A 1,044,739-nucleotide genomic window follows, 5' to 3' on the forward strand; every position below is an offset into this window, starting at 1 on the left:
GTCATTTTTGCTTTTCAGAAAATAGATACTTTTCCCTGCCTGCTCTAACTTACCGCAGCTGTAATCAGTGCTGCGCATGTGCCGTTACGTTCACAAAAGCAGCGCATGCGCAGCACTGATTACAGCTGCGGTAATTGTGTCCCAGCCAACCCCCACCCCCTCTGCTGCCCTCCCCCACCAGCCGCAGACCCTGACCTCCATCTGAAGAGAAGAATTATTATTTTTTTAAACTTTACTGTTTTTTTTTTTTTTTAAACTTTACTGTGTTCTGCCGGGAGAACACAGGGCCTGATTCAGAGCCGGACGCTCTGAAAGAGCGCTCCCTCTGAAGCAGGGCGTATTTTTTTGGTGCGGCCTCCTGGCCACTTTCTTAGCTTTGGGTGACCACCCACAGCTCTTGCGAGCGGCCAGGTGATGGTCACGATGGTTGTGACCATCACGACCATTGGGCTTGCGACGAGACTCTTGTGGTAGGGTCTCGTCTGCCGCAAGCCCCAGTGAGCTTCCGGCTCTAATAGAGCCGGAAGCTCATTACTGACATCACTAGTGATGTCAGTAAGGCCGCCCTCAAATGGCAGGCGTTCCTTTGGGAACGCCTCTGTTTGGCCAGCCACCTACCCTCCCCACGTACAAAACGGGGCGAGCTGTCGATCAACATCGAGAGCCGCCCCATTTGTAGCGAGCCCCGGAGCGAGTGAATTTCTCACTCACGCCGGGGCTTGCGCACGCGTATTGCGCACGCCGCGTGTGCGCAGTGCCCCACCATCGATCCGCTTGCGAGCGGGTCTGAATCAGGCCCACAGTCTGTAGCAGCAGCCAGAGCCGGAGGAGGGACCAGGGAGCGACGGAGGGAGCCGAGAAGGACCTGCTCACGCTGAAAGCAGGTAAGTGTAACCCGCTGTACGCCACCTCAGAGTGGCGTATAGTAACACCATCAAATTCCGAAAATACTTAATTTTTGGAATTTGATGACTAGCCTAATTTCCATATCCCTGCACTAATGTATGGGAAGTGTAGAAATTAACGCAGGCGGACTTAACCAGGAGCAGGGGCGTATCTACCCATTGGCCAAGATGGCACTCGCCAGGGGCGCCGACCAATGGGGGGCGCCATCCAGGGGTGCCACCCGTGGCCAGTGGATAGAATCAAGACAGGGCCACCTATGGCTCGGTGGCTCCTCAGTGCAGCAGCAACCGCAATGAGGCGCACATGACGTGACGTGCGGCTTGTTTAAAAAAAAAGAAGAAGCTTTATTTATTCTATGTACCAGGCAGCCGCTGGCAAGCGATGACAGCTGCCCAGACCTTGACATCTAGGAACTTCCTAGATGTCAAGGTCCGGACAGCTGCCATTGGTTGCCGGCGGCTGCCTGGAAGGTACATAAATAATCTCTGCTGCTGCACTGAGGAGCCGCCAAGCCACAGGCAGAAGTTGGTAAGTATTTGTGGGCCGTGGGGGACTGGAGGCTGGATGCTAGGGTCCAGGGACTGGAGCCGGGGACTGGAGCCCCATATTACAGGCTAATGACTGGGGAGACAGTAGGGTGATGGCCGAGGAGACAGAAGTGTGATGGTGGGGCCAGAGAGACAGGATGGGGATGCTGGGGAGACAAATAGGGGGCTGCCTGAAGAAACAGAAGGGGGTGCTGGCTGTAGAGATGTTATAAGTACAGAGTAATTATTCAGAAAATATCGGGGGGGGGGGGGAGGAGGGCGCCAGTCCATTACTTTGCCAGGGGCACACGGACCCCTATATACGCCCCTGACCAGGAGATATCAGTGTTATCTCCTGTGTTAACTGTGTTCATGAATACTAAACAAACGGTAATTAAGGAAAATGTACTTAAAACCGTTATTTTAGTGTTGATGAATAGGCCCCTCAGTGAGTCAGGTTCCAGCTGCTGAGACATAGACAATGCAGATAGCTGATGACAATCAGACCCCTTGATACATTCCTCAGGTTTACGTTTTCCTGAAAACTGCACTTTTCCCACAGTCCCCTTATTCCCTAATGCACTTGCAGGGGCCCCTTTGGCTGATATGACCTCTTCCCACATGTTACTGCACACACATTACCTATGGCTGTGCTGTCACAGTGCTGTGCACTGACTTGACTACTGCAGGTGCTCAGAACAGTTGAATTAATAATGCCACTGCTATATAAAGTGTATATAGGACGGGCTTCTTCTCATTGTGTACTTTCATTGATTTTATATCAAATGTTACTGATCTTTTGACCTATTATATATATATATATATATATACATTTTTTTATATATATATATATATATATCAGGGAACAATGACTACTCCAAGTCCTACTCACTGCTCTTGTCTAAAGCATACATGCCTACTCTCTCTGGAGTCGCCAGAGGCTCCCGATTTTTCAGGTAACCCCCCCGCACCCCAGGAATAATAGGCAGATCTACTAGATTTTCCAGTGAAGTGAGCAGGGTGGGGAGATTTTCAGCGAAATGTGCGGGTCCATAGGGAGGGGCGGAGCTAAATGGCACGATACGCGTCATTTAGCTTCGCCCCTACACGCGAGCATGCGAATCACGGGGGGGGTTCCTGTTTCCTGCTATAGTATGGTCGTCCCCCCCCCCCCCCCCCCCCCGAAGTTAAGAGCAGCTGGTCTTCTCCGGCTGCTACTGGAAAGGAGTTGAAAAAAAGTGGGTAAGTATTGGCCTAAAGCAGAGTAAACTCTGTACCATCTATGTTCCAATATACTGTTCTGATGTGGATCGAAATGGTATATCGTACAGTGTGTATGCCCGATCTGTCGTTCTCTGCTGCCATTCATCGCATTGTCCCTTCTGCTGTGCTGCACATCAGATAGGATGATGCAATGAGCGATGTAGTGTGATGTGTAGTGTGCAGTGGCGTAACTATAGAGGGTGCAGGGGGTGCGTTTGCTATGGGGCCCGGCGGCTTAGGGGGCCCGCCGGCCCAGCAAGCAACCCCCTGCACCCAGGCAAAACTACGGGGTGGTCAAGGTGTGCACCGGCACCCGGCATGAGCACTCGGCACTACACACTAACAAGGGGCCGCTTCTCCTGCACCCGGCACTGAAGGGACAAGCGGCCACTTCCATAGCACCCTGCAGCAGGACGGACCCGGCACGCGGTTCAGACAACCAGCGGCAGGCTGGCCCCCGCACCCAGAGGCAGGATGGCCCAGCAGGAGCTAAGCCTCGACACCTGGCAGCAGGACAGCTCCGGCAACCAGTTGCAGTCCCCGGCGGCAGGACGGCCCCGGCGCACTGCAGAGACAAGCGGCCACTTCCCCAGCACCTGGCAGCAGGACGGACCCAGCACGCGGCTAAGACAGCTGGCGGCAGGCTGGCCCCCACACCCGGAGGCAGGATGGCCTGGCAGGCAGGAGGTATACCTCGACACCCGGCGGCAGGACGGCCCTGGCAACCAGTGGTAGGCCCCGGCGGCAGGACTGCCCCAGTGCAAGGCGGAGGTAGGCCCCTGCACAAAAGTAAATTTGGCTCTTTGGTACTGTGGGAGTTTGGGAGGGCAGCTGCTACTACTACTTTGCTACCCTTACCTCCTTCCTAGCCCCAGCACTGCCTGCCCCTAAAATCCTCCTTGCCCCCTCAGTACTGCCCCAGCTGCTATTTATCAATACCCCCTCCCTACCCACAGTACTACCCCAGCTGCCATCTACCCTTGCCTGCTTCCTACCCCAAGCACTGCCTGCCGCTAAACTCTTCTTGCCCCTAGTATTGCCCCGGCTGCTATTCACCATTACCCCCTCTTTACTCCTAGCACTGCCTGCACCTAACACGCTCTATACTAACTGCTACCTGCCCCCAGCACTGTCCCAACTGCTGTCTGCCCTCACCCCCCATAATATATAATGGGACCCAGAAATAGTGGAGTAGGACCCAAATTTTTTAAAGCGAGTGGTCCTTGGGACTTTTTTAGTTCTGCGCGATCACTGTATACTGTATATTTGTATATACTGTACATATAGATACACGTATGTACATTTATATATGTATACACTCTGAGTTGGTGGGGACCCCTTAAAAATGTTGCTATGGGGCCCACAAAGTTATAGTTACGCCCCTGGTAGTGTGTATACACAATTGCACGACCACAAGGTTTATTGGTCCAATCTTTCCTCTGAAGACAACACCTGAACTGCCAGTGATCTGCACGATGATTGCACAGTGTGTATAGGAGAAATTATTAATTGGATAAAATCCTCCGGCACGATACTTTGTGCCATCGTTCCAAAGATTGCACAGTGTGTACGCTCTGTATTGTGTCTTCTGGTATTTAGTGAAATTGTTTGTAACATCGTATAGTGTGTACCCAGCTTTGGTTTCCAAGCCTTCATGAGCAGGGCCCTCCCTATTGCTGTTGGTTGTGCCTCCGATGTAGTTCAGCTAAACATCCAGAAGAGGGAACTAAACACTAATTTGTGGCAGCGTTTTTTTGATGGGACGTTCAAAAGTGGGAACAGAAAAATTAAAGGCACATGAAAGTGACAGATATTGGGATCTAGAAGTTTGAACAGATTAGGGGGCGCACAATGATAATTAAATGAATGAAAACAATTTTAACAGTAGTAATCACTTACATCTAAGTTTCCAAAGTCAAGCATACGATTATACTGTTGAAACTTCACCTGAAGATGTATATGAATATTGGAGAAAGTATGCTAATAATTGCATGCAGACACCCACTTCCCCTCTCGCACATCCATAATACCTTGGAATCCAGCCAAAACATCAGTAACATCAAAGTAAATCGGAGCCACTCGCACATTTAAGGCAGGTCTGACCCTACCACTAATTTGCTAACTTTCATGCACGCAGTGAGAGCTTATGCTGTGCAAGCCATCGCAGTGGCTAATTTATGCACGTCTCTGGAACGGCGTTCAAACGCACTGGCATGGCAGTGCTTCACCAACCATCACCCAAAACTCTCTCTTCCTGTCAATCACTCTGTGATTGCTCTGCATAATCTCCAGGATCGCAGTGAAGCATTCGCGCACGCGCAGTGCAATGCATGCACACACGCAGTACCGCAATAATCGTCCATCTGCGTACGCGCTTTCAATAGCAATCCTTGCTGAATCAGGCCCTTATTGCGCAGGACATATATGAACATATAAGATATTGGGATCTATTCAGCAATAATCGCAGCATTCCTACGTATTATTTCAGCCAATATCGTTGTAATTATTTGCATTTTTTTACTATAATTTTCCCTGCTATGCAGAAAACAGTCCTTGCAAGGACAGCAGTTGCGTAGTCCCTGTGAAGTCCCACAGGCAGTCTTTTCAGTTGTCCAAAAAGACTGTCCTGCTCTGCGCATGCCCCATCATCACACAGTATATATATATATATATATATATAGTGTATATATATTTATAGCTCCTTTGTCTCCCAGGTGCAGTTTCTGCTGATATAAGGATTTTCTTCATATAACTCCATTCTCAGATGACATTATATATAACCTTTAAGGATATTCTTGACGTTTAACTGCCACCTGCATAGCAGAAAACGTTAAGCGCTGTAGCGTGCAATGACCTGCTCTCTACAATGCGATGTAGTAGGATTCGGGCATTGACTGAGAAGTTCATTGCGTTATCTTCTCCCTTAACCCTTTCCTGCATAGCTGGGATATTTAAATCATGCAGAAACATCAGCTTCCGCATGATTTAATTGAAAATTTGCTGTCTGAACAGACCCTATTAAGCGACTAATTCAAAAAGAAAAACATTGCAGAACACCAGTTCTCAATCTCCAAATTTGTCTTGTTTGTAAACTAAACAAAATGTGGATTGTCTGACACATGGGTCAATCGGTTTTTAAAAACTACAATGTTGCTTTTTTTTTTAATGTATTTTTTTAAATGTACTGATTTGGTAGCACTTTACACCAGGACAATATTCTCTCTAAGCGGCAGTGCCTTGCACTATAACTTGAAGTGGCAATCCATTTGAATTTCTAGTACCTACAGTATATGTTGTGATGCTTTGTGCAGCCTGTTTAATTATCTGCCTTTATGTACTGTACCTAAAACATGAGCTGTAAAACTGAGTGTGTCTATGATGACCTTGCCAAGCAATGTATGCACAACACGCACAATGTCTCCTCTCCTGGAGAGGCTGACTAACCTCAGTGTCTTTCCTTTGTAACTATGTATAGACAGACCAAGCAATGTATGCACAACACGCACAGTGTTACCTCTCCTGGAGAGGCTTACTAACCTTCCCAGTGTCTTTCCTTTGTCACTATGTATAGACAGACCAAGCAATGTGTGCCCAAAAGCACAGTGTCACCTCTCCTGGAGAGGCTGACTAACCTTCTCAGTGTCTGTTCTTTGTCACTATGTTTAGACAGACCAAGCAATGTGCCCAACAGCACAGTGTTACCTCTCCTGGAGAGGCTGACTAACCTTCTCAGTGTCTGTCCTTTGTAACTATGTATAGACAGACCAAGCAATGTATGCACAACACGCACAGTGTTACCTCTCCTGGAGAGGCTTACTAACCTTCCCAGTGTCTTTCCTTTGTCACTATGTATAGACAGACCAAGCAATGTGTGCCCAAAAGCACAGTGTCACCTCTCCTGGAGAGGCTGACTAACCTTCTCAGTGTCTGTTCTTTGTCACTATGTTTAGACAGACCAAGCAATGTGCCCAACAGCACAGTGTTACCTCTCCTGGAGAGGCTGACTAACCTTCTCAGTGTCTGTCCTTTGTAACTATGTATAGACAGACCAAGCAATGTATGCACAACACGCACAGTGTTACCTCTCCTGGAGAGGCTTACTAACCTTCCCAGTGTCTTTCCTTTGTCACTATGTATAGACAGACCAAGCAATGTGTGCCCAAAAGCACAGTGTTACCTCTCCTGGAGAGGCTGACTAACCTTCTCAGTGTCTGTCCTTTGTCACTATGTATAGACAGACCAAGCAATGTTGGTTATATTTACATTGTGCATAGGACACCATCATCATAAGAGTGTCACGCTCCAGCCCTTAGAAACCACTTTCTCAACTCTCTGGTGTCTGTCCAGGCTAGCACTAAGGTCCGCTCGCACTGTGCATCACAGCACAGAGGTCCGTTCACATTGCACATCACGCCCGGCTGGTGCTGAGGTCTGTCTGTGATGCTCCTGTCCAGTGTCACTGAGAGAAACTCTCTGCAGCCCTTTGCTTACAGCGTGTTTTCCCGGCATGATGGCACACAGGCTGCACGCCAGATTACCCTCCTAAACTACAGTATGGGCACAGCCATGTTGGACTCTGTCACTTGACGCTCTTCCTCCACTCAGAGCGCTGCTCCCAGACCAGCTGATTGCAGCATCCAATCCCTGGGGATCGTCCCCTATAAATTACATTATAGTGTTCCCAAAAACGGGGGCATGTTGTCCATTTTCTGGGAGAGCCGAGGACAGGGTTTGCACCTTCAGACGCAGATTTCCTTGCCTCGGCTACGGATGTGAAGCACCAGTGAAGTTGATGTAAAGTTGCAGATTAAGCGTAATGCTGTGTGGCGGCATGAGTGGCGCAACTCACTTGTATCGGTTGTTTTTTACCATCTTACCCAGGTTAGCAGCCAAGTCACACACTGCTGCTGCATGCAATGCCATCGCCAGTTTCCAGGGCACTGGTGCATTGTACTCTTGTCACAGTAATGTGAATAGGACGCAAATTCGTGAGGTGGGACTCATGGCGCAGCTTACACACATAGGGCCTGATTCACTACCGATCGCAACTGCGAAAATAGCGATTACGCACGCAGTTCAACTGCGATAGTATGCTAATCCATTGCAATCGCTATGCCGCCGCTGCGCTACATAAGGACGCCCACTTTACCTTACACACACCTTACACACATCAGTAATGTTTAGCAAGACTGTGAAACCATCGGTAACAGCGAGTACCATCACAGCCTCACGCACAGTTACACAAGGTCTGACCTTATGGAAGGGGGGCCTGGACTGCACACCCTAGCTCTTTATAATGGGATGGGCTACCTAGCTGAGACTTAATACTACAACATCGAAAAAAAAAAGAGACCAGATGCACCATACCATTAACAATTATCAGAGCCGTAACTAGACTTTTTGGTGCCCTGTGCCAGAAAGAGCATTGGCGCCCCCCTCATTTTTCAAAGGGACATAATGCACCCAAAAAAGGGCGATGGCTTCATGGGGAAGGGCCAGGGAAGAGATAAGATAGGCCAGGAGATGCTGGGGATGAAATAAGAGGAAGATACAAGCAAGAATGATAATAAACAGAAATTTGACTGGCCCAAAAGCGCCCCCTGACCTGTGGTGCCTTGTGCGATGGCACCGGCCGCACTACCATAGCTACGGCCCTGATAATTATACATCATATACGAGGTTTTTGGCAATAAATTTGGTCAAAATTAAGAGCTTACCTAGCAGCGTCAAGGTAACCTCATCGGGTATGTCCATAACACTATGGGGGAACATGTCTGATGTGCGGGGCACCTCCAAACCATCCCAGCCAAACCACCCCAGGGCACCACACAAAATAAAATAAAAAATAGAAGTGAAGTATGAAGTGTTAGGTAAGTGAGAGTGGCTGCTTAGTGTTGAAAGTGTTAGAAAAATAAAAAATAAATGTGTGTGTAAATGTAACATAAACAAAGGTCTGACCTTACTAAGAAATTGGTGACTTCATTGCACGCTATTAGTCCTCAAGCTGCGCATTGCATCGCAGTGGATAATTTATGCAAGCCCTGCAACGGCGTTCAAACGCACTGGCACATCTGCATTTCGCAGACCACTCCCCCTTTCTCACCACACAAAAACGGTACTTGTCAATCACTCTGCGATGGTCTGCGAAATCACTGTGATTGTGCAGTCCCGATCGCAATGGCCGGCTTGCGCACACGCAACAATCACAACAATCGGCCCATTTGCAGGCGTAATCGCAGTTGCGTTCGGTAATGAATCAGGGCCATCGTCCGTGGTGCCGCAAACGGGGCTATTTAGCGCGATTAGAGGAGAGGTGTATGTGAGCACATCTGTATTTTGCACCCTCCTGTTGTACTCCAGCAGGAAAAAAGCTTTGTCTGCCCACTATAAATAAAACTTCAGGCACGTGACATAAAGATGCTTATAATGTCATTCTCATGATTAAAATACAGTAAGTCATATATAGTATGATGTTAAACGGAGCCGTATTGTAGGGGAAACATGTCATTTTGTGAAAAGAATTATTCCTACGTAGTAGAAGAGAACTCCAGCCTCCAGCTAACGCAGCGCTGCAGGGAAGGAGCTGGGCGCCTGCTGGTAATAACATCTCAGCGGGCGTCCGGCTTAGAGTCTCCCTGCGGCACAGCTGGGCATGCATATGAATCATTCTATATTATAGAATGATTCATATGCATGCCCGGCTGTCAGTCCATCACCCCCAGGAATTTCATTTTTACCCCATGTGGTGTAATTTACCCCTGTTCCCCGACCACTGTCTTATAGGAATGGTCATGCCAAGGGCAGCAAATACCCTGCTGGATGAATGGCTGCTTCCAATAACTTCATGTCAGTCAGTAACATCAGCTACAGAGGATAGTAGGAACCTTACATGACTATATGACTCAGTCAGGTGAGTCACGTTGCAGATCCTACCCTTTCTCTAATAACATTGCTGTTTGTCTCCACAAAACAAATCAAACCGCCAGTGATTCTTACAGTATACCCTCGGGGCCAACATGTCATATCCAGGTCCAGTAAAGGTCACGGTGAAAGCCAAATAATAATTGATTTTTATTCTTTTTAGAAACCAGCGCACGTTATGTCCAATCATCACAAACTTAACACAAGTGATAAGATTGTAGTTTCTGCTAAAGGACAAAAGAGCTCTTGCTTAAGGTCAATAGATTTGCGTGGAAGGTACAGAGCTCCTATCTGCGGATCACAACTCCATCTGAACTAATTGGTCTGTAGGGAGCAGCCTGCACTGGCTGGAAAATGTAATAAGTAGCGGGACTCTAAAGTTTTTCTCTGAACCACTTCTGAAGATTGAAATCTCCTGTTTAAGCCCCTACAGAATTTTGTTATATTGTATATTGCATCAAATGTCAGCAGGAGTAACCTACGGAATAGTTCCAAATCTGTTTGAGCACAACTTGGCTTGCCATCCCTGTGCACAGTGTAATCGTATTTGTATTAGGAAAGGTTTGTTTTTGTAATAACCAAATCATAAAATGGACCAGAGAAAAAGGAGCATCGCGCCTCGTCTACCACAAATCCATATAGATTAACACATTTTGCAGTTGGAAGGACCGGCCACAATGAGCAAATCATTTGCCTGATTTCCGCAGCTGTTTTCATGATCATTGCGCACTGTGGTATGTAAATTCATTCATGCTCGTTTACTGACGAGAGATGTCGCTCACCTAATTCTGCAGTAATTGCTTTACAAGGAAACACATGGGCTGCGGATTGGACACACGAATGCGCCTAATTGTTTACCGATATGCAAAAAAAACTGATTTCTTTTTTGGGGACAGGAATATTTTGAATGGATGTGGAAAGCTTTAGGGGGGTGACAACGTCATTTTCTGTGTGCAAAAGAATGATTTTTACACCGCCCTAAGTTGCATAGAAATTGGGTTTTACCTTTACATTCAATAACATATTTTGCACCTTCCAGGTGCATTTTCATGGAAAACCAATTTTAGTGCCAACTTCAAGCAATGCAATAAAGACATATAAATATGATCACATAAAACCTGGGTGATTAAAATAGGTACCATCAGAGTTTGAAATGGAGGTTAGTCCACACAGCTGGTCCTGAATCAGGCTTGCAGGTTTATTGGTAACAGCAGTCACACACACAGTGAGTCCTGAATCAGGCTTGCAGGTTTATTGGTAACAGCGGTCACACACACAGTGGGTCCTGAATCAGGCTTGCAGGTTTATTGGTAACAGCAGTTACACACACAGTGAGTCCTGAATCAGGCTTGCAGGTTTATTGGTAACAGCGGTTACACACACAGTGGGTCCTGAATCAGGCTTGCAGGTTTATTGGTAACAGCGGTTACACACACAGTGGGTCCTGAATCAGGCTTGCAGGTTTATTGGTAACAGCGGTCACACACACAGTGGGTCCTGAATCAGGCTTGCAGGTTTATTGGTAACAGCGGTCACACACACAGTGGGTCCTGAATCAGGCTTGCAGGTTTATTGGTAACAGCAGTTACACACACAGTGGGTCCTGAATCAGGCTTGCAGGTTTATTGGTAACAGCAGTTACACACACAGTGGGTCCTGAATCAGGCTTGCAGGTTTATTGGTAACAGCGGTTACACACACAGTGGGTCCTGAATCAGGCTTGTAGGTTTATTGGTAACAGCGGTTACACAAACAGTGGGTCCTGAATCAGGCTTGCAGGTTTATTGGTAACAGCGGCTACACACACAGTGGGTCCTGAATCAGGCTTGCAGGTTTATTGGTAACAGCGGTTACACACACAGTGGGTCCTGAATCAGGCTTGCAGGTTTATTGGTAACAGCAGTTACACACACAGTGGGTCCTGAATCAGGCTTGCAGCTTTATTGGTAACAGTGGTTACACACACAGTGGTGATAGCGGTACAGAGCTGTGATAACACCGTTTACTATATCAGCGTTGCAGGTGATTTACTGTACAGCGGTAATCGGACTCCCCTCCGTGGAGCTAAGTACTGCCACACTGAACACAGCGGCGCTCGCAGGGGCGACGAGAGCCGCGCCGGGCACGGGTGACAGGGGGTTTGGTCTTATCATGGGAGGCATGGTCACGTCCCCTTAGGAAAATAAAATATTATAGCAGCGCTGCACGCCGGGGAGGGGGGCGCTGTGTGCCCCTCAGTCTGGCGCACAGCCAATGGGGGCATAGGAGACTGCTCTGGCTGCTGCTTTAGCAGCCACGAACCGTCTCCCAGTGCAGCCCAGCTGCTGTGACTTAAGAGGGAGGGGGAGCGGTGCCAGACCCGGCCCCTGCAGCAAGTCAGGGCTCGGGTAATTTGTACTCGCCTCCCCCCTTGGCGCCTCTGGGCGCTCGTAGGGTCGTGCATGCGCTGTGATGTCATCCCACCGTTATCAGAGCAGAGGGGAATGACAGAGCAGGAGCGAACTCCTCTCCAACCATTCTAAAAGGACCCGCAAAGCAATAAGAAATTATATAGTGCTGAAATGTATTAACAATCACATGCAGGGACGGGGGCTCCAAAATGGACTCGTCCCTGTGATGTGTTCGGAGTGAAGTGACCGCATCAGCGTCCTCTTTACTCTTCTATCGGGACTGCTGGGCATATGCGGTCTACATACCACGCATGTGCGGCGGCCATTGCCGGGGAGGATTCCGGAGGAACTCTCTGGCTTCGTCTGCAGTGGAGAGGACCTGTTACTGTGCACCCCACAGCCTGGCAGAAGGTAAAGTGATACAGTAACCTTACCTGAGCCTGGAGCTCTCTGACTTCTCTACTATCTGTTTTCCCCTTTGTATTTGTCTCTATGTCTGCAGCCAAATATATCTACATCTCTCCTTGTCTCCGCATATGTGCCTCTGTCCCCACCCCATACAGTATGTGCCTCTGCACAAATGTATCTCTGCCCCACTTACCCATGTGTAGGGATGGCCATCGATGGTTAGCAATCATCGATGGTTAACCAACAATGGTCAATGGTTTTGCCAACGATGGTGGAGATCCAATGTTTTTTTGCCATCGATGGCACAGAGCAATGCAATGGGTTTTTGTCTCATGTGCCGGGACATGGAGCATATCTCCGCCCCCACTCCCTCATTGGCCCACTGCCCGGCAATTATTAAAGCAGGGATGACTATCGGTGGATGAGACTAACAATGGTTGCCAGCCAGTTGTTTCATACCATTGAGGTCAACCACCAATGGTGACCATCGATAGTTAACCCACCGATGGCCATCTCCACCTATGTGTGCTTCAGCCCGCAATGCAGTATAGTGGTGTGTGCGCATTGGGGGCCAACTACAATCTCTTTGGAGATGAAGTTAGGAAGAATAAAGGTGAGGACTGTAAAACTAACATTTCCATTGCATCATCCTTCCTTTCCATTGCCCAGTACACTTTGCTCATCAACTACAATTGTTATTAAATTACATTGTGTATCAAGTGTATCCCGCACCTATACAGGGGACATTGCATAATGGGCACAACTACAGTGGCATTGCATAAGGGGCTCTAATACAAGGGGCATTGCATAATGGGCACAACTACAGTGGCATTGCATAAACTCTTATACAGGGGGCATTGCATAAGGGGCTATAATACAGGGGGCATTGCATAAGGGGCTCTAATACAGGGGTATTGCACAAGGGGCTCTAATACAGGGGGCATTGCATAATGGGCACAACTACAGTGGCATTGCATAAGGGGCTCTAATACAGGAGGCATTGCATAAGGGGCTCTAATACAGGGGGCATTGCATAATGGGCACAACTACAGTGGCATTGCATAAGGGGCTCTATTACAGGAGGCATTGTATAAGGGGCTCTAATACAGGGGGCATTGCATAATGGGCACAACTACAGTGGCATTGCATAAGGGGCTCTAATACAGGAGGCATTGCATAAGGGGCTCTAATACAGGGGGCATTGCATAATGAGCACAACTTCAGGGGGCATTGCGGCATATAATCGAACGTAATAGTAATATATTATCAGCTTGTGTGAATAGAACCGTAGATGACAATACGGCCACAAAGTGTTAGCGTAATGTGTAAATGTAGACACCCTTCATACTGCTGTAATCATTTCAGTGTCTAGTCAAGAGATTATATAACGTGCTGCCAGTAATCCCTCAGCCCACATTGATTACATTCTTCTCTCGTGAGGAGACCGTCACGCTGCCGATCATCTTGGAGCTGATCCCGGTAGCAGAAACCTCGGCATGGAATCCCAAAGTCATCTCTTTGCTGCAGCTTCAGACGCGGTCACTAAGTTACGCAATCACGCGGCAGAACCCCATTCATCTCATGAGACGTCACAGGATTTATTTCCACTGGGCAGTAAGAGGACTTTTTTTCTAACGGTTACAAAAACGTGGGTGGCAGCTCAGAGGACGTCCCTGATCCTCCAGCATCGCTAGACGGGCGGCTCACACTCCCATACTTCATCACAGTGGGAGACGTTTAATAAAAGCGGGACAGGGCAGAAATAGGGCTTTCTGTGTGGAGCATGGCCTTTATCCCTGCATGGCCTGTATAGAAGTGTAGCACAGCTACTATATCTGCATTGCTTTTCCCTAAATAAAGGTCTCCAGTGCCTGTCTTACACCAAGTTATGTAATGGCTTTCTGTGGTCACAAACCGCTCCCCCTCTTAGGCCAGCCATACACGGTAAGATTTTTTGGACGATGTGCACGATTGCGATCGATTGTGCCCATCGTGTGTGGTTTGGCATGCTGTACGACGGCGATACGCGCTCCCGCCGCTGGTAATCTGCATAATAGATCTTATGGAAAAACCATAAGATCTGCGATCCGTCACGCTGTTAAATAGGTAACCGAAGCATCTTGTAAGATGCATCATTTACCATTTACAGCAGCATGCGATGCATCGGACCGAATTTGAAAACGTACCGATGTGTTGTAAGTTTTCAAATCTCCCCGTGAATGGCTCGCATTAGGGGTAGATTCAACAAGGAACGCAGTTGCTAATACGCATTAAATTGGCCAATTGTTGCGTTCTGCGTATGCACCGCAGCGCGTGTGTCGGCCACTGTGATCGGGACTGCTATCGCAGTGACTACGCTGACCCATCGCAGAGTGATAGACAGGAAGTGCCGTTTGTGGGTGGGCACGGGGTGGGGGGGGTTCTGGCAAAACGCAGACATGCCAGTGCGTTTTAACGCCGTTGCAGGGGCTCATAGCGTGTGATGAAGTTAGCCATTTCTGAGTAAGGTTAGAGCTTGTGTAAGTGCGTGAGGCTGCGATGGTACTCGATTGTACCGATGGTTTTGCAGTCTTGCTAAGCATTACGGATGTTTGTAAGGTAAAGTGGGCGTCCTTGTGTTATGCTGCGACGGCATAGCGATCGCAATGGATTAGCATACTATCGCAGTGAAGCTATGTACATAATCGCTATTGCATTCGCAGTTGCGTCCCATAGTGAATCAGGTCCTAAGTACAGAAAAAAAACAGAGGGGAAATTAAAACACTTTCAATTACAGTTCCAACATCCAACACCTTCCGGCATTTCTGAGCTGGATTTATTTTTTTACAGACGTGTCCTCATACACTATTGCCGCAGTTGTGCCAAACAGCCCCTCTCGGCACGCCAGGTCCCGAGTGACTTGGGTTGCACCAAGCAACTTTTTTGAATCTATTTTGCTCTAATATGTGTTTTAGTTGCAATGCAGCAAAACCGCTTAACGAGAATGCACTGATTCCGGTGATAGGCGACACATGTACATCTGTGTGCGGATGAGTCTGCGGGGTCAATTTACTAAGGTTCGATTTGACCTTCGTTTTGTAGTTCAATTTAGCTTACCTCAAACCGACTCAAATCGAAAGTTCAAATCCCTCATTTACTAACATTCGATTTGAGAAGCATTTCCCAAATCGAATTCGATTTGGTTCAGTTTGGAACAGTGATTTGCTGTTTGATTTGGCATGTTCATGTACAAATCGAGCAGGAAATCCCACTTCAAACCGAACTGCAAATCCCCGACTGAATAGAACTGCTACATGCTTTCACTTTCAGCATGAACAGTTCGTTTTCACACAGATACATGCATACATCAGTGAGATGCATGCATATATCTAATTGTAACAAGCTTATAAATAGTTCAATTTAGATAAAAAATGACGTGGTAACCCCCCAAAAACAGAACCAGCCCCGGACTTTTCATAGCCAGTCCTGGTTGTCTAAGTACGGGGAAATTGTGTAGGGTTCCACTGTACTTAGTACAACCAGCACTGGGCTCTGGGAACCAGTCCTGGAATTACAGGGGAAAAAATTGCGTTTCTAGCGGGTGGCTGATGCCACAGCCAGGGGAGCCCTTACACCGGGCCCCCCAGCCCAAAGTAGGGATCCCATGGCAGTTGGGGACCCCCCCAATAAAGGGTCCCCCCTCTCTAAGTGTAGTGCATTTTTGTATAGTTTTAAATATTGTCTTTGGCTGTGGAACTGCAGGTCCCAGCAAGTCTCCCCCGCATGCTGGTACTTGGAGAACCACAACTACCAGCATTCGAGGCAGTATAGGACCACTAGTACCTGTAGTTCCACTGCAAAAGCAATATTAATAAAAACACAGGACACACACACTGTACACAGTATAATTTTATTAAACATACATGCACTCACACCTGTACACCCACATGCACACACATATGTACTCATCTATGTATCCCTGTAGCATCAGTCCCCTTGTAGATTATCCATAGGGTACCTGTGGGAAAAAAACATACTCACCTTCTCCGGTGTGGATCTTTCCTATTCGTTCCAAAGTAGTCATCCATTGTCTTCTTAAAATAAAAAAACTAATAAACACGATCCACGCAACAGATAACAACCATTATCTCCCAAATGAAGAGCTCAGACGCGGCTCTAGTCTTTGTAGAGCCGTATCTGGGCTTTCATTGGCTGAGAGAGGTCAGCCCCCGTCACTCAGCCAATGAACGGCTCCTCCTTTGAAGTCAAAGGAGAGTTGCAGGGTAACTAATTCTGCGGTTCCCACCATTTAACTTCAATGGAGGAGCCGTTCATTGGCTGAGAGAGGCGGGGGCTGACCTCTCTCAGCCATTGAACGCTCAGATACGGCTCTACAAAGGCAGAAGCCGCGCCTGAGCGCTTCATTCGGGAAGTAACAACCATCCTAGTTGTTGTTACATGTTGCGTGGATCAGGATTTTTTTTTTAAATAAGACCTTGGATGCCTACAGGGACAAGGGGACCACTCCAGGGAAATATAGGTGAGTATGTGTGTGTATGTATGTAAAAAAACTTTACTGTCAGTGTGTGTCTTGTGTTTATTTAAACATTTCTTTAAAAGTACCAGCAGGCCCTTAATGCCCCACATGCTGATACTTGTAGTTCCCCATGTACCAGCATGCGGGAGAGGCTTGCTGGTACCTGCAGTTCTACTGTAACACAGTATCTTTTTTTTACACCACACCTACATTATCAACCCGCCACCCACCGCCCAGGGGTGGCGGGGATAGCTCCGGGCTATGAGCCTAGGCCAAGGGTGCTCTGGAAAGAGGGATTCCTTTATTGGGGGGTCCCCAACTCCCCAGGGATCCCTGGCCTGGGCTGACTAGCCGTCAGGGCTGATGCTGCGGCTGGGGGGCCTGGTGAAAGGGCTCCCCTGGCTGTGGCATTAGTCCCCCGCTAGAAAGGGTCCGGTGCTGGTTCTGGAGCTTACAAGGGAACCCTATGCAATTTTTTCCCCTGTAATCCCAGAGCCCAGTGCTGGTTATACTAAGTACAGTGGAATCTTACGTTTTTCCTGTACGTAGACAACCAGGACTGGCTATGAAAAGTCCGGGACTGGTTCTGTTTTAGGTGGGGACCCCACGTCATTTTTTTATCTAAATGTAACTATTTCAAACCTTTTTACAGTCAGATACATGCATGCATCTCACTGACGTATGCATGTATCTGTGTCAATCAGACCTGCTCATGCTGAAATCGAAAGCATGAATCAGGTCTAATAATTTTGCGATTTGAAGTTCGATTTGGTGTTCGCTTTAGTGTTCTTTTTCAAATTGAATAATAGTAAATAAGGAATTTGTGTGTTGGTCTATGCAACAGTACCAATGTTTTTCCGATGTTTGATTTGAGTGCGATTTAAGTAAAATTCGGTTTTAAGTTCATTCAATTCAATTTGGCCTTTAGTAAATACCCAAATGCAAAATTCGAATGCAAATCAAATGCCAAATCACTCAAAATGCAAAATCGCATGTTAGTAAATTTACCCCTGAATCTGTATATGATGTGCTATGATGTCACGCCAAGTTCCTCTGTGCTTCATCTGCAACAGTCAGAGCCACCTCTCTGGTACAGGGATTGAGTGGTGTTTTTCTCTGCGTCTGTGGTGTGAATATGCAAAACTAAAGAAACATTCTCTACGTTACACCACTTGGCCTGACCCACTCTCAAAGTAGGGAATATCTCACATAAAAAGTCACAGTGGTGCAACATTGATGCTGCTTTGTGATGTCACACGCTATTTTCACACACACACAAACGGTTTTTACAAGCAAGTGCAGGGATTTGCAGGCCAAGATATCGTCAGGTTCTCCAAGTATGGGGATGAGAGAGGGTGACGTCACTGAACGATATATATCATTCAGTGTGGGTGCTCAATGTGGTTAATGACATTGAGCACATCACTGCCGGGGAAACACTAGACGATATCGCTCATGGAGCATATGCCTAGTGGGTACCCGCCTTTAGCTCCCTCTGAATGGACAAATTAGATGGAACAGAGGGGGTCATTCAGACCCGCTCGCGAGTGCAGGACGCTCGCAAGCGGGTCGATGTTGCCCCACTGCGCATGCGCACGATGGAGGGAGCTCCGTCGTGCGCATGCGCGAGACCCGGATAGCGAAGGGCTCTCCGTCGCCCCGGGTCTCGCACCAAAGGGGGCGTGCTGTCGATGTTGATTGACAGCATGCCCCCTTTGGTGGGCGTGCCGGGGGCGTGGCTGCCAGACGGAGGCGTTCCCATGGGAACGCCTACCGTCTGAAACCGGCCCCACTGACATCACTAGGGATGTCAGTGGGAGTGATTTTGGGTCTGATAGAGCCAAAATCACGCCAGGGCTTGCGGCAGCGAGACCCTACCGCAGGGTCTCCATCGCAAGCCCGATGGTCGCGATGGTCTTGACCATCGCGACCATCATCATGGACGCTCGCATAAGCTGTGGGTGGTGACCCACAGCTATGCGAGTGTCCAGGAGGACGCTCCATATTCATGGAGGAGGGCCCTGATTCAGAGCGAGTGCTCTGGTCAGGCTGTTCTTTGCAGTATGAATGACCCCAGTTACTCTATGGGGCATATACAATTTCGGCGCAAGAAAAGCAAAAATCCCGCACCCGCAGGGTTTTCCTGCAGGTCCGGGATTTTTGCTATTGTATTAGGAGCGGGGTTTTCTATTTTTGAGTGCTGGGAGGCTTTTTTTGTGCACCTCCAGAGCACGACCAATTTTTCCTAAAATCCATAATTTGAGGAAAAATCGTCGGGAAATGCTCTGGGACCCCGACGGCACCCCTCTTAATGACTAATTAAGCAAATGGAAGTTTTCAATTAGCTTAGTCAGTAATTACTCACCTTCCAAAGTGCTGTCTTCTGCATACAGCGGTGGGACCCAGGCCCTCATTCAGAGCCGGACGCAAGTGGCCGTTCGTACGTTCGGCGTACGTACTGAAATATGTTAATTTAAGCGCTCGCTCGTAATTTCGAACGCAGCTAAACTTCCTCCCCAAAGTCTACCGACCCCTCCTCTAACTAACGAGCGTGCCAAATAGCGAGCGTACATCCCCAATGTGGCTTGCAGGGAACGCACGCACAAGTACAAACCGGAAGTGGGCCTGTCAGATTCCGATTACCTGCTCCTTTATTCTGCCTACCTCCCTCAATCGTATCATGCCAATCAATATATCAATTAGCTTAATTGCTCGTCAATTTTTTATTTTTTTTTGACACAATGCAATAAACTTTACTCTTGTCCGTGATGGTGTTTACCCGCAGAATACGTACGGCTTAAACATTCGCTTTTCTTTGTCAAAATACATGTTTGAGGCAATTATCCATTTGTTTTCTTTGTTTTTACCCACGCATATTTTACTGGGTTAATTTCTTTATTTCAATTTGCTTACGCATGTCACTGCATTAAGCCTATCATAACTCTCAAGAGATTTGTGGCCCTGTCGAACACATGACTCATACACTAACCAATAGAATTGGTCCTGTTAATTACCCAAATACATTAGCCAATCAAATTTTTTTTCTGGTCTTTATTAAAATTGTTTTATTAAAAATACGCCATTGCCATCATGAGAGCCTCGGCATTCACCAGGCGCGAGCTCATGGTCTTAACCGAGGTGATGGACAGGCGGATCACCAGCCAGCCTCCCCCCATCACCAATCGGGAAAAGCGTTCCACATATGTGGAGGTACGTGCCCGCCTGCGTTCCTTCGGCTCACGCCGCCAGATCGGCCAGCTGGAGCGCAGGTGGTCCGACCTGCAACGGCGGACGCCCCGCTTGCTGGCATGCAGATAGCGGAAAGTACTTTTTTTGACTGTGGTTTTCATGTTTATGTTTGTGGCCCTAACTGCATGTGCATGTTTTCATGTATGGCCTATTTATTATTTGTACTCATATCTGCATGTGCATGTTTTCATGTATGGCCTATTTATTATTTGCACTCATATCTGCATGTGCATGTTTTCATGTATGGCCTATTTATTATTTGTACTCATATCTGCATGTGCATGTTTTCATGTATGGCCTATTTATTATTTGTACTCATATCTGCATGTGCATGTTTTCATGTATGGCCTATTTATTATTTGTACTCATATCTGCATGTGCATGTTTAAATTTTTTGGGGTTCAACAATTAGCGTTTAACAAGGTGATGTTCTAAACTAACCTCAATTTGTTTTCCATCATTTAGGGGCAGAGCGAAGACTACGGCGTCATCGCCGTCAAAGACGGCGGTCTCGGCCCCTCTCCCCAACCCCCAGCCAAACATCCTCTCCCCAAAATACCCTAAATTCCCCCTCCTCCCCAGCCTGCACAGACCCTGTCGCACATCCCTCTGTGCTACTTCCCCTCCATCCCAATTCCCCCTCCCCTCCAACCACCCCTCTCGTGACTACCCCCTCCCCGGAATCCATCATCACCCCTCCCACCTCGTTGGGGAATGTGGCCACCTCCGAGGAGGACGAGGGAGTTGGTTCTGGGCCAGCCGTCATTTTGAACGGTATGTTTCCCTTTTAACCTTTTTTGTGTTTTAAAATGTTTGGATCTAATCCTGTGTCTGTGCCTTTTCCTTTTTTTGGTTTGTCACAAGTTTGGGTAGATCTCTGTATGTCTTTACCTTTTACTGCTGATTTCCCCATACACATATCCCACATGGCAAAACAGTTTTGTTTTTTTTTTCAATTTTTGGGTGTCCATTTATGTGTCCTTTGGTTTTTTGGGTTAAATGTGCTTTTGGTCACACTATTGTCATTTTTGGATAGCTCTGTTTTGCTTGTTTTTTCTGGGTGTTTCATTAATTATGTATTAAGCCCCACACTTTTCTAACCCACAGAGGACCAGAGGCGTTTGGCGGACCTAGCCGGGTGCGTCCAAGTGATGCGGGGCCACGTGATCGGCCTGCTGGTGGTCCTTGACCGTATAGCTGGGATCCTGCGTCCATAATTTTCTATTTTACACCAAAATTATTTTTCATAATAAAAGAGTTAAAGTAATGGAGCGTACACACGGTCAGATTTGTCAGATGAACGACTGAACGATTGAACAATTTGAACAATTTGAACGATTTTACCAAAGTTTTGAACGATTTGAACGATTGAACGATTTTTGACTGCATTAAAATGAATGGAATCGTCCAAGTCTGACTGCAAACACATCAGATGTCAGATATCGTTATCTGACAAACGGGAACGCGCATCGTTGATCGTCCATCGTTCAGGCATGTCAGATACGAACGATTTTCCTTCAGATATGAACGACTGAACGATTTTTAAATCGTTATCGTTCATATCTGAAGGAAAAATCTGATCGTGTGTATACACCATTAGAGTTCAGTCTCATTCCTTGTCTCCAAATCTTAGATTGTTTACACTGACATAAGTAGACTCTTGCAGCAAGTATTTGCAACTAATGTCACTAAGATTGTGTGTTGTTGATTTTTAGAAAACAGCCACATGAAACAGCTAACAGTAACAATCGGCTTGGGGAAATTTTTTGGGTTACATTTTAGTACATTTTACATGTTCCAATTTTGGGGGCAACCTGCTTAGCCCGAGATTCCAAAGCATACTGATTGTACATAATACCTTTTGGTGTTTGTTTTGACCCAGAAAGCATATTTAAATTTTGGGCAAATTGCGACATTACAGGATTAACCCTTAAGCAATTTTAACGTGGGTGAACCTGGTTACACTTGCTTGCAATGTTCAAGAAATTTTGCAAAATTACACTCTCAAAAAATTTATTCCACACATAACTAAAATACCAAAGTGTTGGCTCACAAACAATACACACAGTGATAACAAAATGTACAACCCATCAAACACCATATGAAAAAAGTAAAGAAAAATCAAGAACTGGTTGACGAATGAGCATGCCAACATGATTCCACAAATGTTGCGTTGCAATATTGGGTCCAGAACATATATCCAATGTGTCCCCATGAAGGTTTGTTTTGTGTAGCAGGAAGAAGTCATCGTTTCAGTCCCAAAGATTATGAAATCAAACAGAAGATGGGAAATAATAAACAAATTAATTAGATGGTCTCCCAAAATCCTTACCACATTGTGTCAAAGAACTTCTTTTGTGCCAATAATTACCTAAAATATCTGGCCACCACATCATCGCGTATGGCCCCCCCACATACTGACCTCCGACCAACCTCGGGGAGGCCATCTTCAGGCAAGGCATCCTCTGGCTGCATTGGGACACCACTCCTTATGGCGATGTTGTGAAATATCCCACACAGGACCACAATTTTCGAAACCATATCCGGCAAATACATGAGCTCGCCACCAGAGCGGTGGAGGCATCTGAATCGGCCTTTTAAAAGGCCGATACAGCGCTCCACCACTTGCCTGGTGGCTGTAAGTGCGGAATTAAAATTACTTTGTGGCCCTGGTGTGGGAGCCAAATAAGGAGTGAGCAGCCAGGGCGTGCAAGGGTAGCCACTGTCTCCTGTGAAAAAGAAGTGACAACATCAGGAACACTGTGTATCAAGCTTAACATTGTTATGTACTAAAGGTCTCCACTTACCCAGAAGCCACGCATCACCAGCTTGTAGGTTGTTTAATTTGTGCCATATCCCTGATTGCCGGATGCCGAATGAGTCATGTGCACTTCCGGGTAATTTTGCATTCAGGGACAGGATCTGGAGGGAGGCATCACATACCACCATTACATTCAGGGAGTGATAATGTTTGCGGTTGCGAAAAATTGGCTCCAGCCGTGCTGGAGGCTGAAGTGGTATGTGAGTACCATCCACAACCCCTATGATGTGTGGGAAGCCAGCTATTTGGTAAAAATTGGCCTTGGCCACACTAAGGGCACCCATATCCAAAGGCATTTGAATAAAATGATGGAGGTGCTTGAAAAGGGCCTCCATCACTGCCCTCAGGATCCTGGAAAAGGAGGATTGGGAGATTCCCGCAACTATTCCCACAGTTGTTTGAAACGATCCTGAGGCACAGAAATGTAACACCGCCATAAATTGCGTAAGTGGTGGTATTGCTGTAGGACTGTCAATTTGACGTTCAAGATCACTCTCTATTAATGAGAGAGTGTCTATGATGATTTGGGGCGGAAGACGCTAGCGTCTTAACACCTCATCATCGGGCATTCCAAAAAGGGTGACACGTGTTCGATATATCTGGGGCCTTGCATGCCTACGATGCCTACGCCTGGGACGAGATTGAGGTTGGTCGGCTTCCGGGAGCATGGCCACAACAATCCGACCAAGATCAACCTGAAATGGCAAGAATTGAATGTAAGGTTTTTTTGCCCCCCAAAAATTGAAAATTAACTTATCTTTACGATACAATCCAATGATGCTTACATGCCGGGGTATTGTCATGATTTACCAAGCCTAAAATTATAAACAAACAAACAATGCATAAATTTAGGGTGGCCATTTAGGAATCTAAATTGGGTACAATACTAAACATAAAAGGGGATAAACACACATTTCGGCAAAGAGCAAAACGACAGTGCGCAGACTACCACAATTTGGGCCCCAAATTAAAAAAAAAAATCTAACGGTAAATCACAACCAATTTAACAACAGAAAATAACCAGCCAAAAATGCGCTAATTAGTATGCAATTACAATACAGAAAATAACCAGATAAAAATGCGCTAATTAGTTCGCAATTACAAGACAGAAATTAACCAGATAAAAATGCGCTAATTAGTACGCAATTACAAGACAGAAAATAACCAGATAAAAATGCGCTAATTAGTTTGCAATTACAATACAGAAAATAAGCAGATAAAAATGCGCAAATTAGTTCATACATTTAGGAATCACAAAACCAAAGGTTAAAACTGTAAGGTGAAACAAAGTTGCGTTAAACTAAACAGGAACATTTAATAAACAAGTGAAAAAACAAACTTACCAATAGAGGATATATAAGTCACCGGATAAAAAGGTCGTTGGGGCAGAGCCAAAAGAAACCTACCAAAGGAGAATTGGAAAAAAATGAGCGAACAAAATTTATCAAAAAAAAGGATACACAAAGTGAACAAAAGGAAGACGGCCAAAAACTTACCAAAAAATGACACGACAAATAAAACAAACACACCAAAAAAAGCGAACAGAAAGAAAATCTCCAAAAATACACACAGAAAAAAACGCCAAACACCGCCAAATACAATTCCCGCCAACAATCCACTCCGACCAACGTAACCTCCAACAACCAACACCCGCCACCTCGACTCGAGACGCCCAAAGCCATAAATAGTGTTTATTTTCCCGCGCAAATTAAGGAGGGATCATAGAAACGCACAATCAACGATGCGGACGAAAAATAAGGACGCATGTATAAATACGTCACGACCCAAAAAAAAGTTCTGGTGTATTTCTTGTTTGGATGTAAGAAATGGCTACAGACCAGGGAAACAATGGCCAAGAGTCGGCCTGAAAGTTTTTCAGGCATTTCCAAACAAGGATTATTTGGGAACATAATATAGTGAAAGTTTGCAAGCTTAAATTTCTCAACGTTTAAACAAATAGGTGAGGAGGATGACATGGAAGAGGCTGCTGGGCCCAGTATTCCGGGCAAAGCAGGGAAAAAGAAAAGGCAGCCACAATTCACAAGAAACGAGATGGAGGTTTTGGTTCAGAAGTGTGTGGACATCCTGCCACAGGAAGACAGGAATATGGGTGCAAGCCAGAAGTGGAGAATGTGGGAGGAGATAGCCAGTGCTGTCAATAGGGTGGGTGATTATGTCCGTCTAGCCCGGGATGTCAAACGGCGGTAAGTAAAAACTTGACCCCCCTAAAACCCAAAACAAAAAAAATGCAGGAATAATGGTTACTTATTCACCCACAGATGGCAAGACTTCAAATATCGCCTGAAACAAAAAATGGCAGACAGGGCTAGGCATGCAAGGGGGACAGGTGGGGGTCCCACCCCTGTGTCATTGGAGTTGAATGATTTGGAAGAGCTGGCACAGGGGTGTGTGCAGGCTGTGGAGGTGTTTGGCGTGTCCAACATGGATACGGACATGCCAGACTTTGCGGCTCCTCATGTATTCCCAGGTAAATATTGTGATGTAACCAACTCTGAAATGTTATTGTGCCAATATGTAGATTCTAATGTGACTCTTTTCGCATTTTTCTCACAGAGACACAGGCGGATTAGTCTGCTCCAGAGGGGAGCCTTGGCCGCAGAATTTCTGCTGGCTCTGCAGGGGAGGAACCAGTACATCCGGCTGAGGACCCTGCAGAAGCCAGTCCAGGGCAATCCCCCTCGCAGGCAGTGGCACTCCTCACAGAACTCAATTTTAAATCGGATTTCCATACGGAGATTCTGCAGAGGATGGACGCCAGTCTGCTACGGGTGGCTGAGACCCTGGAGCAAAATGCTGCGGCCAACGTGACCATTGGTCAGGCCCTGGCGGAAAATACCAGGGCCAACATCCGCATCGCCAATGCCCTGGAGCAGCTTGTTCGCCAGCACATGGTGGAGCCGACCTCCCTTCCTGCCGGAACATCAGGATCCTCCACCTCTGGCACAACATCAGCCAATCCTCCAAATGTGCCTTGCCCTGTGCCTAGTCCAGAGGCCACAACATCTGCCTCTGGACAGGCCAGCCCCATGACATCCCGGACCCGGTCTGGCGCCCACCCTCCCCCAGCCAAACGGGGGAAAAAACGTTGACAGCACTGGCTACTTTTCCCACACTCCTTCTGTGCTTGCCCCATATTCCTTTCTGGCCAAAACTTCCCTCTCCTTTCTTGTGAATTGTTTTTAATTTTTTGTTTTAAGTTTCCATACCTTTGATGTTTGGCCCAATTATAATTTTTATTGGAATAACACTGGCCAAAAAGTTTGGGCCAAAAATGGTCCAGAAAATGTTTTTATTTTCAAATAAATTTTTTAAAAATGTTCAACATTGTATTCTGACATTATTTTATAAATGGTTTAGAGTTAATCCTGGCCCACAAGGCAAAAACGACCTCCCCCAAAAAAAAAAAAATGTTGTAAAAAAAAGGGCTCTTTAAGGAACACTTTAAAAATTACATAACGATGCAAATTCTCCTGACCAAAGCAAAATGGTAAAATACACACAAACATGATGACATTATTGTTACAATAGGACAAAAACAAAATTCAAACAAAAAAAAACATAACTACAAATGTACGCTAATTGATTGTGTAATCCAGAAATTAGCAGCTATGATTTCCACCTGCGTACGGTTTTGTGCTAACCAAAAAAACTCTTTTCAAAACACATTACAAGCTGGTTTTCAATTCAAAGTTGATTGTTTTTCTGACAAGCCGTGATTAATCGATGAAACATCGTGGAGGCCCGGGACGGAGGACAAGGCCATCGCCAATGTGGTCGACTTGGTACGAACACATTTGACGTTCGCATCAGATAATGTATGTATGCCCCAAAAACGCCTCGCCACGCCTGCGTTTTTCCATCTCCACCCCCGTCAACGCCCAAAAACGGCCTGTTCTGTCAATCACATTGGACATGTCACTTCCTGTTCGCAATTTGACGAACGAGACAAAAAAAGCTCGCAATATGCCGTACGCACATGCGCAGTGTTACACCGAGGCATGCACGGTTTCTCAACATCGGAACGCAACGAGCGTACTGCTGTTAACGAGCGGCTCTGAATGAGGGCCCCAGTCTCCTGCAGCAGCGGTATGTCAGTGTGTGTGTGTATGAGTGAGGGTGTGACTGTGTGTGTGTGTGTCCCCAAGTGTATGTATGCCCCCCAGTAATGGGCGCTGGGAGAACTACATATCACAGCAGCCCTTATACCTCCCAGCAGCCCCCTCTTCAGTGAGAAGATGGAGGGGAGGCCACCGGGAGCCACAGAGACCACCGGAGACCCCCGGGCAGGAGTAGATTTTTATTTTTATTTTTTTTGCGGCGCGGGAGTTTCGGAGCTGAAAACCCCGCGACTACTTTTTTTCTAATTGGATACCACAGATATCGGCAGCGCGCATACCCGCGGTAATACAAAATTGGGCTCAAGGTTTTTTTGCTCGCTAAACCTCGCGCTCAATTGAATATGCCCCTATGGACACCCCTTGCAAAATTAAAAAGTCCATTTTGCAGGGCAGCATTTGGAAGGACATTCAGCAGCTCCCTGTATAACATTGGATGCGCCATTTTCCTGATCCTAAACTGTTGTCGGTTGGACTCTGGAGAGTCTGACTCAGAGATGTGCGCTAATGCCACCGCAGCTGCAAATGTGTACGCAGCGGCTGTGCGGTAGTATGCAAATGTCACAGCCGCCGGGATTGGTATCGAGACGTCCACCGGCGACTTCGCAAATTCAAGTGACAGCGTACAAAGACTCAGAATCGGTCACAGAGCAGTTGATTATAAGACTTCTCAGTAACCCTACGGTCGCGCAGAATGGCCGGCGGGACTGAGACGCCGGAGTCATTGCTACTACGTACGGTATAGCAGCCGCAGGCTGAGAACGTCATCGGTAATGAAACACGTGCAGTGCAACTCAAGATGTATGCCTAGACCGCCGATAATCGCTTAACTGCGTAAACATCAGCATCACGTCCATCTCCTAATCGTGCCCGTGATAGACGCTTTCCCTATTTTCACTACATGCATTTCCAGCCAGACCAAGAACCTTAATAATAAGACTAGAGTGATTCTCCAGGACTATGGCACGTATCTATAAATGCCAACAATTGTGTATTTGTGCAGACAGGAGAGCTTTGCAGGAGACAGGAGAGCTTTGCAGATCTGACCTTTTGAAAACGTCCCTCATAAATCTATATTGGTGATTAAGTGGATGTTTGTTTTTGATAAATAAAGGTACTTGTGTGCTTTACGGACTCGTTGCAGAGAGAACCCAAGTATCCTACACGCATTATTATTATCAATCATGGTAATGCCTAAATCCCCTTCAAGGAGACATCACTAGCCAGTGTCCAGCATCATTCCCTACCATCCACGTGGGCATAGAGAGCGAATATAACCTTGTGGCGAGAGTATAGAGCCACCAGGCCGAAGCGCTAGTCCGCGAGCAGACAACTTTCTTCTTTAGGTGGGGACAACTTTCGGTACTTGTGTACGTAAAGTACAAGTACCATTTAAAACATTCATTGGGTTCTCTCTGCAATGAGGGCCTAATTCAGAGCCGGACGCTCTGACCAGAGCGCTCGCTCTGAATCAGGGCCCTCCTACCTAAACTTGGAGCGGCCTCTTGGACGCTCGCATAGCTGTGGGTTACCACCCACAGCCTATGCGAGCGTCCATGATGATGGTCGCGCTGGTCAAGACCATCGCGGCCATGGGGCTTGCGACGAGACCCTGCGGTAAGGTCTCGGTGACCGCAAGCCCTGAAGTGATTTTGGCTCTATCAGAGCCAAAATCACTCCCACTGACATCACTAGCCTCTTACACACACTGCCCCCATAGCCTCTTACACACACTGCCCCCATAGGCTCTTACACCACTGCCCCCATAGCCTCTTACACACACTGCCCCATAGCCTCTTACACACACTGCCCCATAGCCTCTTACACACACAGCCCCATAGCCTCTTACACACACTGCCCCATAGCCTTACACACACTGCCCCCATAGCCTCTTACACACACTGCCCCATAGCCTCTTACACACACTGCCCCATAGCCTCTTACACACACTGCCCCATAGCCTCTTACACACACTGCCCCCATAGCCTTTTACACACACTGCCCCCATAGCCTCTTACACACACTGCCCCCATAGCCTCTTACACACACTGCCCCATAGCCTCTTACACACACTGCCCCATAGCCTCTTACACACACAGCCCCATAGCCTCTTACACACACTGCCCCATAGCCTCTTACACACACAGCCCCATAGCCTCTTACACACACTGCCCCATAGCCTCTTACACACACTGCCCCATAGCCTCTTACACACACAGCCCCATAGCCTCTTACACACACTGCCCCATAGCCTCTTACACACACTGCCCCCATAGCCTCTTACACATACTGCCCCCATAGCCTCTTACACACACTGCCCCCATAGCCACATACACACTGCCCCCATAGTCTCTTACACACACTCTGAATCAGGGCCCTCCTACCTAAACTTGGAGCTGCCTCTTGTTACCACCCACAGCTTATGCGAGCGTCCATGATGATGGTCACGCTGGTCAAGACCATCGCGACCATGGGGCTTGCGACGAGACTCTGCAGTAGGGTCTCGGTGACCGCAAGCCCTGGAGTGATTTTGGCTCTATCAGAGCCAATATCACTCCCACTGACATCACTAGTGATGTCAGTGGGGCCGGACCCAGACGGTAGGCGTTCCCATGGGAACGCCTCCGTCTGGAAGCCACGCCCCTGGCACGCCCACCAAAGGGGGCGTGCTGTCAATCAACATCGCCTTTGGTGCGAGACCTGGAGCGACGGCTTCCCCGTCGCTCCCCGGGTCTCGCGCATGCGCACGACGTAGATCCCTCCGTCGTGCGCATGCGCACTAGGGCACCATCGACCCGCTTGCGAGCGCTCAGCGCTCGCGAGCGGGTCTGAATCAGGCCCTGAGTCCGTAAAGTACACAAGTACCATTTAAAACATTCATTGGGTTCTCTCTGGAATGAAGGCCTGATTCAGAGCTGCTCGCTAGATGAGATCGCTCGCTCCCAGCGTATGCAAATCCAGCGCACGCCCAGTAAGTCAAGGCATTAGCACGCCCACTATGTCTTGGTAAGCGATCACTTTGTGTATGCAGACGCCCACCAGCCATTCATAAGACGTCCACTTGCGCACGTCATCTCCTGGAAGTGCATGAAAACATTGGTACATCGAGCAAGCAGTGTGATCAGTTCAGTGTGAAATACAACCAGGTGACGTGTACAATGACGCTGCCTGTTAATTATGCACGCCTATGAAACGGCGTTGAAACACACAGGCACGCCTGCGTTCTTACCTCCTCTCCCCCGTTTCTAGTGGTCTGCCCCTTTACCACCCACAAACAGTCTCTCCTGTCACTCATTCAACTGGGCTCTCTATGCTGGGCGAGCGAGCGCTTCCCAATCTTTCGCAGTGGTTTGCGCACGCGCATTGCGATACATACGCATGAGCAGAATGCAAATATCGGCCAGCTATGAGCGATGGCATCCTAGTGAGGTCTGAATCAGGTCCTGAGTACGTAAAGTACACAAGTACCTAAATAAATATATTCCATACACATTGGGCGACCACTCGATATGCCGGCTTCCGCCGCATAGCGCAGCATGGTATCGTCAGCCTCATCGCCTGATTTTACTGCACTTACTGTGCAAAAGATCAGACGATGAGGCTGACGACCCCACGGGAGCACGCACTACACGATGAAGTGCATACACACTGCACAATATTAACGATTTGTCGTTCTATTGCGTCGGAATCGGGCAAATCCTTAACAGTATCGTGTAATGTGTACCCAGCTTTAGGAAGGCGCAATGATACAGATGGAGCACAGGGCCTGATTCAGGCCCGGTCGCAAGCGCTGTGCGCTCGCAACCGGGTCGATGGTGGCCCAGAGCGCATGAGCACGACGGAGCCGGCTCCGTCATGCGCATGCCCGAGATCCGGATAGCAATGGGCACTCCATCGCTCCGGGTCTCGCAACAAAGGGGGCGTGCTGTCGATGTTGAGTGACAGCGCGCCCCCTTTGGTGGGCGGGCTGGGGGAGTGGCTGCCCAAACGGAGACGTTCCCATGTGAACTCCTCCGTCTGGGGCCGGCCCCACTTACATCACGAGTGATGTCAGTGGGAGAGATTTCGGCTCTGTTAGAGCCGAAATCTCTCTGGGGCTTGCGGCAACAAGACCCTACCACAAGGGTCTCGTCGCAAGCCCGATGGTCGCGATGGTCTTGACCATCGCGACCATCTTCCTGGCCGCTCGCTATAGCTGTGGGTGGTCACCAACAGCTACTGTATGCGAGTGGCCAGGAGGCCGTTCAAAGAAAAAAATAGCCCGGCCCTGATTCAGAGCGAGCGCTCTGCCAGAGCAAGCGGCTCTGAATCAGGGCCACAGGGCCTGATTCAGAGCCGCTCGTAAGCGTCCGCTCGTTCGTTCCGAGCGATGTTTGCACAACTGCGCATGCATACGGATCGTAATACGCATGCGCGAACCAGTCAGTGCGGCCGAAAATCGTTTGTTTGCTAAATAGCGAATGCCTGCTATTTTGTGACAGGAGGAGGCGTATGTGGGTGGTAACAGGGGAAGGTGCTTGAAACCGGGGAGTGGAGATCAGAACGCAGGCGTGCTTAAAGGTCAAAACGTGCGTTTTATGGGTGTGCATAATTAATACAGCAGCGTCATTGACCACGTCACTGGGTTATTTTATAGTCAGAACTGCTCGCAAGTTTGCGGTAGGAAAAACCAACCACAAGAATAGCGAGCAGTTCATACGCTGGTCGATGTACTCGATTAATCTAATAGCGGACATGACGTAGGATGCAAGTGGCCAGGGGGCGTAGTTTTCCAAAAAACGACCGCATGTTTTGTACGCTCGTTCAGACCTAGAGTCGTGAACAGACCGTAAAGAGCGAACGGTTCATTTGAATAGCCACCCCTTTTTTCTGAACGAGCAAGTGCAAATAGCGTCCGGCTCTGAATCAGGCCCACAGTTCTTTGGGATGAATGCATGGCTTAGCACAAATTAATCAGTGTGTTACTCGTGGTGTCATGGCTGGTTTTTGTTCCTGACACTTTCAGTATTGCTTGTGATTGCTTTGGGTGTGGATCATTAGAACTACAGTAAAAAGGTAGACAATACAAGTTAAGGCCCCCATACATCAGAGATTGATTGCAGCAATCATGCAATTTGCCATCGATTGTGTATAAAAATCTTTCCCTTTTTCAATTGATTGTGGCAATTCTGCAATAGATTGAAAAAGGGAAAGATTTTTATACACAATCAATTGCAAATTGCACGATTGCTGCAATCAATCTCTGATGTATGGGGGCCTTTAGACAGGCAATAGGTCGACAGGGTCTGAAGGTCGACACATTAAAGGTCGACTGGTAAGAAGTTCGACAGGGAAAGGTCAACAGGGTCATTATGTCGACACACTAAATGTCGACACAGACATGATCGACACATATTTTTTTCTTCTAGCCCTAATCTTCACCCTGACCCTCCCCTTGGTGTCTAACCCTAAACCTCCCTCCTGGTGCCTAACCCTAACCGTCGGGGTAAGTGCCTAACCCTAACAAAAAACAAACGTGTCGACCATTTCGTGTCAACCTAATGACCCGGGCCAACCTTTAGTGTGTCGACCTTCGGACCCTGTCGACCTTCAGACCCTGTCGATCTACTGCCTGCCTAACTTGTATTGTCTACCTAAACACTGTCTACCTTTTTACTGTAGACCTAATGACCGGATGCCGATTGTTTCTGTGCTCTTGATGCAAAGTGCAAAACCTTTGGAGGGTTGGGTACGGGATGCCGGCGCTCAGGATCCGGGCGGTCAAAATCACCATGCCAGCATCCCAACAGGGTTAAGATACCGACACCTGACAGTAGGTATTCGAACCTGTCCCTAACCCTCCCACCCTAGTGCCTAACCCACCCACCTTAGTGCCTTACCCTCCCCCTAGTTCCTAACCCTAACTATCCCTGTTCCCCCACTAATTACCTTTGGGATTCTAAGTGCTGGCATCCCATGTGCCGGTATTGTGACTGCATCCCCCTTTGCAATATGTAAGGCGCACAGAGTGCAATCAACACATACTGTGGGCCAAATGTAATAGGTAGTCTGTTTTGGTAAATTGCGAGTTTGGTGCTAAACTCGCAATTTTTCACAACCCTCCAATGTAATAGGGTGTCTGTTCACTAAAACTCGCATTTTTCAGAGTTACTAAAACTCTCCATTCTCAAACTCGCATCCAGATGTTTTCACATTGAAAACAATCAACTCGTCCAATGTAATAGAGTGTCTGTTTCAGACTCACAAAAAAAAGATTACCAAAAGTCCCCAAATAATAGACCTGCTTCAGGCTAGCGAGTATATCCTGAGCAGGTCAAATTAACACAGAAACATGCACATATCCATGAGATATGTACATGTTTCTGTGTGTACTTATGTTAAATGTTATAAAATAAAAAAAAATGACGTGCACCCCCTCTGCAAAAGCATAACCAGCCCCGGGCTTTATAAAGCCTGTTCTGGTTCTAAAAATACAGGGGCCAAAATGCATAGGGGGCCCCTGTATATTAAGAACCAGCACAGGGCTTTGTTGAGCTGGTCCTGGTTCTGGAAAATCAGGGGACAAAACGAGTAGGGGTCCCCTGAAAATTCCAGAACCAGCACCGAACTCTTTCTAGCAGGGGGATAATGCCACAGCCAGGGAAAACCTTTCACTGGTTTCCCCGGCCAAAGCATTATCCCTGACTGCAAGTCAGTCCAGGCCGGGGATCCCTGGGGAGTTGGGTACCCCCCCAATAAAGGGGTACCCCTCTCCAGGGCACCCCAGGCCTAGACTGATAGCCCGGGGCTATCCCCGGCACCCTAGGGCGGTGGGTGCCGGGTTAATAGTGTAAAGTGTAAAATTAAATTTACCATATTGTCTTTATTTGTAGAACCCCAAGTACCAGCAAGCCTCCCCTGCATGCTGGTATTTGGAGAACCACAAATACCAGCATGCGGGGCATTACGGGCCCGCTGGCACTTGTAGTTCCACAACTAAAGAAATACGTAAATAAACAAACTTACACCGTGAAAGTATAATTTTAATAAAACATACATGCACACTCACACTCACACATACTCACCTATTATCCGAAGTAATCCATAGGGGTGTACCTGAAAAAAAAATCCATACTCACCTCTCCTATGCGAAGATCACGTCCTCTTCTCCAAGTAGGCAATCCAGGGGTTAAAATAAAAAAACGCTAAAAACCCGATCCATGCTGACTGAGCAAAGGTATTTGTGTACACATACCTTTGCTCCGCGTAAATGACCGCTACATAGTAACAGCAAGATTAATTGATGTTAATCTTGTGGTTACATCAATGATACAATGCGACATTGTATCATTGATGTATCTACAAGATTAACATCAATTAATCTTGCGGTTACTATGTAGCGGCTCCCACCATAGACGGCTATGGGGATTTCTCACCATAGACGTCTATGGGAGACAGAGGTTGGCCGCATTCAGCTAATCAGGGAGCTGCTCCGACGGAGATGCTCCCTGATTGGCTGGCGGCCCCTGCACTGACGGGGCACACGTGTGCCCCGGTCATTTACGCGGAGCAAAGGTATGTGTACACACATACCTTTGCTCGGTCCGCATGGATCGGGTTTTTAGCGTTTTTTTGTTTTAACCCCTGGATTGCCTAATTGCAGAAGAGGACGTGATCTACGCATAGGAGAGGTGAGTATGGATTTTTTTTTTCAGGTACACCCCTATGGATTACTTCGGATACTAGGTGAGTATGTGTGAGTGTGAGTGTGCATGTTTGTTTTATTAAAATTATACTTTCACGGTGTAAGTTTGTTTATTTACGTATTTCTTTAGTTGTGCAACTACAAGTGCCAGCGGGCCCGTAATGCCCGCATGCTGGTATTTGTGGTTCTCCAAATACCAGCATGCAGGGGAGGCTTGCTGGTACTTGTGGTTCTACAAATAAAGACAATATGGTAAATTTTATTTTACACTTTACACTATCAACCCGGCACCCACCGCCCTAGGGTGCCGGGGATAGCCCCGGGCTATCAGTCTAGGCCTGGGGTGCCCTGGAGAGGGGTACCCCTTTATTGGGGGGGTACCCAACTCCCCAGGAATCCCCGGCCTGGACAGACTTGCAGTCAGGGATAATGCTTTGGCCGGGGAAACCGGTGAATGGTTTTCCCTGGCTGTGGCATTAGCCCCCTGCTAGAAAGAGTTTGGTGCTGGTTCTGGAATTTTCAGGGGACCCCTACTCGTTTTGTCCCCTGATTTTCCAGAACCAGCTCAACAAAGCCCTGTGCTGGTTCTTAATATACAGGGGCCCCCTACGCATTTGGGCCCCTGCATTTTTAGAACCAGAACAGGCTTTATAAAGCCCGGGGCTGGTTATGCTTTTGGGGAGGGGGTGCACGTTTTGTTTTTTTTAACACACACAGAAGCCATCACGGATCTCACTGATCCGTGATGGCTTCTCTAAAACTCGCACCTTTTAATGCTACTCGCATTAAAAGGTGTCAGTTTACATAGTCCTAAACTCGCCTGCACTCGCAAATGCAGTAGCCTCAAGCTGAAAAGTTCGCAGGCTATTGAATTTGCGAGTTTCAGTACAAACTCGCACTTTTTAAAAGTGCGAGAAAGTGCAAGTTTGTACTGTTACTAAAACTGACTACCTATTACATTTGGCCCTGTATGTCCATATTAACATTATATTTTAATATTATCTATACCACAGGTTCTCAAACTCGGTCCTCAGGACCCCAAACAGTGCATGTTTTCCAGGCCTCACAGAATCACAAGTGAGATATTATCTCCACCGGTGGATCTTTTAAAATGTGTCAATGAGTAATGAATACACATGTGCTTCTGCTGGGTGACCTGCAAAACGTGACCTGTGTGGGGTCCTGAGGACAGAGGAGCTCAATCAGATCCTCTCGCTAGGATGCGTTCGCTCGTAGCTGCTGATGGTTCGTATTGTGCGCATGCGTGCGCAAACCACTGCGAATGATCAGGAAGCGCTCGCTCGCTCAGCATAGACAGCCCAGTGGAATGAGTTACAGGAGAAGCCGTTTGTCGGTGGTAACAGGGGCAGGCAGTAGTGACGGGGGAGTGGAGGTGCGAACGCATGCGTGCCTGAGTGTCTCAACGCCGTTGCAGAGGCATGCATAATTAACAGGCAGAGTCATAGTACACGTCACTTGGTGGGATTTCACACTGAAGTGATCGCAGTGCTTGTGGCAGGGGATAGTCAACCTCAAGCGCTGCGATCACATCCGACGGTGCTCGATGTACCAATGGTTTCATGCACTTCCAGATGACGTGCGCAAGTGGGCGTCTTATGGCTGGCTAGTGGGCGTTTGCATACACAAAGTGATCGCTCGCCAAGACGTAGTGGGCGTGCTAATGCCTTGTCGTGCGATTGCCTGCCTTGCCGTCACTTAGCCGAATTTGCATATGCATCGAGCGAGCGTTCGCATCTAGTGAGAGCGTCTGAATGAGCTCCATAGTTTGAGAACCACTGATCTACACTAATATAATAAGAACGTTGTTGTCTGTCTGATTGTTCCAAGCTGGCACAAAAACTACTGAACCGAGTTTCATGAAAACTGCATCATTTTGTAGTGGAAAGCCCTAGAACTTTGTTTCGTCTCGATTTGTCAAGTTAAAGCTGAGCAATAACAAATTCAAAATGTATTGACATCATCAATGCAAGAGATAGGTGTGGCACCATGTGTTCGGCCGGCATGGCTGGGGGGAGAGGTGCTTTGTACCCGTGTTCACTTGAACAGGATAGGCTACATAGCAGTCTGTGCACAGGGCACACAGTGACATTGGTGTGAGTGGTGGGTGAATAGGATAGGCTACATAGCAGTCTGTGCACAGGGCACACAGTGACATTGGTGTGAGTGGTGGGGGAACAGGATAGGTTACATAGCAGTCTGTGCACAGAGCACACAGTGACATTGGTGTGAGTGGTGGGTGAATAGGATAGGCTACATAGCAGTCTGTGCACAGGGCACACAGTGACATGTAGCGTTCCCGCTAGGCTGTTTTAGCGGGGCGCCCTCCAGGAGGAGGGCAAAAAGCGCCCTGCCCTAACAGCCTGCGGGAGCCGTCCTCACCCGTGGGACGCAGTGTCCCGCGGGTGGAGAAACATGCGGTGACCCGGTCACCGCCGAATAGACGCCGGGCGCATGCGCCCGGCATCTATTCTCCCTGTCTGCAGGGCTTGGGGGCTGCCCGGCGTGTCCGTAAGTGCCGTGCACGCCCCCAAGAGTGACGAAAAGGGGACGCGTCTAATAGACACGCCCCCTTTTCCAATGACCACGCACCTTCTCGGGCGTGCGCACAGACATGCCCTCTCTAGCTCCAGCGCCCTGCCTCCCGCCGGAGCTAGAGGGAACACTAACATGGGTGTGAGTGGTGGGTGAATAGGATAGGCTACATATCAGTCTGTGCACAGGGCACACAGTGACATTGGTGTGAGATGTGTGTGAATAGGATAGGTTACATAGTCTGCAAAGGGCACACAGTCCCATTGGTGTGAGTGGTGGGTGAATAGGAGAGGCTACATAGCTGTTATGTTCTGGGTTGTTTGTGGACCCGGGGTGGTAGCAGGAGTGATCACAGAAGCAGATTTGAAAATAAAACTAGGATTTTTAATAAGTGCTTGAGTAGACATATAATGTGGCAGTAAATAAAAGTCCAGGAATAAATAAATGTGCACAAGAGTTCTGTGGTGGGAGTAAAAGGGTTAATGTCCAAGTAGAAACAATTAGGGCTGTCCAGGTGTGCAGGTAGTGAAACTGAAAATAATCAAGCCAGGTATGCAGGTAGTGAACTGAAAATAATCAAGCAAGGTATGCAGGTAGTGAACTGAAGCGCAGGATGTCAGCAGGCTCAGGCACTCAGGTATGGGCAAGGGTGATGGAGGAAGCGGGGTAGTCCAGTGGGAGCTAGGAGCTGACAGGCAGACTGGCAGACAGCAAATTCACAGGAACAGGAACAGGATAAGCACAGAGAACTCCCTCTCAGCTAGGCTGAGATACACGTTGCACTGGCAATGCAAGGGAGCTCTGAACACCCTTAAATCCCCAGTGCTCAGCCGTGACTGGTCAGAGAGAAGCATGTGACACAACAGGATAGGGCAACTAAGTCACCTGACCGGAGACAAGATGGCGGCGCACATGCCAGAACGGAACAGAAGCACCACCAGGCCTAACCAGACCAGAGTGACAGTATGCCCACATGGAACCACGCACAGCCAATGCTCCCCGCCAGGCACCAGTGCCACCGCCAGACGCCCCTCGCCATAGCGTACTCACAGGTATTACCCGTCGACTACCATGCTGAGAAACCCTGGTCGTGACAATAGCAGTCTGTGCACAGGGCACACAGTGACATTGGTGTGAGTGGTAGGTGAATAGGAGAGGTTACATAACAGTCTGTGCACAGGGCACACAGTGACATTGGAGTGAATGGTGGATGAATAGGATAGGCTACATAGCAGTCTGTGTACAGAGCACACAGTGACATTGGTGTGAGTGGTGGGTGAATAGGATAGGTTACATAGCAGTCTGTGCACAGGGCACACAGTGACATTGGTGTGAGTGGTGGGTGAATAGAATAGGTTACATAGCTGTCTGTGCACAGGGCACACAGTGACATTGGTTTGAGTGGTGGGTGAATAGGAGGCTACATAGCTGTCTGTGCACAGGGCACACAGTGACATTGGTTTGAGTGGTGGGTGAATAGGAGGCTACATAGCAGCCTGAGCACAGGGCACACAGTGACATTGGGGTGAGTGGTGGATGAATAGGATAGGCTACATAGCAGTCTGTGCACGGGGCACACAGTGACATTGGGGTGAGTGGATAGGTTACATAGAAGTCGGTGCACAGGGCACACAGTGAGATTGGTGTGAGTGGTGGGTGAATAGGAGAGGCTACATAGCAGTCTGTGCACAGGGCACACAGTGACATTGGTGTGAGTGGTGGGTGAATAGGATAGGCTACATAGCAGTCTGTGCACAGGGCACACAGTGACATTGGTTTGAGTGGTGGGTGAATAGGATAGGTTACATAGCAGTCTGTGCACAGGGCACACAGTAACATTAGTGTGAGTGGTGGATGAATAGGATAGGCTACATAGCAGTCTGTGCACGGGGCACACAGTGACATTGGGGTGAGTGGATAGGTTACATAGCAGTCGGTGCACAGGGCACACAGTGAGATTGGTGTAAGTGGTGGGTGAATAGGAGAGGCTACATAGCAGTCTGTGCACAGGGCACACAGTGACATTGGTGTGAGTGGTGGGTGAAGACGCTGCTGCCACCAGCCTGTGTAGTGCTGCTGGTCACGTGGGTCACTCCCGCAACAGGGCCCCTATGCAAATCAACTAGAACACCTCAAATAAAAAACATGTTGTTAGAAGCGGTTTCATCATTGGTTCAATGCCTAAAAACCGGTAGTAATTCAAAAATTTTAAGTGAAAATTTCAATTATCTTTGATGCCTGATTGTTTACTTGTGATACTGTGTTTTATTTATTTTTAAATCATTTGTACTTTAATTATTCCTCTAGCCATTGTTGTCTACAGTAGTGAAAACGATTTTGTTAATTTTACATTTCATGTATCCATGACAATACTAAGTTGTATTATGATGTCAGTAATCTAACTAATAAATCATTTGATTATTATCTATTTTATATTGTTGGGTCATCCCTTATTTGCCAATTGCAGCCCATATTTCATGTTTGGGTAAGAGGGTTGTTTTACCACTTATATCTGCCTGTAACATTGCTATATTGCTCGGCTCCCATTTATGGAGTGTAAGGGACTAGTTTTGCATAGCGGAAGTGTCACAATAAAGTTTATATCTATAAAGTGACCTTCTCAGCCCGGGAGATACTCTCCTGTTTTAAATTCTATTCCCTTTGGGTTAAGTTGTGAAGCCACCAGTTCTCCTTAGGTCGCAGAGATTGGGCACCCATTGGCACTGCCCCTACATTCATTAAAATAAACCCTACAAATCACTACCCTCTTTTTCCAATTAATTAGACAACTGCAAGGGTGGACCAAAAGTCGGAGTCCTGACATGAATAGAGAGAGTACAAATGACATTTATTTTTCAACACAGTCTCCATTTACTTTAATACACTTCTCCCATCGATGCTCCAACCTCTTCATTCTGTTCAGGAAAAAGTCCTGTGATTGGTCCTGTACAGCAGCCATGACATCGTCATCAGATGCAAACGTCTTCCCGCGATTGTGTTCCTTGAGCCTGAGTGTGATGTCAGTAGCCGCCATCTTCTAAATTTACAGATATTTAATGACGGCTCTAATTTCAGTTTTCCCCCTTTTTCAGTTTTCTCCATTTATTAACTATTAGTGATATTGTTCCGTTTATTATTCAATATCTGTAAAGATAAAAGAAGAATTGTGCTGTAATTTTCCACAGTGTTCTACTAAGACCTCTAGTACATACATAACGAAAATCAATATGGGGCGGCATATACTACTATGTCAGGTCACTGACTTTTGTATCCACCCTCGTAAATCCATGGCTGAGGTCCTGTATTGCGTTCCAGTTATAGACAATGCTTAATGCTCTACCAAAAGCCTCCTGATTGGTTAGTTGGGGGGAGGGGGAGGGGCAATAAGCAGAACAAAATGCAATGTGGCCAAGATGAAGCACATAACCATCTTTAGTAGCACTGTGTACCCTGATTCGAGTCTACATTTCCGCATGGGTTTGAAGGGCAATATGGCGTCATCTCCAGAGACTCTCGAGTGCATTGTGGCCCTGATTCAGTGGTTGATGGAGAAACGCACGCAGCAGCATCTATTGGCAGTCACGCATCTTCATATGCCGCTACAAACCCTACCCTTGTGTACATCGTGCGTCCGAATGTGCAAGGACAGAGACGCCCACTGACAGCCTCCGTACATGCAGTAATAATGATTGGGGCGTCCTTAGATGCCACCACCGGTCTCACCATCCTATACACTTCTACCTGCGTGCTCCTGAATTTGCAACTGTGACTTTGTACAGACACAATCGTGACGCGTGCGCGGTGCGACTTGGATGCGTGAGCAGTAGCAAATAAAGTCACTCCTCCACTATGCCTGACATCGGCAGAGCGCCCGCCCGACACAGACCCTGTGCGTCATGTACAGAGCAGGCACAGTGCGGCACCTCATATTGCACCCCTGTGCAAACATTAGAATCTGCAGCACAGGATGATTCAAATGAGGTAAAGGGGCGGGGTTTGTGTGTTTATGGGCGTTCCTTGCCGTGCAGCAGGGCGCACGGCTCCTTTCATTCTGCTAAAGCACTTTTACACCCAACTCTGAGCAGGCTGAGGTCATGTCTCGTTCTGCGAGTTAGTGGGACACATTTTATGCCCCTTAGTTAAGCGTTGGAGAAGAAGCACATATGTACTTGCGGTTTGCCTGTCATCCCCATCATGATTTATTTGAGCCATTCAGAAAGTAAAACCGAGCAGAGAGAACACTGTAACGTTTTAGCTAATTAAATAAATGGTTCGGAAGTTGCTGGGGGATGACATGGAGTTCACACTTTGGCACAAAGCTACACTGCAGTTTGTTATGTCAGGGCTACCGAGGACCAACCAAATTACCAGGGAAGTTTAAACACCATTGTTCCCAGCATTGTTCCTAAATACTGTATTTACAGTGAGCAGAATAATGTCCCATGCCGGGAGACCCCTATTTAAGTTCCTCCCTAATAGGCACAAGTTCTCCTGCCTTCCTCTCAGTGAGAGCGTCCCAGCAAATACAGTAACTGTGACCCCATATCCGCGTATTCTTTTCTTTCATTTTCACACAGGTTGAAGACAGAAGATCTACAAAAATGATATTTTAATTACCTCATTCTTTCTTAATGAGAAAATAAAGTCAAGATAACATTCGTTTTTATTAGGTATTTGTACGGTGCTGTGGTTCAGCTTTGGGGCTGACTGTAAGGGGTATATTTACTAAAGTGCGGGTTTATAGGGTTGAAGGTGTTGCCCATAGCAACCAAACATAGCAATCGAAGATAATAGGTAGAATCTGAATGTTTGCTATGGGCAACACCTCCACTTCTATAAAACTGGCACTTTAGTAAATATACTCCTAAGTCGCACACGCCTGTATTTGCGGGCAGCAGCAGGAGGCCAGACTTACGACCTATGCTGATATGAGATTCCGTTCAGCTAGTGCCAGGGCCTGTCAGTCTGCAAGCGGAAACCCGCGCCACCCATTGATTATATACCAACCGCCACAACCGTCATCATGGCACCTGTACCAACGCCATGCTAGGTGCAAGAAATCCATGAGAAACGGGCTTCCCTCCCTTGGACACACGGCTCACATGGAGGTTTAGATACACACCCACAACACTCCTATAAGTCAGGTCAGTTCCGTGCGATCGCATTGTCGCCGCCCAGTTCCTCGGCCTCGAAACGGCCAATATCAGGAAAAGAGTGATCTGGCCAGGCTCCGTCTCAGAATAGGACGGACATACGTAAAAATGTGTAAATTTCCACCTGCGCTGAGCGAATGAACTCGCTATTTGCGAACCATGCACAGAGCAGACAGAATCGGGCCCTTTATGCCTATTGTGGAACTACAAGTCCCAGCAAGCACAAATCCATACCCGAAGCAATCTACGTACTGTACCACACAATAAAGAAGAGGGGGTGTGGGTGTTATACCAGGAAAACAGACAAGCTATAGTATTAAACTTTACTTAATAAAAATACAGTAACATAATATTTTCCATGCCTGCGGGTTGCCCTCCTTCCCCCACTATAGGCACTTCATGCAGGATATGATTAATGCAGTTGTAAAATGCAGATACCACAGACAAGTTGTTCCATTATTTTTTGGCAATGCCGTGTTCCTTAGAGAATGTCTCATACTTGCCCATATTATCTCAGTGTTATTTATACGGAGAGATTGTGGTGGGTTTCTCTGTCAGTGTAATCCCTACTGTTCCAGACAGGCAGCAGCTGCTGAATGTTTGAGATCGCTGTCCTGGAACTATCTGTGGCCAGAGAGACATTTCATGACTGATGACACCACGAGGACTGTTTTGTTGTCCATGATACCCTCACAATGTACTTTTTGTCGAGATTTTGGTCTCAAATATATTTTCCTGACCTAACGGCAGCCATTGCGAAAGAGCTAAAGCAGGCAGACAGCCAGGTGAAGATAAAACAGCCGATGCCGGACGGAAGTGGGGTCGGTGAAGACACCGGTAGCGCTAAGGCAGCAGTGCGTGCTCCTCAGATGAAGACTATAGGAAGCCCTATGATAGTTGGAATTGGCCAGAGCTGGAGGGAGCGTTCCCATCTCTAGAGAAGACCCTGCGGTGGGTGGGGCTGACCCAGGCCTGGTTCAGCTGAAGACGTCCGGGGTGGTAAGTCCACTGAATAGTATTGGCTGTGTAGGCGGCACTAGGCCAAGGCATAAAGGGCACTAGGCCCTGTAAAATTGTACACATGTACGCGGCACTAGGCCCTATAAAACTGCACACGTGCTAGGTGGCACTATGCTATGGCACAAAGGGCACTATGCCCTATAAAATTGTCCCCCTCTGTAGGCAGCACTAGGCAGAGGCATAAAGCCCTACAGTACTGTACCCCTGCTAGGCAGCACTAGGCCACGGCTAAAAAGAGCATTAGGCCCTATAGAATTGTCCCCCTCTGTAGGCGGCACTAGGCTGAGGAATAAGGGGCACTAGGCCCTATAGAATTGCTCCCCTGTGTAGGCGGCATGGGGCCACAGCATAAGGGCACTAGGACCTACAGAATTACAGTGCAGCTGCCTGTTTTGTAGCCCCTGGACTGTATTGACTGTACCATCTGCATTGCATGGTACAGCATGTATCATCTGTATTTCCTTGTACTGTATCATCTGCATTGTGTTGTACTGGCAGCCAGGTTGTAGGTGGTACACTCCAGAGAAACCAAGCAGTCAAGCTCAGTTACGTGGGTGGGTTGCTGCCATAGTGTTATTGCAGGGGCAGAGACTGGGGCCATTTGTCCATCAAGGGGACCAGTGCAAAATTGCTCAGCATAACCTGTGTTGTGTAGGTACCAAATCCCCCCCCCCTCCCCCTTTGGGCGATTTTGTTCGGATTGCACTCGGTGCATGGCACTAAGGTGTAACCAGCCTGAGGCCAAAGGAGCCAATGATGATCATCCACTCATCCCAGTGAAGGTCACCACAGTTCAGCGCATTCCTTTCTTTATAGAGGCCAGAAGGGGGTCTACGTCCTTGTTTGACCTGTGGTCCAGTCGGCCTGAAAGGGGTGTGATATAAGAGATAGATAGTAATTAGTTAGACAATGTCTAGATAGACATCGGATGTTATACAGTCAATAGTTAGACAGGGAAAAAAGTTAAGACACAAACAAAAGTCAGACACAGTTAGACATGTAAAAAGTTCGACAGGTACAAAAGGTCGACAGGGTCAAAAGTTTGACATGAAAATGGTCGACACAAAAATTGTCGACAATTATTATTATTTTTTTTTTAGCCCTAATCTTCACCATAACCCTAACCCTCCCCTTGGTGCCTAACCCTAACCCTCCATCCTGGTGCCTAACCCTAAACATCTTGGTAAGTGCCTAACCCTAACCCTCCAGTAAGTGCCTAACCCTAGTCCTAAAGAAAAAAAAAAAAAATGTGTCGACCATTTTTGTGTTGATCTTTTTCATGTCAAACTTTTGACCCTGTCGATCTTTTGTACCTGTCAAACTTTTTTTAGTGTGTCTGACTTTTGTCTGTGTCGAACTTTTATCTTTGTCTAACTATTACCTGTCTAACATCTGGTGTCTATCTAGACATTGTCTAACTAATTACTGTCTGTCTATAATCCGGAAACCACCTGAAAGTCAGAAACAAGTAGCATGAGGTAAGCACATGTCTACACCTGCACTGCAGCAAGACGCCTATAGCCACCCCTGACAGGCGCGTATATTCACCAACCCGATCCTTGATGCATAAGATCCATAGCCCACAATTTCACCTCCATGCCCATGGAGCACATATTCTATGTGAAAACGTTCCATTGCCGCCCAGTTTCACCCTCTCAGTAGACAACGGAAATGCGTCTGGAATACATACAACTCTGAATCCCCCGGAGCTGCTCAAAAATTGGCTATGCAGGCTCCGGGCTAAAAATGCAAGGTCCATTCACAGAGCAGGCTTGAGTGTAATCAGGCCTGAAATCTCCATACATAAATATATATGAATTAGGAACAATGAGTGGTATCCAGGATACAACCACTGTAACTGCATACTGCAATAAAAATATGTAAATAGTTAAAGATTTAAAAAGTACATAACCCTTTCTGTTCCCTACACAAGCTGCAAGGTTTGAAGGCTATCACCCTATCATAGACTTCCACCAACAATCTATTTGCTGCTCCGTATTCCCTTGTTTTAGGAGGGTGATTCAAAATCTTCCCCAAACCTACAACCCTCTCCGACGTTGTGCCTGTGACATATTTACTACTAATAGCACAAACTAGAATGAATAGTAGGTCTGGCCTCATTATACTGCATAGTGCTGACCAGTAAGCATGCAGGAGGAACAAGCACTGTAGAAGATTGAGAAATCCCCCACTGGGTGCATTTTATACTGCGCTACAGCAAGAGAGATAATATTTACACCGTTGATATAGCGCTCTCCTGGTAAGTATATTTACATCTATAGATGTGAATATATACAATTCCAAAATTGAACACCAGTATGCAGGCAGCTTGTGGCCAGCGCTGATTGTACCCATTATAGCATATACAGTGTGATATAGTCGGGGTAGGGGGTCCCTCTCCTGGGGTAGATGGACACCTCCTTACACACGGCAGCCAGGAAACAGCACACCAGTACAGGGTTTTCGTGCAAGCTGGTCAGAATCAGTTTTATTGTGCAACATACACAACAAAATAAACAAAACATAAAAATAAATCCTAGCCCGTCTGGGCACTAACTAGACAGGTTATTCCCTCTCTACAAGTGGCAGGGCCTACTGCCTTACCACAAACACAGCACTTTCAAATATCACAGTGTCTCTGAACAAACCTCAGTTTCTGTTTCTCCCCAGGGTATGTGAGACACTGAGCCAAAACCTAACACAGCTTATCTGAGCCACTTCCAGGTGCAACTACTAATCATCCTGCTCTCAGACTGAAAGGCCCAACACCTGGAATGGCCTGTGGATGGAGCCCTCCCTTCTCTTCTCACATCCACACCCTTAGGACCCATTATCCGGCTTGTACCAAAAGTCGACACTTCTGGTCTGTTTGGCATAACAGACTTTTCCTGGGGTTTTTAAAACACATTTGATAGGAATCTGGGACACACATATATGTCATCCCAGACTTCTCCAGTGCTTCTATCACATAACCCCCCCGCCTTTGTTTCGACCTGTGGGGCGGAACAACTGCAGCCCCCAAACAATGAACACGCGACAAAGCACCTGCATTGGCCAGCTGGCTTCCTGGCCTGTGTTCGACTGTAAACTTAAAGTTCTGCAGTGCCAAGAACCACCTTGTTATTCTCCCATTGCTCACTTTGTTCTCTGACATCCATTTCAAAGGGGCATGGTTAGTGATCAGCCTGAACTTCCTTCCCATCAAGTTGTGCCTGAGAGTTTCTAATGCCTACTTTATGGCCAACGCTTCTATCTTGACCGTAGCATAGTTTCTCTCATGTACATTCAACTTCCTGTTTAAGTAACAAATAGGGTGTTCTTCACCTTCTTTACTCTGGGACAGGATGGCTCCTATGCCTACATCTGATGCATCAGTTTGCACAACAAACTCCCTGTCAAAATCAGGGGTCATCAGAACTGGTTGGGTTCACAATGCAATTTTTAACCCCTGAAAAGCCTTCGCTGCTTCAGGATTCCATTTAACCATGACTTTCTGTTTGCCTTTGGTAAGGTCAGTCAGTGGGACTGCAATGGTGGCAAAATTGGGTATAAATCTCCTAATACCCAGTAATCCCTAAGAAGGCTCTCACCTGCTTCTTATTCAGGGGACGTGGCCAGTTTTGTATTGCCTCAATTTTATTAAGCTGTGGCTTTAGGTTAATCTTAACCCCTGGGTCAGTGATTATGTCATGTTTAACGACTGTGATTTTGCACGGTTTATCTGAAAACAAAACTCTATTTCTGCTAAGAAATTCCTTAACTTCCTGCTGTTGAACCGCCGACAGGGTTTTAGCTACTGTCATTTCGGGAACCAAGGGCCCTGGGTTTACTAGAGGGGCTGGGATGGCTGATAGAGCTGCTCTATCCTTCCAAGGTTTTATAAGATTTATATGGTACTGTATATCTGTTCTGGCTTTCTTTTCCCAGGTTGGTAAACTTTATAATTAACCTCCCCCACTTTTACATTTTCCCTGCCTTTAACCAGAGTAGGGTCATTTAACTGCTCCACAGCAAAGACCTCTTTTCTGACTTCAAGATCAGGCAGACGACTAACTGGCTCAATAACGTTTCCCATCTCAGTAGGGGGCACATCACTTGGTGAGCCACCATCATTCTCAGCATTCTCTGGTTCGCCAACCATGCTAGAAAAGGGAAACACCTCAGACTCTGAAGAAACTCCCTCTGCTACTGCATCAATAACCTTCTCAAATGGGTCGGGGTTAATTACTTCTATAATAAACCGGCTTTCCCACAACTTCCAGAAGTGAGCAAAGTCTCTCCCCAATATTGCATCATACATCAAGCCATGCACCAAACCCACAGAGACTATCGTGTAACCACATTGTGTTTCTATGTTCACCTCTGCAGTAACATAATAGCGAGTATCCCCATGTATGCTGGTCACGCCAACAGTTTTTCCCTTACGCTTCAAGGGGTTCACCAGTTCAGCTTTCACCAGTGTAACCAGGCTACCAGAATCTAACAGAGCCTCTACTCGGTTGCCTTCTACAGTAACTATACACATTTGCTTATCTGTCCCAGCCTGTCGGTCAGCAGTACAGGCTGGTTGTGGAAAGAAAGACATTCTGCGATTGACATAAGCAGTATCACATTGCATAGGTTCAGAGGTAAGAGAACAATTAGCAGAAATATGGCCCAAATCACCACACCGGAAACATTGAATCATACTATTACCAAGTCTATTACGGGTTAGGAACCTTCCTGGCCTGATTGGCTTATCTCCAGGTTCCAAACCCTCACTCTTAAGTACATTCCACCGCCCAGCACCCTTCTCCCCTGGAACAGTCTTACCAGTGATCACAGGAGATCGCCGTTGCGGAATCGGGGCTCGGTGAGGCGCACTCAACAGTTGATCAGCCGCCATATACCTCTCCACCAGTTCAACCAATTGGTCTGCTGTGCTAGGGTCTGCATGGCTCACCCACTAGCACAGAGTTGCAGGTAGAGACTGCAGATATCGATCCATAATGACCCTTTCCATGATCTGTGGTCCCATTAAGAGTCTCTGGCTGCAGCCATTTTGTGGTAAGATGGACGAGGTCATGCATTTGCGAGCATGGAGACATTTCTGTTTGGAACTCCCAGCGGTGGACTAGTTAGGTGTGAACAAATACTGTGACTCCCAATCGAGTTAAGATTTCTGTGGTTCTCCAGACAGGAAGGGTGACACAAGACTTGCCCACTGCTCTTTAAGCCAATTCTCTCTTTCTGCGGTACTTTCAAAGGCCGTAAGATACACTTCCACATCATCATTCTGGGTCATCTTTTGCAGAAAGTGACTAGTCCGTATGGTGTGAGTTGGAAGAGCAGGGGAAGCATCTCCAGACCGGACTACTAGCTGTTGCACCACCCCTCTTAAGGCCTGGCGGGTTTCCTCTACGGCGACTTGCTGAGTTCTGGTAGCTTCCTGCTGAGCCCTGTTAGTTTCCTGCTGAGCTCTGGTAGCTTCTTGCTGAGCCCTGTTAGTTTCCTGCTGAGCTCTGGTAGCTTCTTGCAGAGCTTTGTTAGTTTCCTGCTGAGTTTTGTTAGCTTGGAGCAAGGCCTTAACAATGTCCTCCATGTTGTCTTTAGGTGTAGGTTGGAAGCGGAATCTGGCTTATCTAAGCATCTACCAACGCCACCTTCGTGGATTTCATAAAAACACAGGTTGACATCCAAACAACAAATTGGTGTCTATCTCTTTAAATTTTAAATGCAAAACTTTTCCACTTGCTGCAGTTTTTTGTGTGTCTGCCCGCATTCTCCACCACTTGTGATATAGTCGGGGTAGGGGGTCCCTCTCCTGGGGTAGATGGACACCTCCTTACACACAGCAGCCAGGAAACAGCACACCAGTACAGGGTTTTCGTGCAAGCTGGTCGGAACCAGTTTTATTGTGCAATATACACAACAAAATAAACAAAACATAAAAATAAATCCTAGCCTGTCTGGGCACTAACTAGCCAGGTTATTCCCTCTCTACAAGTGTCAGGGCCTACTGCCTTACCACAAACACAGCACTTTCAAATATCACAGTGTCTCTGAACAAACCTCAGTGTCTGTTTCTCCCCAGGGTATGTGAGACACTGAACCAAAACCTAACACAGCTTATCTGAGCCACTTCCAGGTGCAACTACTAATCAGCCTGCTCTCAGACTGAAAGGCCCAACACCTGGAATGGCCTGTGGATGGAGTCCTCCCTTCTCTTCTCACATCCACACCCCTAGGACCCATTATCCGGCTTTTACCAAAAGTCGACACTTCTGGTCTGTTTGGCATAACAGACTTTTCCTGGGGTTTTTAAAACACATATGATAGGAATCTGGGAAACACATATATGCCATCCCAGACTTCTCCAGAGCTTCTATCACAACAAATATAGCCGCTCTCATTGTCACACAACGCGGCATAGCAGACCTCTCGCCGGGCCGTGACTAGGCGTGGCCGGCGTCCTTTGCATTAAAGACTATGGCGTGCGCGTGCTAGATGGGGCACACTAGTCACGCCATCCATGCCGTGATGCACTTGCATCGCGGGATGGATGAGCGTGGCTACATCTGTATGATTACTATGCCCAGCAGTGCCTATACACACATGATGCTGCACAGTGCTCACGCTGTATATGCCCAAATATACTCAGTACTTGGTAGTACCCACATGTATTGGGCATAAGTCTTGATCAAACAAATGTATGTGTGCTACTACAGTGAATTATATATACTGAATGTAATTTGTATATGTTAAAAAGCTACAATGAAAGGCAGTATTAACCCATCTGATCAGTGTTCAGTGGAGAAGCTATTATAATGAATTCTAAACAATACATAGCGCATGCCAGTGACTAATATACAATACAGAGAGCATTCTAATGATCACAGTTATCTATATACAATACAGGGAACATTATCGTGGACACAATACAGTACAGAGTGCATTCTAGTGATTACTATATAATACAGAGAACCTTCTAGTGATTATTGTGAACTGAGGGTCTTGCGATCGCAGCCGCAATTACGCACGCAGGTCTGCTGCAAAAATATGCTAATGACTGCAATCGCAAAGCCATTACAGAGACGGCCAAATCCAGCATAGAGACGCCCACTACCGTTTTCACAATTCCATAATACCTTGCAATCCTGCGTATACATTGGGAACATCGGCCCCTCACGCACAATTACAACAGGTCTGACCTTAGAATTTGCTAACCTCGTTGCATGCAGTGAGCACTCAAGCTGCGTATGCCGTCATAGTGGCCAATTTATGCATGCCCATGCAATGGCGTTCAAACGGAAAAGCGCACCTGTGTATCTCCGACCACTCCCAAACGCTGACGTCCCTTCCCTCCATCTGCGATGGCTTTGTATCTGCGCGAGCAATGCTAACTCGTGCACGCCATACGAATGCTCAGTACTTAACAATCGGCCTTCTGCATACGCTATCGTAATAGCGATCCATGCTGAATCAGGCCCTGAGCTTTCATTTAAAAAAAAAAAAATAACACGTTTCCTACTCAGTTTGGGAAGAGGAAGGCAACTGATATGTTTGTTAGAGTAACCCTTAAAAAAGGTATAAGTTTATATTTGCATCTTGTTCGATTTACGTTTAAGAGGCTCCATGCGACTTAACTTTCGATCTGATAACGGTAGTCCGGGTTGGCAGTCCCAGGGAGGGAGAACTCTCTCTGTCTCTGGGTCTGCCTGTCTGATTAGCAGAAAGCGCTTCCAATGGGACGCCACTTCTGCTTCTATTATAGCAACCACAGGAGGAAGGTAGGAACCACCGCTGTAGTGGGGGACTGGGGGCTCACAGGGGAGTGGATTTTATTGGGGAGGGACTGCAGCCCTAGGTAAAATCCACCATTGGTCACACCTCATATTCCTGGAGCATCTGCTCCTGTCGTGTGCAAGGGGAGGGAGTTTGCAATTTGCGGTTTTGTAAAGTTGGTCACGTCTTTGAGGCCAACTCTACATAGGTAGCAAATTTTTTTTAAGTGCACAATATTTAATTAATGACCATTAAAACACTAAAAAGCAATTAACCTGCCACAGCTTCCCGGACCCCAGGTTGCAGGCAGACTGTCTTCCTGCAGCCGCAGGTGAGCATTCCTTTGAGAACAGCCCTCCTATAGCCTGGTCGGCAAGGGCGAGGTTGCCACCTCAGCGTAGGCTAAACTCATGCATCCACGACAGGCAAGTGGTTAAATTATTCACAATATGGAGTTCCTAAATCTTCAAAGTAGGCAGTCAAATCTGTGGATCACCCCTTGATGTGAGACATGCTGATAGGGAGGCTGGAACTTGTAGCTCAACAACTGAATCACAGATTGCAGTAGCTTCCAATACAGTACACACAGAAGGCTGAATCGCTGACCTGTACAGTGTGCCCAGTGTCAGTTCTGTGGGCCTGATTCAGACCTGCTCGCAAGCGGGTCAATTGTTAGGCAGTGTGCAGGACTGCGCGTGCGTGAGCGCAAAAAGCACTCGCTCCGGCGCTCGCATCCAAAAGGGGCGGCTGTCGAAGGTGGGGCAGGGGGTGACTGGGCAAACGGAGGCGTTCCTGCAGGAATGCCTGCCATTTGTGGGCGGCCCTACTGACATCACTCGTGATGTCAGTAGGTGGAAGCTTTATTAGAGCAGGAAGTCCACTGGGGCTTGCGGCAACGAGACCCTACCGCAAGCGTCTCGTCGCAAGCCCGATGGTCGCGATGGTCTTGACCATCACGACCATCACCTGGCCGCTCGCTTAAGCTGTGGGTGCTAACCCACAGCTATGCGAGCGGCCAGGAGGCCGCAACTAAAAATACAAGCGGCCGCCCTGATTCAGAGCGAGCGCTCGCTTTTTGCGAGCGCCTCTGAATCAGGGCCTGTGTGTTCTATATTAATATAATCAGCGGGGTATTTATCCCAAGTGCAGGGTACCAGCTGTACAAACCTGCAGTGACCGTTTCGCTACTGTTCTGAATATATCACTGCAAAGATGGCAGCAGCACCAGGTATGGGGGGAGAGGGGGGCGCTCCTGGGTATAATACTTATTGTTGTTAAATATCTGACTTGCTCAAATATTCAAGTACTATGATCTAAAACAACTGCTCTGCGTCCTAGAGCTGTGCTAGTAATGGCATCTGACCGCCACAAACTGCCCACGGTGCAGCCATGCTAGCATAGACTTTACAAAGGAACCACCTGGAATTGCACAATTGGGAGCAAATACTTGAGTGCAGGCACAAAGTGGCCTATTCATCAACACAATAATAAAGTTTTTAAGGACATTTTCCTTAATTACCGTTATTTTAGTATTCATGAAGAAACTTAACACAGGAGATGAATTCCTCCGATAAATAGGTAGAACTCCATTCAAGTTCTAAACATAATTACCTCCAGGTAAATTTTAGTTATGATGAATAGGCCCCAAAGACATCACAGATGTGAATGACAGGTTCTGCACTGCCTGTAGCAGATGACCCCCCAACATGTGTTTTCTAGATAATGAGAAGTTAGCTGCTGGGATACAGAATGCGCGTGGTAAATCCGCGGTCATCGTCGGTGAGGATACCAAGCCAAATGGAAAATGTCTCCCTTTTAGCATATGGTTTGTTTGGTAAGCAGGAAACCAGCAGGAGGAGCTGCAGAGAGCCACTGAAACCATCTATTTTCCACCAACCTTGATCCCTACGTGCCCTACAGTAGATTCTGACTCACCGCACATTCCTCATTTCCTAGCTACACAGACCTGTTTCAAATATTGCTCCTATTGCTATGGTGACATCCTATTTTGGGTGTGGATGCTGTCATGTTCCTGGCAGGGTGTGCCGTGACCAGGGAAGGAGGGGAGGGGCTGCTGGCGTTCATTAATAGTACATGTGAGACAGCTGTCTGCGCCCGTCTGTCACTCATGTCTGTGGCTTCAGACGTTCACCGTCACATGCTAATCCCAGCAGCTCCCTTATTCACATGTTGCTCTGCGATCGGTCACATGTCTGTTCCAGAATCCCTGACATCACATGTTGCACCAGTCTCTCCCCCCTATCTTGTGATCTGCATACTTAATGAGGGCTTTTCCCAGATGCTGTATCCTGCCGGCGTGTCTCCCCCTGCTACAGCTCTCAGCACATCCTAGCGTACAGTAGTTTTTCAGACCTCTCTTCTAACATTGCTCTGAAACTCTGGGCCCGATTCATTACAGTTTGCAACTGTGACTGCAATAGCGATAACGCACGCAGTCTCACTGCGATAGTATGGTAATCCGTTGTGATCGCTAAGCCGCCGCAGCCTAACATAAGGACGCCCACTTTACCTTACACACATCCGTAATGTTTAGCAAGACTGTGAAACCATCGGTACAATCGAGTACCATCGCAGCCTCACGCACACTTGCACAAGCCCTGACCTTACTCAGAAGTTGCTAACTTTCACGCACGCTATGAGGCCTCAGGCTGCGTAGGTCATCGCGGTGGATAATTTCTGCACGCCCATGCAACGGCATTCAAACACACTGGCACGTCTGCGTGTGGTCTGCGTAGTCACTGCGATCGCAGTTCCCGGTTCGTGCACTGCCATGCATACACACGCGTAGTATGCAAGAATCGGCCAGTTGCGTGCGTATTAGCAGTTGCGATCCTTGCTGAATCAGGCCCTGTACCCAGGATCTCTGTAACGCCTCTGCTGATCCACCATAGGTGCCTGTGTTATATTTTCCCCATGCAGCCGGATTTTATGTTAATCACAAATAAAATCTGTGCAATGAGCCAAACCACCCTACTGAAATAGTTTTCTGTTCTCGGATGAAATGAGTCAGTGTGCATACCCCAAAGAGACACAGAATGTCTCCAAAATGTCTCTGTTTTGTTGAATTGTATACAGGGTATGATGACAAAAGAAGGAATATTTCTACAGCTATGTAAGTGACCCCTCTGTTCCGACTCCAGTTCGGGTGTGGCATAAGAGGTAGACAGTACTTAGATATGGGGCAGATGTATGAAGCTCTGGGAAGTGATAAAGTGGAGAGTGATAAACGACCAGCCAATCAACTCCCAACTGTCATTTTTCAAACACAGACTGTAACATGACAATCAGGAACTGAGTGGTTGGTCGTTTATCACTCTCCACTTTATCACTTTCCAGAGTTTCATACATCTGCCCCAATGTCTAGACAGGCACCAGGGGCGAGATGCACTAACACTTCGCAGCACTTACCGCCGGACACCGCCTCCCTGCTGACGGTATACGTTTATGAAGCCGGCGGACGGAATCCCGACCGCCGGCTTCTAGACTACTTAATCCTGGCGAGGGTTAAATGACAGGCGTCTAAATCTAGACGCCTGTCATTTTACCGACGCCGGGAGACCGGAGCCCGGCATCCCGATCGAACGGATGCCGGGTGCGGACATCCGTGGAGGGGGGGAGAGTGCTAGGTTTAGGGCTCCCGGGGGGGACTTAGGGTTAGGCACCCCCCCGGGAGGTAAGGGTTGGGCTAGGGGGAGGGAGGGTTAGGCTCACCCGGGGGGAGGTTAGGGCTAGGCACCCCTCCACATAGGTTTAGGCGGCGGGGAAGGGGGGGTTAGGTTTAGGCACTTAGAGGGGGGATTAGGGTTAGGCACAGGGGGGGAGGTTAGGGTTAGGCACCCTAAAGGAGGGTTAGGGGGTAAAATTAGGTTAGTTTATACTTACCTGTGGACGATCAGGATTTCCTCCTCTGTCGGGCTGCAGCTGCCAGGATTTGAACCGCCAGCCATGCAGCCGGCGGTGAATCATACCGATTCCCTGCTGACCGCATGTGCACTAACATATGCGATCAGCAGCACAAAGGACAGTTCTTCCGATAAGAGCTGTCTTTTGCGATCTGCCCTCGCCGTGGACTTCCGGATTTATGACCCGATCGGATCCCTCATAGCAGCGCGATGTGGTAGAAGCTCATAGACTTCTATAGGGTATCACCAGCAAAAAACTGGCGTTACCCTCCGCATCAGAGCCCGGCGGCCAGGAGATTGATGCATACGGAAAATGGGGTAAACAGGGGTTTTACTGCATTTTCCGTTTAGTGCATCCCGGCCATGATGTTAGACAGTCAGTAGTTAGACAGGGACAATAAGTCGACAGGGACAAAAGTCAGACACACTAAAGTTCAACATGTAAGAAGGACGACAGGTACAAAAGGTCGCCACTTTTTTTTTTTCCCCTAATCTTCACCCTAACACTCCCTTTGGTGCCTAACCCTAACCGTCTGGGTAAGTGCCTAATCCTAACCGTGTGGGGAAGTGACTAAGCCAGTGGTTCCCAAACTTTCCTTTACTAAATTTTTTCTGAATTTTTCAATAACAAACTTTTGGCTTAGGGGTGCCGTGAAAACAATGCTGATACTCTAGGGCGCCGTGACTCAAAAAAGTTTGGGAACCACTGGCCTAACCCTTAAGAATTTAAAAAAAAATATGTCGACCTTTTTACATGTCGAACTTTAGTGTGTCTGACTTTTGTCCCTGACTAACTATTGCCTGTCTAACATTTGGTGTTTATCTAGACATTGTCTATCTAATTACTGTCTATCTATAGTCCAGAAACCCCTCCAGTTCAGCTCCTAAACTGAGGTTTTAGAACAAAGTTGTGCTAAACTTAATGTAACCCCCCTTGCCAAAACCTGCCACAAGTGGGGAAGTCCATGGTAGCCAGATGATATTACCTTATGCTAATGTGATTAACCGTCAATAGGAGAATCCACGTGGCTCCATTGCTCCACCCACTGCGTTCCCGTTCACAGCTGTAGCTGCCATCTTTAGTAATGTCACTTACACCCACCGCATGCTGGGTACAAAAGATTCGATTGAAAATAAAGAGTCTCTTCTGCATGCACACGCCTCAAACAAGCACGAAGCCTGGCTACACTCCCACAAGATAGACCTGTACTATACATCTGCATGGAAGCCTGGCTACACTCCCACAAGATGGACCTGTACTGTACATCTGCATGGAAGCCTGGCTACACTCCCACAAGATGGACCTGTACTGTACATCTGCATGGAAGCTTGGATACACTCCCACAAGATGGACCTGTTCTGTACATCTGAACGGAAGCTTGGCCACACTCCCACAAGATGGACCTGTACTGTACATCTGAACGGAAGCCTGGCTACACTCCCACAAGATGGACCTGTACTGTACATCTGCACAGAAGCCTGGCTACACTCCCACAAGATTGACCTGTACTGTACATCTGCACGGAAGCCTGGCTACACTCCCAAAAGATGGACCTGTTCTCTGTACATCTGCACGGAAGCCTGGCTACACTCCCACAAGATGGATCTGTACTGTACATCTGCACGGAAGCCTGGCTACACTCCCACAAGATGGATCTGTACTGTACATCTGCACAGAAGCCTGGCTACACTCCCACAAGTTGGACCTGTACTGTACATCTGCATGGAAGCCTGGCTACACTCCCACAAGATGGACCTGTACTGTACATCTGCACGGAACCCTGGCTACACTCCCACAAGATGGACCTGTTCTGTACATCTGCACGGAAGCCTGGCTACACTCCCACAAGATGGACCTGTTCTGTACATCTGCACGGAAGCTTGGCCACACTCCCAAAAGATGGACCTATTCTATACATCTGCACGGAAGCCTGGCTACACTCCCACAAGTTGGACCTGAACTGTACATCTGCATGGAAGCCTGGCTACACTCCCACAAGATTGACCTGTTCTGTACATCTGCATGGAAGCCTGGCTACACTCCCACAAGTTGGACCTGAACTGTACATCTGCATGGAAGCCTGGCTACACTCCCACAAGATGGACCTATTCTATACATCTGCACGGAAGCCTGGCTACACTCCCACAAGATGGACCTGTACTGTACATCTGCATGGAAGCCTGGCTACACTCCCACAAGATTGACCTGTTCTGTACATCTGCATGGAAGCCTGGCTACACTCCCACAAGTTGGACCTGAACTGTACATCTGCATGGAAGCCTGGCTACACTCCCACAAGATGGACCTATTCTATACATCTGCACGGAAGCCTGGCTACACTCCCACAAGATGGACCTGTACTGTACATCTGCATGGAAGCCTGGCTACACTCCCACAAGTTGGACCTGAACTGTACATCTGCATGGAAGCCTGGCTACACTCCCACAAGATAGACCTATTCTATACATCTGCACGGAAACCGGCCATTTCACGGATAGAGCGGTCCGACCTCACACAAAGTGAACCACCTGCTTTCGTGTTCTCCCTGCTGATAATCGTCAGCTTTTAGACTTGCTTCCGAATCAGCATCAGACCCATAATATTTAAAATACTTTACACATTTATATATAAAAAGGGCATTATTTATGCTTTTTTGCTGATATCCCCATCCTTAGATGGCCATAAGAAAACAAGTATGGCGGCAGCACAATTACAGATGTGCCCTCATACATCTAGTCTCAATACGCCATGAGATGCAAGGGGTGACTAAGACACTTTGATGCATTTTATTCAGTCGCGGAAGAGGGGTGTGAGACCGGGCAGCGCAAGGTGTGGTCACAGTGTCAGCCATATTTTTTGCAGGGGAGGTTAGGATTAGGTACTAGGGGGGGAGGTTAGGGTTAGACACCACCAAGAGAGGGGTAGAGGGGTACTTACCTGCTCTGTTGGCTCAATACGCCATAAAATGCAAGGGGTGACTGAGACACTTTGATTCATCTTATTTGGCCGCGGAGGGGGTTGGTGAAAGCCGGCAGCGCCATATTGTCAGCCATATTTTTTGCGAAAAATACCCTGATAAGTTTGCAATGGGGATTCGCAGGAACAGAGCTTTCTCGCTAGCTCTGTTCCTGCATGCAATACTTGATACATCGCATTGCGGTATTGGGCAAATTGATCACATCCCAGATGCAAATTGCGATAGTAATTAGGCTCCTAAGTGAGAAAAGCAACATGGACTTTGTCACTGGAATTGGTCCCTTAGTTAGATGGATTGTAGAGGTATAGTAATTGGCATAAAAGCTGACACTCTCCCGGTGTGGGTTGGTGGCTCTAGCTCTACACATCTGTGGCCACAATGGTGCATGGCTCCCAGTGCTGGCGTCTCCTCGGTGACTGTACAGCTTCTCAGTAGTTCAGACACATACTCGCATGGCAGTTGGGATCACTCAGCATCACTCAAAGAGGAATAACACACACACACAAAAAAATGCAATTTTTAGGTGGTTGAACGATAAACTTCATTTTGACATGAGATCAGGTCATTTTAAAACAGACATATTCCATATTTCCAGCTCTCATCCTAACCCACTGTTCCATGCTCCTTCCTCACTATCTACCCCATCTGTGTCACCCCTGTCTGTCTGCCCCTCCTTTCTAGAATGTAAGCTCTCACGAGCAGGGCCCTCTTCCCTCATGTGCTTCTCCTTCCCTTAATTATACTATCATTTATTCCTAACTCCCTAATGCTGGGTACACACTGACAGATACATTGGCCGATCAATTGACATACTCTGACATGCATTGTCAAGTGTGGGACCTTATATAGACAGGTGTATGCCTTTTCAAAATCATGTCCAATCAACTGAATTTACCACAGGTGGACTCCAATTAAGCTGCAGGAACATCTCAAGGATGATCAGTGGAAACAGGATGTACCTGAGCTCAATTTTGAGCTTCATGGCAAAGGCTGTGAATTCTTATGTACATGTGATTTCCTAGGGTTTTTTTATTTAAATTAGCAAAAATCTCAAAAAAACTTTTTACACGTTGTCATTATGGGGTTTTGTGTGTAGAATTTTGAGGACAAAAAATGAATTTATTCCAGTTTGGAATAAGGCTGTAACATAACAAAATGTGGAAAAAGTGAAGCGCTGTGAATACTTTCAGGATGCACTGTATATATGATAATGTTGTTTTTTGGGATATATATCTATATATATATATATATATATATATATATATATATATACATACCTATCTATCTGTAATATATAGATATATATACATGACACAGCTCAGCCCCCCTCTCTGCCTACAGTGCCTGGTAAACTCACTTTACGATGCAGCTAATGTTGCTGCTCTTGATGTAAAAAATGACGCCCGGCTCCAGCAGAGTCTCACGGGACCTGGCGCACCGAGAGGGGATTTTTAGCGTGACTGCAGCAAAGACGTGTAATGAAACATCGTTATATAGTGGCAGTAGCACAATATGAAGGCAGCTGTATAACTGAATTATAAGAGTAGTATCCATAAACTGCAATTAATACCGGTCTCAGTTGCACGCAAATCCGAATGCGGACAGATCGAGCGATCTCTAGCAAACTGCGCTTGCGTCGTAGTCTGTAAAGCCAAATTAAAAGTACCTAGGAGCGATTTGGAGTCATATGCATTTCACCACTTCTCACTTGCGGCTGGATGGGCATTTTTGGGTGGAAACAGGGTACAAATATGCAGGGAGCGTGACGTATTACAACCTATGAGCTTCTGCAGAGGTCTGTCAGATATTCTGCACCAAAGATAGGTTTGGTGCAAAGACTGGTAACAGTGATGGCGTCTGCTCTTACAAGCGGTCGCATAAATGCATCTGACTATGGATGCCAGCGGATGTCTGCATGGGACTTCCGATCGCAGCAACCAGCCTGACTTGGGACCGCATAACATCACGAGACTCAGTAACAGGCCCTAAGCCTCTATAAATGGACACAGAATACTGGAGAAAATGTTGAACTGTTATTATACAGCAGGAAGACGAACTACACCCTTTGCGGGATTGTTCCTTTCATGTCCTTTTCTGGCATGAACTAAACCATTTCAAAGCTGAGGTTTTTTGGTATCCATTCAAAGCTATAATAAGAACGGGCAGGTTCGGAAACTCAGTGACTTTCCTGCCGTCCAACCAGGATTGCAGAGCAAATGCATAAGAGCAGAAGGTGCTTGTATTACTGGAAGATGCCCACAGTAAATCTGTAGGGGGCAGTAGTGAGCTGCAAAACCTTTCTGTTTTGTATACTGTGATACATCTACTACAGTACAAGCATCATCTTTCATAACTGCCATATTAGTAAGACTCATCTGGGAAAGTCACTTATTCCCCTTGTCTGTGATGTATACACCAGCTTACAGTATCTCAGGGTTCCCCCTCAATAAATATGACTCTCTCAGCAGATTCAATATATTGCAACACATATATATTTATGAAAAGGGGGGAAAAAAATGTTTTTGCCAACAATAGGGCTTTCTTTTACTCTATACAATTAAAGAGGCCTACCGCTAACGATAACCTTACAAGCACTAATGGTGCGTACACACTGGGCGATTAAAGTGGACCACTGAACGATAACGATATCGTTATCGTTCAGTCGTCCACTTTATTGTCCATTTTTAACACAAAAACGATGAACGATAATGACGACGCGCGTTCCCGCGGGTCGCTCGTCATCATCGTTCATCGGGTTAACATGCAGGCCAACCTGACGATGTCGTCAGGTTGCTGCATGTTAGGGAATGGGGGAGAGAGCCCGGCGCTGAACGATATCGGTAATGATATCGTTCAGCGGGTGTGCTCAATGTCATGAACGACATTGAGCACAGCCTGCAGGGGACACACTAGACGATATCGCTCAGGGAGCATATCGTCTAGTGTGTACGCACCAGAAGATTACCGGCATGGGGAAACCTGTTACAAATATACAGCGGCTTTTTGTGTACTGTTGAGATATGAGTTATGTTATTGCATTCTCTGTTTAGTGATAACGTACCGAAGGTATAAATAAATGCCAAAATTAAGTACTGCTTAAAAAGTATTACATCTTTCAAATAAAGGGCCGTATTCAATTAGCGACAAAAATGAAGTTTGGTGAAAAACAAACTGGAGAAAAGTTTTCTCCATACCAGACCAGATGAAAAAAAATGCAAATAGGCAAAAAATGTGGGGATTTCTTTTAGAACCCTTTGTACACCCCCCCTAATGATAAATGACCAGAAAAAATATCGTAAGTTGTGTACTTTGGTGAAAAACGACTGCGCAAATTTTGGACGAAAAACAAAATCGTGAAAATGGTTTTAACATATTGGGTCTGAATTTTTGATGGGCGGTATGGATGCGTCAAGTGTTTTAAATATCGCACGTGGTTTTGTAACGGTTTTTAAAATTGTGTTTTTATAACACGCAAATATACTTGCACCCAATTTAACGTACCCGCAATTTACGTGGAACAGTAATTTCCTGGAAAAAAATAGTTTTCTATCTTTTTTCAACTTTTTTTGGGGGGACTTTTAAAATGGGACTTTTAAGGAGAAAAATAATTAAACCTATTTTTTCCTTCCCTGTCTTTAATGGAACTGTGGGCCTGATTCAGAGCCGCTCGTAAGCGGCCGCTCGTTCGCTCCGAGCGATGTTCGCACATCTGCGCATGCGTGTGGGTTGTAATGCGCATGTGCCAACCAGTGCGGTCGGATATCGTGTGCTCGCAAAATAGCGAATGCCTGCTAATTTGAGTGACAGAATGAGGCGTTTGTGGGTGGTAAGAGGGGAAGGTGCTTGAAAATGGGGAGTGGAGATCCGAACGCAGGCGTGCCAAACGGTCAAAACAGGCGTTTTAAGGGTGTGCATAATTAACAAAGCAGCGTCATCGACCACGTCAGTTGGTTGTCTTTTAGCCTGAACTGCTCGCATGATTGCGGTAGGAAAATGCTACCACAAGAATAGCGAGCAGTTCATATGCCTTTCGATGTACTCGATTAATCTAATAAATAGCGGAGATGACGTATGATGCGAGTGGCCAGGGGGCGTCTTTACAAAATAGCGAGCGCATGTTTTGTTCGCTCGTTCAGACATAGAGGCGTTAACAGACCGCAAAGAGCGAGCGCTCTATTTAAATATCCGGCCCCTTTTTCTGAACGAGCGAGCGCAAATAGCGTCCGGCTCTGAATCAGGCCCTGAAAACCCAAATCTGTACTTTCAATTCAAGCCACGCGCACACCTGCAGGAACTGGCGCGGCGTAGTGCTAATTATCCCTCAGCTGCCTTTACCGTTAAACAGCGGCGATAAGTGATTTTTTAACTGCCACTGTGCAAAATAATTTACATCGCTACGATGGGGCAATTATAAATCTCTCTCTTCAAAGTGGAACTAAAATAAGATAATCACCATAGTTTAACAATGTCCAGGCATAGAGCAGCTCACATATACACCTAGAACGACGTGTTCTGACACGGACCGTCACACTATAGCAGTACACCTGGATATGGGAATGACACAGCATTGTATCTCATATAGACATGGCCAATGCAATGCATGCAGATCAACGCAAATCTTCACATCCATTCTCAATAGCCAACAGTGGACCTAATTCTCAGACGCAGTGTCGATACCGCACGCAGTTTGCCGATGTTTTAAGTCTGCGAATGCATCCGAGTGGCACAACGCATACATCCCGATTATCAGTGCTCAGAGGGGCCTGATAGACACAGTTGCCGATGTTTACACAATTAACAGATGTTTTGCTACATCGCGAAAAGTGCAGAGATCGCGCAAAACCGTTTGCAATTGCGTACAGCATTTCTAACCCTTGAGAAGGGGTAAGCGATCACTAGGAGTATCAATGTGAAGACTGGGAGGTGACCTAAAGTGATCGCAAAAATGGGCCGTGTCATTTTCGTGTTAGGGGCAGTGTCAGGGGGCGTGTCTGGGAACGCTTCTGTATTTCTAACCACAAATCCAGAGCCCCAGAGGCCATGTTTAGCTGGATATGAGTAGAGTAGTTACCGTATACTATAGGCTAACGCAAATGTCGATAGTTCCACCGATGTTGCATCGATGTTGGAGTGTCTACAATCACCATCGACTCAGGGTCCATACACTCCCATCACACCGTTGAGCACAAGGGGTAGGCTGAGATTAGCATTTGTACATTCCCGCTATTGCCAGAGTGGCTGTGAACGCGGCTGCATGACCAACCTTCTCTGAATCAGCCCCAGAGGCGCAGTACATAATTGGACGCACGGTCTGTGAATTTTAATGTGTGGTTCTAAAACATAACAGGGTGGCGTCTAAGCCAACGTGGGCATATCACGGGTGTGTCGCTGAAAGCGGCTGCATCCTAGGACACACAGCCGCTCACACAGGACGCTATACTCAGAAGGAGAGACTGCACCTGCCATGGGGCTGGCACAAGTTTCGATGATGCGACCGATGGTGCACCGATACTGCATCTAAGGATGCACAGAGACGGAAATGTCCTTTCTCAAGACCCTGCAAGTGGGCGTCTCAGTCTGTGTCCGACTCAGAAGAAGTTCCAGTGAATCTACATCTCACAGTGCCTCATACCTCTCAACTGTCACGTCCATGGCGGGATAAGCTTTGATTTGAGGGGAGAGTCCTGCTGTCCCATGTAAAAGGATATATGTCCCAATTTATGGAGAGTTGGGACGTGTGTACACTAATTGAAGCCAATTCAATGCCAAGCATACAGATTAATCTTAAGGGTCTTTGTAAAAGTGGAGGGGAGTGGAGCTGGGGCTTGGCCCCAATGTGACTTGGGGGTCTATGTACTAAGCAGTGTTAGGAGACAGAGTGAAAAGTGATAAGAAAGTGATAAGGTGCCAGGAAATCAGCTCCCAACTGTCATTTTTCAAACACAGCCTGTGAGATGGCAGTTGGGAGCTGATTGGCTGGCACCTTATCACTTTCTTATCACTTTTCACTCTAACACTGCTTAGTAAATAGACCCCTTGGTCTCAACATGTGCAGGGAGCTCCCCCCCCCCCCACCTTGCCTTCCCATCCTCCTGAAAGCTCTGCACTGGCGGGCATAGCGCATACCTTACAATTATCCTAGTATAGGTGAGACAGTCCTGATTTCAGGGGCCTGTCTTGCGGATCAGGACTTTTGCCCGATTCCAAGACAGTTGGAAGGTGTGTCCTGCTAATGGGTGTCCCACACATATCTGCAGCAGCTGCATGTGGCATTGAAGGGTATTTTATAGGTGGGGGCTGGGCACGCCTCTAATATGTCTACACCTCCATTGATCGTGACCCACCTCCCTTCTAATAAGTAAATACTGAGCCTATGATAGTGCATTGGAGCAGTTGCATTGTGAAATTTGCTGACATTTGCCGATGTGCAACAGAGATGCGGCAGCAGGTACAGCTTGGACTGGCAGCATTTATATGTGTTACTCAGAGATGATGCCGCAAGGATAAGTGAGTACAAGCACAGACTGGAAACTTCTGAGTAACCGTTCTTAGGAAACCTACTGTATATTAGAGGAAAGGACCCAGGCTCATAGCATTGCACTTTAATATATTGAAATCATTTATTAAATGCGAGATACAGTTTCTAAGTGAGTGTTAGAAAAACATTCCACGGAAAGGATATTGTGGGAACTGGGATAATAACTTCATCTAGATATTGTACATCGCAGGCAAGGGGCACTGAATGAGTCACACACCTGGGTGATCAAAGATCTCCCGAATTATTTTCAAACTATCTCAAGCCAAACGGGCAGCATAAATCAGCACTACCCAACATTTTTATGTGGCGGGATGAACTAACACACACGGGGTACATCAGCTCTATAGTTTCTCAGCTCCACTAAGCAGAGTTCAGAATCCAATTAAAAATAGTTTATTCTTCGATGAGAAAAAAAAAATAAAAAATCCCCGAAAGCAAGCCATATTTATGGACTGTGAAGTCCTGTCAGTCTGATCCGTAACCAGCCATGTGTAAGTCTTTAGCATATTAAGCTAATGCAACAGTCCCTCCTCCGTTCACCCTGTTGCTCCGGGGGCCCCTAGTGCTGGTTGCGATGGGGTTAAAGTGGGACAGGGAGAATGGAGGCTTGTTTTCAGTAGCGTAGCGTCATGACTTGGCAGTTTTACGGGCTCATTTCCTGCCGTTTGAAAAGCCAACCTTATTTCTAAGTTTAGCTCAGGGAGAAAAGCAGTCTTTAATTTAAGACAAAATCAACACCACCCGTATAGCTCTCAGCTGACATCAACACTAACTGAATCAAAGCTCCGTCTCCAGTCTGCTCCGATTCCCACTACCTTGGTCATATCGAGTGTTGTAAACAAAGGGACAGATACTGTAGCAAGGTGGCTTTCATATGTACAGATCATATACAATTCCCGAAAAATAAAAAACCCGGCAGATTTCACTCATACTGTCAGCCAATAACTCTTAGAACTCTCTTATATCCAACTCACAATCTCAGTTCTCTGTGTGTACTTGTTTATATAGTGAATGTGGGATGAAGGGGAAAAAAAAGTCACATTTCCAAAATAGGGCATTTTTAGACAGTTCTGACTCATGGGAATGCGCAGGAACTGAAACTTTATTTTGGACGAGAAAGAATCCTGCGTCTCCTTTTCCATCGCTATTCTCCAAGTCAGTGCCCCTTCTTCAACGTCAGCCATCTTTTTTACGTCCACCCCTTCCCACTTCTGTTTTTTTGTCTTGGAGCAGGCTGCTGTTGATTCCTACAACTTTCATGCATCTGTTGTGTAACAACTTGGCTTCATATAGATCAGTGGTTCTCAAACTCGGTCCACAGGACCCCGCACAGGTCACGTTTTCCAGGTCACCCAGCAGGTGCACAGGTGCATTCAATACTTTCTGACACATTTTAAAAGATCCACAGGTGGAGCTAATTATTTCACTTGCGATTCTGTGAGGAGGCCTGTAAAACATGCACTGTTTGGGGTCCTGAGGACCAAGTTTGAGAACCTGTGATATGGATTGTAAGCTAGCAAGCAGGGCCTTCCTTCCTCGCTGTGGATCATTAGGTCTACAGGAAAAAGGTAGACAATGTTTAGGCAGACAATACAAGTTAGACAGGCAATAGGTTGACAGAGTTTGAAGGTTGACAGGGTCTGAAGGTCGACACAATAAAGGTCGACAGGGACAGAAGGATGGCTGGGTCATTAGGTTGTCACACTAAAGGTCGACACAAATGGACGACACGTTTGTTTGTTTTTTCTAGCCCTAATCTTCACCCTAACCCTCCCCTTGGTGCCTAACCCTAACCCTACCTCCTGGTGCCTAATCCTAACCGTCAGGGTAGGTAACTGCCCCTAACTGTCCCTTCTAGTGCCTAACCCTAACCCTCCGGTAAGTGCAGTCCAATCTACTTGGTCAATTGATGTTGGAAAAAGGATGGGGATGTGGTTTCATGCTATGGGGTAGATGTACTAAAGTACATATCAATCATATATTTTTTATATATATCATACATATTTTTCAAACACAGTCATCTCCACTTTTGAGAGTTTCAAAGACTCACTGCTCACTGCATCATATGTCATGCAACTGTGGTTGCCATGGTAATCACATAACATTTAGCAAACTGTAGATCAATAATAGCAGCTGAAATCCAAAGAAAAATAAAAAACACCACGGCTGGGCTGTAATAGCCTCCAATTTCGTAAAACGTGTCCCGATTTTTTTAATGTTCAAGTTACAAATCTCCAATGTAATAGGCCACAATCAAGCCCGCTGAGAGCCGCGGCGGGCCCGGGTAATAGGGGGCGTGGCCTAATCGCGGGAGGCGTGGCCACGCCCCCTTCAAGGAAAAAAAAAAAGATATGCAGCGCGCGCTGGGGAGGGGGCGCTCTGAGCCCCCTCAGCCCTGCTCAAAGCCAGGGGGGGTGCGATCAGTGTGATTGCTCCCCCCGCACAGGCATCGGAGACTGCTGTGGCTGCTACTCAGCAGCCACGAGCAGTCTCCACTGCAGCTCAGCACGCTGGGCTGCTGTGAGGGAGGTGGGAGCGGCGCCGGACCCGGGCCCCCACCGGGCCCCTCAGGAAGCCCGGGCCCCGGTAATCTGTACCCGCTCCCCCCCTCTCGGCGCCCCTGGCCACAATTGTTTAAAGTCGCCAGAAAGCTATCTGGCCGGTACCTTGTTTTAAAAAATATAAATTACTTTAAATCTCCCCCACCCACACACACACAAAACTGTGTGTAACCCCACCCAAGTGTAACCAGCACTATCACTGCCAGCTTAAACTGTTAGCATCAAATCGAGGGGACAAGGAGCATGGGTGCCCTCTAAATTGCTGCAGCATGGGGTTCCCCTGCGGGCTAAACGATACCTAGGCTGGTCAGCACTGGACTGTGGGCCTTATTCGGGTTGGATGGCAAGGCTGCGTTCGCACGAAGCCAGTTGATGTTTGTGCTCTGCGCATGCGTATGGATCGCACTTCGCATGTGCAAACCGGCAAATGCAGCCTTGCGATCCGTGCTGAATCAGGCCCTGTATTCCTTAAGCTGCATACACACACAACGATTTTTTGAACGATTATCGTTAAACAATATCGTTTAACGATAATCGTTTGAAAAAATCGTTCACTTTGAGTCAAACTACGAACGATTGTAGTTTGTAGTTCAGTCAGACTTGTCAACTCAACTCAAAAATCGTTCATTACACTTTAAAAAATCTGACAGATAATCGTTCATAAAATCGTTCATAAAATCGTTGGTAACAAAATCGTTGTGTGTGTATGCAGCTTTAGAGATATCATCAGGCCCACCGGAAAAAAAAACTGTGCCTAGCACCCAGGTAAATAGTCTAATAGAACAATAGAATAATTCTGTTTTGTTGCTAGTGAACTTCAGGTTTCAGCAACTCCTGTAATGCCCAATTTTAATGGCTGCCAGGGCATGATGGCATTTGGTGAACCACAAGAATTAGCATGCCGAGGAATCCAGGGTTTGCTGGAACCTGAAATCCACCTGTAAAAAACAAAAAAAACATACACACCATGAAAAAGTCTTAAGGTGAAATAAAAAGTCCCTGACAATCCAAAATCCAAGCTCCAAAATCCATCTTCCGGCTCCCGCAGTGGGTAATGGGAGAGCCGTCGTCCCATAATGCAAAGCGGCCAGAGGATCCAGTAGCAGCATCGGGATCAGGAGCGGGGTTTCAGGTATTGGTGCATACACACGGTCAGATTTTTACTTCAGATATGAACGATAACGATTTAAAAATCGTTCAGTCGTTCATATCTGAAGGAAAATCTGACATATCTGACAAGCCTGAACGATGGACGATCTACGATGCGCGTTCCCGTTTGTCAGATAACGATATCTGACATCTGATGTGCTTGCAGTCAGACTTGGACGATTCCATTCATTTTAATGCAGTCAAAAATCGTTCAATCGTTCAAAACTTTGGTAAAATCGTTCAATCGTTCATCTGACAAATCTGACCGTGTGTATGCTCCATAAGTGTTTTTTTTTTTTATATTACATCTCTCTACTGGGGGTAATACCAGGGGGGGGAATACTACTGGGTGCACTACCAGGGGGGGGTATTACTACTGGGGGCACTACCAGGGGGGTATTACTACTGGGGCCACTACCAGGGGGGGGATTACTACTGGGGGCAGTACCAGGTGGGGGGGGGGGATTACTACTGGGGCAGTACCAGGGGGGGGGATTAATACTGGGGGCACTACAAGGGAGGGATATTGATATTGGAGGCACTACCAAGGGGGTATTGCTACTGGGGGCACTACCAGGGGGGGGTTTACTACTGGGGGCACTACCGGAGGGGGGATATTACTACTGGATGCAGTACCAGTGGAGGGATTACTACCAGTAGCTGCTGCATTTCCCACCCTAGGCTTATACTCGAGTCAATAACTTTTCCCAGTTTTTTGTGGTAAAATTAGGTACCTCAGCTTATATTCGGGTCGACTTATACTCGAGTATATGCAGTACCTTAGCGGGTATGTGTCTATGACCCAGCAGTGTCCCCTTCTTGAACAAAGGACAGTTTTATTGTTAATTTACAAGGAAAATGATGCTGGGAATGACATAGTTTGTACAATCATATATTTCTTCAGAATTGTCAGTATAATAAACATTGCGCAGAGTAACAACGCTGTCTGTAAAGTGTAACAATAAAGCTCAATGTACAACACACCCTCATATATACGACTCCCACGTATAAAATGTCCCAATTCAGAATATCTCACCTGATTAATCATTGTAGTTTCCTGTGCTGAGTTAATTAACTGATATAAAGTAAACACCATTCATATCGAATGTCACACCCATATGTGCTTGTTCAACATATCATTCCAAAATTGATTCGGCTACAGCTTCAACACACTTCACTCTCCTGGTAAGGCTTTCCACTAGATAATGATTTTGGGAATTAATTTATTTTCTGCACCTAGTACAGTGCATCCGGAAAGTATTCACAGCGCTTCACTTTTTCCACATTTTGTTATGTTACAGCCTTATTCCAAGATGGAATAAATTCTACACACAATACCCCATAATGACAACATGTAAAAAGTTTTTTTGAGATTTTCTGCAAATTTAATAATAAAAAATAAAATAAGAAATCACACGTACATAAGTATTCACAACATTTGCTCAATACTTTTTTAATGCACCTTTGGCACCAATTACAGCCTCAAGTCTTTTTGAATATGATGCCACAAGCTTGGCACACCTATCTTTGGGCAGTTTCTCCCATCTTGGCAGCACCTCTCAAGCTCCAACAGGTTGGATGGGAAGCGTTGGTGCACAGTCATTTTCGGATTTAAGTCTGGGCTCTGGCTGAGCCATTCAAGGACATTCACAGAGTTGTCCTGAAGCCACTCCTTTGATATCTTGGCATGTGCTTAGGGTCGTTGTCCTGCTGAAAGATGAACCGTCGCCCCAGTCTGAGGTCAGGATGCACTGTATTAGTGGGGCCAGTCCATGATGCTAGAGGGATGGTCCTGGCTCACAGTCAGTGTTCAATGGGGTTGAGGTCAGAGGTCCTGATTCATAGGTGCACGGTAAAAGCACCACAGCTGCATCACCCACTGCAGGCTTCTGTGATCCAATGCCTGCATCCGAAGACGCAGCATCAGATACAATACATAAACATCGCCGGCCCATTGGACATCTGAGTAACCCTCACATTACTTAGGATGTCCGGCAAAACAACGCTCCCGGGCAGTGGCGTATCTATAATGGGTGCAGTGTGTGCACCCATTATAGTGCAGTGTGTAAACTTACCTGTCTGAGGTCCCGCGTCGGGTGTCACTGCTGCTCAAAACACCGGAAAAATGGCCGCCGCGGCCATTTTTCCGGCGTTCTGCGCATGCGCAGTAGACTCCGGTAACACTCTAGTGTTCGGAGTCTACTAATGCTCCGGTGGCTGAAGAGCCGCGTCAGTCGGCTGCCAGCCACCAGGGAGAGAGGTGGGGCCCCGCATGAGGAGTGCACACGGGCCCCGTCCTCTTTGGCCTGCTCCCGGGGCCAAAGAAACTGTGTCCTAGGACCTATCCACTGGCTTCAGCACGCCGAGAAAATTAGGCCAACATGCCCCAGTTTTCAGTAATACTTCCTGTCGCCGCCCATAAAAGTCAGCAGCAAGTTAATCATGCGGGGGCTCTGCGTCCGACATCACAGCGGTACGGAGGCACATACCCACTGCGTCTCCAACCATCTGAAATCTGTGTGACCAGCAATACACTGTACAAATCAGAATCAGGCCCAGAACCCCTTGGGCCTCAGGAAGCGAAAGAGGAGACACAATCCCACAGGGGAGGCATTTTCCCAGGCAGTACATCTGTAGCACAGTCCTACACCCGATGAGCTGTGAGTGTTTCAGTGGCCTTCTTGCTGAATACATCTCTGAAGTACTAGTATGGAGCTGGTAGAGGATCATCCGGGAGATGGACGAACTCTGGATGATACGTTGTGAAGGTTCAATGGTTGACAAGCACGTCTGACGGCACTGAGCTCCCCACGACAGGATTTGGGGTTTACTCCAATCTAATGTGGAAGCGTGCTCGCGTAATGACTCTCGGCTGGTGGGAGTATGTAGAAGGATATCAACTCTCGATGGAAAGTGCCTACTTGCATGGTAACGTCTGTTGCAGCTGTATTAAATTTATTCCCGTCCGCTCAGATGATACATAGTGGTGTCTGTAATGACATATTAGGAATTTCTATGTCCTAAACCTTCTTTGCAATAATTAAGTTGTCGTCAGCGCCAGAATCCAAGAAGGCCTTGAGACTCTCTGAGGTCTTCTCCAATAACAGGATCACATCAATTGAGAACTGGGTAGGACTGCCCTCTTTTGGGGTGTGATTAAATGCACCTAAGCTGACCACCTCTCGATCAGTTAGGGCCTCTCGTTTCCCGGATGTTTGGGAAGCTGGCAAGGAGGTGGCCCGGTTGGCCACACTACAGATATAGCTTATTTTTGAATCTCCTTTCCATTTCTATGGCAGGGAGATGAGCCTTCCCAATTTGCATGGGTTCTTCTGGAGACTCAACTGGAGTTGTGAAATGCGGAGCGAGCTTGAAGCTGAAGTGCAGAGACTGTTCCTTCTCCCGTGCAGAGATATAAGGTAATCCAGAGATACTGGTAATTCTCTGGATGCCAGTACATCCTTGATCTGCTCTGACAGACCTTGCATAAATACGGCAACCAGGGCTTCATTGTTCCACCCTATCTCTGAAGCCAGGTTTCGGAATTGCACGGCATATTGTCCAGCAGATTGGCTGCCTTGCTTCAACTGCAGAACAACTTGATTCAGAAATCGACAACAGCCTTTAGGATCCCCATCATACTATGAGGGATTCGGAATCCATAGTGGTGCAGAAAAGCCTGCAGCTTGAACGACAACCACAGGAGATGATGCTGGTTGTACCGGAGGTGGCTGAGCTGCACCGACTCGTTGCATAAGCGACTGTAGGCACTGCAAGATCTGGGCCTGGTCTTGTTCTTGTTTCTCAACTCTGGCGAGGAGGTTCTCTAGCAGATCACGAGGTGAAAGTTTACCAGCGGCATCCATGTTGGCCACAGTATTCTGTCACAACTCATGGATAGATAGTGGATGCTAACCCGTATTTCAGGATTGGCGAGATCTAGTACTAAGGAGCGGAGTCTAACGTGCCGGCGGTATTCACCAGGGATCCCCGCAAGGAAGATTGGACTTAGCTGTGTCCGACATGCAGGTCACGGCCCTCAGACTTGGTTCCCTAATACAGGTGCTGGTGTTCTCTGGCTAGGAGGAGAGTACAAAGAAGACGCTGTGCGTCTGAACCAAACGGACAAGATGGTACCAGGAAGCGTATGTATGCAGGTCACAGGGGATAGCCAAGGGTCAAAACCAGAATACCAAGTGCATTACTGGGGCGGAGACAGAGTCAGGTCACGAACAAAGCCAAGGTCAGGAACGAACAGTAGTATCACAGACGAGACCGCTGGAGTATGTTTTGGGAGCCTATACTCTGCCACCAGAGTGTCCTCAGGAACCTTCTTATATAGGAAGAGACTTGAATTTGGTGCCCATGGCGCACCTGGCCCTTTAAGACTAACACTGAGTGTCCTGTGCGGTGGCCCTGTAGGAGCCGCAGCCACTGACTGGAAGTAGGGGAAACAAGCTGCCGGGACCTCACACAGGGCTGTATTCAGAGGCGGCCGTATGGTCTACGACCGCACGGCCGCCTCGATGTTTGTCTAGTGCGCATGCGCACGAGGGAGCCGTCTCCTTCGTGCGCATGCGTGAGACCCGCTACGACCGACAGCGCTGGTCGTAGCGGGTCTCTTTCCAAAGGGGGCGAGCTGTCGATGTTGATTGACAGCTCGCCCCGTTTGGAAGGCAGGCCGGGGGGGTGGCAGCCCAAACGGAGGTGTTCCCATGACCTCACTAGTGATGTCAGTGGAGAGCTTCCGGCTCTGACAGAGCCAGAAGCTCTTCGGGGCTTACGACAAGTGAGACCCTACCCTAGGGTCTCGTCGTAAGCCCCGATGGTCGCGATGGTCAATGACCATCGCGACCATCACCCTAACGGTCGTTAGAGCTGTGGGTGTTAACCCACAGCCTAACGACCGAAACAGAGGCGGCCGGTCAGGATGCATGCAGCTGCCCAGTTTCGGAGCGACCGCTTGCATCCTCCGACCGCCTCTGAATGAGGGCCACAGTGTGCCCCGGGCCGCTGCAGAGCAGGAGAGCCAGCCGTCCTTGAAGCAGCGGGCACTGGTAAAACCCCCACACGCTGCTCCGTAGTACACCAGCGCTGCTAGACACAGTAAGTAGGTGCTGGGATCCAGCACGCTGTGATAGTAGGACGGCATCAAAAGAGAACAAAAAAATGTCCCTGGTACCCGAAGTCAAAAGGAATAGAGGTCTTTGAAATATTGTGACTGTATAATATTGCTCACTGCAGGCCCTGGTTATCTCTTTTAACAATGATGGCACCTCCTTCGCTCCTCCTTGAGAGCTTTGTAACCCAAAAACCGTAAGACAGAGGCGCACAAGTTCATTGTGGCCGATTATGGCACAAACATGCCCGTGAGTCGCGCCACGGTATGCTATGGCCTGTCCCCGACGTGGGAGTGTGTCTCCATTAAGTCCTATGGAGACATGAATACGCGTTAGCAATCGCGGGAGTGCGTCTCCATTAAGTCCTATGTAGACGCAAATGCGCGTCTCCAATTGCGGGAGTCCGTCTCGCACCACGGTCGACTCACTGCGCTACAGACAAGGGTGTAGCTGGGCCCATCTTATCACCTTGAATTTGAAAAGAAGGACCAGCTAAGTTTGTCCATTTTAGTGAGAAACAACCTGCTAAGTGTGTACAAACTACTGTACACGCTGGAACTCACTCTCGAGAGCTGTCATTTATCCATTCTGGATTTCAAAGGAGATTGAGCCTCTAAATGTCTCTTGAGAGAATGTGAATGGGTTGAAAGTGCTCTTTTAGGGGCCCAGTTATCAAAATGTATTTAAGGTAAGGTAAAATCCCTGAAAACATGAGTTTTCGGGGGTTTACCTCAAATACTAAGTATCCCCTGGATGTGTTAAGGAGGGACCGCAGCAGGTATCTCCGCTACCTGCTGTGATCCCTCCATTACCGCTGGCAGCCGCCTCCCCCATAGGTTTCTATGGGGGAAGTGATGCTGGCAAATTTACCAAAATTTCCGGAATGCCATGCATTCCAGAAATTGTACCCCGCAGGTAACGCCATCTGAAGGTGGCATTAGCCGCTGTAGCCTATGGGCTACACCGCGTACTATTAGCCGGTGGAGGGATCCGCCGGAACCCTCCGCGGCTATGGCGATGTGCAGGCTACGTGTCCGTATGATTCCGAGTTGTGAGTAGGGGTAAGGGACGCCTATTTTAGATAGATCTCTTGTTGCTTAGCATGGTGCTAGTGCCGATACTAATGATAACAGCTGATTTCGCTAGAACAGCGGGCGGGATAGGCTTGCACTTTCGAACGCAAAGATTGCGACTTGGGGCCAGAGTTGTACGCAATACTGTTTGGTGCAAATCGCGTGATTTTGTTTCGCCACAGCGCACGCATCTGAGTTGCACAGCGCATGCGTCAAGTTACATTACCGTTCCCGCACGCTGCGAGTTTGTAGTTGCAGTGTGATTGACAGGCAGGGAGCGCTTGAGGGAGGCAAGGGGGAGTGTCTGACAAAAACGCAGGCGTTTTGACCGTCTCAGGGGCGTATCAAATCCTGCACCTGTGAACCCGTATGCACGAAACATGGCTCCGGCGACTCAGTTACGTCGGCCATTCTGAGTGACCATAGACTCAAGGAATTGATGTTTGCCGGATCTGCGTCAGAAGCTGCGTAAATGTATGCAATTGCGATGGCTCCGGTGGGCGTCTCAATACGTAATAAGTCCCGGCGGCTGTTTCATTAGCATATTATCGCACAGCCTCAGCTATACTAAGTGCAGCTGTGGCAGCAATAACGTATAGCTCTGAATTAGGCCATTAGTTCGCCTGACTGTTGAATTACCACATGAATGTGAGTACAATGCCGCCGCCGTAGGATAAAGCGGATGCCAGAGGCTTGCGACTCGGGATCATGCCTAACGGTTCTAGTGATGATGTTCTTTCTAAGTAAATACATTTCAGATCAATTAAATATTTTCTTCCCGAAGCTGCTTCTTCATTTCGTGTTAACTGACAAAACTATCTATATGTGCCAACAAGGCAATAACTGAGGATTACTAATTCCACTGACACAATATTTATATTCTAACAAGGCTTATGCTTAGAGCACATGACAGTCAAATGATTTATACGTGTTCAACCCTAAAGTAAATATAGCTACAAAGTTGAATATTATGTAAATTAGATCATTTACTAGAACCTCACAAACACTAGTTATCCCCCCTCTGGCGTCTGAGGAATGAACCCTTTCAGCTGTGTATTTGCATTTAGATGTCTCTAGAAGTTGTATGGAAAGATATTAATCTCGGATACTGCTGACTGATAGAGCAAGTGACAGAATTCCTGCCGGCTAGGACAGTGTGGGTAAAGTGCAGGTTTTTAGAAGTTGAGATGTTGCCCACAGCAACCAATCAAATTCTGGCTATTACAAGCGCCTTGCAAAAGTGTTCACCCCCTTTGCATTTTTCATGTTTTGTTGCCTCACAACCTGGAATTACAATGGATTGTGTGAAGGTGTGCATCATTTCATTCACAGAACATGCCTACGACTGTGAAATTGTTGTCTTTTTTTATATTGTGAATCAAACAACATTTAGGACAACATAACAGAAAACTTCAGCGGGCATAACTATTCACCCCCCTAAAGTTAGTACTTTGTCGAGCCACCCTTTGCGGCAATTACAACTGCAAGTTGCTTTGGATAAGTCACTATGAGCTTGCCACATCTTACCCCTGGGATTATTGCCCATTCCTCACGGCAAAACTGCTCCAGCTCCTTCATGTTGGATGGTTTCCGCTTGTGAACAACAATCTTCAAGTCTGACCACAGATTCTCAACTGGATTGAGATCTAGGCTTTGACTAGGCCATTCCAACACATTTACATGTTTCCCCTTAAACCACACGAGTGTTGCTTTAGCAGTATGCTTCGGGCCAGTGTCTTGCTGGAAGGTGAACCTCCATCCCAGTCTCAAATCACAGGCAGACTGACACAGGTTTTGCTCAAGAATATCCCTGTATTTAGCACCATCCATCTTTCAATCGACTCGAATCAGTTTCCCAGTCCCTGCTGCTGAAAAACATCCCCACAGCATGATGCTGCTGCCACCACCATGTGTCACTGTGGGGATGGTGTTCTTGGGGTGATGGGATGTGTTGGGTTTGCGCCAGACATAGCATTTTCCTTGGTGGCCGAAAAGTTAAATTTTAGTCTCATCTGACCAGAGCATTCAGCCAGTCTTGCACCTCTTCTTGTGCTTATTCAACTAAAGGTGAGTGAAAGAGATTGCAGTTCAAACACAACTTTAAGGGATCTATGCTCCCTATGAGGGTTGCATGGGCTGTTCATATGGTTTCTCAGGGAAATGCAGGGTAGAAAAGACTAAAAAAATAGTGCAAGCCGCATCTATGTTCTGTTGCACAATTACCCTGTTTTGCCCCATATGGCCAGGTAACCAGCCCTCATAAGGATCAATAATCCTTTCTTAATTATTTTCCTTTTAGTAGCCGCTAAATCAGTGATTCCCAACCTCGGCCCTCAAGGCACACTAACAGTCCAGGTTTTCGTGATATCTAAGTTTGAGCACAGATGGTTAAATCAAAATAACTGAGGTACTAATTAAGGCCCTGATTCAGAGCCGGTCGCTATTTGCGCTCGCTCGTCCAGAAAATAGGGGTGGCTATTCAAATGAACCGTTCGCTGTTTGCGGTCTGTTCACGCCTCTAGGTCTGAACGAGCGAACAAAACTTGCAGTCGTTTTTTGGGAAACTACGCCCCCTGGCCGCTCGCATCCGACGTCATGTCCGCTATTTATTAGATTAATCGAGTACATCGAACAGCGTATGAACTGATCGCTATTCTTGTGGTTGGTTTTTGCTACCACAATTTTGCGAGCAGTTCTGGCTAAAAAAAACCCCAGTGACGTGGTCAATGACGCTGCTGTATTAATTATGCAAACCCATAAAACGCCCGTTTTGACCTTTAAGCACGCCTGCGTTCTGATTTCCACTCCCCGTTTTCAAGCACCTTCCCCTGTTACCACCCACATACGCCTCATCCTGTCACTCAAATTAGCAGGCATTCACTATTTTGCGAGCATATGAATTTCGGCCGCACTGACTGGTTCGCGCATGCGTATAACGATCCGTACGCATGCACAGTTTGGCAAACATCGCTCGGAGCGAACGAGGTGCCGCTTACGAGTGGCTCTGAATGAGGGCCTAATGGTGTATACACACGGTCAGATTTTTCCTTCAGATATGAACGATAACGATTTAAAAATCGTTCAGTCGTTCATATCTGAAGGAAAATCTGACATATCTGACATACCTGAACGATGGACGATCAACGATGCGCGTTCCCGTTTGTCAGATAACGATTTCTGACATCTGATGTGTTTGCAGTCAGACTTGGACGATTCCATTCATTTTAATGCAGTCAAAAATCGTTCAATCGTTCAAATCGTTCAAAACTTTGGTAAAATCGTTCAAATCGTTCATCTGACAAATCTGACAAGTCTGACAAATCTGACCGTGTGTATGCTCCATTAGTCTCCGGTGCTCAAGTATGGCTATCCTCAAAACCTGGACTGTTAGTGTGCCTTGAGGACCGTGGTTGGGAATCCCTGCGCTAAATAGTACACAGTTTAGCAGAAGGGACAAAATGTTCTTCACAGCTATGGGGCATATTCAATTGGGGGCGAGAACAGTAAAAATCCTGCACTTCCTAGGTTTTTCCTGCAGGTGCGGGATTTTTGCCATTCAATTAGGTGCAGGTTTTTTTCTATTTTGAGTGCCGGGGTTTTTTTTTTAGCACCCCCAGAGCAAGTCTGATGTTTCCTAAAATCATTAATTTTAAGAAAAATCAGCAGGACTTGTTCTAGGACCTCGGCAACACCCCCCTGAGGACTAATTAAGCAATTGGAAGATTCCGAAGAGCTGTCTTCTCCCTCCAGCATCAGGACCCGGTCTCCTGCAGCAGCGGTCAGTGTGTGAGTGTTTGTAAGTGTGCATGAATGTGTGACCAACGGTGTGTGTGCCCCCTCCCCCACGTGTAAGTGTATTCCCCCATAATGGGCGCTGGGAGAACTATGTCTCCCAGGAGCCCTTGCTTCTCCCTGCAGCCCCCGGGACTCCCAGCAGCTCCTTCTCCAGTGAAAAGTTGGAGGGGAGGCCACCGGGAACTGCAGAGACCACCAGGCAGGTAAGTGCCATTTTTTTTTTACTTAGATAATTTTTTTTAATTGAGAGAGCGCAATCCAAATTTGAGCACGAGGAGAGTGAGCTTTTTTACCTCGCTAAACCTTGCGCCCAATTGTATATGCCTCTATGTGTATGTACCCTTATCGGAAGAGATAGCAATTCCTCAGTAACCCTTCCACCTGCACTCTATATCCAAGAAGAGATAGGAACTCCTCAGTAACCCTTACAGCTGCACTCTGTATACAGGAAGAGATAGCAACTCCTCAGTAACCCTTACACCTGCACTGTGTTTACAGGAAGAGATAGGAACTCCTCAGTAACTCTTACACCTGCACTGTGTATACAGGAAGAGATAGCAACTCCTCAGTAACTCTTACACCTGCACTGTGTATACAGGAAGAGATAGCAACTCCTCAGTAACTCTTACACCTGCGCTCTGTATACAGGAAGAGATAGCAACTCCTCAGTAACTCTTACACCTGCACTATGTATACAGGAAGAGATAGCACCTCCTCAGTAACTCTTACACCTGCACTATGTATACAGGAAGAGATAGCACCTCCTCAGTAACTCTTACACCTGCACTGTGTATACAGGAAGAGATAGCAACTCCTCAGTAACCCTTACACCTGCGCTCTGTATACAGGAAGAGATAGCAACTCCTCAGTAACCCTTACACCTGAACTATGTATACAGGAAGAGATAGCAACTCCTCAGTAACCCTTACACCTGCACTATGTATACAGGAAGAGATAGCAACTCCTCAGTAACCCTTACACCTGCGCTCTGTATACAGGAAGAGATAGCACCTCCTCAGTAACTCTTACACCTGCACTATGTATACAGGAAGAGATAGCAACTCCTCAGTAACCCTTACACCTGCACCATGTATACAGGAAGAGAGAGCAACTACTCAGTAACTCTTACACTTGCACTGTGTATACAGGAAGAGATAGCACCTCCTCAGTAACTCTTACACCTGCACTATGTATACAGGAAGAGATAGCACCTCCTCAGTAACTCTTACACCTGCACTATGTATACAGGAAGAGATAGCACCTCCTCAGTAACCCTTACACCTGCACTGTGTATACAGGAAGAGATAGCACCTCCTCAGTAACTCTTACACCTGCACTATGTATAAAGGAAGAGATAGCACCTCCTCAGTAACCCTTACACCTGCACTATGTATACAGGAAGAGAGAGCAACTCCTCAGTAACCCTTACACCTGCGCTCTGTATACAGGAAGAGAGAGCAACTCCTCAGTAACCCTTACACCTGCGCTCTGTATACAGGAAGAGAGAGCAACTCCTCAGTAACCCTTACACCTGCACTATGTATACAGGAAGAGATAGCAACTCCTCAGTAACTCTTACACCTGCACTATGCATACAGGAAGAGAGAGAAACTCCTCAGTAACCCTTACACCTGAGCTCTGTATACAGGAAGAGAGAGCAACTCCTCAGTAACCCTTACACCTGCACTATGTATACAGGAAGAGAGAGCAACTCCTCAGTAACCCTTACACCTGCACTGTGTATACAGGAAGAGATAGCAACTCCTCAGTAACCCTTACACCTGTACTCTATATACAGGAAAAGAGAGCAACTCCTCAGTAACTCTTACACCTGCACTATGTATACAGGAAGAGAGAGCAACTCCTCAGTAACCCTTACACCTGCACTGTGTATACAGAAAGATAGCACCTCCTCAGTAACTCTTACACCTGCACTATGTATACAGGAAGAGAGAGCAACTCCTCAGTAACCCTTACACTTGCACTGTGTATACAGGAAGAGATAGCAACTCCTCAGTAACCCTTACACCTGTACTCTATATACAGGAAAAGAGAGCAACTCCTCAGTAACTCTTACACCTGCACTATGTATACAGGAAGAGAGAGCAACTCCTCAGTAACCCTTACACCTGTACTCTATATACAGGAAAAGAGAGCAACTCCTCAGTAACTCTTACACCTGCACTATGTATACAGGAAGAGAGAGCAACTCCTCAGTAACTCTTACACCTGCACTATGTATACAGGAAGAGATAGCAACTCCTCAGTAACCCTTACACCTGTACTCTATATACAGGAAAAGAGAGCAACTCCTCAGTAACTCTTACACCTGCACTATGTATACAGGAAGAGAGAGCAACTCCTCAGTAACCCTTACACCTGCACTATGTATACAGAAAGAGAGAGCAACTCCTCAGTAACCCTTACACCTGCACTATGTATACAGGAAGAGATAGCAACTCCTCAGTAGCTCTTACACCTGCACTATGTATACAGGAAGAGATAGCAACTCCTCAGTAACCCTTACACCTGCACTTTGTATACAGGAAGAGAGAGCAACTCCTCAGTAACCCTTACACCTGCACTGTGTATACAGCAAGAGAGAGCAACTCCTCAGTAACCCTTACACCTGTACTCTGTATACAGGAAGAGATAGCAACTCCTCAGTAACCCTTACACCTGCACTATGTATACAGGAAGAGATAGCACCACCTCAGTAACCCTTACACCTGCACTGTGTAATAGCAACTCCTCAGTAACCCTTACACCTGCGCTCTGTATACAGGAAGAGAGAGGAACTCCTCAGTAACCCTTACACCTGCACTATGTATACAGGAAGAGATAGCAACTACTCAGTAACCCTTACACCTGCACTATGTATACAGGAAGAGAGAGCAACTCCTCAGTAACCCTTACACTTGCACTGTGTATACAGGAAGAGATAGCAACTCCTCAGTAACCCTTACACCTGTACTCTATATACAGGAAAAGAGAGCAACTCCTCAGTAACTCTTACACCTGCACTATGTATACAGGAAGAGAGAGCAACTCCTCAGTAACTCTTACACCTGCACTATGTATACAGGAAGAGATAGCAACTCCTCAGTAACCCTTACACCTGTACTCTATATACAGGAAAAGAGAGCAACTCCTCAGTAACTCTTACACCTGCACTATGTATACAGGAAGAGAGAGCAACTCCTCAGTAACCCTTACACCTGCACTATGTATACAGAAAGAGAGAGCAACTCCTCAGTAACCCTTACACCTGCACTATGTATACAGGAAGAGATAGCAACTCCTCAGTAGCTCTTACACCTGCACTATGTATACAGGAAGAGATAGCAACTCCTCAGTAACCCTTACACCTGCACTTTGTATACAGGAAGAGAGAGCAACTCCTCAGTAACCCTTACACCTGCACTGTGTATACAGCAAGAGAGAGCAACTCCTCAGTAACCCTTACACCTGTACTCTGTATACAGGAAGAGATAGCAACTCCTCAGTAACCCTTACACCTGCACTATGTATACAGGAAGAGATAGCACCACCTCAGTAACCCTTACACCTGCACTGTGTAATAGCAACTCCTCAGTAACCCTTACACCTGCACTATGTATACAGGAAGAGAGAGCAACTCCTCAGTAACCCTTACACCTGTGCTCTATATACAGGAAGAGAGCAACTCCTCAGTAACTCTTACACCTGCACTATGTATACAGGAAGAGATAGCAACTCCTCAGTAACTCTTACACCTGCACTATGTATACAGGAAGAGAGAGGAACTCCTCAGTAACCCTTACACCTGCGCTCTGTATACAGGAAGAGAGAGGAACTCCTCAGTAACCCTTACACCTGCACTATGTATACAGGAAGAGAGAGCAACTCCTCAGTAACCCTTACACCTGCGCTCTGTATACAGGAAGAGAGAGAAACTCCTCAGTAACTCTTACACCTGCACTATGTATACAGGAAGAGAGAGCAACTCCTCAGTAACCCTTACACCTGCACTATGTATACAGAAAGAGAGAGCAACTCCTCAGTAACCCTTACACCTGCACTGTGTATACAGAAAGATAGCACCTCCTCAGTAACTCTTACACCTGCACTATGTATACAGGAAGAGAGAGCAACTCCTCAGTAACCCTTACACTTGCACTGTGTATACAGGAAGAGATAGCAACTCCTCAGTAACCCTTACACCTGTACTCTATATACAGGAAAAGAGAGCAACTCCTCAGTAACTCTTACACCTGCACTATGTATACAGGAAGAGAGAGCAACTCCTCAGTAACCCTTACACCTGTACTCTATATACAGGAAAAGAGAGCAACTCCTCAGTAACTCTTACACCTGCACTATGTATACAGGAAGAGAGAGCAACTCCTCAGTAACTCTTACACCTGCACTATGTATACAGGAAGAGATAGCAACTCCTCAGTAACCCTTACACCTGTACTATATATACAGGAAAAGAGAGCAACTCCTCAGTAACTCTTACACCTGCACTATGTATACAGGAAGAGAGAGCAACTCCTCAGTAACCCTTACAACTGCACTATGTATACAGAAAGAGAGAGCAACTCCTCAGTAACCCTTACACCTGCACTATGTATACAGGAAGAGATAGCAACTCCTCAGTAGCTCTTACACCTGCACTATGTATACAGGAAGAGATAGCAACTCCTCAGTAACCCTTACACCTGCACTTTGTATACAGGAAGAGAGAGCAACTCCTCAGTAACCCTTACACCTGCACTGTGTATACAGCAAGAGAGAGCAACTCCTCAGTAACCCTTACACCTGTACTCTGTATACAGGAAGAGATAGCAACTCCTCAGTAACCCTTACACCTGCACTATGTATACAGGAAGAGATAGCACCACCTCAGTAACCCTTACACCTGCACTGTGTAATAGCAACTCCTCAGTAACCCTTACACCTGCACTATGTATACAGGAAGAGAGAGCAACTCCTCAGTAACCCTTACACCTGTGCTCTGTATACAGGAAGAGAGCAACTCCTCAGTAACTCTTACACCTGCACTATGTATACAGGAAGAGATAGCAACTCCTCAGTAACTCTTACACCTGCACTATGTATACAGGAAGAGAGAGGAACTCCTCAGTAACCCTTACACCTGCGCTCTGTATACAGGAAGAGAGAGGAACTCCTCAGTAACCCTTACACCTGCACTATGTATACAGGAAGAGATAGCAACTACTCAGTAACCCTTACACCTGCACTATGTATACAGGAAGAGAGAGCAACTCCTCAGTAACCCTTACACTTGCACTGTGTATACAGGAAGAGATAGCAACTCCTCCGTAACCCTTACACCTGTACTCTATATACAGGAAAAGAGAGCAACTCCTCAGTAACTCTTACACCTGCACTATGTATACAGGAAGAGAGAGCAAGTCCTCAGTAACTCTTACACCTGCACTATGTATACAGGAAGAGATAGCAACTCCTCAGTAACCCTTACACCTGTACTCTATATACAGGAAAAGAGAGCAACTCCTCAGTAACTCTTACACCTGCACTATGTATACAGGAAGAGAGAGCAACTCCTCAGTAACCCTTACACCTGCACTATGTATACAGAAAGAGAGAGCAACTCCTCAGTAACCCTTACACCTGCACTATGTATACAGGAAGAGATAGCAACTCCTCAGTAGCTCTTACACCTGCACTATGTATACAGGAAGAGATAGCAACTCCTCAGTAACCCTTACACCTGCACTTTGTATACAGGAAGAGAGAGCAACTCCTCAGTAACCCTTACACCTGCACTGTGTATACAGCAAGAGAGAGCAACTCCTCAGTAACCCTTACACCTGTACTCTGTATACAGGAAGAGATAGCAACTCCTCAGTAACCCTTACACCTGCACTGTGTAATAGCAACTCCTCAGTAACCCTTACACCTGCACTATGTATACAGGAAGAGAGAGCAACTCCTCAGTAACTCTTACACCTGCACTATGTATACAGGAAGAAATAGCAACTCCTCAGTAACTCTTACACCTGCACTATGTATACAGGAAGAGAGAGGAACTCCTCAGTAACCCTTACACCTGTGCTCTGTATACAGGAAGAGAGCAACTCCTCAGTAACTCTTACACCTGCACTATGTATACAGGAAGAGATAGCAACTCCTCAGTAACTCTTACACCTGCACTATGTATACAGGAAGAGAGAGGAACTCCTCAGTAACCCTTACACCTGTGCTCTGTATACAGGAAGAGAGCAACTCCTCAGTAACTCTTACACCTGCACTATGTATACAGGAAGAGATAGCAACTCCTCAGTAACTCTTACACCTGCACTATGTATACAGGAAGAGAGAGGAACTCCTCAGTAACCCTTACACCTGCGCTCTGTATACAGGAAGAGAGAGGAACTCCTCAGTAACCCTTACACCTGCACTATGTATACAGGAAGAGAGAGCAACTCCTCAGTAACCCGTACACCTGCGCTCTGTATACAGGAAGAGAGAGCAACTCCTCAGTAACTCTTACACCTGCACTATGTATACAGGAAGAGAGAGCAACTCCTCAGTAACCCTTACACCTGCACTATGTATACAGAAAGAGAGAGCAACTCCTCAGTAACCCTTACACCTGCACTGTGTATACAAAAAGATAGCACCTCCTCAGTAACTCTTACACCTGCACTATGTATACAGGAAGAGAGAGCAACTCCTCAGTAACCCTTACACTTGCACTGTGTATACAGGAAGAGATAGCAACTCCTCAGTAACCCTTACACCTGTACTCTATATACAGGAAAAGAGAGCAACTCCTCAGTAACTCTTACACCTGCACTATGTATACAGGAAGAGAGAGCAACTCCTCAGTAACCCTTACACCTGTACTCTATATACAGGAAAAGAGAGCAATTCCTCAGTAACTCTTACACCTGCACTATGTATACAGGAAGAGAGAGCAACTCCTCAGTAACTCTTACACCTGCACTATGTATACAGGAAGAGATAGCAACTCCTCAGTAACCCTTACACCTGTACTCTATATACAGGAAAAGAGAGCAACTCCTCAGTAACTCTTACACCTGCACTATGTATACAGGAAGAGAGAGCAACTCCTCAGTAACCCTTACACCTGCACTATGTATACAGAAAGAGAGAGCAACTCCTCAGTAACCCTTACACCTGCACTATGTATACAGGAAGAGATAGCAACTCCTCAGTAGCTCTTACACCTGCACTATGTATACAGGAAGAGATAGCAACTCCTCAGTAACCCTTACACCTGCACTTTGTATACAGGAAGAGAGAGCAACTCCTCAGTAACCCTTACACCTGCACTGTGTATACAGCAAGAGAGAGCAACTCCTCAGTAACCCTTACACCTGTACTCTGTATACAGGAAGAGATAGCAACTCCTCAGTAACCCTTACACCTGCACTATGTATACAGGAAGAGATAGCACCACCTCAGTAACCCTTACACCTGCACTGTGTAATAGCAACTCCTCAGTAACCCTTACACCTGCACTATGTATACAGGAAGAGAGAGCAACTCCTCAGTAACCCTTACACCTGTGCTCTGTATACAGGAAGAGAGCAACTCCTCAGTAACTCTTACACCTGCACTATGTATACAGGAAGAGATAGCAACTCCTCAGTAACTCTTACACCTGCACTATGTATACAGGAAGAGAGAGGAACTCCTCAGTAACCCTTACACCTGCGCTCTGTATACAGGAAGAGAGAGGAACTCCTCAGTAACCCTTACACCTGCACTATGTATACAGGAAGAGATAGCAACTACTCAGTAACCCTTACACCTGCACTATGTATACAGGAAGAGAGAGCAACTCCTCAGTAACCCTTACACTTGCACTGTGTATACAGGAAGAGATAGCAACTCCTCAGTAACCCTTACACCTGTACTCTATATACAGGAAAAGAGAGCAACTCCTCAGTAACTCTTACACCTGCACTATGTATACAGGAAGAGAGAGCAAGTCCTCAGTAACTCTTACACCTGCACTATGTATACAGGAAGAGATAGCAACTCCTCAGTAACCCTTACACCTGTACTCTATATACAGGAAAAGAGAGCAACTCCTCAGTAACTCTTACACCTGCACTATGTATACAGGAAGAGAGAGCAACTCCTCAGTAACCCTTACACCTGCACTATGTATACAGAAAGAGAGAGCAACTCCTCAGTAACCCTTACACCTGCACTATGTATACAGGAAGAGATAGCAACTCCTCAGTAGCTCTTACACCTGCACTATGTATACAGGAAGAGATAGCAACTCCTCAGTAACCCTTACACCTGCACTTTGTATACAGGAAGAGAGAGCAACTCCTCAGTAACCCTTACACCTGCACTGTGTATACAGCAAGAGAGAGCAACTCCTCAGTAACCCTTACACCTGTACTCTGTATACAGGAAGAGATAGCAACTCCTCAGTAACCCTTACACCTGCACTATGTATACAGGAAGAGATGGCATCCCCTCAGTAACCCTTACACCTGCACTGTGTAATAGCAACTCCTCAGTAACCCTTACACCTGCACTATGTATACAGGAAGAGAGAGCAACTCCTCAGTAACTCTTACACCTGCACTATGTATACAGGAAGAGATAGCAACTCCTCAGTAACTCTTACACCTGCACTATGTATACAGGAAGAGAGAGGAACTCCTCAGTAACCCTTACACCTGTGCTCTGTATACAGGAAGAGAGCAACTCCTCAGTAACTCTTACACCTGCACTATGTATACAGGAAGAGATAGCAACTCCTCAGTAACTCTTACACCTGCACTATGTATACAGGAAGAGAGAGGAACTCCTCAGTAACCCTTACACCTGCGCTCTGTATACAGGAAGAGAGAGGAACTCCTCAGTAACCCTTACACCTGCACTATGTATACAGGAAGAGAGAGCAACTCCTCAGTAACCCTTACACCTGCGCTCTGTATACAGGAAGAGAGAGCAACTCCTCAGTAACTCTTACACCTGCACTATGTATACAGGAAGAGAGAGCAACTCCTCAGTAACCCTTACACCTGCACTATGTATACAGAAAGAGAGAGCAACTCCTCAGTAACCCTTACACCTGCACTGTGTATACAGAAAGATAGCACCTCCTCAGTAACTCTTACACCTGCACTATGTATACAGGAAGAGAGAGCAACTCCTCAGTAACCCTTACACTTGCACTGTGTATACAGGAAGAGATAGCAACTCCTCAGTAACCCTTACACCTGTACTCTATATACAGGAAAAGAGAGCAACTCCTCAGTAACTCTTACACCTGCACTATGTATACAGGAAGAGAGAGCAACTCCTCAGTAACCCTTACACCTGTACTCTATATACAGGAAAAGAGAGCAACTCCTCAGTAACTCTTACACCTGCACTATGTATACAGGAAGAGAGAGCAACTCCTCAGTAACTCTTACACCTGCACTATGTATACAGGAAGAGATAGCAACTCCTCAGTAACCCTTACACCTGTACTCTATATACAGGAAAAGAGAGCAACTCCTCAGTAACCCTTACACCTGCACTATGTATACAGGAAGAGAGAGCAACTCCTCAGTAACCCTTACACCTGCACTATGTATACAGAAAGAGAGAGCAACTCCTCAGTAACCCTTACACCTGCACTATGTATACAGGAAGAGATAGCAACTCCTCAGTAGCTCTTACACCTGCACTATGTATACAGGAAGAGATAGCAACTCCTCAGTAACCCTTACACCTGCACTTTGTATACAGGAAGAGAGAGCAACTCCTCAGTAACCCTTACACCTGCACTGTGTATACAGCAAGAGAGAGCAACTCCTCAGTAACCCTTACACCTGTACTCTGTATACAGGAAGAGATAGCAACTCCTCAGTAACCCTTACACCTGCACTATGTATACAGGAAGAGATAGCACCACCTCAGTAACCCTTACACCTGCACTGTGTAATAGCAACTCCTCAGTAACCCTTACACCTGCACTATGTATACAGGAAGAGAGAGCAACTCCTCAGTAACCCTTACACCTGTGCTCTGTATACAGGAAGAGAGCAACTCCTCAGTAACTCTTACACCTGCACTATGTATACAGGAAGAGATAGCAACTCCTCAGTAACTCTTACACCTGCACTATGTATACAGGAAGAGAGAGGAACTCCTCAGTAACCCTTACACCTGCACTATGTATACAGGAAGAGAGAGGAACTCCTCAGTAACCCTTACACCTGCGCTCTATATACAGGAAGAGAGAGGAACTCCTCAGTAACCCTTACACCTGCACTATGTATACAGGAAGAGATAGCAACTACTCAGTAACCCTTACACCTGCACTATGTATACAGGAAGAGAGAGCAACTCCTCAGTAACCCTTACACTTGCACTGTGTATACAGGAAGAGATAGCAACTCCTCAGTAACCCTTACACCTGTACTCTATATACAGGAAAAGAGAGCAACTCCTCAGTAACTCTTACACCTGCACTATGTATACAGGAAGAGAGAGCAACTCCTCAGTAACTCTTACACCTGCACTATGTATACAGGAAGAGATAGCAACTCCTCAGTAACCCTTACACCTGTACTCTATATACAGGAAAAGAGAGCAACTCCTCAGTAACTCTTACACCTGCACTATGTATACAGGAAGAGAGAGCAACTCCTCAGTAACCCTTACACCTGCACTATGTATACAGAAAGAGAGAGCAACTCCTCAGTAACCCTTACACCTGCACTATGTATACAGGAAGAGATAGCAACTCCTCAGTAGCTCTTACACCTGCACTATGTATACAGGAAGAGATAGCAACTCCTCAGTAACCCTTACACCTGCACTTTGTATACAGGAAGAGAGAGCAACTCCTCAGTAACCCTTACACCTGCACTGTGTATACAGCAAGAGAGAGCAACTCCTCAGTAACCCTTACACCTGTACTCTGTATACAGGAAGAGATAGCAACTCCTCAGTAACCCTTACACCTGCACTATGTATACAGGAAGAGATAGCACCACCTCAGTAACCCTCACACCTGCACTGTGTAATAGCAACTCCTCAGTAACCGTTACACCTGCACTATGTATACAGGAAGAGAGAGCAACTCCTCAGTAACCCTTACACCTGCACTATGTATACAGGAAGAGATAGCAACTCCTCAGTAACTCTTACACCTGCACTATGTATACAGGAAGAGAGAGGAACTCCTCAGTAACCCTTACACCTGCGCTCTGTATACAGGAAGAGAGAGGAACTCCTCAGTAACCCTTACACCTGCACTATGTATACAGGAAGAGAGAGCAACTCCTCAGTAACCCTTACACCTGCGCTCTGTATACAGGAAGAGAGAGCAACTCCTCAGTAACCCTTACACCTGCACTATGTATACAGGAAGAGATAGCAACTCCTCAGTAACGCTTACACCTGCACTATGTATACAAGAATAGATAGCAACTCCTCAGTAACGCTTACACCTGCACTATGTATACAGGAAGAGATAGCAACTCCTCAGTAACTCTTACACCTGCACTATGTATACAGGAAGAGAGAGGAACTCCTCAGTAACCCTTACACCTGCGCTCTGTATACAGGAAGAGAGAGGAACTCCTCAGTAACCCTTACACCTGCACTATGTATACAGGAAGAGAGAGCAACTCCTCAGTAACCCTTACACCTGCGCTCTGTATACAGGAAGAGAGAGCAACTCCTCAGTAACCCTTACACCTGCACTATGTATACAGGAAGAGAGAGCAACTCCTCAGTAACCCTTACACCAGCACCTGCACTATGTATACAGGAAGTGAGAGCAACTCCTCAGTAACCCTTACACCTGCACTATGTATACAGGAAGAGATAGCAACTCCTCAGTAACTCTTACACCTGCACTATGTATACAGGAAGAGAGAGCAACTCCTCAGTAACCCTTACAACTGCACTATGTATACAGGAAGAGATAGCAACTCCTCAGTAACCCTTACACCTGCACTATGTATACAGGAAGAGATAGCAACTCCTCAGTAACCCTTACACCTGCACTGTGTATACAGGAAGAGATAGCAACTCTGTATACAGGAAGAGAGAGCAACTCCTCAGTAACCCTTACACCTGCGCTCTGTATACAGGAAGAGAGAGCAACTACTCAGTAACCCTTACACCTGCACTATGTATACAGGAAGAGAGAGCAACTCCTCAGTAACCCTTACACCTGTGCTCTTTATACAGGAAAAGAGAGCAACTCCTCAGTAACTCTTACACCTGCACTATGTATACAGGAAGAGAGAGCAACTCCTCAGTAACCCTTACACCTGCACTATGTATACAGAAAGAGAGAGCAACTCCTCAGTAACCCTTACACCTGCACTATGTATACAGGAAGAGATAGCAACTCCTCAGTAGCTCTTACACCTGCACTATGTATACAGGAAGAGATAGCAACTCCTCAGTAACTCTTACACTTGCACTATGTACACAGGAAGAGATAGCAACTATGTATACAGGAAGAGAGAGCAACTCCTCAGTAACTCTTACACCTGCACTGTGTATACAGGAAGAGATAGCAACTCCTCAGTAGCTCTTACACCTGCACTATGTATACAGGAAGAGATAGCAACTCCTCAGGAACTCTTACACCTGCACTATGTATACAGGAAGAGAGAGCAACTCCTCAGTAACCCTTACACCTGTACTCTATATACAGGAAAAGAGAGCAACTCCTCAGTAACTCTTACACCTGCACTATGTATACAGGAAGAGAGAGCAACTCCTCAGTAACTCTTACACCTGCACTATGTATACAGGAAGAGATAGCAACTCCTCAGTAACCCTTACACCTGCACTATGTATACAGGAAGAGATAGCACCTCCTCAGTAACTCTTACACCTGCACTGTGTATACAGGAAGAGATAGCAACTCCTCAGTAGCTCTTACACCTGCACTATGTATACAGGAAGAGATAGCAACTCCTCAGGAACTCTTACACCTGCACTATGTATACAGGAAGAGATAGCACCTCCTCAGTAACCCTTACACCTGCACTGTGTATACAGGAAGAGAGAGCACCTCCTCAGTAACCCTTACACCTGCACTGTGTATGCAGGAAGAGATAGCAACTACTCAGTAACCCTTACACCTGCTCTTTGTATACAGGAAGAGAGAGCAACTCCTCAGTAACCCTTACACCTGCGCTCTGTATACAGGAAGAGATAGCAACTCCTCAATAACCCTTACATCTGCACTTTTTTACCTATCCTGATCGCAACAGCGCCTTTGTGCGCATACTCTGTGTATCGCATGTGCCGTAGGAGTTTTCAGAAGTTTTCACACATGCACAGCAACAAAAACTCTCTCAGCTACGTGAACATTGCATGTGTATTGCACGCGGCTGTGCGTCGGGCACACAAGGTGAAGAAATAGGCACAGGAGGCCACAATAGAAGAAGAAACTGCATTAACGCAATTATTATCGGTCATAGATAACCTAGAAAAGCTCAGTAGATGGTGCCGGGCACCAGACAGGCTTCACCAATTACCCCCCGTCTGTCAAACAGACCGCTTATGTCATTTCAGTATGTATCATAAAGTAATGTGATACCCGTGACAAACAGTAGGTGCCAGCACAGAGCAGTTTTCCGAGCCGAAGCTCAGTACACATCACACACTCCTTCATAGGGCTGCACATTGTGGGCCTAATTCCAAATGAAATGCAAAGTGGCCACTAGTGAGCCAGTCCACGGCAGTCAGGTTTAGTACTTTAAGGTAATGCAGGTATTCAATCATGAATGTAAGTATTCGTGCAGCTTCATGCGTACTGCCCAACATTAGTATCAGGCAGGACTTGCACCTCACCAGATGCTGGGTGCAAGAGACCCCTCTGAAACATTCGTCCCATCTGCGTCCAAACCCCCAAAGCAAGCAGGGAAGTCAGGCTACACAGCCACAACACTCCCAGGAGTTGTCTCTGTTCCGTGCGTCCACAAGGTTGCCACCCATATACACTAATTTCAATGAAGGCTAAGGGCCTGATTCAGAGGCGCACGCTATTTGCGTGCGCTCGCTCTGAATCAGGGCGTCCCTTTTTAAAAAAAATTCCGGCCTCCAGGCCACTCGCACAGCTGTGGGTGACCACCCACAGCTTGTGCGAGCAGCCTGGCGATGGTCGCGATTATCGCGACAATCGGCATTGCAAGGAGACCCTTGTGGTAGGGTCTCAGCACTCGCAATGCTAATAGAGCAGGAAGTCCACTACTGACATCACGAGTGATATCAGTAGGGCCGCCCACAAACAGCAGGCGTTCCTTCGGGAACGTCTCCGTTTGTACAGCCTCCCCCCCTCCCCGCCTACAAAATGGGGCGAGCTGTTGATCAACAACGACAGCTGCCCCATTTTGTTGTGAGCCCCGAAGTGAGTGATTTCTCACTCGCTACGGGGCTTGCGCGCGCCGCGCGTGCGCATTGGCCCACCATCGACCCGCGAATTGGCCCATCATCGATCTGAATCAGGCCCTAAGTCCGCCTGAGATCCGACTTGTATAGAGTTCCTTGCCACTGCGGACACTTTGTGCGATGCATGCGACAACCGCGTTTGCTATTTTCAATCACAGGATGCCTCCTGTTTTGTACTTGTGCCCTATATTATTTTATGAACTGCTTAGCAAAATAGCAAAGATGATCAACATAAAATATGAGATATGGTAAGAACTTACCTTTGTTATCTCTATTTCTACGAAGTCCATAGGGTTCCACAGGATACCTTGGGTATAGGTGATGACGTCAGGCATCGGGCACCATAGAGTTAACTTTTCAGCCTCCCAGGATGCATCAGTGTCCCCCTCCTATACCCCGCCCCCGAGCCAAGGCATCTGGGTAACGTACCAAGCCATAGACCGGAGGAGGAGAAGGAAGAGAGAGAAGAAAGATCTGGACACACACAAGAATCACATTCTCACCAGACAGAGACCAGAGTAAAGCCCATCTGCAGCACCGATGCGACAGGGCGGGAGTCCTGTGGAACCCTATGGACTTCGTAGAAATAGAGATAACAAAGGTAAGTTCTTACCATATCTCATATTTTCTACATCAGGGTCCATAGGGTATGCTCAAGATACTTTGGGGATGTCCCAAAGCAATATCCTTTAAGGGCGGGGACACTCCTGTGCTGAAAGGAGAATCCGCCGCCCGAAGGAAGCATCCTGAGAGGCAAAGGTGTCGAAAGCGAAATACCTCACAAAGGTATGAACAGAGGACCACGTGGCAGCCTTGCAGATTTGGACTGCAGAGGCACCACGTCGAGCTGCCCACGAAGGACCCACAGACCTAGAGGATGGAACCGGAAGGCCTTCATGAAGATAAGCTTCTGAAATTGCAATACAAATCCAACCTGCCAAAGTTTGCTTTGAAGCAGGCCAACCTCTTTTACGGAAGCCATTGAGGACAAACAAGGCATCCGACTTCCTAAAAGAAGAAGTGCGGTCAACATAAATCCTTAAGGCCCGCACAACATCCAAAGTGGCCTCACCCACTGTAAGATCAGGTGAATTAAAAGCCGGCACAACGATGTCCTCTTTGATGTGGAAACTTGAAACCACTTTAGGAAGGAATCCAGGACGAGTGCGCAGCACTGCCCTGTTCCTATGAAAAATCAGAAAAGGGGGTCTACAGGAGAGAGCCCCTAAGTCAGAAACACGTCTGGCCGAAGCAATGGCCAGAAGGAATATTGGGCCTGATTCAGACCCACTCGCGAGCGGCTGTCCGCTCGCAAGTGGGTCGATGTTATGGACTGAGCATGCGCACGACGGAGGGAGCTCCGTCGTGCGCATGCGCCAGACGCGACGAGCGAAGGAAAGTCCTTCGCTCGTTGTGTCCGATCAAAGGGGGCGTGCGGTCAATGTTGATTGACAGCACGCCCCCTTTGGTGGGCGTGCCTCCCTGACGGGGGCGTTCCCACGGGAACGCCTCCTGTCAAAAGCCGGCCCACTGACATCACTAGTGATGTCAGTGGGAGTGATTTTGGCTCTGATAGAGCCAAAATCACTCCGGAGCTTGCGGTTGAAAACCTCAACCGCAGGCTCCGGCTCGCAATTTCGATGGTCGCGATGGTCACGACCATCGCGGCCATCACAATGCACGCTCGTATAGCCTGTGGGTGGTGACCCACAGCTATACGAGCGTCCAGGAGGACGCTCCATTTTCATGGAGCCCGGCCCTCATTCAGAGCGTGCGCTCTGCTCAGAGCGTACGGCTCTGAATGAGGGCCATTGTTTTAGCTGTAAGCCATTTAAGGTCCACTGAGCCCAGTGATTCGAACGGCGGTCCCTGGAGAGCTCTCAGGACCACAGTCAAATCCCAAGGAGCCACCGGTGGAACAAAAGGTGGCTGAATGCGAAGAACACCTTGCATAAAGATGCGCACATCAGGGAGCGCAGCAATCCTACGATGGAACCAGACTGACAGGGCAGACACCTGCACCTTCAGGGAAGCAAGGCGAAGCCCATGGTCTAGGCCAGCCTGTAGGAAAGCCAACACTCTAGAGTAGCGGAACTCCCGAGGGGCATAACCTCTAGGTCGACACCACTGGAAGAACGTATGCCACACACGATGGTATATTCTTGCAGAGGATGGCTTCCGAGCTCTTAGCATGGTTTGCACCACAGAGCCGGAAAACTCCCTGGACCTTAACATGGCAGTCTAAACAGCCACGCCGTCAAAGACAGCCGAGTCAGGTCCGGGTGAAGACAAGGACCCTGTGACAGCAGATCCGGCCGCAGTGGTAACCGCAGAAGAACGTCCGCTGATAGACTCTGGAGGTCCGAGAACCAGTGCCGTCTGGGCCACTCGGGAGCTATCAACAGGAGCATACCTCCTTCCTGTTTGAATTTCCGGATTACCCGCGGAAGAAGGGAAAACGGAGGAAAGAGGTAGGCAAACTGGAACGTCCACTGGACGGACAGAGCATCCACCAGAGACGCCTTTTCGTCTCTTGTTCGAGACCCGTACATCGGCAACTTGTTGTTGTGCCGGGACGCCATGAGGTCTATCTCTGGAAGACCCCACCTGTCCACCGGAAGTTGAAAGATGTCCTGGTGCAAAGACCATTCTCCCGGATGTACGTCCTGCCGGCTGAGAAAATCCGCTTCCCAGTTGAGGACTCCCGGGATGAACACTGCTGATAGAGCTGGGAGATTGCGCTCCGCCCAGACCAGGATGCGGAACACTTCTGCGAGTGCCGCCCGACTTCGGGTTCCTCCTTGTCGATTTATGTAGGCCATGGTGGTGGCGTTGTCTGACTGGACCTGCACGGGGTGACCTTGGAGAACCCGATGTGCCTGCTGGAGAGCATTGAACACCACGCGGAGTTCCAATATGTTTATTGGAAGCTCCTTTTCTGCCTGAGTCCACCTGCCCTGGAACAAGTGTGGACCCGTGACCCCTCCCCAGCCCCGGAGACTGGCGTCCGTTGTTGACAGGACCCAGTTCGCCACCCAAAATGGGCGCCCCTTGTTGAGTTGGGTCGTCTGCAACCACCAGGCGAACCCCCGGAGTGAGCACCATCGTCTGGGACTTTAGACTCTGAGGCAGTCCATTCCATTTGGACAGGATCAATTGCTGCAGAGGTCTGGAGTGAAACTGGGCAAATTCCACCATGTCGAATACTGACACCATGGAGCCCAGCAACTGCATCGCCGAGTGCACAGACACTCGGCGACACTGCAGACAACTGCGCAAAACAGAGATCTTTTCCTCCGTCACAAAGATCCGCTGCTGCCTGGAGTCCAACAAGGCCCCGAGGTGCAGGATCCTCTGAGACGGGGTCAGGGTGGACTTTTGCCAGTTTATCAACCAGCCGTGACGCTGCAACACTGCAATCGTCAGGTCCAGATGGCGTAGATGGAGCTCTGGAGACCCTGCCAACAACAGAAGGTCGTCCAGATACGGTAACATTCGGACTCCCTGCTTCCGCAGGTGAGCTGCCATGACCGCCATGACCTTGGTGAACACTCGTGGAGCTATCGCCAGTCCAAAAGGCAGCGCCCGGAACTGGAAATGTTCGTTGCGGATTGCAAACCTGAGGTATTGCTGATGGCGCAAAAGAATAGGTTCATGCAGGTAAGCGTCCTGAATGTCCAATGACACCATGTAATCCCCAGGTTCCAGCGCCAGAATAATGGACCGAAGGGTCTCCATCCGAAACCGAGGCACCCTCAAGGACTTGTTGAGGGCCTTGAGGTTGAGTATTGGACGGTAAGACCCATTGGGTTTCTGCACCAAAAACAGATTAGAATAGAAACCCTGGCCCCTCTGGGAGAATGGAACAGGCACTATAACTCCAGCCTGGAGCATAGTGTGCAAAACCTTCCGCAGTTCCAAGGCTTTGTTCCGGTCTAGTGGAAGGCCTGTGGTGAAGAACCGGGAAGGAGGCTTGTGCCGAAAGGAGAGGGCATACCCGTGAGAAACCACCTCGTGAACCCAGGTGTCCGTCGTAGTTATCGACCAACACTGGGCGAACTGAAGCAGGCGGCCTCCCACTTTGGATCCCCCAAAGGGAGGCCCAGACCGTCAGGCCGCATGCTTGTCATCTGACTTAGGGGCCGGACGTCTGGTACTCCAGGCCTGTTTCCTGGGCTTCGCCGATTTCTTGGGCCCAGCCTGTCGGGGAAGAGACTGTGCTTTAGGCCTACCCTGGGCCCTGTAAGGCCAAAAGGACGACATACCAGAACTTGAAGGGACCGTAGCCACAATTTTGTCCAGATCCGGACCAAATAGGACTTCTCCATTAAAAGGCAAACCTAATAAGCCCTTTTTGGAATCAGCGTCCGCTTTCCAAGATCGCAACCATAAGGTGCGACGAGCAGCAACAGCTGCAGAAGAAATCCTAGAGGTGAGGATACTGATATCCAAGGCCGCTTCATTGATGTAAGTGGCCGAGTCCCGGAGATTGCCCACCAACTCGGCCTGTTCAGCCGAACAGTCAGAGTCCAAAGATGCCTCCAAACTATCAGCCCAGCGCTCCCTAGCTCTGGCTACATAACACACGGCCATAGCCGGTCTGGACGCCCCCCCCCGCAAGGGAATAAATGGACTTTAGGCAGATTTCCACCTTGCGGTCCGTAGCATCCTTCAAGGAGGACATGGAAGGCATGGGCAAAGTGGCCCTTCTGACTAGGCGTGTCACATGGGAATCCACCTGCGGAGGGGATTCCCACTTAGAAAAATAATTGTCAGCAAACGGATAAGCCACGGCTAAGCACCTCTGAGGCTGATACCGTTTTCCGGGATGTTTCCACGCCTCCTCTAAATGGTCTACTAACTGACCAGAAAGAGGAAACACTGTGGCGTCACCCTTAATATCCTTGAAAAAGGCATATTTGGATTTGGACACCGGAGAATCATCATCCTCAATAACTAAAGCCGTGTGGACTGCCCGAATAAGGCCAGGAATATATACCTTTGACTTAGCGTCTGACTCTTTAGTACGGAGAGGTTCCTGGTCAGATAGATCCAGAATCTCCCCATCATCGGACGTCACGTCATCATCCTCATAAGGAGCAGACAGAGAGGGCACAGGCCGCTTATGTGGCCGCAACACAGACTCCCCTTGTAAAACATCCGACAAATGCTGTACTGAAGATGTCAGAGAATTAACCCACGCAGGCTCCTGTGAAACCTGGGGAGGGGAAATAGGGAGACTGTGGGGTACCATCAGTTGTCTCGGGAAACCCTGCATGGGTGACGACACCACTGACTGCTGGGACAATCCTATCGGGGAAAACGCAGGTGGCGGAACTAACTGGCCCACTAGGGTTGTAAGCGCCTTAGCGAAACAAGCCCAGGGAGGTTCCTGTACCGGAGCCGTGACAGTATTTGGCCGTGCCAATTAATAACACTGCCGACATAGCCCCTCCGCGTTACCCACCCCCTCCGCTATTGGTACATTGCACTTAGTACACATAAGCTGGAGAGGAAATTCACTCTCAGACATGATGGGAAGTATGTGACCCCTCTCACTGATACTCGTTAGTATAGTGAGAGAACCGCCTTGCAATCACCGCACCGCAAAGGCTTTAGCAGAGTAAGAGCGGGGACAGTAAAATGGCTGACAGTAGAAAGTGAAAGTACAGGCAGCAGCGCTAGCAGAAGTCACATACAATGCAGAAGAAATTAATCCCTGCACTATCAGCGCTGTTTCTCAACTACACAGACACAGAGTCTGGTAGGACACAGCGCTGCATACACTGACCATAAGCCAATGGAGGAGAGGTATGCCGGGGACCCAGACCGCGATGCCACCGATCAGCAGCTTCCAGCAGCGTTCACCATGCAAAGATGGCCACCGAGGAGCAGAGAGGAGGCCGGCCTGGGGGAGGAGCGCTGCCACAGGACCAATGGGCAACCCAGAGAGGGCTGTGTGCAGCGGGGGAGGCGCTGGCTGTATCCAGGGAAGGCGCGCACCCCTGGCATGCAATTAACCCCTGGGACGCCACAGCGCTTGCCGCTCAGCTGCGGCCCGCTGTCCCAGGGGGATAGTGGAAGCGCAGGTTAGTACCTGGCTCCACGCTGCAGCCAGTCCCCAGGGAGCCCCCTGCATGGGGACTGTGGACCATGTTCTTAGCAGGGACCCACCGCGGGACCCCCGCTGCTTACCTGCTCCCCTTAGAACCGGCCATGGTCCGAAGCATCAGGGGTCACCGCTAGCCGTGACCCCAGACACTTACCAGCATCCGTGATCAGTACCGGCGTTCTGATACCAGCGGGGTGTAGGGGAGACCGCATGGACGTCAGCAGTGTCCATGTTGTACTCCCAGATGTGCAGCCACAGCTGCCTTGAAAGAAACTTCAGGGGCCATTCTTAGCCCCCCTCTAAACAGGTGCTCCGACTCCGAACTGGGCACCAACGAAACTGAGATGCCTTGGCTGGGGGTATAGGACGGGGACCCTGATGCATCCTCAGAGGCTGAAAAGTTAACTCTATGATGCCCGATGCCTGACGTCATCACCTATACCCAAGGTATCCTGTGGATACCCTATGGACCCTGATGTAGAAATATATTTTTTATTGACAATTTAGCTGAAAATGACAGGGGATCTCCTGTGGAATTTCACTGAAATGTAATGCTGTTAGTAAGAGCAAGGGAACTCAATAAGCCCCCAAGAGCATTAAAATGCCAGCAGTGGCGGTAATGCCCAGGCAAAGTAGACGTAATGCTTAGTAATATACCATCCATAAAAATAATCCTCATTATTGTGAAACCAGTGACAGCAGTGATATGCCGGCGGGAAGACTAGTGCTTACTAGTAAGCCACTAGTAATACTATAGTAATACCAATTATATGACAGTAAGTGATATCCACGCAATAATAAGCCACCAGTAAGATGTACAGCAGTAACACTAATGCACTTTAAGCCAATGATGAGAGTAATTCTGAATAATATGCCACCAATGATAGTAGTGCCCAGTAATATGTCATTAGTAGTAGTGGACAGTAATGTGCCATTAGTAGCAGTGCCCAGTAATATGCCATTAGCAGAAGCGACCAGCAATATGCCATCAGTAGTAGTGGCCAGTAATATGTCATTAGTAGTAGTGGACAGCAATATGCCATTAGTAGTAGTGGACAGTAATGTGCCATTAGTAGCAGTGCCCAGTAATATGCCATTAGCAGTAGCGACCAGTAATATGCCATCAGCAGTAGCTGAGCCAAAACTTGGATTTCGGTCACTCGGAGCAAAGCGGTAATTTGCACCCCCCATCTTTGAAATGGCTGATTGTCTTACTCCCCCCCCTTCAAAACCTCCTCTATATTTATAATAAATTTACATGCCCATCAATAAATCCACATCACAGAAAAAACCTCTCATCTCACAGCACTCTTCACAGTTCCCCTCAGCACAGCCCTTCTCATCACAGTCCATCACAGCACAGCACAGCCCCCCTCATCAATGTCCCTCACAGCACAGCCCTCATCACAGCCCTTCAGCAAACTTACCTGCCAGCTGCTGCAGAGCTGTGGATTGGATGCGGAGGCAGTTCAATCACTAGTGTGGAGCTCGAAGCATAAAGGGTGGGCCGACACTGGCTGCCGCCCCATCACAGCGGCCGTTCTAATGGCTCCTCGGCGCAGGGCAATGTGGGGATGGACTGGGAGAGACGTCATGACGTCTATCCCAGTCCCATGAGAAACTGCAAGAGACGGGGGAGGGGGTGGACTAAATGAGGCAGACAGTATCAAGCTGCCTGCTGCAATGTTGTGTAAAGATAGCTGTTCGCCCGGCAGAAAAGGAGCCGGGCGCACTGCTACCAGACTTCAGTGCTCCCCCTAGTTGCTAGGCTTGGTAGTAGTGGCCAGTAATATGCCATCAGTAGTAGAGACCAGCAATATGTCATCAGTAGTAGTGGCCAGTAATATGTCATCAGTAGTAGTGGCCAGCAATATGTCATCAGTAGTAGAGACCAGTAATATGTCATCAGTAGTAGTGGCCAGTACTATGTCATCAGTAGTAGTGGCCAGCAATATGTCATCAGTAGTAGTGGCCAGCAATATGCCATCAGTAGTAGTGGCCAGTACTATGTTATCAGTAGTAGAGACCAGCAATATTTCATCAGTAGTAGTGGCCAGTACTATGTCATCAGTAGTAGTGGCCAGTAATATGCCATCAGTAGTAGTGGCCAGTAATATGTCATCAGTAGTAGAGACCAGCAATATTTCATCAGTAGTAGTGGCCAGTACTATGTCATCAGTAGTAGTGGCCAGTAATATGCCATCAGTAGTAGAGACCAGCAATATGTCATCAGTAGTAGTGGCCAGTACTATGTCTTCAGTAGTAGTGGCCAGTAATATGCCATCAGTAGTAGAGACCAGCAATATGTCATCAGTAGTAGAGACCAGCAATATGTCATCAGTAGTAGTGGCCAGTACTATGTCATCAGTAGTAGTTGCCAGTAATATGCCATCAGTAGTAGTGGCCAGTACTATGTCATCAGTAGTAGAGACCAGCAATATGCCATCAGTAGTAGTGCCCAGTACTATGTCATCAGTAGTAGTGGCCAGTAATATGCCATCAGTGGTAGAGACCAGCAATATGTCATCAGTAGTAGTGGCCAGTACTATGTCATCAGTGGTAGAGACCAGCAATATGTCATCAGTAGTAGTGGCCAGTAATATGTCATCAGTAGTAGTGGCCAGTAATATGCCATCAGTGGTAGAGACCAGCAATATGTCATCAGTAGTAGTGGCCAGAACTATGTCATCAGTAGTAGAGACCAGCAATATGCCATCAGTAGTAGTGGCCAGTAATATGTCATCAGTAGTAGTGGTCAGCAATATGCCATCAGTAGTAGTGGCCAGCAATATGCCATCAGTAGTAGTGGCCAGTCATATGCCATCAGTAGTAGAGACCAACAATATGTCATCAGTAGTAGTGGCCAGTTATATGCCATCAGTAGTAGAGGCCAGCAATATGCCATCAGTAGTAGTGGCCAGTACTATGTCATTGGTAGTAGTGGCCAGTAATATGCCATCAGTAGTAGAGACCAGCAATATGTCATCAGTAGTAGAGACCAGCACTATGCTATCAGTAGTAGTGGCCAGTACTATGTCATCAGTAGTAGTGGCCAGTAATATGCCATCAGTAGTAGTGGCCAGTAATATGCCATCAGTAGTAGAGACCAGCAATATGTCATCAGTAGTAGAGACCAGCAATATGCCATCAGTAGTAGAGACCAGCAATATGCCATCAGTAGTAGTGGCCAGTAATATGTCATCAGTAGTAGAGACCAGCAATGTGTCATCAGTAGTAGAGACCAGCAATATGCCATCAGTAGTAGAGACCAGCAATATGCCATCAGTAGTAGAGACCAGCAATATGCCATCAGTAGTAGAGACCAGCAATATGTCATCAGTAGTAGAGACCAGCAATATGCCATCAGTAGTAGAGATCAGCCATATGTCATCAGTAGTAGAGACAAGCAATATGCCATCAGTAGTAGTGGCCAGTAATATGCCATCAGTAGTAGAGACCAGCAATATGTCATCAGTAGTAGTGGCCAGCAATATGCCATCAGTAGTAGTGGCCAGTACTATGTTATCAGTAGTAGAGACCAGCAATATTTCATCAGTAGTAGTGGCCAGTACTATGTCATCAGTAGTAGTGGCCAGTAATATGCCATCAGTAGTAGTGGCCAGTAATATGTCATCAGTAGTAGAGACCAGCAATATTTCATCAGTAGTAGTGGCCAGTACTATGTCATCAGTAGTAGTGGCCAGTAATATGCCATCAGTAGTAGAGACCAGCAATATGTCATCAGTAGTAGTGGCCAGTACTATGTCATCAGTAGTAGTGGCCAGTAATATGCCATCAGTAGTAGAGACCAGCAATATGTCATCAGTAGTAGTGGCCAGTACTATGTCATCAGTAGTAGTTGCCAGTAATATGCCATCAGTAGTAGTGGCCAGTACTATGTCATCAGTAGTAGAGACCAGCAATATGCCATCAGTAGTAGTGGCCAGTACTATGTCATCAGTAGTAGTGGCCAGTAATATGCCATCAGTAGTAGTGGCCAGTAATATGTCATCAGTAGTAGAGACCAGCAATATGCCATCAGTAGTAGTGGCCAGTACTATGTCATCAGTAGTAGTGGCCAGTAATATGCCATCAGTAGTAGTGACCAGCAATATGTCATCAGTAGTAGAGACCAGCAATATGTCATCAGTAGTAGAGACCAGCAATATGTCATCAGTAGTAGAGACCAGCAATATGTCATCAGTAGTAGAGACCAGCAATATGCCATCAGTAGTAGAGACCAGCAATATGTCATCAGTAGTAGTGGCCAGCAATATGCCATCAGTAGTAGAGACCAGCAATATGTCATCAGTAGTAGAGACCAGCAATATGTCATCAGTAGTAGAGACCAGCAATATGTCATCAGTAGTAGAGACCAGCAATATGTCATCAGTAGTAGAGACCAGTAATATGTCATCAGTAGTAGAGACCAGCAATATGCCATTAGTAGTAGAGACCAGCAATATGCCATCAGTAGTAGAGACCAGCAATATGTCATCAGTTGTAGAGACCAGCAATATGTCATCAGTAGTAGAGACCAGCAATATGTCATCAGTAGTAGAGACCAGCAATATGTCATCAGTAGTAGAGACCAGTAATATGTCATCAGTAGTAGAGACCAGCAATATGCCATCAGTAGTAGAGACCAGCAATATGTCATCAGTAGTAGAGACCAGCAATATGCCATCAGTAGTAGAGACCAGCAATATGTCATCAGTAGTAGAGACCAGCAATATGTCATCAGTAGTAGAGACCAGCAATATGTCATCAGTAGTAGAGACCAGTAATATGTCATCAGTAGTAGAGACCAGCAATATGCCATCAGTAGTAGAGACCAGCAATATGTCATCAGTAGTAGAGACCAGCAATATGCCATCAGTAGTAGAGACCAGCAATATGCCATCAGTAGTAGAGACCAGCCATATGTCATCAGTAGTAGAGACAAGCAATATGCCATCAGTAGTAGAGACCAGCAATATGTCATCAGTAGTAGTGGCCAGTAATATGCCATCAGTAGTAGAGACCAGCAATATGCCATCAGTAGTAGAGACCAGCAATATGCCATCAGTAGTAGAGACCAGCAATATGTCATCAGTAGTAGTGGCCAGTAATATGTCATCAGTAGTAGTGGCCAGCAATATGTCATCAGTAGTAGAGACCAGTAATATGTCATCAGTAGTAGTGGCCAGTACTATGTCATCAGTAGTAGTGGCCAGCAATATGTCATCAGTAGTAGTGGCCAGCAATATGCCATCAGTAGTAGTGGCCAGTACTATGTTATCAGTAGTAGAGACCAGCAATATTTCATCAGTAGTAGTGGCCAGTACTATGTCATCAGTAGTAGTGGCCAGTAATATGCCATCAGTAGTAGTGGCCAGTAATATGTCATCAGTAGTAGAGACCAGCAATATTTCATCAGTAGTAGTGGCCAGTACTATGTCATCAGTAGTAGTGGCCAGTAATATGCCATCAGTAGTAGAGACCAGCAATATGTCATCAGTAGTAGTGGCCAGTACTATGTCATCAGTAGTAGTGGCCAGTAATATGCCATCAGTAGTAGAGACCAGCAATATGTCATCAGTAGTAGTGGCCAGTACTATGTCATCAGTAGTAGTTGCCAGTAATATGCCATCAGTAGTAGTGGCCAGTACTATGTCATCAGTAGTAGAGACCAGCAATATGCCATCAGTAGTAGTGGCCAGTACTATGTCATCAGTAGTAGTGGCCAGTAATATGCCATCAGTAGTAGTGGCCAGTAATATGCCATCAGTAGTAGAGACCAGCAATATGCCATCAGTAGTAGAGACCAGCAATATGTCATCAGTAGTAGAGACCAGCAATATGTCATCAGTAGTAGAGACCAGCAATATGCCTTCACTTCTCCAGAAATGTTGCACATTCCTATAACATGGAACCCAGGGCTCAAAGTTCTGTCTTACATCCCTCACACACAGGAAGTATTATTGAACTGTTTAAACAGATGCTAAGGGGGCAACCCATTTAGCCGCGAGGGGTGTGAATCGGGTGCGTTTTGCCATTTCCACAGCGTTCAAATGCCGGCAACGCACCGTATCTCACACCCCTCACAATCCTCTATAAGGCTGTACTTGCTCAATTGTGTACGCAGACCTATGGGGCTGCACACAGTTCTGAGCGAGTTCAGGCTGCTGTTGTTGCATTAATTAAGCTAATTTTGGTATTAATGATATTAGTCATCTAGCGGACTTTTGGAGACCAGTTTGCATGGTTTCCACAAATTATAAATTAGCAGTCTATTTAATAGCCCCAAAAAGTCCTATTTTCTATTTGCTAAAAAAAAAATATTGTAAAATTGTAAAAAATAGAAAAAACTTAAACACTCTTCTGAAGACAAAATGCTTAATATTAGTAACAAAGCATTCTTTGTTTTCTTTTAACCACATCTGCTATGGCCATCCTGAGATAACAGAGGTACAGGTCTGGTGCTACCCTTCATGAACACGCAGTAAATGTCATCACCATGCTTTTAGAAACCCAGCCTGAGAAGACTGATCAATGGGAAAAACCCTAAATATTGAGAAAACAGCAATTTTCGCAGGATTTAGGTACATTGGGTTAAATGTAAAGCCTTGGAGAAAGATAACGTGGATATAAATATAATATCAACCAATCAGCTCCTATCTGTCATTTTTCAAACACAGCCGGTAGGTAACATGACAGATAGGAGCTGATTGGTTGATACTTTATCTCTCTCCAAGACTTAGTACATCTGCCACAGTATCTTTTCATATTGATAAATAAGAACCTTAGCGTTTCTTAAAAGAATATATATTAATGTACATTGTATTCCCGTTATGGAAGATCAGCGGCATTCTAAAGGGCATTTATTATCCAGTAACATTGAGGCATGTTTTAGTCGCTGTCGCTTTTGTACCAGATAATGGAGGCTGTTACCTCATCAGTGGGGTCCCTGTCTTATGGCACGGACTACAACCAAACAGTATGTAAAGACACTGGGCCTGATTCAGACCCGTACGCTATCCGCGGTGCGCTCGCTATTGCCTATGGTTGCTAATCTGCGCATGTGTATGCATTGCAGTGTGCGTGCGCAAACTACACAGTGTGTTCTCAGATCCCTCGCTCGCACAGCAAAGCCAGCCCAGCAGAGTGAGTGACAGGAGAGGTCGTTTGTGGGTGGTAACAGGGGCAGTCCAGTAAAAACGGGGGAGTGGAGATGCGAACGCAGGCATGCCCGAGTGTTTCAACGCCATTTTAGAGGCGTGCATAATTAACAGGCAGCGTCATAGTACACGTCACCAGCCAATTTTTTTACTCTGTTTTCCTTGCAATGCTTGCGGTAGAAAAAAGCTACCACAAGAACTGCGTTCACATCCGATAGTGGTCGATGTACCAATGTTTTCACAGACTTTCAGGAGATGACGTGGGGCAGTGGGCGTCTCTGCATTCGCTAAGGGGAGTCTGCATACACAAAGCGAACGCTCGTACAGGTAAGATGGGCGTGCTTATGCCTTGGTGAGCGATCGCTCCCCGCCGCGTCACTTTCAAATATTTGCATACGCATTGAGCGAGCGTACGCTCATAGCAACCGGGTCTGAATCAGGCCCACTGGTAGCTTAGATCCGGGCAAGCAACACAAGGTGGCACCTGTGGGGTCAGTCCCTCTCCTACTACGTACTCTGTATGTACTGCTCCCCTTTTCCTGCTCAACCTCCTTCCCTCACAGAGGAGACCTGAAATGGTACATCTAGCGCAGTCAATTTTGAATAAATGAGAACCGCTGGAAACAAGAACTGGCAAAGTTTAAATAATATAAGAGAAACAAAGGGTTCTAGTTGAAAAACACAAACTAATGATATACCAATTTTGTATACTAGGGATACAAGAGAGGCAGAGCGGCAATCCGCAGGGGGAGAGGGAGGGAGAGGGGAGTCGGGGGCCTATAGATCCAGATGAGAAGAACTGCAATGGCGCAGGTAATTAAGCAAAGGGGGGGTTGGGCACGTAAGAATGAGGTCCAAGGATCCCACGTTTTAAATATTGACAGAGATAAATTCCATTTTTATAAACATGCCAGATCCTGGGAATGGGGGCGTGCAGCGAGGGGGGCAGAAGCTTTCTTCCAATCCGCAGCAATCTAGAAAGTGGCTGCTGATAAAATGTGACAGATCAACTTGGTGTGATGTCGAGCAGACTGTAATGGTGGGTACACACTACACGATATGCTCCTTGAGCGATATCGTGTAGTGTTGTCCCCGGCAGGCTGTGCTCAATGTCGTTCATGACATTGAGCACAGCCGCTGAACGATATCATTAACGATATCGTTCAGCGCCGGGCTCTCTCCCCCATTCCCTGACATGCAGCAACCTGACGAGATCGTCAGGTTGGCCTGCATGTCAGCCCGATGAACGATAATGCCGAACGACCCGCGGGAACGCGCGTCGTCGTCATCGTTCATCTTTTTGGGGTTAAAAATGGACGATAAAGTGGACGACTGAACGATAACGATATCGTTCAGTCGTCCACTTTATCGCCCAGTGTGTGCGCACCATAAGAGGTAAAACCTAGGAGAGAATGTGACAGCTATATCTGTAAAGGAGGTAATCTAGTCCCCAACATCTGACCAAAAAGGACAGAGCTCGGCATATTACCACCATATATAAAATAATGTGCCACTTTGGAAATCTACAGCACCCCCGACAGGTTAAGATTGGTTCCAAAAGTTTGACTATTTTACGTCAATGGAAGATATTTTGGACTCGTCTTCTGATTTTACCAGTACCTGGTTCCCTTGGTTAGAATACAAGTCCTCGGATGACGTTAAGAATTATAGGTCTTCTAACTCACCTACCAAGTAACTCATGACTCTCAGAAAGTAACTGCCATCTTTTATATGGTATGATCCGTACTCTACTCTTCCCCTCACTTTCCCCTTCATCTCTTCTTGTCTATCTGTCTAGTTTCTTCGTCTTTTTTTTTTTCTCGGTTTTGTTGTTTGTCTATAAATATCCTTTATTTGATATGCAGTTCATTATTTATTTTATTGAGATTATTGGATCGTTCTTTCGAGCAAATTGTGTTACGTTTTACTTCAGATGTGAAATGTCTGTATTGTTTATGTCTTTTTAGATATCTTAATAAAAATACAATATATAAAAAAAAAAAAGAGAAAAAGAAATGTGGCTTCCGACGTACAGTTCCCCCAATAGCAGGTGGGTATATTTAGGATCCATTTTGTGGCAATGGGTGGGAAAATTTAAGCAGAGGAGACCATTTGGTACGTTAGACCTTCTTCAAACTAAGGAGACCCTGGCAGTCACTGATGTGTATGGAGCATACTATTACAAAGGGAGTATGGTGGAGCATATTATTATTATGTCATGTGGGGATGGATGGGGTCTGGATCATATTATTGGGGGGGTCGCTGGAGCATACTATTACTGGGGGGTGGGCGTATAATAGCATTCTCAACATGTACCTGTAGGTCCTCCATGAGCGTGTCATCTATAATTATTGCTGTAAGAGCATTGCAAATAATGCTGGCTAAAAGGGGGTGACCGGGGCATGTCCGTTTCCCAAGTAATGGAAATATGAAGCTGCTTGTGGTTAAAAATATATCAAATGCACCCAGCGCATTGTGGACCAAAACCTTAATCTTGCAGAAACCTTCCACAAGTCATTTCTTTCTGCCATACAAAACACTCTAGCTGCTTCGAAAAACACCATTACCACGGGACACTAGCAGAGTATTATATAAAGTACTCTGGCGGTTATGTGTTTCTTGATGAACCCCGACTGATTCCCAGCACCAGGATAATCTTTGTTGGCAGGATCTCAGCTGGGAGTTCATACGTATGACTCACAGAATCGCATCGCTACTATAAATGCTTCGTGCTGGGATTTAAGGAATATAATTAAAATCCCCGGACCCAGCAATTGCCTATTAAAGTTTTACACAATTCTATGCGCAGACCATCCAGACTGGAGAATTTCCTATTAGGGAAACAATGAAATAACTTCTGCTGCCTCCTCCTCAGTGACACTGCCTCCATCAGGCTCATACTACCGCTAGCTGCCTGCACTGTCTGGAGCTCCTTCCTAGGTTGACAGTTGAAGATTTGGGGGAGAATTCAGGGGGAGATGTACTAGGCCTTAGATAAAGTGGAGAGTGATAAAAGTACCAACCAATCAGCTCCTAACTGCCAGTTTTTAAACACAGCCTGTAAAGTGACAGTTAGGAGCTGATTGGTTGGTACTTTATCACTTTTCATGGCTGGGTGCACTGTCTGGAGCTCCTTCCTAGGTTGACAGTTGAAGATTTGGAGGAGAATTCAAGGGGAGATGTACTAAGCCTTAGATAGAGATAAAGTGGAGAGTGATTAAAGTACCAACCAATCAGCTCCTAACTGCCAGTTTTTAAACACAGCCTGTAAAGTGACAGTTAGGAGCTGATTGATTGGTACTTTATCACTTTTCATGGCTGGGTGCACTGTCTGGAGCTCCTTCCTAGGTTGACAGTTGAAGATTTGGAGGAGAATTCAAGGGGAGATGTACTAAGCCTTAGATAGAGATAAAGTGGAGAGAGATAAAAGTACCGACCAATCAGCTCCAAACTGCAAGTTTTTAAACACTGTAAAGTGACAGTTAGGAGCTGATTGGTTGGTACTTTATCACTTTTCAAGGCTTAGTACATATCCCCGTCAGTTACTCTTTTATCAGCCACCTCATACAGAGAAATGATCTTTAATACCTTTCATAGGACTAATTTATCCCCACACAGGGATTTATCATAGTTCAGTCTACAACAAATGCCAATGCTCATCGGCTGATTTATATATACTTTCCTAAGGGCCAGCCTATGTCACAATCACTTGTGGCAGTTTGCGACTGAGGAATTGGTAAATTACAAACCATTTACCCCCAGATGGGTAATACTGGGTAGATTAGGGCATCTAAGGGTTGTAGGAAACTGTCATTGACCATGCCGGCTGTGGCACTAACCAGATGTGGCCTCAGGGAGCTTCCCGCATCTTTTCAGTTGTTTTTGGACTAACGTTAGTTTGTATTGCGAATGGGTTGTTTTGGAAAATTCCCTTTAAAAGGAAACATGCCTTTGATTTATTTTATTTTAGAAATTGTCTTTCTACCTTAAAAAAAACCCATGAAGATGTTCTGGATCCATTCATTATTATGTGACGAGAGTGTACTTGCAGGATCCTCCTATCCCTACGTGAAACAAGGTACCTGGGCTACGTTTCCTCTGCTCTCTGTACATTTGATCCCTTGTTTTCTCTCTCTTTTGGTATTGCATCTCCTAACACAGTGGTTCCCAAACTGAGCACAGTGTCTCCCAGGGTATACAATCGGGAAGCCGGCTGCCTTAATACCGGCAGCCGGCTTCCCGACTGTCATATCCCGGCGAGGGATGAAATGCCGGGCGTCTAGATGTAGACGCCTGACATTTCCCCAACGCCGGGCGGGGGGGTTAGGTTTAGGGCACCCGGGGGGGACTTAGGGTTAGGCACCCCCCCGGGAGGGTTAGGCTAGGGGCTAGGGGGAGGGGGGTTTAGGGTTAGGCACCTCCGGGGGGGACTTAGGGTTAGGCACCTACCCGGGGGACTTAGGTGTAGGCAGCGGGGAAGGGGGGGTTAGGGATAGGCACTTGGGGGGGAGGTTAGGGTTAGGCACCCCAAAGGAGGGTTAGGGGGTTAGGTTAGGTTAGTTAGTACTTATCTATCCACGATTGGGATTTTCCAGCGCTGTCGGGCTTCCGCTGCCGGGAACTCTGCTGTTGTCGGCCAGGCGCTGCCGGGAATCGAACCATGCGGCCTCCCAGGGTTGCCTCAGGACACTTGCAGGGGTGCCTCAGGTTGGTGGTCCAGTACCAAATCAAAAATATTTATGGTCAATGTAATGTAAATATGTGGAAAAATAGAAGTGCAAACCTGTCCACCACCACATAACTGAACCTAAGGATGATAGGTCAGCACAATTTACTTCAATTTATACTTTACATTTTTTTCTGAGTTCTCAATAACAGACTTTTGGTTTAGGGGTGCCGCGAAAACAATTCTGATACTCCAGAGCACCATGGTTCAAAAAAGTTTGGGAACCACTGTCCTAACCTACAGTATAAACATGTCATACATTTTATTTTGCACGATTCCATTGTGTTGTTGTGTACGTTATTGAATTGCTTGTATGATACGTCATGCATCTTTCTCTTTGTGTATTTTGACATCACTGTCTTAAAAAAAAAAAAAAGGTTAGAACAATGACATAATCAGAATCTATTGCCTGGGCAGTGACTATGTCATAAAGGGTATTCTAAGAACACTGTACGTATAAGAACTCTGCTGCCTGGCTGAGCTGTACCACTGCCTGGTAAGAGATGAAGGAACTTGCTTCGTATACCTGTGGCTCAGTATCATCAAGGAGCCCAGCCTGCTCCGAGCCAACAAGTCCATATCCCGTCCTCCAGGACAGACATGAAGAGCAAGAACGTGTCTCACCTAGAAAGCCTTATAGCCTAGGTGAAGACTTCAATACCTATGCAACGAAGGCAGCGAACAGAATATGTGCTAGGCTGTTAAACAACTCAAGCTCCAAACAGCCTTCTTGTGTGAACCGGCAGGAACTGTGCCCTGTGCGACACTCTGACCTGGTTGCCTGTGCAATAACGGGCAAAACAACACTACCAGCCAGCCTAAAGCCCATCATTACTTTGCCACTCATCCCACAGATGACTCCGAGCAAAACATCTGGACCAGCTGCACCTGCTCCAAATCCGAAACCTTTCCGTCTCCCGCTGCTGAACCCAGGAAGTCCATCTGATGCTCCTGCGTCCAAACCGAAGACCAGCACCCCTCTTAGGTTTCCTGCCATCGTGAAACTCCAACACACTTGAATCAGGACAGTTATGTGGTTTGGAAGCGTCTTAGATCGCACCAGGATGTGCCTACAGTAAAAAAAAATTATGGCTTTTTGTCTGCAGTCTAAGAATCCTTTTTAGGTGGGGATCTGCGTATGTAATGCACATTGACTTCAACAAAATGGCTACCATCAAGTGTTCTTATTTGTTGAGTCCAATTTATGGGCCTTACTTATATTTTATCTTTTGTGTGAATTTAGGGAAAACAGGAAACTGTGGTCAAAGTTATCTCTGCTTATCTACAGTTTCCTGGATTCTGAGAATCACTGCTTGTCATTTTTTGAGTGTGTGCATCATTGCATGTGAGATCAGCAGGAACAAGCAATAACTCAGTTCCTGAACCTCTCATTCACTATGACGTAATGACCTGGGCCAAAATGTAGTTTCCTTTAGATATTTTATTTTACTCCCTTTTGAGCGCCTAATGTAGTTTCCATTAGATATTTTATTTTAGTCCCTTTTGAGCGCCTTTTGTTCTAAATATATACTTATATATATATATATATATATATATATATATATATATATATATATATATATTCACAGATCAAACAGACCGGCACTCCTCTAAAGAATCAGCCTGCTCCGGTGTCATCAGAATGAGTGAAGATTCAAAAGGAACAAAAGACTGTTGCACTCGGAGACTGATGTTAATGAAATATATTAAATGGTGTCACAAAAACTAATCCGACGTTTCGGAGCTCTGTGGCTCCTTTGTCATGGTGTGAACACACCTTTGTCACACCTTGAGAGCTCCGAAACATTGGATTATTTTTTGTGACACCATTTCATATATTTAATTAACATCAGTCTCCGAGTGCAAAAAGTCTTCTGTTCCTTCTGTATTTATATATATATATATATATATATATATATATATATATATATATATATATATATATATACAGTGTATATATATATATATATATATATATATATATATATATAATTATATATATATATTATTATTATTATTATTATCCTTTATTTATATGGCGCCACAAGGGTTCCGCAGCGCCTTACATAGTACAGAAACATAGTACATAAACAGTTGAACAGAACAAGAAAACAGTGTCATACAGTTTAAGACACTACAAGACAAGTACATGGTATATAAACACTGCTGCAACAGAAGCAGGATGGCAAAAGTCACGGGTTAGGTGCTTTTGAGTATAGAGCAGATAGTATAAGTAAAGAAAGGATAAGCACAAGAGGATAGAGGGCCCTGCTCGTGAGAGCTTACATTCTAAAGGGGATGGGCAAACAGACAGGGGTGACACAGATGGGGTAGACAGTGAGCGTGGGACAGACTGTTAGGATGACAGATGGCTGGATTCCTATTTTACAGTATGTGTGGAAGTCATTTGAATTAAGATTTACGCCACTGACATTCTACTTTAAGAGGCAGTTTTTGTAGCTGTCTGTGGAAAGCCATGGCTGTTATATCAGTTTACGTGAAGTCTGACGGGTGGCAGAAGCCACTTCATGTGGAGCTATTTAGAGAGTGTGGTTAACGTGTGTGTGTGTGTATATATATATATATATATACACACACACACACACACACAGTATATATATATATATATATATATATATATATATATATATATATATATAAATAAATAAATAATTGTTTTTCTAGTTCCACCCACAGTTCCTGAACCTATTTTTCCAGACAAATAGCCCTTTATAAGGTGTCATATTAATTTAGCAAAATGGATTTAGTGTAAGGAGGTTAATATTAATCTGTGTGTTAGACATTCATGTAAAGATTACAATATGGCTTTTTTTTCCTCTTTAACGTACTTTATTAAATACATGTTTATTGAAGAGAAAAAAAAGACAGACAAACCTTCGCTTGTCAGCATAGATACGCGTTTCTTCTGGCTCAATAATATATGACTAAAGTAATTACCTTAATTCTAAAATCTGAATGGTGTAAGGATACTAGACTTTTAGCACAGTCCCCTGCGCATTAAGACATTTCTTGTAACGGGTACGTTGCCGAGATCTGTATATAATTCTCCTACCGTCTTACATATAGGACACCTGTATAATGGAATCTCGCCATCTTCAAACATTTTTTTTGCTTATATATATATATATATATATATATATATATATATATATAAAACTTTTTTCATTTCATCGCTCAGAACGTCTTGTAGAAGTATATACTCAATCACTTCACCAGCTAATTTACACTGTAAATCCAGTCCTTCCTGTTTTACCTTCCCACGATGAAATTATATACACAAAATAAATGAGCCCCTTGTGTGCGCCTTAAACGCACCCCGTCCCACTCCCTGTGGCATTCCGGCACTGTTGTGTTTAAAACAAAATTCCAATTCACCTGCCATCTTTGTGACAATATATTTAGTATGCCCCCATATTGGATTCAACTTTTGTATATCAGCTCAGCGTACGGGAGTGATCTGAAATTCCTCTTGGCGCGTACTCTGCGGTCGCTGGAGCCGACCGCAGTTCTGGACAGGGATTTATGTGTGTGGTAGAATGGCAAAAATAAGTTTTATTCCTTGGATGCAAACACTACCACGTCCGCTAAAGTGTGACATGACGTCACAAAGAAATAGTAGGCATTGGGCCTGATTTAGAGGTGACCCCCTAATGCGTGCGCCGTAATATGCAAATGCTACTTACAGCCTGTCCCTTTGTGGCCTAGCATGCGCCCGGACAGTACAAGCTCTGAGACGGCGACTTTTGATGCCTCCGGACAAGGCAAATCCGCTGGTGGGTCCAAACACTGCACCATAGGCGCAACATTGGGTTCACCATCGACACTTTCACCAGCCTATAGCTGGCGCAGTGTATCCTTCTGAAATTGCGCCAGGCAGTATTACACATACTTGCCGACATTTGCCTTTTCCTCCCCGGGAGAAGCCCGGGGAGGAGAAGCTGGTGGGAGGTGTTGGGGGCGGGGCCAGGCGAGTCGCATCAAGCCTCATCCCTTGCGACAATTCGCCGCAAACGGCGCATAATTTAATAAGGGGTGGGCCAAATTACGCAATTTTCATAGAATCACGTCATTAGGTCACGCCCCCTACTCGCGGACCCGCCGGTCCGCAAGAAAATTCTCCTTATTCTGCCCACTTCACTAGGAAGAAGGGAGAAGTGCCTACCCTTCCAGTGGTGCAGGGGGTTACCCGAAAAATCGGGAGCCTCCCGTGACTTATGGGATGGTAGGCATGTATGGTATTACAGCGTCTACCTAAACTGAAATTGGGTATCTCAGTCCTTGCACATTCATACCCACGTGTGTACACCAGGGAAGGCGTTTGCATAAAGTCTGGGTCCATCTCTGTATCAGGACTTTAATGCTTAATTTTGTTATTTAAACTGCTTAAGCTTAAAAGCTCCTTCACAGATTATAGTATAAACATATTTTCAAATTACATTAATATCACTAAAACATGACTTAATGTAAAACATTCTCATTAGGCCTAAAGAATAGCAGTGGATGTCGTCTGTCTACACCCATCGGAAACCAAGAGCTAAATTTAACAGCAGGAAAAAAAGTATTGAGCAAAATAAAATATTACTCATCCTTCCAATGCTTTTATACAGCCAGGACAGGCTGGGCTATGTTCTGTGTTTAAAATTCCATACAGTATTTCAAGACGTCTAGTACCTATAATAAAATGTTGTTTTTGACTGCCCATTTTCTACCCCCTCCAGGTGTGTCAGCGCCAATAGAAACAGTGGATTTGTGTCTCTTCCAGAGAATTAAAGACAATGCACAATGCAATAGGACCAATTGCACAAATGCAACGTAAAATTGTGTAAGAGCTGTTACCCAGCCTGCAGTGCACTATGCAATACAACCTATTACTAGTGATTATATATATATATATATATATATATATATATATATATATATATATATATATATATATAGCACTGACATATCACACAATGCTGTACATAGAATATTTAAAAATCCAGGTACATTGGAGCTTACAGTTTAATTTATCTACCATACAAAGGCACGAACACACACAACCAGAGTCCATTTTTGTTAGAAGCCAATTTATCTACCAGTATGTATTTGGAGGGTGGTGGAAAACTGTAGAATCGAGAAGAAAAAAACAAACACAGTAAAAACATACAAACTCCACACAGAGACAGGTTTTTCTGCCTATATGTAACCTCAGGGGTGCACAGACAGGTGAGAGGGTTCTTCCACCACTGATTCAGAAATGGATGCAAATCCCGTTGCGATTGCGTCTTTGAACGCCAGCGGCTGTGCGAAAACATTGTCATTGCCGCCGGGATATGTTTTGAGACGCAAACTGGCGGCTTTGCAAATCCAAACGCTTAGGCACAGAGACGCACCATCGAACCCAGATTAGTCCATTATTGAAGTTCTGAGTACTGAGACGCTGGAGTCTTCACAACTGAGTACAGGGTTGCAGCTGTTTGCGACGCGCCTGCATTTGAGTCGCCCCCCCCTCCCCCCTTGATGCTCACAAAAGTTTCCTGCCTGTCAATTACTTTGCGAATAAATCCTCACTGCGACCACCAGAGCAAAACCATAGCGGCAGAAGCTTAGTGCGACTCTGACGCATGCGCAGTACAAAAAACATTGTCCATTTGCGTCCATCTCTGAATCAGTTTAATACATACGTTTAATACGGGATGCGGTCAAAATGCAGATGGCCGAGAAGCCGTCTGACTATATCCCGGCGTCTAAAACCCGACTCCGGAATCTAGACAGATGGCTTCCCAAACGAAGATAAGCCGGGCACTGTTAGCGCTCATCTGCGTGGGGGGTGGAGTTGTTGGGTGAAGGCACCACCGGGGGACTTATGGTTAGGTTTAGGGTGCGGGGTAGGGGGGTTAGGCACCACTGTGGGGGAGGTTAGGGTTAGGCACCACCCCGGTAGGGTTAGGTTTAGGGTGTGGGGAGGGGGGCCCTGGTTTAGGCACCCCCGGGGGGAGGTTAGCGTTAGGCACCACTGGGGGAAGGTTAGGGTTAGGCACCACCGGGGGGGAGGTTAGGGTTAGGCACCACCCCGAGAGGATTAGTTTTAGGGTGTGGGGAGGGGGGCCCTGGTTTAGGCACCCCGGGGGGGAGGTTAGGGTTAGGCACCACTGGGGGAAGGTTAGGGTTAGGCACCACTGAGGGAGGGTTAGGGGGAGGGGATTGGAGGGGTTCGGGTACTTACCAGCCCTAGCCGGGATCTTCAGCGTTCGGGCCTGCGGCGTCGGCATTTAGTCAGACGGCTTCCCGGCCGTTGGCATTTCATACCCAACCTGTTTAATACATAAATAAAACATATTCAAACCAAATCAGAATGGAGACATAAAGGGATCTTTGCAAATATGTTGGGGTACACTAATAAAAAATAAACAGCAAGGAGTTCTTGGTGAACTAAAATAAGAGGGTACACGATCCGAAAAGGTTGAGAACCCCCACATTGCATTGGTAAAGTTTAGTGTCATAACAAAACAATAAACTGCCGCACAATACAAAGCAACACAACAACTACACAAATGATGCTGACAGATAAATAACCAGCAATTATATGTACTGAGAACAACAAGCCGACATCAAACCATAAACTACTGCAGCAGAGCAAGTCAGGGCACAGAGCGGCAACTTGTAAATCAAAAAGAAACGATCATTTGACTTCACCTTATAACTTTGCACAAAGCACTAGTCTGTACACGCGGGTCACTTATCCACTAACATTTCACCAGAGATGGGTTCCTACCAATATCATAAGCACAGCTGCCTCTAACCACAGTCTCTGCACTGTCATTCCACTATTATTACAGCACATATTCCTGTTGTCTCTAATGCACTGGTTGGCAGTCTGGCAGATCCAGAGCTCTTCAGCTCCAAAAATATGATCTATAGTGAACTGAAAGTCGCCTAATAAACAACTGAACACAAGCACTCAGTCACCCTATTCTGATAGAAGTCTGATAACAGAGAGCACTTAGGAGGAAGGTATCGGGTACTATGTTTTTATTATTATTATTTGATTAAACCTTTTTTCTTATGCTGCAAAAGTTTGTGCTGATCATCGTCATCAGCATCATCATCGTCAGCATTAACTATTGTAAAAGCCCCGCAGCTTCCGCAAGAGGCACACCTCCTGACAGGCGCATATCTCAGCTGCATTGCTGAGGACAGGCCCTTACTGTATTTGGCCTGTGTCTGCACAGGGTGTAGTTATGTCCGCCGGTCTCAATCCTGACAAGGAACTTAGGATAGGCGTCGAAATACCGACGCCTATCTTAATCCCAACGCCGGAACGCCGAAGGACACAAGCCCGAACAAGGTAATTCCGGGGCGCCCTTAGCCGCAGGGGGGGGGGTTAGGTTTAGGGAGGGTAAGGATTTGAGGAAGGGGGAGGTTAGGGTTAGGCACCCCCAGGGGGAGGTTAGGCACTAGGGGGAGAGGTTAGGTACCACTAAGGGAGGGTTAGGGGGGGGAGAGGGACAGGGTACTTACCTGCCCTGTCGGGATCTTCTCCCTTCGGGCTGCCGGCGTCGGGCCTTCATACCCAATCTCTCTGGACATCCTTTCCCCATCCTGTAAGCAGGGGCATAACTAGTACCTTGTGATTCCCATAGCAATATTCTGCAGGTGCCTTTACCCCAATACTTCAGGAAAGGCACCTCTCCTCTGCAGTGATTGCTCATGTTATGCCCCATAGCAGTGCCCTAGTTTATCTTATGCAACATAACAGTGCCCTAGTTTATCTTATGCCCCATAGCAGTGCCCTAGTTTTTCTTATGCCCCATAACAGTGCCCTAGTTTATCTTATGTCCCATAGCAGTGCCCTAGTTTATCTTATGCCCCATAACAGTTCCCTAGTTTATCTTATGCCCCATAGCAGTGCCCTAGTTTATCTTATGCCCCATAACAGTGCCCTAGTTTATCTTATGCCCCATAACAGTGCCCTAGTTTATCTTATGCCCCATAACAGTGCCCTAGTTTATCTTATGCCCCATAGCAGTGCCCTAGTTTATTTTATGCCCCATAACAGTGCCCTAGTTTATCTTATGGTCCATAACAGTGCCCTAGTTTATCTTATGCCCCATAGCAGTGCCCTAGTTTATCTTATGCCCCATAACAGTGCCCTAGTTTATCTTATGCCCCATAACAGTGCCCTAGCTTATCTTATGCCCCATAACAGTGCCCTAGTTTATCTTATGCCCCATAGCAGTGCCCTAGTTTATTTTATGCCCCATAACAGTGCAAATCGCCTCGTGTATGGGGGCCTTTAGTTTTTCTTATGTCACATAGCAGTGCCCTTGTATATGTTAAGTCCCATATCTGTGCCCTAGTTTATCCTATGCCCCATATCAGTGCCCTAGTTTATCTTATGCCCCATATCAGTGCCCTAGTTTGTCTTATGCCCCATAGTAGTGCCTTAGGTTTATTTTATGCCCTCATGGCACTGCCCTAGTTTATATCATGCCACATTGTAGTGGCCCCCATTTTCCAAATGCATTACTTTGTCCCCACTCACCACCCGGTGTGGAAAAAAAATCCCACTACTGTGGTTACTACTATTTTAATTACTTATTCACTGACTCTGCTAAATATTTATAGGGAAAATTCCCAGCCCCAAATCCCACACTGTTTTCCAGCAGACGTATCCAAATATCTATCATAGAAACAGCCAATAACCACTTAAATTAAAAAATGTTTCCCCAAAAACCAGTCAGAAATTGCCAAGTTTAGAATGTCTTTCTAAAAAATACATTTAAATAGTTTATTTAAAAAAATATATATATACCTAGGGGGTGTTTTGCCCCCATTGAAAAATCACTTCCCAACGCCTAGTGGAAATACTTTTCTCAAGCAAAAGACCCCTTTCATTATCACCCCCCAGCCCCCTATTGGTAATAGATCCCAGTAGCAGAGCCCCCACACCCTGTGTCAATGGCCCCCCACTGTATTGGTACACACCCTATCCATGTGTCGCTTTGTATATAGCTGTATATTTGTCATTTATAACCTGCAGTGCCAAAAGATGCCACCCCATAACCCCCACCCCCCCACCCGATCATCAGTCCCCTTGTGCTGCAGCTAATCTCTCGCACTTTTGAGTATACGGTGAATGCGCAACAGAATGCCGTATGAACTGCATTCTGAGGCGCAATTTCGAAAGGGATGTCGGCAGTCACGACATCACTCCCGGGGGCTGGATTCAGCACATGATATGTGCAGAGCGAATTTCCTCCATAACAGACGACATAGTCGCTTGTGATGCGACCGTGCAGGTAAGTGGTTACAACTTACAAAAGTAAATGATTTTTATTATACCTTGTGTATGTGCCACTGAGTGCAGACTCCCTGATGTGAGTTATGACCTGGTTGCTCTGCCGCATTTGTTCATCGCTCCGAGTCCTCACTGCAGTGTCAGCTGTCCACCCGCTTCTCTTCTTCCCTGCTGCCGGTGCTGGCCAGTGTACACTGAGACTGCAAACAAAAAGTATGGTGGTCGCTCACATCAGCTTAATGACATAGCACAGGTGCTGGTAAAGGGCGGGGATTACACTGAGCTACAGGGAAAAAAGGGATTTTCCCTCCAGCACACTGCAGCAATATCAGCAAAAATACTTTAATCCTACATAATAATAGAAATTCAGAGGTATTAGTTACATACATTTGCAAATATATGAATAAGCGCCGGGCCAGCATCAAAGGCTCCTCTATACTGGCGTCCCTAACATTATAGATATCTAGCTATCTTGTGACAACTATAATTTGAAAATCCGGTCAGCTACATCCAAGCCTTCCCCTCTGGCCAGTCCCTATACCGACTCGCAAAAACCTCTGCCAGCATGTATTACACAGATTTTACACACAACCTAGGCGTTTTATCAGGGGCTTCTTAAGAGAGGAGGGGGCCCGTGTGCACTCCCCGTGCGGGGTCCCCTCCTCTCTTCCCGGTGGCCGGCAACTGACTGAACCGGCATTAGTAGACTCTGGGCACTAGAGTGTGCCTGGAGTCTACTGCGCATGCGCAGAACACCGGAAAAATGGCCGCGGCGGCCATTTTCCAATGTTCTTAGCAGCGCTGACACCCGCCGCTGGACCACGGACAGGTAAGTTTAAAATAATATCTGTGCAGGGTGTGCGGTGCGGGGCCCCCTGGACCCGGGGGCCCGTGTGCCCTGCACACACTGCACCCATTATAGATATTCCACTGCGTTTTATATATTTGTATCTAACAATTTAACATTGTACTTACAAGGTACTTACTTAGGTAATAGGGATAAAATATTTACTTTCCTTTTATTGTTTATTTGTATTATTGTGCATTACTGTGAGCTCCACAGCGTATAGTGATATGTAATATGATTGTGTTTTATAAATAAGTTATAAGAAGAAGAAGAACTTACAAGGTCTCCCTGTGGCCACAGTACAGTATTTGCAATGTGACCCTGTCTATGACCAAGTAACATGGCACGATCTATTTACTGTGTGTTTATGACGACTGTTGCTGTAAAATAGAAAAGAGAAGATCAGGATAAGGGGACTTCCAAGACCTCCTGAGGGTGCGCATCATATTCCAGAGAAGCGGAGTGACGAGACAGATTTGTGGTCATTTTCACTGAACTGTGTGCAAATAAAATAACATCACTACTAAACAAAGGAACTTGTGGTTTCAAAAGGATGTTAGAATGACCCAATCTGCTCACTGGAACCTGATTCTGAGCTGTCACTGCTGACGGAACACAGACATAAGGAACTAATCCTCCCGTTATCTCAGCAGCCCTGCAGATAGGACACAGCACCTGTAGGATAAGGACACTGACCAAGCTGCAGACACTGCAAACTGCCCAAAGCCACAAACAAAAAAGCAGACCAGTAGTGCAGAGACCCTTTAACATTAAAAGGCAATTTATAAGATGCACTCACGTATTAAAACATAACAGAGCCTATCAAACAGTCAACCCGCTGTCTCCTCTGTGGTGTAGATTTTCCGACCAGGTGCCAAGATATTTCACAGTACAGGTCAGCAAAGTTCCGGGACACAGAGCCCGCCCAGATGGTAAGTGCACAGATAGGGTCAGCAGGCATCCACAAACAGACCCGCTTCACGGGTTTCGGATGACTCTCCTTTTCAGACGCACAAAGATATACCATCTTATGGGGGGTGTTGCGGGAATGTCGCTGAACTGGCTAACTCACTCGCTTCATTTCTCACATTGGAGACCATGCTCTGACGGACAATCTGCACCCAGTACGAGTTTGATGCAAGTTTTGATGTTGCGACCGATGGTTCCGTCTAAAGACCCACCAAGCTGAAAGTGGGTGGCACAGTCCTTGCACGTGCAGATGCCCGCTTTGCACACCACGGAAGCCATTATACTAGCATTAAGGTCTCAGACGTGCAGGGGTGCCGAGAGGAGGGGGGGGGGAGCGGGTACAGATTACCCGGGTCCAGGCTTCCTGAGGGGCCCGGGTCCGGTGCTGCTCCCCCATCCCTTCTCTCTCAGCAGCCCAGCACACAGCGTGTGCTGAGCTGCAGCGGGAGACTGCTTGTGGCTGCTGAGCAGCAGCCACAGCAGTCTCCTTTGCCTGTGGGGGGGGAGAGATCACACTGATCGCACCCCCCCTGGCTTTGCGCCGGGCTGAGGGGCTTACAGTGCCCCCCTCCCCGGCGCGCAGTGCCTCTTCGCGGCTCCGCAAAACTTTTTTTCTTGCTCGAGGGGGTGTGGCCACGCCTCCCGCGATTAGGTCACGCCCCCTCTGTACCTGGGCCCGCCACTGCTCTCTACAGCCCTGCAGACGTGACTAGAGCAAAAGGCTCTAAAGGGGAATCTGCAGCATGCCTAACTGAATCCGCCCATTAATGGCTATAGCACACGTATTACATGATCGGAGATAATGACTTTGCAACAGCAATCATTCAAAATGAAGGTACTGAGAAGGGCTCCATATCTATAAAGCAAGGGTATCAAAACGTTTCATTTCCTTCATGCTCAGTGGCTCACATGAAAAGACATGGCTGAAGACACAGGAGCTAAGTCAAATTATTGGTGGTAATGGTGCACTTGTCCTAAGCCAGGTTAGTCCTGACGTAAGAGGAGTGTGGCTTGCTATTTGGGGGACACTTATCAAAACTGTCGGAGCAGTTCTATAAATGTAGGTTATATACTGTACAGGTTTGCTGTAATCATTTGCCCCTTACTTCCAAAGTCTCAATCCAGTTGTTTAAATTGTGAATATTTTTTCTTCGACCGTCGATTTAATCATAATCATTATTTTTTTTTAATTTTCAGCAGGTAAATGTAAAGCTCTCTGCTTCCTGAACCTGACATGCCCAATTGCTTATTCAGGTGGAAAGGAATTACCTGTGAAACGCAGACATGATACAGCTCTTGACATGTTCTAGCCTTGGCTGGAAGCCAAGAGCTTCGGCTGAAACGACGACTGACAAATAACAAGGGATTAAATCACTATCGCATTCTACAACAGGACGCCACCCAATCCCTCACAGCCTGAATCAACAATTGGATCATTTGTAACCAGAAACGAATGGCCTTGTAAGAACCTAAAGTATAACTGTAGAGGACACCGCTGCTGGGTCTCCACCTGACTGTTACACGGGCGAGGCTAACCTCGTGCAATGGAATGTACGCTGTGTAATGCTATGAGTAAACAAGATTTCAAATGCTCTTCAAAACTGGAGACAGTACATCTGAGATGTTGTAACGTAAAGCTGCACCTGTGCCAGAGGTAATACTACTGGTGCATCTACTATGGGTTTAGGGTTCCCTGGACCTAAAGCCAGATCATCCATTAGGCAAATGAGGCTTCCGCCTAGAAACAAGTGGGCACTGAAGGGCCCAAATTACCATAACCCATTTTTATTTTAAACAAATGGAGAGGGGTGTATGTTGCCTAGTGCCCCAGGACTGAGAGGGAAGAGGACCCACCACTTGTTACTTCCACCACTGGTGGATGTTCTGCAAATTAACACAGTTCAGTGAAGTATACACCATGATTGAAGGGTCACAACAGCCCCATAGTTATATTGGCATGGGATCCTGGCATTTTGGTCCTTAGTAGTGGTCAGCCCCTCCACAGGGACAAGCCAGTGTATTAAATGCTGCTAACAGGGTTCCTTGAATGTCCAGGGGGCTCCCTTCTAGTTCCCCCATTTCCCCACCCACCTGTTTTTTTGCTTTCCCCCACTCCCTCCCGTTATTTAGCACACATGGGGCATGTCTTGTACAGAGACCCTGCAGAAGGCAGGCCAAGGAATCTGGTTCCCTACAGAGCCATGGCTGCCAAGAATAATTGTGGACCCTGGGACAACAACTTCTTGAGCCCCTCTCCAAAGATGCGTAAGACAGAGGGTCTGATTCAGAGCCGCTCACTAGATGCGATGGCTCGCACGATGTGTATGCAAATTGCATAGGCACTGCACTCACACAGCAATGCATTAGCATGCCCAGTATTTCTTAGAGAGCGATCACATAGTGTATGCAGACACCCACCAGCTTGTCTTAAGACGCCCACTTATGCACGTCATGTCCAGGAAGTGTATGCAACCATCGGTACATCGGGTAACATCAGATGCTATTGCAGCGCTTGAGGTTGACCATACCCTGCCACAAGCACTGCGAGCACTTCAGTGTAAAAACAAGCCAGGTGACATGTACTATGATGCTGTCCTATGCACACCTCTAAAACGCAGATGAGATGCCCAGCCACGCTTGCGTTTGCACCTCCACTCCCCCGTTTTTAATGGCCAGCCCCTGTTACCACCTACAAATGGCTTCCCCTGTCACTCACACTGCTGGGCTGTCTATGTGCAGCGAGCGAATGCATTGTGAACTTTTAACAATTATTACTTATTAATTTAGAAGCATAACCTGCCATAAACATGTCAAAATAGACCAACCTGCCAGCGACATGTTGGTTTTAAACTCACTGCACTTCGCCGCCATATTTGTCTTGCCTCCATCGAAATTACCGTCTATTACTGTACATTCCTGTGATCTATAGGGAAATCTAGTCAGAAAAGGGCTGCAATTTGTTGCCTATGAACTTTCCAGCCATAAAATCAAATGGAAAACGGCAGAAGACGAACCTTCAATTTTATTTTACATTTTACTCATACATGCCTACTCTCCCGGGAGTCGCGGGAGGCTCCCGATTTTTCGGGTAACCCCCCGCACCCCTGGAAGAGTAGGCATATCTTACTAGTGAAGTGGGCAGGATGGGGATATATTCACGGGAAATTTCCAGGTCCGCAAGTACGGGAAGTGCTAAAATGCCGCGAATCGCGTAATTTAGCCCCGCCCCCTGCTCGAGGACCCAGCGAATCACTGCCTTTTCCCTTCGTGGTGTGGGGTCTAATGATGTCTACAGTCCGGCCCTGCCCCCTGAAGATGTCACAGAATCTCCTCTCTGGAGCTTCTCCCGGGGAGGGGATTTAGAATGTCGGCAAGTATGATTTTACACCAGCAGTTAAACATTACAGAAATAAATTCACAGTGTACAGTATTGAGCTTTTCCAGCTTTTCCAGCACATCTAATAAAAAGTTACTGTGATTCCCTGCTATTTTTTTTTTTTTTTAATTTTACTTTTAACGACTGTAATAAACACTTGAAAATGAAATAAAAAATACAAAGCAAACAGTATAAAAGCCAGATTATAGACAGCAAATAAATCCGTAAGTCAGAAAAGAATAAAAGAAGAGGGATGACTATCCAAAACATAAAGCACACTTAAGATATACAGTAACCTCAGCACTCGCAATGAAGTTGCTGGTAAATGTCAAGTGCTTCTATACAGAGGAGAACGGCTGTGTGCACATGATGTTACGTTATTGTTGCTAAGTGGATATAAATACCAATGTTTTGTGAGGCAGAACCACTCACATCGCTATTTACACCAAGTACAGCTCAAGCTTAACAGATAGCAGGCTCAGTCAAGAGAGCAGAGGGGGAAAAATGATACTATAGCGTTGACAAATTATTTAATAAAAGGGCAACAATATACACCGATTAGCCATAAAATCAAAACCACCTGCCTAATACTGTGTAGGTCCCCCTCGTGACCCCAAAACAGTTCTGACCCTTAGAGGCGTAGATGCAGGGGCGTATCTATAATGGGTGCAGTGTGTGCGGGCAACACGGGCCCCTGGGTCCAGGGGGGCCCCACACCGCACACTCTGCACCCATATTAATACTTACCTCTCCGGAGTCCTGCGTCGGCGTCCGGCGCTGTAAAACGGCTGGAAAATGGCCACGGCGGGCATTTTCCCGTCGATTGCGCATGCGCAGTACAGGGATCGCGGCCATTTTCCCGGTGATCACTATAGACTCTGGGCACACTCTAGTGCCCGCAGTCTATAACTCCGGCGCTGGCCGCGCACAGCTCAGTGAGCTGCCGGCCGCCGGTCAGAGAGGAGGGGGCCTGTGTCGGAGACTACACATGGGACCCCTTCTCTCTAGAAATGCCCCTGCGTAGATGGTCGAGTCATGGACTCCAAGGGACCTCCTGTGGCACCTAGACATTAGCAGCAGACCCTTTAAGTTCTGTAAGATGCCAGATGGGGGGGGGGGTCGATGGCTCGGACTTGTTTACCAGCACATCCCACAGATGCACGATCGTATTGAGATCTGGGAAGCTTGAAGGCCAAGTCAACACCTTGAACTCTTTGACATGTACTTTAAGCCATTCCTAAACAATGTTTGCAGTGTGGCCGGGCGCATTATACCGCTGCAAAAGGCCACTGTCATCAGGGAATACTACTGCCATGAAGGGGTGCACTCGGTTTGCATAAATGCTAAGGTAGGTGGTACGGTATGTGTCAAAGTAACATCCACATGAATGCCACGACCCATGGTTTGCCAGCATAACATTGCCCAGAGCATCACACTGCATCCGTGTCAGCTTGTCTTCTTCCCATAGTGCATGATGGTGCCACCTCTTCCCCGGGTAAATGGCACACACACACCCGGCCATCCACATGATGTCAAAGAATATTACATTTATCAGACCGGGCCATTAAAATTGGTCATGGCAGGGCTTGCTATCACCTGTAGTGCACTAATAAAAAATTTTTTTTTACTAGTATGAACAACTTTATTCTTACATTGCTCCATCATACTGCCTCCATCTCTGAATCAGGCCCATTGATGGCACAAAATGCTGTATCCAGGTGCATATTTTGTGGTTAAAAATAAAGGAAATTGGCTCTTAAAAAAAATGTCAATTCTGATTACGTAAAATGTAATGCCAAAGAGGAGCGCAAAGGTACAGGGAACATCTGTGGTAACCCGAGCGGACCCAGGATAAATCTGGGTCACTGCCAAATATGCGCCATATCCCCTGTACTCCGCTGTGATTGACACTAGCTTTTGCGCTTATTCAGATGCATTGGTATGAAACAGACCAAACAGTAGAAAAAAAGTGTCTAAGCATAAAGGACCTCATTCAGAGCCGGACGCTATTTGCGGTCGTTCATTCAGAAAATAGGGGTGGCTATTCAAATGAACCGTTCGCTGTTTGCGGTCTGTTCACGCCTCTAGGTCTGAACGAGCGAACAAAACTTGCGGTCATTTTTTGGGAAACTACGCCGCCTGGCCGCTCGCATCCTAAGTCATGTCCGCTATTTATTAGATTAATCGAGTACATCGACCAGCGTATGAACTGCTCGCTATTCTTGTGGTTGGTTTTTCCTACCGCAATCTTGCGAGCAGTTCTGACTATAAAATAACCCAGTGACGTGGTCAATGACGCTGCTGTATTAATTATGCACACCCATAAAACGCCCGTTTTGACCTTTAAGCACGCCTGCGTTCGGATCTCCACTCCGTTTTCAAGCACCTTCCCCTGTTACCACCCACATACGTCTCCTCCTGTCACTCAAAATAGTAGGCATTCGCTATTTAGCGAACAAACGATTTTCGGCTGCACTGACTGGTTCGCGCATGCGTATTTGGGCAAACATCGCTCGGAACGAACGAGTGGCCGCTTACGAGCGGCTCTGAATCAGGCCCAAAGTTCCCATGTTTGCAAAATGCAGCCTATGTTATTTTCCATTTGTAACTTTCATAACGTGCATTTCAAGCATCTACTAATGTGAACGAGGAGAAGAGCTTTCCTCAGCGATAAATGTGATCACTCTACTTCCGTGGTCTCCAACCCGTAGCTCGCGCCCATAATTGGGTAGCTCACCTAGCTGCAGTACTACTGAGTGAACTAGGAGGAAGTGACCTCTGACAAAGCCGCGGGTGAAGCGACGGTGAAGCGCGTCGGTTGATTGCCATAGGGAGAAACAATACGTGACGGACACCATCTGGACATCACAGGAGTCGACTGCATTTGGGGCAAGTGACTCCTGCCCAGCCCTACCGAAAAATCACACAGCTGCCCTGCCTATATCGTTTGCTCCTCTACTGTACTGACCTCCTTGGAGCCGGTAATTAAAAGTGAAATGTGCAATAATATCACTGTATTCATTCAATTCATTGTTGTTTTCTATTAAACATTTTTTCATTTTCATCAAATGATCTTTAATTTTTTGGTTATGACCCAGATTTTTACTTTATTTTTTTTTTAAATGTTAGTAGCGCTTCAGGAGGTTTCATTTTTTCTCGAGTAACTCACATCTCAATTAAGGTTGGCGACCATTGTTCTACTTCAACTCTGGACCAACAGCAAGTTATAGATGCAGACAAGGGAACGAGCCCATCTTTGTAGAGTTTTATTAGCGAACGAGACAGTGGGGAAAATATGTAATTCTACCATTTAGTCCAGGGGTGGTCAATAAGTGGGCCCCCAGTTGTTGTAGAACTACACATCCCAGCATGCTCTGCTATTTGGCCATGCTTAAACTGTTGCAGGGCATGCTGGAATATGTAGTTCAACAGCAGCTGTAAGGCCGCTTAAAGCCCACCCCTGATTTAGTTAGTGGTATCCCAGGGATAACCTTTCCGATCACTTAACAGCCCAGCTAGATCAGGCCTGGCCAAACCTGTGGCTCTCCAGCTGCTGTGAAACTACAAGTCCCAGCATGCCTTGCCAGAGTTTTAGCATTCCCTATTAGCAAGACTGTGGCAATGCATGCTGGGACTTGTAGTTTCACAACAGCTGGAGAGCCACAGGTTGGCCAGGCCTGAGCTAGATCCTCCATACACAGAGAGAGATGATGTGGTAAATGATGGATAAACAGTGCAGTACTAAACCTAGGGGCACCTACAGCAGTACTGTATATTAACTGTCAGAGAAATGTACTTATTCACATGCATATCGGTACAGGCCTGCTATTGTGTATGCACAACTTCACAAAAAAAATTGTCTCAAAGTGTTGATACAACAGACAAAAGTTGCACTCATGCAAATAAGACTTTATTTGTTTTGGTTTCCGCTAATTACAGATAGTACCATGTTATTGACTACAGAGATGAGAGGCCGGCAGATGTGAACAGATAAAACAGCACAATATATAGATGTCTCATTGTCTCATTATTGTGGCTCTGTTTGCGTAGCTGCTTGTATGGGATCTTCCCTTTGTGGTTAAATTCCTCATTACAATCAATGGCAAAATGATTCACTGGTTTTGTTGCATTCTCATCTGTCATCGAGTTTTGAAGTCACTAATCCCCCTGTTGCCCAATACTGGCTTCTAGTGTATACTTAAAAGCTGTATGATTATGCTCTGGAGCACAGCGAGTACTTCACCAGTTGGCGTAACGGATCTTGTGTGAATTCTAGCAAACCGCTGGTGATTGGCTGTTAGCAAAGGATCAGCTGACACTGATTGTCAGCAAGTTTATATGAAAATTAATTTTTTCTTGCGTACCCGAGTTGGGGAGATGTTTCTGCTATAGTTTAATTGATGCCTAATAATGAAGGGGTTTGTGGCACATAAAATAAATGGGTTACAACATGAGCACAAGTGGGACGCAACGTAAGTGTCTGTGACGTGTGCCTGTAGTAAACCAGATGCTTATGTTACCGTTGCTGTCCGAAACACATCACGAGCTTTGCAGGTGTGCGGAGATACGTGATTTTTGCGTGTGTCTTTTAAAAAAATAAATTATTCTCATTTTGAGACATGGGGCGAATGTAATATTGTGCAAGTTTGAAGAATGTGCAACTTTACCACCAGAAACGTGCGAGTTTCAACTAGTCCAATATAAAAGACTAAGAGAATATGCAAACTCGCATTTCCACTCCTCACAAACACGCTATCCGGATGTTTCACAACAGTTATAAACTCGCACAGGACTAGTAAAAAAAAAAAATTGCTAAATAAATAATATACTCGTTTCAGGCTGGCGAGTTCAATGTGCCACTTTACTGTAAATCATCATGTGATCACATTAACACAGAAGAAGCCCATTAGCAGGAATGAAACACCTATATAAACCACACCTACATCCATTTCACCTATGTGGGTGTAGCAATGACATTTTTGCTGAGTTCCTATTAGCTGTATTTGTGTGGTATCATCACTATGGAGGCGCTGCCCAGTAGTAGGGGTCAGGAGCATGACCAGATCCAGGTCCCCATTAGGATAGATGACAGACGATCCTATAGAGCGAGGATGGAGCTGGACTCCCTCTCCGATGATGAGGTGGTTCAGCTTACGTCCGAAAAACGCTTCTTGAAGTTCTCTACAGAGGGCCTGCAACTGACTGCTTGTATTGCACTACAGACCCCCTGCCATAAAGCCTTCTTGTGGAGCAGGGATGTGCAGTGTGCCTCAGCCCCTAACATCCTAACATGCACCAAATTGCGTGCACCAGTGCACAGCTTTCCTCATAGGTAGAGCGGACATTACATCCAGTTTTGGTTTTTCCAGGGGTAGATACAGCAGGCACTTACCCTACCACCTCCTCCTGCTCGTGAGTTCAGCGGCCTGAAATCTCGCATGGTGTCGCACGAGAGTTACGCAGGCACCATGTAACTCGCAGGCTATAACATACTGCAACTTTCGGAACATTCTTGCACCGAGTCAGAAGACTCGGACCCTATTACACTTTATCCCCAGTGCTGCAACATCCCCCGAGTCTCAGATCCCGAGAGGAGAAATTACAGGCAGATTTCAGTGCAGTGTCCTAATCTTACAAAAAGTGCTAATGGTCCAAAATGGACACTTCACCTGCACCGTGGAGTCAAACACGCAGCTACCAAACATCATGAGGAGAGAAACATAAATCTGGAAGTGTACAGACTAGATAAGGTAATGTGCAATAATGCAGGGACTGTAAGTGATGGAACATGGACAGAGGCCCTCGCAAGAAGCGATCGCTCTCTCTGAATGAGGACGGCCGCTTCTTTTTTTTAGTGCGGCCTCCTGGTCGCTAGCTAAGCTGTGGGTTACCACCCACAGCTTAGCGACCGACCAGGGTGATGGTTGCGATGGTCAAGAACATCGTGACCATCGGGGCTTGCGATGAGAAGGTTGGGTCTCGGCAACTGCAAGCCCCAGGGAGCTTCCTGCTCTGATCGAGCAGGAAGCTCCCCACTGACATCACTGCTGATGTCAGTGCGGCCGCCCACAAAACGGCAAGCGTTCCGTCAGGAACGCCTCAGTTTGTGTAACCACCCCCCCCGCCCCGCCTACAAAACGGGTCGAGCTGTCGATCATCATCGACAGCCGGCCCTTTTGTAGTGAGCTCCGGAGCGAGAGAGTTTCTCTCTGCGGCCACTGCGAGTGTGCAGGACCAAAACATCGACCCGGTTGCGAGCGCTCAGCGCTTGCGACCAGGTCTGAATGAGGTCCAGAGACATTTGCACCTGAGAAACTTGATGGTGAAACATGACTGGAAGCAAATTTGTCGTATTTTGCCAAAAAAAAGAAGTATGAATGGAAAAAAATAATCATTTATATTTGCCCCTCTGCGAGTTGTATGCATCTTGAGATGTCCCAGCATCTGTCACGGTCCTAGTTTACTATTAGCCGTCATCCATCAGTGCCGACTTCCATCTACCCTACAAATGTCCCCACATACTGTACATCTATCCTCCATGTGCAACAAGTCACGCTACACATAGGGCCTGATTCAGACCCGGTCGCTAGCAAGCGTTCGCTCGTTGCTGGCGATGTTTGCAAATGTGCGCATGCGTATGCATCGCAGTGCGCATGCACGAACTTGTCCGAGCGATCGGGAAGCGCTCGCTCGCCCAGCATAGACAGCCCAGTGGAATGAGTGACAGGAGAGGCCGTTTGTGGGTGGTAACAGGGGCAGAGTAGTAGTAACGGGGGAGTGGATGTGCGAACGCAGGAGTGCCTGAGTGTTTCAATGCCATTTCAGAGGCGTGCATAATTAACAGGCAGCGTCATAGTACACGTCACCTGGCTGGTTTTTACACTGAAGTGCTCGCAGTGCTTGCGCTAGGGTAAAAGCAACCACAAGCGCTGCGAATGCACCCAATGGTACCTGATGTACCGACGGTTGCATACACTTCCTGGAGATGACGTGCGCAAGTGGGCGTTTTAAGACAGGCTGGTGGGCGTCTGCATGCACAAAGCGATCGCACGCCAAGACATAGTGGTTGTGCTTATGCCTTGCCGTGCGATCGCCTGCCTTGCTGGTCGTGTTCGGAATTTGCATACGCTGGGAGCGAGAGTACGCATCTAGCGACTGGGTCTGAATCAGGCCCATAGTGCGGGAGCTCTGTGTGACTCGGCAGCGCCGAGCGTCTTTACGTGCAACTATTTTAAAAAAATGCGTCTAATTCGCAAAGCGATGCGAATAGTTTGCACAGCAGCTTCTGCTGATTAATATGATATGCAGCATGCATACGTTCTGTGAGCGAGTGCGGGTGTATCTGCATGCAAAACGCTGTAACACTGTAACGTAACGTTTCGTATGCAGATACACCGGCATTTGAAGGTAAAAAGTTGCACGAAAAGACGCTCGGCGCTACTGAGTCATGCCACGGCATGGCGCGACTAGAAAGGCTGTGTAGCACGCAAGGAGACTAGATGTATGAGGACACATCTGTATGTTATGTGCACGAGACTAAAACCATGTAATCACTTTATTCTAGCTCTGCACTGACTACGTGACAACGCAGCAACGCCTCTTTGGTCGCTAGCGAAGATTCGATCAAGATACACAGGACCCTGCATCGCCCATACGCAGTTCAACTACATCAATGCCCCAACATTTGAATTTTATTGGTAATTTAGAAGGTTTGCTGATTGCTTTAAGCACGTGCAACCTGCTCCATAAACGGTATCCAGTCACATGGTCCACATTCACCAAGTCGGCACATAAGATGTCGACAGGCACCAGGTCAATGTCCTCAGAATGCCGACATGTTCACAATGTTGACATCTGGCATGTCGCCATTACCAAAATGTCGATGGTAAGGGTTAGGCACCAGTGGCTGGGTTGGTGTTAGGCTCCTGTGGGAGTTTAGGGTGAAGCTGGGTACACATCAGACTATATGCACCCAGCCCGACGTCTCGGGCGACAGGACCCGGCATGCAGCAAGTGCATACACACTTGCCGATGCCAGGTCTGATGGGGGGGAGGGACGTGCCATGCTGCAGAATGGCATCGTTAGCGACATCCCCCGTCGGCCATGCAGTAGGGCCAACAGGGGATGCCGCTAACGACCCGCGGAAGCGCACATATAATGGGTACACACTAAACTATGTACCCGATATGTCGCTCTGATCCACGGAACCGGACATGTACCCAGCTTTAGGCTGTAGGGGGGGTAATCACTAGAAGTAGGGTTAGGACAGTTAAACTTCCCGGAGCACCAGGGCACTGGATCACCCCATCGGAACTGACAGCCACATGACCGCTGGGACCCGGAACGAGACACTGGAGCTGCTGCAGCCGTCGGGACCAGGCAAATGACTGCCGGGCCACCAGGGACATTAGAACGTCATTCGTGTAGACATGATGAATGTCGACATTCTGCATGCTGACATGAGAGCTGTCGACCTTACATAGCACCCCCCACCCCCCACCCCATGACAACTGTTTGCAAAACACTCACTCATAAAAAGATCAGTGTTGGATGTGCTCTGTATTGTGCAATAATGAACCACAATTAATTTACAGCTAGCAATTCACATAAAGCCACACAGGGCGGCGGGGAAGCAGGTTTGAATATAATGTAGTTCTCAGAACGGACTCTGCAACCTGTTTTCTATTTTACTATGAGTCAGACTCTATTTGTGGGGGGGGGGGGGACAGATTATAGCTGCTAAGATTTTCTTTCCTCATTCATGTAATAAGATCTCTCTGTACCTTTGCTGGTTCTGTCTTCTACCAGAAGAAGCATGAAAGACCTCGTGATCTGCGCCTTGAGAAATGCTTATACACGTTTCCTCCACTGACACATTGCATTATGCAGGGAGAGGATTAGCTCGGCTGCAGGCTTGTCAGGGGGCCTGATTCAGAGATGGAGGTGGTTCACAGCGCTGCTGCGTCTGAAGGCGCAGCATCAGATCACCATTGGAATCATCGGTTGTAGCATTGATTATTTGAGAAAGCCAAAGGCTACTCGGAATGGCCATCTTACCTGCGTGGGCGAGGCTAGGAAATCTGCATCTTTCGATGTACACCATGGCCTCAGCGTGTTTCCAGGAACGCCCGCTTTTCCGGGAACGCCGGCCAGAGCTACCACCTCCCAGCCCCCAAACGCTTGGAGACAATGCGACTGAACTTGCAGATGGAGGCCTGAACATGCTCAGTACATAAACCTCCACATGTGCAGTCTTCCCACCATTGCATGAGTAGCAGAGATGAGAATACTGATGGATGGGCACATAATTAGGAAATATGGGTGACAAGTACAATGACTGGAGGTGTCTTATCAACAGAACCTTTATCAGTACATCTGTTAACGCCTTTGCAAGCTCCTCACAGCATCAAACGTCTATACTGCACCTATTTTCCTGCTAAACATAGCAGAATATACTGGACATACAGTACAAAACTCAGACAAAGGTGCTCGGCTCATGTCATCACCAGTGTAGACTAGTACATTACATCTGAGGTATTTTCATCATATCATGGGCATACATGTAGACTCCTGTGGCACACCAGGGGAGAGATATGTATCAAAGTTTTTTCTTTTATAACACATATTAACCCTTCACTGTGTGTATCAAACTTTCTAAAGAGGACAAGTGAAGTTGCCCATAGCAACCAATCAGATTATACCTATCAATTATAGAGGGATTCCGGCGCTCAGAATGCCGGAGCCGAAATCCCGACACCTGTCAGAATCTCGGCGCTGGCATCCCGACTGCCAGAATCCCAAAGGTAAGTAGCGGAGTTGGGGGGAAAGTTAGCGTTAGGGTTAGGCACTAGGGTGAGGGATAGGCACTAAGGGGAGGAATCGGACGTGAACCCGGCGGATGTAATACAGACGCCAGAAGAGTGAAGATCCCGACAAGGTCAGTAACACTATCCCTGACGTTCTCCCCCCCCAACCCTCCCTTAGGGATGCCTAACCCTAACCTCCCCCCCTAGTGCCTAACCCTAACCTCCCCCCAGGGGTGCCTAAACCTAACCCCCCCTCCCCGCCCCCTCAACCTAACCCACCCGGGGGGGGGGTGCCTAACTGTTAGTCCCCTCTGGAGCCCCTAAACCTAACCCTCCCCCCCATGCAGCTGTCTGCTCCCGACGCCCGGCTTACCTTCGTACGCTATGCCGGGCATCGGGATTTCGTCGGGTGGATAATGATTTTGACGCCTATCATTAGTCCCATGCCGGGATTTGACAGTCGGGAAGCCAGCGGTCAAACTTCCTGACTGCATACCCTAAGGGGGAGGGTTATATTTAGGGTGTGGGGAAGGGGAGGTTAGGTTTAGGCACTAGGGGGGAGGTTAGGGTCAGTCACGGGGAGGGAGGGTTAGGGTAGGGAGAAGGGGAGGGTTAGAATGCTAGAATACTGACCAACAAGTGTTGGTATTCTAAACCTATCGGGATACCAGCATCAGGATTCTGACTGCCGGGATCCCGTACCCATCCCTTTATAGAATGTACTAGATAAATGATAGCTAGATACTGATTGGTCACTATAGCTAACATCTTTACTTGTAATCTTTAAAAGGTTTGATGCATGTTCCTACCGCATATTCCGCGAGAGCAACATACAGGCAAACTAAAATCATGACACACTTTATAATATAAGCTTATGGTAATATATCAAGTTATACCGCTAAGGACAAGCACTGATTACTACTGTTTGTGCACATACACTTAATAACCATCTCACTGTTTGATAAATAACCAACAAAATGGAAGGCTAATGTCAGACGGATGCATTTGAATGCTGCGTTTTGCGATCAGATTAATAAGCTCTAGAGCCGTACTCCAGCCAATGGGAAATGCAGTTTCCTTGTCACAGTAGCACAGTATGAGCTCTGAAAAGCTCCTGTCTGGCCCTCACTGGTCTCTGTGGTGCCTCTGTTAAGGCTCCATCTGTCAGCAGCATAAAACTGTACAGAGATAAGAGGGATTTTCTGCACAAACAATCCCATATAGGATAAACGGGAGACTGAGGAAGGGTCTCTTGCAGGAGGCTTGAGGTGGGGGCGCATTCTCTTATAAGGAAAATCATTTGCTTGTTTCTTCCACCCCATCAGCAAATATCCTCCTAATGATATAGGGCCTCATACAGCAAGGATCGCAGTTGCAAATACGCATGCAGCCTGGCAGCCTGTTGCGTTCTGGGCATGCGTACACATCGAACCGGCCGCTGCGATGGGGACTGCGATCGCAGTGAGTGTGCAGACCCATCGCAGAGTGATTGACAGGAAGTGACGTTGTGTGGTGGTGACGGGGGGGGGTCAGGCGAATGCAGGCGTGCCAGTGCGTTTCAACGGCGTTGCAGGGGTGTGCATCAATTATCCACTACAATACCATACGCAGCCTGAGGACTCATAGCGTGCGCAGAAGTTAGCAGTTCCAGAGTGAGGTCAGACCCTGACTTAACTGTGCTTATGGGTCCGATGTTACTCGATGTTACAGATTATTTTGCAATGTTGGCCAAGTATATGGATGTGAGTAAGGGGAAGTGGGCGTCCTAATGTTAGTTTGCGATTGCAATGCGAATGCTAACATTTACATATCACCGCTGATATTAGCAACTGTGTATAAGCAGAATAGCGATCCATCGTAAACAAGGCCCATAGTGACAACATTACTTTGTAAAAGGGGTAAGAGGGCACCATCTCAGTGAATGGTTATCCACAGTGAGAGGGGGCGTCTGCCGGGGCTCGTGCCCTGGGCGCCATCGGGTTGGGTTGGGGCAGTCCAGGTCCGTTAAAGTCAGTGTAGTACACATGAAATAAACACACCACCGCTGGCGCTGGGTAGTACACTCGTACTACCCGGTGACGGTGTGTTTGTTTTAGCAGCCAATGAGACTCAGACAGACTCTCATTGGCTGCTGCACCCACAGCCGGAGCCGGGCTGGAGCTCACTCATGAGCTCCACCTTCCTGCTCCCGCAGGGAGAGACCAATTCTGGGCGCACTGTACAATGGGCACTACTGGGGGCACTGCATAAGGGGGACCACTACTGGGGGCACTGAATAGGCGGGACCACTATATAAGGGGCACTGCATAGAGGGGACCACTAATGGGGGCACTGTATAAGGGGAACTACTGGGGGCACTGTTTAAGGGGAACTACTTGGGGCCTTCATAAGAGGGACCACTACTGAGGGCACTGTATAAGGGGCACTACATAGGGGGACCACTATTGGGGCACTGTATAAGGGGCACTGCATAAGGGGTACCACTACTGGGGCACTGTATAAAGGGGCACTACTGGGGGCACTGCATAAGGGGGACCACCACTGGGAGCACTGCATAGGGGGCACCACTACTAGGGGCACTGTATAAAGGGCACTACTAGGGAAAACTGCATAAGGGAGACCTCTACTGGGGGCACTGTATAAGGGTGCCCCACTGTATAAGTGGCACTACTGGGGGCACTGTATAAGGGTGCACTATAGGGCGCACTGTATAAGAGTGCACTACTGGAGGCACTGTATAAGGGGCAGTACTACTGGGGACATTGTGTAAGGGGCACTACTACTGGGGGCATTAAGGTGCATATGGAATGGAAAGGAATGCTCCCAGAGTGATGAGAAACGGTGGTGTATCATGTTAACACGCTATTTTAGTGACCACGCGCATATTCCAGCGCGCACACATAGGGGGGGCTCCATTTTTCATCTTGCCCTGGGCTCCAAATACCCTAGTTTTGCCACTGTTGCCAGCCACCAGCTCTGGTTTTTCCTATCACACAGACTTAAATAAGTTGATTTGGTCCTAGTCCACCAACCCGTGGCACCTCTGCAAGTGCCCTGCGGAACCCCAGTAAGAACTCAAACACATATTCTATGCCCGTGTGATGAAGAAAGCATGAATCAGTGGACCTGATTCAGCATGGATTGCAATTGCAACAGCGTACGCAGATCAGCCGATGGAGGGTACTGCGCATGCATATGGGCAGCGGCAGCATTGCGATCGCACTGCGATCACGCACTCAGATGAAAAACAATCAAGGTGTAAGTGATGGGACGTCAGCGTTTAGGGGTGGTGACGAGGGAGTAGTCAGAAAAAAGCAGGCGCGCCAGTTCGTTTGAATACCGTTGCATAGGCGTGCATAAATTAGCCACTGTGAATGCATACGCAGCTTGTGTACTCACTACGTGCACCGAGACTTGCTATTACTGAGACAGGTCAGAGCTGCTGTCATTCTGCGTGAGGGGCTGACGTTACTGATGTATACGCAGGACTGCCAAGTATTACGGATGTGAGAAAGCCCACCCATGAACGGCACTTTCTGTCCATCACTCTGTTATAAGTCTGTGTAGCCTCTACATACGCAGTTATGACCGCAGCATCTGGCTCGCGCACGCGCACTGCGATGCATTCGCATGCACACTGCGAATTAATCGACAGATTGCCTGCGTATTAGTAACTGTGTTCCTTGCTGCATCAGGCCCTGTGTTTCTCAGTAATGAAAATCATTATGGTTCAATAAAACTATATCATGCCCAAATATGTTTAATTTGCATGGTGGGCTACACTATGGACCTCATTCAGACCCGCTCGCAAGCGGGTCAATGGTTGTGCATTGTGCACGCGCGGCATGCACAAGCCCCGTAGCGAGTGAGAAATTCACTCACTCCGGGACTCACTACAAACGGGGCAGCTGTCGATGTTGATCGATAGCTCACCCCGTTTTGTAGGCGGGGTGGGGGTGCTGGCTGGGCAAACGGAGGCGTTCCTGAAGGAACGCCTGCCGTTTGTGGGCGGCCTTACTGACATCACCAGTGATGTCAGTAGTGAGCTTCCGGCTCTATTAGAGCCGGAAGCTCACTGGGGCTTTCGGCAGATGAGGCAAGCCTCGTCGCAAGCCCGATGGTCGCGACCATCACCTGGCCGCTCGCAAAAGCTGTGGGTGGTCACCCACAGCTTAGCGAGCGGCCAGGAGGCCGGCTTAGAAAAAAACAAATGACCGCCCTCATTCAGAGCGAGCGCTCGCTGTTTGCTAGCGGCTCTGAATGAGGTCCTATATGTATTTGGAAAAAGAGGACATTTTAAGGTGTGGCCATTTCCACTATCACCCAGTATTCAAGGGTGCCCCCAGCGGCATCCGTATCCGTATCAAATACAGTCGCCCCGCTGGACAGATCTGGTCTTGGGCCATACAGTAAGCCACGGACTACCAGCCCAATGTCTCACAGCGGAGGCTCGTGCTGGCATGTGACTGAATTGTGGCAGAGGGTATTTAGGGACAGGACGGAATAATGTCACTGCTTGCTCAGGCACTGGCCTGTTGATTGGAAAGCATGTGACACCAGGGACTGCTCATTAGTACAGAGAGTACAGAGAGTGATTTTAGTCACAGAGACCCAGAATTAAGGCAACAGAAGCAATCACAGGAGTCGTCGCTGACCCAGGCGAAGCCCACCCGAGTCTGACGTCCTAGGCGGCCTTCTGAGGCAGCAGGGAAATTACTTGACTTGATAAAAGCCAAAGAGCTACGTTAACACCTATTGCTTCCAGCCAGTCAGGGGGCTGGCAGCCAGATGTGCGTTGCTCAGGACAGATGTTTCTCATCTGGCAGAAAAAGGCTTCTGGCAGAGACTTGCTGGCATTAAACGGAGGTGGGGCCGGATGGGAGCAAAGCCTTGAATCCAAAATTGCTTGGAAGGGTCTTTTTTTTTTTACCTCTTCCATCCTGTGTACTAACAGGACGGCATTATAACAGAAATTAACGAAATCGAATCCAAGCAAGGCAGGAACGGCCGGTACATTGGACTGTGGGCTGGGAGACTACAGCTGCAACAATACCAGTGGATTAACAACGTATCACGCAGGAAAAGGGTCCAGCGCGATATAGGCCAAAAACAAATATAGTAACACGCGTGATCACTGCAGTAATTATATATAGGCTTGAAACAAAGGCCACTGATCATGATTCTTGTGCAACCTCACTTGTTCCACCAGGCATTGTGGGGGCAGAACTGTAGCTACGGGAAATTATGCTTGTCGGAATGAAAGAACGAGCGCTCAGTGTTCTCTCTGTACAGCTTTGTGCACTCATGTGGCCTCATAATGAGCTGGAGAGAATTTGCGTTTAAATTGCAAGTACAAAATGTGTCCCAGAAAAAGGTGCATTTAGACTATCTTAAAGAGCTGGCTCACCAGCATTTATTATATATGCTAGGGTCGCTATATTTTAAAAATAAAAACCTGGGAGTCACTGGGGACGTGGCCATGCTCCTCCCACAAAAAGTAAAAAAATACAATATACAGCACCGCAAGTTCAGCACAGGAGCGACTCCAGGGCCACTATACAAGCCCTCAGAACAACAGCACAGTAGTGCCCTTTATACACAGTATGCCACACAGTAGTAGTGCCCTTTATACACAGTATGCCACACAGTAGTAGTGCCCTTTATATACAGTATGCCACACAGTAGTAGTGCCCTTTATATACAGTATGCCACACACTAGTAGTGCCCTTTATATACAGTATGCCACACAGTAGTAGTGCCCTTTATATACAGTATGCCACACACTAGTAGTGCCCTTTATATACAGTATGCCACACACTAGTAGTGCCCTTTATACAGTATGCCACATAGTAGCAGTGCCCTATATAAACAACAGTATGCCACACAGTAGTAGTGTCCTTTATATACAGTATGCCACACAGTAGTAGTGCCCTATATAAACAGTATGCCACACAGTAGTAGTGTCCTATATAAAAAGTATGTTATGACCAGGGGTGACAGGCTGCTGAGATCGCGACGCTTACCGCTCCGGGCGCTGTGGCATGGTGTTTCCAGCAGAGGTGCAGGTTCCTGGAGAATAGCGCTGGGTGCTGTGAGTCTCCGCAGACCAAGGGCTTCCATCTGGAGGCAGGTGAGAGGGGCTGAGACTGGCAGAGCTTCCATGCTGTGACCACTGGGCGCGGCCATCTTGGATTTGGGTCACATGTCGTTTCTGGCCAATAAGGTTCAGTCTGGGCTGGGGAGGCTAGCAACCAATCCTGCACTACCTGAGGGTACTAAAGGGCTGTCCAGGGGCTCTTTAGTTGCCAGTGCAACATCTATCACAGCGTATGCTGTGAGCTAGTTCTCTGTGCTCCTTTGCTCATTTAAAGTGTCAGTTCCAGTGTGTTTCTGCAGACTCCCCTCTCAGCTTTGGTGCAGTTTGCTCCTGTTACTACCTGTCTCCTGATCCCGTCTACCTGCTATACCCAGCCTGCCCCGGGTCTCTAAGTTCCGCCAGTGTCTCGCAGCCTGGTTCTGATCCCGTCGCGTGCCACTGCTTCATGAGTCATACTCCCCTAAGGCCGGCTGCCTTCCAGGACCAGCAAACAAGTCCTCATTCCTCATCCGACTCCACTCCGGGTCCAAGCGCACGCCAAGCCGTGACAAAGTATGCCACACAGTAGTAGTGCCCTTTATAAACAGTATGCCACACAGTAGTAGTGCCCTATATAAACAGTATGCCACACGGTAGTAGTACCCTTTATACACAGTATGCCACACAGTAGTAGTGCCCTTTATACACAGCATGCCACACAGTAGTAGTGCCCTTTATACACAATATGCCACACAGTAGTAGAGCCCTTTATACGCATTATGCCACACAGTAGTGGTGACCTTTATACACAGCATGCCACACAGTAGTAGTGCCCTATATAAACAGTATGCCACACAGTAGTAGTGTCCTTTATATTCAGTATGCCACAGTAGTAGTGCCCTATATAAACAGTATGCCACACAGTAGTCGTGTCCTATATAAAAAGTATGCCACACAGTAGTAGTGCCCTTTATAAACAATATGCCACACAGTAGTAGTGCCCTATATAAACAGTATGCCACACGGTAGTAGTGCCCTTTATACACAGTATGCCACACAGTAGTAGTGCCCTTTATACACAGTATGCCACACAGTAGTAGTGCCCTTTATACACAATATGCCACACAGTAGTAGTGCCCTTTATACACATTATGCCACACAGTAGTAGTGCCCTTATACACAGTATGCCACAGTAGTAGTGACCTTTATACACAGTATGCCACATAGTAGTAGTGTCCTATATAAAAAGTATGCCACCCAGTAGTAGTGCCATTTATAAACAGTATGCCACACAGTAGTAGTGCCATTTATAAACAGTATGCCACACAGTAGCAGTGAACTTTATACACAGTATGCCACACAGTAGTAGTGCCCTTTATACAGAGTATGCCACACAGTAGCATTGACCTTTATACACAATACGCCACACAGTAGTAGTGCCCTTTATACACAGTATGCCACACAGTAGTAGTGGCCTTTATACACAGTAAGCCACACAGTAGTATGCCTTGCATATATTTGAAAAGATATGTTTAAGCCATTCCGGTACATTGTGGTGCTTCGTCCTGGAAAGCAACGCCACCTTCAGGTAGTGTTTCCCAATAGAAGCCTATGGGCTTCTTATCGGGATGCTCCAGGCTGGGAGGGATCCGGTCGGACCCTCCCTCTTATCGGGAGAGCTGTCCTTTGCAAAATTCTTGGTACATACCGCGGTATGTACCCGAAATCAGGGGGGAAGTACCGCATCACTAATGCGATGTTTAGTACATCCCGCCATCTGAGCCTTATGCTGAGTTTGATGGAAATCGCGCCTATGTTGCTCTCTGAGGGGGAGATTTATCAAAGATTGGAGATAAAGTGGAGAGAGATAAAGTACCATCCAATCAGCTCCTGTCAACCTGATCTTGGCCAGATCTCTCTTGCGTAAAACTGGAGTTTCGGGGCTAAGGCTGCAGTCACGCACAACAAAATCTGTCAGATGGGAGTGTCATGGGCTTGTATCTAGTTGTGTGGGTACGGGGAAGGGAAGCCTTTTTCTGACGGACCTCTTGTACCCAGCATGGGGTTGGGGCAAGTGCCGATAATTATGAAGACTGTGGCGACTGTGGACAGAAAAACAGTGGGCGGAGCCGCTCCACGCTTGAGACCATATAGATTCTCACATTAACCCTAAAAGTCCTGGCTTTAGCATCAAGTAGAAAACACGGCTTCCGCGTCCTCCCGCAAATACAGCCACTTTGCGTCCGACTCTGAGCCGGGTCCTTATTGCCTTGCTGGAAATATAAGCTTATATTGGTGCGTCCGCAGAGCTGTACGCCTCCTGCGGTGGACCCGCCCCCTATCTGTGCGCTCGGTTTGTTATCATAATTGTGCGCTTGCATCGTGCCCACACTGAACTTAGTGAGCGCCCCATTACGCCTCTACAGTGTTAAGCGGAGATGGGATCCACAAGGATGCGACTCTGCGCCGCCCCGGAGTTGAATAAGGCTAGTTCTGGAGCATGCTCCGCGTGAAAAGGATGCAGCTCACAAACAGGCGTACGTTCACCACAGCGTCAGGTCCTCTACTGTATGTTTAGATGAGTGTAGCACCAACCGTTTTTTTTTTTTTACCTCTGGTATTTAAGGTGTAACCAGGACAGGAATGACAGACCCTGTTCCCGCTCAACTTCCAACAAATAAAAGTGCATATTTTCTGCCACTTCACAATAAGGGCCACATCAATGCTTCATTGTACTACTTGATAGAAGTTCATTACAGGTGGAAAAAATTTACAATCGGTTTACTGTTTCCCGGTTACTATGTCACCCGACAGTGACGACGCACAATATTCCGTATATTCCTTTTGTGACGGTGCCGTCCTACACGCAGCTGGAAAAAATGCATAATGCATGAAAGCAATGGAAAGACTGAATGAGCTGAACGGGCCCAGCATTTGGATTACTATTACCAGCGATTTTTTTTTTGCTCCATTTTTGTGACATTCATTTGTGGCATTCTGATGTCTATTTATAAACATCTCCCAATGTCGCAGGCGCTTTCTGTTTAGAGTCGGAGGTAGGTGGACGAATGATTATCTTATGTAACAGCGATATTCAGCTGTTTGGGAATCTGGCTCGTCTGCCCTGCAGGACTGGAGCCCCGCGTATCCTGCGACATCGGGTGTGGTTCCTAAGTCTGCATGACTCATCGTCAGGATTTCCTTCTTTGCAGCGTCTAGCATAGCCACGCGGTTACAGCTCACAGCTATACTGCCAGGGAGGGGTGTTCATGCAGGGGGGGGTGGGGGGTGGAAAAACAGTGCCAGGCAAGAGGAGGTATTGTGAGTCCTAACGGCAAAGGTAGGCATGAAGAGTGGCAGTGATAAGAGAGAAACCCACCAACGTGTCTTATGTCTGAGTTATACTCCATGCAGACTTGCCTTATTTGCTCTGACACAAGATGGTTATAAATGAAGCCCAACTACTTCACTGCTTCCATGTAACTAAGAAAAACTGCATTTTATTACAGAACTGGGCATCCTCCGTTCCCTCCATACTGCCGCATATATTTCCTATCATGTCCCGTTAGCCAGGACCTGTCCTTGGCTGAACTCAGAGCTTTGTGTTTAGCAGATTTAAAACTATGTATCAAGATCAAACAAGTCACTGCCTACACATTGTACAGGTTACACATTTCATGAATATTTCATTGTGTACATTTGCACACATATACATTATTAGACCCTATATCTACATGTTCTATGGCGGGGGCTGGTCCATGAATCCGACAACACGTTTTTCACCAGCAGCTGCACTGCCATTTCAGACAGACCCTAGAAAGCAATGCGTTATTCCCCTCCCCTCCCCACCATATCCAGTATTGATTCCTAATAGTTGCTAGTCGCTATTTAGCGCTGCAAGTCGCTTAAGAAAGAATTGCTTTCCAGTCCATTCGTGTGGTTCCAAAGCACAAAAACGTATTTATTTATGTAAAGAAAAAGTAACACAGTGAAAGAGTTAACAATTAGAGTAAAAAGCAATCAATAATAGTACAAGCCGATACATACGCATGCGCACTGGTCCCAGTATAGTCACCAATCCTGACGTCTGTGATCATCAAAAAGGATGTCTGTACACTGGGATCGGGTCACCGCTTATACACCTTACAGAGTTCTATGTTAACAAAAGAACTAGTTGACAGGTTTCCATTGGTTCTTGCTTCAGGATAATCTGGTCATTGGTTGATTCATACGGTGTCATCAGGGGAATGGCTCAGTTCTCCAATGGTCTCTTTGTGTAGTTTCCGCCGAACAACTGGTTCATACTAGCTACATCACTGCATATAGATACAAAAACTCCCTATCATCCATAACTAGCAGACGCAAGATGCGACCCCTTTACCGATAGGAACGGGAGTCTGCAAATAAACAGGGATTTAGTATGATACCAAACATGACATGTCCACTATATTCTAAACCTTAGATCTCATTTAAGTGCATATTATATCATAATTATTAGTTAAAAATACCTTTAATAACACTGGTTATTAACTATAATGTGTGGGAACCATCTTGCACATATGCGTCCACATATGTGCGTCTGTGTGTTGAAATAGCAACTATATACAAATGAGCGTCCATGTGTGAGTATGTGCGTACGCATATGAGCGTCCGTGTATATAAGTATATATACATTTATACGTGTGTGCGTTATGTGCATCAGTGTATGTGTGTTGTGAATACGCAGTTTAGCGCATCGGATTGCGTGACGCAAAGTAGCGTCGTGGAAATACATCGTCAGACCATAGACGATTAGATCGTCAGATAATGATTGCACAACGATCATAACCAATTATTTGACGTTGACATCAGCATAACCGGGGGCCTCTCACTACCAGCAATAATGGAGGAGCAACCAGACAAGCTGCTGGGGAGAAGCGCTGACTGGCTGAAATGAAGGACCTCACGCTTACGCTGGCGCCTCCAATCACTGTGCTGCATATTATTTATTATAGTCACTTTGCGGCAATATATACGGCTAGCGCGGAGTTAGTGGTATTGCCAGCTTGCGTAAAAGATCTCACATGAAATCAGTCCACAAAGTGGACGCAGACATATGCAGACTAGCGTCGCACTTACGCCCTCCTGCGCCTAAAGCGGGATACGGAAAGGAAATGGTGTTCTAATGTAGATACAGTTAAAGCGCCTTCACGCAATTGAGAACACATGGAGGCTGCGACACAGCTGCATATACGCCTGGGAAAGCCGTATTATTTGTGTATCAATGAGGTTGCAAGGTTGTTTGTGAATTCACCATTGATGCTGACTGGTACTTTTTATATTGTCCGGTTGTGTAATAGGTCAGGATGTACTAAAGGAAAAATGTGGTAAAAACACAGTTATTGGGGGTTTTACCACATTGGTGCGGAGGGTAACGCCAGAAAAACCTGGCGTTACCCTATAGAAGCCTATGGGCTTCTTATCTCTCCCGAAGCTTCGCCACCTCCTTGCCGCCTAGCCCCTCACTCACCTGAGGGTCCTGCGTGCTGGCCCGTGCTCTTCCTGGGTCCTCCGCCGCCTCCTCCTCCTAATCTTCTTCTGGGTGCAGGGAGGAGGAGGAGCCCGGGACTTCCTGCACAGATCACCAGCGGGAAGTTTCTGGGGTTCGGAGGGGACGGGGTCCCACGGAGACCCCCTCACCCGGCGTCGGCTGCTTCGGAAAGGGCAGCCCTTATCGCAAAAGCTGTCCTTTGCGATACTAATCGCATATGTTAGTACATATGCGATTAGTAAGGTTGCGGTGACTGTCGGAATGGTCACCGCAACCTTAGTATATCCCGCCCTTAGGGGTAAATTTACTAAAGTGAGAGTTTTTAGAAGTGAGTTTTAAAAGTGATGTTGCCCATAGCAACCAATCAGATTCTAGCTATTATCTTCTAGAAGGTGCTAGTTAAATGTTAAGTAGAATCTGAATGGTTGCTATGGGCAACATCTCCACTTCTAAAACTCACTTCTAAAATCTCTCACTTTAGTAAATTTACCCCTTAGTCTTTTATATGCCTGTTATTATAACCTATTTTTCGTTCACTGAATGGAGACTTATTTCTGCTGCATTAGAAGTTTTTGAAGTTGTCTAATAGTAAATAAAAACCTTATTTTTGTAACAGAACAAATGGTTTAAAAAGAAAACCACGGGCGTAAAGGTATGCGATGTGTGTTTGCCATAATCCAGGGGCATATACTGCTGGTGCCGACCTACGTGCATCTTACGATAGTGGCAGCTTTGCATATGCCCGCAATTGTGGCTTTTTTAGTGATGCATTTTACGCCTGTGATTTGTGACACCACCAACTCTATATCAGCTCTCTTGTCTCTATATTTGTGCAATGCAGAATATACTGTAAGTGGGGCTAGATCGTGGCACTCCTGGACCAGTACAGAATATGCAGCCACATGCAAAACAAGATTTTATTTTGCTAGACAAGATATTCTCTTTCTCTCAGGCTAATTTTCCCTACAGGATTTGATGTTTCATGGTTGCCCTGAAGCTGATGTTACACAGGGGCTGGCCTCTGCTTTATAATAGGATGCCTTTTGCACCCTCTAGTGCTTTTAGAGGCACCTATGTAATCATAATATTTTAAATATAATAAAATATTAAATATTTAAAATATAGTAAGGTAACACATGAACCAAATGGAGTCACAGGGGGTATATTTACTAAAGTGAGAGTTTTTAGAAGTAAAGATATTGCCCATAGCAACCAATCAGATTCTACTTAACATTTATCTAGCACCTTCTAGAAAATAATCTGATTGGTTGCTATGGGCAACATTTCCATTTCTAAAAACCTGCACTTTAGTAAATATATCCTCACAATATCTACTCACTCCCATGAACACTTTAAGGGGTCTATTTACTAAGCAGTGTTAGGAGACAGAGTGAAAAGTGATAAGGTGCCAGCCAATCAGCTCCTAACTGTCATTTTTCAAACACAGCCTGTGAGATGATTGGCTGGCACCTTATCACTTTTCACTCTGTCTCCTAACACTGCTTAGTAAACAGACCCCTAAGTAGTAAATGAGTTTTGTATGAGCAGTACTTTAATAGAGAAAGCTGTAATTCATGAAGTGGGTGCTCCTACATCAGTAGACTGGACTCTAACCTGCCCCGTTTTGCACATTTACACCTGGAACCGCAGACCCGCTAAAAGACACACGGCGCTTTTACAAGGGTCCAAGCCTGAAAGTTGAATGTTGGCAGCACCAGAGTACACTGTGGTGGCTGAATAGCCGTAAATGACTGTTAATATGTATATTATTTGGGGAATACTTACTTTAGGGGATCCTTACATTAAGAAGAATAGCCTCACACAGTGGAGCTCATTCAGAGCCGCTCGCAAGCACTATGCGGTCGCAAGCGAGCCGATGTTATGCGACCGCGCATGCTTCATTCTGCGCGTGCGTGAACTACTTTGTGCGATCGCAACCCGCTCGCTCGCCCAGCAAAGACAACCCAGTGACTTGAGTGACAGTTGAGTCCGTTTGTGGGTGGTAACAGGGGCAGGACACTAATAACGGGTGTGGAGGTGCGAACGCAGGCGTGCCTGAGTGTTTCAACGCCATTTTTAAGGCGTGCATAATTAACAGGCAGCGTCATAGTCCTCGTCACTTGCCTGTTTTTTACACTGAAGTCCTTGCAGTGCTTGCGTTAGGGTAAGGTAACCACAAGCACTGCGTTAGCTTCTGATGGTGCTCGATGTACCAATGTTTTAATACACTTCCTGGAGATGACGTGCACTAGTGGGCGTCTCAACATACGCTAATGGGTGTCTGCATACACAGAGCGGTCGCTCGCACAGCCAAAGTGGGCGTGCTTATGTCTTTCCGAGGGAGCGCCTGCCATGGCGTCACTATGCCGAATTTGCATACACTGGATGCGAGCGATCGCATCTAGCGAGCGGCTCTGAATCAGGTCCAATGTCTTTTGGTAGATTCTTGGATTATATAGATTAGTACTAGTTTTTTATGAGTCTACTAATTATTATTTTACTATGATTTTTCGCATTTACTTTATATTTGTTTTCCCATGTTTTTTTTTTTTAGACCTGAAACCCAACAGTGCTCATTCCTGAATGGGGCAGCCCAGGGACCACGGAATTATAGGTAGTTAATAACAGAGGGGCTGATTCTACCTCTTTTCAAAAACGCAATGCTGGTCATTTAGAGATGTTTTTTGTCTATTTTATGTATATTCAGTATATGCCATTGTTTTTATTGATGCATTACCAGTTTTTTTATATATTTCTTCATCATTTACCAGTAAAGATATAATTTTATTGACTAGCGCCTCACAATCTTTTTTCTTTCAAGTTACTATTAGCACTGCAAATCTCAACACAGCCACTGATGCCAGGGATACGATTGAAATATTCAGCATAAGCTGAAATCTGTAACCATTGGCATAGGTGCATAAATCAGGTCTATGGTTGTATGAGTGAAGTCCGGGGGCAGAGAGCCCAAGGAGGAGGTGTAGAGTGTATCTGGTGTACAAGAGAAGTAGATAAGGAGAACAGGAGGGAGGAGGGCCCTGCTTATGGAGCTTACAGTCTCAAGGTGCTGATAATGATGAGTATCAAACCACGTGTATGGATAGGGGTGGCTCGGACGCAGAGATGAGTACAGTTCCGTGTAGAGGTGAACATACACATTTAGGACCAAATTTAATAGGTAGCGGGGTTCTGAAAGTGCAGAGATTTCAGCGAGTTGGCCGTCAGATTTAAAGCGGCAATGTTTATTAAAGCAAAAGCAGATTGGTTTTGCCTTAGTAAATATTCCTGTTTTAAATCTCGGCACTTTGAAAAACCTGCTGCCTATTACATTCGACCCTTAAGTTGGGTACATATACAATGGTGCGACCCAGCGACCGATGTAAAGACACATCGCACCCACAGTACACACTGCGAGATCCGGCTTACGACGGCATAATGTAGCGTTACACGCTGCATGTAACAGCACAGCATTGTCCTATCTGACGTGCAGGGCGGTTCAAATCCCGACGCTGGAACACAGGCAGTGAAGATCCCGACAAGGTAAGTAAATTAAATATCTCTACCCCTCTCCCACCCCTAATCCTCCTTTAGGGGTGCCTAACCCTAACCTCCCCCCTGTAAGTGCCTAAAGCTAACCCCCCCTCCCCACAGCCTAAATCTAACCCTTTAGGGGTGCCTAACCCTAACCTCCCTACAGGGATGGTTCACCCTAAATCCCTTCCCCTAGCCTAACCCTTCCGGGGGGGTGCCTAACCCTAAGTCCCCCCACGGGAGCCCCTAACCTAACCCTTCTCCCCGTGGCTGTCCACGGCCCGCCCGGCTGACCTTCATTCGGTATGCTGGGCGTCGGGCTCCCGGAGTAGGGATAATGATAGGTGTCGGGATTTCGACGCCAATCATTAGACCCCTGCTGGGATTTGACAGTCGGAAAGCTGGCGTTTGGCATTTCGACCGTCGGCTTCCTAACTACATCCCCAATGAACGACCGTGGGAAAGACGGCGTACACACTATATGATGGATATATGATATATTGTTACGATCGCGTCGGAACGATACATCGTATAGTGTGTACCCGGCTTTAGTTCTGTGCACAGAATGCTAGAGCAATTAAGGCCGACTTGCATTTAAATCTGCATCGGCCTCCTGATCTGAAACCAGAAAGGAAGCAAAGTAAATAATTTGTGGTTTGATACACACTTCATTTGTGACTTAGATGCCCACTGCTTTTATACAATGGATGTTCGAGCCCCCCTAAACGTTCCCTGGTTCCATTGATGTCTTGCAGACACCCGGAGATGGTGAGTGATTTCTGTACTGAGGTTGGGGCTGCAGCCAATTCACCAGTTTTCATGAGAGAAGCAAAGAAAAAATATTCTTCTAAATACACTACAAGAGTTAGGTGGACAGAAATCAGGCTACAGGAAATTGGGATGCAGTCAGGAAGTCGACGGTCGAAATGCCGACTGCTGGCTTCCCGACTGTCTAATCCCGGCAGGGGTCTAATGACAGGTGTCAAAATCCCGACGCCTGTCATTTTACCTACGCCGGGAGCACGACACCCGGCATACCGATCGAAGGTCAGCCGGGCCCGGACAGTCGCGGGGGGGGGAAGGGCTAGGTTAGGGGCTCCCGGGGGGGGACTTAGGGTTAGGCACCTCCCCCGGAGGGTTAGGCTAGGGGAAGGGGGGGGTTAGGGTCAGGCACCCCCGGGGGGGAGGTTAGGGTCAGGCACCCCCCCCCCGGGAGGCTTAGGCTAGGGGAAGGGGGCCTTAGGCACCCCCGGGGGGAGGTTAGGGTTAGGCACCCCTCGGGAGAGGTTTAGGCAGTGGGGAAGGGGGGTTAGGTTTAGGCACTTACAGGGGGATTTAGGGTTAGGCACTTGAGGGGGAGGTTAGGGTTAGGCACCCCTAAGCGAGGGTTAGGGGGGGTTAGATTAGTAATAGTTGAAATACACCTGTTGGGGATCTTCACTCCCGGTCTTCCGCCATCAGGATTTGAATATTATACCGATCCCAGAAGATTGAGTAGGTCTCATTACTGAGTGAAGTATGTAGAATAATCATAGATCCTGGTATTTAACTGTTTTGAGAATGGACACTATGCGCCTGATTCATTTCGGATCGCTATTGCGATTATGCTCGCAGGCAGCCGATTGTTGCATACTGGGTCTGCGTGAGTAATTGCATTTGTGATCGCAATAGCGATCCGAGGGGTATCAGGCCCTATATACGGTAGAGAGGTGTCATTTTTTTGTCTTTTCTTCCATAAATCCCTTTATCCCCACCCCCTCCTCCCAGATCTGTTGTTATTTGTGAGGCTACAGTCCCTTTAAATAGTAACCTATTATAACAACCATTATTCGGCGACTATTTCCTGCTAAGACATTGCACAAGTGAAGCTCTGTTCATTTAAACAATGAGGGATTTTGTCAAAAGTGGCGGGACATTATCGTAACATTTTTATGACTGGAAAATTGAAATTGTTGTTTATTTAAATGTTATTTTCCAACGTCATATCTGGTGGATTTTTGGTCACGGTCAGAGTGTCACACCTGTTGCTAGAGAGAATGTAAAGTAAACTGTGAAAATATCATCCACAAAATTTACAGCTATTCCTCCAAATCTGAAATTAGTCACAATATTTTATTTAACACTTTCGATGATGGATTTCTAAACTGCAGAACTAAATTATGTGTTTAAAAACGTGTATTTTAATGCTGTACTAACAGGGCAATGCTTTTCCTGGCTGGGTTTGATATATTTCGAATTTTGATAGACAAAGGCTTACAATAAATTCTCCTCCTGGCTGACAAAGTGTTACCGCTGGTTAGCCTTTCATCTGGTTGGATATTTAGTACTACTGGTCATCGCGGACACCACTAAGCGGTTACACCTGGGGATGCCCATTCTCCTGTGTTTGTGACCCCTGGTAACTCTTGGTCACTGACTTTTTCTCTGCTGTCATATGACAAAGTCCCGCCCATGCGGAGCTCTCAGTAAATGAGGCTGGGGGTTATTTTGGAACCTACTTGAGAGATGTGAAGCATTGCATTCAATAAGGAGCAACATTGCTCTAGATCAGGGGTGGGCAATAAGCCGCCCTCCAGCTGTTGTTGCACTACAATTCCCAGCATGTCCTGCAACAGTTTTAGCATTGCCAAATAGCAAAACTGTGTCAAGGCATGCTGGGATGTGTAGTTCTACAACAGCTGACGGGGGCCCTTATTGCCCACCCCTACTATAGACTGTACTAGCTGCATAACTGAGGGGGGGGGGGCTGCGACGCTTCTCTGAGCTAAACCAGTGGGGGGATATACAGAGGTGGGCTGACAAAAATGATGGAGATATCTTTTTTTTTTAGGTTTACACCAACATAAGCACAGCATGACAGGCTGTATTATGTGTATGAAACTGGTACAAATTGTGGCATTGGGTTCAGAGAATATACACTTCTGTAGAGCCAATCAATTTACTCAAAATCATCCACCCTGCGCCCACATAACTGTCCGTTTACAATGCAAATTTTGGAGCTGACCCTGTAAAATCGCTCTTATTTTGTAGGATTTAGTGTCCAGCTACAAATATACAAAATCCAATCTGCAATCCAATAAAGATAACCCTATGGGAGGAATTTCAGCTTTTCATTTTTTATTGCCACTAAAACACTGGCCCTGATTCAGAGCCGGACGCTCTGACAGAGCGCTCGCTCTGAATCAGGGCCGGCCCTCTGGTTTTGCAGAACGGCCTCCTGGCCGCTCGCATAGCTGAGGGTGACCACCCACAGCTATAGCGAGCAGCCATGATGATGGTCGCGATGGTCAAGACCATCGCGACCATTGGGCTTGCGACGAGACCCTTGTGGTAGGGTCCCGTTGCCGCAAGCCCAAGAGTGCTTTCGGCTCAAACAGAGCCGAAAGCACTCCCACTGACATTACTTGTGATGGGGACCGGCCCCAGACAGTAGGCGTTCCCATGGGAACGCCTCCGTCTGGGCAGCCACGCCCCTGGCCCGCCCTCCAAAGGGGGCGTGCTGTCACTCAACATCGACAGCACACCCCCTTTGGTACGAAACCCGGAGCGACGGTTTGCCCGTCGCTATCCGGGTCTCGCGCATGCGCACTGGCCCACCATCGACCCGCTTGCGAGCGCATAGCACTCGCAAACAGGTCTGAATCAGGCTCACTGTTTGGTCCATCCCCAATTTATTGGCGCATCAGAACTCAGCAAAAACCGCTGCGGGATGTCACGGAAAAATAAATGCCCCAGATCCCTGTAATCGATCTCCACTGTCACAGAAATATACATATATAATTTCTGTTATAGCGTAGACCATTCTCAAAACCTACCAACCCACACATTGAAGCCAGGAAAACATACTGGACATAGTCTAGGCTGTAAACCTGATTGTGCAGGGAAACTGACACTCTGCTCAGTGTTGCATAAATACAGTATTGCACAAGAAAGCAACGTTAAAAAAAAAAAAAAGTTGTTTTCAAAAAGAAACAGCAGTGTCGTTATCCTGCGAAGAATCCGAGGTGACTGATGCGGTATATCGCTGCTTCTCCGACCTGTGCGTCTCACCTGGGTCTACCCTGCCAAACTGTACGTGTACACAAAAGGGACGCCCGGCACAAAATACACTTAGCCTCACAGACACCCACAGGCTAAATCTCAAGACTTGTTTAATCTGTCTCTGCCAAACAAAATAACAGCATTCCTCGCCAAAAGGTTGCTCCGCTGATTTGGACTGTGACACGGGTGTGGCCCTTTTTTTTTTATTTTATGAATCTAAAAAAGAAAAGAGTGTTTGAGAGGCGAGGGAAGAGATTATCGAGAGCAGGAGAGGGAAGTTGTGTTGTGCGGCTGTCAATGATTTATGAGTTGTGGGTTGCAGCCTGCGCTGGTTGGATGAGAGGCACATGGGCTGTTCCTGCTCATTCACTTCTTCATAAAGTAAACCAATGCACAAGACAGTTTGTTTCCGCTTTGCAGTCTATACTCTGTCTAGCAGAACTACAGTAATTCTTTCTGCCTTTGTCTGCCTCATCCACTAACTCAAGTCTACATCTGAGTTATTTATTTATTTGAAACTGACTTTACTACAGGTACCTTTGCCGACTCTGCTTTTTTTTATTAGTTTTTTTGTTTAACGCCGTAAATAGGATTCTTTGAAATTCAACAGCAATTATCATGGACAAACTGAAACGCGGGACGTCTCTGGATCCGTAAGTACACCAGTTTCTGTAACTTTCTGCTTGCCGGCTCTCGGTACGATTTTGGGGTAACGTGATGCACTGCACGGGACGTGTGGGAAGCCTCTGAACATAGAGACGGCTATGAAAATCATGAGCCAGGTGTGCAGCTGCCAGGTGGTTCCAGATTATAGACATTGTTCTGTATTTTTGAAACACCCTGTAATTGATGGGTCGGGACCATGGATGGCTATTGTGGAGTTCTTTGCAGGTGCTAGAGTTTTTGAAAAACTCTACGATGATGTACCCCCCTCCCCCTGTCTATATTCCTGATCTACCACTGGGGGCTTTTTTCTTTTATTAAGACCCCCAGAAGCTTCACTCGTTGAGACATGTATGGATTACGTGACCAAACATCAAAATGGCGACCACGTAGGTGGGGCACTTGGGAATAATGGCTTTTGTTGGAGAGCATGATTAAAGGCTAGCTTTGTAACTGGCAATCTAGAGAACATTAGGGAGGGGACCGACAGGCCTCTGATTGGGCCTATGCTTTGATGTATGACAGGATGGATGAGATGTAGTGACACTGGTTTATGCAACACGATATTAATACCAATGTATGGTTTACGCGATCGGAACCATGTAATTACAGCATGATTTGTGCAAAGATGCGGGTAACCAGATGGAGACTGTGCTCATAAAGTCACAATCGTGTTTATGCACATATCTGTGTACTTTGTATAACTTTATACCAGATGTCCAGATATGGTATAAAAAAAATAAATATATATATATATTTTTTTTTTATTTATTTATTTATATGTCTATCTATCTACAAACTTTTCCAGTGAACATACACTTAATATGTATATAGTTACTATATGGAGATTTATTTTCTATGACTTGAGTCTCCTGTTGATTTGCACAAGAAGTCGTCACTGCCGATAAACAAAAGTAGCAGTTTAAAAAAAAAAAAAATAGAACCAATTTTAAATTAAATTTAACTGCATATTAAAAGGAGGAAAAGCAGCTGTAAAAAAAATAAAAAATTGTCATAAATTCCCGTGTACTACCGTGGCACGTCTTGTCTACCGCAGTGGCCATGCATACCGCGGTCCGTAGTCTGTAGAAGATGCGATGCAACTGGATATGTTTTTAAGGCTGACAAATGAAATAATTTAACAATCTGAAATGAACTAAAAAAAATAAAAAAAAAACTGTCTCGCTTTATCCCTAAAAAAAGTAACTGAAGGGATTAAGCTGAAAATTAGAGACCATAAAATAGGCAGAATTATGTGGAAATTATATACATGCTCTTCGATAGCGGAACCGCATGGTTTTATGGTGTTGTATCGTTAGGATCATATCACTGGAAAACAAGTTTTTCTAACTTTTTCCTTTTTCCCTGCTATGGTGCACCAGACACTGAATATCTTTGTTGCATGTGCAGGTTTTCTGGTTCTTCCTGGTTTAGCACACCTTCTAATAAATACCATTTTCTTTTTTATCAATATACTGTTTGACTTGAATTGTGCGATCATGCACAAAATCCACATCAAGTATCGGACATAGGGGTTATGTTATATATGGTCCGGCACATCGGATTATCATAATAATACGGTTCCTTTTCTTGCTTATGTATTATATCATATATGTACATTATATAAAATGGGTACCATTTCACCTCAGATAGTCTACTACATATGTGCATTTCTACTATATACTATTGCGACAACACTTCATCTGTTCACAAACAGAACACATCATAACATCAGCTGAGCGCAGTATATCGATTTTCTCTGTGGAAATTATATACATGCTCTTCGATCACGGAACCGCATGGTTTTATAGTGTTGTACCGTTAGGATCATATCACTAGAAAACAAGTTAAAGAAATATTTTATGCTCCTAGTGAAATGTATGTTGTACAGGGTACAATGCTTTATGTCAGGGGTCTTCAAACTTGGCCCTCCAGCTGCTGTGGAACTACACATCCCAGCATGCACTGCCACCTTTTTGATATAACAGCATGCTAAAACTATGTGCAGTGCATGCTGGGATGTGTAGTTCCACAGCATCTGGAGGGCCAAGTTTGAAGACCCCTGCTTTATATGATTATGATTTTAGATTATTTATAAGTTGAATTTGTCCTGTATCCCAGCTTGAACCAACCAGTTATATATGCAGGATCATTTCTAATGCGTAGCAGACCTGCAGCATGTGGTGGCTCTGCTCCGTCTATAACTCTCCTCATAAAAGGCATCTCATGTAAGAGAGAATAAAGTTAGGACATTCCCATTTCCTATTCCCTCAGATGCCCTCGCTGAGCGCTTGTCACTGATCCACGAACGTCTCTTTGCTCGCAATTATACAATCTCACACACTCACTTATTTTCCAGCGGGAATATCCTGATGCCAGAGGGCCCGTCTTATATCCGATGTATTATTTTATCTGCATCTGGTAAGGGGCACATCCACGGGCAGACTGTGAAAAGACTGCACGATTACGTCGTTTCAGAGCCTGTGCTGTGCCTACACTGTACGATCAGTCGTTCAGTGTGGGCACTCTCCCTCACCCTGAACAAGGCCAATCTGTCGTTATCAGCAGATTGACCGGCATGTTCGGGCGATGATAGATGTAAAAAACGACCAGCGGGAGCGCGCATCGCTGGACGTTTTTGACATTGAGCTGCCCGATTTGTGCCCGATTAACAAACGATTGAACGATAATGATGTAGTTATCGTTCAATCGCTCTGTTTAATCCGGTAGTGGATACCCGCCTTTAGTTATTCTTCTCGGCTGATTTATATTCAGACTAAAAACTGATCAGTGAGGTTCAGAGACATTTGTCCTTCGGTGTCTTTATTTGGTTTTCTAGAGATGGCCCAGCATACAATACCCAGGCTGTGGGGCATCATTCTCTGCCCCCAGCCCAAAACTGCCAGGAGAGAAGGGACAAATCTGACACATAGGTCTCTTTGCATTACTGTTTAGGTTCCAACACGGGATTGTTAGCAATTAATCCTGTCACTGATAAAATAACTACAGCATAGTAACTCTATTCAATTATGCATATAGATTATAGATATTTTAGGCCCCTGCCAAATAACAGCATGCGGAGAGAAGGACGATTCTGCGGATCCCCCAATATTCTCCGAATGCACAGACTGACTTCATGAGAAGTACATGGGAAACTACAGATGTCAGCAAGGATCGCAACTGTGTTGACGCACGCAGGCGATTGTTGTACTCTGCGCATGAAAGTGCATCGCACTGCGCATGCACGAACCGGTCACTGCGATCGGGACTGCGAATTTAGTGACTACGCAGACCCATCGCAGAGTGATTGACAGGAAGTGACCGTTTGAGAGCGGTGACGGGTGGGGGTGGCGAAACGCAGACGTGCCAGTGCGTTTGAACGCCGTTGCAGGGGCGTGTATAAATTAGGCACTGCGATGCCCTACGCAGCCTGAGCTCTCATGGCGTGTGATGAGGTTAGCAATTCCTGAGTAAGGTCAGACCTTGTGCATGTGTGCGTGAGGCTGCGATGGTGCTCGATGTTACCGATGTTTTTGCAGTCTTGCTAAACATTACGGATATGTGTAAGGTAAGGTGGGCGTCCTTATGTTGTGCTGCGATGGCAGTGGATTAGCATACTATCACAGTGAAACTGTGTGTGAAATCGCAGCGCGATCCGTACTGAATCAGGCCCTATGTCCAGAAAATGTAACTATTCAGGTGGCAAAGAAAGGAATGGTTACAGGAGACCGCCGGTTACAGGACTATAACGCCACTGAAAATTATTCACTTAAAAAGTATATAATTAATTTGAATTTGATATTTTTGTTTTTGGTAAGAATGACATCCACACGATGCAAATTGTCCTTTCTGTAATCCCCGTCTACGCACTGCCTCCGTGTCGCACGGAACGACTGTGGCAGATTACTGGATATTTCGCTGCCATGCTCACAATCCCTTTTATGTGGTAGTGACGCAACGTCTGCCTGGGGATAAGATGCCGGAGCTCCTCTCCTACCAACCCGCAGCTTGTTGTTTTTTCCCCTGACCTAAGCAAAAACAGGAGCCATGAAATATTCAGTAATACTTTGTTTTCCCAAAACCACCTAAACGTTTCCATCCAGCACGACAGCTGCCAAACACACAGCCAGTCTGTCTGGGTGCGTGGGGAGAACACACAGAGGACTGATGCCCATATGGCTTAACCCCACGTCCCACTCGGATCATGGCGACAATCTAAAGGCCACTGCAGTCTCCAGTATCAGAGGAGTGCCTTATCAAGATCCGCAGTCCTAAAGTGAACCTAAAGGGGGCAAAAAGCTATTCTGGGTAGATGGCATCCTGGAAAATGAGGTTGGTCATGACGGCAGTCTGACCACATCCCGAACATGCACAGCTGAAATCAGCTTCCTATCTGGGTATATAGATGATGCTGCTTCATGGTGCAAACATATGTCTGAGGTGATCTTTCTCCTCCAGGGGGAGATTTATCAAAGCTTCGAGAGAGATAAAGTAGAGGTAGCCCATAGCAACCAATCAGTGTCTGTCATTTCAAGGGCAGAGCCAGATAAATGATAGCTACAAGCTGACTGGTTGCTATGGGCAAATTCTGAACTTTATCTTTCTCGAAGTTTTAATACATCATCCCCCCCCCTCAATTCTGCACAATCAGATTACAAGGCCTGGCCAGACAAGGGAGGGAGGAAGTGAGCTGACTGATGTCACCCTATCCCCAAAGCTTCCTCATGAGCCCGAAGTGCCAGGCCGCAGGGAGATATGTCATGTGTATGAGCACACGATGGACGAGGGAGTGAGTCTGTGTACGGTGAAAGGAGGCGAGCCGTCTAATCTCTATGTATAATCAGTATTATACACTATTATACACTGACAGCCTTGTAGAAAAACCCAACAACACAGTTACTTTTTTTTTTTAGTAAAAACTTGTTGGGCCTCACTTATAAACACACACATGACACACACACACATGACACACACACATGACACACACACATGACGCAGCCAGTAACTGTATATTTCACGTATTGAGACAGATGTGTGAAGCCCTGGAAAGTGGTAAACGACCAACCAATCAGCTCCCAACTGTCATGTTACAGGTTGTGTTTGAAAAATGACAGTTGGGAGCTGATTGGTTGGTCATTTATCACTCTGCACTTTAACACTTTCCAGAGCTTCATACATCTGCCCCTAGAACGTTAGCAGCAATTAGCTCGTCACAAAGGCAAAGGAGAGATTAAAACCCCGCTCTGATGGTGATAACACTAGTGACCTATTCTGCGCCATCCCCATTGTGCATTATTCCTCAGTTACAGTACAGTGAATTTATATTGGTGAATACTGGCTCCGGTGCTTGTATTGTGAATATGTGACGGGTACACATCAGCTACACATTAGGGGTGGCTGGTCAAGATGGGATCACTACGGGATACCGGCGCTCGTGATCCCGGCGGTCAGTTTACCAACGCCGGCATCCTGACATGTTTAATGGTCAATATTTGCATCTGCCTCACTAGGATATTGTAGCGTTTACTTTAAGTTTAAGCACATTGGACGCCAAGCAAGTACAAGTGCGAAAGTAAGCGGCGGACAGATTTCCCACCTTATGCTAATGTATCTGTCCGTCTATGCGAAAATCCCGCGTATGGGCACACCAGCCACTGTTGGTCGGAATGCAGCTGTCATCATTACTACCAGCACTTGCACATATCCAGCGCTGTGTGCATAAGATCAGTCTGAAAGCGGGCGTTACCATCTCCATGCTACATGCCTACATCACTCCCATGTTTGCAGTGCATCCACATGAACAAAGTAATCAGGCCACGCATGAAGCAAACCATCTGCTCTCGTATCCTCCGAGGCGGTGCCTGTTTGCGCAATCTGTGATTGCTTCTTGTGGCGAATACACAGTATGCTGATAATCGCAAACAGGGTCTGCTTTTTACTTGAATCCGTCTCTGAACCAGGACTAACATTGTCAGTGTGGTTGTGTTTATTATGTAGAGCGGATACAAAATATTTCAGTGAAACAACTGATTCACTGTGAATTCGGCCAATATGCATATAGCCAGACACTGCTATCACCTGAGCAAAACCTTACAGAATGTAGGAGATTCTACTGACATCATAAAACAAAACTACAACTACGATGTGAACATCGATAAACTGTATCAACTATAGTTGTCATCTATTGATTAAGGGCCTGAGGGCCTGATTCAGAGCCGGACGCTCTGACAGAGCGCTCGCTCTGAATCAGGGCCGGCCCTCTGGTTTTTTGAGAGTGGCCTCCTGGCCGCTCGCATAGCTGTGTGTGACCACCCACAGCTATAGCGAGCGGCCAGGAAGATGGTCGCGATGGTCTTGACCATCGCGACCTTCGGGCTTGCGACGAGACCCTTGTGGTAGGGTCTCGTTGCTGCAAGCCCTAGAGTGCTTTCGGCTCTATCAGAGCCGAAAGCACTCCCACTGACATCACTTGTGATGTCAGTGGGGCTGGCCCCTGACGGTAGGCGTTCCCATGGGAACGCCTCTGTCTGGCCAGCCACGCTCCCGGGCCACCCACCAAAGGGGACGTGCTGTCACTCAACATCGACAGCATGCCCCCTTTGATACGAGACCCGGAGTCTCGCGCATGCGCACGACGGAGCTGGCTCCGTCGCGAGCGGGTCTGAATCAGGCCCTGATTCAGAAAGGATCGCAGGTGCAAAAAAACGCACACCCCCGGTCGATTGTTGCCTTCTGCACGTGCGAATGCATCGCAGTGCGTGCGTCCGGGGAACAGCCACTGCGATTGGTACTGCAAGCGCAGTGACTACGCAGGCCCTTTGCAGAATGATTGACAGGAAGCACCGTTGGGGGTGGAGAAGGGGGGGGTTGGTTGGAGAAACGCAGGCGTGCCAGTGCGTTTGAACAATGTTACAGGGGCATGCATAAATTAGGCACAGCGTCGGCATACGCAGCATGAGCTCTGGCTGCGTACAGGAAGTTTAGCAATTTTTGGGCAAGGTCTGACCTGCCTTAATTATGCGTGAGGCTCCGATGGTACCGATGTTTTTCGCAGACTTGCAAGGTATTATGTCCCACTAAACTGAATGAACCAAGACCAGTGGTCGGGGAGCAGGGGTAAATTACCCCACATGGAGTAAAAGTGAAATTCCTGGGGGTAATGGACGGACAGTTGGACATGCATATGAATCATTCTAATGATTCATATGCATGCCAGGCTGTGCCACAGGGAGGCTCTAAGCCGGAATTCCGCGAGATATTATTACCAGTGAGCGCCCGGCTCCTTCCCTGCAGCGCCACGTTAGCCGGAGGCTGGAGTTCTCTTCTGAATTCCAGCTTCCGGCTCTCTCCATGCGTCATGACGTCTCTCCCATAGGGGTATTATATGGGGGAACTACTACAGGGGCACTATATGGGGGCACTACTACAGGGACATTATATGGGGGCACTACTACAAAGGCATAACTATGGGGGCACTACTACAGGGGCATAACTATGGGGGCACTACTACAGGGGCATAACTATGGGGGCACTACTATATGATTTCCTTCCGTTCAAATCAAGGGGGCAACGTCGGCATGTCTAAATATATTTTGGGGTAAAAGGTAAAAAAGTTCCCTGACCCCTGACCTAGACAGCTTCTGCGCTGCTGTTGCTGTAGCTGAGTAGACAGTTGGACTTGTTGAAACGTTTGTGTAATAAGGGAAATGACAAACAAATGTTGATAGATTTAAACGGTTTATCGGATTATCTTCAGGAGAAGGATCTCTAAAGCTGGCCATACATGGTGCGATTTCGTAACCTTCAGATGTCTTGTACGATTTCCCTTGAGATTCTTCCTTTGAAATTCTCTATACGATTTGTCAAATGGTGCACACGATTGTACATACGAGCATACGATACCGATATGCATATGTATCACATCGTACACGATAGGTCGAAATCTTACCGCTCTTCCATAAAATCTACGATGCAAAATTACGACGGTGTCCCGCGCATCGTCATCGTACAAATACATCACACGATTGGTCGATACGATTGATCTAAATCGCCCATATCGTGCAAACAATCGCACCGTGTGTGGGCTGCATTATGAGCTGCTTTGCAATGCATGTCTGATTTGCATGCTGCATTCCCGGGAGGCATCTCAGATACAAATAAAGCACAAATGAGATATGAATAAGGATCTTCATATATTGTTTTACTTGTTGTTTTAGAGTCAGTTACCTGGCATTACGTATACTGAGTGATTCCTGACTTTGCACTGATGCAAAGCTGGTGGCATTGATTGGCATTGAAGTCAGGATATTCCGCACGGTAACCAAGCTGATTACCATACTAATCACCTGAGTTAGGAGAGCCTCTACAATGCCAGCAGAAGCGGGACATGTTCTTTTCTTTCTTTTCTCTTTTTAACTATGTAGTTAAGAGAAGGGGACCTATCTCATACGGGTCCATGTCCCTCTATGGTTAGCGGAGAACAAAAGCTGCATTATTATAACAGAAGAGTCCAAACACATACTAGTACTGCTGGCACATGAGTCTATCAACACCGAAACATACAGCTTATATGCTCTACATATAGCAGTGCCCATAGGATTACACCAATATTGCCCATACTTACACCCACAGAGCCATAACACTATATCAACGGTCGCCTTACATAATCCCAGTGCCCATAAGACTATACCAACACTCACAAATACATAATCCCACAGTGTCCATTAAACTATACAAATATACCTATATATATATATATATATATATATATATATATATATATCTATATAAGCAGACGGGTGGCACTCGCAGGACTTGTAAATGATAACAAAGAATACTTGACCTTTACGTCATTTTATTGCCAACGTTTCAATCCCTCTGAAGGGATTTTTCTCAAGGCTCAACAAGAGTATACAAAATGTGAATGCTTAAATAGGGACAGACAACTCACCCATGTGCACCAGCAGTACCCGTAGTAATACAGCAGCATATCCCATACATACGCCGCCAGCAGTGCCCATAGTACTACAGTAGCATTTCCCATATATACACCAGCAGTGCCCATAGTACTATAGCAGCATTCCCCATACATAGACCAGCAGTGCCCATAGTACTACAGCAGCATTTCCCATACATACGCCAGCAGTGCCCATAGTACTACAGCAACAGTTCCCATATATACCCCAGCAGTGCCCATAGTACTACAGCAGCATTTCCCATACATACACCAGCAGTGTCCATAGTAAAACAGCAGCATTTCCCATACATACACCAGCAGTGCCCATAGTACTACAGCAGCAGTTCCCATACATACACCAGCAGTGCCCATAGTACTACAGCAGCATTCCCCATACATACACCAGCAGTCCCCATAGTACTACAGCAGCATTTCCCATACATACACCAGTAGTGCCCATAGTACTATAGCAGCATTTCCCATACATACACCAGTAGTGCCCATAGTACTACAGCAGCATTTCCCATACATACACCAGTAGTGCCCATAGTACTACTGCAGCATTTCCCATACATACACCAGTAGTGCCCATAGTACTACAGCAGCATTTCCTGTACATACCCCAGCAGTGCCCATAGTACTACAGCAGTATTTCCTATACATACACCAGCAGTGCCCATAGTACTACAGCAGTATTTCCTATACATACACCAGCAGTGCCCATAGTACTACAGCAGCATACATACACCAGCAGTGCCCATAGTACTACAGCAGCATTTCCCATACATACACTAGCAGTGCCCATAGTACCACAGCAGCATTTCCCTTACATACCCCAGCAGTGCCCATAGTACTACAGCAGCATTTCCCGAACATACCCCAGCAGTGCCCATAGTACTACAGCAGCATTTCCCATACATACACCAGCAGTGCCCATAGTACTACAGCAGCATTTTCCATACATACCCCAGCAGTGCCCATAGTACTACAGCAGTATTTACTATACATACACCAGCAGTGCCCATAGTACTACAGCAGCATACATACACCAGCAGTGCCCATAGTACTACAGCAGCATTTCCCATACATGCACCAGCAGTGCCCATAGTACCACAGCAGCATTCCCCATACATACACCAGCAGTGCCCATAGTACTACAGCAGCATTTCCCATACATACACCAGCAGTGCCCATAGTACTACAGCAACAGTTCCCATATATACCCCAGCATTTCCCATACATACACCAGCAGTGCCCATAGTACTACAGCAGCATTCCCCATACAAACACCAGCAGTGCCCGTAGTACTACAGATGCATTTCCCATACATACCCCAGCAGTGCCCATAGTCCTACAACAGCATTTCCCATACATACCCCAGCAGTGCCCATAGTACTACAGCAGTATTTCCTATACATACACCAGCAGTGCCCATAGTACTACAGCAGCAGTTCCCATACATACACCAGCAGTGCCCATATTACTATAGCAGCATTTCCCATACATGCACCAGCAGTGCCCATAGTACTAAAGGCAGCATTTCCCAAACATACACCAGCAGTGCCCATAGTACCACAGCAGCATTCCCAATACATACACCAGCAGTGCCCATAGTACTACAGCAGCATTTCCCATACATACATCAGCAGTGCCCATATTTCTACAGCAGCATTCCCCATACATACACCAGCAGTGCCCATAGTACTACAGCAGCATTTCCCATACATACAGCAGCATTTCCCATACATGCACCAGCAGTGCCCATAGTACTACAGCAGCAGTTCCCATACATGCACCAGCAGTGACCATAGTACCACAGCAGCAGTTCCCATACAAACACCAGCAGTGCCCGCAGTACTACAGATGCATTTCCCATACATACCCCAGCAGTGCCCATAGTCCTACAGCAGCATTTCCCATACATACCCCAGCAGTGCCCATAGTACTACAGCAGTATTTCCTATACATACACCAGCAGTGCCCATATTACTATAGCAGCATTTCCCATACATGCACCAGCAGTGCCCATAGTACTAAAGGCAGTATTTCCCATACATACACCAGCAGTGCCCATAGTACCACAGCAGCATTCCCAATACATACACCAGCAGTCCCCATAGTACTACAGCAGCATTTCCCATACATACACCAGTAGTGCCCATAGTACTATAGCAGCATTTCCCATACATACACCAGTAGTGCCCATAGTACTACAGCAGCATTTCCCATACATACACCAGTAGTGCCCATAGTACTACAGCAGCATTTCCCATACATACACCAGTAGTGCCCATAGTACTACAGCAGCATTTCCTGTACATACCCCAGCAGTGCCCATAGTACTACAGCAGCATTTCCCATACATACACCAGCAGTGCCCATAGTACTACAGCAGTATTTCCTACACATACACCAGCAGTGCCCATAGTACTACAGCAGCATACATACACCAGCAGTGCCCATAGTACTACAGCAGCATTTCCCATACATACACTAGCAGTGCCCATAGTACCACAGCAGCATTACCCGTACATACCCCAGCAGTGCCCATAGTACTGCAGCAGCATTTCCCATACATACACCAGTAGTGCCCATAGTACTACAGCAGCATTTCCCGAACATACCCCAGCAGTGCCCATAGTACTACAGCAGCATTTCCCATACATACACCAGCAGTGCCCATAGTACTACAGCAGCATTTTCCATACATACCCCAGCAGTGCCCATAGTACTACAGCAGTATTTCCTATACATACACCAGCAGTGCCCATAGTACTACAGCAGCATACATACACCAGCAGTGCCCATAGTACTACAGCAGCATTTCCCATACATACACCGCAGTGCCCATAGTACCACAGCAGCATTCCCCATACATACACCAGCAGTGCCCATAGTACTACAGCAGCATTTCCCATACATACACCAGCAGTGGCCATAGTACTACAGCAGCATTTCCCATACATACGCCAGCAGTGCCCATAGTACTACAGCAACAGTTCCCATATATACCCCAGCAGTTCCCATACATACACCAGCAGTGCCCATAGTACTACAGCAGCATTCCCCATACAAACACCAGCAGTGCCCGTAGTACTACAGATGCATTTCCCATACATACCCCAGCAGTGCCCATAGTCCTACAGCAGCATTTCCCATACATACCCCAGCAGTGCCCATAGTACTACAGCAGTATTTCCTATACATACACCAGCAGTGCCCATAGTACTACAGCAGCAGTTCCCATACATACACCAGCAGTGCCCATATTACTATAGCAGCATTTCCCATACATGCACCAGCAGTGCCCATAGTACTAAAGGCAGCATTTCCCATACATACACCAGTAGTGCCCATAGTACCACAGCAGCATTCCCAATACATACACCAGCAGTGCCCATAGTACTACAGCAGCATTTCCCATACATACATCAGCAGTGCCCATAGTTCTACAGCAGCATTCCCCATACATACACCAGCAGTGCCCATAGTACTACAGCAGCATTTCCCATACATACAGCAGCATTTCCCATACATGCACCAGCAGTGCCCATAGTACTACAGCAGCAGTTCCCATACATGCACCAGCAGTGACCATAGTACCACAGCAGCAGTTCCCATACATACACCAGCAGTGCCCATATAGTACTACAGCAGCATTTTCCATATATGCACCAGCAGTGCCCATAGTACTACAGCAGCATTTTCCATATATGCACCAGCAGTGCCCATAGTACTACAGCAGCAGTTCCCATACATGCACCAGCAGTGCCCATAGTACTACAGCAGCATTTCCCATACATACACAGCAGTGCCCATAGTACTATAGCAGCATTTCCCATACATGCACCAGCAGGGCCCATAGTACTACAGCAGCATTTCCCATACATGCACCAGCAGTGCCCATAGTACTACAGCAGCATTTCCCATACATACACCAGCAGTGCCCATAGTACTACAGCAGCAGTTCCCATACATGCACCAGCAGTGCCCATAGTACTACAGCAGCATTCCCATACATACACCAGCAGTGCCCATAGTACTACAGCAGCATTCCCCATACATACACCAGCAGTGCCCTTAGTACTACAGCAGCAGTTCCCATACATACACCAGCAGTGCCCATAGTACTACAGCAGCAGTTCCCATACATACACCAGCAGTGCCCATAGTACTACAGCAGCATTCCCCATACATACACCAGCAGTGCCCATAGTACTACAGCAGCATTTCCCATACATACACCAGTAGTGCCCATAGTACTACAGCAGCATTTCCCATACATACACCAGTAGTGCCCATAGTACTACAGCAGCATTTCCCGTACATACCCCAGCAGTGCCCATAGTACTACACCAGCATTTCCCATACATACACCAGCAGTGCCCATAGTACTACAGCAGCATTTTCCATACATACCCCAGCAGTGCCCATAGTACTACAGCAGTATTTCCTATACATACACCAGCAGTGCCCATAGTACTACAGCAGCATACATACACCAGCAGTGCCCATAGTACTACAGCAGCATTTCCCATACATACACAAGCAGTGCCCATAGTACCACAGCAGCATTCCCCATACATACACCAGCAGTGCCCATAGTACTACAGCAGCATTTCCCATACATACACCAGCAGTGGCCATAGTACTACAGCAGCATTTCCCATACATACGCCAGCAGTGCCCATAGTACTACAGCAGCATTTCCCGTACATACCCCAGCAGTGCCCATAGTACTACAGCAGCATTTCCCATACATACACCAGTAGTGCCCATAGTACTACAGCAGCATTTCCCGAACATACCCCAGCAGTGCCCATAGTACTACGGCAGCATTTCCCATACATACACCAGCAGTGCCCATAGTACTACAGCAACATTTTCCATACATACCCCAGCAGTGCCCATAGTACTACAGCAGTATTTCCTATACATACACCAGCAGTGCCCATAGTACTACAGCAGCATACATACACCAGCAGTGCCCATAGTACTACAGCAGCATTTCCCATACATACACCAGCAGTGCCCATAGTACCACAGCAGCATTCCCCATACATACACCAGCAGTGCCCATAGTACTACAGCAGCATTTCCCATACATACACCAGCAGTGGCCATAGTACTACAGCAGCATTTCCCATACATACGCCAGCAGTGCCCATAGTACTACAGCAACAGTTCCCATATATACCCCAGCATTTCCCATACATACACCAGCAGTGCCCATAGTACTACAGCAGCATTTCCCATACATACACCAGCAGTGCCCATAGTACCACAGCAGCATTCCCCATACATACACCAGCAGGGCCCATAGTACTACAGCAGTATTTCCCATACATACACCAGCAGTGCCCATAGTACTACAGCAACAGTTCCCATATATACCCCAGCATTTCCCATACATACACCAGCAGTGCCCATAGTACTACAGCAGCATTCCCCATACAAACACCAGCAGTGCCCGTAGTACTACAGATGCATTTCCCATACATACCCCAGCAGTGCCCATAGTCCTACAACAGCATTTCCCATACATACCCGAGCAGTGCCCATAGTACTACAGCAGTATTTCCTATACATACACCAGCAGTGCCCATAGTACTACAGCAGCAGTTCCCATACATACACCAGCAGTGCCCATATTACTATAGCAGCATTTCCCATACATGCACCAGCAGTGCCCATAGTACTAAAGGCAGCATTTCCCATACATACACCAGCAGTGCCCATAGTACCACAGCAGCATTCCCAATACATACAAAAGCAGTGCCCATAGTACTACAGCAGCATTTCCCATACATACATCAGCAGTGCCCATATTTCTACAGCAGCATTCCCCATACATACACCAGCAGTGCCCATAGTACTACAGCAGCATTTCCCATACATACAGCAGCATTTCCCATACATGCACCAGCAGTGCCCATAGTACTACAGCAGCAGTTCCCATACATGCACCAGCAGTGACCATAGTACCACAGCAGCAGTTCCCATACAAACACCAGCAGTGCCCGCAGTACTACAGATGCATTTCCCATGCATACCCCAGCAGTGCCCATAGTCCTACAGCAGCATTTCCCATACATACCCCAGCAGTGCCCATAGTACTACAGCAGTATTTCCTATACATACACCAGCAGTGCCCATATTACTATAGCAGCATTTCCCATACATGCACCAGCAGTGCCCATAGTACTAAAGGCAGCATTTCCCATACATACACCAGCAGTGCCCATAGTACCACAGTAGCATTCCCAATACATACACCAGCAGTCCCCATAGTACTACAGCAGCATTTCCCATACATACACCAGTAGTGCCCATAGTACTATAGCAGCATTTCCCATACATACACCAGTAGTGCCCATAGTACTACAGCAGCATTTCCCATACATACACCAGTAGTGCCCATAGTACTACAGCAGCATTTCCCATACATACACCAGTAGTGCCCATAGTACTACAGCAGCATTTCCTGTACATACCCCAGCAGTGCCCATAGTACTACAGCAGCATTTCCCATACATACACCAGCAGTGCCCATAGTACTACAGCAGTATTTCCTATACATACACCAGCAGTGCCCATAGTACTACAGCAGCATACATACACCAGCAGTGCCCATAGTACTACAGCAGCATTTCCCATACATACACTAGCAGTGCCCATAGTACCACAGCAGCATTTCCCGTACATACCCCAGCAGTGCCCATAGTACTGCAGCAGCATTTCCCATACATACACCAGTAGTGCCCATAGTACTACAGCAGCATTTCCCGAACATACCCCAGCAGTGCCCATAGTACTACAGCAGCATTTCCCATACATACACCAGCAGTGCCCATAGTACTACAGCAGCATTTTCCATACATACCCCAGCAGTGCCCATAGTACTACAGCAGTATTTCCTATACATACACCAGCAGTGCCCATAGTACTACAGCAGCATACATACACCAGCAGTGCCCATAGTACTACAGCAGCATTTCCCATACATACACCGCAGTGCCCATAGTACTACAGCAGCATTCCCCATACATACACCAGCAGTGCCCATAGTACTACAGCAGCATTTCCCATACATACACCAGCAGTGGCCATAGTACTACAGCAGCATTTCCCATACATACGCCAGCAGTGCCCATAGTACTACAGCAACAGTTCCCATATATACCCCAGCATTTCCCATACATACACCAGCAGTGCCCATAGTACTACAGCAGCATTCCCCATACAAACACCAGCAGTGCCCGTAGTACTACAGATGCATTTCCCATACATACCCCAGCAGTGCCCATAGTCCTACAGCAGCATTTCCCATACATACCCCAGCAGTGCCCATAGTACTACAGCAGTATTTCCTATACATACACCAGCAGTGCCCATAGTACTACAGCAGCAGTTCCCATACATACACCAGCAGTGCCCATATTACTATAGCAGCATTTCCCATACATGCACCAGCAGTGACCATAGTACTAAAGGCAGCATTTCCCATACATACACCAGCAGTGCCCATAGTACCACAGCAGCATTCCCAATACATACACCAGCAGTGCCCATAGTACTACAGCAGCATTTCCCATACATACATCAGCAGTGCCCATAGTTCTACAGCAGCATTCCCCATACATACACCAGCAGTGCCCATAGTACTACAGCAGCATTTCCCATACATACAGCAGCATTTCCCATACATGCACCAGCAGTGCCCATAGTACTACAGCAGCAGTTCCCATACATGCACCAGCAGTGACCATAGTACCACAGCAGCAGTTCCCATACATACACCAGCAGTGCCCATATAGTACTACAGCAGCATTTTCCATATATGCACCAGCAGTGCCCATAGTACTACAGCAGATTTTCCCATACATGCACCAGCAGTGCCCATAGTACTACAGCAGCATTTCCCATACATACACAGCAGTGCCCATAGTACTATAGCAGCATTTCCCATACATGCACCAGCAGGGCCCATAGTACTACAGCAGCATTTCCCATACATACACCAGCAGTGCCCATAGTACTACAGCAGCATTTTCCATACATACCCCAGCAGTGCCCATAGTACTACAGCAGCATTTCCCATACATACATCAGCAGTGCCCATAGTTCTACAGCAGCATTCCCCATACATACACCAGCAGTGCCCATAGTACTACAGCAGCATTTCCCATACATACAGCAGCATTTCCCATACATGCACCAGCAGTGCCCATAGTACTACAGCAGCAGTTCCCATACATGCACCAGCAGTGACCATAGTACCACAGCAGCAGTTCCCATACATACACCAGCAGTGCCCATAGTACTACAGCAGCAGTTCCCATACATACACCAGCAGTGCCCATAGTACTACAGCAGCATTTTCCATACATACACAGCAGTGCCCATAGTACTATAGCAGCATTTCCCATACATGCACCAGCAGGGCCCATAGTACTACAGCAGCATTTCCCATACATGCACCAGCAGTGCCCATAGTACTACAGCAGCATTTCCCATACATACACCAGCAGTGCCCATAGTACTACAGCAGCAGTTCCCATACATGCACCAGCAGTGCCCATAGTACTACAGCAGCATTCCCATACATACACCAGCAGTGCCCATAGTACTACAGCAGCATTTCCAATACATACACCAGCAGTGCCCATAGTACTACAGCAGCAGTTCCCATACATACACCAGCAGTGCGCATAGTACTACAGCAGCAGTTCCCATACATACACCAGCAGTGCCCATAGTACTACAGCAGCATTCCCCATACATACACCAGCAGTGCCCATAGTACTACAGCAGCATTTCCCATACATACACCAGTAGTGCCCATAGTACTACAGCAGCATTTCCCATACATACACCAGTAGTGCCCATAGTACTACAGCAGCATTTCCCGTACATACCCCAGCAGTGCCCATAGTACTACACCAGCATTTCCCATACATACACCAGCAGTGCCCATAGTACTACAGCAGCATTTTCCATACATACCCCAGCAGTGCCCATAGTACTACAGCAGTATTTCCTATACATACACCAGCAGTGCCCATAGTACTACAGCAGCATACATACACCAGCAGTGCCCATAGTACTACAGCAGCATTTCCCATACATACACCAGCAGTGCCCATAGTACCACAGCAGCATTCCCCATACATACACCAGCAGTGCCCATAGTACTACAGCAGCATTTCCCATACATACAGCAGCAGTGGCCATAGTACTACAGCAGCATTTCCCATACATACGCCAGCAGTGCCCATAGTACTACAGCAGCATTTCCCAAACATACCCCAGCAGTGCCCATAGTACTACAGCAGCATTTCCCATACATACACCAGTAGTGCCCATAGTACTACAGCAGCATTTCCCGAACATACCCCAGCAGTGCCCATAGTACTACAGCAGCATTTCCCATACATACAACAGCAGTGCCCATAGTACTACAGCAGTATTTCCTATACATTCACCAGCAGTGCCCATAGTACTACAGCAGCATACATACACCAGCAGTGCCCATAGTACTACAGCAGCATTTCCCATACATACGCCAGCAGTGCCCATAGTACTACAGCAGCATTTCCCAAACATACCCCAGCAGTGCCCATAGTACTACAGCAGCATTTCCCATACATACACCAGCAGTGCCCATAGTACTACAGCAGCATTTCCCGAACATACCCCAGCAGTGCCCATAGTACTACAGCAGCATTTCCCATACATACAACAGCAGTGCCCATAGTACTACAGCAGTATTTCCTATACATACACCAGCAGTGCCCATAGTACTACAGCAGCATACATACACCAGCAGTGCCCATAGTACTACAGCAGCATTTCCCATACATACACCAGCAGTGCCCATAGTAGCACAGCAGCATTCCCCATACATACACCAGCAGTGCCCATAGTACTACAGCAGCATTTCCCATACATACACCAGCAGTGGCCATAGTACTACAGCAGCATTTCCCATACATACGCCAGCAGTGCCCATAGTACTACAGCAACAGTTCCCATATATACCCCAGCATTTCCCATACATACACCAGCAGTGCCCATAGTACTACAGCAGCATTCCCCATACATACACCAGCAGTGCCCATAGTACTACAGATGCATTTCCCATACATACCCCAGCAGTGCCCATAGTCCTACAGCAGCATTTCCCATACATACACCAGCAGTGCCCATAGTACTACAGCAGCATTTTCCATACATACCCCAGCAGTGCCCATAGTACTACAGCAGTATTTCCTATACATACACCAGCAGTGCCCATAGTACTACAGCAGCAGTTGCCATACATACACCAGCAGTGCCCATATTACTATAGCAGCATTTCCCATACATGCACCAGCAGTGCCCATAGTACTAAAGGCAGCATTTCCCATACATACACCAGCAGTGCCCATAGTACCACAGCAGCATTCCCCATACATACACCAGCAGTGCCCATAGATCTACAGCAGCATTCCCCATACATACACCAGCAGTGCCCATAGTACTACAGCAGCATTTCCCATACATACAGCAGCATTTCCCATACATGCACCAGCAGTGCCCATAGTACTACAGCAGCAGTTCCCATACATGCACCAGCAGTGACCATAGTACCACAGCAGCAGTTCCCATACATACACCAGCAGTGCCCACAGTACTACAGCAGCATTTTCCATATATGCACCAGCAGTGCCCATAGTACTATAGCAGCATTTTCCATATATGCACCAGCAGTGCCCATAGTACTACAGCAGCAGTTCCCATACATACACAGCACAGCAGTGCCCATAGTACTATAGCAGCATTTCCCATACATGCACCAGCAGTGCCCATAGTACTACAGCAGCATTTCCCATACATGCACCAGCAGTGCCCATAGTACTACAGCTGCATTTCCCATATATACACCAGCAGTGCCCATAGTACTACACCAGCATTTCCCATACATACACCAGCAGTGCCCATAGTACTACAGCAGCATTTTCCATACATACCCCAGCAGTGCCCATAGTACTACAGCAGTATTTCCTATACATACACCAGCAGTGCCCATAGTACTACAGCAGCATACATACACCAGCAGTGCCCATAGTACTACAGCAGCATTTCCCATACATACACCGCAGTGCCCATAGTACCACAGCAGCATTCCCCATACATACACCAGCAGTGCCCATAGTACTACAGCAGCATTTCCCATACATACACCAGCAGTGGCCATAGTACTACAGCAGCATTTCCCATACATACGCCAGCAGTGCCCATAGTACTACAGCAACAGTTCCCATATATACCCCAGCATTTCCCATACATACACCAGCAGTGCCCATAGTACTACAGCAGCATTCCCCATACAAACACCAGCAGTGCCCGTAGTACTACAGATGCATTTCCCATACATACCCCAGCAGTGCCCATAGTCCTACAGCAGCATTTCCCATACATACCCCAGCAGTGCCCATAGTACTACAGCAGTATTTCCTATACATACACCAGCAGTGCCCATAGTACTACAGCAGCAGTTCCCATACATACACCAGCAGTGCCCATATTACTATAGCAGCATTTCCCATACATGCACCAGCAGTGCCCATAGTACTAAAGGCAGCATTTCCCATACATACACCAGCAGTGCCCATAGTACCACAGCAGCATTCCCAATACATACACCAGCAGTGCCCATAGTACTACAGCAGCATTTCCCATACATACATCAGCAGTGCCCATAGTTCTACAGCAGCATTCCCCATACATACACCAGCAGTGCCCATAGTACTACAGCAGCATTTCCCATACATGCACCAGCAGTGCCCATAGTACTACAGCAGCAGTTCCCATACATGCACCAGCAGTGACCATAGTACTACAGCAGCATTCCCCATACAAACACCAGCAGTGCCCGTAGTACTACAGATGCATTTCCCATACATACCCCAGCAGTGCCCATAGTCCTACAACAGCATTTCCCATACATACCCCAGCAGTGCCCATAGTACTACAGCAGTATTTCCTATACATGCACCAGCAGTGCCCATAGTACTACAGCAGCAGTTCCCATACATACACCAGCAGTGCCCATATAGTACTACAGCAGCATTTTCCATATATGCACCAGCAGTGCCCATAGTACTACAGCAGCATTTTCCATATATGCACCAGCAGTGCCCATAGTACTACAGCAGCAGTTCCCATACATGCACCAGCAGTGCCCATAGTACTACAGCAGCATTTCCCATACATACACAGCAGTGCCCATAGTACTATAGCAGCATTTCCCATACATGCACCAGCAGGGCCCATAGTACTACAGCAGCATTTCCCATACATGCACCAGCAGTGCCCATAGTACTACAGCAGCATTTCCCATACATACACCAGCAGTGCCCATAGTACTACAGCAGCAGTTCCCATACATGCACCAGCAGTGCCCATAGTACTACAGCAGCATTCCCATACATACACCAGCAGTGCCCATAGTACTACAGCAGCATTTCCCATACATACACCAGCAGTGCCCATAGTACTACAGCAGCAGTTCCCATACATACACCAGCAGTGCGCATAGTACTACAGCAGCAGTTCCCATACATACACCAGCAGTGCCCATAGTACTACAGCAGCATTCCCCATACATACACCAGCAGTGCCCATAGTACTACAGCAGCATTTCCCATACATACACCAGTAGTGCCCATAGTACTACAGCAGCATTTCCCATACATACACCAGTAGTGCCCATAGTACTACAGCAGCATTTCCCGTACATACCCCAGCAGTGCCCATAGTACTACAGCAGCATTTCCCATACATACACCAGCAGTGCCCATAGTACTACAGCAGCATTTTCCATACATACCCCAGCAGTGCCCATAGTACTACAGCAGTATTTCCTATACATACACCAGCAGTGCCCATAGTACTACAGCAGCATACATACACCAGCAGTGCCCATAGTACTACAGCAGCATTTCCCATACATACACCAGCAGTGCCCATAGTACCACAGCAGCATTCCCCATACATACACCAGCAGTGCCCATAGTACTACAGCATTTCCCATACATACACCAGCAGTGGCCATAGTACTACAGCAGCATTTCCCATACATACGCCAGCAGTGCCCATAGTACTACAGCAGCATTTCCCAAACATACCCCAGCAGTGCCCATAGTACTACAGCAGCATTTCCCATACATACACCAGTAGTGCCCATAGTACTACAGCAGCATTTCCCGAACATACCCCAGCAGTGCCCATAGTACTACAGCAGCATTTCCCATACATACAACAGCAGTGCCCATAGTACTACAGCAGCATTTTCCATACATACCCCAGCAGTGCCCATAGTACTACAGCAGTATTTCCTATACATACACCAGCAGTGCCCATAGTACTACAGCAGCATACATACACCAGCAGTGCCCATAGTACTACAGCAGCATTTCCCATACATACACCAGCAGTGCCCATAGTACCACAGCAGCATTCCCCATACATACACCAGCAGTGCCCATAGTACTACAGCAGCATTTCCCATACATACACCAGCAGTGGCCATAGTACTACAGCAGCATTTCCCATACATACGCCAGCAGTGCCCATAGTACTACAGCAACAGTTCCCATATATACCCCAGCATTTCCCATACATACACCAGCAGTGCCCATAGTACTACAGCAGCATTCCCCATACATACACCAGCAGTGCCCATAGTACTACAGATGCATTTCCCATACATACCCCAGCAGTGCCCATAGTCCTACAGCAGCATTTCCCATACATACACCAGCAGTGCCCATAGTACTACAGCAGCATTTTCCATACATACCCCAGCAGTGCCCATAGTACTACAGCAGTATTTCCTATACATACACCAGCAGTGCCCATAGTACTACAGCAGCAGTTGCCATACATACACCAGCAGTGCCCATATTACTATAGCAGCATTTCCCATACATGCACCAGCAGTGCCCATAGTACTAAAGGCAGCATTTCCCATACATACACCAGCAGTGCCCATAGTACCACAGCAGCATTCCCCATACATACACCAGCAGTGCCCATAGTTCTACAGCAGCATTCCCCATACATACACCAGCAGTGCCCATAGTACTACAGCAGCATTTCCCATACATACAGCAGCATTTCCCATACATGCACCAGCAGTGCCCATAGTACTACAGCAGCAGTTCCCATACATGCACCAGCAGTGACCATAGTACCACAGCAGCAGTTCCCATACATACACCAGCAGTGCCCACAGTACTACAGCAGCATTTTCCATATATGCACCAGCAGTGCCCATAGTACTATAGCAGCATTTTCCATATATGCACCAGCAGTGCCCATAGTACTACAGCAGCAGTTCCCATACATACACAGCACAGCAGTGCCCATAGTACTATAGCAGCATTTCCCATACATGCACCAGCAGTGCCCATAGTACTACAGCAGCATTTCCCATACATGCACCAGCAGTGCCCATAGTACTACAGCTGCATTTCCCATATATACACCAGCAGTGCCCATAGTACTACACCAGCATTTCCCATACATACACCAGCAGTGCCCATAGTACTACAGCAGCATTCCCCATACATACACCAGCAGTGCCCATAGTACTACAGATGCATTTCCCATACATACCCCAGCAGTGCCCATAGTCCTACAGCAGCATTTCCCATACATACACCAGCAGTGCCCATATAGTACTACAGCAGCATTTTCCATACATACCCCAGCAGTGCCCATAGTACTACAGCAGTATTTCCTATACATACACCAGCAGTGCCCATAGTACTACAGCAGCAGTTGCCATACATACACCAGCAGTGCCCATATTACTATAGCAGCATTTCCCATACATGCACCAGCAGTGCCCATAGTACTAAAGGCAGCATTTCCCATACATACACCAGCAGTGCCCATAGTACCACAGCAGCATTCCCCATACATACACCAGCAGTGCCCATAGTACTACAGCAGCATTTCCCATACATACATCAGCAGTGCCCATAGTTCTACAGCAGCATTCCCCATACATACACCAGCAGTGCCCATAGTACTACAGCAGCATTTCCCATACATACAGCAGCATTTCCCATACATGCACCAGCAGTGCCCATAGTACTACAGCAGCAGTTCCCATACATGCACCAGCAGTGACCATAGTACCACAGCAGCAGTTCCCATACATACACCAGCAGTGCCCACAGTACTACAGCAGCATTTTCCATATATGCACCAGCAGTGCCCATAGTACTATAGCAGCATTTTCCATATATGCACCAGCAGTGCCCATAGTACTACAGCAGCAGTTCCCATACATGCACCAGCATTTCCCATACATACACAGCACAGCAGTGCCCATAGTACTATAGCAGCATTTCCCATACATGCACCAGCAGTGCCCATAGTACTACAGCAGCATTTCCCATACATACACCAGCAGTGCCCATAGTACTATAGCAGCATTTCCCATACATGCACCAGCAGTGCCCATAGTACTACAGCTGCTTTTCCCATATATACACCAGCAGTGCCCATAGTACTACACCAGCATTTCCCATACATACACCAGCAGTGCCCATAGTACTACAGAAGCATTTCCCATACATGCACCAGCAGTGCCCATAGTACTACAGCAGCATTTCCCATATATGCACCAGCAGTGCCCATAGTACTACAGCAGCAGTTCCCATACATACACCAGCAGTGCCCATAGTACTACAGCAGCATTTCCCATACATACACCAGCAGTGCCCATAGTACTACAGCAGCATGTCCCATACATACATCAGCAGTGCCCATAGTACTACAGCAGTATTCCCCATACATGCACCAGCAGTGCCCATAGTACTACAGCAGCATTTCCCATACATACACCAGCAGTGCCCATAGTACTACAGCTGCATTTCCCATACATGCACCAGCAGTGCCCATAGCACTACAGCAGCATTTCCCATATATGCACCAGCAGTGCCCATAGCACTACAGCAGCATTTCCCATATATGCACCAGCAGTGCCCATAGTCCTACAGCAGCAGTTCCCATACATACACCAGCAGTGCCCATAGTACTACAGCAGCATTTCCCATACATACACCAGCAGTGCCCATAGTACTACAGCAGCAGTTCCCATACATACACCAGCAGTGTCCATAGTACTACAGCAGCAGTTCCCATACATACACCAGCAGTGTCCATAGTACTACAGCAGCATTTCCCATACATGCACCAGCAGTGCCCATAGTACTACAGCAGCATTCCCCATACATACACCAGCAGTGCCCATAGTACTACAGCAGCATTTTCCATACATACCCCAGCAGTGGCCATAGTACTACAGCAGCATTCCCCATACATACACCAGCAGTGCCCATAGTACTACAGCAGCATTTCCCATACATATACCAGCAGTGCCCATAGTACTACAGCAGCATTTCCCATACATGCACCAGTAGCACCACAGTTACTAGCTTAGTAGAGATTGTCTTCTAATGCAAGTTCCTCATCTTCAGTGCTGGCATTGGGGATGTGACCATGTTCCTGGTCTAACAGTGACCACCTCTGTCGAGGCCAATGAATAAAGTGGACATTCTCAGGCAACCCATGAATGCCAGGGACTAGGTCATGCTTGTCTTGTGGACTTGTCACATAGAGCATTACTTTTCCTCCTTTACTAGATACTGCCAATCTCACAGCTCCGCTTCCAGACTGCACTATCGGTCTGATTCATAGTTGTACGCCATGCCGATATTTTCGCAGTTGAGTGATTATCGGTAAACTGCGCATGTGTCTAAATCGCACTGCGCATGTGTGAAGGACCATTACCATAGTCGCTCGCAACGACTATTTATTCGCAGTGTGATTGTCAGGGAGCGTTTGGGGGATGTAACGGGGAGTGGCGATAGAAGAACGCCTGTGACATTTGCCTATTTTCGCATAGTAGTGGCATTGGCGTACTCTGAATCAGGCCCAATTTTCACTCCCACGCTCTATTCTTGTATAACGCACAACCCTCCTGCTGTGCGGGGTGGAAGGAGCCTGCCGGAAAGAGCCTATTGTTCTGGAAAAAATGTCATGTCCTGGGAGAACCCTGTTACGTATTTATACTGACTTCATCGTTCAGAAGACAGGTTTGGATTAAACAAAGCTACACTCAATTATTGTGTTGAGGAATGTGTGAGCTACAGGATCCAGCTCTAGGCTACAGTACCCTGACCTACTCTATAGTACGCTGTAAGGGAGAGGGACACTGGGCCTGATTCAGAGCCAGACGCTCTGAATCAGGGCCCTCCTCCATGAAAATGGAGCGGCCTCCTGGCAGCTCGTATAGCTGTGGGTGACCACCCACAGCATATGCGAGCGGCCAAAAAGATGGTCGCGATGGTCTTGACCATCGCGACCATCGGACTTGCGACGGAGACCCTGCGGTAGGGTCTTCCTGCCCAAGCCCTGGAGTGATTTTGGCTCTATCAGAGCCAAAATCACTCCCACTGACATCACTAGTGATGTCAGTGGGGCCGGCTTCAGACGGTAGGCGTTCCCATGGGAACGCCTCCGTCTGGCAGGCACGCCCCCGGCACGCCCACCAAAGGGGGCGTGCTGTCAATCAACATTGACAGCACGCCCCATGACCCCCACTGTCCATCCAATAATGGTCAAAGTGTAAGAAACAGAAACGTTTGAGTTCACAGTAAGGAATGTGTCCAATAAAACTGCTCCCAACATCAAAACAAGGAGGAATAATCCTTTATTTCGAACATTTATAGAACCCATTTGCCTTTAATGTTTGTGCATATCAACAAGACGATCTCTAATGCATAGAAACAAGGAAGGCCAGATAAGACACGGCTGAATACTGCAATTTCAGCTGGTGTGGGGGGGCATACTTACCGTATTACAGTGATGGATGTCAGATATTGCATAATGCTCAAAGATATCCTCAGATGAACTCTAAAAGCTTATATTACTTTCATATGGAGACTTTGAAAACTGTACTTGTCTTCATTAAACCTAACACAGGGGTTTATTTACCAAGCGTCGGGTTGTAAAACCCGGCGGTTCTTATCGTGTCTATGCCCGATATTTATGCTTTTACTGGAAGACACGACTAGTAAAAGTATTGCCCTTTTAAATATTGGCCATAAACATGATCAGAAGCCCCCTGGGGGTAAATTTACTAAGAATCGAGTCTAATTGAGATGACAATCTCTGGTGAGTTTAGGCATGATTTTCAACTCGCAAATGGAAGAAAGGCAAAGTGGGGTGAGTTAGAGAGAGATTTCTCTCTTCTCAGTCGTAAAACTCGGGTGAGATTGCAAACTTGAATCTTATCACCATCGGGCAAACTCGGAAGTACTTTTCACCTAAAAAGATGCAGCTCGCAAATTTACCAAGAATCGAAATGACAATCTCAGGTGAGATGCCTGCAAACTCTCTGCCAAATTGAAGTTTTAAACACTCACCTCCAGAGCTGCGAGTTTGGCTGACACATACACAAATCATTGTGATTTGTGTATGTTTCTGCCTCTAAATAGTTTAAATAGGGTATTTTTTATTTTTTTTAAATGACATAGGGTCCCCCCCAAAAGCCTAACCAGCCCCGGACTTGCCAGCCTGTCCTGGTACCTAAAATTACGGGGGAAAAAAATAGGAGATATGGTAAGAACTTACCTTTGTTATCTCTATTTCTACGAAGTCCATAGGGTTCCACAGGATAACTTGGGGTATATGTGATGACGTCAGTTATCGGGCACCATAGAGTTAAGTTTTCAGCCTCCCAGGATGCACTAGGGTCCCCCTCCTATACCCCGCCCCCGAGCCAAGGCATCTCAGTTTCGTTTCGGCCGGAGTCGGATGCACCTGTTAGAGGGGGGCTAAGAATAGCCCCTGAAGTTTCTTCAATGCAGCTGTGGCTGCACATCTGGAAGTACAACATGGACAGTCAGTGCTGACGTCCATGCTGTCTTCCCTACACCCCTGCCGGTACCAGAACGCCGGTACCGATCCGGGGATGCTGGTAAGCATCTGGGGTCACAGCTAGCGGTGACCCCAGATGTTTGGGACCATGGCCCATGGCCCCAACTCCCGCCCGGGGCTGACTAGCAGTCAGGACTGATGCTGTGGCTGGGGGTCCCGGTGAAAAGGCTCCCCTTGTGTGGCATCAGCTCCCCGCTAGAAAGGGTCCAGTGCTAGTTTTAATTATAGGGGGACCCCTAAGCAATTTTCCCCCCCATATAATTAAAACCAGGACTGGCCCTGCAGCCTGGTGCTGGTGCCTGATTTACAGTGGAACCCTACTCGTTTTGTTCCCCGTAATTTTAGGTACCAGGACAGGCTGGCAAGTCTGGGGCTGTTTAAGCTTTAGGGGGAGGACCCTACATTTTTTATAACATTTAACCCGTTTTTATACAAGTCTTAACACACAAGCAGACAGCACATATCTCACTGATATGTGCAGGCTGCTAGCTCGGGAGAGATTTGCAGAGAGAAAACACTGCAATCTCGGGTGAGTAATCTCATCTTCACTTGCAACTCGGGGGAGATATCTCGATATGCTTCAACATCGGCCATCTCGCTGTCAGCTCAACTCACTTCTTAGTAAATTTGCGAGATGAAAAAAGGGAAAATCACCCGAGATTCTGCGATGCAAATGGAGATTAAAAAAATCTAAGCTCGAGCATTCTCGATTTTTAGTAAATTTACCCCCCTAGTCTCTAAATAAAATCACAAAACAAGCTACTATTATACCGGAGACCTCATGTTAATATAAAACCATGAAATGATGTTGACTAAAGAGATGACGTCATTGCTGGTTTTCCTAATAACTATCTAGGTATGCACTAAACGCAGAAAGAGAGGATCAAAGGAAGTGGCAGGACAACACCCGGGCACACATACGAAGGATCAAAGGAAAAGCTTTTATTTCATAGAGCCAGCTTAGTCATTTGTTATGTTGCCATGTGGGTGAAATAAAATTACTGTTTATACCTCTGTGAAGCTTCAGCTGACCTCTGCGGGGTTGTCACCCTCCAAGCTGAAAGAGACGCAGCCCTGACTGGTTCCCACTATCCCTGTCACATGATACGGCTGCGTAGGAAATCGCCGCGCTTACTCACTCCCATTACCACGTAAATTTACTAAGAAACTAGTTGGGGCTGGCACAACCTCCGCAGCTTCTACTTAGCGGTACCTCATTTCTAATACTAAACAATACAATAGACCCTGGCACACATTGCTGCTTGACTACTTCCAGGCTGCGCAACCACGGTCTGCGGTATGCTAGGGATGAGCTGAGTGAATTGCTGTATATGGCAAAGTCCTTGGAACACCCAGGGCCTGATTCTGGGCTGGCTGCATTTCGCGATTTTCTGCAGACTGCGCATTTTTCAATATCTGCAAACATGGTCTGCGCATGCGTCTCGCGAGCCGTCCGCAGTTGCAAGTAGCTCCGCGTGGGTCGCATCTCGAGCACAAGAAGCCTTTAGTGAAATGGGAATTTCCGGGCGGCTACCATGTGGACGCACAGAACAGCCGTGCCTCATAGGAGTGTCGCAGGCGTGTATCCTTACTTCCGTGCTCTTTAGAGGAGTTGGGCTCAATGTTAGTATTGCACAGACATCTTGTTCACTAAAACAGGTCATACCGGGCCTGATTTCAGAGGTGGACGCAAATGGCGTCTCGGCTGTGATCCCGTGCGCAGCACGCTTGCGAAAATATGCAAATGTCGCAGCTGCTGAGCTTTGCATTGAGACATCCACTGACTGCTTCCCAGATCTGCCGCTCGGTCGCGCAGAATGGTCGTGGGCACCGAGACGCCGGCGCCATTTTTACTGCGTATGGGATCGCTATCACAGTCCCCTGATATGTTCATGATGCGCCTACATCTTAGCCGCCACTCCCCCGTTACCTCCCCCCAAATCACTGCTGTCTGTCAATCACCCTGCTGCCCCAAATCCACAATAGACCGCCGTCGCAAGACCATCACAGCACATGCGCTGTGCGGTTCAGATGCACTACGCAGTAGACAAAACATTGGCCATTTGTGAAAAAAATATAAATTGCATTCACCTCTGAACCAGGCCCACTGTACTGTCACTTTAACGCAGGCCATCCGTCTCCGGCCTGTTTCCTGACTCTGCCAATGGTGATCGTCTATCAAAAAAACGGCGATAAGCGGACATCGATGATCAGTGATCCGCCGTCGGATCGGGTGAAAACAGCATGTTAATATTCACCGACTCAATTATTCTGACGTGTTTTGGGTCAGAATCGGGGAATCAAGATTGTCCAACATGCTGGAATTCCCCAATGTCCTAACCCAGCCGTCGGCAGAACGGGGAATTGGGGCAATTTACATCACAGATGGATGGGCCCCATAAAAAGAAGAAAAATGGGCAAAACATGTTACTATTTGGGACTATGGGCCTGATTCAGAGATGGAGGCAGTGCCGATAATTACAGCGCGATTATCGGTGCTCTATTAATGCGTATGAGTGGCACTGCGCATGCGCCAACTTTTATTACCATCAGCGGTGGCATCGAGTATTTGCCCGCAGTGTAGTACACAGTCAGGGAGAGTTTGGGGGAGGTAACGGGGCTGTAGCGGCTCAAACGCAGGCGCGTCGTGACCCATTTCGGGGCGTGTCTCCATTGACTCAGTTCCTACGGCCATTCTGCGCAACTGCGACATTTGCATATTTTCTAACAAAATCTCTGCGCACACATTCACAGCGGCGGCAGCAGTGGCGGCATTAGACTCAATCTTTGAATCAGGCCCTATAAGCTATACGCTTGTTTCTACCAGCACTCACCTAGCGTTCATTCGGGTTCGATTGCAAGTGCGATCGCGGCCGCGATTATGCATGCAGTCTCACTGCGATCATATGCAAATCCATTGCGATCGCTATGCTGTCGCAGTACAACATAAGGACGCCCAGCTTACCTTAGACACATCCGTAATACTTAGCAAGACTGCGAAACCATCGGTAACATGGAGTACCATCACAGCCTCACACACACTTGCACAAGCTCTGACCTTACTCAGGAATTGCTAACCTCCCGGTACGCAGAGCTCAGGCTGCGTAAGGCCATCGCAGTAACTAATTTATACACGCCCCTGCAACAGCGTTCAAACGCACTGGCACGCCTGCGTTTCGCTGACCGAGCCCCCCGTCACCTCCCCCAAACAGTGCCACCGGAGTGTCTATCACTCTGCGATGGGTCTGCGTAGTCACTGCGATCGCAGTCCCGATTGCTGTGGCTGGTTTGTGCACGCGCATTGCGATGCACACGCATGCACAGAACGGAACAATCGGCCGTCTGTGCGCGTAATCGCACCTGTGATCCTACCTGAATAAGGCCCAATATTCACAGCAGCTTCTATATGCTGGGAAAATATTCAGATGCTTATTTTATTCATTTCTGAAATAATGTCACTGATCTCTTGCTGTTTTCTAAATCAGTTCGAGAAACCGAAAGATTACATAAGAAATGAGGTGTTTTAAACCTCTAGGATGGGGGCCGGCATGTATGCAAATTACTTGTTGGAGATAGCCTATGGCAGGCAGGGGCGGGTTTGCAACAGGAACTTTATATAATGGGCTAGAAGTGTGGGCCAAACCCTCTTTGTTCCAGATTCCCCACCCTCCCTCCCCTATAAATTTTGGTATGTGGTGGATTTGTTTTCTAGGTGGCGGGAAAGAACGGTAGGTCACCAGTCCGCGTGCAATTATGATTTAAGGGTGCTCCCTTCGTTGACTGGTAGTTGGCTGTACCAACCTATCGGGGGGCAGTATCACCACTTAAACGGGTGGGAAGTCAAGATGGGGGTGAGCGTTACCTTTTATTGATGATATCATGTACATGGTTATGTGTATGCACTCTGGGCGATCTACGCCTGCTATGCCTTTTGTTGTTTGTGTGTGGGCATAGCAGATTTGGCTGATTTCTGGCCGTCCTTTCTTTGCCAACATACATTCTTAAATAAATAATAAATAATAATAATTTATTTTGCTCCAATAAATCACCATCAAGTTATCTGCCAAATCCACATCTCAATGTCTTTATTTTATGTTAGTATGATAAGTGGTTTGCACACATGACAACACCTCATCCGATAGAAGGTTTATAAGAATTATAATGAAGGATAGAACCTACAGTAAAATAACAATGGCCTTTGTAGGGGTTTTCCTCAATGTGTCTGTATCATGTGGAAAAATGACAGGATATGTAGAAGACCGTAGTGTCTAGGTTATAAAACTCCACCATTACAGACCAGGTTTTAAGAAAATCCATACTTGAGCACAGGTGACTTAATTAGCCCCTCAGTCAATTTGCATCAACCACCTGGGCTCAAGCATGGATATCCTTAAACCCTGTACTGTAATGGCGGAGTTTGTGAACCTCTGCAGTAGTGTTCTTATGAATATAACGTCAGTGTATGCGCTCGCCAGATAGGACAACTAAGGCTCATATAAGCTTGTCGCCTGCAAGTGCCTACCCTGATAGGGTAACCCAGCTGAATAGGAAGAAGTACTTGAATATTTGATGTCACATATATAAAGGACTATGGACCTCATTCAGAGTCGGTCGTAAGCGGCCGCTTGGTCGTACGCCTAACGACCGAGAAACTGAAAAAGGAAGCAATCGCACGGCCGGTCGGTCGCAACCAAAGTGACGCCCATACATGAACAATACACCTCCTCTACAGGGCCAGATTGAGGGCCACATGGGCCTGGAGCTGAAAATAATCAAGGGCCCTTTATGAGAAGCAGAGGAGGAGTAACTGATGCAGTGTGGGTGTGCCAGTGTCATGTGGGCGTGTATGGCACCAATGTCTCACTAAATATGTAAAAGAGAAAAAACTGCTTAATTTTGTGATGTAACTAGAAATACAATTTTACTACTTTTGATTTGTGGCTGACTGTGTGGACAGCAGATGGTCAGTAAACATCGTGCTGTCATGACTATGGGCCTATTTTTATGTGGAGGCCTGGAGCTGTAGCTCCATCCGGCCCATTGTTAATCTGGCCCTGCTCCTCTAGCTAACGAGTGATAACAGCTAGCGATCGAGTCAATCGTTGTCAGTTGCTGTATGTTAATTTTCTTCTGATGGTTGCGGCCGCTTGTGTTGTGTTGATGCCCACAAAAATAAAATAAAAAACGCATAGAAAAAGCCATCCCCATGAAATTTATTTAATCTTATTATTCGCTAATGCAAACACAGCTGAATCAATTACAAGCCAATTAGCAGTGTTATTAGCTTCATCAATCGATTATTAGCTGCTTGCATTGTGTGGCTCAAAATAGAAACATCAATCCTAACATCACTAACATTCAATAGTATCGATTGTACTCTAGGGCTTGCGAGAGCACGTACCCAACCTCAAGCTGTACGATCAGCCAGGCCTCTAACCTGCTCGCAGAGTGACGTTTTACTACATCCGGCCTTTTATGGCGGTCGTAGCAGTAAATTTATGTATGCCCCTGAAACGACCTGAAAACGGTAAGGAAAGCCTGCATTTTTAGACCACCACCCCCGTCAACACCCACAAACGCCTTTCATGTCAATCAACTCTCGGAAGCCACTTCCTGCTCGTAAGCAGTACAATCGACAACATTTTGGATCGCAAGGTCTCGTACGCACATGCGCACAACTAACCGTGTGCATGCGTGGTTTGGAAACATCGGATGCGTATGGCCGAGTGCCCGCTTACGCCCGACTCTGAATGAGGTCCTATAGGCATGATTCTGAGTTGTATGTAATGCCGATGTTTAGCTAATGTGCATATGTGAAAACCCCTCCCGATGGGGTGCTTACACAGCCGCAGTAGTGATGCAGGACCGCGCAGGAAGAACTGGCCGTCTCAGTCCTTATACATTCATACACACAGATGTGCACCAGGGAGGGGCTTTGTAGCGGCAATAGCGAAAAATCCGCGTACATGACTGCGGCAAAAGGCGATCAAGCAGCTGCTTCTACGTGTTACTCAGAATTAGGCCCTATTATTTCTTTTTTTACAAGATCAATGATCCCTCAATGTTAAGCTGCCTAATGTTATTTGAAAGTGGTTCTACCCATCAGTATAGAGTGTACACAGACTGTTGTCATTATCACAGCCTCATGTAATGCACTCCCACCCAAGTGTCACATTTACATGTTTGTTTAGTAACCATCATGAGAGGGACCCACAGCTGATATAAATGTCTCACCCATCCTCTACATCTATTAATCTTGCATATCCTACTGTTGTATACCACTTGTTCACCCTTCTGGTGATTATATGTAAGCGGTGCCCAGGCTGGATTAATACTTCTCATTTTGCAAGTGTAAGATGGCAGTGTAAGAGGGGTGTGTACAATGGAGTAAGATGGTAATGTAAATTGCAAGTTTAACATAGAAGTGTAAAAGAACAGAGTAAGATAGTAGTGTATGATGGCAGTGTAAGATAGTAGTGTATGATGGCAGTGTAAGATAGTAGTTTATGATGGCAGTGTAATATAGCAGTGTATGATGACAGTGTAATATAGCAGAGTATGATGACAGTGTAAGATAGTAGTGTATGATGGCAGTGTAATATAGCAGTGTATGATGACAGTGTAATATAGCAGAGTATGATGACAGTGTAAGATAGTAGTGTATGATGGCAGTGTAAGATAGTAGTGTATGATGGCAGTGTAATATAGTAGTGTAAGATGGCAGTGTAATATAGTAGTGTATGATGGCAGTGTAAGATATTAGTGTATGATGGCAGTGTAAGATAGTAGTGTATGATGGCAGTGTAAGATATTAGTGTATGATGGCAGTGTAAGATAGTAGTGTATGATGGCAGTGTAATATAGTAGAGTATGATGGCAGTGTAAGATAGTAGTGTATGATGGCAGTGTAAGATATTAGTGTATGATGGCAGTGTAAGATAGTAGTGTATGATGGCAGTGTAAGATATTAGTGTATGATGGCAGTGTAAGATAGTAGTGTATGATGACAGTGTAAGATAGCAGTGTATGATGGCAGTGTAATATAGCAGTGTGAGATAGTAGTGTATGATGGCAGTGTAAGATAGCAGTGTATGATGGCAGTGTTTTATAGCAGTGTATGATGGCAGTGTAAGATAGTAGTGTATGATGGCAGTGTAAGATAGTAGTGTATGATGGCAGTGTAATATAGCAGTGTATGATGGCAGTGTAATAGAGCAGTGTATGATGAGTGTGATATATCAGTGTATGATGGCAGTGTAATATAGCAGTGTATGATGGCAGTGTAATATAGCAGTGTATGATGGCAGTGTAAGATAGTAGTGTATGATGGCAGTGTAATATAGCAGTGTATGATGGCAGTGTAATATAGTAGTGTATGATGGCAGTGTAATATAGTAGTGTATGATGGCAGTGTAATATAGCAGTGTATGATGACAGTGTAAAATAGTAGTGTATGATGACAGTGTAAGATAGCAGTGTATGATGGCAGTGTAAGATAGCAGTGTATGATGGCAGTGTAAGATAGTAGTGTATGATGGCAGTGTAAGATAGCAGTGTAATATAGCAGTGCATGATGGCAGTGTAAGATATAGTAGTGTATGATGGCAGTGTAATATAGCAGTGTATGATGGCAGTGTAAGATAGTAGTGAATGATGGCAGTGTAAGATAGTAGTTATTATGGCAGTGTAAAATATCAGTGTAAGATAGCAGTGTATGATGGCAGTGTAATATAGTAGTGTATGATGGCAGTGTAAGATAGTAGTGTATGATGGCAGTGTAAGATATTAGTGTATGATGGCAGTGTAATAAAGCAGTGTAATATAGTAGTGCATGATGACAGTGTAAGATAGCAGTGTATGATGGCAGTGTAATATAGCAGTGTGAGATAGTAGTGTATGATGGCAGTGTAAGATAGCAGTGTATGATGGCAGTGTAATATAGCAGTGTATGATGGCAGTGTAAGATAGTAGTGTATGATGGCAGTGTAAGATAGTAGTGTATAATGGCAGTGTAATATAGCAGTGTATGATGGCAGTGTAATAGAGCAGTGTATGATGAGTGTAATATATCAGTGTATGATGACAGTGTAAGATAGTAGTGTATGATGGCAGTGTAAGATAGTAGTGTATGATGGCAGTGTAATATAGCAGTGTATGATGGCAGTGTAAGATAGTAGTGTATGATGACAGTGTAATATAGCAGTGTATGATGACAGTGTAAGATAGCAGTGTATGATGGCAGTGTAATATAGCAGTATATGATGGCAGTGTAATATAGCAGTATATGATGGCAGTGTAAGATAGTAGTGTATGATGGCAGTGTAAGATAGCAGTGTATGATGGCAGTGTAATATAGCAGTGTATGATGACAGTGTAAGATAGTAGTGTATGATGACAGTGTAAGATAGCAGTGTATGATGGCAGTGTAAGATAGTAGTGTAGGATGGCAGTGTAAGATAGTAGTGTAATATAGCAGTGTATGATGGCAGTGTAAGATAGTAGTGTATGATGGCAGTGTAATATAGCAGTGTATGATGGCAGTGTAATATAGCAGTGTATGATGGCAGTGTAAGATAGTAGTGAATGATGGCACTGTAAGATAGTAGTTATTATGGCAGTGTAAAATATTAGTGTAAGATAGTAGTGTATGATGGCAGTGTAAGATAGTAGTGAATGATGGCAGTGTAAGATAGTAGTGTATGATGGCAGTGTAATATAGTAGTGTATGATGGCAGTGTAATATAGTAGTGTATGATGGCAGTGTAAGATAGTAGTGTATGATGGCAGTGTAAGATATTAGTGTATGATGGCAGTGTAATATAGCAGTGTATGATGGCAGTGTAAGATAGCAGTGTATGATGGCAGTGTAATATAGTAGTGTATGATGACAGTGTAATATAGCAGTATATGATGGCAGTGTAAGATAGTAGTGTATGATGGCAGTGTAAGATAGCAGTGTATGATGGCAGTGTAAGATAGTAGTGTATGATGGCAGTGTAAGATAGCAGTGTAATATAGCAGTGTAAGATAGCAGTGTAATATAGCAGTGTAAGATAGTAGTGTATGATGGCAGTGTAAGATAGCAGTGTATGATGGCAGTGTAAGATAGTAGTGTATGATGGCAGTGTAATATAGCAGTGTATGATGGCAGTGTAAGATAGTAGTGAATGATGGCAGTGTAAGATAGTAGTAACTATGGCAGTGTAAAATATTAGTGTAAGATAGTAGTGTATGATGGCAGTGTAAGATAGTAGTGTATGATGGCAGTGTAATATATTAGTGTATGATGGCAGTGTAATATAGTAGTGTATGATGGCAGTGTAAGATATTAGTGTATGATGGCAGTGTAATATAGTAGTGTATGATGGCAGTGTAAGATAGTAGTGAATGATGGCAGTGTAAGATAGTAGTGTATGATGACAGTGTAAGATAGTAGTGTATCATGGCAGTGTAATATAGTAGTGTAAGATGGCAGTGTAATATAGTAGTGTATGATGGCAGTATAAGATAGTAGTGTATGATGGCAGTGTAATATAGCAGCGTATGATGGCAGTATAAGATAGCAGTGTATGATGACAGTGTAAGATAGTAGTGTATGATGGCAGTGTAATATATTAGTGTATGATGGCAGTGTAATATAGTAGTGTATGATGGCAGTGTAAGATATTAGTGTATGATGGCAGTGTATGATAGTAGTGTATGATTGCAGTGTAATATAGCAGTATATGATGGCAGTGTAAGATAGCAGTGTAATATAGCAGTGTATGATGGCAGTGTAAGATAGTAGTGAATGATGGCAGTGTAAGATAGTAGTTATTATGGCAGTGTAAAATATTAGTGTAAGATAGTAGTGTATGATGGCAGTGTAAGATAGTAGTGTATGATGGCAGAGTAAGATAGTAGTGAATGATGGCAGTATAAGATAGTAGTGTATGATGACAGTGTAAGATAGTAGTGTATGATGGCAGTGTAATATATTAGTGTATGATGGCAGTGTAATATATTAGTGTATGATGGCAGTGTAATATAGTAGTGTATGATGGCAGTGTAAGATAGTAGTGTATGATGGCAGTGTAATATAGCAGTGTATGATGGCAGTGTAAGATAGCAGTGTATGATGGCAGTGTAAGATAGTAGTGTATGATGGCAGTGTAAGATATTAGTGTATGATGGCAGTGTAAGATAGTAGTGTATGATGGCAGTGTAATATAGTAGTGTATGATGGCAGTGTAATATATTAGTGTATGATGGCAGTGTAATATAGTAGTGTATGATGGCAGTGTAAGATATTAGTGTATGATGGCAGTGTAATATAGCACTGTATGATGGCAGTGTAATATAGCAGTGTATGATGGCAGTGTAATATAGCAGTGTATGATGGCAGTGTAATATAGCAGTGTATGATGGCAGTGCAAGATAGTAGTTTATGATGGCAGTGTAAGATAGCAGTGTATGATGGCAGTGTAAGATAGTAGTGTATGATGGCAGTGTAAGATAGCAGTGTAATATAGCAGCGTAAGATAGCAGTGTAATATAGCAGTGTAAGATAGTAGTGTATGATGGCAGTGTAATATAGCAGTGTATGATGGCAGTGTAATATAGCAGTGTATGATGGCAGTGTAATATAGCAGTGTATGATGGCAGTGTAGGATAGTAGTGAATGATGGCAGTGTAAGATAGTAGTGTATGATGACAGTGTAAGATAGTAGTGTATGATGGCAGTGTAAGATATTAGTGTATGATGGCAGTGTAATATAGTAGTGTATGATGGCAGTGTAATATAGTAGTGTATGATGGCAGTGTAAGATAGTAGTGTATGACGGCAGTGTAATATAGCAGTGTATGATGGCAGTATAAGATAGTAGTGTATGATGACAGTGTAAGATAGCAGTGTATGATGACAGTGTAAGATAGCAGTGTATGATGGCAGTGTAAGATAGTAGTGTATGATGGCAGTGTAAGATAGCAGTGTAATATAGCAGTGTATGATGGCAGTGTAATATATCAGTGTATGATGACAGTGTAAGATAGCAGTGTATGATGGCAGTGTAATATATTAGTGCATGATGACAGTGTAAGATAGCAGTGTATGATGGCAGTGCATGATAGCCGTGAATGATGGCAGTGTAATATAGTAGTGTATGATGGCAGTGTAATATAGTAGTGTATGATGGCAGTGTAAGATAGTAGTGTATGATGGCAGTGTAAGATAGTAGTGTATGATGGCAGTGTAAGATATTAGTGTATGATGGCAGTGTAATATAGCAGTGTATGATGGCAGTGTAAGATAGCAGTGTATGATGGCAGTGTAATATAGTAGTGTATGATGACAGTGTAATATAGCAGTATATGATGGCAGTGTAAGATAGTAGTGTATGATGGCAGTGTAAGATAGCAGTGTATGATGGCAGTGTAAGATAGTAGTGTATGATGGCAGTGTAAGATAGCAGTGTAATATAGCAGTGTAAGATAGCAGTGTAATATAGCAGTGTAAGATAGTAGTGTATGATGGCAGTGTAAGATAGCAGTGTATGATGGCAGTGTAAGATAGTAGTGTATGATGGCAGTGTAATATAGCAGTGTATGATGGCAGTGTAAGATAGTAGTGAATGATGGCAGTGTAAGATAGTAGTAACTATGGCAGTGTAAAATATTAGTGTAAGATAGTAGTGTATGATGGCAGTGTAAGATAGTAGTGTATGATGGCAGTGTAATATATTAGTGTATGATGGCAGTGTAATATAGTAGTGTATGATGGCAGTGTAAGATATTAGTGTATGATGGCAGTGTAATATAGTAGTGTATGATGGCAGTGTAAGATAGTAGTGAATGATGGCAGTGTAAGATAGTAGTGTATGATGACAGTGTAAGATAGTAGTGTATCATGGCAGTGTAATATAGTAGTGTAAGATGGCAGTGTAATATAGTAGTGTATGATGGCAGTATAAGATAGTAGTGTATGATGGCAGTGTAATATAGCAGCGTATGATGGCAGTATAAGATAGCAGTGTATGATGACAGTGTAAGATAGTAGTGTATGATGGCAGTGTAATATATTAGTGTATGATGGCAGTGTAATATAGTAGTGTATGATGGCAGTGTAAGATATTAGTGTATGATGGCAGTGTAAGATAGTAGTGTATGATTGCAGTGTAATATAGCAGTATATGATGGCAGTGTAAGATAGCAGTGTAATATAGCAGTGTATGATGGCAGTGTAAGATAGTAGTGAATGATGGCAGTGTAAGATAGTAGTTATTATGGCAGTGTAAAATATTAGTGTAAGATAGTAGTGTATGATGGCAGTGTAAGATAGTAGTGTATGATGGCAGAGTAAGATAGTAGTGAATGATGGCAGTATAAGATAGTAGTGTATGATGACAGTGTAAGATAGTAGTGTATGATGGCAGTGTAATATATTAGTGTATGATGGCAGTGTAATATATTAGTGTATGATGGCAGTGTAATATAGTAGTGTATGATGGCAGTGTAAGATAGTAGTGTATGATGGCAGTGTAATATAGCAGTGTATGATGGCAGTGTAAGATAGCAGTGTATGATGGCAGTGTAAGATAGTAGTGTATGATGGCAGTGTAAGATATTAGTGTATGATGGCAGTGTAAGATAGTAGTGTATGATGGCAGTGTAATATAGTAGTGTATGATGGCAGTGTAATATATTAGTGTATGATGGCAGTGTAATATAGTAGTGTATGATGGCAGTGTAAGATATTAGTGTATGATGGCAGTGTAATATAGCACTGTATGATAGCAGTGTATGATGGCAGTGTAATATAGCAGTGTATGATGGCAGTGTAATATAGCAGTGTATGATGGCAGTGCAAGATAGTAGTTTATGATGGCAGTGTAAGATAGCAGTGTATGATGGCAGTGTAAGATAGTAGTGTATGATGGCAGTGTAAGATAGCAGTGTAATATAGCAGCGTAAGATAGCAGTGTAATATAGCAGTGTAAGATAGTAGTGTATGATGGCAGTGTAATATAGCAGTGTATGATGGCAGTGTAATATAGCAGTGTATGATGGCAGTGTAATATAGCAGTGTATGATGGCAGTGTAGGATAGTAGTGAATGATGGCAGTGTAAGATAGTAGTGTATGATGACAGTGTAAGATAGTAGTGTATGATGGCAGTGTAAGATATTAGTGTATGATGGCAGTGTAATATAGTAGTGTATGATGGCAGTGTAATATAGTAGTGTATGATGGCAGTGTAAGATAGTAGTGTATGACGGCAGTGTAATATAGCAGTGTATGATGGCAGTATAAGATAGTAGTGTATGATGACAGTGTAAGATAGCAGTGTATGATGACAGTGTAAGATAGCAGTGTATGATGGCAGTGTAAGATAGTAGTGTATGATGGCAGTGTAAGATAGCAGTGTAATATAGCAGTGTATGATGGCAGTGTAATATATCAGTGTATGATGACAGTGTAAGATAGCAGTGTATGATGGCAGTGTAATATATTAGTGCATGATGACAGTGTAAGATAGCAGTGTATGATGGCAGTGCATGATAGCCGTGAATGATGGCAGTGTAAGATAGTAGTGTATGATGGCAGTGTAATATAGTAGTGTATGATGGCAGTGTAATATAGTAGTGTATGATGGCAGTGTAAGATAGTAGTGTATGATGGCAGTGTAAGATATTAGTGTATGATGGCAGTGTAATATAGCAGTGTATGATGGCAGTGTAAGATAGCAGTGTATGATGGCAGTGTAATATAGTAGTGTATGATGACAGTGTAATATAGCAGTATATGATGGCAGTGTAAGATAGTAGTGTATGATGGCAGTGTAAGATAGCAGTGTATGATGGCAGTGTAAGATAGTAGTGTATGATGGCAGTGTAAGATAGCAGTGTAATATAGCAGTGTAAGATAGCAGTGTATGATGGCAGTGTAAGATAGCAGTGTATGATGGCAGTGTAAGATAGTAGTGTATGATGGCAGTGTAATATAGCAGTGTATGATGGCAGTGTAAGATAGTAGTGAATGATGGCAGTGTAAGATAGTAGTAACTATGGCAGTGTAAAATATTAGTGTAAGATAGTAGTGTATGATGGCAGTGTAATATAGTAGTGTATGATGGCAGTGTAATATATTAGTGTATGATGGCAGTGTAATATAGTAGTGTATGATGGCAGTGTAAGATATTAGTGTATGATGGCAGTGTAATATAGTAGTGTATGATGGCAGTGTAAGATAGTAGTGAATGATGGCAGTGTAAGATAGTAGTGTATGATGACAGTGTAAGATAGTAGTGTATCATGGCAGTGTAATATAGTAGTGTAAGATGGCAGTGTAATATAGTAGTGTATGATGGCAGTATAAGATAGTAGTGTATGATGGCAGTGTAATATAGCAGTGTATGATGGCAGTATAAGATAGCAGTGTATGATGACAGTGTAAGATAGTAGTGTATGATGGCAGTGTAATATATTAGTGTATGATGGCAGTGTAATATAGTAGTGTATGATGGCAGTGTAAGATATTAGTGTATGATGGCAGTGTAATATAGTAGTGTATGATGGCAGTGTAAGATAGTAGTATATAGCAGTATATGATGGCAGTGTAAGATAGCAGTGTAAGATAGTAGTGTATGATGGCAGTGTAATATAGCAGTGTATGATGGCAGTGTAAGATAGTAGTGAATGATGGCAGTGTAAGATAGTAGTTATTATGGCAGTGTAAAATATTAGTGTAAGATAGTAGTGTATGATGGCAGTGTAAGATAGTAGTGTATGATGGCAGAGTAAGATAGTAGTGAATGATGGCAGTATAAGATAGTAGTGTATGATGACAGTGTAAGATAGTAGTGTATGATGGCAGTGTAATATATTAGTGTATGATGGCAGTGTAATATATTAGTGTATGATGGCAGTGTAATATAGTAGTGTATGATGGCAGTGTAAGATAGTAGTGTATGATGGCAGTGTAATATAGCAGTGTATGATGGCAGTGTAAGATAGCAGTGTATGATGGCAGTGTAAGATAGTGGTGTATGATGGCAGTGTAAGATATTAGTGTATGATGGCAGTGTAAGATAGTAGTGTATGATGGCAGTGTAATATAGTAGTGTATGATGGCAGTGTAATATATTAGTGTATGATGGCAGTGTAATATAGTAGTGTATGATGGCAGTGTAAGATATTAGTGTATGATGGCAGTGTAATATAGCACTGTATGATGGCGGTGTAATATAGCAGTGTATGATGGCAGTGTAATATAGCAGTGTATGATGGCAGTGTAATATAGCAGTGTATGATGGCAGTGCAAGATAGTAGTTTATGATGGCAGTGTAAGATAGCAGTGTATGATGGCAGTGTAAGATAGTAGTGTATGATGGCAGTGTAAGATAGCAGTGTAATATAGCAGTGTAAGATAGCAGTGTAATATAGCAGTGTAAGATAGTAGTGTATGATGGCAGTGTAATATAGCAGTGTATGATGGCAGTGTAATATAGCAGTGTATGATGGCAGTGTAGGATAGTAGTGAATGATGGCAGTGTAAGATAGTAGTGTATGATGACAGTGTAAGATAGTAGTGTATGATGGCAGTGTAAGATATTAGTGTATGATGGCAGTGTAATATAGTAGTGTATGATGGCAGTGTAATATAGTAGTGTATGATGGCAGTGTAAGATAGTAGTGTATGATGGCAGTGTAATATAGCAGTGTATGATGGCAGTATAAGATAGCAGTGTATGATGGCAGTGTAAGATAGTAGTGTATGATGGCAGTGTAAGATAGCAGTGTAATATAGCAGTGTATGATGGCAGTGTAATATATCAGTGTATGATGACAGTGTAAGATAGCAGTGTATGATGGCAGTGTAATATATTAGTGCATGATGACAGTGTAAGATAGCAGTGTATGATGGCAGTGCATGATAGCCGTGAATGATGGCAGTGTAATATAGTAGTGTATGATGGCAGTGTAAGATATTATAGTATGATGGCAGTGTATGATGGCAGTGTAAGATAGTATAAAATGGCAGTGTAAGATAACAGTATAAAATGGCAGTATAAGATGGCAGTATAAAATGGCAGTATAAAACGGCAGTGTAAGATGGCAGTATAAAATGGCAGTAGGAAATGGCATTGTATGATGGCGGTGTAAGATAGTAGCGTATGATGGCAGTGTAAGATAGCAGTGTAAGATGGCAGTGTAAGATAGCAGTATAAAATGGCAGTATAAGATGGCAGTATAAAATGGCAGTGTAAGATGGAAGTATAAAATGGCAGTGTAAGATGGAAGTGTAAGATAGTAGGGTATGATGGCAGTTGAAGATAGTAGAGTTAGATGGCAGTGTAAGATGGCAGTATATGATAGCAGTGTATGATGGCAGTGTAACATATTAGTGTATGATGACAGTGTAAGATAGCAGTGTATGATGGCAGTGTAATATATTAGTGTATGATGGCAGTGCATGATAGCAGTGAATGATGGCAGTGTAATATAGTAGTGTATGATGGCAGTGTAATATAGCAGAGTATGATGGCAGTGTAAGATATTAGTGTATGATGGCAGTGTAATATAGCAGAGTATGATGACAGTGTAATATAGCAGTGTATGATGACAGTGTAATATAGCAGAGTATGATGACAGTGTAAGATAGTAGTGTATGATGGCAGTGTAAGATAGTAGTGTATGATGGCAGTGTAATATAGTAGTGTATGATGGCAGTGTAATATATTAGTGTATGATGACAGTGTAATATAGTAGTGTATGATGGCAGTGTAAGATGGCAGTATAAGATGGCAATATAAAATGGCAGTGTAAGATAGCAGTATAAAATGGCAGTGTAAGATAGCAGTATAAAATGGCAGTGTAAGATGGCAGTATAAAATGGCAGTGTAAGATAGCAGTATAAAATGGCAGTGTAAGATGGCAGTGTAAGATAGCAGTATAAAATGGCAGTGTAAGATAGCAGTGTAAAATGGCAGTGTAAGATGGCAGTATAAAATGGCAGTGTAAGACGGCAATATAAAATGGCAGTGTAAGATAGCAGTATAAAATGGCAGTGAAAGATGGCAGTGTAAAATGGCAGTGTAATATGGCAGTATAAAATGGCAGTGTAAAATAGCAGTATAAAATGGCATTGTGAGATGGAAGTATAAAATGGCAGTAGGAAATGGAATTGTATGATGGCAGTGTAAGATAGTAGCGTATGATGGCAGTGTATGATGGCAGTGTAAGATAGCAGTGTAAGATGGCAGTATAAAATGGCAGTGTAAGATAGCAGTATCAAATGGCAGTATAAGATGGAAGCATGAAATGGCAGTGTGAGATGGAAGTATAAAATGGCAGTGTAAGATGGAAGTATAAAATGGCAGTGTAAGATAGCAGTATAAAAAGATGGCAGTGTAAGATGGAAGTATAAAATGGCTGTAGGAAATGGCATTGTATGATGGCAGTGTAAGATAGTAGCGTATGATGGCAGTGTGTGATGGCAGTGTAAGATAGCAGTGTAAGATGGCAGTATAAAATGGCAGTGTAAAATGGTAGTGTAAGATAGCAGTATAAAATGGCAGTGTAAGATAGCAGTATAAAATGGCAGTGTAAATGGCAGTATAAAATGGCAGTGTAAGATGGCACTATAAAATGGCAGTGTAAGATGACAGTATAAAATGGCAGTGTAAGATGGCAGTATAAAATGGTAGTGTAAGATAGCAGTATAAAATGGCAGTGTAAGATAGCAGTATAAAATGGCAGTGTAAATGGCAGTATAAAATGGCAGTGTAAGATGGCAGTATAAAATGGCAGTGTAAGATGGCAGTATAAAATGGCAGTGTAAGATGGCAGTATAAAATGGCAGTGTAAGATGGAAGTATAAAATGGCAGTGTAAGATAGCAGTATAAAATGGCAGTGTAAGATGGCAGTATAAAATGGCAGTGTAAGATGGAAGTATAAAATGGCAGTGTAAGATAGCAGTATAAAATGGCAGTGTAAGATGGCAGTATAAGATGGCAGTATAAAATGGCAGTGTAAGATGGAAGTATAAAATGGCAGTGTAAGATGGCAGTATAAAATGGCAGTGTAAGATAGCAGTATAAAATGGCAGTGTAAGATGGCAGTATAAAATGGCAGTGTAAGATGGCAGTATAAAATGGCAGTGTAAGATGGAAGTATAAAATGGCAGTGTAAGATAGCAGTATAAAATGGCAGTGTAAGATGGCAGTATAAAATGGCAGTATAAAATGGAAGTATAAAATGGCAGTGTAAGATGGAAGTATAAAATGAAAGGGATTTTTAACATAACACATCGCTGATCATCATGTCAGAGGATCGACAGTTTTGATATTGCATCACCATTACGAGGAATCGTGGCTCGGTGTATGGGCCCCTTTAGATGGCTGTGTAAGTTGGCACTGTAAGCTGGCAGAGGAAGACAGTAGTGTTAGATGGCTGAATAAGATGACAGTGTAACACGGCAGACTTTTACTAGCACAAGTGGGTCTCTGTTCCCGACCTGTGACTCATCTTAGTTGTGTTGTTGGGCGTTGATTGTAACCATAATCATCATAGATATTTCTATTTGTTGCAGGAGGTGAAGAGAACACTTACTGGAACATGTGAAAAATATGAGACTATAAATTCTATAAAGACCTCATCGAATGGCAAAAAATTCTACAATCTTTTCAGGTCCTAAAACCTGGGAAATTGAACATGCAATGATTGCAGAGGGATTGTACTTGGCACAATAATAGCGCAAACATCCAGCTAGGAAAGTGACGTCAGAATGGGCTCAGCGTCAATCTGAAAAGCTGTTTTTTTTGTGTGGCCCTGGGTCCTGAAGAGAACACAAGAGCTTCTTTCATTAATTTGGTAAAATGGACCTGGCACTCGAGCAAACATTGTTCAACACCCAGACCACTGAGCAGTAACAGGCTAAGGGTTTTCTCCCCAATATGGCAATATGATCTACATAACCCATCTCATCATGGACCAGGGTAGGTCACCCTGGTGGTAATTTCATATCATATCGCAACTAAAATAACTTTCATCCAATTGGTGCATTAAGAACTATTATGGGCTCGATCCAATTAGGTGCGTTGGGTGCGATGTGCCGTGGCAACGGCATTAAAACGTCGGCAACGGCCCGGAACATCGCACCCTTCGCAGCCCGACTCGCCACTGAATTCACCTGAATTTGCTCACTGCCCTGTGGGGCAGCGAGTACTTTCAGGCGAATCCGGGCGGCCGTCAAGCACAGCCACTGTCGCGATGACTCGCACACGCGAATACATTGCATCTAATTGGATCGAGCTTTAAGTATATACTGCAGCATGCCACAGATTTGTACTAAAGGTACCTGCTTTAGGGCCATAGGATTCTCAGGTGTATAATACATAACAGTACTCTTCAAAAGAGTTAACGTGATCACCAAGGGGCCTATTCATCAATACTAAAATAACGGTTTTAAAGACATTTTCCTTAATTACTGTTATTTTAGTATTCGTGAACACACTTAACACAGGAGATAACACTGATATCTCCTGGTTAAGTCCGCCTGCGTTAATTTCTACACTCCCCATTCAGTAGTATGGGGATATGGAAATTATGCTATTCATCACATTCCGAAAATTATGCATTTTCGGAATTTGATGATGTTACTATACGTCACTCTCAGGTGGCATACAGCGGGTTACACTTACCTGCTGTCAGCATGGGCAGGTCTTCCGCCAGCTCCCTCCGTCACTCTGGTCGCTTTTCAGGTTCCGTCTGCTGTTCTGACACATTTTTTTTTCTAAACTTTACTGTGTTCTGCCGGGAGAACACAGGCCCTGATTCAGAGCCGGACGCTCTGACAGAGCGCTCGCTCTGAATCAGGGACGGCATTCTTGTTTTTTAGAGCGGCCTCCTGGCCGCTCGCATAGCTGTGGGTGACCACCCACAGCTATAGCGAGCGGCCAGGAAGATGGTCGCGATGGTCAAGACCATCGCGACCATTGGGCTTGCGACGAGACCCTTGTGGTAGGGTCTCGTTGCCGCAAGCCCCAGAGAGATTTCGTCTCTGACAGAGCCGAAATCTCTCCCACTGACATTACTCGTGATGTCAGTGGGGCCAGCCCCAAACGGAGGCATTCACATGGGAACGCCTCTGTTTAGGCAGCCACTCCCCCGGCCCGCCCACCAAAGGGGGCGTGCTGTCACTCAACATCAACAGCACGCCCCTTTTGGTACGAGACCCGGAGCGACGGTTTGCCCGTCGCTATCCCGGTCTCGAGCATGCGCACGACGGAGCCGGCTCCGTCGTGCGCATGCGCAGTGGGCCACCATCGATGCGCTCGCAAGCGAGTCTGAATCAGGCCCACAGTGTCAGAACAGCAGACGGAGACGGAGGCGGCTGCAGCGGCCAGGTAAGTGGGGCACAGGGGGGACACACAGAATTACCGCAGCTGTAGGCAGTGCTGTGCATGCGCTGCTTTTACGGACGTAACGGGGAATGCGCAGCACTGATTACAGCTGCGGTAAGTTAGAGAAGCCGTCATCGCAAAAAATTACAGCTTTTCGGAATAGATACTTATGGAGAGGAGGAATGATGAATTCCTCCAGTAATTAGGTAGAACTCCATGTGTTTTTTGCCGCCCCTCCCACTACCTCCCACAAACGCTCCGTGACTGTCAATCACACTACGAGTAAAAAGTTGCTGCGAGCAAGTACGGTAATGTAACTTGATGCATGCGAAGTGCAAAAATATCGGCGTCGCGCACATCTCTGAAGCGTCTTATTCGCTGTGCAGCCGCATACAAAGTCATTTTCACAAGTGGGCGGAGTTGCAGCAGTGACTTCGCCTTTATGTTACTGCTGAGGCCGATAGTCCTCCTACTGAGATGCCCACTGGCTAGCCACCCACGTTACCACCCAGAAACGCCCGCCTAAACTGCATCTCTCTGCATCCAAATTTCTTCTGTGTCTACGTGCGTATCCACCGTGGACGCATGCGCAGTACTTCCAACACTGACCAACTGCGTGATTACCGACATTGCGTGCGCCTCTGAATCCGGCCTATATATGTCCTGGGCATTTAGGATCAGTATTTTTCTTTCAAAGGAATTGGTATAAAGCCTCAGATTAAGCGCAATGATGTGTGGCGCTATACATGGCGCAGCTCACTCGTATTAGTCGCACACAGCAGCTGCATGCAATACCAGAGCCAGTGTCCAGGGTACCCGGCCATTGTACTTTTGCGGCATAACTGATGCAAATAAGATGCATATTTTGTAAACAAAAAAGAAGTGTGCGGTGGGACTATGGCGCGGCTTAGTTGCAAACTCTGACGTGCCAAATAGGGCGCTATGCTGCTGAGGAAAGCTGATGAAGAGGTGCCAAATAATGGGTGCACTCCTAGGGTACTCAATGGGGGAGGGGACAAGAGGGGATTGAGTGAGGGCACATTGAAGCAGTCATAGGGGAAAAGTGGAGAGCGATAAAACTACCAATTAGCTTCTCCCATACACGGTACGATATTATGCACGATCTGGCCGTTTTTGACACATTTTAACGTCAGAACGTGCATAATATGTGCACATCGTGAGTATCCACTCACGATGACGATGTGCGTACCCACGGGTCGTGCATCGTCTCGTCAGATCTTTCCTGCTGCAGAAAAGATCGGTCGATCTCGTCCACGATCCGGCGACATATCGTTCAGCGTCACTCGGATCTGCATGATGCTGCATGTACGGATCAGAGAGGTCCATGATGCATGCATCAAGACACAGGGATCACACTGATCACAATGTATGTACAATATCAGTTTTTTTATATTCTTTTGCAGTGGAACTACAGGTGCCAAAGGGCCTGTAATGCCCCACATGCTGGTACTTGGTTCTCCAAGTACCAGCATGCGGGGGAGGCTTGCTGGGACCTGTAGTTCTACTGCAAAAGTCAATATATTTACCTCTTTCAATTACACTACACTATCAACCCGTCACCCACCGCTCCAGGTGTGCCGGGGATAGCCCTGGGCTATCAGCCTATGCCTGGGGTGCCCTGGAGAGGGGGACCCCTTTATTGGTGGGGGGGCAAACTTCCCAGGAATGCTCGACCTGGGCTGACTAGTGGTCAGGGGTAATGCGGTGAAAGGATTCCCCTGGCTGAGGCATTACTCCCCCGCTAGAAAGAGTTTGGGGTTGGTTATGTATAATACAGGGGACACCTACACGTTTTGTCCTCTGTATTTCCAAAAGCAGGACCGGCTCAGAGCCCAGGGTTGGTTGCGCTAAATACAGGGGATCCCTGTTTTTTGTCCTCTGTATTTTGACAACCAGGGCTGGCTCTGAAAAGCCCAGTGCTGGTTGTCCTAAATAAAGGGGACCCCTACGTTGTTTATCCCGTGTATTTAGCACAACCAGTTCTGGGTCTTCAAAGTCTGGGGCTGGTTATGCTGGGGGAAGGGGCTATGCCATTTTTTAAAAATTTACCTTTTATTCGCTTTTTTTTACACAGATGCACGGATCTCCCTGATCCGTCCATGCATCTGTATCTTATTTTTTTTTCATGCAGATGCATGCATCACGGATCTCCCTGATCCGTGCATGCATCTGTCTGCTATTGTGCACGATCTAATGATATGCAAATCATTAGATCGTGCACGATAGATCTTACGCAGACGGTCGATTATTGCATAATGTGCATGCGTATGCACGAGGGCTCCAATGTGATTGGGACTGCGATCGCAGTGATTATGCAAACCCATCGTAGAGTGATTGACAGGAAGCATTGTTTCGGGGTGGTGACCATGGGGGGAGGGAGTGTGGAGAAACGCCGGCGTGCCAGTGCGTTTGAACGCCATTGCAGGGGCGTGCATAAATTAGCCACTGCGATGGCACACGCAACTTGAGCTCTCACTGCGTGCAGACAAGTTAGCAATTTATAGGTGAGGTCTGACCTGCCTTTATTGTGCAAGGGGCTCCGATTTACACTACCAATGTTTTGGATGGACTGCAACGTATTACAGATGTGCGAGAGGAGAAGCAGGCGTCTATATGTTGTCAGTGAGAGCGCTTTGTGATTGCAATTGTTAGCGTACTTTCGCAGCAGAATGCATGTGCGATTGCTGCGGCGATCACAATAGCGATCATTGTTGAATCAGGCTCTTAGTTCCGTTGGCCATTCTGTGAAGACAAAGTGGAAGGGGATTTTGCAGTACACAGAGCAGGCAGAACCTCTCTGCTACAGTATGTGTCAGTGCCATGTGACTGTGGTTACCACATTACACTATACAGAATAATAAATCATTTTTAACAGCCTGAAGAAACAATGTGACACTTGTATAGATGTGTGTGACTGAGTCTCTGAATCTGTATGCGAAGTGCTACAATGTAGCGGCCGCAGCTTTTTCATTACAAGTTCCGTTGTGCTTCATATACAGACTCAGTTACACACAGAGGGCCTCATTCAGAGGCGGTTGGAGGATGCAAGCGGTCGCTCAGAAACTGGGCGGCCGCTTGCATCCTGACCGCCCGCCTCTGTTGCGGTCGATAGGCTGTGGGTTAACACCCACAGCTCTAACGACTGCTCCGGTGATGGTCGCGATGGTCAGACCCCGAGACCCTAGGGTAGGGTCTCCCTTGTCGTAAGCCCCGGAGAGCTTCTGGCTCTGTCTGAGCCGGAAGCTCTCCACTGACACCACTAGTGATGTCAGTGGGGCCTCCCCCAAACGGCAGGCGTTCCCATGGGAACGCCTTCCAAACGTGGCGAGCTGTCAATCAACATCGACAGTTCGCCCCTTTGGAAAGAGACCCAGCGGGTCTCACGCATGCGCACGAAGGAGCCGGCTCCCTCGTGCACATGCGCACTGGACAAACATCGAGGCGGCTGTGCGGTCGTAGACCGTACGGCCGCCTCTGAATGAAGCCCCAAGATATAAGTGTCACATATCAAATTACTCAGCACAGTCTGTTGGTGCATCCTAGTCGCATCGCTTTGTTACATTTTCGGCAAAAAAAAAAAAAGACTCCCGGCGCTTGTGGAGTGTCACGCGACCTGGCGTGCCGAGAAGGGGTTTTTAGCTAGACTGCAGCGGCTCACTCATGGCAGGGAAGTCGCATTGCATGACGTATTGAGGCTAGACGTATGAGGACAAATCTGTACATACAGTAGAATGGAAGATATTTGGAATTTTATGTCGCTAAGCAAAGGGGGTATCCACTTAGCGATTTTTATGAACGATTACGATCGTTTGATCGTTCAATCGTTTGCAAATCACTTGCAAATCGTTTGCAAAAGTGTTTAAAACGACCAGCAATGCGCGTGCCCGCTGGTCGTTTAGACATCTATCGTCTTTCCAACATGCTGGTCAACCTGACGATATCGTCAGGTTCAGTATGTTTCCAGATGATTGATGACCCTGCACTGAACGACTGCTCGTTCAGTGCAGGCTCATCACACGACTGACAAACGACTGAATGATTACAATGTCGTAATCGTAGTGGATACCCCCCTTTACACCTCATAAAGGATTCATATGTTTCCAGTTACACAAGATTAGAGGGGTAGGCGTGATCTTCTTTAATTGGCTTTCACACAGCTTGCATGAGAAAAACTGAATCTTCTATTGCACAAAGACCCTCATTGAGAGCCGCTCGCTATTTGCGGTCGTTCGTTCTAAAACAAGGGGTGGCTATTCAAATGAACCGTACGCTAATTGCGGTCTGTTCACGCCTCTAAGTCTGAACGAGCGAGCAAAACTTGTGGTTGTAATTTTTAAAAATACGTCCCCTTGCCGCTTGCACCATACATCATGTCCGCTATTTATTAGATTAATCGAGTACATCGTACAGCGTATGAACTGCTCGCTATTCTTGTGGCTGGTTTTTTCAACCGCTATTTTGCGAGCAGTTCTGAGTAAAAAAAAACCCAGTGACGTGGTCAATGACGCTGCTGTATTAATTATGCACTCCCTTAAAACGCCCGTTTTGACCTTTAAGCACGCCTGCGTTCGAATTCCACACCCCCGTTTTCAAGCACCTTCCCCTGTTACCACCCCCATGCCTCCTTCTGTCACTCAAAATAGCAGGCATTCGCAATATAGCGAACAAACGATTTTCGGCCGCACTAACTGGTTCGCGCATGCGTATTAAAATCCGTATGCATGCGCAGATGTGCGAACATCGGTCAGAGCGAACGAGCGGCCGCTTACGAGCGGCTCTGAATCAGGGCCAAAGACAACAGAATATTGTTTACACCACTGAAATTGCAGAATATTTAACCTATTTGAGGGCGTACTAAAGTGTTGTAATCAGTACTGGGAATGCAGCGTGGACATAGGGACAGATCCATCACGGATTGCAACTGCAACAGCGTTCGCAGATCGGGCAATGGTGCGTACTGCGTATGCGTATACATCACAGTGTGTGTGCGTGAGTTAGCATTGCGATTGCTCTGCAATCACTCACGCAGAAAGAAAGCCATCGCAGAGTGAGTGATGGAAGGTCAGCAACATCTGAGTAAGGTCAGAAATCTTGGAAATGTGCGCGAGAGGCCGATGTTACTCGATGTTTCTGATGTATGCGCAGGACTGCAAGGTATTTTGGATGTGAGATAGCGGTAGTGGACATCTCTATGCTGGCTGTGCGACTGGTCTGCGATTGAATTTATTAGCATATTTTCGTAGCAGACCTGTGTGCGTAATCGTAGCTGTGATCGCAATAGCGATCCATAGAGAATCAGGCCCATACTCTTGTGTTGCTGATTGCACAAAGACTATATGAAATAAACATGAATTTTGTACAGTATGTATAAAGTTACCAGAAACTTGGACTGTTGCAGTAAAGCAGTGCGATCGCAGTGGTGCCTACGCAAAGAAATCGGCCAACTGCGAGCGCTGTTGCAATCCTTAATGAATCAGGTCCATTGCCCACTTGCGTCCGATGCCACAACAGCCTCTGAATCAGGCCCCCAGTATCTTTAGGTGTTAAAATGAACATGCTACTTTTCCCAAATTCATACTGTGCCGTTTGCAACATTCATTGTGCCGTTGACTTGTCATATTTGTACTTGACTTTCGCTGGCGTTTCATGGTGTGTATTTGCTTTTTTATATTCTAGTAAAGAGCCTGGGGCCAGATGATTGCACACATGGTCAGACAAACTGGCGGAATCTGGATGATCCTGGACTACAAGCAAGTTTCCCGGAATCTGGGTTTCTCTCGCTGCTGACGTTGACATGTTGGACTCTCGCTGGTCTTTGCTGTGGCTCATGGGATTCCTGGCAGAGTGATTTGGATATATACTCTATTAAATCACATTGCCAGGGATTTCCAATCAGTCACAGACCTATCCTCCGCCGCTGTAGCTGATCAGGGTGTACGTGTAAAGACATTTGAGCTGCAAGCAACAAAATCTTGAGTCTAGAGTTCCGGCCCTAATTGTACCGTGTGAAGTTGTGCACACATAAAGGGAACGTAGCCGAGGTGCAGGGTCCACGTGGGCAGGACTTAGCTGGCTCTGTGAACAGGTCTTTTGCGTTTATGTTCACAGTGGCTAAGTTCCACCTCCCTGGAGTCACTAGCTGCTGCCGACAAGCTGACTGATCAGTGTTCGCACGCAATGCTGCCTGTTATCTCTATATAGTGTGCAGCAAACTATTACATTACACTATTCCACCATTTAAGGGTTTCAGATAATATCAGGCTTTGTATCTGAAGAAAACTAGTTTCAAATATTATTACTCTTTGCTGAATTTGTCCGTTGTCCTGACGGGAAGGGTACGGGATGCCGGCCCTCGGGATCCAGGTGGTCAGAATTCCGATGCCGGCATCCCGACAGGGTTAGGATACACACACTTGTCGGTAGGTATCCTAACCCTCCCTCCCCGGCAGGGCCGAAACTAGGATTTTTGTCACCCGGGGCAAGACAGTAATTTGGCACGCCCCTGGTAATTCCCCCATAGTAATGCCCCCTGCAGCAGTGCCTCTACAGTAATGCCCCCTTCAGCAGTGCACCTATAGTAATGCCCCAGTAGTGCCCATATAGTAATGCCCCTGTAGTAGTGCCCATATAGTAATGCCCCCATTGTAATGCCCCTGTAGTAGTGCCCATATAGTAATGCCCCTTGAGGTAATGCCCCTGTACTAGTGCCCATATAGTAATGCACCCATAGTAATGCCCCTGTAGTAGTGCCCATATAGTAATGCCCCCATAGTAATGCCCCTGTAGTGGTGCCCATATAGTAAAACCCCTGTAGTAGTGCCCATATTGTCATGCCCCTGTAGTAGTGCCCATATGGTAATGCCCCCATAGTAATGCCCCCTGTAGTACCTCTTACACCCAATACTTACCTTAAACCCCACTACTACGCCCGCCGCCGTCCGATCCAACCGGCTGTTCCTCGGAACTATGGGAGAGACGTCATGACATCTCTCCCATAGTGCCCGTGGGGAGAGCCGGAAGCTGGAGTTTAGGAGAGAGCTCCAGCCTCCGGCTACTGCGGCGCTGCAGGGAAGGAGCCGGGCGCCCGCTGGTAATAAAATCTCAGCGGGCGTCCGGCTTGGAGCCTCCCTGCGGTGCCGGGCTGGAGGACACTGGCGGCGGGGGGCAGCTGTGCACGTGTACCTCCAGCCCCCCCTAGTTGTGGGCATGTTCCCCGGTGCCTGAACCTAATCTCCCCCCATAGTGCCTAAACCTAAACTCCCCCTCCCCACACCCATAACCTAACCCTCCGCCTAGTGCCTGCTACTTACCTTTGGGATTCCGGCAGACGGGATTCTGACAGGTGTCTCGTGTCCCCTGGAGGCGGAACGAGGACAGGAAACATTGACGGAGTATAGTAAAGGTGTGAAACTTAATTATAACAACCCAATATCCCCTTATGGAGGTTTGTCTCTTGAGGACACTTGAGCTGGTACAGAGATGATGATTAGAGGCTTCTGATTGGCTGATTATTTGCTGACCCCTCCAGCTGACACTACTTAAATCATTAGCACCGTAGTTATATTATATCAAGTCGTGAGATCTATTCGCATTATTTATTTGTCATTTCCATTTGCATCACTGCCGGAAAGAAGTTACTGATTTCATTTACTGATTTCAAGGGGTAAGTGACGGCGGAAGTGGAGGTATTTGTAATTAATTACTTTTCTATGGAAAATGTGACTTTTTTCACATTTATTGACTCTAAAGACACTGTGTCTGATTCAGCAGCGTACGCAATGGGGGTTATGGACGCAGATTGAGCGACTGTCTGCCATGCATATAAGCCACAGTGCACGTGCGCAGCGATCGCATTACGATTACGGATGCATATAGGAATCCATCGCAAAGTGAGTGACAGGCTGTCAGCATTTGGGGGTGGTGACGGGGGGGTGGTCATAAAAAACGCATGCGTGCCTGCCCGTTTGAACGCAGTCTCATAGGCTTGCATAACTTACCCGCTGCGATTGCATACGCAGCATGAGAGCCCTCTGCATGCGAGAAGACTTGCAGTGTCTGCGGCTGGTTAGACTTGTTGTGATTGCTGCGTGATTGCCCGATGTGCTTCCATGGTACCGATGTTTACGCAGAAGAGCGACATTGGACAGATAAGAAAAAGCAGCGGGGGGGGGCGTCTTTATGTCGGCTGTGCTTTGGCAAACATCAGCAAATATTCACAACTGCGATCCATAGGCAATTGCGATTGCATTTGCGTAAACTGTTGAATCAGGCCCACTATTCTCTATTTAGCATATGACACTTCATTACATTATATTGTGTGTAAATAGAGTAATACTATTTTAGCAAATACAATTAACATTGTTAAGCTGCAACTGTGCGCCATCGTATACGCACTTGCATTTGCCCCAGAAGTTGTACGGTTTTCCAGCTGGCCGTAGCTGAGTGCGTCAGCATACCGGTAAGTGGTGTTTTTTGCATTTGCATTTGGAGCAGAAAGATGAGCCCCTATATGTGTACATGTGTATAGAGCAAATCAGGGCAGCTACCTGTTACATAAGTCAGTGAGTAAAGTATAACAGAGTCAGAATTAGTATTCTAAAGATGCAGATGTTCTGCCTATGGCACTCTATTCTGCATTTACATGTATGTCCTTCCAAGAATAAAGACATTTATACACAACTTGCTTGGTCTGATTTATCGCTGCTTTGGAACGTCTAGTACATATCATTTTGTAACTGGCTAGTAAAGGAATTGCCTTTTTATACATCGGGCATAAACATTATTTATCATAAATAAACCCCCAAGACTCTATATTAATTCTTTCTATCATTAGAAACCATTAACTCTCCTGTGGTCCATCATCCATTGTTTACTGTTTATTTTTCCATCCCATGTTCCAGTTAATATTTATGGCTCTTTAGAGATGTGATACTTATCAATTATTAACTTAATTATATCTTACTGTAAAGAGTTAATTCAATTAGGAGTGATGTGGGTCAGTGTTTGCAGCAAAATCGCATTGCCATTTTCATTTACAAGTCAAATCCAGATTTGTGAACCGTTTTCCCAGCAAAGTCAAGTTGTTGTTGTTTTGGGGGTTTTTTTGTGCTCATCTTCCTGATAATTTAGGGAAAAGCTTTATTTTAAGGTAAAAGGGCCAAATTCCAAGATGATTGCGGATAATGCAACCGCTCTCGCAATAGCAGTTGCAGGAATATGCAAATGCTAATCTCAGTCGTGTGGGACGGTGCGATGGGGTGTACAAGCTGGAGACGCCCACTTTCAGGTTGTGCAGTCTGTGCATTTGTGATGAAGATTGTAAACACACCAACATCGATGTAACATCGGCATTTGCAGTAGCCTAGGGTCTACTCTAGCTACTATCCTCTAATCCAGTGGTCGTCAACCTTAATTGAGGTGTGAGCTACTTTAGTGAAATTAAACCTCCTAAACAGCTGTAGAAAAAAAATGTAGCCAATAACTGAACAGTGGAAGGTCAGTTAATGAAAATTTGTAAAAAAATGTTTCATAGAAAACAACAATATATTTAATTGTTACAGTGATATTGTTGTAGTTTGTAAATAAAATTTAAGCACAGACACATTTCACTGTTAATTACCGGCTCAGGAGGTACGTGCAGTAGAGGAGCAAAAGATACTGTATAGGCAGGGCTCCAGTAGACACGGTGGGTGGAACCACAGGGAAGCATGTCAGGTGATTGCTGTAGAGGCTGCGGCAATCACCTGACGTGCTTCCCTATGGCTCCACCCATGACATCGACATCACGGTGGAGCACGCATCAGAGGTCACTTCTTCCTAGTTTACTCGGCAGTACTGCAGCTAGGTGAGCTACCAAAATTAAGACCGCTACCGGGAGCTTGCAAGCTATGGGGTGGAGACCACTGCTCTAATCCAACTAAATATGGCCTCTGAAACATTGGATATGCAATTGGGAACGAAGCATTAAACACATTTTAATACACCCTACAATACTGTTTACTGAAAAATACTTGGTGACTATCATTTTACCAACATTAACAAAAAAATAATGATTTCAAAACAACCATTTGATGCCTTTTATCCACGACGGACCAGTCAGAAACGCCCACTGGGCGGCTGCCGTAAAATAATCTTCTAGCAGCCATCAATGACATCCCAGCACTTTCCCCCAGTGTATGCCGTGCTGCCGATCTTTGCTAATCTTTGAGTCCTTTAGGAGAAAAGCGCTATATAAATAAAATTATTATTATTATTATTAATCGGGCAGTCCGGCAGTACCCCCCACCTAGCGGGTGCAGAGAAGAGCAGCCACCGGGGAAATGTAAAGTTACGATGTTGCAATAGTCCGATGATCAATATTCCAATATATTGCCAGATGAATTTTAAAAAAATCAATATTAATGTTGTGTTTCCAAAAAAAAATAAAAAAAAATTTTTCGAATAAAGTTTTAAATAGTTGTTCTTTAACTAATTGCATCATGAAAAAAACTGACAATTATGGAGCTGTTTTTGGAAAAAACATTAGCCAGTTAAGAACCCTCGATACTTTGCTTGTAGCCACTAATAGCCTTCTATATGGTAATGTGACCTTAGCTGCCACTTTTTGGGAATTCAGGATGATTTCCCCACTTTTTCATGCACTTTAACCAGGTCACGTGCAAACTCGCCACAATATACGCCAATCGCCAATGCCTTTGCTTTACTCTTACTCTCTTTTTACGTAACTGTTTATTCTACAGTGGGAATTATGCAATTACTGATTGAATTTCCCACTGGATTATCACCAAGAAAAAATAAATAAATGCTTTTATTTATTTTTTTATTTTTTTATGGAACATGATCAGATCCTTAAACACAGGTAGCAATACGTTAAATATATAGAAGAACACAATGATAGGTACGGAGCCATAAGAAACCCCAGATTCTACTTTTAATGCATTTTTCATATGTTTATTGAGAAAAAGCACATTAACGGCCAGTAAGTGTGAACCTGCCTAGACCTTTAAAATAAAATAATATAAATGTGGAGCTACTCTACAAATATGTTGTGTACATACATATATATATATTTTTTTTTTTATTATTATTTTTTTCTGCAAGAATAGGTGTTGGCCACACCCTTGTATGTAATGTTCTTGCTGTGCATTTGTAAAATCAGGCACAAATAAAAAAATACAGACGTATAATTATCCCATCCTTATCCTCATCTAGGACAAACTTGCCTGTTAGCGTTTAGAGTAATCCATATTAATTGGTTTATCTTAGCACTTCAACGTTCAGAAATTCACGCTTTATAAAGCCTGCAATGAATATGTGGAGACCAAGAAAATTAATCTGTTTATAGTTAACATTTTTAGAATATACAGTGTACCTAATGTTGTTGGGTTTTTTTTGTGCTATGCTGGACATTTGGGGTTAGATTCATGCAGTTTCATCGGAGGTTTGACCTGCACATTTAAAGGGGAAATAATTTTAAGTGCAAAGGGATGCAGATTATTTACAGACGTCCGAAATGCCAGACGTCGGAGTCCTGATGCTGGAAGCCCGAATCTGTACTAAAAATAGGCATCTAAATACCGACGCCTATCTTTAGCCAGACACCGAAATCCCGACGCCCGACATCCCGAACCAAATTAAGCGGACTTAAGGGGACTTAGGGTTAGACAACCCCTGGGGAGGGTTAGGCTTAGGCTAGGGGAAGAGGGGCTTAGGGTTAGGCGCCACTGGGGGGAGGTTAGGATTAGGCACCCCCCCCTGGCGAGGGTTAGGTTTAGGGTGCAGGAAGGGGGGGTTAGGGTTAAGCATCTCCGGGGGGAGGTTAGGGTCAGGCACCAACGGGGGGAGGTTAGGATTAGGCACCACTAAGGAAGGGTTAGGGGGGGAGAAGGGAGGGTTAGGGTACTTACCAGCCCCTGTCGGGATCCTGACGGTTCGGGCTACCTTGTACATATACATGGGGTCACTCGAACAAGGGACAGGATGAAAATGTCCTGGGGCTAAAGTAATGAAACCGACAACTGCATTCGGTACTTTGTATGCCCAGGTGAGAGCACAACTGCTTTATCTCTCTACAACAAAATGTTTAATAAAATCAATTGCATCCCTGATGTCACCCATCCAAGCGTTCGTCTATGTTTTGTTTGGAGCATTTCTATGTCATCATACTACTAAGCAATTACTATGCAATGAAAGCATACACATTACAATCCAAGCATTTTCAATTACATTGTAACAAAAAAAAAAAAAAAAGATTGGTTCACACCCATTACAGTACTGATCTGGCGGAGCAGAAAGATGACTGACGCATGCATGCGCTATATAGGACAGTTGTAGGGTCATTCAAATTGTATCATCAGATTACACTGCAATCCGATATTTCGGGAGATATTTTTCCACTCAATCTACATTGGATTATCAGTCAATGTAGCCGTCCACATTGGATCGCACTGAACAGATTGTAACACACAGATTTTTAGTAAGGACTTTTTTATGGGATTGTGAAAAATAACTGAATCATCCTAATTCTCTGCATTAATCGAAATATTTTAATCCATATGTGGATTAATTGTGGCCCAATGACACAGTACATACATACAGTATTGTGGTATAGCAGAACTGGTATATATATGCAAGTGGGCCGAATAGAATATATATATATATATATATATAATTTGTATTTATTTTTTTAAGTCAAACAAAGGAGATTGTGTCAATATTTTCCTGCTGTTATGACGCATTCATTATACACAAAGAGCCCAATGGATATGGTTGAAGTCAACACTATAAGTCGCATCTAAAGCCAAAGGTAAGGAAGGGTTAATGAGAAGCAGTGCTGGGCGGGACTGAATTCCCAGACAGACGGGGGATCCCAAAGCCAGGACTGAGTCACAGAGGGAGGGAGGGGTGGCTGTACTATACCAGTGTCTCCCTTGGCAACTTTAGCTGCCGCTGGCTTTTTGAAGTGGGTTTGCCCCTGGCAAGTGCGTCTGGAGTTCTCTTACATGGCGCCAGAAAATGCTCTTTCATCTCTGAGAGCCCCCAGTGTCCCCTCCCAAAGCCCCATGAAAAAGATGGAATAGATTCAGCTGGATCGGAGAAACATCTACACCCAGATGTGCTGCCAGAGGGTGCCGACATCGCAAACGCACACCTGACCTCTCCAGGGTCACCATTACACCAAGAGCTATATATGTGTATGTATATATATATATATATATATATATTAGGAAGGAGGAGGCTGGAGGACAGTATACCTTTATTTTACTGTGCTAACTGCTAAGGAACAAACAAGAGTGTCGTATATCATCTCCACTGTACCCCATATGTAACCATGGTGTCTATTTACTAAGCAGTGTTAGGAGACAGAGTGAAAAGTGATAAGGTGCCAGCCAATCAGCTCCCAACTGTCATTTTTCAAACACAGCCTGTGAGATGACAGTTAGGATCTGATTGGCTGGCACCTTATCACTTTTCACTCTATCTCCTAACACTGCTTAGTAAATAGACCCCCATGATCTCTACTTCCTAAATGTCCGACATCATCATTTCTCCACTACTAGAAGACCTGGTGAATCTCTCATCGCTACAAGGTATACTGCAAGAAACACCAGTAGGAGACGCAGTGTATAGGTTTTTCTTTTACATGCATGTCAGTCATTTAAATGAGAGATTGTTCACTTGGAGAGGAGCGCACACTTTAACCCTTTAAGTTACAGCTCAGAAATGCATCATTATTCTTACTTATCGCCCACATTCTAACATGTTTTAACCCAGAGGACCCTTTTACAAAGTCCATGTGACAAAATCTGTATTTGAAGACAAGGTAATCTGCCCTTTGACACCTGCTAGAAATGCATTAAAAGATATATTTGTCTGTCTCCCTAATTCGGATGGGGTAGCACTTGGTATGAAATATGTGCCTGAGCTTTAGGAAATGGCTTCACAGCAGCACGTCTAATTATCTATACCAGAGGTATTCTACTCGTGGCACTGCAGCTGCTGTAGAACTACATGTCCAAGGATGACCTGCCATAGCTTTGCTGTTGAGGCATGCCGGTATGTGCAGTTTCACAGCAGCCGGGAGTGCCATAGGTGGCCGACCCCTGATCTACAGTATACTCATGCTTTTTATGCTGTATGGATTATACTATAATGCTGTATATATCACATGTATACATGACTGGTGTTTAACACTTGTATAAATAATCAATAGTCATTAAATAAAGCAATACATAACTAAGGTTATTTCCTTAGGTGACAAAATACATAATTACACTAAGAAAGTGAAGAATGCCAAAGCATGGTATAATAAAATGACAACAGAAATACTGTACCAAGCGTTCCGCGCCCTGTAGGACAGAGCTATGCCTAGGAATAGGCTTTTATATGGGAACGGAAGCCCACACTGCCATCCATTATCTTAAGGGGGTGAATGATCCCATACTGTATACTGTAGTGCTCAGTATAATTTCTCTTGAAATATATCCAATTCTCATTATGGGGCCCACAGTTGAACGCAAATCGGCCGTAACTGCTCCCTTATTGAATGGATGTAACTAGATATGTATATTCGCCCGCTGGACCGTAAGCATCACAGTAGTCAGACCACCTCACCCACACGCTGAGTTGCATATAGATGTGTCCACATACATCTCACTACCATGCGCTACAAGCCGCGTTAAACGTAACACGTGAGCGCCGTGCGACACAGTAGCGCCAAGCATCTTTTTGTGTGACATTTTACCTTCAAATGCGTCTAACTCACAAAGCGATGCGAACAGGACGCACAAGCAGTTTCTGATTAAAATGATATGCAGCATGCCTATATTCTGTGTGCAACTGCGGGTGTATCTGCATGCGAAACGCTACGTTACAGTGCCAGCGGCTGTGACAGTGTAACGCAGCATTTCTCATGCAGATACACCCGCAGTCGCACACAGAATATAGGCATGCCGCATATCATTTTGATCAGCAGAAGCTGCTTGTGCATCTTATTTGCATTACTTTGCAAATTAGATGCATTTGAAGGTAAAAAGCCACACAAACAGATGATCAGCCCTATCGAGTCACACCACGGCATGGCGAGACTAGAAGAGCTGCTTAACGCACAAGTGGACACATCTGAATGTGTCATTATCATTAGTGCATACTTGCACCAGATAAATCTGAAAACAGCCGTATTGACACATACACACAACTGTATATAGGGCCTGATTCAGAGCCGTTCGCTATTTGCGGTCGTTCGTTCAAAAACAAGGGGTGGCTATTCAAATGATCCGTTCGCAAATTGCAGTCTGTTCACACCTCTAAGTCTGGACGAGCGAGCAAAACATACGCTCGTTTATATGTTAAAAACGCCCCCTGGCCGCTCGCACCATACGTCATGTCCGCTATTTATTAGATTAATCGAGTACATCGACCAGCGTATGAACTGCTCGCTATTCTTGTGGTTGGTTTTTTCAACCGCTATTTTGCGAGCAGTTCTGAGTTTAAAAAAACCAAGTGACGTGGTCAATGACGCTGCTGTATTAATTATGCACTCCCTTAAAACGCCCGTTTTGACCTTTAAGCACGCCTGCGTTCGAATTCCACTCCCCCGTTTACAAGCACCTTCCCCTGTTACCACCCACATACGCCTCATTCTGTCACTCAAAATAGCAGGCACTCGCTATATAGCGTACAAACGAATTTCGGCCGCACTGACTGGTTCGCGCATGCGTACTAAAAACCGTACGCATGCGCAGATGTGCGAACATCACTCGGAACGAGCGTACGGCCGCTAGCGAGCGGCTCTGAATGAGGGCCATAGTCAGCAAATCCGTCTACATGTCCTCAATGAACTTACTACAGTGAAAACACCCCATTACAGCCTATTTATGCCCTTCATGCGCACTCAGAAATGAGTGTGAAGCTGCATCACTGTTAGTTGTGTAAGCTTGGTTCCGAATGCATTCGCAGTGCGGAAATAAGCGCTGTATGCTCCACAAATGGGCTTGCGTTCAACTCGGCATCCTATGTTATTCTGCATTTATATCCATCAAAGCAATTCTCTTTCTCTGTATGCAATGACCAGTCTCTCTGTCCTTGTGTATGACAACACCCCTGAGATCACAGTGCATATTCTGTATGTATGGGCAGGGCAGGCTCCAGGGATCTGAGCACCCTGTGCCGGACCGGTACGTAGCGCCCTGCAATCACGCGCTGACGAAATTGAGGGCATGGCCTCATTACCATTGACCACGCCCCCTACGTGACGTTATCTGGAGGCGTGCCCGCATGGCACGCCTCCAAATAACGTCAGGCTGGGGGTAAAGCCAAACCCTCTCCCATCAGTGAATGGATGCGTGCGCATGCGCACGGCATCCATTCACACTCCGGGGGTCCAGCACAGCTGTGGCGGTGGGGGTCCCCAACCTCCCGATTTGATCACCCGCGGGCCACTTCGGCCCACGGGTGGAACAGCGGGACAGTATTGTACCGCTGAAATCGGGATTTTGGGGAGGGGTGCACCCTCTACCGAACACCCCTAGAGCCGGCCCTGTGTATGGGACACTATCCAATACCTCTTCTCTAGCTGTAGGGTGTGGTTCAGAAGTTAAAGCAGTAACTATCAATGGAATAAGCCCTGTGGGCGGATAGCTTTAGTTATGAAAATTCCCAGTACATTAGAAATAGAGGACCGTGGTCTGCAAAGCTACTGTACTGTGAGACTACAAGTCTCAGCATGCTAGGCCTATGGCTGCCAGGCTAAAGCTGGATAGATATGCCTGTGATTTGAGTAACATACCTGTCCTGTAATGGTCGGGACTGATAATCCCCATCTTCCCCAGGTTCTTTCTCCCTGCCATACACCTGGGTATACCCCGTGTAAAGAAGCAGCCGGTCGCGGTCATCATTACAGCAGAGGACTCGCCGGCCGTCTGTCCTCCTCCATGAGGACGCAGCATCACATGATCAGACGGCTCCTCCCCGGCTGCGCTGTAAAGAACACGTGACTCGGCCAGGGCCGGTAGGAAGATGCTGATTGGCTGTCACAGCAGGTGGATCATCGGATCGGATGTCCTTGGGAGAAGTACGCGGTAACGCAATGGGCTCCGCGGTTCACACAGCTCTCCTTTGTTATGCTAATACCGTGGAACCTGCTTAGGCTTAATCAACACATATTACAACCAGGCTACTGGGCAGGAGGTAATCAGAGGGATGGTGGGCCCCAGGGGTAAATGATAAAATAGTTGGGGGTGGGGAAGGAGAAAAACAAAGGGGGGGTGGTAGAGGTAGATTTGGGGATGAGGGAAAATAGCTTTCGGACTGTGAATAGTGGTGATACGAGACGTTAGCTTTTGGGCATATCTACGTTATTTAATAAATATGAACCCAAGGAAGAATAGGATAGGGGATGAAAGATGAGATAAGAGAAGGGGCCCATTTATTAATGATGGCATTTGCAATACGATCTGGGCATGACATTACCACACATGATCGCATTGCAAGAAGTGATCATAGCGCCGGAATGTATCATTCGGCACATGCAGGGGCTCCGAAAGGATGGCGTTCGCTGCGAGGGCCAATCTGGTAAACTTGGCAGCATCACATCCCCCATCGAAATCTGTGGGGTCTCACTGTCATACTGTACATCTGGGTGAAACTTAATATTTTCGGTTAATCCCCGAAAACACCTGTTAAGACGCAAATATACAATGATATATGGACCCCTCAGAGACGGGAGGTAGAGCCCCAGGGATGTGTGCGTGTTTACCAGCAGATAGGGGAGTATGTTTAGAATAGTGAACCAGAGAGGAGTAAGGGAGGGAAAAACTGGAGTGGGGCAAAAAGCCAGGTGAGAGGAGAACCTTAATGGGGGGTGGGTATTGTGTATTGTACAGGAAGAACGGACAACCAAAGATAAAAGTCGGGGGCAGTGAACCAGATAGGTGACATGGGGAAAAAAAAGAGATGGACAAGAAAGAACTAGAGGGGATGAGAGAAAATAATATTTATTATTAATAACAAACAGTTGGGGAAAAGGTTAGGCAGAGACAATAATAAGAGAACCAAATTTCACACCCCCTCCAGTGGTTAAGGTGTTTCCCCAAGGAATATCGTAATGTGCCAAATTAGCACATACCAGCGCTGTGCCTGACAAATCATGTCAGTTTTATTCAGATACTAGGAAAACTGTGACAGAATGATGCAAAAATGCATCATAAATACAGTAGTGAGACAGTCTAAGTAGCCAACATTATAATGTAGTTTCCAGAGTCACTTAATTGACTCTAAGCACATCACCAGGAACACTGTCTCCGCCGACCATGGGGCACTTCTATCCACTTTGTGACAAGTTTACAGAGTTTGATTATAATATGATTTTTCTGCATTTTAAATGCAGCCTTTTTTTTTTTTTACTCAACTACAGCCCAGGTCACTGCTCAGTATTACACTGTCCAGTCTTCTCTATTCAGGTGGTGCGATTTTCATCCCAGTTTCATAAAGTGGGTCCTGAGTGGACCCTCTCATTTGCTGCACAGGAGTCATTGACGGTCATGCTAAGGTAGGTTTTCGTTTAGCGGGATTCTGTTCACATTCCACATTACGTATATGTTTTGTATTCTCAGCACCATGAGGATGAAAAGTTCCCTAAATGTTCATAGTGATTTATAAGAAAAGGTCCCTGTGTGGAAGAGAGCATATAAAGAAATGTACAGCCACTGCGTGTCACCACGCCATTGCTGTAAAGCTCCATAGTGCTCCAGACAGTGGAGAAGAGACAGCTTGACTGAGACGGACATACACAGTACACAAACTAAATACACAGGGAGAACTTACAGACAGAATGCAGACACTGTAATGATTCTCACTCATATCAGTAATACATTTTTAATTGCAGATGTAGAAAGCAATGAGCTAAAAGCCTGCAGCTATGTATCTGCTTTACTCGCATCCATACAGATCGTATTATCGCTGTAACAATCCCTTAATTACACCCAGGTGATCAAGCTACATCCAGTGTTTTATGTTAGGTTACTTATAATAAATCTAATCTAATGAATTAACTTTCTCTTGTACAGAGACATTGTATTTGCCCTTATTTTAAGGATAACCCGATGGCTTACGTACAGCTCCGATGGTGGATGGACTGCTCATGTGCAGAACTAGTCCTGCGAAATCGCACGCAGTGTCCCTTGCGGCCATGCGGAGCGGCGCTGCCTGCGTTTCCAGAAAAATGGGGACGTAAGCCCATTTTCTGGCAATGCAGAGGCCAGTGTCTTAATCTTCCGACGCAGATTTACTGGCCTCGCAAGCGGGCAGGAGGTGGCCATTCTGACATACCTTGGGCTTTCTCAGATGGCCGATGCTGCAACCATGGCTACCGATGGTTGCGATGTCGATCCGATCCTGCGTGCAGAAGCTTCCATCTCTTAAACAGGCCCATTATAATTTTATTAAAGTAGAGCTTGGAAATTAGGTGTATGTACAAAATAATAGTAATATACCATTAATAATTACTTTAGTAGCTGGTAATACACACTAGTTTTGCCAAATTAAGAGTATACCCAAATTGGAAATCCCGCTCTAGAACCAGAGAACATTACTGAGGCAGCGACTATAGATTCATGCTTCCTACATTGCGGGTGGATCAGCGTCTAGGCCCAGCGCCGCGCCTCGTAACTGTATGACTTTATTATTGCACCTGTATAATATACACACGTTACATATTATCAGGACGTAAACTAATAACAGTTCCTTTGTTTAGGGCCGTTTGGGTTATTAACCACTCATTGACGATAACAGACCCCCTTATGCCCTCCAATTTATGCATTAGGATTACAGATCAGTAAATCACTGACTAAATACTGTATATGTATTTTCAAAGGGTTGGACTATTCCTAGATTCTCAGTGGGGTCCAAAGTAAATGTCATAGTAAGTAAAGGAAATAATGGGAACCCATGATATTCAGGAACTCATCTTCATGGGCCAAGAAGAATACCAGGAAAGGAGTTGGCACCAGGTAAATGGTGCTAGAGCCAGCGACTGGAATGACAGCCCCAGAAGATGTTACAGTAAAAGTGCGTACACACGGTACGATTAAAATGGACGATATGAATGATATTGATCATATCATTATCGTCCATATCGTGCATTTTCCGGTGCCCAACGACCTGCGATGCGCGTGCACGTACGGACAATATCGACCGTGCCTGCAGGCCACCCTGGTTGATATCGACCAGGTTACTATAGGGACCCGCGATCGTTGACCGCAGATCGCTATAGTCATTGGTGAATTGGTGGTGTGCTGGATGATCGATATCGATCATCCAGCATACCCGGGAGATCGTACAAAGATATCATTATCGTTGTTGATCGTCCCGTGTACGCACCATAACTGTTTCTGAAGACTTTATCAAAGCTTTGAGAGAGATCTAACCCATCAGCTTGTACCTTACATTTTACAGGCTGTGGGCCTGATTCAGAGCCGCTCGCTAGATGCGATCGCTCGCACGATGTGTATGCAAAGAGCGATCACATAGTGTATGCAGACACCCACCAGCCTGTTTTAAAACGCCCACTTGTGCACGTCATGTCCAGGAAGTGTATGCAACCATCGGTACATCGGGTAACATCGGATGCTATCGCAGCGCTTGAGGTTGACCATACCCTGCCGCAAGCACTGCGAGCACTTCAGTGTAAAAACCAGCCAGGTGACATGTACTATGATGCCGTTTTATAATTATGCACACCTCTAACACGCAGATGTGACGCTCAGGCACGCCTGCGTTTGCACCTCCACTCCCCCGTTTTTAATGGCCAGCCCTGTTACCACCTACAAACGGCTTCTCCTGTCACTCACTCTGCTTGGCTGTCTATGTGCAGCGAGCGAATGCATTGTGAACTTTCGCTAAGGTATGCGCATGCGCACAATGTATACACACTACATACCATCGGCAGCAGCAAGAGTATGCATCTTAGCGAGCGGGTCTAAATCAGGCACTGTGTTTAAAAAGTTACAGGAGCTCATTGCTTGGTACTTTATCTCTCAGCTTTGATAAATACCCCCTACATTTTCTTCATTTCAGTGTTCAGAAAAATAACTGGATTACAGGTAAAATGTTTTTCTTTTTCTTTTAAAACACACTGCTCTCTTTACCCTTTACCTAATGTCTTGTGCTAAATAGCAGAAGTAAACATAAGCTGTAGTGGCTGTAATATTAACATATAGGGGAGTGGCGGTTATGAGACATACATCTGTTCCCTATTTACTTAAGAAAAAAAAATGCATGGGCTAATTATCACATTTATGACCTGAACCTTGTGGAATGTTTTTTTTTTATTTACGACGTACACAACACCCGCTTCATGTGACCAGAAACGTGAGCAGGAAGCCCAGCTGCAGAAGCCTCACGGTAAACATAAGCGATGGCTGGAGAGCGAGTTTAATCAACATAAGCTACAGCGTGGGGGCTGTAAGGATTATTTATTTAGGTGTGACCCATGTAAATAAAAAAACATATGTTAATTGTATATTAAATTTGTGTAGGTAGTTGAAAAGAAACCCAATCTACATGCAGTGGATCTATCCACCATGCACAGGCCACAGTTATACCTGAAGTACGTTATTTAGGGATGTAATCAGCATCCCAACAGACAGGATGTTGGCAGTCACAATACCGACAGATTGTGGAGGTAAATTTTAGGGGGAGGGGTAGGCACTACGGGGATGGTTAGGCTGCAGGACGGGAGGGTTAGGCACTACGGGGATGGTTAGGTTGTGGGAGGGGTGGGTTAGGGTAAGGGTTATAATACTTGCAGAAATCTGTCAGGATGCCGCTGTCGGTATTCTGACTGTTGGTACCCTGATCGTCGGGATCTTGTACCCAACCTGTTATTTATTACCAGTTATTTTTATAGCGAACACAAAAATTAACATGGTTATTCTACTTCAGGGTCCATAGGGTATCCACAGGATACCTTGGGGTATAGGTGTGACGTCAGTCATCGGGCACCATAGAGTTAAGCTTTCAGCCTCCCAGGATGCACTAGGGTCCCCCTCCTATACCCCGCCCCCGAGCCAAAGCACCTCAGTTTAGTTTGGTGCCCGTCCGGAGTCGGGTGCACCTGTTGGAGTGGGGGCTAAGAAGAGCCCCTGAAGTTTTCTGCATGCAGCTGTGGCTGCACATCTGGATGTACAGCATGGACAGTCAGTCCTGACGTCCATGCTGTCTTCCCTACACCCCCGCCGGTACCGATCCGGGGATGCTAGTGAGCATCTGGGGTCACAGCTAGCGGTGACCCCAGATGTTCCGGACCATGGCCGGAATCAAGGAGGACAGCAAGGTAAGCAGTGGGGTCCCGCGGTGGGTCTCCGCTGTTACATGGTCCAGAGTCCCCAGGCAGGGGGCTCCCTGGGGACTGGCTGCAGCGTGGAGCCAGGTATATAACCTGCGCTTCCACTAACCCCCTGGGACAGCGGACCGCAGCAGAGCGGTAGCGCTGGTGCGTCCCGGGGGTTAAATGCATGCCAGGGGAGCGCGCCCTCCCTGTCTCACAGCCGGCGCCTCCCCCGCTGCACACAGCCCTCTCTGCAACACGCCGACTGGCCCTGTTGCAGCGCTTCTCCCCCAGGCCAGCCTCCTCTCTGCTCCTCGGCGACCATCTTCCAGAACGCATGGTGAACGCTGCTGGAAGTCTGGACGGAGGCATCGTGGTCTGGGTCCCCCCGCATACCTCTCCTCCGCTGTGGTCAGGTCTGTGTATGCAGCGCTGTGTCCTACCAGACTCTGTGTCTGTGTAGATTTATCAGCACTGTTAGTGCAGGAATTGAGTTTCTTTGCATTGTATGTGACTGTGCTAGCGCTGCTGCCTGTACTTTCCATTTCTGACTGTCAGCTTTATTACTGTCCCTGTTCTTTCTGCTAAAGCCCTTGCGGTGCTGCAGGGTGGTCTCTCGCCTTTTTAAAAACAATTGGTGAGAGGGGTCACATACTTTGTACCATCATGTCTGAAAGTGACTTTCCTCTCCGGCTGCAGTGTACTACGTGTAAAGTACCTTTAGCGGAGGGGGAGGGTAGCGCGGAGGGCCTCTGCCGGCAGTGTTCGTCAATGGCGCGGCCTATTACGGTTACAGCACCGGTACAGGAGCCGCCCTGGGCTTGTTTCGCTCAGGCGCTTACAACCTTAGTGGGCCAGTTAGCTCCGCAGCCCGCGTTTACGCAGATGGGTTTGTACCAGCAATCAGTGGTGTCGTCACCCATGCAGGGTTTCCCAAGACAATTGGTGGTACCCCGCAGTCTCCCTATTTCCCCTCTCCCGGTTTCTCAGGAGCCGGCGTGGGTTAACTCCCTGACGAGTTCTGTACAGCACTTGTCGGATGTGTTGCAGGGGGAGGCTGTCGGCTCCTTATGAGGATGACGAAGGAACGTCTGATGATGGGGAGATTCTGGATCCTTACGATCAGGAACCTCTCCATACTAAGAACGCAGACGCTAGGTCCAAGGTGTATATTCCTGGACTTATTCGGGCAGTCCGCACAGCCTTGGTGATTGTGGACGAAGTTCCCCCAGCTGCTAAATCCAAGTATGCCTTTTTTTAAGGATGTGAAGGGTGACGCCACAGTCTTTCCTCTTTCGGGTCAGTTGGTGGACCATTTAGAGGAGGCGTGGAAACAGCCTGGCAAGCGATACCAGCCGCAGAGGCGCCTGGCGGTGGCTTATCCGTTCGCGGATAATTATTTTGCTAAGTGGGAATCCCCTCCACAGGTGGATTCTCATGTGACACGTCTTGTCCGTAGTACCACATTACCAATGCCATCCATGTCCTCCCTTAAGGATGCTACGGACCGCAAGGTGGAGATCTGCCTGAAGTCCGCTTATTCCCTTGCGGGGGGGGCAGCGCGGCCGACTATGGCCATTTGCTGGGTTGCCAGAGCTATGGAGCGCTGGGCGGATTCGTTGGAGGCGTCCTTCGATTCCGACTGTCCGGCTGAACAGGCGGAGTTGATTGGTAATCTCCGTGATTCGGCCACTTATATCAACGAGGCGGCCTTAGACATTAGTACCCTGGTGTCTCGAATTTCTTCAGCAGCGGTGGCTGCTCGTCGCACCTTGTGGTTGCGATCCTGGAAGGCGGACGCTGATTCCAAAAAGGGTTTGGAGGCGTTGCCCTTTAACGGAGAAGTTCTCTTCGGCCCAGATCTGGACAAGATTGTGGCCACGCTGGCGGCAGCCAAATCGGCATGTCTCCCGTCGGCCGCTGTTACTTCTGGTTCAGGACCATCGTCCTTTCGGTCTTATAGGGCCCAGGGCAAATCCAAACCACAGTCTTTTCCCCGATAGGCTAGTCCCAAGAAATCAGCTAAGCCCCGGAAGCAGGCATGGAGTACCAGACGTCCGGCCCCTAAGCCAGATGACAAGCCTGCGGCTTGACGGTCCGGGCCTCCCTTTGGAGGATCCCAAAGTGGGAGGCCGCCTGCTGCAGTTCGCCCAGTGTTGGTCGGTCACAACGACAGACACTTGGGTTCTCGAGGTGGTCTCCCACGGGTAAGCCCTCTCTTTCCGGCACAGACCCCCGGCTCGATTTTTCACCTTGCACACTATGCTCCAGGCTGGAGTTATAGTGCCTGTTCCATTCTCCCAGAGGGGCCAGGGTTTCTATTCCAATCTCTTTTTGGTGCAGAAACCCAATGGGTCGTATCGTCCGATTCTCAACCTCAAAGCTCTCAACAAGTCTTTGCGGGTGCCGAAGTTTCGGATGGAGACCCTACGGTCCATCATTCTGGCGCTGGAACCTGGGGACTACATGGTGTCATTGGACATACAGGACGCTTACCTGCATGTCCCTATTCTTTAGCACCATCAACAGTTCCTCAGGTTTGCAATCCGCAGCGAACACTTTCAGTTTCGGGCGTTGCCTTTTGGCCTGGCGACAGCACCGCGTGTGTTCACCAAGGTGATGGCGGTCATGGCGGCTGCAGGGAGTCCGCATGTTGCCGTACTTGGACGACCTTTTATTAGTGGCAGGATCTCCGGAGCTCCTTCTGCACCACTTGGACCTGACCATTGCGCTACTGCAACGGCACGGCTGGTTAATAAACTGGCAGAAGTCCACTCTAATCCCGTCTCGGCGGATTCTGCATCTCGGAGCCTTATTGGACTCGGGACAGCAAAGGATCTTAGTGACGGGGAAAAGATCTCTGCTTTACAGTCGAGGGTGCGCAGTTGTCTGCACAGCCGCCGGGTGTCCCTACACTCGGCGATGAGGTTACTGGGCTCCATGGTGTCGGTGTTCGACATGGTGGAATATGCCCAGTTTCACTCCAGACCTCTGCAGCACCTGATCCTGTCCAAGTGGAACGGGCTGCCTCAGTCTCTAAAGTCCCAGACGATAGTGCTTACCCCGGAGGTTCGCCTGTCCCTTGCCTGGTGGTTGCAGACGACCCATCTCAGCAAGGGACATCCGTTCTGGGTACCAAATTGGGTCCTGTTGACAACGGACGCCAGTTTTCGGGGCTGGGGAGCAGTTTCGGATCCACACTTGTTCCAGGGCAGGTGGACTCTGACAGAAGTGGAACTTCCAATAAATATCTTGGAACTCCGTGCGGTCTTCAATGCTCTTCAGCAGGCACATCGGGTTCTCCAGGGTCGCCCAGTGGAGGTCCAGTCAGACAACGCTACCACCGTGGCCTACATAAACCGGCAAGGAAGAACCCGAAGTCGGGCGGCTCTCGTAGAGGTGTCTCGGTTCCTGGTATGGGCGGAGCGCAATCTTCCGGCCATATCAGCTGTCTTCATCCCGGGAGTGCTAAATTGGGAGGCGGACTTTCTCAGTCGCCAGGACGTTCATCCGGGGGAATGGTCCCTGCACCCGGACGGTTTTCAACTGCTGGTGGACAAGTGGGGTCTTCCAGAGATCGACCTCATGGCGTCCCGGCACAACAAGTTGCCGGTGTACGGGTCTCGCACAAGAGACGAAGAGGCGTCTCTGGTGGATGCTCTGTCCGTCCGGTGGACTTTCCGGTTAGCTTACCTGTTTCCTCCGGTTTCCCTTCTTCCACGGGTAATCCGGAAATTCAAACAGGAAGGAGGGACGCTCCTGTTGATAGCTCCCGCGTGGCCCAGACGGCACTGGTTCTCAGACCTTCAGGGTCTGTCCGTGGACAGTCCTCTGCGGTTGCCGCTACGACCGGACCTTCTGTCGCAGGGTCCTTGTCTTCACCCGGACCTGACTCGGCTGTCTTTGATGGCGTGGCTGTTGAGACAGCTATGTTGAGGTCCAGGGGGTTTTCCAGCTCTGTAGTGCGTACCATGTTACGAGCTCGGAAACCGTCTTCCGCGAGGATATACCATCGCGTGTGGCATACGTTCTTCCAGTGGTGTCGACCGAGAGGTTATGCACCGCGGGAGTTTCGTCTGTCTCAGATACTCGCCTTCCTACAAGCGGGACTAGATCATGGGCTTCGCCTTGCTTCTTTGAAGGTACAGGTTTCGGCCCTGTCTGTTTGGTTCCACCGTAGGATTGCTACAATCCCGGCTGTGCGCACCTTTATGCAAGGTGTTGTCCGCATTCAGCCGCCCTTTGTTCCACCTGTGGCGCCTTGGGATTTGGCTGTGGTCCTGAGGGCTCTCCAGGGACCGCCGTTTGAACCACTGGACTCAGTGGATCTTAAATGGCTAACAGCTAAGACTGTTTTCCTTCTGGCCATTGCTTCGGCCAGACGTGTTTCTGATTTAGGGGCTCTTTCTTGTAGACCTCCTTTCTTGATTTTTCATGGGAACAGGGCAGTGCTCTGCACTCGGCCTGAGTTTCTTCCCAAAGTTGTTTCCCAGTTTCATGTTAACGAGGAAATAGTTGTTCCGACCTTTAACTCACCTGGCCTTTCAGTGAGTGAGGCCTCTTTGGATGTTGTGCGGGCCCTGAGGACTTATGTTGACCGCACTTCTTCGTTTAGGAAGTCGGACGCCTTGTTTGTCCTCTATGGCTTCCGTAAAAAGGGTTGGCCTGCTTCAAAGCAAACTTTGGCAGCCTGGATCCGTATGGCTATTTCTGAAGCTTATCTTCATGAAGGTCTGCCGGTTCCTCCTTCTTTGAAGGCTCATTCCACTAGGTCTGTGGGTCCTTCGTGGGCAGCTCGACGTGGTGCCTCTGCAGTCCAGATCTGCAAGGCTGCTACGTGGTCTTCTGTCCATACCTTCGTGAGGTATTACAGGTTTGACACCTTCGCCTCTCAGGATGCTTCCTTCGGGCGGCGGATTCTCCTTTCAGCACAGGAGCGTCCCCACCCTTAAAGGATACTGCTTTGGGACATCCCCAAGGTATCCTGTGGATACCCTATGGACCCTGAAGTAGAAAATATGAGATATGGTAAGAACTTACCTTTGTTATCTCTATTTCTACGAAGTCCATTGGGTTCCACAGGACTCCCGCCCTGTCGCACCTGTGCTGCAGATGGGCTTTGTTCTGGTCACCGGTTTTTCCGTCTCCCTCTGGTGAGAGTGTGATTCTTGTGTGTATCCAGATCTTCTTTCTCTCTCTTCCTTCTCCTCCTCCGGCCTATGGCTTGGTAACTAACTGAGGTGCCTTGGCTCGGGGGCGGGGTATAGGAGGGGGACCCTAGTGCATCCTGGGAGGCTGAAAGCTTAACTCTATGGTGCCCGATGACTGACGTCACACCTATACCCCAAGGTATCCTGTGGAACCCTATGGACTTCGTAGAAATAGAGATAACAAAGGTAAGTTCTTACCATATCTCATATTATTTATTGGATTGCGAGTAGAAACCGGAGCACCCAAAGGAAACCCATGCCAGCACGGTGAGAAATACAAACTTCACAAAGATAGTGCCTTGATCATGAATTGGACTCGTGACCTCAGTGCTGTGAGGCGGTTATGCTAATCACTATGCCAACCGTGCAACACACTCAATAGTCTGACCTGCAATCTACATGCAGTTTGCACACGTATACAGTACCTGCAATCAACGGGGAAAAAAAAGTCTGGCTATGCTTTTCTTAGCATCGTATGTTCTAATAGGTATCTCTGATGTGTGCAATCTAATAATTAACTGGCAAATGAAGAAATCATGGACTGTTGAGGGTGTTAAATAAAAACCAAGTCTATTTGATCTGTGTCACATAACATAAAGAGGAAAGAAAGATATTTAGCATTGAAATAGTTTCTGTAAAAGGATACAGGCGTACCAGACTACCACAAGCTGCAGACATGTCTGTCGGAGCAGGAAGTGTCAAAGAACACAAGTTGTGTCATCGTCCTGTAGGAGAAGCTACATCTGTGGTGGCATTTCATCACATAATTATGAGGATCATTTAATGAAGTGCGGTTTTATCAGCAAGTTCATACCCGCTACAAAGATAATAAAAATTCTGCCCTCCAAACTGCAAGATGAATTATCCAAACGTTTGCAGCCTGAAAATGCAAATCGGCAGCAATTTGTGGCCGTTTGAAGGGTAGACCAGCAATTTCAGCCAGAAAAAGGCTCTGGCCGTCTGAAAAATGTGCTATCCCCCCAGCCAGAATGTGTTTCATGTGCCCCTTGTGTTCTGGCCAGACAGAGCCATCTTGGCAGCTAGAGGCACCACTCTTTTTTTGGCAATTTTGGTGGCGGTTTGGGAAAATCAAACAATTTAGGGGGGTATTTATCAAAGGCTGGAGAGAGAGAAAATTGTGAGAGATAAAGCACTAACCAATCAGCTTCTAATTTACATTTTACAAGCTGTGTTTGAAAAATGACAGGAGCTGATTGGTTAATACTTTTTCTCTCACAATTTTATCTCATCAAGCTTTAGTACATAGACCCCTTAGAACATGAAGTTGACGAGTTGAGTTTGAAAAACACAATAATTGAAATTTAAAAAAAAAAATGTTAATTCAACCAAATCACACTAATTTCCCTTTGCGTTAGTGTGATAATTGGTGAAGAAGCAGCAGACACAGTTGACTCCATTTCCTGTGATTTGCAAATGAGAAAATACTTGTTTGCCTTCATCGAGGAAACTAAAACAGGAGAATTCTAGCTATGATAATTTTGGGAAATATAAATTCTCAGTAATGTGGTAAATATAATGGCACCTTTTCTTTGAAACAATTGAAAGAGCAGTAATTTTGTTCATAGAACTCCATTTCTTGAAATTTGTATATTGTAATATTGTACATTAGACCTTTAAATTGCTCTTCCAAGAAAATGTGAAACCATAGCGCCATCTAGTGGATGTTTCACTTATCAACCATGAAAATCATCTGTCTGTTCACCATATTATCATAAATTGTTAGGGGATGTAGTCAATCCCCGGGGTAAGGATCCCTATGGTCAGAATACCGGCTTCGGAATCCCCATGGTCATCAGAATACTGGCTCCGGAATCCCGAGTCACAATCACACCGGTATTAGGTTTAGAGCTAAGCACTAGAGCAGTGATTTTCAACCATGGGCACACTACACAAGATTTTAAAATTGCCAAGGCACACGATACAGTAATACGGTGTGCGCGACCTATGAAAAAGCATTATATTGGCTCCCACATGAAAAAAAAAACACCCATTGGCATCCACAGGAATAAAACACTACATTGGCCTCCACAGGAATAAAACACACTACATTGGCCCCAGAAAAATAAAACACACATACATTGGCCCCCACAGGAATAAAACACATTGGCCCCCACAGGAATAAAACATACATTGGCCCCCACAGGAATAAAACATACATTGGCCCCCACAGGAATAAAACACATTGGCCACCACACGAATAAAACAATACATTGGCCCCATAGGAATAAAACACACATACATTGGCCCCCACAGGAATAAAACATACATTGGCCCCCACAGGAATAAAACACAAACATTGGCCCCCACAGGAATAAAACACAAACATTGGCCCCCACAGGAATAAAACACACAAACATTGGCCCCCACAGGAATAAAACATACATTGGCCCCCACAGGAATAAAACATACATTGGCCCCATAGGAATAAAACACATACATTGGCCCCCACAGGAATAAAACGCACATACATTGGCCACCACAGGAATAAAACACACATACATTGGCCCCAGAGAAATAAAACACACTACATTGGCCACCACAAGAATAAAACACACATACATTGGCCCCCAAGGGAATAAAACGCACATACATTGGTCCCAGAGAAATAAAACACATACATTAGCCCCCACATAAAAATATCAACCACCAACAAACAAAATCCTGTCCCTGACACACTGCAGAGCTGGCAGCAGGGTGCGTGCAGGCGGGTCTCGGGAGGGAGAGCGGGCGGGCTGGCTTGCAACGCGGCGTGCATGACCTGTGATGTCAAGCCGCCGCGTTTAGGCAGGTCACGGCCAGGGAGCGTCTGAGCCTCCCAGGAGGAGCTCAGTAGCAACCCGGTCTGCACTCTGCAGTACTATAATGTGTGAACGGCAGCTCTAGTGTGCCGCGGCACAATGATTGAAAACCGCTGCACTAGGGGGAGGGTTATTGCAAAGCTGTAACTAGACATTTTGGTGCCTTGTGCCATAAACAGCATTGGTGCCCCCTTCCCCTCCCCCCTTAATAATGTAAACAGGGACAGTGCGCGCAGCCCAAAAAGGGTGTGGTCCTGTAGGGATAGGTTGTGGCCACAATATAGTACCCCAATTCACATTACGAGACAGTAGTGCCCTTTATTCACGTTACGCTACACAGCAGTAATGCCCCTTACACATTACACCACACAGCAGTAATGCCCCTTACACATTACACCGCACAGCAGTAATGCCCCTTACACATTACACCACACAGCAGTAATGTCCCTTACACATTACACCACACAGCAGTGGTGCCCCTTACACATTACACCACACAGTAGTGATGCCCCTTACACATTACACCACACAGCAGTAATGCCCCTTACACATTACACCACACAGCAGTGGTGCCCCTTACACATTACACCACACAGCAGTAATGCCCCTTACACATTACACCACACAGCAGTGGTGCCCCTTACACATTACACCACACAGCAGTAATGCCCCTTACACATTACACCACACAGCAGTGGTGCCCCTTACACATTACACCACACAGCACTGAAGCCCCTTACACATTACACCACACAGCAGTGATGCCCCTTACACATTACACCACACAGCAGTGATGCCCCTTACACATTACACCACAGAGCAGTGATGCCCCTTACACATTACACCACACAGCAGTGGTGCCCCTTACACATTACACCACACAGCAGTGGTGCCCCTTACACATTACACCACACAGCAGTAATGCCCCTTACACATTACACCACACAGCAGTAATGCCCCTTACACATTACACCACACAGTAGTGATGCCCCTTACACATTATGACCACACAGTAGTAATGTCCCTTACACATTACACCACACAGCAGTCGTGCCCCTTACACATTACACCACACAGCAGTCGTGCCCCTTACACATTACACCACACAGCAGTCGTGCCCCTTACACATTACACCACACAGCAGTCGTGCCCCTTACACATTACACCACACAGCAGTAGTGCCCCTTACACATTACACCACACAGCAGTGGTGCCCCTTACACATTACACCACACAGCAGTCGTGCCCCTTACACATTACACCACACAGCAGTAGTGCCCCTTACACATTACACCACACAGTAGTGATGCCCCTTACACATTATACCACACAGTAGTGATGCCCCTTACACATTATACCATACAGTAGTGATGCCCCTTACACATTATGACCACAGGGTAGTAATGCTACTTACACATTACACCACACAGTAGTAGTGCCCCTTACACATTATGACCACACAGTAGTAATGCCCCTTACACATTACACCACACAGTAGTAATGCCCCTTACACATTATGGCCACACAGTAGTAATGCCCCTTACACATTATGGCCACACAGTAGTAATGCCCCTTACACATTATGGCCACACAGTAGTAATGCCCCTTACACATTACACCAAACAGTAGTAGTGTCCCTTACACATTACACCACACAGTAGTAATGCCCCTTGCACATTATGACCACACAGTAGTAATGCCCCTTACACATTACACCACACAGTAATGCCCCTTACACATTATGACCACACAGTAGTAATGCCCCTTACACATTACACCACACAGTAGTAATGCCCCTTACACATTACACCACACAGCAGTAATGCCCCTTACACATTACACCACACAGCAGTGGTGCCCCTTACACATTACACCACACAGCAGTAATGCCCCTTACACATTACACCACACAGCAGTGGTGCCCCTTACACATTACACCACACAGTAGTAATGCCCCTTGCACATTATGACCACACAGTAGTAATGCCCCTTACACATTACACCACACAGTAGTAATGCCCCTTACACATTATGACCACACAGCAGTAATGCCCCTTACACATTACACCGCACAGCAGTAATGCCCCTTACACATTACACCACACAGCAGTAATGTCCCTTACACATTACACCACACAGCAGTGGTGCCCCTTACACATTACACCACACAGTAGTGATGCCCCTTACACATTACACCACACAGCAGTAATGCCCCTTACACATTACACCACACAGCAGTGGTGCCCCTTACACATTACACCACACAGCAGTAATGCCCCTTACACATTACACCACACAGCAGTGGTGCCCCTTACACATTACACCACACAGCAGTAATGCCCCTTACACATTACACCACACAGCAGTGGTGCCCCTTACACATTACACCACAGCACTGAAGCCCCTTACACATTACACCACACAGCAGTGATGCCCCTTACACATTACACCACACAGCAGTGATGCCCCTTACACATTACACCACAGAGCAGTAATGCCCCTTACACATTACACCACACAGCAGTGGTGCCCCTTACACATTACACCACACAGCAGTGGTGCCCCTTACACATTACACCACACAGCAGTAATGCCCCTTACACATTACACCACACAGTAGTGATGCCCCTTACACATTATGACCACACAGTAGTAATGTCCCTTACACATTACACCACACAGCAGTCGTGCCCCTTACACATTACACCACACAGCAGTCGTGCCCCTTACACATTACACCACACAGCAGTCGTGCCCCTTACACATTACACCACACAGTAGTGATGCCCCTTACACATTATACCACACAGTAGTGATGCCCCTTACACATTATACCATACAGTAGTGATGCCCCTTACACATTATGACCACAGGGTAGTAATGCTACTTACACATTACACCACACAGTAGTAGTGCCCCTTACACATTATGACCACACAGTAGTAATGCCCCTTACACATTACACCACACAGTAGTAATGCCCCTTACACATTATGGCCACACAGTAGTAATGCCCCTTACACATTATGGCCACACAGTAGTAATGCCCCTTACACATTACACCACACAGTAGTAGTGTCCCTTACACATTACACCACACAGTAGTAATGCCCCTTGCACATTATGACCACACAGTAGTAATGCCCCTTACACATTACACCACACAGTAGTAATGCCCCTTACACATTATGACCACACAGTAGTAATGCCCCTTACACATTATACCACACAGTAGTAATGCCCCTTACACATTACACCACACAGTAGTAATGCCCCTTACACATTATGACCACACAGTAGTACTGCTCCTTACACATTATGACCACACAGTAGTGATGCCCCTTACACATTATACCACACAGTAGTAATGCCCCTTACACATTACACCACACAGTAGTAATGCCCCTTACACATTATACCACACAGTAGTAATGCCCCTTACACATTATACCACACAGCAGTAATGCTCCTTACACATTATGACCAGACAGTAGTAGTGCCCCTTACACATTACACCACACAGTAGTACTGCTCCTTACACATTATGGGCCTGATTCACTACCGTATGCAACTGCATATGCAATAGCGATTATGCACGCAGTTCAACTGCGATAGTATGCTAATTAATTGTGATCATTATGTCCTCGTAGCACTACACAAGGACGCCCACTTCACGTACAATAGAGTACCATCGCAGCCTCACACACACTGGCACAAGCCCTGACCTTACTCAATTGCTAACTTCAGGCTGCGTAGGCCATCGCAGTGGATAATTTATGCACTTCCCTGCAACGGCGTTGAAACGCACCGGCACGCCTGCGTTCGCCCGACAACCCCCCGTCACCACCCACAAATGGTACTTCCTGTCAATCACTCTGCGATGGGTCTGCGTAGTCACAGCGATCGCAGTCCCGATCACAATAGCTCGTTCATGCACTGCGATGCACACGGAGTACGCAACAATCGGTCTTTCCTAAATGCAGCACTTACCTGTATAACAAGGCTCCGCAGCGCATCACTGGGGGAGCCGCAGACTCTGTTACCTCCAGTGGCAAGGCAGGCATGTAGCCCAATGCCAGGGCAATGGCTCCTCGGCACAGGGCACTGTGGGACTGGATGGGAGAGACGTCATGATGTCTCTCCCAGTTCCTGAAGACTACAGGAGACGGGGGAGGGGACGGACCGCCCGCCGTAATGTGTATTAGTAGCGGTGCGCCCGGCAGAGAAGGAGCTGGGGGCACACCGCTACTATTTTACATCTTAGCGGGCGGTAGAAGACTGGTAGTGGCCGTGATCGCGTGTTGAGGCGGCCGGTTCCGCCGACAGGGCATGTGCGCTCTGTGCGGGCGCACCACCCTAGTTACGGCTCAGGTTTAGTGTTAGGCTATGGGAGGGGATAGTTAGGGTTTAGCTGTGGGAGGTTAGCGTTAGGGTTAGGCTGCAGGAGGGGTGGGTTAGGGTAAAGGTTACAATACTAACCAACATGCGTCTGGATTTTGACCGTCTGGTTTCCCGAGCCAGGATCCTGTACCCAACCTATTGTAAGTACCAAGGGGGTAGATTTGCTAGGCCGCGGCTTTGACCAATGCATTTAAAACGGCAACAGGAATAAATGCTAAACAAACCTGGGCTTGGTATTTATTTTTTGTTGCCATTTTAAAACTTTCGTCCAACGTCGCCATGATCATTAGCTCTTTGACGAACTGTTCCTTAGTAAATATACCCCAAGGACTTGTTTTGCACAAAGCCTATGCAACTTGTGAAACTCCGGTTACTGCGGATGTAGCATACAGGTCCCTAACACTGTCCTACAGGAGATGCTGGACCTTTATTCACTAAAGCATGGATAGCCCAGCTTGATGTTTAATTATAGCATCTCTGATACAAAGATGTACGTTCATGCGATTTTTATTGCGTATGGGATCTCAGATGCAGGCTGTGACGCGACCCAGAAACGGTCGCGATACCTGTTTTTTTTGTTTTGGCAGCTATTCCATGTTACCCCCAAAAGCACCCCGACTGCGAGTAAAAAGTTGCTGCGAGCAAACACGGTAATGTACCCTGACGCATGCGCAGTTTACCGACAATGGCACGACTACGTTAATATCGACATGGCGTACATCTGCATATCAGGACCTGTGTGGCCCAAATAAATGTACAGAATTAGTACCAGGGTCGTCCACAGCAATGTGTTGCTATCAGACTCGGCGGTCACTTAGACGACATCTGCAGCATCTACGACAGTGTTGGCTAACCTTGACACTCCAGCTGTTGTGGAACTATATATCCCAGCATGCCCTGCCACAGTTTTAGCATGCCCTAATAGCAAAACTGTAGCAGTGCATGCTGGGTTATGTAGTTCCATAACAGCTGGAGTGTCAAGGTTAGCCAACACTGATCTACGATATAGGTGTTTTAATGCACAACAGTACATTATAGTATAATTAGCCTATATGTATTCAAGTTTCCCTTATTAATGTACAGAAAATCCCAGTGGCCGTGGTCTAACAATTTTTAAATAGCTGATGGCAGCAAGAAATAAAATCTCTCCCATCTGTATAATAATCAGTGGTGGTCTGTAAGGTCCCCGTCATGTGAGAGCTCTCGCTGCAGCATCGGAGATGGGACAGACCACCAGGAGAGAACCATTTCACCCGCAACAGGGGTAAGTACAGATGTGGCTTCAGTCGTGCTAAACAGCCCCTCTCGGCGCGCCGAGTTAAAATGTGCATCCCATTTGCATAAATAAAGCAGCTGGGAGCGACAAAACTACTTTGCTGGATTACACTGATCAATGTGATGTGCGACATTTCTACATATGCGCACTAATGAGTCGGTCTCTGTGGGCCTGATTCACTACGGATCGTGGCTGCAATTAAGCACGCAGTCTGGCTGTGAAGATATGCTATGCCATCGCAGCACTACATACGGACGCCCACCTTACCTTACACACATCCGTAATGTTTAGCAAGACCAAAACCATCAGTAACATCGAGTACCATCGCAGCCTCAAGCACACTGGCACAAGCTCTGACCTTACTCAGGAATTGCTAGCTACATCGCACACAGTGAGCACTCGAGCTGCGCATGGTTTCGCCAACCACCACCCCCAAACGGCACTTCCAGTCAATCACTCAGCGATGGGTCCAATGACAGGAGTTAGGAGAATCGGCCACTGCGATCGGGACTGTGACCGCAGTGACTACGCAGACCCATCGCAGAGTAATTGACAGGAAGTGCCGTTTGTGGGAGGCGACTTGGGGGGGGGAGTGGGCAAAACGCAGGTGTGCCAGGGCGTTTGAACGCTGTTGCATGGGCGTGGTGCATAAATTATCCACTGCGATGCCATATGCAGCTTGAGTACTAATTTAGCAATTCCTGAGTAAGGTCAGAGATTGTGCAAGTGTGAGTGAGACTCCGATGGTACTCAATAGTACCGATGGTTTCACAGTCTTGCTAAAGATTACAGATGTAAGGTAATAGCGATGGCAATGGATTAGCATATCGCAGTGAGACTGCGTGTGTAATCAATATTGCAATCACAGTTGCTATTGGTAGTGAATTAGGCCCATTGTCTGTAGCATAGTTAGTGTTGGGCCTGAGGAAAAGGAGGGGCCTAATTCCCATCATTGCCTGTAGTATAGTCAGTGCGGGGGCTGAGGAAGAGCCTAATTCCTGTAAGTGCTGAGCCTGAGGAGGAGCCTAATTCCTGTCATTGCCTATAGTATAGTCAGTGCAGGGGCTGAGGAGGAGGAGCCTAATTCCTGTCATTGCTTGTAGTATAGTCAGTGCAGGGGCTGAGGAGAAGCCTAATTCCTGTCATTGCCTGTAGTATAGTCAGTGCGGGGGCTGAGGAGGAGGAGCCTAATTCCTGTTATTGCTTGCAGTATAGTCAGTGCTGGGCCTGAGGAGGAGGAGCCTAATTCCTGTTATTGCTTGCAGTATAGTCAGTGCTGGGCCTGAGGAGGAGGAGCCTAATTCCTGTTATTGCTTGCAGTATAGTCAGTGCTGGGCCTGAGGAGGAGGAGCCTAATTCCTGTTATTGCTTGCAGTATAGTCAGTGCTGGGCCTGAGGAGGAGCCTAATTCCTGTCATTGCCTGTAGTATAGTCAGTGCAGGGGCTGAGGAGGAGCCTAATTTCTGTCATTGCTTGCAGTATAGTCAGTGCAGGGGCCGAGGAGGAGCCTAATTCCTGTTATTGCTTGCAGTATAGTTAGTGCTGGGCCTGAGGAGGAGACTAATTCCTGTAAACTCTCTATCGTCAGATCACTCTGCACACTCAGCCACACACCAACACAGACCTTACTCTAAAATAAATACACAGACACAGATAGCCGGGGAAAAAGGTCAGACTTTTTATTTATAAACTAATAACCTATTTAACGACCTAGCTGAATATTATCAAAATAGCATATAATTATTCAGAACCATTAAAGAACCAATCATGCAAAAATTTTAATATGGTGGCGGGGATTCTGAACGGCCTAACACAATAAAATAAATACATTTATGAAAAATAACAAAAGAAGAGGCTAAAAGCCCGCTTTGACCTATTGCATTGGGACCAACTGCCCCTCCTACAACAACTCGCAGGGATCACGGGCCTCCTGCCCAACCTACGGGGAAAGTAACCTAACTACGACTTGAGGGGCCACCCATGCATCTGTGAAGGACAGGACCCACCTGGATCGGTGGTCAGCCAATGCACGCTCTACATCGCCCTAATGCCAACCCAGCTGCCTGGGTGACCCCCCAGGGAAGACTAACTGTATACCAAAAAATATAAATCTAGCCCCATGACACAGGCCGTTCATAAATCAGGCCAAACCAGGACCTAAAGTCCGCAGCCGCCACCATACCTAAACTCACCTCCAACTACCGCTAAACATCCAGGGCTCTTAAGACCCAAAACGAAGTCCCTAACAAAAATCTCACACCCACCCCAAGACAGGTGCAACCCATCACTCCTAAAGAGCTGCCTACCCTGAATAGTAATACCAGGATGCCACACCACAGAATCACCATTCGCAACAATCGCCCTCTAGACATGTCCACAGCTAACGATTAAACGCACCCTGCCACACCAAACGTGGCACAATTTCGGACCAAAGGATCCTGCAAAATGGCCACCTTGCAATAAGGCGCAAAAGGTCCGCAAGAACGGTCATACGTAAGTCTAGACACATGCGGGAGGTCCGCAAGAATGGTTATACGTAAGTCTAGACACATGCGGGAGGCTCTTGCTGGGCCTATTTAATGTACTAATCCTATACCAGGAGAGAAGGGCGAGTGGGCCGAAGAAACATCCCAAAATTGACCTGAGGCAAAAACACAAAACTTCTACCGGTGGGCAGCAGCCACAATTAAAACCAGTGATAAATCAAAAATTCCTCAAGACCCCCACCTAGGGCGAGTAGCTAATCAAGTTGGGATGAAAGCAAACGGAATTCCGGCGATCCTCTAACCGGACACCATCCTTCCGCTCACCAGATTGCCCGTGCTCCTGCCATTACAACACAAGTATTCAGAAAAAGCACCCATGCAGCAAAGTTAGGGAAGAAAATCACCAGCAACCGACGCAACCACCACGTGCAATGTCGCAAACACCCTCCACAAAAAAACAGTCCTGAAATCGAACCAGCCACACCAAAGTGTAAGAACATCCAACAGGCACTCCCAAAACCACAGAAAAATGTCTGCGATCTCGCAAGTGTCCCTCGAACGACCCCATACTCCCACTTATAACAGGAAAGTCCTGAAACATTGCACCTGGCCGCGTCAGACTGCGCTGGAATGCAAGGAGGAGCCGTGGTCCGCATACCCAGCACGCCACTCCCTGCGTCATGGGGACGAAATACCGACCCGACTAGAGCAAAGGCAAGAATAACATGTATCCTCCTACCTCTGGTACCTTGTTCCAACAGGAACCGACTCCATGGCTCCCAGGAGGCTAGGAATGCACGATAAGTCCCTGGGCCCAGGGACCGGTGGGCTACTGCCGCCAAAAAAGGCCCCAAAACCCGATGAACCAGCTGCGTTAGAAAAAGCTGCATTGACACATTAGAAGCCGGCGGTTCTGGCCAAATATGCACCCCATTAAATTGATCCAGAAAATTGTCCCAGACCAACAGATCCCGCCGGATCTCTCCAGATAATCTTAAAAAAATGATGCGGGCTTCTCGCTTTTGCCTTTAGTCTTTCTAACTTCCGACAAAAAACCCTACCCATGGGAATAACCCTGCAAGCAAAATCAAACAATCCCAAAATTGACTGGGCCTTCCGCAGTGTAACTTTACCTACTGCCAGCGCCAATAATATACCATCATGTAAGCGATGAACCTTATCCTCGGGCAATCTACAAAACCCTCCCCAGTGTACCTATTTTGATACCCAGATAGGAAAGCGTCGTAGTAGGACCCTCAGTCTTGTCCAAAGCCAATGGCACATCAAAGCTAGGAAAAAGAGCCACTGCATCCCATAGCAGCAAAGCGCACCTTTGTGACCCCGCTGGGCCTACCAGTAAAAAAATCATCCAAATAATGCGCAATGCCCCTTTCCGGGGACCCAATTTCTAAGCACCAGTGCAGAAATGAGCTGAACTTCTCAAAGTAGGAGCAGGAGATAGATGTTTTGCCCATGGGTTGTTCTATCAAAATAGAAACCATCCACTAAGTGAAAACCCATAAACCAAAACGCCGACGGGTGAAGAGGCAGCAAACAAAACGCAGACTCAATATCCACCTTGCACATTAAAGCCCCAGAACCAAACGAACGGAGCAACATCCAAAGCCTCATCAAATGACTAATACCGAACCTGACAGAGCTCCTCTGAAATAGCATTGTTCACCGAACCACCCCTAGGGTACGAGAGGTGGTGTATGAAATGAAACTACCCCTCAGCTTTCTTAGGGACTACCCCAACTGGCAACAAAATCAAACCCGAAATAGGAAACTCCTGAAATGCGCCCCAACCACACTTCCCCATCAACCTTCTCCCGTAGCACCCTAGGCAATTCTCTTGCCGAACGTAAATTCCTGAATCTACCCCCAATGACAACCCCAGCAACCGGAAGCTGAAAGCCCTCAAAAAATCCTGCCCGCAAAAACTCAGCGTCAGATCGATTCGGATAAGCCTCCGACCAAGCCGACATTGCCCCCACACACACCGGAGTGGGTCCCATACTTAGGTGGGGTGGCTGCGGGTCCGTGGCCATTTGCCCCACCACCGCCGCCCCCAACACCAACCGTCCGGGAACAATCCTTAATGGGATGCGTTCCACCACATCTGATGCAACAGTGCAGATAGCGACATTTCGTACCCAAAACACACTGTACATTATTAAAGGGAAAACATTTTCCATGTCCTATCCGTGACACAGGGGCCCTGACCCCACTGCCTGTAGCCCCCACACCACCACCATAAACCCGCCTGGGGGTAGCGCCCTTCTGTGTGTGGCCCCCGTGGCGGCTGAGTCACGTCTACGAACACATCCTTAGCCCCGAAGTCAATAATTTCCTTCCCGTGCTGCTTCCAATGAAACTCCTCGGCCACGCCCACCCACAGCCCCGTCGGGGACAACAGGCCTGCCGCCCACCATATCCACCAAATAGCGAGCGGGAATAGCGGCGGCCCTGCAGGGGCGATCCATGACAAAAAGAGGAAGGTAATGAGAGAAAGAATAGGAAAGCAAGAAGGAATACAGGAAGAAAAAGAGTTTAAGAATATAAGAGAGAGTAAGTGAAGAATGGAAAATTAAGTGTATATTAACAGTAAACCAATAAAGTACTTCTCTGTCCAAGATCTCTGTCCAAGTTGATTACCCATAAAACCTACAAAAACACTCCCATCCCAGCAAACCTGCCCCTGCCATTGGCTAAATGAACTGACCCCTAAAGCCCTCCACAAGCACTTAACCCCGTGTCCCTGAGTGTACACAGTGCCAGACTGGAGGTTTTTGACTCTACTGTCATATAAAATGACCTGTGTTCTTAATTACTTGCAGTATAGTCAGTGCTGGGCCTGTATCTGACAGACACAGAACACAGTGATGACCCCTCTCTGTCTACTACACAAGGGACGTAATAGAGTGTAGTCAATTATTTCTGTGGTACTTTGTGTTGTAGTGATTGTACTCTACACCAGAGGTTCTTAAACTCTTCACTTACACTTCATGGGGCCCCAGGCAAGTTACTGGTCTCGGCCCCCCCCCCCCCCACCCATCCCTACAAGAAAAAAATAAAAAAAAATGTACATAAAACTAAAGATATTCTGCAAGGAATAAAGCATTTTTTTTAATTTATTTAAATTTGCTGAAAGTACAGGTATTATTGCGATACAAGTACCGCCATAATACTTCTGCTGTTAATAAGGGGAAGCTTCACTGGCGAAAACTGGCATATTTTACACCGATCAGGGTTTTCGCCAGTGACAGAAGCATTATAGAGAAAATTTTTTATAAAACAGAAGATTGTGCTTCCCTGCCATTCTCAGGTTTACTGAAGGTGACTGAGGGCCTTGATTCAGCAAGGAACGCACAGGAGAGAACGCACGCACTTGGCTGATGTTTCCGTACTGCGCATGCATATGCATTACCCTGCGTGTGCGCAAATTACCCAGTGTGGTCTGGCAAGCGTACGCTGACTATATGCAGACCCCTTCGATATTGATTGACAGGAAGTGCCGTTTGTGGCTGTGCGTTAGGACGCCATTTTAGCAGCGTCCATAATTAAGCCAGTGCGGCGACGGACGCAGTGATGAGACCCCGTGCACACAGGAAGTCGCCAAGATCCTGCGTGAGGTCTGGTCAACCACTATTAAGCAAATGTGTTCGATGGTTCTCGATGTTTACGCTATCTTGCGTACTCATCAGGCTATGAGTAAAGGGAGATGGGCGGTTTAATATGGGGCTGGGCGTCTGCATCTTGTGCTGTGGTCTCCGTGCGTATGCATTGATTAGCATATTCTCGCAGTGGCAGGGTGAGTGCGTCTGCTTGCGTGCGTTCCTTGCTGAATCGGGCCCTGAGTCCTGATGGTCGACGATCAGTAGTGGCGAGGAGAAACCGGAGAATGGCAGGTAAGCACAATCTTCTGTTCTAAATTATTATTTTTTTCTCCATAATGCTGCTGTTACTGGTGAAAACCCTGACAACAGTACAATATGGCAGTTTTCACCAGGAACAGCAGCATTAAAGAGAAAAAATAAAACAGAAGACTGTGCTTACAGTACCGGCCATTCTCAGGTCTCTCCACGCTAATCACCTGCAGTAGAAAAGAAAGTGGAAGGTAAGGGGGGGAAGGAGGGACAAGTAAAAGAAGAAAGGGAGTGGAGAAAGGAGGAGCAGGCTAAGAGGAACAGTGGTTTGTGAGGGGCACAATGGAAAGGTGAGTGGTGGGGGAAGACAGAATTAGGTGGGAGGACAGATATAAAAGGAGTAATGAAAGACACAGGCAAATGTAGGAGGAAAACACAGGCCAGACACACACACAGATGATACAGTTACACTGGGGCCCGGGGCGGGATGCACCAACATCAGAAATGTGGTCAAAGCCCCAAAAATGCAGTTTTTTGGGGTCTGACCGCATTTCTTATATGCATCATGCCCCAAAGTATGATACATTCTGGGGCTTTGATGCAGTGAGCAAAGCCATCTTCAGATGCCCAATGGGCTTCTATTTGCGGCCGCCCCACTGGAAGGGATCCGATCGGTTCCCTCCCAGCACCCCCTGCAGCGTGCGTCCTTCTGTGCATGCGCAGCAGGACGCCAGAATGACTAAATTCGCATAGGACCGCTCTAACCGAGAGAGCGGTCCTTTGCGTTTTTCTTCATGCGTACCGGCGTAACCGACGTCGGCATGCATGAGAACAGAGGTGGGATGCATCATATCCCAAATGCAATGCGTTATGCATCCCACCCATGGAGACATACACACCTGTGACCGGGGGGGGGGGGACATGAAAAGTTACACACTGGTGACTGGGGGGACATAGAGACGTACACACTGCTGGTGGGGGAGAGGGGGACATGGAGATACACACACTGCTGTGGGGGGAGGGGAACATGGAGACACACACACTATTGGGGGGTTAGGGGGACATGGAGACACACACACTGCTGTGGGGGAGAGGGGGACATGGAGACACACACACTGCTGTGGGGGGGAGGGGGACATGGAGACAGACACACACTGCTGGGGGAGTAGGGGGACATGGAGACACACTGCTGTGGGGGAGAGGGGGACATGGAGACACACTGCAGTGGGGGAGAGGGGGACATGGAGACACACACACTGCTGGTGGGGGAGGGGGACATGGAGACACACACTGCTGGTGGGAGAGGGGGACATGGAGACACACACACACAGCTGTGGGGGAGGGGGACATGGAGACACACACACACTGCTGGTGGGAGAGGGGGACATGGAGACACACACACACACTGCTGGTGGGAGAGGGGGACATGGAGACACACACTGCTGGTGGGAGAAGGGGACATGGAGACACACACACAGCTGTGGGGGAGGGGGACATGGAGACACAGCTGTGGGGGAGGGGGACATGGAGACACACACACTGCTGGTGGGAGAGGGGGACATGGAGACACACACACTGCTGGTGGGAGAGGGGGACATGGAGACACACACTGCTGGTGGGAGAGGGGGATATGGAGACACACACAGCTGTGGGGGAGGGGGACATGGAGACACACACACAGCTGTGGGGGAGGGGGACATGGAGACACACACACACAGCTGTGGGGGAGGGGGACATGGAGACACACACACTGCTGGTGGGAGAGGGGGACATGGAGACACACACACACAGCTATGAGGGAGGGGGACATGGAGACAAGACACATATGACTGGGGGACAGGTATTTAATGTGAAGGAAAGAGAGCCAGTCAGGGGCAGAGGTGCTGAGACAGAAAGGACAGAGGGAAGGAGAACAGCACAGTGTGATTACTTTAGTGTGTGTGTGGCCAGTTGTGGGTCTTCAATGGAGGGGTCCCGTCATTTTCAACTGTCCCTTCATGCTGGGGGCGGGGCTAAAAGTGATGGGCACGATGCATCTCTGTGCTCGCCCCTAACTCTCCATCAGCACTGGCGGCTCCACCCACACCCCTGCTGAGGACCCCACACAGTTCACATTTTTCAGGTCGCCCAGCAGCTGCACAGGTGTGTTCATTACTCACTGACACATTTTAACCACTTAACAGACAAATTATTTTTTCAAAAACCGCTCAGAAATTGTCGGGTTTTTTTATGATTGAATTAGGTGAAGAACATCTTTTTTAAAACTTATCCAAAGTGATTTTATTAATTTTTTAATAAATTGGGGGAGATGTAAGAAGCCCTGAAGCGGTATCAGCGCACGTTATGTGCGCTGATACCGCTTCTCCCCGATGTATGATCGGGGGTCTGGGCGGTAAATGACAGGGGCGCTATGCGCCCCTGTCATTATCGACGCTATCTACAAGATAGCAGCGCCAGGCGGCAGGGCCATGTACGAACGGTCATCACGCATGACCGTTCGGCTGGCTGTAGCTGTCGTTATCGCCCTATCTCCACAGCAGGGACAGCGCTGTCCCTGCTGTGGCTGCTGCCGGCTCCAGGCTGTACGCGGGGATCTCGCGATACTTGCGAGATCCCGCACATGCTCAGTGGAGCCGGCCGGGACAGACACAGCGCATCAGCACTAGGCTGATGCGCTGCTGTCTCTAGCGGGTAGCGCCGGAGGGGGTAGTGCTTCCTGCTTCGCCTAGGTAAAGAGGCGAAGTGGGGAGCGTTGTAGCGGCACGTTAAGTGCCGCTATAATACATCTACCCCAGTATACCATAACAATAGCAATTTTTATGGTATACTGTAATGGTAGCTATTGACAGGTGTACCATCGATGGTCAACGGGGAAACAATCAACAATCAATAAAAACGTTCATTGATTATATGAGACCACAGCAATCGATGTTGCCTTAACATCGGTTGGTGGCTGCCATCGATGTGCAGCATTGGTGCCTGTCAGGGCAAAAGCACTTGTTTTTTTTTTTTTTTTAGACCATCGATGGTTTGCAAAACATCAATGGTCAGTGGCCATCCCTAGTGTGTGTGTGTGTGTGTGTGTGTGTGTATGTATATATATATATATATATGATTTATATATTATATTTACTGTTTCTTTACTGCACGATCACTGTGGCCAGCAGTGATCGGGCACAAGGGAGGCAGATGAGGCGGAGCTGCTCCTGGCCAGGAGGAATGAGGAGGAGGTGTGGCTGCCCCCGGCCAGGAGGAAATAGCTGCCTGCAAGAGAGCAGCCGAACGGGGGAGGTGAGGGTGCTGGCGGGTGGACACAGCATCAGCCGTGGCCGGCTTCCAGGAGCCGCGGCTGCTTTCTCTGGAGGAGCCGCCCTTGCGGCCGCATGGAGAGTGGGATGCCGCCGGCCGGAGTCTGCTTGTCAGAGCAGCACCGTGACTGGCTTCCGGGAGCCGGAGGTGCTTACAGCCATTGAGGTAACGGCTGCCTTGCAGCCGCGCCGCGGGGGGTGAGGCTAGCATCCCGATCACTGCTGGCCACAGTGATCGGGACTCCGCAGCAGCCGCGGCTACAGGAGCCGTGGCTGCTGCTGCTACAATGAAAGTCAACCACGCTGGAAAGGGGCTGATACCGGGTGCCCGATCACTGTGGCCAGCAGTGATCGGTACACGCTGGAGGCAGCCGCGGGTGGAGAGGGACCCGTAGGTCCCTCTGATATAGGCGGCTGCGGGAAGATTAGCTTCCCACAGCCGCCCAGTGGGCATTCCTGACTGGTTGTATCAGATACGACCATGTCAGGTAAAGCCCAGTCTGGTATGGTTGTATCTGATACGACCGTGCCAGGCAAGTGGTTAAAAGATCCACAGGTGGAGCTAATAATTTCACTTGTGATTCTGTGAGGAGACCTGAAAACCATGCACTGTTTGGGGTCCTGAGGACAGAGTTTGAGAACATGTGCTCTACAACAATCCACTTTATATTAACTTTTTCTGTCATGTTGAGGGACAAATGCAGGATTTGTAAAGAGGGGGGGGTATAATCCAGATCTATTGCTATTTGACTATCTAGCACTTTTTTGCATGTGGACCCGATATGTTAAACTAACGATTTCCAATCTGAATGCAGGGGGGTAACTCTAATTACAAATCGTCATATTGGCAACATTGATGCACACTTAATCATGAATGTACTTGCATGATTAATATCAAACACGGTCATCTGGGATCAGTTTCACACATAGGGATACTGGATAAAAAAAAACAAAAAAACATTGAATTGACATTTCTTGTGATCATAGGCATGCAGCTTTAACCCAGCTAAAATGTGGGATATGGTTGTGTGGCCAGTAGAGACAAAACTGTAGGGTTTTTTTTTGGCCCCAATTAAAAATAATGTGTGGAGCCAATATCCCGATTGCCTAGTCCTTGGAAAACATCATCGCTATACACTGATCCCAAGCACAAGGTCAAAGCAAAGGGATGCAATCGGGAAGTCGACTGATATTATACAGACAGCCGGCTTCCCGATTGTCATATCCCGGCGAAGGTGAAATGCCCGGCGTCTAGATGTAGACGCTGCTCATTTCACCGACACCGGGAGACCGGCATCCCGATCAAAGGGATGCCGGGCGCCGCGAGCGGACAGCCGCGGGAGGGGGGGGGTCGAGGGAGGGTTAGGTTTAGCACACCCGGGGGGGTACTTAGGGTTAGGCATCCCCCCGGGAGGGTTAGGCACCCCCCCCAGGGGGACTTAGGTTTAGGCAGCGGGGGAAGGGGGGGTTAGGGTTAGGCACTTACAGGGGGGATTAGGGTTAGGCACTTAGGGGGGGAGGTTAGGGTTAGGCACCCCTAAGGAGGGTTAGGGTTAGGCAGGTTAGGTTAGTCTATACTTACCTTACAACGATCGGGATTTCCAGCGCTGTCGGGCTCACGCTGCCGGGATCTGTTCCAGTGTCGGGCTGCCGAGGCCATGCGACCGGCGGTATTTCATACCGATTCCCAAAGCAACAACTATAGCAATGAGAATGTTCTACCATGGTCAAACTGTGGCACTATTGGAAAATTGCAGTTGACAAACATCACCCAACCAACCTGAACAACCTGGAGCAAATCTGGAAGGAAGAATGGGCAAGTTACTCTCAAACAACATGCAAACCTGGTAGAAATGTACTGCAACAGACATAATACTTTTACTGCAGCAAAAAAGGTCATTCTACCAAATAATATTTATGCAATCAGACTGAGAATTTGAGCGCCTACTGGATCATAATAAAAGTAATGTCTGGACAACAATCTGTGCAATAGACAAATCAGTTACCTTTTAAGGGGTTGAATACTTTTGCAAGCCACTGTATACCTACTATATAACCCAATTTTATGTTTTTTTTAATGTTATTATATAATTGTGTCAAGATCTTCACTTCATATAGGTTTCTTTTTAGTGTATGTTTTATTATTTTAAATTACATATCAAAATGTTTTGGTATTTTGATATGTAATTTATATCTAAGCTAGCTGTGGCAGGTTGTACGTATCACTAAATTTCGAATAGTGTGTTTCTCTTATCTCCGGATTTATGTGCTCGAATGGCGCCTTTGAGTTCTTTTTGTTCTAAATATATATGATAAGGAGTATTCCATATATCGTTATTTCTATACCATAATACACTTTTATGTACAATATTACTTGCCCATTGTATGTTATATTTATTTTCCATATCTAATCCTGCTCAATTGCTGTATATTCTGTTTTTGTTTTGTATGCATGTTAAAAAATTTCAATAAAAATGATTGAATTAAAAAAAAAAAAAAAAGACACTTAGGAGCTGCTTGGTTGGGACTTTGTCTCTGTTCACTTTTTCTCCATCCAAGGCTTAGTAAACCTTTAGGGGTAAATTTACTAAAGTGAGAGTTTTTAGAAGTGTTTTTTTATAAGTGATCAGATTCTACTTAACATTTAACTAGCACCTCCTAGAAGATAATAGCTAGAATCTGATTGGTTTCTGTGGGCAACATCACTTTTAAAACTCACTTCTAAAAACTCTCCCTTTAGTAAATTTACCCCCTAGTATTGGGGTTAACCTAGAAGAGGTTTTCTGTTAGCAATTTCTATGGCAAGAAGAGGCTCTGAGTTAGGAACACTTTTTCTTGGGCTATATATGAACGAAGCCCTATTTTAACCACAGAGATATATATTACTTCCTATATTAGACAAGGAACAAACTTCTGATGTGGATTTCTTCCTTGTAGACATTGTGAAGGTGCTAATGCTAAATATATGTCTTGATAGAATGGCAAACTTCTGAAAGAAAGACTAATGGAGAGGTTGGCCTGAAACAACGGTGTATTAGCTCTGTAATTGGGCAGGCACACGCTGGAGCAGGTAAACCTGTTCCTGCCAACTGTAGAGCACATTCCACCAGGTTGGCGAGTACATCTTAGGCAGCAGAGTGGTACAGCTGTGTCAGGCGGTCCAATGGGCCAAGTTTTTGAAATGCAAGTTGTTTTTTTTTGTGGACGTAAGAATTTAAATACAGCAACTTCGGAATATTACCAGTTGTAGAGACCTAAGGGCGGCATTGTGCATACAAGAGAAAAAGGCATGTTTGTACTGAAGTTAAATCATTTTCCCAAACCCTATTGGTGAACAATGAAGGCGTGCCCAATTTATGTGCTGGTCATCTGTTGTTGGAGGAGAAGGTCTTCTTTCTATTAACCTCACACATTGTTGAGATTTCAGATTTATTAAAATATCACAATAACTGCAGCCTAAGGGTATATAGGGGGAGAAAATAGGACTACCTAAGTTCCCACAACCACCTCAATACCCTATGGTTCCCAGTCTCCCAAATTGACTATTATATTCACTTGTTATGTTCCTTATACAATATAAACATCAGAATTTTTGCAAAACAAAATATGATGGCGTATTTTATGTATATATCATACGGGCTCTTTATTGTGTCTGGCCCTTCCATCGCTGGGGTACTTTGTTATGTACTACAGTCCATGGTGCAGGCAAAGCACAATTTTAGCCATTTTCACGTAAGAAAGTAGGACAAAAGTTTCTGGAATCCCTCAAGGGTCCCAATAATTCCTTACTCATACACAGGGTAATGAATCGGAGGCCTCAGGACCATAACTGACCCTGCTTTGGTACATAAAGGTCTTTCTTTCAGGTGCGTTTTTGCAAAACAAAATCTCTATTGCAGTTGCCAATTTGTGAGTTTCAAATGCAAATTATGACTAGGGTTTCCTCTTTATTTTCGGGTGACAATGTTTATTGTAGCAAATAAGAATACCATAAAAATATTTAATTATATAACATCTTGTTTTTATTTTAAACAAGCCAGGGAAGAGGGGGAAATAATCTCAGGGGAGGGAGGGTAATGAATGTAGTACCAATGAATTTCTATCTTGTGTTGGTGCACCTCCTCTATATGGAAACAGCAGATGGGCTTTGTGCGCCTATGCTTACAGCTGCGTGGGAGGGGAGAGAGTCCCTGCAACCATCTGCCATTCGCACAGGTATCCAAGGAGGCTTTTTCATATACTTTTAATGACACACAACTGTTTCCCCCCTCATAGTGCACTGTATAAAATAGATAAACCAAAAAGCATAGGAACGGGCAGCATGCCCCCCTCTCTAAATCTGCAACCAGCCCCAGTGCTAGACAGCGTGGTCTATTCCTATTAGTAACAGAGACTAAAAACTCAAGTCCGCCCTGCCGTAAGCACGGGGCTGATGTCGCTATGGCGCAGTAAAACAAAGGCTACCAGCCAGACGGTGAAATGTGCTGCAGGCTGGCGCCCCAGGGACTCACCATATTATATAGATTGCACTTTTACATTGCAAGAACATCGGTCATCTTTATAAACAGGCCTCAATAAATTACTCTGATAGGTAGTAGCCAGCAATTATGTAACAACCAATCTACAGGTCACACAAATGTCCATAAAGATTGCAGCATATTAGACATTTTTAAAAAACTTTGCGCTTGTTACGTGCACCACCGGCTCCTCCTCCTCCTCTCAGTTGATGCTGGTTACATGCTGTGCGGTTACAGAAGTTAGAGGTGCCCGATGGAGTATAAAACTAAAGAGACCTCAACATCCTCCAAGTCAGACACTCATTTAAGGGAAATCTCTCCCCCCTCCCCCCCATTTGTGACTGTTCCAGTATAGAACATGTAATGGTTGGGGAAGGGCAAAAACAGCTGAATAGGACGATTGCCTCTTATCAGAAGGTTTTTCCAAAAGAAAACAAACAACAATCTTTATTGTGGTCTTTGCCAAGATGATTATGGTGTAACTGTACTGGCAGCCGCATGCTTTGCTTTTATAGAAGAAGGGCACAGACTGGCCAAACCATTAAGGTCATATAACCAGGTTCTGATAGGTAGAGGAGTTGCTTTAACCCTGGAAATGCAAAGTTGGTTGGGGGTCCTTCTCCAAAATATATATAAGCAGCTTTAATCTCAGCCAGCTATCATTGCTGTAAGGTGACACCAGACCAGACGTTTTTCCAGGAGGTCTGTGCGCGGAACGAACATAAGAGACTGGTTTAATAGTGGTTAGGGCGGCATGCTTTCTGCAGTTCTCTTGTGTAATGAGAAACATTTGCGAATGGAAATCCTTGGGTTCAGACACAGAGAGGAAATGTAAAACCATTGCCCCTTTCTTCCATATCCTGGAGGTGAACGGATCTGGGACTCTTTGAGAACGGCGTACAGTGTACCAGTTCAGGGTAAGTAGTAAAATCTGCAGACATGCTTATCAACAATAAAAGTCAGAGCGGAAGCAACAAGTGATCACTGTACATATCCTACAAGCAGCAATTGTTTGTATTTAACCACACGATCCGTGTTAGATGTGTCCTCTGGGACTATTGCATCCTGCGGAGTCTTTCATGGAGGTTTGATAAGCATCTGGCAAGGGAGTACTTTCCACATGCTTTGATCTCCATCCAGACTCCTGTAGCTCTGGGCACAACAGGTGGACAAAAGGTTAATGGAGAGAGGCTCCAGACAGTTTTCTCTCAACGATGGATGTGGACGCAGCAACAGCTCTGAAGGTGGACGGGTGGAGGCGGGCAGAGCAGAGTGGCTTGGAATTGCAGGTGGGTATGCCAGCCAATGCCCATTCTCTATCAAGGACTTGATCAGTATTCAGCAGTGTACTCTGTCCCGTGTAGGCCGCGGCACAGCAACGTGAATTCCTTCACCATGTCCCTTATCCGTCGCTTGTTCACACGCTCCCTGCATGGAGTATTACAGATTAGTATACCGTTACTTCAGTTAGGAGATCTTATTACGGTGCTGCCGTGCTCTTTCTAAACATCTATTAAGCGATCATGCTCATACTGATGACACTTTGATCATTATTACTCTCGCTAGATCTCCATCCCGCTAATGAGATCATTTAAAGCCCAACATTTACAGGTCGCTCACCTCAGGATGTGTTGTGAAAAGTTATCTTTCTGCTCTTGTGTCACACGTGGGGACGGGAAACCGTCCTCCTGCATCGCCTCCTTCAACCAGACCGCCAGGTAGGAGAAGCAGTTTTTATTGAGAGAGAAGAGGATATCTGCGAAAGGCTCCATCAAATTGCGTGATGCCTGCCCACCGATTCCCTGCAGACAGACAGACGGAGGTGCTGAATACATACAATGCTAAAACCATGACTTACTGGAGATCTGTGCGGTGATGACAAGTATGACAACTGTGTGAAGGCTTTGGGGTCTATTTACTAAGCAGTGTTAGGAGACAGAGTGAAAAGTGATAAGAAAGTGATAAGGTGCCAGCCAATCAGCTCCCAACTGTCACCTTACAGGCTGTGTTTGAAAAATGACAGTTGGGAGCTGATTGGCTGGCACCTTATCACTTTTCACTCTGTCCCCTAACACTGTTTAGTAAATAGACCCCTGAATCTACTGATGATGTCCATATACTGGAAACCTCAATTAGTGAAGCACAAACAGCAGAGTTTAATCCTGAATATAAAAACGGATTCTAAGGACATATAAATCTATGTGTAGCATGAGTCCTGACTTGTAACATGGGGAGCATAGGCACTGGGTGACTGCCCTATTGCAAAAGGTAATGGGAAGAATCAACCCTTCTGGATGACACAAATATTCCAGGTATAGTAATAAAACAAGGCAACTGTAGCAGAAATGGATGAAATGTGAATTGCACAATATAATGTTACACCGGCCCAGCGTACACAGGTAGAGTCTATCAACATTCTCATTTCTAAATAAAGTATCTATGTGCAACATGGGCAGGAGGCTTCCCGAGTGTTTATAATGAGCTATTAGCCTCATTTATTCCCACAGAGGCCCTGATTCAGAGCCGGACGCTCTGACAGAGCGCTCGCTCTGAATCAGGGCCGGGCTATTTATTTTTTTTTTGAACGGCCTCCTGGCCGCTCGCATAGCTGTGAGTGACCACCCACAGCTAGAGCGAGCGGGCAGGAAGATGGTCACGATGGTCAAGACCATCGCGACCATCGGGCTTGCGACGAGACCCTTGTGGTAGGGTCTCGTTGCCGCAAGCCCTGGAGTGCTTTCGGCTCAAACAGAGCCGAAAGCACTCCCACTGACATCACTGGTGAAGTCAGTGGGGCCAGCCCCAGATGGTAGGCGTTCCCATGGGAACGCCTCCGTCTGGGCAGCCACGGCCACCAAAGGGGGCGAGCTGTCACACACCATCGACAGCAGGCCCCCTTTGGTACGAGACACAGAGCGACGGCTTGCCCGTCGCTATCCAGGTCACGCGAATTCGCGCGACGGAGCCGGTTCCGTCGTGCGCATGCGCACTGGGCCAACATCGACCCGCTTGCGAGCGGGTTTAAATCAGGCCCAGAGTCCTTTTACATGACAATGTATTCTGAGGAAGGGTGAATCGTCTTTTGTGATTTAGAGGTCTATGTCATAAGCCTTGGAGAGAGATAAATTACCAAACAGCTCCTAACACCCATGTTACAGGCTGGGTTTGAAAAAATATGACAGTTAGGAGTTGATTGGTTGGTCCTTTATCTCTTAGGCTTAGAACATCTACTCCTTAGTGGCATCTGCTTAACACTCGACTTGTCTCATTTTCAAAATCACTTGCAAATAGATTTCTTTGTTAACATTCATTTGTTGGACAAACGAATTTGAATTCAAATTTGCGGTCACCTGGTCATTCTGTATGACTTAACTTGTTTAACCCAGGGGAAATGACCCTGCAAAGTTTCCATAGTAACTCCAAAGCTTCCCAGGCAACAGAGAAACTGTAGTTCCCTCCGAACATTGTGCATCCTTACAGCAACTGCTGAGCACTATGTTCGCTCGTAGCTGGCCGATTTTCGCATTGTGTGCATGCGTGGGCATCGCAGGGCACGTGTGCTAACCAATTCGAGAGATCAGGAAGCGTTCACTCTCTGCGCATAGACAGCCCAGCAGAGTGAATGACAGGAGGAGCCGTTTGTGGGTGGTGACAGGGGCTGGCCACTGGAAACGGGGGAGTGGCGATCGAACGCAGGCGTGCCTGAGCGTCTCAACGCCATTTCAGAGGCGTGCATAATTAAGAGACAGCGTACACGTCACATGGCTGGATTTTACACTGAAGTGCTCGCAGTGCTTGCGGCAGGATATGGTCAACCACAAGCGCTGCGATCACATCCAATGTTACCCGATGTTCCGATGGTTGCATACACTTCCTGGAGATGACGTGCGCAAGTGGGCGTCTTAAGACAGGCTGGTGGGCGTTTGCATACACAAAGCGATCGCACGCCAAGATATAGTGGCCGTGGTAATGCCTTGCCGTGCGATCACCTGCCTTTGCTGAATTTGCATACGCTGGGTGCGAGCGAACGCTTCAAGCGAGCGGGTCTGAATCAGGTCCTATGTTTTCCTGACTGGAACAGTGCTGTCTTCTAAAATACATGTATGGCACCAGCCTAAGATGCATGGAGGATTTAGCCACCACATAATTTGTACCAAAATTAGCAAGAGAATACAGAGTGCAGAATTGTAGCCTCACCTCCAGTGTGCCTTGAAGCAGCAACTTTCCGTCTTGGTGAATCACTTGTCCTACAGGAGCAAGTTCTCCGCATCTCGGCAAAAACTCCATCTGTGATAAAAAATTTATCAATCAATCAACGCTTTAGTGGATTAATGGAGACCCCCAAAAAAGCTCCTCGTGGTACTGGCGGTTTTGACTCCTTGCCTTGGGATTTCCATTAGTTCATGTAATTAACCAACTAACTGGCTTCTTGCTTATAATCTCCAGAACTGTCCATCACATGAGACACTGGATAATTGTACAACCCCAAAAAACTTCAAAACTGGTTTGAGAGACCTCAGACAAGCCTAAGAATGTATCACGGCAGTCGCGTCAAATGCTAAACATAACCCGTAACTTAAGTATGGATTTTAGCTTTTCCAGTTAGGAGCTTCATGCCCTGTTAGACAGATGTAAGATCAGTTCAGTAGCAGAAAAAAACAACAGCGCTGTTACATAGAAACTAGGGGTGAGCGGATTCGGTTCTACTCGGTTCCGTTCGGTTTTAAAAACCGAACCTTATTGGCTATCCAAAACTCGTGACAGCTGATACCCAATAAGATTCGGTTTTTAAATCCGAACGGAACCGAGTAGAACCGAATCCGCTCACCCCTAAAATTATAAACACCTTTAACTGCTGAAGTAATTTCATAGATGCTGCCAAACAGAATTGGAAAATGTATCAGTGTATGGAACGAGTAAGCTAGAGTAATTCCATCCACAATGTAATATGCTATATATACTGTATATGGAGTCCTATGTGTATGCTGCCAGGTCCCCCAACATCCGCTGCTGCGTTCTAGGCTCTCATATGGTAAAGGGCAGGTCGGCATGAGCAATGAGAGTGCAGCAGACATTGCTGGACTTTAAAAAAAAGTGTTAGTTGAATTTTGATTGTTTTCTAGTACTAAATTGATCATACATTTCAAGCTGTCAGAATACATCCTCCTCCTGTAAAATGACAGCTGCAGGTCTTGACCCTTTTGACTGTATTCTGTCTAGAGAGGGCACCTGATCGTCTCCTCTTTAACCCACTCTGTGCAGATGAGCACATACTGTATACTCACAAAAAAACCACAGCTGGACTTGACAGTGGTTGGCTCTGGGAACTTTAAAGAAAGGACACCTGCATTAAGTATAAGAGATTCAACAAATTAACCACTGTATAAAAGGGCAGTAAAACAGACTTCTTTTTGGTAACACACTGCAAAATACACAGGCGGTAAAAGTTGCGGCAGACAGGTCTTCTGCGCACAATTGAGGTTTTCAATTTTGTGAACTGAATAACCGAAAGCAGCCGACAGGTCACGGACGCACGGGGCCTAGACCTGCTCACTACTGTCACTGTGAAAAGCAGAGAAGGTTTCACACGAATGTCTCAGTTCCTGTTGGACAGTGTGCCGCTGTACTGTCACCTTGAAATGCAGAGATGTTTAACATTGAAAGGGCTATTAAACAAAATGAGGTGTCGGTTTTCTACCGTATTCAACACAAAATACTGTTACTTACACATAAGGCCACTAACCAAACCAGACCAACATACATCTCTTCACTCATCTCAAAATATCTCCCAACCCGACCTCTCCGCTCAGCACAAGATCTGCGTCTCTCATCCCCACGCATTACTTGCTCCCACTCATGGTTACAGGACTTTCTTCGGGCTGCACCCACTCTATGGAATGCCTTACCACGCAAAATAAGACTTTCCTCTAGTCTCCAATCCTTCAAGTGTTCCCTGAAAACTCACCTCTTCAGGCAAGCTTATCAGATTCCAGAACTGCCCACATAACCTTCATAGCCTCCATATGTAATTACATCCCCTTTCACAGTCCACACACAATCTCACACATTGTCTTTCTCCTGATATTTGGCCGACATTCCTGTGTGACTGGATCATGCAGCCAACTAAGAAACTCTGCATTCTGGCTGGACCAAATTGCGATATATAGCACCTATCCTTGTGTATTATCAATGCCTATTTCCCTATAGATTGTAAGCTTGCAAGCAGGGCCCTCTTACCTCTGTGTCTGTCTGTTATTATCCTGTTTTGTTCGATAAATGTTTCCAATTGTAAAGCGCAATGGAATATCCTGCTCTATATAAGAAACTGTTAATAAATAAATAAATAGTAATATAAATAATTACAGATGTGTCCTTGCTCGTCTAGTCTCAACACGCCATGCAGCGCAATATGCATGGCGTGAGTGAGCCATCCGGTACAATGCAACTCTGCTAGCTTTGCGAGTCTTTTTTTGCGGCAAACGCGTCTAAGTCGCAATGCGTGAATTTAACTTAACATGGAGAAAAGCTGCGGCCCTTCGTCGTGGCATTTTGCATGCTGGTTGAGGGCCTAAGTCGCACACGGATATACAAGTGTCGCATATCAAATTAATCAGCACAGTCTCCTGGTGCGTCCTAGTCACATCGCATTGCGACAGACGCATTTTCAGCAAAAACAGATGTCTGGCGCTAGCAGCGTTGCATAGGACCAGGTGCGCACATATGGTGCTGTTTGGTGCGACTGCAGCAGAGACAAGTGAGGATACATCTGTATAGTGATGTCTGAAAGTTAGCCTATCGCTTAGGGAACAAATAATTCCTTCTGTGCTCATGTCCATTACCTGACAGTGAGAATCGGCCCATTGCGCTCCCCGACTACATTATGGCCCCTATTACCGGGTATAAGTGCTGCAAACATTTACATCAGTACCCTGAAAGGACAGGATCCTGCACAGAGACCAGAGGGCACTGCCATTTTTCCCCAGGGCCCAAGGCCATACCTTTCAATATGGCCAGATTGCCGATAACAGCCAACAAGACCGTAGTGTGTTGGGGCATATGAATTACACCTTATTAATGAGATACTTGCTTAAAATGAGAAGCGTATCGTAGCTGTATTATCCATCATCAGCTGAAGGCTCTGGTAGAGGTGCCAGGGCACACAGAGCAGTGGTAAGAAGCACTTCAACCAATGCAATAACAGTCTCCATGCTCATTCATTAAAACACAGATATGTACTGATGAGGAGAAAGCACAGCTGTGTGGGAACTGTCACTAAAAGACAGCATGTAATGGTCAGACCTAACACATTTACCATATACTTTACAGCGCCCTGGGAAGACATTTCTAAGCAGTAAGGAACCAGTGTTCTAAGTATTGTCAGATGTAAGAATGTGCCACCTTACCGCACTGAAAAACCGCTTTAACATCCAGCTCACTGGACAAGAAGAGACACGGCTTGCGTTTCAGGGCCTGCGAAGTGTAACAGACACAGAGATAAACACATTTTGTGGACAGTTTCAGGTACTCACCCTTCAGTCACTTACCTGCCCCCAGGCTGCAGACAAGCTGTATGGATTCCTGTTGGGGAATCTGGGAAATGACGTGTTCTTCTTCAGAACCACAGTAAAAGTGTTTAGGTTATACAGAGAGGTCTGCTTCCATTAAAGCAGGGATGGGGAACTTCCTGCCGGGGGGCCATATAAGGCCCTCTGAATCGTTTGGTCTGGCCCTCTGAGCTTTTTTCTGCTAGCCTCATCTGGCTAGCTGGGTGCCTAGAATGGCACCCTGCAGCCAGATTCTATGTAGCAGTGCCACCTGGAGCGTCCTTAGGATGCTTCAGACGGTCACACCGCTGCCCTTACAGCTCCCCTGAGCATCCTCAGGATGCTCCAGTCATGGCTGTAATCACTGGCGATTGTGGCACTGCCCCCGTGTGAAGTCACACGGAGGGGGCGTGGCCTGCACCGGGGCCCGCAAATAATGTTATATATATCAAAATGGCCCTCGGCAGAAAAAAAGGTTCCTCACCCCTGCATTAAAGGGTCCCGTAACCATTCGCAGTGGAGTTCTCCTGTCACCTGCGCACATGGTGGTGGCAGCATTTTCTGGCCTGAATCAATATATACTCATTAAGTTCACTCGGAATCTGTGACAGGTCATTAGTGACACTGGTGAGGCATGAGGCACACAGTGTCTCAGTGTACCATAGTCTGCAGACTCATGATTCAGGCCACCAAATAGCTGCCTCCAATGTAAATTCCACTTTAAAGATATTTATTCTAGATCTAGGAATCACCTGTATGAGCATGTAGTCCACAGTCATTGGGATATTGTGTACAAGTAGACAGGTTATTGTATCACTAATATAAATTGCTCCCATAGTATATGCACCTTATACTTAACTGCAAAGCACTAATATTACAATCATAGCAGCTTAATGTAGTAAACCCTTTCAATACCCTAGTTCAGTGGTGGCGAACCTTGGCACTCCAGCTGCAGTGGGACTACATATCCCAGCATGCCCTGCCTGTTTTAGCAATCCCTAATGCAGGGGTCTTCAACCTTGGCCCTCCAGCTGCTGTGAAACTACACATCCCAGCATGCACTGCCATAGTTTTAGCATGCTGTTATATCAAAAAGGTGGCAGTGCATGCTGGGATGTGTAGTTCCACAGCAGCTGGAGGGCCAAGGTTGAAAACCCCTGCCCTCATGGCAAAACTCTGGCAGTGCATGCTGAGATATGTAGACCCACAGCAGCTGGAGTGCCAAGGTTCGCCACCACTGCCCTAGTTAAAGGCGCAATGACCTCTGTCACACATCTGCACCTCCTTCATCAACATTGTATGTCCTTCTAATGTTGTGTGCGAATACTTGTATGTTTTTAGGATTTGTGCTGCTGTCTGGTATTGCGGGGTTTTGCGGCACCTTGCAAATATATGTATATGATGCGGATATTAAGTGACTGTAGAAATAATTCACGTGGGAGGACTGAAGCTCACAGCTCAAAACACAATTAAGTCTATTGATGGAGACTACCATTTACTAGAGTGCCACTGGTATGGTCTATGTCATTATCATGCCATTTGTATTAATGTGTGATAACTTTCTCATGAAGGAACGCCCTGAAAGAACAGCCTACTCGTAGGAACACAGGTGACATCATGTTATGACTTCACGGGGGCCACAGACAAGCCCAGGATAGGCCGAAAAAAAAAATGAGAGAAAAGCTAGATAGCTGCTACTCCCCAAGTTTGCTCATAAACTGTATTAAAGGATAACACAACTATGTCAGGCATTTGTAACCCCTGTACTAACAAAATGAAGAACATTTTTTTTAGTAGACCAGCACCCATAGCAGCGGTGGAGCCATGATGCTCCTTCTTGTGTGAACCTCCTTCCGAGTCCATGGATTTCCCTGGCTCACACCTTCATATTATATTGGCAGCTCAGGGATCTCTATTTCCAATGATTAGCTTCTACAAAACAAAATCCCTGAACATACGCTGGTGGCTAAAATTGCGGACACTTTTTGAAAGTTGAATGTTTATCAACTTCGAATGCTTATAAAAACTGTTACACTTCATGCAGTGCAATGATTCATATATCAAATGAAAGGAAATTTAATGCTGAATTCAACACAATAAACAGAGGTCAAATATTTGCATTACAAGGTAAGTTATGCTGTGAAAACAACACTTAGGACAGTAACATCATAAGTACACAGATTTTCACCCTATCAGTATTTCGTTGGGTATCCTTTATTTTTCAAGACTGCAGCACAGCGTCGTGATCCAGGATTGTGGTGTTAAGTGAAAATGGTCTTTCGTATGCAGCAATTGCGAGAGAAATTAGTGGGAATGTGACAACATCAGGAGTACGAAAGTTTTGTTTACGCTATCAGGTAACACAATCTATACAAAACAAAGAAGGAAAAGGCAGGAAAAAGTGCACAACAGCTGTTGATGATAGGAGAATAAAACTAATTTGCGTCAGGGACAGATGGATGTCATCTGCGGCCATTAGCAGTGACCTGAGTGCAACTAGTGTTTTTGTCAGTGCAAGGACGGTACGGAGAAGACTAACGGAGGTTGGCCTAAAAGGTAGGATTCCCCGAAAAAAGCCATTGCTGAATAAAAAGCAGCGGCAGAAATGAATACAGTGGGCTAAAGAACACATTGCATGGACAGAAGGTCAGTGGAAACAAGTGATATGGAGTGACGAAACTAAGATATCGATATTTGGTAGTGATGGGAGAAAATGTGAGAGACATCGCATCGGGCAAGAGGTGCATCCAGATTTTATTCAAGCGACAACAAAGAATCCTACAAGTGTTATGATCTGGGCATGTTATGACAGCAGATGCTGTAGGCCGCCGTTATGTCACAGATGGCACACTGAACAGCAGAAAGTACATTGACACCATCCTACAACCAAAACTTCTACCTTCTATCAGGGATCTTTTTCCAGATAATGCCCATTTTTTTTCAGCAGGATTCAGCTCCCTGCCACACTGCACGGAAATGCAAAAATGGGTTCACGGAGAATGACATACAGGTGCTGGGATGGCCAGGAAACAGCGCAGACCTGAACCCCATAGAACATTTGTGGCTCTGTTTGAAAAAAACTGGTACATCTGAGGCTTTCATCCAATAAAAGACAATTAATTGAGGCTATAATTGTCTCATGGCACCACACAAAAAAGAAGGAAGAGCTCCAAACATTGGTTGGCTCGATGACACATCGCTGTGCTGCTGTCTTGGTAATTAAAGGATACCCAACAAAATACTGATAGGACAGTAACATCATAAGTACACAGGGATTTTCACTCTAAATGTTGATTTCACGGCATAACTTCCCTTGTAATGCAAATATTTAACCTCTGTTTATTGTGTTGAATTTAGCATTACATTTTCTTTCATTTGATATCTGAATCATTGCACTGCATGACGTGTAAGTTTTTCTAAGCATTCGAAGTTGAAAAACATTCAAATTTCAAAAAGTGTCCGCAATTTTGGCCACCACTGTATACTTTTATTTTTTTTTATTTTTTTTTTGGGGGGGGGGGTCATTTTGGTAAAACGTTTCTGATCTCTTCTTGGAAGAACAGATTATTAGCTTCTTCAGTGAACATGGAATACTGTACAATGCCATTTCTATAGACACAGTTAAACAATAATCGTTTTCTCCACAGTCCATCGTTACGCTGATCAAACAATCAATCCAGGTGACATGCCTGGTGTGGACCAGCTGCAATACAAAATGCTGACACAATAGGACATTTACATTGATAATAGGATGAAGGGTCCCATTTTTGCACTTCAGCGAACAGAACGTTGAGCCACAATCAACCCAGCAGCCCCATGGTGATAACGGCAGATTGTTTGTTAAAGCCTGGTCTGAGAGCAACCACCTAACAGTGAGGACAGGGTGCGATGGGACCTCACTCATAACTGCCCTATATTTTAAAAACAGTCCCAGCTCGTTAGACACCTAAACCGCATCAGCTGTGTGACTTTGCTTTCCGTAAGGCCATCTCAAAGAAAGAACAGGTGCAAAACTTGATGGAGAAAGGCTACGGAACTAAAAGAAATCATAGCCAGAAAAAAGGGGGAAAGAACAGAAAGCCAAATTGAATCAAATAAGGAAGAAAGAAATCGAAGGAGGAAGAGAGAGAGAAAGAAAAGTGAATGAAATAAAACCCAAAACACACCTGTGCCAGGAGTTGCATAAATGAATCAACAATATCAGGATGGTCCCTGGGTCCTAAAAATATAATAAAGATGTAACTTAAGAGAAAATTATACAAACAGCAACTTAATCTCATATAAGTCATGTGATACAGAAAGAGTTTACAGGGGAAGGGAGGAGAGGTGCGGGGCAGGAGGGGGGACGGGAGGGAGGAGTGAGGTGCAGGGGAAAAAAGACATGAACAACTCGAAATTAGTCAAATAAACAAAATTATGAGACTTGAAGAACCCAAAAACAGAACGAACAAATTAAAAAGAAAGATGCCTTTGACCCTGACCATCCCGCACACTCAGACATTGATGGAATGCGGTAGGGAAGACGCCATTGTGTCAGAGCCAGTTGTTCATTGATGGCTTGTCCACATAGAGGTTTGGAAGACCGGGAGCTTTCGGAATGACCCACAGTCTCCCCCCTACCAGATGTCACCATACCGCCTGCCTTCCATTGGTATTAAAGCTTTGGATTCCCTACGCAATAGGAGGAGCTGGTACCATTTTGCCTCTTATCTCATGTCTTGGAATGATTACTGGTCTGTGCCAAACACTAAGCGCTTGCACTGTAACCTGGGCTCTTAAGGGCTTCAACAGACATAAGGGTGAAAATGTACAGAGCAAACAAGAAAGAAGAAGCAGAATGGTGAAAAGCAGTGAGGAAAACACAGTTTCTACACCAAATAAAAAAAAATAAATATATATATATATATATTTAATTTCAAAAGTAATGTCAAATAAATGTCCACACCACAACGGCTGGTTTCTGGAGTTTATATGACCTTCCAGTAGCCTGCTTCTGACTGAACTAACCATTATAAGCTGTGCAGTGCAGACCAGCCCCCAGAAACGAACATTCCCGATACTGGTCGACTTTACAAATGAATGCTTTTCCAAGCAGTACTGAGAGAGCTGCCATTTACATGCACAGTAACATTCAAGAGGCCTGTAATGAATTGATCATTTACTAAACTTGATTTATTTCTGTTAGCTTCAGAAATAACTTGGACTAGTGGGATGAAATGTTGTCACGCTGAACACAAGCACAATGCTTTCCAATAGACACTACTTAAAGTGCAGCCACCTTGTTGACTACACTAAAGCTGGTCACACATCTAAAGATTATCTGTCCAACCAGCCAACTAGTTGATTGGTTGGAATGAAAATCTGGTAACGTATGGGAGTAACTGATGATCAGCAATTTGCTCTTAAATGCCAGAAAACAGATGAAAATGATCGTTCAGACAAGTTTGTTAAATGTTTGATCTAAACAATTTGTTCAAACAACAGTTTTGTCCATTTTCCGGCGTTTGGGAGCAAATTACTGATTGTCATTTACTTTCATACCTTACCAGATTTTCATTCCAACCAATCAACTAGTTGGCTGGTTGGACAGATAATCTTTAGATGTGTGGCCAGCTTAATACTTTTGATAATCAGACTATTATACTTAAACATTAAATCCTCGTCTCCGAGTCCATTGGGGCAACCACTGGTACATTGGCAGAGTACACACTGGCCTTTGAGAACTGCCTTGACCACATCCAGAGAATATAAAAAAAAATAAAAAGTCCTCCTCTTACGGAGACCCACCACAGTTCTAAAGGGTTTAAAAAAAAGTGGTAGTGTTGCCCATAGCAACCAATCATTCTTGCAATCATTTTCTAGAGCGTACCAGATAAAATGAAAGCCAGATTCTGATAGGTTGCTATGGGCAACACCACTTTTGAAAACCTGCATTTTAGTAAATATATTGTTAAGACCGGGATTTACAAATTCCTTATGTAGATGGAACTGGGAGACCACTAGGTGCTAAAAGGATGGTTTAGGCATGCTAACTGACCTGTCTTCACGAAATACGGAGAGGTATCAGACAGTGCCCCCATAAGTCTCTTAACTGTGGAATAAGCTAAAATAAAGGCTACTTCCAGGTAAGAAACGTAAGGTCCACCCTACTCAAACATGCTAAAAAACAAGAGATATGGTAAGAACTTACCTTTGTTATCTCTGTTTCTACGAAGTCCATAGGGTCCACAGGGTTGACCTTGGGGTATAGCTGGATCTGGATCCACGGGCACCACGCAGTTAAAGCTTTGCTGCTCCCAGGATGCACTTGGGTCCGTCCTCCTCTATACCCCGCCCCGGCCACAGGCACCTCAGTTGGTAAGCAGCTAAGGCCGGAGGAGGAGACTAAACAGAGAGAAGGAAGACTGGAACACACAAGAAACCATACTCACAGAAATGGGAGACGGAAAACCGGTGACCAGCCACACAGCCCATTTGAAGCCAGGTGCGTCAGGGCGGGCGCCCTGTGGACCCTATGGACTTCGTAGAAACAGAGATAACAAAGGTAAGTTCTTACCATATCTCTTGTTTTCTACTTCAGGGTCCATAGGGGGTCCACAGGGTTGACCTTGGGGATGTCCCAAAGCAGTTCAACTAAGGGCGGGGACGCTCCTGTGCTGAAAGGAGTACCCGGCGCCCAAAGGATGCATCCTGAGAGGCGAAGGTGTCAAACGCATAAAACCTCAAAAATGTCTGAATTGAAGACCAAGTAGCCGCCTTACACAGCTGAACAGCGGAGGCGCCACGTCTAGCAGCCCAAGAGGGACCCACAGAACGAGTGGAATGAGCCTTAACAGAGGCTGGCACAGGTAAACCCTCCTGCGCATAAGCCTCACAAATAACTGAACGAAGCCAACGGGCTAACGTTTGCTTGTTGGCAGGCCAACCCCTCTTGTGAAAACCGAAGAGGACAAACAAAGAATCCGACTTCCTAACCGAAGCAGTCCGGTCCACATAGATTCTAAGTGCCCGGACCACATCCAAGGAAGCCTCACCAGCAGAAAGATCAGGTGACTGAAAAGCTGGCACAACAAGTTCCTGATTAATGTGGAACTTTGAAACCACTTTGGGCAAAAACTCAGGACGCGTGCGGAGCACTGCCCTGTCCTGGTGAAAAATCAGAAAAGGAGGGCGACAGGAAAGCGCCCCCAATTCTGAAACCCTCCTGGCCGAAGCAATTGCCAGAAGAAAAATGGTCTTAAACGTCAGCCACTTGAGCTCCACCGACTCAAGCGGCTCAAAAGGAGGACCCTGCAAGACCCTCAGTACCACCGTCAAGTCCCACGGAGCCACCGGAGGCACGAAGGGAGGCTGGATCCTGAGAACACCTTGGAAAAAGGTGTAAACATCTGGCAGTGTAGCAATCCGTCGCTGAAACCACACGGACAAAGCAGACATATGAACCTTCAGAGAGGCCAGGCGTAAGCCGAGGTCCAAACCCGATTGAAGAAATTCCAAGATTCTGGAAACCCGGAACACCTGCGGATCATAGTTTCTGGATTCACACCACTGAAAATAAGTGCGCCACAACCTGTGGTAAATCCGCGCGGAAGCAGGCTTGCGTGCCCTAAGCATGGTACCAATCACTGAACTGGAGAAACCCCGAGACCTCAAGACGGCTGTCTCAAGAGCCACGCCGTCAAAGACAGCCGACCCAGATCCGGGTAAAGGCAGGGCCCCTGAGACAACAGGTCCCGACGCTGAGGAAGAAGGTACGGAGCGTCGATGGAGAGGCACCTCAGATCGGAGTACCAAGGACGTCTGGGCCACGCCGGAGCCACCAGCACGAGCGTGCCGCCGTCCTGCTTGAATTTCCGCAGAACCCGAGGAAGTAAGGATATCGGAGGAAACAGATACGCCAGGTGAAATGTCCATTTCACCGACAGAGCGTCTACCAGACAGGCGCCTGCGTCTCTTGTCCTTGACCCGTAAACGGGCAACTTGTGATTGTGACGGGAGGCCATCAAGTCCAGCTCCGGCAGCCCCCACCTGTCCACGAGTAGCTGAAACACCTCTGGGTGAAGCGACCATTCCCCGGGATGCACATCGTGACGGCTGAGGAAGTCCGCCTCCCAATTGAGGACTCCGGGAATGAAGACTGCCGAGATCGCTGGAACGTGACACTCCGCCCAAGCAAGAATGCAAGACACCTCCGACATTGCTGCCCGACTGCGAGTTCCCCCTTGGTGGTTGATGTACGCCACCGTGGTGGCGTTGTCGGACTGCACCTGAACTGCCCTTCCGTGAAGAGCGGGGCCGGACGACTGCAGGGCCCTGTACACAGCCCGCAGTTCCAGGATGTTGATGGGGAGAAGTGCTTCTTCCGCGGACCAACGACCCTGAAGCGATACTGAGCCGGTCACTGCCCCCCAACCCCGAAGACTGGCATCCGTCGTGAGCAGGACCCAGTCCGGGATCCAAAAGGGGCGCCCCTCGACCAGATGCACCGTCTGAAGCCACCAAGCCAAAGACTGCCGAACCTCCGCGGACAACACCAGCATCTGAGAGCGGATCCGGTGAGGTAACCCGTTCCATTCCGATAGAATCAGCCCCTGCAGGGGCCGGGAATGGAACTGGGCAAATTCCACCATGTCGAATGTCGACACCATGGACCCCAGAACTCTCATAGCTGAATGGACCGACAGGCGGCAACTGCTCAGGCAACTGTGTATCCGCAGCTGCAGGGAGGAGACCTTCTCTGGAGTCAGGAAAATCCGCTGCTGACGAGAATCCAGCAGGGCTCCCAAATGAACCATCCGCTGTGATGGAATCAGGGAGGACTTCTTCCAGTTTATCAACCACCCGTGTGCTTGAAGACAAGCAATGGTCAGGTGGAGATGTCGAAGAAGCACCTCCGGGGAGCTCGCCAGCAGCAGAAGATCGTCCAGGTACGGCAACAGACGTAGACCCTGACCCCGAAGGTGGGCAGCCATAACCGCCATCACCTTGGTGAACACCCTCGGAGCCGTGGAAAGGCCAAAAGGCAACGCCCGAAATTGGTAGTGATGGTTCAGGATAGCAAACCTCAGATACCGCTGATGTGCCGGTGCTATGGGCACATGGAGATAGGCGTCCTGGATATCGAGGGAGACCATATAATCCCCGGGTTCCATCGCCAGAATGATGGAACGTAACGTTTCCATCCTGAACCTGGGAACTCTGAGGTATCTGTTCAGAGACTTCAAATTCAGGATAGGGCGATGAGAACCATTGGGTTTCTGTACCAGAAACAGAGTAGAATAGTACCCCGTCCCGCGCTGAGACTGCGGAACGGGAACAATGACCCCTGCTTGTAGCAAGGATTCTATAGCTACCTGAATCTGACCAGCTTTGGTCTTGTCCAGAGAAGGACTCGTACAGAAAAACTGGTGGGGCGGCCTGAACCGAAAAGACAGGGCGTACCCCTGAGAGACTACTTCTCGAACCCAGGCATCCGTGGTGGCATTGTGCCAACACTGGGCGAATTGGAGAAGTCGGCCTCCCACTCTGGGGTCCCCCAGAGAGAGGCCCGTCCCATCAGGCAGCAGGCTTATCCTCCTGCTTGGAAGAAGGGCGCCGAGCACTCCATGCCTGCTTCTTGGGCTTGGGTGCGGCCTTGGTCGCCGAATGTCTCGGGAAGGACTGGCCCTTGGCCTTACCCTGAACCCGAAAGGACCGAAAGGCAGAGCTCCTCACTTTAGCCGGCGCAGAGGCCGAAGGGAGAAAAGCCGACTTGGACTTAGCCAAAGTATCCACTATTCTGTCCAAATCCGGACCAAATAGTAAATCACCATTAAAAGGCAAGGCCTCCAGACCCTTTTTTGAATCTGCATCAGCCCTCCAGGACCTCAGCCACAGGGAGCGCCGAGCAGACACCGCTGCAGCCGACACCCTAGAAGTGAGCAGGCTGGCATCCAAAGACGCTTCCCCAATATAGGAAGCTGCATCCCGCATCTGTCCCACTAACGCTCTCTGGATATCCAGAGCCTCATCAGGAAAGGTATCCTCCAAGGCATTGGCCCATGCCTCAATGGCTTTAGCCACCCAGGAGATAGCCATGGACGGGCGAGCCACCGCCCCGGAAAGAGAATAAATGGACTTTAAACAAGTCTCCACCTTCCTGTCCGTGGGATCCTTCAAAGAGGAGATAGACGGCAATGGCAGCGTCGCGCTTTTGATCAAGCGGGTAACGTGGGAATCCACCGCCGGCGGAGTTTCCCATTTCCTGCAATGAGCTTCAGGAAAAGGATAGTTCGCCGCCAACCTCTTCTGTGGATGGAACCTCTTACTAGGCAATTGCCAGGCCGCCGCCATATGATCCGATAATTGATCAGACAGGGGGAACACAGTTGAGGTCACCTTGGCCTTTTTAAAATTAGGAAACTTCGACCTAGGAGCCGGCGCATCATCCTCAACATGTAGGATAGCCCGCACCGCCCTAACTAAGGCTGGAACATTAATGGAGGACTTAGCTTCCACCTCCTGCCCCATGACATCAGAGTCAGAGTCCTCATGGATTTCTCCATCATCTGAGGACACTTCCGAGTCCGACAACTGCGCAGCTAGTGAACTCACAACCGGACGTTTAGACACCCTTGGTGGCACATCACCTTGCAACATGGACTGAAACGCCGAGGATGAAGCCGCCAGACTCTGTACGGAGCTGGATAGAACATCCACCCAAGGCGGAGGAGTCGTCGGAGCAAAACTCTGCAAAGGCACTACAGACTGACGCGTCCCTGGGGAAGACTGCACATACACAGGCAGTCCCGAGTAAGGACCCACAGTCTGGGCCCCGGGGGAAGACCGCAACATTTGTGGAACCCTCGGGGAATGGGGGATGGTGGGCTGCGGTAACGCCCTAGAAGGGACCGCTGATGGGACCGATAACCGGTCCGCAATAGACGCCAGCACCTGTGAAAACATCGCCCAAGGAGGGTCCTGTGATACAGGGGGGTTGGAGGGGCCCGGTACCAGCTGGCACCGCCCGCACAGACCATCCTGAGATAAGTCCTCCCCATCAACTCCAGCAGCACAACGTCTGCAGGAAAATAGCACAGGAGCCACAGAGCGCTCAGTCTCCTCATCAGACATGATACCGTAAATCACAAGAAATAAGTATCACCAGAGGAATTACGGTTTTAACACCCGCGCACTCACCAGTATGCGACACAACAGCACAGATATGGTACTGTGTAGCACACAACAGTATGTGACTGACCCCACAAATACGTGTTTTATATAAGTGAGGGTCTCAGAAAAACGCCCTTCCCCCACACACCTGCCGGGCCGTAGGAGAAGGAAAGGGATAGTTATAAGCTGACAGTAAGGAGAATAAGTCACAGACAGGCAGCACTAGCAATAGTCACATACAATGCAGAAAAGTTAGTACTCACTGCACCTTCCGCTACAATCAACCGCCCAGATTCAGTGTCTGGGAGGGCTATAGCGCTGTGTACACTGTCCTTTAGCAGGGGAGAGGTACACAGGGGGACCGGTCCACTTGATACCGCCTGGGAGTCTGCGATGTGCCAGTAAAGATGGCCGCCGGAGACCTCAGAGGAGGAGTGGCCGAGAGATAAGAGCAGCTCAGCGACGCCAGACTCCTAGTTGAAAGGCGCGCTGAGCTGAGGAGAGGAGCCGCTAGACAGGGAAGGCTGCCTCCCCTGGCTAGCCATTAACCCCCGGGTTGCCGGTCCCGCTACCAGCCTGATACCCTGGTGGTCTAGCGGACACGCGGGGTATTCCTCAATTGAGGGGGAGCCCGCCGCCGCTAGCGCCTCCGGTCTGTCCCCAGAGACCGGAGGCTCCTGACTGCATTGAAGTATCCGCGGGCCGCCGCACACGGCGACCCGCGACTTACCTGATCCCCGTCGCGTCCGGCAGCAGTCAAGGGAGTCCCCAGAGCCCGGCTAGTACAGGCTCTGGGGTCCCGCCGCGATCCCCAGAGCTGTACTGGCGTCGCGGCGCCAGCGGGGAGGAGCGGCAGCGTGGACGTCCTAAAGGACAGTCTGATGCTGCCGCTCTAAAAGTGTAAAAAAAGTAGAAAAAAATAAAAAATTTCTCTTTTAAAATAAAGCTTAGGGGCTGCTCCTGCAGCCCCACTGCGACAGGGTGACCCGACTCCGGCCGGGCACCAACTAAAACTGAGGTGCCTGTGGCCGGGGCGGGGTATAGAGGAGGACGGACCCAAGTGCATCCTGGGAGCAGCAAAGCTTTAACTGCGTGGTGCCCGTGGATCCAGATCCAGCTATACCCCAAGGTCAACCCTGTGGACCCCCTATGGACCCTGAAGTAGAAAGGAGCATGTATTACGGCTGTCAGTCACAACTAGGTTGAAATTTTCACCCTCTTTAGGACCTGCGGCAGCATTAATGCTGGAGGGAACAGGTAACTCCAAGAGGGGTGTGGTATGAGAGATAGACAGTAATTAGGGGAAACAGTCGGGAAACCGACGGAGGGAATCCCAACCGCCGGCTTCCCGACTGTCTAATCCCGGCAAGGGTTAAATGACAGGCGTCGAAATCTCGACACTTGTCATTTTACCTACGCCGGGAGCCCAGCGCCGTGTTCGAAGGTAAGCCGGGCGCAGGACGCGGACAGCCGCGGCGGGGGAGGGTTAGTTTAGGGGCTCCCGGGATGTATGGGGACTTGGGGTTAGGCAGCCCCCCGAAGGGTTAGGCTAGGGGTTAGGGTTAGGCACCACCCGGGATACTTAGGTTTAGGCAGCAGGGAAGGGGGGTTAGGTTTAGGCACGGGGGGAGGCTAAGGTTAGGCACCTTAAAGGAGGGTAATGGTTAGGGGGGAAATTGATTAGCAATACATACCTTAAAGGACGATCGGGCTCTTCATCCATGTCGGGCTGCCGCTGTCGGGAATTGAACCGCTGGCAATACCGATTCCAGTAATTACATAGACAGTGTCTAGGTAGACACCAGATGTTAGACAGACAATAGGCCGACAGAGACAAAAGGTTGACACACTAAGGGTCGACATGCAAGAAGGTTGACCGATATAAATGGTAGACAGTATCTAAAGGTCGACACAAAAATGGTTGACTCGATTTTTTCTAGCCCTAATCTTCACCCTAACCCTCCCCATGGTGCCTAACCCTAACCATCGGGGTAGGTGCCTGACCCTAACCGTCCCTTCTAGTGTCTGACCCTAACCGTCCCTTCTAGTGCCTGACCCTAACCGTGCCTAACCCTAACTCCGGGTGCCTAACCCTAACCATCGGGGTAGGTGCCTGACCCTAACCGTCCCTTCTAGTGCTTAACCCTTTACAAAAAAAAATAATTATATATATATATATTTCTCTCTATCATGTGTCGACCATTTTTTTGTGTTGACTTTTTGACCCTGCCGACCTTCTTACATGGCAACCTTTTGTCCCTGTGGACCTATTGACTGTCTAACATCTGGTATCTATCTAGACATTTAGAAAGGTAAACTGCTTTTGGGGTAGTTTTATCACCCCTAAATGCTCGTCACTGTGCCTTTCTAAAAAGGTTCGTTTTGGTACACTGCCATCTTGTTTTATACTCTATGTTTTTATATGATATGCATTATTTGCTGAAGCAGAAACAAATGCTATAGTACTACACTATGGGAGATTCCCTGTAGTGATTTATTTTGCGATGCTGTCTGACACTGAAGGGGTACTTGCTAGTGTGTTGAAACCTACCGTCTGTTTTCTGAAGGAGACATTATAATGAGAACGTCAACTGTTTAAGAATATGGCCCAAAAGATCCTGGACTTTTTTTTTTATTGGAATTGACTATTCCTTGTAATACCTGAGGAAGGAGCGCTTAATACTGCATTCATTTGTTTATCTAATTACTATCTACAGTCTGGAACCTCTCCAAGAGATCGACACGGCTTCTGCCAACAACGCCTTTGGATCATCTGTCCTAGAGCAGAAGCACTTAGGCCTGGAAGTACGCCCCTTATCAGACATGACAGGATGATGAGGATTAATAGAAATAGTGGCTGTTCAGATCAACCTAATGGTGTTTCACAGGTTCTTGGAAAGGGAAGGGTTTACTGTAGAGTAGGTGAGTTGGCTCTCAACGCAGATATATTAATGTATGTGCTACTATTATGTGGCATACAGTAACGGTATGCAATTATATGACCCAAAGTGGGTGCTACTATCATGTAGCATTAGGGACACCGGTACAGAGACGCCTTGAAGTGGCCGGTGTTAAACATATCTTTGCAAATATATATGCAACAAAGCTCTCTGGATTTCTATCATCATGTAGTATTCATATGTTATTGCTGGTCTTTTGCAGTGTGCTGGGGGCGGGGAATTCTTTTTTTCTAGGATGATGAGGATGACAGGACTGCTTCATTAAGGGAACCCCACCAATGAAGAGGTGCAAGATAGTTACAACCCCTCATTCAGGACCCCCACATTTAAAAATGGCTATTGTCCATCTAGGAAGCTCCCACATGACTTTTACTGTAACCAAATACCGAAATTAAGGCTTTATTCAGCGATAGGGGCAACATGGTTCGATCCGGGAGAATATTGCTTATTTTTTGGGGGCTCAGTGTATATTTGTAATATACACTGAGTGTAATATTTGTGCTCTGGATGTATATCTAAGTATGCCACCATTCGGTTCTAATGATCATCTGTACAAAGCCTGTGGTCCCCAGTTTCTATATGTTTCGGATGAGAAGTCACAAGTTCAGCTCAGTGCAGAAGACGAGGTTTGTTTTACAGTTCTGAGGCTCAAGATAAAACATACGTAATGAGGAGGTGGGTTTTTTTACGTTTTTATTTATTTAAGTGTCTATATGTCATATACAGTGTAGCTCTCCGGCTGTTGTGGAACTACAAGTTGCAGTAATAATTAGTTCAACAACAGACAAAATTGTTGGTCACCACAGCCTAGTAAAACTGTTGGGAGGGGGGGATAAGGTGTTTCCTCTAATACATCATGCACTGTACACGGACAGGACACAGTAGCACAGGCTGACCGATCTGCCTCAAAGGCACACGGCGCCACAAAGAAGGGACGCACGGGCACAAGGCGCCACAAAGCAGGGACGCACGGGCACAAGAAAGCAGGGACGCACGGGCACAAGGCGCCACAAAGCAGGGTTGCAAATGCGCACTGCGCCAAAAAGCAGAGACGCAAGGGCACGCGGCGCCAAAAAGCAGAGACGCACCGGCGCAAGGCACCACAAAGCAGAGATGCAACCGCGAAGGCGCCACAAAGCAGAGATGCAGGGACGCACGGGCACAAGAAAGCAGGGACGCACGGGCACAAGAAAGCAGGGACGCACGGGCACGCGGCGCCACAAAGCAGGGTTGCAAATGCGCACTGCGCCAAGAAGCAGAGACGCAAGGACACGCGGCGCCAAAAAGCAGAGACGCGCCACAAAGCAGAGATGCACCGGCGCAAGGCGCCACAAAGCAGGGCCGCAAGGAGACACGGTTTCACAAAGGATGGACGCAAGGCCCCACAAAGCAGTGATGCACAGGCGCAAGGCGTAACAAAGCAGTGACGCACAGGCGCAAGGCGCCACAAAGCAGGGACGCAGCAAGGGCCATGGAACCACAATACAGGGGCACAAGGGCACATGGCGCCTCAAAGTAGGGACGCCAGGTGTCACAAAGCAAGGATGCAGAAAGGGTACACTGCGCCACAAAGCAGGGAGCAAAGGGTTTTGTGCTGCATCTCTATTTCTATGTATTAGTCCTTTAGCTTCCAATACCCTTCACAGACAACCAATGGATCATTTACAGAGATCTGGAAGTAACAGCTGAGTCATTGGTAAGAGTCTTTTCTGAAACCTAAATCTCTAACAAATAATTTATTAAGACTTCCCTGGTTCATTTGATCATGGAGAGCTGGAAATACATATGTACAAATAAATCAAATAAGATGCATATAAATCATGTAGATTTCCAAATGACTCCAACATATGTTGTATTAATGCACCTGGGTATCCTAACTGGAGGTTTCCCAGTTACCAGACATCCAGGTCACTAAGAAACCAGAAGACGTTTATCGGTCTCCGCCATGAGGCGAAGCTGACACAACCTAAGCCTACAGTACAGTATGTGCTCACGTTTCACATGGCTGCAAACTCCTAAAGTGCAACCATTGTACTCAATGACAGCAATTCTACCAAGGATGACAGGGCGTGCTTCTAAATAGGACAATATAAAACTATCATCTATCTATCTGAGAGCACGGGGTAGAATTAAATCCATTTTTAGTTTTTTTTAAATTGTCTTTCAAATCGGCAACAGATTTTGCAGTAGAATCAAGTTCCCCACTTATGTACAACTCAGAAGCTTTTAGCCTTACCTGCATGAGTCTGTTAAAATAAAAAGAAGTTTTCTAACGGCCTTGGAACAACATATAATTATACATATATAGTATAGAACTGTAACTTGCTTTCCTGCTCTTCTTCTTTTTTTGGGGGGGGGGGATTTTGTTCTTTCATTGTGAGGTGTCCTGTACTTGAAAAGCTCCCTTGAGACGGAAGAATCTTGAAAAATACAGTAATGCACACTGCGCCTTTTTCTATAATAAGATGCACTGCGCTCCCAGCATCCCACCAATGTAAACCTAAACCACATCAGGCACGTTCAGAGTCCCAGCAGGGCTCCCGAGCAGGAGGCAGCTCAGAGAAGGCACAAGCCCAGGAATTACTAACCTTGCTGAAAGAGAGAGAGTGTCAGCGAGGTGACCAACAGGAAAAGTGCTTTGATTGGAGGGAAGTGAGCCGGCTCATGTGCGAAGATATGAACCATCTGTCAGAGAACGGAACAATCACAATCTGTATTATCCGTTATACATACGAATATCAAATTCTATGGAGTTGGGGTTATTTTATATAAGGGATTTCTCTTTTAATATACTAAATAGAATGTAAAAATGACATCAGTCTTTCCATAGAAAGACTTTGCCTCATTATATATGATTTAGCAGTGCTCCTTACAGTACTGTAGAAGGAGCTGAGCGATCATGTCTCTGTGGCATTCCACTATTTATTACCTTGAGAAGCTGTGCTCCTAACAGTGAAAAATATATTACTGATCAAGTCTGTGAATGAGATTCCACTCCATTACCTTGTGTATCAGAGCTCCTCACAGTGACTGCAGGAGGAACTCAGTGATATTGTGTCTGACATTCCCCAGCTCGTTACCTTGTGTATCAGAGCTCCTCACAGTGACCGTAGGAGGAACTCAGTGATATTGTGTAGGACATTCCTCAGCTCGTTACCTTGTGTATCAGAGCTCCTCACAGTGACTGCAGGAGGAACTCAGTGATATTGTGTAGGACATTCCTCAGCTCGTTACCTTGTGAATCAGAGCTCCTCACAGTGACTGCAGGAGGAACTCAGTGATATTGTGTTGGACATTCCTCAGCTCGTTACCTTGTGTATCAGAGCTCCTCACAGTGACCGTAGGAGGAACTCAGTGATATTGTGTAGGACATTCCTCAGCTCGTTACCTTGTGTATCAGAGCTCCTCACAGTGACTGTAGGGGGAACTCATTGATATTGTGTAGGACATTCCTCAGCTCATTACCTTGTGTATCAGAGCTCCTCACAGTGACTGCAGGAGGAACTCAGTGATATTGTGTTGGACATTCCTCAGCTCGTTACCTTGTGTATCAGAGCTCCTCACAGTGACCGTAGGAGGAACTCAGTGATATTGTGTAGGACATTCCTCAGCTCGTTACCTTGTGTATCAGAGCTCCTCACAGTGACTGTAGGGGGAACTCATTGATATTGTGTAGGACATTCCTCAGCTCATTACCTTGTGTATCAGAGCTCCTCACAGTGACTGCAGGAGGAACTCAGTGATATTGTGTCTGACATTCCCCAGCTCGTTACCTTGTGTATCAGAGCTCCTCACAGTGACCGTAGGAGGAACTCAGTGATATTGTGTAGGACATTCCTCAGCTCGTTACCTTGTGTATCAGAGCTCCTCACAGTGACTGCAGGAGGAACTCAGTGATATTGTGTAGGACATTCCTCAGCTCGTTACCTTGTGAATCAGAGCTCCTCACAGTGACTGCAGGAGGAACTCAGTGATATTGTGTTGGACATTCCTCAGCTCGTTACCTTGTGTATCAGAGCTCCTCACAGTGACCGTAGGAGGAACTCAGTGATATTGTGTAGGACATTCCTCAGCTCGTTACCTTGTGTATCAGAGCTCCTCACAGTGACTGTAGGGGGAACTCATTGATATTGTGTAGGACATTCCTCAGCTCATTACCTTGTGTATCAGAGCTCCTCACAGTGACTGCAGGAGGAACTCAGTGATATTGTGTTGGACATTCCTCAGCTCGTTACCTTGTGTATCAGAGCTCCTCACAGTGACCGTAGGAGGAACTCAGTGATATTGTGTAGGACATTCCTCAGCTCGTTACCTTGTGTATCAGAGCTCCTCACAGTGACTGTAGGGGGAACTCATTGATATTGTGTAGGACATTCCTCAGCTCATTACCTTGTGTATCAGAGCTCCTCACAGTGACTGCAGGAGGAACTCAGTGATATTGTGTAGGACATTCCTCAGCTCGTTACCTTGTGAATCAGAGCTCCTCACAGTGACTGCAGGAGGAACTCAGTGATATTGTGTAGGACATTCCTCAGCTCGTTACCTTGTGTATCAGAGCTCCTCACAGTGACTGTAGGGGGAACTCAGTGATATTGTGACATTCCTCAGCTCGTTACCTTGTGTATCAGAGCTCCTCACAGTGACTGTAGGAGGAGGCAGTTGTCCAGGTCTGTATGTGGTTTAACACCACACAAGAGCAAGCACTGCATTTACTCTTTTTCTCTTTTTGGGGGGGGGAAGGGTGGGGGGGTTTAAGAGAGCGGACTTTCCAAATAAAGATCTCAAATACTTGTCTTATTAGATGCAATTCCATACTGCTTTCCTTTAAATCATCACAGGAATATGAAACAGCAGAGCACGTGCTAGCGTTGAACATACAGGGCTGTAATCCTCGTAGGAAGAGAGGCAGGAACTGGCACCCACATGCTTAAAGCCTAGATACTGCCATTATCGGGTATATTCATCCAATCTACAATTCCTGCCGCTTATGTACTGCCCACCTGTGTGTGAGAACCTTTTCATTATGGCTAAAGAGGGCCACTATTATATGGAGGAATGGCTCTGCAAAAGTGGAAAAAACTGTTTACTTTGGTATTTTTCTTATTTTAGTCTTTATATGGTTTATAATGCCTTGGTAATTTTGTGAGTCATTCTGCGTATTTCTGCCAGCTACCAGCGATGTCACAATGCACACTGTGTGTTATTATTAGTAGCTTCCAGGCAATATGGATTCCCATGAGCCAAATGCCTAAATATGAAGCAGCCAATAGGAACAGAGAAAAAGAACAGAAGACAGATGAAGGGTACGCCCATTTCCAGCCTACACTCCATCCCCTGACTTACTCTGTGTCATGGATAAAACAAGATACTCTGTTTTGAGCTGCTTATTCTCAATATAGAGAGGATCTTTTTCTCACTGGAATAAACCACCTACCTGTCGAGTAAGATCAATGGCAGAGGCCTGTGGAATCGTGCTGTACATTTGTCCCAACATCTCACACAGCTGTGGCACCATAGGGGCAAAGTCATCCAGTAACGTCTTCACGGACTTCTCAAATATGGCGCACACTGCCTATGATAGAGAGTCAGAAAGCTCAGGGACGCAAATGCGGAGACAGAGGGGTATATTTACTAAAGTGAGAGTTTTTAGAAGTGGATATGTTGCCCATAGCAACCAGATTCTACGTAACATTTAACTAGCACATTTAGAAGATAATAGCTAGAATCTACAACAAATGGGTAGTGACGACTATATGTGCGCACGGTGTTATAATAAAATATAAAGAATACTTCCCAAATATGGTGATTCTTGTAAATAGATGTCCACGGAGAAATTGTCTATTGACATGAAAAACATCAAAAATATGTACACATCGTGTGATATAGTACAAAAAAAAAAATTTTCACCACCAAGGGAGATAAGATAATAAAAATAATAATCAATAAAATGAAAAAAATAAAAAAATATATAAAAAAAAATTGTATAATATATTGTAAAGGACAAGCTTGATGTAACCTTCAGTAATAAGTATACCAAAAATGTAGAAACAAGGTATATGTATGGAATCCTTAAATTATATTCAATATGAAATTACCAGAAGTCCCATTTCCTGAGGGCTTGTAGATATAAAAGGTGGAGGTTTTCCGGATAACCTCTCATCAACCCCTCATCAGGGGGCTTCTTATAATGTGAGTCTTACAAGTCAGGTAATCCTGTCACCAAATTCCAACGAGTTTCGAGAGCCAAACTCTCTTCATCAAGGCTTGACACAGCCTTGAGGAAGAGTTTGGCTCTCGAAACGCGTTGGCATTTGGTATACTATTACTGAAGGTTACATCAAGCTTGTCCTTTACAATATATTATACAATTTTTTTTTATATTTTTTTCATTTTGATTATTATTTTTATTATCTTATCTCTCTTTGTGGTGAATAAAAATTTTTTTGTACTATATCACACGATGTGTACATATTTTTGATGTTTTTCATGTCCACGGAGAAATCATCTATTGACATCTATTTACAAGAATCACCATATTTGGGAAGTATTCTTTATATTTTATTACAACACCGTGCGCACATATAGTCGTCACTACCCATTTGTTATATATCTATACTCAGTATCTTAGGGTGGTACTGCGGTGACTTCTTGCTTGCAACAATATAAGTGTTCGGCGCCTGTTTTTATTATTCTATTTTTATTACATAACAGCTAGAATCTGATTGGTTGCTATGGGCAACATCTCTACTTCTAAAAAACTCTCACTTTAGTAAATATATCCCCAAGAGCGATAAAGCACTAAAGTGCAATATGACTATTCATTTAAAAAATAAGATAAAACTCAATACAGTCTCCTGTGGACTGATAACGAATTGTTACATAAGGGCCTGTTCATCAAACGACAAATGTCCCGGTAACCATGCAGAAAGTTTTAGTTACCACGCCATTCATCATCAGGGATCCCCTGATATTCAGCAAACTCTGAAAACTGAAAGTTTTCGGAGTATGCTCACGAAAACAAGCGCCATCTTCAGATGGCGCTTGCTCTCGTAGCCCCGCTCCTTCCTAAGGGAAGGAGCTCCAGGAATGCTAAGAGAGATCCGAGTGGATCCCTCCACCGCCTTCTCACGAACTCGCCGGCGGCTGTGCGCATGTGTAAGCTCGGGTCACACATGCGTAGCCGACTCAACAGGGATGAGGTAAGTAACGCAGCTTCTTCTGTAGCTGTGATACTAACCGAGGGGACAGCAGCTTTTCGGAGCAGCTGTCCCTGCACCGGAGCAATGATGAATTGCTACGGTGTAATCCATCCCTCGCAGAGAGTTCAATACTTAATCATCGGAGTCCGTATGAATAGGCTCCATAGACTTTAAAAATAAAACAATCATTCCTGCCAAATATACAGGCGCAGTAAAGCTGCAAGCTACAATGTATGTACCCAACGATGCGACTGACGACATCCCCGCTGACAGGCCGACATATCAGGCAGCCGGGACACTTTAGACGATCCGCTGCCAGATCACCTGATATGTCGGCCCCAGCCGCATGGGGTAGTCAGTCATATCGTCAGGTTGAGCTGCATGTAGGGCTGACCTGACAATGCGTCTGACAACCCCAGGGCAGCGCCCGACACTCTTGACGATTTGTCGTTCCGCTCTATCAGACTTGAGAAAATTGTTCAAAATATTGCTAAGTGTGTACCCAGCTGAAGCAGGAAGAAACAGGACGACGACGGTTCATCTCAGTATGGCGCACTCACCTCCACAACCTGTGCGTCATTCAGCCACGTGCTCAGAACCTTCCTGATCAGCTGGAAAACCTGCTGCAGAACCAACACCACCTGCAGGAGACATGGGACACAGCAACGTCAAGGGGTGAGAACAGTGCCGCACAGGATGTATATTGTTGCTTTTCAGGGGTTTGCCCACCTTCCAATGGCTGAGTTTTGTACAGGGTGATGCAAATGACTGGATAACACCTTAATGCGGCTAAACCCACAGGCCAAATCTGCTAACTCACCGGGTTTGGTCCTTGCACAACAGGTAACTTCTTCACTTCTGCCGTTTCACGATCGTCATCATGACAGCTGATGTCCAGCGTTGTGAACAGGTTGGAGAGAAGCCCCAAGATGTGGATTATCGCTAGTTTATTGGAGGGGTTTGGCTGCAAAGAAGAGCAAAGAAATTATATTCTACAAGGTGATATATACACATTTATCTATATCAAGAGAAACGCTACCATCATCCAAAACCATGTAAGGCTGTTCTAACTGCTGAACAGTGATATCTAAAGAGTAGTAAAGAGAGGTAGCTTAAAGGATTGTAATTAAGGAGCATGGTCATACAGAAGCAGTAATGGTGGTGATTACGAGGGGTGGAGTTCTGTAAAACTGAACGTCAAGTTATATCTGTGCCACAATTTAAAGGGAAAAAAAAAGAAAGAAAATCTCTGCAAACTGGAAAGGAATAAGAAGAGAGAAGTGCAGGTTATATTTTCCCAATGCACTTTGACCTCACATATAGAATAAGTCATGTGTAGTATAAGTTACTAGATTCCTTCTTAGATTAGAGAACTAAAATGAAAATGCAAAGCTCTGTATTTAAGCAATATGTTTTTAGTCTCTTGCTGGTACAGAACAGATACAGAAACTTCAGTATATAGTTCGGAGAGCACTGTGAGCGCCACTTACTGTCTCATCTGCCAGTTTCTCCAGCTGCTGTATATACGGAGTGATGAGCGAGTGTAGATTGCTAAGAATCTCCTCCACCTGCAGCGCAGACAGCAGGAATCCCAGCGCCTGCATCAGCCACATACACTGACTGGTCTGTAAGAGAAGATCAGCTTCTTAGAGATGGGCCCTGGGCCAGACGCAGAGTTGAACGGAAATCATCGCTAAATGTTCCCGCGTTGTATGCACGGAAATAAATGTGAATATTCACTTGCAGAGTTCTATAGATCTCTGCGCATATCCAATTAGACGCCAGGTTTACCCCGTGGCTAATTTTGTCGCTGCCCGATTCAATTAGCTGTGGGAACCCGGAGCGCCAATCCCCAGAGGCAGGAATTTTCCTTGCAGCCTCTGCAGTTTAATGTGCGGGGAAACCCATAGATTCCAGCACTTTGCGAGGAATCTATGGGCTAGCACGCGTTAACCCATATTATAAGGAAAATGCTGTTTAATTGAATAGCTCTGGGCGTGATACCAGGAGCTTTACCCCACAGCTAATTGAATCCCCTCCCCCTACCAGTGCGCCCACCACCTATCCGTACATTTGGTTTGGTAGTAGCCATCATCACGAGAGAGCACTTCCACCAGCCTCTAATTGGTGCAAATTATTTGCCTGAAAACAGTATAGATGCTTCCATCCAAATCTAGGTATAGCCCACAAAGTTCAGCTGATGCTCCCTTACTAAACATTGCCTATGTGAGGAAAACGCTGCATTAAAGTGCAGACTCTGCAGTTTAACGCATGGGGAAACCCATAGATTACAACACTTCAGTCGCAGAGCGCGAATGAGTCACCCATATTAGTGTACAGATGTGTCCACATACATCTATCCTCCGTACGTAACAAGTCGCTCCACACAACGTGGTAGCTCCGTGTGACTCCGGTAGCGCCTAGCGTCTTTTCACCTTCAAGTTTGCCTTATTAGCACAACGATGCAAATATTTAGCACAAGCAGCTTCTGCTAATTAAAATGATATGCAGCATGTCTATGTGCTGTGTGTGACTGCGGGTGTATCTGCATGCAAATTGCTACATTAGTGTCACAGCCGCTGACACTGTACCGTAGCGTTACGCATGCAGAGACACCCACAGTCGCACACAGCATATAGGCATGCTGTATATCATTTTAATCAGCAGAAGCTGCTTGTGATAACTATTTGCATGCGAATAAGAGGAAGGTAAAAAGCTGCGCGAACATACACTCAGTGCTACCGAGTCACGCCACGGCATGGAGCTACTATAAGGGATGTTTAGCGCGCAAGGAGGCTAGATGTATGTGGACACATCTTTATGCTCCATTCCATAACGTGCTCATTTAATATTATTTTACAAATACCAAACATATTAAATAACAATATTACCTTGTGGATTTGTTTCAGTAGCACATCCTGAAAAGAGAGAAACATCACACAATGAAGATTGCTTCCTTACAATAATTACTTTACAGTCTCAACTATAGATTACAGATAACGGCAGTGCTGAAGGCTCGGTAAAAGAGTAATGATCACTCGCATAGTGATCATACATCTTAGAAACAAAGCTGGGTGCACACTGTAATGGTGCCTACACACATACCGATTTTTTACACGATCTGGCTGATTCCGACGCATCTAGCGTTCCCGCTAGGCTGTCTTAGCGGGGCACCACGCCCTGCCCTATTTCTGGAGGGCAGAAAGCACCCTGCCCTCCAGCGTGGCGCCCCGCTGAGACAGCCTGCAGGTTCTGTCTCCACCCTGTGTCCATTCACTGTGACTGCAGTGCTTGGGGGCTGCCCGGAGTGTCCGTAAGTGCCGGGCACGCCCCCCGGAGTGACGAAAAGGGGACGCATCATAAAGACACACACCCCTTTCTTTGGCCACGCCTCCTATTCGGAGACACCTGTGTGATTTGGGGCACTTGTTTGTATCAGCCACAGGCAGTTTATGGAGTCAGGTTACAGCTATGGTCCAGGGTAAGTTGATAGGTATCTATGTAGCAGCAATAACAGTTGACTCATTTTTCTCAATTTCACCCATAATTGTTGAGCATTAGGTCAGATCCACCATATTCAGCCATATAAGTAATATGGTTCAAAATAATATGAGATATGGTAAGAACTTACCCTTGTTATCTCTATTTCTACGAAGTCCATAGGGTTCCACAGGATACCTTGGGGTATAGGTGTGACGTCAGTCATCGGGCACCAAACAGTTAAGCTTTCAGCCTCCCAGGATGCACTAGGTCCCCCTCCTATACCCCGCCCCCGAGCCAAGGCATCTCAGTTAGTTACCAAGCCATAGGCCGGAGGAGGAGAAGGAAGAGAGAGAACAAAGATCTGGACACATACAAGAATCACATTCTCACCAGAGGGAGAGACGGAAAACCGGTGACCAGAGCAAAGCCCATCTGCAGCACAGGCACGACAGGGCGGGAGTCCTGTGGAACCCTATGGACTTCGTAGAAATAGAGATAACAAGGGTAAGTTCTAACCATATCTCATATTTTCTACTTCAGGGTCCATAGGGTATCCACAGGATACCTTGGGGATGTCCCAAAGCAGTATCCTTTAAGGGTGGGGACGCTCCTGTGCAGAAAGGAGAATCCGCCGCCCGAAGGAAGCATCCTGAGAGGCGAAGGTGTCAAACCTGTAATACCTCACGAAGGTATGGACAGAGGACCACGTAGCAGCCTTGCAGATCTGGACTGCAGAGGCACCACGTCGAGCTGCCCACGAAGGACCCACAGACCTAGTGGAATGAGCCTTCACAGAAGGAGGAACCGGCAGGCCTTCATGAAGATAAGCTTCAGAAATAGCCATACGGATCCAGGCTGCCAAAGTTTGCTTTGAAGCAGGCCAACCCTTTTTACGGAAGCCATAGAGGACAAACAAAGCGTCCGACTTCCTAAACGAAGAAGTGCGGTCAACATAAGTCCTTAAGGCCCGCACAACATCCAAAGAGGCCTCACCCACGGAAAGACCCGGTGAGTTAAAGGCCGGAACAATGATTTCCTCGTTAACATGAAACTGGGAAACAACTTTGGGAAGAAACTCGGGCCGAGTGCGGAGCACTGCCCTGTTCCCATGAAAAACCAAGAAAGGGGGTCTACAAGAAAGAGCCCCTAACTCAGAAACACGTCTGGCCGAAGCAATAGCCAGAAGGAAAACAGTCTTAGCTGTTAGACATTTAAGATCCACTGAGCCCAGTGGTTCAAACGGCGGTCCTTGGAGAGCCCTCAGGACCACAGCCAAATCCCAAGGCGCCACAGGTGGAACAAAGGGCGGCTGAATGCGGACAACACCTTGCATAAAGGTGCGCACATCCGGGATTGTAGCAATCCTACGGTGAAACCAAACAGACAGGGCCGAAACCTGTACCTTCAAAGAAGCAAGGCGAAGCCCATGATCTAGTCCCACTTGTAGGAAGGCGAGAATCCGAGACAGACGAAACTCCCTCGGTGCATAACCTCTCGGTCGACACCACTGGAAGAACGTATGCCACACGCGATGGTATATCCTCGCGGAAGACGGTTTCCGAGCTCGCAACATGGCACGCACCACAGAGCTGGAAAACCCCCGGGACCTCAGCATGGCCGTCTCAACAGCCACGCCGTCAAAGACAGCCGAGTCAGGTCCGGGTGAAGACAAGGACCCTGAGACAGAAGGTCCGGTCGTAGCGGCAACCGCAGAGGACTGTCCACGGACAGACCCTGAAGGTCTGAGAACCAGTGCCGTCTGGGCCACGCGGGAGCTATCAACAGGAACGTCCCTCCTTCCTGTTTGAATTTCCGGATTACCCGTGGAAGAAGGGAGACCGGAGGGAACAGGTATGCGAACCGGAACGTCCACCGGACGGACAGAGGATCCACCAGAGACGCCCCTTCGTCTCTTGTGCGAGACCCGTACACCGGCAACTTGTTGTTGTGCCGGGACGCCATGAGGTCGATCTCTGGAAGACCCCACCTGTCCACCAGCAGTTGAAAAATGGACCATTCCCCCGGATGAACTTCCTGGCGACTTAGAAAGTCAGCCTCCCAATTTAGCACTCCCGGGATGAAGACCGCTGATATGGCCGGAAGATTGCGCTCCGCCCAAACCAGGATCCGAGAGATCTCTACGAGAGCCACCCGACTGCGGGTTCCTCCTTGCCTGTTTATGTAGGCCACGGTGGTAGCGTTGTCCGACTGGACCTGTACCGGGTGACCCTGGAGAAACCGATGTGCCTGCTGGAGAGCATTGAAGACCGCACGGATTTCCAAGATATTTATGGGAAGCTCCGCTTCTGTCGGCGTCCACCTGCCCTGGAACAAGTGTGGACCCAAAACCGCTCCCCAGCCCCGAAGACTGGCGTCCGTTGTCAACAGGACCCAATTTGGAACCCAGAACGGACGTCCCTTGTTGAGGTGGGTCGTCTGTAACCACCAAGCAAGGGACAGGCGAACCTCCGGGGTGAGCACAATCGTCTGGGACTTCAGAGACTGAGGCAGCCCGTTCCACTTGGACAGGATCAGGTGCTGCAGAGGTCTGGAGTGAAACTGGGCGTATTCCACCATGTCGAACACCGACACCATGGAGCCCAGTAACCTCATCGCCGAGTGTAGGGACACCCGGCGGCTGTGCAGACAACTGCGCTCCCTTGACTGTAAAGCAGAGATCTTGTCCTCCGTCATGAAGATCCTTTGCTGTCCCGAGTCCAATAAGGCTCCAAGATGCAGAATCCTCCGAGACGGGATTAGAGTGGACTTCTGCCAGTTGATTAGCCAGCCGTGCCGTTGCAGCAGTGCAATGGTCAGGTCCAAGTGGCGTAACAGGAGCTCTGGAGATCCTTCCACCAATAACAGGTCGTCCAAGTACGGCAACATGCGGACTCCTTGCAGCCGCAGAGAAGCCGCCATGACTGCCATCACCTTGGTGAAAACCCGTGGTGCTGTCGCCAGGCCAAAAGGTAACGCCCGAAACTGGAAGTGGTCGCTGCGGATTGCAAACCTGAGGAACTGTTGATGGCGCAAAAGAATAGGGACATGCAGGTAAGCGTCCTGTATGTCCAATGACACCATGTAGTCCCCAGGTTCCAGCGCCAGAATGATGGACCGTAGGGTCTCCATCCGAAACTTCGGTACCAGCAAAGACCTGTTGAGTGCTTTGAGGTTGAGAATCGGACGATATGACCCATTGGGTTTCTGTACCAAAAAAAGATTTGAATAGAAACCCTGGCCCCTCTAGGAGAATGGAACAGGCACTATAACTCCAGCCTGGAGCATAGTGTGCAATACCTTCCGCAGCTCCGTAGCCTTGTTCCGGTCTGATGGTAGACCCGTGGTGAAGAATCGAGCCGGGGGTCTGTGCCGGAAGGAGAGGGCGTACCCGTGGGAGACCACCTCCAGAACCCAAGTGTCTATCGTAGTGGTCGACCAACACTGGGCGAACTGCAGCAGGCGGCCTCCCACCCTGGGATCCCCCAAAGGGAGGCCCGGACCGTCAGGCCGCAGGCTTGTCATCTGGCTTGGGGGCCGGACGTCTGGTACTCCATGCCTGCTTCCGGGGCTTGACCGATTTCTTAGGGCCAGCCTGTCGAGGAAACGACTGTGGTTTGGGCCTGCCCTGGGCCCTAGATGACCGAAAGGACGATGGTCCAGAACCAGAAGGAGCAGCGGCCGACGGGAGACAAGCCGATTTGGCTGCCGCCAGAGTGGCCACAATCTTATCCAGATCCGGACCGAAGAGAACTTCTCCGGTAAACGGCAACGCCTCCAGACCCTTTTTGAAATCTGCGTCCGCCTTCCAGGATCGCAGCCACAAGGTGCGACGAGCAGCTACCGCTACTGAAGAAATCCTAGACACCAGAGTACTAATGTCTAGGGCCGCCTCGTTGATGTAGGTGGCCAAATCACGGAGATTGCCAATCAACTCAGCCTGTTCGGCCGGACAGTCGGAATCAAAAGAAGCCTCTAATGAATCCGCCCAGTGCTCCATCGCCCTGGCAACCCAGCAAATGGCCATAGCCGGCCGTACTGCCCCCCCCCCCCGCAAGGGAATAAGCGGACTTCAGGCAGATCTCCACCTTGCGGTCCGTAGCATCCTTAAGGGAGGACATGGATGGCATCGGCAATGTGGCACTACGGACAAGACGGGTCACGTGAGAATCCACCTGTGGAGGGGATTCCCACTTTGCAAAATAATTATCCGCGAACGGATAAGCCAACGCCAGGCGTCTCTGCGGCTGGTATCTTTTGCCAGGCTGTTTCCACGCCTCCTCTAAATGGTCCACCAACTGACCCGAAAGAGGAAAGACTGTGGCATCGCCCTTCACATCTTTGAAAAAGGCATACTTAGATTTAGCCGCTGGGGGAACTTCGTCCTCAATCACCAAGGCTGTGCGGACCGCCCGAATAAGTCCAGGAATATATACTTTGGACTTAGCATCAGCGTCCTTAGCATGGAGAGGTTCCTGATCATAAGGATCAAGAATCTCCCCATCATCAGACGTCCCCTCGTCATCCTCATAAGGAGCCGACAGAGACGCCACCGGCCGTTTATGCGGCCGCATCACAGACTCCCCTTGCAACACATCCGACAAGTGCTGTACAGAACTAGTCAGGGAGTTAACCCACGCTGGCTCCTGAGAGACCGGGAGCGGGGAAATAGGGAGACTGTGGGGTACCACCAATTGTCGTTGGAAACCCTGCATGGGTGACGACACCACTGACTGCTGGGACAAACCCATCGGTGTAAACGCGGGCTGCGGAGCTCACTGGCCCACTAAGGCTGTAAGCGCTTGAGCGAAAGAAGCCCAGGGCGGCTCCTGTACCGGTGCAGTAACCGTAAGAGGCCGCGCCATAGACAAACACTGCCGGCAGAGGCCCTCCGCGCTACCCTCCCCCTCCGCTAACGGTACTTTACACGTAGTACACTGTAGCCGGAGGGGAAAATCACTTTCAGACATGATGGCACCCCGTATGTGACCCCTCTCACCAATTATATATTTAAGAGGCGAGAGACCACCCTGCAGCACCGCACCGCAAGTGCTTAGCAGAAAAAACAGGGACAGTATAAAGCTGACAGTTTAGAAAAAAAGTTACAGGCAGCAGCGCTAGCACAGTCACATACAAGGCAGAGAAATAACAATTCCTGCACTAACAGCGCTGATCACTCAACTACACAGACACAGGGCCTGGTAGGACACAGCGCTGCATACACAGACCTGACCACAGCGGAGGAGAGGTATGCGGGGGGACCCAGACCACGATGCTTCCAATGCAGGCTTCCAGCAGCGTTCACCATGCTTCAGAAAAGATGGCCACCGAGGAGCAGAGAGAAGGCTGGCCTGTGGGAGGAGCGCTGACACAGGGCCAGTCAGCACAGTGCAGAGAGGGCTGTGTGCAGCGGGGGAGGCGCCGGCTGTGAGACAGGGAAGGCGCGCTCCCCTGGCATGCATTTAACCCCCGGGACGCACCAGCGCTACCGCTCTGCTGCGGTCCGCTGTCCCAGGGGGTAGTGGAAGCGCAGGTTGGTCGCCTGGCTCCACGCTGCAGCCAGTCCCCAGGGAGCCCCCTGCCTGGGGACTTAGGACCATGTGATCAGCGGGGACCCCCCGCGGGACCCCGCTGCTTACCTCTGTCCCCCTTGAATCCGGCCATGGTCCGGAACATCTGGGGTCACCGCTAGCTGTGACCCCAGATGCCCACCAGCATCCCCGGATCAGTACCGGCGTTCTGGTACCGGCGGGGTGTAGGGAAGACAGCATGGACGTCAGGACTGACTGTCCATGCTGTTCATCCAGATGTGCAGCCACAGCTGCATGAAGAAAAAGCTTCAGGGGCTCTTCTACGCCCCCCTCTAGCAGGTGCCTCCGACTCCGGCCGGGCACCAAACGAAACTGGGATGCCTTGGCTCGGGGGCGGGGTATAGGAGGGGGACCTAGTGCATCCTGGGAGGCTGAAAGCTTAACTCTTTGGTGCCCGATGACTGACGTCACACCTATACCCCAAGGTATCCTGTGGATACCCTATGGACCCTGAAGTAGAAAGTGCAAATACAACTCTCTGTATATACAGAAATACCATTCCTGTCCAATAGTTACATCGTCCAAGGGGCTGAGCGACCTTTGTGAATGCGCTTCTCGGACATACAGGTGTAATTACCTGTGACACAGCGACGATGTTGGCAGCATACGGAAGGAGATCATACTTGCACTCTCTGCAGATTTTCTTCAAGGTAGATACACTAGACACTGACAGTTCAGGGTTCCCCAAAGCATGAAGAACTAAGGGTAACACTTTGCTGATCATCACTGGGTGGTCTGCCAGCCATTCAGCCAATGCCCCTAATAACACACAAAGACCATCACTTGATTCCATTATACAGCTTTAGTCAACAGTGGCTTCTAAACGCCTTTCTAGAGGGCAATCAGTAGGTTTAATAGACATATAAACAAGATTCTAAGGGTGACCAACTCAGTGGCTCAATGATCTATACATAACAGGCTCACTTATGACTAACATTGCTGCAAAATCTATGAAAGAGTTCATGGAGCTGGGATTTTAATGTACACATTAGTCTGCTCTTCTAATTATCTTCACATGGGTGGCTCAGAATGAATCCGGAATATACTGAACCTGCGTTAATGACCCGCCTCGATTGTCATTAGAATACAAAGGAATAACAGTGATCGGGTTGGGTACAGGATTGATAGGGTTAAGATACAGCTGTTGGTAAGTATCTTAACCCTCCTTCCTAGTGCCTAAACCTAACCCTCCCTCCTAGTGCCTAAACCTAACCCTCCCTCCTAGTGCCTAAACCTAACCCTCCCACTCCTAGTGCCTAAACCGAACCCTCCCACTCCTAGTGTCTAAACCTAACCCTCCTTCCTAGTGCCTAAACCTAACCCTCCTTCCTAGTGCCTAAACCTAACCCTCCTTCCTAGTGCCTAAACCTAACCCTCCCACTCCTAGTGCCTAAACCTAACCCTCCCACTCCTAGTGCCTAAACCTAACCCTCCCACTCCTAGTGCCTAAACCTAACCCTCCCACTCCTAGTGCCTAAACCTAACCCTCCCACTCCTAGTGCCTAAACCTAACCCTCCCACTCCTAGTGCCTAAACCTAACCCTTCCCCTCCTAGTGCCTAAACCCAACCCTCCCTCCTAGTGCCTGAACCTAACCCTTCCCCTCCTAGTGCCTAAACCTAACTCTCCCTTCCTAGTGCCTAAACCTAACCCTCCCTCCTAGTGCCTAAACCTAACCCTCCCACTCCTAGTGCCTAAACCTAACCCTCCCACTCCTAGTGTCTAAACCTAACCCTCCCACTCCTAGTGTCTAAACCTAACCCTCCTTCCTAGTGCCTAAACCTAACCCTCCCTCCTAGTGCCTAAACCTAACCCTCCCTCCTAGTGCCTAAACCTAACCCTCCCCCTAACCCCAGTACTTTCCGTCAGGATGCCAGTGCAGACAACCCTCATGCCAGGATATAACTACATCCCCTGCCATCTACCTTCCCTCACTTCCTGTGGCCAAAAGCTAAGAATCTTTCTGTCTCCAAAAATAAGTTACACATGCCCTCATCCTTTCACACTTATAGTGCCACCTCCTCTCTGCTTCCCCCTCACTCTGCATCCTCTACCTTCACCATGTATGAAACCCATATCTTCATCATTACATCTTTATATGTAACTGCAGTTCTTATCCCCCTTCCCTATAAATTTACTTTTATGCAGGGCTTGACAAATTTTTCTAAAATCTAGGAGCCAGGATGAAAGTGTAGGAGCCAGATTACTGTACCCCCCAAAAAAAATTACAGGAGTGATTGAGGAGCACAGCTCAGTCCAGGACGGACACAGACACAGCAGTCACCGCAGACGACACTCAGCACATGCACTCCTGTGCATGAAATGAACGCTGCAATACTATAGGCACAAATCTCCGCGGGGGCTGATAGGATCTGCTTCCTCCTTCACTGCAGAATATGGTAGCCAGGCAGCAATATCTGGTAGCCATGGCGACCTGGCCCCTGGGATTTGTCCAGCCCGGCTTTTATGGATCTACTCCTCCTATTCTGCCTCCTCTCTGCACCATCCATCCTCACTGCTCATTCACATCCCGGGATGCTGCATCCCCTATGGGTCACTATGTGCATTCCATGAGAATGGGTAAAATCAAAACCCATCTGTAAAGGGGGGAATACGAGTTCTTTAGCTACATATAAGTTGCAGAATTTATTCTGTATTCAATAAGGTAAATGACTGATCAATAACAAAATGTTACAATGTTCTTCCACATGCTCAGTATGGACATTACACTGATTTTTGCAGGAAATCTGTGACTACCATGGTAGCACAACAGACCATCTATCCCTTTTCCTTACCGATAGTGAACATGACGGTGTCCGCTAGCTGCACATTATTGATGTTGATCCGTGGGAAGAGGCCGATGAGTCCAGGGACGACATCGGAATAGTTGACATCAACAGTCTCTGCGATGGACTGGAAGCCGTATAGCAAAGCCTCTGTGTGCTGGTGGCAACATAAACTTTCATAAATACTGGTTCAGAGTTCCAAATATACACTGCACTCGCCACATAACAATCACAGTAACAATCATGTATCAGTAATTGGTCACGTGCAGCATATACACTGTTTGTATTATACAGACGTGTCATCACACACCTAGTCTCCAAACACCATGCGAGGTGAGACCCCTGGACCGAGGGAGCAATGTTCAGCGGTCTTTTTCGCACAAATGTATGTGATCATTGCAATGCAACAAAACGGCTTCACAAGACTGCACTGATTAATTTGATGTGCGACGCTTGCATATCTGTGTGCGCCGTGTCTGAATCTGTACAACGGAACTTGGCGTGAAAAAAAGACGCGGGCAGCTACATTGCCGCACTTCATATACAGATTCAGACAGATTTAGGCAAGTCCTACAAATTTATATACTGTAGTGCAGACATGGGTTGATTTTTGGGGCGTGGGTCCCCTGGATTGCTTTGGTTGGGCTGCTTCAGGGCATCACATTATAACACATTTTTCCTTTTTTGCACTTTTATCACCTTTATTGTATGTTTGTTATATATGTATTATTTTCACATCTTTATTTTTCACCTTACTTCTAATATATGCAGCAGTAGCTGATCCTATCTATCTAACATTTTTCTACACTTCACCTTCTCATTAGAGTGATGCCCTGGGGTGGCTGGTTTGGGGGTCTCCTGCTCTCTGGATTTCAACCCCAGAGGTTACCTGGACGCGGTGGGTAGGCCCATAACCTTGGCCATGATTATGCTAAAACCTCTATTTGTTTATTGCAAAATGTATGATATATAATTAGTAATGTTGGAGTTGTGCACTTGTACTTTTTCTTTTAGTGTCTGCAACAATAGTCTCAACAGGTAGCACCTGCCATTATGTACAGTATATTCAGGGTGTGCAGTCTAGGGCCCTTTTCCAGATAAACAAGTGTTGCATATCAAATTAATCAGTGCAGTCTCGTTGCAGCTGTTCTGTTATGACAAAAAGACGCTTGGCGCAAGCCAAGTCTCACAGGACAGTGTATGAGGACACATCTGTAGGACTAACCAAATTCTTAAGATAATGGCCCTGATTCAGAGCCGGACGCTCTGACCAGAGCGCTCGCTCTGAATCAGGGCCCTCCTCCATTAAAATGGAGCGTCCTCCTGGACGCTCGTATAGCTGTGGGTCACCACCCACAGCATATACGAGCGTCCAACAAGATGGTCGCGATGGTCTTGACCATCGCGACCATCTGACTTGCGAGTGAAACCCTGTGGTCGGGTTTCTCAACTACAAGCCCTGGAGTGATTTTGGCTCTATCAGAGCTAAAATCACTCCCACTGACATCACGAGTGATGTCAGTGGGGCCGGCTTCAGACGGTAGGCGTTCCCATGGGTACGCCTCCGTCTGGCAGGAACGCCCTCCAAAGGGGGCGTGCTGTCAATCAACATCGACAGCACGCCCCCTTTGGTGCGAGACCCAGAGCGATGGAAAGTCCTTCGCTCGCCGGGTCTCGCGCATGCGCACGACGGAGCTCCCTCCGTCGTGCACATGCGCAGTGGGGACCATCGACCCACTTGCGAGCGTACTGCCGCTCGCGAGTGGGTCTGAATGACCCCCAATATGCGGAAGAGAAATCGTACTTTGTGCTGGTGATCTGATGCAGTCTGTGATGAGTTACAGTATGTAGATGGTGCCAGATATATTCTACAGTCATGCATCCGAATACTTGAATAAGTTTGAGGATAGATAAGCACCCTGTTTGATATGTAATTTTGTTAGGTAAGTTAAGGGTTAAAAGCTGGAGGGGGATGTGGTTAGTATTCGTCACTTGAGGAGTATAAGCCTATGGTAGGATTTAAGGGAGGGCTTAGAGGTTCCATATAAATAGCCTGGTGAGGGGAGCCATCTTCCTCTTTCCAGTTTATTTCAACCAGGCTGGCTAAGTGGCATATGTATTGTATTTTATATGTCTGTCTTTCTCTTCTTCTTTCACATTTCACACCCCATTTATTTCCCCTGGTCTACCACCCTCTCTGTCTCCTGTTAATTTTATCTTTTACTACCTTCCTTTTTCTAATTTCCCCCCTGTCCTTTCCTTTCTGCACATGTTCCATACTTTTCTTCCCCCTTCCCCTGCTTGTGTTTCCATATAGTCCCTGTTACCTGCCAGTGCCCTCCCTCCCTGTCATTTCCAGATACACAGGCCCCTTGTCCCCCCCCCCCCCTGGCTGCCAGGCCTCTCACCTCCGTGGCTGCTTCCCCAGCCACGCGAGGGCCATGGTCCGCTCAGGCGCAAGGCTCCACCTGCCTGCACTCCCGCTGCCGGCTATCGATTGCCGCCCCCCCACATCGACCACCCCTTCCCCGTGGCCGCCTGCTCTCAAGCGGCAGCGATATTAGCTAGACGGCCCCCACTCCCCGTCTCCCCTCACGCTAAGCGCGGCCATCCCGCTCCCTGCACCGGTGGCTAGCTCCACCCACAGGGTTGCGGCGGCCATCTTGTGCAGCCAGGCGCCGCATGGTGCTCTGCCGCACCCCTCCGACCCCCCCCATGCCCCCACTACTTAAGAACAGGGGGGCACCTCCCTGCACAGCCTCCCCCCTGCTCTGCCAGCACCAGAGACCCCCTTGGTGCGGTGTCCCCTAGCGTGCCACCCACCATCTTGTCCCCTTTCCCCCCCCGCACCCTGGGGTGGGGGTTACACCCCCCCTTGCATTTAGGGGCGGCTGGTGCACAGCACAATAATCCTGCCCCATTCAAGCCTACAATGACGCGCCGCCGGGCTGCCCCCCCCCCTTATTTCCCTGCCACCGGGATGCTGCACATAAGCCCAATGCATTTTTCAGCCCCGTATCATCCGCCCCGCTTATGCACTGCCAGCCACTGCCCCCCACTCTCCTCCAGTTCGCCCCCTCCACTGCTAACGCGGCCCCCCCCCCTTTTTTCCCAGGGATTGGCGCCTCGCTACAAGGCGCAATAGCTATGCCCATCCAGCCGCATGCCACTACAGCTGTTTTCCTGAACCCATACATGTTTCCACCCCCTCCTCACACCCCTCCCCCCAAAACCTGATCCCGTACCCCCGCTGGCTACAGCATCTCCTGCTCTTTCTTCTGCGGAGGGACTTTGTTGCGTGGGTTTCACCGGATATTTTTTCGAGCCCCCAGGTCACAGTTTTTTGAGCGTCTAGGACCATTGTCGAAGTCCAGCGGACAGATGATGCTGATGTCGAATCAAGTCGTGGTGGGCGCTCCGCGCAGCGAGGGACTGTTGGCGAACACAAAGGAGCCAGTGGCTGGGCCTTCCACGTCAGGATCAGGTGAGCATGGTGTTAACCCATTTGCGCAGCACACATTCCCCTTCCACTGATGATTCTAGCGATTCTTCCAGTTCATTTGTAAATCCGCGCAAGCTTAGGCGTTACTTAGTGCATATTTAATGGGTAGCAAGGGTGCCCTTAGAGATTTAACACAGTGTCAGCAATTGAGGTACCGGATGAAGCGCGGGTTATGGTTCACTGAGCGAATACGGCTATCCTTAAAGATTTAAAGTTTTAAAGTAGGGAGCGGTTAGTGAAGAGTAAATTTGTGGATATGTTTGTGATAACGGCTGACGCACGTAGGTTTAGTTCAGGCTAAGTCAGCAGGAGTAATGGCGGGGGCCTTCGGGTATGTTATGTTTTTTGCGGCGTGCTACCTTGAGTCCAGACACAACAGGAGGGACAGGCAGTGTTTTCAATTAGGTTTCAAGGATGTTGAGGTTTGGTTTTCTCGACCAACTGCCTAGCTTGCCTGCGGAATCCTCGGTTGGTCGGAAGCAGCCCTTTCTGGCCTGCCCAGATCTGTGGGCATCAGTCGCTGGTAGTGCTACACGTGTAATAACACGCAGGGTCATATGGGGCAGGCTGTGGATACAGTCATATCTGCATGCTCTGTGGGAGCATTCATCCAGCCAAGGTGTGCGCGTTGGTCTGCCGCACAGGGTCAAGGAGAATATTGCAGCAGCAGCGCAGAGGTGTTCAGAAAAGCACCGTCATTGATTAATTTGGGGGTTTTTGGCGTGGGTTTGCATTTATCTTTGACACAGGAATATCCGTGGTTTCTGAGAGGAATCTGAAAGCGGAAGTCGGGTGGGGGCCCATGCGTGGCCCCTTTTGCTCCACCCACTTTTGGTACGGTTTAGGTGCACCGCCTTCAAGGGGGTGTCGTAGAAGGAATTGGGTAAATTGGGGTTGTTACAGAGTCTCTTACATAAATGGAAGGGTTCGGCAATCACACAAAATATCTGTCAGATCACTGCGCCATTTAACAAACGGGGGGAGGGCTCTACTAGCTAAGGCAGATATCGCATCTGCTTTTTGACTGCTCCCCATTTCACCCCGAGTCCTTTAAATATTTGGGGTTTGGAGTTGCAGGGCTCAATTACGTTACACAGAGGGAAAGCCCTTATGGCCTTGTGGTTAAGACGACTGTTTATACATGGCGGCCGATTGGCTTTTTCATTTCGTGTACTTTAGTTGAAGGTTTTAGTTACTTTTTGCAGTAGTTGTCCATGCGGGTATTGGGACATACTGTGGTGTCCCGCTACCTGGATGTTTTCATGTTATGGGGTTAGTAGATACCAGAGTTTGCCAGTATTCAATTAATTTCCTTAGTTTAGTCGTTATGGGAGCCCCGATGGCTCGTGACAGGTAAGAAGGTTCAGTTATGCGCATTATCTTATTTGCGGATAGAAATCGATACCTTGATAGGATTATGCCACTTGCCTATGGCGAAGGCGTGGCGTTTTGGGGAGTTGCTAGAAGCATTTCATTTTGGCAAAAAAAAAAAAAAAAGTTTCGCTAGTACAGTTGCAGTCGCTATCGGGCCCCCTCAGTTTGGCATTTAGAGTCATACATAGGGGTCGGTTTTTCAGTAGACGGCTAGAAGGAGCCACAGCAGGGGTTAGGAAGCCTCATCACCTCATATGTGTTCCTCTGGAGCGGAGTGGACATGCTGCGCATTTGTTTGTTTTTTATGCGCAAATTCAACGGAGTACAGTTCTGCACACGTCACCAGTAGCCAAGTCCGAACTTAGACCGTTACGTATGCATCCTGTTCATTAAGTGGTGCATTTGAAGGGGAGTGTGGCACGGAGCCTTGGCCGGTTTCCTGTGGGGTTCAGGGCCTAGACAGGAACATCCTTATTCTTGAGAATTTTTCAATTGTAGTGGCGGTCGAACTGCGGTCCAGCAAGCCTTGCATTAGGCAAATCCTGTTTGGTGATAACTTAGGTGTGGTATAAGAAGGCTCTAATCTAGGACGGACTTGGATCCGGCCTCGCAGTGGTTAGGCATCTATGTGTTTAAGGAATATTGAGTTTAGGGCACGGCATGTTTCGGGCGTTGCTACCAAGATAGTGGACATCTTATATCGTTCAGTAGGACATGTTTCATTCGCTCGCGCCTCCTGCTAATTTACATGGTTTCTCCTTCCCCTTCCATGCCTGGCGGATCGTCACGCCGGCATCCAGGGACTAGCACGGAAGTCATGGGCACCAAGTACATTAAGACCTACACGCTAGTTTTGTGCGATTGGCAAGGTGTTTATGGCAGAGTTTGTCTGTAGCTGCTATGACAGGGGTCGTTCCAAGGCGTTACCCAGTATAATTTTCCAAGTTGCACGTTTGGCGGATCCTGACAAATTATTTGTATTAAACAAGGCATTTAATAGGGTGGGCAAGAGAGTATTAACAAAGGTATTTAATAGGGTGGGCAAGGGAGCGTCCTAACAAAGGCGTTGCGCGGAGCCCCATCAACGCAGCCCTATTACAGGATTTGATTGGGCCAGTAAAGGAGTGGCTTCGGTCAAGTGCTAGGCGCCTTCCCCCCCCCCCCTTTTTGGTTAGCATTTTCATTAGCTTACTTTAGGGCTTTTAGAATGGGTGAGCTAGTTGCTGCTACTAAGATGTCTGTGCTATCAGGTTTAATGTTAAATTAAGGTGGTTATCAAACCGGTATTGAGCTTGTGCTGAATAGATGGGTCTAAGACAGATTAACTGGCAGGGAGCGAGGGATTTCTATTCAGATGCATGCAGATCCAGTGATTTGGCCAGTTGCTCTTTGGGGTACTTTAATAGGGTTTGCCCTCCAGGTGGCGGGCAGTGGTTATCCATGTTAATCTAACTCCCTTTTGTCCAGGTCGTAGTTTACGAGGGTGTTTCAGAATTATATTATAGCTAGGGCAGTGGAAGTCGTATTTAAAACAAGTAGCATTAAGTAGTTGCGCTCCTTGCGAGTTTGTTGGGAAACCCAGGGGCCTTATGCCTACTGCCGCTAGGGATTCTGAAAGGATTTTCAGCTTTTGCCCTCAAGGAGGTTTTGCTGTTTTTCATCTTCAGATGGGTCACCCAACTATTTGTTTCCCTTTCCTTGTGGTTAGATTATTGTTGTTATTATACATAGCAATTTCTGTTTGTATTAAATACCAATATCTGTCTGTATAAATGCCAATTCTGTCTAGGTGAACTTTCGGACAGGGTTGTCCGGGAGTGCTAACTGTCGGGTGTGGGAAAATTCATATATTTACTGGGCTAGCCAGCACCCTTTGGAGTTACATGCCCAATTTTGGTTGTGAGTGCGTAAGTGGCATTGCTTAGGATTACGAGAAATGCACTGTAAGTGCCTGCTAGATGCCCCATGGGCAGCAGAGGAAAGTTTGGGGCCAGACTTGGGAGGCAATGATTTGGTCGCGTTCGTGGGTATTGAACAGATATGGCCATTGCACGCTTGTCATTTATCGTTTGGTGGACGCGTCATACAATACCCAAGTTTATGTCACGGGGCAGAGAGCTTGCATAGGCCCGACGGGGTACATCTCACGAGCGCGCGGCTAGAGCGGTTGGCCGATGACCTCTGCAGTTTTCAATTTCATTAAGGTGGTCACAGTTTTGGTGGCGGGCCTGGTTCTGCGAACCGGGCTTTGGCGGGAAGCAGTGCTCATGGGCGGCCTATTATTAGCGCAGGAGTGCCTGTGGTAGCATTCTTCCTTTGAGAGCGGCCAGTTTGTCACCGCCTAAAGGGGGGACATGGTCATTGTTCCAAGGGAGGGACCAATGCTGTGCCAATTAGGGAAGGATGGTACTGCCCCAGGTCAGTCTGTGCAGGGCGGGGATCCGCCCCTTTTTATTTGTATTGATATCCACTGGGCTGTGGCCTTGGAGCACTGCTTTCTTCTTGCCACCTATTCTAGAATTTCAATTTGATCAATAAATTCTGGCTGTGACCTCTTTGAATTCCATATACATGTGTCAGTGTGTTTATTTCTAGGTTTAGGATTAAGTTAAGTTAACAAAAGGGAATAATAAAACAAATGGGTGACTTAAAACTTCTTACGTTTTTTGGATCATTCCCCTCCTTACGATGGTATATGTACCTTCTTTTGTGTATCAATTTAACCCATGTGTACCTTTATTAGTAGTGTGTGTCCTCTGAATGAGTATCAATCGTGTAAATGATTGTTTCTTATAAGTTCTTAAAAAACAACAACAAAAAAAAGGACCCCTTCTAATTTGTTTAGAAAATGTTGCATTAATTATGCCTTCAATGTAACAGTGAAAGTAAATGTACCACAGATTAAGTCAGCACCAATGAGACAGATCCAACAGTAAGAGTCTAAACTATACTATACGGGTGCAGCTGCTACAGTGACCAGAGGTGAGGGTCACCCCCAGCCCAGTTTGCAAGCTGAGTGGGGGACCAGGGAGGCTAGAGCGGCCTTGCCCCAATCCAAGTTTTGCTCTGAAGCCCAGTAATGCACAGTTTCACCCCCTGCGTGTAATCCTATAGTGTGACAATAAATAATAACATATAATTAAGATGAAGTTAGAACAGAAAAAAGTTGTAGACATAATCTGCTGGACACTACAAATCTCATGGAGTGCAACGGTCATCTATCAGAGGATGCCCAGTAGAGGCCATTCATCTACTGAACACCAGAATACTGTACTGTACGTCCAGCACTTCGTTCAAGTTACCCTCACGAAGTATGATTTCTGGCATTTTTGCAATTGTAACATGATATAGAAAACCACTGGGTACACTCGTTATGCTTGTTTTATCATGCAGAAATGACATTTATACAACAGAGATAAAGATTTGATTTAGTAGGTTTATTACACTCATCACGAAGTGCGCAGAGCGACATTTCCTCTGCATTCTAGACACAATGCAGCAGATCGGTTACCTCAATTTCTAGAATAAACATAGTGATACCTTACCCATAAATGTCCTTTGCACATCACAGTCCAGCAAATTACAACCTCCCACAGTTACATGGTATCATCAAATCAAGTTCTCTCTGTCCCGGAGACCTGAAAAAACTTACCTGCCAAGAAGGAGGGTGCTCCGAAGAGGTCAGGAGGCGTCCAAGCTTATCATACAAGTTACTGAGCAGCTCGGCGCCCAGCATTTCATACACATACATGAGTGTGTCAGAGATGTCCACTCTGCAACGGAAGAATAAAACAATCAGACAGTATAAAATACTCAGGACACAAGCCCCATCTCTCAGTAAAATGCTCAATTCAACTCGTGGTGAACAAAACATTAAATGACTCGAGTACCGCTGATCCCTATGCTGAATGGACACCCAAACAGTACACAAGATTTTTAGGAAACAAAAATGTTGAACCAGAAATAAGCAGTGCCATGTATGACACAGCCTCTGGTTCCTTAAGCTCCTGTGAAAGCCAGGGGTCCATTCACGTTGTCGTCTTCGAGCATTTTATGGGTGTTGTGAACAAGCAACAAGAAGAATAACAGACAAGTACAGATGTGTCCACAGACATCTACCCTCTGTGCGCTACAAGTCGCACCACACAACGCGGGAGCTTTGTGTGACTTGGTAGCGCTGAGAGTCTTTTCGTAAGACTTATTACTTTCTTCTCATTACATCTTATTCGCACAGCGATGCAAATAGATAGCTTCTGCTGATTAAAATGACATGCGGCATGCCTATGTTCTGTGTGTGACTGCGGGTGTATCTGCATGCGAATGCTACGTTACAGTGTTACAGCCGCTGACACTGTAACGTAGCATTTCACATGCAGATAGACCCGCACTCACTCATAGAACATAGGCATGCCGCATATAATTTTAATCAGCAGAAGGTGCTTGTGCTATCCATACTTATCACTGTGCAAATAAGACGCATTTGAAGGTAAACAGGTCGCAAAAAAAAGTAGCTCGGCACTACAGTCACATCACGGCGCGGCCAGAAGGGCGGCTTAACGCGCAAGGAGGCTAGATGTATGAGGACCCAACTGTATAAATATCACTGTAACAGGCATACAGATTGTATGCGACTAATCATTTTTTTTTTAAATTGGCTTCATTAGGAAAGGTTTATTTTACAACATATAAGAACAAAAAAATTTACTTTGCCTGTTATTACATGTCAGATGATATATTTTACAGTTACATAGTCCATAGGAGCGATAAGGCAAATCACTGCGGGGTGGCAAGAAATAAAAGATGATATTTTTGTACTTGCATTGATCACTTCTCTTGTAGTCCAGTTGGGGACACTGGAACCATAGGGTGTAGAATAGAGTTGTGGGCAATAGCTCATATACTTCATAAGAAAAAGCTGAATGAAGCTTGAGCTCCTCCCCCTATACATACCCTAACCATACACCAAGTAGTTATTTCATTACCGCGGCCCAAGAACAGGTGAAATTTCAAAAAAAAAAAAAAAAGAGGGAGGAGAGAACAAACAAATCAGACAAATGTCCTTTAACCAAATATAAAATGTCAAACCGGTGTTCTCAAATGTTCTATGAGAAAAGGATTTACAGTACGTACAATAATCTATTTTTTCCCCACATCCATTAGGGGACACTGATACCATGGGGAGTGTCCAATGCATTCTCTAAGGAAGGGGATATTCTAAAGTTGCAGATTGCAAAACCTTTCGTCCTAAACTGTTCTTCTCGGAAGCAAAAGCACTGATCCTATAGATATTTTTGACAAGTAAGGACTGATGACCACTTAGATGCCAGGCCGCTGGCTTTGGGAAACGCCAGCTGCATGTCAATCGTGCGGCTGAGTTTGGGGCACTGTGGGCGACATTGAAGCCCCAAATCTGCACATGCAGTATTGCTGCTGCACAAGCGCAAATCTAAAAACATCGGAGACGTGCATAGACATCAGGTTTATGTACATCTCTGAATTAGTAGCTGATATATATATATATATATATATATATATATATATATATATATATATATTTTCCACACACTGTGGTACATTTTTTTGCTTAAGATGGTTTCCTAGCCCGTAACATGTGCACTACAAGACCTATGGATTTTGTCCTTGGTTTAGAACAGTGGTCTCCAACCCGTAGCTCGTGAGCTACAGGTAGCTTGCGGTCTTAATTTTGGTGGCAAATAAACTAGGAGGAAGTGACCTCTGACTAGTGCTCCCCCGTGGTGTGGACGCCATGGGTGGAGCCACAGGGAAGCACGTCAGGTGATTGCCGGAGCCTCTAAAGCAGCGGTGGGGAACATTTTTTCTGCAGAGTGCCTTTTTGATATATATAAAACATTATTCGCGGCTCCGATTCAGGCCACCTCCTTGTGACGTCACACAGGGCGGGGCCACAATCGCCGGTGATTACAGCAATGCCCGGAGCATCCTGAGGATGCTACGGGGAGCTGTAAGGGCAGCGGTGTGACAGTCTGAAGTGTCCTAAGGACGCTCCTGGCGGCACTGCTGCATAGATTCTGGCTGCAGGACGTCCTGCAAGCGAGATGAGGCTAGCAGAGCAAAGCTCCGAGGGAGAGACCGAATTACTCCGCGGGCCTTATACGGCCCCCGGACCTGATGTTCCCCATCCCTGCTCTACAGCAATCACCTGACATGCTTATCTGTGATTCCACCCACGGCATCTACGATATGGCAGAGCGAGTGACTCCCGCCCAGCCATGCTGAAAAATCACAGAGCAGCCCTGCCTATATCCTTTGCTCCTCTACTGCACGTACCTCCTTGGAGCCGGTAATTAACAGTGAAATGTGCCTGTTCTTAAATTTTATTTACAAACTACAACAATATCATTGTATTAATTAAATGCATTGTTGTTTTCTATGAAACATTTTTTTTTAATTTTCATTAAATGACCTTCAATTGTTTTTCGGTTAGTAGCCAGATTTTTTTTCTACAATTTTAGTACAGTAGCTCTTCAGGAGGTTTCATTTTACTAAAGTAGCTCACACCCCAATTAAGGTTGGCAACCACTGGTTTAGAAGATCCTGATTTAACAGAAAACTCCAAAATGGGCAGTTTGCCCTGTTTAGTACTTCTGTGTACCACAATCTATTTCAGACAGACAGACAATCTGGAATCAGAAAGAATCACTCGCACACCTTCCTATTTTTGTTTTAGTACCCTTGTTAATATAACTATTGGAGGCAATTGATAAACCGGTGGAGGTTTCAAGGAACCAACATGGCATTTATTAGCACTGCCTTTGGTCTCCTGTCCTTGCACAAAACCAGATCACCTTGTAGTTTAACCGAGACACCACAATGTTGGCATCAGGTTAATTAAATTTCTAGACTACCTGATGAAATCTGTCCAGATGAAGAGACCTTTTTCCGGGATGTAGCGTATTCCTATGGAAAGTCCGGTTCCCAGCTTTCTACCCCTGGGATAAACACTACAGAGATCACGGAAACATTGAGTTCTCTCCACTCCATGATTTGTTTCATCTCTTTCATCAGCCAAGAACTCTTGGTTCCTCCATGATGACTGATATATGCTCGTGCTGCAACACGGTCAGAAATCTAGAAGGCTTTTGGGACATTGGCAGGAAAGAACTCTTTTCCCACGAGGGCTGACATAATTCTTGAGTTCATACCGGACACTACCAGAAAAACAGAATGGAATCCAGAGAACTTTCATATTCTGGGTCAGCCTCTTAAGCTTTAAACTAAAAAAGAGTTTTCCGGGCTAACACAAAAAAGGAAGGAAAACTTGCATTAATCAGACTTTCATCCAAAAACTGCATCAGCTTTATATCTGGAAGCTTTTCATAAGCGCAGGAGTAAAGTCGGTAATTCTGATATGGGTATATTGGAGAGCAGATCTTAAGAAAGCCGTTTTAACTAGGGATGTGCAGGCTCGGATAGGTTAGAATCTGCACACCGAGTTCGGATTTTTCCCTCCAAAAATAGGGTCTCAGAAAGAGTCAAAACGTCATCTTTCATGGACAAACATCATCATTCCTGGACAAAAGACCATGGAAGATGATGTTTGTCCATGAAAGATGACGTTTTGCTTCTTTCTGAGACCCGATTTTTGGAGGGCAAAATCCGAACTCAGCGTGCAGATTCGAACCTATCCGAGCCTGCACATCCCTAGTTTTAACCATGTCAGAATCACTTTATTATCCAAAGCCATAACTAGAATGGGTTTACCACCACAAACATTGATTTTAGGATAGCTTTCACAGGCTGGGAGATATAAGGGAGACAGTGCTGTGACTCTGGTGTCCTGTCAGCTCTGAGCAAGCTTTTCTTACAGATTATAACCCTCCAAGTGGGGGATTCAATTTCTATATAGAGGCTACACCCCCTTAGTCATAGTGGGCCTAGCGTCAAATACAAACCAGAATAAAAAGTCCTAAGACAGTGCTAAGTGAGGGGACGAAGTTACTGAACAGCCCCTCACAGTACCCCTAATACTGGCACTTGAGCCTCTGCTGAGCCCCAGTAACCGTAATGACTGCTCAGCAGTACTCCGCTGTGACCACTGCAGGGGGAGAGAAGCCTGCTACAAGTGCCAGCCTCTGCCCTACAGTGCCCAACAATAGGCCGCAGCTGCACGGGTATGCGGTTACTTCCTGCAGCGGTCGTGTCTGGGTTCTCTTCCTCCTTTGCCTACAAAGATAATGAAGATGGTAGCTGTAGAAGTTGCCAATTGGCACCTCTAGCCCTGTTTACAGCATGATAAGCTGCCTCCCCACCACTATCAGAGCATCGCTAGGAAACAAAACTGAAATCAAAGAACTTTTTAAAATAATAAACTAAAATAAACAGCACAATACATTGAATTACAGAAAGCTGCCCTAAGCAGTATCACCCTAAAAAGGTTCTTTTCCCTCGAATACAAAAAAGCCAGCTTTCCAGGTAGGGAATATTTAGATGGGGGGGCTCAGTTATTTCTTGGTTGAGCTATTGCACGCACCTCTATGCTTTGGAAACTCACCATGGCTCCAGTGTCAAGAGAAAGTAGTTTTACTATATATAGAGTAGATTACACGGCAGCACTTGAACCTTTACACCCTGCCAGAAGAAAGCCTGCCACAGGCAGATCACTAGCAGGTGTCTTAATTATTTAGTGGGCATTACAATCATTAGTTATTGGAGATTTGCACCATTCATCCGAAAAGTAGCAGATCTTATATAGATTATGTTATAATAAATGTGTGTACAGCCTAGCGCCAAGGGACAGGGACTGATGTGAATTAATACATTTCTTCTGTAAAGCTCCGTGTCATATGCTACCACTATATAAATATGCATTCACAGAGGACATCATATACAGTAGGATTTAATCTTTATTGTTTAACATGAATAATTATGAATTGAAACAAATAATATTTAATCCTCATTATCCTGGTATATAGCATATGGATTAGTAAGTAACCTTTTTACTAATATACCATGTCTCACAAGAGACCTGCTGTATTACGAGACTGTCTCCGTACCTGTATATTCGGAATTGTTCCTTCTCATCGGACGACCAGGACGCATATTCCTCATCTGCTGGAAACTGAGCCTTCTGGAGCAACACCTCAACTAGCTGGAAATAGACCGGGCGGTATATCTGCAGGTACACAGCCTGCTTATCCGTATCAAATGACAGGATGTCATCCTAGGAAGAAAAGTAACAAGTGTAACAGATAGGGGTGGCCAGATTTTGGTATGATGTGGGATCGCCATGTCCGTATTTAATGCGGAAGATGACCGCTAAAAATAACATCGAACTTCTCCCAGAACAATATTATTTTGATGCACAAGCCATTAGGGGTTAGATTAGTATTGTGTATGTGAAATTAATAATAAATAGGATTTTGGTACTTAACGATAAATCCCTTTCTCTGAATCCATCGGGGACACTGGTGTATAAACGGGTGATGAGTAGAACCTGACACTTTAATTCTTTTAAGAATTGGCTCCTACCCCTCTATCCATTACTGGCCTCAATTAAGATTAACCAAGCCCAAGTGGAGACAGAGACTAGAGAGAACAAAGGAAGAGAGAAAGAGAGAAACCAATTAAACAGGAGCCAGAAGGACCCAACCAAAGTTCGCAAAACAACCACAAACTGCAGACAGGAAACTGTAAAAAAAAAAGTATGCAACAGCAAGCAAAAACACATCAGCAGTCAACACAACAGCCCCAAGGAATTGGAGAAAGGGATTAATCGGTAAGTATAAAAATTCCTATCTTCTCCTTCATCCACTGGGGTACATTGGAGTTACAGTGGGGACATCCCAAAACTGCGGGAAGGCAGAGACGGGAAGGCACTGAGAAATTTACATAACCCTGCAGCCAAACCAGTTTTCTGTGGACGTCAAAGTATCAAACCTGTAAAATTTGAGAAGTGTGTAGTGAGGACCAAATGGGTGCTGATCAGCAGAAGCCCCACAGTCCACGAAGTCCCAACCGACCGGTTAGTGTGTGCTGAAATAGACCCAGGCAGAGACCGGCCAATAGCGATATAGGCCCCACGGATGTCCATACGGATCCACCTGTGAATGGTCTGCTTGGAAGCAAACCAACCCCGTTAATGGGCATCATAGATGACAAAAAGATGGTTCATCTTACATAAGGAAGCAGTGCAAGCAACATATACCCTAAGAGTTCTAACCACATCCAAAAAGTGGGAAGAGGCATCAGTAGACAAAAGGACCAAAACCACAATAGGCTGATTGATGTGGAAACCAGAGACGAGCTTAGATTAAAAAAAAAAAAAAAAAAAGGCTTTGTACGGAGCTCGACCTGGTCTTCATGAAAAAACAAGAAGGGAGAACGGCACGACAAGGCCTCAAGAATACGGTTTTCCATGACAGATATTTGAGATCCACCTCTACCAGAGGCTCAGACTTCCGACTGCAGAAAACTTAAAACTAAGTTAAGGTCCCATGGAGCCGGAGGAACAAACGACGGCTGAACATGAAGGACCTCCTGCAGAAAACGTAGAAGTTCCGGAATAAGTTCATCAAATGCTGAAAAAAAACGGGCAAGGTGGAATCTTGCACCTTTAAAGAGCCCAGACAAAGACCTGCATCCACGCCAGCCTAAAGAAACAGGAGAAAAGAGGTCGCCTGAAACAGACGGCACTAATGGTGTGTACACACGTAGCGATATAAATGAGCGATTTGAACTATAATGATATCGTTATCGTTTAAATCATTCATTTTTAGGTCCCTACAAACTCACTGACAACCAGCGATGCGCGGCCAAGTATGGACGATAACGATATCTTCCATCGGCCGGGCATGCAGGTCAACTTGCTCGATATCGAGCAAGTTACTAAAGGGACCCACGGTCATTGATCACGGGTCACTATAGGCGTCGGTGAGTAGGTGGTGTGCTGGATGATCGCTATCGATCATCCAGCACCCCAGGGAGGGTGAATGACGATCAGCCAGCGATATCGTATCGCTGGCTTATCGCTACATGTGTATGCACGATAAGACTAGAAGGCGTTAAGAAGGCCAGATATAATGATACTGTGCCGCCAAAACAAACTTTCTGGCTCCAAGCATAGTTTGAATTACTGCTTCTGGAATACCCTCATGTCTCAGAATCGAGGCTTCAACAGCCATGATGTTAAACACAGACATTGTAATGTGGGGTGAACAAAGGGAGCAGATCCGGCTAAAGCAGTAACAGCCAAGATTTCTTGTCTAGCAGCTGAACAAGATCCAAATGCCAAGCTCGATGGGGCCAATCCGGAGCCACCAGTATCACAGTGTGCTCTTGCACTTCAAGTCCAGAGGAAGAAGTGGGAACAGATGAAATGGATACATCAGACAGAAGCGCCACGGAATGGACAGTGCATCCACCGTCACTGCCCTCGGATCCTGCGTCCTGGAAAAATATTGAGGAAGTTTGATTGTGCTGGGACGCCAACACCAGACCAGCTACTGGAACACATCTGGATGAAGGGCCCATTCCCCGGGGTGTAGATCCTGGTGACTGAGAAAGTCCACCTCCTAGTTGTCGACCCTGGGAATGAACACAGCTGATATGGCCAAAACGTGCTTTTCAGCCCACTCTAGAATGCGTGAGTACTCTTGCATGGCCAGATGGCTCAGAGTTCCCCCCTGGCAATTTATATATCCCATGGCAATGTCTGACTGTACTCATATCGGACGACCTTTGAGATAACACGCTGCTGTTAAAGTGTTGAAGACCGCTATGAGTTCACCAGGACTGGCCGGAGAGAAACCCTGGCCGCAGTGTAAATGGATTTAAGGGTAGATTACAGTTTCCTATCTGATCCATCCCGAAGGGAAGTGGCGACTGGGACTGGGATAGTCGTCTTCAGACGGGAAAGGCTAGAGGGCAAGTAATCGTCTGGACATCTGGAACTTTTATCTGGACGTTTCCAGGCAGCTGACAACTGGTCCTCTAATTGAGGTGGAGGGGGGAAAAAGCCACTAAATCTGTTTCCTCTTTTTAAAAAGTGTAGTTTTCTGAGCTTCCGCTGTTTCGGAATCGGAGAGCTTAAGTACCTGGCAGACAGCCAAGGCTTCCACCCCTTGTGCATCACTACATTCCACCTCTGAAAAAAAGGGAACCTCTAAATCCGACTCCTCAAGAACCTCCCCTTCTTCCTTAGAAGAAGAATTCAAATCAGGAGTTCCCTCCTGACTGTAGAACCGAAGGAAGCCATCTCTTTTGGGAAGGCCATCTGGCAGAATTGTCACAACTCCTAAGGGACAATTCCAACATCAGCTCCAGAGAGGAAGAAACTTCAACTAAACCTTGTATGGAGTACGCAAGTCCCTGGGCAAAAGTCGGCTCTGATACCTGAGAGGATGGAACAGGTCATAAATAAGAGGCCCCGCCCACTGGTCTGATACTTCAATACAATTGGAAACCTGGCATGAGGCCGCCAATCGCTGTGACAATTCAGATAACTCTCCGGGCCAATGTAGACACCCAGGATGGGGGATCCGCTGGTGGAAAAACTAACACATGAGCAGACGAGGACCGAATCTCGTCGACTCATAGGCGTCATAAACAGCCCCCCCCCCCCCCCCCCCCAATCTGAACGTGCATGCGAGAATTTCTTCTTAAATTTAGAGCATTCAAACACTTTTTGCACAGAAGTCTCATTGTCTGATGGGACTGGTCCTGCAGGACAATTCCCAGCCACGTTGTGAATAGGGAAAGGACAGGGGGGACATGCAGCAAGCACTTCAGAAGATTATATTTTATTTATTCTATAGAGAGAGAGACGGAGAAAAGGTCACTTGGTGCCACTCCAACTATATTAGAAGGAGAGGTAGCAGCCCTGTCCTGAAGAAGGATGAGCGCTGTCAGTGGGTGTCCTGGAGGGAAAGCTGCCGCAAAATGGCGGTCGGCCGCATGCAAATGTGCGCCTGGAAAAAGAGAGGGGAGGGACTTCCTTCTTCCCAGGCTGACAGGCTAGCTGGGACCAAGGGTGGTATCCAAATAGACCCGAACATTGTTCGGGAGCTAATGGGTCCCCTTGGGCTATCCAATTAGCCCCGAAGTCGCCCAATACGGCACTTGTCGGGGCTTTTTTTTGGGACCTGATATGTCCTGAGAAAAAATCCACTAAAAGTGCATTTTTCTTTCGTCTCTGAAATGGCGAAAACACATAGGATCCGTGATAAGTTCACAGACCTATGCGTTTTCGGGAGAAATATCCTATTATTTAGTCCAAAATAATAGGCTAGGGGGAAAAGAACTTTCGCCAAAAACGGGGAACGTTTTTCGCTGATTGCGGCTAATTGGTTACCCCCCAATAGTTAATGCCCAGACAGAAGGTAAACCCCTAGTGCAGCCACCTGAGTGAGGGTGCCCGATTGACCGCTGCCGATGCTAAGTCCCGCCCCAAGCCATATTCCGCTGTGGTCAGTTCAAAACTTTGACGGCAGACTAACCTTCTATGCGAAGGAGGACAGCGTCACTACCACATCCTATCTGACTGTGGGCACCCATGGCTTGCTAGCCAAAGGGTAGGCTATACTCACTGTTGCCTCAGCCTGTCGGTGCGCGAACACCACACAAAGGACCTGATTCAGAGCCGCTCGCAAGCGGCCGATGGCAAGCGACCAGGCATGCTTCATTCTGTGCGTGCGTGAAGTACTCTGTGCGATCGCAATCCGCTCGCTTGCCCAGCAACGACAGCCCAGTGTAATGAGTGACAAGATAGGCCGTTTGTGGGTGGTAACAGGGGCAGGACACTAATAACGGGGGAGTGGAGGTGCGAACGCAGGCGTGCCTGAGTGTTGCAACGCCGTTTGTAAGGCGTGTATAATCAACAGGCAGCGTCATTGCACACGTCACATGCCTGTTTTTTACACTGAAGTCCTCGCAGTGCTTGCGGTAGGGTAAGGCAACCACCTGCGCTGCGTTCGCTTTCCATGGTCCTCGATGTACCAATGTTTTAATACACTTCCAGGAGATGACGTGCGTTAGTGGTCGTCTCTAAATACGCTAATGGGTGTCTGCATACACAAAGCGATCGCTCGCACTGATAAAGTGGGCGTGCTTATGCCTTTCCGAGCGAGCGCCTGCCATGCCGTCACTTAGCCGAATTTGCATACGCTGGGTGCGAGCGATCGCATCTAGCGAGCGGTTCTGAATCAGGTCCAAAGTCCAGTGACTCTGAGACTAGGGATCCGAACACACACCACAGGCAGCTGTGGCGGTTCCCTCTTGCAGCTGCCCATGATGCAGGCAGACTGCAGTAGCCACACAATCAGTCTATGTAGACTCCCAAAGGAATAAAAAAAAAAAAGTAAAAGGCCGAAACACAGCCCAAACGAACCCCCGGCTCCCTCAGGCACTTAATCTAAACTGAGGCCAGTATAGTATGGAGGGGAGGAGCCAACTCCAATTCTTAAAATAATTAAAGTGCCAGGCTTCACTGATCACCTGTCTATACTCCAGCGTTCCCTAGTGGACGAGAAAATATGACAAATGCACAGTAGAGTGGTGTAGAGCCAGCAGGTAAGTATTTTACTGCTGCACTGGGGTTTTTGGATCAACTCTAATTAAACATAATTTTGCAAATCGATACACAAATTGTAATGCAATGGGCATGAAAATCGCTCCTTTAAAAAAAGACCAGAGATCGATGCCGATCCCTAGTAACAGGTTCTATAAATAAATCCACATTCACAATGCCAATATTACATTTTATTAAGCAACAAACATTATACGGAGTTAGGGTTACAGGCACTGCCTTGTCGAATACTCAAGATTGATTTTGGATCTGTCAAAGTTTGAAGCACTGACAATAATATTCTTACTCAGGAGTGCAACACAGTATCATCAATACTATCATCAATTGCTATTATAATAGATGCACTGTGTTAATATATGTGTATAATCTGTACCAACAGCTCGAGATCTTTTCTTCAGTGTCCATTAATATATGATAAGAACTATTGGGTTTCTGCCAGTTGTGTAAAAGTATTTGGCCAGCAGCCATTGGTTGCAGAATTACTGTACTTGCTGACTCATGGTATTTTACAACTTTCTATTGCCAGGAATAGTTTCAATTCCTGCAAATGCAAAAACCTTTCTACGTAAACTTTTCTTGTCAACGCACATTTCATCATGTGACACTTTCTAAACAAATCATGTGACAAATAGGCGTGGCTCACTCCTGAGGAGCACCGGTATGTAAAACAAACAAACAATCAGCGTCTGGGGACACCGGCGTCCACGCGGTAAATGGCCTCACCTGCAGAGTGTACCAGAACGTCAGTGTCAGAGAACTGGTGGTTTCATTGACTGGATAATGGCCAGGAATCCCAGTGCAGAACATGATCATGTTAACCAGGGCGAGGAAGCTTTGCCAGCGATCCACTTGATCCAAGAGAGCCCTGCAAGGGGAACCAAAACGACTGAGCAGTTGAAGTACGATTAGATGACCAATATATAAATAACTTATGACATCATTATCTTCATCATATAGACGGTGGGGAAACTGACACGGAATTTAGGAGCCGATCATAGAACTTATAAGCCAGTTGCACATTTTAAAAAAGGTATGAAGCTACAGTATACGCAGATGTCTCCTTGGAATTCAATAATACCCTTTTCACATCGCAAAAATAACCCGGGATATTGCAGGGTTGAGCAACCTGGCATTTCAACCCTGCAAATAGAGCAGGGTTGAACACTGAAATTAGCCATGTTGAAGTGCAGTGTGAACAGGCCCAACCTGGGTTATCCAACCTGGGACTCAGCAAACAACGCTGATTGGATGTCCCTGGGTCTCGCTGGATGTCAGCAGCCAGACACACAGGCAGCACAGTGCAGACAACAGCAGAGGCAGGATTCCGGCAGTCTGAAAAGGGTTAATACCACTACTGTCATTTCAGTGATAAGAAGTGAATCGAAGCTGCATCATGCTCTCACTGGTGGAATCAAATAGCAGTAAAGCACAAACACTCATTGGAATCGGTATGATTTACCGTTGCGTCCGGTGGTTGGAATCCCGACAGCGGCTGCCCGAAATGGGTGAAAATACAGATCGCCCCTAAGGTAAGTATTCAGTAACCTAATTCCCTCTTCTAACCCTCCTTAGGGGGGCCTAACCCTAACCTTCCCCCCAGTGTCTAATCCTCCAAGTGCCTAAACCTAACCCCCCTTCCCCGCCGCCTAAATCTAAGTTCCCGGGAGTGCCTAACCCTAACCCTCCCTCCCCCTAGCCTAACCCTAACCTCCCGGGGGGTGCCTAACCCTAAGTTCCCCCCAGAGCCCTAAACCTAACCCTGTCCGCGCTTGGCATCACTTTGATCGGGATGCCGGGCACCGGTCTCCCGGCGTCTGTAAAATTACAGGCGTCTAGATTTAGACGCCTGTAATTTAATCCTCGCCGGGATAAAGCAGTCGAGAAGCCGGCTGTCGGGATTAGGTCCGCCAGCTTCCCGACTGCATACCCACTCATGAACTCAGGACTACACAGTGGTAATCCATCAACCATGATTCCTCCAATGCTGTGACCAGTCCCAAATTGTGTTTCCTTTTGTGATCTTATCTTTGTGAGCCTGAAAAGTACATTTTTAATGACATCCATAAGGTTTTACAGGGCTGACCCGGGTTCGGTGTGAACAGGGCCAACCCAAGAATAACCCTGGTCGAAGGTGCAGTGTGAAAGGGGTCTGACCCGGGTCGCAGCCGGGTTGGTACAGTGTTCACAATCCCGGGTCGGAGCCGGGTTTGCGATGTGAAAGGGGTATAATGATGCAAGCTCACGCTGCGCTTATAAGTGCAATTACGGTATCAGATTTCGGTTTACACATCCATAGACTGTGAGCAGAAAGTCCGCAGGACACACATCAGGTGAATCCGACGTAACCATTCCGGCAGTTGCTCATGGCTAATTTAATTAGCACCATAATGTTTAGTGTATTCTCTGTAACACCTTAATCTGTGTTTATCATCATATAAATTATAAACTTTCTTACGAGCTACAAACTATGAACCTGGTGCTGATGGGAGTGTGTTAGGTTAGCCCTGAGATGAGTGAAAACTAAAATACTGTATCGGAAATATGCAATGTTACAAAGTTAATTAGAGTTTCATAGTGACGTTAGACAATTATCCATAAATTCAGAATCGTGTTACAAAGTAATTCCTAAACAGCTATTATTAGCGGAAACGATTGTCCCATGTGACCCCACAGTCACCGAAACCGAACAGGAACGTGTATGGCAGGAAAAACACAGCTATAAATGAGCTTCTCTGCCAGTCCAAAACTACTGCAGGAATCCTTTAATGGAAGGTGGTCATCCCTAAATTGGACAGTGTTGTTCTTCAGTCCACAGGAGGCGCTATCTCATACTAAAGATGAGTGAAATCACCACCAGTAGCATAACACACAGTGATTGCAGGAACCGATCACTGGGATTGATTGATATTCCCAGAACATACCGAGAATGGTTTTCTCCGAGCGCAACCACGATCCGACATATCCCGTGGGAAGTCTCGATATCACCATTCTGCACGGCCTGATGGAGCTGGTCTTGCAGGCTGAGGGCCTCAGGGATCAGTTTCAGCAGTGTGTTCACATACCTGAGCCAAGAAATGGCAGAGAGAATATTTCACAAAAGGGATACAAAGAGAAAGGAATATATACAATATACAGAATACCCAACTGCAACACATAAGATAACTCTCAGATGCCTCCACAAAGGAACTTCAGCTTTCACAAGGTAAATCATATTCTGCCTTAAAATGTTTTACATTAGGATGCAAAGCAAACACTGGGCCGAATTCAACTCAGTGCGATGTTGAATACCCGCGGGAGGGAGCTCCCACAGCTATTCAATTCAACGCGCCGTTTGCCTGGTCGGGAAGCAGGTAAGTCTGAGAATGCCGGTTCTCACGACTTAACCTGGGTGTTAATGCTCGGTAACTGGCATTCTCCAACTAAAGGTCCCGGCGCATGGCTGTTACTGCCGCGCTAAGCCATCAAACATCTACGCGCCCGGCAATTTTGTCGGATTTCTCCTTCAATCCCCAGGGGGGTGCGAGAAGAAATCATTTAGCCGCCCAAACAGCGAGGTGTATTGAATAGTTTCGGGAGGGCTATTCAACATCGCACTGAATTGAATTCGGCCCACTGAGTTCTACAGCCTCACCATGGCCGATGAACTACAACGTACAGGCTGCTAGTGAACACTATAGCAGCATAAACAGAGGCTGCTACCATAGCAGTATGTCAAAGTTTATTATTGGTTTATAAAGACTTTATAGAGATATGTGGCATTGTGTTTATTGGCAGATTACCAGCTAATAAATTAATTCCCAAGTAAACAAGGCTGTTCTGGTAACAAAGAGAGAGACATTGCTGGACACCCTATTACTAAAGATGCATTTTATCTTTAACGAAGTTGATTAACAATTATGTCTAAATGACTACTAACAATATACCGCACCTCGTTATCACTCATTTCTAGTGTTCATTCTAGCACCCAACTACTGTCACAACCCGTGCAGTTCCTCTTTCTTTCCTGGGGTGTCGCTCTCTGCTCTGGTGCTTCTAACACACTCTGGCCTGCATCTCAGCAGTATGTTGCAGAGTGTGCTAGAAGCACCAGAGCAACGAGCGACACACCAGGCAGGAAAGAGGACACTGGTTGCGACCAATGACAGAGTGCTAGAATGAACATTACAATTTCAGTATTAAACACTCGTGATAAATATCTCAGTCAAATGACAAAAACCAGAGCTCAACGGTGCATGCTGCGATCACATCCATGCGGTGCATGCTGCGATCACATCCATGCGGTGCATGCTGCGATCACATCCATGCGGTGCATGCTGCGATCACATCCATGCGGTGCATGCTGCGATCACATCCATGCGGTGCATGCTGCGATCACATCCATGCGGTGCATGCTGCGATCACATCCATGCGGTGCATGCTGCGATCACATCCATGCGGTGCATGCTGCGATCACATCCATGCGGTGCATGCTGCGATCACATCCATGCGGTGCATGCTGCGATCACATCCATGCGGTGCATGCTGCGATCACATCCATACGGTGCAGCCGTTCCATGGTCTGTATGATAGTTCATTACAAACAAGCGGCACCTCTCACACAAGGCACGCAAAATGGCTGCCTCCGCTGTCAGTATGCAGTAGATAAATTGCGGAATTCAACTTATTATTATTATGATCACGTTAATTTACAGTATATAGCGCCACCAATTATGCAGCGCTGTACAAAGAATATTTCTCTCGCTCATCGGTTCCTGCTCCACTGGAGACTACAGTCTAAATTCCGTACATGGGTACATTAAGTCAGCCAGTAATGAAACTCCCAGTATGTTCTTGGAGTGTGGGAGAAAACTGGAGCAACTAGAGGAAATCCACACAAACACCACACAGATAAGGCACTGGTTGGGACTTAACCTCATGAACCCAGCGCTGTGAGGCAATGCTAAACACTGTGCCACCATGTTAACATGATATACATTGTTTTTAAAGTAATTTTTTGTTGAGGTTACTCCAAATTCCGAGGAGGCTATTGCTTGTTTATTCTAAGCTGTAGGGGCAATGATCTGTAAGGGTGGATGTTGAATAATCCTGAGTGGGCAAGCAATTTAATACTAACCATCCTCAATATTCTAAGCATCTTTTACTTCTATGTTATTCACTCATCTGTCAAGCTCAACTCCATAATTAGTACACAATGATGAAATCAGAGATGGTCTCCTGAGGAATGTTTATAACAAAATGAATATGGCATTTATTCTCTCTATGCAACCTGCAATGCCACGGGGAGGTATGGCATCTAATAGCTTATGTACAGAACAAGCTGGCACTGGGGTGTACAAAGCCCGTGCCCTTCCTATGACCTTGCCCCAGACATTTTTAGAATGCTCAGTTTTATAGTTAACCAAGCGTTCATGCGAAGAAGGCTCCCAGCAGCCACTGCTCTGGTGCCCAGGAACGTCTGTGATACACCACACATGCACTAATCCCTACAATAACACCATAAGGTGTCCATAATATCTGTCCAGCAGCAAATAGGTTAATTATGCTGCATTCCCCAGATGTGGAAAAAAATACAGCATCTCAGGGCTGCAATTAAAGTCCCTTTATTATTACTGGTGCGAACGCGCAGGGAGGAGGGGAAGAGAGGATACGTGGTTGCTAAGCAACTGGAAGGTTAAGCAGCCAATCAGAGAGCTGTATGCAGTCATGATGGGTATCAATTCCCAGGGACGGCTGAGGCTGCTGCTAGATCACAGCAGGGACAACACCTTCCCCCAATACTACACACCTCCAAATGGTGCAATATTTCCACAGCTATCCTGCCAAAAAGTGCACCCATAGGGACCTCCGAGCAATGATGCCAAGGGAAGAGCATCTATCCAGCCTCTATATTAATACTATAGCTGTGCACACTTATGATGCTCTGGGAAAAACAGGGTGGGGGGAGGGGAGAAAGCAGACAACATGTGCACTGACAGGTACTTCTGACAGAGAGACCGAGAATGGATTATGGGGGCAGACAGGGAGGCTGAGAATGGATTATGGGGGCAGACAGGGAGGCTGAGAATGGATTATGGGGGCAGACAGGGAGGCTGAGAATGGATTATGGGGGCAGACAGGGAGGCTGAGAATGGATTATGGGGGCAGACAGGGAGGCTGAGAATGGATTATGGGGGCAGACAGGGAGGCTGAGAATGGATTATGGGGCCAGACAGAGAGACTGAGAATGGATTATGGGGGCAGACAGGGAGGCTGAGAATGGATTATGGGGGCAGACAGGGAGGCTGAGAATGGATTATGGGGACAGACAGAGAGACTGAGAATGGATTATGGGGACAGACAGAGAGGCTGAGAATGGATTATGGGGACAGACAGAGAGGCTGAGAATGGATTATGGGGACAGACAGGGAGACTGAGAATGGATTATGGGGGCAGACAGGGAGGCTGAGAATGGATTATGGGGACAGACAGAGAGACTGAGAATGGATTATGGGGACAGACAGAGAGATTGAGAATGGATTATGGGGACAGACAGGGAGGCTGAGAATGGATTATGGGGACAGACAGGGAGACTGAGAATGGATTATGGGGGCAGACAGGGAGGCTGAGAATGGATTATGGGGACAGACAGGGAGACTGAGAATGGATTATGGGGGCAGACAGGGAGGCTGAGAATGGATTATGGGGACAGACAGAGAGACTGAGAATGGATTATGGGGGCAGACAGGGAGGCTGAGAATGGATTATGGGGGCAGACAGGGAGGCTGAGAATGGATTATGGGGACAGACAGGGAGGCTGAGAATGGATTATGGGGACAGACAGGGAGACTGAGAATGGATTATGGGGGCAGACAGGGAGACTGAGAATGGATTATGGGGGCAGACAGGGAGACTGAGAATGGATTATGGGGGCAGACAGGGAGGCTGAGAATGGATTATGGGGGCAGACAGGGAGACTGAGAATGGATTATGGGGGCAGACAGGGAGGCTGAGAATGGATTATGGGGACAGACAGGGAGACTGAGAATGGATTATGGGGACAGACAGGGAGACTGAGAATGGATTATGGGGCAGACAGGGAGACAGGGGAGGGGATCAGAGTTTATTCAGCCATCATACTATCTGTGCACTGACTGAGACACTACTACGGGATTGGGGGGGGGGGGGGTTGTCAAATCATAATACTAATATCATCTGTGGACAATGATGGAGAACGGGGGGGATTAGAGGAGCTATACACTCTGTGCACTGAGAGAGAGCCTGTGAATCACAGCAGACGACATCTTTACAAAGCAGAGCCTGAAATTGGGAATCTTAAATCATTTTACCAAATAACTTCCCACAATCATGTTGTAACGCAGTTTAACTGGATTCACCTGACCACCAAGTGACTGACATGAATCAGGACACCTTACAAATCAAAAACATTCTAATGTACAGTAATCAGAAACTAAATCTGGACACTGCTGTCACCCTGAACTTGGAAAAGTTCCACATCAGTGTAAAGCCTGGTGACAGCTATCTAGACAATATACTGCATGGAATAATACATTATAAAGGGATGTGGCTCCCAACAAAAAATTAACCCAAGTGTGTATGTGTGTGTGTGCACATGTGGTAGGGAATATAGCTTGTAAGCGCCACTGAGGCCAGGACTGATGTATGTGGGCACTATATAAATAACTGGTAATAAATCATTTATGATGAAACAGACTCATTTATTTCTGGCTTACTGCCCCAAGTAAATGGAGATCACACTGTTCTCTTCCCAGCAATATACATCTGATGCTATTTATTTTGAATAGTAGTAATTCCAGCTTGTAACGGATGATAACTCTTGTAGCCAGAATATAAGTAAGGCTGGCAGAATGATTGGCTGCATAGGCTCTGAAATTTTAGCTTTAGTTAGATTCCACCTCTACTGTATAGTGCTGTGTTTTCAGACCTCACCTTCTGTAGGATATAGGATATAGGTGCAGCATAAAAAAGGGTATGCAGTCGGGAAGCCGGCGGACCTAATCCCGACAGCCGGCTTCCCGACTGCTTAATCCTGGCGAGGGTTAAATGACAGGCGTCTAAACCTAGACGTCTGTCATGTTACCGTTGGCGGGAGACCGGTCGAAGGGACGCCAAGCGCGGAGAGCCGGGGGGGGGGGGGGGTGGGCGTAACAGGGTTAGGTTTAGGGTTCCCGGGGGGGACTTGGGGTTAGGGGCCCTACTAGGGCACTGCATAAGGGGCATTGCATAATGGGCACAAATTCAGGGGGCATTGCAAAAGGGGATCTAATGGTATGCAGTCGGGAAGTCGGCGGACCTAATCCCAACAGCCGGCTTCCCGACTGTCATATCCCGGCAAGGTTCTAAAGACAGGCATTGATATGCGTATGTCTAATGACGCCTGTCATTAGACATATGCCGGGAGCCCAATGCCCGGCATCCTGATCGAAGGGGGGGGCAAGGGTTAGGTTTAGGGTTCCCGGGGAGCGTTAGGGTTAGGCACCCCCGGGGAGGACTTAGATTTAGGCAGAGGGGAAGGGGGATTAGGGTTAGGCACTGGGGAAGGGGGGGGGGGGGAAGGTTAGGGTTAGGCACCCCTAAGGGACGGTTAGGGGGTAGAATAGGTTAGTGAATACTTACCTCGGGACGATCTGGATTTTCATCCTTGTTGGGCTGCCGCTGTCGGGATTTGAACCGCCGGGCGTGGGTCCGGCAGTAAATCATACAGATTCCATAAAAAGAACCATAAAAACCTTAAGCTGGGTACACACTGAGACGACGGGCATTCAGACATGGGAACGAATGCCCTTAAACGGGAATTGTCCATCCACAATTGAAAGAGTTTATGAATGACGGAACGAGCGCTGTTCCGTCCTTCGTTAACGTACCATAGGTCGCTAGCGATGTCGTCCGGTTTGATTTGCAGCACATCAAGCCTGACGTTGTTGAATGAGCCCGCGGGAGCACACAAATTGAGCGTACACACTGAGCGATGTAAGCGATTTGTAGTCACAAAAAGGCAAATCAGGCAGACATCGCTCCAGTGTGCACCCAGCTTTTGATTAATATTAACATTCAGAAATAGAGAGAAACATGAGACGTCCCATGACAGATACCTAATCACAGGGAATACTGCCTAAAATAGAAGTGAATTGCTACAAAACGTGGGTGAAGCTCTCTGCTTTGAAATGATAAAAAAAAAATTGTATACTATAAGTGCTATAGATCAGGGGCTCTCAACCTCAACCCTCCCCAACAGGTCATGTTATGAGGATTTTTTCTGTGGAAGCAGGAGGGATAATTACTGACCCAGCAAAATAGATCAACTCCCCTTAGCACGACTAAAGAAATCCACTAAACATGACCTGTTAGCATACTTGCCCAGATTTGCACTGGGGGTACGAGGTGTGGTGACGCAGTTGTACCATCGTGGCCCTGCCATACAATGCTGCAATTACCAGCACTGTGAAGATGGGGGCCACAATGACGCCTCTCCGGGAGAATTTCCCACTATTCTGAACTTACGGGAGCAGCACAGAATTTTCGTGGCACTTGAGGAGTTGGGAACCCCTGCTTTAGATGATCGGAACCAAATTCTTATTTAAAAACAAGCACAAAGATGACTCGTTCTGAAAAATAAGTACAACGGCCAGATATATGGTGTACAACCACCTCCGTTTTTATAAGCTACATTTCCAGAAAATTTAATTAGCGTTCCCGCTAGGCTGATTTAGCGGGGCGCGGCGCCCTGCCCTCCTTCTGGAGGGCAAAATGCGCCCCGCCATCACAGCCTGCGGGTGCCGTCTTCACCCTCGGGTCACAGTGTCCAGCTGGTGGGGAAATGTGAGATGACCCGGTCACCGCCGGAGAATAGACGCCGGGCGCATGCGCCCGGGATCTATTCTCCATGTCCGTAAGTGCCGGGCAAGCCCCCAAGAGTGACGAAAAGGGGACGCGTCTTATAGACATGCCCCCTTTTCAATGGCCACGCTCCCTTTTTGGGTGCCCTGCCGCCGGAGCTAGAGTGAACACTATGTAATGACTGGATTACAAAAACCTTATATCATATGGACAATATTTTCAACAGGATTCAGTTCTGCGCATTAAAAGAAGCAATGGTTTCTAAAAGTATTACCGTATATACTCGAGTATAAGCCGAGTTTTTCAGCACAAAAAATGTGCTGAAAAAGTACCCCCTCGGCTTATACTCGAGTCAAGTGTAGCGCTGACCGGACGGAGTTTGGTCAGCGCTACACACTGCCAAACACTCAGCCGCCGGAGCCGGCAGCTGCGTGTTTGGTGTAATCAGCAGCCGCTGAGAGTCTGTCAGACTCTCAGCGGCGGCTGCTGCTGCTCCCACTGCGGGAGCCATCTTCCGGCTCCCGCAGTGGGTGATGGGAGACACGTCGTCATGACGACGTCTCTCCCATGCAAAGCGGACAGCGGCGGGACCAGGAGCGGGAGTTTAAGGTAAGTGTTTATTTTTTTTTTATTCTTTTCACGTCTCTCTCTACTAGGGGAGGGGACTACAGGGGGCACTACCAGCTGCTGCCATTTCCCACACTAGGCTTATACTCGAGTCAGTAAGTTTTCACAGTTTTTTGGGGTAAAAGTAGGTACCTCGGCTTATATTCGAGTCGACTTATACTCGAGTATATACGGTATATATATTCTATACTATATGGTACCAACCCGACAACTAAACTGCTGTCTTAAGTCTCCATTAAACCTAGAAATCCTCATGAAAATATAAACTCATTGGCCAGTGACTAAGGTACCACCCCAGCACCAACCCAACAAGTAGCCAGTGTGGACCCAAGCTCGCAGCATCCATTGTCTTTGTACCATTATCAATAATTACAATAGGTGTCCAGTGTTGGAAGCCATGTGTATTTCCCACACAAATAGTGCACATACACAAACTCAAAGCAATCTAAATGTAAGAGAATGATATAAAATAACCAGAGAGAATAGCAGTATAGAGGCTTAGAAAGGAAGAACATAAGATGGGCCCCCCCTATACATTTCGTGGACAGGTCGTGTTAACACAGTTAAGATGAATATTCTTCCCAGGTCATTATACCTTTTTCAAACAATCCCAATTGTGGTCCCGGCCTCTTATTTCCGCGAGGTTCAATCATTATGGTCTGGTAAAAAACCAAGACATCGTAGAGCCTGCTTGGCCAAATCAGTGATTAATGGTGTTCTGGGGCTTCCCATATTTGATAGATATTTTTCTGCAGCACAATTGAGTCATATAACACCATGGCACTTGGAGGAGGGGAGTAAGAAATGGGTATTACTTGAAAATGACCTGGTGGGCACCCACAGCCAGTTTTCTTCCGTGGCTGCCCCCCCAATTTGAGTGCAGCATCGGTTCGGGAAGTTCCCTGTATAAGGGCTATCCTGCAAGTGTGACAAACTAAATAAACGTTTAAAAGTGGCACCCTAGCCATCCCCCCTGACCCCTTTATGGTGCCATCTTCATTCCCCACTGGGGTGAATGTACTCTTATATGCATCCATGGATATCAGCTGGGATAACTAGAAACCTGCTTATCATGGTGATTTTGCAGATTTGTGTGAATAATATGCTCTGTCTCATTGCCATCAGTTCACATATTTACAAATTTGGAGTTTTACTCGCTCACTCAGTAAACCCCACAAAATGCGACCACCTACTGCATTTCAGCGTAGATGTATTTACAACCCTGGCTGCAAGGGATTCATATCAATCTTGCACTCATTGTTAACCCCCTCATTCCCTGAATTCAGGGAACCCTTTGAGCAGACCTGGGAGCCAGACCTGGGGATTAGTTTGGAGGACGATGAATGGGCAGACATCGGGCAATGGGTAGCCAAGTCCTCCATTAATAGTAACATAAAAGAAAATTCCTTCAAAGTGTATTTTCGAAGGTACATGGTCCCTGCAAAGCTGCATCAGATTTTTCTGGGGTCTTCGAACCTTTGTTGAAGGCAGTGCAGCCAAATTGGTTCCGATATCAAAACGTTGTGATGAAGTCACATTGGTGTCTAGGGTGCTCTGTATTTTCCCCCCTAAGGACCCTACTACATATGCTTCTATGTAAACCCACTAGATCCCTCTCTAAACCTCAAAACAAACTATGTGGCCACATTTATAATGCGGCCAAACTGTTGATTGCTACAAACTGGAAGCAAATCGACACTCTGGCAATGACAGGACTATTGAACAAAATCTGGTATTTAGCCTCCATGACAGTGGTCAGAGAACAGGGGTAAATTACCCCACATGGGGTAAAAATGAAATTCCTGGAGATAATGGATGGACAGCCGGGCATGCATATGAATCATTCTATAATATAATATAGAATGATTCATGTTCCGCAGGGAGGCTTTAAGCCGGACGGCCGCTGAGATGTTATTACCAGCGGGTGCCCGGCTCCTTCCCTGCAGCGCCGCGTTAGCCGGAGGCTGGAGATCTCTTCTGAACTCCAGCTTCAAGCTCTCTCCATGCGCATTATGGGACGTCTCTCCCATAGTTCCGAGGAGCAGCAGGTGGACAGGACAGCGGCGGATGCAGGAGCGGGGATTAAGGTAAGTGGTATTTTTTGTACAAGTGGCACTACAGGGGCATTATATGGGGGCACTACTACAGGGGCATTATATGGGGCACTACTACAGGGGCATTATATGGGGGCACTACTATATGATTTCCTTCCTTTCAAATCAAGGGGGTAACATCTGCGTATCTAAATATATTTTGAGGTAAAAGGTAAAAAAAAGTTCCCTGACCCCTGATCTATGGAATATATCACTGTGCTCCTCCATGATAAAGTTTCATGCTACCTGGGGGACCCTTGGTAATCTACATTCCATAGACAACTATCCGGAATGGAATGAAGCTGGTCTTCTCTGGGTGGTGTAGCGTACCGCAGGTTGCCTCCCCTGCCCCCTTTTCTTTCCGCTCTGTACCCTTCTTTTTTTTCTTGTTAAAAAAATGAATAGTTGTATATTAACAATGATGTACACACTATAGTTATGAAAACAATATATTGTTTGTAACTATTTGTACACAATATGTGTTGGATAATTATTATGTTGCATCAACTATTATTATCAACAAAGATTTAAAAAAAAAAAAAAAAAGGGAAGGAAGAACATAGAACATAGTAGTGCACTGTGGAGTCTCTGACCTTTGTGCGTCTGGCTGTGAGATGGTGTTTACTAAGGCCTCCACTGCCGCGTCAAACAGTTCAGGATTGCGCAGGGCAGAGAACGCAGCCAGCGTCAGCCCCTCGCACTCCGGCAGTGGGATGCCCAGCTGTGCCCAACTTGAAAAACATTTCAACACCTTCTGCTTGACAAAACCCGGGGAGTCGCTCTGTTGTAAAAGCTGGCGCAGCAGAGGAAAGACACATGCGCACTCTTGGGCCAGACAACTGCGTACTTGTCCTTTGCGGTAAGGTGGGAGGCGGCTCGTCTGGAACTCCTCCGGCAACACAGTCAACAACTCCAGAAGTGCCAGGCAGCGAGCTCCGCAATCGGCCTGGCCAACCTCCGTTTGAAACACCCGGACCATGTCTGGAACAGCGTGCGGCCATGCGTCGGGCATCATGTTGAGGGCCAAAGAAGCCAATGCCACGCAAAGCCGCGTGAGCACTATTTTGGAACCACTGGCAAAGGCAGAGATCTGTGTGAAGAGTTGCGACTTGAGGGTCTCGTACTGGTCTGAGGGTATATCACCCCAATAGCGGGAGATCTTTATGTGTAGGGCACTGGCCCCAAAGTACTGGATTTCTGGCACTTTACCACCGTTCAGAAGCTGCCAGCTGAACTGCCATGCCTGCGGAGACACCTGTGCTTGCATTAACCACTTCTGAGCAAGGTTCTTGTTATCAATGTTGGGATCATAATATAACTGGTGAAGAGCCTAGAGAGAAAAAAAAACACACAATGAGGCAGGAAACCATCACAATACAAGTAATGTGTACTGAATAGAGTAAAAAGATGAACACTATATAAATATAACATTTATATATGATAAACGTACTACAAAACACAAAATTAAGGTCAATTTTTTGGGCAACTGTGAGACAAGTTCTTCTCGAGTCCCCGAGTGCAGGTAAAAATTCATATTATCACCCACCTAGCACTTGTACAATTACCTCCTGTCCTAGGAACCTATGAATTACATCATATCAATAAATAAATGAAGGTATTCCGCAAGTGTGTGTGTGTGTGTGTGTGTGGATATAGATATACAATCAACAATTCTGCAGCCATAGCACTTGTGTGAACGAACTCCGCCGCATTTGCCATTGAATATAATGTGCCAGTAAACTTGTTTCTCTGGAACATACAGACACACCTGCTCTGTTATATGTGTGACATTTACATTCCATGACCCTTCTGGCAGAACCGGTAAGTCATTCCAGGGAGGGGCATGGGCAGGTAGCAAGACTAATGGTATTCATCCTAACGTTTAACGACATTGACATGTGACCACACTTCTTTCTTCATACAGTGGATTAAATGGGACCACGTCACCTACCGATGATAAACCGGAGTAAGCATATCGGTCAGTAGTGCCATTATTACAATTCAATCTTAAAACTATAATAAAATGCACAGCTGAGCCTACTGATCCTAATATACAAATTGCCTTCCAGAGATGGACAGATCTCAGCAGCCAGGTATCCAGAATGAAGAAACAAAATTACAACACACACTGAACATAAGTAATGGACTAGCTGGGTAAAAGTAATAGCCTGTGACTTGCTGGCACTGGCGGGATCCCGGTAAGTATGCACGATTTTTCAAAGTGGCAATAACTTTAAAGGCAGACTCGCTGGGATCTCACTGATGCCTTCAAGCTGCAGGCTATTACATTTACATCTTGGGTTTAAATACATCAGTGCAATCATATGTATTCAGCAGCAGTTGTTTTAAGAGAATGTGCAATGCTCAAATATGCACTGCACTGGAGGTCTTTTTAGGGGTTGGGTACGGGATTTCGGTTGTCAGAATCCCGAGGCCAGCATCCCGACCAGGTTACCAACCCGACGGCTGTAAGTAAGTATACTAACCTAACCCTACCCCTCCCCGATGCCTAAACCTTACCCTCCCCCTTCCAACCCCCTAAACCTAACCTTCCCCCTTAGTGCCTAACGCTAACCTGCCCCTAGGGCCTGGACCTAACCCTCCCTTCTAGGGCCTCTCTCTAACCCCGGTACTTACCTTCGGGATCCCGGCCGTCGGGATGTCGGCGCCAATATTCCGATAAGTGTCGGGATTCTGACGTCAGCATTGTGAACGCCGGAAACCCCACTGTCGGGATCCTGAACGAATCCCCTTTTTAGTTACGCTTATCTTTATTTAGTGGAATTTGGTTTGATTGGTTTAATAAGTATGTATTTTTATGGAATCCTCAAAGTTTTTAATCAATAAAAATAATGTATCTACTGATAAAAGACTCTCAGCGCTGTTTTACATTTTTTTTTCTTGCCACCTTCTCACTGTTGGTTTACAGCAGGGATTGGGAACCTCAGACGCGGGGGCCGTTTAAGGCTCCTGGGATCATTTGGTCTGGCCCTCTGAGCTTTTTTATGCTAGCCTCATCTGGCTAGCCTGGTGCCTAGAATGGCAACCTGCAGCTAGAATCTATGCAGCAGGGCTGCCTGGAGCGTCCTTAGGACGCTTCAGACAGTCACACTGCTGCCCTTACAGCTCCCCGGAGCATTCTCAGGATGCTCCTGGCATTGCTGTAATCACTGGCGATTGTGGCCCGCCTGTGTGTGGCATCACACTGAGCGGGCGTGGCCGGCACCAGGCCCACAAATAATGTAACATATATCAAAATGGCCCACAGCGGAAAAAAGGTTCCCCACCACTGGTTTACAGCATGGAGTCTGGCATTGTGAATGTACACTAGTAATAGGCACAATTTAGGTAAGTCCTACAAATTATATACTGTAGTGCAACTTTGGGTTGATTTTTAGAGGGGTGGGTCCCCTGGATTGCTTTGGTTGGTCTGCTTCAGGGCATCGCATTAGAACACATTTTTCCTTTTCTGCACATTTTAACACTTTTACTATTTGTTTATTATATTTGTATTTTCACTTCTCCATCCTATATATGCAGCCGTAGCTGCACTTACCTATCTTACCTTACACTTCACTTTTCTCATTAGAGCGATGCCCTGGGGTGGCTCGGCTGAGCTGGTTTGGGGGTGTCCTGCACTCTGGATTTGAACGATAGTATGTTAGGGACCTACCCTACAGAGGTTACCTGGAAATGGTGGGTAGGCCCATAACCTTGGCCATGATTATGCTAAAAACCTCTATTTATTTATTGCTAAATTTTATTGCATAAAGTATTTATACATAATTAGTAATTTGAAGTTGTGCACCTGTGATATGTCTTTTTTGTGCCTGCATTAATAGTCTCAACAGGTAGCACCTCCCATTATATATATTCAGGGTGTGCAGTCTAGGACCTTTTCCTATACAACTAATCACTGTTCCCAGTGAAAGCATTTTGTGACTTTGTGTTTCCAAATTGTGTGTTCTCACACGGTGCATGCGTAACGAAACACTGTATGCATGCTGACCGGGAGTGGGAGTGTAGAGGCATGTTCACACAAAATGCTTCTCATGCTGCGTAGCAAAGAGACGCATATGCGTCTGTGCGGAGGCCTACTGTACCACGTGCAGGTGCTCAACCCTTGGTGCAAATTGTGAAATGATGACGACAACCTGTGGACACATCTGATTGGTTGAATGCATCTAAATTCTTCCCGATTGCCTAAATCTTCTCATAACGATGCTGTAATCTATTCGCATGATTACAGTGAAATTATCAATCGGTTCGCAGTAATAAAGCATGTAGTCTAAACCACTTGTAAAGGGGAAGACTACTAATATGTTCATTTATTGGTTACTTCAAAAAAATTGTATTTGGCTTTTTAATTTTTATTTTACATAGTGCCTGCAAACTTATTATCTAGAACAGAGGTTCCCAAATGCAGTCCTCAAAGCACCCCAACAGTTCAGGTTTTAGAGATATCCATGATTGAGCCAGGTGGTTAAATCAAAAGTTACACCATCCAGCCATGTACTGTAATGACTTTTAACCATTTTTAATTTTACCATCACTGTGCCACATCCTGTCGTATTCCAGGCATGTGCTAAGAAAAACTGTCCCCTCTATAAATCAAACATCTGCAGTTATGATAAACGCCAGAAACTTTTAGATATCATTGTGACTTATGACTAAACTTAATACACAGTTTGGCTTGACTAAAGCCGCACATCCGCTAGGCGACTAGGGAAAAGACAGTACGATTAAAACATCGTAATCGTACCATCATTCCCCATCCCCTGCAGTGCCTACACTGAACGATTAGTCATTCAGTGTAGGCACCCTCCCTCAACGCCGAACATGGTCAATCTGTCGTTATCGGCAGATTGACCAGCATGTTCGGGCAATGATTGATGTCGGAACCGATCAGCGTGCATCGCTGGTGGTTTCCGACATTGTAGTGCCCGATTAATGAGTGATTGCACGATTACGATGTTGTAATCATGCAATCGCTCATTAATATCGCCTAGTGGATGTGCACCTTAAGGGTTAGAGACCCTTTAGACTCAAAGGTAGGCATTTTAAACTGCAAAATGTGCAATAGTTTTTTTGCAGGAGCCTTCTGTCTTACATGTAGCCAGACCCCACCTGTTGTCCGATCCTTTAGTGGAGGTCCTAAAAATAACCCAAGTAATCTGGTACGCAGCATTAATGTGCATTCAGTAATAAGTAGTACAATATTGATTTTCTAGTGAGAGCATCTTTCCTCTCTAGCTTCCTTACCCTGTTTTTGTGTCATTTATACTCAGGTCATCAAGATCCTATCACTGCTGTAGCCCCTGGAGTGGTGAGCAATGTCATGGCATGTTGCATCAGGAAAGTCACCAAGCCTTGATGGGAGAGTATGTGCCACATATTGCACATGTCCCAGCAAGAGGAATAAACCAGCAGCTGTCAACTGGGGGCCTGACAGCCTGAGTATTGAAATACTGCAGGAATTACAAGATATACCAGCGGGGACAGACGACAGCACAGCTTGTAGCCGGGAGACAACTCATTCTCCCCATGATAGATAGTAACATAAGAAATAATTACATACACACACATATTATATATCTTAGATTGTGTGTTATAATGATACTATTTACTACACACACACATATTTATTATTACCAGTTATTTATTTTAATATATATATATATATATATATATATATATATATATATATATATATATATATATATAATCTCCTGAGAAAGGGCACATATTGTAGTTGTCCGGAACCTTGCTATTTATTTCCTGATGTGCCGTTTTATCTTGGTGTTTAATCGCATTGTCACTACCTACTTCATTTAATGTATCTTGGCACCCTCAACAAAGACTTTGGTTCATTTCCTCTTCAACTATTTTATATTATATAAAATCGCCCACCAACTACCATACACCTCCCAACGTAACCGCATGCCTGAAGTACTTCCAATTGTCACAAAGCCACAGCAGTATCACCCCACAACTGTAAAGGACGCTACACACTAGACCAGGGGTGGGGAACCTTTCTTTTGCCGAGGGCCATTTTGATATATATAACACTATTTGCGGGCCCAGTGCAGGCCACTCCCCCTCTGTGTGATGTCACATGTGGGAGGGGCAACATTTGTCTGTGATTACTGCAATGCCCGAAGCATCCTGAGGATGCTCCGGGGAGCTGAAAGGGCAGCGGTGTGACTGTCTGAAGCGTCCTAAGGACGCTCCAGGCGGCACTGCTGCATAGAATCTGGCTGCAGGGCACCATTCTAGGCACCCAGCTAGCCAGATGAGGCTAGCAGAAAAAAGCTCAGGGGGCCAGACCAAATGCTTCCTAAGGTTCCCCATCCCTGCACTAGACGATGTCCAGTGTGTACCGACCTTGTTAGCGACGGATCGCGATAGTGGGTACACACTACACGTTTTGAACGATTTGTCGTTCCAATGTGATGGAATCGGCCAAATCATTGGCCAATTATGAACTATTTTTTTGTATCTGCTTCACCCTACATTATCTCCACGTATTACTATTTAGTCACAACAGGGGCCATTTTATAAGCTAGATATACCAATCTTAGGTGTGCGGTCATACTCTGACCTGCGCACACCTTGGGTGGTTGAACGCACGAGGCCAATGCATGCGTATATCAGAGTGTGGCCGAAAGTGGCTTACACACATACCCCCACACATTTAAATGAACCCGATTAACATCAGCTGCTCGCCCCATCCTGTCCACAGCGCACGCACCGTGCATTATAGGTGTGACATGCACGTACAGTGCCGCAAACGGGCTGACCTCATATTTTTTATCAGGAACAAATTTTATAACAGATAGATATAATAACATTTATGGCTTAGTAACGGTATTTGTGGGATATATCTATTCAATATTAAATGACAGTTGTTCAGGCTCTGGCAGTATTTCCAGGCTTATCGAGGAAATATATATAACAGATACTAAAATGATATTCTCTGCGAACAGATACAACTGCACTGAGAACAGTAATGCTTATTGACAAATGATTAAAAATATTGCATTACAGCTTATCCGATCATGAAATATAGATCCAATAAGAGAGGCTGCTTACAAAAATATGATGCCCGCTGCGACATATGTTGCTATACTAAGAAGGTGCAGAATTGTGTTTTCCATCTCCAGGCTCAGTGCTGCTTCACAGCTCACAACAAAGCAGAATGCACACAGCACATCAAATATGACATGAAACCCATCCCCCCCCCCCCTCCTCTCTGACAGTGGCAGAGCCAGGCACAGCTGTACACAACATCTCTCCGCAGGCTACTTCTGCTGCAATGTGATGCACGAGCCAATGCAAAATCTTCTAAGGAGACAGGTTGAGCACGGATATGCCTGTACCTTGTGTGCAATCCAGATGTAAGGTTGCTACATCATTGCTGCATGACCTTAGGGGTAGGGAGGCATGCAGCAGAACAGAAAGATGGGTTATTGATTTAGATTGAATGCTCTTCAAGGCACCAATTTTATTTTCAAAGCAAATTCCTGGCATAAAGCAGTTTATTCCATCTCTGTAATCTTGTAAGTGGCTGGATACGCTGCTGGCACTATATAAACTACACACAGACTGTCTGATGCCTGTTATGACAGCCACGATAATAGAGCGTCACTTACTTTCTCCACATTGTCCATGGTGAAGTCCAAGCTTTGCTGCTCCGGTCTTCGCTCCATCTCTGGAAGGCGGGGAGGTGATGGAGGGGTCCTGTGTATCCGGATGGGAGTGATGGTGATTCAGCACATCTCAGAGCACTCTCATCTCAGTGCAGCTGTGAGGGGGAGGGGGCACTCACAGTCACCTCCCAGCTGATTACAGAGTGTGTGTCCCCCACCTCTCTACAAACTGAGTGACAATGCTCTTAGTGTGGCCTCCTCTTCCTCACATCTGCATTCACTCCAAGCTTTTCAGTGAGTGTGCGCTCAGCTATGCAAAGTCTCTCCCTCCTCAGTGTGCACTCATCTCTGCAGGCTCTCCCTCAGTGCGCTCATCTCTGCAGTCTCTCCCTCCTCAGTGTGCGCTCAGCTCTGCAGTCTCTCCCTCCTCAGTGTGCGCTCAGCTCTGCAGTCTCTCCCCCATCTTAGTGTGCACTCAGCTCTGCAGTCTCTCCCCCATCTTAGTGTGCACTCAGCTCTGCAGTCTCTCCCCCATCTTAGTGTGCACTCAGCTCTGCAGTAATGCAATCTCTCCCTCCAAAGTTTACACTCAGCTCTGCAGTGACTCTCTCCCTAGCCAGTGCACCCAGCCCTATTGTCAGTCTCGCCCTCAGTGTGCACACAGCTCTGCAATAAGTCTTACCCTCTTAAGTGTGCACTCACATCTGCATTATTTTTATCCAGAGCGTACCCCTCCTTAGTGTATACTCAGCTCTGCAGTCTCTCCCTCCTCAGGGTGCACCCAGTACTGTAGTCACTCTCCCTTAGTGTACACTCAGCTCTGCAGTCACTCTCCCTCCTTAGTGTACACTCAGCTCTGCAGTCTCTCCCTCCTTAGTGTATACTCAGCTCTGCAGTCACTCTCCCTTAGTGTACACTCAGCTCTGCAGTCACTCTCTCTCTCCTTAGTGTACACTCAGCTCTGCAGCCACTCTCCCTTAGTGTACACTCAGCTCTGCAGTCACTCTCTCTCTCCTTAGTGTACACTCAGCTCTGCAGCCACTCTCCCTTAGTGTACACTCAGCTTTGCAGCCACTCTCCCTCCTTAGTGTACACTCAGTTCTGCAGTCACTCTCCCTTCTTAGTGTACACTCAGCTGTGCAGTCACTCTCCCTTCTTAGTGTACACTCAGCTCTGCAGTCACTCTCCCTCCTTAATGTACACTCAGCTCTGCAGTCACTCTCCCTCCTTAGTGTACACTTAGCTCTGGTCACTCCCCCTCCTGAGTGTACACTCAGCCCAGCAGTGATCCCCCAGCTGTGCGTGACCGGAGCCCGGTGCTGCTGTCTGTCATAAACTGCCGCCCGCAACCGCTGCTGCTTTCACCTCAGTCAGAGAGAGAGAGACACCTCGGGGAGTACCGGGGTCCTGGCGCGGCTGCAGGCTGCCCGCACACATGCCTGCTGACTCCTACCTACACTGACTGGCGACAGGGAATAATCCGCGCCGGACACAGGAAATCCACCCCGCTGCCTACTTCCCTCTATGTTTCCTAGGCATTGTATGGAAACGTCCAGCAAAGTTATGTTTCGGGGTGTAAATAGAAACTGGTACTACTGCGGGCAGCTGTGCAAGGACCCGGATGATGATGGGAGTTGTAGTTCACAGCCAATATGTATATATATTATTCCTGGCTGGCTGGCCATTCATTCCATTTCCAGCAGCAGCAGAACTGTTTCCTGGGATGCATTCATTGTGCAGTCAGTATGTAATGGTGAGGAAATGTGTGTACTGCCAGGCTGTAACTAGTATCAGGCATCACAATAGCAGAAATATTATACAGGTCAGTCTTCTTCCTGCTATTCTCCCCCAGTATTATATGATTATGCACCTGTGTCTCTAGTGAGGGACATTCAGGGGCGTATCTATAATGGGTGCAGGGTGTGCGGGGAACACGGGCCCCTGGGTCCAGGGAGGCCCCGCACCGCACATCCTGCACCCATAATATTACCTCTCCCGAAGTCCCACGTCGGTGTGGGGATCTGGCGCTGTAAAACGACCGCAGCAGCCATTTTCCTGTCGTTTGTGCGTGCGCAGTACAGGGAAAAATGGCCGCTGCGGCCATTTCCCCGGTGGCCTGTGCATACACTATAGACTCTGGGCACACTCTAGTACCCAGAGTCTATAACTCCGGCGCTGACTGCGTACAGTTCAGTGCGCTGCCGGCCACTGAGGAGGGGGCCCGTGTCGGAGACTGCACACGGGCCCCCTCCTCTCCAGAAACGCCCCTGGGGCCATTAATATGTATTCTGCTGAGTCAGCAGAAGGCTGGGTGGTTTAAGTGTATGTTTGTGTGTGTGTGTGTGTGTGTGTGTATATATATATATAAATATATTAACGATACTGGATCAGAACCTCTATACACACCTCCCTATACCTTCTAATATCCTGCCTATACCTTCTAAGGATGACGCTAATTTGCGTATGCAGTCATACCGTAAATAAAGACTTAGACGTGGAATCTGTGGTTCCAAAGCACAAGTGTTATTCAGGTAAAAGTTCAGACAGTTACACGCAATTGATCCATACACAATTTAGGCGCAAAAGGAAATTATACAGACCCAAGTACAGTATACATACGCAGCGCTTCCGGACCCGGAGATAGGCATCAGCAAGAGACCCCTAGTCATACAGCATTCAGCACGAAGACTAAGAACCAGTGTTCGAGCACACATATTTATACCCCCCCCCCAGAATAAACAGGACAATAGGGAAGTTTGATGCTGATGTCATTGGTTCCCAGGGGAGAAGCATCTGTTACAGCACATTTAACAGGCTGGTTCAAATAGACTCTCCCTGCCTCTAACAGCTGGGGGTCTTCCTCTTCACGCCCCCTGCAACATTCTAACAGTTGTTCATGAAATATACATTTTGTTGCTTGTAGGCTCTGCGATCGATAACTTGAGTTTGCATGATGCGACCTCCCCACCGATAACAGCGGAATACTGTAAAAACAGTACGCATCAGTACAACTCCAAACATGACTTGTTTAGCGTGTATAATACCTTAGTTATCAAATATCTTTATTTCTCAGCATTTAAACTAACTGAACCAACTTAAATAATATACTTTAGAGCTTATTGAACCTTATGTGTGAATATGTAATGTGTGGGTATTCAGGGTTTGAAATAAGGACACTAGTTAACTTGGGGCAGATGCGTGCGCATAAAGCTAATAAAACAGTGGTTTCATACAAAGTCCTATGCATTCGCTAATATGCGACTAGTTAACAGCGCAATTGTGTGTATTAATGTGTGTATGAGAAATGGTGAAAGATGCAAACGCATGGTGCTATTAGTATTATCGCCACATGTACTAAAATGTGAGTTTGTCTAAAATGGCGCTTAGGCGGCCATTCGCAAAATGGCGTCTTGCGATCTCATTTTCAAGATGGCGTCTTGCGGCCAGTCGCAAGATGGCATCGCCGCGATTCAATTTTAACCTGAACTTGTCTTAGCCAATTATTCAGCTTCGACAGTCTACCCTTTGATAGCAAACAACATGCTATCACAATCTGTTATTAGAATTTCATTTAGGCTTACATTTACATATTATTTGGTGTTATTATGGGATGGAACAAGGTGGTTCTTTATCCATCAATAATGTGTCTCTGGGTGGGGACATAAAACTACTATTATACGCACACCGCGGATCTTGGAAGATCATGTGAAAGGTGTGGGAATGCACCAGTCTTATAATAGCAGTCTTGAAGGGGAATTGAGACTTGACATTATCTGAGGTGTTCTATGAATAACATTTCAATAATACATTCTATGCATGTCTAAATATAATACATCAAACGATTGTATTTCCTAGTTCAGGGTTGTAATGCAGTTCTGTATCTACCTCGGTATACATATTGTCATTACTGACCACCATCATAGTTTCGTTCTTTCGTTTCACTCTGTTTTTACATTTTCCACACTTCAACACAATAGGAACACACCGGACGCATATGCCAATTATTATGATGACAATCAGTATAAGGATTAAGAATTTGCCTATGCTGGCGATCACTTCTTGGACCCATTCCCCTAGACCTGAGAACCATTTTACTGGGTTCAGCCATGACACCCATCCTTCTATCTGTTCCCCTACTTAAGCCACTGAAGCGTTATGGTTCTTGCGAAATTCCCACTTTAGCTGCAGAATTTCATCCATCTTCCGGTCTATCACCTCCTTAGGGTAGCTAGTATCATTGGTGACATAGGTTCAACATTTTACTCCAAATTGGGTGGCCAATGTTACGCAATACCCTCCAGTAACAGCAGTTAAATAATTCCACACTAGCCTGTGTTGCCCCAGTTCTTTCTTGTACGCTTGCAATTCTCTCCCTGTATACCTGAATGTGTCATCGTACATCTCGGTGATATTATCTATTAATTTAGCAAGTTCCTGGATATATCTAAAATTTAATGTACCCCGAGCAATCCTGATGGAGTCCAATGCGACCAGAACTTGAAAGCCAGTTGTCTCACTGATTAACTGAGTGGCTTTATGTATATCACCAGGTACCATATTTCTTTTGCCTCTGTGTTCATATTGTTTGTGAAGATATGGTGACGGTGTGTTTTTATGTATACCCAGCATTTCAACATGTGTGAGGGTCATAACTTCTGGGACTACTCTTCCCAGGTAACACAAACCTTCGGAACTCGGGGAGAGCCATTTATACGCTTTTCTTCCACAGATGAAATATACATTATCAGGGAGAACATAAGGAATGGTATGCATCATTATCATTAAGCACATTTCCCTTGCAAACAATCCTATTTCTGGTTCTTCCATCTGGTACATGCAAGTTTCTGGCTGTATTATTTTAGCACAATAACCATTTGGCATCTTACCAATAATTTCTTTGGTGGAACTCAATGTATATCGATACCTAAAATGTTTCCCACCAGATTTAATGGAGCGCAATAGATCATGGTTTATGGACTCATTATCAGCTTTTGTGAGAAGGTCATCGTCTGATTATTCCCCGTCACTTCCCAACTCCCGGGTTTATTGGGGTTGGTTATGTTTAAACACAAAAGTGATCTATCTACTTGGAATTGATAGAGTTTGAAATGAGGTGGTTTGGATGAGAGGAATTTTCCATCCAATGTTTTCCCTTTTTGTAATTCTAAAATTTCCGTGATATTCAGCGGAAATGGCACCAACCCTACGTTATGCTGTCCCTGGGGCACATGTGAACACACCCAGCAATCAGTTTGATTTAACACTTTGCCTACCATGCTATGATAATCCTCTAGAGGATACCCACCCCAGTACGGATTATATTTAGGTTGGCACCGTTGGATGCAATTCTCATCAACTAGGAACCCACAAAGCTCACAAATACAGGAATCTTCAGACAATAACCCTCCACACCTTCCCCGAGTATCCGGAATGACAGCTCTTTTAACAATAACAGTACTAAGATTGGAAAGACACTCCCCTGATTGGCATTGCACTCCTCCTGATTCCACTCCATCAGCACTGCCATCAGCTCCCGTTTCCTCAATCGGTCCCCCATCACAGACTCTGGATATCCCTGGACTGACCAGGATGGTGAACACTCTAAAAGAGAATATGAAAATGAACACAGCAGGCCTGTCCATTGTCACAACAAGACCTGCAAATTTCTCTCAGTTCAGGTATCTTACTACGACCTTTTCAATTCTCCCAGAACAGGCTCGCGAGTGACAGGTCCACGCTATCAGCTTTGTCTCCAACTTGTTTCTCCACTTGTTGATTGACCTTTTTGCAGTGAGTGGAATGGACCCAGGTATCTCTCTCGGCCACCTTCAAAGATGTGGCACTCGTCAGCAGCACCTGGTACGGACCTTCCCACCGATCAGTCAAACAACCTGAATGCAAGAAATTTCTGATCATTACATATTCTCCTGGTTCAACATCATGACAGTTCGTTTCAGGCATATCATTAGACAACAATTTCAGTTTCTGGTGCTGTTGCTTTAACTGCTTACTCATTGATGTAAGATACTTCACAGTTACCTCGTTGTTACCCTTTAGATCTTCCTGTGGACTTATAATCAAATGAGGTTGTCTACCGAACAATATTTCAAATGGGGACAGATTCAGAGGAGGTCTAGGAGTGGTCCTTATGCTATGTAGGACCAAAGGTAAAGCTTCTGGCCATCCTAGTCCAGTCTCTGCCATGATTTTACTTAGCTTATTTTTAATAGTCCCGTTCATCCTCTCTACCTTGGCACTGGCTTGCGGTCAGTAGGGGGTGTGAAGTCGGCTATTAATACCCATCAGCTTACACATATTTTGAAAAACATCACCTGTGAAATGGGTTCTCCTATCACTCTCGATGATTTTAGGGATACCGTACCTGCATACAAATTCCTGAACTATTTTCTTAGCAGTAAATGCAGCAGTATTAGTGGCCGCTGGGTAAGCCTCAACCCAGTTAGAAAATACGTCTGTGCAAACTAATACATACTTAAGGTTCCTGCAGGGTGGTAATTGGATGAAATCAATTTGTATCACCTGGAAAGGTCCATCAGTCGGTGGAATGTGGGACTGTTCGGTAGGGATCGCTTTGCCTATGTTCTTTCTCAAACAGGTCAGACAGGACATTGCTATCTTCTCTGCTTGTGAAGAAAAACCTGGTGGGCACCAGTATGCCCTCACCAACTTGCACATACCCTGTTTACCCAGGTGAGTCAGACCATGTGCTGCCTCAGCCAGGCTGGGGTAATATGCCTTGGGGGCTACTGGCTTACCATGTCCGTCCCTCCAGAGCCCAGAGGACTGTTGCCCACACCCCTTGGACTTCCAAATGGATTTTTCCTGAATTGAACACAAATTTTGCATCTCAATTAATTTCAGCATATCAGTAGTTCGAAATGACATAATTGTTTCAGTTGGAGGAAACATTTTTAACCCTGCTGCCCATTTTGCTGCTTCATCAGCTCTGTTGTTGCCCAGTGACACCGGGTCATCCTCACATGTGTGGGCTTTGCATTTAATTACTGCCACTGCTTTGGGCAGTTGGATTGCTTCTAGAAGGTGTTTTATGTGTCGGGAATGTGCAACTGGTGTGCCTGCTGCTGTCATAAAATTTCTCAGATGCCAAAGAGCCCCAAAATCGTGCACCACCCCGAACGCGTACCTCGAGTCAGTGTAAATGTTAGCAGATTTGCTGCTGCCAGTTCACATGCTCTAGTCAGTGCTACTAACTCTGCCACCTGGGCTGAGTGAGGAGGACCGAGAGGTTTAGCTTCTATGATGTCTGTGTCATTTACAACAGCATAACCTGTACATAATTCACCTGTGTCTGTTTGTCTATGACAACTCCCATCCGCATAAAAAGTTACATCCACATTCTCTAAAGGTGTGTCATGTATGTCAGGTCTAGCAGTAAAGGTCTGATTCAGATATGTCATACAATCGTGCGTATCATTATGTCTGCCGAACTCACCTCCCGCCAGCAACTCCTCTCCTTCCACCCTTTGTACATCATATTGTACATATGGTAGGTATGTTGCTGGATTCAGCGTACTGCAACGTTTAACAGTAATATTTGCAGGAGCAATTAGAGCTATTTCCCATTTGGTGAACCTAGCCGAGGAGACGTGTCTGGTTTGAGCTGAGTTCAACAGAGCAGATAAAGCATGGGGAGTGTAGACAATCATATCAGGGCCCAATACTACGTCCTCACTTTTACTCACCAATAAAGCGGTAGCTGCTACACTTCTCAAACAGATGGGGAGTGATCTTGCTACCGTGTCCAATTGGGCACTGTAGTATGCTACGGGCCTACTGGCATCACCATGTTTTTGTGTAAGGACACCTGCAGCACAACCATCGGCTTCCGTACAATACAAATCAAAAGGTTTTTCATAATCGGGTATTCCCAATGCAGGAGTTCTTGTCAGACTATCCTTAAGATTAAGGAAAGCCTGTTCTGATTCCTCTGTGTGTATGACACGATCGGGCTTTGAGGAAGAGACTAATTCCTGTAAAGGTAAAGTCAAAATAGAAAAACCTGGTATCCACATTCTACAGTATCCACACATTCCCAAGAAGGTACGAATTTGCTGTTGATTCTGCAGCAGTGTCATGTTTTGTATGGCCTGGATTCTATCTGTTGTAAGGTGTCGTAACCCTTGGGTAAGGCAGTGTCCCAAATATTTTACTCTGGATTGGCACGGCTGTAGTTTGTCCTTAGCCACCTTGTGTCTTGTTTGTGAGAGATGAAGTAACAGAAGTTTAGTATCATTCAAACATGACATAAACGAGTCAGAACATAGCAATAAATCGTCCACATATTGAATTAGAACAGATCCATTGGCAGGTTGAAAAGATTGTAAACAGTCGTGCAATGCCTGGAAGAAGATACTGGGGCTGTCTATGAAACCTTGGGGTAATCGTGTCCATGTGTATTGTAAACCTCTGTATGTAAATGCGAATAGATACTGACAGTCAGGATGGAGAGGCACCAAGAAGAAAGCTGAACAGAGGTCAATGACAGTGAAATGGGTTGCATTTGGTGGGATTTGCATCAAAATGACAGCTGGATTCGGCACTACGGGGAATTTGCTCTCTACTACCTTATTAACACCTCTAAGGTCTTGTACCAGCCTATAACCCCTCCCACCACTCTTCTTCACTGGAAAGATGGGACTGTTGGTTACACTAGCTGTACGAACTAAAATTCCCTGTTGCAATAACCGCTCAATTATTGGAAAAACCCCTAGTTCTACCTCCTGCTTTAGTGGGTACTGGGGAATTTTTGGAGCTTGCCTTCCGCTTTTTAAATTTACCATTACCATTAAATTTACCATTACGTTTGCCATTAATCCAGTGTCCTGACCATCTTTAGTCCAAAGGGAATGGAATTGGGGACAACATTTCATCTACCTGTGATGGAGTTTCATTTAAAACGATAGAGTGATACATTATCCTTTGTGGAGTGTCTAGCATATCCCGCACCTCGTATACCATTCTCTCTGGGATATCTAAAAATACACCATCAGGGGTGCAATATATAACACATCCCATCTTACATAACAAGTCTCTGCCCAGTAGGTTAGTAGGAGCCGCAGCCGCCAGGAGAAAAGAATGCCTGGTATGCAATGGCCCAATAGTAACCTCTGTGGACTTTGTTAAAGGATAATGTTCCACTTTACCTGTTACACCCATTGTTGATACTGTCTCGTTGGTCACCTGCAAATTAACGGGAGATTTTCTCACCGACCTGGTCGCCCCTGTGTCTACAAGAAAAGGATATTCAGTACCAGCTACATCAACCATCATGACCGGTTCTTCCCTAGTACTTCCCGTTAACCTGACCATCTGTAGACTACAGGTATGACCTGACCCCTAGCGTTGGCTACCATTCTCCAATAAAGCATTTACGGCTTCAGTTGGAGCTGGTGCCTGCTGAACATTTGCTGGCCTCTGTGCATATCCCTTATATGGATATCTAGGTCTTCCCTGATGTGGGATCCCTACTCCTTTTACTGTGCAGTTTCTACTTAAGTGTCCTGTTTGTTTACAGTTAAAACAGGTTAGTGTTTCGGGTGAAGACGTGGTGTTGTGAGGTTTGCGCAGAGGGTAAAGGTGGTGGATATGGGTAAGGATAGGGAGGGTAAGGGTATTGTGGGGGATAAGAAGTTGGTGGATAGCCTGGGACCTGTGGTTGCATCGGGTTAGTGGGATAGAGTGGTGTTTGTTGTTGAGTGGGGTTAGTGAGAGCACATACTTGTTCAGAAGTGAGTGTGTGTGCAAGTGCAAGTGTGTCTGTTGGCTGTGATGTTACCGTCATTCCCTCCAGAGCTTGTATACTGACAGCCATTAGTTTCTCGCTCTGGGCTTCTCTCTTTTTGGAGATGTTCTTATCATGTTCAATGGCGGTTTCTATGAGGGTATCTATTGTAAGTCCCCGCCAGCCAGGCTGTGAGGTCTGAACCCGAGTCTTTAAACTCTCTTTCAGACCATCCACAAGTACCGTGACTATCATTCCCCTGTGATGAGTGCTATCTTTAATATCTTCTATCCCAGTGTACTGGGTGATAGCCTGCAGAGCCCGATCGCAGTAATCTTCTGCAGTCTCACTCTCTTTCTGCTTAATGGTGAAAATTTTGTTCCAGTTAACTACTACTGGAAAATATATACCCAATTGAGTTACAATGCGGGAAATGTTACCTTGGTTTACTTGGTCTGTTAGGGGAACGTCACCATCCAATACACAATCCGTGATAAATTTTGGCACGTCGGTATTGCGTGGCAGACAGGCCCTTAATACCACACGCCAATCTTTATGAGTGGGCTTATGTGAACTACCCAAATATCTCAAAAATCTTTGACATTTGGCTAATTCCTTTTTGGGATCGGGGAAATCATTTATGATGGAATTTAGTTCTGCTCTTGTCCAAGGACAATGCATTACTACTTCCCTCGTGGGCACTATACCGTTTGCGTCTGCATTTCCATTTGGAACAGTTATTGTCCGAATGGGATGCAGACCGGTAGCGCTGCTACCTTTGACCTGGTTACCTGGCTGGGGGTTTAGTCTGCTGCTGCTGCGTATGGTATGAACAACTTCCTCTACGGGTGCAGAGGACACTAACACTTCCCTTGCCGTTACCGATGGAGATGGCGGCACCACTCGTGATTGTGGTGATGCAGCATCTATCATCTGCACAGCATGGGAAATGGCAGACATTACAATAGGCTCATCATCCGCATCATGAACATTTTCTTTATAATTGCTTAAGAGAGGGTACAAGTTGCTTGTTAAATTTTTATGGGTATTTTTGGTAACTGTACTTGCACCTCCATCCACATAAGGTGGGGGAGGTGAGCGTGAACTGCTGGCAATACTCTCCACGACGCTACCTTGTCGCACGTGCGTGCCATTTTGCGGCTCGCCCGTATTGCAATTTAGCGTCGCAGATGTATTTTCTGCCAATGTGCTCGGGACGCTAGTTTGCGTCGTTTGCACATTGTTAAGCCACGCATCCCCTTCATGCTGCCACAGTTTTAAACATTCAAAATATTTAACATTTTTCTCTCGGGAGCGCATCAAACTGATGTGATCCCGGACATTGTCTAACACATTTTTATCAAAACTACCAATTCTGGGAAACGGTCTAACACTCTTCGTTGTCATATTAAACCATAAATCACAATACCTTATTGCATAAGTACCGTACTTGGTATGCATGATACGACGGGCCGATCCGATCGGCGCCTCCATTAGCAGCACATCATTGCCTAACATCTCTACTGTTTGCGTGGCTCCCATTCTGAGACAACTCCTACGCTTTTCAATAAAGATTTAAGCCGGTGACAGACAATCAAGACACTTTCACGTACCTGTGGACGATTTAATTCGGCGGCGCCCACACACCTGGATAAGATTTAGAAATCAACTTCCACACCCGGATAAGATTTAGTAAGGCAACTTCCACACCTATGAGAGTTTATATGTCGGCTACTCTCACGCACCTCTCTACAACGAAGACAACATGTACACCTGCTACTGTGTATAGAACGGTAAAGCTGCTTACCCAGCGGCTAGACTAACCCTTGCACCTAGCCTTTAAGGATCATATGATACCCTTAACTTTGTTCAACAAATATTCACTGTTACACACTTTTTTCCTGCGCAGAAAAATACACGTTAACCCAGGTATTGGTAATAGAAAAAAATGTAAACCTCAATGGCTTTGTTCAAACACGTGGCAGCACAACCGGAAGTACGTATACGCTATTGTGCGACAAGTCGCATACACAATAATGCGACAACCACACAACCGTATAATGGCTTTTTAACTGCGTACACAAAAGTGCGTCTTTTTTGCTATGCGCAAACCTGCGACTTAGTCGCGTACTCAGTACTGCGACACCCCTTTAAACGTAAGGTTCTATCAACAGAGGAAAACAAACTTTTTCCTCTCTTGTCCCTGGATTCTAGTCAGCTTCCTTGATTCACACGGAGACGGATAGCGATTTTTCAGCACAAAGCGGTTGCAGGCAAACCCTGCATGTGGCCACTCCACCCTTTGCTGAAATATCGATGACCGTATGTACCGTGTGAGCAGGTGACTTCACTACGAGCCCCCAACTAATGATACTGGATCAGAACCTCTATACACACCTTCCTATACCTTCTAATGTCCTGCTATACCTTCTAATGTCCTGCCTATACCTTCTAAGGATGACGCTAGTTTGTGTACGCAGTCATACCATAAATAAAGATTTAGATGTGGAATCTGTGGTTCCAAAGCACATGTGATATTCAGGTAAAAGTTCAGACAGTTACACACAATTGATCAAGACACAATTTTGGCGCAAAAGGAAATTATACAGACCCAAGTACAGTATACATATGCAGGCGCTTCCGGACCCAGAGATAGGCATCAGCAAGAGACCCCTCGTCATTCAGCATTCAGCACGAAGACTCAGAACCAGCATTCGTGCACTCATATTTATACCCCCCCAGAATAAACAGGACAATAGGGAAGTCTGTTGCTGATATCATTGGTTCTCAGGGGTGAAGCATCTGTTACAGCACATTTAACAGGCTGGTTCAAACAGACTCTCACTGCCTCTAACAGCTGGGGGGTCTTCCTCTTCACGCCTCTCGTAGCATCCTAACAGTTGTTTCTAAAATATACATTTTGTTGCTTGTAGGCTCTGCGATCCATAACTCGGGAATGCATGATGCGATCTCCCCACCGATTACACCGGAATACTGTAAAAAGGATACGCATCAGTACAACTCCAAACATGACTTGTTTAGCATGTATTATACCTTAGTTATCAAATATCTTTATTTCTCAGCATTTAAACTAACTGAACCAACTTAAATCATATACTTTAGAGCTTATTGAACCTTATGTGTGAATATGTAATGTGTGGGTATTCAGAGTTTGAAATAAGGACGCTAATTAACTTGGGGGAAATGCGTGCGCATAAAGCTAATAAAACAGCGGTTTCATACAAAGTCCTATGCATTCGCCAATATGCGACTAGTGAACAGCGCTATTTTATGTATTAATGTGTGTATGAGAAATGGTGAAAGATGCAAACGCATGGTGCTATTAGTATTATCGCCACATGTACTAAAATGTGAGTTTGTCTAAAATGGTGCTTAGGCGGCCATTCGCAAAATGGCGTCTTGCGATCTCATTTTCAAGATGGCGTCTTGCGGACAGTCGCAAGATGGCATCGCCGCGATTAAATTTTAACCTGAACTTGTCTTAGCCAATTATTCAGCTTCGACAGTGGATACTCTTATTCCATGTGCTGAGCAAATACATTTACAGGTACATGATGTACACTCAGCGCTCTTCAGTGAGTCGCTCCCTCTTTACTGTACCCTCAGCTCTGAAGTAATTTTCTCTTCTGTGAGACTCTCCTGAGTGACCACTCCTGCTGTGAGACTCTCCTGAGTAACCACTCCTGCTGTGGCTCCACCTTCTTAGTGTACACTCAGTTCTGTTGTGAGACACTCCCTCCTTAGTGTACATTCTTGCTCTTGCTCCTCCCTTAGCGCTACCCATGCCACCTGTGCTCTTTGTCTTGTATTTAAGCCTGCTCAGCCACCCTGGTACTGTACACTTGCCCCTACCATGTGTACAGACTCACCCTGCCTCCCCTCCCTGTACTTTTCAGGACTTCTACAACTTAGGGCCGAATTCAATTAGCCGCGAAAAGTTCCGTCTGGTGAAAAGCTGATTGTGTTCGCCTGTTTTGACGCGTTGTTTTATGCGCATCCCCGCTTTTCACCCTAATAAATTGTAAACCAGGAGAAAATGAGGATTACCGAATGTTCTACAAAGCGAAACTAGCGAAAAGGACATCTTTTTGGGGGAAAATCAGTCTGTACCCCATAAAAAGCTTTAGTGATCCTGGGAATCACAAATAGAATAGTAGTAGGAGCCCTAATAAAAGTATTTAGTGAACTTATTTTGTGGCAAAGGGCTGTTATATGCATATGTGTGGAAAAATAATAAGTACCACAGTTAAATTTGGGGTACATGTAAATGGGTACTAGTTTTTCTTCTTCAGGGTCCATAGGCTCCACAGGGAGACCTTGGGGTGTAGATTGGATCTGGATCCTGGGCACCACGCAGTTAAAGCTTTTGCTCCCAGGATGCACTTGTCCATCCTCCTTATACCCCGAGCCAGAGGCACTTCAGTTATAGTTGGTGTCTGGCCGGAGTCAGGTCACTGTTAACGCAGGGGAGCTGTTTAGCAGCCCCAAAGCTAATTTTACTTTTATGATTTGGATAGTTTTTAGTTCAATCAGAGCCTGCAGCAGCAGACTGAGCACAGGACATCTGCGCTGCCGCTCTGTCACCCAGACAGTTCCGCGACGCCAGTACCGATCTGGAGATCTCGGCGGGACTCCGGGGTCTGTGCTAGCCAGGCCCCGCACGACATCCCGGACCGCTTGCGGTGATCCGTGTATTAGCAGTCCTACCTCCGGTGTCTGGGGACAGACCGGAGGTGCTGACTGTGTAAGCAGGCACACAATATCCTGCGCTCCACTAGACCACCAGGGACTTTTATTTGGTGAGGGACCCAGCATCCTGGGGGTTAATAGTCAGCAGTGGAGACAGCCTTTAGCGACTCCTCAGACAGTTTTAGCGGCTCCTCAGGGCAGCGCGCCTTTCCAATGCGGTCTGGCTTTGCTGGATTCCTCCTGTGGCCACGCCCCCTCAGGTCTCCGGCAGCCATTTTCTTGTATGGTGCACTCTCAGATCTCTCAGGCCAGTGCGTGGTCCAGTCCCCCTGCATACCTCTCTCTTGTGTTGGTGTATGCAGCACTATAGCCTTCCCAGGCCCATATTCAATTTGAGCCGAAAACCCGTTATCAGTGATAATTGATCGCTGATTACATCATTTTCACCTGTTTCAATTATCTCCGTATTCAAATTCAAAGACTTTTCGCCGGTGCGAAAAATCTTTGTAAAAGAACGTGGATAAGTTTTCTCCACACAATAGGTGGCGAAAAAAAGTGCAGAATTGGGGTTTAGGGGTGCAGGCTTAAAAAAAAATAGCCTGCATCCCTGGGAATGTCCCCTAAAATTAATGTGTGTCAAAAAAAGTAAAAAAAAAAAATTGGGACACCCCAAAAAATTAACTTTAATTTAGGGAAGAAACTTCTAAAATAGCGAAATTGATTCCAGAGGGATTCCCAAGTATGCGGCAGGTGTTTTCTTCATTGCGGGTAGTAGCGGCAGGTGCATTTTTGCAGAAGTTTTAAAAATCATTTTAGGGACTTAAAAATATGCTTGCACCCATTTTCATGTACCCCAACTTTGATGGCCATAGTTATTTTTCCCCAAAAAAATTGCTAAATGCTATTCTTCATCACCTTCTTCAAAGCCGTATTTATGCACCTGCCGCGGCTATTTAAAAACCCGATTTCCCTTCAGCAGGCAAAAACAGAGGTACCCATAGTGATCCCCCATGTCTGGACATCTTTAGGGGGGTGCCAGGATGATTTCCCGAAAAATTGTCAGGTTTTTTTGCCGCTTCCAGTTTCGCCGAGTCCCGTTTCACGTCCATAGAAATTGAATACGGGGATAAGCGGGCACGCGCGCAATACTTTTCCGCCTGCAAAACAGGCGAAAAGTCTGGACTTTTCGCCTCAAATTGAATACGGGCCTAAGTATTTGTGAGGTTTTGTCGCATACATTTGTTACACTGTGCCATATTTGTGCTGTGTGCTCCTGCAGCTTACCCAGGCATAAGACAGGACCAGTATATTGCTTCCTACTAGTATCCTACATACACGGTGGTTGCATTATACCCAGTGCCATATTGTGTGCCATTTACTTTGCAGCTATGTCTAGCAAAGGCATCTGCCCCCATACTGCTATCATGCAAGTTATGGGCTGCAGGCTTAAGTGATGAGGATTTGATAAGTGATATGTATATATATATCACTTATCACTTAACTGGCACTCAGAGGCTTTAGCAAGTAAAATATGTCTGTTTTTGCTATGATGTGGTCCTGATGACAGGGCTGCGGCCTTGAAACGTGGACCTGGAGATACATTTTTTTACTTGCTAAAGCCTCTGAGTTTCTAGTTTTTCTTGGATTTGTTGTGTATTGCCCACTGGGCACTGCAGGAAATTGTTGAATGTTTGTGTGTGTGTGTGTAATGCAGACTGCCTAACGACTCCGGCTGTAATTCCCCCAAGGGGGTTATCACAGCAGGTCATGAAGCCCCCTTTGGGGTTGGTGCAATACAGGTACCTCCTTTACCCCCACCATGGGTAGACGTACTCTCTAACTCAGTACGGAGTCTGATGGCTACATCTAATGCCTTTCAAACCATGTTGCAAGGTGGGAAACCTCTATACAGTAATTCCGTTACACGTCCTGTGTTATCGTCACAGTCCACCCACAGATGCTGATCTCTCTAACCCTGAGTCTGACCTAAATTAATATTCCTGTCTTGGTGCGAGCTGTCAGGTCCATCTTATTAATAGAAGATGATGAGCCAACCTCTAAATCCAAGCACCCTCTGTTTAAATGACAGAAAGTAGCTTCAGCAGAATTCCCTCTATTGGATCATCTGGCTGAACTCCTGGCTGCAGCCTGGCAATCGCCTGGTTTTATACTGACCTCATGTTACTCTCTTCCTGTGGCTCATTGTGCTAAATGAGATTTCCCCCCCCCTGCGGTGGATTCACATGATACAGGCTTAATAGCGCAACGTTGCCTATTCCTACAGTTACTTCCTTGAAGGATCCTATTGATATACTTTTTTTCAGGGACTGTTGCCCGTCCAACCATGGCTATTGTATGGGTGGCTAAAGCTATATAGAGCTGAGCTGACGCTTTTGAAGACCCTCTTTTTTTTTTTTTTTCCCCCTCAGATGCTTCTAGGGATCAGATGTCTTTTGTTGGTCACATTCGAGATACAGCTTCCTATTTTGGCAAAGCGACATTAGATGCCAGTCTCCTAACCTCCAGAGTCTCGGCAATGGCTGTGTCTGCCCGCTGTACCCTGTAGCTACGCTCATGGAAGGTTGATGTGGGTTCCAAGAAAGGCCTAGAAGGGTTACCCTACAATGGGAAGATCTTGTTGGGCACAGACCTTGACAAGATTGTAACTACTTCTACTAGGCCTTGGAAAGCCTAAAGGTCAGTCCTTTCCTAGGCAGTCTGCTTCCACTAGAGCCGCCAAACCCAGGACCAAGCAGACCTGGAACACCAGACACCCTTCTTCCCAAGCCCAAGGATAAACACTCAGCCTGACGGTACGGGACGGCCCTCCCTCTGGGATATCCCAGAGAGGGAGGCCAACTTCTTCAGTTCGCCCAGTGCTGATGTCAAAACACCATGGATACTTGGTGTCACGACCAGGGTTTCGTGGCGTGGAGGTTTGCGGCCCTCATCGGTGAGGGCGCTGTGGCGTGGTCCTTCTGTCGGGGGAGCTGGCATGTGGAGACTGGCATTGGCTGTACGCAGAGGTCTGCCAGCATTGGGCCATCCTAGCAAGGGTAAGTCTAGCGGCATCTCTGTGTCACAGGTGTCTGGGTGCCACCATGTTGTCTTTGGCCATGTGACATAGCAGGCCAATCATCTGTAGGTCACCTGCTCTCTCTGGCCTATCACGTTCTGCTACTGGGTACTTAAGGGTGTTTGGAGCTCCCTGTAGTTGCCAGTGGAACGTGTTCACAGCGTAGCTGTGATAGCGAGTTCTCTGCGCTCCTGAAACCTAGACTTGTGTTCCAGTGCTAGCCCCAGCTCCATGTCGGTTCCCTGCATAGCCTGCACCGCTCTGCCTTGTCTTGCTCACTGCTGAGAACAACCCTGCACCTTCCACCAGACCCACTCCTGCCTGAACCTGTCTCCTCGGTTAACCCACTCCTGCCTAACCTGTCTCCTCAGTTATCACAGCATTTCCGGATTTCCATTTCAGCCAGCATCACCACATTACTGGATATCCCCTTCAGCCACTATTCAGCAAACCAGGATTGCCACTTCACTCTCACAGTTTATCTGGATTCATCTCTGTCACTGATCTGGACATTTGTTACTCCCATTCACTACAGCTCCCTTCAGCCACATATATCAATTTGTTTATTACTGGACTTTAGTTTATCTTAGTAATCATGTCTACGAACAGTCACATTAAACAACCCACCTTTCAGTTTAAACCTGTGTCTGCTCCTGTTTCCACCCCGGGTCCACAACAAATACAGACACTGACACTTTCGTAAGAGACGTGGTCTCAAATGGGTACGTCCTCTCATTTCTCAGACTGTCTCCTCACCAGTTTTTCTACACAGGCCCTCATTCAGACCTGAACAAGGCCTTACAAATCCAGAAAGCCATGTTGTCCTTGCTGCATGCAGGGGTAATTGTGCCAGTCATACTATCTCAGTGATGGACTGGTTGTTATTCTACTCTTTCTGGTTCAGATGCCGAATGGCTCTCATCGGCCTATTCTCAACCTCAGATCCTTGAACACATTCCTAAGGGTGCCAAAGTTCAGGTTGATAACACTACGCTCCATCATCCTAGCTATGGAGCCTGGGGATTTTATAGTATCTCTGGATATTCAGACTCCCTACCTACAGGTAACTATAGCGCCCTCACATCGGCGATATCCGGTTTGCTATACTACGGAAACACTTCCAATTTCAGGCCCTCTGCCCTTTGGACTTTCCACAGCTCCACGGGTGTTTAACAAAATTATGGCTATCAGGGCGGCCCACCTGCGTGGTCAGGGTGTCTGACTGTTTCCATACCTGTTTCCATACCTGGACGACCTCCTTCTTCTAGCAGGACCCCCAGAAGTGCTTCACCACCGTCTGTAGTTAACCATTGCTTTCCTTCAGAAGCACGGATGGTTAATCAACTGGAAAAAGTCCTCCCTGAATTCCTCACAGAGAATGATTGATTCATCTGGGAGCCCTGCTGGATTCTCAGGATCTCCACACTATGAGTGCGCAGATGTCTCCACAGTTACTGAGTGTCAATCCACTCAGCAATGCAGGTTCTGGGATCCATGGTGTCCACCTTCGACATGGTTATGCTCAGTTCCATTCCAGGCCTTTGCAAATGCTGATCCACTCCAGGTGGAATGGGTTCCCACCATCGGATCAAAGCTCAGACAATAGTGGTCTTTCCAGAGGTGCATCTGTCTCTATCTTGGTGGCTACAGACATCTCATCTAACCAAGGGTTGCCCCTTTTGGTTCCTGGACTGGGTAATCCTAACGCCAGTCTCCCGGGGTGGGGCGCAGTGACTGGTCCGCGTTCCTTTCAGGACTGTTGGACTTCGGTCGAATCAACCCTGCCAATCAGCATATTGGAACCTCGAGCTGTCTACAGGGCCCTCAGCAAGGCCCAGCACATACTTCACGGAAAACTTATACAGGTTCAGTCCGACAATGCCACAAAATTGCCTTACATTGACCATCAAGGAGGCATTTGAAGTCGGGCAGCAATGGCAGAAGTGTCACGCATTCTGATATGGGCCGAGGGTCACCTCTGCAGTGTTCCTTCCGGGAGTTCTCAATTGGGGAGCATATTTCCTCAGCCGTCACAACGTGCATCCCGGGGAATGGTCGCTTCTCCAAGAGGTGTTTCAACTCCTAGTGAACAGATGGGGCCTCTCAGAGGTGGACCTCGTGGCCTCCCGACACAATCACAAACTGCTAGTGTACGGATCCAGAACATGAGATGTCAAGGCATCCTTTGTAGACGCATCAGTGAAGTGGACCTTCCAGTTTGCGTATGTATTCTCTCCTTCTTCCTCGAGTTCTTCCGAAGTTCAAGCAAGACTAAGGCACTGTCCTGCTGGTGACTCCAGCTTGGCCCAGACGTCACTGGTACTCAGATCTTCGTAGTCTCTCCATTCATCACTCTGTTCCTGCTGTCTCAACATCTGAACCTGTTGTTGTCTCAAGGTCCTTGCCTTTACCCGGACCTAGCTTTTCTGTCTATGACGGCGGGGCTCTTGAGACATCCCTTCTGAGTTCAAACGGATTCTCTAGCTCTGTAGTCAGCACTATGCTCAGAGCGCGTAAGCCAGCCACTGCTTGGATCTACCACAGATTGTGGCGTACATATTTCCAATGGCGTCGTACCAGAAGCTATGATTCTCAAGTGTTTACAATTTCCAGAGTCCTGGCCTTCCTTCAAGCTGTTTTGGACCTTGGACTTCGCCTTGCTTCACTGAAAGTGCATGTCTCTGCTCTATCCATTTTGCTCCAGCGTAGACTTGCTCCACTACTGGATGTCCTCCAGGGTGTCCTCCAGATTCAACCTCCCTTTGTCCCTCAAGTGGGCCCCGTAGGATTTGTCAGTAGTTCTTCATGCCCTCCAGGGTCCTCCAGTTTGAACCTCTGGATTCTGTAGAACTCCAGTGGTTCACAGCGAAGACTTTTTTTTTTTTCTTCTGGCTATTGCATCTGCCAGGAGGGTGTCAGAATTGGGGGTGCTCTCCTGTTGTCCCCCCTTTCTGATATTTCACCAGGACATGGCTGTGCTTCGCACTCGCCCTGAGTTTCTTCCTAAGGCGGTTTCTCATTTCCATATAAATCAGGAAATTATAGTACCGGCCTTTCAGTCACCTAACCTCTCAGCTGGTGACGCCTCATTGGATGTGGTCCGCACTCTCAGGATTTATGTGGACCTTACCAGTTCCCTTCGGAAATCGGACTCCTTGTTTGTGCTCTATGGATTTCACAAAAAGGGATGGCCAGCCAATAAACAAACATTGGCCAGATGGCTTCATATGACTATCTCAGAGGCTTACACACTGGCAGGCCTGCCTGTTCCAGCTTCTGTTACTGCTCATTCTACTCGGTCTGTGGGCGGCTTGCCATGGTGCCTCGGTTGTTCAGCTTTGTAAGGCGGCCACGTGGTCTTCCATTCAGACCTTTCTAAGGTTCTATGCATTTGATACCTTTACCTTTCAGGATGCTTCCTTTGGACACCGGATTCTCCTCTCAGCGCAGGAGCGTCACCACGCTTAAAAGGACTGCTTTAGGACATCCCCAAGGTCTCTCTGTGGAGCCTATGGACCCTGAAGAAGAAAATGAGAGTTATGGTAAGAACTTTAAATCTTTCTTCGAAGTCCATAGGGTCTACAGGGCACCCGCCCTGACCCACCTGTCTTCATATGGGCTATATTTTTGGTCACCGGTTTCCCGTCTCCTTCTCTGTGAGATTCTTGTGTGTACCAGTCTTCCTTCTCTCTTATCCTCCTCCGGCCTTTGGCTACTTACCAACTGAGGTGCCTCTGGCTCGGGGGAATCCTTTGGGGGGCATCCAGTGCATCCTGGGAGCAAAAACTTTAACTGCGTGGTACCCGGGATCCAGATCCAACCTACACCCCAAGGTCTCCCTGTGGGGAATTGGTATGACCGACATCAGCAGAGATCCCGGCAGCGGAAGCCCGACAGCGCTGGAAATCCCGATCATGGATAGGTAAGTATTGTCTAACCTAACCCCCCTAACCCTAACCCTCCTTAGGGGTGCCTAACCTCCCCCCCAAGTGCCTAACTTTAATTCCCCCCTCTAAGTGCCTAACCCTAACCACCCCCTTCCCCGCTGCCTAAACCTAAGTCCCCCGGGGGGGTGCCTAACCCTAAGTCCCCCCCCCCGGGGTGCCTAACCCTAACCCCCCCTCCCCCTAGCCTAGCCCTAACTCTCCTGGGGGGGTGCCTAGCCCTAAGTCCCCCCCGGGAGCCCTAAACCTAACCCTCCCCCCCGCGGCTGTCCGCTCGCGGCGCACGGCATCACTACGATCGGGATGCCGGGCGCCGGTCTACCGGCGTCGGGGAGATGCCGGGCGTCTACATCTAGACACCCGGCATTTCACTCTTGCCGGGATATGACAGTCGGGAAGCCGGCTGCCGGTATTTAGGCAGTCGGCTTCCCGATTGCATACCCCCTGTGGACCCTATGGACTTCGAAGAAAGAGTTAACAAAGGTAAGTTCTTACCATAACTCTCATTATATTGATGTCTCTAAAACTATTAAAAAAATCTCAAATACACCTGCTGCAATCTCAAACACCTGTCTTGTCCATATAGCCCCCCCCAAAATATCAGGCACCCCACTTTTTACCCATTTTTCCAACACTTTTTTTTTACATATTTGCCCCAAAATGACGTCTTCTTTTTTGGGGGAGAATTAAGATATAGTTTTTTTATTTTATTTTAACTAATTAGTCATTGGGGGGGGGTGTCCAAAGGGTTCTGAACCAAGCCCCCACATTTGTACCCCAAAATGTGGATTTTGCACTTCTTTTTCTCCTGCCTTTTGCTGGAGAAACTTTTTTGCCTGTTTTTGCTTCTGGCGAAAACTCTGGGGAATTGAATATGGAGATACTTTGAAAACAGGCGAAAACCGCGTATCGGCGAAAACTTTTCTCCAAACGAGTGAGTTGCCCTACGCTCTCAGCCCATATCTTCATCCTACCTAGTCTGTCTCTTTATTGCTGTGTGTTGTTCCAATTTCTAGATATGTCATTTACACTCTATTGTACTTTAATATCTGTTAAGTTACACTTTTACTGTGTTTATTCCTTGTATAGCGCTGTGGAAACTTTGTGGCACCTAGAAAAAAAAAATATAACATAACTTAACTGGATCTAATATGTGTCCCAAACGTTCTTATTTAGAAGAGACTGCACAGGTGTCCGAATATCAGTACTTTTGTCCTCATTGGGGGCCTGTTGTGTGGTGTACCGTGCAGCGTAATGCTCCTACAATGTTGCCCATATGAAGGGGATGCTGCTACAGGCAGACTTCTTCCCCAGTGGTCCTCTGTTCTTCTCACACATCCCGAGCTGAAAACAAGGGAAGATGTGAGCGGGAGGGCAAGACCACAAGCCCTCTGCCTCCATTCATAGCTGGTTAGCAACATTAATTTGTGGGCTTTGTATTACAGAACCAGCAGAGCACTGGGAAGACCGCCTAGGATGAGGGACGACTTTAGAAATATAATTACTTCATATTTATATCCCTAGTGAGAAGGTATAATGCACACTAAAGACATGGCTTCATGAAATGTGTACTAAACTTTTACTGAGCACTTGTTATGGTTTACTGTCTAACGTTTTATACGCCATTGTTTTTACCATTTGTGCAATAATTAAATGAACTACAGGCTGAGTCTCCCATATCCAAAATGCTTCAGAGCAGAAGTATTTTGGATGGCGGATTGTTCAGTATTTTAGAATATATGCATACCACAATGATGTCTTAGGGATGGGACCCAAATCTAAACACAGAATGCATTTTGTTTCGTATACACACAGCCTGAAGGTAATTTTATATAATATTTTTTTAGAATTTTGTGCATCAAAGTTTGCATACATACATGAAATTCATTTATGTTTCATATATACCTTATACACACAGCCTGAAGATAATTTCCTACAATATTTTTATTGTGTGCCTTAAACAAAGTTTGTGTACATTGAACCATCAGGAAGCAAAGGTGACGCAATCTCAGTTGTACTCAAAAAAAAAATTCCATATTTCAGAATAGTTGTATATGGGAGACTCAACGTGTGTCTGTATAATATATAATTTATATATTGAAGTGTGTGTGTTTGCGTGTAAAATATCTCTATATATATATATATATATATAATATATATATATATATATATATATATATATATATATATATTTATTAGGGATGTGCGCCGGACCATTTTTGCCGGATTTGGTTCTAATTCATCGTCCGGATTTGGATTTGCCAAACTGCGGTGACTGGCTTTAGATTTGGATTTTTTTACAAAAATTGCCAAAAAAAGCTAAAATCACATAAATTGGTCTTTTTTTTCTTCCTAGAGTATTAGTAACCTCAATAACATTAATTTCCAGTCAATTTAGACCATATCACAGCTTATAATATTGTTTTCAACATTATTGGCCAAAGGTTGCAGTGAGCTGACTGGTTACTAAGCGACAAAGCAGCGGCACAACGACACAGACACCACAGTATAAAGCACATCTATGACACATTGCCACACAGCAGTGGCAGAAATGAAAAGTAGTGCACCCACCCAGTGGGGTACGGCCAGCAGAATCACAGTACTTGTTTACATAGTGGGCTACGGCCCAAGGAGTCACAGTGCACAATCTTATTCACTTTACACCGCACATAGGGCCTGATTCACATTACACCATAAAGTAGTATCTCTTATTTATGTTACGACACACAGTAGTGCCCCTTTTACACAATGCCCACAGTAGTGACCCTTTTACACAATGCCCACAGTAGTGACCCTTTTGCACAATGCCCACAGTAGCGGTGTCCCTTACACAATGCCCCCAGCAGTGGTGCCCCCTATGCAGTCCCCTTAGTAGTAGGGTCCCCTATGCAGTGCCCCCAGTAGAATGCCCACCAGTAGTATGCCCCCCATTAGCAGGCCCCCCCAGTAGTATGCCCCCCATTAGCATGCCACCCAGTAGTATGCCCCCCATTAGCAGGCCCCCCAGTAGTATGCCCCCCATTAGCAGCCCCCCCAGTAGTAGGCTGCCCCAGTAGCAGCCCCCCCAGTAGTAGGCTACCCCAGTAGTAGCCCCCCTGTAGTAGTAGTAAGTCCCTCCCCAGTAGTATGCCACCCCCAGTAGTAGTAAGCCCCCCCCAGTTGTATGCCCCACCCCAGTAGTATGGCCCCCCAGTAGCAGGCCCCTCAGTAGTATGGCCCCCCCAGTAGTATAGCCCCCCCAGTAGTATAGCCCCCCCAGTAGCAGACCCCCCCAGTAGTATAGCCCCCCCAGTAGCAGACCCCCCCAGTAGTATAGCCCCCCCCCAGTAGCAGGCCCCCCCAGTAGTATGGCCCCCCCCGCATCCCCAGTAGCAGACCCCCCCCCCAGTAGCGCCCCCGGCCCTTGCACAAGTAAAAAAAAATAAAAACTTACCTGTATCCCCGCTCCCGCGCCATCCGCTCTGCTGTCACACACTGAGGAGGGAGCCGGAAGACGGAGCTCATGTGTGAGCTCCAGCCGGCTCCCTCCGTGCAGCAGCCAATGAGAGTCTGTGTGACTCTCATTGGCTGCTGTAACAAACACACAGCTGCCGCTGGCGGCTGTGTGTTTGTTTCTGTGTAGGGCAGAGCGCTATCACAGCGCTCTGCCCTACACAATAGGAGCCCTGATGTCGGATTCTCTAGTGAGAATCCGACATCAGGCGGCCGCCGTTCGGCCCCGAACGGGGATCCGAGTCAGGCGGTGAACACCCGAACAGGGTTCTGGTGGACTCGGATCCCCAACGTTCGGAGCGGTTCGGATTCCACAGAATCCGAACCGCTCATCTCTAATATATATATATATATATATATATATATATATATATATATATATAATTAAATTAAAAACCAAACCGCATAGTTACAAGGGCACTCACCAGACTTGACAAAAAATCAGCAGTTTATTTTTCATCTATAGTAAGAAAATTAATTCCAGGTTGCAGTAAATAAACACCGACGTTTCGGTCTAAGCATAGACCATTATAAAGGCTTGCAATCCATATTCCATACTCTGGACTCACGCTGAGTCACACCATCACATCACAACAACCATCATCAAATGTACCTTGCCAGGTCGCACATATTTATACCCCTCCTACAATCCAAAATATCTGTACACTGGAAAAGCTGGACAAAGATCCATGCTGCATGTGATAGAACTGTACTCACACCAAATGCCAGTAATAGGTGCCATCCCTGGTTCCTCATCTGCCATGTGCAGCATGGATCTTTAGCACCTTTTCTGATGGCTTGAGCATTCTATGGCGTTCTAATTACCTTGTCAAAAGTCTCACATGGGATCGAAACGACAGACATAGCCTTTTAACACTGGTGGTATGTAACAAATAAAAAGAACTGAGATGGTGAGTGTCCTCTGCGCTTGAAGTGTGTGTGTGTGTGTGTGTGTGTGTGTGTGTGTGTGTGTGTGTGTGTGTGTGTGTGTGTGTGTGTGTGTGTGTGTGTGTGTGTGTGTGTGTGTGTGTGTGTGTGTGATTTACTGACCTATCTCAATTCCGATATATAGTTGACAAATAGTATTTCTACAATATAAATACATCTACTTTTTATACTCTTATGCCCCATTATGTGCCTACACATTTCAAATTAGGGGATTTTAGTAACTATTACACCATGACGCATTTGTAGATTTATTTTTATTTATTTAAATTAATATACAGTATATTATTTATATTTTTAATTGTATCACTTATCCTGCTATCTGTAAGCTATGAATTGGGCTCATGAAGGCGGCCTCACATGGTACTTTTTTGTGGTTGAGATGAACAATTTTCTCGAGGTGATGAGTTAGTGTATCTTGTAGTTCATACTCGTATGTTGTATCTCTCCAAATTTTAATCCAATTTCCATGTAGTGCGTATATATTATTGTGTGCAATGTCGTTGCTCCCAAGATGGTCACCTTGTCCTGTAATATCATGAGTAGGATGAACACACTGCAGATCTGATGATTCTGTGGGTACCTTGTACTGTGTATTTCTTATTTTGTTAATTTTAATATTTATTTTGCAGGTGAACTACAGGTACCAGCGGGCTATCAATGCCCCGGATGCTGGTACTTGTGGTTCTCCAAGTACCAGCATGCGGGGTAGGCTTGCTGGGACCTGTAGTTCTGCAAAAGACAATATTACTTCATCTATCTGTTATACCACATTTGTACACGATTAACCTGCCACCTATAAGCCAGGGGTGTCTGGGATGGTCCCGGGCTATCAGCCCAAGCCTGGGGTGCCCTGGAGAGGACCCCCCTTTATTGGGGGGTCCCCACCTAACGGTCAGGCGTAATGCTGTGGCCGGGGGACCCAGTGAAAGTGTTCCTCTGGCTGTGGCATAACCCCCCCCCTGCTAGATAATCCAGTGCTGGTTATGGTAAATACAGGGGACCCCTACTCATTTTGCCCCCTGTATTTCCAAAACCAGGACCGGCTCCCTCAGCCCAGTGCTGGTTATGCGAAATACAGGGGACCCCTACGTCTTTAGTCCCCTGTATTTTGACAACCAGGACTGGCTCTCAATTGTCTGGAACTGGTTATGCTTTTAATTGGGGGGGGGGAGTTTTTAAATGCTTGCATGGGTCTCGCTGATCTGTGCATGCATCTGTGTCTAGATAGTACAACCCATTATTTATATTTGGGCAGACATCTACAGTCAGGTGCATAAATATTGGGACATTGACAGAATTTTCATATTTTGGCCTCTATTCACCACCACAATGGCTTTGAAATTAAACAAACAAGATGTGCTTTAACTGCAGACTTTCAGATTTAATTTGAGGGTAATTACATCCAAATAAGGTGAACGGTGTAGGAATTACAATGGTTTCTATATGTGCCTCCCACTTTTTAAGGGGCCAAAAGTAATGGGACAAACTAAACAATCCTAAATCTAACTTTCACTTTTTAATACTTTGTTGCAAATCCTTTGCAGGCAATTACAGCCTGAAGTCTGGAACGCATAGATATCACCAGACTCTGGGTTTCATCCCTGGTGATGCTCTGCCAGGCCTCTACTGCAAATGTCTTCAGTTCCTGCTTGTTCTTGGGGCATTTCCCCTTCAGTTTTGTCTTCATCAAGTGAAATGCATGCTCAATCGGATTCAGGTCAGGGGATTGACTTGGCCATTGCATAACATTCCACTTTTTAGCCTTAAAAAACTCTTTGGTTGTTTTTGCAGTATGCTTCGGGTCATTGTCCATCTGCACTGTGAAGCGCCGTCCAATGAGTTCTGAAGCATTTGACTGAATATGAGCATATTATATTGCCCGAAACACTTCAGAATTCATTCTGCTGCTTTTGTCAGCAGTCACATCATCAATAAATACAAGGGAACCACTTCCATTGGCAGCCATACATGTCCGTGCCATGACACTACCACCACCATGCTTCACTGATGAGGTGGTATGTTTTGGATCATGAGCAGTTCCTTTCCTTCTCCATACTCTTCTCTTCCCATTACTCTGGTACAAGTTGAACTTTGTCTCATCTGTCCATAGGATGTTGTTCCAGAACTGTAATGGCTTTTTTAGATGTTGTTTGGCAAACTCTAATCTGGTCTTCCTGTTTTTGTGGTTCACCAATGGTTTACATCTTGTGGTGAACCCTCTATATTCACTCTTGTGAAGTCTTCTCTTGATTGTTGACTTTGACACATATACACCTACCTGCTGGAGAGTGTTCTTGATTTGGCCAAATGTTGTGAAGGGGTTTTTCTTCACCAGGGAAATAATTCTCTTGTCATCCACCACAGTTGTTTTCCGTGGTCTTCTGGGTCTTTTGGTGTTGCTGAGCTCTCCGGTGCGTTCTTTCATTTTAATAATGTTCCAAACAGTTGATTTGGCCACACCTAATGTTCTTGCTATCTCACTGATGGGTTTGTTTTGATTTTTCAGCCTAATGATGGCTTGCTTCACTGATAGTGACAGCTCTTTGGATCTCATATTGAGAGTCGACAGCAACTGATTCCATATGCAAATGTCACACCTAGAATCAACTCCAGACCTTTTACCTGCTTAATTGATAATGAAATAACGAGGGAATAGCCCACACCTGTCCATGAAATAGCTTTTGAGTTGATAGTCCCATTACTTTTGGCTCCTTAAAAAGTGGGAGGCACATATAGAAACCGTTGTAATTCCTACACCGTTCACCTGATTTGGATGTAATTACCCTCAAATTAAATCTGAAAGTCTGCAGTTAAAGCACATCTTGTTTGTGTCATTTCAAAGCCATTGTGGTGGTGAATAGAGGCCAAAATATGAAAATTCCGTCAATGTCCCAATATTTATGCACCTGACTGTATATCGTGCATGATTTAACGATTGGGAAATTGTTAACGTTGCACGATATGTCGTATGTCACATTTCACGGTTTTTGCTCCATATCGTGTCCTGGAGTGCCGGGAAGCTGCCGAGGAGAGTTCAAGGGAAATCACGGACGACATTGCATAGTTTGCAGGTCGTCTAGTGTGTAGGCACCTTTTAGAGTTGGATGTGTAAATGCATGTTGCAGCCTTTTTTGCGCTCTTTCTTTTTAGTGCAAATACACTTCTTCTTTTCTTTTTTTTTTCTCCTAGCAAGTTGCACTTGCGACTCCATATAACAAGGCGGCTGGGACAGGGTTGGAGGAGACATTTAGATAAGGCTAAAAAAACAGAAAGGACATGTTGATGCGAATTGCGGCGAAGAGGACTGTAGAAAGAGTGCAAATTTGTTTGGCCGGAGATGACGTTGGGGTTCTCAAACTCTTGTGCAAGTTGCAAACTGATGATCACGACCGCAGGCCACGTCCGATTCGCTGAACATGTCTAAGACCTACCAATTATGCAAATGTAGTGAAACTACCGCTGCTGCGATCTAATAGCAGGATTACCATGTACACAACAAGCATTTATAAAAAGAAACAAACCAAAAAAATGTTTTTTATTCTGTTTGAGAACAGTAAGGCAGCTGGTATATTTTAGTGTGGACTTTAAAAAAGTTAATGTTTTATATTTGCATCTTGTTTGATTTTAATTTTACAGGCAGCAAACGACTTGGGTACTACACTTTCCTGCCATTTACCATAATGTGCAGAAGTTGTGTACTGTGTATTTGTCCATCTTTTGTACTCGGTGATGCCACACCTCCTGTTGTATTCCTGGCGCATTCTCTCCTGTTACTTGCATGGGGAGGGAGGGGCATTTGCTACCTACGCGTTGGACTCATGTTTGTGGCCACCTTAAGTTAGGTAACAAAATGCAACTTTTTCCTTCGGTGGCATTTTACGTTTGCGTCCAACTCTTAGGGCCGTACTCAATTAGCGGCAAAAAATTTACGTTTTTTTCACCGTAGATGAAAACTGACGTTTTTCGCTGACAAAATAGCGATATTTTCGGCGAAAACGCAGTTAGCGAAAAAAAACTGAAGAAAAGTTTTCTCCAGACCAGGTAAAAAAAATAAAAAAAAATGCAAAATACCTATTTTTGGCTAAAAATGTGGGGATTTCTTTGAGAACCCTTTGGACACCCCACAATGATAAATTACCCCCCAAAAATTCGTAAGTTGTGCACTTTGGCGAAAAACGACCGCACAGAAATGTGCTGAAAGTCCTAGTTTTGGGTGCACTAACCAGAACTTTAGGTGGGTTTAGCCATATTACACAGCTAAACCCGGTCTATTTGGGCGCATTAAGTGCGATAATTAATGGGCGCCCAGACAATTGAATTGCTCCGTCGGGCACCCATTAATTATCACGACGCAGAAAGCAATTAAATGCTCCTGTAATGTCCATTGTATCTACCTTTTTATTATACATACTGTATATCAACTTTTATTTCTAATATTAATAACCTTTTTATATTTTTACCCATCTATCATTTGCCTGCCATTAGAAACGTACAATAGAGATCTATTTACATTTTTATTATACCTTTCTACTACTATGTATATTTGTGCTTAGCCTGTAAGCTGTACATGTGACAACACAACATTTATGTCATACTAATAAAAACAGAATAAAAGAACAATCTTATTGATATAAAATGAAATGCTTGGAATAGAATATTAGTGCCTAGGTATTTTATTCCTTGTCACTGTGTAAGGGGTGAGATTAAAGCAATTTGTTTTTCACCGTCATCCTCAAGATGTAACAGCAATGAAGTGTGTGTGATGAGCATATAAATAGGGGTGATAATTGGCAATCAGTAATACAGAATGAGCGTTCCATAAAACAAAGGAATATTCACCATAAAAATATACTGGATATGCTGATTCTCTCATCACAGGGATATTTTGCTATTCATATTAACAACATGATTCTATGCAATCTGCATTTATTTATTCTAATTCCCTTATTATGTTATTTCAATAAAATTGGCATTTTAGTACCATCACCGGATGATTGGGATAATCTCCTAGACAATATCTTACTACATGAAAAATACCACTTATAAAGCCATTTCTATACATTATTCATTTTTACACGTATGACCAGTTAACTCCTGTATTTGCTCAGTGGAGAGACCAGTTTCCGTCCTTGACTACTCAAACTATGCTAAAAGGGCTAGACCATTCCATTAAAATGATTCCTGCAGCATCCTATGTAGAGCTTTCTTATACCCCTTTTACACCTGCGCTAAAACCTGGGTTATTGCAGGGTTAACCCGGGTAGCTCCTTTGTGTAAAAGGGGACAGGGTTGTATTTCCGGGTCGAGTGACCCGGCAATCCAACACCGGATTGACCCGTGAAACCCTGCAGTGTAAACGGCGCGATCCGGGTCACGATGACCTGGCGTTAGCCACATCCCTGGCGATTGGCTGGCTTCAGTGGCGCTTGGAGATGACGTCCTCTCAAAGTGTCTACTTCCAACGCCAGAAAAGCTGGGTCACCGCAGACCCGGCTCCGGAGTGAACGGCGCCGACCCGGGAATTTCCTGCATCGGCAAAATTCTGGGTCTGATCCGGTGTGGAACCAGTGTTCCAACCTCTGATTCCGACCTGGAATTTAGGTATAAAAGTAATATGAATGTCTTTCACAGGACATATCTTTCACCTCACCATAGATATAGGGTTGGCGGAGGATCACTCCTGTCCCAGATGTGTATCCAAGGACGGCTATTTTTCATTGTTTGTGGATGTGTCCGATGATACGCCGATTCTGGACTCAAATATGGGGTTAAGTCCCTCGCCACTTAGTTAATTATTTATCTTTAATACCTGAGTGGGCCATTTTTGGTATTCTCTCCTAAGGCATGAGAGTGGCAAAGGGGCTATGTAAATTACTATTGGTGATATCTGCAGCTGCCAAGAAACATATACTTCAGCTGTGGATACAACCCAGTATCCCGCCATTTTCGCTTTTCTTAGAAAAATTATTCTATATTTTTGGGATGGATTGGCTGGAAGCTTCTCTTTAAAAACGAAAACTACTGAACACTTTTTTGTTTTTTTCTAAGTACATGGGAGAGTTATGTAGACACTTTCTCCATTGCTTAAGGAACAACTTTGGAGATGTTTCCGAGGTACAGAGTGGTATGAAACACTTGTGTGTTCCCAAGACCCCCCAATATTCATTGACCTAATATCCACTCAAGATAGTGGTGTTATGCAAGTCAAGTCTAATTATTTTCAGGGGTTTTTTATACATTTATTAATATGAATATTGTTGATAATACAAAATTATTTGTTGTATTTATTGACCATGCTTCAATAAAGAATTGGTTTAATTTTTTTTTTTTTCATTTTATCAATTTTATTTACATTTCTTTTGCATCTAATTCTTGTAAATACTTTTTTATTTTTGTTGAATTTTGGTGAAGGGTTTTATTATGGGAATTGTCATTTCTTTTATGGTAAAGTATTTCAAATATACGAGCACTGGTTATTGCAAATGCTTACTTTCCAACATTAAACATTTTGAGAGTTTGCGTGAGAAGGGCCCTGATCATTAGGACAGTTGGGAGGTACTCACATGTCCCCCGAGTCCAGGAGGGCTTCGAACAGCACACCCAGAGTATACTTGCCTTGTGCCGGCAAGCAGGTCCCCCCCCCCCTCCGTGGCGCCATCTTCCCAGTGACATCTTCAGGAAGATGGCACCGTGCAGTGAAAGTAAAGACTCTGGCACTGCGCAGATGTGTCTGCACCATTTTCTAGGTATGCTCTAGTGAGAACTTGCAAATTCGTTAGCAGCTGGAGAGGCCCCCGGCATCTTAGGAGAGCCGCTCTGTCTGAGACAGCATAGGCTTACTCAGAAGTTCAATGTGTGACCGATTGTTCCTGCTTTTGGATGTAAGTGGTGGATGTGAGGTGCCGGAGGTGGGCGCCTCAGTACACAAGATGGCAGTTGAGTCATTTGCATATTTTGGCAAGTTCACTAAGCCCGCAATTGCAGTTGCGACAGGATTTGCGTCCATCTCTGAATAAGGCTGTGTGGCTTTATTTGGAGTACATCCTGGTGTTGGAGAGATCAGAACAGGCATTACCAGACAAGATAATACAAGTATTTACACATTTTCAGATACATGGTTTCATTGTGAACCAGGAAATAAATTAACTCGTTGCATCACAACAGTTGCAGATTCAGGGGGTGATGATAAATACAAGCCATAACGTAGTCACCTTATCAGCATGGAAATGCATCAAGATACGTAGTCTAGCACATCAGATAGAGTTGCAGCAGAATGCAACAGTAAGAAAATGCCTAACATTTTTGTGCATGTTTTCTGCAAAAATATTGCTTCTGAGAGAGCATATTGTAGGCTCTATGGTCCAAAAACTATATTTTTAAATATTTGTAATGACAAGGAGGTCATAAGAGCCACTTTTTGTCCCTAAAGTGGTATCACCTTTCCATATCAATCAAGTGATTGTATTACCAGATATTTATTTTTTTTTATAACCAACTAATAAAAAGGAAAAGAAACTTCACCCATTGATATGCATTCACAATATATTTATTCTGGATGGAGAGTTTTAGAAATACAGAACAACTGTTTGTTGTTCCTTTAGGAACAAGAATAAGCGATTTCCCTTCCAAGCAGACCATTTCAACATAACACAGGCAATTAAACAACACATTTTGTAAGACAGCGGGTTGGACACCACGCCATCAGTTAGCTATCTTATCAGCTACTGGCTCTTGGGGGCATTCATCAAAAATCACATTTCCAGTATTTTCAAGCAGGTATATAAAGCTATAATGAGAGTGGGACTAGAGAGGTGTTTGCCTTGGACGCAACATGATTAAAGCTAAAAGATATATCTGCAGATCGACTGATCTGAAGCCATATCTGCAGATGATGGTTGTTCATAAACACTGAATTACCATAATCGGTCATCTGGCCGATGGTTGCGCCGTGACCCCCTCCCCGCGGCCTCCACTGCAGGTGTATGGGTAGATGGATGACCGCCTGTACACAGCATGATGAGCAGATATATCTGCAGATATAACTGCCATCAGCTGTGCAGCACAGCCGTTGTGATGTGTCTGTGAACGACGTCATTCACAGGCATTTCGCTGGTACACACTGGCCGATGGGCACACAATATATTGGCCGATCAATTGATTGGCCAATATATCTGCCAGTGTGTACCCAGCATAAGATGCAGTCACAGCCGGGATGTACAGGGCTGCTGACCACTTTGTTATCTAATATACAGTCAGGTGCATAAATATTGGGACATTGACAGAATTGTCATATTTTGGCCTCTGTTCACCACCACAATGGCTTTGAAATGAAACAAACAAGATGTGCTTTAACTGCAGACTTTCAGATTTCATTTGAGGGTAATTACATCCAAATAAGGTGAACGGTGTAGGAATTACAACGGTTTCTATATGTGCCTCCCAATTTTTAAGGGGCCAAAAGTAATGGGACAAACTAAACAATCCTAAATCTAACTTTCACTTTTTAATACTTTGTTGCAAATCCTTTGCAGGCAATTACAGCCTGAAGTCTGGAACGCATAGACATCACCAGACGCTGGGTTTTATCCCTGGTGATGCTCTGCCAGGCCTCTACTGCAAATGTCTTCAGTTCCTGCTTGTTCTTGGGGCATTTTCCCTTCAGTTTTGTCTTCGTCAAGTGAAATGCATGCTCAATCGGATTCAGGTCAGGGGATTGACTTGGCCATTGCATAACATTCCACTTTTTAGCCTTAAAAAACTCTTTGGTTGTTTTTGCAGTATGCTTCGGGTCATTGTCCATCTGCACTGTGAAGCGCCGTCCAATGAGTTCTGAAGCATTTGACTGAATGTGAGCATATAACATTGCCCGAAACACTTCAGAATTCATTCTGCTGCTTTTGTCAGCAGTCACATCATCAATAAATACAAGGGAACCAGTTCCATTGGCAGCCATACATGCCCGCACCATGACACTACCGCCACCATGCTTCACTGATGAGGTGGTATGTTTTGGATCATGAGCAGTTCCTTTCCTTCTCCATACTCTTCTCTTCCCATCACTCTGGTACAAGTTGATCTTTGTCTCATCTGTCCATAGAATGTTGTTCCAGAACTGTAATGGCTTTTTTAGATGTTGTTTGGCAAACTCTAATCTGGTCTTCCTGTTTTTGTGGCTCGCCAATGGTTTACATCTTGTGGTGAACCCTCTATATTCACTCTTGTGAAGTCTTCTCTTGATTGTTGACTTTGACACATATACACCTACCTCCTGGAGAGTGTTCTTGATTTGGCCAACTGTTGTGAAGGGGTTTTTCTTCACAACAGTCACTCTCCGGTGCGTTCTTTCTTTTTAAGAATGTTCCAAACAGTTGATTTGGCCACACCTAGGGCCTGATTCAGAGCTGGACGCTATTAGCGCTCGCTCGTTCAGAAAAAGGGGGTGGCTATTCAAATGAACCGTTCGCTCCTTGCGGTCTGTTGCCGCCTCCATGTCTGAACGAGCGAACAAAACATGCGGACGTTTATTTGAAAAATACCTCGCATCATACGTCATGTCCGCTATTTAATAGATTAATCGAGTACATCGAGTACAGCGCTCTGGATTTGAACCCTAGTATGTTAGGGACCTGCCCGACAAGAGGTTACCCGGATATGGTGAGCAGGCCCATAATCTTGGCCAAGATCATGCCAAAAACCTCTATTGTATTTACTGTAAAATGTATTTATTTATATATAATCAGTTAATTTGGAGTTGTGCACTTGTATTTCTTCTTTGTGTATTTATCAATGGTCTCCACAGGTAGCACCTCCAATTATATATATATATATATATATATATATATATATATATATATATATATATATGTCCAGAGTGTGCAGTCTGAGATCCTTTTTTCTTTGTAAACTAATTAGTGCATTGATTTGCACACCTGGGAAGCCTGAGCCACTTCCCACTCAGACTAGCACCTTTACTACATTGGTTATAGCATGGAGTCTGGCAATGTAATATGCACACCAGTCAGGGCACAATATAGGTAGGTCCTGCTAATATTTAGACTGTGTAGTGCAGCTTTGGTTCATTTTTGGGGTGTGGGTCCCCCTGGATTGCTTTGCTGATCTGCTTCAGGGCACCGCAGTATAACACATTTTCCTTTAACACATTTTAATACTTCACTGTCTGTTTCTTTTATATATATGTATTTCACTTTTATATTTTTATTCTTTATATGCGGCCAGCGGCTGCTCCTAACTATTTCTTTTACACTTCACTTTTCTTATTAGAGCGATGCTTTGGGGTGGTTTGGCTGGGCTAGTTTGGGGGTGTCCTGCGCTCTGGATTTGAACCCTAGTATGTTAGGGACCTGCCCGACAAGAGGTTACCTGGATATGGTGGGCAGGCCCATAATCTTGGCCAAGATCATGCCAAAAACCTCTATTGTATTTACTGTAAAATGTATTTATTTATATATATAATCAGTTAATTTGGAGTTGTGCACTTGTATTTCTTCTTTGTGTATATATCAATGGTCTCCACAGGTAGCACCTCCAATTATATATATATATATATATATATATATATATATGTCCAGAGTGTGCAGTCTGAGATCCTTTTTTCTTTGAGTCACAGTAGATGGTCATCCTGGTATCAGAGCAACAGAAGCTTTTGGCCGTGTTTACACTGTACATCCGACACATTTTGAATGCTTCTATCTCCGAAGTTTGCTTTACACCATTACAGGTCCTACTTCCTTCGAAGACTTTAGGACTGTTGATGGGGAAGTTTGTCACACTTTTCGTGAGGCCTGCCTAAGGAGAGGTTTGTTGGAGGATGATGTGTAAACAAACATTCTTAAAATCCCGGGCAATGCCGGGTACTCCAGCTAGTTATTAATAAAAACCAATGCAGTGCCCCTTATGCAATTCCACCCTGTATTAGAGCGGAATCGGTATGATTTACCACCGGACCCATGCCCAGCGGTTGGAATCCCGACAGCGGCATCCCGGCAGAGGAGGAAATCCCGATCGTCAAAGGTAAGTATATACTAACCTATTTCTACCCCCTAACCCTCCCTTAGGGGTGCCTAACCCTAACCTTCCCACCCACCCCCCCGTGCCTAAACCTAACCCCCCCCTTTCCCTGCTGCCCATACCTAAGTCCCCCGTGGGGGTGCCTAAACCTAAGTCTACCCCCCCCGGGAACCCTAAACCTAAACTCTGCATCTATCCGCGCCCGGCGTCCCTTTGATCGGGATGCCGGGCGTTGGGCTCCCGGCGTATGTCTAATGACAGGCATCGGCATAGCAATGCCTGTCTTTAGACCCTTGCCGGGATTTGACAGTCGGGAAGCCAGCTGTCGGGATTAGGTCCGCCGGCTTCCCGACTGCATACCATTAGAGCCCCTTTTGCAATGCCCCCTGAATTTGTGCCCATTATGCAGTGCCCTAGTAGTGCCCATTATGCAGTGCCCCAGTAATGCCCCTTATGTTGTGCCCCCAGTAATGTCCCTAGTAGTGCCCCTTATGTAGTGCCCCCAGTAATGCCCCTAGAAGTACACCTTATGCAGTGCCCCCAGTAATGTCCTTAGTAGTGCCCCTTATGCAGAGCGCCCAGTAATGCCCTTAGTAGTGCCCCCAGTAATGCCCCTTATGTTGTGCCCCCATGTTTGACATGCCTGCTCTAGATAATAGACACATGCTTAAACAACTATAGCTGTCATTATATTGATGACAAATCCACTTGAAAAGTATTTAATATGTATATCTTGTGTGCTGCCACTAGATGGCAGAGCTAGCATATATTTCAAAGGACAGAATATTATAATTTTACATTATAACTAGTATGCCGTGGGAAACATTTCGTCAGGTTGTACCCAAAACATACGTACGAAAAATGCTAAAATGTTAATACAATTGAATCAGGTAACAAAAGATGTTTGAAACGGGTTGGGTATGAAATCCTGGCTGACGGCTGACAGTGGCATCCCGACACCCATAGGCAGCATTGGTAAGTAGTTTTCTAACCCTCCCCCCCTAGTGCCTAAACTTAACCTCCACCTCCCCACACCCTAAATCGAACACCACCTCCCCGGTGCCTAACCCTCCCCCTAATACCTAACCCCACTACCTAACCCTAACCTCCAGCTAACACCCCAATACTTACCTTCGGGACGCCAATGGTCGGGATACTGGGGCCGGGATCCAGACCTGTCGGGATTTCGGCACCAGTCTTCTGACCGTCGCGACTACTTCCCGTTTGAAACATAAATTCACATTTAATGTCCTCAGTTTATTGAGTAAGAATAAATTTAAAAAACATATGATATAATTGACAGTTTTTTTCAAGTGCCTAATGAAAATTTACTAAAATTATTATCTTACAGTTTATTGAGCAAGTATATTAAATAAGAAGCGTATAATATTATTGCAACAGTTCTTTAAGTATATAATTTTTCTGTCTAATATTCCCCCTTATAGTGGAAAACATGCCACCTGTTTATTTATCTTCTAATATATATAATTTGCTTAGTCCCTTTGTCCTGAACGCTCTTTGAATTTGAATATCTCAAAGACTAATTAAGATATTCTTTTGATTCTTTGGCGACTGATTTCAATCAGCAATAAATTACAGAATTTGAAATAAAACTGATTAAAAAAAAAAATAAAAAAAATCACCAAATACCAAAAATGTGCGGATAGCTCAGAATCCGTTTCATGGAGAGTCTGAGCAATTTTGTAGTGTGAATACTGGGGGTCATTCAGACCCGCTCGCGAGCAAATTTCACTCGCTAGCGGGTCGATGTTGTGATACTGCGCATGCGCATGACGGGTCTCGCACCAAAGGGGGCGTGCTGTCGATGGTGACTGACAGCACGCCCCCTTTGGTGGGCGTGCCGGGGGCGTGGCGGCCAGACGGAGGCGTTCCCATGGGAACGCCTTCCGTCTTAGTCCAGCCCCACTGACATCAGTAATGATGTCAGTGGGAGTGACTTTGGCTCTGATAGAGCCAAAATCACGAGGGCCCTGATTCAGAGCGAGCGTTCAGCTCTAAATCAGGGCCACTGTTGTAACGGATGACGAGGAAGCCGTATTAAATTTGCCAACTGAATTCTAAAACGAACTAACACCTTCAGGCATGCCCCCACATAAGCTATCCCTTCAAGTCGGAGCTATCGTAATGCTTATTAGACGGGCTGTCACAGTGTTGAGGTCATCGGATGATGTCTTATCAGCGCCACTATCACGGACCCCACTGCGACCCATCATCACACACTGGTCTGCCCGGCCGGCCTGTCACAGCGCTGATGTCATCTCCTCCCCACTTCCCTTGGGGAATACATGGCTGAAAACAAGGAGGCAGAGCCAGAGGCGCCGACGGCCGCGCCGGGCCTGGGGAAAGAAGGGGCGTGGCCTAAGTGCAGGAGGCGTGGCCACGCCCCCTTAGGAGGAAAGGGGGAAAAAAATATTTTTGCAGTGCGGGGTGGGGGGTCGCTGTGAGCTCCCCAGCCCAGCGCATAGCCAGTGGTGGGGCGCGATCAGTGTGATCGCTCCCCCGACAGGCATAAGAGACTGCTGTGACTGCTACTTGGTAGCCGCAAGCAGTCTCCTAGTGCAGCCCAGCACACAGCAGCGTGTGCTGGGCTGCTTTGATGTAAGAGGGAGGAGGGGCGGTTCCGAACCCGGGCCCCTCAAGCACAGGTAAATAGTACCCGCTCCCCCCCCTCCCCCTCTCGGCGCCCCTGGGCAGAGCCAGCTACAGGGATGAGACTAAGGGGTAAATTTACTAAAGTGAGAGTTTTTAGAAGTGGAGATGTTGCCCATAGCAACCACTCACATTCTAGCTATTATCTTGTAGAAGGTGCTAGTTAAATGTTGAGTAAAATCTGATTTGGTTGCTATGGGCAACATCTCCACTTTTAAAAACTCTCACTTTAGTAAATTTACCCCTGAGAATTACGTTTGCAGCCATCGTGCAACTGGCATATACAGAAACACATTTCCAAAAGTACCTAATATAAGTGTATGTGTGTGTATTTCTATGTTTGAGTGTATGTACCTATATCTATGAATATATGTGCAAATATGTACATGGGGGTCTCTATGTGGGTGTTTTTATATGCATCTGACTCAGGGGCGTTTCTAGTGAGGAGGGAGCCCGTGTGCAGTCTCCGTCATGGGCCCCCTCTTCTCCGTTCGGCAGCCGGCAGCGCTCTGAGCTGTGCGCGGCCAGCGCCGGAGTTATAGACTCTGGGCACTAGAGTTTGCCCAGAGTCTATAGCGCATGCACAGGTCACCGGGAAAATGGCCGCGGTGGCTATTTTCCCTGTACTGCGCAAGTGACGGCATAATGGCCGTTGCGGCCATTTTCCAGACGTTTTTACAGCCCCAGACCCCCGCGCCGACGTGGGACTCCGGAGAGAAGTATATTATGGGAGCAGGTTGTGCGGTGTGGGGACACCCTGCACCCATTATAACAGATATATATATATCTATACAGTGTGTGTGTTTATAATATATATATATATATATATGTATATATATATGTATATATATATATTCAAATGGGATCATTTAGTATAATTCCCTGCATTGGTTATAAGGCACAATGATCCCTATAGCTACATGTATTTTCTGAGAAGTATCAGTGTGTTTTCATCAACAAATAGATCTTAATGACTGCTTTTGGGCTCATTTACATGTGAATGTAAGTCAGTTATATGACACGCCTCTCAGATGTAGCAGCACGCGCCCACTTTAACGTGTGCGCTCATAGGTGCTGCTTACACAATCTCCCTGAAATGCATTTTCAAAAGTAGGCAAGTATGGGCTACTGCAGAGCTGCCCGGAGCATCCAAGGGACACTCTGGAAGCACCCTGCAGCCTATGGAGCTGCCTGTTCTGTCTTAGGACGATGTGTACAGTACTCCACTTCTAGAGCCCACAGCCCCGCCCCCTAGGCGTGACGCAATGATGTCACTGGTTTGGGAGCCGGAACAGGCCTCACTGCCGCCCTGTTACGGGGCTAATTGTACACATCGGTCACAAGCGTTATCAGAAAGTTACACATTTCCCAATTTTTCTGTGGGCCTGGTGTAATTTATTTATTTTTTTCTAAAAAGTATTCTAGCAAAATCACTAACCCACCACTATATGAAATATTCTAAGCACTCTACTTTCATACCAGCCTATATTTTGGAAACATGTTTTAATTTCTAATTTTGTAGAGGGCGGTTTTGGCCAGAGCCCGACCACAAGTGTCTAAAATGGCCGACGCGGTACTGAAGAGGTTAAACCTCGTGCTGCGGTGCCATCTTTAAAGGGACAATGTAGGCGCAGGGCGCCATGTACTGTAAATGTGTTGGTAATAATGTGATTTACCATGTTGTATTTAAAACGCTGTGCGCTGTTGTGAAATTGGGGAAACATGTTTGAATGTACAGACTATGCACTTATGAGGAATGTATAAGGTACTTTGTTTTAAAAGTTACTGATATTTGGAGACAAATTTTTCTTTACACATCCTCACCTAGGGATTGATATGGTAATTGTCCTAGCCTAGCAGTGGAGGGTTATGGTGCATACACTCGGTCAGATTTTCTTTCAGATGAACGATAACAATTTAAAAAATTGTTCATATCTGAAAGAAAATCTGACATGTGAGCCTGCAACGATGAACAATGCGCGTTCCCATTTGTCAGATAACGATATCTGATATCTGATGTGTTTGCAGTTAGATTTGGTCGATTTCATTCATTTTAATACAGACTGAAATCGTTCAAATCGTTAGAAAAATCCTTAGAAAAATCGTTCATCTGACATATCTGACCATGTAGAAAAGGAATATGCCCGCGCTCGGCTTTACCCATATCATACATGGTACCAGCAGCATGGCAATATTAATGCCATATATGTATACAAAACAGAAAAACTTTTGATATCGGAGCTAACAATAATATACTGCAAATCTATATGTGTAGCAAATAAAACCAATGGGATTTTGTCATGATTTGATCAAAGCATTTAAGCCTGCAGCCCAGCGTCAAGGGACCCCTTGTTTTTCTGCAGGTCCCTACACTAGCATATATGCCCAGCACATCATTACATTGCAGTTAAATGTACTCACCTTCTAGATACAGAGGGACACATTTATACAGGGGCTGGCTGTGAGCCACACCAAACTAGGCTTTTTACAGCCTTAATTGAAAGCTGCCATGATAGCCGTGTGTTTGCACCATTAGTGTTGACTGAACAAGCCTTTTCTTTGAAATGTACGCTAGGAAGCCTCCTGTGTGTCTCTATGTAAACTGTCCAGCAGCTTTTGGGAAAGAAATTTTTTTTTTTAAGAATTTCCTTATTTTGGAACTTCCGAAGAACTGAAGGTGTGTAAGTATGGGATATAATGAGCACTGTGTGAATGTATATCCTTGTGGAAAATCGGGAACTGCTGTAACATCTGTATGCTGTACTTCCTGAGCAATCGCAAAGGGAAAGAGTCTTTTTGAAGACTATTTGAGTTGTGAGCAGAGCCAGCCTTTAAGATGGCTGCATCTACATCCTGCGACAACAGCATTGCGCCAAATGCTATTCCATTCTCCGGCTGTTCTGGATTTAGCCCAGCAGTGGCGTAAATAGGGTATTTGGAGCCCAGGGCAAATTTGAAAAGGGAGCCCCCCCCCCCACCAACATCCCGAGCTGTGCGCGTGCCGAAGGCGCGCATGGGGGAAAAAATGGGCGTGGTCACTTAAAAATGGGGCGTGTCAACATGACACACCCCTTTATTTTCACGCTGAACATTCTTATCCATATGCACCTTAACCCCAGTAGTACCCCTTATACAGTACCCCCAGTATGCAGTTGTGGTCCCTCTTATGCAGGCCCATAGTAGTGCCCCTTATACAGTATCCCCAGTAGTGGTCCCCCTTATGCAGCCCCCAATTAGTTCCCCTTACTCAGTACCTCCAGTAGTGGCCCCCCCAAATGCAGTGCCCCACGTAGTGTTCCCCCTTATGCAGTGCCCCCAGTAGCAGTCCCAACAATGCAGTGCGCCCAGTAGCGGTATCCCCTTATGCAGTGCCCTTTATATGGTGCCCCCAGTAGTAGTCCCCCCCCCTATGTAGTGCCCTTTATGTAGTGCCCCCAGCAGTAGTCCCCCCCATGCAGTTTTCCCAGTAGCTGTCCCCTTATGCAGGCACCCTGTAGTGATCCCCCCTATCCAGTGCCCCCTGTAGTGGCCCTTCCTATTATTGCCCCCAGTAGTGGTCCCACGAGTGCAGTGCCTCTTGTAGTAGGCCCCTTTTATAATGCCCCCAGTGGTAGTTCCCCCCCAAGTAGTAGTCCCCAGTAGAGTAGGTCCTCCCAATGGCGCCCCCAGTAGTAGCCACCCCTCCCCCAGTAGAGGTCCCACCCAGTAGTAGCCACCCCTCCCCAGTAGAGGTCCCCCCAGTAGTACCACCCCTCCCCCAGTAGAGGTCCCCCCAGTAGTAGCCACCCCCCTCCCCCGTTGTGCAGATAGGTTTAAATATATATATATATATATATAATATACTTACCTGAATCTCTGCTCCTGGTCCTGCTCGCGACGCCGCTCCTGTCCGGGCTGGCGCGCTCAGCATTATGGGACAGACGTCATGACGTCAGTCCCATTACCTACTGCAGGAGCCAGACGGAAGTCCGGCTCTTGCAGTGGGTACTGCAGCAGTCAATGAGAGTCTATCTGACTCTCATTGGCTGCTGTTTAACACACGCATCGCCGCCAGCGCTGGCGGCGATGCGTATGTTATGCACAGCCTGAGCCCGCCTCCTGGCACTGTTGGGCAAGCGCTCAGGGGGAGGGAACGGGCTCAGGCGTGCAGCACAGGACCGGCGCTGGAAGCCTAGCGCCGGTCCTGTGTAAATGTGTAGCGCTGACCGCACTCATTGCGGTCGGCGCTACACTGGCTAACTAGGGCGGGCGTGCCGGTACCGTGGCCGGTGGCGCCCCCCCACGCCGCCGGTCCAGCGGCGCCCAGGGCATGCACCCCGCTCGCCCTGCCCTAGTTACGCCACTGTAGCCCAGTGTCTCCAAGCTCAAGCCCTCTGCCAGCTACCGAGCAGGGCCTGGTCCATAGTGAGGGATCAGTGAGTATCAGCTGACCCCAATCAGGAGGTGTGGCCGCCGCTAGTCTACACATACACACCAGAGGCGGTTCCAGGTACCGTCGTAGGAGCCAAGGTGCAAATAAGCGGTTCCAAGTGCCGGTGTAGTTCCAAGTGCCGATGTAGCGGACGGAGTCAGTAACAGGTGGTTGCTGATGGTAAGAGGGAATCCCTTATACCCTAAGAGTCAGGGGGATCAAAAATCATTCTGTGGCCGCCTGGTGGAGGCTAGGTCACCCGGTCACCGCGGTAAAATATCTATTACACTTTCACATATTTCAACGAAAGACTGTACCCTACATTCTCTATGAAGAGGAGATTTCAAGTCAGTCCATCCTAAAAATGTAGAACTTTTTTTCCTTTAAATAGATATAAGGATTGCTGGAATTGATACATATTTGGAGTAAACATTTTTTTTGTTCAACTGTTGACATTGAGGCTGATTCTGAATAGGACAGATCTCTGCTGGTACCACCCACAGAGGCGGCGATGCTGCTGGTGTAGAATTGAAAAAACGGTGGAAGGTGCAACAGAACCCAGCTAGGTTCAGCATCAGGCTAGTGATGATATAACAAATCGCTCAGGTGTTATCAATACCTTCCAGCACTGTTACTGTAACTCATACAGGGAATTTCCGTGCCTTTTATTGCACGCAACACACTGTTTCCACAGTGCCAACACATCCATGCCTCTCATTGCACGCAATGCGCTGTTTCCACAGTGCCAACGTATCTGTGACTGTCATTATACACCATGTGCTGTTCCAACAGTGCCAACACATATGTGTACCCTATTACATGCTACTCGCTGTTCCTTTAATGCCAACACATCTGTGCATCTCATTGCACTCTACTCGCTGTTCCTAAAGTGCCAATGCATACGTGCCTCTCATTGCAGGTTACTCGCTGTTCCCACAGTGCCAACACATCCGTGCCTCTCATTGCACATTACTCGCTGTTCCCACAGTGCCAACACATCTGTGCCTCTCATTGCATGCCACTCGCTGTTCCCACTGTTGAATCGTAAATAAATCTTTAGTACATTCCTGCCTATAAACCTCTAAGATTCACCTGCCTAGAACCTCTAAGACAAAACCTGCCTATACCTTCTAAAACCACAAGTTGTCGCTAATTAGCGCTGTGTTTAATTATACCATTAATAAAACTCTAAGACAGTTGAATAGCGGTCCAACGCACTAAAGATTATTATTCAGGTAAAAGTACAGATGTTACCACGCTATGATCTAACAATGAGCGCAAAATAAATTGTACAAACAGTAGGTCATAAGGTACAGTCAATACATATACGCGTGCGCTCTGGGACCAGATACCGGCATCAATAATGAGACCTCCGTCGAACAGCATAACAGGAACACCGCAGACTGGCATCTTGTTTCAGAGCACTCACATATATACCCGTACTGGGATAAGCAATACAATAGAATACGTTGGCAGGTTCTCATTGGTTCCTCTTCTTGCTTCTTCCGTTACGGTACAATTCATAGGTCAGTGCAAAAGACACAACCCAGCCTCTAACAGCCTGATTGTGTTCACCTTCCCGCTGCATAATAAATCTAATCTAACTATGGCATACAACATTTCAAGAAGTTATTCTCTCTAACATTCATATTTCATAGCCGCATGTTCTGATCTTCTCACCGATGCCACCGGAATGCTGTGGGAACAGAGTAGATCAGTATGGCACCAAACACAGTCCAATTGTCATTTACTAAGCCATAGTTACAGAAAACATTCATTTCTTTATATGCTGACATTGCGATTAAACCAAGTAATAATCATTCCTTTTGCGCTGTGGGACCATTGCTTTTAAATGTGTATGCGGGGAGAAATGACACTAAATTGCGTTGTGCGTTTGAGGGTCTGTGGGGCACTTAGCGACCAGCACTAAGTTGGAAAGGCTTCTGTGTATGTGTGTGAGCATGCCAGTATGGGTTTGGGAAAGGTCACTAAAAAGCTGGCTGTGGGTCTAAATCGCTATTTTGCGTTGTCCTATGTTTAACATGAAGTGCAGGGAAAACACCACTAATTTGCTACTTTTTGCTACATCGCGTATGTGTTAATGTGAATGCAGGGAAAACACCACTACTTTGCTACTGCTCAAATATAAGTCTGTGGTGATTTTAATTTGTTGCAAAGTTATTTTATGTCTGCTAAACACCGTTGGTAGGTGTTAGGGGAAGATTGTTAAAAAGCTTTCCGTGCTACTTTTTAGCAACTTTGCGTTGTGAGTAGCAAAATTGCTACTTTTATCAATTTTGCACTGTGGATTGTGTACTATGTATGTTTGACAAAATGGCACTTGTGTAAGCTTTCTTTTCTAAAATGGAGTCTTGCTGCCATTCACAAGATGGCGTCGTGCAGGTTTTCCTGATTGCCAAACAGATTCTGTCTTACCCAAGTATTCGTTTTCAACAGTCCACCCTTTGATAGCCAATCAAGCGCTATCACAACCTATTCTGAATCTGTTTAGCCATGCATGAGAATATACCATTCAATGTTATTATGGTATGACACAGTGTGGTCATTTAAACCATTCAGATAATGCGTCTCCGAGAGGGACATAAAACTGCCCTTATACGCACACCGTGGATCCTTAAGGGATCATGGGAAAGATGTGGGGATGCACCTATCCTATAAGGAGAGCCTTGGAAGGGGTTGGGACTGCATTACCTAAGATGACTTAAAACAACATAAACATTATATCCATGCACAACCACTCAAACTCAGGCTACATTGTTATACACTAAATCATAACTCAGGATTGTAATACAGTTCTTCCTTATTATTGTTGTTCATATTTTCACAACAATTTACTGTACTGAAATTGGACCGGCACTCCCCTGGTTTGATATAGCACTCCTCCTCTCGATTTCACTCCATTACACCAGCATCAGCTCCCGCCTCCTCCATCTATCCTCCGTCACAAGAACCAGGAATCTCCAGATAAACCAATCATGATGGAAATTCTGAAAGAAGAGTACACACATGAACACAGCAGAACAGTTATTTTGCTGTGACACTGATCTACAATTTTCTTTTAGCTCAGGTTTCTCACTGTCACCTTTTAATTTTCCCGGAACAGGTTCGCAAATGCCAGATCCTCATTATCTGCTTCAACTCTGCCCTGCTTCACCGGTTGATTAACCTTTCTGCAGTGAGTGGCATGGACCCAGGTATCTCTCTCGGCAACCTGAGCGTAAAAAATTTCGGATCATAATATATTCTCCAGGTTTGACATCATGACAGTTTATCTCTGGCATATCGGGTGACAACAATTTCAATTTCTGCTGTTGTTGCTGCAACTGTTTGCTCATTGTTATAAGATACTTAACAGTGACCTTGCTGTTACTCTTCTTCAGGTCTTCCTGTGGGCTTATAATTAACTGAGGTTGTCTACCAAACAGTATTTCAAATGGGGACAGATTAAGTGGAGTCCTAGGAGTGGTCCTTATGCTATGTAGGACCAAAGGTAGTGCTTCTGGCCATGCTAGTCCAGTCTCAGCCATGATCTTACTTAATTTGTTTTTAATAGTGCCGTTCACTCTCTCCACCTTGGCACTGGCTTGGGGTCGATATGGGGTGTGGAGTTTGCTATCAATACGTATCAATTTACACATTACCTGAAGACGTCCCCGGTGAAATGGGTACCCCTATCACTTTCAATCATTTTAGGGATACCATACCTGCATACAAATTCCTGTACAATCTTTGTAGCAGTGAATACAGCAGTATTGGTGGCTGCTGGGTATGCCTCTACCCAATTACAAAATACATCGGTACAAACTAACACATACTTGAGATTCCTGCAGGGTGGTAATTGGATGAAATCAATTTGTATTACCTGGAAAGGAAGGGGGAATGTGGGATGGTTCGGTAGCGATCGTTTTCCCTATGTTCTTCCTCAAACAGGTCAGACAGGACATTGCTCTCTTTTCCGCTTGTGAAGAAAAACCCGGTGCGCACCAATATGCCTTCACTAACTTACACATACCTTGTTTTCCCAAGTGAGTCAGTCTGTGCGCTGCCTCTGCCAGGCTTGGGTAATACACCTTAGGTGTCACCGGCTTACCTTGTCCGTCCCTCCAGAGTCCAGAGGGCTCTTGCCCACATCCCTTAGACTTCCAGGTTGCTTTCTCTTGGGTAGAACACAAATTTTGCATCTCAATTAATTTCTGCATGTCAACTGTTTGGAAAACCATTACTTGTTCTATGGGTACATTTGTTTTGAAATCTGCTGCCCACTTGGCAGCTTCATCCGCCCTGTTGTTGCCCAATGATACCGGATCTTCCTCACATGTGTGGGCTTTACACTTTATTACTGCTACCATTTTGGGCAACTGAATTGCTTTTAATAATCCTTTTATGTGTCTGGAATGTGCGACTGGTGTGCCTGCTGCTGTCATAAAATTTCTCAGACGCCATAGAGCTCCAAAATCGTGAACCACCCCGAACGTATACCTAGAGTCAGTGTAAATGTTGGCAGATTTGCCTGCTGCCAATTCACACGCTCTTCTCAGTGCTACTAACTCCGCCACTTGAGCTGAGTGAGGAGGACCAAGAGGTTCAGCTTCTATGATGTCTGTGTCATCTACAACAGCATAACCTGTACATAACTCACCTGTGTCCGTTTGTCTATGGCAACTCCCATCCGTGTAAAATGTCATATCTGCATTCTCTAAAGGTATGTCACGTTGTCAGGTCTAGCGGTAAGGTCTGGTTAAGATAATCCATACAATCATGCATATCAATACCTTTGCAAAACTCACTTTCTACCAGAGACTCATCCTCCACCCTTTGTGCATTCTTATGCACATACGGTAAGTACGTTGCTGGATTTAACGTATTACACCGCTTTATAGTGATGTTTGAGGGTGCTATTAGAGCTAGTTCCCATTTGGTGAATCTAGCTGAGGATACGTGTCTGCTTTGGGCAGAGTTCAACAGGGCAGACACAGCATGTGGCGTATAGACAATCATATCATGGCCCAATACCACATCCTCACTTTTGCTGACCAATAGAGCCGTTGCTGCTACACTTCTCAAACAGGTTGGGAGTGATCTCGCCACAGTGTCCAATTGTGCACTGTAATATGCTACGGGCCTACTGGCATCCCCATGTTTTTGTGTAAGGACACCTGCAGCACAACCATCAGCTTCCGTACAATACAATTCAAAAGGTTTTTCATAATCAGGTATTCCCAATGCAGGAACCTTTGTCAGACTATCCTTAAGATTAAGGAAAGCCTGGTCTGATTCCTCAGTGTGTATGACACGATCGGGCTTTGAGGAAGAGACTAATTCCTGTAAAGGTAAGGCCAAAATAGAAAAACCTGGGATCCACATTCTACAATATCCACACATTCCCAAGAAGGTACGGATTTGCTGTTGGTTACGTGGCAGTGTCATGTTTTGTATAGCCTGGATTCTATCTGTAGTGAGATGTCGCAGCCCCTGGGTTAGGCAGTGTCCCAAGTATTTAACTCTGGATTGGCACGGCTGTAGTTTGTCCTTAGCAACCTTGTGTCCTGTTTGCGAGAGATGAAGCAACAAAAGTTTAGTATCATTCAAACATGACATAAATGAGTCAGAACATAGCAATAAATCGTCTACATATTGAATTGGAACAGATCCATTGGCGGGTTGAAAAGACTGTAAGCAATCGTGTAATGCCTGGGAAAAGATACTGGGGCTGTCTATGAAACTCTGGGGTAATCGTGTCCATGTGTATTGTACACCCCTGTATGTGAATGCAAATAGGTACTGACAGTCAGGATGTAGAGGTACAGAGAAGAAAGCAGAACAAAGATCAATGACAGTGAAATGGGTTGCATTTGGTGGAATTTGCATAAGGATGACAGCTGGATTCGGCACTACGGGAAATTGTCTCTCTACCACCTTATTAACCCCTCTAAGGTCTTGTACCAGCCTATAACCCCTCCCACCAGCCTTCTTCACTGGAAAAATGGGACTGTTGGCTACACTTGCTGTACGGACTAAAATTCCCTGCTGCAATAACCGCTCAATTATGGGATACACCCCTAACTCTACCTCCTGTTTTAGTGGGTATTGGGGAATTTTTGGGACTTGCCTTCCGCTTTTTAAATTTACCATTACAGGGCTTACGTTTGCCATTAATCCAGTGTCCTGTCCATCTTTAGTCCAAAGGGAATCTGGAATTAGGGACAACATTTCATCTACCTGTGATGGAGTTTCATTTAAAACTGTTGAGTGATACATTAACCTTTGAGGAGTGTCTAACATATCCCGCACCTCATATTCCATTCTCTCTGGGATATCTAAAAAAATACACCATCAGGGGTGCAATATATAACACATCCCATCTTACATAACAAGTCTCTGCCCAGTAGGTTAGTAGGAGCCGCAGCAGCCAGGAGAAAAGAATGCCTGGTATGCAACGGCCCAATAGTAACCTCTGTGGACTTTGTTAAAGGATAATGTTCCACTTTGCCTGTTACACCCATTGTTGGTACTGTCTCGTTGGTCACCTGCAAATTAACAGGAGATTTTATCACCGACCTGGTCACCCCTGTGTCTACAAGAAAAGGATATTCAGTACCAGCCACATCAACCCTCATGACCGGTTCTTCCCTAGTGCTTCCCGTTAACCTGACCATCTGTAGACTACAGGTATGACCTGACCCCTAGCGTTGGCTACCATTCTCCAATAAAGCATTTACGGCTACAATTGAAGCTGGTGCCTGCTGAACAGTTGCTGGCCTCTGTGCATATGCCTTATGGGGATATCTAGGTCTTCCCTGATGTGGGATCCCTACTCCTTTTAATGTACAGTTTCTACTTAAGTGTCCTGTTTGTTTACAGTTAAAACAGGTTCGTGTTTCGGGTGAAGACATGTGGTGTTGTGAGGTTTGCGCAGAGGGTAAAGGTGGTGGATATGGGTAAGGATAGGGAGGGTAAGGGTATTGTGGGGGATAAGAAGTTGGTGGATAGCCTGGGACCTGTGGTTGCATCGGGTTAGTGGGATAGAGTTGTGTTTGTTGTTGAGTGGGGTTAGTGACAGCACATACTTGTTCAGAAGTGAGTGTGTGTGCAAGTGTGTCTGTTGGCTGTGATGTTACCGTCATTCCCTCCAGAGCTTGTATACTGACAGCCATTAGTTTCTCGCTCTGGGCTTCTCTCTTTTTGGAGATGTTCTTATCATGTTCAATGGCGGTTTCTATGAGGCTATCTATTGTAAGTCCCCGCCAGCCAGGCTGTGAGGTCTGAACCCGAGTTTTTAAACTCTTTCAGACCGTCCACAAGTACCGTAACTATCATCCCCCTGTGGTGAGTGCTATCTTTAATATCCTCTATCCCAGTGTACTAGGTGATAGCCTGCAGAGCCCGATCGCAGTAATCTTCTGCAGTCTCACTCTCTTTCTGCTTAATGGTGAAAATTTTGTTCCAGTTAACTACTACTGGAAAATATATACCCAATTGAGTTACAATGCGGGAAATGTTACCTTGGTTTACTTGGTCTGTTAAGGGAACGTCATCATCCAATACACAATCCGTGATAAATTTTGTCACGTCGGTATTGCGTGGCAGACAGGCCCTTAACACCACACGCCAATTTTTATGTGAACTACCCAAATTTCTCAAAAATCTTTGACATTTGGCTAATTCCTTTTTGGGATCGGGGAAATCATGGAATTTAGTTCTGCTCTTGTCCAAGGACAATGCATTACTACTTCCCTCGTGGGCACTATACCGTTTGCGTCTGCATTTCCATTTTGAACAGTTATTGTCCGAATGGGATGCAGACCGGTAGCGCTGCTACCTTTGATCTGATTACCTGGCTGGGGGTTTAGTCTGCTGCTGCTACGTATGGTATGAACAACTTCCTCTACGGGTGCAGAGGGCATTAACACTTCCCTTGCTGTTACCGATGGAGATGGCGGCACCACTCGTGATTGTGGTGATGCAGCATCTATCATCTGCACAGCATGGGAAATGGCAGACATTACAATAGGCTCATCATCCGCATCATGAACATTTTCTTTATAATTGCTTAAGAGAGGGTACAAGTTGCTTGTTACATTTTTATGGGTATTTTTTTACATTGACTGCACCTACACCCCATCCGCATAGGGCGGTGGTGGTGCGCGTGAACCATCTGTACTACCTTCTGCGACGCTACCTTGCAGTGCGTGCGCGCTATCAAGTGATGCATCCGTGGCGCTATTTAGCGTCACCGGCGCATTGCCCGAGATTGTGCCCGCGACGCCTGTTTGCGTCGCGGGTACATTCTTCAGCCACATTTTCCCCTCGTGCTGCCACAGTTTGAAACATTCAAAATATTTAACCTTTTTCTCTCGGGAGCGCATCAAACTGATGTGATCCCGAACATTGTCTAACACATTTTTATCAAAACTACCAATTCTGGGAAACGGTCTAACACTCTTCCTCCTCATATTAAACCATAAATCACAATACCTTATTGCATAAGTACCATACTTGGTATGCATGATACAACGGGCCGATCCGATCGGCGCGTCCATTAGCAGCACATCATTGCCTAACATCTCTACTGTTTGCGTGGCTCCCATTCTGAGACAACTCCTACGCTTTTCAATAAAGATTTAAGCCGGTGAAAGACAATCAAGACACTTTCACTTACTTGTGGACGAGCAGCTAGGCTAACCCTTGTACCTAGCCCTTAAGGATCATATGATACCCTTAACTTTGTTCAACAAGTATTCACTGTTACACACTTTTTTCCTGCGCAGAAAAATACACGTTAACCCAGATATTGGAAATAGAAAAAATATGAAAACCTCAATGGCTTTGTTCAAACATGTGGCAGCACAAACGGAAGTATGTGTATGTATGCAATTGTGCGACTAGTCGCATACACAGTGATGCGACCAGGCCCACGTGTTATTACCTTAACGCTATTATGCGACTCCCTTTAAACTTTTATCAACGAGAGAAAACAACTTTTCTCTCCTTGTCCCTGGAATCTGATCAGCGCTTCCTCTACACAATAACCGTCAGTACGCTCTCAGCAACACTGTGGTAATGAAAGACTAATGCGTCTCTCAAAAGGCGCCTCCACCCTTTTGCTTAGAGAGAACTGACCGAGTGTTACCGTGTATCAGATAACGTGATAAACCTACGAGCCCCCCAACTGTTGAATCGTAAATAAACCTTTAGTACATTCCTGCCTATAAACCTCTAAGATTCACCTGCCTAGAACCTCTAAGACAAAACCTGCCTATACCTTCTAAAACCACAAGATGCCGCTAATTAGCGCTGTGTTTAATTATACCATTAATAAAACTCTAAGACAGTTGAATAGCGGTCCAACGCGCTAAAGATTATTATTCAGGTAAAAGTACGATGTTACCACGCTATGATCTAACAATGAGCGCAAAATAAATTGTACAAACATTAGGTCATAAGGTATAGTCAATACATATACGCGTGCGCTCTGGGATCAGATACCGGCATCAATAATGAGACCTCCGTCGAACAGCATAACAGGAACACCGCAGACTGGCATCTTGTTTCAGAGCACTCACATATATACCCGTACTGGGATAAGCAATACAATAGAATACGTCGGTAGGTTCTCATTGGTTCCTCTTCTTGCTTCTTCCGTTACGGTACAATTCATAGGTCAGTGCAAAGACACAACCCAGCCTCTAACAGCCTGATTGTGTTCACCTTCCCGCTGCATAATAAATCTAACTATGGCATACAACATTTCAAGAAGTTATTCTCTCTAACATTCATATTTCATAGCCGCATGTTCTGATCTTCAAACCGATGCCACCGGAACGCTGTGGGAACAGAGTAGATCAGTACGGCACCAAACACAGTCCAATTGTCATTTACTAAGCCATAGTTACAGAAAACATTCATTTCTTTATATGCTGACATTGCGATTAAACCAAGTAATAATCATTCCTTTTGCGCTGCGGGACCATTGCTTTTAAATGTGTATGCGGGGAGAAATGACACTAAATTGCATTGTGCGTTTGAGGGTCTGTGGGGCACTTAGCGACCAGCACTAAGTTGGAAAGGCTTCTGTGTATGTGTGTGAGCATGCCAGTATGGGTTTGGGAAAGGTCACTAAAAAGCTGGCTGTGCGTCTAAATCATGAAGTGCAGGGAAAACACCACTAATTTGCTACTTTTTGCTACATCGCGTATGTGTTAATGTGAATGCAGGGAAAACACCACTACTTTGCTACTGCTCAAATATAAGTCTGTGGTGATTTTAATGTGTTGCAAAGTTATTTTATGTCTGCTAAACACCGTCGGTAGGTGTTAGGGGAAGATTGTTAAAAAGCTGTCCATGCTACTTTTTATGAACTTTGCATTGTGAGTAGCAAAATTGCTACTTTTATCAATTTTGCACTGTGGATTGTGTACTATGTATGTTTGACAAAATGGCGCTTGTGTAAGCTTTCTTTTCTAAAATGGAGTCTTGCTGCCATTCACAAGATGGCGTCGTGCAGGTTTTCCTGATTGCCAAACGGATTCTGTCTTACCCAATTATTCGGTTTCGACACCACAGTGCCAACACAGCTATTCCGACTTCGGTGAGTTTCCCCATAGAAACAAAGCATCACAGCCATATTATTTGTCACACTTTGTACTCGTGTGCCTGGTTTAGGTATATGTTTCAAGTGTTATGCTAGTTTTAAACACTCTATTTGCATCAAAGCCCTGATTGGATTAGAACAGTTTGAAGCCCTGATTGTATTAGAACAGCTCTCTACTGCCCTGGTGACATCATGAGGTGGGGGCTGGTCTAGGAGCAGGAAACCGATCACAGAGTGTTCCCTAAGGATGCACATGGCAATGCTGCAGGGTGCTGTTCCAGGCACCCTCTAAGCCAAATACAGGTGCCACCGGGGCAGGGACACTTCTGCAGGGTTGGACTGGCCCACAGGGGTACAGAGGAAATCCCCAGTGGGCCCCACTGCCTTAGGGCCCCATCACTTGCTCTAATGTCAGGTTCCAGACTGTGCACTCAAATTATACATTGTTACTCTATTGTAGGGTCAGTTTCATGGCCAATGTCAGTCCAAGCCTCTGTGGGGGCTGACCTCATCCCCTGTATTAACTGACCACACCCCAAAGCATGGGCCCCTACCATTGCATTCCCCTGGTGGGCCCTTCATGCTCCAGTCCGACACTGCACTGCTGTACCTCAACCTTACACTAGTTACAGCCCTGGCTGTACCATTTTGAAATACTTTATCAGCCAGGAGAGGAAGGAACACTGAGTGGTGACTGTTTAATCACCATCTGCTTCTAATATCTTAAACATTTTTTATTGCCATTCTTTCAGAAAAAAAAAATATATATATATAGTTGCTCTCTATTGTTAATTTTTTTTTTTTTATGTGAAAATAACATTTACTATGGGAAAAAGTTACAAAAATAATAATAGTAACAATAATATAAAAGAGCGACAAATCCAATTTAGGAGAAGTGAAGTAAAATATCCTGTCTCCTTTATAGACTGTGCCCCTTTGGGAGCCAGTTTCTAAGGTCCAGGTTAAAAAAATATTTTTTTAATTTGCACCACCCAGAAGGGAGGCAATGAACCAGTCCTTCAATTGTTAGAGAATACTAATCTATAGTATTCCCACACCGCCTAAATTCTGAAGTGCAGGAATTTGGGCAATTTATTCTCACCCCCTTCTGCCTGCTTGTCTGCAAGTGTCTGATTTATCGATTTCAGTCATGGAAACAAAGCCTCCAGCAAAGCTTGTACCTGGTATAATGACATTTATTTGCATACCTTGTTTTTTTTCCCCTTAACTAACGCTGGGACAGATTGGTTCAAACAGAGTTTTCGCCAAAGCAGGAAGCAGATGTCTATGAAGACTCTAAAGCAGGTTTCCACAGATTGCTAAAGCCTGATAAAATGAAATGAACTTGTATGTACATGTCTTATCATATCACCATCTTCAAAAGCAACATATTATTATTATTATTATCCTTTATTTATATGGCACCACAAGGGTTCCGCAGCACCTCACAAAGTACATTAACAAATGAGCAAACTCGTAAAACAGCGACTTACAGTACAAGACAACACAGAATAAGGACATGATTTATAAACATTGCTGCAGCGATCATAACACTCAAAAAGCAGCAGGGAGTCAGCTACCAAGTGGTAAGTGCCCTTGTGGAGAGTTTTGAGTAGATGATCGTATGAGTGAGGGAAGGAAAAGCACATAAGGGAAGAGGGCCCTGCTCGTGAGAGCTTACATTCTATATATGATATATATAGCCATCACCATAAAATCTGTTAACAATCCACTTTGTAATTCCTGAGTTATAAAATCAATACTTTTATTGCAAGTAAAATCTGTATACATTGCCAATATTACATAGTAGTCAAGGAAAGAGAAACATGACCTTGTTATCCCTGTAGATGATGCTACTGTAGCAGGGGATGGCTTTGTATTTAGCTATAAGACATTCAACACATTGGCGTTTATTAGATGTTCCACGTTGCATCAAGCTGTGATCAAACGTGGATATCAAGTCACAATATATATATATATATATATATATATATATATATATATATATATATATATATATACTGTGTGTATGTGTATGCATATATATTTATATATATATATAATATATTGTGTGTGTATATACTGTGTGTGTGTGTGTATATATATATATATATATATGTATATGTTAAACAAATAGTTATAAAGGCGCTTATCTTTAGTGATCCAAATGAAAAAATAAGTGTCCTTTATTGAAGTCTTCTCTCTATGTGCTCTCCCCGGAACTTCCAGTGGCTGCACAGGCCAATTCCTATATCCCAATAGGTGAAATTTCTGTGATAAAATAAAGGCAAAAGACTCCTCCTAGTGCATTAAATTTAGACTTTCCTAGTGTCATATAAATTCTATAGACTCCACACGTACCATATATAAAGCCCAGGGAATACCTTTAGGCTAAAAGCGCTTGTAATAGTGATTAATCCCGGAATCAAATCCCAGCTCCACTGGTCTTCCCAGGGACTTTCACAAGAAGTGCAGATATACAAAATAAAACAATGTATATAGTGCAGTATGCTTAAAAAAAGGTGATTTATTTAACAAAAACAGTATAAGTTAAGCGTACATAAAAGAATGTGCACAGAGTATTAATCAGTGCAAAAAACGTATCTGAGCCAGAGGGAACAGCAGCAAACCATACAGGTCCCAGAGCCGGGGTAAATTACAGCCTCAACGCATTTCGTCCATTTATTACCGGAACTTCTGATGAAGTCCTGGTAATAACGGATGGACGAAGCGTGTCCATCGTGTTACTGTATGCCACATGATAATAGCACAAACATTAACAGATCTAAATTGAGAGCCAACTCACCTGGAGGTACCCCAGAATCCTCCAAGTAGCACTACAGGAACCAGCACACCCTCCCAATGCTGTTCTCTGAACAGTAATCTAAAATGGTTGCTCAGATCAACTTGATGGTCTTTTGCAGGTGCATGAAAGGGAGGGGTTTAATCTAGACTAGAAAAACAAATGTCCTCCCCTACAACACTGCAAAAAGTCCAGCAATAAGATTTGAAGACTACATGAGAATAGAAATCCAGAGATCTTTGTTGTATATATGTGCAAAGATATTTTTAAGCACCGCCCGCATCAAGGCATCTCTGTCCCTAACGCTACATGATAATAGCACCCACTTTTGGTCATATAATTGCATACTGTTATACCACATGATTATAGCACATACATTAATATAGCTAAGTTGAGAGCCAACTCTTCAGGAGGTACCCCTTATTCCTAATGTTTTTCATTATTCCTATCCCCCAAGCAGCGTTTTGTTATGGGCTCACTATTCTCACCTGCATCCCCCAAAGGTTCTGCATCTGTGGCCCACTTATTTCACTGCCTCTGAGAGTGTCCAGTGATGCCCTGGTTTTGGCTGGCGATTAAACATCATGCCTGAGGTGGATTTCATTAATTTGTCCCCATTACCCTGGAATGGGCCATTATGGGAAGTCTTCCAGAGGGTCAGAGGAAATCCAGGGAAGGCAGGAAACCACTGATTGCACTCAGGGCTCTGACCAGAGCGCTCGCTCTGAATCAGGGCCCTCCTCCCTCAACTTGGAGCGGCCTCATGGACTCTCGCATAGCTGTGGGTTACCACCCACAGCTATAGCGAGCGTCCATGATGATGGTCGCGATGGTCAAGACCATCGCGACCATCGGGCTTGTGACGAGACCCTGCGGTAGGGTCTCGGTGACCGCAAGCCCTGGAGTGATTTTGGCTCTATCTGAGCCAAAATCACTCCACTGACATCACTAGTGATGTCAGTGGGGCCGGACTCAGACGGTAGGCGTTCCCATGGGAACGCCTCCATCTGGCAGCCACCAAAGGGGGCGTGCTGTCACTCACCATCGACAGCACGCCCCCTTTGGTGCGAGACCCATAATGACGGCTTGGCCATCGTTATTCGGGTCTCCCGCATGCGCACGACGGAGCTCCCTCCATCGTGCGCATGCACAATTCGGCACCATCGTCCTGCGCTCGCGAGCGGATCTGAATGACCCCCTCAGTGCCACAGGCAAAAAAAAAAACATTGGATTCAGCCTTCTCCACCTGTATCATTATAAACTATTTTTCATATTTTCTAAATGGACCAGATGGACACATTGGGCCTGATTCAGACCCACTCGCAAGCGGCTGTCCGCTCGCAAGTGGGTCGATGGTGTGCACTGCGCATGCGCCAGATGCGACGAGCGAAGGACTTTCCTTCGCTCGTTGTGTCTGATCAAAGGGGGCGTGCTGTCGATGTTGATTGACAGCACGCCCCCTTTGGTGGGCGTGCCTCCCAGACGGGGGCGTTCCCAAGGGAACGCCTACCGTCAGAAGCCGGCCCACTGACATCACTAGTGATGTCAGTGGGAATGATTTTGTGGTTGAGAAACTCAAGACCATCGCGGCCATCAACCTGCACGCTCGTATAGGCTGTAGGTGGTGACCCACAGCTATACGAGCGTCCAGGAGGACGCTCCATAATTATGGAGAACGGCCCTCATTCAGAACGTGCGCTCTGCTCAGAGCGTCCGGCTCTGAATGAGGGCCATTGTTCCATAAGGAGGCCATGGTTGAATCCTTCTTCAAGGCTTGGGAGATTTTGAAGGCATTTCAACATACTAGGGTATTGGATAATGACCCACCAATTGTTACCTCGTCAGCGTAAAATTGGCATCTGGGTTTGTTTGTTTGTTTTTTGTGTTTTGTTTGTTTTCTTGATCTTTGCACTGTTTTGAATGCTGTTTGAATGACTGTCTAATTGTTTGTGGTCAATCCTAATAGGTGCGAATTGCGAGTAGCGAGCTTGTTTCTTGAAACTCGCAGACTTCGCACTAATGCGCGCTCCCGCGAACTCTCTATTCCAATTAAAAATGCCTATTCGCGGTACTCGCAGCAGAGGGGTGCAAATTGAACTGCCAAATGAGATGTGAGAGAGGTTCATAAAAAAGTGGGGAGACCCTCCTGAACCCCCAAAAGGACCGTATAGAAGGCTGTTTGTGGGCATAGGTACTGTAGGTTTTTAAATGGTGTCACATGGCTGGTTTGTTTTTTTTTAAATGCAAAAAAAATTATAAAAAGCAAACTTTTTTTCATTTAATCTCAAACAAATTAAACGAAAAAATGCCAAAACAATAAATAAAAGGAAAATAAATGTGATTTTGGGATACTTTGAGGGCACCTTGGAAAAAGAAAAAAAAGATAAAAAAAACAAATATTTTTCAAGTAAAAAATATATATATTGTAATTAAATTTGGAGTGCCTAAACTAACGGAAAAGTTGATTTAGGGGTAATTTGAGGAGTTTTTTTTTTTTTTTTATCCCCAAAATGACATGTAATTATTGGACTAATTAAGCTAATTGGAAACTTCCAATTGCCTAATTAGTCATTAGGGGGTTGTCCAAGGGGTTTAGTACAGTGTGCTGACATTTTAACCTTAAAATTAAGATTTTCCTTTCCATCTCTCACCCTCAGGGAGGTGCGAATGGAAAAATGCTAATTCAGTCTCTGGTTCAGTGCGAGTTGCTAATTGGATTGCAAAATGAATTCGCAGTGCAAATTCGAAGAGAAAAATAGCAACTTGCACCTCGCAATTCACACCTAATAGGATTGACCCCTATGTCTTTTGGTCATTTTATGTACACGGTTTCTGCTTCAATAAAAACAAATGATTTTAAAAAAAATATGTAGTTTACAATTCTCAGAGTAATGGGGGAAAGATTTTTACAAAGAGTTTACATTTTTTGGGGGAAAAGTTTTGCAGAATTCCGGCGGTGCGAGAAGATCAGAGAGCAACATGCTAGTCCCGTGTATCCTATACCTGAGGAGCATTTACCATCATAGGATAGTGTGAGAAATATAATCACAGGGAAAGGTACAATATGCTGCATTGTTTGCAGACCATAGCAATGCCAGGTACATGTGTGGCTTTGAAGGTGCCGCTGGCTGCCTGTGACTGGATTAATTGAGGTTGACACTGGCATGCAGTTATCATTGTGTCATGTTGTGTAATCTCACATCCAGACTCTCTCCTGAGAGCGCAGAGTGGTGGGAATAACCTACTAGTGCAGTGTTGGCTAACGACACTCCAGCTGTTGTAGAACTATATATTCCAGCATGCCCTGCCACAGTTTTAGCATGCCCTAATAGCAAAACTGTAGCAGTGCATGCTGGGTTATGTAGTTCCATAACAGCTGGAGTGTCAAGGTTAGCCAACACTGTACTAGTGCATCCATGTGCTGGAGCTCATTACCAACCAATCAGATGCCAGATTAGCAGTTTACAGTCAGGCAAATGATTGTTAATATGTGATGGGGCAAAATGCAGGTCCAGTGATCTGTGATGATGTGGATCAATGTCTGGAACATGGATTCTGATGACGTAAAGGGATTAATGGTCCCTAGGGAACTATACAGCGTCCACAAATCAGAGATGCAGTTTGACAATCCTGATGCATCAGGTGTTCAGACTAGTGTCGAAGCCGGATGGTTGGCTGAGACCTAAATTGTAAAATTAAAATCGACACCATTTTATGTTGCCCCTGACGACAACATCTTGCGTTGTCACCCTGAAACCATTGTGTGCGATGCTAATATGCTATTATTAGCATCGTGCGACTACATTACCGCATATTGTTAAAAGTCCTACCATACCCCATACGCACATTAAATCATACATATAATATACAAGGCGCACAGCGCACAGTTGCGCTGTTTATCTAAGCACTCTGCACATAAAACGCACCACGCATATTAGCGACTATACGCAATATCCCCACACTGACACATTGCATACTTACACAGAAAGGTTCCCTGGCATTAAGGTTAATATTAGAGGTTTTACTTATCAATTATGTTGTGAAATGCAGGTATTTGATATCTATGGTTTAGTACATGATGAGCAGACCATGTTTGGTGCTATTCTAAACCACTGTTTATTTACAGATCTCCGGTTCCATCGGCAAGGAGATCAAAACATGCGTCTGCGAATTAGGGATCATAGAGAGATAGGTATTGAAATGTACTCTGTAATGTAATGTAATGTTTATTAGCCAGTTTAGACTTGTTCTTCGGCAGGAAACCGGACACAAAGAGCTGTTGGAGGGCTGAACTATTACAATACAAACTGACCTATGAACTGCATCGTAACAGAAGAACCAAGAGGAAGAACCAATGGGATTATGCCAGCTTGTTCTATTGTATTGCCTATCTCTGCAAGGGTATATATGCAAGCACTCTAGATCTGGTAGTAAGTCATCTTTCTTTCTGTTGGCGGAGGTTTCATAGTTGATGCCGGGAAATCTGGATCCAGAGCGCATGCATATGTATTGACTGTACCTTGTACTTTGTATAACCTTTGCGCTAATTGCATTATAGATCAAGGCGTGTAACTAAATGCTTTTTATGTGAATAATAACTTTTGTGCTTTGGAACCACACTCAAAGTCTGGAAAGCGATTTATTTCATATGCGTACGCAACGCTAAACAGCGACTTTAGGGTATAGAGGTGAAATAGGAATTCATACTATAGAGATGCCACATTAATACACCCCACAAATGAGAGAGCCCAAAATAACTATCCCACACCAGCCCCTACATAATATTAATACAACCCGCCCTCCTGATAGCATACACAAAACATTAATATACATAAGCAGATAGCATTATTACCCACACACTCAGGAAGAGGAAGGAACAGGCTGCTGATCCGATCCGCCACATTGGACCAGCCACCATAAAGCAGAGCGATAGCAGGTCTGCCCCTCCCCCCTTAGGTCAGAACTGAACCCAACTATCCCTGCAAAGTGTATGCAACAGACCAGCCTTCAGATGATCGAACTATTTAGCAGAGTATTTGGTGACAGCTGGCTGGGTGTAACCTAGTTAGCAGAGTAGATTCACAGTAAGGTGCAAGCAGATGTGCTGGGTGCAGTAGTCCTCTGGGCAGGCTGATATGCCTGGGTACAATAGATCTGCCCAGAATTATGGGCCTGATTCAGAGCCGGACGCTATTTGCGGTCGTTCGTCCAGAAAATAGGAGTGGCTATTCAAATCAACCGTTCGCTGTTTGCTGTCTGTTCACGCCTCTAGGTCTGAACGAGAGAACAAAACTTGCGGTTGTTTTTTGAAAAAATACGCCCCCTGGCCGCTCGCATCCTACGTCATGTCCGCTATTTATTAGATTAATCGAGTACATCGACCAGGGTATGAGCTGCTCGCTATTCTTGGGGTTGGTTTTTGCTACCACAATTTTGCGAGCAGTTCTGGCTGTAAAATAACCCAGTGACGTGGTCAATGACGCTGCTGTATTAATTATGCACACCCATAAAACGCCCGTTTTGACCTTTAAGCACGCCTGCGTTCGGATCTCCACTCCCCATTTTCAAGCACCTTCCAGCGTTACCACCCACATACGCCTACTCCTGTCACTCAAATTATCAGGCATTCGCTATTTTGCGAGCACATGAATTTCGGCCGCACTGACTGGTTCGCTCATGCGTATAACGATCCGTACTCATGCACAGTTGGGCAAACATCGCTCGGAGCGAACGAGCGGCCGCTTACGAGCGGCTCTGAATCAGGCCCTATATGTGGTGTTTAATATGTGATGCAGCTGTTGGTGCTGGTGGATGTTAGAACACACGTGGTACAGGATAACCATTTCTTAGATTAGGTAGAACAACAAGTACATATGATACAGGGATATCATATCACAGGTGTAACAGTGGTTTGCAGAATATATAAATAAGAACAGCCTGGAGTTTAGGGTTTTGCTGGATGTTGTAGTTCTCCGGGCTCCAGAGTAGTAAATAGTAAATACACTGGCGGTGGTAGTGCCACACAATAATTTAATATATTGCTGTGATACAATGTGAATATTGCTCTCTATATAAGTACTTTGGAGCTTGGTATACTTGCGAGTCTCTGAGATGTGTTCGTCAGTGCTGAACGCTCGGGAGGAAAGACGTCATTGGTCGGTCCTGTCCAGCTGTACTGCGGCAGGTCCTTGTGACCGCCAACTCAGTTTACCTTACAGGGCACTGGGAGGAGGCAGTTCTGGAGCGCACTCCTTCCAATCCTCCCCCAAACCACCGCAGTCTGCCAGTGATGCCGGAGGCTGGCTTTAAGGCTTTAAGCTGTATGCTAGTATATTGTATTCCTTAAGCTGCATACACACACAACGATTTAGTAAATGAACGATTTTAGTAAACAATTTTCGAAATTCGTTTACTAAAATCATTAATTTACTAAATGTAATGAACGATTTTTTTTTAACTACAAACAATTTTTGCATATTCCCTTACTGAAAATCGTTGAGTTGGTCAGTCTGACTGAACTACAAATGTGAACGCGCCTGAACGATAATTGTTCATCGTTTTAACTCAGCAAACGATTTTTTCAACGATTGAACGATAAACGATATCGTTAACGATAATCGTTCAAAAAATCGTCGTGTGTGTATGCACCTTTGAAGGTAATTGTCTGCTCATTTATTGAATTGTATTAGATGTAAGAAAAAATGTAAAGCAAACGGGTTCTGATGCAGACCTGCACATTCTCTGGAGCCAAGCAAACACAATTATGGGGGATATTGATTGGTACGAAACTTAGGGCCTGATTCATTACGGATCACTATTGCGTTCGCGTACATACTGTGCGGACTTATGTGCATGCCTTTTTTCAGGTGGATCTTTTGCACCAATAGGGCTCTTGTAACTGCACTGATAAATATGATGGCTAAAAAAAAACACAAAAAAAAACACAAAAAAAAACCCCAAGCTATTTTTTAGGAGAAATACGACCATGTAAGTAAATCCTTTTCCACAACTGAAGCAGCCTAAGAAATGTATTGCACTTATCTATTCCAGTAACTAATTTGCATTGCTAAATGAATGCAGACCTATTTCTTAACTTGCATGTTTTTGCTACAGAGGACTGGCAGCAGTTTTGCATATTAATTATTAGATACAGCTTTCCCACATTAAGTCCAGAAAAAGCTCACATGTACTCGGGTGGCCTGTGAGCCTGGTTCTGTATGGGAAAGGTCACAGGTCAAGTTAAAGTTTTTTTTCTTTGCAAATTTCAGAAAATTAATTTAAACAGGGAAGCTTAACCTTAAATGTCCTCAAAGACTTTTGCCAATAGTCATCTGAAACATAATTATTCAATGGTTTTGGACCATCAACAAACAGGATAAATCTGTATATAGTACATTGAATGCCCTGCACACTCTCCGACTAGGGTTACCATCTGTCCGGGATTCCTCTGGACAGTCCAGAAATCAGCAGCGCTGTTCGGATTCTAGAAGTTAACATATTCTGGACAGTTAGTGTCCAGGAAATCTGAAGGGGTGCGGTGCACTGTTAGTACATCATGGCCTGGCTGGTCCTCTCTGCTGCATCAGCCCACCCCATGTCCAGCCTTCTGCCTGGGGGCTTGAAATCCGTGTGTGAGCCAGAGAGTCATGGATGTAGAGAGGGGTTGTTCTTTTCAATAACAATAATCATTAAAAAAAAAAATTTGAATCTGATTCGGTGGTGAAGATAAGCTATGAGACTGGGATGGCTGCTGGCAGCATATAAGGATGGGAAAATCTCTGGCATATAAAGGGGCAGTGGGCTGCTGTGTGGGGTAATTGGGGGCCCTGGCATATAAAGGGGCATAAGGCGTCTCTGAGCAGACATGTAAGGACATGAGGGGGCTTTAAGGCATATGGAGGGTCAAGAGGGGGCTAAGGACTGGCATATAAAAGCATGAGGGAGCTCTAAGTGATATATAGTAGCATGAATAAGTCCTGAGATGGCATGTAAAGGAACATGAGGAGGATGTGGGCAGGCATGTAAGGGCATGAAGGGTCTCTAAGGCATATATAAGAGAAAGAGGAGGCTCTGGGCTGACATATAAAGGGGCATAAGAGGGCTCCGGGCAGATATGTAAGAATGTGAAGGGGCTCAAAGCCATATAAAATGGAAAGAGGGAGCTCTGTGCTGGCATGTAAGGGCATGAGGGGGCTTTAAGTCATATAGAAGGGTATGAGGAGGCACTGAGCTGGCATATAAAATGACATGAGGGCTCTGAGCAGACATGTAAGGGCTTGAGGAGGCTCTAAAGCATATAGAGGGGCAAGAAGGGGCTCTGGGCTAGCATGTAAAGGGACATAAGGGGGGGGCTTTATTAGTGTGGTAATAAAATGGCTTGAAATCTGTTAAATAAAATCTCTGTAACCTTATTGTGGTTTTGGCCACTCCCCTGGCCCTACCCCCTGCCAGGGAATCTGACATTTAAAAAGTGGTAACCCTAGCACTGACATCACCATCCAATCAAAAAATAATAATTTACAATAAGCAAAAGTCTAAAGCTGGCCATACATTACACTAGAACAATACTGTTCCAACCAGCCATCTAGTTGGGATGATTGGAAGGATAATCAGGTGCGGTGGGAGCAAATTATAATTGTTCCTTTGCTCCCACATGTCGAAAAACATCTGAAAATGTGTCTGTTCCAATCTGAGTGATAACTGTCACAGTTATTGTTCACTCTAACCGCACCCTAATTCTTAAGGGCAACATTTTAGATGGGCTGTGTCGTTACAGCTGTGTGACATTATAATTTGGGGGAACTAAAGTTTAGAGTAATATATATATATATATATATATATATATATATTATATAATATTTAAACCCTTCTCTATTCAATTCCCCCCTATGCCCAGTTTAATGCCCTCAGACCCTCCACATTCCCCATGTATGCCACTCAGGAACTCCTGGATAAGGTAGGGTGCATTTCTTCATTTAAATAATGGACAGGGTGCGGCACCATGGTCAAACAGTCTAGCAGGAGCACTAAAAATATTCTATTTATTGACATTTATTATTCATAATTATATATATGCAATATTTGTAAAAAATACATTTCTTCTAAGTGCTGTATACTACAATTTTGGATAATCCTAAATTAAGTGCAGGGGGTATATTTACTAAAGTGCTGGATTTTAGAACTGGAGATGTTGTCCATAGCAGATTCTACTTAACATTTAACTAGCACCTTCTAGACGATAATAGCTAGAATCTGATTGGTTGCTATGGGCAACATCTCCACTTCTAAAAACCTGCACTTTAGTAAATATACCCCCAAGTCTCAATAACCAGCACTTCACTAATTGTCGATCTAAAGGATTCTCGTATATTGAAGTTTTCTTTGATTCTGACGGTAATACAATTTCTGGTTTTGACCAAATAAAAGCTTAATCCATCATTCCGTCAACTAGATACTTCGAACCAGAGACTACGGTTCTGGGTGAGTGCCAGGGAGGATCTTCTAGCAAGAAAGGGGTGAACAGTATTAATATAGAGCAGTCACTGTATAAAGTACAGTTTATAAGTGAAGCATGTGTATAATTGAAGCATGTGTATTGATCTAAATTGAGAGAACTGTCAATTGCGATAAAGAATCTATACAGTTGCCTGCCCAACACACCATGGACAGTAGTACCGATTATCCATATATTATACAGAAAGAGAGAGTGAAAGATTTGTCTGCAATGCATTATATATTTTCATGCGCACCAAGGGTCATGGTACTCATTGACAGAACCAGCTTGCAACGTTAAGTTATTAACGTCTAATCATTGTGCTGATCATTTGAGTGTATGTGTGTGTGGCTATGATACTGTGTATATGAATTTGAATATTCGGCTGCATAGCTGGTGCAACTTGAAGGGTTCAATGATGGGAAATAGACCTTTGTGCAGTAGTGTGATCAGAGCCGTAACAAGACTTTTTGGTGCCCTGTGCCAGAGAGAGCATTGGTGCTGCCCCCCCTCCCCATTTTTTAAATAGGGATATAAGCACCTGAATAAGGGCCATGGCCTCATGGGGAAGGGCCAGGGAAGAGATAGGGGAGGCCAGGAGATGCTGGGGATAAAAGAAACGGAAGCTACAAGTGAGAATGATAATAAACAGGAAAACTGACCGGCCCAAACAGTGCCCCCTGCCCTGCGGTGCCCTGTGCCATGGCATTGGTCGCACTACCCTAGTTATGGCCCTGAGTGTGATAAGCATAGTATGGTTTCTTTCTACAAGGGAGATTGTGTATAAACTTGTTTGAGGTACAGTGTCGTAGTAATCACAGTGTTCACATTTGTACTGCCTATGTGGTTACAGAGCATATATCCATTGTGTTTGTGTTCTCTGGCTATCGGTGCATTATGCTATTCTATATTTCATTCTTTGTCAATATTCTTTTCTAACTTGTGTCTCATTCATTATTGCTATATTGTTCTTATCGTTTGTTATTAACGTATGTTCTTGGGGGCCTATTCATTATACCTAAAAATTTGATGGAGGTAATTAAGGTTAGAACTCGCATGGTGTTCTACCTAATTACCGAAGGAATTCATCATTCCTATAGTATTTATTCAGAAAAGGTGTCATTTTTGCGATGACAGCTTTTCAGGAAATAGATTGTTTCCCTCTCTACACTAACTTACCGCAGCTGCAATCTGTGCTGCGTATGCGCTGTTACATCCGTAAAACCAGCGCATGTGCAGCACTGCCTACAGCTACTGTAATTTTGTGTCCCCTTCCCCGCACTTACGTTCCCGCTGCAGCGCCTCCGGCTCTGGTGGCTGCTGTGACACGTGCTCTCCCAGCACACCACAGTACAGTTTAGAAACAAGAAAACAAACTTTTTTTTTTTATAAACTTTATTGTGTTCTGCTGGGAGAACACGTGTCAGACCAGCCACTGGAGCCAGAGGACGTACCAGAGCGCCGGAGGGAGACGCCGGGGGACCTGTCCACACTGACACAGGTAAGTTTTACCTGCTATTCGACACTTCACAGTGGCGAATAATAACTCAATCAAATTCTGAAAATACATAATTTTTAAAATTTGATGAATAGCATAATTTCCATATCCCCATACTAATGTACTAATGTATGCGGAGTGTGGAAAGTAACGCAGGCGGACTTAACCAGGAGATATCAGTGATATCTCCTATGTTAAATCTCTTCATGAATACTAAAATAACGTTAATTAAGGAAAATGTCCTTAAGAACGTTATTTTAGTGTTGATGAATAGGCCCCTTGGTCTTTACCGATGTTATAACTTATCATGCCTTAGTCATTATCAATATTTTTCATATCTCCATTTTGACTGCTATTGTTTATGTCATAGCTAGTATGAGAGAGAGAGATACTTCTCAACTGTCCCGATTTATTGAAGGAAAGTTTTGCTATCCCACTAATCGACAACTTTGTCCTGACTTCAGAGAAGTTAAGAGGGATGTTCCCGTTTACCTGCCACTCTTTTGGGTGGAAATTCATTAATGTTTTTTTAAACTTTTTTAATGGTTGGAAGGTGGCACTACGCGTTTCACTGAGTACCACAACATGCCCCAGAGTGGCATATCCATTCCTTTGTGGGTGTTCCATGGATAACCTCTGGGATATGCTGGGAAGTTTGATTTAGGGGTAGAGCAACATTCCCACCCCTAGTGCAGATATTTGAATGTTTTGAAACTTCTTTAGACAATCTTATCATAAAACCCTTAATTGTTTTTTTTCTTTGATATAACATGTTTCCATGGAAATTTAACTTGAATAATTATTTGGGTTTTTTATATATATTCGCGCCCGCACCTCCATAGGAATGCATTGTGCGATCGCAGTGCGCGCCATATCATAACGTAGCGTATGTGGGGAATCGCATGGTGCGATGCGTGCGCACGTTTGTGGCGCGATCAGCTACAATTTTGCTGGGTGCATCTGTATATCGCTCAATGGAAAACAGCACAGTCTCATATAATGTTCTTTTGTACATTTATTATATGCAAAATTCATGATAAAAACATCTAAAAATAAATAAATGATTTGTGGCATCTTAACGTTGAACAGGACAAACAATTTCAGTTCAATTGAGGTACTTGCAGAAAAATAATATATCTACACTTTGGGCAATGTAACAAACTGCATTCTTGTACACCGTTTTAAAGTCCACATTATTAATTAATCTGTGGTTTGTGTAAAATCGCATCCATTGTCTGGTGGTTTTAAAAGACACAGGGCCTGATTCATCAAGGTTCGCTATTGCAATCGCGGTAGCAATCGCGCACGCAGTTCTGCTGCGAAAGTAATAATTGCAATCGCAAAGTACTCTCACTGGCAACATGCAGACGCCCGCTTCCCCTCTTGTACATCCGTAATACCTTGCAATCCAGCCAAAACATCGGTAACATCGAAGTACATCGGAGCCACTCGCACATGTAAGGCAGGTCTGACCCTACAACTAAATTGCTAACTATCCTGCACGCAGTGAGTACACCAGCTGCGTATGCCATCGCAGTGGCCAATTTATGCACGCCCCTGCAACGGCGTTCAAACACACTGGCACGCCTACGTTTCTTCAACTCCCCCCGTCACCACGCCCCAAACGGTGCTTTCTGTCAATCACTCTGCGATGGGTCTGCGTAGTCACTGCGATCGTGCGCCGTGTGCAACAATCGGCCATCTGCATACGCTTTCGCAGTTGTGATCCTTGCTGAATCAGGCCCACAAGATGCTTGTTTGCGAATCGTACATTCTGCGTAATTCAGAGAGGTACGTAAACCAGATGATTATGTACATCGCCGATTGTTTTAGGATCTGCGCATAAGTCACATTGCGCATGAGCAGATTCGGGGATACGATGTCGCTCGCAGTGCCCCAAACGCTGCTGGCATTTGGGGGGCGGCGACAGGCAGCGCTACAGAAAACGGGGGGGGTGCCAGCCCTGTTTTCTGGGTGTGCTGAAGCCAATGGCTGCCTCCATTGGCAGCCAATGTATGCCGAACCTGACAAATCTTATGTTTATAGCATAAGATTTGTGTATACATTTTGCAGCTACTTTGTGGTGTAAATCAGTCATTTTTTTATTGGCATCATGCTTAATACTTATCGATTTGACCAAACTCCCCAATGAGAACCATGTCTAAAAAAAAATAATTTTACACCATACTGTACTGTCCCTCCCTGAAAGATTTCCTGCGGACGCCCCTGACCACAGTTCTTTTGGGTTAATAGAGGGAGAAATTACTGTTATAAAATATAGGTGCGTACCTGCCAATAAATTTTACTTTCATCAGGCATTCAATGAAGCTGGAATCGAGCTTAAAATTATGATCACTGAGGGGGTCATTCAGACCCACTCGCAAGCGGCAGTACGCTCGCAAGTGGGTGATGTTCCCCACTGCGCATGCGCACGACGGAGGGAGCTCCGTCGTGCGCATGCGCGAGACCTTGACTGCGACAGCCAAGCTGTCGCTCCGGGTCTCGCACCAAAGGGGGTGTGCTGTCGATGTTGATTGACAGCACGCCCCCTTTGGTGGGCGTGCCGGGGGCGTGCCGGCCAGACGGAGGCGTTCCCATGGGAACGCCTACCGTCTGAAGCCGGCCCCACTGACATCACTAGTGATGTCAGTGGGAGTGATTTTGGCTCTGATAGAGCCAAAATCACTCCAGGGCTTGTGGCTGGGAAACCCGACCGCAGGGTTTCCCTCGCAAGTCCGATGGTCACGATGGTCAAGACCATCGCGACCATCATCATGGACGCTCGCATAAGCTGTGGGTGGTCACCCACAGCTATACGAGCGTCCAGGAGGACGCTCCATTTTAATGGAGGAGGGCCCTGATTCAGAGCGAGCGCTCTGGTCAGAGCGTCCGGCTCTGAATCAGGCCCTGAGTTCATAAACAGGGATTTTACATGGAAGACGGGACAAAGAGTGAATGTAGGAAGTCAGTGTAAGGCACTTTTATACTGCTAGTGCAAAGTTTGCAAACCCGGTTTAAATCCAACAAGGTATCTTTCTATACCCAGTTTAAGAGACTTAAGGGGCCTATCCACTAGGCGACCTGAAAGACCTTGAGGTCACCAAGGTGCAGTGCACGTACTGAACGGTGTCCACTAAACGTCATTCAGTGCAGGAGTCTGACCTCCTATCTCTGAACATGCCGAACCTGACGAGATGTTCAGTATATAGTCGAGGTCGGCAAGGACCCAGCGTGCACGCGCATCGCTGGTCCTTGCCGGCTATCCATTACACGACTTTGTGAACAATGCGACCAAAATCTCCTGGTTTTAGTCAGATTGTTCACAAAGTCGTGTAATGGATAGGCCCCTTTAGAATTCATTTATTTTATATGTATCATCATCAATATGATACATTTTTATTGTGTTTATTCATAACATTTATTGTTAATAAATTGTAATTAAGCTGCAATTCAATATCCCCTTTTCTGTGGGCGCATCTGGTGTTCCTTGTAAAGCCAATGTGTACGATGGATTTTCTGTGCAAGGTAAACAGAGTGGAGCTGAGATAGGGATTGTCATGGAGGGTGGGAGTGCTCAGTAAACATGTAAAGGCTCATACACGCTTAACAATATGCTCCATGAGCGATATCGTTGATTCCCGTGCACTGCCAGGCTCATTGTCGTTAACAACATTGGGCATACACACTGAACGATGTCGTTAACGATATCGTTCAGTGACCCTACCCTCCTTCATCCCCGAACTTGCAGAACCTGACGATATCGTCACGTTGCCCTGCAAGTACGGGCGATGAAAGACATTGTTAACGATCCACGGGATGGCGCATCGTTAACGATATCTTGCATACACACTGGACGATATTGAATGCGATGAACGATATCGTTATCGTTCAATTTATCGTCTAGCGTGTACGCGGCTTAAGGTATCAGCTCGATCTATTTTTTTATTTTTTTTTAACATAGATTATCCATATTTATGCAGCACTGTACAGTAACTGTTCAGACACCGCACAGTTCCGCATTGATCTTAAGCCGGATACACACCAGATTGCCATCGGCACGATATGTAGTTTCCAGGCAATTCGGAAAAATATATTGTGCATGTCGTTCAGTGTGTACCCTCGATTGCACGCTCCCGCAGGCCGTGCTTGATATCTTCTGGTTGGCCGTGCTGCACGGTGAATCAGAAGATATCGTGTACGATGCCATGCTGCTAAACACTGCATGTCATTGTACATCGCGCCGTCGTACCACTGGATCGTGCAGTGTGTAAACACCAGTGATGTGCGGTCAGGTGAGGCAGAGCCTCTCCTGTCACACTTAGGTATACTCCAAAAAAAATATTATAAATATCTTCTTTGTATTATTCTAATAATTTTTATGGTCAAAACTGTGAAGTAAAAATTGTATGGCAGGTGAGGCACTGCCTCCCTTGCCTACCTTTTCTGCACATCCCTGATCAAAACACACCAAATTTCCAGCACTATATATTGCTGCACCTTTGTATAATGCCCACATGAACCCTCAGGTTCATATATGTATCTGGAAATCTGGCTGTGACACTAGCCAGTGCCTCCCCAGCCATTTATCACACTGCACGCCACTGCCAGTGCCTCCCAAGCCATTTTACCTCACCGCACCTCACTGGTACGCAAAGTGCGATATGTCGGCTGGCGGAGCGGCCGGGTACACATAGGGTCTCATTCAGACCCGCTTGCGAGCGCTGAACGCTCGCAAGCGGGTCAATGTTAGCCAAATGCGCATGCGCACGACGGAGGCTGCTCCATCGTGCGCATGCGCCGAGACCCGGCGAGCGACGGGGAAGCTGTCGCTCGGGGTCTTGCACCAAATTGGGCGTGCTCTCAATGGTGAGTGACAGCACGCCCCCTTTGGTGGGCGTGCCGGGGGCGTGGCTGCCCAGACGGAGGCGTTCCCATGGGAACGCCTACCGTCTGGATCCGGCCCCACTGACATCACTAGTGATGTCAGTGGGAGTGCTTTTGGCTCTGATAGGGCCAAAAGCACTCCGGGCTTGCGGCAGATGAGACCCTACCGCAAGGGTCTCGTCGCAAGCCCGATGGTCGCGATGGTCTTGACCATCGCGACCATATTTTTGGCCGCTCGCATAAGCTGTGGGTGGTCACCCACAGCTATGCGAGCAGCCAGGAGGCCGCTCCAAGTTTAGGTAGGATGGGCCAGATTCAGAGTGAGCGCTCTTGTCAGAGCGTCCGGCTCTGAATCAGGCCCTTAGTTCTGATGTGTACCCGGCCATACAGTCCCATTTGTGGGATCCTGGGGAGATGACTTGTGCATGCTGGCTGGGGCTATTGTTATACCGTTGCCCGCTGGGGTTTTCTATATGTTCAAGTAATAATAATGTAACCTTATATTACATCAGTTGTGTTTGTGGGTTTCTACTGTTTTTTTAAGAGTTTACACGTGCAGAAAAGGGTGATGTAGTATGCGCTTTTATTCCTATATTGTAATAAACAGGCATCTATACAAAAATATACTTTTATTGTAATAGAAACAGTAATTTGGTTAATATCTCTGTAAAACGGTACAAACTATATAACAATATATTTATATTTTTTAATTTAACAGACAAACATGTTGGATGTAACCAATGACTCGTTAATGCATCCTGTGCTGGGTTATCTTGCCCCCACAAAGGTCCTGAATTGGAATAAGCAATGCCTTTCTGGCCCCTCATAACAGATCCAAGATTAAGGTAGGTTGACTTAATGTAAAAAACAAAAAAAATACATTTTAAACATTGACTACATCACAAAATATAAACAAGGTTAAGAGATGATATAAATATTATTTAAAAAAGGAAAACAAGACATACAGAATACAACCAATAAATAAATAAGTTAGATGTAATAAATAGGTCAGTGAGGCACACCGTGATATATTGTTTAGGTAAATGTAACAGCTTTCATTGCGGAGAAGCCGGGTGTAGTGTATGGGATGTAATGTTATATCTGTACATGCAGAGACGGGGGGGGGGGGGGGTAGGTTGCTGGTATTGCAGAGTCGGGAAGTGAGTGAATACCGCTGTCTTTGTGCCTGGTTGTAAGGGGTTAACTCATTATTATCCTGCAAAAAAAAAAAAACCACTCCATTTGCCAGAGTCACTTGTCTGTCTTGTTCTTGTAATATTATCTGACATTGTTATCGTTGGGGGGGATTCCTCGGATCACCAAGATAATTCAGCACCATCCCCTGTACATAGGTCCTAAGTAGGTGCTTGTGGTTATTTGGAAACTGTACCTCTTATTAGGCATACTAATGTAGTCATGTCCAAGTACCCTTTATATAACAGTCTAATGGTATTTTTTTTTTGGTGGTCTAACACCATAAATTATGGAAACTGTGGCTCTTCATTTGTAGTGGAACTACAAGTCACAGATCTACTACAGCTGGAGAACCACTGGTGGTCTGGGCGATGGGAAACCATGTAATTATGTTTTTTTCTATTGATGTAGCAGCAAATGAATATGAGTATAGAGATCAGTGCATGGGTGTAACTACCGTAGGTACAAGGGGGGCAGCGCCTATGGGGTCCGGAGCTGAGGGGGGCCCATCTTCATTGTCAAAGTTACATGTGTTATATAATTTTTCACCATTGGGTGGTACATAGGGACCCTTACACACTTTTGCTATGGGGCCTTCAAATACCTAGTTACGCCCCTGGATCAGTGGTTGTCAGCGAGGGTAGAAGGGTTGTCAGCGCCTGTTGAATCGGATGCAGTGTCATGGGTTCGGGGTAGTTCTTGGACATCCTTTTATATACAGTACTTAACTGCGTAAGATTTATTTCACACTTGGGATCACTAAGGGGGGTATTCATGAAAGCTTGGAGAGAAAAGTGGAAAGAGGTAAAGTACCAACCAATCGGCTCCTAATTGTCACTTTACAGGCTGTGTTTGAAAAATGACAGCTGGGAGTTGATTGGTCGGCACTTTATCTCTCCCCACTGTATCTCGCTCCTGGGTTTCATGAATACCCCCCTAAAGCATACTTGCTGGCATTCAGCTCCCTCCTTCTGGGAGGGAGCTGAATGCCTGCATACAGCGGGGGGGCGTTGCCGGGCAATGACTCTGCATTGGGGGTGGGGCCAGGGTTGTGACTGCAGGATCGCGTCATCGTGGCCCCGCCCCTTCTTCACAATGCCGAAATTAAAGGCATTGTGAAGCAGTGGGCGCGATTCAGTGCGAATCGCGTCATCGTCGCGCCCCCCCCTCCCCGCGCTGCAAGGGTTTCTATTAGTAGTCGGGGGCAGGCGGCGGTCTTTTTTGGGGGCACAATCTTTATTCATTTATATTCTTGATTTTTTTGATATAAATTAATAAATTCAGTTGCTTTTCTCTTCCATCCTCAATTTTTGGAGAACTTGATAAGAGCTGTCCACATAGAATTTTGCTTTATATAAAATAATTTTCCTGTTTTCCGTTTCAGGTTTTTTTTTTTTTTGTGTATTATGCATCTGCTACTTTATTGTATTTATTGCATAATTCAGTTTGAGTTTTACAGTGATCATTGTTTTATTTGTGCTTATTTGTGTACGAGCTGTCTGTGAATAAAGTGGTGGAACAATTTGATTTTACCCCCTGTATTTACCTTGTGTTGTGTTTATGTTAGGTAACACATCAGGGGGTTAAGCATCAACCCATAAATCAACGAAGAGTCGAGACTATATAATATGTTAGCTATAGAAGTATGAAATGTGAAATAGCAAAGTACCAAAGTGTTTTGAATGTTAATTAGTTTACGGCTTTGAAACAAAACCGCTTCTAGTTATACTGCTGCCAGGTTATTTTGAAACCTTGGAATTGTCAGCTTCATGTGTCAGTTATTATAATATAAACATTTTTGCATCATTGCCATGCATATATCACAATAGAGGAAAATGTGCAGATATTCCCGATAAGCTTAGAATTTATCCGTAGAAAAACAAACAAACATCTGGTCCTTCTATGTGATGGCTGTTTTACTTTCTGTTTTTTTTTGTTTTGTTTTGTTTTTTAAATACAGCAACCAAAAACATCATGTAATGTAATATCAACATTTCCTGTCTTTCTAATATCTGTATGCTGAGGAAATATGTATATACCCCAATAGCAAATATAGGCATATTTCTAAATGTGGCATTTATTGTGGACTAGGAGACGAGAAGTGCTGAATTAGGGCAGTGGTTCCCAAACTTTTTGGAATCACGACGCCCTAGAGTATCAGCATTTTTTCCACGGCACCCCTTGGCCAAAAGTTTCTTATTGAAAAATTAAATAAAGTAAATTGTGCTTATATGTCACCCTTAGGTTCAGTTATGTTGCGGTTGATAGGGCTCTTCATGTCCACAAATTTTTTTATTTGACAGCTATTAGCGCTGGTTTTGCTTATCACACTAACTAAAAATCATTTTATTTGGTACTGGACCACCAACCCGAGGCACTACTGCAAGTGCCCTGTGGCACCCAGTTTGGAAACCACTGGGTTAGGGTTTTATGTTGGCAGACCTATGTGAATACATACAGCGTTAAATTCTTTACTGTTTTGTTATGACATATTTAGACTTCTTTGTAAACAACTAACAGCACACATATTTAAGGTATGTGTATACAGTGTACGGAAAAACAATTAGATAAAACACAAAAATGTAATCCGGGCGGACCTCCTTCCTGAGGCAAGGGGGTTGCTCTTCTATTCTGAGCATTTTCGGGAGTGCGAAATGCGTTGCTGTATCACACACAAAATGGTCTCAGACTGCCGCTGTACAGTGAGGGGAAGAAGACCAATTATTACTTTCTGTGGTAAATGGTAACGTGCTAAAAGAGATTATCATTACCATTAAAAGTCATGGCTGGATTTTTAAGTAAGTCTTGCTAGGATTTATTATAGTTGTCCTAATTCTCAGTAAGATTGTGGAATAAAAGTGAAATTTCCTGTTACACAGGCAAAACCGTATTTCTCAGGAGGTAAAAGCTGTGACTGAGACTGTGGTGAAAACTTGTTGTTTGTTGTAAAGGGTGTCTCATTTTATCATTAACCATTTAGTGTAATGACCTTCAAACCTCATGAAACTAGAGTAAATCTATGAATTAATACATCCATCTCCATTGGTTTTTTTCTAGCACTTGACTGGAAAGGCCCCAAAACAATCCCAGCAGAATTCCCGTATAGTTTGCTATATTTAACCCGGATTATTTGCAGATTTTAAACAGTTCAGTTTATTCACACGGCGATTGTCGCTTACAGTAATCTTGTGTCCACTTTCTGCATCCGCCTCATAACACCGTAGGTTGGCGACTGTAACAAAATTAGAGCTCCGAGTGCTTCAAATACACTTAAGGTTTCCCTGTGTTGTAACTTCTATTCCCCAAACTGCATGTTGGTCATTTATGAAGACTTTAACTCAACAGTCAAAAGAAGACGTCAGGCACCCATTGAGGTTTTACTTCTGTTTTTTTTTTTTTTTCTTGCTGTTCCTTATCATCATCATCATCATCATTATTATTAATGACAGAAAATCTTCCACCTCCGTGAGAGCTTTCCTTTTGTGGAGAACCTTTTGTGTGAAGCCTGCTGCAATGGTTTTTAACCAAGTTTGTACATTTTAGACAACTCAGGTGAAACTTTGTAGGACCGTCAACCTGATCTGCAGACTGCAGGGAGGGGTGGGAGTGTTTTTGCCTCCAGCATTTCAGTTCTATACAGTTAAATGGCACGTACCACCCGTTGCTTCTCCTGTTGGGCTTAGGACTGCATGACCGTCTCTGTTTTTCTGGCGCTTCTTGGTTTATACCAGGGAGCTGTCATTTATTCCTACCTCCTGTTCCGAAGGTCTAACAAGGATCTCAGTGCACGCAGCCACAATTGGTCGCAGACAACTCCTCCACTAATATCCATGTTTGCTTGACATCCATAAATGTCACCGTGGCGTAACCAGTTGGCCGGCAGCAAGGGCGGGTGCTGACCCGTCCGTGAGAGCTTTGCGTGATGTTCTTGTTCTTGAGTAGATTAGTGAGCGTGACATCATAATTAGTGCGGGACGGTTGGCAGGTACCAGTGCAGTAATAAAAAATAATCAATTCGTCAGAGTCGTATCCCAATCCGAGGTCTCTAACTTTCATCTTTAGCCTTTGCTTGCTGCAGCCTTTTTCGCCTTTTCCTCTCTTACCATTCCCATGTTTACCAGACTTCTGATTCTTCTTTGGCTTAACCAAGGTTTCAGGAGAGCGTTCGGCACGGAATAGGATGTTGTCTTGTAGTTTGTCTTCGCTGTGGCCATCAGATGTTATATTTTCTAAAATGAAATATGAACATGTTAATGAGTATCAGATACTTTAACTTTGATGATATTCATAATTTTCTGTTTGTTTTTATACTTTTCAAGTTCCATTTCTTACTCTTACTAAAGTCTTGTCTATAACTGTCAGCAGATTAACTATAGAGTTATTAGTGCGTAGAGACTTGAACAGCAGATGAACTTGTGCACTCTCATACAATATATGAAGTCATATTGTTAAACTTTTTTTTAATTATTATTCCGTTTTACAATTCAATTGTTTTGAGGGCTGTGATAACTAGTGGGAGCCAATGTAGCAATTCAATTGTTTTGGGCACAATTAGGCAAGGTTTAGCCGCGTATAGCCATTGGGCGCCCAAACCACGTGTTTTTTTAGCACATTTCTGCTCGCCTTTTCAGGAGGCGGCGAGCTGAAATGCTGACGGCTTCTCTCGCCTGAACAGAGCAACAATTGAATTGTTCCGTCAGGTGCCTGGCACTGACAGTCGCCGTCTCAAATAGGGATGGCCATCGGTGGTTTTACTATCAATGGCAAAATAACCAGTAGCCATCGATGGCTACAAACTAGTCAATGGATGACAAGCGATGGTTTCACCAACCAATGGTCATCCCTGTTTTGTGACTGACTGGCCCGTGGGACAATCAGCACCTGGGGGCGGGGCTTAATGGGTGCCGGGACGGGGCTATACTCCCGAGAACTTGTAAAAAAAAAAGTTATGCTTAGACGTCGATGGAGGGAAACCCATCTGGTTCTCCCCCATCGATGGCAAAAGCATTCAACTTCGACCATAACCCATCGATAATTATGAATCATAGATGGTCGATGGCCATCCCTAAATTGAAACATCCCCTATAACTTTGTTTTGATCAGTGTTGCAAATTGTTTGGGCTTAGAGGGATATTTTTATTTGGCATTTACATGGCTGAGGGCCTGGAAGTAATATGCATTGAACATACCACTACTGACCAAGCATACTCTTGTTGAAATACTTTCACCTAATAAGACCGATTTATCTGTTCCTTCATCAGTCCATAGGGGCCTATACATCAGCAGTAAGTAAAAAACGACTCAACTATTCTGCTGTTTTTAGCCTGGTTTCACGATTCTCCAATCCATCAATATGCGCCAGTACATTGCCGATATTTTCCAGTGACTTGTAGATAATTTTCAGCACATAACAAATCTGCCAATCATGAAAGGCTCATCATTTTACTAGTAACGGTCGGCAAATCGGCAGATCGTTACCATTAGCTAGCAATCAGTTAGCCCTGGTTGGTAGGTTAATTCGAATATGTTGGACAACCTGATTTACCGATTCCGATCACTTTTTGGTCGGAATCAGCAATCGGTTAACCCCATATGTTGTAGATCACTTTACACAATCACTTGAAAATGGTGAATTACCCCAATTGGTTGCTGATGTGTGGGCCCCATTACACATAGTAATGATTTGGAATGCGGCCATTATGTAATATCAAATGGATAAATCACAGCACAACATTAATCTAATATTACAATTCCTGTAAATGATTTGTTAGAATTTTCCGATTATTCTTCTTTAATGATTTACATAACACTCTTTACGTTATTGCCCGAACTATAAATAGATAATAATTCTTCTCACCGTATGTGCTACTCCATGTAGGTTTCATGGTTAAGTCTATGTTCTCCTCCAGTACAAAGTCGATGCTACTGGGGTCGGAGGTCACCGCCATGTCAGAGTCGGTCTCTGCGTCAGGCTGCCCCCTGATAACTGGAATAGGAGACCCGCATGTGATCATCGCTGACAGCAGCAAGGACAGAAGAAGAGTCCAGAGCGTTATCTACAAAAATGATGGGGGAAACAGTCAATGTTTGGATTTTAGAAGATGGACAGGAACAATTCTAGTGAGAAAATATGTCTGTTGTTAATGACACTTTTGATCACATTTCAAAATTGCTTCTATCATTCAAACGGAGTACACAAAGTACACTTTATATATATATAATGTATATGTGTGTGTGTGTATATATATATATGTATATATATATATATATATATATATATATACACATGTGTGTGTGTGTGTAATTTCCATAGACAAAAAAAAAAACTTACGGTTTCACAAGTCCCATTATGGCTTCTTAGACATGATTTGAATTTCACAAAACGTATTGAATTTTTGACAATCTAACTTAAAAAAGCAATGAAATTCCGATCATTAAGGCTGACGCCTTGATGGACGTGTGCCTTGTGCAATACAGATATAGCATGCCATAACACCCTGTGGTTAACTGCAGATTCGGCACTCTCACAGAGTGAGAGATATAGCATGCCATAACACCCTGTGGTTAACTGCAGATTCGGCACTCTCACAGAGTGAGATTGCTGTCACTCACAAAATGGTGGCACTGCTAATTCAGAGAATGATGTGCTCATTGGAATACACACATGCAGTCAATGCAACTGAGGTCTGAGCAGAAGATAGAGCTGCGCAGATGAGATACATGGAGAAGCGGACGTGATTGGCTTCAGGGATACATAGGTGAGTATGTGAGATAGTGTGCGCTTGTGTGTGTACATGTGTGTGTGCATGTATGTGTTAATAAACTTTTACTTTCAACGGTGTGTGTGTCTTGTGTCTATTTTATTATTTCTTTTGCTGTGGAACTACAGGTACAAGCGGGCTCATAATGCCCCGCATTCTGGTACTTGTGGTTCTCCAAGTACCAGCATGCGGGGGAGACTTGCTGGGAGCTGTAGTTCCACAGCAAAAGACAATATATTTAAGTCTTTACTTGCACCATACTATTCACAATCAACCCGGCACCCACCAGCCAGGAGTGCCGGGGATAGCCCCGGGCTATCAGCCTGGGCCTGGGGTGCCCTGGAGAGGGGCACCCCTTTATTGGGGGGGGTCCCCAGCTTCCCAGGGATTTCCGGCCTGGGCTGACTAGTAGTCAGGGGTGATGCTTCGGCTGGGGGGCCCGGTGAAAGGGCTCCCCTGGCTGTGGCATTAACCCCCCGCTAGAAAGGGTAGAGTGCTGGTTCCGGTAAATCCAGGGGGACCCTACGCATTTGTTCCCCCTGTATTTCCAGGACCAGCTCAGAGCCCAGTGCTTGTGCTGAATACTGGGGACCCCTATTTGTCCCCTGTATTTTGGCAACCAGGACTAGTTCTGAATTGCCCAGTGCTGGTTGTGCTTAATATGAGGGACCCCTACGTCATTTGTCCCCTGTATTTATCAGGACTGGGTATGCAAAGCCTGGAGCTGGTTGTTCATATTGGGGGGGTAGGGGGCACGCAGTGTTTTTTTTTTTTTTGACACATTCATTTTTTTTTTTTTTTAAATCAGCACAGACGGATCTCATTGATCATTGATACCGTTCATGTTTCATTTTATCACACACAGATGCAGGCATCACGGATCTCCTAGATCCATGCATGCTGCATCTGTCTGCCACCGGGTCCTGCAGCCCTCACCACCGCCGCTGCTGTAGCCCGCACCGATGCCGCTGGGTCCCCGCCACCGGTTCCGCCCGCTACCGTTGCCGTGTCGCCCCGCCGCTAATGCACTTCATCTTGGTGCACCAAGGTGAAGCCACAGTGAGTACACCTGCTGAAGGCACCTACTGAGGCTGCGCAACGAATTGAAACTTCTTATCTCTAGAATGACGCAATTGTGAGGTCAAAGTTTAAAAACTGGAACTTTCTCAATTACCTGAGCCCCAAAAGGCCCTACCCTGGAAGAAGAGCTACCTAATAATAAAGTCTAAATTCACCCTCTACCCTGAGTTATGTCTTCCCAAAAATTCACCATAGAGAACAGCAGAAAAGTGGTCCTGAGAATGTCAGAGATAAGTGACAGTTGGAACTTTAGATTTTTCCTTAAATTCTAATTTTTAATTTCTGCACTGAAATTTGTTGTGCAGCACAACACCATGAACCCACCCCCCTCCGGAATTCTCTACCGCACCACCTGATCTTACATACAGCACATAAGTTCAGGCGATGAGGCTGACGACCCCACGGGAGCGCACACTACATGAAGTAGTGCATACACACTACACATATTTTATCGATTTGTTGTTCCGATGTTTCAGAATCGACCAAATCGTCAATGATATCATGTAGTATGTAGGGGCCTTGACCGTACTTGCCGACATTGCTAAATGTCTGCGCACAGCGGGGGGGCGTGGCCGGCTAATGATGTTTCATTAGGGGCGCGGGGCATGGGCAGAGCCGCATGATCGCGTCAACGTGGCCCCGCCACCTCTTCACAATGCCAAAAAATGTCATTGTGAAGCAAGGGGGGAAGCCACGATGACGCAATTCAGCGTGAACCGCGTCACCGCCCCCCCGCTGTGGGGGTTTCTAGTTTAATCTGGGGGGTGGAAGCGTGGGTCGGCGGCCGCCGGGAGGCTTGCCTGCCTTTCCGTGGGGCCGAGAGCGGCACCTGATATTCGGGAGGCTCCCGGCCAAATCAGAAGGGTAGGCAAGTCTGCAATTGACACCGCCTTCTGCATTTGCATCTGAGATAGAGGGATTTGCACAGCCGCTTGTGTGCCGCACTGCAAATCCGGCCATCTCTGAATCAGGCCCTAAGTGTGGAGAAGTCACCCTTTTTATGTTGACTTCTCCACATTTAGGGGTAAATTTACTAAAGTGAGAGATTTTAGAAGTGATGTTGCCCATAGCAACCAATCAGATTCTAGATATTATATTCTAGAAGCTGCTAGTTAAATGTTAAGTAGAATCTGATTGGTTGCTATGGGCAACATCTCCACTTCTGAAAAACTCTCACCTTAGTAAATGTACCCCTTAGTTGTTTCTGTGGTGCTGTATAACCAGGATCCATAATGGGACTGAAATGTCGTAGTGCTTCTTATACGCTGGTGTTATGTAAATAAAATGCTCTACTTCTTGGATGAAATTGTGGAGTTCCCTCTATTTTTTAAACTTTATATTTAGTAAGTAACTAAATGTTTATTTATAATTATATATATATATATATATATATATATATATATATACACACACTGTGGATGCACCCTATCTATGAACTTAGAGGGTGATTCAGCAAGGATCGCAGTTGCTAATACACACGCAATCGCCCGATTGTTGCGTTGTGCGTATACATTACGTGAACTAGCCACTGCAATCGGGAATGAGATAGCAGTGTGTACGCAGACCCATGGCAGAGTGATTGACAGGAAGTGCCGCTTGTGGGTGGTGATGGGGGGTGGTCGGGGGAACGCAGGCATGCCAGTGTGTTAAAATGCTGTTGTAGAGGTGTGCATAAATTATTCACTGTGATACCAGACGCAGCCTGAGGCCTGATAGCGTGCACTGAAGTGAGCAATTCCTGAGTGAGGTCTGACCTGCCTTAACAATACATATGGGTCCGATGTTACCGATTATTTTGCTTTATTGCCAAAGCATACGGATGTAAGGGGAGGCGGGCATCCTTATGTGAGCCTGCGATCAAAATGCGAATGCAATTATTTGCATATCAACGCTGATATTAGCAACTGCGTTGCGTCCGTTTTAGCAGAATAACGATCCTTGCTGAATCAGACCCTTATTTTGCAGTAAGTGCATGTTTCTTTCCTATAGAGAGAGAGAGAGAGAGAGAGAGAGAGTGTGTGTGTGTGTGTGTGTGTATACATACACACACCTATGCATATTATTATAAAGAGGTTTTGAGATAAATACTAACAAGCCTGCCATTGTGACTAAGGGCCTGATTCAGACCCACTCGCGAGCGGCTATCCGCTCGCAAGTGGGTCGATGTTATGGACTGAGCATGCGCACGACGGAGGGAGCTCCGTCGTGCGCATGCGTCAGACGCGACGAGCGAAGGAAAGTCCTTCGCTCGTTGTGTCCGATCAAAGGGGGCGTGCTGTCAATGTTGATTGACAGCACGCCCCCTTTGGTAGGCGTTCCGGGGGCGTGCCTCCCTGACGGGGGGCGTTCCCACGGGAACGCCTCCCGTCAAAAGCCGGCCCACTGACATCACTAGTGATGTCAGTGGGAGTGATTTTGGCTCTGATAGAGCCAAAATCACTCCGGAGCTTGCGGTTGAAAAACTCAACCGCAGGCTCCGGCTCGCAATTTCGATGGTCGTGACCATCGCGGCCATCAAACTGCACGCTCGTATAGGCTGTGGGTGGTGACCCACAGCTATACGAGCGTCCAGGAGGACGCTCCATTTTCATGGAGCCCGGCCCTCATTCAGAGCGTACGGCTCTGAATGAGGGCCTAAATCCCTCTAGATCACCAGCAGATGTCACTAGAACGCCCATGTGCTCACATTTATTAAGATAATATACACTTTGCGACGGAATAAGAGCGGGATGTCAGGTGCGTCACTTGCGGGTGCTCGATCCCGTGTGCAAAATAAGCGCTGATGATGCTCAACAGCCGCTTCTGATTGGGTGAGTTCGCCTCGATCCCTCCCACTGATATAATATCATTTGTAATATGGCTGGTGCTTTCCATTTGCCTTATTTACTTACATTTGCAATCCGTCTGTGGCAGAAAAAGAGAATCTTATTTGAGCGTTGAAGGAGAAAATGACAGATACCTGGTATTTAACTTACAGTAACTGGCATCCTTATTACATATCTGCGTCTGTATTTTATTATATTGTACATGGTAAATGTGACGTCCTATTTATTATGCCCAGACACAGAGACCCTCAATGTAATAGAGTGCGAGCTGGCGCAATTGCGGGAATGCATGCGAGTATGCCCGTATTTTTAAAGCAAGCTGGTCTAACATGCTTGCTGCTGAAAAAATACGGGCATATATATATCACTTGTATTGCCGCAGCGACGCAGGCTCACACTCTATTACATTTAGCCCAGACTGTCTTCTATGGGCGGAATTCAATTGATTTCGCGGCCCGCATCTCCCGTCTAAAGTGGCAGGAGATCGCGGGCCGCTATTCAATTGTGCCAGCGTTTCACGCTGATCGCATCCAAAGTGGTCGGGTTTAGCCGCGTAAAACGGCTAACCCGACCAAAGTGCTGGGCACGATCGCGAAAAGTGCCGTTTGGGCGCCCATACAGGACACTTTTCGCCGATTTCAGCCCGCACCCCTCTGGGGCTGCGAGCTGAAATTGAGCGCTAGCAGCTGATCGCACCCGACAGGAGCAACAATAGAATAGCTCCGTCGGGTGCGAAGGGGGGAATAATCAATTGAATTCCGCCCTATGTGAGATAAAAGTACTATTCTGTACGAATTATGTACTGTCATTTTAAAATTTACTGCTATCACTGTTTCCCACATATCCTGCCGTAAATCTGGTGCATACACTACTGTTTTATTTTATTCACGCATCAATACGGTGCATTCACCTGATGTAAATCTGACACATATGTTACAATTGTACAACTAGGCGCATCCAGGGGTGCAGAGTGGGGGGTAAGGAGTTACCTCTCCCCCTTCTTACCTGTCATTGGTAGCAGTCTCTCTCTCCAGCTCAGAACATCCTGCTTGTGAAGGGGAGTGAGCCCACTTCCACCCCCCCTCCTCCCAATCTGCCCCTGGCCGAGGGGCACACAGCGCCACCAATTGCAGGTTGCGGTGGCGCCGTGCATAATTTTTTTGTTGGAGACACGGCCGTACCTCCACTATTTAGCCACCTGTCTCCGCTCTCTACGGATTTGGGCGCATCTTGCAAAACATTAAGCTCTGCAAAATCCGTCTTTTTTCCGGTATTATTTTTTAACTGCGTTTTTAGTTCAAAGTGTGGTGTGACATACACATATTTATGTTGTTAATTGATATGTATGGATCTGGGTGAAATGCTGCGAGATTGCGGCACTTCCGAGTCTTTTGCTGCATCATGTGACATTGTTTGGGTCACTACAGACTGTGGCCTGTATAGTATGCTTAGGGTGACCTACTTTTTATAGGGTCAACCTGGGACACATCCTTATCAGACTAGAAGAAGTTAGTGTAAACACGAGCACATTCCTTTCACGGTCTTACTATTTCAAGGCTGGAAAAGTGGTTTACAAGAAGATCAGGGCTAATTACGCCATCCTCAAATGGCATCTAAATACACTAACAAATTCCAAAAATTCCGTATTGTTCTGAGCTTGCTGAATTAGGAAATGACTAGACCGCCATACTAGTGTATGGGGGGAGGGGGGTGTTCTGCTTTGGCGCTGGATAAGCAGGAGTTTTCAGTGAAACCTGTGTTACCTACACAGAAAGTAAGATTTCCGTGTCTATAAATGAGTGTTGAATTACACCTCAAAGGCTGTCTATTAATGGTCAAGGACCCAGGATAACAATTTGCTTATATTTAAGAGCTTGATGCAAGAATGTATGATCTATTAAATTGTAAATGGCTCAGTGTACTGTTACAGTGTTGCCAGATTGGCGAATTTATCCTATTGCTTGGGATTTTTTTTTTGGCATATCCATTCGACACCAAAAACAGTGTTACAGTATTTTAAGCGACCGTATTGATGTCGCATGTCCTTTCACACATTTAGATGAAAACCAGGACCTTCTGCATCCTTGGGAGGTTTGCCCGGGACACAGGACTTACTGTCAAAACCGGGACAGTCCAGGGCAAACAGGGACACTTGGTCACCCTGAATATCCTCCACATTGAAGACCTACCTCCTCCTATTTCCTTTATCTTTTTTACCCTTTCCCTTCTATACAAGTAATGAATTTGTTATATCCAATACAAACACGAATCAAATCGTATACAGAATAATTTAGTATTTTGTAGCAACTATCATCCTGCAAAACCAGTCGTCTTAGAATGTGAGCGGTGATTTTTCAGGATGATTCTTCACGTATTACTATAGTTAGTAATAATCATGGAGAAAGCTATAAGTGACCAGTCCAGAGAAATTAAACGCTAGGACGATGTAATCAACATGTTAGTAAGTGTCCATTTGAAATTATTCATCAGTGGATATTGGGCCTGTTTCAGCGCGGATCGCAAGTCTGCAATCGCACGCACCCGCTCGCTGCGAAAATATGCAAATGAATGCGATCGCAGCACTATACCAAGACACCCCCCAGCTTATAAAGCCGCCCACTTCCCATTACATTCATCTGCAAGTCAGCGAAAACATCGGTAACGTCGAGTAACATCGGACCCAGACACAGAGTTGTGGTTGAGCTTGACATGCCTCGCTCTGGCTTAATTATGAACGCCTCTGTAACGGCGTTCACACGCACAGCCACGCCTGCGTTCCTTTGACCACCGCACCTCTCCACCCCCAAACGGCACTTGCTGTCACTCATTAACTTGTGTCTCTGCGTATCCGCAGCGTTTGCATCCGCGATCGCATCGGCTGGTTCGCGCATGCACACTGCGGTGCATGCGCAGAACGCAAACACCAACCGGGTGAGTGCGAACACAGACCTGCGACCAAAGCTGAATCAGGCCCATGATCCACAATATCTTTAGTATGTGTTCCCTTGAAAAGGCCGAAAATTATTTGGTCGACACCACAAGGTCAACATGGAAGAAGGTCGATGTGAAAAAAAATGGTCAACAGTACAGAAGGTCGACAAGTACACAAGGTTGACATGGAAAAATGGTTGACACAGAAATGGTTGACGGTTTTTATTTTTTTTCCTTAGGGTTAGGCACTAGGAGGGACAGTTAGGGTTAGGCAGTAGGAAGGACAGTTAGGGTTAGGCACTAGGAGGGACAGTTAGGGTTAGGCAGTAGGAAGGACAGTTAGGGTTAGGCACTAGGAGGGACAGTTAGGGTTAGGCACTAGGAGGGACAGCAGTAGGAAGGACAGTTAGGGTTAGGCACTAGGAGGGACAGTTAGGGTTAGGCACTAGGAGGGACAGTTAGGGTTAGGCACTAAGAGGGACAGTTAGGGTTAGGCATTAGGAGGGACAGTTAGGGTTAGGCACTAGGAGGGACAGTTAGGGTTAAGCAGTAGGAAGGACAGTTAGGGTTAGGCACTAGGAGGGACAGTTAGGGTTAGGCACTAGGAGGGTCAGTTAGGGTTAGGCAGTAGGAAGGACAGTTAGGGTTAGGCACTAGGAGGGACAGTTAGGGTTAGGCACTAGGAGGGACAGTTAGGGTTAGGCAGTAGGAAGGACAGTTAGGGTTAGGCACTAGGAGGGACAGTTAGGGTTAGGCAGTAGGAGGGACAGTTAGGGTTAGGCACTAGGAAGGACAGTTAGGGTTAGGCACTAGGAGGGACAGTTAGGGTTAGGCACTAGGAGGGACAGTTAGGGTTAGGCACTAGGAGGGACAGTTAGGGTTAGGCAGTACGAGGGACAGTTAGGGTTCGGCACTAGGAGGGACAGTTAGGGTTAGGCACTAGGAGGGTCAGTTAGGGTTAGGCACTAGGAGGGACAGTTAGGGTTAGGCAGTACGAGGGACAGTTAGGGTTAGGCACTAGGAGGGACAGTTAGGGTTAGGCACCAAAGGGAGGGTTAGGGTTAGGCAGTAGGAGGGACAGTTAGGGTTAGGCACTAGGAGGGACAGTTAGGGTTAGGCACCAAAGGGAGGGTTAGGGTGAAGACTAGGGTTCGAAAAAAAACTTGTCGACCATTTCTTTGTCGACCTTTTGAACCTGTAGACCTACTTTACTGTAACTTTTGACATGTCGACTATTTTCCCTGTCGAACTTTTGGTGTTGACCTTTTTATTGTCGTTCTTTTGTATCACACCCCTTTTGTATGTGATGTTTTGGAACATTCCCTATATATTCAAGGATCTCATAGTCTTGGGTATGAAACTTTGTGATTGTCTCATTTACTAATATTACACGGTAACAATAGTAGTTTTGATTAAAGGAGCGGTGCAGCTAGAATGGGGATCCACACTCAATATAATCTGTGACCCCATGGATCACCTTAGCCGGCTGATGGGATCACAGATAATCTGATGCTGTGTCTTTGGACGCAGCTCGGATCAGTAATGCATGCAGGAGGCGTTGACACCTCCTGCTGCCTCACCATATTAGCGCTATCGCAGCTGCTACCATGTCAGCAGCTGCGTTAGCAAATGCGTCCGCAGCTGAATCACCCCCTTGGCGCGGGATCCCGATAGTATGACTAGTTGGGATGCGGGGGAGCAGGGGTTCTTTCATGTTTGTCCTTGTCATCTTTCATCTTTGTCCTTTATATAAAGAGCGTGTCATCTTTGGAATGCAGGATAGTTGGGATAATGGAATCATAGGGTATGCTCTGATGCCTACTCATTTATTTCAAATATCGCAACCCAGTATTCAGTTCAACATCCACATTCAGTATCATCAGGCCTCCACGTACTCACCTTACAGCTCCAGGGCGGGGTTGTCACAGGTGGGGATCCTCTTCCCATGAACGGCTCGGGCCTGTCTGCAAAAACAAATATATTGTTAATAGGAGAAACGTTTCCGATGTTCCCCATAAGTGTCTATATTGCTCTGTCCGTCATGCACCCCGGGGGAGAGGAGATCTCTCATAGGTGGTGTGGCGATACAACAAAAGCAAGTAGAGGAAGGGACCTGTTTTTCTCTCTGAGCGGTCCAGCATTATGGACTGAGGACCTGCTCAATGCCCAGTAATTTTGTTAAGGGTAAAATATTTAGAAAACCTCTTCACCGGGCTTCATTTTGTGTTTTGTGTAATCCTGATACAAAGGTTTACTGCAACGTGTTGCTGGACATTGGGGTTTATGTATCAAGCGGTGAAAAGCGTGGAAAAGTGTACCAGTGGAGAAGTTGCTCATAGCAGCCAATCAGCTCCTAGCTATTATTTTATAGGCTTTACTTGATAAATGCTACGTCAAACCTGATTGGTTGCTATGGGCAACTTCTGCACTGCTCCACTTCTCCACGCGTTTCACCTCTTGATACATAAATCCCACTGATCGGAATCTGTAATGTTGGGAGTCGATCACTGCTAAAACTGGTCACGACATACTGTAACTGGAATTCCCACATGAGGTACTGAGGTACCTGCACACATTACAAAATGTAGTGCAACATCCTAAAAGTAATCTGCCAACTGAGAACGGCTTCTAACAGTCCCTAGCTGAGCCACAGGAACAGAGGGCTAAGTGAGGACACTCTAATGTACACTCTTGGTGTCCAGATGGCGGCCCGCCAGGCCCTCTCCTGTGGCCCAGGGCAGGTGGGATTGGTATGGAAAAAGTAAACCATATTGGAGCTGTCAGACAGAAGTTATAGGTGCCTTTAAAGTGACGTCACATACGTGATTATGGTAGACGCAACTAGGAGAAATCCCTAATGTTTCCGGGTAAGATTATCAGAATGGAACTGCAGAGCCACAATAGATTGCGGGTAATTGCAAGCAAATTCATAATAAAATAAAATGACATTACATAATATTAATACTAAAAGTTGTTTATTTTGTTTGCATAATTCTCTATAGCTGTTCTGTCGTTTGATTGCGGATAATAATGTCACAATATTCCTTGTGACATTCCTATTGTTGCACCAGTCTGATTGAGGATGGTCCTGAGGAAGCCTAATGACAGGTGAAACGTGTTGATGACAGTGGAGGGGGACCTGTACGTACAACTGCAGTGTATCAGGTACCCAATAGTTTGCCGGCAAACTTTTCAACTGATCGCCCCTTGCTTGGATTTTACTCTTTGGAACATATATAATTTAATTGAACTTTGTCATATTAAGGACAGTTCCCCACCAAAGAAAACTTCCTGGATATTGATCCCTGAAGGACCAGAGTAATACGCTAATATAGCGTGTCTGTATCCCATACTTTTATTTCTATCATATGTCTGTGTGTCATCTTGTTCTTTGTTATTTGTTACATGTTGTTAGTCAGTGAGTCTTTACATTAGCACCAGCTAGCATTATTTATCCATTTGATTGATTAAACCTGAATTATTTATAATATTGTTTCATTAATTTATTTGAACGTATATAGTAACTATAGGAGGCGCCAGAGGATTTCTTTTATTTCTATAATCAATCAGGGAGGGTGAGCCCCTACTTTCTTTCCTCTAAAGGCGACAACCAATAGGATCTATAAATACTAGCGCTACCTTCATTTCCCCCCTTTTTTTCTCTCATGAGTACACTTTTTAACTGCAGTGAATGCAGACATATATATATATATACAGCAGCGCATGTGTAACTAATGCCCGGAATGTCTTGTGCACCCATTGGTGGAGTCAGGCTGCATATAAGCACATTACAACCATATGTTGCAATATGACTGGCAGCACAACAGTCCGTGTTAAGACAATAGGTCAACGTGAAGTCCTTAAAGCCTAAATCACTGCCTTGAAATCAAAGTTCCAGAATAAGGAGAGGTAAGTTAGCAACACCGCTTTGGGGTAATATAAGGTCTCACGATCTCCATTGACCAATGTTGGCAGATAGTTGCTTTAGTGACGTATGGGCAGTCATGTACAAAGAGTGGTTGCTCGCCCCATGTTCCGTTTAGCTCTCGCGTGTCTGGCCAGTGACTCGGTTGGCCCACGGTAGACCAGCAATACAATTGGACTGTTAAGCATTTGTTACTGAATTCAACCCGCCATGGCCAGCGGTTCTGTCAGTCAGTTCATGAGGTCAATGGAGATTTCCAGGGAAATGTTTATCTGCTTGGAACACAGTAACATATTTCATGAAATATCTAAAAACTGTTGCAACAGTTAGAAACCCCACACACGGGCACTGTAAGGGAGTGTGCATGTTTACATTGGGTCTGGGAATACGCCAGATCAGATTGGAAGCATCCCTCATAAACAAAGGCCAGGTTCCAACAGATTGTTCACTTCTGTTATTACAATAAGGCTTTCTTCTCAGATCTAATTACACCGCGGAAGGAAAACACACTGATGAAATCAGCAATGTGCGCTTTGTAAGATAATTTTCAAGTGGAAAGTATCTAAAAAGTGTCTCAATATGATGCTCATTAAGTCACATCACTAATTTAGCTGATCTGCGATCCCTCAGTCCAAAATCTCAACACTGGTCCATTGTGTATTTTAAAATAAATTGTGCAACAGTTGGACTCGTAGAGCAGCTTGAGAATCCCCCCCAAGTGGCCACAGTTGCAGGATGATAATCGCATTATTTTGAATACAGTCATTATCTGGCCTGTTGGCCAATCTGTATGGAAGACTTATCATAGTCACACTAACGCGGGAAGGGATTGGGCAAACCAGGCAGGGATTATGCACTAAGACCCAAATAGTAGAGTCACTAGGGTGTGAGGCCAACATTAGAGAGGGACGATACTTCATCAGAATAACTGCAGATCCAACATTTATTTTAAAAAAAACCAGAAACAACGCCTGCACAAACCACACCATGCAGAGCAACATTACCAGTTACCCGGTGTGTTCTAGTGTAGCCCTGGCAGCGGCCTGCTGGTGTCCCTGGGGACCTATGCTCCTGTAATGTGGGATCCACAAAAATCTATCCCACTCACCACTAATTTGGCGTTGTGGTGAGGAGAATCTCTGTGATTGCAGCTTCCTATTGGACCCTCCGCAAGTTCACACAGTCCATAGCTTTTGGCTGAGCTATGAAAGCATTTTAAGTTGTGTATTGTACGTGATTTTTAGATTTATTTTTATATATATATATATATATATATATATATATATATATATAATATTAGGGATGTGCAGGGTCTCAGGAAGAGGCAAAACGTCATCTTTCATGGACAAACATTGTCTTCCATGGACTTTTGTCCAGGAATGATGATGTTTGTCCATGAAAGATGACATGTTTTTATTCTGTACTGTGCATCCTGAGGAAGGGACATGTAGTCCCGAACGTTGATGCTTTTGCATTAAACCTTCACACTTTGTTTGCATCCTACGAAGTTCTCCAAGTACCGCCTCTGTGTGTTGTATGTATCGGGGTCGCTGTTCCCTGTAAGGAGGGCACCGGAGCAGGTATATTGCACTCCACCACTGTGAGTGCCGGATCACTTGTGTATGTGTGTGTGTGTGTGTGTGTATGTGTATATATATATATATTTATATATATAATGTTTTTTTCTTATTGATAGCAGCTTTGTTGTGTCTTGTAGTAAAACCTAATGTGTCCTGAAAAACAATCCACGATAACTGCCATTTTATTTCACCTGAAAAAAGGCGAAAACACATAGGTCCGGAAGGTTGTCGCGGCACCTATGTGTTTTCGGTAGAACTATCCTATTATTTTGACTGAAATAATAGGATAGGATGAAAATAAAACATCGACGAAAATTGGGGATAATTGGCAAAAAATCCCTGTTTTCCGCCAATCGCGGGGGTCAGTTAGCACTCGAACAATGTTCGGGGCTAGTTGGATACCGCCCATATATGCAAACCTTCATGTAAAATGTTATCAAAATGGGAGATGGTCAGGTGGGGACCCCTGGTGCACTGGACATGGAATGAGCCAATTACTGCGCATGCTAATCCACACTTGGCCCTTACCTAGCAATCAGATCTGTATATGATATGTGATATCTATTACTCAATGCGCACAGCCTCCCTGAGCCATAGACGGTACCACTAGTTAATTAGCAGTGATACTGTACCTCTACTGTCAGAGAAATGTGATGTCTCTCAGCGTACAAAAAGTTACTTCCGTAACAACTACTGTTCCATAATATGAGTTTATCAATGAAACAAAGAAATAAAATTGTAAAATATAAACTTGTAATGGACCACTATCCCCTCATTACATTTTTGCTAAGACCAGTGGATCCCAAACTGTGTGCCGTGGCTCCCTGGGAGAGAGACGGAGGGGGCAATGGGAAAGAGATGGAGGGGGCAATGGGAAAGAGATGGAGGAGGCAAAGGGAGAGAGATGGAGGGGGCAAAGGGGGAGAGACTGAGGGGGCAAAGGGGGAGAGACCGAGGGGGCAAAGAGGGAGAGTCTGAGGGGGCAAAGAGGGAGAGACTGAGGGGGCAAAGAGGGAGAGATTGAGGGGGCAATGGGAGAAAGACTGGGGGCAATGGGAGAGAGACTCTGGGCAATGGGAGAGAGACTCAGGGGGCAATGGGAGAGAGACAGAGGGGTCAATAGGTAAGAATAGCACAGGGTTGTTGTTTTTTTTTAATGCTTATTACGTTATTTTGACCCAACTACCTAAAAAACGGGACTGTTCTGTAATTATTTTGGCTTAGTGGGTGCCTTGAAAAAATTAAAATAGACCCTAAAGCTGGCCACACACTAGACCAACTTACATCCAACCAACCAACTAGTTGATTGGTTGGAATGAAAATCTGGTAAGGTATGAAAGCAAATGACAATCAGCAATTTGCTCCCAAATGCCTGAAAATGGATAAAAACTGTTGTTTGAACAAATTGTTTAGATCAAACATTTAACAAACTTGTCTGACGCCATTTTCATCTGTTTTCTGGCATTTAGAAGCAAATTCCTGATCCTCATTTACTCCCATACCTTACCAGATTTTCATTCCAACCAACCAACTAGTTGTCTGGTTGGACAGATAATCTTTAGATGTGTGGCCAGCTTAAGTGTGCCTCGTACTGAGAAAGTTTGGGAACCACTGGCTTAGACACAAATCTAAATTCCGCATTCATTTTTCACAAGATTTTCTTGAAAAAAAAAATGACAATCCTATAAACCTCATGCAGTAAAATGTTTCCCCACTAAGTGGCAGTAACGCACCTCTGTACACTGTCTCCCATCCAAACTCTGTCCTGTCATGTTAGGTCCATGTCACTTATCTATTAATAACCGGCACAGACCTTCCTGCCAGAGGTCATCATACAATTCGCATTCATTCTCTGCCCGGTTCCCATAAGAATCTACACCCAAATTAGGTCAAACGGCAGAGAGATCTATCATTTCACGCACAAATTATATAACATAATGAATATTTTATATTGCACAATCAGATACACGAATGCTTCCTATCTGTATCACTAAATTGCAGAGCCTGTTGCGTGGCTTTGGCAGGTCAGAAGATCACAGCTCCATAGTATCACCAATCTAATAAATATATATGGAATTATATTCTTTATTGAAAACTACAACCCATAGCTTTTCTCCATTCATAGGCACATTTTTCACTGCCCATTGCTAGATCAATCCAGAGTCCCTGATATTGAATATTGGGATTCAGCATTTTTAAGTTAAAGATATTTGATTCCGTTTGGGCCACTATGGGAGAAACGTGTCCTGCCTGAGCCATTAGTGTGTGATTACACGTACAGGCAGCTATGCCACCCCTGATGCCCAGATGTTCAATATCATACGGATTCTTTCCAGCTCTTATGGAGAGACCACTAGTGTGATACAGTCCGAGGGGGCCATTCAATTGTTTTGTGGGTAGCGATAAATAATGGGTGCCCTGTGTTGCGCCTATTACTTATCGCGGTCTTCACGCCCTATTAGATGAGGTTTAGCCGTGTAAAATGGCTAAACTCATCTAAAGTCCTGGTGAGAGCGCCCTAACCACGTGTTTATCGCACATTTTTGCTCGTAACCCCCTGAGGGTGTGTGAGCAGAAATGCCGGAGGCTATTGCGACCGAGTAGAATAAACAATTGAATTGCTCCGTCGAGCGCCCCTAAAAAAATAGCCACCCTAGAGTCCAGTGTGGACATACAGGTCCCGATGACGTACTATAAGTAAGTTGCGTGCACATTGATGACAAGAAGCGTGCTCAGAAGAATTGTATATATTCGCCCATATACAGAGTCGGACGCATCACGAGAGATGTCGGCATCTGCGTGTGCAGCATATGCGCCCGGCTTGCTACACGCCATCACCCTCATCAATGTGTATTTGCATTCAATAGTCACTAAGATACGTCTTCAAAAAAATACGAATGTCTTCGCGCACGCCCAAATCTGCATAGGACGCATTTACGTGAACTCGCCCAAACTGATCTTTGCCTAGACGAGAACGCCCCATCACGCCCCAGTTTAGCTTGCGATGTGATCAAAATGCACCCTGCTCTGTGTAACCCATTTTTGGCGCATGTAAATATGCGCAAGATACGCTCCGCAATAGGGCGTACATTCAGCTGTGCGCCAGCTCCATAATCTACATACAGATGTGTCCATTTACCGATAGACAATGCTGCATTCATGTCCCACAGCTCCCAGGATATTTTCACAGCATTAATGCAATTTCCTGAAACATAACATTGTTCACTGACACTGGATTTCTTGCATCATATACAGCATATACATCCACAACGGCACATTACAGCTGCACAGTTCCATTTCCATCATTCTTACAGCCACTTGTCCCTATTCCCTTCCCACCGACAGTAATGCTTTCTTATTAAATGTGCATGACCTATTACAATGGGAACTTGTCAATTAAATCTAAATGCCTCCTTGGGATATTCTAATAACATTACATTGATTCCCTCTCTGTCACCCGATCTCTGCCCTACAGCAGTCACCGCCATGCCTTCAAGCTTAACCTAATAAATCTAGAAATATATAAGTTTCCCTGCGTCCCGAATCTGTAGCCTGGGCAGTTGCCCCTCTAGCAGAGTCCTGGTTCCGTACTCAGCTGCACTCTTCCTACCTGGGGCTGTGACTGTACTGGTGTCATTATTATCCCTGAGACAAACTAAACTAGGATAATAATTGTTACCAGTGACTTGTCTTATGGCGACGGGAAGATTTGGAATTTTCTGTAGTCCCTACATTTACAAGACCCCGAGACCCTGCTCCCTCTTTATTTTGGCCTCCAGTGGTTTTACTGTGCGAGACGTCCGCCCTCTGCATTTTATTGCAGTAATATACACTGTACAGACACAGCTGTTCTCAGATCTCTGCCTCTCACAAATAGTTGCACTACTGCTTCCCCAACTTCTTCCCAGCCTGTTGTTCACGCTCATATCTGCCGCTTTACGTCGCTGCACCTTTAAGAGCCGTCAGTAAGAAACTATGACATTTAGTGACTAATACAGCACACATTCTGCTCCATCTGTAACGTGGCAGCGCGGAGAGAGAGAATATGCCCATAATTCAATGTGCTCATTCTGCTGATCTTCCAGGTAACCCTCTGTCACAAGCTGGTTGTATCTACACCTGAATATCTGACTGTCACTCACAATGCAGGTTAGTAAATATCAAGCATGACCCAACACCACAGCCCTCTCATCACCTACCATGTGGGGAGGGGACCCTCAGACAGACAGGTGACAGGAGGGGACAGAGACATCAAATATCCAGACCAGGCTCCGCTCATACCCAAGTGCTGTCATCAGTGGGTCTGTGCACTCCAGCACCTACTGCATTACATGGAGGGGAGGTGTCTGCATTGTGTGCGATGGGGGTTGGAAGAGGGATCGTCTTTAAAATTATTTAACCTCTTGATGACCAAATAGAACGAGCTCGGGACTGTTTTTGTTGTTGTTTGTTTTGTCAAGTAAGTAGCAAACACTTAAAATATATATATATATATATATATTTCCTGTAATGCAATTTTTTTAATCGGCTCATTCCTAGTTTGCAGTTGCAGAAAATGTTTCTTAAAATGTAATATAATTATAATAAGGCCAATGGAATGCAGGTTCTGCCATGTGTACAATGAGTGTGGAATTCTGCTCTCGAGACAGGAGTACCAGGCAAGTTACATATAAACACACTGCAGCTCAGATAAAGTATCTGAGATCCGTATGTTGGAGAGACAGGGAGCAATCAATGGCAAATGCAAGTTACTCCTACATGAAACAGCACTTAATGTCCAAGTTTGCAAACTCTGGAAGATACTGTATTTGGCATGGCATGCACTTCATAACGCGCAGAACTCATTCCCGGCGGTGCTGAAAATGCTGCTGTTCACACCTGTAAACCCGCATAATAGGCATCTGGCTGTTGTATTTGATGAATACACAGAAACTGCATTGAAGCGATCGTGTTATAAATACTCCTAGTGAAAAAAAAAAAAGTGTGTGCACTAGTTGAATTGATTCCATGCTCTTCCCGTGGTTGCGTGAGTTTCCTCCAGGTGCTAATTTTTCCACTCACCCACTCCAAAGACACACTGGTAGGTTAATCTGCGACCGACCGAACTGACCCACGTTTCTGTGCTTTAGAATTCAGACTAAGCTCCAAAGGGGCAGAGACGGATTTAAATGAATAAATATTTTGTCAAGTGTTGGTGCATATTTTGGAATACAGTATAAAATTACTTACTTTTAGTTATATAGACGATATATAAAGTCTAGTAATACTACGTTCCAGAATATGCACCAACAAATGTTATTTTAGGATGTATCAAAGTGATAATGTAAAATTGGGCAACTATCTTCATCATGAAACCTCTACAGCTCCGGACAGTTAGTATAACAAATCATACATTAATACGGGACAAGTTCGGATTGGCAAAGGAAGTGCAGATCTGAAAGGTGAAAAGCAGGGTGCTCATGGGAGCTTCAGTCAAGAGGAGTGGAGACTGGATAAAGTTAGCAGTACTCCAAGAGGTGACTGTTTAATTTTGGGGTAGCATAAGCTGTAGTTTGGAGGTTTTGAGGGAGTCCTTAAAAAGATTGAAGGTTGGGGGTGAGATATCACCCCCTGTGTGTCATCATTGTGATTGCAATGATCAGCAATAATTTGTGGAATTATTTCTTGCAGTAGCCAGTATATCAGGTCAACCCTTCCATAGGTAACATATTTGCGGGTTATCCAGACTGTTTGGCCTGAGCATCACTAGACAAGATTGGCGTGATCTGGTCACCTGAGTGTTCGGTCATACTGTAGATGGATCCCTGTTTGGTATTTGTTCATAATCGGCTGACGTGTGGCCAGTAACCTTGACATAGGCAATAATTTGCTCTTCATATTCAGGGTTGCAAGTAGACTGCACTGGCATTCTTTAGTAGAGCCAGCCTGGGGCATGTACACAAGGGTGTTGCTCAATTCTCTCACCTCTGGTCAGTTTTTGACAGGTAAGAGGAGGAGAAACAGGAACTCACAAAGTACAAAGCTCATTAATCTCTATGGAGAGACTCCGGTGGAATCCCACCCAACTGGTTTACAATAGCAAGTCATGGAATAGGCATGGGGGAATAGCATCTACTTGTGTCTGTTCTGTCACCCACTATGGTAAAACAGCCATGCTTACTACCCAGGATCTTTCTATAGAACTCATTGATCTTTGTGAGCTTTTGTTTCTTCTCCAGAAAGTATGGCAGAGGGGGACATAGACTTTATGAAAGTCCAATCTGTAAGAGAGTCAAGTCGTGGTGGACAACAATCAATGTTTAGGAGCAGTAAGGAGACTACTTAACTACCTTCTTCCATCAATGGTGGACCACTCTGGATGGCTGGAGATTGGAGGGGGGTGGGGGGCGTGCATGTACAGTGCAGTAGGCAGCTAATGATCCATTCACTCAATTTCCCTTGTCTACTGACCAGCTGAGATGGGCGTATGGGGCTCTGCACCACAATCAGCCACTAGGGGGCCACCATTTGAGACCTGGGCCAAAGTACTTTGTAGCAGCCTCCTCTGTGCACCCTGAGTGTAGTTCATGTAAATCTTGTTTCTGAAAGGCGTTTGAGGAATATGAACAACATTTTTTTCTGTCAACAAAAACCTGGAAGTGTCACTGATTGGGCCGGGTGATCTATCGGGGTGTTAGGGTTTACTCCACAGAAGGCAGATCTATGGAAAGTTAAATTATTCACCTGCCGGCATAGCGCCTCCTGTGTGTGTGTGTGTTTGTGTGTGTGTGTGTGTGGTTTGCTGCTAGTATCACCATCATCAATGTGCACTTCCACCTACCCAATACAGTGCATTTAGTGTCGATGCCGTACACAATCGGTGATGTTTTCAATTTGCAAATGCGTTCGAGTTGAACTGCTCATGCCATCTGATGGCTAATGCTCTAAGATGCAGATTGAATTTGCACGCAGAGATATGGAGCTCCATTGGGCGGTTCTAGGTGGTAGCGGGGGGGTGGCTAAAGACGCAGTGACGGCATGGCGATTGTGCCCGGTTGGAGAATCTGCACCTCCATTGGGCTGGTGCAAGCTTCAACGGTGCGATTGATGGTACGGCCTGAATTCGCACAACGCCGGATTAGCACCGCAGCCAGCGGGTGAATAGCAGCATTAGCATAAGAGGCAGTTGTGGCAGTCATGGCTGTAAGTGCGTCCACCTCTGAATCCAGACCACTATGTGCAGAGATTGCGCCTCCTAACAGAAGTACTTTCGCCTATGTCCAATTCTGTATAGCCCGCAGCTGCAGTTGGCACACCCCCGTCACCGAACTTCGCCTATGCCTCTTCAGGTGTAATGCTGGGTACACACTTAAATGATGGATAGGTCAGCAGACCGATCCGCCATCCAATCAGCCGTTTTGTAAGCTGCACACGCTTACCAATCGGTCTCTCGATATGTCTGGCCTAACATCACAACTAGACGGGCATATAAATATATACCAGCCCAGTTGTGATGTCCGTGATATCCCTGCAGCCAGCATACGTGCGGTCTGCAGGTCACCCATACACACAGCTAGATGTACCGATATATCCAGTATCTGCCAGATACAGTAAGTCTGCATCAGCTGTGCTATAGGGCTGACCTGATATGTCAGGTGTACACACAGCTGCCGATTCACTACCAATTATTCTCTAGTCAATCGAACAAATTATCAACAAGTGTGTAACCAGCTTAAGTGTAAATGTGATTGAGACTTATGCCACACTGCACTGTCCATACTTGTGTGTTCTCAGTTCCGGACCAGGCACAATGTGAACAACCCACAAGATACACTTCGCAAACAGATGTAGGTTTAACTCTGCATGAGCTTCATTAAGTGTAAAACGTTATTCTTTAATTATTATTATTATCAATTATTTATATAGCGCACGCATATTCCGCAGCGCTTTACAGAGAAGATCTGGCCATTCACATCAGTCCTGCCCCAGTGAATGGCCCACACTCTATATTCCCTATCACATGCTCACACACATATTTACTAGGGTTAATTTTTTTGGGAGCCAACTAACCTACCAGTATATTTTTGGAGTGTGGGAGGAAACCCACGCAAGCACAGGGAGAATATACAAACTCCACACAGTTAGGGCCGTGGTGGGAATCGAACCCACGACCTCAGTGCTGTGAGGCAGTAACGCTAACCATTGCACCATCTGTGCTGCCCACTTTAATGGTTTCTTACTTCTATATAGGTTGCAAACAAAAAGACCCTCACATCAGGTGGTGAAATTGAAAAGTTTGTGATTCCGCTCACGCAGCTCCCATGCCGAACAGTCACTCTCTGGTCCCATGATGCACAGGTTTACAGTGTTGACAGGACGCTGGCTGCACGCACACAGGCTGCTCCCTATGGGCCTGATTCAGCAAGGAACGCAGTTGCTTATACGCACACAATCGGTTGAGTGTTGCGTACTGCGCCCGCATCGCTGTGCACGAACTAGCCACTGCGCTCGGGACTGCGATCGCAGAGTATACGCAGACCCATGGCAGAGTGATTGACAGGAAGTGTCCTTTGTGGGTGGTGGTGGGGGGGTCGGGCGAAGGCAGGCGTGCAGTGCCTTTCAACGCCATTGCAGGGGCGTGCATAAATTAGCCACTGCGATACCTGAGGCCTCATAGCGTGCGCTGAAGTAAGCAAATCCTGAGTAAGGTCTGGGCTTCATTAACTGTCCGATGTTACTGATTGTTTCTCTATGTTGGCCAAGAATACGGGGAAGTGGGCGTCCTTATGTCAGGCTGCGATCGCAATGCGAATGCAAACATTTAAATGTCACCGCTGATATTAGCAACTGCGTTGCGTGCGTATAAGCAGAATAGCGATCCATAGTGAATCCGGCCCTTTATTGGGAAGGGAGGAAGGTTGGTGGCCTATCTGAGAGTCTGAGGAGCCAGACTGGTGCACATCAGCTCAGCATTTATAGACCCAGCCTCAGCCGGCAGCTGCCCTGGACGTCCTACACAACAGTAAGCAGTATCTACAGCTATTAATTGCTGCACTGAACACTCTGTTGAAGAATTTGAGGTGTGAGGACAAACTGCCAACATTTAACTAGTGTTTAATTTATTTTGCACCCCTATGTACAACCCCTTCAAGTATAACATAAGAAGGCAATGACATACTAGCTGATCATTAAACTAGTGAATTTCGAAACATATCTGCAAAACAATGTAAGTAACCTGCCCATAGGTACAGTTCTCAGTGACTGGGGAGAGTTGGAACAGACAGACCACTTCACAACAAATAATCAACTATTTATTTGGTGGCATGTGGGTAGATGTTAGGGGCATGTTTGGATGTCTGATGCCATGCAAGAGGCAATTGGGGAGATCTGATGGAAATGTGGGGAGGTCTGATAGGAAGGGATGTAATCATTATCCTAGCTGTCGGCATCCCAACCCCAGTCGGTCTCCAGGAGCCGGCATCCCGACAGTAAGTATTGGGGTAATTGGGGCTGAATTTTTGCCCTTGGTGAAAGAAAGTCTAGTGTCCCCCTGATCTATGTAATACAGAGTATAGTGAATGGATTGTGCACGTCGGGTTGTCTAATCATCATGTACAATAAAAGACAGCAGTTTCTACATCCGCCTGCTCGTAGAACTGCCATGATATCAGAGACAATGAGTGCATTACCGACCTTGCAATTTGCCTGTTCTTAATACAGACTTGTAATCGGCAAAGCGGTATTTGCATTGGAAGCATCCATGCCCTTTGCCCCCAGTGGTGCTCTAGGTCAGGATGGGGAACCTCCTGCCCGGGGTCTGTATAAAACCCGCAGAATCATTTGGTCTGGCCCTCTGAGCTATTGTCTGCTAGCCTCATCTGGCTAGCACTGTGCCTAGAATGGCATCCTGCAGCCAGAGTCTATGCAGCAGTGCCACCTGGAGCGTCCTTAGGACACTTCACACGGTCACACCGCTGCCCTTACAGCTCCCCGGAGCATCCTGAGGATGCTTCGGGCATTGTTGTAATCACCGGCGATTGTGGCCCCGCCCCGTGTGATGTCACACGGAGGAGGAGTGGCCTGCACCAAGCCCGCGAATACTGTTCTATATATCAAAATGGCCCTCGGCAGAAAAAATGTTCCCCACCCCTAGGTCCTCTCATTCAGGCATTATATTTACAGGACATTCATGTGTTCTGTGTAGAACACAACATGTGAGGAATGTGCCTTTAAATCCAGAATACCGTTCAAGATGTAATACGACGCGAGCAAATACTGCACGAGCCCTAGTACCTCTATGTAATGCACTCTTCTAATGTAATGGTGCAATTATCTCTCTCTCTTTTCTTTTATTTTACAACTAATACTTATTAGTTTACAATATAAAGAGTTTAGTTGTAGGGTACAGCACAACACCCACCTATGAACTCTCTGTATATACTGTGAGCAGTATTATGCTGTAATAAGCCGTGTACATTCCTCCAGCAGACGCTGGCCTGTCGAGCGTCGCTTTGTACAATAACAAGGTTGTAGGAGGAATAACCCTTCCAGATAGTATTGTGCAAGCATTGAAAATATTTTGTTGTTTCTGCCTAAAACGAGCGATTTCTCTGTGTGAGATTCCTAGCTGCTGCTACATGATACTATATGAGTATTTTGGGTCAGGCCGCAGGGCCTGAGGAACCATTAGTGGGTGGTTAGTGGCTCCTGTCAGTCACAAAATAATAATTTAGTATACAGGACTAAGGATGGTGCCTGCAGTGCTGTGAATGTCAGTTTACCCTGGAGGGCACTGGTGGGGTGTGACTCCAATGCCAGCAGGTAGAGGCTTCATTTGGTATATATGTTCTAATTAGGGTCGGAAAACGACGTCAATAGGCTCCGACGCCCGGCATACGGAACGAAGGTAAGCAGGGCGCGGACAGCCGCGCGGGGGGAGGGTTAGGTTTTAGGGCTCCCGGGGGGACACAGCGTTAGGCACACTCCTGGGAGGGTTAGGTTTAGGCTAGGGGAAGGGGGGGGTCAGGGTTAGGCACCCCCCCTCCGGGAGACTTAGGTTTAGCCTGCGGGGGGGGGGGGCTGCGGGGGGTAGGTTTAGGCACTTAGAGCGGTTAGGCAACCCTAAGGGAGATTTAGGGGTGAAAATAGGGTTAGTATATTTACCTTATTAGCGATTGGGATCTTCACCTCTGCCGGGCTTCCGCTGTCGGGATTTGATGCGGCCGGCGGTATTACCTACTACACCCTAGTAAAAGATAACGTAATCGCCCTGAGCATAATGTATGGGTGATGCTTCCAGCACGGTGCACCTGATTCTACTACATAATGAGACAACCCGGGCGTGGGATTTATAGGTGCGTTTATGTTATAATTTGATAAAACTGACAATATACTCTATTATAGTGTCAGTGTATAGTTTCAATTCTACTACATTACCATGAAGTATTTTCGTTTCAACGACATGGAGAACATTTCCCATTCTCTGCTGAATGAACACACTCTGTCTGATTCCGAGATTTACGCAGATACGATATTCTCATAAATCTCCGATGTCTGCAGATCTGCGCTGGAGACGCACTGCGCATGTGCAGATCTGGTCCTGCCATGTTGTTCGCAGTGCCCTAAAAACCTGCAGCGCGATTGACATGCCGCTGACGTTTAGGGGCAGCGACCGGATTGGCCCACAAAAACGGCCCCGTTTTCTGGCTGTGTTCCGAAGTCAGTGGCGCATGCTCCACCGGCCCCCGGCAGTGTGATTTACTCACATGTCCTATGTTCCCGCAGTTGATCCGATGCCGGCATCTGCCGACGCAGCAGTGGATCAGAGAATGCGGCAGTGGGGGGTCTTGGCTTTCGCATATGCTGCCGATGCCGATGTTTAATCAGCGATACCAAAACCAAAGGAACTAATAAAACGTTCAGTACATGAAGATAAACGAAGGTAAAACCCGCAGCTGTATAATGAGTCTGCGTCAGTATGAACAAGACGCCAGCGGACCCTCACTCTCATTTCTATATAGGCATCTGCTATTGCAATGGGCATACACATAAAGGGGCTGGTAGAGAGATGTACATAATCATGTCAGTTTTTGTGGCCGGATCTCGCGCGTTTTTGCTGTGTGCAACCCAGTCACATCTTGACTGGGCGTGAAACTGGGTGGTAACGGGCCGCTCATGCATAAGCTAAGTTAAGCGAGGGCGTGACGGCTGAATTGAGTTGTGCGTGCAGTATGCAGAGATCCGCCTGCTTCCAGACGGATCTTGTGCCACGTCCAGGCGTGTGGGAGGAGAGGGTGAATGTGTGAGTCTGTCACAGACTGCTGAATGTTTTCTCTGAGTTCATTCTTGTTCCCTCCACCTGCACCCTCCTTCATAGCCCAGAGGTGTTACAGCATCTACAGCTCCACAGATCTGGTCTTTACTGGCGTCGTCACTAAGCTCCAAGCCAGCTCAATAATAACCTGAAAGCTGCCTTAGCAGGGGCGTATCTATAATGGGTGCAGGGTGTGCGGGGCACACGGGCCCCTGGGTCCAGGGGGTCTCCGCACCGCACACCCTGCACCCATACTATTACTTACCTCTCCGGAGTCCCACGTCGGTGCGGGGGTCCAGCGCTGTAAAAACGACTGGAAAATGGCCACCGCGGGCATTTTCCTGTCGTTTGCCCATGCGCAGTACGAGAAAATGACCGCGGCGGCCATTTTCCTGGTGACCAGCGCATACTCTATAGACCTCGGGGCGCACTCTAGTGCCCAGAATCCATAACTCCGGCACTGGCCACGCACAGCTCAGTACGCTGCCGGCTGCCAGACAGAGAGGAGGGGACCCGTGTCGGAGACTGCACACGGCCCCCTCCTCTCTAGAAACGCCCCTGTGCCTTAGAGTCACAGTGCAGGGTGCACTCCCGCCAGTAAAAGGCCGGTAACTACTTACCACTTTTATGCTGGCTATACACTAGTACCACCAGCATAAGATGCGATTCATCATACGTTTTCCCTTGAACCCCCTGGCAGCTCCCTGGCAGTCACGGCCGTACGTTTTGGTGCTTTTTTGACACACGATGTACATACGATCTGACGTACAATCACTCGCCCCTATACGACTGGTCGTGATACAATCGATCGTGTGCCTCACCAAAAACATGCCATCATAATAGATTTAAATGACGCCGGTCGGACGCACAATGCATCGCATGTGCAAATAGATGGCACAATCTGCATACGATTACGACAGATAGTATGGGCTGCACGTCTGATCATAAGATACGATAGAACAGCGCGTGGGAACGCGCATCAGAACGTATTCCTACCTAAATACTACATGATTTCCACACAATGCATCTTACGACGTGTCTAAAGTCGTGCAATCGGACCGAAATCGTGCTAGTGTATGGCCAGCATTACAGTTAGGAGCACATCAGGGAGAATGTTTTGCACCTCGATAGAACTTTGTTGCTCTGCAGGTGATGGTGGGGGAACAAACTTTGAGCCTGATTCAGACCCAGACGCTATTTGCGGCCGCTCGCTGGCTAAAAGGGGCTGGCTACTTAAATCATGTGCTCGCACTGCGTCGCGTAAAGCCGTCCACCAAGTAATAGCGAGCGGCCGCGCTATGCGCTCGCAACCTGTACAAAGACGCCCCTGTTGTAGGATTAATCAAGAACATCGAGAGCCATCGGAGCTGCTCGCATCGCTTGTGGTAGCCTTTTCCCACCACAACATTGCGAGCAGTTCAGGCTAAAATACAACCCAGTCACGTGTGTAATGACGCTACTTTGCTAATTATGCACACCCATTAAACGCCGTTCTGACGGTCGGGCACGCCTGCATTCGCACATCCACACCCCCGTTTACAAGCACCTTCCCCTGTTACCACCCACAAACGACACTATCTGTCACTCAAAATAGCGGCCCCACTACGGGCTACAGGCGAGCACTTTCCCATCGCACTGACTGGTTCGCGTACGCGCATTGCGAGTCATACGCATGCGGAGATTGCGAAAAATCGCTCAATGCGAGCGAGCGCAGCATAGCGTCCGGGTCTGAATCAGCCCCTTTGTGGGCAATTTTAAATTGCAGCGTAAAAATAAAGCAGCCAGTATTTGTGTGCTACCTGCAAAAGCAGCCGCCATAACCCTGCATGCATACAGATGTATTCACTAACCCCCCGCCCTATTGCAACAGTGTTTGTCTGGGAGCAGAGCACCTTGTAACTGGATTTGGTCCTAACGCTATGTCTACTGTCTACAGCCAAAATCTTACTGGCTGGATTACGGTGTTCTTTATTACATGGAGTAATGATGTTTTTTTGAGTCATCTGCGAGACCGCTGCGCTCTTTTGGAAAATACCAGAGCTGCGGACGCTTACACTGACCATGCTGGTAACAGATAAAAGTGATCTCCTTGTTACATTTTGTGACTAATACTAAGTGAAATTTATTTGCATAGCTCTTTTTTTCCCCCTAATGAACATGTCCCAGCAAGTATGAGAAGAATTTCATGAGACGTCCTTGTGGTCAATGAACTGGGTAGTAGTGTACAGAATTAGCCATTCATTTGGTGGCGTCTCTGTAAGTTAAGCCCTATATCTCCCTGATAGTTTACATTATTTTACAACCATGACAAGTGTGAGTGAGGACAATTCTCTCATAGATATAAAGCATTCTCTGATAGATATAATACTGATTGCAGGATACTTCTTCTGTATAGTAAAAATCTCAGAACAGTATATTCTGTAGTCTGGATTCCCTCCGTCACGTGAACCTTGTAAATGGTCTGAATAATATACAGGGATATGCAATAATAAGAATGTAAGCTCTCACGAGCAGGGCCCTCCTCATGTGCTTCTCTTTCTTCTACTCCTTACTCCCCACAAGAACACTTGATTGCTGACACCCTGCTGCTTATTTTGAGTGTAAAAGCCCCCACACACGGAGCGATATATAGCGCCCTATCCAACGGTTTTGAACGATATCGCCGCTATATCGTTCCGTGTGTGGGCATGATATCGTCCGCTGCGCGCTCCCGCGGTGTCGTCCGTCGCTCCTCCAGATCTTTCTGCATGTTCAATTAATCTGGGGGATCGACGAACCATCCCACGCAACGCTATGCGGGTGGGGGGGGGTGTGCCGGCGTATTGGGCGGTCGGCCACCGGATCGCTTCTGTGTGTGAGGACCGCCCAATATGCCGTTGGATCTGCCGTTGCATCGCAAGGTGCATATTGCACCGCGTATGGGGCCCTCTATGATCGGCAATGTGTACAAACCCTGTCCTTGTCCTGCATTGTATTGTACTGTAAGTCACTTGTTTCTTGTTCCCTTGTTTATGTACTATGTAAGGCGCTGCGGAACACTTGTGGCGCCATATAAATAAAGGATAATAATCAGAATGCTCACCAAGAAGCGATAAGACCTGGAGCCCTGCTCTGGCCTGTGATGTAGCATTCAAAGCACGTTCTTAAACACCCCCCACCCTTACAGCCTAGTGTATGATGCACTTAATGGATGGTGCTTGTCATACTGCATGTTTACAGCATCAGAAGGGTGTTAATAGGCTTTGGGAACTTACTGTATATACTCGAGTATAAGTCGACCCGAATATAAGCCGAGGTACCTAATTTTGCCACAAAAAACTGCGAAAACTTATTGACTTGAGTATATAAGCGCTGGAAATCAACACAAGTGTGTACAAGTCCTAAGGCCTTAATTAGGTTGTAAAAAGATTCTCTCAAATGAACGTTGCAATATATACGGTTATACAGAATACATTTTCTATAGGAGGAAGCCATAAATTCAAATATAACAATTACAGATAACAGCTCATCCTTCAAATCTGATATATCTCGATTTAAACCACTCCAGGTGAAGCACACGGCGCACCCAGCTCTGTGTATAAAATGATTGCTCACTCACCGTGATCGGCCTTCCTGTTGCAGTTCTTCTCCGTAGAAGATCTCTTCCTAATCGTCTGCTTTTGATTCCAGACTTGAGAACAGTTTCCCGCGAGCTTAGCCCTGACAGATGCAGATTTCGTTACTGCCAGGCTCCATTCATGATACTGATCCCCTGAAGTTTTCAGTGTGCCCGCCCAGGCGACGTTCCCATCGCCTGCTAACCTTCCTGGCAGTGGGTTGCAGATCTGGATGTGATTCCTCCACCAGTGACGTGAAGTGACAGTGAGGTCCCCTTGCCCAAAACTGAGCATCTCCAGGGGATGAGCCCAGTTTAAATCCAGTTCCGCGGCACCATAGTCTGTTCTGGGGTAACGCTTGCCCGGCAGGGGGGTCAGGAACGCCTTCCGTAGGGAATGGATGGACCTCTGAGCACAGAGCACGCTGTGTGCCTGCAGGGAGAATGGGTGCAGATAAAACAGAGAGAGGAGGGGAAGAGGAACAGAGACCAAATGTCATTAATCCAGAAACTCCCAAGTGTCTGCCCATAATTCCCTCATTCTTCAAGTCCTACATTTCATACAATTAGCTCTGGGGATGCTCCTTAGCTGGACAAGGCGTGATTTACATCAGTATTCCAGAGGACAGATCATCTCCTGGTGACCTTTCCTGGACTGATGAAGGTAATAAGCAATTCTGCAATAATCTAATATAAGTATATGGACATGACTGACATTGTACGGCACATAGCTAATTAGGACATAGCTAATTAGAACATCGCTAAAGACATAGCTAATTAGGAGCAGATATGCTAGCTAAAAAGAAACAGTCTAGTGGTGCAGTTAATAGTATAAGCATGGTATGACTTTGCAATGGGCATAGTACCTTGTAATACATGTAATACATGCACCTTGCACACACAGCCCTGCGATTAAGTTATCAAGGCCTAAAATAGTGACATCAATGGATGAGGTCATAACCCAGGGTCAGTCAGGTGACTTAGAACATTGACTAATAACAAGGAAACATTAAATGCAACAGGAATTGTGGCCTATAGTCAACACAAGTTCATGGCATTGATAGCGAGGGGAATAACTAACACAACAGAGACCATCTGAGAATATTATCAAGAATAGATGCAAAGACATTTCCACCCCAAACCACAGGGATGCAGGTAGACAAAGAACACGAACACCAGCCTTGGAGGTGATATCATGAACACCGCGGATACACTGAATGAAAATTTACATGGACAAAGCAGCGATGCTGCAGCTATTCAAATGTGACAGATCTACAGGTCCAAATACGGTTTAGAAGATTTTATCCTCTTTGGTTTTTTTTTTCCTCCTAAATACTGTAACATATAGGGGGGGGTGAGGCAGAGTTGTACTCAAGTCCACTTGCATGTATTCGCACTGTGCATGCTCTGGGACCAAAGCGCACAGACTATATAGCAGCCAGTAGCATATTCCACAGCGCTGTACAATATATATATGTGTGATTGTCACTTGTCTACTTTACATATCTGACCTCTGGGAGATGCAGTATAAAAAAAAGAGGTGCCTCTGTCCTCCCTATAGGCCTATGTGCCTGCACTCCCTGGAGACCTGGAGATCCCCCCAATAATCCAGACGCCTGGTGAACATTTTAGGAGAGTCTGCGATTGTGTGTCCATCACTAGGGGCATATGTATCAAAGCTTGATGTGAGATAAATTTGTGAAATATATATCACCAACCAATCAGCTCCACACTATCATTTCTTCTTAAACACAGCCTGCAAAATGATAGTTTGGAGCTGATTGGTGATATATATCTCACAATTTTATCCCACATCAAGCTTTGATACATATGCCCCTAGATGTGAAGTAACATGTATGGACTACAATGATACACCACCATGGCTTTAGTGTGGGATTTTTACTGCTGGCGTTTCCAGACCCGGCGTCCTATTTCGCGTCCCTATCTGCCTTTTCTGTGTTAACCACCTGCCCTTACTATAGCACAGATGGTGTAATGGTTAGCATTACTGCCTCACAGCAATGAGGTCATGGGTTCAATTACCACCATGGCCCTAACTGTGTGGAGTTTGTATATTCTCCCTGTGCTTGCATGGGTTTCCTCCAGGTACTCCGGTTTCATCCAACACTCCAAAAAATATACTGTTAGGTTAATTGGTTCCCCTCTAAAAAATAAAATAAAAAATTAACCCGTGTTTGTGCGCATGTCGTAGGGATTATAGAGTGTAAGCTCCAATGGGGCAGGGACTGATGTAAATGGCCAAATATTCTCTCTGTAAAGCGCTGCGGAATATGTGTGCGCTATATAAATAACTGGTAATAAATAAATAATAGTTCTCTAGGATCCAAATACACTGTATAAGTTAAGATGCCCAAAGTGAGTACGGGGACCTGCCCTCTATACGTGCCTCCCTAGGCATGGGCCTGTATAAGATGCCCGCTGCCACTGTATATCTGTGCCAAGAATAAGGTGTATAACGGTGTTATCTGTAATCCTATGCATGGGTCATATACACTGAGCGGTGTTCAGGTAATATTGATTTTGGTTATCTTTCCCCAGGATTCGCATCCTGTACCTCACCCAGCGCAGGAATGACAATGTGTTGCAGCATTAATGTCTGTGCAGCAAAATGCTTTCTCTCCGCAGTGGAGCCTCTGTGGCACAGCAGTCGGCTATACTGTATATAAGGCGGGAATCCCTCGCAGCACACTTGCTGTTGTCACTTTATGTCTCTGGGTGTCAGGATTGTCCATCTCACCATTATAACAATGTGTCAGCCCATAACAGTTACACAGTCATTGCTGAGTGTTGCCTCGAGTTGGGCTTCTGTGTGTTAAGTGGAGACCCGCCAAGCCTGCAGTCACTGAGCGCGTCGGAGTAAGGACTCCAGCAGCAGGGCACGAGGAATCCCAGCGACAAAAAGTCGCCATTGGTCAGGCTGCCATCATGGAAAAAGTCATGTTACGTTTATGATGTGACAGATTTAAACCAGCCCTGTTTATTTGACAGCACAGACGTGGGGAAAGGATGAGTTTGAGCAGAGCTCTCCGCACTGTCCTGTCGGGGACAAGTTAAGGCAAAGTTTGACTCTTCGTCAGTATGAATTCGCCTTATCTGGGTAATAGGACCCTGTTACGCTGTCTTTGGAGTGGTTAAAACCTCAAAGATAATGTTACAGATTTATTTATTGATTTATTAACAGTTTCTTATATAGCAGCATATTCTGTTGCACTTTACAATTGTAAGCATTAATAGAACAAAACTGGGTAATAACAGACAGATATATAGGTAGGAAGGCCGATTCCTTACAAGGTTACAAGTTTCCCTTCTGTCTAAAATGTTGGGTTTAAAGACCTTTTCTCCCAACAAGCTGACCAAGTATTGAAAGAACTTCTTCAACACCAAGCTACTTGTGACTTGTAATATTAGTGACCAGCAGCAGATAGTTCATGCAACAAGTGAGGGCATTGCCAAGTATATAACACAGGAGGGAATGTGTGATTGTCACTACTGGGATCATCAGGATAGGGTCTGACCACTAGTGACCAATAGCTCTGGTCTTCAGTGCCGTTTAATAGACTATTCGTAATTAAGGCATCATTTACAGTATAAAGACAAACTTGTAACCAAAATCTTCTAAGCAAGGTCACTTAGCTGCACAAGACATGATTCACATCAGTATCCCAGAATACAGGTCATCTCCTGGTGGCTTTTCCTGGACTGATGCAGGTATTAAAGCAATTCTGCAATAATCATGGTCATGGACATGACTGACAACGTACGGCAAGTAATACAGTCTTAGTAAGGAGGTATTGGTATTTTAATAAAGAAGGGCAGGATACATCTACTGTTGGATGTGTCATTAACCCTCCCATCTGAGGCCATGGATTGTTTCTGTACCGATAGAGTTAATATATCAGTCTGTAAATACAGAGGTTTCTTGCAGTCTGTAACCCTCCCCCAAGTTCTACCCAGTACACTCAGTACACAATATAAACATACATCTGGTTACTACATGTCAGACATTCAGCTATGTTGTCAGGCAACGTCAGTGAATTGCAAGCTTCTTGTCCTAAATCATGCTTTTGCACAATGTGTTGCTCTATCTATAACTTCTCTGTTGTAATCTGGGAGTGCATATTATAGTGCAAAGCAGATGTAAAAACCTCAGATCTTGTGAAGGAGAGTGTCCTGGGACTGTACTGGGACTGTGCACTGGTTTATCCGGGAGCTCGTCGCAGTCCCTAAATGTTGGACAGTACAGACACTAATGTAAAATACAGAAAGGATGAGACTGGAGGAGACTGAAAATAAGAATACAATGAATAAAGGAGGAATTACTGTCAAGAGAAGTGATCACCTCTCTGTAAATCCTTATGGATAATCTAGCTATGTCCATATATGTAGAAGTTTCCCTAGAGAATACAGGGCAGGAGGGGGGCATAATTCTCCCCAAAAAAACTATTTATTCCCAGTAAATCATTTTAGACATTACACTTTGTCAATCATTTCTGTTCTAAAATTATCTTTTTCGATATTTTCCGGCATGTTCGCCCTGCAGCCCACCTGTCAATCCCCCTTCTGCCCACTTGTAGCCATGGGTCGCTCTTACCTTGCTTGCCGGCCTTCTCTTGCAAGCAGACAGATGCTTCTCTGATCCACCCCATGGCATGCTCTGGGATAGAAAGACTTGTGCTGATCCTATCCTACGCTGAGCTGCTGAGGCTTGCTCCCACCTCTCCCGAGGGGTCCCCTCCCTGCCCGCCTGCTTTCCTCATTTACTTCACAGCATCCCCTACCTCTCAGTGCAGTGAGAGACAGGAGGACTTTCATCCAGTACTTTATTTGGCAGATGAAAGACCAAAAAAGGGACTTGGAATGTCTGAAGGGATTCTGGATTTTCCACATTAAAGCTTCTCCTCCATTTGTTATTTAATTGTCTTCTGTGCACACGGAAACATTTCACAGGAAGTTTTATTATGCATTATTCCACAATTTTCCTTTATTCGTAGTTTTACAACAGTGAACTCTTTATGTTGTTGAAAGTAGAACATTTGGGGAAATATATTTGCACTATATAATCAGCATCACACTTACTTGGAACATTCACAGTTTGGGGCACATTTATTAATGATCAGCTTTCAGACCCAATGATTTAAAATTTCTTATTGTGTATAGAATTAGAAACCCATTTATCAATGATGGCTTTTGCAATGCGATCAGGGACATGCCAGTAACGCCCCTGATCGCAATGCAAAAAGCGATCTCTTCGTTCGGATGTATTATCCGGGACATGCAGGGATACGGGCTCCGAAAGGAACCCATCACTGCGATGTCTCCGCAGAGCGGCCGACCACTGCAGGGGGTGGGGCCCATGCGCAGTCCTGTGGACTGCACATGCACATCCGCCATAGCCGGGGAGGGTTCAGACGGATCCCTCCGCCAGCTAATAGTGCGCGGTGTAGCCCATAGGCTACAGCGGCTAACGCCATCTTCAGATGGCGTTAGCTGCGGGGGCCAATATCGGGAATGCATCGCATCTCAGTATGACAGCCACCTGTTAGTTATATCTCGGTTTGTTTTCTCTATATCCTAAAAAAGTTACGTATCTGAGATTAATTTCGGCATTTCATGCTCCTCAAGCTGCCCAAATCGTCTCCCCTCCGACCCTCCCTCCGCTGTGATCATCTTCTGTCACCTCCCCTTTCCTATACACAAAAAGAGAAAAAAAGAAAGGCTACTTGCTGGGGCACTCTTAGTAAATATTAAAGATTAAGAATAAAATATAACTTTTATTAAGGTATTTTTAACAGGTCATAGGAAGATTCACTGCACAGGCATAAGACAACATATGAACAAAAATAGGTAAAAATAAGTATTAAATTATATGATAGGCGAACATATCTGAGAAATCGGGGTACCAATACTCCTGCATAATATTCTGATATATGTCTTATTTGAACATGATTATAGCACCCGCAGTAAAGTAACCAAAATTGACCCTGACCTATTCCAGCATGATATTATGTGAGTACCAGAAGTGTTAAAAAAATAAACAAAAAGGGAGAAAGGGGACCAATTATACAAATAACCTTTGGATCACATGAAGAGACTGAAGCTGGCCACACATCTACAGATTATCTGTCCAACCATCCAACTAGTTGATTGGTTGGAATGAAAATCTGGTAACGTATGGGAGTAACTGATGATCAGCAATTTGCTCCTAAATCCCAAAAAACAGATGAAAATGGACGTCAGACAAGTTTGTTAAATGTTTGATCTAAACAATTTGTTCAAACAACAGTTTTTCTCCATTTTCCCGCGTTTGTGAGCAAATTGCTGATTGTCATTTGCTTTCATACGTTACCAGATTTTAATTCCAACCAATCAACTAGTTGGATGGTTGGTTGTAAGTTGGTCTAGTGTGTGGCCAGCTTGACCTGTCTCCCCAAATCACGCTCCTGACGAAGGTGTGGGAACACACGGAAACGTGTTGAGCGAATTCACAAACTTTCAGAGTCAATTGACTAGAACACGAGGCTGAACCAGTTTCTATCATGGCGCTGAGGGCCTGATTCAGAGCCGGACGCTATTTGCTCTCGCTCATTCAGAAAAAGGGGCTGGCTATTTAAATTGAGCGCTCGCTCTTTGCGGTCTGTTGACGCCTCTGAGCGAGCGAACGAAACATGCGCTCGCTATTTTGTAAAGATGCCCCTTGGCCGCTCGCATCATACAACATCTCCGCTATTTATTAGATTAATCGAGTACATTGAAAAGCGTATGAACTGCTCGCTATTCTTGTTGTAGCATTTTCCTACCGCAATCATGCGAGCAGTTCAGGCTAAAAGACAACCAAGTGACGTGGTCGATGACGCTGCTTTGTTAATTATGCACACCCATTAAATGCCCGTTTTGACCGTTTGGCACACCTGCGTTCGGATCTCCACTCCCCGTTTTCAAGCACCTTCCCCTGTTACCACCCACAAACGCCTCATTCTGTCACTCAAATTACCAGGCATTCGCTATTTTGCGAGCACACGATTTCCGGCCGCATGGACTGGTTGGCACATGCGCATTACAACCCATACGCATGCGCAGATGTGCGAACATCGCTCGGAGCGAACGAGCGGCCGCTTACGAGCGGCTCTGAATCAGGCCCTGAGAACGGATCGGCTCCCCTCGCACACGCTGTGTATGTTGCTGAGTTGCAGGACTCCAGTTGAGCCGGCCAAAGCATTCACACTTCTGAAACCTGACCGGCTGCCTATTCCTATACTACACCATCAGAGGTCCCACGGTAAGATCACGGCGATCTGGGACGCGACACCCGGGCAGACTGTTTAACCAGCGTACCCACAAAAGAACAACTAATACACAGTTCCTATTTACAAATGGAATTGTGTGCAGCCTTTTTGCCTGGAATCCAACTGAAAGGAGGGACACTCCGCTGATGCCGCACTGTTTCTACGAAGTGGGTGAGCGCCCCCTTTTTTTGTATACATAAAAAATATATTTTTTCATTATGTTGGCATAAACAAAAATCCTATCAGCCATCGCATATCAATGAGTTATATAACCATTGACTAAATATCTTGGATTTCAATCCAATTGATTTTCACATATCCAGTGACATTGTCTGACTATGTTGAATTGCGAATAATATATGTACAAATGCACAAACAATACAGTTGCACTGGTTTCAACTAACTAAACTGGATCATTGATAAGCCTTTAATGCATCTTTACATGTACAAGCTTTTCTAACAAAAAAAAGCATATGATTATATTCTAAAGTCTTATCTGCATTTCTTCTTTTTATATCTTAATTTTACAAGTTTTATTTTTTGTATTTATTATTTTATTTTTCATATTTATATAAAAATGTTCTTTTTCAAATTTATTGTGATTGTTCTGATGTGTATTGCACATATATATTTATAAATACACATCATGCTTATTTGAAATAAATGAACTTTTATTTAAACTCTATAAGAATTGACAGTGGTGTTGTATTAGCGCAGCCAAATTTTTATTTTATTTTTTTATGCACTCAGGTGGTTGCTGTGTGCGTACAGAGATTCAGCCGTGTGAATGTATCGCCTTTATAAACCACTTATTTCATTAGTTTGATCAATGACTTCTGAGCAATCGTTATTTTCCCGTCATAAGCAGGATACACGCTGGGCCTCTTGAAAATCACAACTTGTTAATTTGGGTTTTTGGAGGTTTGTTACAACTTAAATCGCCCAGAAGAGAAAGTTCCAGACAGAAATTTGTTGTTATGTTGCCAACGTAGAATCTTCTGTACAAATTTGTAACTGGTCCCTCTGCTTGTTTTCCCTGTGCTGTGCAGGCTCCGGTCCCTCCGCTTGTTTTCCCTGTGCTGTGCAGGCTCCGGTCCCTCCACTTGTTTTCCTTGTGCTGTGCAGGCTCCGGTCCCTCCGCTTGTTTTCCTTGTGCTGTGCAGGCTCCGGTCCCTCTGCTTGTTTTCCTTGTGCTGTGCAGGCTCCGGTCCCTCTGCTTGTTTTCCTTGTGCTGTGCAGGCTCCGGTCCCTCTGCTTGTTTTCCTTGTGCTGTGCAGGCTCCGGTCCCTCTGCTTGTTTTCCTTGTGCTGTGCAGGCTCTGGTCCCTCTGCTTTTTTTCCTTGTGCTGTGCAGGCTCTGGTCCCTCTGCTTGTTTTCCTTGTGCTGTGCAGGCTCTGGTCCCTCTGCTTGTTTCCCTTGTGCTGTGCAGGCTCCGGTCCCTCCGCGTGTTTTCCCTGTGCTGTGCAGGCTCCGGTCCCTCCGCTTGTTTTCCTTGTGCTGTGCAGGCTCCGGTCCCTCCGCTTGTTTTCCTTGTGCTGTGCAGGCTCCGGTCCTTCCGCTTGTTTTCCTTGTGCTGTGCAGGCTCCGGTCCCTCCGCTTGTTTTCCTTGTGCTGTGCAGGCTCTGGTCCCTCTGCTTGTTTCCCTTGTGCTGTGCAGGCTCTGGGTGCCACTGCCAAATGAGGTATTTACTAAAAGTGATTAGTTAGACTATGACCAGCTGACCACCAGCTGCCCCCTGTTTGTTACAGTATAACTACTGACCTATTCCTCTAATGACCATACCGCCCATTGCACATGCTGTCATACAGTATCAGCTTCCCCCTGAGAAGTCTATCACTTCTTGGTAAAAATAAATATAAGATGCAAGATGGATACATAATAAGTACATTATTAGCGATTATTAGTACATAGACACCTTAACCTGTTTAATATAGCTTGTGTAAGCTGTTTTCCTAGGTGCTTTGCAACAGGTGTGCTTGGTGACTGCCTCACCTTTAAAAGCAAAGTTGCTGTGAGCTTTGGGCCTGATTTAGCACAGATGGCACTGCTGCGTTCGCACGCCCCGGGCTAGCTGCAAAAGTATGCTAATGAATGTAATCGCACGTCAACCGCAGCACAATACCAAGACGCCCATCACTGTATAAAGCCGCCCACTTCCCATGACATGCATCCGCAAAAACATTGGTAACATCGGAACCATTTGCACAGTTGTGGTTGACCTGACCCTACCTCACAAATTGTTAAACTTCATGTCGCCATCTAGATCTCTGCCAGCGTATACAATCGCAAGTGCTTGATTATGCACGCCCCTGTAGCGGCGTTAAAACGCACAGGCACGCCTGCGTTCTGCCGACCCTCCCCCCCCTTCTTTACCCCTAAATGGTCAGTTCATATCAATCTCTATGCTGCTGGACTGCGTGCTCATTGCGATAGGATCGCGCATGCGCACTGCGATGCTTACGTATGCGCAGAGCACAAACATCGACGGGCTGGGTGCCAACGCAGCCGTGCAATTCAAGCTGAATAAGGCCCTTTAAACCAGATAGCATACCTTAAGTTTAACACTGATGTGATAGCTATTTCCATGTTATAATTCTGAGCAATAGAGTAGGGACTTGCAGTAATGTGGGGTCCCTTGACGGGGGGCTACAAGCATAAATGCTTTGTTCAATTCATGAACCAAAACCCCACTATTTATTATTATTGTTTGTTATTATAGTGAGAGCAGAGCCCCTGTGATATATATACTGTTACAGGCGTCACTCACAGTATATATTACATATACAGCCATGGCCAAAAGTTTTGAGAATGACACAAGTATTGGTTTTCACAACGTCTGTTGCTTCAGTGTTTTTATGATGGCAATTTGCATATATTCCAGAATGTCCTGAAGAGTGATCAGATGAATTGCAATTAATTGCAAAGTCCCTCTTTGCCATGACAATGTACTTAGGGCCCGATTCAGACCCACTCGCTAGGAAGCGTTCGCATGCAGACTTCCGTTGTTTCAATTGTGTGCATGCGTATGCATCACAGTGCGCGAACCAGTCCGAGCGATCGGGAAGCGTTAGCTCGCTGCGCATAGACAGCCCAGCTGATTGAGTGACAGGAGAAGGCATTTGTGGGTGATGACGGGTTGGTCGATGAAAACATGAGTGATCGGGAAGCGTTAGCTCGCTGCGCTTAGACAGCGAGCTAACGCTGGTGGTGCGAACGCAGACGTGCCTGAGCATCTTAATGCCATTTCAGAGGCGTGCATAATTAAGACGCAGCGTCATGGTACACGTCACTTGGCTGATTTTTACACTGAAGCACTCGCAGTGCTTGCGGTAGGTTAAGGTCAATCACAAGTGCTGCGTATGCATCCGATGGTACTTGATGTTACCGATGGTTGCATACACTTCCTGGAGATGACATGCGCACGTGGGCGTCTTAAGACAGGCTGGTGGGCGTCTGCATACACAGCGCGATCGCACACCAAGACATAGTGGGCGTGCTAATGCCTTACTGTGCGATCGCGGATTTGCATACTTTCGCTGCGTGCGAACGCATCTAGCGAGCGGGTCTGAATCGAGCCCTTAGTGCTAAAAATAACATTTCCACTGCATTTCAGCCCTGCCACAAAAGGACCAGCTGACATCATGTCAGTGATTCTCTCGTTAACACAGGTGAGAGTGTTGACGAGGACAAGGCTGGAGATCACTCTGTCATGCTGATTGAGTTACAATAACAGACTGAAAGCTTTAAAAAGAGGGTGAAGCTTGAAATCATTGTTCTTCCTCTGTTAACCATGGTTACCTGCAAGGAAATACGTGCAGTCATCATTGCTTTGCACAAAAAGGGCTTCACATGCAAGGATATTGCTGCTAGTAAGATTGCACCTAAATCAACCATTTATCGGATCATCAAGAACTTCAAGGAGAGAGGTTCAATAGTTGTGAAGCACCAGGATCGTCTCCTAAAGTTGATTAAGCTGCGGGATCGGGGCAACACCAGTGCAGAGCTTGCTCAGAAATGGCAGCAGGCAGGTGTGAGTACATCTTCAGGCACAGTGAGGCGAAGACTATTCGAGGATGGCCTGGTGTCAAGAAGGGCAACAAAGAAGCCACTTCTCTCCAGGAAAAACATCAGAGACAGACTGATATTCTGCAAAAGGTACAGGGATTGGACTGCTGAGGACTGGGGTAAAGTTACTATGAATACCTAATGATCTATACACCCTAAATGTCGCTATTTAGCGTTATAAGTCGCACAAGAAATAATTGCTTTCCAGACTTGGATTGTGGTTCCAAAGCACAAAAAGATATTATTCACCAAAAAACAGATAGTTACACGCTGTGATCTAAATACAATTAGCGCAAACAAATTATACAATCACAAGGTACAGTCAAATACATACGCATGCGCTCTGAATCCAGATTCCCAGCATCAACTATGAAACCTCCGTCAACAGCAAAGAAAGATGACTAACTAACAGATCCAGGGTGCTTGCATATATACCCTTGCAGAGATAGGCAATACAATAGAACAAGTTGGCATAATCCCGTTGGTTCTTCTGTTACGATACAGTTCATAGGTCAGTTTGTATTGTTATAGTTCAGCCTCCAACAGTTCTTTTTGTCCGTTTTCCCACCGAAGAACAAGTCTAAACTGGCTACATTACAGAGTACATTTCAATGCCTAACTCTCTATGATCCATAATTTGCAGACGCATGTTGCGATTTCCTCGCCGATGGAACCGGAAATCTGCAAATAAACAGTGGTTTAGAATAGCACCAAACACGGTCTGCTTATCATGTACTAAACCTGAGATCTTAAATACAGTCGCTTTATTACATAATTAATAATGAATAAAACCTTGGATATTAACCTTAATGCTAGGGAACCTTCCTATGTAAGTATGCAATGTGTAAGTGTAAGGATATTAAGAAAAGACGCTAGTTAGCGTTGTGCATCTACGTGTTTGTGGAGTACACCGTGGTACGTGTTTTGCAGGATTGTTCATATTATATGTTTTAGTAAATGTATGTATTTATATAATGAGGACTTTTAACAGTGTTCTATTGCGTGGGAAATGCACGACGCTAAATAATAACATCGCCGTATGTACTGATATTGTGTGAGATTTGCTAAAATGGCATTGAGCGGCCATTCGCAAAATGACGTCTTGTTGCCATTCGCAAAATGTCGTCGTGCAGATTTTAATTTTAACAGATTCTGTCTCAGCCAATTATCTGGCTTCGACATTAATTTCTCTGATGAATCCCCTTTCAGATTGTTTGGGGCATCTGGAAAAACGCTTGTCCGGAGAAGGAAAGGTGAGCGCTACCATCAGTCTTGTGTCATGCCATCAGTAAAGCATCCTGAGACCATTCATGTGTGGGGTTGCTTCTCAGCCAAGGGAGTGGGCTCACAGCCATGAATAAAGAATGGTACCAAAACATCCTCCAAGAGCAACTTCTCCCAACTATCCAAGAACAGTTTGGTGATGAACAATGCCTTTTCCAGCATGATGGAGCACCTTGCCATAAGGCAAAAGTGATAACTAAGTGGTTCGGGGAACAAAACATTGAAATTTTGGGTCCATGGCCAGGAATCTCCCCAGACCATAATCCCATTGAGAACTTGTGGTCAATCCTCAAGAGGTGGGTGGACAAACAAAAGCCCACAAATGCTGACAAGCTCCAAGCATTGATTAGGCAAGAATGGGCGGCCATCAGTCAGTATGTGGCCCAGAAGTTGATATGACAGCATGCCAGGGCGAATTGCAGAGGTCTTGAAACAGAAGGGTCAACACTGCAAATATTGACTCTTTGCATAAACTTAATGTAATTGTCAATAAAAGCCTTTGACACTTATGAAATGTTGTAATTTTACCTCAGTATACCATAGTAACATCTGACCAAAAGGTCTAAAAACACTGAAGCAGCAAACTTTGTGAAAACCAATACTTGTGTCATTCTCAAACTTTTGGCCATGGCTGTGTGTATGTATGTATGTATGTATGTATATGTGTGTGTGTGTGTATATATATATATATATACCATCATGCCATTCTTAGTGTGTAGTGCTAACCACTCTGCCACTAAGCGGCCCATTTGTCATTATATATTCGTGCTTTTCGGGGGTTATGCACAAATGTTACGTTTCTGCCGGATGTATGCAGGAAGGGCCGCAGCATGTATCCTCGATAACTGCTGCATTCTCTCCATTCCCGCTGACAGCCGCATCCCCCATAGTGTCTACGGGGGATGCGATGGTGCCAGATTTACCAACATCTGGAATGCGATGCATTCTGGATGTTGGCCCCCATTTCCGTACACCTACTGAGCATGTCTAGCAGATGGCGTTGGCCTCTGTAGCCTATGGGCTACACTCATACTTGCCTACCCTCCCGATTCGGCCGGGAGCCTCCCGAAAATCGGGTGCCGCTCCCGGCCCCACAAGCCTCCCGGCGGCCGATGCCCTCCCCCAATTACCTGTGAAACCCCCGCAGCGGGGGGGGGGGAAATCTCGGCATTGTGAAGAGGGGACGGGAGGTCGAGCTTCCACGGCGGGGGTGGGCATGTCGCGGCAAAAGGGGGCGTGATGCGGCAATGACTCATCATTGAGGACGGAACGTGATCACGCCATCGTGTCCCGTCCCCTCTTCACAATACCAAGATTTTCGGCATTGTGAAGCAGGGGGCGGGGCCACGAGGACGCGATTCAGTGTAAATCGTGTCACCGCCCAGGGCCGGGAGGCTTGCCTGCCTTTCTGGGGGGCCAGGAGCGGCACCCAATTTTCGGGAGGTTCCCGGCTGAATCGGAAGGGTAGGCAAGTGTGAGGGGGGGGTCGGCGGAACGCAGGCGTGCCTGTGTGTTTAAATGCCGTTACAGGGGCATGCATAATTAAGCCCCTGCGATTGTATACAATGGCAGAGGTCTAGATGGCGACGGGAAGTTTAGCAGTTTGTGAGGTAGGGTCAGGTCAACCACAACTGTGCGAATGGTTCCGATGTTACTTCATGTTTTTGCTGACTTGCGGATGCATGTCATGGGCAGTGGGCGGCTTTATACAGTGATGGGCATCTTGGTATAGTGCTGCGGTTGCCGTGGGATTGCATTCATTAGCATATTTTCGCAGCTAGCAGGTGGATGCGAACGCAGCCATGCTATTCAAGCTGAATAAGGCCCATATTTCAGTATGCAGTGAAACAAATCAGCATTAATGTTCACTATTTAATATAGATAATTTAATATGGTTGTGGCAGAATAAATGCATTACAATACAGGTATGCTGGCTGAGTGTCATGACAATTAAAAGGCTGGGAAGCCCTGGGGCAGTAGTGCCTGATATGTGACCCTTGACTCCTCACTGTAGCTCTCCCTATCCCACCCCATCAGCGATTCTGCACCAGTTTGGCCACAAGACATCCAGTTGTGAAGTGCTCTATTTTGATTGGTTGAGACAGCAGCGGTAAATCATCATAGGCCCTGTGTTGTTTGTTGTACAATAGGACCTAGGAGGAACAATACAGTAGTTGTCAACCATGGGATATTGTACATTTTTGCTCCATGCAGACCTAGCAGGCATATTTACACTTACGCATTTCACTGAGCTCATTGTCAGGGATGCACATGGTCAGCAGCAATACTCAGGCTGCGGCCTGTAAACAATTTTCAGCTGTTATTAGGGGCCTAATGTGTCCAAGTGTAAGAGTCTCTCGGGGGTGCTGCTGTGTGCGCCTGCTGCCGTGCAGGAATGGCATGGCACTTCCCTTTTGCACCCCGTGGCTCTCAACTTCAGGCCCGGCGATGACACTCTCACCGAGGATCCTGGAATTCCGGTCCGACACGTCTGTTGGCGGTCTTCCCTGCAGGAGAAAATCGGACACACTGAGCCTCTGGAAGGAACCCGGATGTCACGAGACTGCCTGACCTTCACTGGGATCAGTGGATGGTCATCATTGGCACTTGTGGCCTCAGACTGGTTACTCCCCCACGTGCCAGGCACAGGGATGCAACCCGAATGAAAAACACCCGAAAGGGGAACAGGAAGGGGGGTATACACACAACACTAATGCAACACAACAAACACAGATTGCGCTCACCGAGTATACTCTCTTCCCCTTGATGGGTGGGTGGTCCTTGATCGCAGCTTCTGCAAAGGAGCACAGCGGCCTAGCGCTGAACAATCACAATGCCTGCGGCCTAGCGTCAAACAATCACAATGCCTGCGGCCTAGCGCCGAACAATCGGGGCCTGGAGCCCTGTACACTCAGGCCCTGTGGCCTGCCTAACAATGGGGGGGGGTCAAATAGTACAATGGGACCTAGTGCCCTCTGCGCTCAGGCCCTGTGGCCTGCCTAACAATGGGGGGGGTCAAATAGTACAATGGGGGCTTTGGCCTAATGCCACACGGTGCTGGTACAGTGGATGGTGAAGAAGCCAGAGAAAGCAATAATACAATGGGGGGAGGGGCCTAACTGAGGGCTTACCTGATCAGCCGACCGCGTCCTGGACTTTCTCCGACGATCCCTCTCCTTCGGCAGCATCTGAACACCAACTCGCTATGGGCTGCACACCTTGTCTTAAACAAGCCGCCGCATGGCCTTCTGGGATTGGTGACGCGGCGGGTCCTCATTGGTCCGTGGGGTCCTGTCCTTGATGGTGCTGGTATCTTCGCAAGAGGCGGGATGCCCTTGCCTGGACCTCCCATACTCCCCCCCCCCCTCTTTTTCCTTTTGTGGTCCCCACGAAGACTGGGTTGTGTGACCACTCGAAGTCCGAGTCTGCGAATCGCGGTGGCGGCACTCCCAGTGTGTACCTCGCGGACTTCCGGGCTTGCGTGCCCTGGGGCGAGGTACACAGCTTGGCCTGCAGCAGCACCTCTTGGGGTCCTGTCTGCAGCGTTTCTGCCCCCCTTGCTTCTGGAAGGGGTGGTTCGGCCCCTGGCGGCTCCCCTCCTGGGGCCTGAGGGTCGGGTGCCCGGGAAGGTGGTGGCAGTACCCACCAATCTAGCAGGGTGAACCGCTGTGCAGCAGGCGGTTGGGATACCTCCCAGCTCATTAGGTCAGGCCTGGTGTGGTGGACCTCCTGCTCCGGCATCTGTTCCTGGGAGCCCGGGTCCTGGAATTCACATGGCTGCAGCATGTATCTGTGAATGGTGCGGGTGTGGCCGCTTCTGTCCTCGGCGCTCCTGTCGGAGAGGCTTCTGACGTGAGGCCTCTGCCCTCCTCCCTTCTGCCCAGCTTTCAACCTCGGCCTGACAGTCCTCCGTCTGCTCCACTCGCCGCATTAGCTGGGACACCTCCTGTTGGACCAGCAGGGGGGCGTTGGTCAGTTCCTTGGCGCAGTGGTCTACTCCTTAGTCCTGCCACGAATAGATCCTGTAAATCAGAGTTGGGGTTTCCGGTCAGCCAGGCCTCATCCTGCCGGCCTTGTATCTCATCAGCGCAATGTTGGAGGGGTGTTGATGAATTGGGAGATTGTGTCATCTTCCCACTGGATCTGAGCGAACAGACGCTTCTGGAGGCTGGAGGGTGTTGACCTGTCTCCGTAGGTGGCTTTGAGCATCTTGTACACCCCCTTAAGGTCCTTCCTCTTGTCAAGAGGCCGCATTTTGATGGATCCCTTGGCTTCCCCCAGGAGGACCTTCAGAGCCAGATCTACCTGTACCGCCGCAGGAAGATTATAAAGCCAGATTGCCGATTCAAGCTGGTTCATCCAGTTCCATATTCCGTCCGTCAGACCAGGCAACATTTTTCCAATCTTCAGCTGCCCAGTGCCCACTGTAGTCTTCATTCCCTGTTTCTTAACTGACAGTAGTGGAACCCAGTGTGGTCTTCTGTTGCTGTAGCCCATCCACTTCAAGGTTCAACATCAGGGCCGCAATTAGGATGGTGCGATATGTGCCATGGCACAGGGCACCGTAGTCGCTGTTCGGGCCTGTCAATTGTTTAGTTTATGATCATTCCTCTTCTTATCCCCGGCATCTCTTGGGCGCCCCGTCTCCTCCCTGGCCGGCTCCCCCTCCATCTGACCACCTCTCCAAGCTCCTTCATTCACATCCTTTTTATTTTACACACACAGCTATCTGCCCCACAATTTATGATGGCAGCCCTTTACACAGCTACCGATTCCCAACCCAGGTGTTACCAGCACCTCTCAAGTACCCTAGCCGGTGAGTTCAGCTGCCAGCGCAGGATACAGTGTATACAGGGATCTCCCCGCCACTGATATTTGCTGCATATACACTGCAAGCATACATGCCTACTCTCCCTGGATGGGCGGGAGTCTCCCAAAAATTGTCTGGCGCTCCCGGACCCCCGGAAAAGTAGGCAAATCTCCCAGCCGCTGCCACCCCCTTGTATCTCCCCGCATTGCACCGCCACCCCCCCCTGCATCCTTCTACATACACCCCCACAGCAGGGGAGGCCGGAGATGCGGTTTGCGCTGAATCGCGTCATCGTGGCCCCGCCCCCTGCTTCACAATGCTGTTAATCTCATCATTGTGAAGAGGGGGCGGGGCCACAATGCCGCAATCACGCTGTCACGCCCCCTGCTCCATCCGCAGTTCTGCATCATGGCAGAGTCCCGCCCCCTTTTACTACGTCCCGCCGTAAAAGCCTGGCTACCACCTCCCGGAAAAAAGTAGCTGAATGTCGGTAAGTATGACTACAAGTAACGCTCCTTCTATACCCTCAGTAGGTGATCTACACTGCCAGCTGCAGGGTTGTGCACGGCTCTTCTGATGGACAAATCCTGCAGCATGTGCAGCTTCACCAGCGCTCTCCTATAGCTACAGCTGGTGCGTTATGCTGCATAATTATTGTGTGTCATCACTGCAGCCATTGGATTCACACTGTATTTGACCCTCACCCATGAGGCCACACCCTTTTTTTGGGTGTGCGTCCCTTTTTTTGGGGGGGGGGGTGGGGGGGGGAATGTCCATACTTTTTCCAGCGCAGGGCACAAAAAAGTCTTGTTACGGCTCTGTTCAACATACTGTCCTGCCCACCACTGATGTAACGCTTGGTTATTTGCGTTACTATCTCCTCCACATCAGTGGGAGCCAGTCTGGCCCTCCTCCTCGGACTTCCATCTCATCATCTCTCTGGCAACAAGGCACTTTCATCCACAGAACCGCCGCGCTTTGGATGGTTTTTTTTGTTTGTTTTGTGGTCGATTCTTTGTAAACCCTAAAGCCTGTTGTGCGAAAAAAAAATAACAGTAGATCATCGGTTTCTGAGATACTCAAACCACCCCGTCACCCGTCTTGTGCCATCAATCATTTCACGGCCAAACTCACTTCAATCACATTGTAGTGTTTGGTCTGGACAACAACTGAGGGCCTGATTCAGAGCCGCTCGTAAGCGTTCGCTCTGAGCGATGTACGTACAACTGCGCATGCGTATGGGTCGTAATGCGCATGCGCAAACCAGTCATTGCGGTCAGAAATCGTGCGCTCGCAAAACAGCGAGGGACTGCTAATGTGAGTGACAGAATGTACCATTTGTGGGTGGTAACAGGGGAAGGTGCTTGAAAACGGGGGAGTGGAGATCCGAACGCAGGCGTGCCAAACGGTCAAAACGGCGTTTAATGGGTGTGCATAATTAGTAATGGAGCGTCATCGACCACGTCACTTGGTTGTCTTTTAGCCTGACCTGCTCGCATGATTGCGATAGGAAAATCCTACCACAAGCACTGCGAGCAGTTCAGATGCCTTTTGATGTTCCCGATTAATCTAATAAATACCGGAGATGACGTGTGTTGCGAACGGCAAAGGGGCGTCTTTACAAAATAGTGAGCGCATTTTTCGTTCGCTCGCTCAGACATAGAGGCGTCAACAAACTGCAAAGAGCGAGCGCTCAATTTAAATAGCCCCTTTTTTGGAACGACCCTCCGCAAATAGCGTCCGGCTCTGAATCAGGCCCTGAGTCTCTTAACCATATCTGCATGAGATGCTGCCACATGAGCTGATTAAATATTTGCATTAACAAGCAACCGTACAGTTGTACCTTAAATGACCAATGAGTGTAAGTATACAGTATATTAACATCACTTGTGCACTATTAGAATAGATGCACGTTTCATTGTCATGTTCAATAAAATAGTAGTTATATAAGAACTAATTGCACCTTATAGCTTGATCTCAGGGCCCGATTCAGACCCGTTCGCTAGGCTACTTTTGCACGTAGCCTGCCGATGTTTGCAATGTGCGCGTGCGTATAAGACGCACTGCGCGTACGCAAACCAGTCCATGCGATCGGGAAGCATTCGCTCGCAGCGCTTAGACACCTCGCTAGATTGAGTGACAGGACGAGCTATTTGTGGGTGGTGACTGGGGATGGTCGATGGAAACGGGGGTGTGGTGGTACGAACGCAGGCGTGTCTGAGCGTCTTAACACCGTTTCAGAGGCGTGCATAATTAAGACGCAGCTTCATAGTACACGTCACATGGCTGAATTACACACTGAAGAACTCGCAGTGCTTGCGGTAGGGTATGGTCAGCCGCAAGTGCTGCGTATGGGTCCGATGGTGCTCGATGTTACCGATTGTTGCATACACTTCCTGGAGATGACGTGGGAAAGTGGGCGTCTTAAGACAGGCAGGTGGGCACCTAGATACAGACCACGATCACATGCCAAGACATAGTGGGCGTGCTAATGCCTTGCCGTGCGATCACAGGATTTGCATACTTTGGCTGCGTGCGAACGCATCTAGCGAGTGGGTCTGAATCTGGCCCTCAATGTGCTATGGTGCCAGTAAGCTGCTGGATGATCTCTAAGGATGAGCATATTGTACTGAGCTGCCTGGAAACATACCTTTATTCCTACAGTGCTTATAAATTGATTTGCAGATGTGACCTTTCTGCAGTGCATGACGGTAAGGTGATCTAGCAATATATCAGGATATATCCCTGTGACTCCCCAGGATCAAACGATAATTCTTGCTTAGTACTTGGATAAATCTCAATAGAGCATGACAGCGTAACCAATGGCTTTTGAAAGGAAGATTTAAGTAATGACATGTTAAGGCCGTATCCCACACGATAAACAGCTTGGTGGTTTAAAGTATTTTCTGAGTGATGAACGTACAGAACTCTGGCCCTGATTCAGAGCTGGACGCTCTGACCAGAGCGCTCGCTCTGAATCAGGGCCCACCTCCATAATTATGGAGCGTCCTCCTGGACGCTCGTATAGCTGTGGGTCACCACCCACAGCCTATACGAGCGTGCAGGATGATGGTCGCGATGGTCTTGACCATCGCGACCATCGCCACTGCGAGCCGAAGCCTGCGGTTGAGTTTCTCAACCGCAAGGCCCGGAGTGATTTTGGCTCTATCAGAGCCAAAATCACTCCCACTGACATCACTAGTGATGTCAGTGGGGCCGGCTTCTGACGGTAGGCGTTCCCTTTGAAACGCCCCTGTCTGGGAGGCAAGCCCCCGGCACGCCCACCAAAGGGGGCATGCTGTCAATCAACATCGACAGCACGCCCCCTTTGATCAGACACAACGAGCGAAGGAAAGTCCTTCGCTCGTCGCGTCTCGCGCATGCGCACTACGGAGCTCCCTCCGTCGTTCGCATGCGCAGTGCACACCATCGACCCACTTGCGAGCGGACAGCCGCTCGCGAGTGGGTCTGAATCAGGCCCTCTGCCTATTCATCATCGGTAAGAAATGCGTCCGGCCTCCGAGAGCTCTCAAGTCCTTGTGACATCGCCGTCGCCGGTCTTCCCTTGATGGGACACAGTGATTGCGCCGGAGAGTATAAACCAGGTGAGAGAGGGAAAAATGCAGAAATGATGTCCTTAAGAGGAGACTTACAGCAATAGGAATGGGGAACATCTTCTCTTTCCATTCCTTAGAGCCTCGTAAGACAGAATTCTTGTAAAGATTCACATTCCAAAGCGGTTTCCTCAGAAGAGCGGATACCAGTGTTTTCTGTCACATTACAGTATATATTGGCCCCACTCAGATTACCCCTAGGAGCCATCGTAAGCAGTATATCTGGAAATAGCTCATATCACCCTAAAATAGGCTTATTTAGCCCAAACATCTTTTATTTTTAACCCTTGTCAGACCATTGTTAAATCCACAGTTACATAAGTTGATCTGTAAATCCTACTTGTTTAGTGAACAGACCTTGTGCCCATTGAATTGTAAAGTGCAACAGAATCAGTCAGAGGTCATCCTGGGCTTCTGTTCATGCAGGGATGAGCTGTGGGGCTGCAGCACAATGTACTTGAATGGTGTTGTTATAAGGAGGCTCGGAGAAAGGACAAGGGAGGTGCCCCTGGGTTCTGCTGGATTGAATGCTGTATTCTGCAGCAAAACGAGTCTTTCAGGTCGCCTGAGAATAGCGCAGCCGTGCCCTGGATGCTCACACGGGTTGCACATCCCCAGTAATGCCCTGACGTTCTGTGTTACACATAGGTAAGTATTTTCTGTCTGTGATAAATCAGTCTCATTGTGAGGCAATTCAAAATATTTCCATTTAATTTGCCTGACAGCACGGCAGATCGGAGGATGCGAGGTACGACCAGCGGGGACGCACATCGGCATTGTGCTCGTTCGTCGTCGAAATCGGCCTAATTGGATGAAAAATCGCTGTGTGTGTGGGCACCTTCAGAGTGGTGCCAGGTGATAGGGACACTGGCGGGAGCTGGGTACACACTAGACGATTTTTTTTAAACAATTTGCTGAATTTCCTACAGATCAGAACGTAACAATGTTTAAATCTTTCTGATCTGTAGAAACGTTACCTCCTGTCAACCACTCTGCCATGGGTCTGCGTAGTCACTGCGACAGACACCACACTTGCCAGGCGCAGGGGGCGACAGACACCACACTGCCAGGCGCAGGGGGCGACAGACACCACACTTGCCAGGCGCAGGGGGCGACAGACACCACACTGCCAGACGCAGGGGGCAACAGACACCACACTTGCCAGGCGCAGGGGGCGACAGACACCACACTTGCCAGGCGCAGGGGGCGACAGACACCACACTTGCCAGGCGCAGGGAGCGACAGACACCACACTTGCCAGGCGCAGGGGGAGACAGACACCACACTGCCTGGCGCAGGGGGCGACAGACACCACACTGCCAGGCGCAGGGGGCGACAGACACCACGCTTGCCAGACGCAGGGGGCGACAGACACCACGCTTGCCAGGCGCAGGGGGCGACAGACACCACGCTTGCCAGGCGCAGGGGGCGACAGACACCACGCTTGCCAGGCACAGGGGGCGACAGACACCACGCTTGCCAGGCGCAGGGGGCGACAGACACCACGCTTGCCAGGCGCAGGGGGCGACAGACACCACGCTGGCCAGGCGCAGGGGGCGACAGACACCACGCTTGCCAGGCGCAGGGGGCGACAGACACCACGTTTGCCAGGCGCAGGGGGCGACAGACACCACGCTTGCCAGGTGCAGGGGGCACCACACTGACAGGTGCAGGGGGCTGCACTCGCACATAAGGGAATAGGCTTCTGGTATGTAATAATAAAATGAACTTATCCTGCACGGGTTTAGAATGTTTACAGCTTCCGTCCATTTGATGGATCCTCTGCATTTCTATAATCATTTATCTAGGACTTGTACTGTGGGGAGAGAATGAAAATGAACAGGCGATGTAGCTATAAGTGCACGTTATCCTCCCACTGCACTATACTGATATCGTACTGACAGTCACCAGCTCCTGAGCTCTGCATTCTATGTAAAACCCTATTTATTGATCAGCAATGGCATTGGCTCTTTCTTAGCACAGAGGAAAGATACTCAGAGCCTTTCATTTTACCCCCTGGCAGACTCGGGACAAAATGTCCCTGCAGTGGTAATATGCAAATGCTATTGTCAGCCTTCCCCCTTCTGTGCTAGCGTGCGCCGGGCAGTGTAACCTCTGGGATGCCTTCTTTCAATGCCAGTGTAATTACACTAATGGTTCGTAACAATCCAACACTGGAGCATCTATGGCAGGTGCAGTGTTTCCTTCTCAACTCTGGCTAAACATGGCCTCCATGGCCACGGTGCTGCGTCTGAGCACGCAGACTGTTGCATAGACACGCCCGCAACACTCCCATAGCTTGCCAATGAGACGGCCTTTTTTTTGCGTTCACTTCAGGCCACCTCCAAGCCACCACCCAGGAACGCCCAAGGTTTCACCTCGCCATTCCTAATGCCAGCACTCACATATGCAGTTGAGTGGAACCCATGGGCCGTTGGAATTTCTGAATTTTTTTTGGCGCATTAGCAAATAATCGTTTAACTCCGTCGACATCGGGATTGCGTTCACCTCTGAATCAGGCCCTCAATCCCCGATACTATTCCCAAACTGAGAGTTGGTGATTCCCAAACAGATGCTTAAGGCTTGCACACACCGGCCTCGCTGACCTTCCACTGGTGCTTGATATTCACAGGTGTCTGGAGGAGAGATGGATGCTGTATATTGTGCGGTGCCAATGGCCAATGGGGTTGTAGAAAGAAGTGTTACTTTTCCCTGATTTTGGCTTGATTGATCTATATCGTACCGTTGAGTAAGACCTCTCTGTATGAGCGTCCATTCGTCATCTGATCCCCCGTCATAAAAAGCTAGGAGAACCACAATTGCCAGCATGAACCTGGCATCCAGGGCCCACTGACACCTGTTATACACTTGCAGAACCAGGACAGTGACACCGAAACAGCCCTTTATAAAATAAGCACATCCCTCGTTTTACAATTTGGTACTTAACTAGATCCTCAGGTTTCATCTGTGCTCTGATTACTCTTATCTGTGCCATCACCAACATCAGATCATCCCTCCATTCTGCACTGATTGCCCATAGACCGGTCTCTGCAATCTCTGGCCAGCATAGAAAATTTGGGTCCTGGTGATGAGGGTGTGGGGAAGGGGGGGATTGTTTAGATTTCATCTGTCTGACTTTCTGTAGACCTGTACTTCATCCATAGTCTCAGTCTATGTTTAGCTTTAAGATGTTAATAACATTGCGAGTGTTATACTATTATTATTATAACTGTCAAGAAAAAAAATCTTAAGAGGTCCCAATTGGACCAGTTTATATACAGATGGAGACTTTTGGTTGGGGGGGAGGGGGATGATTACTTTTTCTTTGTAATCTTTCTATGTACTGTATTGTGCATGCTGATTGCTGAACATTGGGAGCAAAATGCTTTAAATCCCACTTTCTAGGTCTTGTGGAATTTTTGGGGCTTCATAAATGAAGAACACAATGATGACGAGAGTAAGCATTGTGCTTGTATTGTCTCTGAGGCGGCGTCATGATGGCCGGCTACATAAGCTGCGAGCGTAATGTGTATTTATAATTTATTCCTACTCAGCCGAACATCTTGTGAAGTTGCTGTCAATCACCAAACGTATTATCGCCATCATATCGCACCCTACAGATGACATAGATGGATGGCTCAGCCATGAGTTCCATGAGCCCTTTGTTATGGTGAGTTTGAATGACCTTGATGACCGGATTAACACTGTATACAGCCTGCCTCCCAGTCATTCTAGCATTGATGTGATAAGGGTCCAGGGCATGACATTACTTTGCAGATATGAGATTTGGATGCCAGTGATAAGATGGTGGCCACAGGCCCAAGTGCTTGCATTGTACAGGTGATCTTTCAAATCCTCCCAGAAACATTACTTTCCCCATAAATATTTGTCTTTGCAGCTCTCGAGACAGAATGACTCACTTTTGACTGTGTGCATTCATTCATTCAGAAAACAGGAGTCTTCTTGATCTTTGCACGCGAGGGAGTGTCCCCTATGGTCATTTTGCCTGTGTTGAAAATATTCTTTTCCCATGTGCCAAATTCCAGTAACACCCTCTTTTCCACGCCCTTCAGAATACAGCCACGGGGCTTACATTTTCTGCCAGGAGCTCCGATGGGTGGGAAATACCATCCTGACCGAGGATGGGACAATACAAGTGAACTTCTGACCTCTAAACAAAATCAGCATAAAAATAAAGCCACCTGCTACGCTTTGAGTCGCCGTACCGCATCTATGTTCTGTTATATAATTTAGGTTAATGTCTTTGAAAACTGCTAAAGGCTGGTTCAAGCATAGACAGAGGCCGGTTTAACAGGTAATGTTTGCACAATGGAACGTTTGGTGTAGTAACCTGAAGGTACTGTACAGTGTGTCAGTGATAACTGTCTCTATACTTTCCTAAATATTATTGTATATTAAAAGCTGTTGGACTGTTTTGTGGGATAGCTGTTCGCGCTGCGCTATTTAAATCCGCTGACACCCCAGCAGGCGACTGGCTGGTGCCAGCGTACCCATACATTGTCCACACAAGGAGGGAGAGCTTTACCAAAGTGCAAGTACATAAGTACATGTTACACTCTATTAACATATACAAATAACAATTTAATATACATACAGTACTTAATTTAATTTGACAGTGAGAGCTGCTTAGGAAGAAGTAGGGAAATGACAGTGAGAGCTGCTTAGGAGGAAGTAGGGAAATGACAGTGAGAGCTGCTTATGCAGAAGTAGGGAAATGACAGTGAGAGCTGCTTAGGAGGAAGTAGGGAAATGACAGTGAGAGCTGCTTAAGAGGAAGCAGGGAAATGACAGTGAGAGCTGCTTATGCAGAAGTAGGGAAATGACAGTGAGAGCTGTTTAGGAAGAAGTAGGGAAATGACAGTGAGAGCTGCTTAGGAGGAAGTAGGGAAATGACAGTGAGAGCTGCTTATGCAGAAGTAGGGAAATGACAGTGAGAGCTGCTTAGGAAGAAGTAGGGAAATGACAGTGAGAGCTGCTTAGGAAGAAGTAGGGAAATGACAGTGAGAGCTGCTTAGGAGGAAGTAGGGAAATGACAGTGAGAGCTGCTTAGGAGGAAGTAGAGAAATGACAGTGAGAGCTGCTTAGGAGGAAGTAGGGAATTGACAGTGAGCCCAAGTGAGGAAGAAGTAGGTAATGACAGTGAGAGATGCTTAGGAGGAAGTAGGGAAATGACAGTGAGAGCTGCTTAGGAGGAAGTAGGGAAATGACAGTGAGAGCTGCTTAGGAGGAAGTAGGGAAATGACAGTGAGAGCTGCTTAGGAGGAAGTAGGGAAATGACAGTGAGAGCTGCTTAGGAGGAAGTAGTGAAATTACAGTGAGAGCTGCTTAGATGGAAGTAGGGAAATGACAGTGAGCCCAAGTGAGGAAGAAGTAGGGAAATGACAGTGAGCGCTGCTTAGGAAGTAGGGAAATGACATTGAGAGCTGCTCTGGATGAAGTGGGAAATAGTGACTGCTCCATATAAGTAATCTTATGCATATGATTTTGAGTTTTGTCTATAGGCCCCCATACATCAGAGAAGGATCATTGAGACCGGTTTGGAAACGCCAGTCGGAAATGCAGACCATCGGACATCGATGTTCCGCAAACTGTCACAGGATCAGTGAATTCAACATGTTAAATTTCACCGATCTGCCAATCACGATAATTTTTTGATCGTGATCGGCAAATCTATGTAATCCACCTTGTTAGATTTCACCAATCCGCTGACCCGGCATCTCCGGATCACCACATGTCTCTGATGTATGGGGGCCTTGTTGCAAAATAGACAAGAACATGATGCAAAGTTTGTCATGAAGCCTTGCCCACCTTGGTGAACACTGAGATCCTGATTCAATGTTAGGAGCAAATCTAAAAATTTGCTCCTGGGACAAACCATGTTGCAATGCAATAGGTGCAAATGCATTTACTTTTTGCACGCAGGGAAAATACTGTCTACATATGCTTGTAGCGAACAAACACTGGTCAGCTTTATTTTTACACTGAGGATTAGAAAGAAGTTAGGACACACCCCCTACCCAATTATAAATCTCCCTGCACATACTAAATCTGCCCCACTTGCAGTGCAACATGGTTACCAAGGTGCAAATTTCTCCTTTTTCGCTTTGCTCTTAATTCTGAAGTAACAGGATTGTGATGATGGGAGGCTAATTGCTGGTGTGAGATCAGGGGTGCATAGGCAAACACGGGGATTTCCAGTTCTCGGAAACCCCCCTCCTCAGCCCACACCATGACAACAATAGAAATAGTAATATAATAGAATTTTAGTAGTGCTGCATGTTCCTCTCAGTATCACAAATTAAACAATTAGCACCACCTGTGGAACTTTTAACGTGTCAGCCAGTAATAAATACACCTGTGGTCAAACTAGGCGATCTGGAAAACAAGCAATGGTAGGGATACAATGCTATAGACCATATGTCCAGGGATGTGCTGGGTTCTTTTGATGTTCCCCCAGACTCCCTAACTTGCTCCAATGCTCAGAAATAAATACATTCAGCTCAGGCAGGATGACCCGACTGTATATGCTGGAATTATGACACACAATACACTTTGTATGATGCATATTAAAGCTGGATAAATGCGAATGTTGCCCTCTTCATGGACTGGCCACACTCACTCTAAAATCAAGCATTTGGAAACTCTCCTCTGGAAATCCTGCGTTTGCCACTGGGGTGGACGATAAGCACAGTCCCTGGGGTGGACGAGAAGCACAGTCCCTGGGAAGAGGACGAGAAGCACAATCCCTGGGAAGGGGACGAGAAGCACAATCCCTGGGAAGGGGACGAGAAGCACAGTCCCTGGGAAGGGGACGAGAAGCACAGTCCCTGGGAAGGGGACGAGAAGCACAGTCCCTGGGAAGGGGACGAGAAGCACAGTCCCTGGGAAGGGGACGAGAAGCACAGTCCCTGGGATAGGGGACGAGAAGCACAGTCCCTGGGAAGGGGACGAAAAGCACAGTCCCTGGGAAGGTGACGAGAAGCACAGTCCTGGGAAGGGGACGAGAAGCACTTTCCCTGGGAAGGGGATGAGAAGCACAGTCCCTGGGAAGGGGAGGAGAAGCACAGTCCCTGGGAAGGGGACGAGAAGCACATTCCCTGGGGTGGACGAGAAGCACAGTCCCTGGGAAGGGGGCGAGAAGCACAGTCCCTGGGAAGGGGACGAGAAGCACAGTCCCTGGGAAGGGGACGAGAAGCAAAGTCCCTGGGAAGGGGACGAGAAGCACAGTCCCTGGGAAGGTGACGAGAAGCACTTTCCCTGGGAAGGGGACGAGAAGCACAGTCCCTGGGAAGGGGACGAGAAGCACAGTCCCTGGGAAGGGGACGAGAAGCACATTCCCTGGGGTGGACGAGAAGCACAGTCCCTGGGAAGGGGGCGAGAAGCACAGTCCCTGGGAAGGGGACGAGAAGCACAGTCCCTGGGATGGGGACGAGAAGCACAGTCCCTGGGAAGGGGACGAGAAGCACAGTCCCTGGGAAGGAGACGAGAAGCACAGTCCTGGGAAGGGGACGAGAAGCACTTTCCCTGGGAAGGGGACGAGAAGCACAGTCCCTGGGAAGGGGACGAGAAGCACAGTCCCTGGGAAGAGGACAAGAAGCACATTCCCTGGGGTGGACGAGAAGCACAGTCCCTGGGAAGGGGGCGAGAAGCACAGTCCCTGGGAAGGGGACGAGAAGCACAGTCCCTGGGAAGGGGACGAGAAGCAAAGTCCCTGGGAAGGGGACGAGAAGCACAGTCCCTGGGAAGGTGACGAGAAGCACTTTCCCTGGGAAGGGGATGAGAAGCACAGTCCCTGGGAAGGGGATGAGAAGCACAGTCCCTGGGAAGGGGACGAGAAGCACATTCCCTGGGGTGGACGAGAAGCACAGTCCCTGGGAAGGGGGCGAGAAGCACAGTCCCTGGGAAGGGGACGAGAAGCACAGTCCCTGGGAAGGGGACGAGAATCACAGTCCCTGGGAAGGGGACGAGAAGCACAGTCCCTGGGAAGGGGACGAGAAGCACAGTCCCTGGGAAGGGGACGAGAAGCACAGTCCCTGGGAAGGGGACGAGAAGCACAGTCCCTGGGAAGGGGACGAGTAGTGGGGTTGCTGGATGAATTTGGAGCTTGAGCTTTGAGTAAGGAATCAGACAGTGGTCCTGATTCAGAGGTGCGCATAATGTTGATGCCACACGCAAGCGGCTGATGTTTTCAGCCTGGGCATGCGTCCGAGTCGCACTCCGCATGCAATCCGATGGTTACCGCACAAAGACGCAGATTGAAATTGCGCATAGATCTATGCAATCTTGGTGGGAGTTTCTTTGTGGTAACGGGGGGTGGCTAGCTAGACGCGGAAATATTGTGGTCAGCAACTATGTTCAAAGATGAAGCTGTGCTGACCACGGCGACCATGTTCAGGTGGAGAAATTGCACCTGCCAAAAGTTAGGTGCAGTCTCTGATGGTACGTCTTAATGCACACAGCGCCACAACCAGTGGGTGACTCAGTAGGAGGCCCATCGGCTGCGGCATTAGCATAAAGAGGAGGCTGCAGTAGCGTCTACCTCTGCCCCAGGCCCCCTGCTGTGAGGAGCATGTATATATTGCGGTGACTGAGATCCTGGCAGCCACATGGAGGTCTGCATTCCGTAACCTGGTGCTGAGTGTGAGAACCAACCAGAAGCCAGTCGCAGGGATTGCGGCTACACCTCCCCTCCGCGGCATCACACATTCCTGGTAAGAGTCAGGGCAATCGCTGTAGATGTGCGCATAAGGGGCACTGGATAGCCGGTACTTTAATTTGCACTAATTGAAAAATAAATAAATAAAGGAAAATAGATAAAGGATATGAAGGAATAAAAACACATTAAAAGTTTTAAACATTGAAAAACAGTTTAATTTCTGAAAAAAAAAAATTTGCATTGATTTTTATCAGTAATCAGCATCCTGCGATGACACAGGCACATGTACCATGCTTATTAAATAGTCTTACTAATGCAAAGGGGAGTTATTGGTGGCGAAAGTAATACCGGCAACAGCAGTGCTACCACTCGAGCAAAATAAGGGTAAAACCATAATAAGTATTATTGCCAGGGAAAACAAACATCAGAACTTATCACATCGGCTCCATAATACTCTGTAAGAATGATGATCCTAAAGTCACGTTAACATCTCCATTCCTCCTGTTTTATGGAATAGCCCCTTTACAGCACCGGCCAACTAGTGCCCCCTGCAGCAGACCCGGCCCCAGCATCCTGCAGTAGAGCAGAGCAGATGCACTGACCACTTGGCTTCACTCTTCTAAATGATCACAACAAACAACTCAATCTGCTTATTGCTGTCTGTCAGACCATTAGACGCCACCTGGTCTTAGGTGGAGTTGATGGAACCTATGCTTCCTTTGGACGGAAGCCTCTGGACCATGAATGTATTTGTAGAAAGTGATATAATGTTCATGCTCAACATAATAGAGTAACACAAAAGTTCAGTTACATTTACTTTTTTGTTAAGTAAAATACAGAGAATTATAACTTGCAGTTAAGCGCAGTCGTTAAACCTTTAATTATGATTCTGGTGTATAGTAATTGCAAGAAGTGACTGAACAAATAAGCCGCTTACTGGAAAGAAGGTCAATAACAAATAAATGGAGTATGTGCATTAGACTGTGCGATAATGGTCATATTGGGACTTAAATCTATGCCGAGGATTTATTTGGTGTGATGCACAAGTCTTACAACCATCATGGTTACAATGTATCACAAGTGAAGGAAAGTCATTTTAATTTGCTGTTACGTTGAGTTTTGAGGTGATATTCTGGGCTCCGGGAATGATTCAGCAGCGATCGCAAATGCGACTACGTGCGCAGATCGAGCGATTGTTAGTCAATGCGCATGCGTATAAACTGCACTGCACGTGCGCTGAGATTACGCACGGACAGAGAAATCCATCAGAGAGTGATTGGCTGTGAGCTATTGGGGGCGGTGAATGGGGAGTGGTCGGAAAAACGCAGGCGTGTCTGTCCGTTGCTTGGGCGTGCATAAATTAGCCACTGCGATGGCATACACAGCATGAGAGCCCGCTGCGTGCAAGGAGACTGGCAGTGTCTGCGGCTGGTCAGACCTGGTGTAAATATTGTGTGACTGGCCGATGTGCGTCCATGGTACCGATGTTTATGCAGAAGAGCGAGGTTGGACGGCTATGAGAAGGCAGCGGGGGGCGTCTTTATGCCTATTGAGCTTTGGCAGGCATTAGCATATTTACACAGCTGCGTTCCGTACAAAACCGCAGCTGGGATCACATTAGCGATCGCTCCTGAATCAGGCCCTCTGTTTCCAGCTGGTATGAGTAAGTCGCACATAATTCATTCATTCCTTATTCAAAATACCAATCGGTGCAAAAACATTCTTTGTGTCTTCTGGGGTTGCCATTTTTGCACCGCAGGTCATACTTGCCGCCTTATCTTACAAGATCTGCTGGGAGTCTCGGGTAACCCCCCCGCACCCCCGGAAAAGTAGTCACTTCATAGTGATGTGGGCAGGATGGGGAGAATTTTAATCGGGAACGGCAGTATGCGGGTAGGGGGCGATGCGTAATGACGTGATTCCATAAGAATTGCGGCATTTGGCCCCGCCCCGTTTAAATAAACTAATTGCGTCATTTTACCGTGAGGTTTGGGGCTTAATGACTCTAAACGGCTGGACCCACCCCCTTCACCACCCAACTGCTTCTCCTCTCCGGACTACTCCCAGGTAGGATTAAGAGAAAGTAGATAAGTATGCTGCAGGTTTGAACAGTTTAATGTACAATTGGTGAGTTTCATGGTTTCTCAGGGGCCTATTCATCATACGATAAATGGCTCGGTAACCTAACGTTAACTAATATTTGAATTACTGGGCCATTAATCATTAGCAGTCCGATAGGACCCCCTAATATTCAACAACTCCAAAAGCTGAAAGTTTTCGGAATTTGCTTGCGAGAACAAGCGCCATCTTCAGACAGAGCTTGTTCTCGGATCCCCACTCCTTCCTATGGGAAGGAGTTCCGGGGATGCGAAGAGGGACCTGAGCGGATCCCTCCGCCGCCTCTTCACCAGCTCCCCGGCGGCTGTGCGCATGCATGACCTCGGAGAGGAGGTACATCTGTAGCTGCGATCGTAACCAAGGGGAAAGTTGCTTTTCGGAGCAGCTGCCCCCACACCGGAGCAATGATGAATTGCTCCGGTGTAATCTATCCCTCGCAGCAAGTTCAATACTTCGATGATGAATAGACCCCTCACTCTCCAATTTATCACCAAAGTGTTTTCTGGTGGTGGTGACAAAGACTAAATACAGACATTTACTTTCAGTTCACTTTCCTGCACCTTCAATAAGAAAGCATTTCCTGCCCATTGGGAGTAGATTATTATTTGCTGTGTGAGGAGAAATGGGAAAACTAAGGGGTACATTTATTAAAGGTCGATTTTAATTGATAAAAAAATTTGGTCTTAATCAATCAACATCGATGTTGTCTTTCAGGGACTAAATCACACATTTACTAACATACAATTTTTTTAATGTCTTTTTTTAGTGTTAGTAAATGTTGTGTTTCAGGGGCTAAATCACACAATGATTAAAAATCAACCTTTAGTAAATTTACTCCTAATGCTGTTCTCGGGAATGTTCAGATAACAAAAAGGTATAATTTCTGCGGGCTTGCATAAATAATGGCTGATATTATTGTTGGAATGTGACCAGCAGGGACAGATTAAGGGCCACATGGTTCTGGGGCTAAAAATGTTCAAGGGCCTATTGTGAGAATCAGAGGGAGTGTGGCCAGTGCTGTGTGGGTGTGACCAGTGCTGTGTGGGTGTGACCAGTGCTGAGTGGGTGTGACCAGCGCTGTGTGGGTGTGACCAGCGCTGTGTGGGTGTGACCAGTGCTGTGTGGGTGTGACCAGTGCTGAGTGGGTGTGACCAGTGCTGTGTGTGGGTGGCCAGTGCCATGTGGGTGTGACCAGTGCTGTGTGGGGGTAGTCAGTGCCATGTGGGCATGTACACTCCTTACACTATCTGCCCCAATGTCTCCCTGAATATGGAAAAGCATAAAAATTGCATCATTTTGTGTGGGAAATAGAAATACAATTTTAATACTTATGGCAACCGTGTGGCCAGCTGATGGCTGGTCATCATTCTGCTGTCATGATGGTCCTATGCTTATGTGGAGGCCCGGAGCTGTAGTCCCATCTGCCGCAGGGTTAATCTGGCACAGTGTGTGTAAGAGGTTTGCGTTGAATCTGAAGCAGTGTGTATTGTGCTACCAATGGATGCTTATCTGACTGCATGTGTGCTCGGTGCTGTGTGCACTGTGCCTCAGCCCCTTCAACACCTTTCTGGACTGGTACAAACCCACTAGCGCATGCAGGGGTGGTTCCTGAGTACCCAGAAACCTCCCGTGACAGACTAGAGAGCAGGCAACATCTCCTTAAGCCCCGCTACCTCGCTGCAAAATGCTGCTATTCGCGGGCCAATCAGGAGGAGGCAGAGCCAATATAACGTGAATCCATTAGAAACGCATCATTTGGCTCTGCTCCCTCTGAAACGTGGCATTTTATCACTAGGGGGAGAGGCCTAATGACATGGTGCCAGCCTGCCAGGTCCCATCCTCATCAGACAGTTGCTGCAAGGTAAGTGTGTGTGTGTAATGTATGTGTGACAAACAGTAGGTGTGTGTAAGGACAGTCCCGCTGTCCCACCCGCGGGCTGCAGTGTCCCGCGGTGGGGGGGAAGCACAAACCGCTGCTCTGCATAGCAGAGCAGCGGGTGTGCAGGAGAAGAACAGATGCCGTGCGCATGCACACAGCATCTGTTCTCTTGTGTACGGACTGTCTGGCTGCTGCCCAGCATCTCAGAGAGTGCTGGGCACGGCCCCAAAGTGACGAAAACGGGGGAAGCCGCGAGGCTTCGCAACGGTTTCCATAGGTGCCGCCCCTTTTGCAGAAGCCACACCCCCTTCAGCGCGCGACCTGTCCCTCCTTCAGGTTATCAAATGTTGGGAGGTATGGTGTAAGGTATGTGTGACATGTATGTGTGTATGTATTATATATATATATCTATATCCTATAGATTGTGAGCTGGGCCTTCCTACCTATATATCTGTCTGTTATTACCCAGTTTTGTTCTATTAATGCTTACAATTGTAGGGCACAACAGAATATGCTGCTATATAAGAAACTGTAAATAAATAAATATATATATATATACACACAGACTGTGTGTGTGTGTAAACCCCCCTGTAAAAATCCTGTCTTTGCCCCTGTAACCCCTTGTAGGTGCAGTGTACACGAAGCCGCTAATACCTTGGTGCAGGGCACCACTGAGAGTGTGCGCTATGGGGATAGCTCCCCTAAGGAGAGCGTGCAGGGTAGCGGAGGAGGGATTGGTTGATAATTCTATCAATCACTATGAAGGCCGGGACTCTCACTGGCCATGCCATAGACAATTTACAATTCATACTACATGAAAACGTGACACACTGGGGCTGATTCTGTGCCTGACGCAGCTGCAGCATCCGTGTGCGCGTCTTTGACCGCTGTAGCGTCTGCAACTTTATGCTATTACCGGAACAAGCCCTTCCCTGGTGTACATCCCTGCGTGTGACTGTGCCAAGACTGACTTGCCCACTTTGAGCGTCTTTAGACGCTGTAACACAGCTCGGTGCCATTTTATACACAACCATCGGACACCCCATGGAAACTTCCCCCGGATTCATGCTAGGTGCCAGCACCGCACACCCTGCACCCATATTATGTAAAACTCCAAGGTCTCGCGTCGGGTCTCCTAGCGCTGCTCAAACGCCAAAAAATGGCTGCCACGACCATTTTTCCAGTGTTTTGCGCATGCGCTGTTAGAAAATTGCCGGGAAAATGGCAGCAGTGCCATTATCCCGGCGATCTGTGCATGCGCAATAGACTCCGGGCACATTCTAGTGCCCAATCTATTGATTCTGCGGTGGCCGGCCAGCCAGAGTGAGAGGAGGGGTATGCATACGGGTCCCCTCCTCTCTAAAGACGCCCCTGCCCGCATACTTCCCTTAGGGATGCTGACATCGGTACTGCATCTTGATGGATGCCGGTGTCAGCATTCTGACGGGCGTTGGGATTCCGGCGTCGTTATCCTGGCATCCCATCCGCCGGCGTCTGAATAGCCACTGCCCAGCATATCCCCCATACATATCTGTTACCATGCGTCCAATTGGTACTGCGACTGTGCGTACACACCAGGGGCGCATGAGCACTGCGACTTTGTAGCGACTAAGGATCACAGTGCTAATACGCACGCTATTGGCCGATTGATGCGTTATGTGCAGACCCATAGAGTGATTGACAGGAAATGCCGTTTGTGGGTGGTGACGTGGGGTGGTCGGGCGAACGCAGGCGTGCTGTTTCAGGGGCGTGCATAAATGATGCACTGCATAACCATACGCAGTCTGAGGTCTCATAGCGTGCGTGGCTGTTAGCAATTTCTGAGTAAGGTCTGGGCTTGTACAACTGTGCGTATGGGTCCGATGTTACTCGATTGTTTCCCGATGGTTTCGCTATTCTGCTAAGTATTACGGATGTGCTTATGGTAGAGTGGGTGTCCTTATGTGGTACGGAGTTTGCATTGCAATCGCAGTGGGTTAGCATACTGTCGCAGTTAAACTGCGTGAGTATGCAGTATTGCGTACCGTAGTGAATCAGGCCCTAAGACGCAGGTAAAAAACATCAACCATTTGTGCATATATCAGCATTGCGAGCAACTGAGAATCAGGCCCATAGCCATCAGTTAATTAAAATAGATCTGCCAGTATAGATGGCGGGCGTTCTGCATCAGTTCCACATAAGCGCATGGCGGGCGTTCTGCATCAGTTCCACATCAGGGCATGGCGGGCGTTCTGCATCAGTTCCACATCAGGGCACACATAGGGTGGAAGGCAAATGCAATTTGCTTTTTTTCCCTTGCAAGTTGTGGCTTTCCCTACTGCGCATGCGATCAAAATACCCGTAGGCATCCGCCATTGTGGCGACTGGGACGCATTTGGCACTTACACCTCCTCGCATACATATCTCTGGGTATAGTAGTAATTTGTGAACAATAAAATACCTGCTTTAGCTTATTTGAAGATAAATCCCCCATTATCTCCTTCCCACATGTGCTGATAACAAAAAGGATTTACAGAGGTTACCGATAGAACCAAGGGCCTGATTCTAAGTCGCACGCAGCAGCGTCTCCTTGTGTTCATACCTGAGATGCCCACACTTAGCGTCTTTATACGCCACCACCGGTCGCACCATCACCATGGCATGTGCAGCTTCTCCGTCTGACCGCGGTCTCCTACGCCTCCTGCTGTGTATCTGGGAACGCAGCTGCTTACATTGATACAACCACAAAACTGCATAAAGTGCCCACTGAACGGACTACATTGGCATGTGCGGGTGCAGTGGCATCCCTCCCCGTACGCCGGTAAAAAGGGGCGTGGCCTCACGGGACAAACTCCAGTTGTAATCTCTACAGGGGGTCCCTGAGGTGCGGACTGCCCCCTCGGTGACCACCCTTTGTGCAGTGGCGACTCCCTCATTGTGTCAGGAGCCGAGTGCGGCACCTAATGCTACAGTGCAGCACCCGGCTCCTGTCACTGAGAAGTCGGCACTTTGGTGTCACCCCTCTGCGAGTGACACCCAGGTGCAGCCCGCACCCTCCTTGTGACACCACTGTGTGGGTGGTGGGTGACCATTGGTTGTTGTAAATTCCAGTTTTGAGGTGTTTCTATACATATATTTGATTAATGTATTCAGATCTTCTTGTAACTGATAAAAAGAAAAATGAAACTAAATGGATCTATAATTTAATGACACAAGGTCTAAATATAGACATAAAACTAAAATGCATTTTTGTAATTCACGTATATACATGTTTTAGTAGAGGCACAATAAATAAAACAATTACTTTTTATAAGAAATATCTTTTATTACCTTTAGAAAAAAATAAAAAATAATAATATGGGAATGCAAACATGAGCTTATCGCTCTCTTTGTAACCACTTTCAATTATTGTATTTCCATTTCCCATGAGGAACAATAAAGTTTTTATAGTAAAAAAGAGCAATCACCCTGGACACCAACCATCCCTGACAAAGTAACCTAGCGGTGCGAAACGCGTCAAGTATCTGTGTGGAGTAATAAGCATCAGCAGGGAACATCCAGAGTGCAGGATGCCCAGTATGGAGTGATGTCATTATTGGCCACTGTGGCCGGCTCCGGTAGAGGGTAACACCAACCTGGGCTGAAGAACTGGAGGATCATCCTGTGCCAGAGAACATGGTAGAGAGAATAATAAGCCATCTGTAGACCAACATCCTTGCAATAGGCATCGGAACATTTTATTTGTGCCTATGTTTAGCGCTTGGTCTCAATGTTAAAGTACTATTTATATTTATATAGAGCAGCTTAGGTCTGATGCCTATATTGTGCCAGTGCCCAGGAATGCCCATAACTCTTCCATCACATTTCGGTATGCGTTTGAATCGCATGCACCTCTGTACCTGGCCCTGTGCCTTCGTATGGTCACTCTGAGGAGGCTTCTAATAACCTTATCATTTACAGTTGACAAGACATTGGGCCTGATTCACTAAGGATCGCAACTGTGATCGAGGCTGCGATTACGCATGCAGTCCACTGCGGTGATATGCTAAACGCTATGCCGTCACAACACTACACAGGGACGCCCACCTTACCTTACACCAGAAGTTCCCAAACGCGGTCCTCAAGGCTCCCCAACAGTTCAGGTTTTAGAGATATCCATGGGTGAGCACAGGTGGTTAAATCAAATTGGCTGAGGTACTAATGAAGTCACCTGTACTCAACCATGGATATATCTAGAAAACCTGAACTGTTGGGGAGCCTAGAGGACCGCGTTTGGGAACCTCTGCCTTACACACATCTATAATGTTTAGCAAGACTGCGAAAACCATCGGTAACATGGAGTACCATCGCAGCCTCACGCACACTGGCACAAACTCTGATCTTACTCAGGAATCGCTAACCTCATCGCCCGCACTGAGCACTCCAGCTGCATAAAGCAATTGAACGCACTGGAACAACTGGATTTCGCCGACCCCCTCCTCCATCACCACCCACAAACGGCACTTCCTGTCAATCACTGTGTTGGGTGTGCGTAGTCAATGCAATCGCAGTCCGATCGCAATGGCCGGTTCGCGCATGCGCAGAATGCAACAATCGGCCGATTGTATGTATAATCACTGTTGCCCATAATCCCATATATTAAACACAGGTTATTTTGTACTGTGTATGTTTGTGTGTAAAGTTTGCAAATTAGTGTAAGAGTTGAATGAAATGCAACCACACAGAAAAGAAGATACAACAGGCAAAGAGTCTCCAGCTTAGGATGGAATTTAATGATAAGTCCTATTACAGGATTTCATCTCACTGCTCAGTAAGGATCTGTATACAGTGGAGGGATGTGTAGTGCTGTCCCCATGATATGAAATGTATTGCTGATATCTCCATGAGTCACATGTATGTTGGTACAGGAACCTGCTCTGTGCTCGGCTCACACCGATTTCCCTTATAAGCTTAAGGGCAGTGACGGAACCGAGCACCGATGCCGACTGCTGTTTAGGTTCCTCTAGGTGCAAAGAATTCAAACACTGATCAACGGCACAAGTCTAACACTGATTGATGACTTTGTACAAGTTACCCACCCGTACTCCCCCCTCCCCCACCCGTCAAACATAAAAACACTCATCAAAGACAGATACTGTATATAGATAGATCAAATATTTGCCTATCTATGTAATAGCAGCACCAACAATGCCCCAATCCTGGACGGTCATATTTTCTATCTTCACAAATGAAGGAACCTGCAAGTTGCAGCCAGAGATATGTCAGTAAGTGCATTTATCTGCATATGTATTAGTGTATTTTTACCCATATCTCGTCCCATGCTTGCATCTAAAAATAATACTTTATACATTCAAAATGCATGTGCTGTACCATCCGCACCTGGCATAGCAACCAGCGGTACGCTTGGCACAAGGAATTGTTTAACACGGTAATATTGTCCTTTTTCCGTATTAAAGTCACAACTGCTAAAAAAAAAAGTTCTCAAAGAGTAGTTGTCACGTCTCCCTCTTTTTATGGCCGCTGAATTGTGTATCACCGAGCTGCCCCGTGGAATTTCAGACACCTTCGTGGCATGCAAGCCTGTCTGCTGTTCCATCTCGAGGGCCGTTAAGAACAGCTCTGGGAATGGTTAGTGTCCGAGTTATAAAAGTTTCTGCTCCCATCAGATGCCGCTAGTGAGGTCATTAATTACGCGCACTTTAACCAGCTTCCTTAAGAATTCCTTCTCCTTCTGAATATTGTGAGTCCATGACTGAAAAACAGGGAGAAGAAAGAGGGTGTGAGATGGGCAGGTAATTATAGCCAGCCCACCCATTGTCCTGCATTATGTCACAGCACATGTTCAGCTCTCACAGTGTAATAAATAGAAATATTAGCTTTCTGGAGACAAAACGAGAGGAAAATGTTATAGGCCTGTACCAGGGATTGGAAGCCACCGATGAGATGTAATACATTGGTTTGTGTGTATCATTAGGACAACAGTCATACTTTGAAATCAACATTTAGCATTTCTTTCATATGAGGTGGAAATATAATGCACACGGATAGCTCTGACATCAGAGAGAAAACAAAAAAAAGCTGCTTAGTGACAATATCATACATAGTGAATAAAAGAGAAGCAGTCCGTCAAATTTGTTTCTGAGAGGAACACTGCTACAAGGAAATGAGGAGGGAATGTCATGCAGACACTGAGCTCCTCCTACAGTCCCTGAGAGGAACACTGCTACAAGGAAATGAGGAGGGAATGTCATGCAGACACTGAGCTCCTCCTACAGTCCCTGAGAGGAACACTGCTACAAGGAAATGAGGGAATGTCATGCAGATAGATATGATCACTGAGCTCCTCCTACAGTCCCTGAGAGGAGCACTGCTACAAGGAAATGAGGAGGGAATGTCATGCAGACACTGAGCTCCTCCTACAGTCCCTGAGAGGAGCACTGCTACAAGGAAATGAGGAGGGAATGTCATGCAGACACTGAGCTCCTCCTACAGTCCCTGAGAGGAGCACTGCTACAAGGAAATGAGGAGGGAATGTCATGCAGACACTGAGCTCCTCCTACAGTCCCTGAGAGGAGCACTGCTACAAGGAAATGAGGAGGGAATGTCATGCAGATAGATATGATCACTGAGCTCCTCCTACAGTCCCTGAGAGGAGCACTGCTACACAATGTAATGAGGAGCGAATGTCATGCAGATAGATATGATCACTGAGCTCCTCCTACAGTCCCTGAGAGGAACACTGCTACAAGGAAATGAGGAGGGAATGTCATGCAGATAGATATGATCACTGAGCTTCTCCTTTATTCACTGAGAGGAACACTGCTACAAGGAAATGAGGAGCGAATGTCATGCAGATAGATATGATCACTGATCTCCTCCTACAGTCCCTGAGAGGAGCACTGCTACAAGGAAATGAGGAGCGAATGTCATGCAGATAGATATGATCACTGAGCTCCTCCTACAGTCCCTGAGAGGAACACTGCTACACAATGTAATGAGGAGCGAATGTCATGCAGATAGATATGATCACTGAGCTCCTCCTACAGTCCCTGAGAGGAACACTGCTACAAGGAAATGAGGAGGGAATGTCATGCAGATAGATATGATCACTGAGCTTCTCCTTTATTCACTGAGAGGAACACTGCTACAAGGAAATGAGGAGCGAATGTCATGCAGATAGATATGATCACTGAGCTCCTCCTACAGTCCCTGAGAGGAGCACTGCTACAAGGAAATGAGGAGCGAATGTCATGCAGATAGATATGATCACTGAGCTCCTCCTACAGTCCCTGAGAGGAACACTGCTACACAATGTAATGAGGCGAATATCATACAGATCAGGGCCGGCTCCAGGGGTCAGAGCACCCTGTGCCGTTCACTGCGATCGGAAATGGGGGCGTAGCCTAATTACCATAGGCCATGCCCCCTACGTGACATTATTAGGAGGCGTGTCCGCCTCTAAATAACGTCTAGCTGGGGGAAGCCTCACTAGCTGGGCTTTCCCCAGCCCCTCTCCCATCACTGAATGGATGTCGCGCGCATTCGCACAGCATCCATTCAGAGTCTCCGGGGTCTGGTACAGCTGCGGCGGTGGGGGTCCCTAGCCTCCCGATTTGACCACCCGCGGGCCACTACGAGCACTAAGCAATTCCTACTGCAGTCACTGTGAGAAGCACTATTACACAGGGGGTATGTTCTACAGATAAATAATCACTAAGCTCCTCCTCCTACAGTCACTGATAGATATGAACACTGAGCAGTTCATACTGCAGTCACTGTTAGAAGCACTATTACACAGGGGGTATGTTATACAGATAAACGATCACTAAGCTCCTCCTACAGTCACTGATAGATATGAACACTGAGCAGTTCCTACTGCAGTCACTGTGAGAAGCACTATTACACAATGGGGTATGTTATAAAGATAAATGATCACTAAGCTCCTCCTCCTACAGTCACTGATAGATATGAACACTGAGCAGTTCCTACTGCAGTCACTGTGAGCAGCACTATTACACAGGAGGTATGTTAAACAGATAAACATGATCACAGAAGTCAGGACGACAACAAAATCCTGCTGGGGCAGCCAATGGCTATAGGGGAAGGAAGCGGAGATGGGATATTGGGGACGGCTGAGGAAATAATGAAGGATCCGGTGGGATTATTTATTACTAATAGTTTATTAAAGTTTTTTTTTTTTTTAAGGAACGGATTTTATGCTCATCCGTTCTAGAAATGCCGCACGTATTTCATGTGTGATCTGTGCAGTTTTATAAGAACTTACTGTGCCCAACTTATGCCAAGTAATTAGTGTTGTTTTGGGTACATCATGGGCCCCAAAGATATCACTGTGTACTAAAAATGCTACAGTATATGTGCCCCACCTTCCAAGCTGGAGGAACAAGAGATGGACAGAAAGCAATTCTAGTCTGTCTCAGGTCAGCCAGAATGTCTTACTCTTTTATCGCCCAGCGACAGGACAGCTAGCAATGATCTGATAAATTGGTATCATGCAACAAGGTGGACGTTTAATTGTAAATAAAAAACTTATCAAACTTTTGATATTAATCTGCCATTTTACTTATCCCAATGTTATTTGGACATTTCGAAGCATGGAAAGACGGAACACGTATAGAGCATATTTTACCACGCTTAGGGGAGATTTAATAAAGCTTGGAGAGAGATAAAATTGGAGATAAATAGCACCAACCAATCAGCATTTGAAAAGTGACAGGAGCTGATTGGTTGGTGCTATTTATCTCCAATTTTATCTCCAAGATTTATTAAATCTCCCCCTATATCCTTATAGTCTCGATAGCAAAAAAGCTTATACTTGAAAAATGGATTAAGAGGACAGCCCCTTCCATTGAATAACTTAAAGCAATGATATTAGAACATATCTATTTTGATAGGTATAATGCTCTTTATTGGTCCTTCCTACTGTTACTGACCCCCGACCAGACAGGATTTATATGGGGCAGACAGTCTGTCACTAATATTCGGAAACTACTTATGGCTACACTTCAGAAGAAGGAGCCTCATGGGGGTGGTCTGGACATCTTGCTCTCGTTAGATGCAGAAAAAGCTTTTGATCTGCTGGTCTGGGACCATCTTTATGAGACTCTAAAACGATTTGGTTTCTTTCTAATTCAGCTTCATCGGTTCTTTGTAATGGCTATCTCTCTCCTCCATTGTCTATCTTCAATGGTACACGATAGGGATGTCTCTTATCTCCGTTGCTATAGCCCTTGAACCACTCGCAGTAGCTCTGCGAGTAAATACAAACTATACAGGTATTACAATAGCCTCCCTATCATTTTGGACCTTATAGCTCTTTTTGGCTATTTTGCGGGTTATCGGATCAATGTACAGAAATGAGAGATGCTACCCCTTAGCTATCATAGTTCCACTTTTAATTCTTCTCATTGTTGTCAACAATTTTGTATAAAATGTGCACAAAACTCTGTTAAATACTTAGGTATTCAGATCCCATGTAACCCTTCCAATTTATACCTTAACAATTTTACAGCCTGTATTAAAAATATTCTCTCTCAATTGGAATATTGGATTAATCTCCCTCTGTCGTTATTAGGCAGAATCGCCCTGATTTAAATCCGTTATTTTCCCAAAATTAGAATATAAAATGCAGATGATACCGATAGCTTTGTCTAGGAAAGATATACAATTATGTACTTCACCTTTCACCAAATTTATATGGCAAGCAAAAAAAACCACAGATACATAGAAGTCATTTACTACAAAGTAGGGAGAACGGTGGCCTAGGACTCCCAGATATAGCTGCCTTTTCTCAAGCTACGTTCTTTAGGTATATGTCGGATTGGTTATTCAGGGCCGAAACTAGGATATCTGTCACCCGGTGCAAGGCAGCAATTTTGCGCCCCCTCCCTTCCTGTTCCTGGATTTTGTCCTTGCTCCTCCATAAAGCAGTGCCACACACCAGAATGCCCATTAAACATTATGCCACACACTGTAATGCCCATTACCAAAGTGCCACTTACATATTTGCCCGACACCATTTTATGCCCCACAGTAAGGCTTTTAATTACTTTAAAATTACCTGCTCGTTGCCATGGGGTTTCATGCTCGTTGCCAGGGGTTACATGCTCGTTGCTAGGGGGTTTATGCTCGTTGCCATGGGATTTATGCTCGTTGCCAGGGGGTTTCATACTCCTTGCCATGGAGCTTCATGTTCATTTAGAGGGGGGTTTATGCTCGTTGCCAGGGGATTTCACGGGAGAAGATGCAGCTTTCAGCATCTTCTCCCGGCAGCGCCAGCGTTCCCGGCACTTCCGGGAACGCTGTGTGCATTGCGCTCTGCTAACAGACACTAGAGGTCCAGTAGGACCTCTAGCATCTGTCTCCTCCTTGGCGGCGGCTATTTTTGGATGGCGCTTTTCTGAATCTGCAGCCCCCAAGCCACCGCGAGCCAGCTTTTTTCACCCCTGCAATCCGGCACCCGGTGCACGTGCACCTCTAGCCCCCCCTTGTTGCGGCCCTGGGTTATTGGGCATTTCTAATGATATAAATAAAGTGTTAGAAGAATCTTTATTTCATCCATATGCACCAGCTGCATTACTTCATTTACCAAAAGCAGATATTCCTGCTAATATACGTAATACTTATTTCTTCAGGATACTTCTGCTGCTTGGAGAAGCATTTCTAGAAAACTAACTACAGAACATACAGTTACCAAATATATTCCTTTATGGGGCAACCCAGACTTCCCACCATCTTTGCAGAGTATTTGGTACATGCATTGGAAATGTAAAGGGATAAGTGCAATCCGAGATGTATTAGATCCTGGTGGCTTACTTATGTCCTTCCAACAACTACAGGAGAAATTCCATCTTCCAGCAAAACATTTTTTCATGTACTTACAAGTTCACACTATGCAAACACCAAATTTCCTAAAGGCATCAACTCCACACAATCTCTGTCTAATGTGATAGAGTCTTTGTTACGGATACGTTCTACATCTCACTACCGAATCCGATATCTGTACCCCCATTTGTTACTAAATGACCCTGATAAATTATGGCGTAATCTTCAGGTAAGATGGTCAAGAGACCTTCCTGAATTAGGAAACATTCAAGTATTGCTTTCTCACATAGGGACTATACTGAAAACATTAGGATCCTCTAGATTACAAGAGGTCCATATCAAATTCATACATAGAGCCTTTTTTCCTCAGAATCAACGGAAATACATGATTTCGGGCTCCACTGGTCAATGTCTGAAGTGTTCTATGGACAATGCATCTTGTATTCATGCTTTCTGGTCTTGTTATAAGATCAAAAAATTGTGGCGTAAGGTATTAAATTTTAGTAGTCAAACTTTTGATATTAATCTGCCCTTTTTACCTATCCCATTGTTATTTGTACATTTCGAAGCATGGAAAGATGGAACACGTATATGGCACATTTTACCACTCTTAGGACCTCATTCAGAGACTCTCGCATGCGGCCGCTCACTCGCATCCAGCGTATGCACATTTTTCAAAGTGACTCCATGGGAAGCGATCGCTCGCCAAGGCATAAGCACACCCACTTTGGCTGTGCGAGCGATCGCTCTGTGTAAGCTGACACCCATTAGCCTATGTTGAGACGCCCACTTGCGCACGTCATCTCCAGGAAGTATATTAAAACATTGGTACATCGAGCACCATTGGTAGCGATCGCAGCGCTTGTGGTTGCCTTACCCTGCCGAAAAAATAACATCAAAATTCACCTTATTTTGATAATAAATATATATATATATATATATACACACACTATGAGGTATATCTGTTTCGTAAATATATTCATATTTATGTTATCACTAATAACCTTGTGAATTCTTCAGATGTTTCAATAAAATGTTTAAAAAATAAAATAAATATTGGTATTTATTAAAATAAAGGGTTATTTTTGTACTTTTCAAATTGTCTGTTGAGATAATTTTACAGCACAATCATAGATTCATCTTGCACTGGGTATCACACGTTCACCAGGTGGGTAATCTGACTTTTACGGGTAAAGAAAGTTCTTAAGTGTAATTAAAGGTGACTAAACAAATATACACCAGGGAACGACCTTGTTACCTCTTTAATGGCTGCCATCTTGATAGTCTCGTAGTAGTGAAGAGGCGCATTGGGAAGGTTCATATCATACCCAAAACCTGCCACTGCCACCTCGTCACAGTTGTGTAGTGCCATAGTGATAGCAACACTGCCCAAAGTCGGGATGTTCTGCGTAGAAGAAACACATACATATAATTGCTTAACAAATGTCTTTGGCATATAAACATCAGCACAAACCCCACCGCGACCAGGCTAATTTATCATCTGCAATGCGACAGTACATCATACATCCAAACTGCGGCACAGACGGCGAGTCGGCTGATCGCCAGGCATCGTATATGACTATGTATGTGCGAGATATTAGTATGGTGCAAGGTCACCATGTGGGCCTGACAAGTTTAGCGACATTCTCTGCAGGAAGCCTTTGGTGGTAGGTGCTCATCCTCTTCTAACAAAACAGTATCACGCATCGGCCGAAACACAATGTGAATTCCAAAGAACAAATTGTGGCTGAAGACAGAGTAAAGGCCCAAAGGACCAACATACTCGGGATGGATTGCAAGTCATCTGAAAGATAGTGATATACAGTACCGCTGTCATGTGATACTTCCCTGCTAATACCCATCCCTCACTGATGGCTTCCAGAAGAAAGAGTTTGTGTATAATTCCTTATTGTCCGCAGTGGCCTGCGCAGAGCAGATGGCAACACTAAATCAGCCAGGAGAGATAATAATCGCCCATATGTCACAGTGCAGAGCTGGTGATAATCCCCGGTTAGAGGCTCCAGACAAATAGCAAACTCTCCATCTCCTTCACTCATTCCAATGAGCCACAAGCACTCATAGCCTCACTGAATACTTCCCCTGAGACATTAGACCACAATCACACGGCTGATCCACAGCTTTTCATCTGAGGAAATGATTTAACGATCACCACTTGAGGGTGTAAAATCGATTTCAACAGAGCATGGCAAGATAAGGTGCACCCTGTGGCTGTGTGTGCAATGAGACCACAAGGAGTCAGAAGTCACAGTCACTAGACTGCATTACACCAGATACTGAACATTAACGAGATGCTATCATAGCGATGTGTCGGCCAGTAATCAGACTGGCGAGAGCAGAGGTCACGGCCACATTTGGGCCACATCACTCCGGCAGAATCAGATACAGTATTTCTATGAGCTCTATATTAGGATAACCTCTCTGCAGTATATATCTGCCAATTGGGGTTTATCTATGTGCAAAATATGAAGGGTAGTGGGGATTTCTCAGAGTAATGTACAGATGGCAGTGGGGATTCTCTGGGTAATGAATAGCGGGCAGTGGGGGAGGCTCTGGGCAGGGGTGTATCTTGGGGTCCGAGCGCCCCTGGCAAACTAAGGGACTGGCGCCCCCTCCAATGACTGCTTCTATTTGAAAAAATAAAATAACACACATTGGGGGTAGTTTAATTGAGACACCTGTAGAAATAGGGAGAATATTTTTTTTTATTTCTCTTTTTAATATATATATCTTTTACAGAACTTACTCTATTGCAACCCACTATTTACTAATGCCAAAAAACACAGGAAATGCTTGAAAACATAGCATCAAAAACAAACATGCATTATGGGTAAAATAATTTACATATATTCAAATTGGACTGCCTACACTGCATTATGCTTTTTTAACTCTGCCATAAAATTCACTGGTAAAACAGCCCACATGAGTCCATTGCTATCTCACACACAATAATAAAAACAGTCCCTAAGGATCATGTGTTAATTCTAACACCTGAGTATCCACAACCTATAAAGATCATGGTCAATTCCCCATACTGAGAAAAAGATAAATTTATTAGTACTTACACTGGGGGTAATTCAACTTACACGCCTGTAGAAATAGGGAGACAATATATATATATATAGATATATATATATATATATATTTTATTTTTTTGTATATTTTTCCAGTTATAACACTTACTACATGCAAGCACTGTTTATTAATTTCTATATGTCAACAACACAGGAAAAGAGGGCATCAATAACAAACAAGGTGCATATTGGGCAAGATAATTTGCATATATGCAAATTACCTTGTGAATAGAGAATTGTGGTTGATGTGGTGTTGCACTCTTTTCCTGCAAGGTTGACATATGGGACTTAGTAAGTGGTGATTGGTATGTAGTGGGTATTGTGGGAGAAGAGATATATTATAAAAAAAAAATTAGAAAAAAATTATTCTCTCTAATTTTAAATGTTTCTGATATAAAGGGACATATAAGAAGCCTGATACACATTAATTATCAATGGAGGACATTGATAAGAGCAGAGGCAACGGAGGGAGACTAGGGATCATTTACTAATGACAGCTGTCTGCGGGACACTGCGCAGAGCAAACAGTGCCAATGATCATTTGCTAATGATGTCGGATGGCACCCCTGGCAAGGGCCATCCAGGCCAATAGGAAGATATGCTCCTGGCTCTGGGTAACATATATAGTGATGGCAGTAGGGGATTCTCTGGGTAAAGTATAGTGATAGCAGTGGGGAATTCTTAGGGTAATGTATGGATGGAAGTGGGGGATTATCTGGGTAAAACTATATGGTGATGGCAGTGGGGGATTCTCTGGGTAATGTATGGTGGCTAGTGGGGGATTCACTGGGTACAGGGCCGGATTAAGATTTGTGGGGGCCCCTATCAATAAAATTACATTATGCCATCATACAGTGTCCCCATTATGCACATTATTCCACAGTGGCTAATATAAACATCATACCAAACACAGTCCCCACAGTATGCCACACAATGTCTTGATATTATGTCACACAATGCCCCCAGTATTAATATTATGCCTCCAGTATTAAAAGTATGCCCAAACTATCTTTTCTAGTATTAATATTATGCCCAATATTAAATATTATGCCCCACAGTGCCCCCTCCAGAATTATTATTATGCTCTGCAGTGCCCCAATATTAAATGTTATGCCTGACAGTGCCCCCTTCAGAATAATATACCCAGTAATATCATGCCCCACAATACCCCCAGTAATAATATTGTGCCCTTTCCAGAAATAATTTCATGCCCCCCAGCAAGAAATATTATGCCCCATCCAGAATTAATATTATGTCCCCCAGTAATAAATATACACAATGCCTTCACTATGTCACATAATACCCCCAGTATTATTCTCCCCCCCCAAGTACCCCCAGTATTATGTCCACAGTGCTTTCTGTAATATAATTATGCCCCCAGTATTAAAAATCATGCCTCATAGTGCCATCTCCAGAATTAATATATAACATATATATGCCTCCCAGTATATGCCCACAGTGGCCCCTGCTGTATTACTTTTATCACCTCAGTACACCACACCTACAGAGCCCCCAAGTACTTACCTTTTGTGGCGGGCTCTTCCGATGATAGGCGGACGTCCAGGACGGGCTGCTGCTGCTTATGAATGCACAGTGCATACAGAGCAGCTTCTGAGTACCTTAAGCGTCGTGGACGTGATGTCACACTTAAGGGACTCGGGAGCCGCTCGGTATGCATGTGCCTTCAGCAGCAGCTGCAAAATCACTGCGCCAGCCTTGTGAGGGACCGTCTGAGACAGTAGCTGCTCTCAGCCATCGGTGGCTCAGAGCAATCTTGTGTGGGGGCCCCTTGGGTGTGGGGGCCCCAGGACGACCACCCATGTCGACCTGCCGTTAATCCGGCCCTGACTGGGTAATGTATGGATAACAGTGGGGGATTCTCAGGTAATGTATGGATGGCAGTGGGGGATTCTCTGGGTAATGTAGGGATGGCAGGGGGGTATTCTCATCGTAATGTATGGATGGAAGTGGGGGATTCTCTGGGTAATACTGTACATGGTGATGGCAGTGGAGGATTCCCTGGATAATGTATGGCGGGCAGTGGGGGATTCTCTGTGTAATGTATGGCGGGCAGTGGGGGATTCTCTGGGTAATGTATGGCAGACAGTGGGGGATTCTCTGGGTAATGTATGGTGGGCAGTGGGGGATTCTCTGGGTAATACTGTACATGGTGATGGCAGTGGGGGATTCTCTGGGTAATACTGTACATGGTGATGGCAGTGGGGGATTCTCTGGGTAATATTGTACATGGTGATGGCAGTGGGGGATTCCCTGGATAATGTATGGCGGGCAGTGGGGGATTCTCTGTAATGTATGGGGGGCAGTGGGCAATTCTCTGTGTAATGTATGGCAGGCACTGGGGGATTCTCTAGGTAATGTATGGTGGGCAGTGGGGGATTCTCTGGGTAATACTAAGCATGGTGATGGCAGTGGGGGATTCCCTGGATAATGTATGGTGGGCAGTGGGGGATTCTCTGGGTAATGTATGGCGTGCAGTGGGGGATTCTCTGGGTAATGTATGGTGGGCAGTGGGGGATTCTCTGGGTAATACTGTACATGGTGATGGCAGTGGGGGATTCCCTGGATAATGTATGGCGGGCAGTGGGGGATTCTCTGTAATGTATGGGGGGCAGTGGGGGATTCTCTGCGTAATGTATGGCGGGCAGTGGGGGATTCTCTGGGTAATGTATGGCAGGCAGTGGAGGATTCCCTGGGTAATATATGGTGGACAGTGGGGGATTCTCTGGGTAATACTGTAACTGGTGATGGCAGTGGGGGATTCCCTGGAAAATGTATGGCGGGCAGTGGGGGATTCTCTGTAATGTATGGGGGGCAGTGGGCAATTCTCTGTGTAATGTATGGTGGGCAGTGGGGGATTCTCTGCGTAATTTATGGCAGGCAGTGGGGCATTCTCTGGGTAATGTATGGTGGGCAGTGGGGGATTCTCTGGGTAATACTAAGCATGGTGATGGCAGTGGGGGATTCCCTGGATAATGTATGGTGGGCAGTGGGGGATTCTCTGGGTAATGTATGGCGTGCAGTGGGGGATTCTCTGGGTAATGTATGGGGGGCAGTGGGGGATTCTCTGGGTAATGTATGGGGGGCAGTGGGGGATTCTCTGTAATGTATGGGGGGCAGTGGGGAATTCTCTGGGTAATGTATGGATGGCAGTGGGCAATTCTCTGTAATGTATGGCGGGCAGTGGGGGATTCTCTGGGTAATGTATGGAGGATTCTCTGGGTAATGTATGGTGGGCAGTGGGGGTAATGTATGCTTTTCTGTCTATAAAAAAAGCAGCTGTTCTCTTTGTTAATTGATGACTGGAGGTCTGGAGTGAGACCACAGAGATAAAGTCTGTAAGAGACCAGAGAGAAAGAGCTGGAAGGTTGCAGTGTGAGCAGCCCAGTGAAGTGTTCAGCATCCATGAGAGGGGTAAGAGATGTCAGTATATGTGTTGGAGAGATGGGGAAGAGGAATTTCCCAGGAGCTTTTACTGTTAAGGTACCAGAGGAGTCCCTTATGTATTAAAGCCCCCCAGCAGCCATTAAAGGGGGGGGGGGCCGTGTGGCTATAGGAGCCATTCCTGTAGTATAGGGATGGGCTGCAGCTGAGAGTGTGATAGCTACAATAGAAAAGTCTGTATATTGCTGTCCTATGTGATTGAGAAGGGGAGCAGAGGGAGGCAGACTGGGTATAAGACACTCTGTATATTGTCTTAGAAGAGACAAAGAAGAGGCAGAGTGAAAAAGAAGTTATGTGGGATGTGTATGAAGCGGTCGGACTACAGGCACCAGCCAGCCAAGGGCCAGGTGGACCTGTTTGTGTAAAATGCAAAGCATTCATTGTGACTGTGCTTAAAGACTGTGCTGGTGAAGAAGAGTGTGATGTAATGTAACCATATGCATAAGATTGTCATGCACCATCTGACATGCCAAGTATCTGAGCTGGAGGGAGAGGAGAAGCTGCTGTAACCATATTCTTGTCCGTTAAAGTCATGTGCCCGTGCAGCTCCCGACCTTTGGAACTCTCTTCCTCTCCCCATCAGACTCTCCACCTCTTCACAATCCTTCAAACGGGCTCTTGAGACCCACTACTTCATCAAAGCCTTCCATCTCCCATCCTAACCCGCTGATACATGCTCCTTACTCCCTGTCTACCCCATCTGTGTCACTCCTGTTTGTCTGCCCCTCCCCTTTAGAATGTGAGTTCTTACGAGCAGGGCCCTCTACCCTCTTGTGCTTCTCATTACTTTACCTTCATCTAAATAAATAATAATAATAATAATAAATAATAATAATAATAAATGCAGCTCTTCTCCTGTAATCACACACATATATAACTTCTGTGTGCAGTAAGCTCGATCAGACTGCGATTCTACCTACATGCCCATAACACACCCGCAACTCATATGGCACAGTTACACCCACACAGCTGCAAGTGCTGCTAACGTTCAAGTGCGTATGAATGTGAATGGCCAGTAGTTGTTGCATATAATCAGCTGCAGAGCGTGCGCAGTGCAAAAATTACAGTCTATCTGAATCTGGCATATTGTGACATCACCGCACCCACTAACCTCACTAATGGGCGTTTTAAGAGTGGAGGGGGCCCATATGCATCCCCCATTGGGGCCCCCTCCTCTCTGACGGTGGCTCAGCGGCACTGAGTGCTGTAGATTCTGGCTTCATGCCAGAATCTACAGCGCATGTGCGGGTCTCCGGGAAAATGGTGCCCGCGCCTACTTTCCTGGGGACATCTTTTCTGCACTTGCGCAGATCACTGGGAAAATGGCCGCTGCCATTTTCCCAGTGAGTGTTTTCTGCTCTACAGCGCCGGTCTGGCGCTGCAGAGCGGCGCTTCGGGAGTCGGCGGAGAGGCAAGTATAATAACCTATGGGTGCAGAGTGTGCGGTGTGGGCCCCCCTGGACCCGGGGGCCCATGTGCCCCGCACACCCTGCACCCATTATAGATACGCCCCTGGCACCATGGTTTTCCAAGCTCATTGGGCCTGCTTCCGGGTCGGATGCAGTGGAGCAATGCTTTTCGTATGCGTCTGAGTCATGGTACAGATTTTGGCCGCACAATATCACAAATGTAAGGGGCGATCCTGGACTGTGACTGGGTGGTTACAGGGCAGAGGCTAAAAATACGCACGGAAATGTTACGTTTTATGGGAGGGTCGCAAAAGTGTCGCTGAAAGCGGTTGCATACAAAGCCACTGATCCGCTCACATATAGATGTGTCCTCATATATCTAGCCTCAATAAGCCACGCAGCGCCACTTGCTTGGCAGAAGTGTGCCTCCAGGTCCTGTGTAAATCTGTTAGACACATTTTCATAAAAAAAAAGACGCCCAACTCTAAGTCGCGAGGTGATGTGACTAGGACGCGCCAGCAGACCGTGCTGATTAATCTGATATGTGATATTTGTATATCTCTGTATTTGTACATTTTCTGCGTCCACCTCCCAATCATGCTCTTAGGGGCATATTCAATAGGCTGCGTGAAAAGCAAAAAACCCGCACCAGCGAGGTTTTTCCTGCAGGTGCGGGTTTTTTGCTATTCTATTAGGTGCGTGTTTTGTTTTAAAACACGCGCCGAGAGGTTTTTTTTTGCGCACTTCCAGAGCAAGCGTGATTTTTCCTGAAATCAATGATTTCAGGAGAAATCACCGGGACTTGCTCTGACACCCCCGCGGCGCCCTCCCCTGAGGACTAATTAAGCAATTGGAAGTAACCATTTAGCTTAATTAATCCTTAATTACTTACCTTCTGCAGCGCTGTCTTCTCATCTTCTTCTTCATCCTACGTCGGGAGCCGGCTCTTCTGCAGCAGTGGTGAGTATGTCAGTGTGTGTGCTGTATGTAAGTGTCTTTGAGAGTGTGTGTGTGTTTGAGTTTGTGTGTGTGCCCCCGCAGTGCTTGTGTGGCCCCCCGGAATTGGCGCTGGGAGAACTACATCTCCCAGCAGCCCTTGCTCCTCCCATCAGCCCCCGGGACTCCCAGCAGCCCCCTCTCCAGTAAGAAGAGAGAGAGGAGGCCGCCGGGAGCCGCGGGGACCCGGGCAGGTAAGTGGCTTTTCTGTTTTTTTTTTTTTTAATTTACGCGGCGTGGGGTTTTCAGTGATGAAAACCCTGCGTCCACTGTTTTTTAATTGAATCCCGCGGGAGCGCGCATACCCGCGGGATTCCGAAATTGGCCACGAGGGGCGCGAGGTTTTTTCCTCGCAAAACCTTGTGCCCAATTGAATATACCCCTTAGACTCTTGTACAGTCGGACGCAAGGGCAACCGATGGTGGAGCCTAAGGACGCGCCAATAGCTGCTACTGCGACTATGGAGGCTGACGGTGGGCGTCTCAGTCCTTGCACATTCGGACGCACGGATTACACCAGGGAAGGACTTGTAGCGGCATTTGCATAAAGACGAAGATAGGACTGCGGCAACAGACACAGACGTCTTAGTATCGGCCCCATTGCGCTTAACACATTGAGGTGAATGCAGTGTTGAAGTATAAATGCTGTGTCACAGGCCAGTCAGTATAAGGCCTCCAGGCAGAATTACCTGTTGATAACACCCTTGGGATAAAGATACAAATCTGTTGCATTATCTTAAATGGATGTTAAATAACTTGGCCCTGGCTAATGTACAGCTAATGTACAGCTAATGTACAGCTATTGTACAGCTAATGTACAGCTAATGTACAGCTAATGTACAGCGAGAACTCTCTGTATGTGGGAGATGGTAAACAGGCTCTTATCAAATATCATTACTCATCAGCCGCAGGACTTACTGTAGGGACACATCCAGGTCATTCTATAGGAAGCCATGCAGGGCAGCACTCTCATGTAATCACATTTATGGTGCATACACGCGGTCAGATCTGTTGTCAGATATGAACGATAATGATTTTAAAAATCGTTCATATCTGAAAGAAAATCTGACATGTGGGCCTGCAACGATGAACGATGCGCGTTCCCGCCTGTCGGATAACGCATCGTCTGTGTTTGCTGTCAGATTTTGATGATTCCATTCATTTTAATACTGTCTGAAATGGTTCAAATCGTTGGTAAAATCGTACAATAGTTCATCTGACAGATCTGACCGTGTGTATGTACCATTAGTCAGAATCGCAGACGCAGGATGTGACACGCCCCAGAAACGTCTGGGCTTTTTGCCGCCGCTCCCCGTTACCTCCCCCAAACGCTCCCTAACTGTCAATCACACTGCGAGTAAATGGTTGCTGTGAGTGACTACAGTAATTTACCTTTGCGCATGCACCGGTGCGACTTAGACACCTGCGCAGATTGCCGATTATAGCGCAACTGCGAAATCCTCGGCATAGCGTACAGCTTTTTTACATGGTTACTTTGTGAGATATTTAAAATAATCGTTTGTGCCTTCGCTATTGTGTCTTTCCTGTGTGATCTAGGGCCTCGCGAGATACCGCGCTTGCTATAAACAGCCGTCTTTGTCATGGCGGTACGGCACACATACTGTAACCCCCGGTCTTCATATCCACTTTAATAAACATTAACCATTCTCGTTCTAGATCCTTACCCCTCTTCCCATTTGTCCATTATTGAATGGCAGCCCAATGAAACTGAATGCTGCTTCCTGGATGAAGTATGGGTTGAGGATGCGAATATCCCGTGGCTCTCGTGGTACGCGGGTGGCCACTGACTTCCAGAAACCATCTGCGGCGCTCTGAGGGACAGGAGAGAGAGGTAGGTGAGCTGTAGGTTGTACCATGGAAAACATTTCATCTTACACATTACTATCGGATGGTTACAGACTGAAATTGGACAGCAGCAAATGGCAGTGTGGCCTCCATGTTATGTGGGTCTGTGATCCCACACCTCCATATATACATCCAGAAGTCACCCCTATCAGACGCGTGTACCTACAGCCTCAGTACTGTGATGGGAGCAATGAGCCATATGTGATGGATCGGGAAACTGTACACAACCTATTGCTCCAATATGATGTGAGTAGACAGAAGTGTCAGCTCACGTTCCCAGTGTGTACTGTAGGTAGGGCCTGGGACATATTATTTGTAAACATGCTGTAAAAACAGTGGTCTATAGAATGCAGTATGGCAGCATTGTGTGGTGATACCAGACCAGCTGTATGATCCTGGGGTATTATACACGTATTCCCAGGTACACTGAGCTGTTTTGTAGGATGATATAAACACGCCACACACAGTGCTGTCTAGAGGGACCTTCCCTACTACAATTGCTGTCATATTATGAAACGTAGATAGAATGTCCTATTATATAACCCCTTCATTAATGTAAGCATACAGTACACAGTCCCGAGGAGGGAGATAATCAGTGAAAGCTGCGTCCATCATACAGGAGCATTTGCGCTATGCAGGTGGTTAGTACACATCTATAAAATCTGGGACTGTCCCTGGGAATGAGGAGCATTTTGCAGCTACGCATCTAACAGGGCAGTATATGATGTCACAGTAGTGTATGGAGGTACAGTATATCACAGGGCAGTATATGTCACAGTAGTGTATGGAGGTACAGTATATCACAGGGCAGTATATGTCACAGTAGTGTATGGAGGTACAGTATATCACAGGGCAGTATATGATGTCACAGTAGTGTACGGAGGTACAGTATATCACAGGGCAGTATATGTCACAGTAGTGTATGGAGGTACAGTATATCACAGGGCAGTATATGTCACAGTAGTGTATGGAGGTACAGTATATCACAGGGCAGTATATGATGTCACAGTAGTATACAGAGGTACAGTATATCACAGGGCAGTATATGCTGTCACAGTAGTGTATGGAGGTACAGTATATCACAGGGCAGTATATGATGTCACAGTAGTGTATGGTGGTACAGTATATCACAGGGCAGTATATGATGTCACAGTAGTATACGGAGGTACAGTATATCACAGGGCAGTATATGATGTCACAGTAGTATACAGAGGTACAGTATATCACAGGGCAGTATATGATGTCACAGTAGTATACGGAGGTACAGTATATCACATGGCAGTATATGATGTCACAGTAGTGTACGGAGGTACAGTATATCACAGGGCAGTATATGTCACAGTAGTGTATGGAGGTACAGTATATCACAGGGCAGTATATGATGTCACAGTAGTATACAGAGGTACAGTATATCACAGGGCAGTATATGCTGTCACAGTAGTGTATGGAGGTACAGTATATCACAGGGCAGTATATGATGTCACAGTAGTGTATGGTGGTACAGTATATCACAGGGCAGTATATGATGTCACAGTAGTATACGGAGGTACAGTATATCACAGGGCAGTATATGATGTCACAGTAGTATACAGAGGTACAGTATATCACAGGGCAGTATATGTCACAGTAGTGTATGGAGGTACAGTATATCACAGGGCAGTATATGATGTCACAGTAGTATATGGAGGTACAGTATATCACAGGTCAGTATATGATGTCACAGTAGTATACAGAGGTACAGTATATCACATGGCAGTATATGATGTCACAGTAGTATATGGAGGTACAGTATATTACATGGCAGTATATGATGTCACAGTAGTGTATGGGAGGTATAGTATATCACAGGGCAGTATATGATGTCACAGTAGTGTATGGAGGTACAGTATATCACAGGGCAGTATATGATGTCATAGTAGTGTATGGAGGTACAGTATATCACAAGGCAGTATATGATGTCACAGTAGTGTATGGAGGTACAGTATATCACATGGCAGTATATGATGTCACAGTAGTGTATGGAGGTACAGTATATCACAGGGCAGTATATGATGTCACAGTAGTATACGGAGGTACAGTATATCACAGGGCAGTATATGATGTCACAGTAGTGTATGGGAGGTACAGTATATCACAGGGCAGTATATGATGTCACAGTAGTGTATGGAGGACAGTATATCACAGGGCAGTATATGATGTCACAGTAGTATACGGAGGTACAGTATATCACAGGGCAGTATATGATGTCACAGTAGTGTATGGGAGGTATAGTATATCACAGGGCAGTATATGATGTCACAGTAGTGTATGGAGGACAGTATATCACAGGGCAGTATATGATGTCACAGTAGTATACGGAGGTACAGTATATCACAGGGCAGTATATGATGTCACAGTAGTGTATGGGAGGTACAGTATATCACAGGGCAGTATATGATGTCACAGTAGTATACGGAAGTACAGTATATCACAGGGCAGTATATGATGTCACAGTAGTGTATGGAGGTACAGTATATCACAGGGCAGTATATGATGTCACAGTGGTATACAGAGGTACAGTATATCACAGGGCAGTATATGATGTCACAGTAGTATATGGAGGTACAGTATATCACAGGGCAGTATATGATGTCATAGTAGTGTATGGAGGTACAGTATATCACATGGCAGTATATGATGTCACAGTAGTGTATGGAGGTACAGTATATCACATGGCTGTATATGATGTCACTGTAGTATATGGAGGTACAGTATATCACAGGGCAGTATATGATGTCACAGTAGTATATGGAGGTACAGTATATCACAGGGCAGTATATGATGTCATAGTAGTGTATGGTGGTACAGTATATCACATGGCAGTATATGATGTCACAGTAGTGTATGGAGGTACAGTATATCACAGGGCAGTATATGATGTCACAGTAGTATACGGAAGTACAGTATATCACAAAGCAGTATATGATGTCACAGTAGTGTATGGAGGTATAGTATATCACATGGCAGTATATGATGTCACAGTAGTGTATGGTGGTACAGTATATCACAGGGCAGTATATGATGTCACAGTAGTATACGGAGGTACAGTATATCACAGGGCAGTATATGATGTCACAGTAGTGTATGGGAGGTACAGTATATCACAGGGCAGTATATGATGTCACAGTAGTGTATGGAGGTACAGTATATCACATGGCAGTATATGATGTCACAGTAGTGTATGGAGGTACAGTATATCACAGGGCAGTATATGATGTCACAGTAGTATACGGAGGTACAGTATATCACAGGGCAGTATATGATGTCACAGTAGTGTATGGAGGTACAGTATACCACAGGGCAGTATATGATGTCACAGTAGTATATGGAGGGACAGTATATCACAGGGCAGTATATGATGTCACAGTAATATATGGAGGTACAGTATATCACAGGGCAGTATATGATGTCACAGTAGTATACAGAGGTACAGTATATCACAGGGCAGTATATGATGTCACAGTAGTATATGGAGGTATAGTATATCACAGGGCAGTATATGATGTCACAGTAATATACGGAGGTACAGTATATCACAGGGCAGTATATGATGTCACAGTAGTGTATGGAGGTACAGTATATCACATGGCAGTATATGATGTCACAGTAATATATGGAGGTACAGTATATTACAGGGCAGTATATGATGTCACAGTAGTATATGTAGGTACAGTATATCACAGGGCAGTATATGATGTCACAGTAGTACATGGAGGTATAGTATATCACAGGGCAGTATATGATGTCACAGTGGTGTATGGAGGTACAGTATATCACAGGGCAGTATATGATGTCACAGTAGTATACGGAGGTACAGTATATCACAGGGCAGTATATGATGTCACAGTGGTCTATGGAGGTACAGTATATCACAGGGCAGTATATGATGTCACAGTAGTATACGGAGGTACAGTATATCACATGGCAGTATATGATGTCACAGTAGTATACGGAGGTACAGTATATCACAGGGCAGTATATGATGTCACAGTGGTGTATATTACAGTCCATTATACGGTATATTACAGTATGTCACAGTAGTTTATAGAGGTGCAGAGGAATATATGATGTAACAGTAGTATATGGTGGCACAGTATAACGGCAGTATATGATGTCATGGTCGTGTGTATGGTGGTACAGTATATAACTGTAAGCTCTCCTTCATACATTGAGACCAGTTCTCTTGTTTAAACTCCGATTCACGGAACTGGCTGCCAACCTTCTCACTGAGGAGTCTCTGAATCACGCTGCTGTCTCTGGCGCTGACATGTCTATTTGTCTGACACAGTTTTCCCTTCTCTCTGTGGTTTAATCCCGTTGTATGAGTCTCCCCCTGGTCCCCTAAGCACATTATATGCAATGTACACTGATCTCTATGTCTAGCTCTGATTCAGTCTTGCTAAGCACTGCGGCAGGAATTGCTCACTGATCCAATCTGTCCCCATATAAGACCACATGGACATCTGTACAGCATGACATAAGGATTCTTCTACTGTAGGTAACACTAGTACTAGGATCCGTTGTCATGGCACAAGTGTATATGCTGTATAATACGTAGTACATTACAATAATCTATACACATCATGGAAGCAGGAACTCCAGAATTAGAAACATATCATTTAAGTGAAATGTATATTATTCTGCATTATTATCTAACATTTGTTATACATTTCCTATTCCCTTATACCTCTGTATTACTCCCATTTACATTCTTAGGCCAGCGATGTGCTGCTGTAATCACTGCCAGTAACAGCACCCTGCATTGTCTGTATATCACCCCGACATCGTGTCATATCATTTACAGCCCCAAATAGCTGCATAATAAAATGCACGGATTAAGCCTACTACCGTATGTACTGATTGTCCGTGCAATGGAAATCTCCCGCACACCATGACTATGCACCACTCCTAAGTGAATTATATATTCTCATACTTGCCTACTATCCCATTACATTATATCCAGATAAGTAGACCAACCTTCCCCAGTGAAGTGAGTGGTCCTGGGGTTTGATGATGCTACTCACAGTTAGTGAGTAAGGGGAGAGGTGGTACTGGTGAGACACATAGTGGGTGAAGCAGCTGGGGTTGGGTAGGGATGCAGTCGCTAAGCTGACGTTCACAATGTGTCAATTATAATGTTGACGCCAGAATGTTGCCAGATATGATGGTGACGACATTGGTAAATCGTGGACATCATAAATGTCGTTATGTGGGAATATTTAGACAGTAGCAACCTTTGTAGGGGAAGTCAAGCAATGTTGTCAGTTGTCACAGCGTTTGCACTGACATAATAATGGATACAGGCATTTCCAGAACTAACCCCATTGTACAGCCGCCAGTGGCCCCCGGTCATCTCTGGGCTCCCGCCTGCAACATCGGTAATTCTGCCACTGATGGTGATTCCCCATATATTCTGCTTGTGGCCTCTAATTGTTCTGTCTGCTTACACCCCCCCAGCCCACCCTTCCATCACAAGGAGCAGACATATATGTGTAATAGTAATACTGTAGTATTACAGAGCTATTGGATCCCTGGTAATAGTGGATGTGTGGAACAATATAACTTCGGCATGTTAACTGTGAATGGGCTGTTATTGATTAATCGTGTTATAAAATACTGATCATTTCATACACTCAGGATGTGTGTAACTGTAATACATAACTACATTCACTACGTGCAGAATGTCTGTATGTTATGTGCCCAGGATATACTTCAATACCACAGGTACTACTCAGTGTATTTCTTCCTGGCAAAGCAGTTACATAAATAAGACTGGTATTAGTGTCTGGGTGCATTCTAGGAAAGGTGCATTATGGAGTCATTATCCGCATCACTTCCACACTGTATATATTTACATCCTAATGTACATAATCAGTACTAAGAATCCAGCGCTAGGAGAGATGAACTGGTAACGAGGGAGATAATTATAGTAATGGGAGGAGTTTGTTTTTATTTAATTAGATGACTAACAGGGCAAACTTTTAATTAGCTGACTTGGGGGCCTATTCATCAACACTAAATTAACGTTTTTAAGGCCATTTTCCTTAACGTTATTTTAGTATTCATGAACACACTTAGCAAGGAGATATCAGTGATATCTCCTGTGCTAAGTCCCCCTGCGTTACTTTCCACACTCCCCATACATTAGTACATTAGTATGGGGATAGGGAAATTATGGTATTCATCAAATTCCGAAAATTATGTATTTTCAGAATTTGATGGAGTTACTATCCGCCACTGTGAGGTGGCGAATAGCAGGTAACACTTACCTGTATCAGCGTGGACAGGTCCCCCGGCATCTCCCTCCGGCGCTCTGGTCCGTCCTCTGGCTCCGGAGGCTGCTCTGACAAGTGTTCTCCCAGCAGAACACAGTAAAGTTTCGAAAAAAACCCAACTTTTTTTCTTCTAAACTACTGTGGTCAGCTGGGAGACCATGTGTGAGACCAGCCACCGGAGCCGGACGCGCTGCAGCGGGCAGGTAAGTGCGGGGACAGGGGGGAGGTGAGGAGGAGGGGGGGGGGGTTGGGGGGGACACAAAATTACCGCAGCTATAGGTAGTGCTGCGCATGCGCTGGTTTTACGAATGTAACGGCGCATGCGCAGCACTGATTACAGCTGCGGTAAGTTAGTGTAGAGAGGGAAAAGTATCTGTTTCCCGAAAAGCTGTCATCGCAAAAATGACAGCTTTTCGGAAAAGATACTGATGGAGAGGTGGAATGATGAATTCCTCCGGTAATTAGGTAGAACTCCATGCCACTTCTAAACCTAATTACCTCCAGAGAAAGTTTAGGTATGATGAATAGGCCCCTTGACCATAAAAAAAAAAAATCTTTTAGAGGATTAACATGATGGAATTATATGGCGGACACAGAGGCCCTGATTCAGAGCCGCTCGCTCTGACAGAGCGCTCGCTCTGAATCAGGGCCAGGTTGTTTTTTTTTTGGAGCGGCCTCTCGGCCGCTCACATAGCTGTGGGTGACCACCCACAGCTATTGCGAGCGGCCAGGATGATGGTCGCGATGGTCAAGACCATTGTGACCATCGGGCTTGCGACGAGATCCTTGTGGTAGGGTCTCGCCCATCGCAAGCCCCAGAGAGCTTTCGGCTCTAACAGAGCTGGAAGCTCTCCACTGACATCACTTGTGATGTCAGTGGAGCCGCCCCCAAATGGCAGGCGTTCTCATGGGAACGCCTCCGTTTGGGCAGCCACCCTCCCCGGCCCGTCCACCAAATGGGGCGAGCTGTCACTCAATATCGACAGCTCGCCCCCTTTGGTGTGAGACCCGGAGCGACGGAGTGCCCGTCGCTAGCCGGCCCTCGTGCATGCGCACGACGGAGCCGGCTCCGTCGTGCGCATGCGCTGTGGGCCACCATCGACCCGGTTGCGAGCGCTCAGCGCTTGCGGCCGGGTCTGAATCAGGCCCAGAGTTCTGAGTGTGGGAAGTCTGGATATTATGGCCCAGTGGAAGCCTCGGTGTTCCTCTTGTTGATAGCTGTAAATATAGTGAGAAGAATGTATTTGTGTGTGGAATCTTCTGCTTGCGGAGAGCGTGGGAGGTGAGCGCTTCGCCCTGACTGCTGCCAGCTGTTTCCTATCGCTGCATCAGTACCGATGGTATCATCCTGATCTATCCTGATCCTCCGTACGCTGCCTTAGCAAGCGATTTCCTCACTTATTTACTTGTCCCTGATTTTTTATTATTCCAGCCGAGCTAACTGCTAGCAATGCTGCCTACGTGCTTTCTCATGCAGCCCGGTGTTTTCACAGAGCGCAGTGAGGAATTCTAATGGATACTGCGCCCTCCCAGAAGGCACGGAGCAATCTTCATACATCACGCAGGAGAGTCCGGTGACTGCATCACACCATTCTGGCCCGGGCCGTCATATCTTGCCTGCACTTCTCCCCCTGTTCCCATGTCTATCCGTCTCGGCGAGAGGGTCACAGGTCACTGACCCCCGGCCTCTGTTCAGTTTATCAGATTAAAAATCAAAAGAAAAAGTTTCATTAATTACTCCTCTCTGGCCAGATATGTCGGCAGTCTGCGACGTTAGCCAAGAAACACACAAAATAGTAATAATCAGAGGCTGAAATGCTCCAGATGCCGGATGGTGGCAGCTCCTTTGTCTTATAGAATACGTGATGTTTGCGGGAAACTGACAAGAAAGTTAATCGGTCCAAATGTAATGACTTATAAATACTGTCATCTTCTACACCGAATGGATGAAATCAACCGATCTGCGTTATACGCGAGATACAGTCTCTTTAGTATCGAATCTGGGCTTACGTATCTAATCTACTGTGCGCAATTTGTAGCCTTTTTTCAGGCACCTTGGTCTAATGTGGTTCTCGGCACTGTCCTCGCCAATAGCACGTTTGTGAAGGGATTATTCACTAAACTAAAACATTTAGAGGTAGATTTACTAAGATGCGGTTTATCAAAGCCACCGATGATCGGCAGCTTTGATCAATTAAAATTAAATCCATAAATATAATAAATATACAGTAAAAAAAAAAAAAAGGTGAAATACGGCTTGTTTAGCCATTATTACAGTTGCCGATTTAAATCCATCGTACAAAGCTGCCGGTCATCAGCGGCTTTACAATGACCCTTCGCCAGCAGCGTCAGGCTGACGCAACAAAGAAAAGAAGATTGCTAAGACCGTAGACACTGACGCACGTCACTGGACATGTGAGTATTGATGAATACCGGTGCTATTATCGTATGTATAGCTGCAACAGGCGGTGATACTGAGCGATAAATATATATATAGAGAGATCGTATGCCATAATAACGCTGTTACAAGACATTGCTGGGCTGCAGTTCACAAGATCTTGGCGATAATGTAAAAGTGGAAACGGAACCTTTTAATCGCCAGCGTGAATTCCCAAACGTACCACTTTCTCCTTGTAAACAATGTATTTTAGCCATTTGAAATCTTGCCACTTAAACCCGGCCAAGACAAAAAGGGAATCTTTCTCATATTGTTCTAGCTTTTGGATGGCTCCTTCGGGATATGTTATTCGCAGTGTTGTCTTACTCCCCACGTCCTTCTCAAAACCTTTCACTGGCGCAGAATTCAATCTGGAAGCATAACAAGAGAGGAAATAAGCATTTACTATGGGCGGTGGTTTGTAAGAGTTTATTTCATCATGAAGAGGAATCTCTTTTACCTGACAACCACCTCGTATTTGTCGATTTTAGACCCCAGAGACTTGTTGGCGAGTACCCCTCCGTTCCCCACAATGATACATCGACGACACTGCAAACTGGGAAGAAACAAGATACGCAATTCAGACAAGCGAATAGATCTCCTCATCAGGCCGTAGCTAGGGCAGTGCGGCCGGTGCCATGGCACAGGGCACCACAGGTCAGGGGGCGCTGTTTGGGCCTGTCAAATTTCTGTTTATTATCATTATTGCTTGTAGCTTCCTCGTATTTCATCCCCAGCATCTCCTGGCCTCCTCTATCTCTTCCCTAGTCCTTCCCCATGAGGCCATGGCCCTTTTTTGGGTGTATTATGTCCCTTTAAAAATGAGGGGGGCGCCAATGCTCTTTCTGGCACAGGGCACCAAAAAGTCTAGTTACGGCTCTGCTCCTCATGTCATACCCACTGGGACGGGCGCTGTAGCAAACAGGAAGATTCTAATGCAAACTGCTACAAGTAATAGGGAAATGTAATCCCATTCCTACACAAGATACCTGCGCGGCACTCTCTGCAATAGTGGCGCCCTTGTGTTAGATTCGCCATTATATGCCAGAACTTACTCAGATTATTCCTGTGCCTCTTACAAGCTCATGTGTGTGATTAGAACTGTATATATACACATCTGTGTAGGTCAGAATCCAACTATACATAAATGTTAAAGATACTCATAAGTGCATCATGATGAAACCAGTATTATCTTAATGGAAAAAGGTCATCCCAAGACCAAGCGATACAGTATATAGAATGCAGCTGTTTATCTTGGGAACACCAGGAATTACTGAACGTTCCGAGCCGCGGTCAGAGCACCCACACGATGAATTAATTTGAGAACAACTTTGTATAAGTGAAAAGAAAATTACACTGTATATATTGCAACATCCCCCCGCCTTCATAAATAAATAGGGACTGTAATAAATGACGGCGTGTTTAATGAAATCTATGGTGCGGAAAGTGTTGCTATAACAATCCAAGCGTTACTAATACTATCCATATTAATGTCAGTACTACACTTCTATATGTTTAGGCAACCTGTTGTTACAGCTCTTGTAGAACTACAAGTCCCAGCGACAGGCTGGGTTTTTAAAGTCAGCAGATATTTGAATAGTATAGCAGCCTCTTACAGCTACTACAAGCTGCTAAATGAGTTATAAAACATATCTGTGCTTGGGCTAATGACTGTAGAACTGACCGACCGCCACATTATACCCAGTAATGTACATGCTGTACCTGTCTAGAGCCGCAGTCAGACGATATTCTTTTGTAGCCGACAAGATTGCTTTTATCACGTTATCTGTGCAACAGAAATAACACAGTGTGAGCCACAGTCAGGGAACGGGTTACAGTAAATGTACAAAATGAATCTAAGATTAATGATCAATGAAATCTGTCTACACCTGTGTAGACTGTGAGCTCCCTGGCACCGGTGAGCCTGTTATTCCTGGAATTCTCATCCTTTAGCACCTTGTATTTATGGGACCCTGCAGATATTTTTTCTGTAAAGTGCTTTTGATGTAAATAGATTGAGGCTGCAGACGTACATTACACACGTTGTCAATAACCAGAATTCCACATTATCCAAACACTGCAGACCGCGTATGAGGAGCAGGTAGGAAGTGAGATCTTTTATAGTGGGCCCGATGGGTTTGTGCAAAAATGTGTCTTTATACTGTACATTGATCACCATATGTAAAACAAAAATACTAAGACAAATTCATAAGTAATAAAGAAGCGGGGAGCATGTATAATACAAACAAATACAAGGCAAATTAAATATTTCTTAGTGCACAATAACATCATTGACCTTTTCCTTTAGCTGACTACAAAATGTGTTTTATTATTGTGAGCTAATCGCTAATTTCACTGTAATCATCATGTGTACAGATTGCAGCAGCTGGCTATGAGAATAATAGTAACTAGGCAGCCAATCAGCCGTGGCAGTCAGTTGTTGTAATCATCAGCATCAGTTTGCAACGAGCTCCAGGGGTCGAGTACCTGAAAGTGATCCGCCTATACTAGACGCACTTCCAGCAGGGAAATTCCTGCAGGACGGGGTTAAATCTTCTACCATGCTGTTTTTCATTGGAGAGCTCTGAGTGATTGGTTTGTGGTCTTCTCAGGGGCAATGATTAGATATCCGTTATATAAATGTAATTATCCTGACATTTAGGGTAATTTGTGGCTCCCCTACACACACTCCCAAAACAAAAAAACTAGTTCTGCAGAGAGTACATGTGATACAGTGATTAGCAATTCCAACCAGGGCACTATTGATGTGGAGTTTATATGTTCTCCCCATGTATTGTCTCCTCTGAGTGCTCCAGTTTCCTTACACAGTCTAAAAACACACTGGGAAGTTAGTTGGTGTCTGGCTGTTAGCTCCAGTGGGGGCAGGGACTGTAATGAATGACAAATGTCCTTTGTACTCCGCTATGTAATATACTGGTGCCAAATAAGTGAATGTTAATATTTAAAAGTGACCAGGCATAACTTTATACATAAACCCCTAAACTAAACTCAACACTACAGCTACATCATCCCCCTAGAAATCCACAAGCATTATGATAGGGCCCAATAGAGTACAGACAACCACAATGATGAGCAGGTCATCAAGCAAAATATGGCAGCACTGACTGCCTAACACAGTGTCGCCACCCCCGTCCCATTGAGCTAAATCGTTTTCTCCATGTATCAAACCTCAGTCTACAACAGTTTAACCCACGTCAATGTCGATGGAAAAATAAGGACACTTGAGAGACGTTGTCTGCAGGGAGATAGCCATCTAATAACGGGGCAGCCTTCGGGGTCTGTCACACAGCACACATGCTTCGGGAATGCAGCAATATTCGCTCCTCCTGCCTGAGCATTGCAGGTCGTACACACCCTGGGTCGTTGTCACATTACACAGCACATACTCTCTGAATGCTGCAGACAACCTGTATCTGTGGCAATGTAACAAGAATCTGAAGCCAGGATAAGATGGATATAGAAAGTGCTTGTGTGACACCACCATTAGGTACAGGCAAGACTCAGCAGTTATACATTAGGTACAGAAAGTGCTCGTGTAACACCACCATTAGGCACAGGCAGGACTCAGCAGGTATACACTAGTTACAGAAAGTGCTCGTGTGACACCACCGTTAGGCACAAGCAAGACTCAGCAGGTATACACTAGTTACAGAAAGTGCTCGTGTAACACCACCGTTAGGCACAGGCAGGACTCAGCAGGTATACACTAGTTACAGAAAGTGCTTGTGTGACACCACCGTTAGGCACAAGCAAGACTCAGCAGGTATACACTAGTTAAAGAAAGTGCTCGTGTGACACCACCATTAGGCACAAGCAAGACTCAGCAGGAATACACTAGTTACAGAAAGTGCTCGTGTAACACCACCGTTAGGCACAGGCAGGACTCAGCAGGTATACACTAGTTACAGAAAGTGCTCGTGTGACACCACCGTTAGGCACAAGCAAGACTCAGCAGGTATACACTAGTTACAGAAAGTGCTCGTATGACACCACCGTTAGGCACAGGCAGGACTCAGCAGGTATACACTAGTTACAGAAAGTGCTCGTGTGACACCACCGTTAGGCACAAGCAAGACTCAGCAGGTATACACTAGTTACAGAAAGTGCTGTGTAACACCACCGTTAGGCACAGGCAGGACTCAGCAGGTATACACTAGTTACAGAAAGTGCTCGTGTGACACCACCGTTAGGCACAAGCAAGACTCAGCAGGAATACACTAGTTACAGAAAGTGCTCGTGTAACACTACCGTTAGGCACAGGCAGGACTCAGCAGGTATACACTAGTTACAGAAAGTGCTCGTGTGACACCACCGTTAGGCACAAGCAAGACTCAGCAGGTATACACTAGTTACAGAAAGTGCTCGTATGACACCACCATTAGGCACAGGCAAGACTTATATACTAGTTACAGAAAGTGCTCGTATGACACCACCGTTAGGCACAGGCAAGACTTATACACTAGTTACAGAAAGTGCTCGTATGACACCACCGTTAGGCACAGGCAGGACTCAGCAGGTATACACTAGTTACAGAAAGTGCTCGTATGACACCACCGTTAGGCACAGGCAGGACTCAGCAGGTATACACTAGTTACAGAAAGTGCTCGTGTGACACCACCGTTAGGCACAAGCAAGACTCAGCAGGTATACACTAGTTACAGAAAGTGCTCGTATGACACCACCATTAGGCACATGCAAGACTTATACACTAGTTACAGAAAGTGCTCGTATGACACAACCGTTAGGCACAGGCAAGACTCAGCAGGTATACACTAGTTACAGAAATTGATCGTGTGATACCACCGTTAGGCACAAGCAAAACTCAGCAGGAATACACTAGTTACAGAAAGTGCTCGTGTAACACCACCATTAGGCACAGGCAGGACTCAGCAGGTATACACTAGTTACAGAAAGTGCTCGTGTGACACCACCTTTAGGCACAAGCAAGACTCAGCAGGTATACACTAGTTACAGAAAGTGCTCGTATGACACCACCATTAGGCACAGGCAAGACTTATATACTAGTTACAGAAAGTGCTCGTATGACACCACCGTTAGGCACAGGCAAGACTTATACACTAGTTACAGAAAGTGCTCGTATGACACCACCGTTAGGCACAGGCAAGACTCAGCAGGTATACACTAGTTACAGAAATTGATCGTGTGATACCACCGTTAGGCACAAGCAAGACTCAGCAGGAATACACTAGTTACAGAAAGTGCTCGTGTAACACCACCATTAGGCACAGGCAGGACTCAGCAGGTATACACTAGTTACAGAAAGTGCTCGTGTGACACCACCGTTAGGCACAAGCAAGACTCAGCAGGTATACACTAGTTACAGAAAGTGCTCGTATGACACCACCATTAGGCACAGGCAAGACTTATACACTAGTTACAGAAAGTGCTCGTATGACACCACCGTTAGGCACAGGCAGGACTCAGCAGGTATACACTAGTTACAGAAAGTGCTCGTGTGACACCACCGTTAGGCACAAGCAAGACTCAGCAGGTATACACTAGTTACAGAAAGTGCTCGTATGACACCACCATTAGGCACAGGCAAGACTTATACACTAGTTACAGAAAGTGCTCGTATGACACCACCGTTAGGCACAGGCAGGACTCAGCAGGTATACACTAGTTACAGAAAGTGCTCGTGTGACACCACCGTTAGGCACAAGCAAGACTCAGCAGGTATACACTAGTTACAGAAAGTGCTCGTGTAACACCACCGTTAGGCACAGGCAGGACTCAGCAGGTATACACTAGTTACAGAAAGTGCTCGTGTGACACCACCGTTAGGCACAAGCAAGACTCAGCAGGAATACACTAGTTACAGAAAGTGCTCGTGTAACACCACCGTTAGGCACAGGCAGGACTCAGCAGGTATACACTAGTTACAGAAAGTGCTCGTGTGACACCACCGTTAGGCACAAGCAAGACTCAGCAGGTATACACTAGTTACAGAAAGTGCTCGTATGACACCACCATTAGGCACAGGCAAGACTTATATACTAGTTACAGAAAGTGCTCGTATGACACCACCGTTAGGCACAGGCAAGACTTATACACTAGTTACAGAAAGTGCTCGTATGACACCACCGTTAGGCACAGGCAGGACTCAGCAGGTATACACTGGTTACAGAAAGTGCTCGTATGACACCACCGTTAGGCACAGGCAGGACTCAGCAGGTATACACTAGTTACAGAAAGTGCTCGTGTGACACCACCGTTAGGCACAAGCAAGACTCAGCAGGTATACACTAGTTACAGAAAGTGCTCGTATGACACCACCGTTAGGCACAGGCAAGACTTATACACTAGTTACAGAAAGTGCTCGTATGACACAACCGTTAGGCACAGGCAAGACTCAGCAGGTATACACTAGTTACAGAAATTGATCGTGTGATACCACCGTTAGGCACAAGCAAGACTCAGCAGGAATACACTAGTTACAGAAAGTGCTCGTGTAACACCACCATTAGGCACAGGCAGGACTCAGCAGGTATACACTAGTTACAGAAAGTGCTCGTGTGACACCACCGTTAGGCACAAGCAAGACTCAGCAGGTATGCACTAGTTACAGAAAGTGCTCGTATGACACCACCATTAGGCACAGGCAAGACTTATATACTAGTTACAGAAAGTGCTCGTATGACACCACCGTTAGGCACAGGCAAGACTTATACACTAGTTACAGAAAGTGCTCGTATGACACCACCGTTGGGCACAGGCAAGACTCAGCAGGTATACACTAGTTACAGAAATTGATCGTGTGATACCACCGTTAGGCACAAGCAAGACTCAGCAGGAATACACTAGTTACAGAAAGTGCTCGTGTAACACCACCATTAGGCACAGGCAGGACTCAGCAGGTATACACTAGTTACAGAAAGTGCTCGTGTGACACCACCGTTAGGCACAAGCAAGACTCAGCAGGTATACACTAGTTACAGAAAGTGCTCGTATGACACCACCATTAGGCACAGGCAAGACTTATATACTAGTTACAGAAAGTGCTCGTATGACACCACCGGTAGGCACAGGCAAGACTTATACACTAGTTACAGAAAGTGCTCGTATGACACCACCGTTAGGCACAGGCAGGACTCAGCAGGTATACACTAGTTACAGAAAGTGCTCGTGTGACACCACCGTTGGGCACAGGCAAGACTCAGCAGGTATACACTAGTTACAGAAATTGATCGTGTGATACCACCGTTAGGCACAAGCAAGACTCAGCAGGTATACACTAGTTACAGAAAGTGCTCGTATGACACCACCATTAGGCACAGGCAAGACTTATACACTAGTTACAGAAAGTGCTCGTATGACACAACCGTTAGGCACAGGCAAGACTTATACACTAGTTACAGAAAGTGCTCGTATGACACCACCGTTAGGCACAGGCAAGACTCAGCAGGTATACACTAGTTACAGAAATTGATCGTGTGATACCACCGTTAGGCACAGGCAAGACACAGCAGGTATACACTAGGTACAGAAAGTGCTCGTGTGACACCACCGTTAGGTACACGCAGGTCACAGCAGTTATACGCTGGGGACAGAAAGTGCTTGTGTGACACCAGTGTTAAGCACAGACAAGACACCGCAATTATACATCGGGCACAGATACTGTAGTGCCCATGTGACACCAACGTTAGGCGCAGACAAGACGCAGCAATTATATTTTCGGCACAGATATTATAGCGCCCGTGTGACACCACCGTTAGGCACAGGCAAGACAGCAGTTTTACATCCGGCACAAGCACTGTAGCTCCCGTATGACAACATTGTTAAGCACAGGCAAGACATACATCGGGCACAGATACTATAGCACCCATGTGACACCACCATAATGCACGACCATGTAACGGCGTTCAAACAGTCAGACATGCCTGCATTTCTGTGGATGATCCCCTGATATACCATTGAAGTATTATGTATGGTCTTTTGTAATGTCCTTTAAAAGAACACAGATAGCTCTGAACAGTAAGGGGGAATTCAATTAGCCCCGATAATTTTCTGGGTGCAAAAAGTAAGGGTCTCATTCAGACCCGCTCGCAAGCGTTGAGAGCTCGCAATCAGGTCAATGTTGAGGCCCTGCGCACGCGCAGCGGCCGCACTGCGCGTGCTCAAGCCCCGAAGCGAGAGAGAAATTCTCTCGATCCGGGGCTCACTACAAAAGGGGCGGCTGTCGATGGTGATCGACAGCTCGCACCGTTTTGTAGGCGGGGTGGGGGGGTGGCTGGCCAAACGGAGGCATTCCCGAAGGAACGCCTGCCGTTTGGGGGCGGCACCCACTGACATCACTCGTGATGTCAGTGGTGAGCTTCCTGCTCTGTTAGAGCCAAAAGCTCACTGGGGCTTGCGGCAGACGAGACCCTACCACAAGGGTCTCGTCGCAAGCCCCGATGGTCGCGATGGTCTTGACCATCGCGACCATCAACCTGGCCACTCACTAAAGCTGTGGGTGGTCACCCACAGCTTAGCGAGCGGCCAGGAGGCCGGCTCATTAAAGAGAAGCGGCCGCCCTCATTCAGAGCGAGCGCTCGCATTTTGCGAGCGGCTCTGAATGCAATAGGTCCCAATTTCATGGAACCGATGGGATTTTAGCAAGACTGCCTCTAAATTTAAAGGACAATCAGTTCTAAAACTGATTCAGCCTTATTACTAATTGCCAATTTGAATTTAGCAGAAATCTCGCTGAAATCCTGCCGGTTCCGTGCCACTGGAACCTATTACATTACCCACAATGGGGGGTATTGAATTAGCCTTGGGGTAAATTAGCAGGAAAAACTCAGCGCACAATTCAATGCAGTCAGACTAAACGTCAGTCTGTGGAAAAAACACCAAACCCGGCTTGTGCGCGGGGGAAACCCCATTGATTCTCAGTGTGTTTACATGCGTGAGTCGTGATGTTTCAGCGTGGGAAAAAGGCTTTACTTGAATAGCCTTTCCCCGCGCTGCGAGGATTTTGGCCGGCAATTGGTCGTGGGGTAAACCCTGCGGCTAAGTGAATACCCCCCAATGTGTTTATTACACATATTAAAATTGCTGAAACCAGTTCCACCACAATGGATGGTTTAAGAGCCTCCAACTTATTTATGGTTTACTTGTGAATTATGGGCTGATTCAGTTTGCGGCTGACTACGGAGGTGGCCCTGCCCTCCATACCACATACTGTATGCAGGTTTGAAGTTGCCAGTTCAGACTTAATTACTTCAATATAGATGTGTCCTCATACACCTGGTCTGAGCGGCGTAGAAGCTTTTCCCCAAAAATATGTCTTAGCAGCAATCAAATGTGACAGACCGCTTCACACTACTGCACTGATTCATTTGACATGCGACGCTTGTATATCTGTGTGCGACTGAGGGCCTGATTCACTACGGATCGCAACTGCGATTGCAATAGCAATTACGCACGCAGTTCAACTGCGATAGTATAATGCATTGCAATCACAATGCCGTCGCAACACTACACAAGGACGCCCACTTTACCTTACACAAATCCGTAATGTTTAGCAAGACTGCAAAACCATCGGTAACATCGAGCACCATCGCAGCCTCACACACACTTGCACCTTACTCAGAAATTGCTAACCTTTCGGTACGCAGTGAGAGCTCAGGCTGCGTAAGGCATCGCAGTGGCTAATTTATGCACGCCCCTGCAACGGCGTTTCCAATGCACTGGCACGCCTGCGTTTCGCCGACCACCCCCTCCATCACTACCCCCCAAACAATACTTCCTATTAATTACTCTGCGTAGTCACTGCAGTCCCGATCGCAGTGGCCGGTTCGTGCACGCACACTGCGATGCAGGCGCAGAACGCAACAATCGGCTGGTTGTGTGCGTAATCGCAGTTACCATCGGTAATGAATCAGGCCCTGAATCTGTATACGCAATGCTACGACGCCCTAATATATTACAATGCTTCCAGAGCAACATTTTCTATAGCGTAAGGATTTCAGTCAGCGTGAATGGGCACTGTAGGGGGGATGTGTGAGTTTCGGTAATGTACCCCTCCAGCCTTGTTTTTTTCGAATATTTGCTCACATTGAATCATGGTGATGGCTTCATTTATAACGATAGTCTAAGACTGATACGTCACAAAACATGAATAACTTGGACTAAACCGTAGTCATACGGCGCTCAATGTTAGGCAGTGACCGGACTATTGCTAGCGCGATACAGTAATAATACAAGTCAGAGAAACATCCTGACAATTGTAGAACAGTGTATACTGTAACTAGATCTACGTCATCCTTATGTAACAGCCCTGTGACCGGTCTGACAAAGGAGCCCCTCTAGTGTCTAATTTGAACAGCATTGAGCTGGGGGATCCTGACTCATACAAGATGCAGACAATATGCCCTCCATATGTTCATCTACCGCCAATCACAACCACAAGAACATCCCCTGTGGAAAGTCTAACATAACAATATATAGCAGATGACAGGAGGACTTGTCGGAATTCCCCAATGTTACTCGGGTAAGGAGCTGTCTGACTTGTAGCCATCAGGAAGTGTAACAGTGTCACAGTCACATTAACGGACAATTCCTTCATCTTCATTACATTTGGATTATTAGGTGTGTATGATAATCCAATCCAAATATTTATAATAAATGTTTCATCTGATGGATGAAAAAGGAGACACAAGGGCCTGATTCAAGGATCACAACTACAAAGCTGCACGCAGGCTATAGATATGATGTATGCACGCAGGCTATAGATATGATGTATGCATGCAGGCTATAGATATATGATGTATGCACGCAGGCTATGGATATGATGTATGCACGCAGGCTATAGATATAATGTATGCACGCAGGCTATAGATATGATGTATGCACGCAGGCTATAGATATGATGTATGCACGCAGGCTATATATATGATGTATGCACGCAGGCTATAGATATAATGTATGCATGCAGGCTATAGATATGATGTATGCACGCAGGCTATAGATATGATGTATGCACGCAGGCTACAGTGTCACAGTCACATTAACGGACAATTCCTTCATCTTCATTACATTTGGATTATTAGGTGTGTATGATAATCCAATCCAAATATTTATAATAAATGTTTCATCTGATGGATGAAAAAGGAGACACAAGGGCCTGATTCAAGGATCACAACTACAAAGCTGCACGCAGGCTATAGATATGATGTATGCACGCAGGCTATAGATATGATGTATGCATGCAGGCTATAGATATATGATGTATGCACGCAGGCTATGGATATGATGTATGCACGCAGGCTATAGATATAATGTATGCACGCAGGCTATAGATATGATGTATGCACGCAGGCTATAGATATTATGTATGCACGCAGGCTACAGAAATGATGTATGCACGCAGGCTATATATATATATGATGTATGCACGCAGGCTATAGATACAGTATATGATGTATGCACGCAGGCTATAGATATAATGTATGCATGCAGGCTATAGATATGATGTATGCACGCAGGCTATAGATATGATGTATGCACGCAGGCTACAGTGTCACAGTCACATTAACGGACAATTCCTTCATCTTCATTACATTTGGATTATTAGGTGTGTATGATAATCCAATCCAAATATTTATAATAAATGTTTCATCTGATGGATGAAAAAGGAGACACAAGGGCCTGATTCAAGGATCACAACTGCAAAGCTGCACGCAGGCTATAGATATGATGTATGCACACAGGCTATAGATATGATATATGCACGCATGCTATAGATATGATGTATGCATGCAGGCTACAGATATATGATGTATGCACGCAGGCTATAGATATGATGTATGCACGCAAGCTATAGATATATGATGTATGCACGCAGGCTATAGATATGTATGCACGCAGGCTATAGATATTATGTATGCACGCAGGCTATAGATATGATGTATGCACGCAGGCTATAGATATTATGTATGCACGCAGGCTACAGAAATGTATGCACGAAGGCTATATATATATATATATATATATATATGATGTATGCACGCAGGCTATAGAAATAGTATATGATGTATGCACGCAGGCTATAGATATAATGTATGCACGCAGGCTATAGATATAATGTATGCACGCAGGCTATAGATATGATGTATGCATGCAGGCTATAGATATGATGCATGCACGCAGGCTATAGATATGATGTATGCACAGTGTCACAGTCACATTAAAGGACACTTCCTTCATCTTCATTACATTTGGATTATTAGGTGTGTATGATAATCCAATCCAAATATTTATAATAAATGTTTCATCTGATGGATGAAAAAGGAGACACAAGGGCCTGATTCAAGGATTGCAACGGCAAAGCTGCATACAGGCTATAGATATGATGTATGCATGCAGGCTATAGATATGATGTATGCACGCAGGCTATAGATATATGATGTATGCATGCAGGCTATAGATATGATGTATGCACACAGGCTATAGATATAATGTATGCACGCAGGCTATAGATGTAATGTATGCACGCAGGCTATAGATATGATGTATGCACGCAGGCTATAGATATGATGTATGCACGCAGGCAGCTTTGCAATGCGATCCTTGCAATAATGAAAATGCAGCAGCAAGTGTATGACACCCCCTGCTGCATTTGCGATCCCAGCATTGCGACGGAGGTCGCAGTGCTGGGATCACCATCGCAACCATCGGTGGTTGATGGTTGCGATGGCGGACGGCCAGCTGAGTAAGCCTCAGCTTACTCAGGCTGGCCGGCTTGAGAGCCCAGCAGACTGCGTACGTCCACGCAGTCTTTGGGCTGGCCACTCCCGGAAAACGGGGCGGACAAACAGAGGCATTTAAGGGCTAGCATGCATGTTAGCAGGACCCATTTTGCAAACTTGCAGAATTGGTCCTGCGCGTGCGCAAATTCCCGATAATCGTGAATCTGTGTTCACTGCTGAATTAGCCCCAATATCTAATGCCTGGGTGTTGTAAGGTATGTCAACACTTATAATGTCAACATGCCGTCATTCATCATGTAATTAAATGTCGACTAGAATGTCAACATATAGGACCTCATTCAGAGTCTGTCGTTGTGGCCGCTCGGTCGTAAGCAACCGATGTTCGCTAAACTGCGCATGCGTAAAATTCGCAATGCGTGTGCACAAACTAGCTGTTACAATCAGAGATTGCTCTCTCCTTGAACACAGCCAGGTCGTTAATGTGAGTGACAGGATGAGGCGTTTGTGGGTGGTAACAGGGGAAGGTGCTTGTGAACGGGGGAGTGGAGATCCGAACGCAGACGTGCCTGAGTATGCAAATGGCATTTTATGGGCGTGCATAATTAACTAAGTAGTGTCATAGCACACGTGACATGGGCGGTTTTTACACTGACTTGATCGTAGTGCTTAAGAGAGGTTATGGTCAACCTTAAGCTCTACGACCAGCTCCGATGTTTCTCGATGGTCTCGATTAATCCTTATATGCCCGGAGAAGACGTGTATTGTGAACGAGAAGGGGGCGTGTTTTTAGTCTTACGGCCGCATCCTCCCCTCGCTCGTCCAGCTAACGATCCCATCTTAACGACGCAACTTGCGAGCGCTTCATTTGCATATCCTGCCCTTTTTCCCTTACGACCGAGCGGCCGCAACGTCCGACTCTGAATGAGGTCCATAGTCCCTGGTGGCGCAGCGTTGACTTGCCTGCTCCCGATGGCCCCCATAGCCTATCCCTAACTCTTTCCCTAGACTCTAACCTTCCTACTCCTGTAACCTAACCCTAACTTTCTCACTAGAACCTAACCTTAACCCTCCTCTCCGTAGTCTACCACTAACCCTCTCTCTAGAACCTAACACTCCTCACCCCTGAAGCCTAACCCTAACCCTCTCACTAGTGCCTAACCCTAGTCCTCCCATCCCGTAGCCTACCCCTACCCCTCTCACTAGTGCTTAACCCTAACCCTCCCATCCTATAGCCTACCCCTAACCCTCTCACTAGTGCCTAACCCTAGTCCTCCCATCAAGTAGCCTACCCCTAACCCTCACACTAGTGCCTAACCCTCCCATCCTGTAGACTACCCCTAACCCTCTCACTAGTGCCTAACCCTAACCCTCCCATCCTGTAGCCTACCCCTAACCCTCTCACTAGTGCCTAACCCTAACCCTCCCATCCCTTAGCCTACCTCTAACCCTCTCACTAGTGCCTAACCCTAAACTCCCATCCCGTAGCCTACCCCTACCCCTCTCACTAGTGCCTAGCCCTCCCATCCCTTAGCCTACCCCTAACCCTCTCACTAGTGCCTAACCCTAGTCCTCCCATCCCGTAGCCTACCCCTAACCCTCTCACTAGTGCCTAACCCTAGTCCTTCCATCCTGTAGCCTACCCCTAACTCTCTCACTAGTGCCTAACCCTAGCCCTCCCATCCCGTAGCCTACCCCTACCCCCTCACTAGTGCCTAGCCCTCCCATCCCTTAGCCTACCCCTAACCCTCTCACCAGTGCCTTACCCTAGTCCTCCCATCCCGTAGCCTACCCCTACCCCCTCACTAGTGCCTAGCCCTCCCATCCCTTAGCCTACCCCTAACCCTCTCACCAGTGCCTTACCCTAGTCCTCTCATCCCGTAGCCTACCCCTACCCCCTCACTAGTGCCTAGCCCTAGCCCTCCCATCCCTTAGCCTACCCCTAACCCTCTCACCAGTGCCTAGCCCTAGTCCTCCCATCCCTTAGCCTACCCCTAACCCTCACACTAGTGCCTAACCCTAGTCCTCCAATCCCGTAGCCTACCCCTAACCCTCTCACTAGTGCCTAACCCTAGTCCTCCCATCCTGTAGCCTACCCCTAACTCTCTCACTAGTGCCTAACCCTAGCCCTCCCCTCCCGCAGCCTACCTCTAACCCTCTCACTAGTGCCTAACCCTAACCCTCCCATCCTGTAGCCTACCCCTAACCCTCTCACTAGTGCCTAGCCCTAACCTCCCATCCCATAGCCTAACACTAATGTCGGCATTTCACATGTTGATATTTCATGTTGATATTCTGAGAATGTGGATGGTTGGGTACGGGATGCCGGCGCTCGGGAGCCCCGTGGTGAAAATTCTGACTCCAGCATCCCGACTGGAGAATAAAAGAGCGCACTCCCCAGAACTTTTATGGAAAAATCAAGAGAGGGATTTATTCCAATAGTCACATCATATCCACAGGAAAGTACGACGTTTCGGTCTATACAATTCCTTCTTCAGGTGAAAACAGCCAGCCTAATAACTGTGGTTTTTTTTTTTACAAATCAATCTCTCCCTCTCTCTATAGGACACTTGCCAGGGTACCATGGGTTGTGTGCAATGATAAAGTGTGATGACATATAAGCACAATTTACTTTATTTTAATTTCTCAATTTCAAAATTTTGCCCGGGTGCTGTGAAAGAAATGCTAATACACTAGTGTGGCTTCATTTAAGAAAGTTTGGGAACCACTGTTTAATTAACAAATATTTACATTTTATGGAAATTATATTTAATAGACAGATCATAAGAGATGTATAAGGAACAATGTAACAATTTATGTTTTATATTTTTCTCAGGGTGTCTTAAGCCAGTGTGACTATTATACATAATTACTATTATCGTAAATATGACATATTACACTGCGCTATACATTGAGGGGATCATGACACAAACAATACATTCACAGATATGAAACAGAAGGTAAAGACTGTGCTGCCCATTGAGCTTACAATCTAAGAAGTTCTGCACACGTGGCATTGAACAGACTACAAAGAGAAATCAGTCTAAAGGCCCCCATACATGGTGCGATATAGCAGACGATCTGACGGATTGGTACGATATCGCTGCTATATCGTACCATGTATGGGCTTGATATTGGCCAGAGCGCGCTCCCGTGGGCTCGTACATCGCACCTCCAGATCTTACAGCAGGTTCAGTTGATCTGGGGATGCTATGTGCGATCCCATGCAGCGCTATGGGGGGGGGGGGGCATATCGGACGGTCAGCCACACAATCGCACCGTGGGCCTGATTCAGAGCCGGACGCTTTGACAGCGAGCTCGCTCTGAATCAGGGCCGGCCCTCTAGTTTTTTAGAGCGGCCTCCTGGCCGCTAGCATAGCTGTGGGTGACCACCCACAGCTATAGCGAGCAGCCAGGAGGATGGTCGCGATGGTAAGACCATCGCGACCATCGGGCTTGCGACGAGACCCTTATGGTAGGGTCTCGTTGCCGCAAGCCCTAGAGTGCTTTTGGCTCTATCAGAGCCGAAAGCACTCCCACTGACATCACTTGTGCTGTCAGTGGGGCCGGCCCCAGACGGTAGGCGTTCTCATGGGAACGCCTCCGTCTGGCCCGCCACGCCCCGGCCCGCCCACCAAAGGGGGCGTGCTGTCACTCAACATCGACTGGCTGGATTTTATGATGCCTAAAACTGAAGAATAATAATATACAAATCTCACAATAGGTTATATTCCCTGTTCTAGGCAAAGGGCGACATACACCCACAATATAGTAAACCATGCAGAGAAGGGAATTGCATATCAATAACTAATCAGGCAAGTAAGTATCGTCTGAGGATGACCGGAACAGATTAATTAAGCTAAGTGCCAACACTCCGTTACTGTCCTCAGTTACACAGCGGCCTCATACTGTACCGCTACTAATCTGATCCCAGCTACAAACACATCAATCAATAGAGGGAGATTATGAATCACTCGCTGGTAACCTGATCCAGGCAACGCTGATGAAATGAAGGCTCTAGGCCTGCAACTAAATACACTGGAGGTATGCTGCAGAGCAGGGTGGTTTCTGGAAAGGGAAATGCAGGTGACTAACAGGAGAGGTTCATGTTTTTGTTATATGAGCACAAATACAGTTTACGGTTCATGGGGACAAGTTACATTTTGTAGAACATCTTTCTAATATACAACTCTAAAGGTGCATACACAGTAGACGATATGTTGTCCGATTTAAAGGATCGGACCGACATATCAGGCACATCATCTACCTGTACCCGCTATGATGCTGACAATGGGCCTGATTCAGAGCCGCAACCTATTTGCGGTCGTTCGTTCTAAAACAAGGGGTGGCTATTCAAATGAACCGTTCGCTAATTGCGGTCTGTTCACGCCTCTAAGTCTGAATTAGCGAGCAAAACTTGCGGTTGTAATTTTGTAAAATACGCCCCCTGGCCGCTCGCATCCTACGTCATGTCCACTATTTATTAGATTAATCGAGCACATCGAACAGCGTATGAACTGCTCGCTATTCTTGTGGCTGGTTTTTTCAACCGCTATTTTGCGAGCAGTTCGGAGTAAAAAAAAAAACAAGTGACGTGGTCAATGACGCTGCTGTATTAATTATGCACTCCCTTAAAACGCCCGTTTTGACCTTTAAGCACGCCTGCGATCTAATTCCACACCCCCGTTTTCAAGCACCTTCCCCTGTTACCACCCACATACGCCTCCTTCTGTCACTCAAAATAGCAGGCATTCGCTATATAGCGAACAAACGATTTTCGGCCGCACTGACTGGTTCGCGCATGCGTATTAAAATCCGTACGCATGCGCAGATGTGCGAACATCGGTCAGAACGAACGAGCGGCCGCTTACGAGCGGCTCTGAATCAGGCCCTATGTGCGTACTGCGGTACGTCAGCATCATCCTCCATCGAACGACCCTACATGCAGGACCGACGGCGGATGTCGTTAGCGAGGGCCATGTGCCAAATGCAGCATGGCCCCCACATGGGCAAGTGTGTATGTACTTGCTGATGCCGGCACCCCGGCCAGGTCCCGTTGCTGCCGATGTCGGGATGGGTACACATCGTCTAGTTTGTACCCAGCATAAGAGGCCTATTTATCATTAATCGCATTTACAATGCGATTTGAGCGCGATGTTAATGCCCATGATCCCATTACAGAATGCAGTTACATTGTTGGGATGTATTATAGAGCTCCTGCAGGGACAGAGGCTCTGAAAAGCGCCCGTCCCTGTGATGTGCTCCAAGTGCTGCCGATGTTACTGTGCATGCACAGTCTAGCTGGCCGCACTTGCACAGCGCCCATTTGATAAATCCGCAATGTGTAGCCCATGGGCTACCTGCGAGGGCCAATCTCTGGAATGCTTCACATTCAGGAAATTGGTAAATATGGCACCACCGCATCCCCCATCAGTAGTTAGTATTGAGGGCCTGATTCAGAGCCGGACGCTATTTGCGCTCGCTCGTTCAGAAAAAGGGGCCGGATATTTAAATAAAGCGCTCGCTCTTTGCGGTCTGGTGACGCCTCTATGTCTGAACGAGCGAAACGAAACATGCGCTCGCTATTTTTTAAAAAACGCCCCCTGGCCGCTCGCATCCTACATCATCTCCACTATTTATTAGATTAATAGAGTACATCGAAAGGCGTATGAACTGCTCGCAGTGCTTGTCGTACCATTTTCCTACCGCAATCATGCGAGCAGTTCAGGCTGAAAGACAACCAAGTGACGTGGTCGATGACGCTGCTTTGTTAATTATGCACACCCCTAAAACGCCCGTTTTGACCGTTTGGCACGCCTGCGTTCAGATCTCCACTCCCCGTTTTCAAGCACCTTCCCCTGTTACCACCCACAAACGCCTCATTCTGTCACTCAAATTAGCAGGCATTCGCTATTTTGCGAGCACACAATTTCCAACCGCAATGACTGGTTCGCGCATGCGTATTACAACCCATACGTATGCGCAGTTGTGCGAACATCGCTCGGAGCGAACGAGCGGCCGCTTACAAGTGGCTCTGAATCAGGCCCTGAGTACCTAGAAACACCACCCCTGCGCTGATACATCGCCGCGCCATTATTACTTTTTTTTGTGAGACGGAGACCTTTGTCTCCATCTCATCTGGCTGCTGGCTGAGCTCCGCGGGGCACTGCCAGGCTGTATTCAGAGCAGTTACGCTTGTGCGGCAGCTCCTCTTACTAGGAGAAGTCCAAGACCGGGAGAAGCTGCAGCAGCTCGGCCCAGCTCCTCCCAGGAAGCTAACATGGGCCACAGTCACTGACTGCACTCATCTTTGGACAGGTAAGGCGCCTGTCTGAGATGTACGCATGTGTATACAGTGTATATTTCTTGTCTATGCATGGGGTATACATATATATGTGTGTGTGTCTGTATATATATATATTAGAGATGAGCGGTTCGGATTCTGTGGAATCCGAACCGCTCCGAACATTGGGGATCCGAGTCCACCCGAACCCTGTTCGGGTGTTCACCGCCTGACTCGGATCCCCGTTCGGGGCCGAACGGCGGCCGCCTGATGTCGGATTCTCACTAGAGAATCCGACATCAGGTCTCCTCGCGTGTAGGGCAGAGCGCAGTGATAGCGCTCTGCCCTACACAGACACACAGCCGCCAGCGGCAGCTGTGTGTTTGTTACAGCAGCCAATGAGAGTCACACAGACTCTCATTGGCTGCTGCACGGAGGGAGCCGGCTGGAGCTCACACATGAGCTCCGTTTTCCGGCTCCCTCCTCAGCGTGTGACAGAGCGGACGGCGCGGGAGCGGGGAATCAGGTAAGTTTTATTTATTTATTTTTTTACTTGTCAAAGGTCCGGGGGCGCTACTGGGGGGGGTCTGCACTACTGGGGGGGTCTGCTACTGAGGGGGGCTATACTACTGGGGGGGCCATACTACAGAGGGGCCTGCTACTGGGGGGGGCTATACTACTGGGGGGGGTCTGCACTACTGGGGGGGTCTGCTACTGGGGGGGGCAATACTACTGGGGGGGCCATACTACAGAGGGGCCTGCTACTGGGGGGGGGCTATACTACTGGGGGGGGTCTGCTACTGGGGGGGCCATACTACTGGGGGGGATCTGCACTATTGGGGGGCCATACTACAGAGGGGCCTGCTATACTACTGGGGGGGTCTGCACTACTGGGGGGGGTCTGCTACTGGGTGGGGCTATACTACTGGGGGGGCCATACTACAGAGGGGCCTGCTACTGGGGGGGGCTATACTACTGGGGGGGTCTGCTACTGGGGGGGCAATACTACTGGGGGGGCTTACTACTACTGGGGGGGGGCTGCTACTGGGGCAGCCTACTACAGGTGGGGCCATACTACAGGGGGGGCCCATACTACAGGGGGGGCTACTACTGGGGCAGCCTACTACTGGGGGGGCCATACTACTGGGGGGGCATACTACTGGGTGGCATGCTAATGGGGGGCATACTACTGGGGGGCCTGCTAATGGGGGGCATACTACTGGGGGGGGCTGCTAATGGGGGGCATACTACTGGGGGGCATTCTACTGGGGGCACTGCATAGTGGACCCTACTACTAAGGGGACACCACTGCTGGGGGACATTGTGTAAGGGACACCGCTACTGTGGGCATTGTGTAAAAGGGTCACTACTGTGGGCATTGTGTAAAAGGGGCACTACTGTGTGTCGTAACATAAATAAGAGACACTACTTTATGGTGTAATGTGAATCAGGCCCTATGTGCGGTGTAATGCTAATAAGATTGTGCACTGTGACTCCTAGGGCCGTAGCCCACTTTGTAAACAAGTACTGTGACTCTGCTGGCCGTACCCCACTGGGTGGGTGCACTACTTTTCATTTCTGCCACTGCTGTGTGGCAATGTGTCATAGATGTGCTTTATACTGTGGTGTCTGTGTCGTTGTGCCGCTGCTTTGTCGCTTAGTAACCAGTCAGCTCACTGCAACCTTTGGCCAATAATGTTGAAAACAATATTATAAGCTGTGATATGGTCTAAATTGACTGGAAATTAATGTTATTGAGGTTAATAATACTCTAGGAAGAAAAAAAAGACCAATTTATGTGATTTTAGCTTTTTTTTGTCAATTTTTGTAAAAAAATCCAAATCCAAATCCAAATCCAAAGCCAGTCACCGCAGTTTGGCAAATCCAAATCCAAAGCCGGACGACGAATTAGAACCAAATCCAAATCCGGCAAAAATGGTCCGGCGCACATCCCTAATATATATATATATATATATATATATACACATATATATACACATACATACAGGGCCTGATTCAGACTTGGGAATAGAACTGATCATCTTGGTGACACCATGCTGCACTGCAGGTGGGGCAGATTTATAATGTGCAGAGAGATTTAGATTTGGGAGGGAGGTGTCCAAACTGACATCTAAAGTGCAGTGTAATAATAAAGCTGTGCAGTATTTGTGAGCTACATGCAAAAGCAGCCAGTATTTACCCTACATGCAAAAAAAGTATGTATTTACACCCCTTGCATTGCAACATGGTTTGCCCAGGTACACAGGTAAGTGCGATCTCTCTCTATTCCCAACTCTGAATCAGGCCCACAGTACTGTGCAAAGGTTTTAGTCAGGTGAGAAAAAAAAGCTGCAAAGTAAGAATGCTTTCAAAAATAGAAGAGTTAACAGTTTATTTTTATCAATTAATAAAATGCAAAGTGAATGAACAGGAGAGAAATCTAAATCAAATCAATATTTGGTGTGACCGCCCTTTGCCTTCAAAACAGCATCAATGCTGCTCCCTACCTCTGGAACTCTCTCCCTCTCCCTAACAGACTCTTCACCTCTCTACAAATCTTCAAATGGGCTCTCAAGACCCACTACTTCATCAAGGCCTTTCAGCTCTCATCCTAACCCAGCTCATGCTCTTTCCTTCCTATCTTCCCCTTCTGTGTCACGCCTGTCTGTCTGCCCCTCCCCTTCTGTGTCACGCCTGTCTGTCTGCCCCTCCCCTTCTGTGTCATGCCTGTCTGTCTGCCCCTCCCCTTTAGAATGTAAGCTCTCACGAGCAGGGACCTCTTCCCTCATGTGCTTCTCTTTACATTTTCTTCTACTCTCTTCTCCCCATAGGGCACCTAACACATGACTGCCAACTCCCTGCTGCTTATTGTGAGTGTTTTAATCGCTATTGCAGCAATGTATATAAGTCGTGTCCTTGTCCTGCACTGTAATGTACTGTAAGTTACTTGTTTCTTGTTCACCTATTAGTTCTATGTACTATGTAAGGCGCTGCGGAACACTTGTGGCGCCATATAAATAAAGGATAATAATAATAATAATAATAATGCTTCAATTCCCCAAGGTACACTTGCACACAGTTTTTGGAGGTTTTTCCAAACATCTTGGAGAACTAACCACAGATCCCCTCTTTAAAAATCCTGCTGTTGCCCCTGCCCATGGAAACCTATGGGGGATGCGGCTGCCAGCGGGAATGGAGGGATCGCAGCAGGTATCGGAGATATGTGCTGCGATCCCTCTGTCATACATTTGGGGAAACATTACATTTTTGGTTAACCCCCGAAGACTGGTGTTTTCAGGGATTAAGTCGCAAATATACAATGATCAATGGGCAGCTAAAGCTGGGTACACACTGGAGCAACCGGCAGTCCTTCCGCCTTTCCCGATGATTTCCTTTGAGCCCTGAACAAGCGATATTAAGCGTACACACTGTGCAATCTTGCCAGCAACTGAACGATATATCATATTGTTTCTTCCTATACAATTTATCGTTGCACCTGTACACACTAGAACAATTATCCGTAAGATCACTGGCTGGGAGTGGCAAGAGGTGACGTGTTCAGAGGCCAAATCGGAACGACATATCGCAGGCCATCCGGTTGTCTGTACACACTAAGCGATGTGCCCCATATCGCTAGCATTAGCGCTAAATTATGCGATAAGATGTGCAGTACGGACAACCAGCAACCGACCCTAGCGAGCAGCGGGAGCGCGCATTTATGCGTACGCAATGAGCAACGTAGAAGACTTTTTGTTACGAAATGGCAATGCGGCCCGACATCACTCCGGTGTGAATACAGCTTAAAACTAACATTTTCATAGTACTACAATATATGGGGGATACGTACATTCTTATAAAACATCTTTAGCGTGTATGGGGACGTTAGATTTTCATACAATGTGTTTACTATCTGCAGTCATTCAGATATCTGTATCTATTAACACATTGGGTGCTGGAGAATGTCGTCCGTCGGATGTAACTCCTCAGTTATGACACGTTCAGGATGCAAGTTTTATCATTGTTTAACAGTCTGCTTGGTTGAAAATTATATAACTTATTATACCCCTATCATACCGGGCTTTTTGCATGTGAATGTGCATGGACCCAGGTTTTTTGCTATGTGTGAATGCAACCAACCCGGGTCCATGACCCTGCTCTGTACCAGGGTCGTTGGCTGAGACCCCGGGGAAATTCGCGGGTTGAAAAACCTGTGTATTTCCCGGGTGGTCTGTCTGAAAGGGGTATTCTATACACCAATCTCATGGGTGGCATTCATAGGGGCACGGGAGACCCATCTTACAGAGGACATAACATGCAGATTGACTGATGTGCATAAAACGTTACAGACAATAAAAGTTGCCTACATAAAAAAAGCTAATTATTTATGGGCATTCTCAGTAATAATTTGCTTAGTTTACAATAAATAAATGACATAAATCCAGCTCAGCATCAGCCCCTGGATATCTAAGTTGCTGGGAGTCTTTAATGTCTGCAGACTGTGCTCACTGGGAGCGTCATTCCTCTGTGCAGATCATTCCTCTAACTGGAACGGTCTTTCTTTAAATGTTACTTTGATTACTTACAGAGAAACCTTTCCACGTGCCTAATTCTTCCAGCTGTAACAACTGTTTCTGATCTCAGCCTCTTTTCTTTCATTTCCTCCCAGCAGATGTATTCATCAATTAATTTGCAATAGACAAACCTCAGTGTGATTCTGGTCTAGCCCCAGTGGCATTAATTAGCGTTACATATGAGTGACGGCTGCAACACATCCAAGCCGAGGGGCAGTAGGGAGCAGAATACAGGGGCGAGAATACACAGAGTCACAGGCAAAGCATGGACTGCCACATTTCCAAGAATCTGTTCAGAGGGGATGTAGTCAAAACACCGATGGCCGGGATGCTGTCTGTTGAAATCCCGGTGTCGGAATCTGGACCCGGCACTAAACATAGGCGGCTAAATCCCGAAGCAGCCCACACAATGACGCCGGAATCCCAACAGATGGCAGCCCGATCGAAGATAAACAGGGCCCCCTTAGCTGTTAGCTGTGGGGGGCGGGGGAGGGCTAGCATTAGGCACCATGGGGAGGCTAGGGATAGGCTTTGGGGGGGGGGAGGCTACGGTTAGGCACCACTGGGGGGGGGGTGTTAGGGTTACGCACTAAGGGGGGACGGTAGGTTTAGGCATCAAGGAGAGAGAGTTAGAGTTAGGCACCAATGGGGGGGGTAGGCACCACTTAGGGGGTTAGGGTTAGGCATAAGGGGGAGGGTTGGGGTGCAAGAAGGGAGGGTTAGGAAGAGAAGGGGGGAGAGTTAGTATACTTACCCAACCCCTGTTATGATTCCGAGCATCGGGATGCCATTGTCGGTATAACATACCCAACCCGTTACGTGGGGACACGTACACGGACGTGTTACTTATTTACAGAACATTCACAGAGGGACGCAATGCAGATTTTTTTGCAAATGGAAGATTCTTCTTTTACCGCGCATGCATATAAGTCACCCTGCGCAAGTGCCATGAAGGTCCTGCAACGGCGGTCGCACTGAGAGTTTATTCTCAAAGTGATTTACAGGCAGGAACCGTTTGTGGTTGGCGACTCAAACGCAGGCGTTACGGGGGGCGTGTTACAGCTTCCGACTACGATTCTGTTTGTTGTGGTAAAAATGGCGACGGCATATTACTTCCAGCGGCCATTCTGCACAACCATAAGGATACTCAGAAGTTCGATGATCGACCAAAGAATGTCCGATGGTTGCGGCCTAATGCACAAGTAGCTGATCTGAGACGCCGACTGCTGGCGTCTCAGTAAATATCCCGGCGGGTGCTACATATGTATATTTTTGCACATCTGGGATAGCAGCTTCTCTCTGTATCAGGTAAGAGTACACAGGTACAGTAGACTGAGTAGAGTAGACTGGGACACATTACATGGCTAGATTACACAGATATATCACATATTTATAGAACATGGTTAGATTACAGAGACATCACACACATTCATAGAACATAGATTACACGGTGACATATTACATTGTTATAGTACATGGTCAGATTACACAAGGACATGGCTGCATTACACATGGGGCACGTCACATTGTTAGAGAGCAGGGTTACCTTAGATTACACAGAGACAAATCACGTATCTATATAATATGGCCAGATTACAGAGACACACTTTATATTTTCATAAACACAATTAGAGCACGCACAGGAAATTTAAGGGCTAATATGGCAATCTTAGAAAAAAAAAATGTCCCAAATTGAGGCACGCGTGAGCCCAAAATGATCATTTATCCCAATCAATATCATATCAGAAGATCTGGTTGTCCGATTAGTGCAATCAGCCACTGTGTGGTCATCAGGGCAGCGCACTAACTGGGTCCCTGCTCAGGACTACTGTCATGTGTACCTACCTGCCAGAGCCGACCCTAGGCATAGGCAGTATAGGCAAATGCCTAGGGGCATCTCGAAAATCCTAGGGGAAACTGGGCATACTGGGCAGATTTTAGACCGTGGCTGTCCTCCGATGGGATGTACAGGCTTTCCTGCACTGCGGCTCCGTTGCCTGTCATATTATACGCATACTTGCCTGCTCTCCCAGGACTGTCGGCTCCCGGCACCCCGCAAGAGTAGGCAACTCTCCTGCATTGTCCGCCGGCCCCCCACAACTGCACGTGAAAGCGGGTGGTTAGGGATGCGATGACGTGATTCACGCTGAATTGCGTCATCGTAGCCCCGCCCCCTGCTTTGTAATGTGATGCCGGCGTTGGGATTCTGGCCGCCGGGATTCCACGCACCGGCATCCCGTACCCATCCCCTAAATAGTACAAGTGTAAAACACACACAAACACTAACATTCTAAATATTTTTAATTGGTTTAATATGCAAAATAGACAATGACACAGCCTTTTGCATTCACAAAGATTGAGCTTTTGGTTTTATATTTTCCACCAAATGTCTAGAATCCAAAGTGGATGTTTCCATACATTAAACCCGAAGAACAATTTGCAGTGAAGTAAGGGGCCTCCCCATCTGCTTTGGATGACTAAGTACACTCTACTAGAGTTTAGGAATCCTCTGTGTTTACAAGGCAAGCCCACGTGCGCTCTCCCGCCTCCCCCGCTGTTACTTCTGTACTGTAAATACTATAAATCAGATGAAGAGCGAATCTCGGCACTGATATTTTGGGAAAGACCCGAGATTTATTACGGTGACTGCAGCAGCTCTGAATTTCAAATCGCTCCAGGGTTGCACTGCCCTTATCTTATAGTATTGTTACTAAACACGTTTCACTTTCCTTCAGTTCAGTACCAGGTAGTACATAGGGCATACTTGCCGACAATCAGTTCCCTCCTTCCGGGAGGGAGCTGATTGTCAGCTAACAGCGGGGGGCGTGCCCGGCCATGATGTCACTTTTGGGGGCGGAGCCAGGGGTGGAGCTGCATGATCGTGTCATCGTAGCTCCGCACCCTCTTCACAATGCCATTATTTTTGGCATTGTGAAGCAGGGGGCGGGGCCACGATGACGCGTCACCGGCCCCCCCCCGCTGCGGGGGTTTTTACTTTATTCTTGGGGGTGGTCGGGAGGGTTGCCGGCTGCCGGGAGGCTTGCCTACCTTTCCGGGGGGCCGGGAGCGGAACCCGAAAATCAGGAGGCTCCCGGCCAAATCGGGAGGGTAGGCAAGCCTGACATAGGGGTGTGTTGCACAATTACATGTGTGATCGCAGACACTGGCTAGTACACGGTGGTTGCAGATTTTGTGCTTTTTTTTTCCTATAAACAATTTTCTGGAGCATTGCCGGATTTAGGGCCGAATGGGCCTGGGTTTGAAAACGTTCAAGGGTCTCTACTGAGATGGGAAGGAGCTGTGACCAGTGCTGTGTAGGTGTGGCCAGTGCTGTGTGGGTGTAGCCAGTGCTGTGTGGGTGTGGCCAGTGCTGTGTAGGTGTGGCCAGTGCTGTGTGGGTGTGACCAGTGCTGTGTGGGTGTAGCCAGTGCTGTGTGGGTGTGACCAGTGCTGTGTGGGTGTGACCACAGCCCTGTGGGTGTGTACACACCTACATGGTCAGCCCCAATGTCTCCTTAAATGCATACAATTAGAAACATTGCATCATTTTGTGAGAAAACCAGAAATACAATTGAATACGTATGATTTATGTTCATCTTTGTAGGCAGCCCGTCACCATCATGCTACCATGTTGACGTGCCTATTTTTATGTGGAGGCCTGGGGCTGTAGCCTCACCTGCCCCATTGGTAATCTGGCCCTTTTCTGGGGAAACCACAGTATACTGTATAGTGTAAAATAACCACAGGATGCCTCTTTATTCCTATTTAACTGCTGTCCATTTTTTTTGTAGTAACAAGACATCCAAATACGATGTGTTACAACTGTTTAGCAACTTCTACAACAATAGTCCTAGATATGATCTGACACATGGCTGCCTTCCAATCTGGCAGCTCCCGCTTTCATGTTGGCTTGCAAAGAATGAATGCTTGGATCCATCAACCCTCCTTTGCACGCACAGTGGCACAAAGTCAACCAAGCCATGGCATTGTTCGCCCCTGCGCCTCCTCATGCAGAGTGGGTCTGCTCAGCGGCGGAGCGGACAGCACGAGCCGTCAGAAAAATGTAACGCTCATTATATTCATCCCCTCGCTGGGAAGGGCCAACAAGCATTAATTGTTCCTAGTTTTATGTGAGACATTTAGGAGATGTGACGGCAGAAATGAATGGGGCAGTGAGAGAGACATTGTGGATGGGGATTATCAATGCTACATCTATGCCGTGGCTATGCAGGAAATCCGTCCGCTGTAATTACATGACATACAGTAACAGCAGCACAATGTCAATGCACAGAGCAGAGGAACGCTCGACAATAGCTGCTGTCTCCCTTGTGTTCCGCCTGGTGTAATGTGTTTTTCATCGTTCTGAAAATGTTGGATTTCATTTTTCTAGTATTCCAGCTATTTGCCTTGCAGCAGGGGAGAACAGGCGCCGCACACCTGCCTTCCACACAATTACAGCCACTGACTGTTACATACCACAATCCAGGGGAAGTCAGGATTCCAGACCTCCAGTTTGGCCGCCAGTTCACTGTGAGGAAAGAAAACATCTCCCTATAAATACTGATTATCTGCCACATGTACACACTGAGACGGAGCCATACAGATGGTGAGAGCGAGCCGCCTGGCGTGCTGCGTCAGCTCAGGCTCCAATCCATACTTGTCTCCTGTTCCCGGAATGTCAGGGAGACTCACACAGGGAGTTCTCCCAGAAGAGCAGGCCAAATCCCGCATTGTGGTACATCACGCTATCCTGGCCCACCCCCGGCCCCCCAAATTGGTGCACTCCGCAGCAGGGTGCGTGGGTATGATGATGCAAACTGCGCTATTAACCTGCCCTTGACATCCCATATAGGTCAAATATGCCAGCAAGGATGCTGCAATCTTACATACACAATATAATGGTTAAGTAGGGTCACTATGATGCCATACATAGGAGGTAACTTATTGGGGGTACTCATGTTATTAGTTACCCCTACCCCCATCTTTTATGACAGCAGCCAGCTGAATTATTCAGTTCCTTTAAACCAGGAGTGGGCAATAAGCGTCCCCTCCAGCTCTTGTTGAACTACACATCCCGGCAAGGGATCTAACACAGGTGTCAAAATATCGACGCCTATGTTAATCCCGACGCCGGAACTCCGACTGGACACGGGACCGATAGTCCAAAGCCGGGGTAAGTATCTACGTAGCCAGGGATGGGGGGGTTAGGTTTAGGGATCCCCTGGGGGGACTTAGGGTTAGGCACCCCCCCCACTCCCCTTACCGGGGAGGGTTAGGCTAGGGGAAGGGGGGGTTAGGTTTAGGCACTAACGGGGAGAGGTTAGGGTTAGCCACTAAGGGTGAAGGTTAGGGATAGCATCCCCTAAAGGTGGGTTAGGGGGGGTGGAGGGTTAGTAATAGTAAACTTACCTCTGCTGCCGGGATCTCCTTCATCGGGCTGCCGGTGTCAAACATACTGATTCCATTTAAATGTTTTCCGAGCTTCTGCATAAAGGTAATAATGACCTGGATATTAATTATAGGTGAAGGTGCTCCTAAGAGTAAAAGTCAATGATTCAATCTGCCTTTTTGTTTGAATTATTTAGTTTCTTGTCAACCTCTATATGCAATAAAGGAAGATACCCTTGTTACACTGTTGCACTGAGGGCCTGATTCAGACCCGCTTGCAAGCGCTATGCGCTCGCGAGCGGGTCGATGTTAGGCCACTGCGCACGCCGGAGCCGGCTCCGACGTGCGCATGCGCGAGACCCGGCTAGCGACAGGCGCTCCGTCGCTCCGCGTCTCGCACCAAAAGGGGGCGGCTGACGATTTTGATCAACAGCTCGCACCGTTTTGGAGGCGTGGCGTGGGGGTGGCTTCACAAATGGAGGCGTTCCCATGTGAACACCTGCCGTTTATGGGCGGCCCCACTGACATCACCAGTGATATCAGCGAGAGAGCTTCCGGCTCTATTAGAGCCAGAAGCTCTCTGGGGCTTGCGGCCACGAAACCCTACCACAAGGGTCTCGTCGCAAGCCCGATGGTCGCGATGGTCTTGACCATCGCGACCATCATTCTGGCCGCTCGCAATAGCTGTGGGTGGTCACCCTCAGCAATGCGAGTGGCCAGGAGGCCGCTCCAAAAAAAAACCGCCCTGATTCAGAGCGTCCGGCTCTGAATCAGGGCCTGAGTGTGGAAAGCTCTTTGTATTGTATATTTGTAATGTAATAGGCGAAAAGGCGGATAAAAGTGCAGAATTGGGGTTTTAGGGTGCAACATTGCAGGAACCCCCGTGCAGCCTTCAGACAGTCCCCCAAAGGTAGACTGCGTCAAATAAAGCAAAAAAAAACTAGCGGAATAGACTCCAAGGGGGTCCCCAATTATGCCCCTGGTGGTTTTTTCATTGCAGGTGGTTGCGGCAGGTGGATTTTTCACGATTTTTTCAACTTAACTTTAGCAACTTTAACATATGCTGACCCCCATTTTCAAGTACCCCAAATTTGCTGGGATAAGTTATTTTCTGCAAAAAACCCTCCAGAATACAATTCTTCACCACTTATACAAAATCGCTATTTAGCAGCAATTGAGCCCGTTTAAAACACCAAATACCTTCAGCAAGCCAAATCGGGGGTAACCATAGGGAACCCCCATGTCAGAGCATCTTTTGGGGGGTGTCAGGCTGATTTCCCCAAATCTGACATGACTTTCCGCCTGTTTAAAATTCGCCGGGTCCCGTTTTCGCCCACTTTGAAATTGAATACGGGGATACGCGGGCACGCGCACGATACTTTTCCACCTGCAAAACAGGCGAAGTAGGCGAGAAGTCCGGGAGGCGGAAAAGTATCGCGGGTCCGCTCAAACTAAATACGGCTCATGGTCGTTTATAAATCCATTTCCCAAATGCTGTTATCTGTGTAACTATTGTTATTTACAGTCTACTGTGTTACTTATACAGTTGTATTAAACTAAATAAAGCCCATACAACCCCTATACCATAGGTCAGTGTTTCCGCAAGACACACTAACAGGCCAGGCTTTCAGGCTAGCCATACTTGAGCACAGATAACTTAATACCTCAGTTGTTCTGATGTAAGCATCTGTGGTCAAGCAGATCCTTAGAACCTGGACTGTTAGTCTGCCTTGAGGACTGAGGTTGAGAAACACACTATGATATAGGTATTATTCATACCTCTCAGGCACAAACTTCCCATTCATGGATATCTGAGACGTTGGATTGTTGGAGCCTTTGGAAGACCCAATAATAATGCAACGTTGAGCGAGCCCCAGCTTATGCAGGCTGGCCGCCTTACGAGACCAGGAAGTCTGCACAGACCCTGGCCCCATCCCTCTGGGAAAAGCGGGGACGGCACGCCCCCTTCTCCAGGAACGCAGGCTGCCACCGCCCCGCAAACGCCTCTGCCTACCAGTCAGGGCCCCGCACATGCACAGATTTGCGATAATCGGAAATCTACATGAATAGAATATTCCAATCTCCGTCCTCTGCTGAACCAGGCCCTAAAAACAAATAGGTCTCTGTAATCTTATGTTAGTGAACTGTTCAGATAAAGCTATTACAGTTCTGGAACAAAATCCTATGGACAGATGAGACAAAGATCAACTTGTACCAGAGTGATGGGAAGAGAAGAGTATGGAGAAGGAAAGGAACTGTTCATGGTCCAAAACATACCACCTCATCAGTGAAGCATGGTGGTAGTAGTGTCATGGCGTGGGCATGTATGGCTGCCAATGGAACTGGTTCCCTTGTATTTATTGATGATGTGACTGCTGACAAAAGCAGCAGAATGAATTCTGAAGTGTTTCGGGCAATATTATATGCTCATATTCAGTCAAATGCTTCAGAACTCATTGGACGGCGCTTCACAGTGCAGATGGACAATGATCCGAAGCATACTGCAAAAGCAACCAAAGAGCTTTTTAAGGCTAAAAAGTGGAATGTTATGCAATGGCCAAGTCAATCCCCTGATCTGAATCCGATTGAGCATGCATTTCACTTGATGAAGACAAAACTGAAGGGAAAATGCCCCAACTGAAGACATTTGCAGTAGAGGCCTGGCAGAGCATCACCAGGGATGAAACCCAGCGTCTGGTGATGTCTATGCGTTCCAGACTTCAGGCTGTAATTGCCTGCAAAGGATTTGCAACAAAGTATTAAAAAGTGAAAGTTAGATTTAGGATTGTTTAGTTTGTCCCATTATTTTTGGCCCCTTAAAAAGTGGGAGGCACATATAGAAACCGTTGTAATTCCTACACCGTTCACCTGATTTGGATGTAATTACCCTCAAATTAAATCTGAAAGTCTGCAGTTAAAGCACATCTTGTTTGTTTCATTTCAAAGCCATTGTGGTGGTGAATAGAGGCCAAAATATGAAAATTCTGTCAATGTCCCAATATTTATGGACCTGACTGTAAATTGTCATGTATGTTATTGAAACCTCTGAGTGCCTCACATACACTACTTTTTAGCTATAGTGTCTCCACACTGACACGCTAGTGCTGGCAACAGGGGGGGGGGGGGGGTGGAGAGAGATAGAGAGAACATGCAAATACATATTACATACAGAAGGTCACAAATATATTTAGAATAGGTCTACACTTGTACATTAATGACAGGATGTGTATATGTAGATACATTTATACAGATATCCCTTCAATGGGATTACTGAACAATGTATGCTGTGCTTAGGGGAAAAAACTTCCCCCACGATCATATATTTATTCTATAATGTCTTCCATCCTCATGAACTCCTTGAACTTTTACGTATCTGTGTGTGGATCTGCTCACTAGCTCTAGATTACATGTATCTGAACATGTGGTTCGTCTTTTAACAGACTGACAGAGACATACTGACTTCACCTCCAGAGATAGATTGAACTGAGCTGGGTCAGCTCCAAAGAGATAACCCAGCTGAACCTCATCAAGAGGCCAAGAGCCAGGATCAGACCTGGAATACAGCTGGAACTACACAAGCCACATGCAGACATATCTGTATTTCATACCCCAGAAAATCATACACCTTTCCCTTAATAAACCATTACATGGAACATCTGCACCTGTGAGATAAATATCCCGCCAGTAGAACATTGCAGACGATGACCCAGAATCCATTGATGACAACAATCTAGAAGTGTTTAATACATTCCTAATGGGATGTTACTGGAGCTACAGGTCACAACACAGTTATAAAACCCAATATCCCTAGTACAAAGCAGCCTTCGGGCTTAATCAAACATGACGATGTCACAGCAAACAGCTTTTCTTCTGTGCAGACTCCTACAGTGAGTACACCTAAGTATCGCCTCATCACTGGTTATATCCATGCAGGAGCGTAATATAGAAACGTAATATAAACACAGCAGCACAAACAGTAAGCACCATGGCCCTCATTCAGAGGCGCTCGCACTGAATGTGGGTGGTCGCTTGTCTTTTGAAGTGCGGCCTCCTGGTCGCTAGCTAAGCTCAGGGCCGGATTAACAATGGGGCGGGTGGAGCTTCAGCTCCAGGCCCACCAGCAAAATAGGCCCATAGCAGCATCTTCTGTAGACAGGAAAGAAATTGTATTGCTACAGCCTGCGGCCGCCTGGGTCCCGCACACATGAAATCCCGGCGGGCCGCTGATACCCTCCTCCCCGAGTATAAACCCTAAGTATAGCGTCGCAGTGGAAGGCTTCACTATTAGCCCTCCCTGCGCTATAATGTCTCGGCCTCTCGGGGTCTCCTCCGCGCCGTGTGATGTTGCTGCGCATGACGTCACTTATGTGCTGCCCCTACCAAAAGTGGCCAAGCTCAACCTCAGGTCCTTGAAGGCGGCCTGGCCGGGTGACCGCTGATCCTGTCCTGACACCGAGGTGTCAGTCGTTCTGTGTAGGCTGCTGATCAGGGTATCCTGCTGGCTGCTGCTGATGATGAACAGTGATTAAGGTGTCCCTCCCTTCAACCGAGCCTCAGACAGTGCCTCCGTAAAAAGGTATGCAGGAGCTGACAAAATATTTTAATAATGCTATTGTTTGAACCAGTATCATATATTTGTTGGCCCTGTGTGTGTGTATATATATATGTATATATATATATATATATATATATATACACACTGTGTGTGTATGTATATATATATATGTGTGTGTGTGTATATATATATATATACTGTGTGTAGGTGTGTATGTATGTGTATATATATATATATATATACACACACACTGTAGGTATGTGTATATATAATGTATGTATGTGTATATACTGTGTGTGTGTATATATATATATATAATAGTGTGTGTGTGTGTGTGTGTGTGTGTGTGTGTGTGTATGTATATATATATAATAGTGTGTGTGTGTGTATATATATATATATATAATAGTGTGTGTGTGTGTGTGTGTATGTATGCATATATATATATGTGTATATGTACATATATATATTATATACCAGCCAGAAACGGACACATAGTGATGGCGCCATCCTGCGGCGTTTGTTTCTGGCCAGTACGGTGTCTGAGCACATGGGTGAAGATTATTTAAGGTGAGTGTGTTTTCTGTACTGTTGTCCTGATGCAGAGTTGTCGCTATGCCGATATTTATGCAATTGAGCGAATATTGTATATTTGCACGTGTCTAAGGGCTGTATTTTTATTAACATTATTTTTACTAAAATAAAGTGAAAACGGGTGTTTTCACACCCTTTACACATTATTTTATTTTCACCTAAATTTGCGAAAGTGCAATTGGAGTAGAATTTGTAAAATTCTACTCCAAGCTCTAATTATCCCATATTTTTAGTAAGCAGATTGCATTTCCCATAATTGTAATGGGAAATGCGATCTGCCTGAGATTTACTAAAAATAAATTTAGAAAAAATAGCCTGTGATAATAACGCCACCTAGAGGTGGCGTTATCCAGGGTTACACCCGCTTACCGTCTCCTGTTCTGCTCTAACCGGCAGAGCAGAGCCTCGGAGCCAGCCCCAGTGATCAGCTTTGTGGTCTAAACAGACCACAAGCTGATTATTGCTACAAAAAAAAAAACTTACAGTACCCGAGTCCAGGACCAGTGATCGGGGCTCCGGTGATATCCTCTGTGGCTCCGGTCAGCTGGTCTCCCCTCCTGCACTGTGAGCCGATCAGTTGCTAAAACAGCTGGGGTAGCTGTGTCCGGTTGGCACATGCGCACCACCTTTCCACTGTATTTTTTACGAAAAATATAGTGATAAGGCCGCGGAGGGGATTCGCAGGGACAGAGCTTTATCGCAAGCTCTGTCCCTGCAAGTGATTTTTAATAAATCCCTGTGGTATTTCCTGAATTCACATTGCGAATTCAGTTGGAAATTTCACACTACAATCTGCATATGCAGGCTCAGATAGGTTCGAATTTGTACGCTGAGTTCGGATTTTTCCCTTCAAAAATCGTGTCTCGGAAAGAGGCAAAACGTCATCTTTCATGGACAAAGATCATCATTCCTGGACAAAAGACCATGGAAGATGATGGCTGTCCATGAAAGATGACGTGTTGCCTCTTTCTGAGACCCGATTTTTGGAGGGAAAAATCCGAACTCGGCGTGCAGATTCGAAATTATCCGAGCCTGAACATCCCTAATTTTAATGCGGAATGTAGTAAATAGGACCCTAAGTCTCACAGTACATGTGTAAAAGTACATTACTGTAGTCGCTCACAGCAACTTTTTACCCGCAATGTAATTTACAGGCAAGGACTGTTTGGGGTAAGTAACGGGGAGTGACAGCAAAAACGCAGGCGTGTCGCAGCAGTTTTTGGGAAGGGTCGCCGCCTGTGACTGTGATCCCATTCGCAGTAACAATGGCATCTCAGTTCAAGAGGCTATTCTGCGCAGGCATAAGGTTACTTGAAAGCTGCTAATGGTAATATCTATGGACGCAGACGCTTGGATCTGCAAATCTGCAGGTGGGCGTTTCAACACGTATCAAGACAGCTGCGGCATTAGCCTATATTCACAGGTCCTCTGCGTACACATTTGCAAGAGCGATGGCGTACAACTGAATCAGGCCCTGTATCCTTGAGGAAAGAACTAACATGTACTGAAGTGATGGAGTAATCCTGTTGCCTGTTGTGAGATTTGTTATCCTTATCTATGATAAGATTGGCTTTGCTGCCACATACACTATGCTTATATAGTCCATAATTTCTATACTGGACACTACAGGCTACTTTTGGAAAGTTGACCTGGGTCTCTGTCGACTAGTGCGCTGTGACAGTTGTACTTTGTTTTAACACTGTAATTGCTGGCTGCCATGCCATGTTGGTGTTGTGTGGCATTAACATGCTCCTTTCTGCACTTACAGGTATGTTACTGGCCGCTGTGCCCAGTCAATGAACATATGGTATGCTGCATTGACATGTGCTGCACTGGCCGCCACGCCGAGCCACTTGATCTGCTGTATTTACAGATTAATTATTGGCCTCCACGTTGGGTACTTTGATGCTGCCTTTCTTTATAGAAACAAAGGCTGTTTGGCCCTGATATTAGTGAAGAATTACATTAACCTTTGGTTTGCCAGTTACTAAACCGAACACTGATTATCTTGTTTACAGTATCTCTAACTTACAGTTTACTCATAATGTAATCAATGATCATTCTAAACAGTTACATCATGTCAATATAAGATGCCAACCTACACGCTGTGATTTGCAGTGCTCTCTGGTGGTGTCTGGTGTTTCCATGAATGTTTATTATATTGGGGTGCTCGTCATGGTTACTATGATGGTTTATTGCCCACAATGTTGACTACGAGCATCCAATGGGGGCACATCACATCCACTTGTACTCAGGAGGTGATGCTCTTTACTTAATCAATTTGCTTTCGGCCGACCTCACCCCCACCATGCTGGTCAAACTCACTGTGGCAGCACACAATAGGCCCTTCATAAATTTCAGCTCCAGGCCCATGTAGTCCTTAATCTGGCACTGGCTAAGCTGTGGGTTACCACCCACAGCTTTAGCGACCGACCAGGTTGCATCGGGGCTTGCGACGAGACCCTTGAGGTTGGGTCTCGGCAACCGCAAGCCCCAGGGAGCTTCCTGCTCTGATTGACCAGGGAGCTCCCCACTGACATCACTGCTGATCTCAGTGCGGCCGCCCACAAAACGGCAGGCGTTCCTTAAAGAACACCTCTGTTTGTGAAACCACCCCCCCTCCCCGCCTGCTAAATGGGGCGAGCTGTCGATCAACATCGACAGCCCCCCCGTTGGTAGCGAGCCCCGGAGCGAGAGAATTTCTCTCTTGCTCTGGGGCTTGCGCACGCGCAGTGAGGCCGCTATGCATGCGCAGGGCCTAAACATCGACCCCCTTGCGAGCGGGTCTGAATGAGGTCCTATGACCCATGTATAGATAGAAAGTCCCAGCTCTCTCCTTCATAGATCAGTTGTAATGACAACAACTATTAGGGCCTCACCACCTAATATTTCACTGTCTGCACACAAGGACTGGCCACCAGCAGCACTGGGATTGTGTGGAGCGTTCTGCCTGAATGCACTGCAGGAAAACAAATGCCGCTCACCCAGGGTGACCCCAGGAAAGAGGAGCAATGTCACAGAGATCAGCAGATCAGGTAGCACAGGACAGGAGAAGGGGAAGCTTGTAGTTGGTTTAACCTGCAGATGAGTTCGTTCTGCAGACGGAAAATGTGCTAAATCATTCATGCTACAACCCAACCAAGTGGTGAAGGAACATCTGGATCATGCAGAAGTTATAGGACTCCCGATGTCACTTTTCCTCTGGATAAATAAACCTGACATTCTGAGAGGACAGGAAAGTCCACAGGAAGGAAAAGTGTCTTTATAGAAGAATATCTGCAATATCTAAGCAGCCAGAAACGTTAGATGTAATATAAGGACCAGGCTGTGCGGATTTGCCCCTGTAGTCGCTTCTCCCCCCCTCCCCTGGATAACTCTCTCTCCAGTCATCATTAAACAGAAATCGTCTTTTCGTTTCCATCTTATTACAAACTGAATCACTAGAGACTGTTCACACTACTCCATGTCTGTACCTCTGTACTCCCTGACACCATGCACACAGTGGGCCTGATTCAGAGCCGGACGCAATTAGCGCTCGCTCGTCCAGAAAATAGGGGTGGCTATTCAAATGAACCGTTCGCTCTTTGCGGTCTGTTCACGCCTCTAGGTCTGAATGAGCGAACCAAACTTGCGGTCGTTTTTTTGGAAAACTATGCCCCCCTGGCCGCTCGCATCCTACGTCATGTCCGCTATTTATTAGATTAATCGAGTACATCGACCAGCGTATGAACTGCTCGCAATTCTTGTGGTTGCTTTTTGCTACCACAATCTTGCGAGCAGTTCTGACTATAAAATAACCCAGTGGCCCTGATTCAGACCCGGACGCTAAGCCGTGAACGAACACAGCCAAAAGGGGCCGGGTATGCAAATGCCGTGATCTGGTGGAAGGACGGCCTCTATGTCTTAGAGCGACGGCAGAGCGAACGCACACCAGTATAAAGACGCCCACCTTTCTTACTTAGCACATGTCACCTCCAGGAAGTGTGTGATTAATCAGTAACATCGAGAGCCATCGGAGCTGCACATAGCGTTTGAGGTAGACCCAACTTGCCGCAAGCACTGTGATCACTTCAGGCTGAAATACAACTAAGTGACGTGTACAATGACTCTTCTTTGCAAATTATGAACACCCCTAAAACACTGTTTAGACGCTCAGACACGCCTGCGTTTGCACATCCACTTCACCGTTCACAAGCACCTTCCCCTGTTACCACCCACAAACGGCACTGTCACTCAAATTAGCATCCAGTCTGTGTACTACGAGCGCACAATTCCAGAGCGCAGTGAGTGACTCGCGCATGCGCATATTGATGCATATGCATGCGCAAACGTGCGATTACCTGCCATTGCGTTCATTTGCGACTTAGCGTCTGGGTCTGAATCAGGCCCAGTGCTTCTCGGTACATCAAATCTCATTTATTTGTCTACTGGCGCATATCCAGTACACGATAAAAATGAGCGATTACGACATCATTATCGTTCAATCGTTCAATAATCGTGCAGTGAATATGACACCAACGACCAGCGATGCGTGCTTGAACATGTGCATGTTCGGGGATAAGGGTGGGTGCCTGCACTAAACAGCATATCGTTCAGTGTGTTGGCACATTGGGCCTGATTCAGAGCCGAACGCTCTGTCCAGAGCGCTCGCTCTGAATCAGTGCCCTCCTCCATGAAAATGGAGCGGCCTCCTGGCCGCTCGCATAGCTGTGGGTGACCACCCACAGCATATGCGAGCGTCCATGATGATGGTCGTGATGGTCTTGACCATCGCGACCATCGGGCTTGCGACGGAGACCCTGCGGTAGGGTCTTGCTGCCGCAAGCCCTGGAGTGATTTTGGCTCTATCAGAGCCAAAATCACTCCCACTGACATCACTAGTGATGTCAGTAGGGCCGGCTTCAGATGGTAGGCGTTCCCATGGGAACGCCTCCGTCTGGCAGGCACGCCCACCAAAGGGGGCGTGCTGTCAATCAACATCGACAGCACGCCCCCTTTGGTGCGAGACCCGGAGCGATGGAGAGCCCGTCGCTCGCCGGGTCTCGCGCATGTGCACGACGGAGCTCCCTCCGTCGTGCGCATGCGCAGTGGGGGAACATCGACCCGCTTGCGAGCGTCCTGCACCAGCGAGCGGGTCTGAATGACCCCCATTATCCACTGCAGAGTATGATGAACGATTGCACGATTACGATGTTGTGCCTTCTACACTCGTGTAGTGGATATGTACCTTAATAGTCTCTCTGATAATCTAACAATAACTCACAATTATCCTTCCATATACAGCCCACCAAACAATACAACCCAAATCCTTACCTACCATTTCTATAATGTCACTTGGTAACTAACAACACTGTCACCTCCTTGCTTATTAGCGGCTGTGTATCCCCATATTACCTCTTCAGGCTGTCTCCACATGAATGTCATTCCCGTCACATGTCACATTGTGCTGGGTTTCCACTTTATATTAACACCCCAGCACCTGAAATCTGCACCTGTGTAAGCAACAAGCGCTCTAGTCTCTAATAGCTTTGCTCACAGCGGAATATTAATATATAATCTACCTTAGTGATCACAACAGAACTAATAAACCAACTCCTACGTTCATATCGGTACATAACAGCTGTAACATGTCACAATCGGGGACGCCTAAGGGACAATATTACTCTTCATCTACTGGTTTACTTTGTGGGTAGTAGAAAACAAATTTTAAACCTGATTTTACTATTTAAACCTAATTATGTGTAACGCCTGTTTCTGTTTCTGATGACGTTTTAGTTGTTGTTAGTGTTTAGCTGCTCAGGAAAAATTATTTCCTCCTTAGAATATGACTGTACAAGGAAACGGAAAATAGTAGATTACTGTATTCACCTCTGAACACCTGAATACATAAGGGGAGCAAGTATCTGACACCACGTAGCCTCCGCAATGTGGCTGCTGCGTGAGAATTCAAGTATCTGTTACTTATAAGTATTTGGTTGTCTGCTGACCCAACTCCTCTACAACAACTGATTACACCTAGAATAAGCAACAAATCATTTCATAGAACGTGGGGTTTACCTTGTCCTTTAATCCCAAAAGGTGGAACATATTCTTTGATCTTTCCCCATCTTCTGAAAGAATCGTCAAGAAACATAGGTGCTGGTCTTGAGAACCTATAACACAAAGATATCCAAAAGGTATAACATACATAATGTGTTCTGTTGGGTTCAAGCTCATATATAAAACTTCTGCATTACATATTGTCTCTAGATTCTTAAGGTGCCTACACACTAATCGTTATTTTACACGATTTGCCCGATGCCGACGCATCGTGATGACAAATTGTGTAAAATAAGGCCAAATCGTGAGTGTCCACTCACGATCACGTTGCCGATGTGCGTCCCCGCAGCTCGTACATCGCATCTTCAGATCTGCCGTGCTGTAGGGCAGATTTGCCAATCTGGGACATGATGCACTGGAAAAAATTAAGGAGGCACGATAGATCGTTTGTCACATTGGACACCTTTTACACCAAATAGTGTGCAGGACTGCCGGGGAGCTGCCGGGGGAGAGTTCAAGGGAAATCGTACACGATGTCGGATCGTGAGCACATCGCCAAGTGTGTAGGCACATTTAGTCATCACTTTGAGAAATGAAAAGTTAATGTAATGTGCATTGTACATACTCACACAGCGCCTGATTCTAAGCCGCGCACAAATCAGCCGCAAATCAATGGACGGGGCACTGCAGACAGGTTTGGAACCATGCGCTAATGTTCGCATATGCCCGGCTTCATGCCAATAGTCACTGTTTTCCCACCCGCAGCTGTGGCCACCATCATTACTACTGGCACTTACACCTGCCCCATGCTGGGTTCAAGAGATGTGTCTGAAACAGGCACCAATTCGTTATACGCATGCCTCAAAATAGGATGGCAATCCGCGTACAGACCTATGACACTCCCACGAGACGTGCGTGCATCCGCATAGTTACTGCCTGGTTGCTACCGTAAATTGCCCAACTCAAGGATGGAGAGAAATGGACGAGATCGCTGTCCGACTGCGAATCAGATGGAGATAGGCAAAGATGCGTAAATTGGATACTGCGCATTTTTATGAGCTGTTTGCAGCCGCATACTGAGCTGTGTGCGACTGGCCACCAATAAGCTGGACTTTACACAGTGTCTGACGTTTCGTGTTACGTGTTTATTTGGAATGCTAGATAATAACACACTGTAATGTTTGTGCAAGTCACTTTTACTGTATTGTGTTACTCTGTGTACGTGCTCTGCGGGTCACCCAATACCTAGGAGAGATGTAATATCCTCCGGCTTATACACTTGTCTCACAGATGACTTCATACGAGGAAGTCACCGCAGTTTGGACAGATGTCCCCAACCTCTGCCCCCCTCCCGCTGTGTTATCGTAGTCTTAGAGGTCAAAAGAGAAGCCTCAGCAACTACGTGAATCCCTCTCAGGGGATCCATCTCCCCATCTCAACAACATGCATATAAATAGGCAGATCTGTCTGGCAGATGCAGGGCGCATTATGGATAACAAACATGAGATGTAGAGTTATTCCTGAGTCCGGCTACGGGGGGGCATTCCTGCTAGTCCGGGGAAGCTGCATTACGTGCTCTTCATGAGTAAATGTTATTGTTATACTGGATTTTACTCCTGGGACAAGGACTATAATATCACAGAAACATTATCTGTCACCATGTCATTGATTTTGGCAGCAGCGAAGGGACCGGTACACTGCATTATTTATCTAGGTATTATAGAGCTTGTAACATGAACGTCGTCGTTAGATTAGAGAAGCAGAGCACAATGACAGACACAGAGAAAGGGGCAATAGTAAGAACATACTTGCCTACTTTTGAAAAAGAATTTCAGGGAGATTGTGAAAGCAGCACCTATGAGCGTGGCGGTAAAGTGGGCGTGTACTGCTACATCTGAGAGGCGTGTCTTAAAATTGATTTACATCCAAATGTAAATGAGCCCCAAAGCAGTTAGTAAGATCTACTTGTTGATGAAAATACGCTGATACTTCTCAGAAAATACATGTAGCCATAGGGATCATTGTGCCTTATAATTATAACCAATGCAGGGAAATTATACTAATGATCCCATTTGAATGTATATATCTCTGTTTTTTCTTTTATATAACAGCTTCATAATGGGGGTAAGGATGAAATGAGGGAGATTGGTAGACTCTTCAGGGAGACAGGGAGATTGCTGCTATTTCAGGGAGTCTCCCTGACAATGAGGGAGAGTTGGCAAGTATGAGTAAGAAGTGTATTTAAAATGCAGAATAACCTTTTATTATTTTACTTTTCAGCTGACTAGTGACACTATGACAGTATAATATAAAGGCACATGACTATCACTGCTCTCAGGGGTTATTTTAGAGTATAAGCTGCTATCTTTCTCCCATGAGCCTTCCTGTCAGTCTTACTGATGTGTGATTGTCTGTGGGAGCCCTTCCTGTGCCGGGCCTGATAGGCTGTAAATGCCTTGCAATGGTCCCCATGCACATCTAAAGTCTGTGGGTGCGCAGTTGGTAAAGCTCAATTTCTCTGGAATATAAAGATTAGTTGCCAGGGAGAAGCTACAAAAAACTTTTTTTGTTGGATGTAGATGAATTGGGTAATATCACCGCCCCAATAGAGTCCTATGTGACAACAATATGCATAAGGGGTTTAATAAGTAGCCCTGATCATCAAATGTGCCTTTCTGCTGTGAGTATTGATGTTTTAGCTGGAGGTAGGTCTCAAATAGGCACCTATATAATCTAATCTAATACCGTTAGGTGTAAATGTAAGCCTGCGAGCCGGGGCGTATTAAGAGAGGTGGGGGCCCGAGTGCATTCCCCCGGCCGAGGCCCCCTCTTCTCTCCCCGTCGACCGTCTGTGCCCAGAGTCTACTGTGCTGCGACAGCCAACATGGGACATCGGGGAGGTGAGTATTACAAAATATGGGCGTGGACCCAGGGGCCCATGTGCACTGCACACCCTGCACCCGTTATAGATACGCCCCTGCCTGCGAGTTTATGGGAGCTGTTAGATTTCGGTGATTGAGTGCTAGATTTAAAGCAGACATTTAATAAAAGGCAAAACCAACTTGTTTTTGTCTTTTGAAAAATTGGCGCTCTAAATCTAGCGTCTAAATTTACAAAATCTTGTGGCCGCCTGCAACTCACAGGCTATTACATTTACCCCTAAAGCTATCTATTTGCGTCTAATCTAAATGTCACAACACTGCATGGCCAGGCAAGGCTGGTGAGGTCCTGAATTCTAGCCTATGGGGTATATTTACTAAAGTGAAGATGTTGCCCATAGCAACCAATCAGATTCTAGCTATTATCTTCTAGAAGGTTCTAGTTAAATATTCAGTAGAATCTGATTGGCTGCTATGGGCAACATCTCCACTTCTAAAAACTCTAAAAATATACCTCTATGTCTCTGGCCAACTTACCCAGCCTAAGGCACACACATTTAATGATGTGTACTCTGCCGATCTGTCGTGCAACAGTGCATACACACTTGCCGATGTCGGGAGCGACATTGTGACGGTGGGGGCCATGGCCCTCACTGACGTGTCACCTATTCGGACCTCCATGCAGGTCGACGGGTAATGTAGCTGACGATGCGCGGGAGCGCGCATAGCATCGTCAGTGACATTGGGCCTGATTCAGACCCACTCGCGAGCGCTGAGCGCTCGCAAGCGGGTCGATGGTGCCATAGGAGCTCCGTCGTGCGCATGCGCGAGACCCACATAGCGACAGCCAAGCTGTCGCTAAGGGTCTCGCACCAAAGGGGGCATGCTGTCGATGGTGAGTGACAGCACGCCCCCTTTGGTGGGTGTGCCAGGGGCGTTGCTGCCCAGACGGAGGCGTTCCCATGGGAACGCCTACCGTCTGGGGCCGGCCCCACTGACATCACTAGTGATGTCAGTAGGAGTGCTTTTGGCTCTGAGAGAGCCAAAAGCACTCCAGGGCTTGCGGCAGCGAGACCCTACCGCAGGGTCTCGTCGCAAGCCCGATGGTCGCGATGGTCTTGACCATCGCGACCATCTTTTTGGCCGCTCGCATAAGCTGTGGGTGGTCACCCACAGCTATGCGAGCGGCCAGGAGGCCGCTCCAATTTTAGGTAGGAGGGCCCTGATTCAGAGCGAGCGCTCTGGTCAGAGCGTCCGGCTCTGAATCAGGCCCATAGTCTGTACACACTGGATGATGTGGACGATATGTCGTCCGATCCGGCGTCTGCATATCCTCTAGTGTGTACCCAGCATAAGAGCGTGACTAAAGAGAGCTTCAGTAAGCAGCTTGCACACTAAGGTGGACATACTCAGTCAGATACAAGGCCTAATTTGTCATTACTTCACATGTGCCTAAATGCTGTAGAAGTTGCACGATGCATGCGTCCCACAGTGTGCGCGCACAGAGTTGCAGGACTGATTGAGCAGCACGTTCTGGAATGTATCGGGCATTTTCCTGGGCGGTGGCGGCGAGGTGGCTGGCTATGCAGGCACACAGAGATATTACTTCCTATGTGAGTGTTGCGGGTCTGTAGCAGGAGTGGTTCCGGAGTCAGGACCTGATTCAGCAAGCAACGCACCCAGTGCGTGCGTGTATATGCTAATCATGCATACGCACGGTAATCACAGCGCAAAGTTACATACACCCATCAAACGTCAATTCCGCCCACCCCTCTCTACGTACAGGCTGAGTAGCCCGCAAGTTAGCGGAAGCATCGGTCACCCCATGAACCATCGAACCCAGATGCACACTAGTGGTTGAGCTGACTCTGCCGCAGGAGTTGAGAGATTCCTGCACGCAGAGAGACGCCCGGCTGCGTGCCTCACAGCAATGGCTAATTTATGCCAGTGCGTTCCAACGCACTGGCACCCCTGCGTTTGCCCGAACACCCCTCCCCCCCCGTCACCACCCACAATATGCATGCGTAGTGCAAAAACATCGGCTGAGTGCGTGCGTTCTCTCCGGTACGTCCCTTCCTGAATCAGGCCCTCAGATGTATACAATCTAGGCCATACTCTGACATAGATTCTGCACCGAGCATGGGGCTGGGGCTAGTCCTATGGTGCTTCCAATGGTTGTGACTGAAGACGCTCAGAGTTGGCATCCCAGCCCTTAGGCATCCAGGCACACAGCGGTACACCAGGGGAAGGGCTGATACATGCACTAGCTCAGGCCTGGCCAATCTGTGGCTCCCCAGCTGTTGTGAAACTACAAGTCCAAGCATACCCTCCCACCTATCAGTGGATAAAGCATGCTGGGAGTTGTAGTTTCACAACAGCTGGAGAGCCAGAGGTTGGCCAGGCCTGCATTAGCACATAGTTGCACAGAGTATCGGCCCACAGGGCAGCATGGTGAAATATACCTGTTTATATTGGAATTTTAGGAAATGCAAATACTCTGTGACTGACAGATACACCACTGTGTGGGTGTGGGTAAAAGCCGGAAACATAGTAACTGCATTGAAAAAGCCGGAAACAATGTAAAGTGTATTACAAAAGCCGGAAATCATTGTAAGTGTATTGAAAAAGCCGGAAATCCATAGTAAATGTATGAGAAAAGCCGGAAATCATAGCAAATGTATTAGAAAAGCCGGAAATCATATTACAGTACATGCATTGAAAAAGCCGGCAATCATACATTTACTATGGCTTTCCAGCTTTTCTAATACATTTACTATGATTTCCGGCTTTTCTAATACATTTACTCTGGATTTCCGGCTTTTGTAATACATTTACTCTGGATTTCCGGCTTTTGTAATACATTTACTCTGGATTTCCAGCTTTTCTAATACATTTACTTTGGATTTCCGGCTTTTTCAATGCATTTACTATGTTTCCGGCTTTTACCCTCTTCCCCACTGTGTAACTAGCAGCAAGAATAGCTATTTCAGTATAGATTCCCTACTCCACGGCAAGTAGTCCCTAACAATTACTGCATTATGCCACAGACAATACGCTGTCTTCTATTACTATTACCATCATGTACAATCCAACAAAAGCACAAACCACAAAGGTAGGCGAGCACCTATGGGTGCACGAGGCAGGTAAATGAGCTCATTTGCTCGTATGGAAATGTGTTACAGGGACCTTTTCTGTCCCTTCATCTACAAACATGCAAATCTGTGCTGTGACTTCTGTAACGCCTGAGAGTAAAAACCACCCTTTCTTCTATTGTCCCAGGTACCCAAATAAAATAACATGATGAAATGTCGTCCTCGCCCCGTTTATAAGCGCATTGGACACAAAGTTCAGATATTTACATCTCCAAAGTTTGGCCCATGGCGCGGAAATGACAAATAAGTAAAAAAAAAGAGATAGTAGCGTAACCTCCGGACATCTGATGGGAAGCTCAGCCCTGTGCTCAAATATTCCGCTCTGAGCACTGACCGGGTGATTGTGAGTCGCAGGCATAGTGTCTATAGTTGTGGGCAGCCGCGGAACCTTGTTTTACTGCTTTCTGCTAATGTGAGTATCCGTTCAACTAATGTAAGTAATTGTAATTGGGGATGTCCACTGATTTTTTCGCCGACTACCGCAGCTGTCATTAGTAACAGGCTTCCCTACCCTGTGCGCGCTACTCACAAAGGCACGGAGCTCATGATGCACGCACACGACACTCCCACAAGTCAGGGTGGTACCATGTGATCGCTGTGCCAGCCCCCCAGCTTCATACCCACAATGCCCTATCCGGCAAAATTGCGTCCGCATAGGATGGTCATATTCAAAAATGTTTAAAGTCACTTCTGCGCAGGCGCTGTACGCAAAAACTCGCCGTTTGTATCCTTGAAAACAGATCCATGTGACTCAGAGCCAGCCCCTTAGTGGCCAATGCGAAGATGAATGCAAATCAGCTGTACTTGCACCCGCACTGCACCAGAACCTGACCGAGGAGACTGAGAAAGATCCAGCTGGGAAACTGACTGGTGGTCAACTCTAAATCAGCCCATTAGCAGTGTAGCATTAAGTGTAGCACTCGGCTCCTGATTCTGTGAGAGAACCGGCACTGCACACAGGGCTGTCCACCCTTCCGCCACCCCCTTTCCCCAGTGATAAGCACAGAACACAAGGGTCTGTGGCATGAGACCATGCCCCTTCCTGTGTGGCCACGCCCCTTTTTGGTGACGCTTGACTTCGCTGCGCGCACTGCCTCGCTCCCCGCACCAGGTGACACCATGGGGAGGGACACCACTGGGTGGGTGTCCTTATGTTGTGCTGCAATGGCATAGCGATCGCAGAGGATTAGCATATCTTCGCAGTGAGACTGCGTGTGTAATCGTTATTGCAGTTGCAATCCTTACTGAATCAGGCCCTTAGTCCAGAATTTGCTAACACTGTTTTTTACCTTGGTAAAATAACAATGAATGCAGCCAGCGCACCCCAAGCAACAACATGTGGGGAAGTAACTCCAGTACACAGAGATAAGAACATTCTTAGGGCAGATAAACCATTGGGCTCAGGACCTCATTCAGAGTCTCTCGCTAGAGCTGTGCGCTCGCAAGCGGCCCGATGGTTTGTGAACGCGCATGCGCACGCTTCGTTCTGCGCGTGCTTGAACTACTCTGTGTGATCGCAGCCCGCTCGCTCGCCCAGCAAAGACAGCCCAGTGAAATGAGTGACAGGAGAGGCAGTTTGTGGGTGGTAACAGGGGCAGGACACTAATAGCGGGGGAGTGGAGGTGCGAACGCAGGCGTGCCTGAGTGTTTCAACGCTGTTTTAGAGGCGTGCATAATTAACAGGCAGCGTCATAGTACACGTCACTTGCCTGTTTTTTACACTGAAGTCCTCGCAGTGCTTGCGGTAGGGTAAGGCAACCACAAGCACTGTGATCGCTTTCGATTGTCCTCGATGTACCAATGTTTTAATACACTTCCTGGAGATGACGTGTGCTGGTGGGCGGCTCTGCCTGTGCGATTGGGTATACGCTGGCCGCTCGCGAAGACATGGTGGGCGTGCTTATGCCTTGGCGAGCGATCACTTCCCGTGGCGTCACTTTGTCAAATTTGCATACGCTGGGGGCGAGTGATCGCATCTAGCCAGAGACTCTGAATGAGGTCCTCATTGTGTAGTGGGCGCTGTTTGCATGACGGTGCTTTATTTGGTAGTGTAGAGTTGGGGTGGATGAGGTTTTTAATCGTTATTGGGCTTTTTGACCTTTTATAAATATACCTCTACATTTCTTACAGGCCTGTACATACTGAGAAAAAAATTTGTCTGGTCTCGCTGATAAAGTCTTTCCCCTGCATAACTCTCAACCTGTCCCAGTTTCAGCAGGACAGTCCCTATTTGATGGCTTTGTCCTGCGGTCACTATCGGGAAAGGGCAGTCCCTATCTGCCTGGCATTGAGAAATATGACCCTTTCACAATGCTCTGCATAGGCGCCAAGCACAACTGCCATTGGCCATAGAAAGGGTGGTAGGAGAAAACTAGTGAGGTGTAAGGGGCAGCCTACTAGGCTAGTCCAACCTGCGTGGACACGCCCACTCCATGACTTGGACATGCCCCCTACACAATGCGGCCATGCCCCCCATACCTATTGGGAGGTAGGCCTATGCAGAACAGTACTTAACTAGAAGGTGGAAGTTACAAGTACCACCCATAGTCAGATCATACAATAGGCAACCCTTGGCTTTTAGTGACTACTGCGTACACATGATCCTGGTCAGGCATGTACCGCTACGGACATTATCACTAGTATGTAGTTTAGCATATCTGATCTTCTATCTCTGCGGATTATAAATGGGGCCAATACTGTGTTCTCGGCTGTAATAAAAAGCTGCCTCTCATTTCTGCAAGTGTTTTCCTTACAAGGGATTCACCATGGACCCAGTAAGAAGAGATCTCCTCACAATATATTGTGTTTATTTCTTCTCACAAGTTATAAAGCAGCTCCAGTCCTGTCACTGGAGAGACGAATATAAAAAGCCATATGAAAATAAATTATATGAAAGTCAAACCTCCAAATTACTATTCTCCCAGACCCACAGATGCGATGTTTGTACCTAATTCTGGACATCTGTGTATGATACAAAATATTCTCCCAGAAAACGAACACAGCCAAATATTCCGGTGTAAGAGACTTTTTGGCACTGCTCACTGCGCGCCTCCAGTTTTGTTTCAGCCAAGAGCTTTGGCAATACCTCAATGTGTGTGATGGTCTATTACTGTTATTTTATTCAGCAGTTGCAATAGATCAGATTTTATTTTCCTTAGGGAAACTCAGGAGATGTTTACATCTCACACTACAGGGATTGTTCACTCATCTGTAGTAAGTCCGACATTCTAATTCCTATGAAAGATATAATGCACTGAAAGTACTAAGGCCCTCATTCAGACCCGCTCACAAGCACTATGCGCTAGCAATCGGGTCGATGGTGGGGCACTGCGCATGTGCCGCGCGCGTGCGCAAGCCCCGGAGCGACTGAGAAATTGTGTAGGCGGGGAGGGGGGGTGGCTGGACAAACGGGGGCGTTCCTGTAGGAACGCCTGCCGTTTGTGATGTCAGTAGTGAGATTCCTGCTCTATTAGAGGAGGAAGTTCACTGGGGCTTGCGGCAGACGACACCCTACCATAAGTTTCTCGTCGCAAGCCCGATGGTCGCGACCATCACCTGGCCGCTTGCAAAAGCTGTGGGTGACCTTAGCGAGCGGCCAGGAGGCCGGCTAAAAAAATAAAACGCCCGCCCTCATTCAGAGCAATCGCTCGCTTTTTGCGAATGGCTCTGAATGAAAACCTAAATACAACGCAGCATTTGAGCTTGAACATGATCAAACCTGTTCAACTTGCTACAGAAGTTGCGCACACATCAGCGTCTATCGGCGGTCGCCCGTCTGCAAGTTTATGCAAGTACAGCTACCAACACTTTCCCTGGTGTACATCCGCAAGGACTGAGACGCCCACTTTTAGCGCCTGTGTACGCTGCAATACAGATTGGTGCTTCCTTATACGCCACCATCGGTCGCACCATCGAAACTTGCAGCAGGTCTATGGCAGGTGCAGTTTCTCCACGTCCTGCTATGCATGCGGCTGTGCATCTTGGAACGCAGCAGCTTGCATCAACACGCCTGCGACACTCCCATCAGGGGCATTTTTATAATGGGCACACCCTCCACCCATATTTTTAATACTTACGCACTTTAACGCACCATATTAGCATGCCCCAGTAGCCACCGCCCAGCAACGCCCATCACTTTTTCACTACCTTTCTGATATTGACTGACTAGATCACTGACTAGATCTGTCTACCAGCTCCCCCTGTGAGAACGTATCTGTATATAGAGCACAGGGCTATGAAGAGGCCAGGATTTTATTATCCATCAATAGGAAATGATGACCGAAGGAATAAATCCCACGTACGCTGTTCTAAGTATATACGTGCTGGATCTTGTACATGGAGTAATGTCACTTGCATGATATATGCATAGAATAGTGTACGTACTGGAATTAGTCCATCACACTGTGCAGCCACAGCTTATCTCTATGACAGATACTGGCTGGAGGTCATTAGGCTTGGTGTACTGTGCTGCTGATGGATATATATAGTGTTAATGCACCATTATGTCAGTGAATAACGCACGTACGCTGGGTCCTGCAATAAGCTGGGGCTGATAAAGTGTCTGCAGAGGCTCCTAGCTCCACTTCATCTTCCAGCCATAATAATCAGGACTGGCTGCACGTTCCTGCCCAGCACCAGATCTCTTTATAGGTGCATACAGTACAACTTCATGTAAGTGTATGGTCACTAACATATAAGAGAGAGACACAAAGTAACAGCTTTACATATTACACTCAGCAGCGTTATGAAGAGATGGAAGAATTATATACACTCATTAGTGGAAACTCCCCAGGAGTGTGAAGCTTAGAAACAGACCTCAGCTTAGACAGGATGGAATTTCGTTCGGTCACATGAATGGAGATAGGTCCCGGACACCCCTCTCTTTCACGATCAATGGGAGAACGCCCCAGCACACCCGGAGTCCTTATACGTATGTAAACTGATTGACGCGTTTAAAAGATATATAGGTTCTTCATCAGAAGCATGTTCTGATGAAGAACCTATAAGGTTCGAAACGCGTCAAGGAAATATGGACTTTCAAGCTTCACACTCCTGGGGAGTTTCCAACAATGAGTGGTAGATATACCTGTTGATTTTTTTAAAATGTGAGTGCATTGTACAAATAAATGTACTTGTTTCTAAGAGGTATTGCTCTACTGCTGCTTTTTATCTGTTTTGGGTATCATTATCCTGAGGATTTAAGCGGAATACCATGGTTTTGAAGTACCGGTTTATCTGGGGTTATTAAGCGAAGACCATGATCTTGTAACATTCTACACACACAGATCCACATATAAAGAAGAAAAACAAATAGGAGGACTCTATTTGACACATTTGGGGTAACTGAAACCCCATCCTGGAGGTTTATAGAGTAATGGTGCGTACACACTGGGTGATATTACTGAGCGACTGCACAATTACGACATCGTAATCGTTCAATCGCTCAGTAATCGTGCACAAATCGTGCACTTTTCTGTCAGAAACGACCAGCGATGCGCACTCCCGCTGGTCGTTTCCGACATTGTCCATCGCCTGAACATGCAGCACAATCTGCCGATAACGACAAATTGGCATGTTCAGGAATGATGGACAGTGCCTGCACTGATCGACTGATCGTTCAGTGCAGACACTACAGGGGATCAGGAACGACGGTACGATTACGATGTCGTAATCGTACTGTCTTTCCTGATCGCCTAGTGTGTACACACCTTAAGATATTCTTCATTATTTAAAACAAACCCAGGTTGTGTGTAAATTTCACTAAAGGTGTTACTTTGTATACATGTTACCTTTATGAGCACCTATTTCAGGTGTACAGTTATTACTAGATCTATAGCTATTACAAGTGGTTTGTTATCATTCCTTAAGCTGGCCACTCCCTGGCCGATGATGCCACTCGGTGCGAGTCACAGGTAAGGGAGTTCTGACCATTAGGTCCCTGGGGCAAAGTGGTAGAATCACTGCTGCCTCCCCTGGGGAGTGTTATGCACGCAGGTGATGACGGAACACAGGCTGATCACTTACATCTTGTGACTGTAATACCGACATGTCCGATAGTGGTCCAATTGGACTATTATCAAGCATTGCAGTCATTGTCAGGCAACAAAAAAGTGATATCACAGAACGTGGACAGCATAACTTGCAGGGTCTGCATCTGCACTATACAGTGCTATCACATGGTAACTAATAGTAATAACAATGTGGCAAATCACTAAAGAAATAAAACCTAAAAAATGTACATGTCAGGCGATATCTAACCTATAGAAAGTAGGGGATGCAGTGATCCTGTTGACATTTACAATGTCGACAATCATTATGTCGACAGTTATGATGTCAACATTTTTGAAATGACAACATGGAACATGTCAACATGCGCAGAATGTTCACATGTGAAATGCTCACATTCTCAGAATGGTTAGGGTTAGGCTGCAGGGCGAGGGTTAGGCTGAAGAGGGGAGGTTTAGGCACTAGAAAAAGAGTTAGGCTGTGTGTGGGGAGGGTTAGGGTTAGGTACTAGGGGGAGAGTTAGGCTGTGGAGGGTTAAGGTTAGGCTGTGTGTGGGGAGGGTTAGAGTTAGGCACTAGGGGGTGGGTTAGACACTAGGGGAAGGGTTAGGATGCAGGGGGAGAGGATTAGGTTGTGGGGCGAAAGAGGGCTGCGGGAGAAGAGGGTTAGGCTGTTGGAGGGGAGGGTTAGGCTGTTGGAGGGTAGGGTTAGGGTTAGGCTGCTGGAGGGGAGGGTTAGGGTTAGGCTGTTGGAGGGGAGGGTTAGGCTGTTGGAAGGGAGGGTTAGGGTTAGGCTGCGGGAGGGTTAGGCTGTTGGAGGGGAGGGTTAGGCTGTTGGAGGGGAGGGTTAGGGTTAGGCTGTGGGAGGGGAGGGCTAGGCTGTTGGAGGGGATGGTTAGGCTGTTGGAGGGGAGGGTTAGGGTTATGCTGTTGGAGGGGAGGGTTAGGCTGTTGGAGGGGAGGGTTAGGGTTAGGCTGCTGGAGGGGAGGGTTAAGGTTAGGCTGTTGGAGGGGAGGGTTAGGGTTAGGCTGTTGGAGGGGAAGGTTAGGGTTAGGCTGTTGGAGGGGAGGGTTAGGGTTATGCTGTTGGAGGGGAGGGTTAGACTGTGGGAGGGTTAGGGTTAGGCTTTTGGAGGGGAGGGTTAGGCTGTGAGAGGGTTAGGTTTAGGCTGTTGGAGGGGAGGGTTAGGCTGTTGGAGGGGAGGGTTAGGCTGTGGGAGGGTTAGGTTTAGGCTGTTGGAGGGGAGGGTTAGGCTGTGGGAGGGGAGAGTTATGCTGTGGGACGGGAGGGTTAGGGTTAGGCTGTTGGAGGGGAGAGTTATGCTGTGGGAGGGGAGGGTTAGGGTTAGACTGTTGGAGGGGAGGGTTAGGATTAGGCTGTTGGAGGGGAGGGTTAGGCTGTGGGAGGGGAGGGTTAGGCTGTGGGAGGGGAGGTTAGGGTTAGGCTGTGGGAGGGGAGGGTTAGGCTGTGGGAGGGGAGGGTTAGGCTGTTGGAGGGGAGGGTTAGGCTGTGGGAGGGGAGGGTTAGGCTGTGGGAGGGGAGGGTTAGGCTGTTGGAGGGGAGGGTTATTGTCAGGCACTAGGGGGAGGGAAGTCATTATCACAACACAGCTGGAGCTGCTAAACCCACCGAATAAGGTAAGTAACCTCTGGACCACCAGTAACGTTTTGTCGACATTCTAATCATGACAGCATTTCATCAGTGTCGACATGATGTATGTCGATGTAGTCAATGTCATCATGACAGTCGAGTCGACATTCTTGTGTCAACATTACGAATGGTAACAAAATATTCTGAACCCAAAAAATAGATATTTACAATGTCCTCCACATATATGAGTTTAAACGTGTCAGTCCCAACTCCTATTAATAAACACAAATATTCAGACATAAATAACCCGGTTCTCTGTGTCAGATAATGTTTGACCCATGCACTTCACTGCACTCCTATGCAAAATAATTTTGCCACATAACGTGTCTCAGGACCTCCATCGTAATTTACACTATAACCCTGATCCTTCAGGTCTTGAAGTTGGGCTGATTTCCCCAATAAGGCATTTCTACGGCTCTCCCCGCAGCATTATTCCTCTGTTTAGCTTGTAGCTGACAGTGCTTTCTCAGGCCTGTAAGGCTGGTTGGGTTTCACTCCAAGATCTTTATCCTGCCATTAAATATATCACATCAGCACGTCATGGGCTGGTGAAGGAATAAAAGGGGGATACCACAGGTGCTGTAGGAATATCTCCCTCCCGGATCACAATCTATTCTCCTCCCTGGAGACTCCTGAGGCTGGGGGTAGAACAATGGCTGACGGGGAACGTTTATTTTTCCTCTCATTACATGGTACTTTTATTACTTTCATCCTGGGATTTTCTCTCTATACACAAAGAATAAAGCAAGTCACTGGGACAAGACTGCAAGACATGGGTTTCCTGGCAGAGGACTAAATAACTAGGATGCTGAACGAGAGGGACCTAAGCTGAAGAGATTTACCGGTTCTGGATGAAAGCATCATCGGTGCCCCACGCAGATACCTCTACCGCCTCTAGTCGTGGTATAACAAGCATCGATGCACATACAGTATCTCTGGGCGCTAATTGGGGTTGTATAAAACGAGATTGCTTTTATTTTAAATCATGGTTTCTCACTTCGGCAGGACTCTCGTGGGGGAGGAACATTCATCAAAGGGGATTTGTAGCTAATCTTCCTCCAATTGTTTGTCATATTGCTGAAAGCTTAAATGAATGGAACGGTTTATTACATTTGAAGGAATCTGGTTGAGGATTAGTGGTTACATTTATCAAAGAATATTGCACAAGTTTAGAGATTTTGCATACTTCCTAAACCACAAATGTCAGAATCTACAATAAGAAGACTTAGCTCACATGTAGTTTCTCAGAGTTGTTATTTCACCTGTTTTTGGATTTATGACCTCATCAGCAATCACCCTAGATTCCTGTAAAGTTATTAATACTTAGACAACATTAAAAGCAGTCATTAAAGCCATGGGACCTCCAGCGGGGTGGGACGGCTGTATGGTGTCTATCCTGTTAGCACGTGGGCCGGTTAGCTGCCGGTGGAGAGGAGATGCTGTAGTGTCTGGGCAGCCAGTGAGAGCTGTGAGGGGAGGGGACGGATCCTCCCTGCTGCTCTCTACTGAGGCTGTGCTAGACACACACAGGGGAGAGATGTTGGAATATGCACAGGAAAATTATATATGTGTTTATCAGAAACCAACCAATACAACCTGGATACATAGGAAAACCTCTTGAAAATTAAATATCTGGTTGGAGGTGCACCATGGAGAATAGTACTACAGTAAAAACTCAAAAAAACGCGATAGACCACAGGATTGGTCCAACAAAAGAAATTAATTTTGATGTATTAATTTCAAATAAAGAATTGGCTCTATGGAAACGTAAATAAATATAAATAAATACCCATACTAAATTACTTCAATCAACAAGAATCCAATATTCACAAGTTGCTGTTGATATGGGTATAAATACAGAGCATGTGTGAAAATATATAACTCTAATTACATAGTACACCAGTCAGGGATGCGAACATAATACCGACCTGACACCTGTCAGAATCCTGGCGCCGGGATCCTGAAGGTAAGTAGTGGGGTTAGGTTGGAGGGTTAGGAGTTAGGCACTAGGGGAGGGTTAGGGGATAGGCAATAGGGGAAGGGTTGGGGGATAGGAGGAGGGTTAGTGGCTAGGCACTAGGGGGAGGGTTAGGCACTAGGGGAGGGTTAGGAGTTGGGCACTAGGGGGAGGGTTAGGCACTAGGGGAGGGTTAGGGGATAGGCACTACAGGGAGGGTTAGGCACTAGGGGGCGAGTTAGGCACTACGGGAGGGTTAGGGGATAGGCACTACGGGGAGGGTTAGGCACTAGGGGGAGGGTTAGGGGTTAGGCACTAGAGGGAGGGTTAGGCACTAGGGGGACGGTTAGGAGCTAGGCACTAGGGGGAGGGTTAGGCACTAGGGCAGGGTTAGGGGATAGGCACTAGGGGGAGGGTTTGGTGGTTAGGCACTAGGGTGAGGGTTAGGCACTAGGGGAGGGTTAGCGGATAGGCACTACGGGGAGGGTTAGGCACTAGGGGGGATTAGGGGTTAGGCACTAGGGGGATGTTTAGGCACTAGGGGGAGGGTTAGGCACTGGGGGAGTGTTAGGCACTAGGGGGAGAGTTAGGGGTTAGGCACTAGGGAGAGGGTTAGGCACTAGGGGGAGGGTTGGGCACTAAGGGGGGAGGGTTAGGCACTAAGAGGGGAGGGGAAGGATAGGTTTAGGTACTAGGGAGGGATCAGTTTAGGCACTGGGGAAGGAGGGTTAGGGGTAGGAACTGGAGAGGGGGAGGGTTAGGATACCGACTGATAGGTGTTGGTATCCTAATGCTATCGGAATACCGGCGTTGGGATTCTGACAGTCAGACACCGAGTGCTGGCATTCTGTACCCAACCCACCTGTCGGCATTCAATTAGTGACCTCTTATAATAACATTAAAGATTATCTAAGCCGTACAGTATATTATAAAGGTCTCCTCTAACTGGTTTTCTAGACACACGCCTTCGGGCATTATATAAAAGATAGGTACTCCTACAGCGCTATCGCTAGGGTTTTGGCCAGAATGAGAAATAGAAAACTCACTTTATTTGCTACATTAATTTGCTGTGTGCTTGCTTTATTCAGTGTGTGCCTGATGCAGCCGATATCTACGCAGAGGTTGCATTACGAATACGCTCGAACAGGCGAACCATTTGCAAAGTGAGTGACAGGCAGCCAGCGTTTGGGGGTGGTAACAGGGGGTGGTTAGAAAAATGCAGGCGCCTCGGACCATTTAAACACCGTTTCGCGGGCATGCATAAATTAACCATTACTATCTCCTTTACTGCGTGTCAGGAGAGCTGCATGTATTTGCCGTCGGTCTGACTTGACTTAACATGCTGCGTGACTGGCCGATGTGTGTCGATGTTAGCGCTGTTGTACGTCGTCGACAGATATGCTGGGCTGTGCTTTGGAAGGCATTTGCATACTGCGATCTGTGAGAGAATGCCGTTGCGTTTGCATTAGCGTAAATCTCTGAATCAGGCCCTCTGTGTTTGGAATAGTGTAATATTGTATGTGTGTGTGTGTGTGTATGTGACAACAATGGGCCTGATTCAGACCCACTCGCAAGCGGCTGTCCGCTCGCAAGTGGGTCGATGTTGTGCACTGCGCATGCGCACGACGGCGGGAGCACCGTCGTGCGCATGCGCCAGACGCGACGAGCGAAGGACTTTCCTTCGCTCGTTGTGTCTGATCAAAGGGGGCGTGCTGTCGATGTTGATTGACAGCACGCCCCCTTTGGTGGGCGTGCCGGGGGCATGCCTCCCTGACGGGTGCGTTCCCAAGGGAACGCCTCCCGTCAGAAGCCGGCCCACTGACATCACTAGTGATGTCAGTGGGAGTGATTTTGGCTCTGATAGAGCCAAAATCACTCCGGGCCTTGCGGTTGAAAAACTCAACCGCAGGCTCCGGCTCGCAGTGGCGATGGTTGTGATGGTCAAGACCATCGCGGCCATCAAACTGCACGCTCGTATAGGCTGCGGGTGGTGACCCACAGCTATACGAGCGTCCAGGAGGACGCTCCATAATTATGGAGGGCGGCCCTCATTCAGAGCGTGCGCTCTGCTCAGAGCGTATGGCTCTGAATGAGGGCCAATGTGTCAGTGTGTGTGTATATGTGTCTGAGTGTGTCTGTGTGTTGGTGTGTCTGAATGTGAGTCACTGTTTATGTGTCTGTCCTCCACTGCTCATGTTATTAATAAGTAGATAAATCTGCTGTAACTAGGAGGAACATGAGGGAGAGACATAAAAGTAGTCTGGATGAATCTTCAGCCTCTCTGACATTAGTGTTACTAATTCCCACTGATTTTGTTGATACTCGCAGCTTAATCCAACCATTATCACCAGGCTAATTTCAATGGGGCGGATTTTTTCCTGCTAAGGACGCGCAATATCCCCCCCCTTCCTCCCTCCTTTACTGTAAAGATTTACATTTACCAGAAGCCAATATGAAACAAAAAGCCTCGTGCCTCAGAGGTCACTTGCATTAACCCTTTATGTACTGAGCAGCACAGTCCACCATAGGGTGCTTTAACCTAAAAGGTCAGTTTAACGCAGTCAAAGAAACATTTTTTTACATGGATCACTAAATCTAAAAGACAAGGGGCCTCATTCAGAGATGTAAGCAATCCCGATGGTGGGGTGTAGGCGCAGGCCCCGATCTACGCTTATGCAGAACTGGCCCTGCGTCAGCGCACCCACTGCCCCATCAGCCAATAGGAGTCTGGGGGGGATGGCCATATTCAGGCTGCCATAGGGCAGGTGCACGTTTTCGATGGTCCGTCGAGTTGGACCGCACCTGTGTCTTCGTCCAACTCAGAATCAGCCCCAAGTGCCCTTCCACAAAAAGATCTACTGAGTACTCACAAATATATACAGTATGTAGAAGTTCCACTTGCAGCCCTGAAAGCTAATAGAACATAATTGGCCTCATTCAGAGATGGATGCAGTGGTGACGTTTGCGCAGTTGACCGATTATTTGCTACTGCACCTCTAAGTTAGGCCCAATATTTGCATAGCAGGATGTGCAGAGAACTGTTACTTTGCAGTCATCTGGTCTGACAGATAAAAGTTCATATCAGCTAATGTACAAACCTCCCTGACCTCAGAACTTTGGGTCTGATTCAGACCCGCTCGCTAAGATGCATACTCTCGCTGCTGCCGATGGTATGCATTGTGTATGCATTGTGCGCGTGCATCGCAGTGCGCATACCTTAGCAAAAGTTCATAATGCGTTCGCTCGCTGCGCATAGACAGCCCAGCAGAGTGAGTGACAAGAGAAGCCGTTTGTAGGTGGTAACAGGGGCTGGCCATTAAAAACGGGGGAGTGGAGGTGCAAACGCAGGCGTGCCTGAGCATCTCAACTGCGTTTTAGAGGTGTGTGTATAACTATAGGACAGCATCATAGTACACGTCACCTGGCTGGTTTTTACACTGAAGTGCTCGCAGTGCTTGTGGCAGGGTAAGATCAGCCTCAAGCGCTGTGATAGCATCCGATGTTACCCGATGTACCGATGGTTGCATACACTTCCTGGACATGACGTGTACAAGTGGGCGTCTTAAAACAGGCTGGTGAGTGTCTGCATATACTATGTGATCGCTCTCTAAGAAATACTGGCCTCCCACTGTTATATATACTGGTTCTATACTAGCTTCCTATTGTTTCCATACTGGTATCTATACTAGCCTCCTATTTTTTTCCATAATGGTATCTGTATTAGCCTCCTATTGTTTCCATACTGGTTTCTATACCAGCCTTCTATTTTTTCCATACCGGTATCTATACTAGCCTCCTATTTTTCCATGGTGGTATCTGTACTAGCCTCCTATTTTTTCCATACTGGAATCTGTACTAGCCTCCTATTGTTTCCATACTGGTATCTATACTAGCCTCCTATAGTTTCCATACTGGTTTCTATACTAGCCTCCTATTTTTTCCATACCGGTATCTATACTAGCCTCCTATTTTTCCATAGTGGTATCTGTACTAGCCTCCTATTGTTTCCATACTAGTTTCTATACTAGCCTCCGATTTTGTCCATTCTGGTATCTGTACTAGCCTCCTAATGTGTCTATACTGTTATCTTTTCTAGCTTCCTATTGTTATTTATACTGGTATCTATACTAGCCTCCTATTGTTATTTATACTGATATCTATACTAGCCTCCTAATGTGTCTATACTGTTATCTTTTCTAGCTTCCTATTGTTATTTATACTGGTATCTAGACTAGCCTCCTAATGTTTCTATACAGTTATCTTTTCTAGCTTCCTATTGTTATTTATACTAGTATCTATACTAGCCTCCTAATGTTTCTATACTGTTATCTTTTCTAGCTTCCTATTGTTATTTATACTGGTATCTGTACTAGCCTCCTATTGTTATTTATACTGGTATCTGTACTAGCCTCCTATTGTTATTTATACTGGTATCTGTACTAGCCTCCTATTGTTATTTATACTGGTATCTGTACTAGCCTCCTAATGTTTAGATACTGTTATCTTTTCTAGTTTCCTATTATTATTTATACTGGTATCTATACTAGCCTCCTAATATTTCTATACTGTTATCTTTTCTAGCTTCCTATTGTTATTTATACTGGTATCTATACTAGCCTCCTAATATTTCTATACTGTTATCTTTTCTAGCTTCCTATTGTTATTTATACTGGTATCTATACTAGCCTCCTAATGTTTCTTTACTGTTATCTTTTCTAGCGTCCTATTGTTATTTATACTGGTATCTATACTAGCCTCCTAATGTTTCTATATTGTTATTTTTTCTAGCTTCCTATTGTTATTTATACTGGTATCTATACTAGCCTCCTATTGTTATTTATACTGGTATCTATACTAGCCTCCTAATATATCTATACTGTTATCTTTTCTAGCTTCCTATTGATATTTATACTGGTATCTATACTAGCCTCCTATTGTTATTTATACTGGTATCTATACTAGCCTCCTATTGTTATTTATACTGGTATCTATACTAGTCCCCTAATGTATCTATACTGTTATCTTTTCTAGCTTCCTATTGTTATTTATACTGGTATCTATACTAGCTTCCTATTGTTATTTATACTGGTATCTATACTAGCCTCCTATTGTTATTTATACTGGTATCTGTACTAGCCTCCTAATGTATCTATACTGTTATCTTTTCTAGCTTCCTATTGTTATTTATACTGGTATCTATACTAGCTTCCTATTGTTATTTATACTGGTATCTATACTAGCCTCCCAATGTTTCTATACTGTTATCTTTTCTAGCCTCCTATTGTTATTATACTGGTATCTGTACTAGCCTCCTAATGTTTCTATACTATTATCTTTTCTAGCTTCCTATTGTTATTTATACTGGTATCTATACTAGCTTCCTATTGTTATTTATACTGGTATCTATACTAGCCTCCCAATGTTTCTATACTGTTATCTTTTCTAGCCTCCTATTATTATTATACTGGTATCTGTACTAGCCTCCTAATGTTTCTATACTGTTATCTTTTCTAGCTTCCTATTGTTATTTATACTGGTATCTATACTAGCTTCCTATTGTTATTTATACTGGTATCTATACTAGCCTCCCAATGTTTCTATACTGTTATCTTTTCTAGCCTCCTATTGTTATTATACTGGTATCTGTACTAGCCTCCTAATGTTTCTATACTGTTATCTTTTCTAGCGTGCTATTGTTATTTATACTGGTATCTATACTAGCCTCCTATTGTTATTTATACTGATATCTATACTAGCCTCCTATTGTTATTTATACTGGTATCTGTACTAGCCTCCTAATGTATCTATACTGTTATCTTTTCTAGCTTCCTATTGTTATTTATACTGGTATCTATACTAGCCTCCTATTGTTATTTATACTGGTATCTATACTAGCCTCCTAATGTTTCTATACTGTTATCTTTTCTAGCCCTATTGTTATTATACTGGTATCTGTACTAGCCTCCTAATGTTTCTATACTGTTATCTTTTTTAGCTTCCTATTGTTATTTATACTGGTATCTATACTAGCCTCCTATTGTTATTTATACTGGTATCTATACTAGCCTCCTAATGTTTCTATACTGTTATCTTTTCTAGCTTCCTATTGTTATTTATACTGGTATCTGTACTAGCCTCCTAATGTTTCTTTACTGTTATCTTTTCTAGCGTCCTATTGTTATTTATACTGGTATCTATACTAGCCTCCTATTGTTATTTATACTGGTATCTATACTAGCCTCCTAATGTATCTATACTGTTATCTTTTCTAGCTTCCTATTGTTATTTATACTGGTATCTATACTAGCTTCCTATTGTTATTTATACTGGTATCTATACTAGCCTCCTATTGTTATTTATACTGGTATCTGTACTAGCCTCCTAATGTATCTATACTGTTATCTTTTCTAGCTTCCTATTGTTATTTATACTGGTATCTATACTAGCTTCCTATTGTTATTTATACTGGTATGTATACTAGCCTCCCAATGTTTCTATACTGTTATCTTTTCTAGCCTACTATTGTTATTATACTGGTATCTGTACTAGCCTCCTAATGTTTCTATACTATTATCTTTTCTACCTTCCTATTGTTATTTATACTGGTATCTATACTAGCCTCCCAATGTTTCTATACTGTTATATTTTCTAGCCTCCTATTGTTATTATACTGGTATCTGTACTAGCCTCCTAATGTTTCTATACTGTTATCTTTTCTAGCGTGCTATTGTTATTTATACTGGTATCTATACTAGCTTCCTATTGTTATTTATACTGGTATCTATACTAGCCTCCCAATGTTTCTATACTGTTATATTTTCTAGCCTCCTATTGTTATTATACTGGTATCTGTACTAGCCTCCTAATGTTTCTCTACTGTTATCTTTTCTAGCGTGCTATTGTTATTTATACTGGTATCTATACTAGCCTCCTAATGTTTCTATACTGTTATCTTTTCTAGCCTCCAATTGTTATTATACTGGTATCTGTACTAGCCTCCTAATGTTTCTATACTGTTATCTTTTCTAGCGTCCTATTGTTATTTATACTGGTATCTATACTAGCCTCCTAATGTTTCTATACTGTTATCTTTTCTAGCTTCCTATTGTTATTTATACTGGTATCTGTACTAGCCTCCTATTGTTATTTATACTGGTATCTGTACTAGCCTCCTGTTTCTATACTGTTATCTTTTCTAGCGTCCTATTGTTATTTATACTGGTATCTATACTAGCTTCCTATTGTTATTTATACTGGTATCTATACTAGCTTCCTATTGTTATTTATACTGGTATCTATACTAGCCTCCCAATGTTTCTATACTGTTATCTTTTCTAGCCTCCTGTTGTTATTATACTGGTATCTGTACTAGCCTCCTAATGTTTCTATACTATTATCTTTTCTAGCTTCCTATTGTTATTTATACTGGTATCTATACTAGCTTCCTATTGTTATTTATACTGGTATCTATACTAGCCTCCCAATGTTTCTATACTGTTATATTTTCTAGCCTCCTATTGTTATTATACTGGTATCTGTACTAGCCTCCTAATGTTTCTATACTGTTATCTTTTCTAGCGTGCTATTGTTATTTATACTGGTATCTATACTAGCTTCCTATTGTTATTTATACTGGTATCTATACTAGCCTCCCAATGTTTCTATACTGTTATATTTTCTAGCATCCTATTGTTATTATACTGGTATCTGTACTAGCCTCCTAATGTTTCTATACTGTTATCTTTTCTAGCGTGCTATTGTTATTTATACTGGTATCTATACTAGCCTCCTAATGTTTCTATACTGTTATCTTTTCTAGCCTCCAATTGTTATTATACTGGTATCTGTACTAGCCTCCTAATGTTTCTATACTGTTATCTTTTCTAGCGTCCTATTGTTATTTATACTGGTATCTATACTAGCCTCCTAATGTTTCTATACTGTTATCTTTTCTAGCTTCCTATTGTTATTTATACTGGTATCTGTACTAGCCTCCTATTGTTATTTATACTGGTATCTGTACTAGCCTCCTGTTTCTATACTGTTATCTTTTCTAGCGTCCTATTGTTATTTATACTGGTATCTATACTAGCAAACTATTGTTTCCACACTGTTATCTTTTCTAGCTTCCTATTGTTATTTATACTGGTATCTGTACTAGCCTCCTAATGTTATTTATACTGGTATCTGTACTAGCCTCCTGTTTCTATACTGTTATCTTTTCCAGCTTCCAATTGTTATTTATACTGGTATCTATACTAGCATCCTATTGTTTCCACACTGTTATCTTTTCTAGCCTCGTATTGTTATTTATACTGGTATCTATACTAGCCTCCTAATGTTTCTATACTGTTATCTTTTCTAGCCTCCTATTGTTATTTATACTGGTATCTGTACTAGCCTCCTAATGTTATTTATACTGGTATCTATACTAGCCTCCTGTTTCTATACTGTTATCTTTTCCAGCTTCCTATTGTTATTTATACTGGTATCTATACTAGCCTCCTATTGTTTCCACACTGTTATCTTTTCTAGCCTCCTGTTGTTATTATACTGGTATCTGTACTAGCCTCCTAATGTTTCTATACTATTATCTTTTCTAGCTTCCTATTGTTATTTATACTGGTATCTATACTAGCTTCCTATTGTTATTTATACTGGTATCTATACTAGCCTCCCAATGTTTCTATACTGTTATATTTTCTAGCCTCCTATTGTTATTATACTGGTATCTGTACTAGCCTCCTAATGTTTCTATACTGTTATCTTTTCTAGCGTGCTATTGTTATTTATACTGGTATCTATACTAGCTTCCTATTGTTATTTATACTGGTATCTATACTAGCCTCCCAATGTTTCTATACTGTTATATTTTCTAGCCTCCTATTGTTATTATACTGGTATCTGTACTAGCCTCCTAATGTTTCTATACTGTTATCTTTTCTAGCGTGCTATTGTTATTTATACTGGTAACTATCTATACTAGCCTCCTAATGTTTCTATACTGTTATCTTTTCTAGCCTCCAATTGTTATTATACTGGTATCTGTACTAGCCTCCTAATGTTTCTATACTGTTATCTTTTCTAGCGTCCTATTGTTATTTATACTGGTATCTATACTAGCCTCCTAATGTTTCTATACTGTTATCTTTTCTAGCTTCCTATTGTTATTTATACTGGTATCTGTACTAGCCTCCTATTGTTATTTATACTGGTATCTGTACTAGCCTCCTGTTTCTATACTGTTATCTTTTCTAGCGTCCTATTGTTATTTATACTGGTATCTATACTAGCAAACTATTGTTTCCACACTGTTATCTTTTCTAGCTTCCTATTGTTATTTATACTGGTATCTGTACTAGCCTCCTAATGTTATTTATACTGGTATCTGTACTAGCCTCCTGTTTCTATACTGTTATCTTTTCCAGCTTCCAATTGTTATTTATACTGGTATCTATACTAGCCTCCTAATGTTTCTATACTGTTATCTTTTCTAGCCTCCTATTGTTATTTATACTGGTATCTGTACTAGCCTCCTGTTTCTATACTGTTATCTTTTCCAGCTTCCAATTGTTATTTATACTGGTATCTATACTAGCCTCCTAATGTTTCTATACTGTTATCTTTTCTAGCCTCCTATTGTTATTTATACTGGTATCTGTACTAGCCTCCTAATGTTATTTATACTGGTATCTATACTAGCCTCCTGTTTCTATACTGTTATCTTTTCCAGCTTCCTATTGTTATTTATACTGGTATCTATACTAGCCTCCTATTGTTTCCACACTGTTATCTTTTCTAGCCTCCTGTTGTTATTATACTGGTATCTGTACTAGCCTCCTAATGTTTCTATACTATTATCTTTTCTAGCTTCCTATTGTTATTTATACTGGTATCTATACTAGCTTCCTATTGTTATTTATACTGGTATCTATACTAGCCTCCCAATGTTTCTATACTGTTATATTTTCTAGCCTCCTATTGTTATTATACTGGTATCTGTACTAGCCTCCTAATGTTTCTATACTGTTATCTTTTCTAGCGTGCTATTGTTATTTATACTGGTATCTATACTAGCTTCCTATTGTTATTTATACTGGTATCTATACTAGCCTCCCAATGTTTCTATACTGTTATATTTTCTAGCCTCCTATTGTTATTATACTGGTATCTGTACTAGCCTCCTAATGTTTCTATACTGTTATCTTTTCTAGCGTGCTATTGTTATTTATACTGGTATCTATACTAGCCTCCTAATGTTTCTATACTGTTATCTTTTCTAGCCTCCAATTGTTATTATACTGGTATCTGTACTAGCCTCCTAATGTTTCTATACTGTTATCTTTTCTAGCGTCCTATTGTTATTTATACTGGTATCTATACTAGCCTCCTAATGTTTCTATACTGTTATCTTTTCTAGCTTCCTATTGTTATTTATACTGGTATCTGTACTAGCCTCCTATTGTTATTTATACTGGTATCTGTACTAGCCTCCTGTTTCTATACTGTTATCTTTTCTAGCGTGCTATTGTTATTTATACTGGTATCTATACTAGCCTCCTAATGTTTCTATACTGTTATCTTTTCTAGCCTCCAATTGTTATTATACTGGTATCTGTACTAGCCTCCTAATGTTTCTATACTGTTATCTTTTCTAGCGTCCTATTGTTATTTATACTGGTATCTATACTAGCCTCCTAATGTTTCTATACTGTTATCTTTTCTAGCTTCCTATTGTTATTTATACTGGTAACTGTACTAGCCTCCTATTGTTATTTATACTGGTATCTGTACTAGCCTCCTGTTTCTATACTGTTATCTTTTCTAGCGTCCTATTGTTATTTATACTGGTATCTATACTAGCTTCCTATTGTTATTTATACTGGTATCTATACTAGCTTCCTATTGTTATTTATACTGGTATCTATACTAGCCTCCCAATGTTTCTATACTGTTATCTTTTCTAGCCTCCTGTTGTTATTATACTGGTATCTGAACTAGCCTCCTAATGTTTCTATACTATTATCTTTTCTAGCTTCCTATTGTTATTTATACTGGTATCTATACTAGCTTCCTATTGTTATTTATACTGGTATCTATACTAGCCTCCCAATGTTTCTATACTGTTATATTTTCTAGCCTCCTATTGTTATTATACTGGTATCTGTACTAGCCTCCTAATGTTTCTATACTGTTATCTTTTCTAGCGTGCTATTGTTATTTATACTGGTATCTATACGAGCTTCCTATTGTTATTTATACTGGTATCTATACTAGCCTCCCAATGTTTCTATACTGTTATATTTTCTAGCCTCCTATTGTTATTATACTGGTATCTGTACTAGCCTCCTAATATTTCTATACTGTTATCTTTTCTAGCGTGCTATTGTTATTTATACTGGTATCTATACTAGCCTCCTAATGTTTCTATACTGTTATCTTTTCTAGCCTCCAATTGTTATTATACTGGTATCTGTACTAGCCTCCTAATGTTTCTATACTGTTATCTTTTCTAGCGTCCTATTGTTATTTATACTGGTATCTATACTAGCCTCCTAATGTTTCTATACTGTTATCTTTTCTAGCCTCCAATTGTTATTATACTGGTATCTGTACTAGCCTCCTAATGTTTCTATACTGTTATCTTTTCTAGCGTCCTATTGTTATTTATACTGGTATCTGTACTAGCCTCCTATTGTTATTTATACTGGTATCTGTACTAGCCTCCTGTTTCTATACTGTTATCTTTTCTAGCGTCCTATTGTTATTTATACTGGTATCTATACTAGCAAACTATTGTTTCCACACTGTTATCTTTTCTAGCTTCCTATTGTTATTTATACTGGTATCTGTACTAGCATCCTAATGTTATTTATACTGGTATCTGTACTAGCCTCCTGTTTCTATACTGTTATCTTTTCCAGCTTCCAATTGTTATTTATACTGGTATCTATACTAGCATCCTATTGTTTCCACACTGTTATCTTTTCTAGCCTCGTATTGTTATTTATACTGGTATCTATACTAGTCTCCTAATGTTTCTATACTGTTATCTTTTCTAGCCTCCTATTGTTATTTATACTGGTATCTGTACTAGCCTCCTAATGTTATTTATACTGGTATCTATACTAGCCTCCTGTTTCTATACTGTTATCTTTTCCAGCTTCCTATTGTTATTTATACTGGTATCTATACTAGCCTCCTATTGTTTCCACACTGTTATCTTTTCTAGCCTCCTGTTGTTATTATACTGGTATCTGTACTAGCCTCCTAATGTTTCTATACTATTATCTTTTCTAGCTTCCTATTGTTATTTATACTGGTATCTATACTAGCTTCCTATTGTTATTTATACTGGTATCTATACTAGCCTCCCAATGTTTCTATACTGTTATATTTTCTAGCCTCCTATTGTTATTATACTGGTATCTGTACTAGCCTCCTAATGTTTCTATACTGTTATCTTTTCTAGCGTGCTATTGTTATTTATACTGGTATCTATACTAGCTTCCTATTGTTATTTATACTGGTATCTAAACTAGCCTCCCAATGTTTCTATACTGTTATATTTTCTAGCCTCCTATTGTTATTATACTGGTATCTGTACTAGCCTCCTAATGTTTCTATACTGTTATCTTTTCTAGCGTGCTATTGTTATTTATACTGGTATCTATACTAGCCTCCTAATGTTTCTATACTGTTATCTTTTCTAGCCTCCAATTGTTATTATACTGGTATCTGTACTAGCCTCCTAATGTTTCTATACTGTTATCTTTTCTAGCGTCCTATTGTTATTTATACTGGTATCTATACTAGCCTCCTAATGTTTCTATACTGTTATCTTTTCTAGCTTCCTATTGTTATTTATACTGGTATCTGTACTAGCCTCCTATTGTTATTTATACTGGTATCTGTACTAGCCTCCTGTTTCTATACTGTTATCTTTTCTAGCGTCCTATTGTTATTTATACTGGTATCTATACTAGCAAACTATTGTTTCCACACTGTTATCTTTTCTAGCTTCCTATTGTTATTTATACTGGTATCTGTACTAGCCTCCTAATGTTATTTATACTGGTATCTGTACTAGCCTCCTGTTTCTATACTGTTATCTTTTCCAGCTTCCAATTGTTATTTATACTGGTATCTATACTAGCATCCTATTGTTTCCACACTGTTATCTTTTCTAGCCTCGTATTGTTATTTATACTGGTATCTATACTAGCCTCCTAATGTTTCTATACTGTTATCTTTTCTAGCCTCCTATTGTTATTTATACTGGTATCTGTACTAGCCTCCTAATGTTATTTATACTGGTATCTATACTAGCCTCCTGTTTCTATACTGTTATCTTTTCCAGCTTCCTATTGTTATTTATACTGGTATCTATACTAGCCTCCTATTGTTTCCACACTGTTATCTTTTCTAGCCTCCTGTTGTTATTATACTGGTATCTGTACTAGCCTCCTAATGTTTCTATACTATTATCTTTTCTAGCTTCCTATTGTTATTTATACTGGTATCTATACTAGCTTCCTATTGTTATTTATACTGGTATCTATACTAGCCTCCCAATGTTTCTATACTGTTATATTTTCTAGCCTCCTATTGTTATTATACTGGTATCTGTACTAGCCTCCTAATGTTTCTATACTGTTATCTTTTCTAGCGTGCTATTGTTATTTATACTGGTATCTATACTAGCTTCCTATTGTTATTTATACTGGTATCTATACTAGCCTCCCAATGTTTCTATACTGTTATATTTTCTAGCCTCCTATTGTTATTATACTGGTATCTGTACTAGCCTCCTAATGTTTCTATACTGTTATCTTTTCTAGCATGCTATTGTTATTTATACTGGTATCTATACTAGCCTCCTAATGTTTCTATACTGTTATCTTTTCTAGCCTCCAATTGTTATTATACTGGTATCTGTACTAGCCTCCTAATGTTTCTATACTGTTATCTTTTCTAGCGTCCTATTGTTATTTATACTGGTATCTATACTAGCCTCCTAATGTTTCTATACTGTTATCTTTTCTAGCTTCCTATTGTTATTTATACTGGTATCTGTTCTAGCCTCCTATTGTTATTTATACTGGTATCTGTACTAGCCTCCTGTTTCTATACTGTTATCTTTTCTAGCGTCCTATTGTTATTTATACTGGTATCTATACTAGCAAACTATTGTTTCCACACTGTTATCTTTTCTAGCTTCCTATTGTTATTTATACTGGTATCTGTACTAGCCTCCTAATGTTATTTATACTGGTATCTGTACTAGCCTCCTGTTTCTATACTGTTATCTTTTCCAGCTTCCAATTGTTATTTATACTGGTATCTATACTAGCCTCCTAATGTTTCTATACTGTTATCTTTTCTAGCCTCCTATTGTTATTTATACTGGTATCTGTACTAGCCTCCTGTTTCTATACTGTTATCTTTTCCAGCTTCCAATTGTTATTTATACTGGTATCTATACTAGCCTCCTAATGTTTCTATACTGTTATCTTTTCTAGCCTCCTATTGTTATTTATACTGGTATCTGTACTAGCCTCCTAATGTTATTTATACTGGTATCTATACTAGCCTCCTGTTTCTATACTGTTATCTTTTCCAGCTTCCTATTGTTATTTATACTGGTATCTATACTAGCCTCCTATTGTTTCCACACTGTTATCTTTTCTAGCCTCCTGTTGTTATTATACTGGTATCTGTACTAGCCTCCTAATGTTTCTATACTATTATCTTTTCTAGCTTCCTATTGTTATTTATACTGGTATCTATTCTAGCTTCCTATTGTTATTTATACTGGTATCTATACTAGCCTCCCAATGTTTCTATACTGTTATATTTTCTAGCCTCCTATTGTTATTATACTGGTATCTGTACTAGCCTCCTAATGTTTCTATACTGTTATCTTTTCTAGCGTGCTATTGTTATTTATACTGGTATCTATACTAGCTTCCTATTGTTATTTATACTGGTATCTATACTAGCCTCCCAATGTTTCTATACTGTTATATTTTCTAGCCTCCTATTGTTATTATACTGGTATCTGTACTAGCCTCCTAATGTTTCTATACTGTTATCTTTTCTAGCGTGCTATTGTTATTTATACTGGTATCTATACTAGCCTCCTAATGTTTCTATACTGTTATCTTTTCTAGCCTCCAATTGTTATTATACTGGTATCTGTACTAGCCTCCTAATGTTTCTATACTGTTATCTTTTCTAGCGTCCTATTGTTATTTATACTGGTATCTATACTAGCCTCCTAATGTTTCTATACTGTTATCTTTTCTAGCTTCCTATTGTTATTTATACTGGTATCTGTACTAGCCTCCTATTGTTATTTATACTGGTATCTGTACTAGCCTCCTGTTTCTATACTGTTATCTTTTCTAGCGTGCTATTGTTATTTATACTGGTATCTATACTAGCCTCCTAATGTTTCTATACTGTTATCTTTTCTAGCCTCCAATTGTTATTATACTGGTATCTGTACTAGCCTCCTAATGTTTCTATACTGTTATCTTTTCTAGCGTCCTATTGTTATTTATACTGGTATCTATACTAGCCTCCTAATGTTTCTATACTGTTATCTTTTCTAGCTTCCTATTGTTATTTATACTGGTATCTGTACTAGCCTCCTATTGTTATTTATACTGGTATCTGTACTAGCCTCCTGTTTCTATACTGTTATCTTTTCTAGCGTCCTATTGTTATTTATACTGGTATCTATACTAGCTTCCTATTGTTATTTATACTGGTATCTATACTAGCTTCCTATTGTTATTTATACTGGTATCTATACTAGCCTCGCAATGTTTCTATACTGTTATCTTTTCTAGCCTCCTGTTGTTATTATACTGGTATCTGTACTAGCCTCCTAATGTTTCTATACTATTATCTTTTCTAGCTTCCTATTGTTATTTATACTGGTATCTATACTAGCTTCCTATTGTTATTTATACTGGTATCTATACTAGCCTCCCAATGTTTCTATACTGTTATATTTTCTAGCCTCCTATTGTTATTATACTGGTATCTGTACTAGCCTCCTAATGTTTCTATACTGTTATCTTTTCTAGCGTGCTATTGTTATTTATACTGGTATCTATACGAGCTTCCTATTGTTATTTATACTGGTATCTATACTAGCCTCCCAATGTTTCTATACTGTTATATTTTCTAGCCTCCTATTGTTATTATACTGGTATCTGTACTAGCCTCCTAATGTTTCTATACTGTTATCTTTTCTAGCGTGCTATTGTTATTTATACTGGTATCTATACTAGCCTCCTAATGTTTCTATACTGTTATCTTTTCTAGCCTCCAATTGTTATTATACTGGTATCTGTACTAGCCTCCTAATGTTTCTATACTGTTATCTTTTCTAGCGTCCTATTGTTATTTATACTGGTATCTATACTAGCCTCCTAATGTTTCTATACTGTTATCTTTTCTAGCTTCCTATTGTTATTTATACTGGTATCTGTACTAGCCTCCTATTGTTATTTATACTGGTATCTGTACTAGCCTCCTGTTTCTATACTGTTATCTTTTCTAGCGTCCTATTGTTATTTATACTGGTATCTATACTAGCAAACTATTGTTTCCACACTGTTATCTTTTCTAGCTTCCTATTGTTATTTATACTGGTATCTGTATTAGCCTCCTAATGTTATTTATACTGGTATCTGTACTAGCCTCCTGTTTCTATACTGTTATCTTTTCCAGCTTCCAATTGTTATTTATACTGGTATCTATACTAGCATCCTATTGTTTCCACACTGTTATCTTTTCTAGCCTCGTATTGTTATTTATACTGGTATCTATACTAGTCTCCTAATGTTTCTATACTGTTATCTTTTCTAGCCTCCTATTGTTATTTATACTGGTATCTGTACTAGCCTCCTAATGTTATTTATACTGGTATCTATACTAGCCTCCTGTTTCTATACTGTTATCTTTTCCAGCTTCCTATTGTTATTTATACTGGTATCTATACTAGCCTCCTATTGTTTCCACACTGTTATCTTTTCTAGCCTCCTGTTGTTATTATACTGGTATCTGTACTAGCCTCCTAATGTTTCTATACTATTATCTTTTCTAGCTTCCTATTGTTATTTATACTGGTATCTATACTAGCTTCCTATTGTTATTTATACTGGTATCTATACTAGCCTCCCAATGTTTCTATACTGTTATATTTTCTAGCCTCCTATTGTTATTATACTGGTATCTGTACTAGCCTCCTAATGTTTCTATACTGTTATCTTTTCTAGCCTCCAATTGTTATTATACTGGTATCTGTACTAGCCTCCTAATGTTTCTATACTGTTATCTTTTCTAGCGTCCTATTGTTATTTATACTGGTATCTATACTAGCCTCCTAATGTTTCTATACTGTTATCTTTTCTAGCTTCCTATTGTTATTTATACTGGTATCTGTACTAGCCTCCTATTGTTATTTATACTGGTATCTGTACTAGCCTCCTGTTTCTATACTGTTATCTTTTCTAGCGTCCTATTGTTATTTATACTGGTATCTATACTAGCAAACTATTGTTTCCACACTGTTATCTTTTCTAGCTTCCTATTGTTATTTATACTGGTATCTGTACTAGCCTCCTAATGTTATTTATACTGGTATCTGTACTAGCCTCCTGTTTCTATACTGTTATCTTTTCCAGCTTCCAATTGTTATTTATACTGGTATCTATACTAGCATCCTATTGTTTCCACACTGTTATCTTTTCTAGCCTCGTATTGTTATTTATACTGGTATCTATACTAGCCTCCTAATGTTTCTATACTGTTATCTTTTCTAGCCTCCTATTGTTATTTATACTGGTATCTGTACTAGCCTCCTAATGTTATTTATACTGGTATCTATACTAGCCTCCTGTTTCTATACTGTTATCTTTTCCAGCTTCCTATTGTTATTTATACTGGTATCTATACTAGCCTCCTATTGTTTCCACACTGTTATCTTTTCTAGCCTCCTGTTGTTATTATACTGGTATCTGTACTAGCCTCCTAATGTTTCTATACTATTATCTTTTCTAGCTTCCTATTGTTATTTATACTGGTATCTATACTAGCTTCCTATTGTTATTTATACTGGTATCTATACTAGCCTCCCAATGTTTCTATACTGTTATATTTTCTAGCCTCCTATTGTTATTATACTGGTATCTGTACTAGCCTCCTAATGTTTCTATACTGTTATCTTTTCTAGCGTGCTATTGTTATTTATACTGGTATCTATACTAGCTTCCTATTGTTATTTATACTGGTATCTATACTAGCCTCCCAATGTTTCTATACTGTTATATTTTCTAGCCTCCTATTGTTATTATACTGGTATCTGTACTAGCCTCCTAATGTTTCTATACTGTTATCTTTTCTAGCGTGCTATTGTTATTTATACTGGTAACTATCTATACTAGCCTCCTAATGTTTCTATACTGTTATCTTTTCTAGCCTCCAATTGTTATTATACTGGTATCTGTACTAGCCTCCTAATGTTTCTATACTGTTATCTTTTCTAGCGTCCTATTGTTATTTATACTGGTATCTATACTAGCCTCCTAATGTTTCTATACTGTTATCTTTTCTAGCTTCCTATTGTTATTTATACTGGTATCTGTACTAGCCTCCTATTGTTATTTATACTGGTATCTGTACTAGCCTCCTGTTTCTATACTGTTATCTTTTCTAGCGTCCTATTGTTATTTATACTGGTATCTATACTAGCAAACTATTGTTTCCACACTGTTATCTTTTCTAGCTTCCTATTGTTATTTATACTGGTATCTGTACTAGCCTCCTAATGTTATTTATACTGGTATCTGTACTAGCCTCCTGTTTCTATACTGTTATCTTTTCCAGCTTCCAATTGTTATTTATACTGGTATCTATACTAGCCTCCTAATGTTTCTATACTGTTATCTTTTCTAGCCTCCTATTGTTATTTATACTGGTATCTGTACTAGCCTCCTGTTTCTATACTGTTATCTTTTCCAGCTTCCAATTGTTATTTATACTGGTATCTATACTAGCCTCCTAATGTTTCTATACTGTTATCTTTTCTAGCCTCCTATTGTTATTTATACTGGTATCTGTACTAGCCTCCTAATGTTATTTATACTGGTATCTATACTAGCCTCCTGTTTCTATACTGTTATCTTTTCCAGCTTCCTATTGTTATTTATACTGGTATCTATACTAGCCTCCTATTGTTTCCACACTGTTATCTTTTCTAGCCTCCTGTTGTTATTATACTGGTATCTGTACTAGCCTCCTAATGTTTCTATACTATTATCTTTTCTAGCTTCCTATTGTTATTTATACTGGTATCTATACTAGCTTCCTATTGTTATTTATACTGGTATCTATACTAGCCTCCCAATGTTTCTATACTGTTATATTTTCTAGCCTCCTATTGTTATTATACTGGTATCTGTACTAGCCTCCTAATGTTTCTATACTGTTATCTTTTCTAGCGTGCTATTGTTATTTATACTGGTATCTATACTAGCTTCCTATTGTTATTTATACTGGTATCTATACTAGCCTCCCAATGTTTCTATACTGTTATATTTTCTAGCCTCCTATTGTTATTATACTGGTATCTGTACTAGCCTCCTAATGTTTCTATACTGTTATCTTTTCTAGCGTGCTATTGTTATTTATACTGGTATCTATACTAGCCTCCTAATGTTTCTATACTGTTATCTTTTCTAGCCTCCAATTGTTATTATACTGGTATCTGTACTAGCCTCCTAATGTTTCTATACTGTTATCTTTTCTAGCGTCCTATTGTTATTTATACTGGTATCTATACTAGCCTCCTAATGTTTCTATACTGTTATCTTTTCTAGCTTCCTATTGTTATTTATACTGGTATCTGTACTAGCCTCCTATTGTTATTTATACTGGTATCTGTACTAGCCTCCTGTTTCTATACTGTTATCTTTTCTAGCGTGCTATTGTTATTTATACTGGTATCTATACTAGCCTCCTAATGTTTCTATACTGTTATCTTTTCTAGCCTCCAATTGTTATTATACTGGTATCTGTACTAGCCTCCTAATGTTTCTATACTGTTATCTTTTCTAGCGTCCTATTGTTATTTATACTGGTATCTATACTAGCCTCCTAATGTTTCTATACTGTTATCTTTTCTAGCTTCCTATTGTTATTTATACTGGTAACTGTACTAGCCTCCTATTGTTATTTATACTGGTATCTGTACTAGCCTCCTGTTTCTATACTGTTATCTTTTCTAGCGTCCTATTGTTATTTATACTGGTATCTATACTAGCTTCCTATTGTTATTTATACTGGTATCTATACTAGCTTCCTATTGTTATTTATACTGGTATCTATACTAGCCTCCCAATGTTTCTATACTGTTATCTTTTCTAGCCTCCTGTTGTTATTATACTGGTATCTGAACTAGCCTCCTAATGTTTCTATACTATTATCTTTTCTAGCTTCCTATTGTTATTTATACTGGTATCTATACTAGCTTCCTATTGTTATTTATACTGGTATCTATACTAGCCTCCCAATGTTTCTATACTGTTATATTTTCTAGCCTCCTATTGTTATTATACTGGTATCTGTACTAGCCTCCTAATGTTTCTATACTGTTATCTTTTCTAGCGTGCTATTGTTATTTATACTGGTATCTATACGAGCTTCCTATTGTTATTTATACTGGTATCTATACTAGCCTCCCAATGTTTCTATACTGTTATATTTTCTAGCCTCCTATTGTTATTATACTGGTATCTGTACTAGCCTCCTAATATTTCTATACTGTTATCTTTTCTAGCGTGCTATTGTTATTTATACTGGTATCTATACTAGCCTCCTAATGTTTCTATACTGTTATCTTTTCTAGCCTCCAATTGTTATTATACTGGTATCTGTACTAGCCTCCTAATGTTTCTATACTGTTATCTTTTCTAGCGTCCTATTGTTATTTATACTGGTATCTATACTAGCCTCCTAATGTTTCTATACTGTTATCTTTTCTAGCCTCCAATTGTTATTATACTGGTATCTGTACTAGCCTCCTAATGTTTCTATACTGTTATCTTTTCTAGCGTCCTATTGTTATTTATACTGGTATCTGTACTAGCCTCCTATTGTTATTTATACTGGTATCTGTACTAGCCTCCTGTTTCTATACTGTTATCTTTTCTAGCGTCCTATTGTTATTTATACTGGTATCTATACTAGCAAACTATTGTTTCCACACTGTTATCTTTTCTAGCTTCCTATTGTTATTTATACTGGTATCTGTACTAGCATCCTAATGTTATTTATACTGGTATCTGTACTAGCCTCCTGTTTCTATACTGTTATCTTTTCCAGCTTCCAATTGTTATTTATACTGGTATCTATACTAGCATCCTATTGTTTCCACACTGTTATCTTTTCTAGCCTCGTATTGTTATTTATACTGGTATCTATACTAGTCTCCTAATGTTTCTATACTGTTATCTTTTCTAGCCTCCTATTGTTATTTATACTGGTATCTGTACTAGCCTCCTAATGTTATTTATACTGGTATCTATACTAGCCTCCTGTTTCTATACTGTTATCTTTTCCAGCTTCCTATTGTTATTTATACTGGTATCTATACTAGCCTCCTATTGTTTCCACACTGTTATCTTTTCTAGCCTCCTGTTGTTATTATACTGGTATCTGTACTAGCCTCCTAATGTTTCTATACTATTATCTTTTCTAGCTTCCTATTGTTATTTATACTGGTATCTATACTAGCTTCCTATTGTTATTTATACTGGTATCTATACTAGCCTCCCAATGTTTCTATACTGTTATATTTTCTAGCCTCCTATTGTTATTATACTGGTATCTGTACTAGCCTCCTAATGTTTCTATACTGTTATCTTTTCTAGCGTGCTATTGTTATTTATACTGGTATCTATACTAGCTTCCTATTGTTATTTATACTGGTATCTAAACTAGCCTCCCAATGTTTCTATACTGTTATATTTTCTAGCCTCCTATTGTTATTATACTGGTATCTGTACTAGCCTCCTAATGTTTCTATACTGTTATCTTTTCTAGCGTGCTATTGTTATTTATACTGGTATCTATACTAGCCTCCTAATGTTTCTATACTGTTATCTTTTCTAGCCTCCAATTGTTATTATACTGGTATCTGTACTAGCCTCCTAATGTTTCTATACTGTTATCTTTTCTAGCGTCCTATTGTTATTTATACTGGTATCTATACTAGCCTCCTAATGTTTCTATACTGTTATCTTTTCTAGCTTCCTATTGTTATTTATACTGGTATCTGTACTAGCCTCCTATTGTTATTTATACTGGTATCTGTACTAGCCTCCTGTTTCTATACTGTTATCTTTTCTAGCGTCCTATTGTTATTTATACTGGTATCTATACTAGCAAACTATTGTTTCCACACTGTTATCTTTTCTAGCTTCCTATTGTTATTTATACTGGTATCTGTACTAGCCTCCTAATGTTATTTATACTGGTATCTGTACTAGCCTCCTGTTTCTATACTGTTATCTTTTCCAGCTTCCAATTGTTATTTATACTGGTATCTATACTAGCATCCTATTGTTTCCACACTGTTATCTTTTCTAGCCTCGTATTGTTATTTATACTGGTATCTATACTAGCCTCCTAATGTTTCTATACTGTTATCTTTTCTAGCCTCCTATTGTTATTTATACTGGTATCTGTACTAGCCTCCTAATGTTATTTATACTGGTATCTATACTAGCCTCCTGTTTCTATACTGTTATCTTTTCCAGCTTCCTATTGTTATTTATACTGGTATCTATACTAGCCTCCTATTGTTTCCACACTGTTATCTTTTCTAGCCTCCTGTTGTTATTATACTGGTATCTGTACTAGCCTCCTAATGTTTCTATACTATTATCTTTTCTAGCTTCCTATTGTTATTTATACTGGTATCTATACTAGCTTCCTATTGTTATTTATACTGGTATCTATACTAGCCTCCCAATGTTTCTATACTGTTATATTTTCTAGCCTCCTATTGTTATTATACTGGTATCTGTACTAGCCTCCTAATGTTTCTATACTGTTATCTTTTCTAGCGTGCTATTGTTATTTATACTGGTATCTATACTAGCTTCCTATTGTTATTTATACTGGTATCTATACTAGCCTCCCAATGTTTCTATACTGTTATATTTTCTAGCCTCCTATTGTTATTATACTGGTATCTGTACTAGCCTCCTAATGTTTCTATACTGTTATCTTTTCTAGCATGCTATTGTTATTTATACTGGTATCTATACTAGCCTCCTAATGTTTCTATACTGTTATCTTTTCTAGCCTCCAATTGTTATTATACTGGTATCTGTACTAGCCTCCTAATGTTTCTATACTGTTATCTTTTCTAGCGTCCTATTGTTATTTATACTGGTATCTATACTAGCCTCCTAATGTTTCTATACTGTTATCTTTTCTAGCTTCCTATTGTTATTTATACTGGTATCTGTTCTAGCCTCCTATTGTTATTTATACTGGTATCTGTACTAGCCTCCTGTTTCTATACTGTTATCTTTTCTAGCGTCCTATTGTTATTTATACTGGTATCTATACTAGCAAACTATTGTTTCCACACTGTTATCTTTTCTAGCTTCCTATTGTTATTTATACTGGTATCTGTACTAGCCTCCTAATGTTATTTATACTGGTATCTGTACTAGCCTCCTGTTTCTATACTGTTATCTTTTCCAGCTTCCAATTGTTATTTATACTGGTATCTATACTAGCCTCCTAATGTTTCTATACTGTTATCTTTTCTAGCCTCCTATTGTTATTTATACTGGTATCTGTACTAGCCTCCTGTTTCTATACTGTTATCTTTTCCAGCTTCCAATTGTTATTTATACTGGTATCTATACTAGCCTCCTAATGTTTCTATACTGTTATCTTTTCTAGCCTCCTATTGTTATTTATACTGGTATCTGTACTAGCCTCCTAATGTTATTTATACTGGTATCTATACTAGCCTCCTGTTTCTATACTGTTATCTTTTCCAGCTTCCTATTGTTATTTATACTGGTATCTATACTAGCCTCCTATTGTTTCCACACTGTTATCTTTTCTAGCCTCCTGTTGTTATTATACTGGTATCTGTACTAGCCTCCTAATGTTTCTATACTATTATCTTTTCTAGCTTCCTATTGTTATTTATACTGGTATCTATTCTAGCTTCCTATTGTTATTTATACTGGTATCTATACTAGCCTCCCAATGTTTCTATACTGTTATATTTTCTAGCCTCCTATTGTTATTATACTGGTATCTGTACTAGCCTCCTAATGTTTCTATACTGTTATCTTTTCTAGCGTGCTATTGTTATTTATACTGGTATCTATACTAGCTTCCTATTGTTATTTATACTGGTATCTATACTAGCCTCCCAATGTTTCTATACTGTTATATTTTCTAGCCTCCTATTGTTATTATACTGGTATCTGTACTAGCCTCCTAATGTTTCTATACTGTTATCTTTTCTAGCGTGCTATTGTTATTTATACTGGTATCTATACTAGCCTCCTAATGTTTCTATACTGTTATCTTTTCTAGCCTCCAATTGTTATTATACTGGTATCTGTACTAGCCTCCTAATGTTTCTATACTGTTATCTTTTCTAGCGTCCTATTGTTATTTATACTGGTATCTATACTAGCCTCCTAATGTTTCTATACTGTTATCTTTTCTAGCTTCCTATTGTTATTTATACTGGTATCTGTACTAGCCTCCTATTGTTATTTATACTGGTATCTGTACTAGCCTCCTGTTTCTATACTGTTATCTTTTCTAGCGTGCTATTGTTATTTATACTGGTATCTATACTAGCCTCCTAATGTTTCTATACTGTTATCTTTTCTAGCCTCCAATTGTTATTATACTGGTATCTGTACTAGCCTCCTAATGTTTCTATACTGTTATCTTTTCTAGCGTCCTATTGTTATTTATACTGGTATCTATACTAGCCTCCTAATGTTTCTATACTGTTATCTTTTCTAGCTTCCTATTGTTATTTATACTGGTATCTGTACTAGCCTCCTATTGTTATTTATACTGGTATCTGTACTAGCCTCCTGTTTCTATACTGTTATCTTTTCTAGCGTCCTATTGTTATTTATACTGGTATCTATACTAGCTTCCTATTGTTATTTATACTGGTATCTATACTAGCTTCCTATTGTTATTTATACTGGTATCTATACTAGCCTCGCAATGTTTCTATACTGTTATCTTTTCTAGCCTCCTGTTGTTATTATACTGGTATCTGTACTAGCCTCCTAATGTTTCTATACTATTATCTTTTCTAGCTTCCTATTGTTATTTATACTGGTATCTATACTAGCTTCCTATTGTTATTTATACTGGTATCTATACTAGCCTCCCAATGTTTCTATACTGTTATATTTTCTAGCCTCCTATTGTTATTATACTGGTATCTGTACTAGCCTCCTAATGTTTCTATACTGTTATCTTTTCTAGCGTGCTATTGTTATTTATACTGGTATCTATACGAGCTTCCTATTGTTATTTATACTGGTATCTATACTAGCCTCCCAATGTTTCTATACTGTTATATTTTCTAGCCTCCTATTGTTATTATACTGGTATCTGTACTAGCCTCCTAATGTTTCTATACTGTTATCTTTTCTAGCGTGCTATTGTTATTTATACTGGTATCTATACTAGCCTCCTAATGTTTCTATACTGTTATCTTTTCTAGCCTCCAATTGTTATTATACTGGTATCTGTACTAGCCTCCTAATGTTTCTATACTGTTATCTTTTCTAGCGTCCTATTGTTATTTATACTGGTATCTATACTAGCCTCCTAATGTTTCTATACTGTTATCTTTTCTAGCTTCCTATTGTTATTTATACTGGTATCTGTACTAGCCTCCTATTGTTATTTATACTGGTATCTGTACTAGCCTCCTGTTTCTATACTGTTATCTTTTCTAGCGTCCTATTGTTATTTATACTGGTATCTATACTAGCAAACTATTGTTTCCACACTGTTATCTTTTCTAGCTTCCTATTGTTATTTATACTGGTATCTGTATTAGCCTCCTAATGTTATTTATACTGGTATCTGTACTAGCCTCCTGTTTCTATACTGTTATCTTTTCCAGCTTCCAATTGTTATTTATACTGGTATCTATACTAGCATCCTATTGTTTCCACACTGTTATCTTTTCTAGCCTCGTATTGTTATTTATACTGGTATCTATACTAGTCTCCTAATGTTTCTATACTGTTATCTTTTCTAGCCTCCTATTGTTATTTATACTGGTATCTGTACTAGCCTCCTAATGTTATTTATACTGGTATCTATACTAGCCTCCTGTTTCTATACTGTTATCTTTTCCAGCTTCCTATTGTTATTTATACTGGTATCTATACTAGCCTCCTATTGTTTCCACACTGTTATCTTTTCTAGCCTCCTGTTGTTATTATACTGGTATCTGTACTAGCCTCCTAATGTTTCTATACTATTATCTTTTCTAGCTTCCTATTGTTATTTATACTGGTATCTATACTAGCTTCCTATTGTTATTTATACTGGTATCTATACTAGCCTCCCAATGTTTCTATACTGTTATATTTTCTAGCCTCCTATTGTTATTATACTGGTATCTGTACTAGCCTCCTAATGTTTCTATACTGTTATCTTTTCTAGCCTCCAATTGTTATTATACTGGTATCTGTACTAGCCTCCTAATGTTTCTATACTGTTATCTTTTCTAGCGTCCTATTGTTATTTATACTGGTATCTATACTAGCCTCCTAATGTTTCTATACTGTTATCTTTTCTAGCTTCCTATTGTTATTTATACTGGTATCTGTACTAGCCTCCTATTGTTATTTATACTGGTATCTGTACTAGCCTCCTGTTTCTATACTGTTATCTTTTCTAGCGTGCTATTGTTATTTATACTGGTATCTATACTAGCCTCCTAATGTTTCTATACTGTTATCTTTTCTAGCCTCCAATTGTTATTATACTGGTATCTGTACTAGCCTCCTAATGTTTCTATACTGTTATCTTTTCTAGCGTCCTATTGTTATTTATACTGGTATCTATACTAGCCTCCTAATGTTTCTATACTGTTATCTTTTCTAGCTTCCTATTGTTATTTATACTGGTATCTGTACTAGCCTCCTATTGTTATTTATACTGGTATCTGTACTAGCCTCCTGTTTCTATACTGTTATCTTTTCTAGCGTCCTATTGTTATTTATACTGGTATCTATACTAGCTTCCTATTGTTATTTATACTGGTATCTATACTAGCTTCCTATTGTTATTTATACTGGTATCTATACTAGCCTCCCAATGTTTCTATACTGTTATCTTTTCTAGCCTCCTGTTGTTATTATACTGGTATCTGTACTAGCCTCCTAATGTTTCTATACTATTATCTTTTCTAGCTTCCTATTGTTATTTATACTGGTATCTATACTAGCTTCCTATTGTTATTTATACTGGTATCTATACTAGCCTCCCAATGTTTCTATACTGTTATATTTTCTAGCCTCCTATTGTTATTATACTGGTATCTGTACTAGCCTCCTAATGTTTCTATACTGTTATCTTTTCTAGCGTGCTATTGTTATTTATACTGGTATCTATACGAGCTTCCTATTGTTATTTATACTGGTATCTATACTAGCCTCCCAATGTTTCTATACTGTTATATTTTCTAGCCTCCTATTGTTATTATACTGGTATCTGTACTAGCCTCCTAATGTTTCTATACTGTTATCTTTTCTAGCGTGCTATTGTTATTTATACTGATATCTATACTAGCCTCCTAATGTTTCTATACTGTTATCTTTTCTAGCTTCCTATTGTTATTTATACTGGTATCTATACTAGCCTCCTATTGTTATTTATACTGGTATCTATACTAGCCTCCTAATGTATCTATACTGTTATCTTTTCTAGCTTCCTATTGATATTTATACTGGTATCTATACTAGCCTCCTATTGTTATTTATACTGGTATCTATACTAGCCTCCTATTGTTATTTATACTGGTATCTATACTAGTCCCCTAATGTATCTATACTGTTATCTTTTCTAGCTTCCTATTGTTATTTATACTGGTATCTATACTAGCTTCCTATTGTTATTTATACTGGTATCTATACTAGCCTCCTATTGTTATTTATACTGGTATCTGTACTAGCCTCCTAATGTATCTATACTGTTATCTTTTCTAGCTTCCTATTGTTATTTATACTGGTATCTATACTAGCTTCCTATTGTTATTTATACTGGTATCTATACTAGCCTCCCAATGTTTCTATACTGTTATCTTTTCTAGCCTCCTATTGTTATTATACTGGTATCTGTACTAGCCTCCTAATGTTTCTATACTATTATCTTTTCTAGCTTCCTATTGTTATTTATACTGGTATCTATACTAGCTTCCTATTGTTATTTATACTGGTATCTATACTAGCCTCCCAATGTTTCTATACTGTTATCTTTTCTAGCCTCCTATTATTATTATACTGGTATCTGTACTAGCCTCCTAATGTTTCTATACTGTTATCTTTTCTAGCTTCCTATTGTTATTTATACTGGTATCTATACTAGCTTCCTATTGTTATTTATACTGGTATCTATACTAGCCTCCCAATGTTTCTATACTGTTATCTTTTCTAGCCTCCTATTGTTATTATACTGGTATCTGTACTAGCCTCCTAATGTTTCTATACTGTTATCTTTTCTAGCGTGCTATTGTTATTTATACTGGTATCTATACTAGCCTCCTATTGTTATTTATACTGATATCTATACTAGCCTCCTATTGTTATTTATACTGGTATCTGTACTAGCCTCCTAATGTATCTATACTGTTATCTTTTCTAGCTTCCTATTGTTATTTATACTGGTATCTATACTAGCCTCCTATTGTTATTTATACTGGTATCTATACTAGCCTCCTAATGTTTCTATACTGTTATCTTTTCTAGCCCTATTGTTATTATACTGGTATCTGTACTAGCCTCCTAATGTTTCTATACTGTTATCTTTTTTAGCTTCCTATTGTTATTTATACTGGTATCTATACTAGCCTCCTATTGTTATTTATACTGGTATCTATACTAGCCTCCTAATGTTTCTATACTGTTATCTTTTCTAGCTTCCTATTGTTATTTATACTGGTATCTGTACTAGCCTCCTAATGTTTCTTTACTGTTATCTTTTCTAGCGTCCTATTGTTATTTATACTGGTATCTATACTAGCCTCCTATTGTTATTTATACTGGTATCTATACTAGCCTCCTAATGTATCTATACTGTTATCTTTTCTAGCTTCCTATTGTTATTTATACTGGTATCTATACTAGCTTCCTATTGTTATTTATACTGGTATCTATACTAGCCTCCTATTGTTATTTATACTGGTATCTGTACTAGCCTCCTAATGTATCTATACTGTTATCTTTTCTAGCTTCCTATTGTTATTTATACTGGTATCTATACTAGCTTCCTATTGTTATTTATACTGGTATGTATACTAGCCTCCCAATGTTTCTATACTGTTATCTTTTCTAGCCTCCTATTGTTATTATACTGGTATCTGTACTAGCCTCCTAATGTTTCTATACTATTATCTTTTCTAGCTTCCTATTGTTATTTATACTGGTATCTATACTAGCCTTCCAATGTTTCTATACTGTTATATTTTCTAGCCTCCTATTGTTATTATACTGGTATCTGTACTAGCCTCCTAATGTTTCTATACTGTTATCTTTTCTAGCGTGCTATTGTTATTTATACTGGTATCTATACTAGCTTCCTATTGTTATTTATACTGGTATCTATACTAGCCTCCCAATGTTTCTATACTGTTATATTTTCTAGCCTCCTATTGTTATTATACTGGTATCTGTACTAGCCTCCTAATGTTTCTCTACTGTTATCTTTTCTAGCGTGCTATTGTTATTTATACTGGTATCTATACTAGCCTCCTAATGTTTCTATACTGTTATCTTTTCTAGCCTCCAATTGTTATTATACTGGTATCTGTACTAGCCTCCTAATGTTTCTATACTGTTATCTTTTCTAGCGTCCTATTGTTATTTATACTGGTATCTATACTAGCCTCCTAATGTTTCTATACTGTTATCTTTTCTAGCTTCCTATTGTTATTTATACTGGTATCTGTACTAGCCTCCTATTGTTATTTATACTGGTATCTGTACTAGCCTCCTGTTTCTATACTGTTATCTTTTCTAGCGTCCTATTGTTATTTATACTGGTATCTATACTAGCTTCCTATTGTTATTTATACTGGTATCTATACTAGCTTCCTATTGTTATTTATACTGGTATCTATACTAGCCTCCCAATGTTTCTATACTGTTATCTTTTCTAGCCTCCTGTTGTTATTATACTGGTATCTGTACTAGCCTCCTAATGTTTCTATACTATTATCTTTTCTAGCTTCCTATTGTTATTTATACTGGTATCTATACTAGCTTCCTATTGTTATTTATACTGGTATCTATACTAGCCTCCCAATGTTTCTATACTGTTATATTTTCTAGCCTCCTATTGTTATTATACTGGTATCTGTACTAGCCTCCTAATGTTTCTATACTGTTATCTTTTCTAGCGTGCTATTGTTATTTATACTGGTATCTATACGAGCTTCCTATTGTTATTTATACTGGTATCTATACTAGCCTCCCAATGTTTCTATACTGTTATATTTTCTAGCCTCCTATTGTTATTATACTGGTATCTGTACTAGCCTCCTAATGTTTCTATACTGTTATCTTTTCTAGCGTGCTATTGTTATTTATACTGGTATCTATACTAGCCTCCTAATGTTTCTATACTGTTATCTTTTCTAGCCTCCAATTGTTATTATACTGGTATCTGTACTAGCCTCCTAATGTTTCTATACTGTTATCTTTTCTAGCGTCCTATTGTTATTTATACTGGTATCTATACTAGCCTCCTAATGTTTCTATACTGTTATCTTTTCTAGCTTCCTATTGTTATTTATACTGGTATCTGTACTAGCCTCCTATTGTTATTTATACTGGTATCTGTACTAGCCTCCTGTTTCTATACTGTTATCTTTTCTAGCGTCCTATTGTTATTTATACTGGTATCTATACTAGCAAACTATTGTTTCCACACTGTTATCTTTTCTAGCTTCCTATTGTTATTTATACTGGTATCTGTACTAGCCTCCTAATGTTATTTATACTGGTATCTGTACTAGCCTCCTGTTTCTATACTGTTATCTTTTCCAGCTTCCAATTGTTATTTATACTGGTATCTATACTAGCATCCTATTGTTTCCACACTGTTATCTTTTCTAGCCTCGTATTGTTATTTATACTGGTATCTATACTAGTCTCCTAATGTTTCTATACTGTTATCTTTTCTAGCCTCCTATTGTTATTTATACTGGTATCTGTACTAGCCTCCTAATGTTATTTATACTGGTATCTATACTAGCCTCCTGTTTCTATACTGTTATCTTTTCCAGCTTCCTATTGTTATTTATACTGGTATCTATACTAGCCTCCTATTGTTTCCACACTGTTATCTTTTCTAGCCTCCTGTTGTTATTATACTGGTATCTGTACTAGCCTCCTAATGTTTCTATACTATTATCTTTTCTAGCTTCCTATTGTTATTTATACTGGTATCTATACTAGCTTCCTATTGTTATTTATACTGGTATCTATACTAGCCTCCCAATGTTTCTATACTGTTATATTTTCTAGCCTCCTATTGTTATTATACTGGTATCTGTACTAGCCTCCTAATGTTTCTATACTGTTATCTTTTCTAGCGTGCTATTGTTATTTATACTGGTATCTATACTAGCCTCCTAATGTTTCTATACTGTTATCTTTTCTAGCCTCCAATTGTTATTATACTGGTATCTGTACTAGCCTCCTAATGTTTCTATACTGTTATCTTTTCTAGCGTCCTATTGTTATTTATACTGGTATCTATACTAGCCTCCTAATGTTTCTATACTGTTATCTTTTCTAGCTTCCTATTGTTATTTATACTGGTATCTGTACTAGCCTCCTATTGTTATTTATACTGGTATCTGTACTAGCCTCCTGTTTCTATACTGTTATCTTTTCTAGCGTCCTATTGTTATTTATACTGGTATCTATACTAGCAAACTATTGTTTCCACACTGTTATCTTTTCTAGCTTCCTATTGTTATTTATACTGGTATCTGTACTAGCCTCCTAATGTTATTTATACTGGTATCTGTACTAGCCTCCTGTTTCTATACTGTTATCTTTTCCAGCTTCCAATTGTTATTTATACTGGTATCTATACTAGCATCCTATTGTTTCCACACTGTTATCTTTTCTAGCCTCGTATTGTTATTTATACTGGTATCTATACTAGCCTCCTAATGTTTCTATACTGTTATCTTTTCTAGCCTCCTATTGTTATTTATACTGGTATCTGTACTAGCCTCCTAATGTTATTTATACTGGTATCTATACTAGCCTCCTGTTTCTATACTGTTATCTTTTCCAGCTTCCTATTGTTATTTATACTGGTATCTATACTAGCCTCCTATTGTTTCCACACTGTTATCTTTTCTAGCCTCCTGTTGTTATTATACTGGTATCTGTACTAGCCTCCTAATGTTTCTATACTATTATCTTTTCTAGCTTCCTATTGTTATTTATACTGGTATCTATACTAGCTTCCTATTGTTATTTATACTGGTATCTATACTAGCCTCCCAATGTTTCTATACTGTTATATTTTCTAGCCTCCTATTGTTATTATACTGGTATCTGTACTAGCCTCCTAATGTTTCTATACTGTTATCTTTTCTAGCGTGCTATTGTTATTTATACTGGTATCTATACTAGCTTCCTATTGTTATTTATACTGGTATCTATACTAGCCTCCCAATGTTTCTATACTGTTATATTTTCTAGCCTCCTATTGTTATTATACTGGTATCTGTACTAGCCTCCTAATGTTTCTATACTGTTATCTTTTCTAGCGTGCTATTGTTATTTATACTGGTAACTATCTATACTAGCCTCCTAATGTTTCTATACTGTTATCTTTTCTAGCCTCCAATTGTTATTATACTGGTATCTGTACTAGCCTCCTAATGTTTCTATACTGTTATCTTTTCTAGCGTCCTATTGTTATTTATACTGGTATCTATACTAGCCTCCTAATGTTTCTATACTGTTATCTTTTCTAGCTTCCTATTGTTATTTATACTGGTATCTGTACTAGCCTCCTATTGTTATTTATACTGGTATCTGTACTAGCCTCCTGTTTCTATACTGTTATCTTTTCTAGCGTCCTATTGTTATTTATACTGGTATCTATACTAGCAAACTATTGTTTCCACACTGTTATCTTTTCTAGCTTCCTATTGTTATTTATACTGGTATCTGTACTAGCCTCCTAATGTTATTTATACTGGTATCTGTACTAGCCTCCTGTTTCTATACTGTTATCTTTTCCAGCTTCCAATTGTTATTTATACTGGTATCTATACTAGCCTCCTAATGTTTCTATACTGTTATCTTTTCTAGCCTCCTATTGTTATTTATACTGGTATCTGTACTAGCCTCCTGTTTCTATACTGTTATCTTTTCCAGCTTCCAATTGTTATTTATACTGGTATCTATACTAGCCTCCTAATGTTTCTATACTGTTATCTTTTCTAGCCTCCTATTGTTATTTATACTGGTATCTGTACTAGCCTCCTAATGTTATTTATACTGGTATCTATACTAGCCTCCTGTTTCTATACTGTTATATTTTCCAGCTTCCTATTGTTATTTATACTGGTATCTATACTAGCCTCCTATTGTTTCCACACTGTTATCTTTTCTAGCCTCCTGTTGTTATTATACTGGTATCTGTACTAGCCTCCTAATGTTTCTATACTATTATCTTTTCTAGCTTCCTATTGTTATTTATACTGGTATCTATACTAGCTTCCTATTGTTATTTATACTGGTATCTATACTAGCCTCCCAATGTTTCTATACTGTTATATTTTCTAGCCTCCTATTGTTATTATACTGGTATCTGTACTAGCCTCCTAATGTTTCTATACTGTTATCTTTTCTAGCGTGCTATTGTTATTTATACTGGTATCTATACTAGCTTCCTATTGTTATTTATACTGGTATCTATACTAGCCTCCCAATGTTTCTATACTGTTATATTTTCTAGCCTCCTATTGTTATTATACTGGTATCTGTACTAGCCTCCTAATGTTTCTATACTGTTATCTTTTCTAGCGTGCTATTGTTATTTATACTGGTATCTATACTAGCCTCCTAATGTTTCTATACTGTTATCTTTTCTAGCCTCCAATTGTTATTATACTGGTATCTGTACTAGCCTCCTAATGTTTCTATACTGTTATCTTTTCTAGCGTCCTATTGTTATTTATACTGGTATCTATACTAGCCTCCTAATGTTTCTATACTGTTATCTTTTCTAGCTTCCTATTGTTATTTATACTGGTATCTGTACTAGCCTCCTATTGTTATTTATACTGGTATCTGTACTAGCCTCCTGTTTCTATACTGTTATCTTTTCTAGCGTGCTATTGTTATTTATACTGGTATCTATACTAGCCTCCTAATGTTTCTATACTGTTATCTTTTCTAGCCTCCAATTGTTATTATACTGGTATCTGTACTAGCCTCCTAATGTTTCTATACTGTTATCTTTTCTAGCGTCCTATTGTTATTTATACTGGTATCTATACTAGCCTCCTAATGTTTCTATACTGTTATCTTTTCTAGCTTCCTATTGTTATTTATACTGGTATCTGTACTAGCCTCCTATTGTTATTTATACTGGTATCTGTACTAGCCTCCTGTTTCTATACTGTTATCTTTTCTAGCGTCCTATTGTTATTTATACTGGTATCTATACTAGCAAACTATTGTTTCCACACTGTTATCTTTTCTAGCTTCCTATTGTTATTTATACTGGTATCTGTACTAGCCTCCTAATGTTATTTATACTGGTATCTGTACTAGCCTCCTGTTTCTATACTGTTATCTTTTCCAGCTTCCAATTGTTATTTATACTGGTATCTATACTAGCATCCTATTGTTTCCACACTGTTATCTTTTCTAGCCTCGTATTGTTATTTATACTGGTATCTATACTAGTCTCCTAATGTTTCTATACTGTTATCTTTTCTAGCCTCCTATTGTTATTTATACTGGTATCTGTACTAGCCTCCTAATGTTATTTATACTGGTATCTATACTAGCCTCCTGTTTCTATACTGTTATCTTTTCCAGCTTCCTATTGTTATTTATACTGGTATCTATACTAGCCTCCTATTGTTTCCACACTGTTATCTTTTCTAGCCTCCTGTTGTTATTATACTGGTATCTGTACTAGCCTCCTAATGTTTCTATACTATTATCTTTTCTAGCTTCCTATTGTTATTTATACTGGTATCTATACTAGCTTCCTATTGTTATTTATACTGGTATCTATACTAGCCTCCCAATGTTTCTATACTGTTATATTTTCTAGCCTCCTATTGTTATTATACTGGTATCTGTACTAGCCTCCTAATGTTTCTATACTGTTATCTTTTCTAGCCTCCAATTGTTATTATACTGGTATCTGTACTAGCCTCCTAATGTTTCTATACTGTTATCTTTTCTAGCGTCCTATTGTTATTTATACTGGTATCTATACTAGCCTCCTAATGTTTCTATACTGTTATCTTTTCTAGCTTCCTATTGTTATTTATACTGGTATCTGTACTAGCCTCCTATTGTTATTTATACTGGTATCTGTACTAGCCTCCTGTTTCTATACTGTTATCTTTTCTAGCGTGCTATTGTTATTTATACTGGTATCTATACTAGCCTCCTAATGTTTCTATACTGTTATCTTTTCTAGCCTCCAATTGTTATTATACTGGTATCTGTACTAGCCTCCTAATGTTTCTATACTGTTATCTTTTCTAGCGTCCTATTGTTATTTATACTGGTATCTATACTAGCCTCCTAATGTTTCTATACTGTTATCTTTTCTAGCTTCCTATTGTTATTTATACTGGTATCTGTACTAGCCTCCTATTGTTATTTATACTGGTATCTGTACTAGCCTCCTGTTTCTATACTGTTATCTTTTCTAGCGTCCTATTGTTATTTATACTGGTATCTATACTAGCTTCCTATTGTTATTTATACTGGTATCTATACTAGCTTCCTATTGTTATTTATACTGGTATCTATACTAGCCTCCCAATGTTTCTATACTGTTATCTTTTCTAGCCTCCTGTTGTTATTATACTGGTATCTGTACTAGCCTCCTAATGTTTCTATACTATTATCTTTTCTAGCTTCCTATTGTTATTTATACTGGTATCTATACTAGCTTCCTATTGTTATTTATACTGGTATCTATACTAGCCTCCCAATGTTTCTATACTGTTATATTTTCTAGCCTCCTATTGTTATTATACTGGTATCTGTACTAGCCTCCTAATGTTTCTATACTGTTATCTTTTCTAGCGTGCTATTGTTATTTATACTGGTATCTATACGAGCTTCCTATTGTTATTTATACTGGTATCTATACTAGCCTCCCAATGTTTCTATACTGTTATATTTTCTAGCCTCCTATTGTTATTATACTGGTATCTGTACTAGCCTCCTAATGTTTCTATACTGTTATCTTTTCTAGCGTGCTATTGTTATTTATACTGGTATCTATACTAGCCTCCTAATGTTTCTATACTGTTATCTTTTCTAGCCTCCAATTGTTATTATACTGGTATCTGTACTAGCCTCCTAATGTTTCTATACTGTTATCTTTTCTAGCGTCCTATTGTTATTTATACTGGTATCTATACTAGCCTCCTAATGTTTCTATACTGTTATCTTTTCTAGCTTCCTATTGTTATTTATACTGGTATCTGTACTAGCCTCCTATTGTTATTTATACTGGTATCTGTACTAGCCTCCTGTTTCTATACTGTTATCTTTTCTAGCGTCCTATTGTTATTTATACTGGTATCTATACTAGCAAACTATTGTTTCCACACTGTTATCTTTTCTAGCTTCCTATTGTTATTTATACTGGTATCTGTACTAGCCTCCTAATGTTATTTATACTGGTATCTGTACTAGCCTCCTGTTTCTATACTGTTATCTTTTCCAGCTTCCAATTGTTATTTATACTGGTATCTATACTAGCATCCTATTGTTTCCACACTGTTATCTTTTCTAGCCTCGTATTGTTATTTATACTGGTATCTATACTAGTCTCCTAATGTTTCTATACTGTTATCTTTTCTAGCCTCCTATTGTTATTTATACTGGTATCTGTACTAGCCTCCTAATGTTATTTATACTGGTATCTATACTAGCCTCCTGTTTCTATACTGTTATCTTTTCCAGCTTCCTATTGTTATTTATACTGGTATCTATACTAGCCTCCTATTGTTTCCACACTGTTATCTTTTCTAGCCTCCTGTTGTTATTATACTGGTATCTGTACTAGCCTCCTAATGTTTCTATACTATTATCTTTTCTAGCTTCCTATTGTTATTTATACTGGTATCTATACTAGCTTCCTATTGTTATTTATACTGGTATCTATACTAGCCTCCCAATGTTTCTATACTGTTATATTTTCTAGCCTCCTATTGTTATTATACTGGTATCTGTACTAGCCTCCTAATGTTTCTATACTGTTATCTTTTCTAGCGTGCTATTGTTATTTATACTGGTATCTATACTAGCTTCCTATTGTTATTTATACTGGTATCTATACTAGCCTCCCAATGTTTCTATACTGTTATATTTTCTAGCCTCCTATTGTTATTATACTGGTATCTGTACTAGCCTCCTAATGTTTCTATACTGTTATCTTTTCTAGCGTGCTATTGTTATTTATACTGGTATCTATACTAGCCTCCTAATGTTTCTATACTGTTATCTTTTCTAGCCTCCAATTGTTATTATACTGGTATCTGTACTAGCCTCCTAATGTTTCTATACTGTTATCTTTTCTAGCGTCCTATTGTTATTTATACTGGTATCTATACTAGCCTCCTAATGTTTCTATACTGTTATCTTTTCTAGCTTCCTATTGTTATTTATACTGGTATCTGTACTAGCCTCCTATTGTTATTTATACTGGTATCTGTACTAGCCTCCTGTTTCTATACTGTTATCTTTTCTAGCGTCCTATTGTTATTTATACTGGTATCTATACTAGCAAACTATTGTTTCCACACTGTTATCTTTTCTAGCTTCCTATTGTTATTTATACTGGTATCTGTACTAGCCTCCTAATGTTATTTATACTGGTATCTGTACTAGCCTCCTGTTTCTATACTGTTATCTTTTCCAGCTTCCAATTGTTATTTATACTGGTATCTATACTAGCCTCCTAATGTTTCTATACTGTTATCTTTTCTAGCCTCCTATTGTTATTTATACTGGTATCTGTACTAGCCTCCTGTTTCTATACTGTTATCTTTTCCAGCTTCCAATTGTTATTTATACTGGTATCTATACTAGCCTCCTAATGTTTCTATACTGTTATCTTTTCTAGCCTCCTATTGTTATTTATACTGGTATCTGTACTAGCCTCCTAATGTTATTTATACTGGTATCTATACTAGCCTCCTGTTTCTATACTGTTATCTTTTCCAGCTTCCTATTGTTATTTATACTGGTATCTATACTAGCCTCCTATTGTTTCCACACTGTTATCTTTTCTAGCCTCCTGTTGTTATTATACTGGTATCTGTACTAGCCTCCTAATGTTTCTATACTATTATCTTTTCTAGCTTCCTATTGTTATTTATACTGGTATCTATACTAGCTTCCTATTGTTATTTATACTGGTATCTATACTAGCCTCCCAATGTTTCTATACTGTTATATTTTCTAGCCTCCTATTGTTATTATACTGGTATCTGTACTAGCCTCCTAATGTTTCTATACTGTTATCTTTTCTAGCGTGCTATTGTTATTTATACTGGTATCTATACTAGCTTCCTATTGTTATTGATACTGGTATCTATACTAGCCTCCCAATGTTTCTATACTGTTATATTTTCTAGCCTCCTATTGTTATTATACTGGTATCTGTACTAGCCTCCTAATGTTTCTATACTGTTATCTTTTCTAGCGTGCTATTGTTATTTATACTGGTATCTATACTAGCCTCCTAATGTTTCTATACTGTTATCTTTTCTAGCCTCCAATTGTTATTATACTGGTATCTGTACTAGCCTCCTAATGTTTCTATACTGTTATCTTTTCTAGCGTCCTATTGTTATTTATACTGGTATCTATACTAGCCTCCTAATGTTTCTATACTGTTATCTTTTCTAGCTTCCTATTGTTATTTATACTGGTATCTGTACTAGCCTCCTATTGTTATTTATACTGGTATCTGTACTAGCCTCCTGTTTCTATATTGTTATCTTTTCTAGCGTCCTATTGTTATTTATACTGGTATCTATACTAGCTTCCTATTGTTATTTATACTGGTATCTATACTAGCTTCCTATTGTTATTTATACTGGTATCTATACTAGCCTCCCAATGTTTCTATACTGTTATCTTTTCTAGCCTCCTATTGTTATTATACTGGTATCTGTACTAGCCTCCCAATGTTTCTATACTGTTATATTTTCTAGCCTCCTATTGTTATTTATACTGGTATCTGTACTAGCCTCCTATTGTTATTTATACTGGTATCTGTACTAGCCTCCTATTGTTATTTATACTGGTAAGCGTAAAACTGTAATTAAGACAAACTAGTATGTGGGGACTTGCAGAACAGAATCATATACAATACAGTACATTTTATTGAATAATTACAATCTACTGCAGCTAAAACCTACACCCAGTACATGTGGTTAAGAATTTCCCAAACTCTATTTTCCATAGTGAAGCAACCTCTGAATTCCTTCGGTGTCTGTGTTTATCGGACCCCTAGTATTCAGGGAAAGCCCCAGCATCGGAAGCAGGGTAATTATGTTTTATCTTTGCTGCAACAGGTTACACTTGAAGATAGTAAAGTGAATAAAAGACAGGAGGTTAATAGAAGAATAGACTCTAAAAACACATAAATTCAAGGATTTACGTCATACACAATGACCTGGTTCCAAAGTAGTGTAATAGTAAACACAGAACCTGTTATCTGGAGCACAGACTAAGCTAGGGTGTCATGACAAACACAGTATAATGCTAAGAATTCTGTTATAGCAGCAGTCTGGCGCCCGCAAACCAATTCCTAATAACGTTTATGAGTACGTTTTAATTCCATACAATAATAATGTGCTACGGCACATGCTGTCCTAAAGTGAGTGCTTCTACTATCCTTTGGAGATATTTATTTATCCTGGGAAGTGATGTGCTTTTTTAGCTAATCAGTTCAAGGCCCATCAATTGGTAACCAGCCACATCAAACAATGCGATCACCAACCGTAAAACCCAACTTCTCCTGACTGTAGCTCAAGTTTCCCTGCTTGCGGCAATGTGTAGTAACCAATGACACGTGGTATGGAGAGACATGCTACACACAGTCATTTTCCTCCGTGTCACTCGCTGTGTAACCTTTACAGAGAGGAGCAGAACACCGATATTGGCTCAGTTTCATGCATCTGCACCAAATAATGATTTCACTCCTTATGACCATCCGTAGCCATTGAGGCCCTTTTATAATAAACTAATTATTCCACTATGAATATAAACTATCTATCTAACCATAGCTGCCTGCTCTTTATGCTCCCACCAGTCTTGTCGGATGTGGTAGAATATGTCAATAATCAGAATGTCATCAGAATATCGACATGTACTGAATGTCGACATGGGCGGAAAGTAGATAAATCAAATGTTGACATTCACATAATGTGGACATTGCTGGGATTGTCAACATTGTGAATGTTGACACGTTGAATTTACGGATCTGCGGTGCTGAGGTAAGTACGCCTAAGCCTAACACCTGCCTAACCCTAATCACAGCCTAACCTCTGCCTAACCCTAACCGCAGCCTAACCCTAACACCTGCCTAACCGCAGCCTAACCCTAACCACAGCCTAACCCTAATCGCAGCTTAACCCTAACCGCAGCCTAACCCTAACCGCAGCCTAACCCTAATCACAGCCTAACCGTAACACCTGCCTAACCCTAATCGCAGCCTAACCCTAATCACAGCCTAACCGTAACACCTGCCTAACCCTAATCACAGCCTAACTCTAACACCTGCCTAACCCTAACCACAGCCTAACCACAGCCTAACCCTAATCGCAGCCTAACCCTAACACCAGCCTAACGTAACCATAGCCTAACCCTAACACCTGCCTAAAATAGTAAAAAAATATGGCTATCAACACTCACAATGTCGACATTCTGACATGCTGACATTCTCGTGTTGACAATCTGAACGTACAGGATACCGTCTTATCTATGGATGGCTGTTTTCCATCATATGGGAAGGGGGAACTTCACCAACCCCCTATAATTTTGAAAAATGTGGCTCCATTGTATCCAACTTTACATATTTTTGTTTTCATTAATCTCTTTATTGGACACAGAGTATACTGCATAATACAATAAAATAAAGAACATAGTTTTGTACTGTCAATTTTCAATTTTATATTACTTAAAAGAAGAGAAATGGGACGGCCTGAGATACTGTATACATGAGAAGTCCAATTATTATTATTCTCCTTTATTTATAAGAAGTAACAACAACATGCTTTAACAAACCAGGGTACTCTCAAACGTGCTGTGACATTGATTGCAAAAGGTGAACATGATGTAAATATTAACCCCCATGAAAACTTGCACTGAAATAATCAACAAACAGCGATCACAAACACCCCTAGTTCTCTTATACCGCTTTTCCACCAAAATCCCGCGTCCAGCCCGGGACACTGAACACGGGTTTCAAGCCTTGTCACAGCGGCGTGAATCCCGTTTACACCACAGGCTAGAGCCAGGATATTGCCGGGGATTTTTTCCTAGGAGCCTTTTCCACTGAGCCGCCACATTATGAAACTATGAAGACTTAGTGGCCTATGGCCCTGATTCAGAGCCGCTCGTAAGTGGCAGTACGCTCGTTCCGAGCGATGTTCGCACTTCTGCGCATACGTACGGTTTATAGTACGCATGCGCGAACCAGTCAGTGTGGCCGAAAATCGTTTGTTCGCTATATAGCGAATGCCTGCTACTTTGAGTGACAGGAGGAGGCGTATGTGGGTGGTAACAGGGGAAGGTGCTTGAAAACGGGGAGTGGAGATCAGAACGCAGGCGTGCTTAAAGGTCAAAACTGGCGTTTTATGGGTGTGCATAATTAATACAGCAGCGTCACTGACCACGTCACTGGGTTATTTCATAGTCAGAACTGCTCGCAAGATTGCGGTAGGAAAAACCAACCACAAGAATAGCGAGCAGTTCATACGCTGGTCGATGTACTCGATTAATCTAATAAATAGCGGACATGACGTAGGATGCGAGCGGCCAGGGGGCATAGTTATCCAAAAAAGACCGCAAGTTTTGTTCGCTTGTTCAGACATAGAGGCGTGAACAGACCGCAAAGAGCGAACGGTTCATTTGAATAGCCACCCCTTTTTTCTGAACGACCGTCCGCAAATAGCGTCCGGCTCTGAATCAGGCCCAATGTATCTAGCTGATTTTTACATAAAATTATGCAGAAACTGCAGTTTCTGCATAATTTGATGTGTTTTTGCTATGTACTAATAGTACAATGCAGGAGATATAGAGAAATCTCCGGTAGAGTGCTAATTAGCACTTCAGATCGCAGTCCCCATTATCATCAATGGGGACTATGATCTGACTCCATTGTACCATACGCCAGCTCTGCACAAAATGCCGGCAAATGGCCGCCACAGCTATTTTTCCAGCATTTTGCGCATGCACAGTGAGGAAATAGCTGGGTAATTGGCAGTCGCGCCATTTCCCCGGTGATCTGCGCGTGCACAGTAGACTCTGGGCACAGACTAGTGCCCAGAGGGCCTGATTCAGACCCGGTCGCAAGCGCTGGGCGCTCGCAACCGGGTCGATGGTGGCCCAGAGCGCATACGCACGACGGAGCCGGCTCCATCGTGCGCATGCGCGAGACCCGGATAGCGACGGGCAAGCCATCTCTCCGGGTCTCGTACCAAAGGGGGCATGCTGTCGATGTTGAGTGACAGAACGCCCCCTTTGGTAGGCGGGTAGGGGGAGTGGCTGCCCAAACGGATGCATTCCCATGGGAACGCCTCCGTTTGGGGGCGGCCCCACTGACATCACGAGTGATGTCAGTGGGAGAGATTTCGGCTCTGTTAGAGCCGAAATCTCTCTGGGGTTTGCGGCAACGAGACCCTAACACAAGGGTCTCGTTGCAAGCCCGATGGTCGCGATGGTCTTGATCATCACGACCATCTTCCTGGCCGTTCGCTATAGCTGTGGGTGGTCACCCACAGCTATGCGAGCGGCCAGGAGGCCGTTCTAAAAAAAAAAAGACCGGCCCTGATTCAGAGCGAGCGCTCTGTCAGAGCGTCCAGCTCTGAATCAGGGCCAGAGTCTTCTGATGCTGCGGTCGGCGTTCACACGCGTCATTCTGTTGCCGGCCGCCGGGGAATATGTAATACTGAGTACATAGATCCCTTAGATATTATTCATTTCTATGGATTTGTTTAGACCCATTGGCGAAAGAGTTCCAAGTGAGAAAATCCAAAATGCCTCCCTTTTACACAACGTATATTGCATCTATCCCCACCTCCTACAATGGGTTTAATATACTCAATACCCTGAATGTTTCATACTCTAACGTCTCTATTATGTTTTGGGTAATATTGTGGGAGAGACTGTGTGTTCGACAAATTTTTAACACGTTCCGTCTATGTTTTAAGAATCTTTTATTTAGACTAATGTGTAGTTCTACCAACATATTGTGCTCCACGTGCTCTAAGGACCTCATTCAGAGCCGGACGCTATTTGCGGTCGTTCGTTCAGAAAAAAGGGGTGGCTATTCAAATGAACCGTTCGCTCTTTGCGGTCTGTTCACGCCTCTATGTCTGAACGAGCGAACAAAACTTGCGGTCGTTTTTTGGATATCTACGCCCCCTGGCCGCTCGCATCCTACGTCATGTCCGCTATTTATTAGATTAATCGAGTACATCGACCAGCGTATGAACTGCTCGCTATTCTTGTGGTTGGTTTTCCTACCACAATCTTGCGAGCAGTTCTGACTATAAATAACCCAGTGACGTGGTCAATGACGCTGCTGTATTAATTATGCACACCCATAAAACGCCCGTTTTGACCGTTAAGCACGCCTGCGTTCGGATCTCCACTCCCCGTTTTCAAGCACCTTCCCCTGTTACCACCCACATACGCCTCTTCCTGTCACTCAAAATAGCAGGCATTTGCTATTTAGCGAACAAACGATTTTCGGCCGCACTGACTGGTTCTCGCATGCGTATTACGATCCGTACGCATGCGCAGTTGGGCAAACATCGCTCGGAACGAACGAGCGGCCGCTTACGAGCGGCTCTGAAACAGGCCCTAAGTCTTCATAGTGTCATTCTGTGTTATATCTCCTCTGTAGATCTGCATACTGTTTGTCCTTTGAGATTTTTTTAGAATCTATCTTAAAGATGTTTTTTAGAACATGTAACAGTCCTGTATCCAAGATAATAAAAATTGTAAAAATACGATTGACGTAAAGATCCAAATTGCTCCTGGGGGGGTTTGAAGCTGGAGCCTTACTTTTTCTGGTTTGCTGCATTAACCCACAAGTCTATAGCTGCTTATATGCTTTCTGAAGCTGTAATTGGATATACTTAAGGATGTAACTATATCCAAACAAAATATAATAAGGAAAGATTTTTTATAGTAAATTGCTTTTGAGGTGGGACCAGAAGTAGCAATTACATTTACTAATCAAGCTGCATTAGCCCCAATGTTGCTCACATTACTAAGGATTTTTTTATATGTATATATATATATATATATATATATATATATATACAATCTAGGATCGGCACTCCAGCTAGATAGTCCAGCGACCAGGGTGCACTTCCATATATTTGCTGATTCCTGTGTATTTATTTATCCAAGTCGTCCGGAGTGTCGCCTGATTGTGCTAGCTGGAGTGCTTCACAACCCCGTACCCCAGTTTCAGTTACTCAGGGGGTCCCGGAGGTGCGGACTATTCCCAGGGAAAACTCTATCAGGGGCCGTAATGTTACAGTGCAGCACCCGGCTCCTGTCACTGAGGAGAAGTTGGCACTTTGGCGTCACCCCTCGGCGGTGACACCTGGGTGCGGCCCGCACCCCCCTTGTGACGCCACTGTTTAAAGGGCTCCATACATCCGCAATCAGAAAACCACAATTAGAAGATTTGTTGCCCGATCTAAGGATTTCACAATCTAGCAATCTGCACCCATACATTACAGATCTTTTTCAGTGATTTGCAGATCATTTTCAGCAAACACAGATCTGCCAATCTTGAAAGGCCCATCATTTTACTAGTAACGGTCTGCAAATCTGCTGATCATCTCCATACACTAGCAATCTACAGCCAGAATTGATCTGTGAAATCCAACATGTTGGACAATCTGATTTACCAATTCCAATCACTTTTTGGTTGCAATCTGTGAAGCCCATACATTGCAGATTTTTTTACATAATCACCTGCAAATTGTAGAATTGCCACAATCGATTGCTGATGTATGGGGGCCTTAAGATCAAACTGCCACAGTTGTTTATGATTCTGATAATCCGATAGCTTAAGTACAACATTCACCTGCTACAGGTGTTTGTGATTTTGATAATCAGAGAGCTTGAGCCCTATTGGATAACATGTATTTAAATAAGGAGCTTTTTGCACTGACTCTCCACACAAGCATCCCTCTGAAGAAACCGCTGATAAGGAGGGCAGAGAAATGCATTAGAGGTCTGGTGTATGAGCCTTCAATACCCGGGAGAGAGGTGTACAGACGGTATGCAGTCGGGATGCCGATGGTCTAAATGCCGACCAGCGGCATCCCGACTGTCTAATCCCAGCAAGGGTCTAATGACAGGCGTCGAATTCCCATTTTACCTACGCCGGGAGTCCGACGCCTGGGCATCCTGATCGAAGGTAAGCCGGGCGCGGGGGGGAGGGTTAGGTTATGGGCTCCCGGGGGGGGGACTTAGGGTTAGGCAGCCCCACGGGAGGGTTAGGCTAGGGGAAGGGGGGGTTAGGGTTCGGCACCCCCGGGGCGGGGAGGTTAGGGTTAGGCACCCCTAAGAGAGCGTTAGGGGGTGGGGGTTAGGTTAGCGATACTTACCTAAATCTTCACCCCTGCCGGGATTCTGCTGTCGGAATTTGAACCGCCGGCCATAGTGATTCTGTACAGACCTGTTCCAGTTTTCACCGGTACCCTGCAAGCCGGAATCCACAGCCGCTCTCTCCCTCCCCTGCACCGCAGTGTGTGACCTGAGAGCAGCATTGCATCCCGGCGGGGGGAGATCAGCTGCTCACTGCTGAGTGCTGGAGAAAGGGGGCGGATGAGCTGGGTGCTGCGCTGCAGGCTGAATTTGGGGACCGTATAACAGCGTTATCATCTAACGCTTCATCTGGTGTCTTTGGAGTAATTTATTATGCAGGTACCGTAACCTTGGTGTTACAATCCTGCAACATACCTTTCATTTGAAAGATAGCTAACATGGGATATAACTGTTTAGTACATCCAGAATATTTACAACTCTATTTTGGGACGCTATATATAAATGATATACAATTTATACAATTTGAAGCATATTGCCTCAATTCCTCAGGTGGATCTGGTCATATTGTATTTTTTGAGATTGCATTTATAACTATACATTTTACTATTAAAGGATCTATATTTATCTTTAAATAGTCTCAAAAAGCCAGGGCCGACTTAACAGCACCGTATGGAGAGAGCTCACGTTTTCAAACTTGGGTACGGACGTGGTGCTGCTATTCGCTATTGTTAGATATGTTAGAAAAAAATATATCATATTTTCCTGTTGGAGTGCAAAAGGCTTTTATAGTATTTTTATTACAGTTTTTTTTTTTTTTTAATACATTTGATCAGCGACCATTACTATATTTTTCCTGGCTGTATTGTTCCCCCATTCCATGAAGGCTTTCTGCATATGGTTCCTAACAGATCCCAACATTTCAGCCCAGACTGCAGACTCCACTCAGACAGATGGGCGCTGTAATCTCTGGCCAGCCCTAACTTTGTCCAGGTAAAACCTCTGGATGACCAGGCGTTATGGGATAGGCGGTAATGAGGGCAGCGTACAGAGCCCATTGACAAAACCAGTGTGAAAAACACCACTCTACCCCCAGTCTCAGAATAAAGGTAAGCAGAAGCTAGTGCCAACTTTGCCCTTTATGAAATACAGATCCCTTAGAAATGCTATTCTGCAAGAGCCAAGGAATTAAATAATTGTAAAATAGAGGGGTTGGGTACGGGATAACTGCGCTCGGGATTCCAACAGTCAGAATCCTGATGCCGTCATCCCAACAGGGTTAAGATATCGACACCTGTAAGTATCCTAACCCTACCCCTAAACCATACTTGCCTACCCTCCCAATTTGGTCGGGAGACTTCCGAAAATCGGTTGCCGCTCCCGACCTCCCGGGATGGCAGGCAAGTCTCCCGGCTGCCGCGGATCCCTCCTTTCCCACCGCAATAACTTGCAAAAATCACGGCAGCGAAGGGGGGCGGTGACGCGATTCGCGTCATTTTGGCACCGCCGCCTGCATCACACTTGCCTGTAATATCGGCAGTGTGTAGCGGGGGCGGGGCCAAAATGACGCGCTCGCGTGGCTCCACCCCCATCCCGCCCACAAAAACTTGTCATCTGGCCGCCCCCGCCCCCGTTTTCTGGCCACGCCCCCCCAGTAATGCCGACCTGGCTGCTCCCTCCCGGAAGGGGCAGCCAGATAGTCGGCATGTATGCCCTAAACCAAACCCTCCCTTCCCTCTGCCTAACCCTAACCCCCCCCGCAGCCTAAACCTACCCCCCCACAGCATAAACCCCCCCTCACTAGTGCCTAACCCTAATCCTTCCCCTAATGCCTAAACCAAACCCTCCCTTCCCGCTGCATAAATCCCCCCCCTCACCCTAATCCTTCCCCTAATGCCTAAACCTAACCCTCCCCCTAACCCTGCTACTTGCCCTCAGGATACCGGCGGTCGGGGATGCTGGCCCCCGGGATTCTGACTGGTGTCGGGATTCCGGCGCCGGCATTCTCAGTGCTGCCATCCCGACAGCCGGGATTAAAACTACATCCCAAATAAAGATGTACTGTATTTTGACTGAAGGTCTCCTTTAAATAGAGGGATTAGTACTCTGTAAGGCAGCATGCATATGTCCAAAAATCCAGACGTACTCCTTACTTAGAGGCCAAAAATATACAAAACCCTGTATTTTCTTCCAATTCTGCTGTTTGATAAACATTTTTATTCAATGTTTAGTTTACACATTTTTTATGGTTGGTACATTTTCTCCTTTTTCTCATTCTAAGTTATCATGCTTCTATAAAAGTCGAGTTATTTTCTCAGTAATGAGGTTTAGGGAGGCTTCCCGCATTCCTAGAGAGGCTTCAGTGACAACCAAAATGACCTTTCCTGGTCACTGCAAACATCTGCTGCCTGCAGATTCTCTCTCCCAGCCGTGCACAACGCACCGGGTTTACTCTAATCACTGGTGATGTTAGAGAACTCAATGATAGAGTCACTTCTTATAGATCCTTTAATATCCCTGATGTACAGCAATAATTCCTCTCTGAAGGCACAGAGGATAGATTCTGTGCCTTCAGATCGGAGTTTTCAGCTATCCAGGCAGAATGACAATGCTATTCCTCTAGCACTGGACCAGCGATACAGTATATACTGTAACTTCTGTATTGTGGTGATGAGGCTTTAAGCTGATGTATTAAGCGTTCATGTCATAGCCATATGTTATAATTGCATTTTGCGGAGGAGCTTTGCTCTCATTCCTCCAGAGGAATGATTTCTGGTGGACCGGCCAGATGTGAATGAAACTTTACGGCGTAATCCGTGCAGTGGCATTGATAGTAAATAGAAAAGACTTGGTGATGGGGCTTCTCTTTCTTTCATTTCACACTGCTAGACAACGGGTGAACCTGTCTCTTCTCTATAATTTCCATTAGTAGAAATGAGGGTACCCAGAAAAAGTGAATAAAAAAATCTAGTAATAAAAAAATAAACAAAATGACAAAATATTTTCATCAGAAATCACCCGTATGCTATACGCCATGCTAGAACCTGCTAGTTGGTAGAAGCGTCACTGATTGTAAACTGAAATTAGGCTTTAATTTAGGCCCACTTTAAGTAAGACTTTAAATCCTTAAACCCATTACTTTAATTTAATTTACTTAATTTGTGTCGTATCTATTGTTGTCCTCATGTCTTGTTTAGTAATCCTAAATACAGTGATCATAATGGTACGAACCCAGATAGGTGGCACAAGATGATTTATGCACTCCTGCAGGGGGAATCGGTATGAAATATTGACGGCTGAATAGCCGCCGATTCTCATACCGACGCCGGAAGCCTGATGACAACATATCCCAACAGGGGCACGTAAGTACCCTAACTCTCCCCTCTCCTCCCCCCTCACCCTCCCTTAGTGGCATAACCCTAACCTCCCTGGGGGGTGCCTAACCCTAACCCCCCCAGTGGTGCCTAACCCTAACCCCCCCCTTCCCACACCCTAAACTTAATCCTCCCAGGGGGTGCCTAACCCTAAACTCAACCCTGGGGCTGCCTAACCCTAACCCCCCCTCCTCCTAGCCTAACCCTAATCCTCCCGGGGTGGGTGCATAAGCCTAAGTCCCCCCAGGGATGCCTAAACCGAAACACCCCTCCCCACCCCCAGCGGGTAAGAGCTAACTATCCCCGCTTACCTTCGTTCGGGATGCCGGCCGTCGAGATGTCGTCGTTGGGTTAAATATAGGCGCCCGGATTTAGACGCCTATCTTTAGTCCCGGGTCGCCCTTCCACTGTTGAGATTCCGGCGGCTGACATTCCGGCTGGCGGTAATGTCACTACATCCCCCTGCGAAGTATCATCACCGAGTTACTCTGGCCAAAACATTTCATATGGAGCAATTCTCTGATATAAAATAATGAAACCATTTGGGAGCTTTGTATTACCTTATAAAGGGTCATACTGCCTGTACAGAGATCTAAAGAGCTACAAATAAACTGGAACTACTAAAAAGTAACTCAATGATGCATTAGCTGCATACAGATGTGTCCTTTTACATCTAGCCTCAATAAGCCACGCGGTGCGAGACGCCTGGTGTGAGTGAGCCGCCAGGTACTGTGCGACTCGGCTTGCGCAGAGCGCCTTTTTCTCCCGAAAATGTATCTCAGGCCCGCATTCAATTAGAGGCGAAAAGTCAGAATCGTTTCACCTGTCCGACTTTCCGCCTCCTTCGCCTGTTTCATGGGGGAAAACTTTATGTGCGCGTCCCCGATTTTCTCCCTATTTAATTCCTAAACAGGCGAAAACGGTAAGCGCTGGATGCGGAACAGGCGGAAAGTACTGTCAGAATTGGGGAAATCAGTCTGTACCCCAAAACACGATGCAGTAACATACGGAATAAATGTAGATGTGTACTAATACCCCTAATAAAAGTGTTTGGGGTACTTAAGTAGTTTAAATTGCTGCTTATTAGCGTCTTTGCAGAAGTGGTGAACAATGGCATAAAGCAGTATTTTTGTGGGAAAATAAGTAGTCCAGTATAAATTTGGGGTACTTGAAAATGGGTGCTAGCTTATTTTAATGTTTCCAAAGTGAACTTTTAAAAACCGTAAAAAATGTACCTGCTGCATGCACCTGCACTCCCAAAAACACCTGACCCATCCTTGCAGACCCCCAAGAAGTCTATTTCGCTAGTTTTTATGCTTGCCCCCCCACTTTACTTTTTCGCCCCCAAAACGAAAGTACATTTTTGGGATGTTCTGAGGTAATTTTTTTTGTTGATTTGTTCTTTGGGGGGCTGTCCCAAGGGTTCTGAATCGTTTCCCTATGTTTGTACCCCAAAATAACGATTTTTCACTTTTTTTCACCTGCTATTCACTCAGGAGACACTTTTCCGCCTATTACAATGCACTGACTTTCCGTTTAGGCAAAATCGTCCTGGAATTGAATATGGAGACACTTTGAAAACAGACGGATAGTCCAAACCTGCGGAAACTTATCTCCAAACGGCACTTTTCGCATCTAATTGAATAGTTGCAATGCGATGCAACTTAAGACGCACCACGAGGCTGCACTGACTATTCTGATATGCAACACTTGAATATCTGTGTGCCTCTACATTGTAGAACTTCGTATACAGGTTCGGACTCAGTCGCACACAGATATACAAGTGTCGCATATCAAATTAATCAAATGAATGCAAGTGTTGCATTTCAAATTAATCAAATTAGTCACATTTTGGGCAAAAAAGATGCAAAAAATATGCTTGGCGCACGCAGAGTTGCATGGGACCTGGCGCACTGAGAGGGTCTGTTTGGCGCTACTGCAGCAATAATGTATGAGGGCAAATTTGTAGCATTTCCTCCAAACATGTAATAACATATGCAAGAGACAAAACTCACATGCTGGTCTCCAGAGGGGCAAAGCCAGGGAGTGGTTCTGGTGTGGTCTGCTACCAGAAAGAAATGATATATTATAATAAGAGCAATTACCTACTCATTGGTGTGCCATACAAGCTGTCTTAGTGATTTATTAAGCCAATAAAGTCACTGTCAGACATGAATATATCACATAAATGAATAGAAAATCTCAATATGAATATAGCAAAGGCTGGTTACTAAACTAAATAATATATATGAAATAACTGAAGCGCTTGACTTCTCTATAGCAGGTTGCCATTTTAGGGAAAGGGCATTTCTCAAACACAGCAGACACAGAGTGGCCGACAACTTGTCACCATTGCCTTGCAGAAATGCACAGTGTGGATTGGATAATTCATACAGAGGGGTGGGGTCAGTGATGTCACTGCAACACAGTCTCAGCCTTTCCACCTGCAATAAATCCCATCTCTAAAGATGTGGTAGGAGATGGGATGTGCTGCAGCACTCTATAGTGGTGGGAGGGGGGATAACACTTAAAATATTTGTAACAAAGCTGCAGTGTCAAAGTCATGGTAACAATGAGCAATCTATGATACATCCCATAATACAACATTGGTGCACTCCAGGGTACTGATGGTGTCTATGTGCAATGATACTAATGAGATTAAATGGTGACTATTTGTACTGTTGTCTAGTACATAATAGCAGTTACGCATTAATCAACTGTACAGGTAAACAAGTCCCACATACTGGACGAAACGCGTTGTGGACGCTCAATTTTCATTACATGGACCGTGTCGCATTCAGCTTGTTGATTATACCTGAAAAGTTGATTAATGCTTAAAAACTATTGTGGACGGAACAACATACTTCAATAGTCCCCATTTAATCTCATTAGTATGACTGCATATAGATAGGCACCATCTGTTCCCTGGAGCGCACCAACTTTGTATTATTGTATTACTTTAGAAGGTTGGGACATATCTTGTATTGAAGCAGCTAAGGGTACACACACATTAACCTCTATAGCGCTGGGCTTATTTCATTGTATTATTATGTTACATCCATTCCATAGCTAACATCTGAAAATAGCAATTTGGGGGTTTAGTAGCCCCTTATCTGCTATGGTTATCATGACTCTCTCTCTCTCTCTCTGGAAGTTGCCATCATGTTAATAAACATTTCCATAGGAAAGCCCAGAGAACTGAGTCCCAGAGTCTGGGACATCTGGAAGTTACATGCGCTCTTCCTGTCACATGCTTATACCAATATGCAGGAGAAATGTTAGATAAACGCAGCAAGAATGCTAATATTTGTATCTCAGTCCTGGCTGCTGCACCCACCTCTCGCTCAGTCACAAGGTCTCTCTGCTGTTATTCTCATGTGGGATCTTCCCGTGTGATGACAGAGAAGGTCCAGGGGACCCATTGCAGCCCTATTAGAAGTCTTCCTAATATTCTGTTTACAAATGCCGGCATATCATGTAAAGGTCAGGGGGTCTGGTTTACCTCTTTAAGGAAACTTTCTAGACAAAGTAAATATTTCCCGGTTCCCTCTCCTCATCCCCTATAATGGTCATTTACTATTAGTGACATACCAATGCGCTGCTGTGTCAGAATTATACAGTACCTCTCTCTGCTTGGTAATGACTTGACAGGTCTGCAGACCATTAGATGGTAAAATATTAAGGGGTCTATGTACTAAGCCTTGGATGGAGACAAAGTACCAACCAATCAGCTCCTAACTGTCATTTTGCTAACACAGCCTGTAAAGTGACAGTTAGGAGCTGGTTGGTTGGCACTTTATCTCTATTCAAAGCTTAGTACATAGACCCCTAGGTACTGTAACAGTATTAACAGGTCAGGCTGACTCTCCCAATTTTAATGCCTGGGCAGCTATGACTGAAGGCTTGAATACTGTAATGTATCATCACACACCTGATGTACTTTCTGGTAGGTATTCGAATTATGTATAAAGGGGCAAATGTAATCCTGACCTCCAAGCAAATAGTAAAGTGCAAAACAACTAGTTTACACAACATAACTGGTTCCCTTTACGAAGGGCAAATGGCTAAAAGAAAACTACTATAAACCTGATACCAGAAATAACCATCATCAACTCCTGCCACTAAATCCACCTTCTGCTCCCTGGCATAGCCAGACAGTGAGTGCCAAAAGGTCTTTGGAAATATCACCGTCACCCGCTGTGGAGTTGTAGCGCAGTCGAGATCACTGGATGCAAAGTGCAAAGAAGGGTAATGTTCAAGGATCACAAATTCTTTACATAAACCTTTCATAGCAGAAAGGGAGAATAGTTTATATAATAATTTGGTGAAATACAGAGTAACAATATTGCTACATTCAAAAGTCCTCACTGATCATGGAAACAACTGTTGTCTTTTCCCCTCTGTATATTTAAAAGTAGATTTCCGAGGACAGGTTGATACTCGCAGAACAATATCCATGTTACTATGGTATTGTGGATGCTCAGAATAATAGCCCCAAGGGAATAAAGGAAGCAAAACAAATATATTCTACTGTCTATACAGCGATGGCTGCACTCAGAAGTTGTAGGCTATCCATTAACAAAAGTTTGACCAATAGAAGTTATGGAGAAAAGTTTAGCTTACTATGAAGAATGGCTGTCGCAGTCCATCGCTATCAAACTAGTTACAGACAGTTACCAGCAGCTCCATAGGCTTCTTTGGGGACTGCAAAATGACTTACTTACCTTTCACATGGGGTCCAGCACTGCCGGAGAGTCGTCGCTAGACCATCACCAGGTCAGATCACTGTGCGTAAGCACCAACATTAGCTTAAACATGGAAGTGAACAATCTCCTTTCACTGGCAGCTTAACGCCGATTAGGGGGTTATGACTGCCGGGGTAGGCACAATATAGTAAATAACATCAGATATACATTAGGTATCGTTGTGATTTGCAGCCATGCATAATTATAGTGACTGCCTCATCCTACTGCCACCAATGATAATGGGTCATTCCATGTGACTCACGTTACATTTCATGTTCATTTTTAGAAGTTTAAATGCACCACACACAAAAATGAAGCTGAAATTAAACATTTTAAAAATATGACAATAATATTTGGGGTAGGCAGTCATAATTAATGCTTAGAAGCAGAAAGTAATGGTCACTTTTAGGAGTTAAATTTCATTGTTTATATGCGTGACTCATGTTACAACAGAATGGACATAGGAACTGAGGGGACTTATATATACTGTATATATTTAAACCTGATCTCCTAATTAGTTTTACAATATGATTGTTATACTATACACTTATAAGACCCTAAACTTATGACTGACACACAAACTGAATGTTAACCAAACTATACTTCAAATTTTGACATGTGACTCATGTTACATACGAATGTAACTCACATTACATTTCTGTACCCAGTCAAAAGGCTCTGGTACAAATTACTCAAACCTGTAGAATCAACGTGAATGAATCAATGTAGGCCTCTTCCTGATTAACTGTGAACATAAAATAATTCATCTGGTGATGATGGCCATTTTCCATTGCTGCCAGCTTGCTCTATTGTGCTCACTATGTATTCACCATCTCTAATGTCCTTGATCTCACCTGCGTAACTCTCTCCATCATATTCAACATAGAACCAGTCACCAACGTTCACTACATCATCTGAAGTCAATGTGACAGTTACATAAATATACTACGATCTCATAAGCTGCATACACACACAACGATTTAGTAAATTAACGATTTTAGTAAACGATTTTCGTTCATTTTCTCAAGTGAAAAATGAACGAAAATCATTTACTAAAATCGTTCATTTACTAAATGTAATGAACGATTTTTCTGAACTACAAAGATTTTTGCATATTACTTTACTGAAAATCGTTGAGTTGATCAGTCTGACTAAACTACAAACGTGAACGCGAATGAACGATAATCGTTTTAACTCAGAAAGTGAATGATTTTTTCAACGATTGAATGATAAACTATATTGTTAGTTATCGATAATAGTTCAAAAAATTGTTGTGTGTGTATGCACCTTTAGCAGCATAAATATACTAAAATGTTAGAGGTTATGTGAAATGTAATTTTCATGTGTTGTGTCCTATATTACCCTAATAAGATATTATTCCTATGAAATGTAGGGGTATTACAGGATGAAATTGTGAGGAATTCTATGTATGTGCAGCGTTTAACAGCTTAATCTTCCTTCACCAAACCTAAAGTGACAAAACTGGTCTTTTTTTTTCTCAATTGTAAAATGAGCGCATAACACAATCTTATATATTACAGATAGTAATATAATAATAGTACAGGAAGAATAAACATCTAACACATGTACATTGTGCAAGTACTTACACGCCTGCAGAGAATTATAGTAAAACACATGACGGTAATGTTAGACCATACTTGCCAACTCTCCCTGATTGTCATGCAGACTCCCTCAAATAGTAGCAATCTCCCTGACTCCCTAAAGAGTTTAGCAATCTCCCTGATTGCACATTACCCCCATTATGTAGCTGCTATATAATAGAAATAACAGAGATATATACATTCAAATGGGATCATTAGTATAATTTTCCTGCATTTGTTGTGAGGCACAATCCTAGGAGAGTGGGCAGGATGGCCTACGGTCACTTTATCTTACTGACGTTTAGTCTTAAGGTGCCCATCCACTAGACGATTAAGTTGAGCGACTGAATGATAATGATTGTTCAATCGTTCAATTGTTTGCAAATCGTTTGCAAAAATGTCTAAATCGACCAGTGATGCGCGCTCCCGCTGGTCGTTTAGACATCTATCATCGTGCAAACATGCTGGTCATCCTGACGATAACGTCAGGTTGAGCATGTTTGCAGATGATTGATGAGCCTGCACTGAACGACTGCTCGTTCAGTGCAGGCTCATCACAGACTGACAAACGACTGCACGATTACAATGTCATAATCGTGCAGTCGATTTCATGTCTTGTAGTGGATGGGCACCTTTACACAGGTGCATTTGGGAGAGTCTGAAGCTCATATGGAGAGCTCTGATTTATGAAGAGACTACGGTGGACACAGCTGCCTCAGGAGACCATGGCAGAGATGTATCAAGCCATCTAAATAGTGGGGAAGTTAAGTTGCCAATAGCAACAAATCAGCTTCTACCTATCATTTTACAGAATGCTTGATAAATGATAGCTACAAGCTGATTGGTTGCTATGGGCGACTACTCCATATATCCACTCTCTAGAAGGTTTGATCCATCTGCCGCCATTTCCTACTTTCCCCCATCCTTGCTTTATTATCTGCTTTGGAAGGACCATGGGGGAATGTTATAAAGATATCCAGGGGCGTATCTACTTCTTGGCCGGGATGGCACTTGCTGCCCGGTGGCGCCACCCGTGGCCAGGGGGCACTGACAGACGCAGGGGGCGACGCACAACCAGCAAAGTCAATAGAGGGAGTAGAGCGAGCAGTGCTAAACTTCAAAGATCAGGGCCGGCGGGTGGCAACTGTGACTGCTGCTGCTGCATGGATTCCTAACCTCCGGCAGGGAATAGGCGCCGGCATACAGGGGGTGAAGGATGACACCTCACCTTTATAGCCTGCAATGCCTGCACCACCTGTTACAGATGTGCTTTAAAATGTACATAGAACAATTCTGTGCGGTGTAATAAGAATAAGGTTACACTACTGTGTGGCGTAAATTTAATTGGTTTGAATATGTGGCCACACCCCTTCCCCCATGAGGCCACACCCACTTAATCTGCTGCGCACATCATCCCCATTTAGAATACGGGTGGGGGGGGTGTCTGGACCCCTAGATACAACCCTGAAGATATCTCCATAAAGATCAATGATCCCTGTGTGTGCTTCCATCTCTTCTGCACGCATCTGTCACAAGCAGAACGAAGGGAAGATGACATTGAATATCGGTAACTATGGGCCTGATTCAAAGATGGACGCTAATCCCGCTGCCACGCGTATTCGTATGCAGCGTTACTGTCAAAATATACAAATGTCGCAGCCGCCAGGATTTGGACAGAGACGTCCACAGACAGCGTCTCTGATCTGCCATTTGCGTACAAAGACGTACCATCGAACTTTTCAGTGATCCTATGGGTGCCCGGAACGTCCGTCAGAAGTAAGTTGTCAGAACCAATGCATCTGCATACACAGATGCAGTCGCTGGCAATGACACGTCCACGAAACTATCGTGACACACCTGCGTTTGTCTAGATGCCCCCCTACCAGGTACCTCTCATAAGCGCTCATTGACTGTCACTCACTCTGCATCTAGATTCTCACTGCGACCGCCATTGGTAATCAATCCCAGCACATGCGCAGTGCGACTCGTACTACGTACGCAATACAAAAATAAATCGTTCAAATTACGTCCACCTCTAAACACCCTATGGATCTAGAGTTGGTATATTGGAATCCATTATTCATTTGCATGTAATACACACCAGTTTTCATACAAAGAGACTAATTTTCCACAGCACCTAACCATGGTGGGGTCTGCAGAGGTGTGTACAAGTTTGTAGCTCTGCGAAGGTGTGTACAAGTTTGTAGCGCTGCAGAGGTGTGTACAAGTTTGTAGCTCTGCGGAGATGTACACGTTTGTAGCTCCGTGGAGGTGTGTACAAGTTTGTAGCTCTGCGGAGGAGTGTACAAGTTTGTAGCTCCGTGGAGGTGTGTACAAGTTTGTAGCTCCGCGGAAGTGTGTACAAGTTTGTAGCTCCGTGGAGGTGTGTACAAATTTGTAGCTCTGCCGAGGCGTGTACAAGTTTGTAGCTCCGCGGAGGTGTGTACAAGTCTGTAGTTCCGCTGAGGTGTGTACAAGTTTGTAGCTCCGCGGAGGTGTGTACAAGTTTGTAGCTCTGCGAAGGTGTATACAAGTTTGTAGCTCTGCGGAGGTGTACCAGTTTGTAGCTCTGCGGAGGTGTACCAGTTTGTAGCTCTGCGGAGGTGTGTACAGCTCTGCGGCGGTGTGTACAAGTTTGTAGCTCTGCGAAGCTGTGTACAAGTTTCTAGCTCCGCGGAGGTGTATACAAGTTTATAGCTCTGCGGAGGTGTGTACAAGTTTGTAGCTCCGTGGAGGTGTATACAAGTTTGTAGCTCCGTGGAGGTGTATACAAGTTTGTAGCTCTGCCGCGGTGTGTACAAGTTTGTAGCTCTGCGGAGGTGACCCAGTTTGTAGCTCTGCGGAGGTGACCCAGTTTGTAGCTCTGCGGCGGTGTGTACAAGTTTGTAGCTCAGCGGAGGTGTATACAAGTTTGTAGCTCCGTGGAGGGGTACAAGTTTGTAGTAGCAGCCAATGGGTTATTTGGACAAAGTAAGAAACTTTGCACCAGCTCTGAGCTAGTGAAGATCATGTCTCTAATACCCCTTTCAGACATACAGCAAAAACCCAGGATTTTGGCCATGAAAGTACTTCAACCCGGGTTTTTGCTATGTGTGAACATAAACGGTCCAAGACCCTGCTCTGTACCAGGGTTTTTCCGGGTGCAACCCGGGTAGCCTCTAGTGTGAATGCATTCAAGCACACGAAAAGATGACAATCCAAGCATGCAGTCCCAGTGTCCCCTAACTCTCATAATTAGCTGAAGTCACCAGTGACTCTGAACTGAGCAATAGTTTAAGAGAAACTGAATGAAAGGGGTGGTTCTAAAGTGGTGGTTTTGGGTTTGTGTGATGTTAACAATTATGCATTGATTAGGTTATCCAACAGCTCCGCGAATCCATGCGCACTTCTAATTTTAAAGGCGTCTTAACAACTAGAGCAGGGATGGGGAACCTCAGGCCCGGGGGCCGTATAAGGCCCTCGGAATCATTTGGTTTGGCCCTCTGAGCTTTTTTCTACTAGCCTCATCTGGCTAGCAGGGTGCCTAGAATGGCACCCTGCAGCCAGAATCTATGCAGCAGTGCCGCCTGGAGAGCCCATAGGACGCTTCAGACGGTCACACCGCTGCCCTTACAGCAGTAATCACTGGCGATTGTGGCCCCGCCCCGTGTGACGTCACGTGGAGGGGGCGTAGCCTGCACCGGGCCCACGAATAATGTTATATATATCAAATTGGCCCTCGGCATAAAAAAGGTTTCCCACCCCTGAACTAGAGAGTAGCCTCAAACATTGGGATTCCAGATAGGTGCTATTAGGGTGTTCATCTAGAATTGTGCCGAATACCATGAACACACTATCTACTTGCCACATTGGCCGCATCTTAATATATAATTTGTTTAGTCCCTTTGACCGGAACGCTCTTTGAATTTTAATATCTCAAAGACGAATTAAGATATTAATGTGATTCTTTTGCGATGGATTTCAATCAGCAATAAAGTACAGAATTTGGAATAAAACTGTATAAAATTTGATGAAAAAAAACCCCACCATAATAAATGCTTTGGTATAGCTAACCTGAAAATGTCAAGAAGACTACAGAGCCGGCACAGTGACCCGGGGGAATCGGGATAGGGGTGGCCGCCGCCGGCTGCTGTTCTCACGCACTACTGGTGGTCCTAACCATGTGCGGACACTGTTTACGTTCTGCCCAGCTCGGCTCCTGATTGTTTGCGTGACGTAGCTATTACATAATGAGGGAGGGCGGGCGGGCGGCACAACACGTGAGACTGCTGCCGTAGGGGGCGCTCTTCCCTCACCTACTTTCTCCAACACATCGATTCCAGCCCCGCAAGTCCCAGCCAATCAGTATTGGGTTTGCGCCTTGAAAGCAACGCCTCTTATCTCTGCTTTCCACAAGAGCTGCCGGCAGCCTCTGATTGGTGGGAGACGGTGAGGCGGAGTAACGGTGCATTATCATTTGTATCTATAGGGGCTCAGCTTGCATTACCCCCTGGAAACGGTGCATTTTGCTTCAGAGTCCATGGCCAAATATATCATTATCAACACGTTGATTCCAGGCTTGCAACTCCCAGCCAATCAGCACTGGGTTTGCGCCTCTTTTCTCTGCTTTCCACAAGAGCTGCCGGCAGCCGCTGATTGGCGAGAGTAACAGTGCATTATAATTTACATCTATAGGGGCTCAGCTTGCAATACCCCCTGGAAACGGTCCATTTTGCTTCAGTCCATGGCCAAATATATCATCGCACTTACAAACTGGAGAAATGTTACAATAAAAAAATCCCCAAAAACCATAAATGAGCGTGGCTTAGCTTGTTACGTTTCACATATCTTTTATTACCCAATTCCGTCTTATTAACATATTTTCCGTACGTATTTTCTGAGTTCAAATTGGCGAAATGTTCGCCACGGGCATACTAGTACTAAACTAAACCAAAGCAAAACATATTACACACGCTTATTACATAGATAAAAAGCAGGACCCCCGGCTGACCTCACTGTCCGCAGGTAGACAGCTGTTCTCTATTAAGACAATCTTTTTTTTTTTTTTGCTGATAACTATTTAAATGTATCTTCTCTCTTTATGAAGTGTATCAATGTCCTAAATCTTCTGCTCTCCCCGGGGTGCTACTAATACCCCATCTGACAGATGTCACTGAAATGATACTGATATATTAATTACAGCTCTGCCTAAATGAAATTAGTGAAGGTGCCTCTGTGACCTGTTGACTTTCATCATGTAACATGCCTGGGTGTTCTAGAGCCCTGCTGTATGCTTTATTCTCTATGTTGGTACAGTTGTCATTATACATTTCCTTCCATTGATGAACACTGAACAGAGGTGGATTATGTGTCTTATGCTGTCAGTGAATAACACGTGCGCAGGGCTTTGTATTTGGCTAAGGTTAAACGTGCCCCTGACCTGCCCCAGAGTCATTAGTACCATCCATCTCTTGTGGGATGCGGAGGGACTTTCTCGCAGCACATTTGGTTTTCATTTATTTGGATTTTAACTTTCCGGCATCCCCTGTGATCAGAAGACAGCCTGTTCTTTCTCTTAAGTGAAAAATAATTGTTATAATGTCAGGAAATGACTATGTATTATAACTAAACATGTAACCGTTCTAAGGCGACCTGCCTGTCATACATGTGTCATTGGTCTATGTAAAGTCTTCTTACACTGAGAGTATAACGCAAGACACATTAATGTCATACACTGTACATAGTACAGGGGGTTAATGGCAAGACACCTAGTATTATAATTTTTGATGGCCTTTGCCAGGCGGATATCTTGTCAGTTGCCATCTTCATTACACCTTACGGTTTCTTATGACGGGTACAAACTAGACAATATGTTTTCAGACCCCGTGTGATGGTATCATGAACATAATGACTGAGCACCTCCTCCTATAGTCACTGTGACAAGCGCTGCTACACAAGGTAATGAGTATAGGAGTGATGGAAACATGAACATAATCACTGAGCACCTCCTCCTATAGTCACTGTGACAAGCGCTGCTACACACGGTAATGAGTATAGGAGTGATGGAAACATGAACATAATCACTGAGCACATCCTCCTATAGTCACTGTGACAAGCGCTGCTACACAAGGTAATGAGTATAGGAGTGATGGAAACATGAACATAATCACTGAGCACCTCCTCCTATAGTCACTGTGACAAGCGCTGCTACACAAGGTAATGAGTATAGGAGTGATGGAAACATGAACATAATCACTGAGCACCTCCTCCTATAGTTACTGTGACCAGCGCTGCTACACAAGGTAATGAGTATAGGAGTGATGGAAACATGAACATAATCACTGAGCACCTCCTCCTATGAGGTAATGAGTATAAGAGTGATGGAAACATGAACATAATCACTGAGCACCTCCTCCTATAGTCACTGTGACAAGCGCTGCTACACAAGGTAATGAGTATAGGAGTGATGGAAACATGAACATAATCACTGAGCACCTCCTCCTATAGTCACTGTGACCAGCGCTGCTACACAAGGTAATGAGTATAGGAGTGATGGAAACATGAACATAATCACTGAGCACATCCTCCTATAGTCACTGTGACAAGCGCTGCTACACAAGGTAATGAGTATAGGAGTGATGGAAACATGAACATAATCACTGAGCACATCCTCCTATAGTCACTGTGACAAGCGCTGCTACACAAGGTAATGAGTATAGGTGTGATGGAAACATGAACATAATCACTGAGCACCTCCTCTTATAGTTACCATATAGATAGCTGCTACACAAGGTAATGAGTATAGGAGTGATGGAAACATGAACATAATCACTGAGCACCTCCTCCTATAGTCACTGTGACAAGCGCTGCTACACAAGGTAATGAGTATAGGACTGATGGAAACATGAACATAATCACTGAGCACCACCTCCTATAGTCACTGTGATAAGCGCTGCTACACAAGGTAATGAGTATAGGAGTGATGGAAACATGAACATAATCACTGAGCACCTCCTCCTATAGTCACTGTGACAAGCGCTGCTACACAAGGTAATGAGTATAGGAGTGATGGAAACATGAACATAATCACTGAGCACCTCCTCCTATAGTCACTGTGACAAGCGCTGCTACACAAGGTAATGAGTATAGGAGTGATGGAAACATGAACATAATCACTGAGCACCTCCTCTTATAGTCACTGTGACAAGCGCTGCTACACAAGGTAATGAGTATAGGAGAGATGGAAACATGAACATAATCACTGAGCACCTCCTCCTATAATCACTGTGACAAGCGCTGCTACACAAGGTAATGAGTATAGGAGTGATGGAAACATGAACATAATCACTGAGCACCTCCTCCTATAGTCACTGTGACCAGCGCTGCTACACAAGGTAATGAGTATAGGAGTGATGGAAACATGAACATAATCACTGAGCACCTCCTCCTATAGTCACTGTGACAAGCGCTGCTACACAAGGTAATGAGTATAGGAGTGATGGAAACATGAACATAATCACTGAGCACCTCCTCCTATAGTCACTGTGACCAGCGCTGCTACACAAGGTAATGAGTATAGGAGTGATGGAAACATGAACATAATCACTGAGCACCTCCTCCTATAGTCACTGTGACAAGCGCTGCTACACAAGGTAATGAGTATAGGAGAGATGGAAACATGAACATAATCACTGAGCACCTCCTCCTATAGTCACTGTGACAAGCGCTGCTACACAAGGTAATGAGTATAGGAGTGATGGAAACATGAACATAATCACTGAGCACCTCCTCCTATAGTCACTGAGACAAGCGCTGCTACACAAGGTAATGAGTATAGGAGTGATGGAAACATGGACATAATCACTGAGCACCTCCTCCTATAGTCACTGTGACAAGCGCTGCTACACAAAGTAATGAGTATAGGACTGATGGAAACATGAACATAATCACTGAGCACCTCCTCCTATAGTCACTGTGTCAAGCGCTGCTACACAAGGTAATGAGTATAGGAGTGATGGAAACATGAACATAATCACTGAGCACCTCCTCCTATAGTCACTGTGACAAGCGCTGCTACACAAGGTAATGAGTATAGGAGAGATGGAAACATGAACATAATCACTGAGCACCTCCTCCTATAGTCACTGTGACAAGCGCTGCTACACAAGGTAATGAGTATAGGAGTGATGGAAACATGAACATAATCACTGAGCACCTCCTCCTATAGTCACTGTGACAAGCGCTGCTACACAAGGTAATGAGTATAGGAGTGATGGAAACATGAACATAATCACTGAGCACATCCTCCTATAGTCACTGTGACAAGCGCTGCTACACAAGGTAATGAGTATAGGAGTGATGGAAACATGAACATAATCACTGAGCACCTCCTCCTATAGTCACTGTGACAAGCGCTGCTACACAAGGTAATGAGTATAGGAGTGATGGAAACATGAACATAATCACTGAGCACCACCTCCTATAGTCACTGTGATAAGCGCTGCTACACAAGGTAATCAGTATAGGAGTGATGGAAACATGAACATAATCACTGAGCACCTCCTCCTATAGTCACTGTGACCAGCGCTGCTACACAAGGTAATGAGTATAGGAGTGATGGAAACATGAACATAATCACTGAGCACCTCCTCCTATAGTCACTGAGACAAGCGCTGCTACACAAGGTAATGAGTATAGGAGTGATGGAAACATGAACATAATCACTGAGCACCTCCTCTTATAGTCACTGTGACAAGCGCTGCTACACAAGGTAATGAGTATAGGAGAGATGGAAACATGAACATAATCACTGAGCACCTCTTCCTATAGTCACTGTGACAAGTGCTTCTACACAAGGTAATGAGTATAAGAGTGATGGAAACATGAACATAATCACTGAGCACCTCCTCCTATAGTCACTGTGACAAGCGCTGCTACACAAGGTAATGAGTATAGGAGTGATGGAAACATGGACATAATCACTGAGCACCTCCTCCTATAGTCACTGTGACAAGCGCTGCTACACAAGGTAATGAGTATAGGACTGATGGAAACATGAACATAATCACTGAGCACCTCCTCCTATAGTCACTGTGTCAAGCGCTGCTACACAAGGTAATGAGTATAGGAGTGATGGAAACATGAACATAATCACTGAGCACCTCCTCCTATAGTCACTGTGACAAGCGCTGCTACACAAGGTAATGAGTATAGGAGTGATGGAAACATGAACATAATCACTGAGCACCTCCTCCTATAGTCACTGTGACAAGCACTGCTACACAAGGTAATGAGTATAGGAGTGATGGAAACATGAACATAATCACTGAGCACCACCTCCTATAGTCACTGTGATAAGCGCTGCTACACAAGGTAATCAGTATAGGAGTGATGGAAACATGAACATAATCACTGAGCACCTCCTCCTATAGTCACTGTGACCAGCGCTTCTACACAAGGTAATGAGTATAAGAGTGATGGAAACATGAACATAATCACTGAGCACCTCCTCCTATAGTCACTGTGACAAGCGCTGCTACACAAGGTAATGAGTATAAGAGTGATGGAAACATGGACATAATCACTGAGCACCTCCTCCTATAGTCACTGTGACAAGCGCTGCTACACAAGGTAATGAGTATAGGACTGATGGAAACATGAACATAATCACTGAGCACCTCCTCCTATAGTCACTGTGACAAGCGCTGCTACACAAGGTAATGAGTATAGGACTGATGGAAACATGAACATAATCACTGAGCACCTCCTCCTATAGTCAGTGTGACAAGCGCTGCTACACAAGGTAATGAGTATAGGTGTGATGGAAACATGAACATAATCACTGAGCACCTCCTCCTATAGTCACTGTGACAAGCGGTGCTACACAAGGTAATGAGTATAGGAGTGATGGAAACATGAACATAATCACTGAGCACCTCCTCCTATAGTCACTGTGACAAGCGCTGCTACACAAGGTAATGAGTATAGGAGTGATGGAAACATGAACATAATCACTGAGCACCTCCTCCTATAGTCACTGTGACAAGCGCTGCTACACAAGGTAATGAGTATAGGAGTGATGGAAACATGAACATAATCACTGAGCACCTCCTCCTATAGTCACTGTGACAAGCGCTGCTACACAAGGTAATGAGTATAGGAGTGATGGAAACATGAACATAATCACTGAGCACCTCCTCCTATAGTCACTGTGACAAGCGCTGCTACACAAGGTAATGAGTATAGGAGTGATGGAAACATGAACATAATCACTGAGCACCTCTTCCAATAGTCACTGTGACAAGCGCTGCTACACAAGGTAATGAGTATAGGAGAGATGGAAACATGAACATAATCACTGAGCACCTCCTCCTATAGTCACTGAGACAAGCGCTGCTACAGAAGGTAATGAGTATAGGAGAGATGGAAACATGAACATAATCACTGAGCACCTCCTCCTATAGTCACTGTGACAAGCGCTGCTACACAAGGTAATGAGTATAGGAGTGATGGAAACATGAACATAATCACTGAGCACCTCCTCCTATAGTCACTGTGACAAGCGCTGCTACACAAGGTAATGAGTATAGGAGTGATGGAAACATGAACATAATCACTGAGCACCTCCTCCTATAGTCACTGTGACAAGCGCTGCTACACAAGGTAATGAGTATAGGAGTGATGGAAACATGAACATAATCACTGAGCACCTCCTCCTATAGTCACTGTGACAAGCGCTGCTACACAAGGTAATGAGTATAGGAGTGATGGAAACATGAACATAATCACTGAGCACCTCCTCCTATAGTCACTGTGACAAGCGCTGCTACACAAGGAAATGAGTATAGGAGTGATGGAAACATGAACATAATCACTGAGCACCTCCTCCTATAGTCACTGTGACAAGCGCTGCTACACAAGGTAATGAGTATAGGAGTGATGGAAACATGAACATAATCACTGAGCACCTCCTCCTATAGTCACTGTGACAAGCGCTGCTACACAAGGTAATGAGTATAGGAGTGATGGAAACATGAACATAATCACTGAGCACCTCCTCCTATAGTCACTGTGACCAGCGCTGCTACACAAGGTAATGAGTATAGGAGTGATGGAATTATGAACATAATCACTGAGCACCTCCTCCTATAGTCACTGTGACAAGCGCTGCTACACAAGGTAATGAGTATAGGAGTGATGGAAACATGAACATAATCACTGAGCACCTCCTCCTATAGTCACTGTGACAAGCGCTGCTACACAAGGTAATGAGTATAGGAGTGATGGAATTATGAACATAATCACTGAGCACCTCCTCCTATAGTCACTGTGACAAGCGCTGCTACACAAGGTAATGAGTATAGGAGTGATGGAAACATGAACATAATCACTGAGCACCTCCTCCTATAGTCACTGTGACAAGCGCTGCTACACAAGGTAATGAGTATAGGAGTGACGGAAACATGAACATAATCACTGAGCATCTCCTCCTATAGTCACTGTGACATGCGCTGCTACACAAGGAAATGAGTATAGGAGTGATGGAAACATGAACATAATCACTGAGCACCTCCTCCTATAGTCACTGTGACAAGCGCTGCTACACAAGGTAATGAGTATAGGAGTGATGGAAACATGAACATAATCACTGAGCACCTCCTCCTATAGTCACTGTGACAAGCGCTGCTACACAAGGTAATGAGTATAGGAGTGATGGAAACATGAACATAATCACTGAGCACCTCCTCCTATAGTCACTGTGACAAGCGCTGCTACACAAGGTAATGAGTATAGGAGTGATGGAAACATGAACATAATCACTGAGCACATCCTCCTATAGTCACTGTGACAAGCGCTGCTACACAAGGTAATGAGTATAGGAGTGATGGAAACATGAACATAATCACTGAGCACCTCCTCCTATAGTCACTGTGACAAGCGCTGCTACACAAGGTAATGAGTATAGGAGTGATGGAAACATGAACATAATCACTGAGCACCTCCTCCTATAGTCACCATATAGATAGCTGCTACACAAGGTAATGCAGACAGCAAATGTCATACACAATGGAATGGCAGTAATTTTTAAATGCAAGCTATGTAATCCCTATAATAGTTTTCCTACAATTACATCATATTATACTCTTACTAACAGCTGAAACCTCAACTACTCAATGCCCCTGAGAGTCTATTCTTTATTAAGTGATTTAGCTTAAAGAAACATTACAGCGAAATCAGTTATGCGTCGAGTTTTGGAATTGTTTTCTCCTGACCCCCCATTCATTCTTTAATGTCCTTCCTTGCACTACATCCCTATAAAACTAAATATCTTAGCTCAGAATTGGTGAATTGCAGTTCTGTCAAACTGTGGAGACCATTGGTGAATGCTTGGGAATGTGACATCCCTTCTCCACATACACCAGACGCCCCATTGCAACATTATGACTCCACACTGAGATAGTTATGTTGTGCTTGGCTGCAAGAAGTCCATATAAAAACTGTTAATCGTGCTTACATTTCACAGGCGCGTAGGAGCAAAATGATGCAGGGAGAATCGGGAGCTTGCCTCAAGTGTAAACGCCCAAATGCATCCCTTTTCCATAATTTTTGGCCTAAGATACGCAAATTTTGGGGTAAGGTTGTGAATAACATTAATGTGGTATTTCATTTGCGGATCCAAATAGATCCTGCAGCTCTGCTATGTGCAAACTTTTTTAGTTGGGACCTAGGGTTGAATAAACTTCTGATTATCCCCTTATTGACCATAATTGTCACAATTGCTAAAAAGGTTATCCTTTGTACTTGGACTTCTTCCGTCCCCCCTTTTTGGAAGCGGTCAAACCTCTGTTGCTTTATTATGACTGGCAAGTCCTTTTTCCAGCTTTAGAGACTGGAGTGGTTTCTTTGTATAAGAAATGGGGTCCATTTATTGAGACACTTGACTCCACTGTCCAAAATAAAATTCTGAAGGTATTTGAAACTACCACTTGGTATCTGTATCGTAATTTGGGTCTCATTCAGACCCGCTCCCAAGCGCCGATGCGCTCGCAAGCGGGTTGATGTAGAGGCCCTGCGCACGAATAAGAAATTCTCTCGCTCCGGGGCTTACTACAAAAGGGGCGGCTGTCAATGGTGATCGACAGCTCGCACCGTTTTGTAGGCGGGGCGGGGGGGTGGCTTGCCGACGGAACGCCTGCCGTTTGTGGGCGGCCCCAATGACATCACTCGTGATGTCAGTGGTGAGCTTACAGCTCTAATAGAGCCAAAAGCTCACTGGGACTTGCGGCAGATGAGACCCTACCACAAGGGACTTGTCGCAAGCTCCGATGGTCGCGATTGCCTTGACCATCGCGACCATCAACCTGGCCGCTCGCTAAAGCTGTGGGTGGTCACCCACAGCCTAGCGAGCGGCCAGGAGGCTGGGCCGGAATATAGATGTGGCCGCCCTCATTCAGAGCAAGCGCTCGCATTTTGCGAGGACCTCTGAATGAGGTCCTACACCAATATGTAAGTCGAGACTCTAGTATTATTGTTTATTGTCTTTTCTTTTTTCTTTTCTTTTATTATTATTAAGTATCTTTATTTGTTTATATAAGTTTTCCCTCCCCCCTTTTTTTTCTTTCATTTTTCTTTTCTAATATTATATACTATACTATTTTATGTGTTTTTCTGATAATAGAAGGTTTTGAAAGCATATCGTTTTGTTGGATATGTACCAGTGCTCGAAGTGAGCCCGTATACAGCGGTATGGTATGCCGGCACTTCCAGCATTGACCCACCCGCCGCCGCGAGGCATATGGATAAGGCGCTGATGTTGCCTTCTCCATATGCCGGGCACCTGCTGAGTTTGTGTTACCAGCAGGCACCCGGCGTCTCCTTCCCTGCAGCCGGAGGATGGAGCTCACTCCTGAACTCCGCCTCCCGGCTCCTGCAGTGCGTGTTGGGGAGAGACGTCATGACATCTCCATGACGTCTCTTCCTCTCCCACAGTGCAGAGCGCGGAGCTGACGGGAGAGGACTATGCACTGTGTACTGTGGGAGTCCTCTCCCACAGTGCAGACCGAGGAGCTGGCGGACGGCGGCGGGCACTGGAGCAGGGCTTCACGTAAGTATGTTTTTATGTGTGTTTATGTGTAATGGGGCTCTACTTCAAGGGGAACTACTACTATGGGCACTACTATTACTACTACTATGGGCACTACTTCAAAGGGCATTACTATTACTACTACTATGGGCACTACTTCAAAGGGCATTACTATTACTACTACTATGGGCACTACTATTACTACTACTATGGGCACTACTTCAAAGGGCATTACTATTACTACTACTATGGGCACTACTTCAAAGGGCATTACTATTACTACTACTATGGGCACTACTATTACTACTACTATGGGCACTACTTCAAAGAGCACTACTATTACTACTACTATGGGCACTACTTCAAAGGGCACTACTATTACTACTACTATGGGCACTACTTCAAAGGGCACTACTATTACTACTACTATGGGCACTACTTCAAAGGGCACTACTATTACTACTACTATGGGCACTACTTCAAAGGGCATTACTATTACTACTACTATGGGCACTACTTCAAAGAGCACTACTATTACTACTACTATGGGCACTACTTCAAAGGGCACTACTATTACTACTACTATGGGCACTACTTCAAAGGGCACTACTATTACTACTACTATGGGCACTACTTCAAAGGGCATTACTATTACTACTACTATGGGCACTACTTCAAAGGGCACTACTATTACTACTACTATGGGCACTACTTCAAAGGGCATTACTATTACTACTACTATGGGCACTACTTCAAAGGGCATTACTATTACTACTACTATGGGCACTACTTCAAGCGGCACTACTGCTACTACTATGGGCACTACTTCAAGGGGCACTACTGCTACTGTGGGCGCTCCTACAAGGGGCACTACTACTACTACTGTGGGCACTACCAGTACTATGGGCACTACTACAAAGGGTCACTACTACAAGGGGCATTAATATGGGCACTGTTACTCTGGGCACTAATACAAGGGGCACTATTATTGTTGCCAATGTATTGGGGGCACTGTTATTCTTGTAGGCAATGAATAGGGGGCACTATTACAAGGGGCACTACTACTGTGGGCATTGTATAGAGAGCACTATTACTGTGGGCATTGTATAGGGGGCACTACTACCAGCGGCGCTGCTTAGGGGCACTACTACTGTGTACATTGTATAAGGGCACTACTACTGTGGGGCAATGTATAGGGGTCACTACTATAAGGAGCACTACTACTGTGGGCATTGTATAAAGAGCACTACTACTGTGGGCACTGCATAGGGGGCATTGTATAAGGGCACTACAACTGTGGGCATTGTATAAGGGCACAACTACTGTGGGCATTGCATAAAGGACACTACTACTGTAGGCATTGTATAGGGACACTACTATTGAGTGGCATAATGTGTATAAGGGGTACAACGGTGTGGTACACTATACTACTGAAAAAGAGCGCGTCGCAAGGACACGCACCCTTTTCCGGTGCATGCGTGCCTTCGGTGCGCACATAAGTGCAACCTTAGATTTTCCATACCCCCACTATAAAATTCCCACTTCGACCACTGATATGTACTATTGTCTATATTGGCTGAATGCTGTTTGTATGCCTTCTTTTTTCTGTATTCAATAAAATAAAAATAGATTTTCAAAAAATCAAATATGAGATATGGTAAGAACTTACCTTTGTTATCTCTATTTCTACGAAGACCATAGGGTTCCACAGGATACCTTGGGGTATAGGTGATGACGTCAGGCATCGGGCACCATAGAGTTAAGTTTTCAGCCTCCCAGGATGCACTAGGGTCCCCCTCCTATACCCCGCCCCCGAGCCAAGGCATCTCAGTTACGTACCAAGCCATAGGCCGGAGGAGGAGAAGGAAGAGAGAGAAAAAAGATCTGGACACACACAAGAATCACATTCTCACCAGAGGGAGACGGAAAAACCGGTGACCAGAGTAAAGCCCATCTGCAGCACAGGTGCGACAGGGCGGGAGTCCTGTGGAACCCTATGGACTTCGTAGAAATAGAGCTAACAAAGGTAAGTTCTTACCATATCTCATATTTTCTACATCAGGGTCCATAGGGTATCCACAGGATACCTTGGGGATGTTCCAAAGCAGTATCCTTTAAAGGTGGGGATGCTCCTGTGCTGAAAGGAGAATCCGCCGCCCGAAGGAAGCATCCTGAGAGGCAAAGGTGTCAAACGCGTAATACCTCACAAAGGTATGGACCGAGGACCATGTGGCAGCCTTGCAGATCTGGACTGCAGAGGCACCACGTCGAGCAGCCCACGAAGGACCCACAGACCTAGTGGAATGAGCCCTCACAGAGGAAAGAACTGGAAGGCCTTCATGAAGATAAGCTTCTGAAATGGCCATACGAATCCAGCCTGCCAAAGTCTGCCTTGAAGCAGGCCAACCCTTTTTACGGAAGCCATAGAGGACAAACAAGGCGTCCGACTTCCTAAACAAAGAAGTGCGGTCAACATAAATCCTTAAGGCCCGCACAACATCCAAAGTGGCCTCACCCACTGAAAGATCAGGTGAGTTAAAAGCTGTCACAACGATTTCCTCGTTGATGTGAAAACTGGAAACAACTTTAGGAAGGAAACCAGGACGAGTGCGCAGCACCGCCCTGTTCCTATATAAAATCAGAAAAGGGGGTCTACAGGAGAGAGCCCCTAAGTCAGAAACACGTCTGGCCGAAGCAATGGCCAGAAGGAAAATAGTTTTAGCTGTCAGCCATTTGAGGTCCACTGAGCCCAACAGGACCCAATTCGCCACCCAGAACGGACGACCCCTGTTGAGATAGGTCGTCTGCAACCACCAGGCTAGGGACAGGCGAACCTCTGGAGTAAGCACCATCGTCTGGGATTTTAGACTCTGAGGCAGTCCATTCCATTTGGACAGGATCTATTGCTGCAGATATCTGGAGTGAAACTGGGCATATTCCACCATGTCGAATACCGACACCATGGAGCCCAGTAACCTCATCGCCGAGTGCAGAGACACACGGCGATTCTGCAGACAACTGCGCACCCTCAACTGCAAGGCAGAGATCTTTTCCCCCGTCACAAAGATCCTTTGCTGTCCGCAGTCCAATAAGGCTCCGAGGTGCAGAATCCTCTGAGACGGGATCAGGGTGGACTTCTGCCAGTTTATCAACCAGCCGTGCCGTTGCAGTACCGCAATGGTCAGGTCCAAGTGGCGTAGAAGGAGGTCTGGAGATCCTGCCACCAACAGAAGGTCGTCCAAGTACGGTAACATGCGGACTCCCTGCAGCCGCAGGGAAGCCGCCATGACCGCCATCACCTTGGTGAATACACGTGATGCTGTTGCCAGCCCAAAAGGTAACGCCCGGAACTGAAGGTGGTCGTTGCGGATTGCAAACCTGAGGAACTGTTGATGGTGTAAAAGAATAGGGACATGCAGGTAAGCGTCCTGTATGTCCAACGACACCATGTAATCCCCAGGTTCCAACGCCAGAATGATGGACCATAGGGTCTCCATCCGAAACCTCGGCACCCGCAAAGACTTGTTGAGTGCTTTGAGGTTGAGGATCGGACGATACGACCCATTGGGTTTCTGCACCAAAAACAGATTGGAATAGAAACCCTGGCCCCTCTGGGAGAATGGAACAGGCACTATAACTCCAGCCTGGAGCATAGTGTGCAAAACCTTCCGCAGTTCCACGGCTTTGTTCCGGTCTGATGGAAGACCCGTGGTGAAGAATCGACACGGGGGCCTGTGCCGAAAGGAGATGGCGTACCCGTAAGAAACCACCTCGAAAACCCAAGTGTCTGTCGTGGTAACCGACCGACACTGGGCGAACTGCAGCAGATGGCCTCCCACTTTGGGATCCCCCAAAGGGAGGCCCGGACCGTCAGGCCGCAGGCTTGTCATCGGGCTTAGGGGCCGGACGTCTGGTACTCCAGGCCTGTTTCCGGGGCTTGGCCGATTTTTTGGGGCCAGCCTGCGTCTTAGGCCCACCCTGGGCCCTGTAAGGCCGAAAGGACGACGTACCTGAACCGGAAGGAACTGCAGCAGACGGAAGACATGCCGATTTGGCTGCCGCCAGCGTGGCTACGATTTTGTCCAGATCCGGACCAAAGAGGACTTCTCCATTGAAAGGCAAAGCTTCCAAGCCCTTCTTGGAATCAGCGTCCGCCTTCCAAGATCGCAACCATAAGGTGCGACGAGCAGCGACAGCCGCCGAAGAAATCCGAGACGCCAGGGTACTGATATCCAAGGCCGCCTCATTGATATAAGTGGCCGAGTCCCGGAGATTGCCTATCAACTTGGTCTGTTCAGCCGAACAGTCGGAATCGAAAGACGCCTCCACATTATCAGCCCAGCGCTCCACAGCTCTGGCTACCCAACAAATGGCCATAGCCGGCCTAGCTGCCCCCCACCCCCGCAAGGGAATAAACGGACTTTAGGCAAATCTCTACTGTACGGTCCGTAGCATCCTTCAATGAAGACATGGAGGGCATGGGCAATGTGGCACTGCGGACTAGGCGTGTCACATGAGAATCCACCTGTGGAGGGGATTCCCACTTAGAAAAATAATTATCCGCAAACGGATAAGCCACCGCCAAGCGCCTCTGAGGCTGCTACCGTTTGCCCGGATGTTTCCACGCCTCCTCTAAATGGTCTACTAACTGACCCGAAAGAGGAAACACTGTGGCGTCACCCTTAATATCCTTAAAAAAGGCATATTTAGATTTTGACACCGGAGGATTTTCATCCTCAATCACTAAAGCTGTGCGGACTGCCCGAATAAGGCCAGGAATATATACCTTGGACCTAGCGGCCGACTCTTTAGTACGGAGAGGTTCCTGGTCTGAAAGATCCAGAATCTCCCCATCATCGGACGTCACGTCGTCATCCTCATAAGGAGCAGACATAGACGCCACCGGCCGCTTATGCGGCCTCAACACAGACTCCCCTTGTAACACGTCCGACAAGTGCTGTACAGAACTTGTCAGAGAATTAACCCATGCAGGCTCCTGAGAGACTTGGGGAGGGGAAATAGGGAGACTGTGGGGTACCATCAATTGTCTCGGGAAACCCTGCATGGGTGACGACAACACCGACTGCTGGGACAAACCCATCTGTGAGAACGCAGGCTGCGGAGCTAACTGGCCCACGAGGGTTGTAAGCGCTTTAGCGAAACAAGCCCAGGGCGGCTCCTGTACCGGGGCTGTGACAGTAATTGGCCGCGCCAATAAATAACACTGCCGACATAGCCCCTCCGCGCTACCTTCCCCCTCCGCTATAGGTACCTTGCACGTAGTACACAAAAGCTGGAGAGGAAAGTCACTCTCAGACATGATGGTAAGTATGTGACCCCTCTCACTGATACTCGTAGTATAGTGTGAGACCACCCTGCAATCACCGCACCGCAAGGGCTTTAGCAGAAAAAGATCAGGGACAGTGAAAAGGCTGACAGTAGAAAATTAAAGTACAGGCAGCAGCGCTAGCAGAAGTCACATACAATGCAAAGAAAATCAATTCCTGTACTAACAGCGCTGATAATCAACTACGCAAACACAGAGCCTGGTAGGACACAGCGCTGCATACACAGACCTGAACCAAACGGAGGAGAGGTATGCCGGGGGACCCAGACCGCGATGCCACCACTTCCAAGCTTAAAGCAGCGTTCACCATGCGCTTGTAAAGATGGCCACCGAAGAGCATAGAGGAGGCCGGCCTGGGGGAGGAGCGCTGCCACAGGGCCAGTCAGCAAGTGCAGAGAGGGCTGTGTGCAGCGGGGGAGGCGCCGTCTGTGCTACAGGGAAGGTGCGCTCCCTTGGCATGCAATTAACCCCTGGGACGCCGCAGCGCTGCCGCTCAGCCGCGGTCCGCTGTACCAGGGGGGTAGTGGAAGCGCAGGTTAGGTACCTGGCTTCACGCTGCAGCCAGTCCCCAGGGAGCCCCCTGCCTGGGGACTCTGGACCATGTTTCAGCAGGGTCCCACCGCGGGACCCCGCTGCTTACCTGCTGCCCCCTTGGATCGGGCCATGGTCCCAAACATCTGGGGTCACTGCTAGCTGTGACCCCAGATGCTTACCAGCATTCCAGGATCGGTACCGGCGTTCTGGTACCGGCGGGGGTGTAGGGAAGACGGTATGGACGTCAGCACTGACTGTCCATGCTGTACTTCCAGATGTGCAGCCACAGCTGCATTGAAGAAACTTCAGGGGCTATTCTTAGCCCCCCTTCTAACAGGTGCATCCGACTCCGGCCGGGCACCAAATGAAACTGAGATGCCTTGGCTTGGGGGCGGGGTATAGGAGGGGGACCCTAGTGCATCCTGGGAGGCTGAAAACTTAACTCTATGGTGCCCGATGCCTGACGTCATCACCTATACCCCAAGGTATCCTGTGGATACCCTATGGACCCTGATGTAGAAAAAGAAACATTACAACTATATATAGTATATATGATATAACAAAAACACATATTTTCTCTCTATACACAAAGATACATGCATTTTACGATCTGTAAACTCAGAAAGAATCCATCACTGTTGGATACAATTATCCATCAACAAGAGAGAGAATCAATCCCTCGGGATCCCCTCTGACTGTATTTCTTCACCAAGGCGGCTACACAGAGAGCCATATACAGAGAAGAGAGGGGGCTTTTGTTTGACTTGTCTGGTGCAGGATATGAGACCCCCTAACAATTAGGTCTGTGGTCTGATACATATCTTGTAGGATGAGATTACTAAATACCACTGAGGGAGTGAATGAGCCTCCTAAATCTTTGTATTGCGGAGAGGACCCACGTTATAGAGGGTCACAGAGCAAAGCTCGTAGAATATTGGAAACAGAATCCCTTTCATTCTATATCTGCCGCAAACTAAGAGAGTGAATGATGAGCCCCATTCTCACAGTCTCCGTCACCCCGTGAGAAATGTGATAGCAATCCGCTCCAACCTCATTACAGACACCACTTCCTCGGTATTGCACAATAGCACGTATGTGAGGTATATGTGTCTCTGAGTCCAGGCACCACAGTAACTACTTGTACTAATAATCTGACATATGTGAGGTAACCCAACATGTTCTCCCAATATTATGTTCCTAATACAGAAACACCACCACCAACCCTGCACATCTGGTCTTGTGATATATTACTTGCACGCCATGAAAAAAAGTGAGCAAACGCAGACAGCGCGTGATAAAATAATTAAAATTACGTAATTGGTGCATTTTAATACATGTAGCATTAATTGCATTAAATATTATTATGCCTACAGGGATACCTGCTTTTCATTTTATTCTATTGAAATGCGTGATACACCCTGAAATGCGTTAGTGCTTACTGCTTCAATAAACATGGACATTACCTCCCTACAAGAAATGAGCAAACTGGAATAGGACCAGGTCATCACAAAGAGTTTTGCCAATCGTCGCAGCCCTATAAGTTGTTCTATCGCCGCAATTTAGGGTATACAATGGGGAAGCCGGCTGCCTTAATACCGGCAGCCGGCTTCCAGACTGTCATATCACGGCGAGGGTAAAATGCCGGGCGTCTAGATGTAGACGCCTGACATTTCCCTGACGCCGGGAGACTGGCGCCCGGCATCCCGATCGAAGGGATGCCGGGCGCCACGAGCGGACAGCCGCGGGCGGGGGAGGGTTAGGTTTAGGGCACCTGGGGGGGACTTAGGGTTAGGCACCCCCCCGGGAGGGCTAGGCTAGGGGGAGGGAGGGTTAGGCAACCCCCGGGGGGGGGACTTAGGGCTAGGCACCCCCACCAGGGGACTTAGGTTTAGGCAGCGGGGAAGGGGGGGTTAGGGTTTGGCACTTAGAGGGGGGTTTAGGGTTAGGCACTTGGGGGGAGGTTAGGGTTAGGCACCCCTAAGGAGGGTTAGGTTAGTTAGTACTTACCTATCCACGATCGGGATGCGGCCGGCGGTATTTCATACTGATTCCCAATTTAATAATAAAATAGTAGTGGAGCAGCAGCTGCCTGGCGATATTGGCTGCTAAGAAGTCTTGCCCAAGCGTGTGCTCCTATAGAGGTGTGACTTACCTTAACTGGTATTCTGCAGCAGCTCTGAATACCCAGAAAGTCACACTACGATGGTTCAGCGCATACTGCCATACTTCAGCCAAAGACTGTCCCACATCCTTACTCAACCAGGATCATTCATGAATATGTGAGGTGGCTAAAGATGCATTCTGGGTAGCTGACTGTTGCGCGAATACACTCAGACAACAAAGCAATTATTTGCAGCGCCACCTACTTTGGGAAGATGGCCGCCATCATCGCGGAAGCGTAGCCCGGTTTGCAGACGCCCTCAGAGAAGTTTGCGTACCGTGTTGCAAGTTCTGCCGATCTAGAAAACAAATACGAAAGCAAAAGATGTCACAACAGAGGTAGAGATTACTCCATCACATCTAGTACAAGCAATCCATTAAATATATTCACATATAATAAGGGCAACATTTCTCTCTAGACCATGGAGTATACTGTAGCAACTTGTGTTAAATGGTAGAAATTATTATTTTCATTGACTAGTAATAACTAGATCAAAAAAGGATCATTTACTCTATATGGAGCAGCGAATAGTATTTATTTTGCACATAAGTGTTTGTAATTTCCTACTTAGCACAGGCAGAGATAGGAAACAGGCGGCCCATCCAGCCTTCATCTGCCAGCCGCTGCCCATTACTGTATTATGCTCTTATTCTTTGCTTCATTATACCCTGCTAAGCTTCACCAGGACAATATAGAATGGCTGGGCAGTGGGTGCCTGCAGCAGCCGACTTCCGTATCACCCAACATCCCCTACGCAGAGAGGTATCCTGGTGCCAATGGCGCATCAGAGTTCTGAAGAGGTGGCACGTACAGTGGGTATCGCGTGGTCTCTCTCCCTCAACTACCATAAAGAGCTATGAGATCCCTGATTACTTCATTAAAGGTACGGATTATTCAGGCAAGGTCCTGTTGCACAGCAATGTGTTGCAAAGCTGTTGTGTATTCTTGTGTCTCAAGATAATGGGGTATATGTAATAGACCGCGAAATGCAGACAGTTGCGATTTCGGCGAATTAGCTGCTATATTGTAAGCAGCGTTTCTTAAAAAGGCAAAACCAGGATTTATCTTTTTTTAAAAATTGCTGCTTTTAAATACAGAGAAGTCGTTGAAATCTTGTGGCTGCCTGCAACTCACTGGCTACTGAGTATGCTGTACTGTAGTGTACCCCAATAAAAACAACAAACGCTACAGTTTGACAGATTAAAACCTCCCTGTATAATTACATTGCATCTGTTCCAGCCTTACCCCTAAGTTCCGAAACCTGGTGCAAAACTCGGTCACCCAGAATTAAATTTACGGTTTTAATTTGTTACTGAGATTAAGGGTAAAGGGCCGCACACGAAGCGCATTAAGTGCATTAGGTCACTGTGTTTGACCCTCACTTATGTTTCCTATAACTGCTGACAGTACACACCTTCTGTAGTGCAACCGCTGAAAGGTATGAGAACTTATGTCACTGCCACATGTAAGCTGTATATAAATAGTTATAACCAAACAGTCCGTGTAAAGCCCGCGCACCCCACGCTTAGTCCCGTATTCTATTAGCGGCAAAAAGTTGGAATCTGCGGAAAAGTATCGCAGATGACATCACTTCGCCAGGCGGAAAAGTATCGCCGTATTCAAAGACTTTTCGTGTACGCGGAAAGTCAATGCACTGCAATAGGCGAAAAAGATTCATAGCAGGCGGAAAATAGTGCAGAATTGCGATTTTGGGATGCAAAGGTGCGGAAACCACTCTGCACCCTTGGGACAGCCCCCCAAAGGATAACTGCGTAAAAAAAAAAAAAAGAGGAACACCCAAAAATAATTGCTTTGAAAATGGGGGCGAAAAAAAATACAAAGTGGGGGTACACACATAAAAAGTAGCGAAAAATACTTTTGGTGGGTCTGCAAGTATGGGGGAGGTGTTTTTTTGTTTGCAGGTGCTTGCTGAAGGTGCATTTTTGACGTCACTTAAAACTTCACTTTTGCGATTTTAAACCATGCTTGCACCCGTTTTCAAGTACCCCAAATGTGACAGGACTACTTATTTTCTCAAAAAAAACAGCTTAATGCTATTCTTCACCACTTGCGCAAAGTCGCTATAGAGGCAATTGAAAGCACTTAAGTACCCCAAATAGCTCCAGGGGGGCTAATTGGGGACATCTATACTGATCCCCAATGTTAGTGCATCTTTTCGGGGGGTGTCAGGCTGATTTCCCCATCTCTGACAGCACTTTTAGCCTGTTTTAGTTTCGTTACAACTGAATACTGCGAATAGCGGAGGGGGGTGGGGGGGGGGCCACACGAAAACTTTTTGCGTCCAAAACACGCGATGTAGGCGAAAAGTCCGGCAGGCTGAAAAGTATCGCGGATGCGAAACTAATTGCATACGGCCCTTAGTTTATTATTCTTGCCTAGTTACGCATCTCAGCTCAGGGAGGGCCCTGAAACAGTCACATTATGCACATCTGATATCTGCTTACTAAACGTTCAAGATATTTGTTGTTAAATGTAGCTGTATCATCTAATTTCAATTGTTTCCTTTGACTGCACAAAAAATGTCACTGAGACTTTATAGCAGTTGGTGTCCTAGGGGCTCATTATCATTCAGCACAATTCTGCAAAAACTTATATCCCTGTGTTAAGGTGCATACACACGTAACGATTTTTTGAACGATTTTACTACTAATGACGTCGTTATCGTTCAATCATTGAAAAAAATCGTTCAGTTTCTGAGTTGTAACGATGAACTATTATCGTTCATGCGCGTTCCCATTTGTAGTTCATTCTGACTGACCAACTGAACGATTTTCATTAAAGGAAGTTACAAAAATCATTTGTAGTTCAAAAAATCATTTATTACACTTTAAAAAATCTGACAGATAATCTGACAGAAAATCGTTCATAAAATCATTGGTAACAAAATCGTTACGTGTGTATGCAGCTTTAGTGCTTGTTGGAAGAGGCTGACCTTTGTGTTTGCATGGATGAAATGCGCACAAAGGAGAAACGTTACGTAGCCTATTTTAAACATCTATGTCCCCCATGCTACTTTATCGCGAGCGGACAGACTGAGCAGCATTCTAGAACACAGGTTCTCAAACTCGGGCCCTGATTCAGACCCGGTCACAAGCGCTGTGCGCTCGCAACCGGGTCGATGGTGGCCAAGAGCGCATGCGCACGACGGAGCCGGCTCCGTCATGCGCATGCGCGAGACCCGGCTTGATACATATGCCCCTAAATCTGGATTTGTACAGCATTAATATTGTGTGTACCCTATACAGTTTCTATTTCAGCAACAATTGGTCCTCAAATTAAGATACAATAAGATAAAGTTATTATACCTATTCCAGTGACGTTACTGGAGATGAGCTCTGACATGCTATGATATTTGCCCTGTGGTGTACTAATTAAATTGCTATAAAGGCTACTCCATCTGTTAAGAATGTCAGAGGAGACCTTCATTGTGGGAGAAGATTGGGTCCAATATTCAGGATTTAGTGAATGGGGGCAGAATCTATACAGAGATGAAGATCTGTTAGTCACTGACACATAAACTGTGGTTGCGTTGCGATATATGTCAGACTTTCACATGCTTCTATTTCTCCTGTAGTATTATTATTATGTACATACATATCTCCTATGAAGGCAGATAGTATTTCACTATCATTACCATTCCAGGAGTTCTGGGCAGAAAGGGAAGGACAGTTGAGACTCGTTGGTGACAGCTGGAATGTATCTCAAATCGCTTGCTTGACGGAACATCCAGATGCAAAGTGATAGGAATATAAAAAGAAGTGTTGCGCTACGGTAGAAACTCTTTAAAGTCATGGAATTTAGCAATGAAACCATCAAATATAATTAGCAGTGTTATAGGCTTCAAATACGTGCATTCCAGTTACAATACGATACAAGAATACAATAGGTTCTGTAAAGTTATCTTGGATGCATGGAAAACAGGAAATTTAATGAGATATTACTTATATTTGCACCGAAAGTTCTTACACAAGCATCATGCTGGCTTATCTCTCAATGGGGTCTATTCATTATCACTTCCTTTTTACAAAAGCATTTCACCTGCTTTTATAGAAATTACGTTTTGGGACATTTCACCATAAAGGTAATGCAGGAAATATCACAGATATCTCCTGCTTACCTTCCTCTCCCGATGTGGCCCTCTGTCCCCATACACTAGTATCACAGATATATCCTGCTTACCTTCCTCTCCCGGGAATGGCCCGCTGTCCCCATACACTAGTATCACAGATATCTCCTACTTACCTTTCTCTCCCGGGAATTACCCACTGTCCCTATACACTAGTATCACAGATATCTCCTGCTTACCTTTCTCTCCCGATGTGGCCCGCTGTCCCCATACACTAGTATCACAGATATCTCCTACTTACCTTTCTCTCCCGGGAATGGCCCGCTGTCCCCATACACTAGTATCACAGATATCTCCTACTTACCTTTCTCTCCCGGGAATGGCCCGCTGTCCCCATACACTAGTATCACAGATATCTGCTGCTTACCTTCCTCTCCTGGAATTACCCACTGTCCCCATACACTAGTATCACAGATATCTCCTGCTTACCTTCCTCTCCTGGAATGACCCACTGTCCCCATACACTAGTATCACAGATATCTCCTACTTACCTTTCTCTCCCGGGAATGGCCCGCTGTCCCCATACACTAGTATCACAGATATCTGCTGCTTACCTTCCTCTCCTGGAATGACCCACTGTCCCCATAAACTAGTATCACAGATATCTCCTGGTTACCTTCCTCTGGCGGAATGGCCGGCTGTCCCCATACGCTAGTATCACAGATATCTCCTGCTTACCTTCCTCTCCCGATGTGGCCCGCTGTCCCCATACACTAGTATCACAGATATCTCCTACTTACCTTCCTCTCCCGGAATGGCCGCTGTCCCCATACACTAGTATCACAGATATCTCCTGCTTACCTTCCTCTCCTGATGTGACTTGCTGTCCCCATACACTAATTTAGGGACAGAAATTCATCAAGCTCCGAAAATACAATACATCTTCATAGCTTGACTGCGGGAGCAATCGCCATGTTGAGATGGCGTGTGCTCCTGCACTTGGCGCTCACCCTGCGCCTTCCCTATGGAAAGGAGTTCTGGGTTGTGAAGAGGGGTCCTTTTTGGATCCCTCCGCCATGGTCCGGCTCCTTCCACCGGACGTCGGGGCTTTGTCCTAGAGTTCACGCAGGCACACTAGCACTGCCAAGCCACTTCAGGGGTGACAGCTGATTTTCGGATAAACTGTATTCGTGCCGGAGCAATGATGAATTGCTCCGGTGCACGCAGCGAGTTAGTATGTTAATTATCGGGGTCCACTCTGACCCCGATAATTAACATAATGAATAGACCCCAATGTGACTCAACAATCTGGGGTCTTCCAAAATCCAATATGTGGTTTGGCTCGGGAAGCAGAGCAGGAGTGAACGTGTCATATTCCGACCAACAATCCGACCGTCGGGATGGCGAGGGTTAACTACGCACGGAAGGAATCCTCGCGGCATAGTGGAGAAAAACATCAGTCCTTAACCTGAATGTTCATCATTATGTCACAACACAGAACTGTTTGGCCTTGCAAACTAAAAGTGAAATCTAAGCGATCCATTAAATGGTGAGGTTTGGACAGAGATTCTGCTATGCAGTTTTTGATTTATGGCGACAAAGAAGAAATGGATGCAGCTGCATTTTATTTAATGTACAAGAGTACCTGTAATCAGTTTCAGTCACGCATTCCCTTCCATGGGAAATAATGGCCAGCGTGTTTACGTGTCAACGGTATGGATCGCATGCTTCCTGCGGCTGTGTCCTGTGTCTCATTGTGCTGTGCAAAATATTAAATGTTCTGTGAGTTTAACCAGCCTGGCTGGACTTTTTAAAATATGAGAGAAGCCCCCATGTGACAGTAATACATATGAAAAGTTGGTGCTACCAAGTTTGTGAACCCTTTAAAATTTCTGCATGGATGTGATCTTAACTGTGTTAGATCTTCGCTGGGATGTGTAGTTCAACAACAGCTGGAGGTCCGCTTATTTAGCACCCTTAATCTAAACCATAAATAGAAATAAAGCTTAATAATGTAAATCAAATAAAACACAGGTGGATAGACCCTGTCCTATTAAAAAATATATATAAAACATACAGTAAACCGCAGACTTTACGTCCTAGGTCAGATCCTGATTTTTTCCCTTGACATTTTATCTTTCAGTCTGAACGATTTGCAAACGATCTTTAATAGATCAAGTGAAATTGATCTGTATGTTTGGTCGACTGACGAGACGATCAAACGACCAGCGGGAGCGCGCATCGTTGATCGTTAACGACCAAACACTGCACGATTTATAAACGATTTTTAAACGATTGAACGATAACGACGTCGTTATCGTTCAATCGCCTGCTAAAATCGTGTAGTGGATGCCCTTTAGCCTCCATAGGCTTACAGTAGTTTATACTACACTGTGTTTTTTGGGGAATTTGCTACATAGGGGTCAGATCGTAGTCCCCATTGATAATAATAGGGACTGCGATCTGAAGTGCTAATTAGCACTTTGCTGGAGATTTCTATGGTATCTCTGTCACTGTACCATTAGTATATAAAATTATGCAGACACTGCAGTTTTTTCATAATTTTATTTAAAAAACAGCTTGATACATAGACCCCCCCCCCCAAAAAAAAAAAGCTTTGGGCTTCACCAATCCATGGTCCCTGGATACAAATGGTGAAAATACAACACAAATGTTACTCTCCTCTAAGAACAATGCATATAATATAAAAGGAGATCACAAAGAACCCCAGGGTTACGTCAGGGGATCTGCCGGCAATTCTCTTGCACTGGCTAATGCCTATGTTCTTGAGTCCATCAGACAAAACTGAGCGAAAATAATATACATGGGAAGATAGCAGAGAGGAAGCCACTACTCCCTAAGAAAAAGATTGCTGCCCAATTAAAGCTTGATAAAGACAGCATGGAGGAGCCAGGAAGAATGATTTGTGGACAGATGAGTCTAAAATAGAGCTTTGTATTAAATAGAAAAGAGCATACTGTGATAAAACCAAAGACTATATAGCAACATAAGATCCTCATCTCAACCGTGAAGCCTAATGGCGGCAGTATCATGGTTTGGGGGTTGCCATCATTGATGGAGCTATGAATTCTGGATTGTACCAGACAGTGGGTCTTGCAGCCATACAATGACTGTAAACAGGTCTACAAAACAAATGGTTGAAGCAGAATTAATTTTGTGTTTTGGAATGGCTGAAAGAAATGTTGTGGTAGGACCTGGAGTGGGGGGGTTCATGCAATAAAGCCTGCCAACATCCATGAGTTAAAGCACTCCGATGTGAAATCATTGTTGCTTAAGGGGGGGGAGGTCACACCAGTTACTGAGGGTCACATATTTTTTCCACGAAATAAAGTTTTATGTTGGATAATTTTGATCAATAAATATATGAAATGGTTTTTATTGAAAAAGGGCCTGATTCTGAGTTGTAGACTAAAGGCACAGCAGCTGCGTCCAAATACTCAAAATATGCTATTGTCACAGGAGGCGTTTGAAGGCAACAGATGCCCACTGCCAGCACTGCACATCCAAGTGCAATGTCCAGGATCGGATCATCATCGGCAATTTGAGTAAGCCTAAGCTTACTCAGAATAGCCGCCGAAACTGATCTGCCGGGGCCAAGAAATCTGCATCAGAAGACCCTGACGTTGGCATGCCTACAAAACGAGGTCGTGTATGACTCAACATCACCCGCAGTCACGCATGATTCCGCATCATCCTTAGTAGCATCGCCCATAGTCATGTATGACTCAGCATCGTTTGTACTCCTGTATGACTCAGTATTGTCAGTACTCATGTATGACTCAACATCATCAGTACTCATGTATGACTCAGCATCGTTAGTACTCATGTATGACTCAGCATTGTCAGTACTCATAGTCATGTATGACTCAGCATCATCCATAGTCATGTATGACTCAGCATCGCCTATAGTCATGTATGACTCAGCATCGTCCATAGTCATGTATGACTCAGCATCGTCCATATTCATGTATGACTCAGCATCGCCTATAGCTGTGTATGACTCAGCATCATCCATATTCATGTATGACTCAGCATCGTCCATAGTTGTGTATGACTCAGCATTGCCCATAGTCATGTATGACTCAGCATCATCTATAGTCATGTATGACTCAGCATCACCCATAGTCATGTATGACTCAGCATCATCCATAGTCATGTATGACTCAGCATCGCCTATAGTCGTGTATGACTCAACATCGTCCATAGTCACGTATGACTCAGCATCGTCCATAGTCATGTATGATTCAGCATCGTCCATAGTCATGTATGACTCAGCATCGTCCATAGTCATGTATGACTCAGCATCGCCCATAGTCATGTATGACTCAGCATTGTCCATAGTCATGTATGAATCAGCACTGGCCTTAGTCGTGTATGACTCAGCATCGCCTATAGTCATGTATGACTCAGCATCGTCTATAGTCATGTATGACTCAGCATTGCCAATAGTCGTGTATCACTCAGCATCGCCCATAGTTGCGTATGACTCAGCATCGCCCATAGTTGCGTATGACTCTGCATCGCCTGTAGTGAAGTATGACTTGGCATCGCCCGTAGCAGCGTAAGACTCGTCATCGGCTGTAGTTGCATATTACTCAGCATCATCCATAGTGGAGTATGACTCAGCATTGCCCTCAGGTTGCCCAACAAAACCATGGTATTGGGGTCAGTAATAGTGTCCAAGGATGCAGCCACTGCCTATATTTGCATGTGACTCAGCATCATCCATAGTAGCATGTGACTCAACATCGCCCGTAGTTGCATGTGACTCAGCATTGCCTGTAGAAGCATGTGACTCAGCATGGCCCTTAGATGCATGTGACTCAGCATTGCCTGTAGTAGCATGTGACTCAACATCGCCCGTAGTAGCATGTGACTCAACATCGCCCGTAGTAGCATGTGACTCAGCATGGCCCTTAGTTGCATGTGACTCAGCATCGCCTGTAGTAGCATGTGACTCAGCATGGCCCTTAGTTGCATGTGACTCAGCATGGCCCTTAGTTGCAAGTGACTCAGCATGGCTCTTAGTTGCATGTGACTCAGCATCGCCCGTAGTAGCATGTGACTCAGCATGGCCCTTAGTTGCATGTGACTCAGCATGGCCCGTAGTAGCATGTGACTCAGCATGGCCCTTAGTTGCAAGTGACTCAGCATGGCCCATAGTAGCATGTGACTCAGCATGGCCCTTAGTTGCAAGTGACTCAGCATGGCTCTTAGTTGCATGTGACTCAGCATCGCCCGTAGTAGCATGTGACTCAGCATGGCCCTTAGTTGCAAGTGACTCAGCATGGCCCGTAGTAGCATGTGACTCAGCATGGCCTGTAGTAGCATGTGACTCAGCATGGCCCTTAGTTGCATGTGGCTCAGCATGGCCCTTAGTTGCATGTGACTCAGCATGGCCCTTAGTTGCATGTGACTCAGCATGGCCCTTAGTTGCATGTGACTCAGCATGGCCCTTAGTTGCATGTGACTCAGCATCGCCCGTAGTAGCATGTGACTCAGCATGGCCCTTAGTTGCATGTGACTCAGCATGGCCCTTAGTTGCATGTGGCTCAGCATGGCCCTTAGTTGCATGTGACTCAACATCGCCCGTAGTAGCATGTGACTCAGCATCGCCCGTAGTAGCAAGTGACACAGCATGGCCCTTAGTTGCATGTGACTCAGCATGGCCCTTAGTTGCATGTGACTCAGCATTGCCCTTAGTTGCATGTGACTCAGCATCGCCTGTAGTAGCATGTGCCTCAGCATGGCCCGTAGTAGCAAGTGACACAGCATGGCCCTTAGTTGCATGTGACTCAGCATGGCCCTTAGTTGCATGTGACTCAGCATGGCCCTTAGTTGCATGTGACTCAGCATCGCCTGTAGTAGCATGTGGCTCAGCATGGCCCTTAGTTGCACGTGACTCAGCATCGCCCGTAGTAGCATGTGACTCAGCATGGCCCTTAGTTGCACGTGGCTCAGCATGGCCCTTAGTTGCACGTGACTCAGCATGGCCCGTAGTAGCAAGTGACTCAGCATGGCCCTTAGTTGCATGTGACTCAGCATCGCCCTTAGTTGCATGTGACTCAGCATCGCCCGTAGTTGCATGTGACTCAGCATGGCCCTTAGTTGCAAGTGACTCAGCATGGCTCTTAGTTGCATGTGACTCAGCATGGCCCTTAGTTGCATGTCACTCAGCATTGCCCTTAGTTGCATGTGACTCAGCATCGCCTGTAGTAGCATGTGGCTCAGCATGGCCCGTAGTAGCATGTGACTCAGCATGGCCCTTAGTTGCATGTGACTCAGCATCGCCCGTAGTAGCATGTGACTCAGCATGGCCCTTAGTTGCATGTGACTCAGCATGGCCCTTAGTTGCATGTGGCTCAGCATGGCCCTTAGTTGCATGTGGCTCAGCATGGCCCTTAGTTGCATGTGACTCAGCATCGCCCGTAGTAGCATGTGACTCAGCATCGCCCGTAGTAGCAAGTGACTCAGCATGGCCCTTAGTTGCATGTGACTCAGCATGGCCCTTAGTTGCATGTGACTCAGCATGGCCCTTAGTTGCATGTGACTCAGCATCGCCTGTAGTAGCATGTGGCTCAGCATGGCCCTTAGTTGCATGTGACTCAGCATCGCCCGTAGTAGCATGTGACTCAGCATGGCCCTTAGTTGCATGTGGCTCAGCATGGCCCTTAGCTGCATGTGACTCAGCATGGCCCGTAGTTGCATGTGACTCAGCATCTCCCGTAGTTGCATGTGACTCAGCATGGCCCTTAGTTGCATGTGACTCAGCATGGCCCTTAGTTGCATGTGACTCAGCATGGCCCTTAGTTGCATGTGACTCAGCATGGCCCTTAGTTGCATGTGACTCAGCATGGCCCTTAGTTGCATGTGACTCAGCATGGCCCTTAGTTGCATTTGGCTCAGCATCGCCTGTAGTAGCATGTGACTCAGCATGGCCCTTAGTTGCATGTGACTCAGCATCACCTATAGTAGCATGTGACTCAGCATCGCCCTTATTTGCATGTGACTCAGCATGGCCCTTAGTTGCATGTGACTCAGCAAGGCCCTTAGTTGCATGTGACTCAGCATGGCCCTTAGTTGCATGTGGCTCAGCATGGCCCTTAGTTGCATGTGACTCAGCATGGCCCTTATTTGCATGTGACTCAGCATGGCCCTTAGTTGCATGTGACTCAGCATGGCCCTTAGTTGCATGTGACTCAGCATGGCCCTTAGTTGCATGTGACTCAGCATGGCCCTTAGTTGCATGTGACTCAGCATGGCCCTTAGTTGCATGTGACTCAGCATGGCCCTTAGTTGCATGTGACTCAGCATCGCCTGTAGTAGCATGTGGCTCAGCATGGCCCTTAGTTGCATGTGACTCAGCATCGCCCGTAGTAGCACGTGACTCAGCATGGCCCTTAGTTGCACGTGGCTCAGCATGGCCCTTAGTTGCATGTGACTCAGCATGGCCCGTAGTAGCAAGTGACTCAGCATGGCCCTTAGTTGCATGTGACTCAGCATCGCCCTTAGTTGCATGTGACTCAGCATCGCCCGTAGTTGCATGTGACTCAGCATGGCCCTTAGTTGCATGTGACTCAGCATGGCCCTTAGTTGCAAGTGACTCAGCATGGCTCTTAGTTGCATGTGACTCAGCATGGCCCTTAGTTGCATGTGACTCAGCATTGCCCTTAGTTGCATGTGACTCAGCATCGCCCGTAGTAGCATGTGGCTCAGCATGGCCCGTAGTAGCATGTGACTCAGCATGGCCCTTAGTTGCATGTGACTCAGCATCGCCCGTAGTAGCATGTGACTCAGCATGGCCCTTAGTTGCATGTGACTCAGCATGGCCCTTAGTTGCATGTGACTCAGCATCGCCCGTAGTAGCATGTGACTCAGCATCGCCCGTAGTAGCAAGTGACTCAGCATGGCCCTTAGTTGCATGTGACTCAGCATGGCCCTTAGTTGCATGTGACTCAGCATGGCCCTTAGTTGCATGTGACTCAGCATCGCCTGTAGTAGCATGTGGCTCAGCATGGCCCTTAGTTGCATGTGACTCAGCATCGCCCGTAGTAGCATGTGACTCAGCATGGCCCTTAGTTGCATGTGGCTCAGCATGGCCCTTAGCTGCATGTGACTCAGCATGGCCCGTAGTTGCATGTGACTCAGCATCTCCCGTAGTTGCATGTGACTCAGCATGGCCCTTAGTTGCATGTGACTCAGCATGGCCCTTAGTTGCATGTGACTCAGCATGGCCCTTAGTTGCATGTGACTCAGCATGGCCCTTAGTTGCATGTGACTCAGCATGGCCCTTAGTAGCATGTGACTCAGCATGGCCCTTAGTTGCATTTGGCTCAGCATCGCCTGTAGTAGCATGTGACTCAGCATGGCCCTTAGTTGCATGTGACTCAGCATCGCCTATAGTAGCATGTGACTCAGCATCGCCCTTATTTGCATGTGACTCAGCATGGCCCTTAGTTGCATGTGACTCAGCAAGGCCCTTAGTTGCATGTGACTCAGCATGGCCCTTAGTTGCATGTGGCTCAGCATGGCCCTTAGTTGCATGTGACTCAGCATGGCCCTTATTTGCATGTGACTCAGCATCGCCCTTAGTTGCATGTGACTCAGCATGGCCCTTAGTTGCATGTGACTCAGCATGGCCCTTAGTTGCATGTGACTCAGCATGGCCCTTAGTTGCATGTGACTCAGCATGGCCCTTAGTTGCATGTGACTCAGCATCGCCTGTAGTAGCATGTGGCTCAGCATGGCCCTTAGTTGCATGTGACTCAGCATGGCCCTTAGTTGCATGTGACTCAGCATGGCCCTTAGTTGCATGTGACTCAGCATGGCCCTTATTTGCATGTGACTCAGCATGGCCCATAGTAGCATGTGACTCAGCATGGCCCTTAGTTGCAAGTGACTCAGCATGGCCTGTAGTAGCATGTGGCTCAGCATGGCCCTTAGTTGCATGTGACTCAGCATGGCCCTTAGTTGCATGTGACTCAGCATGGCCCTTAGTTGCATGTGACTCAGCATGGCCCTTAGTTGCATGTGACTCAGCATCGCCTGTAGTAGCATGTGGCTCAGCATGGCCCTTAGTTGCATGTGACTCAGCATGGCCCTTAGTTGCATGTGACTCAGCATGGCCCTTAGTTGCATGTGACTCAGCATGGCCCTTAGTTGCATGTGACTCAGCATGGCCCTTAGTTGCATGTGACTCAGCATGGCCCTTAGTTGCATTTGGCTCAGCATCGCCTGTAGTAGCATGTGACTCAGCATGGCCCTTAGTTGCATGTGACTCAGCATCGCCTGTAGTAGCATGTGACTCAGCATGGCCCTTATTTGCATGCGACTCAGCATGGCCCATAGTAGCATGCGACTCAGCATCGCCCGTAGTTGCATGTGACTCAGCATGGCCCTTAGTTGCATGTGACTCAGCATGGCTCTTAGTTGCATGTGATTCAGCATGGCCCGTAGTTGCATGTGACTCAGCATGGCCCTTAGTTGCATGTGACTCAGCATGGCCCTTAGTTGCATGTGACTCAGCATGGCCCTTAGTTGCATGTGACTCAGCATGGCCCTTAGTTGCATGTCACTCAGCATGGCCCTTAGTTGCATGTGACTCAGCATGGCCCTTAGTTGCATGTCACTCAGCATGGCCCTTAGTTGCATGTGACTCAGCATCGCCTGTAGTAGCATGTGGCTCAGCATGGCCCTTAGTTGCACGTGACTCAGCATCGCCCGTAGTAGCACGTGACTCAGCATGGCCCTTAGTTGCACGAGGCTCAGCATGGCCCTTAGTTGCATGTGGCTCAGCATGGCCCTTAGTTGCATGTGGCTCAGCATGGCCCGTAGTAGCAAGTGACTCAGCATGGCCCTTAGTTGCATGTGACTCAGCATCGCCCTTAGTTGCATGTGACTCAGCATCGCCCGTAGTTGCATGTGACTCAGCATGTCCCTTAGTTGCATGTGACTCAGCATGGCCCTTAGTTGCATGTGACTCAGCATGGCCCGTAGTAGCATGTGACTCAGCATGGCCCTTAGTTGCATGTGACTCAGCATGGCCCTTAGTTGCATGTGACTCAGCATGGCCCTTAGTTGCATGTGGCTCAGCATGGCCCGTAGTAGCATGTGACTCAGCATGGCCCTTACTTGCATGTGGCTCAGCATGGCCCTTAGTTGCATGTGACTCAGCATGGCCCTTAGTTGCATGTGACTCAGCATGGCCCTTAGTTGCATGTGACTCAGCATGGCCCTTAGTTGCATGTGGCTCAGCATGGCCCTTAGTTGCATGTGACTCAGCATCGCCCGTAGTAGCATGTGACTCAGCATCGCCCGTAGTAGCAAGTGACTCAGCATGGCCCTTAGTTGCATGTGACTCAGCATGGCCCTTAGTTGCATGTGACTCAGCATGGCCCTTATTTGCATGTGACTCAGCATGGCCCATAGTAGCATGTGACTCAGCATGGCCCTTAGTTGCAAGTGACTCAGCATCGTCTGTAGTAGCATGTGGCTCAGCATGGCCCTTAGTTGCATGTGACTCAGCATGGCCCTTAGTTGCATGTGACTCAGCATGGCCCTTAGTTGCATGTGACTCAGCATCGCCTGTAGTAGCATGTGGCTCAGCATGGCCCTTAGTTGCATGTGACTCAGCATGGCCCTTAGTTGCATGTGACTCAGCATGGCCCTTAGTTGCATGTGACTCAGCATGGCCCTTAGTTGCATTTGGCTCAGCATCGCCTGTAGTAGCATGTGACTCAGCATGGCCCTTAGTTGCATGTGGCTCAGCATGGCCCTTAGTTGCATGTGACTCAGCATCGCCTGTAGTAGCATGTGACTCAGCATGGCCCTTATTTGCATGTGACTCAGCATGGCCCATAGTAGCATGCGACTCAGCATCGCCCGTAGTTGCATGTGACTCAGCATAGCCCTTAGTTGCATGTGACTCAGCATGGCCCTTAGTTGCATGTGATTCAGCATGGCCCGTAGTTGCATGTGACTCAGCATGGCCCTTAGTTGCATGTGACTCAGCATGGCCCTTAGTTGCATGTCACTCAGCATGGCCCTTAGTTGCATGTCACTCAGCATGGCCCTTAGTTGCATGTGACTCAGCATGGCCCTTAGTTGCAAGTGACTCAGCATGGCCCTTAGTTGCATGTGACTCAGCATGGCCCGTAGTTGCATGTGACTCCGCATGGCCTTTAGTTGCATGTGACTCAGCATGGCCCTTAGTTGCATGTGACTCAGCATGGCCCTTAGTTGCATGTGACTCAGCATGGCCCTTAGTTGCATGTGACTCAGCATCGCCCGCAGTAGCATGTGACTCAGCATGGCCCTTAGTTGCATGTGACTCAGCATGGCCCTTAGTTGCATGTGACTCAGCATGGCCCTTAGTTGCATGTGGCTCAGCATGGCCCGTAGTAGCATGTGACTCAGCATGGCCCTTACTTGCATGTGGCTCAGCATGGCCCTTAGTTGCATGTGACTCAGCATGGCCCTTAGTTGCATGTGACTCAGCATGGCCCTTAGTTGCATGTGACTCAGCATCGCCCGTAGTAGCATGTGACTCAGCATCGCCCGTAGTAGCAAGTGACTCAGCATGGCCCTTAGTTGCATGTGACTCAGCCTGGCCCTTAGTTGCATGTGACTCAGCATGGCCCTTAGTTGCATGTGGCTCAGCATGGCCCGTAGTAGCATGTGACTCAGCATGGCCCTTAGTTGCATGTGACTCAGCATCGCCCGTAGTAGCATGTGACTCAGCATGGCCCTTAGTTGCATGTGACTCAGCATGGCCCTTAGTTGCATGTGGCTCAGCATGGCCCTTAGTTGCATGTGACTCAGCATCGCCCGTAGTAGCATGTGACTCAGCATCGCCCGTAGTAGCAAGTGACTCAGCATGGCCCTTAGTTGCATGTGACTCAGCATGGCCCTTAGTTGCATGTGACTCAGCATGGCCCTTAGTTGCATGTGACTCAGCATCGCCTGTAGTAGCATGTGGCTCAGCATGGCCCTTAGTTGCATGTGACTCAGCATCGCCCGTAGTAGCATGTGACTCAGCATGGCCCTTAGTTGCATGTGGCTCAGCATGGCCCTTAGCTGCATGTGACTCAGTATGGCCCGTAGTTGCATGTGACTCAGCATCTCCCGTAGTTGCATGTGACTCAGCATGGCCCTTAGTTGCATGTGACTCAGCATGGCCCTTAGTTGCATGTGACTCAGCATGGCCCTTAGTTGCATTTGGCTCAGCATCGCCTGTAGTAGCATGTGACTCAGCATGGCCCTTAGTTGCATGTGACTCAGCATCGCCCATAGTAGCATGTGACTCAGCATCGCCCTTATTTGCATGTGACTCAGCATGGCCCTTAGTTGCATGTGACTCAGCAAGGCCCTTAGTTGCATGTGACTCAGCATGGCCCTTAGTTGCATGTGGCTCAGCATGGCCCTTAGTTGCATGTGACTCAGCATGGCCCTTATTTGCATGTGACTCAGCATCGCCCTTAGTTGCATGTGACTCAGCATGGCCCTTAGTTGCATGTGACTCAGCATGGCCCTTAGTTGCATGTGACTCAGCATGGCCCTTAGTTGCATGTGACTCAGCATGGCCCTTAGTTGCATGTGACTCAGCATGGCCCATAGTAGCATGTGACTCAGCATGGCCCTTAGTTGCAAGTGACTCAGCATCGCCTGTAGTAGCATGAGGCTCAGCATGGCCCTTAGTTGCATGTGACTCAGCATGGCCCTTAGTTGCATGTGACTCAGCATGGCCCTTAGTTGCATGTGACTCAGCATGGCCCTTAGTTGCATGTGACTCAGCATCGCCTGTAGTAGCATGTGGCTCAGCATGGCCCTTAGTTGCATGTGACTCAGCATGGCCCTTAGTTGCATGTGACTCAGCATGGCCCTTAGTTGCATGTGACTCAGCATGGCCCTTAGTTGCATGTGACTCAGCATGGCCCTTAGTTGCATTTGGCTCAGCATCGCCTGTAGTAGCATGTGACTCAGCATGGCCCTTAGTTGCATGTGGCTCAGCATGGCCCTTAGTTGCATGTGACTCAGCATCGCCTGTAGTAGCATGTGACTCAGCATGGCCCTTATTTGCATGCGACTCAGCATGGCCCATAGTAGCATGCGACTCAGCATCGCCCGTAGTTGCATGTGACTCAGCATGGCCCTTAGTTGCATGTGACTCAGCATGGCCCGTAGTTGCATGTGACTCAGCATGGCCCGTAGTTGCATGTGACTCAGCATGGCCCTTAGTTGCATGTGACTCAGCATGGCCCTTAGTTGCATGTGACTCAGCATGGCCCTTAGTTGCATGTGACTCAGCATGGCCCTTAGTTGCATGTGACTCAGCATGGCCCTTAGTTGCATGTGACTCAGCATGGCCCTTAGTTGCATGTGACTCAGCATGGCCCTTAGTTGCATGTCACTCAGCATGGCCCTTAGTTGCATGTGACTCAGCATCGCCTGTAGTAGCATGTGGCTCAGCATGGCCCTTAGTTGCATGTGACTCAGCATCGCCCGTAGTAGCACGTGACTCAGCATGGCCCTTAGTTGCACGTGGCTCAGCATGGCCCTTAGTTGCATGTGGCTCAGCATGGCCCGTAGTAGCAAGTGACTCAGCATGGCCCTTAGTTGCATGTGACTCAGCATCGCCCTTAGTTGCATGTGAATCAGCATCGCCCGTAGTTGCATGTGACTCAGCATGGCCCTTAGTTGCATGTGACTCAGCATGGCCCTTAGTTGCATGTGACTCAGCATGGCCCTTAGTTGCATGTGACTCAGCATGGCCCTTAGTTGCATGTGACTCAGCATGGCCCGTAGTAGCATGTGACTCAGCATGGCCCTTAGTTGCATGTGACTCAGCATGGCCCTTAGTTGCATGTGACTCAGCATGGCCCTTAGTTGCATGTGGCTCAGCATGGCCCGTAGTAGCATGTGACTCAGCATGGCCCTTACTTGCATGTGGCTCAGCATGGCCCTTAGTTGCATGTGACTCAGCATGGCCCTTAGTTGCATGTGACTCAGCATGGCCCTTAGTTGCATGTGACTCAGCATGGCCCTTAGTTGCATGTGACTCAGCATCGCCCATAGTAGCATGTGACTCAGCATCGCCCGTAGTAGCAAGTGACTCAGCATGGCCCTTAGTTGCATGTGACTCAGCATGGCCCTTAGTTGCATGTGACTCAGCATGGCCCTTAGTTGCATGTGGCTCAGCATGGCCCGTAGTAGCATGTGACTCAGCATGGCCCTTAGTTGCATGTGACTCAGCATCGCCCGTAGTAGCATGTGACTCAGCATGGCCCTTAGTTGCATGTGACTCAGCATGGCCCTTAGTTGCATGTGGCTCAGCATGGCCCTTAGTTGCATGTGACTCAGCATCGCCCGTAGTAGCATGTGACTCAGCATGGCCCTTAGTTGCATGTGACTCAGCATGGCCCTTAGTTGCATGTGACTCAGCATGGCCCTTATTTGCATGTGACTCAGCATGGCCCATAGTAGCATGTGACTCAGCATGGCCCTTAGTTGCAAGTGACTCAGCATCGTCTGTAGTAGCATGTGGCTCAGCATGGCCCTTAGTTGCATGTGACTCAGCATGGCCCTTAGTTGCATGTGACTCAGCATGGCCCTTAGTTGCATGTGACTCAGCATGGCCCTTAGTTGCATGTGACTCAGCATCGCCTGTAGTAGCATGTGGCTCAGCATGGCCCTTAGTTGCATGTGACTCAGCATGGCCCTTAGTTGCATGTAACTCAGCATGGCCCTTAGTTGCATGTGACTCAGCATGGCCCTTAGTTGCATTTGGCTCAGCATCGCCTGTAGTAGCATGTGACTCAGCATGGCCCTTAGTTGCATGTGGCTCAGCATGGCCCTTAGTTGCATGTGACTCAGCATGGCCCATAGTAGCATGTGACTCAGCATGGCCCTTAGTTGCAAGTGACTCAGCATCGTCTGTAGTAGCATGTGGCTCAGCATGGCCCTTAGTTGCATGTGACTCAGCATGGCCCTTAGTTGCATGTGACTCAGCATCGCCTGTAGTAGCATGTGACTCAGCATGGCCCTTATTTGCATGTGACTCAGCATGGCCCATAGTAGCATGCGACTCAGCATCGCCCGTAGTTGCATGTGACTCAGCATGGCCCTTAGTTGCATGTGACTCAGCATGGCCCTTAGTTGCATGTGATTCAGCATGGCTCGTAGTTGCATGTGACTCAGCATGGCCCTTAGTTGCATGTGACTCAGCATGGCCCTTAGTTGCATGTGACTCAGCATGGCCCTTAGTTGCATGTGACTCAGCATGGCCCTTAGTTGCATGTCACTCAGCATGGCCCTTAGTTGCATGTGACTCAGCATGGCCCTTAGTTGCATGTCACTCAGCATGGCCCTTAGTTGCATGTGACTCAGCATGGCCCTTAGTTGCATGTGACTCAGCATGGCCCTTATTTGCATGTGACTCAGCATGGCCCATAGTAGCATGTGACTCAGCATCGCCTGTAGTAGCATGTGACTCAGCATCGCCCTTAGTTGCATGTGACTCAGCATGGCCCTTAGTTGCATGTGGCTCAGCATGGCCCTTAGTTGCATGTGACTCAGCATCGCCTGTAGTAGCATGTGACTCAGCATGGCCCTTATTTGCATGTGACTCAGCATGGCCCATAGTAGCATGTGACTCAGCATGGCCCTTAGTTGCATGTGACTCAGCATGGCCCTTAGTTGCATGTGACTCAGCATGGCCCTTAGTTGCATGTGACTCAGCATGGCCCTTAGTTGCATGTGACTCAGCATGGCCCTTAGTTGCATGTGGCTCAGCATGGCCCTTAGTTGCATGTGATTCAGCATGGCCCTTATTTGCATGTGAGTCAGCATCGCCCTTAGTTGCATGTGACTCAGCATGGCCCTTAGTTGCATGTGACTCAGCATGGCCCTTAGTTGCATGTGACTCAGCATGGCCCTTAGTTGCATGTGACTCAGCATGGCCCTTAGTTGCATGTGACTCAGCATCGCCTGTAGTAGCATGTGGCTCAGCATGGCCCTTAGTTGCATGTGACTCAGCATGGCCCTTAGTTGCATGTGACTCAGCATGGCCCTTAGTTGCATGTGACTCAGCATGGCCCTTATTTGCATGTGACTCAGCATGGCCCATAGTAGCATGTGACTCAGCATGGCCCTTAGTTGCAAGTGACTCAGCATCGCCTGTAGTAGCATGTGGCTCAGCATGGCCCTTAGTTGCATGTGACTCAGCATGGCCCTTAGTTGCATGTGACTCAGCATGGCCCTTAGTTGCATGTGACTTAGCATGGCCCTTAGTTGCATGTGACTCAGCATGGCCCTTAGTTGCATGTGACTCAGCATGGCCCTTAGTTGCATGTCACTCAGCATGGCCCTTAGTTGCATGTCACTCAGCATGGCCCTTAGTTGCATTTGGCTCAGCATCGCCTGTAGTAGCATGTGACTCAGCATGGCCCTTAGTTGCATGTGGCTCAGCATGGCACTTAGTTGCATGTGACTCAGCATCGCCTGTAGTAGCATGTGACTCAGCATGGCCCTTATTTGCATGTGACTCAGCATGGCCCATAGTAGCATGCGACTCAGCATCGCCCGTAGTTGCATGTGACTCAGCATGGCCCTTAGTTGCATGTGACTCAGCATGGCCCTTAGTTGCATGTGATTCAGCATGGCCCGTAGTTGCATGTGACTCAGCATGGCCCTTAGTTGCATGTGATTCAGCATGGCCCTTAGTTGCATGTGACTCAGCATGGCCCTTAGTTGCATGTGACTCAGCATGGCCCTTAGTTGCATGTGACTCAGCATGGCCCTTAGTTGCATGTCACTCAGCATGGCCCTTAGTTGCATGTCACTCAGCATGGCTCGTAGTTGCATGTGACTCAGCATGGCCCTTAGTTGCATGTGACTCAGCATGGCCCTTAGTTGCATGTGACTCAGCATGGCCCTTAGTTGCATGTGACTCAGCATGGCCCTTAGTTGCATGTCACTCAGCATGGCCCTTAGTTGCATGTGACTCAGCATGGCCCTTAGTTGCATGTCACTCAACATGGCCCTTAGTTGCATGTGACTCAGCATGGCCCTTAGTTGCATGTGACTCAGCATGGCCCTTATTTGCATGTGACTCAGCATGGCCCATAGTAGCATGTGACTCAGCATCGCCTGTAGTAGCATGTGACTCAGCATCGCCCTTAGTTGCATGTGACTCAGCATGGCCCTTAGTTGCATGTGGCTCAGCATGGCCCTTAGTTGCATGTGGCTCAGCATGGCCCTTAGTTGCATGTGGCTCAGCATGGCCCTTAGTTGCATGTGGCTCAGCATGGCCCTTAGTTGCATGTGACTCAGCATGGCCCTTATTTGCATGTGAGTCAGCATCGCCCTTAGTTGCATGTGACTCAGCATGGCCCTTAGTTGCATGTGACTCAGCATGGCCCTTAGTTGCATGTGACTCAGCATGGCCCTTAGTTGCATGTGACTCAGCATGGCCCTTAGTTGCATGTGACTCAGCATCGCCTGTAGTAGCATGTGGCTCAGCATGGCCCTTAGTTGCATGTGACTCAGCATGGCCCTTAGTTGCATGTGACTCAGCATGGCCCTTAGTTGCATGTGACTTAGCATGGCCCTTAGTTGCATGTGACTCAGCATGGCCCTTAGTTGCATGTGACTCAGCATGGCCCTTAGTTGCATGTCACTCAGCATGGCCCTTAGTTGCATGTCACTCAGCATGGCCCTTAGTTGCATGTCACTCAGCATGGCCCTTAGTTGCATTTGGCTCAGCATCGCCTGTAGTAGCATGTGACTCAGCATGGCCCTTAGTTGCATGTGGCTCAGCATGGCACTTAGTTGCATGTGACTCAGCATCGCCTGTAGTAGCATGTGACTCAGCATGGCCCTTATTTGCATGTGACTCAGCATGGCCCATAGTAGCATGCGACTCAGCATCGCCCGTAGTTGCATGTGACTCAGCATGGCCCTTAGTTGCATGTGACTCAGCATGGCCCTTAGTTGCATGTGATTCAGCATGGCCCGTAGTTGCATGTGACTCAGCATGGCCCTTAGTTGCATGTGATTCAGCATGGCCCTTAGTTGCATGTGACTCAGCATGGCCCTTAGTTGCATGTGACTCAGCATGGCCCTTAGTTGCATGTGACTCAGCATGGCCCTTAGTTGCATGTCACTCAGCATGGCCCTTAGTTGCATGTCACTCAGCATGGCCCTTAGTTGCATGTGAATCAGCATGGCCCTTAGTTGCATGTGACTCAGCATGGCCCTTATTTGCATGTGACTCAGCATGGCCCATAGTAGCATGTGACTCAGCATCGCCTGTAGTAGCATGTGACTCAGCATCGCCCTTAGTTGCATGTGACTCAGCATGGCCCTTAGTTGCATGTGATTCAGCATGGCCCTTAGTTGCATGTGACTCAGCATGGCCCTTAGTTGCATGTGGCTCAGCATGGCCCTTAGTTGCATGTGACTCAGCATCGCCTGTAGTAGCATGTGGCTCAGCATGGCCCTTAGTTGCATGTGACTCAGCATGGCCCTTAGTTGCATGTGACTCAGCATCGCCTGAGTGTGTGCTCAACTCCAGAGAATGCACAGTGCGGAAACATGCAAAATTCATATGCAAAACTGACTAACTCTGAATTGTGCATCAGCCAGGGCCGTAGCTAGGGTAGTGCGGCCGGTGCCATCGCACAGGGCACCACAGGTCAGGGCGCGCTGTTTGGGCCTGTCAAATTTCTGTTTATTATCATTCTTGCTTGTAGCTTCCTCTTATTTCATCCCAAGTATCTCCTGGCCTCTCCTATCTCTTCCCTGGACCTTCCCCATGAAGCCATGGCTCTTTTTGGGTGCATTATGTCCCTTTCAAAAATGAGGGGGGTGCCAATGCTCTTTCTGGCACAGGGCACCAAAAAGTTTAGTTACGGCTCTGGCATCAGCCCAATAGGCTGTACAGCGTGGCAGACTTGGCAATCTGTAAGGATAATAATTTATGGAATTCTGCAACTTTTATAAATAATGCAATTTGTTCAGTTGTTAGGCATATATAAGGTATATATTTTTGCAAGAGACACTTTATTAAAGGGATAAATTCATAAAGAAATACTAGCTAAAAAATTAACGATCATGTTCAAAAAAATCAAACCAACATTTTCTTTTAGCCATAAATATTATACAGATTAATTTTACAGAGTGCTCTCCTGACGTCTCTCTCATTACTTCCATAATAAAAGTGTCACAAGCTCAAATTCTATATCTTATTTGATGGGAATCCTTGCTGGATTTATTGGCTCAGTTTGCAGCAAGAAGAATGCATATTTAGGCCACCATGAAATGGGATACTGCTCCCTCTCCTGACCTCTCCCACTATATGACAGGTTTATATTTATTTCTAGGCACAAATTGAGTTAAATATACAGAAATATAAATTTATGATACAGCGTCCATGTGCTACTTGCTTTCTACAGTGTAACGGAACAGGTTGTGCCATAATGACAATAGTAACAATCTACAGATATGGGATCTTGTGATTTCCATTATGGATAACCAATATTAAACCTGTATAAAAAATTGTTAAAAAAAAAGTACCTATAATATAATATAATAAAAAAGTTACTTACAGATATTTTTATGATTTTGTTCTTTCATGTGACATATTACATTGCACCGCAGTTTACAATTGTACAGTACTTAGATATGGCAATATAAGCTGTGTCTCAAACTAATACCACTTTTACACCTAAATTCCGGGTCTGACTCGGAGTTGGAACAAGGCTCCAATCCAGATCAGACCCGGAATTTAGCCGGCGCCGACCCAGGATTTTCGCGAGTTGGCGCCGTTCACACCGGAGCCGGGTCTGCACAGACCCGGCTTTTCCGGCATTGAAGTGGATGCTTGGAGATGACGTCATCTCCAAACGCCACTGAAGCCGGAACAGTCGGTTGGCATGCGACGCACTCCAGGTCATCGTGACCCGGAGCGCGCCGTTCACACTGCAGGGTTTCACGGGTTACTCCTGTGTTAAATCCTGCTAGTTACCTGGGTTGGATTGCCGGGTCACTCCACCCGGCAATCCAACCCTCACCCCTTTTACACCAAGGCGCTGCCCGGGTTAACCCTGCAATAACAAGGGTTTTAGCTCGGGTGTAAAAGGGGTATAAGCTAACGTTTTACCAGTGTTTTCATTGACAGTTGGACCTGTTATACAGTTTTTATAACTTTAATCTGAGTAAAAATCTTATTGCAAAGTGGATATATTATAGTAACACTCCCATATCCAAAATGCTTGGGACCAGGGGTATTTTGGATAACGGAATATTCCGTATTTTGGAATAATTGCATACCATAATGAAATATCTTGGGAATGGGACCCAAATCATAGTTGCCTACCTTTAACATTCTCTTCCCGGGAGAAGCCCGGTTAAGAGATGCAGCAGGGGGCCGACGGGGGCGGGACTTGACAATTTGCATCATTAAGCCCCGCCCCCTCGCGGTAAAATTGCCGCGATTGGGCACAATTTACATAGGGGGCGGGGCCAAATGCTGTGATTCATGCAGAATCACAGCTTAAGCCCCGCCCCCTTCACGGAGACCCGCGATTGCCGCGGGTATTCTCCTAATTCTGCCCACTTCACTAGGAAGTGGGCAGAATGCGGGAGAAATGCCTTCCGGGGGTGCGGGGGGTTACCCGAAAAATCGGGAGCCTCCCGCGAAAACCGGGAGGGTAGGCATGTATGACCCAAATATACACACAGAATGCATTTATGTGTTATATACACCTTATACACACAGCCTGCAGGTCATTTTATACAATATTTCCAATAATTTTGTGGCTCAAACAAAGTTTGTGTACAGATATGAAATTCATTTATGTTTCATATACACCTTATACACACAGCCTGAAGGTAATTGTATACAATATTTTTAATAATATGTGCCTTAGACAAAGTTTGTGTACCTTGAACCATCAAAAATCAAAGGTTTCATTATCTCAGTCATGCCAAAAAAAATCCGTATTTCTGAATATTCTGTATTTCAGAATATTTGGATATGGGAGACTCAACCTGTATTTTCGAATGCTGGCGAAAATCCTCTATGGCATTATGCCCTCAAGATGTCAGTAGCTGATAGGGTGACAACATTTGCACCACCTGATGGTCGGTTGTGATGGGGAATATTTAAACAAGGTTTTGCATTTAATTGGGAATAGGAGACTTTATTGTGCGGGATGGGTTGGAGAAGATGCCTTTACTAGTAAGCAAGGATTTTCTACAAAATTACAATAGGGATAATTATAGGTGGGACAAATATATGCATTTGAATTAATTTACTATTCATGAATGATTACAGTTACTATGCTTAAATATTCTTGAACCGAAACTGTTAATTATATCACTTGTCCATTACATAACTTCCTACTTCATCAAGTATATCCTCTTTCATGTTGCCTACACATTGGCGTGTCCCTGCTGCCAGCCTGATACCAGCTATAAGAACACAGCCTATGCAAATCATAAATCACTTCTCCTATTGTCTGTCATCTTAAAAGTGATCCACCTTTGTTCGTGACAAAGAGTCTTCTATCAACACTGACACTCTAGAAAACACAGGTCTCACAGTGAGTACAGAACATTTCAACATCTTTGTATTTACACAAATCATCCATTGCCCACAGGAGGGATTGATAAATGTGCACCTTATCACTGCCACGTGGCAACGTCCATCCATCACCGACGCAATCTCATGGCTCCATGATTTCGCGCAATGTTGCTGAAGTATGTCGGGTTTGATCATCTCAGTCCCAGGTGAGTGGATTGAGGCCTTCAAAGATCCTTATGTTTTGTTATAAACATGCACGCTGTGCAGGCATTCAAAGAAAAGTCCACATTTCCAGCAGAGTTCCACATACAACCTAACCTAAAACAGATATTACTATACGGAGCTACAACCACCTCTAATCAGAAAAGTGTGGAAATTTAGGAGCCAGGCCAACACTTGGAATGAATGAAGTCTATTCCCATTCTTTAGATTGTAAGAACTCACAAGCAGGGCCCTTTTCCCTCATGTGCTTTTCCTTCCCTTACTTATACCTGTGTTCTCCCCAGGCTGTTTTTACGCGGGCGCATCGCCCGGCAGAAACAGCCTACCAACCTGCTCTTTCCCCCGCCGACCCCTGCTGTGGAACGCTGGCATCTGAAGTGACTGGAAGCTAAAGAAGCCTCCGATTGCTTCAGAGGCAAGTGTTCCCAGTGATGCAGTGCGTGGCTGACGTCATGACGTCACCCACGACGTGAGGAACCTGCCCTGCACGCCTGCTGGATCTAGTTAGATCCAGTCAGAGCGAGGGAGCGGGAGTAGGAGCGCAAGCAGAGAGCAAGTTAAGGTAAGTTCTGGGCTGGGGCTGGGGCTGAGACCAGTCTAGGGTCACTGCCTACGGGACACTATTTAAGCCTGGGGGCATTGCATAAGGGACACTATTTAAGCCTGGGGCACTGCATAAGGGGCCAACCTGGGAACACTGCATAAGGGACACTATTTAAGCCTGTGGGCACTGCATAACGGACACTATTTAAGCCTGGGGGCACTGCATAATGGGCGAATCTGGGGGCACTGCATAAGGGACACTATTTAAGCCTGGGGGCACTGTATAAGGGGCCAGTCTGGGGGCACTATTTAAGCCTGGGGCACTACATAAGGGACCAGTCTGGGGGCACTACATAGGGGCACTACTTCAGCCTTGGGCACTGCATAAGGGCAAAGCAAAACTACAGGGGGCAATGCATAAAGGGAAAAACTACAGGGGGAAAGGTATAAAGGGGAAAACTACAGGGGGCAATGAATAAAGGGGAAAACTACAGGGGACACTGTTTAAAGGGCACAAATACAGGGGACACTGCATATGGGGATAACTACAGGGGGCACTGCATAATGAGCACTTTTGACTGAGAGCATACTTGCTGACAATTAGCTCTAGCCTTCCGGGAGGGAGCTGATTGTTGGCTAACAGCGAGGGGCAGGGCCGGCCATTGGGGGTGGAGCCGGGGGCGGCCATTTGGTGTCACACTGGAGCGGAGCCGGGGGCGTACGATTGCGTCATTGTGGCTCCGCCCCCTCTTCACAAATGCCGTTATTTTCGGCATTGTGAAGCAGGGGGCGGGGCCACGATGACGTGATTCAGCGCGAATCGCGTCACCGCCCCCCCCTCCCCACTGTGGGGGTTTCTAGTTTTTTCAGGGGGGAGGTTGGAAGGGGGGAGGCTTCCGGGAGGCTTGCCTGCCTTTCCGGGGGGGCTGGAGCGGCACCCGAAAATCGGGAGGCTCCCTGCCAAATCGGGAGGGTAGGCAAGCCTGACTGAGAGCCAGTGGGGGAGCAGCCTGAGCCCTGTCGGTAAGGGAGATACCCCTTTTCCCGGACAGCGCATAATTGCGAAGGCCCCCACCCCTCTACTTCTTGATGCCACCCGGCTGGAAGAAAATTCTGGGGAGAACACTGCTTATACCATTATCTCCTTCCCGCAGCCAATAACAGCACCATTTGGATATTACGACTGCTGATGCAGCAATGTTTTATAAACCTTGTCCTTGTCCTGCAATGTTTTGTACCTTCACTCTTTTCTTGTATTGTTCATACTCTATTGTTCGTTCTAGCTTTGTGTACCCCAAAGGGGGTGTGGCCTATCTGGGGAGGGGCGTGACCTTGCATCACACCTCCCTTTCCATCATTCTAGGGGGCTTTCCAGCTCTCACTTAGATGCTGGGCTGCCCTTAAGCTCTCCCCGCACTGTCAATAGATGCCATACGCATCTATTTGGCCCTTGGGGTGGACGGTGGGTAGAGGCAGAGGCACAGCAACACAGCGGGATGTGGGGCGCCATGGGCCCGTTGGAGTCAGGCTGTGATCAGCTTGCATAAGGGCATGGTGCATTTTAGGGTTTTAAAAAATCGCAATTGGGCAAGGCGCCCAACAAAAACAGCCTAGCGGAAATGCTATTTCTATTTATATACTTTGTAAGGTGCTGTGGACCCCTTGTGACGCCATATAATGGATAATAATAACAAAAGAGGGACAGCTAGGAACTTATCGTTTCATGGCTTATTAAAGTCCATCCTCATTACCTGTCATTGCCATAAAATGCCCCTACATACACTAAGACCACACCAAACCCTTAGATCCCAAATATGCTCTAAACATCTCCACTTGCCCCGCAGACCTCCCCCATGTCTATGTAATGCAAATTAGCCCCACTCACTGGTTACTCTAGGATCCTCTACTAATAATACTTACCTTTAGTCCTGAGCCACAGAGGAGAAAGGGTGATGATGCAGAACACTCTACACTGTCCCCCCGTATGACTGGTTGTGCTGTGTCCATGAGGTTTGCAGAGGATATCAGGCAATGATAAAAACCATTTACCCCTGTTCAATCTTACTCTTTATGACGAAATGCAGAATATAAGTCAGAGCAGGGGCACAGGGCCGTGGGCAATAGGAGAAGGCTGACGGTAGCCCATCACTGCAATAGGAGCTAGTTGGAATTGTAATGGAGGTGGGAACTGTAATCAGGTAGAACACCCAGATGGAGAAGTGACCGGTCAGGGTAGTACTATCACCAATATAAATAAAATGTACCTTAAGTTATTTGTATTTAGCCCCTAGTTTACTAGCCATAGAAGAGGTAACATATTTAAGCCCCAGAGGATGTCGGATATCTGAAAGAGACTTAGGGGCCTATTCATCAACACTAAAATAACGTTTTTAAGGACATTTTCCTTAAATAACGTTATTTTGGTAGTCATGTAGCCACTTATCACAGGAGATATCACAGATATCTCCTTGCTAAGTTCCCCTGCATTAGTTTCCACACTCCCCATACATTAGTACATTAGTATGGGGATGTGGAAATTGTGGTATTCATCAAATTCCGAAAATTATAAATTTTCGGAATTTGATGCAGTTACTATTCGCCACTGTGAGGTGGCGAATAGCAGGTGAAACTTTCCTGTATCCGCGTGTGCAGGTCCCCCGACGAGTCCCTCCGGCGCTCTGCTCCGTCCTCAGGCTTCGGAGGCTGGTCGGACATGTGTGCTCCCCAGCAGAGCACAAGAAAGTTTAGACAAAAAAAAAAGTGTTTTTTTTTTTTCTAATCTGTCATGTGGTCTGCTGGGAAACCACATGACAGACCAGCAGGACGGAGCAGGAGGCTGCTGCTCGGACAGCTAAGTCGGAGATGTAGGTGAGCAGAGGGGGGTGGGGGGGTACACAAACTTAACGCATCTGTAGGCAGTGCTGCGCATGCGCTGGTTTTACAGATGTAACAGCGCATGCGCAGCACTGTTTCCAGATGCGATAAGGTAGTGTAGGCAGGGAAAAGTATCTAATTCCCGAAAAGCTGTCATCGCAAAAATGACAGCTTTTCGGAATAGATACTTATGGAGAGGTGGAATGATGAATTCCACCTATAATTAGGTAGAACTCCATGCGAGTTCTAAAGCTAATTATCTCCAGAGAATTTTTAGGTTTAATGAATAGGCCCCTCAGAGGGTTATTTATCAAAGCTTGGAGAGAGAGATAAAGTGCTAACCAATCAGCTTCTAACTTATGTTTTACAGGCTGCGTTTATAAAATGACAGGAGCTGATTGATTGGTACTTTAACTCTCACACTTTTATCTCTCTCCAAGCTGTGATAAATAACCCCCTGAATCCCCTGTACTTCAGGTTGTACACCTTATACAGTCACAATCACTAACACTCGTAACCCATTTAGGAAAGCTGTGTTCTGGGTTTTACTCACAAGCTGTAGAGAAAGAGCAGTATAGTGGGATGACAGATGGGACAGTCAGGGCCTGCCAAATCTTTCTGTTGACAATATCACCATCGCTTCTGTCCCTCACGTCCGCTGTTTGTGTGTCGTCCTTCCCTCACTTTCTCTGTCACTCAGGCTCTCTCTCTATCCACCACTTCCCTAAAATCTCTTGGATCTGGTCCATCCTCACCTCAAAGTCACCAAAACGTTCCTCCGCGCATTCATCATTTCCCGCCCACACTATTGCCTTCTCTCTGGCCTCCCTCACTCTTGCCTCTTCAATCCATCCTTAATGCTGATGCTCACCTCATTTTCCTCACTCACAGTACAGCATCGGTCTCCCCTCTATGCAACCAGCTCACATTCCCCTCAGAATCCAGCTCAAACACTTTATATAAAGCCCTAAACCGCTACCCCCACCCACCATCTCAAACCTCATCACTGTCCACACTTTCTCCAGCCCACTTCAGACCAGCATCTCACCTCAACCCTGGCCACTTCCTCTCTCCCAGACTTTCCCCCAATCTCCCCAGCTGCAAACACTTATTTAATACACACCTTTTAGTTAAAGCTTGCCAGCCCTCAGTGGCGTCACTATGGGGTTGCGGGCCGCACCGGTTGTCGCCCTCAGAGGGGGTGTCACCAAAATGTCAGCTCCTCCTCAGTGACACGAGCTGTGTGCTGCAGTAGGACATTAACCTGCAACATTCGGCCCCTGTCACAGAGGGGGAGCTGGCAGTGCAGGCACAGTTTCCAGGGGACAGGACAGCCCAGCATCTCCAAGGATGCTGGGCACCCCCCCCCCCCCCCCGGAGTGACGTGATAGGGAGTCCCGCAAGGACACACCCCTTTACTATATGCCACACCCCTTTTTACATGCGCGCGACTTCGCCGCGCGTGGGGGGCAATTACAGAGAGCACCGGGTGTCACCAGACCTGGTGACGCCTCTGCCAGCCCTCCTCATATCTAGAGATGTGCGCGGTCCCCTATGGTTTGGTTTGACAAAACCACTCTCAAATGTTTTAGTTCGGTTTCGGATTTCTTTAAATAATTAATAACAGCTATATCATGTAACTTGGACCTGTTTTTGTTCCTATATTATTATTAACATCAATAGCATTAATTTCCTGTCAATTTTGACCACTTTTGGCACCTGAAATCACGTGGGAGGGATTACACGCATCCAACACACACAAGATCCGGTTTCTAGATCCGACTTGCGTGGAGACCTCAGACGGTTCGACTCGGAATGCCAAAGTTTAGATAGTTTTGTTTTCCAGCATAACCGCTAATCTCTCTTCTCACCACTCATCTTCTCAGCCCCTTGCTCTCTCCCCTTAGCACTATCCAATAACCTGTGCTCCGTCCCTTTGTCTACTTTTCCCATTTCTGCATGCTCCCCCATCCATTGGGTACATAATCATGGAATGCTGAACTGACTCCACCCACCCCCCTGCCCAACTCACCACTGCATGTTCCTACTACAATGGGCCAGTTGCCAAACCCTTGTCCCGGTAATTTTTCCTACCCAGTTCGCGTTGCTATACAGGTTGAGTCCAAAAAAATAGAATATTGCGAAATACTGAGATAGTGACACCTTTGCTTTCTGATGGATACGTGCACAAACTTTGTTTAATGCACAAACTTATAAAAAATATTGTATAAAATTCCCAGCGGTCGGGATATTGACCGCATCCTGTGCAGCAGACACTTTGTGGCACCTTATACATTAAAAATAATTATAATAATAATCTATGTCATATCTAGTATCTTTCATTTCGCAGGAGGAATGGAAACTGCTTGCACTTTGGGCCTGATTCAGAGCCGGACGCTCTGAATCAGGGCGTTTTTTTTTTTTTCTAACAGAGCAAGAAGCTCTCCACTGACATCACTGGTGATGTCAGTGGTGCCTCCCACAAAAGGCAGGCGTTCCTTCGGGAACGCCTCCGTTTGTGTAGCCACCCCCCTCCCCGCCTACAAAACGGGGCGAGCTGTCCATTACCATCGACAGCCGCCCCGTTTGTAGTGAGTCCCGGAGCGAGAGAATTTCTCTCTCGCTCCGGGGCTTGCACATGCGCGCGGCGTGCGTGCGCAGTACCCCACCATCGACCCGCTTGCGAGCGATATGAGCTCGCGAGCAGGTCTGAATCAGGCCCTTTGTTTTATATATCTTAATGTTGCCCCTATTCCGTCATCTCAATTTATGCTAATGAGAAGGTGAGCCTGGCATATGTGAGGCCACAATTATTATTATTATTATCAGTTATTTATATAGCACCAGCATTTCCATTGTACTTTACAATTGAAAAACTGTATTAAAACCATACTTGCCTACTTTATAAAAAGCATTTCAGGGAGATTGTAAAAGCAGCATCTATGAGCGCATGGTAAAGTGGGCGTGTACTGCTACATCTGAGAGGCGTGTCATAAACCTGACTTACATCCAAATGTAAATGAGCCCCAAAGCAGTTGGTAAGATCTACTTGTTGATGAAAACACACTAATCTTTTTCAGAATATACATGTAGCCATAGGGATCATTGGCCCTGATTCAGACCCACTCGCAAGCGGCTGCCGCTCGCAAGTGGGTCGATGGTCTGCACTGAGCATGCACACGACGGAGGGAGCTCCGTCATGCGCATGCGCCAGACGCGACGAGCGAAGGAAAGTCCTTCGCTCGTTGTGTCTGATCAAAGGGGGCGTGCTGTCGATGTTGATTGACAGCACGCCCCCTTTGGTGGGCGTGCCGGGGGCGTGCCTCCCTGACGGGGGCATTCCCAAGGGAACGCCTCCCATCAGAAGCCGGCCCACTGACATCACTAGTGATGTCAGTGGGAGTGATTTTGGCTCTGATAGAGCCAAAATCACTCCGGGCCTTGCGGTTGAAAACCTCAACCGCAGGCTCCGGCTCGCAGTTTCGATGGTCGCGATGGTCACGACCATCGTGGCCATCAAACTGCACGCTCGTATAGGCTGTGGGTGGTGACCCACAGCTATACGAGCGTCCAGGAGGACACTCCATTTTTATGGAGGGCAGCCCTCATTCAGAGCATGCGCTCTGCTCAGAGTGTACGGCTCTGAATGAGGGCCATTGTGCCTTATACCCAATGCAGGAACATTACACTAATTATCCCATTTGAATTTATATATCTCTGTTTTTTTGTTATATAACAGCTTCATAAAGGTGCAATCAGGGAGATTGCTGAACTCTTCAGGGAGACAGGGAGATTGTTACAATTTCAGGGAGTCGCCCTGACAATAAGGGAGAGTTGGCAAGTATGAATAAAACAAGACTGGGCAATAAACACTAAAGGTGCATACACACACAACGATTTTTTGAACGATTATCGTTCAATCATTGGAAAAATCGTTCACTTTCTGAGGTAAAACGATGAACAATTATCGTCCATGCGCATTCATGTTTGTAGTTTGTAGTTCAGTCAGACTGACCAACTCAACGATTTTCATTAAGGGAATATGCAAAAATCGTTTGTAGTTCAAAAAAATCGTTCATTACACTTTTAAAAATCTGACAGATAATCTGACAGAAAATCGTTCATAAAATCGTTCATAAAGTCGTTGGTAACAAACTTGCTGTATGTGTATGCAGCTTTAGAGATTAGAGGGCCCTGCTCGCCCCCTTACAATCTATAACATTACCTTTATATGTATATACACTGGTACAATAACAAATACAAATAGAATCTCAATGTTGATATGGAAGTTTCCATTACAAGGTGATAAAGCATTACATTACAAACACATTGCCAGTTCAGTAATCTGGACACTGCCTACTGTACATAACATATTAGTGGCTGGTGTTACTATCAGCCTACAATATCACTGCTGTGGCAACAGTATCATTTATGACGTGTCTCAGAGCATGGAAGAGAAAGTGACACTTCTCTGTTATATTTAAAGAAGTCTCATACAGGGTACAGTTCTAGAAATATATTGACTGTTCATCAAGATGTATGCTCTTATTCTAATGTATTTTTTTATTAAAAGTTATTTATACCGTGCATACATATTACGCATCGATCTACACAAAATATTTAATCGTTCATACTGTATCAGTCCCTGGCACAGTGGATCTTACAATCTATGGGGGTCATTCAGACCCACTCGCGAGCGGCAGTCCGCTCGCAAGTGGGTCGATGTTCCCCACTGCGCATGCGCACGACGGAGGGAGCTCCGTCGTGCGCATGCGCGAGACCCGACGAGCGAAGGACTTTCCTTCGCTCGGAGTGTCTCATCAAAGGGGGCGTGCTGTCGATGGTGACTGACAGCATGCCCCCTTTGGTGGGCGTGCCTGCCTGAAGGAGGCGTTCCCAAGGGAACGCCTACCGTCTGAAGCCGGCCCCACTGACATCACTAGTGATGTCAGTGGGAGTGATTTTGGCTCTGATAGAGCCAAAATCACTCCTGGCCTTGCGGTTGAGAAACCCAACCGTAGGCTTTTACTCGCAGTTCCGATGGTCGCGATGGTCAAGACCATCGCGACCATCATTTTGCACGCTCGTATATGCTGTGGGTGGTGATCCACAGCTATACGAGCGTCCAGGAGGACGCTCCATATTAATGGGGGTGGGCCCTGATTCGGAGCGAGCGCTCTGGTCAGAGCGTCCGGCTCTGAATCAGGGCCTATGTTCCTTACAACTAGAGCTGCCATCAGAAATTGTGACAAAATAGGCAGAGCACCCCAGTGTTACTGCAACTCCAGCCCCGCAGTGTCTCTCCAGCCAGCACCCCTTCTGTATCTCCATCAAGCACCCCTTCTGTCTTTCCAGCCAGTACCTCTTCTGTCTCTCCAGCCAGCACTCCTTCTCTCTCTCCAGCCCCTCTTTTGTCTCTACAGCCAGCACCCGTTGTGTCTTTCCAGCCAGCACCTCTCTGTCTCTCCAGCCAGCACCCCTTCTGTCTCTACAGCCAGCTCCCTTTGTCTCTCCAGCCAGCACCCCTTCTGTCTCTACATCCAGCTCCCTTTGTCTCTCCAGCCAGTACCTCTTCTGTCTCTCCAGCCAGCACTCCTTCTCTCTCTCCAGCCCCTCTTTTGTCTCTACAGCCAGCACCAGTTGTGTATTTCCAGCCAGCACCCCTCTGTGTCTCCAGCCAGCACCCCTTCTGTCTCTCCAGCCAGCACCCCTTCTGTCTCTACAGCCAGCTTCCTTTGTCTCTCCAGCCAGCAACCCTTTCTGTCTCTACAGCCAGCACCCCTTCTGTCTCTACAGCCATCTCCCCTTCTGTCTCTACCGCCAACTCCCCTTCTGTCTCTACCGCCAACTCCCCTTCTGTCTCTCCAGCCAGCACCCCTTCAATCTTTACAGCCAGCACCCCTTCTGTCTCTCCAACCAGCACCCCTTCTGTCTCTACAGCCAGCTCCCTTTGTCTCTCCAGCCAGCAACCCCTTCTGCCTCCACAGCCAGCTCCCCTTCTGTCTCTCCAGTCAGCACCCCTTCTGTCTTTAAAGCCAGCACCCCTTCTGTCTCTCCAGTCAGCACCCCTTCTGTCTCTCCAGTCAGCACCCCTTCTGTCTTTACAGCCAGCACTCCTTCTGTCTCTCCAGCCAGCAACCCAGCACGTGTGACTTCAAGACGTCATGACATCATGTCCGCCTTGTCAATAATAAAAACTTTATTGTACCTAGCAGCCACCGACAAGTGGCTGTCCAGACAGACCCCTCATTAATGGTTAGGACAGATCTATAAGCGCTGCCTGCACCGCTGCAGTGATCAGCAGAGCGCAGGCAGCGGTTATAGATGGAACTCTGTACTCACCTGATAGCTGGCTCCTAGAGGCCAATGCTTCCATGTCCTTTGAGAATTCTGACACTGTGCAGCTCTCCATATATTGGTAGTAGGAGCCAGGGGTGGGCCCCCCCTCTCTGTCTGGGCCCAGGACTCTAGTCTTGGCAGTCACCCCTGATGGTGGCCCTGTCTACAACATATACACTATTTGTTATTTTTGTTGTCAGAAGCTACTGGTAAGTTTTTGGAGTGTGGGAGAAGCTACAGTAATTAAGCTACTGGTAAGTTTTTGGAGTGTGGGAGGAAACTGTAGTAGTTCAGGGGAAACCCATGCACACAGGAGAACATACAAATTCCACACAGATAGGGCCTTGGTGGGAATTGGATGCAGGGCTGTGAGACAGTAAGCTAATCATTGCGCCACTGCGCAGCGATTTACAGTGGGCTATTACTTCTGAAAGAAAAGCGTTTCAAATTCCTCTCATCCGGGAAAGGGTTAACCAGTCTGTTACCCATGTATGGACACACGTACACACATGTATACTGTTCAGTGGCTCGGATTTGTTTGTGCTCGTGTATGGCACAGAGATTATTCTTATAGGCATTACGGGAAACACGTCTCCAGACATGAACACAAAAGGCGAGAGCATGTCATTTCGCGTGTGGAGCGAAATGAGCTTGTGGGAATATTAATGCGAGTCGAAGGGAAGCGGTGATGTAACGAGGATCATTTCTGACAGTGATTTCAGAGTTTTGTTGTTAGAAGGTGAAAACTGTCACTGAGTGATTCACACAAAAACCACGAGGGGTGTGGTGCGGCTGAAAGTTAATTTGTGGCTTGTGTGAAGCACAGAGCCCGGAGCGGGACTGCTAATAACTGAGGAATGTGATGCAGCTTCTGTTCATAGTCCCAGGCAGAGGAAGCCACTCCGGTGATCCAACTGCAACTCCGAGTGACATTCACCGGCTGCATCAGCCAATTCTCCCAGTCACTGTCCAAAACCAAAACAAGACGGCTGACATGCAGCACATTAACCCGTCTTCACAAGGAAACACCACATCAGACAAGCACTGTACATGAAAATTCTACATTAGATCTCATTAAAAATACACAATTTTTCCCCTCTGTTGTAAATAGATAATCACACCCAAAAAGTGACAGTATTACACCTGAGCAAATGAGGAAAGATGCACTCCCCATTTTTACTATTCCCTCTGCTCCAGTTATATACAGGGGTCAATCCAATTAGGTGCGAATTGCGAGTTTGTTTCTTGGAACTCGCAGACTTCGCAGCGAAGCGAGCTCCCGAGAGTTCTCCAATCCAATTAAAAATGCCTATTCGCACTACTCGCAACGGATGTTTTGTGAATTGACTGCCAAATGAGATTTGACAGAAATGCAGGGAGAAGTGGGGAGACCAACCTGGACCCCCCAAAATGGATAATTTAGTTAGCAGGACCGTATAGATGGCTGTTTGTGGGCATTAGGAAGGTACTGTAGGTTTTTAAGTGGTGTCAAATGGCTGATTTATGTTTTTTTTTAAATGCAAGAAAATTATAAAAATCTAACTTTTTTCAATAAATCTCAAACGAATTCAACGAAAAATGCAAAAAAAAAAAAAAAAGGTGATTTTGGGGTACTTTGAAGGCACCATAAAAAATAATGCTAAAAACAATTATTTTTCTATTAAAAAGATATTGTAATTAAATTTGGGGTGCCTAAACTAACAAAAAAGTAGTTGTTTTTTTGGGGGGGGGAGGGCAATTTGAGGATAACTTTTTTTTTTACCCCAAAAAATGCCATGTAACTATTGGACTAATTAAGATAATTGGAAACTTCAAATTGCCTAATTAGTCATTAGGGGGGGGGTGTCCAATGGGTTCAGCACGTTGTCCCGACACTTTAACCTTAAAATAAAGATTTTCCTTTCCATCTCTCACCCCCAGGGAGGTGCGAATGGAAAAATGTGAATTCAGTCTGACTGATTCAGTGCAAGTTGGTAACTGCACAATTGCAATTGCAAAATGAATTCGCTATGCAAATTAGAAGAGAAAATAGCAACTAGCACCTCGCAATTCGCTCCTAATTGGATTGACCCCTAAATGTGTCTCCATATATAGTGCTACATGCACTGAGAGGCCAAATTATTATGACCACTGGGCTATTTTATGCAAATTAGCTATTCCGCAGATAATGCTGATGTAAGAGTAAAGCTAGGCAGTAGGTACACACCTGATTGGTCAGAGAAACTAACCACCATTAATTTTTACAGAGGGCTGAAACGATTCAGAGAACATCTGATTTCCTGTAAGCACTACAACTCAATTATTATTAACTCAATCATATCTGTACACATTACATTTGCAGCGCGATATCGGACGAGGGAACGTTGAGCAGAAGTCCAGATGCTGGGACAAAACGACTGGTTTTGGAACAACTGTTGGTCCCAGGTGCTGTGTACTCAACGTGCAATACACGTACTGGGCAGCCGAGAATTGGCTGATTGGCCAGTTTATTATTGGACAGTGTATACCCAGCTTATGCTCTCCTATTTTGGCAAAATTATGTCCCAATCTCAGCGTAGGATGGAGATTTACACCACGTATTGTAACATTACACAGGAATGCATGAGATGTCAATGATGGGAGGTATAGGTGCATATAATTACATTTATGTAGTCCGTACTCGTGTCATCAAGATGGGTTTCAAGTAAGCAGGGATGTAACACTCTGCTCCATTCAGATAAGAACTAACCATTTATGGGACGAAGTTGAGGAAAAGCAGGGACCTGACAGGTTTATTTGAACTCTCACCAATTGTATGGGCCAGAGAACATGATGGATGATCTCAGGAAAGCTGCCACTTCCTATAACACATAATAGGGTGACTTTTTATAATAGCCATTCAGCTGCTGTCACTACACTTCCCTTCACCTTCTCTATCACAATAAGTTTAAACAAAAGTTGTCAAATGTTTTACATTGCAAATGCATCAGCATATGTATACCAAAAAAAAAAAAAAAAGAAATAAATATATTGCTTATTTTAATAAAAATAAATAGAAAATAATATAAAAAAAACAATTATTAATTTAGGTCAAGAACATCTATTATAAGTGATCCATCACGATTAAAAAAATAAATACATATATATATATATATATATATATATGTGTGTGTATATATATATATATTTTAACACAATGCTAATGTCGATTTTTAATATTGGTCAGCGGTACATTGGTCGATGGATGATTGGAACATCACTACAACTGGACTTTACATTGCTCCTCTCTGCAGCCACTGGGTGGGGGGTGCTGCCAGGCAGTGATGCTGGGAGGTCCCTCTGCGATTGGCGTCTGCTGGAAGTTTATCTTCCGGCAGCCACCAATGGGCGTCTATAACTGGTCGCAGTGTTTGCGACCATGTCAAAGAACGCACGGCCTGGTGTGGTCGCAAATGATGCGTCCACGCCAGGCAAGTGGTTAAACACACTCACAAAAACATCATATGTGCCCAAGCGACCAATCAGTGTCAGAAGAGCTATCGCAAGCGATTAGCTGGTTCCGGTGTCATCATCCACTGTTTGAACTTGCCCCTGGCCACCTGCAAATAATACAGCTGTGCGTAGATGCTGCATGCCGTTTTTTCCAGGCGCTATTGTGCAAACGCACCCTTACAGTACATGGGCTGCAGTAAAACACCCTCTTCCCTCCCTGTGTGCTGACGTAAATGGCAAAGTCACACAGACCTGCAATGGTGCATATCCGTGTGCACAATGTTCTGGGCATGCGCACTGTGAATTCACACTACATACTGTCAAAGTCAAATAATTGGGTATGATCGCTTTACAATTATTAGAAAAAAAGAGGGGGGGTACCTGCGCACTGAGTTAAATTGATTGCTAACAAGTTGCAGTATAATTAACAGCTGACTCTGTTGGGACATAAATTCGATAAATAGAGTTATATACTGCGCTCAGCTCTGATGTTCTTAATTGGGAACCTAATCCAATATGCACTAGTCTTGCTAATGAATGAAAAAATATGTAGATATATAACGTACTTTAATGGAGAATATCAAATGAATTGGTACATATAGCACATATAAATCTCAATATATATAAGTAACACAAAAAACATGTAACACACATAAAGCGGAATTAACTGAATAGCAATAATCAATTTGGCACACAATTATATGAATAAACACAAAGAAGATCAATATTCAATACTGCTGAATGTGAAGAGAGTACTTAATTGATGATTTATATGTATGGGTCAAAATTCCAGAAAAAGTCACAAGGAGGAAATTCCTGATATATGGAGAATATTGGGGATATATAGGAAGAGTCTTATACGCAGAATGATGATGGTACCAGCGGCATCCCGCTGATACCTGACGATACAGTTCTGGTGTTGGTACTGAGATGCCCGGGATAGATTTCTTGAGGAAGGGAGTATGGACTAGTCGGCAAGTGAGGGGTTATTCTCAAACGGCTAGGCACTCCAAGTACAACTGCTAGCAGTACGTCTGGTCCCAGGCACCTGCCAGCACCGCCCCACGGAGTGGCTGCTACATCATGCGTCCGCTAGTTATGGATGATAGGGAGTTATTGAGTAGAATGTTATTACTAGTATGCAGTGTTGTAGCTAGTATTATCCAGTTCTTCAGCGGGAAGCTACACAATGTGACTGTTGGAAGACTGAGCCATACCCCTGATGACACCGTGTGAACTGACCAATGACCAGATTACCCAGAAGCAAGAACCAATGAGAACCTGTCAATTTGTCCCTTTGTTAACTCTGAAACCTGTAAGGTATATAGGCTGTGTCCTGACCCCAGTGTACAGACATCTTTGCGACCGCAGACATCAGGACAGAATGACTGTATACTGGGACCAGTGCACACGCGTATGTATCGGCTATACTCAGTGTACTATTTTATTGCTGTTTACTGTAATTGTTAAACTTACATCGTGTTACCCCTTTTTACATAAATAACTTTTGTGCTTTGGAACCACACGATTAGACTGGAAAGCAATTCTTTCTAAAGCGACTTGCACCGCAAATTAGTGACTAAACGGCATTCATAATACGCTACGCCAACTGGCCTAGTGCTCGCTGTTTTATGACAGACGTAATACTAACTGTACCTGACTATGAAAAAAAGATTTCATACTAACACAACCCTGCTATGTTATGTGTGCAGGGTAGAAAACTGCGTGTACAGGAATGTGCTGTATATAAATCTAGAGACAAGGCTCTTGTGCCAGCTGCTTCCAGTACGAGGGTTTCATAGAGGAAAGTCTGCTGTGTCAGATCTTAATGAAAGCTGTAAAAATATGGTCCAGGCCCTCGCTCCGGGACACACACATGGGACGGCTTGATAAACGATTTTGTTATTCCGCTTTTTTTTTGTCGTAAAACAATGAAAGTAGCAGAAGAAGTGAGACCCTCATGTTTCCACACATCCTTTGTATGTTTTATGAGATTCTCTGGCCCAGGTCAGATTTCATTAGATGGGTCTGGAGAATAGCTGAGATGGGGGTTGGGGGCACATCAATATTGGGGTGTGCAGATGTCCTGTTTCTGGGGATGATCAGGTTTCAGGTTGTTTCCTTTCACATCTGTCAAATGAAATCCAACCTGACCCCTTTCACGCAGCTCACGAACCACGTAGGGCGCGTAGACTGCACAAAACACAGAAGCCACTGTCAGAAGTTATCACCTGAATCATCTTCTGATGACATAGACATCTCCTTGCTGCATTGGCGATCTGAGTGCAGCGTCTGTAGACCCTGTCTTGGATCACCATCGCAACCATTGCGACGGCTGCTCCAATGGCTGGGCTGCATAAGCTGAAGCTTACCTTAGCCTGGCCGGTGCCTGGTCACTTGTGAGGCCAGAAAAATCTGCGTCCATCGATGCAGACCCTGGCCTCCTCCTTCCCGGAGATCACATCCCCAAACGCCACAGAATGTCAATCATGCTGCGGCGGGTCCTGCACCTACGCAGACCCCTAAACATCAGAGATGGACGCTAACCATCGGGTTCAATTCTTCTTCGCCTCATAAATAGACAAGTAGATCTGAAGTTTGAGATCTGAGGAGGGGAGCACGCAAATTACAACCCTTTCTAGGGTCACTTTTCCTGTATAACTGAGTTACAGAAAATGAGCACTGTGAGTGAAACATTTAGAACGGAAAAAGTACACAGCCCTGGGGAAACCGGGATATCATATGTGTGAGCTCTGACCTAAGGGGGTCATTCAGACCCGCTCGCGAGCGCAGAACGCTCGCAAGCGGGTCGATGTTCCCCCACTGCGCATGCGCACGGCGGAGGGAGCTCCGTCGTGCGCAAGCGCAAGACCCGGCGAGCGAAGGGCTCTCCATCGCTACAGGTCTCGCACCAAATGAGGCGTGCTGTTGATGTTGATTGACAGCACGCCCCCTTTGGTGGGCGTGCCGGGGGCGTGGCTGCCAGACGGAGGAGTTCCCATGGGAACGCCTACCATCTGAAGCCGGCCCCACTGACATCACTAGTGATGTCAGTGGGAGTGATTTTGGCTCTGATAGAGCCAAAATCACTCCAGGGCTTGCGGCAGCGTGACCTTACCACAGGGTCTCCGTCGCAAGCCCGATGGTCGCGATGGTCATGACCATCGCGACCATCATCATGGACGCTCGCATATGCTGTGGGTGGTCACCCACAGCTATGCGAGCGGCCAGGAGGCCGCTACATTTTCATGGAGGAGGGCACTGATTCAGAGCGAGCGCTCTGGTCAGAGTGTTCGGCTCTGAATCAGGCCCTAAGGCCCTATTTAGTTAATCCCACCGCTGTTGCAAATTTGTACATATGCGAAAATATGCAAATCATTTTTTGCCGCTCACATACGGTTCCTGTGTGTAAATCACTATACAAGTAAATACTCACTGCAAGGGACAATGGTAAGGAAACTTGACGCATACGCATTGCGACTAATACGCATGCGCAAATTACTGATACTTGCTCAAATGCATAAATATCGCCATTGAGTACATCCCTGAATCAGACCCACTATTACCCAATATTACACATACTGTAGACTCAGACTCACTTTTGCAGAAGTACTGAGCCTGGACTCACTCTTGCAATCACTGGGCTCGGACGCTAGCACACGCAATAAGCTCAGGCTTACTCTTGCACATGCCCTGGACCCTAACCTGCTCTTGCACATATACTGAGCTCAGACTCACTCTTGCACATGCACTGGGCTCGGACTCACTTTTCCAGACACACTGGGCTCAGGCTCACTCTTGCACAATCACTGGACACTGATTTACTATTGTACATGCTCTGGGCTCGGCTCACTGTTGCCCACGCACTGGACACTGACACTCTTGCACATGCTCTAGTCTTGGACTCTTGCACACACACTGGGCTCAGGCTCACACTTGCACACGCACTGGACACTGACTCACTATTGTACATGCTCTAGGCTTGGCTCACTCTTGCACACGCACAGGACACTTACTCACTATTGCACATGCTCTAGGCTCGGCTCACTCTTGCACACGCACTGGACTCTTACTCACTATTGCACATGCTCTAAGCTCGGCTCACTCTTGCACACGCACTGGACTCTTACTCACTATTGCACATGCTCTAGGCTCGGCTCACTCTTGCACACGCACAGGACACTAACTTACTATTGCACATGCTCTAGGCTCGGCTCACTCTTGCACACGCACTGGACTCTTACTCACTATTGCACATGCTCTAGGCTCGGCTCACTCTTGCCACACGCACTGCACACTGACTCACTATTGCACATGCTCTAGGCTCGGACTCACTCTTGGACAAGCACTGGACACTTACTCACTACTGCACTTGCTCTAGGCTCGGCTCACTCTTGCCACACGCACTGGACACTGACACACTCTTGCACATGCTCTAGGCTCGGCTCACTCTTGCCACACGCACTGCACACTGACTCACTATTGCACATGCTCTAGGCTCAGACTCACTCTTGGACAAGCACTGGACACTTACTCACTACTGCACTTGCTCTAGGCTCGGCTCACTCTTGCCACACGCACTGGACATTGATACACTCTTGCACATGCTCTAGGCTCGGACTTACTCTTGCACATGCACCGGACACTGACTCACTCTTGCACATGCTCTAGGCTCGGACTCACTCTTGGACAAGCACTGGACACTTACTCACTACTGCACTTGCTCTAGGCTTGGCTCACTCTTGCCACACGCACTGGACACTGACACACTCTTGCACATGCTCTAGACTCGGACTCACTCTTGCACATGCACTGGGCTCGGACTCACTTTTCCAGACACACTGGGCTCAGGCTCACTCTTGCACATGCACTGGGCTCGGACTCACTTTTCCAGACACACTGGGCTCAGGATCACTCTTGCACAATCACTGGACACTGATTTACTATTGTACATGCTCTGGGCTCGGCTCACTGTTGCCCACGCACTGGACACTGACACTCTTGCACATGCTCTAGTCTTGGACTCTTTCACACACACTGGGCTCAGGCTCACACTTGCACACGCACTGGACACTGACTCACTATTGTACATGCTCTAGGCTTGGCTCACTCTTGCACACGCACAGGACACTTACTCACTATTGCACATGCTCTAGGCTCGGCTCACTCTTGCACACGCACTGGACTCTTACTCACTATTGCACATGCTCTAAGCTCGGCTCACTCTTGCACACGCACTGGACTCTTACTCACTATTGCACATGCTCTAGGCTCGGCTCACTCTTGCCACACGCACTGCACACTGACTCACTATTGCACATGCTCTAGGCTCGGACTCACTCTTGGACAAGCACTGGACACTTACTCACTACTGCACTTGCTCTAGGCTCGGCTCACTCTTGCCACACGCACTGGACACTGACACACTCTTGCACATGCTCTAGGCTCGGCTCACTCTTGCCACACGCACTGCACACTGACTCACTATTGCACATGCTCTAGGCTCGGACTCACTCTTGGACAAGCACTGGACACTTACTCACTACTACACTTGCTCTAGGCTCGGCTCACTCTTGCCACACGCACTGGACATTGATACACTCTTGCACATGCTCTAGGCTCGGACTTACTCTTGCACATGCACCGGACACTGACTCACTCTTGCACATGCTCTAGGCTCGGACTCACTCTTGGACAAGCACTGGACACTTACTCACTACTGCACTTGCTCTAGGCTCGGCTCACTCTTGCCACACGCACTGGACACTGACACACTCTTGCACATGCTCTAGACTCGGACTCACTCTTGCACACGCACTGGATGCTGCCCTAATCTCTCACATGCAGTGGACTCAAACGCAGTGTTATTTTCTCATGAAGGATTCTGAGAGTGGGAGTAGTGTACATAATCCTCTCTGATTTTGTTAGTGGATAAGAATGAATGTGCATTTGTGCACGTGTATTACAGGACTTGGTCAATTGAATCATACATTAATCATGTGATGGAAATGAATGCGTCTAGAATGAGTCAATCTTCATCCATTGTAATAGAAAACACATTTTAATGAAAATTCTTGGAGCTACGGTGTAAGACTATCCATCAGGCTCTGCCCGTGCCCTCAGCCTCTTCCCATACAATGAGAATTCCTTAGCTGTGATAGGGATGAGAGGGGAGGAATGAGGCGGCAGTGAGGAGCCACTGAAGTCTGCTGCTATGAGATGTGTCTCTGTTGTAGCATAATAGTAACTCAATACCACGTACTCTGTACACCATCAGCTCCCATGTTACCAGATCACCTTCTGGTGCTACATACAGACCCTTCTTTCTATCCCCCGCATTCAAATGAAACTGTAATGTATATTCCTGTGCACAGAACACTGAGCACAAACTATTGTTCTGAAATCCGCTAATATTAATGTATAATGAGTTTTTTTTTTCCACCTGGGCTATCAAAAGGCAAAAGGAATATATGTGACTATAACACTCGTACTGCTCTAGAGAAGACGTGATTATATACAACAAAGTACAAGGCAATAGCTTTATCCTGGTCACTCATCGGCAATGCAGATTTGTATTGTCTGTAATCATGAGTGAAAGCATTATAACATGCCCTGCCCTGTATACAGCAGGAGTGTAGCAATAATACACTACCTGTCTCCAGCTGGGCTTTATCTTCATTACGGAGACAGCAGCTTTTCTGGGCTATGATGAGTTTCAATAAATTAGTTGTGTGAGAAACAAAATGTACACAAATGTATTTTTCTTTTGCTGGATAAATAATAAATAAATAAAAAACTGAGGAGGGAGTATTTACCTTTTTTTCATTCACATCTATTTGATTATTATTATTATTATTATTATTATTATTATAATGACTATTATTATAATTATTATTATTATAATTATTATTATAATTATTATCTTTATTATTATTATTTTTATAATTGTTATTACAATTACTATTATTATAATCTTTATTATTTATTATTATTATTATTATTATTATTATTATAATCTTTATTATTATTATTATTATTATTATTATTATTATTATTGTGGGGTTTCTCTTTATCTCTAGCAGAGAACTCCTTGACACCAGTTTCTAACCAGACAGAAGCCGTGGCACTAGAACGGGCCTGGCCACTCACACAAATCACCTTTAGGTCCTGTAGGACAGAGACGCATACGTGTGTGAGTCTCTTGACGGCCGCAAATCTGCGACTTTACGTAAATGCTGAAAAAAATTCCCCTCGAATGTGCAAGTACTGACGCTGAAATACCGCTTGGTGCGTCTTAAGTGTATATTGTTTCTTAGAAGAAAATGGATGACTAAATACAACAAAATACATCAGATACGTTTGATGGGGATGTCTGTGGAAGGTGATAGGGGTGCAGGAATTGTCATTGACTGAGACCTACCTCGCTACAGCTGGGGGAATCAGGACAGTGGTGGCGAGCGCACAACAGACGGGCACAGTCATGCTACACGGGGCCATGGCCACCTCACATTGTTATGGACCACATCTACCTGGGGATATGGCCATATTATATTATACTATATTATGTTAGAACGTGCCACGTCCCCTCCGGCGGTGTCCAGTGTCACTGAGCTGCACCCAGCCAGCCCCATTGCTTTCCCTAATAGAGACCAGCAACTGAAGAAACTAGTGTCCCAACTAGATTGATTTACAGTGGGCAAATGAGTCTGATGGTGGTAGTGGGATGCATAAAGCCCATACTGAAAGCGCTCTGACAGCCTAGATTACTGTGTAACTATTGTTGTATGGTGCCGTAGTGCATTCTATTGCTTTAGCTGTGATGTCATCATGAACTTGTCTTACATGCCGGAGGCTACATTCAGAGTTGTGCACAATTCCATCTACGGACGGATCTGTCCACCTTTAGCAGGCTGAGTACGCTACCGGGGCCTACTTACACAAATTAGGATGAATACGGGTGATTCAGAGGGGTGAGGTACAACATGTCGACATTTAGAATGTCGACATCAGAATGTCGACATGGTTTGGATTTCGAAGACCAGAATGTCAACATGGACGTTATGTCGACACGCAAAATGTTGACATTCACAACTTTGACACTGCGAATGTCGACAGTTGGCATATCGACATAGAGTATTTTGTACATTGAAGCCCTAATCGCACCCTAACACTACATTTTGACTACATACCATTCAGAGTCATACGCATCTCAGCGCATCCCCACTTGCCGCTGAGTGGGTGCTACTGGGGGAGGCTATAGGGCATTTGCACGTAGGATAAGTTTTCCGTGGGTGCGCCTCGGGCGTGTTGACAGAATTGCGAGCTGTTCACAGGTGAATGTATGCAGAGCTCTGGCCGCTTCTAGTCACATCTGCGCCAAGGAAAGGGCTGGCGCACATGCGTGTTGGTGATGCCAATGTTCTTCCGCACATGTACAGGGGCAGCGCGGTTGCATACTGTACAGTAGTTGCAGCCTACTCTCAATACAGACAGCCGCAAGTGTGTCTACTTTACTTTGAACTTTGAATCAGGTCCAGGATGTGGAAGTTCTTATAGGGATCAGTCATTTGTGACATTGTTTTGTTGGTGTACATCCCATGTGAGCTTCTGCAGTGCTGAAGTAATAATATCCAGGTTCCAGTGTCATCTGACACCAGAGACAGAGAAATAAACTGCATCATTCCGGGTGTAGAAGAATGGAAGAAAGGCGGCTTTATTTACCCATAATACAAGAGTGCCACGTTTCAGACTGTATACCATTCCCCAGCACCTGTACGGATCTGCTCTAATACCCAATGGCATACATAGGTAAAGCGATTAGCACGCACACCCAATGTCGAAGAGTTATATATGCCTCTTCATCGCTTGCTCTGAGCGGAGGCTGTGCCGGATCAGTTATGCAAGGACATTGCTGTGAAAACATCTATCAAAGTATTATGGCACTTCTTGGTGATTACTGTAACCATTCTCAACGTATAAAATAATAATATCCTGGCACTTAATCAAAATCATAATAGATAATAGATGTTTATTATTTATGAAACCGTCCAATGAGCACAATGCAATAAATACATAACATGTAAAATTCTGGAATATACTGGTATGTGTCAGAAAGTGCTGGGAGGAGAGAGGAATGAGCGCTGTAATTGCAGTGCACCAACGTGTTCATGGAATAATTTACAGCCGGCTACAAGTGACAGGACAGCATAATAACACCAGGTTTTATAGCCAGCAGAATATCTGGTAGCAGTGAAGGAGGGGGGGCTCCTGGAATGTGGGAGGTGGGAGCCCTTGTTAAAGCCGAGATAAATCTTCAGGAATGAGGCATCCTGGATCACCCTATTTGGCCAATCTCAAAGTTCCCGTCTACTGCACTCATGCAGTGAGAATTATTAGGAAATATATGAATCTAAATCAAACACACCTAGGGACAAGTGGAAGGAAAAAATGTCTCCCTGTGCTGCTGTGAAACTGCCCTGGGAGAGAACACATGAACTTTACATGGCAGGAGGAGACGGGAATAAAAGAGCAAGTTCAGAGTCGATGGGTTAGGAAAGGTTCCCACCAGCCGTCACCCCCCCCCCCCCACCCCCACCTCGCCACATGCTGACACAATTCATCAGCAACAAAATACTGTAGCACCGTGTACAGGGGTAGTGTAATCAAGACATGTCTATCACAAAGTTCTCACTGCGGGATGGATTTCCTCGCCTTGCGGAGTGCTTTTACTGCGAGACAAGAAAACAAATAAGTGCTGAGAGAAGAGGGCGAAGCATCAGCGTGTCCCAGGTCCGGACTGCCCATCTGGCACTTCTGGTAAATGTCAGAAGGGCCGATGGCCGGTCCGGTGTTAAACCCTTGGCGAGTAGCTCCGCTGCTCGGCCGGAATACTGAAAAAAGGGGTTGTTCCGTGAGGCAAAGCCCCCGTAATTCACGAAACACGTTCTGCGAGGTCACGCCCCTTTTGCGGGCGTGCGCAGGAGGACTACCAGGGCTGGTCAGTAGCCCCAGTCCATCCCTGGCATGGCCCGTGGTTGCATGATATCATGTCCCTACAGTTGATCTCTTATAATATAAAATATGGCATATTGTGACAATGATATTATTTCGTGCATGAGTTCACTTTTCAAGACATGGCAGCTGAAATGCGTGTGAATAATTCCAGGGCCAGATTAGCAATGGGGCAGATGCATACTTGCCTACTCTCCCGCAACGGCCAAGAGGCTCCGAAAATGGGGTGGTGCTTCCGGCCGACCAGAGGAGAAGCCGAGGCTCCCAGTGCCCAATTCCCAAGTGTACTAGGCGGTACAGATTGCCGATGTTGAGATTTGTGGTGAATTGCATCATTTTGGCCCTGCCTCCGCTTTACAATGGCGTTAACTGCATCATTGTCGAGCTGGGGGCGGGGCCGAGATGACGCAAATTGCGTCATCTGCCACTTGTACCGCCCACTTCACTCTGGAAATGGACGGCTGTGGTAGTGACCGGCCCTGGGTGCAGCCCAAAGGTCGACAAGTATGGGCAGATGGAGCTCCAGCTCCAGGCCTCCACAAGAAAATATGCCCGTCAACATGGTAGCATAATGACCAGCCACCCAGCTGGCCACACATTTAGCTTTAAATCAAAAGTATTAAAATGGTATTTGTAATATTCTCACAAAATTATGCTTTTTTTAGGGAGACAGTGGTGCTGATGTGTAGGGGGTGCAGGGGTGGAACTAGCAGTAGTGCACAGAGGCATGCAACAATAAAAGGGCCCTTTGCTGACAGCATTGCCAGCAGGCCAGCCAGGTATTATATAACTAGTCAGACTGACTCATTATAGTACACTGGTGGCCGCCACAACATGTGAAATAACAAAGAGGGCGGAGGATGCGGTCCCCTCCCCTCATCTCACACCCAGCTCCTCCTTCACCAGGGACGAAAACCAGGGAGGAGAGGAGCCATCCTGCCTGCCCCTACCAGCCAGCCCTCATACTCGCTTCTCCCACAACCACCGCTCTCAATCCTGGGCTGATGTGACAGTGTGCCATGGAAGGGCACGGAGCCAACAGACATCAGCGGTTGCTGATTAGATGATACTGTTTGCGTGCTGGGTTTTTATCTACATGGTCAGCCTGGCCATGGTAAAGAAGATGAATAGGTGGCATAGAGTGAATAAGGGGCACTACTGTGTGGCATAATGTGAATAAGGGGCGCTACTGTGTGGCATAATGTGAATAAGGGGAACTGCTGTGTGGCATAATTTGAATAAGGGGGACTACTCTGTGGTATAATGTGAAAAAGGGGCACTCAGTGTTCTCCCCAGGTTATTTTCTGCGGGCGCATCGCCCGGCTGAAACAGCCTACCGCCGGCCCCCACTGTGGAACGCTGGCCTCTGAAGTGACCGGAGGCTAAAGAAGCCTCTGATCGCTTCAGAGGCAAGCGTTCCCAGTGATGCAGTGCGCGGGTGACGATGTGAGGATCCTGTGCCGTAAGCCTGCTGGATCTACTTAGATCCAGTCAGAGCGAGGCAGCGGGAGTGGGAGCGCGAGCAGTGAGCAAGTAAAGGTAAGTTCTGCCCCGTGGTGCTGCACTCCCCTGTGACACTGCTGCCTGTCTTCTGTGCTGAGCTTGCCTGACTGTGTGTCTTCTCTAGAGGGCTCCCAGCTGCTCTGATCACATTCAGCCGGGCTAGAAGTCTCCAGCTCACCGCTATTTTCTGTTCCCGTCCTCTGGTTCCGCTGCTGTCATATGCTGGGCTTATTCCTGACAGGCTAGGCTTAGTGGTGCCCCTGGGGACTTGGTTTACTGGCCCCTGCTGCTGTCTCCTATGCATCTCACTGCCTCTGGGACCTTTAGACACTGCATAAGTGACACAAAGCATGGGGGCACTGCATAAGGGGCCAGCCTGGGGGCACTGCTTAAGGGGCCAGCCTTGGGGTACTGCATAAGGGACACTATTTAAGCCTGGGGCACTGCATAAGGGGCCAGTCTGGTGGCACTACATAGGGGCACTACTTAAGCCTGGGGGCACTGCATAAGGGCAAAGAAAAACTACAGGGGGCAATGCATAAAGGGGAAAACTACAGGGGGCAATGTATAAAGGGGAAAACTACAGGGGGCAATGCATAAAGGGGAAAACTACAGGGGGCAATGTATAAAGCGGAAAACTACAGGGGGCAATGTATAAAGGGGAAAACTACAGGGGGCACTGCATAAAGGGGAAAACTACAGGGGGCAATGTATAAAGGGGAAAACTACAGGGGGCAATGTATAAAGGGGAAAACTACAGGGGGCAATGTATAAAGGGGAAAACTACAGGGGGCACTGCATAAAGGGGAAAACTACAGGGGGCAATGTATAAAGGGGAAAACTACAGGGGGCAATGTATAAAGGGGAAAACTACAAGGGGCAATGCATAAAGGGGAAAACTACAGGGGGCAATGCATAAAGGGGAAAACTACAGGGGGCAATGTATAAAGCGGAAAACTACAGGGGGCAATGCATAAAGGGGAAAACTACAGGGGGCAATGTATAAAGGGGAAAACTACAGGGGGCAATGCATAATAGGCACTTTTGACTGAGAGCCAGTGGGGGAGCAGCCTGAGACATGTCGGCCTGGAATGGTAAGGGAGATACCCCTTTTCCCGGCGCGTGCATAATTGCAAAGGCCCCCACCCGACTACTTTTTTATGCCACCCGGCTTGAAAAAAATTCTGGGGAGAACACTGGGCACTGATGTGTGGCATAATGTGAATAAGGGGTACTACTGTGTGGCATAAATAAGCGGCACTATTATGTGGTGTAATGTGTATAAGAGGCACTACTGTGTGGCATAAGGTGAATGAGGGGTGCTACTGTGTGGCATGATGTGAACAAGGGGCACTAGTGTGTGGCATAACATAAATAAGAGGCACTACTGTGTGGCGTAATGTCAATTGTGGACACTACCGTGTTGACCTTTTGACCCTGTCAACCTTTCGTACCTGTCGACCTACATCCATGTCGTCCTTTTTGTGTGTCGACATTTTGTCTCGGCCGACCGACTGACTGACGACTATTTGGTGTCGACCTATACACTGTCGACCTTTTTATTGTCGATCTAATGAGCCACACCTGGGGAAATAACCTTCTCTCAGGTCATACTGTCCGGGAGCTGTACATCTCTTCCTGTCCCATAACTTTATTTCCCAGCCGTGCTCTGCAACAACTGACACCAGACATCTGCGCTCCTTCCTGCTAGCATTGTATAGGAGCCACCATGACAGTATAAATACTCTCTGTCTACTGTACTGTCACAGTGGTCATAAATTACTGACAGGAGGATGGAGTGCAGAGGACTCCTGTCAGAACACAGCCTGAAGCACTAAAGGGGAAGTCAGTCTAAGTAGGTGTAATGCAGGACAGTAAAACAGAAAAATCACAGGTCACTAGCCGGTTTCATTTAGTGTCCACAATATCATCACTAGTATTCAGGCCAGAATTACTAATCCGCAGATGCTCAGAAAGTATTCTGCCCTTTAATAAACAGGCCATTAAGTTTGTGGTCCTCCTGGTGAACCACTAGGACTAGTAAAGTGTACGTGTCTTTAATATTTGTGTCTCAGCGATATCATTGCTCCCTAGTAAGTTCATACATCGTATTCTCGTAACTATCACATAACGCCAACTTGCGGTGATCCCATAGGATGCACAATGATACCAGGTCGTAGATCATCCCATTCTTCTCACACCGGTCTGCAGAACTCATGTTGGTGCCTTAAAGATGGTATCAGTAGACAATATCCCCTTATCGTTAGCACCAAACACCATTATACTAATATTTAAAGCAATATAATAGTTGTAAAGTGGCAAATAGAAATGAAAGAAACATGATCTCACTTACATTTTAGAATCCAATTTGAGAAGAAATCCCAGGCGATCATATTCTGAAAAAGAAAAGAAGGGATTAATAATCTCCTAGGACAGATTTATCATTTTAGCCTAATGAGCAGGTGGCCCTACCGGGATTTATATCATACAGTGTAACCATATTCTGGACTGCACCACTTATCGCATTGGTGTATTCAGACTAGAGCCATCCCCTACACACACTGGATCTCATTCAGACCCGCTCACAAGCGCTGAGCGCTCGCAAGAGGGTCGATGTTTAGGCCCTGCGCGCGCGCGCAGCGGCCGCACTGCGCGTGCGCAAGCCCCGGAGCGAGAGAGAAATTCTCTCGCTCCGGAGCTCACTACAAAAGGGGCGGCTGTCGATGTTGATCGACAGCTTGCCCCGTTTTGTAGGCGTGGCGGGGGGGTGGTTTCACAAACGCCTGCCGTTTTGTGGGCGGCCGCACTGACATCAGCAGTGATGTCAGTGGGGAGCTTCCTGCTCGATCAGAGCAGGGAGCTCCCTGGGGTTTGTGGTTGCCGAGACCCAACCTTAGGGTCTCGTCGCAAGCCCCGATGGTCGCGATGGTCGCGACTATCAACCTGGTCGGTCGCTAAAGCTGTGGGTGGTAACCCACAGCTTAGCTAGCGACCAGGAGGCCGCACTTCAAAACCCAAGCGGCCGCCCACATTCAAAGCGACCGCTCGCATTTTGCGAGTGCTTCTGAATGAGGGCCACTGTGTGGCCTGGACCACCACTGCTTTGTGTCACAGGCCTCAGTGGTGTCGCTCGTTCCCAGCGGACTGCAAAAATGGCCGCCTCCGTTGTTGTCTATAGGTGACAGGACCACTTTAAAACATTAAGCAGGATTGTTAAAGGAAAACGGTAAAAAAAAAAAAAACAACCATGTATGTCTTTAAAGTCAATCTCCAATGGCTAGTGACACCTTTAACAATTAGAATATATGGTCAATATTAATTTGCATAGTGGATCTACTGGCATAAAACAGTAAATGGCACCAGATAATGGAAGAGCCAAATTAAAAAAAACAAAAACAAAAAGCACAATCATTTGTGGAATGAAATGCAGCATAATAGTAACTGGTTAGTACAACACAAGGCAATTTATGATAAGTGCACTTTAGAATATAAAGTTTAGACTTATAGTAAAACATGCTGAGGCCATTGCACCATATACTGCACAATTGAGTCGTACCAGTCCCTTTAAATGCCACACTCACAAAGTATGATGTTCAAATAATCTATTGGGATTTGCAAACGTTAAGAGAGAAGTTTATAAGACCCACAGTATGTGACAACAAAGCAGTCACGTTCCCCTACGCAGTCTGCTCATTAGTTATGTGCTTCTGGGAAAAATGGCTTCACTAATGTTTACACAGAGATAATATTACCCATCATTCATATAATGTACAGTCACAGGCAGACCAAGAATAGGCATATATTACAGAGAATGCCCAAAGCTCCAGGACCCCACGGCCTGAGACACTGTGGTAGGATAATAAGAAATATATACATTGTGAGGAGTTGCAAAAGTACCAACGCAACCAGCAATACCGTGGGAAGCGGGATCCGATACACAACGTCTGTTATTCGGGACCTCGGATCGACATCTACAAATCTAATAACTTATACAAGATAGATGTTTAAATATACCGTGGTGGGAAGTAATAAATGTCTGATGTATGTTTAGTTAGTGCAGAGATGGAAGTTATTCTACGTTCTCAGAGGTCATGTGTGGAGAACCACAATTCTCATAATCTACAGGGGACTGTAATATATACACATGGCAGCAAACATCTCAGATCTATAGATAAAGGCACGGAATACTGGTGAGTCAGGTTGTTGTGACATTTTTTTTACGTGAATCGAGTCTTGCGCAGGAACAGGTACCGCAGAGTCCAGTGATATAATCTTCAATATCTCCTTCTGCGTCATCATTCTGCTCAATGCTATTTATTCCGCTATGTATTTGCAAATGTGAATTTATAGTCTATGGATGGAGCCGAGACAGCAACAGTCAGTTCATTCTGCTGTATTATATAGTTGGGGTAGGACGGGGAACCCTGAAGTCCAAATTCCGCTGCCAAAATGTGCACATTTCTGCCACCAAATGAGGCGCATATTTGGTGGAACAATTGTGAAAATTTTGCCAATCGCTTCTCAGAATAATAATCATTACGAAATCAAGAAAACGGTGAAATAAAACAATGTAAACAATACTATAGGTCGGGATTAGAACTAATTAGTTAATGGCAGAAATTATAAATTATTGATGTTGCTAAATACTTCTTTGTAGATTGACCTCTTTTCCAGATGTGTGTATTACACTTATATTTAATACAAATTAAAGAGTGACAAGAGCCTCACATTACTCTGCAGGGCTGGAAGACCATACTTTCCTACTCTCCCAAATTGTTTGGGGGACTCCCGATTTTCGGGAACCCATTTACTTCACCAATAAAGTGGTTGGGGATGTAATGACATAATTTGGAGCAAATCATACCATACAGCCCTCCCCCCCCCCCCCCACTGCGCGATGCTGCGAAGCACTGCATTTTGCAGTCTGCATGGAATTCTGATGACGCAAGTCTTGGCAATCTCAATTTGACTTCCTATTGCCACCATTCCCTTCCTCATATCATGTGACTGCCCCTGTCCACACGTTGCATAGTCTCCTAAAAGTTGCCGGAGACTCCCAATATTTCGAGTAGTCCCCTGCTGCCCCGGATGAGTAGTTGGATCTCCCGCATTCCTGCCCAATTCCTAGGCTTCTCCCAGGGAAGAGTTATTTAAAGTAGACAAGTATGCCCCTGACACATGCAGCCCTGTCTCTCCTCTCCTGTTATACTCTGTGCTGCTGGGGCCCTGCTCCTTACACTATATAACTCTCAGGGTGTGGCTTCCTGCTGCCACCATCACCCTCATCACATCATGTCACATGCAGCCCTGTCCACACTAACACAGCACTCATCTCCTGATATACTCTGTGCTGCTGGGGAACCTGCTCCTTATACTATATAACTCCCAGTCTGTGGCTTCTTGCTGCCTCCATCACCCTCATCACATCATGTCATTGCCCCTGTCACATGCAGCCCTGTCCTCACTAACACATCACTCATGTCCTGATATACTCTGTGCTGCTGGGGACCCTGCTCCTTACACTATAAAGCTCCCAGTCTGTGGCTTCTTGCTGCCTCCATCACCTCTTCCCATCATGTCACTGCCCCTGTCACATGCAGCCCTGTCCTCACTAACACATCAATCATCTCCTGATATACTCTGTGCTGCTGGGGACCCTGCTCCTTACGCTATATAACTTCCAGTCTGTGGCTTCTTCCTGCCACCATCACCCTCATCACATTCCCTTAAATTGGAGATGGCTTCATACACACAGTTTAGTTGTGGACAATCAACATTTATAATCAGGCACCAGACCTGGGCATGTGATACAGCTGGATGATGTCTGCACCTGACTGCGTGCACACAGCCACAGCCGGCTCGATCAGTGCTCCACCGTCTGTAACTGCCCCACGGCGCACAAGTTAAGTGGCAGTAACAACTGATTTCCTTCTGACAGAGGTTTATACCCTAACGGCCCACGTGTCAACAAGGAGGCTATTATAGTTCACTTATGTTATTGACAATTGGGAAAGGATGCAGATAATTACAGAGTAGTCCAAATTTCTGTGAATTACAACAGATTCATGCTAGGTGCCAAAGGAAACACTAGTACAGACAGTACAGTAAAGTGACGTTTTCTCCAGGACCAGACAAATAGTTGTTACAGTAGCCCCCCTACCCATCCGTATGACAAATCCAAATTATTGTATAGTTTTACACTCCTGGCACCTGTGGGTCCAGCTGATCTGGCTTCTGAAGCACAAGCAGAATAGTCTTCAGTCAAATTGAATGGGTTTGTCATTTATTCCAGGTTATGGACAAGCCAACACAATGAATACCAGACAATACATGGACATGTTAACAGCAGCTTCTTGGATTAATTGCATTTTGAACAATACCTCTTTTCCACCAAAAACCCAGGTCCGACCCATTAATACCCCTTTTACACCGGAGCTAAAACCCGGGTTTTTGAAGGGTTAACCCGGGCAGCTCCCTGGTGTAAAAGGGGAGAGGGTTGGATCGCCGGGTCGAGTGACCTGGCAATCCAACCCAGGTAACTAGCAGGGTTTAACACGGGCGTAGCCCGTGAAACCCTGCTATGGGAACAGCGCACTCTGGGTCACGAAGACCTGGAGTGCGCTGCTAGCCGGCCGATTGGTCCGGCTTCAGTGGCGCTTGGAGATGACGTCATCTCCAAGCGTCCACTTTCACTCCGCAAAAGCCGGGTCTAGTGTTCCCTCTAGCTCCGGCGGGAGGCAGGGCGCCGGAGCTAGAGAGGGCATGCGACCGAGAAGGGGGCGTGGTCATCGGAAAAGGGGGCGTGTCTATAAGACGCGTCCACTTTTCGTCACTCTTGGGGGCGTGCCCGGCACTTACGGACACGCCGGGCAGCCCCCAAGCCCTGCAGACAGGGAGAATAGATGCCGGGCACATGCGCCCGGCGTCTATTCTCCGGCGGTGACCGGGTCACCGCATGTTTCTCTACCCGCGGGACACTGCGTCCCGCGGGTGAGAACGGCTCCCGCAGGCTGTGAGGGCAGGGCGCTTTTTGCCCTCCTCCTGGAGGGCAGGGTGCTTTTTGCCCTCCAGAAGGAGGGCAGGGCGCCGCGCCCCGCTAAAACAGCCTAGCGGGAACGCTACGGGTCTATGCAGACCCGACTGCGGTGTGAGCGACGCTGACTCGGGAATAACCCGAGTCAGCGCCGGCAAAATTCCGGGTCTGATCCAGATAGGAACTTTGTTCCAACTCCGGGTCAGACCCGGAATTTAGGTGTAAAAGGGGTATTACACTGCACCTTCGATCTGGGTTACTCCCAGGTCAGCCCTGTTCACACTGAACTCAGGTCTGCCCTGCTAAACCTGTGAGGTCATAAAAAGTGGGAGGTGAATGCCCCACAACCACCAATCAGCTCATTTTAGGCATGACCCAGGTCAGATAACCCAGGTTGCACCGTTTACAATGCACCATTACCCGGGTCCATCCTGGGTCCAACTCTGCTAGGTACCTGGGTTGGATTGCTGGGTCACTTGACCTGGGTTATTTTTCAGGGACCCTTTTACACTGAGCTGCGACCCGGGTAGACCCAGCAAAAACCCAGGTTTTTGCTCTGGTGTAAAAGGGGTATAAGTTGGATGCAATGTAACAGAGCTACCGGATCAGTGCATTTCTCTTTCACCAGATTCACAGTTATGATATTACCATGGCTCCAAGGTTGCAGAAGCAAATAAAGACCTTATGATAGGTTCTGTGTGTCTCCTGCTTTGGAATGAAGATAGTGATCTTCAGTAATTCTTGGCTTATGACCAAACTCTGTTTATGGACGGACACCTGTGCACCCTAGCACCAGGCACACTACAACATACAGAACACTGATACCTCTGCCAAGATCATGGATCCGTAGACTTCCCAGAGTTTGGTGTTCAGAGACCACTGGGATCGGCCATGCTGCACAACTGTTCCACAATCGGATCGGAGAGCAATTGGCTACACACATGGATTATTATCACTATTCTAGTGACTTGGCTGAGAATGAGTGATAGAACTGGAACATAATGAAGGCTTGTTTGCTCACAAATCAAGGTTAAATGATGACCTCACATGTAGCCGGGAGGAATGTTAGCAAGAGGACCAATCACAAGCTGCCGCCATTTTAAGTTGGCTAACAAAATTAATTTGCAAGTCTGTACTACATTGTATGCCACCTGCTGTAACAATTATTTATTAACAGTTTATTATATAACACATATTCTGCATCGTTTTGCATTCACATCAGTACCTGCCCAGTGGAGCTTACAATCTTTATTCCCTAGCACATGGACACACACACATATACAGTACACTAGGGCAATTTTTTTTTTTTGAAAGCCAGCCAAGCTACCAGTATGTTTTTGGATTGTGGGAGGAAACTGGAATACCCAGAGGATAGCCACGCATGCACTGTGAGAACATACAAACTACACACATACAGGGCCTTGGTAGGAATCAAACCCAAGACCTCAGTGCTAATCATTGCACCACTGTGCTGTCCCAATCAGCCAAAAGCTACAAGATAAATCTGAGAATGGCTTTTCTCCGGCAACCAGGGGAAATAAAATGTGTCAGACCATTCAGTCCTGTATTTAGTATACATCAATAGTCTATAGCAGGTTCCCAAATTCCATCATTACAGTCTAGTTTTTAAGGATATGCATGCTTGAGTCCAGATGGTTAAATCAAATTTACTGAGGTATTAATTAAGTCACCTGTGCTCACGCATAGATGTCCTTAAAACCTGGACTGTATTGGCGTTTGGGAACCTCTGGTCTAGACATGTATGACATAACTCTAAGACAGGGGTGGGGAACCTTTTTTCTGCCGAGGGCCATTTTGATATATATAACATTATTCGCAAGACTGGTGCAGGCTACGTCCCCTACATGTGATGTCACACAGGGCGGGGCCACAATCACCTCTGCCAAGATCATGGATCTGCATCCTGAGGATGCTCTGGGTAGCTGTAAGCACAGCGGTGTGACCATCTGAAGCATCCAGGTGGCACTGCTGCATAGATTCTGGCTGCAGGGTGACATTCTAGGCACCCTGCTAGCCAGATGAGGCTAGCAGATAAAAGCTCAGAGGGCCAGACCAAATGATTCCGGGGCCTTATACGGTCCCCGGGCCTGAGGTTCCCCATCTCTGCTCTAAGAGGACAATTCCCCAAAAACATGTAAATAAAGCTAAACGAGCTTACACGCCCCTCCCCAGTCGACTACACAGTTATCCCAGTTTACACAGGAGTTATTGCTGGTTTAGAAAGTCAAACATGCCAGCAATTACTGTAGTTTAATTTCCGCAGGGTGGAAATGTCTATGACACTATAGATGCATTCCCGTGCCTTTATTAAGCTAAAGGTTACAGAGTGACTCATAGGAGCGTCATTGTTATCTGAACTAACTCGATTAGTGCAAACTTGTAGAGAGGCCTCCAGTTTACAAAGCTGAAGAACAAATGGCACAGAATGTGATAATTTTATATATAACAAAGCTGTAGTTTTGGAGCTTTAGAAATGAAAACACATCTATGGTTCGGGAAAGCACCAGGGACAAGACAAACACCATAGGTAAATATAATGTCCTGCAATATGTCTCTCCGCTCATACCGAATTCTGCATCTCATACGTCAACCAAATGGTTCCAAAAGCTGGGAGAGGAACTTAGGGCCTGATTCAGACCCACTCGCGAGCGGCTGTCCGCTCGCAAGTGGGTCGATGTTCTGGACTGAGCATGCGCACGACGGAGGGAGCTCCGTCGTGCGCATGCGCCAGACGCGACGAGCGAAGGAAAGTCCTTCGCTCGTTGTGTCCGATCAAAGGGGGCGTGCTGTCAATGTTGATTGACAGCACGCCCCCTTTGGTAGGCGTGCCGGGGGCGTGCCTCCCTGCCGGGGGCGTTCCCACGGGAACGCCTCCCGTCAGAAGCCGGCCCCACTGACATCACTAGTGATGTCAGTGGGAGTGATTTTGGCTCTGATAGAGCCAAAATCACTCCGGGGCTTGCGGTTGAAAACCTCAACCGCAGGCTCCGGCTCGCAGTTTCGATGGTCGCGATGGTCACGACCATCGCGGCCATCAAAATGCACGCACGTATAGCCTGTGGGTGGTGACCCACAGCTATACGAGCGTCCAGGAGGACGCTCCATTTTCATGGAGACCGGCCCTCATTCAGAGCGTGCGCTCTGCTCAGAGCGTACGGCTCTGAATGAGGGCCTTAAATAGGAAACACAATGACACTGGGGATATATGTTTGTATTTTGTCACAAAGCCTCACATAGGGGCATATTCAATTGGCTGCGGGAATAGTAAAAAACCCATACCTGCGAGGTTTTTTCTGCAGGTGCGGGATTTTTGCTATTCAAATAGGTGCATTTTTTTATTCTTTTTTTATGTGCCGGGAGTTTTTACTTCACGCACCTCCAGAGCAAGTGTGCTTTTCCCTAAAATCGGTAATTTTAGGAAAAATCACCGGGACTTGCTTTGGCACCCCGGCGGTATCCCCCCCATAGGACTAATTTAGCAATTGGAAATTACCAATTATCTTAATTAGTCCTTAATTACTTACCTTCCAAAGCGGTGTCTTCTTCATCTAGCGTTGAAAGCCGGCTCTTCTGCAGCAGGGTGAGTATGTCAGTGTGTGAGTGTTTATTACTGTTTGTAAGTGTGTATGAGTGTGTGTGTGTGACCCCCGGTTTGTGTGGCCCCCCCAGTGTCTGTGTGGCCACCCCAGAATGGGCGCTGGGAGAACTACATCAGGTTTTTTACCTGGCTAAACCTCGCACCCAATTGAATATGCCCCATAGAGGCCCATTTATCATTGTATATTTGAGGTATAATCCTCGAACATACCCGTTTTCAGGGGTTAACCGAAAATATTTATTATCCCCCCGATGTATGAAGGAGGGACCTTAAAACTCCCATAAAACATCTATAACACAGACTTTTTTTGCATTCACTCCATTCACTGCCCAGGAAAGCCAATCACTGTGCCGCCCCATATCTGATACCACCTGTCGCGATCGCAACGGCGTCTTTGTACTTGGACTCTGTGTAACGCCTGCTCCGCAGGAGTTTTCTGAACTTTTCACGTAACGTATGCGCAGTGACAAGTAATCGATTGACTACGTGAGCATCGGCCATGCGTTTGAATTGCGTGCGCTTCCGAATCAGGCCCTTAGATGCAGAATACAAATCTCAACAAGACGGTACTGGTGCATAATTAGTGCTACTGCCTTCCCCCACGTGTGCAATGCAGAGGTCACCTGCCGCACTCCCTAATACTAGGAAATTCCTGTGCTCCTGATCATTTGGTACACTGTCATACCGATGATAACAGGGGATACAGCCTTTCATATCTTGCACCACAACAAATACCCTCTAAGAAATTAGAAGTCCCTTCTAAGACACCTGATAAATACATCTAGTGGCACTGATCCCCAGCTTTCTTTCTTATTAGAGAATAAGCCCTCAAAAGTAATCAAAGTCATGTCTGCAGGACATCTTACATTATCTGTCCAGGGCTGGGCAACCACTTGCAGAGCTACATGCTTCAACCGGATCAGATATCACAATACAGAATGTCATAACACCCATCTGATAACTTCATAGTCTGCCCAATGTTATAAGACCAATGGGGGGGAGCTGTACATGCACCATACAATGGACACATAGAGGTGATAGATACACACACAAGCCACAAGTCCCCTGCCTACCTCAGTTCTCCAAAGGCCTAGTTTTACATTACTCAACTGACCTTCTTGCGAATGTCCATCCCGAATTACTCTGACCTAATGGGTTATGTCTTCACGTTCGTGGACAACAACAAATTTCTATATTAGCAAAAGAACCAGTTTTTCCTGAAGTTCATTTAATCCCAAAGGGTCACATGAATTAAAGGGTAAATTATTATTAGGTGTTGGGTACGGGGTGCCCGAAACCAGCATCCATTCAGAGTTAGGATACTGACACCTGCAAGTAAGTGTCCTAACCCTACCCCTAAATCTACCCCTCGCTTCCCGCAGCCTATACCTAACCTTCCCCCTTCGTAGCCTAACCTTAACCACTAACCCTAACCCCCAAATACTTACCGTCGGAATGCCAGTGGTCGGGATTCTGGCGCCGGGATTCTGACAGCTGGGATATAAACTACATCCCTTATTATTATTATTCTTTATTTATATGGCGCCACAAGGGTTCTGCAGCGCCTAGCAAAGCACATAAACAATTCAGTAGAACAAGAGAACAGTGACTTACAGTACAAGACAATGCAGGACAAGTACATGGTATATAAACATTGCTGCATCAGTGGTCATAACACTCAAATAATTAGTACCAGGGGCGTATCTATAATGGGTGCAGGGTGTTGGGTCCAGGAGGGCCCTGCACCGCACACCCTGCACCCATAATATTACTTACCTCTCCCGAAACCCACGTTGGTGCGGGGTTCCGGCGCTGTAAAACGACTGGAAAATGGCCGCGGCAGCCATTTTCCCCGGTGCCCTGTGCATACAATATAGACTCTGGGCACACTCTAGTACCCAGAGTCTATAACTCCGGCGCTGGCCGCGCACAGCTCAGTATGCTGCAAGCCACCGGGCGGAGAGGAGGGCGCCCGTGTCGGAGACTGCACACGGGCACCCTCCTCTCTAGAAACGCCCCTGATTAGTACGGTGGTAGAAGTCAAGGGTGGGGGTAGACAGAGTTGGGAGACACAGATGGAGTAGACAGTGAGCATGAGACAGAGTGCTAGGATGCCACCGTAATCTCTGCACCTATTCGCCATTTACGGTACTCTCTGCATCGCTGATTTTCCTGCAATGCTTAATAGGGTGCGTGGAAAATAGATAGAAGCGATGCACTGTACTGGAGCGGCACATCGTCCCTAATTAAATCAGCCCCCAAGTTAGTGAATAATGATGGCCACTCTCATGCATTAGGGGTCAGTTGCACAGCAGTTTTAGTAACAGAGGGCCTGATTCAGACCCGGTCGCAAGCGCTAAGTGCTCGCAACTGGGTCGATGTTTGCCCACTGGGCATGCGCACAACGGAGCCGGCTCCGGGTCTCGCACCAAAGGGGGTGAGCTGTCGATGGTGAGTGACAGCTTGCCCCGTTTGGTAGGCATGGCCGGGGGGTGGCATCACAAACGGAGGCGTTCCCAAGCGAACGCCTGCCGTTTGTGAGCGGCCCCACTGACATCACCAGTGATGTCAGTGGGAGAGCTTCCGGCTCTATTAGAGCCGAAAGCTCTCTGGAGCTTGTGGCCACGAGACCCTACCACATGGGTCTCGTTGCAAGTTAGATGGTCGCGATGGTCTTGACCATAGCGACCATCAACCTGGCTGCTCGCTATAGCTGTGGGTGGTCACCCACAGCTATGCGAGCGGCCAGGAGGCCACTCCCCCCCCCAAAAAACGCCCTGAATCAGAGCGTCCGTCTCTGAATCAGGCCCAGAGATGAGTATTTTCAGAAGCACATTGCTGTGTTTTATCTCTGGAAGTAACACTTGCCATTAGCAAACACAAAGCCACACTTTGGGCTCTTCATCCGTGAAATGCTGCCATTAAATTCGGACACTCTGAACTCTTAGGAATTGAGGGTCTGTGTAAGTCATACATATATATATATATATATATATATATATATATTTAAACTATGAATTTCAATACCAGCATTGATTTGCTAAAAAGAGTTTGTTCCCCCAGGCTGATAGTTATCTGACATCATCTCTCTGATCTATGTTACGATCAAAGCAAGTGGCGTTCCCAATGATCAGTACCCAAGAGCAATACAGTGAGTACAGTGTCCGTATCATGTCAGTGCAACACGTGTGACTATTAGCGGATACATGTTTGTCGGCAGCGGTTACTACTGTGACACAATGAGATGTAACTCACTATGTGTTTATTCATTTCTACACAATGCTTTGCATTCTTTCAACTTTAAGTATTAAAATTTGTATTATTTATGTTCCAAAATAAAGGCACGTACCCCCAGGCAATATTAAGCACTGCTAGCGCTACCATACTCACTGGCATTTTATCATGTTGCTGCCTATAACACACTTTGCTCAATAAACTCCATAAACAACCACAGCTTTACCGGAATGTATCTTATCTAGAAGTGTGGAACAAACTGAAACATGTGTCAAAACAGAAGAAAAGTGTAAGGCCAGTTTCACATTTGCCGGTTTTGGCCGGCCAGGCATGAATCGGGCAGTAGCCATCCAGGTTTTTCCAGGCACTGTGGGCTTGATTCAGAGACGGACGCTCTGAACGAGCGCTTGCTCTGAATCAGTTTTTTTGGAATGGCCTCCTGGCCGCTCGCATAGCTGTGGGTGACCACCCACAGCTATAGCGAGCGGTCAGGATGATGGTCGCGATGGTCAAGACCATCGTGACCATCGGGCTTGCGACAAGGCCTTTGTGGTAGGGTCTTGCGGCCGCAAGCCCCAGAGACCTTCCGGCTCTAATAGAGCCGGAAGCTCTCTTACTGACATCACTGGTGATGTCAGTGGTGTCGCCCACAAACGGCAGGCGTTCGCTTGGGAACGCCTCCGTTTGTGAAGCCACTCCCCCGCCACGCACGCCTACAAAACGGGGCGAGCTGTCGATCAACATCGACAGCCGCCCCTTTTGTAGTGAGCCACGGAGCGAGTGCTTTTTGCGCTCGCACTGGGGCTCGCGCGTGCGTACTGGGCCACCATCGATCCACTTGCGAGCGCTATGCGCTTGCGAGCGGGTCTGAATCAGGCCCTGTGTGCCTTTCACAAGAAGCGGCTTTGAGCCGCTTTGTATATTTATTTATTTTTTAAACCAATTGGGCATGCGCATCAGCAGCTGATGCACAAGCCCGGCCGGCAGAAGCCAGTGTGTGCGACAGGAAACATTGTTTCCTTTACACGACTGGCGTGCAGGGACGGCACGGACACTGCACGGCAGCCGGCCTGCACAGTAGATATTCCCGGCTGTAACACGGCGACCGTGCCGTGGCTGTGCCGTGTGAAAAGACCCAGCTGATTCCCTGCATTACTATATTTCACACCCGGCTAAAAAACGGGCGCGCCAAAATCGGCAAATGTGAAATAGCCCTAATGCTGCATACACACGGTCAGATTGTCTTTCACATCTGAATGATAACGATTTTAAATATCATTCAATCGTTCATATCTGAAAGAAAATCTGACATGTGAGCCTGCAACGATGAACGATGCGCGTTCCCGCTTGTCAGATAACGATATCTGACACCTGATGTGTTTGCTGTCAGATTTGAACGATTCCATACATTTTAATGCAGTCTGAAATCGTTCAATCGTTCATTTGACATATCTGACCATGTGTATGCTCCATAAGATTTATTTTTATTTTTTACCAGTTGGATGAAAGAGATATACATAAATTAAAGTGTCTAATAATATTTAAGTATATAATAATATATAAATATAAATAGGTTACTCGACAGACTTGCAGGCAGGGACAAGCGATTATCTGGTAATAAAATACGTTGTTGAAGTTCAGATTCCAGCCAGAGGCGTATCTATAATGGGTGCAGGGTGTGCGGTGCACATGGGCCCCTGGGTGCAGGAGGGCCCGCACCACACGCCCTGCTCCCATATTATCTAAAAATTACCTCTCCAAGGTCCCGCGTCGGGTGTCTCAACGCTGCTCAAAATGCCGAAAAATTACCGTGCAGCCATTTTTACAGCGTTTAGCACCTGCGCAGTGAGGAAATGGATGGGAAAATGGCGGCTGCGTCATTTCTCCGGTGATCTGCACATGCGCAGTAGACTCTGGGCATTAGATGCTGCGGTGGCCGGCCAGCCCCGGCAGTCGGTTGCCGGGGAGAGCGGAGGGGGCCCCGGACGGGGAATGCACACGGGCCCCCTCCTCTCTTAAGACGCCCCTGATTCCAGCGCATTCAATTTTCTCTGGAGTGCTAATCCATTCAGATAATAACCTACGCTGGCCTTCAGAAAAGAATCAGACTACAGGAACATGACATTAAGAATTTAGATAACAGCCTTTAAATATTAATTTGTAATGTAAAATGATAGGAAAAAAACATTGCTTGCTAATGCAATCGCAGCTGCATTCTCTCACGGATCGCAGTTACTAAAAGGAGATCGCAATAGCTTATTTATGCCATGAACGGTACGCCACATTTGCACTTTTCTAACACACAGGGGCGTCGGAACGATTTTATGTTGGGGGAGGCAATATAAAATCATTCAGACCACCGCCACTCTCTACCCTCTCCCCCTCCCCTCCAACTTACCTGTTGCTGGGAGCATAGGCCACCAGAGCACCATGGAGCAGCAGGAGGCAGGGACTGGAATGTCGGCCATGTATGGTAAAAGGCTGTGCATTGTAGCAATGGGCTGCACAGCCCCTGCACTGCACAGAGGAGCTGTAATGTAACTTAAAGACCGCACATTACACCTTCTCTACATCCGTACAGTGCAGCCTACTGCTATAATGCACAGCCCCTAGCCGACCGCGGCCGCCACTCACTGGCACCTTGTTTGGTGGTGGAGCAAGCCGCCCCCTCGCTCCCCAGTTCCAACGCCTATGTAACCACCCCCACCATTACCACCCCCAAACGCTGACTACCTGTCACTCACTTTGTGAGTGGTTCCTCTGTACTTGGATAATCGCAATGTAATGGCTGTGCATGCGCAATGCGGCTTACATGCTTGCACAATGGCAAACAACCGCTCGATCTGTGCAAATATCGGCTCTTTCTTTTCTGTCTTATTTCTTGTTTGTTAAAAAACTAAAAAAAAACAACAACCAATATATAGGTTTTTAAACACAATTTCTGGGAACCCAGTGAATGGAGATTAATTAGACAAGTCTCTTTGGTACGCTAGTTTTGTGCAACTCAGACACAGAAGCGACAGTCGATCATTTGTTTTTAGTGTTAAGAAAAGGTGTTGCTATTTTTGTTTCAGAATATGGAGCCAATGAGATGGACTGAGATAACATGGGACCCTGAAGACATAGGGGGCGCCTTAACATAGGGGGCGCCTTCAATGGTGAATAAGGGGCTAGTAACGTTGCAAATAATGACCTACTACCAATATCTGATTCATTTGCCTAATTACCCTGTAGCACAGACTGTGAGATTGTACTGTATGCGCTAATGCTGACATGTAACTGAAGCATCGTGGACCCATCGATGCATGAGATAGGAAACTGCCAGTTGGATTATCTATCCACTGATGATGCCATCTGGATACGTGATAACATCAATATTCCAACTAAGACTCTTGATCTGACATCTGCCTGTGGCAGGTAATCTGCACTGATCATTCATATATTTCGGTGGCAACATGTTACTGAACTAAATGAGTAACTTGAGATAAGTGTTTTCAAATTTTGCCTATGCAGCATGTATCTCATTCCAGGGTAGAGTGGTCTTTCTTTGAGCTACATCACTATAGGATACTAAGAGGTGTGAGTGACAGTACAGAAGTCTCAGTGATGTACTTGCAGTCTCCTAGTTAACATAAATACTCAGTAGCAGAGATGCTTGAACTGGACGGAATATCTAAAATGTTTGATCGACTGAGAGAGCTGAACAGGTCCTACCATGTTCGGGCCGATCCTGCCACGATCAAACCTTTTTCGGCACATGCACAACCGGCTCAATTACTGTCAAGATGAAGTTATCCCATTGTTAATGTTTCTTTCGGCAAATGGCTAAACTTGAATGCGAATGGCACACTCTGCACACAGTTCATATTTTTTTTGCTTGTTTCTATGCAAACTACACCAAGATTAGCCCCCTTGCCAATCAAAGTGGGCGGTCCTGACACACCCCTGTCTCTTCCTTTATAAAGGGGCCCTGTACTTTGCGGGTCCTCTCTAATGATTGTCCAAGTCCCTCTGTGGTGGCTAGCCACACCCCTTTAGCTTGGGCACCTAACGCTGCATTCCCTGCTGGGACCTTCATGCCCTAATCCGAAACTATCTGAGAAGTGGAAAAAAATGCTGATACTCTAGGGTGCCGCATTTCAAAAAAGTTTGGGAACCACTGGGTTAGAGTATTGCCGAGTACAGAGAGTGTGGGGAGTGACTCAACCTGACTACAGGGACGCTGCCATGGTTGTTGTGACCAAAATATCAAGAATTATAAATCATTAGATGAGTGATTCCATTACAGACAGACACACGTCTACACAGCGAACGCCTCTGATCTAAAAGCGTTTTCTGTTTCACTAAATGAATTGACAGCATTGAAAGCTTTATTTCCCTGGAGAATTCTATGATCTAAACTGAACAGTCATATGTTCCTCATTGCTGTGCGCTTCCTAATGATAAATGCCAGACACACAGGGCCTGATTCAGAGCCGGACGCTATTTGCGAACGGTCGTTCTGAAAAACGGGCTGGCTATTTAAATGAAGTGCTCGCTCTTTGCGGTCTGTTGACGCCTCTAAGTCTGAACAAGCGAACAAAACCTGCGGCCGCTATTTTGATAAAAACGCCCCCTGGCTGCTCGCATCCTACGTCATCTCCGCTATTTATTTGATTAATCGAGTACATCGAAAGGCGTCTGAACTGCTCGCAGTGCTTGTGGTTGGATTTTCCTACCGCAATCATGCGAACAGTTCAGGCTAAGAAACAACCAAGTGACGTGGTCGATGATGCTGCTTTGTTAATTATGCACACCCTTAAAACGCCCGTTTTGACCGTTTGGCACGCCTGCGTTCAGATCTCCACTCCCCGTTTTCAAGCACCTTCCCCTGTTACCACCCACAAACGCCTCATTCTGTCACTCAAATTATCAGGCATTCGCTATTTTGCGAGCACATGAGTTTCGACCGCACTGACTGGTTCGCGCATGCGTATTACGAGCCGTACGCATGCGCAGTTGTACGCACATCGCTCAGAGTGAACGAATGAATAAGGCCCACAGGCCTCCCTTCATATACAGGGCACTTCATCCGCTAAACTGATAATTATACAGGGACAATCCACTGGGATGTACTGTAGTGAAGAGTTTGGGCCTTTAATTTTTTTTTTTCATAGATGTCAATTTACACCATCTATATTTTCCAGTATCCCATGAGTTCCAGTCTATAGGTCGACATTTAGAATGTCAACATGTTCTGAATGTCGGCAGAAAAATGTTGACAAACACAATTGAAGTAAAATTTTGGCTGCAGTTAGTTTTAGACTGTAATTAAGGTTAGGGCTAGGCTGCAATTAAGTTTAGGCTATAGTTAGAGTTAGGGCTAGGCTGCATTTAGGTTTAGGTTGCAGTTATGGTTAGGGCTAGGCTGCAATTATGGTTAGACTGCAATTAGGTTTAGGCTGTAGTTAGGGTAAGGGCTAGGCTGCAATTACAGTTAGGGTTAGACTGCAATTAGGTTTAGGCTGTAGTTAGGGTTAGGTTGCAATTTGGGTTAGGCTGCAATTAGGTTTAGGCTGTAGTTAGGGTTAGGCTGCATTAGATTTAGGCTGTAGGTAGGGTTAGGGCTAGGCTGCAATTAGGGTTAGGTTGCAATTAGGTTTAGGCTGTAGTTAGGGTTAGGGCTATGCTGCAATTAGGGTTAGGCTGTAATTAGGTTTATGTTGTAGTTAGGGTTAGGGCTAGGCTGCAAATACGGTTAGGGTTAGACTGCAATGAGGTGTAGGCTGTAGTTAGGGTCAGGCTGCATTAGGTTTAGGCTGTAGGTAGGTTTAAGCTGTAGTTAACAGTTAGGCTGTAATTAGGTTTAGGCTGTAGTTAGGGTTAGGGCTAGGCTGCAATTAGGATTAGACTGTAATTAGGTTTAGGCTGTAGTTAGGGTTAGGAATAGGCTGCAATTACAGTTAGGGTTACTTTTAGGCTAAAATAGTATTGTCGACATTCAGAAAATATTGACATTGTGGATGTCGACATGTCATCTGTCAACATTCTGAATATGTAGACATGCTGATTATTGACATTCTAAACACGTCGACATTATGGTATCAACATAATGAATGTCAACATTCTGTATGTCGTCATGTCATATAAACCTATTTAAACTTAACTCGCTCCTACACATAACTGAAAAGCACATGAACGCCTGCAGAAAACCTCTGATTTGCAGATAGGGTTACAAGCTGGCTCACACAATATAAAACTTTACACATAAAAATAGCAGAACCTCATGGTTTCTAGACATAAGCCAGAAAGGGAAATCCAATCTCAGAAGTAACTTTGTCATTGATTTGCTGGAGCGGGGTGGGGAGGGGGGGGGGGGGAGTTGAGTATTATCAAGTAGATCTCTCCTTCAGTATAACTAGGTAAATACCATAAAAACTATTACACTATGTGATTATATTATAGCAGTATGAACTTCTCATCTCTGTATGGTATTTTCTTTGCTTAGTCTACTATGTAATACTCACAATAAAGATGATTTACAGACAGACAGATTTATGGATTGATTCACAAATTGATATATTTCTTCTGCATGTAAATATTCAAGTAACCTGAATATTTTGCTTAGTTTTCGGCATTTTCCATCCATCACTTATACCTCTCTCTACGGTATATCCTTCAGAACTCGCCCATCACTGCTTCCGTTTCAGATTAAAATAACGATACAGTGGTAACGAGGTTGTTCATAAAAAAGAGAAGCTAAGTAGTTGCTTTTTCCCTTTTAAATCCTTATGAAGCACACTAGCGGCCTCATTTCGGGTTTTATGGCGTAAATCTACGAGTTTCCCTACTGCGCATGCACACCAAAATGCGTCCATATAATAATTTGTGCCCTTCTTAGACACACAGCACCTTATGCCTGGAGAGGCGGAACAGGGATGGGTAAGCTTTAGTTGATTATGATAAGGGCATGCACTGGCAAGAGTAGATCGCCTCCTGGAGATGGGACCTAATGAGACTTGAACACATCCCCAGATACGCATCTTAGGAGGTACATCTTTTGCTGGTACTGGAGGCCTGGTAGAAAAGATATGTGGTAATGATGACAATACCAGTATCTTATGACAACAGATGGCGGGCACATTTGTATTTTGTTACATTTTATGTGGAAATGGCAACTTTCTGTATTCTGAGTTAAGGGGCCTATCCATTAGACAAACTTTTTGAGCGATCCGACCAAAGACAGGAAGTTTTGGCCGGAACGTTCAGAAAGTCGTCTAATGGATAGCCGGCAAGGACCAGCGATAACGCGTGCACGCTCGTTCCTTGCCGACCCCGACTATCTGTGGAACATGCCCGTCAACCTGATAACGATGGTCAAGTTCCACATGTTCGCAGATAGGAGGTCGGTCTCCTGCACTGAATGACGTTCAGTGAAAGCCATTCAATGCAGGCACCGCACCTAGGCGACCTGAAGGACTGAACGCTAGTTGTTTAGTTTTTCAGGTCGCCTAATGGATAGGCCCCTTTAGACGTATCTTGAGACTTATTGACTTACACAATTTAAAAAAAAAAAAAAACATTCAGGCCAAAAAATTGCATAAAATTCTTCACCTGGCCTTAGATGTGCTCCTCAATACGCCTTAGTTGTTAATCAGTGTGTTTAGATGGTCCAACCAAAACATATCCAGGTGCACGCTTGCTCTGCACTTTCGGCATATAAGAATAAGTTGCCCTCGCCTATATAGAGGCAGCATATGCAACTATTTTCCAACTACTTACCCTCATCGGTGAGTACCTGCACCTCCCTATCGCAGGTGCAAAAGATAAGCCCGCTAACAGACGCACTTGTGAATATTTGTAGTTGTGCAAGGATCACCTACGTGAGAATGCTGCTTCCCACACTTCCAGCCACAATTACAGGCAGCCAGGTCAGGCCAGCATTTTTTATATATGTCCCGATCATGCTGGGAAGATGTTTGCTTAATTAAACCTGCACGACATCTGGTGGAAGCCCTCGCTTTCAGTGGGGCTGCTTCAGCGTTACACACAAGTCTGTGTTGTGGACGGATTCTGCCATGGGCCTCACTGAGCATGTGCCAGAACCTGCTTATGCAACTTTATGCGAGTGAGTCGTACGCAATGTCAGCCACATCTTCACTTACTGCTGGGTGGCAACTTGGCGTTTGCATGTAGGCTAGCTGTTGGGGCATAGGCGGAATTGTGAGCTATTCAGAGTTGAGCTTACGTCCAGCTCTTTGTAAAAGTCTGATTTGTGTCTGATGTAAGTGCGCCTGATCTCAGACAGATTTCTTGCACCAGGTATAGGACAGGTGCAAATGAGCAGAAAGGGCCTGATACAAGGCCACTCGCAATCCGCATGCAATTCCGTTGTGGACTTAGCTGAGCGATTTTTTTTTTTTCCTACTGCATATGTGCTAAAATTTGTAAAGACTAGCACGGCGCATGTACACACAAAGGCGTTCCTGGGAGGCGGCTAGAAATGCACGAAAAACGGTTATGGGAGTGTCGTGGGCGTTTCAATGCAATCAGTATTAGAGCGCGCACAGACGCTAAGAATTGGCGCCTCAGTCCTTGCACATTCGGACACACGGATGTAAGCGAAGGAAGGAGTTTGTAGCGCCGTACGCATAGAGTCGCAGACGCCCGACCGCCATTAGACGCAGCTGCGTGCGACACAGAATTATTCCCTAATAGTGATGACGATTACTTACACAAGCGGATGCACAGGGCGGTGTGGCCAACACTGAATGCAGGCAAATAGCAGCTGTGGCTGACTTGCATGCAGCACTGAATCAGACCAGGTATGGTTGGTGTACCCTCATTTACTTAGCTTAATATATTTTGCCCACTACTTTTATCAATACAATATCACAATTTCCTGTTCTGGGACAATAACATATATTTTTGTTAATATATGTAAACTCTTAAAGGTAAGCTGCACCATATTATCCCTGGCGGTATACAATCGGGAAGCTGGCTGCCATAATACTGACAGCCGGCTTCCCGACTGTCATATCCCGGCGAGGGTGAAAAGCCGGGCGTCTAGATGTAGACGCCTGACATTTCCCCAACAGGGATCGAAGGGATGCCGGGCGCCACAAGCGGGCAGCCGTGGGAGGGAGGGTTAGGTTTAGGGCACCCGAGGGGGACTTAGGGTTAGGCACCCCTCCCGGGAGGGTTAGGCTAGGGGGAGGGAGGGTTAGGCACCCCGGGGGGAACTTAGGGTTAGGCACCACCCCGGGGGACTTAGGTTTAGGCAGCGGGGAAGAGGGTTACGGTTAGGCACTTACAGGGGGGGATTAGGGTTAGGCACTTGGGGGGGAGGTTAGGGTTAGGCACCCCTAAGGAGGGTTAGGGGGTTAGGTTAGGTTAGTTTATACTTACCTTAGGGACGATCAGGATTTCCAGCGCTGTCTGGCTTCCGCTGCCAGGCTCTGCTCATCTGTCGGCCAGGTGCTGCCGGGAATCGAACCATGCGGCCGGCGGTATTTCATACCGATTCCTCACTGGCTGCCGCAATATGAATTAGTACTGTAATTATATTATATACTAGCAATATGTACTCCAGTGAGCGGTCTCTGTAGAGAATACACTATGTCTACCCTACTTACCAGGTGACACAGTAGACAATATTTTATTTACATTAATGCAGGAAGACACTTGTCTCTACCAGGCTGCAAATGTCAAGTGTGTTTATCATCATTATTATTAAATACATACGTTTATGTCTGTGTGCCTATATTACTCATATCATCTCTTTTCATCTCCCAACGATTACAGGCTTAGAATGAGTCAGGTCTCTTATATCATGTTAACAAATGTCATAATATTGTGAAATAGTTATAAAAAACCTCGCAGAATTTACAGGACATCGATAGCAAGTAATGACTTTCTCCGCTGTATTTCAACATACAGGAAAAGTGTATTACATAATAATATATTTCACATATGGTCATCATTTTTATTTTTTTTATTTAAATAAACGAGGCGAAATAACTGACTGTGAGACACGCGATGATTTACAGCCATCTAACGTGTAGATCCAGCGGTGAGGAGGCCCCTGGGTTCTGTGGCTTATTTGGTGGTACAGCTCAGTTTGATGTAGTTTGAGATTTATGGCCGAAACCTCTGGTTTGTAATCACAAGAAGTAAGTAAGCCCCAAGGACCTTTTCCTCTCTTGTTCCTATGGACTTGTGTAAGCTTGTAATTAAACGCACTAGATAGTAGAACAGACCGCTAATTGCACATTACAGATCTCCTGTCGCATATCTGAAATTGTGAATGATTTACCAGTACAAAGGATCAGAAAATGACAGATGCGTATCCTGTAGGCAAATTCAATTAAAGGATAATAATACAATAATAATAATGGAATTAAATATACATAATTACATATACTGTATTAGTATTGATTGCAAACTAGCAAGCAGGGCCCTTTAAACCTCTTTGTCTGTCTGCTATTACCCAGTCTTGTTTTGTTACTGTTTTTGTTCCCAATTGTAACGTGCAATGGATTATGCTGGCGCTATACACTTCAAGTTAATAATAAATAGTGAAGGGACCTGTCATATGCCAGGTCACCTCACTCTTCTCCTCCCCCCCCCCGCTCTGTACGCCCTCGTCCCCTGCACTATCCAGCCCCCCACCTTTTTCCACCCGCTACACCTTCCCTGTCCCACACTGCTGCTCTGCTCTGCTACTATCCCCTTCCTGAGTCATATATGATGTTATAAACATTAAGGGATCCATTTATCAATAATTGCATTCTCTGGGTCTGATACAGAGATGGAGGGAATGGCAGGGCCGCACACAGGCAGCTTTGCAATTCTGTCCATCTTAATGCAAACGCAGAACGCAGTGTCAGACACCTCCATGCAGCATTTGGTAGCACCTTGATCCTTTGGTCAGGCTGCAGGAGCTGAAGCTTCCTGCAGCCGCCTGGCCAGGTACTGATCACTTCAGAGGCCAGGAATCTGTGATGGTTCAGATGGTAAATCCGTCATCATCGCATCCGATAGAAACATATGTGGGTTGTGGCTGCTGCCGGAAATGGAGGGATCCATAGTACATTTAAGGTATACTTATTATTTGCGGGTATGCCGCAAATATTTAATGATGAATAGACCCCTTAAGATCTACTACTTGGCCAGTTTCTGGAAAGTGGGGACCCTATATGGAAAAGGGATTGGGTATGAAATCCCGGCTGTTGGGATGTAGCTGGTCAGAATACCGACAGCGGCATCTCGACAGCCAGAATCCCGACACCCATAGGGAAGACAGGTGCCTAACCCTAACCTCCCCCCTAGTGCCTAAGCCTAACCTCCCCCCTAGTGCCTAACACTAACCTCCCCCCTAGTGCCTAAGCCTAACCTCCCCCTCCCTGCACCCTACACCTAACACCTCTACCTCGGTGCCTAAGCCTAACCTCCCCCATAGTGCCTAAGCCTAAACTCCCCCTCCCTGCACCCTACACCTAACACCCCTACCTCGGTGCCTAAGCCTAACCTCCCCCATAGTGCCTAAACCTAACCTCCCCCATAGTGCCTAAGCCTAACCTCCCCCTCCCTGCACCCTACACCTAACACCCCTACCTCGGTGCCTAAGCCTAACCTCCCCCATAGTGCCTAAACCTAACCTCCCCCTCCCTGCACCCTACACCTAACACCCCTACCTCGGTGCCTAAGCCTAACCTCCCCCATAGTGCCTAAGCCTAACCTCCGCCCTAGTGCCTAAACCTAACCTCCCCCCTAGTGCCTAAACCTAACCTCCCCCATAGTGCCTAAGCCTAACCTCCCCCCCCCCTGCACCCTACACCTAACACCCCTACCTCGGTGCCTAAGCCTAACCTCCCCCATAGTGCCTAAACCTAACCTCCCCCTCCCTGCACCCTACTACCTCGGTGCCTAAGCCTAACCTCCCCCATAGTGCCTAAGCCTAACCTCCCCCGTTTTGCCTAAACCTAACCTCCCCCCTAGTGCCTAAACCTATCCTCCCCCTCCCCGCACCCTAATCCTAACCCTCCCTCCCCGGTGTCTAACCCTAACCCTCTCCATAGTGCCTAACCATAACGCCTAACCCGGCATCTATAACCCTAACTTCCTCCTTACACTCCGATACCTACCTTCGGGATGCCGGCGGTCGGGATACTGGTGCCGGAATCCCGACCTGTTGGGATTTCGGCGCCGGAATTCAGACCGTCGGCATCCCGCACCCAGGGATGCCGACTACATCCCATAGAAAAGAGATAGGTAATATTCACCTCCTGGAAAGCATGGGAACAAGTGAACACTCTCCTCCAATAAGCCTTAGCACCAAATTAAAACAATTAACATTTTATAAATATGCTGATCCCACCCAAAGAGCTTTGACATAAATTATTAGTCGCCTCCTTGCTCTAACACCCACGTCATATTAAAAAAAAAAAAAACACCAGCCCCATATATAATTTTAATAACCCACCAAAACCAATGCCACATAACATTAACACATACATACCGACTTTATAGCTCTCTCCTCAAGCACGTTTCTCACTTCCTGCACTAACCATGCACTTTTCTCCCTTCACACACACTAACCATGCACGTTTCTCACTTCCTGCACTAACCATGCACTTTTCTCACTTCACACACACTAACCATGCACATTTCTCACTTCCTGCACTAACCATGCACTTTTCTCCCTTCACACACACTAACCATGCACATTTCTCACTTCATGCACTAACCATGCACTTTTCTCCCTTCACACACACTAACCATGCACGTTTCTCACTTCCTGCACTAACCATGCACTTTTCTCACTTCACACACACTAACCATGCACATTTCTCACTTCCTGCACTAACCATGCACTTTTCTCCCTTCACACACACTAACCATGCACGTTTCTCACTTCCTGCACTAACCATGCACTTTTCTCACTTCCCACACACTCATGCACATTTCTCACTTCTCACACTAACCATGCACATTTCTCACTTCTCACACTAACCATGCACATTTCTAACTTCCCACACTAACCATGCACATTTCTCACTTCCCACACTAACCATGCACATTTCTCACTTCTCACACTAACCATGCACATTTCTAACTTCCCACACTAACCATGCACATTTCTCACTTACCACACTAACCATGCACATTTCACACTTCCCACACTAACCATGCACATTTCTAACTTCCCACACTAACCATGCACGTTTCTCACTTCTCACACTAACCATGCACATTTCTAACTTCCCACACTAACCATGCACGTTTCTCACTTCCCGCACAAACCATGCACGTTTCTCATGTCTCACACTAACCATGCACATTTCTCACTTCTCACACTAACCATGCACTTTTCTCCCTTCACACACACTAACCATGCACGTTTCTCACTTCCTGCACTAACCATGCACTTTTCTCACTTCCCACACACTCATGCACATTTCTCACTTCTCACACTAACCATGCACATTTCTCACTTCTCACACTAACCATGCACATTTCTAACTTCCCACACTAACCATGCACATTTCTCACTTCCCACACTAACCATGCACATTTCTCACTTCTCACACTAACCATGCACATTTCTAACTTCCCACACTAACCATGCACATTTCTCACTTCCCACACTAACCATGCACATTTCTCACTTCCCACACTAACCATGCACATTTCTAACTTCCCACACTAACCATGCACGTTTCTCACTTCTCACACTAACCATGCACGTTTCTCACTTCTCACACGAACCATGCACATTTCTAACTTCCCACACTAACCATGCACGTTTCTCACTTCCCGCACAAACCATGCACGTTTCTCATGTCTCACACTAACCATGCACATTTCTCACTTCTCACACTAACCATGCACATTTCTCACTTCCCACACTAACCATGCACATTTCTCACTTCCCACACTAACCATGCACATTTCTCACTTCCTGCACTAACCATGCACATTTCTCACTTCCCACACTAACCATGCACGTTTCTCACTTCACACACACTAACCATGCACATTTCTCACTTCCTGCACAAACCATGCATGTTTCTCACTTCCCACACTAAGCATGCACGTTTCTCACTTCCCACACTAACCAGTGGCGTAACTAGGGCAGGGCGAGCGGGGTGCTTGCCCTGGGCGCCGTGGGACCGGCGATGCGGGGGGGCGCCGCCGGCTACGGTCCGGCCCGCCCTAGTTAGCCACCAGTGTAGCGCCGACCGCAATGAGTGCGGTCAGCGCTACACATTTACACAGGACCGGCGCTAGGCTTCCAGCACCGGTCCAGTGCTGCACACCTGAGCCCGTTCCCTCCCCCTGAGCGCTTGCCCAATAGCGCCAGGAGGCGGGCTCAGGCTGTGCATAACACACGCATCGCCGCCAGCGCTGGCTGCGATGTGTGTGTTAAACAGCAGCCAATGAGAGTCAGATAGACTCTCATTGACTGCTGCAGCACCCACTGCAAGAGCCGGACTTCCGTCCGGCTCCTGCAGTGGGTAATGGGACAGACGTCATGACGTCATGACGTCAGTCCCATTATGCTGAGCGCGCCAGCCCGGGAGGACTGGCGGGCGGCGGCGGCGGGAGCGGCATCGCGGACTGGAAGAGCAGCAGCAGCAGCGTGGATTCAGGTAAGTATGTTTTTATATATTTTTAAAAACCTATCAGCACTACTGGGGGCACAACGGGGGTGGCTACTACTGGGGGCACCATTATTAGGAGGACCTCTACTGGGGGCACCATTATTGGGAGGACCTCTACTGGGGGGGGCTATTACTGGGGGCACCATTATCAAGAGGACCTCTACTGGGGGGGGGGCTATTACTGGGGGCACCATTATTGGGAGGACCTCTACTGGGGGGGGCTATTACTGGGGACACCATTATCAAGAGGACCTCTACTGGGGGCACCATTATTGGGAGGACCTCTACTGGGGGGGCTATTACAGGGGGCACTTAATCGGGAGGGAGAACCTCAACTGGGGACCACTACTTGGGGGGGGGGAACTACTACTGGGGGCATTATAAAAGGGGCCTACTACTAGGGGCACTGCACTGGGGGGACCACAACTGGGGGCAATAACAGGAAGGACCACTACAGGGACCACTTGATAGGGGGGGTCACTACTGGGAGCCTGCATCAGGGGGACCACTACTGGGTGCACTGCATGGGAGGGGGGGGGACTACTGCTGGGGGCACTATATAAAGGGCTTACTGCTAGGGGCACTGCAGGGACCACTACAGGGGACACTAGATAGGGGGGATCACTACTGGGTGCCTGCATAAGGAGGACCACTACTGGGAAACCTGCATGGGGGGGGACTACTGCTGGGGGCACTATATAGAGGGTACTGCATGGGGGGGTGACTACTACTGGGGGCACTATATAAAGGGCACTGCATAAGGGGATACCACTACTGGGTGCACTGCATTGTGGGGACTGCTACTGGGGGCACTGCATAAGGGGGAACACTACATAGGGCACTGCATTTGGGGGGACCACTACTGGGGGCACTGAGTAAGGGGAACTAATTGGGGGCTGTATAAGGGGGACCAATACTGGGGATACTGTACAAGGGGCACTACTATGGGCGTGTACAAGAGGGACCACAACTGCATACTAGGGGTACTATATAAGGGGTACTACTGGGGTTAAGGTGCATATGGATAGGAATGTTCAGCGTGAAAATAAAGGGGTGTGTCATGTTGACACGCCCCATTTTTAAGTGACCGCGCGCACATATCGGGATGTTGGGGGGGGGGCCCCTTTTCAAATTTGCCCTGGGCTCCAAATACCCTAGTTATGCCACTGACACTAACCATGCACGTTTCTCACTTCCCACACTAACCATGCACGTTTCTCACTTCCCACACTAACCATGGACGTTTCTCACTTCCAATACTAACCATGCACGTTTCTCACTTCCCACACACTAACCATGCACGTTTCTCACTTCCCACACACTAACCATGCACGTTTCTCACTTCCCACACACTAACCATGCAGGTTTCTCACTTCCTCCACTAACCATGCACGTTTTCAGTTCCCACACTAAACATGCACGTTTCTCACTTCCAATACTAACCATGCACGTTTCTCACTTCCCACACTTTAACCATGCACGTTTCGCACTTCCCACACACTAACCATGCACGTTTCTCGCTTCCCACACTAACCATGCACGTTTCTCACTTCCAATACTAACCATGCACGTTTCTCACTTCCCACACTAACCATGCACGTTTCTCACTTCCCACACTAACCATGCACTTTTCTCACTTCCCACACTAACCATGCACGTTTCTAACTTCCTGCACTAATCATGCAGTTTTCTCACTTCTCACACTAATCATGCAGTTTTCTCACTTCTCACACTAATCATGCAGTTTTCTCACTTCTCACACTAAGCATGCTCTTTTCTAACTTCCCACACTAACCATGCACTTTTCTCACTTCTCAAACTAATCGTGCACTTTTCTCACTTCCCACACTAACCATGCACTTTTCTCACTATTACACTAACCATGCACTTTTTTCACTTCCTGCACTAAGCATGCACTTTTCTCACTTCTCACGCTAACCATGCACTTTTCTCACTATCACACTAACCATGCACTTTTCTCACTTCCCACACTAACCATGGACGTTTCTCACTTCCAATACTAACCATACACGTTTCTCCCTTCCCACACACTAACCATGCAAGTTTCTCATTTCCCACACACTAACCAAGCACGTTTCTCACTTCCCACACACTAACCATGGACGTTTCTCACTTCCAATACTAACCATGCACGTTTCTCACTTCCCACACACTAACCATGCACGTTTCTCACTTCCCACACACTAACCATGCACGTTTCTCACTTCCCACACACTAACCATGCACGTTTCTCACTTCCAATACTAACCATGCACGTTTCTCACTTCCCACACACTAACCATGCACGTTTCTCACTTCCAATACTAACCATGCACGTTTCTCACTTCCCACACACTAACCATGCACGTTTTTCAGTTCCCACACTAAACATGCACTTTTCTCACTTCCAATACTAACCATGCACGTTTCTCACTTCCCACATACTAACCATGCACGTTTCTCACTTCTCACATACTAACCATGCACGTTTCTCACTTCCCACACACTAACCATGCACGTTTCTCACTTCCAATACTAACCATGCACGTTTCTCACTTCCTCCACTAACCATGCACGTTTTTCAGTTCCCACACTAAACATGCACGTTTCTCACTTCCCACACTTTAACCATGCATGTTTCGCACTTCCCACACACTAACCATGCACGTTTCTCGCTTCCCACACTAACCATGCATGTTTCTCACTTCCAATACTAACCATGCATATTTCTCACTTCCCACACTAACCATGCACGTTTCTCACTTCCCACACTAACCATGCACGTTTCTCACTTCCCACACTAACCATGCACGTTTCTAACTTCCTGCACTAATCATGCAGTTTTCTCACTTCTCATACTAATCATGCAGTTTTCTCCCTTCTCACACTAATCATGCAGTTTTCTCACTTCTCACACTAATCATGCAGTTTTCTCACTTCTCACACTAATCATGCAGTTTTCTCACTTCTCACACTAATCATGCAGTTTTCTCACTTCTCACACTATTCATGCAGTTTTCTCACTTCTCACACTAATCATGCAGTTTTCTCACTTCCCACACTAACCATGCACTTTTCTCACTTCTCAAACTAATCGTGCACTTTTCTCACTTCCCACACTAACCATGCACTTTTCTCACTATTACACTAACCATGCACTTTTTTCACTTCCTGCACTAAGCATGCACTTTTCTCACTTCTCACGCTAACCATGCACTTTTCTCACTATCACACTAACCATGCACTTTTCTCACTTCCCACACTAACCATGGACGTTTCTCACTTCCAATACTAACCATACACGTTTCTCCCTTCCCACACACTAACCATGCAAGTTTCTCATTTCCCACACACTAACCAAGCACGTTTCTCACTTCCCACACACTAACCATGGACGTTTCTCACTTCCAATACTAACCATGCACGTTTCTCACTTCCCACACACTAACCATGCACGTTTCTCACTTCCCACACACTAACCATGCACGTTTCTCACTTCCCACACACTAACCATGCACGTTTCTCACTTCCAATACTAACCATGCACGTTTCTCACTTCCCACACACTAACCATGCACGTTTCTCACTTCCAATACTAACCATGCACGTTTCTCACTTCCCACACACTAACCATGCACGTTTTTCAGTTCCCACACTAAACATGCACTTTTCTCACTTCCAATACTAACCATGCACGTTTCTCACTTCCCACATACTAACCATGCACGTTTCTCACTTCTCACATACTAACCATGCACGTTTCTCACTTCCCACACACTAACCATGCACGTTTCTCACTTCCAATACTAACCATGCACGTTTCTCACTTCCTCCACTAACCATGCACGTTTTTCAGTTCCCACACTAAACATGCACGTTTCTCACTTCCCACACTTTAACCATGCATGTTTCGCACTTCCCACACACTAACCATGCACGTTTCTCGCTTCCCACACTAACCATGCATGTTTCTCACTTCCAATACTAACCATGCATATTTCTCACTTCCCACACTAACCATGCACGTTTCTCACTTCCCACACTAACCATGCACGTTTCTCACTTCCCACACTAACCATGCACGTTTCTAACTTCCTGCACTAATCATGCAGTTTTCTCACTTCTCATACTAATCATGCAGTTTTCTCCCTTCTCACACTAATCATGCAGTTTTCTCACTTCTCACACTAATCATGCAGTTTTCTCACTTCTCACACTAATCATGCAGTTTTCTCACTTCTCACACTAATCATGCAGTTTTCTCACTTCTCACACTATTCATGCAGTTTTCTCACTTCTCACACTAATCATGCAGTTTTCTCACTTCTCACACTATTCATGCAGTTTTCTCACTTCTCACACTAATCATGCAGTTTTCTCACTTCTCACACTAATCATGCAGTTTTCTCACTTCTCACACTAATCATGCAGTTTTCTCACTTCTCACACTAATCATGCAGTTTTCTCACTTCTCACACTAATCATGCAGTTTTCTCACTTCTCACACTAATCATGCAGTTTTCTCACTTCTCACACTAATCATGCAGTTTTCTCACTTCTCACACTATTCATGCAGTTTTCTCACTTCTCACACTAATCATGCAGTTTTCTCACTTCTCACACTAATCATGCAGTTTTCTCACTTCTCATACTAATCATGCAGTTTTCTCACACTAATCATGCAGTTTTCTCACTTCTCACACTAATCATGCAGTTTTCTCACTTCTCACACTAATCATGCAGTTTTCTCACTTCTCACACTAACCATGCAGTTTTCTCACTTCTCACACTAATCATGCTCTTTTCTAACTTCCCACACTAACCATGCACGTTTCTCACTTCCAATACTAACCATGCACGTTTCTCACTTCCCACACTGACCATGCACGTTTCTCACTTCCCACACTAACCATGCACGTTTCTCACTTCCCACACTAACCATGCACGTTTCTAACTTCCTGCACTAATCATGCAGTTTTCTCACTTCTCACACTAATCATGCAGTTTTCTCACTTCTCACACTAATCATGCAGTTTTCTCACTTCTCATACTAATCATGCAGTTTTCTCACTTCTCACACTAATCATGCAGTTTTCTCACTTCTCACACTAATCATGCTGTTTTCTCACTTCTCACACTAATCATGCAGTTTTCTCACTTCTCACACTAATCATGCTCTTTTCTAACTTCCCACACTAACCATGTACTTTGAACACTTCTCAAACTAATCGTGCACTTTTCTCACTTCCCACACTAACCATGCACTTTTCTCACTATCACACTAACCATGCACTTTTCTCACTTCCTGCACTAAGCATGCACTTTTCTCACTTCTCACGCTAACCATGCTCTTTTCTCACTATCACACTAACCATGCACTTTTCTCACTTCCTGCACTAGCCATGCACTTTTCTTACTTCTCACACTAATCATGCAGTTTTCTCACTTCTCATACTAATCATGCAGTTTTCTCACTTCTCACACTAATCATGCAGTTTTCTCACTTCTCACACTAATCATGCTCTTTTCTAACTTCCCACACTAACCATGCACTTTGAACACTTCTCAAACTAATCGTGCACTTTTCTCACTTCCCACAATAAACATGCACTTTTCTCACTATCACACTAACCATGCACTTTTCTCACTTCCCACACTAACCATGCACTTTTCTCACTTCTCACACTAACCACGCACTTTTCTCACTTCTCACGCTAACCATGCACTTTTCTCACTACCACACTAACTATGCACTTTTCTCACTTCCTGCACTAGCCATGCACTTTTCTTACTTCCTGCACTAACCATGCACTTTTCGCACTAATCATGCACTTTTCTCACTTCCCACACTAACCATGCACGTTCCTCACTTTCTCACGGACAGTGACGGAGGTAGGATGTGAAAGTCAATGAAATCTAACTTTATAAGTGGTCAGAGTCTGTGTGATCACTATAGTACAGTATAATATAATAAATATTCAGATATTCAGTATTTTTGATTGGATCTATTAAAGGAATATAGTATAATATTATGTGGCCCAGACATGGTTCTTCTCTCCCAACTGTGCAGACATTATGGCTGCTATGTAGCACAACAGACTTAGAAATACTGTACAGGAAACTAGTGGTGCTTAGTGAGGTCAGCTTTTGACACTTAAATAAAACAGTTTGTTTTATGAAAATCCTATAAATCCTAGTTCCTAAAACATTTCCTTCATAAAAGCTTTATTTTGGGTCAGAGCAGTGTGGAAATGTAACAGTCTTTTTTTTAATAAATTATTGGGAGGGGTGGGGATGATATCTATATATTGGCTTCCACTTTGCGCATATATTAGCTTTTGTTTTCAGCACCGGTAAATGTAAAATAAAACAGACCAAGCTAACCCACTTCTCTGCCTCCCTCCTATCAAATGTAGGTAGGCCACTTACCATAACAAGTTCTACACCTAGGAACACAGTTATTTGTTGGTGGGCGCCATGTTCAGAGATTAAGCGGGCTGCTTGAGGTCAATAATGGTCACTGTAGCACTTGTGTCTCTGGGGAGTACAGGACACAAGTATCAGCCTGGAGAGCAGCTCTCAGGGCACAGATCGTCTGTCTCCATATGGTTCCAAGTCTCTCTCCTGTCTCCCGCAGGTCACACCATAGCTCTGCGCTGAGATATCTACTGAGCTCCATAGGGTTGTCTTAACACTACTTCAATACCGCTGGTGAGGATCTCAAACTCAAAAGTATGAGTAGATTGCAAACCTATTACACAGATCACAGATATATACAATAATGTATAACCTGAATACAGAAGTAGCCAAATCTGGCTGCAATGGACCAAATCATTGCTCAGGGACAGAGTTTCTCAACCTCAACCCTCAAGTTTTCCCAACAGGTCATGTTGTGAGGATTTCTGTCTGGGGAAACAGGGGGAACAATTACTGACCAAGCAAAATAGATTAGCTCATCTGTGCATGATTAAAGAAATCCACAATACATGACCTGTTGATGGTACTTGAAAACCTCTGCTCTGTGAGTATACTGTGCAGCCCCAATTCACTATAGTGTTTGCAACCTGTGTAACATTTGTACTCCCGCCACTATATACAGCACCACTGCAGTTCAGTGTACTATTTTTACGTACACATTTTCTATTGAAAAGAGGAAAAAATACAATTATAGAAATGGGTCCATTGAAATGTATTAGTGAACGAGGGGCTGTGATTTTTTTAAAAATACACTATTATACCACTTTCACACAGAAAATTGCAAATAACCCAGATTTTATCCGGCATTTTGCGTGCCAGGTTTTTGCCAATTCTGTCTGATACCCCTTTCACGCAGGAAAATGAAAATGCCGGGTAAATCACTTTTACCCGGTAATTTGCTAAACAACCTGGGTTTTTTGCCTGTGTGAAAGGGTCAACCCGGGACTTAATTTCCATGTCTACGACTCTGCAAAGAACCAGGGTCAGAGACCTGGGAATTTAGTCCAGGGATGACCCTTTCACACACGGAAAAATCCTGGGTTGTTTAGCAAATTACCGGGTGAATTACCTGGGATTTTAATTTTCAGTGTGAAAGGGGTATCACTAAAATATCTTGGAAGTTTAGGAGAAGTTTTTTAAATCGTAACCCCAATTATGGAATTTACTGTATAGTTAAGAGCAGACTAGATAAACCAAGCGGTTCTTATTCTATTTTTCTATAAATCTCAGTCTTATGGGTTTAATATTATTTTTCTGTTGTTTGTACAGTTTTGTTGTGCGGGTACTGTGCTTATCCTTTGTACTGTAGCTTTGGTTATGTACAATTAAAATAATTAAAAAAACTTTGTTTTAAAAAATAAATACATTTGGATAAAGTAAAAGTAAAACAAAAACACAGACAGTAAAATACATACATTATGGCACATAAAAATAAGCAAAACGTGGTTTTGGTTGTTTCTTGAGCACACCACAGTTTCAAACCTAGTACACGGTATTCACGAGTTCTGCACACTAAAAAAAAATATATCTAAACTTTTACATTTAGTTACATTTAAAAATAATAATTTTTTTTTTTAATTATTTTTTTTTCTCCAGAAAAATATTTATTTTTCCCACTAATTTTTGCAGAAGTATAAAGCACATGGTATTTTGTGACCTGACTGTTTGCTATAATGAGAGATACCATGAATTGCTCTGCTCCCTACGGCCCGTCTGATAGTATAAGCCGCGAGAGCTAATAGGCATTTTAATCCTAGATCAGCTACCACCATGATAGCAATACCAATGGTAGTAAGGGAACCCTAACAAGCAGATATGGATCCTTACATCACCAGGTCCCATAGAAAAATTTGGAGGGGGGGACCAGGCAGTGCAGTCTGTCTTCCCCACTCCATGAGCCATGATACATGATGCCCTCTTTCATCTTCATGCCGCTCACGATGACTTGATGTAAAGGGACATTGACTTCTTAATGTCAATGTTGACATCGACACATTACTGTTGATGTCAATAAGAATAAGAAAAAAAAATCTTCTACTCATCAATATTTTTGGCCTTTAACACTGATGTTTTTAGATGAAAACGATGGCTTATATTATTTTTTTGCTATTGTTTTAGGACTGTCTGGTGATTGGAAACGGGGATGAGAAGGCCATCAACGTCGGTGGAGAACATCTTCTCACCATTAATGGGAAATAAGATAAATAAAACCCCATCGAATATCAGAAATAAAACCTAGACAGCTGTGAAATATCGATGTTCGATGCCCATTCCTACATGGTAGTTGGCGCTGGCAGTGGTGGAACTATCGCCATTGTACAAAGCGCAGCGGCTAAGGTCCTCTGCTTACCTTTGGACCAGTAGCCACTGCAAACCTCTTAACTAAGTTAGTACCACCATTGGTAACTACTTATATATAATACATGTAATGGTTTATGATGATGTGTCCTATTTTAGATAACCAATATTATTGCAGTATATGATTAGTATTTGACCACAAGTCACACTTCAACAAAGATATAATGATAAAATTCCCATTAAGTATGGGACCAGAACTAGAATCACACTCCAGAAAGCGATAAACAAATATATATATATTCATAAAAAGCCAATTATAAGTATTGTTAGTGCAACATCACACAAAGTAATGCTCACGTCATTAGTAGGACAGGGTGAAATCTCAATCACCTACTTATGTTTGATGGTTCTGTAGCGCCCCCCGGCTCTTCCTCTGTCCAGTCCGCCACAATGTGCGATGGAGCCACTGAGGGAAGGGTCGAAATCCCAGCTTTTCTCTCTCTCCGTCCTGTTCAACAAGGAAATCTTTCCCTCAGTAATTCAGTAACCAGGCTGAAAGGGCAGCGTAAGAAAGCAAGCAGAGGCAGATGGCCTGCATAGCCTGTGAGCGAGCGGGGAGAGGGGGCAGCGGCTCCTCCTTATTAAATACTGCTCTGTGCGGTACAAGTCACGGTGCTGTTTAACGGGGCGACATGTCTAAAATGAAGATGGACTCTAAGGAATGGACAGATGGACCTGTGTGATGTGCGCTGTCACATTGCATTCATATTTATTGAGGCCTCAAACCAGGTGAATCGGTAAAGGCTGTTCAGTACTTGTATGAATCACATTCTGGTTAGCAGAGATTTAGCGGGACATTATTTAAATAATATATATATATCCAATAAATGAATGGGAAACGGCAGGCGTTCCCGGAAATGGCTGTTTTCTGGCCTCGCGAGCCGGCCAGCCTGCTTAAGCTGAGGCTTAGTCAGCTGGCCGGCGCAGTCCACCGTTGCGACCAGCCTGCCACCTCGGTCGCAGTGCTGGGATAGCAGATGCAGCAGGGGTGTCAGACACTTCCTGCTGCATTTGCATATTAGCAAGGACAGAATTGCAAAGCTGCTTGTGTGCGGCATTGCAATTCTGTCCTGTGCTGAGTCACCCCCTAGGTGGGCATCTCTCTCACTTCTTGCACAGTCAGACACACGCTTGTACAGCGGGGTAAGGGCTGATGCATTAGCATAAAGTCGTGGGCGCAACTACCGCAAAAGACGCTAAAGCGGACGCAGCAAAGTGTGACTCAGAATCGTGCTGTAAATGTTGGATAATTAAGAAATCACTGGCGTTGTTAAGATGGGATGCAGTCAATATCTCGAAAGCAGGGATTCAGGTGCTCAGAATGCCGACGATAGAATCCCAACACTTGTCATAATCCCGGCGGCAGCACCCCCGCCAGCTGGATTCTGAAGATAAGTACTGGGGTTAGGGGGAGGGCTAGCATTATGGTTAGGGACTAGGGGGAGGGTTACGGTTAGGCACTAAGGGGGGAGGGTTAGGTATAGGGTGCAGGGAGGTGGAGGTTAGGTTTAGGCACTAGGGGGGGAGGTTAGGGTCAGGCAGCGGGGAGGGAGGGTTAGGGTAGGGAGAGAGTTAGAATACTGACCGACAAGTGTCAGTATTTAACCCTATCCGGAAGTTGGCGTCCGGATCCTGACCGCAGGGATCCCGAGTGCCAACATTCCGTACTCAACCCCTTTAAAACACAGCCAACCATTTATGTTCAATCTGCACCATTGCAATTATTTTTCCTTCTCTTTCCCAAAACTATGTTGATGGGGCCAACTTTATTTTTACACTACTGGAATTCCTGCTCCCTCTGTCTCCACTGGTTCATTTGCAAGCGTAAAGGCTGAAAATACTATTAGGAAGGGACAGGAATCAGATTTAAAAGAGAGAAATATTTGGCACAGCAATAATAGCGAGCTTGATATATTGGTCGTTCATATACACTCACAAATCATAAAATATACATTTATGTTTAAAACAATGTATCACCTGATTAGAAAGAGCTGTAGGTGTAGGGGCAATGGATAGTAGTATAATGGAGCATACACACGGTCAGATTTGTCAGATGAACGATTTGAACGATTTTACCAAAGTTTTGAACGATTTGAACGATTGAACGATTTTTGACTACATTAAAATGAATGGAATCGTCCAAGTCTGACTGCAAACACATCAAATGTCAGATGTCGTTATCTGACACACGGGAACGCGCATCGTTCATCGTCCATCGTTCAGGGCATGTCAGATATGTCAGATTTTCCTTCAGATATGAACGACTGAACGATTTTTAAATCGTTATCGTTCAGATCTGAAGGAAAAAATCTGACCGTGTGTATGCACCATTAGGCCCACACATTACTGTGTAATGGAGCGTACACACGGTCAGATTTGTCAGACTTGTCAGATTTGTCAGATGAACGACTGAACGATTAAACGATTTGAACGATTTGGACGATTTGACCAAAGTTTTGAACGATTGAACGATTTTTGACTGCATTAAAATGAATGGAATCGTCCAAGTCTGACTGCAAACCCATCAGATGTCAGATATCGTTATCTGACAAACGGGAACGCGCATCGTTGATCGTCCATCGTTCAGGCATGTCAGATATGAACGATTTTCCTTCAGATATGAACGACTGAACGATTTTTAAATCGTTATCGTCCATATCTGAAGAAAAAATCTGATCGTGTGTATGCACCATTACATGTAAAATGGTAAATATTTCTGTTACTGTACATAGAATATGAGTCATAATGTATCCTGTATATCACTACAGCATGCAGGAAGACGTTTCAGCAGAAACAGATACTTAGCCTCATACTATTCGTATGGAAAGGATTCTAGTAGGCAAGAAAGGGTTAATTATGTATCAAAGCTAAATTCCAAACTCCGACAATACAAAATGAACAGCAAACTCTGGTTATAATAAGAGAGCGGTATAAATAATATCTGTATAAAGAGTGACATTAGATGTTATTACTTTAATGCTTATTATAGGAATAATGTTTATTATAGGAATAATGCAACTGATAATTATCATGGATATCAGAAGTCCCCCTCAGATTTTCTGTGCTCTGTGGGCTTGTTCAGCAAGGAACGCAACTGCGAATGCAATAGTGAGTACGCACGCAGTTCAACTGCGACAGTACGCTAATCCATTGCGATCACAATGCCACCGCAGCACTACATAAGGACGCCCACGTTACCTTACACACATCCCAAATGTTTAGCAAGACTGTGAAACCATCGGTACAATCAAGTACCATCGCAGCCTCACGCACACTTGCACAAGGTCTGACCTTACTCAGAAATTGCTAACTTCCATGCACGCTATGAGGCATCAGGCCTGCGTAAGCGATAGCAGTGGATAAATTATGCACGCCAATGCATTCGGCCAACCAACCCTCCGTCACCTCTCACAAACGACACTTCCTGTCCATCAGTCTGCGATGGGTCTGCATAGCTGGCGCAATCGCAGTCCCAATCGCAATGGCTAGTGCGCGCACGTACACTGTGATGCATACACGGTATGCAACAATCGGCCGATTGTGTGCGTATTAGCAACTTGCTGAATCAGGCCCTGTGTAGGAGCCCTCAGTCTGCGTCCTTGGATATTTCTACAGTGCTTTCTAACATCCATAGACTTATCAGCAAGGAGTGTGTTACCTCTGGGATACTGAATCTAGTACACAGCGAGCATGATAATGATTCTGATGGAAATCGGTCGTATGTGCTCCCGCATTGCCTGCATGGAAACATGTATGCAAAGTTGTACATATCTTGAGTGCGCCCCCCCTCCCTTCCCAAGTGTGTGCTTAGGGCCTGATTCAGAGATGGGCGGATTTGCAGAGCGGCACACAAGCGGCTGTGCAACTCCGTCCATCTCCGATGCAAATGCAGAAGGATGTGTCAGACAGCTCCTTGCTGCATTTGTGATCCCAGCGCTGCGACAGACGTCACAGGCTGGGATCACCATCACGATTGGTTGCGCTTTTGGTCTAGCTGCGGGAGCTGGAGCTTTCTTACAGCCTGGCCGGTGCCTGGTCCCGCAAGAGGACAGGAATCTGAAACCGCCGACGCAGACCTTGCCCCTCCAGGAAAATGGAGGCGACATGCCCCCCGTTTCCAGGAACGGCAACCAGGCACGCCCCCCCCCCCAAACGAGATCACTGGATCCGTTCTGCACATGCACAGAACAGGTCCTGCGCAGGTGCAGAGATGTGGAATCAGACCTTCTTCAGTTGTACGTGTAGAGGTGATTAAAGTGCACATGGCTCTGTGGTCTGGTGTGTGCACAGTTCTGGTGAGGGCGCACTGGGAACACACGTAAGATGCGAAGCGCAAACAAGCGTACGTTCATCTCAGGGCAAGTGACTCCCGCAGATGTTATGCAATTCACTTCGTTATTATAATTTTTTTTTATAGACGCCTAAATTCATGTAAAAGAATTTTAGAGAAGTAATGAAGCCCAAGTGTGTAGGAAACATGTTCCTGCCTCAACACTGCAGGGTGATAACTGCAAACCAATTGCACTTTCTTCATCCAGGACTGTAGGTCTCTGAGCAATGTATATAGATATAATAAGTCTTGCCCTGAACTGTGCTGCATTGGTGATGGGTAAAAGGTGGAGAAATTCATGTCAAGCATCTTTCTCTTAGCACAGTGCACGGCTTCTACACAATGTCATGGCAAAATCCGCCAAGTAAGCCTCCAGATTAGCCTACTGATTCCAGCCTGACAGCGGTGAGCAATATTTATAATATGACCAGTGGTGGCGGTACACTTACATTAAGCAGAAAGTGCGACTAGACGACTAAACACCGAAATCCAATAATAAAATATTCCACAATCACTGCACTCAAACATCCCATATTATAGACCATTTGAACTTACATGTTTAATATTACATCCTATATCCATTTTACGTTGAACAACCCTATAGTTGTATTTTTTACATGAGAACACTCCATATACTAAAACCATTAAATACTACTTCTATAAAAGCAGGGTAAACCAACATCACATATTCCAGAGCACGGCACCTAGATCTTTTCCATCTGCAAGGTAAACGAAAACCTTAAACCCAACGCATCTAAGGCTGCTACATACTCCTTCCTCCCTGCCTACCCCATCTGTGTCACCCCTGTTTGTCTGTCCCTCCCCTTTAGAATGTAAGCTCCTATGAGCAGGGCCCTCTACCTTCTTGTGCGTCTCCTTACTCTACCTTCATCTACTTCTTACTCTCTACCAGGGCACCTAACACTTGGTTGCTTTGCATTGTTGCTTATCTGGGTGTTAAGGTCGCGAATGTAGCAATGTATATTATCCATGTTCCTTGTCCTGTATTGTATTGTACTGTACTGTAAATCAATCTATTTGTTTATGTACTATGTAAGGCGCTGCGGAACACTTGTGGCGCCATATAAATAAACGATAATAATAATAATAAGGCATCTCATTTTAGTTAAATTGTCTTCAAAATTCAGAATCTAATATTTGCCAACTGCAAAATGCAATGGAAAATGCTGGCTAAATATATATGTTAGTAACCAAATAAAATAAATACATATTTCAGAAGTACAGTATTGTATCATCCCATGTGACATCCACACCCACTAATTCAATGATACAGGCGACCGTAAAATCCTATTAGATCATTAAGATCATTGCAGCCAACTCTATAATTCTAGATTAGTTTCACCTTACAACTCAGTCTAGTGTCACTGCACCTGACATACTAGATTACACCCAAACTGAAATGTATTGGCTGGAACATACCAAGTACATCCTGCTCCCAAATGGACAGAGTTGGTAGGAGAATAGAGGGTCAGACATTGCTGGGTTCTAACCTCTCCTTTCAACCTAGCCCCATGAGGTCTCCCAACCCCACATTGCACGTCGAGTACCAGCAGGCACACTTAAGATATTGGGAGACCTGCCAAGTGGCCGAAGTGCCAGACCACCCTGGTTTTCAGATTGGTTTGTTCATTGGATAATCCTCCCAGAGCTTTAAACATTTTCATTTTAGAGTGGCATAATCCTTTAATTACGGAAGGTTGGCAACACTGTGAAGTCATTTATTACATTGCAGTTATCGGAAAGGTATAATACACACAATTATTAATTTCCTTCTCTGCTCCTGTCCTCGGCAATCCATCATTCCGACACTGATGATCCTTACAAAGCTCTTGGCAATTGTCTCCATAAGAACTCAATTTCCTTCTTGCTGTGACACCACCGTAAGACTGGAAAGGTTAGGTATAAAGGGGCCTATTCAATTCACATTTTCGTCAATGAAGCATTACTAGACAAGCAACAAATTATTGTCTTCAAACCCCCTCCCCCACCCCCCCTTCAATTCTTTTTCGGGCCCATACTATTTCCCTAGACATAGGATGAGCGATAAAAGACCTATTCAGTTTTCTACATGTGCAATTTTAAGCACATTCGATCGTCAAGCTGGCGGTAAAAAGAAGATTCTGGGAAAGTGGGAATTAGTCTCAGTTTATCTGAGGATGGAGGGATGATAAAGTTACAGGTATATGAAAAAAGGGGGTTGGGTATGGGAGACCGGTAGTCGGGATGTCGGCTGTCAAAGGACCGACAGCGGGCTCAGAATTCCGACAGGGTCTGGGTAAGTATCCTAACCCTCCCCTTCATCCCCTAACCCTCCCCTTCATTCCTTAACACTCTCTACCCCGCACCCTAACCCTCCCAGTTAGTACCTAAACCTAACCCACCCCCTTAGTGCCTAAACCTAACCCTCCCCTCTTAGAACCTAACCCTAACCCCCACAGTGGTGCCTGACCCTAACACCCCTCCCCCCCTGCAGCCTAACCCTAACCTCCCCTCTCGCAGCCTAACCCTTATCCCCCCGTGGTACCAAAACCTAACCAATTCCCCCTCCCCCGCGCGGCTAACCTAGCCCACTATACTTACGATCGGGATTCCGGCGTCGGCATCACAATTGATGTCGGGAGTCCGGCGCCGGGATTTCCAGCATCGGCGTCCTGTTCGGAGGTAAATTGACTACCGGCAATCTGAAAACCAGGGTGGTCTGGCACTTCGCCCACCAGGCAGGTCTCCCAATATCTTAAGTGTGCCCACCAGTACTCGATGTGCAATGTGGGGTTGGGAGACCTCATGGGGCTGGGTTGAAAGGAGAGGTTAGAGCCCAGCAATGCCTGACCCTCTCTCTATTCTCCTGTCAACTCTGTCCATTTGGGGGCAGGATCTACTTGGTATGTTCCAGCCAATATATTTCAAAATAGGATCTATTTGATTTTAACAGACGCATTCTCCACCGAGGACACTACCTAGAGAGTTAGTATTACTCACTCTACCTTATTGGGTTCAACAAACAAAATTTATTTTGTACGATGGTCTCAACTTTGTGGATTTTGGGACTATAGAAAGATTGGCATTTGCTTAGATCTTTTATCTGCACAAATGTGACATCATTGATCACATTTCATTGAAATCTTGTTGTATCCTGCTTTGAACACGTTTTCTGGCAACATCGGAAATTGTTCAGTCTCAGCCATGCCAAGAAGATATGCAAATTTCCTCTTCAATCAACATTTAAAGTCCGCTTCGGGATAATAACATGAGAGTTTAGGGAAATTCCCAGAAATCCATGTTTAAATGCAAACTATTAAAATCCTGCTTCCTTCATGTGTCATTTCCTGATCTACAGAAACGCATCCAAGTTTGCACATTACAAGTAGAGATGAGCGGGTCCAGTTCTCCGAGAACCGAACCCACCCAAACATAGGGGTTCCGAGTAGGATCTGAGTCCGGCTCAGGTTTTCCAGCCTAACTCGGAATCCAAAACGAGGCAAAACGTCATCATCCCGTTGTCGGATTCTCGCGGGTTTTGGATACTATAAAGGTCCCGGTGATCGGCGCCATTTTCAGTCCGGCTGTTGATAGTGTACAGAGAACAGACGTGCTCTGTGCTGCTCTGTCTTTTCAAGGGTACAGTGTTGTCAGGCTGGGGATGCAGTATTAAAGGGGGGGGGGTGCTGCTGTGTCACTGTTGTCCTGTCAATCAAGAGGCTGGGGCAGCTGCAGTAAATAAACGGCTGCTGCTGCATTGTCCATAAAGGGGCTGAGCTGCAGTACAACAAAGGGGAGGGGGTGCTGCTGTGTCACTGATGTCCTGTCAATCAAGGGGCTGCAGTACAAAAAGTGGAAGGGGGGTGCTGCTGTGTCACTGATGTCCTGCCAATCAGTACATAAAGGGCTGTTGCTGTGTTGGCCATATAGGGCCTGGGACTGCAGTACATAAAGGGGTGCTGTGTTGTCCAGGGGTGCTCTGTCAATTCAGGATTGCTCTTCCCCAGTTAAAACAAAAAAAAGTTAAATAAAATTAATAATTATCATTCCACAAAAAAATAAAAAGATCTTTTTTTTTTTTTTATTATTATTATTATTATTATTATTATTATTATTATTATTGTGTGTGCTAGCTACGCTATTATTGTTCGGTGACACTGCTATGTTATTATTATTTGATGACACTGCCAACCAGACAGCAGTATATCATCCATGTATTGTGACACTATAAGTTGTAGCGCAGTTATTCTTATTTACAACAAATCTTGTAACACTGTAAGTGGTAGCGCAGTGTTTTACTTTTACTCATAAAATATCTTGTGACACTGTACGTGGTAGCACAGTGTGTTATTCTTTTCTTATTCATAAAAATCTTGTAACATTGTAAGTGGTAGCGCAGTATTTTACTCATAAAAAATCTTGTGACACTGTAAGTGGTAGCGCAGTGTGTTATTCTTTTCTTATTCAGAAAAAATCTTGTAACACTGTAAGTGGTAGTGCAGTGTTTTACTCATAAAATATCTTGTGACACTGTAAGTGGTAGCGCAGTGTTTTACTCATAAAAAATCTTGTGACACTGTAAGTGGTAGCGCAGTGTGTCATTCTTTTCTTATTCATATAAAATCTTGTAACACTGTAAGTGGTAGCGCAGTGTTTTGCTCATAAAAAATCTTGTGACACCGTAAGTGGTAGTGCAGTGTTATTCTTTTCTTATTCATAAAAAAATCTTGTGACGCTGTAAGTGGTAGCGCAGTGTTTTACTCATAAAAAAATATTGTGACACTGTAAGTGGTAGCGCAGAGTGTTATTCTTTTCTAATTCATAAAAAATATTATGATACTCTAGGTCATTGATACCGCAGTATAATATTTAAAATTGGTACAAATTGACATGTGTGCTGTACCCCACTTCATTTGAGTTTGTTGATATGGAGAATGATCAGTTGAGAGGGGAGCAGGAACCACAAACTAGGGCTGGAGCTGCTGCCAGTGCCACCAGTCATGACGATACTAGTCCGTCTACGTCATATACTAAAGCAGATGCCCAAGGGCATACAGGGCTTAAGTCAGGGCATCTAAAATCAAAGAACCAATCTTTTACATTGATAAAGAAAAAAAAAAATCAAAGGGAAAGTTATCTGCAGAAAAGACATAAAATTGGCAATATGCCTTTCACCACATGAAGTAGCAAGGAAAGGCTAAGACCATAGCCTTTATTTATGACTGCTGGTTCTGCCTCTTATGATAATGTAAGCCCTTCTCCCTGCAGACATTTAAAAAAACTAGTGTGTATGAGCTGATGGATGAGTTGTAGATGATGTAACATCTCAACTGATTGTTCTCCATATCAACAAACTCAAATGAAGTGGGGTACAGCACACACTTCAATTTATACCAATTTTAAATATTACACTGCGGTATCAATGACCTAGAGTGTCATAATATTTTTTATGAATTAGAAAAGAATAACACTCTGCGCTACCACTTACAGTGTCACAATATTTTTTTATGAGTAAAATACTGCGCTACCACTTACAGCATCACAAGATTTTTCAAAAGTGTTTGCAAAATTCAGAAACTTTGGCTAAAAAGGTAACAACAAGCAGTCCAGCGTCAGCAAGCTCCCTTCTCTCTGCTAGATCCAAGCATCTGGCATCTTCACCACCAACACCTTCATCAACAATATCCTCAATCATGATCAGAAGTAGTCCTGCATCCAATTTTATAAGGCTAACTCAGTCCTTCCCTATACTCGATTCCTCAGAAGAATCCTTGAGCGCTATGCCTGCTGCAGCTGGGAGTGGATCTTCATCCCAGAAGGTGACCAGGAAGACTACTAGTAGTAGTTCTAAAAAACAATTGACTGTTAAACAATCCTTTGCAAGGGGGAGCAAGTATGACAGCAGTCACTCAGTTGAGCAGCGGATCACTGACACCATAACATCTACAGTATGCTGGTATTAGATGTGCGTTCGATATTCGCCATTAGTGCAGTGAGTTTTAGACAGTTAATTGTTCCTGCTACCAAAACCCATTTAGGGTCCACTTCACTAGAAAAGCAAATCCCAGCCTGTACAGGGACGTTAAATAAATTTAATTAGTGTCCTCCAAAATGCCATTGTACCCACTATCCACTTAACCACAGATATGTGGACAAGTGGAACAGGACAAACGCAAGATTACATGACTATAACAGCCCACTGGATGGGTGTATTGCCCTTAGCTGCACCAACAGCAGCAGCATCTAAGTCAGCTCATTCATCACCGGTTTCACTAAGAGGCATACCACTGACAACCTCTTAGAAAAATTCAGGGAAGTCATTGTAAAATGGCTTACCCCGCTTGGACCCTCCTCGGAATTTGTGATTTTTGACACCGCCACCAATATTGTTAGAGCATTACAGCTGGGTGAATTCCAACACGTCACATGTTTTGCTCACACTATTAGGCTGGTGGCGCAAATTTTTTTTTAAAAATGACAAGGCCGTGCAGGAGATGCTCTCCGTGGCCCGCAAAATTTCTGGGCATTTTCGCCATTCATCAGGTGCATGTAGAAGATTGCAGCATCTGCAAGAAATGTTGAATTTGCCCTGTCACCAGCTGAAGCAAGAGGTGGAACTCCACCCTTTATATGCTTGAGCGGATGGAAGAACAGCAAAAACCCATCCAAAGCTACACAACGAAGTATGACATAGGAAGAGGAGGGGAACTGTACCTTACTCAAGCTCAGTGGAAAATACTTTCCATGTTGTGCAGGGTGCTGAAACCCTTCGAAGTAGTCACCTGTGAAGTTCAGACATTGTCAGCTTGAGTCAGGTAAATTCCCTCATTAGACTGATGGAAAAGCAGCTTGAGAAACTGAAGGAGGAGCTAAAACGAAGCGATTCCGCTAAGCATGTCGGACTTGTAGATCAAGTCCTTTATTCGCCTCGCCAGGATTCAAGGGATGTCAGGATCTTCCAATCGGAGCAATACATTTTGCCGACCATGCTCGATCGTAGGTTTAAGTCATACGTTGTGACTTTCTTCCCAACGGACACAGATCTGAAGAGATGCAAAGAGCTGTTGGTAAGCAAATTGTCAGCTCAAGTGGCACGTGATGCAGCGATGGCTCCTCCTTCAGTTTCTCCACCAAGTGCGGCTGCCAGAAAAAAACTAAACTTTCCCAAAAAAAGACCCACTGGTGATGTAGATGAGTCAACACAATCAAGTTTGGACATCTGGTCGGGTCTAAAAGAATTGCCTACAATTAATGAGACCTCTAGCGTGAATCCATCTGATATGGTCACCATTCAAAGAATGGTTGAGGACTATTTTAATGATAGCGTCCAAATAGGCATGTCAGACAGCCCGTTTCACTACTGGCAGGAAAAAAGGCAATTTAGAGGTCCTTGCACAAACTGGCTTTGCTTTATGTTGAGCTGCCCACCCTCCAGTGTGTACTCAGAAAGAGTTTTTAGCACAGCGGGGAACCTTGTCAGCTATCGTCGTATGAGGCTACTTCCTCAATATGTGGAAAAGACGATGTTCATCAAAATGAACTAGAAATTTCATGAGGAAGACCTTTACCGCCAATTACATCCAAAAATTACAGAGGCACCTAAGGCTGTATTGGTGGATTCCAGCGGGGACAAATGAATATTGTCATCTTGCTTCTGTAAAGCCAGAGATCATTGCCAGGAATGTCAGCAGCCCGTTGGTAACTTGTTTTGTGGGGGCCCAAACAAACCAATCACTTCAGCCACAATTGGCAGTCCCTGTTGCTGAAGTGATTAGTTTGTTAAACTGTGCATGTCCTATATACAACAATTCCATCTTGCACCTCTTTTCTTTGAATTATGTGCTGTTTGGGGCATTGCTGTCTGCCATTTTTAATTTGATAGTTTATGAAACTGCCATCCTGTCTGCCACTGCTGTGTTGCAAAAGTTTAATAGATGTCCTATAATTTTTTTAAACTGCCGTGCTTTTGAGCCGCTGCTCTGATGCTTACTTTTTTTTTTATAGTTTCATACTGTATTTATTTCAACTAAAATCACAAATAGGTATACTTGCAAAATACTCTTATGCCATTTTTCAACCTTGATTTGTAGATACCAACCTGGTGGGCTTGGTTTTCCTCAATCATAACAGCCATGTTTGGCCTGATGCAACTCAAACACCAAATGGAAAGGCTATTTTGTGATGGTATCTGGAGATGTTCTCTGTCCTCCCCTCCCAGCCTTCCCTTCCATAATCCCAGAAGCACAATGATAACGGATGTTTAGTACCAGATTTTAAAAACCCCTCTGCTCCCTTCCTGTTCTAAGCTTCTGTTTTATGTGCTGCCACAGAGAGAATTTCCTACATGCCCCTTTCATTTAAAAAAAAAATATATTGGATCACCACAAGAGCTCAACTAGGGCAAGGACTGATGTGAATGAGTCAAATATTATTTGAAAATGACTCCCCACCTCCCTCCATTATAATTTGCTTTAAAAAAATAAAATAATTAAGTTTACTATGAATCAACTTTCCCTGCCTTCAACTATATACATACTCCATCTCCAGACGTAACTTGAGTTTGCAAGTCTCATCTCGTGGGAGTGTTGTGGGCGTGTAAAGTGACTTCTGTGCTTGTTTGCAGCGGGCGTGTGCAGAGGTGTAGCCATGGATGCGTGGGACTCAGAATCAGGCCCAATGTATCTAATACCAAGCACTTAAACAATTATATAAAAAAAAAATAGAGATGAGCGGTTTGATTTTGGCTCGGATCTTCCCACCAAGTTCGGGTCTCAGAACGAGGCAAAGTATCATCTTTCATGAAACATCCTAAATTTGTCTTGTCTTTCCAGCACATGGGTGTCAATACATCACGCCAGACAAATTTGGATACAATTTTTTTTTTTTTTGTGGGGTTCTTCACCAGTTTTACATTCTCTCATAGGAAATCAATGAATCGTAGTGTGCCGGCTGTACCCACTCATCCATCTTTCATCGCCTAACCAATAAAGGAATAAAACACGTGTGGATTAAAACCATCCAAGCACACTGCCCAAATGACAGACAGACCAACCAATAAGCTTCTAGCTATCATTTATCTAACACAGCTTATGAAATGAGAGTTAGAAGCTGATTTCTTGATTTGGGCAACTACACCACTTTATCTCTCACTTAGATTTAATACATCTCACCCTCAATGTATTTCAGTCTAAAGGTGCCTACACACTAGGCGATTTTTTTACACGATCTGCCCGATTCCGACGCATCGGAGCGACAGATCGTGTAAAATATGTTCTAATCGTTGATTGTCCACTCATGATGCCGATGCGCATACCCGCTGGTCGTTCATCGCATCTTCAGATCTTGCCTGCTGCAGGCAAAATCTAAAAATCTCAGACACGAAGCACTGGAATAGTTAGGATGCACGATAGATTGTGGGTCAATTTGGATAGTTTTTACACCATATCGTGCCCACGACTGCCGGGGAGCTGCCAGGGGATAAATCGGACACGATATCGGATGATGACCAGATCGCCTAGTGTGTAGGCACCTTAAAGCTGGCTACATTGCAAGCTCTTAAAACCAGTGCCACCAACTCATCTGTATTCATGTGTACATAGTTTTGGATTAAATGTAAAATATTCAATATTAAGGGCCGTATTCAATTAGAAGTGAAAAGTCCGTTGCCAGACTTTTTCGCCGTCATCGCTGGTTTTGGGTGCGAAAAAGTATCGCGCTCGTCCCCGCTTATCCCCGCATTCAATTGCAAATGTGCGAAAACGGGACCCGGCGTAACTGAAATTGGCAAAAAGTTCTGTCAGTTTTGAGGACACCCCCCAAAAGATGCACTGACATGGAGGATCACTATGGGTACCTTCGAATAGCCCTGCTAAAGGTATTTGTGGTTTTTAAATGGTCTTAACAGGCGCTATTTAGCGTCTTTCAGCAAGTGGTGAAGAATTGCATTTTACTACTTTTTGGGGGGAAAATAAGTATTCCCATCAAATTTGGGGTACATGAAAATTTGTGCAAGCATATTATAAAGTTGCTAAAGTCAAGCATTAAAAAGCGCCAAAAAGATATCTAGATGTATTTCACATATTGAAATGTATATGAAATTGCTCTATCACATTTATTTGACCCCAGATAGATTGCACAAAATTTGGCCTTCCCAATCTAATTTGTGTTGGCGTGCATGTGGTCAAATTGGTGAGATTTTTCATTTTTTTCTGGAATTGCCATATTATACGCCCCCTTTGGCTGGAGGTAGAGGATTTGATCCTGAAGGTTACCGGTCTGCGGCTGTCTCTGCCCCCCTGCTCTCTTACATATATTCCAGGATGATGTCCCAGTTCACCACAGATATTTTATAAGTCATGTAATTATTGCTACCAGGGCAGCTATTTCTCAGTTCTGGAAGCAGGATAAACCTCCCCCCCTTTCTTCGATAAAGTCCAAAATAAATGATAGTTTCCGGATGGAAACTTTGAACTGCCCCTATTCGTCTTCCGCTAACTCACCAATGATAAAGTGGTTCAGCTGGCATGAATTTATCACGGTGGGTCCATGCCTTCCAATAACCACACATTGATATTTCAAGGTTTTGATGTGTTCTGTATTTTGGTTTGTCTATTGACGTTGTGGAGTGTTCTCTACTATTTGTGTATGTCATACACTGATTTTGATTTGTTTTCCGGTTTAATGTGATATTTTGATTTTTTTCGACTGAAATTTGCCTGTATCCCCCCCATGTTTTTTCTTTCCATTCTATTTTTTCTGTACCCCTTTTTTTTTGTTTGAAAAAAAGAACAAAAATTCAATAAAAATTATTGTTTAAAAAAAAAAAAAAAGCGCCAAAAAGGCACCTTCAGCAAACACCTGCAATCCAAAATACTTGCAGACCCCCCCAAAGGCTATTTCGATAGTTTTTCAATTTGTACCCCCACTTTGATTTTTTTTCGCCCATTTTTTCAAAGTGCTTTTTTGGGGAGTCCTTTGTGTATTTTTTGGCGTTTTTTTTACACAATTTGCATCAAGGGGGGTGTACAAAGGGTACAGGGTGGTTTCCGCACCTCTGTACCCCAAAACCTCAATTGTGCACTTTTTTCCGCCGGGTATTAATAGGCAAAACTTTTTCGCCTATTACATTGCATTGCGTTTTCACACCTGCTGAAATTGAATACGGGGAAAAATGAAATCGACGAAAAAAGACGTCATCGGCGAAAAAGTTTAGCCGAAAACGGCTTTTTGCTTTTAATTGAATACGGTCCTAAGACTTTAAAAAAAAAAAAAAACTTCTCTTGTAGCAATAATTGATCAGGCTCAGCCACCGTAGAGCAGAATCGAGTTATGTTACATACATTTAATCCATCGCCTGAGAATTCTCTCAAGTGAGATCTTGTCAAGTTGTATTTAGACAAGTGAAATGTGAGCCCCATTAAACCAGCACTATTTAATTAGAGACGAGCGGCTGGTTTTCAGTGAATCAGCTCCTTAGATAAAGGAGTCACCACATTTTGGCAGCAGAAACACAGACTATCTACTTGAGGGAAACTCTCCCCTTCTCTAACGCCACTGCTAGTGACAGTTATAGCTAATCTCTGTATTCAGCCAATCTCATTGAAGAGACAAGACAATTGGTGTTATAGATTTGTACTGTACTGGGAAAAGAGGGACACAGCCCAAAACACGGAGACCAGTGTGTCACACCACAGTTAAACCTTATACTCCATCAGACCGTCATCCATATCGGAATTTTATGTTCTATATAACTTAGTAAGACTTATGAGCATTGGCTGACAGAACATTATGTTATAAAAATGGGCATTTAACAGGAGTGGGAGTTGCCACATGGCAGAGGCAAAATGTCATGTTTAGACTCCAGTGAAACACTGCCCCCCAGTGGCTAAATGGTAATATATTTTTATCCACATGAGCATCGAAAAACATACATATATAAAAGTATATACACACACCTATATATCTATATACATATATATATATATATATATATATATATACACCTAGATAGACTATATACTGATATACTGTCATATACTGAAATATATATGTATACTGATATCATGTCGTATACTGAAATTGCCATCTAAATAAACAAAGCAAAATCAAAGCTGTCATTAAACCCTATAGGACCCAATGGTATTCAAAGAGTACCATTGCGTTAGGTCTCTTGTTAGTGTAAGAGGTTAGTCTGCACCCACCACCACCCCCCTCCCATCCACTCCCCTTCCAGTAGTCTCTTGTGGTCATCTCAATGCAGGGCTGGACTGGCCATCGGGCACTTCTGGCATATGCCAGAAGGGCCGATGGCCTAAGGACCGGTTGGAGGCGGGGGTAAGGAAGAGCTCCCCGCCCTCCACCCAACGGCTCCGGAATCATTATGATATCACGGAGACGGAAGGGGTGGAGGCGTGTATAGGCCGGCGGCCGGGAAGAGACGGGGGCGTGCCGCGAGGCCAGCCCCGTGACTCGCGGCATGCCCCCTTGTATTAACCACGTCCTCCTTCACGCGTGAGTGCATGGCGCACTGCCAGGGCTGATATACAGCCCCAGTCCGTCCCTGTCTCAATGTCACATGCCTTTAGACATAGAGGACCAGCGCTCTGGGTCTTTGGAACAGAATGTAACTTATAGTTTCCAATGCAGAGTTAAACATAAGTTGACCTTAATTGCTCCCTCACCGCATGCACAAACTAAATGCGCATATTTGCCATTTGCTGGGTTCTACGCATCTCTGAAGCTGTGCGGCCCCCTGTCCGCACGCTTGGTTTGAAACAAGTCATCATTTTCAGTGCGCACTTGCGCCCGCCCTATTTGTAGTTGAAAAGTTCCGTGTGTGAACGGGCGTAAGTATGGGGCCACACGGTCTGCACATCAGCGGCTGTTACAGTGTAACGTAGCATTTCGCATGCAGATACACCCACAGTTGCACACAGAATATAGGCATGCTGCATATCATTTTAATCAGCAGTAGCTGTTTGTGCGTCCTGTCCGATTCACATCGTTTTGCCAATAAGACGCACTACAAGGAAAAAAAAGTTGCACGAAAAGACGCTCGGCACAACTGAGTTGCACGGCACTCACACGTTATGTATTTTTAATTTGGTACAATGGATGGGCCCTGAGTCGGAGGATTGGCGTGAGGCTTCCTAAATGTTTAGCAAGCTAAACGCGCTGTCAGGTACTACTACCTGCGCACAGCGACACCACTGGCTGTTTTGGTAACCAACCTGCTTGGGACGGAATATTCACTATATTTGTTATCGCAATGAACGCTGCCCATAACTGAGTTTTCCGTTTCGGGTGGAGGGACAGACCGCCCCTTATTATCACATCTCAGCCTTTTACAGCATCTGTATACTTACAATGTAAGTGTCAGGATAAGCTCCTGTCATCATATCCACTTGAAATGTATTTACGGGAAACTCCAGAGACCCCAGGGCACATCAGTTTCCAAGGAGCGGCCCAGTGACAAGACCACTTGTTGATACTGAAGGTGTACGATGGAATTCAATGTACATTTTTGTTCACGGATTTAACTCTGAGGTGACTGGAATTAGCTGGCGTTGGAAACAACTGATATTAAATCCATTACTACTATTTTTTATGATACAAAACTGTGCTATGGTAGCAGCATATTAAAGGTGGGTATACATTAGCCGATATGTAGACGACGTCGTCTGATCCTTCGGAACGCACTGACACATCGTCGTGTGTGTACACACTACTAACGACCAAGCGCGCTGCCGTTTGGTTGTCAGTCGCATCGTCAGATCGGGCCCTACATGCAGCTCAATCTGACAATCCATCTGAGGAACCCATTCAGCGGGAAGCGTCTGGTGCCGATATATCGGGCGGACGGGCTCCGGATCGTGTAATGTGTACCGGCTGCCCTATATGTCACCCTGTTGGCGGTGCAGTCGTCCGTTGCCTCGCTGAGTACACCCATTGTTAAGTGTATACCCAACACGTCCTTAATACTCCATGGCAGTGGTTCTCAATAATTTTTAACCCAGGTACCCCATGGTAGCCAATTTGCATCATTTGCATCCTCAACATTTACAAAGTATATAATGTATATATACGTATACAAGCAATATAAGTGTGTGAACAATTAAAAAAAATATATACAATTGAATTAATTGTACTTCAATAATTCTCACAAATTACAATTTATGAAAACTTTTAAATTGACAATAAAACTATAGTCCACACACTGTATGCTTGGATTGACTTTTTCAGTTTATTATAGGGCACCTACTGTGATACATGTGGCTAGAGGTCACTAGGATACTGCTTTCCTTCTGTGTCTGGATGTCCTGCCCCGACATTACAGAACATTTTTCAAGCACTCCTTAACGTCACAGCAAGTACCTCTGGGAGTCCTAGTACCCCAAGGTAGAGAAACACTGGTCTATGGAAATGCCACCAACCGTTAGGATACATGTTAAGGTGTAAAAACAAAATTACAATTTATCTTAAAAGTTATATATAATTCTAGAAACTGCAACATTACACACCAGGCAAAGACTGCTTTACTGTTAGCCTTGACTATTCAAGCAATACTGGAATTAATTTCCCATTGGCTCCTATGCAACACACTGGTTTCATCCCCCATTTTCATCCCTGTTTAATGTAATCTGGGACCTTTGGAGCCCGATGGGCTCTAATGGATAATTCAGCTATTTGTTCAAGAGCTAATTTTCAGCAATAATAGTAAAGCTCCACCGACTGTAAATTGTACCAGTGTGACCCTCCCGCTAACTGGAGCCCCGAAGATGCTCTATGAAGACGATTCTAGCAAAACATTTCCAGTTCTGTAACTGAGAACCATATAATTAATTCTGTTCTCCACTTTAACATGGCAACACGGGGAGAAAGGGCGGGCGCAAAACCAACAGAAAGGTAATCTCTTGACTGTGTGGCTTGTGATTGGTCCTCACATCCTTCACTAAGCTCTCTCGCCCCACATACACATGCCCAATTTTCAGCCAGGGCTGTTAAAGGGTTTAAGAAAAGTAGGATTCCAGGAAAGCGACAGGAGCAAATAATATAGTAATTGGTAGTGGAGCTTTAATTAAAATACACAAATTTAAATGCAATAAAAGCAAATTTTCACCTTCCTCTATAAGTTACTTTCCTGGGCTGATATATCTACACTGCCCTGTATGTGGGGTAACCAGAAATCTAATAGAACTGCCCTCTTAAAGAGATTGCCTACGATTACTTTATCAGCCACCATCTGGGAGCAATGCAAAGGCTAACTTTCCATCTCCTCTTCTCCGATGTCTATCGCTCCATTTTAGAATAATCCCGACTTTCCTGTGAGTCGGTCCATTGCTTTTTGCTGCCCTTGGTTCAGATCTGATATACACTGTGTTGGCGACCTCTTGGTCCGAGAATCTTTCCTATCCTTTGAGGGTCTCTGAACCAAATACAAGGATCTTATATGCAAATTCTTTGAATACTTGCACTTAGGCCTTTGGTACAATCTGCCTTGTCAGAGGAGATCCCAACTTCGCTCTCCCCATGTGAGAAGCTGTGCTTTTTCTTCTTACTATGGAAGGGGACAATCTCCTTTCTTGCCAATGTTGTTCTCAATAGCATCCTAGTTTCTTCAAGCCGACGCGAACAGGAATAGGGGAGGGATTAAAACCCCACTACCTGAGGAGGACCATTGGGAAACCATCAGAGAGAAGACTGCCTCTAGCTCCATCTCCACACTGATTACAGAGAATACTTGTCAGGTTTAATATTAATTACACCTCAATCCTGAGTCCTGACAAACTTGCTAGAATCTACCCCCTGCATTCCCCAGAACTGTCAGCATGGACTTGCCTTAAACTATTCTCCTTTTGGGGTAAGGTCACTGCTTCTGTGTCCAGTCCAAAAAAATCTTTGGTCATCCCCTCTCTGTTATACCCTCTCACATGTGGATCCCCATTCTGCAAAATAAGCCCCCCACATACTAGCTCGCTGTTTAAGTGCAACATTTTGGAAGGAGGGTGAGCCACCCCGCATCTCAGCACTGACATCCTTAGCCTGGTACATTATGTGCAAAGATTAACAGCCACTTTCACAACTTTGAGAATAAGTTCCACCATATTTGGACTCCCTGGTTAAATAAATTACCCTCATCTTCTGATATAATTTTGATATATATAACATTATTTGCAGGCCCGTACAGGCCACGCTCCCTCCATGTGATGCCACACGGAGCAGGGCCACAATCGCCGGTGATTACAGCAATGCCTGGAGCATCCTGAGGAGCTGTAAGGGCAATGGTGTGACATCTGAAGCGTCCTAAGGCATACTTGCCGACAATCAGTTCCCTCTTTCTGGGAGGGAGCTGACTGTCGGCTAACAGCGGGGGTGTGCCTGGCCATGACGTCACATTTGGGGTGGAGCGGGGGGCAGGGTTGCGTCATCATGGCCCCGCCCCCTCTTCACAATGCCATTATTTTCAGCATTGTGAAGCAGGGGGCGGGGCCACGATGACGCGATTCAGATCGAATCGTGTCACCGGGCCCACCCTCTGCGGTGGTTTTTATATTAACTCTGCGGGGGGTAGGAAGGGATGCCGGCTACCGGGAGGCTTGTCTGCCTTTCCGGGGGGCTGGGAGCGGTACTCAAAATACGGGAGGCTCCGGGCCAAATCAGGAGGGTAGGCAAGCCTGTCCTAAGGACACTCCTGGTGGTACTGCTGCATAGATTCTGGCTGCAGGGTACCATTCTAGGCACCCTGCTAACCAGATAAGGCTAGCAGAAAAAAGGGCCTTATATGTCCCCAGACCTGAGGTTCCCCATCCCTGATTTAAACAATGACTTGGTTGCACTACAAGTTGTTATTTAAAGTTTTGGCAACTCTTGAATCCTGAAACCCAGTGAACATAATAAGCTTGTGGCTTCTGCATTGTGTGTGCTGGCGAACACTTAATAGCCCTTTTATTATCTACTGTTGCATAAGAGATCATTTGTCTGCACAGCATCCAAAACCAACAACTGCATTAGAATATCTTTGCCAGTGGTGATGAAACTTAAAAGAACACTGAAAACCCTGGCAGAGCTTCAGGTTTCAGAAGTAACATGAGCAGTTTTGGAACGCTGTTGCATGCCTCAAGGAATATATCTATCTATATATCTATCTATCTATCTATCTATGTATCTATCTATCCATCTATCTACAGTCAGGTGCATAAATATTGGGACATTGACAGAATTTTCATATTTTGGCCTCTATTCACCACCACAATGGCTTTGAAATGAAACAAACAAGATGCAGACTTTCAGATTTAATTGGAGTTGATTCTAGGTGTGACATTTGCATTTGGAATCAGTTGCAGTCGACTCTCAATATGAGATCCAAAGAGCTGTCACTATCAGTGAAGCAAGCCATCATTAGGCTGAAAAATCAAAACAAACCCATCAGAGAGATAGCAAAAAGATTAGGTGTGGCCAAATCACCTGTTTGGAATATTCTTAAAAAGAAAGAACGCACTGGAGAGCTCAGCAACACCAAAAGACCTGGAAGACCACGGAAAACAACTGTGGTGGATGACAGAAGTATTATTTCCCTGGTGAAGAAAAACCCCTTCATAACAGTTGACCAAATCAAGAACACTCTCCAGGAGGTAGGTGTATATGTGTCAAAGTCAACAATCAAGAGAAGACTTCACAAGAGTGAATATAGAGGGTTCACCACAACATGTAAACCATTGGTGAGCCACAAAAACAGGAAGACCAGATTAGAGTTTGCCAACCAACATCTAAAAAAGCCACTACAGTTCTGGAACAACATCCTATGGACAGATGAGACAAAGATCAACTTGTACCAGAATGATGGGAAGAGAAGAATATGGAGAAGGAAATGAACTGCTCATGATCCAAAACATACCACCTCATCAGTGAAGCATGGTGGTGGTAGTGTCATGGTGTGGGCATGTATGGCTGCCAATGGAACTGGTTCCCTTGTATTTATTGATGATGTGACTGCTGACGAAAGCAGCAGAATGAATTCTGAAGTGTTTCGGGCAATATTATATGCTCATATTCAGTCAAATGCTTCAGAACTCATTGGACGGCGCTTCACAGTGCAGATGGACAATGACCCGAAGCATACTGCAAAAGCAATCAGAGAGTTTTTTAAGGCTAAAAAGTGGAATGTTATGCAATGGCCAAGTCAATTCCCTGACCTGAATCCGATTGAACATGCATTTCGCTTGATGAAGACAAAACTGAAGGGAAAATGCCCCAAGAACAAGCAGGAACGGAAGACATTTGCAGTAGAGACCTGGTAGAGCATCACCAGGGATGAAACCCAGCATCTGGTGATGTCTATGCATTCCAGACTTCAGGCTGTAATTGTCTGCAAAGGATTTGCAACAAAGCATTAAAAAGTGAAAGTTAGATTTAGGATTGTTTAGTTTGTCCCATTACTTTTGGCCCCTTAAAAGTGGGAGGCACATATAGAAACCGTTGTAATTCCTACACAGTTCACCTGATTTGGATGTAATTACCCTCAAATTAAATCTGAAAGTCTGCAGTTAAAGCACATCTTGTTTGTTTCATTTCAAAGCCATTGTGGTGGTGAATAGAGGCCAAAAACTGAAAATTCTGTCAGTCCCAATATTTATGCACTTGACTGTATCTATCTATCTATCTATCTAGAAATATATGTATATATATATATATATATGTATATATATATATATATATATATATATATATATATATATATTGTGGTAGGCAGATTCTCAGTGGGGCAAGAGAGAGGAGAAAAGGATTGTGGGAAGATGTGTGAGGGCTGCCTTTTGGAGAGAGCTCAGGTGTGGGCTGATGAGAAGGTAGACCAGTCAGGCTGCAGTTGGAGACAGTCTAAGTGGGACTGTGGCAGCCAGAGAGCCCAGTGAAAGTAAGCCAAGCCATTGGGGCCAGGAGGCCTGTCCGGACCTTGCAGGAGGCAGACTGTGTGACATTGAAGCAGCTGGGCTGCAGGCTGAGGAAGCCAGGGCCTATACCTGTAGGATACAGGGAAGGCCACCAAGATTGACTGTGTTTTGGATAACTGTTGGCAGCCAAGTCAAGCCAGGCTGGAGCCGGCAATAGACCTGCAAAGAAGCAGGCAGAGACTTTATTAGCAGACTAGCTGCACCGTGATAGTCAGGAGTCACGAAGTGAGTTAGACATTTTAAATAGGGGCTAGGTAGTGCATTATTTTCTGTCTCCTGGTTTCCATGCTGAAAAGTAAAGGACTATTACATTTATTTACTTGAAAGCTGTGTGTGGACCCTCATTAAGCACCTGAACACTGCACCAATCCACCCTCTACCGAGCTATTTACCCCAAGCTATCACATTATATATATATATATATACACACACAGATACACGGCAAGAAGCTCTCCACATTGCAATGATAAATATTCAAATTATATATATATTTCAATATATGTATAGATCAGGCTTGCCACCCCTCCCGATTTGGTCGAGAGCCTCCAGAATATCGGGTGCCGCTTCCGACCCCCTGGAAAGGCAGGCAAGCCTCCCGGCTGCCGCCTACCCCCCCAGACTACTAGTAAAAACCCCCGCTGCGGGGGGGGCCTGATGACGCAATTGTGTGGTCACGCCCCTGGCCCTGCCCCCCAAACATCTTCATAACCCGGCCACGCCCTCCGCAGAATGCAGGCATTCTGCTCCCTCCCGGAAGGAGGGAGCTGAATGTCGGCAAGTATGGTATAGTTAGAGATAGAGAGAGAGAGAAATCTTGCACTGACTATATAGAATTGTCTTCACCCTGTTGCCCACTGAATAAAGGAAAGGATCGCGGAACACGCATACTGCGACAGTAGCACTCAGGGTCTCAAGGAAGAAGTATAACACAATGTCTGATCAACGTTTCAATGCTGATGAAAATGTGAAATACATGAAGCAGACACTGTGCTATACTTCTTCCTTGAAGTGCAACCGTCGCCTGCACGAATTGGAGGCAGCAGATTGTAGGCTTCACCAGTGTTTATGAGAGTGCACTTAACAATTCTCAAGAAAACAGTGACTGGGACATAAGGCATAAAATGCCTCATGCCTCTGTGATGCCAAGTGTTTCTTAGTAACATGAGAAGCTGAATACTGGTCCAGTAAAATGAATGGCACTGTCAGCACTGCTGCTACACTTGGGATCTCCAAATTTTATCCAAGAACGTACTGCGAATTAGCAGACATAGGGCATCATTTACATTTACAAACTGAGATTATGCACCTATGCGACGCTCGTTGTTTGTGTGACATCATGCGCTTATTCTCTGCCTGTTTTCATGGAGTTGAAGTTATAGACATAATAGTGCACCTGAATTTGTGCAAAAATACAAAATGAGATTTCGTCTTGCAGCACGGAATATTCTAATCTTCCTGGAAGAGGCGTTCCTGGGTTACTACAATTTCACCTTCATATCACCATTTATCCTGCGTTATTACAGAATATACCCTACATTAGTAATGTCTCCCTGTTCGACACGTCCTCACCTTTATTGTTGGTGACAAGTTGCAAAAAAAAAAAAATTGAAGAAACTTTTATTTCAATGCTGGTTAACAAGATTTACTATACTTACCACCAAATACCGTATATTACATACCATATATACATAAAACGTACGACAAAGTGGTAGCAATGACCACCGACATTAAACACACAACTGACCAGAGATGGACTAACAGGTAGATTAATCACCTAAAACAGCATGATGTCCTTTTGAATTATGCCAAAAACACCCACAATCTTTAAGTCTGGGTGGACAGAGAAATGGACCAATTCATTGTTGATAAATGGCCCAGTAACCACATATCTTACTTACTGGGCCATTCATCATCAGTGATCCCATAGGACCCCCTGATATTCAGCAAACTCCGAAAACTAAAAGTTTTCTGAGTTTGCTCACGAGAACAAGCGCCATCTTCAGACGGTGCTTGTCCTCGGATCCCCGCTCCTTCCCAGGGGAAGAAGTTCCGGGGATGCGAAGAGGGATACGAGGTGATCCCTCTGCCGCCTCCTCACTACCTCCCCGGAGGCTGTGCAAATGCGTGACCTCGGGTCACACATGCGTAGACGGGCCGACGGGGAGGAGGTAAGTAACGCAGCTACATCTGTAGCTGCGATACTAACCGAGGGGACAGCTGCTTTTCGGGGGGCAGGTGTCTCCTCACTGGAGCAATGATGAATTGCTCCAGCATAATCTATCCCCCGCTGCGAGTTGGATACTTAAGTATCCCTCACAGCGAGTTCAATACTAAATCATCGGAGGCCATACGATGAATAGGCCGAGTTACTGTGCAGTGTGAAAGGGCCCAGTTGAAACAACCCGGATTGAGCATTTCAACTCAGGTAACGAGCAGGGTTAACCACGAGTTCAACCCGACTCGCGGTGTAGTGTGAACGGGTAACCCGGGTCGAGGCGACCCGGGTCTCGGTCGCTGCATAGGAAGAGCCGGCACTTAAAGATGATCTCATCTCCAAGTGCCGGCTCAGCAGTGATGGCGGTGACGCCTGTAAAAATCCCGGGTGCGACCCAGCATTTGCGATGTGAAAAAGGTATTATGCTGGCCAGCTCTTTGGAAAATTAAATCCACTATAAATGGAGGAAAGAAGTATAACAAGAATTAATCTGCCAGGAGCCCACCCATTCAAAGTACAGAGAAATGCATTTATGGTGGAACAAATTGCCATACAGTAGTTACCATGCAATTATAGAGCAATGTAAAAAGATGTACTGGAAAGTGATACATTGAAAAGTGATAAACTGCCAACCAATCAGCTCCTATCTGTCATTTTTCAAACACAGCCCGTAACATGACAGTTAGGAGGTGAGTGGATGGTAGTTTATCACTTTCCAATATATCACTTTCCAGAGCTTAGTACATCTGCCCCACTGTTACAGCATTTGGTGAATTGAAAATTGTGGCAGCGGAGCTGAAACCAAGCAGAGGCAGTTTTATTACAGGAAAGCCAATGGCTATTTAGAGAGGCAGATGGATCCTATTCAATAAATATTATGTATTGAATATTCACCATACGGTTTCATCCAGTTAATAGACATGGGTATCTATGTTACATGGCAAAATCAGAATAATCATTTTTCAAAACATTTAACATATATAAATCAAATTATAACATCGATTTTAATTTTGGATTATAATTTTTTTTTTTTTTTACATATAACAATTTTTTTTTTCTTCGCTGAAAGTTATTTAAAGTGGAACCGCCCAAGATGACTTAACTCAAATTATGCACGAGCGCTACCTCAGAACTGATTTATGCTGCATAACTTACTCTTTGTAGTGTGGTTTATATTTATTATAGGTGTATTCATTTGTTGTTTTTTTTTAATTATTATTTTCTTTTAAAGGCACATGCAATTATTTTGTTATGTTATTAAAATGTTTATGGGATATATTATATTTTGGAAGAAGGAATTGATTTAATAATGTAGACAGATGTATTGTTATATTCTACTCTTATTGTTATCAGTAGTTTCTTTATGAATGTATTATTTGAACAATTTTATGATTTGTATTGATAATATGTTTTGATGTATATTGGGTTACATTTTTTGATATTTGTATCCTAATACAATCATTTTAACATAGTGTACTCTGTACTAATGCACCATGGCATATTTGCAAGTATTGTATCTCTTTATTTTATTTTGTGCAGGATTTATATATTGTATTTTTTTTCTGTAAAATTTTAATTTTCAATAAAAATTGCTAATTTAAAAAAAAAAAAAAACAGTGGAACCACCCATATTTTTTTTAGATATGTGAGTATTCTATGTTCTGAACTTACTCTCCAAATGCTGACATATGTCTGCGTAAGTCTTTCACACAAGCTAAGTGACCGATTTCAAACACTTCAAAGCCTTTTTAGCAGCAATTTTTTCCCGTCGCAAAAAGTTTGTCAGTTATACCGGTTAGCAGCGGTAGAAAGAGACATCCCCCTTTGCTGTCTGGTTCTGGTACGCATCTGTAACCCAGCAGCCAGGGGAGAGTACCAAAGTGTAGCTGTAGCTATGTGGAAACTTCCGTTTCAGCATAATTTCGAGAGCCATCTGCTTAATAAATAGGCCCCCAAGATTAAAATGATTTGAACTTAACTTACAAAGGAAAATAATAATAAATATTTTTTTTCTTGTCCAGTGCCTCTGCTATTGCAATCCTGAGATAGGATGACAATCAATGGTACTTGTACCACCACTATGGCTGGTCGGTGAGCTTCATAGATAGGAAGGAGCACTATTTCAATGTTTTTGACTGTTTTTAGGTCTTTTCTTCCTATGAGATATAAACTCCACATTTACATGTCACACTTTAAATCAATTGGCTTGGATAAAGTTGATCTTGCTGTGTCCTGTGTCTGTGTGTTTGTACAAGGACTGATGTGAATGATGACACATTTTCTGTAAGGTGCTGCGTTATATGTATATGTCCCTATATACTCATGTAATACAGTATATTTTATACACATATTACTTTACATGTATAGCAAGTGTTTTTAATTGTGGGGGTGTTTGTTCCACTTTAAAGTACTTCATCTCTGAAGCTGGCAATATTTAAGATTGCCTTCAATACAATATGCACTAATTTCCGTGTGGACTGTGACATTCCAGTTCTGCCAGAAAAGAAAATAATTTTCCGATACAAACATCATACAGTGTTAGGCTGCATCAGGTACATGGAATGCACACTGGACGACTAAAGCTGTTATTCCGTTCTCTGCACAAAATTAAATCAGCAGGGTAAGTAATGTACTTGAAATGTCAGAATAAAGTTTCAAGAAAAAGTGATCTGGACTTTGTCATAATTGAACCTTAAACAGAAGCCTAAAATTGAGGGGCAGGGAAGAAGGGGAAAGGGGGAAATTGTACCTGGGCCTAAATTGTGTCCAACGGAGTCAAAGGAATGAAGCATTGAATCTGTAATACAAGAGGACAAGTTCAATCCCTTTTCTTTCTGTCTTGTGACAATATGCTTAAGAGATAAGATATTTATTGAGACTCTCCAAAAACTTTCTTTACTAAGTTATCCACCCCCTCAAGTCTGGTGGGACACTGTCCCTTACAAATTGCCCCTTAAAACAGCTATTCAAAAATAAATTTGGCTTTTTTTTTTTTTTTTAGCATAAATCACTGTATAGTGCTATAAGGAGCAGGTTGATAATTATAATTTTTCTTGGTTATTTTGCTACTAGTGATTAATAATTCTGCAAAGTGTATGTGACTGCCATGACAACCTCAGTCACCTGATGTAGTGAGCAGAGAGGCTTTGGAACACCCCTCTGACTGTCTGTACCCTGGTATCCTCCCCCTTCTTCTCCCTTTTCTGCCATTCACATGACACTCTGAAAGCTGTGAGCGTGTGTGTGTGTGTGTGCGCGCAAACATACTCTCCCTTCCAGAGATGAATTGAAAAGGAGATAATGATCTGTAAAGGGACACAAAGAACAATCAGATACATGCTTGAAAGTACTTTCTATTTCTATAAAAAGAAACAAAACTTATTTTTGGAATTGCTCCATTAAAAAGGGGAGAGAGGTTTTCGCCGCTTACGCATAAACATGACAATTTTGTGATTTATTTCTTTTGGGACCACTACCACTTTTTTCTTATGCTCGGGTCCATGGATACATTATGCTATTGTACTGTTTCTTGCAATGATCCCTCTTATGCTGACACTAGACGATTTTTTTAATGATTTGCCCCATTCCGGCAGATCGGAATGACAAATCGTTCAAATCAGCCAGTGTGTACAGGCTATACGGACTATGCGCGCTGTCACATTAATCCCAGACTGAATATTAATGAATTATGTTACACGGAACCAGAGCCGGCCCTAGGCATAGGCATTCTAGGCAAATGTCTAGGGCATTTGGAATTCCTTTGGGGCATCCCGTGGCACGGTAGGCAGGGGCCACGGAACTATCGGCAGTGTAGCCATGACATTGCACCGGGGCCCACGACAATGAGGGGGCCCGCAGCCAGGCAGTACTAATAACAAGTCAAACTCTGCGCTGCGGATGGCCACGGGCCGTACTGGAGAAGGAGGGCCCTCCCATTCTTATCCTCGCTCTACCTGACCAGGATGTTCCTAGACTGCCCGAGGCCCCACCCCTAACACCGAGTCCCTGACCCTTCCTCTCTTGTCTAGTCCTCTGTCACAGTCTCTCCTTTCCTGTGCCATGGAGGAACCCAGCAGGGACCACACATCCTCTTCCAAGACAGGTAAGTGCCAGTGTCATATAGGGGGTTGGTATCTGTATGCAATGGGGAAGGGGTGTATTTATTTTTTTCTGGGTGGGGGGGTTGGAGTGTGTTTTACTATCTGTGTGTGGGGGGTGTATTAATTTTATGTGAGTGTGTGTGTGTGTGTGTGTGTGTGTGTGTGTGTGTGTGTGTGAGAGAGGTGTGCTCATATTATCTGTGTTATAAGTTATATGTGGGTCACTGATGTTCTCTGCATTATATGGTGCTCACTGAGATGCTCTCTAAATTACATGGCGCTCTCTGCATTATATGGCGCCTCTGCATTATAAGGCCCGCACTGAGGGCTGTGAGGCCACGCCCCTTCCCCACATGTCCACGCCCATTTTTCGCCCACGCGTCTGCTGTGCGCACAGATAGTCACCTTGCTTGCTATCTGCACCTGGGCAAATCACTCACTAGTTCCACTGGGATGCGTTTCTCCCTTGCCATGAAAAGGGTGAGTCTAAGGGCCCCATTTATTAACAAAGCTAAACACCAGCGGCATTTTTTCGTTTAGTAGGGCAGTGATACAAACGAACATGCCACTGGTGTTTATCAATACTTACCACTACAGCGAGATACAGCGAAGGTCCTCCGCTCAGCTGCTGGCAGCCTACCGCTGCCAGCGACGGGCTTCTGTGTAATGCGCGACGATCCGTCTGTGCATGTGCATGGCACTTAACCTGGAGAGGACCCGGAAGTTCCCGAAAGGCTTTGCTGAAGCTGGAACGGCAGCGCTGGATCCCCATTGCCGGCAATGGGGAACGCATCGCTCTCGCCATCTAAAGATGGCGAGAACGATGCTTTGACAAACAACAGTAATTACCGCTGTTTATTGAATACAGAAAGGATGACATAACCCCTTTAGCGAGCACTAAAGGGGTTCTGCATCGTTGATAATGGGGCCCTAAATAAGTCTGCTGAGCTCTCAGCTGGTAGAGAGGTGCAGCTGGATGACTGAGAGGTGCTGACTGTGCTGGGAAAGGGGTGCATAGAGGCCAGCCTGGCCAGGGGTGCTGATTGTGCTGGCTGACTGAGGGGTGCTGTGCTGGGAAAGGGGAGCATAATTAATGAGGCCAGGGGTGCTGTGCTGAATGAGGGGTGCTGACTGCTGGATAAGGGGTGCATAATGAGGCCAGGGGCGCAGTGCTAGATGAAGGGTGCTGTGCTGGGAAAAGGGGCGCAAAATGAGGTCAGGGGTGCTGTGCTGTATGAGGCCAGGGATGCTGTGCTGGGAAAGGTGTATTGGATGAGGCCAGGGGTGCGGTTGGGGGGGGGGAGAGAGAGAGAGATTAAAATGGGGGCAAATTAAACACAATTTTATGTCCTCTGCCAGACTCCTAAAGGAAGAAAGAAGAGGCAGAAATAAAAGGGAAGAGCACCTAGGAGGTAAGTGATACTGAGTATCATGATTGAAGAGATGGGGGAGAGTGTCTGTAGAGTGTAGTGTGGTGGGATTATCTGCTAGGGGGTACCAACCAAAATCTTGCCTAGGGCACAAAATTGGTTAGGACTGGCAGGCCCGCCAAGAGCCAAGGCCCAATTGCAGGAGGCGTGGCCACGCCCCCTTGCCAAAAAAAAAGGAAAAATAAAAAAAATTTGCAGCGCCGCGCGCTGGGGAGGGGGGGGGGGCGCTCTGAACCCCCTCAGCCCAGCGCAAAGCCGGGGGGGGGGGGCGCGATCAGTGTGATCGCTCCCCCGCACGGACATAGGAGACTGCTGTGGCTGCTGCTCCAGCAGCCACGAGCAGTCTCCAACTGCAGCTCAGCACACGCTGTGTGCTGGGCTGCTGTGAGGGAGGGGGGGTGGCGCTGGACCCGTGCCCCCGCCGGACCCCTCAGGAAGCCCGGGTAATCTGTACCCGCCCCCCCCCCCCTCTCGGCGCCCCTGAGGACTGGCTCTGCATGGAGTGAAAATTGGTTTACTAAAACCAGATTGAGGATTATTCATTTTCATACAAGCTATTTATTTATTTAGTCTCAAAATATATATATTTTTTAATACCCTCCAATGCCCTCACAGGTTTCTAAACATAGGCTTATAAATAATCCTAAAATAAAGCTGCAGATAGCGTGAGAGTTATGGGCTGGTGAAAATGAAAAATAATTCAATATATATAACTCTATAAAAATGCTGCTGAACTCTCTAAATGAGAGAAACTATTTATAGTGTGCATATAATATTACAAGAAGGTTTGCTGCATTTCATAAAATTCCTATTCATATGTGTTTCCTTAAAGAGCAAATATATTTACATACACGTAACTGAGGTCAGTAATATCCATAAAATAAAACCTTTATACCAGTACAGGAAAGTTAATCCAATGCTATCACCCAGCAATTTCGGCTCGGGTGACCAACGTATCAGACCAATCTATGCCCGCGTCGTAATGCCCCAGTGTGTGCACTGTGCCATGCACAATTTAATTCAAGGCAACAATTTTGTCTTAATAAAGAATCTGTTCTATATATTGAATGTCTATAAAATATATAAAGACAAAACATTATAGTACATGACATACATTATTTAATAATGCCTGCAGCTGTGCATGCTCGATACCACTTTTGGCTTCCAGTTTTACTGTCCCTGCACCCCTGCTCTATCCCCAACTGTATCCTCACTGTGGGGCTATTCATCAACACTAAAATAAAGTTTTTAAGGACATTTTCCTTAATTACCGTTATTTTAATATTATTTGAGTATTCATGAAGACACTTAACACACTGATATTTATTTAATTTATTATTTATTTATTACCAGTTATTTATATAGCGCACACATATTACACAGCGCTTTACAGAGAATATTTGTCCATTCACATCAGTCCCTGCCCCAGTGGAGCTTACAGTCTATTTTCCCTACCACATCCTCACACACCAGGGTTAAATTTTGTTGGGACCTAATTAACCTACCAGTATATTTTTGGAGTGTGGGAGGAAACCGGGGCACCCGGAGGAAACCCACGCAAGCACAGGGAGAATATACAAACTCCACACAGTTAGGGTCGTAGTGATAACTCCTGGTTAAGGGCCTGATTCAGAGCCGGACGCTATTTGCGAACGGTCGTTCAGAAAAAGGGGCCGGATATTTAAATAGAGCGCTCGCTCTTTGCGGTCTGTTGACGCCTCTATGTCTGAATGAGCGAACGAAACATGTGCTCGCTATTTTGTAAAAAACACCCCCTGGCCGCTCGCATCCTACGTCATCTCCGCTATTTATTTGATTAATCGAGTACATCGAAAGGCGTATGAACTGCTCGTAGTGCTTGTGGTTGGATTTTCCTACCGCAATCATGCGAGCAGTTCAGGCTAAAAGACAACCAAGTGACGTGGCCGATGACGCTGCTTTGCTAATTATGCACACCCTTAAAACGCCCGTTTTGACCGTTTGGCACGCCTGCGTTCGGATCTCCACTCCCCGTTTTCTAGCACCTTCCCCTGTTACCACCCACAAACGCCTCATCCTGTCACTCAAATTAGCAGGCATTCGCTATTTTGCGAGCACATGAATTTCGACCGCACTGACTGATTCGCGCATGCGTATTACGAGCCGTACGCATGCGCAGTTGTGCGAACATCGCTCGGAGCGAACGAGCGGCCGTTTACGAGCGGCTCTGAATCAGGGCCTAAGTCCGCCTGCATTAATTTCCACACTCCCCATACGTTAGTACATTAGGATGGGGACATGGAAATTATGATGTTCATCAAATTCCGAAAATTATGTATTTTTCGGAATTTGAAGGTGTTACTATACGCCACTGTCAGGTGGCCTATAGCAGGTTACACTTACCTGCTGTCAGCTGGGCAGGTCCCCCGGCGTCTCCCTCCGTCACTCTGGTCGCTTCTCAGACTCCGTCTGTTGTGCTGACACTGTGCTCTCCTGGCAGAACACAGTAAAGTTTAGGGGAAAAAAAAGTATTTTTTTTTTCTAAATTTTACTGTGCTCTGCCGGGAGAACACAGTGTCAGAACAGTAGACGGAGCCTGAGGCGGCTGCAGCGGCCAGGTAAGTGGGGGACAGGGGGGAGGTGAGCGGAGGGGGGACAGGAAGGAGGGAGTTGGATGGGCAGAATTATCGCAGCTGTAGGCAGTGCGGCGCATGTGCTGCTTTTACGGATGTAATGGCGCATGCGCAGCACTGATTACAGCTTCGGTAAGGTAGGACTAGGCAGGGAAAAGTATCTATTTTTCGAAAAGCTGTCATCGCAAAAATGACAGCTTTTCGGAATACTTATGGGGAGGAGGAATGATGAATTCCTCAGGTAATTAGGTAGAACTCCAAGCGAGTTCTAAACCTAATTACCTCCAGAGAATTTTATGTGTTAATGAATGGCCCCTGTTTCACAACTGAACTCCACCTCTACTATTATGGTACCAACCTTGTCCATTTTTACTGCAGCAGTTCTTCCCCCAATGTGCAATCCCTCCACTTTGATACCACTGATAATCAATTTTACTACCAATGTGCTTGAAATGTTTCCTCACTCAGGTTATAGTCCCTTGTACATTATGTGTATTAGCGTGAATAGCCTACTACTTCCGCGACTCTGTATTCACTCATACACTTGAAAGCATTGCTTATCTGAGAAATTACAAAAATAAATGGTTCCAGTTGTGTTACGCTAATGAGAAAGGAACTGGGACTGTACTGGGAAAATCTCGGGGTTTGGCAAGAGTGCAGAAAAACAAATCTCTGTTTATTCATACACCCAAACATTTATAAAGCTAAAATAGGAACTAAATAAGACCCTCTATGGATCATATCAAACTCCGCCCCAGATCTGCATAAACTCACTCACTTTTCACACATTCGCTCCCACTTTTGGACAATGCTCTGCCCACTTCCATGCATGCCTTGCCTTCTTTGAGGTCTGCAATTGGGGTTGTCGTGATGTTAACTTATATAGTTATTTCCCTGTGCTTATGTTTAATGACTAAGAAACAGCTCAGGGTATGCGGAAAGCAGGTGTGATGGTCACAGACAGGGCCGAAACTAGGATATCTGTCACCCGGTGCAAGGCAGCAATTTTGCGCCCCCTCCCTTCCTGTACCTGGAGTTTGTCCTTGTTCTTCAATAAGGCAGTGCACTACTCAGACGTCCCTGGTATAGTGACTTACATTATTCCACACACCATAATGCCCATTACACATTATGCCACACACTGTAATGCCTATTACCAAAGTGCCACTTACATATTTGCCCGACACCATTTTATGCCCCACAGTAATGCTTCTAATTACTTAAAAAGTACCTGCTCGTTGCCATGGGGTTTATGCTCGTTGCCAGGAGGTTTCATGCTTGTTGTCAGGGGGTTTCATGCTTGTTACCAGGGGTTCCATGCTCGTTGCCAGGGGTTTCATGCTCGTTGCCAGGAGTTACATGCTCGTTGCCATGGGGTTTATGCTCGTTTCCAGGGGGGTTTGAAGGGAGAAGATGCAGCTCTCAGCATCCTCTCCCTGCAGCGCCAGCGTTCCCGGCACTTCCGGGAATGCTGTGTGCATTGCGCTCTGCTAACAGACACTAGAGGTCCAGTAGGACCTCTAGCATCTGTCTCTTCCTTGGCAGCAGCCATTTTTGGATGGCCGTTTTCAGCAGAGTCCATGCGGACGGCTAGTCCGCATGGAATCTGCTGAAAACGGCCATCCAAAAATGGCCGCCGCCAAGGAGGAGACAGACACTAGAGGTCCAGTAAAGACCTCTAGCATTTGTCTCCTCTTTGGCGGCGGCCATTTTCGGATGGCCGAGTCAGATTTTTCACCCCCCCGCAATCCCCACCCGGTGCACGTGCACCTCTAGCCCCCCCCTAGTTGCGGCCCTGGTCACAGACACTACACTGGGCTTCTAGCAGGAAATATATGGATGTGGCATACTTAGGGTCCTTACTTGCTCTCCTAGTTTTTCTTATTGTTGCCAAATGTATGACTAGGCTGTGCCCCAAAAGAATATTAACTACGAAGCTTCTCCTATATACTGCAACATGAAGGTGCCAGTATACATGTTGCTTGGTACTGTAAGGAACATCTATGCAGTATTCTGTTTATCCCACTCCCAACCCTTTGCTCAGTTACTGTTTCTATGAAAGCTCTTAGACTTAGGGGCTTTCCTACCTTCTATTATTTGGAGCTAAGAGGCAGCTACATAAGCCACATTTCAGCCATTTTTTAGGTGCTGGCTGCAGCCTGCACAATTTGTATTTTTTGGGCTAGGATTACAGCAGGAGGAAATATGACTGGACAACTATTAGGTAGTAAGGTACCTATTGGAGTTAAATATTATATATCTCCATCTGAGAAATGTACACAGAAATATTTCTACCCTTGGAGCTGATTTTTCACAACAAATATTTCTTTAGAAAGTAAATACCACTAATCAGTGTATGTACACAATGCAATACATTAAATTCAAAGGTAGGAAAATCTCTTTAATTACGGATCGCAATAAGCAACTTCTTCTACGGTTTATAGTCGTCTGAAGAGGTTATATATACATTATATATGGTCTTTCCGGGTGTCCAGCAGACTGTTTCTCCACACCATAACCTGGTAAGCTATTCACAGTGGCTCTTATGGGCTGTTATCCTATTACAAGTCCAACGTTTTACTGAACGTCGCAGGCTGAGAAGCACTATGGGGTCAATCCTATTAGGTGCGAATTGCGAGATGCGAGTTGCTATTTTCACTTCGAATTCGCATAGCGAATTCATTTTGTAATCCAATTAGCAACTCGCACTGATCAGTCAGACTGAGGGCCTGATTCAGAGCCGGACGCTCTGACCAGAGCGCTCGCTCTGAATCAGTGCCCTCCTACCTAAAAATGGAGCGGCCACCTGGCCGCTCGCATAGCTGTGGGTGACCACCCACAGCATATGCGAGCGGCCAAAAAGATGGTCGCGATGGTCGCGACGAGACCCTTGCAGTAGGGTCTCGTCTACCGCAAGCCCGGAGTGCTTTTGGCTCTATCAGAGCCAAAATCACTCCCACTGACATCAGTAGTGATGTCAGTGGGGCCGGACCCAGACGGTAGGCGTTCCCATGGGAACGCCTCCGTCTGGCAGTCAGGCCCCCGGCACGCCCACCAAAGGGGGCATGCTGTCAGTCACCATCGTCAGCACGCCCCCTTTGGTGCGAGACCCGGAGCGACAGCTTGGCTGTCGCTGACCGGGTCTCGCGCATGCGCATGACGGAGCTCCCTCCGTCGTGCGCATGCGCATTGGGGTAACATCGACCCGCTTGCGAGCGTCCTGCGCTCGCGAGCGGGTCTGAATGACCCCCTGAATTCACAACTTTCTACTCGCACCTACCTGAGGGTGAGAGGTGGAAAGGAAAATCTTTATTTTAAGGTTAAAATGTGGGGAAACTGTGCTGAACCAATTAGGCAAGTTGAAGTTTCTAATCAGCTTATTTAGTCCAATAATTACATGTCATTTTTTGATGTAAAAAAAAAAAAAATGTCCTCAAATTACCCCCAAATCAACTTTTTTGTTAGTCTAGGCACCCCAAATTCAATTACAATCATTTTTTAGTTGAAAAATAATTGTTTTTATCATTTTTTTTCCATTTTTCAAGGTGCCCTCAAAGTACCCCAAAATAACCCTTTTTCCTAGTTTTTTTTGCATTTTTCATTTAATTTGTTTGAGATTAAACGAAAAATGTTTATTTTTTTAACATTTTTTTGCATTTTAAAAAAAAAAAAAAGCACAAATCAGCGCCATTTGACACCATTTCAAAGCCTACAGTAACCCTAATGGCTACAAACAGCCTTCTATACAGTCCTGCTAACAAAATTATCCATTTTGGGGGGTCCAGGATGGTCTCCCCACATTTTCATGCATTTCTCGCAAATCTCATTTTACAGTTAATTCGCACCCCTCCGCTGCGAGTAGTGCGAATAGGCATTTTTAATTGGATTGGAGAATTGTTGGGAGCGTGCTTCGCAGCAAAGTTTGCGAGTTTAAAGAAACAAACTCGCTACTTGCAATTCGCACCTAATTGGATCGAGCCCTATTTCTGTGTTACCCACGGCGAGACAATGGGGGTCATTCAGACCCGGTCGTTAGCGCCGATGCGCTCGGACCGGGTCGATGGCCCCCCACAGAGCATGCGCACGCCGGCGCCGGCACCGTCGTGCGCATACGTGAGACCCGCTACGACCGACAGCGCCGGTCGTAGCGGGTCTCGATCCAAAGGTGGCGAGCTGTCGATGTTGATTGACAGCTCGCCCCATTTGGAAGGCGGGCCAGGGGGGTGGCAGCCCAAACGGGAACGCCATGGGCGAGCCAGGGGGGTGGCAGCCCAAACGGGAACGCCTACCATTTGGGGGTGGCCCCACTGACATCACTAGTGATGTCAGTGGAGAGCTTCCGGCTCAGACAGAGCCGAAAGCTCTCCGGGGCTTACAACAAGGGAGACCCTACCCTAGGGTCTCGTCATAAGCCCCGATGGTCGCGATGGTCTTTACCATCGCGACTATCACCTTAGGCGGTCGTAAGGCTGTGGGTGTTAACCCACAGCCTTACCACCGCAAAGGAGGACGTCTTGAAAATTCAAGACGTCCTCCCCTCATTCAGACCGACCGCACGCTCTGTGCGACAGGCTCTGAATGAGGTCCAATGTCTCATGCAAGTTGCCAGAATTTTATGCACACTTTCTTCTTACATTAACCACAGATTGTCTCTTCATTCACATTCTTCTGTGGGATTAGATTGACTGGGACGACCATTTCTAGTTAGAGCTGCTCACAATCTACTAAAGCCCCCCAGCCAGTGATTGCTACTCTCTTGTCTTTCTGAAGTCAGTGAAGCTTATTTAAGAAGCATCTCTTTATGGCAATGGCCATCTCAGTCTGCCAATAGCAGACGGTCAACAGAGGAAAAAATACTCTATTACATAAAAACATTTTTTTTTTTAAATAACCTGAAGACAAGAAAATACTATATTTCTTCACTCTGTTATTTGCTTCTTATTCAAAGTGAAACTAGAACCCCAAACACGGGTTTCCAGGCTGCTGCCTACTTTGTGACGGTAAGAGTCCTGTCATGCTAACGCTGAGGAGTTGAGTAACACTAAGGTGGCCCCAGTGATATTAGGGTCTATTTATCATCAGTTAATTGTTACAAAAAGCAGGGGGAAATGCTAATTTTCGCTAGAGATGAGCGGGTTCGGATTAGTTCGAATTTTCCCGCCAATTTCTCTCAGAAAGAGGCAAAACGTCATCTTTCATGGACTTTTGTCCCCATACACTAGTATCACAGATATCTCCTACTTACCTGTCTCTCCCGGAATGGCCCGCTGTCCCCATACACTAGTATCACAGATATCTCCTACTTACCTGTCTCTCCCGGAATGGCCCGCTGTCCCCATACACTAGTATCACAGATATCTCCTGCTTACCTGTCTCTCCCGGAAATGGCCCGCTGTCCCCATACACTAGTATCACAGATATCTCCTGCTTACCTGTCTGTGGCGGAATGGCCCGCTGTCCCCATACACTAGTATCACAGATGTGTCCTGCTTACCTGTCTCTCCGGGAATGGCCCGCTGTCCCCATACACTAGTATCACAGATATCTCCTACTTACCCGTCTCTCCCGGAATGGCCCGCTGTCCCCATACACTAGTATCACAGATATCTCCTGCTTACCTGTCTCTCCCGGAAATGGCCCGCTGTCCCCATACACTAGTATCACAGATATCTCCTGCTTACCTGTCTGTGGCGGAATGGCCCGCTGTCCCCATACACTAGTATCACAGATGTGTCCTGCTTACCTGTCTCTCCCGGAATGGCCCGCTGTCCCCATACACTAGTATCACAGATATCTCCTACTTACCTGTCTCTCCCAGAATGGCCCGCTGTCCCCATACACTAGTATCACAGATATCTCCTACTTACCTGTCTCTCCCGGAATGGCCCGCTGTCCCCATACACTAGTATCACAGATATCTCCTACTTACCTGTCTCTCCCAGAATGGCCCGCTGTCCCCATACACTAGTATCACAGATATCTCCTACTTACCTGTCTCTCCCAGAATGGCCCGCTGTCCCCATACACTAGTATCACAGATATCTCCTGCTTACCTGTCTCTCCCGGAAATGGCCCGCTGACCCCATACACTAGTATCACAGATATCTCCTGCTTACCTGTCTGTGGCGGAATGGCCCGCTGTCCCCATACACTAGTTTCACAGATGTGTCCTGCTTACCTGTCTCTTACGGAATGGCCCGGTGTCCCCATACACTAGTATCACAGATGTGTCCTGCTTACCTGTCTCTTACGGAATGGCCCGCTGTCCCCATACACTAGTATCACAGATGTGTCCTGCTTACCTGTCTCTTACGGAATGGCCCGCTGTCCCCATACACTAGTATCACAGATGTGTCCTGCTTACCTGTCTCTTACGGAATGGCCCGCTGTCCCCATACACTAGTATCACAGATGTGTCCTGCTTACCTGTCTCTTACGGAATGGCCCACTGTCCCCATACACTAGTATCACAGATGTGTCCTGCTTACCTGTCTCTTACGGAATGGCCCGCTGTCCCCATACACTAGTATCACAGATGTGTCCTGCTTACCTGTCTCTTACGGAATGGCCCGCTGTCCCCATACACTAGTATCACAGATGTGTCCTGCTTACCTGTCTCTTACGGAATGGCCCGCTGTCCCCATACACTAGTATCACAGATGTGTCCTGCTTACCTGTCTCTTACGGAATGGCCCGCTGTCCCCATACACTAGTATCACAGATATCTCCTGCTTACCTGTCTGTGGCGGAATGGCCCGCTGTCCCCATACACTAGTAAGGGGCAGAATTAATCAAGCTCCGAAAATATTATATTTTCAAAGCTTGAATGCAGGAGCATTCGCCATCTTCAAATGGCGAATGCTCCCACTCTGGGCTCGCAAACTTTAGGATCCCTCCGCCCCTGTCCTGCTCCTTCTGCTGGATGTTGTGGCTCTTGTGCGCACGTGTGACCTGAAGGTCACGCATGCACACTAGCGTCACTACTCCGAATGCAGCAGCTCGCATCGAATTAGAATGTTAATTATCGGGCCCCTGATAATTAACATCATGAGTTTGTCCTCCGAACAATTAACACCATGAATGGACACCATTGTTTTGTTGAATTGGGGTAAAACAAGACTTTCTACCACTGTGATAAGTGACAATATAAAATCTGAATGATCACCAATGCATAATAAATAGAGCTCTAAGGGAAAAACGCCTCCTGAGAATCTGACACTGAGCATGCGCACAGTATGAGACTCCGGAGCAGGACGGAGGCTGCGGGAGCAGGATCGTAAGATCCTTCTTCTGCAATATTGCCTCCATAGGCATAAAGCAGTTTACGCCATCTGAGGTACATAGGTACATAAGGGTCAAACTGTAGTCCCTATTTATAATAATGGGGACTGCTGTCTGTAGCGCTTATGAGGCTTTTGCAGGAGATTTCTATGAAATGTCCTGCATTAGGCTGTTAGTAGCGGGAATACATAAAATTATGCAGAACCTATTGTTTATGCGTTATTTTATGAAAAATTAGTTTGATAAAATGGCCCCTTAGGGCCGTATTCAATTTGAGCGGACCCGCGATACTTTTCCGCCTCCCGGACTTTCGCCTACTTTGCCTGTTTTGCAGGCGGAAAAGTATAGCGCGCGTGCCCGCGTATCCCCGTATTCAATTTGAAAGTTCGCGAAAATGGGACCCGGCAAAACTTAAACAAGCGGAAAGTCATGTCAGATTTGGGGAAATAAGCTTGACACCCCCCAAAAGATGCTCTGACATGGGGGTTAGCTATGGTACCCCCTGATTTGGCTTGCTGAAGGTATTTGGTGTTTTTAAACGGGCTCAATTGCTGCTTAATAGCATTTTTGTATAAGTGGTGAAGAATAGTATTCAGGAGGTTGTTTTGCAGAAAATAACTTATACCTGCAAATTTGGGGTACTTCAAAATGGGGGTCAGCATATTTTAAAGTTGCTAAAGTTAAGTTTAAAAAATTGTGGAAAATCCACCTGCCGCAATCAGCTGCAATGAAAAAAACACCAGGGGCAACTTGGGGACCCCCTTGGAGTCTATTTCGCTAGTTTTTAACTTTGTCCACCTTTTTTTTTTCTCCCCCAAATTAAAAGTGATTTTATTGGGGTGTTCTTAAGTGTTTTTGAAAATGTTTTTGATGCAGTTTACCTTTGGGGACTTTCTGAAGGCTGCATGGGGGTTCCCGCAACGTTACACCCCAAAACCCCAATTCTGCACTTTTTTCCGCCTGCTAATCATAGGCAAAACTTTTTCACCTATTACATTGCATTCACTTTCCACCTAGGCGGAAAGTCTTTCAAATTGAATACGGCGATACTTTGCCACCTGGCGAAATGACGTCATCCGGCTTTTCGTTCCAAATTGAATATGGGCATAGTCTTAGTTGCTAAATCACGAATAAGGAAAATGTTTATAATGTAACTTTCCCCTGTTTGTAATGTGAATGTTCTCTACTGTCACCTGGCGGTAGGTATCCCCTTGATGCATAGGGCGTAACACCTATTTACGCTGTCCATGGGGCTACTGCTCTTTTTTCAAAGTGCAACCAAATACTTTAATTAATAAACAAGTTTTTATTTTCTATATTTCTCTTTGTAATGCAGTGTCCTATGTTTTACTATATTTATTTATTGTTCTTATCCAGTGCAGTTTACTGTAATAAAAAAACAAATGTACATAATCTGCAGACATTGAGGTGGGGATTCAGCAGGATTTCACCATCAAAAGCTCCCCATGCTTTGCAGGGGCAAGCCTATATAACAAGTGTTGTAATAACAATTAACAAAAAAAAAAAAAAAGGCTTTAACACACCTAACATAAAAAATGCTGTAGTCTAGGAACTTTTTAATGCATCTATGTTTAAAATATATATATATTTTTAAGTTTTCAAAAAAAAAAATGTTGTTTTTAAATCATTAATTACTTAATTCATTATTTATTTGTTTATTTAAAAAAAAAAAAAAAACCATAATGGGACAGTAGCTTAAATTTGAGGTTTCATTTCCACGGAACTAACTGATAAGTTAGCAACCTACAGTCCCTACCCAGGACTGTAGATACAGCATCATTGGCAATCGATCTCCTGTCTTGTCAACTTTTTTTATAACTTGCTACAAGAAGGGATTTTTTTTTCATAACTGGGATGGAAAAAAAACTTATTGCAGGAATGGGTAGTCTTGATAATAAATAAATAAATAAATAAATTAATTAATTAATTCTAGGATAACCGGAGAGCCCCGTGTCAGTTGAGTATAAAATAGCAACTGCATGTACAGTACATTCTGAGCACGATGAGACAAACTTCTTAATATGGGTCCCAAATTCTTTAATACATAATAATCTTTTTGGATCTCCATTAAACCCCCGGAATGTTGTGGGGCTGAGCCGTATCTGACGATCTATGTGCCTTATCCTGCTGCTAAGGAGCTATGAAATCCGACCAATATTGAATTTGCTGCGTTGTAGACCACAAAATACATTTGTACAAAGCAAACATTCTCATATCATCTTCCACTTATAAGGAGATGTTGTAGAGTTTTCAGTTTTCAAGCTTATAAGAAAACTATTTGTATTTAAGGATGGGAGATTGCTACATCATAAGGAAACATATAACCAGATTTACTTTTAGCCTGAGCATTAAATACTTCTTATAAATGTTATGATAAAACATTAAAGATATTACTGCTCTCCTCCGTCAGGCCAGGGGAATGCTATTAATATTCCATAACACATGAACTCTGTACCCCGGGAACAGAGCAGATTTTCAGACAAAAATGAAAGTACTATAATAAGGTTTTGATTTTCTTATTAAATCTAGTTTTATTTAATCCCCTTCTGATGACTTTGGGTGTTGTTATTATCAATATTACTTTGGCAGAGACTTGGAGCTAAGCAAAAAGAAAAAAAATAAACAAGCAGCAAAACAAGTGAATTTAGCCAGATGGTGGCCAGATGGTCGCAGGAGACGATCTTCCCTTACTTGCGTTTAGGAGCTCACTGTAGGACCGACGCAATTACGCAGGCAAACGCAAAAGAATGGAAATATAAGGCGATCCGGAAACTGAAATAAAAACGGAATGCTGCCGCAACGCTAACGAACCACAGTAAGAGTCGCAGTCATGCTCCATAGCAGCTGGAACCCCCCCCCGCTAGTTACACCACTGCTACTTTTATTATGGCCACTCAGAAGTTTTTATTTAGATGGTACATAAAAAGCCATTACATGTTTACTTATACCTCTTTTCCACCAAAAACCCGGGTCCGAACTGGGTTTTCAGACATGGTTCCAACCCAGGTCAGACACTGTTTACCATCGATCTGGGTTATTCTCAGGTCAGCCCCGTTCACACTGAACCTGGGTCTGCCCTGCTAAACTTGGAAGGTCATAAAAAGTGGGAGGTGACTGCTCCACAACCACCAATCAGCTCATTTTAGGCATGACCCAGGTCGGATAATCCGGGTTGCGCCGTTTACACTGCACCATTACCCAGGTCTATCCTGGGTCTGACCCAGGTAGCTACCTGGGTTGGATTGCCAGGTCAATTGACACGGGTTATTTTTCAGGGACCTTTTACACTGAGCTGCGACCCGGGTAAACCCAGCAAAAACCCAGGTTTTTGCTCTGGTGTAAAAAGGATATTACATTGCCTGAACTGCACTACAAAGATGATATTCATTATGTTGACACCATAATTTCAACATAACGTCAACATGACTAGAATGTCGGTATTTACCATGTCGACACAGAATGTCAACATTTTTTGAATGTCGACATTGTGAATGCTGACAGTCCTATTGTAGCCTAACCCTAACTGCAGCCAAACTTGCAGCCTAACCCTAAGTTTATGTATCGACAGGATGTCGACATTCTGAATACATTTAAATTATTCTCTTACCCTTTCCATTTCAGCTTTGTTTAATCTTATTGTATTTCTCACATTCTATCATTTCAAACACCACCACAGCTGAAACACAATGGGGGCGACTCAATTGTTTTCTTTCGCCCTGCTAATTAATGTGCGCCCGATGTAACAATTCAATTGTTTGTAGGTGCCCATTAATTACCAGTGCCCATTAATTACCGCGGTTGTCGTGCCCAATTAGACCGGGTTTAGCCGTGTAAAACGGCTGAACCCATTTAAAGTTCTGGTTGGCGCAGCCAAACAGCTTCTGCTCGTCACCTCAGTAGGGTGCAAATAGAAATGCCGGCACCTGTCGGCTATTCGCGCCCGAATGGAGCAACAACTGAATTGCTCTGTCGAGCACCCATTAGTCCATTAGTTGCAGCTGCGGTCGCTAACAATTGACTTCCCTCCAGTGTAGGGATTGACTTCATACAGAACAATAAGCCAAACTCATAAAACATAGTATGTCAGTTATGATTGCTGTGACATCACTGGAAAAGCACTTTACAAATCCACCAATCCCGGCAGTCTGTTACCCAGGATACTACAGTTTCAGTTATGTGAACTCTGTTTTTCAGTGACCCTGCAGTGATGCAAGATCGGGTAGCAGCACCCCCCTATGCAATGTGAATATGCACTAAAGCAGGGGTGGGGAACCTTTTTTCTGCTGAGGGCCATTTTGATATATACTGTATAACATTATTTGCGGGCCTGGTGCAGGCCATGCCCCCTCCATGTGATGTCACACAGGGGCCGGGCCACAATCACCGGTGATTACAGCAATGCCCGGGGCACCGTAATGATGCTCGGGGAGCTGTAAGGGCAGTGGTGTGACCATCTGAAGAGTCCTAAGGACACTCCAGGCAGCACTGCTGCATATATTCTGGCTGCAGTGTGCCATTCTAGGCACCCAGCTAGCCAGATGAGGCTAGCAGAAAAAACTCAGAGGTCCGAGGGCCAGACCAAATGATTCCGCGACCGCAGGCCTTATACGGCCCCCGGGCCTGAGGTTCCCCATCCCTGCACTAAAGGATAGGACAGAAAACATGCTGGAAAATAAAGTCAGGCATTAACACAACACTTATATTTAGTACACTATTTATTACAGTAAAATAATAGATTTGATCAACAAAAAATAGTTCCAAATTCATGTTTTACAAAAACAATCTCTTGAACAATAACAAATTACAGGTATTGCAATATTTTGGAACCAACATTCCCTGTATTCAAAGGAGTTGCAGTTTGAAAAGCAAGTGAGTGCCGAGTTTGTATGATATTTTTTATGTAGATGGTGTGGTCACATACCAAGGGCACCCCAGATGGTTGAGTGCCGTGGATTGAGCCTGTCATTTATTTCAATTTTGTGGTCACACTTGCTAGGGCACCCTGTTTTTCAAATGTAAGACAAACTTTTCTTTGTCTTTCTCCAGGTGCTTATTAACTGATATCCTTGGGTGTGGTCCTGTCTCTTTAAGCCAGGACCCATATTCATGTTTAAAATGTATGCAAGCTTGAGTCAAAGGTGGCAGACCAAGATCATATACTGTATCTGAGAATCAGTGTAGGGACTGGCCAGATGGGAATGACCGTGAAGTGGTGTCAGTTTAACAAATTATTGCAATATTTTGGAACCAACATTCCCTGTATTCAAAGGAGTTGCAGTTTGAAAAGCAAGTGAGTGCCGAGTTTGTATGATATTTTTTATGTAGATGGTGTGGTCACATACCGAGGGCACCCCAGATGGTTGAGTGCCGTGGATTAAGCCTGTCATTTATATATATACGGTATGTGCCCCTGGTGTCTAGCAGTCAATTGGGAGAGCTGCTCCGTATTGTAAAACGTGGAAGCAGGGCCAGATTAATATCCCATGGAATCCTAGGCTACATACTGGTTTGGATTACTTTCCCTCTCCATTTGCAAGGGGAAAAAAAAAAAAGTGACTGTAATTTGTGCCCCTAAGTGATCGCCGTGCTTTAGGCAGGAGCCTAGTTGCCTAATGGATGACGTGGCTATGTGTGGTAGTGATGCGCTGCTCTGTGGTTCCATTCCAACGAACAGTGACATTGATTCCACACTGTTCTATATTAAAGACCAGTATAGAATACAGGCAGAGGGCCACAGTGATATTATTTAATGTAAAGGGGCATATCCACTACACGATATAATGAAGGATTGAACGATAACGATATTGTTCATTATACTGTGCAGTGGATATTGTGCCCACACTGAACGCCACCCTCCCTCATCCCCGAACCTGCACAACCTGACAATATTGTCAGGTTGGACAGCAGGTTCGGGCAATGAAAGATGCCGACAACGCCCAGCGGGAGCGCGCGTAGCTGGTCATTGACGTCATATCCACTGCACGATATTGTGGACAATGAACGATGACGTTGTCGTTGGTCCAATTTATTATGTAGTGGATACACAGCATTAGGGTGGGGGTCCACTGAACAGCATACAGGGAGGGGGAAGCTATTTAGTGTGTGATATTCTGTGATGGTATAGAACCAGTGTTATGCTGGGCATACACAACCAGATAAAATGCCTGCCAGACCGACAGACAGTTTATCTGGCAGCCTGCCAGCCGCAGAAGTCGCCGGCATACACTGTGAGAGAAATCTCACAGTGTATAGCCCGACATCCGCGCTCCGCCCCCGGGTGCGGAGACATTTCCCTGTTCCTTCCGTAGGAAGGAACACAGGAAATGTCTGTCTGTCGGCTGCGCTGGACATACACTGCCTGATGCGGCCGACAGTTTACCCGGTAAATATCGCAAAGGACGGGCATGCTGGACAATCCAGCATGCCCGACTGAGCAATATTTAACCCTCGGTCGCCCCCCCACGCGCTACAATTATCGCGGCGATCCGACGATATCGGGCGGATCGTCCCGATAATTGTAGCGTGTATGGCCAGCATAAGTTGTATTGTTTACATTCTGCAGATCAGTGACTGTAACAACATAAGCCGATGATGCTATGAATGATCATTTATGAAACGTTTCCAGCGTGTAACGATACCAGACTGCGAAAACTGTATTTTTTATTTGTATTTTTTAAGAAACGCCAATATCTATGTGATCATCGCAGACATCTGCCTTCCTGTTATTCCCGGAGTGAATTAACATGTTTTTCATGTTTTCTCACAGAAATCTTGGGTTCCTGCCTGCCCTACTGGAAACACAACAAACACAGGCCCTACACAGAGTACCCAGAAAAGGCCCATATTCTCCCACAACAGATTTTACTAATAAAAACTTCTCACTGCTGAGCGTCGTTACTGCAGGCAAGTATTGGGGTTCTGTAAGGTGATATGGAGAATTTACACGCACACAGGAACAATAAATATTTTAATAGCACAAGCTGAGAACAGGCTGGAAATGTCTATATTATTCAGTGGTAGAAACTGTATAACGTGGCAAAAAGAAAACACTAAAATGATTTTTTTTCCGCCTCTCGAAATATAATTTTTTATTTTTTTTTAGCTTAATTAGATGCATCTCGAGGCATTATTAAATTCATTATCTCAGTATAGTCCTGGCTCTCCCTTACCGTACGCATGCTACAGCATTATATGCTCATCAATAGGGATCATTAATCAATAGGAAGAAAACCGTACAATATACACCACGATTAGAAAACTATTGCACAGGTACTGTGAGAGCTGCGGATAAAGAGACTATCATACAGGTATGAAGGTAACAAAATGAAATGACCTGGCTCATATATTGTCCAACTGGAAACATTTCCATAAAATGCAGTTAGAGGGGCTTTTGTATGAACTTTACCCGGGGTCTCTTGTATCAGTCTAGGGCCGTCCCTTAAGTCTACTCTGGCGATAGTGACAGATGGTAAGAACTGCAGTGTCAAGAACATAAGAGTCATTGGTACAAGGAATAGTCACTAATTCTGCAACGAGAATTCCTGATACCAGAAACTATTAAGATTTTTGTTCTGGGATTTTTCATACAGGCGATGGGTGAATCAGTACAAGATATGGGTGAATCAGTACAGGCTATAGGTGAATCAGTACAAGCGATTGGTTAATCAGTACAGGCTATAGGTGAATCAGTACATACGATGGGTGAATCAGTACAGGCTATAGGTGAATCAGTACAAACGATGGGTGAATCAGTTCAGGCGATGGGTGAATCAGTTCAGGCGATGGGTGAATCAGTACAGGCGATGGGTGAATCAATACAGGCGATGGATGCATCAGTACAAGCTATAGGTGAATCAGTACAGGCGATGGGTGAATCAGTACAGGCGATGGGTGAATCAGTACAGGCTATAGGTGAATCAGTACAGGCGATGGGTGAATCAGTACAGGCGATGAGTGAATCAGTACAGGCGATGGGTGAATCAGTACAGGCTATAGGTGAATCAGTACAAGCTATGGGTGAATCAGTACAGGCTATAGGTGAATCAGTACAAGCGATGGGTGAATCAGTACAGGCAATGGGTGAATCAGTACAGGCGATGGGTGAATCAGTACAGGCGATGGGTGAATCAGTACAGGCTATAGGTGAATCAGTACAAGCTATGGGTGAATCAGTACAGGCGATGGGTGAATCAGTACAGGCTATAGGTGAATCAGTACAAGCGATGGGTGAATCAGTACAGGTTATAGGTGAATCAGTACAAGCTATGGGTGAATCAGTACAGGCGATGGGTGAATCAGTACAGGCTATAGGTGAATCAGTACAAGAGATGGGTGAATCAGTACAGGCGATGGGTGAATCAGTACAAGCAATGGGTGAATCAGTACAGGCGATGGGTGAATCAGTACAGGCGATGGGTGAATCAGTACAAGATATGGGTGAATCAGTACAGGCGAAGGGGTGAATCAGTACAAGCGATGGGTGAATCAGTACAAGCGATGGGTGAATCAACACAGGCGAATTTGAGAGATTAGGCGTCAGGAGATTTTACAAACAGTTACAAATTTTGTACAGCGTAAAGTTTGGAGGTAGGTACCTTACTATAAAACTACATAGGATATTCATTGTTATCTCAACCACTGTATTTGTGAGAAAACACAAACCGGTCAAAAACACCATTTTTTTCCCCAAAATTAATCTTTTGTGTAGAAACCTGCATACTTTTAATTAAATCAGGATCCCCTGGAGTGGGGGAAGGGATCCTTAAAAGTAAGAATCCTCTCCTCCACTCCAGGGGAGCTATGAAAAACAGTACAAGGAGGCAAGTGTGTGTGTGTGGGCAGAATTTGTTGTACCAAGCAACAGGTGGCGGGCAGTGATGATGCGAATCACTGCGAAACACGCCATCAGACCACTTCATTGGGGAAGTCGATGGAATATGGAAGTGTAGTTTACTCTCCCCTAATATTCGTAAGTCTCCCAGATATACCAGTAAGTAGGCAAGCAGATTCTCCACTGTCAAGGGAGGCTTCTACTAGAAATGAAGTAGAAACATTCTGAAGGGGGCACCATGCAAAGTGTAAAAATCTCATCCAAATTCAACTTCCACTATATAAAAAGTTTAAGTTTTTTATCCAAAACTAGTAAAGAGGCCAATGGGGATCTTACATGCAGATCTTGTGTGTTCGAAGCTTCATATTACTGTGGACCTGTACAAATGTAGCTTTTACAATTGGACAGTGCACAACCGTGTCATATTCAAAAATTCAGGGCACAACCCTAATCTTTCGATGCCCAGAGACAGCTCACGCTTAGTGCCCGATTCAGAGCCGCTCGCAAGCGGCCCGATGGTTGCCCACTGCGCATGAGCCGCGTCCAGCGTGCCCCACTGAGCGACTGAAGTTCAGTCGCTACGGGGCTCGCAACAAGACGGGGCGGCTGTCGATGTTGATTGACAGCTCGCCCCGTTTTGTGGGCAGGTAGGGGGGGTGGCCCGGACAAACGCAGGCGTTCCCTTAGGAACGCCTGGCGTTTGTAGGAGGGCTGACTGACATCACTACTCATGTCAGTAGTGGACTTCCTGGTCTATTAGAGCAGGAAGTCCACTCGGCCTTGCGGAAGCCTAGACCCAACCGCAGGGTCCTGTCGCAATGCCGATGGTCGCCATGATCTCCTGGCCGCTCGCACAAGCTGTGGGTGGTCACCCACAGCTTTGCGAGCGGCCAGAGAGAAAAAAAAATAAAACGCCCACAGACCCAGCGAGTGGCCAGCGGCTGCGAGAGGGTCTGAATCAGGGTCTTAGGACCTCATTCGGAGTCGGTCGTTGCGGCCGCACGGTCGTAAAGTAAAAGGGTCCGGATATGTAAATGAAGTGCTTGCAAGTTGCGTCGTTAAGATGGGATTGTTAGCTGGACGAGCGAGGGGAGGATGCGGCCATAAGACTAAAAATACGCCCCCTTCTCGTTCCCATTACACGTCATCTCCGGGCATATAAGGATTAATCAAGACCATCGGGAACCATCGGAGCTAGTCGTAGACCTTAAGGTTGACCATACCCTCTCTTAAGCACTACGATCAAGTCAGTGTAAAAACCTCCCATGTCACATGTGCCATGACACTACTTAGTTAATTATGCACTCCCATAAAACGCCATTTGCATAGTCAGGCGCGCCTGCGTTCGGATCTCCACTCCCCAGTTCACAAGCACCTTCCCCTGTTACCACCCACAAACGCCTCATCCTGTCACTCAAACTAACGACTTGGCCAAGTTGAAGGAGAGAGCAATTTCTGATCGTAACAGCTAGTTTGCGCACGCGCATTGCGAATTTTACGCATGCGCAGTTTAGCAAACATCAGTGGCGTACGACCGTACGGCCGCAACGACCGACTCTGAATGAGGTCCTTAGTCCTTTTACAGAGAGAAATGGCTGGAACCCCCCTAAAATGCACCCTCTCCAAAAATCTGCCTTTCAGTAATCTCTGTAAATTGATAAGTAATGGCTAAATTGCTCTGCAAACCTTGGTGCACCAGTGTATCTACTCGGTGCTTTGCAAGGAAGCCTCATTTCTACTCCACCTAAGCCATCGATCTCCATACAGCCGCAACATTTGACAGGAATCTGGGCACTGCCAAAGAGGATACAGCATGGCTGTTTTTTGCCTTGTACGTTTTTCATGGATTTCCCATTAATCCCATTATCTATCTACAGTAGATATAGGAATAAACAGGCAATTTGCTGTAATATCAACCAGTGCATCTGTTTACACATTACAAGTGGAAAATGGGCAAAGTTTTGACAAATCGTAAAATGAATCAAGTGTTTATACATTGCCAAGAAACACTCGCACAGTCTCGTCAGCCATTCATACAGCGAGAACAGGGATTATGTCAGGGACACAATATGTCAGTCTGATCACTACAATGTGGTGACCTTAATAATGAAATTCAGCCAATTGTCTCCAAAGCTCACTCAGGAAAAGAAAATCTATTAGTAATAAAAAACCCTATTTCCATGGGAATGAGGCAGAAGTTTTGGAAATTGAGGATGAAGAGCCCCCAGTTCTGCAGCTTATGGACAGAAAATAGTGGAAGCACCAATGTATTTCCATCTGTTTGTGATCTGTCAGATGAATCTTTACCAGTGGCCAGAATCCAAGGGACGTATTCATGAAGAACCGAAAACCCTCACCTCTGGCAAAAGCAGATGTTTTCGCCGTGGTAAGGTCTTCATGCTATTTATCAACGCCTTACAGGTGACTTAAGTAATAAGTAAAATGTATGAAGCAAATGTTTTTTTTTTTTTTGGTAACAAGTTTTTCATACCCAACACTGTGTAAGGGGTCATCCACCTTGATTTGGCAAAGCTCTTTTAAACAACAAGACTTTCAAATAACATTTTACAGCAATCTCTGGTAGGTTTGAATAGCACCCAACTAATGTACATATATTATTGGTCATTTAGATGTAAAGCACAGAAACCTAAGTCTTATAACTAGATCTTTCATGACTATAGGGGGAGATGCAGGGGTGTTTCTAGAGAGGAGGGGGCCCGTGTGTAGTCTACGACACGGGCCCCCTCCTCTCTGTCCCGCGGCCGGCAGCGCACTGAGCTGTGCGCGGCCAGCGCCGGAGTTATAGACTCTGGGCACTAGAGTGCACCGAGTCTATAGAGTATGCGCAGGTCGCCTGGGACTTCGGAGAGGTAAGTAATACTATGTGTGCAGGGTGTGTGGGGCACCCCTGTTCCCAGGGGCCTGTGTTCCCCGCACATCCTGCTCCCATTATAGATACGCCACTGGGGATATGTGTCAAATCTTGTAAAGAGGACAAGTGGTAGCATTGCCCATAGCAACTAATCAAATTCTATCACTGATGCACATTTGTGTCTTCATAAACCTAGCCTCAATACTCCATGCGGTGCGAGATGCCGTGTGCGAGGGAGTCACCAGGTCCCATGCGATTTGGCCTGAGAAGAGCGTTTTTGTTTTTATTTCCCCTTGAAAATGCATCTTAGGCCCGTATTCAATTAGCAGTGAAAAGCCGAGATCCGCGAAAAAGTATCGCCGATTGCAACTTTCCGCCAGGCGAAAACTTATCTCCATATTCAATTCCATCCGCTTTTCATGTACGCGGAAAGTCAATGCAATGTAATAGACGAAAAAGATTTGCCTCTGAACAGTAGGGTAGGAGAAAAGAAGTGCAGAATATTTATTTTGGGGTGCAAAGGTGGGGAAACCACTCAGAGCTCTTGGGACAGCCCCCCAAAGGACAACTGTGTAAAAAATCCCTAAAAAAAAAAGTAAGCAACACCCCTAAAAAGTAGTTTGAATTTGGGGGCAAAAAAGTACAAAGTGGGGGTACAAACAGAAAAAGTAGCGAACTAGACTTTTTGGGGGTCTGCAAGTATGGGTGAGGTGTTTTTTGATTGCAGGTGTTTGCTTAAGGTGCGTTTTTTACGTTTCTTAAAACTTCACTTTAGCGACTTTAAAATATGCATGCACCCATTTTCAGATACCCCAAATTTGACAGGAATACTTATTGTCTCCCAAAAATACTGCTTTATACTAGGGGTGAGCGGGTTCGGATTTCTGAAATCCGAACCCCCCCGAGCCCCCCCGATCCGAGTCCGATCCGAATCAGGCTCGACTTTTCCCGCCTGACTCGGATCTGAAATCGAGGCAAAACGTCATCATCCCGCCTTCCGAGTCTCGCGGGTTTTGGATCCTATATAAGGTACCCACGTCGGCGCCATTTTCTCACTCGGCTGTGGACAGTGAAGAGGGAGGGTGGGAGTTAGGGCTGTGTAGTGTAGTGTAGTGTAGTGCTGCTGTTGTCCACTACTTCAAAGTCCATAGGGGCTGGCTGTGTTGTGCTGTGCTGCTGTTGTTAATAGGGGCTGTGTCCACTACTTCAAAGTCCATAGGGGCTGGCTGGACTGTGTTGTGCAGTCAGTTCTCCATAGGGGCTGTGTCCACTCCAAAGTCCTGTGCAGTGTCCCAGTCCTAAAGGAGTGCTGCAGTGTTGTCCAGGGGGTGCTCTGTCCATCAGGGGTGCTCCCCCCAAGTGCTAAAAAAATAATATATTTTCTGTGTTTGTGAATTGTGTGCGCAGTAGCCGCACGTGCATCAACAAAGTAGTGCCAAGCGTGCGCCTGTGTCATAAGTAAAGGGCCGGCTGGCTTGACCGTTAAGGGTGCTGTAACCCCCGAAAGTACACTCCAGTCCAAACCAAAAAAAAAATTATTTTCTGTGTTTGTGAATTGTGTGCGCAGTAGCCGCACGTGCATCAACAAAGTAGTGCCAAGCGTGCGCCTGTGTCATAAGTAAAGGGCCGGCTGGCTTGACCGTTAAGGGTGCTGTAACCCCCGAAAGTACACTCCAGTCCAAACCAAAAAAAAAATTATTTTCTGTGTTTGTGAATTGTGTGCGCAGTAGCCGCACGTGCATCAACAAAGTAGTGCCAAGCGTGCGCCTGTGTCATAAGTAAAGGGCCGGCTGGCTTGACCGTTAAGGGTGCTGTAACCCCCGAAAGTACACTCCAGTCCAAACCGAAAAAAAAATTATTTTCTGTGTTTGTGAATTGTGTGCGCAGTAGCCGCACGTGCATCAACAAAGTAGTGCCAAGCGTGCGCCTGTGTCATAAGTAAAGGGCCGGCTGGCTTGACCGTTAAGGGTGCTGTAACCCCCGAAAGTACACTCCAGTCCAAACCAAAAAAAAAATTATTTTCTGTGTTTGTGAATTGTGTGCGCAGTAGCCGCACGTGCATCAACAAAGTAGTGCCAGGCGTGCGCCTGTGTCATAAGTAAAGGGCCGGCTGGCTTGACCGTTAAAGGGTGCTGTAACCCCCGAAAGTACACTCCAGTCCAAACCAAAAAAAAATTATTTTCTGTGTTTGTGAATTGTGTGCGCAGTAGCCGCACGTGCATCAACAAAGTAGTGCCAAGCGTGCACCTGTGTCATAAGTAAAGGGCCGGCTGGCTTGACCGTTAAGGGTGCTGTAACCCCCGAAAGTACACTCCAGTCCAAACCAAAAAAAAAATGATTTTCTGTGTTTGTGAATTGTGTGCACTGTGGCTGCACGTGCATCAACAAAGGAGCAGCGCCAAGCGTGCGCCTGTGTCCCATAAGTAAAGAGCCGGCTGGCTCATTTCTTAAAGGGTGGTGTAACCCACAAAGTGCACTACTCTCCAGCAAAAATAAAATAATATTTTCTGTGTTTGTGTGCGCTTTAGCCGCACGTATATATATCAATATAACATAAATGGAGGACCAAACTTTCTCCGATAAAAATAAAATAGGGAAAGATCAAGAACCACTTCCTCCTAGTGCTGTTGCTGCTGCTGGGAGTTGTTCATCATCCCAGAGAGGAAGTAGGAACATCACTACTTTTACTAAACAATTGACCCTCCAACAGTCCCTAGCGATGAGGATGAAGTACGACAGCAGTCATCCTGAAGCAAAACGTATAACTGAGGCCTTGACTGCTATGTTGGTGTTAGACGTGCGTCCGGTATCCGACATTAGTGCAGTGGGATTTAGACAATTGATGGAGGTAGTGTGTCCTCGGTTCCAAATCCCGTCTAGATTCCACCTGCATCCTCAAAGCAGCAGCGACAAGCGTGCGTCTGTCTGTTAAAGGGTGGTGACACCCTCAAAGTGTGCTACATAAACAATTAAAATATTGTTCTTTTTTTTTCTGTCTTTGTGAATTGTGTGGGCTGTAGCCGCACCTGCATCCTTAAAGCAGCAGCGACAAGCGTGCGTCTGTCTGTTAAAGGGTGGTGACACCCTCAAAGTGTGCTACACAAACAATTAAAATATTGTTCTTTTTTTTTCTGTCTTTGTGAATTGTGTGGGCTGTAGCCGCACCTGCATCCTTAAAGCAGCAGCGACAAGCGTGCGTCTGTCTGTTAAAGGGTGGTGACACCCTCAAAGTGTGCTACACAAACAATTAAAATATTGTTGTTTTTTTTTTGGTCTTTGTGAAATGTGTGGGCTGTAGCCGCACCTGCATCCTTAAAGCAGCAGCGACAAGCGTGCGTCTGTCTGTTAAAGGGTGGTGACACCCTCAAAGTGTGCTACACAAACAATTAAAATATTGTTCTTTTTTTTTCTGTCTTTGTGAATTGTGTGGGCTGTAGCCGCACCTGCATCCTTAAAGCAGCAGCGACAAGCGTGCGTCTGTCTGTTAAAGGGTGGTGACACCCTCAAAGTGTGCTACACAAACAATTAAAATATTGTTCTTTTTTTTTTGGTCTTTGTGAAATGTGTGGGCTGTAGCCGCACCTGCATCCTTAAAGCAGCAGCGACAAGCGTGCGTCTGTCTGTTAAAGGGTGGTGACACCCTCAAAGTGTTCTACACAAACAATTAAAATATTGTTCTTTTTTTTTCGGTCTTTGTGAAATGTGTGGGCTGTAGCCGCACCTGCATCCTTAAAGCAGCAGCGACAAGCGTGCGTCTGTCTGTTAAAGGGTGGTGTAACTCTCAAAGTGTTCCAAAAAATAAAAAACTATTTTTTTAATGTGTTTGTGACTTGTGTGCGATGTAGCCACACTTGCATCCTCAAAGCAGCAGCGACAAGCGTGCGTCTGTCTGTTAAAGGGTGGTGACACCCTCAAAGTGTGCTACACAAACAATTAAAATATTGTTCTTTTTTTTTCTGTCTTTGTGAATTGTGTGGGCTGTAGCCGCACCTGCATCCTTAAAGCAGCAGCGACAAGCGTGCGTCTGTCTGTTAAAGGGTGGTGACACCCTCAAAGTGTGCTACACAAACAATTAAAATATTGTTGTTTTTTTTTTGGTCTTTGTGAAATGTGTGGGCTGTAGCCGCACCTGCATCCTTAAAGCAGCAGCGACAAGCGTGCGTCTGTCTGTTAAAGGGTGGTGACACCCTCAAAGTGTGCTACACAAACAATTAAAATATTGTTCTTTTTTTTTCTGTCTTTGTGAATTGTGTGGGCTGTAGCCGCACCTGCATCCTTAAAGCAGCAGCGACAAGCGTGCGTCTGTCTGTTAAAGGGTGGTGACACCCTCAAAGTGTGCTACACAAACAATTAAAATATTGTTCTTTTTTTTTTGGTCTTTGTGAAATGTGTGGGCTGTAGCCGCACCTGCATCCTTAAAGCAGCAGCGACAAGCGTGCGTCTGTCTGTTAAAGGGTGGTGACACCCTCAAAGTGTTCTACACAAACAATTAAAATATTGTTCTTTTTTTTCGGTCTTTGTGAAATGTGTGGGCTGTAGCCGCACCTGCATCCTTAAAGCAGCAGCGACAAGCGTGCGTCTGTCTGTTAAAGGGTGGTGTAACTCTCAAAGTGTTCCAAAAAATAAAAAACTATTTTTTTAATGTGTTTGTGACTTGTGTGCGATGTAGCCACACTTGCATCCTCAAAGCAGCAGCGACAAGCGTGCGTCTGTCTGTTAAAGGGTGGTGACACCCTCAAAGTGTGCTACACAAACAATTAAAATATTGTTCTTTTTTTTTCTGTCTATGTGAATTGTGTGGGCTGTAGCCGCACCTGCATCCTTAAAGCAGCAGCGACAAGCGTGCGTCTGTCTGTTAAAGGGTGGTGACACCTCAAAGTGTTCTACACAAACAATTAAAATATTGTTCTTTTTTTTTTGGTCTTTGTGAAATGTGTGGGCTGTAGCCGCACCTGCATCCTTAAAGCAGCAGCGACAAGCGTGCGTCTGTCTGTTAAAGGGTGGTGACACCTCAAAGTGTTCTACACAAACAATTAAAATATTCTTCTTCTTTTTTCTGTCTTTGTGAATTGTGTGGGCTGTAGCCGCACTTGCATCCTCAAAGCAGCGACAAGCGTGCGTCTGTCTGTTAAAGGGTGGTGTAACCCTCAAAGTGTGCTCCACAAACAATAAAAATATTCTTTTTTTTTTCTGTCTTTGTGAATTGTGTGGGCTGTAGCCGCACTTGAATCCTCAAAGCAGCAGCGACAAGCGTGCGTCTGTCTGTTAAAGGATTACATCGGTGACAGCATCCAAGTAGGCATGTCAGACAGTCCGTACCTGTACTGGCAGGAAAAAGAAGCAATTTGGAGGTCCCTGTACAAACTGGCTCTATTTTACCTGAGTTGCCCCCCCTCCAGTGTGTACTCCGAAAGAGTGTTTAGTGCAGCCGGGAACCTTGTCAGCGAAAGGCGTAGGAGGTTGCTTCCACAAAATGTGGAGAAGATGATGTTCATAAAATGAATTATCAACTCTTCCAGGGAGACCAGCCTCCAGAACGTACAGAGGGACCTGTGGTTCCAGCAGGGACGAATTAATACTCTGTGAGGATGAGGATGTACACACTGAAGAGGGTGAGGAATCGGTGGATGAGGAGGATGAGGATGACATCTTGCCTCCGTAGAGCCAGTTTGTGCAGGGACAGATAAATTGCCAGCTTGTTTTGTGGGGGCCCAAACGAACCAATCATTTCAGCCACAGTTGTGTGGCAGACCCTGGCGCTGAAATGATTGGTTTGTTAAAGTGTGCATGTCCTGTTTATACAACATAAGGGTGGGTGGGAGGGCCCAAGGACAATTCCATCTTGCACCTCTTTTTTTTCTTTGCATTATGTACAGTTTGGGGCCTAGTTTTTCAATGCCATCCTGTCTGCCACTGCAGTTTCACGCCTAGATGGGTCACGTGTTTGTGCCGCCCACTTGTGTCGCTTAGCATAGTCATCCAGCTACCTCGGTGCAACCTTTTGGACATAAAAACACTATTGTGAGGTGTGAGGTATTCAGAATAGACTGGAAATGAGTGGGAATTAAGGTTATTGAGGTTAATAATAGCATAGGAGCAGAAAAACCTACAAATTCTGTGATTTTAGCTGTTTTTATGCTTTTTTTCAAAAAAATACAGATCCAAAACACAAAACCCAGAACCCAAAACACGCAAGGGTGGTTTTGGCAAAACCAATCCAGATCCAAAACACGAAGAAAGATCCAGATCCAAAACCAAAACACAAAACACGAAAAGTGGCCGGTGCACACCCCTACTTTATACCATTCTTCACCGCTTGTGCAAAGACGCTAATTAGAGGCAATTGTGCGACCTTAAGTACCCCAAACTGTTTCATTAGGGATAATCCGGCACTACTACATTGATCCCCAATGTTTCCGCTTCTTTTTGGGGGGTTCAGACTGATTTCCCCGATTCTGACACCACTTTTCACCTGTTCTGACTTCGCGTGTCGCCATTTTCGCGTTTTTTGGAATTGAATTGGGTGAATCGCGGGTACGCGTGCGCTAAGTTTCTGCGGCTAAAATACGCGATGTAGGTGAAAAGTCCAACAGGTGAAACTTTATCGCGTACGCAAAACTAATGGAATACGGGCCTTAGTCGCAAACGGATGCGACAAACCGCTTCCTGAGACGGCACTGACTAATTTGATATGCAACACTTATATCCTAGTGCAACGGAGTCTGTATAAGAAGCACAACGGAACTTAGCGCGGACAAAAACATCGTAGCACTTTGTATGCAGATTCAGACTCAGTCGCACGCAGATATAACAGCGTTGCATATGAAATGAATCAGTGCACTCTCAGGAAGCGGTTTGTCACATCCGTTTGCAACGAAGACACAATTTTGGGTGAAAAAGACGCAAAAAAGTTGCTGGGTGCAAGGCCAGCCGCATGGGACCTGGCACACTGAGATGGGCTGTTGGGCGCGACTGCAGCAATAGTGTATGATCGCACATCTGTAGTACATTCTATAAAATGATAACTAGAATTTGATTGGCTGTATGGGCAACACCTCCACATGTCCTGTTTAGAAGGTATTGTGACACAGTCAGGATAGGGGTCCCTCTCCTGGGGTAGATGGACTCCCTCTTTACACACACAGCAGCCGTAGAAACAGGATACAAGTCTGGGGTTCTCGTACAGACTGGTCGGTGCCAGTCTTTATTGTGCTAAATAAATATAAACATAAACAAAACAAACATAAGTCCTAGCCCGGCTGGGCACTAGCTACACAGCAGATTCCATCTCTATAATAATGGTAGGGCCTATTTCCCTCACCATCAACAAAACACGTGCACAGTACTCACAAGGAAAGTAACCAAGTGTCTCTGAACAGGCTAGTCTGCCTGCTCTCCCAGGTGTGAGACACTCAGCCACAAACAAACCATGCTTATATTAGCCATTTCCAGCCGCAAGCCTTAATGAGCCTGTTACCAGGCTGAAAGGCTCAAAACCTGGAGTGGCCTGTGGATGGAGCCCTCCCTCTCCTCACATCCAAACCCCCAGGAACCAAACCGGCTTTTACAAAAGCTGATACTCTGGTCTGTTTACAAAACAGACTTCTCCTGGGGTTTTTTAGAACACATAGGCCAAAAACCTAGGACAAATGTACCTGCCATTGACCACTTTACCAGTGCTTCTATCACAGTATGATAAATCTGACCCCACGACACCACTACCATTTGTAGTTTCCATATAACATAATGTAACAAGGTAGTTAGCCGGACACTGTATGTATTCATGTAGGAGCCTGTATTTCTGATAAGTAACTGCTTATATATTGTTCCTCAGGTTAGGAACTGGTACATACAGATAAGACGAGGAACCTTTCTTATGCCAGCTATTTACATATCCAATAACTTCTTTTCATTTAGCTAATTATATTGTCAAATATTTTGATTTATATCTATTCATATTTCATACTGTACTGCCATTGTTGACTAATTATGGAAATGCAAGTGTCCCCAGGAGGAACTTGTTGTGCCTTTTGTACGGCATTTAGGAATAACAACTTGGGAAAGGTGCTTTAGGGTGGCCAGTACATGTCTAAGACTGTGTGTGAATAAGAGCAGATGACAGATGTATTAAAACGCATATATTATCTTGCTGTATTTATTGCACTTTGGCTGTGTTAATATTTAGGCTGTAACTGCACTAAGGGCGGCAGCACTTTCAGCAAGTGAGAACCCCTGAGGTCATTTTCAATAAAAGTTCCATATCGCAATATATCCACCCAAGGAAACCTAGATCTCCGTTCTATCCTAAACACACCTATAAGGTACTCCAAGGAGGTTGCAGACACACAAATGGATATGGCAAACTTAAGGTGCCCACACACATAGCGATATTTTACACGATCTGGCCGATTCCAACGAATCGTGACGACAGACCGTGTAAAATATGGCCAAATCGTGAGGAAATCGTGAGTCCCAACTCACGATCACGATGCGATGCGCGTCCCCGCTGGTCGCACATCGCATCATCAGATCTGCTGTGCAGTAGGGCAGATCTGACAATCTGGGACAAAATGCACTGGGAAAAAAAAAAAAAGTTAAGATGCGCGATAGATCTTACTGCTTTTTACTCCAAATCGTGTGTAGGAGCTGCCGGGGAGCTGCCGGGGGAGAGTTCAGGGGAAATCGCACACATCGTGGGATCGAGTGCAGATCGCTATGTGTGTGGGCACCTTAAAGGAGCACATGAATAAGAATGGTATAAAAAGTAAACTGTAGTAGATTATAAATTAATCTGAGCAAACCCTCTCTGTCTCTGCAATAATTCAGCACTGCTAAATGACACTCCACGTAAACCAATTTCCAAAGCCCGGCGGAAGATGGAAACGTTACATAAACATATTCTAATTTAATGACAAGAAGGAGGATTCTGGCTTAGATAAAGTTCCAGTTCACATTTGCTTCATTACCAGAAACATGACATTATCAGAGTGATGTTACCAAGTCTGTTTTGGCCATTTGAACTGCGGCATAACGCAGTACGTGCCCAGCTGGCGGAGGAGGACTCTGAAGATAGCAGTAATAGGGGTCCAGCACATCTGGTCGGTGGATGAAGTAATTCCCTCATACAATGGTTCCAACTTAAAACTTGGCAATGAATCTAATTGTATCCAGACGGTTTAATTAATCGGTTGTGTCAGAGATTTTTAAGCTCACAACACATAGCAGGTCCTCTGTCCTCTCCTCAATAAGTCAAACTTATAAAAACTTCAATGGTTCTTGATTACTTTCTGAAAGGAACAATATATGAAGCATTAGAAGCAGCAGTCCCTTTATATTAGCATTTAGGGCCTGATTCAGACCCACTCGCGAGCGGCTGTCCGCTCGCAAGTGGGTCGATGTTATGCACTGAGCATGCGCACGACGGAGGGAGCTCCGTCGTGCGCATGCGCCAGACGCGACGAGCGAAGGAAAGTCCTTCGCTCGTTGTGTCCGATCAAAGGGGGCGTGCTGTCAATGTTGATTGACAGCACGCCCCCTTTGGTGGGCGTGCCGGGGGCGTGCCTCCCTGACGGGGGCGTTCTCACGGGAACGCCTCCCGTCAGAAGCCGGCCCACTGACATCACTAGTGATGTCAGTGGGAGTGATTTTGGCTCTGATAGAGCCAAAATCACTCCGGAGCTTGCGGTTGAAAACCTCAACCGCAGGCTCCGGCTCGCAAATTCGATGGTCGCGATGGTCTCGACCATCGCGGCCATCACAAAGCACGCTCGTATAGCCTGTGGGTGGTGACCCACAGCTATACGAGCGTCCAGGAGGACGCTCCATGAAAATGGAGCCCGGCCCTCATTCAGAGCGTGCGCTCTGCTCAGAGCGTACGGCTCTGAATGAGGGCCTTAGTTTGTTGCAATTATAGGACCCGAGGTCAAATATACGGAGATGGAGCTTGTATCCACGTCTTCTGCTGTCCTCAAGTCATCTTATCATAAGAGGGGGCCGTACTCAGACTCTCCCATTGGAACTAGAAAGAGGAAAATAGCGTAAGGTCCTTGGAAGGATGGGAAGTAACTGAGGCGTATAGTCGGATTTCAGCCATCATAAGCACTGTGGACCTCATTCAGACACGCTCGCAAGCGCCGAGCGCTCGCAAGCGGGTCGATGTTTAGGCCCTGCGCACGCACAGCGGCCGCACTGCACGTGTGCAAGCCCCGGAGCGAGAGAGAAATTATCTCGCTCCGGAGCTCACTACAAAAGGCGCGGCTGTCGATGTTTATCAACAGCTCGACCTGTTTTGTAGGCGTGGCGGGGGGGTGGTTTCACAAACAGAGGCATTCCTTAAGGAACGCCTGCCGTTTTGTGGGCGGCCGCACTGACATCAGCAGTGATGTCAGTGGGGAGCTTCCTGCTCGATCAGAGCAGGAAGCTCCCTGGGGCTTGCGGTTGCCGAGACCAACCTTAGGATCTCGTCGCAAGCCCCGATGGTCGCGATGGTCTTGACCATCGCGACCATCAACCTGGTCGGTCGCTAAAGCTGTGGGTTTTAACCCACAGCTTAGCTAGCGACCAGGAGGCCGCACTAGAAAACACAAGCGGCCGCCCACATTCAGAGCGACCGCTCGCATTTTGCGAGCAACTCTGAATGACGGCCTGTATTTTTTTCAGCGCCATAAAACTGGTAAGTGACCCAGAAACTCACATGAGCCATTTTTATAGGAGAGGGATCCACTAGTGATTTTTGTTGCCATCGCCAAATAAAGAATCTGTTAGGTTTCACGTTTTGGATTTCCTGATGAACACAATGCAAATAGTATCTACGCAGTGATTCCAACTGTCCACAGTATGCATTTATAGGTACACTGTATCGATATCTTTTATCTCAAGTAAAGAATATCAATCCTGTGTATTATGTCCTTCTTGCCATGAGGTGTATTTTATAAGACCTGGCATTTGGGATTAATATTTTCCCAAACCTGAATTTTCTACGGCAATTTTGTGAAGTTGGTCATGCCAATTGGCACAAAGTCGCCATGTGTTTGTCCAAAGCGTTTACATTAGCTGACTCTAAGTCATGAGCTATGGGACAAACATCCTGGTAGACCAAGGCTGTGCTATAGGCCGACTAGACTGGGTACTGTGTTAATGCTCCCATCATTTAACCCCAGCCCTCAAAGCAATCTATCCAGTAAGGTATTCCACCTGTGTTGCCTGTCCCTGGAAGCAGCTGACGAGTGGTACAGTCACTCACTATATACTGCACTAGCAGATGAATAGCTTAAATAAATGGATATTGAATGGTACTAAAAGTTCCTGGAATTGCTCACACAAAATTTGTGTCCCTCTGTCTCAGCTACAAGTGACCCAACGGTGCTTTCTGAGCGGCACTGCGGAGATGTTTTGTAGTCATCTCCGATTTCTGTGGAGACATTTTTAAATCCTCAGAAAGAGATGACGCGGTTTGTAAAACACTGCACTTATGGACTGCATGTCAGTCTCTCCCCCAGAATCCTTCGACAAGTGTCAACTCTGGCGGTCAATGGAATAACAACAAACACGACACCTTGCTAATAGCTGACCCGGACACCTACTCCTTGTTGCCCAATGGTTTCCTACAAACACAGGCGGTTTACATAAGAGGCATACCAGTGAGCGGATGACACCAGGGACTGAAAAATAGCGCTGGCCTTGTGCAAAATCCAAAGATGACTCCAGATACAGTTACAGCCCTCATATAAAACACTACAAACAATAATTCGAGTGTGGGGGTTAAGGGTGTTCTCCCTGCAGGGTTCTGAGCATGAACGCCGAGACAGGTGGCCATATGTCAGGCTGCAGCACTTGCATTCCTAAAACTATTTAAAAATTAAGAAACTCAGAAATGCCAAAGGAGACAGGAGAAGGTGACACTTGTAGACTCTTCCTGCCGGCTATTAACTCTTTCAAAACTGACAAAACAAACAGAACTGCAAGTATAAGTATTACAATGGCATATAGTGCATAAATAAGGGGCAGTAAATGGTGGCTGGCAACATGATGGAAACAAAGGGGGCGATGTATAAAATCTTGGAGGAAGATAAAGAGAATTTGCCCATACAGCTTTTAACATGTCATTTTACAAACTGGAAGGATATTTCCAATTCAAGACGGATGTGACCACTGCGTACTAGAAGCTTGAAGTTTACCCAGGCTGACAATACGACAGGATACCATTCTGCAAAATACCCGCTCAGGATATCTACAGTGGATAGATATCCCACCTGATTGGGGAGGGAGGCGGAGCCTGTACCGGTACTAGTGCTGGCCTATCTGCATTAGCCACATCGCTTGGAATGACATTGAGAACGTGCTGCTGGTTTCTAATTGGCTGATGACAGTAGCCAATAAACAGCCAGCAGTGTCTCACTCTTGTGACTGGGGATTTAAAAAATAAATGTTTGAAAGACCCATTAGAGGAGTCATAGACAACACTTGAAGCCCTCTAAGATCTATTGAGCTGCCCGCCGCTGCTCTGTAGCTTCTGCAGGCTATGATCTATCCAACAATCATGTCCGTATAGAAGGTGTCTGATCCTCACTATCGAAAGCTTGGAAGGCGCATAGTAAAAGAGATGCCCACCCTTCTCCGATGTTGGTTATGTGTCAGCACAGTGTCAGCACCTTTCACCGATGTCAGCATCTTTCACCGATGCTACCGGTGGGTACAGGAACAATTGCCATTTGAGCTGCAGTTAGTGCCACAAACCCATACTAAGAAGTTATCCACATGTTATTACTACTTACTTATTACTTCTATTTTATACTGAGAAAATGAGTAACATTCTGAAGTCACTAAACTGGACTTTAATCCCTTGTTGCTTTCAGAACAATTGGATACAAAATGTTGTATTCATTTTAATCAAGAGTCCGAAACTAAGCCCGTGCAGAGGTCATACATTTACATCAAGCAGAAAGAGTCAGCCCCTCCTTGCACACTTTTGCCGCGACTCTTAGTTCTTTACTATATAATGAATCCATTACCCATAGCTGAATCATGGGATATCCTGAATAAACGAAAAACTTCACTTTAATTAATCTCAAAGGTATAAGTAATTGCAGCAATCACATACCAGCCTCATAATAGCGATTACAGAGTGCAACCGGCTTCACGGGATGAGTCTACTTTGTCAGGGATAACATCACAATGAAATACTTAAATTGCCTGACAGACACATCTGTTACATGATTAATGCCATGTGTTTTACATTGGACACTGTAGACGTCAACTTGGATGTAACAGTTTGAACCAACCCAATTCACCAGTCCTGTTAATCGCTGTTTGGACGTCATGTTTAAGATATAAGCCTCAATGTTAAAAAGTGTTTGTAATATCAACATCCACTTCAGTTAATTTTTATATAAATAATGACATCTCCTCCTTAGAATTACTCACCATTCATACACTTAGATCAAGTAGGATTTGTGCTACCGACAACAAAAAATTACACCATTAAAATGCTAACAGTCAATGACTGACACAAAAGGCAGACAAAACTCTTTCAGCCAGCAGGTGCCTTTAAGGCTTTTGATCGAGTACTTCCTTAGAGTAGACTGATCTAGTTTAATCTAATTTAATCTTCTATCATCAGTGCCAAGGTGTTATATCACAACCTCACGGGCTAGGATTAAGGTTAATGGTATTTTCACGGATTACCTTAACAGCAGAAGGTGGCACTCACGGTTCATTCTGTTTAATTAGGTAATGGAGAACCTCATTGTCCATTCCAAAATAATTAGGTCCATCTGTGAAGGCTCAGCAGTTACCTTCACTCTCATGAGCTTCATCATTACAGGCAATCCCATCTTCTAACACCTCCCGTTCCTCACTTCAGTTACCAACTAGTGAGAGAATGCAAATGTTTTGGGAAGTTTGTTGATCTCCCGTCACTTTAGGTGGGGCAATATTCAATTGTTTTGTGTCGGTGGGCGCCCATTACTTTCATGCATGTCGCCCCCAATGCACCAAGTTTAGCCACGTTAAGTGGCTAAACCCATCTAAAGTCCTGGTTAAGATGCCCAAACTTTTTGCCAATTTCTGCCCACCACCTCAGGAGAGTGCGAGCAGAAAAATGGGTGCCCGTGAAATTAGCCCCCATCTGCAGCAACAATTGAATAACGTGACGGGAGCTGCAACTGCACTTAAACAATTGCATCACCCCTTCAGAAGCATATTAGACAATTTGTTGTCAATTAGTAATGATCTGGTCAGTTGGGTATCCATTGAACATTCTTGGCAAGGCAGAAAACTGTGTGGGTTGGGTGGGCCAAACATTTTATCATAATTTAAACCAGCAATACCTATCAAAACTGGATCTAGAAACTATAAGTCTTCTCTCCTTGCTCCATGATCTTCAATGGTACATTACACTCCGAATTAGCCATTATTTTTTTTTTTTACATAATTTGGTCTTACTGACAGTCAAAGATTTGGGATAAGCCTATTGGTTTGTGAAACCTCCTAGATCTCAAATACATTTCTGCACCTCAGTTCTCAATATCATTATTTAAATTCATAAATATTTGACCATTAGCAAAGCTCAAGTGACTATAAAATGATTTATCTGCTCTGAGCAGTTCACATAAAGCCTCAGTGATAAGTGGTGGGAATGCATATACAGTAGTTTGGACGTTTGTCACTATGAAAGCCACAAATGACCTAATTCTCTTTCTATATATTATTCCTATCTTTCTTTCCTGCTGTAACTACAATAGATCAATAGTACCCAATGCAGCTCTCTGTAGGGAAATCAGTGTATGAACCATTACATTCAAGGAAGATTGAGTTTCTTCTGCCCGAGAAATAAACTAAATTGATTCAAATGATAGATTTACCCATGTTCTGCTTAATAACTGACCAAATTGTTACAATCTTGTACACCGTGGGATCCTCAAACACTTGTTATGTTACTTTGTGAATCTTATGCTGGGTATCCACTATACAATTTTCAGTCAGATATCTGTCCAATCTGGCTGGTTGGAATGAAAACCTGGTAATGTATGGGAGCAAATGACAATCGTCTATTTGCTCACAAACACTGGAAAATAGCCAAAAATGGTTGTTCAGACAAATTGGTTAAAACACACAAATTTAACCAATTTGAACAATTTATTTTTGTCCTTTTTTCAGTGTTTAAAACCATATGATCGACTGTCATTTGCTCCCATACATTACCAGGTTTTCATTCCAACCAGCCAGATTGGACAGATATCTGACAGATCATTGTATAGTGGATGGCCAGCTTTACTCTCCCTCCTTTTATTTCTAAATGTGTTTTTTTTTTTTTAATTATTAAAAAGAAAAACATTCTAATGTCACCCAGAGCAGCAACTACAGACCCAGTCCGGAATAAAAATTATCATGTTATGTTATTTAATAGATCTCACGCCAACTGCGCAATGATTTGTTGATGGCATTCTGAACGGAAAACACGAGATTGAATGACTCACGTTATCTAAACAGTTTAGGTCTCCGCTTTGAAGAGCCGTAGTGTTTATATGAGAGTAAGGCCAGTATTTACTTAATTCATATTATTAAACATTTTGTCCGTAAAGTAGATACACTATGTTCCCTCCTGAATCTACTTGAGACCAAAGGGTCTGATCTATGTGACCTCATTTGGTTTTATTATCACACAGTTGGCCTGATTCAGACCTGCTCGCGAGCGCATAGCACTCGTAAGCGGGTCGATGGTCAGGCAGTGCGCAAGCCCCGGAGCGAGTGAGAACTTCACTCGCTCAGGGCTCGCAGCAAAACGGGGCGACTGTCAATGTTGACACGTGATATCAGTAGTGAACTTCCTGCTCACTGGGGCTTGCGGTGGATGAGACCCTACCACAAGGGTCTCGTCTCAAGCCTGATGGTCGCGATAATCGCCACCATCGCCAGGCCGCCCGCACAAGCTGTGGGTGGTCATCCACAGCTATGCGAGCGGCCTGGAGGCGGATTTTTTTTTTTTAAATGCGCCCAGATTCAGAGCGAGCGCTCGCAAATAGTGGGCGCCTCTGAATCAGGACCAGTGTCCCATCATCTCCCCTTGCTGAAAGAGCTTCTGTAATCTCCTTCCATATTGGAGATTCCCGATTGGATCTAAAGAGCAAAAACTTTCACTCTTGGTGGTCGTGGGCCAAGAGGACCACAAAACAGTAACTAGCATATGTACAAGTAGACATATATATTTATACTTTGTATACCTGTAAGCGTTAGATTTACAGATTTCATCTTCCGATGTGTAAGATAATTCCGCTAGACACCCAGTAAACTGGCAGTGCAGATAAACTTAATGTATCTGCATAACAATCTAGATATTTTTTCAATTTCGTTTCCAAAGTATTTTACAGTATTTTATCCCATTACCTACAAATATGTATGAAATAACCTTGTGTGTTACTTAAACTAAAGCAATTGTGAGGAATATCTTATAGTTTGTGTGTAGAACGGTGGGTATAACGGTAACATATCATCAACTTTGTTACATTGACCGATATCTAAATCAGGGATGGAGAACTTCAGGCCCGGGGGCCGCATAAGGCCCGCGGGATCATTTGGTTTGGCCTCGGGAGCATTTTTCTGCTAGCCTCATCTGGCTAGCAGGGTACCTAGAATGGCATCCTGCAGCCAGATTCTGTGCAGCAGTGCCGCCTGGAGTGTCCTTAGGACGCTTCAGACAGTCACACCGCTGCCCTTACAGCTTCCCGGAGCATCCTCAGGATGCTCCGGGCATTACTGTAATCACCGGCGATTGTGGCCCGCCACGTGTGACATCACATGGAGGGGGCGTGGCCTACACTGGGCCCGCGACTAATGTTATATATATCAAAATGGACCTCATCAGAAAAAAGGTTCCCCACCCCTGGTCTAAATGATTAGATCAATTCTATAACAGTTTTTAATTCCAAAACATGAATCTTATTTTTTGCTCTAATAAAAACATTCACGCTGTATGTTTTCAAAATATCGTACGACACATGTAACACAGAATAAAAAGTTGAAATGATTTCCCTTATGTGATAAATATCCTGTGTGGTCAAAGACATTGGATGAATTTTCCATACAGAACCTTGTAACTATTTCATTATAATGAGCAATATTATTAGTAATCATGGAACAACAGGCTTACTGCCATAGGGGGCCGAGGTTTGATGGGGATGCGGTCAGAATGTCGGAAAAGGACTTTAGGTCGACAACCATTGTGTCAAAATTAAAAATGTCGACATGGTTAAAATGTTGACGGTTGACATGTCAACACCATAATGACATTGGGCCTGATTCAGAGCCGGACGCTATTTGCGCTCGCTCGTTCAGAAAAAAGGGGTGGCTATTCAAATGAACCGTTCGCTCTTTGCGGTCTGTTCACGCCTCTATGTCTGAACGAGCGAACAAAACTTGCGGTCGTTTTTTCGCATCCTACGTCATGTCCGCTATTTATTAGATTAATCGAGTACATCGACCAGCGTATGAACTGCTCGCTATTCTTGTGGTTGGATTTTCCTACCGCAATCTTGTGAGCAGTTCTGACTATAAAATAACCCAGTGACGTGGTCAATGACGCTGCTGTATTAATTATGCACACCCATAAAACGCCCGTTTTGACCTTTAAGCACGCCTGCGTTCGGATCTCCACTCCCTGTTTTCAAGCACCTTCTCCTGTTACCACCCACATACGCCTCCTCCTGTCACTCAAAATAGCAGGCATTCGCTATTTAGCGAACAATCGATTTTCGGCCGCACTGACTGGTTCGCGCATGCGTATTACGATCCGTACACATGCGCAGTTGTGCAAACATCGCTCGGAACGAACGAGCGGCCGCTTACGAGCGGCTCTGAATCAGGCCCATAGTTTTTTGCTTATTTTTAGGGTTAGGCTTAGGCTAAAATGATCAGTCGCTGGCTTGCATTGCATGCTGGAATATATAGTTTCACAAGGGACAAAGGTGAACCGGTGGACACCATGGAATGGATGGGCCTGATTCTAATGTGGACAGACATAGCATTAGTGATGCTGACAGATGCAACAGCAGCAGAGGGTGTCTGTAGCATAAAGACGCCTCCTGCATGCTACGGTGATCGGCAGAGGCGTCCGCAGACGCAGCCATCGGATCACTTGCGTGACCATCGGCCATCTGACTAACCCTCAGGTTACACAGGACGGCCGGTGGTTTCACACTGCCGGGCCAGGAAGTCTGCATTGAAATACGCAAACCCTGGCTTTGGCGCACTCACAGAACAGAGGCGCTGCCCCCAAACTACCGCAGCCTGTTAATCAAGCTGTATCTCAGGGGGCAGTGAAAGTGTAATCGTACTGTCCGCTCTGCACATGGGCAGAACGAGTCCTGTGCATGCACCGATGCCTCACCATAGGATTTGTACGTGAACCATCGGGTTTGTGTACAAATTAGAATCAGGCCCTTTGTCCGCAGGTTCTTTTAACTGTAGTAACAGTACATTATATTGTGCTATACAGTGTATCCGGAAAGTATTACAGCCTTATTCCAAAATTAAATAAATACATTTTTGTCCTCAAACTTCTACACACAATACTCCATATTGACAACGTGTGAAAAGTTTTTTTGAGATTTTTGCAAATTTAATTAAAAAAAAAAAACATTAAGAAATCACATGTACATAAGTATTCACGGCCTTTGCCATGAAGCTCAAAATTGAGCTCAGGTGCATCCAGTTTCCACAGATCATCCTTGAGATGTTCCTACAGCTTAATTGGAGTCCACCTGTGGTAAATTCAGTTGATTGGACATGATTTTGAAAGGCATACACCTGTCTATATAAGGTCCCACACTTGACAGTGCATGTCTGAGCACAAACCAAGCATGAAGTCCAAGGAATTGTCTGCAGACCTCCGAGACAAGATTGTCTCGAGGCACAAATCTGGGGAAGGATACAGAAAAATAAATGCTGCTTTGAAGGTCCAAATGAGCACAGTGGCCTCCATCACCCGTGAATGGAAGACATTCGGAACCACCAGGACTCTTCCTAGAGTTGGCCGTCCGTCTAAACTGAGCGATCGGGGGAGAAAGGCCCTAGTCAGGGACGTGACCAAGAACCCGATTGTCACTCTGTCAGAGCTACAGCATTCCTCTGTGGAGAGAGGAGACCCTTCCAGAAGGACAACTATCTCTGCAGCAATCCACCAATCAGGCCTGTATGGTAAAGTGGCGATACGGAAGCAACTCCTTAGTAAAAAGCACATGGCAGCCCGCCTGGGAATTTGACAAAATGCACCTGAAGGACTCTCAGACCATGATGAGACAAAGATTGAACTCTTTGGCATGAATGCCAGGCATTATGTTTGGAGGAAACCAGGCACCGCTCATCACCAGGCCAATACCATCCCAACAGTGAAGCATGGTGGTGGCAGCATCATGCTGTGGGGATGTTTTTCAGTGGTAGGAACTGGGAGACTAGTCAGGATAGAGGGAAAGATGAATGAAGCAATGTACAGAGACATCCTGGATGAAAACGTGCTCCAGAGCGCTCTTGACCTCAGACTGGGCGACGGTTCATCTTTTAGCAGGACAGCGACCCTAAGCACACAGCCAAGATATCAAAGGAGTGGCTTCAGGACAACTCTGTGAATGTCCTTGAGTGGCCCAGCCAGAGCCCAGACTTGAATCCAATTGAATATCTCTGGAGAGATCTGAAAATGGCTGTGCACCGACGCTTCCCATCCAACCTGATGGAGCTTGAGAGGTGCTGCAAAGAGGAGTGGGCGAAACTGCCCAAAGATAGGTGTGCCAAGTTTGTGGCATCATATTCAAAATTAATTGACGCTGTAATTGCTGCCAAAGGTGCATCAACAAAGCATTGAGCAAAGGATGTGAGTACTTATGTACATGTGATTTCTTAGTTTTTGTTTTTATTAAATTTGCAAAAATCGCAAAGAAACTTTTTCCACGTTGTCATTATGGGGTATTGTGTGTAGAATTTTGAGGACAAAAATGAATTTATTCCATTTTGGAATAAGGCTGTGACATAAAATGTGGAAAAAGTGACGCGCTGTGAATACTTTCCGATGCACTGTATGTATAGTCCCTGCTAAAGTACAGTATTAAAGCTCATGGAAGTCAGAAATGATGAATAATATCCTTGTGTAAGTAATAATGGTTTTCCATTTGATACATGGCAAGTCGCCTGTATAGACAGGCGTGTTTCTCTCTGTCTGTTATATATTTATTCCGTCACTGAACACTTTCCCAGTGAGTCACATGACTCCGCTACTCTACAAATAGGAGTTTTATTTTACAGGAGTTATGTCACTATTTCCCCAATATAAGTTGCGACATCACAACTCAGGCACTGGCACAAGCTCTGACCTTACTCGGAAATTGCTAACTTCAGCGCACGCTATGAGTCTTCAGGCTGCGTAGGGTATCGCAGTGGATAATTTATGTACACCCCTGCAACGGCGTTCAAATGCACTGGCACGCCTGTGTTTCGCCGACAACCCCCCGTCACCACCCCCAAACGGTACTTCCTGTCAATCACTCTACAAGGGATCTGTGTAGTCACTGCGATCGCAGTTCCGATCGCAGTGGCCGACTCGTGCACGCGCACTGTGATGCATGCGCAGAAGGTAACAATCGGCAGATTGTGTGTGTATTAGCAACTGCGATCCAAGCTGAATCAGGCCCAAAGACCATAACACAGGTCCTCCAATGTGAAGAAGCTGTTGGGACCTCAGCAAAGATTCCCCAGCCCACATATCCCATCAGAGTCTAGGTCCCCCATTAGGCCTCATTAAATCAGCGGGAATCATATCACGTTCACCGTCAATAAATCCCTTTAAACATAGGAGGTTCCTAATTGGCCGTATCAGCCGAACCCAAACTGCAACTGCATCTGTTGTTGTGTATCCAGATTCTCATTACAAACTCTACATTTGAAAGCCCATTGCTAGGACACGTAGTGTAGAAACACAACCACCACCCTGGCGTGGCCTCAGCTTCGTATTCAACAAAGCAATCTGATGATTCAGACCTCTTGCCAGCACTAGTTGTTCATGTTGCATGGTGAATTTACTGCTACGTCTGTAACTATGATTAGTAATGCGCTTTTAGTGTGTGAACAAGAAAACTCCCATAGTCCCAAAACTGAGGCAAGAGTTCACCAGTTACATAACCACATTTTCCTTATAAAGGTCACTTGCAAAATAATCATCAAGGGGCTCATTTACAGTTGAGAATATGTCCATTTCGACACCACGCATGCACACAAAAATCCATGTGCATACGTTTTATATATATTGATTGATATATATATATATATATATAAAAGCTGAAGTTATTAAGGTTTATTATGTAATGTCGTAAAAATTCATCCAGTGGAAGGCCCAAAACAGGCTCCGGGGGTTAAAGTTCTGCCAGACATACACCGAGAGGTCAGACCGGGACCTCAACCCCCTAGTATGTCTTCTGGGATCCAATGTTACCATTCTGTGAAGTTTTCGTCCAAATCCATCCAGTGGAAGGCTCAGAACAAACTCCCGGGTCAAAGTTCTGCCTAGCGTGCACCAACAGGAGGTCCAACCAGGACCCTAACCCCCCTAAACCCTGGTCAGGAACCATCTGGACCACCTCACATTGATTTAATTTCAATCAGTGCAAGGGTTTATATTCAAGTTATAAGTTTGACAGGCTCCCTGGGTCAAAGTTCTGTCCTGCGCACTCCACCATGGGGTCCGGCAGGGATCCCAACCACACCATTAGGCATCCCAGACCAATTTTCACCACTCTGTGAAGTTTTCATCCAAATCCATCCAGTTTAAGGCCCAGTACAAACTTCCCGGGTCAAAGTTCTGCCCAGCGTACACCAACGGAATTTCCAACAGGGACCTCAACCCCCTAGTATGTCTTCTGGGATCCAATGTAACCACTCTGTGAAGTTTTCAGCCAAATCCGGTCCAAATAGGCTCCCTGGGTCAAAATTCTGCCTGCACACTCCGCCGTGAGGTCCGACCAGAACCCCAACCACTTCATTAGGAATCCCAGACCACTTGCCAACCTTCTGTGAAAATTTTAATCCAGATCCGTCCAGTGGAAGGCCCATAACAGGCTCCTTGGAACAAAGTTCTGTCCAGCATTCCCGGGTCAAAGTTCTGCCCGCGTACACCAATAGGAGGTCCAACCGGGACCTCAACCCCCTAGTATGTCTTCTCGGATACAATGTTACCACTCTGTGAAGCTTTTGTCCAAATCCATCTAGTGGATACTGGCCAGGTTTTAGGGGGGGGTTAGGGTCCCGGTCGTACCTCCAGTTGGTGTAAGCTGGGCAGAACTTAGACCCGGGGAGCCTGTTCTGAGCCTTCCACTGGATGAAAACTTCACAGAGTGGTAACACTGGATCCCAGAAGATATAACAGTGGGCTTAGGTCCCAGTTGGACCTTCCGTTGGTGTATGTCTTTAAGAACTTTGACCCGGGGAGCCTGTTTTGGTCCTTCCACTGTATGGATGTGGATGAAAACTTCACAGAGTGGGAACACTGGATTCCAGAAGACATACTAGGGGGTTGACTTCCCGGTGGTGTACACAGGGCAGTACTTTGACCTGTTCGGCTTCTTCCACAGGAGAAACCAGGAGAGGAGCTGCAGCTGGCAAATTTGGAGGACGAGGCCGGGCTCTTACGTAATCAGGCCCCGGCCCTCCAAAAAAATGCTGCGAATCGCGGATCCGTGAGGAAGGGGCATGGCTAAACGATTCGTTACATTTCAGCCCCGATGGTGTGATGCAGGAGATTCACCCACTCTTCAAGGTGTGTAGGGGAATACTCAAAAAATCGGGAGTGTCCCGTATCTTCCGGGGAGAGTACGTAAGTATGGATTGTGGCTGTCAATCTGCATTCTATTTACATTTCTACTCCAGCAAAGAAGATTGACATTTTGGGATTTATCACGTAGCAATTTAAAACGCCAACTTTATTAAAGGCAAAGCCCAGTGTTGGGTAGGAAAATTTACAACACAACATGCCTGATAATTGGTAATATTGTTGTTTTAATAAAATTGCCACTGGGAAAATAAACCCCTTACAATTTAAAAGGGAAAACAGAGGTTTGCATTTAATATCACTGTACTTGTGTTTGTAAATATGTACATTTTATATTGAAAATGTGGCTTTTATGCTTGTTAATAACATTAAGTGACACTTCATTACATTGTTATATTATTTACAAATAGGGTAATGTGACTTTAGAATTTGCATCTCTACATTTGCTTTACACAGATTCTACTTATTACGGCTTATTCAAATGCTACCGTCATTGAGCTGGACATATCTTGAGACTGAGGGCCTGATTCAGATACATCTCCCATTGTTGGGGGTGTGCACATGCGCAGGACCCCGTTCTGAGAGATGAGCTTGGACTCCCCTGCAGCCCGATGTGTTTTTGCGAAGGTGCAATATTGTACCTTCTAGCTAGGTTGACTCCTCCTAACTCTAAATCTGGCCCAATAAAACCAGTATTTTCCTGTATACTACAGCAGCTGCCCATCACCCCTTGTTGTGGACAGTATGCTGTATACAATTCTCCATATTGCTTATTACACATTATGAATGAACACAAACTACATCATACTATTTATTCGATATACAACCAAATCCAGAAAGAAACTGCATTCGTTTCAGTATGTACGATGGAGATGTGGACAATTCCACTTTGTTGTCTGCAATCGATAGAGAGAAGTGAATATACTATAGAGTGATATTATGACTATCTACTCGTCCCGGGACATGTGTGGACCAAGAGCAATTCCAGGCAGCAGAGAACAGCTTGCTGTGACTCAAAGTCTTACAATAACCAGACAGGTCTCTGAATCAGAAGATCCCAATATATATTATTAACAGTTATTTATACGGAATGAGTATGACATACCAGTGGCCGGTTCAAATACCAACGCCGGAAGCCCGAAAACTAAACATTCCGACTAGGGCTATTTAGTATACTAACCCTCCCCTGACCCCCCCTAACCCTCCCTTGGTGGTGCCTAACCCTAACCCCCCCTTCTTGCACCCTAAACCTACTTCTCCCAGGGGGTGCCTAACCTCCCCCCAGTGCTTAACCCTAAACCCCCCTCCCCGTAGCCTAACCCTAATCCTCCCGTGGGGGGGGGTGCCTAAATCTAATCTCCCCCCAGGGGTGCCTAAATCTAACCCCCCCATCCCTGGGGAAACTAGTTTACTTACCCGAGTGTGGACGTTCAAGATTCCGTCAGTTCGGAATACCGACGCCGGTATCCTGATATCCTTTGGGATATCGGAGTCGGCATTATGCCGGCCGGCGGGAGGTATATCGCCGGCCAGCTTCCCGTCCGCGGCAATATAACTACATCCCATTTATATAGCGTCTGCCTATTCAATTGGGAACAAACTTGTAATAAAATAGGGTCCAGTCAAACCAGACAGGTCTTCCTAGGTCTCCATCTGACTGACTGGCTCCTATATTATCCATGATTTATCCACGCTACTACCCTAGTGAATTGATTGCCTGCTGCCTTGTATACAAGCAATAGGTACATTAAGGATTAAACCTGTGGTTAGGTAAGGTTTGGCTGGGTGACTAATTGCTCTGCACACATTGTGTATTTAGGTGTGATTCACAGCTGAAATATTCTTTTCATGTATTCATAACCACATTTTACAAGGGTTCTAAAATCCCATTGTAAGATAGAAATATAAAAACATGGTCTCCACGCTTTAATTCTGAGTAAGTTTATGTTATCTACACATAACACAAGCCATCATTTATATCTTAGTGTTGTAGTCTGTATTACCCAGTTCCCTGGTGAACTCTGCTGGTAAAAGTTATGGCAGCTTTGCGGCCCCTAGTGACGAGAGATAAAACAGTTCACAGTAACCAGTGTCCAATATGTGTAGCTGGAATATTTTATTTTTCACTTAAAAGTTTAAGGCCCTGATTCAGAGCCGGACGCTCTGACCAGAGCGCTCGCTCTGAATCAGGGCCCACCTCCATTAATATGGAGCGTCCTCCTGGACGCTCGTATAGCTGTGGGTCACTACCCACAGCATATACGAGCGTGCAGGATGATGGTCGCGATGGTCTTGACCATCACGACCATCGAAACTGCGAGCAAAAGCCTGCGGTTGGGTTTTTCAACCGCAAGGCCAGGAGTGATTTTGGCTCTATCAGAGCCAAAATCACTCCCACTGACATCACTAGTGATGTCAGTGGAGCCGGCCTCAGACGGTAGGCGTTCCCTTGGGAACGCCTACGTCTGGCAGGCACGCCCCCGGCACGCCCACCAAAGGGGGCGTGCTGTCAGTCACCATCGACAGCACGCCCCCTTTGATGAGACACTCCGAGCGAAGGAAAGTCCTTCGCTCCCCGGGTCTCGCGCATGCGCACGACGGAGCTCCCTCCGTCGTGCGCATGTGCAGTGGGGACCATCGACCCACTTGCGAGCAGACAGCCGCTCGCGAGTGGGTCTGAATGAGGGCCTAAATCCATTGGGTGTCTAAATCAAAATGACACCGATATTGCAGATTCCAGGCCGGACTCTTGGGTCACAAGGATATAACATACAGAAAGATCACTTATTGGACAAAAAAAATCAAGCCATAGGGGGTATATTTACTAAAGTGCAGGTTTTTAGAAGTGGACATGTCGTCTCAATACAATTTGCGGCGACAGCAAAATTTGCATATATTCGCACAGCAGCAGAGTACACAGACGCAGCTACGATGACATTAGCGCACATCACTGAATCAGGCCCACTGTCAGTCCGCATTTTTAAGCTTTCTATATTCCTGGAGACCCTGGACACTTCCAATTATTGGCTACCACACCCTGGCTGCATTGAGGGTTTACATGGAAAGCTCATCACAGTGTGTATCTAGTGATCATCCAAGAAGGAAGGACCAAGGGCACTTGAAGACTAAAGTTTTGACAACATGAATAATAAAGCGGATTAAGTCATGTCAGAACCGAGCAATCGTGGGGCAGGGCCACTAGATGTGAACAAAAGATCCCACTTCACCACAGCGCCTCTAACACTGGTCTCAGGTGGCCCCACATATTTTCTTCAATCCAGTAGGGATCAGGTACCACCCACAATAGACTTTTATGTATTTCCTTTATTAAGGATGAGACTGACGATCTAGAGACCACTTCAATCAGAGAAGACCAAGTGCCCCCATCCGGTGGCCTTCCCAAATCAGCTTCACAACTGATCTCATGTTCGGGGGTTGCCGTCAGTTTGGCCGTTAGCAGTAAATTGTATCGTGATGATGGCCTTTAGGAAGGGTTTGTGTGCACAAAGCATTTCACGTGAGGTCAGGGTAATAGTTAGAGAGCGAGTTTATTTGCTAGTGTTTGACTTGCAGGAGTTGCAGAAGGTCTGTTGGTCCCATAAATGGCAGGTGGTGACAGCAGGTGTGATTGTGTCAGAAAAGGCTTAGCTCTAGCTGAGACGCCTAATGCTGAGGACACAGATAAAAGCTTACAGAATGCATCCATCACAGGGCTTGTGCAAAGCAGGCCATGACTTGGCTTAGAAGGGTCCACCAGTGAAAGGTAACCCTGCGGTACGAAAGCTTGTGCCAGGGATTTTGTTCCTCTACATGTAATGTCGGAACCAATTATGTAACTGCACCAGGGTGGATCTGGGCATGCTAACTGGGCGGTTCTTGAGCAGTAGAAAGCTCATCCTGAGAACCACAATCCTATCCAACCATGAGATCACGCTTGGGCTTTTGATGTAAAATGCATTCAGCATGAGCCCTAATATGGGTACCTTGCAGGGTATAGGTAGCAGGGAAGACTTGCATAGAAGTATCCGTGTAAAAATACAATAATGTGAGCCTTTTAAGCAGAGAAAGCTAACCTAGGAGCAGCGGGATGATGGAGGATTTGGGTTACACCTATTAGTCCAGTTTCTCTGTCTGCAATAGCAATGTAATAATTTTGTGCCGTGTGTAATATATCACGCTTAAGTGCGGTATGCAATTTAGTCAGAAGAAATTTATTGCATTTAATATTTATTCTCAGGTGAGTTCGTGAGTTGGCCTGGCCGAGGGTCAGAGGTCGCACGGTCATGGGTGGTCTAGGAGATATCTTGGTCTGCTTCTCACACCTGCTCATAAAAAGAGGATTAGTAAACCCAGATCAATCCTTCTCGGCCATAAAACATGACGTGTATTGCTGTTTGCAGCCTGTCGCACCCTCTGCACCCTGAGATATATACACACATTGTAAAAATGTTCCCTATTAATTGTGCAGCCTCCAATGCTTTCCAGATGCTGGGTAGATAGATCATATAGATGTGAATGGTGATCACCGTACGCTATTTGGATATAGAACCTGCGTGCTAGAAGTCCACGTGTTAATGCCGCATTACACCAAACTTTAAAAACAGCAGAAACTTTACAGATAAGCAAAACACACAAAATCGTAAAACATCAAAAAGTTCCACCCTAAATGTTATCAGGCTGAGGTTCCCAAACGCGGCCCTCAGGGCTCCCCAAATTTTCTGGTTTTAGAGATATCCATGGTTGAGCACAGGTGACTTAATTAGTACCTCAGTCAATTGGATTTAACCACCTGTGCTAAACCTTGGATATCTCTAAAACCGGAAATTTTGGGGAGCCCTGAGGGCCGCGTTTGCGAACCTCTGTTATTAGAGAAAAGATTGAACTTATTGGCTGGAACAAGATAATGAAATGAGTTTAAGTGGTCAATAGCTGGGCAGCAGCATATCCTGATCTAAAAAGGGCTGATGTGCAAAGATTTGATTCTGACCCCTTGGGGATACCCACACTATTGCAGATTGTGGGTGCGCATAGTATTATGCACGGCAGAAACGTTTTTCCGGTCTCACTTGGTGTTTATAGGCATGGTGGGGTGAAGGAACATCAGGTCAGATTTTTTGGCTTAATATTTTTGAGATTTCAGTGTGTTTGAAAACATACAAATGTTAACACTTACTTATCATGAAGGGTGAAATGGTCTATAACCACCCAATAACCGGGAATATGCCATTAATCTCAGCAGTAGGATGTGGGCACAAAGCCAGTTGAAGAGTACTGGGCCTCCTCATACAGCCATTGCCACCTATCAGAAGCTGCAAACCACCTTCAGCTGCCTCCACTCATTCACTTATTGTATAACCAGGGGTATCTGCTGAAGCAAACTTCCATGATGCCACACGACAGTGTATGTGCTTTAGGAAAAGTTTTTTTTCTTTCCTAGGACATTTTTCTGTGCTTTAACAACTCCATCAAAGTTACTGGGACAAAGGGACCATACCTGTGTGTGACAGTCCCCTCAATACATTGTGTAGCAGTGCTCCTCACAGAAACTGTAGGATGAGGAGCTGTGATGATGGATGATGCCTGTGTGTATGATACTCCTTCTTCCTTACCTAGTATAGAACTGCTCCTCACAGTCAGGCCCGCTGAGAGCCGCGGTGGGCCCGGGTAACAGGGGGCGTGGCCTAATCGCGGGAGGCATGGTCACGCCCCCTTCCCGGGAAAAAAAATAAATTTGCAGCTGCGCGCTGGGGAGCAGTGCGCTCTGGGCCCCCTCAGCCCTGCTCAAAGCCAAGGGGGGCGCGATCAGTGTGATCGCTCCCCCCCACAGGCATAGGAGACTGCTGTGGCTGCTGCTCAGCAGCCACGAGCAGTCTCCAACTGCAGCTCAGCACACGCTGTGTGCTGGGTTGCTGTGAGGGAGGGGGGAGCGGCGTCGGACAAGGGCCCCCTCCGGGCCGCTCAGGAAGCCCGGGCCCCTGTAATCTGTACCCGTCCCCCCCCCCTCTCGGCGTCCCTGCTCACAGTAACTGTAGGATGAGGAGCTGTGATGATGGATGATGCCTGTGTGTATGACACTCCTTCTTCCTTACCTTGTGTAGAATTCCCCCCCATAGTAACTGTAGGAGGAGCTGTAATCATGTCTGTGTGGATGGCACTCCTTCCTCATTACTTTGTGTATCAGCACTCATCACAGTAACTGTAGGAGGAGGAGCTGTAATCATGTCTGTGTGTATGGCACTCCTTCCTCATTATCATGTGTATCAGCACTCATCACAGTAACTGTAGGAGGAGGAGCTGTAATCATGTCTGTGTGTATGGCACTCCTTCCTTATTACCATGTGTATCAGCACTCATCACAGTAACTGTAGGAGGAGGAGCTGTAATCATGTCTGTGTGGATGGCACTCCTTCCTCATTACATTGTGTATTAGCACTCATCACAGTAACTGTAGGAAGAGGAGCTGTAATCATGTCTGTGTGAATGGCACTCCTTCCTCATTACATTGTGTATTAGCACTCATCACAGTAACTGTAGGAGGAGGAGCTGTAATCATGTCTGTGTGGATGGCACTCCTTCCTCATTACCATGTGTATCAGCACTCATCACAGTAACTGTAGGAGGAGGAGCTGTAATCATGTCTGTGTGGATGGCACTCCTTCCTCATTACCATGTGTATCAGCACTCATCACAGTAACTGTAGGAGGAGGAGTTGTAATCATGTCTGTGTGGATGGCACTCCTTCCTCATTACATTGTGTATTAGCACTCATCACAGTAACTGTAGGAGGAGGAGCTGTAATCATGTCTGTGTGGATGGCACTCCTTCCTCATTACTTTGTGTATCAGCACTCATCACAGTAACTGTAGGAGGAGGAGCTGTAATCATGTCTGTGTGGATGGCACTCCTTCCTCATTACTTTGTGTATCAGCACTCATCACAGTAACTGTAGGAAGAGGAGCTGTAATCATGTCTGTGTGTATGGCACTCCTTCCTTATTACCATGTGTATCAGCACTCATCACAGTAACTGTAGGAGGAGGAGCTGTAATCATGTCTGTGTGTATGGCACTCCTTCCTCATTACATTGTGTATTAGCACTCATCACAGTAACTGTAGGAAGAGGAGCTGTAATCATGTCTGTGTGTATGGCACTCCTTCCTCATTACTTTGTGTATCAGCACTCATCACAGTAACTGTAGGAGGAGGAGCTGTAATCATGTCTGTGTGGATGGCACTCCTTCCTCATTACCTTGTGTATCAGCACTCATCACAGTAACTGTAGGAGGAGGAGCTGTAATCATGTCTGTGTGAATGGCACTCCTTCCTCATTACTTTGTGTATCAGCACTCATCACAGTAACTGTAGGAGGAGGAGCTGTAATCATGTCTGTGTGTATGGCACTCCTTCCTCATTACTTTGTGTATCAGCACTCATCACAGTAACTGTAGGAGGAGGAGCTGTAATCATGTCTGTGTGGATGGCACTCCTTCCTCATTATCATGTGTATCAGCACTCATCACAGTAACTGTAGGAGGAGGAGCTGTAATCATGTCTGTGTGTATGGCACTCCTTCCTCATTACTTTGTGTATCAGCACTCATCACAGTAACTGTAGGAGGAGGAGCTGTAATCATGTCTGTGTGGATGGCACTCCTTCCTCATTATCATGTGTATCAGCACTCATCACAGTAACTGTAGGAGGAGGAGCTGTAATCATGTCTGTGTGTATGGCACTCCTTCCTCATTACCTTGTGTATCAGCACTCATCACAGTAACTGTAGGAGGAGCTGTAATCATGTCTGTGTGTATGGCACTCCTTCCTCATTACATTGTGTATCAGCACTCATCACAGTAACTGTAGGAAGAGGAGCTGTAATCATGTCTGTGTGTATGGCACTCCTTCCTCATTACATTGTGTATTAGCACTCATCACAGTAACTGTAGGAGGAGGAGCTGTAATCATGTCTGTGTGGATGGCACTCCTTCCTTATTACCATGTGTATCAGCACTCATCACAGTAACTGTAGGAAGAGGAGCTGTAATCATGTCTGTGTGTATGGCACTCCTTCCTCATTACATTGTGTATTAGCACTCATCACAGTAACTGTAGGAAGAGGAGCTGTAATCATGTCTGTGTGTATGGCACTCCTTCCTCATTACTTTGTGTATCAGCACTCATCACAGTAACTGTAGGAGGAGGAGCTGTAATCATGTCTGTGTGGATGGCACTCCTTCCTCATTACCTTGTGTATCAGCACTCATCACAGTAACTGTAGGAGGAGGAGCTGTAATCATGTCTGTGTGAATGGCACTCCTTCCTCATTATCATGTGTATCAGCACTCATCACAGTAACTGTAGGAAGAGGAGCTGTAATCATGTCTGTGTGTATGGCACTCCTTCCTCATTACCTTGTGTATCAGCACTCATCACAGTAACTGTAGGAGGAGGAGCTGTAATCATATCTGTGTGAATGGTACTCCTTCCTCATTAACTTGTGTATCAGCACTCATCACAGTAACTGTAGCAGGAGGAGCTGTAATCATGTCTGTGTGAATGGCACTCCTTCCTCATTACTTTGTGTATCAGCACTCATCACAGTAACTGTAGGAGGAGGAGCTGTAATCATGTCTGTGTGTATGGCACTCCTTCCTCATTACATTGTGTATTAGCACTCATCACAGTAACTGTAGGAGGAGGAGCTGTAATCATGTCTGTGTGGATGGCACTCCTTCCTTATTACCATGTGTATCAGCACTCATCACAGTAACTGTAGGAAGAGGAGCTGTAATCATGTCTGTGTGAATGGCACTCCTTCCTCATTACATTGTGTATTAGCACTCATCACAGTAACTGTAGGAAGAGGAGCTGTAATCATGTCTGTGTGTATGGCACTCCTTCCTCATTACTTTGTGTATCAGCACTCATCACAGTAACTGTAGGAGGAGGAGCTGTAATCATGTCTGTGTGTATGGCACTCCTTCCTCATTACCATGTGTATCAGCATTCATCACAGTAACTGTAGGAGGAGGAGCTGTAATCATATCTGTGTGAAAGGCACTCCTTCCTCATTACATTGTGTATCAGCACTCAACACAGTAACTGTAGGAGGAGGAGCTGTAATCATGTCTGTGTGGATGGCACTCCTTCCTTATTACCATGTGTATCAGCACTCATCACAGTAACTGTAGGAAGAGGAGCTGTAATCATGTCTGTGTGTATGGCACTCCTTCCTCATTACATTGTGTATTAGCACTCATCACAGTAACTGTAGGAAGAGGAGCTGTAATCATGTCTGTGTGTATGGCACTCCTTCCTCATTACTTTGTGTATCAGCACTCATCACAGTAACTGTAGGAGGAGGAGCTGTAATCATGTCTGTGTGGATGGCACTCCTTCCTCATTACCTTGTGTATCAGCACTCATCACAGTAACTGTAGGAGGAGGAGCTTTAATCATGTCTGTGTGAATGGCACTCCTTCCTCATTACTTTGTGTATCAGCACTCATCACAGTAACTGTAGGAGGAGGAGCTGTAATCATGTCTGTGTGTATGGCACTCCTTCCTCATTACCTTGTGTATCAGCACTCATCACAGTAACTGTAGGAGGAGGAGCTGTAATCATATCTGTGTGTATGGTACTCCTTCCTCATTAACTTGTGTATCAGCACTCATCACAGTAACTGTAGCAGGAGGAGCTGTAATCATGTCTGTGTGAATGGCACTCCTTCCTCATTACTTTGTGTATCAGCACTCATCACAGTAACTGTAGGAGGAGGAGCTGTAATCATGTCTGTGTGTATGGCACTCCTTCCTCATTACCTTGTGTATCAGCACTCATCACAGTAACTGTAGGAGGAGGAGCTGTAATCATATCTGTGTGTATGGTACTCCTTCCTCATTAACTTGTGTATCAGCACTCATCACAGTAACTGTAGCAGGAGGAGCTGTGATGATGTCTGTGTGTATGGCACTCCATCATTACCATGTGTATCAGCACTCATCACAGTAACTGTAGGAGGAGGAGCTGTAATCATGTCTGTGTGTATGGCACTCCTTCCTCATTACCTTGTGTATCAGCACTCATCACAGTAACTGTAGGAGGAGGAGCTGTAATCATGTTTGTGTGTATGGCACTCCTTCCTCATTACTTTGTGTATCAGCACTCATCACAGTAACTGTAGGAGGAGGAGCTGTAATCATGTCTGTGTGTATGGCACTCCTTCCTCATTACATTGTGTATCAGCACTCATCACAGTAACTGTAGGAGGAGGAGCTGTAATCATGTCTGTGTGTATGCCACTCCTTCCTCATTACCTTGTGTATCAGCACTCATCACAGTAACTGTAGGAGGAGGAGCTGTTATCATGTCTGTGTGGATGCCACTCCTTCCTCATTACCTTGTGTATCAGCACTCATCACAGTAACTGTAGGAGGAGCTGTAATCATGTCTGTGTGGATGGCACTCCTTCCTCATTACCTTGTGTATCAGCACTCATCACAGTAACTGTAGGAGGAGGAGCTGTAATCATGTCTGTGTGAATGGCACTCCTTCCTCATTATCATGTGTATCAGCACTCATCACAGTAACTGTAGGAGGAGGAGCTGTAATCATGTCTGTGTGTATGCCACTCCTTCCTCATTACCTTGTGTATCAGCACTCATCACAGTAACTGTAGGAGGAGCTGTAATCATGTCTGTGTGGATGCTACTCCTTCCTCATTACCTTGTGTATCAGCACTCATCACAGTAACTGTAGGAGGAGGAGCTGTAATCATGTCTGTGTGGATGGACCTCCTTCCTCATTACCATGTGTATCAGCACTCATCACAGTAACTGTAGGAGGAGGAGCTGTAATCATGTCTGTGTGGATGGACCTCCTTCCTCATTATCATGTGTATCAGCACTCATCACAGTAACTGTAGGAGGAGGAGCTGTAATCATGTCTGTGTGGATGGCACTCCTTCCTCATTATCATGTGTATCAGCACTCATCACAGTAACTGTAGGAGGAGGAGCTGTAATCATGTCTGTGGATGGAACTCCTTCCTCATTACATTGTGTATCAGCACTCATCACAGTAACTGTAGGAGGAGGAGCTGTAATCATGTCTGTGTGTATGGCACTCCTTCCTCATTACCTTGTGTATCAGCACTCATCACAGTAACTGTAGGAGGAGCTGTAATCATGTCTGTGTGGATGGCACTCCTTCCTCATTACCATGTGTATCAGCACTCATCACAGTAACTGTAGGAGGAGGAGCTGTAATCATGTCTGTGTGTATGGCACTCCTTCCTCATTATCCTGTGTATCAGTACTCATCACAGTAACTGTAGGAGGAGCTGTAATCATGTCTGTGTGTATGGCACTCCTTCCTCATTATCATGTGTATCAGCACTCATCACAGTAACTGTAAGAGGAGCTGTAATCATGTCTGTGTGTATGGCACTCCTTCCTCATTACATTGTGTATCAGCACTCATCACAGTAACTGTAGGAGGAGGAGCTGTAATCATGTCTGTGGATGGCACTCCTTCCTCATTACCTTGTGTATCAGCACTCATCACAGTAACTGTAGGAGGAGGAGCTGTAATCATGTCTGTGTGGAGGCCACTCCTTCCTCATTACCTTGTGTATCAGCACTCATCACAGTAACTGTAGGAGGAGCTGTAATCATGTCTGTGTGGATGGCACTCCTTCCTCATTACCTTGTGTATCAGCACTCATCACAGTAACTGTAGGAGGAGGAGCTGTAATCATATCTGTGTGTAAGCCACTCCTTCCTCATTACCTTGTGTATCAGCACTCATCACAGTAACTGTAGGAGGAGCTGTAATCATGTCTGTGTGGATGCCACTCCTTCCTCATTACCTTGTGTATCAGCACTCATCACAGTAACTGTAGGAGGAGGAGCTGTAATCATGTCTGTGTAGATGGACCTCCTTCCTCATTATCATGTGTATCTGCACTCATCACAGTAACTGTAGGAGGAGGAGCTGTAATCATGTCTGTGTGGATGGCACTCCTTCCTCATTATCATGTGTATCAGCACTCATCACAGTAACTGTAGGAGGAGGAGCTGTAATCATGTCTGTGGATGGCACTCCTTCCTCATTACATTGTGTATCAGCACTCATCACAGTAACTGTAATCATGTCTGTGTGTATGGCACTCCTTCCTCATTACCTTGTGTATCAGCACTCATCACAGTAACTGTAGGAGGAGCTGTAATCATGTCTGTGTGTATGGCACTCCTTCCTCATTACCATGTGAATCAGCACTCATCACAGTAACTGTAGGAGGAGGAGCTGTAATCATGTCTGTGTGTATGGCACTCCTTCCTCATTAACCTGTGTATCAGTACTCATCACAGTAACTGTAGGAGGAGCTGTAATCATGTCTGTGTGTAAGGCACTCCTTCCTCATTATCATGTGTATCAGCACTCATCACAGTAACTGTAAGAGGAGCTGTAATCATGTTTGTGTGTATGGCACTCCTTCCTCATTACATTGTGTATCAGCACTCATCACAGTAAATGTAGGAGGAGGAGCTGTAATCATGTCTGTGGATGGCACTCCTTCCTCATTACCTTGTGTATCAGCACTCATCACAGTAACTGTAGGAGGAGGAGCTGTAATCATGTCTGTGTGTATGGTACTCCTTCCTCATTACCTTGTGTATCAGCACTCATCACAGTAACTGTAGGAGGAGCTGTAATCATGTCAGTGTGTATGCCACTCCTTCCTCATTATCATGTGTATCAGCACTCATCACAGTAACTGTAGGAGGAGGAGCTGTAATCATGTCTGTGTGGATGGCCCTCCTTCCTCATTATCATGTGTATCAGCACTCATCACAGTAACTGTAGGAGGAGGAGCTGTAATCATGTCTGTGTGGATGGCACTCCTTCCTCATTATCATGTGTATTAGCACTCATCACAGTAACTGTAGGAGGAGGAGCTGTGATCATGTCTGTGTGAATGGCACTCCTTCCTCATTACATTGTGTATCAGCACTCATCACAGTAACCGTAGGAGGAGGAGCTGTAATCATGTCTGTGTGTATGGTACTCCTTCCTCATTACCTTGTGTATCAGCACTCATCACAGTAACTGTAGGAGGAGGAGCTGTAATCATGTCTGTGTGAATGGCACTCCTTCCTCATTACCTTGTGTATCAGCACTCATCACAGTAACTGTAGGAGGAGGAGCTGTAATCATGTCTGTGTGTATGCCACTCCTTCCTCATTATCATGTGTATCAGCACTCATCACAGTAACTGTAGGAGGAGGAGCTGTAATCAAGTCTGTGTGGATGGCCCTCCTTCCTCATTATCATGTGTATCAGCACTCATCACAATAACTGTAGGAGGAGGAGCTGTAATCATGTCTGTGTGGATGGCACTCCTTCCTCATTATCATGTGTATCAGCACTCATCACAGTAACTGTAGGAGGAGGAGCTGTGATCATGTCTGTGTGAATGGCACTCCTTCCTCATTACATTGTGTATCAGCACTCATCACAGTAACTGTAGGAGGAGGAGCTGTAATCATGTCTGTGTGTATGGCACTCCTTCCTCATTACCATGTGTATCAGCACTCATCACAGTAACTGTAGGAGGAGGAGCTGTAATCATGTCTGTGTGTATGACACTCCTTCCTCATTATCCTGTGTATCAGCACTCATCACAGTAACTGTAGGAGGAGCTGTAATCATGTCTGTGTGAAAGGCACTCCTTCCTCATTATCATGTGTATCAGCACTCATCACAGTAACTGTAGGAGGAGGAGCTGTGATCATGTCTGTGTGAATGGCACTCCTTCCTCATTACATTGTGTATCAGCACTCATCACAGTAACTGTAGGAGGAGGAGTTGTAATCATGTCTGTGTGGATGGCACTCCTTCCTCATTACCTTGTGTATCAGCACTCATCACAGTAACTGTAGGAGGAGCTGTAATCATGTCTGTGTGTATGCCACTCCTTCCTCATTACCATGTGTATCAGCACTCATCACAGTAACTGTAGGAGGAGGAGCTGTAATCATGTCTGTGTGTATGACACTCCTTCCTCATTATCCTGTGTATCAGCACTCATCACAGTAACTGTAGGAGGAGGAGCTGTAATCATGTCTGTGTGAATGGCACTCCTTCCTCATTACCTTGTGTATCAGCACTCATCACAGTAACTGTAGGAGGAGGAGCTGTAATCATGTCTGTGTGTATGGTACTCCTTCCTCATTACCTTGTGTATCAGCACTCATCACAGTAACTGTAGGAGGAGGAGCTGTAATCATGTCTGTGTGAATGGCACTCCTTCCTCATTACCTTGTGTATCAGCACTCATCACAGTAACTGTAGTAGGAGGAGCTGTAATCATGTCTGTGTGTATGCCACTCCTTCCTCATTATCATGTGTATCAGCACTCATCACAGTAACTGTAGGAGGAGGAGCTGTAATCATGTCTGTGTGGATGGCCCTCCTTCCTCATTATCATGTGTATCAGCACTCATCACAGTAACTGTAGGATGAGGAGCTGTAATCATGTCTGTGTGGATGGCACTCCTTCCTTATTATCATGTGTATTAGCACTCATCACAGTAACTGTAGGAGGAGGAGCTGTGATCATGTCTGTGTGAATGGCACTCCTTCCTCATTACATTGTGTATCAGCACTCATCACAGTAACTGTAGGAGGAGGAGCTGTAATCATGTCTGTGTGTATGGTACTCCTTCCTCATTACCTTGTGTATCAGCACTCATCACAGTAACTGTAGGAGGAGGAGCTGTAATCATGTCTGTGTGAATGGCACTCCTTCCTCATTACCTTGTGTATCAGCACTCATCACAGTAACTGTAGGAGGAGGAGCTCTAATCATGTCTGTGTGTATGCCACTCCTTCCTCATTATCATGTGTATCAGCACTCATCACAGTAACTGTAGGAGGAGGAGCTGTAATCATGTCTGTGTGGATGGCCCTCCTTCCTCATTATCATGTGTATCAGCACTCATCACAGTAACTGTAGGAGGAGGAGCTGTAATCATGTCTGTGTGGATGACACTCCTTCCTCATTATCATGTGTATTAGCACTCATCACAGTAACTGTAGGAGGAGGAGCTGTGATCATGTCTGTGTGAATGGCACTCCTTCCTCATTACATTGTGTATCAGCACTCATCACAGTAACTGTAGGAGGAGGAGCTGTAATCATGTCTGTGTGTATGGCACTCCTTCCTCATTACCATGTGTATCAGCACTCATCACAGTAACTGTAGGAGGAGGAGCTGTAATCATGTCTGTGTGTATGACACTCTTTCCTCATTATCCTGTGTATCAGCACTCATCACAGTAACTGTAGGAGGAGCTGTAATCATGTCTGTGTGATAGGCACTCCTTCCTCATTATCATGTGTATCAGCACTCATCACAGTAACTGTAGGAGGAGGAGCTGTGATCATGTCTGTGTGAATGGCACTCCTTCCTCATTACATTGTGTATCAGCACTCATCACAGTAACTGTAGGAGGAGGAGCTGTAATCATGTCTGTGTGGATGGCACTCCTTCCTCATTACCTTGTGTATCAGCACTCATCACAGTAACTGTAGGAGGAGCTGTAATCATGTCTGTGTGTATGGCACTCCTTCCTCATTACCATGTGTATCAGCACTCATCACAGTAACTGTAGGAGGAGGAGCTGTAATCATGTCTGTGTGTATGACACTCCTTCCTCATTATCCTGTGTATCAGCACTCATCACAGTAACTGTAGGAGGAGCTGTAATCATGTCTGTGTGAAAGGCACTCATTCCTCATTATCATGTGTATCAGCACTCATCACAGTAACTGTAGGAGGAGGAGCTGTAATCATGTCTGTGTGGATGGCACTCCTTCCTCATTACCTTGTGTATCAGCACTCATCACAGTAACTGTAAGAGGAGCTGTAATCATGTCTGTGTGTATGGCACTCCTTCCTCATTACATTGTGTATCAGCACTCATCACAGTAACTGTAGGAGGAGGAGCTGTAATCATGTCTGTGTGTATGCCACTCCTTCCTCATTACCTTGTGTATCAGCACTCATCACAGTAACTGTAGGAGGAGGAGCTGTAGTCATGTCTGTGTGGATGGCACTCCTTCCTCATTACCTTGTGTATCAGCACTCATCACAGTAACTGTAGGAGGAGGAGCTGTAATCATGTCTGTGTGAATGGCACTCCTTCCTCATTACCTTGTGTATCAGCACTCATCACAGTAACTGTAGGAGGAGGAGCTGTAATCATGTCTGTGTGAATGGCACTCCTTCCTCATTACATTGTGTATCAGCACTCATCACAGTAACTGTAGGAGGAGGGGCTGTAATCATGTCTGTGTGGATGGCACTCCTTCCTCATTACCATGTGTATCAGCACTCATCACAGTAACTGTAGGAGGAGGAGCTGTAATCATGTCTGTGTGGATGGCACTCCTTCCTCATTACCATGTGTATCAGCACTCATCACAGTAACTGTAGGAGGAGGAGCTGTAATCATGTCTGTGTGGATGGCACTCCTTCCTCATTACCATGTGTATCAGCACTCATCACAGTAACTGTAGGAGGAGGAGCTGTAATCATGTCTGTGTGGATGGCACTCCTTCCTCATTACATTGTGTATCAGCACTCATCACAGTAACTGTAGGAGGAGGAGCTGTAATCATGTCTGTGTGGATGGCACTCCTTCCTCATTACCATGTGTATCAGCACTCATCACAGTAACTGTAGGAGGAGGAGCTGTAATCATGTCTGTGTGGATGGCACTCCTTCCTCATTACATTGTGTATCAGCACTCATCACAGTAACTGTAGGAGGAGGAGCTGTAATCATGTCTGTGTGGATGGCACTCCTTCCTCATTACCATGTGTATCAGCACTCATCACAGTAACTGTAGGAGGAGGAGCTGTAATCATGTCTGTGTGGATGGCACTCCTTCCTCATTACCTTGTGTATCAGCACTCATCACAGTAACTGTAGGAGTAGGAGCTGTAATCATGTCTGTGTGGATGGCACTCCTTCCTCATTACATTGTGTATCAGCACTCATCACAGTAACTGTAGGAGGAGGAGCTGTAATCATGTCTGTGTGGATGGCACTCCTTCCTCATTACCATGTGTATCAGCACTCATCACAGTAACTGTAGGAGAAGGAGCTGTAATCATGTCTGTGTGGATGGCACTCCTTCCTCATTATCATGTGTATCAGCACTCATCACAGTAACTGTAGGAGGAGGAGCTGTAATCATGTCTGTGTGGATGGCACTCCTTCCTCATTATCATGTGTATCAACACTCATCACAGTAACTGTAGGAGGAGGAGCTGTAATCATGTCTGTGTGGATGGCACTCCTTCCTCATTACATTGTGCAGCAGCGATCCTCACACTAACTGGCGGAGGAGCTAAGTGAAATTTCTCCTGCTCATTGCAATACATGGAAGCTCTCCTCAGTGACTGTTGCTCTGTGGTCTTTGAAGGAAAAGTTGATGATTGTAGAAGTGAAGTTATCCAAATGTTATTATCAATGTAATTTTCTGTCTGTTCCTTCTTAATTAGTGATGGAGGCAACATGATGCATTAGAGAAACAATAGATGTGACTAGTAAGGTGACATTAGAGAGCATGTCTGTCCGTGCTTCATGGAGACATTTTATGCATACAGCAAACTGAGCAAAGGCCACAGATCTATGGCAGTTACGGCACTTTCATGAGACACTGATTGCAATACTCCCGCCTCCAAGATTTTGCCCGTGCTGCTCCCTACCTAAGGAGCTCTCTCCCTCTCCCTATCAGACTCTCCACCTCTCTACAAATCTTCAAATGGGCTCTCAAGACCCACTACTTCATCATATCCCTCTAGCTGTCATCCTAACCCGCTGCTCCATGCTCCTTCCCATCTATGTGTCCCCTGTCTGTCTGCCCCTCCCTCATGTGCTTCTCCTTCCCTAACTCATACTATCATCTACTCCTAATTCCCCACAAGGGTACCTAACACTCGTCAGCCACATAGCGGGCACACACTAGACGAAGTGCGCAATATGACGCTCTGATACGCCGGATCGGTGTGACATATCGTCTAGTGTGTACCCGGCCTAAGTCACTGTTTTCTTGTTCACTCAATTGTTCATGTACTTTGCAAGACGCTGCAGAGCCCTTGTGTAGCCATAGAAATACAGGATAGTAATAATAATACAAATTAGAGCAATATCCGTATTAGAAAACAATCTGCTACTCTCTAGAGCAGGGATGGGGAACCACAGGCCCGGGGGCCTTATAAGGCCCTCAGAATCATTTGGTCTGGCCCTCAGAGCTTTTTTCTGCTAGCCTCATCTGGCTAGCGGGGTGCCTAGAATGGTACCTTGCAGCCAGAATCTATGCAGCAGTGCCGCCTGGAGCCTCCTTAGGACACTTCAGACGGTCACACCGCTGCCCTTACAGTTCCCCAGAGCATCCTCAGGATGCTCCGAGCATTGCTGTAAGCCCCGCCCTTATGTGATGTCACATGGAGGGGGCGTGGCCTGGACTAGACCCGCAAATCATGTTTTATATATATATATCAAAATGGCTCTCGGCAGAAAAAAGGTTCTCCACCCCTGCTCTAGAGAACGATACTAAGCAATGTCATTATTGCAATTTATTTCTTTTTGCATGTATTTTTTATTTTATTTTATTTTGTAGATCCCGATACTGTTGGTAGGGAAAGGGAAACCGCAGGAAAATCTATGTCCAGTATGTGGTGATACAGCTGAAATAGTTCCATACAGGGCTTGTCTTTTAAACTGGCACTTTAACTCTGCAGAAATCACGACCCATAATTTGGGCTATGGTCTAATCTTTACTTGCCTGGCACCGGGAGAGATTTTTAGATGCACTGATTCAACGTAACACATACAGGACAATGCAGGTAATTAGGGGAATGAAGCTCAGCATCCAAACACAGGTAGAGTAAATCTCACATAAAATATTATTATTCAGAGAACGTCATAAGCTGCATCACACCACAACTACAACTACAACTGGCCGAGGGCAGGAAACCCGGGGACTAGTCACCTGTACCTAATGCTGCAAGCAGAGACAGATATATAATACTGAATACACTGCCAAAACCATTACATGAAGCACAGAAAAGTAAAGTGTGCCTGTTCCCTACACAGTGTGGCATACCTCCCAACATTTCTAGAAGTAAAAGAGGGACAGGGCGTTAACGACAGGGCGCGTGCGGTAATGGGTGGAGTCGACTGGAAACAGGGTGGAGCCTCATGGCTTCCCCCATTTTCGGCACTTTGGGGGCGTGCCCAGCACTCTCTGAGACGCTGGGCAGCCCCCAAGCTCTCCCTACACGAGTGAATCGATGCCGGTTTGTGCTCCCCCCATATTCCCCCCCACCGCGAGACACTGCGGCCCGTGGGTAGGACAGTCCCAGAAAAACGGGACTGTGCCACTGGAAGCGGGACAGTTGGGAGGTATGGTGTGGGGACACCAAACTTTGGGACAGTTGTGTTAACTGTGCAATGCACAAGGTGCAGGAAAAGATTACAGCACTATTATGTCACTATGTATTACCTACACCCAGAATATACTTCCTCTATTCCTATAGGAGGATTCTTATTAATATACCACAATGTAAAACGTAGCCTTCCACCGTTACATTTTTGTGTAAATGAATTCCATGGGCGTAGATTGTTCTTGCTTGTTAGCAGATACAGGGCCTCATTCAGACCCGGTCACAAGCGCTGAACGCTCGCAACCGGTCGATGGTGGTCCACAGCGCATGCGCACAACGCATTCCGTCGCTCCGGGTCTCGCACCAAAGAGGGCGAGCTGTCGATGTTGAGTGACAGCTCGGCCCCTTTGGTGGGCGGGCTGGGGGGGTGGTTGCCCAAACTGAGGCGTTCCCATGAGCTGAAAGCTCTCTGGGGCTTGCAATGAACGAGACCCTACCACAAGGGTCTCGTCGCAAGCCCGATGGTTGCGATGGTCTTAGCCATCGCGACCATCATCATGGCCGCTCGCTATAGCTGTGGGTGGGCACCCACAGCTATGCGAGCGGCCGAGAGGCCACTCCAAAAATAAAAAAGCCCGGCCCTGATTCAGAGCCAGCGCTCTGTCAGAGAGACCGGGTCTGAATCAGGCCCAGAGTTTTGTCAATGTGGAGTTGAATGTAAGTTGACCGTAATTGCTCCCGTATTGCCTGCACAGGACTAAAGGAGTATTTTTGCCCGTATGCAGAGTCATGGGAATCTCTGCAAGCAGACAGCCACTACCCGTACACTTAGTTGATATGTGTAATTATTGTCAGTGCACATTTGTCCTATCCTTGGTGCACAAAATACATCGGAAAACCGGTGTATTTACTCTTCCGGCCAACTCTGCACAACTCGCAGTTCCATCGACAAGCGATCACTGAATGCTGCCTAAGTGAGGAATATTGCCTATGTGAGGACAGCCCATTGCGCCAGTTCAGTTATAAGTTGAGGTGTGCCTAAAATGCATACGCCTCTGTATCGCCTGGACGTGCGCTCATGAGTGAAAACATGCAAAATAAAGTATAAAATATTAGCAAATATAGAACTCTGCAGATGTGTACCTAACAGCTATATCTAACTCCATGGGCTCAATCCAATTAGGTGCGACGGGGACGAGCTGCCATTGCAACGGCATACAATTCACCTCCCTCGCGACCCATTTTCACCCCAGACTCGCACATACTCAAACAAAATTCGACTTGTACCACGGTACCGTAAGTGCACCATACACTTACTTGTGCCACAAATAATTCACTCCTATTTGGATCGAGCCCCATGTGTTACTTTACAGATTTGATTTTATATATATATATATATATATATATATATAATCAAAATGTCCTGACTGACTCATCAACGCCCAGTCCAAACCCCTGGACCTAGAAACATGAAAATTGGGGAGTATATTCTTTCCATGACATAGGTGCCCACTAAGAAGGGATTTTTCAAAATGCGACTCCTAAGGGGATGAAAAGTGCTAAAATGTTTCCTCCCCCTGTGCAATGTCCTGACTGTCTCATTGTGGCTGCAGCACAGTTCAATATTCAAACACCCACTGTCACCCCATGTGCTTCCAGACATCACTGTCAGTTGGTGTGGCTCCTCTATTTGATTAGTGAGGGAAGGGAATGTGTTACTACAGAGATGAGAGAGGGAAATGTGTTACTACACAGGTGAGAGAAAAATGTGTTATAACAGCCGTGAGAGGGGAGTGTGTTACTATAGAGGTGAGGGAGGGGAATGTGTTATGACAGAGATGAGGGAGGGGAATGTGTTAATATAGAGGTGAGGGAGGGGCATGTGTTTCTACACAGGTGAGGAAGGGGAATGTCAAATGTGTTACCCACAGGTTGAGGAAAGTGAATGTATTACAACACATGGGAGGGAGGGGAATATGTTTCTACAGGGGTGAGCAAGGGTAATGTGTTACTCCAGAGGTGAGTGAGGGGAATACATTTCTACAGGTGTGAGTTATGGTAATGTGTAACTACAGGTGTGAGGGATGGATTGTATTTCTACATAGGTGAGGGAGGTGAATGTCAAATGTGTTACAACACGGGTAAGTGAGGAAAATGTGTTACTACAGAGGTGAGGGAGTGGAATGTGTTAGTACACAGGTGAAGGAGGGTAATGTCTTACCATGGCAGTGATGCATTACTATAGAGGTGAAGGATTAATGTTTTACAGGAGAGGTGAGATGGAAATGGAAACTATAAATATATAAGGTCTACATGGATGAAACTGGGTACATCAGTTCGTGTATATATATAACGGACTCATCAACGCCCAGCCCAAACCCCCGGACCTAGAAACATGAAAATCGGGTAGTATATTCCTTCAATAATGTAGGTACCCACTAAAAAGGGATTTTTTAAAATTCGACTGCTAAGGGGGTGAAGAGGGCTAAAATGTTTCCTCCCCCTGTACATTGTCCTGACTGACTGAATACTTATCTGTGCTGCAGCCTAGATGACTCAAACACCTGCTGCCAAACATCACTGGCAGTTTGTGTGACTCCCCTATTTGAGTAGTGAGGGGAGGGAAATGTGTTACTACAGAGGTGAGGAAGTGGAATGTGTTAGTACACAGGTGAGGGAGAGTAATGTCTTACTATGGCAGTGAGGGAGGGGATGCATTACTATAGCGGTGTGTTACTGGAGTGGTGAGATAGAAATTAAAATTTCTAAGGTCTACCCAGGTACATCAGCTAGTATAAATATATATACCATCAACATATTCCACAGCGCTGTACAAATTCCCACATCCCATGGCCTTTCTATGAAAAAAGGTCAGGGTCTCCTTGAACTGTAGATGGATTGGGGCCAGCCCGGACTGAGGCGATGTGAACCTGCTCCTGAGTGGGGGTATTTCAGCTTATTACACGCTGCGGCATTGTGTGAGACCCCCCCGTGCACCACGATCCCAGGCCCCGTCCTGACTGTTGTAATAAACAGGCTTTCTACGCGCCCACGAGACACAAGAAAAAGAAGAGGGAACCTATTTTCATCCCAGCTTTGCTCTGAGAACGATGGAAGTCGCTCGGATGCTTTGATATTTTTTTTAATGACATAAAAAAAAATAATGATGTAAAAAAACAAAACAAATAAAAGCAGAAAAACACATTCCACAGCATGTAATGAGCAGCAGATGTCGGAACCAATTACGTTAGACACGACAAGGACAGAAGGAAAAGGCAATTTTGATGGTCCAACGGCGATCGCTCCATCTGTTACAAATCAAAACTCTGCAGGAAAACTATTCTCAGACTAAGGATCTGCAGGTCCAGCTCAGCCCATGCTTAGAATTGGGGAATCAAACAGAAAGTCAGGGGTCTCTAACTTAAATCAACAGGGCGGCCCACCCGTCTCTGGCTATAACAGCAAAGATTGATAAAGTCCCTAGTTGGCTTTGTAAATGTTCTCCAAGATTTTTTTGCATTCGGGTTGCAATTAATATTAATCATTATATCTCTTTATACAGAGTCAATTACGTTCTAATGGGACCAAATTATAAATACACTAAGTGTAATGGCATGAAATGTGTCCCTGTATCACAATATAGTTTTTATTATTTATTTCATATTTATTATTATTATTATTATGATTATTAAGTGAAGTGATGAGGGGAATGCTTAATTGAAGGGAGGGGGCTGGGATCGGCCAGTCTTATGGTGGTAACACACAAACTGGTGCTGACACTAAGGGCCAGATTCGGAGATGTACGTTATTCCGATATTTACGTAGTTCAGCGATTATCGGTCGCAGTGCGCATGCGCCAAGGTACCTGTGCGATGCTGCAGTGAGGATCTCTTCGTAAAGTGATTGACAGTCAGGAACTGTTTGGGGGAGGTAGTGGCAGCAAAAAAACGCAGGCTTGTCCCCTATCTTAGCCCGCCGCCGACGTCTCTATTCAGGTGGCTATTTTCCGTGACCATAGGGATACGCAGATGACCAATTATCGAATGATCTGCGATGGCGGCTGCGTATTTGTACGCACTTGCTTGTATGTGTGAAGCCTCCAGTGGGGTCTCAGTACATTTCCAGCCGGCTACAGCATTAGTATATATATAGTATATATTCACACAACAGCTGCGTGCGGGATCTCAGCTGCGGACACAGGGCCTGATTCAGAGCCGGACGCTATTTGCGCTCGCTCGTTCAGAAAAAGGGGCCGGCTATTTAAATTGAGCGCTCGCTCTTTGCGGTCTGTTGACGCCTCTACGAATGAAACGTGCGCTCGCTATTTTGTAAAGACGCCCCCTGGCCGCTCGCCTCCTACGTCATCTCCGCTATTTATTAGATTAATCGAGTACATCGAAAGGCGTCTGAACTGCTCGCAGTGCTTGTGGTTGGATTTTCCTACCGCAATCATGCGAACAGTTCAGGCTAAGAGACAACCAAGTGACGTGGTCGATGACGCTGCTTTGTTAAATATGCACACCCTTAAAACGCCCGTTTTGACCTTTTGGCACGCCTGCGTTCGGATCACCACTCCCCGTTTTCAAGCGCCTTCCCCTGTTACCACCCACAAACGCCTCATCCTGTCACTCAAATTAGCAGGCATTCGCTATTTTGCGATCACACAATTTCCGACCGCAATGAATGGTTCGCGCATGCGTATTACAACCCGTACGCATGCGCAGTTGTGTGAACATCGCTCGGAGCGAACGAGCGGCCGCTTACGAGCGGCTCTGAATCAGGCCCACAGCGCACATGTCTGAATCAGGTCCTAATTCCAAAAGTCAGTACATGCTCCACTCAACCTTTTAGGGGACAATTTCTGACCTCTAAGTATTTAAGATGAACCCATTACTTTGAAAACCTCTTGTCAACTACAGGGCTACTCAACATCTAAGGGTGAGGGGGTGGGGATTCAAAGCCCCCTCGAGTCAACTGGAAGAGGGACAGATAATGGACCTTTCCTACAAGCCCCCTACACTACATCATCTCCGGGTGGTCTGCCATGTGAGACAGCGCAAATCAGAAAACAGTACATATAGGTCTGCTTAGCATATAAATTGCCTAATGGTGCGTACACACGGTCAGATAAGCTGTCAGATTTGTACGATAACTATCCTATCGTTATCGTTTAAATCTGACAGCTTCTGGCCCCTGCAAACAACCAAACGATGGTCGAACCGCGGCCACATATGGTAGTTATCGACCATCGTCGGGAGTCCGTGCAAGCAGGCATACCTGGTCGATATCGACCCGGTTAGCCTGTTTACTATAGGGACCCGCGATCGTTAATCAAGCGTCGTTATAGTTGTAAGGGGCTTGCAGCATGTGTTGGATGTTCGATAACGATCATCCAACATGCAGGACAATCAGATAACGATCGTTATCTTTATTTGATCGTCCCCCCGTTGTACTGTGTGTACATACCATTAGCCGCATATATCCACTAGATGAAAATTTGGACGATTTGAACGATATTGTTATCGTTAATCGTCCGCAATATCGTCCAGTGGATATGCCGTCAACTGTAAAAGTTGAGATAATGAGAAAGGGTGACCGCAGGTGGTCACTGGAGAAACAGTGAAAACAACCAGGAGATTAGTTATTGGCGAGGTCAGAAATATCTGTGGTACTGTGAAGTGCTTCGTAGGCGATGATCACCTCCCTAAGGGCCTGATTCAGACCCGCTCACGAGCGCTGAGTGCTCGCAAGCGGGTCGATGTTGCCCAAGTGCGCATGGGAACGCCTACCGTCCGGGGCCGGCCCCACACATCACTAGTGATGTCAGTGGGAGTGCTTTTGGCTCTGATAGAGCCAAAAGCACTCCAGGGCTTGCGGCAGACAAGACCTTACCACAAGGGTCTCGTCGCAAGCCCGATGGTCGCGATGGTCTTGACCATTGCGACCATCATTTTGGCCGCTCGCTATAGCGGTGTTCACCCACAGCTATGCGAGCGGCCAGGAGGGACCGCCCTGATTCAGAGCGAGCGCTCTGTCAGAGCGTCCGGCTCTGAATCAGGGCCTGAGTTCTATCCTGAAAGCTATGGAAAGAAATGAGAACAGGGAGTACAGTCGTGTCGCTGGGTGAGGAAAACTTTAGTGATCAAGATGTGAAATTATCGAGAGAGGATGAGCAACACTCTGGAAATATTGCATGGGAATGGCATTTAAAAGGAAAGTCTGAAGTTGACTGAACAAGGAGAAGGGGGGGTAGAATAAAGGCACCGTAGACTCTTAGGGGTATTTTTACTAAAGTGAGAGTTTTTAGAAGTGGAGATTCGACTTAACATTTATCTAAGACATTCTAGAAGATAATAGCTAGAATCTGATTAGTTGCTATAGGCAACATCTCCACTTCTAAAAACTCTCACTTTAGTAAACATACCCCCTAATAGTTATATCAAGAAGAACCAACATCAGTTGTGTTTCATCAATGCAGGATCAAGGCGCTTTTAGAACCACCGTGATCAGACAGCTGTGAGAGCGTTGGAGCAGCTTAGTACAGAGGTCAGCGCAGGAGGAGAGAACTAAATCTGGGATTCATCTGTACGCAGGCGATATTGGAGCATCGATGTGGATATTAGCTTTTTGAGAAAACCAGTGGAAATGGAGAGCAAAATTTAAGTTCCACTTATTCCAGGATTTGGTTCTAAATGTGCCGTGCTGTGGTTTTTAGGTAAATGCGCATTTTACATGACAGGACCACCAGCAGGTCTAGGAAATTGATGCAGTACTGGCCGCTGGCGCAATTTATGTAAAGGTTAGTGTGTGTTAGAGTCGAAGTCCTGAGAATGCTCTTCTCAAGATTAGTGTGTTGAACTTTTATGCCCCTTAAGCGAAGACCATCATCAAAATCAATGAGCACTAAGACTAGCGGTGAACGATATGACTGAGAATGCAGAAATCATTCAAATCTAGGAGCCAGCGGACACTTTAGAGCCTATTATCCTCTTCTAATAAGGAGTCGTGTTTAGGGCTCCACTAGCCAAAGACGTCTGCAGTAAGTAAATACTCCCCACTACAAATACTAAACCTGCCTCGTTCCCTCTCAGTCACCTCCCATGATCACTGGATCCCAAATGTTCTGCATTTTTCTGGATGGTTACGTACTAAGGACCCGATTCAGCAAGGATCGCAGTAGCAAAGACGCACGCAATCGGTCGATTAATTCGCATTGCGCATGCATCGCAGAGCACGAACTAGCAATTGCGATGGGAAATGCGTTTGCAGAGGCTACGCAGATTCAAAGCAGTGATTGACAGGAAGTGCCGTTTGTGGTGACGGGGGGGGGTCGGCCGAACGCAGGCATGCCAGTGCGTTGCAGGGGCGTGCATAAATTATCCACTGCAATACCATACACCCAGCCTGAGGGCTCATAGCGTGCGCTGAATCTAGCAATTCCAGAGTGAGGTCTGACCTGCCTTAACTGTGCGAATGGGTCCGATGTTACCGATTATTTTGCCATTTTGCCCAAGTATACGGATGTGTGTAAGGGGAAGTGGGCATCCTTGTGGTAAGCTGTGATCGCAATGCGATTGCAAACATTTGCAGTTCACCGCTAAAATTAGCAACTGCGGTGCGTGCGTTCTAGCAGAATAGCGATCCTTGCTGAATCAGGCCCTAAGTACTTTATGGAGAGGAACAGCAACAGGTCACTGAACTGATCTATATAACATTTGTTCTCACCCTGTCCTCAGGCCGCAGCAATTCAGAATCTCCTCACAGGTGCGATTAGCATTGTCTGAACAATCCGACAGAGCGTAGCATGCACCTGAGAGACCTGTAATAGGTGTACTGCCAGCGGCAGCCGGAGGACAGGTCTGTCAGTCACTGCGTTACCATCAGGAGGAGGATGAGGAACAAATCAGTGTACCTGATGTTCAGTTTTCTAGTGTGTTAGTAACACAGGGCCTGATTCAGAACCGGACGCTCTGACCAGAGCGCTCGCTCTGAATCAGGGCCCTCCTCCATTAAAATGGAGCGTCCTCCTGGACGCTCGTATAGCTGTGGGTCACCACCCACAGCATATACGAGCGTCCAAATAGATGGTCGCGATGGTCTTGACCATCGGACTTGCGACGGAGACCCTGCGGTAGGGTCTCCCTGCCACAAGCCCTGGAGTGCTTTTGGCTCTATCAGAGCCAAAATCACTCCCACTGACATCATTAGTGATGTCAGTGGGGCCGGCTTCAGACGGTAGGCGTTCCCATGGGAACGCCTCCGTCTGGCAGGCACGCCCGCCAAAGGGGGCGTGCTGTCAATCAACATCGACAGCACGCCCCATTTGGTGCGAGACCCGGAGCGACAGCTTGGCTGTCGCAGTCCGGGTCTCGTGCATGCGCACAACGGAGCTCCATCCATCGTGCGCATGCGCAGTGGGGAACATCGACCCACTTGCGAGCGTACTGCCGCTTGCGAGTGGGTCAGAATGACCCCCACAGTCCCTCACTGTTATGTGCTTCCTACTAAAATGCATTGAGCTTTATTTAAATAAAAGACATGTGAGGGCTGTAAAGCATGTGACAAGTCAGGTGACCATTCTGAGCCAATGTGCTGCAAGCTGGCAGACTTCCTACAACCTGATGTCGTCACATAATGTGTGTCAGGAGCACAGAGAGTATGCACCTGCCAGTACATGAGATGGCCACTCATGGAAATGTACACACCTATATAACCCAATGTAACATATTTATTCATCGGTGATCTGCTCATATAGCCGTTTATTGGAGGACTGTATATAGACAACTAGGTTATAGTCTAGCCAAAATTAAAAATCACTTAAAAGATCAGTCACTGTATAGAGCATTCAAACTTATATATTTTGTTGACCACTATCAACTTATGAAATGAGCCTCAACACGAACACACTGCATTTCTGTCACAGGTTAGGGATGTAGGTTGAATTAGTTTATTAAAATAGGAAACAGCCAAACTTTTTCCTGCCATTGTACATATAGGACCTCATTCAGAGCCGCTCGCATCCAGCATATGCAAATTTGGCAAAGTGACGCCATGGGAAGCGATCGCTCGCTAAGGCATAAGCACACCCACTTTGGCTGTGCGAGCGATCGCTCTGTGTATGCAGACACCCATTAGCGTATGTTGAGCCGCTCACTAGCGCACGTCATCTCCAGGAAGTGTATTAAAACACTGGTACATCGAGCACCATCGGTAGCGATCGCAGCGCTTTACCCTGCCGCAAGCACTGCGAGGACTTCAGTGTAAAAAAACAGGCATGTGACGTGTACTATGACGCTGTTAATTTTGCATGCTTTAAAAACAGCGTTGAAACACTCAGGCACGCCTGCGTTCGCACCTCCACTCCCCCGTTATTAGTGTCCTGCCCCTGTTACCACCCACAAACGGCCTCTCCTGTCACTCATTTCACTGGGCTGTCTTTGCTGGGCGAGCGGGCTGCGATCGCACAGAGTAGTTCACGCAAGTGCAGAACGAAGCGTACGCATGCACGTACGCAAACCGTTGGCCCGCTTTCGAGCGGCTCTGAATGAGGTCCCTAGACCTGTAAAAAGTGTTGGTCTGAAGATAATAATATGCAATAATTGTATATATTGCACTATTATATTCTAATAATTATATATTGCACTATTATATTTGTACTTTGTAAGGTGCTGCGGAACACTTGTGGTGCCATATAAATAAACGATAATAATAATAATTATAATATTCTACATACACTATAATTATATGACTGAGTCAAGGATGGTTACCTGGGCTATAGCACAACTTGGTGACAGAGCAATAAAGAAGAACAGACCAGATCATACATTTCCCTCGCACGCTGTTCTGATGTTAATGACTTGGGACCACCAGGGAAGACCACTCGGCCATAACAGGTCAAGGCAGTAAAACCCGCATCTGCTGCCCACCTTTATGTAAAGCCAAGCAATCAATCACCCCGTCTGTAAGTAAATGGCTACTTGAGTTAAATGACAGCCCTGAAAACGGTTAGAAATGACAGAATCACTAACGATGCAATACATGCACTATAGAAATACATTGCAGCAGATGGGCAATATGTACCAATTTCCAGGTGCTGGGAGACAATGCAGTGCCACGGCAGTCCTGTGGGCAGGCGCCTCTAATCTATCTACATTAAGTTACTCAGACAGTAAACTCTTCATGCAGTCACCGGCGATCTGGATGTAATCATTCATTTCAGATGCCGGCTGCGTAAGCCGCTTAAGTATGATGGCTTCCGTGTGTTTGCATAATTTGTTAGCCACCTATAGATTCCTTCATCATTACCTCTTAATACCCAATAAAAATGGGATTTTGGTACCTACCGGTAAATCCTTTTCTCTGATTCCACAGGGGACACTGGAGGTGCTTACGCTGGGGTATAAAGGCGTGGATAGCTGGAGCTGGCACTTTAAAATTTAGAAGTGTGAAGCTCCTCCCACTCTATGCCCCACCAGCCCTCAGTTTAGAAAATGAAGACCGAGAGGAGATGGAGAACAAGCGGAGTAAGAAAAGGAGAGAAGAACACACAATAACTGTATCATACAACATACGGAACAAGCCGAACAGGCAGGCAAAGAGCGCAGAGGTGGGCGTCCAGTGTCCCCTGTGGAATCAGAGAAAAGGATTTACCGGTAGGTACCAAAATCCCATTTTCTCTTTCATCCACTAGGGGACACTGGAGGTGCTTACGCTGGGGACGTCCCAAAGTTTTTTCCCCACGGGCGGGAGCGCTCTGAGGCGCCTGCAGAACTAGGCGGCCAAACCGGGATGCCAAAGAAGGAAACATATCCACTTTGCAAAACTTGACAAACGTGTGAACTGAAGACCAAGAGGCCGCACGGCACAATTGTGACGAGGAGGCTCCTCTACCGGCCGCCCATGACGCACCCACAGGACGTGTGGAATGAGCCGAAATGGACGAAGGAGGCAGACGGTCGGCACTAACATAAGCCAGATGAATAGTCAGCCGAATCCAACGTGCCAAAGTCTGCTTAGATGATGGACAACCCCTCCGAACAGCATCATAGAGGACAAAAAAGACGACTCAAACTTAAGGAGGGACGCTGTCCTGGCAACATAGGTGCGGAGAGCCGTAACCACATCCAAGGCAGAAGAACCTCCAGAGTCCTCCACCAACAACGGTACCACAATAGGCTGATAGATATGAAAAGCCGACACAATATTGGGAAGGAAAGCGGCTACCGTCCGGAGTTCCGTCCTATCAGCATGAAACACAAGGTAAGGTGCTTATCAGACATAGCCCCCCATTCTGAAACTCTACGAGTTGAAGCAAGAGCCAGGAGGAGGACCGTCTTCCAAGACAGGTACTTGAGATCAACATCCTCCAAAGGTTCAAACATGGACGACTGAAGAAACAGAAGCACTAAGTTTAGATCCCAGGGAGCTATTGGACGTACGAAAGGGTGCTGCGCGCGCAAGACCCCTTACAGAATGTCAGCATCTCAGGAAAGAAGGCCAATTTCCTTTGAAAGGAAAATGGAAAGGTCAGAGACTTGCACCTTGAAGGTTCCTAGACGAAGGTCAGAATCCAGATCTGTCTAAAGGAAAAGCAGAAACTGTGGATAAACGAGAAGTCCTAGACAGAACACCCCGACCGGAACACCATGATATAAGCATGCCAGAAGCGATGATCATGCGCAGCCGAAACTGGCTTCCTGGCACGTATCATGGTGGGAATAACCGCGTCTGGGATGCCACTGCGTCTTAGGATATCGGTTTAAAGAGCCACCCCGTTAGACGCAGTTGCGCTAAGTTGGGGTGTGTGAAAAAAAAAACCCTGCTGTAGAGGATCCGGGCGCATAGGAAAGGACCACGGATCTTCTGTCAATAGGGACCGAAGGTCCGAGAAACAACTTCTCAGAGGCCAGTTCTGAGCCATGAGAATTACAGAGGCTGTCTCTTGTTTATCCCCTTTTTAGAAGACAAGGAAGACGCGGAATCGGAGGAAAAAGATAAACAAAGTCGTAGATCCACTGACTTGTCAGAGCGGCTACTGCTTCCGCCTGCGGATCTCGAGTTCTTGACACGTATACTGGGAGCTGACAATTCAGTCGTGACGCCATGAGGTTCACCTGAGGACATCCCCATCGACGTATCAGCGCGCTGAACACGTCTGGATGAAGTTTCCATTCTGGATATCCTGTCGACTTAGGTAATCTGCTTCCCAGTTGTCCACACCCGGGATGAATACCGCCGACAGGATTACTTACTGGTTCTCGGCCCACCGGAAGATCTCAGTTACTTCTCGCATAGCCATGCGACTCAGGCCGTTGATGAAAAACGACTGCCGTCACGCTGTCGGACTGAACTCTTACCGGATGAGCCCTTTAGAAACTCTGTTGCCTCTATCAGAGCATTGTTCGCTCTGAGTTCCAACTCCTTTATGGCCCACTTCTGTTCTGGAGGGGACCCTTGAACCTGAAAGTGGTAATCAAGGACTACTGCTCTCCATCCTCGGAGGCTGGCATCCGTAGTTACGATGATCCAGTTCCACACTCCGAATCTCCGGCCCGCTAAAAGATTGGTGGATTGTGTCCACCAGAGAAGGCCACTCTGGTAACCGGGCTCAGACGGATCTGTCGTTGTAGAAGCAGATGAGACCCTGACCCCTGGAGTGAAACCAGCCGAACTGTAGTGCCTCGAAAGCAGCTACCATCTTTCCTAAGAGACGCAGACAAAGAAGCATTGACACCTTCTTTGGTCTGAGGACCAGCTGGACTAACCTCTGTGATTGATCTGATAGAAGAGATACTGATGGAGCCTTGAGCAACAGATCGTCCAAATAATGGATTATGTTCACTCCCGATGACCGAAGGAGAGCGATCATGGCTGCTATGAGTTTGTTGAATATGCGGGGAGCCGAGGATATGATCTTTCAATATGGCAAAATGCAGAAAAGCTTGGTGTGGTTCCCATGGGAAAATGGAGATAAGTATCCCTTATATCCAGGGATAATAGGAACTCCCCTGGTTCCAAGCTCGCAACAACAGACTGCAGAGATTCCATTTTGAAATGATACATCTTTAGATACAGGTTTAAGGACTTGAGGTTCAAGATGGCCATGACCGCACCCTCCGGTCTGGGCACTACAAACAGGCTTGAATAAAATCCATACCTCGCTGATGCTCCGGAACCAGAACTAACACAGATGACACTACTAGAGACCTGATAGCCTCCTGTAGAACTTGAAATTCTTGCAAGTGGGCTCCCACCGCAGGAGACCCCAGGTGGGACGGAAAACCGTCATGCCACCAGTTTCTCAGCTGGTTTAGACCCTGGTCTACGTGCAACCATGTGTGGACGACCTCTACCTCCTCTCGGTTGCGTAGGAGCACCTCTGGCTCTACCATGAAAGGAATGAGGGGCTCAAAAGGAATGAAACGAAGGTCCAGTATAAGGTCTTCTGGGATCTGGAGCAGTAGACGGGAGGAAAGAGAACTTACCGCCCCGTGGCTTGGGATATCCACTTGTCCAATTCCGGGCCAAAAAGCATGTCACCCGTGAATGGTAAACCCTCAACCGCATGCTGGGACTCTGCGTCCGCCTACCAAGCGCGCAACCACAGAGCTCTGCGTCCTGAAATAGCAGATGCAGATATGCGAGCACTAATCTGACTAATATCCTTTGAAGCTTCTCCCAAGTAAACTGCAGACTCACGGATGTGTTCTGCTAATAGACGTAATTCTGCTCTGGAAGTACCTGAGTCCAAACCTGAAATCATCTGGTCAGCCCAGCAAGCAACAGCCTTGTTAACCCCGGCGGTATCAAGGTTAGGACTAAGTTGAGCTCCCGTTGCGGTATATATAGATCATAGTGTTGTCTCCAACTTACGATCCGAAGTATCCTTTAAAACAGTAGCTCCCGGCACCGGAAGTGCTGTTTTCTTAGTGAGACGGGAAACAGACATCTACAGGAGGAGGAGTTTCCCACTTCTCCATCATGGATGATGAAAAAGGGGAGCTAGACGGAAAACTACGCCCAGATGCAGAACAGGTGCTTTACCCTCTGCACCATCTCTGGATACACATTAAATAGTCAGTGGACGTGGGATCTGAACCCAGGTCTTGAAATTTGGAATTGTTTCCAGGCCCTGTTATTTCTTGTAAAACTTCCTCCAATTCACCCTCTACGGTATCCTCTGTGGCGAGGAAATCTTCGTCCGACTCTTCTGACTGGAGAACAGTCATTAGAGTACGCTTTTGAGACGGGCTTTGGCAGGAAGTGGAGGGTGCAGGCACCGCTGTACCCATCATATGAACCAGGGTGTCTAGAGACTTGGTTAAGTCAGCTACCCAGGGAGGTTGAGACCTGCGCGCCTCAGCCAACTCCGATGTTAAATTTGACATAACTCCTACCATGTCAGTGACCCATGGCGGAGCAGGAGAGCTAGTAATTGCCATCTGTGAATCCGTTGTTATACAAGCATCACATAACGTGGACCCAGTGGCATGTGGCTTGGTCTGTTTGTTGTTACACTTGGAACAGACAAACAGCCTTTGAGAAGCCTTGGTTCTGTTGGACATGGTACACACAGTCACTCAGAGAAACAGCATAAAACAGAAAAGACACAGACATATAAAAACAAGAAGATCAGATTCCCCTGCACTTACACCCCAGTTACTTACAGCCTCTCTACCAGGGATGTAATCAGGGGATGTTGTCCTGCAGCACAGGAATGGCAGCAGAGGAATCCAGCCTTCTGTCTCTACACTGCAATCTCCTATATAGAGATGCAGTATGAGCTGCTGTGTAATGAAGAGCGGCAGCCCTGCGGTATACAGCCGCGTGCCGCGTAGAGGAGAGAGACCCGCGCTGCCTTTAAGCTCCGCCCCCCTTCTTTATGCCCTAAAGGGCTTTACAAGATGGCTTCTGTGGCCATTAACCTCCCCCCCGCGCGCCGCACCGCGTGTACAGCGGACCACTTACCGCCTCTCTGCCCCGCGTGTAACAGCAGGGAGAGGGAGAGCCGGGCGGAAGGAGGGAGAGCATGCGCCTGGTCGCACCTGTAGCGCACTTATCCCCTGCCCCGCGCTACTGTAACAGCGGGGAGAGCCGGGCGGAAGGAGGGAGAGCAGGTGGCCGCGCTTTATCAGCTGCCCCGCACCAGGCTGAGCCGGGTGCCGCGCTTACAAGCGGGAGGTGGGAGAGGGAGAACATAGTGCTCTGCATTAGCTGCCCAGCATTCTAATTATGTAAAACCGCTGGGCAGCGGCGGGGCTGGGAGCCGGGGGATGCGCAGGTGATTACTCACTGCGTGGTCCCCGATGGAGGCTCTCTGCAGCAGTCAGCACTTCTCTTCTTCCTTGTTGAGAATGTGCTGTGGCGGTAAGGAGCTGTCAGTGCTTTTCATATAAGCGCTGTGCACTCCTTCCTGCCTCCTATAAGGACAGGGCGCCAGGTACCCGGACCCCACCTTTAGAGAGGTGGCGAAGGGTACCTAATATAGAGTAAAAAGTGTACAAAATAAATAAACCTAAATAAAAGAAAATAATAAACATATATGTGCTGCTGGATCACAGCAGATTGTGACCAGCTCCATGAGGCACATTTTCTAAACTGAGGGCTGATGGGGCATAGAGGGGGAGGAGCTTCACACTTCTAAATTATTTAAAGTGCCGGCTCCAGTTATCCACGCCTCTATACCCCAGCGTAAGCACCTCTAGTGTCCCCTAGTGGATGAAAGAGAAATAAAGACGCTACACACCATAGCTGGCAGGAAGAAGGTCCAAATTTTATTTATCACTTCTATAAGTTGGTGGCCTAGGATAAGCAATTGCAAACTGTACTACTCAAAATTTGGTCAACCAAGTGGGTAATCCTACCCACGGATTGGGTTCTTCCAATCCCACTGATTGTGAAGTCAGCCAAAAACTCTTCCCTTGCTACGCATTGTAAAGTCCGTATCTGCACCGCTTCGTTTTCGGAGGAGCCTTCACGATCTTCAATATCAATGGGGCCCGTGACAATTACCGCAGCACTGCTGCATACACTGGCATAGGTGTCACACATCGACGTAGGTGCCCGCTGCCCGTTGCTAGGCAGTCAAGCCAAATCACTTTCAAAATCACTACACGGCCCCCGGAGGACATACCATCCTCGCACCACATGATTATCATTGTAACTTTATTATGATTTAGTTTGCAATTGCGTTTCCCATACCACCAACCGCCAAAATCACAGACTTATTGTGTTAGTAGGGGAGGGAGGTAAAGATTTCTTGTAAAAGAGGATGCTGGATCCGTGCATCAGCCTTTTGTCCTTCCAAGTCGCCTCCCCTTCCATGCCCCTTGGACCTCCCTTGTCTTAAAATTCCACCTTTAACCCTGCGTTTTCCTGCAGTCACTGTCCCCTGACACACTAATCGTTACTTCCTTTCATGTGTACTACAGATAGCCGAACAACTCTTACACACTATCCCCACAGTCCTACAGCGCTTATCTGCATCGGAATCATTTGCAGATCCCTGCTTACGTATTAAACTTGTAACCACGATTTTCACGTGCTCCGTCGTCTGGTCTCTGATCCTGCGGACGTGGTCAGCGTACGCTCTCTCACCTTTGCTGCATTGGTAATTTAAGACTCTGAGGGAGAGATGCACCAAGACTTAGTAAATGATAAAGGGAATAAGTTACCCAAAGCAACCGATCAGCTTCTAAATGACATTTCAAAGACCATGCTAGACAGAGTGGAGTAGTCTTCTAAAGAAACCAATCGGTTTCTGCTGTCATTTATCTAGTCCAGCCTTTGAAATGTCAGTTAGTTACTGTACAAGCCGATTGGTTCCTTTGGTCAACTTCTCCACTTTATCACTCTACTAAGGCTCGATACATCTCCCCCATAAGCCATTATTCTCTCTCCATTTATCCTGTGATCAAATGCGACTGTCAGCCAGTACGGTATACTTCTTTCATTCTGCACTCATTACACATGTATTATATTCTCAGTGTAGTCATCTATACAGTTCTCACAGTGATCACTGTACCTTACCTCTTGCTACAGTCAGTTGTTAACAATGTAATACAGAAATGCTTTGTATACAAAGCATCAACTGCTCTGGCTGCAAGTTTTAATATTAAGTATATTTATTGTTTTAAGTGTTTTTATGTGTTGGAAAGATAATTAATATATATTTAGATTTTTTTAAATAAGATTTATAAAAACAAGTCAATTTGAAAAATGGAAAGATACTGTATATATTTGAAAATTTATAATAATATTTACTATTGCCTCTCATACTAACGGATCACTCCCGCCTTCAAGATTTTGCCTGTGCTGCTCCCCACCTCTGGAACTCTCTCCCTCTTCCTATCCGACTGTCCACCTCTCTACAATCCTTCAAATGGGCTCTCAAGACCCATTACTTTATCAACGCCATCCAGCTCTCATCCTAACCCGCTGCTTCATGCTCCTTCCTCCCTGTTTACCCCATCCATGTCACGCCTGTTTGTATGCCCCTCCCCTTTAGAATGTAAGCTCTTACGAGCAGGGCCCTCTTCCCTCTTGTGTTTCTCCTTACTTATACTTTCATCTACTCCTTACTCCCCATTAGGGCACTAACCACTTGGTTGCTTAAACCCTGTTGCTTACTTCAGTGTTATGATCGCTAATGCAGCAATGTATATAAACCATGTCCTTGTCCTGCATTGTATTGTACTGTAAGTCACTGGCTTCTTGTTCACTTCTTTGTTTATGTACTGTACTTTGTAAGGCGCTGCGGAACACTTGTGGCGCCATATAAACAATACTGATAATATTGTATACTAGTGTGTTGGAGCGATATAATGTCTGACATTAAGTCAAATTACACAGTTCTATAGATAGAGAGAATGTGTCACTTTTCAGGTACAGTAAAGTCACAGATAATATCAGTACCGTACCTACAGTAATACCAAGAATGACACTGTACAAGTACGTGGCAATAGCACCACCTAGTGGTTTTACTGAAGTACTATATGCAAAGAGATTACTTGCCATTTTCCATAATTGTCTATTCCTAGCAACCCTTTACAAAATAAACTTCATTGCTTGGAATAACTGATAACATTGCATTAATGCAGACCACTCACTTAAAGTAAAGACATTATACAAAGTGAATATATTTTTATCAAAAATTGGATATTGTAGCGATAAATATCAACTCTTAATTTACTTCCTGTATGTTATAACTGTGTCCACCCTACTTTATCACTCCTCTGCAGAAGGCTGCCCAGTTAGGAGGGGGCAAGAGCAGACAGTGAGTGACTGACAGCTTTGTAGACATGCTCTGTAGCATTGTACCATGGAGTTTGGTGGATTAATAAACAGGGTCAGGACCAATGATGTCATAGCAGCTCTGTTTTTAGATCTGCATCAGATCACAATAGGACATTTTCTTAAAGATGTGGTAGGGGTTGTGTATCCCTTTACAAAAGGGCGGCAGTAGTGTCAGTGTAAGACTGAGCTACAGAGGGAAAAGTTATGGACTGCTAAGTGTTTTCTTTTAAGGAATCCATGATCCATAGCTGACAATTAAGGGATACAGGGATTCCCTAAAAGGAAACACTTAGCAGTCCATAACTTTTCTCTCTGAACCTCCTATACTTTTAGAGAGGTCACTTAGCACATTCTAGAAAAGTGACGACACAATTGATTCCTAGTATTGTTCTACAATTTGCACTTTCAGGTGGATCCACAAAACCAGTTGTGGTAGTTACATTAGGTTTGGTGGAAATATATAGGAGTCACTCCATTGAAGACATTTTAAGAACGTTTTCAGGTTCCTCCTTAAAAATACAATATCCCATTGTGTCACCATATGCCCTGAGGGCCTGATTCACTACGGAACGCAACTGCGAATGCAATAGCGTTTACGCACGCAGTTCAACTGCGATAGTATGCTAATCCATTGCCATTGCTATGCTGCACTACACAAAGACTCCCCGCTTTACCATACACACATCCGTACTGTTTAGCAAGACTGTGAAACCATCGGTACAATCGAGTACCATCGCAGCCTCACGCACAGTCGCACAAGCTCTGACCTTACTCAGGAATTGCTAACAACCATGCACGCTATGAGGCCTCAGGCTGCGTAGGGCATCGCAGTTGATAATTTATGCATGCCTATGCAACGGCGTTTAAACGCACTGGCACACCTGCGTTCGCCCGACCACCCACCCATCACCACCCACAAACGGCACTGTCAATCACTCTGCGATGGATCTCGGTAGTCACTGCGATCGTAATGGCTAGATCGCGGACACGCACTGCGATGCATACGCAGTACGCAACAAGCAGCCAATTGCATGCGTATTAGCAACTGCGATTGTTGCTGACTCAGGCCCTGAATCCCCTCAATAAAGCCATTCTATATTCAATTGGTGGTTTTGATAACGATTCCTTCCTACTGAATATTATATAACTCAATGTACTGTACAACAAGTTATTTCAGGGTCCTCTCTCTGGTACTATTCATATCCCAAAATAATCCATAAACAAAGATGCAGTTTTCAGATTCTACCACTAGATGGCACACTATACATTCATCCCTTAGGAACGTGTAATGAAGGCTAACTTACATGTAAAAAGATAGACTTAATTACTTGATTAAACAGATTCCTACATAGTACTTGTTTGAATATTGAAGTACCTTACATACATATTTCCACAGTCTAATAGATAACATTATTTGGTCTTCTACCTTCTGTACACATTCTATATGTATTTAGTAAAGAAGCATTAACCACTTAACTGACAAATTCTTTTTCCAAAAACCGCTCCAAAATTGTCGGTTTCTTTTATGATTGAATTAGGTCACGAACATAATAATTTTAAACTTATCCATCACTATTTTATTTGAAAAAAATATTTTTTTAAAAACACAGTATACCATAAAAATAGCAATTTTTATATTATACTGTAGTGATGGCCATTGACGGCTGTACCATCGATGGTTCAACCATCGTTAGAAGCCATCAATTGTTTTGCGATTGGTCGAGGAGATCTGTGTACACCACAACTGCCGATGTTTCCTAAACATCAATTGAGGGTTGCCATCGATGGTGCAACATTGATGGCCACCAGCAATGGCAAACCACTTGTTTCCAGTCAGGCCATCGATGGTTTGCAAACCATCGATGGTCAGTTGCCAAACTCGATCGATTATATATATATATATATATATATACACATACACACACGCACACACACACAGTATATATATATACGTATGTATATATATACGTATGTGTAAATATATATGTGTGTGTGTATATATATATATATACTGTGTGTGTGTGTGTGTATATATATATATACACACACACGTATGTATATATATATGTGTAAATATATATGTGTGTGTGTGTATATATATATATATATATATATATAGTGTGTGTGTATATATATATATATATATATATATATATACACACACACACACACACAGTATATATATATATATATATATACACACACACACGTATGTATATATACATGTATGTGTAAATATATATGTGTGTATGTATATATATATATATATATATATATATATACTGTGTGTGTATGTGTATATATATATATATATATATATATATATATACACACACATATATACATATATATTTACACATACATATATATATACACATACGTATATATATATATATATATATATATATATATACACATACATATACACACACATACACACAAACATATATATTTATACACACACACATATATATATATTATAATTGTTTATTATTTATTGCCCGATCACTGTGGCCAGCAGTGATTGGGCACATGGGGACGGGTAGGCAGAGCTGAGGCCGGGAGAACATGGCAGCAGCCGCGGCTGCTCCTACACAGTGATCACCTAGTGATCACTGTAGAGCCGGAGCGGCAGCGGGTGCGTCTCCCGCTGGCGGCCCGGATACAGAGCAGCGGCGGCTACCACAGCCGCCGCTACTGCTGTTTACTGAAGGGGGTGGAGATGGCTGCCCGATCACTGCTGGCCACAGTGATCGGGTCACAGCAGCAGCACTGCTGCTTCTATGGGAGGGGGGCTGCCGACGGTGCCCGATCACTGTGGCCAGCAGTGATCGGGACACGCTTGCAGAGGGATCAGAAGGTCCCTCTGATGTAGGCGGCTGCGGGAAGATTAGCTTCCCACAGCCGCCTAGTGGGCATTTCTGACTGGTGGTATCAGATACGACCATGTCAGGGTAAGCCCAGCCTGGTGCGGTCGTATCTGATACGACCGTGCCAGGCAAGTGGTTAATTAACTTTCCTGACTTTTAGAAGCGGCGCATTTATTACTACCAAATATTGCCCTCATTAGGAATCCCTTGATTGGCAAAAGAAAGGGGTTAACCATTCATGGGGCCTATTAACGCAATCCATGCAGAGTGAGATGGCATATCCCTGACGCAGTTACAGAATGGAACGCGTAGGGTTTTTTTTTTTTAGACATAGGGCCGTATTCAATTAGAAGCGAAAAGCCGGTTTCCGCGGAAAAGTATCACCGATCGCGTCTTTTCACGTGGTCGGAACTTATCTCCAAATTCAATTCAAGCTGGTTTTCGCCTAAGCGGAAAGTCAATGCAATGTAATGTAATAGGTGAAAAAGATTCGCCTAAGAATAGCAGGAGAAAAGAGGTGCAACATTTTTATTTTGGGGTGCAGAGGTGGGGAAACCTCTCAGAACCCTTGGGACAGGCCCCCAAAAAAAACAACTGTTTCAAAAAATCCAGAAAAAAAAAAAAACATAAGAACACTCCAAAAAAGTACTTTCATTTTGGGGGCAAAAAGTACAAAGTGGGGGGACAAGCATAAAAACCAGCGAAATAGCCTTCTTAGGGGTCTGCAAGGATGGGTCAGGTGTTTTTAGGATTGCAGGTGCATGTAACAGGCGGGTTTTTCACGTTTTTTTAAACTTCACCAAAAAATACTGCTTAATGCCATTCTTCACCACTTTTACAAAGATGCTAATAACAAGGATTTTAAACAACTTCAGTACCCCAAATAGTTTTATTAGGGCTATTGGAACACTTCTACATTGATCCCCAATGCTAGTGCATCTTTTTGGGGGATTCAGACCGATTTCCCCTATTGTGATAGTACTTTTCGCCTGTTTTACATTCGCCGTTTGCCATTTTCGCCTGGTTAGTAATTGAATAGGGAGCGAAAAGCGGGAACGCTCACAATAAGGTTTCGCATGCAAAACACGCGATGTAGGCGAAAAGTCGGGTAGGCGGAACTTTTTCGCCGAGGCGAAACTAATTGAATACGGCGCTAAGAGTTTTATGTAACTTGCTGCTACATCTTCCTTTCTCCCCGCCCACCCCATTCTGTGTCACTCCTGTTTGTCTGCCCCTCCCTTAAAGAATGTAAGCTCTTTCAAGCAGGGCCCTCTACCCTCTTGTGCTTCTCCCTACTGTAATTTAATTAATCTCTTACTCCCCACTTGGGCAATTAACACCTGGCTGCTTATGTGGGTGTAATGATTGCTAATATAGCAATGTTCATTATACATGCCCGTGCCCTGCTTTGTATTGTATTGTATGTCACTGGTTACTTATTTGTTTATGTACTATGTAAGGAGCTGCGGAACACTTGTGGCGCCATATAAATAAATGATAATAATAATAATAATAATGTAATGCTATGAGGAGACGCGTAGGGTTTGCAATATTTTCATATGAGGAGCTATATGTAATGCTACAATGAGACGTGTAGGGTATGTAATTTATTCATATGAGGAGCTTTATATAATGCTAAAATGAGACGTGTAGGGTATATAATATATTCATATGTGGAGCTTTATGTAATGCTATAATGAGACGTGTAGGGTATGTAATATTTTCATATGTGGAGCTATATGTAATGCTATAATGAGACATGTAGGGTATGTAATTTATTCATATGGGGAGCTTTATATAATGCTAAAATGAGACGTGAAGGGTATGTAATATATTCATATGTGGAGCTTTATGTAATGCTATAATGAGACGTGTAGGGTATGTAATATTTTCATATGTGGAGCTATATGTAATGCTATAATGAGACGTGTAGGGTATGCAATATTTTCATATGAGGAGCTTTATGTAATGCTATGAGGAGACGAGTAGGGTATGAAATATTTTCATATGGGGAGCTTTATGTAATGCTATGTTATGAGATGTCGATCTCATTTTTTATTTCTAGGCTCTCTCCTGGGAGAATTAGCTTACATTAAATCCCAGGAAACGCTCACATAAGGTTATGTATACTGTGTAAGCACATTCTGGGTGACCTTTGCCATATACAATGCGGCATGGTTTGGACTCTCTCCGTGTCTATTTTATTAATGGGCATTTCTAAATATTTTTGGAATAATTACACATGCACAAGATCTACTCCCAAGAGGGTGTATTACATTTTGTCCTTTGCTGGGACACGGTGTAGAGGCAGGAGCAGGGTAAGCATGTCACAGGAGACGGCACATGAATTATATGGATAGCTTTTTTCATTAGCCTTGATTAGCTGCACAACCTGATCAATTTCCAGCTTTATGAAATTCCAGAGACATTACTGACGCTGCCAAATCCCTACTCAATATTCAAGGACCAGAAATCAGCTCTTAACCTCTCAGTCCTCCTACAGCTATAAATGATGGAGGCCCTCACCAGAAACCCATGACACAGAATTACACACAGTCCACATCTCACAACCAATAGCCACTGTATGTGCCTCCAAAACACTGCAAGTAACATCCATGCACAGGGCTGGGGGGGGGGGGATTAGCAGCTGTATATACCAAGCACTGTACACAGATATATCCTCGTTGTAACGGGTCTACACCCCGGCTGAGGATTTTCAGACTTGTCCCTTTTTTTTATCAACACGCTGTGGGATGTTCTTCATTGACTGCGATGTGGTCACTTTATTCTTACATGTAATGCAGCTGTACAAACTCACACGCTGCTCCCCCATTACATCTCCAAGCTTTTCAGTGTTTCTGTAGCAATGAGGAGCTAGTAAGTGTAATGATGTTTGTGCGGGAACTGTAATGGAAGACAATCACAGATGAAGAGGGGGGTATGTAACACAGGTGAGTGGGAGAGAGAGAGATGGGGAGGAGAGAGAGAGAGAGAGAGAACAGAGAGGGGAGGGAACACAGAAACAGAGAGAGGACAAGAGAAGAGAGAGAAAAAGGGTGAGAAAACAGCGAGAGAAGAGAGAGAGAGAGGGCGAGAGAAGAGAGAGAGAGAGAGAGAGAGAGAGAGAGAGAGTGAGAAAGGGTGAGAAAACAGCGAGAGAAGAGAGAGAGAGGGCGAGAGAACAGAGAGAGAGAGACGGCAAGAGAACAGAGAGAGAGAGGGCAAGAGAACAGAGAGAGAGAAGGTGAGAGAACAGAGAGAGGACGATGGAGAACAGAGATAGAGAACATGGAGAGCACACAAAGGGAGAGAACAGAGGGACTGATTCAGAGCCGGACGCTCTGACAGAGCTAAATCAGGGCCGGCCTTCTGTTTTTATTAGAGCGGCCTCCTGGCCGCTCGCATAGCTGTGGGTGACCACCAACAGCTATAGCAAGCGGCCAGGAAGATGGTCAAGACCATCGCGACCATCGGGCTTGAGACGAGACCCTTGTGGTAGGGTCTCGTTGCTGCAAGCCCTGGAGTGCTTTTGGCTCAAACAGAGCCGAAAGCACTCCCACTGACATCACTAGTGATGTCAGTGGGGCCGGTCCCAGACGTTAGGCGTTCCCATGGGAACGCCTCCGTCTGGGCAGGCACGCCCACCAAAGGGGGCGTGCTGTCACTCAACATCGACAGCACGCCCCCTGTGTAGCGAGACCCATAGCGACGGCTCCCTTGTGCGCATGCGCACTTGGCCAACATCGACCTGCTTGCGAGCGCTCAGCGCTCGCGAGCAGGTCTGAATCAGGCCCAGAGAGCGAGAGAAAGTAAGAGGACAGAGAGAGAGAGAGAGAGAGAGAGAGAGAGAGAGAGAGAGAGAGAGAGAGGTGTAAGAGGACAGAGTGAGAGAGAGAACAGAGCAAGAGAAAGTAAGAGTACAGAGAAAGAACAAAGAAAGAAAGGACAGTGGGAAGGAGAGAGAGAGAGGACAGAGAGAGAGAGAGAGCAAGAGAGAGGACAGAGAGAGAGGACAGAGGGTCTCATTCAGACCCGGTCGCAAGCGCCGATGCGCTCGCAACCGGGTCGATGGTTAGCCCTGCGCACGCGCAGCGGCCGCACTGTAGGCGGGCCGGGGGAGTGGTTTCCAAAACGGAGGCGCCTACCGCTTTGTGGGCGGCCACACTGACATCAGTAGTGATGTCAGTGGGGAGTTTCCTGCTCTATCAGAGCAGGAAGCTCCCTGGGGCTTGCGGTTGCCGAGACCCAACCTTAGGGTCTCGTTGCAAGCCCCGATGGTCGCGATGGTGTTCACCATCGTGACCATCAACCTGGTCGGTCGCTAAGCTGTGGGTGGTAACCCACAGATTAGCTAGCGACCAGGAGGCTGCACTAAAAAAAAAAAGGAAGCGGCCGCCCTCATTTAGAGAGAGCGATCGCTTCTTGCGACTGCCTCTGAATGAGGGCCAGAGAGAGAGAGGACAGAGACCGAGAGAGAGAGAGGAGGACAGAGACGAGAGAGAGAGAGAGGACAGAGAGAGAAGAGAGAGAGACGAGAGAGGACAGAGAGAGAGAGAGAAGAGAGAGAGAGGACAGAAGAGAGAGAGCAAGAGAGAAGAGAGGAGAGGAGAGGGAGAGAGAGAGAGAGAGGACAGAGAGAGAGAGAGAGGACAAGAGAGAGATAGAGGGGGACAGAGAGAGAGAGAGAGGACAGAGAGAGAGAGGACAGAGAGAGAGAGAGAGGACAGAGAGAGAGAGAGAGAGAGAGAGGACAGAGAGAGAGAGAGAGAGGGAGAGAGAGAGAGGAAGAGACGGAGAGAGAGAGAGAGAGAGAGAGAGAGAGAGAGAGAGAGAGAGAGAGAGCGGAGAGAGAGAGAGAGAGCGGACAGAGAGAGAGAGAGAGGACAGAGAGAGAGAGAGAGGACAGAGAGAGAGAGAGAGGACAGAGAGAGAGAGGACAGAGAGAGAGAGGACAGAGAGAGAGAGAGGGGGAGGATAGAGAGAGAGAGGTCATTGGGCCTGATACAGAGGTGGACGCAAATTCTGTTGCAGCAGTTGAGAAAATAAGCAAACGTTGCAGCCGCTGGGATTTGTATTGAGACGCCCACTAGCGGCATCCCAAGCCCATTGCTTGCGTACAAAGACGCACCATCAGACTTCTGATGAGAAACCCAATAGTCGCCCAGCATGTCGGCCGCAAATAAGTCACCTTGACCACTGCAAATGAATTTGTAGACAATCCTGAATTTTAGTCATCAGTCCCCCGTTACTATCCCCAAATGGTTTCTGTCGGTCAATCACTGTGTCTCCTAATCCACACAACGACCGTCATCGCAAGACCATCGTGGCACATGCGTAGTGTGACTGTGATGCATGCGTACACTGTACACATGGGCCGTTTGCGACTGAAATCGATGCTGTGTCCCACCTCTGAATCAGGCCTATTGAGAGCGAGAGGGACCACAGAGAGAGAGAGAGAAGACATTGAGAGAGAGCGAGCGAGCAGGGGGAGGTGGGTTATTCAATTGTTTGAGAAAATTATCTTCCGTCCATTGTTTGTGTGACCTGCCCTGCGCCGGTCATGGCAGCCACATTCTCGAGCCCTAATGCAGAGAGGACATTGAAAAAGAGAGACAGAGAAAAAGAGAGAAAGAAAAAGAGAGAGAGAACAATGACCCAGTGGGAGGGAGAGAGTGGACAGAGACCCAAGGGGAGGAAAATGCTTTTGTCCCTGACTATGAGGAGCACCTGGAAGATGTGGCAAGAAGAGCTCAGAGGATATTAAAGAGCAATTATATAGCAAGAGAAGGAAAGATAAGAGACTTACGTGAATCCTCCCAGCGCAGTAGATGGAGCTTCCAAGCAGAATAATAAAGAAAGCCCAACACCAAGAAGAGGCAAAGGGCCAGCAGCAAGTTCCTCATGAACACCAAAACTCCCATCTTCATAGCATTCCTGCCCTCCTACATGACCTGTGGGGGGAGAGAGACAACTGGTGAGCGGGCAACAAGCAGACACCCTCCTTTATAACCAGCTGTACAATGTACAATAACCTCATTTTCTGCAATCTGAAACTTACAAAACCATGAGGACAAAAATAAAACAAGAAGTGAATATATGGAATATATACGGGGTGTGTATGCACCTTTGGCAGAGTTTATGCCATTTGCCAGGGTGGCTATTCTTACATGACAAGTTATGCCACCATGTGCAACCATGAGATTTTGTTAGGGGATGAAACGATTTGAGGGTTAATTTAGGATAACTTGCTTTTCACAAATGACTCATATTTTAGACAATCTGAGATTGTGGAAGTTGGAAGCTTCCTATAGTCATACAGGAAAACATATATTTCTAAACAACCTTGTAATACTGTAGTTATAGCAATCCTAAAACCACACAAAAGTGATACATGTAATAAAAAACCTGATGCACATTAGACCTCTCTACGCTGCTTTTCTAGTTTTATGTATTTATTACAAATGAGATTTGGGCCTAAACTGTTGTTGCAGTCATCTTCAGAGGATATTCCCAAAAATTGGAATATATGTTGGCTATTTAACAAAGGAGTACGGCAGCAGATAGCAGAGGGGAGATAGTCATGAGACCGGCGGCCGCCATGCCGCCTGTTTAATACAGACAGGGGGATCCCAACAAGGAACTTAAGACAGGTGTAAAAAAATCCGACGCCGGAACGTCGAAGGACGTCAGTCGGAACCACGTAAGTCCCTGGGCCTTATCGTTAACCGCGAGGGGGGAGGGTTAGGCGCCCTTAGGGGGGAGGGATAGGGTTAAGAACCACTGGGGAGACTTAGGTTAAGGCAATAACGGGGAGGGTTAGGGAAGGCTACAAAAAGGGAGGGTTGGGGGGGGAAGGGGGAGAGGGGATGTATATTTACCCAACCCCTGTCGGGATAGAAACCATCAATATTCTGACAGGAGGCATCCAGACAGCCAGCATTACATACCGATTCCTAGCAGAGATATGGGATGGATATCTTTAAACTTACAAAAACAGTCCCCGTCCTGCATTTTATTGCCCCCTCGCACTGGAGGCACCTGCCTTCATTGTCTATGGCAGCGTTAAACCTCCCAGCCCCGCTACAAAATACGATTAAACTTGGAAAAGGCCCTCAAATTGCGTTACGTTGAAGTATCTCAGCGGACAACGGAAGTCAAGCAAATCAGCCCAAATATATGAAAACGAATAAATAATAGATCAAGGGGGGGTGGGGTAGATGTAGCTTATCTAGACTTTAGTAAGGCTTTTGACACGGTCCCGCATCGCAGAATGATAAACAAACTGGTAAGTTTGGGATTGGATTCTATGACTGTTGAATGGATAAGATCTTGGTTGTAGGATAGGAAACAGAGAGTTGTAGTAAATGGAAATGTATTCACGGGAGGGAAAGGTTACCAGTGGAGTAACCCAGGGATCTATACTTGGGCCAATGCTTTTTTTTTTATCTCAAATAGTTTTTATTATATTCTATGTATGTTCTATTATAGAGAAGAAAAAAAAGAAAAAAGAAATGAAATATATTACATTACAAATTCTACACGACAGTAAACAGAGATACATAATAAATATAATAAATATAAATATATATATTTAAAAACACAAAAACACAAAATAACAACAAAAACAGTGAACGAATAGACGCAGGGAGAGAAAGGAAAAAAAAATGTACATAAAAATGCGAAAGTGCATAAACCTATTAAAGCGTGCATGAATTTATACAAAAATAAATAATTTACCAGGCATAGTTAAGTAGAAGTAACCTTAGTTGAAGTCCTTGCAGAAACAACCTGAGCGTCATAAAAATCAGACCACGGACGCCATTTAATCAGTGGGGATGAGGTAGAAGTGGAGTATTTAACCCCGAAGGTTTCCATTTCAAAGCTTGTTTGGACATTCAACCTTATTTTTGATGAGCGGAGGATCAGATCTTTTCCAATATTGTGCTAAAGCCGCTCTTGTAGCTATAAAAATATGACCAATAACATATTAGTTGTGAGCTTGTACTGATAGTGGAAAATAATGTAAAAGAGCAATTTCCGGAAGTTGATGAAGAGCCTCCGTAGTGACCTGGGTAATTAATTTCAAAATGTCTGACCAAAGAGAGCTACTTAGAAGACAAGACCCAAAAATATGTATCAGTGTAGCTTCATATCCACAATTTCTCCAGCAGAATTTAGAAGTTTCCGGCCAAATTTGGTGTAATTTATCTGGTGTATGATATAGACCATGAATTAATTTAATCATCATTTCAGTGTGGTTCAAACATTTAGACATTTTAAAAATATTTGAAAATAATATAATCCAATCCTCATCTGTTAAGGTCATTTTAAGTTTGGTCTCCCACTTGGTTGGTATTGAAAGCTTATTATCTTCTAACGGGGACGTAAGTGTACCACACAGATATTCCACCTCTATGTGATGGAGAGTGAAATTTAGACAGTATGTATGGAGGAGGAGGGAGGGGTTGTGCTAGAGAGTCATTGGAAAGCACCCAGTGCCACATTTGTAAAAGTCATTTTTAGGAATAGAGTACTGGTCCTGAAGGTGTTGAAATGTTTTAAGGTAATTATCAATGTACAGATCTTTAACAGTTAGAATGCCATGGGCAGACCAATTAAGTAGGGATAGGTTGGAAATCAATTTTGAAAGTGCCAATATAGAAATGTTAGAAGATGGAAGGGAAATATCATCATGAGAACTAATTAGTTTGTCCCAAATTATGAGGGTATCAGAGAATCTCCTCAGTGTAACAGAGGAAGGAGGTCTGTCCTTAGCCTTAACCCATAACAAATCTCGTAAAGGGAAGCTTTACATAGGGAATTTTCTATATCTACCCATGGTTTAGTGGGTGCAGGAGAAAGCCAATCTCTTACTTGGTCAAGAAGACAGGCATGTTGATATAACTCAAGATTTGGTACAGCCAAACCACCTCTAGTTTTGGATCTAAATAGGCGAGATCTAGCCATTCGAGGTCGTTTACCCTTCCAAACAAATGTAGAAATAACTGAATAAAAATTATTTAGTAAGCGTAACAGAACTAAGTATAGTATAGCTCGAAAGAGATAGAGAATTTTAGGGAGTAACTTCATTTTTACAGAAGAAAGGCGCCCCATCCAAGAAATTTCATAGTTCACCCGCATCCTAGTAAGAGTAGACAATTGATCTAGTAATGGCTGATAGTTACACACTATAACATCTTGCACATTTATTGGTATTCTAATTCCTAAGTATCGGAGATCGGTAATCTGCCAAGCATAAGAATATTGATTCTGAAGGAGCTGTAGAGAGATATGGTCAATATTATATGCCAGTGCTTCAGTTTTTGAGGTATTTAACTTATAGTACGAAACTGTGGAATACTCTTGGAGAATAATGTGAAGGGCAGGTAAAAAAGTTTCTGGTTTTGTAACGAAAAGAAGAATGTCATCCGCAAAGAGACATATCTTATGCTCAGAAGAACCAAACCTTCAAAAGGAGGGGGAAGATCTAATTTTTCAGCAAGGGGTTCCATAGCTAAGGCAAATATTAAAGGCGATAAAGGGCAGCCCTGTCTCATTCCATTGGTAGTATCAAAATTCTTTGAGAGAAAGTCTTTACTAAAGATACGGGCCAAGGGGTTAGTGTATAGGTTTAAAATAGTTTTCAGAATAATCCAGAAAATCCAAACCTAGCAAGAATTCGGGACATACGGTATATAGCCAATGGAGCCTATCAAAAGCTGCATCAAGAGAGCGCAGTACCATGGGTATTGGTTGAGCAACATGAGCTTCCAGAAGGGAAAAAACTCTTTGACTGTTATCTAGTGCCTACCTACCTAAAGTAAAGCCACTTGGTCAATATGACACCAAATTGGCAAGATAGGTTTAACCTATTCGCTATTAACCTTGCATAGATTTTAACGTCGGAGTTCAGAAGAGCTATTGGCCTATAATTTTGACACAGTGACGGGTACTTGGGCCAGTGCTTTTTAATATCTATGTTGGTGATATTGCAATTGGTATTGAAGGTAAACTATGCCTTTTTGCAGATGACACAAAAGTATGCAACAGAGTAGACACACGAGGAGGGGTAAAACAAATGACTGAGGATCTGGGTAGGCTAGAGGAATGGGAAAGAACATGGCAACTACAGTTTAATGCAAAATCATGCACTTGGGTCTCAATAACCTAAAGGCTAAATATAGCATCAAATGACACTATAATGGAAAATACAGAGGAGGAAAGGGATTTAGGAGTCACCATTCAGATGACTTGAAGACAGGCAAGCAATGCACCAAAGCATTCAGGTAGACAAGTCAGATGCTTGGTTGCATAGGGAGAGGAATCAGTAGCAGGGAAAAAAAAGTGATAATGCCCCTGTATAGGTCCTTGGTACGGCCTCATCTAGAATACAGTGTTCAGTTCTGGAGGCCATATCTCTAGAAGGATCTACACACATTAGAGATGGTACAAAGAAGGGCAACTTTACATAGCACAGAACTTACCCGGAAAGACTAAAAGATCTTAATATGTATAGTTTGGATCAGAGAAAGTAAAGGGGGGCCACGATAGAAACTTTCATATACATGAAGGGTTTTAACAAGGTAGAAGAAGGAAGCATTCTTCATAGGAAAAGATGTACAAGAACACGAGAACATGCACTGAAACTGGAGGGAGGGAGGCTCAGAGGAAATTTGAGGAAAAATTACTTCACAGAAAGGGTAGTGGATAAGTGAAACAGCCTCCCATCAGAGGTGGTTGAAGCTAAGAGGGTGGAACAATTTAAACACGCTTGGGATAGGCATAAGAGAGACGTAAGGAGCAAATAGGGTTGAAGTTGCCAAAAGGATAAATGAAAAGGGGAACACTAGATGGGCAGAGTGATTCTTATCTGCTGTAAAATTCTATGTTTCTATGAGTACAACAATGCAGCAGTGTACTTTTAATAATTAAATGTAACTAATATTTAAATTTAACAAAAAATAAAAAACAAAGTTTTAACAGTGAACCTGAAATACAAACTGTAAAAAAGCCATTTTGTATCAAGCTCAAATGGTAACTGTACTGCGCTCATGTTTATAGTCATCAAACCAGTAAAATTATATTGAATATATATAACCATCCAAAGTATACTGTATCTACTGACCACCAATCAATGTATGCAGTTTACCTACACAGTTCTCCCACTTGTCAGCCTGCAAGAAGCATCAATAAAAGCATGGTCAGATGGAGCCGCACTGGTCCTACACATTGGGGTGAGCAAGGATTTTATATATTTATTTATGTAGATTTGCTTTTAAAGTTCACCAATTTTCTATTATACCCATTAAAATGTTTTATATAGGAATTCACTGCATCTCCTTTATAAATTCAAATAACTGTACGTATAAGTTATACTAATTGCACTTGAATATGATGTAACTACTGCATACATAAAAAAAAAAAAAAAACACAACAGCAATGCGAAAATATTAAAAAAGTTTCCTTACTTTGCAAGCTGCTCATATGAGCAGAGCTGACATATTTCACACCCTGGTATTAAACAGAACCGATAATTAAAACATAATTATTTAAACAAGTGGCAGTTTGTACAGGGACAGTGTAGCCTTAGGGATGTGCCAAGAATATGTCAAGCAAAGAAGCAAACAGTATCTAATTAAAGAAAAAGAACAATACACCAAACCGTCTGGGGATTTTCTCCTATAAAAGTAGAATATCACACCAGCCTGATCTACCACCCAAGCATATAGAAAGTATTCAATTAGATGTAATAAATCGATAAATTATCGCTGGTGAATTTATCGCACTTATAGCCGGTTTTGGTGCGACTTCAATGCGCGCTCCCAAATCCTATAGCAAAACAGGCGAAAACACATATGCGTGAAAAAATTACATGGCAAACCTGTGAAAATGTCTCCACATTTTGGGAAATCAGTCTGTACTCTAAAAAAAAGCCTAACTGACATAATAAATGACTAGAGTAGTGTATTAATGGCCGTAATAAAAGTATTTTGGGTTCTTAAATTGTGACAATTAGCTGTTATGTGCGTATTTGCATAAGTGTTGAAAATGATAAAAAAGCAATATTTTAAAAATAAATAAAAATAACCGCTGGACGTAAATTGGCGGGGTGCATTAAAATGGGCACTTTTGAAAGTAAAAATACACCTGCTGCAGCCACCTGCAATTTTTAAAACATCTGTCCCATCCATACAGCCCCCAAAAAACCAGGCCCACTACTTTAAACCCATTTTCCACTACTTTTATTTTTTTTCAACCCTAAATTGTCATATAATTTTTTTACCAAATTAAGCTCATTTATAAAAACGTTTTGGCTAATTTATCATTAGGGGGTGACCAAAGGGTTCTGAAACAAATCCCACACTTTTAGCCAAAAATATAGATTTTGCATTTTTTTTTTCACCTGCACATGCGATAATTGAATGGCGACATTTCTAAATTATCGCTAAAGCGATAATTTATTGCGAAAATGGGGCTTTTTTGCGGTTAATTGAACCCGGCCCCAAGTGTGCAAATATACAATGTTAATTTCTAGCTGAAAAGACTTATCTTGAACTAGCTAATGGGCTCGGCAATGTCCAGCTGTATATTGTATATTTATTTATTTTTGTCTATCGCTCTTTTTGTGTCTCTGCCATCTTCGTTGTGTCTGTCTCATCCCCCACTGGCTTTCACTGTGTTTGCAGCTTTATATGTCCTGGCCTCAGCAGTATGCACAACTGTCTCCCCTCTCATAGCTCATTACCAGCAGTCGCACACTCTCTACGTTAGTGGCCAGACCGATTATGTCATTTTTATCAGCGCTCAGATATATTATATAGATTGTTCTGCCCCTTAGAGCAGAACCATCAAGAAAAGACTCGCATGAAACTGGCATTCCCTCATGCGACCTGCACTTCAGCCAGGAAGAGATAAATACCTGGATTCAGCCAGGAGAATCTATTCCTACTCTACTCCCAGAGATGACAAGTAATGTTAAATAATGGAGTTTTAGTAAATTAGTATTAGACAACCAATTCATTCTGCCACGTGGTAGGGTTGGGGTACTATCGTGAAACCTTCAGGCCACATTCCACTTGTCAATTACGTCGCCAGATGTGGAATGAAAGATCTTGCTCACCTCTACAAGGGGCTTACGACCTGGGAGAAGATTTGAGTTCAAGTGTGACAATAATCCAAAACCTTCAGCAAAACAAAAAACATTACAGTAGCTTATGTACTGTAGTGACCCAATCAAAGCAAAGACTTCAATACCTTTGAGAACCTATAGGATGATTGTTTGTTCACCAATGGTTTCCCCATCCAATCCGATAGTGCTCAAGCAACAGCGCTAAAAATGGATTCAAAAATTGCAGTTGCCCATTGTCAAAGTGTTTTTGGATCAGCTGTCTCAATGTTGAATTGCTCCGGTCATTATGTGTCCACCTCTGCTACTCGCAGCGGTGAATTCAAAGCCATATCAGCTGCTATTTAGAGATACTGGGGGAGGGGGGGGGGGAACTAATGTATATTAATGACACTATGGGGGAATTGAACGCGATGGACGGGAAGCGCCGTTCCGGAACGGCACATCACACCCGCCGGTATCGCACCTATTATGGGGTGCGAAGGAAAACTTGTGAAGTCGGCACTACCATAACTGGCCAATAGGTGCGCATCGATGCCCGGCAGCACATTACAATGGACTGAATTCTATACAATGAGTGTGATATCAAAATATAACAAAATTCATTGTATCTTATGTTTTGTTTGATAAAATGGGATCATCGATCACTAACCAAATTGACAACTTTTATGTTTTGCTTTGTGGCACTTTGGATGATTCTCAGAGCGACACGATATGCACACAATTCATTACCGACTTTGCCTCAGACACTGGAAACATGTTACAACAGTTCTATTTTCTTCCTTTTCTTCATGAACTGCGATAATAATGAGGAATAATTGCATTTTGTTGCATGAATCATACTGTCCAATCAGGGGTGTAAAAGTGCCTTGCAGGACCCAAGTGCAAACCTTTGTGGGGGCTCAGTATTGCCATTCGACCTGTGGTCTCTAAAAGAGAATTCTTGGCCCCTTCTACTTCAGGCACCGTAACTACAGTACCCCTATATTGTTCACCTCCATATCTATCCACAAGTTGCTGGGAGAAGTGTGGGAACATTTTGTTTTTGATCTGCAGTGCCCCTAGAGAAAAGAAGATAGCTGCATTTTTCTTTAAAAACTCCCAGAGCATCATTACATCGTATATATGTCACCCAAAATGAACAAACTATAAAATAAGAAAAGATTAAAAAAACAGCTTCACCATATAGGCATGGCAAGCACCTGTCGGTTTCTCATTCAGTCTAGTACAAAAATGCGACCGTGAAAAGTAGCCAGACCACTGGAAAAAAAAAAAAAAAGTTAAAATGGGACACGAGACTCTTCTGCGTTGGGAACGTTTAACTTGTTGAAGTATACAGGTCACTGGAATGGAATGGGTAAATGCCTACTTGCCATAACACAGCCATGTGTGACAATGTTGTTAAGACAACCCCAATGACTTTGCAAGACTGGGTGCATCAACGCCTGAGCGAATGAACATCTAAGCACGGTTGCAGCTGTAAGTTGTGTCCACTCGTCAGGACACCTCAACTGAACAGCCCTGAGAAAGCGTGGGGCCACACTGTGCCAAAGAATAGGCTTGAAAGACATGAAGAAATGAGTTAGATCAAGTTGCCAGGTTTATCTGTCATTGTATCATAGTACACAGAAAGTATTGCAGGCTGTTGGAAAACACGACAGCTGTTCGGGGAAAAAAAAAAATAGATTGTTCTGCAAACTTCCGCACTATGGAAGAAGGCAATTGGTGCAGATAAAAGAAAATCTTTATTGAAAAAATAAAAGGACATCTCTACAGAAGGGGATTTTCTTCTCTGCTGACTCCAGTGCTACCAGACTTCTAATGCAGATACGTTGTGATGCAATTAAAGAGACATCAATTGCTTAACAATCTACTTGTATCAGTCAATAGAAGAATGGCCAAAAGCGAACTGCAAAAGACACGCTGGTTAGGTAAATTAACGTGTGCGTCAGTTGTGTAATATGCATGCAGAATATAAATAATGGTTACTAATAAATCACTGCAGACACAGATGCCGCAAGCATAATGTTGGGGCCAGTGTGATGAGATTGCAGGTAGTTGTTCCATTTAGTGCTGCACGTTGTCATTTGCATGGCATGATGGAAATTCCGTGGAAATTGTTATTATGAGACATAGGGAATAATTTTGTAACAGATGAAAAAGTATGAACTGATCATAGGTCCCTCTGTGTACTAAAATTAAATCGCAAGGACAGCGTTAGCCATAACCGCTGAGTCACATCTCTGCTACATCGGAGGAGTCTTTCATAACTTCGAAAGACTCCTTCTAAGAATCTGACACTGCCAATGATAAGAGGTGGGATATATTACACAGCAAGTGAACAGTTAGTTCTTGAAGTTGATGTGTTGGAAGCCGGAAAAAAGGCCAAGTCTCAGGATCTGAGCAACTTTGACAAGGGCCAAATTGTGATGGCTAGTCCACAGGTTCAGCGCATTTCCAAAACAAAAAGGTCTTGTGGGGTGTTCTCAGCATGCAGTGGTTAGTACCTACCAGAAGTAGTCCAAGGAAGGACAACCGGTGTACCGGCAACTGGGTCATAGGCGCCCAAGGCTCATTGATGCATGTGGGGAGTGAAGGCTAGCCTGTCTGGTCTGATCACACAGAAGAGCTACTGTAGCACAGATTGCTGACAAAGATAAAGATGGCTATGATAGAGAGGTGTCAGAACACACATTGTATTGCAGCTTGCTTGTGTAATTAGATGGTTCTTCTCTATGTGGAAATTGGTGAAGAGGTATTTATGAAGAGACAGTATCAAAATATTGCTAACGCTTTTATTTTAAGCCATTTACAAGGAACAGGTAAGAATTGGATGTTGATGAGACTATAAAGATCTGCTAAATGTGCTCTCTTTTCTCCAGCAAAAGCATCAAAAACATATTGGACATTTAAACATTTGCCATAACAGTAGTGAGGTTCTCATCATATACTGAAGGGAGTATGGTTTAGAAAAGGGAAGGACAGGCTGTGCAGGGCAGGAAGACGGCTGCTATTTGTGAATACCCAGGCCTGTTTACTTATTGCGTTTGTTAAGAATTACAAAGTGCTGTGGCACAAGTTGGCTATATCTAATTATTAATAAATATATTACATATATAGACTATAACTGAGCTACTCTACCATTGAACCGAGAGTAGCATCGCAGGAATGTGGCTTCCAGGTTGAGTGCCTGGATTTTTATCAGTCCGTAGCGATACATTTGTTACAAAAGTATCGGTTTGAAGCAGGAAACGGAATTTTAACTGTTTTTTTTTTATTTTTTTATTAAAGGGCAAGATAACAGATGTTTGTTTGTTTGTATTTAGTTGAACTTAATTAGCACTTTAATATTTTATTTTGTGTGTCTGTAATTCATTGAGTTTTACATGGTAAATGTGACTTTAATATTTTTTTTAAATGACTGCATTGCCCCAGCAACTTAACCCGCAAGATGGATTTTTTTTTTAACTGCATCGTCTAGGTCACAGGTTCTCAAACTCGGTTCTCGGGACCCCAAACAGTGCATGTTTTCCATGTCTCCTCACAGAATCACAAGTGAAACAACTATCTCCACCTGTGGATCTTTTAAAATGTGTCAGTGAGTAATGAATACACCTGTGCACCTGCTGGGTGACCTGGAAAAAGTGACCTGTGTGGGGTCCTGAGGACAGAGTATGAGAACCTCTGGTCTAGGTTAAGTGCTGGGTACGATGCTGTCACCGCACGCGGTAAGACCGCGACTAGCCTGTAGGCACTAGTTAGCACAGTTTTATACTCGCACCATCAGGTGGTTGAGAGCAGAAATCCGGTAGGCATGAGCAATTGAATATCTCCAGGCACTTAACCCGGGAGCTACAGTACATCCTGGCAATGCTAACTGACTTCCCCCTGTTTATCTCAGATCTCTGGGGCTGATGGAGAGTTGGAAGGAGTTGTAGAACAAATTTCACTTTTCTTTCACTGTGCATGGACATACACACACAAATCTTAGCTACAGTATCTATGACTATGTAGATTTAGATTCATTTTGCGCGCTCTCTAGAAAGGCAGAATAGGAGAAGGAGGGCCAATCAAGTGCTGGCCGAGTACAGTAATGGCGTATTCACCTAAATGCGCTAACATTACGCTGCCGGTAATGTGAATTTCAGATTAATGATTTAAACACGGATTTTCTTGTGTAATTTTAGAGGGAATCTGTTCCCGATAATAATTTCTTACCGACACTCCATTATGCTTTACCTTGTGTTCCTATAAGTGATTGCACCTAATTTTCCTCTTGCCGATTTAGGGGATATTACTAATCTCCATGAAGGCACAGTGTAAAGATTAATTTTTCAAATCTATATTAATTGCCTGAAAGAAGGGTGCTTTTTGCTCGCCTGTGTGCACTATACTATGTACTGTATTTATATCACATATCTGAGCTGTAACGCTAGTGAGCTCAGGAGACGCAGCAAGTTACACGGCCTGGCCGTGACTCCCATGCAGGCTACACATCTACAAATCAATGTCATACAGACGACAAAATGCATATTACTACTCAGGCATATAGGTAATGTGCAAGACTGGCACCTCGTATAAGCCTAGCCTAAGTAGGCACAAAATAAAAATATTAAATAAAATCAATTAAGAGTTTCAACCTAGGAGTAGATATACCATACTTGCATACTCTCCCGAGACCTGCAGGAGGGTCCAGATTTTTCGGGTAACCCCCCACAAAATAGGCACTTCTCACGCATCCTTCCAACTTCCTAGTGAAGTGGTCAGAATGGGGAGAAATTTCCTGGGGAGCAGCGGGTTTTGTGAGTAGGGGGCGGGGCCTAATGTCATGATTCTATGATAATCTCTTAATTTGGCCCCGCCCTCTAGTCAATATGATGAATTCCATTTTGCCACGGGAGTAGGTGCTTAATGACTCAAAATAGTCTGGCTACACCCCCCACCTGCATCTCCCGTAGAGAAAAATGTGTGTGTAAATATAAGATTTACTAAAGCTTCTAAAAACAGACAAGTGGTGTTGTTGCCCAGTTCAGAATCTATAATTTTCTAGAAAGCTATAGGGAAATTAGAAAATCACATCTCCACTTTTCATTTTTAGAAGATTTTGTAAATCTACTGCCTGATTTGGAACACTGTAAAGGATAAACGAAAACAGAGGTAGATATATATATATATATCATCAATATATCATCAATATGTCGCTGACCATATTATCCTCAAGCCTTTGTCAAAGACAAATAATTGGTTATGATTGCACACATTTATTATCTGACGACCTGGTCGTTGATGCGTTTTCACGATGCTACTTTGCGTCGCACATTTTGATGAGCTAAACTGCGTATGCACAACACACACACACTGATGCACACACATATAATTGCATATATTACTTATATACACGGACGCTCATATGCATACGCACAATACTCATACATGGACGCACATTTGTATATAGTTGTTATTCCAACACACAGACGCACATATGCGGACGCATATGTGTAAGATGGTTCCCATTCACAATAGCTACGAAGCAGAGTTATTAAAGGTATTTTGAATTAATAATCATGATGTAATATGTACTTAAACGAGATCTAACGTTTAGAACATAGTGGACATGTCATGTTTGGTATCATACTAAATCCCTGTTTATTTGCAGACTCCCGTTCCTATCGGCAAAGGAGTCGCATCTTGCGTCCGCTAGTTATGGATGTTAGGGAGTTATGGCATTGAATGTTAGTATCTATATGCAGTGTTGTAGCTAGTATTAACCAGTTGTTCGGTGGGAAAACTACACAAAGAGACCGTTGGAGAACTGAGACATGCCCCTGATGACACCGTATGAATCAACCAATGACAAGACAAACAAGAAGCAAGAACCAATGGAAACCTGTAAACGAGTTCCTTTGCTAACGTAGAACTCTGTAAGGTATATAAACTGCGTCCCGATCCCAGGGTTCAGAGATCTTCATTGATGATCACAGACATCTGGATTCGTGACTGTATACTGGGACCAGTGCGCATGCGTATGTATCGGCTTGTACTATTATTGATTGCTTTTTACTCTAGTTGTTAAATCTTTCACAGTGTTACTTTTTCATTACATAAATAACTTTTTGTGCTTTGGAACCACATGATTGGACTGGAAAGCAAATCTTTCTTAAGCGACTTGCAGCGCTAAATAGCGACTATTAGGAATCAATACCTTAGACAGTAGACAGAATAGAAGGAAGCTATTTGCAGGGTAAAGTAACAGGATGTATTACGTCCCATCCAAATGACCGTGACATCATGCGCCAACTCCTCTATCTCCGTGAGTCTACCGAAAAGGAACACAAGGAACTGTATCACTCTGTAGAGCCTGGAAACTGGTGTACATCAAATTCAAGGTGGACTGGTGTATAACAAGTGTTCCTGTCTATGCACACAGCAGTAGGGTGCCAAGGGGGTGACACTCAGGTCCAAGCATCATATTGGAAAAAAGGACCACAAAAATCGCCACCCGAACAAGGCTCCGGATACAGAAATGTTCATCATCATCATCATGCCAACTGCTGCCTGACTCCTGCTCAGGGGTCCAACTTCTAACTTCTCATAGCAGGCTGGTAAAGTGTCATGAAACGTCCGTGCAGCTTGCTGTACACCGCACAGTGGGAAAGAACATCCCTTTTCTCCACCTAAGCCGTGGTGATCTTCGGAATCAGGAAATACATTACAAAGTTCCTTGTTAATATTCAGTAAACTTATCAGATATTACTCATGCCCTCAATAACTTAAGGCCCAGCCTTTAACCAGGTTGCATGTGTGTTTATATTTCCAATCACTTTGAAGGTGCAATATCTCTGACACCTAATCCTTTTACAATGACAGACAACAGCCGCAACTTTTCTTTTTCCAAGGACTTGGACATAATGACAAGTGGTAATTAACGTTGAATAGCAAATGGTTGATTAAAGCCAAAGACTTTACAAAACAGCAGTAACTTATATGCTTAGTAGCAAACAGTCACAGCAATATTTCTATAAACAACTAATTTAATGCTACATTTCACCATAGAACTATAGACAGAAGAAAGTTTGCTGCTGGTATACTAGGTAAACACGTTACCCAAGATCAGTTTGTGTCATCTGCTGTCAGTACGGTGGTGTTAAAGGCTTTGGATTTTCAGATTGCGGGCAGAGTAGGGACCTGTACAAAGTGGTTAAGACGCGTCTTATTCCTGATAATTACAAGGAAAATTCTGATCATGGTAAGTACACCATCACTTCAACACAACGCTCTGATCCCACTAGTGCAATTTGGAACACTCACATCTATCAGTGGCCTGGGGCTAGGAGACGACGGAGCACCCGGCTGTTATAGTGCTATATACATTTTCACGTGGGGCGCTGTGTACACTTTTGCTTGGCGGCTGTACACTGAGAGGAGTGCAGAGTGTGCTTATCACTCCTTGTTGAACACAGCCCTTAATGTTATTTGAATACAATGTTAATGAGATGGATCAAAATGTTTGTTCTTGTTTTTTATTTTACAAATGAAGGGAATGAACTGGTCAGATACATAGGTTTACACTTGCATTTATTATTATACAACGGAAAATAAATATTCTCCCTAAAAATATTAGTATTAAGGGGTCTATTTATCAAGCTGGTTTTCCATTAAATTCTGAAAAAAGTGCAGTCTCTGCATAATTTTTATGTCAATTGTCGCCTGAACATGTCGGTCAATCTGCCGGTAATGACAGATTGGGCATGTTCGGGGATGAGGCAGGGGGTCCTGCCAGGGCCGTAGCTAGGGTAGTGCGGCCGGTGCCATTGCACAGGGCACCACATGTCAGGGGGCGCTGTTTGGGCCTTTCAAATTTCTGTTTATTATCATTCTTGCTTGTAGCTTCCTCTTATTTCATCCCCAGCATCTCCTGTCCTCCCCTATCTCTTCCCTGGCCCTTCCCCATGAAGCCATGGCCCTTTTTTGGGTGCATTATGTCCCTTTGATAAATGAGGGGGGCGCCAATGCTCTTTCTAGCACAGGGCACCAAAAAGTCTAGTTACGGCTCTGGGTCCTGCACTGAACGACATATCATTCAGTGTAGGCACTGCAGGGGATGAGGAACGACTGTACGGTTACAATGTTGTAATCGTACTGTCGTTCCACTATCTGCTAGTGGATACGTACCTTTACAGTACAGACTATGGATCTATATTTACTGACAGTTATTGGGACAGGAAGCAGATTATTTCCTCACTGTGAGTGTGTGTCTGTCTTTGTCTTACTTATCCAAAAATCCTCAAACACATTTCCAAAAACAGATTTATAACTTGACATTTCCATACAGATTACACAGACTTCAGATTATAGCTATTACGGTCCAGTCACATTGTCGTCATTTTCATAATTTAGATAGATGCTAGAATGCCAACATGGTTCAATATGTCGACAGGCACCACCAGGTCCACGTCTGAAATGTCACCATGTAAAGTGTCAACATTTTTAGAATGCGGACACTTTGGGTTAGGTGCCGCCTAAAGGGTATAGGGGGGCATCCACTACACGATTTTAGCAGGCGATTGAACGATAACTACGTCGTTATCATTCAATCGTTTAAAAATTGTTTATAAATCGTGCAGTGTTTGGTCGTTAACGATCAACGATGCGCGCTCCCGCTGGTTGTTTGATCGTCTCGTTAGTCGACTAAACATGCAGGTCAAATTCACTTGATCTATTAAAGATAGTTTGTAAATCGTTCAGACTGAAAGATAAAATTTCAAGGGAAAAAAATCGAGGGAAAATCGTTTAGAGATTGGACAGGGAGTAGATCGTCTAGTGATGTGCCCCTTAAGGGTTAAACACTAGCGGGAAGGGTAGGGTTAGGGAGTACGGTTAGGGCATGTATACTTAACAGAATGTCAGCGCATCACATCACTCTGGCGGAAATGGCGGTGACATGAGCGCCAGGACCCAACAGAAGACACTATAGATGCCGCGACCGTTTAAGTGACCGCTGGGTCACTAGGGACGTTAGGTGCGACATTCTATCATGTCTACAGGATTGTCCGTGCAGACACAATGAATGTCAACTTGGTCCCTATCGACCTGCTAAGCATGTCGACCCAATGAATGTCGACATGAGAACTGTTGATTAAACACACCACACCCAATATTAGAGACCTTCAGGTTATTTATTACTCCTATGAATTTGTGTACATTGTGGGGTGGATGCTCATTGCCTATAAACACAATGTTACAGACTATTAGCAGAAAGAAATAACAGATGTCAGACAAACGTGATACAGAATTTATGCATCTGTTGAATATTGGCTGCTATAAAAAAAAAAAGAAAAGAAAATGATTGGCAGATCTGATGCCAGCTACAATGTTGCTGCAGGTGAAGTTTTATTTTCACTTTCAGTGTAGACTGTCAGCGTCGGGGAACATAAGTGACCTTCAGATACCAGAGCGGCATTATTCTCCCATTAACGTTCCGCCTTTCTCTGAAATCCGGAAGTAGCACCTGTTTTCGGGGGTTTACCTCAAATACTTAGTATCCCCCGAATGTATGAAGGAGGGACCGCAGCAGGTATCTCCGATACCTGCTGCGATCCCTCCATTGCCGCCGGCAGCCGCCTCCCCCATAGGTTTCTATGGGGGATGCGATGCTGCCAAATGTATCAATATCAGGAATGCGAAGCATTCCCGATATTGGCCCCAGCAGCTAACGCTATCTAAAGATAGCGTTAGCCGCTGTAGCCTATGGGGACTTACCGCATATCAGCCGGCGGAGGGATCAGGCAGTGGGCGCCGCTCATGTGCAGTCCGCGGGACTGCGCATGCGCAGAAGCCCCGACTGCCCTCCGGAGCCCGTCTCCCCGCATGTCCCGGATAATACATCCGGCAGATAGGATCGCATTTTGCAATGCGATCAGGGTCGGTACTGCATGCCCTGATCGCATTGTAAAATGCGATCATTATTAAATGGGCCCCTAATAGACAGCGTGCGATATAACGCCGGGTAACTTCTACATACGGCCGATGCCAGGACACCTATAACGCCGGGTAATTTCTACACACGGCCAATGCCAGGACACCTATAACGCCGGGTAATTTCTACACACGGCCAATGCCAGGACACCTATAACGCCGGGTAATTTCTACACACGGACAATGCCAGGACACCTATAACGCCGGGTAATTTCCACACACGGCCAATGCCAGGACACCTGGACGGCTCAAACTCAACAGTCAAGTCCAATCAGTGATTTCATAGTGTTACAGCCCCTGAATGCCTTTATGCTTACGGTTACATGACATCATTCGCAACCAGGTATGGTGGAAAGGCACCACCATTGGATAAAATGTGCAACAAAAATCCAGCTACTTCTAATATATATGTAATAATAGAGTGGTGGTAAATGAAACTAAAAAGATCCTGGAAAAAAAAAAAAAAAGTTTTTACAATATAATGTGCACAATAGTAAGTCCAAAATAAGTCCAACATAAATAGTGATTGCCTGGTAAATTCCTAATTTCAGGATAGCAGCCATTCTTGTATGAACCATGCCAATCCAAAATCATGAAAAATAAAGAAAGAACACACGGGCTCATCTTAGTGCAATAAGGTGTAACAATCACCAAAGTGCAAAAACTTCAAATAAAGTGGCCCTGGACCAATATTAAACAATGATAAAGCTTCTCTGAAATCTCAGAATGACTCCTTAGGTCGGGCACACATTAGACGATATACTGGACGAATTGCTGTTTTGCGGTGAATTGGAAGGACATATCGTCCACATCGTCTAATGCAGGGGTTCCCAACCACGGTCCTCAAGGCACACTAACAGTCCAGGTTTTAAGGATAGCCATACTTGAGCACAGGCAACTTAATTAGTACCTCAGCTATTATGATTAACCCATCTGTGCTTTAGCATGGATATCACCAAAACCAGGACGGTTAGTGTGCCCTTATGGACCGAGGTTGGGAATCACTGGTCTAATGTGTATGCTCAACTGTGCGTTCATGTGCGTCGTTCATCGCATCTTCTCATCTGCTGTGCTGCACATCAGACGGGAAGATGTCCTGAGCGATGTGGTATACACATCGCGCAGTGTGTGCGCTCACCTGGAAGACCACAAGATATATTGGTCCAATCTTTCCTCTGAAGACTCCACAGAACTGCCAGTGATCTGTACAATGATTGCATAGTGTACACAGGTGAAAAGATTCATTGGACACAATGCTCCGACATGATACGAGTGCCGTTGTTCGGAAGAATGCATGGTGTGTACGCTCTATATCATTTGCTGTGTACCCTGCCTAAGACGATGCTGCATAAAAGAATGTTTTAATAAGGCTCATATGAATACAAATATAAAAACAGACAGTGTGTAATTCTATTTATGTAAAAGCAATTACAAAAACAAACAATGGAATTACACCTACAATTTGTATATAACGGATGAAGTCAGAAGATATCGCCCATAGGCCCCATGTAGAACATTGTGTCTTTGGATATTGCAATGTGCAACAATTAACAAACCTCTGATTTCCTCAGAACAGCAGGAAAGCAGAGCAGAGAAAATATATATTTGCAGAATTAGGAAGTTAAGCAATAAATGCCGGTCACGGCACCGTGTAATGTGCTTTTCATTCCAGAATATAACAAACTACTTTTTTTTTTTCACAGTACTGCTGATTTCAGCAACATTTCCCCTTTAATTAGTTCTGGGTGGACATAAACATCATTCAAACCTATATAATCATTGTGACTATCTAGAGATACAATTGTCTCAATGACAGCGATTGTCCTATTATCAGTTATATGCTGTATTTCACGCTGTGTCTAATGCTACCTCGGCTAAACCTCGGTCATATTATCTCTGTACTTGCGACAAAGCAGATCAGAGCCGGTGTATAATTAGCAACATTTGGCAGAACATTAAAGTAGAATTCAATAACTGGCTGGGTCTCTGTATTTGATGCATTCGGCACTAAACATTTCATAGATTAACAGGGGATTGGGGAGTTCTGCCCAGACCTCTTCCAGCACCTTTGCAATCAGATTTCTGAACTTTAATACATCAACAGTATAATTATCATACAATTAATCAAGATATCATCTATATTTTGCATTCTGTAGTGAAATATGTAGGCAGACTTTCTCCCTTCTTTCTGAAAATCTTATGTATAATATCTCAAATCGTGTAGCACGGATGTTGTGTAATGAGGTCTTGAAATTTGATTCCCGCCATGGCCTTGCGTGGAGTTTGTATTTTCTCCCCGTACTTGCTTGGTTTCTTCCGGTTGCCTCCCCAGCTCCAAAAATCTACTGCCAGGTTAATTGGCTCTCAACAAAACACTGATTGGGTATATGTGTGTACATCTGGTAAAGGAGGTAGGGCCTGATTCCGAGACGTACGCTAATGCAATCGCAATTTCACACAGGAAGCAGATGCGAAAATATGCTAATGAAGCACTCGCCTTCCAGTGCTTAGGGACGCCCACTGAACACATCCGCCACTCACGCACAAAATCGGTAACATCGAACGCAGGTTAGGCGGCCATCAGCCTTCTGAGCAAGTCTAACGTGCAGCAGACGCAGCGGGTCACCAGACATGCAGAGTGCTCTTCTGCTGTGAGCAAAGACTCAGTGGTTAATTTATGCACGCCCAGAAAACGGCATTTAAAAAGGTCAGACAGGCACGCCTGCATTTTTCTAACAACCCCCACGGTTACCTCCCCCAAACGCGGACTACCTGTCACTCACTTTCTGTGCAGATCCTCTGTGCAAGCGTCAGGGCCGGATTAAGGGCAGGGCGACAGGGGCGGTCGTCCTGGGGCCCCCCACACATAGGGGGCCCCCACACACTGTCCCTGACCCCTGGCCACATGCCCGGTGAAAAGGTTGATCACGATCTACTGGAAGCTCACAGAGCTCCCGCTTGTAGATCGCGATCAACTTACGGTAAGTGGGAACTTTGGCCTCTGAATACTGATCGCAGTGATGCAGTGCGCGGGTGACGTCATGACGTCACCCGCGCACTGCAGGGGAGAGGAGCCTGCGCGCCAGATCCAACAGACAGCGGTAGCAGTGACAGCGGGACTCGGGAGCCGTGACGGTGTGGAGCGAAGACAGGTAAGTTTTTTTTAACAGGGGTGTGGACGGGGAGGGAGAGTTACTGGGGGCACTACTTTAAGGGGCACATCTACAGGGGGCATTTAAGAAGAGACAACTACCGGGGCATTGCAGGGTGCACAACTACTGGGGGCATTGGAGAAGGGGTACAACTACAGGGGGCATTGGAGAAGGGGCACAACAACAGGGGGCACTGCAGAAGGGGGACAACAGCTGGGGCATTGCAGAAGGGGCACAACTACAGGGGGCATTGGACATCAGGCAGATAGACCGGTGTGTGTATGTATAAAGTATATATCTCTTATTGATAGGGGCCCCCACACGTCTGTTGCCCAGGGGCCCCCACAGACCTTAATTCGGCCCTGGCAAGCGTAATAGCAGACCAATCGCATGCGCAATGGCGTACAATCGCTCGAGCTGCGTAAATATAAGCACTGCGTACATCTCTGAATCAGGCACATAGACTGCAAACTCCACTAGGGCAGGGACTGATGTGAATGTCCAAAGAGCCCTAGTAAAGGGCTGCGTAATAAGTGCACGCTATATAAATAAATTGTAATAATGTATAAAGAGAGGCGGAACCAGTATTCTGGACAATAACATTTTCGCAGCATACTGTACATGTTACTTCGCAGCATACTGTACATGTTACTTCGCAGCATACTGTACATGTTACTTCGCAGCATACTGTACATGTTACTTCGCAGCATACTGTACATGTTACTTAGCAGCATACTGTGTTCATGAATGTGAAAGTTGCTCTCCCTTCCTAATCTAATTATAGCGATACTAAAGAGAAAAATACTTCCTGTGCTAACAATACATTAGCCGCCTTTTGGGGTGATACAAGCGTTCCTCCCACCCATTGCTGGCTGTCTATACGAATAGGCACCCGATGGAGCAATTCAATTGTTTCTCCATTCAGGCGCCAATTAGCACTTAACGCGACTACAAGCACCGGGTTTAGCTGCGCAAAGTGGCAAAACCCGTGGAAAGAAATCAGACTTTAGAAACATTTCTCCCCGTATCTCAGGAGGCTGTGAGAAGAAGTGTGTGTGTGTGTGTGTGTGTGTGTGTGTGTGTGTGTGTGTGTGTGTGTGTGTGTGTGTGTGTGTAAACTATAAACATCCGAATGGAGCAACAATTGAATTCCTCCGTCGTGGGGCTATTCATATAGACGCCCAGAAGGGGGCGTCTAAAACAAATGAATCGCCCCCTTTATGACATAAAATCTCGGTACTGATATAGTGGCCTAAAAAAGCTATTGTAAAGCAGGGATGTAAGCAGTGCAGTATTTATCCCAGTAAAGCGGTTATTAAGGTCCCTTCTATTCTCGGGTCTACCGGGCCTATTTAATATCCATTTCTATCAACGCATATAACAGCAATAGAAAATATTGTTTTACCCAATAAACCGCTTTAACAACCAGTGAAGTCGTTTCACGTATGGACTGGAGGGCTTGGGTTTCCAAGGGGGAAAAAGTATATATAAAATATACATTTATCTGAAAAGATTTGTTTTTAAATTAATAATAATAAAATAATAATAATACTACATGTATTTTGTTATTTTATTAAACCATCCTAATGCCACTCAAAATATATATTTTTTTTAATTTATTTAAAATTTTATATGCAATGCTAGAATGCCCTTGGGCTGTTATTGGCTGGAGATTAATGTAATAAAAAAAAAAAAATTATACATTATATAGATAAATAGATATATATACATATACAGTCAGGTGCATAAATATTGGGACATTGACAGAATTTTCATATTTTGGCCTCTATTCACCACCACAATGGCTTTGAAATGAAACAAACAAGATGTGCTTTAACTGCAGACTTTCAGATTTAATTTGTGGGTAATTACATCCAAATCAGGTGAACGGTGTAGGAATTACAACGGTTTCTATATGTGCCTCCCACTAAAGTAATGGGACTATCAATTCAAAAGCTATTTCATGGACAGGTGTGGGCTATTCTCTCGTTATTTCATTATCAATTAAGCAGGTAAAGGGTCTGGAGTTGATTCTAGGTGTGACATTTGCATTTGGAATCAGTTGCTGTCGACTCTCAATATGAGAGAGCCATCATTAGGCTGAAAAATCAAAACAAACCCATCAGAGGGATAGCAAAAACATTAGGTGTGGCCAAATCAACTGTTTGGAACATTCTTAAAAAGAAAGAACGCAATGGGGAGCTCAGCAACACTAAAAGACCCGGAAGACCACGGAAAACAACTGTGGTGGATGACAGAAGAATTATTTCCCTGGTGAGGAAAAAACCCTTCACAACAGTTGGCCAAATCAAAAACACTCTCCAGGAGGTAGGTGTATATGTGTCAAAGTCAACAATCAAGAGAAGACTTCACAAGAGTGAATATAGAGGTTTCACCACAAGATGTAAACCATTGGTGAGCCACAAAAACAGGAATACCAGATTAGAGTTTGCCAAACAACATCTAAAAAAGCCATTACAGCTCTGGAACAACATCTTATGGACAGATGAGACAAAGATCAACTTGTACCAGAGTGATGGGAAGAGAAGGAAAGGAACTGCTCATGATCCAAAACATACCACCTCATCAATGAAGCATGGTGGTGGTAGTGTCATGGCGTGGGCATGTATGGCTGCCAATGGAACTGGTTCCCTTGTATCTATTGATGATGTGACTGCTGACAAAAGCAGCAGAATGAATTCTGAAGTATTTCTGGCAATATTATATGCTCATATTCAGTCAAATGCTTCAGAACTCATTGGACGGCGCTTCACAGTGCAGATGGACAATGACCCGAAGCATACTGCAAAAGCAACCAAAGAGTTTTTTAAGGCTAAAAAGTGGAATGGTATGCAATGGCCAAATCAATCCCCTGACCTGAATCCGATTGAGCATGCATTTCACTTGATGAAGACAAACCTGAAGGGAAAATGCCCCAAGAACAAGCAGGAACTGAAGACATTTGCAGTAGAGGCCTGGCAGAGCATCACCAGGGATGAAACCCAGCGTCTGGTGATGTCTATGAATTCCAGACTTCAGGCTGTAATTGCCTGCAAAGGATTTGCAACAAAGTATTAAAAAGTGAAAGTTAGATTTAGGATTGTTTAGTTTGTCCCATTACTTTTGGCCCCTTAAAAAGTGGGAGGCACATATAGAAACCGTTGTAATTCCTACACCGTTCACCTAATTTGGATGTAATTACCCTCAAATTAAATCTGAAAGTCTGCAGTTAAAGCACATCTTGTTTGTTTCATTTCAAAGCCATTGTGGTGGTGAATAGAGGCCAAAATATGAAAATTCGGTCAATGTCCCAATATTTATGAACCTGACTGAATGTATATATATATATATATATATATATATATATATATACACATACATACACATTTTAATGTAAATAATTTCTATACTGCATGATAGTGCACTTTCTGAAAGAGAAATATTATCCTTTTTATAGAACATGGTGAAAACCCTTAATTTTTAGGACTTTTGCATAAAAAAAAAAAAAAAAAAAAGAGAGAGAGAATAAGATTTTTCAAATATATGAATTCTGGCGAATGGCATTATGAGGACTGGCGATTGGCATATGAGGACATTACCATGAAAGGAGGAGATTATGGGGTCATTTACCAAGCTAATCCTAGTGCCTTCTCCTTAAGAGCTGTAACACCATATATTATTTATTACAGACTAATAGCACTACCTTGGAAAAAGCACGAGTTAACATCTGAAAATAACAGCTCATCATGCTATTAGATTATGCTACACTAAAGTCATTACGTTTAATTTGTGGTGTCAATTTCAAGTAGGTTGTGAAAACGTTAATGGAGAGTCCAAAAAAAAATAATTAAAAAACGTACTGCGAGGAGCCAATTATTCTGCAGATGGCTTGTGAAGCCCTTATGGGTCTTGTGTTTTTTGGCTGACAAATGATAATAAATACACGTTGTAGCTGTTTATTACGTCAATTATTTATGAAAGCGCTGACTAAGTACTGGTATAATGTGCTTTACATGCATCTGCTGCCCGGTCCTATTCATGGTGATTAGCCCAGTCAGTGAAGGTGACACTGGCTATTGGAACCAGAGCCAGATTGTTCCATTAGGCAAACTAGGCTCCCGCATAACCTTGGAAACTAAGGGGTCCTTATTATCCTAACCTGTGCAATTGCTTTATGATAAGTGAGTATGGCTGTTCATTTCACATTGCTGCAGAATAAACCACCCCAGGACATCCACTGGTGGTGTACCTCTACACTCTGCCATACCACCGTCAGTTGTACACACATATTCCAACACTAAACAGAATAAATTCGCCTGAAGTGAAGACTAAATGTGCGTCTAGTCTCAAGCAAGGATCCCTGCAAAGAGGTGATGGATACCCACCGTCCGCGGCCCCCTGAATCGCCCATGCCTGGTAGCTGCAACAAAAGGACCAAAAATCAAGGGACGAGACACAAAATTGACAAAGACTGGCCAAAAGTTCAGGGTAAGCAAGACAGACTGGGACATTACTGCAAAATCATGGCAAATACACAGAGAGGCACATTAGTAACTGAAACTTACCTGTTGCTGTACACCGAGCTAGCTCTGAGATCCGCTGGCCAACTGGTATAAGCCAGAGTGAACCTCACACCTGGTCACTCAACTGGCCACACGACTAGTTACATAGACAGGGCAGACGTGCGGGTACGCCCTAAGCGCACATGGCACAGGCAGCAGGACTAAGCATGGTGGTATATAAAAATAATAAACTGCAGCTATCACCCGGAATAATACGAGCATAACACTTATTGACCAGCATCTGGAAGATTACAGTCATTTCCACAGGGCGTTCACCAAAATTAAACATATCTTATGTTAGACATCATATTGTCTTTGTTATCACATCGTTATTGCTCTGACTATGGATATCCTCATCACTTCCTGGGTATTTATGCCTTATCAAGAAAATTACTTGAATGAATCATGTTTTGTGCTAGGTCTGTATTTTACTGCTGAAACAGTGGGCGTAGCCGAACGCAGAAAACATGACATGCAGACGGGTATTTTTTTTGCGCTCCAAACGCTGCCCAGTTGCCAAACACAAATATAATTTAATTGCTAAATTTTAAGTGGTTTTGTTGCATCACACTGCAACTAAGAGGCATTTTTGGGTGAAAAGGACACGAAATAGACGAGCAGCGCCAGCATGGGACCTGGCGGGCCGAAAAGGGCTGTTTGGCGTGACTGCGTCAATAGTGTATGAGGACACATCTGTAATAAGAACAGTTACATATTTGGGTTTGGAAAGAACAGTTTACAATGGAATCACTCACTCCAAAAACAGCAGGTACTACTTAGCAAGCTGCAAGTACACGGACGTTAACTGTGTTACAACATAACTATACCCTTAATGTTATGTCTACTTCAATAAACCATATTCCTAGAGGAAAGGCTTTCCTGTTAGTCTGGCAGCCGGGTTTTACAAAGCGACCGAATGTTAACAGGAGATTTCTCTCGCCACTAGCACTAAGGGGGGCACCTTTACCTAAATTTTAAAGCATCTGCTTGTAAGGGTCTATTTATGAATCAGCGATAACCCCTTTTTCTCCAATTCACAGGGCCAACAGTGATGATTTCTCTTACGGTCCCTTCGTTTTTGGACTTCACTTCTCACCCACTCATGTATGGGGAATGCAAGGTCTTGTCAATTTACCAAACTACTGTAAGTTCTGCTTATTGCAGATTTTGTTAAAACATGGCCTCAGGAGAGCACACAGTCCTTCCCTTCTGGCAGGATGTTTATGAAGCTTCTCCCCCATATCCTGAATGAGGGCCTAATTCTGAGATGTATATAAACCCAATGTTTACGTACATCTCCAATGTATTTATATCTGCGTATGTGCAGACTGCTGTCCCTCACAGTGCTCCACCGAAGCATCATGACTGCCATGCTGCCGACGTCTGGGGGCGGCATTACAGAAAACGGGGTCATGTCGGCCCTGTTTTCTAGGCATCCTGAAGCCAGTGGCTGCGTCTTTCGACGTACAGATGTGTCCTTATACATCTTTGCTGCACTAGTGCTAAAAAGCCCCTCTTGGCGCGCCAGGCCCAGTGAGACTCTGCCAGTGCCGGGGCCATTTCCGATGGAAATGTGTCTAATTTGATATGAGACACCTGTATATATGTGTGGCGACTGAGGGCAGTATTCAATTAGCCGCCAAAAGTGCCGTTTGGCGAAAAGTTTTCTCCAATTTGGACTTTTCGCCTGTTTTCAACTTATCTCCGTATTCAATTCCAGGAGTTTTCACCTAAGCGGGGAAAAAAAAAAAAAAAAACAGGAGAAAAGTTCTCTATATGTATAGGCAGGCGTATTGGAAGTGCAAAATCTCTATTTTGGGGTGCAAATGTAGGGATTTGGTCCGAACCCTTTGGACACCCCCCCTAATGACCAAATCAGTCCAAAAAAAACTTAAACATTGTTTTGAGAAGAGAAAAAAAGTGTTGGAAAATGGGTAAAAAGTGGGGGGCCTGGTACTTTGGGGGCTATATGGATGGGACAGGTGTTTTGGGGATTGCACGAGGCTGCAGCAGGTGTATTTTTAAGATTTTTTAAATCTTCACTTTAGAGACTTCAAAATATGCTAGTATCTATTTTCATGGTCCCCAAATTTGACCCCGGTACTTATTTTTCCCAAAAAAGATAGCATTCTATAATTTTTCAGCACTTATGCATAGAAGCATATAACAGCCGATTCTGGCACTAAGAACACAAAACACTTTTATTAGGGCTATAAGGACACTTCTATACTTATGTTATTTCTAATGTTAGTGCAGCTTTTTCTGGGGTACAGACTAATTTCCCCAAAATCTTAGGGACTTTTGGCAAGTTTCGCCTGTTTGCCTTATCCCATCTTTTGGAATTGAATACGGAGATAAGCGGGAGAAAAAGTATCGCTTAAAAGCACGCGAAGGCGGCAAAAACATCGCGGCTAGTTGAATTCCACCCTGAGGCCCTGATTCAGAGCCGGACGCTCTGACCAGAGCGCTCGCTCTGAATCAGGGTCGTCCTAGTTAAATTTGGAGCGGCCTTTTGGACGCTCGCATAGCTGTGGGTTACCACCCACAGCTTATGCGAGCGTCCATGATGATGGTCACGATGGTCAAGACCATCGTGACCATCGGGCTTGCGACGAGACCCTTGCGGTAGGGTCTCGCTGCCGCAAGCCCTGGAGTGATTTTGGCTCTATCAGAGCCAAAAACAATCCCACTGACATCACTAGTGATGTCAGTGGGGCCGGACCCAGACGGTAGGCGTTTCCATGGGAACGCCTCCGTCTGGCAGCCACGCCCCCGGCACACCCACCAAAGGTGGCGTGCTGTCACTCACCAAAGGGGGCGTACTGTCGCTATCCGGGTCTCGCGCATGCGCACGACGGAGCTCCCTCCGTCGTGCGCATGCGCATTTGGGTACCATCGACACGCTTGCGAGCGTCCTGCGCTCGCGAGCGGGTCTGAATGAGACCCTGAGTCTCTAAATATGTATACGAAGTGCTACAATGTAGCGGCCGCAGCTTTTTTCATTCCACATTCCAGGTTGCATATTACATTAATCAGCACAGTCTGCTGCTGTGTCCTAGTAGCATCATATTGCTACTTAGAAGCATTTTCGGCGAGAAAAGACACCAGAAGCTATCAGAGTAGCACAGGACCCTGGGGGCTCACTCACGCCAGGTAAGTCGCGCTGCGTGGCGTACTGAGACTAGGGGGTAAATTTACTAAGATGGGAGTTCTACTAAGAAGTGATGTTGCCCATAGCAACCAATCGATTCCAGGTATTATCTTCTAGAAGGTGCTAGATCAATGAGAAGTAGAATCTGATTGGTTGCTATGGGCAGAACTCCCATATTAGTAAATTTACCCCTCAGACACATCTGTAGCTTCACTGGCTTCAGCAGGGTGAATGTTCACGCAGATGATCTGATGCTGCATCCTTGGATGTAGCAGCAGATCAGAGAAGTCTATTTACACAACACGCCTCCTGCGACATTAGCGTTTTATTGCACAGCTGTGTGATCTGCGTCCACCTCTGAAAGAGGCCCTGGGTACGGAGACCAATGAATGGATTAGAGCACCAAATGGTATCGCTGGGAGCACTAAATAAAAACCATTGTGCAAACACTGCTGTAATGCAAAGTGAATTGTGGAGTCAAATTTTGTATAGGACTTTATACGACTGGCCGGGCAACAGGTAGCAGATGCTGGAATAGACCTTGTGATCTGCCTCTCTGAATTATCCTGTGACACCTGACTGGCGACGACAGGGTCCATCTTAGGCTCCCGGAAGACCCACAGAGAGTAAAGAATTATGGGGTTGATTCAGACCCGGATGCTAAGCCGCGATCACTCGCATCCAAAAGGGGCCGGGTGTGCAAATTCCACGATCGCACTGTCTGGTGTAAGGACGCCCTCTATGTCTTAGAGAGCGACGGCAGAGCGAGCGCACTCCGGTATAAAGACGCCCACTTTTCTTTCTTAGCACACGTCATCTCCAGGAAGTGTATGATTAATCAGAACCATCGAGAGCCATCGGAGCTTCACGCAGCGCTACACCGCTGCAAGCACTGTGATCACTGCAGGCTGTAATACAACCAAGTGAGGTGTACAATGACGCTTCCATGCTAATTATGCACACCCATGAAACTCTATTTTGACGCCCAGATAGGCCTGCGTTCACAGCATCGCTCCCCCGTTCACAAGCACCTTCCCGTTACCACCCACAAACAGCACTGTCACTCAAAGTAGCGTCCAGTCTTTGTGCTACGTGCGCACGACTCCCGATCGCAATGACTGGTTCGTGCACTGCGATGCATGCGCAGATGGGCGACAATCGCCCATATCATGTGTCCGCGGCTTAGCGTCCGGGTCTGAATCGGGCCCTATATGCGAAGAGACAGCGGACACGGTTTATTACACGTGTGTCCAGTTTGGCCTACACATGCACTGTATGATAATATGAAAGGGATGCCACTAAAGCATTACGCTACTGTCGAAGTACAGTACAGACTGCGGACGGATGGACTTTGTGCTGCACAGGTGAGCAATAATATATGTTGCAGGGTTAACACTTTGTTTAATTAGATGTCAGTTGTCACTGCACAATCATGATAATTGATAACGCTCTGTGGGACGAGGTATGTTACAACATTATGTATTCAATTGGAGAAGTTACTTTAATGGGAACTTTGTACCGGTATGTGATATCCTCTCCACTTCCTCATGGGAACAAAGGATAAGACCATGTGACAAGGTTTTTATTACTGTATTTTTTTTTCTATCTATTCAGTTACTTTTTAGTTTTCACCACTCATCCTTTAAGAAGCAGAGGGCCTGATTCAGAGCCGCTCGTAAGCGGCAGCTCGTTCGCTCCGAGCGATGTTTGCCCAACTGCGCATGCGTACGGATCGTTATACGCATGCACGAACCAGTCAGTGCGGTCGAAATTCATGTGCTCACAAAATAGCGAATGCCTGATAATTTGAGTGACAGGAGGAGGCGTATGTGGGTGGTAACAGGGGAAGGTGCTTGAAACGGGCAGTGGAGATCAGAACGCAGGCGTGCTTAAAGGTCAAAACGGGCATTTTATGGGTGTGCATAATTAAAACAGCAGCGTCATTGACCACGTCACTGGGTTATTTTATAGCCAGAACTGCTCACAAGATTGTGGTAGCAAAAACCAACCACAAGAATAGCGAGCAGTTCATACACTGGTCGATGTACTCGATTAATCTAATAAATAGCGGACATGACGTAGGATGCGTGCAGCCAGGGGGCGTATTGATCCAAAAAACAACCGCAAGTTTTGTTCGCTCATTCAGACCTAGAGGCGTGAACAGACCGCAAAGAGCGAACGGTTCACTTGAATAGCCACCCCTATTTTCTGGACCAGCGAGCGCTAACTACGTCCGGCTCTGAATCAGGCCCAGAGTAAGAACAAGCTTTATCATTGCCGGTTCAAGGAGCACTTCTATTTGATCACCTTCAGATGACTTTAATTGGACATGCCCTCCTGTCAGAGTTGACTTATTTATTTATTGGTCTGTTCACACCCATCTGAAGAACACTAAATACATTTGTTTTTCTTTTTAGCTTATTTCTGTACTTTGCAGCCATGCGTTTATATCATCCAGCAGAAGTGCTCATTTGTGGCCATGGGCTAGGACTCCCCTGGGGACGATTCAATCATTTATCGCTCCCGTCTAAAGTGACCAAGAGCTACTCCGTTGTTTTGGGCGACCAGCCCCGAAGCTGCACTGATCGCGGATTTCTGTTCGCACCATCCTGAGGTGCGAGCATAAATCTGCGTAAAGTAGGGCTTTTGGGGCTAGTCGCGAATTCCAGGCGCACCTTACCTGCAGCTCACTGGGCACTTAGCACGGGAGAAAGCCGCTAAAATTAGGCTAATCCCGTGCATTAGGGCATGAGAAGGGATGCGGTTATTATGCCGGCGGACAGATTGTCAGCAGTCGAAATATCGACGCCACAATCCCGCTGCGCGGGCATAATGTCGATGCCGATATCCCGATTGGACATCAGGATACCAGTGTCGCCATCCTGACCCCCGGAATGCCGAACGTCCAGACGTCGGGTAAGTATGAAGGTAGGCCGTGGATGGGGGTGGTTAGGATTAGGCACCCCCGGGGGGGACTTGGGGTTTGGCACCCACCCGGGAGTGTTAGTGTTAGTGTGCGGGGAGGGGGGGGGGGTTAGGGTGTACAGTGCAGGGCCCCCCTGAACCCAATATAACACAATATATTAGTGTGTGTTAGAAAATGTAGATTGTACATAAACTCCAATATAGCAGAGACTGGTGTACAGAATAAAAATCTATATTTACAGCACTGCGTTATATGTGGGCATTGTAGAAGTACATAACAAATATTTAAGCCAATGAGTGTAAAACAATGAGTGCTAGAGACGACATGAATGAAGCACAGAGGGACAAAATAAGACTCATTCCTTATTAGAGAAGTGTTTGCTTTACAGTGTTACTTCATCATTAAAGCGGCAACACTATTTGTTCTACATCCTCACAATGTACAGTCCAATAGCCTCAGAAGCCACAAGAGTCAATCACTAGAAACTGCATGTAATCTATGTGCCTCAAGCCTTAAACCACGTATCCAGATATTGAGAGACTGCACTAGTACAACATCGTAATCGTGCAATCACCGATTAATCATGCACAAATCGCGCGCTATAATGTCGGAAACGACCAGCGATGCGTTCTCCCACTTACCGTTTCCGACATCAATCATCGGCTGAACGTGCCGGTCAATCTGCCGATAACGACCGATTGGCCATGTTCAGGGATGAGGGAGGGTGCCTGCACTGAATGACTAATCTCTCAGTGTGGGCACTGCAGGGGATGGGGAATGACGGTACGATTACGATGTCATAATCGTACTGTCGTTACCTCTAGATGCAGCAATCAGAGAGAATGATAACATGCTATGTGTATGTATGTCTATAGGCAATCCTGCACAAATTACCAACATCTGCATAACATCACAACTTCTTCCCCAGCCAACATACTTCTTATGTGTGATCTTAGACTCACTGTGCCCTATTTATCACAATATGCATTATTAATGCCGATGTGATCATTTATGCCTAAATTCGCAACGTCAAAATTTTACATTTTTATGGGGAAAAAGCTCTTGTGTGGACACAGGCTCCGATAAGGGCCTGTCCTGGCGAAGAGAGGGACCCTATGCCATCACTCTGCTTCCGGGTGCAGAACGCATACTGCTCATACATGGCTGTCAACCTGCGCCATAGGCTGCTGTAGGCCAACGCCATCTCGAGATGGCAGGGGTTCAAGCTCTGGGAACGCGAAGCTTAATAAATCTGACCGCTCAGCAGCCCCCAGAGAATCCTGCAGGGTTGCTTTGAGGTTGGGAATGGAGAGACCATGGCAGGTATCGGAGAGATCTGCTGTAGTCCGTCCTTAAATCCCCTTATTATTTGCGGGTACCGCCCCAAAAACACCTGCAAATTTACTTTAATAAATATGCTTCTGTCATGGTCCAGTGCTGTAGAGTTGTATACCACCGAATTGTGAACAGAGGGTCTCATTGCGAAGGTAGCTGCGAATTCACTCGGGAAGCAGCTGCGAAAATATGCTAATGCTTGCCACAGCTCAGTCGGCATAAAGACGCCCACTACTGCTTTCTCATAGCCGTCCAATGTCGCTCTTCTGCACAAATATCGATACCATTGACGCACAGCGGACATTTACAACAGGTCTGACAGGACGCAGAGACGGAAAGTCTCCTCGCACGTAGAGGGCTCTCATGCTGCGTATGCAATTGCAGTGGCTAATTTATGCACGCCCAATAAACGGCATTCAAACGGAGAGACACCCCTGCATTCTTCTGACCACCCCCAAACACTGACAGCCTGTCACTCACTTTGTGATGGGTTCCTCTGTGTGTCCGTAACCGCGGTGCAATTGCAGCGCACGCTCAGTGCGGCTACTACACATGCGCGATGGCAAACAATCGCTCAATATGCGCCTTTAATAGCAATTGCATTCACTACTGCATCAGGCCCAGAAATATAATGTAACAGACTGAACCCACGCATGCTAGGACATTTAGGAAACACTTTTAATACAGTACTTAATTATTGCCACACTTTGAAGCCTAACAGATAATAAATTACCATTTAATAGTGGAATAGCCACACTATTACCATCCTCCCCCCTCACACCTAGCTTGTCTGCAGCAGGCAGTAATGACACATCCCACTCATTAAATGGCATTGTTAATACAAGTAGCGGAGTAAAGGAAATATATGATTTTATGGCTCCTTACAGGAGGATGATGAAGAAATGTGTTGTTGTAATGTAGGCAGCTACGAAACAATCACATAAGGATTAATTGCCATTGATGCAATATCAATAACTGTGCCCTATAGAATAGAAGGTAAATTCCATATTGTATACTGGGCCTGATTCAGACCCGCTCGCGAGCGCACAGAGCTCGCAAGCGGGTCGATGGTCCCCCACTGTGCATGCGCACGCCGAAGCCACCCATTAGCCCGGTTAGCTTAAAAAAAAAAAAAATGGCCACCGGGGGAGCTGCTGCGCATGCCCAGCAGCAGCTCTTCCTACAAGCAGCAAAGCAAAGGAGCAGCAAGTAAGTGCTGGCGGTGACTGCAGGGAGAGGGGTGGGGTGGGATCGGAGCTCTGCACAGGGCTGAGGGGGGGGTTGGAGCTGTGCACAGGGCTGAGGGAGGATTGGAGCTGTGCACAGTGCTGATGGGGGTATTGGGGCTGTGCACAGTGCGGAGGGGGGAGGGGGGGATTGGAGCTGTGCACAGTGCTGAAGGGGGGATTGGAGCTGACTGCACAGGGGGCTGGGGAGGAAGGTTGGAGCTAACTTCACAGGGCTGGGGGGGGGATTGGAGCCGACTGCACAGGGCTGAGGGGGGGTTGGAGCTTACTGCACAGCAGGCTGGGGGGTGTGGTTGGAGCTGACTGCACAGGGCTGTGGAGGATTGGAGCTGACTGCACAGGGGGCTGGGGGAGTTGGAGCTGACTGCAAAGGGCTGGGGGGGGTTGGAGTTAACACAGGGCTGGGGTGACACTGGCTAGGGAAAGACGCTGACGCACACTGTGGCTGGGGGAGTGGGGCTTAGAGAGACACTGGGGTCGGGGAAATGGGACTTAGAGACACACTGGGGCAGACAGACGCACACTGGGGCAGGGGGAATAGGCTGAGAGACACACTGGGGCTGAGACACACACACACACACAGAGTTCGGGGAAATGGGGCTGAGAGACGCACACAGGGGGCTGAGAGACGCACACAGGGGCAGGGGGAATGGGGCTGAGAGCCACAGGTGGGCCTGAGGATGGAGACACACAGGGGGTCCTGGGGATGGAGAGAGACAAGGGGGCCTGGGGATGGAGAGACATGGAGGCCTGGAGAACTACAGAGGGGCCTGGTGATGGAGACATTGGGGGGTCTGGAGTAACACAGGGAAGCCTGGAGAGACACAGAAGTTTGATCAGGGAAATTCACATTTCTGCACAAAGCTTCTGTTACTACAGTATATATTACCTGGTTATGATGATGACATTGGTTATATTTCTATGTAAACAGGCATCTTCCAGACAATGTTATATCCTACATGAATAGTGAATACCGGCTGAAGACACTGCCCAGTGAGGCTGAAATTCCTCAGAGGTTCCCTGTTGCAGAGAAACCACCATATAGGTAAGAAAAGACTTTCAAACTGACTGGGGTCCCAAAAATCCGCCCAGGGGTGACACCAAGGTGACAGGAGCCGGATGCTGCACTGTAGCATTAAATGCAGCACTCGGCTCCTGACAGTGTGAGGGGGCCGGCACTGCACAGTGCTCACCCGTACTTCTTCCACACACCAGACCACTAGGGTTCGGGCTGCGAGGCCATTCCTCCTTCTCAATTGACCATGCCCCCTGATCACGAGGCCACACACCCTTTTTTGGCAGCACACAGGGTGACACCATGGGGAAGAACGCCACTGGTGTTTTTTTTTTTAAATATCTGACATGGTGCTAAAACTGGGACCACCCATTACCAGATCTCTAGTTTCGCCTATGCATGCAATGTATGTAATAGCTATAATAACATGCTGAAACACTCATCTGAACAAACCAAGGTTCGTTGGGTCATACATTTAAATCCAGTCACATAACGGATACACAGTTTGAGTAGCTTCATACCTGAACAGCAGTGCAGCCACACAACACATTTCATGGTATCCAGCTGTACCGGATTAAAGGTTACTTAGTTATTATGAGAATAATCAGGTTATTATGTTTCTCAAGGACAGTCATGTACATACGTACAAAAGTACTAAAACCCAGGGTTCTATAACCATGGCAATCACTCAGCTCATAGAAATTACTACACGTGATTTTAAAATTTGAATAACAACACAGCAGGGCTCTAAATGAGATATTAACCATTGTGACAAACACACAGGAAATGTTGTCAAAGGGATAAATGTATGCCTCAGGTTTTTAGTAGGGATGTGCAGGCTCGGATAGGTTCGAGTTTGCACGTGGAGTTCGGATTTTTCCCTCCAAAAAAACGGAACTCACAACGAGGCAAAACGTCATCTTACATGGACGAACATCATCATTCCTGGTCTTTTGTCCAGGAATGATGATGTTCGTCCATGTAAGATGACGTTTTGCCTCGTTCTGAGTTCCGTTTTTTTGGAGGGAAAAATCCGAACTCCACGTGCAAACTCGAACCTATCCGAGCCTGCACATCCCAACTTTTTAGCTTCTATTTGGTAGACAGAAGCTGATTACCAGCCTTGATTGCCAGACCACCTGTGAGAGGCTGATCTCTTGTGTGTCAATCTGTGTAGTCAGTCTCTCACTGCCAGGTCAGAGGCCTGTCCAGAGACACTGCGACTACTGAATGTAAGTGCTGTGCTAAAAACTTCTGCTTAGCGAGAGGGACCTTAGGTCCTTCCATTGAGAGTGGGAATCATTTTGCTTAGTTAGAACCGTACAGGGGAGGATTTACTTTCACGTTTTGTTTATTTCTGTGCTGCTAATAAAAGCTGCGGATATTTGTACCAAGGGCATTAGACTGGTGTGCTGCTACTTGGCTGATGCATGACAAATGCAACAGTTTAACCTAGGAGACGGCACCTTACCGTGACCTTACCATATCATCATGTCACGCCATCCCAGCAAACTGCAAAGCAATGCAGTTTTCCCAGTGTTTATATACCTACAGCTGCACATTGAAGGGAGGGAAAGTTCCAGTGTCCATAGTGTAAGGGCCAATTTAAATAAGTATATTGCATGAATTACCTTGCAACACGTTTCACACGGAACACATCTTGAGGAGACGGCTGTATATATCATACTGGAGTCTGGATCATTGAATCAGAAGTCTGTTCAGATGTGCAGCAGTAGAAACCATAGCTTATAATAATATGCTTATAAAACGTGCCTGCGCAATCTTCTCGCATTTGGGGATTTCACGCAAGTTAAAATACCACTTGCCTGAACAAGCCGTTACTGTCAGAAGTAATATAGTAGGGTCACTCTCAATTTTAAGGTTGAACGCCAGTGGCAAAGACACATTCAAATATGGTATCATGAAGTGAGCAACCATGAGTCGTAATAAAGGTATGTTGCTCACCTGTCTACGAGTACCAGGAGCGAAGTAGTTCGTAGTCAGACAGTCCAAGATCGATACACAGTAAGCTGACAATGGCAGGCAAGTATAAGGCAAAACATAGTCCAATACCATATTTCAGAGGTCCAGTACACAGTGAGGCAGGGAATAGCAAACAGGGATAAAGCAAAGCGAAGTCCAATAACAGAGATGGGGTCGGTACACAATTTTGTTCTGCATGGAAACAGACAGACATGATCAACAATGCGCCAGAAGTCAGGAGCTGGAATGGTTTTAAGTTGGTGGAGTGTGCCCAGATGTAGAAACACAGAGCAATCACCTAGCACTGACTGCTAGATGAGATCACATTATAAACCACGAGGGCAGGAAGAGAAAAATTGGTTGCCTGTGTAAATGCAGTTGGTTCCAACAACACTTGATACAACCTGCAGACAAGGTCTTTGAAAGCCTTAGGGCCAGTTACTGACCAGCAAAATTACTAAAGTAAGTGGCATGGACTCTAAATGTGCGCAACAAACAGCACTAACAGTGACACCAAATCATTATAGATGCAGAGCAAGCAAAATCCAGATTTACCCTTTTTATCACCTGACTTGCCTAAGTTAATTGATTTTAAAAGGGTATGAATACCAATATTTACCTCAGTCAGTGGGTTGTTAGGCATCAGTGGGATTGGCTACCAGCATCACATGACAGATCATGGAAGCATAGAGTTTGATGGTAGATAAAAACCATCTAGTCTGCCGTTTTATATCTACTACTGCCCTGATTGCACAGATTCACTCCACTGGCCAGTGTCCTGGATTTTTCCGTTAAATAAAAAGTGATTTGACTGTGTGGTGTAAACCCCTATAAGAGGAAGTCAACAGAGCGCAAATTAAATTTCTAATTTAAGAGAGGAACTAAATGCATAGTGATACCTGTGAAGTGCATGCAGAACAGTAGACACTTTGGGAGTATGGGCCTGATTCAGAGCCGGTCGCTATTTGCGCTCGCTCGTCCCGAAAATAGGGGTGGCTATTCAAATGAACCATTCGCTGTTTGCGGTCTGCTCACGCCTCTAGGTCTGAACGAGCTAACAAAACTTGCGGTCGTTTTTTGGGAAACTACGCCCCCTGGCCGCTCGCATCCTACGTCATGTCAGCTATTTATTAGATTAATTGAGTACATCGAACAGGGTATGAGCTGCTCGCTATTCTTGTGGTTGGTTTTTGCTACCACAATTTTGTGAGCAGTTCTGGCTAAAAAATAACCCAGTGACGTGGTCAATGACGCTGCTGTTTTAATTATGCACACCCATAAAACGCCCGTTTTGACCTTTAAGAAAGCCTGCGTTCGGATTTCCACTCCCCGTTTTCAAGCACTTTCCCCTGTTACCACCCACATACGCCTCATTCTGTCACTCAAATTATCAGGCATTCGCTATTTTGCGAGCACATGAATTTCGGCCGCACTGACTGGTTCGCGCATACATATAACGATCCGTACGCATGCGCAGTTGGGCAAACATCGCTCGGAGCGAACGAGCTGCCGCTTACGAGTGGCTCTGAATCAGGCCCTATATTTACTAAATTGAGAGTTTCTAGAAGTGGAAATGTTTCCCATAGCAACCAGTCAGATTCCACTTAACATTAATCTAGCAACTTCTAGAAGATAATAGCTAGAATCTAACTGGTTGCTATGGGCAACATCTCCACTTCTAAAAACTCTCACTTTAGTAAATATACCCCTTTGTGACCAATTCTTTCTCCAATTTTCCATTACACCCCATGGAGATCAGAGGGAAAAATCGTGAAGATTCTCTACCGTAATAAACGTTAATGTGTGCAGTCGAACATTATGGTGATGTCCGGAGTAGAGCGCTATGAATGAAATTCCCTCCTCATCCTCTTACATAGATCAGTATGATGTCCGGCGGTTAAAATCCCGACGCCGGAAGACCAGCAGCAGTGAAGATCCCTACAAGGTAAGTAACCAACTATCCCTAACTTTTCTCCCCCTAACCTACCTTTAGGGGTGCCTAACCCTAACCTCCCCCCTAGTGTCTGACCCAGGTCAGACACAGTTTATACCATCGATCTGGGTTATTCTCAGGTAAGTGCCTAAACCTAACCCCCCCTCCCCGCAGCCTAAACCTAACAGTCCGGGGGGTGCCTAACCCTAACCTCCCCCCGGGGGTGCCTAACCCTAACCCCCCCTTTCCCTAGCCTAACCCTAACCCCAAGTCCCGCCCGGGAGCCCCTAACCCTCCCCCCCCGCGCAGCTGTCCGCGCACACCTCCCCGGCTTACCTTCGTTCAGTATGTCGGGCTCCCGGCGTAGGATAATGATAGGCGTTGGGATTTCGACGCCTATCATTAGTCCTGTTGGGATTGCACAGTCGGGAAGCCAGCGGTCGGCATTTCGACTGTCGGCTTCCTAACTGCATCCCCTCTTACATTGTGTTTTCACGAGTGACACATGAAGGTTTTATTTTCCTCTGGTCATTTAGAAGACTGTTTTGACCAGGGGAAGAAAAGGGCCGCATATTAAAAGTTTGCCAAGGGCCTGGTCACCGCTTGAAGTCTTGTCACACAAGTATTTGGCAGATCTGTTTGTGCATTCTTTGTATACTTCTGACTGGGCTTCAAGTTTAGAGTCAAATACAATTGTATATTGTATACTATAGTAGTGGTCCGCGATCTGTCTGAGGATCAGGGAAATTCTCCATGTTAAATTTCACCAATTTGCAAATCACAATCATATTTTGATTGTGATCGGCAAAATCGGTGAAATCCAACATGTTGGATTTCACCGATCCTGCAACCTGGCATCTCCGGATCGCAGGAACGCGACAATCCGTCGCTAGTGTATGGGGGCCATTAGTTATAGGAAAAAGGTGGAGCTCCTTGTTAAGTGGGGAGAGGATAATTACCTGTCTCTAGATGGCAAGAAAACCAAGGAGGTATATTAAGTCTATTAAGACTTTAGGAGCTCTAGGAAAAATACCCCACAGCCGGTATGTATTTGTATGGCACAAAAGTGGAGATGGTTTGTGGTTTTAAGTTTTTAGGAGTCAATCTTACTGACGATTTATCATGGTTTTCACACATCTCATCTGTAGTTGGGAAGGCACAGCAACGTCTTTTGTTTTTGAGAAGACTCACCGAGTAAAATTCCCATAAACTTCTATAGATGTGTTATAGAGAGTCTCTTAACCTATGCTATTATGCTGTTGCGTGCGATCTACACGCGCTCTGATCGTGAATCTATGGCCATGGTGGTTAAAGCGACTGATACCATCAGTCAAGACCATCGCAACCATCGGGCTTGTGACGAGACCCTGCGGTAGGGTCTCGCTGCCGCAAGCCCAGGAGTGATTTTGGCTCTATCAGAGCCAAAATCACTCCCACTGACATCATTACTGATGTCAGTGGGGCCGGCTTCAGACAGTAGGCGTTCCCATGGGAACGCCTCCATCTGGCAGCCACGCCCCCTGGCACGCCCACCAAAGGGGGCATGCTGTCACTCACCATCGACAGCACGCCCCCTTTGGTGCGAGACCCCGAGCGACGTATTCCTCGTCACTCGCCGGGTCTCACGCATGCGCACGACGGAGCTCCCTCCATCGTGCGCATACGCATTTGCACAACATCGACCCGCTTGCGAGCGTCCTTTGCTCGCGAGCGGGTCTGAATGACCCCCTCTGTTTATACAATATTTTCATGCACAAAGCAATCTGCGCATGCACCAACTTCCTACCACATTAGCCCTATGAGCAATGCATGTGACAAGGCTCTCTTCCACTACAAAAGGGGTGGCTGTCGATGTTGATCGACAGCTCACCCCGTTTTGTAGGTTGGATGGGGTGGGTGGCTAAACAAACGGGAGGCGTTCCCAAGCGAACGCCTGCCGTTTTATGGGCGGCCGCACTGACATCAGCAGTGATGTCAGTGGGGAGCTTCCTGCTCGATCAGAGCAGGAAGCTCCCTGGAGCTTGCGGTTGCCGAGACTATCACCCTGGTCGGTCGCTAAGCTGTAGGTGGTAACCCACAGCTTAGCTAACGACCAGGAGGCCGCACTAAAATAAAAGAAGTGGCCGCTCTCATTCAGAGAGAGCGATCGCTTCTTGCGACCGCCTCTGAATGAGGAACTAAGGCCCTCATTCAGAGCCGCACGCAAGCGGGCGCACGTACGTTAGGCGTACGTACAAAAATATTTAAATTCAATGGCTCGCTCGTATTTTCGTTCGCATCTAAAATTCCTCCCTAAACTCTGACGACCCCTCCTCTAACTAACGAGCGTACGAAATAGCGAGCGTACATCCCCGAAATGGCTTGAAAGGAACGCACGCACAAGTATAAACAGGAAGTGGCCTTGTCAGATGTCGATTACCTGCTCCTTTATTCTGCCTACCTCCATCAATCGTATCATGCCAATCAATGTATCAATTAGCTTAATTGTTTGTTTTTTTTCAACACAATGCAAGAAACTTTACTCTTGTCTGTGTTTGTGTTTACCCGCAGAATACGTACGGATGAAACATTCGCTTTTATTGTTTAAAAAACATGTGAACCACAATTAAACAATTGTACTATTGCTGTGTATCCCCGCATATTTCCCTGGGTTCATTTCTTTATGTAAATTTGCTTACGCATGTCACTGCATCAAGCCTATCCTAACTCTCCAGAGATTTCTGGCCCTGTCGAACACATGACTCATACACTAACCAATAAAATTGCTCCTGTTAATTTCCAAAATACATTAGCCAATCAGAAAATTTTTACACACTTTATCAAAAATGATTTTTAAGAAAAACACCATTGCCATCATGAGAGCCTCCGCATTCACCAGGCGTGAGCTGCTGGTGCTTACGGAGGTCATGGATCGCCGGATCACCAGCCAGCCAGAACCCATGACCAACCGGCAGAAGCGCTCCGCGTATGCGGAGGTACGGTCCCGCCTGCGGTCCTTCGGATCACGCCGCAACATCGGGCAGCTGGAGCGCAGGTGGTCCGACCTGCAACGGCGAACGCCCCGCTTGCTGGCATGCTTTCGCATGCAGATCCTGGCAAGTAAGTGTTATGTATTGTGGTTTTAATGTTTGTGTTTGTGGGGCAAACTGCGTGTGCATGTTTTCCTGTCTGTTCTATTTATTATTTGTACTCATATCTGCGTGTGCATGTTTTCCTGTCTGTTCTATTTATTATTTGTACTCATATCTGCGTGTGCATGTTTTCCTGTCTGTTCTATTTATTATTTGTACTCATATCTGCGTCTGCATGTTTTCCTGTCTGTTCTATTTATTATTTGTACTCATATCTGCGTCTGCATGTTTTCCTGTCTGTTCTATTTATTATTTGTACTCATATCTGCGTGTGCATGTTTTCCTGTCTGTTCTATTTATTATTTGTACTCATATCTGCGTGTGCATGTTTTCCTGTCTGTTCTATTTATTATTTGTACTCATATCTGCGTCTGCATGTTTTCCTGTCTGTTCTATTTATTATTTGTACTCATATCTGCGTGTGCATGTTTTCCTGTCTGTTCTATTTATTATTTGTACTCATATCTGCGTCTGCATGTTTTCCTGTCTGTTCTATTTATTATTTGTACTCATATCTGCGTCTGCATGTTTTCCTGTCTGTTCTATTTATTATTTGTACTCATATCTGCGTCTGCATGTTTTCCTGTCTGTTCTATTTATTATTTGTACTCATATCTGCGTCTGCATGTTTTCCTGTCTGTTCTATTTATTATTTGTACTCATATCTGCGTCTGCATGTTTTCCTGTCTGTTCTATTTATTATTTGTACTCATATCTGCGTGTGCATGTTTTCCTGTCTGTTCTATTTATTATTTGTACTCATATCTGCGTCTGCATGTTTTCCTGTCTGTTCTATTTATTATTTGTACTCATATCTGCGTGTGCATGTTTTCCTGTCTGTTCTATTTATTATTTGTACTCATATCTGCGTCTGCATGTTTTCCTGTCTGTTCTATTTATTATTTGTACTCATATCTGCGTCTGCATGTTTTCCTGTCTGTTCTATTTATTATTTGTACTCATATCTGCGTCTGCATGTTTTCCCTCTTTTTATGAATTTTTAATTCTACTGCTATTTTTTTTGGTTTTATTTCTTTTTTTTTGTTTGTTTGTTTGCCCGGATTTGTCCATAAACTAAACGCAATGTATTTGACATATTTTAGGGGGACAGCCAAGACTCCGCCGTCAACGTCGGCGTTCCCGCCCACTCTCCCCAACCCCCAGCCAACACTCCACCCCAAATCTTTCGCCTATTCCCCACTCCTCCCCATCCTTCCCAGACCCTCTCCCGGAAATGTCGGGCCTCCTTCCCCTCCGTCCCACTTCCCCCTCTCCTCCACCCACCCCTCTTCCAATTACCCCCTCCCCGGAGTCCACCATAACTCCGCCCCATTCTTTGGGGAATGACGGATCCTCCGAGGAGGATCATGGAGGTTTTGCCGGAGCTCCCGATTTGTTTACCGGTATGTTTTTTATTTTTATTTTTTAAACCACAAACTGTTTGTATGTAATCATGTGTCGTGCCTTTCTTCGTGTTTTTGTGGCTTGACTTTTGTTGATTGTGAAGGTTTGCCTTTACCTCTTCCTGGTGATTTAAGCATACACATATCATACCTGTGGGAATTTGTACCTAGGCCTTGTATTTTGGCCAGCCCACCCTTTTTATTTATGTTTTTGGGTTTAGGAGTGATTTGTTTTTTTTTAAATGTTTTTCTGTGGAGTCCCTATTGTTGTATTAACCCACACACTTTTCTCACCCACAGAGGAACAGAGGCGTCGGCAAGAGGTGGCGGATGTTGTGGGGCAGATGCGCCACCATGTAATCGGCCTTCTGGTGGCCCTCGACCGGCTGTCTGGCCTCCTTCGGCATTAGTTGTTTTTTTTTGTTGTATTTGCCAAATAAATTTTTAAAGACAAATATACGTTGTGGCTCATTTTTAAAAACCAAAAGCAAGATAGTTTAGCCTGACATAAGTTCCTGCAAGGATTTCCCTTTTTTAAAAGTTAGATTGTGTTTTGTCTTTGTATGTCAAACAGACACCAGAAACACATAACAGTCACAATGTAATTTCCCTTTTTGGGTGTAGTGTCAATTTCAGATTTCGACATTTTCCAGGTTCCTACTTGGTGCGCAAGCTGCTTAGGCCAATCTTACAAATCCCAAGGTTGGGCCAGGCTTCCTTTTGGTGTGGATTGGAAAGCTGAAAACATATTTCAGTTTTGCTCAACTGGCGTCAGTACTGGTTTACCCCTTAGTCAAATGTAACTTGTGTTAACCTGGTTACACTTGCTGTTAACGTCCCAAAAAAGGAAGACCATTTCACTCTTCAAACATTTATTCACCACATAACAGAGAAAACAAAGTGGTCACTCCCAAAAAAAATACACAGTGATAAATTCAAATACAACACATACCAAGAAAAAAAAAAAAAAAAACACAAAATCAAGAACTGGTTGACGAAGGACCATGCCAACATGATTCCACAAACATGGCGTTGCGATATGGGTTCCAGAATATATGCCCAAAAGGACCAGATCCAGGTTTGGTAAGGGTAGCAGGAAGTAGTGAGCGTTGGAGTGCCAAAGATTATGGGAACAAACAGAAGATGGTGAGAAAATTTAAAAAAAATTAGATGTTTGCCAAAAAAAACAAACACATTAGGTATAAACACTGGAGTTTTGAACAAACTTACCTAAAAAATCGGGCCACCACATCATCGCGTATGGCCCCCCCACATACTGACCTTCGACCAACCTCGGGGGGGCCATCCTCAGGTAAGGCATCCTCTGGCTGCATTGGGACACCACTCCTTATGGCAATGTTGTGAAATATCCCACACAGGACCACAATTTTAGACACCATATCCGGCACATACATGAGCTCGCCACCAGAGCGGTGGAGGCATCTGAATCGGCCTTTTAAAAGGCCGATACAGCGCTCCACCACTTGCCTGGTGGCTGTAAGTGCGGAATTATACGCACTTTGTGGCCCTGGTGTGGGAGCCAAATAAGGAGTGAGCAGCCAGGACATGCAAGGGTATCCACTGTCTCCTGTGAACAAAAATAGACCACATCAGGAACACTGTGTATCAAGCTTAACATTGTTATGTACTAAAGGTCTCCACTTACCCAGAAGCCACGCATCACCAGCTTGTAGGTTGGTTAATTTCTGCCATATCCCTGATTGCCGGATGACGAAGGAGTCATGTGCACTTCCTGGTAATTTAGCATTCAGGGACAGGATCTGGAGGGAGGCATCACATACCACCATTACATTCAGGGAGTGATAGTGTTTCCTGTTTCTAAATATTGCCTCCAGCCGTGCTGGAGGCTGAAGTGGTATGTGAGTACCATCCACAACCCCTATGATGTGTGGGAAGCCAGCTATTTGGTAAAAATTGGCCTTGGCCACACTAAGGGCACCCATATCCAAAGGCATTTTAATAAAATGATGGAGGTGCTTGAAAAGTGCCTCCATCACTGCCCTCAGGATCCGGGAAAAGGAGGATTGGGAGATGCCCGCCACTATTCCCACCATTGTTTGAAACGATCCTGAGGCACAGAAATGTAACACCGCCATAAATTGCGTCAGTGGTGGTATTGCTGTTGGACTGTCAATTTGCCGCTCAAGATCACTTTCTATTAATGAGAGAGTGTCTATGATGATTTTGGGAGGTAGACGGTAGCGTCTTAAAACCTCATCATCGGGCATTCCAAAAAGGGTGACACGTGTTCGAAATATCTGGGGCCTTGCATGCCTACGATGCCTACGCCTGGGACGAGTTTGAGGTTGGTCGTCTTCCGGGAGCAGGGCCAGAACAATTCGCCCCAGATCTACCTGAAATTCAAAGTTTACAATGTAAGGCTTTTGACCCACCCCAAAAGTAAGAAAAAACAACTTAGCTTTCTGATACCATCCATAGCTGCTTACATGCCGGGGTATTGTCATGATACGTATAAACTGTAAAAAAGGCAACAATGAGACTTCAAAAATTTAGAGGGTGTTTTTTTGGTTTAAAAATTGTTGCAAGCCAACACAGAAAATAGCGGAAAAACACATTTGGCCATCGATGAAAACTACATTGCACACCGTACGTCAAATAGGGTTCAAATGGACCCAAAAAATGGAAAAGGGAAAAGCAAAACTGGATTATATGATGAATAAGCCGTCAAAAATGCGGTAAATTATTCGCAAATGCAAGTCACTACACCAACAGTCAAAAATGCGGTAAATTATTCGCAAATGCAAGTCACTACACCAACAGTCAAAAATGCGGTAAATTATTCGCAAATGCAAGTCACTACACCAACAGTCAAAAATGCGGAAAATTATTCGCAAATGCAAGTCACTACACCAACAGTCAAAAATGCGGTAAATTATTCGCAAATGCAAGTCACTACACCAACAGTCAAAAATGCGGTAAATTATTCGCAAATGCAAGTCACTACACCAACAGTCAAAAATGCGGTAAATTATTCGCAAATGCAAGTCACTACACCAACAGTCAAAAATGCGGTAAATTATTCGCAAATGCAAGTCACTACACCAACTGTCAAAAATGCAGTAATTCTTTCGCAAATGCAAGGCGCTACACCAACAGTAAAAAATGCCGTAATTCATTCGCAAATGCAAGACAAAAAATGGACTTACCCAACTCGAATATATAAGATGTCCTCAAAAAACTTCTTTGGGTCCGAAAACAAAATAAAAATTAAAAAGATGAAATGAGTGTTAAAAAAATTAACTAACCACAAAACAGAAGAATACACCAATTGGCCACAAATTTGAATGCACAAAACTTACCAAATCAGGAAAGGATGTTGAAAAAATGAAAAAAATGCGAACGGAAAAACCAAAGAAATGTAGCAAAAAACAAACAAAAAAACAACTCTCCAAAATCCTCCAAACGCAACCAACCAACCAAATCCAAACCACTTAACCGACAACACTCCAACAACCCCACCTCGAATCCACACACACCAAGCCATAAATAGTGTTTATTTTCCCGCACAAATTAAGGATGAATCATAGGGACGCACAATCAATGATGCGGCCGCAAACTAACGACGCATGTATAAATACGTCACAAAATCACATAGAATTTCTGGATGATTTCATGCTGGAAGCAGAGACATGGCTTCAAACCAGGGAAACAATGGTCAAAATTGCGGCGGTAAGGCCTTCATGCATTTTGTGTCAATGACTATTTTAAAACATAATATTGTGCAAGTTGTGAAGTGGCTAAATCTGCATATTTACCCAAATAGGTGAGGAGGATGACATGGAAGAGACTGCTGGCCCCAGTCAACCCGCCAAAGCTGCAAAAAAAAAAAGGCAGCCACATTTCACAAGCAAGGAGATGGAGGTTTTGATCCAGAAGTGCGTTGACATCCTGCCCCAGGCAGCCAGGAATATGAGCCAAAGCCAGAAGTGGAGAATGTGGGAGGAGGTCGCCGTTGCTGTCAATAGGGTGGGTGATTATGTCCGTCTAGCCCGGGATGTCAAACGGCGGTAAGTAAACACTTTCCCATCCTATAAACAAACCCCATTGTAAAAAAAAGGATAATGGTTCCAAATTCATTCCACAGATGGGCAGACTTCAAATATCGTCTAAAACAAAAACTTGCCGACAGGGCTAGGCATGCAAGGGGGACAGGTGGGGGTCCCACCCCTGTGTCATTGGAGTTGACAGACTTAGAAGAGATGGCACAGGGGTGTGTGCAGGCTGTGGAGGTGTTTGGCGTGTCCAACATGGATACGGACATGCCAGACTTTGCGGCTCCTCATGTTGGCCAAGGTAAGTCTTGTGATGTCACCAACTCAGAAATGCTATTGTGCCAATATGTAGATTCTAATGTGAGTCTTTTCTCCAATTTCCTAACAGAGACAGAGGCGGATGAGTCTGCTCCAGAGGGGAGCCTTGGCCGCAGAATTTCTGCTGACTGCAGGGGAGGAACCAGTACATCCGGCTGAGGACCCTGCAGAAGCCAGTCCAGGGCGTGCCCCCTCGCAGGCAGTGGGCCTCCTCACAGAACTCAATTTTAAATCGGATTGCCATACGGAGATTCTGCAGAGGATGGACGCCAGTCTGATACGGGTGGCTGAGGCCCTGGAGCAAAATGCTGCGGCCAACGTGACCATTGCTCAGGCCCTGGCGGAAAATACCAGGGCCAACATCCGCATCGCCGATGCCCTGGAGCAGCTCGTTCGCCAGCACATGGTGGAGCCGACCTCCCTTCCTGCCGGAACATCCAGATCCTCTACCTCTGGCACAACATCAGGCAATCCTCCAAATGTGCCTAGCCCTGTGCCTAGTCCAGAGGCCACAACATCTGCCTCTGGACAGGCCAGCCCGATGGCATCCCGGACCCGGTCTGGCGCCCACCCTCACCCAGCCAAACGGGCGAGAAAACGGTGACAGCAATGGCGACTTTTCCCACTTTCCTTCTGTGCTTGGCTCATATTCCTTTCTGGTCAAAACTTCCCTCTCCTTTCTTGTGAAATGTTTTTAAATTTTGTATTTACGCTTATGTTAGTAGTTATGTTTTTTTTTTTTTTTGATCAAATATCTTGGCCACAAAAAAAGGCAATACAATATTATGCCAATTTGTTTGTGTGTAAACAATAAATTAAAAACAAAACACTGACATTGTATTGTGACATTATTGTACAAATGGGTTACATTTAATCCTGGCCTTAAACGCAAAAACTGACCCTCTTTTTTTAAAAAAAAGGCCTCTTTAAGGAACGTTTAAAAAAACACATAGCGATGCAAATTCCACAGTAAACAAAAAAAAAGGGGAGCTAATTAAAAGATGATGACATTATTGTTACAATAGGCCATAACCACCAAATTGTGGTCAAAATAAAAGCCCAAAAATGTACGCTAATTGATTATGTAATCATGACATTAGCAGCTCTGATTTCCACCTGCGTACGCTTTTGTGCTATCCCAATAAACTGCTTTCCAAACACATACCAAGCCGGATTTCAATCCAACACTAATTACTTTACTGACCAGCCACGATTAATCGCTGCACCATCGTGGAGTCCCGGGACGGAGGAGAAGGCCATCGCCAATGTGGTCGAGTAATCCTGACCCTAAGCTGTGCGAGCATTTTGAAGGGAAAGCGGATGTTTCAGTGACGTATGAGACGGTCCGAACACATTTGACGTTCGCATCTGCTAATGTATGTACGCCCCAAAAACGCCTCGCCACGCCTGCGTTTTTTCATCTCCACCCCCGTCAACACCCAAAAACGCCCTGTTCTGTCAATCACATTGACATGTCACTTCCTGTACGCTATTTTAGGAACGAGAGAAAAAAAGCTCGCAATCTGCCGTACGCACATGCGCGGTGTAACACCGGCGCATGCGCGGTTAGTCAACATCGGAACGCAACGAGCGTACTGTTGTTAACGTGCGGCTCTGAATGAGGGCCTAAATTCCATGAATGTACTAAAGACATGTGTGTCACAAATGGGCAAGAAAGCTGAGCTTGCCTCTATAGTGGCATCTGTTGGCTGCAAGTGACACACAGAACATGCCCTAATGCAAGGGTGGAAGAGAAATCATGAGCAAACCCCAAAATTAGTCATATATTTAAAATGCAAAAAACACCTAAATATTCAAATATTAGCTCTGTAAGCTACAAAAAAATGGACAGTCAGAACCTAGTGATGAGAAGTTCACATTTAAAAGAACTGAGATACTAGTTACTGGTCATTGTATGGGAAGAGATGGTTTTTGTGGCTCAGGTCACCGAGGTTGCCCCTGACCAACGAGAAGCCTACAAGATAGGCTTGGGCATAAATTCTGTTCTGTGGTCCTTTGTAGTGGAACATCACAGTGAAGCTGTTAATACATTTTCAAACAAAACCCAGCAACAAACACATTTATAATATGTCTTCATGTAATTTAATAATAGGTAATAAGGAGCACTACTGAGCTTTTACACACGGCTACATCTCAGGAGCAGCTTTTGTCAGTCAGTGCAAATTACACCCATTATCGAGTACTTGCACTGTATTATTATAGATCATGTACATTCCCTATCCTATCATGTGTCCCTAGATAACAGAAAGATAGCATTCACCCCACAAGCATTACCTTATTATTATGTCGTTACTGCAGTTCAATATGGAGATAAATTTGCACTTGTGGCTTTTAGGAGCTTCCGATTGGTGACTAACTCTGTATCGAGCCCCTTTGTGCTTATACATGTGTGTGTATTAGATATAAAACAATCTAAAATAACAAATAGCTGTGTATTTTATATTGTTTAATATGTGTATTTGCTTTGATTAAATATTGGTTCGGTGGTTCGCATTGGCTGATTTTTGATTGCTTTACTGTTTGCTTAAGTAAATAGTTTTATTATATGGTCAAATGTTCTATATATTTAATAAATAAATAAAAAAAATGTAATCTTAGTGGTAGACTTTGTAAGAGTTTTCCAAGTTTCATACACCCTCCCTCAAATAATGCCAATGGGGTTTCTATGTCTAGATTTATATAATTGATGGAAGAGGTAATCCTGTAGCCTGTAATAACCAATGCTGTATATTTTTAACCCTGCGACATGTGGAGCATACTCGATTTCTATTTTCCTATGGAAGCGCTATGCACATAACTCTATACGAGCGCTGCACAAAACCCCAAGAACAGGACGTTTGCGCGGAGAGAGTGAAAGAATTCATTATTTTTTTACTACATACATTTCACGATGTTTGTGTCTGATCTGCTATTCAATGTAAGTATTGAAAGGGAATTTTAAAATGACGCATAGATAACATAAGAGTGATCCAATATCCCGTTTTGAGAGTTTCTTTATGGATGATGTGGTCGGCACAGTTGAGAGTGAGAGATCACACTACATAGGCATGCTAGCCACCAGCTGGAAGACCGAGCCACAGGTCCACTAATGGGCTAATGTGCCTTACGGCTGGCCATCAGTTTGTAAACATCCATTTTCACAATTCATTGGAAATGCTTTTTCCATCCATTTATCGGGACTGCCAACCGATGGCTGATGATGTCCCTTCTGCTGAGGACACCAGGCCGGAGGAGTGTCCACAGGAAAGCTCATTCCAAGGTACATTGCATATGCACACTAACTAACCAATTATCAATTGTTAAACCATCAAAAGGTTACCTTGTGTTGGATATCCCTAAAGTCCATGTATCCTATAAATGCTGTGCCACTACTTTGAGGAAGGAATGTGGGTGGCGTTTCTGTGCCTTCTCAGCTTTTTTTCCTACCAGCACCACCGCACTGCCTGGATCATGTTGGTGCTCCTGGGGTACAGTCCAGGACTATCCACAACTCTAAATTAAAGCATGCTTCTCACCGGTCATTAGGGACACCTGGTGGTGCACGATTTCCTATTCTTCCCAACATTATCTCATCTCAATCTAGGACATATAATAAGGGCTGATTAGGAGGGGAGGCTATATTTATACAGTTGGAACACTGCTTTTTAAACCGAGCATGCACCGAAGTCGCAGTGCGCATGTCCAGAAATGGTGCTGGGGCTTCCGGTCACAGTGCCCTTGACGTCGCAGCCCGAATGACATGCTGCGGCCGAGGTGCCATCAGGCTGCGTTCTCGAAAACAGGCCCCATTTTTGAGGCCTGCCTAAGCCAGGGTCTGCATCTTCCGACACAGATTTGCTGGCCTCGTCAGCAGAGATGAGGCGTCCATTCTGAGTAGCCTTGGGCTCACTCAGATGGCTGATGCTGGTCGCAATGGTGAACCGATGCTGCGTTTTCAGATGCAGCAATCGGATCAGAGATGGCGGCAGTGGGCATGGACGCTGTGCCTTTAGTGTACAGCATTGGATCAGGCCCATAATTCCATAATTGAATTAGCGCTAATGATTGGAGATACTGAAAACATGCGGAGCTGAAGAATACACATCACATCACAGAAAGTCAATGGGACTAATCACAGTAGGTGTCGAGCTTATTATGACAACTTGATGCAATTTACATTTATTTTCATTCCCTGTATTAGCATCCGCCGATTCACATAACTTGCCCCAGAGACGTAACGTGACCCACGTCATGCAGATAGACGGGTGATGCTCCAGAGATTAGCACAGACTTTCTGCTAACGTGGGCTCAATTAATTAACTGATGGGAAATGTACGTTTTACATCACCATTTGATTAATTGCGTCCAAGTTCATTCGGACAAAGGCCCTCATTCAGAGCCGTACGCTCTGAGCAGAGCGCACGCTCTGAATGAGGGCCGCCCTCCATAATTCTGGAGCGTCCTCCTGGATGCTCGTATAGCTGTGGGTCACCACCCACAGCCTATACGAGCGTGCAGTTTGATGGCCGCGATGGTCGGAGTGATTTTGGCTCTATCAGAGCCAAAATCACTCCCACTGACATCACTAGTGATGTCAGTGGGCCGGCTTCTGACGGTAGGCGTTCCCTTGGGAACGCCCCCGGCAGGGAGGCACGCCCCCGGCACGCCCACCAAAGGGGGCGTGCTGTCAATCAACATCGACAGCACGCACCCTTTGATCAGACAACGAGCGAAGGACTTTCCTTCGCTCGTCGCGTCTCGCGCATGCGCACTACGGAGCTCCCTCCGTCGTGCGCATGCGCAGTGCACAACATCGACCCACTTGCGAGCAGACAGCCGCTTGCGAGTGGGTCTGAATCAGGCCCAAAGTCAGTACCAAGGCCCTCATTCAGAGCCACTCGCTATTTCCGGTCGTTCGTTCTAAAACTAGGGGTGGCTATTCAAATGAACCGTTCGCTGTTTGCGGTCTGTTCACGCCTCTATGTCTGAACGAGCGAACAAAACTTGCGTTCGTTTTTTGGAAAAATACGCCCCCTGGCCGCTCGCATCCTACGTCATGTCCGCTATTTATTAGATTAATCGAGTACATCGACAAGGGTATGAACTGCTCGCTATTCTTGGGGTTGGTGTTTGCTACCACAATTTTGCGAGCAGTTCTGACTATAAAATAACCCAGTGACGTGGTCCATGACGCTGCTGTTTTAAATATGCACACCCATAAAACGCCCGTTTTGACCTTTAAGCACGCCTGCGTTCTGATTTCCACTCCCCATTTTCAAGCACCTTCCCCTGTTACCACCCACATACGCCTCATCCTGTCACTCAAAATAGCAGGCATTCGCTATTTTGCGAGCACATGAATTTCGGCCGCACTGACTGGTTAGCGCATGCGTATAACGATCCGTACGCATGCGCAGTTGGGCTAACATCGCTCGGAACGAACGAGCGGCCGCTTACGAGCGGCTCTGAATCAGGCCCCAAGTTCATTAGCAGACAAATATCTCCTGGATAAAACTGGCCACATATAACATTTATGATACATTGCTAAATGCTCCAAGCCACATTTAACAGAAATGGTTTCAGCAGCAATAATAAAAGCACTGGTAAAAAGGTAGCCTTCATTTGCATATTTTAGTGTATTCCTCTATGGGGCTGAAAACTAACATTTAGGGCAGGTGTTCCCAACCACGATCCTCAAGGCACACTAACAGTCCAGGTATTAAGGATAGCCATACTTGAGCACAGGTGACTTAATTAGTACCTCAGTTATTTTGATTTAACCATCTGTGCTCAGGCATGGATATCACTAAACCCAGGACTGTTAGTGTGCCTTGAGTACCGAGGTTGGGAATCACTGATTTAGGGGCTAAATCGTGGCAATTTAAAGGTCATCACAATGGCACATTGCAGGCCCCCCCCAACCCCATCCTTCCTTTAGGGGTGCCTAAACCTAACCTCCGCCCCTAGTGCCTAACCTTCCCCCTGTAAGTGCCTAAACCTAGCCCCCCTCCCTGCAGCCTAAACCTAGCCCTCCCAGGGGGGGGGGGGGTGTGTGCCTAACCCTAATCTCTCCCCGGGGGTGCCTAAACCTAACCCCCCCTTCTCCTAGCCTAACCCTCCCCCCCCCACAGCTGTCCGCGCCCGCCGATCGGCTTACATTCGTTCGGTATGCCGGGCGTCAGGCTCCCGGCGTAAGGATGATAGGCGTCTGGATTTCGACGCCTATCATTAGACCCCCTTCGGGAAGCCGGTGGTTGGTATTTCGACCGTCGGCTTCCAGACTACATCCCATTTCCTCTTCCATTGATAGGACAGATTTTGTTACTTTGCATTTCCCCTGTACGATGCTGCTGAAACTATGTAGAATCTTATAAATAATAATAATAATAAATCAGTGCAATGATAAACATGTATTAATAGATTAATAGGCTATTTCTATTCCACTAATATCTAAAAGTCACTTTATATTTCTTCTTAATCTCAGTTGCAAAATATGTGTCACTGCCCCCTCACAACTGCGGCCTAAAAGTGACTAAATACATGAAAATGAAAAACTTCAAGTAAAAAGAATCTAGTAGCAAAAAGCAGCACAGACCCTAGGTTATTGGGACACGAGTCTGTCCTATTAATCATTAAAAAAAAGATAAATGCAACAGATGAAAACATTACTTCTTCATTACTTTGCTGAAAAAGTAGTAGACGGTATGAAAAATAAAAACTTCCATCAGTAACACAGCCAAGATACAGCCTGATTCATTTTGTGGTTTGCTTTGTTTAATATCCTACCACACCTAGGTTACCGTTTCATATATAACAGTTGTAGCAATAGGTTTGTATTTCAGGGTGTAAACAAATAGGGGGGAGCCAAGGTAATTATATAAAAAAAAATATATATATATATACATATACACACACACATATGCACACACACACACACACACGTGTGTAATCATGCTTGTTCTGCATATACCTCTTTAAATGATTGCTTCATGCAATGGTATGGGGGTGCTGTATGGATGGGTCAGGTACATGGGGGTGCTGTATGGATGGGACAGGTATATGGGGGTGATGTATGGATGGGACAGGTATATGGGGGTGCTGTATGGATGAGGCAGGTATATGGGGGTGATGTATGGATGGGACAGGTATATGGGGGTGCTGTATGGATGGGACAGGTATATTGGGGTACTGTATGGGTGGGACAGGTATATGGGGGTGATGTATGGATGAGGCAGGTATATGGGGGTGATGTATGGATGGGATAGGTATATGGGGGTGCTGTATGGATGGGACAGGTATATGGGGGTGCTGTATGGATGAGGCAGGTATATGGGGGTGATGTATGGATGGGATAGGTATATGGGGGTGCTGTATGGATGGGACAGGTATATGGGGGTGCTGTATGGATGGGACAGGTATATGGGGGTGCTGTATGGATGGGACAGGTATATGGGGGTGCTGTATGGATGAGGCAGGTATATGGGGGTGATGTATGGATGGCATAGGTATATGGGGGTGCTGTATGGATGGGACAGGTATATGGGGGTGCTGTATGGATGGGACAGGTATATTGGGGTGCTGTATGGATGGGACAGGTATATGGGGGTGATGTATGGATGGGATAGGTATATGGGGGTGCTGTATGGATGGGACAGGTGTTTTAAACATTGCAGGTGCAAATGACAGGTGTATTTAAAAAAAAAAAAAAAAAATGCCCTATAATGACACAAAGATATACTCACACCCATTTTAATGTACCCCTAATTTAACTACAGCATTTATCTTCGCCAACAAATATTGCTATAATTTTTTTACTGTTAGAGAAAAAAAAGCACATAACAGCCATTGGACACAATTTAATAACCCCAAACCCTTGGATTATGGCCACTAACACACTCCCAAACCATTACCCTATCTTCGATTACCTTTTTGGGGGCTACAGGCTGATTTTCCCATTTTCACCTGTGCTTATCACCTGTCATCCATGCAAGAATTATGGTGTGAATTGGTTATCTCCAGTTTTACAATATGATAGCATGATAAACGGGAGAGCGCATACATGCGATAAGCAGCAAATTCGGGCGCTAGGTGCAAAATGTTTTCTCCAGAGAAAACTTATCGTTATCGCAGCTAATAGGATACCCCCTATGTCCGAGTTCTGCAAATATATACATTCATGATTCATAAGCTGGTTTCATGAAGCGGTTGAGGAACCAGCCATGTAAATCAATGTAGCAGTCTACAGTGTAACAGGACAGAGTAATGCACAATTCAGAGCTTCACAAGCAGGTAGCAATATCTCCAAGCCCAATCAGCAAAGGACAAAAAAAGGAGACTTCTTTTATAAGAAAAATAAAAAAATCTATTGAGTTTTGCCAACTACAAAATATATAGATGAGTACTCTTGTACTATATAAGCAATGTTCTATGTTTTCACATTTCAAGTAATGCTTTTGTATATGCTATGAGGAAAATAAAACACCTCTAGGCATGTCACATAACCTCATTTACTGTAGGACAATCTCTAGCTATATACTGTACTCACATAAACACAGAATGGAGTGTACACATGAAGAGAAGATCTCTCACTAGAGACAGGGGCTGGCTGTCAACTTTTAGCCTGGAGGGCAAATGCATGCAGGCGGCCCTGGCAGAGGAGTAGCGTGTAGCCAGGGTGTCTGAAGAATATGCGTGCTACGGCGCCCCCCCCCCCCTCAAGTGTTCCAGGGAGGAGGTGGGTCCATATGGGATTAATGTAAGGTAAAAATAAAGATTAGGATAGCCCCCTGTCGTAGTGCCCATATGCAGTGCCCCCGTGTGCCACAGGAGAGAACACCCTTATGCAGGCCTCCAGTAGTGCCCCCAGTAGTAGTCCCCCCCCTTGTAGTGCCCCCAGTAGTAGTAGTCCCCCCCCTTTGTAGTGCACCCAGTAGTAGTAGTCCCCCCCCTTTGCAGTGCCCCCATTAGTAGTAGTCCCCCCCCTTGTAGTGCCCCCAGTAGTAGTAGTCCCCCCCTGTAGTGCCCCCCGTAGTAGTCCCCCCTTGTAGTGTCCCCATTAGTAGTAGTCCCCCTCTTGTAGTGCCCCCAGTAGTAGTAGTCCCCCCCCTGTAGTGCCCCCCCGTAGTAGTCCCCCCCTTGTAGTGTCCCCAGCAGTAGTAGTCCCCCCTTGTAGTGTCCCCAGTAGTAGTAGTCCCCCCCCCCTTGTAGTGTCCCCAGTAGTAGTAGTCCCCAGTAGTAGTAGTCCCCCACCCCCTTTGTAGTGCCCCCAGTAGTAGTAGTAGTCCCCTTATAGTGCCCACAGTAGTAGAAGTCCCCAGTAGTAGTAGTCCCCTCCCCCTTGTAGTGCCCCCAGTAGTAGTAGTCCCCCCCCTTGTAGTGTAGTAGTAGTAGTCCTCCACCCCTTGTAGTGCCCCCAGTAGTAGTAGTAGCAGTAGTCCCCTCATAGTGCCCCCAGTAGTAGTCCCCTCCCCCTTGTAGTGCCCCCAGTAGTAGTAGTCCCCCCCTTGTAGTGTCCCCAGTAGTAGTAGTCCCCCACCCCCCTTGTAGTGCCCCCAGTAGTAGTAGTCCCCTTATAGTGCCCCCAGTAGTAGTAGTCCCCTCCCCCTTGTAGTGCCCCCAGTAGTAGTAGTCCCCCCCTTGTAGTGCCCCCAGTAGTAGTAGTCCCCCCCTTGTAGTGCCCCCAGTAGTAGTCCCCCCCTTGTAATGCCCCCAGTAGTAGTAGTCCCCCACCCCCCTTGTAGTACCCCCAGTAGTAGTAGTAGCCCTCTTATAGTGCCCCCAGTAGTAGTAGTCCCCTCCCCCTTGTAGTGCCCCCAGTAGTAGGGGGCACTACAAGGGGGGGACTACTACTAAAAAAACAAAATAAAAAAAAACACTTACCTGAATCCCCACTCCCGCCATCTGCTCCTCCGTCTGTCCTCCCGGGCCGGGCCGCTCTGCATTATGGGAGAGATGTCATACGACATCATGACGTCTCTCCCATTGCCCACTGCGCGAGCCAGAAGATGGAGCGGCTCCTGCAGTGGGCGCAGCAGCAGCTAATGAGAGTCTGACAGACTCTCATTGGCTGCTGATCTAAACAAACACACAGCTGCCGGAGCCGGCGGCTGTATGTTTGTCAGTGTATCGCTGACCGAACTCCGTCCGGTCAGCGCTACACACGCGGTGCAGTCTGTGTCACAGTGACACAGACTGCACCGGCCCGCAGCCCGCATGACGCTGCGGCCCGGGGGGCACATGGCACCCTGCCCCCCGGCCCAGCCCGCCACTGACTAGAAATGTGGAGAATATCCTCTATTCCTGTCTGTGATGTCCTGACTATTTATGACGTACCACAGGAAAACCCGCACTGTTTTCCAGGGGTAGGCAACCTCAGGCACTCCAGCTGCAGTGGAACTACACATCCTAGTATGCCCTGCAATAGTTTTACCATGCCCTAACAGCACTACTGTGGCATGGCATGCTGGGATACGTAGTTCCACAGCAGCTGGAGGGCCAGACATTCCCTATTCCTAATCTATACAGTGTATGACAGGAGGACCAGCACTCTGCACAGTGTAGGACAGGAGGACACATACTACATACATTGTATCACTATACACAATGTATGACAGGAGGCCCTGCATTATATATAATCTATCACAGGAAGACCCACACTATATACAATGTATCACAGAAGGACACATGCTATATACAATGTATCACTATATATCATGTATCACCATATACAATGTATGACAGGAGGACCCTCACTATATACAAACTACAGTAGCACTATGGGCCTAATTGGGAGTAAAACAAAATAGAGCAAGTGACTGTGCACCTTGGTGGTGGGGCAGATTTAAAATGTGTAGAGAAATTTACAATAGATGTGAGGACCAAACTTAAATCTAAATTGCGGTGTGAAAATAAAGTTGTCAAGTATTTGTGGGATACATGCAAAAGTAGACAGTATTTACCCAGCTGGCAAAAAATGTTGTTGTTTTTAGGCTCTATATACAATGTGTCATTATATAAAATCTAGCACTATATACAATGTATGACAGGAGGAGCCACATTTAACTTTACGTAATCTAGCGCTATATACAATGTGTCACTATATACAATGTGTGACAGGAGGACCTGCACTACATACAACATGTCATTATATACAATGTGTCTCTATATACAATGTGTGGTGTCACTATATACAATGCATGACAGGAGGACCTGCACTACATACAACGTGTCATTATATACAATGTGTTACTATATACCATGTGTGGTGTCACTATATACAATGTATGACAGGAGGACCTGCACTACATACAACGTGTCATTATATACAATGTGTCATTATATACAATGTGTGGTGTCACTATATACAATGTATGACAGGAGGACCTGCACTACATACAACGTGTCATTATATACAATGTGTCACTATATACAATGTGTCTCTATATACAATGTGTGGTGTCACTATATACAATGTATGACAGGAGGACCTGCACTATATACAATGTGTCACTATATACAATGTGTCACTATATACAATGTGTGGTGTCACTATATACAATGTATGACAGGAGGACCTGCACTATATACAATGTGTCACTATATACAATGTGTCACTATATACAATGTGTGGTGTCACTATATACAATGTATGACAGGAGGACCTGCACTACATAAAACGTGTCATTATATACAATGTAACACTATATACAATGTGTGGTGTCAGGGCCGCCATCAGGGGGGGGCTGCCGGGCCTCCTGTCCTGGGCCCGGAGAGAGAGGGGGCCCGGGTGGCAGCGGTGACTCGGCGAGGGAGGTAGAGCATCGGTGGTGGTGCTGCGGCACTACTATGGAGCCGCCTGCGATCCAACAACAGCTCGCGGAACAGCTGCCAATCAGGAACAGCCACCCCTGATTGGCTGCTGTTCCGCGAGCTGTGATTGGCTCGCGGCCAGCTCAATAGTAGTACTGAGCTGACCGCGAGATAAATCTTAGGTCACGAAACAGCAGCCAATCAGGAGCGGCTGCTCCTGATTGGCTGCTGTTCCGTGAGATGTGATTGGCTCAGGACCGGCTCCATAGTTGAAATGCCGCAACGAAGATGCTTTTTTTCTACGCCTGCGGCCCGGTGCACTACTCGAAGCTGCAAACCCTGGCCCCTTTCTCAGGTACTTCTGTTGACCCTGTCTTGTGCCCCCACTCGAGGCCAGATAGCCTTCCCTGCACTGCCCCCCAGTCCAGCCAGCCTGCCCTCCCCCCCATTTTAGCCAGCCATACTGCCTTCCCTGCCCCTCCCCAAATCCAGCCAGCCTTCCTTCCCTGCCCACCCCCCAGTGCAGCCAGCCTTCCTTCCTTGCCCACCCCCCCAGTGCAGCCAGCCTTCCTTCCTTGCCCACCCCCCCAGTGCAGCCAGCCTTCCTTCCTTGCCCACCCACAGTGCAGCCATTCTACCTTCCCTGCCTACCCCCCTAGTGCAGCCAGCCTTCCTTCTCTACCCACCCCCCAGTGCAGCCAGCCTTCCTTCCTTGCCCACCCCCCCAGAGCAGCCAGCCTTCCTTCCTTGCCCACCCACCCCCAGTGCAGCCAGCCTTCCTTCCTTGCCCACCCACCCCCAGTGCAGCCAGCCTTCCTTCCTTGCCCACCCACCCCCAGTGCAGCCATTCTACCTTCCCTGCCTACCCCCTAGTGCAGCCAGCCTTCCTTCTCTACCCACCCCCCAGTCCAGCCAGCATTCCTTCCCTGCCCACCCCCCAGTCCAGCAAGCCATCCTTCCCTGCCTATCACCCCAGTCCAGCCAGCCTTCCTTCCCTGCCTGCCTATCCCCCCAGTCCAGCCAGCCATCCTTCCCTGACTATCCCCCCAGTCCAGCCAGCCTTCCCTGCCTATCCCCCCAGTCCAGCCAGCCTTCCTTCCCTGCCTATCCCCCCAGTCCAGCCAGCCTTCCTTCCCTGCCTATCCCCCCAGTCCAGCCAGCCATCCTTCCCTGCCTATCCCCCCAGTCCAGCCAGCCATCCTTCCCTGCCTATCCCCCCAGTCCAGCCAGCCATCCTTCCCTGCCTATCCCCCCAGTCCAGCCAGCCATCCTTCCCTGCCTATCCCCCCAGTCCAGCCAGCCATCCTTCCCTGCCTATCCCCCCAGTCCAGCCAGCCATCCTTCCCTGCCTATCCCCCCAGTCCAGCCAGCCATCCTTCCCTGCCTACCCCCCAGTCCAGCCAGCCATCCTTCCCTGCCTATCCCCCCAGTCCAGCCATCCTTCCCTGCCTACCCCCCCAGTCCAGCAAACCATCCTTCCCTGCCCCCTCACCAGTGCAGCCAGCCTTCCTTCCCTGCCCAACCCCCCCACCAGTGCAGCCAGAAATCCTTCCCTGCCCCCCCCACAGTCTAGCAAGCCATCCTTCCCTGCCTACCCCACCAATTCAGTCAGCCTTCCATGCACTCCCTTCTCCCCCCCTTCTGGTCCAGCCAGCCTGTCTTCCCTGTCCTAGTCCTGCCAGTCTTTCTTGCGGCACCCCTATGTCTAGCCAGCCTGCCTGCCTTCTCTGCCCCTCCCCTAGTCCAGCTGGCCTTCCCTGCCCTTTGCCCCCTCAGACCAAGCCAGCCTTCCCTGCCCTTTGCCACTCCAATACACTCTTCTCAGCCAAGTGCCCCCGCTTTTTTAGCCTTCCCTGCCCTGTGCCCCCCATTAATATCCAGCCTTCTCTACCCTGTGCCCCCCATCCACCATGTCTAGCCATCCCTGATTTACATACCAATTGATGCACCACCCACGAAATAGCTCCACCCACATTATCCACAACTCCACCCAAGTCTGCCCTATACCCCGGTGGGCACTGCCTATTTTCTCAGTACCGGGCCCCAAAATTTCTGATGGCAGCCCTGTGTGGTGTCACTATATACAATGTATGACAGGAGGACCTGCACTACATACGTGTCATTATATACAATGTAACACTATATACCATGTGTGGAGTCACTATATACAACGTATGAAAGGAGGAGCCACATTATCCTGTATGCAATCTAGCTCGATATACAATGTGTCACTATATACAATGTGTCACTATATACAATGTTTGACAGGAGGACCTGCACTACATACAACGTGTCATTATATACAATGTGTTACTATATACCATGTGTGGTGTCACTATATACAATGTATGACAGGAGGACCTACACTACATACATGTCATTATATACAATGTAGCACTATATGCCATATGTGACAGAGGGACAGGCACTAGACACCATGGGGTTAATTCAGTTAGGGGTGAGTTTGCTTCATGAAACGTACACACTTTGCACTAATGTGCGCACCCCAGACAGGTGTAATCCAATTATAAAAGCCAATTTGTGCAACTCGCTGCGAAGATACAAGAATTGAACTAGGAGAGGAGCATGAAAAAGTGGGGAAACCATTCTGGACCCCAAAAAAGTGACAACTGAGATATCAGGACCATATAGAAGGCTGTTAGTGGCCATAAGGAAACTACTGGAGGCTCTTAAATGGTGGCAAATGGCTGATTTTTGCACTTTCTAATGATGGTTGAAAAATGATAGGAAGCAAGTGTTTTTCATCAAATTATAGACTTTCCAGCACTTTGGAGTACAGGAAAATGTCTGTACAGTGAGTTTGCAGTGATTTTAGAAACATTTTTGAAAAGTTAGAATAAACACTTTTAGCTCCCATCTGCATGTTCAAAAATTCCTCTCCCATCAATACAACACCTCATTTACACCTCCACATACCTATCCCAAATCACTCACACCTCTACATACCCTTGCAACATCATTTTACACCTCCATATATCTACTGCGCATCTTTACACCTTCACATACCTGCTCCACATCATTTACACCTCCACATACCTGTCCCACATCATTACACCTTCACATACCTGTCCCACATCATTACACCTCCACATACCTGTCCCACATCATTACACCTCCACATACCTGCTCCACATCATTTACACCTCCACCTACCTATCCTACATCATTTACACCCCCGCATACCTGTCCCACATCATTACACCTCCACATACCTGTCCCACATCATTACACCTCCACATACCTGTCCCACATCATTACACCTCCGCATACCTGTCCCACATCATTTACACCCCCGCATACCTGTCCCACATCATTTACACCTCCGCATACCTGTCCCACATCATTTACACCTCCGCATACCTGTCCCACATCATTTACACCTCCCCATACCTGTCCCACATCATTTACACCTCCCCATACCTGTCCCACATCATTTACACCTCCCCATACCTGTCCCACATCATTTACACCTCCACAAACCTGTCCCACATCATTTACACCTCCGCATACCTGTCCCACATCATTTTCACCTCCACATACCTGTCCCACATCATTACACCTCCACATACCTGTCCCACATCATTACAGCTCCGTATACCTGTCCCACATCATTTTTCACCTCCGTATACCTGTCCCACATCATTTTTCACCTCCGCATACCTGTCCCACATCATTTTCACCTCCACATACCTGTCCCCCATCATTACACCTCCACATACCTGTCCCCCATCATTACACCTCCACACACCTGCTCCCCCATCATTTACACCTCCCCATACCTGTCCCACATCATTTACACCTCCACATACCTGTCCCACATCATTTACACCTCCCCATACCTGTCCCACATCATTTACACCTTCACATACCTGTCCCACATCATTTACACCTCCGCATACCTGTCCCACATCATTTACACCTCCACATATCTGTCCCACATCATTACACCTCCACATACCTGTCCCACATCATTTTCACCTCTACATATCTGTCCCACATCATTTACACCTCTGCATACCTGTCCCACATCATTTACACCTCCACATACCTGTCCCACATCATTTTCACCTCCACATATCTGTCCCACATCATTACACCTCCACATACCTGTCCCACATCATTACACCTCCACATACATGTCCCACAGCATTTACACCTCCACATACCTGTCCCACATCATTACACCTCCACATACCTGTCCCACATCATTACACCTCCGTATACCTGTCCCACATCATTACAGCTCCGTATACCTGTCCCACATCATTTTCACCTCCACACACCTGCCAGTAGTTCTGCACCGTGAACCAACTTTTAACATTAGAATACAGATTTTTCCCTACCTTTTCACCTGCTCAGAGGCGTGCGCACAAAAAATAGTGAATTTCTTTTGAAAAAGCAATACGAGTTTGCAATTGAATTGCAACTGAATTTCACAGTGCAAGTTCGTTGACAGAACAGCTCGCAGGAGCCGACTCGCACCTATTTGAACTATCCGCCATATATCACTATGATATATTTACAATGTATCACACTATAATACATCAGAATATACAATATATACAATGCATAACTATGTATGATGTATCAGTACATAATATACTGAGAGGAGGACCCACACACTATACACTAAGTTTGACAGGGACACACACAAACTAGACACCATGTAAGACTGAACACACACTATACACCATGCATGACAGGGGGGACACGCACTATGCATGACAGGGGGGACTCGCACTATGCACCATACATGACAGGGAGGACACGCACTATGCACCATACATGATAAGGGGGCATGCACTATGCACCATACGTGATAAGGGGGCATGCACTATGCACCATACATGACAAGGGGGACATGCATGACAGGCGGGGCACGCACTATGCACCATACATGACAGGGGGGACACGAATTATGAACCATACATGACAGGGGGGTCACGCATTATGCGCCATACATGACGGGGGGCACATGCACTATGCACAATGCATGACGGGGGGGACACGCACTATGCACCATGTATGACAGGGGGGACACGCACTATGCGCCATGTATGACAGTGGGATACACACTATACATCATGTATGACCGGGGGGACCTGCACTATGCACCATGTATGACAGGGGGGTAACTAACAATACATCATATATGACAGGGGTACGCACTATGCATGTCAGGGGGGACACGCACTATGCACCATGTATGACAGGGGGGACACGCACTATGCGCCATGTATGACAGTGGGATACACACTATACATCATGTATGACCGGGGGGACCTGCACTATGCACCATGTATGACAGGGGGGTAACTAACAATACATCATATATGACAGGGGTACGCACTATGCATGTCAGGGGGGACACGCACTATGCACCATGTAGGTCAGGGGGAACACGCACTATGCACCATGTAGGTCAGGGGGAACACGCACTATGCACCATGTAGGTCAGGGGGAACACGCACTATGCACCATGTAGGTCAGGGGGAACACGCACTATGCACCATGTAGGTCAGGGGGGACACGCACTATGCACCATGTAGGTCAGGGGGGACACGCACTATGCACCATGTAGGTCAGGGGGGACACGCACTATGCACCATGTAGGTCAGGGGGGACACGCACTATGCACCATGTAGGTCAGGGGGAACACGCACTATGCACCATGTATGACAGGGGGATACACTAACAATACACCATATATGACCGGGGGGACCTGCACTATGCACCATGTAGGTCAGGGGGAACACGCACTATGCACCATGTATGACAGGGGGATACACTAACAATACACCATATATGACAGGGGTACAGACACTATACACTCTGTATGACAGAGGTACATACACGAGGGGGTCACACACTGTACATCATGTATGACACAGGACACACACTATATTCCCTCACAATACTATATACAATATATGACAGGAGACCACTCAATATATACCATGTATCACTATATACAATGTATGACAGGGGACAGGACTTGCGCACTCTGGGAGATGATGATGATGATGGTACAGAGCCCTCCCGGGAAGCCGGGAAGGGGTTCTGCAGCAGCTGAGGCCTCGCCCCCCTCGGTTATACCTTTCGGCCTGGCGAGGTCAGTTGCTCAGTGCCGTCGGTTGACGGAGGGTCCCGGAGAGGCCTCCTCGCTCCTGGCTGAGCCGAGCCGTGAAGCGGCCGTGACGGGGCGCCATGCTGTGGGTTTGCGGTGGGATGGGGAGCCCCCCGGGGGCCGCTGCCTGTCACCGGCCGGAGGACGCGACTACGGAGAGCAGCAGCAGTGGCGTCCGGCCCAGCCAATACCACCGCGCCTGCACGACCACCACCCCGGCCGCCAGGCAGCAGCCAATGGCAGAAGCATGGCACAGGACAGAGGGGAGGAGAGACCACCAATGGCGGCAGCACAGGCCTGGCCACCAATCACTCACTCTGCCTGAGTAACCCCTGACAAGAACATAACCCAAAATCATAATTTTCCCCCTATTCACCTCCCCCCTATGACTATATATATGGTTACCCTGTGTAACCCCTGACAGCTCTGAATCATCATCTCACCCCTTGTCCTTCTATATGGAACTCCCTGTGTAACCCCCTGACAGGAGAATAACCCTAAATCATGATCCTAATCCCCCTCTCTGTCCTGTGCAGAGGAGAATAACCCCAAATCATCTCCCTCCCTCCCTCCCCCATGTCTTTCTATAGGGAGCTCCCTGTGTAACCCCTTACAGGATAATAGCTTCAGTTCTTAGTTTCCACAATATGTCCTGCTATAGGGGTATCTCATCCTGATTAACCCCAAAGTAACAGGATAATCCCAAATGACCCCTCCCATGTAACACCTAACTGACAGGCTAATAATGCCAAATCATTTTCCCATATATCCTTCTATAGGGAGCTTCCTGTCTATTCCCTAACTGACAGGAGAATGACCTTAGTAACCCAGAACTGACAGGATAATAACTCCAAATCATCACCTCCCCCCTATGTCTATATATAGGGGGTTCCGTGTGTAACCCCTAACTGACCGTTCCAAATCATCACCTCCCCACTATGTCTATATATAGGGGGTTCCCTGTGTAACCCTTAACTGAACATTCCAAATCATCACCTCGCCACTATGTCTATATATAGGGGTTTCCATGTGTAACCCCTAACTGACGGGTCCAAATCATCTCACCCCTTGTCCTTCTATATGGAACTCCCTGTGTAACCCCTGACAGGAGAATAACCCTAAATCATTATCTCCCTCTGTGTCCTTCTGCAGGGGAGGATAACCCAAAATCATCTCCCCTCTCCGTGTTCTTCTATATGGGACTCCCTGTGCAATCCCTAACTGTCAGGATAATAATCTTAAATCATATCCCTCCCCCATGTCCTTTCTTTAGGGAGCTCCATGTGTAACCCTTATCTGACCGGATACTAGCTTCACTTCTTAATTTCCACAGTGTATGTCCTGCTATAGGGGTCTTCCTTCGTGAGTAACCCCAAATTGACGGGATAATGCCAAATCATCTCCCCCCCCCCCCCATGGTCATCTCTAGGGGGCTCCCTGTGTAACACCTGATAGGATAATGACATTAGTAACCCCAAACTGACAGGTCAATAGCTCCAAATCATTATCTTCCCCTATGTCCTTCTATAGGGAGCTCCCTGTGTAACCCCAAACTGACAGGATAATGACCTTAGTAACCCCCGAACTGACAGGATAATAACTTCAAATTATTATCTCCATTATATTCTTTTACAGGGGTCTCCCTGTTTAACCCCTAATATACATATCGGAAATCTCCCACCTACATGGTTCTATAGGGGGCTCCCTGTGTACTGTAGCCCCTAATTGGAGAATAATCCCAAATCATCATCTCCTCCTATGTCCTTCTAAAATGGACTCCCTATGTAACCCCAAATTGACAGGGAAATAATCCTAAATAATCATCTCTGGAAAGCACCAAGGCTTTAGGCCGATGTCTAGATGTAAACGTTCAGTCCTTATGGGGAGTCTGTGTGTATCTGGGGACACCCCATACATGTTTACTCCATGGAGCTCCTTTACGTATCTTGTCCTGCAACATGAAATTCTATTTATTGAAAGTATTGGCGCAGTAAGACGCTTATTATTGTGCCTATCTCGCATTCAGTAAGCAATATACTAACCTGCCCAGCATCCCTCATCGCCTCATCAGGAAATGTTCTTTATTATTGTTTATATAGTGCTGCACTGTGCAGGAAAGGCGCAATCGTTCACAACAGCACCTCAACCAGCAGAGCTTGCATTCTAAATTCCCTAGTGCACACACAATACGGGTCTGATTTCACAGAAGCCAGCACACCGTATGTGTTTGTTTTAAAACCCAGAGCACCCTGAAACACCAAATTGAACTTATGAACCTGAAGCTGTGAGGCAGGCAGCAGCAATGCTAACCACTAAGCCATTATGGTGCTCATAGAAGACGATGCTCCCACCTTGACACACTCACAAGCGTGCTTGACATATAAATGGGCACACACACAAAACTAATATCTACAAGACACATTGCACGCAAAGTTGATGTTTAATCCCTAAAATCTGCGGTTCACAGAGTGTACGCTCAAAGGCTCTGGTGCGATTACGACAGGGGCATATCTATAATGGGTGCAGGGCACACGGGCCGCCCCCTGGGTCCATGGGGGGCCCACACTGCACCCAATGTCCTATACTTACCTCTCCGTAGTGCTGCTTTGCTGCGCTGGACCGGCGCTGAAGAGCAGCAAAAGTCACTGGGAAAATGGCGGCAGACATTTTCCCAGTGACCTGCGCATGTGCAGTACTACTGTCCCCAGGAAAACGGCGAGGGTGCCATTTTCCCGAAGACCCACGCATGCGCAGTAGATTCTGGCAATAAGCGTGTGTAGATTCTGGCACTAAGTGTTTGCGTACACAGATTCTCAGCCACTCACGTTGCAGGCCATACTCGGAGGTCAAATCTGCAGCTGCCATAGGGCTGGTGCAAGGTTCGATAGTGCGACCAATGGTGGCGTCTAAAGAGGCACCAGGCGGTAATACAACATCTACAGATGCTCAAAATTGGAGCCTCAGTCCTTTCACACAAAGTTCCATTTGCATAAATCCGCAGACAGGCGACCGCCAGAAGAAGAAGCAGCATATGCTTCCACCTCTGAACCGGGATCGGTATGATATCCCGCCGGACGTCAGCCCGGCAGATGTAATCTCGACGTCAGAAGCTCGACAGGACTAGATCCCGACACGGTAAGTATCTAATCTATCCCTAACCTATTCCCCCCTAACCCTCCTTTAGGGGTGCCTAACCCTAACCTCCCCCAAGGGGTGCCTAAACCTAACCCCCCTCCCCGCACCCTAACCCTCCCGGGGGGGTGCCTAAATCTAACCTCCCCTTCCCCTAGCCTAACCCTCCCGGGGGGTGCCTAACCCTAAGTCTCCCCTAGGAGCCCCTAACCGTCGGGATTCCACGCCTATCATTAGTACCTTGCCGGGATATGGCAGTCGGGAAGCCGGAGGTTGGCATGACGGCACAGTCATTTACCTATTAAGTACAAGCACAGAGGGGCAGTTTGCAGCTGAAATTCAGTGGAATCCATACTTACAGCCATTATTTTAAGGAAAATCACATGAACAAATAATCACGTTTCAGTGACATAACTAATCCTTCGTCTGATTTTGGTACAATGTGGATGGGCATTCAGAGCAGTGGTACTATGACAGCGGTCATTTATTCTAATTAACTTTATTTTATTTTTTTCAATAAAGATGACAATTACTGTACAGATGGAGATTATGATTTATTTTTCTTTAATTTGTTCTTTTTAGTCTATATTTGTCAAAGCACCAGCCGCAAAGTGCATTGTTCCCAAATAAAGTTTTATAAATTAGTTGTACATATAATTCCGTTTTCTCTAGCGTTACTTATCTATCAGAAGCTAGTAGCAATGACATTTTTACTACTGTTGGCACTTTTTTAATTCTAGTCATATGCTGCACCATAATTCATGCACAAGACCAGCAACATTTTACAATCATACACAAGGACACCGTGAACTTGTCATTTTACATCAATGTATGGAAGTCTACCTTGCGTTATTGTATTTATTGTCCAGTCTGTCAGCTCTGAAGCCGTTAAGTGCTGTAGGGAAACTACTTGTTGGCTGTTATTATTACTATCCATTAGACAAAGCACCAGCCTTTTCTGCAGTGCATGGATTATATATGAGCGCACGGTGAAACATAGAGAGATTGACCATTTGTTTATTATTATGTAATTAAGTGAAGAACATTTAATTTATTATTTCATTGTAACAAAATACAGCTAGGGGGTGTCTCTAGCTTAGCTAGGGGGTGTCTCTTGGTGTCTAGAAGACTCATGAAGATTTATACCCCCCTAAAGTGGCAATAGATTCCCTAGTGGGATTGTCTCCGCAACCCAGTGTCCATATGTACAGTACCCATTGTAGCATTCCCCCATCAACCTGTGTCCATAGGCGTCAGCTCTTGTAGTATCCCCATCCCCCTGTGAACTTGTGTCTCCAGTGGCATTACCTCCCACCCACCCACCAGTGCCCATATGCCCCCCATTGAAATATTGCAGCCACCCTCTCCCAGTGGCAGTACATCTTTCATTGGCATTTTCCCACACACAATGGCTATATATCCTCCCACCCAGGGGCGTATCTATAATGGGTGCAGGGTGCGCGGGGCACACAGGCCCCTGAGTCCAGGGGGGCCCCGCACCGCACACCCTGCACCCATATCATTTAAAACTCACCTGTCCCGCATTGGGTGTCAGTGCTGCACAGAACACCGGAAAATGGCTGCCGCTGCCATTTTTCCGGCGTTCTGCGCATCCACAGTAGACTCTGGGCACACTCTAGTGTCCAGAGTCTACTGCTTCTGTGGTGGCCGGCCAGCCGCATCAGTCGGCTGCCGACCGCCAGGGAGAGAGGAGGGGGCCCTGCACGGAGAATGCAGAGAAGGCCCCCTCCTCCCTTAAGACGCCCCTGCTCCCACCATTGGTATAACCCCCCTCCACAGTAGTATTACTCCTCTCCAGTGTCAATAACCCCACCACCCATGCCCTCATGCAGAGCGCAGGTCAGAGGGGACTGATCATTGGCATGTGACATTAGCGGTGACAATGTTACATGACTGCTAGGATAAGGAGAAGCAGGGGGACATTCATTCTGCAGATGGGGGAGGACGTTATTTCTCTTAACATTGTGATTTATAAAACGTCTACCAGTAAGGGCTAATCTAAAATGGCTGCACACCCTGCTCCACAGAACAAGGTAGGATCGGGCTGAGGCCATTATGCAGCTATTTGTTAACAAAATATGAAGCCAGTGCCACAGAAATGGCCAGAAAAGATGGCACATGCGCAAAAGATAGCAAAGACTCCGGCATCATGCCATATACAGTATACCTCTATAGTATATGGCTGAACGAGAAGGTCAATTGTACATCCAGTCACTCTGGTTTCCTCCCGCAGTTCAAAAGCATAATGAATGGGCTTGTGACAAAATGGAGCGTAACGTGTGGTAAGCCATATTGGGCCTGATTCAGAGATGTAAGCTATTGCTGCTGCAGATGCAATTTTTGCAACTGTGGATGTGTGGAAAGTATGCTAATACGACAGCAACCGGGACATGTACTGAGACCATCGCAGCTGTGCACATCTGCGTCCACATACGCAGCATCGGACGTATTAGCGTACATATTTGAATAAGACCCTTAGAGCATAACCTCTTCGTATTAAGACACATTAAACACAATACAATCTTCTTAAATAAAAGACTCAGCAGCTGTCCTGACACGCAGAGGGCTCTCATGTTGTGTAGGAGATCACAAGGGATAATTCATGCACGCCCATGTAACGGCGTTTAAGCGGTCAAACACACTTGTGTTTTTCTGACCATCCCCGTTACCACCCCCAAACGCTGACTACCTGTCACTCACTTTGCGATGGATTCTTCGCAATACGGCTTATACGTGTGCACAATGGCAAACAATCGCTCGACCTGTGGGCCTGATTCAGCAAGGATCGCAAGTGCTAAGCCGAAGGCAGTCGGCTGATTTTCGCGATCTGCACATGTGTATGCATCGCAGTGCGCATGTGGGAACTAGCCACTGCTATCGGGAATGAGATCGCAGTGTGTACGTAGACCCATGGCAGAGTGCCTGACAGGAAGAGCCGTTTGTGGGTGGTGACGGGGGGGGGGGGGGTTTGGCGAACGCAAGGCGTGCCAGTGCGCTGGGACGGTGTTGCAGGCCGTGCATAACTTATTCACTGCGATACCATACGCAGCCTGAGGCCTCATAGCATACGCTGAAGTAAGCAATTCCTGAGGGAGGTCTTACCTGCGTATGGGTCCGATGTTACTCGATGTTACCGATTGTTTCGCTATGTTGCCAAAGTATGTGTATGTGAGTAAAGGGAAGTGGACGTCTGTATGTCAGGCTGCGATCGCAATGCGATAGCAAACATTTACATATCCCCACTGATATTAGCAACTGCGTTGCGTGTGTATAAGCTGAATAGCGATCCGTGCTGAATTAGGCCCTGTGTCCATAATCGTCATTGCGTCCATCCCTGAATCAGTCCCTGTGTGTAGGGATGTCCATCAACGGGTCAACCATCGATGGCTGAAAGCTATTGATGGGAAATCACTGACGGACATCATTGCAGTGGCTGTAACAAAGGGGAAGGTGTTAGTGAGTGGGTGGCAGGCCAATTAGAGAAGGTGGGCAAGGCGTGTTGATGGCCATCCCTAATTGTGTGAGAATATTCTTCACAGGGCCAGATTAACAATGGGGCGGATGGGACTACAGCTCCAGGTCTCCACATAAAAATAGGCCCCACACCGCACATCATGCACCCATGTTCTTACATACGTCTGCGGAGTCCCGTGTCGCCAGCAGCAGTGCAGCACACATAACCATAACAATAGAGTGATGGACATTTTCCAAGTGATTTGTGCATGTACAGTACAAAAATTGCTTGGAAAATAGCCGCCCTGCCATTTTCCTGGAGACCTGAGCAGTAGACCCTGGCACATCACCAGAGTGCACCCGTGCCACCAGCTAGAGAGGAGGGGGCCCGGACAGAGACTGCACAGATAAAAAAATATATATTCTGCGCTATGGATGTTATTTTGAAAGCAGCTCCTAATAAAATAATTTCAATATGTAACAAATAAAGAGCGCTTGTGAATAAACATGTATGAATGTAACATGCGTTACATTCATACATGTTTATTCACAAGAGACTGCACAGAGGCATTCACCTCTCCTATTACTGCCCTGGGCCTAATTGTAAGTTGGAGGCACCCACGGCTGCTTTTATGTTCGGCTACGGCAGCCTACTTACTTCCTTATGCTAATGCCAGAATCTGTCCGTGTATACTGGAAATTCATACGTCTGTATGTGGAAGCCTATTGCGCCCTCAAGGGCCTGATTCAGCTCAGCGCTCGCAAGCTGTTCGATGGTCCCTCACTGCGCATGCCGGAGCCGGCTCCGGCGTGCGCACGCGCGAGACACGGCCAGCGACGGGCGCTACGTCACTACGGGTCTCGTGCCAAAACGGGGCGGTTGTCAATTTTGATTGACAGCTCGCCCTGTTTTGGAGGCGGGCAGGGGGGTGGCTACACAAACGGAACGCCTGCCGTTTGTGGGAGGCACCACTGACATCACTGGTATTTAGAGCCGAAGCTCACTGGGGCTTGCAGGAACAAGACCCTACCACAAGGGTCGCGACGCAAGCCCCAATGGTCGCGACCATTGTGACCATCACCTGGCCTCTCGCAAAAGCTGTGGGTGGTCACCCACAGCTATGCGAGTGGCCAGGAGGCCAAAAAAAAAAAGCCCTGATTCAGAGCGAGCGTCCGGCTCTGAATCAGAGCTCTGTTCTTACATCCGCAGCCGTCATCATTGGTATCAGGGCTTACACTGGCCGGTGACTGGGAGGTGGCTACTATCACATGCAAAAATGGTCCATTCAGTGGACGTGTTATGGGAGTGTTGTGGGGGTGTCAGTGCAAGCAGCTGCCTTCCCAGACGCACAGCTGGATACATAGGTGGCCAGACGGGTAAATGGCACTTGCCATAGGCCTGCTGCAATTTTCGAAGGTGCGACCGATGTCGGCTTATAAAGACGTACACGGATGCTGATAGTATGCGTCTCAGCCCTTGCACATTCGGCCGCACCGATGTACACCAGAGAAGGAGTTTGCAGGCCCTTTGCATTCACTGGCAGACGGGCGACATTACATCCATCAGTGAAAACTCAGAATACAAACAAGTAGATTATGTCAAGGATCACAGAAGTATAGAAAGACAAACACAGCGTGGATCCAAGGTTACAACATAATCAAAACATCACGCTACATGGAAGAGAAAAGCAAAACCATATTATATACATAAAGACAAAGATTTTTTCACAAATCAAATAAAATAAAAACTTAAAACAACAACAACAAAAAAGAGAATGACAGACCACCAGTTTCGATATGTATTACCAGTTATTTATAAAGCGCACACATATTCCGCGGCGCTTTACAGAAAATATTTGGCCATTCACATAAGTCTCTGCCCCAGTGGAGCTTACAATCTATACAACAGGCTTGCCTACCCTCCTGATTTGGCCGGGGAGTCTCCCAAATATCGGTGCCGCTCCCGGCCCCCCGGAAAGGCAAGCAAGCCTCCCGGCATCCACCAACCCTCCTGACCTCCCCCCAGAATAAACTAGAAATCCCCGCAGTGGGGGGGACGGTGACGCGATTCACGCTGAATCGAGTCATCGTGGCCCAGCCCCTGCTTCATAACAGCATTTGTCACAAGCCTCCGGCCGATCTCTCCAGATACTCCAATCCATGACTTATACCAGTTTTCTCAGCACTTGTGGTTAACTCTGGTATCTGCCACCAGCACGAGACCAATTTAACGCTAAAGCATAAGGCAAGCTTCTGCCCTCACCTGTACTCACAACTTATCAATATTTAAACATAGGTAACATGCGAAACATGAGGCGTTTGGGTCATTAAAACAGAACTAGAATGAATGTTTTAATTCAAGAATACCTTCAAAGTTTAGTTACAAAAAGTTACAAGATTATAATAATATTAAATAAAAGGTTGCACACAAGTTACTTACAATTTCAGAAATAAAATAAAGGGAAAAAAACCACCATTGTCTTATGTGATTTGGGGGACATGGCAGCTCCTGATGAGGAACTCCGATTCAATCTGTACCTTTAACGATAGCCCCTCAGAAATGAACAATGACCCAGAAGTCAGCTACAGTTTATGCCTGTTTCTAGAGGGAACCCCCGACCCCCGTCCCTTAGGTGATTTTAACCCTTGTCAACTCAGAGAGGGTTCTCCAGCTGGTTGAATCTTTGGGGTCTCTCTCTCATTTGGACAGTGTTTATTTTAATTACCTTTCAGTCCTTTCTGAAGTTTAGCTCCAAGGCTTATGTCAATAAACATACCCCTAGACTTAGGTGAAAAAAATACACACCCTTAGCAGACAATGGGGTCTTTTTACTAAGCAGTGTTAGGAGACAGAGTGAAAAGTGATAAGGTGCCAGCCAATCAGCTCCCAACTGTCATCTCATGTATTTGAAAAATGACAGTTGGGAGCTGATTGGCTGGCAGCATATCACTTTCTTATCACTTTTCACTCTGTCTCCTAACACTGCTTAGTAAATAGACCCCAATGTATCTCTGGTATAAGCAATACTGGTTTGATCTCTGTTCAGGAACAATACACAAAGGTCTTAATGACTTCTTCTGGCAGAGCCTGGTCAAATGACTGGTACTTTCCAGGGTCATGTTGACACAATTATTACTGAAGCATGAACGCAGGACTTCCTAACCTCTCATCACTCTACGTTCAAAGGCTTGCCACCCTTCACCCATGAGTATCATTACACCAAGTCAACAAAAGGACAAGTTACATGTCTATACCAATTTAAATAAACACAAAGAAACAACAAATGACATGTTTATACGGGATCGGTATGAAATACCACCGGCCCCCTGACCGGCGGTTCGACTCCCAGCGGCGCCTGGCCGACAAAAGCAGAGTTCCCGGCAGCGGAAGCCCGACAGTGCTGGAAATCCTGATAGTCGTTAAGGTAAGTATAAACTAACCTAACCCCCTAACCTTAACCTTCCTTAGGGGTGCCTAACCCTAACCTCTCCCCAAGTGCCTAACCCTAATCCCCCCTCTAAGTGCCTAACCTTAACCCCCACCTTCCCCGCTGCATAAACCTAAGTCCCCCGGGGGGGTGCCTAACTCTAGGTCCCCCCAGGGGGTGCATAACCCTAACCCTCCCTCCCCCTAGCCTAACCCTAACCCTCCTGGGGGGTGCCTAACCCTAAGTCCCCCGCGGGTGCCCTAAACCTAACCCTCCCCCCTGCGGCTGTCCACTCGTGTCACCCGGCATCCCTTCGATTGGGATGCCGGGCGCCGGTGTCCCAGCGTCGGGAAAATTACAGGCGGCTACAAATAGATGCCTGTCATTTAACCCCCGCCGGGATAATGCAGTCAGGAAGCCAGCTGTCGGGCAGCCAGTTTCCCGATTGCATCCCGTTAATACCTTCCTACAGAGAGACACATGTACATTGACATTATGCTGTATCAGGGCCCACTTCTTTAAGAAAAAAATGACTTTTCCTATACACAAACAACAGTACATATACATTTACAAGGGAAAGTTATGGATTCTGCTGACGCAATCATGTGCAGTTATGCCCATGCGGACACAAAATCCGCTTTTTAGCTACACCTCCCCTTTTTTTAAAATCAGCAGGGGAACAGTTGGCACCTCATGCCACAGTCTCCCATGCTGTACAATGGTAGCTGTCATTACCCTGCCTGGATGGGCTGAGCTAACAGTTCCTCCATCCTGGGCAGGAGGTAGGCATTAACTACTGTGGGCTTACTCAGACTCCTGTTGCCCACCCAGAACCTGGTGCCTTTATCCCTCTGTCCTGTCTCCACTGGACTGGTACTTACCATTTCCACATATAGCACCTGAAAGCAAACATCATCCATGTCTCGTTTCTTGGGACCTAGATCAGGAAAGACAGCACACCCAGACACCATATTTTTACAAATGTGGTTATTGTCTTCTTGCGTTGCTGGCTCAGGGTATGCGGTTTCCAGGAGTACAGGCGGAGACTCTGACAGACCCTTCTTAGCAGTGTCAGCCAAGGCACTACCATCTATCATTACCTGCATGTCCTTGTCTACAGGGCTGCCATCAAAAATTGTGGGGCCCAGGACTGAGAAAATAGGCAGGGCCCCCCCCCTCCTGGCCCCCCCTCAACCGAAACCACCCCCCACCCTTTGACGTCACGCCGTGCCGGCTAACTACAAAAACTTTATTGCGGCGTATGTAAGAGGCAGAGCGGGAGGGCGGCCCTGGGCGGCTAAGTGAGAAGTGACTTGACTCACTCTATTGTGCTGCAGAAGGGAGGGTAGTGAGGGGCTAGCTGGTAACTTTTAGATTGGGAGGCAAAGACAAGCAAGTGGCCCTGGATTTGCTATGTGCCCCTGCGTGCCCAGGGAAAAAGGCCTAACACCCTGGTGGTCTAGGGTGGTAATGAGGTAGGGTTGTCCCACTGGGACCTTACCTGCTCTGCTGACCTTGGGGGGCACAGAGGGGTACCCTCAGCTGGCCAAGCGCTGGATCCTCACTTGCCTCTGGACGGTAGCTTGACTTCGCCGTCTACCTGACTCCCCGCAGACTTAACTTGACCAGCAAAGAAGCCGCTATAAAATATATGCCATCATAAAATATATTGTCTTGTCCTTTCATATATCTGTACACATGTGCTTCCCCTTCCCTCATCTCACCCACACTGTGCTCCCCATCCCTCATCTCACCCACACTGTGCCCCCTCATCTCACCCACACTGTGCTCCCTTTCCCTTATGTCACCCACACTGTGCCCCCTTCCCTCATCTCACCCACACTGTGCCCCCTCATCTCACCCACACTGTGCTCCCTTTCCCTTATGTCACCCACACTGTGCCCCCTTCCTTCCTCTCACCCACACTGTGCCCCCTCCTCTCACCCACACTGTGCCCCCTCATTTCACCCACACTGTGACCCCCTTCCCTCATCTCACCCATACTGTGGCCCCTCTTTCTCACCAACACTGTGCCCCCTCCCTCCAACACTTACCTATAATAATGCTGGCCAGTCCTGCTCCCTGGCAGTTGGCTCCTCTGCATGCAGAGCCTGCTGGGCTGTCTTCATGCCTGCTGGCAGCCGGGGTCCCTGGAGAAGCTGAACACGGCACAAACTGGGATGGGGGCGGAGCTTCAGGATGACTCATCGGCTCTCTTAGCCAGTGATCAGAGGAGTCTGAAGCAGACAGCTCAGCTTACTTCAGACTCCTCAGATCACTGGCTTACATATACGAGGAGTCGTCATAGACAGCCGGGCCCCGCCCCCACCCCAGTGCTGCTCACAGTGCTCATCATCAGCCTCCTCTCTTGATTCAGCTTTTCTGCAAATGCCGGGTCCTGCACGTGTGTGCACCATCCGGCTGCAGACTGTTAGCGGCACCTTGTCCTCTGGCCGAGCCAGGCAGCCTCTGGGGGTAGAGGTGGGCGGCCGCAGCGTGTTGTCAGAGCGGGCACTGGCACCACCTGTAACACTTTTTTTCAAAGGGATGTCTCACACATCATATGTGTGCCAGCTGCGGAGTAAGTAGGCGGAGCAGGAGGGCAGTCGGCACACACTTTTACAGTGTAGTAGAAGGGGGTAGGAGCGGGCCCCCCAAGTGTCTGGGCCCGGGACTCTAGTCCCGGCAGTCCCCCCCTGATGGCGGCCCTGCTTGTCTAGCAGTTCCAGGGGGCTGGACAAGTCTCCTCCCTCAGGAACCATCTCAGCACAAGGCAGTACTTGCCAGCCTGCTGTTTCTGATACTCCAGAAATCCTACATGTCCCATCAGAAACATATGGGGAACATAACTTGTTCACTATAGATTTTGACATCATGTCTTGGGGACCAGACTCCTCTGTCCCTATTGTCGGAGTCAAATAATTTAATGAAGTCGTGTACAATTATTATCTAGCAATACTATCGTCTTTGTATGAACACATGCGACTAGCACGCTACGGCGTGCTAGCATGTATTTGCACATCACATGCGAACGCATTTTTATACACTTGCACACATATACATTCACTTATAAAATGGTTCCTACATGCTGTCTTTATAACCAGGGTTGATAGAGTTATTTATAGTTAATAATAATAATGTAAGATATACTATATAGAGATCTAAGGTTCAGGATACAGAGAACATATCATGTTTGGTATCATTCTAATTCCCTATTTATTCCCAGACATCCATTCCTATTGGCAAAGAGATTGCACCTTGAGTATGCAAGTTAAGGATGATAGGGAATTAATGATCAGAATGCTATTGTTTGTGTAATGTAAATAGACCAGTTTGAAGTGAACTAGGTTTTTCAGAGGGAAGTCATGTCTGCAGAGGTTGGTGATCTGACCCCCTCCTTTTATGGGCACCCTTTGAACTGGCCAATGTCCTGTTTCACACCAGACTGACCTGAAGCCTGAACCAATGGAAACATGCCAAATCGCCTCCTTTGTTCTCTATGTAACATGAATTGTATATATATTTCTGAGTTCTGGGACCAGCAGACAGTCTCCTTTGTGTGACCACAGACTTCAGGATTGAATGGCTGTTTGCTGGATCCAGAGCGCATGCGTATGTATCGGCTGTACTGTTTGCATTAATTGTTAATCTGCTATCTTTTATTATTAAATCGCTTTGTGCTTTGGAACCACACTATTGGGATTGGAAAGCAATAATTGAATAGCAACTAGACGAACTTAACACTATGTTTTGACTGGCAATCTCCATACTATCAAGAGTGGAGTTATTATATCAGGCCCCTCATTGCCCATGGTAAAAAGTCTAATGAGCTCCGCTCTGGTGGATAGGGATGCTACCTGCAGGGTGTCAGCAGCCACAAATTTTGGTATACCTGTGGTTGCTAACAAATCCCTGTTCATGGTGCTAGGAATGCCTGCCTCAACGGGGAAAGAAGGTTCTGTATCATCCCATACAGTGGAACATACAGCAACCTCTGTTTCACACCCAATCCTATCCTGTCCCTGTGCTGTGCTGCAGACAGACCCCTGTTCCACCTGAATAGCTAAGCTTTTCACAGAGGGCTCAAGAGGTGGGGGGAGATTTGCTTTTGTGTGTGAGAGTTGATGGCAAGAGGGGGGGTCAGGGGGGCAGAGCCCTAACTAGACTTTTTGGTGCCCTGTGCCAGAAAGAGCATTGGGGCCCCCCTCATTTTTCAAAGGGACATAATGCACCCAAAAAAGGGCCAAGGCTTCATGGGGAAGGGCCAGGGAAGAGATAGGAGAGGCCAGGAGATGCTGGGGATGAAATAAGAGGAAGCTACAAGCAAGAACATTAATAAACTGAAATTTTACAGGCCCAAACAGCGCCCCCTGACCTGTGGTGCCCTGTGCGAGGGCACCGGCTGCACTACCCTAGCTAAGGCCCTGCAGGGGGGAATCTGCAAAGTCACACGGGTCTCCAACAAAAATCCTAGGAGGCTGTGTGACTTCAGTGGCCACCGACACCTCCCCCAGCATCACATCACCTGCGTCCAGGCTCCTACTCTGATACACCTTTACCAGCAAACACATTGCCACCTATACAACAGACATTTGTAGAATTATCTGCCAGCTCAGGGGAAAGTTCAGTACAGCATAGCGGTTTCAACAGGCCATTTCTCAACATATACCCATTACCATTCCCCTTAGTATCATTACCCATGCCTGGACGAGCATCCACGGGTACCTGAGGAGAAGTGGCGTTAGCACACATCAGGGTAAAAGGGCATTCATCTTGAGCATTCAATGAGTTCCCCAGATCTGTACCTGGCAAAACATTAGTAGGCACATGCCTCTTCTCCCTAATGCCTTGTCCTGCTTCCAAGTCCAGATACTCTCACACCAGGGGAAAAACAGTTTTACTTTCTAACCCAGTAGCATGTGTGACAGTATTCTCCCTAAACATATCACCATTAGGGGTTTCTTCATCATTCCACCCTATATCGGGTTATTTGCATAAGTCCACATAATTGTGGGGGTCACCTATCCGCTTCTCATCTCCACATATCCCTATTCCATTAGAATATGCACCATCCTCAGCAGAAATATCACTCCCAACAGTATCAGCATTAACCACCTTAACCTGACCTAGTGCATGTAAATCAACACAAGTATGTTCATCATTACATGGCATCATTGTCCCACTCTTACACATAGACATTGCTATTTTATCAGGCTCACTTGCCACCTGGGAAGGAATGAGGTTAGTGGGAAAAACTGACAACATTGCATTGGGTACATCAAATTAACAGATAGTTCTCAAACGACCTAGGTCAGTCCCAAATAACACATTGGTGGGTACATGGGGCAACACACCCATGTCCCAGAAATCGCTGCCCACCCCCCAGTCCAGGTTTACCCGGGCCATGACTACTTACAAGTGGATTTCCCCGACCTCGCATATGGCCATTGTCTTTCCGGGAATAAAGTTCTCCGGGTCCACTAATGTGGGATGCACTAAAGTCAAATCTGTCCCCGTGTCGCATAGCCCCACAGTTACCTGCTTTCCTATGACCATGGCTTGCAGATCTCGCTGACACCCTCCTGCGTACAAAACAGCGTGCATGGGTTTCGTTGGTGAGGCCCCTGCAGGAGAGGGTGTCATCTTCTACTTTACCGGATAACTGGCACTGAGGTGCCCAGGATCATCACATACACAACACCGGCGGCCTGGTGCTGAAACAGGAGCCGCAGTTCCAGTAGAAGGCAATGGAACAGCTCCTCCAGATCGCTGCTCCTTCCAGGTGGGTTTCTCCAGTCGCCATTTCTGCGCAGCCTGAGGTAGTAGGCTGCTCGCACTAACAGCCTGTACCAGCAGAGTACACTGCGCCTCACGATGCGATAACTCGGTATCAAATTCCACAGTGGCTGGCGCTGATGGGGTTACCTTTTCCTCGTGGGGCACCCTTGTAGGCTGGGTCATTGCTTCTTCAGCTGGCGAAAGAAGTTGTTGCAGGCGATTCCTTTCAGCATCCACCCGGCGACACTGATCTTGCCAGAATGGGGTATCTTCCAAAGCAAGGTGAAAACAATACTCCAGGTTGTCCAGCAATTCCACAGAACTCATCTTACGATCCAGATACAGAATATGGGCTGAAGGCATTGCATTCTTGATCCTGTGCCCACCTGAGCTGCCTAATCATCTCGCTGCGGGTATTGTTACTGCAGGAGAGACCTTGCAGCCAGTGGCGGGCTTGGCCGGGGAGCAGGGTGCCATCTGCCCCCCGGGCCACTACAATTTTGAAGATAGGGGCCGGCGGGTGGCTGCAGCTGCACACTGCCTCACATGCCCGGTGGCCAGGAGAGAATGTGCTTCCCGACAGAGGCAGATTGGACATGGGAAAGCGGGACAGTTCCCGCTGGGCCAGTCCCAATCTCCCCTCTGCTAGGCTGGTTTACAATGTGTCAGCCAGCCCGTTTGACACAGCCTGCCAGCTGCTGCGCTTCCAGGATTTGCGTTCCATTGGAACACAAATCGGAAGCATTCATCTGCTCTGGCTAGCGGCGTAGTAGAAGGCTTCACAAGCCCTTCCTGCGCCGCTTAGAGAGCCACTCCTCCACGCTGGCAATTGCCTCTTTACTGCCTCAAGTCACATGAGAGGCGGTTATAACGAGCGCCAGTGCTTGGATGGGCGCCACTATGGCAGCCCTGTAAGGCACTTCCTCCAGGTGTCTGTGCCGGCTCCCTGGCAGCAGATAACCGCAGATTGTCTACTCCCTGCAAGATTGCTGTGGTGACGGCTCTGTCGTCTGTCTGAGGAGCTCTGAATAGGAGAGGAAACAAGAAGACTGCTTAAGGTAAGTTACATATGCATGCTGTGGGACCACAGATGGAGGAGGGGTGTGTGTGTATATGTATATGTGTGTGTGTGTGTGTGTACAGTGTATGGGCCTAATTCAGAGCCGCTCGTAAGCGGCCGCTCGTTCGCTCTGAGCGATGTTCGCGCAACTGCGCATGCGTATGGGTCGTAATGTGCATGCGCAAACCAGTCATTGCGGTCGGAAATCGTGCACTCGCAAAACAGAGAGGGGCTGCTAATTTGATTGACAGAATGTACCGTTTGTGGGTGGTAACAGGGGAAGGTGCTTGAAAACGGGGGTGTGGAGATCCGAACGCGGGCGTGCCTAACGGTCAAAAGGGCGTTTAATGGGAGTGCATAATTAGTAAAGGAGCGTCATCGACCACGTCACTTGGTTGTCTTTTAGCCTGAACTGCTCGCAGTGATAGCGGGAAGAAAATCCTACCACAACCACTGCGAGCAGTTCAGACGCCTTTCGATGTTGATCTAATAAATACCGGAGATGACGTGTGATGCGAAGCGCAAAGGGGCGTCTTTACAAAATAGTGAGCGCATTTTTCGTTCGCTCGTTCAGACATAGAGGCATCAACAAACCGCAAAGAGCGAGCGCTCAATTTAAATAGCCGGCCCCTTTTTTGGAACGACCGTCTGCAAATAGCGTTCGGCTCTGAATCAGGCCCTATGTGTGTGTGTGTGTGTGTGTGTGTATATAAGTGTGTGTATATGTGGGTGCGTATGTTTGAGGGAGCAAATCTGTGCTTTGACATTTCATGAGGGAGAAGGGGAGTTATCAAATTTGAGGTACAGCTTTTAATCAGGAATGTGGGGAGTCACATCTGGGGTAGGAATTTTAATAATGGAGGTTTGGGTCAGTTAAATCTGGGGTCTAATTTAAAAAGGAGGGAGGGGCGGATATTTAATGAACAAGTAGAGGCGGCCAGATTGTGGATCTGTTTTTTTGTCTAATTATTCTATAGCGGTCACTGTTATGGTCTCTGTATTGAAGAAAGGACATGACTAGTATACATTCTATTTTTTCAGATGGGGCTGGTGGGTTATGTATTTGTTCATAGCAATTTCATATAACAAGTTTGTTCTATTGCTATTTAACCCACAACCATATTAGATACACCACACCTCTCAGAAATGTATTATGCTATTTTTTCCATCGCATTTATTTGGTAGAAAATCAAGGGCCTTATACTTGTGTTTGCCCCCCAGGTTTAAAGTTGCCAGCCAAACCCTGCTTGCAGCTGACATTCATCAGCTAGTTCCTCCGTACTCATCACGGTAAAATAGTCCTCGGTGTCTTGGAAAGAACACCCCAGCTGAACCGCTGGTGCTGCAATGGATTGGCTATCTGCAGCCTCCCTAGCTGCCACACATCTTGCAATCTGTCGCAACTCTTGGAGGGCAAATGGACGCAACCCATATTTGGGGATTGGCGTGACCTATTTCTGAGGCGCAGAGGCTAATGTGCCGGCAGTGTTCACCAGGGACCGTTGCAAGAGGGTATGGGCTTGGCTGCGTCCGACACACAGGTCGCGGCCCTCAGAATAGATTCCCCTATACAGGTGCTGGTGTACTCTGGATGTATTGGAGAAGATTCTCAGCGTAGTCAACAGGCCGGGTCAGAACCAAACAGACAACAAGGTACCAGGGAGCAGACGTGTGCAGGTCGCAGAGGATAGCCAAGGTCAGAACCAGATAACCAAACGCAGTACCAGGGATTAGACAGAAGCAGGTCAGCAACAAGCCAGGTTCAGGAACAGGTTTGCAGAGGCTGATTGCAGGAATCTTCTGATCAGTGCAGCTGGTGATTGCACTGAGCTGGAATACAGCAGCACACAATCAGGACACAGGAACTGTAGCTATAGAGCCAGGTAGCAGTGATGGTTTTCTGCACAAAGGAGCCACAGGATAGAACTTAACACTAGGAAGTAACTCTTTGCTCTGGCATCAGGGTTGCTGCTATTTCCTAGTTGAAGAAAGGACCTCTGTGACGAATCCACCACGTGACCGCTGCAGGAGGCTGGACCGCTCCTGTGTTACCATCCACTAGGGCATAGAGGGGGAATACATTTTTGTGGTGAGCGCAGCAAGCCACCGCGCCCGAAGCGTGGCGAGCGCAGCGAGCCCGCGAGGGGCCACTTTTGGTCTCCCGTTAGCATCCCCGCCCCTCCCCCTTTCAGGCCGGGTCACGTGGGTGTGACATCACAGGTCCATCTGCGCTGTATAGTCTAGTCCTAACCCTGGCACCAGTGGGAATTCTCACAGGGGATATGAATCTGTTGCAAGTCCATGATAGGCTGCTGAGGTCAGCTGAGGCAGGAGTACTCCTACTGGTAGAATGCTAGCAGCTGACATAGTGCATGATGGTGATGTCAGTGCATGGTTCTCAAACAAGGTCAGGCAGAAATCCTGACCTGCAGCAAATGGCAAGGTAGGTCACACAATTTGGGCAGAGTGTGACAGTCTCCCTGGAATTAACAGAGTGGTCAGATCTCTGTCTAGTGTCTGTTATAATGTCCAGGGCTGTCTGATTGCCAAAACCACAACTAGCGTTTGCTGGGCTTTCTCCATCAAATTCCCACACAGGGAAATGTTCTGGATGGAGTCTGTTGGTATTCCTGTCTCCGGTCACAGACTGGTGCTTGAGTTTGGCTAACTCCAACTGGAGCCTGCGATCAGCCTCCTTTTTTTCTCAATCCAGAACCGCTTTACGCTCTGCAGTCTCCAGGTCCATGGCAGCTCTGCGTTCAGCAGCCTCCCGGTCCATGGCTGCTCTGCGTTCAGCAGCCTCCCACTCCATGGCTGCCTTATGCACTGCAACCTCTGTAGTATGGAACCTCTCCACAAGCTGAAGTACCATAGTCGGGTCGGGCTCTTTCACGTACTTAAAAGCAGAGTCTAGATATCGATCCAGCTTTGAGATAAACTCCATATCTCTCGCCCATTTGCTAATAGAGTCCACATCTGTGTCCGATGTTACTCTATTACTTTCCGCAGTAACAAACCAGTACAGGGTATATCCCAGACTACTGCAGTAGCCCCAGCCGATGCATTCTTTCCCTCAGCTTGGTGTCTTGCAGAACTCCCCTCTGCCATGGAACTCTCTCTCTCTCTGCCAGGCACTCAGCTCTGTCTAGCTCCATGGACGGATGGGTAAGTACAGACGGCCTGATTCAGACCCGCTCACGAGCGCACAGCAAGCGCGTCGATGGTCCCCCACTGCTCATGCGCACGCCAGAGCCGGCTCCGGCGTGCCCATGCGAGAGACCCGGCCAGCGACGGGCGCTCCATCACTGCGGGTCTCGCACCAAAACAGGGCGGCTGTCGATTGTGATTGACAGCTCACCCCGTTTTGAAGGCGTGCCGGGGGGTGGCTGGCCAAACGGAGGCATTCCCGAAGGAACGCCTGCCATTTGGGGGCGGCCTTAGTAGTGAGCTTCCGGCTCTATTAGAGCCGGAAGCTCGCTGGGGCTTGCGATGGATGATGGACCCTACCACAAGGGTCTCATCGCAAGCCCGATGGTCGCGGTGGTCGCGACCATCACATGGCCACTGGCAAAAGTTGTGGGTGGTCACCTACAGCTTAGCGAGCGGCCAGGAGGCCAGCTCTCAAAAAAAACAATGCCGCCCTGATTCGCTGAAAGAGCGTCCGGCTCTGAATCAGGCCCAGAGTCCACATCAGAGTCCAACATTCCACTATTACTTCCCGCAGTAAGTAAAACCCCAGTACAGGGTACATTCCAGGCTAATGCAGTAGCCCCCGCCAATGCACTCCCTTCCAGTACTGACTCACTGCCATCCTGATGCTCTGTATCATAGTCCATCTTCTTAGAATGATCCATCTGGACCAGACCTTTCTGCACACACCGTGCTACCATCTCTTCGTTCTTCAGCTTTTTGTACTTTGCGGCCATTGTTCGCCAAAATAAAAATAACAGGGTAGGGGAACAGAAATTGCTTTTTACTAATATAAGCTTTGAGTTCTGGAATCTGGTGAAATTGGGTTCCTCTCTCTGAGTACTCCCTCCTTCCTTTTTATAAAAATTAAACACTTTATTATCCCACTGCTGCTAACCAATTGTCTCCAGATACGCCAATCTGAAAATTGCTGCCCGTGACTTATACCAGTTATCTCAGCGCTTGTGGTAATTGACTCTGGTATGTGCCACCAGCAGGAGACCAATTTAACGCTAAAACGTAAGGCAAGCTTCTGCCCTCACCTATACACACAACTTATCAATATTTAAACATAAGTAACATCATCATGCCAAACATGAGGCGTTTGGGTCATAAAAACACAGTTCCAGAACTAGAATTGTTTTAATTTAAGAATACCTTCAAAGCTTAGTTACAAAAAGTTACAGGATTATAATAATATTAAATAAAAGGTTGCACACAAGTTACTTACAATTTCAGAAATAAAATAAAGGGAAAAAAAAAAAACACCGTTGTCTTATATGATTTGGGGAACAGGGCAGCCCCTAATGAGGAACTCCGATTCAAGCTGTACCTTTGACGATAGCCCCTCAGAAATGAACACTGACCCAGATGTCAGCTACAGTTTATGCCTGTTTCTCCAGGCACCCCCCGACCCCCTCCCTGAGATGATTTTAATCCTTGTCAACTCAGAGAGGGTTGTCCAGCTGGTTGGATCTTTGGGGTCTCTCTCTCATTCGGACAGGGGTTATTTTAATTACCTTTCAGCCCTTTCTGAAGTTTAGCTCCAAGGCTTATGTCAATAAACATACCCCTAGACTTAAGTGAAAAAATACACACCGTTAGCAGACAATGTGTCTCTGGTGTAAGCAATACTGGTTTGATCTCTGTTCAGGAACAATACACAAAGGTCTTAATGACATCTTCTGGCAGAGCCTGGTCAAATGGCTGGTACTTTCCAGGGTCATGTTGACACATTTATTACTGAAGCATGAACGCAGGACTTGCTAACCTCTCTTCACTCTAGGTTCAAAGGCTTGCCACCCTTCGCCCATGAATATCATTACACCAAGTCAAGAAAAGGGCAAGTTACATGTCTATACCAATTTAAAGAAACACAAAGAAACAACAAATTACATGTTTATACCTTCCTACAGAGAGACACATGTACATTGACATTATTCTGTATCAGGCCCCACTTCTTTAAGAAAAAAAATGTACTTTTTCTATACTCAAACAACAGTACATATACATTTACGAGGGAAAATTACGGATTCTGCCCATGCGGATGCAAAATCTGCTTTTTCGCTACAGCATTGTTTTGCCATTATGTCATTGTGGCCCCGCCCCCAATGTGACATAACTGTCCAGACATGCCCCCTGATGTTAGCCAACAATCAGCTCCCTCCTGGAAGGAGGGAGCTAATTGTTGGCAAGTATGCTATACACCCTATCACGTACACACACACTAGGGTTAATTTTTATTGGGAGCCAATTAACCTACTGGCATATTTTTGAAATGTAGGAGGAAACTGGAGGAAACCCACGCAAGCACAGGGAGAATATACAAACTCCACACAGTTAGGGCTGTATTGGGAATTGAACCCATGAACCATTACACCATCTGTGCTGCCCTGATATCGCCAAATTTAGATCTGCAATCCCCACTCACCAGGGGCGTATCTATAATAGGTGCAGGTGTGCGGTACATGGGCCCCCGTGTCCAGGGGGGGCTCACAACGCACAGCCTGCACCCATATTTTGTAATACTCAACTCTCCAAAGTCCTGCGTCGGCTGTCGCAGCCCTGCTTAAAACACATGGAAAATGGCTATTTTTCTGCCGTTTTGCGCATGAAATCACATGCGTAGTAAACTCTGGGCAGACTAGTGCCCAGAGTCTACTGCTGTGGTCAGTCCACTGCCGGCCGCCGGGTAGAGAGAGGAGAGGGCCCCGGATGGGGAATGCACACGGGCCCTCCCCTCTCTTAATATACCTCTGCCACACACCTCTCCTTCATCTTATATATAAAATTAATTGGCTGGTTGGTTGGTTGGTTTGTTCGTTCCTGGACAGGTTTTAGGAGGGTTAGGGTCCTGGTTGGACCTCTCGTTGGTGTACGCTGGGCAGAACTTTCACCCGGGGAGCCTGTTCTGAGCCTTCCACTGGATGGATTTGGACGAAATCTTCACAGAGTGGTAACATTGGATCCAAGAAGACATACTAGGGGGTTGAGGTCCCAGTCTGACCTCCTGTTGGTGCACACTGGGCAAAATTTTGACCTGGGGGAACTGGGCAGACCTTTGACCCGAGGAGCCTGTTCTGGGTCTTCCACTCGATGTATTATTTGGATGAAAACTTCACAGAGGGGTGGCAATTGATCTGGGGTGCCTAATGGAGTGTTTGGGGAGATACGCCTCCTAAAGGCATGGTTGGGGAGGTGAAACACAGTACCCTGAATGTTTACCTTTTATGTGCCTCACTTTGGAGCAATCCCAGCTTGCAATGTTAAGGGGGCAATTGGGATCAATACAAGTTGCAATGTAAAGGGGGCAATTAGAAGCAATCCAAGTTGCAATGTAAAGGGAGTAATTGGGAGCAATCCAAGTTGCAATGTAAAGGGGCAATTGGGAGCAATTCAAGTTGCAATGTAAAGGACCAATTAGGAGCAATCCAAGTTGCCAAGTGAAGTGAGTAATCCAATTGCCAAGTGAAGTGAGTAATCCAAGTTGTATTGTAAAGGGGCAATTGGGAGTAATCCAAGTTGTAATGTAAAGGGGCAATTGGGAACAATCCAAGTTGCCATGTAAAGGGGCAATTGGGAACAATCCAAGTTGCCATGTAAAGGGGCATTTGTGAACAATCCAAGTTGCAATGTGAAGGGGACAATTCAGAGCAATCCAAGTTGAAATGTAAAGGGGGCAATTTTATTTATTTATTTTTTGCATTGGGGAAAATACATCTGTCTTTCCATGTAGTACAAAAACACAGAGTAGCTTATATTTAACATTGTGATTTAGAGATGAGCTAGGCTCACCCCATCCCCTCCCAACTCTTCATCTATCCACACATTTTTTATTTCCCTCCTGCAGCACCACATGTATCAGCCAAGGTGCAAAATTGTCCCATATACACATATACAGTGGTGTACCTGTGAGATAGTAAATTGGGTACTGTTTTGTAGAGTGAAAAGTATTATAGTGAATGCACCTGCAAACTGTTGCTGGTGGATTGGGCAGCTTTAGGGTCTTATGGAGAGGTGCAGGCACTTTTGCTTAGTCGCTATAATATGCAAATGCTAGATTCGGACTTCCTAGCATGTGTGTGTACTAGCATGCGCTGGAATGTGCAAGCCCTGAGATGCCAACATTCAGTGCCCGTGCACGCTCTGCCACTCTGCCAGTGTTTCAGCATACAGATGTGTCCTCATACATCTCGGCTCAATACGCCACGCAGCGCGACTTGCCTGGCGTGAGTGAGTCACCAAGTCCCATATGCTACTCTGCAGGCCCTTAGCATCAACCAAATGAATCTCATGGTCTTGCCACTTCTAGCAAGAGGTAAGCCTATAATGAGGCAGTGGTCTCAGGCAGCAAGGTTTGGGGAGCAGCAATATTATTGGAAATCATGGAAAGCCTAATGAAGTCTTTTCTTCCCTCTAATACCTTTATCTCCTGCCAACTACATCTAACATATACATTTCCCTGTTATCTGCACAAAGAAGCATTTGTGTTTATAGTTCATTGAAACGGGATGCAGTCAATATTCCGGCGTGGGAGATGCTGGTGATTAGGATTCCGGCAATTAGGATACCGGCGACGGAATCCTGACACCTGTCAGAATCCCGGTGCCAGCATCCCAATTGCCGGCATCCCGAAGGTAAGTAGCGGGGTTAGGGGAAGGGTTAGGGTTAGGCCCTAGGGGGAGGGTTAGGGTTAGGCACTAAGGGGGCAGGGTTTGGTTTAGGGTGCGGGGAGGAGGAGGTTAGGTTCAGGCACTAGGGGGGGTAGTAATGGTTAGGCACCAAGGAGGGAGGGTTAGATATAGGGAGAGAGGGAGGTTTAGGATAATGACAGGTGTCGGTATCCTAACCCTGTCGGGATGCTAGTGTAGGGATTTTGACCGCCGGGATCACCAGCGCCGGAATCCCGTACCCAAACCCTTTGAAACACTGGTATAGATAATTAATTGAAAAGAAACAAAATATATTTGAATACACTGTATAATAAAGTGATTTTGCTGAAGTTAAACCTCACTTGATTGTCTTTTAGTTGGCCTGTCTATAAAGCGCTGCTATAGTCAGATTACCGCAATTTGAGTGGATTGCGTGTCTGGGCTGTCAAATAGGGTGTGTTGAAATGTATCCCAATTTTTAAATCAGGAATACAGTCATACAGTACTTAAAATAAAATATTCTGCTTAACCCCTGGAAGTCCTCAAAGGAGTATGTCCTATGGGCAGGTGTAAGGGGCATGGAGACATCTTTGTGTCGTTGCAGCCACTCCAACTACAAGGTACTACAATTCAGGATACAGTCAAAATGCAGATGGCCGGGAAGCCGCGTAAACAAAATCCCGGCGTCTAAATAGTGACGCGGGACTAAAGACAGGCGTCGAAATCCCGACGCCCGTATATATCCCAACGGCGGAATCTAGACAGATGGCTTTCTGAACGACGGTAAGCCGGGCAGTGTTAGCGCTTAGCTGTGGGCGGGAGGGTTAGGTTTAGGGACCCCCTGGGGGACTTAGGGTTAGGCACCACCCTGGAAGGGTTAGGTTTAGGGTGCGGGGAGAGGGGGTTAGGTTTAGGCACCCCTGGGGGAGAGGATAGGGTTAGGCACCACCCCGGGAGGGTTAGGTTTAGGGTGCGGGGAGGGAGATTAGGTTTAGGCACCCCCAGGGGAGGTGAGGGTTAGGTACCACTAAGGGAGGGTTAGGGTTAGGCACCACTAAGGGAGGGGAGGGTTAGGGTACTTAACAGCCCCAGTCGGGATCTTCAGAGTTCGGGCTTGCGGCCTCGGGACTTAGTCAGACGACTTTCCGGCCGTGGGCATTTCATACCCAATCCCTACAATTCGTGGCAACGCACCACCACTCTCCAGGGAGTCCTTGGGATTCACCAAATTCTGGAGTCTCCTGGATATTTCAGTATGTTTGGCAAGTATGAATATAGGTTTCCTATACAACCTGACTTAGAATGGTTTATTGATCGTTTCTGTTAAAAGTCAACCCTGTATGACCTTCTGGGAAATGATCCCCGCTGCAGAATAACTGTCCTTGACAGCTGTATTTATTTCTACCTTTTGAAGTTTTAAATTAGTTTACTAGTAATCTAATGTTACCACATTTAACTCTGATGCCTGGGATAATAGATGCAACATAATTTATATATCCGTTACTTATATAGCACCAGCATATTGTTGCGCCTAATCATCATTACATTTTAATTATAGAATGCTGAAAAACTTTGGCACACCGGACAGTGAATTCAAACATAAAAATAGAACACATAAGTAGAGGGGGATGCGGTCAATATCACACATGGGATGCTGGCGCTTAGAATATCGGCGCCAGAATCCCGACACCTGTCAGAATCTCGGCATCCCAAAGTTATGCAGCAGGATTAGGGGGATGGTTAGCGTTAGGGTTTAGGCACTAGGGGGAGGATTAGGCACTAAGGGGGGAGGGTTAGGTTTAGGCACTAGGGGGGAGGTTAGGTTTAGGCACTGGGGGGAAGCTTAGGTTTAGGCACTAGGGGGGTGGTTATGTTTAGGCACTAGGGGGGAGGTTAGGTTTAGGCACTAGGGGGGGAGGTTAGGTTTAGGCACTAGGGGGGAGGTTAGGTTTAGGTAGTAGGGGGGAGGTTAGGTTTAGGCACTAGGGGGGAGGTTAGGTTTAGGCACTAGGGAGGGGTTAGGTTTAGGCACTAGGGGGGGAGGTTAGGTTTAGGCACTAGGGGGGAGGTTAGGTTTAGGCACTAGGGGGAGGTTAGGTTTAGGCACTAGGGGGGAGGTTAGGTTTAGGCACTAGGGGGAGGTTAGGTTTAGGCACTAGGGGGAGGTTAGGTTTAGGCACTAGGTGGGGAGGTTAGGTTTAGGCACTAGGGGGAGGTTAGGTTTAGGCACTAGGGGGGGAGGTTTGGTTTAGGCACTAGGGGGAGGGTTAGGTTTAGGCACTAGGGGGAGGTTAGGTTTAGGCACTAGGGGAGGGTTAGGTTTAGGCACTAGGGGGAGGTTAGGTTTAGGCACTAGGGGGGGAGGTTAGGTTTAGGCACTAGGGGGGAGGTTCGGTTTAGGCACTAGGGGGGGAGGCTAGGTTTAGGCACTAGGGGGATGTTAGGTTTAGGCACTAGGGGGAGGGTTAGGTTTAGGCAATAGGGGGGAGGTTAGGTTTAGGCACTAGGGGGGAGGTTAGGTTTAGGTACTAAGGGGAGGTTAGGTTTAGGCACTAGGGGGGGAGGTTCGGTTTAGGCACTAAGGGGAGGTTAGGTTTAGGCACTGGGGGGGAGGTTAGGTTTAGGCACTAGGGGGAGGTTAGGTTTAGGCACTAGGGGGAGGTTAGGTTTAGGCACTAGGTGGGGAGGTTAGGTTTAGGCACTAGGGGGAGGTTAGGTTTAGGCACTAGGGGGAGGTTAGGTTTAGGCACTAGGGGGTGAGGTTCGGTTTAGGCACTAGGGGGAGGGTTAGGTTTAGGCACTAGAGGGAGGTTAGGTTTAGGCACTAGGGGGAGGGTTAGGTTTAGGCACTAGGGGGAGGCTAGGTTTAGGCACTAGGGGGGGAGGTTAGGTTTAGGCACTAGGGGGGAGGTTCGGTTTAGGCACTAGGGGGGGAGGCTAGGGTTAGGCACTAGGGGGAGGGTTAGGTTTAGGCACTAGGGGGAGGTTAGGTTTAGGCACTAGGGGGAGGGTTAGGTTTAGGCACTAGGGGGGAGGTTAGGTTTAGGCACTAGGGGGGGAGGTTAGGTTTAGGCACTAAGGGGAGGTTAGGTTTAGGCACTAGGGGGGGAGGTTCGGTTTAGGCACTAAGGGGAGGTTAGGTTTAGGCACTGGGGGGGAGGTTCGGTTTAGGCACTAAGGGGAGGTTAGGTTTAGGCATTAGGGGGGGAGGTTAGGTTTAGGCACTGGGGGGAGGTTCAGTTTAGGCATGGGGGGAGGGTTAGGGGTTGGGAAAAGGGGAGAGTTAGGATGCCTACCGATAGGTGTCAGTATCCTAACCCAGGATTTTGACCACCGTCATCCCGTACCCAACCCAGCTGGAGGTTGACAAAAGAGGTGCAGGCGTGAGATAGAGGGAAGAGCTTACAGTCTGACCATCACAGGGCTTTCGTGCACAGAATCTGCAACTGCAATGAGCAATAACAGAGGGCCTGATTCAGCATTGCTCGCTAATGTGATCGCAGCTGCAAATTCTTACAGAACGCAGCTGCAAAAATATGCTAATGCTTGCCAAGGCTCAGCCGGTATAAAGACCCCCTACTGCTTTCTCATATCTGTCCAATGTCGCTCCTCTCCGTAAACATCCGTACCATGGACACACATCGGGCAGTCACGCAGCATTTACAACAAATGCTGGCAGCCTGTCACTCACTTTGCGATGGGTTCCTCTGTGTGTCCGTAATCGCCAGGGCCGCAATCAGGGGAGAATTGCCAGGGCTATAGTCCCGGGCCCGGACACTTGGCAGAAAGGAGGGGGCCCGCTAGCTGCTACCCCTGCTCCGACCGTCAATGTCTATTTCCATTCAAACGCTTAAGTATTTAATCATTGCTTAAATATTTAATCAACAGTGTAACAATACAAATAGGATAAATACATTAGAAAATTATAATGGAAAGAAAAAGGAAAGGTAAATGGACAATTAATTTGAACACACACAAAAAAAACATTTTGGGAGTTAAGATGTTCAGTACTGTATATAAACTTGTTATCTATCTTCAGAGAATGCTAATTGTTTATTGCAGTTTACTGGAGGAGAATCAATTAGCATAACCAATAAAACCACTGGCTGCTTCTCAATTTTCCTAAAAGGTGGACAAATCAAGGGCAGAATAAGGTATTATAGACTTGCAGGGGTGGGAAATAAGCGGCATTGTATACTGGTCAGATGGGGAACACATTATATACTGGTCAGAGGAGGAACGCATTGTATACTGGTCAGATGGGGAACACATTATATACTGATCAGAGGAGGAACACATTGTATACTGGTCAGATGGGGAACACATTGTATACTGGTCAGATGGGGAACACATTGTATACTGGTCAGATGAGGAACACATTGTATACTGGTCAGATGAGGAACACATTGTATACTGGTCAGAGGAGGAACACATTATATACTGATCAGATGGGGAACACATTATATACTGGTCAGAGGAGGAACACTTTGTATACTGGTCAGAGGAGGAACACATTGTATACTGGTCAGATGGGGAACACATTGTATACTGGTCAGATGGGGAACACATTGTATACTGGTCAGATGAGGAACACATTGTATACTGGTCAGATGGGGAACACATTATATACTGGTCAGAGGAGGAACACATTGTATACTGGCCAGATGAGGAACACATTGTATACTGGTCAGATGGGGAACACATTATATACTGGTCAGAGGAGGAACACATTGTATACTGGTCAGATGGGGAACACATTATATACTGGTCAGAGGAGGAACACATTGTATACTGGTTAGATGGGGAACACATTGTATACTGGTCAGAGGAGGAACACATTGTATACTGGTCAGATGAGGAACACATTGTATACTGGTCAGATGGGGAACACATTGTATACTGGTCAGATGAGATACATTGTATACTGGTCAGATGGGGATGCATTGTATACTGGTCAGATGGGGAACACATTGTATACTGGTCAGATGGGATACATTGTATACTGGTCAGATGGGGAACGCATTGTATACTGGTCAGATGGGATACATTGTATACTGGTCAGATGGGGAACGCATTGTATACTGGTCAGATGGGGATGCATTGTATACTGGTCAGATGGGGAACACATTGTATACTGGTCAAATGTAATACATTGTGTACTGGTTAGATGGGGATGCATTGTATACTGGTAAGATGGGGAACACATTGTATACTGGTCAGATGAGAAACACATTGTATACTGGTCAGATAGGGAACACATTGTATACTGGTCAGATGGGGAACACATTGTATACTGGTCAGATGAGAAACACATTGTATACTGGTCAGATAGGGAACACATTGTATACTGGTCAGATGGGGAACACATTGTATACTGGTCAGATGGGGAACACATTGTATACTGGTCAGATGGTGAACACATTGTATACTGGTCAGATGGGATACATTGTATACTGGTCAGATGGGGACCACATTGTATACTGGTCAGATGGGGTATGCACTGCATACTGGTCAGATGGGGAACGCATTGTATACTGGGCAGATGGGGACGCATTGTATACTGGTCAGATGGAGGACGCATTGTATATTGGTCAGATGGGGAACGCATTGTATACTGGTCAGATGGGGAACGCATTGTATACTGGTCAGATGGGATACATTGTATACTGGTCAGATGAGGAACACATTGTATACTGGTCAGATGGGGAACACATTGTATACTGGTCAGATGGGAACACATTGTATACTGGTCAGATGGGGACGCATTGTATACTGGTCAGATGGGGGACGCATTGTATACTGGTCAGATGGTGAACGCATTGTATTCTGGTCAGATGGGATACATTGTATACTGGTTAGATGGGATACATTGTATACTGGTCAGATGGTGAACACATTATATACTGGTCAGAGGAGGAACACATTGTATACTGGTCAGATGGGGAACACATTGTATACTGGTCAGATGGGGACCACATTGTATACTGGTCAGATGGGGTATGCACTGCATACTTGTCAGCTGGGGAACGCATTGTATACGGGGCAGATGGGGACGCATTATATACTGGTCAGATGGAGGACGCATTGTATATTGGCCATATGGGGAACGCATTGTATACTGGTCAGATGGGGAACGCATTGTATACTGGTCAGATGGGATACATTGTATACTGGTCAGATGAGGAGCACATTGTATACTGGTCAGATGGGGAACACATTGTATACTGGTCAGATGGGAACACATTGTATACTGGGCAGATGGGGACGCATTGTATACTGGTCAGATGGGGGACGCATTGTATACTGGTCAGATGGTGAACGCATTGTATACTGGTCAGATGGGATACTCTGAATTTCACAGGATTATCCAGGAAACTCCATACTACACTCACTGCTTGGACATAACACTTCGGACTGGATCGGCTTGGTACATTGTAATTTTGCCCTCATATTACATAAATTCTTGTATGTATTGCCTTTTCCCATTCCTATCCACTTTAATCATTTATTTAATAACTAATTCCTGCACCCATTACTCACACACCTCTCTTTATATATCACTTTCGGAGCTGCACTCATACATTATAATAATAATAATAATAATTTTATTTATATAGCGCTTTTCTCCTAAAGGACTCAAAGTGCTTTACATTTACATTTACATTTACAGTACATTTACATTAGCAGCACTGATCTTTTATCTCTATTTTTTAACATTTAACAACTTTAATCCACACTGTCTCTACATCACACAGCCTCCACTCCAGTTTTCATCTCACTTATTACCTCGTCCATAGCATGAACACTCTTACTGCAAACACCCCCCTTAATCAGTGCCCACATAATCCTCTACTTTATCCACCCCCATCCTCCCCCTCTTGTCTCCTATGCTTGCTGTTCCCCCTTTTTTCTCTCATCAGTCTGCTTTCCAACCCTCTGCTTCTTTTCCCCCGCCATTACTGTTCCTCCATTCTCAACCACCTCCCTCCCTCCATGGCCTTGCTATCCCACCACTATGCCCACCTGGTTCTGCCTCCAGGGCTACCAAAAGAAATTCTGGGCCCGGGTACTGCAACATCCTGTGGGACCACAGCATGTTGGGCATGGCTGCACCCATTTGTGGGTGGGCCTAGCATGTGAGACGCACCCACTCACTGGAGCATGGCATAGCATCCAGCAGCTGGGATTAAAGTAGTCACTACTGTATTAGGATGGCGGGACAGTCCCATAATATATCCATTTTTTATCAGGATGTATGTAGATGCTAAAATGTAACACACAATAATTAAAGCGCTACTACTTTATTTTGTACATCTCTCATGTGAATAACACATAAACAAAATCTATTTTCTGTCATAGGGATAGATGTATGAAGGACTTAATCTTGACATAACATCAGGTTATCTTAAACACACACATACCGCAGTACATATCCTAACCCACTGCTCCATGCTCCTTCCTCACTATCTACCCCATCTGTGTCGCCCCTGTCTGTCTGCCCTTCCCCTTTAGAATGTAAGCTCTGACGAGCAGGGCCCTCATCCCTCACGTGCTTCTCCTCCCCCTAGTTATAGTATAATTTACTCCTAACTCCCCACAATGACACCTAACACCTGGTTGCTCATGTCCTGCTGCTTGTTATGCAGCTATGTTTATAAACCATGTCCTTGTCCTACATTGTTTTGTATTACTATTAACTGTTTTCTTGTGTGCTCATTTATGTACTGTGTAAGGCGCTGCGGAACCTTTGTGGCACCATATAAATAAAGGATAATAATAATAATAATAATAATAATAATAATAATAATAATACATTGTATACTGGTCAGATGGGGAACACACTGTATACTGGTCAGAATGGATACATTGTATACTGGTCAGATGAGGAACACATTGTATACTGATCAGATGGGGAACACATTGTATACTGGTCAGATGGGGAACACATTATATACTGGTCAGAGGAGGAACACATTGTATACTGTTCAGATGGGATACATTGTATACTGGTGAAATGGGGATGCATTGTATACTGGTCAGATGGGGAACACATTGTATACTGGTCAGATGGGATATATTGTATACTGGTCAGATGGGGAACGCATTGTATACTGGTCAGATGGGGAACACATTGAATACTGGTCAGATGTGATACATTGTGTACTGGTCAGATGGGGATGCATTGTATACTGATCAGATGGGGAACACATTGTATACTGGTCAGAGGAGGAACACATTGTATACTGATCAGATGGGGAACACATTGTATACTGGTCAGATGAGAAACACATTGTATACTGGTCAGATAGGGAACACATTGTATACTGGTCAGATGGGGAACGCATTGTATACTGGTCATATGGGGCGCATTACATACTGGTCAGATGGGACGCATTGTATACAGGTCAGATGGGGACTCATTGCATACTGGTCAGACGGGGATGCATTGTATACTGGTCAGACGGGGAATACACTGTATACTGGTCAGTTGGGGAACATATTGTATACTGGTCAGATGAGATACATTGTATACTGGTCAGATGGGGAACACATTGTATACTGGTCAGTTGGGGAACACATTGTATACTGGTCTGATGGGATACATTGTATACTGGACAGATGGGGATGCATTGCATACTGGTCAGATGGGGAACACATTGTATAGTGGTCAGATGGGATATATTGTACACTGGTCAGATGGGGACGCATTGCATACTGGTAAGATGGGGACGTATTGTATACTGGGCAGATGGGGACGCATTGTATACTGGTCAGCTGGGGCGCATTGCATACTGGTCAGATGGGGAACGCATTGTATACTGGGCAGATGGGGACGCATTGTATACTGGTCAGCTGGGGCGCATTGCATACCGGTCAGATGGGAAACACATTGCATACTGGTCAGATGGGGTGCATTGCTTACTGGTCAGTTGGGGACGCATTGCTTACTGGTCAGTTGGGGACGCATTGTATACTGGTCAGATGGGGACGCATTGTATACTGGTCAGATGGGGAACACATTGTATACTGGTCAGAAGGGGTAGGCATTGCATTCTGGTCAGATGGGGAACGCATTGTATACTGGGCAGATGGGGATGCATTGTATACTGGTCAGATGGGGATGGATTGTATACAGGTCAGATGGGGACGCATTACATATTGGTCAGATGGGGATGGATTGTATACTGGTCAGAAGCAAGCACATTGCATACTGGTCAGATAGGGAGAATTATAGAGTAGTCTACACGGGTGTAGGTTCATACCAGGAGCCCAGGGTCAAGATAGTTGTTGGTGCCCCCCCCCTTATTTGCATTCACTACCAACACCCCAGTCCAAGCAATGCTCTCACACACTCCCCCCTAAAGCACATTCACCACCAACATCTCAGAATAACCCAGTGACGTACTCTCCTCCCCCTGCATTCACATCCAACACCCCTGCAGTACCCAGACACGCTCTCACCCCTCTCCACCCTGCACATTCACTTCCAACACCCCAGTAGCAGCTAAACACATACTCTTCTCCCCATTCATTCATTGCCAACAGCACCCAGACAGTGACGTGTGGTGAGGTAAATGATTGTGGAGACACTGGCTAGTTATCAGAGTCAGATTTACAGACAAATATATGAATGAATAAATAAATATATAGGGTTCATGTGGGCATTATACAAGGGTGCAGCAGTATACAGGTTGAGTCTCCCATATCCAAATATTCTGAAATACGGAATAATTTTAGCATGACTGAGATAATGAAACCTTTGCTTTTTGATGGTTCAATGTATACAAACCTTGTTTAAGGCATGAAATTATTAAAAATATAGTATAAAATGATCTATAGGCTGTGTGTATAAGGTGTATATGACATATAAATGAATTTCATGTATATACACAATCTTTGTTTGAGCCACAAAATAATTGAAAATATTGTATAGAATTACCTGCAGGCTGTGAGTATAAGGTGTATATATAATTATAAATGCATCCTGTGTTTAGATTTGGGCCCTATTCCTAAGACATTTCAATATGGTATGCAAATATTCCAAAATACGGAATATTCCGATATCCAAAATACCCCTGGTCCCGAGCATTTTGGATATGGGAGACTCAACCTGTATAATGCTGGAAATTTGGTGTGTATTGATCAGGGATGTGCAGAAAAGGTAGACAGGGGAGGCAATGCCTCACCTGCCATACACTATTTACTCCAGAGTTTTGACTATAAATATGATTAGAGTAATATTTATAATACTTTCTTTACATTTTTCTTATAATTTTTATAGTCAAAACTCTGGAGTATATCTAGGTATGACTGTGCCTCACCTGCCTCACCTGCCGGCATATCACTGCACACAGACACACATCCCCCCCCCTTTATTCACTACAACTAACACCCCAGCAGCACCCAGGCACACATGGTCTATCCTGCTTTCACAGCCAACACCCCAGAAGCACCCAGAAACATTCTACCCCCCCTCCACATTCATTTCCAACAACACAGCAACATCCCCTACACACACTCTCCTCCCCTTGCATTCACTGCCAACACTCCAGTAGCACCCAGACACACTCTCTCTTCTGCTTTCACTGCCAACACCCCAGCAGAACCCACCCTGCATTTACTGCTGTACTAACACCCCCGCAGCACCCAGACACACACTCCTCCCCCATTTAACTACCAGCACACAAACACTACCTGTTGCTTATCAGGATTTTCCATTCTCACTATTTGCTGCTCCTGCAGCAACAGCAGAACCAACAGAGGAGGGAGGGGCCATGCACTCCAGGCTCTGCCCTGCCCCTTTTACTTACATTGGTGTGGTTTCCTTGCTAGAGATCCCTCCATGGAGTCAAGACTTCAGGGTCAGAGCCCTTGGAGAGGGAAGACCACAGCGCATGCCCCCTGGGCTCCCTGCTTATTCCTGCTCTGTGGCACATAAAGCAGAAACTGGTGCAATGGAGGAGGTCAGTGTGCCCTATTTAGGGCTGATGCCCGGAGACGACCGCCTTCCATTGTTTCCTTTATTTACGCCCCTGCTAGTCTAGATGACTAGATGGGGATGCATTGTATACTGGTCAACCTTGCATGCATTTTGTATACTTGCCAGAGGTCTGAACTGTTGTACTGGTAGTAAAATTTAGTTGTATTTTATACTGGTTAAATAGGGCTGTATAATGCCTAGATGGGACAGTAGTTAAATATATTTTAAACATAATATAGTAATTACTGGTGGCTGCAGGGCTGCAATTAGGGGGGGGGGGGCTAGGCCAGATTTGAGGGGACGACGCAGGGCTGGCTCCGATGCAGTGGCAGATCCAGGAAGGGAGTGACAAGAACAGAGCAGCTCTGGGCAGACCAGAGGCCGGGCACGGGGTAAGCTGCCAGCACCAGCAGGGACCTGTCCGCGGCAGCCACATACAGGACCTCATTCAGAGTCGGTTGTTGCGACCGCACGATTGTACACCACCAATGTTCGCTAAACTACGCATGCGTAAAATTTGCAATGCGCGTGCGCAAACTAGCTATTACGATCAGAAATTGCTCTCTCCTTCAACTTGGCCAGGCCGTTAGTTTGAGTGACAGGATGAGGCGTTTGTGGGTGGTAACAGGGGAAGGTGCTTGTGAAGGGGGGAGTGGAGATCTGAACGCAGGCGTGCCTGACTATGCAAGCGGCATTTTATGGGAGTGCATAATTAACTAAGTAGTGTCATGGCACATGTGACATGGGAGGTTTTTACACTGACTAGATCGTAGTACTTAAGAGAGGGTATGGTCAACCTTAAGCTCTACGACCAGCTCCGATGATTCCCGATGGTCTCGATTAATCCTTATATGCCCGGAGATGACGCGTAATGGGAACGAGAAGGGGGCGTATTTTTAGTCTTACGGCTGCATCCTCCCTTGCTCGTCCAGCTAACGATCCCATCTTAACGACGCAACTTGCGAGCGCTTCATTTGCATATCCGGGCCCTTTTACCTTACGACCGTAACGACCGACTCTGAATGAGGTCCTCAGTCAGGCAGTCAGCTGTCAAACAGAGGCCCAGGCCGGCCAGAGAAGCAAGAAGAGTGGCATGGGATTTGCAGTTTAACTTTTACTGCTCAGACTCTAAGCAGTAAAAGATAAACTACAAATCCCCTGAGGCATTGCCAGCATGATGAAAGGTCAGCAAACCCACGGCTGCTATCATTAGAGCACTGGGGGTCTCCTGGTTGGGGTGAGAAATCATCAGATGCAGGCTCCCAAGAGTCAGTTAAAGTGGATGAAATAATTGACACTGGGATATATTTTCCACATGATTAGGCCCCAGGTCCAGAATTGTATACACTGCTATTTAGAGCAGTCTTTCTGTACATTGCAGCCCTTTAAAAAAAAACATGCTTATACTGACCGAAAATGGGGTGATGGGCAAAAAATATATAAGGGATGAGAAGGGAGGTGATGGGAAAAAAATATATATGGGTGAAGGGAGGGGGTAATATAGGGGGGAGAGACACAGGCTGCTGCAGTGATATGGGAAGGGAGGGGGAGCGCCAAATTACTGCCTTGGCCCTGATGACAAAAATCCAAATTTTGGCCCTGATGGCTGTATAACAAGGCACAATAATTATAGGTTTTGTAATATGCTATCATGTTTGTTAGTTTGGTGGGTCTGGCGATAGTTTAATAAATATGTTCTTAAATAGTATCCGCCTGTCCTGTCCCTAAAAGCCGTATGAAAATTGTACGAATGCTGTACAGTATCTTTAAACTTACAATGTATACACCAGAGTTTGGTAACGTTACACAAATCTATATTATAAGATTGTCACAGACTGTGGAGGAAGTTGGACCCCTTGTGCCTGTTCAGCCGTACTGCAGCATCTAATGGGTGGCTGCTCTTTATGAGGTGCCCATCCATGGAGGCCACTCCCCCATTGTGGCACACAAAAGGGTATATTCACTAAAGTGCAGGTATTTAGAAGTGGAGCTGTTGCCAATAGCAACCAATCAGATTCTGCTTAACATTTATTACAGCACCATCTAGAAGATAATACCTAGATTCGAATTGGTTGCTATGGGAAATATCGCCACTTCTAAAAACCCACACTTTAGTAAATATAACCCGAGGATTGGAAGGACGGACGCACTATCCCTATGAGAATATGGAGCGGGTATGGCAGTAGCGCACGCCGGGGGGGTTTCTGAGTACCCATAAACCCCCCTGACAGAGGGGAGAGCAAGCACCACCATGTTATTAAGCCCCACCCCCTTGCGGCTAAATGCCAAAATTCGCGGGCAGGGCAGCCAAGAGCCGCGCCAGGCCCGGGTGACAGGGGGCGTGGCCTAATTGCGAGAGGCGTGGCCATGCCACCTTAGAGGAAAAAACATTAAAAACAAACAGCCCGGTGCACAGCCAATGGGGGGCAGTCTCCCACTGCAGCCCAGCACACAGCAGCATGTGCTGGGCTGCTGTGATGTAGAAGGGGGGGGCGGTGCCGATCCCCTCCAGCAAGCCCGGGTAATTTGTACCCGCTCCCCGCCCCTCTCGGCGCCCTGTTCGTGGGTCAATGGGGAGGAGACGGAGCCAATATGATGCAATAGAATTAGAATTTTGAAGTGAGAGGGCGGGGCTTATGACATGGTGCCTGATGCCGTCTCCATCCCCAATCTGCAGAATTGTAAGTGTATGTGTAATGTATGTGTGACATATATGTGTGTGTATATGCGTGTGTGTAAATATATATATATATATATATATATATATATATATATATATATATATATATACTAGAAACTCCCCCTAAAAAAATATCCTGCGTTTGCCCCGGTATGGAGCTCGTCACAGTATCCTTCATCTAATGGATCTCCTGCCCAGTTTTAGTGGATGTATATGGGAAGTTGAACACTTCCATCAGATGCTTTGACCCAAGACCTATCTTTAGCAATATTGCTTTTCCTTTTGGCCCAGTAAGAACAAATTCCCACATGACATACATATATCATCCATTTAGCCTTGCATTCCAGTTGGTAAGCAATCAGAAGTGGGTTAGGATTTGTTTTCCTGGAGGAAAGTTGACTGATCCCTAACAGTATAACAATACAAACATAAACATACATAGACAAAGAGGCAGCTTAAACAGTGTCAGGAGTAATTTCTTGCAGGGTGCAATGGAACGTGGTACTGTGTTCATTTGAAAATGGTTATGTTGATTATGATGTCTCAGCCAAGCCTTATCTCCTGGGCCTAACAAGGGTGCTGATCGATGATGTCAATCAGTATGTGGAACAGTTAATGGGTGGGGCATTAACAGCTTTAATTTCTGACATCATGGAGATCGGAGATAGTCTTATCAAGAGCAGGAACTCGGAAAAATGCAGAACTAAGAGATTAGGATGGCCACACTGCTCACAATTAAAACATGAGTTTTGCAAGTAGGAACATAGGGCCTGATTCAGAGGCGGACGCAATTAGCACTCGCTCGTTCTGAAAAAGGGGGTGGCTATTCAAATGAACCGTTCGCTCCTTGTGGTCTGTTGACGCCTCCATGTCTGAACGAGCGAACAAAACATGCAGACGTTTATTCGAAAAATACGCCCCCTGGCCGTTCGCATTATAGGTCATGTCCGCTATTTATTAGATTAATCGAGTACATCGACCAGCGTATGAACTGCTCGCTATTCTTGGGGTTGGTTTTTCCTACCACTATATTGCAAGCAGTTCTGACTATAAAACAACCAGGTGACGTGGTCAATGACACTGCTGTATTAATTATGCACACCCATAAAACGCCCGCTTTGACCTTTAAGCACGCCTGCGTTCTGATCTCCACTCCCCGTTTTCAAGCACCTTCCCCTGTTACCACCCACATACGCCTCCTCCGGTCACTCAAAATAGCAGGCATTCGCTATATAGCGAACAAACGATTTTCGGCCGCACTGACTGGTTCGCGCATGCGTATTAAAAACTGTACGCATGCGCAGATGTGCGAACATCGCTCGGAAGGAGCGTACTGCCGCTTACGAGCGGTTCTGAATCAGGCCCATGATATTATGTGCAAACACTCGAATTCTAGAATCTGATTAACAGTTTCCATTGGCCTAGATCATATGAAGCGGTGAGAGAGCAGTAAACCGTGCAACAAGGAGGAAGGCAGATGGCATGGCCTGAATCAGAATGAAATGAGACTGTGCCAGGATGATCTTAACCTGCCACTCGACTCTACCGCGCTTTGGCCCTGGGGCCTGTTTCAGACTCGCTCGCTAGATGCGTTCGCACGCAGCCGTCAGCTGCCAAAGTATGCCAATCCCGCTACCACACGGCAAAGGCATTAGCACGCCCACTATGTCTTGGCGTGCGATCGCAGTGTCTATGTAGACACCCGCCAGCCTGTCTTAAGACGCCCACTTTCCCTTAGCGATACACGTCATCTCCAGGAAGTGTACTCAACAATCGTTAACATTGAGTAACATCGGAACCATACGCAGCACTTGCGGCTGACCATACCCTACCACAAGCACTGCGAGCTCTTCAGTGTGTAATTCAGTCATGTGACGTGTACTATGACGCTGAGGGCCTGATTCAGAGCCGCTCGTAAGCGGCCGCTCGTTCACTCCGAGCGATGTTCGCACAACTGCGCATGCGTATGGGTTGTAATACGCATGTGCGAACCAGTCATTGCGGTCGGAAATTGTGTGCTCGCAAAATAGCGAATGCCTGCTAATTTGAGTGACAGGATGAGGCGTTTGTGGGTGGTAACAGGGGAAGGTGCTTGAAAACGGGGAGTAGAGATCCGAACGCAGGCGTGCCAAACGGTCAAAACGGGCGTTTTAAGGGTGTGCATAATTAATACAGCAGCGTCATCGACCACGTCACTTGGTTGCTTCTTAGCCTGAACTGTTCACATGATTGTGGTAGGAAAATCCAACCACAAGCACTGCAAGCAGTTCAGATGCCTTTCGATGTACTCGATTAATCTAATAAATAGCGGAGATGACGTAGGATGCGAGCGGCCAGGGGGCGTTTTTTAAAAAATAGCGAGCGCGTGTTTTGTTCGCTCGTTCAGACATAGAGGCATCAACAAACCGCAAAGAGCGAGCGCTCTATTTAAATATCCGGCCCCTTTTTCTGAACGAGCGAGCGCAAATAGCGTCCGGCTCTGAATCAGGTCCTGAGTCTTAATTAGGCACGCCTCTGAAACGGCGTTAAGAAGCTTAGACACGCCTACGTTCGCACCACCACACCCCGTTTCGATCGACCAACCCCTGTCACCACCCACAAACGGCTCGTCCTGTAACTCAATCTAGCGAGGCGTCTGTGTACAAGGGGTGATCGCTTTGTGATCGCATGGACTGGTTGGCGCATGCGTCTTATACGTATGCGCAGATTGCAAACATCGGCAGGCTACGTGCGAACGCAGCCTAGCAAACGCGTCTGAATCAGGCCCCTGGTGCGATGTCGATGTCGCACGCAGTTGAGCTATTTTCTTCTCTTCTGTGCATGCGTCTATGTCACACTGATTCAGAGATGGACGCTAATGCCACCGCTGCTATGAATTTGTACGCAGCAGATTTGCGAAAATAGGCAAATGTCGCTGCCGCCTGGATTTGTATTAAGGCACCCACCGGAGGCTTCGCTAATATAAGCAACTGTGTACAAAGGCGCAGCATTGGTTGCAAATCAGTAGATTATCAGAGTTCTGAGTAACCCTACAGTGACTTATCCGCCGGAACTGAGATGCAGGAGCCATATTATAAGGTCGCGATACGCCTGCATTTACGTCACCTCTACCCCGTAACCCCCCCAACAGCTCCCTGACTGCCAATCACACTGCGGGTAAATCCTCTCTGCGACCGCGGATGGTAATGAACCTGACACATGCGCGGATCACTATAATCGCTCAGCCGTTTAAACAATGGCATTGCGTTCATCTCTGAATGAGGCCCAGAGTTGCAGTTGCTATTGAGATTCGCTGTCTCAGAAATATCCGCCAGCACTGCGGGAACATGGTGCAGACGCCATTTTCCCGGGATATTCTTTGCTGCGCATTTGCAGATCTTTTGGAGAATTGGTGGTTGCACCATTTTTCCTGTGATTTCAGCGGTGCCAACACTTGAGAGGTATAATGTATGGACACAGGGTGTGCAGTATGGGGACCCAGGGGCCCATGTGCACAGCACACCTTGCACCCATTATACAGTATTCTACGCATACCCTGTAGATCTTTCAGTGAATCCACAGATCGGTGCAAAGACTTGAGGGCGCTGTGGTGGTCAAGCAGTTTACCAGGGAGTTGAGCAATCAGGCCCGTAACGAGCTATGGGCGACCAGTGCTGAGCGCAGAGACTCTGTGGGTGGCACTGTCGCTGCCCTTGTTCCTGGCTAGCAGGGTGCATGTAATGGGACCTTGCAGCCAGGATTGCTATGGCAGCACCAGCGAAGCGTCCTGTGGACGCACCAGACAGGCACCCTACACAGTATATGCAGCCGATCCGATCCTGAGGACACCCGCTCTCTCTGCGCGATGTCATGGCACACTTAGGGGGCAGGGCCGACACAGGGCGCCATTGTGCCCGATGACGGCTCTGTTGAACACTGATGAACTGGCCGCTGCTAGCAATGGCGAGTGTGGGGTAATCACACATATGAACTCTGCGGTTACCCCAGTTGAGGGCAGAATAATGAATTTGATAGCAAAAAAGAAAACATTTAGGTGAAGATTATCAGGTCCGCTGTTGTCATTTTTATTGCTTTGCAACGCCGACATGCCATGACAGACACCGCAAAGGACCGCTCTCTCGGTAAGAGCGGCCCTTTTGTGATGGTGGGACTTTCAGGTGTATGACCCAGAAGACCCTTCTGGCGTCTTTCTGCACATGCGATTAAGATAAAAATTTTAAATACAATAAATTGTAAAATATATTTATAAAAAATTAATGCAACGTTCAGAATAAACAAATGCTTTTTTTTTTTTTAATAATAATAATAATAATAAGCTCTTTTTCTTTGTTTACCACAGGTACTGTCGTAGTGGCGCTAACCTTAATTAATATGCTGTGCATGGGGAAACTATCACAGGAGAGACCCTGCAATAGGCTGACATCTGCCATTTTTGCAGGATTTAGGGATCTTTTCCCTTTGAAAAATAGGCCCTTTAGGCTGTAGTCTCCAATGCAGCTGGGACTGGGATGGATGGATGGATGAATAATTAAATTAATCTGTTAAACGCTGTGGAATATGGCTGCATTATATAAACAAGAATCTCGGAGAAAGCTGCTGCTTATAATGTAATGTAAGAACAGGTCCGGCACTTGCCTAGGGAGGCCTTAACTCCAGATGGGGTGCCCAGGGGCGGCTGGGCAGAGGTCACTACACTAACGAAGCAGGAGCAGCACCAAGGCACCAACGATATGCTCCTATGATGTGACCCATTGGTGCTCCGCACACTTCAAAGGTTCATTCTCCGACTCACCGCCCAGGTCACGCCAACGCTGTGAGCGCACTGTGCAGTTTGCCGGTTTGGAAGAACACCGGAGGGAGCACTGAAAGGAGCTCGTCGGACTCAGCTGCATGTAATTGAGGACAGAGAACCTCATGTCGCTCTGAGGCAAGTTTGAGTTCCTGTGTGAACACTGTAGCACTTATCTACTGTCAGTTATCACCTGTGAGCAGTTTCTCCTCGCCTAGGGACCCATTTATTGATGATCGCAATTACTATGCCATCTGGGAATGACATTACCGCCCATGAACGCATTGCAAAATGCGATCCTATCACCAAATGTACCATCGGGCACATCCCCATGCTATATGCCTAGAGTGCTGCACATGCGCAGTCCCACTGGTGACACCACCTTACATGAGGTCACGCCCCCTTGCCAATACCCGGGCCTGACCGGGCTCTCTACAGTCCTGGAGATGGACAGCAACAGAGCAGGTGGACACAGTGTCAGTGCCGCACGCAAGCAGCCAATGTTTTCAGTCTGTGTATGTGTCTAAACGGCCCTGCACATGCGTCCTGGGGCGCCAAGAGGGGGGAGAGAGGGTACTAATTACCCGGTCCCGGGTTTGCTGTAGGGGTCCATCGGGAGTCTTGGTCCAATGCCCCCTCTTGCATCCTGGACGCCGAGAGGGGCTTGACCGAGGGACCCGGCGGGGGCGGGTCTGATTCCCCCTTCCCTTACCTCATAGCAGCCCATCACACACTGCGGTGTGCTGGACTGCAGTGGGAGACTGCTCGCTGCTGCTGTGGGGGGGACGCCTTGCTTTGAGCAGGGCTGAGGTGCTCACAGCACCTTCCTCCCCAGCACTGCAGAAAGGATTTTATTTTTAGTTCTAAGGGGGTGTGGCCACACCTCCCGCAATTAGGCCATGCCCCCTCCCTCAGGGCCGGACCCGGCTCTCTACGCCCCTGCATGCATCTCGATGGTTACTGCAGGGAGCTGCAGGATGAATTTGGAGGCAAAGTGAGGCGATTTCAGTGGGAGTTTCTGGGTGGTAACAGAGGGGTGGCCATCCAGCGTGACACGGTCAGCGACTGTGTCTTTTGCTGCAGTTGCACTGACAAAGACGGCCATGTCCAGATGGAGATTCTGCGCCTCCATAGGGTTTGTGCAATGTTCGATGGTGCAGATGATGGCGCATCTTAAAGCGCACAGCGGCAAATAAGTACCACAGACGGTGGGCGTCTCTGTACACTAGCATAATGCATACCTGCCGACTCTCCCGCAATGGCCGGGAGGCTCCCGAAAATGAGGTGGTGCTCCTGGTCCTACGCAAGAGAGGGAAAGTCTTACGGACTGGCCGCCACCCCCCGCATATAGACACACTTACTCGCACCCTCAAGTGAATTGCAGGTAATTGGACTTAGCCCTTAGTCTTACGAGATGAGACTTTGAGCATGTCTAATCAGTGAGACTAAGCTCCCCAGTAGTACAGTAACCGTCTGACAGTCATTAATTCTCTCTGTCAGCCCAGACCTCTATGTCACCATCCCCACACCTTCATTCACAGAGAGACCCGATGCTATGTGGAACAGACTAGGGCCCTGATTCAGAGCGCTTGCTCTGAATCAGGGCCATCCTTCCTGATTTTAGAGCGGCCTCCTGGCCGCTCGTATAGCTGTGGGTGACCACCCACAGCTATAGCGAGCGGCCAAAAAGATGGTCGCGATGGTCTTGACCAGGGGTCTTCAAACTTGGCCCTCCAGCTGCTGTGGAACTACACATCCCAGCATGCACTGCCACCTTTTTGCTATAACAGCATGCTAAAACTATGTGCAGTGCATGCTGGGATGTGTAGTTCCACAGCATCTGGAGGGCCAAGTTTGAAGACCCTTGGACTTGACCATCGGGCTTGCGACGAGACCCTTGTGGTAGGGTCTCGTCTGCCGCAAGCCCTGGAGTGCTTTTGGTTCTATCAGAGCCAAAAGCACTCCCACTGACATCACTTGTGATGTCAGTGGGGCCGGCCCCAGACGGTAGGCGTTCATATGGGAACGCCTCCGTCTGGGCAGCCGCCCCCCCGGCCCGCCCACCAAAGGGGGCGTGCTGTCACTCACCATCGACAGCACGCCCCCTTTGTAGAGAGACCCATAGCGACGACTTGCCCGTCGCTATCCGGGTCTCGCGCATGCGCCCAACTTCGACCCGCTTGCGAGCGGGGTCTGAATCAGGCCCTATATACAGAGTAGTATTTCTTTTGAGGCTCCCCCTATATCTGTCCTTCTTCCTCTGGCCACAAAACATGACATTGGAGACATCACGCAGCCCATGGTCTGTGGGTGGAGCACATCTGTGTTATAAAGGTTCTCTTAAGATTGCTTTCCAACTGTACTAGTTTCCATTATTTGCAGTTATCATTAATATAATGATAGTTGGGACTGTCTGCATTTTAAAGGGGCTTCAGCTAAAATCTTTCCCTCTCACCCATAGTAAAATGTTGTTCCGATGCTGTTTTGAGGTGGCATCTCTTTCCAGAGGGTGGCAGGGGGTGTCATAGGGCACAAGCTAAATATGGTCATCTCCAGCCTTGTGTAAGGACAACTTAAATGATGAGAACTTTAGTGGGCAGAGGGCCTGATTCATCACGGATCGAAACTGCAACAGCGTACGCAGATCGGTCAATGGTGCGTACTGCGCATGCGTGAGTTAGCATTGCGATCGCCCTGTGATCACTCACGCAGAAAGAAAGCCATCGCAGAGTGAGTGACGGGAGGTCAGCGTTTGGGGGAGGTGATGTGGGAGTGGTCGGAGAAACGCAGGCGTGCCTGTCCGTTTGAACGCCGTTACATTGGTGTGCATAAATTAGCCACTGCGACGGCAGAAGCAGCTTGAGTACTCACTGCGTGCAACGAAGTTAGTAATTCTGCGTGAGGGGTCGATGTTACTTGATGTTACCGATGTATATGCAGGACTGCAAGGTATTACAGATGTGAGATAGCGGTAGTGGGTGGTAGTGGGCGTCTCTATGCTGGATATGTGGCGGCTTTTCGATTGCTTTCATTAGCATAGTTGAGTAGCAGACCTCCGAGCATAATCGCAGCTGCGATCGCAATAGTGATCCGTAGTGAATCAGGCCCAGAGATAGGTACGCATTGTAAATAGAACTTTATGGGCCTCATTTACTAACGAGTTTTATCACCAAAACAAGTGATATATGTCACTGTGGATGATAAATGGTGCTCCAGCCAATCAGCTTCCAACTGTCAACTGTTAGAAAAATGACACTTGGGAGCTGATTGGCTGGAGCACCATTTATCATACACAGTGACATTTATCACTCGTTTTGGTGATAAAACACGTTATTAAATGGGGGCCTATGTCTTAAATATCTTCCCCAAATGGAGATCTGCCAGTTAAGACATGGAGAAAGGGCAAGCGAATGTAAGAAGACGGCACGTGGCAGCCCACCCTGGCATCCAACCAGCCCTTACGTGACAGCCAACCAAGGATGAGGTTTGTGCCCCTCGCTAGGGAGCCTCTAGGACAGCGTCATTCGATTCGATGGTGTCATATCGGACCTAAAGTGAAGTGTGTAAGGACTGCTGACCACTGAGTTTATGCTGCTGCTGCTTTTGTGTCTTTTCATCCGATGTTTTAGACAGATGGTGGCCTAAGATCACAAATAGATTGTACAGGTGCGTACGCATGTATCGGCACTGTGGTCGAGACTTCTGAACGGGAGTGAAGTTGATCGAAACATTGCATCGAAACTTAGAGTGATGGCAGAAGTGACTGTGTACCCAGTTTAGCACGTGTCAGGACAGCACAGAAGGAAGAGTGAGATAAGGAAGTGAGACATGTTGATCTAGAGAGGGATTTAAAGGCACAGTAGGGAAGGGGATAAAGGGACCTTAGAAAGAGGCATTCCTACTAAAGCCAGGCAAACATTGAGCGATGTGTACCGGTACAAAATGTCGGCACGGGGTTGGGTTCGGGATCCCAGCGGTCAGAATCCCGACGCCGGCATCCCGACTAAGTTAGCATCCCGACGGGTGAAGGTAAGTATTCCTAACCTAACCCCTAACCCTCCCTCCCCCACTAGTGCCTAAACCTAACCCTCCACCTTTAGGGCCTGATTTGGACCTGCTCGCAAGCGCTATGCACTCGCAAGCGAGTCAATGGTGGGGCATTGCGTGCGCAAGCCCCGGAGCGAGAGAGAAATTCTCTCACTCCAGGGCTCGCTACAAACGGGGCGGCTGTCGATGTTGATCGACAGGTCGCCCCGTTTTGTAGGCGGGGTGGGAGGGTGGCTGGACAAACGGAGGCGTTCCTGGAGGAACGCCTGACGTTCGTGGGTGGCCCAACTGACATTACGAGTGATGTCAGTAGTGAGCTTCCGGCTTCCGGCTCTATTAGAGCCGGAAGCTCACTGGGGCTTGTGGGAAGCTCACTGGGGCTCACAAGGGTCTCGTCGCAAGCCCAATGGTCGCGATGGTCCTGGCCGCTCGCTAAAGCTGTGGGTAGTCACCCACAGCTTAGCGAGCGGCCAGGAGGCCCGGTTATTTAGAACAAAGCGGCCGCCCTAATTCTGAGCGAGCGCTCGCTTTTTGCGAGCGGCTCTGAATCAGGCCCTTAGTGCCTAACCCTTCCCCTAGTGCCTAACCCTAACCTTTGGGATTACTATGTTTTACTCTGTATTGTTTTTCCTTACTAATGTATCACTCGTTGCATATAAAACACCAAAATGTTTTATCAAGACTTTTCTGAGTGTTTGCAGCGTGTCGGCACCCTAAGGGGTCTTACGTTATTTCTTTTCATTATATCATAAGAATATACAATCAAATGAACACCAGCAGGACATGGTTACTAAACGCTGGGTTGGCTCAGTGACTCTGTTTACAAATTAGAGAAGCCTTTCTAAATTGGGAGCACCAGTTAAGTGCTGGCAAAATGTTTGTCTTGTGGGTGATAACGGGGTGGATTTGTGGGGATTTTGCACTGTCTGTGAACGACGTCTGTGAAGCATTTACTTATTTGTCCAGCGCCATCCATTGCACAGTTTTTTTTTCCAATTGTATTCTGTATGTGGAAACGAGGTGGGTTTCCAGTGATCCTGTGGAGAGGGGGGCTGCTGGTAAGCACGCCTTGTAGATATCCAATTTTTCTGATATCTGCAGATTGACTGATCTGAACATACATCTGCAGATGATGGTTGCTCCATAAGGCCACCAAACACCTACCGATGTTTTGTCCGAACCTGCGATCGGATCGGAAATGTCATAGATGTTCCCTGATCCTTCGGAGGATCGGTTAAACTATACATGTTAAATTTCACTGATTTGCAAATCGCGATCATATTTTGATCGTGATCGACAAATCATTGAAAACCAACATGTTCAATTTCGCTGATCCTCTGACCCGGCGTCTGTGGATCGCAGCATCGCAACATTCCATTGCTAACGTATTACACACTGAACAACTATCACTGTCATCTAAATATATATCTGGCCGAGGGTCCCGCTGGGCGGGGGTCGCATCACACTTGCCTCCTCGGGGGCCTCTGCAGCAAGTGTACGGGTGGTCTGCAGATGTATTGGCTATCGTTTGTGCAGCACAGCCTACGCGATATGTCTGCGAACGACGTCGTTCACAGGCATATTGATGGTACACACTGGCCGACGCACACACGAAACAAAATAAACCTCAGCAGAAGTTGAGGAAGATGCTTACCTCCTAAACAGTTAATTCATACAAAAAGGCACCAATCAGAGCTTGAGGCTATAGTTAAATTATTGTGTAGTGAAATTTCATAATTTATACACTTGTATATGTGAAACTAACAAAAATATACATTATAACAACATATCACATCAATAAGAAAAGAAAACCAGCAATTTTATAACTAACTGATGCTTGTATAAATTATTGATACTGATTTATATAGTGCGAACTTAGCTTTAGTTATCAAGATCTTATATAGCTTAAAGTTTCACAAGTACACCAAGCTGAAATTATACACTATACGGATATATTAGGTAATATGTAGACACTGTATTGTGAGTTGTTGTTTTTTGCTTTGTTCTACAATCTAACAGTTGGACCCCTAAACCCCTTTAAATATTCTGAGTTTTCCCATGTGCATCAGTGGAGCCTGGACAGCGTTAAGCATTGGACGACTGTGATGTACCCCCAACTGCAGCCTTTCCAGGAAATCTGGAGGATGTAACAGTTATTATTTTCAATTTACAAAAGAGTGAAGGAGAAGTGAGTGTTGGGAGAAGATGCACGGTAGGCTGAAGCTTAGAGCACAGGCACTGAATTAGAATCTTCTATCCTGCCGCAGTTAAAATGTAAATGTTGATTAAGTAATGCAAATTGCTGGCCGCAACTTTGAATAATATCACACAGTGGAGCGAGATTGTTCCACCAAAATCAGGATGGTTGGGACGCTAGTATTATAGCAGCCGCATTAAGAATGTATACTGTTATGGGAAGGGTTAAAAACACTCAACAAATCAAAAGCAATCGTCGTCTGTCATCGTCAGTGCATATTTTGCACCAGGGTTCAATCAACCTCAAATGATCCGCCTACTGACAGGTGCCTATGCGTCTTTCTTGTGCTTCATAGGACATATTTGTGTGAATATACCCTTACTGTACTCGGCTATCAGTTGTCCTCCCCTTTACAACTTCGGGTCGCCTTTCTGAGCTGAGCAAGTCAAAAGCATAAGATGAAACAGAATCTGACCATGGAAAGATGCTTAAGTCTATCTAGTTCACATACGAGGTACAGAAATGTATATTTTTTGCAAAAAAAAAAAGAAAGATGAACATGATCAATTGGACATGAACCTCTTTAGGTTTATGGGTATATGAAATATAAAATAAAATCGTTAACCGTGTATTTTATTAAGTATGTTAGCTATGTATGTTATATTTATAATATGTGTAATAGCCGAGTCTGTTTTTTTATTAGCTGCGTGTCATCAATTACTGTTACTGAACAGTTTTAGATTTTAAAATGTAAAAAAAAGGTAATACTTAAAAACACAAAAAGAATAAAAAATAAATAAAAAATAACATTTTTGTGTCTCTGCCTTTGTTAATATATAGAAACCACATCCCTAAAGGCCAATCTGGATGGAAAAATTTGCTCTGCCGAGGGCCATTTTGATATATAGAACATTATCTGTGGGTCTGGTGCAGGCCATACATCCTTCATGTGATGTCATGTGATGTCACATGGGGGCGGGGCCACAATTGCTGGTGATGACAGCAATGCCCGGAGCATCCTCAGGATGCTGCGGGGAGCTGTAAGGGCAGCGGTGTGACCGCCTGAAGCATCCTAAGGACGCTCCAGGCGGCACTGCTGCATAGATTCTGGCTGCAGGGTATCATTCTAGGCTCCCTGCTTGCCAGATGAGACTAGCAGAGAAAACCTCAGAGGGCCAATAACAAATTATTCCGGGGGCCTTATACGGCCCCCGGGCCTGAGGTTCCCCATCCCTGTTCTGGAAGATAAAAGATAGAATTTGATTGGTTGCTATCACTTCTAAAAACCGCCCTTTAGTAAATATACACCTTACAGTACAAAACATTGCAGAACATGGACAAGGTTTATAAACAGTCCTGCATCAGCTGTCATAACATCCTAATAAGCAGTAGGGCGGCAGAACCCAAGGGTTAGGTGTCATTGTAGGCAGTGGGGAGGAGATTATGGTATAAGTGAGGGAAGGAAAAGCATATGAGGGAAAAGGGCCCTGCTCGTGAGGTCTTAATCCATACATGCCTACCCTCCCGGTTTTCGCGGGAGGCTCCCGATTTTTCGGGTAACCCCCCACAGCCCCGGAAGGGTAGGCATTTCTCCCGCATTCTGCCCACTTCCTAGTGAAGTGGGCAGAATTAGGAGAATACCCGCGGCATTCGCGGGTCTCCGTGAAGGGGCGGGGCTTAAGCTGTGATTCTGCATGAATCACAGCATTTGGCCCCGCCTCCTATGTAAATTGTGCCCAATCGCGGCAATTTTACCTTCAGGGGGCGTGGCTTAATGACGCGAATAGTCAAGCCCCCGTCGGCCCCCTGCTGCTTCTCTTACCCGGGCTTCTCCCGGGAAGAGAATATTAAAGGTAGGCAACCCTGTCTTAATCCCCCGGTTACACATGCAGACAAAGGACTGTTTCCATTTTTGCACACTCTTAGGCCAGCGCCAATAGAAGCTATGTAGGTGCCCTTCACCCCCTCCGAAAGTAACGTACCATGCTCCTTGAAAACAGTGCCCCTACACTATGTTGCCCATAGCAACCAATCACATTGTAAGCTCCTAGGAGCAGGGTCCTCCTCCCCACTGTCTCACAGCCCTCTTCTCTAGCACTTCTATGACAGCCTTCACCTTCCCAGCTGTATTGTGTATGGAGAATTGTGTTGCTAGTTGTTACTAGTGCTCTGTTTATATATTGGTTACTGTATTGTAATGTAATGTTCTGTGTACCCTTTACTGTATGTACGGTGCTGCGGACCACTTGTGGCGCCCTATAAATAAAATGTAATAATAATAATAAATAACATTCTAGCTATTATCTTCTCTAGAAGGTGATAGATAAATGTTAAGTTGAATCTGGTTGGTTGCTATGAGCAACATCTCTACTTTTAAAAACCTGCATTTTAGCAAATATACTCCTAGGAGGGTATCTCTGCGCAGCGACATTACATCCCAGTGCAACACTTTCACTGTATCACTGACATTGAGGAGCAGCATCCAGCGGCTTCACAGGTAATTATCAGCGGTCCGCTGCCCCCTGCCCCCCATGTCAGTCAACAGTGCACAAAGGGGGGGGGGGAGGCGGTGGTGCTAACACTGTGAGCAAGTCACATTATCTCTGTCATTCTGTGCTTTAGGTTACACTAACCACTGGTATCCTAGATGACTGCCTAGGTTAGCCTAATGGTAGCGCCAGCCTTGACTTAGGGCTCTCATACACCGCCCATAAGTAAGGACTAATATCATACATGCCTACCCTCCCGGTTTTCGCTGGAGGCTCTCGATTTTTCGGGTAACCCCCCGCACCCCCGGAAGGGTAGGCATTTCTCCCACATTCTGCCCACTTCCTAGTGAAGTGGGCAGAATGAGTAGAATACCCACGGCGATAGCGGGTCTCCGTGAAGGGGGCGGGGGCTTAAGACATGATTATGCATGAATCACAGCATTTGGCCCCGCCCCCTATGTAAATTTTACCCAATCAAAGCAATTTACCCATGAGGGGGCGGGGCTTAATGATGCAAATCATCAGGCCCCACCCCTGCCCGCCCCCTGCTGCTTCTCTTACCTGGTCTTCTCCCGGGAAGAGATTATTAAAGGTAGGCAAGTATGGCTAATATACAGTACATGAGTACTTCCCCTGCATCCCTAGTATGTTTAGTTTGAACCATGTTAACTGTTTGGTTAACGCAGCTCAACCGGGGCTGATCTTAGGGTCCAGTAAAACCTGTAAAGTATGCACAGATAATATACTTGAGAGTTCAGGGCCACGAAGACCCAGCAGGCCATAGGTGCAGAGGAATTGCAATGTGTAAAAAGCCTAAACTTGCATGGGCTTTTCTGCCATGTGCGATGTGTGAAGTAAAATGTGTGCAGCCCCTTAGGATCCACTTCAGTGCATCCCATGCAAAGTCACATCTAAGCACTCACTGCCAGGGTCTTTTTTGCTACCAGTGCATCCGGCCCCACCCCCTCCTCTTTATTGAAGCAACTTTCATCCTGAACAAGTATGGGGGCGAGGGTCTGCGTGCCGCTCTGGCCTGTCAGCCTTCAGCATTTGAGATCACATTGCTTAATTGTTCTCACATCTGTGTTCAGCCCGCATGGCCTGCTCCTTGAGGGGTGTATGACCTCCCAGTGAAAAGCACATTCTTAGATCCTATGAACAGGTGTCATTATGCAAACCTGTTGGTGCTCGGCAAAGCCCTTTAAACAAAAAGCAATCCCCCAGCAACTGACCAATCCATGGCCCTCTGCTTCAAATATGAAGCTCACACAGCCACCATCTTCATGTTGTGCCTTTACGCTGAAAATAAAGATACAGAATTGTGCCTGGTGCAAACAGTCCATTGTCCAGATGTATAATGCTGACTCTGGCATAGACACCAACAGCGCAAGAGGAGGCACAATGACATCACAAATGCCCCTTCTGCCCTGTATAGCACATTTGGCCATGTTATACAGTACATACAACCATTGCATGCGCCTTTAAGATTTTGTGTTCTTGTTAATGCAACATGAGATGGAAACATTTACTATCTTCCCTTAATGTCTATTTCCTTGGTCACATGGACAATTTTCCGACCTAAAAAAAAATTCTGTTTCCACATCGGATGAGTAATTAATTTAACCTTTACCCACAAATGGCCCAAAGGGGTTAACTATGTTTTCCACCCAGTGGTTTATTTGTGGGACCTGAGTGTGAGTAAAACCCTTCATTATGTGGAGTGCTGGGTTATAAATCCCACACAAAGTGTGTGAGAGATCAGATGGGGGTCTCCTCATCGCAGCTCACAAAGGAGGTGTGGGATTTGCAGACTCCCAAAGACAGCTGCAAGGTCCTCTAATGCGGCATCTATTGTGCCAGTGAGTGGAAGGACAGCTGTGCACGCCCACCGGAGGCAGCAGAAAGACAAGTGGAAGACCCCCCACCTGCCCTGTGCTTCTGGAGAACTAGGGGGAGGGTTGTACAATTCACTTTCCCTCTTATGTAACATGACTATAGTGGGGACTATTGTATTGCAAGGTCATCATTAGTACAACACCAACGTATTCTGCGGCGCTGTACAATTCAGGATTCACATAGTGCGACAGTAGGTACGATCAGCGTGCGCTTGCAGATGCACAATACTCGCACTAGCCCTACGGAATCTCACATTAGCATACGGTAGTGAATCAGGCGTCCTCGACTGCACCCACTTAGCATGGGACCCACAATCAGCGCTAATAGGTGCAACTGTCTTCCCTATACACCCTAAAACGGAAACCCATTTTCCCTTAACTGCAGATTAATCAGATACTCTGGGAGAGATGTATCAAAATCTCTAAGGAGGAGAAGTGGAGAAGTTGCCTATAGCAACCAATTGGATTCTACCTATCATTTTAAAGAATGTATTAGTTAAATGATCGTTATAGTTGCTTTAGGCAACTTTTCTACTTGTCTGCTTTACAAAGTTTGGGATCTGAAGAACGCGGGCCCCCGCCGGCAACTCCAACACTCCCAGACCCCGGTAGAGAGGACCTGCCCCCGCACACCCTCTGCGACACTGTTCCCGTACTTGCATGCGCTAATTTTTGCAGCATGCACAGTGCGAATTCACACAAATTGTGCCCTGCAACGTACGTTCAGCATTACATCCAGTCCTCTATCTCATACGAAACATAATACACCCCACTAGGCTATTAGCTACAAATAAACGTCAAACACAAGAAGGTTGACACAATAAAATCATATGTCATATCTCGAAAAATCAGTTAATTTAATTGGAAAACAGGGTTAAATTGAGAGACAGACATATAAAAATATAAATAAACGACATAATTTAGCAACTAACTCATCAAGATTTTACTTTTTTTTTACAACTACAATATGCTTTATACAATAAACAGCATCTATCAAAAGGTGATAATGTACCTTTTACTCATAAGATAGACACGGTGAGAGGAACAATGGTGATCTACTAGGGCATCCAGGACAGACCGCAAGACCCCACTCGGCCTTGCATCAGAAGTGTGCGCGCCAAAGTGGTGTGTGTCTGCCTCTTGCGTCTTTATGCCTGTATCTAAGTTCATTTATTGATTTAATTGCATGTTTTGTTTTTTTTTGTAAATCTTGCATTTAGCTATGTTTGTATGAAATATAAAAAGAAATAAGAATTAGCTGCGGCTTTAATTAAATTTAAGTATGATTTGTTTTATTTATTTTTTTAATTAGCTCCGTACTATGGGGGGTTATTTTATCGCCAGTTTCAAATCATGTTCTGCCAATGGGTTTCTATGCTTAGATCTGTATAACTGCTTGAAGAAAGGGCCTGTAATAACTAATGGCCGTGATTCAGACCCACTCGCAAGCGGCTGTCCGCTCGCAAGTGGGTCGATGTTGTGCACTGCGCATGCGCACGACGGCGGGAGCTCCGTCGTGCGCATGCGCCAGACGTGACGAGCGAAGGACTTTCCTTCGCTCGTTGTGTCTGATCAAAGGGGGCATGCTGTCGATGTTGATTGACAGCACGCCCCCTTTGGTGGGCGTGCCGGGGGCGTGCCTCCCTGACGGGGGTGTTCCCAAGGGAACGCCTACCATCAGAAGCCGGCCCACTGACATCACTAGTGATGTCAGTGGGAGTGATTTTGGCTCTGATAGAGCCAAAATCACTCCGGGCCTTGCGGTTGATAAACTCAACCGCAGGCTCCGGCTCGCAGTGGCGATGGTCGCGATGGTCAAGACCATCGCGGCCATCAAACTGCACGCTCGTATAGGCTGTGGGTGGTGACCCACAGCTATACGAGCGTCCAGGAGGACGCTCCATAATTATGGAGGGTGGACCTCATTCAGAGCGTGCGCTCTGCTCAGTATCTAGCTTTGGAGAGAGATAAAGTGGAGAAGTTGCCCAAAGTAACCAGTCAGCTTCTAGCTGTCATTTATCTAGGACAGTTGTATTTTTTAAATGACAGAAGCTGATTGGTTGCTGGGCAACTTTTCCATTTTATCACTCTATTAATTGAATTTACAATATATGAAACCAGTGACACTTTTTAGGAGAGTTTTGCAGACTTGGCAAAGTAATTCTATATTTAGCCAGATTATCTCTATTATTCCTACACTGGACCACGTGGCTCCACAAAAGCTGCCAGGATGACTCTGCCAGTGCTGAGCTGGTTAGTGTCACATACTATGTATTCAATCTGCTCTTAATGCTCTTATCAGATCTGTATGATACACAGGCAGCACACACACAGCCTGGTTCATGTAACTGGCCTGGACCTAAAGCTTGTCACACTCCTTCTGACTATTAGACCAGATATCAGATCATACAACCAGATCCCATGGGGTCCAAACAGTGCACTCATCCAGTCCAAGGTCCAGTCATTGGCCAACCAGATTTCCCAGTATGTCCAATACACCACATGTGGAGAGTTTATCAAACTTACTTGTCATATCATGCTGGCCACAGACACCGGACAATGCTCATGTAAATATATTGAAAACAACCAAATTGTCAAACCTGAACGATTTGTCTCGGCCGCTGGAATATTATGTACAAATCCTGAACTGATAATCAGAGGTATATTTATATTTACTAAAGTGCGGGTTTTTAAAAGTGGAGGGGTTGCCCATAGCAAAAAATCTGATTCTAGATATTATCTTCTAGAAGGTGCTAGATAAATATTAAGTAGAATCTGATTGGTTGCTATGGGCAACATCTCCACTTCTAAAAACAGGTACTTTAGTAAATATACCCCTAAGTATTACTTTCCATTGCACCAAGGGGTCAAACCTCTCTGTTTCCAAGTGTCCCTTAACATTAAGAGTGAAAAGTGATAAGGTACCAGCCAATCAGCTCCCAACTGTCATTTTTCAAACACAGCCTGTGAGATGGCAGTTAGGAGCTGATTGGCTGGCACCTTATCACTTTTCACTTCTCCTAACACAGCTTAGTAAATAGACCCCTGTATATTGCTGTACAGTACTTGTATGACACAGAAAACATGAAAATTATGCAGATTTTTGCCAACAACAGAAAATACTTCCAAGAGATACTTTGTATAAATATGTCACACATGGTGCTGCCTACGTGGACTTTGGTCCACTACAAGTTCCAGCATGACATAACACATCATTTAGAATGTAACAAAAAATAATAATCTACATCATCATCATCATCAAATCATCTTTAAATAATATTATCTTGTAAAGCTCAGATATACAGTAGAGATGGTGATATTGGTGTCTTGTATAAACAGTAAGAAGAGCTATACTGTACAGTTGGCCAATAATTACAAAATAGGGACATTTCCAGGGACAATTCTTTAAAAGTTGAGACTGTCCCTGGCAATTAGGGACTGTTGGCATCTAAGTGGCAGGCTCCCAGCATCACTTAGCAGCTACATACACAAGAGACTGTTTTCATATCACACTCAATGAAAACTGACATTGATGTTGTTATATTGTATCAATATAAGATAACCTAACTTGAATAGCAGAACTTTATTACTATGTTCAGTTCAGTTGATGCTGCCCAGTGTACTATGCAAGTTACAAAAGTGCAAGATCCAACAGAGCCATTAGCAGGGTGTCCTTACCTTTTGGTCACACTCCCATTGATCCATGCTTCTGTGATCTCAGCCCTGTGTTACATACACAGCTCCCACATATCACTCTTTCATGAGTGGGCTGCCCAGTAGTACCCAGTTACCTGTGCTGGGGGTGCAGCAATGAGGAGGGTAAGACTGCAGCACAGAAAGGCACCATTGAGAAGGCTCCAGGCACTGGACACTGTCTAATAATCCATTTCTTCTGTTACTCTGTATAGCAGCACTGGAAGCGTTTCCCGTCCTCTGTCTCCCTCCCTCCCAGTTCTAAGTACACTCCTATCCTCTGCCCCCCTCCTTGCTGTGGCTGTAGTGCTTCTTTATCACACTGGCTGCAGGGATAAACTAGAAGGAGGGTTCAATATAATGCTACACATTCAGTTGCAGTTGGCAATTCCAGTCGCCTCTTACCAATGCTCCTGTCACAAACCACTCATACGGAATAGAGAGAGATGAGTTGTTGGTAAGAAAAATATATAAATATTTGTAGATATTGATAATAAATAAATAAATACATAAATAAATGTGCATGTGTGTGTGTGTGTGTGTGTGTGTGTGTGTGTGTGTGTGTGTGTGTATGTATGTTAGTATATATGTTTATGTATGTATGAAGAGGGAGAAAGAAAGAAAGAAAGAAAGAAAGAAAGAAAGAAAGAAAGAAAGAAAGAAAGAAAGAAAGAAAGAAAGAAAGAAAGAAAGAAAGAAAGAAGAGCATCTATATTCAGGACTCACACCAAGCATGCATATATAATACCAGGGTGCATTCCTAGAAAACATTAATAAATAGTCAACAACTTATGGCGGTGGCACTGGAGGACTAACATAGTAGTAATAGGAAATGAAATCCAACGTTTCAGCGGGTGCTGGGTCTTTTTCATTTTTTGTTACAATGTAAAGCAGAAGGGTTACATTAGAAAGTGAAACATGGATCTAATTCCCTATTTGTACTGACTGTGTTAGTCCTCCAGTGCCGCCGCCATTAGTTGTGAATTATATATATATATATATATATATATATACTGTATACATATATATATATATTTAAATATACTGTATACATATATATATATATATATATATTTAAATATACTGTATATATATATATATATATATATATACACACACACATACACACATATCATGTGGGAGCTGAGCTACACCTCTGTATCCACCGAGTCCGCGGCCAGGTGGAGGGAGGGCCCTGCCTGTTTCATCTGTACTGGGCTTGAATAGCAAAACACGTAACTCTGATGGCATTACAGTACATGTGCAAGAGTGTAATGGCACAGGAGGGGCACATTGCGGGGTCCAAGTTTATATTTTATTTATAGAAATACGCAAAACATAAAATAAATCCTAACTTGTCCAACTCTATATGAAATTAGTGGTTCTCCATCTCTAACAAGTGGAAAGACCAACTGAAAACAAAAACAGCTCTTAGCACCGCACTTACATTAAGTAATCACAGCGTCTCTCAGTAGGCCTCCATGGTCTCCAGGCAGTAAGAGACTGACTATAAAACTGTCACATCTTTTATCAGCCTCTTACAGGTGGTCTGGGAATCAAGGCTGCTAATCAGCTAACCATCTATCCAACAGACGCTAGGGGCATATATATTTATCATTAATCATGTGCTCTTGTCACATATCCCTCCTCCAGTTTCGACCTGTAGTCCCTGAACCGAAAATACGGGACAACGCATCCGCATTGGCCAGTTGGCTTCCTGGCCTATGTTCTACTGATAATTTCAAAATGTGCAAGATTAAGAACCATCTTGCTATTCTCCCATTGTTCTATTTATTTTAATGCCCAGTTAATTGACAATGCTTCTTTTTCAATGGTTGCATAGTTTATCCTATTACATTCAGTTTTCTACTTAAATGTAAAGATTATCTTCACCCTCTCTGTTCAGCACCAGCAAATCAGATGTCTTCAAAACTGTTTGGTTGCACAATGCTACCGTTAACACCTGAAAAGCCTTTTTTTTGTGCCACAGGATTCCACTTAACCATAAATGATGGCTTAGTGCTTACCTTTGGTAACATCAGTCAAAGGGACAGCAAGAGTGGCAAAATTGGGTATAAATGTTCTATAATACCCAGTTATTATGAAAAAGCTTTCACTTGATACTTATTTAGGGGTCATGGTCAATTTTGGATTGCCTCCATTTTATTAAGTTGAGGCTTTATAAATCCTCTGTCTCTGGTGTATCCAAGATAATTCACCTCTCCAAGATACTTCACCTCTTCCATCCCTAAGCAACACTTTTTTTGGGTTGGCTGCCAATACTGCCTCACTGATGGAGTCCAACACTGCTTGTACCTTGGGTAAGTGATACTTCCAATAAGGACAATAGATAACATAATTGAAATAAGCAGCAGCATACTACAGTATCTATGAGGCCTTAGAATCTTATCCATCATTCTATGAAAGGAGATGGGTGTCCCATGTAAACAAAATGGCAACATCTTGTATTAGAACAGACCCTCTGTTGCAGAAAAAGACTGTCTTTTCTTTTGTGCTGCCTGTCAATGGCACTTACCAGTACCTTTTGTTTAAGTCTAGAGTGGTTAAGTATCATGCTGTTCCCAGCCTTTCAATTAGTTAATTAACACGAGGCATTGGGTATGCATCACACTTAGACGCACTATTCAATTGATGGAAATCATTGCAGAAGCGTAAGTTCCCGTTGGGTGTAAGAATTGTACAATGAGACTTGACCACTCACTATATGACTCTTAACTCCAAAATTTTTTTACATTTCTTTAGACACTGCCTCCCATTGGGCTTCTGGTATTCTATAGGGCTTTAAGTTAATCTTAACCCCTGGTTCAGTGATTATTATGTGATGTATAATGACTGTTATTTTATCGTATATGCTCTTTGATAAAGCTTCCAGCAGGGGAGTGGAACCGGTCAGAGGACTTGTACTACCACTGGATCTTCCATTTGCAAAGTGACCTTTGATTGTTACCATCATTCGCTTCCATTGTGGAATATAGGGATGGACTAATCAAGGTCCGCAATTTAAGGGAACGAATCACCGGTACACCATCAATTGGGGCCGTCACATGCTGACTTGATTTCTGCACGTGAAATTATTGGGACACCCAGCCACCACTGCACACACAGCTTTATTATCAGCACGAGACGGTGCACTCTGTGACAGGTCCAGAGACCAGTGTACATAAGAGCGGACTCTGGTATCCATTTCCGGTTGGATGTGGTGAGGTTCCTATGCGAACGCTAAATTTGCGCTTATATATACAGAATTGTACTTTTCAAAGCTGACTATTGATGGTTTAGGTTTGGACTCTAAGGATTTCTTATTATAGTGCATTAGATCCCAGTGGGTTGCTGCTAATATTCATGCTGCTATCACTAGATTATTAATGTGGGTGTATTGTTGTATTTTTATTGTTATATTATTGTTACTTTTATTCAGAATACATATATAAACACTATATGATATTAAAAATGACATCATGTTCTTTGTGTGGGTTCTACCATGTCCCTATTATACTTTTATATTTACATATCTTTCAGATATACATTATCGATTAGCGCAAACCAGGGCCGGACTAAGGTCTGTGGGGGCCCCTGGGCAACAAACTTGTGGGGGCCCCTTATGCAATGTCCCCAGTAGCAGTGCCCCTTATGCAGTGCCCCCAGTAGTGGTCCCCCCTATGCAGTGCACACTGTAGTAATGCCTCTTATATAATGCCCCCAGTAGTGCCCCCAGACCCAGTAGTGGTCCCCCCCCTATGCAGTGCCCACAGTAATGGTCCCCCATATGCAGTGACCTCTGTAGCAGCCCCCTCCCCTATGCAGTGTCCCCTGTAGCTGTCCCCCCATGCAGTGACCGCTGTAGGGGATCCCTTTCCTATGCAGTGTCCCCTGTAGCTGCCCCCTCCCCTATGCAGTGTCCCCTGTAGCTGCCCCCTCCCCTATGCACACACAAACAAACAAAAAAAATCACCACTTACCGGAATTCCCGCTCCTCACGCAGTCGGCGCTGCCCGCTCCGAGTCCCGGCTCTTCCACTGCATTATGGGAGAGACGTCAGCGTCATGACGTTTCTCCCATTATCAGCAGATGCGGGGGGAGCCGGGAGTCGGAGCTCATGAGTGAGCTCCGGCTGGCTCCCTCCGTTGTGCAGCAGCCAATGAGAGTCTGACTCTCATCGGCTGCTGTAACATACACACAGCTGCCGCCGGCGGCTGTGTGTATGTCACTGTGTAGTGTAGACTGCGCTCCCTGCGCGGTCTACACTACACTAGCGGAGGGGTCACTAGCGGTGGGTGCAGACAGCGCACCCCTGCTAGTGGGGGCCCCTCCGGTTGTGGGGGCCCAGGGATGACCGCCCCTGTCGCCCCTCCCTTAATCCGGCCCTGGCGCAAACCCATCTGTTTCTAGTATCTAGTGACCATTTTTTTGGCCACAGTATTTGAGCTCCCACAATCTCATAATTGTTTTGCTGCTTAGAAAAAATTAGTATCTCCAGAGGTTTATAGGTTCCTCTGGAGATACTAATTTTTGTAAAGCAAATGTAATAATATACTTTTGTATAAAGTGTGGTAGATTTGAAGCGCCCCACCAGTAATTATTTTTAGTATTTCTTTGATCAGTCCTACTAACAGAGGACTTACTGAAGGGAGCAGCCAGTTTGATTTAGACAGCGCAAGATAAGGGTTTTTTAGTGTGATATAGATATATATATATATATATATATATATATACGTAGGTGTTGATAATAAATAGTTAAATAAATAAATGCGTGTGTGTGCGTGTATGTATGTTAGTAGTATATATGTGTATGTTTGTCAGTATGTATGGAGAGAGAGAGAGAAAGAAAGAAAGAAAGAAAGAAAGAAAGAAAGAAAGAAAGAAAGAAAGAAAGAAAGAAAGAAAGAAAGAAAGAAAGAAAGAAAGAAAGAAAGAGAAAGAAAGAACATCTATATTCAGAACTCACACCAACCATGCATATATAATACCAGGGTCATTCCTAGAAAACATTAGTCAACAACTGATGGTGGTGGCACTGGAGGACTAACATAGTAGAAATAGGAAATTAAATCCAACGTTTCAGTTTACAATATAAAGTAGAAGGTTTACATTAAAAGGCGAAATGAGGATTTAATTTCCTATTTTCACTGACTATGTTAGTCCTCTAGTGCCACCACCATCAGTTGTGAGTGTATATATATATATATATATATATATATATATATATATATACACTCCCAAACACACATATCATTTGGGAGCTAAGTGCTACACCTCTGTATCCACTAAGTCCGCGGCCAGGTGGAGGGAGGGCCCTGCCTGTTTCATCTGTACTGGGCTTGAATAGCAAAACACATAACTCTGATGGCCTATAGTACATGTGGAAGAGTGTAATGGCATAGGAGGGGCACATTGCGGGGTCCAAGTTTTATATTTTATATATAGAAATAAACTAAACATAAAATAAATCCTAACTTGTCCAACTCTGTCTGAAAGTAGTGGTTCTCCCTCTCTAACAAGTGGAAAGACCTGGGGGTAAATTTACTAAAGTGAGAGTTTTTAGAAGTGAGTTTTAAAAGTGATGTTGCCCATAGCAACCAATCAGACTCTAGCTATTATCTTCTAGGAGGTGCTAGTTAAATGTTAAGTAGAATCTGAGTGGTTGCTATGGGCAACATCACTTTTAAAACTCTCTTCTAAAAACTCTCACTTTAGTAAATTTACCCCCTAGTGTTCAACTCAAAACAAAAACAGCTCTTTTTCAGATGTAGTGATATATATTTTAAATTCTTTACATTTTTTTTTTTTTTTTTTTTTTAAACAATTTTATTGTATTCAATACTACTACTGTATTCAATACTACCTGACCGGTAGTCAGGATCTCCCAGTATTAGCAGAGACTGTATGAAAGGACTGTAAGTGGGTCTCTTACATTACAGTTCTTAGTGTGCACTGCGAGTTATTCCCTGGCAGATATCTTTTATTATAGTATCCGAAGTTTCAGTGGATAAATAATCTAGGTATAATCTAGGTATAATGCCCATTTTGCATAGAATGACTGAGCTCCCTTTTCAATATCATAAAGAGCAGAACGCCTATCAAAATAAAGTATGGACAACAATTAAAATTTTAGCATTTCTATGGATGGAACTGTCTTCGATAGCCAGTATTGTAAAATTAATTTTCTAGCTAAGGTTACAAGAATCGCTAATAATGGTAATATAGTTTTAGGTAAGAAAATTGGGGACCAAGAGGTAAAATCTGTTAATCTTTTAATCTTGGAACATTATGAATAAAGGATGCAGAGGAAAAAGAACATTTCAGGCAACAAGCAGAGTCAGAATGAGAATTACGGCTCCATTGTAACTATGACAGGTAGGCTCTATTAAGAAATTTTATATGAATTTCCTGAAGTTTAGCCAATTTTGTCCATTTTATTATTGAAGGAAATTGTTTTAGAATTCAGGCAGGAAATGTAAAATCAGGGAAATCTGTAAGCCAGGAGGACCACACTTTGTGCCACAATTTGTCGATGTCTTGGGGCAACAAGACATTATAAAAAACAAATTTTAAATTTGCAATTCGCAGCCAAAGTTAAAAAAAAATGTAATTCTTTATTAGCGCCTGCTTAGTTTGTTTTTTTGTATTATTTTATCAGGTATGTCAGAAAACAAATCTGTATTTCTTTCAATAAATTCTTTAGCCTTATGCTGCTGATTAGTTGAGAGTGATTTGCCAGAAGTACCGGGGTGGCTGACAAGATTCCCACTTCAGCCCTAACTGTGTGGAGTTTGTATATTCTCCCTGTGCTTGCTTGGGTTTCCTCTGAGTACTCCGGTTTCCTTCCACACACAAAAAAAATACTGGTAGGATAATTGGCTCCCAACAAAAAATAACCCTAGTGTGTGAGCATGTGATAGGGAACATAGAGTGTAAGCTCCACTGGGGCAGGGACTGATGTGAATGGCCAAATATTCTCTGTAAAGCGCTGCGGAATATGTGTGCACTATATAAATAACTGGTAATAAATAATAATAAATAATGTACATGGTAGATTTATTCTGGCTTTTTTTTACCAGGCTGGTACAGCTTATAATTGACCTCACCAACCTCTTCTATGATTTCAAATGGTCCTTGCCACTTTGGCAAAAATTAACTTTCTACCATGGGAGACAAAATAAGCGTTCTGTACTGAGGAGCAAAGGTGCGTACTTGGGCATTACCATTGTACACCCTTAGTTGTGCCTGTTCAGCCTTTTCCAAGTGCTCTCTCACTATTGGCACCACTGCAGCTATTCTTTCCTGCATCTGAGAAACATGTTCAATTAGTTTTATAAGGACTGGGTTACCTCTCCTATGTGTCTTTTGCAATATGCAACAATCCCCTTGGGTGTCTCTCATACAGCAAATCAAAACACTAGAACCCAGTGGAGGATTGTGGATATTCTCTAATGGCCAGCAATATATAGGGTAATTAATAGACCCAATCTTTCCTATCTTTATCTACCACTTTCTTAAGCATATTCTTTGGAGTTTTGTTAAACCTCTCCACCAAACCATCAGTCTGAGGGGCCTATTCATGATGTTAATTATCGGGGTCCGAACGGACCCCGAAAATTAACATTCTGATTCGCAGTGGCTACCAGAACAATTCATCATTGCTCAGGCACGATGACAGCTGATGCGATAGCTGTCCCGCGAGCGGCTTCACTTCTTCTCGGAGCAGTTAATCTTTTCACTGCTCCTGTCGGGACAATAGCCCCGACGTCCGGCTGAAGGAGCCGGACAGTGGCGGAGGAATCCGAAAGGATCCCTCATCTCAACCCGGAACCTCCTTCCCATAGGGAAGGAGCGGGTTGCGATGCTGGAGCAGGAGCCATCTGAAGATGGCGAATGCTCCCGCAGTCAAGCTCTGAAAATATTATATTTTCGGAGCTTGATGAATTCTGTCCCCAAACTAGTGTATGGAGACAGCGAGCCATTCCGCAAGAGGAAGGTAAGAGATATCTGTAATATCTCCTACTTTATCTGCTTGATGAATGGCCCGATAACTTAATTACAATTGCAGGTGAAAATGTGCATATTCACCTGCTTTTGTGAAAATTAAGTGATGATGAATAGAGCCCCTCAGGGTGATACACGTAGGTCCTTTGACAAGTAACCTTAAACAGGCGGCACAATTCTTTCATGATGCTTGACATAAATGGGGTAACCTGATCAGTAAGGATTTTCTTAGGTATTCCCGCTCTGCTAAAGACATGTATTAGTAATTATTTTTGTTGATGTGTTGTGTTTCCTGATAGCTGGTAGCATAATGTATTTCAACCAAGACATACTAATGACCCCAGGCAGATTTTATTAGAGGGGGCCCCAGACGGAGACTGCACACGGACCCCCTCTTCTCTTAATACGGGTGTGGATTGAAAGATCTACAGTAAACTGGGGGGTATTCAATTTGGGATCGAAAAATTCGTGGTGGACTTTTCGCTCCACATTGGAGGTTTTGCAGGGATAAAGTATCGGGCGCGTGCCCACTTTATCCCCGCATTCAGTTTGGAGCCAGCGAAAAGGGGACCCTGAGGAAAGGATGTATCGGGAAAAATAGGGGAATTTTCGGGAATTCATCCTGGGAACCCCCTAATGATGTCCAGACATGGGGGATCACTGTGGGTACCCCCGTTTTTCCCTGCTGAAGGTAATTAGGGATTTTAAATAGCGGCGGCAAGTGCTTTTTTTGCGGCTCTGAAGAAGTGATGAAGAATAGCACTTAGCTTTTTTGTTTTTTTTAAATATGCCCATCAAATTTGGGGTACATGAAAATGGGTGCAAGCATATTTTTAAGTCCCTAAAGTGCATTTTTAAAATTCTTAAAAAATGCACCTGCCGCTACCACCCACATTCTGCAAAACACTTTCCGCATACATGGGGACCCCCCCTGAATCAATTGCGGTACTTTAAAACTTTGTTCCCCTATTTTTCTTTTTACCCCAAAATTCCAGTTCATTTTTTGGGGTGACCCGATTATTTTTTGTTTTGACACAGATCATTTTTAGGGGACATTCCCAGGGGTGCAGGCTATTTTTTTTAAGCCTGCACCCCTATACCCCAATTCTGCATTTTTTTTCGCCATGTTAAACATGGTGAAAAGTTATCCCCGTTTTTTTACAAAGACTTTTCACACCAGCGAAAAGTCTTTGAAATTGAATATGGGGATAATTAAAATAGGCGAAAATTACGTCATCGGCGATAAATTATCGCCGATAACGAGTTTTCGCTTCTAATTGAATACCCTCCATAGTCTAGATAGGTACCAGATGTTATACAGTCAATAGGTCGACAGTGACAAATGGTCGACACACTAAATGTAAGAAAGTCAACAGGTAAAAATGGTCGACAGGGTCAAGCGGTCGACACACAAAAAATGGACGACACATGTTTTTTTTTCTAACGCTAATCTTCACCTGAACCCTAACCCTCCCCTTGGAGCCTAACCCAAACCCTCCCTCCTGGTGCCTGCCCCTAACCATCCCTTCAAGTGCCTAACCCTAACCCTCCGGTAAGAGCCTAACCCTCCCTCCTGGTGCCTAACCCTAACCATCAGGGTAAGTGCCTAACCCTAACCGTGGGGGTAAGTGCCTAACCCTCCGGTAAGTGCCTAACCCACCCTCCTGGTGCCTAACCCTAACCCTCCGGTAAGTGCCTAACCCTAACCCTCCGGTAAGTGCCTAACCCTCCCTCCTGGTGCCTGACCCTAACCATCCCTTCAAGTGCCTAACCCTAACCCTCCGGTAAGTGCCTAACCCTAACCCTAACCATCAGGGTAAGTGCCTAGCCCTAACCGTGGGGGTAAGTGCCTAACCCACCCTCCTGGTGCCTAACCCTAACCATCAGGGTAAGTGCCTGAACCTAACTGTTGGGGTAAGTGCCTAAGCCTAACCCTAAAAAAAAACAAAATTGTGTCGACCATTTGTACCTGTCAACCTTCTTATAGGTCGACCTTTAGTGTGTCAACATTAAGTCCCTGTCAACCTATTGACTATCTAACATCTGGTGTCTATCTAGACATTGTCGAACTTTTTACTGTAGATCTATAGACCAGATCCCCTTATTCAGTCCCTGAGCGGTTAGCATTACTGCCTGACATCCCTGAGGTCACTAGTGCAGTTCTTGTCCAAGGCATTATCTCCACACTCCAAAAATATACTGGCAAATTAATTGGCTTCTGACTAAAAAAAAAAAAGAACCCTAGTGTATAGTGTGTGAGCATGTGATAGGGAATATATATTGTAAGCTCTACCAGGGCAGGGACTGATGCGAATGACAAAAATATTATCTGTAAAGCGCTGGCTAGTATGTGTGCGCTATTAAATAACTGATAATAAATCAATAAATAAAGTGATGCAGGGGGGCTGACCAGCCATTCAGGAGTGATTACATGAAGTGGGGGCTTCTGGTTTCAACACAGCCCAATGTGGTTTTCATTTGTCACTTCTTATATAAGAAAGTTCATTTCATTCTAGAGATGTGCATCGATCTTCCATATTTAAAAAATAAATTGATTTCCATGCCGGATGCATCATGATATGTGGATCAATCTGTAGAAATTATGATTGAATACACTAGATCTAAAAATCCCTATGTTGCAGCAGAGATATACTTACCTGGCCCCCGGTGTATCTTGCTCTACTGAGCACGCATTGGCTTTTGGTGTTTTTTATTTTATTTTTTTTAATTGCAGATGTGCAATCTTAATCTAACCCACAAAGAAGCATGCATCAAAATATTATCGATCTTAGAGAAGATTTATATTATTATTTTACCAATCATCTCCTGCATTTTAAATGCACACATGGCGACGATCCCACATCAATACAAAAGATCAATACAGGGCCACCGATTGGCCAATCCCTATTTCAACAGAACACATAAAAAGCATAGAGAAAGGATTTGTCCTCCATGGTGCACAGAATAATTGGTTATTAAAATATAACTTTTATTTAGTCTCTTTAATAATGATAAGGTAATTAAAATCTGCAAAATTAAATAAAGAATTAGAAAATGTGTATCTCAGATAGAAAATGTGTTATTTAAAATAAAAACATCTGCTTACGGGTTTTTTAAGAAAATAACATTTTCTATCTGAGATACACATTTTCTATTTCTTTATTTTATTTTTCAGACTTTAATTACCTTATCATTATTAAAGAGACTAAATAAAAGTTATATTTTAATAACCAATTATTCTGTGCACCATGGAGGACAAATCCTTTCTCTATGCTTTTTGTGTTCTATGTTGAATTTATTTGTCTTTGGTAGCACCCCCTATTAACTAAGATGAATTTACATAGAAAAATGTACTATTAGGGGCAGATCCATGTGCTCATCATATAATTTTTAATATATGTCTTGTGTGACTGGTCTAACACAATATTTTGCAATTCCTATTTCATCCTGGTCACTGTACAGAAATGTGCAGTGCCAGTTAGCGCTACTGGTCTGAGCGACATATAATGAATGGAAGGTTGGTGGTGGGGCCTCCGTCCATCTAATGGGGATCACAGTGGTCCCCATTAGATGTACGGAGATCCCGCCACCACTCTGCCATTCATGCTGGGATCCCGACCTGTCAGGATTTCGGCACCAGTATTTAGACCAACGGCATCCCGCACGCTGGGATGGTGACTACATCCTGCTTGGGGGGGGGGCGACTACACCCAGTCTGGTATCCCCCTTCCCCTTTATACTGTCATTTGAAATTATGAAAGATAGAAGATAAAGGCACTCATTATTCCCGATTTTGCAGATATCCTAATTTCGGAGGGTGTGGAGAGGGGGGGATTTATTGGTATAATAGACTGCTAGCATTCCACAGATTTCCTGATCAGAAAAAAATCGGAACACAATCATGAACCCCTCCTTTGGTTATTCACAGAGACTGTTGGTTGTTACATACTGTACTGTAAGGTTATATTTGCATGATGTGGCACTGGTAGGTGTCCTTCTACTATAGACTGCTTGCATGCTTGCCAGTATTCCATAATATTCCAAAACAATGTGGGAAACAAATTGGCATTTCCCTAATTGCTGCTCACAGAGACTGTTGGATAGTGAAGTACAAGGTTATACAATTTGTATGAGGTGGGGCTGGTATACGTTCTCCCACTATAGACTCCTTGCATGCCTGTCAGCAGCTATGTTTCAAAAATAAAATAAAAAAATGGGGACATACTCAGGCCACACCCCCACGAGCCTATTCGCATGAAAGCAGAAACAGTACATCAGTCCTCCATACACAATCAAGGGATTGTCTGCCACCATGTGCAAACAATTTCATGCAAATCTACTGCGTTTGGCACAAGAACTGGCACAACAGTGATGATCCATAGTAGATTATCCTGTGTCTTGAAAATAGGGAGTTTCTTCCAATGCTGTTCCAGGACAGGAGACTAACGTAGACTGGCATGGTAGGCCTTTGTGCTTCATGGAATTCCAGACTGACATCCACTGGGCTATAAGTCTTTCACCAAGGGTCTGGGTGCAAGGTGAACTGCTGCAGGCCCAGCTTGGAAGCAGTTAACGTGGATTCTGCACATTTCGGCCCACCCCCTAATCCTGGGACTGAGGAGACACACCAGTTACTGTCAGACCCAGAGACACAAAGAAGCTTATTGACAGTGAGTTTTCATTAGAGGTCTGTCGGCCTAATACAGCTCTTGCTGCTGGAATTAACCCTGTGCCAGGCTGCTCCTTACAGTGACAGAGGCTGCCTCACGGTCGGACAGTGTATTCCTGTCCCCGACAGGCATGATTAGTGTGGAGCAATTCGCCATCTACACACTAAGCTCATGTGTGATTCCTGCCAGTGTTAACTTGTTGCACGTTTCACTACATCCCTGAGGAAAACATCTATTCTGGTCCATGGAACGTTGAACAAAGATGGATTAAAGATGATACTTCCAATAATAGATGAAAATAGTTTATAATAAATAATATTTTATATTTTTATTCATCTAGGTTTATATGTGTATATTTAATTTATCGAGTACGTTCTATAAAATGCTAGCTACAATATTGTTGCTATGGGTAACATCTCTATTTGTCCTCTTTAGAATGTTTGCTAACGCTCCCTCTTAATCAGATAAACAACAATTATCTATTGTGTTTACTGTTTGGCGCTGTTCTGACATCATTGACACTGGGGCACTCACACGTGTGGCTATATGAAGTACAACAGTAGGTGATATTGGTGGAACACATTGCGCTGCTGAGCATGAATACTAGAATGTACGATAAATGAGAAGCTGTCAGGAAACTCGTCCTCATCTGTGACGTTTTCCATTCACCCTTATAAGGGGTATATGTACTAAAGGTGGATTTTAATTGAAAATCAATGAACATCGATTAAAAGCATTTAACATTGATGTTGTGTTGCTAGGGCTAAATCTTACATTTAGTAACAGACAATTTTAGAGTTTTTTTTTTTAAAGTATTAGTAAATGTGTGATTTAGCCCCAGAAACACAACATTGATGTTGAAAGAATGTCATCGATTTTAAATAACTTCAAATGACCTTTACTAAATATACCCCTAAGACTGTAAAAGTTTTCTTATGTGTGCCTGGTTGCATGACATGGGACATGACTTGCAAATATCTTTTTTGATTTATGACATTTACTAACACAATCCCTAGATACACAAGAACTGGGCAGAGGACCACAGCCGCTAGCGGATGGCACAGGGCATTTTATACTTCACTGTGAATGCAGCACTGCAAAAATAGTTTACAGGGGGAATGTCACAGATAAAAGATGGGCAACATTTAAGAGCTAGTGGCAAAGCTGCACTGAGAGATAGAGATAGGGTGGGCAGATGGGTGGGTAGAGAGAAAGAAAGTAAAAAAGGTAAGGTGAGCATGGGGCTTCTAAATAGGGACATAAGATAGTGCACCTGAAAAAGGTCCGTGGCTTCATGTGGAAGGGCCAGGGAAGAGATAGGGGTACTTCTGGGGCAGCCAGGAAATGCTGGGGATAAAAGAAGAGGAAGCTACAAGTAAGAATGATAACAAACAGGAGAATTGACTGGGCCAAACAGCGCCCCCTGCCCTGCGGTGCCCTGTGCTATGGCACAGGCCGCACTAACCTAGTTACAGCCCTGTAACTGGCAGACTGGAGCACACAAGAGAAGTGAGGCTGGATGGAGGAGAGGGTGGAGGTGAGCAGCCTCTATTGAAGTTACAGGCAGTGTAACCATAATCCAAAAGGGCGTTGTCTGTGGACAGGTCCACCCACTGTCAAAAAAAGTTGCCCACCTGGCCACATTGGCGCCAACATAAACATGAGACATTGGAGAACAGTTGATGCAGACGGTCCGGGACTTGGTACCAACATGTGTACACCTTATATGAGGTCTCTTTAATAGCAATACTAATGGAGCATTTCCCTATGTTAGATTGAACTTCCTCCCAGGTGTCCCCCCCCCTAAGGGGGAGCAAAGATCCACTTCCCAAGACATTTCACGGGCTGCCAGGGATGAGCGAGCTGGGCGACCGGATCCTTCCCTGCAACGCATTAGCCGGAGGCTGGAGTTCTCTTCTGAACTCCAGCTTCTGCCTCTCTCCATGAGCACTATGGGAGAGATGTCATGACGTCTCTCCCATAGTTCCGAGGAGCAGCCGGGCGGACAGGGCGGCAGCGGATGCAGGGGCGGGGATTAAGGTGGGTTTTTTTTTGCACAAGAGGCACTACAGGGGCGTTATATGGGGGAACTACTACAGGGGCATTAAATGGGGGCACTACTACAGGGGCATAACTATGGGGGCACTACTACAGGGGCATTATATGGGGGCACTACTATATGATTTCCTTCCTTTCAAATCAAGGGGGTAACGTCGGCGTATCTAAATATATTTTTGGGTAAAAGGTAAAATAGTTCCCTGACCCCTGCATTATAGATACGCCCTTGGTGTATACTCAACCCCCAGCAGGTGTCACGCCTTTGTACTTTGCAGCTACTACCCATTACCTGCCCCTAACGCTCACCTGACTGCCAATCACAGTGCAAGTAAGTAGTCTCTCCTAGCAACTACAGTAATGTACCTTGGCGACTTAATTGCTCAACTCCGTAAATATCAGCATAGAGTACATAGAGTACAAATCTGAATTAGGCCCATTGTCATTTTATCAAAGTAAAAATAACAGGTTCATTTTCTTATTTTTCCCCCTGTTGCTCTGTTTTATTGGTTTGGAAATCCTGTGAATGCAGTTCTGTTGTTTCTCTACAAGAGCCTTGCGCAGGAGACAGGTCTTTGCTGATAAAGCTTACTCCATAAATTAGGGCGCCCTCTGCTGGCTGTGCCACAGACAGCAGTGAATTATTGGCAATACATATTTTTTTGTTTCTCTTTTTTTTTTGGATATCTTTATTTATTGAAGGTAGCGAACAGGTAAATAAAAAAAAAGAATAATGAAATACAGCCATAAAAAAAATAAAGACATCAATCTACCTTATTTTATTGGCTTGGGTGTTGAAAAAATGTAGCATAAAAAACAAAACAAAACAATAACATCTAGAAAATACAATAAAGAATATAAAATAAGAGAAAATTGATAAGAAGGATGGGGGGGGGGGACACCAGGCAGCAGAGTCAAAGAGGGAAAATAATAATAATAATAATATTATTAAATATAAATAAATAAAATAGTACAAAAAGTACAAGATGGCGGTCAAACCAGACCTGGAAGGGTCCTTTTAAAGTAAGAATACCATGGGGTCCATACGTCATGAAATTTTGGCATTTTGTCATGGAGGAGGACAGTGATATATTCCATGGAAGCAGTGTACCAGATTCTATTGAGTAATGCAGGAATGGGGGGTGAATATATTTTTTTCCAGTTAATAGCAATCAAAATATTAGCAGCGTTAATTGCATGTTTTGAAGTGTCGGGAAGTGGTTTACAGAGCAAGACATGTAATGGATCCTTAATAGGTGCAGAACTAAAGATATTGCCTAACAGCGACAAGACCTCATCACAGTATGTTGAATCAGTGGACAGTCCCACCATATGTGGAAGTAGGAGCCTTTATGTCCACACTGAAGCCAACAAAGGTCTGATGTCAATGGGTAAATGGAATGAAGTTTTTCAGGGACCATATACCATCTGGTATAAAGTTTGTAAGCAGTTTCTTTAAAGTTGGTGTTAATGGATGACATAAGGTGCATACATACGTAACGATTTTTTGAACGATTTGTCGTTAACGACGTCGTTATTGTTAAGTCGTTGAAAAAATCGTCCAGTTTCAGAGGCAAAACGATGATGAAATCATTGTAAAAATCGTTAATTTCATTAAACAAATTTGTTCTATTTTTCAAGGGAAAATAAGAAGGGAAATCGTTAACGAAAATCGTTAACTACACAAATCGTTAAGTGTGTATGCACCTTTAGAGACCAACTGATGAATTATCTGACCACTTTTCATCATCTAAATTCCTACCCAGGTCTGTCTCCCATGCTAGTTCAAATGTCTCTTTGAATTCAGGGGGGGACCCAGATAATAGATAATATAGAATGGAAATAGCACCTTTACGAGCAGGGTTGTAAGTACAGAGGTGCTCAAAGGAGCTGAGTTCCCTGAAGGAACGTGACTTACTGAGGGAATTGATAAAACCAGTTATTTGTAAATATGCAAAATGGTATTTTGGTTGCAGGCCATATTTTTCGCACAGTTCCTCAAAAGTTCGAGGAGCAAAATCCCCAACAACATGTAAGACTCTAGTGACACCCACTGCTACCCAGGGGTGCATATAAGGGCCCACACAACCCAAAGGGAACTCAGGGTGTGTCCAAAGGGGTGTCAAAGGGGATGGGTACGAGGCTAAGTCTAAACGTTTATTCACTCTATCCCAAATTCTCAAAGTGGCCTTAACACATGGAACCGTATGCACCGAGGCTGGTCTCAGATGTGGAGGGGGCCATGGGAGCAAACATACCCTCTGGTCCCCAACCAAATCGCTTTCAATATCCACCCATTTTTTATGTCCAGGGTTTAAATGCCAAGACACAGCGTGGCTGAGCTGTGCAGCAAAATAATAACGTTCAAAGATAGGGAGACTTAAACCACCGTTAATAGAGGATTTAGCCAATTTCTGCGAGTACGAGGTCTTTTACCCTGCCATATAAGAGTACCACATAGTGACTGAATGATGCTTAGAAATGTAGTCGGGACAGCGATTGGGATCGTTTGAAACAAATAAAGTAGTCTGGGCAAAATATTCATTTTGATAGAATTGATACCAGTCCAGGAAACACAGAGGGGAACCCATCTAGCCAAGTCTGCTTTAATAGATTGCGGCGATACATACTTCTATTGTTTTGTGACACATTGCCCTTTGATAAGAGAAAAAAAATAATATTTTGATGCCCTATTACGAAGATGAAGCAAAGATGATTTTTAGTTGCCCCCTCTCTTATCGGGGTCATACAGCCTAAATCCTAGGCTTCTAAACTGAACCTGTGGTGTGCGTACCCCAACTAGAAATAACATTAACTTAATTAGTAACCAATGAAACATGGTAACAAATGTATCGGGTTATGGAGGAGGGGGTTCTAAAGCCATTCAAATATAAAGAAAAATGGACAAACCATTGCTTTAATAAGATCCAAGTGTTGTTGCCCCATGGGGGGGTGAATGAGGGCACAGTGTGGGGTATAAAGATAAGCACTCCAGCAATAGCAGGAAACCATTAGTGGCATTTCCTCTAGGATATTATATGACTGAGTTGAGAGCAGGATAGAAACATTGTCAACAATATTCCTAAATTATGGGGGTGCATACTTTGAACATACAAAAATGTGTCTTCACCACTTTTCAGCTTATCTTCACTGAAATGAAGGTAAAAGTGAATGTACTGTATGCGGATTTATTATGTTTGTCTCTTGGATGGCAGCCTTATGTATGATTACACTGATTGCAGCTTTAATGTTTAATAGGGTTTACCTCTGCTGGTATGTATTATCGGCTAGTTCTGAATACTTCGCTAAAGGTGGGTACCAATGAGAATGATCCTGCATGTCTGTATGCAACCAATCAGCGACACACCCGAAAAACTTGTATAGCACACTCATAAGCAGATCATCTCCGTGTGTCCGCTTAGCCACCTCCCAGTCGCTGCCCAAAGCATTTAAAAAAAAATTCGGAGACCCTGGACGGGATACATGACGCATCGCATTGTTAATGCGATGCATCCCGCCTTTCATTGCAGGCATAATGGCGTTTACTAATGCCTTATGCTTGAAGAAAATCTCTCCCGGTATGAGCTGTCTTTTGCGATAGAGGAGCTTCTGCGTTTAGGACCTAGGAGTCCTTCTGCGCACGCGTCGAGTGACACATGAGCTGCAGGGGGTGCTAAGCCTCTCTAGGGGAACTGCGAATAGAAGCATGTAGGCTTCTATTGGGTAACGCTATTTAAAGATGGCACTGCCCACTGCATTCAAGCTCTGGACTGTGGGCCTGATTCAGACCCGGACGCTATGCTGCGCTCGCTCGCATTGAGCGATTTTTTGCAAACTGCGCATGCGTATGAGTCGCAATGCGCGTGCGCGAACCAGTCATTGCGATGGGAAAGTGCTCGCCCGTAGCCCGCAGTCGGGCCGCTATTTTGAGTGACAGATAGTGCCGTATGTGGGTGGTAACAAGGGAAGGTGCTTGAAAACGGGGTCTGGATGTGCAAACGCAGGCGTGCCCAACCGTCAGAACGGCGTTTAATGGGTGTGCATAATTAGCAAAGTAGCGTCATTATACATATGACTGGGTTGTATTTTAGCCTGAACTGCTCGCAATGTTATGGTAGGAAAAGGCTACCAGAAGCGCTGCGAGCAGCTCCGATGGCTCTCGATGTTCCTGATTAATCCTACAACTGGCGGAGATGACGTGTGTTGCGAGTGGCAAAGGGGCGTCTTTATACAGGTGCGAGCGCATAGTGCGGCCACTCGCTATTACTTAGTGGGGGCTTTACGCGACGCAGTGCGAGCACATGATTTAAATAGCCGGCCCCTTTTAGCCAGCGAGCGGACGCAAATAGCGTCCGGGTCTGAATCAGGCCCTGTATCCCAATCCGGAGCTCAGTACACATACTGTAAGCAGCCAAACCTCTGAAAACTGCATTTTCTGAGGTTTAACCACAAAATAATGCTTTGTTGCATCCCTCCCGCTCTGTCTCCTGTGAGCCTCAATCGCAACTGCGCCTCTGTGTGCGCACAATCTGCCCATCCTATTCTGTCAGCATTGATAAATAGGGAGAATCTCTAAATCCTACAAAAACTTACGTTGGTCAGGCCATATGAGATAGGTTAGTGTACATTTTTTTGCCGCAGTTCCGTACACAATGCGGGTCATTTGTGATGGTAAAAGAGAGCAGTGTTACAAAAGTTTAGATTAACAAACATACATATTTCAGAAGTGGGGATTGGCGAGATAAAATTCTATTGGGAATTCTTCTATGCGCTGTAGATTTTTAGATGAGGAGGAGGGAAAAGTCATATTTCCAGTTCATAAAAAAAAAAAATGAAGGCGCACACAACCACAAGGGTCAGAGGGCCTGATTCAGAGCCAGACACTATTTGCGGACGGTCGTTCAAAAAAAGGGGCCGGCTATTTAAATTGAGCGCTCGCTCATTGCGGTTTGTTGACGCCTCTATGTCTGAGCGAGCGAACGAAAAATGCACTCGCTATTTTGTAAAGACGCCCCTTTGCCGTTTGCATCACACGTCATCTCCGGTATTTATTTGATTAATCGGGTACATCGAAAGGCATTTGAACTGCTCGCAGTGCTTGTGGTAGGTTTTTCTTACCGCTATCACTGCGAGCAGTTCAGGCTAAAAGACAACCAAGTGACGTGGTCGATGACGCTCCTTTACTAATTATGCACTCCCATTAAACGCCCTTTTTACCGTTAGGCACGCCTGCGTTCGGATCTCCACTCCCCCCGTTTTCAAGCACCTTCCCGTTACCACCCACAAACGGTACATTCTGTCAATCAAATTAGGAGCCCCTCGCTGTTTTGCGAGCGCTCGATTTCCGACCGCAATGACTGGTTTGCGCATGCGCATTACAACTCATACGTATGCGCAGTTGTGCGAACATCGCTCAGAGCGAACGAGCGGCTCTGAATCAGGCCCAGAGTCTGCTTGCCAACATTCGGGTGATTTGATGCTTCTGAAACTCACAAATATACTAAGAAGTGAGTTTAGCTGTGATCGAGTTGGGCAATGGTGAAGCAGATCGAGATTTCTCACCCGAGTAGCAAGTTTAGATAGACATTTTTCACCCAAGTTTGTGTTATACCTGTCAAAAAATGGTTAAATGTGGAAGAAAAAATACATAGGGTCCCCCCCCCCCCCCCCGAAAAAGCATAACTAGCCCGGACTGCTGAGCACCTCCTAATTCCTAAAAATACGGGGGGAAAAACAAGTAGGGTCACCCCGTATTTTAGGAACCAGCACTAGGCTGCTGAGCCTGTCCTGGTTTTAAAAATAGGAAGAAAAAACTTGCATAGGGGTCACCTTATTTTTATAACCAGCGACGGACTCAAAACCGTCCGGGGTGTAGTGCCACAGACAGCTTAGGAGAGGGGTCTCCCCTCTCCTAAGCACCCCAGGCTGGGCTGTGAGTACGGGGGTAATAGTGTTAAAAATAGTGATAAACTATTGTTTTTTACCGTGTAACTACAGGTGCCAGCATGCCTGCCCTTTGGCACTTGTGGAACTGCAAGTGCCAGCAGACGGCCGGCACCCGCATCGCCACTGTAAAAAAATAGTTAAATAACCACAAGACACACACATTGTAGATTGTACAATTTTATTACATACACCTACCACACTCACATATACTTACCTGCTGCCAGATGTTCTGTCCACTTGTCCATGTGGAAATCTAATGGCTTACCTGTGAAAAAAGATCCTATCCTCACCTCCGTCCTTGCGCTGGTCTGCGTAGCATCCCCAGGTCTTGGCAAAATAACAAACGGACTGTAACAATGCATGTGTGACCACATGCATCGCTACCCGGCTAGTGACTGGAGACCCCCAAATGTGAACTATCAGAAGCCGACCCGCCAGCGAATCAGCGAACGCTAAATGTAGAGCGGCCACTGATTGGCTGCTGGGTCCAGCTAATGACAGATGCCACAAGGGGTCTCCCCCATCATTAGCTGGCAGGGCCAGATTATAGGCAGGGTGATGGGGGCGGTCATCCCAGAGCCCCCACACACTGGCCCACATTCAGACCTGGTCGATGGTTAGGCCCTACAGATGCGCAGCGGCCGCACTGCGTGTGCGCAAGGCCCGGAGCGAGAAATTCTCTTGCTCCGGAGCTCACTACAAAAGGGGCAGCTGTCGATGTTGATCGACAGCTCGGCCCATTTTGTAGGCAGGGCGTGGGGGTGGCTACACAAACGGAGGCGTTCCTAACGGAACGCTTGCCGTTTTGTGGGCGGCCGAACTGAAGCAGTGATGTCAGTGGGGAGCTTCCTGCTCGGTCAGAGGTTGCCGAGACCCAACCTTAGGGTCTCGTCGCAAGCCCCGATAGTCGTGATGGTCTTGACCATCGCGACCATCAACCTGGTCGGTCGCTAAAGCTGTGGGTGGTAACCCACAGCTTAGCTAGCGACCAGGAGGCCGCACTTAAATATACAAGCAGCCGCCCTCATTCAGAACGAGCGCTCGCTTCTTGCGAGCGCCTCTGAATAAGGGCCACTATCCCCTGTCACTACTACTAAGACCGGCGGAGTACAGCATTTAGCTGTCTCCACTGCAGTCCTCCTCGGCAGTCAGTTCCTATGGTGACTGCAGCCGGGCAGCGCTGAGCACTTGGGCTCAGAGCGTGGTGCTGCTCTGGCCAGTGGGCAGGCTGTGTGGTGGGCTGTACAGCAGTGCGGGTGTGATATCAGAGGTCACGTTGCGCAGCCCCACTCCAGCCCACCCCCTCAACAGCCGTGTCTGAACTCTGCCTGAGGGGCACACTATTAAATGAAATGTACATATATATATATATATATATGTATATAGTTTATACACACACTGTGTGTGTGTGTGTGTGTATGTGTATATATATATATATATATATATATATACATACACACACACACACATGTACACACACAGTATATATATATATATATATATATATATATATATATAATTGATCACTCACAGGGGTCCCCACAAGCTTGTTGCCCAGAGGCCCCCGCAGTCCTTAATCCGGCCCTGCTAGCCCGGGTAGCGGTGTATGTGCTACAGTCCGCTTGTCTTTTTTGCCTAGACCTGGGGATGCTACGGAAACCAGCGCAAGGACGGAGGTGAGTATAGGATCTTTTTTCAAATGTAATCCAGTGGATCTCTACTTGGAGAAGGGGACTGATCATCGGAAGCAGGTAAGTATGTGTGAGTGTGGTAGGTGTGAAATAAAACTTTACTTACTACTGTGTGTGGCTTGTGGTTTTATAACTATTTTATTTACAGTGGGAGTACGGGTGCCGGCCGTCTGCTGGCACTTGTAGTTCCACGGTAAAAAACAATACTTTATCAGTATTTTCAACACTATTAGCCCCGTACCCACAGTCCAGGGGTGCAGGGAAGAGCCTCCTCGGGCTTCAGCCTAAGGTGCCCGGGACCCCTTTATTGGGGGAATTCCCACCTCCACTGAGATCCCCGGATTGGGCTGACTGGTTTGGGGTGATAATGCTTTGGCTGGGGAGACCCAGTGAAAGAATCCCCTGGCTGTGGCATTACACCCCGGACAGATTTGAGTCTGGTGCTGGTTTGAAAAACAGGGGGACTCCTATGCAATTTCCCCCCCCTATTTCTTGTTAAGTTCGTCTAGTCGCTGTTCAATGATTGCTTTCCAATCTCAAGAGTGTGCTTCCAAAGCACAAAGTGATTTAGTAATAAAAGATAGCAGATTAACAATTAATGCAATAAGTACAAAGTACAGCCAATACATACGCATGCGCTCTGGATCCAGCAAACAGCCATTCAATCCTGAAGTCTGTGGTCACACAAAGGAGACTGTCTGCTGGTCCCAGAACTCAGATATATATATACAATTCATGTTACATAGAGAACAAAGGAGGCGATTTGGCATGTTTCCATTTGTTCAGGCTTCAGGTCAGTCTGGTGTGAAACAGGACATTGGCCAGTTCAAAGGGTTCTCACAAAGTGTAGGGGCCAGATCTCCAACTGCTGCAGACATGACTTCCCTCCGAAAAACCTAGTTCAACTGGTCTATTTACATTACACAAATAATAGCATTCTTATCATTAATTCCCTATCATCCATAACTTACTTACGCAAGGTGCGATCTCTTTGCCGATAGGAACGGATGTCTGCGGATAAATAGGGATTTAGAATGATACCAAACATGATATGTCCTCTGTATTCTGAACCTTAGATCTCTATATGGTATATCTTACATTATTATTATTATTAACTATAAATAACTCAATCAACCCTGGTTATAAAGACAGTGTAGGAACCATTTTATAAGTGAATGTGTATGTGTGCATATGTATAAATATGCATGCATGCATATGTATAAAAATGTGTTTGCATGTGATGTGCAAATACGCGCTAGCACGCCGCAGCGTGCTAGTTGCATGTTTTCATACAAAGACGATAGTATTGCTAGATAATAATTGCAAACGACTTCATCCAATTATTTTACTTCGACATTTTAAAACCAGGACAGGCCCAGCAGTCCAGTGCTGGTTCCTAAAATACGGGGTAACCCTACTCGTTTTCCCCCCTGTATTTTTAGGAACCAGGACTGGCTGAGCAGTCCAGGACTAGTTATGGTTTTTGGGATCCGGTCTAAAGATCTTCAGTAAAAAGGTAGACAATGTTTAGATAGACACCAGATGTTAGACAGGCAATAGGTCAACAGGGACAAAAGGTCGACACAGTAAAGGTCAACATGTAAGAAGGTCGGCAGGTACAAATGGTCGACAGGGTCAAAAAGTCGACATGAAAATAGTCAACATTATTATTTTTAGGGTTAGGCACTTACCCCAACGGTTAGGTTTAGGCACCAATGGGAGGGTTAGGGTGAAGATTAGAGTTAGAAAACAAAAAAACATGTGTTGACCATTTTCATGTCGACCTATTGCCTGTCTAGCACCTGGTGTCTATCTAGACATTGTCTACCTTTTTACTGTAGATCTTTCAATCCACATCTATGCTTTTTGGGGCGGAGTCTACGTAATTTTTTTTTTATATATTAACCCTTTAGATAGTGTTTACATGCAGAAACATACACAAATCACACTGATCTGTGTATGTTTCTGCCAAACTCACAGCTCAGGAGGTGGTCTATTTGAAACTTCAATTTAGATGCAAGTTTGCTACAATTACACACGGGACGATCATCAGCGATAACGATATTGCTGAACGATCTCCCTTTAAAAATCCGGATGTGCTCAAAGAACGCTATCGTTCATCCACACACCAAAAAACCACCAACGACCCACGATTGCGGACTCCTATGGAGAGATAACATTATCGTCCATGTTGGCGTGCCTGCATGGCCGATATCGACCATGCGGGAACGCGCATCGTTGGTCATGGGTAAGTTGGTTGGTACTTAAAAATGAACGATAAAACGATGAACGATATCGTTATCGTAAATTCCTGAGTTGTATCTTCTTCATGAAAAGTACTTCAGAGTTTGGCCGATGGTGAGTTTATTTGAGTTTGCAATCTCACCTGAGTTTCTCAGTGAAAAGAGAGAAATCTCACCCGAGGTTTTCCTATGATCTGGGGGAAGCTGCTGTGATTGGCTAGCCATTAACAGGCCCCTTTTCTTACATTACACTGCGGATCTATTAGTAGGATGTTTTGAGTTGTGCTCTCAGGATTTTTTTTAATCCATCAACTATTTTGGTCTATTACAGTACAGAGAAAATGAAGATGCTTATGGATCTAGGCGTAGAATCAAGTCACACTGGGGGAAAAACAAAAGTGATTACAATAGGCACAAGCACCCCTGTGAATGATGCTTACAAATGTTCTGCCACCTGGAAGGATTTTGGGAGCAATAGGCTATTTATGGCTGGCATGATCGCAAACTAAAAAATTAAAGGAGAGGCTTTTATTAAGGTTTAATCCCTAAAATGTTAGCAATTCTGTTAGTTCTAAGCATATAAGAGGTAGAGTCCCTTTACTGTACATTTACTATTGCACCTGTGTGGAGTTCTGTGAGTGCAGCACTATATATAAAACACATTAGAAGTTTGTCAGCGATAGAGACAGACTGAACTAGAGGAACTATGGGGGAAGCATGCCGAAGGGTTAAATAAGCAATTTGGCTAATAATACAAATACAGGTTAGGCAGATAATGTGGGTTATTGTCCCTGCTAAGTGTACCATGAATCTTTGTGTGGGTGTATAAATAATTCTAATTCTTACAACATTTTTTTTTTCCTTTTTTTCTCTCTCATCAAGTTTTAACAATCGCAATGAGTTTTGAAACTGGTTGCGTGTGATAAATGGTGCAAGTGTGTGCACAGTATTGTGTATATATATATATATATATATATATATATATAAAAAAAAAACGTTATAACATATAAACTCAATCACGTACATGAGGGTAAAAGGAGATCAGCATAACACAAGCCTGATATAAGCCCGATTCTCCTGGGCAGATATTTATACATACAGAGTAGAAACATGGTGAGCCAATGGGTTACATCTCAGAGATATTGTTCAGGATTATTCCTGTATTTGGCCTTCACAACCCAAGCAGGACTATAAAACACCTCTGCAGGATAGGGCAGTTTCCAGAGATAATCTTGCCGCCAAGGCATTGTCTACTAAGATATATATAATCTTCTTTTATACTAAGCTCTTCTTGCCGGCTGCTATCTTGTCTGGCCATGTTGAGTCAGAGAAGACCAGGCAGGGCAATAATTATCCTGCTTCATTACACGGCTTGATGTAGGAATACTTTATCATGGCTACAGAAGGATAACTCTTGCAGCAGGAGCCCTAAACGAAACTTTAATGTAACTGGATCAGTCATAGGGTCAATGAGAAGGTTCTTAACGATGGAAATGTGGAAGTGATGACCTCATATCTTGTTAAGCATTTGTGGAGATACCAAAATGTATGTATCATTTGTATTTTGTAATCTGTTGGAAAAGTAACAAACACAAAACACCATCTGAATCAATTCTAGATTATAAGAAGCGTTACCAGAATAATACACATATATTCACAGTTACCTGCGCTGGGCTGCAGACGTTGTATATATCAAAGTTAATAGATGTGCCATCTCCCTTTTTTTGGATTCCGCCAATGACGTTTTATAGAAAGCTAATGTCACTTTCCCGCTGGAGATGGCCTGCAGTGACCCAACCTGCTAGCAGTGGCGGATTAACAACAGGGTAGGCAGGATGGTCGTCCAGGGGCCCCCCCCATATAGCTTCATCACCAACGTGGGGGCACTGTGGCATAATATGAACTGGGGGCACTACAGTGTGTTTAACATATTAACGGTGCTGGCAGTATTTACACATTATACTATTTAATAACATCACTAGTATATCATCCTGACAATTTTATTGGTAGGGGCCCCCACAGGTTTGTTGCCCTGGGGCCCCACAAACTTTAATTCAGCCCTGCCTGTCAGTATATTCTCCCTGCTCTTTCACCAGGGCTTAAAGTGGGCTGGATTGAGACAGTCCCTAAATGCAGGCACCTGAACGGTCAGGGTAGCGAGAGCAAGACCCTGATCTAATCCATCCCTGTAGAGTAAGGATAGGGAACCGAGGGCCCGAGGGCCGTACAAGGCCCCCAGAATCATTCGGTCTGGCCCTCTGAGCTTTTTTCTGCTAGTCTCATTTGGCTAGCAGGGTTCATAGAATAGCACCCTGCAGCCAAAATCTACGCAGCAGTGCCACCAGGAGCGTCCTTAGGACGCTTCAGACGGTATACAATCGGGAAACCGGCTGCCTTAATACCGGCAGCTGGCTACCCGACTGTCATATCCCGGCGAGGGTGAAATGTCGTGCGTCTATATCTAGACGCCTGTCATTTCCCCGACGCCGGGATGCCGGGCGCCGTGAGAGGACAGCCGTGGGGGGGGGGAGGGTTAGGTTTAGGGCACCCGGGGAGGGGGCCTTAGGGTTAGGCACCCCCCGGGAGGGTTAGACTAGGGGGAGGGAGGGTTAGGCACCCCCCCAGGGGACTTAGGTTTAGGCAGCGGGGAAGGGGGGGGTTAGGCACTTAGAGGGGGGCTTAGGGTTAGGCACTTGGGGGGGAGGTTAGGGTTAGGCACCCCTAAAGGAGGGTTAGGGGGTTAGGTTAGTTTATACTTACCTTAGCGACGATCGGGATTTTCCAACGCTGTTGGGCTTCCGCTGCCGGGAACTCTGCTTTTGTCAGCCAGGCACTGCCGGGAATCGAACCATGCGGCCGGCGATATTTCATACCGATTCCCTTCAGTCACACCGCTGCCCTTAAAGCTCCCGGACATTGCTGTAATCACCGGCGATTGTGCCCCCGCCCCTGTGTGACATCACATGGAGGGGGCGTGGCCTGCACCAGGCCCGCGAACAATGTTATATGTATCAAAATGGCCCTCGGCAGAAAAAAAGGTTCCCCACCCCTGCTATAGAGAGTCCCGGATCTGTGGAATGTGATAGCAGAATCAAACTATTTAGCTTTGCCCCTAAAAATGACTGTCTTTCAAATTCTAAATAGAGGAAAGATTTATTTTTTTGCTTTCTCACAAGTTGTAACTCAAACACTTTGTGTGAGGCGCCATTATTTTCTGAGCAACGGCTGCTCAACCTCCGCACAGTCATAGACAGAGAATTGGGTTTGGGATGCAGAAGAGCAGACTAAGATGGCAGAGGCTAAGCCACACTCCCCAGTCACTACAAACCACATTGCTCTGACAGTGCAGACATCGAGAGTAAAAGGAAGACGTACCCTCGTTAGAAGTTCCATGGAAACAATAGTGCACATATGGCCTTTGTTCTGCTGGAGCAATGGAGGGCTGACAGGAGATAGTGTAGAGCCGCCTGGGCTCTCCAGGAGAAGGGTGCATGCCCTTTGGACGCTCCGGGCATAACTAGAGCACTGCCACTGGCCACATGGTGCAATTCCAGACACATTGCCAGCCAGATGGAGGAGCTGTGAGGCAGCAACTGTACTGCTTGCACACCCTTCCTTAGGGCCCCGGCCTGCTGCCCCTGTGATGGGAATAGAATAATCATGGGCAGCACAGACGGTGTAATGGTTAGCGTTACTGCCTCACAGCAATGAGGTCATGGGTTTGGTTCTCACTACGGACCTAACTGTGTGGAGTTTGTATATTCTCCCTGTGCTTGTGTTGGGTTTCCTTCGGGCGCTCTGGTTTCTTTCCACACTCCAAAAATATACTGGTAGGTTAATTGGCTCCCCACAAAAATTGACCCTAGTGTGTATGTTTGTGAGTATGTGGTAGGGAATATAGATTGTAAGCTCCTCTGGGGCTGGAACAGATATGAATGGTAAGAAACTCTCTGTACAGCGCGGCAGAATATGTGTGCGCTATATAAATAACTGGTAATAAAAAAAAAAAATAATGATCGTAATATAAAATTGGCCTTTCTAGTAGCCAAGAACAAGTCAATTTCTTGAATCTAAATATCTACGTCCAAAATAACATCTTGGCAACAAAGATATGTAAAAAGCCAACGGACTCAAACTCCTTCATTGAAAAAAAAACAAAAACAGTCAACACCATATGAATTGGCCGGATGGAATGCCATTCAGCCAGTTCATTAGATTGAAACGAAATTGCTCCGAACAGCATATAATTGAAGAGCAAGTAGAAGATATGAAAAAATGCATCATACAGAAGGGATACAAGAAAGAAGAAATTAGACTCGGCTAAAGAAAGAGTACAGCTGATCAAAAGAGAAGACGTACGTAAAGATAAATGTAAAAGAGAGTCACATACAAATCTTGAATGGTCGTTTATATCCGGTTATAGCTCATTACATAAACAAATAAAGACGATAATAAGGAAAAATTGGAAACTTCTTCAACAAGACCTGGTCTTAAAAAGGATAAATTCCCGATTGGCCCATATTTGTATATAGAAAATCCAAATCCTTAAAAGATAAGCTTGTTAGAAATACTTTAGGGGAAAAATAAAAGAAGTAGTGAGCTCGTAAGAGGATTCCACAGATGTGGGTCCGGTCTTGCATGCAGGACTGTAAAAATGAGCAGCTTCTAATATAAAGAAGTAATGATAAAATAATAAATACTGCACTGTTTACCATTTATAACATGTGCATCAAAAAATATTATTTATGTAATAGAGTGTGGATGTGGGTTGTTAGATGTCGGAAAGGGGTGTGGATCATTAGGTCTACAGTAATAAGGGAGACAATGGAAGTTAGACAGGCAATGCTGTAAGTCGACGGTTTCTGAAGGTTGAGAGGGTCTGATGGTCGACACACTAAAGGCCGACTGGTAAGAAGGTTGACAGTGTCATTAGGTCGGCACATATGGTCGACACAGAAATGGTCAACGTATTTTTATTTATTTTTCTAGCCCCAATCTTCACCCTAGCCCTCCCCTTGGTGCCTAACCCTAATCCTCCCTCCCGGTGCCTAACCCTAACCATCGGGGTAGGTGCCTATCCCTAACAAAAAAAAAAAGTAAACAATATATATGTCCACCATATGTGTGTCGACCTAATGACCTTCAGTCCTGTCAACCTTCTTCCCAGTCAACATTTAGTGTGTCAGCCTTCAGACTGTGTCGACATATTGCCTGTCTAACTTCCATTGTCTACCTTTTTACTGCAGACCTAATAACCGGATATCGTCGGAAAGACGTAGAGAATGTTGAAAATACGTCTTTCTGAACATATATATAACACCTGAAAGGGATTAGAAACACACCCTCTCCTCCCATTTTAAACATCATCATAATTCCAAAGAATGTGAAATAAAGAATGTTGGGGGTTTAGAACAAATCTCACATACTTAGAAACAGGGAAACATTGCGGCTAGATTGGCGAAATCAGAGATTCGATGGATATTTGCATTATATACTCTGGTTCCCAACGGCCTCAATGGTGAATTTGATCTGAAAATTTTTACATTTATTTTATGGATTATAATTGATGGACGTATAAGTTCTGACATATTGTTTTTATACTTTTTATTTATGTTTCATCATGACCACTATAAACCACCACCATTGTGAGAAACAAGCACCTTGGAATCGTAATATATTACCCTGGCATGTTATGATAACGGTTAATTTCGGAGATTTAAAAAGCATCTCCTAAAATACATTGAAGTTGGGACCCTTCCGGCTCAGCGCTATTTAGAACTCACCTGAAACGCAAAGCGCAAGTCGCGGCGGCCATACTGGATACGGTCTGTGGAACACATAGGAGGAAATAGTGGCGGCCATATTTGATACGGAGGAACAGATTTTAGATGACGGATTGTGTCCAGTGGTGTCTAATTGTTTAATGAAGGTGGGTGGTGCTTTTGGGGTATAGAAGACCCCAATTTACACAAGAGCCATATCCGCTTTTGAAAAAGGACATATCCGAAACACGTTAAGCAGCGGCTGCGGACTTTGCACAATAGATCCATCATCGGTCTCTCAGAGGTGAGCTGTCCGGAAACTGTGCTTATCCTGGCTGTTTTGTACCATCTCAGCAATCGTGGGGGAGTGCCATTGCCACGAGTGCAGATGCTACTGCTTTTTACATGCTGGTGTATATTTTTTTTTAAATGTGAGTGCATTTAGTGATTATTAAATTGTATTTTGTACCTACAGGTCTCTGCACTACTGATCTCTTTTTTTTTTGTTTTCCCCTGTTTTCACATTTATGTGAGTCCACAAACAGGGTGGTATTATCTTTCAGGTATATACAAGTAATTGGTTGGATACAAAAAAAAAAATCTCTTCCTGAATAAGCATTGGCTATGGGAAAACATTGTATTTACATGGTAACCTTGAGAGCTGAAAGATTGGAGTATCCCTGGCGCTTCAGTTGAGATAAAATACATAAATCATACAGTAGATCTAATAACTTGGTTTATTATAAAAATGAAATACAAATTAGATAAAAAAGGGAGGGCCCGCATTCATATATAAATATACAAAATAAATCACAGGCTACTACCAGTAGACGACATAGAAAACATACTACATATATGACAAACTACATGAAAATGCGATTCGTCTGTGGAAAGAGGGATTAAGAAGGAAGATACGCCTGTGGCGGTTTACTCTGTCCTCCTATATGGAATGGACATGCAACACCCTCCAGGGTGTGTGTATTCAAATAGAGATAGTCAATGTTGATATATTTAAAAGTAGGTACCTTCAGTATGACTTTATAGACTCAATAGGGAATCCTGTTGGTCAAACGGGATGGTTGGTGGGGATGGAGGTTGGTTGCCGGCAAACTAGTAAGGGTGGGATGCGTGTGAACCACGTCCTGTGTTGTCCCTTACCTCTCTCAATCAACGCGTTTCGCCCACACTTCGGGCTTCATCAGGATGGTGTCTCCTCCATACCTGCTGGTCGTTGGAGCCGTCCCTCTCAGTTCTGCCGGTGTGTTTTCATTCAGTGACTTCCAGCGGTTCTAGCGTCACTTCCGCCCAGTTGGTTTAGCAATGGTTTCACTATTATGGGCATCACTTCCGCCCGGCAGCTGGATTTCTTTCTCAGTTAGTCGGACCTTCCTTCTATCCAGGAGGTGCTCCTGGATAGTGACACCAGAACCGCCGGAATTGAGTCACAATACATTTTGGTTTTCGTGGACTTTGGTTGTTGAACCAATCCTCAACAACCAATTCCCCCTCATTGACCACGCCCGGAAAGGGGGAGTGGCCACTGAACAGGTGCATGTATATGACACGTCTATTTTCATCACTCTTAGGGGCGTGCCCGGCCCTTACGGACATGCGAGCAGCCACCAAGCACCGCGGTCACTGTGAACGGATGTCGGGCGCATGCACCTGGCATCCATTCACTGGCGGGGAGCACTGCTCTGCCGTTTTCTGCACCTGTGGGACACTGCGGCCCATGGGTGGAGGACAGAACCCGCAGGCTGTTTCAGCGGGGCACCGCACTGGAGGGCAGGGTGCTTCCTGCTCTTCAGAAATAGGGCAGGGACCGGCACGGCGCCCCGCTGAAACAGCCTAGCGGCAAAACTATTGTTTGCTACGACTAAGGAGTCAGACTCTGGTGTTAGATTCTGAAGCATGGTGGTTGCTATTTCCTCATCTTTTATCTTTATACCAACAGATGTTAACGGCTGAGATACAGACATTCTGTCTATATAGTCATTCATACTTCTGCATTCGTGTAACATTGTTATATAATACAGGTCTTAAGTTTATTCTCCTCATGAGATCTCCATCCTGATATGCCTCTTGCCATGCAGTCCATGTTCTCTTTCGCTGACACTTTCCCAATTATTATGAAGTATAGCTGTTGCTCCTCACTGAATCCTATGGTACACATGACTCTCTCTACTTTATCTGGGTTTGGATTGTCACCAGGATCTACTGTTATTTTCCACAGTCTTTCCCGCTTAAGTTGCATTTCCATAGATCATTTCCATGTTGTGCAAGTTTAATTAAACTCATTATAGACATTATTCCTATGCTTGTGCTCCTCAAAGACATTATAGCGCAGCTCTGATGCTGTAAAATTAATTGTTTGTGACACCTTTTAGCTCAAAATGCACTTTGCTGGTCTCCATGTGCTGCAGCAGCTTTCAGGAATTGTATATGTGGCCAAGAAGGCGTCTCAGCATTTGTAACACACTTCCGGCTGTCCCTGGGCTGGAGGCTCTGATCCCTCTTCTCTCACATATATAAACTGTGCTCTCTAGCTAAAATTGGGGAAATGAGCGACTGCAAACCCTAATGAGAGGTCCTGCTCTGTATGGGAATTGTAGTGAGAAAATAGGGGGGGGTGGATGCGCTCAGCTTAAATACCTACAAAAATGCAGACAATACTGATTATGTCTAAATAAAGCTGCATACGCACACAACGATTTTGTTACCAACAATTTTATGAACGATTTTCTGTCAGATTTTTTTAAAGTGTAATGAACAATTTTTTGAACTACAAACAATTTTTGTAACTTCCCTTAATGAAAATCGTTCAGTTGGTCAGTCAGAATGAACTACAAACGGGAACACGTATGAACGATAATCGTTCATCGTTATAACTCAGAAACTGAACGATTTCTTCAACGATGTTAAATCGTTAAAAAAATCGTTACGTGTGTATGCACCTTAAGTGTTTATTTTACAACCACTGAATCTAATAAACAATGTTGCAGTGGGTACAGAATGTGAAATAGTTTAGGAGGCATGAGTTCGACATTCACCTTCTCACCCCAGGGGGTAAGGCAATCTTTGAGAATGGGCTTTCCGTATGGCAGGAGGTTCCAAACTCTTAGGGGACCCTAACAGTTCAGATTTTAAGGATATCCATGCGTATGCATAGATGGTATAATGAAACTGACAGAGGAACTAAGTCACCTTCGTTTAAGTATGGATATACTGAAAATCTGGACTGTTAGGGTGCCTTGAGGACAGAGATTGGGAACCACTGGTGTATGATATTGATCTCGTCATTAACTATATGTTCCCCTGATGTTAATGATATGCTATGCACACCTGAGGTGAGGGATGTAACCATGGGGAGGAGTAATACATATATGCAGTGTCCTACACGTATACTCACCAGATCCTGCAGTTTGACCTTCACTTTAAAAAGAGAAGTTAATGACAATCTGTGGATGCCATCTGGTGAGTAAACGTGTGGGATGCTACCTATGTGTATAACTTACCACCAAGGTTACATCCCTCACAACAGCATAGCATTAACGTCAGGGGAACGTATAGTTAATGACAAGGTCTAAGACTGACACACACACACTAGTTATGGGATAGGGAACAGGGGATCCAAGTATACCTAGATTGGGGTTAGGTCATACAGGGTGGGGGGTTTAGGGGGGGGTGGCTTATGTATTATTTAAATTTTGTTTAAACTTATATGTTGGCAGGCATGGAATTGATTTTATTTTCTTTTTTCTTTAAGTTTACTTTATGTATTTTATCCTGATGTGATATAATTGAAGACTACAAACTGTCTCGATTGTATGTTTGATTATATAGCCTGTCCTATATAGTTTTAGATCACGTGGGCTCAGATGGCACCTATGAGTCCGCGTTACATTATCCGTACGGTTTTGTGATAGCTATGGTCTGTATTTTTGGTATTCATTATGACTTATGTTATTTACATGTATACCATTTTATTTGATTATTATCTGATTTATATCTTATGCCTGCTGATATTATTATCCTATTGTAATCTCTGCTATTTTGTTTAGGTGTGTTACAAAAACTCAATAAAAATTATAAGATTCAAAAAAAAAAAAAAGACAAAATACTTGCCTGGTAATTGTGAAAATGTCTGCATGCCCGCAGTCAGTCACTGGGAAGCATCTTTACGTCTCAACAGCAACTGGATTAGGGGGTTAGCTCCAGATTTACATTTTGTTAAACTGAATATCTGACCTGATGTTTTACTTATGCGACACTCTCTCACAAGGGACACTGGTACTGGCCTGCCCTGAATAATAGCCAGAGCCAGAATGAGAGCTGTGTAGATGGCTCAAAGTTCCAGGACATTGATTAGTAACACTGCCTCGACTGGTGTCCAGCGGCCCTGGAAGGAGTGCTGGCCGGTCACTGCGCCCCACCTTTGGAGGCTTGCGTCCGTGGTGGAGAGCCCAGTCCAGGGTCCAAAAGGGGTGGCCTTAGTCTTAGTGGGATGTGTATAGCCACCACCTGTATTATTGATAGCTTGTCTGCTGTTAGGAAGATTCTCTGAATCTGAGAGTAGAGGAGGGCTCCCAAATGTACCATTCTTTGAGGGGTCAGGGAGGACTTTTTCCAGTTGATCAGAGTCTCTCTTTTGCAGTATTTGCTGAAAAGCTGTAGGAGATATCCGCCAACCCTTGTACTGAGGTAGAAAGTACGTCTACCCATGGGGGAGGCAAAGGATTTGAAGGGAGCACCTGCTGTGGCCATCCCATAGGGGGAGCTACCACGGGGACCGCTAGGTGGTCTGCAAATATTGCCAGCACCCGTGAAAAGGTAGCCCAAGGTGGGTCCTGAGGAGAGGACACTGTGGCTGATGGGCACGGGGCGGTATAACAAGTTGCACAAAGACCATCCTGAATGAGGTCCGCTGGAGCTAAACCCGCTGAGCAGGACTTACAAGGCACCAGAATAAGAGCAGCAGCCTGCTGGTTATTCTTTCCTCTGACATAGCCACAAGAATAATAAAATATAATCTGACACACTGCAGTGAGCAACCCCGATGTATGTGTAATATGGCCCAGTGTAGTGCACAACCACGCTATACAGTATGCCAGGCCTGGCCACCCTGTAGCTCTCCAGCTGTTGTGGAACTACAAGTCCCAGCATGCCTTGCCAGAGTTTTAGCATTCCCTAATAGCAACTGTGCCAAGGCATGATGGGACTTGTAGTTTCACAACAGCTGAAGAGCCACAGGTTGGCCAGGCCTGCAGTATGCGATAGCCCTCACAAATATAGGGAGGGGTTGGGTATGAAAACCCAGTGGCTGAATAGCCGCCGGGTGAAATGCCGTCGCCAGAAGCCCAAACAAGCAGAATCCCGGCGGCTAAGGAAAGTACCCTATACCTACCCCTCTCTTCCCAACCCTCCCTTAGGGGTGCCTAATCCTAAAACTCCCAGGGTGGTGCCTAAACCTAAGCCCCCCCCCTTCCCACACCCTAAACCTAACCCCCCCCCTTCCCCCCTTCCCCTCCCAGGGGTGCCTAAACCTAAATGGCTAACGCTAACCCTGTCCCTGCTTACCTTCGTTCGGGAAGCCAGCTGTCAGGATTCAGTCATCGGGCTATCTTTATTATTATCCTTTATTTATATGGCGTAACAAGTGTTCCGCAGCGCCTTACAAAGTACATAAAAAATAATTTGACAACTGACTTACAGTAAAAAATAGGACAAGGACAATGATAATATACATTGATACATAAGTGACCATAAGACCTAGATATACAACAGAGCATAAGCAACCAAGTGTTAGGTGCCCTGGTGGGGGGTAAGAAGGTGAAAGTAAAGAAAGGAGAAGCACAAGAGAGTAGAGGCCCTGCTCGTAAGAGCTTACATTCTAAAGGGGAGGGGCAGACAAACAGATGTGACACAGATGGGGTAAACGGAGGAAGGAGCATGTTGCAGCAAGTTAGGATGGGAGCTGGAAGGCTTTGAAGAAGTAGTGGGTCTTGAGAGCCCGTTTGAAGGATTGTAAAGAGAAGGAGAGTTTGATAGGGAGAGAGTTCCAAAGGTCGGGAGCAGCACGTGCAAAATCTTGGGAGACGGGAGTGGGAGGAAGTAATCAGTTGGCATGAGAGGCGGCGTGCATTGGTTGAGCAAAGGGGGCGGCCAGGAGAGTGGAGGGAGATGAGGTCAGAGATGTAAATGGGAGAGGAATGGGTGAGGGCTTTGTAAGCAAGTGTGAGAACCTTGAATTGGGTTCTAAAAGGGAAGGGGAGCCAGTGGAGGGTTTGTAGGAGAGGGAGGGGAGGCAGATGTAGAGCGTTTGGAGAAAAATGAGTCGAGCAGCAGCATTGAGGACAGACTGGAGATGGGAGTTGGGGAGGCCAGATAGGAGAAGGTTACAGGAGTCCAATCTGGATATGACAAGTGAGTGTATGAGGGTTTTGGTGGCATCCTGGGTGAGAAAGGGTCTAATCTTGGAAATATTTTTGAGACGGAAGCGACAGGACTGTGAGAGGCTCTGGATATGTGGTTTGTAGGAGAGGGAGGAGTCCAGGATAACTCCAAGACAGCGCACTTTGGGGCTAGAAGAGATAGTTGTGCCATCAATTGTTAAAGAAATAGTGGGAAGTGTGGTTATGTTGGAGGGTGGAAAATTGATCAGCTCAGTCTTAGACATATTAAGTTTAAGAAATCGTTGGGACATCCAGGAAGAAATAGCAGAGAGACAGTTGGAGATACGAGTGAGGAGAGAGGTCAGGGTAGGAAAGGTAGATCTGAGTATCATCAGCATAGAGATGATAATGGAGGTCAAAAGAGCGGATGAGTTCACCTAGAGAACGTACAGAGGAAGAATAGTAGAGGTCCAAGAACGGAACCTTGGGGAATACCTACTGTAAGAGGCTGTGGTGGGGAAGAGGAGTCATGAGAAGAGACAGAGAAGGACCGGTCTGAGAGGTAGGATGACAGCCAGGAGAGAGCAGTGTCACGTAAAGCAAGGGAGTGAAGGATTTGCAGCAGGAGAGGGTGGTCAACAGTGTCGAAGGCAGCAGAGGTCAAGAAGGATAAGCAGAGAGTAATGGCCCTTGGATTTGGCAGCAAGGAGGTCATTGCTGACTTTTGTGAGGGCAGTTTCAGTGGAGTGGAGAGAACGGAAGCCAGACTGAAAAGGATCAAGGAGGGAGTGGGAGGAAAGAAAGGTGGTAAGGCGTCTTTAGTCCTGAATCAAGATTTCGACGTCAGGATTCCATCAGACGGCTTCCCGGGCGTCGGTATTCTGATTACATCCCTATAGGGAGATGTGAGTACACCTTAGTGTGCCTGGGTTACAGTAGAAAAAAGGGAAAGGCATAAGCTGGACAGTATAGAAAACAGACAGCAGCGCTAGCACAAGTCACATACAAATGCAGAAAAAAACCAATATAGCTGCAGTGGGCACTAAAATAAATTACACAGACCGCAGTGGCCGGTAGGATATAGTGCTGTATAGAGTGCCTTCTCCCTTGCTGACATTAACCCCTGGGTCCCCTGGCCTGTGAAATATGCCCTGCGCCAGTGATATATAATGCCCTGGTGGTCTAGTGGAGTCCTGGACGAACTAGTGTCCACATCAGCGCCTCCGGCCTGTCTCCTGAGACTGGTGGCAAAACTGCGTAGACGCGGGTCCCCGCAAGCAGGGTTCTGCCTTACCGGTCCTCTGGATTTCGGGCTGCAGTCGGGGGTCCGGGGAGCCTGCTAGCTAGTAGCCCTCAGAGCCCCGCTGGGAGCAGCTAGCAGAGTGCTGGTGTCACTGCGCCGCGGAATGCTGATGGAGCAGCAGTGCCGACGTCCAAAGGACTGTATCGCGCTGCTGCTCAGAAGTAAAAGATCTAGAAAAGAAAATAAATAATAATAAAAAAAAGCTTTGGCAGCCCCACTGTTAAAAATGGCGACCCAGCTCCTGCCGGACACCAACGAAACTGGGTTGCCCTCAGAAGGACCAAAGCATTCTGGGATTGAAAAGCTTTGCTGTTGGTGTCCGGTCATCCAGGTCTCACCTAAACCCCATTGTCTCCCCTGTGGAGCCCTATGGACCCTGAAGGAGAAACTACAAAAGCTTGAAAAGGAGGGAACCAAAGTAAATGGAGATGTGGATACTGAGTGCAAAAGGTGCATGCAACAAAAATATGGGGGGGGGAGGGGGGGTGGTAGCCAAAAGAAGCAAGTCGACAATTGATGAAAACAATACTGGGAAGATCTACAGTTGAGTTATAAAGATAGAGGTGAGTCAATACCAAAACCTCAGCTCCATGTAATTAGATTAGAGCAGTGGTTCTCAAACTTGGTCCTCAGGACCCCAGACAGTTCACGTTTTCCAGGTCACCCAGCAGGTGCACAGGTGTAGTCATTACTCACTGACACATTTTAAAAGATCCACAGGTGGAGCCAATAATTTCACTTGTGATTCTGCGAGGAGACCTGGAAAACATGCACTGTTTGGGGGATCCTAAGGACAAAGTTTGAGAACCGGTGGATTAGAGGTATTCAACTCCAATCCATCATGCTCAGGTGAGTTAATCTACTTTGCTGGGTCAGTAATTATACCACCTATTTCCACAGACAGAAATCCTGAAAACATGAACTGTTGAGGCTACTCAAAAGATTTGAAAACCCCTGCAGTTGACTAATGATCTCAATTAAAAACTAGAGTGCTCTTTGACAGACCATATCCCTTGAGCAATCTTCATGACACCAATGCCATAATCATCAACACTTGAGTCCTTAATTTGCCTCGGACGTCCCATACAGCATAATAATCACCCTCCCACTAAAGAGCAAACCGTCATAGTCTGATTAGATTTCCATGCTGTTCTGGTAACGAAGGTTGTAAGATTATTGTGCCATTATCCAAATTACAGGTGAAACTAACAATTTACATTTCAAATCAATTCAGAAGAAATAACACATTCATGAACATTGTTAAAACTTATATGTTTAAAAAAAAACAAAAAAACCCCACAACACCTATGTACCATGGGAGCTGGATCACACCCCTCTCCAGTGTGTACACTCATTAAATGGTTTACACACCAACTCCTATTGTTACATCTGGGTCCAACACTGGCAGCCATTTTCTCAGTACCCATTGATACATAGCATTTAATAATGAGAATTGGTACAATAAGTTTATTTCCCTAGGTCTAAACACCTGAAAAAACACCTCTGATACTCCTTCAGCATTTCGGAACAATGTTCAATATTAGAACTTCTGATCCATCAGCTAAACAATGGCTTGGCACTCCTGCCCCTTCTACAGATCTGATGTAATAAAAATCACCTTCATGCACAAAAAATAAAATCAAATTAAAGTACTCTTCTCATATAACTCGCTCAAACCGGGAACATCCCCGGTCACAACCCGCACGGTGTCATTACTTTTCATATAGCATTGAAATCAAATTAATATTTTGTTATTTCACAACGCTCCCCAGAAGATTCTCCAATGTCTTCCAAATATAACCAAAGTGGAATAGATCTATAAGTTCCTTCATCTCCCCAAATGGAAGAGCAATGTTTTATAACAAACATTGCCAGGAACAAACTCCTTCTGCTTGGCCTAGACCCGAGACCTAGGGTGTAGACGTGGACGGTGGCAACTGGGCAGATAAACCTGCTGCACAGAAAAAAGTTAAACCCTCCCCCCACAAACGTATATGCTTAGATGTACATGTTCTACTTAAATGGTATTTGGTTCCCCCATCAGTGGTGTGTGGTCAGTTGGGAATATTTCCCCTTGTATGGTGGGAATGCCCAAGAGTAACAACAGGTTGTAAGAAAAAGTATCACCACTAGGAGTGAAACACCCCTATAAATCCCTGAATAAGAGACACACCAGGATAAGTGGATCAAGCATTTAACCAATGAAGCCCAATGCAAACACAGCTTAAAGAGGTCTGAGCAACATAGATAGCTACAGCTTTTAGAGAAATGCTACATTAAATCGCCGTGTATATAAGTATTAATAATCAAACCCAATAATTCCACAGCGCCTACAACGCAATGACGAAGCCTCAGCAATGCAGAGTAATATTGTTTTTTTATTTAAATACCACATATATTCAAATAATATTCAGACACAAAAGCTGCACGCCACACAAGTTTATTGCTAAAATTAATGCTCTACCTTGCCATATAATTTAAGGTTTAACGAAAAATAAGCAGTCTTTTTTTTTCTGTTTAGGACAGGGTTTAATGCTGCAAAAGAAAAAAAAGAAAAAATTTAAATAAAAAAAAATCTGCACTGGGAAAGCAATGCATATCAGGTAGGGGTTCAAAAATATTCAGGGCGATAACAGTCCAGCTCCTATCTGATTAGAGGTTCCATGTCTGTGACATCCCCTCCAGCTCCTCTTCAGACTTGTGAAATTATCCAAATCCCAGCCATGGTTTCTTACCTCATCAGAGAGGCACTGACAATCCCCAACACTACAATAAAGGTTGACCTGCAAAGTATTACACATTTTCACCAACACAATGCTAAATCATTAGAAAACAGCCGACCGACTACCTCCAGCGTCCTGGGGACAAAGGAACTACCCCTGCAAACATTATAAATATACTCTTTAAATTACCCTCGTTTCTGAAGATGCCAGGGATATTATTCTATTTTATAAAAATGACTTCAGACCACTTTGTTTCACGGTAGAGGCCAGGATTAGTTTCCTAGAACGTCTTTATTAAATATGGTCGTTGATGAAGTAGAAACAAGCCGACCATTTCACCCGAAACTTTTTTGGAATATTCCACACTGTTCTTCACAGTCAGCCGGACACCTTTAAGATCCAAATTGTTGGTTTCATTATATAGGATTTTAATCTGGTGCAGACCAAATGTCTCAAAGTGTTCGAAGCTCGTTTACGTAGATTAAGAGGCAAGTGAGGTTTCTTGTTATGAGAGCATTGGGCCGGAGGGCAAATGTATCACAGAAGACTTGCTCCATTGCCATTAAATTCTGTAGATACACCCAGGAGATGAGGGGTTTAAAATATTGATCAGATCACTACAGATTTGGTTGATAGAGGTAGTCACTCAAAAGGCCTAATATTTACTCGACCATAGCGAATACATTGTAACCGTTTCTTTGATGGAAAAAAAGTTTCCCTTAACGAAGCATAAACAGAAACCCGCACCTCATTTTCACCGCAGTTACAAGTCCAGAGTCATGTTTAAATATATTTAAAAAAAACAAAAAAAAAAAACCAAGTCCAGCTTTCTAATGCAAAATTTATCAAAATAAAGCAAGGATCTGTAAGGAACCAAAAACCACAATGTTACTGCAGTCTCTCATTAAGTGGGGCAAATATATATTAAGGTCGATCGACTTCGGCTCAAAAGCTCCCTCGCATAATTGCTGCCGAGGGCTGGTTGTGAAGAAGGAGTCTGCCTCTCTGAAAAGGAGATCATGGGTAACACTGTTAGGAAGGTCATTTAGGTGCCTGAAAGGTCCACTGCAAGCTCCCGGCACAATCCCTGACAGATTAGGGAGTCCAAGAAAACGGATGCAGGGCAACAGGACAGTCCCCCCAGGTGTCCGTTACCATCATGCTTTACAAGAGAGGGCATTGTTTTGTTTGTTTTTAAATTCATATTTTATTTAAAAGTGAAAAGTGTTCAGTCATGGAGACAAAGTCACAAGGAGACCATTGGCCAAAGGTGTTGTGCTCCCCACTTCCAATACCACGAAGAGGGGTGCGCGTGCTGCTGTCTCACTCCATGATAGCGCGGTAAAGAGCCGGCTCAATGTAATCCTCTCGGTACCGCGAGTTGATGACCCTTTGTCGTTTCACTTCTTGTTTCACTTCCTTTTCTGTGAAGATCTCTGTAAAGCGCATGTCGGACGCTACGGACTGTTGGGGAGGAAAACGAGAGTCAGATTGGATGTAGAAAAGACAATGCCGGCAATTTATCACGGCTCTTTAATTACTTTCTAAAGAGCGGTTGAGGAGGAAAGGGGACCGCACTCTAATAGTGGAGCTGTAGACAGGAAACAGAACATTTCTACATTTCTTGTAATAAAAATGTACTCACCAGACGGGACTTCACTCTCTTTGGTAAATCCTCGTCGAGAGTGTACACGTCATCTCTCTTCGCAGGTAGCTGTGATCCATCTTCAAACTCCACCTTAAAAGCAAAAAGTTTACCATTTTAACAAAAAACAAACAAAACAATAGAAAACAAACAAAAAAGGCAGCTGCTCAATCAATCTAGCAGCACTAATCAGGTGCATGAAAGGAGGGGTCATACTTAGAAAAAGGAGGGGGGTTTCATGCACCTGATTAGTGCTGCTAGATTGATTGAGCAGCTGCCATTTTTGTTTGTTATGAGTTGCATGAAGGAGCCAGCATTAGTAGGGTATGCTGGTTCTAGTAGTGCTAGATGGAGTTCCCAGGGGTGAGTCCCAGGTAAGCTGGCTCTCAATTTGTATGTGCCTTTATCAGGAGGCCTTACATTTGACAAAAAAATGATATGTGCCTTTATTATGAAGCCTTTGGTATATTTTACATTTGGGTGAGCGTTTGGGTGTAGGGCCCCCGAGGCTGGTCTGACTGGGCCTCCTCAGGGCATCACCACTTAATACACATAGTTGCTTTTCACATCACCTGTTATGTTTGTATTTTATTCATGTAATATTTCACATATATTTTAACCCGTTTTTTCATCACTTATTAGTCTTACACATCTATACTTTACACTGCACTGTCACTCTTTTTCCATTTTTCGTGTGATGCCCTAGGGGGGGGTCCTGGGCTGGACATTTTTCGGGTTGCACTGCGCCCCAGACATGAACCCCGTAGTGTTAGGGACTGCTAGTGACAGAAGCCGTGACGTGGCCTAGCAGCTTCCCATGTATTTGCAAATGCATGCCACCAAAATCTCTGAATTTCTATGACCATATAGTCTTCATACATTGTTGCAAGTATTATTCAGTGTGCTAACTATAGGGCGTTAAACCCCCCTCCTTTTTCTAAACAAAACAATAGATCCCAAAATGATCTTGCACGTTTGTAGTAAGAAGCGGCGTTATCAGTTATGGAAAGATTATATTCCTATATCAAGGGTTTAACCAGTCGCAAGCAGAAAAAAAACCCCAAAAAACCTACAGCGCCAGGAATGGTGGTAGAGACCGATCTCTTCATTTGTTCCTACACCAAGGCGTACATTTACTAAAGTGCGGGTTTTTAGAAGTGGAGAGATGTTGCCCGTAGCAACCAAATTCTACTTAACATTTATCAAGCACCTTCTAGAAGAGAATAGCTAGAAGCTGATTGGTTGCTATGGGCAACATCTCCCCTTCTAAAAACCTGCACTTTAGTAAATAAACCCCGCAAGAGTTTTTGGAAACAAAACATACAAGAGAGGAAAACCGATACACTGGGGGGACAGCCATGGATATTGTTCTGTTGTAAGTCATTTTTCTGTTGTAGCCATTTTTCTAGCACAGTTGAGTAAACAAGAACATAGATTTGTTTGAGTTCTAGGTATTAAAATATATTTTATCCACAAGTACCTGTGAGATTTTATAACTATCCAACAGCACCCACAACTTCTAAAAACACCTTAATAAACTATTCAAACAGATACAGCCAGCTATTATATATCAATTACAGGACATTGAATACATTTTTATAAATAGTTATATTTTATCTATATAAGTATTGTGTTGCAAATTATCTGATTTTACTGAATTAAATGAACAATTTTTGGTTATTTACATAGCAGAGCCTGACTGGTATTGATTTATGCCACCTTACAATTGATTTGGTGAAATTAAATTAGCGCAGAGTCCAATTTGTTTTATTTTTGTCTCAGCTTCTGACTCTCGAGCATTCACAAGCCCAAAATGGAATTTCTGCAGCTGTATTTATAACCGATCTAATCAACCAGATAGACTATAGCATTTATATTAGTGACAAAGCTTTTTGTACTAACATTTTAGCCTTTTGCTGGGATGGGTGTCAGGATTAACCTCACCTGGTACATCTGAATTGTGTGAGATGCAACAAACTTGGCACCATAGACTAGTCCATCCGTCCAACGGACCTGGACAATATCACCAGCAGATGGGGGGCCCAAATTGAGACAGTCGCGGCTCTGAAAGATATTAAAAAGGAAACAATGAATAAGATCAGCCACAAGACAAAACAAAAAAATAAATAAATCACAATTGTAAGATCTGAAGTATAAACTATATAGGATATCTAAACAACTAAACATAACATGGTCTCTAGGATACCCCTCGTAAAAGGCAGCCACACGATACCAAAAGGCAGCACCCAAATTTCAACCCCAGTTAAATAATTTACCTTCGTTACTACAGAGGATATCTAAACACGAAGAGCTATAGGTCACCAGGAGTTTAATGGCTCATTTACAAACATTGTAGATAAATGAAACAGGAAGCAGTTCTTCCAGCATGCCCGGACCCGATGCGTTTGCAGAGCGCCAACCGGCAAACTAGACAAAACATTAGAGGTCACAGGACCAGTAATGGTGCATACACACAGTCAGATCTGCCAGATGAACGATTTTACCAACGATTTCAGACAGTATTAAAATGAATGGAATCGTCCAAAGACTGCAAACACATCAGATGTCAGATACCGTTATCTGACAAGCGGGAACGCTCATCGTTGCAGGCTCACATGTCAGATTTTCTTTCAGATATGGACGATTGAAGGATTTTTAAAATAGTTATCGTTCAGATCTGACAAAATCTGACCGTGTGTATGCACCATAAGTCTCAAATTCTCGTTCTTTAATGGAAGAGAAAAAGGATGGTATTCTGGTATAAATTATTGGTATTTAGTCACTTATGCTGCCCATCCACTAGGCGATTTTGACAGGCGATTGCACGATAACGGCGTCGTTATCGTGCAATCGCTTGCAAATCGTCCGCAAATGGGGCACTTTAAAGTCGGAAACGACCAGCGATGCGCGCGCCCACTGGTAGCTTCCGTCAATCATCGGGCAAACATGCTGGTCAAACTGACGATAGCGTCAGGTTCAGCATGTTACCAGATGATTGATGAGCCTGCACTGAACGACTGCTCGCTCAGTGTAGGCTTTATCACAGACATAGAAACGACAGCATGATTACAGTGTGGTAATCGTGCTGTCGTTTCTATGGTCTGCTAGTGGATGGGCTGCATTAATCTCTTCACAATCAGCTTCCAGTGATGTCTGTACTCAAAATGCCAAGGGGTAAATTTACTAAAGTGAGAGTTTTTAGAAAAGAGTTTTAAAAGTGATGTTGCCCACAACCAATCAGATTCTAGCCATTATCTTCTAGAAGGTGCTAGTTAAACGTTAAGTAGAATCTGATTGGTTGCTATGGGCAACATCACTTTTAAAACTCACTTCTAAAAACTCTCACTTTAGTAAATATATGCCCAAGTCTCATCTTGAAATTAATAAACAAAATATAATGCACTATCAATATAGAGCAAGCATATCTTTGCTGCCCAAAAGGGCAGCACGGATGGCATAGTGGTCAGCATTCCTGGCTTACAGCATATGCGTGTCCCCCCCATGTGGTTGGGAATATAGATTGTAAGCTCCAATTGGGCAGGGACCTATGTGAATGACTAAGTATCATCTCTTAGTATTTACGCATCATAGAAATTAATAATAATACATTCTTACCACAATATCCTCTGGATAAAGGTTGTCACTAAACGAGCCATCATCGAAATTGACCTCATAGAAGGTTTCCTTTGTCAGCTTCACCACCTCACACTGGTAATAGCGGCCATTCTTGTGCTTGCTGATCACAGTCTGTCCCAGTACAATGTCTCGGTGAGAGTCTTTGCCCTAAAGTTAGGAGGAGCCATTAGCAGAGTGACAGAAGCCCGACTTGCAGTCACACGTCATTAGCTAACACTGTACTCCACTGCATTATACCACATTTACTGATCCATAAATCCCACTACCCCAGAGGGTGTAACCCTGATATACACAGCTATAGGATTGGCACTTTACCTCACTGTTGGAAGGCTTGTGTCTGAAACAGGTTATGAACACCACAAAGGGCCAGTCATCCGGCTGCATGATCACGCCGGCAGCCTGGGCACAGGAGGCGTGGAATGAAGTGGGGCAGCGCCCGTGGGAGCACTGAACACAACACCCAGCCACCCGCTTCCTTCTTTTCTTGCAGAAAGCACATTTCTAAAAGAGACGGGGAGGTTGCAATGGTAAGTATCCCTTTGTCGGCTACAAACTAATGGCCAAACCGGCCCTAGTGAGCACTTACCAGCCTGAATCGCATCAAGGGTATTTTACTGATGTCCACGGGGCGCCTCTCTGCAATGTTCACAAATTTAGCTTCAGCGACTGCCACGGCGCACATCACGTGCACCCACCTAGCAGACACAGGAGAGGAGGTTAGCTTATGGTCAATGAACAGTATTATAATGTGATAGAAAGATGGACAGTATAATAGAGTGGTTACCAAATGTGAGTGTGGCGGGGCACTGGCAGGGGTGCCACGGGTTGGTGGTCCAGGATCAAACCAAATTATTTATTGTCAAGTGTGACTGGCAGTCACCAGCACTGGTTTTGCCCATCATAAAATGTGTGACAAACAGAAGCAAAAACCCCGTTCATAACGGCATAACTGAACCAAATGCTGGGTACACATTAGACAACATAATCGCCAGATCTGACGGATTGAGCGGACAGATCAGCAAAATCATGCAGTGTGTACCCACTATGTTGGTTGTTGCACGCTCCCGCAGAGTCGTCAGTCGCATCACCAGGTCGGCCCCACATGCAGCTCAATCTGACGATGCGGCCGACGTCCTCAAGCAGCGGGGATGCGGCAGGGGCAGACATATCGGGCGGTCGGGGCACCGGATCGTCTACTGTTTAACGGCCGCCCAATAGGTCAGCCCGTCGGCGGTGGGGTCGTCAGTCACATCGCTGGGTATACACATTGTTTAGTGTGTACCCCAGTTTAAGGGTGACCTAACAATTTACGTAATTTAATAATTGTGGACTTTCTCGATAGTAAGCTTTTGGCCCAGGGGTGCTGTGAAAATAAATAAATAAATGCTGATACTCTAGGGCACAGTGATTCATGAAAGTTTGGGCACCACTGGTATAATGAAATCATTTCATCCACATTTTACTGAATAGCTACAACATTGGTCAGAATCATTAGAATGATGGTATTTGGTCCAAGTGCGGCAAATTACTAAAAGGGAGCGGACGTCTGCAGTACAACATTTCACAAAAAGAATCAATGAGAAAAGTGAAAGTGATTACACCAAGAGGACATACCTGTTATCATTCGCTTTCTGCAGGGCCCCACCACGCAGGGAACAGAGGCAGCAGTCCTACGGAGGTCAGACGTAGGTTAATAAAAATGGAACAAAGGTCAGGTTTTAGGGTCCTCAGACCAATGGAGAAGACTGAGGAGCCCCAATATACAAAAGTTGCCTTACCTCCGTGATGGCGTTCTCTTCGCACCTGGAGCAGAGCCAGCCGTCTACAGCTTTGTCTTTGGGCACTCCATAGCAACCTAAAGACAGAAATGGATATGGGAAGATTTTACGACCAAGTAAAGAGAAAGCAGAACCGATCCAATACACGATGCCCTCAATTCCGCCACCATTGACAGTCCTGTATGTGTGCGCGACACCTAGAGATGAGCAGTTTGATTTTGGCTCGGATCTTCCCGCCAAGTTCAGATCTCAGAATGAGGAGAGACATCCGCTTTCTTGGACCAAAAAAATTACATTTTGCCTCGTTCTGAGATCAAAACATGGCATGAAGATCAGAGCCAAAACCAAACCGCTCAGCTCAAGTGATAACCCGAATATATTACCAGATCCAAGCAAAAGGGGAGACTATCATAAGCAATACATGAGGTCTAGCCTCAGCATTCCACAATGCATGCCCCAAATTAGCAAATCATCTGGGGCTACAGGTTAATCAAAAATTAAAAACTAACACCGAAACCTAGCATTAGGGTACACCAGACAATACAACCCCACAAGTGCGGACTTTGCTGATCAACCTAGCAGACAACTGTCCCATGTGACAGGAAACAGAGACTGATCAGTGGATTTCCCCAGGTTCCCTTCCATGCGAGACCAAAGGAGGCACAGACCCTGCTCCGCAATCCCATCTTAAGTGAGGTATGCGACTTACTGGTATGTACACACACACTGCAGGATTTACAGGTCACCAGCAGGCTGGTCCCGTCCTCCTCCAGGAACGGCGCCGACAGGTTGAGCTCAGCATTGCTGCCAGTGGTTGTAAAGCACATCTCTGGGATTAGGGGCTTGGTCTTCATTTGGAATCCAACAGGGGTCTGCTCGGTCTTTATTTGTCCTCCGTTCTCAGACTGCCAGGCAGAATAAAAGCAACACAAGCAAGTCAGCACATTATAAGAATCTTTATCAACGTATTTATGGGTAATATAGATGAACTTAAAATTATAGAATGTGCTCAGTCTCAAATGTCCCCCCACTTATAAAGGAGTTAATCACAGAGACTCCTATATCCTCTGTGGTCTACTCACCTGATAGTATGTCTGGAAGAGCAAGCAGACCGAGCAATGCGGAGATACTTGAGACATCGCTAGGTTGTACTCCTTCTCCATCTGGAAATTGGAGGGTTTGTTCTGCCAGAGTTGGGCAAGTGGTTTGGCCCAGGTCTCCATCTCTTCAAACTCCTCATCCATGAGCAGTTGGTCTGGCTGGTCTGTAAAATAAGCAGGATACTGGTCAGTCTGCACGGTTCATCGCAGACCGATAATATCCCTGTGATGCATCAGCTACCAAGAAGCCCCACACAAGTCTACTGTAAGCCAGCACTCACCATCATCGCTACCACTGTCCTTCATCACCAGAGGGTGGTAACGTGGGAGCTTGGACAGAGGCTGCCTACGACTCTTGGCGTTCCGGCTCTCCTGCACAGACTTCATGTGCTTCTTGGCCACCTACAAGAAATTAATCGCTGGATCACAACTCGACATACACACATGGCCAGGCCAGTCTCTGCACTCTGACCGCAGTCACACCTATTGAAATCAACCTTTAGCCAGCTGTGTCAATCCTTCTCAGATCTCATTGGTGCGCGGTACAGACAGCCTCATCAGTGTAACGCTCAGTACGAGCTTTACACTTTTTAAATAACTGCAAACACCTTCCGTTTTGTCATGGGTAGGCAGCGTCAGACGTTTAAATAGTACAAGTTTAAAGTGTCAGGCTCCACTCATCACTGACAATACCCCCGTTTCCCTCAGAGGCTGATGGACTTTTTTTTTACCAAGGTTCCTCCATCATTACGACCAATACAAACCTTTATAAAAGAAATAGATGGGTGCTAAAAAGGTCAGTGACTTCCCTGCCCTTAATTATTTGGCGTTAATTTGCTATGGTTAGGTTGATACTATGTCTGGAGATGAAGACATGCTGCAGAATGTACTGTGGCAGAGTCCAATCACCAGAGAGCCAGGTTTCACGCAGGGTAGGCAGGCCATTGTGGGGTTCTGCAGTTTGAGAGTGGATAGTGAGGGAAGAAGGGGACGCTTATATACTAGGAGACGGACTGCCTGTGAGGCCACTGAAAACGTCCTCGATGTCACGTGGTGCTAGTGCCACAGGTGGCCTATGCCCATTTTATGACAGGGGGTTTTCTGAAACAGTAGGCAAACACTGCAAGGTCCCTCATTATAACGTACCACTTCCAGATCTTGTTCTGTCACGCTGCCCATGGCGCTGCTTTTCTTCCAGACGGCTCCTTTGCTTTGCCCCTTGGCATAGCTGTGCACACTGCGGGACTTCCCAGGGCTAAACTCCTGCTGTCCATCCGAGTCAGTGTCGGATGACCCCGAGCTGTCTTGTGAGGAGGAAGAGGAGGAGGAGGACGACGACATCAAAGAGCTGTCCGAGCTGCTGGAAGGACTTCCGGGGTCGGAGATTGGAGTGTCGTTACCAGATATGGCAAAACTTTCAACATTTTTCAAAGTTTCAAAATGCTGACCAGACGATCCTAGGACGAAAACAGGCAGAAATTACATTTACACAGTAAGGTGGAAAAAACAAAACAAACAAACATTATTAAAGAGAAATACTACTTTCTTCTGGAGCTCAAAACAAATTATACCATGCATGATACAATTACAACACTCCAAAATATCCTCTACCAGCTATAGCGGGACAATTGTAAGAAAGGCTCCACTCAATTGCGTTAGTGAATTTGTGGTCAGCTACTCATGTACTAGGATATTTCACAGCTTATCCAACCGTACAGTAATACCCCTTCCCAAAAATCCAGTGCACATAGGTTGCATTAACCAATGATAAAGACTAAACAAGAATTTGGATTTCAAGCTGTTTGTTGCCTTTCCCCCTCCATTCCAGTTAGGACAAGTACCTGGTTCCATATCTTCTTCCCGGCAGCACTCTTTGGTTTCCTCCACACAGGAGGTCTCCATATCACACTGGACAGGGCACAGTTCATTCTTGAAGTCTTCGTTATGGTCAAGTTCCTTGGGAACCTCCAAACACACCCTGTGCCTCTTGGTACCTATGCGGTGTTTGGTCACACTGCAGAGAGAGAGTAGGAGAGAGTGAGTGAGAGAGAGAGACATCAGCATGTGACACATGAGATCATCACACAATGTCAGAGGCCATTCGAAGACTAAATTTAGAAACCACCAAACTGCACTACAAGAGTGCAGCAATAAATCTTATTTTAAAAGGGATATAAAGCAGGTGCATGGATCCCAGTTGGAGGTCCTTGAACATGGTTTCAGGGTTCCCAATGGTCATATTTATAACCACACCAGAAAAAAAAAAAAAAAAGACCCCAACAAACTAAGAAGTAGTCACCCGCCTCCGCCATAGACATTGATCACTATTTGCAAACGTCATGGAAACTTTAGACCAGGGGTAGCCAACCTCGGTCCTCGTGAGCTACCAACAGTTCACGTTTTCCAGACCACCTAGCAGGTGCACAGGTGTATTCATTACTAACACATTTAAAATGATCCACAGGTGGAGCTAATTATTTCACTTGTGATTCTTTGAGGAGACCTGCAAAATGCACCATTGGTAGCTCTTGAGGACCAGGGTTGGTTACCACTGCTTTAGACTGTAAGACATTTGTATACAGCATCACCGACCTTTTCTTTTGTTCCGACTCCGTGTGTTCGTCTACAAATTCTGCAGCCTCTGGGGTTGGCAGGGAGTGGTCGATGGCAAGGGAGTCCTTTCCAGTTTTCCAGAGTTTATACCGCTCAGGCTGAAACTTGCGCACAAAGACTTCCATGGAGATTTTCACCATGTCTTTTCTGCAGGAACACTGAAGCCAACACAGACAGTCAGTCAGTCTCTTGAACAGATTTACAGGAGGAGATTCTCAACATAAATCTAAACATAATAACTACGTCCTTACGGCAATACAAAGGGAGGTGGCACTTGCTGTTTTGGTTATAATTTGTGGTCCCTAATATTTTGCACATGGCTTGGAGAGTTATCTGTACACAGGGCCAAAACAATCTATATTCTGGCAACATACTGCAGTGATAAAAAGGCATCAGGTCAGTTTTTTAGAGAAGTGTGTGTGTGTGTGTGTGTGTGTGTGTGTGTGTGTGTGGTTATAGTCATCTCACTACCTTCTGCTTAACATAGACAATAAAGAGATTTATTTATTTTTTTTACATTTAGCTACAGAACTTCTTCAACCTGCCAATACAGATGTGCAATTTAGTCCTTGTCCACCGTCGCCCTTACCAGAATGGCCTGCTTGCCATAATCAATCCATCGTAATGTGGCAAAATTAGTGGACTCTGCACAGTTGAATCCATGGTTGAAGCCAGCATGGTATCCATATGGAAAAGTGACCATGAACTCTCCAGCTTCCTGCGTGATCTGAAACATTGGGAGAACAATTGTAAAGCGCACCGGAATTTGGAGTCACTATATAGGTAAAAAAAAAAAAAAAAACACACACCCCCCCCCCCCCCCCATATCAATTTCGATACCCATTTGTGACAAGTCTATAAGTCCCTCAATCACCAGCAGAAACGTCTCACACACAGAATGAGGAGACCCAGGATGTGTGATCCACTTTCCACCACATCGCCCTCTTTAAGTTGTAGCCTTACCTTATCGAAGGGGATGCCGTACTTCTTGAGGATGAAGGGTGAAATGACCGTCATCTTGTGGCGGAGAAAAGCTTCACAGCTCTGAGCACTGCCAGGGAAGAAACCTATTCCATACAAACAGAGGCTTCAGTAGAATGAAGAGTAGCGACGTGTAAAATATCTACACTTACAGGAGGGGGCAGGTTTTGCACTAAAGTCCACAGCCCTGACTCGCCACTTCAGTCGTAACACTTACACTTCTGTTTCCGTCATGTTACCCATTAATGGCCTCGTACAGAATTGAGCAGAAGTCAACCGTAATGGCTCCAGCTTTGCGTGCACAGAACTAAAAGGTGTATATGCTTGCCCTATGTAGAGTTGTACACATCTCTGCAGCAGGACCACGTTACACGTACACTTTAATGAATAGTAGTAATCATCAGGGAGCATTTGCACCTGACCTATCCACTATCCATGAGACCTGTCTGAAAACAGGGGAAATTAAATGTTTACAAGGCCGCAATTCATTCCGTCACCACACCCTCCCTGCATTTAGCCTACATGCAATGCCCTATTACAGCCCGTCAGCTGAAGATGGAGATTGGACTGAAGTTGCCTACAAATCTCCATTGCCTGCAGTAGCATAACCTCAGCTCGGGAACATGGGCAGACGCATGAAACGTCTACAAATCTGACCTACATTCAGTCTCTCTGGGTTTAATCTATTACTTTGCTATACATTTTTGGCTCTTTACTTAATTTCTTACTAAACAAACTAAACAGACATCACTACAGAGAGGGCACATATAAAGATGGTATAGGAGAAGATCTGCTGTTCCAAGGAAGGATTTCTGGCACAGGCAATAAGGCTGCCAAAGATGGTCACAATACCCCACCAAAACGAACTGTGGCAGTACCGATGAATCTAGCAGCGGTGTTTAGCCATTCATTACCCAAGTTGTGCCTGGCGGAGCTTACAGAACTTAACAAAAAATGATCCAGGTCGGTTTAGCATTAACAATTGCTACAAAGCAATAACCTGGTTGGATTTCAGCAAATAAACCCCTCTATGTATCAAGCAGTGAAAAGCATGGAGGAGAAGTAGACCGGTGGAGAAGTTGCCCATAGCAACCAACCAGCTCCTATTTTATAGGCTGTACTTGATAAATGCGACTTCAAAGCTGATTGGTTGCTATGGACAACTTATCCACGCTTTTCACAGCTTGATACATAAACCCCAGAGTTCTAAAGATAGGTACACACTGTGAAATTTTTTTGATCGGGTCGACAAAACAAGGCGATTTTTCAGCGAACCAAAAGCTCTAATATCTGTGCTACACATTATGCAATTTTTTTATTAGAGGTTAACTATTTCCGGCCACACCATACTGATTTGTATATGTTTCGCCCACAAAGAGGAGGACGCAGTCCCAGGAAAATCTAGGTATATTAGGCAGATTATAGATAATGCACACACTGCTCGATATCGGGAGATTAAAGGTGCATACACACTAGACGATATGCTCCCTGAGCGATATCGTCTAGTGTGTCCCCGGCAGGGTGTGCTCAATGTCGTTCATGACATTGAGCACAGCTGCTGAACGATATCATTAACGATATCGTTCAGCGCCGGGCTCTCTCACCCATTCCCTGACATGCAGCAACCTGACAACATCGTCAGGTTGGCCTGCATGTCAGCCCGATGAACGATGATGACGAACGACCCGCGGGAACGCGCGTCGTCGTTATCGTTCATCTTTTTGGGCTTAAAAATGGACGATAAAGTGGACGACTGAACGATAACGATATCGTTCAGTCGTCCACTTTATCGCCCAGTGTGTACGCACCTTTAGGCTGAGACTCTCTGGCTTAGCTAACCAATCGGATACTGGAAGGAATGCATTTGTGGACGTGTAACTGTTTTATCAGTGCAATGCTAATGTCTATACACTTTACAGTAAGTGAGGCCAATCACCAGAATTATTGGCAAATCGGCCCAATAACTGTACCTGGCTTAATACTTGGAGAAACAGAGCCCACAGTCAACAGACTGAAGTCTCTGATTTAATAACAGGCCGCGATGATTTAGAATATTCCTACACATCCCATTAAAGCCCTCTATGGTTTATGGAAAGCAGAATTAAACATCAGTCATACCTTTGGCCAGTCTCTCCAGCCTTTTGCCATGCTCTGGTGGAATGCTGTACCTGCAATGACAGCGCGTTGGGACTCAGAAAGTGTAGAGGGGACAGCGGGTGGAGGGCATCAGCACATAAGAGGCAGCCTGAACAACTCACCATGATTTGGGCTCGCCGAAGTGCAGGTAATTGATGCTATACAAGTCCATGTCTTCAGTGTGCCAAGCGAAGGAGGTTTTCCACATGCCAAAATACAAGTATGGCGTGTTCACACCCTCTATGGTGATCCCACTCTCCCGCTCCACCACGTCCAGGATTGTGTTCAGGTGGCCGATGTTCCAGTCCTCCACGTGCTAGATGCAAAGACAGAACCATGGTTAATGGCATTGAGCACACAGTTACAGCAATTATCATACAAAAGCCACAAAATGTTTGTTGGGGGTGAAACTTTTTTTTTTTTTACATATTAAACATGTTAGAAATAATGCTCAGCTAAACAAATATGCAGATTACAAATTGACAAGAGGAATCCAAATACAGTACCTTGTCATACAGAGATCCATTCACATCTGCCCCATATATGGGGGCATTGAAAGTCAGGTTCTTCCAGTATTTGCGCTCTAGATCTTCAAAGTCAGTATAGCGGGGAGTACAGTACCTGCAGAGACAGCACACAATGAATGGTCACGGTAATAATGAAGGGAATTAATGCATGTATACAAGTACTTCCTTTGTTTCCCCCTAACATAGGAGCATCGAGATCAGAGGGGTCACTTTGGGCCAAGACACTGTGGTGCACAGAACCATATCTGGACAGCTTTGGGTTCCCATTACCCAATCACTGAATCCAGCACTAAAAAGATGAAGACTACCCTCAGAACAGTAGGCAGGGGGGGGGAGGGGGAAGAGATGTTAGACTTCCCCACCAGGAACTGGAGATGATGCAAGTCCCCAGTTTAGGGAAGAATTCTGTACACCCTTCATTGTCTCTCGGAAAAGTATTTTGTCAACTCTCCACACGATGTATTTCAAAGTTAAGTTACTGTCTGACAAACCAATAAAACAAAAGTCTATTTAGCGTACAGAAAATATTTTAAAAAGGGACTCCACATATTACAGAACTGACGTAGTCTGGTCACAAATACACAAAATAGCCCTGACCATAAAGAGGTTACACAGTAGAGGCAGTCACATTGCATGTTATAAATTTATGTGCGAGAATGCATGGAGCACAGGTCTCTTGGAGAGATGATTGGCTGGGAGAGGAGAAAAAGGATATAACAAGTTGAATAAAACATCGTGTTTCCTAGAGAAACTGTAGACTATAGACAAAGTCATAAAGGGACAGTATCTAATTTAACTGACCAATAAAGGGAATCCATTACATATTGCGCTACTGCAAACAGAAGCACACGGAAAGACAACAAAACGGAAATACAGCAACTTCCACTGACAACGTGTAATGCAAACAACACATAGCAACAATCATGATTACAAAAAAAATTGGGAATTTAGATATAGTGTTCATAGCAGTGAAAAGGAAGGGGGGGGGGGAATAGCCAACATCCGTAAATCTACAACTCCTTGTCTAGGGAATAGGAGGAGCCAGTATACAACTCCATCATAGTGTAGTGTACACACGGGGGCAGCCATATTGTAGACTAGACCAATCTGCAGCATGTTACTTCCCTAAAACAAATGAGATCTTTGATAGGACTGAGAAGTGAAAATAACGTGCGCCAATGAAAGGTCCAAACAAGGTTAGCTTTGGTGATTTGATAGGCTGCGTCCTCCTCACTGGTTCAGACAAAAGAATGTCGGCACCGCTGTCCACATAAACTGTACTATAACTCCCACACAGCGACACCTGTGTCTAACATGACTAGTACCAGGTCATTCTCTCATTACAATGAAAAAATAACCGTACATATAAAAGTATTTCTGCTCACAGTAGTGCTGTACACTATATAGAAGATTCCTGGCTACAATTCCCGGAATCAGTCTTATGGGAAGACCCCACGGCCAATACAAAGGAATGTCAAGGCCAGGAAAGGTTCAGTATACGGACATACAAAGAAACCTCAGAATTTGGGGCTTCCAGCCTCATTCATGGGTACGTGAGGAGACTATACTCAAAAAATTTATAATTCAAATGAGGTCTTTAAATGAGCCATTCAGCACAGACAAGATTAAAAGATCTGTTGTGTATTTTCCCCACAGAGCACGAATACAGTGCGTCCCTATTTTATGCCTGCGTGCAGCTGTTCAGACAATTTCCAGAGTGATACTAGTAAGTATAGTCATACAGTATATACAAACAGCACAGGTGGGGCAGGGGCGGTGCCCTTATATGTAGCAGGAGAGCAACTAACACCAAATACAAGTGGTCTTATGTATTAGGGTCAATTGTACAATGTATTATGAGTTTATTCAGAGAGGAGGCAATGATACTGGTGGAAATCTATTGCTTCATATGCACAGAACACTCCCATGTCACCAACCCTAGGGAACAACCCATATTTTGCATAGGGGTCCTTCAATGGGGTTTGATTATAGAGATATTTAGTTACCGTCCCTGGTGGACACTCACTTGTCATTGTTTGCAATACGCCTGAATTCTTTGACAGTCATTGGTTTCTTCTGTATATTATATTGGGTGAAGAGTCCAGACTGCCCAGTGACCACTTGTTGAATTGGTGCTGGAATCACTAGATCATCCAGGTTATCGTATGCTGTTCGTGGCTTCCATTCCTTCGGAGGAACCACCTAGAAAAAGCGTAAAAAATTATGTAACAGCAGCAATACCTGACAATTATACACAAGTCAGCTTAACAATTGCCACAGAACATAAAACAGCATGTCAGCTTCCAGGAAAAACTGAGACCCAAAATGGGGTGGGGTGGGGTAATTGGCAGCTGACAAGAACAGTCCCTAGTGGGGATGCGGTCATTATCCCGGCGTGCGGGATGCCGGCACTGGAATCCAGACACCTGTCAGAATCCCGGCGCTGGCATCTTAGGGTTAGGCAGAGTTAGGTTTAGGGAGCGGGAAGTTAAGTTTCGGCACTAGGGGGAGGAAGTTAGCTTTAGGCACCGGGGAGGGAGGGTTAGGTAGAGAATTATGATACCGACCGGTGTCAGAATCCTAACCCTAATTTACAAAGAAAAATGGTAGTTGCTCAGATCAGCTTAATTGCATAACACAGGTGCTTGTAAAGGACGGGGTTTACTCTGAACACAGAAAAAAAGAGAGATTTGCCCTCCAGCATACTGCAGCAAAAACAATACTTAAATCCTACATAATAATAGAGATTTAGAGGTATTGGTTACACATATTTGCAAATATATGAATAAGCGCCAGGCCAATCGTCAAGGCTCCTCTATACTGGCGTCCCTAATATTAAGGGGCTCACGTCCGAGAAGCAAGGCACCCCAAAAAAATTCCAACCAAGGGCCATCCCCAGGGCATCACACGAAAAAGGGAAAAAGGTGATAGTGAAGTATGTAGAAAAGATGTGTAAAGATAAATCAATAAGTGTTAATGAAATGATAAAGAATTAAAATGACATATATAATGTACAAACAAATAGAGAAGTGATAAAAGTATTCTATGTGAATTAAGTGGTGATACCATGAGAAAGGCCCAGTCAGAACCTCCCCGGGGGCCCCACTCCCAAACACTCACCCCAAAATAATTATTGCTACATAATGGTAGCACCCACTCTGGGTCATATAATTACAATTGATGTACTGCATGATAACATTACATATGTAAGCTGAGAGCTAAATTACCTTGGAGGTACCCCAAAAAACCTCCACATGGCACTATAAGCATCAGCACCTCCTCCTAATGCTGACTGCCTTCATGCCTCTCCAAATTTACACTTATTGATTTATCTTTACACATCTTTTCTACATACTTCACTATCACCTTTTTCCCTTTTTCGTGTGATGCCCTGGGGATGGCCCTTGGTTGGAATTTTATTGGGGTGCCTTGCTTCTCGGACGTGAGGCCCTTAATATTAGGGACGCCAGTATAGAGGAGCCTTGACGATTGGCCTGGCGCTTATTCATATATTTGCAAATATGTGTAACCAATACCTCTAAATCTCTATTATTATGTAGGATTTAAGTATTGTTTTTGCTGCAGTGTGCTGGAGAGCAAATCTCTCTTTTTTTCTGTGTTCAGAATCCTAACCCTGTCAGGATCCCGGCGCCTGGATTTTGACCGCCGGAATCCTGTACCCAACCTCCCTAGTATGTGTGGTAGAGAGCTCAGACTGTAGGGACCAATGTGAGATCAGTATGTATCTGTAGACAAGGTAACAATATACATTTGTAAGCTGCATGCACAGTCCCTATAGATTATATTTTATATTCAGAACAGCGATACAAGTTCATGTTCTTACCTTCGCCAGCCCAGCTCGATGTGCCCCTTGGGATTCAATGTAAGCTATGTACCGCTTGAAGTTGCGGAACTCCTCCATGGTTGGATGGAACGTCATGATCCGGGAGCTCGGATTTGGGTTATCGTTTTCACCCGCCATCTTGACGTCTATCACCCTGTGCGCTTTTCAGCTGCCTAGGACTAATGACCAAACAAATATTAGTGTAAAAAAAGCAGAGTAACACACCAGTTATACAAGTTAGTCACACAAACCTGGTCTGAAAATCACATTACTTCTGATAACTACATTATATATATATATATATATATATATATATATATATTGTGAACATTAAATAAGGCCATAAATTGCAAGCCGAAAACAACAGAACCATTAACCACAGAATACAGACATCCAATAAACAGGTTGCATATACATATGGGGGGTGGGGTATTGTCCGACTCCCCCCCCCATTTAACAATCACACCCAGCAGACGAATAAGCCTGTACTGAAGCTAATTGGAGGATAGTAATACATGTGTAGGCTGAACGAACAATTTCATCATACACTACCTAAAATGACTGGTGTAGTGATAAATACAATACTGCATGCAGTAAATCTATGTATTTGTATATACTTTTCATCTGCATAGAATAATACAGGTCCTGATTGTGAGTCGGACGCATCTCCAGCCGCTTTGCCGTCCAGACATAGGAGCCTTCTTACTTATGAGAGTATCCGCCCGTCTATGCAGATTATCAGCCAGTCTTCATGCGGACGGCAGGCCTGCCCACTTTCTCCATCCGCAGCTGTCATCACTAGCATGGGCACTCCCACCCCATACTGGGTGCAAAAAAACCCATCAGAAACAGGTGTCCGCACGCTCCATAGGGTCACAAAAGGCGCCCACCAGACAAATCCGTTCTATGCGAATGCCGCCGTAGAAATGCCCATTTCATGTAATGAGTGATCTGTGAAGGGCTGGATCGCACCGTCTGCTCTATCAATCTCCGTCCATAGCCAGCGCATGCAGTCTGCAGACAGCCACAGGGTGCATCCACATATGGACTTACCTTTGACTCACAATGTGTATGTATAATAATCAACCATATGGGGGTAACATATCTACATGCAATATAAACACGTCAATGTACACAGTAACTATCTAAATATTATACATTTGGCACAGTTACTATAAGTAAATTTGATTTTTCCTGGACGGACACACATATATATTTTACACATACATACTCACATTTATATTTCAATCGATAGTTACTGGGTACAATTACATACATTGACGTGTGTTTATGATGCACAAGTGTATATATGCACACACACCTGTATAATAAACATCTGTACATTACAAAATTACACAGTGACTAATATATGAGAGACTGGGGTGCATAGAGGCAGTGGGAGACAGGATCCAATAGAGAGGAGCACACATCACCTGGGGGAACTAACAATCCCAGCATGCCCTGACAGTCAGTACTATAATGACGCTTAGAGCACACAGAACGGAAATGGCAGCGGAGGGGGCGGGACTCGGTGGTTATACTCGCATCTGATTGGCCGCATACCGGAAGCGAGGACCGGGGAAACGTGCGGAGGGCTCCTATTGGCTGGGGCGGCAGTTACTCCCTTGGGGGTCCCCCCCTCTGGTTACCCCATCCCCCACCCAGCCCGGGGCAGAGGGGAATGCGAGGGCAGGGGGCAGCGGGCGATGACTTACTAAAGGGCGATGGCCAGCCGGAGGCTGGGGAGCAGGGTTCGGCACTGTGACCCGGCAGGCCCACAAGTGGGCTGTCGTGTGTGGAGACGCGGCTCTGTCCGGCTGCCCGTACGCTGATCCCGCGTCGATGCGGGCCCCCGGGATTGCTGTCGGCAATGGGATCACACAGACTGCTTCTCCGTCCGTCGTCTTTCGCTTTCTCCTTACTGCGCATGCGCACTCCCTCTGACGCCAGCCAATGGGAGCGACCCTTGAGTCCGCCTCTTACCGAATCAGAAGCCGCCACTGGCCAGTCTGCTGCCGAGGTCGGCTCCTGATTGGATGGGCTGCACGAGCCGTGCGTGCCTGGTCCAATCACGGCGGTGCTGGCTGACTGTGCCGACCAATAGGGTGGCTGGGGTGTGGTGGTGTGTAGCTGTTATTGTGTCTGAGCAGCTCAGCTGTGTGAGGTAGTTGGCAGTCACGGTGGATGTTGTGTATGTAATTTAGCTATACACTACACAATGGGGACTCACACAGTCACACTATATATATATATAATATATATATATATATATAAATATATGTGTGTGTGTGATATATACACAATGGGGGCTCACTACCCCCGTCTATACTGACACAATGACACTATATGTAATATATACACAATGGGGACTCACTACCCCCTCTATACTGACACTGTATGTGTAATATATACACAAGGGGGGCTCACTACCCCCCTCTATACTGACACTGTATATGTAATATATACACAAGGGGGGCTCACTAGCCCCCTCTATACTGACACTGTATATGTAATATAGACACAAGGGGGCTCACTACCCCCCTCTATACTGACACTGTATATGTAATATAGACACAAGGGGGGCTCACTACCTCCCTCTATACTGACACTGTATATGTAATATATACACAAGGGGGGCTCACTACCCCCTCTATACTGACACTGTATATGTAATATATACACAAGGGGGGCTCACTAGCCCCCTCTATACTGACACTATATGTAATATAGACACAAGGGGGCTCACTACCCCCCTCTATACTGACACTGTATATGTAATATAGACACAAGGGGGGCTCACTACCCCCCTCTATACTGACACTGTATATGTAATATATACACAAGGGGGGCTCACTACCCCCCTATATACTGACTCTGTATATGTAATATATACACAAGGGAGGCTCACTACCCCCCTCTATACTGACACTGTATATGTATGTAATATATACACAAGGGGGGCTCACTACCCCCCTCTATACTGACACTGTATATGTAATATATACACAAGGGGGGCTCACTAGCCCCCTCTATACTGACACTGTATATGTAATATAGACACAAGGGGGCTCACTACCCCCCTCTATACTGACACTGTATATGTAATATAGACACAAGGGGGGCTCACTACCTCCCTCTATACTGACACTGTATATGTAATATATACACAAGGGGGGCTCACTACCCCCTCTATACTGACACTGTATATGTAATATATACACAAGGGGGGCTCACTAGCCCCCTCTATACTGACACTATATGTAATATAGACACAAGGGGGCTCACTACCCCCCTCTATACTGACACTGTATATGTAATATAGACACAAGGGGGGCTCACTACCCCCCTCTATACTGACACTGTATATGTAATATATACACAAGGGGGGCTCACTACCCCCCTATATACTGACTCTGTATATGTAATATATACACAAGGGAGGCTCACTACCCCCCTCTATACTGACACTGTATATGTATGTAATATATACACAAGGGGGGCTCACTACCCCCCTCTATACTGACACTGTATATGTAATATATACACAAGGGGGGCTCACTACCCCCCTCTATACTGACACTGTATATGTAATATAGACACAAGGGGGGCTCACTACCCCCCTCTATACTGACACTGTATATGTAATAATATAAACACAATGGGGGCTCACTACCCCCCTATACTGACACTGTATATGTAATATATACACAAGGGGGGTTCAGGCACTACCCCTCTATACTGACACTGTATATGTGATATATACACAATGGGGGCTCACTAGCCCCCTCTATACTGACACTGTATATGTAATATATACACAAGGGGGGCTCACTACCCCCCTCTATACTGACACTGTATATGTAATATATACACAAGGGGGGCTCACTACCCCCTCTATACTGACACTGTATATGTAATATATACACAAGGGGGGCTCACTAGCCCCCTCTATACTGACACTATATGTAATATAGACACAAGGGGGCTCACTACCCCCCTCTATACTGACACTGTATATGTAATATAGACACAAGGGGGGCTCACTACCCCCCTCTATACTGACACTGTATATGTAATATATACACAAGGGGGGCTCACTACCCCCCTATATACTGACTCTGTATATGTAATATATACACAAGGGAGGCTCACTACCCCCCTCTATACTGACACTGTATATGTATGTAATATATACACAAGGGGGGCTCACTACCCCCCTCTATACTGACACTGTATATGTAATATATACACAAGGGGGGCTCACTACCCCCCTCTATACTGACACTGTATATGTAATATAGACACAAGGGGGGCTCACTACCCCCCTCTATACTGACACTGTATATGTAATAATATAAACACAATGGGGGCTCACTACCCCCCTATACTGACACTGTATATGTAATATATACACAAGGGGGGTTCAGGCACTACCCCTCTATACTGACACTGTATATGTGATATATACACAATGGGGGCTCACTAGCCCCCTCTATACTGACACTGTATATGTAATATATACACAAGGGGGGCTCACTACCCCCCTCTATACTGACACTGTATATGTAATATATACACAAGGGGGGCTCACTAGCCCCCTCTATACTGACACTGTATATGTAATATATACACAAGGGGGGCTCACTACCCCCCTCTATACTGACACTGTATATGTAATATATACACAAGGGGGCTCACTACCCCCCTCTATACTGACACTGTATATGTAGTATATACACAAGAGGGCTCACTATTCCCCTCTAAATTGACACTGTATATGTAATATATACACAAGGGGGCTCACTACCCCCCTCGATACTGACAATGTATATGTAATATATACACAAGGGGGGCTCACTACCCACCTCTATACTGACACTGTATATGTAATAATATAAACACAATGGGGGCTCACTACCCCCCTATACTGACACTGTATATGTAATATATACACAAGGGGGGTTCAGGCACAACCCCTCTATACTGACACTGTATATGTAATATATACACAAGGGGGCTCACAACCCCCCTCTATACTGACACTGTATATGTAATAATATAAACACAATGGGGGCTCACTACCCCCCTATACTGACACTGTGTATGTAATATATACACAAGGGGGGTTCAGGCACTACCCCTCTATACTGACACTGTATATGTAATATAGACACAAGGGGGGCTCACTACCTCCCTCTATACTGACACTGTATATGTAATATATACACAAGAGGAGCTCACTACCCCCTCTATACAGACACTATATGTAATATATACACAAGGGGGGCTCACTACCCCCTCTATACTGACACTGTATATGTAATATATAACAAGGGGGGCTCACTACCCCCCTCTATACTGACACTGTATATGCCTGTCACTGAAGAGTGAAGTCACTGTGAGTCTTTGTGGAGTATATCAGTGGGGTTGGGATGGAGAGTTTTGTGTACATAAGGGACTGGGAGGAGACTTTGTGCGGCCAATTATTATTGGATGGGCCCAGGGGGGGTAAGGTGCACATGTAGGGCGGGGGGACTGCAGGGAGCCTGCTCTGTGGGGAATATTATTATTGGTGGAGCTGGGGTGGGGCGGGGAGGTCTGGTGCACATGTGGGGCTGGGGAGAGCTTGCTATGTGGGGAATATTATTATTGGGGGGTCTGGTGCACATGTGGGGCTGGGGGGAGCCTGCTATGTGGGGAATATTATTATTGAGAGGAGCCTCTGTGGATCATTTGTTGAAAGTGGGAGGAGCAATGAATAGAGATGGGAGGAGTTAGTATTCTTAAACCGCTCCCCCTAAAGTCTAGATCCGCCACTGGCTGAAGAAGGGGTTGCGGCACAGCTGGGAGGTTTACTGTAAGATAATGCTGCTGGGGGCACAGAACCGCTCAACCTGGCAACACAAACAGAACTGGAGATATGGGAGGGGGGGAGTAAATTGGCGGCTGACCCATTGAGGTGCTGGGGAAGGGAAGCAGAGCGCTTAGGAAGCGGCATTATAATTATATATAAAATGGAGAAGAGAAAGAACATTTAAATGATAGGTTGAAGAAATAAAAGCGATAGGAGAAGCAAAAGGATAAATAAATAGAGATAGGAAGAGATACACTAAAATAAAGTGCAAGAGATAAAGCTATGATGTGAGGTCGCTGCCTGATAACAGGAGGAGCCAGGACTGGAAGTGGGCGGAGGAATGAGTAGAGAGAGGAGGAGTCAGGATTAATTCCTAACCCCACCACCACCACCCCCAAGAGTTCAATCTAAGGAGCTCATTCAGACCCGCTCGCAAGTTGTGGCTCTCGCTGGCATAAAAGGGGCCGGATATTTAAATGAAGTGCTCGCACTGCGTCACGTAAGGACGCCCACTATGTTTTAGTGAGCTACGGCAAAGTGCGCTCACAAGTGTATAAAAACGCCCCCTTGCCACTCACAACACACATCATCTCCGGGAAATCTAGGATTAATCGGGACCATCGAGAGCCATCGGAGCTGCTCGCAGCCCTTGAAGTTGCCTTAACCCGCCGCAAGCACAGCGATCAGTGCGGGCTGAAATACATGCAGGTGACGTGTTCAATGACGCTACTTTGCTAATTATGCATGCCATTTAAACTGCGTTTTGGCGGCCTGCGCCCGCAACACCACTCCCCTGTTTACAAGCACCTTCCCCAGTTACCACCCACAAACGGCGCTATCTGTCACTCAAAGCAGCGACCTGAAAGTGGCTTACGAGCAACCAAAAACAGATCTCAAAGACTGGCTTGCGCACGCGTACTGCGAATTATACGCATGCGCAGATGGACGAAAATCGCTCAGAGTGGGCGAGCACAACTTAGCGACCGGGTCTGAATCAGGTCCTAGATCCGCTCCTTGGACTGGTGAAAGAGCACAACGATAATGATGGAACCCAGCGAATGGCTAAAGGCTGTGGAGTCGGATGACTACGATACCTACAACTTTACATTTTTCTTCGTGCTTACAGGTGTAATTACAGCCGATTTCCCTGCAACCCTAAATAGGGCCCGTATTCTCTAACACAATTTGTGTACTGTAATTACACCATGTATCTTCTCTATTGTCTTGTACAGAAAATCTAACTGTTCTGTCGTTACATGGTTCTCTTGTCTTGTCTCTTTCCTCCTGGCTTATCCCCTCTGCTGCTCTGCAGATCTCAATCTCCTATCTCTGTATAAATTAACATATGATTGAAAAGATTCCTATAGCCGTCCATTCTCCTGTCTCTCTTCATTCCCAGCTCCTGTTCTGCTCTTGGTCGCCTGCTGAGTGTAGCTCAGACGTGCCAGATACAAGATCTTACCTCTCATTATACCCCAGGCTCTTCGCTTTCACCTTGTTTGAACTGGACCCTGTCCTCGTAGAAACGATGGGCTATATGTACTTTGTGGCGCTTTTCAAAGGCGGTGCAGTCAAGTTGTTTTCAGCCACTGAATTTAAAGGGGCTGTTATATTCAGCACGAAACGAGGCGTATTTTGTATTGAATATAATTGCCCCTTTAAATCCAGCGTCTGAAACTGCAGAAGACACCCCAGCTTTGGAAAGCAAGGTGTGGGGTGCTCTTGCACTATGTAAAGAATTTGGGGGGGATTTTTGTCTTACCGGTCAGTCACCCCTGTTCAAATTTTTAATATATGTCACAATTATTATCAATCATTTATACTGACAATCAATTTATATGTACTGATTACCAGCTAATTATATAGCACATACATATTCCTCAGCACTTTACAGATAATATTTGGCCATTCACATTAGTCCCTACCCCAGTGGAGCTTACAATCTACAGTCAGGTGCATAAATATTGGGACATTGACAGAATTTTCATATTTTGGCCTCTATTCACCACCACAATGGCTTTGAAATGAAACAAACAAGATGTGCTTTAACTGCAGACTTTCAGATTTAATTTGAGGGTAATTACATCCAAATCAGGTGAACGGTGTAGGAATTACAACGGTTTCTATATGTGCCTCCCACTTTTTAAGGGGCCAAAAGTAATGGGACAAACTAAACAATCCTAAATCTAACTTTCACTTTTTAATACTTTGTTGCAAATCCTTTGCAGGCAATTACAGCCTGAAGTCTGGAACGCATAGACATCACCATAGCTGGGTTTCATCCCTGGTGATGCTCTGCAAGGCCTCTACTGCAAATGTCTTCAGTTCCTGCTTGTTCTCGGGGCACTTTCCCTTCAGTTTTGTCTTCATCAAGTGAAATGCATGCTCAATCGGATTCAGGTCAGGGGATTGAGTTTTCCATTGCATAACATTCCACTTTTTAGCCTTAAAAAACTCTTTGGTTGCTTTTGCAGTATACTTTGGGTCATTGTCCATCTGCACTGTGAAGCGCTGTCCAAAGAGTTCTGAAGCATTTAACTGAATATGAGCATATAATATTGCCCGAAACACTTCAGAAGTCATTCTGCTGCTTTTGTCAGCAGTCACATAATCAATAAATACAAGGGAACCAGTTCCATTGGCAGCCATACATGCCCACGCCATGACACTACCACCACCATGCTTCACTGATGAGGTGGTATGTTTTGGATCATGAGCAGTTCCTTTCCTTCTCCATACTCTTCTCTTCCCATCACTCTGGTACAAGTTGATCTTTGGCTCATCTGTCCATAGGATGTTGTTCCAGAACTGTAATGGCTTTTTTAGATGTTGTTTGGCGAACTCTAATCTGGTCTTCCTGTTTTTGCGGCTCACCAATGGTTTACATCTTGTGGTGAACTCTCTATATTCACTCTTGTGAAGTCTTCTCTTGATTGTTGACTTTGACACATATACACCTACCTCCTGGAGAGTGTTCTTGATTTGGCCAACTGTTGTGAAGGGGTTTTTCTTCACCAGGGAAATAATTCTTCTGTCATCCACCACAGTTGTTTTCCGTGGTCTTCCGGGTCTTTTGGTGTTGCTGAGCTCTCCGATGCATTCTTTCTCTTTAAGAATGTTCCAAACAGTTGATTTGGCCACACCTAATGTTTTTGCTATCTCTCTGATAGGTTTGTTTTGATTTTTCAGCCTAATGATGGCTTGCTTCACTGATAGTGACAGCTCTTTGGATCTCATATTGAGAGTCGACAGCAACTGATTCCAAATGCAAATGTCACACCTAGAATCAACTCCAGACCTTTTACCTGCTTAATTGATAATGAAATAATGAGGGAATAGCCCACACCTGTCCATGAAATAGCTTTTGAGTTGATAGTCCCATTACTTTTGGCCCCTTAAAAAGTGGGAGGCACATATAGAAGCCGTTGTAATTCCTACACCGTTCACCTGATTTGGATGTAATTATCCTCAAATTAAATCTGAAAGTCTGCTGTTAAAGCACATCTTGTTTGTTTCATTTCAAAGCCATTGTGGTGGTGAATAGAGGCCAAAATATGAAAATTCTGTCAATGTCCCAATATTTATGCACCTGACTGTATATTCCCTGCCACATGTATACACACCAACCATTCTACTCTAAAGGTTCAAAGGGATACATTTCCATAACACCAATATGTTTCCTAGGATTATAGTTAATGAGACATTATCAGAAGAGTGCAGGATATGTCATATAATACAATGGAGGACCTGTAGTGAGTGATGCAGTAAGGGTGGACAATACTGATATAATTAAATATATGTTGTCTATTTAAGATATACTTACTATGCTGTTATATGATCATTGTGAATTAATATTCGTATGTTGTATAATACACATGTCTTAAACCATTAATACATTTGTGCAAAATTTTTGGGTCACAACCTCATTTTATAATGCTGATTTTGATAAATAGGCCCCGTAAACAAAATATTATACCCTAGCATTTGTGTGTATGTTTAAAAGTGCAACCTAGAACTGTTATACCAGAGGTCGGCAACCTTTTGCTATGTGTGTCCCGGCGATCCCAAGAATTTACTTTTATACCAAAGCTGAGCGACATGAGAAAAGATGTTTATTATGTCAGTTAGTCACATTTATTTGTGTACTGTATGTCTCGCTCTCTGCTTAACGTATGTCTATCTCTAACTATATTCCTCTCTTTGTATTTCTTCCTCTGTATTCAATCTTTATCTAACTATCTATCTCATATCTATCTATCTATCTATCTATCTATCTATCTATCTATCTATCTATCTATCTATCTATCATATAACATGTAGATTGAAATAAGCTTACCCTACCCTGAGATGGCATAGCAGATACAGCTGATAACTGACAGTTCTATACCGAGCACTGGCACTGAGTGACATAACAAAGGCTGTTTATGACATTAATCAGCCACATTAGCAGCCTACTGAGATGATAAATCACAACCTGCTTGTATTTCAAAATTTATATCTGTCTATCTATCTATCTATCTATCTATCTATCTATCTATCTATCTATCTATCCATCCTTGGAGACCGCTAAAGTACCAACCAATCAGCTACAAACTGTCATTTTTCAAACACAGAGATCTATTCAGCAATGACATTTTTACTTAATTAATGTGGTAACTATCATTTCTGCATTTTTTTTTTTTTAAAGTATTTCCACTATTCAGCAATGGGTTTACGGAGAAGATAACACAATTATCTTATCCGTTAATATTAATCTAGCAGAGTTCCTCACTGTAGAGTGCAAGCCATTGCTGTTCTCGATGCAGGCCCCACTGGCGAAACGATAATTTGCCCCGTCCCCTGGAGGCACCATGGCACCAGCAGGGCTGTCTTAACAGCAGTATGGGCCCTGGGCAAAGCAATGCACTGGAGCCCCTACCCACCCATTCACGGGAAGAAAATGTAAATGGTCATCTAGTGTTCCCTCTAGCTCCGGCGGCAGGCAGGGCACCGGAGCTAGAGAGGGCAATCTTGTGCGCGCGCGCGTCCGAAAAGGGGGCGTGGTTATGAAAAGGGGGCGTGTCTATAAGACGCGTCCCCTTTTCGTCATACTTGGGGGCGTGCCCGGCGCTTACGGACATGCCGGGCAGCACCCAAGCGCTTCAGAAAGGGAGAATAGATGCCGGGCGCATGCGCCCTGCGTCTATTCTCCGGCGGTGACCGGGTCACCGCATGTTTGTCCACCCGCGGGACACTGCGTCCTGCGGGTGAGAACGGCTCCCGCAGGCTGTTAGGGCAGGGCGCTTTTTGCCCTCCTCCTGGAGGGCAGGGTGCTTTTTGCCCTCCAGAAGGAGGGCAGGGCGCCGCGCCCCGCTAAAACAGCCTAGCGGGAACGCTAGTCATA

At 45.6% G+C, this 1,044,739-nt stretch overlaps 4 protein-coding genes and 2 long non-coding RNA genes across 13 annotated transcripts; 1 reads left to right on the forward strand and 5 right to left on the reverse strand.

Moving 5' to 3' along the window:
• Positions 1-40,249: 40,249 nt before the first annotated feature.
• LOC148478338 (uncharacterized) lies at positions 40,250-120,375 on the reverse strand. Its single transcript, XR_015872406.1, has 3 exons — positions 120,234-120,375; positions 117,115-117,202; positions 40,250-40,518 (listed from the first exon to the last, which is right to left on the reverse strand). It is a non-coding gene; the product is annotated as an uncharacterized LOC148478338 (long non-coding RNA).
• On the forward strand, positions 43,135-125,455 carry LOC148478339 (uncharacterized). The gene is made up of 3 exons (XR_015872407.1): positions 43,135-43,526; positions 110,130-110,237; positions 123,203-125,455. It is a non-coding gene; the product is annotated as an uncharacterized LOC148478339 (long non-coding RNA).
• A 127,625-nt stretch (positions 125,456-253,080) lies between these two features.
• IPO13 (importin 13) lies at positions 253,081-335,446 on the reverse strand. 2 transcript variants are annotated; one of them, XM_088455620.1, is made up of 20 exons: positions 333,975-335,442; positions 326,916-327,652; positions 316,669-316,809; positions 314,471-314,612; positions 308,220-308,386; positions 302,837-302,957; positions 294,318-294,465; positions 292,101-292,282; positions 285,344-285,370; positions 283,943-284,077; positions 283,273-283,416; positions 283,013-283,093; positions 280,688-280,825; positions 277,842-277,938; positions 265,309-265,361; positions 261,002-261,068; positions 258,884-258,942; positions 257,796-257,885; positions 255,219-255,400; positions 253,081-255,026 (listed from the first exon to the last, which is right to left on the reverse strand). In XM_088455620.1, the coding sequence occupies exons 1-20, from the start codon at positions 334,029-334,031 to the stop codon at positions 254,930-254,932; spliced, it is 2,865 nt and encodes a 954-aa protein (XP_088311746.1). In that variant the 5' UTR covers positions 334,032-335,442; the 3' UTR covers positions 253,081-254,929. The 2 variants fall into 2 exon arrangements, with proteins under 2 accessions (XP_088311746.1, XP_088311747.1); XM_088455621.1 differs by lacking the exons at positions 253,081-255,026; positions 255,219-255,400; positions 257,796-257,885; positions 265,309-265,361 and having other exon boundaries at positions 333,975-335,446.
• A 74,959-nt stretch (positions 335,447-410,405) lies between these two features.
• Positions 410,406-448,158, reverse strand: ARTN (artemin). Its single transcript, XM_088455596.1, has 5 exons — positions 448,099-448,158; positions 443,490-443,919; positions 423,994-424,058; positions 414,355-414,553; positions 410,406-412,726 (listed from the first exon to the last, which is right to left on the reverse strand). The coding sequence occupies exons 1-5, from the start codon at positions 448,156-448,158 to the stop codon at positions 412,278-412,280; spliced, it is 1,203 nt and encodes a 400-aa protein (XP_088311722.1). The 3' UTR covers positions 410,406-412,277.
• A 32,391-nt stretch (positions 448,159-480,549) lies between these two features.
• Positions 480,550-974,653, reverse strand: ST3GAL3 (ST3 beta-galactoside alpha-2,3-sialyltransferase 3). 6 transcript variants are annotated; one of them, XM_088455666.1, is made up of 13 exons: positions 974,439-974,653; positions 851,529-851,673; positions 757,901-757,948; positions 729,994-730,107; positions 694,647-694,689; positions 641,845-641,937; positions 547,817-547,911; positions 509,357-509,420; positions 508,095-508,190; positions 507,819-508,005; positions 498,703-498,849; positions 489,318-489,464; positions 480,550-482,969 (listed from the first exon to the last, which is right to left on the reverse strand). In XM_088455666.1, exons 2-13 carry the CDS (start codon positions 851,647-851,649, stop codon positions 482,880-482,882), a joined length of 1,245 nt encoding a protein of 414 aa, XP_088311792.1. In that variant the 5' UTR covers positions 851,650-851,673; positions 974,439-974,653; the 3' UTR covers positions 480,550-482,879. The 6 variants fall into 6 exon arrangements, with proteins under 6 accessions (XP_088311792.1, XP_088311791.1, XP_088311793.1 ...); XM_088455665.1 differs by lacking the exon at positions 974,439-974,653 and adding an exon at positions 916,939-917,255; XM_088455667.1 differs by lacking the exon at positions 974,439-974,653 and adding an exon at positions 916,846-916,932.
• A 40,290-nt stretch (positions 974,654-1,014,943) lies between these two features.
• On the reverse strand, positions 1,014,944-1,035,456 carry KDM4A (lysine demethylase 4A). Of its 2 annotated transcripts, none has more exons than XM_088455636.1 (22): positions 1,035,218-1,035,456; positions 1,033,503-1,033,681; positions 1,031,685-1,031,860; positions 1,029,638-1,029,752; positions 1,029,254-1,029,447; positions 1,029,114-1,029,163; positions 1,026,978-1,027,081; positions 1,026,604-1,026,741; positions 1,025,994-1,026,172; positions 1,025,243-1,025,415; positions 1,024,548-1,024,858; positions 1,023,683-1,023,803; positions 1,023,384-1,023,565; positions 1,023,011-1,023,206; positions 1,022,302-1,022,378; positions 1,022,138-1,022,193; positions 1,021,110-1,021,218; positions 1,020,839-1,021,024; positions 1,020,503-1,020,670; positions 1,018,832-1,018,951; positions 1,016,888-1,016,980; positions 1,014,944-1,016,706 (listed from the first exon to the last, which is right to left on the reverse strand). In XM_088455636.1, exons 2-22 carry the CDS (start codon positions 1,033,638-1,033,640, stop codon positions 1,016,566-1,016,568), a joined length of 3,027 nt encoding a protein of 1,008 aa, XP_088311762.1. In that variant the 5' UTR covers positions 1,033,641-1,033,681; positions 1,035,218-1,035,456; the 3' UTR covers positions 1,014,944-1,016,565. The 2 variants fall into 2 exon arrangements, with proteins under 2 accessions (XP_088311762.1, XP_088311763.1); XM_088455637.1 differs by lacking the exon at positions 1,035,218-1,035,456 and adding an exon at positions 1,034,936-1,034,982.
• Between the last annotated feature and the right edge of the window lie 9,283 nt (positions 1,035,457-1,044,739).

Source organism: Taudactylus pleione, unplaced genomic scaffold (assembly GCF_031769625.1).
Source record: "Taudactylus pleione unplaced genomic scaffold, aTauple2 ptg000662l, whole genome shotgun sequence".
Classification (NCBI taxonomy): domain Eukaryota; kingdom Metazoa; phylum Chordata; class Amphibia; order Anura; family Myobatrachidae; genus Taudactylus; species Taudactylus pleione.

What these genes read in the sequence shown, in the direction of transcription:
- ARTN (XM_088455596.1), bottom strand. Translation starts at nt 448,158, where the DNA reads ATGCCATGGGGTGGATCAGAGAAGCATCTGTCTGCTTGCAAGAGAAGG. An exon ending in AGAGAAGGCCGGCAAGCAAG is followed by an intron (nt 443,920 to 448,098) that starts GTAAGAGCGACC and finishes TTCTCCCTGCAG; the next exon opens with GCACACAGCGTGCTCTGTGC. An exon ending in TACATGGAGTAGCACATACG is followed by an intron (nt 412,727 to 414,354) that starts GTGAGAAGAATT and finishes ATTTCATTTTAG; the next exon opens with AAAATATAACATCTGATGGC.
- KDM4A (XM_088455636.1), bottom strand. Translation starts at nt 1,033,640, where the DNA reads ATGGCGGGTGAAAACGATAACCCAAATCCGAGCTCCCGGATCATGACG. An exon ending in AAGAGAACGCCATCACGGAG is followed by an intron (nt 1,022,194 to 1,022,301) that starts GTAAGGCAACTT and finishes TGACCTCCGTAG; the next exon opens with GACTGCTGCCTCTGTTCCCT. An exon ending in ACAAGCCTTCCAACAGTGAG is followed by an intron (nt 1,020,671 to 1,020,838) that starts GTAAAGTGCCAA and finishes TCCTAACTTTAG; the next exon opens with GGCAAAGACTCTCACCGAGA.
- ST3GAL3 (XM_088455666.1), bottom strand. Translation starts at nt 851,649, where the DNA reads ATGAAGATGGGAGTTTTGGTGTTCATGAGGAACTTGCTGCTGGCCCTT. An exon ending in TACAGAACCATCAAACATAA is followed by an intron (nt 694,690 to 729,993) that starts GTAGGTGATTGA and finishes TTTCTTTTTCAG; the next exon opens with AATATGATCGCCTGGGATTT. An exon ending in TTTTGGGATTAAAGGACAAG is followed by an intron (nt 509,421 to 547,816) that starts GTAAACCCCACG and finishes TCTGTTGCACAG; the next exon opens with ATAACGTGATAAAAGCAATC.
- IPO13 (XM_088455620.1), bottom strand. Translation starts at nt 334,031, where the DNA reads ATGGAGCGAAGACCGGAGCAGCAAAGCTTGGACTTCACCATGGACAAT. An exon ending in CCATGGACAATGTGGAGAAA is followed by an intron (nt 327,653 to 333,974) that starts GTAAGTGACGCT and finishes TTTTCTCTCTAG; the next exon opens with GCTCTTCACCAGTTATATTA. An exon ending in TTATGCAACTCCTGGCACAG is followed by an intron (nt 261,069 to 265,308) that starts GTGTGTTTTGGG and finishes TACACTTCGCAG; the next exon opens with GCCCTGAAACGCAAGCCGTG.